The sequence below is a fragment of the Plectropomus leopardus genome, chromosome 2 (assembly GCF_026936395.1).
Source record: "Plectropomus leopardus strain MGB_pleo_1.0 chromosome 2, ASM2693639v1, whole genome shotgun sequence".
Classification (NCBI taxonomy): domain Eukaryota; kingdom Metazoa; phylum Chordata; class Actinopteri; order Perciformes; family Serranidae; genus Plectropomus; species Plectropomus leopardus.
This window is the reverse complement of record NC_142177.1, coordinates 30751300-31884726: the sequence shown is the minus strand read 5'-3', so window position 1 is coordinate 31884726 and position 1133427 is coordinate 30751300. Positions and strand designations below refer to the sequence as shown.

The following is a 1133427-nucleotide window of genomic DNA, read 5'->3' as shown; positions in this document are numbered from 1 at the left end:
CTCTCAGACAAACTGAGCAGGGGCAAGAAAAGGTAATTCAAGGACTATTAATAAAATAATATAAGCAGTATCAGCAAAAAGTACTTGAATATAAAAAGTATTTCCACTTGTTTGTGTTTTTAAAATTGTTTTTGTATTTCCATTTGTGTACAGTGCCCAGATCGATGACTTAAGAGACTTGAAGGTGGGTTGAGTAGCAAGTGGAGGGGAAGGGAACACACAGACAAACTTTGGCTAATGTACGATCCCTTACAGTTCTTGTAAAAATCTCAATAAAGTAAAGTATCAAAAGTAAAGTTAGGCTTCCCAGTATGCAGTATGTACCAAAATACCTGACACTTCATATTCTGTGACGCTAGAGGATTAACATATAATAAGAGTATTTGCAGAGGCAACAGCTGACATTTCTAATCTGGTCGCAGAATTTGGTGCAACACTTGGGACCCTTTGCTTTGAAAAGAACCATCGTGGACAAAACAAATTTACAAACATGTTTAATAGTTTTTCTGGGGAAAAAATGGCCCCAAAGGCACCATGCGTCTTTTATTGTTAGATACATTTGTTTGATTACATAGTCCAACCTCTACTTTGAAGTATAAAATTGCAATGCACAATGGTAACAAAGACAACAGTAAACCACCTTAAACCAAAAAAAAAAACAAAAACAAAAACAAAGGAAACTGCCCACACCATTCAGAATATGATACATTAGATATCTCATTATTAATTATCAATATCAGCACAATCACACATTATTTTCAGTGAAGCATATGGCAAACACTGAAAGTCAAAAGACAACAGAATCAAAACAAAACATTAATCTTGATAATGGCGAAAAAAAATGTCTGTATAAAAGATAAATTGAAAAACCTGCTGGAGGAGGAGTGTTATTGTATCTAGCTTGTGAAACATTCAAAGCCAGGTGCAATTATTCCGCCGTACAATATGTTAAAAATTTGAACTTTTATAGCAAAATTGTCCAGTGAACCACACAGAGTAGACACTCGTCTAGCAGGATCCGTGGGATGACAGTTCTCCTGTCTCTAATATGAGTCCTGCAATACTTAAAAACATCTCCATCACAGTGGAAAATGATCAATACATCTCCAGTACCCCACCCTGCCCTCCCAGTATTTCTTTTCCACAATATAAATAACAATCAATGGTCATACTCTGCAGCACAGAGACAACAGCTCGCATTCAAGACAATTACTTCAAAGTTATTTCATGTGAAAGAATCGTCTTAAATATCAAAACTGAACTTTTATCAACAGATGCAGCTTCTCCTAACATCACAACAGAGAAGGGTGAAGCAAACGACTTCACAGCATACGATCTCTTTTTTAAACAAAAGAAACAGTGATTAACTTCTCTCCACTTACACCATAGTCTCTGTGCTGAGTTACTTGATCACAAATATGAACAGAAATGCCCCAGAAAAAAACAAACTCCTATGTAACACATATTCCTTTAGCATCCACTGACTCACAGTACAGAAATTCAATTAGGCTACATAACTCAAGGCAGAAAATAAGCACTGCTGTTGCTTCACCTCCCCCTTCTTGATCTTTTAAGTGCAACCAAGCACACGTCTTCAAAACAGAGAGAAATAACAGGGGATCTCGCAAGGATGGCAAAGCCCTGGCTTTTTGTCAGGCGAGCAATGGTACAAGGCATCCCTAGTGTCAAAAGTCAGTTATAGATAGACGCTCGTTCTCACCCCAAACTTGTCCGATACTGTCGCTTTATCATTGTAAGTCGGTGTCAGACACTGACGCACAGAGGTACCCTTCATGGCTTTCAATGTAAATAGTAAACTAAGCAAGGCAGATAAGAAAATGACTCGCTACTGTTTACTACAAGCAAAACACACCACAGCCAAACCCTGAAAATCAACCACCAGACTGAGCTTACAAGCCTGGCGCGCAGGTCTGTCACTCTCTACTGACCTTGAAAAACTCACAAGTATAGTATAGTTAAGGGTAAATATTTTACATTTGTTAAGATATGGGGGTGTTTTATGACATTTCTAGAAGGGGAAAAAAATCTACTTGTCTTAATCCTTTGATGACGACATAATTATGTATATTTCCATTTGCTGTTTCTCTTTTTTTTCTTGTGGACCATAAATAATTGTATAGGTAGCATTTTCACTCCCTGATTATTTATTTTAGACTTTTAAAAACACTCAAAATGTTGTCCTATCTTAGAAGTTTTATTAAGATGATACCCTGCTATGAATGTTCTATATTTTACCTTACTTGTTTTCTGTTTTTGTTGTACTAAATACAGTATAAAAACTTTAATAAAAGTACTTAAAAAAAGAGGTACTCTTCATGGCCCTATTATACAAACTAGGCACAAATTTGCAAACCCTGGGATAGCAAAGGTAATGACCCACCCTACGCCATCCAGTTGTGTTCATATCACCCAAGACACATGTTGATGCCAGGTCTAAACAGGGTTTCTAGAGACTGAAAATTTGTGAACCAGACGACGGTCTGGTGAAGATTATTTTGAAAAGACACAATTTATGCAAAGAGTGGAAAAAATAACACACTGTCCCTGAACATCCAAATCCGACGCAGGAGGGTACCTTGCATGTCATATTCTGACGTGTTGCTCTAGTGACAGAGCTGCAGTATTTGACAACTTGGGATGAGAACGTGTTGTAGATGCTTGTAAGACCTGATTTTTAAATCGTGTAAGAAAACGTTTTTTAAAAAGCAGAACCTAAATAGTACGGTAACACAATAAACCTTCTCCCTATACACTGGACTGTAAAAACTTGGGACAATCTTTTTTGTAAAAAACAGGCTACATGTAAATCAGTTATCCCGTCCCGTTCCTCTGTGTGCTCAAATACAAACAACCGCCTCTTAAGATGTCAAGGGTTCTCTCCAATCTTTTTTTTGGACAAAATGCATGTGTATTTTCTGTTCATCTAAAAACAAGAGGTAGTAAAAAAAAAAAAAAAAGGCGATCCAAAGTGGCAGGCAATGATAAAATCTTTGGAGAAAAGGCACTTGCTTTCCTAACAAACCTACTGCAACAACACCACCTGGCTCTGGTTTTGCCCTTCCGTGGTCCTGTTCTCTCTCTAATTCTTCAATCTAATATTCACTTCTCTTATTGCTCAGAGTGTGATCCTCCGTCGATATTATGAGAGTCTTTTCAAACACATTCTCGTTCCCTCAATAAAACATTTCAAGCTCCATCGATTACCTCGGCAAAGGTGACCCACTTCATCTAAAGCATGTTTAAACACATGGAAAATAGCTGGTTGTTTGAAAAATCCATAATTCTTCAAAATTTCTTTGTCGGCACGTTGAGATTCGCTCATTTTTTCCTTGCAAATGAGACTTTTCTTTTTAAAGCGTAAAAATGTGTCCGTGTTAGTCCGGTCTGGCATTGTTTGAATGTTTTTGTTTTTTTCCTGGATGGTTGAGCTGGCTGAAGAGAGATTGTGTCACGCTTTTGTCTGGCTTTTCCAAAACCTCCCTGAAGAGCTGTTAGTCTTTAACAAGTCTGTAGACGTGATACTGAGCTCCATGTTCACTTGTGGAAACCTCAAAAACAAACGCTATACAGAGCAAGGTCTCCTGGGTGTCGCGATTTGTCACCACCTGAGAGACAGAGAGAAAATGTCAGGAGAGAAACATGAGACAGTCTGTTTGGCATCACAGCAGTAACAAACACATGATCACTCGTTCTTTTGTTAGACAAACAGTTTGGTGACAATAATAGGAACAATAACATAACATGTTATTCAACAACAGTAATAAATATAATTTCTGATAGCATGTAATATTACATGCAAATATTGCAGCTTATGTATATGGCAATAACAATGATGTGTACAATAATAGTGGAAGTATAATTAATAATATTGGCAGTAGTAGTTCTCTCATTAATTAACACATTATATCTAGAATATACATATATATATATATATATATATATATATATATATAAATTACTACTTTCAAAAACAGTATAAAATGTGCCGGGCTAGCTGTTACCCACTCTTTCCATTCTTTATGCTAAGCTAGGCTAAGCGGCTGCCAGCTGTACCTTTACCTAAGGAATTTTAATAGGAAGGGTAAGTCAGTGTGGTGCCGTCCACGGTTCTTTGTGAAAACACCAAATGTTAGAAATATATGGGATGCATTCATAAATCCAAGTTGATGCTCCACACTAAAATGAAAATAAAACGTTCTATTTCTTTATGAGTTAACGAATCATTGCGTTAAACGCACATTCAGTCTGCTTGGCAACGCTCTGTTGCTCCAAGGGTGTGTTTATGTATATGTATGTGTGTGTGTGTGTGTGTGTGTGTGTGTGTGTCTGTATGTGGGGGGTTCCTTTATTGATAGGACAGCTGGTAGATAGGAAAGGTGGGAGAGAGGGGGGGATGATTTGTAGCAAAGGACCGCAGGTATTTGAACCCTGCTGCTGCAAAGGGCGCTAATGGTAGGTGCTAATGCCAAACACCAGATAAACATCCATAACTAATCTGTAACAAGTTGTCTACTCTACAGGCCTAACACATAATAACGATGATTAGACCAACAGCTAGCAGAGATACAGATACTTATCCTTCTCAGATGGTGATACGGCCCCAGAATACTCCAACATTCCCGTTCCCTTTTGACCATACAGACTCAAGAGTGGTATTGATCATCTAATCTAACCGAAAAGTCAAACTATTCCATCAACAATCCGATAAAATCAAGTGCACGTTACCTGTAGGATAGTGAAGTTTTCAAGAACACTGTTCATCATGTATTTTTCAGGCAAGTGTTTGAGTTTGTGGATAAAGTTGATCATGTACTCGCACATAGGAGAGCGGTGGATCCTGTAAACACACTTTCCTCCCTCCAGGCGGGCATATTCTGTCTGCAGCACAGTCAAAAACACCAAGAAGTTACATGAAAATAGGAGACTGTTTATGAGCTGTTTGAGTAGAGAATACGGGATCAGTGCATGTTCTTACCTCAACTTTCTCGACAACCTGCTTTCCAAACGAGCAGACTTTGGTTGAAACAGTGATCGTCATGTTCTCGAGGCTGCTGTACTGACTGCTGACGCCGTAGAAAGAACCGGGACCGTCCTGCATGCCGCTGCTGTTCAGGTCCGCCTGCAGAGGACGTAGATATATTCAGATTGGTGACATGAATTGTGAAGTGGTAAGGACATTTGAAGATACGCCAGTATCTTGAGACTAGATGTCTGACGTCTATCTTTTTCTAACATAAAGAGAAATGCACATGATGCAAACCAGTGTGAAATACCTTCTGTATAATCTTTAGATAATATACGTTACTTTGCTATGAAACCATTGCTGTGTCTTAACAGAAAGGGAACCAGTTTTGCCTCCCATTGAGCTAAAAGGTTGTACTTAAGTAAGTCTAAAACTAATAACTGGTAAATGATGATATGAAACTAGCGACCCACCCAGAATTTAACGAGGAAGAAAGCATTCTGAGGCCCTTTCTCATAAAGCTCTTTTAGCCCGCCTTTCTTCTCAGGGAACTTGTCGTAGATTTGCCGAATGTCGACAGCCTCGAGGAGCGGGTCGCTGTAGGAGGGGTTCGTCTGTCCAATGTGGACAAACAGGTGTTTGCTGTACTGCAGTGCACAGAGACAGGAGAGACAAAGGAGGACAAGGTTAACCTCGAGAAGAACGTCAGCAACGTCTGTTAACTTTCTGGCATTAGATCCAAACACTGCTGAAGTATTCTGTTGTTCTGAGCCTTAGTCTCACATTAGGATAGTTTTCCACATCAAGATAATCCAGGCAGTCAGAGATGCTGTCAATCACCAAAATTGCATGTTTGTTGCCATGCGTATGGACGGATTATGACACAATGGGCCCTTTTCAGTCACAATCTGCAGGTGAACCAGAAGCTTGAAGGTCCTGCTGTTGGTGCAAAACTGCACCTGAATACATTCTCATTCCCTCAATAAATCAATTATACTTCATCTTAAGCATGTTTAAACACATGGAAATAAGCTGGCTGTTAAAAAAATCTGTTATTCTTCAAAACTTCTTTGCATGTCAGCACGTTAAGATTCACTCTGTTTTTTGTCCTTTGCAAAAAAAATACTTTTTTTAAAGCCTAAAATGTGACTATGTTTTTAGTCTTGCACATTCGAGTGACATTTAGCAGGTGAACCAGAGCTCAAAGGTGCTGCTGCATCTGACCTTCAGTATTTAGGTCACTCTGGAGATGAATTGATGTCTGACTCTTGCCTCCTACCACATCAGACCCTCAGTGATACTCCTTACAGATATTATACTAAATACTACAACACACTTTTAGCAAATATTTTAGGACACCATCAAAAAAGCCTGAGATGCTGGTTCAAATACCTTAAAGCACAGTTACTCTGCTGTTAAACAAACCTGAATTACTAAAAATTTTTCTGCATTGTAATGAAATGTGACTGTAGCTTCAGTGTGTAGTACTGTAGCTGTAATATGAAGGCTGAAAAACATATTTTGTGTTGGAATTTATTGGCAGATACTCAATATTGAAAAACTCATATTCGGACGAGAGGCAATAAATATCATCATGGCATCTGTGCTTTTAACTGAGCACTGTGACTTTACACCAGAAAACCTTATCAGTCACTTCAAACAGAAGCCAACAAGCCCCCCCACCTCTCAGGACCCTGAGCCTACACCCACTGTTGCCTTGCTTAGTAATCCACCCATGTGTGTATGTGCGAAGCCTTGTAAATTTTCACTCACGTTGTCTGGGTCTCTCTGGACCTCCATGAAGGCAGAGTACTCCAGCATCCGCAGCTTAGAGGAGGCGATGGTCCGGTCCTGCCACACCGGCACTGCAGTGGCAGATGGAGGCGGAGGCGGTGCCAAGGGCTCATAACCTGCAGGGCAGAAACACAAAAGCATTTACAAAACAGTCATTCTTGATTTCATACATTTCAAAAACTCAATCACAGATTTTACTTCACACTTACTTGGTATGGGTTGTGGTCCAGGACCTGATAGGCTTGTGTACGGGGGCTGTGCAAAAGGTTTGATACTGAAAGACAATGAATGGTCCAGTCAGAAAATAAGCTGAACTATCTGAGGTTCATGTGAGATGTTTGTGGCAGATGGGTACTTCTGATAAAAGATTTGTATTGTGAAAAGCTGTTAGTGTCAAAGCATGTGTTTTTGCACCAGCTAGGCGTAAGTCCACCTGCTTCATTGTTGCTTAAAAATGCAAAATAGCATCAATTTATTTACATTCACTGACAAATCAAATCAAACTGATGAAAATATTTAGAGATTTCTGAACTTTTCAGTGAACACAAGTCATAAAACAATATGAGGATTTATCTCCTCTGTTCCTTTTTTTTCTCAATAAGATCTGAAGCAGTTAATTTGCCTGGTGGTGGTTTACATCAGTGCAGGAAACATACAGTACAATACAGTGTAGAAGAGGAGTTAGTTCTGCTTTGTGCTCACAGCTGGACCTCGGCTAGGGGGAACTTACGCATGGCTGGTGCGGCCAAGCCCAGGAGTCCTTCCCGGGTTGAGATCTAGAACCAGCCTGGTGTGCAAAAACGTGATCCGTTAAACATTCCCTGCAATACCCACCTGACAGTAAACCTAGCCCCTGTGCTGACTCAGTCACTCTTTACTCATCTCTAGCACCAATCTCTCTCTTCAGAAACTAAACACGCCCTGGTGTCACACCACAGACATCGTGTGGGTTCAGTAAAGGGGTTTACTTACTCCTGAGAGGGTCCAGGCTGTCCTGGGATAGCAGGCCAGAACTGGAAGGCAAAGAAAACATTGTTATGCTTTTGTAGGATATTTTTTCAAAAGCAAAATCCAATGTAATTGCAACATACAACAAAATATGATTATGCGTGAGAAAATGAGTGGTGGGCTAACTCTGGGTGGTTGGTAGGGGGCAGGAGGCAGTGGTGGAAGATGATTCTTTATCATACTCGGGGAGACGATCTGTGCAGATGACAGTGCTGCCATGTTCTGCAGGGCTTTGTCTTTAGATGCCTGATCCTACAGATTGAAACAGAAGAATAACATGAGTCAACCACAAGGTGGCACTGTAACCTAAACATCACTAACTGCTGTATTATAGTGTGGTATACAGATTTCCACACCACATTTATTTGTATCTGTTTGATAAAAAATATAAACAAAACCTAAATTCTGATTCAGATATGTTTCATAATCTTGAAGAGAGCCTTGAATAGTTGCAATGATATTGACGTGAGTTTAGCTTTACAGTCACTAAAAGCACATTCTTTTTATTCTCAAAACTTCACAAAAAAAAACATTTTTATTTTTGAAAGAGCAGTTTGACAGAATGAAGCAAAGAGTAGAACGAGGAAGATGAAGCAGCGTTGCCACACTGGAGTTTAAGCTTGGGTCACAAGAACAATTGAATGTCAGTGCGTTATTAGGATCACCACAGGGGAAAGAGAATAGAGTGCATTGGTTTGGAAGGCAGATTTGCATTTTGGTCGCATAAAATATGTACATCGACAAATTCAGTTACTACTATGCGCATCAAAATGGTACAATGTCAGTGAAATACAAAGCCAACAAGTTCATGTCCATGGTGTAAGGTCACATATTTCATGTTTACAAACACATTAAGCTTGGATTTCAACACACAAAACTAAATTTGAAATGCATCCTCTTGTTGTTTTTGAATGTTTGCAAAAGATGCACTGAAGCTAATTAAAGCCGGGGTAGGCAGTGGAAAAAAAAGGCAGAAGTTGAAAAATACACTGTACTGCTGCAGCTCTCTCCTCTCTGTCCTAAACACTGATTTGTTTAATCTGATTTCAGTGCAGAATCGTTCAGCCCTTCTTTCTCTCCCTCTGTTTAACAGATCACAAATGAGACAAGAATTATCTAGGAAGCCATCCCAACGTCCCTCCCTCCCTCCTGGAGCTGGGTTTTGCACTGGCTGGATTCTGTTGGCTGAATCCACCCATCCCGCCCAGCTGAGGGGCCATATCCACAGCTGCTGCCCACTCTCCTTGTGGCAAGGTGGTCTATAGCGGCAGGGAGTGAGGCGGGCGACACAATTCAAGGTTCTCGCCATTGTTAGCTATATAAACCTGAAACTGCAGCTGTGAGCCCTTGGGCAGACCACTAAACTATTAGCAACATCTTCTCTCCATCTCTGAAACACTTTGCTGATATTGAAATGTGTTTCGTTTTGTCAGACTCACAACGTTTTTGTTTTTAGGTTGCTTTGCAGTTTAGACAGTTGCTGTCAGTTCTGAAACAGCAACTTTCTTTGCAGGATTTTCTGTCATTGAAACAGGTTTTCAGGGAAAGGGATGTGCACATGCATCTGTTTCTCGGAAATAACCTGTGATTAGCCAGAATTTCCCGTCACTACTTAGCTTTTCTAAAGCCTGAAAACAGAGCGAAGAGGCGGCGTAGAGGTCTAGTTTTCTCTCAGTCCACTTGAATTAGCTCTAAGTTTATCATGGGATTTTTGCCCAACAACTCAAAATAAAACTGCCTACCCCAGCTTTAAGCTATGATATTGCAATAAAGGACAGATGCCTCAAGAGTGAGACCCCAAATCAAAGAGCAACACCTTAACGCAAAGCAAGCAAGACTTTGGCTTTATGGCAGAGGCTGAGGGGATTACACTACATCAGGCAGGATGCGCAGCAGCACTGAGTTCAAAGCGTGGCTGCTTCCTAAGCATTGCTTCAATACAGGATGGGGCGGGGACGCCATGCCAGCAGAGGGCCAGAGCAAGGAGACAGTGCACTGGTGCTGCCAAACAAAGGGGAGGAGGGAAGCATATTGCACAAGTCAGATTCACTTACCAAATTCATAGCCTGAATCAAAAAAGAGAGAAACCATTAGTACTGTGCAGTTCTAAATGACGTGTTAAGGTTACTATATTAAGTGCTAGTTGGCATAAAATTTGATTTTTAATTCAGGTTTGCTTCCTCTGTTTTCGACTGTGTGCAATAACATGAGTTCTGCTCTGGTATAGAGGTTGCAAGGTTCAGTAGGGACCGAAGTATTAGAAGAATGATTATATTTTCCCAATATTTTGAAAACCACGGGGTAAAGACATTTTGCCAAAACTTCTACATTACATATGGTAATGTAAATTTTATTTTTTTATGACTACCCTATTATATTAATTTTTGATGAAGTTTTGAAGTTTTATTTTATTCTGAGTCATTTCATTCTATAGCAGTAAAAGGTTAAAATAATTTTTAAAACATTCACTTAATCATCAAAATCGTGCCATGAGCAAAGTGTAAGATTTTTAAAGGATATTCTTTCAGTAGATATAACTTAGCAACAATTTGCTTTATAAAACTGAACATTTTCACCACTTATACCAACAGAGCAAAAGCATGTTGCAAACAGTGAAAAGTTAAATCCTTGGAGGTTTGATGCAGCACAAGCCTCCAGTGTATAATGTCAAAAGTGCAGCTGGCACGACAGTGTGTAGCCATTTCAGCCATCACACTTTCACTTCCTGTTTGTTCAGCTGATGCTACAATTTTGATTTATTTCCAAGATGAAGGAACTGCTCTTTGTCAGTTTTCTGAACTTGGAAACTAGTTAAGTGTTTTTCTTTGGCAACTAAACTATTTGGCTTAACCTCATAAAGTGCTGGCAGCGCTACCACCACATGCACAGTTCATTAGTTGATATTTAACATTCAAAAGCTTCAGGGGAAAAAAAGTTCAAAGGAAGAACAGCACTGACAAATCCTTCAAGTGCTGCCAATATCATCCAGTGAAGGTGAACTCATAAAGCACTAAAAACCCAAATGACTGAACTAAATTACATGTTGAGTGACCAGCTGAAATTAAAATAAATAGGACTGTTTTGGGAATGGGTTGACTAAGTACAAACGAGCATGAAATAATAACAATTTTTCATTTTGCTACAAAAATGTGTCAAATATGTTGTGTTGTATGACAAAATACAGATGTGTTCAGAAAAGTAAACGGAAAGAGTACAAAACATGATTACCCCATTCAAGCAGAGAGGACTGAAGTCACCACATAGAATATAATACAAGCTTTGAAAAAAACTAAAACCTGATACAAAATATATAAGATGAAGAGTTTGGGGTTTTTTTTTGAGCATTTGCTAAATTCAGTACTCTACTTTGTATTCAAGCTAAATTAATTGTTTGTGGAAAGCTTAAAAACTTGTTTAATTGGAAGAACAAGTTGAATATTCTTTCTGTACATTATACAAACACTTCTGGAGGTCAAAGTTTATGTGATGTAAGGAAGTAAAGAGCCACTGCTGGTTGACTTAAAGTACATCTGATTCCACCCAGATATCCACAAATGTCTTTAGATGTTGATATTTGGTTGAAATTAGGTCGTGACATTAGATGTAAAAATGAAATGTCAGGAAGTCTAATGCAAATGTCAATTTAATACATAATACTGATGAAAGATGACACTGCTATTTTGTGGTTTTAAGTCGTGCAATTGAGTAACCAAAATCCAACATATTTCAGACGTCTGGTGCCAACGTCATCTTTGTCTTGACAACCACACAACCACACAACATTAAATTTTAACATCTTTAGACATCCCAATTTTCATTTCAAACAAAATTTAATATCTGTCCAATGTCTTTCTGACTTCATTTTGACGTCCAGTGGGCGGTGAAAGAATTTATTCTTTACGGTATAATTTCAAACAAAACATGTCACTTGTAGATACATGTGAATATGCAAAAATGGTAAAAAGAAGAGAGACAAAAGGGGTTGAAAGAACTAAAGGACAATTCAAAACGAGCCATATGATAAAGACTTTTTTTCTTGTGAATGTTCAGTTTTGCAAAAACACATCACAGACAGACACACCAAAGGAACTAAAGGCATCAAAGTAGAGAGAGTTTTAGGGAAAGAAGAAGTCTTAGAGAAGTAGAGTTTGCTGCAGAGGCATGGCTGGCACAGAGGACAGATACAGAGCTGGAGCAACATGCGGCTAAATGAGTGATCGCTTGGCTCTTCATCACAGCGTGTGTAGCATTCCTTTAAAGCAGAATTTAAGAATCAGCCGCTATACCTTCGCTACTGAGTGGTGAGTTTAGTCTTAGAGTTAATGCAGCTCTGACCTACAGCGTAAGATAAAAAGCTGCATGCATTGTACAAAAGCATCACTGTGGATATATAACGTATTACTCTTTAAGATTGTTTATCGGATTTATCATTTACTTGCCAAGCTTGCATCCACTTATCTAGCAGCAACTGGCCTTGTATCAATTAATAATACTAATGATATGCACACATTAGGTGGTTAGTGCAAAGCCAAGCCTTAACCAGCCCCGCCGAGCCCGCGGTGAAGCGCATACCTTTAGCTTTGACTGGATCTCGCGAGATTTTCTCCGGGCGAGAACCTGCAAGTGGCTAGAAACCTGCACAGAAGAATAGCCGAGAGGAGGGAAGAGGAAAAGGAGACAGGGAGAGGAAACGACAAGGGAAGAAAGAGAGGGAGAGAAGCCGTAACCAAAGAGGAAAGAGACGCCCAGTCAGTGTTGCCGGGAGGCAGGTTGGTGGCACCTACCTTTATACCCGCCTGGTATTCACGAACTTTCTTCCGTGCTAACACCTGTATGTGACTAGACACCTAAAGGGGTGTGAAACAGTTTTTGAGCAAAAAAACAACATGCACTCAGATGCATGCGCACACACATGCAGACACACACGTATAACAGACACATTAAGACCTCTGCAAAGTTCATGCAAACATTAAAAGTTGATTTAAAGGATACGGCTGGTAATGTTCTTCTTATCGACAACAAATCAGAAAGAAAAACCATCAATAAACTGATGCTGCTAACAATTCTTCTTTGTGTAACCATTGTTTCATCTAATTTGTTCCTTATTGACTTCCAATGCGTCATTCCAAATGACATGATGCCATATGGTGAAAAAGACTTTTTTCCTATAGATGTACATTGGCTAAAAGACATTTTTCTTTGAGCGTCTACATTTTCATAATTTCATATGGTAGAAATCAAATTTGCGCAGTTTTCATAAGGATGAGTGGTGGTCTGACTCCAGCGCTGTATCCTGTTCTCTTTTTCCTCCATGTTTTAAACGGGAGACGACAAACCAAATGGGTGACATGGGCTTCATTATTTTCACGCAGTCTATGGTCAGTCCAACACACACCGACCTGCTGTGAATACTGTAAATACTCACTAGGGCATCAAACGTGTATTAATCCACAGCTGAAAATAGTCCCAACAAATGCACTCCTGTCTGAGCAGTGAGTGCTAAAAAACACAGCCCCCTTCTGTTTTAGGACAGTACTTTGCCTTTTTTTAAAAATGTAAATCTTTACCAGTATGAGTGCCACAGACAGCACAGGTAATTTAAAGCTTTTGAAAGGAAGTTTTTTCACATTCGCTGACAGTAAGAAACATAGAAAATAAAACCAGACTTATCCTTTAAATGGCTTCTACTTAAAGAATTCTCTTTTTTCCTTACATTAGTTACATTAGCATGACATTAGTTACTATAAATCCTTTTATAAAAACGTTGCACAATTAAAAGCTGTCACCTTTCTGTCTTTTACTGTCAGTGACTAAAAACCAAACTCATGCATGGTTATTCTTCTCCAATCATCAAAACTTGTTTACCTGTTTTCTTGTGCGGGTTTTGCCTGTCCTCAGCTTGATGTACCTTGCTATCAATTCATTGCGACCTGGAACGCAAAACAGAAAGAAAGGTCACAATTACAACCAATACAAGAATACAGAGTAGAAAAAGTAGCCCTTGTATATTACAGATAATACCCTGAAATGGACAGAAGATGGCACTCTTACAGTACTTTGAGGACGCATCTTAAATCAGTGTGACCTTTCCCAGAGCTCCTCAGACTCAGGGTAAACACACTTTTCTCAGAGGTCACAGGCTATGATACCACCTCCGTTTCTTGATTTTTTTCTTTGAAATAATACTGTTATTAAATGATTGATTTACTTGTTTTACCCCAAACTTTTCATTAGCTCATTTCACACCTCCTTATTGTCTGCTCACGGGGCCCTGCAGCCTAATTATAGAGAGTGCTTAGAAAACACAACCATGTTTTTCATGACATAACATCTACTCTCGACATTCTGCACAAACAGGTTGTGCAGAGAACAGGCTTCTATTCTGGGATTTCATGGTCTTCTTTAGCCTTCAGTGCCGTGCACGAGATTTAACAAGCTCTGCCCCTCAAAGCAAAGTTCAGCGGGGATCAAGAGAAAAATCATCTTCGGTGTATAAGACGTGCAAAAAGCATTATTATGCTGTCTTGTAGGAAAATCAGCCTGTTGGTCTTTTTCACTTATTTTCTTGGCCAAGTCACGTTTACTGGGTTTCTGTGGCTGAAAATTGGTCCAAAGGGAGAGGCTGAACCGCTGTATCATTATGAATAATGACCTAAACTCTTCGAAACTTGCTGACAGAAATTTACACCAACAAAAACAAGATGTGCCTTCTTAAACACACACAGACACACAATAGACTGTGTGTCTAGGAAATTTAAGTCCTCAGCGTATCCGCACACATAATGACAGGAGAAACAAGTCCTGGTTTTTCACACACTCTTTAGCACTTGGCCCTTAGAAGGCCCCGGTTAGTGCAATTACCATAAAAGTACTGCAGGCCATCTCCAGCAGGCTCTCAGCCCTCACCGTGCTCTCCAACCAGTCAGCCCGGCGGTCGGCCAGCAGAGCAGAGCTGAACTGTCTGCCGATACTGAGCTAGCCCGTCCCCCCTCTGCCCCGGGCCAAGGATGGACACGCCCGCTCCAGCGCCTCCGCATTCCTAGCATTCCTCTAAGCCTGTCACATCTGTGCTAGCCAGTCTGATTGGCCTGGGCCTGCGAACACAGCCAGAGCTCAGGCGAACACACACATGCGCTTCCAGCTCAGAGAGAAGCAAAGGTTAGAGCCGGGGTGAGGGCCATTAGGTTGCGGTAGGGGGTCGTCGGTTAGAGGGGCAAAAGGGGCAGCTGATGCTGTAACTCTTGGAGGAAACACAAAGCCATAACTGTCTCTGCCAACAACTGCCACCTGGCAGCAAACAGCCCCCTTTTCCCAAAACAACACCACTATGTGACCCTGCACTCAACGGACAGCAGCACCTGCTGCCGACCATCCCCGCAGAGGATGGCAGAGAAAGAACAATGCCAGTCTGACCCCTGCGCAACTGTCACTCTCAATCTCTTCAGCTGAGGAGCAGAGGGGGAAAAACATTACATTGTCCCGACCACAGAGCTCTGCTACGCATTTCACAGATATCTCATTGCAAAGTACACTGAGATACAGTTTGACTAAGAAAGATAAGAACTTCTCTGAGAGCAGTGAGGTGCACTCAGGCTTGTTGGTCAAACTGTAAATTCAAAACAGACTTTCTCCACGCAATTAATTCTAAATAGCAAGACCATATCATTTTTTAAGCAGGCTTTATAGCCGTGTTGAGCACAGAAATTATATTGCATGGTCAATCAAAAATGTGTTTTGCTCATCTGTGGAACAGTGCAGTTCTGTGGTGGTGAGCTGAGATGATATCTCCAGCTTTTTCCACAACATCTGGATGGTTTGTGATATTTCAAATTGCAGCTTTTGTTTTATGTGATTTACAGTATGCTGCAAGGACGGCGCTTTGAAGATGGACGAATAAATAATGCCAGAGTTTGATTTCAAAGTTTCAAATAAACTTTTATAAAGCTGGATGTTTAAGTGATTTGGAAATGGAATTGAAAGAACCATTCTCAGACATTACATTTTATAAACAGGCAGACTGGATCATGATACTACTTGGTGTGGGCTAAAAGTTGATACTGCATAGTATTGCCATATTCTGCATGGCAATATTGTACCGATTTATGGTCGCTAAGTCGCAAGTTTTTTATTATATAAATCTTAAATCTCCCATATGCAAATTAACCCTTTGAAACCTTGGGAAATTGACTTCTTTCAGAAAGATGGGGCGAGGGCCACATCAACCTTAACAAGGCATGGCCCAAAATTTAGCAAAAATATTTGTAAAAAAAAAAAAAAAAGTTACAAGGAAATTACTAAAAAAAATTTAAAAAAGAGAAAAAAGTCTCAAAAGAAAATGAGCAAAAGAAAGTCCTGAAAAATACATCTATTAATTTCATATATTTATTATATTTTTTCTTAAACATAATTTATAATTATTAAAGTCTTCTAATTTTTTGGACTGTCACAATTTACTAATTTCTTGCAAGTTGTGAGACTTTTCTTACCAAGTTGGTCACTCCCTTTTTCCCCAATATTTTGTAAAAAAAAAAATCAATTTTCTTGGGTTTAAAAGGGTCAAATAGCTTGTCAAAGGCATCTAAATGTAGCACATGCAAGCTGATGTCGATCCAGGCTTCAAAGGGTTACATTTTTGGTCGACTATTAGAATTATTATTATTTTTTCAGTCCACTAGTCTATTAGTCCAAATTATTTAAAACTTGCAATAATATTGTATCGTGTAAGTATCATGATGATATCGTATCATGGGGCCTCTGGTGATTAACACCCTGAGATACTGCTGTAACAAATCGAACAGAGCCTTGATTTTTATCAACCGTTACATCACTAAATGTACTAATCACAGAAAAGAATAGTTGGTCAAAGGGCCAAAGCAAAGGATTTCCGAAACACTGAGGCCATCAGTCCTAAATCCCTTAACTTCTACTTCACACCCTTAGCTTAGCAGACCGTAGCATACAGCACATTTTAAGTGGTAACATGATCACTCAGGAGATCTCAAGTTCAACCTCAGTCCTCAGGCACGAAAAAGTGCTGAACAGATCTGATTCAACAGACTCTGGGTCACTAAAATCAGGAGTTGATACTTTCAGAAACAAAACCTGTAGCTGGATATAATTCTAATTCTAAGAAAAAAATCAGAAAAAAAGGACTTCAAAACAGCAGCTGCTTGCACTATTTATGCCTGGTTTCCTTGGAACAGTGACCCAGTAAGGAAAGGCAGCTTTATTTGTTTACCACAGTTCATACAACAGGGCAATTCGAAGTGATTTACAGAGCAATAAAATATAAAACATAATAAACTATGCAGATTTACAAGAAAAAATAAATAAAAAGTTAAAATTAATTACTAAACGATTCACATTTTTTAAAATAAAAATCACCATTTAAAAAATTGCAAAAGTTCATACAAGTGATGCAAAAATGAAAAGATTATTCAGAATTATTTAAAATCTAGTTTAGAATAAGTTTAAAAAAAAAAGTTCGTTTTAGTGGGAGGAGAAAGCAGTGTAAATGAGTTTTTAGCTTTGACTTAAAAGGTGGTCGGACTTGGGGCTTGTCTAACATCATCTGGGAATTTATTCCAGATTTGTGCTGCATGATAACAAAACAAAACAAATAACGCTGCTTCACACTGTATTGTTCTAACTCCGGGGCCGGCCCCAGATGTCCTGAGGGTCCTAGAAGTTTCATATGTCACAACTCAGTAGGACTGCTTATATTAGATATTTTTTAGACACGTTCTGCTCCAACTGAGAGAATACAGAGGAGGCTGCTTCGTCAATGGCAGCTGCAGCCGTGGCGGCCGAGATCTGCTCAGACTTGACGTGGTGGGGGTCAGAGAGACAGTGAGAAAGGCTGGTCCACACAGCAGGGGGGACATGACAGGTGCTTACAAACACACACGCAGCCGTACAATTGCATGCACAGCCTCATTTGTCCTCTAAACTTTCTGTCTTTCCATCTCTCTCCTCTCCTTTTCAGCTGCTTATGATTCCCTTGTTGATTGCTCAACACCCGCTCAGATCGCTGCAGGCTGCCATTCTTAACCTCTTCCCTGACAGGACACGCCTATCTTTTTCTTTTACTACACGACCACTGGAATTTTCCACTTCCACGCTGAGATAGTGAGCAAAAAGGTAATCTCTCTTCACTCCCTGTACCCCCCTCTCCCCCTTTCTGTCTCTCTCCTGAACCCTTTCTCCACCCATATTCTCTCCCCTCCTCCCTTCTCATAACATTGAGGTAATCCTAAATTGCTAACATACTGCTCAGCCATGACTGAAAACATTCCTTACATCTCAGCGAGGGGGCTGACAGGGAAGGCCTGCGCAGTCATCATTACAGAGCGCGCAGCCCCCCTCTCTCTTATACCTCCACACACATCTTTGCTCGCAACTTAAACAAATGCACTGAACCTGCTGCTAATTCCTAATGTGGCCTGCAAAGGTCAAAGCAGACATAAGCCTCCCTCTAGCACTGAAATCTTTCTTTTTTTTGTACCCAGAGTGCTTTGCAGTGGTGACAGCTGCAGGGCTGAGAGAGAGGGAGAGGTGTGTGCTTGGGGTTTGACATACCTGTCGAGGCCACAAAACGCAGGGAAACAACATGTCAGTACAGCCCTGAAGCAAAACAAGACAGGCAACATTTTTTTGACACACACGCATCTTCTGAAGACACTTCCTCTGAACTTTGCATGTAAAATGTGCCAACTATTAAATTTCACCAAGACCGAATGCCTATGTGCCGAAACTATTCTAGCAAATTTTTGTTAATAATTATGAGTCAAAAATACAAAGGAATCAAGTATGCAAGTTTGTTTTCTTGCAGATATTTAAAGAAGATGAGTAACAGCACTCTCACATTTGTGTTTTAAATAAAACGCTTCCAGATGGCACTGGAAAAACAAACCGAATGGCATGATGGTAAAACAAAACATGCCTGACAATATGCTGCGATAATGATGCCGTATTGTTTACAATTTTTGTTTATCATTTTATGGAATTATTCTGGTAATGACCAATGATTGTCCACGTTGCCTGTGTTTTTACCTTGTTTAAAGGGGCAATGCAACATCCAGTTTTAAATTCTGTTGCAAGGAAGTACAAAAAGTTAAAATATTTTAACTTACCATTGTTCCTGAGGGTGTATGAAAATATTGATGTGCTTGACTATGCTGGCTGCTGGCTATATTATTTTGTGATATTGTATCAAGTTTCCAAATCCCTGTATTGATTATTAATGAATAGTTTACATGCAAAGATTTGTGGCAGCGGTTAATTTGTGTTGTGTTTAAACCCCCGACTGCAAAAACCCCCATTGCTGTAATTTATCTTCAGCCGTGACTCTTTCACTTTAACATAACAAATGGCTAGCATAAACACAAACAACACACGCCTATTAAACAGGCACACATAAAGTCATAAAGGGTGGGCTGCTAGCACTGAAAGTTTTCCAAAAATAAGTAAAAAAAAAAATAAATCACAATACACTGAATCATGATTCATATCAAATCAGCAGATTCTTGCCAATACACAGCCCTGGTAGCCGGTATTCTCTGCAGGCCACATTAAACTTAACTGTCCTGCTCTTGTCCACTAAATCTGGTTTGCTGCTTTTCGTCTCTCTGATTCCAAGTGAACGCAGCATAAGGCTGCCGCCTTTTAGCTTAGCTTAGCATAAAGACAGTAAACAGGAGAAACAGCCACCCTGCATCTGTTATAAGGTGGAAAATCTGCCTGCCAGCACCTCAAAAACTCAGTAATTCATGATCTCTTTTGCATAATCCCTACTGTGGATTTTTGTTACCTTCTGACAGGTCCAGGCTAGGTGTTTCCTGCTGCTTCAAGTCTTTATGCTAAGCTAGGCTAACCAGCCGCAGAGACATGAGGGTGGCATCCAATAAGGTGGAAAAGGTGATCATGTTAGTATCAAGAATAAATTCCTGAGAGTTGCGTTGGATTTGACACTTTTTAAAGATACAGCGATACAATGAAAAAGGTTCAACATACAGTAACAGATCACAAACTGGAGTTTAGCTTGTTCATGCTCTGAAACTGCTGGCCTGATTATTAACATGTGTGACTTATTAAAATTTAGTGTTGTGCTTCTTTGAACTCTTTGTCACCCTGAGCTACGTAAATGACTGGCAATGCTTCTGGGAAGTCTAGACAGGTTTGTGGAGCGAAGAACACACATGGACAAACCAGTCATCTTGCGAAGGCAATGGAAATTTGCAAAAGATTTCCCACCGAACGAAAAAAAGAATCCTGGCAGAAACTGTGGAGTTCCCAATGGGAGGGATGACTAGCCTTCTTCTGAAGGCCACTGGGAGTCTGAGACTGCAAGGTAGACAGTATTACATACAGTGCAATCGTTAACATTCCCCTAACCTCACGTCAGGGCAGCTTTTAGATGTCTGAGGTAATCACCTTGTGAGACGGCTTCTTCTGGGGCATGCCTTGGCTCTGCCCGCAGAGCCTCAGATGACTTATTGTAAGCGGAGAGGGTGTTTAGTGCTCTAGAAAAAAACAGGCCTCTAAAAGGGGTCCTGACAGTTTGTTGCTAAGGGGGCAGGTTTGTGCTCGGCCAGCCTCTTTGTTGACATTCTCATGACGGATGTATGGAGCCTGGGACACAACACTGCACTGCTAAACAGGGCTGAAGAGTTATTTAGGTAAATTTAGAGATGCCTGCAGTGATTTGTGCTTCAGGTCTGCACACAAATTAAAAGCATGTTGTAAACAAGTTGTGTCATTCTGGGAAAACATAGAATGCATTTACTAATGCTGTTATTTTAAGCATCTGTTCCTCAAGCCTTCCTAAAATGAAAATTACATTTATTTGATAAGACTGAATGCCATTAAGAATGACTAAATTCATCACAAAATCACATTAAAAATGCTTCTTGTAAACAGATTGAGCATATCATTAGTTTAGTCTTTTTTTTTTTTTTTACATTTAGGTTAGCATCAATTAGTTTCACAAATAATTAAAGGGGATCTTTAATTTTCATTTCAGGTCCATACTTGTATTTTAGGTTTCTACTAAAACATGTTTACCAGCTTTTCCTTTTAGGGTCTGTGCTGAATCATCTGTATTCTCCCTTTGTCTGAAACGCTCAGTTTTAGCGTCTGTCTCTCTTTAACCCCCACTTCCAAAAAGCTTGGTATGCTTTGATTGGTCAGCTTTCCGGATCTTCCGCATTTCTGGCTTTTCACGGTCATTGCAGTAAGGGAATGACTGTAACCAGCACTTTTTACCATGAAAAATCACCAATAAAGGCTTTTTCTAAAACATACGGACATGTTGCGGCAGGCATATTATCTGAAATTGGGGAAATTTACAACACTGGCTAACAAAATTATATGTTTGGCAGACACTAACATATAGCTACATGTACATTAACCATGTACGTGCAGGCAGGGGATGACTGTAACAGAGAATAGCTGCATATTTCACCATGAAAAATCACCAATTACAGCTTCTAAACACAACCAGACATGTTCCAGCAGAAGTATGATCGGAAATCAGAGAGAAATTTAAAACACTGGTAACCAAGATTACATGTTTCCCAAACATGAGTATGTAGCTATATGTAGCAGTGTAGATTATGTCATGTAAATACTTGCAGTAGCGTGTCTGGAGCAGACGACTACATAAGAAATCTGTTACACTATGACATCAAACTTTAACTGGAACAGAGCAAACTGTTTAAAAGAGATAATTTGTTGTGTAAAGCCTGAGTTTTTTGCCTACATGGAATACTTCTACATGAATTTACCTCATTATTAAAAACTTAGGCCACTTTTAATATGAATATCTGACACTGTCACACTTTATATTCAAAATACAGACATAATAAGTCTTCTTAAATTAATTTTGTCTTTGTCAGAAAATAGTGAAAAACAAGGTAATTTCTAAAAATGTCTTGTTTCATCAGTCCAAAACCCCAAAATATTCATGAAAGTATCAACAGAAACATGCAGCAAATCATGTCGTACGAGAAGGTAGAATCAGCAAATATTTCACATTCTTGCTTGAAAAATGATTTAAATGATGGAAGAATCAGAGAAACAAATAGCTGTGGACGGATTTTCTGTTACTCATCTGCTCACCTCTCTGCTCCTGAAGAACAGGATCAGAGTATCAACAGAAGCTGAAACAGAAGCTGAGTTATCTAAGGTATGCGCTTGCCCTTGAATATCCAAAATCTTCCCGACGAATGAGTATACGAGATTCCATCTCGGGTGAATCACGCCAAAAAAATCCTATCTGACGTCAAGAACAGAAAAGCCAACCAAAAAAAGTGCTTCAAAAACAAACACTAATGCTTCTAAAATACACAGCCTGTCTTAGGACTTTGGTGGTAATGATTGATGGTCTTTATGGTCGCTCTGAAGCCTGAATCAATGTCAAGTTTTTGGGACATGATGGGCAATAATTAAAGGGCAGAAAGTCTTACAAAGCACAGCCTGAGGCAGCTGAACTGCGATGGTGAAAATAACATGATTTCACAAAACCAGAAAGAGGTTTGTTGAGGACAACGGCATGTAAAGCAGTGAAGAAGGCCCCACAATTCCCGTCAATCAAAGAGGCAAAACTTTCAGCCTCAAATGCTAAATCTAATTAGGAGAGCGTGCAACAATAGGAATGAGAGAGTGGGTTCAAAATAATGAAAGACAAATGCGTTCAATTCTCTACACCTGGATGTCGGTGATTCTACCAGAGAACCTGCCAACATATCCATCTGGAGTTTTTCAGGGCATTAAAGGCTCAACACCTGCAATTTAATGAACACGCTGCAGGAAACAGCATAACTATTCTGAAACCATATGGATGTTTAAAATCTTCAACATGCCAATGCAATGTTTTTGTTCCTGAGTCTAAAATCACGCTGTGCTAATTATTGCCAATTAAACCGAGCCATCCAGCATCAAACGAAAACACTTCTCTAGAAACCAGCTCCAACCAGTCACCTACAGGCAAAACTCTCACAGCGATACCGGTTTGTGGGGAGAAACGAGCGCAATGACGTTGAGTGATAAAAAAACACAAAGAGCAGGCTTTGCAACTGAAAGCTTAGCGAGGAAGAGAGGAGGTCATAAAACAGTGGGCATAAAAAACAGGCTGTAAAGAACAACAGTGAAGAAAGAGACAGGTGTAAATCAAGAGAAGAGGAGCTCAGATGCTCTCAGGACGGCAATAACCGGCTCTGAGAGTGCTGGTGCGACTGGAAGAACCTGCCCCTGGGTCACAGCACAACAGGTACAGACTTGTTTAAGGGAGCTCAGAGTGGAAAGAAAACATTCAGCTCGGTGTCAAAACTGTGACATGAGCACAAGAGGAAGAAAAGTATTTTCTCATTTCTTTTCAGGGAACTATAGTGGGTTTTCTGCTCGCCACAAATCTCTGTGGAATGGGTGGTTTTCTCATTTTTGTGCATTCATTATGGGGCTGATTTCCATGTAATTGTTGTTCTTTTGTTGCTCTGGCTGTTTTCCAGCGGACTCACCATACATCTTGCCCTCATCTGACAGGATGATTTTCCTCCTGCCGCAGGGAGGGTAGATGGCGAGGGCCTCCTGGAAGCTCTGCTCGATGTCCGGGCTCCACACGCCCTCGGCGTCCCCGTCGATGGTCTTGTCCTCATTATCGTCCAGCCCATCTTCTGGGCTACCGTTGGCGCTCCACTCGTTGGACGCAATGGTGGCGGCTCCCCCTGGGCCCGACCCCGAGCCCCAAAATCAAAGGATCTGTAGGAGACCTGTGAAATAAAGATACAAGTTGGTTAATGTTAGAGCTGTCAGTGTTAATGTGTTAATTGTGATGCAATTAAGGTCCATATATAACGCGTCTTTCATATTAATCTTGTTAATCACCAGCTGACATTCCTGTTTTTAAGAGGCTCTACCTGGCTGAGTTTTAAAGCTAGAATGATGATACTGATATCATATTAAACTAGAAGACCCGGGGACCAAACCATGTCATACTAGTATTGCAGAAAAGGGGCTAAATAATGTTCAAAATTTAGGCTAGATTTTGACAATAGAAAAATGTCATGATATCGGAATGAAAATAGCTTCTATGGTACCCATGAGTCTCTCCTTTACAGACATGCCTACTCTATGCTAGTCCCATGCAGTGTTTTGCTGTCACCTGATTCCTAGTCAAGACAATCCTGTAAGAATCGCTTTACCTTCTCAAAACGGACTGCTTATGAACTGTTTTGAAGTACAAAATAATGGGAAAAAAATGTATCGTTCAGCAGTCCTAGTTATATTGATTTGTACTGTACAACTTTAGCAAAGTGTTAGTCATCTTAAAGGAGAACGTATGAGATGTCTGCACACAGTTCCCAACATGGAGGTGGCTGAGCTGGCAGCTAGCAGCTAACACTGCTAACACTGCTAACAACATAAGGTGCTAAACAGCAGATAAAGTGCTGACTGAGCTGACCGTGTTAACAGGGGAGAATCAGAGGCGATAGGCGCTACAGTATGTATCCACAACAATGCTGTCCCAATATTAGCAGTATCTACCATATAAGTGCAGTAAAGAGTGGTGGTCTGCCAACGTGTATGTTTTATGTCATCCCAAAGGCCGACACTGTAGTGTCACACGTTGCGGCCGTTGCTCCGCTTTTCATTCCACACTGCTGTTATGCTGTCTTTAAACACACTAGGAGCTGCATAATGCTGCTGTTTTTTTTGGTCCTGTGTAAAAATGCAAAGAAGGTATAAAGAAGGGACTTCGTAGTGGCCCAATAGCACAACCTCTGTGTAAAAAAGGCTACAGAGGTAGCATGACTTCATTCTTTGTGCAGGACGCCATCTCTCCACAATATCTTCACACAGCAAATTGTTGTTTACTGCTGTATTAACGCTTTAAATGTCAGGTACTAAACCATTAATCATAATTAGAATCAGAATCAGAATAGCCTTTATTGTCATCAACAAAGTGCAGCGGCCGCTGGTTCGATTCCGGCCTCAGCCCTTTGCTGCATGTCGCCCCCTCTCTCTCTCTCTCTCTCTCTCTCTCTCTCCCCCTTTCATGCTCAAACTGTCCTGTCCGTTAAAGGGAAATAAAAGCCCAAAGAATAATCTTTTTTTTAAAAAAGTACACAAAACATGAAACCGAAAGAGTCTGAAACAAAGATGATTTCGCCCTTAACCGAAACAGCAGGTAAAAGGATTTCTTATTATGAACACATCCCATGACACCAAATCAACAATGACTTCACAAATATCGTCTGTGCAGCCAAAGACTGATTTAGCTTACGTGCTACAGAGCTCCATTGTTGTCTAACAGCATTTAAAACACATCAGTGAGCCACATCGTTGCGGTCTGTGTCATATTCGGTAATCATGAGCATGGGCACTGTGAGTCAATCCAACACACACTATCCTGGTGATGTAAATAATTACATCACCATCACCATCAAATCTATATTAATCCACAGCTGCAAATAGTTCCCTACAAATTTACTCTTATTTGTTAAAAACTACAGCATCCAGCTTTTCTAGGAAATCACAGTCTTATTCAAGAATGAAACTTTATATTTGTGACCCATTTTTAAGGATTTATGTTCTGAGTAGGAATGAATGGGCTTGGGTCTGAGAGCCACAGACAGAGTTGGAAAGTTTGTTCTCTTCATGGAATTTGCTGCCAGTAACAAAAATCACAAACCCTGTCCTTTAATTTTTTTTTTTTTGTTTATCTGATGGGAGAAACAATCATCCCCCAGTACCAAGTGTGATGTAATCAACCATAATTTCATATTTTAAATAAGTAAACTTCTTTTCTTAAACCACAATACAGTACACAATACAGCTTTGCAATGCTAGAAAAGTCAGTAAATATGATGCTATTTTTAACTGGAGAAATGAATACAAAATATTGATTAAATTTGCTCTAATGGCAAAAGTCAGAAATGCAGGTCATGTGATGCCAACTGGTAAACAAATCCATTACTATGAAGCAAACTTCCTGTCCTACAACATTCAAAACACACTCTTTCATTACATCTATCACACTGTATAATTACACGCCATCATTTGTCCTATCAACATATTATTTTTGTGACATTTGCAATAGGGGGAACTCAGCCAGAGTATGTGGAAGCCTGAAAAACACTTTCTGGTGTTTGTACTACTAAGGAAGTTTCATGAATCCTGGAAAAAAAAGTTCTCTGGATACATCTAAAGCCATTTCACCCTCATCTTAAAGGAATACCTCACCCCTGAATGATACTGAGTATATAAATTACTTATCAAGTGTTCCTAGAATTTGTGAAAAAAACTTTTTTCGCGTGCCTCCACTGTAATCAAAGGATTCAAAAAAAGGCGAACACTCTGAACTCAGAGGGGTCCACATTTAACTACAGCAAAACTATATCAAAACATCAGTTTACTAATTCTCACACAACTCGCACAGTATAATCCAAGTGTCATTTATCCAGTCATGTGTTCAGTACCTCCCAAAAACATAAACTGCGTAATGTCATGAACGTACAAGTAGTGCGCTTTCACTGTTGATGCAAAAGTGTTTTAAATACTTTAGCAAAAATGAATGTGTGTGACAGTTTGTAAATAGATGTTTTGAGACAGTGTGACAGTTTGTAAATAGATGTTTTGAGACAGTGTGACAGTTTGTAAATAGATGTTTTGAGACAGTGTGACAGTTTGTAAATAGATGTTTTGAGAAAGTTTTACTGTTGTAAAACATGGACCCCAATTATTTCAATTTATCAAGATTTTTCCCCACATTTTTGGATAATTTGTTCACTGTGGAAGAAAAATAAAGTATTCTTCCTGAATTCAGTGTAACAGTGTGAGGATTTAATATTCAAACGGTCATTTTGGGGTTGAAGTATTCCTTTAAAACACTGAACGATGATAACAAGCAAGCAAGCAGATCAGCACAATGAACATTTTTGAATTTAAGATGCAACACTACTAATATTCATTGACACAATTCAACTTAATGCCTACTTGGATCAGTATAATAGAGGAGAACATGGATTTAATTAAATTAAATTATGTCCACAACCTAATTAACGGCTTTCATACTGTGTGAACTTAATCCCCGCTAAATGTGTCGACTGTTTTCTTAAGAAATTTACATAAAGTGAATTATGTGTGTGGTTGCAGAGGAGGCCAGAGCTGTGTGAGTTCATGTAAAGTATAATGAGACTCCAATGAGGAAATGTCATCCGTCTATAGGTCACCAATTTGGCTTTCTTTGACATTTTCTTTATTGCAGTCGTTAAATTTGTATGAATAAACAAAGCTAACCGTAATTATTACTATAATTTCCTCAATTTTATTTCTCTGAAATGGCCAAATGAATTCAAGATATTCCATAAAGCAAAGTTTAAAGACCTCACTAATCAGCGCTGGCCTCAAAGAATTCTTGTGGTCTGGGAACTGTGTCCCAGTGTGGTTGGCTTATGGCTGACTGCAGGCGAAGATCTTAAGTATTTTTCAAGCTGCCTTTTCAGCATCGTATTGTTTCTGAGATGGAAGTCTATGAGATGGAAGTCTATGAGGTAACCACCGTGCTCCCAGGATGCTTGTGTTTCTGCTTTAGCATTTCTGCAGATGCTAACAAAAATAAAATACAACGGATAAATACAGAGAGGTATATTATATTGCCATTTAGAGTTTATACGATGTTGAATGTTAAAAGAGTGTGTTACATTATCTGTTTTCAGCTGGGTTTTCCCCCATAATAAGCCAGATTTGAACTCTTTTATGAGCTTTTGCACAGTCAGGGAGTCAAACATTAACTGTATTATTTCTGCAACATAAAAATCAACCAAGAAATTGAGTTTCTGTCTTGAAATGTGATTTGTACCTCTAACTTTATTTGGGAAAATAATATCACACTTATTAAAATGTCAACACAAATCAGTGAAACTCTTATTCTCAAGGCCGTGTAAGTCTGTGTGATTCTTCAGGGTATACAAAACTTTAAACCCAAGTAATTGTTTTGTTTTATCTGGATATATTCACGATGACGATGATAATCCTGAAATCTAGCCTTCTCTGCTCTGTTTATTGCTCAGTATTTCGAAAGATTCACACTTTGTAATCAATGCAAGAACCACAAACTGGTGAAAAAGTAGAGGTGGAGGATCAGTGAAGCTTCTTTTCTCTTCCCACCATCACATAACAGGAATTTAAAAAGATCAAAAGCATGTAGATCAGTTATACAGTGGTTTTGCACTAGGATTGGGTATTGTTTGGGATTTTATTGATACCGGTGCTACTTTTAAAATGGTACCAGTGCGTAAACGGTGCCTGTTCCAATACTTTAAATATTTTAAAGAAGCCCTACATGGTTAATGACATTAAATAATGGCTTTGTTTTTTTTTTTATTGCAAAGGCAAATTAACAGTTACAGTATACTGTTTAAAGCATGCTTAAATACATTTATGGATAAATACAAATCATTAGTAGCAAATTCACCTTATAAAAAGAAACCCAAACCCGACAACAATAATTTCACAGTAAATGACAGTTACAGCACTACTGACAGCAAAATAAAATTTGATTTAGGATCTGTATTTATCTCCCTACGTCAGGAGCGACTCAGCAGAAAGACATTTCTCTAATGTCTGTTTCGGAGCAGCAACAGGAATCACTACAAGACAACAGATGGTCCACCTTAACAGTCCAGCTTAAAGGAGCCTGGGAGGTTAATTTTGCTTGTGAAACTACGATGCACACGCTGCACTGCAACTGTTAACTTCGAACTCTGTGCTCCGCTCACTGCAGCTTCACCGTCAGCATCACACACATGCTCGCTCTATCTTTCTTGCACCTAAATCTGCACTATGATTCTTTCCGGTAGGTACTGGTCGTGGGTTTCGGTACTGTACCAGCACCGGGGAAAGGTCTGACTGAACCCATCATACTGCATTCAGGTAAACACTCTGGCGTGTTTGTATTTCTTTAGACCAATCACAGTCATCCTTGGTGGTGCTGAACACAGGACGCTGTGAAGGTGCCCTGGCAAAATAGTGTAGGGAAGGAAATTGTTTATGTGGAGCATTTAGGGGAGTCGAGCCCTGACATCAGATTGATTAAATCTCTTCTAAAGCTGCATCGTTTAATCAATTAATTGATTAGTTGTCAGCAGTTTAATTAATCATCAACTAATTTGATGAATGATTAATTAGTTTGAGCACTTTCTTAAGACGTCCAGATTCTCTGATTCCAGCTTCTTAAATGTTTACATTTTCTGGCTCTTTACTCCTTTACGACAGGAAACTGTAAATATTTGGGTTGCGGACATCTGAGGATGTCATCTTGTGCTTTAAGAAACACTGATCAACACTTTTCACAATTTTCTGACACTTTATAGACCGAACAACTAACTGATTTATCAAGAATATAACCAACAGATTAATGGACAATGAAAATAACCATTACTTACAGCCCTAATCCTTACAGGAAATATACATAAAACACATAAATCATTAAAAGACGTTTTACTGTGTAAGTTAATAGTTAATAGTTTCACAGTGTGGAGATACGTCTGGCTTTTGGAAACTAGTTTCACATAGCGACAGGGATTTTGAAAAAGGTTTCATGCAGATATTGGAATAGGAGGATTATTCCATCTGAAATATGCAGCCAATGGCAGTCTCGCTTCCACGGTCAACATCCTCTCAGACAGACTGGTTATACAGTGATTCTGCAGTGATATTCAACCACACTCCACATAAACCATGAGATTCATGGACGTCACTGCACACCAACCAGAGTTTGACAAATATCCACTAGTGAAGCTGCTAATTTTAGCAGTGAGGGTATTGGTTATGGCGGACCCTTTTCAACAGGGTCATGGTGTTAAAACTCAACACTGAAACTGAGCACTCATCAGCAGCTCAAGTGATCCATGTCAGTGCTCACAGATCACATGGCTGGATCGCTCCCAGTGACTGCTAACAACATACGACTGGAGATAGGATTAGTTTAATCCTACTCTGTACTTTTACTGATACTTAATAATAAAAAAACACAATTTCTGAGACAAAAACACAGAACAAAGAGAAATGTGGATATACGAGTAAATAAGTCCATTATCTGTAAGCGCTTTTCCTATTCAGGGTCGCCGGGGGGGCTGGAGCCAAATGCAGCTGACATGATGCAAAGGTGGGATTCACCCTGGACAGGTCGCCAGAGTGTCACAGGGCTCACGCATAGATAAATAAATAAAGCATAAATAAAGAGAATCAGAGGTGCAATCACTGGTCAAATTTTGCTAAAAAAAAACCAAAAGACTCTGGTTCCGGCCTCACAAAGCTGAGAATTTCTGCCTTTATTAATAATTATTATAATAATAATAAAATACTTCTATTAAAAAGTGCTTTAGAGTCTAAAATACAGAGCTCTAAAAAGTGATTTTAGAGAAAGTTTTACCTTTCTCTATCTAGTCTCCTCTTACAGTTAAGTCGTTGTGTTTCCTGAGTTGACCGAAAAAATAGTTTAAATTAGGACAGCAACTAATGATTATTTTCATTAGCGATTATTCTGCCTATTATTATTATGTCTTCAAATGTTTTGTTTCATTCAACCAACAGTCTGAAACACAAAACAACTCACTTTAGCTAGAACCAGCATATATTTGTCATTTTTTTTCTTAAAAAATTACTAAAATTATAATTCAGTAATCAAAATACCTGCAAATAATTCTCGACCAATGATTTAAGCTTCTGTCACCCGAGGTTAGGTTGGGGGAGTAAATTCTGTTTGGTGTTTATTACATTTATTGTAATTTTTTTTTGCAGTGAAAAATTCAATTATGAAGATTTATTAAAAAAAAAGTTTAAATATGTCAGCTTCGACTCTGGAAAACTGTGATGAACATTTTTTCCCATGACACACACACACCAGTCTTGACGTTACCCATAATGGTTTTCCTTATTTCATTGCCTGCCCCTTAAATACTAATTTCTCTCTCAGCCTCAAGTGTGTGTGTCCTTGTGAGAAAGTGTCTTTCAGACAGCCCAAATTATTTCATTGATGAATGCACAGGTGCTTTTCGGGCAGTGGAGCCGGGGCAATAATCACAGACTGGTGGCACAGTGAGAGAGGGGCGGCCGCTCTTTTGTTTATATCCAATTATAGCAGAGAAAACACTGCGAACCTCCTCCGCACTGCGAGCTGTGAAGAGCACTAAGCGGCGTTCAGCGTAACACGCAGATCAGGCGACCTCGATGGAGCTCTGAGTGCTCGCAGGAGTGTGTTCAAGTGAGGTGCTGCGAAAAGAGAAGCTCTTCACTGAGAGAGGGGCCTGAATTCCAGACATGTCCTTATTAAGAAAGGGCTGCGAGTGCTCACTGTTTCTCCTCCTGCCTCCCTTGTGTCAACCCAACGCCCTCCCTCCCTCCTCTGCCACCCCCCCACCCCCCCTCCACCCAGAGCTCAGAACGTCTCTACCCAAATAAGGACAGGAGACCAGGGGATGCGTGTGTATGGGAGGAGTGGGTGGATGGTGGGTTGGTTGGTTGGTTAGAGAGCAGAGGGGGGAAATGGGGGTGTGTGTGTGTGTGGGGTGGGGGTGTTGTCCAATTTAGGCGTCCACTTTGGGGTCTGGAAAACAGTGGGATTGTTCCAGCTGGAATGCAACATCAGCAGTGAACACGCTCAGAGCTCAGACTAGAGGCAGGGCATTGTCAGTGGAGCCATTTTTCAATACATCCTCTAGTGGAGTCACAAGATCTCAAATCTGGACAATAGTCGTGACTTTGTGATGAAAGTCAGCGGTTAATTAAGTTACAAGGACAGTTTTATGGGCTCTAATGCAACAGCTAGTTTTGCTCAAGATGGTTTTGGGATTCGGTTTCCCAGCATGATTTACTGCCAGTACGTCAAAAGCTGTTTGATTTAACACATTGGTTTCGTTAGAACAGCTGTTATAAACACAGTGTATTGTCCCTTTGAGTCAAGTTTGGGTGTGAAACTCCACAACGCAGTAATGACTCACGCAAGAAAATAAACTGCAGATACACAGAGCCACACACATGAACAGATACAGTACAAATACAAAAAGACAGTTAGCGATTCATTTGAAATCAATGTGATCTTGCAGAAATGCATGAAATGACCACGACCTTTGAACACCACATCACGTGGTGGCTGCACGTGAAAAATGTGTGAAAAAATATGTGTTTTCATTTAAAACAACTGTGCTTGAAAGGTATATGACATATATACTATATACTTCATAAAGTGACCTAAGTACGCCACGCAAAATACTTAAACATAATGTTCAGTTAAAATTTGTCTTCGTTGACTATGTGTTTCACACGAGACACAAACGGTAGTCACTTGCTGACAAACCTCTTTCACGTAAGTCATGTCAGACCGTCGGTCAGCGCCCTAGTTTTGGTGGTGTGTCCGATAACATTTGCCTTCATTGGCCCTTGATAGCTTTTTTTGGCCCAATTCAGCATGTTGGGACGGTGCCAGAGACCGTTGGTGAGAGAAATCACTCTGATCGTAAAGAGGGTGTTTGTTTAAAACAAACATGTTATATTAGGTAAGATTATTTTTTTAACCACTGAGCTCTTCGCTAGTTTGGTTCGTAATCATTTGCCTTATTGTCTGCAGGCTAGGATAATTATACTTCGTTCTTTCACCATCAGGGTGTGTTGTTGTGTCCTAAATGGCTAACTAACATCTTGAATTTGTCCTGTCAGTCTTCCGTTTTCCGTTTTTGAATGACAATCTACTGCTGGTATGGGGAGTAATTTTCTCTCTCTTACAGGTGCAGAACATAAGTGCTAGTTGGCCGTTGGCTGTAATCTTTCTGGAGTGTTCTTGTGCAACTTTTCGGCCTACATACCGGAATCTCTTTTCCTTACAATTGATAAGACACAAATATTTTCACTGCAACACAGATAGAGCACATATCTTAGTAAACATATTTTTTTTAGTTAAAAGCAAATTATCAAACAATCCTAAAAAGCCAGGCTTTTTTTTTTGACTATTTGAGAGGGCATCATTATCTTTTGATTTTAAATATTCCAATGCTTGAATAAGATCTTTTTTAGGTGCGTGTGCAGCGCTTTTTTTGCAGACTCTCTGTTAATATTGATTGCCCAGCAGTCTCTTTGGGTGCTGCAGGACACAATATTAGGACTATTATCCTATTAATGGAAATTCACTACATTCAACCTATTGTTTTGGTTTTTTGTAAAAAATCATAATCCACGATAAAATGGTATATTGCAACTTCCCTACCTGGAACTGTTTTCATAATTTGTTCGTCGTTTAAGTCTTTTTTTTTTTTTTTAGTTTCCCGACTGTGAAGGTTTCCCTAACCCTGCTCTTTTTTTTGTTACAAAACAGAAAAAACTTGGGCTGATGGTCAAACAAAAAAAGAAACCTTAATTAAATAAATTAGCTCTTTGGAAATTGGGATAAGAACTTTATTTTCTGATATTTTATAAAACCAAACGTGTAATGGATTAATTGAAAAAATAATCTCCAGATTAACAGATAATGAAAACAATTGTTAGCTGCAGGTCTAGTTCAGAGCACAAACCTTCAGACTGCTACCAGATGGGAGAGTTTGTCGAGGGATCTGAATGACACACTGCTCTCACATTTAACACAAAAATCAGGGACACACCTCCCCTCCTGCTCTCTGGGAGTCGGGCCATGAAACCAACATGCTACAGAATTCCAACGTGCAGCAGGAATAACGCTGCAAAGCTATGCGCCTCGCACGTTCATTCAAACGCCACCATTCATGCACCACAATCCCTCTTTCCTATTCTCCCAGCTCTGCACGCAGCGATCACATTGCAGTCTGTTTTCAGCAATCGGCTTATCTCTCAGCTCCGACTCCATCCATGAACCGACTGGAGTTTATTGGCAGCGCACTGCGTTTCCTTTTTTTCCTCCTAGACAGGGTTGTGTGCAGTGAAATGTCCCAATGAATTCCAGTAATTCTACTGAGTCACTCTGAGGCTGCTGGGTCACACAGAGGAAAGCTGTCGGTATAACCTAAATCAGGAAAGGGATTCCATCGCAGGCATTTGTTTAAGTGTGCCACAGAGAGTAGGAAATCCCTGACAAACACCTACAGGCAAGAAAACAAAAACAGCCTGTGTGTACAAGGATGGCATGACATTCAAGAGTCAACACAATAACACTGATTCACTCGGAGGGAGCTGAATTTCTTTTTCACATTGCCAGATTTTATCCTCAATTTTATCTTCCACTGAACATGAGCTCATCTTGGTGCTCTCAGATGCACCGACCAGATGGGTTTCTACTTACGCAGTGGAATTCAAAAGACTAGTGGGGCAAGACCTTGACTCAAAATTACTCTGTCATGTCTCGATATTTTTATGGCCTGGTGGCAACATCTCTCCTCCAGTGTACTGGTGAGAAAGGAACATTCGTTGACGTTTAAGACCAAACAGGATGGATCATAGAAATATATCCAGAGACTAAACATCCCACCGTGAGAGCCGTGCGAGCCCACTGAGCTAGGACAGTATGAGTATGAAAAACAAGAGTCAGGCACATAATGTTTACAGTGATTGACTTGTAAGTTCATAGTTCTATGCTTCTGCTGTTGATTTCACACTCAAGTTATTTATTTCATTCTTAGAAGTGTTGCCCAACCTTAAGTGTGGTTTCTCAAACAGAAACTAACTCCTCCTTGTGTGCAAAACTACAGTCAGAGATACTTTTGTTTTAATGATGTCAAGAGACGGCCTGCATAACAAAATGGCCTTTTTGATGGTACTCAGTAAAAATGCTGTAAATACCAAAAGGCAACACAAAAACAAATACAGACAAAGAAGTTGGTGCAGAAAAACACCTAGTGCTTTTTGCATTGTGCGGCACAGGAGGATCTTCAAATGACAACAACTACAAGAAGCCACCACGTTTATGCGCCTGGTCCACTGGATTGTGTAGACTCATAACTGGAGCTTGATGTTAAACAGAAAACTGATAGAAACATTAAAAGGCACTAGAGACATAATGTGACCCATGTTGGCATTGAAGGTAAATTTTCTCACTTCAAAACCAGCTGTCATGGAGCATCTTGTCTTTGTTTTACTGCACGTCCATACCCAAAACAAAGTAGCACACTACCTGATAGGTGGCAACATTTTAAAAGGTAAACATATTTTAAGATGAGGTGGGCAACGGTCCATTGATCTGGGTCAATGTATCGATTCAATGATTAACAATCCAATATTGTCAATGAATTGTGAAAACACTGATCCATTGCATCATCTGTAAGATATGCCTTTATTTTGAAAATTCCCATGGCATTATTATCTGTGTCAGATAGCAGTAAAGATAAGGGCAAGCAGCCAAGAAAAAGAAGATGACGATATATACTTTTCTCTTGGGAATAAATCAACAGCATAAAATATTTTGGATTTTGGAGAGAAGATGAGTCAAGAGACAGAGCGCATGCCATATGCAAAAAGTGCCGTCACGGGTTAAATTTTCCAGAAACAACAAACCTGACTGGGCATCTCACTCTGCTAATGTGTTGCTCTCGCTATGGCAACATTAGCCGCTCTGTTTCAACAAAGTTAGGCTGAAAAGCCAAAATGCAACCATGCTTATCTCTTGCGAGATGCAGTGAATAAAACTAACGGTGAGTGAGAAAAAAGTAAAAATAATACATGCAAATTTTTAAGCTATGAGTATAGGAAATATCCACCGCACTAGGCTAATGGTTGACTGGAAAAAACAAGTGTTTTGTGTCTATGAACCTTAAAAGTTATTTTCTGGATTAACTTTACAGTTTGGTAAATGTTGTTTAGCCATGTTAGTATTACTTCAAATGGCAGGACCCTGAATTGAAACATATCCCAGCAACATTAGGATATCAGCAAATATCGTATCGTATGGAATTGTTGTCAAAAGAATTGATATAATATTGTATAGTAATGAAACTAGTGATTTATATCTCTGTTTAACAGGTTTTTTAGGTAATCAGATAACAGACTTTTATTTGATTAATCAGAATCAGTAGAATCTAACACTATTATCCATCAAATACATGCTTAATTGTGTATTAGTTTTGGTGCCATTGCCAATAAAAGCACAATAACAGAAAATAGAAACTCGATTATCGATAAAACGTGCTACCTTAAACCTGTTTTAGAAGATTCTTTCCTCTCCTTTTAGCTCAGTTTTGGTCTCCACCATCTCCTGGGGAAAAAATCTAACTCTTTAGCTGCTAAATGCTCCACTATGTTCAAAAGCTAGTTGCTAGTTGTCTATCTGCCTTTTTGTTACTTGGCAGGATGGGTTAGGTTGAGATACAATGGGCTTATCAAAGGTTTTTGCTAAAAAAAAAAAAAAAACTGTTGAGAGGATTCAGACTGAATCAGACCAGTAAATTTATAGGTCATAAACCCAAAGCAATAAGCTGAAAGACCCCAAAATGCTCCATAAAGCTGAGGCAGTTATTATCTCTGGGTTCATAACTACATAATACATGGTTAAAATACAAAATGCTGATTACAGCAGCTTTAAGATAAAAATTAAAAGTTCTGCACTGGTTTTGATTTATATAAATATTTTATATTATTCCTTGTAATCACAGTAAATTTTTGGTCTTATCACACACAAATACTACATGAAAATGAGCCTCCCACTCTTGTCTGTAAATCTGTACAGCCCCGTTACCATGACTCAATTCTATTGACTCATGTCCCGAAGCAGATTGTTAACAGATTCCCTTCAAATCTGTCTCTTCCGTCGTCGAGCCATCAGGCCTGCTGTGTTTGTCTCACCATCACATGCCCACTGGCATAATGTATGTACAGTATGTACCTCCGTCTGTTTGTTGACCAATACACTACAGGATTTGTTCCTGTCTTTAAAAATGCAGCCTTTGTTTAGCGGCTGCTCGAGTCGGGACACTTGTTGGCAGAGAACAGACCCCTGCTGGCAGCCCGAAGCCCCCCTGCTTAGCTGAGAGTTAAACACACCTCCACTGAACTTAACATTTACACACAGTAACAAATCCACAGCCGAAAACTCCTCCACACGTCTTGTTAATATTGAGGGACGCTCACAGATGTCACAGTGAGACCCCCCCCCCCCAACACACACACACACACACACACACACACACACACACACACACACACACACACACACACCAACAGCCACACAAACACACGCTTGACAGGGGAAACAACAGGACTTGGTGGCAGAAGGAGCAGCTGCTCTCTAAGGTCAGATTACAGATAAAGAAAACATTTTAGGTTGCAGGCCAGGAAAGCTGCTCTCTGACAAGAACTGGAGACTCTGCTTTATTTCTCCTGACACACAGAAACGCACACAGATACACACAAATTACTCCTCCACCTTAGAAATTAAAGGTGATGAGCTGGCATTAGTGTCGGCCAGTCTGCTCAAAGTTTGCAGCCGACACTAGACTCATGAAAGCATGAGCACCATCTCCCAAAAAAAAAAAAAAAAATCAGAGTCACCACCCTCCCCTCTCCTTCCAGTGTCTGTGTTTGGCCCTAATAAATTCTCTCCAGCTCCTCCAATAACTTCCTCCTACTTCCTATCTGGCACGGCGCTCAGGAAACAATCAGAGCTGAGAGTGAGAGGAGGGCTGGACGGCCAACAGCTCACACGGCAAGAAGGCAGAACGAGAGGCAGAGGGAAAAGTTGAGACACACACACATGAACACACACCACATGCTCCCCTTGTCAAGTCAAACATTTGCAGTTTGATACCAGCTGCATGCCCAAGAAAAACAATAATGTTCAGAGTAACGTCCTGCACGCAAGAATGAAAATGTGTGAAAGCGATCCGAGCTGGAAGAATCAGACGGGCATTTTTAGAACATTTTACACCACCAAAGTCGCCGCAACTGATTCTTATTTGTTGTTTTCTTGTAAACCAATCTCACCGCGTGGAAACACTCGCTCTGAGGTAAGAGGAGGTTACTGCTTTCCTAAATGAGTCACTGAGAGGCGGATAAGTGAGTATCACACGTCGAGCCGGAGCTGAAAACATAAGGCCTGATTCATTCATTCATTGTTCGGTTTTAACGTTGCTGGCTATGTGGTCCACCTTGACTTGTCACACTTTGAGAGAATTAAGCCTGAATCCAGCTGAAGAGGGAAAGACTGACAAACCGGAGCGACTGCGCCAGATTGCTTTTCTTTTCCTTTTTTTTTTTTACAGCCTGAATCAGCATTTTAATCGGAAATTTTCCAGAGAACGCAGCGAAGAAGCCATTCTAGCCTGAATTGGTCATTTTGTGGTGAGGGGAGCGGTTAGAAGCCATAATCTGTGAAACCTTTAAGACATGCATAACTTTGCAGCAGAATGCACCAGTCAATAACTCAGCTAACCATATAAATCGTGGAACAAGGCATTAAAAGCAGCCGTGGCTTTGATCAGGGACATTTAGAGGGGATTTTCACAGGGAAAAACTAAGATTAGACATTAAAAAAAGACTAAACCAGACAGGAAAGTTGCTGCATTTAATGTATAGTACTGTGCAAAGTTTTAGGCCACCTCAGACTTCATTATTTTAACAAGGTTAAAGTGATCATACATATTCATTTCTCAGTAGTGTCTTTACAGGGTTGGTACAGAAAGGGGGATGTCAAATTGAAGCACTTTCAAGTACTTTTTCAAGTATTCAATTTTATTGCATCAATTACTCAGCTATTTCTTTTAACCCTAATTCATATGTTCTAAAAAGCACCCCAAGTGTTTGTAAATGCTCTTTGTTCATATAATTTGTGCATAAAATTTTATGTATGTAATTATAATTTTATTTTCTACAACTACAAATAATTTCGATACATTTACAAACCTGCATTTCTTGTTGAGCTTTGTCTAAAAGTTTTAAGTATAATTTACAAGCACACAATAAGTGATCATCATTTAAAAACAAATGAATTCCAGTTCTTAAACTTCTGAATGCCAAATTCAAGGACTTCAAGCGCTTCAAGCACCTTAAACGAACTCTGTCTTTACTAAAATATAACCAGACCATACAGGAAATATGTATATAATATTAAAAACGCAAATATTTCAGAATAAAATGACTTCAACAGGCTAAAGTTGGAAGCATCTTAAATGACCTCTCAGCTCGTCTTGAACTCTCTTTGGCAGACAATTTAAGATTTACAATACTAATCCTCTGGTGTATTTACACCACGCCGCATTCAAGATGTGCAGAAAGCTCAGTACTGACTGTTTGAGCTAGCTTTTGTTATGGTTGTACCTTTCCATGTTTCACACTAAATATGGACCTCAGTCTGAAGAAGCCATTTGTTCTGACTTTTTTGGTATTTTAGTACATATTCTCTGTATTCTTTGTTTGTGTGTTAATAAAGAGACTGAGAAATAAATACATCCTCATTGCAGCTTTGCATAAACAACAAATCTACGGCGGCCTTAGATATTTGCACAGTAGGCCTGACCATCCTTAAAATCTCTCGTGTTTTTATATTAGGAGCAACAAAAACTCTGCTGCAGGAGGAGATCACCCCCCAACCAAAAACACTCTGAGCAAAGGGATTAAAGGGGTTTCACATGAGTGCCCTTGGGTCACTGGAGCTCCGGTGCGACACACAGGCCTCACAAACACACACACACGTCTGTGAAACACCAGACGGGCTCAGTGAGCCTCATGTTATCTATAATGGAGGCTGGAGGAGCCACAGATGCTGGCACAGACATTTCTTTTCTGAGCTCTTCCTCTTTAGAGTACATTTATGTGGAACATCACTCCCAACAGTTGGTCGCCAGAGAAAGAACAACTAAAACGTTTAGCAACTTGGGGACAACTGACACAAAGACTACACTGTTCTAGTCCACTCCCCGGCTCCTCCCCTCTGTGGTCCGAATAGGAGGCCAGAAAGCTTATCTGTTAAAACCTCATGGTTTGGAGGATATGTAAACATGTGCAGCGCATTAACGTGAATGCAATGTTGATAAATTGTGTTGCAGGGGGTTTTAAGAGTGAAGTTAAGACATATTTGATTGACATTTTGCTGTAATAAATAGCTCAAAGCAAAATATGCTCCTCATTGACACTACTGAACTCTTGGACCCGACCGTTGTGAGTTAGACTGGATATTGTATTCCAGATTGTCATTAATGCCCTTTCTGCTGAGAGCTGCAGGCTTTTCTCTCTAAGGCCCTCTGTGTGCTCACCACGCAGACATAAGTGGTATTTGTTCAGATTCTGGGTTGACAGAGGGGCAAGTGTCCACCATTTGGACGAGCACTTGTGGGGATGGTGCTAAAAAGCGACCAACGTCTGCACAAATGGGCAAAAGCTCATTAGCCGTTCCTCTGTGGGTTTGACACAAACGGGTGAAGCTGCCGCTGACAAACGGTCCACAGACCCAAGTAAACACTGACAGAGCAAAGAAAGGACGCAATTTGGCGCTGAAATACCGACAGTGTCTCTGATTAAAGCCTCCAGAGATAACTGTTTTGTTTGCATATGTAATTCTGAATTTACTGTTGACTGCACCATGTAATGGCGATAGAACAATGAAAAAAACTCGGTTAGCCTAGCTTTTTTTCTGCAATTCTGCTTGGCCCTGGGTACGATCTCCAGGGAAAAATAAAGGATCGATTTACGGCACAAAAGGAGGCGTGTCAATCATTGCGCAACATAAGCAGGAAAAGGACTGCGCTGTTTGTTTTCGCAGGTCCACACTAGCTATCAGCAGCAAAGGAGTCATTCTGCAGTGAACCAGTGATTTTGCAGTTGTCATTACTGTCCACAGTAGCAGTGGACTGATTGATTTATAGGTCGATCTGTTTGTAACGTTAGTATAGTGTCACATTATATGAGCAATTATTACAACATGAATGTTGTCGCTGTTAGGTAAAAATGCTGCCACATCGCTTAAATCTTGCAACCGTCTTATGTAAAATCTCTACCCTGCAGTCGAGCCTACATTTCGGCTGAATAATTTCTCCAAGCAAGTAAATGTGGTTAATCCATGACGGAGTCCATAGCAGCGTTGCAGAAACTATCGCTGTCTTTCATTTTTAAAACAAATAAAACATAACCATCTAAAATAATGACACTGTTGCCTCATGTCTTCAGTGAACAGTTTTTTTCTTATCTCTTCAATATTGTGTGTGTTGATGATGTTGTGTAGTGTCAGTCGCTCATCTGTGGATAGCTGCTAAGCTCTGAGGAAAACGGAAAGTGATCCCACTAATCTTCGCAACAGTGGCGTCAACAATAATACTCGAGGTGGGGGGGGGCAGAGTTGAAAAGCTGAAAACTTAACGCTTTCCACTTTAAATTTTAAAAAAAATCAAAGACACCACAGAGAGGATAACAGATTTTTTTTCACCCTCATGAAGAGAACACATGCTCATTAACTCTTCCTTCCAATAAACGCCCCGAGGAACACAGCTGGGGAGTAAAAAGAGAGAAAACAGCCACTTTAAAGGGATATTACCCCAAGTAATCTAATTGACCTCCATGACATGGGCGAAGCTGTAAAACTTTCCCTTCGTATTTAACTCACACACAGAGTACATGCTAAATTCACAACGGCTGAGAAACATAAAGTGCGTTCAAGGAAGAAAAAAAAAGACCACATTGTGCATTAGGAGGCCTGATGCATTCGTGCTGCATGAAAACAATGAAAGGGAATCTGTCGGAGCAGCAGAATGCTTAATCCTTTCCAGATTTACCCATCAGCATCAAAATCTATTATTAGGCATCTTGGCGTGTCTCATTCACCAAGGACACATTGTTTGGTTGTACTGGTTGCTCGTTTCGTTTCAGAACATCACTTCCACATGTTGATAGAAAGCAGTTCTTGAAAAGGGGCTCAAACTGTGGATTTGGCCTCTCAACCGTGACCTAACATGACCAACAGGAACAGAGAGATATCTGATCATCCTCTTTATCAGTGTTGCATCAAAAAGGTTGTGGCATGAACTCGAACTGCATGCCTTCAAAGACCTCAGGCCGTATTTACGCTCCCAGGCATATGGATCAAAGACAGCCATGAAAACTGTTCCCTCAATGTGCAACTTTGTATCCCTACAAACGTGGGGAAAATATTTCAAAAAATGGAAATTGAACAGTGAAAACGTTGCCTTTCTTAAGTTGCAGTAAAAAGCAAACAGCAAGCGACAGACAGCAGCCAAACAGAAACGTTAACAGGTTATTCTGCCTTCTGTGATTAACCTGACAGACTGCATTCTGTTGTTCAGTCAAACCTGTTTACTGCCACTGATTTAAACTCTGTAGCTCATTTCACTGAACAAATGCTAGCATGTCATGTATTTTTTTACATTTTCTAATCAGCCAAAACATTTAGCTCCACCACACAAAAAAAAGTTCACCCGAACCCGAACTAACAACACAGACATGAAGCAGGTGTAGCCTGAGGTGGCACGCACATAATTATACAATTAGCTCGCATACATATCCATGCATCTCAAATCCTCACCTATGAATTATGTACTTAGTGGGACTTTGCAGAGTATCATCACATGCTGTTTGTTGGCATGAAAGAAAGAAGTAAAAGGAATGAAAGAGAGAAAGAAAGGCAGAGAAAACACATGAGATGTGATAGATAGATAGATATCAAATATCTGTTTACATGCTAAACAAAAGTTTTTGTGAATAAATACAAATCAAGATAATATTCATCAACACAAAGGGAAATTGTGTTTTGTGCCATAATCAACTTCTTTTTACAAAATCTTTACCACAGACAATATCTATTTTTTTTTTTTTTTGCTCTTACAGCCCAAAGCCTGTCACTTTTTTATGGCTTCAGAATTGCATAAAGTGGGAGTTTTTTTTTGTAAATATCTTGATTTTGTTTAATCAACTACTAAACTAATATAAAATGTTTTGCATTTCTTAATACTGGAAAAATGGCAATGATGTAACAAAAATCCTCTTAGGTATGCACACGCATTGTTCCAAACTGATACAATATATTTGTCATTTGTTTATATATTTGTAAACTGGCTATGGTCTTTACTTTATATTATATATATTGTGTTTATCATGTTTTATAAAGTTTTGTTTGCTTATTTGAAGCTGTTGGTAAACTATTATTCAAAAACGGGTGTAATTTTATTCATGTGTTTCTTGTTAAACATGTCTTCTTATTTTTTGAATAAAATTAAATAAAATGTTAATAAAAATATATGTTTAAAATCTCACTATGAGCAGACAAAAACTAAAGAGAAAGTAGGCTATGAAGCTAAAACTTGGTTGAGACTTATTATTCCAAAACTGTATTTCTTTGTCTATTTTTGTATTTATTTCTGCTTCTTTGTCCTATAAATTAATGTATACTGGTGAACCAACACGAGAGCTTCCCTCCATTTAACTCTGCTGACAAATCAAGAAGTTGTCCTACCTTAGAGATGCAGAGGTCCAAACCAGACTGAAGTTGTGTATTCCTCCAAATCGTTTTTGTTTGTCTCTCTCTCTGTGCCTGTAGGTAAAACTGTCGGATTCCACTTGACGAACAACCCTTAAAGAGTTGGATGATCCAGGTGTGAACTGTGCGAGACAGAAAACAAACATATTGGCTCCACCGTCTCTGCTGTCAAAAGACAAGCTTTGTGTTTCTTTCTTTTTTTTTTTTGTAATAGTGTGTGTCAATGAGCGGGGCTACCGGTGGAAATATGATTGCACAGAGGCTGTCAAAGATATCCCCACACACTGGGAAAGTCAAACACAATAGACTATCAATCTGCAAATGTTTTCTTCCCTCCCAACGCAGGGAGCTCCGCGGAAAAATGTAAAAAATGACAATGATCTGAAAACTTCACCGAGACAAGCGGCATGAAAAAACTCACCCAGAAAAAAGGGCTCTAAACAGAAAGAGGGAACATTAGTGGAGAACTTACCTTTTTTTTTTATTATTCTGGTTGTCACCTTCTTCTCAATGAGAGCAGCTGGTCACTTTAGATAGTTTCTTATAATTTGGCGCCTTGTTGTTTTCCGTAATATTTCTCAGAGGTTTGACAGTATAAGTGGAATGTTAAGTATGACTTTGGTATGAAATCAACGCACTACACTGGAAAACGAAGGGGGAGGGAAAAAGACTTGCAAGGAGGAGCCAGTGGTGCGCGTCAATCAACAGGCTGGGGGGGCAGTGACTTCACTTTAGGCCCCGCCCACCAAAACTGCACACTGAGCTGCAGCTTCCTGCTCTAAAACCAGCCTCACAATAACACACACACACACACCACTGAGTCCCTGCCTAGGTTTAGGAAATAATTAAATGCATCAACTGAGGTACTTATAAGCATTCATTATGTTTAATGAAATGCGGATACTTTCATTAAATATAATTTTAATGGTGGGATATAATCAGATCTTTTCTTAAAGGAACAGTTCACCCCAGTAGACCTAGAACTATTGGAACTGGGTGGCAAAAGGGGGAAAAAAAGGGAAAAACAGGGGGGAAACAAATTTTTTTAAAAAAAGAGAGAGAATGTATTGTACATGTATTTTACAGAAATTATTACCCTGTTACTCAAGATTATCTACAGACCTTGTTGTGAGCAGTTTCATGTTCGATCTATTTTCAAAAAAAAACCAACTTAAAATTAATGGGAATGCACTCAAAAAGTAAAAGTACAAAAATTATTAGAATCAAAATAAAAAGAACCCATTATGCAGATTGACCCATTTCAGAGTTGCGTTATATTAAATATTGATTGTGTGTAAAGGGGGAGCTGATTTTAACAAATGTATATGCTGCTGTTTTGTCTAAAATAATACATCATGATTCAACTGTTGATTAAGTTTCGTATTGCTCATTTGAATCTGTAAAGTAGTAATGTTATCAAATTAAATAAAGGAGGTAAAAAGTACAATATCATAAATACTCAAGTAAAATACAAATACCTCAAAAGTGTACAGAAGTACAGTAGTGTAGTAAATGCACTAAGGTGCTTCCCATCACTGCACTTATATAGAAGTACTTATATTCTTTACTTAAATAACGTAGTAACACTACAGTGTAATGGAATTTTTCCAACCTTAAAGTTATTTAGATAAGAAAAAGGGTCAAAATCAGACAGTAAAGGGTTATCTGGAGGACAGATACTAATTAGTTTATATGAGTTTATTTGCAAAATAGGGAACATTTTTGATATTTTTTAGTTAGTGCTTTGCTGTGGGTCAAAATTTCAGTAATTTCTTATTAAATACAAGAGGAGATACCTCAGTTATCAGGTATAAAAACTCTTCCATCCCTCAGCACATAAGGTGGTTTGGAAATGAGGAGTGGTGCTGCACGGATCTGAATGCACTCTATGTTTGAACTCGTCTTTGATACGAACTTTATGTCTGTTTCTGCAAGGTGTACTTTTATGTGGCAGCCTGCATTAGGAATATCTCAGTGGAACCAATTCAGTAATCTTGAATCATTAAGATGAAATATTTTAATAGCTGAATACTCTGAAAGGGATCACCTGTCATAGAGGTGACTCAACTTTGTTACGCAAGTACAATGTTATGATAGGTATTTTTCTCAAGTCAAATTTAACGTTCACTCCCAAAACTGTGTCCGTATGACTGCGTACTGAGTTTACTGCAGGATAGATGAATAAGATTAGATAAACAGTAGCTTAACAGTAAGTTATTTACCAAATTAAATTTTAAAAAGCAATAAATAAAAACAAATCAGCCAATCACACTTTATCAGACTGCTCTTAAAATACCATATAAATGTACAATAGTTGTAGACAATACTTGTTTTCACCAAATAATAATAAAAAAAATAAAAAAAACCCTGAGCCTAGTTATGATTTTCATCTTCTCTGTCAGAGGTTGGGAATTCATGGGGAAAATCCTTCAATGTGTGAATGTGTATTTCACTATAAACAATAACTTCAACATTTGTCCATCCAGCAACAGCTCCTTCTGTTGGTCATCTTTATGGTTGCAACATCTCAACAGTATTTATCTATCAACCACTGAGAGTCTAAACTGCTGTTTATGCAGACGGTGTAAAAAATGACTCATTCATAGACGTACTCATTGTATTAGCATTTAAGAATGTCAACAGCAGTCTTGGCAGTTGTTTAGCTGGAACTCACATAACAAAGAGACAATGGGGGAAGAAGAACTCACCTTGCAGCATCTGTCCAGAAGAGCTGCCAGCTTCAGGCTTCATTTAATCTGCGAGTTTGGACAACTGCCTGAGCAGGTTCAGGCAGAATACACACCTCTTACTTACTCTCAGGGCCCTCGCCTCAAACAGGTTTTTCATCTGGAGTTGAGCTCAGAAAACTAGAGCGTGGGTGTCTCTGAAAACCTGCAACTAGAAGAAGTCTCTCTGATTATCTGGCAACTAGCAGGAGACGACACTGTCAAAAACATATTTTATAACTCTTCTGATAGATAAACAAATCCTGCGGGACAGGGCTTTAAAGATGGATTGGTGGTGATTTGCTAACTTAGTACAGGAGCACTGAGTGTCTGCAAAATGCACAAACTTCTTTTGTTTCAGGGTTATTTTTGTCTTAATTTGATAGTGGCAGACATACAGATATAATGTGCAAGGGGAAGACAGAAAAAACAAACAAATAAAACAATTTAAAAAAAGAAAAAAAACTCATGGGAATCAAACTGGTCCCCAAAGTCCCCAAACCCATTAATTTATTGTGTTTTATTGCCATATTTAAGCATTTGGGGGCCACAGACACTAAAAAGTTACCAAGTGAGAAAAAAAAGAAAAGGCTGACAAACATGTATTTATTAAATAAAGTTTGACTTTATAAAATTAGTTAGTTTTGTTTATTGCATTTTTTTTTGTCAGGAACTGTGTAGAAAAACATTATTCGCAGACAAGGAGAAGAGATATACCATTAGCTGCAAGCTAATTTCCATCTGCAGAGCCTGGACAGGGAGACACAAACACTAATACAACTAATTAAATTAATACAATTACTAAAAATACAACAAAGGCAGTGTTCAGAAAAAATAAATAAATTTTGCAAAATGTTAAAACCAAGACACACATAATAGAACATACCACAGGAGCTAAAATCCGACCCAATAATCTGAGATGAGGAGAGAAAAACATCACGTTCACACCAGATACTAAAACTGAAAGACACTCCTATTCCAAAACATTACACGTCTTTGTATGTTAGTCTAACAGTGTATAATAACATGAATTTATGAGTCAATGTCACTAAAATATGAATAGTGTGGTGTGTAAGACAGCTGTCATAAGACTTAAAACCTGTTGTCCTTTAAATAAAAGTACTTTTCTCATTCTTTTAAAGCTGTCAGCTATTTTGTAGGAGTAACAAGGTGTTGTTTAGATTGTGGATATCTTACAGAAGGTAACTCCTTATGACTTAAAAGTTAAGTATGTAGGATTTAAGGGGATTTAATGGCGTTTAGCAGTGAGGATTGCAGATTGCAGGTTAGAATTGCTTCAGTGTTCATTGTTCGGGAGGTTTTTACCTCTAAATTATCCAGAGGTCTCCTCGTCTCCAAAACAAACAGACCATGTGTTTAAAACCAGTAAGAACACTGAATAAACCAGTTTCATGTTACAAATCAGTGAACCAACACCGTTTGGCATGTTGAAGACTGGCAGTTTGTCCACAACATGCTTCTGGTCACCTTTTTCTTTGATAACTTCGATCCAGGCATTCTGGAGGTTTTTTACCAGGAGACAAATTATTCGCAGAAGTCTCCTCTCAAAAATAAACGGACCCGGTGATTTAAACTGCTAAAAACACTGAATAAATGAGTTTCATCTGAAAAATCAGTGTTTTTTCTGATGGTCCTCATTGCAGATGGGCTTCTAACTACGTTGGCTGATGTGAAAACACAAATGGCCCTATCTCAAAACAGTATTTGGTTTGTCCGTTCTGGGCTACTGTAGAAACATGCTAGTGCAACATGGCCATCTCCGTAGAAGAGGACTCACTCCCTCATGTAAACGGCTTATTCTAAGGTAACAAAAACCCAAGGATTCTTATTTTTAGATGATTATACACCAAAGAAAACATACGTATTACATTATATTCCAATTCTGCCAATATATCCTCCTAAATCCTACACACTGGACCTTTAATTTTCGGAGTTTGCATTTCACAGTTGCATCTGACACAAGACATTAATGACTTGTTTCAAATACACCGCAATACAATACAGCAAAACAAAGCCAAATTTGAACACAGTGCAACATCTTTTAATAATGTTTATCACCTTCATCATACATTCACCACAAACTCTCCAATCACCAAAGTCCTTTAAATTGATTTGTGTCTTTCTGTGATTCAAAGAAACACTGATGTTTCTACTGAATCACTGAGACAAAACCTAGGACTCTCCTGTGCCATGCCGTGCAAGATCAGACGATAATATGAGACCAATTTTGTTTCTCGCTCCCACAGGGAATCACACGCCTATAAAAGGCAGCAGCGCAGCAGCAGCAGGTATTGTCATCATCAAGCAGCCATCGTTCATTATCACCGCCTATCACAGGAAGTGTTAAAGGCGATTCCAAAGAGTTGTTGTGTTGTGGGTGTGTTCAATACTGGTTTCAGTGTGAGAAGCAACTGGGGATCTTTGTGTTATTCACAGGCGATTTTGCCATCAAAGCTGGAGAGGGCGATGGCAAAGGCCTGCACGGCACACATCGGGTAGTTGAAGTCCAGCGTGAAAATGTCGTCAGCTATTCGTCCGAACTGCATCACAATGTAGTCCACTGGAAAAGGCAAGTTGTTGTTTAAATAGGTAGGTAGGTACTGTAGGTAGGTAAGCAGATATACTGTATGTAGGTAGGCAGGTGTAGGTTGTTAGTTATTTAAGTAGGTTAATACATGTTGGAAGGTAGGTATACTATAGACATATGTTGGTACGTAGGTATGTAGGTAGGTTAGTTGGTAGGTCGGTTGGTGGATAGGTGTATTTTGGAAATTACTAGGGTAGGCTGATACATGTTGGTAGGTAAGTATACTGTTTGTTGGTAAGTAAGTAGGCAGACATATGTTGATAGGTAAGTATATGTTGGTAGTTAGGTGGGTAAGTAGGTAAGTGTTGGAATTACTTTGGTAGGTGGATACATGTTGGTAGGTAAGTATACTGTGTGTTGAGTAAGTAGATAGATATATGTTGACAGGTAGGTATATGTTGGTAGTTAGGTGGGAGGGAGGATAGGTAGGTAGATAGGTAGGTAGGGAGGGATATGTTGTTAAGTAGGTAGGTAAACAAGAAGGTAGACATATGCTGGTGTGTAGGTAGGTAGACTTATATTGGCTGGTAGGTAGTTAGAGATATGTTGTTAGGTAGGTAGGCAGGTAGAGATACTGTATGTAGTTAGGTAGGTAGGTAGAGAAATGTAGTTCAGTAGAGATATGTAGTTCGGTAGGTAGGTAGATAGATAGAGATGTGTTGTTAGGTAGGTAGATAGATAGAGATCTGTTGTTAGGTAGGTGGGTTAGTAGGTAGGTAGGTACGTAGAGATATGTTGTTAGGTAAGTAGGTAGGTAGAGGAGTTAGGTAGGTATATGTTGGTACATATGAAGATAGGCAGTTATATGTTGGTAGGTGAGAAGGTCAGTCGATAGGTAGGTAAGATGGTTTGCAGGTAGGTAGGTATGTCATCACGTAGGATAGGTAGATATATGTTGCTAGGTAAGTACAGTAGATAGGGAAGTGGTAAAGATTAAATAATACAGACTCATTTGATTTATGTCAAATATTATGAGATAATATTAAGTCATGACAGTATTAGACAAAACGAGATTTTGACCACAGAAATCGTCAGAGGATAGCCAAAGAAATTACAGTTCATTCTGAGGGGAACACGAATATCTGTACCAGATTTAATCGCAGTCTTTCAATTGCTGTCAGGATATTTCCCTAAAAGCCTTAAATGTCAGCTTCATGGTGGCGCCAGAGGTGAAGTCAGCTGATCACCAGAGTCAGTAGGATTTGTCCTCTGGGGAGCATGAATGTCTGCACAAAATGTCATGGCAATCCTTCCAAATGTCGTTGAGATATTTAAGTCTAGACCAAAGCGATGGGCTGATGGGTATTATTTACCAGCACAAAGGACATTATGTTACTATCATGTGCTGTAATATCAAGGTGAGCACAGAAAGAAAAGGCCCAGTTCATGTTAATGTTAAATAAATTTCGAATAATAGCAAAAACAACAACTTCTCTCTCTGGCAGATGTCACTTAATTTTAATTAGGTCAGAATTTATCCTAAATTGACTAAAGTAAGGAGCTATGTAGTTAAAATTTTCGTGTAGTGTTTCAACTCATAAACTAATACAGAAGAAAAAACCTATTGGCGGACTAATACATGTGATGTAAAAAAAAAAAAAAGAATTGGTATATAAAAGTCTAGTTTTCTGATGTTTTGTTTTTACATCTGTAGGTGAAGAGAAGAGGATTTCCGCAGACACACCTGTCTAAAAGTTATTGATGGTGTGTATGAGCCTCAGAAATCTACTTTTGTTTTGTAATACAAAACTGTAGTTAAGCACGATGCAAACAATGGTAAAAAAAATCATGAAAACTCATTAATACAAGGCAAAACTAAAAAAAAAATGTCCAATGATCTAATCAATATATATATATTTCATTTTCAAAGGTTTTTAATCTCTATAAATTTTTATGACAGCAGTAATCTGCTTTGTATTTTTTTCCTTATAATCTAACATAAAAATAACCCCCAAAAAACAGGACTGTTTGTTTTCATAGACAGACAGAAACTGTGGATGACAGTACTCACCATCTTTGCTGTGGACTACCTGGAAGTTCTTGATGGAGGCCTGGGTGACCCTGCCATTGAAGTTGAGCACATGAGACGCAGTTTCTTCGTTCCACACTGGCGTCTTGTTGTGAAGCTCGATCAGATTTTCCATCCTTCTATTCTGGTGCCTTATCAACAAGCCGTCACATTCCTGCAAAGAATTAGACAAACACGAGTCAGGATAAACACCAACAAAGTGTAATATGATGTTATATCTTGACTTTGTGCTGCTCTCATAATAGGCAGACAACATATGATAAATCAAGCTACAAATGGTATATATTTATCAAGTTGACACTGTGCAGAGCAGTGCGGCATTCTGGGATGCCTAATTTTGCTAATGACTCATCTGATGGTTTCACACATATGAATCAACAAGTCAAAATATCCACAGATGGAAATACTTCCTTGATAATCCCAATAACACACTTTATATAAATATCAAATTACTTCTTCTGGTGTTAAACCCTGGTGACCTGGTCTGGGAACAATTATTTTTTCTAGTAAGTTTTTATGCTCTACTCGAGGCAAAATGTAAAGTAAAAAATGAAACAAACACTTAACTTACATTTCTTGGTCGCAAAGCTACTCGTTCATTGTCCTTGTCCATTCCTGGAATCACGATCGTCATCCTTCTGGGTCCTTTCATCCCTAAGACATTTGTTTCCTGAAGCCAGAAATAACCGGAGAGTTCTCTCAAATGTTTCCATTTTTGTTTTTAAATCAAATGTACCCTAAAACATTGTTTATTAAAAAGGAAAAATATAATTTATGATGAGGTGTTTAATGACTTACATAGATGATGCCTGCTAGCTCCTGCCGGGCATTAGACATATCTGGAAGAGCTCTCTCTGGATTCAAAGCGTTGTCAAATACGGTGAATTTAGTACCCATTAAATTGGACCTGGATAACATATTACAGAATTAAAATAAAGAATATAATAAAAAAGAATACTTTAGTGATATTACACATTTTGTATGCTGCTTTTGATTACACGAGTGAATGAATGACAGGGTTCCCCGACATTCTTTAGCATCAAATCCAAAGACTTTTCAGGCCAAATTTCCTCAAATTCAAGGACTCAGCATAGCATAGTTGGAGACATGGATCAAAGTTACTTACTGTTACAACACTGAGCATTTTTATAATGAGAACTAGTTGGCTCTACAGAAGCTCAAAGACAACAATTAAACGACAGTGACCCAACTGTGGGAGACTTAAATGTATACAGTATAAAGTAGCATATTTACTAATGTTAAGTAAAAAAAAAAAACCAAAAAAACCCTTCAATTTCTATTCTTGCACAAAATATATAAATTCAAGCCCTTTCAATGACCCATGTTTGTTTATGTCTATTTTCAGAACCTTTAAAGGCCTTGATTTTTTTTCCCTCACATCATTTTTTTTCAAGGATTTTAAGGATCTGTGGGGACCCTTGATGATTTCTGCAGTGTACCTCAGCTTTCCAACGAAATTCTCTCCACCTCTCGATAAATCTGTGGCATCAATGGAGATAAGGTAATTTGACGTTGTGCATTTCTTTCTTTTCCTTCCTGCCAACAGGAATGTCTACAAAAAGAAAAAGACACAAGCAGTCCTGTTAGATCTATAGAAAGAGAGCAATCTCATGTACAAAAATCCCAAAATGAGGACTACTCATTTACTTTACAGCTGCACTGTTTGCTAAACAAAATCCCCAAAAATTAATAACAGCAACAAAGAGAGTCCTCCGACCTTCTTTTCGTTGTCGAGGTGAAGGTAGTACAGAGGGTAGAGGCTCTTGTCCATCCCTCTCTGGTCTCGAGTCACTCTGCATTTGACGGTCACGCCCTGCGGAGCCGGCGCCATCACAAACTTCTCCAAGTTGTCAAACTCAATCTGAGGTGATGGAGATCTCTCCTGGTAAAGAAGCATGAAGAAGTTAATGTTGAATCTGTCAAAGTGAAATTACAAATGTTGGCTCATCTGTGTGGCATTAAATGAACTGTCTCTTTTATTTATGTTTGAGCTGTGAGGTTTGAGATACTTTTTTCTTCTTCCCTTTCCCCTTTTTCTTCTTTGATTTTTCTTCTTTTTCTGAGTCAGAATCGTCACTTTCTTCTGCTTTTGCTGAAATACACAACAATAACTGTCAGACACTTGTCAAGGACTCAAGAGGAGGATAAAGTTTTGGGTAAACCTGCCTTTCTTCTTTGTCTTCTTGTCTTTGTCTCCTGATGTTTGGAACAAGGATGCTGAGGCGGCGGGGGGTTTCTTCTTTGATTTGGTTGACTTTGTCTCCTCTTCACTGTCATCACTGTCTGATTTTGCAGCTGCAGGAAACAGGTGTAAAGATAAGATTTTCCGTTGAATTTCATAATACTGTAAGAACTCTTATTCATCAATAACAACAGTTTATTGCCAGCTAATGCCTATCTTACACTACAAGACTTTAAAATTACTTAAAAAGAGTACAGTCTGACACTCTCTCACATTTAAAGACAAAGTGAGTTTTAAGTCACACACTAGCAGATTTTGCAAAGAATGGGGATCTTGCAGGGTAGCTATTTGCAAGAGTAGATTGCTTTTTGCAAACTAGATTCCTTTTGAGATTGTTTCCCATCCTGCTCCTGGTGAAAAATATGACACCAAACTCCCTTGAAGGAATATGACATTTTCACAATTCCTTGTGTTTGCAAAAACACATAATTATAGAAACACTTGGTTCTAATTTACTCTTTGCAAGCTATTGTTGGTGCAATTAAGGTTGAAATACCATCTAGGCTTCCAAAATTACCAAACAGTGACCTTCTGATAACAGCAAATTACACTTATATTTAGAGACAAGATTAAAAAGCGTCATATGTCGACAGTATTCTTGTCAGTTTATCACCTTAACTCGCTATTAGCCTCTGTTGGTTAGCTGTGCTGTTTTAGTGGGAGGATACTGTGGGAGTGAGAGGGGATCTGTTTAAAAAATGTAGCTTTCTCACTGAAAAAAGTGCTGGTTGGTGGGTCAAATACATGCCAGATTACAGAGGCCGTGTGTCCTCGCCGCAGGGGCTACGGGTGCGACTCCAACCCACAACAACAACAAAAAAACCCATACACGCCAGAGTCCAGATTAAACACAGATTGGTCACTAATCAACTGCACCAGTTTCTCTGCCTTTTCCACAGAACAAGAGAACCAAGATATATTCATGTTCTTTCGCCTCCCCGTTTAATGATTCCTGTTAAGTGCTGGAAAGAGTGCAACGATTGGTTGCTGACAATGTTCATGTAACCTACAATAATATTAAACGTGTTTGATTTTGCCCGAACATCAACATGAGTGAAATATGACGTAAGACAGGTCAGACTGAGTTTTATAACCCTCTTACACAGAACGAATGAGATCACGGGAGCGTTGAGCAACCAGCATTAGAAATTTGTCTGCGACAGAGAAACCACTTGAAAGGTTGTTTGGTGTAAGGCTGGCATAGAATGTGAGGTCTCTTCACAATAAAAGAGGTTCAATGGGCAAACCACACAATTTTTGGTTGTGACAGTTTATCAAAATGTAATCACCTTTCTTTTTGCTTTTTGAGTCTTTTTCTCCGTTTATCTGGAACATTGAAGCCGGTTCTTTCTTCTTGTCCTTTTCCTTTGACTTGGCTTTTTTTTCTTTTCCATCAGAATCTTTGTCCTCTGAAAAATAACAAACAAGTAACACTTAGACAAACAATGTCAACATGATTGCATTGTGAATTTGAAAGTAAAAAAAAAAAATCCTAATCAATGAAGAAAAAAGCATTTGGGACTGGGATGGATTTTGTAAGAGGAGATCAGATTTTGAGCATGCAATCCTGATTTTGTGTACTCAGTTTATAATTTGCTCTCACAGTTTCTTACAGCTGTTTTGTCCATTTCTGAGCCCTTGAGAATATAAGTGATATTCAAACTTCACCAGGACCCACCCATATTTTGTTGGTCAGTTTAAGTTTGGGTTATATCATTTTCTCAGGAAAAAACTGATGGACTATGGGAAGTAGACTGACATCACACGCAGACATTTGCTCTGCTCTCAGTCAGAGTTACAGGGATGCAGACTCAGAGAGCATAACTTGGAAGAAATCAAGGTGAAGGATGCCAAATTCTTCGTTTACATCTAGTGACACGTCTTGTGTCCTCTAAACCTCGATTACCCTGGCACTACTGTCATCACTCACTCTTCAAAACGTGTTCCACCGTGAAGAATCTGTCCCAACATGAACTCATTTTTTGACTTGCTGACTGATTACTGCTCAGAGCTGTCTGTGCTCCCTGCACGGTTTTGGCATTATTGAGCCTCAGGAATTGAAAACACATGCTTTAAAATCTGCTGAGGTAAGATCTGAAGTTTAGCAAGTCTCACTGGTAAAAATGGCTTTGACTGGTTCGTCTAAATATTAACTTGTTATACAGTGCGTGACATTCATTCACTGAACCCTCTCTCATCTAAATAGTGGGACTAAATATCTAACATTTTTTAGTATGACAGCAACACTGTTTTATAAGAACATACACAAGAAGGTTTACTGCAAAATATGAATAACATTTATAGTTTTTTTACATTTAATCTGTAATAACTGATTTAACAGTTACAGTTTCGTGTATTGTCGCCTTTAGTTGACTGTCTGATAAATGTCAGTCCAATACTGAGCCTCATTTTCACTCTGTTTTGATCTAAAATAAAATAGCTCCTGGCTGCTAAATGCTCCATTATGTAGTCGTTTCAACAAGTTTTGTGGTTCATCATATTCGTTAAATATTAGATAATACCTTAGAAACAGAATGAGAGTAGAACGGACATTTCCATTCAAATCAACATAGAAAGATGGTCAGAGTGGCAGCCATTTTTATGCATACCGTTGTCATTGCAAAGACCTGAGACTGTTAGAGTAGAGTAGTACGAAGCACGGAGAGGCGTCTTTTGAGCACCATCTCTGTTACTTTGCTGCTAGAGAAGAATTGAGGATTGCTGGATTTAATGCTTCATGTTTCTACTGGTAAGTTATTAATTTCTGTGATCACAATCTTTGGTCAAGTTTGACGATGTTATCCTTGTCTCTAATGTCAGATGCTGTTGAGATTTAAGGAGTTTTGACCGTTCACATGATAACACACAAGGATACGGTGATTATTATGAAAGGGGATTATGGGTCCAGGCAACATGATGAGCGAGAGATTAGGATAGGCTAAAGGAAAACGCTGGCTTTGTGGGTTCAGTAGGCCAAAATGGAGTTCCCCGACTAGTAAGTGTGACCGCTTTAAGGCCTTACTGACATTTGTCACGATAACAACTGACAACAATCGCCATTTTCTCTTTAGCCAGTGAAATGACCACAGCAAATGGCTCAATGTCCACTCTACTCTCATTCTGTTTCTATCGAGATACACTGTATCATCAAAACTGTTTCTTAAATGGTAAATTTAGACAGAAGTAACGTATGGTGTATGAATCCAAATGCTACAGAGTGAACAACAGCTGGACAGTGAAATGTTAATTTAACTCAAACTTTTACAATCAAGCTTTGAAACTTCTCAGAAACTTTTGTAGGATGTGGAGAAAAGAGAAGAGTATTTGAAAAATATTTTTACTGTATTACCTTTCTACACCTAAAATACATTTTGAATTCACATACATGAAAACCGATACTGTAAAAGAGGCTAGCTGCAGTAGTTATAAAAACATATTGCCAGAGCTACCACAAAGTAGACCACTAATATAATTAAATCCATCTCCATGGTTACCATAAACAGAGTACCCGCCTTTGTTTTACTTTACAGGAGGAGCAGGGAGCAACAAACACAAGTCAGAGCAGATATCCCTGAAATGACTGACAGCTGATCTGAGGTGTCGGCAGGTGAAGTTAAGCTCAGAGGCAAAAGCTCTGGAGATGATCCAAAAACAGTAATAGAAAAGAGCAGCAACACCCCGGGCTATGACACATATTAATTCAATGTGAAAGTGATAAATAGCTCAGAGCAGAGCTAAATCTCTGCACTGATAATCACTTGATCAAAATCAAATGAATAATAAGCTACACACATCAAAAGTTGTCCCTTCCCACACTTTAAAAACGGGTGAGTCATATAAGTATAATTTTTCTTTCGAAAAGGAAAATTAGTGTCATTAGTACTAATGAATTGTTCTGATGCACTGGATGAATATTTCAAGACTAGACCGGTTCATGCTAGCAGCTCTGTAGTGAAAGCAGTGCTTTGGACTTAATGCTGATGTTAGCATACTAACATGCTCACAATAACAATGCTGATGTTAAACAGGTAAAATGATAAACATGCCCCCAAACTCAGCTCTGGAAATGTCATTGCTTTTGCAGGTATTTGGTTATAAACCAAAGAATTGGACTAATTAAAATTTTGACCTGATAATTCCACCAGAAGAAAAGTAAAAAGATCACAATTATCACAATTCAGCCTGATGGGAACATGGATCCAGGTTCTCGTGCATTTCCATGGACTAAATTTAAAAACTCTTTCATGGCTTTTTAAGGATCCTTGATAAAATGTCCATGACCTTTCACAACATTGCTACATCTCAAAAATTACAGTACAATTGACAATTGTACAATTTAAAAGTAGTAGTTGGACATATGAAAACCCAACATTTTAAATCATGATGTCACAACAATATTTTTCTCTCATTCAAACATAATGCCAACCAGCTGGCATACATGCACGGAGAGATGGCATGCGGGGAGAAAGTGAAGAAATATACGTGATGGGAAACGAAATGTCACACACCAGGGCATATTAGAAGTACATTACATTAAAAGCCACAGAAAATGAGTTTGCTGTTACATTACATGGAAGGAGAGCCACGGATCGATGACTATTACAATTTTAATTTCATTACACAAAGCAAAATTCTAGAACTTTTTCAAAACTTTCAAGGATTCCTAATTCCATGACTTCCCGGCCCTGAAAATAAGATTGGGAAATTCCATGACTTTCTCAATTTTTTCCATGACTATGGGAACGCTGATATATGTACCAAATGTCATGCCAATCCATCAAATATTTAAGATTTCAGTCAAAACAACAAATGTCAACCACACCGTGGCGCTACAGGGAAGGTCAGGGGATTATTGGAGTGAAATCACACTATGATGACCATGAATGTCTGTGCTAATTTAATGGCAATTTATACCATAGATATTTCAGTCTTGACCAAAGAGGTGAACCGAACAATTGTCAATGCCATCCCTAGACCTATGCCACTAGCCTAGTAAAAAAAAGTGTCAAAAAATGCTATTAGGACCTACATAACAGCTGCGGTATGCAGCAAAACTTTGAATCCTCTCTCAGCTCCACTGACACTATAAAGAAGAACACCATGGCCGAACACGTCTATTTCATTTCAGTTTTCAAGCCGAAAAAAGAATCAAGGTTCACTGAGCCATTCATTTTCTAATTATAGTTATACTAATTGAAAATGTGTTCTATAGTTTGGAAAAAGAAACTTCAAGCGACTGACATCATTTTCTCCAAACCTCCCGCAAAGTAAAAGTGCAATTTTCGGGATTTGACTGTACCGGTTTTAATGACATTTTCCACAGCTGATTACTGGAGGGGAAGCTACTCACATGACTGCCGTGTTTTGTTACCTCTGCTACCAAGTCAGTGTTTCCACTTCCTCACCATTACACAATAAAATCATTTAATCCTCTTAACAACATTAGTCTGGTCTCATAACTGTTGTTTGGGTCGCACTGTTAATGCCTTTAGAAAACTGTTTTCTGCCTCTTGTCATACCTTTAGATTTAGACTTCTTTTCTTTGGCAGTAGTTGCAGATGGAGAGCTGTCCTTTGTCGTCTTTTTCTTTGTCTTTTTCTTGGGGGTGTCTTCATCATCGTCATCATCATCATCGTCATCTGTACCTGAATCTGCAGAGACAGAAAACATATTTGGTAGAATATTATTTGTTTTCTATTTCCAAAATACATTTGTGAAAGAGTTTATTTGTACGGGATTAAGTTGAAGTGAAATCTTCAAGGTTTTCAGTTTCAAGATGCTACTAATGGCGTACCTTTCTTCTTTTTTGGAACACTTTTTGCTTTCTTTTTTGGCTCTTTCTCTTTCTCCTTTTCTTTTTCCTTTTCTGGCTCTTCTTTATCTTTTTCTGGTTTCTTTTTCTTCACCTTCTTTCCATCTATAATGTTGATCAGGAAACAGCAGTGGGACCAATGTGGTTACATCACAGAAAAGAAACATGAAAAATGTCACAGTTTGCCATCTACTTTCTTAGTAGGAAAATATCATGGTCTCTAAAAAGTTCCTCACTTTGGATGGCAGGACTGTCGTCTTCGGATATATCTTCACTTTTCTTGGTCTTTGTTTTTTTGGGTTTGGCCTCTTTTGTATTCAGTTTGGCTTCTGTTGTGCCATTTGTCTCCTCTTTCTTCTTCTTAGGCTTCTTGGGATTTTCTTAAAAGATACAAAACAGATTAGAGGTGAAACTTGTGGAAGAGGAGTATGAGAGCAGAGGGAAGATGATGAAGACTGGAAAAAATGAAAACTGGAAGAAAGGAAAAATAATCTTGAAATGATTACTAAAAATAGAAGCGTTTCAACATCTAACAACAAAAATTAACTCACCATTACAAAGTCACGTGAATGGGAGCGAGGGGCAGAAAGGAAAAAGATTTAGAAGAAATGTATTGTTACTACTACAACTATTGATATTATCTTTAGTTAAAACACTTGAATTAAAACTAACTAATTAAAACTTAGCATTAAATTAGCTTGTTAATTTTCAGTGTTAAAATGCTCAGTGGTTCATATTTAGGTGAATTACATTGATTTACAATATTCATACATGTTACTCCTATGGTCCAAGAGTCCAAAATTATTAGTGAACATGAACAATTTCAAATCCAGAACCTAAGGTACTAAAACTCAAATCTGTGATTTCATGAATGAAAAAAATTGGAGCTGCTCCATAGACAGTGAAAGGTGAGAGATGTTAAAGATGACACTGAGAGCACCCAAAGCAATGTTTTATGTATATAGGAACATTTTCTGTTTCATAACTGAGAACTCTACAATATAATTAAACTTATTTGCATATAGAAAAAAAAACAGTCTGCAAGTCCACAAAATCAGTTTCCCAATTATTGTCTATGGAGTAACTCCAGACTTTATACTTGATGACATTAAAAATTTGTGACTTCCTTCTCTGGTTTCATGTTCACAAATATTGATTGAACTCTCCCAGGCCACTGAAATAGCATCATTGAATTCTTAAGACAGTGTGTGTTTCTTTTTAAATTTTACAGCTAACATCCTCACAATAGTGCAGTCAGACATAATGATAATGAATGACGTAACAGAGCATGAGGTGATAATGACACGATGCACACATACCTGCATTTTCTAGAGTTAAGTCATCTATAACTGTTCACGTACACACATACACACACAAACACACACAGAGTTTTGTAACTATTTTATGTAACTTGCTCAGGCCTCCCGAGAAACTTAAATCACAAACACACTTTACATCACGCAGATTAGAGGACACACAGTGGCGAGTCAATTTCTTTAGAAAATTATCAAATAAATAAATTGAGTATACCACAAAGGAAAAGATAGGGAGGAATCAGAAAATGTATTTAACTCTTTCCTGTCTGCAGTTATAAGAAACTGTATCTGGTCCATATCCCATTTAATTGTAAATCTTCATAACTCCATTTTGCTGTTTATCACCTTCAATATACACTTTCATCTTGGCCGTCTAGACACAAGCTTAAGCTAAAGTCCAAAGGGGGCTCAAACCTCTGAACCATAGTCCTCTGACACATTGTGCCCTTACATGCTTTTGTCTATTTGAGGATTCGCATCATAAAATAGTCAAATACCAAAGAGAGAGCATTTCATAAGTGTGAGGAATCTGAAGACTAAACCAGTGACAGGAACAAGTGTCACTGACCTGAGTCACAGAGAAGGAGGTCAGTGTGATCGCGGCCAGCGGAGACAATAAAGGTAATCCTATTAGATGCAGATCCTGCATCGATGGAGGTCTATTTGTGTTCTCAGGCAATCCACAACTCAGAGTGATGGCAGCAGATTTCATCATTTTGTAATGACTTGTATAAAAAGTTATTTAATGTCATTTCACACTCTACCTAAAGGCGCATATTTGACCTGTTGACATTGTGGAGTTAGAGTCCTTCACACACAACTTTGAAAAACAGGTTTTTGCTCTGTCTGCTTTACTCAAAATAATAATTGTTAAATAATCATTAAACATTTTGCTTCATGGCATTGCTTTGTAAATTCTGAATTAGCTGATACTTATGTTGCCTAATTGTTGCAAGGATTGAGGATTTGGATTTAATGAACATATTTACGAAATTATGATCAAATAATCACCATCAAAACAGAAAGGAGTTTTGACCTAAGATTACCATTTGCTTGAATGTTAGCTAAATAAGTTATTTAATTAGTAATTAATAATACACATGGTTATAATACAAAAAATAGAGCAGCCATTAAAGAGGGAAGTGGCATGTTGTTGCATTTGGTTTGAATGTCATCACAGTGGCACTGCACTGGATTACTGAGTGCCTTCAATCCCTCATGTGTGCTTTTGCAGATGCATCGCTCAGCAGATGAGCTGCATAAACTTGGCCAGCGTCAACCCAGATGAATTTCAATGTCAGATATGAATTTGGTCCATGCCTTAGCTGCCTAGGCAGATGCTCTTCAATTTTAACTCATGTCCAAATAGTGTATCTTTTGGATTTTACTCTAATGAAAGACTTCCCGTGCGGTCATTAGTTCACAGTGCAGTTATCTCACATGTGGGTCAGAGATTATTGTTTACGTAAGCATTCTTTTAAATATCTTTGAGATTCAAATAACTAAAGTTATTAAAAACTAAACACAAGGCAAAAAGTTGGATTTTAAAATGTCTAATAAATGCATTGCACCCTAATGCTAAACTCTACATGAGCAGTTTAACTGTAAGTATTATTGTATAACAACAGCAGAAGTGCTTATTTGTCTCTTATTAAAGCAACTTCTATCCTTTAGGTCTCCCTCCAGATATCATTACATATCATCACACATATAACCACATCATGTTTGAAAGTCTTTTAAAAATATCCACAAAACCACAAACTCCACCCTTTTACCTTCTCTGCAGACATGGCGTGGCCTCTGACTTCAGCTCTACCGCTGCTTCTTTTTAGAGGTTAGAAAATAAAAAAGCAGGCTCCTCAGTGGTGATAATGAAAGAGCGAGAAAGCCCTGTACTCACTGAGTCTCCATCAGCAGAAAGTTGTTAATAGGATTTATGTGTAAAGCCATCTGCTCTGTAGAAACACGTCAACGGGAGAAACCAACAAAGGCTCAGGAGGAGGGAGAGGACTTGTTTATCATGTGTGTGTCCACTGTCCACAGACCTGTGTATCCTCACATGTTTGTGTCTGGGATACTAATGCTAGTTATGATAGGATGTTTGTCCTTTTGCTTTCACACCTCTTCTACTGTGGGTCAGACTAGCAGGAGTATGTGGAGCTAAATTTTAACATCTTTGTTCCCAGTTTCTAAAGATAGTTTTTTTTTAAAATTTAAATTTATATAAAATACTTACCTGAACTTTCTGGTGTGGTGCTGAAGCAGAATCCTCATCCTCTTGACTACTGAGGAAAAACAATTCAAAACATAATAATTATGAAATGTAATGATAATCCCGATAATGCTTTAATTCCACATTAACTTACAATTGTATCATTTTGTAAATCAACAAAATACTTAATGTACCTAAAAGAAAGGCATTCATTTGCTATGGAGTATTTGATCTGAACTTGCTTTTATATGTGATCTGAAATAGGGCTCTAACCAACGGTTATTATCGCTTAACCTGTAAATTGATTTCTTGATTTTATGCACATATTTATTTTGTTGCATCTGTTGTTTATTCAATAATGTTACTGTTACTGTTACTGTAATGTTGCTGTTTCATACAATAATAATATTTTTTTATTACATATCTGCACCTATTCCATATATTAAATACCTTTAAAAACCTGTGTATATACACTTATTTTCAACATGCATCTATGCCACTCCAATAAAGCACGTAATTGTTAAAGTGAGATGGTCCTATCCAATCCTATCTATCTGCAGAATCAATCAATCTTGGTTAAAGCACAAAGTCCATTTTTTGGCAGCCCACAGTGTAAAAACCTTCCACTCCCAGTTTGTGCAACAAAGTATCATTCCTACATTAACAGGTCATGCCAGTGATGGGAAGTGGGGCCTAAGTAGGTCTGCCTGATAGCAGTAAGTAAAGCTTTCCCGTGCCACTTATTGGTTTAGCACCACTTGGCTAGTTCCTGCGGAAAGCGGGTGTGATGAAACAGGAAAAAACATTCAGAAAACCACAAGGCCTCAGGTAGAACTAGTGGCAGGCACTATGAAGACATCAGACACTTGGTCTCTTTATCATCGTGTGGTAATGTTGACATACCTGTCCTGTGTCCAGGCCTGTTTGACGGTGTGATTGTGGAGGGGCATGGCTGATGTGTAAAGAGATTACAGTACGTCCAGATTTTGGTCTAAATGAGGAAACATGAGAAACAGAGAAAGAGTGTACTGACAGAAGGATATCCATTGGAAATCACTGCATTAAATCTGTATATATTAATATGAACATAAAAACATGCATTACTACAATCTCTCACCAAGTGTGCTGTGGTTTTATCTAGGCAGCAGTAACTGTCTCCATCCAGCTTGTGAATGCCTACAAGGCTCTATACACTTCCTGTAGCCGGCAGAGGGGTCACATGACCCAATTCTAAGAGGATTTTTACCAAAGCTACAGGTCCCCCCCAATCAACTACAGTGCAACCAGGATGGCCGACCCTTCAACTGGGATTACTCTAATCAGCTATTCACCATCTGCAAGCATTTCTGTGGAGGTTCCCAAGAAAAAGAAAATGTGTTAACTCTCTGTAGTGGAGCAGGGGATGTGTGTGATTAGTCGACTAGATGATTAAACGTTGCTTAACTCACTAGTCGGCATCAGATATATTAGTCGGTTAAACTTTTGATAAGATTATTGTTTCATGCGATTGCATTACTTCAGAGAAAATGCAGCTGTAATAATCATGCATTTTTCCATATCCGTTTAACCTGATAGTTTGAATTGTGCTCAACTTTGACTGTTTTCTGAGTGTTTTCTTACTTTCAGACTTGTCGACTTGTTGTTTAAACCTCTGGTTGAACATCAAGGAAGTTAGTCATTAGGAACATCCCTTACCTAAAGGAAAGTAAAACAGATTCAAGTTAAACAGAACAGATATAGTTTTAATTCAAGTCTTTTAACTAAACCAAGACAAAAATGTACAGAGGTTCTCTTATTTCAATTTAAGAAAACCAGAGAAAACTCAAAGAAACTGAAAGGTTCTCATCACTTAAAAGCTACAGATAAGACGCCTTCAATAATATCTCCATATGCTCCAATAAAACAGCTCAGTGGTCTGTTTCTGACAAAGAGTGAGCACTGAAGAAGTATAAGCTGAAAAATATGGCATGTGAACTTCCTTAAATCAAAAAAGATTTAAAAAGAAGCTTGAATTCAGTACGTCACACAGAAAGTGTGATTTCTTCCGTCAACCACCAGATGCTGCTGTACCCCAAGAGACAAAAAACAATGCAAGAAGCAGCTGTGAGGCACAAGGGGGCACATGGAGATACTGTAACTTACATATTCAAAAAATGACTGACTTATCCTCAACGATAATATTCACGAAAGTTAACAAAATACAATTATCTATTGTGAAAGTTGTTTCTACAACCTTAAACTATCTTAGTCCTGTCTGTTTTCGGTCTCAGAGCTCACATGTGGAGATAGGAAGAGAGAAATGTCAGCCGAAGTGAACAATAACACATGTGATAGGAAATAAAGAAGCAAAAGTAATGTGTTTTGTAGTTTTATAAGGCCAGGCCCTTTTGTCTCGCCACATCACCGTGCTGCTCACGCTGTCCAGTCTGCTGACTGTTGAAAAGGGTCTAGACTAATGGCTTTGCTGGCATTTCTGCAAACGCTTGACAGTAACATGGCAGTTGGCAGGCGGCCTAAGGAAGGCCAGCGACCTCAAGGGAGCAGCGGAGAAGCCATCAAGATCTTAAAGAGACAGAAACTACAGTGCGTTTTCTCACCATACACAGTGTTTCCAATCCATTTTCATGTCAGTTGTGTTTTATTACTGCGAGCAAGACGGTAAATACTGGTGAAGCAACAAGAAGCAGCAGGAGTATACCAGAGAGGCCGTAAAACCAGCTCTTACTATACCAACAACTGTAACAACAAGCCTGAATGAAATGAAAACACATTAATCAAAGTTATGGTGAAGCAGGGACCATTCAGAGCAGTTGTACAAACACTAAGCCAGGAAGAATTATGTTAAATACATAAAGGTAGAGCTTCCAGTGGCAGTGACCTGTGTTTGAGGAGGGGGTATGATGATGATGTTTTAGTTCACCCGTGGGCTGAGTGCTGAAACAGCACGTTGTTGAGGACGTGAACCCGGTGGCACTGTAAAGCCGGGTGAATCATCAACTCAGAGCAGGCCGTATCTCAGGAAGGACAAACTATGAAGACGAAACAGGAAAATCTGGGTTAAATGTGTCTATCCCCAAAGGAGGGATTGTTCAGGGGAGGTGGAGGGGGAGAAGAAGACAATGGCAGGAGGTGTCGTCCATACATGATAAATGGAAAGATGCTATTCAGGAACAAAAATAGTCTCTAGGGCTGTGGATAAAATGAAACTCACAATCTCCCACTGTTGATTCAACAAGGTCACATCCTGAAAAATAGAGGGATGAGGTAACTATTCTTGGATTCTTAACACTCGTGTGGAAAAAATACACTTTTTGGCCTGAGGTTGGTGCTAAAGAAAAGGTAACATAGTTACTGAATCAAAAAGTCAGACTTCGCTCGTCAGGCTCAGCTCTACATTGTCAGACTTTGCTTTTGATCTCAATGAGGATGTTCATCAAGTCTTAATAAGTATTGATATTTTCAACATGCTAATTGTAGGTTTGCGTACATCAACATGTTGAAACACCAATGTTAGCGTAAATAGTGGCAATCTCCTGTGTTTCCAAAATTTACCGCCACTAAGTTAGAGTCATTGTGTTTGTCCCCAGACTAATAAAATGTTAGCTATATTGAGTTATTTTAATACAGTAGCTATCATAATTTTTTTCCGATACAGCTCTTATAACATGTATATAGTGAACGATTTAATATCCATTTCAATGCTTAGTGGTTGTTTATAAGTTGACATTCACTGTGACTGTAGCATGCTATATGTTAGCATATTTACATGTTTTGTGTAAAATACGAAGCTTGCTTTCCCGCGGCAACAGCATCCCACCACCGGGTGGCAGTGTTATGCCGTCAGTGGTTCAAACGACCTCAACTAGCCCGTTTCGAAGCAAAGGATCTCGAAAGCTAAGCTCCATTCTTTCAGTCACCCAAAGCTCATGACTATAGGTGAGGGTTGGGATGTAGATGGACTGGTAAATCAAAAGCTTTGTATTTCGGCTCAGCTCCCTCTTCACCACGAAGGTCCGGTTGAGTATTACTGCAAATGCTGTGTCAAATTGCCTATCCATCTCACGCTTTATTTTACACTCATTTGTGAACTAAGACACAGAGATACTTGAATTCCTTTGCTTGGGGCAGCGACCCTCTCCGAACCAAAACAGGAATATAACCAAACTCCATCTTGTCTGTGTCCGATATTTTACATTGCAAAATGCGAAAAGATATTGTACGAGAAAAGGTTTTCCTAAACAGAGAGGCCCTTAACAATTTCTGTTTTGGGATATTACATCGTAAAATCAAAACTTCACAATTATACTCTCTCTGTGAGGTATAGCTGGTCAAGTGAAATGTTTTATCAAAACTCAACACAAGCAGTGCAGGCTTCTACTACAGCTGATGACATTACTGCTGTACAGTCAGCAGGCTCTCAACTGGATGGTCCCAGTGGAGAAACATGCTCTTCAGACACTGGCGCCATGGTGACTATTAAGGCCGACTCAGTCCTCAAAAGTACACTTAAATAGATGCAAATACATACAGATATGCAAGTGAATGCACAAAGGCATGCACGCTGTCACACACATAGTATTAAGTGGAGATGAGACTGATGGCTTGCACACTGATAAACGGAGGATTTTTGTGATACATGGACCATTATGGACTAATTAATGCACAGTTCATTGTATCAAACAGCAGTAGGAGAATGTTTCCACATAATATTTAGTGTTTTTTAGAATCTCCCTGCATTGGCTATATGCTGTTTACTATAAAGTTCAAAGAGAAGCCCAATTAAAATTAAATTAAAATATAACCCTTACATACAGAAAATAACCAAGGGCTAGGGACAATATTGCCCAGTGTTTATTGTAACATAAAAGATTACCTTTTTGGTTGAGTTAAAGAGTTCGATAATCAACTTCAAATGTTGAAAAATAATTAAAACTTTCTTGAGTGGAACACATGGACAACAATGAACATAATATATTCTGATAAAAAAAAAGCTTGCTTATTCGTCATTTGTTTAGATGTGGTAAATGTATAGGAGTGTTATTGGTTCCTCTGTTCTGATCTGTGTGACATTAACGCGAGAGTATGTTGGTAGTATTTTTAAAAATAGATAATACCCATTATTTTGAGATTCTACAATACAACATCAGAAATAATCATTCATAATGTCCTACTTCCCATGTTTAAGCCTTTTGAGAGATGGATTTAAGACATTTTAATGCCAATTAAGGTCTGATTTTTGGATTAATGAATTAAATGCCTCTTAAGACTTTTTAAGGATCTGCGGGAACCCTGCTCTGAGAGGGAGCAGCTGTTTGTCATAATTTTCACAGTTCCCATTAGGTCATGTGTTCTTTACATTGTTCTCATTGCGGAGATCGCTGTGTGAAGGGTCAATGTGTTTCTCAAGTGCAGACAACAGTAGTTTAAAATGTTGCACAGCTTTGAGTCTGGCAGAAAACAAAGAAGACATACTGTCTCATTCTCATCTCAGAAAGTTTAAATAATTTTGACATATTTCAGCATGACTTCTATTTATATGTTGACAGATCATGGGCCTGGATGATTATTGTGGCAGATATTTGGCATTTTGGCGATTATCTGTATCGGCACTTTATTTTTAATAATTGCAGATAAAAATAATTAATTAATTAAAAAGTGCAAATAAAGTGTCAGCCTGGGAGAAGCCTTTACTCTGTAAAACCTGATGGAACTATTTTTATTTATTCATTTTTTTATTTAATATTTCAACTGACTTAAAAAAAATCAAAATTTCAAACTAAAAAATAAAGTTGCTTCGAACATCAACCTGTAACTGATGTTGAAAGTTTCATTTTTGATAAAACATTTGCTAAAGGTATTTAGGTATTGACAGAAAAAAAAATCATTTTTATTGTAAATACATATCAGTTCCAAATATTGGTTATTGGTCTCATTAACCACTAATAATTTGTATGGGCCCTGAAAAAACAAAATCAGTCAACCCCTTCTTCTGTTTTTACTGTAATCAGCCCTGTCATTATTTAACTTTTGGGCTCACTGGGGTAAGAAAAACACATGTGTTAGCAAATATTATTTCACACAGATCTCCTTCCTGCCTGCTCCTGGCAGCACACAGTACTCTGAGAACTGCGTCCTCCATATGACACCTGCACAGAGAGCCTTTACAATAAAGCAAGCACGCCATAAGAGGGAGAGGTTCAGAGGATAACACTTGCAAACATTAAGTTACTGTTTGTTGGGAAACCATTGGTTGTACGAAAGTTAACCTAGTTTTTTTGTGCACTATCTATCATGAGTGCATTATTCTTTTCAGTGTAATAAATGATGCAGAGAAAACATGGCAAAAGAAAGAAACATATGGAGAGTTATTAAGTGTCATGAAGGAAGCAACGTGGAAGGTTAGATGAGAATCCTCGAGCCACTCAGAGCAGAAATACAGACAAAGCAGCCAGAACCTTGTGTGAACTGTAACACAAGCAGCGCTGAGCCTCGTGAGAGCTTGACACACATCTGAAATGGAGGACAAAGTATCCAGGAAATAGTGCTGTTGCTTGCATTTCCTATTCTCTGGGTGTCTCTGATAGAGACCAACCCCTCCAGAGCAATTCAGACTGCCGTGGATCCTGAACAGATGCCTGAGCTGGCACGAGGTGGCATTACCCTGAGAGCACAGAGTAAAAGTCCTGGGAGCGGTCACTGCCCCGAGTCCCCGAGAGAGAAAGAGAGAGGGAGAGAGGGTGGCGGGGGAGAGAGCAAAGAGGCAGCGCTCCCCTCACAGACTTGTTCCGTCCGTTTTTCTGAAACAGGCAGTGCTCTTTTGAAACGGTGCCAATGGAGGCTGGCCCAAAAGCCTTGCAGCTGAAACTTTTATAAGCTCAGTGTTTGCGAGCAGGAAGAGAAAGACACAGAGTTGAGATTTGTTTGCAGCTCTTCTGCGACCTGCCTGAGATGTCATGATTCATGCTTGCCTTTTTTTTGTTTCATTTAAACTACAAATTCTTCAAGAATATGCACAGAAATGATCTGGAAAGAAGACTGCATGAGGAGAGAAAGGATTTAAAGTAGATGTATGGACGTAATTGCAAACAAAAAAGAAAAAAGGAAGAGTCAGTGACGTCACATAACAAGCTGTCTTGGATATTGCCTGAGGAAAGATACTGAGTGGCACTGTGGCGTGGACACATTCGAAAATTGTTTGGGACTTGCACATTGGATTATTTTAGTGTTTTTCTTGTATATCTTGGTGATGGTCCACATGAAACATCTTAAGATTTGTTTGTTCCCAGAAATTGAGCCTCCACCTTCCCTTATTTTCACTTCACAGCTCCATGACACACTTTGTTACTTGACGAAGTATTGTGGTAAACATCCCAGAGCACTCGCTCGGTGTATTATGTTGACTGTAACCACTGATTTTCATTCAGGACTACAATCAAATTAAATCAGAACCTCAGTGGTTACTGTTCTTTTCTGTGCAAAAAAAACCCGAACGAAAACACAGGCAGGTGCAGAACAACTAAAGACGTCCGGAGTGACTACCGAAAATGGGAACTATGAGGCATGTACTACCTGGGACTGATGCCAACTGCTGACAAAAGGCTTTACTGCACGGTTCTGAGAGAAGCCTTTAACTCATTTGCTCTGCAATGCTTGAGGAATATCTGGCACTGAACTGTTTGGCCAAGTGTAGATAAATCTGTCAAATCTCTTTGGCTTTGGTACAAGACAGCATGTAAGTACTCACTTCTGATTTCTTCATCTGAGCTTACTTCTGTCTGTTTTTACCCCGCCTCCCAGCCCCTAATCCCACTGTCAAGTGAGATGTCTATTTGATGACACATAATCTATAGTTCATATGACTGCTCCCCTTTATGTGCTCAATGAACTCTGTCAACTCTGTGACTTCACCTTAAAGCGAAACTCTTCCTTTATGCATATTCTGGGTGGGTTTCATATCTTTGGTAGAACTGTGTGAGCACTATTTTGTGACTTCATGATTTCTTTTCCTGCCTCCCTTTCTCCTCGCTGTCTCTCCCTCTTGGCAACAGGGCAAAAGTGGGCAGGGAGAGAGGAGGGCATGGCCCAGAAACTGCTCTCAAGCCCCAGCCCCTGTTCAAGTGGGGTTGCTTGCTGGTACACAACTCAGCCTTTCCCTCGTCTTGCAAGCGAAAGAGAGGGATGTGGAAAGGCATTCTTGTCTCCTTTCTAACCCGCCTTTTTTTTTCTCCAACGCCACCATGGCCTAATTCTCTGCGGGTGAACACTCGCCTGACCTGTACAAAAAAATCTCACCTCCAGGTATTTCTCATTTTTGATTCTGCTTCTGTTTCGCCCTCGATATTTACTCTTTGTACTGAGGTCTCCCTTCATTTCTTTTGCACTTTTACACTTCTTTTACTGTCACCTTCCACACTGTACACGTGTCTGCTTTGCTCGCATCGAACAATGCCTAAATCTCCACTGTTTCTTTTCGATCGCACACCCGGATTTAGTTATAAATGATGTTGTTTCTTAGATTAAATGCATTAAAAAATAATGATCAAAGTATTTGTATATAGTTGTTATAATGAGAAGTTTAAATACGATAAAACATATACCCGAGTAAAAAGAAATGTTAGTGGTTGTGGAACTGCCTCTTAAAGTGCAAGATTAGTAAAAACATTTAAACATTTAAGTATAATTTACTGCAAGTGAGAGTCTGAAGACACAACAACTCCAAATGATCGAACATACAGATTTCTCCCCATCAATAGCGATAATTATGTCTAAGTCTCAAACACGAAATTCGCAGAGATAAAAGGCTTTTCCCCCTTTTTGTCAAACATTTTGCTTTGTGTTGCAGGTTTTGCTACAAAAGGTGCTAGAAATCTGCACCACAGGCAACACAAAATATCCTTCAGCTGTGGTGTGCTTACTGTTCACCATGTAATTTAACCTAAAATCAAAAAGTATCCCACATGTGCGCAGTAAGCAGCCTGAAAAATATGTGGTTTGTATAAAAACTGTATCATTTTCTAATGTGTTCTTGAACGCTGCGGTTTGATAGACCTGTTCACAAACCAGTATGAACCAGATCTCTCTGTTGCAAGCATTGTTCTATACATGAAGGGGCTTGCATTGTCAGATTGCAGGGTCTCGTTTTTGGATCAAGCCTTTTCGATTTGTTTGGGAATTCAAACCACAAGAGGTATAACAGAAAAATTCATACCAAAATTGGGTACATTTACAAAAATAACATTTTTTTCATTTTAACTTTACAGATTTCTTTCCCATATGAACCAGACTTATTGCGAACTGACTGTGTAAACATTTTGGCTCATGCTTCTTGGTGTGCAACAGCTGAGTGTGGTTTTGTCTGCATAAAGTCGAGTCAGCGTTTGGGTCTGTGTTTGAGTGTGTGATAACGGCAGATTGTGGCATACCGTCCTGTACAGAAAGGGTGAATGAAGGGAAAAAAAGGGGGAGGGCGCAGGGAGGATGGGCTGACAAGAGAGAAAATGAACCTATTTCCTCCTCCCCCCCAGTTCGCCTCAGATGAACTTGCTTGATGACATGTTGTTTGGAAAGCCATGTCCTCCGCTATTTGCGTTTCTCTCCTCCCCTTGGTTAGAGTGACTCTGTGGTCACCAGGATCAAAGTCTCTCTCTCTCTTTTTTTTGGGTTGTTTCCTTTATCAGGTCACACTGCATACACACACTCAGCTCTTCCTGTTTGTTAGCAAAACAGATCATGGGCCTTAAACAGCATTTGATCTGATTCTTTTGACCACGGCAGTTTTACATGAACTTTACCTCTTAAAACTGGTCTAGTTTTGAGCAGAAGCCATGAGAAATGGATCTTGAGAATAACATCTGGAAGATCCAGATGGTCCACCAGTGTCCTTGCATTTGTTTTAATGTGTTGAATATTGGATTGGCAGGTTTCCCGTGACAGAGCCATGTATGACAGAGGTTCACTTAGACAACTCTTGAGATTGTCTTAACTTTCAGGCACTCATTATATTGACACGATACTGCTAACAATGACCATAACAAACCAAATAGAGTACTTGTGAAGCCTTTTTCACCCTGGTCTCGTGACAATGTCAGAGTGCAGAGGAAAGATCCATTTCTCTTAAATGGGTAATTAAAGAGGTGGCACCAAGTCATTGTTTTTCAAGTCCGAAGTCAAGACAGGCAAGTCTCAAGTAAAGTCCGAAGTTAAAGGCTGTGACACACCAAGCTGACGGTTGAACTAGTTTTACTATAATGCTGTAATAAGCAGAACTGAGACCGATTATTTGTTGTGAAAGTTCAGCTATAACACTACTGTGCAGCGGAAATTTGACTATATTACTCATTTACAGAGTTCTGTGATTTTATTATAATGCTACATAAAATAGAGCTGCATCTTAAATACCAAATGCTGCACTAAGTCCAAATGCGATAAGAGCATTATAAAATATTTGTTTACTTTGTTATTTTGTAAAAATAAAATAAAAATACCCTTAGGGAACTAGTTGGATGCAGAAATTTTTTCTTGCGTTGCATTGCAGAGCTATTAAAAGCCAAGCATATGATTTTAATAACTTTAAATGTACTTAAAGTGTGCACTGTGCAGCTGTATTATACTCGTAAATACAAGTACTGGATCAGAATTCAGTACTTTCGAAAAAATGTTATCTTAAAATAAGCATGGTAGCTATGACACCTTGAGACTATAATCAAAGTCTGCACCATAATGTCTGGCCACATGCCATTTCTTAGGATTTGTCATTCTCTTGCTAGATGTTTGACCTGAGGCCAAAAAGCAGTCCATCTAATGATGTCCTGACATAATGTATGAGCCATTACATCTCCAATTAGTACAAGTGAGATATTGAATTGTGTAGTCCAGTGGTTCCAAGCCACAAGGAGTCGTGAGATCCGTCTGAAAGATCTAAAGATAAAAAAAAAACAACTAAATTTCACAATACAAAATTATGTTTTTTTGTTGTTTTTTTTCTAAAATATTTAAAATCAAATCAAATCAATGAACACTATGTAGAAATTTAACTGTTTTTAAATAGTATTGCCAGCAAAAGCGAAAACCAACCCCAGATTCACTTTTGGTTTGGAACAAGCTTTCCCGCTTTGTGTTTCGTCTTGCTATATTACAACGTTTTTCGCCGCTGTGTGCAAAACTTTGTAGCGTCCTCTTGGAGGCATGCATCTTACAGTCTTGCATCCAGTCACCAACTTTTTATACGCCATTTCATTTTTCATGAAAGTTATATTGTTGCTAGGGCAGCGTTGGTCCCTGTTTATTTCTCAATTCTCCAATAACCAACATAACAACAGGAAATACAAAGGGACCCATTTAGAATGTTAATATTAAGACTTCTGGATCGTAAATAAACTGAGAAGGATTATTTTGTTATGAGTCTATACATTACTTTTTAAGAAAATCCCTCATAGTATACCTTTTCAGGGGTCACAAGCCACATTTTTTATTTGTGACCCCTTTTGCTTAAATTAGTTGCTAAAATTAGAGAAAATTAAAAATCAAAATTAGAGATGGGGCAATATTTTCCCAGATAATACATGAGTTTAAAATTTAAAGTTTTTGTCTTTTAAATATGGAGCTCTGGAAAGAAATGCTGCAAAAAGAGAATAGCAAGCAGATGGGGACCTGGCAAAAAATGAACACACAGTAGATGCTAAAATGTCAGAAATTTGTTTTGGGGCCGAGTGCAGTACACTACTAAGTTCCCTGCAAAACTCTATATCTCCAAAATTTGAAAATTGGATTGGACAAACACCAACGCTCGGTTGCACCAACGAAGATTGATTTAATCACTGATTAGCTCTAATCAGAGTTTGGAAAAACTCAGTTTAAAATTAGTAAATCCAGGGTTCAAATTAATCAGAGCTCTGTTGCACCATCAAAAATTAATCTCAGTTTAGTTAATCCCAGTTTATTTATTTAAACAGAATTTAAACTGGGTTTAATCAATAAGGACAACCATCATATCAAACAAACAAACAACAACAAAAATAAATAGATACATAAATAAATACATATATAATCAGCATACTGTCTGCACCTAGTAAGTATGAAAGAGAGGTGGAGAAAGGGGTTTACTGTTAAATTGGAGTTTAAAGGTTTAGTGCTACACATTTAACTTCAATTTAGGTTTAGAATAAAAACTAAACTAAGTTTTAAAGAGAAATTTAAGACATTAAATTTAATCCCTCATAATTTTAAGGTAGTTTTAAAGTTTGGTGCAACATAATGTAAACCTGACCATAATTTCATCACGTTTAAAGGTTAATCCTTGTTGGTGCAATCCAGCCTAACTGATCTATGTTGAGTTATCAAATTACAGTCATTTACAGTACCAAGAAAAAAACCCCAAAAAAATCATCCATCCCCTCTAATTTGAACTTTCTGCATATATGCAGACTGACTCCACATACTGAAATTCAGAGTTTATACTGCAACTTTAATTTACTAAATGTCAATCAGTTTATGGACAGTGAATAGAATTACTCTCCTAAATTCAATTTACACATACTTTGTGTAAGAAATATTTCTTAGTTATTTGTTGCTCCATTAACATTTAAATTAATTTTGAAGTCATGCTCTAAATCAAGCCGTCAAGACAGATGTCGGCCTGCCAGATGGACCTGAACTCCGGCTGACCTGAGTTTATTAAACAGGATGCATCACAGATGATGAGATCCAACTGGAACCTCAGGCTCATACAAAACATAACCATTTGTGCCACATATGGACAAAGTCTGCTTATGGAACAATGGACCTTTCTCTAGACATGTGAACACCTAGCTCACATCGCACAAACACTGCACTGAGCATCTGGCAGCAAGCTATGCCACCATACCTTATTGTGTGGTATCATAGCCCCGTTCTGACATGGCATCCTCTCATTGCTCGGCTGCCAATACTCTCCTCCCCCCTCAGTGGTGGGTTCTGCCATGCTGCATCCACGACATCACCCCCTTTTTGTCTCATTGAGATTCAGCTTGGCACGCAGACAATGCCCATTTCTTGGCACCAAATATTGGAGAGAGCTGCACAAGAGAACCAACCTCGGGCTTTTCCCTCACAGTCGTCCCCCGTATTTCGCCGATCATCATGGACCAACGCCAACTTGTAAAGGGAATTTTTTTGTGCCTTCGTCTACTAAATTCTCAGTTTGTTCAGCACGTCGCGTTTGATAACACGGATATTTTTAACAAGTTGAACGTTAACCACTGTAAGACGAGCTGCTCTATCTGAAGCAAAAATGAATGACCGTGTCAGCGATATGTTGATTGGCATGCTGATTGCTCTGAGTCTTCCATGAAGGTCAAGGATTTATAACACTATTCCTTCTCCATATCCTACAACTGAGCAGCCATTTTCCTATCAGCAGCAGCCTGGGATAAACCATTACTTCCGGGTGTTGAAAAACAAACAAACATTTGCTTCAGTCCTTGGTTACTCCTACACATCCACCCACATGGACTCATAGTGGAGGTGCTAATTAGCGTTAACCTCTAGCATTGCTTTCGTTAAAATGAACAATCACAAACAGGAAATTTGGAAACAATCAAGGTAAGAATGAAAAACACCATATCAAAGTGCATCTGTTTGCATGCCTTACTGGCCTGTGGTTAAGAAATTTTTGTGATCACTACTGTCTCAAGTTACAGCAGCAGTTTAGCAGTCCTTAAAGTAACCAATGGTAGAAGAATGGTTGTTAACTGCAAATAATATAATGAAATAAATGCAAACACTTCATTTGTACACGTGTGTTAACTAGTCAAATAATATTTTTCTTTTGTCAGATTTTATCTTCAATATCTTTCATTTACAATAAGATACTGAAAATGAAAAGCAAATTGTGAATTGTACTGCCTCTGTCCATATTGTGGTGTAAGCTTCAAGTAGTCATAGTTTTAATACTTTAAATCAGTGGTTCCCAACCTGCGGATCCCAACCCCCATAGGGGTAGCCAAAGCTTCATGGGGAGTCGTAAGGCCTTCTTATTTTTAACGGGTGTAAGAAAGCTTTGTAAAAATATATATATAATAGGCCTTTATCCCCACATTCATTTCTGTGAAGAAGCTAAATTAAACTGTTATTTTTAGAATTTAGGTCATTATTCAAGATATAAACTTTGAAAAAAATCTCACAGACTAAGGGCACAGTGAGACCCTGTCCTACATTAGAAAAGTTTGTAGATAAAACAACCAAAGAACTAACAGAAAAATACCCAAGCATAAGGAAAAAGAAAACACTGAATGTGTCAAAAAAGCCTATTGTACATATAATTGTTAGGAATTTTAGAGGGAGAGAATTTAGAAAATCTTATATAAAAAATTCTAAAAATATCATCTTTGCTGCAATATTCACAAGAAAATATCAGCTCAAAATGTATTTAAATCGCTCATTTTACACATATTCAGAAAAAAGTGTGGAAACCACTGCTAAGAAAGATAAGCAGACATTAGAAAGATAAGCAGACATCAGAACAGTTCAAGGCCAGGTTTTTTTTTTGGTTTTTTTCAACTTGCCAAAAGTGTACTTGCTCAAAGTCAATTTTAACATGCCCCTATGAAAATTGTTTTATTTATTAGCCTTTAACAAATCTTGCTCAACCTCATTTAAAATGCTTGCTTGCACTTCAAATAATAAACTTAGTCTTTACCCAGTGGTGGAATGTAACTAAGTACATTTACTCAAGTACTGTACTTAAGTACAGACTTGAGGCACTTATACTTAACTTAATTATTATTTTTTTAATATATGATAGAATTTTGAGGCTTTGGGGTGATTTCTTATAGTTTTTTCTTATAGAGTTTTTGGGTTTTTTCTTCTTTATATATTTTTAAATAAGTTGAAATTTGGGTATTTTTTTATTTGTATTATTTTTAATCATTCTAGGTTGTTGGGTTTTTTGTTAAACCCTTTTAAAAATATTTTTGAGGTTTTAAGGTTTTTTTTTTTGCTATTTCTGTGATAATTTTGAGTTTATTTGGGTGTGTTTTTACAAAATACAGAAACAATTTTGAGTTTGTAGTGTTTTTTCCTCTGCTTTGATTTTGGTGTTGGCCTCTTTTTAACAGAGTATTTTTATAGTGTGGTATTAGTGCTTTTACTAAGGTAAAGGATCTGCATAGTTCTTCCACCACTGTCTTCCTGACCGCTACTGTGCACATACATTTCTCAGCAGAAATGAGAAGGAAGCTAACTCCATATACATCCATCATCAGCTCTGGAAAACAATGTGTTGAATTGTTTTTTACGACTGGCCCGACTGGGCGAGTGAGTTGCTACATTTACAAGCCCAAAGTAGCATTTTACTTGCCTCAGGCTATCCTTATGGTTGAACCTTGAATTACTCTATAAGTTATCAATGTTTCTCCAGAGAACCACACCGTAATGGTCCATCAACACTACAAATTGTGTTTGTAGTCCACACAACTTTTCTTTATAAAAAGTATAATCCAATGCTACTTTCAGTCCGTCCCCTCTACGTTGGCCAGCCAGTTAGAGGAGTTTGATACCATTTACCATCTAATTAATTCAACATCTCAATTAAGGCCTCCCACTCTCTGATGCCCTTGTGCCTTTTCATTCTGCCCCAATGAGCATGCCCTGGCACCACAGCCACACAGCCTGCCAAAACATTTCAATCACTGTCGGCATTAATTAGGCCAAAGAGGAATTCAGAATGTTAATGAACTGCCCAGCCGCTTTTCAGCGACCACGGTTCACATGCTAATTTATGCAAAGCGTCCTAGCCTTTGCGTGGGTTGACCATCGTCGTCTACCATAACAGTGTCTGGGCTCAGTCAGCTCAGCCAAAGTATGGCTCTGTCGGGGCCCAGACAGCTTTGCCCAGCTTGTGTCCCAGACTCTAGCTGGCACAGTAAACAGACTCATTTTTCAATGGACTTGAAGTGGCTTTCACACTGAGCAAAAAAAGGCCAATATTCTGAAGTCAAACCTTCAGCTCCTCTATTAAAACACTTCAAGTAAAAACAAAAATCACTAGGAGGATTTCTTGGCACGCACTTGAGTATCAGCAGCAATCAACTCTCTGAAATAACTTATAAACAAGAAGTTCCTTAAACCAGTCTCAACATCCCTTTTACCATTATTTGGGGGAAAATAAACAGTCTATCTTATGGACAGGGATTGGAAAGAGGAGGCAGAAGCTAACAGGTTGCACCACAGATGTTGGGTACGGGTGCCAAACGACTCCCTAAAATGGCCGAGGCGCTGCCATTTTCCATCTTTCTCCATTTGCTTTCTGGTTGTAGAGACAGAAGGGACTGAACTTGGGGGGAAACATGCTTGAACTGAGCTCTTTTTTTCTGTCTGTTGGGAAGTAGAACTGGAAAGTAAGGTTTGAGAGTAAAATAGGTTCTAATTGTTGATACAGATGCCCTTCATTATGAGACAATTTCCCTGTTAGTAAGCTCTATGTGGTGACAGAGGAGTATTTTGTCTTTAATGTGCAGTTCTTTAGGAAAGTAGCCTTTCTTTTCTAGTGTACACAAATGTGAAGTGCATCCGTTACCTGTTGTTCTTAAACACTGGCCAACTACATTGTGCCAAAGCAATTGTTAAAATATTGTTTTTCACTTACAAAAACGCAGGAGCAGTGTCAGACTGGTACTAAGTCTGGCTCTTACAATTCAGGCTACAATGTGGAGAGAAAATTACTCCTGGAAGGTAATTCCTGATAAAACTGTTACCAGGCTACCTCCTTCTATGGTGGGCAGGGGGTGTCATTTGAATAATGTTGTTCAACAGTGTACACTGTACTACTTAACATGTTGATTTTACTTTTAAAAAAAATCTAGGAAGCCCATTGCCTTGAAAAAGGAATGCAAATATAGCTATTATTTTTAATTTATATTAACTTTATATCTAACTGTTAAGTATACTTAAAGCTGTTTCATTTACTTGATTTTGTTCCAAGTTTGATTAAATCGACCTTTCTTAGTTTTAGCATCTTCAGTAAGCCAAGTTTACTGTGCAAAACAGAACTCGCAGATTTCCTAACTTCATCACTGGCAAAATCCTCTTTATCATGATCAAGTTAAGTCATAATAATTTGGTTTAAGTTGCAACAACTACACAAAATTAAGTAAATACAGCTAAATTTTGAGTAAATTTAACAATTAGATATAATGTAAACATAAAGTACGATTATTAATTATATTTAATTTTCCTTTCAAGGTATCTGGTTTCCAAGATTATTTTAAGTAATTACCAAGTCATTATTTTAAGTATTTTTAGTAAGATCAACATATCAGTGTTGAAGTGTGCACGGTTTTATGACTATTTTGTGTAGAAAATTAATTGTATTAGTTTAACACACACACACACACACACACACACACACACACACACAAATGCCTAAATGTTTTCACAGTAAAAAAAAAATGTAAAAAGGTCTTTTGCTATTAGTGCTGCTATTGAACACAATCTAAAACCACTATATGTGGCAAGACCTTCACATTTTGGCCTCTATGCAGAATACGAATCAATTTTCAACCTTTTGCCCTCGGTGGATCTAAAACTCACTTGATCTCTCTATTTCTTTCACAGTTTGACCGAGAAACTTCTGCTGCTTCCTGCAAAGTGTCTGTCCTTAAAGCTGAGGTAGTAGATTGAATAGTTGTGGGGTTCGTGTCCTCCCTCTGAGATAACTATACAATCTACTGTCTTTCCTAAGGAGACAGGTTGATCTGCTGTGAAGCCAAAGTCTGTATACACACGGGAGATACAGGAACTCACAATCACATAAAGTAAAGTAGATTAAAGATGTAACTGGTCACTGAGGAGACTGAGATGTCTTGAAGTTTGTACATACTGAGTACAGTTTCTTTTTTAAGGATATTTGGTGCCTGAAGTTGAGCCTAGCAAGGTGAGGTAGTAGGTTGTATAGTTTGAGGGATGGAGTCGATCCTACTCAGGTGATAACTATACAGTCTATTACCTTCCTTGAGAGGTACAATGAGTGCTTGGAATCAGCTCACTCACACTTCACTGTGGCGAAAGAGCCACTCTACCGCCATCTTGTGGCCAAAGACTATCATCACTCTGGAAATGATCTAAGCCTTGGAAACGCTACTGTGTTTATCTGAGGCCATATTCACGAAACATCTTGACCAAAACTCCTCGCTGTCTGAGTAAGGAGAAACTTTTGAATGTATATGTGCATATATATAATGTATATGTGAGTTGATAAGATGTTGGTACCTTTGCTAGCTGGCGTCACAAATACTCGGTTGAATCTATCATTAAAATTAATGCTATTTTATGCAAATGGGGTTCACCTAATGAAAATCATGATGTAATAATCAGCCATGTTTCATTCAAAATTATTTTCCAATGCATATTGTTTTAAAGTGTTTTGTTAACTTCTGTTTAGTGAGTGTTGTCATGATTTGTAGGATAATGTGCAATGTTCATAATGCATAGTGCAAAAGTGCCACAAATTTCACCTGCGTGAAAAAAACACAATTTGGTTATTTAAAAATGTGATTAACAAATTCAAATGGCTCTTACAATTTACCCAATATTTTTTGGACAATGTTTAACTTAATAGATTAAATTGTCTAATAGATTAAAATTCTGTTTTCTGAGTGTTTCATTACATTTAAACTAGTCGACTAGTCTAAATTTAAACTTCTGTTTAAACATAAGGGGAACCTAATTGTTAGAAGCGTCCCTATGAAAAACAAGTTGTGTGATAATCCAAACTGTATAACTCAGTTTTGTTTTAGAAAAGGTGGAGCAGACTAAAAGACTCCTAAGTAACTGAAACCTTCTTACTATACAGTCAGTAATGTGTTGCAGGTGAGGGGTATTGGTAAAAACAGAATATGAAGTCTATGGAACTTTTAATTCATATTTTTATGGCAGCCATTTAATAAAGATTCAATCGGATCACCACCAAACTGAAGCAAAGACAACGGAGCGCAACTCTGTGCTACTTGAACACCCTGATGAGCTCAGTCTAAGCCGTCAGACAGAATAATTCATCAATTTAATGAAATGAAGAAAATCTCAACATAATTTGATTCCCTGCTGCTTTGACAAGGCAGTTTGGTATTGTGACTGTTACTGAATCTGGACAATGGTATTTTCTAAAAGCTTCCCCTTACAGTTAACTCTAGATGCTGCTAAGGGTTAAATTTGCTCACAAAGCACCCTAGCCCTTAAGAGAGCTCCCAGTGTTGAAAACATGATTAGAAAAAAGGACTTTTGAGGTGCTTTAGTTTATGAAGCAGCTGGGAAAGGGTGTTAAGGGTGAAATATTCTCCAAATTCTGAATAAAAGTGAGTTAATGAAACATTAGATGGTGCAGGGGTAATTTTTGTGTTCGGTCTCACTCTAGATGCACTTACATCTCCCACCCAACACAGTACCGATATATAGCCAAAATTAAATTGATATCTGGCAACTGGAATAATACAACAGTGCAGGAGTGATAACTTGGGTCTGTTTCAACCTTCCATCAGTAGAGTGATAACACTATTACAGCACTTTCCGTCTCACATTGTGACACAGTTCAATCCATTCCCACTGGGTGTCCACACTTTGCAGCCCCTCATAAGCATTCAATATTCTTCGAGTAAAGTTAACAAAATGAATCCCTATGAAGCCAAAGCGTAAAAAGGTCATTATAAAGCTGTATGTTCTTGTAAAAGCAAGCAACTTGTAGACTTTATAGTGTACCTGCAGTAACTTTTTTCAAAGATGGTATCTGTTATGCCATAGTCCAATGCTGAACGTGCAGCAATAGGAAGTGACACATTGTGGTTTAAGCTTTTGCAAAAAAAAAAAAAAAAAAATACTAAAACAATTCACTTGAATTGTACCTCACATGATTTTATGTGACAAATAAATTGATTCAAGTTTATTTTGACTTCAGAGTCATTAGATAACTTATGTACAGATGACAAGAGAGCTGTATACTTAAGATTCTTTCAGCGAGGAAATGAACCTATGGGCTGAGCTGTCACACATTTGACCAAAGACTAGTGAGCATCTGTAGCTACAGAAATAGTAAGGAACCTTACCTGAATTTCTAGAAATAAAAAGTTAACACATAAACATGAAAACAAATCAAACCAGTATAATTACATAAAGACTGATGAGTTAAGAAAAAACTGTATTAATCTTTAAATAAAAACAATGTGTCCATAAAATGATGAGCAAGTGTTAATGCCATTTTATTCTGAGAAGATGATGTTTTGCTGTCTTTTAAAACTGCACTCTGCATGTGTATTAAGTACTTTTTTAACATAATTTTCCTTGGTGGAACAAAATTTTAAAAGCAGATTTCTATATTATCCAATCAAATAGAAAAACAGATTAAACTATAGCTTCACGATAAAAAATACCATACAGCTGACTTGACAACACATTGTCATTCTCAACTCGTCCATACAGACACTTGGTCAGTGGCTCATAAGGTTAAAATTTGATGCTCAAGGTAACCCTTCTGCATCAGTTTTGGACATTCAGGGACAGCATGTCAATTTAGGCTCGTTGCATGCATCGTCACTTTTCAGAACCAACTTCTGCTTTCACTGAAAATGTACAGTTGAATGCAAAAAGTCAATGTAGGTAAAAAAAAAAAAAAAAGAAAGAAAAGAAAGAAAAGAAAAGAAAAGAAATCATGGTTGGGCTTTAAATAAGAACGCTTGTTACTAACGTGATATATGACATATGACGTGATCATTAGCATAGTATGCAAAAACATACTAGCACACTATATCATCATTAAAACAACTCAAGTAACATTTGGTTTCACACTGGACATAAAGAGTTGTCCCCAGGTGAACGTCCAGAGTTTGTTGGACCCCTCCCATCTGCCCAATGAGGATTTACTCACTCTTTATACTGAGGTACTTGACCGGAGCATCAACAAGTGCTGCCGCCTGGGTCATCTTACCTGTACCATTGTTTTGTGTACCTGTGTACACAAAACAATGTCCCAGAACTAATGATGACAGTCATGCTTAAGATTTTTTTCAGTTATTGTGCACAGACCTGGTAACCATGCATAATATGCAAAAAGCTATATTCTTTTTTCAGAGAGAAATAAGGTAACGTTCAACTGTGTGTCCTTTCCATTGAAATAGACATGAAGAACTGGAACTTGAATAGAACCAGAAACGCAACAGTGATCTGAAACTGAACTAAAACATTTTAGACAAGTGAAAGTTGCCCCTTTTTCTCGATAGATTTTGCAACATTCACACACACAAACACGCTTACCCACATATAAAGGACACACAAACTGAACATAACAGATCTTTCAGTGCAAACAGCTAGATGGGCTTTATCAACACACAACATATTTTGGTCATTAAGTCAAAGGTAGCTTTTGGATTTCTATACACTTCACATACTGTAACTGACTTTCTTAACTTTTCACACGATGTTTAATTACGTGCAACAGTCAATAAAACCTGCTCCGTAAGAACCAACGAGAAAATCTTCCTTCACTCAATTTGTGCCACACTGTTCATGTTACTACTGAGATTGTTGTCAGTCGTTTGACTTGTCTGACATCCTTGATTGTCTTCTCCACATGTAAAATGCCGTCTCCAGAGATTCAGGTACGCTGTCTTGATCTTCTGTATTTTGAACGCATACACAACTGGGTTTACAGCCGAGTTAGCATGAGAAAGCAGGATGCCGACATAGAAGGCTTTTACTGGTACAACACTGGGCCCTACAAAGTAATCAATGCAGTTCATAATGTGGAGAGGGATCCAGGAAAGGGCAAACAGAGCCAAGACCAGAGACAAAGATCCTGCCAGCTGTTTCTCTTTCTTCAGGTAGTTCTGAGACTGTATTTTGGCACCGTTGCCTGGTTTCTCTCTGAGGTTTCCTCTGATGCTGCAGAAAATGTAGCCGTACAGTGCAGTCATCACCAACAGAGGTGTCAAGGTGCAGAGAAAAAAGTTAAAGTAAACCAGGTATGACATGGGGATCACATCTATGAACTTGCAGACAATGGTAGAGTTGACTGACTTAGCTAAGGTTTCATGCTTGTACCATCCAAGCATTGGAGCAAAACTCAGTGGAACTGCGAGGAGCCAACATGCTGCTACGACAAGCCAAGAATGTCTCTGTGTTACAGTCCTTTTGTACCTAAACAAACAAAACAAAAAAAAAAACCCTACTAATTATTGATGTAACAATCATATAATCTAAAAGATGCACAATACAATTTACAAATAATAAAGAATATGTCATGAAGTATTTGTAGTGATGTACACTAAATCAGTGCCTTTTTTGAGTAAAAGTTATGCAGAAGAGTCAGAGATGAGGTTTGGATAAAAAGGATACAAATGTAAAGCTTATGATTCAAAGCCATGCTTACCAGCATAAATTTACTTTACAATTTACTCTTTGCACTATATACAGTAATAAAAAAAATTAAAAAATAAAAATATTACCTGAGAGGGATATACACCCGCAGAAATCGGTCCATTGCAATAGCCGTGAGAGACAAAACCGAGACAAGTGTCAACAAGATGACGACGCAGCTGATGAAGAGACAGCCGTGGAATGAAGTCCTCACTCGTCCATCCACCAACACAGCCATCGGTATGGCCACGCAGCCAACCATAAAATCAGCCACAGCCAGGCAGACAATAAGGCAGAAGGTAGGCTGGCGAATGCTCTTACTCGTCCACAGTGCCAAAATAACCAACATATTACCCAAACAGCAACTAAAAGCAATGAGCACCTCCAGCAAAGTATAGATCACCTTTTCAACACTCATTGTGCTCTCCAACTGGATAATGTTTGGCAGTTAATGGGTGTCTGAATGTGAGTCTCAGCTTGAATGTGCTGTGCCTTTTATCATTCATCTCAGTCTTGTGAAACCTTTGAGGAAGTCCTTGGCCACTCTGCTTTTTTTTTAAGATGTGATGACAGAGATACTATGCTTGCTTTGCATCTGGGTTTTTGCAGGTTTATATAACACTTGTTTGTCATTGTATGATAGCATTTAACTTTTAATGCTATGCCATATCTGATAAAATAAATACAACCAAACTGCACGTTGTTGCAATAGATTACATAGATGACTAAAAAGTGTACCATAAGAACCCTTGTGTTACTTTTGGCAAGAGGAAATGAGACAAATTTCTTGACATTTGCAACTAAAAAAATATATCCCCGCTAACACAAATTATTTTCTATCAGCTCAAACAAGACTCTTTAAGTCATCTTAGCTGCATAGAAATTTTAACTTGACTTTTTACTTAACTTGTTATGAAACTAGACCGTGGAGCCTGAAAGGTAAGTCAACCACATTCACACGGCAACAATCAGCATGATCAACAGGCCAAGCGCAAAGATGAGACCCTTATCTCTTTATATGATTACAAACCTCAAATGCAGAAAGCAGTCATTCCTGCAGCTGCTTCTATTAACTGACTAATTCGAGACTAAATACTGCTGCCCTGCTAATGCACTGTATTTTCTACTATATTGTGATATAATGTTGTCCTGTTTGTGTTTGATGCTTCTATTTTACCCTGTCTTGACTAAGTCTCATTTGCAAAGAAGGTTTCAATCTCAATGTAACTTCCAAGTTGGATGAAGTTTATACACATCAAGGTCGCCAAGTCACTCTAAATCCATTAACTCCTTGCAGGAACAGTCCAGCTAGCAATGGCGCCCCCCCGGACAGGTCTGTTGAAAATCTTGGGGTGGTTCACCAAAACAAAAAGCCATTACTGAATGTCAGGAATTTTGTCCACTGACAGACAGTCATCTGAGCTGCCTGGTATTGTGCTGCAGTTGTTGCCATGCTGCTGTGCCCAGTCAGTTAAAGGAATCCACATCATATTATTGTAAAAAATATTTCTTTTCTCAGAAATGCTCCATACAGTCTCTGAGAAACAGCTGCTGCTTCTCATGAAAAGGGCGTTGTGGTTGGCTCTGTAGTTGTGGTTAAAGTGGTGCTTTGTGTAATACGTAAATATAGGTATGTGTTCACACTGAAACACACAAATACATAACATACTCCCAAGTAAGTTACACGCAAGTGAGTGGCATAAATTAGTGTTACTGATTGGGGTGGGCAATATGGCCATAAAATAACATTACAATATTTCAGGGTATTTTTGCGATAATTATATTACTGACAATATAACAAAAATACTGAGAATATTTTTCTACTCATTGCAAATTGTATTGCAAAAAAAGTGTAATAGTTGTTTAGGTCAACATAAATGTAGTTTACCTTCAAATATTCAGTGAAAACTAAACAAAAGCTATGTCTCAGTTCTTAAGTTTATAAATAACAAAAGCAAGCCAGAGATTCAGACTCTGTATAATATATACATATTACAACAAGATAAAAAGGTGGAAGTGAACAATGACACAGAGTTTTGGCCTGACTCTTAGGCCAGTCTGTGATGAAGTCATATAAAGTGTGTTTACTGTGTCAAAAGGTCACCAATTCCACTTCCTTAATCAACATGATGCCTGCGTATTACTGAGCTGGCATGACAGAGGGAAAAAAAAAATGTACAAGCAACGCAAACAATCACTTTCTCAAAAAATGCACTATATTAAAGATAAAATGGACAGCTAAATATGAAAGTGATGAGAGCAGCAGTGCCACAAAGAATAGAGAAGTTCTCACCAAAAATGCTTTTACCAAGCATTTTTGACAACACTTACAAAGACGGAAGGAACCACAAAAATCTACCACCATCCACACACAGTATTTTTGTCCTGACACCACACCTCATTACAACACACCTCATCTAATAAATAAATCATGACACAACCCTATCCGAGGAAAACATTTCAACAGTGGCTTATAGTATTTGGGGCTGGGGGGTTGATACAGTATAGTATTGCAATATTTTGCATGGCAGTATTATATCTTTTTCTAATATGTAAATTAATATTGCAAATACTACATTTTTGGTAGCCTACAAGAATAATACAATCAACTGCTCTTTTAGTCCACTAGATACATTTTGCTGCAATAAAAATGATTTAAAGGAGATGAACAGACTGAAAACATTTTAGCTTATTTGATAAAACAGATTCTGACATTTTTTTCTCTGGAGACATAATTTGCAGTTGATAAAGGTCATAAACTGCAATATATTGTAATAAATTATAACGTGAGACTCAGCATATCGCAAGACGTTTAAAATCGCCATAATATTGTATCCTGAATTAAGTACTGTGATAATATCGTATCGTGGGGCCTCTGTGATTCTCACACTTAATAGTATGGCAGACTTGTTTTGATTAAAAGCATATGGCAATTCCAAGATGTATGCTGCTGTTGACTATTAGTATTCCTCTGCTAGCATACAGGCTACATTTGTACAATTATGTGCCATAGTTAGTATTATTTACTGATAAGGAAAAGTGAAATTTAAGAAGATGTAATTGACTAGAGCCATTAACAAAACTGATAAAAATAAAAAAAATTTAAACCCTTGAGAGAAATAAAACTCTTAGGGACTTTATTATTTATGAGAGGGCAGGGGGCAGCGCAAAACAGAGTGGTACTTCAGATTATTTTTTAAGCACTGGGGAGAGAGTTGTGTTTTTTGATTTGGCCAAGGGGAGGGGTATTTAACTTTAAATTGTCGTATTTTTATTTTAAATACACTCAGAACCCCATAACCTGTATGTACATTTTAAAAGTGTGTTTTCTTTAAAAAAAAAAATCCCCAAATCACAACATTTATCATAGCCAGAAATTAGTGAATAATATTGGATTTTTTGCCGATTTCCAATTTGTCGATAAATTAAAATTCATTTGGCAATACCAGTATTGATATATCCATTTTTTCCCTCCTGATTTTCGTGATAATAACGTCTGTTCTGTGGTGGAATTAATATCAGGCTCCTATCGCCCGCCAGCAGATAGAGACGTTGAATATATGAAATATTCATTTATTGGGTAAAATAAGAAAAAATATTTCCGCTCAGAGTTCATGTTTTGTGCATGTTCACTTCATAAATTAAAAAAATGTTTTCTGATATTGGCAGAGATCAGCAAATTGGCCAATTCAGATATTTCATTTCATTTAAGCCAATATTTGCCAACACTGATGACGTGCCGATCTCATCATGCATCCCTACCAGAAACTGTGAAATATGGTTATTGATGGTTGAGGGAGAGTCATGCATTTTCCCTCAGCTGCTTCCATCAGCAATAAGACTTTAATTCCTCACACTTTAAACATAACTAGACTAATTTGCACAGGAATTATGCACTTGTGATGCACTTTATCCTATGAGTCTTTTTTACAGTTGAGTTTTTCTATTATTGACCCTCTGCTGTTTTTATTTTTAGGTTTTAGTCCATCAGTGTTTTCTAAGCTTGTGTTTTTCTTTTTATCTGTTTGTTTTTATCTGTTGCTTTTAACTTGACTTTACTGTCTCCTTGAGTTGTTCTTTTCACTGTGAGCTGCTTCAATTTCCTTGAGGATCAATAAAGTTAATCTAATCTTATCTAATCTAATATAAAATATTACAAAAAAAGATATATATAAAAAGTCACATCCATTCACCCTCCTGCTCTGTTAAATAAAGTACAGTCCCTTACTCTGTGACAAAATCATTGGAGCAAATGATTTCTACTCTATAACATGCACCTTAAAATAGAACCACAGCTGTTATTTTCACAAACACAGACACAGCAATATTATAACATGGTCCCTAAAGATTTTATTTTTTAAATGGGGGATTTAAGACTTTTTAATACCTTTTTAGTGCCACTCCTAATGACATTTCATCAATTAGGCCTACTTAAGATTCCAGTGAACTCAAAGTATTTATTGTGTCAAACTTTTTGTGATGTTGCTTCAAAAGGCATTTATTAAATTATTATTACTTTTCCATTATTTTGAGATTTTACAATGCAACATCAGAAAAACAAATCATAAAAGCCTACTTTTCATGTCTTGCATTTTAAAGACTTTCGGAAAGACTGGTTTGGAAAGACATTTTAATACCTATAAAGGCCTTATTGTTAGATGAAATAATTTAATGCCTTTTAAGGTTTTTTCACGATTTTTTAGGATCCGCAGGAACATTTTTTTTCTGACACTTAAGCTGCCTGACTTAGTAAAGAGGTGAAGCTAGCGTCTTGTTGTGTTAGCATAAGGTTCATGTTAGCTCTTAGGTATTACTGAAGTCTATGGTGTTAGCCGATCAGCTAGCTTGTTCAAGTGGCTACCGTTAGCCGTTGGTGGTAGTTAGGCTACATATTTTACTTGGAGGCTTTAGCTGAAACGAGTATTTCTGTTTTCCGAGTATTTTTTAACGGTTAGAGGCCAACCAGACTCATACTTTAGATTGTATATTGTCCGACCACAGTATGTTAGTGCTCAACGTTGCGTTAGCTAGGTCAAACAGTGAGAGTAAAGCTCTTTTTTTCACGTCAAAAATGATACCAAGCAAGTATACCAAACTTCAAAAGCAGGCTAAGCTCATTAATTATCCAGCATAAGTTCATGTCAACACAAAGTCTTTAAAACCGCTTAATTAAGTTAAATTATATCGGACTCACCAGTTTGTAGCCATGTCTGCAGAGCACAGGACACAAGTCTCCTAAGTAGTCCTCAATTAACTGCGTCTCCATGTCTTCATCGGTCTGTTATGTCCTCAAACGGTTTCCAAAAACTGAAGAAAAAAAACGACTGTTAAAAGAGTTTTTCTCACGTATTTTACTCTCCTACATCTCCATGAATGACATTAAGCATCCATGGCTCAACAGGTGGGCAGGTGGCCTGACGTGACGTCACGCTGGTGCACATGTAGGGGGCGGGGCCATGTATATGAGGCTCCATCTCCATTGATTTAAACGGTGTTAACATATTTGACAAGAAATGTAACAATAGACATACAAGTCATTTTTTGTTTCAAAAATAAAAATAAAATCGCCCTAAGAGGATTTTGTTTTTTTAAAACTCACAATTTTAAGAGACTAATTGGCAAAAAATGCCTTTGCCTTCTACATTTTGTATTCCTAACAAAGTAAAAAAAAAAATCATTTCAAAATTTTGCATAAAATCTATCCAGTAAAATTGTATAGTTCCCAGGTATGCACATTTGGAAAACTTTTTTTTTTCTGTGGCCAGGCTGATAAAACTTTATTAAAGTGTAAAATAACAATGAACTTTTTGATCTAATCTAAGTTCTAATGTTAGTGTTTTTAATAACTGTAACATCACACATGATTTTACCATCAAAGATATAATTTTTTATGATGATGATACAAGTAACATAGATTTATAAAGGGAAATTCTTTATCCATAAACAAAAATGTTTAGGTTCACACCCCTCTTATCTTTTCTTGATTGACTTCAACTCAATGTTTTCCTCTCTTCCTCTCACAAATAATTAAAAAAACAACAGATTTTTTGACTGTTACAAAAACTTATTTAGCAAAAATCCCTGATGTGACATGAATATGAATACATTTTGTTTACTTGCTCTTGCTTCTTTCCATGTCTATTCTATTCTTTTCCATATTTTTATTGGTTTATGCATTGATATTATTTATCATTATTTATCATGTATATGATGCATTTATTTATCCATAAAAATATAGTATTGGCTCCCAAAATAAGGGCTAGGTGTGTGCCATTGAAGTACGTGTTTACTCTTTTGCATTAAATTTTCTTAACACAGCTTCACAGTGTCACCGTATAATCTATTCTTATGAATCCAGTTCCTGTTTGATTTATGTGACAAAACAGAATAGCAACTTGTTAAAAGATGCAACGGTTAAATATTCAAATTCATAACTGGAGAGAAACACAACAAACAAACAGCAGCTATCTTGTTACAGCCATTAACTGCTGCTGTAGAGGGAGTTAGTCTGTTAATATTCAAAGCCACTCCCTGATTTATTTCTAATTTTCCGCTCCATTCAGCGTATTAATTTGAACACTCATATCCATTTGGAAAACTGCTGAGATTGACCGATTAATATAGACACAAACAGAGACAGTACAGCCGTGGAGTCATTATGTCAGAGTGAAATAAATTCTGCATTAAGCCGGGATGTTGGGTGAGGATGTTGAGAATAATTTTGTTAATTGGAACCGGTAATAGAAGCTTCACTGTCATGTCATCCCTGTGGCACATGCGCAAGCAGATCCCTGCAAGCCCATAATCAAATTCATTACTTCTGTTTATAGATAATGATATGTTGTGTGGTGAAACCAGAGGGAATCTTCTGTAGAGGAATATCAGTGGAGGAAATTATCATGCGTACATGGAAATTAATGATTGCATATGGGGCACATGTCTAATGTCTTACTTTTTAAATTACCCGTATAATTGCGTGATATGCTGAAACCATACAAGAGTCAACAGTCTACAGCATGTTTCATGTGCACTTGCAATACTCTGCAATAATTCAACTGTGCAATACTCTGGCATTAATACTGCATTTATACTGTACATTTCAACTAATCTTATTTAATTTTAATTCATACTATTCTTGAATTGATATTATACAAACTTATAAATTCCATTTCTCAGCATTTTTATTTACGCTTGGGTTGATATTGTGGTCATATCCACATATCTGTAACCTACATTTTTTTCATTTCTATTTTCTATATACATATTTTGTTATACATTGAACTGTAATGGTATGACACACATATTATACATAATGCCATGTTTCTATTTCAATTTTTCCAATAATTTCTCTATGCATTGTACACAATATTGTATGCATGGGCGAATTACAAGGCAATGGGTCCCGGGCACAGATATGCAAAATGCCCCACCACCCCTCCTTTTTTGTCTCTTTGCAGTTCTGTTGCATCTCGTTCTCATATGCTCAGTACTTCCCAAACCTCTCTTCAAAGCCAAAATCCAATATAATGTTGTTTTTAGCGAAAATGTATGTGTGTGGAAAGTACTGAATATCCAGCAGAATAAATGAGACTTCTACTGCACGAGTGTTGTGAGAGCTTGTAAACAGATGTTTTGGAATAGTTTTGCTGTTGTTAACTGTGGTCCCCAATCAATAAATCATTATGCTTACCATAGTTTTCTTCACAAATCCAAGGTAACACAGCATGTATAATTAATACAAATTGTCATTTTGTGGGTCTTTAATTGTTAATATATAACCACAAAAGAGATTTTTTTAATATAACTCCAAGAGGGGAAAAAATAAACAAACTGCAAGGACGAAATAGGCGAACAATAAAAGTGCAATAATGACAGTAATCCATAATTTTCTTAGTTCTTAAATGCTTAACCAATATGTTTGATGCATACTGCAGTATTTTTTAAATCTACAGTTATCTCTAGAAGTGATAATGAATAGAGGCTCCCACTTGAGCTAATGAAGGCACGTGGCATGAGAGAGTCCACATAAAACTGATTCAGTGTCAGCTCATAAACACTAATGCATGGACCAGAGCCTGAGATCATACAGGCAATGTCCCAAAGCAACAGCCTGAGTCATCGCTTTCTTTACAAAAGTAGATCTGACTGAATATATTTGCAGGCAGACATTGAATTTGCTTCCTCAAGCAACTGAAGACCATCTCATTGATTGCTTACTCAGTGATACTTGCTGCCAAACTCGTTTCATTCTCTGACAGACAATTAGATTAAGTTTTTATAAGTAATTGAACTTTTGGATCTAATTCCTACCTGCAGTTTACCCCTGCAGAGTCCAAGGTGGGTTGGACTTAAATTATCTGAGAACAAAATAAATGATATGAGATAAAAATTTTAAAAAGTATTAAAGCATTTTCAATAAGCACCTTTTTCAAAGTGAAGGTAAAAAACCACAACTGCTCATAAATGACAAAAGAAGAACAGGTTTTTGCAGCACACATACTGAATTTCAGCCAATAAATGAAATATATATGAATAAAATGAGCAAAGAGAAACAGAGAAAGCCAGCTGTTTTTGTTGGGGGGGGGGGGTATTGCTGTATCTCCAGGTCTAACACGTGGGTGTTTTTTTTACTGAGATAGTGCAATGAAAAGAGGTTGCTCTTTATCATGACGTCAAGACCTCAAAAAGGAGGTATTTTATGTGAAAACATGATCTGTATCTAAGCATGACTAAGTGTTTTTTGTGGCTAGACCTAACTACAGGTTAACCACAGCACTGTTGAAACATGAAGTTTAAATGTATGTAATGTTAAATGTCTTTCTCGCTCTCATTGATGTTGCATAATTAAGGTGGATCATCACCGTTAAGACAGAGAGAGACTTGAATTCTAACAAAAGTTTACCCTCATGACATTGGCTAAATGCAATGAACTGGATCCAACAATCAAAACAACAATTAAATATTTATGTAATTGGTGCATTAAAACCCTCACTCAGAGCACTGAAGTGCACAGATTCCTTCCTTTTGAAGAAGTGGTTTGCCATTTGGAAAATACTCTGATAAAATTAGATGAGAGGATTAACAACACTCATCGCTGTCCATCAAATATATGACTCCAGCTATTGAGTGGTTAGCTTAGCTTAGCATACTGTAAAGACTGGGAGCTAGCAGCTAACCTGGCTCTTTCCAAAGGTAACAAAATCTGCAGATACTCCGACCATTAAAGCTCACTGATTATCAACTTATATCTTAAGTTAATTGGTAAAAAAACAAAAGTTTCAAAATGGTAAGTTGTCGTTTTCAGGAGGTGCTCTGGCCAGAATGATTTTTGGCTGGAGGCGGTGATTTTCTAGAACCATGTTATCACCACAAGTTAGACTGATGCTGGATTAATGAAAGATAAGAAAGTCAGATATTCATCACAGTTCAATTTCCTAAGAAAACTAACAACGTGATTTCCTCCCTACTGGGTCGGCAGTTAGGCTTAGGTAGCAAAACTACTTTTTTTATGGTTTGAACGAAAGATTGCGGACATCCCTAAAAAACACCCATCTTTACAAAGTAGCAGCAGATGTTGCTAAAAACACAGCCAGCTTTGAGCAGCACACACACAAAGTGGTAAAGGAGTCGTTGGTTAGATTTAGGAAACTAAACCTGGTTATGATTAGGAAAATATTGTAGATGTTGCTATAAAATACACCGAACTTTGAACAGGATGAACAGAGCAGTAAAGGGATTGGAGGTGAGATTTATGCAACTAAACTTCGAGAGGATTGTGAATGTTTCTAAAAACAAAAAAATAAAAACAACACCTGGCTTTAAGCGCCACAAATGCTGTGGTAAAGGTGTCAGTGGTTAGCATTAGTCAACTAAACTTGGTTATGATTTGGAAAAGATTGCAGATGTTGCAAAAAATATATTTAAAAAACACCCAACTTTGAGCTGCACAAACAGTGCGATGGTTAGGTTTAGGCAACTGAACCACTTAGTTATGGTTAGAACAAAAGATTGCAGACATTAATTTAAAAATCACCCATCTTTGGGTGGCATGATGTAATGATAAGAAAGAAGCTGGCGGTTAGGTCTAGCCAACAAAACAATTTGGTTATGTTTAGGAAAAGATCCTGGATGACGCTAAAAAACAGCCAGCATTAACGAGCACAAGCACTGCAACTGGTGTTATTTGTAGGTCTCAAGCACCAGCCTCCTGGGTCAGAGTACAGTGTTTGCTCCTGTTGATGTTGTTGTGTTTGTCACTATAATGACGCCAGAGACACTGCCAGAGTGGTGTATGGTGATGCCCTTGCAGTGAAGTGAGACCCCCCTTTTCCAGGAGATACAAACATATTTTTGACAAGGATCATTTACATTTGGTTAATAAAGATAGATTAGATGTTTTTAGATGTGACTAACATGAGCTATGACTATGATGACATTTTGCAGTTAAAAAAAAAAAAAGTCAGCGTCTCAGTGCTGTCTGATTTACTCACTATAATGTCAACTCTTTCTCCAGCATATCTTTGGCAGTTTTATCTCACGTACATGCTGATACTGTTGAAGTTGTACTGAGATCACATCAGCTCTAATGCTCATCAATCTTTGGTTGAGAGCTCATTATTGCTATTATTAAAATCCTTATCGAAATTCATCCTTCCAGTTATTACATAAGCGCCTCTCAAAAGACATGCACGCACGCACACACAGACATAAATGTGAGCAAAACTACTGCTGCAGGGTGCTGCAGAAAGAAAAGTCCCTCCCCCCGATATTATGACCAGTTTCTACAGAGAAGTGAGAGAGTGACTAGGAGTGAGAGAGCGAGAGAGAGAGAGAGGGGGGGAGTAAGGATGTAGAAGAGTGGTGATGCACTAGTATCCAGTCCTGTGTAAAGCTTGGACAACATGCTGAGGATGAATCACTCAACATCTCTTCAGGAGCACCAGGGCTACTTGTTGTGTAAATGTGACAAAGAGAAAAAGTGCTCTTCTTTTAGTTAGATAGCAAACATGCTGGAAGAAGCAAAACCCAGAGTAGAGGAAAGAAGTTTCAATAAAAAAAAATTGATTTTCTTTCATTTTTAAAATTTTAGTCAAGGTAAGCGAGATTTGTAAAAAAGCAAAAATGTCTTCTTCTCCTGGGATTAAGCGTCGGGAACATGTGGACATGCTGTACATCTCCATAGAGACAGCTATAGCCCTGGCCTCTGTGATGGGGAATGTGCTGGTGGTTCTGGCTGTGTGTGTGAACCGGGCTCTCCGTAACACCACCTTCTGCTTCATTGTGTCTCTGGCTGTGGCTGATATCGCCGTGGGGGTTTTGGTCATCCCTCTGGCTATTATCATCAGTCTGGGATTTAACACTCAGTTCTACACCTGCCTCTTCCTCTCCTGCCTGCTGGTGATCATCACCCAGAGCTCCATCCTTTCCCTGCTGGCCATCGCCATCGACCGATATCTGCGAGTCAAGATTCCCACCAAGTGAGGAACTTTTGTAAAACCAAATGGTCATAATTTCATTTGAAAAGTTCTCTCTGGATTTAGACTGGATTTTAAAAATGTAGAGATTTGTTTAGTTGAGACTGCATGGGATGATTAATTTTGAGACAACACTGTTTAGAAAACAATTACAGTATTGATATCCTTACTGACAGTCTATTTGCTGTAACAATAATAAAATATTCATAACTGGGAACAATAGGAACTGATGTCAGCATAATCACTGAATGGTTGTGGTTACCTGTCCCAGTCCATTGCAGCTTTCTGAAAAGACTAATTTAAGTGCTGTTCATTCACAAGGCTGATTTCACTCAAAGATACTTACTGCATCAAGCAGCATCAATCCCCCATACAAATTAAATTAAGTCATGTAACTTTAATTAATATTACCTTAAACTGCTAAATTGTCTTAAAGGTTCGGTGGGTAGGATTTAGGGGGATATAATAGCAAATATGACAATCAGACTCGAATCATCAGTTAGAGACTCTCAGTCGATATCTTTAAGTTGAGCAATCGTTTTTTTCTGTGTAGTGTACTTCTGGGAATGTTTTGGTCCCCAGATTTTGCTGTGGAGTGAGTGCTCTTGACTTTAAAACTATTCTTTGCAGTTGCGGACATGCAGGCAGCGGCACAGAGAGAGAGACCGCACCATAAAGTGAAGAAGTGTATTTACAGCTTACAGCAAGTTGCAGCTTTTCTTTATGTTTAGTGTCAGCAAAAAATGTTATTGCGCATTTGTGACCTGCCATTAGCACCGTCAACTTGTTTACTATGTGACGTTAATTCAGCTGTTATGCTGAATGTCCCATAGAGCCTGTTCAGGCTTTAAAACATTGTATTTAAAAAAAAAAGCCCCAGAATTGTCGAATACTCATATTGAACTGCCAAATCTGACTCAACTGACATAATTCTGAGTCAGGTACAGCCCTAATAATCACCTGACAACAAGAAACATTTTTGTTTGTTATCTTTGAATAAGCCATGTACATGTGCAAAAGGGGGAGGGTCCTCATCTGTGGAGACTGCCATGTTGCACCACCATGTTTACACGGTAGCCCAGAAAGGACAAACCAAATTCAGTCTCTTCTTATTTTTACATTGGCCACAATAGTTAGCAGCACTTCTGTAATGAGAGCACTGGAAAGCCACACATTTTAGAATGTGAAACTGCTTTATTCAGTGTTTTTACCTGTTTAAATCACTGGGTTCATTTGTTTTGGAGAGGAGGAAACCTAATTCTGCTCCTAGTAGAAACCTCCAGAAGATCTGGATCTTAAGTTATCAGAAAAAAATCTGTGAGCACACATTAGCAGGGGCTAGTTTAGCTCCCCATCTCTGACAGGAAAAACAGCCCAGCCAGACATGTAAAAGGCAAACTAGATTCTCTGTGCAACACATCCACCTCATACTCTGTAAATATCATCATTCCTGTCAAATAAAAGAAAAATGTAAATTCAGTTCAGAAATACTCATTTGTAATGGAAAACTGCATAATTCAGTGTTTTTAATCAGTTTTAATAACTTTATCCATTTGTTTTGGAGAGATGGGGACCTCTGCTGAAAATTTGGCTCCTGGTAAAAACCTGCTGAACAACAAACACTGAAGGAATTCTAACCGGGAGAAGTTTCAGTTGCAATGTGCAGTCCTCACCACTTAATAACACTAAATCCCCCTAACTCTTACACACTGTGCCATTAAATTGCTCTCAAAACCAACAAATTCATCTTTAAATTTCTGATAATCCATAATCTCTAAAGCTGTAGTATTTTAGAAGAACAAACAATCATAGTCAGAGTAAAAGTCTCTTTTTATTGCTCTTAGCATCAGAGAGCTAAATGTGGGCTTTTAGCCTCAGGGAGTCAATCAAGAGGACGAGGTTCTCAGTGTTGATGCCTGACGTGGTACTATATATCGTTGTCTAGTTTAATGTAAATCAATGGGCTGGACATCAAAAGCTTTTAAGCAAATGAAAATGTCCCTGTCTGCCTAAATAACTGACATATGCACAGTTTGTTAAAGGATTTTGGCAGTCGCCCATACTAGTTTTTGTTTATCAGCTGGATCCAAATGTCAGAGGCTGGCAGTTGAGAAAAACGATCCTGAACAATAAATCTATGGACTGGCATTTGTTCAGAGAAATTCAGAAGCACAGTATATATATATATATATATGCATTTAAGTGATTAAAAGAACTTGTTTGTTTTCCACTGACTCAGGTACAGCACCATAGTGACCCAGAGGCGGGCGTATGTGGCAGTCTGTCTGTGTTGGATCCTCTCTTTCCTCACTGGATTGGTTCCAATGATTGGATGGAATAACCTCAACGTTCAAAGAAACCTCAGCAGCACCAGCGACATCGTCTGTGAATTCACCGCTGTCATGAGGATGGACTACATGGTTTACTTTAATTTCTTTGGCTGGGTGGTGGTACCGCTGTCCATAATGATAGGTCTGTATGCAGAGATCTTTAGGGTGATCCGGCGACAACTTAACAAGCGTGCTGAGGCCACATGTGACGGAGACAGAGACAGGTACTATCGGAAGGAGCTGAAACTGGCGAAATCACTGGCGTTGGTGGTCTTCCTCTTTGCTGTGTGTTGGCTGCCAATACACATCATGAACTGCATCATCTTCTTCTGCCCGAAGTGTTCCATACCCAAGTTTGCCATGTATGTTGGCATTTTCATGTCCCATGTGAACTCAGCACTCAACCCGATGGTTTATGCATTCAGGATAAAGCGGTTCCGCATCACACTGATCCAGCTCGCTCGTCGATGCATGTTATGTAAACCCACAACGCCAACCCCATGCCCCACCAGTACGCCAGCCCTGACGGAGAAAGTGGATGTAAACTTGTAACAAAGAACTGCACTGCAACGATGACACTTGTGGGATTGGTCGATACTTGGAATATCAATCCATCAACAAACCAAAGCGATACACTTCACTGAGTCACGGACAAGTAGCCAACATATCTGAAATATTCATTTTTCTTTGACACTAGATTTTTAAAAAATGAGCCCACAATCAAGAGAAAAATATCACCATCAACCTGCATTATGTAATTTTCCTTGATTGATTCATATTGAATTATATGTCAACATAAGTGATGCAAAAAAACATGTCATGTTCAAAAAGCTTGTTGGTAAATTCACCAGAAATAAACATGCATTGCTTAGTCATTTGATATGCTTATGTTTGTTGGTTTTTTTTGTGGTTGATATATTTAAATCTGGACCAAGGAGGTTGAGTGACTGACCAACAGACCAACATAGCTGTGTGAAGCTGTGCAACAAAATTAGATCAGAACGATTATCAAACACCTACATCGAATCTTTGCGTAGTCACATCAAAGCCAAGTCTGAATGGGAAGATTTATTGGATGAGATCAATAAAGAGTACAGTGTGTTCTGAAATTTTATGTTTCATGGGAAACCATTCAATAAACAGAGACCAGAGGAGGCCGTGCCTGGAATGCAAATTACCAATAAAGTCACTAAACCAAATGGAACAAAACTCTGGCAACATCAGAGCAATGCAGTCATTAGTCTTTATCACAGGATGCAGGCATCTCTTCGGCTAATTCAGCTAGTTTCGGCCATATTTCACGAGCTGTCGCAGGGTGTTGAAAAGCCTCTGAAGCATTTGAGTAAATTACCCAAAGAGCATTATGCTGAAGTGATTTATTTCGACTCTAAAGCTAAAGCTTCTGCTAAAGCTGTGCCATTTCTGCTTTGTCATCAGTTTCACTTTCGCCTGGTTTCGCTCCATGTCACAATACTGCACTTCCACTATCAAAACTTACAAGAAAAAAGGGGTCTAATCTGGTCTAGAATGCATGTTTAAATGTTGTTTGTTAAGTATTTTTGTCTTTATTTACCCTTCTCATATTGATGTACATTCACCTGGCAGGTATGCTACACCCACCTGAAACTGCTAAATAGTTTCATGAGAACATGTCATCATCTGAAGCCTTTACTCTCTGTCTGTCTCTGTCCCTCCTTCACAATACGTCTTTTACCATCTGTCACCTTTATCCTGATGAGGGATTTGAAACTGCTGAGCATTGTCTAATCCCCAGCGCCTGTCTTAGTGCTGCAGAACCACCTGGCATTTACCACCTCCGCACCACACAGTCCTGTGGTCGGTGGCCTATCGAATGCTGAAAGGGCACAAACATGGTGTAGGAGAGGAGACAAAAAGCCAAGATATTCAATTTGGTGCGCGCATCTTATCTTCATCCTAAACTTATCGTCTTTGAGGTAAGACCCTGCACATTCACTCTGAAATAGCTGCAAAGTAAAGATTTGTGAAGCTTAATATGATCTTAACCTCATGAGACTCAATAATTGGTTTGAGTATTTCTCCTAGCTATTTTGGATAAGTAGGACCTGATAAGTATTTAAAAAACTAAGGATTGTCTTTTAGCAGTAAGTCGTTTTTAAGAGGAAAAAAAAGCCCTCATATAGGGATTGGGTTTATTTTAAATTGTGTCCAATAAAGTATAAAACTGTTATTTTAATGCCTGAAAATGGTTGTGCAAAAGCAAAATTGCAAGCAAAGCAACACATGTTCAATGTTCTGTAACTCTTAGGGTTAGGAGTCACTGTTTAAGTCTAAAACTGTTCAGAACTGTTCATTTCAGCGCCTAAACATGGCTGAGCACAACCAAAATCACAAATAATGCAAACTCCATATTAAGAGAGTCATTTTTGTCTGTACTGCCTTATTTCCCAAAGCACAAGAAACCCACAAACACCTGCTAACATCTGGCTTTTTAATGCAATTAGAAAGTGTACAATCAGCAGTCACATCCAGGTTAAATTATTCTGCAGTAGACATGGGTATTTATCGCCTCCAGCTCTGATGAGAACCGAACACTAGGGTGAACACGCTAATTTTAGCTCCTTAACCGGCGAGAAGCATGTACGCAGCGCCTTTAATTACCTGTCTCCGCCTAAGCAGTGCTCAAACATCGATTAAAATTAGTCTGCACTGAGTTTGAAAATGAGACTGAAAATGTAAGAGATACAAAAAGACCATCGTAAAGTTTTCACAGGCCTCTGTCCATGCTGCTTTCTACCATCTACCTTTTCTCCGGTCCGTCCGTGATGTTGAACATGACACATAAAAAAAAAACCACACACACACACACACACACACACACACACACACACACACACACACACACACACACACGGAAAGGCACATAGGTCCACTGAAGAGCCGTGTACACAGCTCTTCTTTACTGGCAATGGGAAAGCAGTCTATAACCTATTCTGGTTTAAAATACATGCATGCACACGGTTATTTTACACGTATAAGAACAATTTGTCACACCTAATTGACAAATAAGTCTTAGCCGAAAAAGTTTTCTAGCTTCTGGGTTTACCTCTGTGGTATGCCACACATTGTTACATTGTTTCTCTCAGCCTGAGAAGAGTTTGCAAATCTAAAACCACAATGGCTCAAACATTCATAAAAGAAAGATTCCTAACTGACCTGGTTTGAAGATCAAGGTGTCCTGTCAACAGTGTTATAGATGCCTCTTTTACAATTTTTTCAATGCGAAAACGCTTTCTTGGCCTCAGGGTTTTTTTTGCCACCAAGTGACCATTGGGAAAAAATTGTTGCAACGCTGAGCAGCCCTGCTGGGAGCCTGTTGCTACCACTAAGTGTCACATAAAAGTGTCTTTGAACCAGGACAACAGGTCCAAGTTTAGCAGAATGAGGCATAAGGTGCAGCCACCCCAAAAATCAATGCCCTCATATGAAGCGATGGGGTTTGCAGGAGGTTAAGTCTTCAAAATTAATACTTTTATCATTTTAATATTCTCAAACAACTAAAGGAAACTTTTATTTGCAGCATAAAACACACACAGTAAAATGGCCAACACCGATGAAGCAGAGGGAGGCCAAGACATGGAAGCCCCAGAGGAAGAGCTGGATGAAGAAGAGGCCGCTTTACTACACTTTAGTAAATACTGCGAAGCCAGGCGTGCACTACCTTGGGAGCAGTGGACCTTCAGAGAAAAGGCAAACTACTATATGGACCGCATCTTCCTTGGTATCTTGGTCATTTTTTTGCTCATGATACTGGGAGAAACTGTCTATAAATTTTGGTATGTGACAAATGTGAAGAAGATTGCAGAGTTTGTGTCAGATTCAGTGGTCTTTCTGTTTGACTGGCTCTTCAGCCAGCAGAGACAGGAGGAGCTGTTGGAGCTGTAGATCGATAATAGAGGGGGTGATCACTGGATTGTGTTATGATTTTTTAATATTCTTTTCTACAATGTTTTCGGCACATGTGGTAATACAAATGCCCAGGAAAGAATCAATTTACAGCTACATGTTAACTAGAGAAAAGGCTATGCATTAGTGATTTCTGAATTATAATTGATGGTGTATTGATGGAAATAAATAATGAATGCAACTGAATTGTTGTTGTGTCATACAATATACCTCACACAAGCTTTGTCACGTCTTTAACTACTAATCATTGTCCAACTGTCGTTTTATTGTCAATAAAAGGTCATTTAGTTTTAAAGTTGGTATCATATAGTAGAATATATAGCATGATCTAAATTCAAAGCCCTTTAAGAGACAGTTTAGGGGTAAGTGTCAGATTGTAAACGGCTAAACTGAACTCTGACAAGATCAGCTGCATCTACCTGTTTATTCAAGTACTGCACAGTTTTGTGGTAGTTGTACTTAACATGATATTTTCCATTATATGCTACTTGAAACTCTATTTAGGAGGAACAGATTAGTTTTTGCTCTGTTACATTTGTTGGACACTTAGCCTATAGTTACTTATCAGTTACTTTGAACGTAACCCAATTGTTATACAACATAATGTCTATTTTGTCCAGTTCTAACATTACAATGCTAAAGAAATGCAACAATTATATTAATCCAATATTGTGAAATAATACTCTAAAAGGGACCATTCTGCTACTAATTAGATATTTTGATACTTTTAGTACATTTTACTTATGATACATCCACATTTCTGATGAAACTGACAAATATTGGATTTTTACTTTGCTACAGGAGTGTTTTATTTAACAACAAATACAGAGTGCTGATTAAATGAAAATGTTCAATCAATCAAGAAAAAATGAAGAAAAGTAGGGAGGGAAAAGACAGAAAAAAGGAAACAAATCACATATACTACTATAGAATCACTTGCAGTGGAGGAATATAACTAAGTAGCTACAAGAACTCAAGTAGAAGTACTAATATTTTATTTAACTATTTTCTTTTAATAGCACTTTATAGTATTTTTACTCAACTACATTCAAGAGGAAAATGTACATTTTACTCCACTTTAATTATCTGACAGCTTTAGTGCATTAAAAAGGAGAATTTTGGAATATAAAAGATATTACGAGTTGATGCTTTGTTATAAATAAAACTACCCAAAAATGTATATAGGTACAGCAGAAATGATCAATTATGGATTAGTCAATTGAAAGAAAATTGAGTGCCAACAATACCGCTACTTATGACATTCTCATGCAAAAATAGGAACATTTTATGCTTCTAGCTTCTTACATGTGAGGATAAACCTTTTAAAAATGTCTTATTTCTTTCATTATTTTTTTAAAGTTTTTTTTCCACATTGAGTACTTTAAATACTCTAAGCACATTTCTTTCATTATACTGACATGGTATTTTGGTTACATTTTCAATGCAGGCCTTTTTCTTGTAACTAGGTATTTTTACAGTGTGGTGTTGGTAACTTAATTTAAATGGATCTGAATAATTCCTTCACCACTGCACACTTTTATTATACAGTTTTTAATGCATGTATTCACATCAGATTTTTCTATTGCTTTGTTTTAAAAAATACTGAGGAAACACTGATCAAAATAATGAAAAAAGATGACAAAATAAAATATCAACATTGCTACTAATCATTGACCTACCCCAGACTGTGATAATCAACAACAACAAAATATCATTAAGTATATGAAAAATAACCACTTTTTGTGTTTTTTTTTTCATTTAAAAAACAGTGGCATCATGTAAACAAACTGGTATTTCAGGGGTTAAAATCTTGAAAATGTATATATATTTGATAGTTATTATCAGGACTGATGTTGGTTGACAAATGCAATGCAGTGGAAGTTAAATATTTATATAGTATTTAAACAGCACTTTTTAACGGGGTACATTTTTTGTACCAAATGTGTTATTATTCAGATAATTGAAACTGTGCATGAGGGTTAAGAATACTATTTAACAGTGTAATTGGAAGTGTTAAGGAAGTTGTAATTTATATGTTAAACACACAGAGTGGTATTAAACTATGGGATAAATGTGACAGATTTATTTCATTCACCATTTGATCTGAATGTGACGTAGACGTCTGTCATCCAAACGGACCAATGAAATCGGCGCATTCCACTATTCTACAGTTTCCGGTACCTCCTCCTTCCTCTTTTCCGGATTTTCTAGCGTGACCAACGTTTCGTGTCTATTTAGACTTAAGTAAGTAAAATATGAATAAACTAAACTGTGTTTGGCGATTTCATATTGTTTCGCTGTATAGTTAATGTGTTATGTAGTCGAGGGCTGAGTGTAATACCTGGAAAATGCGGCGTTTTAGTTGTAGAAGCTGCTGACACAAATGGAGGCTGTTGTTGTAGGAAAAACACAGTCCGCCATGCTGTCTCTGTCAGCGCTAAAACACATGGATCACAGTTGTTAGGTTTGACTCTGCAGGAGAAGTAGAAAGTGCAGCTCAAAAACAGTGAAATACAAACAGTTAACACCGACCTTTGATCAGTTGCTCGGTGTCCGTGTGTGATTAAAGTCCGTTCAGTGAGACTTCAGCTAACGGTGGCTAAGCTAACATCAAACTGGGCTCCTCCTTTAGCACGTTGACTCACTCAGAGAGGAAACTACAGTATTTAGGCCAATTATGGCTTTCTGGTGTGGCTTGTTATTTTTGTTTAATACTTAAAAATGTTTACTAAATGAACGTACACCACGACGTTGTCACTTGATAGACTTAGTTAAAAATAAACCCACCAAATGTGGACAGGATGGCGTCCAGCCTCCCGGTGGTGATACCGAGCACTGAAGTGCGACTCATGGGTGGACTCTAATTATATGATTAACTCCATCTGGGTCCCTTAAAAACAAGAGCAATTTGCACTATTTCAAGAATTATTCTGTATATGATAACAGTTGCTTCGCGCATTTTACCACAATTAGAAGTTAAAGTGAATAGTAAATCACCACGTTTATTTGCAAGAATTTAAAATAAATGAATATTCCTGGTTTTCTTAGTCTTCCATGTTCGACAAATAAAATCTAATGAGGTTTGTGCTGTTGATCAGACAAAACAAGCAATCTAAATACTTGTCCACTATGGCTTTGGGAAATTATTTTTGTGCATTTTGTATTGAAAACAATTCATTCAACAAACAATCAGCATATCAGTTGATTAAAAGTTAATCCTTTGTTGCAGAAAAATTCTCTAAGAATTATTGTCACAATAAATCATTTGAAATTGTCAGTGACAAATGCCCATCACAATTTACTAGTTAACAAATTCACTCTGCTTGTTTTGTCTAATTAAAAGTCTAAAACCCAAAGATAATGAGAATAATTTAAGACCATTTTCATCTGTTTAAAGATGACTTCAAAATCAGGAATTAGGAGATGTTTGGTAATTCAGCACGAAAAATTGCAATAAATTTTATGACAATGTATTGACAATTTAACCTCTAAAATATAGAATAGGCAATTAAAGACATGGGTGAAATTAACTAAAGCAAGATTTTTAGTTATAGTTGGTCACTTTTAACTTTAAAAGAAAAGAATTGATGACAAAGTTCCAGCAGATTTCCACTAAACGCCTGCAGACTTGACGTCAGAGTTACACTCAAATCATTCACCTGTCACTCTGTGTTTCTCCTCTGTCACTGCAGAATGCGTTACGTGGCCGCTTACCTCCTAGCTGTGCTCGGTGGAAACACCAGCCCCTCTGCAAAGGACATCAAGGCCATCTTGGGCAGCGTGGGAATTGAGGCCGATGACGAACGCTTAAACAAGGTAAGCCCTGTAACACAATATCATGCAATTATAAAAACTTTTCAGATTTTGTTTTTCCGTTTTAGATGCTGTCTGGCTAAAAATCTCATTTTCTCTGCAGGTCATTAGTGAGCTGAATGGAAAAGACATCAATGAAGTCATGAACTCAGGTAAAGGCCTCTCAGTGAAAATACATTTGAAGATTTCAAGATGTCAAACATGAAAGATGGCTAAAAAATTGCGTATTTCTTTTGTCCACAGGCCTCTCTAAGTTAGCCTCCGTACCAGCAGGCGGTGCTGTAGCAGCTCCTGCTGCTGCTGCTGGTGGTGCCGGTGGAGCTGGGGCTGCGCCTGCTGCTGGTATGAATTTACTACTCAGTTTCAGCTTTAACTGACACAAGTTTAAAGTTTCTGTAGGATTGTTTTATTTGATAGCAGTGAAAATACTATGATGACCTCACAAATGAATCTGTGGTCACATTTAGCACCCTTAAAACAAACTTATCTATATAGTGCTGCTAAATATTCTCGCTTGCTGTTGTCTTAACTTTTTTTTTTCCGTCTCGTTTCCAGCGGAAGAGAAAAAGGAAGAGAAGAAAGAGGAATCAGAAGAGTCGGACGAAGACATGGGCTTTGGACTTTTTGATTAATCTGCCCTCTCTGTGTGTAAAAAGCAATAAAAATGTAAAAGGTTTACACTCATGACATTGTCTCTTTGTCCTTTTTAATTAGCCTTAAATCACTAATGACTGTGCAAAGGCTCCCAAAGACTTTAGCGTTCGGGCTTCCGGAAATAAAATGTCTGGCTTCCAAGACTCGATGATGAAAGTTATTTTGTTGCCGGCTAAAAATAGTCCAGACTGTGTTACACATCATCATTTGGCAATCCTGCGCCTGCATGTGGTCAGTCTATGCTGCTCTTGGTCAGATAGCTGAAACCACATAATGGCTCCGGCTTAGACAAACCGTGATACACCGATAACGCAGAGACGGCGCCATCACCACAACTAAAAACAGTATAGGAAGCTTTATTTGTGTTAGATTTCTTTTTTTGTTGGTGTTGTTAGTGAGCAGCAGAGAAACTGTTTCTTTAAAACTTTTTATCTGTAATAAATTTATGTTAAAGACCACAACTCATATTATCTGGTAACACAGTTCACAGATTGATTCTTATTTCCTGACAAAGTAACAGAATGGAGTTGTAAAATTTTTGAAGCTATTGAGAAACTGATGTGAAACAGGAACTTCACAAAGTGAAAGAGGTCAAGAAGATGGCAATGCTCCTGATTAAGCAACAACTTCTGTAAACTTCAATATATAAATTTCTCAAATTTAAAAAAAGTTAATAACATTAATAATGTCTGCCGTCCAGTTGCCTGGTATCGTGTCTGCAGGGACACCTCAGGGCAGAGCGGTCACTAATCTTTTTAATCACACCTCTGCTTCCCTGCTATGATCAGCCAACAGTCTGCGGTAAAATAATAATTATTATTATAAGAAACTTAACTTATATTTTATACCATAAAATGCAATTAAGTGTTTTCAAGAGAAATAAATTAATAATACAAGTTTGTAAAGACGGAGCTACATAGAGAAAACAATAAAATGAATCTGAAAAGAGATAATAAAAAGTATGGTACTTGCAATAAAAACATGATAACAAAATAACAGAAAAACCATAGACACTAAGATATAAAAACCCATTCAGATAAGTATGAAACATATAAAAGAAATAGAAAATAGTAACAATGTAAGGAAAAGCAAATTGTAATTAACTAAAAGCAAGATCATAAAGTAAACTTGGGCTGCAAAACCATCAAGTTACTGGACTTATCTGTGATTTGTTCCAAAACATTCATGCAAATCAAAAGAAAGCTGCTTTATTTTGCTTTTTATAATTATTTCTTTTGGTACATAAAGCAAGCCAGCGCTAAACATCATTAAAGAGCTGTTTGGAACACACACAGATATGCAGCCAAACAGATACGAAGGTACAAAATCATTTAGAGCCCTAAAAACCAGAAAAAAATTCCAAAATCAACCCTCAACCTCACAGGCAGCCACAGATGTGTGATACTGGGTCATTTGTTCACATTTCCTGGATTAATCTGATGTCACAGTAAATGCGCTGATCTGACAGAGCCAGGACTTGAGCAACTCGCTGTGTTGAGACGTGAGTCATCAGACGAATAACAATTCACCTTTTGTTATTTAATCTTTATGTAACATTAATTGTGTGACAGCTTACTTCGTCACCGTACTTTTAGACAGTTAGGTAATCCTTGTCAGAAAAGCGACAGCAAATTTTTCCACGACCTGCTTTCTTGGAAACCTGTCAACAGTCTGTCTGGTCACCTAAATTTGGGTCAACAAAACCAGGAAGTTCAGCACTAGTTGCACCTTCGCGGTACGGAAAGAAAACAAGTCCTCTGATTGTAAAGTAAACATGACTTTCAAGAGCTGGCATTGCAGGAAAATCCAAAACATGCAAAAAGAAATGTGATGCTAAAATGCCATGTCAGCAGAGGGACGCACAGTAACTGGAGGTAAGACATGATTTGAACACACATAATATCATCCAGGGGTTTTTATAGTTTCAGTTTAATCCCTTTAAACCTGATCAAAGTTGTTTGATTTCCTTAAAAAACAAAAAAAAAAAAAGGGGGGGGGGGCTGCAATGAGCAATTTAACAAGACATGACCCAAAAAATGAGTAATTTGCAAAAGAAAAAAAAATAACAAGACAAGAATATTATCTGAAAATAAGCACACAAAAATTTGTATTACATAAAAAAATTATTATTATTATTACCTTAAGAGTGCAGATTTTTTTGGGGGGGATTTTTTAAAATGTTTTTTTCTGTGACATAATTTAATGTATAAACTTATTAAAATTATTATTTTATTGTAATTATTCTAAATTATTTATTTTATATTATTATTAATTAAAGTTTTCTGGACATTTCTCGCTATTTTTTTTTAGATAATTTTCTAATAGTCCTCCACTCTCTCCTAAAACTAAACTTTAAGTAAATTTCTTGTCACCTTTTACTAATTTCTCACAATTTGTGCATTCAAAGGAAATCAAAAAAAATTGCTCAGTTTTCAAAGGGTCAAATAACTTGTGAAAGGCATCTAAATACAGGAAAGAAAACTGTTGTTGATCCAGGTTTTTAAGGGTTAATGATCCAAACATGAATGTAGTACATATGGAAAGATTTAGCTTCACAACTCACACTAACGCCAAATAGATTCCTGCTCATGTCACATGGCGGTGAATGACGACACCAGGACTACTGTTTTCACTGAGCGTTTTTTTACATCTTTTTCTCCGTTTGCATCCGTCACCTCTTTTCCTTATGTATGTGACTATGTTGCATAACACTGCTGGATGCACAGCAATCCCCCGCGAGCCCATTAGTTCTTGCACGGCAGGATATTAAGGCGCTCCTCTGTGACTGTCAACAGGCCTCCTGTCTGCAGGGGAACCTGTTTCTCAGGTGAGAGCCATCACAGCATGCTTTAACCACGCGACTGACAGACTGTCACATCTCATAATTATCTGGTGGCTGCAAATCTATTATAGATACTTGCTATCAACAATCAGCACCACACATGAAAACACATTACTGATGTTTAGCTGTTTAGCCCACGCTGTGCATACAGCTGCAGCAGTTACTGCCATGACATGTTAAAGTCAGTCTTGCAGGAATGTACTTTAAAAAAACCTTCCCATGCTGCAGGCTGTTTGCGCTGCAGCTCAGAAGGTATGCAGAAAGACTACAGAGGTGTGGCAGAATCAAGGTCTCACTCATTCCTCCTCTTTTACCTCTTAGCCTCCTTTACGTAATGGAGCAATGCTTCCTAGCCTTTTTTGGCCTGTGAGGCCATAAAAGGAAGACCGTCTGCTTCCGACCTTTCTCACCTGTTGCATAATTCTGCAAGTGGTTACTTGTTCCAACAAAGATTTTTCAAAGTTTTAGAAAACATATGAGTTAAAATGATCCTGTAGTTCACTGAAAAAAGGCAAATACATATAAAGTTAGGGCCACACCATTAACCAATTATAACTGAAATGGCAATGTTGCAAGTGCAATATCCATATTACAGGAAAGATAAAATATTTCACAACAAACTAATGAAGCACTGAGGTGCTACAGAGAGGCCCGGTCTTTAAGTCCTATTTTAGACGCAAGGGAACATGATTGTTTGGTACGGACCCCAGCAAAAATTACATCATTATTATTTTTCATCCTTTTTTCAGTGATATTGAAAGCACAAATTACCATTATCATAAAATTGTAACTCATATTGCAATGGCGGTTAAAATACTCGCAAATTTTACTTTTTTCTTGTCTTAGCTTTGATTTCACATTGGTTTATTTATTGAATAACACTGGTCAATACGAAAGTCCACTAACCTAAGAATGAAGCTGTGTGGTTTCATGACAAAAACAAGTACAAATTTCAGTATTAAATATATTTAATTTGAGAATACACCATGAATGCCAGCATTCAATCATCATTTCAGTTTAGTTTCTATTAAATAAGGTTTTGCTTATCTTACACATTAAAAAAAATTATTGCACCATTGTTGAGCTTATTTACATAATTCCATTGCTCTGTTAATTACAAATCAATGAGCAGAAAGAGCAGAAATCTGTTGGATTTCTTTTAAAAAAAGCATCACATTTTAGTGTCATTGTAGAATCAGCTGTTTGTGAGTCTTTGCAACATGTACTGTGTTTCCTTTTTAAGCTGATCCTCCCAATGAAGGACCTCAGTCAACACTACCTACTCAAATCTACCAAAGCCATTCGACCGGTTTTTCAGAAAACATCCTGTTGCAGCAGAATTACACAAGTTTTCTATCATGAAACAGTAAAAATCAATTGAAAATGACAACTAGCTGTTGTTCTCAAGCATAAAATGTGTTGGGTGGTCCCCTCTGTTTTCAAAAAGGGGAAATGCTTGCAACACATCCTTAACCACACATGTGGTGCTGAGAAAAGTCACACACTTCACATGCAGCAGCGGTTTTGGTTTTTGGCTGCCTCTCAGTCGTCGCTGTCAGACACTGGATGATCTGAACACGCCTGTAAAAAAAGACGAGTTTAAAAGCAAAACTCTGGGCGACTTTGTTTTTGTGACAGTTCATTATGCTGCAGGACCATTTATCAGAGATGTACTGTACATCATTATTGTAAACTGAATCATTATGTTGTTTAAGAAAACAAAAAGCACCCAAATTCTCTGTTTTATCTCTTTTCAACAGATCTGATTCTCACCTGTTGGTATTCAAATCGGTCCTGGAGATAACGGTTCCCCAGGCCCGTAATGTGACCTATATTCTGTTTGGACAGCCCGGCTATCCTGGCTGTAAAATCCAGTGTGAAGGCTAACTTGACCAGCTCAGGTGCTGTCGGTAAAACAGTGGGAGGATTGTGGGTCGGCGATGCTTCTGTCTCCAGATACGCATCAGCCAATTTCTGGAACGAAGAGTATGACATCCTCTGGAAGAAGCTGCTCAGGGTGGGGTTGTCTTTCAGCTGGAGATTAGGAGAAGAAGGCAGTCAGTAAATACATTACACTTTCACCTATAAGGGATTTTACTGCTAATAAACATTAATGGTACAAGGAAAAAATACACCATAAATAGCTTAAACACTGCTAAAATAGATTTTTTAATGTTTTTAATCATTCCAGCAGGTCACTAGCCAAACAGACGATTATCAATTCAACTCAGGTACAAAGTTTGTTGTCATTTTGTTGCAACTAATACCAATAATTCATTTGAAGGGTACGTTTTGTTTCTGTTTCTACGTGACTAATGGAGAAAACATCATTAAACTGGTCCAATGTTGAGCAAGATCTCTGCAGCCAGCAGTGGTAAAACACGCTGTACTGTAAACACTCAGGGCATGTTTGCACGTCAATTTACAACCAGAAAAAGGGCTTTTTTGGCCACTGACAGGCTCAGATTGTTATTATAAGTGTCTGACAACATTATGCAAAGGACCCTACAGACCCTTTTTTTTTATTAAAGAGTAAGATCCTCCCCGTTTAACCAGAAAAGGCCCTCAAATCATTATCAACAAACCCACCAAACTCCATTTAAATAAACAATACTTTTATCATAGTAAATCACACTTCATTCAAAGTTGACAGAAACAAAATAAAACCCACAAAAGCCATCTTGTTTCGTCTGTCGACCGCTCCAACGATCACCACCTCTGATTTGGTTGAAATAATCCTTGAAATCACTCAGTTAGATGTGAAAATACGATGGCTAAATAAACACTAAAATGACTGATTATCTAAATAAAGTCTAAAGTGTTTGGCGATGATTTAAAGACGTGTTTCTTGTAAACAAAAAAGGATCTTCCTTTAATAAAGTCTTTCTCTATAGAGATCCTTTAAATAAGGTAGTAAGACACTTAGAATAAAGATCTGAGCCCATCAGAGGCAAAAGCAAACACTTTTAGAGGACGTAAATTCATGGCGTAAACATGCTCTGAGTAGTTACACTGCAGCCTGTTTTGCCGCTACCTGCTGCAGCCCCATCTCACAATACTGCACCAGTATTATATAGGGTCCAGGTGGAAAATATAGGGTCCAGGTTGAAAAATACTAAAGCTACCTTTCAACACTTCCACTAAAATTAGATAAATTATTAATTAATTAAATCAGTCTTAACAATGCCCATAAATGGCGAATCACAATTCACTAAAGTCCAAGATGATGTCATCTAATAGCTTGTTTTGTTCAACCGACAATCCAGATTACAAGAGTCACATGATATTCTGTGTTTTGAATTGGGTCTCCTGACTCTCTTTGTACTTTCACTCGTTTTCACCGTTGCACACCCTCTCTCTGGGGCTTTAAAAAGGGTCTTTATTGTATCACTCATCAAGTTTCAGTAACACTGATGAAATACAAATTAAAAACACGGCGGCTAACATGAGGCTTTCTTGTGGAGTTTGTACTAGGGGTTGACAGATTATCGGGATGGCCATTATTTGGCAATTTGCTGATTATCTGTATCAACATTTTATTTTAATGCTCACTGAGTCACAGGTCTGAGTTTTACACCCAAAGTTTGCAAAGAGAGCATCAACATGAGATGAACTTCAGGGAGATATTTTTATTTATTAATTTTGTTAATTTAAATTTTCACTGAACTTTATAAAAAGAAAGTTGTAGGTAACTAACTAGGTGCCAGTTTTGATTAAACATTTGCTAAAGGCATTTAAACAAAGCTTTGTGTTGAAGTTTATTATATTCCAAATTCTAAATTTTGACAGAAATATTTTCTTTCTTATTGTAAATGCATATTGGTTCCAAATACTGGTTATCAGTACTTATAATCTGTTTCAGCATCAGCCCTGAAAAACCAATATCGGTCGACTCCTCGTTTGCACCTTTTATTACACTGACTTTATAACACTTTTATGGTTTATTGATGCGCTTAACTGCTCTCTGTCAAAACTGCTGAAGTAGCACACATGTGTGATACCTCAATCATCATTCGTTCAATAATGATTAACCAACAGCATAACCACACTCTATCTGAAGCACGAAAAGAAATGATTCTGTAAATACCCCAAAATTAAACACCACAAAAAGTTTCACCGACTAATACACTGACCTTGTCGTCGATGGCATCGCCCTCCTGTTTTGTCAAATCAATGATCCTGTTGAGTACTTCCTCTGAGAAAAAACAACAGCGAGGGAAGTGTGATCAATAAACTGAACAACTCATTAACGTTATAGATGATTTCATCTCGAACTCGAGAGGAATGACAGGACGATGATACATTTTCTAATTTCACAAAGTCAACACAACTCGCCACTCAAAAGTAGGTCAACATGTACTATATTTATCAGAGAAAGGATGTTTGTTGTCTGGTGAGCGTAAACTGTTTTTGTTTTAGTACCGAATGTTCTGTCAGGTTAAAATACTGTCTCAGAGCATTAACACTGCCACACTCTTGGCACGTTTCATTTAGGTGATGAGAAATAGTTTCGTACCATCAGATAAAGGTTCTGCTTCCTCTTTTTCTTTCACCTCGTGGATAATTTTTTCCAGTTCCTCTGACACTTTCTCATAGTAGGACAATGTCGGTTCCACGCTGATCACATCTGCAAAGAAACATTCAATTAGTAATTGTACTTCTGCAAAAAAAAAAAAAAAAACAGCAAACAGTTAAAGCATTTCTGCTACAGATGTCCCCTTATTCTGGTTATCAAACAAAGATTTTACAATTGAATCACATCATTTTTCATGTCTTACATCACACAAATGAATATACAGTTGTGTTCACTCCTTAAACGTACCTTCCACTCGGGTTATGTCAGCAACGTTGAGATCTTTAAAAGGTTTAATCACAGATATCCGCCTTTTGGAGAACCTTCTCTTGATTGATTTTCGTCCCATGGACTTCTTTCTTTGTGAAATGGCTGGAGTTGTGGGCAGACAGGTGACGACAGACTCAGAGGCCTCTTCCACAGAAGGGGCCTCAGGTATCTCTGATGGACTGTCCTGCTCTTCATCTTTGTCCTCGCTACTTTTCCGAGAGAAAATACCAAGAAAACTTTTCCAAAAGGAAGGCTTTTTGTTCTTTTTTGACTTTTTGGCGGGTTTCTCTAATTCCTCAGGGTGTGTCTCCGGGTGATCTACTTGAGGTTCGACCGCAGCAAACGGACCAATTTCCTCATCATTTAATCCTTCGCCCAAGTGAATTGAAGGGTCGCTCGAATGTCGCCTTTGCTTTCTCGGCATTGTCACCCACTTTTCTTTCCTCCCGGCCTTCCTATCTCCCAATGTCCCCTCATTTAGGCTGAGGCTGCGCTTGACGTAAACCTCCAGCAGACGGATTGTGTCCTTGTGAGGCACAAAAATCAGCTGGCCATTATTAGGCCTTTGTGTTTCTGTCTGTGTTTCCATGGTGGGACGACTGCAAGAAGAAGAAAACAAAGTCACGCATACAATATACCGAGACGGACTGAGAAAGCCAAGAGATATAAAATGAATAGTTGATTAATCTATCAGTCAAGTGACATAGAAATAGCTTTCGTCATTTCAAAGGCAGAAATGCCAAACATTGTTTTGCCCCAGATTCTCAAATGTGAGGATTTGCTGGTTTTACTGTGTTAGGTGATAATGAAGTGAATATATTTGAGGTTTCAGGGTGTTGCTTCAACAAAAAAATTAAAGGAGTAAAAGAAATAGTCTTAAGGTAATCACATTTTTTCTGATATTTTATAGAAAAGAAAGGTCCGTTTCACATCAAGAAGAATTAATCAAGAAAATGAATTTACATGTTTGTCCACCTGCCACAGTGGCAGAGTGGTAGATTCCAAAAATGTACCAGCCACTCATGTTTTGTTTGTTTTTTTGTGCTGGTGAATGAAACAAATCTAACAGCCAAATGCATATTTTAGCAGCATTTAGATGGTGATGGTAATTTCTAAATCTGCATGCAAAATATTTTAGTGTTCATTGCCGCTTTAAAAAAGCAGCACAACAAAAAGGAATAAATAACAATAAGGCATTATATTAAAAGTACAAATAACACGATTAATGATAATAATAAAGAAAAAATGGAAAAAATGACTAAAAAGGTACAGGCTGAAGCTTATTGCCTACTCCTTTAAAATATCATATATTATTAGGTAACCCTTTACTGCTTAGTTTAAGCTTTTCAAGAACAAATATGGAAAAGATTGAAAAAAGATTAAAAAAACAAAGTCCATAACATTTCATACACAATTATAATCACACCTCATTTTTCCATATGTTAAGACAAAAAAGACAAAAGCAAAACAGGGACAAAACTGAAAGTGAAATGAATGAAAGCAATCTTAAACTGCAACTCTAAACTGTATTTAAGTTGCAAATCTATTGATTTCCTTATGAATTAACCTGCCAGTTACTGTCTTGTTCAATCAATTATTTGTTCTTAAAAAAAAGAAAGAAGTGAAAAACACCCTCCAGCATTCAAGTCAAGACAGGCTAAACACCTAAATGTATTCAGTGTAATTTCATAAGAGTAAAAAAAAAACAGGAAATTGGAGCAGTTTGATTCTTGCTTAAAAATAACTTTCAAAAGTTTTTAAAATGTTTAAATAATTTTTAAAAAATAGCTATAAAATTATCAATCGGTGGATTAAACTGAAGCCTTAATAAAAATGTTACAATTAATCTCGTAAAATATTCAGCTTTAAAACTACAGAAAAACACTTCTTCACTATATTTATCATGTTGACCAAAGGGAGTCCTGCAGTAACTGTACTGGTACAGTTTTTGGCTATCACAGCTGCAGACGCGTAGAAACGCTTTAAACAGGAATAACAGCAGTCACTTAAAGCTAAAAACTTGAGGTACTGTATCTGTGGACTCACCTGGTCTCCTTCCTGCAGAGCTCCGTGTCCGCGTGCAGAGGTTATTAAATGTGCCTGAGTCGCAGCAGGTTTGTTTAAAGTCGTCTCTGTGATGAAGGGACTCTCCGGTCTACCTGCTCACATTCTCCACCCATGTTTGGACACGTCTCTGCCCTCCTGTCACCTGCCGCCGCCTCTCGTCATAGTTACCAAAAGGAGGAGGGCGGAGGACGGGAAAAAAACACATCTCTTCCTGGTTTGCATGAGAGCCGTCAGGTGTCAGGTTTTAACTCAGCTGTTTATGGTTTCGCTGCAGCTCTCGGTTCTGCTGTAAATCTTTCTTCCGTAAGTTTGGCCACGTTTCACAGGAAGTGACAGCTGCAGAGTTCACTTCCTATCAAAGATTGGCTTTTAGAGGAAACAGCCTGTCACCGTCAGTGGCGCTGCCAAGGGAGGCCAGGGGGGACATGGCCCCTCTGATACAATAATGATATAATAATTAAGACTTTCAAGCAATTACGCCTTTAAAACCTGGGCTAATTGACTTGACAAAAACATGGACGTAAGTCAATGAGCAACTTAAGACGAAATGAGCTAGAAAACAAGCAAGAAATTAGTAAAAAAAAAAACCAAACAAACATAGAAACACAAAACATGGGAAAGTTAAAAAAACACACAAAACAATAAAAAAAAAAAGCAAGGAAATTACCTGGGCAAAAAAGCAATTAAAATGTATAATAATTCTGCAAAATGATTTTAAATGTTTAACAGATAATTCTAAATATAGTTCTCGACATTTTCCCCTAGCTTATAAAAACACAATCATTTTCTAAATTTAAAAAGATTTCACGCAAAACAAAAGTACAAAGAAAACACATGGGAAAGTTAAAAAAAAACAACACAAAAAAACAAAACAAACAAAGCAAGGAAATTACCTGAAAAGTGGTTCAAAATTATAATAATTCTGCAAAATCATTTTAGATATTTAATTGTGATGATTCTAAATATAGTTTCGACATTTTACCCTAGCTTATAAAAACATTTAAAAAAAATGTCTAGATTTAAAAAGAAATTGTTGCAATTTGCAGGACATTTCTTGCCAATTTGCTCACTGCCTTTCCCCCCATGTTTCTGAAAGAAATTAAAACAATTTTCACAGGGGTTTGCAGGTTTAAAAACTTAATTAATAGCATGCGCTGTGATTAATTAACCTAAATTAATCACATACATTAATTTTTTTTGTTAACTTATTTTTTTAAAAAATCAATTCAGTTGAATTTTGGCAGATGAGTTAATCCATGAATATTTTTTAGTATGGTCAATGCAAATGACAGTAACACCAAGGTAATTATAATTGCTCACTGAAGTCCAGTGATCCCCAGTCAGCGCAATATATTTGGCTCCTGCCACAACAACTTTTATTTCCTCTTTTCTGTGCCAAAAAGCTGCTGGATTTAGGACACAACTGTGCTTCTCAATGGCAGCGTGTAAGCTGTGTCAGAAGGTGCTATCTGTAAAGCCTCTGCTGACCTCCTGCCCTCTACCACAAAACTGGTCTGCAGTTCATAGCAAAGATTTTCTTTTTTAGGCCACCAAGGGAGGTAGTAACAGTGCAGAATCACTGTCTGTAAAATGTTTGTGACCCTGTTTTGATGGCATGTTATGTGCCTGACCCACCAAGGGAGATTTAAAAAAACAGCAAGAAACAGTTAGCAGCTAACTCAAAGAAGACCAGCAGCAGAAAATGTCCACAAACTGGGAAAACAGAGGACAAGAGCAGAGGACTAGATCAGCTGCAGTATAACAGGGAGGGTAAATGATTTTTATTGCCATGGTGTGCCGTTGTTATAGAAAGCGTTGCCGACATGCACTGTGTCATGTTGCCAAACATCACACTGGAGGCAGACGTTGCAGTGTTAAACATCACGCCCATCACACCGCTCTTGCTTTCCAGGATGCAAATGTGCGGTCTGAAATCACACACTGGAGCAAAATAATGCCGCCATTGTTTAGTTCTGTGCAGACATGCAAAGGCGGCAAAAGAAGGGACTTCATAGCAGCCTTATCACGTGATCTCTGTGTAGAAAGGGATTTTAACTAGATCACTGCGACAGCATAAGCAAATTACTTTAGCTTGGGCTTATAGAGCAACAAATCATTATAATATCTATAATCCATGTAGTATTTTAATATGGATAAATGTGTTTTCCATAATAACACAAGCTGTGTCATCTGTAATATATAATCAGTGGGCATGCTCCTGAATATAAACAGATAAAAATGGTCCATTCTCAACATTCATTGATTCATTTAAGGGGAACTGTAACATAACAACAAGTCTGCACGTCGCCCACAGTTATTGCACAGCTACAACACCAGGGCCAGTGTGTGTTAATGATGCCTTCAGCAATGTAGCCTGAAGCTATTTTTTTTAAACAGAGTACTTGTTGCACTGTGTAATAGTTTCTCATTAAATATGGGGTTGACTAAAACAAGAGGGACTTCCCGAATGCTTGAATGGTGAATGGTTGTCTATAAAATCTCACTTGAGCTTTCAGCATCTTAAGACTATGCTGGAAACAGTGTTTGCTTTAAATATTGACGTGTGTTTTACTTAACTCACTTTCACATGATATCCCTTATATTGGTGTATTTTTGTACACCCATAAAAAACAATAAAAAAAAACATTAATCATTAAACAAATAAGACGAGGACCTCAAAGGAGGTTTGAGAGAAACAAAGTGTCATCATAATCAACCTGAAGCCAGGCTAAGTACAGAATACACACTGTACAATGCTTTTCGTAAAAGTTTAACTATTGTTCAACTATTTACTGTTTTTATGATCTAATTTTTGACAAAAAGCTACATAAATCACTTTGTGGCCTTGCTCCGTGAAACGTGCTATATGAAATAAACCGAAGTTACTTAAAATTATTTTGTTTTGCCGATTAAACTTCATGGAGAACTTGGTGGTTTAAGTTTGAAGTGCTGTTGAAATGGGCTGAGTTATGGTGGGAGAATACATATACAAACATACATTTACTTGCATATATAGTCAGCTTTATATATACAGCATACACAAGTAATGGTTTGTGATACAAGTATGTAATAATATTGCAGAGACATGAGGCTGAAGGGCTGCAACTGGTTTTGATTACTCTGTTTTCTTCATTTAATTCATATTTTTTATAATCAATTGATTTGTTTTTTGGTCTAAAAAATGTTAGAAAATTGTGCAAAAATGTAATTAAAGGGTTTTCAAATGCCAGGGTGGCATCTACATATATTTTGATTTGTCTAGCCAACCAATGAATCAACCGAGATTATTATTTTTTTTTTGTCAACCAAGTCATTGTTTCAGCTCTAAACATTAATAATAATAATAATAATAGGAAGAATAAATTGATTTTTCCCATAAAGCTAAATATCCTTCTATCACTAGTTTCTTTTTTTTTTTTTTTTTTAAATGAAAAGCTTTAAATATTTGTTTCCACTGTTATGTTGCACCTGGTTTCCTCCACCTCATTGCAATGACCCAAATAAATTCCTTGCATTTTCACCTTTGTAATTTCATCAATCATTTACTACGAGCAGCATGCCGGTGAATGATCCAGGCAATTATGCCCGCGCCTCAGACAGTTTTCCCAGGTTTGGAAATCTCTACTTTTCCCTGCAGATATGCCTGAACTGGGATCAGCCTGTTGTAGTGCTGTCAGAGATTTCCAGGAAGAGACTGCGATTGGAGTAAAACTTATTTCAAAGAAGGAAAAAGTTCTTCCTCTAATTTTTCTATAAATAATCTTTTCTTTTTTTATGACCAATGCATCTGACTGCATGAGTAATCGCTTATCTGATCTATTTACAGGAAACATGAGACGCTTTATGTAACCAAAAGTAAGATTACCGGTTAGTTTGTGGCTCAGCTGAGATATCAAGCTTCTTTTTGTTTGTGCTGCATCGTCATGAGAGACGACAGCAGTTTGATCATATCCATTTATGACATCTTAAGAGAAACTAAGATTTTAAATAGGCCTGACTTAATTATGTTCAAGATTTACTGACTCGCATGAAAAATGTCAACAGGACCTGAACTGTTTACACATTTGTTTTATATTTGTTCATATTCTATTCAGTTGAGGACAGATTTGAAAATATATATATATTTAAGGGATACTAGTGACTCTGAAAATGTATCTCAAAAATAATATTGTTTATATTAAAAGAAAGTCATTACATTTTAAGATAAACCTAATGACACCTGCTTGGTAAATTTAACATACACAAATCTGATTTTCCCAAATCATCCCCCTGTTTAAATGTCTTTTGATGGATTTTTTACATTTTTATTTTAAAGCAGCCTCGAACATTCATCAATATAACTATTCTTTTGATGATCCGACTACTTCATCATTTTTTAAAATGCTTTCTTTTTCGATTTCCTTGATGTTAAATGTTCTGTCTTTGTTGACAATATGTGGAATTTAAAGTTATTGCAAAAACCCCTATTTTGTGCTTTGATGAGATTTTATTTTATTTCAAATGCAAAACGACTGGCTAAGGTGAGAGGGAAATCCAGGCACAGGTACAAATGACTGGCTTTTTACATTTATTTAAATATTTAAAGAGAAAGTTAAATTTAATTTAATCAGATTTTTGTCAGCTTAAGCTGGACAAAGCCCTCGTGTGCTTTAGGTTGGAAGAAATGAATCATAAATGTAAAATTGTCAAAGAAAATTTTAACAACACCTTTCCTATTTCACCTGTCTGTATGCCAACAAACTGACACCAAAGCAAACAAATTAGTGAAATCCTTTCACCAGTTTGTTTTAGTGTAGTGCCACAGTGAAGCCACAAGGTGTCACTCTAAACACTGTGAAACAGCGTCCTCTCTTTGACACAACATAACATCAGTCCTGTCCCCAGAAATGATCAAACAGTTCTCGTCACTCCTGTAGGCAGCAGCAGATCCTAACTATATTAAGCAAGTATTTATATTTCATGCTTCTTTATATTTCAACTACAAATACAATTTTACAGACAAAATACATAATGAGTGTATAAAATGTTATGCATGGTTACAGATTAAACTACCAAACAGTGTATAAAAAAATTAAAATTTGCTACACTTTGACTTTAACTTTGCTACTATAAAAAAAAACGGCTTACACACTGATGCATCAGTAATAATGTAATAATAAAACACCCAAGCACATGAGTACTTTAACTTGTGATACTTTAAGACATTTTGCAAATTATACTATATACTTTTACCTACTCTAAAGGGACACTTCATCCAAAAGTTGTAGAGATGTCTCCCCTCTCTCTTTTACAATGGAGCTAGATGGCACTCGGCTTGTGGTGCTCAAAGCTAAAAAAAAAAAAAAAAACAGCTTGAGTTTTTTTAAAAAAACTCAAACTGTCGGAGATCATGACCTGGTTACTCAAGATAATCCACAGACCTACACATCATTTACATCGTGCACTGACAGGAACACGAGTAGATGCACGCTTCCTTCTGCGTGGTAATAAAGTTGGCAGGTGTAGTTCAGTAGAAAGAAAATAGTTCCTACATGAAACTGCTCATAACAAGGTCTGTGCGTTATCTTGAGTAACTGGATCATGATTTCTGGAAAAAGACATTGCTGTTGAGTTTTTTAAATGTTTTGATTTTTTTTTTGGCGCTTTGAGCACCACAAGCTGAGTGCCAACTAGTTCTATTATATTGTAGAGAAGGCAGACATCGCTAACGATGTCGCCAACACTCAGCAACTCAATCACTCACAATTTAGACTGATAAACAGCACCTCAGGCAAGAGGAGAACGTATTTTTTTGATTATGGGATGAACTGTCCCTTTCACGTATAATGAGGTATGTTTTTATAGCAGCATTTTGTTGCAACTTTTGGTTTACAAAAACTGTCTTTTAAAAAAATTGTACACATTTTCTAGTTTGTGAAATGTGTGACCTTATTACAATAACAATATAACCAAATACTATATTCTGAAGTCTAAATGGATGCTTCTCTTTTTATACCCGGAGTTTTGCCTTTGGTTAGACTTTCAGTAGTCTCTCCTGTTGTTAAAATAATTAAGATAATTGTCTGCTCAGACTTCCAGATTCATCTTTGTTATGCACTACAGTTTGATGACCCAGATTTTGGCACACTCGCTTCGCCTCTCTAATCTAGTCATCGTTAACATTTTTGTCTGTCCCAGATGTGAGAGCAGCCTGTGGTCACCTGAAGGCAGCACTGTCTGATCCCGGGTGATACTCAGGTCACCTTCTTCATTTTTCATGGGTGCTAAGCAGGACAAATGTGAGACTCACGTTTCGTCCCACAAAGTCTGGCCATTGACCTCCAGGGCTGACGCACTGCAGCGGAGCAGTCACCGTGCAGTAACCTGTCATAAATCTCCATCTCTTTGAATCATTGCTCGCCCTCTCTGTCGAGGGACTCCACTCTCCCATCTTAAAATGATAGATGGAGCGGCAGGTAGAGCAGGACTGAGCTAACAAAGCACATTCAGGTGGATACCAGAGAATACAATGGCTCCATTAATTTACAGTAGCCTGAACATCCAAAATTATTAGTCATCTGTGTATACAATACACCCTAAAGGTTTTACTGATTTACTATGATAAGTAAGATATGAGCTGGAGAACTAGTGGTCCTCAGAGTGCCATGATGGTGAGATTAAATTAAAAATGAAAGTGTTTTAGTAATTGACAAAGCAACATGATTTTTGCGATATCAAAATGTGCTCAAGAATTCACATTAAAAAACCTAATACAAATGCATAATTCCAATGGCAAGGCAAGTTTGATTATTCAATCACCATCATCGGGTAGAGACCAATCAGCAACCGAGCTGAAAAATGAAGTTAATCTCACAGCCACTCGAGATCAGCTCCAGGAGTGATTCAGTCCTCATAGATCTCTGTGTTGAAATGCTCAAATCTACAGCAGAAATAAAAAATATACAGCCTGATACAAATCATGCTTTTGGTCTCTATAACTTATTTCAATATTCACGACAACCGTATGGTGGTTGAATATTTTTAATGTAAAACTCAGCCGATTATAAGGTTTAAAGCTCCAACGTCTCATACAAAACGATCACACCTGGCTCAAAATCACAAGACAGCAATAACGGAAATGCCAAACTCAAGACTTCAAAACAGGAATCCACAAGCCAAGGATGGTGTGACAGTAACTACTTCCAATATTTTATGCAGACTGTTTAAGACAAATAACTTGCCATTAGTTGGGTTTCCATTCTAAATTGGTGCAACTTTTAATGGAATTTTCAGAAAAGCAACAAGAGAAAAAACTCGAACACATTTTTTCATCCAAATATTAAAAGGTGGTTCATTAAGATGAGCAGTGGGTGCAGCTAATTCTCCAGTCAGGTGCCGTTATACCACAACAGAAGACGGAAGGAAACAAAAGAAAACAATGGATGTGTAAAAACGGAGATGGATGATACAAATTGAGAGTTCTGAACAAATGATACTACAGCTCAGCTCTGCTTGTCGGAGCTCTGTGTACAAAAGCGTCCCATAAGCCATCAAATTACCATGACGAGAGCTCGTAATGGCCAAAGAAATGACAGAACGTCTTTGTTTATTTGCTGGATCTGTTTCTGTTGTCTAAAGTCGCATCTACACCAACTTTTCCACGTCCACCAAACATAAAAACCTTTTGGAAATTTTTGAGACTTTCTGGCATTTCACTTAGGGTTTTTTTTAATGCACAAATTCAAAATGTCCATCAAAATAGGGCAGTGGAAATGCCATCTACTGTTAGCTACCTAACATTGCCTCGTTGCCTGAAAAGTTATGTTGGAGACAACCCTGCGCTGGTGATACGCTGCTCCACAGCGTGCAGTGAAGAAATATGACCCTGAATACATTAAATTTGGTTTCATAATAGCCGGCAGTGCTGCTGAGCCAAAAGCACAGTGTGTTGAATGTAGTGAAATCCTGTCAAATGAGGCGCTAAAACCATCGAAGCTTCAGAGTGAATTATTCACTCTGAATTATTAAAACACACCAAAATGTCTTTTAAATAATTGAAGTTTTTAGGAACAAAGTCCTCCTGCCACGAACTCTCTATCAGGATCACAGGAGTTTCTTGTCATGTCACTAAAATGAGAGAATGTGAGGGAATCTGTTAATGTGTAACATAGTCTTATATTTACTGACATCTGAATGCAGTAAACGCAGAAATGAACAGCTGGTGGGATGTCAATCTTAAACTTAAAATGATGAGATAATACACAGCATGCCTGTAAATGTTTTTATGGATAACTCCTATTAAATGATGAAGCATGTAATAATCTGTAATTTGGTTATTGCCAACAGACCTCATGAAAAGACCAACAAATGTTTTTCTCCATCTATGAATATTTTGCCGACCTCTTTAAAAATCAGGTCATGACCACATAGATTCATATTTAAAAAGAGCTAAGTAAAAGCTGGGCAGACAAGATGTTAAGAGAGGTATTTGTTGGAGACTATTTTCAGTCACAGATTTGTGAGAATTCACAGCAGCAGGATGATGTTTGTGCAGTCAAAATATCTACGGTTGTTGTTAAAGGAAAAATCAAGATCATTTGTTGACAATAACAAAAATAAAATGTCTCCAGCCTCATGCGTTAGAGGAAATACTGAGGAAAAAGACAAATATTGCCTACTGCATAACTATTAGCCAGGTAATATAAGATATATTCAAGTTGATACGTGTGTCATACAACCATAAATAGAAGGATGTGCGGGATGACTCACGGATGATATCAGGCAATTTCAGCATGAGTGAAGCAATGCAACTGAAGTCAAGCTGTTCTCACACTGTGTCAGGACGCATGATTTCCCATCACTCCTAATAAGAAGCAGGGTGTTTCCACCTGTTCGTCCTTCATCCTCTTCAATGCTGAGAGAGCAGATGGAGCACCCCATAAACTCAATTTATCTCGTGCCAAAAATATGGGCTCGGTTGTCATAATGCACCTTTTCTTTTAAGGCGAAGATCTTTTGCTTTTCCATTTAATCATCTCTGCTCTTTGGTCAATAAAGAAGCTATAAAGTAATGCAAAACCCCTGTCTGAATGTTCCTGGTCAGCAAAGTCAGGGCACAGGATCAATGGCTCGAGTAATACTGTAGGTGAGCTCAGCTGATCAATATTAAACCCATGAGGATTGCTGTGCCACTCAATATTACACCCGCTGTGCTCCTGCATTCGCACTTTGATCAAAAATGTAACGGCAAGGTCACGGCAGGGTGATCCAGCCCGATGCCACCTTTTGAAAGTTGTCCTGCATCCAGGAGAGTTACCGTCACTGGAAGAAACAGGAGACTTTTGGAGGGATTTAATACAAACACAAGCTGCCCAGTTCCAAGTGACTTTGTTCTCTGGAGGGCGTGAACGACAGTACGCAGGGCTGCTGTCTGTGCAGGTCAGAAATGGGCTTATAACGTGTCTGCTGACAGAACAGTAACCCAATCCAGCTGATATGAGTCTCTCTGGTGTGAGACCTGTCCATTGTTCTCCGTTAAAGGAGTGGGACGCAGCTCATCGCTAACTTGGAGAGTCATGCAACAGTGATATTTTTAGATCCATTAAGGGTTGCAGTACAGTCTGCTGTGTCACAGAGATCGGACACTCTGCTGAATGGATTTCTTGGGGTGATTCTTTATCAAAGGCTGGATGGATGCGATCTGCTCGTGGAACACCCGATGAATTATAAATGACAGCCTCACGTTGACTTTGACCTTGCCAGAGCCACCTGTCAGTTAAACGCTAAAATGCTATCAGGACTCGTCTCCGGGTTATCACCGTACGATCAGTGATCAGCGGGGCAGAAGGGCGGCCCGCTGACCTGACCGTTAACTAGTGACAACAGGAGCAAGCCTCTGACACAAAAACACAGCCAGTATGTTTCATCCTGAATCGACTCCAACAGTTTCGTCTGACAGAGAAAGGAATCATCTCAGAAAAAGTTTCAAATTGTGCACAGATCAAATTGAGATATTGTTCCAACATACTGCCCGAGAACACGTCCTTGATGAGACTGTTTGGGACAGTAAAGCATCAAATGAGACAGCCAGCTCAGAGACTCTGAGGCCAAGATAGATAATCTTATAAATGATTCATTTGGTCTGCATATTTAATTTGCTCCTTTTGCTTTTGAAGCTATCTCAGTCAAAGGCATTGTCAAGTTCACGGCAAAAGAATTTTCCATCTAGTGAAGAGTGGTGCTAGTAGAAAAATTAAAAAACGCTAATTTTATCACTATCCGCGACAACAACAAAAACTCCTCAGAATGTCGGCTTTCCATCTGTTGCACTTCTGCATGATTTGATAATCCTTTCTGATCCCATCATCTATTTTTAGCCGGGTTGTATCCTACTCATGTCTTAATTAGATAACAGGCTTGTTACAGAACACACAGCTCATCCACTCTGCCATCTACACAACATCAAATATATATATATATATATATATATATATATATATATATATATATATATATATATATATATATATATATATATATATATATATTGGATAAAGACAGAGGTAAAGAGGCAGAGATGGAGAGAGAGGGATGCCATCATGATATCAGTGCAGAGAACCAGCAGTGAGAAGGCGTTTATAACAGCTAACATGAGGTGATAATGAGTATTCAGCCCTGCAGCCATACACTGACACTAACACCTCCATTTGTCACTATTAATGTTGAACAGAACAAAAAGTTTAAATGTACTTTATGTCACAAGTATAGTTTATCCCAGAATGAATAGAGGTGAAATGTAACTTACTACAATTACTCAAGTACTGTACAAGTTAGAGGCAATTGTACTTTACTTGAGTATTTCCATTGCTGTCTGTATTCTTCTACTCCACTACATTTAATAAACAGTTTCTTGTTATGTTGTTTCGCACAAAAATTGTCCGAGTGGCCAGAAGAAAATTTTGGTATTATAATACTTTTCTGCAAACCACGAATGTGTTACATTTGCACATTTCACAAGTATCATATCACTGTTTCTTAAGTTACATAATATATGAGTGAGACAGCTGCTAAGTTGTGGATAAAAACAGTTATTATTAAGCAAGTCATTGCTCTTTTTACTGTGGGTCTTTAGGCTACATACATTTGTGTTGCATCTAGACATTGCTTTGCTTTTATTTATTTATTTTTTTAACAGAAACCGCTTCTTTTTCTGCAGGTATGGTGACACCAAAATTGTTTGTTTTTTACAGAGACATTGCTGCTCCTGCCTGCATAGTTTGCATGAAAAGCTGTTGTTTTTTTACCAAGACGTCAATGCTTTTACAGCTGAGATTGTGCCCCCCCAAATTATATCTGAAAATGAAACCATCAGGGAAACTTCACGCAGTTTGGATACATGTTTAATGAAAGGCACTCTTTACAGGATAAATCAAACATTATGACACTGTATACTGTACAATGTTGACACATACAGTAACAGTTCTCAATATTAAGTGCTTCATAACATAGTAAAGTGCTGAGTACCAACGTGACTAACTGATGTCACCTTATTGCATTTCATTTTAATTAATTATAGGTATTGCTCTTTCCATGGGCGAAAAACTCAACGTGTTTGTTTTACCACCCACTCGTCATCATTATTGCATATTGTAGGATTATTAGAAAGGCATTGGTTGTGTTACAACTACATCCACTTCCATTTCTATACGAGCTGTATTTATATGTATAATAAACTCACATACAGTACATTTTCAAGATTGAAATGTGGCATGCATATATAATACCAAATTCCTGATGAGACACAAACATCATTGTTTGTCATCATTTCTCAAATCCAGTCAAAGTATTGGCTTTCCCTATCACATGGAATACAATGATCACCGTTATATGATTAAAAGACTATAATATATTTAGGTACAATAAATATGTCAAACTCTAAGTTACTGATATTATGAGATAAACCTCATTTCGGCACACTATGCCATGCAATACAAATGAGAAGTTAAATGGAAAAATGTTCAAATACATGAGTGCAAAGTTATTTTTTGTCTTTGCCCTCTCCTCCATTCTCTCACTCTGATCACAAATATATATCTCATCTCGCATTTCTGTACACTCTAAGAAATATGTTTTCCCTGCCAACAGCTGATGGTGCAACGCCTCGTTTCCACACAACTTTGTTGTGTGTCTAAAACTCTGTATAGCGTACACCCCTTGTGTTCAACACAAGGAAATGCATCTCTTTACATATGCATAAAAACGAAGAAGAGTTAATTTTTACTCTTTCTCAACCATGTGTCGGCAGGTTTGTTTAAACACGGGAAAACCAACTAAAAATAGGCATTAGGTTCCTTTTCCATTTCCAATAGACCAGAGCTGTGTACACAGCACTATGGCAGATGAGTATGCCTTTCTATATGTGTGTTATTGTTTTTTTATTTTTTACTTGTGTGTCACGGGTCGGGAAAACAGGTCAGTAAATAGCAGAAAGCAGCGTGGAGACCAGTGAAAATGTCAAGCCGGTTACTTCTTATTTATATCTCCTACTTCTTTCAAACTCGGTGCAGACAAATTTGGAACAACGTTCGAGTGCTGCTTGGGTGGAGATGGACTGTATTTTGTGGTATCAAGGCAGCATCAGTTTCTCAAGAAACTAAAACTGCAAACATAGGAAGATAGAAAGTGGGCTTGTCACCCATCTTTTATGTGGTTACGTTTCAAGACTGATCTCAAGCGTGCAGCTGATAGCTACATTGTTTGTTTAACAGAGGTGCATATTTAATGGTTCCAATGTGAAAAGAGCTCCGATGTTACGCTTTGCAACGGGAGAGTCAGATGCTAGTTTTCTGTTGGGACACAGTGTCATTATGTTCCACTTCAGGGCGACTGCTGAGCCATGTGTGACATCTGGTCCAATTTGGTTTACAGGTCTGGTCCAGTGTTCAGCTCAAAATAAAACTAGTTTGAAAATGTTTTTATACTGGCCCAACCCGAGCACTCGAGGCAAATTATGAAGCTAAAAAAGGACAGATCACAGAAACACTTAGGAGATCACGGAGGTTGCCGTAGGAATGAATAGACCGCAACTTGATGCGTTAACAGAGCTATGTGGAAACGAGACGTAAAGCTCCAAAAGTGCTTAAGAGATATGTGGAAAAAAACTTTCAGTGCAATGTATTGATATGGTGTTTAAGGGTAATTTCACATTATAATAACATATTCAAATGTGAGCATCTGGTGCAAAATGCCAAATAATAAAAACCATGTAGGATTAAAATAACTTGTAATTTTAAAAGCTGCATGCAACTACTGCATGTTCTATAATACATGGAATTTGAAAGCAGATTTATATTTTGCAGGTATGAGACTACAAGGAGATGTGCCAACTATTTATCACAAAGATATTGTTACGCTGTGTACATGGAGAAGTACTGCTGGCTGAGCATTCACAACTATAGCTTTGCTGATAAGACAATGTGTGCGCCGGTGTCCTCTTGCCTTACACTGGACGCGATCGTCTGCCCTTGAAAATCATGCCAAGTTCTATCTAGGTTTTGCTGAATATGACAAGACTAACTGTGAAGTACAGTAATATGAGCTCTAGGTATACTTCCAGTTTAATGATTATCACAACCACAGTTTTTTTTCTTTTGTGGGATAAACTTATAGACCGTAAAGGACAGTTTACTCAAACTTACAAGTTATTTTGTCTCTTCACACACATATTTACCCTAACAATCTACATTTTTAAGGTGAAATGGCTATAGTACAAATGAGCCATCACATTATTCTTCCAATTGCACTGGATGAAAGATGATAATTATACCTTTCAGTTCTTATCATTTATGTTTACTGACAGAGTAGTTGTATTAATTGCACTTTGACACATCCACAAGCAGACAGACAACTTGCTTAAAGGCTGTCTCACCACACAGGGCTTAATACTGTCGTAATATGCACAAAACACTGCCATGTTTGGAGTACAAAATAGTGTGAAAGATAAACTGATATCATCGCAGTGCATCTTACTACTGGATATGTTTGATTTGTCCATGCCCCTGTATATCTATAAATACTTTCTCTAACAGTGTGTGCCACTTTTCTCATTCTGCCAGGTGCCGTTACTTTTGTTTAGTGAGGGTGTGCTTCCATACTTGTTTGCAGCTGACATTTTCTGGGCAGCCTCTGCCGCTGCATCCATCACTTGCTTCTCCTCCTGCTCAGTCTCACGGTGGTAAAAATAGTTAAAGTTGGAGACGATGACGGGGACGGGTAAGGCGATGGTCAGGACACCGGCAATGGCACAGAGGGTGCCGACCATTTTGCCTCCCATCGTGATGGGGCACATGTCTCCGTATCCGACAGTGGTCATTGTCACCACGGCCCACCAGAAGCCATCGGGGATGCTGACAAACTGCGTCTGGGGCTCATCCACTTCTGCAAAGTAGATGGCACTTGAGAATAAGATGACTCCTATAAAAAGGAAGAAGATGAGCAGTCCAAGCTCCCTCATACTGGCCTTCAAGGTCTGCCCCAAGATCTGAAGTCCTTTTGAGTGTCGAGAGAGCTTAAAAATTCTGAAAACTCTCACAAGACGGATGATTCTTAGGATTGCCAGGGACATGTTCTGACTGGAGTTGATATCGTCATCGGGGGTCGTAGCCAGCTCTGTTCCGAGAGTTACAAAGTAGGGAATAATAGAGACGATGTCAATGATGTTCATGATGTTATTGAAGAAGTCACTTTTGCTTGGGCACACCACGAAACGGACACAGACTTCAAAGCAGAACCAAATGATACAAATAGTCTCCACAATGAAAAAGGGGTCTGTTAAATACGCAAACACGTCTTTTGTGGCGGGATGAGGGGCGGAACCGTCTTGGGTCCCGTTGATGAGTTGGGTTAAACCTGAAGGAAAGTCATTGTCATCTCTGAACTCTGGCAGAGTCTCTAGGCAGAAGATGACGATGGAAATGACGATGACAAACACAGAGACCAGTGCTACAGATCTGGCTGCACTGGAGCTTTCCGGGTATTCAAACAGGAGCCAGAATTGTCGTTGGAGTTCGTTGGTAGGCAAAAGGACCTCCGGCTCTTTGATAAAACCCTCGTCTTCGCGGAACTGCTCCATTGCTTCATGACCCAACTCGTAGAAAACAATTTCATTCGCAAAAACATCTAAGGGGACATTGGCCGGTCTGCGGATTCTCCCTCCTGACTGATAGTAGTACAGTATGCCATCAAAAGACGGGCGGTTCCTGTCAAAGAAGTACTCATTTTTCATCGGGTCAAAGTAGCTTATCCTCTTCATGGGGTCACCAAGCAGCGTCTCTGGGAACTTATTCAGGGTGCTGAGCTGGGTCTCGAACATGAGCCCTGAAATATTGATGACGACTTTCTCATCTTTTTCTTCAAAGCAGTGCTTCTCAAACAAATCTTCATTCTCGTAGCAGTCCTTCGCCATCTTGCTGAAGACGCTGTCAGTAGGAGACTCGCTGTTGATGAGGAGCTTGAGATTAGAGATCAAACTGCCGCTGCTCGAGTTTGCTTTGGTCGTGAGAGTTGGAGGAGTGGACGGTGACAACCCGTCTTGACCGGATGAATGTGCACGTCGTCCTCTGTGTGGCGACTGGTGAGGAGAACTCAAGCGGTGGGTTAAAAGATTCTGATCTGGAGCCTCTGAAGGGGGCGAAGTCGGGTACCCGGAGTCACTCGGGTCTCCCAAGTTAATGCCGACATCATCCATGTTCTCGAAATTAACAAGCGGCACCTCCATTGCCCGTCTAGCCACAACTCCGTCTATCAGCAGAGTGCAGGAGGCAGAGGGGACACCACAACCAGCGCCACACTGAAGATCCTGGCGTGGCCTCCGTCCTCCTGGTTCTCATTCAGGCAATCAGTTTGGATTCAGTCCTCTGTGTAATCTGCACAAGAAGGGTGAAAAAAGCAGAGTTGTGTTATATTTTTGTTAAATAGTGCAATACATTTTTGTGAGTAAAGAGATTTTCCTGTCAGCTCGTGTTTGCATCAGCAGAGCACTGGCCATCTGATACTGTGCTTGTACAGTTATTTTTTCCCCTCAATTTTCTCCTATGTACAAAAAAAACAAGCTCTGCAAGTTTGTGAAAGTGCTTACACAAGGTATAGGTGGTATTATTGCTGATCATGTGCAACAAAACTGTTTAATTTCCTAACGGAAAAAACATCTGAGCCGTCACTTCAGACTGAAAGCAGAAACTCATCAAACAAAACGTCAGTTTCTAACTACTGTTTTGGTTAATCAAACCCAACCCTGTTTGGGGTAGTTGATCAGCATCACGTTTACTTTATCTCTAAGCAGCTGTTTATCATTCCATTTGTCTGGTTCGGACAGGTAACCAAATCCAAACACACGCTTTTAAGCTGCAACCTCTGTGTCCACTTGACACCAAAGGCCCTGCGCACTCACAGAGACTCATCTGCTTCTATTTCCACTCACATTGGAGCAGATAACGTAACAGTCCAGGATATAGGATTTTATACTTATCAAAGGAAGCGGCTTGTGCAAAAAATACATGTATTGATTTCGCCATGTCAGCATAGAGGGGTTACTGAGTCCAAGAGGAAGGACAGTTGAAGATGCAGAGGACAGAAAAGCGCTGTTAGATCTAGACTTTTAATTGTTTCTAAAAGCAACTTCTTGTTGGTAAATTGCTGCTAAAATCTTCCCACTGAACTAACATCCAAACACACAACACATCCACATCACTGAAAGCACCACAAATACATGCAAATGTCTCTTTAATTAAGTGTAAAGTTTGGATCCAGCTGTGCGCAGATGTCTGCACCACTCACCCGAGTCCCCAGCTCTGCAGAAGTTGTTTTGCCCCTCTCTACCCTGCCCGGCAGCTCCGCTCTGCTCCCCCTTCAATCTCTCTCTCATCCAGACTCACAATCAAGAGTGTCTGTAGCTCTATTAAAGCTCCCATTGGGTAATTTAACACCTCATCGGAAACCAGAGATGTCAGCGGTACCCACACAAACTTACACACGCGCATGTACACACAAACAGAGACAAACACAAACAAGAGGCAGGAAACTCACTGTGTTTTGAATGTGGGGGTCACCTGGCTTTGTTCTCCCTGCTCCCTCCTCCTCCGTCAGTGGAATGACTGAGGTATTATAGGTAGCTCCCTGATAGGAGATTTACCCTGCAGGAGCCAATCACTGTTTGACGTGGCGAGAGGGAGAGTGGGACCCACTCTTTCCCCCCTCGTTCCTGCAGAGTAAGCATCCACATGCAGGATCATCCAATCCACCCTCACCTTGGGGATTATACTGTATTCTTCCCCTCTTACGGCACTTGTCACAGCTCTCAATACCTGCAGCAGCGCACATCTGCCCAGGGGATTCAGCTTTTTTCTTGTTTACATCCTTGGTGGTACACAATGACGTGAAGTTATTTCACCTGCTATTATATTCTGTTAAATGTTTAACTGTAAGAAATGTTTTTCCAAATCTTTCTCGAAATCTTTGAAAATCTTTGAAACCTGAGCAAATTGACTTGATGGAAAAAGGCAATGAGCCACAGAAGAAGAACTTACTGAAAAACGGTAAGAAATTAGTAAAAAAGTAAAAGAAAATTACCTGAAAATACAAAAAAATTAGAAAACAGAAGATACAAAAAAAGAAGGAAATGACCTGGAAGAAATCCTTAAAAGATATTATAATTCAACATAAATTCAAATATATCATTTTGGATGATGAATATAGTTTTTCCCTAGCTTTTCAAAATGTATTTTATAAATCTACTATTTTTTTTCCTCATTGCCTTTTTTCCCCGTGTTTTTAAAAGAAATCGCAGCAATTTGTCCAGGGTTCAAAGGTTGCGAAAGAAATCGCAGCAATTTGTCCTGGGTTCAAAGGTTCAAAGGCGTCCGAAAGCAGCACAAAAAAAGTGGTGCCGCTCCAGGTTTCAAAGGGTAAAATTTTCCTTTTCTGTTTGAGCTAAAAATAATCCATAATATGCCAGTTCTTTGGAAAAACAAGACTAAGGCACTGCACTAGAATCAATTTCATTGATAAATACTTGAAGTTTTCAAGAAGTAATTTATTCTGGGCTCAAATTTCCCCCTAGAGGTGTTAAGTATAGATTTGTAAAAGTGTTATAGAGTGGAAACAGCCCCTTTCCAAGAAATTCCTGCAGATGTGTTTGTTTATTCATTTCTGTCGTCCCTGCCAACTCCAGCACCTCTGCGCCTGCCAGCTATTGAAGGTTTGTCAGATTAATACAGTTGCTCTGTGGCTTTGAAAAACAGTGACACGCCTAATTAAAAGGTTAAATTCCAATTACAGTAAGGCTGCACTTCCCTTTTAGTTCCAGCCCAATTCTCTCGAGGAGCGCGAACTTTAATCAAAGTTCATCTTGCACTTTTTCAGAAGGGCGGCCAATTTGGCAACATAGGTTGAATATTGTGTTACATGATAGAGAACCAGCTGCCTGAAGTCAGAAATGATTCCCTCACCTCACTCTCCTCCTGCTGCAGCCTGGAGTTGGCTGGTCCGCGGTAACATTGCGGCGTGAGCAGAGCACCACTGCAGGCACGGGCACATGGCTTCAAGGTCACACGAGACCGTTCTAAGACTTCGCTTTGCTATACATCATCAAACACACCGTCAACCTCCAGGAATCTCATTATGCGTCCTCACGGGGAAATCATGCACACGTGCATCAATGAATTTAAACTTCACATGTTTGTACCTGACACATACATCCAGGTTTGCTTTGTGCACATGTGCAGGGACGCAGCCAGGTGCACATTCACACAGAAACACAGCTGACTCAACATACTTGATATATATAGGGATCTTTTTCTTTCCTGCAATGTCTTGAACGTGTCATTGGGAATGCAGTCAGCTGAGGCATGACCCTCCACTTAAACACTTCATAATAGAATCAGCTACAGGCGAAGACAGACAGGAAGATCGACAGCGAGGGGGACGATCACAGACTGCACGAGTCACACTGAGAGGGTAAATAATCGATTCATTCCCCCGCGAAACGATTTGTGTCAGTAAAAAAGGGAAAAGGGAGGTAACAGGGTGAGATATGAGCTTCAGGATGAGCTGGACTGCAGCTACTGCAGTGTCACTCGTCTCAGGAGTCCTGACAGGGGACCAGAGGGATAACGTCCCTCCTTCTGTCCTTCCACACAGCCCTTCATCCATCATCCACCGCCCCCCGCATCCAGTCCTCCCCCCGATGACACTGTCACCTTACCCGTTAACAGACTGTGTTGACAAAGCAGTTTCTCCATCAGCATGCGTGTGTGTGTGTGTGTGTGTGAACTACACTGACACCGCATCAGTATGAACACCTCCTGCTTTAACAGAGCTCAACTTTGAGCTATGAACACCTGATATAGCAATATTTGTTCAGGAAAAAAAATAACTTCAACACTTTGGGGACTGACCTGAAGTGCAGTGTTCAGCAAAAGTATCATTAACACAGAGTGAAAATACTTCATTACAGGTAGAGTACTACATTGAAAATGTGTTATTTAGTTTAACTGGTGCCTGGAAATGCAGTGTAAGGGTATCCTGTATGATTTGTTTTTAATAACATTAAAATCTTCCTCTCTTTTTGTTATTACACTGCATGATTATAAACTCAAATAAAATAAATGAAACCAGCTATATTTTACTATAAATACAGTGTTCATTTGTAGAACGGTTCCTATGTTAACACAACAGCGTGGACGGTCACGATGTTTGGGTTTAGGCACACGTTAGGTTTAGACAAAGAGGTATGTGGTAAAGTGTAGACAAAAAAAACAACACACACACACACACACACACACACACACACACACACACACACACACACACACACACACACACACACACACACATAGGAAGCAAACTCCAAACTCCCGCATGAAGGTCAGTTGGTTGTGGGACCCATTTACGTCCCCAATCGCCCGGCCTTACTGGTACGCTGCTTATATTACGTGGTTAGCGGCAGCGTTATTACCTGACGCTGTCTCAGAGAGTTTCAGGTGTTCGACTCTGGCTCTGTCTGAAAACTTTATCTTCTGATGACTCCATACGCATTGCATGTGGATGCGGAAGTGGGCTTTTGGCGTCTCACTCGTACGCCGAAAGCACTAAAAGAGCGGCGCTATTTGACGAGTTCGGAATGAGAACGGGTTGTTAGGATGAACATGATTATTGCTAGCCTTACCAGCATGGTGGCTAGACCGCATTATGCTTTCCCCTTTTTCCCCTCTTATAAGCGGCCCTGTTTCCATACAGAGACGTGCTTTGTCCCCTGTTTGGGAGCATCACACAGTGTTATCCAGCTCTGCTCTGATTGGTCCAGTCTGAGAGTAGACTGACTTTCAGTCATATACGTTCATCACAGTCACTTGAGTGGCGTGCCTATATGTGGATGGTCATAGAAATTTGGTTATGGTCTGATGAAGATTGAAACATTGTTCTGTTGAATTAACTATCCTGGTAGTTCTCAGTGTGCAGATCTTTTGTCTGACTTTCTGATTGAGTGCCTGTAAAAGTTTTCCGGACAAGTGTTCCCCTCACTCTCTGTTGCACATGATAGCGTGCACATGATCTTCGTAATTTGAACTCAGAGGCCCATATGTTCATCCAATAAGGGTGACAGGATTTCAAAGTGCATGTCACGTAGCACGGATTAGATATTCCAGCCTGGTAATCTTATAGCAGTTGTAAAGGCAGCTGGTTATTCCAGTCTAGTAATCCTATATATTGCAGCAGAGGTTCTCCTCATTGCAAATAACATACAAGGTTGGGTCAGGAGCATCAAGGACGCAACAGCCACAGTAAAGAAAACCCCCACGCAGCTGCAAACATGGACACATGTTCACTGAAAACATCAGAGTGCCACAAGTTCACAAGTTCAGATTGAGTGTCACACACCTGCAGCGGAGGGATCAGGGTTTCTAAATCACAGGTGAGGGATCCAGTGTGAAAGTGGAAACTGTAAAAACACTAAACCATCAGAATACACCACAGAGCTAAAAACAAAGACAATAACAAAGACAAATCCAAAACAATAATTCAATCAGACAAATCAAAATTCTAAAATACACTAAAACACTGACATCCAGAGGGAGCGACCAGTTTCTGCATCATCGATTTTAATTCACAAAAATGGACTGAATTTAGCAGTTTTGGATGTGAGTAAAGACGGTCCAGGCAGACGCAGCAGCATACTGTAGCAACACGAGCATTTTTACACAGTTCAGTGCCGACCTTTGTTTCATGTCATCCTTCCTCTCTCTCCCATCATTTCCTGTCCTCTCGTCACTATCACTATAAAATGAAGGCAATAGCGCCTACAAACTCACATGACAAACCGAAAACTCTGCAGTGTCATAAAAAAAGCTGCACTCTGCCCTTTACCTCCTGAGTTTTACACATCCTTTAGAAATGTGTTACATAACATAATATAACAGAGTAGACTGTAAATGGTTCACTATATTTACATGGGTTTGAATAACCTGACGTTTGCAGAAAAATACTCTGCGATGGAGTTTGTCTATGGTTTCACTTTTTTCTTTTACCTAGTTATGTTCTTATTCTTATTCCTTCCCTCACTGAAAAATCCAGAATTTATAAATATGCAAAAACTGATACTCATTTCAGTAGTTCTTTTTGACACAATATGTCTCCATTGAAAAGTCCACCCTCAGTCTTTGAGCACTGGAGGTTTCAAGGATTCACATCACACTGTTGTAAATTACACATTATACAAATGATTAACTTCCAGACTAGCTGTGATATCACAACGTCCTGCTCATACGCACACAATGTAGTGCCTCTAAGAGGCTGCCTGAATCCAGTCAAAACATATCTACATTTGACTCTTTTTGTGCCGGGGGTTTGATGCTAGACTGTCACAAATGTGTGCCAGATGAGCACACTTCCTGTTGCTGCCATGTCTGTTTTTACACTACAAGCAACGAAGCAATAGCATTGCCAGCTACATTTTTGCCATGTCGCCATTGAAGTGTTGCTCAAGCATGCATCTGCTACTTGCAACAGTGCATCATGTGTCACAATGATTAAACCTCACTTTGTTTATGTCTCTGTTAAGCATCTTTGAGTATTGTGAAAAGCGCTCTATAAATAAAATGTATTATTATTTAAGTTTAGATTTAGTAAAAAAAAAAGCTTTTTTTTGGATAACATGTTCACCACTGCATGTCTATGTGCTACGCAATACACAGAAAGTGAGCAAAGCTCCAGCTAACTCGGCTAAATAACACAGAACCAAAGTGAGAAAAAACGCAAAAGCATATGATTGCTTGATGCTTCACCGTGTCCTTGGTTTGCTGAAAAATGATGAGGCCAGTTCAACTTTGATTTGTAGGGCATTACGTCTGTCAACTACAAGCCACTCCATTTACATTATGTGTATTAAATGAGGAACTCTATCACTTAAAGGGTACTGGTATTGGTTCTGATATTGTTACTTTTTAGACGACACCTGGCCCTATACGTACACATCCAAAATTCAGGTTTAAGGTGAAAACAGAGAAACTTTCCTCCTTCAACAGCCTTTTACTATCAAATTCTGCACAGACATCATTCTGCACAGTGAAGGTCAAACATCCAAGTGAAGTAACAAGCAGAATACATTTTTGAGTAAAGTGTGACTTTAAATCAGCTGGTCTGTTAGTAAATTTTGATTATTAAAAATTCTGTCCTCTCTAAGTGCAGACTTGCCTTCACTCAGAGGATTTGGCCTGCAGCTGACTCTGAGGACTGCTACTCCACTAAGGAGATTATGCAACACAGGAGATCAGCCAGGAGAATCACCCTCATAGATGAACAGTGCGGACTAAATACTACAGACTTAATTGAAATGTCTGGATTGTTTCCAGCCTCACTAATCAAAAGACAAGTGCTAATCTTGGATGACTCCTTGGACTTGACACGGCAGGGGAGGAGGCGAGCGTTTCACAACAAACCAATCAGAGAGCAGCCACAACATTTAACACTGAAATCCTCTGTGGTTTAAACTCACTGATTAAATTACACTTCCCTTTTGCAAACTGTTTTTTCTGCACTTTCTTCTGCTGTTGCACAAAAACATCCTTCAGCCGACAGATGCTGTAACACACCGATTCCCTCAAAGCACAAGCAGTGAGCAACAGCAACCACACAGGGAGGACGAATAAGAAGCGCCACCCACTTTTTGACATCTACATTGCTCACCGTAGGGCAGGGAGGTTCCATGGCGGCAGGCGCTACGAGCTCATCCAACGCCTCCCGAGTTACAGAGCCTCCTTCTCACGTTCCCATATGGCCTCTGGTAGAAAACATGATAATGATGAGAAATTACTAAATTACTATTTATCAGGTTTAAACAATTTTTTTAACATTCAACTATCATGATCTGACAAGAAATGCTGCTAACAGTTAAATGTAATCCACAACGAAGTATACGCATTGATTGTGAACTGTGTACTTTCTACTATGACAACTACTAATGAAAACAACAATAAACTTTAACTATGGCAATAACATAACAGGATAATAACAGGTACTCATAACAGGGTTTAATTTATTAACTTCTTACTTAAATTTATCAGCACCTATCTAGAAATCAAGGTGTAGCAATTCCTACATGATTTTTGGCTTATTTAAATAACTGTTTAAAAGCATTAAAGTGAGTTTACCTTGTCATCCGGCGGTGGAAGAAGCTTGTCTAAACTCGCCCACGCATCCTCTTAGATTAAATATCCAAACGGGCAATGGCAGAGTCTTAAGGAGTCGTTGTAAATCTCTCGAGAGGTTTTGACAGAAGGCAGGGCAGATAGTGTTAAATACTCAATAAACGAGACAGATGTTTTGAACAACATGCTTTCAATCGATTCAGTCTGAGTGACACGCAAATCCTCACCGAGCTCTCTGTTCTGACTTATTTTCAGCTTTGTGCAGGAAACACGTGATGCTTTTTTTTTTTGTTATTAAACATTCTGCAATACTGTAATGTTGCATCAACAGCAACATTATCCACATGACCTCCACATGAGGACAGTCGATGTCATTTGAAACCTTTTGTCATCTCTGAATAGAAACCGCGTCCCCTTCACCTGCCTGTCTGTCCATCTGTCCCCCCTGTCAGTGTAACAAGCCAGAAATTAAAGTGAACTTGTGTTTGTGCAGCACGGGGCTCATTTTTCTCATCGCTAGTAAAGTCCTGAATCTGTCCGTCTGCCTGCCAGGTGCTCTTGCTTGGCTCTCTATCATATTTCACACTCGTGCGTAGGATTCATTGGTCACACGCCAGTTTTTCAGTGTGTATGTCAACCTCTCTGCCCTCTCTTGTCCATTTAGTCTTTGTTGAAAGTCAATGGGGGTTGACAGTTTAAACTGACACAAAGCGATAATGTGAATGACATGTTTTGGGGTTGAGCCATCACAAAGATGCGGCTTTACTTTGTTTTACTTTGCGACATTTATCTGTTTTGGTGGTACAAAGTCTGCCTGCAGAGGGCTTCACAGTATATGACATCCCTCTGTTCTTAGACCTTCACACTGACTAAGGAAAAACTCCCACAAAAAACCCTATAATGGGGGAAAAAAAGGTTGAAACCTCAGGAGAAGCAACTGAGGGGGGATCACTCTTCCAGGATGGACAGACGTGCAATAGATGTCGTTTAAAAACAATTAAATTACAGCAGAGGACAAAATGATACATAAGAAAGAAAGAGAGAGAGAGAGAATTGAAAGAGAGAAAGGGGGGAAGATGCACAGCAACAATAATGGTAACAATCAAAACATACAGTAATAGTAACAGATATCAAAACTAATAAATGTAATATATGATAGCATGTAATATTACTTGCAAATACTGCAGTTTATGTAAGTGGCAATAACAGTCACAGGTGTATATTATTATTATTGTAGGCACGACTAATAATAATGGCAGTAGAAGTTGGTGTTGAAAAGGATCACAGCATCAGTGCAACCAAGACCCACGACACAGGCGCAGCCAGAGACAGGACCACAACACCAGCACAACCATGACCACGGTTCAAGCTGGGCCACAGGTAGGAACACAGCATCCAAAACACATCTGCATCTGTGTCAGGAACACGCTAAACCAACAGGCAGCAAAAAAAACCCTAACTTTAAGGTCATGTAAGCCAACCTCACAAAGAAGATGATGCTGGCCAATCAGAAGTACTAAAAAAAAGACTATTATCGATATCATATGTTATGATATTTGGCTGCAGAGACCTCCATAACACATTCTGAGGCCTCTTTTCTCTGTATGGTGGAAGAGTAACTGTACATTTATGTGTTAACATCTAAAAAGTTCTGTTAGAAAGGATGGAACCAGCACCATTAAATAATGTATAATTAAACATTAAATAAGAACAGTATAAAACATTGTGGCCATGTTCACAGTTTTTCATGAAACAAGAGCAGCGGCCAAAAGAGTCAAAACATGCAGACCGCCACAAGCAACCACACAACCAAAAAGTAAATCATAAGACATAAAAGCAAATAGGGGGAAAAAAAGAAAGAAAAGAGAACACTAATAGAACCAGCAATATTTTGGACACACCTGCCATTGCATGAAATGTTGCCTCATTTTTAACAGCACTCACTCTGACGTCTCACATCAAAATCTCTGTTTACCCTGTTTACACATCGACACTGAAGATGGAGTTCACAAATCTTCGAGTTTTATCACCAATCTGTTTGTCAGCGACCTAAAACAGTTGGTGTTTTAGGTCGCTTTAGTTGGTGCTTTTTTGCAGGCCAAAAACTGCAAAAAAGCTGTTTTCAAAAATACCTGTGTGTGTGGACGAGGCCGCAGTCTTGTTTTGACTCCAGTCAGTGAACACTTAAATAACTGTGACAGCCTTTTGCAATCGTAGCATATTTGTGATTGATGATATTGACGGGCGAATATTGATTCAACAATAAACACAGTAAAGAAATAACTGTAATACTGTAAATATTGTTACTTGACATAATTACATTATCCCTAATAGACTTAACATTTAACATCTATCTCCCACAAAATGCATGTCCTTGTATAATTTTAGGCCAAAATAGGCCTCATCACCAGAGTGCTGCTCCAAAACCCACAGAGTACCCATCATGCATTTCCTTGCTGCTGGTATAGTCTCCTGGAAAAACATTTCTTCTCAGCTTATAAAATATTTCTGCACCAAACCCTTGTGCTGAATCCTCGTGCGGTCTCTGGTTGCCTTGTGTTGCCTTCATGTGTTTGCTTGTACAGGAATTAGATACCCGGGCCAGCATGTGTGTCTCAAAGGTGCTGAAAAGGCCCTGGTCGCCGCCGTGTTACTGGGGACAGACGGACAGGTATTCAACTGCAGCGAAAGATTGTCGGCCATTGTGGTCATGCTGTAGCTGCATGGGTTGTTGCTTTGGGAGAATAGAGCTGCTATAAATCTTTTAGACTGCAGAAGTGATGGCACTTCTCTTTAGTAAGCCTATGAGTCAAATACAAAAAATGGGTTAATGGTAGTTTACTGATAAGAAGAGATATTCTCAGTGTTCCTGCATGAATCACTGAGTACAATGTATTGATTTTCCTGTGTCTGAAATAAAACTTCAAAGTAGGGTTTGACAGATTATTGGCCTGGACGATTATTGGGACTGATATTTGGCATTTTGATGGTTATCTGTATTTTATTTTAATGATCTCACATAAAATTAATTAATTAAAAAGTACAAAGAAAGTATCAGCATGGGAGGAACTTTTAATTTGTAAAAACCCAGGGAGCGATTTATTCATTTTTTATTTAAATTTTCACCCAACTTTGTAAAAAAAGGTTGCTGGGAACTTTCTGTAAATAATGTTTTCATTAAACATTTGCTAAAGACATTTAAACAAAGTTTTGTGTTGGAGTTTGTTATTTTCTAAATTCTAAATATTGACAGAAATATTTTCATTTTTATTGTAAATGCATATCGGTTCCAAATATTGGTTGTCGGTCACATCAACTAATAATCTGTATTGGTATCAGCCCTGAAAAACCAATATTGGTCGACCCCTTCTACGAAGTGTTTAGAGGTAGCAATAACATTCATGATAGTGTCATGGCTAGTCTTTGGCGTATCAGGGATCAGACCAGCACTGTACCTGTCAGTTTAATCAGGTTTGGCTGTTCAATACATAAACTCCACTGTTTGTTCCTTTTCTCATTCAGACTATGAAACAACACCATTGAACTGCCAAATTTTTGAACAGGGTTTTGCAGGATGTTCAGGGTCACTCACATTTACGTTACATAGTAAACGCAACACACATGCAAGCGGTGGAAATCCATCGTAAATTAGCCCTTTGAGCTAATGCATGGAATTATGCTCATGACAGATCAGACATATGCAACAACATTATTTGCCATTACCAGATATCAAACAAAAGCCAGAGACTATATTGTCTTAAGTTGCTGTGAGCCATAAATTCACCACTTCTAAGTAGAGGGCAGAAAGTAACATTATCTCAGAGCATGACGGGGCAAAGCATCTCTTTCTTAAGGTAGCTGCCTCCATCTTATTCACTCTCCATGGTCCAAGTCTGCAGCTGCCTGTGACCATTGCAGACAAAACCAATGTGCTGAACCAAAGAGGGAAACTGCACACTGACTGACAAAGCCGACTCCCAAGCGGCAGCCCTCGATGGGAGCCAAATGCAGACTCAGGGTTTTCCACACGTCCATTTATTTATGATGGGCCGTCACAATTAAAATACCACAAAAGATCTTTGGAGCTGGACCGGATTAGGAGTGCTATTGGAATATATATATACAGTTTGTTTTTTTATAGCCCACTTGGAGCAGAGACAGTAAAGCATCAGACGCATTGAATGTGAAATTTAACTGTTTATTGTTCTGGGTCTAAAAGTGTGTTTTTACTTACAAACATCTGCAAAAAGCTCTTCTCATTTATTGGTGTGATCTGATCAGCTGTGAATGGATCGACAAATCAGTTACCCCCCTCCCCAAGAGAAAAACTGCTGCTGAGGAAAAAAAGAAGTCATGGAGAGCTCCATCTGTGCTGTGTTCATGAACCCGCAAAAACAGCTGAATTTAGAGAAAAGACACACACACACAAAGAGACACCAGAGGCATTAAAAAGATTAAAAAAGCAAACAAGAACAAGTGACAACTGTCAGCTACTGCCACACATACATTCATTCATTCTGTGGGAAACACTGAGACTGTTATGAAACAGGTAGCAGGCAGGTAACTCGAAACGGCACTGCAATGATGAAAAAACGACAAGGAACAAAGGAGCTGGGCTGGTATTTGTGGAGTTGGATCTAATCACAGGGAAAGGGGAGCAGATAGGTGATGCAGGTGTGGAGGTGGGCGGGGAAGGCGAGACAGAGCAGAAGACGGAGTGGCAAAACTTTTTATTTTAACAGAAACAGTAGTGCGTTGAACCCTGTTGTGTTGCACAGGCGTACTGCCTTTTAATATAGCAGGGTTTATATATACACCTTGCTGCTGCTTGGGTAACATCTCAGACACAAACACCAAACAAGAGAAAACGTACCTCAAACCCTGTTGCACGCCGTTTTACATGCTTTAGCTGAAACATGTCATTCAATCAGGACGCCGTAGCAAAATAGTGAATAACGATTTCAGGTCAAACTGCTCCTTCATGTTGGTGTGACATTCAGGTGACAGAGAAAGGAGGAAAAGTCTGAGGACATCTACTGGACGGAAGAAAAATGTCAGAGGACCGGTCCGGGGAATGAAGAATGTGGCTGAAGACGAGGGACAGACGAAACTGTGACGGATATGACATAATCTCCTCCACTGTTTTTGTTCACCTCCAAGAGGTTTCTACTGCATCGCTCACTTTGATCAAACATGAATAATAAATGAAGCCAAGCTGCTAAAGCTCCTTCACTATCTCTCCTCCCTGCTACTTGCACCTGACATGAACGCTCCACCCAGGAACCCCATTATGTCAGCAGGCAACCAGCTCCAGTTTCGTACATCACAACACAAACGTTCACTTTCTATTGCTTCATTTGGAAGCAGTGCAGAAAATATTTATCTGCATTGCAGTTAAAGCTACACTAATCTTATATTTATAGATCAACAATGGGTCAGATGACAATTTGTGATGTGAAAGGAGTCATTCATGGTGAGAAACTGTAAAGACTAATCACCCAGCTCCTCTCCACGTAGTGTTCTAGCGTCTTTTAGCTCAGTGTTTTGGTTTTAAAGCCCATTCTGGTTCGGTCTCACTGTTTTCACCAACCAAATCTCCAGCGGCAACAGTTAGCAAATAGCTGGTGAATATAGTGAAGCATTTTGCAGCTAGAGGGCCAGAAATTTACTAAAGAAATTAGTAGACACAAAAAAGCACATCTTAAAGGAAGCATGCTGGCAAACTAATGTTAGAATTTAGCTTGAAACAGTAATTAGGTTTTCACCCAAATGTAGCTCAATTTTCAGAACATCGGCCAGAGAAAATGCTAATTTATATGCCTTTTCATCCACTATTGTTATTGGAATAATGGGATATGCAGTGGGTGGCGCAAAAAGATGACAAAATTAAAAGAGCGCAAATTAAACCTCAAACAAAGGAAAACAATGTGAGTTTGCAGTGGCCTGTTAGAGCTCTGATTCTCTGCCTGAGCTGGACTGGGCCCGACCCAAACCTGCCAGCTACAGGCCGGCTGTAATTTCTCATCATTGCCCTTCTGGGTTTGACTCGGGTCAGTTCTGACCCTGCTGAACCTGTCACGCAACAGACTATTGAAATATGGATAATAAGGACAATGGTGCGAGGAAACACATCAGCCCCAAGCTAAAATTCTATAAATGTTTCAAAATAAAAAATAATATGTAAAAAATATCTGTTACAGTAGAAATTCAGGTTTTTAATCGGGCTCAGGTCAGGCTTGGACAGAAACTGTGCAGGTTAATGGTGGGTCTGATATTTTTGGCCCAATAGGAGCTCTATGGCCTATGCAATGATGTTACATCTTAACTATGTGTCATCACTTATTCCCTGAGTCCATCAACTTCCACCTCCTCAAAACGTAGACATTTTTTTGCGATATTTCGAGATTTTTTTTCAAATTTTTGGTGTTTTCACCCAGGTCTTTTCATACACAAATTGAATCACCTCTCAATTTAGAAGTGGCATTACAAAACAGTACGAGCCAGGGTTAGTGGGTTAGCATGCTCATTTCAGTAGATATCTCTGCAACACAAAACAAAGATGGCTTTGACATAACGTCATACAGTTACATCTTCACATTCTGCTGATAAAGTTCACTCATTTTTTTCTAATGTCTTAAACAGTAATTCTGGTCATATCTTACACGTTGCACCTGTAATGGACATGTCTGAAGGTGCTGCTTGAAGCAGATTTTCCTCTCAACCCACCGAAAATTAGACACACACATCTATAAATACACACACACACACACACACACACACACACACACACACACACACACACACACACACGTACAGCTGGTCTTCTATCTTTGTGGTATATTTGAACAAAGGAACACAAGCGGCGTCATCCACACACTGATGATGACTCTTTGTTTGAGGCAAGAGGCCCGCTCTTCATCAAGAGATCATTGTATACATAATGAATAAGCTTTGTGAGTGCACGCGCACACACGCTTGCACACACACACACACACACAAGCATACGCACGCTGCCTTCCTTCTGCTGCTGAGCTGAATGGGCATTTTAAATCAGACTGCTTATCAAGCACATTTGAATGTCCTCGTTTCATCAAGATTTAATTTTCTCCAAATGATTCTTCTCTGTTCTAATCGCTCTGATAAGAAAGTGTTTCATATCGGCCGTGCTAATGTTCTCTATAAAGGGAACATGCATTACTGAACTGATAAGCAGTAAGAAGCCAAATTATTTGCAACACAACCAGCAGCGTACATGGAGGCACGAGAAGGTGGAGGGACGTTAAACAAAATGCAGCAGAGGCTTTACAGATTTCCCGTTCCTGCTCTGCATGTGCACAATCTCAGAGTTGGAAGTGGGATGTAAAAGTGGAGAGGCCCTGGGACTGAGATGTTGATAAAATATTAACTCACACAGGATATTTAAAGCCTCTGACATTCTTTCCCTGGCTGACATGTTGGAAAAGGCCTCCACCAGATGCAGCCAGCAGCGAGGATGCAGATTTCACCTTAAGTCAAGTAATCAAGAGAAATGATCCTGATCAAAGATTTACTCAGTTTGCTTACTTTATCACACACTGGGGTGACAGCAAGTTCAAAGTTTGGAAAGTTTAAAATTTAAATTGTTTTTATTGATTGTAAATACACATTAATAATAATTTTAAATACAATAGAGAGCTGATGACCATTAAGTGTTTTCTTTAATGTTGTCGGGGGCTTTCACGTCTCCTCTAAGCTTTCATAAACGTTCACTGAATTCCCTCTATTTATTAATGTTTTATGTTCATGGTGTGTGGACTTTTATGCCATTTCTAGCTGCACTCTTGGCCAGGCTTTACTTAAACTCACAATGTGGAAGTCCCTTTGACCACACTGATATTATAATGGTAGATAAAATTAAAAAAATAAAAAATTGAAATGAAATACATTAAAGTAAAAAACGTTTGTCTGTACCAATTCATGAAGCATATAAGTTGCAACTAATGGCTTTATAATTAGTGAATCGCAAACCAACTGATATTGAACAATGATTACAATTAAGTTCTCCCTCTGAAATATTCTGTTCATCTAAGTGAATTCAACTTTATATCCTCTTGTCCCAAGTCTTTATGCTAAACTAAGCTTACCGTCTCCTTGCTTTGGTTTCTCAGGGATGATGTTTTCTGTGGGCCAACACTGAAGCTAATGTCACTCTGGTTCCCAAAAAGCGTACGGGAGTCTTTCATTGGATTTTACAAATGAACACCACTTTTAGGATTAGGATTTTGAAACCTAAGTGTAATCACCAGAAGTAAAAAGCTAACATCAGGCCGTAAACAAACTACACTACGGTTGCTTTGCTACCATCTTGAGGCTGTTAAGCTGTGTTCAGCACAGCTCATTGATGACATTCTGTCATTTAGCCACTTGTTAGCCACTGCCTTTAAAACACATACAGGTTTCAGTGTTTGCGAGCAGAGTATTTACTGACATATTCTATGTTGTAGAACGACACTTGAAAGTCTCTTCAGCTTGTGTTAACCACAAACCTTATTTCAAGCAAAAACCCATTCAAAAAACTCATTAACTTTGAGATGAGGGAACCGGAGGTGCAAAAATACCAATTATATCAGGATTTTAGGATTCATTACTGGGGTTCTCTATACCAAACATGCAGATATTACAACTTTAAAAACCTTACTGAAGTTGATTTATTAGCAATAACCCTGCTGCACATTTACACATTTTCAGCATCTTTAGCTCAGAGAGATGCTGTTGTTCTAATTTTTCAACACTAACCCTCTAACCTTGTGGCACAAACAGCTCAGGGCTCCTAAACATGAGCTCACTTCATTTGGACTCCATATGTCGTCGCCTCAGATGACACAGGATTGCACCCTGCTTCCATTACTTAGATTAAACCCACTTTACTACCACAGGGATGGCTCTCAGTGTTTATCAAGCCTTCAACACCTCGGGTCAGAAACGACACACATTGACACCTGGTAGTGAAGCTTATCGAGTCCTGCGGCCTGATAATTACTGGTTTTCCTGTGACCTCTCCGCCATGTCATTATGTAAAAGAGGATTTTCTCCAGTTCTCATACTGGCCTGCTCTTTTATAATACTTTGTGTCACCTGGTTTGGTGTACACTATGAGCTCAGGAGCATCTGTCAGCTGTGTGCTCTCACAGGTTCACCATCCCCTGTGAGATGGGATGCACAGTTGGCTGACCTTAACCCAGTAGATTTAATGGGTCCATCGCATTATATGAGTGCATTGATCCTCCATATGACTCTGTTAATTATCTGACCACAAGACGAGACTCAATTACTGATGAGACCAACGAAAACCTGCAGAGTATTTATGCAGAATAAATTCTGACTGTTCTGTTTTAAATTCAGTTTTGGAAGGTAACTCAAGTAACTAAGTACAATATTGAGGTATTTGTACTTTACTTTAGCATTTCCATGTATTGTTAAAGGTATACTATGGAGAATTTGACTCTAGAAATACAGTGATACAGTATACAGTGATACAGAAACATCACCCAGTCACCACTTATGATCTGCTATTATTGTGTAGTGATGTATTATCTGCAGAGGTGAGGTCATGACTTTATAAAAAGGTAAGCAACACATATCCAATAGAAAGCTATGAAAGTCATGGACACATATTTTGACGCTCCAAACCTCTGCCGTAATGTAAACAGTGAGAAAATCTGCATATTGGTCAAACAAACTCCGGACTGTCACCTGGGATCCTGCAGTTAGTGTCCCTTGTTAGACAAAAAGTCAATCGAGTTATTTTGATAACAACGTGGTTTGTTATAAGACTAATACACTACACCAATGGCTATGTCATTTGAAGTCACACTAAGGTAGTAACAAAAGTACTTATTTTAAGCCAAACCGTGATGTGTTTTTCCTAAACTTAAACGTGTAGTTTTGTTGCTGACTTCTAGGGATGCTAACCTACAAGTTACATTTTTTTTTTTAATTTACATTGAAAGTTTGATTTGAAAAGAGACCATATAACAACAAGCATAAATTGTATATTTCCTAATAAAATGGAAGTTTATTTTGACAATATGCATGTGATGTGCATAATTTGACATGCCCTGAACTTAACTTAAAAAATTGACTCAGGAGAGCTGCCTAGAGCATCACATTCTGATTTGTAGGGACACTGACCAAGGATGAGTTTGGAGCACTGTATGTGTTGAAAAAAAAATACAGTGAGGCGAAAAAACTAAGCATACAAAGCTCGTTCCAAAATGAGAGTGAATCTTGGGTTAACTTTTACTTTCACTGGTGATTTGGTTTACAAACAGAAACTGACAATTCCTGCATAGTATGAAGTAAAGGTATACTATGCAGGGTAGTTAGTTACTTTTTATAAACACAATCCCCAGTAAAAGTAAACGTAAAAGCCAACCCCAGTTCCACTCTCATTTGGTAATTTGCCATATTTTTTTTTTCCTGGCACTGTGTCGCTTGGATGCCTGCTGCTTACATTATGGCACCTGACCTCGATGCCCATACATGCCAATAAACAGAACAGAGGACAGAAAATAATAAAATACAGGCAGAGGACAGAGTCTCTGCAGAAAAACACGCCTCCACACACTTCTAGTTGGTCCTAAGTGATGATTGAGAACAGTTTCTTCTATATGAGTCCATACATGTATCTTTAAGGAAAATTCTGCATAGTATATCTTTAAAAATATGAATACTTCTTCCACCCTTGATTTCAAGTTTGCCGTTCATAAGCTTTCTTGAAACTAACTCTGACTGCTGTCTGAGAAACTGAGACATTGTCAGTGTCATTTCTGCAGCAGCACCCCTAGAGGGCAGTAATGCTTTCTTCATATTTCCTCATCACTGCACCAACAAGGTGCCAAGAAAAACTGCACATCCATCTCCATTATTTTAATCTTCACTTCAGCCAAACAACTAGAACCCAGCGAGTGCTCTAGTATGCTAAAGAAGCAACCATTAAACTCAGCAGACTGGCTGCGGGGCTGATGACTGGTGGCTGGTATCAGGGCAGTGAGTTAATGAGTGTGAAAAGATGAACACCTCCTAATAACGGGGTGTGGTCCGGTGCCAGGGCAGCCCTGCTGGATTAGCAGCAGGTCCCACAGCGCTTGCCTCCTAATTACAAGCTGGTAAGCACGGTGCAAGCCTGTATGACTGCTCAACCGTGCTCCTGTGGGCATGCTACCATCCCTGACAAACAACACACACACACACACACACACACACACACGCGCAAACCTCCCTAACAACAACAACAGGCAGCAGCGGCCACCTGCAGCAGGCCCGTGTGCCCGCTGCCTTAGTCCTCAGCTGGGTTGCTCCTTCCCGCCTGCCTCCCTTTCCCTGTTTGCCCTGGTTTCAGCAGAGCGAGCTGCAGAGTGCTGCACTGCATCGCTGGATCAAAGCAAGACTAATGACTACAGCAGAGATGTAGCTACAGCACCGAGGCCCCAAGTGTTCCCGCTCGCAGTGCAGAGCTGTAGTTAAACCACAAGCTGGACTAAAGATAGCAGGTAGCACGAGACATGACGGTAGCTCGCTGGAGAAAACTGTGCAGGTGTGGATGTGACAGAGAGGCGAGAACAAATATCAGCACATACTGCATCTGCTCACATAGCCACAGATTTCAGGAGGATGCAGAGGACATGTCCCCCTTACAAAAATGTGCATTTGACCCCCCCTCCATGAAATCATTAAAGGAGCAGACTTTTATTTTGATAAAATTAAAGACATTTCCACCATAAATTGATGAGGAAAAAAATCACCATAATGCAGGAAATTAAATGTTTGACATGATGAGAAAGGACCCCGAACCTCCAGTTTTATATGTCCTTCCCTATGGTGAAACCTATGCTGTTTTCTGCTTGTAGGCCATTATCTCATATTGCAGAAGCAGGATATATGGAGCAATTGTGCCACAAAAAACTGGGTGTTTTTAGTTAGACATCAGCAGTACAATAATGACATTTCCAGCTGCATTGTGCAACTGAAACCAGGTATTTTTTAGCAAGATTTTCAGTGTCTCCAGCCACAATTTTGCTGCAATTTTTTTTTAGCAAGACACAGGTGGCATTTCCAACTGTTATTGTGCCAACAAGACCGGGCGTTTTCTAGTGAGACACTGTCAGCATTTCCAACGGTGATAGTGCCGCCAAAACTGGGTGTTTTCAAAAGACATCTGCAACATTTCCATCTGTGACTGTGCTGCCAAAACCGGGCGTTTTCTAATGAGACATTGAACCCAAACCCCCCTTTCATGTGTGTCTTCCAGTGTTGAAACCTACGCCCTTGTGTACCTCAAAATCATGAAGCAGAATACACTGATCTTAAAAAAATCAACAAACAAAAATAAAATGTATAAAAGAGAAAAAAGAATACGTGTCATTTTTTGCTATTGTGGCTTGTAACACATGAATGTCAGGTCTGTGCTGCCATGAAAAATTCACTGTGAAAGATTTCTTTAAGAATTTCTCCTCATCTGCCATCTCCTTTCCACCCTTCCCTCTGTCTCCTCCTCTGCTCACGTTCACGCTCGTCCTCCTCCTCCTGCTCCTATCTCTTTCTCCAACAAAACGGCTATTAATAGCAACACCCTGCTCTCTCTTTTAACTGCAGGGAGCATATACCGTGCACTTAAAGAGAGGAAGAAGCTGAAGATACCAGGAGGCGTTTGAAAATGTCCTCCACGCTGCCCGCAGGCTACAAAAGATGCTGGATGTCCTAAGAATAACAACAAAGAGGCCTCTGATCGATTCATGGCATTCTGCATCAGCGCAGACGTTCTCGGCTAAAATTAGCTACTCAAATCATTTGCTGACTAAATACCTCGTGAACAATGTGATGTGAGGGAAGAAGGCTGGAGAAACACTTAAAAAACACCTCTCACAGGCACTGAAAATCACATTTAAGCAAAGACACAATAAACACACCAACCACGATTTCGGTTGAATTATTATTGGCTTCATTATTGATATTACTTTGTCAGGGTTATGATCATTTGGAAGGATTATATGCATTTTTAATTTCACATGTTTTTCTTGTCCATTCTTGTTTTGATTGTCCTTTTTGTCTTGTAAAGTGCAGATAATACTACGTTTTGAAATCCAGACTTCACATACAGTATATAGTACATGGTTTTTGCTCCATCATCCATTGGTTATTATTTACATTATTCTCTCACATTTCATTTCATAGAAAGAAAATCCATTATCCACTGTACCAACGTTGATGGATGTTTTCAGGCCTCTATGATATGAGGGAGGATGGGGGGGGGGGGGGTGAACAACTGTACATATTGTTTCAGTGGATGCCACACTCTCAGGCTCTGGGGGTCAAAACCAAAAGAAAACGTTCGTCCTCAAACACAAACATGCATACGGATTGCATATTGATCATCTTATTTCCCATACGTATGACTTTTTTAAAATTTTGTTATGTAGGAGCCTTGTCTCTCAGAGAGCTGACGTCGCAGTCCAAACAAACTAAAGTTCAAAAATATTCACATTCAGCCAACGTGTGAGTGTCTGACAGCAGAATATTGCAAAGTGTTTCTCTCCTGCTCGCAAGGTCCTTTTCAAATAAGCTGTCAGCTCTCAGGATCAACGTGTGATTGGTGCCAGATAAAATAAAATGAAAAATTATGTACTTAAACCCTCTCACCTACCAGCTAATAATCGTTCTCTGCATAGATTTCTCAGTGTATTCACTGTTGGGCACCCTTCTCATGGAGTGGATTTGCTGGTGGGTCCCTCAGTGGGTGAGAGATGACTTTTTTTTTTCCTTTTTTAAATTTTTATTCTTAGAAGCTGTGGTGCTTCGTTTAAAGCAATACATCATTTTAATTGACTTTGTTTCCACTGAATAAAAATGTTACAGATTATATCTGCAGGTATACAGATGAGGATGACTCTTCACATCTTTGTGCTTTAAGCAGAAATAACTGTCAATGCTCAACTACATCTTGCAGCCCAGTCGCCAGAAGAAAGTTTTGGCATTGTACGTGTCTACAAACCACAGATATGTTACATTTGTATGTTTCATATGTATCATATCGTCAAGTCACGCAGTATATGAGCTGCCTTTGATATCTGGAGGTGGATGGGACGGTGGATGGTGTGACACCGAGGCGAGACAGCTGCCAGGCTGCAGGCCAATGTATGTGAACAACAAATAACAAAACTGGTTGTTTTTTAGTGAGACATCAGCAGCATATCCAGCCTCTGTTGTGCCACTATAACCAGTTATTTTTACTGAGACATGACAACATTTCCAGCGGTAATTTTAGCTAAAAATCAGCGGCAGTTCCAGCTGTGTTTGTATCATCAAAACTGGTTGTGTTTTAGCAAAATGTCTGTTGTGTTTTTAGCCACGATTGTGCGATCAAAACTGTTTTTTAAAGCAACAATTCAGTGTCATTTCCAGCTGCAATTGTGCTGCCAAAACAGGGTATTTTTAGCAAGACAACAGTGGCATCTCCAGCAGCGACTGAACCTGGTGTTTTAACGAGACATCGGTGGCACTTCCAACAGTATGTGCTGCCAACACTGGGTGTTTTTTAGCAAGACATTGGCAACATTTCCAGAAGTGATTGTGCCACCAATACTGGGTGTGTTTTAGCAAGATATTGCTGCATTTTCAGCCTTGATTGTATCACCAAAAGCTGGTATTTTTTCAGTGAAACATCGGCAGCATTTCCAATAGTGATTGTACCACCAAAATGGAGTATTTTTAGCCAAAATATCATCTTTTCTTTACTAAAACCAAGGGATTTTTGTGCCTAAACATAACCATGTTAATAACAGCATTAACAAACTTCAACATACCTGCTACATAATAATGAACAAATGTTACATATCAGTGGTCTGCAGAAATGCACAATGCCAATGTATTCTGGTGTTTGGGTTACATCTTGCATTGAACTCCAGTATATGAGTTGCTACAGTGAATTTGGCTGAGGTACAGTGATGTGCCCAATTTCAAACATAACAGATAAATGTTGCATGTATCTGCAACATTTATCCAAAATATATGCTTTAAAAAATGCAATGAAGACAATAAGATACAATGCATTTGCATGCATAGACAAATATTTTTGGTCAGACTGTGAGTGTTTCTGTTTTCACATATACAGATATATGCAAATGGCTGTTGCATAAATGCAGCTGTACAACCAAGCTAAGACACTGACATTCAGTGGTTCTCTCTCTTTCTCTCACACACACACTCTCTCTTTCTCTCTCACTCTCACACACACACACACACACACACACACACACACACACTCATGCACAGACAACTCCTACATAGCTGCGCATCAACACACCCACAACAATACTCAACTGATGATCAATAAGATCTTGGTTGGACTGTGGAGGTCTTAAAGTTCATTCTTCCTTAAAAAATAACCCAAAACATCTTTGTTCTCCCCTTCTCCACTAAAGGATTATGGAAATATTGCTAAACAACTATTAAATCTGGTCCTTCCTCCAGTTACAGACCATTTTAACATCTCGATTCGCCTTCATGCTACTCCCCAGAAAGCAACATAAAGAAAATGCTCCAGTTCATGACTTAACTTCTCTAAAAACCCCTACAAGACACATGAAAGCAGACACAGATCAGGACAGAGAGACGACTTTAGAAGCCTCATGTCAGGCAGTTGGACGAGGCATCCTGAGCACGTATTGGCAGCGATGGCGTAAAAACATTTTGCTACTGCAGGTTAAAGACTGTAGTGAGCAGAATGAAACCCTAAGAATAAAGATGTACATCCCAGCATGACAGAATTCATTGAGACAGTTCTTTGCTACGGACCTTCTCCTAATCCATCACCTCGGTAATTACCTAAGACATCCGTGAAGAGACAAAGAAAGGTAAGAGCCTCAGGAGAGAAGTCAGAGGACCCTTAGGTTAGCCAATATCTGCTACACTGCTGCTAATTATCACTTCCCATATTGACGTTACTGCCTTTGACTGTTACCTTGGCAGTGTTGCGCGGACGGTGGATAAATCTCAGCTGGACACAATCCTAGATTCAGAACCTAATTCACATTTGATGCCAACTTTTTAAAAGACAGATTGAAGCTTCTCAGAGGACGCCGCGAGACTCCATTAAATTTAACGCCAATAAAAATCTGTCTGATACAAGAGGGATGACACAGTTTCAAACAACGCCATGCCTTTCAACAACTCGTTCACAGAAGGCATTTTTATACAGAGTGAAGCAAACTTTTTTGTATCCAAACGTGTGTCAGGTTTGCTGGCACTAGTAAATAAAATGCTCTGGAAGTGGCTTGTAAGAGTGTGTCTTTGGCACTCTCAGCAGGCTCTGAAACATATAAACTGTGCTCAGAACAGTTATTAAAATTAAAAACATGGCAATGATCTGCGCATTCTGGAAGGCTCTCCTCTTAAACATCGCTATTTAAAGATTTTTTTTTTTTTAATTCTCTGATAAAAGTTTATGAGTACTGTATGTGTGTCCTGTCTGTTTACATATTTTCTATATATATGTATATATATATATAAGAAATAAATATATCTATTGTAATTATTATTTTTATCTGGCTTCTTCTTTTATCTTAAATGCATGCTTCTAGGAATGTTTTTGAGGTCATGCAACACTAAGAGATTAGCGTAAACCCAGATAAAAAGGCAGTTTGAAGGGGGAAGCGTTATTCTATACATGAATCCTTAAGTTGCTATTTTGATCATGAGGACGTGATCATGTGACAAACCTGTGTAAAAGGCGGCACTGCAAGTGTATCACATCTGCAACTGGGATTAATGTCCAAAACTAGATTGTGAGCTTTACGTCTGAAATCGCAGCTCGGTGAACGTTTTATCGCAATGACTTCTACATGGAATGTTAATATCGACAAGGACACCGCATCCTGTTACATGAAGGATTTGGCCTTTCGATTTTTTCCTTAAGAAATCCCCTAACATACAGCTTTAGATTCTTGTAACAGCTACCTGCAGGCATCCTTTTAAAAAGTGTGGATTTTGTATAGAAGGCAGTGAACAGACAAATATACAGTGGTGTGATGAAGCAAGTGGCAGTCGAGAAACAAGTGAAAATTCTCATTCAGATAAAAATGTCATGCAGTTTATCTACTACTACTAACAGCACCTATCTACCTACAGGCTATCAGTAAAGTCACAGTTAACCTACCTATCTATTTGAATAAGTACCGTGTTTGTGTGAAACCGTGAAAAACAAACAAAACAAGAAGAAACATTCAAGTTGTCCTCAAAGCTCTGCAGTAAGACCAGTTTTGGGTGAATGGACGGGGGGAGAAGCTTGCATTGCAATACATACAGTACATGTAAGACCAAAGCAGTGAAAAGTCAAGGCCATTCTCAGTCATTCATCAGATACTGATGTCTGCTGGGAAAAAAAAAGGTGTCGAACCATAAGCTAAGCGCCGATGGCTGTCATTCATCCCTTGAAAAATAACGTGGTGTACTTAAACCACCAACCTCGTCAAAAGTCACCCACGGGCCACATCAGCGCTGGAGTGGGCTTCATGCTCACACATCCTCTTATTTCTAAATGGTGTAGCGTAAGACAGTTTCATTGGCTCCAGGAAGCAGCATATGTAGCGCGCGAGTAGGGCTCTTCAGTAAGCGCATGGCAGAGCAGTGTGCCTTGGGATATGAGGGGACGGAGGACTAAAGCAGGGATTGTGTTGTGTTGCTTTTTTTCTTTTTTTGAAAGCAATACTTCATTTTTTTTCTTGCTGTGTTTCTCCCTTTTTCTTTTTGTGCACTACTGTTGGCTACTGTTGTGAGCAGGACATTTTTAGGCATCTTTTTTTCTTTTTTTTTTTGAACAGCCACACACACACACAAAAAAAAAGCCAACTCCATGCAGAAATTTTCAAATTTCACTTTGACAGTTTTCAGGAGTTTTAAGGGCAAGTTGTGAGGGATAAAGACAGGATGAGCAAGGAGTGAGCGGATGGTCTTTGTAATTTTTTTTTTTCACTGTCAATCATCATCACCTTCCTGATTCTATTGCCTTGATTTTTCCAGCACACGAGAAGTGGGAGGCTGTACACCTGTCCCGTCCGGTTGCTCGGCTCCGCGTTTCCCGCTTTGAAAGGGAGGAAAACAGCAGACGACTACACGTCTGTGAGCATTTTGGTGATGTTTACATAGTTTGTGTTGGCCAGCGTGCAGTTGGCCGTCTTAAGGTTCTCCTCCTGAAAGTCCTCGTTACTGTTGTTCACAGCCTCCTGGATCTCCATATAGTCCGATTTGCTGATGGTGGAGCCGCTCCGGCTCTTCTTCAGCTCCTCGGCCGAGTCGGCTTTGGGAACGTTGACCTGCAAGTACTGCGCCTGCTCTTCCCCTTCCGTCTCACGGTGGTAGAAGTAGTTGAAGTTGGACACAATGACAGGCACGGGCAAGGCGATGGTCAGCACACCTGCGATGGCGCAGAGAGAACCGACGATTTTGCCACCGATCGTCGTTGGGACCATATCACCATAGCCAACTGTTGTCATGGACACCACCGCCCACCAAAACGCATCCGGGATGCTTTCGAACTGTGACTCCGGCTCATCTGCTTCGGCAAAGTAAACGGCGCTTGAGAAGAGGATGACTCCAATGAAGAGGAAGAAAATGAGCAGGCCGAGCTCTCTCATACTGGCTTTCAAGGTTTGACCCAAAATCTGAAGCCCCTTGGAGTGACGGGAGAGCTTGAAAATTCTGAAGACTCGTACTAAGCGGATGACCCTGAGAATGGCTAAGGACATGGCTTGCTGACCCGCTTGACCATCCTCCGGCCTGTCTGCGAGCTCTGTGCCGAGAGTGATGAAGTAAGGGATGATAGCAACTATATCAATAATGTTCATTATGTTACCAAAAAAGCCCGCTTTGCTCGGGCAGGCAAAGAAGCGCACTAGAAACTCAAAGGAGAACCATATAATGCAGAGAGTCTCCAGGATAAAGAAGGGGTCGGTGAAGTAGGTGGAAGTATAACTGATGATCGTGGTGTTGGTCTCAGGTGAATAGACTTTCGAGTGAGACTTGTGCATATCGTCATCATCGTTGCGGAAAATGGGGAGGGTCTCCAAGCAGAAACTGACAATAGATATCAGGATGACCATGACAGAGATTATGGCGATAATCCTAGCAGGACCTGAGCTCTCTGGGTACTCAAACAGCAGCCACACCTGTCTCTGAAACTCATTGTCAGGAAGAGGCCGCTCCTCCTCCTTGATGAAACCTTCATCTTCTCGAAATATCTCGATGGCCTCGTCGCCCAGCTCGTAAAAGCGGATCTCCTCTGAGAAAATATCGAGCGTGACATTCACCGGCCGTCTTAGCCGGCCCCCTGATTGGTAATAATACAATATGGCGTCAAAGCTGGGTCTGTTCCTGTCGAAAAAGTACTCGTTCCTCAGCGGATCAAAGTACCGCATCCTCTTTTTGGGGTCCCCCAGCAGCGTCTCCGGGAACTGGGAGAGGGTTTTGAGTTGAGTCTCAAAGCGCAGCCCTGAGATGTTGATGACCACCCGCTCACAACACTCATGGTCGGCCTCCGGGTCGTAGTCCTGCGGGTGCCCCGGGTGCGCAGCCGCCTCGTCAGAGGGGTCGCCTGTGGCAACAGTCATTCTGCAGGGGGAGGAGGCCTGCACTTTTCAGTGAGTTTGGGTCCTGCAGCCTGGAAAACTGCAGGCAGGGGCCAGGAGAGGGAGGGGGCTCAACACCGTAAAGACCTGACGGCCACAGGATGTCACCTAGGATCTGACTGCATGCAGGACACATAGAGCAAAGACAGACAACAAGGTCAGGTAAACCTGAGACATGATTCAGCACTCAATACTTCTGCCATTTAGCCCAGAAATGTCAAGAATTTGCTTTAAAACAACTAAAAATAGATGCACACTATGAAAAAATACATTTGATCAGAGTTATGTCAAGTTATGCTGTCATGAGAAGGCGATCAATGCAATTATAAATCAGCTCATGGCAACTTGAAGCTCCTGACTCGGGCAAATTAATATGCAAATAAGCCATCCGCCTTGCATATAAATTGCTTAATGCAGGTATACTCACAGGGCTAACTGGCACATAACAACATACAGACGCTCATAAATTAGGACACTGATCTGCTGCAATGGACAGAATCCAGTGAAATGAACGGGACTACCTTTTTTGCAGTGAAGCCATGCATGAATATGGCAATGCAGCAGGCAACCAAATTCATACAGACAGCACCCTGTCTAGAATATCACAGAAAACCACCGCAGTCTAAACACAAATGTATGCTTTTTCAAAATTGTGCCAACCCCCCCCCCTCCCCACACACACACACACACACACACACATGCACATATTAACTGACTTCAGTTTAGTTTTGTTGGAGCATTTTAGTCTTGAAATGGTGCCTGTCTCTGAAATATTCAAAAACAGCTATAAATAATTTATCCATAGAAGGAAATAGGTTCCAGGAGAAAAACTGTATCTCTTGTCTGCATCATCTCAGAGTGGGAGAATAAAATCCTTACACAACAAATCTATAACTGCAGGCTTATGATCACCAATGAGGTGCAAATCAGTGCACTGCAACATGCCAAAACACAAATCAGAGATGAAAGGTGAGCTGCTTTATCTTCATACATACCTGCAGACATCTTTTTCATATCTGATGTGAGTGACCGGACGCTGGTACCAGAGAGGTGAAGAACCAGCTGCGACAATCAGATCTTGTGTAAAAAAAATAAAAATTCCAATTTGGGGCAGTCGATGATATACACCTCATGTTGTCTGCAGCATCCTCGCCGTGTATACACCGGGTACAGTATGTGCGGGTGTGTCCTCGCTTTCCCCTCCCCGACTCCTTTCCTCCGGGTAGGCTGTCGTGGGATGGCGATTGGCAAAAAAAAGGGAGGAGGGAAGCGATCAAGGAGGTGCTGGTGCTTCCCTTAATAAGCAAAGGTGCTGGGATCAGCAGAATGATCTGCCTCCGCTGTTGCCCCTCCACGCCAGCGTGACTGTGTGACGAGCTGTGGCTGCAGACAGCCGCAAAGGTAAATGGTCCTGATAAGGTGCTCAGAGAGGCAACATCTGCAGGAGGGAGGGAGAGCAGAAAAAAACGCGAAGCGAGGAAGAGGGAGGCTTAAAAAAAACCCATAATCTTATTAGCAAGATTTAATAATTAGACGCGTTCTGGGACACATGCATCAATAATGAATCCTCTTTTCATTTCTGTGGGTGGATCAATCTGCCGTCACTCAGCCAACGTGCATGTTTATTCCTTAATTCTCGCCACATGAGCTGCAGATCCACGCAGAGTCAAGTGCGTCCCAACGTTTAGTGCACACACACACACACACACACACACAGAGTTGTGTGAGTCTCCTTACAGCCTACATGGTGAGCACAGCAGCGTCCTCAGACACTGACTTGAAACGACATGCATGAAAGAATCGCCCTATGAAGATTATGCAATTACACCAAGCCAGAGCCCCACGCACAAACACACACATGAATATAAAGCGGCCTTTATGGCTCCTGCATGGTCTGGGCTCGGCAGGAGGTGAGAGGGTGTCTTTTCAGGTGAAAGATTTCTGGGTGAAATATTTCTGGAGTCAGCAGTGGCCGCTGGTGTTTAAAGCTCAGTCAAACCTGCATTCGGGTATTGCTGTGCATACCAAGAGACGCGCTGGTGATGGAGCAGGCAAGGGCGAGAAAAACGCGCTCTCTATCCGCACTGAAGCCTACCACTCCTTACCTTATCTGCAGTGTGGGCAATTTAAAGGGGTACACATCTCCAACATTGATCAGCAGCACTGCTGATGGTCAGTTTGCTTGCGGGTTATCAAACTGCAATGTCATATTAAGGTTCAAATAAGAAACACAAGTTAGCAACATGAGGAATATTTCAACAGACAGATGCAGCAACTGATGGATTACTGTGACAGACTGCTATCATTTCAGCATGTTCAGCATTGTCACACCATTTTCAGTCTACACCTTCTGCACATGGGCAGATTATGAGACAATGGGCCTCTGGGCACAGACATGCAGAAGACCACAACACCTCTCTATATAGGAGCAAGAAACACATGTTGTTCAGCCTCTTCTTGTTTCGCATCTCTTTGTGGTTTGTGTGTCCTAGTAATAACAGTAACTTTATTAATGTGATAATTTTGTGATCGACTGTCATTTTACGACATCTATTGCACGTCTGTCTGTCCTGGAAGAGGGATCCCTCCTCAGTCGCTCCTCCTGAGGTTTCTAACTTTTTCTTCCCCGTAGAAGGTCTCTAAGGTTTTTCCTTAGTTGCTGTGAGGCCCTAAGGGCAGAGGGATGCTGTAAAGCCCTCTGAGGCAAATTGTGATTTGTGATAATGGGCTTTATAAATAAAATTGCATTAAAACAGAATTGAAGTAAAACAGCACCTTTAAAAACAGAGTTTACTAAGTGCTTTGACAAACAAAGCAAAAGCAGAAACCGGATTCTAAGAAGGCAATACAACAACAGAAAGTGAAAACTAGGGCAGAGTTGAGATAAAATTTAAACAAGAGGACAACTAATGCAAGATGCATGACACAAAATGTCAATGTTAAATAATACAAACAAATAGACCAAAAACAAAAGCAGTAAAACCACAAAGAAAAGGAAATTAAATGTGTAAAATAAACAAAATAAACAGAAGAGTTGACATCACATAAATACAAGTCTATAAAAATTTAGATTAAATGGTTTGTCCAAAGCCGAGGGGCCCTGATGGGGCTTTTTTTTTTCTTTTTTTTTTTGAAATGGCACTGGTGTGTCATGTTCAACATAAGTAAGTAGGTAAGTAAGTAAAATTTATTTATATAGTGCTTTTCACAGACAGAGGCCACAAAGTGCTTAGTAAGGGCAATAAAGAACATACAAGAAAGAAAGAATAGAAGATTAGGTGACAACCCGAGCCACACCATTTATAAAACAGTTTATAAAAGGCCACAATACACAGCAAGAATATACAAAATATTAATAAAATACAGAGCAAATGCGTACAAGTTGCCCAAACGCCTGTTAAAATAATTATACCGTTGTAAGAGTTTTAAAAGAAACCAGAGTCAGCAGACTGTGATAATGCAGGGAGAGCATTTCAAAATGTTATTCTACAACCTCAAAAGCTTGATCGCCACGGGTCTCAAGGCGAGTGCGAGGGACAGACAAGATATTTAGCGTATATGAGCTAGCATCACTGCCAATTAGAGTTGATCGGATCTGGAGTCGATAAATACCTGTGACTACTGCAGAGTCATTTGTCCCAGAAGTGGATGCTGATTATGACATTTCCCACGAAATACAACAGACACATGTTAGCAGGTGTTAGTAGTTTTTTCTGCAGTGGAAAATGGACTTGTGTCTCTTTGCAGCTGATCTCTTTTGTAATTTTGAGTCGCTACCAGGTTGATACATGTTTCTTTACAAGACTTTATAAAAACTATAACGATCAACAGTGATACATATGAAACAGTCATTTTAAACTCTAGTTTTCCACTTTTTAATATATTTCAGAGTAATGAAATAGAGAACAAGTCCAGTGTTTGGCATTAATTTTACCAACAGCAGTTGAGCGACGGCTTCTGCTGTGGTACGGCAACACAACACAGACAAACCATGCAGAACTCCAATGTAGTACTAAAACTGGCAGTAATAATAATGCCAATTTGTTTGGTTAATTTATGGCTTTGATTAGATTTGCTAATGATTATTTCGGACGGCAGTGCATGGTTTCCTGTCGTAGCATAGCAATATAGCAATCTATTTTTTTATTATATCTTTTTAATCAATATTTGGGGTTGAGGGACATTTTAAGCCTAACTGAATAGTGGGGGGATGCGTTTCTCTAAATCTGGTGTCTTTTCTGAGCTTTACTGTTGAAATGATTAGCGCATACAGCAGCAGCAACATGACTTCCCCTTCTGCCTTGTAATTCTTGTTACAGCAGTTATATTTGTAACCTTTCCTGGCAACAAGCTTCATCAATAATAGATCGGAGAGTGACTAAAATAGAGCAAAACCTCAAACATTGTGCTCTGCTAAATTCAGAACCAAGAACAAAACTAATCAATCCTGTCCCCTCTATCAATACTGGAGCTGAGAGTGAAAGCACAGTGGCCAGAAACGACCTCCGGAGAAGCCAAAGGTCAGCGGGAATCCCTTGCTTGTGAAGGGGAGGAGGTGAACAAAGAGAAAGGGGGGATGCAGGGAGGCCAGCAGGATGATTTGTGTGAGACTCGGCTTTGCCAAGGTTACTCCTGGCAGACCTGAGACCCCTGCGGCTCCCCACCTCGTCCCTTCTGTCCGTCTGCCTGCCTGCCTGCTGCCACACTTGCGGATACCTCTCACTATCTCTTAATGGCTTTCCCAGGTTCCTCATGACAGCACAGTCATTATTTATGAGCCGGGGGCCCGTTACAAAGACTGTTAATGCAGGCTCTAAAGCTGCAGTTCACTTTGCATTAGCTGGCTCGCGTTAATTAAAAGCGAAGGGTCCCTGCACTCTAAATGATGTGCGTGTTTTTAATCATATGGGGACATGAAAATGGGTGGGGGTGTGTACGTTGGCAGATGAGGGTGTCGGCAGTGAATTTGTTTCCAAGAAGTATTGACTTCAGGGCTCCTCCTCGTCCCAGCAGATGTTATTTTGGCGCAGGAACAAAAAGCAAAGAAAATGAACTTGAGGACTGAGAAACTGAAGGGTCATTATCTCTGAGCCAACTCTGCTGCTGTTTTATTCATTCTAAGGACTAAAGCATTTAGGGTTATCGTCAACTAATGGCACGCTGGTTTCTCATGTTAATCAAACAAAAGGTTGCCTGAACTATCCCATCTCAACTTTTCACCAGTAAAATCCATCGTTTTAGTGCGGTCACACTACTCATGTTTACAGTCAGGAGAATTATTTCCATTACTAGTGTTGATATGATACGTGAGATTCCACTTTACAATGTCTCGCTTTGAGATACATCAACACGTTTTTCTACAAAAGCCTAGGGCTGGGCATTTAATCGGTAATTAATCGAAACCGACATTCAGAAGCTCTAACCGATGTAATCCTGCCCATATCAGTTATTTCTTTTTTCTTTTCTTTTTTCTGTTAAAACCCTAGAACGGCCCTGACAGTCATTTTGACCGCTTTTACATTTATGTCATATAACTTTGTCGAATTAAAATGTACAGTGCTGCTGGTCCCTTACTTGATCATTTTTATTTATACAAATTGCACAAAAGGCAAAAAAAAAATGTAGAAGTAACGTGAATCTGCCATGTCCAACATAGAGTAGAACTCAAACAACGAGCTAACTGAGCAAATCGAGCTGCTTGTACCAAAGAAAAATGCTGTTTCCGTTGAGCATATTCACATATTTACATACAGCATATTACTTTTTATTCCAACATGGGACTGCTGGAGTTGTAAAGGTACATTTTACACATTGCACTTAGGGTGTTAGCGGGGAGGTCAGAAACCTGACAGCAAAGCAAGTTTATCCAGCCATTAGTTTTACCAAAGAGTTTTGGTACTGTTACCAAAAGTGTAATTTTTTGATTAAAAAAAAGTTGAAGTAGAATCATATTTTCTATATCTATACTATATATATATATATTTCTTCTCTGCATTTAAATTATTTAAACTATTTAATCAAAGAAAAGGTAAACAAAACTACAAATATGACTTTTCAACACAGTCTGAATCAAAAGTTGTTTCTTCTCCAGACAGATAAACAACCTTTGAGGATGAAACCTGACAGTGTTTTAAACCAATACAGCAGACTAAAGACAGGCTTTTAACATACCTCCTCTTCTGGCTCTGACCAAGAGTGCCTGACGAAGATTTCCTTTTCTGTTTGATACTCAGCCCTACCAGGGAGATGTTGCAGAAAAATATCTGTTTACAATATCTGATCTCCTTCTACTGTAATACTTATCAACATTTTATTTCTATAAAAATACTAGAAAATCACTACAAAATTAGCTGCGCCCAAAGTGCCAAGGTGAATCATATGTTAATCAAGGACATGTCAGAGCAGTTCGGTGCGGCCCTGGAGTGCACAGCTCTTTTAAAGAAAACTGGAGGTCTATTGTATCTCCTTGCTCCTTCATACTGCATTGCAGCAGCCACAGGTCTCCAACACACACACATACACACACACTAAAAGGCTGCAAACAAAAAGGTACAAATTTCAGCATGATTCAGGACCCTGCTCTTCCTGTCAAGAGTGAGCTCACTGACCGACACAGCACAATGAAATGGAGCAGACGACCTCTGCGTATCATGTTCACTTTTTGATTTGCTGCTTTATTACAACAAATTTTCTGTTTCTTAATATGATGATGCAACACTCTCCTGTTTATATTTCCTCATGAGAAAATTCTCATGCAAAATCATCACCATATTTGATGAGAATCTTAAGGAAAACTGATCACATCCTGTATGTTCAGAGAAAAGTCTCTGTTTTCCATGTTTGTTTTTTCACTCCTCAGGGTTTCTAGCAATCCCACAACCGTGCTGTTAAACACCATTTTTTTTTTTTACAGTGCATCGTCACTGAAACTCGATTTGTTTAACCCTCTGGGAGATGAGTCACTCCAGCATCACTGCTCAGGAGGGAGAAACTGTGGCGCCCTGCAAAAGATGCCAGGTCGTATAGAGCGACAGGACCAGGCCCAGAACGTGGAGGCACTAAGTACCGGGCCAGCTGCCAAAATAAATGTTGGCACTGTACCTTTCTGAAGATCACAGATGTCTTACATTTGTACATTTCTTATGTAATGAATATCATGACACTTAACATTTAAATCTTCAGTTTTACATATTAAGTGCCATCTAGTTCCATTATACTGAAACTGCAACTCACACCAAGACAATGTAGATTGATAAACAGCACTACAGGCAGGAGGGAAAATATGTATTTTTGATTTGGGGTGAACTGTCATGTTTTGCCAAAAAAAAAAACCTGGTTTGGTCAACACAAACGCAGCTTAAAATGTCAAATGCAAAGAGTGGTTTGCTGCTTGGCAGCTGTCTCTCCTATGTGCCTACCATCCACCACTACCCTCCTGATGGGAAACTAAGCTCATATACATGTAATCTAAACTACGTCACTTTAGAATGGTTGATATGAAACATATAAAATGTTGTAGGTACAGACATATATAGCAATGCATCTCCCTGTGTCCTTCTCTGTTTCCCCTGGAGCTAACAGTGCATTTGAGGTGAAGACAGGAAGAGATGGTGATAAAGAAGAGAGGGACAGGGGAAGAGAGGGTGTTGAGCGCAGAGAGGAAGGAGAAGAAAAAAGGGCAGGAAAGGAGGGAGTCGTGCTCATCAGATTGAGGCCCAGCAGGATGAGAGCAGACACTGGAAAAGAGCCAGACACCAGGAGAGACACAAGGACACTGGTCCACTGCAGTATACTGCCAAGCTGTATCTCACTTACCCAGATAACCTCACACAAGTCTGCACCCTCCCGCTGCACGGCTGCATGAGCTCATTATCTAAACTCATATGTATACACAAAACCAGTTGCTACCTGTGGACATTTTACACACGATTACACCGTCTGTGTGCTGCATGAAACAAACACACACGTCACTGTAGGGCTTCTACATTTGTACCGACAGCAGTAAAAATGACAGAAAAATAAACCAAATCGTGGCTTCATTCAATTCAGTGAGCTGTCCTGATGCTGAAGGGAAGGACTATGAGTCAGGGAGTGAGTCAGTGTCACTGTTGCAGGGATACCCTTCTGCTGCGTTACACAATGTGTCTGTATGAGTGAGTGAAATTCAAGTCAAGGTAAGTGCTAGCTTCAGGAACACTTCAGGTTACATTACACCAAGGTCATACTGGAAATAAGATCTTTTTTATATGAGGGGGGAGAGGACAAAAATAAAACTGATTGTGTGTTTGTGTGTGTGTGTTTGTGTGTGTGTGACAGCGAGGCTCTGTGAAGTGGAGGCGGGTGACTTTATACGTTGCATGCAGCAGTGACTTATTGCAGCATACTGCTCCACCCCTGAATATCTGAGCAAAGCCGAGCTTTGGTTCGTAGAGTTCTGCTCTTTAAAGAAGTACTGATATAAAGAGGGTCATCACATAAAACCAGGCTGTCTCTGCAGTAGAAAAATGCAAATGCTTGTGAAATTAGTGCCACGTGAATGGAGAAAATAGAAAAAGGACGCCTTTGTTCAAGAGGTTGAAAACAAACAACTACCAGAATGCACTGCACTGTACCAGACCACAATAGTGGGTGACGTAATGCCAACTTGTACGGGTGAAACTACGGCAGCCGGCTGGCAAGAAACAATCTCATATTACAGCTGAACTGTGAGCTAAAACATGTTTCTGAAGGGTAGTTTATTGACTTTATCAAAACGACAATGTGCAATGACATTAATATATGAGATATGAAAACACGGTTGCACCAGATTTAGGGAAATGCTAATTTCCGTCTGCAGTCCTACGCTCAACAGACTGATACAGTTCATACAGTTACACTACTGAACACAAGAAAAGCAGATGCCCAACACAACATAGGACACTAGGCGCACACTGGAGAGCGTAAAACGTAATATGGTATGCACAATAACCACACCTCTTAAGTGACCAAATATCATGTGCAAACACTACACGCTGCAAAATGCAAAAAAAAAAATAAAATAAAACTGACCAATGCAGATTTGTTGCACTATAAAATTTTAGAAAGGAAAAATGCAACTCAGTAACAGAACCTTGGTTTATATTTGATCAGTTCTGCTTAGTTTTACCGTTTCACCTCAGTATTTCCAGCCTCCATTTTCACTGTACAGGAAGCAGTATGGTGCCCACTTCCAGGTCACAAACATAAACACTGATATTACAGCTGAAAATGGCTCTAAAATGTGTTTCTAAAAACATTTCAGGCAAGAAATAGGCAGTAACATAGTCTTGATATATATTTAATCAGCACTGCGTAGTTTTGTCGTTTGATCGAATTTCAGTCCAAGTTTTAGAGAGAGAGAGAGGGAGGCGGGTCTGTCTTTTGATCCACTTCTAAACTCTTTGTGTCCGTGGTTGTGGCATGGGTTGCTGTGGGCAATGTGAAAAAATGTGGAAGAACAGCCTGTATTTCAAGCAACAGCCTGAGAGCCAGCAAAACTCTGCCGGATGATGTGTTTCATGCCATTTCACGTTTCGCTGTGGGGGGAGGAGGGTTACTTCAGCACTGGTTAGATGGAGTTTAGTTTATCACAGTTCATTTACACTGTTTTGATACACAGCTGGTTGAAAATGGGCGAAGTACGCCTTTAAGAAAGAACTGGCTGCAGTGTGTTTGCTGCGGCACAGATGCACATTATGGGACTTGTGGGATTTTCAGCAACAGCTACTGTGTCACTGTGATGATGCAATTCTCTGGTTTTTGTTTACCGGTTACTCAAGGAACCAAAATATTTGCCTCAGCCTCCTGCAGCGGTTTAGTCTGCAGTCGACACTGCTGCAGCCGCTCTCTCTCACAGGACACCTGAGGGCTGAACAGTTTCACACATCACACATCTGACTGTCCCCTCTGATATTAATCTTGTCCATCAAGATAAACAGACTCCTGGAAAACGCCTAAAAGCACCACAGAAATTGTCCAAAGTCAGCATTGTCACTGTAGCTGGGTGAATCTTCTGCTCAGCCTCATTCGGTTGCTACGGAGACCATCTCCAGGGGCAGCAGTGGGAGGAGGCTGGGCGGTGACATCACGCCTACAGCGTCTCTGGTGCCGCTGGTATATTTCAGGTGAAGTTACAGCACGATGACAAAGCACTTTTCATTCCCCTGCAGTCAGCTGCATCAGTTAGAGATAAATCAGAGGGTGGAAAAAGTGTAAAATATGTGAATTCTTCTTCACACCTGGGACATGTTTGCCAGTATGTGTTGCCAGTACAGTATGAAACTGGTCTCATTTTTAGCTTTAGTCCATCTTCCCTCTGGGGTGGGGGGGTATATGCTCTCTCTGACATGCTTTCTGGGCTTCCCTTCTCTCCCCGACTGCCGAGTCTTGATGCAGAAGAGTGAACTTTATGAATAGCCCCAAGAGTACCATTGCATGTTCTCCGCAGAGCAGATGGATGAATGGCACCCAGAGAAATAATGGCAATATGTCTCATGGTTTCTATTTTTGGCAGCACTGAGTTACAGTTTTAGGGCAAATACTGTACCACATAAAAATATCATCAGAGCAGGAGGAAGAATGTGCAGAGCTGTGAATAACTGCACCCGGCTCAGCCGCTGCCTTCACCGACATGCTTTGGTACAGTTCAAGGATGACAAGTGGCACCTCTGCTGGCAGACACTGGGTATCATTAGAGGTAGCACGCCGCTGCGAGGCATCTCTCCTCTCATGCTGGCATGATGAGGAAAGCGAGGAGGACGTGAGGAGAGGGAAAGCCCGGGGTCCCCTCTATACACCCCCACCTCGACTGAACACGAAGCTGGTCTCCTCATGTCTGCCTGCAGCTGCAGTATCACAGAGGACCAGCTGTGGAGATGACAGTTTGCGGTTTCCTGTGTCTGTGTGTGTATTTGTGTGTCATACAAGCGAGTATGTTTGACGCAGTGCAGAGCGTGTGCATGTTCTTTTCAGTTTATTCTTCCTAATGACCAGAATCCCACAGCGGAGTGCGTTCAGGCGTACCAGCTGTGACTGTCTTACAGCTGTGCAGCACTCAGGCATGCTCATTCATACACACACACACACACACACACACATATACGCACACTCAGACGTTCACACAGGGACAGCGAGACAATTCGATATGTTGACACACTTTATAACAAGCAGACACGTTTTTTTCCATCCTGCTTTAAAGGTTTTTTTGTTAATGCTTCATTATACATGTTGTCTCATGAGTAACTGTTTGACTTTAATAAAGATACAAAAACAATGCTCATCCACACATTTTTTTCAGCAATAAATGTACACTTCTTTCAGCTGTTTTGTCTCCTGTTTTTGTTTCCACCAACTCCTGAAATAAATATCTGTCTCTTTCATTGCTAAATGTTCTAGTATGTTCACCAGCTAACTTCAGTCTGTCTGCAGTTTGACGCTGTGCAGGCAGCGTCTGCCTAACACACAGCTGAACACAGCTGCCTGCTGCGTCTGGACACATGATTAAAGGGCCGTATGAAGATAACAATGTGAGCATCCACACTGATGAACCATAAAATTCTGCAAACACTGACACAAACATGCGCTGTGCACTCCCGCTGTGCTGCCCTGTTAATTTGGATGGATTTTAATCGCTTGTCAGTTATTCTGTCGTTCACAGAATATCAAACAATGTAGATCCCAACGATATTATTCGCCTCTGTCATTGTCATAATAGCTGTGGTGTGGACTCCACCATCCACTCCGGTTAAAATGATTTTCAGCGATAGTAAATATATAGAGTTTGTGGGCCAGAAAACCAAAACTATTAAATTAACTTAGACGGTTTCTGTATCCTGAGGGATACAGTCGTTTGACAGGCTGTGGGGGAAGGGGCATCAAGTGGGTGAACTTAATAATGTGAAACACTGGAGGGGGAGATGGGTCAACTATTCAGGTCATGTCACTTCATGCCAGCATTCAAAAATATACTCATCATTTTTATCAAAATCCAAAATGTAATCCTATGTGAACAAAGTCGACGGCCATGATGTATGTGTTGTTGTTTTTTCATGTTTATGATATTTTGGGGGGAAATTTGTCTTAGAAATTGTTTTTAAAGATATTGATATATTCTTGTTAAAAAAAATAATGATTTGCAATATCACAATTAGGTATTTAATGTATGTATACTGAAGGATACATTGCCCATATAAGGGTATAAAATCAGCAATAACCACTCACAGATATAAATGTTTTGAGGCCTATTCTCTACAGATAATCAATAATAAAAAGATGCCAAACATTGTTTTCTATTTATTTTTTATTCTTATTGTTTTGCTTCCTGATGGTTTATCAGATTTAAGGGCTGCGACACCAATTTGCTTCACTGCACCAGACAAACTCTTCACTCTACTAATCAAAACTCGCCATACTAGGAAATTGACCGTTTAGGACCACCACAGTGAAGATTTAGGTATAAAAACGGGAATTAAATGTTTTGTTTATAAATTTTAATGGGTCGTTGTTTATTCAAAGACTAGATTTGCGTTAAGTGTTCAAACTATACTGAATGTAAAAAACAGTTGTTCAGTTTTTTTGTTTTGTTTTTTTTTTACTTTAAAAACGGGTTATGCCTAACAAAAAGCAACAAATTAATTGTTAATAAACATGTTTTAGAAATTTGCATATGAACTATTGAATAAAGAGGAAAGTGATGAATTTATACCGAAAAGGGGAAATGTATCTCAGGATACAATTTGTAACCAAAGGTCACAGTTTGACCTGTTGTTGATTAGATTAGCTTTAATGTCAGCTTTGGGTACTTTGGCACTACAGTTTGATACCAAGCTCTACGGAACGAGAGTTTATTTTCTCCACTACAACATCCTGAATTTTGACAAAAATATGGAATAATGTTTTGGTAATTAATGTTGTGTAATAAGCTTCCTGCATTCCTGATGAGATGAGTAAACACTGAAAATTACTGTTATGTTCTTCTAGTAATTTAAACACTGTAAAAGCAACATGGATCTCCTCATGAGGCCACAGACCTCAGCTTTTTATAAGCTTTAACTCTCCACAAAAGAGAGCGAGACAGACTGAACTGCAGGTGCTCTGAGGGAGATGATTAACGGCTCTGTGTAACCTGCAGACACGTTTTCTTTCCACTGGTTAAAAATACATTCAAGAAGGACGTAAATTCCAGCAGAGGACACGGAGGGAACAAAAACACTCAGCAGTTCTGAGGCAGAGCACCTGGAGCTGTGCAGCATCTGGCCTGCAGGACTGACGCTCTGCAGGTAAAACTGAGGGGACAAAAGGTTAAATCTTTGAAACTAGAGGCTAAACTGCTTTACTTCAAAATGCGGACGGTCATATTATACGTTTTAGCCTTCCATTTTCCTCCTAAAATGTTGTGTTTACCTTCAGTAGGTGATTCTGTTTGTGGAGACTTTGTAAACACAAATTAGACCTGAACCGCATGTTACTTAAACAGGCTGTTTTTGTCAAGGCTTTTAACGTCAAGGTTTTTGGACGTTTAAAATCATTGTCATCAAGATGAGAAAATGAACACAAACAAATGCTCACCTAAACTCAGCCTAATTATTTTCATAGCAAATTAGCAGTTACTTGTACAGCATGCTATGAGTATGACTGCCAGACAGGGTTATAGAAAATTGTGCAAAAAGTTAACATTTTGTAAGTATTTTTGTGTTTGTTTTTGCACAAGGCTGATTTTAAGTTTCTTTTCTCTTATGCTTAACTCATTTAGTCGTGTACTTCATAAAAATGTTGCTTCATAAGCAGATTAAATGAGAGTGCATGTGATTCTACAAAAGTGAGTTTTGCTTAGTAACAGCCGAGCTTACTGCAAAGTGAATTTCAAGTAACCTTAACATCCACTCTGTGCTCGTTCAAAGTCATGTTAAGTGTGAGTAGGGAGAGTTTTTTCTTTTTTTTTTAGCACTCAGGCTCACAAACTGTTTTCCTCTCCATCTCCCAGGAAAGAATTATGGGTCAGACTAAAAGCCTCTAGGTGAAATTTTAAGGTAGTTTCCTGACCTGCATGACAAAACGAAAACACGTGGCCGAGTCTCCAGCAAAACACCGCTCCCTCATTATCGTTTGGGGTCTCACAGACCCAAGAGCTGCATTTCATCAATAAACATTTTTCCTTGAACTTACTAAAACTCGAAACGTAGATAGGTATTGAAGCGGTCACCCTTGCTATGCCACAGACGGGCACGCACATTTGATAAAGATGACTAAGAATGACCATATCGTTATAACACCAAAGAAGGAAATATTAACATAAAATGAAATGTATTTATAACATTATTCACAGACAAATAAATGTTCAGTATGTTGCCCTACATAATGAAGTTCCTTATGTCTGGTGTCAGTTATTCCCCAGAGAGGTTCTCACTACCTGTTAGAACCACCTCAATACAAACTGGTCCAGTAAGACAAATGCAGATGAAATTAAATCCCAAATTGACACAAACTACAGATAAATACACGGCACATGACAGTATTTTACTGCTGGAGTCTCTGAGATCTCAAACCAATGTAAGGCGTCATTTTCTATGGTGTATTTCTAAAATAATAATGTTAACAAAATCATGTCACCTCTCACAAAATTTGTGAAAGTCATGAAGTATGAAGCTGACAAAACAATCAACAATGTTGTTATATTTGAGTTGTTGTTATATATGTGACGGCTCAGAGAGTCGCCAGTTGCTTGATTATAAAGGCACAATAATATAAACAGACTTCAATAATTCAGGTGTAAGACGTAAGGGGATGAATATTATCAGAAGAAAATCCCTCAACAGTAATAACTCAGTAGATCCACTAGAGAGCAGCGCTGAGCTGTGTTCAGAATGAGACGCCTCTGTTCAAAAACAGCAGCTCTCATGATTCAACCTGCAGTTCAACAGCAGCAATACAACATTGTTTCAACTACTCAATGACACATGAAGCAGTTTGTAAAATCTATGCTGTTTTTCTTCACTGAATTTTGAACAAGTTTCTCTTCTCATATTGATAATACCATAAAATAAAATAAAAATATTTTTTATCTGAAATGAATAAATGATTATTCAACCTAATGAGGATCAATTCTGCTTCCAAAAATACTCAAAATTAGGGGTTAATGATAAGCACACACACAAAAAAATTATACTACAATTAACTTTGACAGATATTTCTATTTTGATGTTAGTCACAATTTTAGTGGGAATGGTAATTTTTGCATTTTTACTGAAAAAAAAGATGATTTGGCCTTTGCTGCATGTTTAAGCATGTTACCTTCTGTCTGCTGTATGATTAGTAGGCCACAATACTTTATTTATAACAGTATGTTGTGACAGAATTTACAGACAGACAGATTTACAACTACTGATCGATGCTCAGACTAGGTACATCCTGCTGCCGGTTTCTCCAAACTGAAGATTTGCAGCTTCAATCTTATTCATTGTATACTGTATATTTTCTGAATTACGGGCTGTTGTTTAATCAAAACAAAAGATCTGAAGATGTCATTTTGGACTCTGGGATATTATAACAGGTATTTTACACTATTTTATATTTAAAGATGAAATCATGGGTCCTCAGAGTTACTGCAGTACATTGCTTAGCTTGTGTGTTAGACTCCAGCCTACTTCTCCAAACTGTGAGTGCATATGGATAAGTGCCTCATTTAACCCCCATTCAAAAAATCTAAACCATCCCCTTAACCCTTTGAAACATTGAGCAATATCCCTTTTCTTGTGCTGCTTTCAGACACCGTTCACAAGTATTTGCATTTTTAACAAATTATTTTTTAAAAAACTTAGGAAAAATATTTGGTAAAAAAGAAAGCTCCAAAAACTATATTTATGATTACCATGATAACATATTTAAAATGATGTCACAGACTTGAAAGCTTTAAGCTTTTTTCAAGTCTTGTCTGCCTTGCTTGTTGTTTATCTCTTTTCTTTTTAATTTTTCTTTTGTTTGTGTGTGTTTTTTGTTGTTTTTGTCGTGTTTTTTAAACTAATTGTCAGGTAATTTTCTTGTACTTTTTACTAAGATCTTGCTAATCTGCCTTCTTTCCAATTCTTCCAGTTTTTTCAGGTTTCAAGGGGTTAACACATGGCACTTAGGGCCACCCTGCCCAGTCTATATGCAACTCAATTTGACATATGTAGTGGTGGGGTCACTGCTTCGTCTCTCTTTAAGCTAAGAGATCCTTGACCTAAAAAAAAGGTTGAATTCCCTGAATTAAACGATTAACTGATACAGAAAATAAGCAACAGATTTTCAAAACATTCATAGGTTGCAGCCAGAAGAACAGGCTACTCAAGGTAAAGTCAGAAATGTAAATCAACAAAAAACAAAACCTCTCACACATATTCCAATCCAACATGACACACAAAGGCGAAACACATCCCCCTGATTAATGTTAACACTGTTTGTGTCACTTCATCTCTCAGCCACTTTGTTCCCAAAGCACACGTGCAAATGTCTGCTGGAGGCGCTGAAAGGTAGCTGACGTCAGACCTAGTTGGCATGCCAACTCAGAGAATGATGCTCACATCTGAAAAAGAGAGCAGCTGAGGCGGTTTCAGTGAGGGGAAACAAAAGAGCAGCTGCATGATTTTCATTATAGTTCTACGTGAGTGCCAGCTCATAACCTGAGGCTACAGGCTGCTAACTTAAAACAGTAATAGTGCTGATAGATACTGATTTTATCACCTTTTACGTATTCAATAAATTATTAAACTCCACATGTGAGTTGAACTTATCATCAGAGAACATCTGCGGCAGTTGCCCCCTTTCTCTCCCTCTCCAGGGACAGAGGTGATAATGAACCCCAGTTGGAAAGACTCTGTGGAAACGCAACACTCAATGCCATGGTAACAACACATCAGAGGGGGTTACCCGGGAAACCACCGTCGTCATGGAGACTGCATCACAAGGCGGGCTCCACGAGCAGCAGGCGGGACGCTCTGCACGCGCTCCCTCCTTTCATCCTGTCGTCACGTGACCTCAAACACACCACACTTCATATGCTTCACATAGCGATATTAGATATTTAGCTGAAGGGCGTAAAGACATTTTGACTCGGGGTCAGTTAATTTCCGTTTTTATTTATTATAGGCTATATAGGCAGATCTGAATAAAAATACAATTTTACGAAAAGCTCGACTCATATGATAAGCGTCTCCATCTACACAACTCAGTGTGTCTTTACCTGAATAATCGTGAACAAGACTCAGAGTCCAACATCTCCACAGGTTATGATATTAAATATAACCCTAAACAGGCAGTTGGCTATACGAATAGTCTATTCATCACATTACTGGACAATGAAACTTTTTCTTTCCACGAAGCACAAGACGTCGTTTTTGCTGTTGTTGTTGTTGTTGACTGGTGGCTAAATGCAATATAGTAGACTATATGCTACACGTGTATCCCGATCATGAACACCAACAACTTTCGCATTAACACCAAGATATGTAGGCATCGTGTGGCACTGTACACTGCAAAAATATCGGTTTTAACAAGCCGATTACATGTTCTTAAATGTATTTCTGGCAACAGCTTTAGACGAAATAAACACTTTTCCAGCATATTTTTCAAAATCATATTAATACTATATAACCTTTGAGAAATACTCAAAACGTGAATCTACACTGTAAAATCTGACTTTGATTTTACAATAAAATATCTTTAAAAAGATGTAAAAGTAAATATAATTAATCTTAATTTCTGTTAATTGTATATCCAGTTGTTAAGTTAACTTAAATTTTAGTTGTATTTACTTAATATCACGAAGTTATTGCAGCTTAAAAATGTTAAGTTTAATTTAGTAAGTTTTAGTAACTTCAGTAAACCAAGATTACTGTGCTATAAGCCTATATCTGCTGGTTGCAAACTAGTCTGTCATATTTGTATTTTCTTAAATGTGTTGAGAAAACAGAACTTGAAGATCTCCATCACTGACAAAATCCTCATTGTGATGACCAAGTTAAGTCAGAATAATTTGGTTTAAAGAAGCTGCTCAGAACTTAGAAGGACCACGGTTATTTCAATTGTCATTATTATTAAGTAGGCCTAAATACAGCTAAATTTCAAACTTAACACTTTGATATCAAGTAAACATAGGCTAAATTAAGATTTATGGTTAGATCTACATTGACTTTTACTTTTTCAAGGCAACTAGTTTCCAAGCTTATTTGAAGTAAGATCAACTTGTCATATTTTACAGTGTACACTGGAAATAAGTAGACTAATAATTTCTCGTCTTCCTTCATATAAAAAAAACTTGTTAAAACGGACATTTACGCACGTTCATCCACAGATATGGGCTGACACATTACGATAGGCTATATATATAAAAAATAATATTATAGCTACTATGTCTTCATGCTCCATAAGTGATCCACTGTGGGTTTCATTTACACGTCTGTGAAGATCTTTTTGATGTTCACGCAGTTCTGGTTGTTCTCGGTGGTGAAGTTGGGCTGTTTGAACGCGCTGTTGATGCCCTCCTCTACCACCATATACTCGGACTTGCTGAGGGACAAGGAGCTGCACGACCTCCTGAGCTCCTCCGAGGGGAGGTGCTCGCAGCTGCTCGTGTGCACGTACTGCGGGTGCTCCTCTCCGTCAGTCTCCCTGTGGTAAAAGTAGTTGAAATTGGACACGATCACCGGCACGGGTAAGGCAATGGTGAGCACGCCCGCTATTGCGCACAGCGAACCTACTATTTTCCCACCGATGGTCACCGGATGCATGTCACCGTACCCGACTGTGGTCATGGTGACAACTGCCCACCAAAACGCATCTGGGATGCTGGTGAAGCTGGACGAGGGGTCGTCTGCTTCTGCAAAGTAAACCGCGCTGGAGAAGAGAATAACTCCGATGAAAAGAAAGAATATGAGCAAACCGAGCTCCCTCATGCTGGCCTTTAGGGTCTGCCCCAAGATCTGAAGTCCCTTTGAGTGACGCGACAGCTTAAAAATGCGAAACACCCTCACTAGTCTGATCACCCTCAGGATGGCGAGGGACATCGCCTGCTGGCCGCCGTTTGTCTCCGTCTCGGCCAGCTCAGTCCCCAAAGTGATAAAGTAGGGGATTATAGCGACTATGTCAATGATATTCATGATGTTTTTGGAGAAGGTGGTTTTGCTGGGGCAGGCGAAAAACCTCACCAGCAACTCGAAAGAGAACCAGATGATGCAGAGCGTCTCTATCACAAAGAAGGGGTCTGTGAACGGGCTTGACGCGTAGGGCGCAGTGCCGTTGACCGTGGGTGCCACTGTGGCTTGGTCCCTCTCATCCCGAAATTCCGGCAGCGTCTCCATGCAAAAAATAACAATAGAAATCAAAATAACAAGCACTGACACGATGGCTATCGCCCTCGCTGGTCCAGAGCTTTCAGGATACTCAAACAAAAGCCAAACCTGCTTTTGGAAATCTTTTTTGGGCAGCACGCGCTCCTCTTCTTTTATAAACCCCTCATCATCCCGGAATTTCTCCATTGCTTCCTCTCCTAGTTGATAAAACCGGATCTCCTCGGAGAAAATATCAATGGGGACGTTAACAGGTCTCCGTATGCGCCCCCCTGACTGGTAGTAGTACAGGATGGCATCAAAGCTGGGTCGGTTCCTGTCGAAGAAGTACTCGTTCCTCAGTGGGTCAAAGTAGCGCATCCTTTTTCTGGGGTCCCCCAGGAGCGTGTCTGGGAACTGGTTGAAAGTTTTGAGTTGCGTCTCAAAGCGCAAACCCGAAATGTTGATCACCACCCGCTCGCAGCACCCCTGCCGGCCGCGCTCGTATCGATCAACGGACAGGTGAGGAGCCGAGAGCACGGCGGACTCCTCCAGCATGTTTTCCACCGTCATGACGCCCCTCTCCACCACGGCATAATCCCGGCTGTCGGTTGCGTTGCTGTCCGTGCGCCTGGCGGACGACGGGGGCTGGATCACGCTGAAGGTCTGGTCATCCATACAGGTGGTTTTCGGACCGGAGGGGCAGAGTGCGCCACGCCTCTCCCAGCCAGCTTTGGAGAGCTGAGGCCGACGCCGTTTACATCTCTCCTAACCATCACCTATCTCCGCGTATCCACACGCTGCTGAAGCGCCGCGCTCTCCTCTGCCTTTTTTCTTTTTTCTCTCCTCTCTTTACAAACACGTCGACACCCGCCCACGGCGCGCATATGTCTGACATACGTCCACCACCCGCCCAATCGGAAATTAACTTGGCACTTAATGTCGCGCACACACCTTCGTTCAAATGTGCAAGAAAAACACTTGATGATGTGCACACCTGTTTGATCCAAGTTGGATTATTTCTCTGTGGCGTCTCACGCGCACATCAGCTTGTTTAAACGCAGACATGCAGCCTTAAATCATTCAGTTTCACGTTGGTGGCATTTAAATCAACATTTTATCGAGTTTACTGCAAATATAAAGCAACATCACGGCAGTGGCGATATGCAGGAGCGATGTGCTCTTTTGCACTGTGTCTGCAATAAAGTCTGGCAATGACTGTGTCTGCCACTTTTGACACAGACCAAATGATGTGGTCATCAGTCACTTTTCCCAGAAACTAAGCTGATGTAATCCGGTTTTTCGTGAAGGCTGACAGCAGAGGGCCGCGCTGTGGATGTCCACTTATTTACAATCCATATTAAATGAATTGAAAAACAGTTCCATGCCTTTTCCTTGTGTCTTATTGGTCTTTGTTGAGGGTGTGTTGCTCTCCGTGGTGCTGAAAACAAGCGCAAGCATGTCAATCAATGCGCGCGCTCTCTCGCACACGAGTTGAGTTTTGTATACGCGCAGTCCACGAGTGTGTGCGTGCAAAGATGCTTTTTTTGTTTAACAGAAGCTTCAGTCACCTCATTTACACTCGATGAAAAAAAATCCATTTCCGCCATGTGGTCTCGAGCGCCAGCCTTTGTTACAGCTGTGATTCATGACGAAAATGCAAAAATCAGTGTTGTTTGTAATTCATACTGACAAGCTTCATCAAAGGCGTCTGTCGCTCTCCGTGTCTTCGGGAGCACGTGCACAGGGTTAATGAGTTCAAATGGGATCCAAGGCTAATGCACAATCTGCTCTTTTTATTATCTTTATTGTGTAACTCTGGGTTTTAATTTCAACATGACAAACCCAAAGGAAAAGCTGAGCCTCTCTTTTACCCAAATATGGCAACATCTAGTACTCCACTATGAACATACTCCGAAAATCCTCTTAAAGCGGATGACACTGATCTAAAAAACCTATTGACCTCTTTTGCGCGGCCTGAAAAAATTAGTTCTAGGGCATGGGAAAAACCTCTCACTGTCAGTGAGCACAGTGCACAAAAAGGAAAGCAGACAATAATAAAACTGTAGTAATAAATCACACTTTATGGTTGGTCTTTAAAAATATTGAGGCTAAATAGAAAGCTGATCCTACAACTTTATTTTATTAACAGCTCATTACTAGTTGGAGAGCCACTTAGATAAACTGCCTCTTTATTTAACCAATGACCTGAAAGCACCACAGGGACTTTCTGAGCAGGGCCTCAGACAAGATTTGAAGTCTGGGGTCCAAATTTCCCACATGCAACTCATCCTCCTAATAAAAACATGCCACTATAAATTCTCAAAAGTATGAATTTCCCATTCCAATTAAACACTCTCTACATTTAGATAATATTTCACTCTGATCTAAATGTCATTCCAAAGACTTCTCTGCACTGCCACAAGGCTTTTCTTATATACTGTTTGTATGTATACCTGCGAAAAGTAGTGCTCCAGAATTCGTATATAACGCACATAAGCGTGAGGGCTGATACCACATGACAAATTTGTTGATGGGAGTAAAGAAGAAAGTATTACAAAGCACAAAAGTCCGTGCAATAAGGCAGGTTGGGGTGGTGAATGTGTCAAACAACCAGGACTTTCCCCAGGAGACTGGTGTTTATGCCAAGGGTGAAATGAACTTGAACCTTTTTGCAAGTCAATGTGCTGTGCAGTGTACTTCTGGGGAGGTTTTGGTCAACTGACGTAATTCTGAGTGAGGTACGGCCCTAATGTTAAGTAAGTAACACTACGTTAAGTAGGAAATGTGACTAAGCCCAACTATAGTTATAGTTAGTGACTTTATTTTCCTAAAATGAACCTGCGTAACCTTAATGTGTCATTAGAAGTGGTATTAGAAATTATTTACAGTTCAATTACTCATTGCACCACACTCTAAGGGCACAGAGCATTAGGTACAGTGAAAGTGAAACTGTTTATTGCGCTGGGTCTAAAAGTTTGCTCTGCAGCAGCTCCTCCTCTTATCCATCAATTTGATCAGCTCTGATTGGTTCGAATCATCAGTTATTATCGACCCTGCTAATCAAACTTTGCAAAGTGCTGCTCAGGAAAAATAAACTCATTCAGAGTGCCCCCTGCACTGCATGTATGGACCCTAAAAAAACTCTAAATTTATAAAGGGGACACAGACAGGAAATGATGTGTAGGGACACACACACACACACACACACACACACACACACACACACACACACACACAAACAGAGAGTTTGCCATCACCTACTGCCACCTGTACATTCTAATTTTGTGGGAAACACTGTACATCACGTTACTTTCTGAAACTTACTAACATTACATTGAGTAGACATTGAGTATTCTTTTCCTAAACCTAGCCTAAACGGTAACTTAACATGCTGGATGTAAATTTTTTAGATATCATAACTAAACTATGGTTTGAGGATATGCTGCTGCAGCCGCACAAAAAAAAAGCAAAATTCAGAGACAATCAGAGTAAGAGTTTCAGAACAGCACATGCATAATTGTAATGTAAACTCCTCAAGTTGCGTCACACCCCTGAAACTCTCAGGCACAATGTGGGGGACATGATTTCAGTGTCCTCAGCTATATCTATAACCCTGTTCCAAATGCAAATGTTGCTAAAAAAAAACCTGTGTAACCAGATCACGAGAGCATGAAGTGACAACACACACAAACTGAACGTGCGCACACAAAATGTAACCATAGATGTGTTGAATGTTGTTAGCACTGAAACTTTGACAGCAGGTTTTTCATAATCTCACTTGTTTTCATTATTTAAAGCATATTGTGAGACTCTGTACGAAATACACAATTAAGTAAACTTTTACTAAACTTCAGAGAGAAAATGCTTCATGTATTATAACTGAGTTCAAATATGTGTAGTCTGGACTGTGTCTTCTGTCCTTTGTCTCCTCTCTGCAGCGCTGCAGAAGTAAAGGGGACTTTTCCCTCCTCAGTCAGGTTTGAGTCTCTCGCTGTTCTACACACAGACTGAAACTCTTCCCTTTTGTCTGTCTCATAAATATTAAATAACAGGTAAATATGAGACTGCTGTGATGTTCAATTAAAATATTTGAGGATGAAAAAAACCCACAATAAAGGTAAAAGCTTATTTCCCTTATGGTTCAAAAATGAAATATTGATATCATGTTAAATATACGCATATGCTAATGTCTGTTAAAAATGCCACGCTTTTAAATAAATTCCATATCTTTCTGTGAATGTTTTGTCTCCATCAGTCATCACTGTCTGGTTCCCTTTTCATTAAACATTAAGTGTAATTGCTATCTTTGTACAATTTTGTACAGTTATGACTACAGACTCTCTTTCCACTTGCCACATATCAAATTATTATTAATGTATAATTATTATTATTACTACTATTACTATTATTATTGTTATTATTTTTAGTTCTTTTTTATTTTTAAATAGATATTATGATAACATGTTATCATGAATTCTTTTGGCCACAATAATTATATAGTGAAAATCTGATATTGTGCCAGCCATAGATGGGAGAAAGAGAAAGAAAGAACGATGTCAGCTTGAAATCTAGGAAACTTGTGATGGATATTTTCCAGTATTTTTCAAATGATTAATAAAGAAATTGAGAGAACAATGTGCATCAACCACACACAGAAACAAAAGAGACGCTTGTTAGTTTGTTAACAAAATGCTAACAGAAGGAGGAACAGTATTATCTGTTTTGATTCATTGTGTCAATACTTAAGATGAAAGTTACATTTTTTAAACCTAATTTTTTTCATTACGTATTTAAAAATTTAAAGATGTTTTGGTTTAATCAGGCTAAAGTGCTTAAAAGTGTTGAAGACAGAGGAGAAATGTGTTTTTATTAATATTGGGAATGTTCATCTTGGGGTTAAAGGCAGACTTGTCAATATATGCATTGATCATCGGTGATTGCAAAGCCCTGTGAAGTGAAATAGATTTATGTTGCTTAACTAATGTAGTGTTAATTTATAGGGGATGACTGTTTCTAATCAGCACAGTCCAGTCACTGCATATATATCCAATGAAACAATAAAAATTAGTCCTCTGCAGCGAAACAAATCATGCTGCTGTTAACAACCTCCCAGTAGTTGCATCTCAGTAAAGCACAAGTTTTTTTGTCTGGGTTTTTTGTTGCCATGGCAACAAAACATCAAGTGTTTTGTAAAAGAGAAAAGGAGTTAAGTTGAAGAAGTTACATAATTTCCGGTCCAACTCGTGCAGGAGCGATCCGACCAGAGACTATTTTTCACATTCCCGCTGAGGAATAAATACGTTACATATCAGGATTAAAAGGAACCAGGCTGGGTTTGGTTTTTTGTTAAGTGTCGACTGCAAGGCTGCTTATCAAACACTGAAGAATCAGCTCGACAAAGAGAGAAAAGATATAAAGCTTTGACCCTGAGCAGGAGAGACACTTTCATTTTTTTTTTCCACACTCATTATCAAACAACCTTTGGCTATAAAACCTCTGTTCTCTTATTGTTTCTTTCATCCAATTCACTCTCCAGGCAAATATAATAACTGAAAATAAATTACATTTAAATTCCTCTGAGCCATATACGCAGTATTTATGCTCCTTAACACAAACTGACTGAGAAAATATGGTTTTGATTTGCTTTGTAATATTGCTGGGTGGTAAACTGGTTCATCTATATGGTTGTAATTTCCCGTACGATATGAATCTTTCATATACCACCATACCGCTGCATACTTTATTGCTGCAGCGCTTCAACAGGCAGCAAAATATATTACAATATTCACTGCAAAGAGCCTCTGGTCAAGACATGTTACGTAGAGCTTATTGAGAGGGGACCCAAATTAACTGCGGTTAACTTTATACGACGGTAATTTATAACCCACTACTGACTCTCCAACAAGGCAAAACATCATGGCACACAACAATGTGTGACACATAAACCATTTCTAGCACTAATAATTATACATTTACAGAATTACACTGCCAAATGGCATGCTGGGTACAGCTCGTTAGCTTGTGAGTTAGCATAACCGTTAACAGCTGGGAGAGGCCGTCTCGCTATAACGGCTACATTCAAGGTCAGAAAAGAGAGATGGAGGATGAAGACAGGAACCAAAGAGACTGGAGAGGCATCAGAAGAACTTGTGCCCAAGACTGAAGCGGTGTCTGCAGTTTTTGAAGGTTTTAGATTTTGAAAAAAAATCCAACTTGTGCATGCCCAATGAAAATAAAAACAACTCAAGCTGTTATTGTAAATTAGCCTTCTGTCATCTACTGGCTGTTGTTTTTTGTGTTGAACAGTTTGTTCAGCTGACTCGGAAAATGACTTATGTTAGTGGCAGTTGTCAGGGCATAAAACCAATGATCTGTTGATCTCCACGAATCATAGCCAACACTTTCTTATCCCAACTCGTCAAATATCACCGCTTGGCTGGTGCCATTCACATCTAAATTTGACATTTTGGGATAGCATGTCGATTTCTACCTGTTAACTGCATTGTGTCTTTTCAAAATACACTTCCATTTTCAAAGGAAACTGTATTGTTTCTGCTCATTAGATGCCATGTCTTTTCAAAATAAACTAAATTTAGAAACATCCTGTATTTACATTTATTGCCTTGTGCAACAAAAGCACGATGTTAGGTTTAAAAAAAAAAAAAAACATCACAGTTTGACTCAAAATTCATACAAAAAGTGATCAGTGGGCTTCGCATTGAAAGTCCAGGATTTGTTTGAACCATCCACTGTCCCTCCTCTCCACCATATAGAGACTATCCAGCTCTATATATTACGTTGTTACCAGCAGCCTTTCAAACTGACAATATTCAGCGCAGTATCAGATGTTGAAGACATCGGCTTAATAAACAAAGAAATAAAACATATTGTAAGAATAAACAGAAACTGCACTTCAAATTAAAAGCTCTGTGACAGAGATTCATTGTTACTTCAAAATAAAGGATGTTTTTTTTTTTCTTTTTTATTAAAATTGACACGTTCACAAGTCCCTTGTGGTCCACTCAAAATTAATCCGCGACCCACTTTTGGACCACAACCTACCAGTTGGGAACCACTAGAATAAGCCACTATGAACCATATAATATATAAATATAATGTCAAATACAGTGAAACCACCAGAGTCTAAAAAAATATTGTGATACAAACTTCTGGTCATACTGCCCAGCACCACTCTGTCGTATGGATTAACCTTTAAATGATCCGAGGAGCCGGTGATAATGGCTACAGCAGCACACAGAGTCCTCTACATGCAGTTAAAGAGCTTTCTCCGATTACACTGTTATGTGACTGAATGCATGGATGCCGCTGTGGGTTTAACAATGCCGTTCTTATAATGTGATTCCCATGCAGATACTGTCAGAGTGAGGGCCGAGGTGTCAGACATCATATTGCGTCTATTTTTTGAACAGTCACAAACACTACAGGTGATTTATTGCCTTTGTAAGCATGTGCAAGATTTTCCCCTCCATACTGACCTTGTTGTACACATGCCTGTGTCCAATCTCACATGCATTCATAAATGTGTAATACAGTTTTTCTTCCACAAGGTCAGGCCATTTTCTCCACCATTTTCTCGCCCATTCTGCTGGCTGCCTGCTGATGATAAAATATGCCTATTATGTACCCAAACCTCTGGAGCTGAAGGCCGCTAAAGATAGACTTTTTATCAGTCTGGGAAGTTAAAAAATGACTTATTAACTCTGGCAGAAGCTGCAATTGTAAGTGACGTTACAAATGGCATTGTGCTTCTGGTCTGGAGGGAGACGAGGGCATTTGATATAATAATCCCTTCCAAAAGATCTTAACGGCATTTTTCATTCTTCAACATTATAGACAGTGTCAGGGAGGAGAGGGCTGGTTTCCATCAAAGGTGACGATGCTTGGACTGCTCTCTGAGTAATGAGGAGCTGAGTTTTTTTTCCCGCTGTCTGTTCAGTCTGGCTCTCAGGCGCACACACTGGCTGATCAATACGGGCAGAGAGAGAGAGACCAGAGTTTATCGATCAGTGCACGCATTGGCTGTGATCCCTGCCAGTGCAGAATCATTACACATTCACATTGTCCGCTGACCACAGCTATGATGAGTCAAGGTGAAGGCCAAGGTCATAAATAATGCAACAACACTTTTTCTTGCCACATTGTGAAGCTGCCAGACAAGGGGTTAAAAGATGAGCACTGATGGTTTCTCTTGCAGTAGATATCTTGTAAAATACTGAAACTTGGTTGATAAACTCAGTCCAGTCAACTCTAAGCAATTAATAAATGACTTTATCAATCTCTTGGATGACAAAAAGGCAATCATACTACTAAGTGCCACAAATGTTCTGATACCATTATTCATTCCCAATAACGATCCTAACTCCTGCACTTGTGTATCAGCCGAGAACCAATCCATAACATTGCATAATTATCACTGAATAATTAGCACTGAAGAAAGATTCATCACAACATCAAAGTTATTGGGATTCATTGTCTGAAAACCAAGAACGTCTGTACAAAACTTTGTGTCAATCCGTCTTTTAGATGTCGAGCTATCTCACAAAAGACAACTTTACGCCACTTAGCCAATTAGTTGAATAAGAATGTAGTAAAAACTAAAAACAAAAAACCATTGTTAAGATGGCATTATGTTTCTGTCAGATTGCATTTGTTAGCCTATTTCAAATATGTATTTAAATAAATATAACTTTTTGGAGACTGGGACATGAAAGGAGATTCAATAGTAGGTCACAATATTTGTTGTGTTTATGATAAGATTTTGTATTCGAAATGCTGCATGCTTCAGTAAGTCTCTCTCACCACCAAGAAAATGCGAGCAGCTGCTGCCACAGTGATGCATAAAACAAGCGTGACACACATGGAAGACGACGGGGGAATTAAACTCAGCATCTCATCAACTTCTGTGCCTTAATGTTACGGTTGCACTTCAAAAAAAACAAACACAAAACACTCAGGGCACAGACATGCCACTTACCAGTGCCCACTTATATATAGTGCATAATTATGTTTACACATGGCACACAAATACACACACACACACACACACACACACACGCACAGAGGCAGACAACACAGATTCCTTGTGAAAGAATTTCTTGCAAATGTGGAAAGCAAGCAAAAAATTGAAATGTTTAAACAGAAACACAAATCCCATAACTGAATGATAAATGCTTCTGATTAGCATCATCTGACCTTTAAAAACATGGAAGCATCAAAATGTGAATTCTTATCAGGGTCCTGTCAACACAAGGTGGGTTCAAATTGGCATTTGAGGAACAGCCACGAGCAAGAGCCACACTCTCCCCTGGGATGTGACGCAAGTATCAAGAATTACAGCGCCAGATATGGCATGTGACGGGCTACATGTGTCGTTGCTATTCCAAACGGCACCCCTGAAGAGAAATGTGAAGGTCGTTGGCAAGGAGGAGGGCGCATGTTAGGGAAAAGATCCAGCCTCCTGGATTAGCGATCCCTGGGGAAAACAAGCTCCCTGGCCCCTGCATGACACGCTGTCACAGTAATAGATTGGTGTGGCTACACACAAAGACCCCCCTGAGCATTGGACCACTGCTTTACGTCTGACCTGAGAGTTAGTTTTCAGTAGCACAGAGACCGCGAGCATGGGCCTGGATGCTAATAAAGTCTCTTTAATTGATTGTGAATTGAACTTGGACATATATTTCATCAAAAGGTTGACAGAAAGGTGAAGATAAGGCTAAAAAAAAAAAAAAAGTAAGAGAGGATTGTGGGTCCTCTGGGATTTCACTTCCATAACCGAATCGAAATGAGAGTCAAAACCTGAATAACAATGAGTTTTAATCACCACGTCCACAAAACATATTCAGGAATTAAAGCTGAATCGTCTGAAACTGATTAGGGCTGGAAGCAAAGATTATTTTTTTGTCATGGATTAATGTGCAGTTATTTCTTATGTGGCTGATAAAACATCAGAAAACACTAAAAAAAACACTAATCACAATCTCCTAGAGCCCACATACACACTTTACATATAACCTATATACACATTCAGATTTACAGTACGTCTTCAGTCATTCTGCTGTTCTCTGCTCTAACCAAGAAAAGAAAAGTTATCATTGCCTTTTTAGTCTTGTTATATTATCTTTTGTGCCTTCAATGTCAATTTTCTCCGTAGTATTGAAAATGGCATCACTTATGGTGATACATATAGTATGTACAGTGTATATATACTGTGTATGTACATATACTGTGTATATGTGTGTGTACATATACTTATATATTTATACAGGTACATTTTATATTTCTATTCTTTATATTTTTAAAGATGCCATTGTATGTACTTTAAAAAAAATATTTGAAAAGTATACATTTATAGACATTGCACACTAAGCCAAGCTGCACATAACACTTTTTTTTATCTTTATTACACATAACAGACAGTTTTTATTGCTTTATGAGTACAATTTGGGTTCTTTTAGTAATTTACTTTAGCTTTTGTACTTAGTTTTTAGATGTGTATGTTCTATGTTTAGATGTCTCCTGTCGTGTTTGATTGTGAATATAGCTGCCATATAAAGTCATTACCTGCAGGGATCAGTAACGTATCTATCCATATGAATACCTTTAAGTATTATATTACAAGTTATATACATACATATATACGCCAGCCCATTCTCATCCAGGACTCATCAAATACAGCCACCTGGTCAGCGATTTTGGCATTAGACACCAACGCCAAAAGCCCCCTTTTGCAGCAGTATGATACACTAGCAAACGGTGGTCAGTTTATGACACAACCAGAGGGGACCTTTGGTGGCAGTATAATATCCTGCTGGTTGGCCAAACAGCTCCTGTCACGGTGGTATGATATGGTGGCAGGCGGCTGCAGTAACAAAGCAATATAAAGAGCTGGAAATTCCCCATGGGAAGGGTGGGAGGGGCAGTGGAAACCCTTGACTTTCATCCAGGACTCGACTGTTTGCTTCCCATATGAATGTTGAGGCAAACCATGTTTTTTTTTCTAAACCTAAACACATGCTTTTGTTGCCTAAGACTAATCACACACTCGTGTTGCACGAGGAAATACACATTAATACTGGGTCTTTTTCTGATATAAGTTTATTTTGAAAAAGACTGTATGCATCTAACGAGCAGAAACTGTACATCCCCTGTAGGAATTCACGATAATGGACTTTTTTGCACATATCTGATATGCCAATACATAACAACTCATTTGGCCAAAAACCGATACTGATACCGATACATATATCCACTTCTTCCCCACCTAATTTCAGTGATTGTGGTACAATTAATATCATACTACTTATACTTATATATCATGGTGGCCCACCAGCAGATGGAGACATAAAATACAATGCATGTCAATGACACATTTACTAATTGTGCAAAATAAGAAAAATACATCAACTTATGGTTAGTTTTTGTACACATTCACTTTGTAAAAAAAACATATATACTATATATCAGTTTGTAATATCAGCAGAAATCGGCTTGTTGCAATATCTGCCATTACCAATGATGTACCAATATTATTGTGCATTCCTAATTTCCTGTGAAAAGGGGAGTGTATTTTTAGAAGACAATGCATTTAACAGGCGTAAACTGACACAACGTCCCAAATGTCAACAACAAACGCAGAAGCGTGTCATACATAGACGTAAACTGCACTGACCAAGCAGCAATATTTGACGAGTTGGGATGAGAATGTGTTGATTCTACATACCTACACATTGACAGGATATTTTATTTCGGCAGCATCTGAACAGAATAAATGGGGTGAATGTAGCCAGAGAGGAAAAAGTTAAAGAAAATGTTATTCCTTAAACTTTTTTCTCAAGTACGTCTTAGAAACAGCACCCTGCTGTATTATTTTTGCAAATTATCAGGCTTACACCTCCCTGCAGTACCCGGCGCGAGAGACATGTTCGAAGTGCGAACCACAGTTTGTAAGGAGCAGATGGGCTGACTAATGTAACTCCTGACTGGAGCTGTGAGTGTCTTACTGCCAAATCGCAGTGAGAGATGGCAGAATGGCTCTTTTGGGAATGTAGCACGCTGCAGCAGGAATCACCAGTTTGGAGAGGAGCAAGAACTCAATTAAAATGGTTATCACAATAAACAACACTAGACATATGCTTATTTAATTTCGGCTTTCTCGGCTGCTGATTCACTTGTTTATCTGACAATTTGTTGATGTAAGTGATTCACTGAGAGCCTGAGGATGTAGGAGTCTCCATGTATCTAAGCAAAACAACACTGATGGTAAATAGGTTTCAGTCATTTGGAAAAAGATATTTATTACAAGTGTGGGATGGGTTAATACACTTATTGTGCTGGCAAACAGCTGCCAAACTGCCATTTAGTAAGAAATTATGTATTCCTGAGTAAAGTATCCCGGAGGCACGCTGACCTTTGTTAGAAAAATCCATATGAGAAGAATACACAGTGTGTCTCTGTCTGTCTTTGTGTCTAATGTCCGTCTATGAGGGACTTTCAAAAAGGTCAATATGTTTATGTCAGATTTTAAAGATCTGTCGTTAAGCATGAGTGATTTATTCTTTAATGACAATTATGGTGCTTTCAAATGCTAAATATTTATCCATTTGCCTCAAAGATTTTTTTCTAAGGGGCACTAACACTCTTTAACTTTCATAATTTGGATTGGACAAAGGGTTGTGTGATGGTCCATCATTTTGTCCCATGAAAGGAGACATGTTGAATACTGCTGACAGTGGTATCTCAAGCTGTATCGACACAACTGCTGACACGGCTAATGAGCATGCTTGTGAGAGTCTGAATGTAACAACTGTGCATGGGGTCCTTTGGCTTTTTAGTGTAAGCGATGTAGACAGTACACCTGTGCTGTATCATCGTGTTATGGTATACCAAGGTATTTAGAAATCGCTGAAAGTATGTTTCTCAATACCATCACATATCCAGTCCCTCCTCTTTCTATCAAACTTCATGTATGCAGTGCATAGCACGCTCAGTCTCCGGTCTCTACTGGTGAAACTAGTGACACCTAGAGGTGAAGTGATAAGTTACAGGACTGTAAACAGCCGGCATTCAGCAGAAAGAAAACGTGGAGAATATGATGTTTTATACGTCTAACTCTAATTAAGGATTTATTTTGATCAAACTGAAGCTGGTGACTGTTGGAACAGTGGCCTTACTAACTAGATTACTAGCAAGAGTAACTAAGATGGTTTGGGTGAGTTTTATTTTGTTTGAATCACTTATTACTTTATTTACTATTACTTTTTTCCTCTCTCTTTGTATATGTATGTAAATATGTATTCATGCCCTATTTTATTTAATTTATTTTGTGCATTTTTGTTGCGTGTGAAGCACATTGAGCTTAAACTGTATGAAATGTGCTACATAAATAAAGTTGACTTGACTTGAAAGTGTATTTTATGATGAGTTAATGAGGCAATTAAGCCTTGTTAGTCTCCTGTGACCAAGAGAAAGTTGAATATAAAAGGTGTACAGTTGTAGTTATCTGTTTAATAAGGAAAATAGGGTTGAGAATATAACTTTTCTTAAAAGCGGTAGTGCCACACACCTATACTGTCATATACTGTATACCCTGGTGAAATTTCAGGGAGGTATTAAGGTATGAAAAATTAGATACTGCCCAAGCCTTGTCGACTGTAACAAAATTTAATAGACACAGGTGTGAACAGCAATGTGTCTCCGCTGTCCACTTGTGTTCAGATCACTAAAATGCATGTTAATTCCAGGAATAAACAGGCTCTAGGATACATAATGTGTGATCATGAATATCTATACAAAACTGTGTGCCAAATCATCAAGTAAATATTGAGTATTTTTACACTTGCAGATTGACAGACAGTGTTGAATTTTTTGACATGCAACAGTTCCCACAATAGCCTGAGATGTTAAAGGAATAGATACCAAGGTCTAAATGGCATAGCAAGATAAATATAGTAATCAACTATATATCAGCTCATATACATTTCAGTTAAAGTTGCAAAGTCTTAGTATGAGCTTATTTTTCTCAATATGTTGTGTAGAAACAAAATAAATTCAGATGGCAGCCTCAGGGCCACCATGGTCCCATACCTCAATAAATTGGACATTTTAGACCAGACATCCGTTCAATATTTTGTTGTGTTTGTTTTTGTCTTTATTTAAGATAGTAAGGGTGAAGAGGAGTCAGAGGAGGAGGGTTGGAAAAAGGAGAAAAAGGGGAGGAATAAAAAGAAAAAGAGGAGAGGCTATAGGTTGCAAATCATGTAGGTCCACTTGCCCAACAATACCTTATGCTGCATGCTAAACTGATATCAGTGTGCAGGCATGGTCACTTTAATGGTATTTTGGCATACTAACAGTAACCACGGTAACCATGGTGAAAGGGGGGATCCCAGTGCCTCAATGATGCAGCGGGATTTTTCCTGTTCAGTATTCCAGGCTGTGAAATTACAACTTCCAGATTAAATTTCACAGCCTGCTGCCCACTAAATGCTGCTCTCCAAGCAGCTGGAACCCCCACATGCAAACAAACACACAAACAAACACACACACACACACACACACACACACACACACACACACACACACACACACACAGATATGCTTTTCTAAACACACGGGTGGGAAGATATGCAAAGCAGGATTAGAGATATCCCACTTATTTAGTTTTAATTTCCTGCCATAGGAGGGAAAATCGAAAACACAGTGTGCGTTTACAGTGAACAGATATGGCCACACATGTATGTTCACGTGCATCAATGCAAATCTAGTTCACCCACAGACTTTCATGCATCGACACACACACACACACACACACACACACACACACACACACACACACACACACAGAACAGACCAAAGTTCTCACATATAACAATACTGCAGATAACGATGTGTCTGTCTGTCAGAGATGTTGCCCTCCAATCAAATGCTCGTCTGCCGCAGGTAGATTCTTATTATGTTCCTGCTGCTGAGGTTCACTGTCTCAGTATCAGTACCGTGACAGGAACATTGTTAATACTCCAATTTTTCCACCCTGATATCGGCTGTAGACTGTAGGATGGATGTAGAGATTAGAGCTCTCTGAGGCAAGAATACATCTGTTATAGGATAATTTTGATCGATCATAAATTGGGTCTTATTGATCATGTAATCACCAGTTTAATTGCTGAGACTGAGGAAAACGAGAGCATCGCTAAAAAGAATCCTGATGGGGCAAGAAATATACGCAGTCATACAATCATAGACACAATGCCACAGTAGCCAAATTTATATAGGAAAAATAAACGTCTTTCACAGTTTATATATGAACTGGGGATCAACAGGCCGATTGTCGGAGCTGATATTTGACATTTTGGCGATTATCTGTATCAGAGTTTTATTTTAATGATCGCCAATAAATTTAGTTAATGAAAAACTGTTCATACACCACTCAACTAACACCAGGGAAGGCAGTCTGCAATACATGCAAAGAAAGTGTCAGCATGGGAGGAACTTTTACTTTGTAACCATTTTTTTATCAACATTTTCATTGAACTGGGGACTTGCCGTATATGATGTTGAAAGTTTCAGTTTTGATTAAACATCTGCTAAAGGCATTTAAACAAAGTTTTGTGTTGGACTTTGTTATATTCCAAATTCTAAATTTTGACAGAAATATTTTCATTGCTATTATTAATGCATATCAGTTCCAAATATTGATCATCTGTCTTATTAATAAGTACTTAATATTAATACCCCCTTCTTTATGTGGTTGTGTTCACACAATTATTTTTTTGATATTAAATGATTATTATTGACATTACAGTTGTGTTTACTTGCAGTTTGATTCGAAATAAAGTGGCTGCTGGCTTGTTCACAACCTGTGTGATCATCTGACCCCTGTTTTTCCTGCCCCATCAGACTTTATTGTTGAAATGTCTTTGTGTCCCCTTGTCTAAATGTACAATGCTGTCATAGCTAATAGAAATGATGGGCAAAGCAACGAAGGATGTAAAACATAAGAGACCAGAATAACCTTTTAACTCACAGGGTTTTATACAATTTACAACTGATTTACCTTAAAAAGAGTATTCCAATTATTTTGCACCAACAGAGTAGTAGGGTAAAAGGGTGAAAACATTAAAACTGACTTGATATTAAGCCAAACACTGTTCAGACCAGTATACCAAATTTTACTACTTGTTGCACTTGACTCGGCAGCCGATCCCAAACGGAAAAATAACAAACCGTGTCCTAACAGCAAATGGCCACTGGACTATCCTATCACATTGTGTATCATTGGAGCTCTCTGTCCACAATGAATCCATTTAATAAAAATGTAAGGTGTGCAATCGAGATCAGACTGGAGAAGTAACCACAGAAGGGTGAGTAGCCTACTTCCTGTCTTCCTATGTTTGTACCTTTTAAACAGAAAATATATATTTGATATTGTGATATTTACTGGAAATGATATACAACATAGCCAACAGCAAATAGGCTGTTATTAGTGATGGTCATTTGGAAGAGACTTGAAGCTCCCTAATGATCCCCCTCCATGCAGCTGCCACCTTATTTTGTTTTTTGTTGTTGTTGTTGTGAAATAAGCAGGAATCTTACAGATAGTTCCTCATTTCAACTGCATGAATCAGCCATTCCTCTTTAATTGCGGTGCTTTCAAAGCTAACGACAGGACGTTGTCATATTGTTTACTAGTGCAGTACCAGCTGGATTTAACACCATGATGCCCTGAGGAAGTTTGCTGATAGGCTACTTTAAATTTGCCAGAATGTGTCATAGTGACAACTGCTGGTTCAACCGGTTTGCATAAAATCAAACTGTTTTAAGTTCATACACTGGACTGGACCAGCAAAACCAAAAATTGACCTAACTCTTACTTAAAGTACAAAAAACATACATCGGCAACTGCCAATATACTGTATAACACAAAGGTCTGCAACACAGCCTTTCCTTCAAAGCCACAGATATATAGTTGAGCAGCACTCTGCATGACAAACAAACTAAATAGTGTGTAAAAATCTGTTAAATAGCCCTTTAATATTTCAAGATTCATCAGGCCATTGTAATGCATTTTCCAAATCAATAAGGAGGACCGCCAATTTATGGAAATGGTGCATTTAGAGGATTACAGGATTTTTTGCATTAATGTGATGAAGTACATCACTTTGTTGTTTGTTGTTACCATCTGGACATTTTATCAATGGATGATTTTCAATTGCATTTATTTGATTTAGATCCATGTCATACATAAAATCACATACACTGAGATAAAAGATATAATCCATATAGCCCACCTCTACATCGGATTGCAATAATACCCTGAGGGAAAAATGAAATCAACACTGTGGATTGATCAGAGATTCATTTTGCGAGGCTAGATTTATTTTCCTGATGCAACAGTAACAAATGTGATATTATTTATGAATGTTTTCCAGGGAATTCATTTTAAACCATATCAGTTTACATTCCGCATAAAACAGTAACCTGTGCAGGTGGGTGTTACTACCTGCTGGACATTTCTGCCTGTCACACCTCCAATTTTTTATCTAAAATGACTATTTCCAGAAGGTCATATCTGTTGCCTTTTTCCAGCAGGTTCAACAGACATGAAACTATGACCACATATCGGCGGTGACAGCGACCGCAGCCTGACATGACTCTGTGTTACAGGACCATTTACCCTCCCCGGCATCAGTTTGCATTGAAATATTTAACCGATAGCGCTGTGAGGGCCTGACTGAGGTAATGATCCAGGTCAGTGGAGATGATGAGAGAGCCTGGGCACAGCTGTGGGAAAAGACCCACTGAAAAATGCATCCCGTGTTTGCTCACAAACGTGATGTATAACAGAGGAGAAATGTGTTGTACTGCAAATTCAATCAGAATAATAATGAGTATTCATTTCTGCATAATAAGAATGATATAATGGTACAATATTAAAAAGGTTTTTTTCTCTGGCATTTCCCAGAAGAAGTACAAAACAGAGGACACGTCATGCCTCTGCTTTTCAAGGTGCTTCATCTTTTCCTGTTGCATAATGAGTACACTGGACAGGCAGTGTGTCTCGAGGGCTGCCGTCCTCCATTAACCACACTGTGTAATTTTAAGAGGTTATTTCAATTACCAAACCATAATAATCAAATCCAATCATCCAACAATGATGTAAGGTTCCCCTTCATTTCTTTTTCATGTTAATGGCCGAGCAATTCATCTTTTCTAAAAAAAAAATATCCAAACAAAAGCAAACAAAGCCGAAAGCTTCGTGAGGACAGACTTCAAAGCGCAAGTCCTCATTAGACATACTACGCCTTTGAAGAGACATCAGCAATCCTCAGTGCTAAATCACAGATGGATCTCACTAAAAGCTCTGTTTTTCTCCCACTGGGCTTCCTATAATTATGAACACATTAGCCCGATGTATTGTTTTTGGCTTTAAATGTCTGCAGCCTGTGACAAGTAAAAGTGGTGTTGTGCGTGTATAAACTATCACTGACCGGCGGGATCAATTCCACCGCTGGCAGTGTGCTGCTGACAGGTTGTGCGGTGCCAAAGTTTAGCCATAAATCCTGTGGAAGTATTTGTTTATTGGCTCTATTAAGAGGTCTGCAGCCCGTACTGATTCTGACTGCAGTGATAAAATGTGATAGAAATAAAGCCAATAACTGTATGAAGCACTCAGAGAAATAGTTTGTAAGTGGCCTCTTTGTGGGTTTTACAATATATAATATGGCCTTTGGATTCATAGTTCAAAGAAAACATATTAGATCATAACTCATCGTCTTAACCCCTTAACCTCCAGTTTGCCTCTCTCATTTCCCCTTACATTACTTTATGGCTGGAAAAATAATATTTTGACTGACAAAGTCATTTGTTAGCATATTGTGCATTATTGCTTATATTTTTCAATTCAGTTCAACATCAGTTTGTTATTTCAATTAAGATATGGTGCCCTTGATTGAAATGGTGAATAATGGTCATCGCATGCTCCCAGAGCCCAACTAAAATCTTAAAATTGATTGTTTTGTCAGACCAACAGTCCAAAACCCAAAGATTTTTACAATTACAATGATATAAATGAGAGAAAAGCAGCAAATCCTCGCATTTGAGAAGCTGAAACGAGAATGTTTTGCAATTTTGCTTGATAAATGAACTAAATTTATTAATCAACTATCCCAACCATTGCCAGTTAATTTCCCGTTGATCGCCAAGTATGCGTACAAATCAGAAGTTTCATCATGATACGATATTACATCAATTCTTTGGACAACAATACAATATTTGCTGATATCACAAGGTCTGCCATCATTTTTATTTGATTTAATTCGCTTTAGGTGCCTGTGATCGATACAAGTTGAAACACAGATGTGCCATCAGAATTTCAAAATAAAGGCGAATCTTAAAGATGACATGTATCACTGTTTTCACTTTGCATCAGTGACATTGGATTGTTCATTACTGAATTGACATGTTGTTGTAGACTGATGGATCATTAGCATATATGCCTATTATATCATTCACAAACAACTGCCCTGCTGCATAGATTCTTCTGGCACCAAAAATATAGTTAAAGTGGTGAAACAGCATTAGTCAGCAAAGAGCAGTACTCATGATGTTACTGTACATCTAAAACAAGACCTCTGCCTCCTCTGACAAGCTCCAAGTTCAATCTGACAACTAATGTAGTTGCAATCTGTTAATGTTTCTCTTGTCAGGCCTACCTGTTTTGATACCTATATGCTAATACAGTACTGATCTTAAAGTATTGCTCTCCTTTCCCCAAATGTAGAATCCATATCCATTCACTGCATGAAAGTCACTGGAAATTATTTATATTCAAGTAAACCTGAGGCCAGAGGAATGCTGTGGAACTAAAGACTGAGAGGGAGGCTCACTGTGACTGAACAAATGTAACCGATTGCAGAAACGATTAATTTCATACTGACACTGCACACAAAGTGGTGTTTAATCAGGTGCTAGTCACATCATGTCCAATACCTGATCTGCCTAATGAGCTCAGTAATGACAGTAATACTGATGTAGTGCATTAAATCAGCGAGAAAAACGGCCCTCTTCCTAAAACATGAGTCATATGTTTTATAACTGTCCAACCAACTGGTGAGGGATAAAAGGATATACTATTCATTATGTGAGCAATAAATATAAAAGGGACTTTTTTATCTCACCTTAATAACATAGATTCAATGCTAACCCTCATCAGCGATACTATAAAACCACATTTCTATGGCAAATGGTACTGTAGGAAATTTGATGTAACTGGTGCCGCCATATAGATATCTCCATTTGGAAAAGTACAGTTATAGATACATTATGAGGTGCTGTCTTGTTGTCTCTTGTCGTTTGTGTTTACTACAGTCATTCTGATATTCTCTGCTACTAACCAAGAAAAGAAGAGCTGTTGTTATGTTTTATAGCCTTGCTATATTAATTAAAAAATATTATAATGGTTTTCCCTGGGGTGTTGAAAATGCCACCAGATATAGACATCTTTCAAGGTATTTGTATTAAAGTTAGAAATTCAAGTATCGTGAAAACACTAACACACAGGCACGTTTGAACAGTTTAACCAAATACAGAAAGCCAAGTAAATATTTAAATATAAACTTGAGTTTATGGGAAGAAAAGCAATCAATGGTAATAATAAAATTAAACATGATGACAAAATAATGTATTCAGGCCAACATTGATGTGTCCAAGATCGTGTTACAGTACGTGTCATAAATGAATTTCTGATCATGACGTCTCGGATCAAAACATGAAAATATTTACAGCCGAGTTACAAGATTTTCCCAGGACTGCAGCTAAATAAACAGCCACACACACACATGCAAACACACATGCAGACAATTTCCCAAAAGCCTTCAACACTGTTTGTTATCTTGAGCAAACATATTTGTGCAAATGTGATAAAATATGAGGCGTGCTGGGCTCATTTACTGGAGCGAGCAGAGCTTGCAAAGCACTCGCACAGATACAGTAATTCATGCACACAATGAAGACGGCAGAAAGTGACACATTTATTCAAAAAACATCCGCTCAGACTTTAAATGTGTCACGTTTGATACTGCTCACATTTGTTCTCTTAGCACATCTCACTAAACAAACAAGTAAGAGATATTGGACACAGTGGCTGCTCCTGCCACACCAAGGGGAGCTCTCACTCCTTCCTGCCTGTGCAATTGCCTTAGCTCAATGATTTATGAAAAGGAGAACAGTCTGTGCACAGATGGGACATAGATATAAATATTCTGACCTGTCACAAGGAGGCCAGACCACTCTGCTCCCAGCTTCAGGTGATCTATAAAATCACGCACACACAGGATTAGAGCTGTGCAGGAATGAAGTCCCAAAATGCCTCCAATAAAAGGACGAAAAAGAAGTGGAGCTATGTTCATCAGTCTTGCTTGTTTCTGTTTGAATCTTAAATACAACAAACAACTTTAAACAGAGCTGTTTTATCATGACAGATAAATATTCTAACCGTGTGTCGTCCTGATATATTTGTGTGATTTTATCATATGCGTGTAACTCAGGAGAGCCACAGTTGTTTACAACCTACACCTGATCCAGCCGGCAGATTGCCACGTTAACACATCAGTACATGCTGTTTTCTTTTTTTTCCACCTTTTGAAGGTTCCTGGGAGAATAGAAAGCAATTTTCTGTGATGAAAAACCTCCTAAAGCAAAATGCTTATTTCATTATTCCATTGATTTTGGACAGCTAATACTGCTTAGATTGTAAATCAGAGCATCAAGACTTAATTAGGTGGTGCTATCACAGCCCGACGGATATATTGGATGGTCAGTTAACTGGCTTATATTATACTGTATGTTCCCAGTACAGTAACAAGACACTACAACTGAAAACTGCCAGGGTGATTTAAATCAAAACATGTCTGTATTGATTTTTTTAAACTCTAAAATGAATACATGCATATATTAAATATTAATATCATCCTCAAAAATTCAGTATTAACCAGGCTTTAGTTATCAGGTGTCAGTTTCTTGACTTAATCCACAAAGCGCCACAAGGACTTTCCAGAAAGTGACAGCTGGTTGGTCATTAATTTCCGAATTAATCACTCTGTGAGTTCGTAGAAACCTGCCAAATCCCTGTGAGACGGTGCAGGTTACAGGAGCTGCTTCAATATTCACTATTCTAGGAAGCAGCTTGGTTTAAATGTGGTTTCTCTCAGCCGAAGGAAAACAAGAGCTTCAAACAATAAGATTGCCTGTTTTTTTGTTGCTGCCTTCCAAAATGACAGGCTCTATTTTGTTAGTGTTTTGTGATCTGAGGCACAACAGCGGGAGGTTGTCTGCCAGTGTCTTTTGTCATTGTCACATATTGTCATTGTCCTGTTGATTGGTTGCTGAATATAAAGAAGGCGTGTTTTGGCAAATTGCAGAAAAGCGTGATGGACAATGAATGATAACAATGATCCCTGAAGTATTTTGGTTCGGTGTTTCCTCTGTAATTCTTTGTTAACAGTGATGGATGGGAGTCATTTTGGAGCCAGTTCAACTTTTGTCCATGTCTCTGTCCCACTTTTTGTTTATGGACAGTTGTAGAGATAAAACTAAACGTTTATTTAGAGCAGCTCTATATGATATTCAGAGCGTTTCTAATTGGTTCTGATTCTGGTTGTCTGCACATGGTTCTCAACATGGAGATGGCTGAGCCAGCAGCTAACAGTGCTTACAGCGCAAATAGTGCTAACGACAGCAAAAGTGCTAACAGTGCTAACTGCGTTAACCAGAGAGGATCAGAGGTTGGGCACTGGCTTCTGCCGTAACTGCTGTGTTTTTTAATTACTAGTACTGAAGTTACTGATCATACAAGAAAAGAAAATTGAAAGTTAAAGAAATACAGAAATCTGAAAATAAAAAAAACATTTAAGAATAAAAAATAATAAAAAAATATATAACATAAATAATAATAATAACAAGTACATATATATTTAAGTTCAAATGAAATAATTTAAATAACTTTCATTCCATTCAATATAATTTACTGATACGTCATTAATTTAAGTCAGAGGACACATTTGGCCAACACAGAATCAGAAATACTTAATTGATCCCGGGGGAGAAACTGAGGTTTGTTACAGTCGCTCTGATGCCAGCATAGAGAATTATAGAAAATTATCGCAAGCTGAAGTAATTACCAGCACAAGTTTATAAAATTCAAAAATAGAAATACAGTTAGAGTGAACAATTAGCACAGTATGTTAATATTTGAATATTTAAAATAGAGTATGTAAAGTAACCCTGGTATTTAAGTGTGTAAGAAATGCAGTAAAAGACAATTAGCACTAAACTGTGAATATTCAAATTATAATATGGATAATATGCTAAAATTGAAAAAAATAAATGTGTGCACACATACACAGGACACGATGACAGGTACCAAAAACACACACATTCACACAGACACACACCGATGCGTGACTGTGCTTCCATGTGTATATACTGTACATGCATACATTCACACTCACAGTCCTTTGTATACTGCTCTTTAACGAGCTTAAATGTGAGCCCTTCAGCATTTTGTCTCTTGTTTTCCAGACGGAAAGCAAGGCTAGTTTATGACTTTCATTTCTCTTTTGGCAGGGGTGGAAAATTTATTGCTGAGGTGGCGCACTAATGCTGTTGATCGACTAAAGAGGAAGCACTGGCTTCTATCTGCATTTGTATGTTAACCTACATGAACTCAGCGCAACGCTGAGCAGTGACAGCGAAGAGATGGTTTGGCGATGGAACAAAAGATGTTAGGCACCGTCCCACCACCTGGCTCAAGGGAGCCAAACTGACCGGGGTTCAGATAAGTCCTTCATTCTTTGGTCAGCATCTGCAACCCTCAGCGCTCAGATTTTGCACCCACTAAGTAGCAAGTTAAATGCTAGCATTTCTTATCTCAGTTTTACGCAACAACAAATCCTTCTATGCTAGATTGCAGTTAAGTTTAGGCACAAAAATGGATTTGAAGATGGAACAATTATGGTCATTGTTAAAAGAAACCAACACTGACTAAATAAGATGCAGCACTGATCTGCCTTAACCTGATTAATAACAGATTTTGAGGAACAGTTTAAGGAATCCACCTAAATGAATTATACAGAGTTTCAAAGATTTTCTTGCTACAGCGTGATAAAGAAGTTGACTATGTGACAACACTGGTTAAAAAATTCTGAAATAAAATTATCCTTGAGCCATAAAAGCTGAATTTTAAGCTTTTTTTTTTTTTTTTTTAACAAAGCCCTCCTGTCAAGTATGTCACTGTTGCAATATTGTGATTTATTAATAAAATATGCTCAAAGAGCTGATACAAAAAGAACAAACAAAGCAAACTGACAGAATTGTGTGTGATCCATCAGTGTTTACGTTCACAACACCATATCCTACAACCTACACTATCACTCTCCTCTGAGGCTCTGTGCGGCATGAAATGTATGTTGCCGCCTATATATAGACTTCATTATTATGCAGGAATTCTTTATGGATAAGCATGCATAAAGCATTCCCTCCAAAGTAGTTTTCTGCAAAGCTTTTGTGTATCCTTGAACAATCAGTCACTGTGCATCATCTGACACAAACCTATACCACCATGTCTACATCCAGGCAGACCATAATGCACTCCAGTCTCGGACTATCACAAAGATGAAGTCACTCATGCCTTCAGGGCTTTACTCTGTATGCCATGCTGCCGCTGCTGCTGACATTTAGTCTACTTGCGATCTGGGTGAACCCTCCTCCACAAAGAAAGCTTAATTAACCAATAATTTAGAATTTTCCAGCAGCCGGTCTTTGCATCTGTTGTTGTTGGCCTCGCATCGTGAAATGATCCCTGAGAGGATTAATTTGCACGTTCTTTTAATGAGCAGTTGGACAGGCATACCTGCCCTGTCGCTGCTCCTCTGAGGATATAGGCATCAAAACAGGAGTTGTTATGCTATATATCAACTGGCATGACAGAGAGGAGAGAACGAAAGACAGAGTAGAAAATGAGAAAATGTTATAGAAATGCTTTGAGCACTGAAATTACTGCATCTTTTACTAGAATTTTATATCAGCTAATACTCAAGAATGACAACTGGTTTGAATTAACGCTGGCATGTAAACATTTAAAAAGGCTCACTACGTATATCACTGACTTTTCTTCACTTTTTTCAGAGACTGTCTTTTATTCTACTCTGTTTGATTCTATGTTAAGTGCCTTCCTTTGTATATATATTTGCATTATTTTTGCCTTTTTAATGCATATTTTATTCAGTTGCTGCTCTCTTATTTGCTGCTGTAACAAAACAATTTCCCTCATGGGATTAATGAAGTATTTCTATTCTATTCTATGTATAAAGCTGGCTGGGTCAGTAACAGAGCTGCAAGGATTATTCAGTTGGCAACTACAAAATCCATTGCAGACTAATCTGATAAGTGATTAAGCAATTTAAATCATTTTTAAAAGAAAGGAAAGACACATTTATCTGATGCAGTCTTTGGCACCTTTATGGTCTGTTAACTCTGTTGTTTCTTTAAAGTAGCTAAAGACACGCCTGTTTAGACAGCCGTTTGGGTAACTTGCATTTGCTCTGTATATTCTTTATATTTTTCAGTCGCGCTTTTACGTCGGTCACCTTAGAAAGAAGCCCAACTTCAATAAACACAGCTGAGTTACACTTATTTGTAAAACTGTGTTATTCAGTGTTTCTTGCGGGTTAAATCAGCGGGTCCTTTTGTTTTGGAGAGATCTCTGTGAATAATTCAGTTCACGGTGAAAACTCCTGAACGGCTGGATCTTCAGTTATAAGAAAAAAAAAAGTTGAGCACACACTAGCATGTGTTGGACGAGCAGCCTGCAGTGACATGCCAAACTGCATCAGTGTGCTTGTTTTGGAGAGGAAGAGACCTCTCCGCATTATTCGGTTCATGATATAAACCTCCTGAACATCTGGATCAGAAATAAGGTGAGAACACATCTACTTGTCAGAGAAAAGGGGGAGCAAACAATAGCACATAATGGGCCTGTCTTTGAGATGCCAAACTGTGTCGGAAATACATGATTTCCATTTGTTTTGGAGGTAAAAACCTTCTGAACAATGAAAGCTGAAGGAATCCCAAGTCTCAGATGGTTGGAATCTGCAAATTCACCAATAGGCAACATTAAAATCTCTTAAATATTACTCACATCATTTTTAAATGTGATTATTTTCTTATTTTATTTTTTTACTCCTCAATGACAGTGAAAACTGCATATGTTTGGGTTGTGGAGAAAACAAGACATTTGAGAATGTCATCTTGGGCTTTGACTCCGATCTACATTTTTTCACAATCGATTAATAGAAAAACAAATCAACAGATTAACTGACAACAATAATTATTGGTTGCAGCCCTGACATAGCTGATTCATGTATCCATCAGTGGAAGATAATTCAATCATGCAATCTTTACATCGATCAATCTTTAATAATGACAGCTGCTTTGGGTGTGATTGTTTGTTCTATTCTGGCATGAACAGTGTCACTGTGAGTCCACAGGAGGGCAGCAGATTGTTAATCCAGCACTGCTCACACTGCCTGGAAAATATGAGGAGCTTTTATCCATCTTGTTTCAATTCTGTGGACATTCAGCAGCAGCACTGCCGAACTGAAACTGACACCACGCAGATTAATTGAAAATGACAGCAAAAGCTTAGTAATGCTTTTTTTCCTTAACCCTCTCATGTGGCAGACTGACCCAGCAACCTGAGTATGGATTAAGGATGTTTAACTCACATGCTGACTGCACCCGCAGAGGCCAAGGACACAAATGTGAGGTTAAGCGTGGGGCAGAAAAGGTCTGTGTTTAGTCTTTGGTTAAATCATCCCTGAAGGTCACAAGCTGAATAGTTAACATATCGCCGTGTCATATATGCGATCAATATTCAGAGTGGTAGCACCTGTTTGAGGCTTATTTATGCTCAGAGCAGATTATAGTGCAGAAAAACATGCAAACATTTATGACCACTGGGACGCTATAAATTCCTTACAAGGTACCACACTAAATGATTACATATAAATCATCTACAGTACATCGACTTTTGGGGAACATATAATAATTCATTCTTTGAGAGCAGCTGCGTTGGGAATTATGTTGATATAGATTGGACACATCTGGCGTCCAGATTGCCAAATATTTGGGAGCCATCTTGCGTGTTAGTTTTCTTGTTACATGTGGAGCTTATTAAGTTTAGTCGTGTGAGATCAGGTCAGGTGACTGTGAAAGACTTGTTCTGATTCAATGCCGTAGATCTAAAAGAGAATTCAGAGGATAAAGTGATTAAAGTAATAAGTAATAAAAATATTCAATTATGTATTATTATTTCACTAAACACTGGCTGAACAAGAACAGCGCCTGTTTCACTTATTTTCATCTTAATTTTACATGACTTCTTAGTGGTGTTGGTATTTCCCACTTACAAATATTCAATAAGTATCACAGCTATGAAATATATTGTCATGCAATGGCATTATTTACTGTAGTGTTGGTCCCAAATACTGTAATTTAATTTACATCACAGAAATTGCTATAGCAAAACTAAGGACTATTTTTTTTGACATAGCTGCATAAATTGAGAGTTTTCTAGGGATTAACACACACACACACACACACACACACACACACACACACACACACACACACACACACACACACACACACACACATTATGCAGCTCCAGTATCCAACATAGCTTAAGATAATTTGTGACCACCTTGTGACGTACATGTGACGTTAATGCTCTGGACTACTACCCTATCGCTGGACAAGAGCACATTACGAGGCACCAAACCAGTGAACTGGATGGGTAACACTATTCTTTGTCATTATAAAAATGACCTCTATGTTCTCTATTACTCACAGTCATGTTGTAGTAGGGATGCCAAAAAAGAGAGCAAAGCTATTGAATCAGTTGTTTAGTTTAGTTAACTTGACAACAGAAATGTGATGGAGAGTTTCAAAAATCCCTCAGTAAGGCTTGATAAAGGCAGGCTCCAGTTTGCACGCTAATCGATGTGTTAATAACATTCCAAAGATACTCATCAGATATCTGGAAATGTTTGTTGGAGAGAAAAAGTTGCTTGATGAATCCCCAGTCAATACTGGACGATTCTACAAGACTTCAGATTCAATGTGTTTGATACATTAATTGCCAATGGCTGAGGTCAGGGAAGGATTTATTTCAATACAGCCAGAGTTGGTGATTGTTACAGCAATGAAAAGACAAACCAAGACAGATTTTGTGAGATTTATTTTGTTTGTGTCCAGTTTGAACTAAGTGTGTTTTGAAATTAATTAACAAAGCAGTTAAGATAGTCTTGGTTTTGTGAAAGAAAGAAATCTGAATTCAGAGGGTTTACGGTTGTATTTTTATCTAATTTTATTTTTTTGTTAAGGAAATTAATTGAGCCTTTCTTGACATTTCATGAGTTTATTCTGATTATTAGACCCAAAAAGGTAAGCAAGTTTGTAGAACGTAATGAATTTGCACATATCCCACTGTGGGGAGGAGGCACACACACCTGCACAACAACAACTCTACAACCGTGTTGCTATATAGGGCATGCTGCTTCTTGCACTGCCTCTGTACTGTATGGTGGTATTGGAGTCAAGTTGCAAGGTGCAGATTTATACAATATAAACTTGATCCAATATGACGTGAAACAATAGAAACTACCTAAAAGAACAAGTATGCCATCAGAAATTATTCACAAACAGAACAGATGAACCTTCTTCAACTAATTCAAGGCATGTCCTTACAACTAATAGAGAAACTTAAATTTACAGAATCGGCCATTCGTCCAGACAAACCAAAGAAACAAGAGAAAGGTTGTGGAGAAGGGACAGAAAAAGACGGACAGGAAGAATATATCCATTCCAACTGGCTTCATTTCTGTTACTGCTGATACAATACTCTTTTTTTCTCTGTGTCAGGGGGTCTTTAAGCAAAGAGAGAGGAAAAAAAACAAGGACAGTTTGTTGGCTGTAAACTTAGAGCATTTACTGTATTCATCTCATCCAAGTTTCTGTAACCGCAACACGACTGGAGAGAAAAATTCTTTGTAAAGAGGCACAGGCCTGAGTTTCACTCAATGTGTCCTTAGCAGAGGCGGAAGGTTTGATCACATACACGGTTTCAAAGGTTGGAGGGTCACCTGATCCTCTGTGTGTGTGTGTGTGTGTGTGTGTGTGTGTGTGTGTGTGTGTGTGTGTGTGTGTGTGTGTGTGTGTGTGTGTGTGTGGTAGTGGGGGTCCTAAGTGCCTCGGGGCAATGGTATAATAGGCATCGACCCACCCCCGAGGCCAAACCTCTCCAGCCCGTGGACAAAGTGTCCCGCCTCAGCCATATTTGATTTCAAGGGCCAATCTTTGAATTGACGGCTTCTGGACAGGTAACGAAAGAGACCAAGGGAGACGATTGTCTTCTTTTGAGTCATCCTCCACTCTATTCACTGTTAGACTAATAAAACGATTTTACCAATCTATCCATGCCATTTGTAAAAGAGGGAAATGAGAGTTTGTTAAAGATCAAAAACTCATATGGATGCATTTCTGGTGTTTTGGGTTTAGAATCAGGGTTATGGCCTGTGAGCCACATGAGACGTCCTTGCAGAAGTCCTCTCTGGCTCATGCATTTGTCCACCACTTAAAAGGATTTGTCAGTGCTTGTAAAACATTACGGAATGTGATAGAAATGTGTTTCTAATCCAGTTGAGTACGTGGTTGAAAAAAAAGAGTCAATGTAAATCTAAAATGTATAGATGACAGATGTAACAGTACCAAATGCACAAGTTCACAAAAAAATGATGTTCTGTTGTCCAAGTTATCATGAAAAGATATTTTACAGCTCCGCTGAAATGGAAACTCAGGGGTTGCTCTCCAGAGAATGGGTGCTTAAGTTTTTACAAACAAAGATGTCTGTACCCACAAGAGGAAATGACACCGAATAATTCAGGCAATTTACAACGAGTACATTTAGGGGAGCATGCCAACTGAATGACAGGCAAACATTCATGGATGTGACAGCAGCCTCCTCTGTCAAACTGTGTTTTCCACTCATTCAGTATATCACCCTGCAGCAGAAAACTGCTGGGCAGTGGACTGAACCAAAGCCGCGGGGCATGAGTGGTGGGCAGTAAGCCAGCCTGCAGATATAGTGCCTTGACTATATGACAAACCCTTATTGTGGCTGAATGCCACTTTGACTGACGTACATCCTCCGGCATTAAGTTAACAATCATCATCAATGATCTTGAAGTGATGGACAACGCATGCACACACTGACAGTTTGTACGGTATGTTCTGTGTTAGCTACAAGTTGCTTGATTCTTTAAATGATTGTTAACAATTTTGCGAGATAATTTTCCTTCTCCAGGCAGGACATTTGTACTGTTAACTTGCTTGAGAAAGCTAATTCATTAAAATGAGTAATTTTTGGCCTTTATTTGTGTATCTTATTATGTATGCACATGAAAATAATTGAAAATTATAGTTATGAATCACTTTTAAAATCCTACTTGGTCCTACCCAAAACTTGCTGCATTCACCTGGGTGATGGTCAGCTCAAGGCCTGTGAGTCTGGGACTATTTCAGCTTTCAGCTTGCCTGTGGGGATGTTGAAAATTAGCTAAGTTTGCTTCACACAAATCATGTACATTACTAATTGTTATAGTCACCTCATAAGTCCTGCCTCTCAATTCATCTTATTGGACAATAGAAAGAAACAGTAATGACATTTTTTCCTCAGCAAGTTGAAGTTTTTTCAAATCAAGGCAATCAGGGCAAAGACATATTCATAATATAGGATTTATCAAAAATCTCATTGGTTTAATATTTTGTGAAAGCACCAATTGTCAGTGAAATCAATAGAATAAACTGTAGCTATTGAGGTATTTCGTCAAAAATATCATGATATTTCATTTTCTCCAATATCCCAGCCCTAATTAGAAGTGACACATTTTCCATTACGGTGGCTTAACTATCTCAAGTTTAAAGTTTAAACCTCTGCAATTACATTTTTAAATAATAGCAATATGTATCAATATCAGTTTCATAATATATGATATGCTTATATAATGTTCACCATTATTATGAAGTATTTGCAACTGTAGTTAATGGGCCTAAATCATGCAAAACCAACACAGCCTTGGAGGTAATACAGTGGCACTATGGCAACCATGTAGGGGGCCAAATGCTCATATGCAGACAAAATTGTACGCACAGCAAAGTAAATCAGAGCTGACACTAATCCTTTACGCATTTATTCTTATGACTAAGTGAAGTTACTACCAGGTTGGTCATTCAGCCTTCAGGGAAGTGAAATCCAACCCCAGTCTGATCGTTTGAACCACCAGCATATCAGTCCTCACAGAATGATAACCTCCCACCAACCACACACACACACACACACACACACTGCAGGCTTTGTAAACAAACACTAAGTAGAGAGAATAGATCCCTCGATCATCATCAGACAGCTGTAAACACAGATGTGCTGAGAGTCCTGTCGTGTAACAGACGAGGCTCAACAGGAAGTACAGTAGGTTCTGAACACATTCAGAGCCGCTGTGACCTTTAAAACGAAATAAAGACAAACATTATCTAAATAATGGGGAGGGGGGGGCAGTGGGGAATCAGGTGCACATTCAGATGAACACTGTAGGTTGGGAACATAAAGCTTCCAGGATGGTAAAGAGTGACATGAAATGACAGAATGATGGTGACATTTTTTGAATTCTTCTGTTCTATAAGAAATTGAATCCAATGTAGAAACGCTCCTTTCTGTCAAAGACAACACAGCCATTGTCCTCCGGAGTTGGGGAGCCTTTTCCTGAAAGGCTATCTGCCTGGTGGCCCCGGGCTAATCTGGCCTGTGCGGAGCGGAGGTCACAGGGCACATGCTTAGCCTGGTTTTGGCTGGTGGGCCGAGCACAGATCCTTCAGATCACTCCTTAGGTCAGGTGCTCAATTTGCTTGAGATAAGCTGACAAAAGACCTTCCATACCTTCCATGGCTTCCCTTCTTTTTTCTTTAAAACCAGATTAAGCAACCTGAGGTCAAGAGTCAAACAGAGTCTGCTCACAAGCACACTGATATTATAATTAGGGCTGTCACCTCAAGTTTGGACATATTTGCACATAATTTGTTTAAATTAATCTGAATGAAACTCATGTATCCTTAAATAAACTGAGGCTTGAGTCACACAGGATTTCACTCCCCATTCATCTCTACGGGGAACGTGGTGAGATGTATTCAATGAAGTGAACAGGCCTCATTTTCCTGACAGAGTTCAAGCCTGGCTGCAGGGAGTGCAAGGACATTAACTGAGGGTAATGACAATGAAAATGTTTGATAAAACGCTCCACAGTGGAATGCTGTCTTCCTCTTGTTTAACCATGTTAGCTCCTGCAGTTAATGCGTAAAATCCAAATCTTTTTCCTGTCCTTTCTGCTTTTTCTGTCAGCATGCACTGAAATACCTAGTATGGTAACATGTAAGCATTTTAAGAAGAAGTCAATGGTAATGAAGTGCACAACATAGTGTTTGTTTTTTTCATCACTGAAATGTCTACTTGCACAATACAAATAGCAGAAGATTGCACTCTGGGATTTTTTTGAGTAAGTTAGGCGCAACAGCAGAAAATTGCACTTTAAAATGTAACTTTTTTTTAGTTCAATGTTGAATTTGTTAAATAAAAGAATGCTGGAAATTATTTGCATTTTTTCAAACAAGCCATTTTATTTTAAGCAGTGTATTGAAAGCAGCAGAAAGGCAGATCTGATTACACTAAATGTTTATTTATCTCAAATGATACTGTTATGGTGATACTCAACTATATCACATATTAAAAAGTTCCCTGATTCAAGCTTCCTAAATGTGAATGTTTTCTGGCTTCTTTACTCCTCAAATACAGTAAACTGTATATCTTTTGGTTCTGAAGAAAAGGAGACACGAGGACATCATCTTAGGCTTTTGAAAACACCAATCAACAGTTTTTTACCATTTTGTAGACTAAACCGCTAATTATTTAATTGAGAAAATATCAACAGATTAATGGAAAATAAAAATAAACTTTAGTTGCAGCCCTAGACGAGAGAGCAAAAACTTATTTGGGGTTCAAACAGTCAAACAGACTTTTTCTGCTGCAATTAAAAATAAAAGATTTTTCAGGATTTTACAATTTTGCCATAAATATAAACCATGTAGCAACATTATATTTTTAAGCAATAATATCCACCACGACCGTGTTTGTTCGCTCATGAGACATCCACTAAATGTTAAAGGCAGATGTATTATAAAGTCAGCGAACAGACAGAGTGCATTTTTAGGACATCCCTGCTGCAGTATAAGACACAGCTTGTTGCACTTATACACCAAGACCTTTAATTCCAACAGGAATTAAAATTCCAACAATCTCTGTTCAATCTGTTGTTGGAATTTTTAGATTTAAAAAAAGGGCCACCCCTTCATTGTAATAACATTTTGGACCACACTGATGAGTTTCTATTGAAAGCTAAAACGAATTTTGTTGAGGACATCAGAGCAAGTTTAAAAATGACAATTAAGGCACTTGCAGTTTTGCCGTTTTATGTATCACGCAGTGCTGTTAATTCATAAGCAAGAGAATGAAGTTCTGTATAATCTGTTTATCTGAAAATGACTTCATTCCTGGTGTCTGCAGTCGAGCATCCTAAATAAAGTGTAACACAACCGATGTTGACTAAAGCTGTCCGCGGCAGACGACCTGCGCTCCATGTTGCTCCGCTGTGTCTTTGCGGTAATCAAATTTGAATGTTTCATCAAATGAAGATTAAGCCCCTTACTTCCTGCTCAGTTCCACGAAGTCGGCTGTCTTTTCAAACGCTCGGTCTGACCTGATGTGGCTGATGAAGGCCAGATGTGGATCACCACAGCGCACACATTTTCTTTCTTTGGAGTAATTGAGAGTTACAGTGTGGCTTTGCAAACAGACGAACTGATCTGTGGTCCACCATGAAATGCCATTCATGTCACTGGTGGTTCACACAGTATTAAGCAATACCTTGGTTGAGTTTTGTACGGGAAGTATTAGTTTAATACCACGTGTATATTTTTTTTTTTTCGCTTTTCTGGTTTTTATTTCTTTCCCAAGAACTTGTCTGTCACAAAGGGTCATTGTAAAGGCATGGAGACTGTTGTATCTATTTCTGGGGCTATTTGGCTTCCATTTTGGCAGCTTCCTAGATTTAAACTTTTCAAGCTGCTTCATTCAGATCACACTCAATAACACATTTTTGAACCAGAAAAAAAATCATTCAAAAGGGAAAAAATGGAGCACAAGTTGTTAAGTCTACATTTTCTCACAATGTACATGTTGGATTCTGGTAAATTTCAATTTCACTGTCAGAGCTACGGTTTAATAAGAGGAAGATCACTTCCTTTCTGCCAGACATCCCCCATCATCCCCCCACTGGAGCTATGGTAAACATGAGCCCCAACGCTCTTCCTGTCATCTACTGTGCACACATTGAATAGTGTATCCTCCACAATAACACAGCATTTCAAGGCCTGCATCCCATTATAAAAACAGATCTGGATGCTCAAATTACATTGATTATAAGATAAAGTAATAATGTACAGTATATCCCCTCCTGACCTTCAGCCAACAGCACAGTTACTAGAATAAGAAGAGCTCATAAAATCCAGAGAAATGCAAGCATATAGTTTCCCATGGTCAAGGACTGGCTGCCTGCTGCTGCCAAATTAAAAATTTCAAAACCGTTTTGTGCTTACATAAGTTGCATCACTAAAAATAAACAATAAAATGACCTTGCTTTTATTTTCTTTCCCCTCAAGCAACCTGTATGGATAAACACAGCATATCCAAAGTGTCTACAGATACTGGTGGTTAATAGTTAATCAGTCATTTGGCAATTCCCATTTTTAATACCATCTCAACCCAACAGCAAAACATTATTGAGCCGCAACCCCACTTTAGCGTTAGCACTTTTTACACTGAAAGGGCTGCCACAAAGTCCCTTTGCTATGCCGCATTTGTATTTTTACACAGAATCAAACAGAGGCGGCATCATGCTGCTCGTCTCATGTGTCATATAACATACATGCTACTTCAGCTACTATTTGCTACTAACTACAATTTAAATCTCCTGCAGTGGTCCACACACCAAACAGGCTGTCAAGAGATCACACCTACACCGCCCATGATCCTGTCCTGCCAGATGTCCAGTTTATACAGACGTCAGATAGATAATAGAAGCTATTAAGAGAAAAGTTCACTGAAACTGACATTAATAGTATGTTAAATTTGAACTCTGGAAACACTTGCTATCTGTCCCCGAAAACAACCTGTTGTGATTTATATTTCCTCTACTGTTATGTTTATTCCCGGCCATGTTTCCTCCACTGTTATTCCCGCCATATCTAAAGATGTCAAAAAGTCTTTTATAAACAGCAGAAGATGCCTGGTCTGGCCTGAGTGACTAAGTAGGCTTCTGCAAATGACTTTTACAGCAGATCAGTGGGAGGGCCAGGTTTCAAATCCCCAAAGCAATGTAGTGCCAAAGCAGGAAGAAGCCACTGATGAAACTTGTCTCTCCTGGATGTCTGGTCATCCAGGTTTCCGAGTCTAACTGTAACTGTTCATAGATAACAGATTGAGTTTGATCCATTACCTAGCTTCAAGCTGCTGCCACTAACTGAGAAATGATCAGAGAACCAGAGGGCAGCTTTTCAAAACATGGCCATGACCACTCTTAAAAATACCAGCCATGCCATGAAGAGTTCAGAGCGATAATCATAGCCAGAGTGTAATCCTTGTGTAATATGGTAAACAGATTTTGCCTCCATATGTTCTTATCAGGATCCAGATGTGCGAGGCGGGTAGCGACACACTGAAGGCCTTATTTTAAAAAAAAACAAAAAAAAACTGAAGTATTAATTTATGAGGAGAGTGAGATGAGACAAGGAGGACACATTGTTTCATAAAAACACATATGTACGTTTTCCACACCTGGATTAGTTTATGCAGTCTCACATCTATGATCAAATCTCCTCTTGAAACATTAGCACCATTCACTCACACACATTCAGACATCGATACACTCTGTAACTCTATCCTGTGTAAGAGCTGGTGATGACAGTTACATCAGTTTACCAATTTCACATCTGGAGGAATTCAAACACCTGCGAGGAGAAAAGTACATGCATGAATGAATGAATTTTCAGTTGTGCATCTCTTTATAAGATGACAAAAAAAAGCTCTATTTAAGCATCCAAAGTTCAGGAGTTCACCAGTACTGACAACGTCTCCAGCCAAATGAGTACATTTGTAAAGAAAACTCTTGGAAAGGTTTGGATCTGTGTAATTAATTGCTCATTTAAAGTGATCTCATAAACATCTGCCTTTGTGAAACATCTGCTGTTTCTTTTGACAAAAAGCAAAAACCCAAATCAAAAATGAACACTTGAGATAACAATACTTTTGGGAAAACATAAGGAGACAGAAAACATTCTGCTTTTGGGGGAATTTTTTAATGTGATATATAATCATAATATGGCTCTTTTGAAAGTAAATAACCCAATAAAGGCCACTTGTGGAGCCTCCTGACCCAGATATCAAAATAAACACTGGAAATGTTTAAATCTGTTTAGAGCAGTTCTAAGTGTGTTGGACTTTGACAAAAAATTGTTAATCATTAACAGACAAGTGGTTGATCTTTCTCCCTGTTTCTCATGACACTAACATTACTGCTGCAGGAGTGTGAGCTTCATGTCAGGGACGTTGAGAGACTGCCAGCCATAGTGACAGAGCTAACTGTTATCATCACACAGCTAATGTTACCCAACAGGTCAAGCAGTTTTGGTATTTCTGTGTATGAATTATTTATATTTTTTATTTATTATTCATTTGGTGAAATGTGATGAATGTGTGCAGATTGTGTTGTCTCATATCATATTGTTGTCCACTTCTGTCCTAGCTTGATGTGAGGTGCTTTAACTCAGCAGTCTCATCATCTCCCCCCATATCATATCACCACATATTCAGTAGACTTTTCACAACTACATATGATGTGCTAGGTGTCCTGGTTGCGTACGTTGGAGGACGCTGTGTCAATTTAAACCTGTTAAATGCATTGTGTATTTTTAAAATACACTTCAGTTTTCACAGGAAATGTACAGTTTCTGTTTGTAAGATGCATAGTCTTTTTCAAAATAAACATACAATGTGGGGAAAACACCTCATATTTACCTTTATTTCGCTGTGCAACAAAAGCGAGGTTAGGTTTAGGCAACAAAAACAAGGTTAGGTTTAGGCAACAAAAGCTGGTGGTTAGGTTAAGGCAAAAGTACATGGGCTAGAAAAAAATGTCATGGTTCTGCTTTACACACATACGGGAAGCAAACACCAGCCCCCTGGGTAAAAGTCCGGTGTTTATTGGACCTATCTACCACCCCTACTGCCCAAAGTACAAGGATTTTCCAGTTCCTCGAGTTATACTGTTGTGCGGCAGCATTTCATATTGACATCGCCCAGTGCCGTATCATACTGCTGCGAAAGGTTGGCTTTTTTCGACGGTTTCTTCGTGTTGCCACCGTAGTGACGTAACAGTTTATCTGATAGCATGAAATCAGGCAAAATTCTTATTGCAGGTAAACCATTAGTTATTAACACCTGAAATTGAAAAATCTGAAAGTATGGTGGAAGCTATAAAATATTTTCACAAAGTTTAGAGAGAATTTAACAGAACTACATTCAGTGTACCAAACACCAAAGATTCTCACATAGACAGAATAAATATAGGGCACCAGGGCACTAGACAGGCAGGCACTAGGACCTGCACCGCTCTGCAGGCAGACAGAGCCTGCAGCCTCTGGGACGCTCCTCACTTACTTTCAGAACAATTTTCAAACAAGTGCAAGACTCAGAAAGGACTGTTTGGGATAATTGACAAAGAATTTGTTCTTCCCCTCCCTGGCATCTCGTGGAATTGGACACAAACTGGAATATATTTCAGTGATCTTCGAGAGTCTTACGTCAGTGGAGAGAAGAGAGCTTTTGCAGAGGTAGAGGACTATTTTACCTTCATACACTGCATGGATCTACAGTACCTTACTAGTCTATAAAATGCAAAGTAGTTTAATACTTTTTTTTGCATTACATTAAAATAACCTAAAGACAAAGTAAATTACCTTTTTTAAGAATATTGAATAGATTGAGATGTGCAGCTTTCAAGGTAAAACCTGTGTTTAGTGTCAAAGAAAGTTATGAACAAGGTCAATGTTCACATGCAGACATTTTATACTTTCTGTTTCTGTATTCTATGATAGCTACCTGCTGATGGTGTTATTACAATTGCTATGTTTTGGGAAACTAATGTAGATTCAGGGTTGAGGATCAGACCCTATAGGGAGGTGATCATCTCCTCCATCCCCTCAGAAACTGTTGAAGCTTAGCTTCGGGGCTCATCAGGTTACAATAGCACCGATCAGACGTGCACTCGTCTCCTTGGGCAAGGTGATATTCTCAAAGCATTCCTGCACAGTTTTTGTATTTGTATGGCATGTTGGGTTGGAAACAAGGAGCTAGCTGCAGGGTAGTTTTACTCAAATTATGTGTGCCACAGAGTTAAAACAAATTATTGCATTCTTGACATAATAGCAGGTGATTATACTCGAGAAGACTTGCAATGCTGCTTTGATAGGTACTTTTTCCATAGTGCATATTTGTCATTATGGAATAGGATTTCAGACACATCTTTAAATATATGTATTCTGGATACCTTTGATTATATTTTCATAAATTCATATGTACTCTCCTGCATTGAGAAAAATCCCTTTTTTAGATGTTTACTGAGTTCTTAATAGTTTCAAAGTAAAAATTGAGTTTACAGACACAGACGGTATGCATTTGAGCAACATAAAGTACATGTGGGAACAGAGCGACTCATTTATAAACTAAACCACACGGCTGTTATCAACTGGCAGGAAAAACAAACTGCACAATCAATAGGGAGGCTTCTCTGAGCTCCAACAAAAGAGGCAGTAGTCAGTTTACAACGACAAAGAGAGTGATGAAGTCAGAGTGATGAAATCAGAGGGGGCGAGCTGAAGGTGGGATGTTAGTCTAAGTGCTTAGTTAAGGAAAGGAAATGCCAAAAGCAGATTTAATTTTTCCTTTTATATATATCACTAATGGTCATTGTCATATTGTCAAAAACGATATGGACCTTGGAGAGTTTTACTACCATGTGACCCTTTAAGAAGAGTTTTGTTTGACAAAGCCAAAATAAATGTATGTAATTAAGGTAAGTCAACTTCGTCCAGAAGATCTGTGTATGTGCGACCTTTTCGCCTTTGGGGATACAACATTGTAAATATCCTTGATTAGGGATGCACTAATATATTGGCTGCACATCAGGGCACAAGATGGGCACAGGGCACAGCATGGCTCAAGACTGATGCTGACTGCCATCGGCAAATAAGATGACATTCACCTATGTCAGTGGCCAATGTTTCGCAGGCTACAAAGCATGGCTCAAGACTGATGGCGTCCTGTTGTCCCGGGACAATCAGAAACATGTATAATCTGAACCAAGATCTTTTCTGGGATGCCTTTGAGACTGAAGAACGCAGTGAACTCATTATCAATGTGTCAGAGGTCGCACCCCATTTTTCCCTGATGATGCTATATTGTGAACAACAAATCCATGTTAGAATCAGCAGAGGGAAAGCTAATTGATGTTAGCAGTTTGCAGATGGTGGCCGAAACGAACAGCTCGCAAAGGTTACATTCAGGGCCGGCTCTTGGCATAGGCGATGTAGGTGGTCGCCTAGGGCGCCATCTGCTGGAGGGGCGCCGCCATGCCGCCAGTACCCCTTGGCCTCGAAGGAAAATAATAATAAAATAATATCTTTCTATGCCCACTGGCGCCCTCACTTAGTGTTTTCTGTCTAGAAAAAATATATATATAATAACATTACAAACAAATAAACAGTGACATGTTCCTAAATTATGTGTGAGCACGTGATGTGTCGTTATTGGGTGCGGAGGTGCGGGTTAGGGTTAGGGCGCCTAGGGCACCAAATTGGGTAAAGCCGGCCCTGGTTACATTGAGTATCATTAGGATGCATTCAAGCTCTTATCAGTAAAAATGAGCAATGAGCAAAGGTAAATTATAATGTTATCATGATATCTTAAAACGTAATCTTGTAAAATGTTTTGGGCGTGAAACTTGAATGACTACAGTTGTTGAAGAGAAAGCAGGATTTCCCAGACATACAATTATTTGTGGCAGCCCGCCACAATCAGAACCTCTACTGCCACAATCTGATTTTATAGTTTTAACCAAAAACATCTGTATCACTTGTAAATGGTCAAATTGTCCTTTTAAACATCAATATTGACCCAAAATTTCACAGTTGGTGCATCCCTACCTCTGATGGTATCTGTGGTTGGTCACAAGTTGTTTTTTAACATCTTTCAAATGTTGATCTTTAATGTCAGCTTCAATTTAAAGCCAATTTTAATGTCTACAATGTGTGGTGCAGTTTTTTATTGAGTCTTCTCAGGTCACTTTGAACCAGGCCTCACTTCTTTCGTGTGGTTGATTCACAATGCTGCCTTCAAAGGCAGCTTGCGGTCATGTTTTGTAGCCACAGGATGTTGAGCACACAGTAGTTTGCTAGTTGTGGTTAAACATACGGCCAAAAAAAGGTGGATGCTACATGACTCCTCATATTGTCTTTTTTTAATATTAAATGATTGTTTTTTTCCACATTCAAAGGAAAGAGGAAAATGTATCCAACAATGCTTCGACCCTCCACAGGCTGCTCTGTGGAAACTTCTGCTTCTGATTTTGTGAACTGCAAAACAGTGGGTCATTAATATCTACTTCTGCACACAGTAAACAACCATATTTGATTAATGTGAGGAGTTACATTTTGAGAAAAAAAACATGATATCCACAACATGCCAAGTACATGAATCATGAAAAATGAAAAATTTCACTACATGTTTGATTTATGATTCCCCTAAGCCACATGTGTCAACATGCCTCTGTGTGTCATGTCTTACGATATGTGTTGCTGATTACTAGAACATACAGTAATGAAATATGTCTGAACCTCCCAAACTAAGGTGCTTATTAAGGTGGTGGGAGTTTGAAAGGTGTTTTCCCCACAGCTTATCCTCAGCTGACATGTCTCCCCAAACCTTCAGTTGAAATGTATTGAGCCAGAAACTCTTTTTTAAAATTTTAGGAAGTCTCCGAATTAGATCTGCACGATTATTTACATTTGAGGTTAATCCCTTAAATATCATTTTAATCAAATAATTATTTTTTTAGTTTATGAAATGTCAAATAAAGAAAAAAAACATTCATCACAAGTTCCCAGAGCTGAAGGTGAAGAGTTCATCTTGCTTGTTTTTCTAAGTGATATTTCAAAAACAAAAGATAATTTAATTTACAGTGATAAAAAGTTGCATGTCTAAACACTAAACAAGCTGAAACCAGATAATGTTTGAGAGAAAATTAGTCCAAAGAAATGTAAAATTCCACAAAGTAAAGAAAATAACCTCATTGATTCATCATCTTTCAGCACTACGACAAACTTTCCTTTCCTTAATCCAGTCAGAAGAGAAGCCTGAACTTTATGACAAAACATTATCAGCTTGGCCTAATAATACAGTCTTATTATTCTTTAATAAACCGTCCACTGTAAATCAACTTCTTAGTGTAGTTTGATCCACGTTGCCAAAATCCTTAATTCTTGGATCCGAGTGGAAATAGTTTTGGTTTGGACAAGATCTGGCAGTCAGAAACTGTCTTTTCTATTTGGCTGCAATCTAATTAAATTTAAGACCACACGTTTTAACTCTCCCATCATTTTCAGATCCGTTCACATCTTTAAATTTTCCATATTTTTGCGAACAGAATGTGGTGCAGTCACTGTTTGACTTGATCTAAAGTGTGTTATGTTGGAAGATGGTAAAAAAAAATGTGAGGTACAGTTTTCTTCTACTGCACTATCTCTGTCTTTTTTCCATCTTTTCTGGTATGCAGAGCAACAATGTACATCAGCACAGCAGCATTCCTCATTGCTGGACAATCTGTTCCACAGGTGGATGAACAGGGTCTGGCAGAGTCTGAAAGAAAGGTTACAGATGCTGTATGGTCCATCTGAGTAGAACCAGGGTGTAAAAGCTTATGCGTGCCTAAAAAAAACCTGTACATGCAAAGAAACATCCGTCTGCACTGAACTTCATATCTTTTTCTTTTCTTTTCTCTTTTATTTTATATACACTTCTGTTTCTCTTTGGCTTTTTTCAGTGCCATGTTGTAGATGTACTAAGCTCAAGTGCTTATTTGCAAGATTTAACAGAAATAAGATCAATGACATAAAAAAAACAACAAAAATCAAACTTGTTCTTGCATTAAAACTAGTGTTGTAAAGCAACAGATTTACATTTGATGGTAAACTTTTCTTGTTATTTTAATACGATCATCAACTTCTAACCTCATTAAAAGGGATCTTGACATGTCAACAGTGCTACATCTAATTTTTAAAAATGTCCTTTTTTGTGTCCATCTATTTCATGTACTTCTTGCGCCTGTTATACATGCAATTTTTGCCAGCTGCAAGACTGCCACGATGGCTGGTATTGTTTTCACCCCATCAGTCTTTGTGTGAGTCAGTAACACTAATTGTGACAGAAACTACCACAAAGGTGGTTTTGAGTATTTTGACAGGTGCTTATATTTCTGTCTGGCTGCGGACAGATTTTGTCAACATAGTAGCATCGTGAACATGTAAGATGCAGTCACAAAACTTTACAGCTGTGTAGCTGAGATCAAAATGAAGGCCTAGCTCAAGGCAAATGTGGTCCGAGCAAGGCTGACCAAAGTAGGGGGGCAGGATGAGGGGCAGGGGCCACTGAAACCAGCATTTTACACCCTCGTCCTATAATTGTTTAAAGTGGTGGCTCGCTGTATTGCGGATGGAGTGGTCCCATTCCAAGATGGTCTCTAGTAGCCAATTTGCAACCTCAAGGGCTGAAAAATGGACCCAATGTGGAGGTGACAAAAACTGCAGTTCTTTGAATGGCCACTTCAAAAGCCCGTCATTCCCCATAAACCCCTATATTAAAATGCCAAACTTTATAACAGAAATAAACATGTTTACAGCCTCTAACAAAAAACAGTTTTGGCCTTTAGAGCTGATTTCAACATTCACGACAGCTGTACATTTTTATATAGTTCATCCATTTACATTTTGTTAAAACTTTAAGTTACACATCATTAAGGGCAGGCCACTTTAAGTGACAGGCTGTCTGCCGATGCCGTCCTCAGATCTCAGTCACCCCTCGCACCTTCACAGCTCCAGTCTCTCACACTAATATGGTCACTTGTGGCCCCAGAAAAGATGCTGTTGGCTGTAATGCTTAACTCAAGGCTTCAAAACATGAGTGCAGAAACCAATGATGTCACAGTAGCTACATCCATTATTTTTACCGTCTATGTTAGTCACATAAGAATTAAAAAACAATAACTAGTATTAGTTGGCAGTCAGAAAAGCATCCATGGCACTCTGATTTTCAGTAAAAATCCTTAATCAGTACATGGATGACCAACACATTTCAACTTCAAAAGCAAGACTGATAGCTATTTATTTTTAATTATGTGACTACTTGAAATATCCTTGAAAAGCTCCTGATTTTTTACTATCCCCAACACCTAGTGTCTTGTACCCAGTGCAGCACTCACTATTTTTCTTCATGGTTTCTGGTGGCCATTTTCAAGAATGCCACAAAAAACCTTTTTAACACAGGTGTGTGCAAAGAAGTGTGTAGAATAAAGAAAAACACAGGATCTTAAAGCAGCAAACTGGGATGCTACAGACTACATTAGAATGTCAACAATCATGGGCTTAATTTTCTCAGTACTTTCTGCAATGAGGAGCTATACAACTCCAGGGACCCAGAGATGGACAGGACTAACTTTTCCTCCTCTTGCTGATGCCAGAATAAAATTGCATGCACGTTGTGAAGGACCACATATTTGAGATTTAAGTTCAAATGTTCATGTAGCTGAACTTTGGCAGAAAAACCTGGTGGAAATTTCAGTTAGAGCTGGCCACGATGGCCCTCTTCTTTGGAAAGCATGGCCTTGCTCTGGGCAGTGTCAAACAGCAGTGTACTTTTGATGTTGAAGCCCTGCAATGGTTCCTTCATATCTCATGACTTTTGTTAGAAAATTCCCTTTTCTTTTTTTTGGAGTGTGTAGCAGAGAAGATGTGCATCCCAGCCATGCACTTGATTTACGTAACAACTGAGCGACTCAGAATTATGGCAGTCTAATTGGATTTGGCTGTTCAACTCAAATATCCAACGATACGTTTTGTTTCCCATCCAAAGTTTTAAGGTTTAACAGGCTCAGTGTGACAGCGGCATTCAAGTCATATAGTAAACAATCTAGTGGCGCTGATGACAGGTTGTAAATGTGCCACAACGTTTTTGCCGACACTAGATAAACAGAAGCCAGATCCTGTATCATATTGAGTTGCTGTGAGCTGTAAATTCTCCTTTCTCCTCGGTGCTGTTGTGCGCTTCCTGCATGTCTGCAGCTCCAAAGAGTAGCATGAAAGTCAAAAGCGTTCACTCCACAGCAAAATCTGAGGACCAAAACGTCTCCAGAATTACACACAGCATGTTGACCAACACAAAAAAGAATAAATAAATAAATAAATAACATGTCAGTCAACTAAGGTGTCTCCGACTGATTATCCAAATTTCTGACTTTCAGGGGGCAGCCGTACATGAGAGAATTGCGAAAAGAGAGCAAATCAGAAAACAGTAAGGCTCCTTTTATGGGTGGAAAATGAGTGAAAGAATTTACTACTTTGCTATTTTTTCCAACACGTTCTCATCCGAAGTCATCACATTTTACAGCTTTAGGAACACCTGGCCAATTACAGAGCAGAATATCTGCAGCTTAAAGCTCTTACTGAAAAACTACTTTTCCCACCATGTTTAGGGGTCTTGATACAAAAGATGAATCTTTTGATAATTCTCCTCTTCTGTCCCCCAAAAGAGCAGCACTATAATTGCCTAAAATTACAGGAGCTTGTGTTATTCCTCCCTTCACTGGCATCAAACCCGATTAGCCACCCTTCATATATAATTGCATCACCATCTAACCTTCCACGCAGACATGTCCCATCATCTCTGCAGCCTCGGGCGCAGTTCAAGGAACATGGTACCCACTTAAAAAACATGGAGAGAAAAACAAGCAACTTTTAAATCCTCCTGCTGCACGACGACAGTTATCTGTCTCAATAACGCAGGAGGAGCACGTCTCTCTGGCAACACAGCTGACATTAATATACAGTCCATGATAATAATGGCATATAAAAGCAGCATAATGGTGAATATCTGTGGGGATAGGCGGCAGAGATACAACAAGCCTGTGCCTGTGATCGAGCTGGATTGCCTCTCTCCACTGAAGTGCCCCTGCAAGCAGGAGTACCTCATCATCTGAAAGTGCGAGTTACAATGAGGCCACACACACAGCGTGAACTGTGAATCACTCTCCTCATCCAGCACGCCAACTACAACTCAACCTCGTAACCCAGCTATCCATCTGTAACTCTTCACGTTATCATGAGAAGGGAAACTTGCTTTGAGAACATGAATGACTGATGTTTATCGTTCAAAATATACAATCACTTTTACAATTAAATAAGTGTTTAAGCCAAAAACTGATACTGATGATGATTGTTTTCCACCATGCTGTTTAAGGCAAACTGCTGACACAGATCACTGGGATTTTTCAAGCATGTAATTTCATCACAGGGATAGAGTACTAATTGTGTAAGGGAATCTGCTTTTTGATTTGAGCCACTCAAAACAAATAAGGCAAAACTCCAGACGACCACTAAGAGTGACAGGATACAAACAGTCAAATTTGCTTGAAACAGAAAACGTCAAACACAGCACCACATATGCATTTCTACACAGACATGGCTGCTTCCATGGCGTCACTTTATTTACCTTCCATAACAGCAGGGGTGAATTTATTTGGAGGAGGTGTAACCATAATATAGGGATACAGATAATTACAGTGAGGAAAACAAAAGCTGCAGTAAAAAAAAGAGCCACAAAAGGTGTCGGAGGGTATGTGAGAAGCTGTTTAATTGGTCATAAAAGGTGCAGATGTATCACGCGCTCAGTGAACCGAGACTTTAAACAATCAATTTGGAAAGAGTATGCCACAAAATGTCAAAGCAAAGATGGAAACAAAAGCCAGAAAAGGAAATGGGAGTCATTTTTCCACAAGGTGATAGTTTAGGCCAATTTCAGTTTCTCCTACTTGGAGCTGCTGTACAAAGATTTGAAATATTTTGGTTGAGCAGGATTAGTACGAAGTCCAAAGTCAATGTGTGGTACTTTAATGTGCACTTTTTAGAGGAGTAAAACAATATTGATGCACTTGATACTGAATCGAACCTAAAAAAACACTACTTTCAATTGTTTACTTTTTTTATTTCTTTTTTTTTTTTACCTGAATAATCTTGTTATTTTATTTATTTTTGCTGATATATACATAGAAGTTAATTCCATTGCTCAGACTGCACAAAAATTAGTGCTTTGGTATTGGATGCTACAGTAACCATGAAAAACAAAAATACAAATCCCTCTGTTGTGAATGCACAGAATGCCATCTTTAGTACAGACTTGTTCATCACACAACTCACTCACAACACAAATCACTTTATTCACGTTCTCAGGTTTTCCCTGTTTAACTGGTTTAAAACCAAAGAATCATCAAAGAGGTTCTTTTTTTATTTCTGACAAGATCAGACATCCTTCCTGCTGGGGTTAGGGCTATGGTGTTGTAATCTTTTTTTCGTAGAACTCAGTCCCACTGTGATCACAGACCCACAAAAAAACCTGAATTTAGAGAGGCTGCTGCAGGAATGTGAGCTCCGCAACACTTCTACATTATAACCTAAAAGTTACTAATAGGTTTGACGACAGAGTTAAGACCTTTATCTGGTGCTGTGAGTTTGTTTGACCTTTTTACAACTCAGTGTTGGATGTTAGCTAATGCTGCTGACTGAGCGCGTGCTAACCGGGCAGAAGTTGAACTGACCATTCGCTGGGAGGTGACGAGCTTCAGAGACAGCAGCAATGGACGGTCTGTTCTGGTGGGGAGTTGTGTGCAGTTATCGTCTGACTGATGTTTCAATAAAAATCGTCAGATTATCCGCCTGGTTGATTATCAGAGCCGATATTTGGCATTTTACCGATTATCTGTATCAGCGTTTTATTTTAAAGATTGCCAATAAAATTAATTAATGAAAAAGTGAGTATATTACACTCAACCAACAGCAGCGAAGGCAGTCTGCAAAGAAAGTGTCAGCATGGGAGGAACTTTTACTTTGTAAAACCTCAGCTATGTTTACTTACTCATTTTTAATTGAACTGAAAAAAAATAGCAGGAAAGTCGCAGTATATGATGTTGAAAGTTTCAGTTTTGATTAAACAAAGTTTTGTGTTGGATTCCACAATCTAAATTTTGACAGAAATATTTTTATTGTTATGGTGAATGCATATTCATTTCACATATCAGTTATCGGTCTGATTAAGTACTAATGATCAGTACCTGTATCAGTCCTGAAAAACCAATATTCATCAACCCATAGATGCAATTCAACTTATTATTCAATATTGTTATATAGTCTATATATTGACACCTTAAAAGGTGCACAGTACTGACAGTCTGACCTAGTGGACATGTGAGGAATATGTTCGTAGTCAAACAATATCGTGCTAAACTATAATCTCATCATATCACCCAGGCCTAATAACACAATAAATTCACTCAGAACCTCTATATGGAGATTCGTATCATTCACCAGATTCTTGCCAAAACACAGACGCAGTACTTTTGGAAATAAAAACACAACATGAGTCTCTTTGACCCCTTGGCATCTTGGTTTCAATTTGATGAAAATGAGAACAACAGTTTTTAGGACATTTGGCTGACACACTAATTCACAGTCACCATAGACAAAACAGACCACAACCCAAGATCTCACCAAACAACACATGGACTGCTGGATCGTTCTAATACCAAGACTAACACAGCAGCTAAAAGCCAACATGCTGCTGCTGCTGACAGACACAAACAGCAATAAACAGAGGTGCAAACAGAGGAGGCCGCTTATTTCTACAGAAGAATAGTTGGACTGTGAAAAGAATGTCTTGAATGGTTTTCGGCAGAATTGCTGAAGAAATATCTGGCAATCCAGGAGGATCTGCATGATTTTTACATGACAGTAATAGACTCAATATCAGCCAAATGTAGACACAGGAGGATGTAAAAGTCTGGCCAAATAATTTCTTTAAGTGAAGGGAGAAATCAAAGCAGCCGCTCTGTCCAAGCGTTGAAAGTCATATCTGATCTGGCATCTCGCATCATAATGTCCTCCACTAATCAAACTGGCCGTAATCCGGACAAAAAAACAACGAAAAAAATCAGTGGGGGCTTCACTCATTATCAGCTGTAGAACTTGAGACCAGGTCACTGAGGCTGTTCACCTCCTCCCTGTGCCAAAGTTAATTCACAAGTAAATGATAGTGTGAAGTTCATCTCAGGAGACCCGACATCTGCCAAAGTTTGATCACAAGCTAAACTTCTGCCGCATTGCTGCACAACACACACGTTGACCGTCTTGAGTCACCGTTGTAAGAGTTTATTTAACTAATTTGCAGTACTTGAGCGGAGCGGTTTCTCCGCTGAGCCTGTTGTGTTTACGTTGTGCATAGAGACTGGGGTCAGCTGTGTTTCCTCAGCGCAGTGAGACCAAACAGAGCCATCAGTGAGTAACGAAACTGTCCTCGTTATATCTGCCATTTACTAGTCTCACATGGTTGTTTCTGTCGTAGTCGTGATTGTATTTTGCCTCAGTGGGTTTGGGAAATGTAAAGAGAGATGTTCACTTTATGACACATTCTTTCTCTGGCTGTTTTCACTTATCTTTGTCAGTATGAACAGATTTTGTTGCGTGTGATCGGCTGTATAATCTGAATCGTAAACAGTGAGGAAGTCCTCTTGTGGGAAGCTTATAAATCCTAAATCACAATGCTACATTATAATTTCTGCACACTGTGTATCCTGCTGCAGGAAACATAAACACTAGGTTGCTATTGACATCCGGATGTTGAAATCAAACTGCCTACTCAGTGATAACTCTTAAGTGTTGCATCACAAAAAGCTTTGAGCTGACTGACCGGCCCTCCCTGCTCTGGTTATTTCAGTTCGGTCTCAGTTTGGACCTGATGTGGTCCTCAGGTCTCAGCGCCAGGCAGACTTTCACACATCTGCCTTAAATCACAACGGACTGCCAGCTGAGGCCCCATTTCTCAACCAAAGGTCATATTTGTTGGAAACATTTTCCCACATAGCTGTCTGATAACAGTACAACTTAAAATTGCCTCAACTAGAAGCAACAGGAAAGCGGTCTGAGAGGAAAAATTATGTGCTTCAATTGCGTACTATTATCCCTCTTAACGTGTTTCCTTTGACTAGTTGCCAAAAGACAAAATAGGAGATTTTACTTTCCTACAACCTTGGGACAAGCTGAGGCAGGTACGCAAAGATTTAAAACCTTAAATGTAACCCAAAATGTGTTGCAATGTTGTGCTGAGGCACCACGTGTAAGCATGTCCGCGAGCATGTGTGAGGTAACTGCAGTAAGAAAATTGTTTTGAGGTGACACATTAAACATGTTTGAAGATGTTATGGTGGATTTGGTTGTATCTGTATCCTTAAAAAAGCAATGTGCAAGGTATGGCGAGAAATTTAGTTGCAAATATATAAAAAATGAACCAGCATCATGAACAGAATGTGAAGTAGTAACACATTTGACATAATGTCTACATTTTGTGTTGCAGAGATATCTACTGCAATAGCACGCTCATAGCCAGCTAGCCCAAACATGCCCTTTAATACCACTTGTTCCTCGAAAGGCAATATTCACTGTAGCTTTCAGCCTGCCCTCAGTCCAACATTAGAGGACGAGAGGGTCAAGTCCAGTACTAGTTCCTGTTGTTTTGAGATACCTGCGATGGTCTCTTCTGACATAAGTTCAATGTTTTTAAGTCCGCTACTTCCTCCCTTGTGATTGTAAAAGTCTTTCTTCCCATCTTTCTATTAACAGATTCTGCTTATGTAAGCACATTCTGCATGCAACAGGACATGATTTTGGTATACTTAAATTTTCAATTTTGGTTATAAAGCCCATATTGCATGATCACAAATCACAAAACCCCTTAGAGGGGTTTACAGCATACGTTTATTCCTCTGTCCTTGGACCCTAAAAAAACCTTGAACAGGGGAGCTAGAAACCTCAGGAAGAGCAACTGCGGCGGGATCCCTCTTCTAGGATGGACATGCGTGCAATTGGTGATGTGCAGAACAAAATACAGTATAGGTATAGAAAGCAATCTGGCATTTATTTGTAGTCCGAGTCGCATTAATCACATTTGAGCAGCAGGTAAACAGTCAGTGTGGAGAGATGAAACATACTGGCCAGATGGCCATTAACTTTATAATAGTTTCTTTATAGCAGAGATGCACGATATTGGATTTTTTACCAAGATCTGATATACAGCAATTCACTTGGCCAATCACTGATAGCGTTATCAATGTATCCACTTTATACCCACCTAATTTTAGTGATCATGAAATTTCTTCTGTAGTGGAATTAACATCATATTATGCATACTGTTATCGTGATGATCCACCAGCAGTCGGAGACGTAAAATACAATGCTTTTCAATGTATGCAATATTAATTAATGGTGCAAAATAAGAAAAATACTTTAACTGAGGGTTGATGTTTTGCACATATTGACTTCACCAATAAAAAATTTAAATGTTTGTGATGATGGCAGAAATCAGCATATTGGCTGATCCAGATATTTCCTTTTAAGCCCAATATCTGCAGATGCCGATCACGTGCAGATACTATTGTGCATCCCTAGTCTATAGACATCAGCTGAAATGACAGGGGCCTGGAAGAACAAGCCAATGCTGGTATATACGCTGGCTGTGCCGATATCTCGAAAATACTGGCCGTTCTGAGGCTTATCGTCATCATGATGATAGCAGATAGGTTCTGAGATGGCATCTCGCTTGCTCAGTGCAGTGTGTGCATGGTCAACTAAATAATGTCTGCAAAAAGCTTGTTCACAGTTGCTGCACACGTCAACATAGCCGGCAGAGCCAAGCTAGCCAGCAGGCTCAACAGCCCCATTTGATCATGTCCATGCTCATGTTTTCTTGTTGCCTCTTTATCTTGCCCCTGAACACAGGTCATAACCAATGACAACAAAAAAACATTGTGCATAATAATAATAATAATAATAATAATAATAATAATCTTTCGTCACAAGCCAAGAATTCAAATCTTATCTGAACTACTTTCTCTGAAGAGATCGAACAGTGGCAAAACTGGCAACAGTAACAAAATGGTTTTATACACAGTCTTTTACAAAATGTCCTCTTTGAGATGATCCCAGGCCCAAATCCCATGATACTGGTGTGGTTAGGCAAGTATAAAGCCAAACAAAACTAGCTATAAAAAATTAGATCACAGGCTTACAGCATAAATATGTCCAGAGCCAGAGATAATGCAAGATCCAAAACCCAAAATCTGCTGTTCCTAGGGAAAGACTGTAGAAAAGCCAAGAGACACACAAAGCACAGACATTGCAACTAATGACAACACAAACTGTCCTAAAAAAACAGTAGACCACACATAAAGATGATAAGATAGCAATGCTATTATGATCAGCTCTCAGAGTTTCAGCAGTTTAGTTCAATTTTGCGTATTTCTGTCCTGATGTTAGTCGTTGGCTTTGAGGTAAATTGCTGCTGCCTGTTAGTTTCGACCATTGGGTCAGGTATTACAGTTTAAACCTTTAAAAAACTCGGTTTTATAATGTGCATGTTTCCATCCCTCAGTCAGCTCTTTATTCATTTTGACAAAAGAAAATAAATACTGGGCAAAAACTCTCATAACGTCAAGTTAATCTGACACTCTGGTGTGCAGGTGATATTTCTGTCAACTCATTCAAAAACGCCAAATAATTAATCTCAATGTTAAGGAGGACATATTTTTACTGGAGATTTTCAAAATGGATCTTCACTGACATTTATTAACCTCTTCCCGAAGCAGAACCACCGTCTGTTTTTGATCACCTCACTCGGTGATGCGGTACTTCATGTTGCAGTATTTCCTGGATATTTTCACAGATCGAGTTAACACAAACAGCCTTGTTTCAGACGAACCTCTCCACAGTTTATCTTCCACACAAATTCATTATCCTACTGCCTTTAGCCTGTTGCCAGATATCACCTGCTGCTGCTGCGTTGTATGTTGATGTGTGGGTGTGCTCGGGTCTCTGTGAAACAGACTCCAATTTGAATACACCGAGGGCCGCCTGATGCAAGATCTGTATTCTGAGAGAACACCACTTCTCCGAGGGGAGTATCAATGAGAGAACAAGGACTGAACTATCATTCACCTCTCTGAGCTGGACCGCAGTCAAACTGTATTTCAGTTGTCGGGAAGAACTCTCACTGACTGTATCAAAGCCTTCCTCTTTTTACATCAGAATACACAGCTGTACGTGAGCTGTGTGTAGCTTCTTATTGCCACTGTCCATTTCTTTTCTATGCCTCTTAATGTTTTTTCCGTTTTCTTCCTGTGTGCATTCCTCCGTGACTTGTAAAAAAAAAAAAAAAAACTCAGGAAGAAATATACTGTACAGTTGCCAAGCAACAAAATTCTGCCCTAGTATTTACCTTTGACTGAAAACACTCTTCAAGTTCAGAGATGTTTATACACCACCATTCCTGTGTCTTCCCGCCTGTCCCTGTGTATCGATGAAAGCACGGCAGCAGAGCTGCATGCTCGGTTAACTGACGGATTCCCATCTGTCAGTTAAGATGCGATTGTCTAAAGAAAAGTGACATAACGGCTGAAACTTTAAAGCAGCAGCTCAAGTCTAATTATGGCATCCAGCAATATGGGTACAGTCTAGCAAATTAGTCTCAAAGCTGAAAAAAAAATGTGAAAGTTTTAGCTTTTTTTTTTTCCAGAAATGATTGTTAGAGAGCACAATTTGAGACTTCTCATCAGCATGTTAACAGGTTTCCCCTCCCCCCAAAAAAATATTTATGCAAAATGTAGAGCTATACATAAGCTTTACTTTATATGGTGGTGTTTTAAGATTAATGTAACATTATCTAACATTATTGTGCTAATGTTATGAAGACGTTCGGGAAAGAAGGAAAGCTAGAAATAGACAAAGTTTAAAAAACGTATTTTCTATCATCATCAGTGTAAAGATGACATTCGTGTATTTCAAATAGACTCTACATCTTACTGTGGCTGATGTTCCTTGAACCTCTCAGTTTGAGGGCTTGAATTCAGCACAAAGCTATGCAGTTTTGCATGAATGACCACAGCAACGTAATGAGCAGCATGTCATTCAAAGCCCATTGGTGGCTTTCAGATAAAGTCACCTGCACCTCCCTTCCTCTCTGAATGAGAGCCAGGTGGATCAGGTTTCTAGACGGGCTGTGTGACTTTTACCATATGAATAAAGCCACTGCCATGTTTTTGTTTTTTTTTTTTTGGAGGTAGGTGGATTGTTCCTGGTCTACAGGCTGGATTGTGTGCCACCCCGGGCTGCTTGTCAGTCATCCCAGACGGGGCTCATTAAACTGACTCCATTAGAGCTAATGAGTTGTAGGTCAGTGGTTGTGGGTGGCCTCTCCATTCAAAGTTAACAGACCACATAACTGATTCGGTTAATTTACACTGACAAGGGAAGAACTGTTTAGTCTGCCTTCACTTCTTACCTGCACCTCGGAGTGAATTAATGACTTTGCACAAACAAACACAAGAACACTCAGAACAGACTGAGCACTCTTTGAATTTCTTGTTTTTGTTGTTTTGTGTGTTTGTTTTTTGTACTAAGTCTGACCATTTCACTCTGATGAATTGATAACTCCAATTTAAAAAAAGAATCATAATAATAATGATAATAATATGAATGGTTAAATGAATAATGAAACAACAACAAAAAAAGAGTTTGCACATGAGCAGACCAGCTGCAGGCGGGGTAGCACAGTAAAAGAGGTTAAATACCACAATATTGCAAAATGAAACCGCAACCCAACAGCTATACAAAATATCAGAAAATAGAGAGAAAGTGGCCATTACAGTGTCCAAGAGTGCAAGAAAATTCCCACTGCTCGTTCTGTTAAACAAATCATGCAAAACACAAAGATATTCAGTTTACTGTCATAAAAAACACACAAAAAGTTGCAAATCTTTAATTTGAGATGCTGGAACAAAGAAAAGCATGACATTACTTTTCAGCTCTACTGCAAAGTTTGTATATGATTGATATACAGAGTGTTGCAGACAGTGATGTTGTCATTTAGGAGTGAAACAGTGCAAATAGGGATGGGCAATATATCGATATTATATCCAATATTGTGATATGAGACAAAGTCTTAGATTTTGGATATCATGATGTCAACGAGGCTGCGTTGCAGTAAAGTGATGTAATTTTCTGAACTAACGCTGCAACACTAACAAGACAACTCTGTTATTTGCCTTTACCCACTATGTCATTATATCCACATTACAAAACTCTTATTGTGTAAAAATCAAAACATGACTTATGTACCCAAATCACAGGAACTGCAATTTATTGATGCAAGTAAAATGTGTCAAAACATACCATTATAAATGAAACATGGGGTGCTACAGAGAAGCCTCAGCCTACAAATCATATTCCAGACTGAAGAGGACACGTTTATACAGACCCCTGCAGAAATCACATAATCATCATAGATAGATAGATAGATATTTTTCTTTCAGTGAAAATTTAATGCAAATATTACCACAGCCACAAAAATCATATCATATTGCAGTCACAGTATCTGGCAAAAATAATCACAGTCTAATTTGTTTTGCATACTGTAGTACAGTCCTATAACTATCGCACATAAACTGGATATGTGAGGACAAAGTAAAAAGTAGCTATTTGGTGTCTAAATTCTGACATAACACAAAGCTCAGTATACAGCAAAATTTGAGCAGGACTTATGATAATCTTGACCACCAAAACCTTTGTACATACAAAAGCAGTCAGCAGCTATTTCATGGACTCAATAGGAGAACTCAGGAAACTCAGACTATGAGGGGGTTGAAGCTTTTAGCGAGCACGCTCAACATGTGGGCCACACATCATCCATATTCAAAAACACCTCCAAGTAGTCCAGAAATATACCACCTCATTTAGATGAATACATCTAAACCCAGCAGGAGATCATTTTCAGGGCAGACAGTTAGTCATTGCAAGGAAAGCAGGTGTGGCAAAAAAAAAAAAAAAAAAAAAATCAGTCAGGATGCATAGTATCCCACATGCAAGACTCAAGGTACAGTCCACATTGCTGAGTATTATGGCTTACTGGTGCACTTAAATGCAACACAGCATCATTAATGTAATTATTTGCATCTGTGTTATTCCTGTTAATGGTTAAAAAATCTGCTATAAAAGGTCTATTCTCCCAACATAAAACAGCAGAGCTAAGACACAAGCTATACAGCAAACGATAAACATGCTTAAGTGAATCCACATTTTAACCATAATTTACTTAACAATAAAGGTGTGTTGAGACACTAGAAAAGGGAATAAGCTGCAAAACCATTTCAGTACTCAGTAGTACTCAAACACCAAATATCACATGTCTAAGCAGCATTAAAATACTGGTGTTGTGACCAACAACAACCAAAGGACAGCTCAGAAACAGCGAGAAATTGTTGCACAATTAAAACCAAAGCAAACACTGCATACAAGAATGCAGCACAGCAGATAGCAGCAAACAGACATGGATAGATGGGTTTTCAAAGTAGACTGTTATAGCTGATAAGACAGTTGCAACAGCAAGGAAAGCGAGTGTCACAAAAACTCAGTGTCTATGTATGTATGTAATGTATGTGCATGTTAATGTGGAGTATGGCTGACTGGTGCACTTAAATGCAACACAGCATCAATAATGTAATTATTTGCACCTGTGTTTTTCTGCTTATGGTTCAATTGTTAAAAAAAAAAACATGATTCATATAAGATTTTTTTTAAAAACATACCTTAATATCAGGCTGTGTGTGAGTCAAAGACAAGCAACCAAAATGGAAATACACTGCAAAACCAATTCAGCACCACAGTAATACTCAAACAAGAACATCTCATCCTCCAACATTAAAATACCAAACGACAGAGCGGAAACAGCAAAAAATCATTCGCAAATAAAACCAAAGCATGTTGCATGTAAGTAAACCACACTGCAAAATTAGCAGCCAGAAACATACGGCAGCATATTAATCTCCAAGCACAAAAACACCAACCAAACAAAGCCAAAATATCAAGTCAGCAGCATGTTAGCATCACCAACGAAAAGGTACTTAGCTCGACGAAGCGAAGCGGTGATCCTCTTTTGGGGAGTTAGCTCGCCAGAAAGTCCAAAAAAAGTTTGTTTCTCAGGCCTGAAGAGACGTTACAGGTCGACAGTCCTCGTGACAAACGGCTGATAATTGAGTCCATGAATGCAGCACAAACACGATTATTTCCTCACAAAGCGACATGGCTGTTGGCAGGTGAGCTAGCTTATTTTATAAAATGTTACCTTGGTAACAAGCAGTTTGTGAATGAGTAAAAACGCAGCAGGGCAATGGCGCTTTAAATGACCCGCCTCAATGGTGCGTTCAATGTCGATTTGAAGAGATGGCAATTTCGACACCGAAGATCTACCTGTTTTGAAATGTTTCGTCACTTCCGGCTTCGGCAGGTAGATCGAGACCATGGATCTAATATATAGTGAGGGGTTTCGAGATGTCATGTGATCAGTAAAGTCTCTGTTAATGAATAAAACCATTAAAATGTTCTACAGACTAACTGTAGCATAGCATAAGGTCCATGTCTTTAGGTCACATAACTGATAATGATATGAAATAGTCACCATATTGTATAAGAACTAAATCAATCAGTTTGATTTGATTTGCATGACACCTGTTGAGGTAGGCTTTTGGGCTGGGGAAAAGGGAGCTTACAACAAAAACAATGATAAATGGGTGCCAGTGTAGAGCGATCAGGTTTTGAAACGTTTCAAAATGTTTCAAAGCAATGGTTTAGAAAGTTTCAGAGTTTTTAAATTGCCATCTCTATTCATTGATGAAGTGTGTCACGATTTCATCTTTTTTTTCTTCTTTTTTTTTGTATGACAAACCCGGCATAGAAAACAACTGCACTTTCCTGGATAGTCGAAATTAACATAAATATTATTATAGGTTTATATAAGCCATTAGTTTGACCTCTTTATGTCAACTTAAGCTTCTGAGAAACATTGATTTCCAGCTGCTGATGCCATGGAGATGGAGCCAGTCGCAAACGGAAATCAGAGCTGCCGCAGAATAAAAAATAAAAAAAATTAAATACATAAATAAATAAAAAACAAAATTCAATTTACTTGAGTATTTCCACGTTAAGCAATTTTCCTACTTCTACTCCACAACATTACAGCCACAGATATTGTAAATTTTGTCCCACTACTTTTATCTATTTTTAATTAGGCAATTTGTTTTATTTATTTAATCATTTATTTATTTTTCAGATCACAATTTATTTATTATAGGCCTATTTATTTATCTTTATTCTTTCATAATTTATTAAATTTATTTATATTTATTCAAAATTTTATTTTTCAGATTGCAATTTGTCATACTCTTCCTGTAAAACCTTGTATCTCCCAGTTTAGTGATTTTTAATTTATTTAATTTTTTGTTTGTTTTTTCAATGAACTGAATGATGAAGCGTTCCTTTGTGTTTTAAGAAATTTCTCCTACTTCTTAAGATAGATGAATTTTTAAAAAAAAATTTAAAAAAACTTCGTTAAGAAAGTACAATTGTCTTTTTAGAGATCCGTGGTTCTCACAGGAGACACTACAAGCATATCCTCTCACAGAATATGATGCACTGTGGACTAAACTACCCAGCAGTAAATAAGGGAGTCAAAATTAGCACAGGCCTCAAAACCTACAGCAGTAAAATCCAAAATACATACATTGGCGCAGCAGTAATATTAATACAAAAACATCACATATACAGTATGTTAACAATAAAGATTGACAAATAACATTATTCTGCAGAATGACTACTTTTACTTTTGATATTTTGGGTAAATTCTGCTGATAATACTTAGCTACGTTTTTACTAAAAGAAAATTAAGAATGCAGGATTTTTACTTGAAGTGCAGTATTTTTCACAGTGTAGTAGCCCTTCAGTACTTTTACTTAAGTAAAGGCCGTACTTTATACACCGATGCTGATCCAACACTGACTTTGAATCCAAAGGTGAATCTATTTATAACTGTCTGTGGCTTTGTGTTTGACCTTAGAAACAGCAGTTGACAAAACAGTCTCACTTCAAGATCTAATATGCTTGTGTTTTCAAGCATATCGCACGACCTTTATGAGTGGATGTAGTTTGCTCAGTTGTTAAGGAATTGCAGATTTTGCATCAATTTTAGCAAAAAAAAACAGTCATTTGCGTAAATGGATAGATTTTTATCGTCCTTTTCCAAAAATATTTGTTGCGTTCTTAAAAAAACCCTCAAAAACACCCCAGAACAAGAATACATTAAACACAATGAAATATAACTTTATTGAGCCCACTTTACAGACACATATATTAAACAATTAACTCTAAAAAGCTACTCTATACATTATATGCATACTAGATGAAGCATGAAAATATTAAATAAATAATAGGTCCATTACAGCCACCACATATTACTATTTACTACATCGCATACTGAGAAACAATCATATAAAAGTGAGGGTTTGCTGATAAAATAGATAAATACCAGTTGAAGGATTGGAATTTTGTGGTAGCTGCAGATCCAAAACAAAGCCTTTTGTTGTACTTTTAAAACTTTTGTCCCATATAAACAAGGAGAGCATGACCTCAGAACAGCTGGCAGGGTTTTAACAACTTCTTGGAAATGTTCCACAAAGATCTTGTTCACTGTGATTCAAGAGCATTTCCTGCGGTGTTATCATTGGCACGCTGTGCTGCAAACATCCTGTTCAACATCATCCCAACAGTGTTTTACTGGTTTAGGTCTGGGAAGAGACAAGCGTTTTTAGGAAGCTGAAGTCAAACTGCTACTATACACAGAGGTGCCGTGAAACACCATCTCCGTCTCTGTTACGGCATCACCGTTATATGACCAGGCAACATTTTTCCAGCCTCCACTCATCATGTGGTCGTGTGCTGCTGCAGCCCATCTGCTTCAAGGCTGAATGAGTTGTGCGATGTGAGATGCCCCAGTGCACACTAATGTTGTACAGCGCGTTATGTGCATATTTGTAGCCCACCTAGTAGCTTGAATGAATGTTGCCATTCTCCTCTCACCGCAGGACGAGACTGCTGACTGCATGTTTCTTAACCACTGAGAGGCTGTTACAACTGAGTGTCGAGAGCCAAAATCTGATCCTCAGAATAACCGAGACATTTGTTTTCTATTAGCATGATTGCTCTTTTGCATGGTATACACAAAATAATAATGATGCAGATTTGAAATAACATGAAGCAAAAATATTACAGTCTTTTCACAAAACCTTCATTGCGTTGTTGATATTGGCTTCATCAACACATTATACATGACCTGAGATTGTACTTTTCTGCTGCTCTATACTTGATATATGACATTCTCTGTTATACTGAACTCAACAACAGAGTCAAAATTAAGATATAATATATAGACATAACAGACAACATTAATATATAGATATTATTTAAGTCTGTATGATATTGCTGACATTCACTCATGGCTGTGATCTACACAAATCTCAGATATTTTCATGAATATCACAAAACATCAAACATCTTATCCATTCCTGTCTGCCTGCCTCTAGCATTACGTAAAAGTGTGCAGATTGGGTGAGCTAAACTTTTTAGATGAATACTTCTAGCTTTAAACAAAATATACAGCCGTTTGACAAAAGTCGGGGTTGTCTCAGAGGTCTAGCGTGTAGAATTTACGGGTATCTATTGGTAGGAATGTATATAATATTCACAACTATATTCTAATTTGTGTTTAACCACCTGAAAATAGGAATCATTGTGTTTTCCGTATCCTCAGTGTGAGACGTAACATGTAGTGGATCCTCTCACACGGGGATTTTGTTCTACAGTAGCCCAGAATGGACAAACCAAACACTGGCTCTTCGGGGTATTCTTTACACATTTGGCACACAAAAGAAGGACACTGGACCATGAGAGGTTGATTTTGTGATTCTAATTTAATACATTTTTTTGAGAAATTCAGAAAATATCTCCTCACGGTTCACTTGTTGTTGTTTCTGTGTGTGCTGAAAAAAAAAAAGCCCTGGTTCTGTCACTGGAAAAACAAAGAGAAACAAAAGTGGCTTTGACTGAGAAACACAACACTATCATGCTGTGCTTGTGCAGAGGACAGGGGGAAGACCATGGATGCATAAAGATGAAGACGGTGGGAGAGAAAGGTGAAGTGGAGCCTGTGAAGGAGTACTGACTGACTGGAGGGGTGTATGTGTTTGCGTGCTGAGTTATATAAATATAAATATCAGCCATTTTTCTCCAGAATTGCAAACTTCACCTTTAACTCCCATATAGACCAATACTTGTTTAGAATAACTTGTGGGTAGAAAACCCCTGTATGAGCAAATGCTGCCTCAGTTTGTTACTTTTTAGCCACCTAAAAAGGGCCCACCTAAAAAAAAGAAATATGAGATTATAGTACACTTTTTACCATTAGAATATTTTCACAGCTTAATCTTACCATCACAAGGCCTTTTCCATTGGGGAACTGAAGCCGTTATCTCAAAGCAACCAGACTCCTCTGACAAAAACATTCATTTTACTTCACAGAACATGAAAGTTGCTCCACCGTTGCCTCAGTCAGTTAGAGAGTAAGTGAAGAAAGTATTCCATATACAGCGTAAACTTAAATTGAAATAGATCTTTTTGGGTGGTTAAAATACATTTTGCTGTGGCTCCCGTCCACAGCATTACGTTGCTTAACTTCTGTGCCAATAGATTTGGTTTAATAACAAAGAAACACAGTACATTAAAATACACACACAGTGCCAGACAGGTCAGTATATCTGTATATCTTTAAACATTATAGTTACAGCTGAAAATGACAACAGAAATAAACAAATAGCTGATTTCACATACCTCCACAACTGCTATCACCTGCCAGCTGTCTACCCAGAAGTGTTTGTTGTTGTTAGTGTGAAGTCACAATGATTCTGCCTGTAGGGTGAGCATTCACAAATTTCTGTCTTTTAATTCTTTTTTTTTTACCTAAACAAAGACAAAAACACCCATGAGTGTTAAGGACAGATGCTAATAATTCAAAAAAAAAAAATAGGACATGTAAGCTCAGCACACTTTCAGGTATTCTCCTTCTGGAAGGTAATGCCCCCAACTTGCCCATAAATTTGGATTTTAGGACATTTCTAGGATTTTAGGACGTTTCTAGGATTTAGGAAACTTTTAGAAAGGACTGAAGGACATTCTTCAGGATTTTAAGACATTTCTAGGATTTCAGGGCATTTTTAGGATTTAGGATGTTTCTAGGATTTAAGAAACTTTCTAGGATTTCGGGGCATTTCTTGGATTCTAGGACATATCTAGGATTTTAGGATGTTTCTAGGAGTTCAAGACGTTTCTAGGATTCTAGGTTGTTTTTCGTTTTTTATCTTTTAGGACATTCCCAGGATTTCAGAACATTTCTTGTATTTACAAAATAAGGGTCTTAACTAGGATCTCTGTCGGTGGGTGCGGGGGATCCTCCACTGGCCTTTTTTTGGTAAAAAAAATAAAGGTCAGTGGAACTAAAAGCTCTATTTTAATGCTGTTTAATAAACTCTGGCACCTTATGTATACTAAAAGTACAAAAACCCAGTGTGAATCACTTTAATTTTATTGTGAATTAGGAAACGGTTGGGGGCCCGAGGGCTGTGAGTTGAGCATCGCTGCCATAGAGCATAAAAAGGCACAAAATTGAGCTTGTTTATCAGAAAACTTTGGATAAAAATATGAAACAGTTCAATACGCACCTAAAATATAACTCACATTACCCACCGACATCTCTTACTGCCCCCCCATTCAAATCAATCTAGGGGCCTGAATAAACTGCAGTGCTTGAAATAAATTGTATATATCATGCAAATACTCAGTTAGCTGCCTACACATACATGTTCTGTTTGGTTCCTTAAACATACCCCAGTAGCATCAGTGGTGAAAAACCTGGAATACAGCTGGAGTAGGTGTTTGGTTCGTATCAGGTTTTACAGAAACAGCAGTTTGGTTGTTGCCTGGATCCAGACCTTTGAATCTGCCCACTTCACAGAGCTCCTGTTGACCAATGGAAATGATCTTGCCGATATCAAGCAAGTCTGGTCATCCAGCAGTTAATTTCTTTGCAGTCTGCAGAAAAAATGAAAATGAGTTACAGTTAGACTTCACCACATGATTAAAGAACGGACAGAGCGCAAGTCACAGAAACAGGGTGGCTGGTTTGTTAAACAGCCCACCCGGAGATTGAGAGGTCACTCAGGTTAAAATCCCGTGACAGCCGCAGAGACCACCGCTGTCGAGTTGCTGTAAAGCGAGAACACTTCCTGTGCCCGCATAGATTCTTTACAGGAGTACACTGGTGTCATTTAGATTTACAGCCCATTTACTTCTGTTTATGGATAGCTTACATTCCTGTCATTTTGCATGCCTTGACTGTTTCTACTGCAGCAGCTTGCAAAGATAGCCCGAATTGAAATACATAAAAGTATGATCAAGTTCTGTGAGGCTAGATGTTTTCAAAGGGGTTATTTCTTTGCTTTTGTCTGTGGATGTCAGGTGATTGACGCTAAGTAAGGTGTAACATAACACAACGAAATTTCTGCTGACACTTAACTCAGGCACACTTGAGCACAGTGACATAAAGATAAAACAAGATGACAAAACAGAGTTAAGGCTCCTGGTTTACTGTGATGGATTATACGGCTCAGGTGGTGGCTGTGTTTCATCACTGCACAAAAACGAATCATGGCGCTCTGGATGTAATCAAGCCTGGTGGAATCATTTAACAGAGAGACAAAACAGACAATAAAGTGCGATGTCAAGATTTATCGATAAATGTTGGTGTTGACATACACAAAATACCTACACTCTTAAATAACACGGTGCCTACTTGTTTCTAAATAATCTTTAAAGGAGCTGTATGTGACATTCAGAGCATATTTACTGTCCATTTACACTGCCTGTTCAAGGTGAGACTGTTGCGCCGTATTTCCGCCTCGCCATTCTTTATGAAAGGCACTATTGTGAAATGAGGGGACAGAGTTTTCTCGCTTTTAAGCCGGCAGCGGAGGTAGTAATGATGCCAAATCGAGTTAAAGGAACAGCCAGCAGGACAGGAAGGGAGGGTTTTACATTTTGATTATGTGTTATTGTCTGCAACCCACCACTGTGAGATTTAAAAAGTGACTAGCAGCAGTTAGCAGCTGACTCAGAGGGAAGAACAGCAACAAAAATGTCTGCAAATCTGGAAGACATTAAAGTCGAGGAGCTCCTTACCTCGAGGCAGAGGACAGGATCAGCAACAAAGAGCTGTCTCCACATAACACTAAAGGCCGATGCTATTGCATTAAACGTCACGCCTCTTTTGCTTCCGAGCTGCCGGCATGCTATTTAAAATCAGACACTGGGGCAGCATAATATCACAGTTTTTTTATTCTGTGTGAAAAAGCAAAGCCGGCTTAATGTAAGGACTCTGTTGCATATCTCTGTGTAAAAAGGCAAGGCAGCTTTATTTGTAGAGCACATTTCATACAACAGGGTGATGCAAAGTGCTTTACAGAGCAATAAAATCTAAAACATGATAAAGGATACAGGTTTACAACAAGAGTGAAGAGATAAGATATAAAAGGTAAGATCAATTACAAAATGATTTTGAAAATTAATTTCAATTGAAAATAGCAAAATTGCAGACAAGCATTGCGAAGATAAAAAAGATTATTTAAAGTGATTTAAAATCAAGTTTAAAATGAGTTTGCATTACTGTGTAGAGAAGCCAGTTAAAAAATGGTTTTAGCTTTGAAAAAGTGGTCAGCTTGTCTAACATCATCTGGAGGTTGTTCCAGGTCTGAGCTGCATGATAACAAAACACTGTTTCACTTGTTTTGGAAGACCGACAAACAGACTGTTGCAGTAATCTAATCTACTGGAAATAAAGGTGTGAGAGAGCCTTTCAAGGTCGTGCTTTGACATTATTTCGTTGACTCTAGTGAAGTTTTTTAAATGGTAGTAGGCAGATGAAGTTACTGATTTGATGTGGCTGTGGAAATTTAAATCTGAGTCCAGGATAACCCCAAGGTTTCTTGCTTGACTCTCAGTTATGAGTGTGAGGGATTCAAGGTGAGAGCTGACACTCTGTCTTTCCTTACGTGGCCTGAAGAGAATGATGTCGGCCTTATTTCTGTTGAGTTGGAGAAAAATCTGATGCATCCAGACACTGATTTGCTCAATACAGCGACACAGATGTTCAACAGGTCCATAATAACCCGGTGCAAGTGATATGTATATTTGCGTGTCATCTGCATAATTATGGTAGGCTACTTTATTATTTTGTATGATTTGGCCTAATGTAAGCATATAGAGATTAAACAAGAGGGGTCCCAAAACTGACCCCTGTGGGACCCAACATGTCACTGCCATCTGCTCTAATTTTCAGTTTCTAATTGCAACAAAGTAATTCCTGCATATGATTTGCAGTCTGAGCTGGGATGCCTGCACATGGCTCTTAACATGTCACAGATTGGTTTGTGGACTGCTATTTTGAAGCCTCAAGTTCTGTGTTTTGGCTGTCACCATCTTGTTTTGTTTTGGGAGCCATTTGGACGAGAAGCTGGAGCTGTGTAGCTGAGGACACTATCAGCAGACAGCCTGTCACACAAGTGACAAGTTTGGGTTCTAATAAAATCTAAACAAGTTAGTTCTAAAAACATTTTTAAAAATCACTCCTGTGCAGTTTTCATGAATGCTGAAATTAGCTATATTAGGCCGTTAACATCTTTATTTCTATTGTAAAGTCGGGTATTTCGACATGGGGGTCTGTCGGGATTTATTGTGTTTTGGAGACAGCCTCAAGTGGCCATATGATGGAACAGTGCAAGCAGAGCTGACTGTAAACATGGACACGGACCAGAAAGTGGGCGTTCCACTTCTAGCCATTCTACTAGCGTGGATCGGGGCGGCATTGTCAGTGGTAACCGCTGTATGAGCACAGCGCAGAGCAGTAGTGATTAGTGAGCCATTGGAATTCACAAACAGAGACTCACATGCATGTGCAGCCGTACCGTCTTCTACAACAAAATACAGAGAAGCTCAGATTACAACACACACACAAAGGAGAATGTTACCTAATTTTCTGTTCAGGATGCCATAATTCACTATATCTTTACATAACAAATAGTTGTTTGCTGCTATAATGTTCTAAATGTTGCATACAGCAACTTTAAATTCTAAAGGTCTTGCTGTATATCCGTTTTTTATGGTACAGGAGTGTTAAATTCTCAACAAACCTGTCAAAAGTAATATATTCAGGAATGCTGAGAGAATTTACAGTGTTAACGTTAAGCTACCCTCCAGGTTTTCTCTCCAGATAATCTACATTATGCAGGACTGCTTCTTTATTTCGGTATGTTCAGTATGTGTGGATCTGGTGAGCGGGAAAAACACATTAACTTTCTCTTCCCAGTATCGTTCTCACAAAGAATGTGTTTACAGTGGGTTTATGAGCCGGGTGAGACGCTCTCTCTGCTTGTCTCTCAACAGGGATACAGAGCGGAGGCAGAGGAGGGCAGAGGTGTGCTGGATGGGGGCCACAGCCGGGCCTGATGGCAGGAGCCCAGAACACAGTGAGCTCTAATCACGAACTCTAGAAGCCGCAGAGGTGCTACAGTTCACGTGGAGATACTGAAAAGGTATAGATGGACTGATGGTAGGAAGTGAACAAAAAAGTTAAAATTACATCTGCTACCAATCAATACAGCAGCAAATAGACCAAACTTAGTGTTGAGTCACAGACAACAACGAACAAAAACACCAAACAATAACACAAAATCTGATTTAGGTCTAAAGTAAGGAACTGAGTACTATAGAAATTCAAATGGGCCTCGTTATTCATTCTTTATACACACATACATACTTAAAAATGTTAAATACATTCATTTTAAAGTTTTATGTTACTCTGCATAAACTTAAACTTCATTTATTTTAAAAAGCTAGCTTTGTGTGAAATCTTTAATATCTCCAGGGTAGCAATTAAAAATAGAATCATAATGCATACATATGCATAGTTGGGAAGAAATAATAGGAAACTGGCTGTAATTTTAAAAAAAACAACTAACTGGAGCAGCGAGGAAATACTACTGCCAGTAGATGAGGAACATCAGAGAAATAATGTAAAAAGGAGAATTTAATATCACACTGACAATGAGGATGCATGGATAGTGAGCCATATTCTCAGTCTCCCTGAAACATTTAATAAAAAAAGGAAAAGAGGTCAGACTTACTATCAAATGTTCAAATCAAAATGCAAATAATTCACTAAAATGACCTTATTCTGCATTGTGCAGTCATCTAATATATTCTACACTGACTTCATAGATCTTCAGTTTATGCCATAATTTATAAAAAAAAATAGCATTTGTTCTTGTGAGTAGGTGTAAAGGTAAAAAATGTATATTCCACTCAAGTTATTATTATTTTTAAATCTTTAAGCAGTTAGCAGGGCTTTGTCTAACTATCTCTTTAAGAATAAATTTTTGTCTGTTCCACTTGTCAACATAAGTTTTTTACTGCAGTCATAATGAATTAACAAAGGAAACACGTGGGTGTGTAACCAATAACATTATTAGGCTCTGTTCTGTCTGGGTTTCCCAAGAAGCCATGTCAGCAAACCAGCAATATTTTCCAAATCAAGTACTTTTTCTTTTTATTTTCAGTACGTACTGCAGCTGCTCTTACAAAGTACGTACTGTTGCATAGAGTATGCATATAAATGTGACATACTACTTCTTCATAACATTCAGCTTGAATCTTGACCTTCTTGCTCATATACAGTGGCAGTTCTAGTACATTTGGTGTCCTAGGCCAAAAAAAAATCAATAAATAATCCAATAATCAACATTAAAAAACCCCAAACACATTCACTCGATCAGAATAAACAACAAAACACAATGTGACAGTGAAATAATTGTAATAAAAAGTACAAATTCACTTTCTAAGTAAACTGGGGATGCACCAATTTTGAAATTCATTTTTGTTCAATAGTTGTCACTGATGTTCTTATATTGTTTTTCATGTGGGTTTTTTTTTGTTTTTTGTTTTTGCCATCGCTGCTTATGTTTCCACCACAGTGTATAGAGCAAAAATTGAAGTAAAATGAAAAAGTACATGATTTGGATCGCAGCAGATTTTAAAGTCATCCCTTAACATTACCTTGGAAATATATGAAAACGCTATTTATCGAGCTCGCCAGAGACAGAGGTCATCCCAGAGAGCCCTGCTGTTTACAGAAATGTTAACCTCGCTTTGTGACTTTGCCATACATGTGGTGACTGCAAACAGTGTACATTCTTTGTAATTGATTGATTGACGGATTATAGTCACTGCAGCTGTCAATAAGCTGTCATCTCTCTGAGGCTCAGTCGATGTGACCTATCTTCTGCTGCACAGAGGTCTGTGGGTCAGAATAACCCGAAAAGCACGCAGACTTCCATACTGCAATATGTAAACCAATTCAGGAGGACACATCCTGGTATTTTTGGCATACTGCTTTTGAAATACTATGTTTTGGGACATATGAAATGTTTTTCTGGCATACTAAACATGAAAGTAGTATGGGTGTTGGAACGTACCAATAATAAGTCGTTGATCTGTAAGACCTGAATGGAGTGCTGCAGGGTGCAGAAAACACAGGTAGGCTTGAACTAAGAAGCTTGATACAGCTGGGGCGATGGTCGGGAGAATCTCGGTGATTGCTTGGCCCGCTGGAAATGTCCAGATCTGGAATGACATGAGAATGAGTGATATACCACGAAAAAACAGAGCAAAAACATGAAAGATGGTATGTATCAGACTGGACTCGTGACAGAATCCACCCATGATTATTGTTATTAATTACACCTGAGCTTTTCTGCCATTTGACATATCATGTCTGCGTTGATATAAGGGACTAAGTCATTTTTGTTTACCTAAATCTACTGTGTGCCCCCACAATCATTGTAACATTTGCTTTTCAGATGTAGCAAAATGATGCATGTCCTAAAAAGTATTAATTAAAAAAATTCAGGTAGCAATTTAACCCTTTAAAACCTGGATCAACACCAGTTTTCTTGTGCTGCGTTCAGATGCCTCTCACAGGCATTTACGATAATAGTGAGAAAATAAGTCATGAGCAACTTGGCAAGAAATGTCCCAAAAATTGTGAGAAATTATTAAAATGTGACAAGAAAGTTACTTAAAAGTAGTTTTTAAAATGAGGGGAAAATTACTAGAAAATTATCCCAAAAATAAAGAAAGATGATAATATTTTTTACTTTCTGCACTTTTAGGTCATTTTCTTGTTTGTTTGTTTGTTTGTTTTAATTTTCAGGTAATTTTCATGTAACTTTTTTGCTCTTTCTTTTGCTCATTTTTATTCCACATCTTCTGAAGTTGCTCGTTGCCCTTTGCCAATATTTTTAAAAGATATCAAACCAATTTGCTCAGGCTTCAAAAGTTTAAGCATTAATTTATCTAGAATTATAAATTAATTGAGGTAACTTGGTAGCATGACCCATAAAAAAGAGACCATGGATGGGCAAGATTACTTGTATTCTTTGTCTCATCAGTATTTTTGTCTTTATTTTGTTGTGTTACTCCAAATTAAAAGCCCTTTACTTCCTTTTGCAAAATAAATGTTGCCGCCGAGGAGGTGCTGTGCTCATTAAAGTTTTTTTCTTTTCATCAGTGTTGTGCTTGCTCCAAAAGCTTTAGTGTGAATTTGTCCTGCTTCCTGCTGTAAACAATCCAAATTGGCACATAACGTTAAATAATAAAAAGAACAGAGACCGGTCTCCTGAGCATTGGCCTCGTCTGTTTGCATCAATTATACTAATCATCATAAAGTCAGCGCAGTAATCATTTATTGTACGTCCAGCTGTGCTGTGAGCAGAGACACTGTAACTGAACTGAACAGACCCCACAAGCATTTATTGGTGTAATCACAGCTCACATGATGTACTTTTGTACAGGCTATGATTTTTCTTTTGATTTGTTGTGCCAACAGTTTTAATCCACGTGCACTCACCCTGCCACCCGAGGCAAACACAGCATATAATAAGGCTACCTGACGGAGCCTGCGAGCGGAGCCATCACAGGTGTTAACACGCCTGTTGTACTGTGTTAAATGTGGTAAGCAGCCTGTCAATTTATGCCAGGCCGGTGAGGACAGATGTGATGGTGTGTTGTGTGGAGTCAAAATGTGATGGAAACAGAAACTGATAGATGTCACAACACTGTCTCTAAGATCCTTGCTGTGGGTAATGTCACACCTATTTACATCATAACTGACACGTAAAAGATTTAATATTCTTTCCTGTTTCACAAAGGGGAATTCAGTTCTGTTTCTGCATAAATATGCATTTTTTTACTGTTTACCTAGAGAAAAAATATTTAATTCCTTGTTCATGTCTGTGAATACAGTATGAGGATCATATTAAACTATAAGCTTAGCCAAGCTCAGCACAGATTGTGGATATCTTTGGAGGCAAACTTTTCTGATAACTGAAGGTGATTCATCTGTAAAATTGTGGAAATGATGCTGAATACAGAATATATGAAACAAATATCCATAAATAAAGTTACAGATTAAAAACTGAATAAAATTTAATCTAAAGAATTCATTTTCCCTGTGAAATAAAAAGCTGCACATAACACAAGCCCATCTCACACTGCCTCTTCAAGGTGGCAATTTCACGCAGATATGCTGCCTCATCAATCTGTATAAAAGGTGCAATTGCATCGAGGGTCGTAACAGCACGGATGTCTGTGATGATGATGATGTCTGTATAAATGGGACAATCGGCAGGACAAGGTCATGGATGGCACGGATGAGACGCTCTGACGATGTGTTATGTGTGCCACACACAGCTGGGAGATTCAAACAGTAGCTGTTCGCAGTTGGACACTTACTCAAAAAGGGAGAACTGTGGCCGAAAATGCCCACCAACTGGGAAAACAATGAGGTCCAGGAGGTCCTTTCCCTCTGAACAGAGATCAGCTGCCATGTAACAGAGACAGTGAACGATATTTGGGTTTCCATTAACCCTCAAATTGCACAAATACACCTAATGGAAACAGGTCAGTGTCGAAAAAACTCCCATTTATCGTAAAAAGGTTTTTACGCTCGCATGAGGTGGTATTTTCGGGCTATTTGAAAAAGCCATATTTGGCAAAACTGCAATGGAAGTGCTTTTTTGCTTTTTACAGGTCACTCGATGCTATGGCTATGTGCTTGTTGGTAGGAAGTGGCTCACTCTGCATGATGCAGCGGGCGCTACAGGAGGTGTTATTGTATCACATAACTCTTCAAAAGTTGAGTGGATCATCCAGAAGTTTTAAATCCACAATTCCTCTGTGAAATCGTGGACTATCACCTCCCAGAAATCCCTCACACATGACCGCCTTCACATATAAGGGGCTAATTACGTCTATTGTGGTGGCTGCAATAGAAATAAACCTGCCAAAGTTTTGAACATCCATCGTCATGCTTCTTGGAAAGTTAATGCAAGAGGAGAAGTGCATAACACTGCAAGAAAAGTTGCATGACATCACTCAGTGGAAACGCAGACATCTCGCAATTGTGTTTTATCGACATTTCAAAAATCTGGCATAATTTTTCTTTAATTTTTGCACACATCTGTAATGGTAACCTGCCTTTTGATATGTTATGTCATTGTTATTGTGCATGTATATATATGTCAGACTAGAGGCCAACATTCTTCTGCTACTCTTTTGGTTCCATGATGCAGACATGCTGTCTATAATCACACACTGAGGAGGCATGATGCCGCCATCATTTGGTTTTGTGTAAAAATGCAAAGGTATGTAAGGGACTTTGTAGCAGCCCTATAGTGCTATATCTGTGTAAGAGCTACAGAGTTCAATGCCCTCTCTATGGGTGTTTGTCTGATCAATTTACTATTAACCAATAAACTAGAAATCCAACATCCAACCATATCCTGCTCACATGGCTAACTATAAAATCAGGGACTTTGCTGTCCTCTGTTGAGCCTCTCAGGGTGTGCATCATCTTCCTGCCTCTTTAACATCTAACTCTGTAAAACATTCAAGGCTGAATCTGTGTCCTGTGTAGTGGACGCTGCCCTGTAGGAGCTGAAAGCTTATCAACAGATTCCTGTAAATTTCCTGAAAAACTCAAACCATGTCAGACACAGACTTGTATATGAAGCGCACTTGTAAAGACAGTCACCACTAAGTCAATGAGCATTAAGTATCAAACCCTCAGTATTAGCTAAGGTGTGTTTTCCACTTCAAAAGAAGAGCTGCTCTTATTACGTTAATCTCATGGTTCAACATGTTGTGCCTTGAAAATGTAAAGGAAAAATTGGGAGTATCCACCGATGGATTAAAACAATGTCTCACTGCCTCACAAGTATTCAGAGCTTTAATCCAGTGTTCAGATACTCTCCATTTTAACTCAACTGAATCTATTACTCTGCACCTGGTCCAAATACAAGAATTAGATGTGCATACCTGTCTGTACCTAGAGACTACACCCGGAATATATAAGGTATACATGATTTTGTCTTAGTAGGTAAAAAAAAAAAAAATGTAGAATTACCCAAAACATTACTTTCAAGAACAGTGTGAGAAATCACCCCTCACAAATGTTATCAGCCATTAAATGGTTATCTTTTGTTATCACCACCATTATAATGCTTCAGACAGGACAAACTGCTCCTACCAGTAGGCTGGAAAGTGAGTATGCAATATTGTTAAACAGTAACATTTTACTCTTGTAAGGTTTAGGCATCAAGCTACATTGTCAGGTTTAAACACTTATTTTAATGGTGTGGGTTAAAACGAGTATGTTTGATAAGTAATGTGATGTGATTTGACTGACATCATTTTAAGTATGTCAGCATTGGCTTTTGGTTTCAAACGGGACACGAACAACAGTCTCCTGGGCGAAAGTCCTATGTTTATTTGATCCCATCCATCCACTCCAACCTCCTCCTTTGTCCCTCTTTAAGGCCTGAACACACCAAACTGACATCATAAAACGAGCAGGGATGAAGGCTAACTGTTGCGCTGCCTCACGTCACCTGTTTCTTGACCAAAAAGTTTCGCTTGAACGCACTGCAAAGACTATAGCCAACGAACATCTATGCTCTGCACCAATATGAGAGTTAATAACTCTCAATACCAACAGTTGCCTGAAGTCTGTATTCATCATTTGTCAGAGATGGACAGGACGGATTCAAGATGCTAGTTAGCCAGTTAGCACATTAACAACACGACTCCATGTTGAAAGAACAAATGATATTTACCGTGAAGTAGCAAACAATAACACAAACAATTACAAAACATCTCAGCTAAAGAGCTCAGTAGCTAAAAATATAATATTACCTTATATAGCAAGTTTAGTTCAATCTCAGGGTCATACCTCAAATCTATGCTCCCGAAGACAACTGGTAACAGCCATTAAATGGGCTGATAACACTACAAGTGGGTGGAGAGATACAACTGTAAGATACCAGTACAAGGTCGTGTAACCATGAATACACTGTCGTGTGTACATCTGAAGTAACAGGAGTGCTTTCTGTGCTGGTTGACCCCCTCAGGTTGTGTGCCCATGAGGTCTTCCATGCTGGTCCTGTTCCTCCTCTTCAGTGCCCAGGCTGTGGCCGCCATCGGAGGAGCAGCACAGCAGCAGGGTCCAGGCAACAACACCACCTCCATCCCCACAGTGGACCCCAAACTCTTCACCAAGCGCCGCTACCTCTCGCCCCGCGTGCTCTTCAGCGCTCAGCCGCCTGATGCAGAACCGACGGAGTCACAGAGTGGCGGCAAAAGGACCCGCAGGCGGGCGGGTCAGCCGCAGCACCGTGGAGTTTACTCAGTGTGTGAGAGCATCAGCGTCTGGGTGGGCAACAAGACCAAAGCCACGGACATCTCAGGCAACGAGGTGACAGTGCTGCCGGACGTCAATATCAACAATGTAAACAAGAAGCAGTACTTCTTTGAGACGACGTGTCACAGCGCCCGCTCGGGCAGCTCTGGCTGTTTGGGGATCGACGCCAGACACTGGAACTCCTACTGCACCAACTCACACACTTTTGTACGAGCGCTGACTTCCCATAAGAACCTGGTGGCCTGGAGGCTCATACGCATCAACGTGGCCTGTGTATGTGTGCTGAGCCGCAAGTCGTGGCGGCAGTGACGACTTTCCATGCACATCACAGGATCACACCCTCAGTCAAATAGAAATACTGACATACTCATCACCAAAGACTGATCACCCTCTGCACAAAGTAAATTATTGGTATATGTTAAAGTATCAGGACTGCATGTATATACACCAGGCTTGGGTCAAATCGTATCTGTCTGTGGCTGCTGATTTCACTTGTTTAGAAGTCCCAAACATGAAGGAGTTGTTGCTGTGTCACTTAGCGTCTGACTGTCCTAGCTGCTGTTTATAACAGGTTCAGCTCACAGTGGTTTAAACCGCAGCTATCAAACTCATACAGATTTCTCTTAACCCTCATGTTGTCCTTGGAGCCAATCTGACCCCTAATGAAATCTTTTGACATCAAAATACGTTTTTTATACTTATGTAAACAAGGTCTATTGGCCCTAAATTCCAAAACGAAGGGAAAAATGTGTGGTAATGGGTTGGACTAAAGTAAGACTTAAGGTGTAACACAGATTGACAATTTATACAACAGGTTTTAAATAACAGGGTGGGGTCAAAATGACCCCAGAGGACAAAAGGTGTATAGCAATCAGGAGGTCATTACAAAAGGAAAACCACCGACTTTTGACATCAAAGTCTGTTTTCAGTACTACTGCCTGAGATAAAAAGTTGAATAAAAGCCTTTTGAGGCTCCAGAGGGAGTCGATAAATCACCTCAAGTAATGTCACTAGAGTCTGCGCCGTTGAGAGCTGAAGACTACAAGGTTGAAATTAACAGCTCAAGGCTGCATTACATCATGGGTAATGTAGGCACCAGGTTTTGCTGAGGAAGAAAAATGTGTGGAGAAAGAACCCCATTATCTCTAGCTCTGCTACATCGATTTTCATCCTTTTTTAAAGCAACTGTCTATCGTGAATCTGACATTACATTATACAACATTATTAGTAGCAACTCCTTAGTGACTGTGTCAAATACTTTATATCTACAGTAGCAATTATCATGTGAAATAACATCAATCTAATAGATGAAAAGAGACTGATAAAAATTGGTTAAATAAACGACTACAATTAAAATAAAAAATACAATCGAGTTGGAACAGAAAGAAAATCTAATGCTGGTATAGAAAGTAAATTACAAAAAAATCACAAAGAGAATTTAGTAGCACATTAACGATGCATGAAAGGGGATTTCAACTAAATAAAAGCAACGTCATACTTTTTTTTTGCACCACTAAAGAAGGAAAAAATAAAGTTGTGGTACATCCTATCAATTGTTCGCATCAAATGCAAAAGACAGTGTCTTATTCTGACTGTTGGGTCTGACTTCTGAGTCGGGTATTAATTTGTTTCAGCTGTCTGATTTTATATTATAACTAACTGCTAAGGAAATAACTTCAAAACACCACTGAAACAATATACTATAGTGTGAATTTCATCATTTACAGACCAGTTCAACATGACCTTTGACCTCCTTTCAGCCTCTGCTGCAGATTTAATTCAAACCTCAGATACAATAACCTCTAGTGGCCTTCAGGTGACCAAAACAAGCTGACACAAGAACTGATAAAACTCAACTGCAGTTTGTGAAGACAATGCAGTAGTACCTAACCCTTTGAAGCCAGAACAAATGGCTTGAAAGACAATGAGCAACTTCACAAGAAATGATGCAAAAAGTAGCAAAAAAAAAGTACAAAGTTACCTGAAAATTAGCAAAAAAAAAAAAAAAAGTAAAAACCAAAAACAAACAAGGAAATGACCTGAAAAAATGCTAAAAATGAAAAAAGTACCATATATTCTGTTTCTATATATATGTCTAATAATCATACATATAGTTTCTGGACATTTTCCCTATTTTTTAGTGTGATAATTTTCTAATATTTCTCTATCTTTCTCCTTTTTTTAACATTAATTTTCAAGTTGTTTTCTCATCACTTTTTACCAATTTCTTGCAATTTGCTTATTGCCTTTTCCCGTGTTTTTGAAGAGAGTTAAGCCTTTTTGCTCAGGTTTCAAACGTTTAAATACTCATGAAAGGTGTCTGATTGAAAGCACAAGGAAAACGGATATCCATCCAGGTTTCAAAGGGTTAAGAAACAATGATTTTGTTCAAGGCTCCAGGGGTTTAAACCTGTGCTAAACCTAAAACCGCAGCTAAGCTGTGACAGCGTATAAGCACAAGGACTCAGTGATGCGGATTATAGTTCTTCTTCTGCCACCCATTATATCCTCCTATAGTACATCACACTCCCTATACTTAGACTGATGCAACCTACACATTTTGGAACTACAATTTGACCCAGGTCTGATATAAGCAAACCTTTTGTTAAAATGTTGTTGTTGATATTGTTATTTATTAAACACTTACATGCACTGTGTGTTTTATGAAGCTGATTGTATGAATGGAAAGCCTGTTGTTCCTCAGAGGCCGAGGACTGAATGAGTAACCACTTGACACAAAAAAGAAATCCTTTTTTTTTTGGCCTGAAAAATGAAGAGAAAAGCCATATGGATTCATTTTACTGTCAGTAATTTGGCGTTATGGCTTTGCTTTTATGTTTTTCTCCTGCTTTTTATTCAACAGTAGATATAAAACAAAAAGGGAAAAGACGTGAACATAAATAAGCCTGTGATTCATCAGGCTAACTCCCGCTGATAATATCATGGCCTGCCATTTGCTTTGTTTTGGCAGTGACATTTCAGTTTTGTCAGTGCACTACAAATTGTACGATGCATCCTGTCAGTATCTGGGCTAGTGATTTTGTTTAGGCTCAAATCCCAATTTTTGTATCACAGCTGATATTTAAGACGTCTGACGTGAGCTCAGAGAGCTTGGAGGTGAGGTAGTAGCAGAAACAAACAGGCTGCTGAGGTTATGTTCCTGGAAAACGAGACTTTTATGTGAAGCATCCTGATTTTGAGCAACCTGCCAACTGTAAATACCATTTTTCAGAGTGAGCTTGTTTAGTTTACTACTGACTTGTTTACCTCAAATGAAAAAACACTGCTCCAACATGAAATACAGCACTGCCCTCTAGAGGCCAGAAGCTCAAACAAGTCTTTAAATAAAACTTCAGTTTTTGACCATACATTCATAATTATGTCAACACAGGATCAGATGTTAACTTGATTTATTTAACCCTTAGGGCCCGCTTTAATATTGCATATTTACTCATATCACTCTGCATACAAACTGTGCTTTTCAAAATCAAGCTTTTAAAAAAAAATTATACATTAGTATTATTTTCTACTTTCATTGAGTTAATTTTTAACAAAAAACAAACTAAATTTTGGAATTATAACCCTCTAAATGCCAGGTTTTTGTCATGATGCCACCATGTTTTTACATCAATAAAATTTTTTAAAAAATTATTTTTTTTTAGTATACTGTGTATGAATGTCAGTGCTTGGGAAATTACAATAATTGCCAGCAACATTGATTTTTATACATTATTATTTCTTGTGCAGTGCCAAATAGCCACACTCATACCATTCTGCACATAAAATGAATGAAAATAATAATTTTCATGTTTTACTTTTAGCTGATCACATTTGGTAAAAGGGACAAAAATACAGGGGAATCCAGAAAAACTACAATAAAGCAACTTCCTTCATTTCAACTTGTGCCTGGGTCTTAAACTGGGGTCCAGGACCCTGAGAGGGTCCTCAGAGTAACTGTAGGGGGGTTGCCAAATTACTGATGATTTTTTTGGAAAATATTTTTACTTTCCAAGAATTAAACTATGTCTTAAAATACACATTAACATGAATCTAACATATTTTGGCTCTTGCAATAAGGGGATCTTTGTGACAATGGATTTTCCTACCTGAAAAGCAAATAAGATGGCAGTTTTATAGACTACAGCATATGAGGAAGGGTGCCGCTGCAGGGGCCCTTGGCCTGAAAACGCAGAGAACACCTGAACTAGTGTGTTCAAACCAAACACAAGCTAACAGACTATATTTGCACTTCTCAGTTTGTGCACTAGATGGAGACAGTGACGTGTCTGAATATTTAGTCCCATAATACAATGTACCTGTTTTGGTCATTTCTGAGGTTTCCATACTTAGAGACACATGCAGATATACATATCAAGTTTTCAGATGTTGATACACAGTGTCAGGACTCTGAAGAGGGAAATTAATTTATGAATTACTCACAGGACTTGCATTTCATGACTGTCTACCACAATCGTTTTAACTTGTTTCATTTTTTTATAATCATTAGTTTAGTTTTTTTTTCATTAGTCCTCATAAAAGCAGATTATACAAAATTCCATGATTACTTCTGTCTCGTCTCCTCTGATCTCTTGGATTCATAAAGATGACAGTTGCACAGTATGGAGATCAGGTTACAGTATTGCACCAGATTTACATATCAAGCACAGTAGAGGAGGGTGAGGAGGGTGAGAAGGGTGAGGGGGGTGAGGAGAGGGCGGCTGTGGGGAGATAATGGGATTTTGACTCCATTATAGCCCGAGGATATGGTTTCAGTTTGGGTGTACTTCCACAGTGATAATTACAGCTCTGAATTCATGACAGGATTGGATGACCAAACTGCTATCAGGTTAACATTGATGCAGTTCAGTGAGCTTATTCAGAGTTACATTGAAACTATTAATCATCTATCTATCTATCTATCTATCTATCTATCTATCTATCTATCTATCTATCTATCTATCTATCTATCTATCTATCTATCTATCTATCTATCTATCTATGATATTTTGGCTGACTCTTGTCATATGACAGACAGGGAGGGGGTGGGCAGTGATGTGATGTGTCTCATGATCTGATCCTCACTGATAGTCTGGCAGACGAACAGGGGGTCGCTGTTTCCCTCCCACAATACAGCAGCAAACAAAGGCCGCACAAACATGAGAAGCTTGACTGTCAGAGCGCGTGAACCCGAGCTGACCCGCTCCGGCCTGCTGAGGAGACACAGAAGAGCTTCATATGCGGCCTCCATTCACAAGAACTGACTCACAACACTACAATACTACGCATGCATGTGTTTTACTTACACAAATACTAATTAAGTAAACTACCAAATGTCAGCATGTAGGATACCAAGTGCAGTTTGCATATGAAAACATATACAAAATAAAGTAGGTATAGAACAATGATACTCAACTCGTGGGCCAAATCTGGCCCCTAGTAAGGTGCTGGCTTGCCCCCCCTCCCAACCATTTTTTAAATTCACAATAAAAAAATAAAGTGATTCATAAATGGGAATAGTTTTTTCACTTTTAGTGCACATAAGGTGCCAGAGTGCATAAAACAGCATCAAAACAGAGCTTGTCTGTCAAACAAAGTGCCAGTAGGGGATAACCTGCACCCCCTGATAGAGGTCCGAGGTAAGCCCCTATGGTCCTAGAACACCCTAAAGTCCTAGAAATGTCCTAAAATCTTAGAAATGTCCTGAAATCCTAGATATGTCCAAAAATCCTATTGACAGCCTAAAATCTGAAAAAAAAGTCCTAAAATCTTAGAAAATTCCCCAATCCCCCAAAAGATATTCAAATCCAAGAAATGTCATAAAATCCTAGAAACATCCTAAAATCTTAGAAATGTCGTGAAATATTAGAAATGACCTAAAATTATAGAAACGTCAGAATATTACAGAAACATCCTAAAACATCTTACAATCTTTGAAAAGTCCTTAAATCATAGAAACACTGTAAAACATCCTAAAATTTTAGAAATGTCCTAAAATCATAATAATGTCCTAAAGTACTAGAAATGTCTGAAAGTGATATCTGCTGAAACTGTCACTTTATCCAAACATTGGTACATGAGACGGATATCTGTGACAACAATCATGGTCCTCTGTCTCCTCCTGATTCTTCTCACTGCATTTACAAAAAACAGCTGAATGAATGCCGTCAGTCATGGTGAATGGTAAATGGACTTGCACTTGTATGGCGCCTTTCTGACTATTCAAAGCACTTTTACACTTTGAGTCACTTGCACACATTCACACACACACACACACACATTCACACGCTGCTGGCCGAGGTTACCACACAAGGTGCCAACAGCTATTCAGTTTTAAAAATTCACACAGCTATTGGGAACAATTTTGGGGTTCAGTACCGTGGCCAAGGATACTTTGACATGCAGAGTGGAGGAGTTCTTCTCAGTTTCATTCAAGTACTTTTCAAGGACCAAAATAAAAAATAAAAAAAATTCAAGGTATTCCAGTACTTATAAAATGTCAAGCACCCTGTATGAGCCCTGCGGTACTATCTGTCTAAAGAAGGGTTCTATAAAATTTCTGTAAAACAATTTTAAAAAAGTTACGCAAGTTGACAGAGTGACAAATCAAATGTTTCTATGACAACCGCATCACATGGACAGTTTGCATGCTAACATGCTCATAATGGCAATCTCAGACTGACAATGTTACGATGATCACTATCTTTGTTTAACATGTGGATTTCGTCATTAACCACAGTGGTAGACAATTTCCTTTCAACGCGGAAAAGGCGCTGGATGAAAAGTTGATAGATCACCAAATGGTAAGTTAGTGGGCACCAAATTTCATGACACTCCATACAATAGTTGTTGAGATATTTCAGTCTGGACCAAACAGGTTCCAACTTCTTTTAACTGTGCCAGTCAGTGAGTTATCACAGGTCATTGTGTTTTTGGTGCATACTTTGCACACGTTTCCATATTTCCATAATAAACACTGCTATCTGTGGTACTGTGTAGGATGATATGCAGGTTTAGAAGCAAAGATAAACTCCTGTCCAACATGTAATGTAAAGGTCATAAGAGGAAAAAAGTGAAAATGTCACACATCTACCCGTGACTGCAGAGGAGGTTTTTAAACAGTGAAAAATGTATCGTTCAGTCCTGCAGCCAGGGGCGTAGCACTAAATTTTAAACCCTGTGGTCTCTGTGGACCCCCTGCCCTTCCTCTCTTGAACCATGTCACTCTCATACATATTTTATTTCTTTATTTTAAATTTTGTTTGTAAAATTAGTTTGCTGTCTTTCTTTCTCTCTTTACTGTTTTGGAATCCCAATTTCCCTTTCAGATATTACGCACTAACTCGGCTCCGGCTGCATTTAGAAACAATCCTAGTGCGGGGTAGATTAAACCATTTTGCTCCTTTAGAGTATGAAAGGGGCCTCAGAGAGCCACCATTTAAAAAAAAAATTAACAGACTTGTAACAGATTTATCCAGCCAATTTTAATTTAGTTATGGCCATAATTACTTTAGAAATGCAAAAACTGCTAACAAAGCCAAACGTTTTTATTCCAGGCTCTTCGAAGGCCCCCCTCCCTGTGGGGTCCCAGACAATCAGTCTCACTTTTCCCCCCGACAGCAACGCCCCTGCCTTCAGTGGTTCCTAAAGACCCTCAGGGGTCCCTGCAGGGGCTCTCAGTGTCCTCAACACACTGAACAGTTTACATTTATTGCATTTACTCATAGATGTCTCAAAAAATAGAGACTGCAAACAGATGGCAGTTTTCTACACCACTTTCACATCTCCCACCCACACAGACTGTTATATAAGTTGGTATTTACTCATATCTACAAATACATTTCCTTTACAAATGAGGTTTATTGGACAGAATGTGATTTAACAGAACTCCTAAAAGTGGATTTTGTCTTTGAAAAAACATCTGACAAACCACTCCCTTATTATCACCATACTAAATAATAATAATAGTAACATTATTTATATGGCACCTTTAAAATAATATTTTACAAAGTGCTTTGAAAAGCAAAGCAAAAGTAGAAACGGAATATTTAGCAGACGATATTAAAACAGAGAGATAAACAGTCCTGCCAAACATAAGCGAGACAAAATAAATGTTAAAATATAGTTAAAAAAAAAAAACAAGACAAAAAATGCAAAAAAAAAAGCAGGACACAAAATGTCAACATAAAAAATACAAATAAAAATACAACAAAACAAAAAACAAAGCACAAAGCCATAAAAGCAATAAAACGACAAAATAAAAATGAAATAAATAAAAAGAAATTAAAAAAAATAGAAATAAAACCCCAAGCAGAGATATAACATATTAAGCTCAAACTGGTGTTTGGGGTGCATCCTCCCGGAGTCTCCCTCGGGTGTCCCACATCCGTGAGCCCCATCTCGGGTACCACACACACACAAACACACAAAAGCGGATGGGCGGTGCAGAGGGAGAGCGCGAGCAGCCAGCCCGTGCAGCTTTGTGCGCATGTTCTCGTGTGTGGATGGTGTGTAGCTGTGCAGGTCATCATCATTGCATGGTTGATGTCCAAGTGGAAGCCGCGAGGATTTGCAGAATAGATCGGAAATATCGACAAATCAGGTGACATCATGGGCAAAGTGCAGGGAGGGATGAAATGCGTGAAATATCTGCTTTTCGTGTTCAACTTCATCTTTTGGGTAAGTGTCCGCTTCTTTAACGGCTCGTATGGAAACAACGTTAATGCTATTTTTAAAACCGCCCGGTAATATGAACAGCCTGGTTATATTTTATTGTTATTTTTCCATCAGATGATCCGATAAATGTTTGCTTTATTTATTTTTAAAAAGATTATGAATCTTTTGTTTACAAGAGGAAAACCTGTTAGTGCTCCACATTATTGTGGTGTTTACATGTTCAACACACTGCAGGCTAACAGTCAGTCTATTTATATTGTTAGATAGGGTTTTTAATTAACCTGGTTTCATTATAAACTGGAGCTCAGGGGGGAGTTGATGGTGCAGATTGCATAAATCCACCTGCTCCTGCAAACTCCTCTGACTGCAAACACTCAATCCAACCTTTCATTTTGTTATCAATCTTCTTCTTTCTATTACATACCTTATCACAGCTCTTAACATGCCCTCTATCTAGGAAATGCTCAATAATTAATGAGTAAATCAAATGAGTGCCTGTAAACGCTCATATGTAATATCAGTGTACAGTGTTCATCCTGCAGCATCAGAGCTGCAGTGTGTTGCCACTTTTCCAAAACACCCACTGTTCAGATCCTCTCTCATGATTTGGCATTATGCTGTGACTTTCCTGCAGCAGGTCTGTGAGTTTTCTTTTTCTTTTTTTTGAGAACAGACAGGATTAATGTGTTTTGGGAACATCATGGAGGGTTTTGTTTTGGTTTTGTTATGCTACATTAGACCTTTCTCAGATAAGGTTACTTGTGGCTCCGGCTGCTGTGGAGTCACTTTCGATTTTCTGTGCAGCAACTTGTCATCTGACATTATGTCAAGTGTTCTTAGTATCTGGCAATGGGGATACAAACTTGGTAAATATGGTTTTGGCTTTGGCTCATAACAAAAACAACAACAAAAAAAATAGTGTCTGTGGTTTGGACACATGCAGCCTGTTCAACTATAAAGTGAAAGAAACATTTTTCCCTTTCAAACAGTTCCTTTTCAATTAAATTCAGCACCAGTTTTCATTTAATGATCTGCGAAGGGCTGAAATAAATTAAACTAAACTACTAAATTGCAAATCGGCCTATACTTCATGCAATTACTGACACGTTTTAGGAAATATCATTTCCACAATTACAGTTCCAGCAAAGAAAGAGTTACTGATGTTATCGTTACCTTTTCAAGCACGTCCGGACTTAAGTAACTAAAGTTACACAAAGTTAGCAAAGATTATTCTCTGAATTTATGGGCTGTTTGCTAGCTAATGCAAAGAATGTATGCTAGCTAGCGTTCTGACTTAAAATTTGCATAACATATCAAGACGATAGCCATTTATAAAATTGTCGTTCCCCTAAGACTTATCAAAAGCTATCACAATTGACAGTAATTAAGCCTACTTAACAGGAGTATGACATTATTATTTTTTAATACATTTGAAAGTAATAAAATGTGCCTACCATAGGTATATAATAATAACAACTAGAAACCAGATGCCAAAATAGCGGCTCTTCATTACAATGGATTTGCTTGCCTGGCACATGAGCCAAAAAAAGTTTTAAGCTTACAAACATAAAACCACCATGGATCAAAAATTCAGAGAATGATTCATAATTGAACTTATTTGCAGTTCAAGGTGTCCTGTCAACATTTTGTGGTCTACGAGGAAAATGCTTTCTGGGCTGCAGGTTTTTTTACACGACAACACTGCCTGTGGCCATGGGAAAAAATGGCTGCAAGGCTGAGCAGCTTTCCTGGAGGCCTGCTTATGACTGGAAATCAGCATAACATCGCAGGTCGATAACCATTCACAAAATTAGCATTTTCACAACACTTTAAAAAAAACACAATTGTAATGACTAACAGCAGTCAAACCATGGCTTCAGCTGGGGTACGGCAACACCACTTGGACAAACCACATGCCGAACTACAGAACACCGTGATACTAGAACCAGCAGTAATAGGCTAATAATAATTAGGGACGTAACGATGCATCGTGAGGTAGATAAAAATCAATACGCGAGATTCAAATCGGTGAAGTAAAAAATGAACTGCGATACTCTTTTTGAACAGCAGAGGGCGTAATCCGCTTTAGACTTCGCTTGCTCGACGTGCCACGTTACTACGTGTTCAATGTCCTACATCAGACAGCTCGCCAACGTAAATAAGACGAAGCAAAGGCTCCAAGACAGGCGACACTGATATAGAGGATGCTCCTTCCAGTTTCAAATCGGGAGTGTGGCGACATTTGAGCTTTCTTAACGCGGAAAGAAATCCAGGCGAGAAGAAAACCAGTCTGCAAATATTGAGAGGATGTTAAACTACACAAACACATTAGTACAACTAACATGATGCAGCATGTGAGCCGGCATCATAGTAACGAGCTCCGGTCAGCCCCGCCTTCGCACGTTCCTCCTTAACGACAACTAAACGGCCAAACCACAGACATGCACATTTGCAACCACGTTCATCCAAACGAGTAAAGAGCTCTCTGCTTTCCCCCCGAGCAAAAGCAAACTTTTCCACACCAGCCACCTCTGTCCCAAGTGAAAGGTTTTGGGTTTTTTTAACAGCAGGGGACACTGTGAATGTCCAGTGAATGTCCTCATTGCATAATTTGTGTTTTGCACTTATACCCTACCTCAGAAATAAAAAGGGATTCTTTAATTTGATATAGAAGAAAAAAAAGCAGTATATTGTATCATTTTTGTTTAAAATAATGAATATAATATTTTTCAGTCACAATTTTCTTTAATCTCATTTTGTATTTAAAAAAAAAAATTGTAGCGTGAGCCTAGTATTGTGATTCGTATTGAATCGTGAGTTGAGTGAATCGTTACATCCCTGATAATAATTGTTAAGTTTATTTATGATTATGATCATATTTGCTTATTATTTCAATTATTTTAAAAAATATTTTTCATCAGTATATTTTTGAGCCTATTTGGATATTGAAGGGTTGTGTCCCCTTCAACATATATAATTATCAATGCCTTGATTGTTTCTAACATGGATTAATTTATTTATTGATATTTTAAACAATTAAGTTTCTAAAAACAGACAAACAGACTAAGATGAGGTCTTTAAATTGCTAGATTTGACTGAAAAAGAGTCCAAAGAGATCAAATTTACTATCATATAAGACAATAAAAGTGGCACATCCTCACATAATGTTTGGCATATTTTGATCAAAATTTCATGAGCAATCTCTGATTATCACAGTAACTGCTGATTGAGTCTAGATGCTGCTGCAGACGACAGACTCTTGCAAGTGTTGTGGAAGGATGCTCATGTTTTATGGCTAAATGATACAGTATATGTGGATCTAAAGGGCCACATTGACTCATCTGTGCTCTGTAAGACGATCGCTTGTGTCACTCGAACACACAGCGGCCTCTTTGTTTGGGAGTTTGGGGACTGAAAGCAGAGCTGTTGTGGTCGGAGCCAAAAGGGGCGTACAGTACGCTGTCATTTTGGGGTGCGGAGCCAAACAAGCAGCCAATGCCAGTGTGAGTTACATCACCCAGGCACTGTGAGGCTGGCACAGCCTGTGGCTGAAATGCACCATGGGAGATGGAGCGTTTATGATGTGATGGTGATGCTGCCAATTAGAAGTGATATATTGATGATCCATATGGAAACATGATCTGCTGTCTTCATTTTACAGTCATCTTTACTCTTACATTAATCTCTTCATTTGATGTTTTCTTCCCAGAATTTGATATTTTTATTTAAAGTTTTAAGGGTTGAGGTGATTTGTTCACCTTTAAACCTTTATTATCAGAAATCACATCAGTAATAAAACATAGAGAAAGGGAATGTAGTTTTAATTTTCAGCTTGTTAATTATTTGTCCTAATTTGAATTTATTGTGTAAAATGTTTTGAAACTGAACTTCTGTTTTGTTATAAATGAAATCTAACATTTTAGATCAGTATAACCATACACATTTAGTTTTAAAACCCTTTATCTCTGTCTTTTAATGGGGTGCAAATGACCATTTGTGTATCAGTTTCTCTCCCTGTGTTACGCTGAATTTTTCAATATTTGTTTGATCACAGTGAATGAAAAACAAAAAAAAGGCAAGAATTCTTGATTAATTGAAGTAAAGGGGGACCACGTTTAACAACACAACTAAATCAGAAGTGTCATTTATCCAGTCGTACACCCAGTACTTCCCAAACACATGCATTTTTCCTAAAATGTTACACATCTGCATAAACGGTCTCAGGCACGGATGAGTAGTCCACCAGCGCAAACGTGAATATTGGCACTCTGCTTAACTGTCAATGTACAAGCAGAGTTCACGCCATGGATGCACACAAAGATCTGGATACAGAGTTGGAGGCGGGTCGCCGTTCATTCCCATGAAAGCTGGTCAGTGATAACATGACAACATAACAATCAAAATTATCCAGATTGTTTGCATCATGAAGCCCGGAGAGTAACGGCACTGGAGGCTTACACCAGCCGAGCCGATAACTTCCTTTATAGCCCCCAGCTAACATGAAAACACAATTGAATTGTACAGACTTCGAGACTTTATCGACCATAATATATATTGAATCCCAGCAATTAAACGAGATGCTCACAAAAATGTATCCACTGATTTACAGATAGCATCATTTAACGGTAATTCTACAGTTTGGCCACTTTACCAAAGCCTGGCGCTTGGCCATACTTATTACTCGTCAGGTTTTAGCGGCAGCGTAATGTGTTCAGGAATCGCTGAACATTCAACTGGATAAATGAGGCTTTTATTTGATCATATTGCACGAGTTGTGTGAGAGTTTGTAAACAGAAGTTTTGATATAGTTGTGTTGTCATTAAACGTAGTCACCCTTTACCTCAAACAATCATTGATTTACTTTTTGGATTCTTTGTTTTTCGTTGAAGAATGCAATTTTTCTTTTTTTTTTCATGAATTCAGTAGGAGTCGACAGATTATCAGTCTGGCCGATTATCAGGGCCGATATTTGGCATTCTGTCGATTATCTGCATCAGCTAATTATGGCCAATAAAAATATTTTTTAAAAAAAGAAAGCGTCAGCATGGGAGAAACTTTTACTTTGTAAAACCTCAGGAAACTATTTTTGTTTATTCATTTTTGATTGAAATGTTCACTTGACTGAAAAAAGTTGTCAGGAACTCGCTGTATATGATGTTGAAAGTCTTAGTTTCGATTAAACATTTGCCAAAGGCATTTAAGCAGAGTTTTGTGTTGGAGATTGTTATATTCCAAATGCTAAATATTAACAGAAATACTTTCATATTAACTGTAAATGCATATCGGTTCCAAATATCGGTCTTATTAACTACTAATAATCAGTATCAGTATCAGCCCCAAAAAAACCCACTATCATTTAACCCCTATAATTCAGTAAAACAAAGGCTGAGTAACTAATATACAAATGGTCATTTTGTTGGTGAAGTATCCCTTCAAACAAAAAATAAATAATGCTATTTAGGTGTAAATAGAAAGTCAGAGGGATTAACTTTCTCAGGGTGACACCTGGTTCTAATCGATTGGTTTATTTCTGGTCAAATTGGCAAAAGGAGCTATGATGTCCTCTCAACGTTGTGACAAACTCATCAGGCACGTCACACCAGAAACTGTATCTTTGAGCTACAGTTTACCATAGTTTACCATACCAATGACAAGCAACAACAAGATTAGCTTACTGCAAATAAAAAAAAAGTTGTTTTTGCTATATGTGCAGCCTGTGATCTGTTTTAAAAAGTATTAAACTTTGACTAAACCTTTAGACACTCAGGAGGCGAAGCAGTAATATCTCAGTTTGTTTGGAATAAACAGAAGAAAAACGGACAGTGAGCGTCAGTAGTCACTCTGCTGAGGAGACCGCCACCTGCAGAATATTAATCAAGTGCCAAAAAAATCCCCATGATGGGCCTCAATGTTTAACTGTGAAGTGATTTCTGGGCAACAACACTGAGAGCTTATCATCAAAGACACCAGTTACATCCTAAAAATAAACAGGGACCGCAGTCCAGGAGGCTTTAAACAGCGTGCATTAATATTCTGTGTAATGATGAAATTCTATAACTTACTGCTCCTCAGCTGTCGGGCCTGCTGGTGCTGGCTGTGGGACTCTGGCTCAGGTTTGACCCAGACACAGTGGAGCTGCTGACCGGTGACGGCGCCCCTGACACCTTCTTCATAGGTACGTCACACCAAACCTCACATCCACAGATCCTAAATATGGTGAGAGATAATAAAGTGAAGTTTTGTGTATGTCCACCACTCAACAATGCAACGATGCAGATGTGCCTGCAGCTGATTTTCATACACGTAATGAAAAATGTTCAGAGGTATTATTTTTCTAGATATTAAAGGGAAACTTCTGTATTTTTTAACTTGGACCCTATTTTCCCATGTTTTTCGTGTTTAGTGACTTCATTAAAGGTGTTTGTTTTTGCCTCTGACAGGCTCACATAGTTATTAAAAGTGTCTGACAACATTATGGAAAAGATCTGTACTGAAAAATAAAATGCTTTTCTTTTGTGTTTTCATACAAAAAGTAAAGCACCCTAATTCATACATATCTTACGTAGTTATGAGGCAGTTGTGCATAACACACATATTTTGAAAGGTTGCAATCACATGACTAATGCTCTTGCGGTAGTGAACAAGGAAGTGGTCCCAGGCAGTCTTATAAGGAGGCAGGTTGTGATGATGGATGGGTCACAAAACCATAAACTTTACCTCGGGGACTTTCCCACAGAGACGCGTGTTCAGACCCGCGTGTTCTCACCACGTTTCTTTCCCTAAATCTAACCACAGTAACTTTGCGTAATTACGTAACTTTACGGTAAGGATGTAAAATTGTTCAATGGGCTAATTTATAGGATGTCATATGAACTGTAGCATGTGCATGTAGGATATCAAACAAACCTTTTTGTGGATACGTTGACTTGTTACAGAAAAACAGCGGTGGAGTCATTAGTGAAAGTCGGACAGAAGAGTACCAGGAAGCGTTTTGTTGTGTTGAGTACAGTAAGCCTCGCTCAGTGTTGTCTTAAAAGGTTTTTAGTGTCACGGCTGAATATTTAGATGATTTAGATGATGTGAAAAAGTCTGAGATTTCAGAAAACTGGTGACAAAAACAAAAGATTAGTAAAAGTTAAAGAAAAACATTTTTTTCTTTGTAAGTTTCCTTGTTGTCAGACGCTTCTAATAACAATATGAGCCGGTTGGTGGCAAAAAGCGCATACGTTTCCCAGGTGGTTAGATCGCAGCCTGTTTCACGATCAATACAGTTATTGTTTCCATTAGTCACTTTGACACAAACACATGGCGAACAGGCTCAAGGTCGAAAAACACAAAAAATTCTCTTTTTTGTCTGAATGTAGGTATAAAAACAAAACAACATCTTTATGTCCTCTTCAGTGTACAGTACCAGATTTCACGCCTGACAACATCAGGTTTTATGGTGCTCTGTAATAATCATTTAACAAGTCTCCCCGGGGGATTCCCCAACGCCATTTTAACCGGAGGATCTCTTCGGGGCCGCAGGTGTTACTGAGCGCTAATGAACTCTTAACAGGCGTATTTTACTCTCAGCGCATTGTGATGTTTCATCACTTCCTCTGCACAACGGAAACTCGCTTCTCTGAGTGTCTCTAATCCTCATTTATAACCTCACGTGACTCGACAAAGTGCTACGAGGGGAAGTGAAAGAGGGCACGTCAAACGATTATCGACATGCACCATTAGTGGTGGTGCTCTGGTTTATGGGTTATGGAGAGAATTGCTCATGTTTACAAATATCGACCATATTTTCCTTTCACTGGAATAATAGAAGTGGATTAATAAGAGATGCTCAAGCAGCGACAAATGGATCAGAGTCTCTAAGTGATTAATGAACAGATCTGTGTCTGATAAGACTGCAGCACTTTGTATTCAGGTGACTTTTGATCGATGCTGAATGCTCCTCTGCAGATCTCCGAATAAAACACACAGCAGGTGATTAAAACATACAGTAGACAAGACAAACAGCCTTCAGTGTGAAGTAGTGCTGCAGTGCTTCATACAATAGGCCCTCTCTCTCTCTATCTGTCTCTCTGTGCGTCTCTCTCTCTGTCTCTCTCGTTCTCGCTCTGTGTAGGAGCAGATGATGAGAATGAAGCCTATTCTTGTTACTCCCGTTTAGACCATGACCTAAAATGGTGACTTCACTTCATCAGCTCTCTGCTGTGCTTTCATGGGACGGGCTGCCTCCCTCAGGACATGAGCAGCAGGTTGGGTGGGGCAGGTGACGGGAGTCTCGCTCTGTAGCAGTTATAATACTGTGCCATGCACAGCATCTTTGCAAGAGAAAAGGTCATGTTTGCCACAGTAGTTTGTGAAAATTTTAGGGGAGTGGCACAGAGGGATTGAGGGTTTTTTTTAGACAAAAATACAGCCTAAAAACAGTCAGTCAGTCATTTTCTGTAACCGGGGTACACCCTGGACAGGTCGCCAGACTATCGCAGGGCCGACACACATACAGACAGACAACCATACACGCTCACAGTCACACCTCAGGACAATTTAGAGTCACCAATCAACCTGAGCTGCATGTCTTTGGACTGTGGGAGGAAGCCGGAGACCCCGGAGAGAACCCACGCAGACACGGGGAGAACATGCAAACTCCGCCCACGGATGAACCCCGTTCCAACCGGAAACGCCCAGCCTAAAAACATTACTATTAATATTAGGTGTTGACAGATTATCACCCTGGGCGATTATTGAAGCCGATATATCTGTATCAGTGTTTTATTTTAATGATCACCACTAAAATAATTAATTAAAAAATGCAAATAAAGTGTCAGAATGGAAGGAACTTTTACTTTGTAAAACCTTAGGGAGCTATTTTAATTTATTCATTTTGAATTTAAATTTTCACTAGACTTTATATATACATAAAAAAGTTGCTGGGAACTTTCTGTATTTGATGTTGAGAGTTTTGATTTTCTAAAGGCATTTAAGCAGAATTTTCTGTTGGAGTTTGTTTTATTCCACATTTTAAATATTGACGGAAAGATTTTCATTTTTATTGTAAATGCATATCGGTTCCATATATCGGTTATCGGTCTCATTAACTCCGAATAACCAGTATCAGCCCTGAAAAACCAATATCGGTTGACCCTGGTAAATATAAACGTACAATGTTAAGTGGACATTAATGCTTTCACACACAGCATTACTATTCAGCTGAAATATCTCACAGTTTAAAAATGTCAGCTTTCATCTGTTTATGCAAACGACTGAAGGTGAGATAATTTTTCGGTCAGTTTGGTTTCATTTGACTTGCAAATATCACAGAGCTTTACTGTGCTGTGTAGTTCAAAGATACATTTATATGGCGGCTGATTAAGATTTTAACTTAAAAAAAGATATGATCATTTTTAACACATTTGTTTGTGATGTTGACAGGTTAGTCGAATATTTCACCCCACAGTCAAACATCCGAATTCGTTTGAATTGCCTGTGTGCACACTAGTAAACGCATGAAAACCAGACGATGCACATGCAGCGTTCTCTGGTTTTGGTTTTGATGCAGTTTCCAGGAACAGCACGGAGCTTTGAAGCCAATTTAAAGGCCCAAACGTGGAATTACAGCGTCCCGGCCCGTCACATGATGCCACAGGGCCCAAAAACACTTTTTACCATAGATTCACATTGTCAAAGAGACATCTGTAAATCAGTGGATACATTTTTCAGAGCGTCACAACCTCAGGAATTTGATCTTTTTGATCTGATAGCAATTGGGAAGTCCAGAAGAGCCACACCATGAAGTCATTTTATCCCCTTTCAGGTTAGCAGAGTGCAAACTGGAAGTTAATCGTTTGGCTGGCAGAAGTCTCTAATCTGCCTACTCTTGGGCCCCGAAATGCAGAAGATCTGGGTAATTTTATACCGCAGACACAGAGCTTTTTTGGCTTCATGCGCCACTGAGCAATTTTCATAGGAACTAACAGGGCCAAACCGCCAACGCTTTATCCAGTTCACTCCACACATCCGTGGTTCTGACTGTATCACCATTAGGGGTCGACTGATGTTGGTTTCTCATGATGGCAACCAAAGGGCAACAATTAGTTGCTAATTCCTCAAAGTGGCTGCTAATGGAAACCTGGCAAACATTACAGTCAAGCACTTATGCACCAGTTAAATGCTCAATTTTGACCAGTAATGTCATATGTCTTCACTGTTGTGCAGCAGATTACTGGATGCAAAGTTGTCAGTTTATCTGTATACGATAAAGATCCTGCAGAGGATCGACGTCTGACGGAGGAGCCTTAGCAACAACATAACTATCACTCCCTGAGCAGAACGGAGGAGCGTCACTGCTGCCGCCGACATTCACCTCCAGCACAGAGACCGAACAGAGCGATACCATAACAAGTCAAAGTGGAAGCATTCCCTACGGGTGAATCACTTTCCACTCTGTCACCTTTGTTGCTCTGAGCATATAAACAGCCATTATGTGCATTTATGATACAGAGAGAAACTTAGGAGATAGTGAGTTGTTTACAATAATATTAATCACCACCGGCTACCTGCCACCTGCATTAACAGGAAGATGTGCTCTGCAGGAGTTCAGCAGTTTCACTAAGAGGACTAAAAACATCACCAGCCAACATCGGTTCAGTGCAGACACTTTGTATATACAGTAGAGGATGTCTTGGCTCCGTTATATTTTCCATTGCATCCTTCAGCTCCTCACCTCATCTTTACCTCCCCTTTTGTTCAACAGCAGGAAAACAACAGCTTGCAACCCCCCATGTGGATTAATTAAATTGCTGCAGCGGTTGCTGTCTATGTTACCGATTAGGCCCTTAGCGTGGCCCTCAGGGACGGGGCCGGTGTATGGTTACAGTGTGAGGGGCTCGGTAGTGAGGGTCGGGAGCAGGGGAGCAGACCAGGGAGGTGACGACATCCAGGCTCGCGGGGAGCTAGGATGTTTGGGGGATGTAGTCTGATTCTGCAGCAATTACACACACGAAAATTAGATTTGCCTTTCTACCAGACAGACGACATCTGTTGTTCTGCTTTACCCTGCAGGACCACAAATGCACCAAGTCAGAGTAATTACAAATAATACCAAAAGAGTAAACCGGAGGCCTTGCTTCTCGTTATGGCTCCATTAGCTTTGCTTCAAATTTAAATTGTGATATTGCACAGACTCTGACTGTACCTCTGAGACAGAGACGGGTTGGATTTCCAGCTATTTGCGGCGCGCCTGCAGCAGAACACAGTCTAGCGTCTTGTTTTGTCGACGCACTCAGAGGGACGGACAGATGGTATTTATTTTCAGGATTCAGTTATTGGACTGTCTCAAAAACAAGCGCAGATCCATCTTGAAACTAGTACTTTTGCAGAGCTTTTTACCATGAAACACAATGACCATGACACCGTGACACAGTTTAACCCTTTAAAACCTGAGCAAATTGGCTTGATGTCTATCATAAGCATGGGAAGAGGGCAACAAGCAACTTAACAGGAAATGGCCTCCAAATTTGCAAAAAAATGATTAAGAAGTTACGAGAAAATAACCTGAAAGTGAGCAAAATAAATAAATAAAAAAATAAGAATTAAAACAAAACAAAAAAAGAAAACCACAAAAAAATATGGAGCCCTTAAAGGGACATGGGGATTAAAAAAAACATGGCAAAAACCACTAGATGGTGAAAAAAATGCAAATTTTTTTCATTGTCTTTTTTTTTTCCCATCTACTTTTTCTCCACTATCACAATCTTTTTTTTTGGCACCATCAAATTTTTTTCCACTCATTTTTTTTCTTCCTTATTTCCCATTCGAGGCTCCATAATATAAAGACCTCAAGAAAGTGCTAAAGAAATGAAATATTTATATTTATTTATGTAACTTAATTTTGAAATATATAATGAAGAGACATTTTCTAGACATTTTTTTTAATAATATCTAATAATCTCACCCCCACCCACCTTCATCATCATCCCCATTACTATTTTTTTGCAGAACTCGCCAATGCTTTTTCCCATGTTCTTGAAAGAAACCATTTTTTCCCAGGTTTCTGAGGCTTAAATGCTGGTAAAATGCAGCACATTAAAACTGATGTCAATCCAGGTGTTAAAGGGCTAAACACTAATTATAACCTGACAGATTAAATATACTCATCTATGACTCATGATACATATAGTGGAAGCAAAATGACAAAGACAAACTATTTTAAGCAGCAAGCCAAAAAACAAAAAGTACCGTTTGTAGTCTGAGATTCTTTTTCTGTTTCTTTCATCTCGACTCAAAGCTTTAAAATTCACAGGCTGCACTGAAGGAGTGGGCTGATAATCGGACTCAACTGTGGGTGGAGATTTCAGAGCTCTTCGGCCCCTCAAAGAGTTTCCCCCTACACCTTTCTGCTGGTGGTCAGACACAACAACAGCCCCTTTTTATAAATCCTGCTTCAGCAAAGACGTGTCAGCAGCTGGATCCTGCTGCCGCCCTCAGCTGAAGCTGGGAACTGCAGTCATGTGACAGAGCACAATGTGATACCATTCAAGTCTCATAGTCCACCGACTCCCAACCACCAGGGCTCGCCAAAGCCACACAGGAGGCCTTCTGGATTTTTAAGGGGTCTAAAAAACCCCAAATCAAACAAAAAAAAACAACAACAACCATACAGTTTATCAGCATGTTCCAGCATGTCATTCATTTCTGTGAAGAAACATAACAGAAATTGTCATTTTTTTATCATTATGATACAAACTTTAAACAAATTCTCACAGGACAGGGGCCCAGTTAAGACCTGAACACAAGCTACATTAACTCTTTAACTCCTGGATCTACATCAGTTTTCTGCATTCAGACGCCTTTGACAAGCATTGAAACCTGAGAAAATTTGTTTGATATTTTTGATTACATGGGGGAAAATACAGTGAGCAACTTGGGGAAAAAAGACAAAAAATGAAAAGGTGACAAGAAAATGCCTTAAAATTAGCTAGGTGGGATTATTATATATTATCAAAATCAAACGGACAAACAAAAAAAGGGGAAAATGTCAATAAAACAATATAAATCTTATAATTATATATTTAAAATTATGTTGCAGAAAGAAAACATATTTTAAATGATTTTTCTTTTTTTATACTTTCTTGGGTCATTTTCTTGTTTGTTTCTTGTTCTTTTCTTTTTTGTTACTTATTTTAAGGCAATATTCTTGTAACATTTCTTGCTATGTTATTTGGCCATTTCTTTTAAGTTGCTCATTGCATTCTTCCAATGCTTTTGAAAGAATTGAAGCCGATTTGCTCAGATTTCAGGGTTAACAGAGCCTTCAATATATGCTCAGTAGCCTTGTCCCGAATTAGAGAAGTACACAATTAAAACAACCAAAGAGCTAACAGAAAGGCCAAGCGCCAGGGAGAAGAAAACACTGACTGCATCAAAAAAGGAGTGAACTGTGTATGTAAAAATCACAGACAAAGAAATACCTTAAAAGACACCAAAAATAGCAGGAAAACTCATCTCTGATGCAATATTGACAGGAGTGACCAGTTAAAAATTCATTCAAATTGTTTGTTTTAATACAAACTTGCTACAGTTGTTGCATTCACCGTTTGGGTTTTACTTTGTCGGTTGTTCTGTACTGTTTTTGTTATGCAGGGAATATAATATGAAATATCCATAAAGTATGTCACTTAGGGATCTTCAGTTTACTCAGTGAAAGAAAAGGGGTCCGCTGAGGAAAAAGGTTGGGAACAATTGATCTCCTCTGTTTAGTCTATAAATTCCTCTCTCGTGAACATTAGGCGATTGTTGGATTGATTATTTCTTGATTTAATTCTACAGAGTAAATCCATTTTAAAGTATGAATCAATCTGCCTTTTCTCTCCGCAGCTGTGTACATCCTTCTCGGTGCAGGAGGGTTGATGATGATCGTAGGGTTTTTCGGTTGTTTTGGTGCTGTTCGTGAGTCTCAGTGTCTTCTTGCATCTGTGAGTTAAAAGTGCAGCTATTTCAAACATATCTTAACTGTTTGAATTGTTCATGCTGGTATGTTAACTTCTGTTCTTTTACTAGTTTTGTATATAACTCTTATTTTAATTATTTTCCAATTTTGTTTAATTTTATTTTTTTATATTCTTTTTTCTTGTTGTGTCTTTTTTTTTTACTGTGAGCTGCTCAATTTCCTTCAGGATGAATAAAGATAATCTAATCTTATTTAATTTTTACCTCTCTATTTATCTGTACTTATTTTGGTCTTTGAGCTGTTGAAACACCCAAATTTCCCTTCTAAAAAGTCAATAAAATTACATCTTACCTTATCTAACATACACAGTGACACGTTGGACCCTTTTCACAGCAAACAATTGATAATATTAATGACATCAAGTGTCCCAGTAAAGGGGCTTCCCCTAAATGGAATGCAGCCATCACTAATGTCAGTAAATACACCTGTGCTTTTCTTACGACATGTCGAGATGTTTGCTGTGGAAAGGGTTAATCCTTCTGCATTTCTGATGAAAACATTATTTCTAATTTCTAAATAATATCTAGTAATTTCAATTAATTTCCCTGGAAAGACCTATGTGCAATTTGGTACTTATTATAGGGGAATTAAGAGTCTAATTGGATTTTATTGTTATTAATTAATTTCATTTAATTGCAAGGGCACCCAAGAGTCTTTTAATCAGTGCAGAGGAGGTTAATACAATGTGAAATTTGTCTGTAGACAAGCATACAATTATAAATATTTGGTGTAAAGTTTCTAATAATAAAGAGAATAAAGGATGAATATTTACTTTAAATTCCCTATAAAGAAAACAGTACCTAACGACACACCTCTTTCCAGGAAACTTTCAAGAAAATTAAGAAACTGACAAAAATCTCTTTTGTTGAGGTCAAGATCGACATTAAGAAAATGATGTTGTTTTTGATGTTTTTGTATGAAACATAGCCGTCAACAGAAGATGGTTAATAAGCCTCTTTTTTTGTTCTGCAGTTCTTTGCTTGCCTTCTGATAATCTTTGGAGCTGAGATCGCTGCTGGTGTGTTTGGATTCATAAACAAGGAACAGGTACAACACGCAAAGTTATAACATTTTTACACAGACGAATAATTAAAAAAAGTTATACAGCCACAGAGCTTTTAGAACGGTGCGGAATAGTATTATAGTAGTAGAAGTATAGAAATAGTATAAGTATTGCTTTTCCAAAAAACAGAAATTATGTTAATTAACCTTTTGAAACCTGGATCGACATAACTTTTCTTGTGCTGCATTTAGACTTTTTTCACAAATATTTTAACCTTTGAACCCTGAGGAAATTGGTTTGATGTCATTTAAAAACATGGGAAAAAAATCAGTTAGTAACTTGGCAAGAAATGCTATGCAAATTGCAAGAAATTAGTCAGAGAACTACATATTAATAAATATTTTAAATATATGTTATACATAATTTAACAGAGAATTTTAAGAAAGATTACCACAATGTTAGATTACATCACATCATTCTTAAAACAACACTGTACAAAGTAACCTTAATCTATAGTTTATGTATGTATGTATTCACAGGGCTGAAATAAGCAGCAGCCAAATGCTGTTTTTATTTGCAAGATTTGCTTCACTCACCAGCTAAAAACACTGGTGACATATTGAGTGATTAATATGTAGATTAATATATATTTTAAAATCCACTGGCCAAACTGACTGCATGTTGCAAATTTAACTCACTACTCTACCATGAAATATTCACCTCTTGACACAACTGAGCCTGTCCACTAAACTATAAAATATGCAGGCTGTGCAACAAACTGGCAGCCACTTGTGCTTTAACCGTCTGAAATCTGGATCAACATCACTTTTCTGCATTCAGACTCTTTTCCAAAGTATTTTGGACCCTGACCAAATCGTTTGATTTTTTTTTCCCCCGAAAAAACTTCAGTGATGAATTTAGCAATAAATGTCAAGTTGAAAAAAAAGTAGATTTAAAAAATCATATTTAGAAAAAAAAACGGGGAAAAATGTCCAGAAATTAATAACAAATAACAACGATCACAATTCTATATTTCAAGCAGTTTTTTTCAGGTCATTTCTTTGTTTATTTTTGTTTACGGCTTTCCTTTCTGTTGATATTTTTCAGGTATTTTCTTCTTCTTATGTTTTTGAAAGACATCAAGTCAGTATGCTCAGGTTTCAAAGGGTTAAGCAACAGCAATGTGGCGACGTTAATGCAATAGAGGGCGAAAGGAGAAAGTGTGACATCTAGTGACCAATGTTATCAACAGCACCTTTAACTTTTTAAATTAGACTGTCGTGTGTACGCAATGTAATGTAAATTTTGAATCATCTTTTCTCATTCATAGATTGTTGAGGAAGTCCAAAAGTTTTACAGCAGCTCCATCGCTGATGTCTCCAATCCCAATGGGACCGCAATCGCATTCATGTACCACAAAACTGTGAGTAAAACCTCTCCCTTTTCACGTGGTTGTCACTATAAACACCAAAAATGTCACAAGTCTATAATTTTCTTCTTCTCACACTTCCAGCTGAACTGCTGCGGAGGCTCCACATCAGAAACAACTACGGCGCTTTGTGCAGAGGCTGAGGAGAACACCCAGGTAAGCCATCCCATCGCACCTGCAGTAACACTTTATGCCCACATGGTGGCAGTACAACGCTGATTTAAGGTCAAACTATATGCAGTAAATTAGTGTTGGATCAGTGGTGTGTGAGATATATGAGATCACTCACATAAAGACTGAGTGCAACAGCTGTTATTCATTATATTAATGTTTTATTGTTTTTAGGACTGTCTCACTGCAATAACAGCCTTCTTCAATGAAAAGCTGTATATTATTGGATACATTGGGATTGGGATCGCTGGAGTAATGGTGAGAATTTACACTTTAACCCTTAAACATCTGGATTGATATCAGTTTTGCATCTAGACATCTTTCACAAGCATTTAAACCTCTAAAAAATAAAAAAAAATAAAAATGGGAGAAAGGCAATGAGGGACTTGGCAAGAAATGTTGTGTAAATTGCTTAAAAAATAGTTAAGTAATAAGAAAATGACCTGAAAGTTAGTTGGGGGCAATTATTACATATTAATTCTTATAATTATGTATTTAAAATTATGTTACACACACACACACAAATAAAAAAAAATTATATATATATAATACATATTAACCTCTTAAAGTCATTTTCTTCTGTTTGTTTTCGCTTATTAATTTAAGTTTTTTTTTTTTTTGCTTGTTTGCAGGTTTTCTAGTATCTTTTGACTGATTTCTTGCTATTTTTTAGCCAATTTCTTGCCGAGTTGCTTAGTGCTTTCTCCCCATGGTTTTGAAATAAATACAGTTAATTTACTCAGGTTTCAGAAGGTTAAACGTTGCAAACCCAAAATCATGATTCCAGTGTACAAGACTTTCTAACCGTTATCTTCGGGTTGTGCTTCTTTGGGTTGAGGCTCCCTTAATGTTTTAACGTGTCCCTAAAATGTCTCTGTTTTCAGATCATAGGAATGATCTTCAGTATGGTGCTGTGTTGTGCCATCAGGAACAACAGGGAGGTTATATAGCTGGTGAGTCGACCCCCACCCCACCCCCACCCCCACCAGCCGGCCCAATACACACTCACCGACCCCTTCTTCATAATCAACCCGTCTGCGTAAAGAAGGGAAACACCAAAGTTACATTTCAATGTCATTTCTCATAGTCCAGAGTGATCTGGTGGGGGATATCACACAGAGAGAGTACAGTACGTCCGCGGGCCAAATTCAACACGATACGCTGGATCGTTATCTTCACACCTTCTCCTCGACTCCACCAGCACTAAAAATTTCTTTCTCTGTTCTTTTCTGTAACACTTGCTCTGCTTTTGGCACAACTCTGTGACATTCCTCAGTCTTAACATGTTTTTGTTACACAGTAGAGGTCGACCGATATTGGATTTTTAAAGGCCGATGTAACGACGATAGTTTGGAGCAAATAAAAGCTGATGGCTGATTAATCTGCCAATATCCCTCCTGCAAAAAAAAAAGAAAAAAAAGAAGACTGTCGGAAATTAACTGATTCTAAGTAAAACAAAAAAATAGCTAAAAAAAATATATAGCAATCTGGAAGTGAACTTCAGTTTCTTATTTCTGAGCAGTTGTTTTTCCTCAAAGTCAACCTGGGATTCTCACAAATGGCATTACTTACCTCCACGTAAAACGGTGAACAGAGTTGGGCAGTTTTTCTGTTACTTATTTAATTAAGTCGACCAGTTTCAATTACTTTTGAGTATTTTATAACTGAAAAAAAGTAAAATGTAATTTCAAACAAGATATTTCAAAGTGAAGTAATTTTATATTTTCGAAATAATAAAAATATTTTCTCAATGACTCTTAAAACGTCAAAAACAAGACTGGATCAAAACCCAGTTTATGGCTGAAATGCTAGAGGGCTTTTATTTTGATCAAGGGCTTTTAGTTTAGAACAGGAAGTGGCAGCATTAACTTAGTCGACCATTACTGGATTTTGGGGGCTGATGCCGATACCAATTTTGGCAAATAAAACATGATATGATATGATATGATGATATTGATAAATTGGCTGATATTACCTATATACGCAGTTATGCAATGCAATTATCCCTCAGATATGATTATTAAATACTTGCAACAATACTATGTAATAGTATGTTTTACAGTTTAACAAGAACCTTCATTGTCAAAAATTACATCACTGCACTGAAACAGTAGATTTCAAAGGGAATTTGATTATTTTAAATTACTCTAAGCATCTTTTTCTGCATTACGTTCTATTTTGAAAAAAATCACATTGTGCATATCGGACAACAAGTCGATACCGATATATCTGTACCGATACATTGGCCAATAAAATCCGCTGACTAATATATCAGTCGAGCTCTAAAACAGACTTTAGCTCTACTGCTGGTAGTGCTACAACGCTGGACCAGCTGTTGCAGTCGAGCCAAAAGGTTCATGTAAGCACACGTCGAAATGAAGAATAACACACTGAGACACACTGAGACAGCAGAGGGACTTTCCTTCAGCTGCGGTCGGTGATGTTCGTCCAGGCGTGACTGGTTCCACCAATAACTGGAAGTTGTAAAGTGAGCTATCAGCGTCAACGAATCGGCCAAACCAAAAAATCGGTCGACCTCTATGACGCAGTGCTGCACTGAAGCAACGACAGAGTACGTGAAGCCTTCTTTGACGCAGGAATGTTGTGACTGCTGTAAATATGAACAGCTATTTTATGCATCTGCTGTTAACATTAATTGTGCCCTTTTTATGTAATCAATACTACTTTGTGTGCTTACATGTTTTGAGGACTAGCCTACCTTTGCCGAGTGAATTTCCATTATGTGCCTACGTAGTCACACAAACCTCCAGCCGCCGCACTATTTACCCAGTCCTTGTGATTTGATTATGTACATAAGCTCCCTGCCACCACTTTCAAGTATTTCTACTCCAAAGCACAATAGTGGAAGTGTGGATATGATATCAACCCAAAGGGTTAGGGAAGGTCTGATGATAAACTGCCACTCTGTGAATTTCCAAATTTCATCCAAAAGGTAGTGATGAGTAACACTATGTTTTGAGCTCTTCTGGAGCACGTGTGAGCTGTAACAGTGAGCTAGTTTGCATTTTGTGTGAATTATTTTGGATGTAAATTTTGTTGGTGTGCCAATAAGATGTGAATTTTAGAATAATATAGTTTATGCCATACTGTTAACCGTAATAATAAAAAGATATTGGGTGCTTTTATTGGTGTGTTTGGCTGTTTCCTGCTTTTGAAGTGTCTGAATCACAAGCGTGCTTCCTGAGAGGCGTCAGAGGTGCAGAGTGTGGGCAAACGAAAGTTTTGTGGTCAGTTGGTTTCCTGGAACTCGTCTGAGCTCTGTTACAAGAAATGGCTGCCATTCAGAATAACAGCACAACGTGAAACCAGAGTTAGTGCCGGGAAATGTAGAGTTACATACCGACCACACAGACAGAGAGGGCGCAGGACTCCAGAAACATCATTACACAGGATGGACAAAATCATTTCTGCAGGAGGCCTGCTTACGTGCATTTGTTAATCCTTTGAATCCTGGAACAAAACCATTTTTTTGTGCTATACTCAGGTGCCTTTCATGTGCACTTAGTTTTTAATTTTCTTTTAAAAGAAAGGCTTAAAAGACTGAAAGAGATGTCCCACAAATTGCAAGAAATTAGGAAAATATGACAATGACAATTAGATTTTTTTTAAAAGAGGAACTAACTGTTATATATATATATATATATATATATATATCTTTTTGGGGGGTGGGGGGTTTTTTTGTGTGTAAATTTCTGGTAATTGTTTAGCTAGAGATCAAGCCAGTTTGCTCAGGTAGTTTCTTTATATTTCTTACAAAAACAAACAAAAAAACCTTTGCCATTTCTTTTCACTAAATATTTAATACTATTTCATACTAAATATCATTTGTTGATCTTCTACCAGCTTTTTTATCATAACAATGTGGGTAAAATGTATAACTGAATGAGGTTAATCTTAGAAACCAGTCAGCCTGCTCGTGGGCCCTTGTAGGGTTTTATTTGATGATTCTGATATCTAAACAAATGCAATATTTGCTGTTTAACTCATACAACCTGTCGTTTGAAAACTATGCTCCTTGCAGTTCAACTGATGCAAACCCTTTCAATCACCACAGCAGGTTCAATAAACACTGATGTCAAACAAAATACAAAGTTAAACTCACCTATGGAGTGTTACTGTAATCCACAGATTGGTGAAACACACTCCCCAAGCTCCTGACGATCTAAATCCAGTAAAAAATTTAGTCCAAAGGTATTATTTCATCCAGAGATATCCAAAAACTCCTGTTGCATGTCTCTGTTTGCATTTAAGTCTGCCACCTTTGGTGTCAAAATGGAGGTGAACGGCTGACATTTTGATTTACACCGCAATTGAGCCAATAGGAGCTTCCGTGCCCGCCCCCATAGCCTGCAATAGCCAATGAGGGCCTGAGTTAACTTCGTAGGTTCTCGGGTTACAGAACCAATCAGCAGGCAGCGAGCGGCCCGATGACTTGTGGGTCTTGTGGTCAAAAACACTGACTGTTAAAAATGTAGAGAAATAATGGGAAATAGCGCTGCTGTTGTCACAAGGGGAAACAAACGGTCTACGATCAATTTGATTTTGTGTTTTTATACACAGTAAGCTCCAAAATGGACATTTCTGTCAGTTGATTTTTCATGCATATTCATAGATTAAGTATGTTTCACCCTCTTTCTTTGAAAAGTGCCTCAACAAAACCTAAGAAAAGAAGTATCAGTTTGTGTAATATTGAATATGGGTGAATTTTACACATTTTTTTTTTCAAGGACAAATTTCAATGTTTCTGCATCAAAGCTACATGTAGCCTAATTTGTAGACCAGGCCTGCAAATTCCAGTGGGATGAAAATCATGAATGTTTTCAGAATAGGTCCAAACTTCTGCTTTGACACTCTGCTTTAGTTTGTCACCACTGGGCAAAACTAAGCTAAGTACTTCTAATTTGCAGACTTCATAAGAACAGATAATGTTTGTTTCCCTACATTTGCATGGCTTTTGTCGAGCTATTCAGTCAAATAAATCCACAAACACAGAATTAGCACATTGGAATTTTTAATATATATATTTATACATATATATATAAGGTATGTACAAAAAGCCATCACAGACACAATATGGTAACAGTCATCTTTCACACGCTCAGTCACAGTAATGCTTTTTTTTTGGCTAAGTGTTTCCACAGAGAGAGAGAGATGTCAGTCAGCTCTGTTAAAGTATACACCAAAAAAAAATCTTTCAAGGTTCAGGTGTGCATGTGTTAATGTCTGAACTGAGGTTATGTGGACACACATATATTATTTGCATGAATGTATCTCAAGTTTTGGCAGAAATGATTAACACTTCAGTACACAGACTACCAGACAGCTGTAGGGCTAAGATCAAGTATTTAACAGGACGCAATTTATGGTTTGGCAAACCATATGGTCCACAGTCAATAGGAAGGTTTGTGATGATTGAAATTAAATATGTACACTAACAGTACTTGCTCAAAATTTATGTAGAAAAATAAAAAAAAGATCCATTTGAAATGAACTGTATAAATTGGGCCCCATTTGAAAAATCTGTTCAAATTTAAAGGCTTTGTAACATGAGACAGCAATGGAAATGGAAAAAAACATACTAAGTATTTCAAGCTGCTGCATTCAAAATGAAAGTGGCATACACATACAAAGTAATATAAAAAGTGATAGCATGGAAGAAAACATAAAATATAGGTCTGACTCTTTGATGGAGTGAGCTCCCTCCCTCACAGAGGGAAACAGAACAGGACTCGGGGACAAAGAAAGAATAACACTGCAACTTTGCGTCCCTCAGTCCAGTAAGGCTAACAGCTTCAAGTGCAAACGTAGGTTATCCACTACTGAATAAGTCACAAAAGTGTTTTAGTGCAACACAGCTGTCAGTCCGTGCAGAAGGTAACATGGTAGGTCTTCATGAGCCTTTCTGACTGTCAGACAAGACCCCTGTTTTTTTTCTCTGTAAACTGATGTATGTAGCTGCCAGTTGTTCTACCATCTACGCTCAGAAGGTCCTATGCATAGCCAGCAAGTCTTTCGCTCTTATGCCGACAGGAGGTTCAGAGGCGAGTTGTCCAGAATGAATTCTCCGACTCCGGCAAAGTACATAACCTGTGCGATGCCAAACAGAGGAGCGATGACCAGAGCTCGACAGCCGGCGCCTTTCAGGAAAGCAGAGGGTCCCTCCTTCCGCATTATTTTACTGTGGAGAACCGAAAGGAAGTTTATTTACACACATGCTCAAAAAGACAGGTAATGTTCATGTAACAATGAATGACTTAAGAGCCTTACCTCACACAATCCACAACTCCATCATAAGTCTCCTCGCTGGACCCTTTGTTTAATGACTGCAGTCTCGTCTTCACCACTGGAAAACGGAAATAAAAATATATTTGATTACATTCCAGAAACATTACAGAGCGGCTGCTAATAAACAGGGCACATCATGGCTCCCAAAACTCACCGTCACAGGGGTTAACAGCCACAGCAGCGGCAGAACCTGCCGCACAGCCAGAGAGGAAAGCCCAATAGAAAGGTGACGACTCTTCAGGACTGGGTCTGCCCAGGTTGTTCAGGTTGGCAAACAACGGGAAGTAGACAATAGAAAAGGGAACATCCCTGAAAGAAATTAAACAAAAAGTTGTTTTAGACTGAAAATCTGATACACAGAAACAGGACTAACATGTTCACACAGTTCCTCTTGAGAGGGGAGAAAGAGTTTTACCTCATCAGTGTTGCTCCCAGCCCTTTGTAGAGCCCCTGGATGCCCTGCGTGTGGAGGAGTTCCTTCGCGATCTGCGTGGCGGACACAGCTCGTGGTGTTGACACCACGGTGCCTGAGTTGTAGGAGCGGCTGAGCACGGCGTTGGTGGCCACGATCTTGGAGGGTGACATCATGACTGGTTTCTGCTGCTGGGCTGCTTTGGGCAAAAGACAAAACATGTTAATACACACACATACACACACCGAGGCAATCTGAGTTTTAGTTCCCATATCATGATCATTTTCAGGTTGGATTTCTACTACTAGTTTCATTCTTTTCATGCATACACACGTTCTGAATGACTAAAAATGAACCTTTAATACCATGAAATACTAGAACGTGTATATGACGTCTGAAGCACTGCCAATGTTGAATGACAGTTTAAACAGCAGCAGCATCAAAAATTCACAGAAATCCTCACGGGCTTGTTGAAAGGCACAGTTTGAGTGAAGGCTGTGTGCATTTCTCTGTTGAGTTTATGTTTTGATACTATCATAGTATAAATACAGCACCTTTACCTGCTTTACATTAAATAGGATATTGAAATCTGACTTTTCACAATGTGGGAACTTTAAATTCACATAGATAATATTTAATATCAACACTGTATTCTTCTTACCAAGTCTGCCTGCGTCCTGTAGCTGTATCTTGAGCATTTCCATTGGCGTGGTGACAATGACTTGGCACATGCCTGCACCACAACCTGCCAGCATCTCTTTGAACACTGTCAGCCCCTTTCTGTTAACAGATGAGACAAATACTAAGCAACACAATTTACAAAATACTGCATTTTCTGAAGACGTGATGATTTCATGCGCTAATTTTACTTACCCATCTTTAGAGAGGTGCTGCCTGAAGAAGTCATTAGCAGCGAGCTTGATTGCTTTCTCAGGTGTGACCAGGGTCAAATTTACAGCGGCACCTGAAGACAAACAAACGCACAGTTAGCACGGAAGTCGCAATCAAGTTTACATTCAGCACATTTACAACAACAATCCCCACCCATATCATTACAACATTAGAATGTAATTAGTCCATTGTATAGCTTATCTAAACACAAACAGGACAAATGCTCAATTTAAAGTAGCTTCAGTCATAATAATGGAGGGGGATTATGACAAAAGACATTACATTAAATACATAAGTTTCAAAAGGAAAAACAAGACAAGAGAAGAAATGAGGAGGGTCATGAATATCCAGAGGAAAATGCAAACATCAAGGCTATGAAGCACAGTGAGTCAGTTTATCATGAAAAGGGCCCACTTTGCATAGAGAAGACTTAAAAAGGAAATTGTTTCTATTGAAAGGCTACAAGTCAGTACGTAGGTTAATGACAACAACGGACAGTAGAAATAAAGAGATGTCAGTGAAAGGACAGACTGAATCCCTGACTATGTACTGTGTGTGCAGACTTTAGGCAAACGTAAAAACTGATCTTTGAGACTGTTTTAAAATAAACTTTGGTTCATCACAGATTAATTTTTAAGATCAACTGAAGTCTGTGAGGACACACTTCCATAGTCGCGAAAATGAGGATCCAAGACAAGTCGACAGGACAGTGAAGAGACAGCCGAGGAATTGTTATCAAGAAGTCAAGATACAGAACAAATAGATGGCAAAACAAAACATGTGCCTATAGTTTAAATAGAGCAATATTGTAAGAACCATTAAATGATTTGCCTCCAGCGTGGCTGCGCCTTATCGGCTAGCCTTCAATATCCCAGGGGGACCCAAGTCTGTAATATGAAAAACACAGATGCAAACAAACAGCATTCCTCACACAAGCAGAGACCCACACTTATAGGTCTCCATTTTCCTCATATTCAACTATGTCCACAAGATCATACCAATTCTTTTTGACATTAAATATATGAACTGATAATTTAACGGTTTTCTTACTTAATGCACGAATGCTATTAAAACAGCCGCTTAAAGCGGCAAAACCACTTTGCAAGAGAACAGCTTTGGCCACTTCACTTTTATAACTTTCCAATATTCTTACTCACAGCCATATTTTTTAAGGAATACTTCACCCCAAAAATAATAATTTCTATGACAATTGTTCAGCTCCTGTTGCATTGAATTTATTATGTTTTTCACATGGTTAACGAGAGTACAAAAAATATGGAAAAATTCCCAATGTATTAAAATCAAAGGAGGCTGTGTTTAACCACAGCAAAAGTATATCAAAACATCTGTTTACCAACTGTCACACAACTCATGCAGTATAATTTAAGCCTAATGTACCCAGTAGTATACTCAGCGCTTCCCAAAGATGAATTTTACTTAAATATTACGATTTAAAACTTTTCCACATAAAATGCACAGGCATGCTACTCCTCTGTGCCTGAGACTGATTATGCTGGTAAACTGAATAAATGAGACATTGATAATACTGTACGAGTTGTGTGAAAGTTTGTAATAGTATGTTTTGATGTAGTTCTGCTGTTGTTAAACGCAGCCCACTATGACTTCAATTCATCAAGACTTTGTTTTTATATTTTCGAAATCTTTGTTCACCGTGGAGGCATGTGTGAAAAACTAGGTGCACTTATGTCAATTGGGGAATAAAGTATTCCTTTAAGTACATCAAGCAACCCATGCACTCAAATACACTGTATCAGAACCATCAGCTGTTGTACCCAGTTGTAATCATATCATCAATGTTCAACTTCACCAAATAAAAGATCTTACACTCTCCTACATTTAATCCTCTCCAGCATGTTCTAGCCTACTGGTTCTTAATATTCAAATGTGCAGAACGCTTACCTCTGTACATGCCAAAGTACCCCTCTGATCGAACTGTCTTGACAAGGCAGTCCATCCTACAGAACAAGAAAAAAGGAAAATATTATTGGTATGAATCATTTAAATCATCAATCATTTGGAAATAAACATTTAACAGAAGCTTAATCGTTAAAAAACAAATCAAGGGCTGTTATTTATCACAACGACAGCTTAACAAGAGTACGGGAAACAGTGACTGCTCTCAGTAAACGTAGATGTTTGCTGAGAGGGTAAATACAGCAGTACATTTCCACCCTTCAAAGGCATTTGGACCACCTCACTGGAGGAATGACAAAGATTTGCAGTCACTGTGATCCATCAAGTCAGGAATTTCGCTAAATCTATACGTTCTTTGCGATGCCCTGCATGTGTCATTGTGAGATTAGCAAGAATAGTACTGATTGTACATGGGTGTAGTAGGTGTAATGCCAAGAGATTTGGCAAACAGAGCATTGTCAGGCAAGACAACAGTAACTAAATATACTTACATGCTCTTGTAGACCTGCTGACCTCGTCTCTGATTCTGCAACCTGGTCTTTGCCAAGTCAATGGGGAAGACACAGGTGACCCCAACAATGCCAGCAATACCTCCATTAATGAGCTTTGCTGGGAGGCTGAAAGGAAGTGACAAAAAATGCACTTTAATATGGAAATTCAAGTCAAACTGCTAAACAGTGAAACGTGACAAGAAGGTAAATCTATTATTAGAGAATAAAAAATGAGATCACCAACAGTTTCTGAATTTCGAAGAGCTGCTGATTTTCTCAGTTCAATAATATTGAAAATTCAATATCTCTGTGTTGTGACTGTTAGTTGTACACACTGGGCTACAGGAAACAGTGTTGGACATTTTTCATAGTATACATAAAATGATTTTCCATAGAAAAAGAACTGATTATGATACGACACTTAAAATTGCTTGGTGAATAGTGATGTCCATCACAAGTTCCTGAGGCCCACAATAATGTCCTTATATTATTGACCTGATTTCTTTCTAAATTCATATGACTTAAATTACCTAAAATGAATAATTTTAACATTATTTAAATATGTAATTATAATAACTATTAATTAAGTTTTCCCCCAAGTTTTTTCTTAAATTTTCTTAGATTGTTTCCCTAGCTTTTTGAAAAATAATCTTCGTCATATACAAATTGTTGCCATTTTTAAACAAGCTGCTCATTCCTTACCATGTTTTTGAAAGAAATCTCACCAATTTTCTCAGAATTTTAAGATTTAAATACTTGTGAAATGTGTCTGAAAGCAGCACAGGAAAAGTTATGTCATTCCAGATTTCAAAGGGGTAAATGTCTTGTGTAAACCAATAAACCAACAGCCAATAAGCCAAATTTTCTAATAGTATAAAAACAGAAAAGTAGCAAATCCTGCTAATGAGAAACTTAAACTATGTAGTAGTTGGTATCTTGCTGGAAAAATTACATAAACAGCAATGGTCAAAATAGTTAGAAATGCTTTTATCAGTAAATTTATAATTTCAACTCTTGTAAGAGAGACTGATTACATCTACTTAAACAATACGGAGAAAATGTTTGTGACTTACCTAATCTGTTGCTGAGACATGATGACTTTGAAATAAGTTCAAATAGAAATGTAAAACGTATAGATGTAGATCGAAGTGTCCTTCAGTCAAATCAATGAATGGAGTCCTAGGCAGAGAAAACGGAAGGAGTTACTTCAGATATATTAGCAGCTTCCTGAGTTAGTCACACACCGTCATGCACAGAGCTTATCCCGCCCACAGCACAGGCTCCCGGCTTATCTCGGTACTTTCACAGTCATGAGAGAGTGATACAGCAGTGCCGCTACTTGCAATATGAGTAGTACAACCCGGGGGCGTGTACTAGCTCACATACCGGAACACCATACATGGGCATAGTGCACTTCAATTCATTCTTAATACTGGTCTCACATGCAGCTGAATTTCTAAGTAAGAGTGCATGAATTTAGGTCAACTTCGACGCGAACTGAGTTTTATCGAAATATCGTCGAGCAAAAAGCAATGACAAAGAGCCTCAGTTACTTTTTCACAAGTGCAAATGTGACTTTTTAATGCGTGACAAATAAAAGCTTCTGCATGTGTGTGCCGTGATATTTCACTACAGAGAAGTGTTTCTGTTAAAAAGCTAAAAATAAAGCGCAAAAAAACCAATATTGCTTTGTCTCGTAGCCGTTAGGAGCCGTTAAGAGCCGTTTCTCTCAGAATCGTTACGGTTGGTTGACTCAGCTCAGATACCCATTCAAACAAAACCGTCCCTAAAAGTGAACAAACTGGTTATCACGAACAACATAATGACTTTAAAACGCACATTTAAACATCACAAACATGAATTCAGAGCTTCCACTCACCAAAAAATGTTGTTGTAGTAGATATTCTCTTAGCTTGTTTCGAGCCGTTGACTTCTGCTTCCGTCCGCTGTGCCGCCGGTCTGTTAATATATCGCTGAGAGAAGACAGTGGAAATTTCCATTGAGCTTCAAGCCGGGGGCGGAACCTTTACGTTTGCATACCAGGAGCTGATTGGCCACTTTGAGCCTTTCTCTTGTGTCATTGGAGGAGCCAGCAGTCAATCAGCCAATTCACCAATCATAGAGCTACAATGATAGTGCACGGCAAAAGATAAAAAAAGAAAAGACCTATTGTTCAATAATGGTTGAAACATAAAGTGGATAAAAATATACAACGTTAGAAACTGAAATACGTTTTTTGAAGATACTATCCATAAAGTCGGTGAAGGGTCAAGGTGCTGTTTCCCGAAAGGATTTTAAGATCATCCTAGTCCCAATGTAAATCCATGGGTCAAGATAATCAAGGCATTAGATCATTCTAGAAAGCTTGTCTGCAACACCAGTGAAATGACATCATCCTAATCTATTCTACTGAGGGGTGGAAAGTTACTAAACACACTACTGTATTAGAGCAAATTTTGATGTATTTGTACTTTACATGAGGTCTTGCATTATGTTTGTCTGTAGTTATTCTCACCTACATTTCAGAGTGAAATATTGTACTTTTTACTCCACTGCATTTATCTGACATGTTCTGATTTTTTTTTCTTACTTCATATCACTTGTTTTTTTATACAGGGCAATAATTTAAAGTATCATTAGGTGTGTTACAGTTAAAACTGGCCCGACTCCGTTAAAAATTTCTTACAATACAAAAATGACTTTACGACTGATAAGTTTACACACTAAACACGTAATCCATTTAGAAAATGTTGAGCATTGTTAAAGATAAATTACACAACAGTATGCCACTAAATCACAATTAGCTCCCTCCTCAGTGCTTTCATGTTAGTGCATTAGTGATAATACATAACATAAAAACTCTAGGGACCATTTTCATGCATTTAGCGTACTATTAGTTTTGACACCTTTAACTGCATTTTGCTGATAATGCTAATACAATCTTGTACTAAGCAGGACTTTTACTAGTGATGGAGTATCTCAAGGTCTCAAGGGTGCAGATTTAGTTTCACAAGTGGGGGGTGGACACACATAAGAAAGTGGGGGTTGGGGGGACTTTCATCAGACAATTTTGAGCACCAAACACTTTATTTCCTGCATTCTGGTGAGTTTTTATGCACCAACTTATGCCTTTACTTACTCAATTTTAATTTTGTCAAAATAAAAGCCCTCTGCTACTTTCATATGTAAATTGAAATGCAAATGTTAAGAATATTCTGGTGATGTGTCCCCTGTATACCCCCCGAAATCTACACCTATGGAGCAGCACATCTTTACATTGTGATACTGATACTTTTAAGTATCTGAATAATCTATTTCTTCCACCACCATCTGGCTCCTTCATGCCATCCCTCAAAAAGATAAATGTGGGTGGGGACGCAGCCAAGTATGTGCACGCATACAAGGAATTTGACTTCGTTTTTTTTGTTGCTCTCAATGTAGATACACAGAAGTCTACAAATAAAACAAAGACAAAGCAGTACAAGTTTCAGCCCTCTATCAAGCCCGTCTTTGTTAAAGTCTCGTCAAGTAAGACAACGAAATCACATATGTGTTTATGCGCAGCTGTGTGATGCAGGTTTTACAGGAGAAGAGAATTATGGCTAGTAACTTCGCCTTAGGTAAATACACGTAAAAAAAAAAAAAAAAGAAGACAAAAAAGTTTCTATGTAGTAACACAACCATGGCCCATCTCTAGTCCTGGTTAAACCAGGAATGAAAGGCAGCCTATTAAATATCAAAAGGGGGGTTCCTGGGTTTTATCAGACCACCTGGCAAATTTTACTGAATAGGTTTCAATTGCAAGTGCTGACAATACCACTTCTTGGGTGCATACTGTGGGTAATTACAAGGTGGGTGCCAAAGGCAAGAAGGCTCATGTTAGGACTGAAACTGGTTTATCCAAGACTTTGGTTTTAAAGGTATAGAGACATTCCAAGGCACTATAGATGAAAAGTTGTGTAACAGTGGGAGGTAAACCTGTAGGAGAAGAATGAAGTTTTTCAGTAGGGAACACTTTCACACTTACATAACTAGTCTTATGTATAGTTTTGCATTGCATTTGCATCATGTTGTACTTTTAAATCTTTGTATATTTCTTTTTTTTTTCAGTCAAGTTCTTAGAAAAACCTGTTATGGGTTTCTACTTCATCTGCACATATAAATGGTTTTATCTCCCTTCACTTCTTCTTCTTTACATCTAAATGAGTAAATGAAATGAAAATAAAATATATTCTGTTCAATTCAATTCCTTTTATTTATACTTGGGCAATTTTGAGAAGTATCTTTTGTATTTAAATGTGGTCAAATCAGGAATCAGATAAGCAGAGATCATGTGTATGCTGCTGATGCCAGAGGGGGAGCAATACCTCAGAAGAATTCTCCAGGGCTTCGACAAACTGCTTGGAAACTGAATGGTTTTTGACGATTTTGTAGATTTTCAGGATCTTAATGTAAAGTGCATGAGATAAAATTGTATTTAGTTTACTATTAAAATGCACTAGATTGATACTGATGAACATCAACAGCACAGCATGCTCTTGCATGGTTTTTTTTTTTGGCTTTTAAAATGATCAAAACAATGTTGGAACTACTGTTGTGTTACAATGAATGTTACAAACACTTTCCCTTTATGCTAAACAGTGTCTGTCTTCTCTTGTGCATGCGCAATCTAGTAATTATATCAAACAGAGAAAAACTAAATTTTAAAAGACATCGACAGTCAGCTCTGTTAGGCTGTACCATAGACTGTTTATAAGGATAGGTGACATGACAGCTCCCAAAATGTGAAGCCCACCTCTCAAAGATGTTTTTTTTTTGTTAATTGAGGTCATTTTTAGTAAAGTGTTTGTTTTTCTTAAAAGTTTGGTTCTAATGAGTTACCTGATGCTACAAAAAGGGGATTTGTTGTCATAATTGTCAGCTGTGTGTGCTAATCTGTTGGCTTCTGAACAATACTGTTGCTCACGACTTGTCAGACGGATGTATGGACAGGAACTTGATACCGCTGAGATTGTTACTGCGCTGACTCTGGCTCCAAATGCCATTCCCAGCGCGAGGTTACATGTCATCCATCTTTAAATACAGTCATTGGGCTGTACTTAGGCACCATGGCTCTGGAAGCTAAATGCTAACACATCTCAGTTTAGTGCATTAGTATGCTATCATTACGTAATTAGGAGTGAACATGAGTTAGGAAAGGGAAGTTTAAGGGATCATCAAAATTATTAATTTATCCAAAGCGGACCATGAATATCTGTAACAATGGCAATCCATGAATAAGGTCGTGGAGCAATTCCACTCGATACCACAAATGTGAACTTCACGGTGGCCCTAAGGTAAACGTCAGGGGATCAAAAAGTCATTAGGAGTCATCATCTGGGAACCATGAATATCTGCACAAGGATCAGGAAAAGTTGGAGGATCATAACTGGACCATGACTGTCTGTGGCAAATTTAATCTTAATTGATTTATTAGCTGTACAGATATTTTAGTCTAGACTGATGTGATGGATGGACCAACCGACATTGCTGTCCTTAGCGCACGGCTTTAAAAATTCTCACATTTTTTCTAGTTGAATAAACACAACACAAACAAAACTGTATGGTCTGAATGAAAGAGTGATCGGTATGTGTGCCACATAGCTGGTTCTCGTGGAGTGCTGATGGAAGCAAATTCCACTTCATCCACTGCTTTTTCCATTAGGGTATTAAGGGTTTTCAAAACACCACTACACAGGGATTTTCAGCTTGGCAATTCAAACCATTGTGCTATACCAGTCTGACAATTAGAGTTATAAAAGGTCAACTGTTTGTATGAATTAAACAGCACAATTAACCCTTCAGTTACGTAGGTTTATGAGTCTATCACTGTTCTCAGGAAATGGTTTATGGACATTCATAAGATAACAAATGGCACTCCTTTGCAGATATACTTCTAAATTATCACTACAACGAAGATACATTTTCTCTTATAAAATTTACCAGATTTTAAACACGTGTGGGTCAAAGTTAAAGAAGCAGTGTTGACACTGATAGATAAGACATAAACAATGGACTACCATTCCCAGAATGGCCATTTTGTCAGCTGACAGCAAGGTCAAACAAAGTGTCGGGTTGTCAGAAGTTGTACAAGCTTCCTCAAGGTGATAGTAGCACAGCATTTTATAAACTGGTTTTCCATCTGTACTTTTCCCCGCACAGTCAGCTGGGCCTCATGTCCTTTCTTTCACTATTACACCCTAAACACACCTCCTCTTTGAGTTTGCTTCAGGGTTTCTGAATCATGTCAGGCATCAGTGGCACAGAGGCAAAACTTGATATGTAGAGTAATGCAGATGGTGATCACTCCAGCTGAGTCATGAATGTCAGACAGAAAATTGTCCTTTTGTGCTATCCATTCAAATTTGATGTTTTCTGTCCGTCGGATCGACAGTTTGCTATTCTTTTGTGTTTCACTAAATGCTTCAAAATTCAAGAAGCTGTCAGAGACGCAGAACCAACACATAAGACCCATGAGGCTCAGATACATACAATAACTGTCGGACCCTGCCAAAAAAGTGTTTTTTTCAGTGACAGACACTGTAAACTGTAACTGACAGACAAATGCTATAATATAAAGAAGTGACAGAGTACAAAATAAGGACATGAGAGAGCAGCGTCACAGACATCCACATGATGGACTTATCATACATTCTCCTACTATGAACTGCTGTTCTATTAATAACCCCCAGCTGTCTTCCCAAATTCCCTATGAGAATGGGAAACTACACACATAAGCTCTACTGGAGAGAAGAGACAAAGCTATTAAACAGATGAGAGTCACACTGTAATTTTGGTGTTTGGTGACTTCTCTGTGCCTGATCTTTCTGGTTCAAGATGCTCACTGATAATCCATTTAATAAGAGGTGTGTCAACAATCATGTGCCCTCCAGAATAACTGCTGAGGCAAATATAGGATCCTGAGGTGACATTGTGGAGTGTCATGGCTTTGTGTGTTTATGTAGTAAACAGGAGGCTGCAGTATGGTTTGGTGCAGGAAGTGATTAAGTCAAGCATGGCTTAGTCCGAGAGCTATTTAGAGACTTGAGCTTTAATCGAGTTGCATTCAGAGTGTCCCTTTACATGTAAATACAATAAGTCTGGGAGTCACACGCACATGAGTGTACAGCCGGGGGGGGGGGGATAATGACGCTGGCAAAAATACTCACCAGCCCCCATTGTAAACACTGAAAGAGCACAGACATGTTGGGCAACAAAGACAGTAAAACAGGCTGGTACAATAAGTACCAGTACAGACTGATATCACTGTATCTATCACAAGCTAAAGGATGAAGTCTGTCTCTTCTCAAAACATTCATGGATCATGTAGTTTCAGTTTGGTAATTTTAACAAAAGAAAAAGAGATAAGCAGATAACAAGAAAAGAATCAGAAAGGGATCATGTAGCTGCTCTGGCCAGGATATGGGTAGATACGTCTTACTGGTTTGGTACACCTCGCTCCGTCCACGCTGGCCCTGTGTGCGCACTCATTGCTGTCAGTCCTGCAGGCACCACAGTGGCAGCTGAGAGCCACGGGGTAGGTGAAGACGGGGTTGGTGTTGAGAGGACAGCCGGGTAGTATGGCCGTCCGGTATTCCACCTTGTCATAGGTACAACCTCTCTGGATAAGGAAGCGAGGGCCGAGTATATCTCTCATGTTGCTGTCCTGCTCAACGTACACAAACACATGTGTGAACATATTAGACATTTTAACTCCTTGAGCACACAGAACTTTATTTAGGGATTTGTTTTCAACTGAAAATGAGAAAAAAATAGGCCCCCAAATTGTTTCATTTTTATGTGACAAGAACTGTGAACTTTTTGTTCCATGTTGTACTTCTGTCAGGGATAAAACCCAGAAAGTTGCATGTTAAAATGGAGACGTTTGTTGTTTTTTTTGCAAAAAATAAAGTCAGTCAATCACTCATATGTTAACACTCAGTAATAACACTTGTACGTAAACTACCTAAAATATAAAATATGTGTAATGTGCTGTATGTTAAGTATTTTCTATGCACTTTACATTCTTAGCACACAACACATATTTTACATTTTGGATAATGTACATTCTAATGCTGACACTGTGATTGATTTTTTATATTTTTACAAACTTCATATGTAGCATATGCTTGGCTCAGAGTGGCAGTAATGAACCACAATTTCGCCCTCTGGATCAATAAAGTATTTCTGATTTTAGTATCTCTTTTTTCATTTTTAATGTCACCACAAAGTTTTGGTCAGATTTGAGCCATTTTCAACATGAAAACCACATTTTAAAATTTCTGCCAAAAATGTCATAATATATTTTGAGTGTAAAGACCCCAAATTCATTTTTGTTGTAAATGTTATGATTTTTATGGAAAGATCTTTGATTCAGATATAGATTTACAAAAAAATCTGTATAGTTTACTCTTGCCTTTCCTTCATGATTTTTCACACACAATAATGTCTACAATTGAATGATTACACAGAGGAAATGTTAAATAAAATACTGAACGATATTAAAGTTTTTTCTTATATTTACATAATAATGTATTTCTTCTATATTAGATCAATTTTATTATGCTATGTATTTTTTTTTTAAATGTGTTACCTCTATATTATATATTCTTTCAAACAATTTGATTGTGCAGACAAAGTTTAACACTGTCATTATGATAAAATAAAAAAATATATAAAAAAATTAAAAAATGTCATCGGGTATGGTAAAATTTTTTTCATCCGTTTCTTTTTTACACCTAAACGAATGACTGAAAATTGAGGACATACATACCCTTGAGTAGCAGAAGCCCATGCAGATGGTGGTGTTGATCGCCACACAGAAGTCGCACTCTGGCCTCTCCACGTACAGTGTGAAGTCAGTGGGTAAACACATGGGAACAGCTGGGCTGAACAGCAGAAAAAGGAGCCCGCAGGAGAACACTGCACTCTCCATGTTCAGCAATGTTATTTGCTCCCAATCAGTCAATTTTGGACCTGCATGGGAAGGAAAGAGAAAGAGACAAATTGACAACCAGATAACAGAGAGGATGAAAGAGTAGTACCTCAAACATGAATTTCTCCCCTCTGCACATGTACAAATCACCTGCTTGGGAGATGTGAGCACCTGCAGGTCTGATGATGCTGTGTGTCTGAATACCCCTGCTATTTATGCAAACATCATACAATCCAGCTGTATCCAAGGTAGCACTTATCTGCTATCTGTGACGAACAGGAAGAACTGACCTTTTAGGCCATTATGTGGATGAAATGAATTAATGATTTCCTTCATGAACAAAGTTTATACAGTAACCAACAAAATTCATGCAATGGATTCTGCGTCAGCTGAAAGCCTCTGCGCAACTCAACTTTCCAAAGTGGTCTGAAACTGAGCCCACTAGATGTTACAAAATGCCAAAAAGCTTAATTTCTGCTTGAAAGAATGCATATTTTATAAAGAACAACTAAGTTTGACCTGAGTTGAAACCAATCTGTCTCCCATTTGGATAAAAATTAACAGAAAAAAAAAACACTCTACCACAAAACGTGTCAGAGCACTTTCTGAATGACCATATTAAAATGATGATTCGAGCATTGAGGGTTACAAAAATCTACACCAGTCAGCAAAGTGCACACAAAATGTTCACAAACTGTCACAGTCAAAATGTTTGCTGAGCATTTGTAGCAAACATTCAGAGCAAATTTATCTAATCTGTTCCCACAGTAAGTAAATTAAAAACTGCTGCAGTTGACACAAGCGTTTATCTCTAAACACCAAATTCTTAAGATGGAGACTTTAAGCTACTGAAAATTCACTACTCTGAATAATGAGGAGTGCCATTTTCCACCCGACAGTGCCAGACTGCAGGGGTTTCCTTATCTATATTTATGTTTAATGATTGTCAAGGGTAGTCAAAGTCTTCCTGATACAGGAAGTCATAACTGTGAATCTTTTGGTAGATTTTAATTTTCATTTATAGTTTAAAGGGTTTCCTAAAAACACGCTTTTCTTGGCATCCCTGAGTTGTGCCATAAGTTGGGCTATCTCAGAAATACACCACATGGACTGATTTTCTTTTTCCATTTCAATCACAGTCCTTCAAACTGAATTTAATCCTTGTTTTTTAAGTTATCTTTTACACTGTCACCGTCAAGTCATGAGTAAATCTGTGAAAATGAATAATGCTTACAAGAATACTGCAATATAGTGAGTTCAGCCATCGTCTCTTTTAGCATCTGATTTCTTCTCCACAGCTCTTACTCACCTTTACAAACATTAACAGCATGTGTCATTTTACATTAACTTTCGAAGGTTTGACCAAAACTGATGATCTCATCAAGAGTGACTTAAACAAAATCAACCATAAATCTTTATGTATTAGATTACTAATGTTACAAGTCTGACACTTACAGTCTGCTGCCATATAGGTCTAATAGCTTAAACGTTTTTTCCTTCTCATCTGCAATATTTTTTCCCTGTATTTGTCACATTTTGTAGTTTAAACTGATGTGCTTCTTTACACATCTCTGGAGTGATGCGCTGTGTAAAGCAAAGGTAACAACGTGACCCCAAAATGACCTGACCAGATAGGTTTAACCTTCCCTGCCTCCTGAATTCCTCACATAAGCAGTAACTACTGAGTAACACAAGGTTTGTATAAAAACCCCTCCTGGATTATGTCACTTCAGGAATGGAGACATACTGACAACACAAAGTCTCTTTTTTTTCAATAGAACAAAGCACAGGATCATCACTTTTTATAATCACTGACATTATTGCTGTTCTCAGCACCGTGCGTCTTTGATTGATTATTAACTACAGTAAGTGATCTTTATAGTCTGCCGAAAGCATCAGAGTGGACCAGACTCTACTATGCGATGTGCAGTGGTTGAAGTACCTCATTCTTCTACGATAAGTCGAGGGGAATCTTGTTGTTGATGGTTGGCTTGGCAAAACTGAAACAATAGTGGACACCCTGAACTCTCTGGATTTTTATTTTCGCTGTTGAAGGTTTGAAGAGAGACTTTTAGGATGAGTGCAGCTGATTTAAATAAGTTAATACAGTTGACAGAGTCTGAAATTCACTAAAAAGCATTTTTCTTTCTGCCTGTAGTGTTATTATAGGCTTTTGGTATTGGTTTCTGATCAACTGGAATTGAGGACAATTTAAGAATAATTTAGAGAAGAACATTAAACATTAGCAAGATTACATAACACAGAAATCCTCCCGAATCTGAGCATTCCTATCGACAGGTCGGAGAGAAGTGTTACTAACAGGAATCTCCTTCTGCTGCACGAGCCATGGTTGGAACAGGTGGCCCAGTGGCCACTTTCTCTGTGTGGGATTATGTTGTGTTTGCTGGAATAATCGTGGGGGCAGCAGGTGTTGGACTCTTCCAGGCCATCCGGAGCCGAAAGGAGACCAGCAGCTCGGAGTTCTTGCTGGGTGGACGGCAAATGACAGCTGTGCCTGTTGCCATGTCACTCACTGCCAGCTTCATGTCTGGTATCACAGTCATTGGCACACCTACTGAAGCCTACCGGTTTGGAGCTGCCTTCTGGATCTTCGGCTTCGCCTATGCCATCATGTCTACCATCACTGCTGAGATCTTTGTCCCGCTTTTCTATAGACTGGGGATCACCAGTGCCTATGAGGTGAGGAAAAAGTCACACATTGTAAATCAGGGGTGTCGAACTCATTTTGGGTCACGGGCCACATTCAGCCCTATCTGATATCATGTGGGCCCGACCAGTAAAATCAATACATAATAACCTAGAAATAACAACAACTTAACATTTTCCCTGTCTTTTAGTGTAAAAAAGTGCACCCTTAAAGTGATCATCCATTTACAAAACAGATGATAAACAGCCTGGGATGTCTTAAGAAAAATAAATGCAATTTCAACAAATGTCTCAGTTTTTCCACATGCACTGAGTCTGCAGCATGTGAATTTTTCCAAACCTATCCACTGCTGTGTAGTATTGTAACACCAAATTAAAAAGGAAGCTGTTGAAGAAACCAGTTAAGCTATCCTCCGCTTTACAAACTATTTACAAATCAAACATTTTGGTAGTGTTCTGTTTTAAACAGAAGTCTGACTTTTGCACTGAAGCTGCTGAACTAAGCTACTCACTGTTAAACATGCTCCTGAATGCTGGGTCCTCTTAGTCTTCATAAGTGCATCAGTGGACCGGATTGGACCCTTTGGTGAGCTGGTTCTGGCCCAGCAGCCATATGTTTGACACCACTGCTGTAAATGATTAGAATAGGTATGAATGATTATAATGGCTGGCTGACATGTGCAGTACCAAACAACTGAAAGTGTAAAGATCAGTACAGCAAGCATGCTTTGATGCTATAAAAATACAAGACTCTAAAAGTTAATGTGGCTAATGATTCATCAGCTGGCAACACAGCCGGTTTACTAAAGTGGTCGGGGGTTTACGCCTGTCAAAGGCTGTAAAGAATTTAACTGCTAGAAAAGTAAGTAATATTGGAGTTAAAGAAAGAAAAAAAAAATAATTTAAATATTTTGTTTCAGTGTGAACTAAATCATTTTAATGATATCTGACTTTCCTTTTTATTTTTAGTACCTGGAGATGCGCTTTAGCCGGACCATCCGGATAATTGGGACATCAATGTACATTGTACAAACGGTAACTAAAATGTGCTTTAACCTTTTAAAATGAGAAATATTCAATAACTTCTTGTATTTAGATAATTGAAAACTAAAGTGCCAAACCATGAGAAATGGAAAACACATACACAATCATCATGGTAAATGTGGCATAGTAAAAAGCAGCTGTCTTTTTCCTTTTTGACTTTATGTAAAGCAGATTCTTTATACCAGTTAAATATGAATTACATGCTTATTGAGTCTAATCAACTAATGGCAGGCTCTTTTCTCAGGCCCTGTACACTGGTTTGGTCATCTATGCTCCAGCTCTTGCACTAAATCAAAGTAAGTCTATACATGGGCTGTTCTTGGAAAAGCTATGAAGAAAAGTACTTAGTATGAGGGTTTAGTCTTCCAGAGGTACCTGTGTTAGAGTTGATTTGATCTGATATCAGAGTTTATCTTCTACTGATAGTAGTTAAAGGATGCAGCTGTGTTTCTTTCTCTTATGTTTATCTTAAAAGCTGATAGAACCTAAAACAAAGGGGTGACCACAAGTGTGTGTTTTTGTTTTAAGGGAAAAAACCTATCGCTAAATGCCAAGTAAAAAAAGAGAATAAGGATGGATAGGACTTTGGCTTGAAATAACCAAAACTGTCACATACTATGCCTATTTTGAAATCATAATGGAGCTTTTTTGTTATTACTCAGTCACAGGACTTAATCTATGGGGAGTGCTGGTGGCTACAGGAGCGGTGTGCATCCTCTACTGCACTTTGGTTGGTATTGTGCTTTTCAAGAATTGTTTTGTATTGTATTGAATTAATGATCTGGGTGCCAAACAATATACAAGAAGAGCATAACATATACAGACTGAAATCCTCAAGTCCAAGTATGTTTGTATTTGAATGTATTGAACTAAAGGCAGCCTGGTTCATTGTTGTTTTACACATTGTCTCATCAACACCTACTGTATTGCTGCAAGATAAGTACTGAACCCGGAAAAGAGATAACATTTTTGCATTTCTTGTTCCCTTGTCTCAATGTCAGTGTTTTCTTTGTAATGGGTTTGGGGTCAGATGGCTGACATAAAAGTCTGTGGTTAACACAAGCATAAGAAGTTTTTACATTTTGGTCTGAACATAAAAAAGTCAATAAATGTTTAAGCTTTTACAGTAGCTTAAACATTTATAAACAGTATATAACCAGGTGGTTGCTAAGAAGTGGCTGAACAAGACTGAACAACATCATCACCCTGAACATGGCTTTACAGCCTCATCATGATGGTGACGATGCGGTCATGTGACCATGGTGTAGTTTGTTTACAGCCTAACTTTAGCTTTTAATTTCTGGTGATTGCATTCATAAAATGTTGTTTGTGAATATTATGTTCATGAGAAAAATGTGCTAGTATCATAAAGTTTGTTTGCAACAGAGCTTATTTCCTGCAATAAAAATCCCACAGACTTTTTGACGAGGGAAACAGGGCGATGCTAACTTTCAGGCTGGCCTACAATAATAAAAAAGAGTCATCCCTGCAGCATTCTCGATAACTGTCTGATCTCCCTGTGAAACTATAAAGTTATTAAGTAAAGTTATTCTCTGCGTGATAAAGTGTAATTTTAACATCACAGTAAGCCTTCAGAATACCTTAATTGGAAAGATTTAACAAAAGTGCTGGATGATAAACTAAATGAATAGCTGACTGTGGCGTGGATTTTGTTTCAGGGCGGTTTGAAAGCAGTAATCTGGACAGACGTGCTGCAGATGGTGATCATGCTGGCAGGTTTTGTGGCTGTTATAGCTCGAGGAGCTGTACTGCAGGGAGGCCTGACGAAGATTTGGGAAGACGCTGGCCGAGGAGGCCGACTATATGCGTTTGAGTAAGTACACAAGCAGTGTCAGATAGTATATGTTGTTAATTTGTATTAATCTGACACCAGATGAGTGGGGCTTCCTGAACCAGATAAATTAGCTACAGCCAAAGAAAAGCAACTCTCTTTTAATTGCGCCCTGTATCGTGTAATAGTGCTAGTATCCAAGGAAGAGATTTCACTGGAAACTCCTCTGCAACCAATAATCAAGAAACCTGAATATCAATGATTACTGCCACAAAAGTGTAATCTCACATTACCACACGGCTGCTCTGCTGATTACCCCAAACAGTGCCTTCAGTTTTCTTTCCTGTGTTGTTGACTTTTATCACAGTTTTGACCCAGATCCTCTGAAGCGTCACACTTTCTGGACTATCGTAGTCGGTGGCAGCGTGATGTGGACATCCATCTATGCAATCAACCAGTCCCAGGTGCAACGCTACATCTCCTGCAAAACCTTGGGGCATGCCAAGATGTGAGGGTTCCTGCAGTGCAATGCAAACAGTGAATTATAAGCTGTGAGCTATGATTCATGCACTGACAAGTCTTCTTTCACCTCTTTCAGGTCTTTATATGTCAACATGGTTGGCTTGTGGATAACTGTGAGCCTGGCTGTGTTTTCTGGCCTCACCATGTACTCCATTTACAAGGAATGTGACCCATTTACAAACGGTGACATAGACACCCATGACCAGGTAACTGCAGCTGCCTCTTTACTGGTCATCACATCGATGCCATGCTGTTTGTTGTGTAACAAAGCATTGCTGTTAACAGTAAATATGGTTTGTATTCATGATCCAGCTGCTGCCCTACCTTGTGATGGATATGCTGGCAATCTACCCAGGAATCCCTGGCTTGTTTGTGGCTGCTGCATACAGTGGCACCCTTAGGTGAGGCCTGAGACAAATAAGGAAAAATGCTGTTGATAAGGTGATGATCTTATAGATAAGGTGAAGGAAAGAATGAGCTGTCCATACTTACGTTATGTCTCTTCCTGAGAAAAATCCACTATTTCTTCACAAATGTTTGAACAAGTTATTGCTGTGTTGACATTCCTGGTCATACATGTCAAGTCAAGTCAAGTCAGTTTTATTTATATAGCCCATTATCACAAAACAAGGTTTGCCTCAGAGGGCTTTACAGTGTACGACATCCCTCTGCCCTTAGACCCTCACATCACCCAAGGAAAAACTCCCCAAAAAGAACCCCTGTAACGGGGAAAAAAAAGAGGAAGAAACCTCAGGAAGAGCGGTAGAGGATAGTGAGGGATCCCTCTTCCAGGACGGACAGATGAGCAATAGATGTCGTAAATAGCAAGTGAAATACAATCATGGCAAAAAAGGAAAGAGAAAGAGATGCAAGACACCACCATCTGCATGCTACCTGAGACTAACTTTATCTGCAATCTAATCATTGAAATGCTTCTGTCTTCCTGTTCTGTCCAGTGACTAAGAGGTTCCTGTTTTTATATTTCTCAGCACGGTGTCTTCCAGCATTAATGCACTTGTTGCTGTCACAGTGGAAGACTTCATACTCCCAGTGTTCAAAAACCTCACAGAGAGACAAGTGTCCTGGATGAACATGGGCTTGAGTAAGTTGTGTAAAAAATGCTTGCATAGCAGCCATAGAAATAGACAGGCATCAGAAAAGCATACAGAGTGACTAAGGAAAAATGTGCTGGAAAAAAAAAACAATTTGAGGGGAAAAAAACCCGTTTGAGTTTACTTTCAACTCTGATCATAAATACCGCAGTAATCATCACACAGTGTGACTCAATGAAGCGCACAAGATACATTTAGACTTGAAGATAACTATTATCTTATCATGTTATTCTTACCAGGTAGTTTAAAGTGTTTCCAGCTCCACTGTGCACGTCAAGACATGATCATAAACGTGTTAACAATAGACAGCTTTAAAGCTGTTGATTCAAATTTAATTAAAGTTCCCATTAAGCTGCTACTAAGCTGTACAACCAGTAGTTACTGCTACAAAAATGTGCAGTGTGTCATGAGATTTACTGTGGGAAAATGTGCACAGGCAGAAAAACATAGGTTCAATGAACCTTTTTTGGGAATGGCAAAATCAAGGGTGTGGCTCCATTGAGTATGCAACCAGGATCACAATGTTCTTGCTCATTACAGCAAGTCATTTAACAGAGCTGATGTCACTTTGTAAAAGCACATTTGATCCACTTTAATACCTGTTTCACAACCATGTGTGAAAGTAACTATGATGGCCTAGATATGCATACATGTAAAAAGCTGCAAAGATTCACCACTAAAAATGAGAATTTTGCTAAAAGTGACCCTTTCCCTGTATGGAATGACAAACTTCCTACCCACTGTAACCAACTGCAGTGACAATAATTGCTAAAGGTCTGACTGAAAAAGCCACATAAAAAAGGATTCATCAGTCTCCTGGACACACAACCCCCAATGGAAACAATGCTACTTTTTGATGACTTTAGACCCAATTTGACAAAATAAAATGATCAGCAACTCCACTTGGATTTTAACACCAATGACTCGTGACTTCACTCGGACTCGAGCCTTTTGACTTGATAATACCGGATACCTTTCCCCAAGCCAAAAGATTAAAAAGTATGTCATCTAATTTTTTTTTTTTTTGCCACAAATCAATAATTTTGCATTCATTTCTTGAATTAACAAACATTAACACTATTCATTCCCAGCAAGTCCAGACCAACTTCCCAAGATCCACCTTGTTTGAACCAATCCAACAGCATCCAATCAAGTTGCAGGAGAGAACCACGAACAACTAATGTTATATTGCTCAGCGGCAGTTTGAAAAAATGATCCCAAAGACAATTTTGTTCTCATACAAAAACTACGCGATGGTCAACAAAAAACAAATTGCAGTATACAAAATGTGCTGGTCAAACATTTCAGATGAAGACGCAACAACTTCCAACGTTGTTTGACATTTGAAGCTTCACAAAAAATAAATATAAATTTAGCAAGAGCACTAATGCTCAGCTAACGCTAGCCTAACTTTTGAACTTGTTTTAACAAACTCAATGTCAATTTTAAAACACATACAAACGTTTTGGAAATGTAATATTGACACTACACTTGTTGAAGAGTGGATCATGACTTGCTTAGGATTCGAAACACAAAGTTTAGGACTTGGTAACATGGTGATGAACCTGTACTTGTTTGCTCTTTACTAGTTGTTCAGCCACTCAAAGCACTTATTGCCTGTCAGTCTTGACTTTGGACTTGGCTTTGAACTTGAGTGCAAACACTTGAAAAATGACTAGGCCCCCCGTTTGTTACATTTCTTGACAGATACAGTATTTTAAACATTACTGCAAGAAAAAGTATATTTTTAAAAACCTGCAGGTAAGTGTAAAAGTGAGACATAATGTCTTAATAAAGTAAACTGAGCACACTAAAACCTCAGTAACAGGGTTTGAAATTAGCACCAGCCACCGGCCAATGCTGGTAAAATAGTTGCTAGATTTGCTTCACTCACCAGCCCAAAAATAATTTTGGAGTCCACCAGCCACAGTGGCAGGTGGACAAAAAAGTTCATTTCCAACCCTTTATCACTGAATTCTGCTGAGAACATTAAAATATATGTGAAAACCTAAAGTTAAGCCAATAACCTGCCTTAGAAATTTGAATCTCAATTTCAATAATTTTGACTCTAACATATTCCAGGTGTTTTCTTTGGTGCCCTGTGTATTGGAATGGCTGGCGTTGCTTCACTGATGGGAAGCGTTTTGCAGGTTAACACGTGCATTAACACTACTGCAGCTATTTGTTGCTCTACTGTACCACCAAGAGCTGAATATTAAGAACTACAAGCCTCCTGTTTCTTTTTTCAGGCAGCCCTGTCAGTATTTGGCATGATCAGCGGGCCTCTTCTTGGTCTTTACCTTTTAGGCATGCTATTCCGCACAACAAATTCAACAGTGAGTATTTTCTTTAGACTGTTGCATTCACCTGAACAACTGCACCCTCTGATAACACAAAGAAATCAAGCTCATAAAACAAATGGCACACATCCAGGAAGTATTTGACTGCAGAAGGCATATTTACTTTGCAGGGAGGACTTTCGGGAATGATCGTTGGTCTGGCTTTGACTCTGTGGGTGGGGATTGGAGGCCAGATTTACCCACCAACAGTTGAAAAAACAAATCCTCTCCCAGTCAGCACTGTGAACTGCAGCACAATGAGCCAAAACTTCACAACAACAGCTCCATGGACCAGTCCCGTGACTCTGACCGTGCAGCCCGAGTGAGTCATATTACATAAAACTAAGGTCCATCTGCTGTCACTCAAGCATGTGATATGGTCAGTGTTAACAGGAAAAGTCATTAGCATTTTAATGTAGCAAATGAGTACAAAAATGACTCAAGGCTTACACGAAAAGTAAAACATTGTCAGAATAGATTTTACTGTCACTAGACTGCTCAGAGAGGGAAATGCTGCCATGTGAATGTGATAATGCGTTATCACGATATCAGAAACTTAACTGATTAAATATGCTGCACCCATGCTTTTCCAAAACAAGAAAGAAAAACATTTCTTTTTCAAATGTGAACATTTGCTGCCTTTATGTTTAATATAAGTGTAAACTGAATATCTTTGGGTTTTGGACTGCAAGTGGAAAAAAACAAAACAATCAATCAAGCGTAAATGGCAGATTAATCAATCTTAGATTAATACAAGGCAGAACCCTAAAGAATCATAAAGATACTACCTAGTTACAGTACAACCCTCATTCATACAGTAAAGACAGAAGTGGTGATCATGTTGTTGTAACAAGTGCAGATTAAGAGGCAGACGATGACTAAAATGATGTCCTTTGTGTCAGTGTGAGGCCACCTCTGGCAGACTCCTGGTACTCTCTGTCCTACCTCTACCTCTCTCTGTTTGGTACACTAATCACAATCGTGTCCGGCTTGTTCGTGAGCCTGATCACAGGTGAGACATTATTTCCTCACTTCTACTTTCACTAAAGAGACACGTCCATGGCTGCATGATCTAAATCTATCATAAAACACCTGCTGTATGGGAATATGCATCTATTTCTTTTTAGGTGGATGCAAACAAGAAAAAATGAACCCTGATTTGTTTGTGAGGGCAAGTGACCTGATCTGCTACAGCTGGTGTAATAAATCAGAGGTAGGAGACTAACTGTTAGATAATTGATAAAAAAGTTAGGATTATTACACAAATATATATATATTAACACTTCTTGTTCTCAACACTTGTTCTCAACCCACTACAGGCATCAGACATCCCAGAAAAGGCTGCGACAGACTTTCATATGGAAACTGACAACCCAGCTTTCACAGACTTTGACGTGAAGAGTCAAGATATTGAAAAAGCCACCAAACTGTAATTCTGCCTTATCAATAAATAATATCTTTACGATTTTTTATTTTCTAAAGACACAAATGAAAAGCCACGATTATTCTGGTGCTAAATACATGTAATGCATTGATTTGCAAAAAGAAAATAATTATATTTCTATTACTGGTATAGATGTATTTATGTTGATAGAAATTATGATGTGTTTTGCCCCACTATGACAGAGCAGCTTCCATTTCCTTAAAAGCAGTGATGTGGCAACTTTACCGTTATTGCCTTAGTTCAATTGTTCTCCCTGATAGCAGCTGATAGCTCTATATTGTCTACCTGAACACTGTCCTTTATATCATGCTGACACAGACAAGCACACTGGAATATGGTTTGATATTTTATAATGTGATGAAAAATGGCTGTTTGTTTTGGACTATTTGTTTAATGCCTGGTTATTTTTATATGTAAATTGTGCACTCTTTATTAACTATGTGTATAAATGAATCACAAATTATACTTGTTAATAAAACTTTTGTATATAGTTCAACTGTGTTGACTGAAAAACCACATTCAGCACAGAGGACTCCAGTGAGTGTATGACCTTCACATGTTATAAGAGAGAGATACAAGGAAAGAAAAATACATTTACAGTGCAGTTAATACTTTGGCAACACAGCTTCTCTTCTACCCAGGGCTGTAAAATTTATTTGAAGTGAGCAAGAAGGGAGAGACAGAGAGAGAGATTGAGCTTTGGTCTGGGCAATAACTCTGTCCTGTGTCTCCTTGGCAACATACAATAGAGGAAGTTTACAAAGAACCGACCTGCCCACTTTCACCTGCCAGTATGCCAGCAAATCAACACTAGCTGTTCCAGATTTATAGGAAGTGGAGAGTCAGACGTGACATGGAGGAAGACGCACTGCCAGCGAGGTGAACTGAGTTACTGTTTTCACTAACTGAAACAAATGAGGGTGAGTCTGATCGTTTACTTCCTAATCAAGGTTTGGACTTGAGTCAAGTTTTTACATGAGAGGCGGTTTAAATGCTTCCATTGTTGCACATACAAAAGATTAGAGTTAGGGGGCCATTATGTGTTTTCTTAGTACGCTCAGAGTCATGTTTACGGTGTCTGAAGTCATTTCCTGAAGCAGATCTGTTAATGTATTGTTTCTTAACCTACATAGAAAAGGACATACACCATGTTTAAGATATTATTTAGACTTAATGTTTAAACTAAATGCTGCTAAGACAAGGGAAAAACAGATTTTACTGTGTTTATTTAAATATTTTTCAGCCTGCGATTTGTTTCCTGGTACAGGACTTCACCGTCATGGCTAACATCTTTGCTTCACTGGCTTGTTCCCTTCTGGCCCTTTCTTTTGTTGTGGCACAAACAAATCTGACTGTCACACCTTCAGTAACAACCCCCAGCTTAAACCTGACACACACAATGGTAACTTCATCCAACTCCACTGTTAGTGTAACTGTTATCTCAAACTTGACCGAGAACACGACTCCATTAACCAGCACGACCTGGGACAATGAAACATTCACCGGTACTACAGCAACTACAACTCAGAGCACAAGCCATCTCCAGACTACTCAGTCAGAAACCGTCATGACTACTTTGACAAACAGTACATCACAGACGACCACAGCACCTGGCACGCCGACATTTACTGCACTGACAACACCATCAACGCAGACCACAGTAGGTTACATAAGTACACCTGATGCCACTGTAATTACAACTGCCAATTCATCTCACACTGTCAACACCACCCCCGAGTCAGTGTACAGAACTACACAAGGTAGGCATCAGGCTTCAGATTTATCAGTGTAATCATTGTGAGTTATTATTTAACTTATGAATGACTTTAATTCATTCTTTTTTCCTGTGTGTTTTTAGGTTTGGGACTTAACATTCCAGAAAAGAATATGACTATCCTCTTCAGTGTTGTGCTTGGAGTGCTTGCTCTGGCTCTGGTTGTCTTTATGTTTCACAGATGCAAACATAGAATCCAGTACTTGCATCAACCTCTTAACAACACTGATGACACGGGTAAGCACTTCCTCTTCATCATACAGTTAATACAAACTATTTTGTCTGTTATCAGCAGTGTAAAAAAAACCCAACTATTTAATTTTTCAGCAGATACGTTTGAGGCAGACGACGACACACTTGTAATTTCTGGTGGACTTTATGATGGCCATCCAATATATGACAACGTGCCACCATCCCCAGCAGGCCAATCTCAATTCCGTCTCCAGTTCCTTCATTAAGGAGAGAGTTCCTACAGTGTGAGATGTCACCTTTGATGCTTGACAGGATGAACTAAAGCAATTTTCCTTACCCAGCCATTAATACAGTTCAGTGACTGAAATTTTACCCCTGTGAAATTTCAATTCTTCATTATGGCAGAAAGTAAACGAACATTACGCTGTGCAGAACATTCAAACAAGGACAACGCTGATCTATTTGAACATTACTTTTATCACTACCACTTATATAAGATATAAAAATGTCATAAATAGATCAAGATAGGAATACATATCAACACAATTTCAAACACCAACAATACAAACTTGTTCAAATTGAATATGATTTCATGTAGACACCAGTTAGGGTAAATTATTCAATACAACTTAATACAATGCAACAATAGACAGATTTTTTTTTCAAAGTACCTGAAAGGGTAGAGGGTGACTGCAGCCACTTAAAATCCATCTCAAAATCCCATACAAACCTACTAAAAGATAGGAATATGAACACCTAAAGCATTCTGCTGTTAACAATAATGTTTAACTGATCCATAACAATTTCTTCCATGCATGTAAAGAAATAAATTGTCCTGTTATTAATATTAATACTGTTTGATCCCTAACAAAGCTATATATGCATGTGAACAAAGCTGGAATATGATGGTTATAATAACAGTGTTTATCTGACCTGTAACAGCACATTTATGCAAAGATTCTGCCATGGGTTGTCTTCTTTTTTTTGTCGCCACCAGTAACAGCGGTCCAACCAGCATCTCGCATCCTTTTCATTGCAGCTAACTTTAAGGAGTTCCCTGGTGATTTTTGAGTGACAGGGTTCTGGATCTGTAAAAATGTTGATCCAACTTTTTAAAATAAAAATCACCAGGACTTTTTTTTCTTCCTTCTTTGTGTATACAATGCATGCAGGTAATTTTCAAACAGCATATTACCTTTTTGTAGATGTTGAGGTTGCTCTGTCGAGTGGACAAATCTGATGCAGGCACACTTGCGAAGATCTACCAAAAAGTGAAAGAAAACGCCAAATCATCTCCTCGCAATTGTGAACAAATGCTCAAATACAACTTACAAAACCAATGATACTGTAAACAAGACCAATAAAACCAATAAAAACACAACTCACAAAGAGATCATTTTGGTCAGAGCTGTCAGACTTGGGGTCGAGCTCGATGGTGCTCATCCCCCAGTGTGCTGCCTTTTCAGCAGACGGTGGTGTACTTACTCTGTAGGACTATGCAGAAATTCAAAGAGTAAATGTCAGCAGAAGTCACTGATATTTTTATTCATTTCAAAAGATGTTAGAATAACACTGAATATTACCTTGATTTTTGATCTGCCAACATTGTTTTCAATACTTCTTGGGGTTTTCAGGTCTTCATTGTGAAAGCCCTGTGATACAAAGTCGATGTCAGTCTGAGATATTATGAATGCTACAATAATAAACAGAATCACTTAGACTTAACTGTTGTTGTACTGGTCTCATTATCATAGCCAGTCAACGTTTACTTTATAAACAGATTAAAGTGTTACCTTGGTCTTTGGCGTTGTTCTACAAGATGTTCTGACGAATTCTTTGTTGGACTCCTTAACCACAGAATAATTAAAATGTTATCACAATTAAATGTATCTCTCAGCAACAGAAAATTATCAGTCATAGCCTTTAGTGACTCATTCACTTTTGACATACAGTCCATATATCGAGACGTGGATGCATAACACACAGTATACACAGCCATTGTATGCACATAAACCCAAATCAAAACAACTCCCATTCTTTTTCTCGACACGCAATTTGGGTGATCTTGGCATCGCCAATGATAAGATGATCCTAATGGGACAAACAAACAGGCAAACTAAAGGTCCAGTGTGTAGAATCTACTGATATGTAGCTGTGAGGTTGCAGAACTGAAACTTCTTTTGTGTGACAAACATGTAGAACTACAGTGGCTGACCCTAAAATGCAAATGCTCCTATCTAGACGAAGGTGCAGTCAGTGGTCTATTAGCTGTCTGTGCTGTGTGTACGTGCCTGGAATAAATAAATAAACAAATAATCCTGTCTTCATACAAAGCCCCTGTTCTGTAAATGGGAAACAAAGCTGCGCAGACCGAGCAACATGCTACACTATCCTATCAGCAACACAGGCCTGCATGCACAAGACAGGACAGGGGAAATGCCATGTATGAATAAAGAAAGAGGAAAGGAGAGGGATGGTTAAACAGTGCTAATGGGTAAGAATACATTTGTTTACATGTTGAAAAATCAACATTTTTTCTCCAGAATCACTGACTCCAGCTTTACGGTTAAGATTTGATTTCTGACTCACCTCAACAATTAGGAATGTGCCTGAAATAAAAGACATTTTCTCGATCTGTCTTAAAACCTTTGGTATATCAAACTCACAGCTTTCTTCATAACTGCAGTGATTCCATCATCTCTGCTGTAGGAAGGTGTTATCCTGGCCTTGGGAAAGTCAAATATGTGTCTCTTTGAAGACCTCTCTTTTGGAGTCTCTGAACATCTCCCTTGTTTATTGTTTGAGGCAGGTGACTAGAATTTTAAAGATTAATAATTCTTGGTTAAGCACATATGATAATAAACCACGTAATTGTCCTAATTACTCATTTCCAGAGTTTTTTTTTACCTGCTTGTTCTTTGCTTCTGACAACTGCACCACTTTCATTTGCATTTCTTTCTTCAGCTCAGTCAGGTCCTTCTGCATGTTTTCCTAATACCAATGTCAAGTGTCTCTCAGAACCTTAAGTACAACCTGTTAGTAAAAAGACAAAAATAAACTGCTACTGAATCCAACTACGACATACCTTTTCTGCCATTTCTGTCTTCAGCTGTTGCTCCAGCTGATCATAATCCATCTTCTGCTTCGTGAGCTGCGAGTCCTGATTTGAAGAAATTAGTTCTGACATTGTAGTCATATAATTTTTTCATCATTTTATTGTTTTGTGTGGTAATAAAAAAAATAACTTTTCAGCATCATACCAGTGATTTCCTTTGGGCAACAGCCTCCATCTCTTTCTTCTTGTGCTCATCAAGCTCTGCCACCTTTTCCTCAACCATGCGGTCATACTGGCTCTAGTGAAAATAACAGAAGTTGACTGAAACTCATGCTGCGACTGTTTCAGACAGCAAAACATACCTTATGATAAACTAACCTTATGTTTTTCCATCAGAGCAACCATATCTGCTATCTTGTGTTGACACTTAAGTTCTGTGTCTTCCTTGTTCTTGAGGGCATCTGCTGCTGTTAATCTGAGCTTCTGTACCTGTAAAACAAGGTGCTTTAGTTTTCATTGTTTTTATCCTGAGTACCTAAAACTCTGGTAGATAACGTAACATTATATATAAGTAACCTCATTCTCAAGCTCTGCTGCAAAGGCTGATTTAGACCCAAGTTCTGTTAGCAATTTCTGTTGGTCATCTTCATTCAGTTTTACAAGGTCCTGGTACTCCTCATTAAGACTTTGTATCTGAGGAAAAAAAATCCACCTTAATCATACAGAATACACTTAATTTAAATTTTCTATTAATATTAAAAACTGTCAGATAGAAAAAGACATTGCCATACCACAGTTTCAAGCTGTTTGGATTTTGCATTCTCCTTTGCTATTTGTTTCTTTAGCATTTTATTCTGTAAATATACAATTAATCTGTTAGCTGATTAATGACAATGCCATTCTATGTACTGTAAATCTACAGGTTGATCGTCATGACAAACCTCTTTGTAGTATTCCTCCTGGGCTTTAAGTTTCATTTCAATTTTTTTCCTGAGATTGCACAGCTGAAAACCAGATTTATTTGTTATTTCCAGAGAATAATTAACAATAAGAGCATTGCAAATCTTCAGTTTTTCATTCACCTTTGTTTCCAAAGATTTGATTTGGTTTTCTTTTTCTGTAATGTTCTTCTGCAGATGTTCACACTATCAACAAAAAATTAAAAATATATAATTCAACACTTTCAGAATAGGAATCCTGATGAAGCCTTGAATTTCTTTTGATAACTGGTATAGGTGACACACTTACATTTTCTTCAATTTGCTTCTGCAGAGTCTCAGTTTCCTGATAATTTCCCTGGCTTTTGGTTTTAATTGAGTTTACCTCCTCTCTATTTAACACAAAACACAAAAATCAAAACCTCAAAATCTACACACTGTCAAATCTCTTTAGGTCTCTAAAGTGTAAACTCACCGTAAGCTTTGGTTTTCTTCTTCCAGTCTTTGAATTTCTCCTGTGAGCTTCACAGACTTCTGCTCACTCTCCTGGTCAGTCAAACAGTTTTTAGAGTGATAGCCAGCAATTAAAAACAAAAACTGACACCTAATGCAAACAGCTAATGTACCCACAAAAATGGTCAAAAACATTTGATTGGATAACTCAGACCTTCAAATTTGCCTCAATGGCTTTGATATTAGACGATCCGCTCTCAAACTGCTGCTGAATGGCCATCTTCTCAGACTGCAGCTCATTGAAGTTGGATAATAGCTCTTTGTACTGTACTCTTTAAAATGACATAAATTAGACATTAGACATGAAGATTATAACAGTTTAATATAACATTCTATAAGCTAATATTATGGAATGTTAAGAATTCACTTGTGCAGCGTGATGTCTTTCCTTAGTTGCTCCATCTGAATGGTGTATTCTTCATTTTTCTGTAGTTCAGTGAACAACTGACCCTTCAGCTCCTGCACTTTGATCTAACAATACATAAAAAAAACACACAAAAAAGTTATGTATTCTGTTATTAGAGTTTAAGGCAAGTTAGATTCAAAACTTTTCAAGGATTAGCAGGAACCCTGGTGTTGTGCTTAATACAACATATCAGTGAATGCTTTAATAATATAAAAACAATTCCCCAAAAAAGATCACCACAGCGGGTAAGAGACGAGTGCAGAAAGAAAATTAAAATCATGTGGATACCTCTGTCACTTCGGACTTATCTTTTAAATCTTCTTGTGCCTTTTCCGCAGCTTCACAAGACTTCTTCAATTGATCAAGTTCCACAATGGCAACCTCTGCTTCATTCTGTATCAACAAAAAAAATTGCCTTGGGCACACGATTCTAGCTATCTGTATTAGACTGTGGAATAAGCATATTTTGTCCTTCAAGATGAGCTATCTATTTGTATCACCTTAAACAGCAGGGCTTCTTCAGTTTTCCTTAGAAACTCGGATGTGAGTTCCTCCACTCTGACCTCAGTGACGCCAATCTTAACCTTCATGGACTCAATGGATTTGGATTTTTTGTCCTAAGAGCAATAATAGCATACTGTGGGTGTTGTTGAGTTCTCTATTGAAGTGTTCGGACCACAATGAATAGTTGAAAATGAGAGAATACACTCTTCTAGAAAATTAAAATACACCCTACCAATTCATCTTCAAGGATTTTGATGTGCCCATCTTTCTTTGCAATCTGCTCTATGCTCTCTCCTGTTGAGTAGAACATTTTCTTCCATTTACATCAAATAAAAATATCTACATACTTCACTTTGTGAAGCTTACCTAAAAGTGTGTTTCTCCTTTCAAGTTCCTTGTTGTTTGCCTTGAGTTTATCCTCAAGTTCCTTGGCTCTTGAAAATGGGTCAAAACAGGAACACAACATGAGCAGTATGAGCAGAAAATTGCATTTGGTCAGGAAAATTGCTATGAATTTTCAGCAGCTAATTATACCTCTGTATCTCTAAGGCCAGAGAATCCTGTAGCTCCTGAATGGCTGTCTGAATCTGCTCCAATTTCTCCGCTTGTTGATTTTTAACTCTGCTAAGCTCCTGCAAGCTTAAGTCTTTGTTTTGAATCATTTCTGCATATTCTTCTTTACTTTGTTCCAGCATTGCAGCAGTAGCTTCATGATTTTTCTGAGGGATTGGAAACATTTTTACTCAAAATAGACAATGAATGACAAAGCACCATTTCACTGAAAATGACAAGAATCTGAACACACTCACCTCCGTTTCTTCACAGCGCTGCTCTGCAGTCTGTAGTTTTCGGAAAAGGGACTCCTGTTCAGTTTTTGAGCTTTTGAGAAGTTCATATTGCTCATCTGTAAAATTTGAAAATACTGATTGTTTTTAGTGTTCCTTCAACTAACAAAGTGTTAAAAACAGTAAAAATCTTAGTTTAGTGTTAGTAAGGCTTCCTTCTTCATAAGCACTTATCCCAAAAATACTGAGACATTTCACACACAAGAAAAAGGAACCATTATAACATTTCTAATATTTTAAATATTAAATTGTTTGTTGATATTGCAGTCAAAGCTGCTGTAAAATAAAAGACAAAAGCTAAAGAATCTAGTCACAGGCTTACACTTATTGCTTATCATATGGCAATTTGATTATCACTGTAACTATTATTATTTTTTAAGTAAACCTGATCTTTCAAGATCAGTGAACATTTACATTCTTTTTATATGACCGCTGGAAATGTTTATCATAATATTGTTGACAAGAAAAAAGATTTTTAACAATAAACTGACAGGTGAACAAAACAATGTTTACAGCTATGAGCACCTTATCTGTAAATATAATCACGACCTTACTTGTTGTCTCTTGGAGTTGTTTGCAGTGCTCTTGGGCTTCATGGAGGTCAAACAGGAGTTTTTGTAGTTCGTTTTCATTTTCCTTCATTTTAGTTTGAAGCTCTGTAACCTGTGAATGTGAATGTCAAATCTCACGCTGTTTGTTTCAAAAGTTCCCAAATAAAGGGATCTGAAAAGAGTTTTTTTTTTTCTTGCCTCATTTTCTTTCATGTTATATTCTTGATGATACTTCTCTTTCAGATCTTCAAATTGCAGCAAGGCCTCTTTGACTAAAAAAAAAAAAAAATTAAAAGAAGGTTTTTTTCTTGCTGGTGGATATGTTTTCTTGCTTATAAATTTATCAATAATTCATCCTTTGTCAAAAATAGTAAGTAAAAATAAAAGTTTTAAACATTAGTTATTGGCATATGAAAATATCAAACTATTTGGAGTTTTTCAGTGAAAGCCCAAAGTATAAGTTTTAAAAAACCCAAACCTTTCTGCATCTCTTGTTGGTCAGCTTTTGCTTGAATGCGAAGGCTTTCAAAAGCTGCAATCAGTTTCTACAGAAAAAGTAACATATATCTGACCATCAAATGTTACGTCTTACTGTTTACTGACTCCGGTCCAACACATTATTATTAGTTAAAAAATACTTTAATATAGATTTAGAGGTGTTTTACCTGAATGCTTTGACTATTTTCCACAAAGAGGTGATGAGTTTCTTCTCTTTCTGCTTCAACTAGAAAATGAAAAGATTAGATATAAATTGTGCAGCAATGCATCATTATTGTCAACTCCTCACTAATATGGCTGGTTAAGACGCACATCTGGGAATTTTTTTTTTTTTTTTAAATTAAAGCACGTCTTACTTACATAAATGCATTTTCTCAGCTGACTGCTGGAAAGTATCTTTGAGTATATTACACAAGTTCCTTGTGGCGTTGCCTCTGCAATGTAAATTTGGAATTTACTAATGACAAAACATTTCATACAAACAAAACATTTAGATTTAAAAATGTGATTGTCATGTTTGCCTTGCTTTTTCAGGCATTTACAAAACAAACAAACAAAAAACATACTTGTTCTTCAAATCCTCATTTTCACTGATCTGTTCCTCCAGTTTAATGCTGAGACTTTCATTGCCAAACTGTCAGGACAGAATACACATAATAACATACTACTACCAATTATCAACGGGCAGAGTGTGCTGTTTCTCCATTAAAAACAAAACTTTGATTTAAAAGAAAAAAAAGAATATGCAGTTAGAGAGAGAAAGACAGATTATAAAACACTGAGGCACACACCTGCAATTCTTGAATGGCTTTGCGCTGAGTTTCAATTGTTCTTTTGTTTTCTTGGAGTTTTCTTTCCTTTTGAACTGTATCAGAGTCAACTTTGACCTTCCAGCACTTAATTTTCTCAACTTCATCAAACAGCTTGGAATAAAGCTGTCCAGGATTGCCATTATTCTGGGGAATATTTACAATGATGGGAAGTAAACTGACATACTTTTGAATAAACAACAATAAAGGCCAAGTCTATCCTATTCACACTTCACATTTTAGTGCAATGAAAATATTACCTCGTCTTTTTCCATTGGTGGCACGGCTTTCATCTTGGGGAAATCTTCAGAGGAGAGACAATAATTTATAACAAGGTTTATGATACTTGCCAGCTTTTTGTGCTGAAATTATGCGGCCAGCCAGGGTTGTTTTGTAGAACATACCTTGTCTGGTTGGTTTAGTTAGTGGAACTGCACTTGCACTGGGGAGAGACATGCTCTGCTCTTTTTCAAAATATTTACTGTAACCCTATGGTGAAAAAAATATACTTAGTTATTCCACATACTAAGGATTACTACCTCTTACATGGCTGCATCCATTCTTTATGCTTTTAGCCTACTACAAGGAAAAAAATTATTGTAGGGTTTTGGTTTTGATGTCATTAGTCATAAACCTTGAGCTATTTGGATACAATTTTTATGTAGGTAACTTATATCTGTGTTCTACTTGTTGACAATTATCTGTTGTTTTTCCATGCAATATTAGAGTCACAATATTGATTGAAACACTGGAAGACAAATGTTACATCTGCCCCACATGCAGTGGGGATTGCAACAGTATATTGGGGCAAAATTAACAGCACACTTAAAACCTTCATATAAGTACCAAGGACACAAATAAACATCTATGAATATAGATATAGTTCAAACAATTAAATATCCATTGAACAACTGATTACAGTTTAATCAAAACTGTATAAATAATCGTATCCAGTATGAGACATCAGTCAGTCTGTTTGCAGGCAGAGAGGGATCACCACGGTGATGTTTGTAAAATGTATGTCAAGAGGGATGCTTCATCTTTTTCTTTAAACAAATCTACCTACAGGTACAAGTAAGGCAATCATACATTACCACAGAGCACATAATAATGGTTCTGTCTCATTTCTAAGTGGTGCAGTTTGAGATGTTACATTTGCCCCTTGTATAAAATACGTAAAATTAAATGGCGCAAACCAGCTTTTGAATATGTGTTTCAAGCTAGGCAAATACTACAAAACAAAAATAATAGTTGAAAAATAAGCTGATTTTCACCAATTTTAAGACAGTAAGTTAAGAAAACGTACAATTAATTTACATAAAAGATTTTGAAAGCATTAAAAATTGGATCTTGGCATGTTTGAACCAGGGTCCAGATTGACAGGCTAAAGATTTACTAGCTGGACTATATGATGAAATATATAGTAAGTAGAGTATACATAGACATTTAAATTTAACGCAACATTCATTATGAGAAAAAAAAAAGCATTTTAACGTCTTTGCTTAGTAACACACCATTTTAATGGTGTTGGGGGCAATTTTAACGAAGTGTTATAGTTGCCCCAATGGTACCACCCATCACACAAGCTACCCTACAGGCTAATAACAATGAAGTCAATATTTTACAAATATATCAAATGTTAAACAACAAAACCGTCATCAAAACTATACAGATTTAAATTCAAAGACATTTGGAGGTTAAGGTAGTATGAGGAAAATACTGCCAATGGAAAAAAAAAATACTTTTGTACCTCAAAAATGAGTCTTGGCAGAAAAACTTTGTATAGTATAAAGTATAAAAGAAAATCAGTTTGTCCTTTGACAAGCAGAGAAGAAGGATCATCACAGACTACATGCATAATGAGTGTAATGGTTCTTTCTCATTTCCACTTGTTGCAATTTGAGATGTTACAATTCCCCTATGTTTAAGACTTTCATTTCTGGTAAAATGGGAAAAAGGCTTATTACTGTGCTCAAGGATTTTTGTGTTAGTGCTGGTGGAAACATTTCATGGTGGTTAATTACATTACCTGCTGCAAGTCTCCTCCGTTCTCAACGATTTCTTGAGGTCGAACAGCAGATATCTGTCCCTTACTCACTCTGGGGGGCACCAACAGTTTGAAGCTAAACCCCCGGTCTCTCTCCATCCTGAAAAGACCGAATAACGTTACATACAGCTTCTACTGTCCAACGTAAAGTGGCTACATTTTACTGAGATTCAACAGTGAAAGGTAACACTTGTGGGCGAGCCATTTCCTCAGATTAATATGTGACAGTCAGACAAACTAAACGTTATTACATTTCACCCAGTCAACGTTAACTCACCCACTATTAACCGTTACCTTGGTGAAGTTAGCTAACGTTAACCTACTTAACGTTAGCTCACTACAAGTGATTCAGTTCAGCTTAGTTAAAGTTAACCGGCGTCACTTACGTTAGCATACTTAGCTTGTTAGTTAGCTAATCTAACTTCGGTAATTCCTACAAAACATCGCCAGGAAAAGCCATTTAACGTTGTCGCCGTGTCATTTTAGCGAGCAACAGCTAGGTAGATACTTACCTATCGTCGGTAACGTTAAATATCTGGTATCCCTATGACCTGGTAAAAACGATAGTGGCCGTCGACCGTTTTGTTAAGACGTAAACGTGCGCGTGCAAGGGCTCTCCTGCAACGTTAACTTGACCAACGGTTCATTTCAAACCTTTGTAACGGCTATTCTTGAGATTATATCCATTATCGGACAGCAGTATAAAGTATATTAAGTCCACTCTGAAACTACCACAGGAGATGCTTATTCTTGCTCTGTGTGTTAAAACAACAATGCATGTTGTTTTTAAATTCATTTATAGTCTACATGCTATTCATAGGAACGAAACACTACTGATGATATAAGGAGTAATTACATTACAAAATAAATTTAACATCAATTGTAATCAGTGACAGATACTGAAAAAACAATTAAATTACAGTTACAAATCAAAATGTTGGTGATTGCAAAGGTGTTACATCCAGATATTTTCAATAAAAAGTTTATATAGAATATTACATTCATTGTCGCTTTCAGTCTTTTGTATCTTTATTTTTTTTGCAAAAGCTTTTCCTTTTTCTTCAGCTTATTGGCCAATTTAAAACACCTTAGAAAAGTAACACAAATCTAAATGTAATGTAATCTAAATAATGTAATAAGTTACATAACTTTGAAGACATAGGCCTTATTAAAAGAGTTCCATTACTTAACTGGGCAAGTAGTAATCTTTAAAGAGTTACCTATCCAGAAGTAACCTTCATTTATCACTATAGATCATTAACGGTTACTTTCGGTCTGATAACTTGTGTGATATTATTTGAGTGTGTAAATGTTGTTTCTGTATAACAATAGACATGTATCAGTGATCTGATAATTTTTCAAGACCAAGATACCTAACTGATGGATGCATGACAAAAGGCTCAGATGTTGCTGCATAGTCTTTTTGTCTGACAACAAGTTACTGTCTATCCATGTACCCATGCATGGACATTGAACTGGGAAGCTGGTCACTTTTTTAAAAGGTGTGGGCTTACACGTTAGATAAAGAAATATAGAAGATACTGGCCCCACCAGCCCAAACCAAATATTCAACTGGTGAGGCTTGCAGGTTCATTATTTCAGAGTATTTTGCATTAGTCAGGCCATGCAACGGAAAATTATTCACTAAAACCTTGAGTAAAATCTAAAAAAGAAGAGGAGTATCCAGTCATTAGCTGATCTCATCAAACACTATTGGACCTCCTTGGTTCTTTCTACTGTTAGCGACGGCTTGAACAAGACATGCATTATACAAGGCAAAATTAAATTAAAATGTACAATCCTGTCTATGACCCTGACTATCAGTACAGATCTAATCTTTTAATTTTCCAGATAGACAAAACATGACTGAGCAAGCTATTTTGTACAGAGTAATGCTTCAGGTTTAATTTTGTTCTGCAGCAGGTGTAATATTTTTGCACAGAGGAACAATGTTTATATCTTTTCACAGCCCTCCAGTCATGACCAAAGCAAGATACTACCACTGCCCTTCTCTAAAACATCAGTCAGTACAGTAACAACCAAAATTTGGTATATGTTGTTCTTGAAAGTGGAATATAGGAGGGTCTTCCTTCCATTTTATAGAATTACTAGAACTTAGTTCTTAATAGGCAAGAGATACACTAATGCAATTGCATGCATTATTCTGAATTCATTTATGAAGCAAGAGAAAAAAGTCTTGATAAGTGCTAAAAGCTGCATCCTCATTCTCAAGTAGACTTTTGAGTGGTTGAATGTCACTCTGTTTAACAAGCAGTACAATATTGTAGTGATTTGTATCTTCTAAACTAACTACAAAACACAATCAGTTTTGCATTAATGTTAAGATTACAATCTTCAAGCAGCATAAAACAATGTTTTAGGTTATTAATGCCTAGAGAATGTTCTATCAAGTCTCAACCATTTTTTTCTACCATTGTTGTTACAAAACCACAAGAGCATAATTTGATAAAATGAGTTAATGCCATGGAGGCATTTGTCTTATGATATAAGTGTCACAAATGACTTTACAGTTAATCTAATAATGCATTTCCTCCATCTGGTCGGCTTAATAAGGTTAATGACATAAAATTGGTGTAGTTTCTAAGACAAATGGAGTTACTGCATCTCTAAATTACTAACATTTTTTTCTGAGCTAAGATTTATGAGAAACATAAAATGCATAAGACATATTTTTGTCAAATGACAGTTTATTGGTTTTTATAATGTGTTCAATATACAGGTACTTTAAGTTAGTGGCACATTTTCTTATCATGTGAATAGCTATGCAATGAGGTTTAGTAACATCAGCATTATCGATAATTTCCATCATCTATCATAAAAATGAGGCAAGCAAAACATGTTTTAAAGAGAAAAAGAGGATTAGTATGAATATATCTGTAGAATATACAAAGTCATAATTGCATCAAGGATGTTTTCAAACCTTCCAAAACTTTACAGAGCCAGCAGGTCCTTGGGAAAAGCAAAAGTCTTTATAAATGTGTTTGAGAGCATCGTGAGAAAAACTACAATTATGCACTTTCACAGAGAATATTTGCTATTGCTTCTAAAAAAAACATAGAGCACCGCACTTGAATGTTCCCCACTGAAAAATAACTTTAATTATTTGATGGTACATTTTAAAAGGGTTAAAATACTGGAAATAGCATGCTGTAAAAAAATTAAGTGGCACCATCTGAAATGTAAAAATACCATAATATCCTAACAATCTAAGGCACATTAAAGTCAGAGCAAACTTGAATAGTCTACCAAGCACATATAACAGTCCCTATAAGAATATAAGAGGTATTTAATGTGGATTGGTCACTTGAGTCTAAAGGGCTTTAATAGGTGTGTGAATATATTAAATTGGTGAGGCCTCTGTGGTGGTCTTCAAAGACATTCTGAAACAGAAGAGGACACGAAATAATGTTTATCTGCTGTTCTGTTTCATGAAGCCATCTGTTTTTCATATATGTACACCCCTTGCAGACCAAATTAAATTGAACAAAAATGTAATCTAACATGGCACAGAATATTAGACAGTGTCTTCTGTGTTGCTGGCCTCTTTGGCAGCATTTTCCCTGTTGGACTTAAGTTCTCTACCTCCCATCCTGGCCCTCCTCTCCTCCTCTTTTTTCTCCTTGTCCAGCAGTCGATAGTTGAGTCCCATCCCTGCAAACAGGATGACACTGGAGACGATGAGGAGGATCCCGCAGCCCTGGTACGTGTACTTGTAATCATGATAGATGTCTTTGAACCTCCCTATGAATAAAAAAAAAAAGACATTGCAGAGTTTTTTTTTCAACATTAAAGAATTTTTTAACAACAGGAAAGATGGACTTTTCATTGAGCAAAGCTCTTTTTACTGTAGAAAGTTGCAAATACTTTTGAAATTGGTGCTACATGATAGAGAAAAACTGGGAAGAAGGACTGGCATTTGAAAATGCTCAACAGATACTAAACCTACAATTACCAGAATCCACTGAGCTATACCAGACCAATAAACGCTCCTGCAGCTCTGTGACACAATGAGAGCTTAAGCCATAGAAAATCTGGCAAATTATGCGATTTGAGATGAGCAGGGAGGTCTGGGCACAGGTAAGATGGAGGGAAGTTTACCACAGCTTATTTACATACTACCCACACTTATGATAAAAAGCTGGTTAAAAATCAGCAGTTTCCCATGTAAATTCATATGGTGGGTTATGTACTCACCGAGCAAAGGGGGTCCTAACAATACAGGACCACACTCCACGATAGTGACAAGCCCAACAGCACTGGAGAAGCGCTGGGCTCCCACCAGGTCCATCAAGGTCTCGAACAGCACTGAGCTCAGCCAGCCGAAAGCAAACCCAAAGAAGATGGAGTAAATCACAAAGCCTTTGTAGTCTACCGATACTGGTGCTAAAACATGGCAAACGCCGTTGTACAGCACAGATGCAGCAAAGAAGTACTGTATTCTGGGCCGCACCCACTTGGTGTTAGCCACAATACCCATTGAGGGCCGGGCAACCATGTCCACAAAAGCCAGCACAGACAGGAGGAAGGCAGCCTTCTCTTTGGGAATGTCTTTGCTCTTTGCATAGTTACTGAGGAACACCAGTGGCGCAAAGAGACCGAAAAACATGATAATATTGCCAGTAATATAAAGCATAAAGCCACGGTGCTTGAACAGAGAGAGATCGATGAAGCTGTTAATCCTCTGCGATATAGTCATCCTCTCTGTGGTCTTCTCTGCAGGTTTGGGTTTCGGTCCTATGGGTCGCATGAGGGAACCAGCGACACAGCAATTGAAAAGCAGGCCACCCAGGATCAAGAAACTTCCTCTCCAACCAAACTTTTCAAAAAGCCAGGTGTTTATAGGAGCCATGGTGGAGAGAACGACAGGGCTGCCAGCCATGGCAATTCCATTAGCAATAGGCCGCCTTTTGTAGAAGTACTTTCCAATCATGGTGAGGGCAGGGTTGAGGTTGAAGGCCAATCCCAAACCTGCAAAATCAATTAAAATATATATAAATATATGAGTTAATAAAAGGTATAATCAAACAGTGTTTGCAGATTCAAAGTATTTTTTGGTGTTTTTATTTTTTAGAACACTAGATGGCAACAGCGCAGTAAAAAAAAAAAAGAAAAAAGATGACTCATGACCAAACTTAAAAATATAGAAAGTTAAAATTAGGTACCTCCCACCACACCAATACAAAAGTATAGTGCTTCAACAGAATTGCAAAAAGAGGCAGCTATGAGACCCAATCCAGACAGGCATCCTCCCGCCATCATAACAGGACGACTCCCATATTTATTAACCAGGATGCTGCTGATGGGACCTGAGGGGCAAAAAAAAAAAAGCAAGATCACATATTAGAAGCAGAAAGATGGGGATTTCTTTCCAAACTTCAATGCAAGGGTGTGTATTTAGCCACCAGAGGGCTCCAGTTCCACAGCAGTGGCTCAGCAAATTCAAACAACTTCTGCAATCATTTTTGTCAGTGCTGCACTGCAGTAGATGTGTTCTCATGCCATTAATAATGCGATGTGTCAGAAAAACCATGAAAACTGTAATGAAATGAGCATTTATCAATTTATCAGGTTCAAGGATTCCTAAAAAATTGACAGGGGAGTAATTTGTTGGTGGATACTTTTTAAATGGGCTCTAAATACATTTAAAATGATTATTGGAACTACAGTTCAGACCTGTGTGTGTGTGTGTGTGTGTGTGTGTGTGTGTGTGTGTGTGTGTATGGGGTTAAAATAACAACTGCTATCTTTGTAAGTACAATTTGCACCTGCATTTGCAATTTTGACACCTGGTAATCTGGTTCCAAAGAAAGAGTGACAGAATGAGGTAACACTAAATTAACTTAATTAATATACATGTGCTTTGGGTTTAACACCAATTCAAGAAAAATCAGTATGACTTGTAAACAAATGACTAAAATACACGGAGGGTTCAGGTCGCAAAACACCATCTCAATCTACAGCTTATATCAACCAGCCAAAATGAGTACGAGGACCCACATGGAAGACACTCCAGCCTTCCTGCCAAATCCCTGCACTACCCAATGAACCTAAATAGAAACTGACAGTTTTTGTTTAGAGGTTGTCCAGACTCATTTGCCAGCACGCTGCAAGACAAAGGGTTTTTAAATTGTAATGCAGGCAGTCTCCGCACTAACAATGAGTTCTTTCCTTCCGCCTTGCAGGGAGAGTTGCCTAGGATAAAAAGGTTGGAGACAAACCAATGTAGAATATTATGAACGTAATGAATCAAAAATTGAAGGAGTACAGAGGTACGCAACAGTAGGTTGTTAATGAACTTCTCCTGCCGATGTGCTCAGAATGTTTAACAGACGGCGACCGACTCGGCTGTCATCTACACACAGCGCTGACAAACATTTCCTCACTCTCTTTCAATTAGCATGCATAGCTTGCTTTCATCTGTGTATATTTAGATCTAAACATTTGCATTAATTAACAGTGTTACACCCGGATATGCATAGCCCTCTGTGACTCATAGCTAGGTTAGGACAGGTGCACGTCTCACTTTTACAGCCGTGAAGAAGGTGGTAAACCAGCACAAGCTGATAGATGCTGATACAAAATTTGAAACAATGCACTGTAAAGTGACAGACAAATGAAGATGTGATGCTCTCACAGTGTAACTCAGTAACCTTTAACCACTGCAGGGAATGTGTTGCTGAACAATAAGCAGCATTGATTCCTTTACAGTACTTCTGTTGTACAGCAGCCTATTGAGGGCTTAAAGGGTAACTTTAGTATTTCTCAACCTGGAACCTATTTTCTAATATTTCTGTGCAAAGCAACTAATAAAGACAATTTCTGAAAGTAGTCCAGTATTGAGCAAAACCACTGCAGCCAGCAGAGATGAAACAGGCTGCTATATACAGTTATACCATAGGGCAACTGAGCAGTGTCAATTTACATCCACAAAAACTGCTTGTACTCATAACTGAAAGGCTCAGACTGTTATTCTACGTGTCTGACAACTAACAGAAAGGATCACTACAGAGAGAGACCTCTTTGTAAAAGACTAAGATTAAAAAAAACAAAAAAACAGAAGCAGCCTTGAAATCGACATCAAACCCACCAGACTCCATTTAAAAAACAGAACTTTTATCATTGTAAAACACACTTCATTCAAAATAAACCAAAACAAAGGGAAACTCACAAAAACCATTTTGGTTTGTGTCTTTACTCTTACAACAATCACCAGCTCTGGTTTTGGTGATTTAAACCCCAATTCAACCAGTTGGATGTGAAAATATGTTGGCTCTATACACGCTGAAATCACTCTTTCTTTAAATAGGGTCTGGTCTGTTTGGCGATGGTGGTTTTGGGGCTGTTTGGACTTGAACGAAAAGGATCTAGCTCTTTTAAAGGAGAACCTCTGTGGGGATCTTTGTCAAAAATTGTCAGACAATTGTAATAATCTGAGCCTGTCTGAGTGGTAAAAACATGCGCTTTTAGAAGCAGCAAATTGGCGGTGCACAAATGCCCTGTGTGGCATTTTTTGCTGCAATCACCTGCAGCACTCTCATTCAACACTGTACCATTTTTTTCTCTTTTTAAAGTTTGTCTATTAGTCACTTAGATACATAAACATCAGAAAATAGGGTCCAAGTTGAAAAATATCACAGTCAGCCTTTAACTTGATGTTGAGGTTAATGGCAGACATTTGGCAACTTGCTTTTATAGAGGTCATGTGGCAAAATATGATATACACTTAAGATAAGTTCAGATGTAATATTCAGCACTATGAATGGTATGCAATGCTGGCTGAGCAATAAAGTAACACTTTTATTTTACTGCTTGCAGATCTTGTAAATATATTTTACACTGAGGTCCAGAGTAGAACGTTTGATAAAAAGCAGTTTCATATGGTGTGATATTTCCCACATCACATCAGTTTGGCACACGAAAGCAACTTTCCTAAAACTTCCCTGAGATTAGAAAAAGATGCCTATGTCATCATTTTTCCAGGTTATCACACATTAGAGTAAAGACAACTGCAGTGTTTTGATTTCAGAGCAGACGGTCTTGAGGGACGACGAGAGCTCCTTTGAACTCTGTTCTCTCCGTGTTGAATATCACGCACATGAATACATCCTCATCATCACCTGGCCCGATCTGTGTGACATCATCCAGCGTCTCATTCATCACATCAGTGCAGGAACATAACCAAACCCCTGGTGGTCCCGCTCTCGAAGCACAAGTTGGACACAATAAGCGGATATACAAACCTATTCATGTCCTCCAGAGACAGATAATGTTGCACTACAATGGAGGAGTTACAGTATCGTTTTATCTCAGTATGAAATGCTTGATTTAAGCTGCGCTGTAACTTTGAGCATCTGTGGCCTCTTTGACTGAAACTGAAAGGCAACAATGCAACTCTATTCTTGAGCAATGGATCGGCTTTTAACACTCCAGGAGTAAATCTTTTACAGTTGAGCTAAGAGCCGAGAATTGATTTCAATCATAAATCTTCAATGTGCTAAATGTCAAGAATTAACAAACATGTCTGGCAGGTTGTACTTTGTGTCGTAGCTCACCGCCGCCATACATGACCGCTAGCATGATGGACGAGATCCAGGACACCTGGCTGCTGGTCACATTGAAGATTGCCTCAATCTCCTTAAAGAAGACAGTGATGGATTTGGGGAATGCGTACGAGAAGCCAATGGAGATGAAGGCCCCGGCTACCACCATCCATCCCCAGCCACCCTCAGGGGGTGTGTAGCCTACAGGACCACCGACGGCAGGAGCCATTTTCTATCACAAAACTCTTTGATTTCAACAGTTATGAGGACCTGTTCAGGAGAGAAACAAAAAAATGTAGTTACTTAAGCTGGTTTAAGAAGAAGAAAAAGACATACTTTAACTTTAACTTTTTGAACTTTAACTTGGATTTATGTCACTTTTCTTGTGCTGTGTTCAGACGCCTTCACAGGTAATTAAATCTTTGAACCCTGAGCGAACTGGAAAAGATGAGAAAAAAGCAACAAGCAACTTGACAAGTGACATTCTGTGAATTGCAAGAAATTGGTATATTTGGAAAATGATCAAAAACACCAGGGAAAAAATGTTTTAACTATCTATAATCAGCAGAAGTATATATTAAAATACTTTTACAGAGCTATTATTATTATTATTATTATTATTAAGCATTTTTTATGGTCATTTCCTTGTTGTTGTTGCTGTTTGTTTTTTTGTTTTTTTTACTATTTCTTTGATTTTTTGTTGCTATTTGTTTAGGATAACTTTCTTGTACTTTACTTAAAAACAAATTTCTTTGCCAGTTTTTGGGGTCATTTCGTTTTAAGTTGCTCATCACCTTCTTACCTCATTTTTGAAAGAAATTATGATAATTTTCTTTGGTCAATCCACAAGGGGAATTTTCAATTCTCTTGTTATTTATAGGTTACATACACACAAGCCCAAAATACAAACAGGACCTATACACATGCACCGAATGGAGAGATGTCAGAGAGGTTAAAGTTAATTATTATTTATAATTAACAGTATTAGTCTTTGTTTTTTTCCATCTGTGTCATGCTCTCTGAACTTTGTGTCTCTTATCTTCTGTACTAACTGACCAAACATAATTGTTTTACTGCATAAATCAACCCTCAACGTGCAAAATACAGTTTGAGCTCTGTATACTGACCTTTAAGTGCCTCTGAATACCTCTACTTTGCTGCTACCTCATACGTATTTGGAAAGAGATCATATTTGTCCAAAAATACTTCCCTAACTGGATAAAAGGGTTTAAGCGTAAAGATGCCGATTTTGGCCTTGCTTTGCTTTGAATTGTTCTCTGCGTGTATTTATTGAGCTCCCGCCCGACAATCTCCCACAGTCTCACTTTAGAGGTGATGAATAAGAGTCCATCTGCAGAGTCAAACAACTTACTGTATTGTTTACACAGGGGAGACTACCCAGAGAAAACATCGATCAGACCATGAACACTGGTTGAATTCACACTGCTTGGTAGCTCAGGGCGGTGATGATATAGTGTTTTTCAGCCGAGGAGGACTTGATTTGGTTGAGGAATTGGTTTAGCGCTCTGAAAACTTATTGGATAAGCCAGTTGTGTGCAGCGAGTAGTGAATATTTAATGTGTTAAAGAACTTTTGTTATTGAGCTGGGATTTTAGCTGCTGCCATGCAGCTGTAAATGTGCCTCCTGTATTATTCTACACATGCAATGAGTTAATTGAGGTAAAATAAGAACTTTTGTCTTTTCTTCATTCATACAGATATTTAAGGTCACTTGGAATAAATATATAGTAACCACTTGGGTTGGACAAATTGAATTGGCATATAGATAACATTTAAAATGAACCTACCAACTGCTGTGAGTTTGTATGTTGTATGTTTAGGGCTGGATCGAAACCTTTATTGTGTCAACCAAAATAATCCAGTGCCAAGTAGTATTGCAACTTTTTAAGTCAAACGATACCTGCATTCAGTCCCTTATGACACTATTAGCATAACTGATGTTATTTAACAATCAGCTGGTGATTAGCACCTATGAGCTGCTGTTTCTCTGCCTTGTTTTGGTTTTATGGTTAAGGCATTACATGCCTATGTTAATGTTTATACTTCTTAAACATAAGTCATCTTACTTTGTATCTTTGCTGTTTTATGTAGATTTCGAAATGATTATGATTTTTAACGCGTTGGTTTATTCTAACAAATTGTCCTTTTTGACAAAAAGAAGAGACGGATGTTCCTTCACACCATTTCGTACTATGGAAAATGAGGGTCCAGCACGTTAACAAGAAAGGTTGAAAGATTTTCACTGTCTGAATACAGTCACCACACATCCACCAGGCGGCCTTCCAAATAGGACAGTATGCTGGGGAAATGCTCTTAACTGGCAGCAGAGACAGTCTTGTACTTTTTAAAGAATGAAAAATTCAGCAGTTGACTTAAGATGATGAATGGAGCAACGAGTTAAGAAGGACAGGACTCCAGATAAAACAGCAAAACTGTCTAAATAATGAATGAAACGGATAATTTCATACTTGGAATTGATTTCTTGGCTTTGAAATGGAGAGGAAAGTATCAGTAAACTCTGCAGAGTTGATTTATTTAGGCCAGGTGTGGGAGAATGTAATAAGTAGACAAATGGGCGGAGGCATCAAGGCTAACCCCTGTCACATTGTAAAGGTCTAAATAAAGCAGTCAAAGTGCCACTTGTCAGCACAGACATACCAGGACAAAGCAGGGTGAGCTCAGCACAGAGACACAAGAAGATTTGGTGTCACTGCTTAAAGGATATACGCTTCTTTGAAATTTTTTGCTTAACATGAGTCACTTAGCCTGAGCACAGCTGATCTTGGTATGTGAAGCCATGAACTTTGTTGTTGGACTTGACCAAAATTAGCAGAAACTGAGGCAGAGCACCCCTCTAACATAAAGAAACATCATTCATGTGGTGCACTCAAGGGCCCCATTTTTATAGATCATATCCAGGAGGATATCATAAATTTCCCCTCTTCATTTTGTTGAAATATTACACTAAATGCAACACTCTTGTTTTTGCTCCCATTTTTCATTAGTTGAAATAAAAGATCTAAGGCTTTTTGAGTGCACATAAGAGGCTTAGTTCTCTCAAATGTTGTTAACAAATGTGTTTAAATCTGAGCACTCTGCCAACATCATCCATAATCCATTCACCTGACAGGTGTGGCATATCAAAATGCTGATTAAACAGCATCATTATTACACAGGTGTACCTTGGGCTGGTCATGATGAAAGGTCCCTCTGAAATGTGCAGTTTGATCACACAACACAATACTGCAAATGTATCAAGTTTTGTGAGACAATGCCATTGGTATGCTGACTGCAGGAATGTCCACCAGAGTTGTGCTGTAACCTTATTGTCATTTCCAAGTATTTGGCAGTTCATCCGACCAGTCTAATGTGCCAATCCAGGACCTCCACATTCGGCTTCTTCAGCTGCAAGATGATCTGAGACCAGTACTGAGATGAGCATCCCTGAGACAGTTTCTGTCAGTTTGCGCAGAAATTCTTCAGCTTGCAGGTGAGGAAACTGGATGTGGAGGTCCTGAGCTGGCGTGGTCACACTTGGTCTGCGGATGTGAGGATGGTTGGATGTACTGCCAAATTCAGCTCACGTCCAACAGCTCGGGTGGACATTCCTGCAGTCAGCATGCCAAAGGCACACTCCCTGATAACTTGCCCATCTCTGGCATTTTGTTGTGTGATCAAACTGCATATTTTAGAGCGGCTTTTTACTGTGACCAGCCCAACACACACCTGTGTGGTATTAGCATCTTGATATGCCAAACCTGTCAGGTGAATGAATTATGGATTAAGTTGGTAAAGTGATCACTAATATGGATTTATACCAATTTCTGAACAAAATTTGACAGAAAAATGTCTTTTGTTTGCATAAAAAGTCTTTTGTCATTTATTTTATGTCACGAAAAAAAGGTAGCAAAAAGAAAAAGTTGCATTGAATATTTTTTCTCAGTAATACTGACCAAGATTATACAAAATAAAAGTCTGAAACAATGCAATTTCTGTTAATGTGAGGACACAGCAGAGGCATTGACCTTAATTTTTTTCTCTAAATTAATAAGATTAACAGTAATAAGTGATATTCATTCGCCTTGTATTTGATTTTAGGTTTTTTTTTTCAAATTAAGAAAATTTACTCATTACATTCTGCGCACAATGATTATGTCTTTCATCTAAATATTAAGGTTGAAAATAATCACAACAAAAGTAGCTGAAATCACGTTGAACGAACATGAATTTCAACATATTTGGCTAAATTCTGGTGCTTCTAGCAAAAACAGTTTTCACTCATCTTCCCTGCAGCACTGCTTTAAGCCTTTTATGACCTCAGGTTTCTAATACCACTTATTAGATCTGGTGAATTTGTCTGATTAATTATAGATGAGAATAGCTTGTTAAATATTTGCTCAGGGAAATCACATACTCACATAATAAGTATTGTTATAGCCTTGGTAAAGCAATACATCTTTCATGAATATCAAGCTGAAAATAGCCCTCTTATGCAAGTAATCATTTTGAAATTGATGCTGTTAAATGTTAAATGTGCATAGTGTCTGTGTGTCAAGTGTCTTACCTTGGCAGCAGCTCTCAAACAGGCCCAGATGAGCTGTGCAGATAAACAGCAGTCTCGGAGGCACGCTAACACACTGCAGACATCATTGAATTGGACTGAGTGTCTCTGAATATGTATGAAATATGGAAAAAAAAGTCACTGCATATGTTTCACAGACACTCCAGACGTTATCTGTGGGTCTATATCCACTATGACAGTCCAAAAGTTGCCAGTGGCACCTCGGCCTCAGCAAAGTGAGTTCAGTGAAGCTGAAAGGTTGAGTTCATTCAGCGCCCACATCAAACAGCTGGACGATGATCTGGACACTTTGCTGCTAAATGTTGAAGTCAGTCAAGTTCTTATTGGCTGTGGGAGGCTTAGTGCCGTGCCCCTACAATACTTTCTCCACCCCTCTGTCATGTGCTGAGCTCACGCACACACACAAGGTTAAAGCAATTCACTGCACGACCCTATAGTGCATGTGTGACCTGAGAGGATATCAAATGATGTCTGCACTCTAAGAGATAAGATGCTTTCTAAGACGCTGATTTCCTGCATTAGCTGATTTATCTGCCCTATTCAATTAGCTATTATAGCTATAAGAAATCCGGTTTACCTAAACAACAGACATTGTTTACCTTCATTCTCCTGAGAGAAAGATTTCTGAACACTTGAGGGGTCAGATCTGGTTGAGCCTTTCTCCTAAAACTCCCCGAGGTGCTATTAATGAGTCTGTGTCGGGGCTTGGGAAAGGAAAGGCTCGAGTACAGGAGGTTATTGAAACAGTGTGTGCTTGCAAAGCGCCCTAAAATTCTTGACATTGTTGAAACATTATTTGTTATGTTGTTTTATGCTGTTCCCCTCATTTTTTTCCACTCCAATAAGGACTTTTATTGCTTTTCAAACAGAGGATGCAGCGGAGCACCACCTACGATTCAGTGTTTTCTCCTGGGCCGGCATTTATTCACAAGTGCAAGAGTGTGAAGAATGGAAATGGATTTGGGACAAAAACAATCATATTTGCACACACTCAAACAGACGTTTATGGGAATGCATTTGTGGAAACAGTAATTTCCAACAAACCTTGAGTACCTGCTTAAATTCTAAATATTGCAACTATTTGTTAAATTTAAAATTATTTTTAAGTCATCTAGAGATAGTAATGTTGATCCACCACTTTGGCCTAGACTGAAACATCTCAACAGCTGGGGCACGGGTTGTCATGAAACTTTGTACCGACATTTGTGGTCCCCAGAGAGTGAAGCTCTTTACCTTGGCAATCCCCTGACTTTTTCTATAATGCCATCAGCAGGTTGACACTTGTGGATCTGAAGTGAACATCTTAGCAATTATCAAATGGTTCACCATTAAATTTGCTACATAAAGGGCACTGGGTAGCTCTGTTGGTAGAGTGTGTGCACAATATACAAGCACTATATGTCCGAGTCCCACCGGTGGCCCTTTAATGCATGTCATCCTCACTTTCTCTCATCCCTGTTTCCTGTCATCTCTCTAGCTGTCCTATCAAATAAAGGCCATAAAAGTCCCAAACAATAACTGTAACAAATTGCTACATATATCCCTGGTCCACAGAGGATAAACTCTCATGACTTTGAAGATTCTTCAACTTTTCCTACAGTGCCACCAGCAAGTCAAAGTTTTCACTATTTCAGTAAAATATCTACTAGAGATATCTACTGGAGATACTGGCACAGAGTTGTGTTTAGACATTCATGATTCCAGCAGGATTTATTCTAAAAACTTTGGTGATCCTCCGAGTTCCTCTGGTGCAGGGGTGTCAAACTCATTTTAGTTCAAGGGCCACATACAGCCCAATTTTATCCCAAGTGGGCTGGCAGTAAAACCATTGCATAATAACCTATAAATAACAACACCTTCAAATTACATAATACAAGCTGAAAACGTTTACAAAACAGATGATGTCTTAAGAAAAGTGCAACAATATGTATCAGTTATTCTACACTCAGTCTGCCAGTCCACTGCTCACTCATTATACAGTGTGTGCATTTTTCCAAACATTTCCACTCCCCTGTAGTATTACTACATCAAACTAAAGCGGAAGCTATTGAGGAAGCAGGTGAAGTCATCTCCTGCCTTACAGGCCATTTACAAATCTAATCACTTCATCCTTGAGTCCACTCAAACGTTTGTGCCAAATTTGAAGAAATGCCCTCAGGGTGTTCTTGAGATATCGCTTTTACAAGAATGAGACGAATACAGGTCACGGTGACCTTGACCTTGATCTTCAGATATTGCGTTCACGACAATGGGATGTACGAACAGACAAACTGAAAACGTAATGCCTCCAGTGACAGCTATTTCCTGCGCAGAGGCATTTAAGTTATAGCAGCTACAGAAAAGTAATATACAAGTAGCTTTCCCTGTTAACTAATTACTTTTATATTAAACAACTGCAAGTAACTGAATTACCTTTGAGAGAAGTAACTAGTAACTATATTCAATTACTTATTTTCAGTAACTTGCACAACACTGTTGATCACAAACTGATGACCTCATGCACTAAGGATGTATCAATATCTTGTTGTTGTGGCTTGACAGAGAGTGACAAGTAAAGACAGAAGACTGTGAAGGAAAAGAATTATCACTCAGCTTTTGAAGGTTCAGTGTGTAACATTTAGAGGGGTTAAGTGGTAAGTGGTGGTGAAGACTGCACATTGCAACCAGCTGAAACTTCTCCTGGTTCCTTCTGTATTCATTGTTCAGGAGATTTTCACAGAGAATCAAAAACAAATGGGCAAATGATGAAGAGCGGTAAAAACAAACAAACAACAACAACAAAAAAAACCCACAGAATAAAGCAGTTTCACATTTCAAATCTGTGTTTTTTCCAATACTTCAAACTAAAGTGAAAACACAAATGTCCCTATCTAGGGACATGCTTTGTCCATTCTGGGCTACTATAGAAACATGGCGGTTCAACACGGCAATCTCCATAGGTGAGTATCTGCTCACTATGTAGTATAAACGGCTCGTTCTATGGTAACGAAAACAACCACTTATTTTCAGGTGATTATACACAAAAGAATAAAAAAACATATTATATAATATTCAATTTCTTCCAACCCTAAATCCTACACACTAAACACTTTGAATTAATCTTAATATTTCCTCAGAGGTCTGGTTCACTCTGCAGCTCGGAAGTTTGCAACCACTGCTGTAAATGGCCCTATAGCTTTGTCAGAGGGATTAAAATTGATTAGCTCAGCTATGTGAAACACAGCTCCTATACAGGATAATAATCTGCCGTAAAACTGTTATATGTACACAGTCAAACTATGGACTTCGCAATCAACATACACCACCAGTGTTCTTTGTTTATTACAACAAGCTCAAGCACAATGCTTTGCTGTACTGTATATCCCACCTCATCACGTTCACAGCATGTACTTCCTCTTTTTCTCATGTGTTACAAAATAAGTCTGACCTAACATGTAATAAGAACATAAGGTGTCTCATAAAGTTGATCATTTTACAAAAACAACACCAGCTGTGCAACCAGGAACCAAATAAACATCCCACTACCTCTGGACTACGACTGGGCTGAATGTAATTGCATCGTGGCCCACAGCACTGACACTCACAGGTCAAAAGTCAGCGGCAATTACCTATCGTCGATGCATGGTGGCGGAGATGAAAGTGAAGTAAATCCTGGCTTGCTGAACCGAGAGAGAGCGGGGTCTTCATTAAGGGTCAGGGTGAGGGCACAGTGTTGCAAAAGCTAATTAGCTCACACATACAAGTAGGAAAATATTTATCCCAGTTAGTGGCTGCAGTGACAGAAGAGCTTTCACCTGGTACAGTGTATGAAAAAAACCTTACTGCACTTCCAGCCCAAACACACATTCACATAAACTGTGTGTGTGTGTTTCTCTGAGGACAGAAAAGCCATTATTGGCAGACGTTTTACACTGTGGAACAATGCCAGGCAACCGAGTCACCGAGACACTGAGCCTCAAAGTGACTGAAGGTCTGTCCAGCTCCGGCTTCAACAGCAATGCATCATCTGCTCAGGAAAGCAGTTCAGGGGACATTAGTGTCTTGAATGGCTTACTAAAGGATGTAATGCACTTATTAGATCCTTGAGAGTCGAGACAATAAACTCATCACACTGGAGTACAATGCACTTTTTGGACTCTCAGAAATGAAGTCTGTTTCATACTGGAATTAAATACTGAAGTGTGGCTGCGATCAAACTAATCCTAGTTTTTAAAGCTTCGGGAACCCAAATCACCAAAAAGTTTCTTAACGTTTAATTTAGGGTCTAATTTGCATGATAAAAGCATCAGCATGTTATGTATTTTTTTGTATTTTGATGCCTGCTGCACATCAAATATCGTTGGGGATAATAAAATTGACTTTGAGTTGAGTCACTATTGGCATTACTTGTACTTGTACCTGCACCACATATGGTAATATATTTTGCCCATAGTATAAAAGAAGTGGACATAGCCACAGTGATGTCACCAATTGCCCTACAAAATCTGACAAGTTTTTGCTTTATTTAAGAAACCAATTGCCTTGAAAAATGAAAGTAAATACAACTATTAGTCTTAATATATATTTACTTTATATCTAATTGTTAGTTAAAGTTACTTAATATTGTGAAGTTGCTGCAACTTAAAAATGACAACAACTTCACCTTATCTTATCTTAACTTACTACCACTTTATACATCTGTACATATAATTTTTTGCTTTTTGCACTCCTGGGCTGTGTCTGAAAAGCCATACTAACATGCTATTTGCAGACTTAAACAGTCTGTGTGTCAGAAACCTTAGTATGAAACCAAATGTCTGCAAACTGCATACTACAGTATTACATATTGTATTATAGTACTACATATTACAATATGTTAGCACTGTTAACTATGCTGGAATAAATATCCCACAAAGCAATGCGGTAGAGGACAACACCCATATTGGACAGAAAACCAACAGCTTTGTAAAATCAATAATGCTTCAATCTAAGTGAAAAAATGTGAGAAGTGACAGTATATTGAATGATAGTAAACATGTTGGGTGTATAATGCATAGTTTGCTATTTAGGATGCATTATTGGTTAGATACTAAACTGCATGTCATTGTCTCAGTATTTTCAAAAGCTATTATGCTGACTCCAATCTCATCTAAGAAGTCGATCCCTGTGCAGTTAGCAAAAACATCCTGCAGTTATAGAATAACATTATCATTCATTTGGAGTTGTGTTTCTGACCACCCGATGAATGTAAGACCAATATTTACATATTTACGCATATAGCATGAGGTTTAGGAGGCTCGTGGCTCTGGCATATAAATAGTGCAACATTAGCATGAAAACAGGAGAAAAGAGAATAACACAAACTATATTTATTCTTATCTTCAAACTTCATGTGAGGATTGAAAAAAACTTGGCGTCCATGGCGTTTTAAAAATGAATCTGATCATGTATCATAACAGCCAACTGTGTCAACATTTAGTGAAAGGGCAGCCTGGATAATGATTACAATGGCTACAGCACTCAGTTATTTTGTAGATACACCTGAATGCATTAATGCCATTACACCATTTAATCTCTCTAATTTGCACCGTGTTGCGTGGCTGAACACTGAGGTGACTGTGCATCCTAATGTGACCAGCACACAGGTCCGTGCCAGGGCCTCTGCATCACGCCCGGAGGTATTTCATCAAATTACAAAAGCATTTTTGGGGCAGTATTTGAATGCTTTGTTATATGTCGGAGCACATTTCAATGTTATCGCGCAGATTTTGAGACAAACATCGTGCGCAGTGATACACACCGATGGGCGCCACAAAAGGCGGCCCGTGAATGGAACGGAAACTACAACTTCAGTGGAGTTTTCTGATAAATTTCTCGGTCACACAAGCTTTGATTTGATCTTTTGTTTGTTTACAAGCCTCCTTCTCTTCCATCAGACACACACAGTGGATACTTTCTCACTTATTGAGCACTTCAAGCGCTCCTTTGTGCTGTCAGATATCCGGCTACACAATACTTCCTGCCATAAAGGCTTCAACCTTGGCCCACTCGAAGTTGCGCTGGCACGTGCACTGATTTACAGCCCTGAGCTGATTTTCTCCTCCTTTATTCTTCTGTCAGCACATCTGGTGTTTTTGCAGTTTTGAGTGCAGTTTTCAATGTAAAGGCTGGTATTTTTTTATGAACATCAAGTGTATCAGGATACTTTCATCTTAAAAGGCAATCTGACAATTTCAGCTGCAGCGAGTAGTCGTGTATTTGATGGAAAGAAAATTGCCAATAATCAATCATTTCAGTCACTTTTTAAGGAAAAATGTCAATTTCAGCTTCTTAAATGTGAAAATTCTCTACTTCTGATGGTAAATCAAGAGTCTCTGGGGTTTTGGTCTGGCAATAACGGTGTCACTTTGGGCTCTGGGATGTTGCAAGGAGCATCTTTAAGAATTTTTCGCCATTTTATAGACTAAACAATCAACAGATTAACTGTGTATTACTTTTTGGTTGAAGACCTACTGATAATGCTTGCCATAGACACAATATCAAAATTTTAAAGATATTGTTTTCACTTGTTTAACTTATTTTCACCAAATCACACTGCATGTGCCCTTGAGGTCTGACAAATGCAGCCCAGTTTCTTCCCAAAAAACAGTTGCTAAGAAAATTACTTGAATGTTGAATGTCTTGATGTTTATCAGGGTTGGAAATTTTAATTTTATATATATATATATATATATATATATATATGCATGTATTGTGTTCTATGTATTTCTTGTTTTTTATTGGATCATTGTTTACTGACTGGTTACTCTTTCTCTTTAGTGTGCTTTTTTAAAATTGTGGCTGTGGCTTCTTGGTTTTATGCAGTTTTATGTGTGTGCAAATAATTCAAAAAATGACTGAATAAAATGTCAAATTTTTACATCAATGCTTGCTAGCGTCCAGCCTTCGTCATTACCTCATTTGCAGATGCACGGTTGTGCTTCTCTGCATGCAACCACCACCATCCATCGGTCAGAAAATAATCTGAAACCGGCGGCAGGAATGTGTATTGTGTCGCGCGTGTCGTCATGCACAGGTACTGTTCAACCCACTCACAAAAACATGGCTACATAGCACAACTAGTGGTGAAAAAAAGGGCACCATGAACACAATGTATTAAAAATCTATTTTTACAGGAATATGAATGCCCTATTTCCTGCCTAAATTTGCAACAAAGAGAATTTACCTTTGTTTAGTCACTTGCTATTTTGTCTTCAGCATATTCATTTGTTGTGGTCATTTGTTGCATTATGTGCAATATTCTTGCTCCAGTCTGATCAATAACTTATTCCCTGCAGCCCCACAAACCCAATTTTCCCATGGGGACCATTACAGATTATAATAATCTAAAAATAAAAATCTAATCTAAACACACACCCTATAGACACAGCATGCAGATTAGTCTGGAGATAAAAATGTAACATTCCTGTGGTTCCTGCGTCAAGAGATAAAATACCTATAACGGGGAATGTTCCGTCATCACAGGGGTCCTATTGTCCGATGAAGAAGCATGTTAGGAAATGATGCGATGACCCTTACAAAAGATGGCCTATTGTGTTGACTGAACAAGTGGAAGACGGCAATTAAATTCCCTGTGGGGTTTTGTTTCCTACTTCCTTTTACACCCCTGCTAAATTATCGGCTTTTGTCTATGAACAATAACAACAACACATTCTATCACGAATCATTTTAAGACGAGAGAATAAGAACACGTACTCCCTCTTACAAGCTCATAAGCAATATAACACACCCTTGTTTATTTCAGTATGTTCAGGGATGCACAAAAGTGTCATATTGTTTCTGCAAACACTAGTTGTAGCCGCACTGATGACACCGACGGATGAAATGATAAAGATCATGTGTTTTTGTGACTTCTTGTTATAATCAAAACACATCTGAGGTGTTGCATGTGATACAGCGGCCCAGCCATCAAAAGAAAACATTGGCATTGTGCATTTCTGCAAACCATGGATATTTACCTCTCATATGTATCATATAAATGCTTCTCAAGTGTCATTTAGAGGTGGAGGGGATGGTAGATGACGTATAGGCTCAGTGAGACACCTGCCAAGCTTCAGACCATTGAGAACAACAAATAACAAAACCGGTTGTCTTTTAGCAATCTGTCATGTTTTTTTTTTTACAACATTTTAGGTACCAAACGTGTTTTTAGTGACCTATCACTGTTTTTCCAGCAAATTTTTAGTCATCATATATGTTTTGATATGAAGCCATCTCGTGTTGTTAACACGTTCGTTCCTCTCTAACCTTATTTATGCTGGCGTAGTCATTAAGTTATCTGAAATGTGACTGGAGCAGGAGGGCAGGCAGCGGGCTGGAGAGCTGGATGTGAGGTAGGCAGGCAGTAAGAGGAGAGCTGTTCTGCTACTTTGTCCAACAGCACGGAGAGCTGACCTTGAGGGGAATGGGGAAAATTGACAGGGGGGAGAGCGGTAACAAGGGCCAGCTATATATCAGGGAGGCAATTTGGAGCGGTTTATCCGATGAGGGTCAATTCCCACTGCAGTACCATAGATCAGAGTTTTCAAGCCCGAGCGTGCCTTCATGAGGAGAGGTTAGGATGGATCCATTTTTGAATGACTGAGCCGCTGATCAAGCCCCAGCAAATCATTCACACAAAACACAGACGACTGGGGTAATCATGAGGATTTGTGATGCAGGAAAACGTGCATCAGCAGATTTATCTCCTACTATTTGTGGCCTTGCTGCTCTGGCTCAGGTCCAAATCAAATCTTTTTTAAGAGGCAATTTCACAATGTTCCTCTCAATTATTATACATATCAAGGACATGGAACAGGTTATTATCTAGAGGATACAGGCATTAATGTTAGTATTATTACTGGCAATAAAAGTGAACACCCTCATTTGTGACCAAAGCCTACTCCTCCTCTGTCTAGAAAAGACATCAAAGATCTGTACTAAATCTGTCAGTGTTACGCCGCCATGCCAAGAGAGAGCAATTTTACAGATGCCTTTACTCTGTGTCTGACCTTTTCTATTGCTGCTTCTATTTTGGATCACTGTCTCTGCACCTCTGAGATTGGCCAGATGGCAGGTCTATTGAGTGATAAAATTTGAGAGACAAGAGCACTGTTACGCCACGGGACTCTTTGGCTCAGGCCCCAGCCTCAGTGAAGGCTGGAATGAGCACATAACTCCGGCACAACATTTGAATTCCCCTTCATTATCTCGTGCTCCTGCGTGGCCAACAGACTGAGCCCAGTTCATCCGCTCTGCAGTTCAACCCAGTATAACGAAGATGGGGACTTATATAGGACATCCACATGCAAATTAGTCCAAACTGAATGGACTATTTTGTGAGGAACTGAGGTGTTTGTAACATAAAATTCTTATTGTAAAGCCAAATCATGAGACTCAAGAACCTATCAATATATATAAGTGGGGACATCTTGTGGACAAAGTTTATTTTGCACCACGTTCATGTTCCAAATATGAAACTAATGGCCTCAAAAGGCAATAAAATGAGCAAAAAATTCTACCATGAATGTAATTTTAACCTTCTTCAATCTTAGTTTTTCCCTGCTTTCATTTACAATCAGCACCACCTGCCTAGAGATGCGTAGGAGGGTAGCTTGGCCCATCATCTCCTTAAAGACCCCATTCAATGAAAATCAAGTTTTTAACCTTGTTAACATGCCCATATGGTGTTTTTAAATGCTACAAGACATATAATAAGCAAAAGAAACTGTCAGTGCCATGTGTGAGCATTCACGCCTTGAAACTGCAGTGTACCAATAACAGTCTCAAAAACACAGATTCAGACATCCAGGGTTTGTTACATCCCACACCTGAGGAACCAATCCCAATAATTTGCAAAATGGGGGAAAAAACTTCTAAATATTTAATTTGGATGAAAAGAGATGAGTTTCTAGGGGCTTCAGCAATGCCGGGAGAGGAACTTCAATAAAATGTAATGCAAACAGTTAAAAGATTAGTTTCACATTTTAGCAATCTAGTCTTTGAAATAGTTTTCAACAAGATTAACTAGAACTATGTAGTTTTCTTTAATAATTTCTTTTTGGTACACATAAAGGAATTTAGAATCCATTTGTATTTTCTTCTGTATGTATACCATGTGTATGCATTTGCTGTTTTGTGTTCCTGCTATTCCCCAGACCAAGTGGTGGACAAACATTGGGAGTGGACATTGTACATCAACTCATGCTGAGGGGAACACGCACGAACCAAATCTCATGGCAGTCCATCCAGTAGTTGTCCAGACATGTCACTCAAAACCAAAAATGTCAACTTACTGGTGGTGGAACGGAGGATGAAAGCTCAGGGGACCAAACTCATTAGGATGCATCCTCTGGGAAGCACGAATGCCTGTCCTGAATTTCATGGCAATCCTTTCCATCCTTGGAGCCCTGCTGCTGCCAGCGGCGAGGCTAAGAAAAGAGAGAAAATTCTGACATCAGTTGATTTATTTTAAAAACATGAAATCATGTATTTCATTTTTCAGCAGCTATTTTAGTGGCTGATGCAAGCGCTGTACAGTTTTAAACCGCTTTCTATCTTATTATAATTCAAATCTCATCATTGTGTGACTGCTTGGGTCAATGACTCATTCATTCCAGTTAGGTGTTGGTTTTAACTGCGTCTATTAGTGTCTCTGCAATGCCACGGCTGCATCACAAGCATTTATTCCGAGTTTAGTAAATCCATTTATCCATGAATTCATGACTATAAAGCTTTGTCAGCTTGAAGACAGAAGTATACATACTGGCTAATACCTAATGAAAGCACAACAAAAGCGAATCAGAGCCAGAAATGGTCGAATGAGCCGGGCACGTTAACCGTGGAGATCACAGAATATTTATGCAACCTGATTCAGGTTACAGTCAGTTCCCTGCTTATACAGGATTTTCACTGTATGCCGTCATAAAGCAGATATACTACACAGTCGACAATGCACTTTTGCATCTTATCTTTGCTCTGCTCATTTTCCGCTTGAGGAAGTTGGGAAAATTGACTTAGAATTGCTCCATGCAAAGTACCTGCACTCTCCACTCACATGGTTAGATAGAGAGCATCAGAGTGTGGCGCAGGTATGCACAGTTTTCATCAACGCAGGAGACCCAAGGCGTCCGAGCTGCAAATAAAAACCATCAGCACTCTGTGCTCTCATTAATGTACTGAGGTGTGTAGAGGAATTTAGGATGCAGCTTCTCTCCCGTGGAGACGCATAAAAATGCTGTGTGTGCTTGAGTAAAATAATGGATTATGCAGCCGAAGCGGTCTCCCTCTAAAACGCTATTTGTTGACTGTTTAGAAAGGATGACACAGGTTGTTCTTTTCTTGTGCATGTAGGCGTACTTCTTTTGATATTAAACACAATCTACAACGAATCCCCCTGTCGCACTTTATTTGAGCAGTCCACTCTTAACACCTGCAGCGGTCAGCACTGTAATTTGATTAAAACCCTGAATGCATCAACACTTCTTCGTGCAATGTGTGTCCTTGTCCTCTTTAGCTAAAGACTTCTAAGTAGCATGCAACGCAGCCACATCCATCATAATAATTTCACATTTATCAGAGACTAAAATGGTAATCTGGAGACAAATACGAAGGAAGAAAACAAAAGTTCTGAGGAAGTGAGGAAGCCTGTAATACAACAGCATTTGCATTTCATACATCTGTTTCCATGACAGGTACATACAATCCTTTATTTCTGCCTCACACAGCTTTCTCTGAATGCTAATTCTACGTCGCCATCAGAAGCTTTGTCAGGAAAGGTATGTAGGCCCTCGACTGTCTGAAAAGCTCCTAATGAATTATTAATTGGTGCCACCACAGTTAGGGCATAATTTACCTCACCATTTCACAGTGATTTTATTAAGGACTGCGGCTGGCCGGCCAGTCAAGTTTAGAATCCATGCAATATTCATCAGAGAAAAAGATGCATGGGACAACAGCTTATAGCCGGAGGATTTATTCAGGAAAAACAACAATAACATCAACAAATCCCACCCTCTTGTAAAAGCTTGGCATGCTTCACAGCTCCTCCAGCATGTGTGTGCGCGGCGGATTTGTGGCAACCTTTCTGCAGGAAGCCAAATGGCTCAAGAGGAGCTGTTCTCATACCTCATAATGCTGCGGTGGCCTCCAGGGAATAAGGCAGCAGAGCAGTGGGGCAGGGCAGGGGGAGCAGTGGACGCACCACCTTGCTGTCCTGTATGTGCAGAACATAATGTATGAGCCAAAAAGTTACCAAGACATTTTTACACATTCAGAATTACAATACTGCTCCTGCTATGACTACAATGAGTGGTGAGATAAAAATACTCATCATTCAGATCATTTAGTAAAGTAAAACCAGCAATACCACACTACAAAAATACTTCATCACATGTAAAAGTCCTGCATTGAAATGTTTAAGTAAAAGTACACAAGTAGGCTTTTAGCAACAAAATGCACTTCGTTTTAAAAGAAAAAGTAGTTATTATGCAGAATGGTGCCTGTCAGTGGTGCTCTTTTTAGCATCTTTACTTAAATTTTTTTTTTTTAAATCTGTGAAGTTTGTCTTCTTTTTACAGCACTTTGCAAAGCAGCACTTTGATTGGATATTAAAAACTACAGGAAACAGTAATATCGCCGCTAAAATAAGACAATAACTCACTGTCACAGCTACACCTATAGATGAAACTGGTATTATGTATTTAACAGTACTTTAAATGTTATAGCAGGCTGGGGTGAAGCTTACTACTTCATATACTGTTGGTTGGTTTAATTTTAATTTTGCAACATGCTTTATAAACTGATCTATTGTTTGTATGTAGAATCTTAATCTGAAATGTAGCTTCAGCTGTTAAATAATTTAGTAGAGTAAAAAGTACAATATTTCTTTCAGAGGAGTAGCAGAGTAAAAGTATTAAGTCACATAAAGTAGAAATACCTCAGTAAAGTGCAACTACCTCAATACTTTGTTATACTACTACTGTCACAGCTACTTATAATGTTATGAAATAATAAAGATTTGATGAACCGTAATTATGAAAACATAATGTTTCTGCAAGCCCCTGTAAAGTGACAAGGCCTGCAGGAGTGAAGCATGACTCTGCAGCCAAACTTAAAATATTCTCACTATGGTTTTGATAGAAGCAGCAACATAAGAGAAATTTCCAAACTTAAATTAACTTAAGTTAAATTTTCTGCAGACAAGATCTATGGCAGATGGCAAATGGACTTGCACTTGTAAAACACCTCTCTTGTCTTTGCACCACAGCCATCTTTCGCTCTACCTCCTGAGCTTTTTGTTTGTTTGTTTTTGTAGATGATGTTTTTTCCGAATTGTAACAGAAGTTGTCATTTTAAACCATTTATCTCACATTGGTATTTGGATGTCAAACACCTTGTTCAACACTTTGCACAGTAAATATTTGTATGCAAAATATTAAATTAGGCAGACTAATTTTACATTTGATTACACTGCTTTTCCCCCCTGCGGTGGTACCCACCTGTGGTTGTTATCCAGCTCCTCTGGTTTGCTCGACAATGTAACAGAATTGACAAGAAATTTTATCTTCAATCCCCATAATAACAATTTGTTTTATTGCTATTTATAACTTTTGACATTGCTGCTTGTCATTTGTTTTTATGGATTATACTTATACTTATTATACTTATTTTGAACATGACAAATGAAATAGGAGAACAAAGTAAAATATAAGTGATATGTCCAGCCATAAGCAGTAAGCACTAAAAAAACAACATCAGAATGACCATCTGACATATTCAGCAGACAAACGTAAGTATCTAATATCTGAAAAGGAGTGGGAGGAAAGGAATACTTATCACATCCTACCCCCTTTTTTCAAATTTATAAAAAAAAGTTCATTTAAAACATGAATATTCACAATTTCTGCCCCAATATTCACCACACACACCTTGATCTAATCAGTAATGTTTATGTTGCAGTCTAGGGGTCGACAGATTATCGGCTTGGTTGATTATCGGGGCGATATTTGGCATTTTTCCAATTATCTGTATTGGCTAATGATCGCTGATAAAATTAAAAAATTAGAATATAAAAACATTTAAAAAATTAATTTAAAAGTTCTAAGAAAGTGTCAGCATGAGTAGAACGTTTACTTGGTAAAACCTCAGGGAGCTATTTTTATTTATCCATTTCTTATTTAAATTTTTAGTTGACTTTATAAAAAAAGTTGCCGGGATCTTGCTGTATTTGATGTTGAAAGTGTCACTTTTGATTAAACATTTGCTAAAGGCATTTAAACAAAGTTTTGTGTTGGAGTCTGTTATATTCCAAATTCGAAATATTGACAGAAAGATTTCCACTTTTATTGTAAATGCATATTGGTTCCCAATATCGGTTAACCAGTAATAATTGGTATCGGTATCAGCCCTGAGAAATCAATTTCGGTCAATCTCCATTGCAGTCTCTACCAAATTCAGCTTCAATGTGTGGGATCAATAAGGTTTATCACATATACACAGAGGTTCCCCTTTTTTTTCCAGTATCAGATCTGCAATAATCAATTTAATCAAAGCCTTTTCTGTTGAATGAATCTAAATGCAGAATCTTACTTCGTGCGACAAAGGATTAAATGCAGCTTTACGACAGACTTGCACCAGTGAATAATCCAAAGCCTCCATACAGGAAGCTCCGACACTGTTTTAATGCAGCCAACATCTGTATGCAGGCAGGAGAGGTTCTGTTGGCAGGAGGGATGAAATATTCATCTGTTGCTGTCTTTTGACAATGAAGCTACATGACAATGGTCTCACTTTCAAATGTCTGAGGTGCACAAATCCAAAAGGGAACGTACCTTACATAATTTTTGCTTGTTTCATTCGGCGCTCAAGTGCCAAAGCAAAGTAGACACTCAAAATTCAACAGCACAATTAAATGAGAGGTTAGTGGATCAGCCCAACAAAAACGGTGCCCTTGAAAAAGCCTCACCTAGAGAAAAAACACATTGTATGTAAATATGGGGAAAGCATCTCATGAATATTTAATTTTTTGGCATTGTAGCACAGAAGATAAAAATAATGCTTCCTTCAAGTGTGGACCTCTTTATGAAATCAGGGTAAAAGCTATTCTGTGTTATCAGATTTTCTATGAAGCCCAGCGTTTCTTTTGAATTGCATCATCTTTTATTTAAATGTCAGGATCGGGCTTTCTGGAGCTGGCGTTGGATGATGATTCCTGCTTTTCACAGCTTGCTGAGATCAGGAGGACGAGGCGGAGCCGGGGCTCACGTTTGATTGAGCTTGGAACACAAAAGGTCAATGTGAAAAAAAAATAATGCTGATTTTACATATTTGTTGTTGAAGGACTTTTTTTCTCTTAGCTATACCATACAAGACTTAGTCTTCCTCTATACATGGCACTTCGTATTAAAATTCAGATATTTTACTGTCCTTAAATCCACTTAATATCTGATGTCAACAAACAGCAGGATGAATTTAAATCTATAAATTTATAGTATGGTAATCTGAAGTTTCCAGAAACCCTGACAGTCAGCCCTAGACTATCTGATGTTGTACATATGTATGACGCCTTAAAGTCTAATATCTTGCATAAGTATGTTTAAAGGTCACATTAATATGAACAGTCTGCACTCAAAAAGATACTAGCTGAGAGGAATGCGTGGGGCAAACTTAATCCTTAACATCAGTGTGTAGGCGACTAAAAACAACAAAACAGAAATAAAACCTGAAAGGTCATTTTTGACCTTGGGTATAAAACAACAATCCCAACTTAAAGGGAAAGGTCATACCCAATATCAAATACATATTTTTCTCCTACCTGTAGTGTTATTCATCAAAATAGTTTTGGTGTGAGTTGTGTGTTGGATATATTGGCTAGAGAGATGTCTGCCCTCTCTCTAATATAATGGATCATATGGCATTCGGGTTGTGGTGCTCAAAGCGATAAAAAATTTATTTGAGAAACTCAACAGCAATGTCTCTTTCCAGAAATCATAACCCGTTTATTAAAGATAATTACAGACATTATTATTCTCAAGTGAGCTAGCTATACAGTGCAGAAACTCTATTTCAGCAGGAAGGCTAAAAGTAGTGCTGATCAAACGGGTAATTTAATATGTGGTTGTTTTTTGGCCTCATGTGCCACAGTGCAGCTGTTTTGGTAGAAAGAAAATAGTTCCTACATGAAATTGCCCACAAAAAGGTCTGTGGATTATCTTGAGTAGGGGTCAACCAATATTGTTTTTTCAGGGGCGATAGTGATTATTAGTAGCTAATAAGACCAATAAGCAATGTTTGCAACTGATATGCTTTTACAATAAAAATGAAAAAATATTTCTGTCAATATTTAGAATTTGGAACATAATAAACTCCAACAAAAAACTCTGTTTAAATGCCTTTGGTAAACATTTAATAAAAATCATATACAGCAAGTTCTCGGCAACTTTTTTTTATAAAGTCAAGTAAAAATTTAAATAAAAAATGAATAAATAAAAATTGCTTTCTGAGGTTTTACAAAGTAAAAGTTCCTCTCATGCTGACACTTTCTTAGCACTTTTAAATTAATTTTTTTTTTATATTCTAATTTTTAAATTTTATCAGTGATCATTAGCTGATATAGATAATTGGTAAAATACCAAATATCGCACCGATAATCGGCCAGGCCGATAATCTGTTGACCCCTAATCTTGAGTAAAAAGGTCATTATTTCTGTCCAGTTTTTTAAATAATTTTTTGTTGCTTTAAGCACCAGAAGCCGAGTGCCATCTGGTTCCATTATATTGCAGAGAAGCTGACATACGGCGGATATCTCTAACACTCGGCAACTCACACCAAAGCAATCTACATCATATACACTACAGGTAAGAGGAAAAATATGTGTTTTTTAATGTGGGGTGAACTGTCTCTTTAATGTCTAATTATCAGTTGGCTTTTTTAGGGCTTTCAAATCTATCACATGGCTTTCATTGGCAGATGGAGTTGGCTCACTTCTTATAGAGAAGTGTATGTTGACAAGCTCTGTACCTGTTATGAAGCACTTTTAGGACTCTGGGAACTCACGAAGGCCGTGTGAGGTAGTAAAAAGGTGATCTGATGGTGGCTGGGGATCTTAAAACATCAAAATGACTCACAGTTTACCTGAAAAGAGAGAGTAGTACACAGGGATTACTTTAATAAAGTGCATCTGCCTCGACTACATTACCTTATGTATGGGATGTTATTATCGAAAATGCCCTTTTGGGGCATACCTACTACTGCTTTGAAAATGTCTTTTTTGAAGGTTTGGGAGGAAACTGAAGATGACTCTCAATTTTATACACCTAGTGAAAATGTTTTCACAGTGACACTTTTGTAATCATTGCTAAGAAATTGGGGCATTTTTGTGGAAAACTTAGACATTTGTGATGAGTTTGACATCGTGTAAAGGCAGACTTCTATCACTTCTTTCTTTGTTTTAGAAGCAAAGACACTTAAATAAAGAGGTCATGCGCTGCTGGCCGGAGATGTCAGTGCTGATGCAAAACTTGCATATTATCTTGCAATTGCAGCTCCCTTGAGTCCAGTGCAAACAATAAGAGAGGTACTTGCCGCTACAAGAAACTTCTCTCTCAACAAATCACAAATGCTGACAAGCGTAGAACAATTACGGCTTTGTTTAATAAGAATGACTGTCGGGAGCATATATTAAGTACTTTATGGACTAAAAAAAATAAACGGGTTCACTACGCAGCATAAAAAGTTAATGTGTTGTTCATTATGGACACCAGTAGATCATGAGATGTTTTCCACTACACACACACACACACACACACACACACACACACACACGCATATGGGATTTTAATGAAGAGAAACTAACAGCTCAACTAAGTAAAGCTGCACCAACATCACAGTGACATCTTGCAATGAAATCCTTTAAACTGATACAGCATACGTTTAATGTGATTTATCCAGATTAAAATCTGGTGTAAAACTAGAGTAAGAAATATGTTATGCATGCTGAAAGTGTGTGGATGTTTATGGTTAACCCTTAAGTAGCACTCTGCCCCCCTCTGGTGGCACTTATATCTCTTTTATTGTGCTGCAATGGTCAGTTATTCTTCAACTCTGTCAGCTGTCACAGGTGACACCAGAATTAACATTTCTCACTTCTCTTGATGCTCAGTCTTTTTTTATCAGACAACACACAAACAAAATTACCAAATTAAATGTTTTGGTGACGCTAAATGCGCCTCGGAAATACTTAAATCTCAATGTTTGCCAAGTTTGTGCTTTTTTTCATTCTCACTTGCTCAATTTTTCAAAGAGTCCAATTTAGGTCTAACCCTTAAAAAGGTAAGTTGTTTACCATATATTGATGATTTGAAGGCCCTCAGTCTGCATGCAGGTCCACAGCTATGCAGTGAGCATCCAGTAAAAGGAAGAATATCCGAAAACGAATTCAGTGATCGTGATTACAAATGATAAAACAAAAGATATTGTGAAAAATATTGACAATAAAACTGGATTAATAATGTAGAAACTAAAAGTCAAACTAGTTAACGTTCATGCTGGAAAGAAACAAAATATCAGTGAAGGATCAACATTAAATAATGTTTTTCTGCTTCAGTATAACAATTCCTCTACTTCCCTTTTTTACATGTTTGAAATAAATCAAAATCAACAAAGACAGCAATAGTGAAGCACGTACAGCGAGGCCAACAGTTGCATTAACAGCACATTACACCTCCTCCTCATGACATGTGATGCAAATGAGCCAACGAGCACACATCAGATTGTCAGTTTTTCCCTGAAAATGTCCTAACCTGCTCTGTGTGTCAGTGAGCAGACTGAGCGGTGTGATACTTTTTTAAAAAACTCACACTAACTCTATTTTTGTGAAATTTCATGCACTTGCTCTTTTTTTTGAGAGAATGATTAAAACTTCAGAAAATTATGTCCATTATGAAAAATAAATCATTTGGACACTCACTTGCAGAGGGAGAAATCACGATGGTGCCAAAAAAAATCTCATCCCCTCCTCGCACTGCGACATCGCTCGTATATCCCGACAATTTTTAGAGATTTATAGAGATCAGGCTTTCATTTACTCAAGCATAATATACATTTTTGTCTATCAAATGGTTAGAAATAAAAGCAAAATGCAAACATGTATGTCAAATAAGGTAACACATTCTTTCTGTACATTCTGTATGCGGACTGATTATGCCGCCGTGCAGTCATGCAAAGCCTTAGGCAGGAAAATCCCTGTTTTCTTTTTGTCTTTTCTTATTAGAATCAAAGATGTAAGACTAAAGGGTTTCATATGTTGTACGGATAGACTTTTGTTATTTGGGGTTATATAACTGAAAACTGACTTCTACTGATATAATAAAATAATTGATTCTGTTTAATCTCTGGAACCAGAAAATATTTGGCAATTTTCTTGCAATTAATAAATTGTCAAAATACTTGCTGTCAATTGACTGATCACTGAATCTTTTATTTCAGCTCTAATATATTTTGTTTGTTGAAAGCAGCAGAATCGAACCTCGATGACACAAGAGGAACGGAAGATGAAAATGCAGAGAAAGACCCCCCCGCTGAGGTCCGTGTGAACACTGGGCCCGTGGTGTCAACTTGTTTTTTTGTCAAGTAAAATGGAGCAATCATCTGAATCAAAGGCGCTGATGAGATCAAGAGTGATTAAAATAGAGCGATCCTCAACACTAGCAGCGAGTGGATCATTAGTGAGTTTATGGGGAGCTGTTTTGGTGCTGTGAATGGCTTTAAAGTCAGATTGCTTTATACAAAAAAAATGCAGCTGTTATTCTTCAAAGCAGGAGAGCTACTTTTTCTAAAACCTTAGATTAAAGAACTAGGTCTGAATTATTGAGTATAAGCAGACATAAAGTAGGTTTAAATGATGAACAGGAGATCGTAAAGGCTTTGTTATGATTCTTTCCACCTGATACAGAAATATACTAAAAGTAAAGAAGGAAATCCGACAATTATAACTGCGGTGCAAAAGAAAGACGAGAGAATAAATCCTCGATATAATACATGTTGTGTGTTACACAGGCTTACACAGAGGCTTTCATGGCCTGTCGCACCACACTTTCTGAAGAGACCTGTGTGACTAAGATACAGCGGCACAATCCAGCCGACTACGGCTCCGCTAAGTTTATAAGACGTGTTGCCAACAGATAGAGATTGATGATAGCATCTGATGCAATTTACTCCATGTCCAGGGTTGCTGGTTCACATTTCTCGGTTAATGGTGAAAGTTCAGGTTGCAAAAGAAAATCTCCCCTGAATCTGTCAGCTGGAATTGAACTCTGGACTTAAGCAGCAAAGCTTCTGGATTGGACTTCTCTTTTTATCTGCAAATGCAGATGGGAAAAATTCTTAGGATTTGTGCGCCACATAAATGACAACTGCACGGCGTTACAGTGCATTTCAAATAATTAATGCTCACTGACCGGCAGAATTTGCTTGCAATAAAAATGTGCAAATCACGATGATGTATAAGGAAAAAGGAGTCGCAGTTGAGAACAGGTTGTTTTTCCAGATCCTCTAACGAGAGCAACAAGAGGAACTATTTTGGTCCGATCGATGCGGCTGGCTCTTCCATTTGGAACAAGGAGTGTCCACAGACGGGACTTTGTCGAGGAAATGAATCGTTAAAATCTGAAAAATTGCCATGTTAACTCGATTAGGCAGGGCAACTTATCAAGTAATCTCTTGATAGGGCATCTGAACTGTGTGATGGATTGCGTGCTGTCTTTTTTTCTCTGAAACATATTCTTAATTGCTCATTAAGATTACGTATGACCACAGGAAAGACATATTAGTAGGTGTTCTGTTTCCCCACAGATGCTTTTATTTGAATTTGTTTTAAGATTCCCAGCTGTGCCTGACACTCTTCACCACATGTGGAATAAAGATGTTTCTTTACGTTTAATAAAAAACCCACAGAAACCTTGAAAGTGTGTTTTCCTCTTAAACAGCTGTGTTTAAAATTAAATAGCGTTCCATATTGTAAACACTATATAGCCCCATCCGAATTCACATCATGTCTGCATTAGAGCCAGATTGATAAATTGTTCTGGACAATATATCAAAATGTTGGATGCAGTTTTGAAACAGTGTGAGCACATCGTTTGTCCACCAGAGAGACTAAACTGTTCATTTTTCATGATCTTGGACCCCATTTACACATCATGCATCTTGGACAGATTGAACGACTATCAAATATTTTTTAAAAAACTGACTAAAAAGCAAAGTGATCTTGTCGGCTTAAGCCATATCAGTGAGGCCACATATAGAATTTTTCAGTAGTGTAGTATAAGGTATATAGTATATTTTGATAGACAAGCCATGGGCGGTTTAAAATTTGTATGAGGGCCATGATGAGCCCCTGGGCTGGACTTAAAAAAAATTTTGATCAGATTTCATTATTAACCATCAAATATTGACATCTAAATTGGCCTCAAATACCCAGTATCAGTAAAGCTATAGACTTTTTGACAATATTGAATGTGTCCTTTGCTTCAGATTGCATCTGATGTAAATGCCAAAGGTTGTAACTGTGCAGCTGAGAGAAGAAACGAGTGGAAAATCCTGTCAGCTCTCCCACAAGACACTGTCCACGTGTTGACACGTGTGTTAGACAGAGATTGGATCTTTGTTCTGAAGAGAAATTAGATTTCAATGACAATAGAGCCTGAGAGAGCTAAAGTGTGTGTGTGTGTGTGTGTGTGTGTGTGTGTGTGTGTGTGTGTGTAGGGACTGAGTGAAAGAATGAACTTGTACAGAGATCACTGTGGCTTCCCCCTGTGAGTGGGAAACTCTGCTTCTTAAATGCCACTTATTTTAGGTGCATTAATTTAATGTCAGTCCCAGTTTCTAAAAAAATGAGAATGAATTACACTGACCTCCTCCTAAGTGAATTAACATGGATGATTGTGGTTGTAATTGCTAATTAGCATGACTCACTGATTCCACAGTCTCACAGGTGGATCATTTTCACTCTTAGAGGGTTTTTAAAGGATGGCATTCAATTAATATCAACTTTTCTTAAAAATAGCGCGAGCCTCCGTTCCCCCTTTCTGGAGATAACTTCTTCTCAGTGAAATGAAAAGTGACTCAAGTATAGTAGGTCTGCACAAGACAGAGCAAAGGATTCAATTCCAATCACAAAAGGTTAAGAAATCATTTTTCTTTTGACAGTGCGGCCTGCAGCCCTATTTTTCTTAATATCTGGCAGCACACAGCGTCTCCCCGACTATCAAATACTTCAAAGACAAAATCATAATGGGAGACACAAACAACCCTCTTGCCCCTTGACCTCAAGATCCCATAAAAAAGACAAAAGCCAAAAGCTCCACTGCTCTTACTGTCACTCCTTCCGAGAGTAGAAGTAGGTGAGCACCTTTGTTTACTTAAATCAAAATCCAATACACTGCCCTGGCAGTTTCTCTTATGTGTTTTTGCTTTCCCAGCACTCAGCTGTGGCACGGCTCAAACAGATGCCCTTGACTTTTCATTAGGTTATTAACCTTTGCGGAGGTGAGCTATGATTCAGAGGTGGGCACGGAGTCCCTGGAGGCTGCGCTGCAACACTACAAGACAAAGACAACACAGGAGATGTAGCGAGAGGGAGAGAGGGAGAGAGAAGGGTGGATGAGAGGAGAGCAGGTAGGGCAGGTGTTTGTGACAAATGGAAAACAACAGATGTTTAAAAAGTCTTGTTGTGTTGAGTCCCAGTATCGCCGCCTGAATGCATAAAGCCTACAAGTATTGCTCACAGAGGAATGAAAAACAACAAATGTGCTATTTTGTCTGGATAGATATTAGTATCGTACATCACTGGTTGGATATCAGTCCTGTTTGGGAGCTGCAGCCTGACAGTGCAGCGAGGAGCTTGCACACTTTTACCAGGAGATTTAACTGTGATTTGTCAAGTCTGCATCCCGGTTTTATCTCTGCGATAGACACAAAAACTCTCATGAGGGCCGAATGACGGTGCAACAAGTTGTGCTGTTAGAGGAAAATTTTTATTACAAAGCTGCAGCGCATGGTTAAAAGAAGACTTGGTGCCTCAGTTAAAGAATAAGGCAGGGGTTGCATGGTTCATCTCTACTTTCCAACTCTACCTACTCTGTGCAAAACCCCAACACATTCAGTGATATTAAACATATATTAAAAGGCTAAGTAATAGTACAACAGCTGGGGACTTCACTTTTTGGCAAACATGACTAAACAGGAGGCAATTTAACATTTAATTAGGCTGCAGAATGAAACACATCTGGTACAAAACTGACTATTTTGTCCACAGGACGCGTGTATGGTACACTGTCTACATGCGGGATTGACTGAACTCATGATTGTGTTTTAAACTTTTACAATTCACAAGAGCTCACACAGATTAAAATAAAATGGTTCACATTCATAGTTCACAATTTTCACAGTTCTCAGTCGCCCCCAAAATTACATATTTTTCATTATTTCTTGAACTTTTAAAACTAAAATAAAATCCTATGATCGTCATTTACTTGCAGATATTTTCCAAACTTTGTCGGCAGTTCAACTCGATGTGTTGTTACAAACTGGTTGTCAATGTGGCTGATGTTCAGACTTGTTTTTCCAGACCCAGCAGGCACAATTTCCATATAAATAGAAGATTTTTTTCTGTTGCATTCTCTACTTATTTCTTCATGAAAAAAACTTAAATTATCCATATGAACTGGCTTTAGCATTACTGGCAGCCGCTGTCTGAAGCCATGCTGCTGTTGTGTCGGCATCCAAGGTGCCGTAAAACAAGTGTTGTTAACTTAAATGAGAGTGAAAGCGCTCATGTTCAAGTCCATGAGGTGCAAACTAGCGAGTTCATTTCACCCTTTACCAAAAATATGAGCACATTCTATGAATGCATTGTTTTAGCGCGTTCATGCACAGCTCACTGATGTGGTTTTAATACATTTTTTTTGTTTTGGGACATAAGTCTATGGCACAGAGGTACAGGCTATATGAGGCTTTGGGTTAAATTTATTGTTGGTGTTGATTTTTTCATGGGATTAGTTGACAATAAGAAAAAATGAAAATATCACTCGAATGATCCTTTAAAGGTTAACTATATTTGTTTTTTTTTTGATGTAAAGCAGGTCCTAACTACACATTAAAATACAGTCACTGCAATGTGGTTAAGACAGTGGTTAACTGTCACCTAAATATCTAAAAACAAAACATCAATGTCAGCTAAAGTCTTTAATGCAGACATAGAGATGTCTTTTATCAGTCACTACATCAGTGCCTGCTGGTATATTGGTTTTTTGATGTCACAATGTTGCCTCACTGTTTGATCATGTATAGGTGACAACACTGCATCATGCAAAGATGCAGCCGCTTAAAGTGTAGATGCAGCAGTCATCCTTTGTTTGGGTGGATGATGTGCAAATTGCAGTTCTTGCTAAATGCAGGTAACTCCTGAACTTCCCAGGTATCTCTGAATCTACTGGGTATTTTAGCAATACTGACATAGTGATGTGACAGGGAGCAGACCCACCCACAACTATTACTTTGTTTCACTATTTTATGTAATAACAGTCATTATATATACATACAAATGCTACCCGGCATTTTTCAAGAATGGCCAATCTAAGTCTGGTAGTATTTGTCTTGCTTTGGTTTTATATTGTTTCCATCTTGTCAATTACTTTCACCTTTGCTGTATCACGACCGTATTGACCAAATCGTTCTGTGTTTTCTATCTGTTCTGTTTGGTAAATATAAAGTATTGTTTTTTCAGGGCAGACACTGATACCTATTACCAGAAATGAATGAGACCAATAACAGATATTTAGAACCGATATGCATTTACAATAAAAATAAAAATATTTCTGTCAATATTTAGGATTTGGAATAAGGGTACCGGTGGCTGAGTGGATGGAGCGGGTGCCCCATGCATAGAGGCTGTGTCCTCACTGTAGCAGCCGTGGGTTCGATTCTGACTTCGGCCCTTTGCTGCATGTCATCCCCCCTCTCTCTCCCCCTTTCATGGTTAACCTTTGCTGTGGAATAAAGCCATAAAAAGCCCCCCAAAAAACCTTTAAAAAAAAAAAAAAAGAATTTGGAATAAAACAAACTCCAACACAAAACTTTGTTTAAATGCCTTTAGCAAATGTTGAATCAAAACTAAAAAGTTCGACATCATATACAACAAGTTCCCAGCACCCTTTTTTTAATAAAGTCAAGTAAAAATTTGAATAAAAAATGAATAAATACAAAAGCTCCCTGAGGTTTTACAAAATAAAATCATAATAATCATAAAATAAAATACAGACACAGATGATCGCAAAATGCCAAATACTGGCCCCAATAATTGGCCAGCCGATAATCTGTCGACCCCTAATATAAATACACAGATTGTGCAAATACATGCAGGCAACTGCCGGTGACACAACACTTAACACCTCTTAAATCCCTCTGGGCTAAACTGACAGTGTTAGTAAACTGGAAGAACAACTGCGCTGTTCTGAATGAACAAGAAGGTCGGGATACACCTCGTGCCATAGTGGGTGTATATATTCTGTGTTATGACTCAATTACACCCCGAGGTATCTTCGTCAATTTTAGAAAGATAGAGAAAAAAAATCAAACAGCAGCTCAAACTCATTACAAAACCCTACTTCAGACATTCACCATGTGATGACAAACAATAGTGAAAGCCAGCAGTGATCCATAAATCCACAACAAAGGACTATTCATAATCATTTAACCTTCATGCCCAATTTCATGCATATATAAAATGAGAACTTGACTCTTTTCTTTTGACTCTACACCTGTACTACGTGCACAGAGGCTCCCGCGGAGCTTCAGGGAGCAACAAAGGAGAGTTCCACATTAAATAAAAAATGAGCAAAGCGAGGGAAGTTTCATTATTCATCTCACACTGGCATGCCCAACTCCCCAGCTTCCCACAGGGAACACTATGAAATTTCAATTGGCATCATTCTATGTGTTCAGTTTTAATGTCAATATCGCAGACAGTCTTCAACAGCCTCGCAGCCTCCCTTCTGACTCCAACAAGAAACTTCAAAGGAGCACTTCTCTGAATCCCTCAGTCTTGCATCAAAAATGTTAACCTTGGAGACATGCTAACTACCCGGCCGCGTATGTTCTCGAATTCCAATGAAGAACCTGATCATTCAAGACAAGGAAGAAAAGAGGACTCAACCGTGCCCTCCGCCTGTCGATCCGTCCACCTGACCATCGGGCTCGCTTCTCGCCTCGACTCCCCAGTGTGCGTTCTGTTCACTCCATTCTTAGAAATATTGCTGAATAATGCTTAAAAACGAAAAGCTTGAGTTGAAACACTCACACGTACTGTAAGGACTCAACAGAGACTAAGTTCTCATGTTTATACATCGTAACGCACATGATCAGATGGAAAGCCCTGGAAAAAAAGAGAAACCCTTGCTCTATGTTGTCTGGAGGCGAAAAAAGCAACAACAACATAGTAAAGTGAGCTGGTTCTTTGGGGGCCTGTGTGACTGCTGCTCATTTAGCCTCAGGTGTGGAGCTCTAATGGTTGGCAGCGAGGCCTCCACCTGAGCGCCAATGTGCCCGTAATGTTGCCAGAGCTTTGGAGGCAGTATCAGAGGTACACTGGCAGGAATATTTGTGCAGGTGCTGTACTTACACTTTGGTGTATTACATAGTGACTGACACGCTATCCTCCAGCAACATCTTGTGACAAGACATGAAATCCCACCAGACAGAAAGAAAACTTTTAAAAATGCTGGAGATTCAGTCTGTGAAGTGTTTTTTTAATCTCTCTAATATGTAACGTCTAATCACCCTACAGTGAGCACGTGTCAATACCAACTTTAACTCTTTGAAACAGGAGCATATTGACTTGATTTCTTTCAAAAACATGGGAAAAGGCACTAGGCAACTTCAGAAAAGACCTCAAATTTAGAAAAATAGCAACAAAAAAAGAAACAAAAAGAAACAATGAAATGTACTTTAAAAATTGCTTAAAAATATTTTATTGTGATAATTAATAATTATCATTTATTATTAGTTTCTGGACATTGGTTCCAGTTTTTTTTCTAGCTCTACTATGTCTTACCAAAAAATAAATAATAAAACCAATTTGCCCAGGGTCCAAGGTTTTAAATACTTGGGAAAGGAGTCTGAACGCAGCACAAGAAAAGTAATGGCGATCCAGGTTTCAAAGGGTTAAAGAGGACATTTTATGCAGATTTTTATGCTTATATTTGTATTTAGGTTTTCTGAAACATGTTTACATTTTTTAATGTTCCAAAAATACTTTATTTTTCTCATTGTGTCTGTGCTGGAACACCAAAGTTTGTTTTCACGTAGCTTTGTGTACATAAGCGAGTCAACCGGAAGTCCATTGTGCCACACTCCTCCTTCAATTTTTGGGTTTTTTTCTATCAGGAAGTACATGGAAAAATTTAACTTTTGGGGCACATTTTGGACAGACTGCACATTCTAATATTCATACTACCATAATATATATTATGCCAAAAAAAGGTTTGTATGTCCAAATACATTGTATGTCAGATTCAGTATGCCAAAAACACCAGGATGCTTGTCGGCTCTTCTGACCCACAATGCTCTGCGTCACATCAACTGAGCCACAAACAGATGACAGCTGACTGACAGCTTTCAGAAGCCACAGGAGTCCCAAAAAATGTCAGTCTCTATCCTATAAGTTTACCTGATTATTTGAAACTTTGGCCACATTTAATAAGAATTTCCTTCACACTGTAAGACACAAAACACAGAGAAGTATAATAAGTCTCCTTTAATATTGACATGGAGAGGAAGCAGTCACGTCCCATCTGTGATTAGCAGCTGGTTTGACACGAAATAAGCTTATCTGACATAAATATTCTACATATACAGCCGAAAGCATGTTTAATAATAAACAAAATGCTCCAAATTATTTCCAAACTCTGCAGCATTTGATCCCACTATGATCGTTGACATGATCAGCTCTCCAGGATCTAATTGGCAGTGTGACGCCCTCAGAGTTTTAAATTTGTAATAGGTGTAGTAAGCTGTATGGTCATTAATTATGAATCACTTAACCAACATTGACACATTTTATTCAAGAGAATAGAGTAAATGGCAAAAAATACAATGGCATTTTAAAAATAAATTGGGGAGGTGGGTAAATGTGCTATAGCCAAGTTTCAGCTTTCTCTTAACTAACAGACTTTATCTCATCTGCTACACCTAATGAGGGGCCCAGTAGGTGTAAATAAAAATATGATAAGGATGTCGGGCTACCTTCATTTCATACGAATTAAAATCCAGAGAGACAGAGAGAGACAGAGGGAGAGAGAGAGACAGACAGTCCTCTTTCCACCTCTTGCCCTCACTTAATATATGGAGAGGTTCGAATAATCCTTATAAAGTTCATCTCATGCAGCTGGGAATCTCAAGAAAAGCATTTAAACATAATGTGAGCTGTCCATCTGATAGACCTGTAAGGAATAGATAGTCATCATCATCCTCACACATTTGGAACACCCACACGGTCTCTCGATCGTCTCATTTACAGAGGGCATGAATGGGAAGGAAAATGTCATTAGTGAGATAGGTAATCTGTTTCTGGAGAGGAATCAAAGATCATAATTGGATTTTCTTCAAGGCTGCTCAAAGCTTTTCAGAGTGTCAGCCCGCTATCATATTAATGATTGTAAGCCGACTGAGCTGGAGAGTGAGGCTTGGTGAAAAATGGCCTCCTCACAGGTGCACGCCTATAGCTTAAGTCAGACTGCAGCGACTGTGCTGTCATAGAAAACCCTCCCAAGAGTTGTAACAATTTAAATAGATTCACAGTATGTACATCGAGAGTGACATGAAAGAGGGCAAAGAAGAAGGGAGGAGTAGTAGGAGGGGAAAAATGATTTCACCACAAAGTAAAAAATTGGACAAAATGGGGTTATTCCTCTCAATCAAGTGCTCATTAAAACCCTCCCTTGAACAGTAGTTCTCCAATGATGGTTTAGCAACCGTAACTAAGCACAACAGACCTGTCAAGCTTTGCATTTCCCCAAAAGCGGTGTCTACAGGGATGGTATAAAGAGAATTACTTGGATTTTTGCTGCATTTAAGAATTTGTCTGTGTTTTTGCCTTAGAAAACCAAAAAATGACAGTGTTACTTCCAAGGGCAAGGAGCTCATTATAAATTTATTACATTAAACCTTTGAAACCTGAGCAAACTGGCTTGATTTCTTTTTGAAAAGCATGGGAAGATGGCAATGAGCAATAACAGAAAAAGATGATGAAGATGATCAAAAAAAGACAAGTTTTTTTTTAAAAAAAAAACCTATAATAATTCTGTAACATCGTTTTAAATATGTAATTATGCAGTGTAATTTTATTTAGACGGGGACAGTGCACAATAAAACATTAACCTTATATAAAACAAGCAGAGATGCATTGTGATAGGTTTTAGCAAAATTGCTATTTACTACCCGTAGTTCCTGGACAGATACATGGAACAATTACATTAATGACAGAATCTGATGTAAAAAGGCTACAAAACACCAGGTCGTAAAACTTTACGAACATTATCATCCCCATATCCCACCACATCACATGATGATAAATCACAAATTTGTGCAAAATTGCTGTAATAGCATCATCAGGGCACAGTCATTTCCACATCTCAAAATCAGTTTGTTTGTTTTCCTGTTTATACACAGATCAGCTGTGAGAATACTGACCACAGTCTTTTACCATGACACGATGCATGTAGCCACTGAGTGCACATTTAAGACCCCTTTTAAAAGATTCTCATTTCAAAACATAATCAGCTGGAAATGTTTAAAAATTCAGTATTCAGAGGAGGTACTCGAGGAGCTCATGCTTAGCAACCTACAGCCGATAATATCTGTTAGTGACGGCTGCAGTTTCAGCCAGCAAAACTGAGGCGCCTTTTACCAAGAATTTCGAGTAGTAAAAAGTAGTAAAAGCTAAGTTTAGGGCTCATACACATACTGCATCTTGAAAACATGAGGTTGGGTGCCGGAGGCTACTCTTGTGCCAACTTTCAAGGGCGCAAAAGCAGGTTGTGTCTGACTTTGCTAAGCCACCGTAACCTACTTACCAGAAAGCCTGAGTTCAGAGCTGATCTTCTTCCAAGCATGTTTTTTAAACCTCCGTTCTTCTTTGTACCATCATACTCAATATACATACTGAAAATCCATTTAAATAGTTACAACTCTTGGGAGGGTTTTCTATGACAGCACAGTCGCTGCAGTCTGACTAAAGTTACAGTACAGTAGGTTTCTATATAAAAAGGCTACAAAAAGAAGAATGACAACAATGATGTGACAGATGGTAGGAGCATCGCAGGCTGTATCAAACATGAGGACCGTGGAAAGTTAATGCCTAAAATATATACGAAGTTGACACTTCAAATCCCTCAGAAAACATCCTGCTAATGAGCTCCACTTTGCTGCTAACATCCGTTGAAAGGTTCACAGCTGGAGCACTTCTGAGAGCATCCAGTTTTAGTATAAAGAATAATTAGTGATTTGGTTACAAGCTGATGCTGACAGACGTTTTAATCGACTGCTGGATGACATTAAAATGAATTAGTCAAAGAGGACAGAAAATCTGATCATAGGATAAATGTCTTCCTGTGCAATGTACACTTTCACATATTGTGTCTTATTTCTGTTTGCTGCAAAGTATTAATAAGGAGTAAACACCTATGATTAATAATTAATTGTGGGACTCTGCATTGCAGCATTGTAAACTGGAGTTTCTGACTCCCATAAAGGTGTAATTGCATCGCAAGTCTTACACAAGCACACAACATTTGATGTATCCAATATACTGTATCCTTTGGCCTTTTAAACTTGGTGAAACAAAACAGGAGCAAGTATGTTTTAATAGAAAATATTGATTTTATCTCATTATTGATGTTATGCGGATTTGGCCTGCTGTACTTTAACAGTGGTTCACCTTTTCATGAAATCATACTCAGCACATTTATGCAAATGTCAGCTGCAAATGATATAATTTATCAACATGTAACATCATTAAGTTCAATCCCAATTTCAAAAAAGTTGTGGCACTGTGTAAAACTTAAATAAAAACAGAATGCAATGATTTGTAAATCCTTTTTGACCGAAATTAAATTGAATACAGTCCAAGGATAAGATATCCAATGTTCAAACTGATTTATGTAAATATACACTTATTCTGAATTTGATGCCTGCGATGCAGTTTGGGATGTTGTAGCATGTTAAGCTCTATGTCAGCACCGTTTCTTTTAACAACACTGAGTAAGCATTTAGGAACTGAAGACACTAGTTGTCCAGGTTTTCAAGTGAAATTCTTTCAATTTCTTGATGTACAAATTCACTCAGTAAACAGTCCGATGTCCGATTTTGTGCTTCATAGTGTGCTATATTGGCAGACAGGTCTGGACTGCAGGTAGGTCAGTCTCGTACCAGCACTCTTTTACTATGAAGCCACACCGACGTAACACGTGCAGAATGTGTTTCATTGTCTTGCTGGAATAAACAGGGACGTCCCTCAAAAAAACATTATCTGGATGGCAGCATATGTTGCTCTAAAACCTGCATGCACATTTCAGCATTCATGGTGCCTTCATAAATGAGCACATTTTCCATGATGCCATAGGCACTAACACATCATCATAACATCACATATGCCGGCTTTGAACTTTGTGCTGGTAACAATCTGGATGGTAATTTTCCTCTTTTGTCATGATGGACGAGATGTCCATAGTTTCCAAAAACAATTTGAACTGTGGGCTCGTCAGACCGCAGCACACTTTTCTACTTTGTGTCAGTCCATCTCAGATGAGCTCAAGCGCAGAGAAGTCAGTGGTGTTTCTTGATGTTGTTGACATACGGTTTTAACTTCACATGGCAGAGTCTTAACTCGTATTTCAAGAAGTAGCGACAAAGCCTCTTGAGAATGCCCCTTTGTTATCTAATTCTGTTACTTTAATCTGTTAGCAGTTAACTTTTATTTTGAGAATTTAACAACTCTTCCACTCTTTTGTTGCCCATGTCGCAACATTTCTGTAAAATGCTGCAGCATAAAATTGGGAATGAATATTTAATAAAAAACAAACTTTATCAGTTTGAACATTAAATATCTCATCTTTGTGTTGTATTCTCTATTGCATATAGGTTGAAAAATATTTGCAAATCACTGCATTCTGTTTCTATTTATGTTTAACAGCGTTCAAACTTTTTCAGAATTGGGATTGTATTTTGTAAAAGGTCTGATTGATGTGAATGTAACAAGACCGTGTTTGAAGCTGCGTCGCATCTCTGCAAAAGTCTGCTGATGTCTAACCAGGTGGTGGTTGTGCAGTTAAGAAAGAGGGTAGCTATAATCTGAAGTGCTACCAATCTGAAGTGCCTTGAAAATTGCTGTAATGGTGCAACACACGGGGCGCTATTACACCTGTGTCATTTCTCAAACAGCTGTGGTCCCTCAAACTTGTGTTTTGTTACAATTATATACTGGGCCTCTGAATTTAGACTCAGGGAGAGCAGCGGAGGTGTAAATACGGAAGATAACAGGCCAAAAACATGTCAAACTCAACACTTCTGAACATGTTTTGTCCTTCTGTTTGTGAATAAAACTGTGAAATCAAGAATGGAGCAGTTGGATTTTGCAATCTCTGAGTGGGAAGTTGTTAAAAATGACTTTTCTTCCAGTTCATTGTCTTTTCCTCCCACTTGAGCTGAACTCCCGCTGGTTGTGGGCAGGACAGCTCTTTGATTCCACTCTGACCAAATCTTGGAAAGCTGCAACTTACGCAAGCCTGCATTGCCAGACTGGACTTGACGAAATCGAACACGTTTGAAAAGTTATTCTCCGGCTCAGACTGGAGGAAAGTTACCTGGTCTAAGTGCTTGGGGAGAAGGAATCAGTGATGATGTGAAAGTAAAGAAGAGGAGCCAGCAGATGACAAGGAAGACCAGGGATATTCAAGAAACTCTACCTTATTTCCTTTTATCTAGGAATTAACAGCACATCTACTGCTCACTAAATGCATTACATCATGTTTGTTTTTGATTTTAAACTATCCTTGAGACAATGTGTATATAAATATTTGACTATTAACAGTATGCAAACAAACCATCAGGTCTGTTGTTGTGCCTGAAGCTCCAGATTCCCCACAGCTGGTGTGAAATGGCCACAGGGAACACCGGGCAGACTTTAACTCCTCCGGGGGATTTCTCTGTCAGATTGCATTTTTGTTGCATCATGTCTCTCTTCCTTCTCTGGTGATAGGCTGCTTGTGCTGACCCTTTCTCTCCACTGCATTACTACTCTGTAAAACGACTTTATTAACCATTTTAAAGCCAACAAAGACTGAAGGGATGGTAAAACCCTTGTTTTCTCAAAGGGGGTACTGCTTTAAATGTGAATGCTGCATGTGGGTTATTACAACATGTTCACTGACCCTTAAAAGACAGCAGTAGTTAACCCTGTAAGGAAGAGCTTTTGGTCTAAATGGAGGATGAAGCACAGTACCCATAAGGATTACTTCTACAACAGATGACTCTGTACCTCATGATTTACATTTACCTTTTTATTAAACACAACAGTTCTTGTTAAAAACTTAAAATATCCTCTTTTGTCGCATCAAACACAGCTAGAAAAGTACTGAAGTTTTGTAGAAAAATATCCCCATTTGCCTTTATAAGCACAACTGGCAAAGTCCTGTCCTCTTTTTTAAAAACACACTCTTTTGTCACTACTAAAGCGGTTGGTAATGTCCCGCTTTCTCTCTTAAAAAAAAAACCCTGGCTTTTGTTGCTACAAACACGAGTGGAAATATCCCAAACATTTGTTGAAAAATACCTGCTTTTGTCACTAAAAACTCTAATGCAAAATGTACTGTTTGTCGGTAAAAAAAAAAACCTGATTTCTTGCTACAGACATGTCTGGAAAGGTCCTGAACATTTTTTAAGAACCACCGGTTTTTGTTGGTCTCAAACAGCGATCTGATGCTTGGCAACCATCTCATCTAGGTGTCATGTTATCCACCATCTCCTCCTCCTCCTGATGAGAAACGCTCATATATGTGTAATCTTAACCATAACATATGCAAGGTGGGAAATTTACACCTGCCAAGTGCCAAATGCGAGTAGATTTTTTGTTTGTCGAGTAAATCCTGGAAGGCCATCTGCCACACTGGTGAGTGAATGTTTGTACAAAAACAGTCATGTAATTAAACTATGAGAGTCTCCGCTGTGTTTTGATGGCATTTAGGGGCGCTTGGCTCTGCTGCCTTAAGCTGCCCCTGTGTGTGTTTGTGTCTGTGCCACACACAGACACAAACACACACACCTGTACCTGTGTGGCAAAACCTGACTATATCGAGCGCTACTGGCTTTACAGCAAGTGTAAGTGCCATCAGCTGATTCGCTATGTTTTTACTTGCCGTCAGTCCACTGGTAGCTAGTGTTGCCCAAACTGATGAAGGTTATGAAATAATTACACGGAGGCCCCTTGGTTTGATCCAAGATGGCAAACTCTTTTTTTAATCCTACATTGTCAACGGCAGCTTATTAGCACCACTTCTTCTGTTCCTATCTTCACAATAAAAGCCCTAGACATTTATACTGCATCACAGCTTACCAGAGAAAACTTATTCACATGCTGAAGTTGTGGTGATGAGTTGTGCTATACAAAAAATGTAAGGAAACAAAGTAGACCTATATGTGAAACAAAAAAGTAAAGGTTGATTATTGGGGCAGATATTTGGCATTTTGCCAGTTATCTGTATCTGTGTTTTATTTTAATGATCACCAATAAAATTAAATAATGAAAATGCAACAGGAAAGGCAGTCTGCAATACATGCAAAGAAAGAGTCAGCATGGGAGGAACTTTTACTTTGTAAAAATTCGGGGAGCTATTTTAATACATCCATTTTGTAAATTTAAATTTCACTTCACTTGCAAGGAACTTGCTGAATATGATGTTGAAAGCTTCAGTTTTTAATTAAACGTTTTCTAAAGGCAGGAGGAGTTTGCTACATTCCAAATTATGAATTTCATTTTTATTGTAAATGCATAACAGTCTCATTAAGTACTGATAATAGGTATTGGTATCCACCCTGAAAAAACAGTATCAATCGACCTTACAAAAAAGGCAATATATAATTTTGGCTGGTGGAAAAAATTGCTTGGCTGGAGGATTTTTTCATTTACTAGCCACCTTAGCCCGTAAGTCAAAAAGTTAATTTCGGACACTGACCGTGAAATACACAAATGCATCCTACCAGTGGTTTGCAGAAATGTGCAATGCTAACGTTTTACTCTGGCGACACGGCAAACATGTGATGTAAACAGATAAACACCCAGAGCAGCAGCAACACAGAAACTAAAAAAAAAATCAGATGTCAACAATAACAGCTGAGATTTTAATCACATTTTCCTTTAGGACACTATTTGCTGGTTAGCAAATTGTGGTTTACTCTATCTACACATGGGAGGGGGAGAAATGCTAATTTCTACTCCAAAATATCAAACAGAGCAGTGTTGACCTGAGTCTTTAATCACATCCAGGTAGGCAGAATCACCTGTAGTGGTGGATTTGCCAGGCCCATTTATATTCAAGGTTGATTACAAGTAGGGTGTGATTTGCATTATCAGAGACTCAGCACTAATGAGACTCCTGGTTTGGGGCCTTAATTGGATTGCTTCACCACAGTCCCTTATTGATATTTGCATGCCACAGTTCATCATGATAAGTAATGAGAAGATTATTCACTTGAGGTATCCAATTGCAAACTCCATCTGTGAAGTAGAGGGAGCACTGTCCATGCTAAGGTTCCCATGGGGGCTGAGAGGGCACAACGCCATGTGATGACAAACATACATGGCCACACATACAGTACAGCGTGGACTGAATACAGATCCACCTTTAGACCTTTTATTGGCTCCTGTTTTCCATTTTGCTAAGAGGCAGTTGTTGTTTACCTGCTCTGTGCTATTATGGCTTCTACAAGAAATAAATTACTAGCGTGCAAGCCAAAATTAAGCAAACATCTGCCGGGGAGCAAATATTTAAAAGAATAGCTACCTCAGAGAAACATAATTCTAAGAGAAGCATTTGCAAAATAAAAGACCCAGGATTGGAGAGGCTTGGATTCCTATATGGCTAATTTTTTTCACTTTATGAGGAAAGATCTCCACTCTCCATAACCACATGATGTAAAAGCCTCACAAAGCCATCAATCATGCTCACAGGAGGCCTCGCAGCATTATTTTAATTTATATATTTTTCCCCCGACAAAGCTGAACCCAACAGCCCCGCTAAAAACATGTCAATAAAGCTGTGGGACAAAACCTTTGACTCATTAAGGCAGATAATGAAACAAAACCTGCTCATCAAGAACACATTTGTCTCAAAATGAAAATGGCAAAACGTTTATGGTACGCCATACAGATGGTGCTTTTCCTGTGGGCATCGGCGCGTGGAAGCACTTTGGCTGGAATTCAGAGAAATAACTTCCTATCATTACAACTTGTCAATTAGCTTGAAAATAGCTGTGCATCTGCGTAACAAATGTTTTTGGAAATTGTCATCATATTGCGCACTCACATGTGCAGTGGTTCTTATCTGCAGACCAATATCCAGAGAAATTATTCACCTCGTTATCTATTTTTCATTAATCTTTGTAGGAAAGAAAGAAGCTATTGCATCAAAGATAACACTGCACATTCTTCATTCTTACATTTCCTATAAGCTTCTTTACCCCCGAGGACGACTACGTGGTGTATCTGCACACGAGATACGGGATTTTGCAGACATCTAGGTTTTGACACAGCATATGCAAAGAGGCGTGAAATTTTCCTGTAGCTATAGATTCATCCAGCAAAATTAGTCATGAAGCTGTCTTCAAAGATTTGAAATGAAACCATCTGATAGGGAAGAGAGGGATCCTGTAAGTGCTGCCTCATCCCTGCTATCATGAATCCCCCGAGCTTCCACTATGGACGACTCTGAGGTCCATAACTGCTGGTTTGGTGCAGTGTGAATTCCATTAACAACATTCGTCTCTGCTTGATAGTCCGCTCTCAGGAATATAACACTGGGCTCGAATGTTGTTGTTGTGTCACAGATTTTCAAATTTTTTGCCCGAAATACATTTCAGCACCTGGGGGTTTGATTTAATGGACGGATAGATAACATGGTCGTAATGGATTCATGTGCATATGAAACTATGTTGCATTTAAATCAGAGTCCATTTCCAGAATATGTTCTAATCATGGTTTTTTTTTGTGTATAAAGGCCACGCTGTTTTTCTGCAGAGTTTTCAAACCTCACCGTCATGTCAGACATGATATGGCAACATCTGCAACTGTCGAAGCATTGGTCTCTTCTGACCTGAACTGGGAGATGGGAATATGCCCAGAGCAGTATTTGACACCTCAGTGAATCTCATTACCATAAAGCAGGGTAGAGAAAAAGCCGCACTTACGCAGCATGAAATATATAACAGTGTCCCCCAGCCAGCTGTGCTGTCATAGCTCACGGTCGAGGCATGACGAGTGCCACAAACCGGCAGAAATGTTTTGTTTCGGAGAATTAATCAGCGCTGAAAATGTTTGCACAAATCAACACAGTGGCTTGCAGTGTTTACTTGCTTTTAAAAAGGGAGGGTGAATGAATAAAAGCAGCGACAGCCTCCTGCAGTGCTCGCCGGTGCAATGTCGGTCTCAGAGTGGTCAGTGCAGCACAGACTTGGCTCTGGCTCCAACCGCTTGGCCTCTCCTGCTTTATCTAATCACTCAGACATGGCCAGGCCTCAGGCATGTTGCCCTAACTCTACACTAGCTCCGGGCAAGGTTGAGGCAGAGGGTACACTGGCTAAAAGCACATCCATAATCATATCCCCCAGATTATCTACAGTAACACTCAGACATCCTCTGCACCTCTCATCTCCTTTTCCTCTCACTTCTTTTATCTCACTCAGGTTAGTTTTGTATTCTGGTGAAATGGACATTTTTGTTTCACAGTAAAACTTAACTGAAGGAAATATGAGACGTCTGAGCAGAACTGCTGATTAAAGGTGCATAAAAAATGAAATATGTAGTGAAGATCTGCTAATTCTGAACCTTGTACATACAAGATAAATAAAAGCACCAGTTGGCCTTTACAAAATCTTACAAGACTGCATGTGCATGCAAATAAACTGCTGCAAGGGAAATTTTACTAAGTCGTTTTACAGTTTTTCTCATTCACTTTGGCTTCATTCTTAGATGAAAATTATTTTTTTCATTGTATTTCATTGTACTGGCCATTGTATATAAAGATGGACAACCCATGAAGCCAAAATATTCTGTATAAATCCTGTATATCTTGTGCTGGTTATGTCATTTGGAACCAAAGTCAACGTAGTAGCGATCGCGAAGTGGAGCCTTGGTATTGAGTTCCCGCCTATACACTCGTCTGTTTTTGAAGCAACCTAATCACGAGCAACGCCATTAATCCCAAGCACACTGATTGACACACAGAGGTGTCAATCATGACGCCACACCCCTTTTTATGGCATCAAATAACAACTTAAAACCAAGCTTATTAGACAAAAACCCTTGAACATACATTAGCAGGATAAAAACTTACTAAAACAATATAAAACATGTTTGTAGAAAAAAATGACTTTTTTTTGGTTTGGCCCATGATCCATCCACTAACACGGAGGTTTGTGACCTGTAACCCATATTGCCAGCAGGGGGCGATCAAGATGTTTTGGCTTCACTTTTGGGGAGCTATCATGCAGTCCATTTTTATATGTGTGTACACGAGTATTATTTACAATTTGCTGGAAAAAGCAGGGACAGGTTGGTAAAAACACACAGGATTGGTGGCTTAAATGGTGCTGGGAAACTAACACTGACTGCAGCTACTGTGTATTTTCAGAGAAAGTGGACTTCAGAGCAAAAGCTGTTTGTTTTTGGGAGTGCGGGCTGTCGGAGAAATGGCCTTGTGCTCCAGTGGTACATTTCCCAGATTAATGAGGGTTTATTAAGGGCAATCGGAACATGGCATGCCTTTTTCTGTACACCATTGTACTGTATTAACTTTTTCCAATAAACTTTCACCTACTGTTGACATAGGAATATATAAAATTTATACTAGTAAGATCACTCAGTAACAACTTTTCATTTTGGTGACCTTGGCCAATCTACCAACACAATAAGTAGTCTTCTGAAGCATGAATGAAATGTTTTGAGTGATGCAATAGAGATGTGATGTCCCATGAAACAGTTGTGACATTTGCACTTAACATTTAGAGAAGACTGCTTGAAAAAAATGAGCCAAAGTGTTGGAAAAATACTGTAATATACTTTAGTCAACCAAAAATTGTACCTCATAAAACTTTCATGCTCTTTGTATTGGCCAAGTTGGTCGTAATATATATTTCAGGGGAGCTATACAGCGAATAAAAACAAACGCAAAGGTCACAAAATTCTCATCACAAAAAGAAAATTATGTCTCGCCTCCACCACAGTTACTGACGACATTGCTACAAACTTGTGGTCGTAAGTTCCTCTCAGACCAAGTGTCTAACTTTCCTCTGGTGCCCCATCCAGCTATAAACTCAGATATGTTGCATCAGTAATCTCTCCACCTCTCTGTGTCTTATTGGCTGCAGGTCTAATGAGGCATCAAAGCAGCGAGGGATCTCAGAGAAGAGAGGCCTCCTCAGCACGCTTTCTATGATGCTCTGGCAGATGCAGCACTTCCACGGCATAAAGAAGCGGTGAGATGTGGGAATGGATGAACCACGGTTGAAGGCTTCCAAAGGAGAGCTGGCTGCCAACATCAGCTTTCTATTTTTTATGCACGTCAAAACGGCTGAAAAATATTTTAAAAATGAAACTACGCAATAGTTTGCTAGGTGTTAGATCTACAACAGAAAAACAAAGGGGAATCTCTTTTTCTAAGTCAAGCAGCTGAATTATATTTTCTTTCTTGCTGACCTCCAGTGGTTTAAAGGAATAGTCTGGCATTTGGATACATATTTGTTTTCTTGTTTTGATGTGAAGATCAACCTCAAACTCATGTCTGTATACTTAATATGAAATAAGTTAGCTAAGCACAAAGATGACAACAGCTAAATTAGATCCTGAAAAAGCAGAGAATCAAATCACCTCGAAATTGTACTAATTTACGTGTTAAATCTTGTTTGTTTAATTTGAAAATAAATTGACAAGTCTGGAGTCTTCTTATTATACCCCGCAACGCAAGGTCAACAACTTGACGTTTTTACATTTTAGTTCTTGTACTGATCTAACACACAATATTTACTGTGTTTTTGCTGTGCTGGTAGGCGAATTTTTAACCCAGGTGCTTCATGCACATTTAAATCAAGAAAGTAATTTTGTCACTATGACAAACCGTCTCCTCCGAAACTTATGGCAAACTGCCAAAAACGAGCCAACAAGATGCAGCAGCAAAACTCCTCAGGCTACCATTTGTAATCTACTCAAACAACAGTCATTTCTACTAATTACGGAGACAGAAAACTGATGTGCACAGGAAAGCACCTGTGACTGAAGCTGCCGTCATCAGGCGCATTAGTAGTGCTCTAGTGTGCACAGGTCAACCCACAACCAGGTAAGCATGTCAGAAAATATCCCAGGTTTCGGTAAGTAGGTCATTAAGTGACAAAGCAGCACTCTGAGCAAGTCATTAATAACTTATAGAAACACTGAGCAGTAGTCCACCTTCCACCTTCTCTTTCTCTCTCTCCATCTTTGTTTCTCTCAGACACAGCAAGCAGCTTTACTATCAGCACTGCTGCACTCGAGGTTACGTTATCCGGGTTTTTGTTGCGTGAGATTATATAGGCCTAACACTGTGTCCGAATAGCAAGCAAAGTGTCTCTGTCCACGCTGAAGCTGTTAAATATGCACCTCAAATACATCATGTAAACAACCCACGTAAGGTATCAGCTGTGCACTCAAGATTGTACTGAAGCTGTAACCATCTAAAGATGAGTGAGAAGTTGCTGTCTTCCCACATTTGTACTTTTTAAACCTAAACCACACATTTTATATTGTCAAATTTACTGGAATAACATACAATACAGCAAGCAGCAAGAAGGTTGATAGTAGTGACAGTGATTTACCAGAAACTTTTAGCTCTGGTTTGTGGTTCAGATTCAGACCATAGATTATTGCATTATTGCATTATTGTTTGTGGGTAGGGCAGATTGGCTCTCATTACAGGCCAGGTTGGGTTGGGTTTTAAAAAATGCTGATCCATGCATCACAACTGATCAAATTTGGCCCCTTTAATAAAACAGCTGTAAAGCATTTTTAAAACTGTCAATAAAAATGATTAAATAGTGAAGCTGTCTGATTACTTTATATTCATGTAATAAATATACAAATGACAATTAGATGGTATCTGCATGAGAAAAATGGAAAATCAAAATATATATCGGTTCTAATAATCAACCACTATAGCAATCAATTTGACCCACACAGCTGTAATTACTGTAAGCGGTTTCCACTGTATCAGTGATACAACAGGACAAAGAAATCAATTTTGAGATCAATTATCTGTTTTGATCTGTATCAAGAAGTTTAGAAAATCTACATCGAGCTGCAAGATTGAACACAGTACCCAAAGCCGAGGCTGTAATTAAACCCACGCTGAAATATTTCCGTCATCTCTGCACAGCACAGAATCTTTGTGGCAAATTGTGTGCTGCCAGCTACAGTATGTGGGGTCAGTCTCTCAGGCGTGTTTAGCCGGGCTGCCTTATCCCCTGCTCAATCTTGCCTTTTGTTTTCCTTCATGAAAATAAATGAAACAGTGCAGTCATCTGCAGAGGCGAGCAGAGCCCTCTTGACTGAGGAGGCCTTCGGGCTTCGTCAGGCTTTTCCAGCACGTTGTCATGGCAGTTCAGAGAGAGTGAGGGAGAACATTGCAGCTCGCTGCTGCTGTGGAATGACAATTGGAAAAAGGGCTAGGGAGGGGATTGCTAATGCAGAATGCCAATCATAGCAATGTTGTTCTAATGTGCTTTATGAAAGACAGGTAATGGGAGCCTGAGAGCACGATCCTCCTGAAGGACAAAGAGGTTATTAGGAAAGAAAGGCTGACAGGGGCGGCATGTGTGCAAAAACAAGAGAAATTTCACAATTAAAACTTAAACAACTAGCTGTGTTATGTTTACTTGTAATATTTCAATAATTTCTACAAGACCTGAAGGTTATAATTTATAGCTTGTAATTAAAAACATTACCAACCGTGTGCTATTATTTCTTGCATGATTGTTAATCCATACTGCGCGGGGTGGGAATAACACTGCTGATTAGAAAGCAGAACAATGGGTATAATGATGCTTAATGACGCGGTTCAAACGGCCTGCCCTCAAGTTGAATTCACGCCGCGTTAGATCACAAAGTTTTACAGAGTTTGCGGGTGTCTTATATTTCAACCCTCTTATATGGCTTTATTTGCTCAAAGGCTGCAAGTTTGGAGGGATGAGAAACCAACCCAGGAGAGAGCAGTGAGGTCTTAATGAGTTACGTAACTTCACCCGGCACCGCACATCCTCTGATGTAGCACCAGCCCAAGATTTTGGAGGACTTAAATCTAATCCACAGATGGAGGGAGATTTGCAGGTAGACAGGCTGGAATTCTTATTTGATGACTTTCTTTTTCCAGGCAGAGAGACAGAGATGTCAGCACCCCCCGTTGCACAGTGACAGATGGAGAAACCCGCTTTTGTATTTGTTTTTGACCTCAAGTGTTAGTTGAAAATATATAGCAGATCTGTTTTTATGTGTCACTTTGTTCAAAGATTTCACAAAGTCTCAGAGGAGTTATGGGATGAATCTTTTGCTCCTAATCTAGGACAAATTGTGTTTTACTAAATGTGTGTGCATGCTCTGGCTCAACTAATTTTGTTTTCATTATCAATGAATCTCCCAGTTATTTTCTCACGTATTCCACCAATGTTTGGTCTAAAAAATATCAGAAAGTGGTGAAAAATATTCTTTCAATTTCTCTAGACGTTGCTAAAAAAGCTTCACTGGTCTGGCAGTTCTGACAAACTGTGACTCAAGCTGAACAATAATTGTTACATTCATAGTTTACTGCTAACCTGACAGCCAGCTCAGCTGCTTGACACACACACACACACACACACACACACACACACACACACTCACACACACACACACACACACACACACACACACACACTCACACACACAGTGTGGCACTTAGAATTTTTATTTTATTTATTATCTTCAAAAGTTTTAATTAGCAGTGTAACAGCTATTGATTGAAACACTAGATGTCTAATATTGCATTCGTCTACACATGCAGTAGCAATTCTACCATCCTATGGGATATCGGAGGCATGTGAATAAATAAATATCCTGATACACAATATATATCTCAATATTTTTAAATGTCGTTTAAACTAATGATAACTACTAAAATACAAAATTATTGAGTGGACTGTAGTTACAATAAAGTTAAATAAAGTAGCTTCTATTCTTATAATAAAGTTGAATACCCTGCTGTTATAATGACATTTAATAGAATACAGCTATCAGGAAATTAAATACTTTTATGATGAAATTATAATGATTAATGAATAGAATAATCAAAGGTGGACTCGTTGTGCTGGACCCAGCTCGTCTCAGGCCGGAACTGATGTTTTTGCTCTGGACTTGAAGCTTGCGCTCAACAGTTGGATGTTAGCGTTAGCAGACCTTTAACTGTGAGGATTCATTCACTGTGAGCGGGCAACAAACAAACAGCTCTCAAGTTTAAATATTACTAATGTTTGCACGTTGCACTGGTGGTCCCTGGCTGCTAAATGTGACCTAACAGTTGCAATAGGAGCTCTGCAGATACAAACACACGCCTCATCTGCTCACACTACCGCCACTACCACTCATGGAGTTAGACTGTTACTGCAGCACCATTAAACTTGATTTATTCTCTGTAAGCTGAAAACAAACTAACGGCTCTCCAGTTCATATATTAATGGTATTTGCAGGTCGCAATAGTGCTCCATGGGAGAAAAATGTTCCCGATAAAGTCATTTTATGTATCGCACACAGAATGAGCCACGATAAATTGAGTATATATTTGATATATCGCCCACCCCTGCTACAAACTGTATGATACTCTTGGCATTGGGAGGTAAAAAAGAATATTGTTTGAATATGAAATATAATGTTATTGCTTGATAAACCATTGGCCTTCTGATGGCGCAAAAAAATAAAAACACAAGCACTCCAGCACCACTGTTGGAACAATGTGAGAAACACTATAGCATAAAATGTAATCTGCAATGTTGAAAAGATGTCAGTTTTTGACATCTTGAAGGTACTGAAAAAACCCAACTGCTAAATAGAAAAAATATGTTTTGGGGTGTTTCTCATCGTAAAAACTGTGTTCTAAAAAAGTTTACAAGCAATATTATTTTAATTCAAAGCTCAATCGCTTATATAAAGTCTCTGATGTCTCCAGGTATATAGGAACGCTTGGCACAAGCACATGTACATTTAAGTTAAAAACAACCGTTAAACCTAAAACCTGAAGTATGTAATTATAAACACAGAAAAAAACTGTTAAAAGAAGGCATTCCTGTAATTATTTCTTAAATTTCCATCTGGTGTTTTTATGTCAGACTGAGAGGGTTGCCTCTTTGAAATCAGTTCAACGATTTTAGAGAATCCGCTAATGTGTTCCCACTTGGGGAATGTGCAGTTTTGAGGTAATTACTGATTAATCTTGAAATTAGTTCAGATTATTCCTTCCCCAGCGGATGTGGATAAATCTGTGCCTGAGTATCCTTAAAATAGCCTTCTTACCGCCTCACTCACACAGACTGGCAGCACCGCAGCAGGTGAAGGGATTGGCACAATTCTTTCATTTGCGATTGCCTGACACACGATTTCTGTGAAAATTGAATCCTATTTAATACTCAAGAGGTCTGTATCATGGAATAAAATATGCAGACTTTAGGATAAGTGAGGTTTTAATATAATATTCAGTCTTCACACAGAATGCTTATATTAATAGCGGTAATACCTGCGCACTGAAGCTCGATACCTTGAAGAGGAGTTTTTCTGCTTCTATCTAGGATGCAACTGAAAGAGTCCAAAAGTGTTTTTCATTTTCAAAAGGTGTTGCAAGAGCTCCATCATCAAATTTAATAAATCATAGCCTCTGCGGGGATTATTCACACAGGTATGTGGTGTTAATGGAGGAGACGGAGAGTCTATCTGAGGCGACGTGGGCCTGTGAATGGCCACCGCGCTGAAGCATGCACCGCACGTTGGGCCTGCCAGGGAAAATAAAGTTCACCAGATCACAGTTCAGTCTGGCCCTGTATGTAATCAGTCAGTGGTGGGGCCTGTCTGTCAGCCCCCTGACAGCTGCCTGTGCCGTTAAATGTGCAGAGATCAGTGGTCATCAGAGCCCTTCGTGTGACAGCCTCTAAACGAGGACTTTAAATTAGTTCCATGGGTGGTGGAGCATTTCGCTTGAGGTAAGCGCTCTCTCTCTCACACACACACACACACACACACACACACACACACACACACACACACACACACACACTCAACAAACCTCTATTTCCATCACCACCACCCGTTCCTCTGCTCCGACTGCCACTGCTAACCAGACGCTGTGATTACATATCATTAATGGCTCTCCTCACCTGATATTCCAGCCTGTCTGTCACAGCGCTCCTCCCGTCCCACAGTGGACACTAGACCCTCTGCTCACAGATCCACAACTACGTTCGGTATCAAAGAGACGACTGAATTTTGTCGTCCAGCTGATCATTTGATTCCTATCTCACTTTTGTTCTCTCATTTAGGCTCATCTTTGTTTTTAAGTCCTGCAGAGATCAAGTTTTGCAAACCAGCACCCCCAAAGCTCAGTACCAGGACTGAGCTATTACCTGTAATTATCAGCCCAAACCCATAATATAAGTCGAGTCACGTCAATAACACCCATTATCACAAAACATTGTTTGCCTCAGAAGGCTTTGCAGCACACATCCCTCTGTCCTTAGCCCCTTACATTGCCTAAGGAAAAACTCCCCCTCAAAAACTCTGTAAGGGGGGGTGGGGGGGTGGAAGAAATCTTAGGAAGAGCGGCAGAGGAGGGATCCCTCTTCCAGGACGGACAGACGTGCAATAGATGTCGTAAATAATAATTAAATTACAATAATGACAAAAAAGAAAGAGAAAGAGAGAGGGGAAGAGAGAGGGAGAGATGCACATCATAACGATAACAACAGCATGTCATATTACAATAGTAATAAATGGTGTAAAATTACTAAATGCGCTCTATGATATCATGTGATGTTACGTGCAAATATTGTAATATAAGTCCTGTGACTCAACCCCAGGCGTCTACAGGTATCAGAGACTGAAATTTGAATCTTTTTAAGAACGATTCCCAATAATTTTTAACCAAATGTAAGCCTTATCTTTGGACAAATCATTTTTTTCTTTTAGTTTAAGGGTAATTAGTATAAATGCATGTGGTTGCGTGCGGAGGTAGGTTTTCTGTAGGAATGTGGTTATCAGACTGAGTTGGGTTTATCTACATTTTGCCAAAAGGTATAAAATAAGACAGTATTATGTAGCTGATTTCCCGACTGGATCGGAAGGATCGATATTGAGCCCGATTAACGCATTTTTCAACTGATCGCTTATTTTAAGCACACGCCCCGCCCAATCTTTTTTTTTTTATGTCCACCGTCACACAGGTGTTGTAAATGGAGAGATTTGCACCCGATATTCAGGTTTCATTGTAATGCTGCTTCTCCAGTGAGTAGAAACAGTTTTTTTTCATGTTCAACTTCAGCTGTTACACCACTTTAAATGGAGTTGAAATTGTTGTTCATTTTTAGTGAACTAGTTTTACTGTAATGCTGCAATAAGTGCAATAATGGCCAATATTTATTCATTGTGACTGGGGATGTTAAGGTTCAGCTATAACACTACTGTAAAGTGGAATTGGGATTAAATTACTAATTTATAGTGCTCTTTACTTTTATTACAATGCTATAGTAGGTGGATTTTAGAGCAATTTCTAAAGGCACATTTGTCTATTTGGTTATTTTCTAAAAAAACAAAAACAAATGCTGCATTTTGGGAAATGTGATAAGAGCCATATAAAATATTTTGAGTTTGTTTACTTCATCTTTTTTGTAAAAAAAAAAACCCAACAAAAACCTTAGGAACTGTTTGGATGCGAGCATTTTTCATGTATTACATTGCAGAGCCATTAAACTGTCAAACATATACAAGAGACTGATTTTAATAACTTTCAAGTACTTGAAGTGTGCATTGTGCAGCTGTATTATCCAGGTAAATACAAATATTGGTTCAGGACTCTGTGTCAGCAGATAATCAATATCAAATGACTTGGATTGGGATCAGGGGACAAACTTTAGAGGTGCTTGATTTATATTAACTAAAATACACTGAGACCACAAACATTCAGACTTTATTTAACGACTTTTAAGGCCTAATATTTATCAACTTGAATTTAAGACATTTAAAGACTTTTAAAAGAACTACAGACACACAGAAAAACTGTGATTAAAAACTCAATTTTGCTGTTTGGTAATATAATGTCCCACTTAGATGTGCAAGGCACTTTGCATCTTTGTTCTCACCACCTGCCCAACTGCATTTTGTTAATCTTTACCTGTGCCCATGAATTTACATAAATATATTGTACCTTTTATACAACATTTTCGCAGGTTAGCTGGCAGGTATCCATGGAACCAAGACTGCAAGACTCTCCTTTACTTCAATCTCCTCAAAATTCAATTTATATACTACTAATTTGCAGCAGAAAAAACATGGAGACCTGAATTCTTTCTTTGTGCTGAAAAGGTATAAATGCATCAGTCTTTCTATGAAGCATGGGTAACTTTTACTCCTCCCATACTCCCAACTACAGTCTGTGGAAAGCTCTCTGAGTTTGTACATCCAAGGCCTGTCTCTTGTCTTTCTGTGGTAATGGGAACAAATGTTGCAATGAAATTATACTCAAATGAGCCGTTAATTGTTTTCTCTCTTGTTATAGCAGCAAGGAAAAATGGTTCCAGCAATTTCTACACATACAATCAAACACAAGGCAAACCGAGCTGCTGTACAGTTAATCTGATCCTTAATCAGCTCAACCACAGAGGGATCTGTGTGGTAAACAGAGCAAACTTTAAGGCCTCAACAAAACAGACTGCCCAGTTGCCTGGGGCGAGTAAAATACCACCTAAAGGGCTAGTAAATCTAGCAACTCACTTGCCCAAGGGGCCACAGTAGCTCAGTCTGTGGGATTGGGAACCGGAGGGTCATAAGTTCAAATCCCTTTATGTACAAAGTATGGGGTGCTGACTAGCAGCTGGAGAGGTGCCAGTTTCCCCTCTGGGCACTGCCAAAGTGCCCTTGAGTTGGGTACTGAACCCCCAAATTGCTTCAGGGGCGCCGTATTAAGCCTGACCCTCCACTAATCCTCTTAATATGCATGTGTGTGTGGTGTGTGTGTACAAGAGGAGTATGCATACAGCTGAATTGTATGACATAGCCTGTGTGGATTGATAAATAAAGCATATTTCTTTAAAAGTGGTAAAAAAAAAAAAAAAATGAAATACATTTATTTTTTTTGGAGCTGATGATGGAAGTTGTTGTACATGCGTGATACCAATTGTGCACTTGTTACAAAAAGACATTGGGGAAAAGACTTAAGTTAATGAGCTGAAGCGTAAGCAAGCGTTTCAGTTATTCTGGAAACAGGAGTTTAGTCGGATGACATTTGAGGATGTGGAAGAAACTCTGTCTTGGCTACGTTCTGCACAGTTTGCCGCAAGTTTGAGAGCAAATCCGATAAAACGGGATTGCTTTCCATGACAATTACCTTTAGTCTTTGTTATTATTTATTAACCAATAATAAATAAGACAATCTGTGTATAGGGCAAGTAAAATTGATTTGGGCATGAAGATTTCTGAACAACAAGCCCAACGGGGGAAAGGGAAAAAACAACATAAATGTTGGACCCTATATGTGTATGTGTATGTATGGAAGCTATGAAATTGTTTAACTTTGAATGTTTTTTGTTGACGTGCATCTCAATGAGACTACCGGATTAAATAGAGTTTCTTATTGTCAACAAATGCTTTGTGAGTGGAGCATAAAGAAGCAAAAAAGAAAACGAAAGAAAGAGATGTAAAAAGGAAACATTACTTGCTCTCCTTTTCCTCTAGTTTAGAAACATAATTCACTTTTGACAGAACTGAGAATGAGATCCAAAAAGAGCATCTTTTTCTGTGACAAACCAGCAAGGCAATCTTAAGAATGGATGTCCCCTTCATCATTAATCCTGTGCAAATTTCTTTAAAATCTAACCCCAAGTGCTCTCCATAATCTAGGATTACATCGGGTAGAAAAGGAAAAAGAGGCAATCAATCTTCTTTAAAGGTTTTAATCCTTTATGAAATAGACTGGATTATTTCCTTGGGTTAGGCTTTATGACCGCCATTTAATTCCCCTGGAGTTTCAGTACCAGCTCTATGCATTTCTCTCTCGCGCCGGCTCCCTCTCGCTCTCCGCCAGGGGATCCTTGATTTATAGATATCATTTGACCTGTTAAGGCAACAGTCTGCCAAAAGTCCAAGATTAAGTGCCAATGTCTGGGCTGACAGGGGTTCCTGCTGCTAATTTTACATGATCTATGGGGCTAATACCTGTTCTCCATCCAACCCTCTACGTTCTGTAGGGGGTCAGGGAGAAACTGCCTATACTTCAAACCATCAAGCAATTATTAGAGCCAGATTTGGCACTCGACTCGAAAAACCTAGAAAGAGAATTTTAGTCGATGTTATAGATGCCCTCCAAGAATGACTTTGCAGGGAGATATAACAGGTGCACCTCCTCCGCTGTTTCACATTGTCTCCTCGCTTCGCATTCTTCAAACTGTCTCCATGTTTCTGTGGGCTGCTATAGTGAAACCATGTATGTGCTGGCACAGAAATACAGAGAGAAAAAGCTGTGTTCCAATTTAAGAGCTGTCTCCTTCGAAATCCACAAATTAAGATAGAATACGCTGCAATGAGGCGACAGCAGTGTCCCATTTTAAATGTTACTTGAAATGTGGTTGAGAAATGCAGCGAAGCTTCATGGACCAAATTCCACAACTGCAATGCACTTGTTTAGGGCTGCTTCAGACGGTCCTTCAGGACATGACAGGAAGTGAACCAATTAAAAAACAAATGCTGTCAATGAACTCCGCTGCTCGTTAGCAGGTGTGAATTAATCATGTACACAAGTTATAACAGAGGATCATAACTCAATATAATTACCACAATCTGTGCAGGAAACTTTGGTATCATGACACTTCATGAACAGTATTTGCCAGAGAGGGAATCTAACAAAGTACATTTACTCAAGTACTGTACTTATGTGGTATGTTTGAAGTACTTGTATTTTACATAAGTGTTTCAGTTTTATGTTTCTTTTTACTTCTACTCAACCACAATTCAGTTACAAATGTTGTATTTTTTACTCCACTACATTTACTGTACAACTTAAGTTGCTAGTTACTTTGCAGATCTAGTAGGCTACCTTTGCTACTACGAGTTTTTCTTTATCTGTTGCGGGTCCGAAGATAGAGGGATATCGTAAATTATAAAGTCCTCTGAGGCTAATTATGACTTGTGACACTGTGACATCTCTCATGTTGTAAATGTATGCGTCCAGGAGGTTACGCCTCATTTTCTTTATCTCTTTAAAGATTTTTTTTGTGACCCTGCCTTTATTGAAGACGGCTGGAGATTGACAGGAAAAAAAAAAGTCTTTCAGTCGGTGCCTGGTCATGGGCAAAAGATTCGAACCATGACCAGGTAATCATAGTTGATAAAAATCCAACACCATCGTGATACAGATGTTTCATACACCACATGTATATAAAACAAACCTTCCAATGCGTATTAAGCCCACACTGGACCCGTTCATATGTGCCAACCATCCAGTTACTCTGTCATTGTAATTATAGACACTAGAGTGTAGTTCACACTTCACTGGGCTTCTTTTAATTATAACAGAATGTAGCCTTATTCCCACCACACAAAAAAAAAAACTTGCAAACCTGTCCAACATCTAGCGTCTTAATGCAATGAGAAAGAGTATGAACAGCATTCACACCCGGGTCAAATAACTCTACAGTAGACATGAGTTTTTATCGCCTCCGGCTGCAATAAGCATTGATGGGAACACTACACCCGGGTGAAAGCGGTAATTTCAGCTCCTTAACCCAGCAAGATGCAATGATGCACTGTCACTTATTTCCCTCCATCTCCTCCTCAGAAGCTTAAACATTGATCCAAATATTCTGCACTGAGTGTGAAAGAGAGACTGAATAAGTAAGAGATACATAAAGAGAAGAAACCACTGAAAAGTTTTCAAAGACCCCCCACACACACACAGACACACACACACACACACACGAACTGACAGAAAGGCAGACTCGTGTCTTGCAGCGGTGAGTTCACTGGCAGTGGGAATAGAGTCAATCCCCTTTATTTAGCGGGTTTAACCATGTTTGAAAAACCCGCATGCACATGCTTATTTTGGAGGGAAAGGGGGACATTTCCACATTGCGGTTTTGTTACTTTTACCTTGCTGTGATTTGCCACTTTGCATCTTTGGTGCAATTTTCCCCACTTTGGGTAAATTTGCAGTGATTTTCTTCCACATGCCTTGACTCTTCATGCAATTCCCCACTTCTAAAATTTGTTTTGTGTTCAGTGTGCTGATGTCTTTGTAGGTTACATATTTGAAGAAGACAACTCCTATTCTGAGTGAAAACTGTGGACAGACAGACAGAGAGAGAGGACTAATGAGACAAGAGAAGTGAAACAGGTAGGACATGATTGACAGATTACCTTTTGGCACACGCCATGATTGAAATGCAGTGTGTCAATGATCGGTGCCTTCCTTTCACCAAACCCATCCATTATTCTCTGCTCTCCTAACAGACTGATATCTGTAATAGCAGCGCTACAATAAAATGTTCACACTCTAAATTACTTTTCACTCCTTTCTTATGAACGAGTCACAAAAGAATTCAACTCGATAGAAACTACAAAGCTGAACAGAGCACTTTAAAGGTCTTGTAGCAAAATACGATACTATACTGCACAATTGACAAATACACTGTATTAAATTGTCTCCAGCTGGTTAAAATGACACGAAATTTCTGATATTAAGATTTGGCTTCCAGTTTATTTCACACTGAACATAAGCTTAAACAAAGCAGATATTTTAAAGGGAATCATATAAAAATTAAAATGATGACAATAATAAGCTGTGTAGATACAGTATGTTATTAAATTTCCTTTCTGACTATTAGACTAACAACACTGAAGGGCACTGTGCCATAGATGGTTTAAGATACTGGAGCTGCTGCGCCGCTAACAGAGCGGAGCTGTGTCAGACATAAGGCAGCAGATATAAGACATTTTAATAAATATTAAAATCCTCTACACTGAAATGCAAAGCCCAGTGTTTCAGACTTGACTGAATTTTCATTGTTTACAAAAATGCAGTGCAGCGATGATACAGACATTTCATGCACTGTACTGTGGACCTGCTAATAAGCACTTAACCCGTGTTTGACCCGTTTATGAGTCAGCTGTCGCTCTGTTTGCCGCCTTACAGACTTTAGTTTGCATTATATAATTGTATGAATGCGACCACATACATTTTAAAATTGCACACTCACAAAAATTATCACACAGCCCATTTTGCTTGCAGTGTAGAGCCCTGACCTTGAACAATGAATTTATTATTGTTACCCTCAGTATTACATGTAACTATCTACAGTAATTAAGATACAAAATAAATGTAATTGTAATCAGTTACAGTTACTGGGAAAAAAATATGTAATTATATTACAGCTACTATTCAAAATGTTGGTGATTACAAATAGGTTAGAAAAATAATCTTTTCAGTAAAATGTAAATATGTTGAATAAAACATGCATTATTTTGCTTCACACCTTTTTGCCGTGCAGGACTGCTGTCTTTTGGCAAAATTTTGGACAACATGGGTCAGCAAAGTTGTTCAGAAAAAGTTGAGAGCAACATTGGTGCATTTACATTTTTAGGTCTCTTCAGCTTTATTGTCCAGTTTAAAACATTTGTTAGAAAAGGAATCGAAAAATAATTACATGCTATAGGTTTCTTCAATTAAGTAATTAAAATAGTTCCACAACATATTACATTTTCACAGAGTAAATGGTAATCTGTAACCTATTACTTTTCAAAAGTAACCTCTTAAACACTGGTTACCATAATGAAGAGGTTCCCTTAATCTTCACAAACCTAAAACAAGATGTTTTCAAAAACTTGAGAAATTGTCAGTTTTATTAAGCGAAACTAAACCCTCAAAAATACCCTATAAATACAACATAGAGTGTTTGTTTTTCAATAGTGAGAAAGCGCTTTTAGGTGTCATGCGAGAGGGCATGGTCAAACAATGTATTTTGTTGTTTATTTTGGAGGACTTGTAAGTGTAAGCTACATTTACATCTGTACGGTAATTACATATTACAAGTGCTAACTGCAGCGACAAGATAATTAATGCGATGTCGACAAATGTTCACAACGGGGGGATCAGAGTGAGGTGTACCGACATTAAGTGCAGATCCAGAGTAGCTGTTCTGGTGTAAAAGGAGACAACAGAGACATCCAAAAACACCTTGACTAGATAAAATTCTCCCCCAAAAATGTGTGAGGGTGGGAGGCAGAAGCACTTTGAAGAACTGAGAGGATTTTCTCTTCTGCAAGACTTCTAAGGCATATTACACTGTGAGGTGATTAACATTCCCACTCATTATACATGTATGTGGGGATCACTTCAAACCTCTCTATTAAACTCTGCTGCAGCATTGCAGAAAAGTGTTGGTCAAATTATTAAAAAAACACACGTAATCTTTCCCTTTTGTCTCATCTCTAGAGATATTCCTCACGCCTACATCTAAAAGTCAGCTGTAATAATCACCAAACAAATTGCTCAGGTTAAACATCAAAAGAAGACTTGGCGGAATAATTTGCATAATAGTTTTACTGGATAACAACTTCCTCTGATGCTGTGGGCCGCCACATAACCTTTCTGAAATGTGTGGGCAGGCTGATAAAAGTAAACATGATCATATTTGCTATCTTTATCTACAGTGAAAGTATCTTGTTCCCACCTTCAATTAAATGTATTTCTATGTGTTTTTCACAACAACGTTTACAAATGATGTTAATGACAGAATGATGGATATGTCGACTCTGACAGCTGAGCTGTGATTATTAAACAACTCCAAGCTGCTTTTTATCATTTAAAAAAACTGTAGGCAAGCATAAAAAATACATCCAGGACTTTTATTGTTCTATTCCTAATAAAGTCTGATGTGCTGTCCTTTGTATTATGTTAGAAAGTTGTCAAAAAAATCCTAAAAGTCTACAGCCATGTGAAGCTAAGCTTAGGCAATGTCATGCCATATTCACGAGTAAAGAAAAGATGGCGTACACAGTTGTGCGATACCAGTAAAGTGATATCCAGGAGCCAAAATCACACCATTTATTATAGCCCCTCCCCTTTGATATCTGCTTATAGAGCTTAGAAAAAATGCCCTTTTTCGCTTCTCAAATTGTTAATCCGACTGCGCATGGACAAGGAAGTTTTGGCCCAAATACTCGCCGGCTACACCAGACCTCACTGAAATATTGGCTGTTACTCCTTGGGAGTGTATCATTTTCTGGCATTAACAGATGTTTGTGAGATTGGGTCATGTTTGGATAGAAATGCAATGGTATACATTATAATAAGTAGTTTAACTGTGCAAAAATGTTGCACATTGGTTCACTTGCAAAAAAAAAAAAAGCCCCAACATTTTCCTATTTTTCCTATTTAGGTCTAGCGGTGCGCAACCATGCAACCATTTTAATTTTATCTCGGTGAAGTAATTTATTTAACCTCTACGCAAACTTAGCTCATCCCACATATGATGGAAAGAATAAACTACGTGTGCGCAACATGAGCTGTTTTCACGAAATTATTTTGGATTGGAGGACTTTATGTTCAATCATTTCCACAAACTATAACATTAATTTTAGTTAATGCTTATTTCATTGCTGCCTAGGGATTAAGGTGGTATAGGCTACTGCAAATTAATGAGGACTCTAGTTTGAAAAAGCACCAGTCTTGCACAAGTAATCTGTCAATATATACACTTATGTATGAGCGATCATGATTAATTTAAACTCTCACACAAGAGCTGATGCATCTGAAAAAAAGATAAAATAAAATACATATTTCAGCTTGTTTTACAGCATTTCACAAGACACTGCACAGAGAGATAAAAGAGAGATTGTCAACATTATTTACTCCGTTGACATCTCATGACAATAGTACCTTGGAAAACCACTGAGGCTTAATGTTAATGACTTGCTGTAAATCCATTAAAATCTCTTCATAACAACTGGGCTCTCTTTTATGAAAATCCACTAGGCCTATCTCTAAAGAGCATATTGGAGGAAAGCTGTCACACAGTGGGACCACAGGGAGCGGCTGCACAGTGTTTTAAGTAGCTCGTATTATGCTGCCGTATCCAATTTATAAAGATGGCTACAGAACGGCAGATCCATCTCTGCCACCACAGTTCCCTTCAGTCCACACAGAAATTCACATATACTTTTCTTTACACCAACACACACGAAGATCCTCCAACAAAATCAAATATGCTACATGACCTCAAAATGCTGAATTTCAGCTTTAATTTGAGGGTTTTCACATGAATGCTGGTTGTACGGTGCAGGAATTGTAGGCAGTGGGTATAGAGTTTCATTGCTACAATAAAGCAGGACACATGAGTAAGATATATATGATTGGAGAGATTGTCAAAAACAAATGAGTCATAAGTGAGCTGAAATCATGTTAGTGCAGGACAATATGGCCTATAAATAATGTCACAATATTTTTAGGGCTATATCACAATACATAATATATATGTCAATATTTTGAAATTTCCTCTTAACTACCATAGAATACAAAAATATTGAACTAAAAAATAACCTACAGATAAATTAAAGTTAAATGAAGTACAAATATAATAAAGTACTGTAATATAAAAGTAAAATACAGTGCTGTAAAAATAAAGGCAAATAGAGTACTGTGAAATTTAAGTTACAATACAGTTAAATAAGTTACTGTTACAATACAGATAAAGTACTCTCATAATAAAGATAAAATACTGTTATTATAAGGTTAAATAAAGTAAAAATCAGTTACAATCAAGTTAAATAAAGTAGTGTTGGAATAAATTTAGAATACAGTATTTACAGTTACAGTATTTAAGATAAATTAGTAGCCTAGTGTTATAATAGTGCTAAATAAATAAGTGTTACAATAAAGTTAAACCAATTTATTGTTATGATAAATAAAGTAGCCTACTGTTATAATATTGCTAAATAAAACAGTTAAAATAAAGTTATATAAAGTACTGTTACAATAAAGTTAAAAATATATATATATAATTAAATCAAGCATTGTTACAATGGAGCTAAAAAGGGTATTGTTAGGTTAAAGTTAAGGTTAAACACTGCTGCTTTCAGTGCTTTTATGAAGCAACCAGCTTGTCTCGGGCCTAAAGTGTTGATGTTGTTGCTGTGAAGCTTCAGGTCAACAATATAAAATGATGATTTAATCCTTGATGTCTGACTATAGTCATATCCACCAGCAGCAATAAAAACTGAGTATAATCAGCCATCCATAAATCAATCAATCTTTGAACCCAGTTTCTATCCAAGAATACACTGTTAAACTCATTAACTATTCACAGTTCACAGATGAGTAGAGTGGTGGACGGCAGCAGAGGAAAAACCCCGCTCTGACTGTCCACCATCAGCAGAAGACATCACCAGAATTAGAGGTCGAACTCTTGGTAATCCTCAAGCAAAGAAAGACAAGGTTACAAAAACAAGTGCTAAAAGAAACTTTTAAAGTTTCTGACAGATTTGACAAAGCTTAACCCTTACAAGAGTGACAAAAATGGGAAGAGTGGAGGAAAAAAGAACAGCTTGTGATTTCAGGCACTTTGGGTTATCTGTCAAACTTATTGGCTGTGGTGTTTTGGCTTGGCCATGTCGAGTGCCAGGGTAACCGGTTCACTTAGGGTCATTGATCATTGATCACTGTTGCTTGCAGTCAAAATGAATGCAGGTGGGTCAGAACAGAAATATCTGAAAAACTCAGATTCAAGCAAATCAGACAAAAAACACTGGATAATTCATCTTGTGGCAGAACACAAATACTTAGCCAAACCAGCAACCAGAGTTTTCTTCAGTGTCAAACTGAGGAAAGATTCACTCGTCAAAGATCATATTGTAGACAAAACCAGTAAAGCAGTACAGGCCTGACAGAGCATCATCAAGTCAGAAAACAAGTGTCTGTTGACAGTTTGTAGACGTCCAGACAGTCATTGATAACAAACGATTTGTGTCGACAAGGACGGCAACAAATGCTACACACAGTTCATCTGATGTAGACAGAAACATATGTAACTTAAAGCAGAGAAGTGGGACTTTATACAGTAGGTTCTGCACCGAATTTGTAACACAACAATTTGTTTCACAACAAGTGAACACAAGTGTGTTCACTATCTTGCTATTTTTTTGTGTGTGCTGGTTATGACAGTAAACTGACACTTTTGGAATACCCCAATTGGGCTTTTGGAAGGTCTGATGGATATTTTTCAAAATTTCCTGACATTTAACAGACCGGTTAGTTATTCAAGAAAATAGTCATGAGGTTAACATTCAATATTGAGATTTAAAAAAAAAAAGTTAGTTGCTGCCTTTCAGGAAACACACAGACCTGGTAAAGACAGGAGTCCTAATACATAGTATAAGATCCACTCATGATGTACAGTATGGTCACAAACAGTGAACACATTTTTGTTGGAAGTTAAGACATATTGGTATTGGTATTGGTATTGGTAAATCTTCAGTTGGAGACTTCTAAGTCCTACTAGAAAAGCATTTTCTTCATACTCATTTTTGGACATGAATGTAAAATGTATGTTGTTTATTTAAAATCTGTCATATATGTTCACTATTATTTTTGTTTGTGTTTTTTTGTGCAAAGTACTATATTTATTGATTGATTTTTAAACTTCAAAATTAAGTATATTCAATGCAGTTCAATTCAATTTGAGCAGTCTTTTGTTATCAGCCGGTGTAATATTGGGGACGTTTTTGTCCCCAGTTTTGGCTGCAGAGTGAGAGCTTTTTGCTTTCACTTTGCTGTCCTGTGCAGGCAGCTGCAGATCCAGACCTAGGTTGAGTCTGAGTGAGACAGAGGCAGCTAATCAGAGGAAGAGACAGACTGAGATAACATTATCTTCTGCTTTCTGCTTAGAAGTGGGGATTCTAGCTTTTTGTTTGCTATATTGTGTTGCCAAAAAAAGGTTGTTATACATTTCCAATCCGTTGTTAATATAGTGAGTCTGTATTAGTAAGGAGCATTAACTTGGCTTGTTATTAAATAAATTTCGCCATCACCATGAACGTTCCACCGAACTCTGATCAAACTCAAACTCTATGAAAAAAAAAGGAATGAATAGTCAAATCTTTGTATTGAACAGCCAAATTAATTTCGACTGACATTATTCTAAGTCATGCACAGGTAAAAGACTTTTTAAACCTTAATGCTCTGCAGCTGACCAGGGTAACGTTGGTAATTAATTACAAATAACTGACATATAATACATATTATAAAGATTCACAGTGGAAATGTATTCAACTTTTCCTCCTTAGTGTTTCCATGTGGTATTATTTTTGGCAACGCTGTCCCAAATACAACTAGATAACTCTCTGTTATCCTAAGAGCCAATAGGGCTCTTTTTCTCTTGCCGGTTCCACAGTTACTTTGCTTGTGTCTGCTACTGGGGATAAAAGAGAATTTACATTGACACTCTTTTGTAACTGGGAATAGCTACAGAAAGGTACTGGTGAAAACAAAACTCCTACCCTTACCACTTCCTACTTTCTTTGTGCCGTATATCAAGCCTTTATTTCTTGGGAGGTTGTACTCAGTGGCAGAGTTGCATAGCGAAAGTGAGCCTCTAAGGGAACCAGTCTATACACAGGGTGTGATTATTCGATAGCCATTATACTGTGCAAATCAAAATTAACTTCATAATAGTAACTTGAAGCAGAACTTGTCTGTTTCCACTTTAATGATCTGTTGTTATCCTTCATGTTTAGTGAAATATGTAGAAAGTTTTGCACCCTGAAAGTCTGAAAAATGCTACCAAGTAATTGGAAAAACTACAACTGTCAACGCTATTTTACCAACTTTGATCCACGGCCTAATGAGCTGTGGTGTTAACAGACAGGATGTTAGTATATATAGAGAAATCGGAGGGTGTGAGAGAAGATGAAGAGCCCAGCTAGCCTGCTCTTGGACCCAATATCTCTGCGATGGAGACAGATTACCACACAAAATCCAGATTGAGCCTCGCTGGCTGGGGAACCCTTTGATATGAGAACAGGGCTAATCCCTCTAGTTCTGGCTGCTGCCATGTCTTCATCCTCCCAACCAGGTGCCCTTTCATTAACCTTTGACTCGCACTCGCACTGTGTTTGAAGAGGCTGGTATTAAACTGGCTTATCTTAGATTGCTGCTGCTGCAGCAGTGAGAGGACTCACTCTGTTTCTCACAGGTTTTTTAAGATGCTGAATCGTGAAAGAGTAACATTATGTAACCCTCAGTCAGCAGCTGGCCCCGGCGGCGCTCCACTGCACCCTCTGTGGCAGGGCAACAAACTGTTCAACTCAAATAACACGCTCCATGTAGGAAGAGTCGAGATATACACATTTTCAGCTGTCATGACCCTGACTGAAACCCTGATGTGAATGTTTTTCTTCAAAAAACTATAACAAACAGTACAAAAAACTCCTTCTCTTTTTGAAATGACCTTTTCCCCACATGGGCCACGTCAATAAGGTTACATTCACATTATGAGCATTTAGTCCAACAGTGCCCTTAAACTGTTTTTTAATGTGCCAGGTTGTTAAAATACTTGTTAAAATAACTGACTGCTAGGGTTGGGTATCGTTTGGGGGTTTTTCAGATACTGGTGCCGAAATGATACTTTTAAAATGGTAGCGGTGCCTAAATGTTGTCTGAAGTGAAAATAAAAGGAAAAAAAGGGTTAATGATATTAAAAGTCTTTCTTTTATTGCAAAAGCAAATTTAAACTTAAAATTGTTACAGTATGATTTACAGTTTAAAGTATACTTAAATATAAAGTATAAATATGAATAAATATAAAGCATTATTAACAAATGTACCTTCATAAATTAAATAAAAACAAACCCAACTACAATAATTCAACACTAAATAACAGTTAAAGAACTACAAACAGAAAAATACTTTTTTATTTGGGATCTGTAATTGCCTCCCAAACTCAGCAGAGACTCAGCAGACAGACATTTCTCTATTATCTGTTTAGTAGTGACTGAGAAAGTCACTGCAATGAGAAAAGCTGGTCCACCCTAACTGTCCACGTTAAAGTTATAGTTCGGGATTTAGTAGCTGTAGCTGGTGGTCTGCGCGTTCCTAAATTTCAGAAACAGATTGGGCGTACACCCTAGAAGGGTTGATAACAATCGCATTTTAGCCACTTTAAAAAAGGTCTTATTAAAAATCAATATCAGTCTAAGTGGACACTATATGTAGAATAATTTCACAGCTTTTCCTCGCAGTCACACAGCCTTTTCCCTTCTGAAATCTGAAAGCTGAAATCTGCATTATGATTCGGTCCGGTAGATATCGCTCATACAGGAAACAATGCCATGTTGGCAAGGAGTTTTGGTACCCAACCCTACGTATTTCTCAACACAATTTTCTAATTTATGGGTGGACATCTACATGTTAATTCAAAACTATTGGGAATTATTTTTTTCTACATGATTTTCCCCATTATTTGGAATGATTTCACAAAGAGCAAAATGCAGCACAGAGTATATCTCAACTACAAAATCCAACATTGGGACATTTTGTGAATGTAGGATAAACCTTTAGCATGACACACAGTGTTTTGTTTTTGTTTTTTTTGTTATGCTATGAGTCATTTTAGGCCAGCACTAAGAGGATAGAAGAGATCAGCACTTCTCAACTGTTGTGAAAATCGAGTCAGAGCAATCACAAAAAAATAAAGTCTCACTGAAAATGTTCATTGTTCTTGTTTTTCCAGCCTGAGTATCTTTCTCATCGCTGCGGTGGATCTACCTGCAAACACACAGCACACACAGTTCAGGAACATTATTAACCTCAAGTGTTTTTAATTTTTGTCCAATGATCTGTTTTCGTCTCCCGCGGTCCTCTGAGAATACTTTAAAACTCACACAATGAGTCAGACAGTAATCTGAAACCTCAGCAGATGTGTATAATCAGCTGCTCACTTTGAAAAGGGAACAGGGTGGACATTGAGCACTGGTCCCTGAAATTACAATTTTGTTGTTCAATTATCCATGATGCCACAGAATGATACATCTTGGCCAGAGGCCCATGTGGTCAGCAGCCTCCTGTGAGAGCTGCCTCCCCTTCACTCCTCTGCTGCTGGGAGTCAAATAATTGAGTGTAAGTGCTATGTGAACGACACAACATCTGAGGAAATTTACAGTGATGTAACATGTGCTAATTCTGGATGAACTTCCTGCACGGTCAGATGATTTACCAAAGGGAGAATCATCAGCTCAGCCAAACAGCAAACAGAATTAGTAACCGGCTGTGCATGAACTTATGGCCATTAAGATAATAAGATCATTAATTCTGTTGCGCTGTGGTCATGTATCTCAAAGAGGGCAGGACCCGAATGTTTGGTTGTTTTTCTGAAACCAGCTTGAGAACTTCATGTTTGTTTTTAATTGCAGCGTTAGCCAATTTCAAGCCACAGAAGAACAGAATTCATCCAGATGTCTTTTGATCTATGAGAGAGAACGGAGCTCCATTATAGCTCCATCTTTGAAACATTACAGATATATATCCTGTCTGTGGCTCTTTCAGTTAACCAGCAGAGACGCAGCCTCCATGCTGCTTTTGTTTTCCAAAAACTGTTTGTAAAGCATGGACAGCTAAATTTCTACCAGATGATTCTGGCTCATCTACACCTTTAAACTGTTTGTTGTTCTCAGACAGTTTCCTAAAAGATTTAAGTCCTTTATCTCAACCTCAAAAGTGGCATTTCCAAACTTTTTTTGATACAAAATGTTCACAAATGGAGGGACACACACACACACACACACACACACACACACACACACACACACACACACACACTCACACACACACACACACACACACACACAAAGATTGCCAGTCTGGAGCGTGCCCTCCCTCCATTAGTTGACCAGTCTGACAGTTTTACCTATTTTTTTTTTTTTACCTAATTTACAATAACGAGAACGTTTATCACTATCAGGCATAAAAACAACCAAAGCTTAATAAAATGTGATGATACAGATAGCTTCTACAGATACTGATCACAATCATACCAAGATTAAATGGTTTCTAAAAGTCAGATCTCTTGGCTGCTGCTTATCGACTAGTTTTGACTGCTGTTCTGTTTTAAGCATCCCTCCGACATCCCCAAACTTTATGGAATTGCAATACAAAATTACTGCAATTACCATTAAAAGTTCCCAACAGTCTCCAGAGAATTAAAGAATCCTGAAGTCACATATTCTCTATACTCAGAATTATCTTAAAATGTGTACATGTTCCTGCTGTAAAACGTTAACCATTATTCCCCAGATGAATCCAGGAGGAGTCAGTTAGCCAGAACATGGGATGAGGGCGTACTTGTAGCTGTTACAGGGGTTTCATCAGCCTTAGAGGAGACGATAATTATCAAGGGAGGGTTTTTTCTAAAGATACAAGTAAAGGTTCTTACGACAGAGCAAGATAAAAAAAGAATTAACGCTTGGGATGTAATGTATGTTGCGTAGGGTTATTCTTTCAAGCATCATTAAACTGGGGCAAAATGCTTCAAATACATTAATGGTGATGGTGCACTTACCTAATCTAGATCTCAAACTGAGTGCCAACAACACGGAAACATCATATTCTGTCTCTTTTTCAAAGGGTACCAACTCCAGGCATTTTATCATGGGCTCACTCACTTTGTGTACGTGCAGGAACACCGTGTATCAGTGCAACTCGTCCTGAAAGAGCTGCAGTACTTGTAACACGATCACAATCAGTCCATCTACAAGTAATAGCACTCTGTCTCTCTCAGAGATAGATGATCTCCTCTTTTCACAGTAGAGTTCAATAAGAAAAGGCTGATCTACCCAGAGGGGAATCTGTACTCATCAACTCTCTCTCTCTCTCTCTCTCTGTGGAGGCTATGGCACACAAGTGCATTCAATACTCAAGTGTTTTACTGGAGTCGCTGATGTATCATTTATATATCAGATTCGCATAGATGGGGACAATGATGCCACGTGTACATTGTGTGATGTGGTGCTCTAAATATTTAATTTAAAAAACATGGGTCCCAAAGTGCTTTTCCTAATTATATTTCAAAGTGGTGTGATGATATTCTCTCACGACTGTCAAGTGACTAAATTATCATTAAATCTAAATTGACTAGAAGTCCAAAAATGATCATGAGAACTATCATTAGGCAATCAATGCTGTTTGCACATTCCTTCATTTAATCATGCCTTTTTGTAACTATTTCCCAACATCCATTAACTTAAAAAAATAAAATAGCAGATAAAGAACAACCAAATTGCCAGAAAACAATGGTGTCTGTTGGATATTTCTGCATAGCACAGATACGATACATTTGTAGATTATTATATAGTGGCAGGTTTAAACTTTACGTTTGTTTTTGTTCGACAGCACTGTGGTTAAACCTCTGAAACCTGAGCAAATTGGTTTGATTTCTTGCAAAAACCTGGGGAGAAGGCAATGAACAACTTAACAAGACATGACCCAAAAATTAGGGGAAAAAAAGAAAAAAGAGAGGGAATAGAAATGAAGAAGAAACTCATAATGCCAACATTTTCTTCTGGTGCCTGTACTGGAAAAAGCCACCATCAATATCTTTTGCTCAAAGGAATTACTGAAAAAAATGCACAACTTCTGTCACATGATAGCAACATATTGAAAAAGTGTTTTTCAATCTTCACTGGAAGCTGAATTGATCATGCCTGCACAGGTCTACATATTCATGTGTGTTTGCTCTCTGAATTGCAAAATTTAAAGATCTTTTGGTCAGAGAAATGCAACAGACACACTCTCCACTTTTAGTTTCAAATGTGTTCTTGACACAAAAAAAAACCCATCAGCATGTATTTTGAAATATTTGTGGAGTTCTTCCATATATTCAGATACATTATTAATATCTGCCCTCCATTTATTTTTTTCGGCCAGCGGCGAAGTGCTTGTAAAGAGCATGATGATTTTTACAGGTGGAGTGGGACAATGAGGTAGCTCAAGGGGCAAAGTTCATTGAGATGAACTGTTGCAGCTTGAAGGACTGAAATCAGTCTTAGATTTAAAGTGAATACATTTCCATCATCCCACATTCAGTGTGAGAGATGTGAAGTGAGAAAAGGAAAGTCATAAAAAGACTCTCTCTGTCTCTCCTCTTTCTAAGCTTCCCTCTGTCTCGTCCTCTCACCTCTCCCTGTGGCATCAGTGGCTGCAGCAGTGTGGCAGCTTGTAAGTAACACCTGCACCTGTCCATCACTGCTCTGTTTCTGGAAGTCTGCGTCAAGCTGCTTCCCCAAAGGCTACGTCCACCCATGGGTGCTTTTCACTCCAACAATGAGGAAGTGAGTGTTTTTTTCCCCCATTCAATCTAACCCTGAAAATATTTACACAAAACTTTTCTTTTAATGTGATTTTAGGCTGCTGTTTTACGATTTGGCAACTACATTGAAAGCTTTATAGTTATACTCATTAAAATGCTCTTTCCATGTTAAATTAAGCACAAAAATGGTAAATATATGAACCTTCCTTTCTTTTTTGCTTACCAAAATAACTGTTAGATGGGCCTGTATTGTAAATAATGCAGAAGATATTGCTAATGTTACTGCTTTGAGATCCATCCCAAAATAACAACTGAAAGAGAGAAACTTGAAGTGCAGGTAAAGCCCAGACCTAGTAGAGCTTTACGCAAATGATATGGAAAACCTCATTGATGGGATTAGTTCCTGACATATATGACGTACAAAACCATTGCTGTCCGAAAATGTGTTTTTTAGACCAAGGTGGAAATGCTCAGCGATGGCATTGACTGCATATTTAGCTCATAATTTGTCTTGTACAGCCCGTTCTCATTCAAATGTCATCAAATAGCGCTGCTCTGTCACAAGGTTGGTCGGGTTATGGAATGCATCAAGTTGTAACGCTGCCAATTATGATGTAAAATAAGGAGCACAAGGGCGCTTATAGAGTGTGTGGGAGGGGAGGTGGATGGGTCCCACAAACCTGGACTTCGCTATGGGAGTCTGGCGTAGCTTCCTGTTTGAAAGTGATGTTTGTTTTCTACACCTTACCATGTGCCTCCTTGCCCTATACCTAACTATCCATGCTGTTAATGCCTATGTCGTCCAATATGGCATAAAAAAGTCATACCATAGTATCTTGTCCAAAATAGCATAAAATAGTCATCTAATAGTTGTCCAAAAGGGCATAAAAAGTCATAGTATAGCATGTCGTCCAAAATGCCATAAAAAGGTCAAACTATGTCATCCAAAATAGCACAGAAACGTCAGACAAAATAGTGCCAGGTCATCCCACCATGTACATCTGTTAACGCCATGGTAGCATCATCCCGGAGCTTAAACAACAGATCCAGAAGGATAGCTAACTTGTAATATGTAGACGCAGAGGTCCACTGACAAAGCTGCAACATGTGACAAGTTGGGATGAAAACATGTTGTCATATGAACATGTTAATAGGTTAAAAACTAGACTTTCATTGGTGAGAGTCTTTAAAGTGCAGGGGTGTCGAAAAAGACAGAGACTGTGAGCATTTGCAGAGTGTTTCAGAGTGCACACATGAGTAAAACTGAGTAGGAGACGTTATTATTGTGTCTATCAAGGTGAGACTGAAGACAAAAGAAAGTGAAAGCAACAGCGACGTCTAACAGCAGCAGCAAATGAATGAATGACGTGATTATCTTTAATATTCCAGAAATGTAATAACTTAATGCTGTGCACCGCGCTCTGCACCAGGGGACTGAAAAGCATCTGCACTTAAAGATCAGCTGCGCCTGCCATCTGCTCCTTCATCTCCTGTGATGGGGGGGTTTAGATGCTCAGCCTCAGGCTAGATGTTGTTTCAATGTAGACTCCTCATCAAGATGAGTGACAATGTTTGGGGCATAAACTTGTCCAAGTGCAGTGGATGAAGGTGGCACTGGCAGAACACACTGCTGACTCAAGTAAAAGAAGTCGCGTTATAGCTTCAGCTCATTGACGAATGCTTCTGTGGTTTTACATTATAAAGTGCAACTGTGTGTTTTCAATACACTTCATTTTGCTTTATGTCATTTGTTTGTTTTGGTTTTCCATCTCCCTTTTCTTTTATGGCATCTTTAAATTTCTTGGAGGGAAAATAATTTGTTTTGCCTGTGACTCTGCGTGTGTGTGTGTGTGTGTGTGTGTGTGTGTGTGTGTGTGTGTGCGTGCGTTTGAGGTGCAATTGGAAAGAAATCTCATAACGTCAAAACAGCACCCAGATATTATGATACAGCTACTTGACTGAAAAAAAATGTTGCAGCTGTTTGGTAGAAATAAAATATTTTCCACAAATGAAATGTCTAGGTGCAAAAATGTAGCTTACAGCAGTCAATACACACAGTGGAATTAAACTGAAACTGGGTATTAAAACTAAAATATACACTACACAATTCATTTTAGATTTCACAGCTATCTGTGCAGTTAATATATAATTAAAATAAATAATATATATATATATATATATATATATATATATATATATATATGATGAATCAATCATAACATGGTACACCACATAATCTCTGAACAGCCAGAGGATTTTACTGGATGAACTTAACATCAATAACATTTTGTCCTTTGAAACTGAGCAAATTAAAAAATGATTCATTTCTGTGTACTGCCAATATAATTTTTTAAGGTTGCAACAAACCCACTGAAAGTAACAAAGCGTTATGGGAAAAGGCTGCAATAATAAACTGGATATACGGGTATATGAATGTTCATTAAAGTTTAAGATTAAATGCATTAAAGAGCCCAGCTCATCTATTAAGATTTATCTTATTTTATTATATTTTTTCACAACACTTTTAGTCAGTTCAATATCCCCGATGGTGCACAGATTTAAAGGTATTAAGTAATCATTTAACACAATCTAAAGTGTTCACTACAGCAAAGGTTATTTCCCTAATGTTTGGGGCTAATTTACACCTCCCCTCTCACTCACTGGTACCCTCTATTCTGTCGCTCTGACGTGTAACATCCCAAGTCATCACATATTTTCCATTTGCAGTGGATCTCTGCGTCTATATGTTATGCTCTTGGTATCTTTCTACGTCTGCTGTTGATATTCTGCGATGCCTCTACCATGATGCCAACATAAGTGCATGGTGAGATAACGATGCACGTGGTTGTGTTTAGGACACAAAAGCACATTGCAACCAATCCTTGGGTGTAAAAAAATGCACAAGCTAGCACAGATGGTTAGGGTTAGGCAAAAAAAGGCACCTGATAAAGTGAAGGAAAAAACATCACCATCAGACGAGAAGCTAACACTGGACTCCGCCACCCCCATCCATCCTATAGGGACCCTTGTACTCTTAACATCATCTCGTTACCAGCAGGGTTGAAATCTGATGACATCCAATAGGTTATCATGTGGACGTGACAGGTTTCGTCCAGCTGCAACTGATGCTGCCCGTCCATATATTAGGCTGCCAACAGCTGGTGCCATCCAGCTCTCCACCGCTGTACAATTACACCGTTTACACTTTTGCCTCATTCATGCAAAAATTAGCCCTTAAACTCCAAAGAAACAATGATTTGATGTTTATAATAAACAATATTATCTGATATGAAAATTTTAATCATAATAACATTTTTGGCCGTATGTCTAGCCCTAATTCAAGGTATTGAAGTAACAGTCACTGTTTCAATGTAGACGAAACTCAACGTGGTACCAGCAGGTATAGATGTTAAAATGGTTCTATGAATAGCGGATAACTGCAAACTGCATATCTGGACATAAAAACGGCTGAATGATAAAGTGAAACTGGAACACAGACTTGACAGAACTGTCAGATTTGAATGTGAATTCAAGCTAGGACAGGGTGATAAGTCTGTAAAACTCACCAAAGCTGTGTTTCTGTTATTCTACAACAGCATCAGAATAGAGCTGCAGAACTGATTCTTCTACCTCTATCAGAAGCAGTGACTTGTGTAGGGAAAGACTGATATATTTTGATTAATTTTGGCCAGTGTCTTGACATTTGAAGAAAAAGAAAGAAAGAAAAAAAAGTCTATATACCCACTCCCAGAGGACCAATTTGAAAGAAGCAGAGTGTTGCAGTGTGACACGCTGACATGCTTAATGTCTGTGAGAAGTGACAAACAATATTCACAAAAGTGCTCTAAGGGACCGGTGCTCTCTCTGCCTGACATTTCGCTGTCCCATCTAATTGATAAGCATTTCAGAGGGGCATACACCCTTACTCTGCTTCCAGACAACAGATGACAAGTCTGTGGGTTGTGACCAAACATGAAACAACTCTTTAAACCTTCCAGTGTATGAGGCTGTTCTCAAACGACATGAGTGATTTATCAGACTAATTTGGATGTGATGGTCACAGAGATAAAGCATAAAGGAGCATACAGAAGTGAAGGCACTGTCCCTTTCTGGGGAGAACAACGGCACTCACAACTGTATCCAGTGGGCTATGTACTAGGAAGGAAGCCTTTAAAAAAGTGAACTGTATATTTTAATCTCCTTTGAAAATCTTTCCCTCTGGCACAGAAATCCTCTCAGTGCTCTCTGCCATCGTCTCTGCTTCACTGGGGCATATGATGGGAGAGGCTTCTGCAGTGTCCCAAGGTAGCCGATCTTTGAGAGATGACAGGCCACAAGTTCCATTTTTATTATGATTTATTCGAGCCAGCCAGTTCTCTGTAATGGAAATTCATTTGAATCAACGCCCCTTTCGCAGGGCCAGTTGGGAACCAAACTGGCCATCTGTGGGCCAGTAGACACGGAGACCGGACCCATTTGGCAAAATGAAAGAAACCGATTTTTAATGCAAACATTTGCCAAGCATGAAAATCTGAAAACAGGTCCTTTTTTTAAGTGTGGACTATTTTTTTTTTCACCATATACTGTAGTATTTGATTTTTCTTTTAGCCTAAACATGTTTCTGACCATTTTGGAAATTTATCTAAATCTTTTTATTCTGAATTGAATATTTCTTACCATGATTTTGTTGTTTAGTTACAGCACAACAACATCTGATTTTCTTTTCTTTTCTCCCAATGCACAGAGATTGTGTCAGGGCATTAGTGAGTTGACAGAATGACATATTAGCTACATCACCTCTGGGGAGGAAAAAAGCTATTGAGAGGCTTGTTACAGTCAAATCTAAGATCTCGTAGCTTTGTTTAAGATTAGCTAAGTGTTTGGGAGATAACCCTGCCAAACATGGAAAATATACAACTGGAGCAGCACTGTGTGTGACGAGAGTAAGTCTCATTGTGGATGCAGATCTTAGATACAGTTTTTACCACCAGACACTAATCCTTTAAAGTGAAAGGTGAGAATATGTGAATGCTGCAGCACACAGAGCAGTGATGAACAGGAGGAGTGGGAGGGATGTTTTCTGTTTAAAGTTATAATCCTTCACATTTTCACGAAATTAACTCCTGTCTTAAGTACCACTTAAGGTTATATTTTTCAGTATTTACATTCTATAATTATTTCTTTGTATTGTAGTTTTGATTATTAGTAGGGATGCACCTTTTCTTTAAATTATTGGCCGATACTGATACCAATGTTGCAATATCACTGTTATTGTGTTATTCTGTTTTTGTTGTTCTTTATTCCCCCTTTTGTGCCAGCAAAACAAGGGAATCTACAGAATAAAAAACACTTAAAAGTAGTTTAAAGTAATTAAGTCCTTCATTACACTGTCCTTGTAGGGATTCACATTTAATATACAAATTTATGAAACAACCATTAATATGAACTTTCACATGAAAAACATTTTCAAGCTTGATGCTTGACTTTTTAAATCACCAAATGTCACATGTGGTCAAACTGTAACAGCTGCAGTAGTTCTGGACTGCAGGTGACTGACATTTGATGAGAACAAGTCACAAAACTATCACTGAGTTTAAATGATCATGTTTGAGAATAACTAGTAATAGCTAATGTTGATGCATAATGAATAATATTGGATAACTTTATCCGAATTCAAACACTATTTTGGGTTTTGGGGGGTTATTTATTTATTTTTTTTATCTTATTAATTCTTTTGGCTTTTGCCTTTATTGTATTGGACAGATCAAGCGTGAAAGGAGTAGAGAGAGAAAGTATGACGTGCAGCAAATGGCTGCAGATAGGTATTAAACCCACGGTTGCTGCGGCAAGAACACAGCCTCTGCACATGGGGTGCCCGCTCTACCAGGTGAGCGAATTGGCGCCCTTATTGATTGAGCCACTCTAATATTGATTTGGTCATCGACCTCTATGGCACTGATCGAAGCTTCAAAGGATTCTATCAGCTCGAGTTGAATCCTTACAAATGCCTCTACAAAATCACCACTGGTCATATCGGCTGTGTTTTAAATAGTGCAGAGATTAACAAAACGAAAAAGAGCAGCTACAGTGAGCTGTTAGGTAAAAGTGATGACACACCTTCAACTGCTCAACAAGACCACTAACTTTACTGTTGCGGGGAAAAACACTCAGTCGTATGCAACATAAAATCAGATAGCTGTTGCAATTATTTCTGACCGACTTCATCAAAAACAGAATGAGTTTGTTTGGCTGCACTATAAACAGACACACTAGTTGCTCTTTGTTGTATTTCTGACAACGTGTTTGTCTATAGTCAGAAAAAACAAAAAAGACTGAAATTTTGAGGATTCTAATTTTAAATACTCTCAACATAAGGCTAAGGTTCATGTTTTTTTGCTCATTTCCTCCCTGGCAGAGTGATCACAATATAAGTGTCTAAAGGAAAACCTTTAGGAACCACCTCATTGATTTTTCTAATCTGATCAAGCGTGATATTTATGAGAAACTAAACTCGAAGTGAATGTGTTACAGACAGGATCTGCAGGCTTTTTGCAGCTGTGGCCTGCAAAAGAACATGTGCAATAAGTTAAATTTATGTGCCAGACAAACCCACACAGTGAATACTAGGAGCTGGTCTGATCTAAAAAAGGATGGATGTTTGAAAATGTGATTACTTTAAATTTAACCGCTCTGTCATGGCGACAACTGCTCCGTCCTCCTCTGCCTCCAGTGCTCCTGCTCAACTACTGCAGTGGTTGGATCAGTATGGGGCTTTGTGTGTTTTACTGATCTTATCCTGTCACTTTAGGCCAAGCTATGCCTCACCTGTCCACACATCACCCACCTCTGCCAGTCAGATGACCACACTACCTATCTGGCCTACCCAGTGCAGTATATACAGGCATCGATTTGCATGCGACCGAGACTAAAGCAGGGATATCTGTGAACTGATTCAACGGCACTGCAGTAATCTGGTTACTGTCAGACCCATGTTTATACGCAGAAGATTAGCAACCATATTTAACTGCTAAATCTAGCATATTTTAAGAGAATCAGTGATATAAAATGCCGCCTTTTTGGTATGGATACTTTTTGGATTTTTGTATTGCTTCTGTGTTTATTTTTGATTGTTACTTTTTTTGTACCTCTTTCCCCTTTTGGACAATAAAGATTAAACTAATTTGCTAGATTTGATATTGCATCCTAAGGATTTTTTCAATGCTGAGCTGTAGGATTGGCTGCACAGCTGCAGACATATTTTTAGGCTTTTAAAGGCCATGATTCTCGATTTTATAGTCTGTGCTTAGTTATAATTGGATTTTATTATTAGGGATTAAATGATATTTCTGTTCATCCGGCGACACTGCCTGTCTGGTGTTCCTGTCATACACATGCACACATGTGAAACCCCTTTAGAAATCCTTTAAGCATTGCCAAGAAACGTGGTACCCATTAACATGACATTTAAGAAATCATGTGACACTATAAACTCTAAAGGTGACTCTAAACCAGGAGTAAATGGGTTTTATATGTTAATGTATTGACTGTCTGTTTTACTTTGCTGCAATGACATTTCAATCTCAGCTCTTTTTGTATAATCAACACGTAAGTAAACTCCTTTTATACTGTATTTGCCATATCTATGTCCGCATCAATGTCTGGCTGTTTCTTTTCCCAACAGATACACACTAAAATCTAAATTTAACAATGCTGTCTTTAATGTGGTATTTAGTAGTGCACTTTCAAAAAGAGACAGCTTAAAAACATGGTCAAAATCAAAGCAGCTGGTTCTGAGCAGCCAGTCATCATGCAGACCCCTTTTTGTGACCAGTGACATTTACAGTCATGCCTTTGATGACTAAATCAGGTATTTTGTAATGACATGTTGGGAGATTTCCTGCTGTTTGTGGCAACAAAACCAGGTATTTCCTAATGAGGCGTGAGGCCATTTCCAGCCATGTTTAAGGCAACAAAACTGAGTGTTTTTTTTAACGAGACTTTGGGATTTTTCCAGCTGTGTTTCGGTTCAAAACCATTTTTTTAAATGAGATGTTGGTACAGTTCTAGCGTGGTGATAAAACTGGGTATTTTTTTAACTACACCTTGGGATATTTTCAGTCATGTTTTGGCAACCAAAGTGGGTATTTTTAAATGAGACGTCAGGACATTTCCTGCCATGATTGTAATGATCAAACTGAATATTTTAGGACAAAACATGATGTTTTCTGTCTCTTACCAAGTGTTATTTTGGTGCCTAAACCTAACAACACATTAACCACAGCATTGTCACAACATAAAACTGAAACACAGAGTAAAGTCTAAACAAATCCACTACATATGAAATGTAGAAATTTAGCAGAAACGTACAATGCCAACATTTATTCTGGTGAATCGGTAAGGCTGACACATCTTCAGCCCAGAGATGTGGCATCTCCTGCTTCCAACAATGTAACTCAGTATACCTTTCATTAGACCCACCCTGCCTCCTAATTTCCACTTAGCCCCCACACCCCCTTTTAAAAGAAAGGTTTTTCTTAAAAGTTTTAGTCTTAACAGAAATCTAAGATAAACCTAACGCCGTTGTCAGACCCCGAGAAGACTTTACACAACCGTTTTTACAGGCTGGATAATACGTCATGTCTAAAATCAGTGACGTTCCCCATCAAATACAACTGATCACATCTAAAGAGACAAAGAGGAAGATTCATGTTATGAATGTACTTAACATAGGCTACTTATAAGTGTAAAAGCTGGTTTTGTTTATGTTACATATCTTTAAAAAAAAAAAAGTAAGCAAGTGTGTCTCTTACTTTGAAACACTGTATTTATCCTTTACAAAAAACTGCTCAGTTAAATCTCAAAGCTGAGCTCAAATACGGAGCTCCAGTTCTGCAACATTTCAGGCCCTCAGGTGCTGTCTGTGTCGGTGTCCACGGAGTCTGGATTCAGTGTCAGCAGCAGTGAGACATCAGCGCTTAGGGCCGTCATAAGCCTCTCCGTAAATGTCAAGTGACAAAATGTGAACTCTAGGCGGCATAAAGAGGGACAACCCTTTAAAGGATGACTTTGTATAGATGTGACAAATGTATCATCACAGTGTCACAGGGTTCATCCATAATTCAGTGCTTGTGTGTTTGTGGTTTTGTGTGCATGTGTGTGTGTGTGTGTGTGTGTGTGTGTGTGTGTGTGTGTAAAAGAAGGAGAGAGTATGATGTGCCAAGGACAAGAGACATATGGAGGGAGACAAAGTGAGGTGGTGAGTAGAGTACAACCTGGATGTGTTTCAGCAGTTATGGAGGACATATTTTATTCTTGGACTTTGAACACTTCACTGTCTGACTTTCTGTCTGTTGATGTAAGACTATTCCTGTGTGTGTGTGTGTGTGTGTGTGTGTGTGTGTGTGTGTGTGTGTGTGTGTGCGTGCGTGCATATTGTTTGTGCTCTTGTGTGTATGGCCAAAGAGAGACGAAGATTAAAGATGATTTCTGTCGCTCACAAGCTGATGTTTTCCTGTGCTGGGGAGGAGGCGTTGTCTGCCAGCTTGGCTGAGCGTACGCTGTCATGTTCTTGACTGGGATGTCAATCACACTCAGTGTATCAATTCACCGTGCTCGCTGACTGCCAGCAGAGCTTTGAGGAGATGTTCTTAATTTTTTGGTTCAACTGCTGCCAAAGACAGAACAGTATAATAGAAATCAGCGCTGGATTATAACGGTGTATATAGTAGGGTTGTAACGATTCTTGTATTTGTATGAAATGGTCCTGGTACGGTGCACGCAGATGCGCACAGAATAAACGGTGTGTATCTGTGTATCCACATAATGTGGAACCAAAGTTCACATGTCAGAGTTCTGCCCAAAAACTTTTTAGCCATAAGCTGTTAACAACATACGCTGAGGTTAGCATAAGAAGCGGAATTACACCGGGTCTGTTTACTTCATCTCTGATTGGCTTAAGCGTCCTGCAGACTGTGAGATTTTTGCAGTCTTATAAGTTTAGTGCAAGTTACGCTCTACGACATGGATCTTAATAAAAATGGGTGTGACATGAAGCTTGATGTATGCAGACTGTGCGATGACATCGCCTACTGAATCGCTGACTGTGAGTGTTGAAGAGAAAGACACCGTAAACTGCCGTGTCAACAACGGCCCGTGTCGTGCCCATAACAGCAAACAGCTTATTTTCACCTCTAACTGAGGAATAAAGGATTATTTGTGCCAAACCAGAGGTGCTGAGTTGGGGATGTTAGCTCTGCACACTGATATTGTCATGTACTGTACTTAATGAAATTCCAGGTAGTTGAAGGTATGAAATAATAGATACCGCCCATGCCTACTGGCGTCCCAGTCAGCTACAACAGCAATGGCGATATGTTGAGCATAAGATAAGGACAGTTTGGTGACATTGCTCAGCTGTTGCAGGGTCTATGAATGCAAACACATCCAGCATGCTAACCAAAAACCTCCTGGGCTGAAAGTGCATAAAAACTGCAGTTCCTCTGATGACCACTTGAGGCTTCAAAAGTCAGTCAATCACCAGAGACCCCCGTGTCCAACTTTACAGCAGAAATAAACTTCAGTTTTGGTCTCTAAAGCTATTTTTTCAACAATCATGACAACTGCACTGGGGTTGAATTTTTATATAATTCACCTGTTTACATTTTGTTATGGCCCATAGTGCATATAACGGTGGGGCTGCTTTGAGTGACAGGTGGTCTGCCAATAGCGTTTTTGGCCTCTTAGTCAGATCACCATAGTCAACCTCTCATCCAAAACTGGTAACTTATGGCTCCAAAACCAAGATGGCAATGGCTGAAATGCCAAACTCGAGACTTCAAAGCTTAAAAAAAAACAAAACAATGGGTCAGGTCACAGTAGCCACATCCATTATTTATACAGTTTATGAAGCTAGCGAACTCTCGATTGCATCACCCAGATGTGGCAATCTTCAGGTTGATTACTATTTGGGTGCTTTAAATGTTTAAGTATCGCCAATGTGAACTAATTCAAACATGCAAAAGTTTTTGGGGTTTTTTTTCCCAGCATTTCAGTTTTTCAGTTTCAAAGCATAAGAGATGCTTTTCAGTTTTGTAGCCTGTTGTGACCTGTTGCCTTTTGGGAAAGTGTTTGTTCAGTGTGACACAGAAATGTTTTAAATGTTCCTTATTTTTATAATGAAAATATTTTACCAAAGTTGCCAGTGGGCAAAATACTACCTCAGTCCCCAGCAGGAGGATTTTGTCTGTCTGACACTACTGCCTGTTGGAAATGAATGAAAAGACACATTTTTAATGCATTTGGATTTTTTTTCTGCCATACCGACCTCGCACTGAACCGTGACTCCTAAACTAGGACATGTGCCAAACGTGACTTTTATGAGCTGTTCCCCACATATATCATGTAATTAATTATAACTTTTAATTTGTGATTCCTCTTATCAAAGACAAAGAAAACAGGCTCTCTGAAAGAGCGCTGAGCAAAGTAATCTCTCGATAACTTCTATTCAAAGAATATCAATTAGAATTGCTCCGCTTGATTGAGAGTCTGTGTATTCAGGCATAGAAGCTTTCGCCCACATAAGCTGCAAACTGAATTATGTGTTCAATACGCCAATAATACGTATCACTCTTTTTGACAGTTTATATGGTTTAAGTGGCAGAGGATATGAAAAGCAAATGATAGAGAAATACATGAATAAAACATTGGCATTTGGAAAACGTATAGATAGGGTGGATATGTCTTATGTAAATATGCAAAACAAATATCATTCCAGGGTATATACATAAATGGAATCGTCTCTAAGACTAGGCAGCGAGAGGATATGCTTTGAGAATGGAAATCTCATTAGTTTGATATCAAATAAAAGCAGTCATCTGGAGGGAATGGCACCGACACTGCAGTAAGAGAGCACAACACACAGAGGGAGAGTGAAATTTGTCTTTGAAGTCAATGGTATTTACAGAGGAAATTTTAGGCTATTTCAAGCTGTTTTTGTCCTAAAAAGGCAGCCTGTGTTTTCATGCAAAGTTTGCAGGTGCAGAAAAAGGCGGCAAGGTGTTTTTGTACAGGCTGTAACCTCCAGCTTTTGGGGTTTTGTCGCAATGTTCACCATCTTATTCATCATAAATGCATTTTCACATCAGGTACTGTGTAAATTCTCCTAACCGGGAGGTGATTTACAATTACAACGCAGCATCCCCTGTGAAATATAATTGTTAAAGCATTATTCCAAATGAGAGTTTGACTAATGACAACTCTCGTGTCAGCCATCAGATCTCTGTTTACCGCCGCGGTATCATTCATCCCATCTTCACAGCGGTCCAGTCAGCGGGGGATACGATCAAATAACATGCAAATTATTTTTTTGACATACAATCATAATTACGGATTGCATTTGCATGATGTAGATGTATGTTTAATTGTCTTGTTCAGGCTCATTCGTGACATGTCTCCGCTGATGACAAAGCCATCTGACAAATGGAGCTTAATGAGGTAAACCGTGGCACTTAATCTGCACAAAAACATTGACACAAGAGGAGTTCATGCAGATGAGCAGATTAGAATCAATAATTATGTCAGATCAAACAAGTGATTATCAAAGACGTATCATTAGCTTTTTGGGTCATCTGTTTTGAATTCATTTCAGACCACTTAGCAGAAATGACGATGAGGACGAGACTTCATTACACGTGCTTATTTGGCTCAGTACCTCCATGTGCTACTGCAGATAAATACCATGAAAGTTAGATACTTTTACAGAACCAACCGTTTGGTGAGAATGTTTGAAAGCAGCTATATGCGTTTTTATATCTTTTAGATCCTGCTTTCTGTTTATGATTCTGTTTTATGCGCTGTATTGTGGGTTTTATGTCTAAATCCATTTAATGCCTGTAAAATATATTACAAGCAATCATAAGGATCTCAAGAGGACACGGGAAGGACAAACGATTTCCTGTGCAATTGTCTCCTATGATGGCTTTTCCTCAGTTCTGTAAATTACATAAAAAAGGGTCCAGCTTGCCGTTGTCATAGCTGCAGGACATTGCCTGCTCTTGTATAATACATTATTCACCTGCTACAACCCTGACATGCATCTAAATGATGAGTGCATCTATTCATTTATTAATCGAAAATACTGTATACATCGAAATTCAATAAAAAGGTTCTCTATCCATTTTTGAGGCCGCCACTACATCATAATCATCGTCATCACCACCACCAGCAGCCACTAGCGGCGGCCACATCATCCACTATGATATAAAAAGCCCGAAATGGGGCGTGTTGTCACAGCGCGTGATGGATTCAGGGGGCAACGCTGAATGTTGATCAAGGTGAGGCATGGAGGAGGCCCTGCTTGTCAGGGACCCGCCAGCATCCCCAGGCAATCTCTGCAGTCAGGAGATGGAAAGAGCACCGCTCTGAAATCCATCATGTGCCACCTACGAACGAAGCATTGATAGAGAGGAGCCGCTGTCCCCCAAGTAACAACGTGTGAATGGACCAGGAATTTCAGAGCTTGTGGCACAATTTCAGCAGGAATAATGAATTAATGGTGCATGTTTGCTGATGCTGAATAACTCAACAGCTATTCTTTGCTTCAAAAACAGAAAAATACATTTTAGCTGAGGGTTTGATTTATACTGTAATATCTCGAATACAGTGTCCTGTAAACTACAGGTCATAATATTTGTGGGGGATGTCTTTTATTTAAGTAATTCCTGCAAATAATTCAAATAATGTCTGGCCAATGTGGAATCCACAAGCAGAAAGGCCGAAACGCTGCATCAGGCAGACCGACCTGTGGACACACACCCAACGCCGTCTCTTTCCCTTTCTCCACAAGGCTACAAGCCCCCTCTGCTGATGCAGCATATCATGGTAACATTATGTAACATTAACAGTTTTTAATGACGTCAACTACTGATGCATGATATTGGATGTTTTGCCAATATCCGAAATGCCGATACATAACAATTAATTTGGCTGATTAACAACAGTGATGCATCCAGTTTACTAATTTTAGTGATCATCAAGTCTCTTCTGTGGTGGAATTAACGTCATATTATGCATACTTTATCGTAATGGCCCACTGGCAAATGGAGACATAAAATACAATGCTTTTCAATATATTTAATATCCATTCATTTTGCAAAATAAGAGAAAGCTCGATTTTGACTCCATTGTTAATGTTAACAACATCAGGCTCCTCAGACAGGTAACTGTAACTCTCCTGAGGCAAAGCAACAGTCCAAAAACACGTGTCAGGCCAACTGGCTTGAAATATATCCATGATTTGAACTTAAAAACAGAAATAGTAAGGACCAGTGGTGGAAGAAGTATCCGGACTTTTACTAAGAAAAGTCGCAAAACAACAGTACCATAAAAGTCATTCATTTAAAAGTAAAAAAATTCAAAATATACTTGGAGAACAAAAAGTAAAAGTAGGCTACTCAATGTGTAGAATGGCCCATCTCAGATAATATTAAATGGGCTAAAGTATTAATGAATAATATTTATTTTTGATGAACTGATATCATTCTAATTTTGCAGCTGGTAAGGTGGGGCAGTTTTTACTATGTGTAATACCAGGCAGCTCATGAATTTCCCCAACATGATCAATAAAGATTTTTCTCTATCCATGTAATGCATTACAATATATTTGTTGAGTGAGTTTCAAAGAATGTAAATACTCAAACTCAAACTACAAATACCTCAGAATCTTAGCTAAGTACACTAATTGAATAAATGTAAATAGTTATGTCCCACCACAGTTCATGTTTTGACACAATGAACATTTCAGCATACTCCATTATTTATGGAAACTGCGCCGTGTTAGACGATCACAACTGAACGTCACGTTCTGTTAGTTCTTGTATTAGGAATCCCCTCGTACAGAAACATTAAATCAAAATAAATTGAAATTACACAGAGGAACATTGTCATAATTTTCATCATAATTACTCTCATTAGATTCCACTTAGACTGATTTATTTGCTGTTTTAACTGATACTTAGACACTTGCACATTCGTATCGAACAAACACACAGTACAGTATAGCACCAGCGTTCTGTATTGTTGCGAGTTGTTTGAATCACTGCATTGAAAGAGTGAAGAGGCCTCAGTTTCCTGTTAATGGTGCAACATGGGTATGTGCAACAATGTATACATACATACATATATCAGGGAAGGAGATAGATATTACTGTACTGTGCGCAGAAAATATTGGAAACGTTATATTCCTCTCATGTGTCCCATAAATGCATGTGGTCTGAGTGTTGAGGAGAGGTTTAAGGAATTGATTTTTTTAGCAGTAAATCTAATTTCTGTGAGTCCATGGAGAAGATACTCTCATCTCTGCCATCTAAGCATTGTTTAGTGAATGTGGTGCATTTCACAGCATTCAATATCTCTAGATGCAGTTTAAAGTCTAAACACTTCCTCAGCCTTAAACGCAGACAGCCTGTACACGTAAACGAATGCACCTAGTGCAGGTCGGCATTGCAGGGGCTCGACAGCAGATGACAGGCCCTGTGAATATTCAGCACAATTACAGGACGTGAAATATCATGCAGATGGAACAAACCCAGATCAAAGCATGTAATTAACCATCAGAGGATGGTTTCCAGTGAGGGAGGAGAGACAGAGATTAAGGGAGTTGGTGAGGATTGCGTCGATCATGCCTGCGTAAAAAAAGCAAAGCACTCTGCTCTGTAGCAGCTGCTCCAATATGAGATGTGTGTTTGTGTATGCATTTATGCATAAGGTGCATGTTTGTATCTGTGTGAATACTGTAGGGCTGGGCGGTATATTGATATTACACTAACAACATGATATGACTGATTTCATTATTTGTTTCGGTCATGGATTTTTTTTTTCTTGGACTGTCCTCTCCTGGTTTTACAGGCTACATTACAGTAAAGTGATGTAATTTCATGAACAAACCAGACTGTTTTTGGTGCCCTGTAGGCCGAATCACCGTGACGTCACTGTGATGAATTGCAGAGAGCAAACCTGTTTTTGTCTGTTGTCATTTTTTAGCCATAACTGTAACATTTAAAGATATATAGCTAAAGTGATACTTTTCAGATTTTTCAATAAGCTTTGTATCATAACAATGTATTCTGTGTAAATGAACTGTGAAAACGCCAATTTCCCTGGTCATCTCTCATCTTAAATCCAGATTTGTCTTGGCTGCGGGGCTGCTGCGTGAACTACAGATTCTACTTCCGCATTTTCGGATGCTCACCGCCACACGAAGAGTATAGGAGCGTATTGAGGAAGGGCAAAATCTTCAGTCAGACATGGGGATACAGCACAGTTGTCACAAAATGCTTCCCAAAAATTCACTCATAAGGACCTGGTTACCAGGTTTTCCCAACTCCTGACACTGTAAAGCCCCGGACTTTCAACTGATACAAGCCATAAATCTGCCCAAGATCAACAACCTCTTCAGACGCTGAGACCAGAGCTGTCTTTTAGTATTTCATATTTGCTCTTTGCTCGTGGAAATCTGAAAAACCCGAAACCTTCTTCACTCTTTTATTGTTACCCAGCACCCCCAAACACAACAAGACTTAACCATTTTCCCTCAATATCACAACTGTTCCTCACCTTCATCTGAAACACAGTGATTCAGTCTATTATTTGTCTCTACCTGCTGAATCATAATATTCAAATTGCTGATAATTACTTAGCAAACATCTCATTGTGTACATATTTTGATGAAAGCACCACAGTCAACCCTGTAATATAATCACAACATACATAAAGGTATTTGGTCAAAAAGTGATACTGATGTTCTCTTCATATCCTCCAGCCCTATCTGTGCTCAAACATTTGTATAAAAGGTACAAATGTGTTTTTGTGAATCTTTTTTTTTTCCCAGTGCTTAACAGAAGATTAAGATATATTTCAAGAGCTAAACATTTTTCTTTTCACTCATAAATTATCAGGTGCAGTGCTGCTAAATTTCCCAGGTGAGCTGAGCAAAGAGTGACTCATTTCCTGCATAAAAAAATCAACCTTTGTACTCCCTTGATTCATAAGCATAAACAGAGAGAGAGAGCGAGCGAGCGAGCATGTCAGACCTGGGACTGGTGCTCAAGGTTGAGGTTGTCAATAGAGTCACAGCATTGTTAGGCAGAGGAGCCAGCCAGAAATAGCATGAGTCCAAACCATTGTCATGAAAGTCGTCTCCGTTTCCCATGGGTCGCACAGAGATAGAGATCTGAGAGGCAGCGCCTTGATAAAGATCACAGATTGACTGGGAAGCCTCCCCCAGGATTTAATTGAAGTCAAACCAAGTCACAACATCTTAGATCTAAAAGATGACCCAAGCAACGCTCAATTTTTCGTTTTCTATTTTTATCTGTATGCCCCTCCCCCATCCCATGCCTTCACTTGTTTATTCATTGAAATACACAATGTCCATGAAATTAGTTTGAATGTCAACCAGGACTCCCTGCTGGTTGCAGCCCCCTGATTGATCGGCCTCACTAGTGATGACTGGAAGTGGTGCGATGATATATATCTTTTTATATATGAAACCTAATATATAACACTGGTGATTTGACTTGAACCTGTGAGAAACAGATTTTAAAAAGAATGGCCAAAATGGAGGCAGAAGAGGCTGAGATATACCGACTGTGAGGCCCCGGTATGAGTCAAGCTACCAAATTCATGAACCGTATAACTCTTATAATGCAATTTGAAAGGATTTTTTTCTTGTCATGTAAGAGTTATTATAACTGCCAGTTCTGATCTGTAAATACCATCCACAATGACATCTTTGTTGTATGTAGGACTGTAAAACATTCACATTTGACTTGGTGCTGAATAATACAGAACTGCCTGAAAATTTATTTATTTATATTTTATTTTATAATTAAATACTAAGGCTGCAGTCAACTAAAGAAAATCTTGTTTCACTGAAATTCTACCTACTCTTCGATCAATTGATTGCTCGATATAGGGAAAAAATTATCTATAGATTAACTGCATTGGTCATTGTGCACTGGCTGCACCAAATTCCTTACACTGGGAGCATTATATATTTACACTATCCTACAAACAGCAACAGCATAAAGAGGCAGACAATGTCTATTCTGCACTGAGCACTGCACAGTGGAGGTGTTTTTTGTGGTTTCCTTGAGAAAAAAGTTACTGTGGTCAAGTGCAATTGGGTAAAAAACTGTGCTTGTCATAATTATTCTTTACCTTGCCATTCAATCACAGCAATGAAGGGGCAGGACAGATACCACAAAGACCAACCGTTACATTCAACATGTACAAGTTATAAACAACATCAATTGAGGAGAGGAGAAATCAATTATGACCGTCCCGTCTCAGGTGAAAAAACACTGCACCTGCAAAATGCTCTGGAGTTCCCAGTTGGCCATTTTCAAAAGAGCTTCATACCTGCATATTTATAAATTATTTTTGTAAAATGCTCATTTAGAGGTTTATTGCTTTGTTTTGATTGGTTTGAATATATGAAAGTTATACAGTTGAATTTCTTTTTAAATCTATTCGGAGGGTCGCAGGGGGACTTGAGCAGACCCCAGCTGACACGGGGCTGGAGGCAGGGTAGACCCCAGACAGCTCAGCAGTCAATCACAGAACTAAATGATATGCACGCTGACATTCAGACCTACGGGCAAATTAGGGTTACCAATGACTTGCATGTCTTTGGACTACTAACAATGTAGAGCAAAAACTCTGGCGGCAAACTTGGTGTGTCCTCAAAGTACCCCAGAATTTTGCAAAGTTTGCTATAATTAGTTATAGCAAATAACAAATTAATTAGTTATAATTTGCTAATTATAGCTGGTTGTACCAGACCAAGTGAGACCATAGCAGCAAAAGCCCTGACTGCACTGAATAGAGCAAAAATTGTTGCTAATGAATTTAACAGTTTAGCAGCTTGTTACCGCTTTATTGTCCATGAACTCTATTTTAACCCCTTGTGCAAGAAACTCAAAAATCATAAAGTTATGCATTAACATTTACATTTGCATGTTATAATTATCCATTTCGTTCATCCATCCCATGTCATCTGAACACTGCCTGGAACATGTTCTGTCTTCCAAGTAACATCTTTTAACACTTTCTATAAAAAACATGAAATCTCAATCCCTGATGACATCATTAAAGGTTAATTGAAGCCTCCCTACAGAGCCACAGAGGACATTATATAACCGCTCTCACAGACTCAGTAGATCCTCGGTCTTGTAAAGTTGGCCTTTACAATAAAACCTGCTCGATAATTTCAAGGCATTTCAATTCTTACTATGAATTACATGTAAACATGCTTTAATGCACATTGTGCTTGCATCGTTTTATCAACTGATGGTTTAATTTGCAATTTGTTGTAAGGCATCCGTTTACTGTTTATCATTTGGTAGCTTTTATCTTGTGTACAGACTTATTTATCTATTACAATGATTTCCTCTCCCAGTGGGGGGTCCTCTCACCTGCCTCCACTCATGTTTTGCTCTGACAGTTAAACCTCCTTCATCCGTCCACACTGACACACAAGCTAAAGCCTGACAGCCTTTCAGACATGTATTTCTGCTACCACCCTAATCTTAATTACCGACTTTATACAGCACGAGCCCTCTTGGATTGATCTAGCTCGGGTTCAAGTGCGTCCTTATGGCAGGACGCAGGCTCCTGTTGTCTCCGAGCTGAGCTGTCAGGGTGGGACAAGGAGTCGGTGATTGATGCATTTCCCAGAGTGGCGGATTGTTCCGCTGAGTTGCCTCATGCACCAATAATGACACATGATGGAAACCCCTGTCAGTGAGCCATGATAGGAAATGAAGATGGATAGTGTCTTGGATGGGAAGTGATTTTGTCGAGCAGGAAGTTAAGAACGTTTTTGTAGTGATAATCTTGCACAATAACCGCCTGCAGTGCAGCATTTTGAGGTACTGGGCACATCAATTCTAGGAAGCATTTGTCAAACATGTTTTCATTTTGATATTCTTTCTCTGTCTTATTCTAGTTTTCAATTGCATACATTGTCATTGTTTCTGGGTATTTTTTGCTGTTGACAGGGTTCAAACACATTTTTTACCATTGATTTCCAGGACTTTTCCAGGACTTTGTGAAAATCTTAAGTCCATGCTTTCTCTGAAACGACCATCGATTCTCCTTATCGGTTCTGTTTCATTACAAAACAATAGCTTTTTAAATTAAATATTACATAAAAAGCAGAAATAATTCAGAACAGATTTATGACTGAATATTTAAATATAATTTAGGGACTTTTTTAAAAAGGAGGAGCTTACAAATTTAAATTGCTGATAACCTGGCATGTTTTTTTTTTAAAATGATTGTTAAAGAAAATATGCCTTTCAAACCTGCAGCCTGCAGGCATGTAAGATCACTAAAAATGACACCACTTTTTAAGCCAGAAACTGTTAAAAATAGAAATCACTGTCAGATTTTCAAGTTTCAAACAGTCCTTGAGCACATCATGTGCTATTATACAGGTTTGTGACACAAAATTCTGTGACTTTTCCAAATATTCCAGGGTATATTTAGTGTTTCAAAAACTTTTCCAAGCCTGGAAATTGCTATTTGGAAATTCTATGAATTCCATGTTTTACATGACCGTATGAGCCCTGTGTTGATATGCCTGCATATTGCAGTTCCTTGTGAGAGAATTAATCGGGAAAATGCACCTGAAAGAAGCTCTACATAAACAAACACATACACTGCAAAATAAAGCAGAAGAAAGGGTGTTTCAAAATAGGTCTATATGAGGAGAAAATTATGCATAACGGTCTGCAGTAGTGGAATAATAAGCCTGCTTTAGGTTCAACACGCCTGTCACAAACATGTTTATATTTATAGGATTAATAATGTTTTTCATCATTAATGGATTACTCCGCAATCTGCTTTACATGCTTGTCACCGTCACACACATTCCTACCCATTATAAAAAGCCCAGGAGCCTGATGTGCTAATTATAATGTGGGTAAGTCCTGCACAAACCGCAGCATGCAGCAGGAAAACGACAAGATATCATTAAAAGAATTTATAATTTTTTATCACCACTGTGTTATCTTAACATCCTCACAGATGAGACGTTTGAGTAGGAAATTGTCTCAGGCTCACAGTGGAGATTTCGGTGAAATGAGTCATTGTGTTGCCACAGCTCGCTGAGTAAAGCGTGAGCAAAAGGCGGCGAGCACACAGTGTGTACTTGAGCCGGCCTTGTTGTTGGAAAATCGCAGCTAGCGCCCTCCTCCTTCCTCTGGTTTACAGCTTTAGTCTCTTCACTTGAGCTGGGTGATTTTAATTTGTCAAAACTGTTTACCAGCATGCCTCCAAGGCTATTACTGGTATGTCATGAGGGAGCAGATAGGTAATGAAAAGCATACAAATGGCAGATGAAAAAAAGCATTGCTGAGAAGGGGAGAGGGGCTGGGTGGATAATGTAGGTGGATCTTTCATGCAAAAGGAGGCCGGCAGTGATTTATTATTCCATCTTTTCTTGAGAATCAATTATGCTAAAATGCTAATCGGGGACATTATGAATTTCTCAATTTGTTATGAATAATTCAAATATTTATTGGGCGTGGGTAGACATCTCAAACAACTTTGTCCTTAGCACAATGCATAACCTACGCAACCTAATGAGGGGATGTCTGATTGCTCTCCTTTCACATACACCTTTCTTGTCAGGCCGATGATTCACCGTTACCTGGTTCAATACCAATAAAAGGGCTGACCCGTCTGTCCTCAGATGCTTCAAACTAAATCCAGCGCGAACACACAACTCCACAAATAAAGCCACATCTAGCTGCACAAAGCAATGCAGAGCATGCAGTCAGTGTGCCAGGGAAGAGGAAGAGGAAGAGGAATGCAGCAGAGGAGGAGGAGGAGGAGGAGAGGTGTCAGTGGCCAGAGAAGTAATGAGGCCACACAGACACCAGGATGACAAGGACACGTCTGGCTGGCTGTCGTCATTTAAGTCCCACAGAGCAGACCACCACACAGTCAACCCGCATTAATGTCACACTGGCCCATCATGGGGAATTAATTACACACCTGTTAATGACAGGCCGCTGGAACGCTTCCCTCTAATATCCATCTGGGTGTGATACCCGATCACATGTTAAGGCAGTTGCTACTTCTCATAATCAAAACACACACCAATGTGCCTGTGATCACGCTAACTACCGCCAACATATGCCACTTTTGCACATGCTTTTATCTGAAGCGCCACAGCAGCATGGCTGCATACATTTTCTGCATGGATGCTCCAGCAGGGAACCAAGCCCCTCGTACGAGCAGCTAAATCACGACTTTACTGAGCAGCACAGTGGGGCTTTAACTAATGATAATTTACACATACGGTTTATTATTTTACCAATTAAATAAATAATCATTTAGTCTTGAAAACATAAGAAAAATAGAGTAAAGAGTAATTCCAGTATTTTGTAACAAGGCCCCTACTTTCCCGTGTTCTTTTGTCTAATTTTTAAAAACAGGACAGAATGGAGCGAAGCGTGGCAGCGAATGGTGGCGAAACAGGTAACAATGTAACCATTCACGGTAGTTGTGCTCCGTCAATTAATGTCCATGTCCTTTTTTTGCTACTGACAGGCTCAGATTGTTGATTTAAGTGTCTTACATCATTACAAAAAGGACCCTACATAGAAATAAAACATTTTTTTGTGTCCAAGTCTTGCAAAAGAGGAAGTTTCATTCTGAAATCTTGCAGACTTTTTCCACATTTTCAGCATCAGTTGAATATTGAAAATATTAAAGATAAAGAGTAAGGTACGCTTTCTGTACAAAAACTATCACAGGCACTCCTTTCTCCAACTACCGTTGACATTTTCAACGTTTCCTTTCTGTAACAACTCATCTGTCGTGAGATTACAGAACGAAACTTTTTGTCCACTAGACTCTGAGATAAAAACAGACCGAAACGTGCCAAAGGTACGGGAAAACGTTTAAGGTCTCACTGACCCTGTCAGTGGTGAAATCAAGCACTTTTAGTGGAGGTAAAATGAACGAATACATTGTAGCCTGTTTTGCCGCTGCAGCACTCTTGCTCAATACTGGACCAATTAAGAAAACAGTGTTGCTCCGAAGATACACACAAACACAAAAACATGGGAAAACAGGGTCCAGATTGAAAAATAGGAGAGTTCCCTATTAAGTAAAAATATTCAAAATACTGATCCAGAGTCCAGGGTGGCACCTACATGTGATGTGAGAGCTTGAAACAACTAGTCAAACAAAAAATAAATGGGAAATTTTGATAATAGATTAATCATTTAAGCCATTGCTTTTAGCAAAAATGTCAATGATTCAGTTTTTTTCAAATGTTTTGAGGTTTCCATTGTCTTCTGTGATAGTGATTTAAATATCTCTTGGACTGTCAAACAAAACATGACATTTGAAGGCTAGGTCTGTTGTTGGATCAAAGCTGGCCACACTGCAGGAGATGGTGGAGGGAAGAAAGCTGGCAAAACTGCTGACGATCCTTAATAATGCCTCTCACCCACGACACACCTTGCTGACCAGGCCGAACCCCAGGATTCAAAGGAACGATACAGGAGATCGTTCCTGGCTGGTGCCATCGGCTTTATATCTGCTTCTGCCAGATCCATTGACACTGAGCTTCTTGTGGACTGAATGCAGTTTATCCCTATTCATTCATTATTTTTAATGTTGTTATTGTATTTTATTGTTTTAAGCAGGCGTCCATCCATCCCTCCCCTCCAACTCTGGGAAAATATGATGGGTATTTTTCACTTCTTTCAGATATTTTTAAACCCAACAATTAATGCAAATAAATCAATAATGAAAATCATTAATGGCCGCAGATCTACTTGTTTTGTTTAAAACAAAACCCCAAAGAAGAAGAATTAAGTTACAATGTTATACAAAGCACAGAAAGGAGGTGCAAAATCCCTCGAATAATTAGTTAGGGTTTCTACTAATGAATATTAGTAGACTGTTGGTAATATTGACAATATTTTCTAGATTTATCAACTAATCGTTGAGTCAAGAAAATGGCAAAAAGTAGTGATAAATCTGGCTATAAAGCTCTTACATATTATGTGGAGGTAGGATAAATGATCATATTATGTTGTTTTATTCTGACTGCTATTCTGTTTTTTCTGAAATCTCCTCCTGACATATTTTAGAGCTTTTATGTGTACACTTTGTTTCTCACAAATTGTACAAAGCTCTTACATTTTGGAAAATCTGAACAGCAGGGGAAATTAAAAAAAATAAACTTTAAAGGAAAAAAATGCCCCACTATGTTTCCTAGAACCCATGGTGACAACCAAAAAACCACGAGTCCAAATTCTAATGACATTCAGTTAACGATGACATACAACAAAGGAAAGCCATAAATCCTCTTTTTGAAGAAGCCAAAAACAGGTCAAATGTTGTCTTTTTTTTCTTTTTAATGCTACTTGAGTACCCTACTAATTTCCAGCTCTCCAAATAAGTATCGTTTCTTAATTTGATGTCGACTGATTCAAACAATAACTGACACATCATTTCAGCTCTTTGACACAGCAGCACATGATTAAGAGAATGAAAGTCATCCAACTGTACATCGCATATGTCGTATCACTCCAGAGAGCACTGACCTATTCGAACCCTCCGGTTGGAGCGAGAATAGCTGCCAAACTACGTTTTGAGGAGGATTCAGCGAGGGAGCGCAGCAATGACACACTAGTGTTAATTAGACGGCAGCTATGGAGGGATCGCTTGATCCAGTGCTCTGGCAGCCAACCGCAGCCCGGTAATCAGGTCACGCAGATTGATATGATAATCCCAGGGGCACAGCATGAAAGGAAAGGCTAACTCTGCATTGGCGGGGTGCGAGCCACGGATGTGAGGGGGAGATATCCCTCTGAAGTCAGAATCATTCTCAGGCCTTGGAAGGCAAGTTGAGTGCTGAAGAGAGAGAGAGAGAAGTGGAGGGAGAATAAGAGAGAAAAATCATTCCTGCTGTATAGATTATAATCTTGGCTACTATGGAATTGCACTCAGCAGTAGAAAAAGAAGCTGAGGCTTGATGGCTCCCAATACATGTGACAGAGGATTGGGCAGCATTACAAAGTCCTATCTGGTTCAGAGTCAAGGTGGAAGGGCTTAGGAACCAACAGTAAAAATGAGATGGTGCAGAAATCTTCATAGAAGTTTCTACAGAACAAGTTGCTCCGAAAGAGTATATTTTTTGTAAGTGTTCAGTTGAAGAAAGTGCTTCACGAAAGTGTCCCACATTGTGATTTGTAGTTGTCAATCACACAAGCTTTAGATAATAATAAATAAAAATAATAATAAATAAAAAAATGAATTATGATAATTAAATTCAATTATATAGCACCTTTCATACATGAGTGCAACTCAAAGTGCTTCATAGAAGATAAAAAGAGATGCATGAAGGCATGAAGAAGAAAAGAGCAATAAAGTATCCAAAGTATAAAAACCAGAGGAATAAAACATACAAACACACTAAAACATCCGATGTCAAAGACAGCAGAACAATAAATGACCAATGAACCGTCATTATCACGCCACTATCACACAATACTCAGATCACATTTTAAAGACATTAAACGCACTAAAAAATACAAATAGGCCAATATATTCTATTATAATCCATGGAGACCTACATGAAAGCACCATCTTCTGCCATAGCTGGAGCAGTTTTTTGTAATGTCACATTTATTATTTGTGTTAATGCAACATTAGAATCTAAATGTCGCCTAATGATACTTGCTGGGTTGTTTGATTATATTGCCAGATCACTGTCACTGTCTGATCAAACCACACCCACACAGTCCTGGGTGTTAGCTGAGGTTTAAGTGTTAAGGCCTGCTCTCACCAGCATTTAAAAAGGTTAAATTTCACAGCGAATTCAACCTCAAATTTGTGACGTCAACTAGTTTTGACAGTGCTGACCTTTGAGGGGACGAAGAACCAGAAAGTCCAAAATGGAGGAAGCTGTCATAGCTTATTAGCCTGGTTATAGGCCCAATTATAATAATAACAATAATATACTTTATTTGTATAGTTCTTTTCATAGCAGTTTTATAACGTGCCATATAAAAAAGAATAAAAAATAATGGCAATAAAACAAAAAAAAAAAATCAAAAACAAAACACTGTGTTGCACTTTAAAGGGAAAGTTCAGGATTTCTGAAGAGGAGCTCTGTGAGATACTCATCTATAGTCAGTGTATTACATACAGTGGATGGTAGGGTCGACAGCAAAATGTTTTTTAGCCACTTTTTTTTTAAGTATGTGTGTAATACACTGACTTTAGATAAGTATCTCATACAGCTCCATTAAAAAATCCTAAACTATCCAACCCTCCTCTGTCAGAGTGTAAACTACACAAAAGATTAATTTGCAGAAAGCTATGAGGCAGGAGTTGGCAGTAACAGTAGCCTAAATCTTCTAAATAAACTGCGTTAACTTATTTTTCTGTTTCTGCAATCATGGTAAGCCAGCAAGCTGAAGCATTTTCTAGGTTAACTGACTGTTGGTAAGCTTTTGGCTTGGAGAGATTTTGTCGCAATAACTTTTTAATCCAACAAAATGGCAAAAAAAATTTAACAAAACACCAGGAGGGAGTAAATAGAAAAGTAAAAAAAGAAAAAAGAGAGAGTGAGAGATAAAGTGAAGCTTGAAATTGGAAATGTTAAACTATCGTACCAGAGACTCAACATTATCGTATTTTGAGAAAAATTTGCACCAATAGGTTAAAATATAACTTCAGTAAACTAGTAGACTATTTAAATGACTCTTACGCATCAAAAAGTTTTTCTCCACTGCTTTAGAGAAAAAAAAACCTGTCAGGTTTTTTTCCAGTATGTTGATGTATTTGAAGTGCTCATTGTAAGCGTCACAATGGTCAAATTATCATACATTACGGCAATTATGGAATTATTGATCGTATATCGTACTGAGGGCAAAAGTATCGTACAAACACGATAATTATGGTACATCTGGCAACACTGTTTGGACTTAGCCGTTAGCTTGCAAAGACGAGTCAGCTAGATTCATTCCGCTGTATCATTTTTTGGCGTGACAAAGATTATTCAACATGTGATAAATCCAAACTTAAACTGAGATTGTTACTTATTTAGTCACAAATGTCAATATCATGTTAAAAAGGAATATTGTAAAGTCTTCAAGCCCCAAATAAAAAAGCTAAAACTATAATACTGCGTGGCATGTATGAACATGACAGTCTGCATCAATCTGAATCTAAATGCAGGGGACCTGCACTGTTTATATGTTTCCTTCCTTATCTTTTGAATGTGTCTCATTTCAAAGTGTCAAACACAAACAGTGCTCCGGTGGAACACCTGCCTATATAGGTGATGAAGAGTACATATCAGATTGATCCTGGCTGGCTTTGATCGTGATTTCAGTCCAGTTCACATGCGGGAATCAGCATTTTTCCATATCAAAGACATTCAGTGCGACTGCATCAGAGGCAGGAAGGTTGCCAAACAACAGCCACTCATCAGCAGTGCACTTTTCCTGACATTTGCAACCATGCACCATTACCAAAAAGGCCCCGACTTTCCTGGAGTGACATTTAGGCCCCGAGTAAGATATACTGTATCAACATTACACGGTGCAAATGGGGACCAATATCTATTCTGCCTTTATGGAAATGTTAAGAAAACACAGAGTGGGTGTCAGGTGGGTGGGAGTGCAAAATGAAAGTACACAAGCAAGGTTTTGATGTTCTTTAGGTAAGCTACATGAAGAGTTTTTTTGAGATTTCTGATTCACATTAAGTGTAGAGACAAACAGTCGTGAGGGATAAGTAAAGCTGCATTGTATTTTGCCACTTGGGTGCCAAATATTTATTAATAATAATTCACATTTCTGGTAATGTGACAAATGGTGAATGAAAAGTCAGCCGACTTTTTGCTCTTTTGGTTTTTATTCTCTAGGAGCTCATACAAAAAAAATCTGGTATCCTTTTGTGGTGAGGTGTCTGCATTAACAGTGTTAATGATAAAAATACAGGTGTTTTCAGAGAAAATGCAAAATTTTGCCTTACGATACTCAGGGTGAATGTAAGCCTTTTTTGGAAAATTTCTCAACTCTAATATTCATCCTTAACAGCTGTGCTAACAGTTGCGCTAATTAACTAACGCTGACATTAGTGCTAACTTGGTTCATAGTAAAGTACAACAGATAGCAGCAATTAATGTGAACAGAATGAACACAAAAACGTTATATTCTGAATCAGCATGAGCAGAATTATTTTTCACATCGCCCACTGCAGTGTGTTACCACTTCACTTATTTTGATATTAACCTTTCATAATAAAAGCTTGACTTACGCATTTTGTTTAAAGGCATCTAAAATATATATAGCAAACACATATTTTAGGAACTTACCAAGTAGTCTATGACTCTGCTCACTTTTCTTCAACTTTTTTCTCTTTTATTCTGTTGCATGAGTTGTAAAGCTCAACAATAAGTTTGTCCTCCATTTCTTTTCCTTCACCTGTCTTTATTTTTTGGTCTTTCATTTCTGACTCTTGGTAACATCAAGACAATCTCAACCAGATCTCAAAACCTCAATTTTTCAGCTCAAGTTAATTCTATAGAATTTGAACAGATGGATATTTGGGTCTGTTCATACAGCAGCATGAATTTGCATCTGGACTTGGTAAATGGCACTTGCTCTTTTTTAGCATTTTTCTAGGTGTTTGACTACTCACTCCGTGTCACATTCCCCCATTCACACATACGTTCATGCATTGGTGGCCGACGCTACAGAACAAGGATTAACTCCTACTCCGTTTTCAATCATTCATACACACTAATGGAATACCCATCAGGAGCAATTTGGGATTCGGTATTTTGTCCAAGGATTCTTTGACATGTCAGAATGAAGAAATGTCTCAAGGAGCCAGGGAATGAAACCACAACTTTCCAATTAGAGGACAACCCACTTTATCACCTGAGCCACAGCCACCCCGTTCGCATCTCATTAACTTTGTATGTCATGGCATGTCACAAAAAAATTTGCTTTGCTTTTGGTCTGATGACGCCTTTGGACTGAACTATACGGTAAATAAGAGTAAAAGCCTGACTCAAATCAAAGCAAAATAATGACTTTGATGAGACTAAACAGAATGTACAATGCCAAATTTTTCTCCCCAGATATTTATTTTGATAGCTTAACTTTATCTCATTTTAAATGAACGGCCCGCCATGACTAAATAAACAAATCTAACAGCCGTAATGTTGAATTATATAATGACGTTGACAAATAAACTTTATTTAACATGGATTGTCACAGCTGGCCAATACCCAGTTTGCTTAATGAGGTCAGTATTTGCCCCATTCAGGTGATTCGGCTCAGTGCATCCAACAGCTGTTCAGAGCTGCAAAAGCTAATAAATAGACAGATAATTCTCTGTGGTTTCATCACTACAAGGGGGCCCTTTTACAATATAGTCATCTCAATTCTTGGTCAATATAAAACATGCAGTGAGCTTTATGTTAATATGCAGTAAACACTTTGTATAAATATTTAGCAGGAAGGAACATTAAATAAAGTGTTAAAACATAAATAGAAATTCAAACATAAATAGGTAAATTAGTACTTGACGACAGCAGTGCGCCACCACTCCAGAAGACCTAGATGTAAATTCAAGCATCTTTCAAACTATGTATACAAAGGTGATGAGTCTTTGTTCTGGTGTCAATAAAAATGCTAAACAATGATGAATCATATTCTACTCCCTGTATATCATTATAGAGGCTAATGAGGACAGATATACACAAGCTGCACCAAGAACACAATGTTCAACAAACAGGCAGAAAAGAAATGAATGAGAGAGAGCAAGGTGCAGACAAAGAGGCATTATCAGATGCATTTTAGACAGCATGTAACCCAACAGGACAGCTTTGCTTTAGAGAGGCTGCCTTGACCTTTTCAGTATTCATCACCAGATTGCATCTCAGGCCCCTAAACCAATCAGCACTGTGGAATTTCCAGGTCAGCGTAACCACCTCAAAGTAAAGGTCAGTATGGAGCATCCAGAGTCCGCGATAACTTGGAGACGGTGCACGGCGAAGAGGTTTATCTACCTGGCAAATGACATATTACCTCACTGTGGCTTAAGTCGACTAAAGTCAGCGACAAGACTTTGGCTGGCTGCAGTAAAAAAGGTTTTTCATCTCTACAAAGTGCTGGTTCAGAGGATGTCAACCTAAATCCAGATTGTGCTGATGCAAACTGTACAGAAAAAAAAGCTATTCATGACAAATAAATCGATGCCAAATTTATTGGTAGTGTATTGATTTTAGGAGCAGGGCCAATAGCTTGATATAGACAATGCTGTCCCACTACTTTCCATTTACTGCTAAATCTCTTTAGGGTGGGGGTGGGGGTTATGACTTTGTAGAGCTTTGACAATCAAGGAGCTGATTTACTTTCCAAGTGATGTGAAATTTATTCATCTTGGTGTCATAATTTTCTTATTTTCCGATTGATATATACAGGTAAATTTGCAACATGATCTCCAAGCCCAGATATAAAAAATGATCAATAACACTCAGTGGTTATCCACTTAATACCTGCTAGGCGGCTTAGGCACTATCACAGTATTAATTTTACATGGAAATAAAAAAATCCCAATGGTATGACGCTTCTTTTTCTGTTAAATTAATATGGAGATGCTGTATTGAGGATGTTTCTATAGTGCACATCAGGCATCAGTCTCTACTGGAGGAACAAGCAGCTGAGCTGAGACAGATGTCAAAAATTAGTGGTGGGGCTAATGTTACAGGACTGTAAACAGCTGGTCAACAAAATCCAAGAGGGGAAAAAGAGCATATTTTCATCTATAACTCTTTGAATTAAGTGTATAGTATTAAGTGTATTGACAAAAACAAAGTTAGTTATTGATGGAACAGTGAACAAACTAAAATTGCTTTGGTGAGTTTAATTTTGTGTCTGTCAAGTTTTAAAGAAGTGTGTTTTATAATGTGTGTTTTCAGCTAATGTTAGTCTAAGTTCAAGGTAGAGAAACTTGAATTCAGTCGATGTACGGTTTAATTATTCTGTTTAATAAGGTAAGTAGTTGAGACAGTATTTCCTTTCTTTACATTTTTTCTTTTTTTAGTTTTTAGTTTATTTATTACACTGAAAAAGCAAAGAGAGCTTTTGGAATGTAGAGAACATGCTGCAAATACTGTCATATACTGTTAACCTGGTAAAATGACAGGAAGATATTAGGGCTGAACCAAAAAATAGAAAAACAATATTTTTGACAATCTTGATATCAATACTGGGGTAATATTGTACAGTTGGTGCTTTCACAAAATATTTACACAAATTATTGATAATCATCTTTAATGTGCATATAATGACTAAATGGTGAATAATCAAAATGCTACAACAGTCAGTTCAAAAAATTAATCATAAACAACAAATTACTTTACTGTATTGCAGCCTTTACAACCTGGAAAAGACATCATTTGGGATATCCAAAATGTAAGACAATAAGTCATCAGATATCAAAATATCCATCAAATATAGATCCATTTTCCAGCCCTGTATGAAGTCTTTAAAAACAAGACCATTCCAAGACCACTGCTAAATCTGCCACATCAACACGCAAAGTTGTGTGCTGGCTTAAATAACATCTCATTTATATGGAACAATTCCATAAGACTATTGCTACAAAAGTGATAGTTTCTAAAGTAAGGGTTATGCTATAAGGGTTAAAAAAAAAAAAAAAAAAAAAAAGAGGAGGCTACCCTTTGACTCAACCCCTCCAGCATGGCTCCATCGATTTCCAACAACAGTTGTCTATCTGGAGTCTCTAACTCCACCTCACAGATATAAAGATCAAAGCTATGATATCAGAGGGCAGATGGGAGAAAACAGGCCACTGAGTGTTGTTGAATTTCATCCACCACCACTTCAGCTCACTCCTTATTTGAAACAGAGCTGTGCACTCATATGCAGTAATGTAAACACACAACATCGTGTTAGTTTTCTTATATTTGTTCTTGTTACATACAAAGCTTAACTAATCAGCACCCATTGTCCTCTTTAATGTAAACATGTCACCCATTTGTACCATTTGTACAATTATATACTTGCTATGTGGTGAGCGTACTGGCATATATTGGGATGTTTTTATCTGCAGCAGTCAAGCAAGCAGACAAAATTTCAAATCTTTTCGTAAGACCACCCATGGGGCTGGAATAGAGAATTTTAAAGTAATTTCTTTACATTGTTGAATCACAGCATGGGTGATAAAATTAAAAGCTTGGGCTTAGAGAGCAGCAGGACATAATGGCAATGTCTACTCAATGAAATTAAAAGGTAACAATTATTCTTAATGAGTACTAATGTATACACAGTGTGTGTTTTAGAAGCTGTGTGACCTGTGTACAAAATAGATAACCACTATGAGGATGCTATGTTTTTACATCTTGTGTTATCACATCTCTGATGTGTGACAGTGATTGGGTCACAAGAAGCAGGTATGTTCTTGTTTTATCACAGTCACAGGTTGTCATTTGTTACTTTTGTCTGGCTGTCAATCTCAAGAGTTCAACTCTTCCCAAATAAGAGCCTGTCAGAGGGCGGATGCCAAGGAAGCAAAGAGACCAGAACTGATAGTAGATAATCAATGATCCACTATCATCAATGCAAAGAAACATGAAAAAACATGAAAATATCCGGTCAGGTTCTATTCAAGATTTGCGCAAAATTTAAGCACAATTATCACACAATTGCAAGACGACTGTGTTTCCAGTGAGTGATGTTATGTGACTTTCTTTTTCTGACTCTCATCATAACGTTCCAAGAAGTACGACCATGGATGTTTAAAACATTAGCAGGTTTGTTTCTATCGCAGCCACCACACTGGCCGTCAGATATCGATATTATATCTTAAAACTAAATATCTTCAGGTTAGGTATGTTGGCCAGAAAAACAAGATATTTGAAAAAGTCACCTTGAGCTCTAGGAAATGATGACGACCCCCCCCCCCCCTTTTCTGCCATTTTATAGACTAAACAATAAATTAGAAATTAGGTGACTGAAAATAAAAGACAGATTGTTACATGGAAAAAAATCTCAAAGTGCAAAGATTAGTTTTCAACTAATTGCCAATTAATTTGATAATGAATTCATCAGATTGAGAGCTCTTTCTTTTTCTTTTTTTTAGTTCTCAGCTTTCAAAATGTGAATATTTTCTGGTTTCTTTACTCTTTTACTACACTAAACTGAATATCTTTGGGTTGCAGATAAAAAGAGACCTTTAAAGGAACGACTGACCAACTGACACTATTCACAATTTTCTGGCATTTTTTTAGACTAAATAACTAATTAATCAATCTACCAATAAAGAAGAGTCAAAATAACAGCAGACCTAAATGGGAGTCATATTTAAAACAACAGAACTTGTAACTTTAGCGTATTCCTGCGTGTGCTCTATCAGCTGGCCCAAAACTTCGTAAGATGATCTGGCTCAGCATATCCTGAGGGCTGTGCATACGATTTTTGCTTTTGACATAAAGATATGTAATAATATATATTCTATATAAAGAAAACTAGACCAGTTGAACATCCCTGCGTTCATTCATTGAGGATTTGCTGTCGGTGCTGAGGGTTATCATTTTCTTTTACAGACGGCCTTGATGTAAGGGCTGCGCTTTTATTATCTTGACGCTTCGATTTTGCTGCTACAGAGCTGGAGTGAATTCCATCATGATAGCACGGAGGATTTGATAACTTGGAGTCGAGGTTCTGCCTTTGCCACAGACAGTTTCTTAATGCGTCTCTGCTGCCGCCTGGCACTAATGGTCAAGAGTGGCTACTAATACTCTACTGCTGGATATTTAATCACCCAATCAATCTTACCTGTGACAAAAGCTCCTTAGCTACACTTGGCAAGAACATCTCTGCCTGCAATCTCCACCACATTTCCCCCGTCAATGGAACGGGAGAATAGGTGGAGGGGTGAAAAAGAGGGGAGGTGAGGGGGAGAGAGAGGAGAGGAGATGGGAAGAGAGGAGGAGGAGGAGGGGGTGTTTAATCTACTGATTCAATTCCTGCCAATGCCTGTCACTCTCCCTCTCTGTAAGGGAGGGCAAATGGAGCATGCAGCCCAAAACACCCAGACCAAATCACATTTTCTCTCAACTTCTCAGTCTCCCTCTCGCTGTCTGTCTTGCATCTCTATGTCTATCTCTCGCTCCATCTCTCACTCTCTCACTCTCTCCCTCTGTTTCTCTGCCTCTCTACCGCATTTTTCTCCCTTTTCGTCAGCCGCTCACTGACTGACTCCCACTCCCCACATCCTTCAGCCCTGTGAAAATGAAACCTTTTGATTCCAGCACTTATCTGAGAGAATTTGTAACCCGCAGACTTTGTGTTTGTTGGTCTTGATCGCTGTTTAGACACCCCGACCTCTAAAACTCACCTGAAAAATGAGACATCCAAACCCCAGAAGAAAAACCTGCAAAAATATATCACTCACTCAATCTATTTATAACATTAATAATACATGTTATAGGTGATGAAGTTCTACCAGTCAGACACATGACTCCACTTGACTTTTCTCAGAAAAGTCAAGTGGAGGAAATACCTTTACACGCCCTATTCTAGTGCTAGTATCACCTGAGGACCTCATGTAATTTAGCAATTACCCCTCATCCATGTCTGTGTTTCATGTGGCACATTTGCACAAGATAAGCGATATCTGTATTTTACTAGAATTTACTGACAACTCGGTATGTTTACATGCACAGTTTATTTGAGCTAAGGTTGTAACATGATTAGGTCATTTGACTGGACTGCTGTCTTTATCCCAGTATACAAGCAGCGGGGGAGAGTCGATTTATGGACCGAAGTATGTCGGACTCCACCAAAGTAGGTGGGGATATGCTCCTTTCAGCTAAATGTAGGAAAAAAACTGTCTATGCTATAGACAGAACTACAATCACAGCTGTTTATTTACAATAACTCTGGAGGAGAAAATCACTGCGTCACGTACATATAGCCTAATCAAACAGTGCTAAGCAAACTCTGCCACAATTATTATAATAATAATTACGATTAGTTCTGAGCCACCTTAAAAAAATTACCATTTTAAGTGCATGCTATATATAGAATATTTTCATTGCTGTCCCTTTCTGTAGAGATTTGAAAGCCGTTATATCAAAAACATCAGACTCCATTGTTTATTAAGTAAGGTAAAGCGGAGAAAATATTCAAATATAGTGTACAATTGAATTGATATGGATATTTTTTTTTTAGGTGGCTAAAGTATGTTTTGCCGTGGACCCCTTTTTGAATAGCTTTAGCTACTCACTGAGGAAGACAGTCTTTGAGTTGTAGACGGGATCGGGGCACAAGATTGATCAGAATTGTATTGAATCAGACTGTTAAATAGCCTGTCCTTGGTTTCTTTTCACTCTAGTTGCTCCTTACACACCTCTTGATTATCTCAGCCTACGACCCATCGTTTTAGCCTTTGATTTAGTTGTATAAAAACTTGCTCTAAATGCTGATCTTCAGACATCAACATCCTTGCAGTGAACTTCTGTGAACTTCTGTCTCCACTGTGCAATTAATAAAACTCATCCAAACCAGCCACAAAATTTGACCTAAAAGAATATTTTTTCTTCAACAATAATAAACAACAGGTTAACAATGGTCAGCTATGCCTATCAGTCACAAACGAACAAGAAAAATAATTCTAAATTAGCATCTCTATTCATAAACATAATTCCCCAAGACATTTGTCATTTTTACATTTAAGATTTTGGTATTTGGACTAAAACATGTAAGCTTTAGAGATGGCGGGGGGATTTTGTTACCATTGGACAGAACTGCGCTAGCTGTTTGCCCCTTCTTTTCCCCAAACTCATTAGCTAAGCTAAGCTAAGCAGTTGCTACCTCATGCTTTATATTTATAACAGATAATAGCAAGGTATCAATCTTTTTCTGAACAAGGAAATATGAAAGCATAATCCCCAAATCTCAAACTCTTCCACTGACTTAAATTTGGCTGCTTGATGCACACTCATCTAGACTGCTGCACCACATTCTGTGTATTTAAGAAAATTCTCTGAATAATAATATGAGTCAACATATTTGCGCTGCTTAGTCCTCGCCACATAATTATGTTGTGATTGAACTGATGAAATCCTGACAAAAAACTGTCCTCCCTGAGAGTTTGTTGATATGATGCAAAGGAACTTTTACGAATCATTGCCACTCATTAAATGTATAAATAAGCCTACAAGGGTAAATATGTGTTCCAAAATGATACCCTTTTATTATGCCTCTGTATAATTTTCCTTTCGCCTTGCTCTGTCTAACCCTGTACTTAAACCACATAGCTATTACTGTGGTGCTGCATGTTTCATACAGAGAAATGGTGGATATGCAATAGTAGCTGAATCACCCCCAAAAGACATACACAGTAGGATGAATCATACTGTAATATTTTCCATACTTCTTTTGTTTAATTGTGTTCATAAACTGTACATTCCCATGCTGCTGGCTTTGTTTGCATCCAGTGTTTTATGGACAGTTGGTCGAGATACAAAGGATCTCAAAGTTAAGTTCAATGTCAAAAGCAGAGACAACATGTGAATCTTAAAAGCATACATACGTATGTAATTAGTAAAATGTGTGCGTCCCAATGTATCAGCTTTACATTGCAGTGCTGGAGAAAAAGCAGCTTTATTCATCCTCTTGCCAGCTTACTGAGTTGACACATTAGCATACATGCCTTATGTTCTGTCTCTTCTTTTCTGTCCTCTTTTCATCTGTGCAGAGCCTAAGGCTGAGACTGCCACTGTGCCGCTATAAGCTTTGTCACCCTCACATGGGGCCCCTGGCTAGCCACGCCGGCTCTCTCTTCAGTCCTCTCATTTACACCCGGCATAATTAAGAGCTTTCGACCCTAAAAAGCTGGTGACTCTTGTAGAAACAACTCCCAGAGGATTTCACACCAAAGCTGCCGAAGGAACTGAGGGACTGGAGTCAGAAATAATGGTGCAAACTTTCAGCGAGTGAGACTTCCTGTTCAGTGGAATTACAGTACGCAGGAGATCCAATAAGCGTGAAAAGTGACGCAAAGACAGAAAGAGCGTGTTTATATTGCACTATTACAGCTTCTTTACTCCTCTATAACAGTAAACGGGTGTAAATCACCTGTTTAATCACTAATACGATATTATATTGATTCTTTGGACAACGATACAATATCTGCTGATATCACATAGTGTGTTGATTAAATTTTTGATTTAATTCAGGGGCCTGTGATCAGTATGAGATATTAACATGTGCCCATATAATACAATCTGTTACCACCACAGACTGTATATACAGATGGACGGCATGACAGCTCCCGCAATGTGCGGTTATTCAATCTCGATCGCCCCCTGTGTTTGACTGCAGTACAGGTTCTAAGACCCGCCCCTCCATGTCAGTGAATGGTCCTAGGCTGAACTAAAAAGACAAAGTAAACGCCAAATACATTTTTCCCAAAGATGGTTTCTGTCACTGAAGGTAGTTCTCATCACCCTGATGTTTGCTCAAGTGTTTGTTTTCATGGTAAGTTCAGTTTTAATTAGTTATTAAATTATACAAAAGGGGCCCCAAAGGTTGAAAGCTGTGACAGCCAATCCGTGTACTCGCATTCAATGCAGCTGCTCGCGATTGGTCGGACGTGTGTTTGGGCGACCAATCGTTACTGTGCAGATGCAGGGCTCCCAATGACATCACACTCGCAAGATGGCAACACTCATATCCGGGATATTTTTACCTCACTTCAGCATAGCAGGGTATGTGGGGGCGTGTTGTCCATCTTTATTTACAGTTCATGGTTACCACCCCTTTCTTTTTTGCTATATTGTTAATAACTGTAACCAGTTAAGTGAAGCAAAGTTTACATTAAAATGGTACCACAACCCTACTTAAAACACCACATGGGATAGATTAACCTCCTGGAAGAATTGTTTTCATTTGAACCCAAATTATCACCTTTTTCCTAAAATTTTAAGAATATCTAGCTTAAAGCCCTGGAGGGAAATTTCTCTCAACAGCCATAAAACATGTATTATCAACAAGATCATTTAATAAAAGTGGAAAATTCAGCTAAATAGTAATTGTCAAGGTGCACAGAAAAGAACAGCCTTTGTTGCAAGACTCACAAACACTTTTACATTACATAAATAAGCCTAGCAGCTAGCAAAGTTTAGCTGAACATTTTACATGTATTATTTATACAAGAATAGGCAGAATATGTTTTAAATTGCACGATTATGACTGCCTGTTATTATACTGATGCTTTGCATTAGTGGAATGGTTGGCTGTGAATAAGTTAAATAAATATTATTGCAAGTGCAGTGTTTCTGAGTGGTCTGATTCTCTCTGTAATTTCTCTTCAACTTTTACTGACACGTCTCAGGATGTCAACGTATATATGCAATATACGGAAATTACGTTTTCCTCAACCATCTGGACCTATAATCATCAAGTAGTCTAAAAAAAGTGTGTGTTTATTATATGTAGCAGGGAACATCTTTGGTTGTGAGTAAGTGGTAGTTGAGGTAATGTGCTCAACAGGAGCAGTACTATGTAAGCTACTTTGAAAACTATGCCCCCCCCCCCTAAACTACTCTCAGCATGGCATCGCATTTTATGAAATAACCTCACAGACTGTATATAAAGATGGACAACACATCTTTCCACTTCCTCCCACAGCAGCTGCTGTATGAAAGAGTTACACTTCCTATTTACTATTAAACATTTCTTTTAATAATAAAAGCTGTCATTTTCCTGGTGAGGAATGCCTCTACAAAACATCAGGTGGAAGAAAATTAACAAACCAAAACATTTAAAACAAACTTTTCCACCTAGCTCATGGACATTAGTTTGACTTTAACTGTTTCTACTTTGATCCCATCCAAGGAAAGGTCTCAGTCACTTCGACAAACACGCTCAGGACAATCAGATGTCAGCTGCATGTTTCTCAATTCAGGTCTGAAGTGAGCCCGTATGATGTATCCAATAATCCACAGGATAAGCAATAAGGCCTGTATTACACACCACAAGCCTGTGACCTCCCTTATTATTCCATCAACAAGAGAACTGATACTAACAGTAAGATTACCGACAAAACATGTTTAATGTATACAGTGGACGGCTGGCAGGCAGGTTATACAACGTGCCGGATAACAACACGCTCACATCCTGTACACAGGCGGGAGATATCCCTGGTGTTGGAGATTAAAGAGGTGACCCTTATTTCCCGTAGGAGCACTTACATCCCGTCTCCCTCCAACACCCCCAACCCCCAAATCCCCACTGAATACATGATCATCGCTGAGACGGCGACCTGGAGGATTGGATGTAAACATCCCAGAGAGAGGGGAGGAGAAGCTGGCTCCTCAGAGCTCCTCTATCAACTTGATGGGAGGTGTTATTTCTTAAGCAGGCAGCCAATATCCATGCGATCTGTCAAGGACGGGCGGAGAATGGCGGAGGTAAGGCAGGAGACAGCCCCAGACAGTATAATGTCCTTGGCGGGTGCATATGAGCATAAATACACACACAAACACTCACACACCAAACCTGAAGTTCTTGCACAATTCAACAATAAGAGGGATTAAAGGCCTCCATCCTGGAAACCCCATGTCATTACACAAGGGGGATTTTACTCAGGATTGTGAATGGATGATCGTATTCAAATCACAGCATAAGAACGACTGAGAGGCAACCAATTACTGACACTGTCGACATTACACTGCACCTTGATCTGTGCAGGTATCCCCCGGGAGCAGAAATAAGTAATATGAGTCATTGCACTCCCCCACACAGCTGACTTCTGGGGCTGTCTTATGCAGCGGACACATCTGCTTGTCACTTTTTATTGATGTCACGTTGCATCGCTGCCATCCTCAACTGAAAGACTAATTGTAATTATATATCATGTACAGTACTGTTAGCTTTTTCTATAATGAAGGAGTGATATTGTCTTTTTCCAAGTACCGCTTCAAGGTTGTTTCTGATTATTGCTTTCTACGGTTCTGTCGAAGGTCTTTTTGTTGTATTTCCAGACACGGGTCAACAGTCCATATAGCTATAATGCATAATGCATTTACATAAACCTAAATGGTAAGGGTCCTTTAACTTTTGCTGGAAAAGAATTGTCACCACATTTAAACATTGAAAAATAAATGTATCAGCATACTCTGTGCGGCAACCTATGAAATGACTTTTTATCATTTAATGTTTCACGTCTACCGCAAACTTTCGGTTTTTCTATGCTTTAACTTCTTGTTACTTAATGTCCGTGTCTTATAGACAGAATCTCCTGTTTGTTTACAAAAACTTCCAGATAGAAACCCCCCACATTATGTACAAAAAATGAAACAGTGTTGCTGCCTCAATTGGTTATATTGAGGCAGCATCTTCAATAAAAGGCCCAGCTGAAAATAAATCAATATCAGTTTAGGAGTGCACTATATTTAGAATATTTTCACAGCTTTACCTTGCTCTCAGACAGTCCTCTCCATTGGTGAACCGAAGTCATTAACTCAAAGCCACCAGGATCCAAAAAGTAATTTTAGAATAAAGCAGATGCTACTGCCTTGATCAGTTAGTGTGTAAGGTAAAGCAGTGAACTAAACTTACACAGACATTGATTTTTGGGGGTAGGTCTTTTTAGGTGGCTAAAATATATGTTGCTCTGGCCCCCGTCTACAGCAGCACATGGCTTAGATTCTATGCCAGTAGATTTGGTTTAGAAACACAGTACATAAAATACACACAGCAGACATGTCAGATAGTCCAGACCACCGTCTTAGATTATGTATCTTTGAAGGTTACAGTTACAGCTGAGAATGATAACATAAATAAACAAGTTGTCAACTCGCATGTCTCTACAATTCAAACCTATTGCCAGTTGTTCACCTGTAAGTGACAGTGTGACGTCACAGTGATTCAGTCTCGAATACCGTTTCGCACTTGACAACACATGTATCCTAACTGCGATGAGCCTAATCTGTTGCCTAGCAAAGCAGGTCCAGTGAAATGGTCTATATATAGTGTATATACCAAACCAATATATTAGTTATCAGTTTATACTGGTCAATATATCAGTCAGTAAATTACTTGTTCCCTTGGTCATGTAAGCGATAATGGCTGTTCAGAACGAGGCGAGCGAGCTGTTTGACGTGTCACGATACAGTAACACAATCATCTTAGTGAACAGAAGTCTTCCTCTAAACCACTTTGTCAGTTGCTTCTTATATCAGGACATCTCATCATGTTTTGCTGCTAATTTAATCAGCAAACTCTCGTGATCAGTATGCAGTGATTGAGCAAAGAGGACATAGTAAAAATGTTTAGTGGTTATGTACAAAAGTATGGCATTTTCTTTTCTAATGATGAATGTATTTGCCCACAATGATGCCAGGAGAGTAATCATTTAAACGCATTTCATATATTTTAGGGTAACACAAACCCAAGTGTGTGGGACAAGTAAGAACATCACTTTTCCTCAAAAACGCATCTTTATGCAGCCAGGTGTTCCAAAATCTCATCAGATCAGATCATCTGCTGTATTGGGAAGACGGTTGTATGTGTGTCGTAAGTATCATGTTGTTTTTGATTATTGTTTTCATAATTATGTGTTTCATGTGCCTGCAAACAATCAGCCTGAAACCACAGTGGACACAGAGTTGCAAGTGATGCCATGCAGCCCGAAGCTTTTATCTCAGCATCACTGGGCATGATTCAGTCATTTCAGGAAGTTAATATGGCTACTTTTTTGGAGCCAGACTTGTAGGACAGAGAGCGTTATTGGGTCATCATTCTTTATAAGCTGGCCTCCAGTGCCCTTTGGTCCAGGAGTAGCTGGTTTATTATCAGGGCCAAAGGGGGATGTCAGGGGCCAATAGAACTGTTGAGCTGGAAGTCCCGGCTTCACGGCTTGTTGCTCCCACCTCTGCGACTCACAGCGCAGGGTGCATGGCTTAGAGCAAGGACACCAGAGAGTCGTGCATGTGTAGGTGTGCTCGTGGTTTGTGTGTAATTAACAGAGAGAGCGCTGTTGCAAAGGAAAGGCTGCATGTGCATTCAGCGCATGTGTCCTCTCTAATTAATCTCTACATAGCATAATTAACAAAATACCCCAAAGGTGGTCTGCATCACTAACTAAAATCTAAAAATGTGCCACATTCCTGGAAAACCACCACTACAGTATTTTTTTTTTTTTGCCTTGTTTATTTATTTATTTTTATATTTATTTATTTTTTTTATTTATAAGTCATGGATTCATCTACCCAACAAGATGCAGTTTGTGATTGCAAACATAAGCAAGACAAGCGGAAATGCATTCATCTGAAGTAAGAAGACATTTCTCCAGATGTATAATTCATGGCACACACCTGTTTTTTCGACAGTTGCCCCCCCCACCCTCCACCCCCCTTGTTGTTTTGTATTCTACCATGTTCCTTCCCCATGCTATAATTATTCATTACAAGGGCCTTCAATCCACTGTGACAGAGCTCCATTATGATGAAGTGGGCTTTGTTTGAGCTCGCACAGCTGGACAATCTGATTGCGGAATAAACCCACCTCTGCAGGTGTAATGCTGCTGCACTTTAGCAGCTTTTCATATGAATGTGTTATGTCCTTCATTTTTCAGCCTGATACATTCACGATGATGCCCGGATCAAAAGTAGATCGCCACTTCGCTGGTGCCTCACTCATAACAGAAAACAAAGCTGAGTACACATCTGCAAAGATCTGGCATTGACCTTAACACCACTGACCCATGACACTTGTTAGTGAGCAACACAAGCACTGTCTGTTGCAATATTTTAAAAAAATCTGTGACTGTGTGAAACATACTGAATGTAACGTTGAACAGCAAAGAAGGAGAGAACCCTGCAGGGCTGGTTTGAGGTGTTTTTTCTGCAGTGACAACTTGTTACCTTTGGAGTAAATTGTTACTGACATGAATTCAAACTGACCACAGCTGCTGTTCTCTAAAGAAGAAACCTGGCAATGTTTAAATGCCACGTTTAAAGGCTGCAAACGGTGACTTTTTTGATAGTTTAAAGAGGCTTCGTTTTAACAAAAATGCAGATGTTATGTAAACTCAAGGCGCATTATCCAGTTTCTTAAAATGACAAATTGTTAAATAGGGGAACATAAGAAGAAATTATTTATGCTATGCTTATGTGTCTTGTTTTCTGTTTCGACAAAGCTGATAAATACTGTACATAATATAAAAAATGCAATCGCAAAAAAGTGATACTGGGATATTTCTAAAATAAAACAGAGTAGAAAATTGATCAGATAGACTGAAACTGATGCAGCAATAGCTTCAGCTTTCTGGGAAGTGGACAAAACTCCATGAACGGCCTCAGGGCACCCCCGCCTCCTTTCTCCATTGGCTCCACTGCAAAAGCACCCTGCAGCTGACCACAGAGTAAAACGGGTAGCTTCTCAGATTTGGGGCACTTTGTGGTGCTTCTACCTCCCGTCTGAATGCAGCAATTCTACTCCGCTGTGCTCTTAGATCCTGAAGTTTGGCACAGATTGATTTACCATGAAATGATACTTGGTAACCGAGTGAAAGCCAACTCAAGATTTACTTTTTATTGGGAATGAGCTTTGTCCACTTGCCGTTTCACTTCACTATATTTTAGTTTTTTGTAATTAGTTTACATAATTTTTCAAATCGTTCTCTCGGATGTTTGCTTCTTAAAGTTTAGCACCTTGTTGCTACCTTTTCAGAAAGCAGCAACCTCACGTGCATGTTCTGCTCAGGAACGTCCAAAACTAAGCAAAATAAAACGAAAGTAAGACAATACAGGCAAAGGGCAGAGTCTCTGCAAATAAATACAAAGCCACCCAATTAAAGTGGTTTGTAAGTGATGATCGAGACAGATTACATTTGTACAAAGTCAATGAATAAAGTAAAAAGGAAAACCCTGCATAGTAAACCTTTAAACATCACAGTTTACAAATTGAGTATGGATTTCATTGTAAAAACCTGATATTTAACTTTTAAAACCCAAAACAATTACTCTGTTTCCACCTTTCCTTATGGTGTAACTGATTACAGCGTATCCGTAGAAAACATTTCACAGCCCTGAGACAAAAGCTCAACTGCCAAAGCACTGAACACTGGTCCTAAGGAGCAAATAAACTGCTTCCATTGTTATTTATTGTTATTCATTAGTAGTTAACTCTGTGGAGGTATTGGATTCCAGTGGGGTACTGCAAAACATTTCTTATCAAGTTGATGCACTGTATCTCCTAAATGATGAAAATAAACCATCAATTTGATTGACTATGGAATTAGTCATCCTGTAGGCAATTACAGCGTCTGACACGCTGGAGAGCTGTTTATTAACTCTTACATTAAAAGGCTACAACAGAAAAATCCTCCAGCTTGGAGCAGCTGAATGAGCTGATTACACAAAATTACATAAAGGCGCACCGCTGCAGAATTTCACGCCGTAAAAGTGCAGCATTTGCTTCACTGTGCATCAGTAACCTTCTCCTTAAGAGTCGCCAAATGTGTCGAATGGGAGGTTTGTTTGGCATCACCACCGCCCCCTGGTAAGTGAATGTGAGAGGTAATGAGTGGAGGGGGCAGGGTTCAGGACATGGAGGAGGTTGATCTGTGTTTCCCTGCAGGCAGCCCAGCCCCTGGACCCCTCTCTGGGGGTCATGCAGATCAGAGGCAGCCTGCTGCTCCAGCTGCTGCATCGTAAAGCTCTGGCTTGACATTAGGAGAACAGCAGCGAGGTAGAGGAGGGCTAATGTTCTGAAGGCTTAATATAAAGGTTTATTAACAGCCTGTCTGTTCATCAGCACCTTAAATTTCTCATCTGGGTAGTTTGCTTGGGAGGGAATAGCAGAGGAGGGTGAAGGAAGCTGAAATCATACCAGCTGGGTAAGCATAATGTTACACTAAATGGGTCAAACGAGACAGCGCTGATTACTGGAAAGGAACTGAATCGAGTGTGGGTGGTTTGCCCCGAACCCACTGTGGGGCAACCTGAGAGTGTATTTGTGTAAGCCGGTGCCTCTGTCCCAGTCACGAGAAGTCTAAATACTTTACCTAAAAGGGCCATAGGGGATTTCTCTTGGCACTGTATAGTACACAAGATACTTCAGCAGGCACATTAGACGCTTCAGATGTGCATCACATACAGCTCAGTGCATCCCCAGCTATGATATGCCACTCTATGCACACCTTTATGGATTTTTAAAGCTTTTCTTGGTGTAATTTACAGTGAGTCAATTTACAGAGCTGCTCTCAGTGTACGCTCCATCCTCACAGTAACCTGTCATCAAAACAGCAAGGTTAGATGTTGTTCTGCGTTGCTCTGTGACTACCAACGAGCTGATTTTATCCCGAACTTGTCCTCTCACTCTGGCTTCCTTGCTGTCTGTGTTTTTTATTTTCAGTCCCCTGCAGCATGCCCAGCCCCGGCCTCTCTTTCTTTCTCTTTCTCCATCAGGGAAGACTGTTCCTTTTGACATTGACCTCATGAGCCAATGAACCGTGCTGAGCATCACATTCAGTAACTATAAGAAAACATAATCTTCTCTGGGTGAGAGACTGTTTAATCAATGTGTTCTGTGGGTCCTTTTTCAATAAATAATTGATGCTCCACACACATGTACCTCTGATGAAAAAAAAAAATTAAATAGAATGTATCTGCTTTCAAACTACTGTGAGATAAAAGGAAATTGATTAAAAGGGGATAGCTGAAATTAAACAGAAAGGGAGGGACCCTCGGGGACATGGTTAGCATATAAATGGTATAGAGTGAGACGGGGGAACTTCGGCTAAAGTTATTGGTCCAATTATTTAACTCCAATCCTTGGAGTTTAGTGGACTCTTTTTATTGAAGCAATCACACCTTTTATCACTGACACCAACAAGTCTGTCACGTCTTAAACAAGACTGCTCCAGTCACAAAAGATAAGAAACATATTACTTTTATGTTCTTCAATGAAATAAGGATCTGCCTGCTAGAGGACAGAGAGAAACACTGTGGGGTTACTGAAGAGCTGAATCAGACCCCATGGTAGCCTCGCTTAAATCCCAAAAGCTAATACTGGGCGGTAAAAGGTCCGCTGCCATCTTATGTTAACTATGATTTTGCCTCCAGTGTGCGATGTACTACAGAATATATGCTGCTTTTGTGAGTCCTCCTCTTTATTTTCTTTGTCTTCCATCAGTCCTCAAATAAACAGGATGAAACACTGGCTGTTCAAACCCCCCAGAATCCCTATTGTAAATTTAAAAGTCTTTCACCATCTGTTTTATTCACAACTTTTATTTTAATACAGTGAAACACTTTCATCTGTACTGTCATCTTTCTCATCTTATGGCTCAAAGCAGCCCTCTGAGCTCACTCTTGATATAGTACATCATAGCACTTCCCAGTTTTCTCACCTTACCCAGAGCACACTGTGAAAGCCTGCACATCACACCAGGGTGTGATGATGGCCCACTCAGTCACACAAGGGCATCTCAGACACCAGTGGTTTAGCATGCATAAAGTAGATGCACTCTACTGTGCAAAAAAAAAAAAGAAAACACTGCACGCCCTTCAGTGTTCTCACTCTCAGAGGCAATATGTTGCTAAGAAAATACTGGCAACACCCTCCAAAAATAGAACGTTCGTCTGTGCGTTATACTCGTATTGTAAATAAATTAATTTTTTTGTTGTACATAAAAAAAACCTCAAAGCTGCTCTCTGACCCGGCCACATGAGCCTAGGTACAAAATCTGTTCCGTTGCAAAATCCTACTTGTTATTCCTTTTTTTTAGCACAAATTATTCACAATTGTCCTGATTTGATAGAAAGTGTCACTTGTTTTGTTGTGACTACCAAATCGTTTTTTTCTCATTTATTCAAGAGTTGTGCAGGCCCAAGCAGCGCACAACATGTACAATATATGTAAGGGATATAAGGTGGACATATAACATTACCAGTGATTGCAACTCATACAATATATTTCCCCTGAAAAAATATAGAAAATGTCAAACATTTTGGGAAATACACTTGTTTACCCAGTCAGATCAGGAGATCAATATCAACATCCTCCATGTTTAGCCTGGCTTAGCACAAAGACACAAGGGAAAACTGCTAGCCTTCTCTGTCAAAAGTGAAAAATATGAGCTTATATTTACAGTAGCCTACATATTGTTCTTTAAAAACTGTCACATCCTTAAAATTAAAAGGAAAACGCTGGATTTTATAGCTCCTAAAAAATAGCATGTTGTAGTCTTGTCCCACATCAAGAACTTGCTGACCATAAACATCTATAATCCAAAGGAAACATCTTTAAATGTCTCTGCAGAACAATGAAATAACAACTGAAAATTTAAAAAATACCACCTAGCAGTTGTATGCTTCCATGAACAAGTCAAGCTGCAGCTTACGTTCTGTTCAGACTCTACACGATCAGCACAGTTTCAAGTCGGACGCCCAAAATTAGTGTCACTAATTCAGTATCTGACCAAAAGTCTCTCGTCTGTTCCTGAGTCATGACGTTAAGTAATGGCCAGAAAAGTGTTTTTGCAGAATATTATGATGTCACAAAGTTGACCTTTGGGATGTAAAATGCCATCACCTCATCATTTTATTAAATTAGACATTTCTGTTAAATTCCATCATAATTAGCTATAAATTCATGAGTTATGGCCAAAAACATAATTGTGAAATCACAGCGACTTTGACCTTTGACCACTAAATTCAAATCACTTCATCCTTAAGTCCATTTGGATGTTTGTGCCAAATTTGAGGAAAATCCCTTGAGGTGTTCTTGAAATATCATGTTCACGAGAAATTTGACAGACCAGGTCACAGTAACATTGACCTTTTAATCTTTAACCACCAAAATCTGATCAATTCATTCTCGAATACAAGAGGACTTTTGTGCCAGATTGGAGGAAAATCCCTCAAGGCGTTCTCATAACACATTCAAATGACGGACAGCTCAAAAACATAATGCCTTCAGCCACAGTGGAGTCATGTAAACAACTAGGAAAAGAAAAACATACACAATTATGTTATAGTTATATGTAAAACACCTGTGACAATCAAAACTATATACTTATCTCTTGTATATAAATGGATAACATTCAAACGAATAGCTATTGGGCTGTACCCAACTCAAAATTATGCCAGCTGAAGTTGATTGGCTGTTCAATACGAATATTCGACGATCCGTTTTGTTCTCCATACAAAGTTTCAAAGCTGAATGCAACTGCAAAGAGTAGCGTGAAAGTGAAGAGCCCTCACTCCACGGCAAAATCTGGGGAGCAAAACCTCCCCTGAAGTAAAATTAACAACTAAACGAAACAGTAACTAAAACAATGATCGATATAAAACCAGACTAATGCGAAAGAGGTTAAGTGTCGACTGTCAGTAGGTTTAGCACTGGTGAGTATTTCAGTGTAAAATAAATGGTAAAACTACTGCAGTTTCAAATAGCTAAATAGTATCTCACAACTACAACAACCACAACCACAAATTGTGAGATTTTAATGTGTAAGATGTCGTGGATATACAGTACTGTCCAACTTGTATTTCTACACAACTGCAGAGCAGCTTCTTCATGATGTGGGTGATTTCATCAGGACAGAGAATAAAAGGGCAAACTGATGTCTTTCATTAACTCCTCTCTGAAGTAAAGCTCCAGAACTCACTTGTAGACAGTTGGTTTTGTGCATTTTGAATGCTCCTTTTCATCCCTGCAACAAAGGCTGCTATCTGGAGTTCACAGCCTTTTCAGGATCGTGTGCAGTCCAGCCTTGGCGGCAGCTGCTTCTGCTTGCTTTTTGATGATGTGCACAAGGACTGATGTTTTTTGTGACCGAATGGTCCTTGGGTTCATTAAGATGTTTCAGGCTCTTTGTGCTGCAGTGTGCGCAACAGGCAATGCAATGATCTCCCTAAAGGATGCAGCACGAGGCTTTTAATCAAAATTGATCTTCAATTCTTTTTCTGCACTTTTTGTGTTTGTCGTCTCTTTCGTTTGACTAGTATGCATGTTTGTATCATCCAGGTTTCAAGAAATGTGAGAAACATGTCCCTGAAGGTGACAATAGAGCAGTGAAACATCCCAAACATAACATGCACTCATCGAAGCACACTCCACCAAATAAGATGCCTTTTACTTCTTAACTATTTATCTGAGTTTATCTTTTGAAAACCCGGGCATTTGATGATTAATTTGTATGACTGAACTTAGAGCAATATACTGAATAAAATACAACTTACATAAGATTTGGGAAGGTTTCATTTTAGGTACAACTGATTTGTACTAGGGCTGCTCACAATTATGTAAATGGAATCAGATTTGGCAGTTCTATATGAATATTTGACGATTCTTTTTGTTTTCCATTTTCCATTCCAAGTTTTAAAGTTTGAACGGGCTCAACAGGATATTCAGTGTGACAGTGGCATCCATGTAATGAAGTAAACAAGCTAACAGCACAATCGATGGGTCGTAAATGTGCGACATATCCGCAGCTCTGTATCAAAGGGTAGTGTGAAAGTCAAAAGCACTCACTGACTGGAGTGACTGCTCGACTTGAAGCAATCTCAGCTGACTGAGGGTCTCGGACTTATGATTTGAGCGTCCAACTTTCAAGGGGCAGCCCTTCTCGAGACCACCTATTCAAGTGCATTCAGGCACAGATCAACATACCATGCCCAGGTACGGCACATAGGGTTCACATTATCAAACGACCTGGAACTTGTGGTCATGCCAATTTAAGTCAATTTTATTTATAAAGCCCATTATCACAAAGCATGGTTTGCCTCAGAGGGCCTTAGAGCCTCACATAAGGAAAAACTCAGGTTTACTGATCAATGAAAACACACCATTGGAACAAATAAACAGCATCAACATGTTAAAAAATGTTAATCTTACTATTCAATTTACTAATCAAGCAAATAAAATTGGATTTTGAGGTCAGTGTTTTTTAAAGATATAACAGTGCTCAAAATTGAAGGTTTGGTTCATACCACAGTTTAGGAGTCAGGGTTCAGTGTGAGTTCAGTGGTTGTCAGAAAATCCAAATGCATGAGCATATGTTTATTTTTCATTTATTTTGAACAGACAGGAGTGTAAGAGACAGATAAAATCCTCATGCTGGGGACTGAGGCAGCATTTTGTCCAATGGCAACTTTGGTAAACTATTTTCGTTATAAAAATAAATTTTAAACACCTCTTTATAACTCTCCATGAAGACTGAAGAAACAATTTCCCAACAGGCAACAGGTCACAACAGTATAGAAAACTGAAAAACTCCTCTAATGCCATGAAACTGAAAATAACTTGCACATTAGTGTTTCCATTAGTTGCACCTAAGCTATATTTTAACATTCAAAGCACCCAAACATTTATCATCTGGCACATCTGGATGAGGCCACCAAATGCATGTAGCATGTTGGTTCTGACCAGGACCTCAAGCTTTTCATTTGTTCTGACTTGCATGCCAATCCACTTGCTTTCATGTTATCAACGGCATGGGGCTAAAAGTGTCCAAGCACTACTCGTGCTTGTGAACTGTGGCTCCAAATTGCGTACATCAGTCTGTATACCGTGCATTCTGCATGAGGCTGCATGCACCAGACAGTGACCCCTGGACTGTTACGGTATGGTACCAATATTAAACATTACAGTCTGAGTGTTTTTGTATATGCTCTTATACATTTATTTGTAAAGATATTTATATTAAAGGAAGCTGTCCCACATGTATCTGATTTCTTTTTACTGATTTTATTTCTTATCTTTTCTCACTTCCACCTTGAAGTCAGGCTGGAGGAGAGCCCCTGCCCCGCCCTTCACCAATCACTGTAAAGCTACAATGTGTTACTGGGGACACGCAAAGGACAAACATCAAAGCTGTTTGTCAGAACTGCACCAGGTACTGTATCATTAAAAACGAGGGGCACAGGGGCAGGAACAAAAGGGCATTCAGGTTATTAAACACATATATAGTAAAACTCACTTCTCCACTAATTGAAGTGTGCCTCCTTGAATGATCAGAGACCTGCCTGACAACTATGCAAAGGTAAAGGGACAAAATCTTGTTATTTTAATACTCGAGTTATGATGGCAATAAGTCATGAGATTTGGCATTATTGAATAATCTAAAATGTTATTTGAGCTACAAAATAGATTGGCTATGACACTCTTCAAGCTCCTTTTAAACATTTGTATATTCTCATCACTTCAGTTCATCTTTTTAAAAACCTGCAAGTGACTGATCCTCCATTCACTTTTATTCCTTAAAACATAAAAATATGTCTATTATAATTTCCCAACGTCCAAACTGAAGCATTCAAATTGCTTATTTTGTTCCAAGCAACATTGGAAAATTATTATATACGTATAACAGCAATACTACACTTGCTTTGCTTTGGGGCCTCTTTTGAAAAATCACAGGAAGCCAGGGGCCAGTAGCAGCAACCCCATACATGTTTCTAGGATTATAGGACATTTCTAGGATTTTAGGACATTTGGGGCTTAGCTAGGAACTCTGTTTGGGGGTGTGGGGGATTCTCCACTGGCACTTTTTTGATAAACAAGCTCTATTTTGATGCTGTTTTATGCACTCTGGCAACTTATGTTTGCTAAAAGTAAAAAGAAATCTTAGTGTGAATCAATTTATTGTTGTTGTGAATTAGAAAGGGGTTTGGGGGGGCCATCAAAAACCCTATCGGAGGCCAGATTTGACCTGCAGGCCGTAGGTTGAGTATCCCTGATAAGTGACAAAGAAAAGCAGCAAATCTTTACATATAATAAGCTTGAACCAGAACACCTGGTTAATCATTTCAGCTCCAGATAAAAAGGCAAACGAATAAACTAATTGGAAAGAAAATAATCATAGCCGTTTAATTTCTCTACAAACCAATGACAAATAAATGCCCCAAATAATTACCCCTGTGATATGTTTCTCTGCTTTACCATAATTCAGCTGCCTCATTTTCAGTGACTGGGAATGGGGCAGTGTCGAGCCAAACAACAGCAGCAACATCAACAACAACAACCACCGGCTGATGAATGACTGCTGAGATGGAGAAGGGGATCGAAGGGATTGATCCACGCCCTGCTATCTCATCCCTGTTTTTACCCTCTGTCAAACAGGTGCCGAGGGGAGAGGGATTCTGCCTGCCGAAGGAGTGGATTAATGGCGTGTAGGAGAGGGGGGTATGGCTGTGCCCTGGCCCCGGCGGAGTGGTGTGCTCCTCTGGGCAGAATGGAGGTGGCAGAGGTGTTATTGACAAGGCTCCAGGAGGAGAGGAGTTGCCAATGCCTCAGGTAGAGAGCAGAGAGGATTGAGAGAGGAGAAACTCTCTGCACCCTCACTCACGCGCCAACAAATGCAAGCACACGCACAGGAAAGCAGGCGCGCACGCGTACAAACACACTGCAACCAGCCTCCGGCGGGCATAATGATGGATGGTTAGAGGGTTCAGCCTCTCATTCACCTTTGTTCAGACTTTTTGCTCTGTGAATTGAGTGGCCATGGTAATGAATATGCATGCATGCGTAGATGATGTTCACAAGCTCAACACAGAGCATATAAATTGCCAATTGCACTGAGTTAATGACACAAACATAACCCTTTGTTCAATTTCCATTGACTTATTGTGCGCTAAATTAATTGTCTGGCTTCCAGTTACAATGGATATTTTTAGTGCACAGAGATGTATTCTGTAAACATAGATTACATTACTCTAATTGAGGGAAGAGAAAATATGTCCAAATTGCTGCTGATATCACAGCAGCGCTAATGGCAAAACAAATGGAGCAAGCTCATTCGTCTTTGCCAACAATAACTCAATTAGCTGTAAAGCGGCAACATCTAGCGTTAAAGTGGTCACACTCGATTGGTATTCGTAGTAAACTTTGAAGGTCACAATCCAGGAGCTCTACTTGTGTGGAAAAGCGTTATGGATTCACTCGCCGGCTAGGAGGCCCCGAGTGTTGTGAGGAGGGAGAGCAGAGAAGCTCAGTATGCTACAGGCATCCATCTCTCCTTCTCTTGCTCTCAGCGCAGCGCTCCCGCGAAAACATCACTGACAATTTCTCAATGCAGCAGAAGTGCTAATGCTGGTTTTTATAAAAGATGCTCACCAAGACAACAGGGTGTGCTCCATCTCAGATTAATGAGTGCTCAAATGCAAGCAGACAGCAGTGGAATTAACAACCTCATCTCCCTCCATCTCTTCCTCCTTCCCCTCGCCCTGCTTTGTTTTCTCAAGACTGGCGACTAATTAAAGAAACTGCATCATGAAATGTGTGCTTCCTTCTTATCGGCCCTCAGTCCTCCATCACTGAGAGAACAGAAGAGTGATTGTCAGTCCCCCCTCCCACTGCTCCACTTATCATAAGACACACTTGCCGGTGTTAACACCTTTGCAAGGTTTGCCACGCATATGAAAATTAAAAAAGTGTGAAACTATCACTGATCACCAACTGTGATTCATAGGTGAAAATTATGTAAAACAGCTGGAGATAGAAAGATGCGTCAAAGAATAATCTCATTAGTTTAAATGTAAAGGGTCAAGTATCACCTTTAATTTAGCCTTCAGCTAGAGTCAACCGAAGTAAATCAAGTCACATTTGTGTACGTTATTTAAACTGCTGATGAAGAAGGATATCACACACCCTTCAGAGGACGGCTGAAGTGATACGGTTTTAATTACACACGACAGCGTCTGATTCACAGATAGAGAAATAGGCGGGAAGTGGCAACTTCACAAGTACAAGAGGTGCAGAAAGCTCAGTTTCTCTGACTTTAACCTCAGGCTGTTGTATCTGTAAAGTCAACAGTGTGGAAATACAAAATATGCACATGGAGACAAAAGGACTTAATGTGGCATCATTCTTATCATCATCATCATCATCATCATCATCATCATCATCATCATCGTCATCAAAAAAGACGGATTAAATTATTCTAATTCATGGAGAGTAGCTCGCAAATAGGTTTTTGTAAACCAAGTAGTTTCCTTAAAAAAAAAAAAAACTTTAAGCACACATTACTAAGATATGATTGAAAAGTGGAATTTTTGCCGATTATTTTCAGCTTTGGATTTATCTAAATTAGGTGCACTACTGACTATTCTTTGCACCTGAATGGTGTAAGCTGGACTGAGTCAAAATTATCATCTGTAATCATGACACTTAGTGCAAAAGCGTGGCTCATTTACTTTTAGATAACAATGGAGGTAGCAGATCAGGTAAATCAGGCTTTTACTTCACAAGCAATACTTGTCAGCACTGTAGGATCAATGTATCATTGATTTTGGTCTTTTCATGCAATTTATTAATTAAATGATACATTTCCTTTTAATTCATAAGTGCTGTATCATCATCATATTTACAAGCATTGTTTTAAAGGCGGCTTGTTTTTTAAGGGATCATGTTCAGCAGGTCATTACTGTAAAATGAACCTCGACAGGATGATGCAGGTCTTCAATCATCCCGAAAGGGTTCATTTCGCAAATATGACCTGCTTGCTTTACATTATCCCACTTATTATGGCTACTTACTAAAGAAATCAATAATTTAACACAAAATATTGATTTTAAAATTATTCCTTGCATACATAGCAACAGCCTCCTCTTCAGAAACAACAGACCGTGCAATGCCATAACTGTCCAATCACTGACTATACTACTAAGACATAAAAGAGGTTAGGCTTTATCACAAGTCAAATCATCTGAGCCCAAAATGCAGGTGCATCAGATCAAAACACTGCAAGATTATTTCTGTTTAGCAACACAATATGGGAAATCATGATAGCATATTAGAGAAACATTTGTGTCAGAAATCACAGGTTAAAACTCACAGCACGCATATGACAGTCCAGAGGTGTAAAAAAATTGCGCACAACCTTGGGGCTGTTGCAATAAACACAATATTTGAATACTGCACTATTGGCAAGTACCACAAAGACCACACTGCTGAACAACAACAACAACAGTGGAGAAGAAATTAATCCACACAGACTGGCAAGTCCATCCTGTTTCCAAACGTACAGCCTTCCTCTCAGTAACCTACTCTACCTAGTGCCGCACTTCCACAGACATTCTGTATCATAGCAACCAGATGCAACCAAAGCATCTCAGCTGAAAAAGCGCAGCGCCCCTTATTACGCGTCATTGCCCTTTTGTGTTCTGCAGTGAACAAGTATTTAATTTGTTTTAAAACTGTGTCATCTTTGGCATTAAAAAAAAACAACAATATGCCCATTAATTGCCTACAATAAAGATTATTTATTAAGCACTAAAATCGGGAGAAATGGCATGATTTGCAAAAACAATAAAAAATGGCAGTAAAACTGCTTATTGTGCTGTTGAGACACACTTAATCAATGCAGGGTAAATTCCTGCGCTGCAACAGCCCTACACAACCTAATATAACCCACACTGCAGCGGTGATTTTAATAGTGATTTACAAAGAAACATTTTGGTTAATTTTCTGCCAAATACACAAATCACCACACTTGCCATTTGGACAGAATGTGAACAACAATATTTAAGTTTATCTGAAGGTCTGAGTTTTCTGGCAGCTACTACATGAGAAGCGTAGATTGACCTTTTTTTGCCGAGCGACTGGCTCCAGTTGGCCTCAGCTTATCTTCAAGCTCCTCCTGTAGGAGGATTACAGGTCTGTGTGCCCAACATGTGCCATCTAGTCATGAGAGAAAGAGGCAATAAAGTCAGGATGGATGTGTGGGTGGAACTGGGATTGGGATTTAAGTGATTTGCAGACAACGCAGACGCACAGGCAGAGAGGTCGGCGGGAGCCTGATGGATCGTTTTCTGTGAACAGGCGAGAAGACTTGGAGTACTTTTTCTACTGTCCCCATTGTCCCATTTGTCTGTGTCACAGCCGAACACAGATGTGTGAGTGTAAGAGAGGAGTTCATTTTGAGGAGCATTTTGTTAGAAAGCAAAACCATGTGATGATCACTTCGATCCGCTACTCTATCTCAACCAGATATTCACCTTCAAGTCCACGAGGAAAGCTCTATTTATATGCTAAATATTTCACCGTTAATTAAGGAGCTACATGTAGCATTTTAGGATCAATAAATCATTACTACATTCATTTTTAGACACCATTATAAGTACTAGTGAAAGCCATAGGGAGAGATAATTCCCCAAATGTTACCCTCTTACTAGAAAAGAAAAAGAGAACATCTTCTTTCTTATAATAGTCTTAAAATTCGAGGTACGCTAACCAGCAAGCTACCCAGGGCATGAAGAGCGACATTGACAGTTGATCAATAAATGGACAAAGCATTGCCTATAAATACACCCTACTGTACACAGACATTTCTACCAATACATTTCCATGACTTTAGGGGAAATTTTAAAGACCAAACAATCTCTGGAATGACGGTCGATACTCCTTATCGGTTCTTTTTCATTATACTTTTTTTTTCATATTATGTTAAAAAATAATGAATTCAGAACAGAATTACAGCTGAATATTTAAATATAACTTGGGACTGTTTGTTATTTATGAGAGGGGAGGGGTGGTGCAAACAGGAGGAGGCATGTCAAATAACCTTTTAAACACTGGGGAGGGATCTATGTTTTTCATTTTGGCTTTAGGGGACAGGCATACAATTTTAAATGGCTGTGTTTTGTACTTATTTTACTGCTGATTTTTAAAGAAACACACGTCTCAAATTCACAGGCATGTTTCCTTTAAAGAATTTTGGCCATTATTTTCTTAAAAAATTGTGGCCATTTTATGGTCTTTTTTTTTTCTTTAACAATTTTTTGAATAGAAACATGTTTGAGTAGAAACATTTGAGAAACAAAATTCCATGATTTTTCCAAAACTTCAGTGTACATTTATTTTTCAAAAACTTTTCCGGGTCTGGAAACTTGTATTTGTAAATTCCATGACTTTTCCAAGTTTTTCATGACTGCACATCAGAGGTGCTTAACCTTTTTCCCTTGTGAAGATAAGAGACAAAGAGGGCCAGGAAAATAAAGCTGTGTTATTGTGCGAGCCCTTGCCACATGGGACAAATTTCACTTTGAGGTGGTCCTTGAACCAAGAGGGGTTTTTTTCCCTCAGGTTATTTCATTTTACAAAATTACTCATACGTAAAATCGAATTTAAAAAAATAATAATATTTTGTGCCAGCAGAACTATATTTCTTCTAAAATATGTTCATTCATGACCTCTCAGATTTATTTTGTGACCCCATAGGTTTACCCGACCCCCATGTTGGGAACCGCTGCTCTAAGTTATGGCCAGGTCAGCCGAACTCTCATCAGATTTTACTCTAATAAATTGCAGTCAGGAATAATTTGCAATAATTTGCATTATGAAAGCAATGATTAGATGAACATTTACATAAATCATCCTGTTTGGTGACCCCTCAGAGTTAGCTCGTGGACCCTTGGAGGGTCCCAACCCCCAGTTTGGGAATGCTGGCGGTACACTATTTATGCAGGACTATGTAGACTTTCAAGAAAACTGACTGTTTGAATAGACTATTGACATCACATCCTCTCTTTCCATGAGCAAACACTGAGCTCATCAGAACAGAGATTAGCGAGCGACAATGATAAACTTCCCCCGGAGGACTCCAGAGAGGTTCAGACTTTACACCACATGTCCCCTGTCAGTTACTGTATTTATAGTCAATTAAATTACAATCGCCAATAAATGAATTTAAAAAAACAGTCCTATAAATCCAAACCCAGCGTGATATTCCATCAGACACATCAGCTGTGCAGCAAATAATCACCAACTTCAGCAGCATATATATTCAAGGCTCGAGTCAGACAATATTTTCTTATGAAATGTTATGTAGCGCTGATTGCATCAGATGTCCATCAGTGCACACTTGTGAGATTAGGAGTGGCAGCGCCACTGTGTAAAAACAACAATAAATGTAGAACAGGAGCTCAGCTGTGTAAATGTAGAGCAAGCTGTGACATAAATCAGTTGTTTTGAAATAAAATATGTCTCTAACGCTGAGCAACGAGAAAATGTGAATGGGACTACCCCCAACCCCCCCGTGTTTGACAAATGTCATGATTTCTCCAAGAAACAGTGAAATAATTATGTGAACTGGCTGTGAGCAAGATATGTTTACATGCATAATGCCTGTACACAACACCACCCTCTGCTAAATACAGTCTTCAGTAAAACAGCAGGAAATCCCCAAAACAAAGGCAACAATACAGGAACTATGCTGCAAAGCTAATTCAGCTCAAAATCACTGCCAACAAAAGCAAAAATATTCAAAAACAGGGTGTCTACAGGCCTCAGGTACTTAAATTTAAAGCTTTTAACACATTTTCAATTTATATTTTTAACCAGATTTAAGGCTAATGTTTTGACAAATCCTCCTTTTCTTATTCAAACATCACAGTTAAGTACATGTAATGTACATTTAATGTACAAATATGGTCATAGTTAAGGTAATTTACATTTTTTAAAATAGATAAGAGCAAGTACAAAAGTAAAAACACAGATTCTGGTTCAGGAGTAGGTTTAAATATTTGTAACATCAAGTACTCAAACAGCAGAGTTTGACTAATTTTGACTAAATAAATAAAGATGGATAAATGAAAATAGATAAAAATGTTTGTGGCTATTAAGACCCACAAACTCAAATTAAAGTCATAATATTTATATATGTTAAAAAATGATACATTTTAAGACTTTTTAAGGACCTGCAGAGACCCTGAGAATGATATATGGGACACAATAATTTTCTAGTAATTCTTCCACAAACATTTCACCACAATGCGAAACATCAGCATGAAAGTATGGAAATGCACCAAACAACAATCAAAAAGAAAATATGCCAAGCCATAAAATAACACTTAACAACAAATGCCAATTTGATGCAAAACACTGCACACAGGTGGAGAAAAAAGCAGATGCCAAGACATAAAACACAAAGAGCTACAAAGAAACACTCATTTGAATCAGGAGCTCTTGGCTTTAGCCTGGTGTTAACAAGCACCTGCTGAACATGCATGGATTTAAAACATACATATCAGCACAAGCAACAACAACAAAACAACAACAAAAACACGCCTACCTTTAAAATAAGCGGTACTCCTCTATAAAGGTCCCAGTTTGCATCCAGCGGGGCAGGAAAACTCCTCTTCCAGCTTCCAGAGTGGTTTTGAGGCCGTCAGCTGATGCCACAAACAGCTAAGTTAACTAACGCGCTTCCGCGAAAAAACAAAATAAACACCCAAAACAGAGCTACCTCTCTAAAAACACCGTTAATCCTTCACAGCGCTCCCAAGACAGGGGACAACGACTCACACAGTTAATGTGTGAGGTTAAGTGTTGCAGCTGTTTCAAGGAGTCCTGACAGCAAACAGCTGAGTTCAACTGGCAGCGCTGATAAGGCCGCCATATTGGCAAGGTGCGTGTTTTTTTGTTTGTTTGGGGTTTTTTTTGTTAAACTTTATTGAACAGAGAAGGTTTACATATCTTGTCAGAGGCCAAACGAGTTCACAACATACTTTACATAGCTGCTAATACACTGCAACTTTCTAGTCTTGTAAAATATATCATAAATGTAGTGATACTTTTTTTAATGTAAGGGAAAGGGATGTTGAAAATACAAAAACAAACCAAAACACTTAATGAAACATGTAGCTTATACAAAAATAAACATACATAGAAAATAATATGTGTATATATATATATATATATATATATATATATATATATATATATATATATATATATATTTTCTATGATGGTTCAAGAACCTGTTAGGGACAGTCCTTCATTTATCAAAAGAGGGGTGGCTGGGGTGTGACTTTCTATTTTATTTGTTTTCTCTTAATTTTATTTTATTTTATGTATTTATCTAGATGAAGACCTCACTAAAAGCTACAAAAATTTTTCCTTGAGCCTCTCTGAGTTACTGGTGGAAAATGCGTGACCCTCCCTTCACCATAAATAATAAGATTTTTTTATATGTTCCAAACAAATGTTTGTTATTGGAGCCAATGTAACATACAAACAGGGTGAAAATAAGACGTATTACCAAAACAAACAGCAATGATATTTTCAGGGTTTTTTTCTCACTATGATAAGTGGTTCTATTTTGGCAATCTATAATGAAAAAATACCTTTCAAACCCAATGTTAGGTTTTAGGGTTCAGAGGGTATTTAAAATAAAGTTGGATGTCCCTCCCCTAAGTCAAAATAAAAACTAGTCCCTCCCCTTTGCCTCATAAATAACAAACAGTCCCTTAGGCTGCTTTTTGACTGTTTGAATGAGCAAGGATTTTTTTTATAAATAAATAAATAAATAAATAATTGAATTTAAATGAGTCCAAATAAGAGAGAAAGAGGGAAAGAAAATAATCAAAATAAAAGAAACAGTTTATGAAAAATGACTCCTCCCAAATAATGAAAAATAATGTGTCTCATATTGTCATGGAAACTAATAATATTTTGAAAACTAAAACAGTGAGTAATATTAGTGGCCATGAAACGTGTTTTATTTGTTCTTTCTTTCATATAAAATATACGAGACAAGAGCTACAGTGTTTGACAATTAATTCCTTCCAAATGGGATTTCCAATAAATATTGACAAGAAATGTTGTTTCTACTGAAGGATTTTGATAAATACATTTATTATTACATTTGTCGTCACATGCACAATATTTGTACTATACAAAAGCAATGAGCAATTATGGTAAAAGGCCATGTTCATGTGCACTGTATTTATGTTGTAAAGAGCACTGTATATCATTTATGAGTGGAGTTGTGTTCCCAACGTCTTACAGCTATTAACCCTTGGAAACCTGAGCGAATTGGCTTGATTTCTTTTAAAAACACAGGGGAATAAAAACACTTAGCAGACTTAACAACAAAGAAAATGATTATTAAAAAAAAAAATAAACAAGGAAATTACCGAAACAAGAAACTAAAAAAGGTATAGTAATTCCTTTAAATTTATAGTTATGCTAATTAAAAAATATAGTTCTCTGGACATTTTTTCCTCGTTTTTTTTTCGGAAATGATTTTTCAAAAATCTACTAAGTTCTTCCAATTTGCAGGACATTTCTTGCCATATTGCTCATTGCCTTTTTCCCCATGTTTCTGCAAGAAAACAAGCCAATTTGCTCATGGTTAAGAGGTTTAAATACTAGTGAACGGCTTCTGAATGCAACACAAGAAGAGGAAAGTTGATCCAGGTTTTAAATATGACCGAAATTTGTCTGAGGAGGACATGGTTAGGACAGGTTATTTACTATTTACCCTGGAGAAAATCCCCAGAATGGCTGACTACTACAAAATAAATAATAAAAAACATTATATGACACATCCTAAAAGCGACCGATGTACAGAAGTAATGACCTTCGTCGGATTCTCTGCTTTGTCTTTCCAGCTGAAAACTCTCCTCTGCCTGATCTCTGGCACACATCAGCTGTGTTGTCCCTTGCAAGCCTCCTGTCACACAAAATAAATTGCCTTCACTGTGAATGGGTCAAAACAACACAGAGATGTCATTATTTCACTGCAATTGATCATACCTTGGGAAACACAAGTCAATAGTTTCTATAATTGCAATGTCTCCAGCCCCTTTGAGGTTCTTCCATGAGGGCTCCTTTGCTTCTTTTCATCTTCCCACTGATTACTTTTTTCACATCTCATATTTTCGCCATCCTTGAGAAGGCTGCACATTACGAAGGTACGTATTTTAATGCTTTGTAGAGGCTGTTTGTATGATAGATTCAAACCAAATACCTCACTTAAGTTCAACATTTCCATTTTGCACTACAACTTGCCGAACAATCAACCTTTGACATTTTGAATATACTTTCGCTGGTGACATCCAAGCTTTTACTCTTAGATTCCTCTGACTGGAGCACTCAATAAAGTTATTCTGCCTTGGTGCCTTGGATACCTTTCAACATTTTTAGAGGTGGGCTGTAATTTTCAGACTACCAAGAGCAAAAACAACACAGAGGAGCCATTGAATGTGAGGCGCATTTTTTAAACAGTATACTACATTGCACATATTGGCCTTTTAATTAAAAAACAGTCAATGTGGGTCACTGCAGATATAATGCACTTTTTATTATAAAGTTATAGTCAATTTACATCGATTTTTATATTAGCTGTCCACGGAAGCCCTTGACATAAACTGATTTCATTTAGTTTTTCTGCTCATCATCATTAACACTAATATTGTGTTGTTGTTTTCTTTAATTCTGTTGTCTTACAAACTAGCAGAATCTTTTCCACACTGCCAAGGTTAAATTGTGGAAAAGCACAACATGGATTCAGTCAATCAATCATCAGCTTCTCACTTGATCTGATTTTTGTCCATTGATCTTTCCGTATTCATTTGTTGGAATAAAATTGTCATTCAAAGACTTGAATGTAAGCCAGTGTGTTGCTCCAGTGTGTTGTGTCACTGGCAAAAAATGAAAGGAGGAGAGGACAGTCAACACGTTCTCATCCCAACTCGTCAAATACTGACGTTTGGTCAGCGTCCCTGTGGGGGCTGCCAGGTACCCTTCTGCATCAGTTTTGGAATCAGTTCCTGCTCGTTACATTTATTGTGTCTTTAAAAATACAGTTTTGTTCTCACAGAAAATGTACAGTTTTCTGGCACACTACATTGTTATCAAAATAACTGACATTTGGTCTCACATGGCACACCAACAGCTGCCTCCCAGGTGAAAGTCTGGAGTTTGTTTGACCCATACACTGCACTTTCTACTTTCCACTGCAGGTTTTCTCTTTTTTTTGAAATTTTTATTTTACCATGGCAATTGTGTGTTGCCAACATCAGAGACTGTTGGCACCGGGTGTGTTTCACACTGCCACTAGGAATGCCTCTGTGCCTCAGTGACCTCTACCGAGGACCACTGACCAAATGTTGGTATTTGATGAGTTGGGAGTGAAATGGGGCTAAACATGCAAGAAACTGAGTGTTTGACGCCCAAAATTTCCTGGGGAAGGACCTGCACCCCCCTGTTTCATGTGTGTCCCCCTCAATGTTGAAACAAAACCTTTACCGCTGCAAAATTGTACTGAAACATTGGTCATTTGTAAATAAAGAATTTTTAAGCTTTTCAAATAAAAAGATGTGCTGCTTTTCTTTGTTTACAAAAGTGTAAATTAAGTATTGTTGAGTGTTAGACTGCTGGCAGGAGAAGAATTTAAGGATGTAATCTGGAGCTTGGGATAACTTGATGGGCATTTTTCCACAAGTTTATGGTTTGGCAATTAATTATAGATTATTTGATAACAAAAATAATAATTAAGTTTCGGCCCTGGCAGTTTAGATTTATTATGGCTCACATGAGCTAAAGTGATTAGGTTTGTTGCATTTGTCCACGACTGTGAGACTGTATCACTTAATTAGATTCACCACAGAGCCAACTTGCCTTACACTGCGTTTATAAAACGGAGTCATGCGGAGGTGCTCAGACTGTACACAGCAAAGTGAAAAATGGCAGTAATGTTCAGAGAACAGGCTGAACAAAGGCAAACGTGTTGAGACTCACATGGAGTTTAATGAAAGTGAAGTCCTGCAGTGTGGAGCCCACCCAGCCGTCTGTCAGGACTCACTTGTTCTGACACTATAGGCAAAAATGTGGCATCTACATGAGCAAACATTCCCTTTCTTGTTCCCGCAGCATCTCTCGATGTTTGATATTTTATGCTTTCATTCTCTATAGTTGTACAAACTCATTCCCAACCTGCGGAGACAGGAGTGGTTCGTCAGCAGCAAAAAATCACAAACAACCTGGATACACGATACCATACACACATGCAGATACAGGAAAGACATGAAATATGGGATCTACACACATCATCACCCCTTAATATCCTAATATAATACACACACATTGAGTGTGTGTAATTTATTCATACCCGCACACGAATACACAGACATATTCACACGCTGCATTGTGTCAGTATCATCAGTCCCTAATGTAACCATCTGCTACACTCTGTATTTCTTTTATGCATAAAACGCTAACCAACTCTTGGCAAGAGGCCCTCACTCACCATCTCATATGCATCACAGCAAATTAATGAGTTACCTGAGAGAGAACATGAATAGAGCTTTTGTCGGTCTAATGGGAAATTAAAAATGGCTAACAACCCTGAATCAGCCAAACTAATGGAGAGTGCTGCCGAGCCCTTTCTGGACCATGCCAGAACTGCACCTAAACTGCCAATGCACGGAGAAATAAACAGGAGGACCTGCATGACTGTTCCATAACTGGCAGGCCTAATGAGCGATAAAAGAAAAAAACAAGCCGGGGTGAACCAGTGAGGAGCATGAAACATTACTCAGTTAAAAAGCATTCCCTAAAGCGACGAAGCGTTGGTCTATTATAGGATACACTCTATCTAAAATGAATCTGCACGCTTTAAATTCATGAAGTAAAAAGGAGATTTATGCTGAACTGTTTGGAAATCTGATTCAAAAGTCTGTTTGGTCTACAAAGTAGGTACTTTAATACAGCACGCAAACAGATCTAACAACTCAGAACGCTCTAATAACAATAACACTTTCAGATCATTTCTTTAAATTTTAGACAAGACGTCCCATGGGACAGCAATGGTTGTCACAGGAGAGGAATGCATCGCAGGATTATGAAAGAATATGATCTGTTTAAAGTACAAGGCTGAGCAATATTTATATATTTTCTTATTGTCAACTAATTCTATGAAAAGAGACAAACAAACAATGAATTGATCCTCCTAACAAGTATATCCCCTGTGTAATCAAAGCCTTATATAGAGTTTTTCTTTTCTTTATTGTTGTCAAAAATATATTAAAAACATGTCAGTGAGCTACATTGTTGCACTGGGTGACATGTCTCCTCATCATACGGATGTATGGATGAACGTAGGCACTGTTATTATTTTTGAAACAATTATTCATTCACCTTCCTGCTGCTGTGAATACTCACAAGAGCACCAAATATGTATTAATTAGGGCTGCTGGCATTAACGCATTAATTGCGGTGCGATTAATCCTGTAGTTATGTTCATTATTTCATGTAGTCTATTAATACGTGGCTGAAAACAGTTTAAAACAAATATATCATTATACTCCTGTTTAAGTTATGTTTGCTACAAACTACAGTGTCCAGCTGTTTGAGGAAATTACTTTTTTTAATTACATTATTTATTTGTGACACATTTTAAAAGTTTTACATCTTCACTCGAACTATATATATATATATATATATACATGTATATATGTGTGTGTTTGTGTGTGTGTTTAGCTTCTATAATATAAGTAAGACAGGGGTGGGTATTATACGTTTTTCCTCCTTTTGCTCCTGTATTGTGAGAAGAATCGTATTATGGGTTTCTGTATTTTTGGAAATTACACACTGACATGAGCAAATAAACCAAATATGAATTAATGAATATTGGGGCTTAAACAGGCAAAGACAGGCTAATACAACTGTGGGTTTAAGATCAAGTAATTGTATGTGTAATAAGGGCCACAATCAAAAATTAGATTTAATTAAGACATCTAAAACTGTATAAAAAAATAATAGACATAGCAAACCAGGTTTGTGGACTCGTTTTTCTTCTTTTTCAGCTATCACCATCCAGCCAAAGTTGACCCGAAGTGACTATGATGCTTGGCACACATACTGTCAGTCAAAACAGCCCTGCCCTTAATTATGCGCGACCATAAGCCTTAATAACATTTAAAAGGGTGAGGTTTTTTTTTTCAAAATCATCCCCATAGAGAAGGGAAAACTGGCAAAAGATTTTCTTTATGCACCAGGCTATAAATATGTTTATTTTTGCTGTAAAGTTGGGCTTTTTTCCATGGGGGTCTATGGGGACTGCTTTTGGAGTCAGCATAAAGTGGCCTTTCAACGACCTGCAGTTTTGGCACTTACACATTAGCTTAAATTTTCAGCCCCAGAGGATGCCTCTTGGATACAGATCATTGCAGAGATATATTATGGTAGCTGATATATCACTGGAATTAGTGTGCCTATTGTGTAATGAAACATACCATGCATAATATATAATAAAACTATATCATTTTGTTGATGAAATACTGTAAATCATTACTAAGTAATGAGCAGAATAACATGTCACCATCCATTTAACACCATGGGTCCAGAGGTGAAAACTCATTAAAGACTGGCAGAAAATTTAACACTCTTTCATCATGCATCCAACGCAACACAAAAAAAACCAAACTGATTTAGAGGCGGTGACTGCGAATTCAAAGGTGGCGGCATCAACACCCTTCAAGTCCCCCTTTCACACCTCCTTTGACTTCATCTCTTCTATCAGCCAACACGGTTTAATCTGAAACACAAGCCTCGGGTTGCAAAAGTCACTCTACATCTTGTCAGGACAATATTTTCACTGCCTCCTTTTCCCAGCGGCAATGACCTTCCTGCGTCTCTGTGATCTGTGCCAGCCCACAGCCACAGCCCACATTGACAGGACTGCGAAAGGCAGCCAAGCATATCTTAATCCATTCTAGCTCTGCTTTGCTGTAGCCTGGGTTGTCTAAGGTGCTGCTGGAGCTTTCTCTCTCTTTGTGTACAGGGAGGGTTTTCTCAACCAGCTGTAGTCCATTAGTCCGAATAGAAGAGGCTAGTAAAGGCTGGGGACTCTCAGACAGCTGACAGAAGCAGACCTATTCTGTCGCTTCATGTTACATAGCTAAACCCGCCATTTTTCTCTGACCTTCCGTCGCTGAAATATTCAAGCTGTGTTTGTAAAAGCATGCACACTGTTTCAATTTTCTCTCCATGTAAACGCTCTTTTTGTTCAATTATTCATCGGGAATAAATGTGCCAACATGCTGATCGTAGAGAACGGTGTTATGAGCAGAAAACTCATTTTCATCTGAGATGCTCAACTCTTTTGTAAAGGGATTCACACAGCATTAGCTCTGCACACCGCAGTGAAAGTACCTTTGAATCAAGTCACACCTGCTCGCATGGCTTACAAATGGTGGAATTCTCTCTTTCGGTGTTATACTTTTTCGCCCTTGCTGAATTTATTACACTTGTTGAATTGGATGCTTCATTTGAATGAATAACTAGTTTGCTTTAAAACGCCTAAACAGCATAAATGTTCAAAGGTCTGTTTCCATAAATAACTACACGGCTTCATCAAAGTCCCGTACACCTCGCTACAGCTGTGTTTTTGCAAAGCACACTTAAACATAACAGCTGTAGACTGTTGCACTTTATATAACGCCGCTCCCGTTGAGCTTAAACAGCAGGATAGAGGGGTGTTTGCACTTGAAAATGACAGCTAAAGGTGTGTGTGCGGCGCTTTATGTTGCTGGTGGGCTACTCTGTGTCTCTCCAGTTCCCTTCACAGATGGAGAGGAGTGCCCCAGGTAAGTGGAGACCAAGCCAAGGATATGAAACAGGGATGACCAGGCTCCCACCGGAAGATAACAGAGGAACTCAGGGATTGTGGGATCTGTGCTACAATAGGTAATTAGTCAAGAACATCTGTTGGAGGAAGTTCCCCTGTACCTCATGGGCCACGGATCTTAAATCATTCTTTGGCTCCGAGTGGAGAGTGAGCAGCTCGAGCTATTTACTTTGATAAATCATTTGTATTAATCACCAAGGTCCACCTGCACACTTCCATATGGCTGTGGCGGGGTGGTACGTGAACTTCAGTCTGTCCCAATGTGGTGAAAAACGAACCCACATATCAAATGAGATAGATCTGAATTAAACATTTTAAACAAGTTTGAACTCTCTCGGACCTCATGTTTTTCACTTTAAAGTTTAATCTTTCATCTCAGCCTTAAAAAAACAGCCTCGAGTGTGTTTGGGTAATCTAATTTTCTGAGCATTATATTTGGCAGATGTAGTTATCTTAAAATGACATCAAGCAAGAGGATTCCCACTTTCTGCACTTTTTTGTGTTTCGTGTCCTTGTCTTGGATTCTGTCTTTTTTCACTGTTTTCTTTTTTTAATACATTTGTAGTAGCATTTCTAGAGTGGGCCTAAGAACAATAATTTCATTGCCAACAACTTCTCCACTGTAATTGCTGTACTTCTGACAAATAAAGACTTGAACTCAGCTTTTGCTAATACTGTGTTACTTCTACATGAATGACTTTGAGATGGTGTGAGTGCTTTGTCATATATTTATCAAAATGGAGCCGACATAAAAGTTTACTCACAAATCAAAGCTGCAGTAGCTTGTAAGTCATTCAGAACATCAATAAAGCTCCAAACAACTGTTTGCTGTGTAAAGATATAGAGTAGTAAAGGCGTCCTGAGTTGAGAATGAAGTCACACTCCCTCTGTGTGTGTTGTGATCCAAACTTCTCTGTCACTGTTATGGTAGACAGTCTGACTGTGTGTGCATGTTAGTGTGTGAGTCCCTGTGTGTTTATTCCTAAGGAAGTTATGTTCGCAAAATGCATTGCACCCATCCTCCAGTCTCACCAGGTTAACATTGTTTTTCTGTTGCCTTTGTTGGTACTGTGTACGCTACACGCACTGCTAGCTGACAGGTCAACCACCTCCATGTTTGGAGTGATTTGCAGGCAAACTCAGCTTAGACTGTACATCATTAAAGATATGCACTAATTATAATCTATGGCTCCTTTAATTCTACAATATCCAGCATGATCTGATATCACCAAGTGTTGTTCATATCAGACCATGCTTAATATCCCACTCTTGCCTAGTAATTTGAGTTAAATGCCAACAACAGTGTGCTAACATGCTGCGGGCATAATATTTATCACATTCATCATCTTCTTTTGGTGAGTTAGCATGGTGATGGTAGGCAAATAATTTGCCTTTGCCCAGGAAATGTGCCAGCTTTAAAGCCAGTTTTCATTATGGCCAAATTGTATTATTAAACCGTCACGTGATGCCCCACGTCCCGAAAAGACATTTCCCCAGTTTACATGGCAAACAAGATGTCTGCATATCAGCGGATACATTTTTTTGGAGTGTCAAAACCCTGCAAAATGACTTGTGTCACTATCACAATTTGATCCATGCAGGCCAATAACATTTAGTAAGTCTAGGAGGGCTGCATGATCAAATTATTAAATCCCCATTTAAGTTAGCAGGAACACAAAATCAGAAGTTAGCTGTTTGGTCAGCGAAAGTTAGACGCTCAGCAGCGCTTGGCCGCCATGAGTCTCTAGCTCGCATACTCTGAGGGCTGCACAGCACAGAACTCGTGCTGATCAACCCTGGATAGTCTGAGCAATTTTATACACAGCAGTTGAACCATTTTGGCTTCATGCCATGCAACTCTTCAAGGAATTAACCGGCTCCTCTGGCAATGCTGAATCCAGTTCTGCTAATTGGCGCCACCTTGGATAGCAAAGGCATGAACCGCCCAACTGTCCCTCTGATTGGCTAGTTCTCTTTGCCTTCTTTGTTCAGGTTGTTTAGGTCCAGGCAGGAGGAGTGGGACTGGTTATCGTAAGGGCAGATTTCAGGGTAAGCCCTTTAGAGGCAGAGAAAGGCAAAGCAGTGTGGATCATGCCATTGCTATCGGAAACCCAAATTCATGTGAATGTCATTAGTTTATTTGATCATAAATTGTGATTTAAGAGGATAGTGCTGCATGACAACATTACAGTTATCACTCTTCATGAGTGGCTGTACAAAACATCATGACGATCCTTCCATTAGGTGTTGACATTTTTCCCTCTAGACCAAAGTGGCTAAAAAAACCTAGCTCCATTTCAACACAATGAAGGACATTTACACACCACAAACATAATGGAGGATCCCTTTTAACAGAATGCTGGTCCATTGACCCCAGCTACCTCTAAAAGAAAACATAAAGATACTTTAATTTTTCCGAGCATCATCTGCTAGTCCCCTCAATCATCAGATGCCGCACTGGGGCTGCCCCTGCTGCTGGTGTAGTGTAACCTGGACATTAGCAAAGAAATGGATGCTATTTACGGCGTCAACGATATCGAGGTAAATAAATAAATAAATGCAGAGCCACAAAATGGGGCCAAGGAGAAAAAAGGCAGTTAGAAATCCATCAGAATGTCATTTTGTGTGTCTCTGCCTCTCCCCCTCTGCCCATCCAGATAGATATCAGCTCATTGCAAACCTCACTCCCATTAACCTGTTCGCAGGTTGCCAAGAGAGGAAGTTGTATTTTTCACCTTTCTATCAACTCCCCCTGCCTATAGACACCCACTCACCCCTGCCCTCTTCCTTTTTTCCCCTCTCCTACTTTTGGTCTGTTTGAGTAAGTTCCACAAAAGATAATTTCCTTTTCAAATTACAACACAGGCCTTTTCACTGACCCGAGGGCATTGTGATAATGCAGTGTGGGAGCTGAGAGTGTCTCTGATGAGGGGCGAGAGCAAATGCACCGGCCAGCACTAATGTCTTGTCAACACCATACTTGGACACGGGCGCCTATAGGATACTGCACAGCCTTAGACTTGCTGAGCAGGGCAGCTCGGTCAGATTGCAGCTTGGGCTGCAGAAAAAAAAAACCCAGTATGATTAGCTGACACTTGCTTCACATAGTTGGCTTGTTGGTGCATGTGAAGGTACAGTATGTGCTGTTGTAAATACCCACAAAAAAAGGAGGAAAAAAACAACTTTGAATAGGAAGCCTCAACAAGATGTGTGAATGACTTGCCGAAACAGCTTGCAGGCTGACGTGAATCATGGGCTAATCGCCTCTCAGTCCAGTCAGGCATGAGAAACATGGAGAGGAGGAGGTGTCAGGTACAGCAAGGAATACTTTGATATTAGAATTCAAGGCATCTACGTCTTGCCTTGAGCAGGATAATCCCATTATGCCTCAGGTCACAGCAGTGTGCAGAGAGAGAGAGAGAGAGAGAAAGAGGGAGGCACAACTCACTTCAAAATAAACTGCTTACCGATGATGAGAATAACACAAACAGCCGTCAGAAATAACATCAAACCGCGATCCAAACTGCATTAGAACATCCAATTTAGGGACGAAAAATACCCCAGATATTGAAAAGAGAGAATAACACAATTAGATTTCTTCTTTTTTTTTTTGAATGGGAAAGTTTTTCCAGCTTGACTTTTACAGTTCATCTTGGCTGTTTTCAAGATCGAGCATTTTTTCATTACAGCCTGTCAGCTTTCATTATGAAATGAGAAAATCTAATTTTGCTTGGTGTATCTGACAGTTTTTCAAACTAATTCATCCTGTCGAGATAAAGCCCTGGTAAACCCGGCAGATGGTGTTTGTGTTACTGAGAGCTTTGTTTTCTTGTGTGCACATTTCATAAAGTGCAGGACCCTTAGTGATTTAGATCTAAATCCACATTGTGTTTGTTTCTTTTTTTTCTTTGGGGGAAGGAACATTGTCTCCACCAATCTATGATTACTATCACATTTGATTTAGATAAGCCGGAAAAACAAATTGGTTGTTAGTGCTCTTCAGTTTATTTTCACATATTTTTTTCATGTTAATTAATTTGAGAAATTCCTCAGTAAAAAAAAAAAGAGAAATACTATAAATAGAGCTGCAGCTCTGAGATAGGGTTGAACTGAATTTTCGCTCTCGTATTGGCCTTCCATTGAAAATAGGATTGGTGAGTTGGGTCATCTAATTCCAATAAGATGTGTGCACCTCCCTGACCAGAGCTAGAAAATACCATTTTACTAATATTTTCTATTTCAGATGGCCGACCAGGGAATTTATTCCAGGGAGGAGGTGTGGGAGGACTTTAATCAACAGCTTCAGAGGCTTCAGTCTGTAAAACCTGCAATGAAACCAGCTATGAGCTAATAACCTACATACATTAACCCACCTCAAAGAATTTCATTAGTAGGAGTCACACTGGAGAAGTTTAATGTGCATCGGAACAAAACTTGGGGAAAGTGATGAATTATTTAAGAGGAAAATTGTAATCAATGGTGTCAACAATTAACCGTTAACTGGTGAACCACCATAAACCTCTGAGAATATTTTAACTGGTTACACATCTATAGGTCTAGAGGTTAATTTTGCTACTCTCTGTTTACTGCACTACACCCCACCTGAATCTGGTGTAAGTCTGGATACAGTCACAGAGGCGGTGCCTCGTTCATTCCTATTCCTACATTTTTCCAGGTATAAAATATCAAAATCTACTGGCCCATAAAGCATATGCTCTAGAGACTTACGACAGCACAGAGTGTCCGGATGTGCCCAAGCAGGCAACTTCAGAAAGAGACTTACGGTTTAACGCTTCACTAGCTTGAATGGCCGTTTGAAAAATTCAATCTTGTGGCTCTTTTAGGATTCACAAATGTTATTGAACTGGATGGCTTAAAGCTAGATAGTGAAATGAGTTGTTTCCCGGGGGTTTTGACTTTCACAAAAAATTATGAACTGATTTACAGACATCTCTTTCTCAATGTAAGTCAATAAGGGGCCAGTGGGGTCACGTGACGGACCTGGACGGTGGAATCCACTTTTGGCCACCATGTTAAATTTGCATCAGAACTTGACACCCCTCCTGGGGTCTTACTCCGAAGGTACGTTATATACAGAATGGCAAAGCAGCATGATGGTGTCATATGCCCGCCTTGAACAGGCAGTGTAAATGCAGCTATACTCAACAATAATAAGGGGTATTACGGTCAAAACAAAATTGCTTGCTCACTGGGGCGACCTGGGGAGGACATCGACTGGTGGGTTCCTGCAACAATACGTTCTGCCACCGTGACTGTGATACCAGCTGATTGTCAAATGAGTGTCTTTGCTTGCTAGCTATGTTGGCTCCCACCTGACCCATGTGAAGTTTGGTGGCTCAGAGGCTCAGGATCCAGTGGAGACCTAAGACTGGGCAGGCAAATGTCTGTCAACAAAACCAACAATTAAACAATAACAAAAGTCTGGACATTTACTTTAAAACATTTTTTACCACCTCTAAATAGATACTGATTTGAAATGGAGCACTAAATATCTTTTTTTAAAATTATCAGCATAGACATGAAATGTTATTATAGGACTACTTTTACAATTTTCCTTATCAATTAATGTACTTTCTTGCCAATTTATATGAAAAGATTGATATCACTCTCAGCTGTAAACATGAAACTATCAACAGCAGCCGGTTAGCTAAGCTTAGCACAGACACTTGTGTACTGACTATTTCTTAGCAGGGAGTTGGGAGCTGGAGTCCTGTCGTCACCATCATGTTGCCAGTGGAAACTCCAAGAAGTCCCCGATCCTGTCCAAAAAATTGTCTGGCTCCCTGAAAAAGAACAACTTGTCATTTTTACACTTTGGTGTTTATTTGGCTTTACTAAGCGAACAAGATGTGTTAATTAATGAGCATTAGAGGTGCTATTCGGCAGATTTTGTTACTGTTGGACAGAACCAGGCTAGCTGTTTCCAGTTTTTGTGCTAATCTAAGCTACAGACACCAAATCATCAAACTGAACTGACCGTTGTGAATTGGCATTAAGACTGAATGAATCAGGAGCTTTTTGCAGTGGAGCTTCACTTAATGGTGACTGACAGCACGGTTGTCAGCTCTTCTGGCCTCACAGCACATTAATTCGTGCTTAAAAGCCCATTAAAGGACCACAAAAGCCACATAAACAATCATGACATGTTAACTCTGCCCGTTTAGTTGAGTGCTGAGCTATTAACCTTATAAACGGTGATTGTAGCTAATAGGCTAACTTTGCACTGAACAGCTTGAGCACTGAAATGAAGACTCTGCCAAACTTTGTGGTAATGTGATCCAATGTGAAAAAAATCAACTAAGATCACTGTCAGTAACCATGAATTTTGGAATGAACTGAACAAAACCAACAAAGTTAGCAAAGTGATTTGCAAATATACTGATTTGAACTTTAAAGGGATAGTTCACAATCAGAAAATCAAAATCAAAAATACATATTTTCCCTCTTCCCTGTAGTGCTATGTATCTGTCCCGATTGTTTTTGTGTGGGTTGCTGAGTGTTGGCGATATCAGCTGTAGAGATGTCTGCCTTCTCAAATATGGAACTACATGGCACTTGGCTTGTGTTGTGTGCCAAAAAAAAAAGAAAAATGTTAAACAAACTCAACAGCAATGTCTCTTTCCAGAAATCACGACTCGGTTACTCCATAATAACAATAATCCATAATAACTTTCCCCCAAGACTTTCCAAGGAGACCTGTGATCAGAACTCTGTAACCTTTAAATCAGATTTGAGTCATTTTAAGGTACGTCGTCACAATGTTTCTAACCTTCGCCCGAAGCCTTAAATTAAGTCCTCACAATGTTTTTTTTCTAAACCCAAGCAAAGTAACTTTGCTAACCTAAACCGAAGCTACGCAAATTTACATTTAGTATATAACATCATTCGCAGGGTGCTAATTAGTAGGATATCATACAAACCACTGTATGACAATATGTTGATGTGGTGATACTGTTGGCAGATGCATTTTGGTAGAAAGAAAATAGTACTCTTATGTAACAGGTCACAACAAGGTATGTGGATTATCTGGAGTAATTGGACCATGATTTCTGGAAAGAGAAATTGCTGTTGAGTTTTTTAAAAGTATTTTTTTGGCCCTTTGAACCTCAGAAGCTGAGTGTCATCTAGTTGGATTATATTGGAGAGAAAACAGACATTTCTACAGACGATATCTCCAACATTTGATAAGTCACACCATAACAATCTAGGCTGATAAATGGCTCTACAGGTAAGAGAAAAAATATGTATTCTTGATTTGAGGGTGAATTGTCCCTTTAAACATCAACATACATCAAACCTAAGATTACAGTGACAGAGAACATGACTGAAATAAGGATCGCATTGTTTACAGGTGGCCTCTGCCAGCACGACTTATCCACAGCATGTGATCCGTGACCACAGCCAAACTCATCCCATGTGCATCCTGCCCAACTCATTGTACTTCACCGAATGAAACACCGCTGTCAATAGCCGCACACAGAATTGTCAAGCAGCCAGCCCTCAGGTCCACACTGTGGTTTCCAAACATGCAGAATAAATTTCCATTCAACTTTTGTGAAGGTCTTTTATGGCAGAGCAACAAACCCCAGCGGAGCCATGGTATGAAAAGATCTTTCATTATTAATAGAATATTAGCCTACATAAAAGGTGAATGACTGAAGGATTGTGTTTCAACACTGCAGGGGCTGTAAAGTGCACAGGGGTTAATTCTCTGATCCAAGGGTAGATTTGTATCATTGTTTGTAGATAGAAAGGTTTTTTTTTTCCAGAGGATTGGATTCATGTCTTCCCTCTCTGTTCCTCGGAGCACTGTGGTGGATTGCCTGGTCTGATTAATCTTAATGAATTATGCAAATAGCCTTTATCTCAAATGATTTAGCAATGTTTCTGTATTGTTTTATTAATGCACTTTTGAATTACTCTGTATAATCACGTAGCCTTTCCTCAGCCGTTCGCTGTTTGTAATTCATCGCCAGCTCTTTATTAAATCCATGGTGGTCTCCGGCGAATTGCATGCAGGAATGAGAAATTAGTCATTACTGTAATTTAATGATTTCTAACCAAACAAGAGGCAACCTGGATCGCTAACCATAGCAGCCCTCCGCACGCCTCCCCTTCAGCGCTGCTCCCTCGGGTCTGATCTTTGGGAGCGAGCCATCTACATTTTTTTCTTAATTAATTATGTTTAGTATAAGGAGCATTCTGTGGTGAATGCACTGTTTCAATTACAGACGGAAATTGACTTACAAAATATGAAATTCCCCATAAAGCAGTGGTTTGTTTGGAGTCTAGACATCCTTACAAAAGCTTTCTCTGCTTCAGTGTGTGGAGTTATGCACACTCAGTATCAACCAGATATAGCAACATCTCTGGAATTTACTTTGATTATTGGTCATACACAGATGGTACGCTCATGTTTGTCTTTGGAGTCATAAGCACGACAGCTAAAGAGAAAATTTACACTTCAGAGAAGTCTCTTATTATCACATCAGAGGAGGGGCCCCTGTATTATACGCCATGGTTTCCTGTCCCTGAGGTGTAAATGTCACATGCAGGTGAAATATAAATACATCTCCCTCCTCAGAGCAGCCTGCCTCTAACCTGTTTGGCCTCCACAGAGAGGGAGATGGAGCTGCATGTTGATATCAGTCATGATATAAATCACAGTATACACTATTTGTGTGTCAAAATGGATGGACATAACCCTTTCCTGTTGCACTGGGCCAGTATTTCTGGGAGACCTCTAGTAATCTGTAATAAATGTGACAGTTGTCTGTCGTTGTTTGCAGCGATAAGACGATTGCTTGGTCAGTTAAAAAGAAAGTAACTGGCAGCTATTTTGACGGTCAATTAATTGTCTCAGTCATTTTTTTGTGATTGCATTTTTCACAATTTGTTTGCAATGAAATGATTCATTGCAAAAATGACCCGTAGATTAATCGATACTGAAAATTGTCAGTTTCAGCCCTGCTGCTGTGTTTACATGGAATTAGGCAGATGGGTAGATGGCACAAAGATGCTACAAACAAACATGCATGATAATCTGTTGTGATGGAGTGTTGAAATGCTTACAAAGAGAAGAAAAGAAATTACATAAACTTATTTTGTGTTTATTATTTTATGTAATGTACAAGTGCCCATTCATTGTCCTGATGGCCCATGTTTTTACCTTGTGTGAAGGAGCTAGGCAACATACAGCTGTAAATTCTGACGCGTAGAAGGGCAAGGATCTCAAGGCACAGCTGGAGATGAGGATGGGGTTCGGTTTGGGGACCTCAAAATTGCATCTGCTCTTTGCAGATGATGTGGTTCTTTTGGCTTCATCACATCATAACCTCCAGCATGCACTGGATCGGTTTGCAGCTGAGTGTGAAGTGCTCAGGATGAGAGGCAACAATAGGATGGATGGATGGATGGATGGACGAATGGATGGATGAAGGATGGCAAGAAGTCAAAATATTTAAACTGGCAATGCCATCTACTGTTATTATTATTGCCGACCTCATCTAATTTTACCATCCTGCTGTTGTCAACTAAAGTTAAAATGATTCTTCGTCTCCCCGATTTCATGTGAACAGAGCATCAAAATTCCACCACATATTAACTTCCATATTTTGTCAGAGGTCATGTGATAATTTTAGCCCTGTGGGAATCTGCATTGCTGTGATTTGTGGTAGCAACATCAAGAACTGTGGAGGCTGCTTTGGCAATTAATTAAAATTTTTTGACAGCATTTGGATGTGGGAGACTTACCTTACTACAGAGCATGGAAACCCATTCACGGAAAGAGAGACAGCTCAAATCCAACAAGAGATTGAAACCTTGAAAGGTGATGAGATGGATGATGTGGTAATGGCAGAACCTGTTCTATTTGTTTGACCTACATTAAAAAAAGACAAAAAGGAGGTTAACACTGCAAATCACTGACAGTGATGTGTTTCTGTGTTGTGTAGAGTGAAGTTTCATCCTGTGCAAATGTGCCGTACAAAACACAGACTGGGAGGGGGGTCCAAATCGCACAAGGTCCCCTGGTAATTCTAGTCCCACACGAATTAAGCTTTTGTCCCTTTTCCCCACCCTTCTGCTCCATGCGTCCCAGCCTGAACGTTCATTTTCTGTAAGCTTTTTATGACACGCACTAACAATCCTTTTGGGATTTCTAAGAGGAAGCGCCTTACTGGAAATCATTCGGACCACCACCCACCACCAATCATTGGTCTGTGATGGCTAACGTTAACTTAACACAATAAAAGCAGGCTTGGATGACGACCACATCTAGTTTCGGAAAAGCATCAAATAGGATTAGGGTTGTGTTCGGGTGAGAGCTAATTATCAGCTCTCCATGGACCCAGATTTCAGATGGCTTTTTGTGAAGTCTGTTCATTTTAAGAAACAGTGCTGTAAGATTCTCCCTTTGTATTTTTCCAACATGGCCTATTTTTGCATTTGCTGAATTTCACATTTCAGTATCATCATGAACACAACATTGATTAGCTGTGAGCTCTCCTCCTCTTTCTCCTCCTCTTTCTCCTCCTCCTCCCTTTCTTTTTGGCAAATTATTTGCTTGACCCTCTAATTTGAAGTTTCAGCAGCTCCTGTCTGATACAGCAATATTCTTCAACGTTTTTAAGGCCAAGGACCCTTTTATATCTACATAGGGAGCAGGTCCTCGTCTCTGGAGATCACCATGCACAGACATTTGTCTACAGTGGCCCATGATGGACAAACCAAACACTGGTTCTACATAGGGACATTTGCGTTTTTTGCATTGGCCTCTGTTGTTCAGAGCCCCTCTGTGGAGAGCATGGGAGAAACACTGATTTTTTAAACATTAAACAGCTTTATTCAGGGTTTTTACCTGTTTCAATCACCAAGTCCATTTGTTTAGGAGAGGAGAAGACCTCGTTGGACAGTTCGGCTCCCAGTAAAAACCTCCTAAAAATCTGAATCAGAGAGAAAGGTGAGCACACATTAGCAATTGCTGGGCGAGTGGCCTGTCTGCAATGTGCCACACAGCATAAATAAAATTCTGGTTTGTAACATTAAACTGCTTTATTCCATATATATTATATATATTATTTTATATATTTTTTACCAGTTTAAATCACCTGTTCCGTTTGTTTTGGAGAGGAAGAGATCTCTGTGGATAATTCAGCTCCTGCTAAAAACCTCCTGAACAATGAACAATGAAGATATTCCAGTCAGGAGAAATCTCAGCTAGTTGCGATCTGTAATCCTCACCAATACATGTCACTAAACGCCACTTTATCTTTGATGTTCTGCTTTTAAATCAAAACAAATCATCAAATAATTTGGCTGCCCCCTTGCAGCAACTCTGACAACCCCCGAGGGTGTTGCGGGCCCCCTGGTGAAGACCCAGGCTATACAGCATTGTGGCCTGACATACAAATAGCTTTAGTACAGACTGTAAAAACCCCAGATATTTTTGAACAGTGATATTCATTGAGTTAGATTTATTGAGATAATATTGACATTTGTAATCAATGGTAGTCACCAGGCTTTGAAAACAACAGATACCATTAAAACAATTTGGCAGAACTCAGCTGTGTCGACCCTTTATCGTTACATTTTTTTTCCGGGTTTTACTGTTGTGGCATCGTCTTTTGTCTTTGAAAACAAGACTTGACATCCTAACAAACTTAAGAAAGCCAAACACTTGATAGTTTCAAATGAACAAAAAAAAATGAAAGAGAAGAAATGTATCTGCTCCATAAGGCTAAAAGGAATGAAAAATGCTTATGATCTCACTAGATCTTCAACACAGATATGCATCAAGAGTCCTGGGGCTCTGTGGCAAGAAAAGAACACAAAAGTTTCACATCACGTGGTTTCATTTTAAGGGTGATTTTTTTTCTTTCTGGTGTAATCCACAGTCTTTTAGTCAATAAATATCTTCATGGTTGAGTCTTCTAGTCCATAGGAATAAAACTATAATACAAAGAGAGATTTGGTGGGCAGTAGAGTTCAGAGACAGCTACTGTTGATGCTGGATCTAAAGTCAGGAATCTTTTTGGATATGTAGTCTTATATGATGCCCCCTGGTACTTTTCCTCCATTCGTTCGGTGGAATGTCCATGATTATTGTCCATGTTGGTCCCTGGTTTCCACCAATCCTCAAAACACATAATATCCAAATGTCCCGCGGTATCGGACAAAGAAACACAATGTCTGGTTCCAAACAAGGTTATCCAGGAAACAGACGACTATCGTGTGACCTGGACAGAAAAGAGAAAGAAAAGAAAAACAGGGGTAGGAATCAGAGGAAGCTTGTGTCAGTGCAACACGTTCTCACTCCTAACTTGTCATATGGTCCCGCTCTGTCAGTGGCGGTATGTTTTCACAGCAGCGCGGACTGTTGGTTGTTTGTGGGATCTATCCACCTCTGAGCCACGAATCAAGTGACACATCCGTACGCGTTGCATATGGACGCGGAAGGTGGGTTTTGGCGTCACATTCTTACGCCGAAACCACTGACAGAGTGGCACTTATGGATGAGTTTGGATTGAGAATGGGTTGGTCAGTGATGTGAGTGGGTACAAAGGCAAGGAAAAGAAGTGCATCCAGGAAATAACGTGCTTGATGCTTAATATTTCCTGGGGGAGGTCTGTAAATTTCATATGTGCTCGCCCCAGTGTTGAAACAAAATCGACGCTATTCACTATCAGACACGCAATATGTCAGAATCCACTGGCAGAAGAGTGAAATAGTTAAACCCACAGTACTTATTACAGTTAGATGAAAAAGCATTCTGAGAATATCTAGCGTCAGTATCGTGACATATTTGGGAGTAAAACAGGAAAGGCAGGGAGGATATACCACTGGAAGAAATTTAAGTTGATAGTTGAGAACGTGTACCATCAGGGAGAGAGAGAGAGAGAGAGAGAGAAAGCTCACAGTTAGTTTCATCTAGACGAGTTGCTGAAGCAGATACCACTCCTCAAAGTCAATAAATTCTAGCCAGCGGGCTGTAACCACAGTGTTTGGGGAAAACAGAACAAGGTTTGAGGAACACCCAAAGACGCACGGACGTAATGTGCTGTGGCTACATAACTAATGAATCTGTGCAGCTAAAAGTTGCAGATTGATTGATGCATGGATGTCATATTTTTGGTTGGACTTGGTTGTTTTAAACTGACATGAGCACTTATGATATTTTGTTTTACAGCAAGAAAACAGGATAAGATTTTAATATGAAGACATTTCTATAAACTACTTCTTTGCACTATCAATCAATTCTTTGCTCAAATTATGTTTGATTCTAAAGATATTTTCATTATTATCTATCTAAAGAGTATTTTCTTGATCGTTAGACAAATTGTTTGGCCAAAAGAATGCCAAAAAATAGTATAAAATGCTCGTCACAGTTTCCTTTAAGGAGCTGTATTTGACAGAGCTTATCTATGAGTCAGAGTTTGGGGCGGGATTGTCTGCACGCAGTTCTCAACATAACGATGGCTAGCAGCTCACAGTGCTAGCTCATTAAACAGTGCCAAAAAATGTGAATAGTGCTGGCAGAGTAGGAAACAGGAGGTTTCTTGCTTTGTGTCCACGACATGGATATCAGTGATATCTGCTGTATGAGTGCAGTGCAGAGCAGCGGTGATAAGCAAAGGGACTCACATGCATGGACTGGCTACCACAAGAAAGAACAGAGACGCTAGTTTGTTGCTAGATTTATTGTTCTAAATGTTTACATCTCTTTCAGCCCCAGCTGACACATTAAGTGCTTTAACTGCTTCTTTTTGGACCAATTGTTTATATAAACCCAACTATATTCGGTTTACCAACATAGAAAACTAAGAAAACCAGTATATGTTCACATATGACAAGCTGGAAACGATGTTTATTTTACATAAAAAATGAACAAAAACTAAAGTGCGTTAATTCGTAAATGTTAGCATGCTAATGAGCTAAACTAAGTGTAAACATAAAAGCCTACCTGCTGTACACCTGCAAGTTATCTTAATGCAGCATGATGGCATTTCACTCAAGCAACATTTTCTTCCTATAGACTCAATCGTGTTTTTGTTTGTCAACTAATTGATTGATTGACTAATCATTTCAGCTGTACTTCATGAAGTGGCTCTCTCATTAAAACAACAACTCTTGTTTTGGTGCTGCACATCTCACAACAGCCCATCTGTCAAAACTGTGACAGGTTCAAGGTGTGTATATTCCCAGCTGGCATGTTTAGAATTCAAACATCTGTGGTGTTATACAGCAAAAAATGAGAAGACGGCGAGCCGCTAGAAGTCAGACGTAATGCAAAGAACATCATGCTCAATGATTTCCGTGCAAACAGGCAGGATATTATTATTCATGATGGCATACTGCTGGCATAAGTATTCTCAGGCGTTTTCATGAATATTAAACTCAAACACTGAAAGATGCAGTTTGTACGAGTACTCTCACTTTAAGCAGGACCCTAAAAATACTCTGAGTGTTGTTCCTTGTTGGTTTGCCCTTTAAAAGTAGAACACAAGTAACTTTTTGACTTGGCCTCTGATGGAGGAAGCACTGTGAAAACACACACACAAATCAAGTCAACACAAACAGGTGTTCCTACGTGAATATTTGCACATTACTGTCATTCAATTAGCAGTTGGCGGGGTCTCACCAGTTGAACCAGCGAGGGGTTTACCGCACACAATCAGTCTTCCAAGCAATACAATTCTAATATTTTGTGGGAGGGAGATTTTTCTGCAGCTGAAGACACACTGCTCGCTGTTCGGGGAGCCACAATTTAATTTTCACTTCCATGTGACAATCCTCAGGAATCACGATGTGAGAGAGGATATGAAAATGATTTGGTCCTGCTACCGTTGCAGCAGCAGCGGGCAGTAGACAAACATTCATGCATTCAGTTAAATCGCGTTATTTGGTCACAACATTATCAGTAGCAAATGTTTTTAAAGATGGCCTTCAGCATATTTCTGCTGGTGGCAACATTTTGAATCTGCTGCAGTGGCATTATAATCAACACATTAATGCATTTACAAGCACATCCATGCTGATTATTGTTGTATTTATCATAGTTATGTGTACGCTTTCTGTTTTACACATGTTCTGAGCTCTTTTAATAAAAGAAAAGTGAAAACACAAGATATACAAATATCAACATCATTTTAATTGCAGGAGCAGCTTTGAAAGGGATAAAAGAGTTTAGACACTAAAAACCTAAAACAAAACATGTGCAGTATATAGCAGAGGGAAGAAAATATGTGGAGCAGAGTGAAGCCTTATCAAAGTAATTAGCACTCCGTTGTGTTGTGGTTTGTCACACTGAGGTTTATCGGTGAGCAAACACACAAATGGGAATAAGGAGAACAGAAGGCAGCTCCTTAGGGTTTGATGCTTATGCTGCTTCAGGATGAAAGGCCACACTTGACTGGTCAGCCGTACGTTCAAAGTCCTATCGACAGCATACCAAGACCCAACCTTTGATGCCGAGCTACTGAGGCTCACGTGTGTTCATGTGCACGTGTCTGTGTGTGTCGCATAGTCATTATTATCTAGATAAATATATACAAATCTAAGCATCTCGGATTTTTCTCCATTTTGAGTGCAATGGTTTTGTCTGATTCTTTTGGATTTTATTAAAGTATGTTATTTTAGCTGTCTATCTTACTCTAAATTTGTAAATTGCATGGTCAGTGTCGGCCTCCAGCAATGTCTTAATGAACTACAAAAAAAACCCAACAACAATCGTTCATCAATACAATGATTTAGCTCCTCTTTCCACATTATTTACTACTTAACATCTCACACAGTCTTTTCACTCTAAAAATCAGTTTATTAACACGCTGTATCTGACTGACAACGCGGGTGGAGGACTAAAATCTAACACACAGCTTGGATCAATTTCAGTGACATTAGCTTGTTTTGAGTGTAAAAAAGAGCCATGTTTTAAAGCAGACTGAAACCAAAAGCACTACTTTCTATTAAAACCAGTTAAGTGAGTCATGCACAACTGAATTACATCTTAATATTTCATCAGGTGTCAATTAGTTGAAGGAAGTTAGTTTAAAGAGCACAACTTGTTAAGGATCTGCAAATAAACCTGTCATTCATGTGAATTATGCTAACTTCTTTCATAGTAATTGAAAACTACAGAGAAATCCATTATGTGCTGCATTTAATGCCATTGTAATTGTGTGTAAAAGCACATGGCAGTGTCGTGCCAATTCACACTTCACAGTTAAATTCACACAGATTAATATAATTTGAAGTAGGTTACGTTATTGTATTCGGATTTTTGACTCTTTAACATCTGGATCGTTGTCACTTTTCTTGTGCTGCATTCAGATGCCTTTTATTAGAATTTAAGCCTCTGAAAACAAAGGAAACTCTCTTCTCTTTTAAAAAGAGAAAACATTATAAGTAAATGTCAAACTGCAAAAAAATTGTCAAAGGTGACTTTTAATGGATAATTAGATATTATTATTTTTTTAAAAGCTCAGATTATATTAGATCATATCATGTTTGTAATTTTTTAATAACATATTTAAATTATGTTATGCCAGCAGCCCCCCAGTTTGGATGCATGTTTTGACAAATACTGCTGGCAGTGTTTATAGATGGGAAGCCAGTGAGGGATCACGTCACTGCACTAGCGACTTCTACTGGTAGGTTTTTGACAACACTGCAGACTGGCTGTAGTGTAGGAAGATAGTATGAATGTTAATGTGAGCTACTCATGCGGAAACTTAGAAAACGACTTGTGTTAATCACAGACTGTAACGATGGACAACATGACAGCTCCCCAAAATTGTAACATTTCAATTTCGATCGCCCCCTGGCGTCTGTCTGCAGTTCTTAAAGGCCGCCCCGCCATGTTATTGAATGGAAAATAGGCCAAACAAAAACTTAAAGTACACGCCAGATAAATAAATTCATAAAATTGGTGTGTTTTTTGGCAGGAACTCCTCCACCACAGATATTTGCTACTCCGCAGATTCCAGCTCCAAATGATGTCTGCAGTGCGAGATACCAGCAGCCATATCCGGGATAATTTTAGCTTCACTTAGTTAGTGGGGTTAGTGGGGACACGTCATCTATCTTTATTTACAGTCTGGTGTCTGGTGTCAATCATACCTGCATTTAGGCCTGACTGTCGTTGTAATGTAAAGTTACTTCAGGGGCGTTTGAAGCACCATCTTAAGACATTTCAAATGCATTTACCTCAGTAATACAGTTAAACATCAGCTGCATCATTACAATTTTCCCCTTCACCTGCTGCACCTCAAACTCCCATTGTCCAAAGCTTGCAGTGAGTTGTATATATTTTATACATTTTATTATATCTCTTTTTATTGTCAGTTAAGTTCTAATGCCTTAATAATAATATAAGTAGTCCTTCAGATTGTTATATCATAACTTTATGAGCAATAAAGCTTTTGTCTCATGCTGAATTTAACCTTCTGTTTTAGAAACTGATGTGGATTCAAGATCATCATTTATCTTCTAAACTTAACCATCTCATAGAAATCCCAGCTCTCAACAGCGCCGATGAGCTGCCCTTCACCAACAGAACACACCTAGAAGTCGGTCCAGGAGCTGACTGGGTAATGAGCTACCGCCCTCGTCAATCATGAGCTACATGCACGCACACAGGGGTTCCAAATGTATTGAGAATTGCCCATTTGGGCAAGTCTTCGTCCTTCACCAGAAAAGCAACAAGGGCCAAGAGGAAGAGACAAAAAGACACAATGGTGCAGTTCAAATACTACATTTCAAGCTGCAAGCTATTATACATTGTATTAAAGCTTGTACATATCATTAACATGATTGTGGCTCAGTATATTTAAGGACTATTTTCATTGTGTCTTAAATAGAAATCCCCCTCAGACAGCTATCCATCACCGGCCCTCAACACATTCTGAACAAGCATTGTAGCACCTGTCGAGGAGAGGCTCTGCGGTTCTTTAGCCTTCTGTCCTCTGATTGATAGGAAGTGAAAAGCAGGAGCTGCCGGGGTTATAATTCCTGACATTACCAGCAGGACTATAAAACTAGCTGCTCCCGGACATGCAGAGAAAAAGCCAACAACTGGAGTTGTCCGAGAAAGGGCCTGCAGGGTCTTAAGATATCTGATTTATTGATGTGACTTCATCACGAGGTGAAACCAAACCATCATTTTTTATCAACAAGCCACCGCTGGACATCAAAGAAGACATAACTTATAGTACTATATGAGGCACATATTGCAACTGAGAGATTTGTTTGCACCTATATATATTATGTATCTGCTTACGGTGTGGGCGGTATATGTACGTGTATATGTATATTCATGAATTGATATTTCAGCTATCGCTAATATTTATTTACAGGGCACTCTTCAAAACTCAAGTGCTTTGCAAAAGGGATAAATGATTTCATCAAATTATAAAATCATTAGAACCATGAAACATAAAACCAATTCCAGACACCTATGACTCATGTTTTAAAGACATAAAACTGGAATAAAAAATCTTTACTGTGAGCAAAAAAAAAAGTTGCAAGGCCTGACAAAACGAGTAAGCTTTAGCTTTGTGCTGCACTGTCTCCAAAAGAATCCCCTGAGAAAAATATGGCTTTTTAGCAGCTTCATGCACCACTTTTTTCATCAGCTGGTTGCTATAGACTGTTTACTATTGCTGGACAGGTAGAAAATAGTGGCTTTGAGACTGAAACAAACAAATAATTCGAAGGCACAAAAACAAATATCAATAAAAACAACAATTAGGATGTTTTGGCTGCACTTTTGGGGGGTTGTCATTCTGTTGATATTTATATACAATCAGTTGTCAGCATTCACAGACCAAAAAGGCTCATTTCTGATTTGCAATTTGCTTCACTGAACTTGACTGAATATTATAATAAAAAAGGGTAAAACATAGCTTTACTAGTCCAAACTTACTGACTATATCTATTATTCTAAAATGTAATCTATGCAGATTAGCTTTGAAATTTAATTATTTTTATTTTCAAGTATTTTTGAAAGAACCTGCATCACTTTTCTCAACAGTTAACGTCACTTTGCCTGAGAATCTGCACTCGATCTTCAGCAGAGCCCTGCATTTATTCCTCAGAATGATGTTAACCGTCCAGGAAGCTCGGCCACGGAGGCCCTCTGGCATACACAGGCCGTCCTTCCCTGGCTCTCTGTGGGAGGCAGCAGGGCCACGAGCAGAGAGCGACCCCCGCTGACTCCCAAATCAAAAAAAAGAGTCGAGGTTCTGACGAGTTCTACTAGCCACCTGGACCCCTGCTTGTCTGTGCCTCTGTTTCTGCTTTCCTGTGGCTGTGTGCGAGGGCATGAATTATTAACCCGGCTAAAATAAAAAGCTCTGCTTCGTCCAGGCCTCCTGTAGCCATGAATAATGGAAGAGGCAGCTCAACTACAGGCGTTTGGTGAGTCAAACACTGGGCCGTGATGGATGGCTAAGGGCCCACTGTGTCCCCCCACTCCCTCCTCACCTACCATCAGCTTCAGGTCTACCACACCCTGAAACCCAAAACACAAGTCCAGATAACCTCTATTAATCTCTGCAAGTGCTACAGCTTGAGCCCTCCTGCCCTGCCTCAGCACATCCCGCTTGACGATTTGGCCTCCTGGAGGGATTTTTGTTTGTTGTTTGTTTGTTTCTCCTGCCTTTGCTTGCCTTTGTTTTGCTTCTCGCTGGCACTTTTTGAAGTCATATGCGAGCCGGCTCTGACTTTTCAAAGGCAGAGCCCGACTCAAGCCGGCTCTCTCTCACCCTTAATGCTAAAACCACGAGGAGGAGGAGACATGTGAGCTGCCTCTGCTCTGCTCCTCAGAGGCTGCGATCTCCAGTTTATACCAATGAATCCCACGTGCGTAATCACACTGTTTATTACAAAGGTGATTGATTTTCCACTTGCTAAGTTGTGCTGTGTGCATCCATATCTCATTTTGCACCTAAACCACCAACTGAGAATCAGTAGTATATTTATTTAATCTATTTATACACACATTACTCTGTTCTCAAGTGAGCTCTTAATTTATGCTTTTGTAAATATCACTGTTATCATTCAGGTGAATCAATCTGACACATGTTCTTTCAACCTTTCTGATTTTTTTGTGTGAAATTATCCAGTAGGTCCAAGCAGAAACAAATGTCTTGTTGCATATATTAAAGTGACACATCATGTATATTCATGAATCACTTTGACACTGAATATTCTGTTTTGTAGTTTTGTAGCTCTGTGATAACACAAACACAGAATTTGAGCTTGTGATGAAACCACTGAAAATATTTCAGGATTATTGACAAGAGCGCTGGCTTCATAGAAAAGGGCTTCACACAACAGTATTTTTTTTGAGTGCCGATTGCAATTCAATTAAATGTGTGAAATTACAATTTAGTCTGTCAAAAATAAAAGGTTAAAAAGCTTTAAATAGCTCATTTCTAGTGATTGATGTCTGCATTGACTCTCTAGGGAAGGTATATTGAACAGTTTTTAGGCGCCAGCTGTATGCATTCCTGGATCAAGGAAAAAATATTAAGTGTTGCTCATCCAGTCCATTTGATGTTCAAATTGGCTTGGTACAAATAAACTACAAACTGTAACTGACAGCGAATTCATTGATTGGACAGTTTTGGTGACTGTCATCCTGCATCATCAGTGCAACATGGACCCACTGAGAGGAAGTGAAATTCTTGAGACTGACAGAAAGTCATGCATCAGTATGTACCTTATTTTTTTATCTTAAGTGATGAGTTTACGAAGAAATAATGGAGCATTTTAAGAGACTGGTAGAAAGAAACTGGCCATGTACAGTATATCAGTGACGATATAATACATGTATATTATAATGCTACAGGGGCTAAGTTACTGTTTAGGTCTTTCCACTCACTGCTCATTTAAGAACTGCTAAAATGTTGATAAAAAAGTTTGGCTGAAGGGTGCTACTTCACATGCGTAGGTGTCAAAAACAGGTGCTCTTTGGATCCAAGGACAAAAATGAACAAAAAAGGAGGGAGTGGTCAGACTTGTTATTTCTTTTGTCAATAAGTCAAAACCCAAAAATTCCAAGGCACACTGATTTGCTAAAGTTAAAAAGACTTTAACAAATAGGCTTGACACGGTCAACTCACAGTCTTCATCAGGGCATGTAAAAATGTAGTGTATTTTCATTTTTTATCAGTGTTTTTGTATTTAATCATGTCGCCTGTATCTGATGTTGTTGACTGTGTGATAAGTTTGCTGGTCTTGAGCACACTGGTGCTTTTTTGGAGTTCACCTGAGTGTTACACTCACTTCACTGATTGCACTTGTGACACTCATCTAGTGCGACTCTGATCGCCTGGCAGCTGACATCAGCCTTGGTTTATCTTTGAGCTGCCACTTTGTTTGCCACGTGTGTCATGTCCATTTATTTAAGGCTTTTTAACAGCTAAAAAAGTATTAGACTAATTTCTATAAACACATTACTGATTTTGATATCATAAGAGTCTGTGCTTGTGTTGTAGTTTTGTTTGTAGTCCGAAGTATTAACCACCCACGTTTGAGCAGCAGGTAAACAGACCATGTGGACACTGAGGGAAATACAATCGTGACACCCTTCTGCAATTATTTAGTTTTTTTATTGACTTTTTTTATTCATAATTTTGCATTTTGATGCTGATATTGGGTTATAGAGATTAGCCAAAATGACCTGTGCACGGAGGTGGAGGTCTTGGCTTGGATATTTTACACATTGCCGCCGCCCTGTACATATCATACCACCACGAAAGCTGCCTCTTTGCATCAGTGTCTAACATCAACATCAATGACAAAGTGCATTTACTTTAGAAGGAGCTGTTCATGTCAACATACAAAGTGGGTCTTCTGCCATGGAGTCAGCCATGCTTGTTCTACAGTAGCCCAGAAGGGACAAACCAAACAATGGCTCTAGATACTTCCATTTGCATTTTGACGTTAACCGCTGCTATTCTCCTACACGCTAAACACATGATAGAAGTTTCAGTTCTGCAACTTCACCGCTAAACGGGTTTGGGTACAATTTTGAATTCAGGACTTGTAATAACGAGTATTTTTACACCGTGGTATTGCTACTTTACGGCACCAAAAGATAATAAGTTAAACTTTTGAAATTATGCTAAAATCATATAATTGCTTTCACAAAATACTGTTGTTCACCTGGTTGCTTTTACACCACAGTACAACTGCCACTTTAAAAGACATACAGATACTCCAGCACTGTGAATTCTTCGCTTTGACAGACAAAATCTTGATTTTTTTATTTGGAAGCGACTTCACCAGAACATCTCGCTCTATCCCCCAGTGTTACCCGTTCACTCAAAACTGTGCACAATTAGCTGCCGCTCTCCTGGATCGCTGACTACCTGATCTGCTAGACTCTCCCAAATTAGCAACTTAAGTAAAAATACAATAAACGGAGTGTATTTAGACTTCCACAACAAATTGCACGATCTGCTAAATAGATAGCTGAACTTAACTCACCCCTTTCTACTGTTGTAAGCCAATCGCTTCAAGAAACACTTCACTGACTCTCCCCTGTGAGTCACATCTTCCTCTCCTGCTGCCTCCTACTCTGACTGCTCTGCTATGCTCTCATCTGAAGTTGATAGAAAAAAAATCTCCTCCAGTGCTCTCGTTTCTTTCTTTTTCAAACACTTACCCAGCCCTCCTTTATAATTCTACGGTAACATTATCTATTATCCGAGGCTGTTAGGCATCATAATTTGAGAATATTTACCAACTGCCTTTGAATATTTTTGTGAATTAAACCCACCTTGGTTGTCTTAACTTTGTTTCCTGTACTGCAGCTCCATCCTTTGAGATCTGGCAGCACTTTACACTCCTCCCCATCCATGCAGGGATGCATCTGGCACCACCACTTCTGTGCAACTATGGATGCTGGGGGAAAAATAAAAGAAAAAACTGAGGAACTGGAGGCAATTAACAACATACTGTTTGAAAGTGTAGCAAGCTTCTGCCTTGGCCGAAGCAACAACAAGCGCCTTTGGTTTCTGTATACATCACAATGATTGAAGAGATCGTCTTTTGATCTCCGCCTGACAGAGGAGCCCCGTCAGTCCCGCCGCGGTGTGTTTTCAGGTCTGAATTACAGGGCGGGGGTCAATGTCAAGCTGCTGAGTGTTGTGAGCAGGAGAGTGAGTGTTAGTATGTAGGAGGTGTAACAAAGCGTGCAGCAGGTTGGTGTGTCAAGGTCTTAAGTTGCTCTGAGGAGGCCTACAGGGGAGAAACAGCTTCCCCTGACATTTCTAAAGTGGAAAGCGAACTGTCAGAATGGAGGAAGTCCCTGTCGGAGCCATTACAGTGACAGGAGCAGATGGGGATCGATTCACCTGTAACTGAGGCCACTTTTGACGTGATATTAAATAACTCAGCCTTCTATCCACTCGGATGAACACAAGGTGTGACGTGGCCTCCACTCCAGACAAAGAGGTGAATTTATTGGCAGATTTGATTTTGAGGATTAGAAAGCCTCCGAGACACAGCAACAGAATCACGAAAAATCTCGACATTGTATTTTTTTTTCTCCTTTCATACAATAAACCTCACATCCCCAAATAATCAATGGAATAAGCACGGGAGGCGCAGTGACAGGTGTGACAGTTTCTGCACCGCACGGCATTTCCACCCTAATCACAAGTCAGTCTCAAATCATTACGGAAACTATAATGAGAAGCCTGGCATACCGTCTACACAAGATGGAGCCGCTCTTGTTGTTCCCGCCACCTGTCCAGGGAAGCAGGAGCACTTGACAGTCTGGGATCTCTCTTCGATCTTGTTCTTGTTGCAGCATCGGTGTGCAGCAATTACTTCACAGGTTCCCGCTTTCACATGAACTGCAAGCACAAACATACACAGCGGTTAGAATTCATGTGTCGGCTCCCTGCAACAGTGACTCCATCTCGGCCCTGTTTACCAGGGTGCTATGTTTATATACGACTGATTTAAAACAGCAAATACATTTTGGAGGGAAATGTAATGAAAAGCACAGTTGTCACATCGAAAAAAAAAAACCATGTAAGGCGGGTGCTGGACAGAAGTCAACAACATGACAAAAGTCTGCACACTGTAACTCCCTCACGTACAATTTATGAATACAAGTGACCTTTTGAGCTCATACTCTTCTTCAGACTTAGTTTAATATGAAAAGGTGTCATCTTTAAATACCAAAGCTGGATCACATGATAGTCATGTGGTGTTACAGGTGAAGAAATACAAAATAAAGTCCCCTTAAACATAATAAATCACATAACATATAAAATATCTACAAATACATGTTTAAACTGTTTAAAACAGCACCTGCTGAGCAAAACACAGGTACAAAAATATATACACCCAAAAGCTTTATCTTTATGTGTTACAAAATGATTTTCTTATAGGAAATACCTATAAGTCCATATGAAATGACATTGGACCAGATACCATCATACCTTTCATATGGATATCTATGTAGAGGTGCCTCTATATTAAATATCAAAATATATGATGTCCCTAATCACATCTTTGTCTGTATCACTCAGCTGCAAGCCAATGTGTTTCTTCTGAAGACATATATCCTTTTTTAAAAACGTATCTAAAATAAATAATAATATAAATAATTAAAAAAAAAAAATTTTGCACAACAGTTGGGCACTACAGTTTTTAGCAGTCATGGCTCAAACTGGAGTAAAAAGTGGGGATTAATACACATTATTTGATATTTCCAGCACTGTGTATGTGTATATGTAATTGTTTTAGAATAAATAAAGTGCCGACGTTCACTATACTAAAGGGAAATGTCACACAGTGGAACCATGTGGCTCACTAATATGCTTTCAATGGCTATTGGACAACAATGGAGGTCTGTGGCACAAAGGGATTAGATATACATAAGATGTACTTGTTGACATTCTGCTGTAGTGCTTGATACAGACTTCATACAACAATTTTGAGCAAGTCGAAATTTCAGCTGGTTGCAATCTGCACCACTCACCGTTAATGTCAACTAAAACCCCCTAAATCTTACACACTGCTGCTATGAATGAATACTGTACAAAACATTTTTGTAAATACGTTTATTTGCTTTCTTGCTGGGAGTTAGATGAGAAGATTGAGTCCACGCTAAAGTCTGTAAATATGCATCTACAGCCACTAATCTACCATCTTAGTTTAGCACAGAAACTGGACACAATGGAAAACACTTATTCTGACTGAGGACATTTGAATAGTTTCTCAGCACAGTCTTGTTTCAAACACACTATTCTTGAAATCCAGGTCGTCCCCCAGGTGGAGGAGCCTGACTTTGAACCCCAATGCAGCCCCACCTGTCCACATGTCCTTGAACAACACACTTAATCCACTGACCCCGCGCCCCAAACCAGAGGACGAACAGAGGATTTCTCCTTTGGGTTGAGACTAATATAGTTACATAACATCAAAAAATCACACATACTTTAGTAAATGACTTGATTAACATCACTAAACTGCTTATTTACTTGAAAGAACATTACAATATCAATTACAAGGACACTGTTTTCATTGCCATTAAGTTGGATCAAACATCAATACTGCTCTCTATTTTATATTCATTACTTTTCTGCATAGACTCATCACCATTCTGAGCGTGTTTGTGTATTTACACGTAACAATCAGGATTGGATGGGCGGAAAAAAAATAAAAAGGCATTTGAAAAGTTTTGACATTCCTTTCAGATAAGCCTTAATTACGCCTGTAAAGATTTTCAATTTGGAACTTGACTTGAAAATAGATTGCAGCGAGCTTCCATCTTCCCATTAGCTAGCAATCCTGAAATCTCATCTACAACATTAAAAACATTTTGCCTCCAATCAATACGCCGCTATTCACATTCCCACAAAAGGCAAGACAACAATTGCCGATTGAGTGCTTTTCACTGAGCTGAAACTTACTGATGCAAAAACAGGTCAGGGTCCGTGCTCTTGATGTGATTATCTTTAAGCCACCAGCACGCCCCCCCGATCAAAGTTAATTTCAGAAGTTGGGATAGTTTGGATGGAATATTAAAACTTTGTTTAAGAGATAGATATGCGTGGACAATCGGCAATCACAAGCGGTGCAAAGAGTAAAGACAATCATTGTAAATCACAGGATTAAAGGGGGAAACAAATAACGTGTCAAGAAAGTGTTCACTAATTTTAAATGGCCGGCATTACAAATTACAAATCAAGACTGCAATACCCTCCTGAGACCCAGAAATTCATATTTGTCCTCTGTGGAGGAAATGACACTGAGGCCTTTATTTTAAGCAGCATGCATGCAGTCTATTTGAGTCTTGAAGTTCTGATCAAAGGACATCCTGAGCTTTCTAGTGATGTTAAGCATTTAGAGGTGTAACCAACAAAACACATCTTTTGTCTCATCAAAAAGGGGGGGGAATTTTATTAATGAGAGTCTTAATTAAATTATATAATTTTTTTAAAACTGTATGTTAATTTCAAAATACACACTTTAACCCAAGTCCTTTGTTGGGGGCAGTGGAAATCCCATCTAGTCATTTTCAACTATTTTCCATACTTTAGGAAATAGAAGTAAAAAAGAGCTAGGCGGTACAGCAGGCTGTTCAATGATCAGAGGAGGGCAAATAGTGACACCCCAGTGTCCATTTTGGATCAGAAGTGACCAATAAACTGGGAAGATAATGGAAAACCATGATGCAGCCCATTGGTTTGTGGATTTCTGTTTTGACTGGTGGATCTATATTTATTGTTTCAAAAATACAAATAGGTGTAATAATAACAAGCACTGGATCTAGTAATATGTCATTGTGTTCATATAAAAAAGAAAATATAACTTTTTCATCCAAAAAAAAAAAAAAAAAAAAAAAATAGGGGAAGTATCCCCCTGGTTCCCCAGCAGAGGTTTGGGCTAAGCCCCCATTGTCATCAAATCCTTGAAACGCCCCTATATCCCAATTACTTCAATCATTCAAAAAAAAAAAAAAAAGAGAGAAAACCTCAACTTTTTTTCCTTCAAGAAAATAAGATAATATTTCTCTTTTACTCCTTCAATTTAATTGAATTAGTAGTAAAAAAAAAAAAAAAAAAAAAGTCAAGGGACAAGTGTCACGCTAAAAGCCTTTAAAATGTTCTCAACCTTGTCTGCTAGTCTTGCACAGCGATGTGCTTCATTGGATGTGTGCACGCCCACTCTGCTGAGATGTGAAAAGGAGGTAAGAAAGCTACAGAGCGAGCTGCAGTGAGGTCTGGCCTGGGACTCTCGACTCATTAAGGTGCAGAAGGCGGCTGGTCGGGGCTGCCCGTGTGGAGAGAGCTGCTGATTAAAACTGGAGCTGCTGGCGAAGGTCCCTGACACTGAGGCTGGACCCAATACCACCATGCAGTGTGGACAGGATGAGAGGTCAGAGAGCAGGGCGCAATGGTCGGCCCAAGCTGGTAACGATCCATGTGAGAAGAAACAACCATGAACTGTCTGACTACTGTTGTTACAAGTATGGGGTCTGTGAGACAGTGCAGCAGAGAAACTTTTAGAGTTATTTAAAAACTGGAGAAATACCTAAACTGAAATAATTAAGAAAATTAATTTTACTTTACCACACAACCTAGACTTAGGTGTAAAAACATACAATTGGGAGATACATTTCTAAACATTTTTGGAATAGTTTCACATTTTGGGAATAACACATCAGATTTTTATGAGCATTCGGTTAGATGAGAAGATTGAAAATACTCCATCTAAGCTACAGCCTGGAGATAGTTATCTTAAGCCTTGTTTACACAAGGCTGTCCAGTTCAGTTTGGTTTATTTCATAAAACATTAGAAATGTTATTTTGGGGTTTTCATAATCCAGAGCTGTGGATGGAACCAACAGAACTGCTTCTTTCCATCCTGTTCTTTCATTACCCCTCTGTTTCCCAGCACACTGACCAAATACTAAAAGGTGGTGGTAGAATTACTACAGCCCGCTGATTGTTGTTATGATGACAGCAGCGCATGTAGATGCAGTAGCCAGAAGCTCCTCAAATCCTTGCAACTTATATACTATATTTTTCTATTTTTTCGACTCAATGGACCCTTCTGCTGAAGCACGACTTTTCTACGATAGAGAAGCACTTATTAACACCAGGAAAAGTTGTGTACGTTTTGGACTGAATGCAGCACGCCATGAGAGGAGACCGGAGGGGGGAAACAAAACTGAAAGCACTGGGTGAAGAGAGGGAGGAGAGTCGGCATCAGGGCGAGGCTGGCCTGAGTTGGACCGAGAGCTGTTCCTCTACCAAGCCTTCTTCAGGCTAATGTCCGCTCGCAGGAGAATAAAGGGGATAAAATGCGATCGAGGCATACTCAGCAACAGGAAATCAGAAATTGCTCTGCGCACATCTTCACAGACACATGGTTAACCCCGAACATCTCAGATCAAGCTAAGTGGGCAGACCTTGTTCAGAGCCGACAGGACACAAGACTCTAAAGAAGACTAAAAAAATGCACTGCAGAAATTGTATGATGCCATCAGCAGCAACATGCCTGAACAACTGGATGAATTTTCATAGTAAATGGTGATTTTAATCAACTCATCCTTCAACTCCAAACATGTAGCACATCAAGGACAAATTTTAATGTAATTTTTTAAAACTATGTTTAAAAAAGGACTAATAAATCTACCTTGCACCTTGATTGGTCAAGAGAGGAGTGTCACTCTTGCTTTACAAGAACTCAACGTACAAAGCAACTATTTTTGTAAATATCCCACTAATTGTGACACTCGGGCCTGTTCTATTTTTTTTCTGGAAATGTCAGCATACAACCCTGTTTTGTATACAATCAGCAACGTGAAGACATCCTCTGCATTGTCGGTTAAGAAAAAATACAGCAAGACCTGGAGAGAGCAGTGACACGGCTTTAAGCATAGGGTAAAACTCCTGCCTACTACTGTGTGCACTGGAAACGCAAACAGTCAGTTCGGGTAAGCTTGATGGAAAATATCCCACGGTGAGAGACGGGTGGGTCATATGTAACAAAGCAGCGTTCTGAGAAAGTTGTTAATCACTTTCAGAAACTTGCAATAATCCAACTTTTTCTTCACCTCTCTTTTTCTCTCTCACACAGCAAGCAGCTTTATTATTAGCGGCTGTGCTGAGGCTTTTCGTTATACGGCCTTTGACCAGGAAAATCTGTTGAAGTATGACATGTTTGACTCTCTGGTCCTAATGCTAAAAAAATTCCCTCTGTGAATATGTAGGCCTGACACTGTGCTCTAACAGCAAGCATTTGCCTCTCTGTCTGCACAGAAACCGTTTATTATGCACTTCTGTCACAATGTGTAAAAAAACTACTGTACCTATCAGCTATGCGCACATGTTAACAAACTATGTAGGATATCAGCTGTGCACATCATTCTTGAAACGTAATGGGTGAGTATTTGCTGTGTCCCTGTGTTTGGGCTTTTTAAACAGAAAGCACATGTTTTATATTGTGATATTTCCTGAAAATTACATACTATGTTGTCAACAGCAAGTAGGTTGTTATTAATGATACTTACTACGGAAATTTTCAGTTCTGGTTTGCACTTGGGGTTCAGGTCATTGAGAAACGCATATGTTTATGGGTCGGGTGTCGTTTATGGGTGGTAGGGTGAATCTGTTCTCATGCAGGCTTTAACAAACCCTGACTCGCGCATCACTATAGGTTATATACCCATGTTAAGGTAACTATTTTGTATCAATTTAACAAAAGAGACCATTTGTTATAATAAGTGAGCTTTAGAGGTGCTGTTTTTTTTAAGTTCTGGACAGTCAGACAGTTTTTAAGTGTTTTTCCCAAAACTGAACTATTTATTTAAGGATATATTTGAAAAAAATGTGGATGATGTAAAATTTATGCAACACCATATTTTTAGATTTGATCAGCACCGTAATTTCATCCCTCTTTAAAAGATGATTCATTGTATTTTATCTTTTTTTTACATTTAATTATATAGTTTTGTTTTTTCATTATTTTATATGTATGGCTGCTACAGGGTTCTGGATGGTTTTTGTTCGAGTAAAAACGAAAATTAAATAGGTAAAAAAAAATATACTGTAAAGAAGAACCACTTCAGTTGCAAGAACATTTTTCTATAAATCATTTAAAATTCATTTATTATTTAGAAAACCCTTTGGGCATATTTGACACAACCCGAGGTGTGTATATTACTGCTATTTTTTTCTCACTTCTTTTCAGTCAAACGTGAATATATACATTTCAGAGCCACAGCTCTGGGCAGGTAAGAGGTCACTGTTTGCTCAAGGACACTTTGACAGCAGTTGGAGGACCACTGACTGATTCTCTGATTGTAAAGCAGTCTGTCTAACCACCAGGTCACCCTGTCACGCTGTTCTCAGTACAAACCCGGCTCTTTATGTAGCATCAGTAGGAGCAACTGAGGGTGAGAGTCCTGAAGTGTTACATACATGCAGGAGAGGCTGCCTGTTTTCTCCATATGGCCTCTCACCACCTGTGATCGATACGTTTCTATGAAAGCACTTAGGACTGTCATCAGCTAGAATCACCAGGCACCAACGTCAGCAAGAGGGAGAGATGAGAGACAAAGAAAGGTGAAAGGGCAGAGACCACTAATGAGAACTGGCATGAGGCCCAACCCTGCAGCTGATCAATACCACTCTGAAGCAGAGAACTATGCATTACAATCATATTCACTGATCCCTGATTGATAAAGACCAATATGCAACCAGAACCTACAGAGATCAGAAAAAGAGAATGCAACTCACATTGTTCTACCTTTGTATTAAAGCATCTGATGTATACCCAAACATACATACAACACACAAACAAGACTTGACAGTTACTAAATCAGTTTCAACTCAACAAGGACTGGAGGGATAAAACATGAAACATGTATCTATATTTTGTCAAACTTAGGTTCATTCTAATTACATAATTTAGGATTTGTTTACATTATTTATTTTCTCTACAAATGTACAATCTCCATTAGTATTAGCCTCAACTCTATTAATATGGCAAACACCCTTGCCACACTGCCTCTTATTTTGGGGTCTGTGTTAACAGGTAAGCACTGCTGGCATGAGCAGCGCTGCTCAGGTACAACTCAGCTGCTGCTCAGCTGCGACACATCTAGAGCTTCAAAGTCTCACCGATTGTTTCTACATGATGTACGGTTTTCAGCAAGAATAGATGGTGAAAATGTTTTTTTGATAATTTTTTTGACATTATACCATCTTTCGTGACAGTTTAAATGTCTAAATACAAATATATTTGAATCTCTTAAGTTGTTCAAACAAGGCTTTGTATCGTGACATATTTGCATGACCATGTTGTTGACAATACTGTAGCTTGCACTGCTTCACAAATAAGTCGAGCATTGGCTTTTAGTTATAGCAGCAGGCAGCTCTGCAGCAGCGTCACCCAACAACACTGTCTATGTAAATCACTTGGAGTGTGCATCCGCAGCAGTTCAGTGAGGTAGCCATCACAAGGCAGTGTGTCCCGGGCAAAAAAGGGACACCACTTTGGTAGCATGGATCTCAAATGTCGTATAAAAAATGTAACTTAAAAGACTAGTTTTGGAAGTTTGCATCAGATTTACATTTTAGTGCTATCATAGGTTTGCAGCTATTCATCCAAGCCCAGTATCCCCAGAAAATACATTCCTACTGAATAATTTTCACCGCCTGATTTATGCTAAATGTTGAGTGCTAATGCCACATTCACTTTTTATTGTTTAGACCGCAAACCTAAGCACTTGTGTCAGAAAAAAACACTTTGCCCAACAAGTGCCCTTGTTGTGATTCAAAGTTAGAGATATTGGGTATTTCTTACAGTGACAGTGACTAGCAATAAGACACAGCAGGGCTGTGGCTTAGGAGCCAGAGCGGGTCGTCAACTCATCCAAAAATCTGCGGTTCAAGCCCCAACATTTCCAGTCTGCATGTACAAGTATACCAACACGAATACCAAATTGCTCCTGATGGCTGTGCGTGTGACTATGACAAGTAGTGTAAAAGCACTTTCAGTGGTTGACAGACTAAGGCACTATACAAGAGCAAGTCCATTTACCATTTACAATAACTCCCACTCCCAAAGAACTACAGACATTTCAACACACCGCTGGCAAAATGGCTGTAAAACCAGGCAGATACATCTAAATAAAATGCCACTGCTGCAACTGTTTCAGCTCATTTAAAAGGAGCTATACACAGTTTGTTTGTGAATGGTTTCACTTGTTAAAAGGTGCAATAATATAACACAGCATAAGTAGCTTATTCAGTATTATTGTTTAAATTGTTTTCATAAATTAAGTGTAATGTAAGAGTAAGTTAGAGAAGTGGAAAATAAGCATATAAGTAAAGTCATCTCCCTAAACTCTGCACTCTTCCCAGGCTTAAAGAAGTATTTCACCAATATCAAAAAGGTCCTGACATAAATGTTGCTACAGTAGAAAGATGCAAATACTTTTGAAACTGGTGCTACATATTTTGAGAAAAATGGTGCATTTGCTCAAGAAGTAGAAAACCTTCAACCTTCAGAATGCACCACGCCTGACGTTATGTGGAATGGTCTGTGGGAAACAATGACGGCTGGACGGATTTCACATTACAGTTAAACGGTGCGCTAAAAGATGTTTTTTGTTTTGCTTGAGGCGAGAAATATGCAACACAGTGACAGAATCTCGGTTTTCGTTTTCACTTAAACAGGAAGCATTATGGCGCCTTCTTCCTGTTCACAAGCTCTTGCCATTATGGCAAAACAGGGTATTAGAAAACATTTCTGAAAACATTTTATGTGAGAAATGGGTAGTGCAGTAACATAATCTTGATTTATATTTGATTAGCACTGCTTAGTTTTACCATTTGATGGGATTTTGGTCCAAGTTTGACATTCGGCGTAGAGGTGGGGGTTATGATCAGCTGTACTAAGCAGGTAATACAAAATGTGGAAGAAACGCCTGTAGTTCAAGCAGCAGCCCAAGAGACAGCAAAATAATGTAAACTACATCATTCAATGGAGTTTCACTGAGGGTGAAGGAGGGATATATAGGAACTGGTTAGATGGAGTTTACCACAGTCCATCTACACATATCAGCCATTGTTTTTATATAAAGTTGGTTAAAATCAGCAAAGTATCCCTTTAATGTTGGCTTTTAAAACCCATACAATAATCACATAGAGCTGGGTGATATACTGATGTATCAATATTGTGATATAAGACTAGATATCGTCTTAGATTTTGGATATTGTAATATCGTATAAGACCGCATTACTGTAAAGAAATTTAATATTATGAACTTACCAGACTGTTATAGCTGTCCTAATATTTGCCTTTACCCACTTGTCAACATTATTGATGATTATTTATTGGAAAGCTCATTGTGTAAAAAATTTGTGAAAGCACCAATATTGTCACAATAATGATACAGCAATTTAGTAAAAAATGATGTTTTGATTTTCTCCACATCACCTACATTAATTCCCGAACCTTAACCAAATGTTTCTGTTGCCTGCTTTCATATGCCATAATGCTTTCATATTGTCAAATAATGGCATTAAACATAATGAGGGTTTTTGCAGACTCATCCAGCATTAACATCTGCTCTCTACAGAGGTGTTGACCAAGTGACAGGTTTGTTGTGAGCGCTGATTTAAAACAGGATTACTGATTCAAGGGTTTGCCGAAGTTACCTCGATCATAAATTCTATATTTAGATATTTTAAAGTAAGTCTTGGATGAATTAATTAACAAAACATGTCAACAACACAGCACATGAACACATACAGGTATTCCAACAAAGGAAACAAAGGAGCTGCAGTGGTTTTGTTTAGCAATCATATATGTTGTACATTTTTAATATGTTAAACATAAAATAAAACAGTGTTCTTTTCCATGCAAAAGGTAAGATTGGAGCTCAACAAGATATGTTTGATCCTATAGTTTGATCCCTGCACTCAAGGTTTCCCACACATTTATTTATTTGTTGTGGCCTGCCACAATTTAATCATTTGTGGAGTGCAAACTGTACGCTAGGCACAGATGGAGCTAAAAGTGCGCATTTAGTTGCAGCAGCTGCACCTCTCATCCATTGATCTGATGTGATCTTTTTCAAACAGACTGAGAGTTTAATAATCCCTCTCAAAATTCACAAACTGCTGCAGAGGCAAAAAAAAACCCCCAAAAAACTCACGCAGAGCTCCGCCTGCGCTGCATTCACAGACCAACAAAAACCTCCAAATTCAGAGAGGGGACGGAGTATGATACAAAGGGACATACACATTTAAAAGATAATAAAATGATGAACGTTTGCTGTTGTTGTTGTCAGTCCCTCCGAGGTTAACATGTGGCTAGTTTAAGGGGGCACAATCTGGCCTGGAAGCAGTCATGTCTGATTAAAAAAACGAACCCTTTTCATGGCCCTAACTCCAGTGGAAAAACAGCGATGGGCTGCTAAAAAAACACCACTGGTTTTGTTTATTGGTCTTCAACAGTGGTCTGCAGTTTAGCAGGTGTCTCACCTCAGTGACCCACGATCTCCGTATGACAAAGTCAGCTTATATACTATGATAGGTATGAAACATACAAATATAAGGCATTTGTGGTTTGCAGAAACATACAATGCTAACATTTTCTTCTGGTGACTGGGTTACAAACAGTAGTTATTCAATGAAACTAATGATGAAAAATGTGCCTGCGTCTGAGAAGCAGTCATATATAAAACTACTGTGTGTCAAACACATTTGGCACATGTAAAAGCAGAAAATCTAAACCTGTCTTTACTCATATGATGGTACAGAGCATTTATAAAGAAGTCTTTGCAATGTGTGAATCATCTAACACACAAAAAAGAAGAAATAAAGAACGCACTGTTCATTATATTTGTTAATTTTGCCTGCTGCACTCTTTTTGACTTGTTTTTATGCAGCAGTTAGCTAATGTAATGAGAAAAGATGGGCAGAGAAAAAAGAAGCATTTCCCCTGACGTTATTCATTAAATGAGTTTACGGACAAATTTGCATTTTTACATTTGGACAGCATTTTGTTTTCGCAAAAATGTTTTTATGTTCCAAAACTTTTGTGAATTCAACAGGGAGGCGAGAAATTATCTAGTTTAATTCTAACAGCTGCCAGTCATATTCACTCACAATAAACTAATAATGGAGAGATTTGAATGGATTACAGTAATAACTCTGATTATACATGGATGGATTTTGTTGGAAAGTGAGATTTTCACAATTAAAAAGTATACCACTAACTGTAGTACCAAGGTTAATCTGATAAGAAATGTGTATTTTTTCAAGTATGAATAGTGTTTTGAAGCTAACTCTTATATAGGGAACATATACATTGGAAGTAGGATATAATGTCTCAAAATAAATCAGATCCCAGCTCCCAAAGCCGTAGAGACATCCCACAGCAGACTGAACCTCATGGGGCAACTCTGTGCATTCATTTTTATACTGAAACCTTTTGCCCGTCAGTCACCGGGAGAAGTGCTCTCCTGGCGTCCTCATCAAAGAACTCATCATACAGGTTAGAACGAAGCCACAGGTTGCGCTTTCAGATTCTGCAGCAATCAAACAATTGATCTAACATGCAGGTTTGGAGGCATCAAGAACAACACACTGTTCCGACTGTCAGCTGCATGACTGGCTGTATCATCCTCACCTGGCCAGTCAAGCACAAGATACAGTAACAGGAGCACAACAGGGGATACATGAAAAGCAGGAGCCTGGCGTTGATTCTAACGCTGACAGGGACACTGCACTGATCCTAGCAAGGAAGAACCAGGAATAAATTATATGCCGAATACAAGTGGCAACCTCCGAGGCTGAAATATAAATCCAAGTTGTGCCAAGAACCAAATTATATTCCAAGGGTTTTATCTAGAACAGGGGGTTCCAGGGGAACCAGGGGCTCTCTTAAATTAGTAGTTGACTACAATACCCATAGATCTCTCTGCCACTAACCATGGTTTTAGTTCTTCATTAAACTGTGTCTTTCAAAGAACACTTGAAGAACGTCCATCACAACCATATGGTTAGTGAATTTCAAATAACTAACCAGTTTACATTTTGTTAGGGCTAAAAATTAGGGAATATTTAACAGCGGGACACTTGACTGACTGGCTGTCTGTGAGGCGTCGCTACAGACTGTGAGTCAGATCCACACCTCGCTCCTCCACAGCTCCAAACTTTCGTTCAAATATGGTTAATCGGCACCAAAAGAATCAAGAATCAAAAATTGCTGAACTCAAGGCTTCAGCGTCAAAGTAGATATGTATCTATGGTCAAATATTCAGTTTAAAGAGTCTTCACTGGGGTGAGATTATGAATAAATTCCTGGAATAGAGTAATTTTCTTTGCAAACCAATTTTGGAAAGCATCGCTCCAAATTGGCCATTTGTTTCAACATCTCTGAAACAAGGTAAAACATACCACTGCATGTCTAAAGAATGAGACAACAAGACAGAGCCACCCTAAAAAATAATTGTTTTACATCACACTGCACAACATCCATAACTTTAAACTTTGGAGGAAATGGCAGATCTTTAATTGATGCATATGCAAACCTCATTCTTCCTGGTATGCAGTGAGAACTTCATATAAATCCAAATAAATTATTTACACATCAGGTTAAGTTAGACGGTGTCAAAATTCTTAAGAGGTACAACCTGAGCAACCTGAGAAACCTAATCAACGCTTCTGTTTCTCAGAAAATGTGTTAGCTCATTACATGGATGACAACAGAGCTGGAGCCAAACAAAGCAGGCTGATAATAGTTTATCACAGATATATATTTATCTCAAACACGGCTGTGGTACAAGATGTCAAACACAACTGGTACAAGTTCATACAAAAATTCAATTGTGAAAATCACAGTTTGTGACCGTGCCTATTTCTTTCCAAGGAGCTGTGACTTAATCAGGTCTTATCATCACCAACCAGCAGAGACTAAAAAAAGGACAGCAAACTTGATTAAACAAATAATATATAATGTGTTAATTTTTAAGCTTTAGAGGTGCTGGTAGGTGGATTGTGTTAACGTCAAAGAGCCAGGCTAGCTGTTTCCAGTCTTTGTACTGAGCTAATCTAACTGTGGGCTGTGGCTTCATATTTACAATACAGACGTAAGAGTGGTATCAGTGTTTGTGTTTCCTGTGTACATTTCACTGCTACTACCAAATACGTGCAGATCGCAAAAAGAAAACAAAATGTTAATATTAGCCAATGTCATTATAAAATTCTTAAAAATCAAGAACAGTATCAATAAAGATTTAAGCTCAACAATAACACGTATACACACTTTTTAAATTGTTGAAGTTTGGCACCTTGTTTTTTTTAACTATTTTTTATTATTTTTTTTTACTGTTTACTATTTACATTGTTCTTTTGCTTGCTTATCCTGTACACACCTGGCTGCTGTAACAATGCAAATGTCCCCATTGTGGGACTAATAAAGGACTTTCTTATCTTAACTTAGACTAAAGAGGGAGCCCTCTGTGCATGCATTAATTTCATACGCATTTTTGCTCATTTTCTGAAAGCTTGGACATTGGAGGTAGTGAAATGCTGAACAAACAAGATACTATCACAGGACAAGACAGAGACATTTAAAAAATGCCAGAACGGAACAAATGGGTAATATTGTGGAAATAATTCTCCATCATGCATCCACAAATTGCTATGCATTTAATGGCCTCACAGACCAGGGCCATTTCCGATGCTACCTCCATTAAAAGGAGTATTTTAAAGGCCCCCATCACCTCGTTTGTTGTTGTGTGAAACTTTCAACTCTGCCCCCTTGTGCCATCTATTGGCTATATGGAAGTGTGAGGGTAGTGACATTACGACAACTAAAACAGACAAATCTATTTTCATGCAAATGGAATATAAATGGGTCCTAATTTGGAGCACTATTGTTTGTAGAAACAGAGAACTCTATTTATACAGGGGTAAGTTGGACCCATTAACCACCCCTCCATATCTTCCAGCTCTTTATTTTACGAAATTACCTGCAGTGTTTTAACCTGACGCCATCCAGCAGAGTATCATACGGCTGCTACGGGTTCCGTCCAACTGCATTATCAACTGATGCCACCTATGTGAGTATTATACTGCCGCACTATGTGTTATCCAGCGCACCAGCAGCATATCATACCAGGCGACAGGAGGTTTTTGGCATCGTCGAAATCACAAACAAAGCGGCAGCATATGACGACTTAGGAAGAAGAACAGGCTGGATGATTACATTTGAAAACCTGGACTAAACCAGCTAGCAGATGTTAACAGGAGAAGAATTTAATCTGCAACAAGAACATGCTGTATCTGTTCCACAAATTTAAACCTGACTTTCTATAAGGCTTTTGTGCATTATTATACAGCCAAGAGAAATAGTCAAGGTCATCTGTAATGTGCACTAATTAATATCTTGTGATTGTTTAAACAAGAGTACAGCAAATTTGCCCTAAGGTGCTCAGTGGACATAAAAGTTTGAATGCATCAAGAGACCACCACATGACAAATAAGGAAAGACAAAGAGTCTTGAATACCAATGACCTGTTACATAACCTGAGACAGGGAAATATTCAGATAAGGCTATTTCATAGTTAGCAACACTGCTCTGATGTCAATTCACTGACATCAGAGCAACGAAAACACTGATAAGAGCAAAATATGATTTATTTTTTAATGACTGTGCTTCGAACCAGAGAGGAATCAATAAGCAGTGAATCACGGACACGATTTATATTGTTATCAGCTGTGTACACTCAGGCACATCTTCACGCCTACTCAGAGAGCTCAGATTGTATGGAGGAACATAATTACTGAAGTACATTACAGTTAAAACATTTTAATAATTAAACCAATTACGCGGTAATTTACAGTCACTTCTAAAACACACACCAATCAAGACCTGGTTGTATAAACAGAGATGCAGAGATTAAAGATGCCCTATTATGCTCACTTTCAGGATCATATTTGTATTTTGGGGGTCTACTAGAATAGGTTTACATGCTTTAATGTTTAAAAAACACATCATGTGTTTCATACTGCCCTTTGCCACACACCTCTATATAAAACAGTCTGTCTGACCTTATGTCCCGCCTCCTGAGAAGCCCAGTCTGCTCTGACTGGTCAGCTGGCTCTCTCTATGCACACTCTTTTCTTTTTGTTACATTGTGATGTCGCCAAGAAGGAAAATAAAAAGGAAAATAGGAAAGGAAAGGGAATACCCAAAAATCATAATAGGGCCCCTTTAAACAAGCACTCATGATAGCTCTTGGGGGCTGAATCGAGTGCCCCAAAACATTTAACTCAAATCAAATGTTTTTTTGACCACCTTGTTGACATGTACGGACGTATCTGCCTGACAGGAAGCAAAACTTCTTTCTCCACTGAGGCATGAAGAAACAAGTACGACCTCAGTAGGCTTCACCGCAGACGGACAGAGAGCAAAACATACAGTGTGCATTTTCTGTTTCAATCCAGCCTCATACAGCGGGCTGCCAGCCGGCCTTTTCCAGTCTGCAAATGCAAAGGCAGATCAAAACACTGGAAACACAGTCACATCCTGGCCACAGGCCCAGACCGCAGAAACAGCAGCAGCCATAAAGACAGAGGTTGTAGGCCATACAATGGAGACACCCTATGAATTAGTAATGATTCAAATCATACTGTTTGCTCCAGATTTCGATAACCCATTTTGGCCGTCTCAAAAACCTGCAGAACAACTGCTGCATATTTTCCATGTAAAAACTGAGCCTGTGATGCTGAAGAACCACAGCTGCCAGTCCCACACAGCCACAACACTCATTAAACAGTAATGTGAGTGTGTATCAAATATAGCTTCAGGTAAAACAATTCAAATGTTTTACGGACACACACAAAAAAGTCTGTTAGTGTGGCAGCAAACACAGCAGAGACATACGGAAGTATTGGTTTATTAAATATTCACTCCTCTTGCCTGGTGAGAAACACAGAGTGAACTCTCAGAAGACCAGTGTTTAATGGGATTACCATATTCAGAAAAGATTGACTCATTTCCACCCAGCTGTAAACCTGCTGCGCTGACAACCAGACCCAGCAAGACCCAGGAGACAAGCTAATATCTGAGAGAGAGACTGAAGCAGGAATTTAGCTTACAGGGAAATTTATATTTCTCAGCCTGTGTGTGATTCTCATATTTCCGTGCTTTCTCTATTGGTCAAAATAACATTTAAATGTACTCCTGGATTGAAGAGATATGGTGATTACCAACAATGTTGAAGGGCAAAGAGCACAAGCCTCCAATACCTTCCCAAAACAATGGAAAAAAAGTGAATACTGTCACTCATAGGGACAAAGTGACATAATTCTGTCATAATGTTAATTTGTAACAGTACTGACAAAATATTTTCCCACCAGATGAGAAAAACCTTAAATGGAAGCCAAATAACCTAATTTGTCCTTCAGTTTGGAGATTTTGTTAAATGATTTCCATTAGTTTTTTGGAAAAGCTGTAGTCGGCTTGTGATCCTTCCCTCTATTAACACGTTTGCTGGCAGTTGTTTCCGATATCTCCACAACTGGGATTGCTTGAAAATGATGTTGAAATGTTATATTGGACAAAAATATAAAAATAACAACCATGTTGACAACTACTGTAAGTTATCACTATGGGAGTGCTTGCAGTGCATATTATATTCAGTGGTTTATTATTCCTCTGAGAGCACTCTGAACAAGAACCATAATCCAACTGCAACACAAAGCTTTTGAGGTTCGAACTACTTTCAATTACCAAAATAAAGTGTGAGTATTGCTTGCTCATCGATCTTTATTCTCACAGGTCTGTTTCCTGGTGGCAGACTTTCTTCTATTTTTTAATCTTTTACTCACTGAGGACGATCTTTAGAGAGAAAGAATATAGAAACAGATGAGTGGGCCCTCACATTCCCCGAGTGTATGCTTTAGCGGTTTAGATGAAGTCCATGTCAGTACCATTCATCTGGCTGCCAAGATGTTAGGGCCCACCGCTGACTGATCAATTGGAGTCCCTCAAGGAATCATACAGCCTTATAAGTGAAAGGCTACTGAAGTTATTAAACCCAGGGACAGCAGCGGTAGAGCGGCAGAAAAAGACTTATACATGGACTCAAAGCCCTCTGCAAAGAAAGTGTTGTCTTGACATGGTTACTCATTCTCTAGACAGTCACTGAGAATGTAATAAGGGATGTTCAGACACACCATCAAAGAACCATTATAGTCTTTTTCTCATTTCATCACATGCAATTTCCTGCCACTTTTGGTGAATAACACTGTATGTGCATTTTTCCTCATTTCATTGTTACATTGCAAAATACAGCACAATACATTACATTTTTCTACATTTCTACATTACTCAGGAACTACGGCAAACACTTGTATGAAAACAGTCTGGTACATGTATCCCATGACTGACTATCACTACACGTGATTAACATTCAGATTTGGAGACATTCTGTATATATAAAAAATGTATTTCACATGAAGAAAAAGGCTAAAACAAAGGCTCTGAATTAAAGAGATTTGTTGTTTTCAATCAGCTCTGTATCATAACAATGTGGGTAGTTTGTGTAAATGAGCTGTCTTAAACTTCCATCAAACCAGCACCCAGATCTCCCTGCTCATCTCTCAGCTCAAATTTTCACTGGCTCTAGAGCTGCTGCTCGAACTACAGATTGTACTTTTGCATTTTTGTAAGCCCACCACCACAAAGAAATAAACAGTATAGAAGCGGACCGTGAGAGAAACGCCCTCCTCTCTCTCAAACTCAGATCAAATGGTAAAACTACGCAGCGCTGATCACATAAATACACTTGATACAAATCACTTTACTGCCCCAAATCTAACCTAAAATGTCTTCAGAAACATATTTTGGTACAGTGTTTGGCTGTAATACAATAATTTGTGAACAGGAAGTTGACTCCATACTGTTTCCTGTATGACATAAAAGTAGGTTGTAGAAACTGAGATTATACAGTTATATTAAGCCATGCTGATCTAATATGAGCCAAAATTCTGTTAATGTCATCCCTACTCTTAACTAGAACTAGCTGTCACACACACATTAAATCTGTTCTTGCATCTCTCGTTTGGCTTCCTGTAAAATTCAGAGTAAACCGCAAGATCCTGTTAATTACATATAAGGCACTGCATAATCTTGCACCTTAATTACGTTTTTGATCTTCTCTTTCCTTATCCTACGTCTCCACCACTCTGATCCTCAAATGTTGGCCTTTTACCAATCCCCTGCTTTATCAGCCTGGCCAATTATTGGGGCCGATATTTGGCATTTTGCTGATTATCTGCATCAGCATTTTGCTTTAATGATTGCTGATAAATTTAATTAATTAAAAAGTGCATAGAAAGCGTCAACATGAAAGAAACGTTTACTTTGTAAAACCTCTGGGAGCTATTTTATTTTTTTCATTTTTATTTAAATTTTCACTTAAATTTCTAAAAAAGTTGGTGGGAACTTTCTGTATATGATGTCAAAAGTTTCAGTTTTGATTGAACGTTTGCTGAAGGCATTTAAACAAAGCTCTGTGTTGGAGTCTGATATTTTCCAAATTCAAAATACTGACTGAAAGATTTTCATTTTTATTGTAAATGCACATTGGCTCCAAACATCAGTTATCTGTATCATTAACTACACATCAAACAGTATCGGCCCTGAAAAACCAATATCAGTCAACACAAGCCCCTACATTTTACCCCCTTGAACCATCTTCCCCAATCTATCAAATTCTACGAATCTTTGGACTGTTTTAAGCAGCTGCTAAACCCCAACTTTATAGACAAGGCCTCCATAGATGATCCTAATGTTTTTTTTTAGTTTTGTCAGTATTTGTTTATATTGTAATTTATTTTTCTTCAGTCATTTTTTCATGTTTCATGTTTTCTGTGGTCATGTACAAATTTCAAAAGTATGTGTGTCTTTCTACTGCAGAGACAAACTAGTTTTATTAAAAGATTATCTTTCCAGCAGCGAAATACATACTTAATATCTAACTTTAATTACCATTTTAACTTCCTGACCATGACTGGATGTGTCTTGCTGTGGCTTACATGTTCTTGTTGTTATGTAACTACAGAGAATGTTAACTATTGTTTCAAAGTGTTTTTGGAAAAGAAAACCCAGCAATTAAGAATCACTTCTCCTTTCATATTTGTGCATTGTCTCATCTTAACTCTTCTACTGTTCTCTAATGTGAGATTATAAAAATAAAAATAAAAATCTTTCAAAATAGCCGGATGTTATAATTCTGTGCAACTGGGTTAAAAGGGATTTTTGTTTTCTTATTCACAGTCAGACTACATTTATTGAGCTCTTTTCTGTGCTACTGGGAATTTATTTGAAGCCAACAGGATATGAAGATGCGGCAACATTGATTTCTGTCAAATTATTGTTTGAATGTGAACACTGACTTTCTTCAGTGTTTTTGTTTCCAGCCCCAATATACTTTTCCTGTGTAGTTAAGTAAATAAGACCATTGGCATTAAGACTGAGATTTTATGGCATTACATTAATCTTGCACGGACATAACTATAGATACAGAGCATTAGTCATAAGCACATATCGTGCAGACAACTATTTTTCTAAATGGTCCCTCTTATTTAAGAAAAAACAACAAGGCTGAAGGTCACAGCCGGCGGAGAAGAAATCAGAAAGACAGAAGGCAGTGGTGCTCATAGCCAGCCCTTTCCAATTTCATTCATACTAAGTTGCTTTGCCAAATATAGTATGTTGGAAGTATAATTGAAAGGTTTACTGGCAACATTTTCAACAATCCAGGAAGAGAGACAAGGAAATAAGAAGGAGTTTGAAATGGTGAGTGGGTCCCCGTTTTGTATTTGTTTCTCTTGTTGTGCAGAAATAGACATATGCATGCACAAGGACAAAACATAACACATTCATGACAGTGGTTTGGTAAGCCTCAAAGACACACACAATGAAAGGGCTGATTATTACGCATTTTTTGTGGCTGCTAAACCTGCACAAAAAGTAACCATGTACCTCTCAAAGCACCAATGCAGGGTGAAATGCACTCCAAATGGCGCTGTCAAGCAAACAGCGTCATGCTGTTCCTGTGTTATTTGCACATACCTACATTACATACTATGTATACATTTGGTGCAAAATTTGCTCCTTTCTATGCAGATGAACCTCATCACAAAAACAGACAAACTCACAAAGATCAGCGCTCACAACGGTCACATGCACTTACAGTAAAATTATTTGTGTCTTCAGAGAGTTTGTGGTAACTTAAGTGCACTGACAAACGGAAATATTCAATCACAAATCTGGTTTCTCTCGGTCACATTTAAATTATTTTGCCACATATTCACTGATGTTGATCTGTGTAATGTTAGTAAAAGCCACGAAACATACACAAACACTGCCTGCTGCACAAACAACGTAATGTTAAATCTACAGTACTGAAAGGAGCATTGAGGGATTTTAATTTGGCATGTTAAATTAGCTTCAACTGACACCTGACTTTGATTTTTTGAATGTCTTTATTCATATTACGTGATATGGATTTGGGTAACCACACCCAAATCAACCCAGCTTCAGGAAACTGAAAAAACTAAAATGACAATATTTCAAATTTGGATCAAGGCTAACTGATGGTTTTTATACGCATGTAAGACCCTAAATATTCGACCTAAGACCCTACATATCAAGAAAGATTTGGTGATTTGGGTTCCCAGAGGCTTTAAAGCCAATATCTGCTGACACTGGTGACTTGCCAGTAATATTATGCATACCCAGCTGCAACTGTAATTGGTGCAATGTCCTTTGTGAATCAGGCCTTGAGACGGGGCAGATACCGGTTTCAAATGATGCTCAGTTCATAGTGCAATCAGCTGCTGCCATCCATTCCATTTGTGAATTTGCTCCTCAATGGACTAAACTGCGACTTTGCAGCTATGAAGCGGTTAAGTGTTTCCTTGTTATTTGGAATGATCATTTCTGCTGCACTTTGTTTCCTTCAGCACAAACTGCTTATATATGACAATTTTCAGGTTGGATGTTCTGGTAAACAGTCATAAAACCTCTGTTCCTTTAGTAATTTCTTTTCATTGCATTCATTTTGGGTGGACAGAACTTTACTTTGCATTGCTATATTTTAGAGCTGTGGTTAACAGCTACTTATGTAAGATAATATTATTGCCTGACTAAAAGTGGATTTTCCATAGCATAATGAAAAGTGCGTCATGCCCAGCTTCACCAAGACCGCGCCAGTCTCCGCAGAGGCAGACAAAAGAGGAGCCAGAGATCGTCTACTCCTCTCTCCGGTCTCTCATCTGACATGCACACATGCTGGTTATCTGTCAAGCAGATGTCATGTCTGCTCTAAACGGCTGCCGTCTCTGCTCTCCAACTGAATTCCCATGTTTTTCATCTTGAGCAAATTCCGCTGATGCCTTTCAGAGCTGAGTGACAGGCCCTGTGTCATGAAACACGAAGGATCGGTTCAACCAAAAGGGGATGAGGGTCCCCAGTTAAACTGTACATTTCTGTAACAATGACAGAGCCACAATGATCTGAACCGCAGACGGATCCGTCTTCATTAGATGGAGGAGACGACAGACCGTGTTAAAAGTGGAGCAACAAGCAGGGTCTGAAAATAAGAAGGATGGGTTGGCTTCAAATTACTCATAGCTGAGGATCAGAGATTATTCTCCCCTAAATCAGACTGTCATGTAATTACATTAACAATGCTGCTAACTGAGGGGTATATTTAACCAAGGGCTCTAAATCAAACCTCGCCCTGGAAAACAATAGTATCTCGTTAGTGGCGAGGCAGCCACCGGCACTGATCCCCGGTTGAATTGCAGGCCGCCTGAGGACACTATTAAAGGAGCATCTGACCTGTCCACCCACTGACAGCTCAATATAAATGTTCCTTTTTTTAATAGACCATCCTCCTGAAAAATATGTCGACAAACCTTTTAAAAAAGCCATTTCAGGAGAACTCCAATGGTTCCACCCATTACATTTTATGCTCCAGTCCATTCACATAAACTTGATGCTCAGCCTCGGTTGCTGTTTTTATGGTCCGATGTGGACACTCGGTGCTGCACTTCATTCTTGAGGAGATGTGAGCCAGAAGGCGAAAAGTCATGGAGCGCAGCCGGAAGATGGAGGCAAGCAATTGATAGACTGCATTTTAGAAGCTTATATTTCACTTTATTCAGTCAGTATCCAGCCTCTAGTGAATAACTACCAGGCCATAGCGAAACATTACTTTAAAAGAAAAAAGGAAAGTACCCAAGGCTGAACAGCTGACGAGTTTCTCTCAGACTTCCTCCCTCAACATTGCCTGACTACAGATGAGCACTCATAAATGTCTGTTAGGATTTATATTATCAAACTGCATGGAAAAGAGCTTTCAGGGGACAGTTGTTAAGGCAAATGGATTATATTTACGATTGGGGGCTGCAAATCTTTAACAGTATAAGTACAAGGAATTAGCGTTTAGTGAGGACATTAAACTTTCCCGACATGTTCTCAGACAACTTGAAATAATACTATATGCCATTTCAGAGACAGATGTCTCAAGCTGTTGGAAAGCCTTCACCGCTCTTAATGACAACAGAGCTACAACAAGCAGCCCTCAGAGGGAGAAAAGAAAATCTTTAAGAAGAAATGTAGTTTTATGTCCTTTTCTTGTCGCTCTGTAGTCATTTTATGTCTCTTTGTGGTCTTTTTATGTCTTTTTGTGGTAATTATGAGTCTCTTCCTGGTCGGTACGTGTTAATTTGAGTGACATTTTGCAAGTGAAGGCCTGTGGGGGGACTCTGACACTTTGGGCTCTTGTGTCTGTGCCAGGTAAACCTGCTAAGTAATCCATCTGTGGTGAGGCCCCTGGAGGGAGAGGCCTACTCACAGAGGGCCGTGCATCAGTGTTATGACTCCTAGATGGAGCGCTATTTTTGATGCAAATTAGGGCAATCAGGTGTTTTTTTCTTCTTTTTTTTTTTACAGGTTTTATGCATCACAGCCACTGCTGCTGCCGTAACTGTTGATTTTAGCTATTTTCAGACCAGAGAGGCTTCTTCATAATTCTAAGTACCCTCCTTTTTGTTATGTTTGCACAGCAAGGGCTAGAAACAATTGTAGTTCTTGGGTTGTCGTTTTGAGGGATTTTTTAGCTCCTTCTTCAGAGTAGGTGCTCTCCCAGAACAAGAGGAACCATGAGTGACATTAGTGTATGTTGATAGGTCAAATAAAGCCAATGCAGCACTGGCAACTGCCATTTCTAAAAAAAACTGTTAGCTGTGTAAACAATACACAACACAAACAACAACTCAAAGCAAAAAATGGAAGAATAAAAGGACAAACAGACCGACAGAGAAGTCCAGGCTTCACTGTGCATACATGTGATTGTGGAAATACAATGAGACATTGACTCGTCAAAGTCAACGTTGCTATACCAACCTTCAGCCGGCTTACAATACGTCACTTGAGCGTTCCTATTGGAAATGCAAACAGATAAAAAGCCATTGAAGGTATGTAGTCATTGGGGAGCTCCCAGTGGGTAACTCCTCTCAGGAAGTCTCCAGAACTGTTCGGCCCAAAACCAACTGGTGTTGGTGAGCAGGCTAAACTATAGTAACAAACCTCCTCTTGTTCTCAGAAACCCAAGCTGTCCTTTTCACCTCACACAGTATCTTTGCCTCACCTCATCTTTTTCCTCTTTCTGCCTGCACCCCTCCCCTTTAATCTCACTTTACAGTTTGAAAACCTCTGAAGTAAATCTCTCTCTAAAGCATGTGTCAGTATCTTTTTTGTTGTTTTTAAATGTGCTCTCTAAATTAATTGGCACAACTTGACTCGACTACCAATCAGGCACTTTGAATTCAGCTGATCTGAATACTGGCATTAGCGCTTAAGGCTTTTCATGTTGGGACTGATTCATAATTCATCAACCTTTTGTAACTTGGAGCATACCAGAAAGACATACATTTCTTGCATTTTTCTAACTTTTATTTATGATTCTTTTGCTTGAACTCACTATAAACTCACTATAAACTCAGCAGGTGGTGGATGCTCTTTGAAGTCTGTAATCCGCATGCACTGCAGGAACCGTCCAGACATCAGGTTGTAAATATCAAATATGTTTGATAAGATAAGAGCAGTTCAGATCTGTCTCTGTGTCAGTCACTGTGGTTAATAGTACATTTGTAGACCCATATAACTACCAGACAATCTGCTCAGACCATCAGCTCAGACCCATTTCCTCTCTGTCACCTACTTTAGATAAGATAAGACACTTTATTGTCATCCGTATATACAGTGCTGTACGGTACAGGAGCAAAGCCGTGTTTTCCCAAAGTATGACCCCATGAACACAAGGTGCCAACAAAAAGATATAAAAACAAGTACAGAACAAGATACATGACAAGGAACAAACATATATGCAGCCCAGCTGCCAGAATAAAATGCTGGCATTGTATGTTAATACAAAGGATTCGAGGATATTTTACATTTTTACGTCTCATACATATCATATTGAGGTTTCCAAACCAATTCAGTATATGAGCTGACTGTAACAGGAAGGTGGAAGGAATGAAGGATAGTGTGAGACCTTGGCAAGATGCCTGCCAAGCTGCAGACCACTGTTCAACACAAACAAACAAAAAAAGGGTGATTTTTAGCGATCCGTCAGTCCGCAAGTGTTTAAAGCCAAAACATGATCTTTTTTTTGCCAGTCATAACCAAGGAGCTGGTGCTGTTAAATGTTTTTACATCTAAAATGAAAGACTTAGAAGCAGATTCTATAGGATGTTGATGTTTTTAGCCTGCCTGGTTGTACAAGTGACACCCAGAAAGTTCTCTTTTGACTTATAGAAAGTTCTCTTTTAATGCTAATTTTAGTGCTTGTGAATTGCATTTTGTCTCTTTTTGTGTCTCTGTCTGCAGCTTTGAGTTCTCGCTGCTGTGTCTTAATTTCAATGGGACCATCCTGGTTTAATAAACGTTAAATAAACTAAAATAAATAATTTTTTTCATGCCTAAATCTTAGCACACATTAGCCACCCCATTATTTTGAGGTATAGAAATGTAAAGTTTCAACATATCTGCTATATAAAAACATGCAAATATAACATATCAGAAATGTACAAAGACAACATTTATTCTTGGGATTGGGCTGTTATGATGCAGTGACAAATATGTGGTGCAATAATAGAGCAAGACAAGGTCGAAATTTAGTTGGCTACATGGATGAACCATTTATGAAATGCTAGAGTACTTTTTGAAACAATAGCTTTTCTTGTCTTATACTAGACATGTCTTTCAGACATATACAAGCTATTACAGTTATTCGCAATAAAAATCCTACTACATACATTAGCCTAGCAGCTACCAGACTTTTTGTGACATATATGAAGATAGGATCAATCAAACACAAGACTTCCTTTACTATTTTGTGGAGACTTTATAGTTTTCGTAATATATTCTTTCTTATCTGTGAAATTGCAGTAAATAAAGCTCATGTTCTTAAAGCCGTGAGAAAGACCAGTAGTGGTTGAAATGTTGGTTTTATAAAATAATTTGGCCACTAAAATATATATATATATATTTAAATTCCTTTAGTGCCTGGATTTCTTTCCTGTTTATCCTGTTGGTTTCTGTTTTTCATGAGCACCCAACACAAGAACTTGACCTACGTTTGATTATAGTCTACAGAGCAACTAGTCATCTCTCTCTTTTTTTAAATTTAAGTTTCATTTCTACTGAGGGAATGTTTTTTAACCTCACAAAAATAAACAGGTGGTGTGCATCACTATGGCTCTGTCTTCATTAAAAAAAGAAAAAAAAAAAAGCAACAGCCAATGGGGAAACACCAGCACCACATCAGTAATCACTATGGTGGAAACTCACTAACTCACTTTTCTGATTATAAGGCTGGCCACACCTTCTATTATCCAAAAATATACATTCAAGTCATGTTAATACAAATAGAGGTAGTGAAAATAAACAAATTTAAATTAATAAACAATGAACAATGAACAAGAGAGCCAGCAGTTCAATGAGGGTATGATATAATATAATATAATATAATGGAATGAACTGTAATGTAATGTAATATAATATAATATAATATAATATTATATAATATAATATAATATAAATGCTGTATGCTGAACTTTGATGGACAAGTTTAGGCGCTCCATTGTTGCAAACCTGCTGGTGTAGATGAAAACTTTCCTTTAAAAGTTCAGTGAGTTGAAATACTATGATCTCTGGCTGCCTTTCTTTCTGTCCTCCATCTGACTGGTTCAGCACTAACACGTCTCAGGCTTCTCTAAGTATGGCTGCACCTGTCTGCTTCTGTTTCCATCATGACTCAGACATCCCTGCCTGCTCCTTTGAAGCTACTTAAACTGCTATGATACCCTCTATAGGAAAATACTGTGTGTGTCTGTGTGCGTGAGTGCGTGTGTGTGTGAGTGTGTGTGTGTTAACACTCTAGAAAACACTCCACAAATCATTTGTGGAGCGTTTAGCGTAACACAAACCAACTTCAGCATTAACATGTACTATTCTTAAAGCCTATGGTGGCTCGCTCAACATGTGTGAGCGTGAAATATTCTATAAAAGCAGACATCAGAGAAGGAAATGTGTAATCTGCGACCCCATGCTGGTATACATGCTGCTACAACTTCACTGAAGAATACTTGCAGGATGAAGAGAATTCTTTTGGATTCAAGTAAAAATATGCTTCGGATGCTCAGTTCAGGGAGCAGCTTAGTCATCGTAGCACCAAATTAGGGTTAGGAAAATATCATGTTTTGGCTTTTACTAATAAGTTTGATCAAAACAAATACAGCTGGATATTTCCCACACTTGCGTTTAAAAACCCACCATTTTATCACCACAAAAATGGCTGAAAATGTCCCAAACTCCCGTTAAAAATGAATCAATTTGTTGCTACAAACATGGCTGAAAATGGCTCCAATTCTCAATAAAAATAGCTTTTGTCACAACAAACATGATTGGAATTGTCCAATAAACATGGCTGGAATTTTCCTGAATTGAAAAATACCCACTTCTGTGGCTACAAACACCTCCTGATGAGAAACTTAGCTCATTAACATGTAAGCTGTCATGTCAAACTATTACATTTTTGTTTTCTATTGTGTGCAAATGCTTTTCTGTCTATAAAAAGATCATAATACACTGCAGTGGCACGACACATGTTCATGAAACCTCCACCATATCAACCGCAATCTTACCCCTATGACCTGTCCTCTGCTGTTAATATAATGCATGTCTCTCTGTATGTATGTCAAGTAATACCTGTCAGTTTTAATCACCCGCTGTGTTTTGTCGTGCTTAACCAACTAAAAAAAAAAAAAAAAAAATTCACATCACATCACCCATGAACTGTAACACTTTCAAGAGCGTTATCTTTGATCAAATAGAAAATGTGACCTTTTGTAAAGTGCACTATTAATAAAATGACCCATATAGGAATGAGGGAAAGGACAAACATATCTTTCCTTTCTGTGTACGAGGCAACAACTAAAGGAAAATTCAAATCTACTCTAGTGAGGTGTTGGCTCAGACATAGACATTAAATATTTATATATTTTTTTTTTATTTTGTCTACTATATTTTTAGTATTTTGTGGGTTGTAAAAATCAAATAACTTAACATAAAGAATATAGTGCATGGGATATGTGAGTCACAAAAATAAGGTCAAATGCCAAAAGACATGAACTTAGACATAGAGGCTAAAAGAGGTCAAATGTCCCCAAGAAAGGCCTCCAACATCAGTATTTCCACACTGTAGGAACCAGAAGAACAAAGAGTAAAAACCAAAGAGTAGGCGAAAACCTGGATGCTTGCATTTAAATTAAGCAATTTCCAGGAGAAAATATAAATTTGTGGTCAAGCAAAGAAAGTGCAAAGGTTAATTGCAAACATTCATGAAAGGGAAATTGTTTACATCAAATTTTGAATAATTACATGTGTTAATGTAAGTTATCAACAGGGGAAGTTTTTTGGTTTGTTATTAGTAAAAAAAAGTTACCCTATTCACTTTTAGTGTCTCCACTGAAGTGAAATTGCAGGATATAACCATATTTGTGTTATAAACACAAAAAAGGGCAAAGACTGACCTTTCTACATACTGTGAGCTCATTGCTTTGAATTATCTGTCTATACAACTTTTACAACAGTCAAATGATTTGTGTTCTTCAAAGCAACATGTGCTGAAAAGTTCATAATACTAAAAATAAAATGACACTGTATCAGTTGTGTTAACAGCTTTCCTCTCCTTGCTTTAATATTAGCAACACTGCCAAAGAATATGTTTTATAGCTGAACAATGGCACTATCCCTCTTTATGATACACAAATTGCAATAAATTACTGATTTCAAAGTTAATGTTATGTAGCAACTTGCATCAAACAGCCTCTCATATAACACAGTCTGTAGAGCAGTGAATCACCATCACTAACAAATTAACCGCTTCAGAAATTCTTCCACACATTAAAGTTTCACAAAGCACAGAAATCTTGTGACAAGGAACTGAGATGTGGCCAATTTGAAAGGGGACAGTACCTCTTCGTGTTAAGCTTCAACTGAGCACAGACCATTAACAGCAATACAATTGACTAACTTTAAAGGAGGTTGCTCTAATTGCTGGGTAAGGGCAGGCTTTTAGTTTGTAAGACCCAATTACCGCCATGCTGTTAGCACTTCTCCACTAATTGCATTCATCAGCTGAAATCGTTATCACCAGACTCTCCTTCGATTTCTATCAAATTCCAAAAATCCTCATTTCTTTGAGTTGAGAATAGCTAGAGGTAACTCATAATGTGGCGAGGGATAATGGGTTTACATTTAAGCTGTAATTAGAGAGGGAACAGAGATAGAGGACTGCTGGCGTATCTGATTCTGACACTGTATGGCTCCCTTCTGTGACACTGAATCACAGTGAGAGATTTTACTCTAAGCTGTTGTCCGGGTCGCTGTTTGCTTGAAAACAATGGTCACATGTGAACTGACCTTGAAGGAATAATTATCCCCCAAATGACCATTTATATATCAGTTGCTCACCCCATGTTATGTTGAATTTGTAAAGCAAACTTTGAAGTCAAAGGTGTCCATGTTTAACAAAATTATATTGAAACATCAGTTTACAAACTCTCACACAACTCCTATAGTATAATCCAGGTGCAATTCATTCAGTTGTACTCTCAGTTCTTCACGAACATGCATTTTTGGCAAAACCTCACCCTTCAAAACTGAACTGAAAGTGAAATTATGCTTTCTTCAAAGCCAGTCTCCATCGACCAGAACATTTCGTTCCATTTCACTTAACCTAGCTAAAACACAAGAGCTGCTGGTCTACTGCTGCTTTTTACAGTTGTGTTTGTTTGTCCAAACTTACCCTTTTAAACACCAAAATCACACAATATCACAAACTAACAAACTGATGAGGCCTGAATTCAGTGCGGTAAAATGACTATTTTTGTCAGTGGAGTCTGGTTTTGAAGAGAGCATAGATAAGTTTCACTTTAAGTTCAGTTTCCCGTTGGAAATGGCTGTCTATTTCGAAAGTACTGATACTTCTAGATAAATTAGACTTGGATTATACTGAACAAGTTGTGTGGGAGATTGTAAACTGGTGTTTTGATATTCACTATATGGACAAAAGTATTGGGCCACCTACACATTACACCTACAGGAGCTTTTATGACATCCCATTCTAAATCCACAGGCACTGATATGGAGTTGGACCCCCCCTTTGCAGCTATAACTCATTATTTTTTATTTATTTCATAGCTGCTATAACAATGCAAAATTCCCCACTGTGGGACTAATAAATGATTATCTTATCATATCTTATAACAGCTTCCACTCTTCTGGAAAGACTTTCTACAAGACTTTGGAGTGTGTCTGTGGGAATTTTCGCCCATTCATCCACATTTTATACACCTGTGGCAATGGGACTGAATGAAATGCCTGAATTCAATGATTAAGAGCCCAAGACTTTAGTCCATATAGTATATTTTGGCTGCTGTTAAACGTGGACCCCTACGACTTCAATTCATCAAGCATTTTCTACATTTTTGGATTCTACGTTCAACGCAAAGGCTTGTGAGAAAAAAAAGTTTTCTTCAGGAATTAACCTTAACAAGAGGCGAGACGTTGCTATACAAATGGTCATTTTCAGGGTGAAGATTTCCTTTAATGCACATAGATGCAGATACTGAAATTAAGTAAAAATGTTGTTTATTAAAAGTGCATATTGTGATTAATCAGATATTTTAAGAACATCCAATCAGTTCAGTCGTTTCCAGCAAGATGTACACACAATAGGATTACAAAGTAGTGTGATGAACTAATGTATATGCACGCTACTTCATTTGGAGGACAAACTGAATAAACTGAAGGTGAATACATCTCAAATGATGCACAAGAAAACAGTAAAAAGTTACCTTAAAGACCTTGATATACTCCAAAACAGATCAACAGACCGGACAGCTCCCACACACTTGGGGCTTTGCACATCTGATACTTACAGTCCTCACATACAGTCCTCACATTCATTTTGTGCTCTATCCGGGCAAAGATATGAATCAAATTGTATGAAACAAGAGTTTTCCTTTGAACTAACTTCGTAGCAGATGTATAAAAGGACTTTTCTATTTTTTACGACTATAACATTACCCACATAATAAAAAGAACAAGCTCAGGAGTGAACTTTGATTTCCTCTAAGCATGTGAATAAAACTATTGACATTCTTTCAGCACATACTCTCCCCCCTGCTCCCCTCCGCTGGCTACACAACCACACACACAGTGGATACAGCCAAGGCCACACGCAGCCACTCATGGCTCATCTATACAGCTGCCATTCAGACGCGTATAGCAGAGGACGTTTGATGGTTTTCTAATCTCGGTAGCTGCCACCGGGAGATGGGGCGAGCTGACCCCTGTCATCCCCACAGTGCATCTCAAACAGCCCCACATCTCCATCTCAATCTCCCTCTACTCGCTATCTCCCTCCACCATTGTGTCGTCCACCTGCTCTCCAAATGTCAGGACGAATGCTCCGCAGCCGCATCCCCACACATCCCAAGGGTGGGGGTGACCTGCTCTGCCGCCGCTTGGTATAATGTCATGCTACCCCTGGGCAAGGGTTCCACGCTGACCTGCTGTGCGGAGTGTGTGCAGCAGGCTGATGTATGCTGCCACACAACAACAGAGATATACTGCATTACAGGGCTCATTACAGGCCAGTAAACCGGAGGAACCCATGTACTGAAGCTCCTGATGAGAAATAATGAGGTAGAAAATGCACAGACTGTGGGTCCAGTTGGCGGAAACCAAACTTTCCCCAAAAAATGTTTCGACATCTGAATATTTTTTGCCTTAATTTGTGTCCATAAAACTGACGAATGAGGCTCTAACTGACCTGTGGAACAGCCACTAAAATCAGTGGCTTGTTTTGCAGCCAGGCTAAATTTATCTGATGGTTCTCCTCAGGTCTTTTGCTCAATATATTCCTTTGTCAGTGGCTATGTGTCCTTGTTGGGTTTTGTTTAAAATCTTACTATACCAGTACCCTTATGGTGATACTGATGCCATTAAAAATAATGTTGGTAATGTGAATGAGTGTAAGATAAACATACTTTCAATGATTTTGGGGGCATCCTGGCACGCTGAATCGCCAACTCTGTCAAATACAATGCATTTGACATCTTCTCACCACAGGCTGTAGGGCAGGGATGAACAACATGCTTTGCTTGGGGGCCAATTTGAAAAATGACAGGCGGCCAGCAGCAGCCCCATACATTTTTCTAGGATTTTAGGACGTTCCTTGAATTTTAGGACTTTTCTAGGATTTTAGAATGTTATCAAGGATTTTAGGACGTTTCTTGGATTTTAGGATGTTTCTCGGATTTTAATAATAATAATAATAATAATAATAATAATAATAATAATAATAATAATAATAATAATAGCAACTTTATTTGTATTGCACCTTTCATACAAGAAAAGCAACCTAAAGTGCTTTACAAGAAAGAAATTAAATGCACTACGTACTTCACATCAAAAACACATAAAAGACAGACATAATAAAACTTGCATGTAAAAATAAATTAAATCAGAATAGAATACATAGAATGCATCTTCAAATTGATAAAATCCACTTGATACTAGTAAAAGTAAGATAAAATAAGGCTAAAAAATGTGCACATTTTAGAACATTTTTTGAATTTTTTTTTTCTAGGATTTTAGGACTTTTCTCTGATTTTAAGATGTTTCAATTCAATTATAATTTTATTTATAAAGCCCATTATCATAAATTGCAAGTTGCCTCAGCGTACTTTAGAACTTAGGACATCCATCCCTCTGTCCTTAGATTGACAAACTCCCAAAAACAAACCCTATGACGGAGGGAAAAATGTAGAAACCTCAGGAAGAGTGACTGAGGAGGGATCCCTCTTCCATAACAGACAGACGTGCAATAGATGTCATAAAAAGCAATTAGATAATGGTAGATGACAAAATGATAGATAGGAAGGAGAGAGAAAGAGAGGGAGGGAGAGAGTTTCTTGGATTTCAGGACGTCTCTCGGATGTTAGCACGTTTCTAGACCATTTCTAGGATTTTAGGACATTTAGAGCTTAGCTAGGACCTCTGGCGGGGGTGTGAGGATCCTCAACTGACACTTTTTTTGATAAACAAGCTCTATTTTGACACTGCTGCAATGCACTCTGGCATCTTATGTTTACTAAAAGTGCAAAAACAATTCAAACCAGTGTGAATCACTTTATTTTTTATTGTGAATTGGAAAATAGTTGGGGGGGGCCACCCAGCACCCTACCAGCGGCCAGATTTGGCCCACAGGCCGTAAGTTGAGTATCACTGCTGTATGGGTTGTAGCTACTGCTGCTGGAGTGTGAGCTCCCTGCCCGGGACAAATCCACCTGGCCGCACACACACACACACACACACACACACACACACACACTGACAGAGCTAACTGTTAGCATTACACAGCAAATGTTACAGTTAATACCAGATTTAACCACAGAGTCCAATTGTTTTGGTGTTAGTATATTTGTTGGGACCATTTGATGGCTCAGTGTTGGATATTATCCTCAGCTGGTAGCTTGTGCTAACTGGGTAGATGTTAAACTGATAAGTTGGCAGCAACAGAAAGTCTGAACAGAAACTCACTTTTACAGCAGGTAGTCCTCTCAACCATTGATCTGATCAGCTCTGATTGGATTGACTGATCATTTATCAACACTGCAACTGAAACTCCTCAAACTGCTGCAGAGGGCAGTTTTGCCTGCGCTGTGTCCACGGACCAACAAAAACATACAAATTTAGAGAGGGAACATGGAACGATAAGAAAGGGACACATACACAAATAAAAGATTTTTTTTTTTTAAGTTATCAAATTCAGATACCCATCCCGAGACCTGATTAATACTTGAACTTAAAGACAATTTTGTCATAAAAACACAGAGTCCTGGAATCTACAAAATTTTGTAAAAGGTCAGGCATATTGACTTGTGTGGAAATCTTTTACTGTATTTTTTACAGTTTTGAGTCTCTGTAGAAAATGTTAATAAAAAGAAAAGCAGAAACTGGTTAAGTATAAAGCAAGGAAACTACCGTGCAGTACAAAAGAGTTCTTTTTTCAATCATCTGGCAATTTCCCCTTTTAAAATTTCTATACTGGTACACTGTGAATAAAAACCGATCATTTCATTGTTCAAATCACAATGACTAAAACTACCCCAGAGCTATTCGAAGTTGGACTGTCACAAATTATATTATTTTGAATTTCTAAAATAATCTAAGCCTTTTAACACTAAAAAAAGAACGCCGCTGCTGCATGGTTTTCATCAAGACCCATCAAGCATGAAAAGCTCTCTTCACAGGCTTTTCCCCCCCAGGCTGGCACAGGGAAACAATTCTAATTTATCCAAGTGTATTAGAATATACAATTTTTATTAATGTGACATATCTTAATATATCTTTCCAAAAATTAATATGACTGGGACAGTTGGGAGGGAAGAAAAAGTTAATGTCAAGCAAAAAATAAAAAAATAAAAAAAGTATATGTTGGATTCTGCTATTAGAATGTGCTCTGGAGAATCAGTTTGTTCCTAATATGAAACACTGAAAATGAAGAGGGAAAAAAGTTAAAGCCAATTTGCATAGAATACAAAAAATAAAAAAAATCCCCCGAAGCTTGAAAATCAGCTGGAGAATGAGCCATTAGAGTGCATCACACAGTTTTTAGAAAGTCTCTACCATAAGCAAATATGGAAATATTCCACTGAATTCAAATGAGAGTCAGTGCACAGTTTCATCTTATTAATAAGGCTGCATGGCCCCTTGTGTGCATGTGAATATAGAAGGGGACCTTGATTTAAACCCAACGTAAACCTGAGCTCCAAAGTCATTTTGATTCCAATTTGCGGCACTATCCGTGAGCCGTGCGGCTTAATGCTTTATATTTAAAAATGTAACAGAGTTTACGACCTGTAAGCGGCACTGCTTGGAGCGTTTTAATCTCAAAGGGGGGAGCTGCTGCCACGTTGCATCACACAGCCTCAGCTGGAAATGTGTTTTTCACGCCTGTTTTCCTCTCTACAACATTTCAGCGTTCGTCCTCACAGACACTGACCAGCAAACCACAGAGAGCTTGATTACTGCTTTTTAAATGAGACACAGTGAGATACTGTTGAGAAAAAAAAGTATCCAAGTATCTAAGTAGCAGAGTAATGAGGCCGCCATCTGACCTGGTCACATCATCAGTCTAAATCCTATCGACAGGACCAAAACAAATTGCACAGCCGAAGGGTACTTGTTATCACGCTCGCTTTCTATCCAGACCACTCGCCCTTCCTCTCCCTCTCCACTCTTTCATGACTAGCTAATGAATGCAGATGGTGCTCTGGGGATGCAGTGGTCTTATTACAGGGGTTATGTGTGCGTGCTGTAAGCTCAGCATGCTCAAGTCAGGCCATGGTGAAAGGTTCAATTGCTTTGGCGAAGCCCCCACCTCCATAAACAGAGGGGCTAAAGAGGTTTGTTTACTGGGCCCACCTTGACTTGACCTCCGTAGCTCGGGGACAGGCTGCGTGATTACCTAAGTGTCAGCGCAGCCCGGGGAGAACGGGGCCAGGTTACTTGTGTTGGCCCCCTCTCTCCCTTACAATAAATCACACGAATAAGTGCACAAACCACAAGAGCGGGACAAATGCAAAACCAGACAGCTATGTAAGCCTGAAGATTAAATTGTTTATCCAACATGTTGGCAGTCAAACAAGTGGGATTTACCACTCTACTGTCAGTCTACAATCATCAAATAAATTCAGAAAACATTGAATGTATTGATAAGATGCATGAGAAGGTGAAAAGAAAATGTGTTGTCCCCAATGAATGATGTGGAGTTGCAGTTGCCAAAAGTATGTGGACACCAGGACAGTTCACTTGTGTTGTGATAATTAAATACCTTAAACAAAACGAAATCACCAGAAAAAATGTTGAATAATACTGCAAACCCCAGATATGTTGTATGGTATGTATATTTCCATGTTTTTATGAAGCAGATACATTGAAACACTATGTTTTAACAATGCTGTGATTAATGTGTGGTTAGGTTTAGGCGCAAAAATACTTTGGTTATGGTGAAGAAGAGATCATGTTTTTGATTTAAATACCCTGTTTGTGGGGCACAATCCCAGCAGGAAAAACAGCGATGGGTAACCATCGGGTCACCACAAAACGCCACTGTTTGGAGCCCAAATATCAGATGGAAAAACACAGTCAGGTCACTACAAAACAAACGTAACTGCAGCCTAAAAAGTCGATGGAAAAACTCAGTCGGGTCACTTTATAGACCAAGAACAATTTGAGCCTAATGAGCCGATGGAAAAACACATTTAGGTCGCTAAAAAAAAACCAAAAAAAAACTGGAGGCCATAAAGCAGATAAAACAGTCTAGTTGCTACAAAATACAGCTGGAGCCCTAAAAAGCTACTTGAAAAACACAGTCAGGTTGCTACAAATACCCACAATTACAGCGTAACAAGGAGATGGAAAAACATCTACAGGTCGCTACAAAACACCAATGATTAGAGCCTAAAAAGACAGTGGAAAAACACTGTCAGGTTGCAAAAAAAAACCCCATCATTGAAGCATAAAAAGCTAGTGAAAAAAAAGGTTGCTACAAAACGCCCATAATTGGAGCCTAAAAGCCACATGAAACAGAGTAATGACTGGTTAAAACACAACCGGTTTTGCTGCTTGTAAGTCTTCCACAATGTGCTGCAGCTTGGCAGTTAATGCCATTCATAGTCCGCTAATGACAAAAGCAGCAGTACAAAACATGCAAATCTTATAAATTTGTGTTTTGCACAAACATATAATGCCAACATTTTCTTCTGGCAGCTGGGCCTACCAAAACCATTCATCCTGCTATAACAACCTCCACTCTCCTGAGAATGATCCCTACAGGATTTTGAGGCCTGGCTGGACAGATTTTCCCACATTCAGCCACAACAGCATTAGTGAGGTCGACCACTGATGTCGGCTGATAAGGCCTAGCTCAAGTTGCAGTTCATCTCAAAGGTGGTAGGTGGGGTTGAGGTCAGTACTCTCTGCAGGCCAGTCAAGTTCTTCCACACTAATCTCTCAGAAAAGCATTTCTGTATAGACCTCAGAAGTGTTGAAAGAGGAGAAAACATTTCCCACATTGTTCCCACAAATTTAAAGCACACAACTGTCTAAATTGTGTAGTTATTCTTCATGTGAAATAAGGGGCCTATATCAAACCATGAAAAAATAGATATGCAGCCACATGATTGTATGCCTCTGTGCACCAGTCAAGTTGCACTTGAAGTTTATATCCATATCAGTGAAAACATGGATGCTTCACACACACATCTCCCCTCACATCATAGACAATCTATGCAATCAGCATGGTTTCAAGGTGGGCACCCAAGGTTCTTGAGTTATGGCCAGAAACATGTTTTATGGGGTGACCGTGACCTTGACCTGTGACCTTCAACCACAAAATTTTAATCAGTTCATCCTTGACTCCAAGTGGGTATTTGTGCCAAATTTGAAGAAATTCCCACACGGTGTTTTTGAGCTATCACTTTCATAAGAATGTCACAAATGCAAGGTCACTGTAACCTTGACTTTTGGCCACCAAAATCTAATCAGCTACTCCTTTAGTCTACTCAAATGTTTGTGAGAAATATGGAAAAAAAAACCTTAAAGGTTTTCTTCAGCTATTGTGTTCACAAGAATGACACAGGCACAGTCACAGGGACCTTGATCTTTCACCTATGACCACCAAAAAGTAATCAGCTCATAGCTGAGTCCAATTGAATTTTTACTTCGAATTTGGAGAAATTACCTTGAGGTGTTCTTGAGATATCATGTTAATAAGTGAGAGCCGGACAACCTGAAAACATAATTCCTCTGGCTATGCTATCGCCGGCGTGGAGGCCTAACAAAAGACACCAGTATGTGGACATGGGATGTGTCCACTTTCTTTATAGCATTTTTTATCACATGTTTCTTGATATTATTGATGCAGGAAAGGATGAGATGAGCTTTTCACTGCTGCTGAAGATGCTGATCGGAATATACACAGATTCCCACATCCATATTGCACACTTATTTCAACAGGGTTTTGAAACCTCAGAAACAAAAACATTAAGTAGTTAATCTTTGGACAAACATTAAGCAATTCCTGATTGCTGAGTTTCAAAATGTTACATCAGGCGCAGCTCTCCTAAGTCACTGCTTAATTGATGTCTCTGCGCACGTCAGTAACATAAATGTTTCTTGAGTATGATGATGTGAAGATGTGAAGATGGTGGCAGTAAAAGTGGTGGTTTCTATCCTTTAATTAAGGAAAATTTAACAATGACATATCACTAACATATCCTGACTTATAAAACATTCAGCCGCCTCCCTTGTCCCATATTCCCTCCACAGGTGAATCTGAAATGAAGCTATTAAATGATAAAATTATTCAGCAGCTGGTGAAGTCAAATTTTTGGCTGACAGAGAGTTAATTCTGCTGTCACAGCTTTTTCTTCTTCTGTCTTCAGCTTGATTTGAAACACACCTCCACAAGGCGTCTGCTATGATGCGTTTCGTTTTATATAATATGCATCCTCTTTTCAGTGTACCGTGTCACAGCCCTGGAGTTTGATGCCCTATCAAAGTCTTTTGCTGGTCATGTTGTTGTCTTTGGCTAACATGGAGCTGTTTCCCCTTCAGCCAATATGTGCTCTTTGTCCTCCAGTGGAACAAGGCTCATTATTTCAATGTGTAGTCACAGTTTCTACCAATATGCTCAAGCAGGAATCAGGCCATCTCTCCGTTAAGTGAATTTACTTTGAAAGGTCTTGTCCCCTGCCACACACACAGATGCATGCACACACTGTACTGGTATTACTTTTGTCCATGTGATGCTTGACTTGCATGACTGCACAAAACATAACCTTATAGTAAATCTGTGCTTTGCTGGTGAGCAGAGAAACCCAAGAAGCTTGGATAATTATATCAGTTTCTGTTGAAAAAGGTCGGTGAAGTGAACTGTGTTCAACACATGCGACTGACCTGAGCTGTAAAAAATTGGCTGAGATTGTTTGTTCCGGATGCAGTCAGTGAGAGAACTATAATGCTTCTGAATCACCCAACAAAGTAATGTGTTATGATTTACTGATACGGTATCACATATCCTTTCTTTTATGATGCATCTTACTGTCTTATTGTGATGATTTATTGTTCAGAATTTTTTAGAAATGCTTTAAAAATATATATAGGTCTTTCCCAGTTTGTATTAATAAAACCTTCTCTTACAGCACTAAATAGGAAATAAGAGAGTTAAGTTCACATACATGGCTGACAAGTGAGGGGTTTATAATTGCCAGTGAGAGTTGGAGATATCAGATGCAGAGATGTCTCCTCTCTCTCCAGTATAATGGAACGAGATGGCACTGGGATTGTATATAATTCACAGATTTTGTTGTGAGCAGTTTAATCTAGGAACTATTTTCTTTCCACCTGCCAACTGTATCACTGCACAGAAGGAAGCGTGCATCTACTGCTAGCTAACCCAGCACCACTGAGCTCACTAACATTACTGCTCAGCCGAGTGGGACGCTGTTCATGTTTTCAACTCATTAGCACGAGCCTCTCATCCATTAATAGATGCATGTATCCTTCTGCACTGTGATATGGTAGGTGGGTTTTCGTGATGCTCTGGTCAGGGTTTTTTAAAAACCCAACCAAAATGGCCCATAATGAGAGACAACCTGCCCCACCCAACCCATACACACATGCATCAATCAATGATCTGAACCAAACTGCAAACTGGAGCTGAAAGGCTCTGTTAATAACCTACTTGCTGTTGGGTATGTTGTGTGCCATTTTCAGTAAATATCACAAGCCAAAACATGTGTTTTCTGTTTTAAAAAGTACAAATGCCAGAAAGACATCAAGCACTCACCAATCCTTTAAGTGGTTATGTATTAATCCCCTCTTAGGTGCACAGCAGTTTGTTTACATGCCGTTACAGAGGTGCATATTTAACGGCATCAGTGTGGACAGTGTGGAGACTCTTAGTTGCCGTAATGACACGGTACTAAATTTGTGCAGAGGGAAATATTTAACAGGACATAATGACCAGGGACATTTAAATATGTCTGGACTTTAACAGATTTTCCTTGTCAAAAGCTGCATCAGAGAGGCTGGGCACAGCAGTGCTGATTAGACAGCTGTTTGTTGTGTGAGAGAGACAAAGAGGAGAAGAAAAGATGTCAATCAGATTACTGCAAAGTGTTCACTTCACTTCATGACATGAACTGCCCTAAGTCTGCAAGATTTTCTAACAAACGTACCCAAACCATCCCACTGACTGTGGGTCGACCAGCACAACACTTGTGGGTAAAGCTCAGGAGAAAAAAGTTCCTACATGATACTGCTTACAACAATGTCTATGAATTATCTTGAGTATTTGGGTCATGATTTCTGGAAAGAGACATTGCGGAGTTATTTAATTTTTAATTTTTAATTATTCTTTTTAGTGCTTTGAGCACACACAAACCAAGTGCCATTGAGTTCCATTGTACTGGACAGAAAGTAGACATTTCTACAGCCAATATCTCCAACACTGGCATCTCACACCAAAACAATCTAGACTGATAATCAGCACTACAGGTAAGAGGAATAACATGTATACTTTCAATTTCAAGGTAAACTATCCCTTTAACAGGTAATGCCAGTGTACTTTTTGCATAATTCTTTAAGCTTTTCTTTGTTTGTTTTCTTCCAAATGCCATTAATTCCCATGAAATATCTATCCTGCTGGTGTATTTGCAACAGTCTCATGCTGCTGCTGTCTGTTCTCCAGCCCTCCTGGAAGTTATTAAAACTACAATGAAATATTTTCTGGATCAGTCTGTTTAGACAATGACTGTAATGGGGACAATATGGGTGAATAATATTCTTTCACTTCTTTTCTTTAATCCTTGGCTTCTTCAGTCAAGCTGGTAGTAGCAGCCAGGAGTAGCAGACTTTAGTTGGTCTGGGCAAGATGCCCTGGAAAAACGAACAAAGAGGAACACATGCAGTGTTGTACCTATGTGGCTTCTGTGTGATGATGCGCTGGTCAGCTGTCCCCACAGAGACACCATACAGACGGTGAGCAGCAGCGCCCTTCTGCACATGCTCTGGAGGTCCCTCTCCCGCATTCTGGAAAAAACAGAAGACAAAAAAAATTTTAAAAATCAGCGGTCAGCCATATTTGCATCACACAAACACTCAGATGTGAGACTGGCTCACTTGAGCTCATGCCAACATGCTCCCAAAGCTTCAGTTTGGCAGTCAGAGGTGGTCAATTATAGTAACTCCTGAAATCACAAAGCTTGGATCTACAGAGCTTAAACTGGACGCCTTCGCTGTGTTGAGGATAAGCCTGCTGAGGGCCGCACATCATAAGGTTCCCCATGGAGCGCAAAATGTGGCTACTCACTGCCAGGAGGTGTAAATAAGTACAATAACAACACATATCAACGACAGGGAATCAGAATCAGTGGCATCGCTCACGGCAGTGAAGTCTGCGCTAATTCTTTGGCATCTCGTTAAAATTTGGTGAACTTTGACACACAAATTTGCACCTTTGAAGAATAGCTACTGATTTTGAGGGTGCTGCTGAACTTTGGGAACAGATCTTAAGAGCTGTGCTAAATGATGCAGCAATATTATTCTCCTCTGATGGACAAAGAACTATTAAAGAAAAGAGAAATTATTTGCATATAGTTATGAGACAGGAGCTGATGACACAAATATATCAATCAATTTTGACTAAATGCCAAAAGGGTCTAAACATCAGATGGTTTAGAAAGATGCTCGGGGATCTAGCATGTGAACAGTTAGCTCACCAGCTACAGGAGTTCACCGACGAACCCTGCGAGTAGAGCATTGATTCATCAGTGATGATTTAACGAAATAATTGGTTCCATTGAAATGTGATGATATTTAGACGTGGAACAAGTATTCAGGTATTTTACTGAAGTAACAGTAGCAATACAACTGTGTAAGGGGCTGACCAGTATCGCTTTTTCAGGGCCGATACTGATACAGATTATTAGTAGTCAATGAGATCGATAACCGATATTTAGAACCAATATGCATTTACAATTAAAACGAAAATCTGTCTGTCAATATTTAGAATTTGGAATAACACAACTTTGTTTAATTTTTTATCAAAACTGAGACTTTCAACATAATATCCGGCAAGTTCCCAGCAACTTTTTAGAACAAAGTTAAGAGAAAATTTAAATTAAGACTGAATAAATAAAAAATAGTTCCCGAAATTTTGAAAATAAAAGTTCCTCCTATTCTGACACTTTCTTTGCACTTTTTAATTAATTAATTTTATCAGCGATCATTATAACAAAACGCTAACTAAGATAATCGGCAAAATGCCAAATATTGGCCCCAATAATCAGTCAGGTCGATAATCTGCGGACACCTAAACTGTGTGGAAATACTCTATTAAAAGTAATAGTTCTGCATCCCAATTCTTACTTTAGTAAATGTCCAGAAGTATTATGCTTACAGCGTTTACCGTGTTCATGTGAAGTAACCATATGAAGCACCTCTGATTTGGTATTCACTACCCTGTAAGAGGAAATTCATCAGGGTTGCCAGTTTTCAACAACCAGCTGAAGGGAGATTATATATATGTATATATATATATATATATATATGTAACGAAGTTAAATATGCACTTTATTCTCAATATATATTTTTAATCCATATTTGACAATTTGTAATTATTTTTATTTGAACATTTTATTGGGTGTTTGTGAATTTTATCTCAATTAGTTGTTTTATTTGTTGTTATTGTAATTTTCCTGTAGAAACTGGCCCTTTTGCCCTTCATGGCTCTTGTACCTCCTGAGCTTCCGTAGCTCCTCCTCTCTGCCCTCACAATGCTGCTTCGCATTGATGAGGTAAGTTAATGTGAGAAAATGCTCCGACATTATTTTGCTATTTACATGTGAAAATGAGCTATATAATCCGTAACCCTTGGTGTGTGGTGTTAACAGTTGTTAATATAATGATATACAGCTGATTTGTACTGTTCAGAACAGTTTTATTAGCAGTTTGCACAATGTTTTCGTGTAACCGTTATTGCCGTTATAGTAACCGTTGCAACACTGTGTACCGCCAGAAGTCACATCCTAATGTAGAGCAGGAGATTTTCCACCTTATTCATTGTTAAAAATGTGTTGTTTAGGAGCTGAGGTGCAGACAGACCAACAGAGGGCAAATTGTGTGTTTTGTGTCTTCTGCAGGTATGTTTTTGTTTGATTTATGTTGTAATTTCCGTTGTTTCTGTTTAGTCCCCCCCTTCATCTGTGCATTTTTACCTTGTCCACGAGGTGTCACTGTTTGTTTCATGAATATACTCTTAAATGTTTTTGGGTGATTTGTTAAAATAATTAATTAGAAAATTCATGGTTTTCAGTCATATTTGGCCTGGCTTCGCAAATAATTTAATAAGCAATTTGTTTGTTATAATAATGACATATTTATATGTAATTTTATTGCATATGTATATATCGTTAATAGACCAGACAATGCTGCTTCGCATTGATGAGGAGCTGAGGTGCAGACAGACCAACAGAGGGCAAATTGTGTGTTTTGTGTCTTCTGCAGACCAAATTAAATTCTGGAAACCAGTCCCCGTGTCAGCCTCCATATTTGCCTTAGCCACGTCTGTTACATATATATATATATATATATATATATATATATATATATATATATATATATATATATATATATATATATTGTTGTTTAGTTTTTTGGTGGTGCAGGTGGTTTTCTTTCCAAGATATCCACTGTACCTCCACCCTGATACAGAGGAGGCAAAAACTTCTGTACATTTCCCTGTGGATAATTTTCACAGGGATTATTTCTTCAATAGAAATGACTCTGATGAAAATCTACTTCTACTGTATGGGGACCTGATTCCAAACAGTGACACAGTTCTGATGGGTACTGATTTTGAATTTTAAAAAATACTTTATTTCAGTGCTTTGACCGCCACAGATGAAATTCCATTCACTTGAAAACCTACAAAACTTGGATCCAAAATATCAAACAAACCTGTTCAGAATAGTTAATCTCCATGAAGCTTCAAAAGGACACAACACAATAATACCTTAAATAATATATATTGCCCACAATATTCTGCCTGTGTTGCTGACACACACAAAACACACACCAAAAAGTTATTAGTTGAATTTCCAGTTTTCTTAACACTGAAATTCCTGTCCATATGCAATAGCTTTATCAAACTTCAGTAGCTTATAATGAAATAAAGTGTGTTTTCATCGATACTACCTGTTGCCATTTTTTGTTATTCATTTCAATAATTAGAGGTCACATCCATGTACACAATAATTATATTTTAATTTTACTTTAAGTAGCAAAACTGAAAAAATCCTTGAATATCAACCTAAACAGGATTATAAATAAATATTTTTTGATTTCCAGAGTTTGTTTACAGTAAAGCGAAAATGTTCTAACATCTCTGCTGGTGCCCAGAACTGAAACTGAGGATGGCCAGTGTGCTATGTTACAGATGATTTAATTGTAGCCTATAAACTTGGAATCTGTGTGTGACAGCAAATCTGTCCCCTGAAGTGTAAAAAAAGTACAGAAGGTCAATTAGATCTGTTAGATCCTGACCGATCCTGTCACTGTGTCAGGGATAATTAATAGTCATGAATAATGAATGAAGATACCACTGCTTTGCCACAGTGGTTCTCTCACTCTGGAGGTGCACATATCATTTCCTGCTGCTATGTGACTCAAAGGAATAAAACCAACAAACAATAAACAAATATGTCTTCAGATTCTCTCAACAGTGGCACAACTTGTATTACATTTAGTCCAAATATAACAATATGAAGTTGAATGTCACACCCTGTAGTATTAACTAAGAAATGTAAATACATTTGTCGATGAGTAAATCAATTGACAAAAGTCAGCTTTGCTTTAAAAATGTAAAAAAAAACAAAAAACAAAACTGTCAATTAGCTTGCAAGCAACAAGCAATTTTAAAACAACTTAATTAATACCACAGTCCCTAAACTTTTTTGAAGTTACAGTTTGTAGAATTTAGGGGAAATATTGGCCTAATTGGAATATAATGTATTTGAAACTATGTTTTTAAAATGTATATCACCTGAAATTAAGAATTGTCGTGTTGTCATGACCCTAAAATTTGCCATTTATGTCAACATACAGAGCAGGTCTTTCTCCACACAGTCCATCATGTTGCCTCTAAGGTGGCCCAGAACAGACAAATCAAACTCTGGCTCGAGACAGAGCAATTGACATTTTCATGCTTGCCACTGTAATGTGCAACCTTATCACAAGATGCTACAAAATCCTACGTACTACACCTTCAACTAGCCTACCACCTCCAGTACCATAGCCAGCACCACGCAGTACATTGCTTGGAAAGTACCACAGTACCCATCGCCAAAGACACATAAAGCAAAGTGTATGAATGAGGTACAACTCAACATAAATGAAAGAGGTTTAGTGGTGTTGAGGTCTGTTATGTTTGTGGACCAATACTGGTCCTGAAATGTGAATAAAAGCCTGATCTTCAGGCTTTAGCCTGTGCGCAGAGAAAGCCGATTTAACCAACACAACTGTATCTTTTCATGAAGGAGCTTCATGCTTTGTGGCTTCTTCACCTGAGATTTGTTTGAGCAGTGTGAGAGCGTGAGACAGCGCCTCAAAGCAGGAGCCTCACGCCAAAAGTGTGAGACTTGGCAACCGTGTATAAACACACTGCAATTCATAATACCAATTTAGATCTGGAGACAGCTAGAACAAATGAAGTCTGTTTACTCTCTCTGTCTCCCTCTCTCCCACTTGCTGTCATCCTGCTACCTGGGAGGTGAGTAATGCTGTTTGTGTGGTCTGTCTTAATGTGCTCAGCTCAGTAATCTTCATGTACTTTCGGAGGGCTGTTGTCCAGTAATACTCTCCATCTCCATCTGAGGGGCCTGTGGAGAGCGGAACAAGCAATGCAATCAGCGGCTCATCTCACTGCCAACAGAACTGGCCTCCTCTCTCGTGAAAAAGCAGCCGCAAATCACAGCTCTGCTTTGAACTCTGTTCCAGTGCAGCCTCTCAAATTAGTAAAATGCTTGGTTTCATGAAAAGAGATCAACTCTTGCTTATCTGGCAGAGGCTCGCATATGAGGGAGATGTTTGTGCTGTGACTGCCTTTGTACTGACAGCCAGAGCTGGGTGAGATCTTAACGAGAGGCTCTAATTCTGTACAGTATCAGACAGCTGACGCAATCCGGATGTTATGAGCAACAGAGACTGCAGACAAACATAGACGCAGTGTCTGTAGCATCACCAATACATTACTGAAGAGACTATTTCTAGCCTGGGGTTTGGATTTACGCTCGTTTCCATCTGGTCAGGTGTTGCAGCCAAATGATCCAACTTTGAGAAAAAGGATTGGAGCCTTGAGGAACTTGAGGTGAGGCAAAAACGTTGCAACCAGGAGAGCTGACTGTGACAGACTGAGACGCCCGTCAATCAGGACAAAATCAGCCTGAAAAAACACATCCAACTACTGCAAGCCTCAATATTCCCAGAAAAATCAAGTTTTTCGAATGTAAGCATAACTTAATAAATATAAAGTCACCACATTTTGAGAGGGGTTGTACTGTCATGTTAAATATAGTTTGAAGTTTTAGACCATTGTTTGTGGATCTATGTTTTTAAGAATCCAAAAAGTTGGGTGATGTGAACAGCAAACAAAACTAAATCAGGTGAGTATAAATGCTCATAATAATAGGCTCTGAATCTGAGAAAACGCCTGACAAAGCTGCGAAACAAAAGTGCTGAAATAGCATACTGTAGCTCTAACAAATTTTAGATTTTAGATTTATATTTATAGGATGACGGATTGCCCCCTCTGGGTTCAGAGAGTTTCTACTCCAAGGAAAGAATTCAAGTATCTCAGGGTCTTGTTCATGGGTGAAGGTAAAATAGAGTGTGACCCAGCATCTGCAGTGATTCAGGCGCTGCTCCGGACTCTCAAAGTGAAGAGGGAGCCGAGCCGGAAGGCAAAGCTCTCAATTTACCGGTTCATCGAGTCATAACCCTCACCGATGATCATGAGCTTTGGGTAATGACCAAAGGCGTAGAAACTTCCGCAACACTTGTAGTAACTTAGAACAACTTTGTAAAAAGAAAAATGTGTTTCGGCTTGTGGCTTTAATCAGGGATGATGCTGATGAAGGAGTTTTTACGCTGTTGATTTATCTTCTTTTAAATGCACCTTAAAAGTAGGTGAGGTAACACCAGAAAGCCCTGCTTTGGGGAGTGACCAAAAGAATAAGATTGTGGATCAAGGAAACAGAGATGCGTATCCTCTGTGGGGTTACTGGGCTCAGCCTGAGAGATGAGGTGAGAAGCTAGGACAACCGGAGGAGGCTCACAGTAGAGCCGCTGCTCCTTTGTGTTGAAAGGGGCTAGTTAAGGTGGTTGTGGGCCAGATAAGGTGGTTGACCAGGATGCTTCTTGGGCCTGGTTTTCTGGGCACATCCAACTAGTAGGAGACTCTGGGGGTAGACCTAGAACATGCTGACTGGATTATATATCTCAACTGGCCTGGGAACCTCTTAGTGTTCCCAAGGTGGAGCATAAAAAAGCATTGCTGGGAGAGGGACTTCTGGAGTACTTTGATCAGCCTGCTGTCCCTGCAGGCCCCAGATAGGTGGATGAACATGGATGGATAGGTTTATAATATTCAGTGTTTGTGTTACACAGGTGAGACGCAGCACTGAATAACCCCTCAACAGAGCTGCTCTCCTCCTAGTTAGGTCAGCGTCTGCCGAGTTAGCACAATTTCACACAGCAGCAGCGGCTTACATCTGTCACTGAGCCATTAAAGGGTCCCAACAAATTAACGCCATTAAACCTGTTTAAGAGCTTTAGGTAATGTAAGCTATGTGATGCTAACATGCTAACATTTCTCCTGTCACCGTGTATGTGTGGACTCACCAACTGTACCCCACAAAGAGCAGAGAGAAAGCGGGGCAGAGGCTGAGCGTATCAATATACTGCGTAGAGCTATACAATGAAATATGATTTTGAGCATTGTAAATAGTAATGTTGATATTATGGCAGGATGCCACATATAAGTCAATGTATGGCAAACACTGAGTCATTTTTATTCATTATTTCTTAATTGTAATTCCAAAATAAATAAATAAATAAATAAATAAACAGAAACAAAAATGCCTTTTCAAATCCTCAAATTGAAAACCAAACAAACAAAGGTGTTGTAACTTTACAAGAAATGTTGCCTTGTGCCAAAAAAAGGCAAGGAAGAAGAACTGCTGACTAGCAAACGTGGATATAAACAATAACAGCAGCGAACACTCAGTTCGACATCTGCCCAGTGAGCACAAGCTAACATCGCAGTAACGGTTACACATATTGTATATAATGGATATATTCCTATTGTTCGTCTTACATATGTATACAGTATATTGTGTTGTAAATTGTTGCATTATACACATATGTTCTATTCCTAACTTTATTACTACTGTATTGTAGCATAAGGCACATAGTTTTATATTTTAACACACTTTACACACACAGCACATTATACGTTTAGAATTTTAAATATTTTCTTACTAGTACTAATTGTTTTCTTGTATTACTGTTTTTCTTTTTAATATTTTCACATACTTTATTTTTGTACTCATTTCTACTTTCTATAATTCTCTCTGCTCGACTTTAGAACAAATGTACTGATCCACAATTTTGCCCCACGGATCAGTCACGTATTTCTGTTTCTGATGCTGATTCTCTAAAGAATCGGTTCCGCAAAAGTTTTGTGACGAAGGATGTACATTCAACAAATTAAAAGGACTAAAGGACAAACAATGCATTCTGGTGAGAGACAGTGAATGAAAAAAAAACACAATAAGGTGCCTTTAACTTCTATAGGTCATCTGAACAGAACTGCATTATAAGCAAATTCAAACTGGCCTCGACACTTGGCTGATGTTGTTTCAGACAGTTTGACTTCTGCAGAACATTAAGTTACAAAACAGACACACACTGCAGCACCAAGCGTGACTGAAGTGGTTCTTATGATCTCTTTGTGAGTTCATTGGAGACTAACCAGTTAAATTGACTCCCACGGAGTAAGAAAACTAATTTTCACCTGCACTCCCTGCAGTTTCGTACAACACCAACACAAACCGCCTCCAACTCCAGACCAGATGAAGTGGTAACAGGATTAAAAGGAAGATTTTTCACTTTGGTAGAACAAATTAGGAGCTCCGTGTCAAATTCACAACTTCTGATGTGAGTCCAGCTCGACAGTTCCACCTCACTTTCAGTTTATTACTTTTAATTTCTTCCATTTCTGTTGATCTTAAGAAATAAATATTAGATGCACATTAAATACTTGCGCTTCTGTAAACAATCTTATTTTTCCGTATTTGCAGTTATTGATAACAAGAACGGTAGGAAACCAATAAATCTGCTCTGACAGCTGAACTCTAGAAATAATTGGAATTTGAGTACGTGCTGCTCTGCCTGCTAAAAATGAAAAGCCTTGCAGTTAGTCTGTGACTGTTTTACTCCAAACAAGATTTATATCTACTCGAGCATCTTATACCACAACTTTCATCCTGTGTCTGGCAGTGTTCAGGTGGCCTGTTGGAGCTGGTTAACAGGGTAATTATTCCACCTGATAGATGTGGCACTGAGACCAGGTGGCTCATCACAAAATGGCCTGATCACGGTAAATATATTCTGTGATAGCATAAGATGTGCAGGAGGCACACGTACCAATTTAGGGAGGATGAGTTTTCATGTTACTTTCATTTGTTTGTCCACAGCAGACCCAAATATCTCCTCCAAACCTGTGCATGTAGGGCTTGATGAACGCATCTGCAGTGTTACTAAATATTCATGCTGAACGTATCTTCAAATATCATTTATTTCACCTTCAAAATCATTTCTTGGTGTCTGGGGCATAACTACATTTTGTGGTCATGTTTGGGCAACTTAAAGCTCTTAGTTAAAGTTCGGGAAAGATCCAACACGTTCTCATCCCAAATCCTCACATGTTGCAGCTTCGTCAGTGGACTTTTGCATCTACGTATTAGGTTTCCTTCTACATCTGTTATTTACGCTCTAGGATGCCACTACTGTGATGTCAATAAATGCACATGGTGAGATGGCGTGGCATGTGGTTGTGTTTAGGCAACAGAGTCACTGATGGTTAGGTTTACAGAAAGAAGGCACGTGGTTAGGTGTCCAAAAAAAGAAGTCACAGTCACACAGAAAGCAAACACCAGACTCCTGCATCAAAGTCTGTATAATTAATTTGTATACTATTTTAGCTGTTAGAATACAAAAAAACCCCAATATATTACTATTTACGACTGTTCCTCATAATTACAACAGGACCTGACACTATCTGATAATACCTGCAATGTCACATGTTCATTAAAGCCCAACTTTGGAACATCACTGCCAATTAAACTTCATAACCAGAATGTAACGTTTTATAAGATTTAAAGGGACAGTTCAACCCAAAATGCTTTTTTTTTTCTCTTATCTGCTGTAGAGGTCACTCTCCAATATTATGGAACTAGATGGCATTCAGTTTGTGGTGCTCAAAGCGCCAAAATTAAAAAAGAAAAAAACATATGAAAAACTCAACAGCAGTGTCTCTTTCCATAAATCATAATCCAGTTACTCAAGATAATCCACAGACCTTGTTTTGAGCAGTTTCATGTAGCAACTATATTCTTTCTACCCAACTACACCCACCAACCATGTCACCATGCAGAACTAATCGTGTATTTACTGCTCACTCACCTTGCACATCTGGGCTGGCTAACATTACAGCTCAGCCGAGGACGACACCGTTAATGTTAACATCTTGTGCTGTCACAGGAATGAGCCTCTCGTCTATGAGTAGATGCACGCTTCCTTCTGTGCAGTGATGCAGTTGGCACTTGAGTAATTGGGTCATAATTTCTAGAAATAGACATTACTGCTGAGTTTTTGAAATGTATTTTTTTGTCGCTTCGAGCATTAAAAACCCAGTGCCATCTAGTTCTATTATATTGGAGAAAAGGCAGACACCTCTACAGCTGATGTCTTCAACATCTCACTCCAAAACAATCTGGATTTATGGATTTATGAAAAGATCTGCAACTGAGAGGAAAAATATGTATTTTTGATTTTGTGGTGAACCGTCCCTTTATTGCTTTTTGTTTGTTTGTATTCCAAGATCCTTCTGAAGCTGTTCCACCACCACTTATTTCATTTTTTTTTTTTTTTTGCCAGCTGTGAGCTGCTCCGTTTCCTTTGTGCACTACATCATAGCAGAACAGTATCCGTTAATGACACACTTAAAAATCTGCCATATTTAGAAAGCATACAGTTTATCCAGTGTGAATATAATACATGCTAAAACCTGCTTATAATTAGCATATCATGTGGATTTGGGACACACTAGTGATCTTTTCCTCAAACTATGTTTTTCCCTGAAGCAGTGTTTTCATAGGATGCGGGATGTAAGCCTCCAGCCTCATGCCCTCAGCTTGAGGGCATGATCCATCCTGACCACTTGCATACTTATGTGTGATACGTATATATTTCCTTCAAGTATTCGACCATTAGTTGTAAATATTAGTGGCATAAATAGCATCACTTCAGAAGACAGGCTTGGCTGACTGCACCATGAATATCAGAGCAGCTAAATGGAATATGAACACCACAAATTGCCTCTCTGAGTAGCGTCTGAAGAAACAGGTGCAGCAGGATGTGGCTTTTACTCAACGAGACATCATTTAACGCAGAATTAGCAACTCATCTTGTTTTAATGAGCAAGCGGAGAAACCACTGACTTTCTCTTGTCCATTTTTAGACAGGCCGCGATGACCAGTTCACTTTGGTTCCGACTGAAATATCTCCACGACTAGTGAACCTGATTATCATGAAATTTTGTACAGACATTCATGATACCCAGAGGACGAATCCCTGTGACTTCGGTGATCCTCTGACTTTTTCTGTCACACCACTTTGAGATTCATATTTGTGGTTTTTAGAGAAATTTACTAACAACCATTGGATGTATTCTAATGACATTACCCAATTTTTTTGCTCCCTTTGGATGAACGACAATTTTGTAAATCCTTTATTTTTCTTTTAGCACCATTATCGGGTCAAAATTCATATTTGTTCCATACTTTGGCTAACATGCTAAACTAAGATGATGAACATGCTTCACACCACTGTTTGCTAAAACTCTGTCCTGACCCATGGTGGCGGGACGGTGTTCCTGCAGAAACATTTGTACCCACTTTCCTGTCTTCTCATGTGGCCTAGGTGAGTAAGCAGCTTCATTTTGAGCCACATTCCCCTTAGTATTGTTAACGATGTTAGCACCACTAGCTGTGCTGATGCTGATAACTGTGCTAACAGTAGTTAAGAGATGTTTCACATTTTGTTCTCATATAATACGTCAGTAAATACCCCACTATGAACCTTCAAGCTTTTATGTGTCTTAAAAAAGCCCTTTTTAATCGTGCCATGTCGAGTCACAGCGAACATGGCTTTACGGAGTCATTGTGGTGGCGACATTAAATCATTATGTTAGCATTTTTAATTCTGGCATTTAGGCAAAAACCTAAAAGTGGTGTTCATTTGAGAAGATCATCTTCTTGAACAAAGCATGTAAGTATCATAAACATTTGTTTGCCACAGAGCTTATCTTCTACAGTAATCTCAAATCCAATGGAAAAATCCCATAGCCTTTCTGCTGAGGGAACCAGGGGAAAGCTAACTTCTGAGTTGGCCTTTAGGAAAACATCATCCCCGGGGAACTCTGTACAGAGCGGCAGCTGAGCTTAGCTGGCTAGTTGACCGGTGTAGCATGACCGTCTCACTAGCTTTGTTGTGATACAATACAACTACTTAACTAAAGAGTAGCAAAATTAACCTCTGGACCAACTTGTGTAACCAGTCAAAAATATTCTCAGCAGTTAACCAATTAATGCTCAGTTGTTGACATCCCTACTGCCGACGTTAGCATTTACCTAAAAGAACCTCTGTACAAAAGGGCAGCCTCACGCAGCCTCTAGCATGGCTTAGTCTTGTTTAACTTTATCCTAAATAAACACTATATCTTGCATGCTGTTGGCAAATTTTGTGTTGCATGGCAACTGCAGCAATATAAGACCCCGTGTACCCTTTGATCTCCTGCTCTTTCTGTTAGTGAGACTCACAGATGCTCTCATTGTGAAAAAAGCCTCCTCTCTGATTACCGCCTAACGGATAGACATAATCGACACGCAAATGTGCACACACCCTCACACAATCTTTCACACAACAAACTTCCCCCTGAGCAACTATTGCCTCGCAGCAGCAGTGAGTAAATGGGACTATGAAGACATAGGAGCGTGTTTACAGCTGATACATGACACAGAGTGGACGATCTTGAGGTGGCTGCTGTGGTTGGGGGGCAAAACAAAAGCAATGCTTCTGTGTACGTTCGGCTTTGTTGTTTACCTCTTCTTTAAATATGACACACAGTTGGTTGTGTACCAGCAGTCAGGCCCTGAGCCAAGCCTTCCCTCAGTTACATAAACAGTTATTACACTGACATGGAAAACACGGAGTCTGCTGAAACCTAGCACATCAGCACAGCTAAATAAAATATGATAAGCTATCTATTGTATTTATTGCAAAGAACAGCTAATTAAAAATCAAAAATAAACAAATCAACTAACAAACAACAATAAGAAATGTAGAAAATAAGAATATGTGCAAATTTGACAAATCCCTTTTTTTTTTTTTTTAACTGGATGGATTTTGCCTTTTTTTTTTTCGTACTCTGATGCTCTTCACATACACTTTACTCCACCTTGACCATCAATGCTCTAGCATGTTCTGAATGTCATGATTGCTCACTGATGAACACATTAAGGTGAACTGCATTGCCAGGACTAAAGGTTGTTTCCGTACAGAATATTAAGTGTCATTTTGTGACATTTAAGATCTATGTTCTTGCTAAAATTAATGGAAATTCCTTTAACTGACAGTCTCTCCCTTTAATTTACCCTTCTTCTTTACCCCCTAAAATCATTGCATTTCATCTTCTCTGACAGCATCATCTACTGTATATTCTGTATCAGCTCCATCAATGGAAATATTCTAGATGTCTAGTGCATCATTTTATACACATATCTCCAAAATACAGCATGAAATATTTGGCATTTTTGGAAATTTTGAAATCTCCACTAGAGGTAAAAATAAAGATCTTTATATTTAACCTTTGGCTGCACAGCAGGAGTTTATCATGACAGACTCGGGTGGTTAATACAGCAGGCTTGAGGTCTAAAACCATATTATTCCTCTTATGACTTAAAGCAAAATTCAATAAGAGTTTATAGCATATATGAGCTTATAGTTCAGGCTGCAAATAATGATTATTTACCCATTATTGTCTTGTTATTTGACTTAGTTCAATGACAGAGTCCAAAGTGATGTCTTAAAATGACTTCTTTTGTCTCAGCAACAGTCCAAAACCCAAAGCTATTTAATTTACAATGATAAAAAACAGAGAAAATTAGCAAATAATTACAATAGAGAGGCTATACCTTTGGAGTTTTTGGCAGTGGTTGTCAAAATAGTTGCAGAGCCTTTCCACTAAATAAATTAATCGTCTATTTGTTTCAGCTCAAGCTCAAGTTATAGGTGTGGTTGAATGAAAGTTCAATGCAACAATGCAATGCATATAAATGAATTAGAGTCAGAGTTAAAGCTTGACAATTATAATTATTTTTTGTTAGTACTAAAGCAAGACAAGCACCCACTAAATAAATAAATAAATAAATACCTTTTTTTTGCAAGCAATTCAGTTTCTGTGCTCTTACAATGAATGCTGAATGTTAGCAATATACAAAAGTTTTCAGCTAGTTCATTGACCTAAACCGACAACAGTTTATAAAATCAATTCCATGTCGGAGTCACAGACACTTATCAAGAAATGTTTACAATGAGAGCAACTAGCCTGAGGGATGTACAATAGTTAGAGCAAATCGTTTTATATCGAGTGGTTAAGTGCACCAAAGTGTCAAAGTATATATACTCATTTATTTCAGTGTATAGGACAGTATTTTAAACTTTAAATCCCCTCCTGTCATTTAAACTGCATAGACATGTATGTGCGCAGACATATAACACGCATGGTTTTACACCATTTTCGTGTTAGGACAATTTCGGGGAACTACCTTTATGAAAACTACTTTTAACGTCTTAATTAAAGTAGAACTCATGAGTGCTGAAGACAAAGTGACAGCCTAATATTATGTAGATCAGAGAGAGTCTGTGATGAACTGGATCCAAGATACCTCATTTAACTGAGGGGTGAAATGAATGCTTTCTGATGATAATAATTAGTTCTTCTGCCATCCTCTCCTGCATGTGGGAAGATGTGTGACATGTGTTCCTTCTCTCTGTTCTAAAGCATTTTTCCAGATGAAAACGATAAGGTGTAATGCAGTGAAAGTGCCTTGGAGGCAGAGATGTTGCCAATCCAAAATGCTCTTGGAGCAACTGTTTCACAGAAGGATCGTAATGACAGCATGAGCGGGAAAGTGCACTACTTAAATCCCCTGATGAATGGATTGAGGGAATGGCCATTTCCATAAAGTGATAGAATTTGCCCCCAGCGTGTTTTTGTGCCAACAAATCCTGTGCAATCCCACAGATAAGTTGAAACAAGAAAGAGATTTGCACATTACACAACTGACTGCCATGGGAAAATCACACAATAAGTGACAGGTGAGCATCAGGCAGCCTGTCAGCGACAGCTTTAACTCAGCAGGACTGATTACCTGACAAAATTATAACTTCTTAGGGAATAGAGCGTGGCATGTGATCAAATGCACAATTAACACTGCAGCATATGGCTCAGTTGGCAATCAAGTGCGAGATGTTTTAGGTATGGAAATACAACAGCATCATACAAGAAAGGCATAAAAACTGAAAACTAAGGCATAATCGTGCTCGCTGATGTTTTTCTTTGCTCCAAAATCAAAAATAAATGTAATTTAAAACATGTTTAACTTGCAGGTTCAGGCTTGTTACAAACAGAAAGACCAGACAATGATAATATATTTTCATCCTCCCCTCCTGCCAATTGGATTGTTAATAACTGAACCTCATTACATGCTGTCTTAAAGGACCACACGGGCAGTTTTTCATGCTTAAACCCACTGACTACGAATTAAATATAATTGACATTACTGCCAACCACTTTCCAAATTATACCATGAAGATCAGACACTTCGTTAAAGTCCAAAAGTTCTCTTAATTGTTTCCTTTTTACTGAAGACTTTATAATTCAGACAGAAGTTCTGAGTTGATCAATTGTTTATGTATCTGAGTCGCCATAAATTCTACCTGATCTACTTGGAAATCAACCCTCAGGAACTGCGCCAGGTTGAAGCAAATTTTACATAGTGGCGGAAAGTGGAATTACATTGTCCAGGTCCATCATATGATGCCATGTGGCCCAAAAATACTTTTTCCTATTCACTTCCATTGGGAAAGAGACGTCTGTAAATCACTGGATACATTTTTGTGAGCGACATAACCACCGTGAAATGACTCATTGCACTATCAAGATTTAATCCAAACATTTCAATAACATTTGGAAAGTCTAAAAGAGGGGGGAAGACTTCCAGGTAGCATGTAAACACTGGCACGCAGGTACCATGAGCTCTCATTGGTCTCACGCGAGCGAGCAATCATACGTTGCAGTTCCCACACTCGGAGGTACAGGCTACAACAAGGCTAAAACATGACGCCAGTGATGTTTTTCCAAAACAACTTGTCATGTCGGACATGGACGAGCAGTGTGGAGACATTTTATGGTTTTATCATGTTTCGTTTTTTTTTTTTTTTTACATTCAAATCCTGGTCACCACTTGCTTCAGTGGTTTGTGAGATGAGTGCAATGGCTTTTCCCCGTGAAACTCCCGTTTTGTGGACTGTAAAACTTTACCCGACTTTGACTGAATTTTCATTTTTAGGTTAACTATCCCTTCAAGTAATATTCTAAATTTAACTTCTACCAAATTTTCTAGTAAGATAACTGTACTTTTACTCAAGTATGGCTTTAGGGTATTTTATCCACCACTGCCTGAGGGATGCCTCTAGAAACAGTGATAAAGACAGCAACAGTGCTGACTTAATAGTATAAAAGCTGGGCGACGGCAACCGGAGGATGACAGTTACACTTCAGCAACTACGCACTTGTGTCACTGTGGGTTGCGACGGCATCGTCAGCTGCAACCACCATATAACCTCAGTGCAGAGCGGAGCCGATTAAGTAGCCATTGGGATACACACACAGGGCCTCACATGCACTAACATGCACACACATCTGGACTGGACATCACAGATCAGAAAAGCTCGGAGTATGACACACACAGAGGGACTTGATTCTCTGCTCAGGGTGCCATTAATTACATGTTGTATAGAGCTCCTTTAAATACAGCTGAATTGAACATCAATCAAGGATAATGTAGTCGAGGTCACTGCTTTATGTACCCGAGATGGACACAATAAATTATTGATGAAATTAAGCACGATTTTACGGGTTGGTGCATTAATAATGCAGCAATTTAGCATTTCTATTTTTTATAGGCCTTCTGACATGGTTATGGAAAGCACAATAACCAATAAGTTCATAAATGCTGATGCAAAAATTGAGGAAGTTTTCTTTTTTTTTTTAATTGAATTTGTAACTTTATTGCGTCCCCTTCTCTTCTGAAACCAAACCCACACACTTGACAAGATATAAATAAAGCCATTCAGTCAATATTATGGGGCAAAAAATAGTGTGGCGTATTCTTCAGTTGTGTTTCTCAACTAATCAATTAAAGCTCGCCCCACTGTGCTCCCAGGGACCACAGCAACAGTGTTTGAAGACCTATTAGTCCGCACTATTTAACAATGGCTCCTAGACATCTGGTGAACAAATTGCCTTCCATTCAGTCTATTTCTCCGACTGGGGAATATGTGTTCAAAAATGTGTGTTATAAAGATGGTAAAAGAGCAAGAGACAGAGAGAGATTTCCAGTTCTGCTGGGCAAAAAGTTGGTTTTCGTAGTTATTTCTGGTTCAAAAATTCGCCACAATCAAACTCCATGTGACTCGTAGAGTCCCACCGTGTCTAATACTGACAGAGAAAATTGGAGTTATGAAAAGCAGCAGTAAATTTAGAGGGCAGGAGCTGAGGACTGCGGTCGTGTTCCAGCATCCCCCCCGCCGGGCGTTGTATGGTGTTATTTTGGAAGCGGCAGAGCAGAGGAGGCCGAGTACTTAAATCCAGAAGCCAACATTAGGCTCAGACCTGTTGGAAAGCATCCCCTCGGGCGCAGTGGCAGAGGTCATCTCAGTGTAGCTCAAGTCCTCCGACACACTTGGCTAGTCCCTCTATCTCGTTCTGTCCCTCTCTATCTCTCTATCTCCCTCGCTTTTGTGGTTCAGCGTGGTCTGCTCGCTTCTGACTCATCCTGTGTCCTCACAGCATGTTCTGTGCCACCGGACACACGGTACAACGCAGCGGGGATCAGATAGCTGTCCTCCTGCATCATCACACTGCCCTGGCACGGGGGGGACCAGAGTCGACCACTGTAGGTTTAAAAGAGCGCTGCTGGCATAAGAGCACACTTTGTTTTTCCAGTCAGTCACTTTTTATGCAAATGAAAACCACACTCGGCACACTGTACCGCTCCATCCAAGCATCACAATGAGGGCTGGATGAAAATTCAAAAGGGGGAAATAAATTCATGACATACTGTACGGTTACATTCATATTTATAAGTCACCATTCAGTACTTTTTAATATGCTACACACAAACGAACGTGTCCGCCTCCAACTCTTTAAAGAATAAAGACAGTTTCCAATAATGTTGATGGTAATTATAAATTGGTATTTCAGTCCTCCTTAACTACTTATCAAGTAAATAATCAACAAATAGTTTACAGCATTTTCTATACAGTTGCATGGAGATATAAAGACATCTTTTACTTAAGCGCGTAAGTTTTGATTCATCATTGGTAAAGACACATATGAAGCAAGGAGTTTTGGCATCCTCCCCCAGGAAATTTTGAGAATCAAACACTTAATTTCCTGCACTCTGGTAGATTTTTTCAGCACTTTGTGCCTTTTCTGCATCATTCACCATGTCTTTGATATTGTCAAAACAAAAGTCTTCTGCCACTTCTCTCATGTCTTTCTTTTGGGGGGGCTCGTGCTCTAAATTTTGAGGGGGACATGTCCCCTGCATCCCCACCCGAATTCTACACTTATTGGTTTTAAATAGTAACATTCCTAATAGATTCATAACACATTAAAACAGGATTGTTGCGGAAATTGAAATGTTAACTTTATCAGTATTGTTCTATGTGCGTCACCCTGTTTAGTTCGTACATAACAGAATTCCTGACATTCAGTAATGGCTTTTGGTTTTGGTGTGTCACCCCAACATTTTCAGTGTCCCCTTCTGGTCACCCCCATGAAAAATTTCTGTGGGTTCCACTGTAACCCGAAAAAACATCAGGCTACGGTTTTACATTATGGAGGTTTGAGTCTCTAAAATGAAACTTTTTATGAGTGAGAATCTTTTTCAGAAATACTGGCAGAGCTGACAAAGAATAATAATATGCAAAACCGAAAACACAGTCAGAATCAGGACACCAAATTATGGTGATAAATGCTGCCATAGTTAACATTAACTTTTCACTCACACAGAATTTATGATCTTGTGGATACTTTAGAGCAATTTGCATTTAAAACACCTCGACAGGTTTGCTGAATTTTCTGGTTCATTTTTTTTTCTAAATGATTTCTCCCCTCAGCGGTGCTGTTGTCATCTCTGATATCGAGTCAGTCACAAAATACTGTTTTGGACTGCGTGTGCTGCGTGTACTACCGACTTAAATGAATATTCAAAACCGTGAAAAGTATTTTGACATAAACTGAATGCGTGAGCCAGGCATAAGCTGTAATAAGATCAAAGTAATGCTAAGTGGATCTTCAAGCTTTATTTCCACATTTCATCCAACAATGTGCCTGCTGAAGCAGAAAATTATTCCGCTGCTTTAAAGCAATATAAGTCACTCCAGAATAAACAGTGTTCACTCGGGTCCTCACACTCATACAATTAAGCTCCACTGACTGACTGAGCAGATAAGAACTACCAAGAAATGAAGCCCAAGTAAAATGACTAATGACGACACTAAACCAGCAGACCAACAGTCTCCGGATGTGCGAGTTGACGTTGCAGCTCAGCGATTTTCAGGAGCAAGTGAAGCAGGAGACATTTCTAATGCTGCTCTGTCATTTCCTCCTTCCACATGAAACTGGATTTTAACTCAACAAACAGCGCAATGCAGTCCTGATTGCTCCCTGCAGCCCTCTTGTTGTTGTAACGTCAATTTCACCTTTATTAGACGGTGGACAGTGCAGAGGAAGATGGGAAATGAAGGGAGAGAGAGAGAGAGAAAGAGGCATGATATGCAACGAGGCCTGCAGCTGGAATGTGAAGGGGGGACGATGCAAATATGTGGTATATGCACCAGACGCCCTGCTAATATCATTTTGTTTTTTATGTAGCTTTCGCAAATCTAGCAGTGATGGATTAAGAGTCGGTAATGCCTTTTATACATTAGGGGATTTTGAAAAGACATTGAAAACACTTTAATAGATATTAAAAATAAATAAATACTTTATATATACTTTAAAAGCCTAAAGTCCGACACAACCATCTCATATATAAAGACTGTGTGAGTTTTAAGTCACATAGTAGAAGATTTGCAAAGACTGCGGATCTAACAGGGTCACTTTTTGCAAGAGTGCAACGAGATTCCTGATGAGATTGTTTCCCATCCTGCTCCTGGTGTAAAATATTACACCAAACTCCTTTCAACACTGACAATTCTTTATGTGTCTGCAAAAACACATAACTCTCAGAAACACAAGATAAAAGGCGTCATATGTCCGCAGTATTCTTGTCAATCCAGCATCACTATAATCCATAAAGATAAACTGTATTTGCAAACTAAGTTTACATTTTGGATTTTGTAACCTCACCACCAGTCTGGGTTGATAAACTGTGCTACTTTAGTGGGAGGTGACTGTAGGAATTAGAGGTGAACTGGTTGAAAATTAAGATTTCTCACAAAAATAAGTGCCAGTTGGTGGTTCAGATACACGCTAAATGAAACACTCTTTTTACTCCAAATCTCCACCAGCTTTTTCTCCTTTTCCACAGTCCAGAAGAAACTAGACTTGTTCACGTTCCTGTTTGGTGCTGCAGAGAGCACAGCCGTTGGCTGTTCACAATGTTCACGTTATCAAACTTCAGTATATGCATGACTTATGACTTCCGATAATGATAAATTTGTTTGATTTAAGCGAAACATCGAGAAAAAACTAAGTTTTACGGCCACATGAAAACAAACAGTCGAGATCACAGGAGCATGCACCGAGGTAAAACTCTCATGATTTTGATCTACCAATGAAAAAGTGTGTGCTACAGTGAAATAATGTAAAAAGTTGTTTAGTGTAAGGCCAACATAACTTGCTTATAGTTATAATCCCCTGCTGAATGCAGACAATGCCCAACGATGGCTTGGCCTGACTGACAATGGGCGCGAAGGAAAATAAGTATTCAGAGTTACAGACGCTGATTTTAACACATGAAATGTGTCACAGCACTAGTCAGTTGATGCAACATGTTGGAGTTTGACTGATTAACACCCATGAGTCCACGCAAAACTGTACACACGGAGGGTAAAAACTGGATGATAATTAATTCTACTAGATTAAACAATAACTGTAGTGACTATGACCCTGTAATCAGGAGCATCAAACCAATTAAATATGTGGGTGGAGCATCTCTCACTTCACACAATGCACTCTGCTGTCGGTGCTCTCTGGTTGAACACTTAAGTCTATCCCTGATCAGATATGTAGCTTACGTCTCATGAGTTTAGTGGAAAAAAACAGCTATAATTGGGCAGGGTCTGACATGTAGCCATCCATGTGTCTGCAACAAGTCACTCATCATCCAGTCAAAAGACTAAAACACTGTGAAGTCTGATCTTGGCATTAGAGTGGTCATAAACAGGAAATCATTGGTCTTGCTCAGACTGCAAGCCCAAATCCATTTTTGGTATATCCAAATTGCATCTCGATTGATTTTAGAAAGTCTGGACAGCAAACTACAATTACCGTCCTCGCAGTTGTATGCCTCCACAAACGAGCCAAGTTCCAGCTCCAGTTTACATTCATGTCTGTCCAGACTCCTATGTTTCCATGACAGAAGACAATGCTTCAAATATGTATGTTTCTGCAAAGAAGCTACGTCTTCTAAAACAGGGATGCTTACATTTTAACCGGCAGCACAGAAGAGCTATACATCAGCAGGTTCAAGGTGGACACCGAAGATTTAACAATTCAGCATCCAACCACAAGCTTCCCCTTTTGTTCCCGCGTTATGGCATTGAATAATAGCCAGATTTTTTTTGCAGAACATTATGAGGTCACAGTGAAGCCGAACTTTGGCTTTTTCAATGTAAAACATCATCACTTCATCATTTTGTCCTGTTAGACATTTGTAGGAAGTTCTGTCCTACGAGCGTATGAATTCTAGAGATATGGCAAAAAATACGTTTTGCAATGTCACAGCAACACAGCAACTACCAAAATCTGAGAATGAGAGAGACACAAGGCGACCTTGATTTTTGACCACCATAATTTGGTTAGTTCATCCTTAAGTCGAAGAGGACATTCGTGCCAAATTCAAAGACATTCCCTCAAGGGGTGCTGAGATGTCACATTCAAGAAAATGAGACAGATAGAAAAAAAAAAACAAGAACACATGAAATACAATATTTGCAAAATGGATCCGATCCCTAGTTGAAGGAGGTCTGAAACACAATTCCATTTGGATTTTTACAGATGCATCTCAGTGCATGCTCTGGTCGCTTAAATCAGATTCCAGTCTGAATCTAACCATATACACAGTGGTAGAGGAAGTATTCAGTTCCTTTAAGTAAGTAAAAGTACTAATTCCGCACTGTTTTTTTCCTACATTGAGAATGTTACTTAAGTAAAAGTAAGTATAATCCCAAAAATGTACTTAGTAAGTACATTTAAGTAAAATCCATTGCAGAAAAAACGAAACAAAACGGCATGCCCCAAAAAATTTGAAAACGACTAAAATGTTTATCAAAATAGTTGCTAATTAACGGTCTGTCGTGAAGCAAATTGATTGAACAACTAATTATTTCAGCATCACTTGTATATTGTGCTGTTGGGTAGAATAATTTATAAGAAAATGTCATACTTTATAAACTCCTTATGTTTTTTATACAAATATATTGACTAAAGCTTTCATATAAATATTATAAATTAAAAACTATTTTTCCCTCTGAAATGTAGTGGACTAAAAGTATAAAGTGGTGTGAAAACAAAACACTCAAATAAAGTACAAGCTAAAAAAGGCCTTTTTTTGAATATTTGTGTACATCAATAAACCTTTCCACCCTTGATGTCAGGGTACAGCAAACAGATGCATTTAGATTCCCAAACCCCTCTTTTACCTGCCTCTACGGCATATTCCAACCTATCCTTTGCATCCCTGCTGACACTGAAACCAAACCTTTGCCAATGCAGGTCCATTACGCTAAGAATCGGCAGAGCCCAACTTTTCCTGACCTACATTCTGCGTTGACATTAAAGTGAGTAGTGTGTGTCTCTCAGAAGAGTGACAGCTTCATGAGGTCACCCCTTTTATTCAGCGAGCCGCACACTGCACTTCAGCAGTTACTATACTCAGTCTGAAATAGGTCAATTTCAACTCAAAGTTGAGCTGTAAAAAGAAATAAGATTCTAATAAAGTGAGAGAGTGGCAGAGTGAATGGGAGCGGGGCGGTCCTCTGCATTAATGCGGACCGGGGGCGATGGCTCCTGAATCTGTTACAATCCAATCTGTTTTGGGTCATGGATGAGCATCTTGATTGTTCTCTGTTTGGGAGCAGAAAGTTTGTCTATTTGTTCTCAGAAGCAAGACTTGCTTGTATTGTTGTGTTCATGGACAGACTGTAGCACAGCATATTTCTAGGAAACAAGCCACCCTTGCCAGTCATAGTAACACTTGAATAATAAGTCCCCATGCTCCTGCTGCTGCTGGACTCTCTGTTCTGCATCTTAATAAGTGCAGGGTCAAAGAGAATAACTTGGAACTACTGAACTGTACCTCATTAGCCCCCCTTTAGGACAGCAGTGTGTGCCAGAGACTCTAAAGGGCAACAATTTGGGACATGGGCCAGTATTCATGGGGCTGCAGGACAACCACCACCTAAAAGTCCAGCACTACCTCTCAAAGCCTGCATGTTCGTGCCGAATGCATTATTTACACTAGAGCAAGGCAGGGTTCCCGTTCCATTTGCTTCAGCAGAAGTAGCTTTGCATGCATTCATAAATAATAAACGCACAGCGCAACGCGTGGGAACGGGGAAGAGCAAGCATAGAGAGGAGCCCAGTCACACAGCGTGAAAGAGAACAGGGCTTCTTAATCTGGGCATGGTAAAACGCTGTCCTTGCAAGTGAGTCACCCATGAAGAACTAAACGCCAGATGACAAAAACGCAGGCAGAAAAAACAACAAGGGGCGAACGCGGCCACAAAAGAAAAACAAAATTTGCATCTCTGGCGGCATTTGGGCACGCCGCCACTGTGCTAAACTGATCTAATCGCTGTCTGGCAGGAGGAAGAAAGCAGAAAAGGGTGGCTCTGGCTCAGATGGATATTTCATGTACTAAAACGTACAATGAGAGGCTTCCACTGACACTTATGACAACTAAGCTGAAATGCACTGAGACATGGTCTATTGCATGTTTTCATGCAACTGACATTTATCTAATTCTTCCTCTAAGCTGCTAACTCAGACTGTCGTGACATGGTGCCGCAGAGATGAACGAACCTTTCGAATGGGATTAGATGTCAACGTCCCCGACCCCTCGCCAATCTAGCGAGGATTTGCAGAATGTTTGGATTCATTTTTCATAAGAGAGTAGTTAATAAAAGTTGTTACAGACGATAGCCCTGAGAGAGTGGCGACCGTAATTGGATGTCTAACTGAGTCCTCTGACATGTTTGGACAAGCTAATTCTCAGAGCAATTTAGAACTTTAGTTTTACTCCATATGAAGCTCTGACACTGTGTTCTCCTGACACAGTCAAACACAAACATTAAATATGTGCTGCTTTACACATTTAGGGGTTCTGGGGCTGGCTGCCATTTTTTTAATGTTTGAGTTACAGTAATGTGCAGTTGGCACAGATAAGTAAAGTCGGTGATGATTACTTCACCAAATATAAAGACGAAACAGGAGAAATCTTTGAACAAATATACTATTCTTTTTGTTCTATGATCCTCTTACAGTTTATGTGTGTGTGTCTGCTATAGATCTTGCTCGATACACATTTTTAAAAATTCCTTGTTGGTTTGAGGAATAGAAAAATATGTAGCTGGACCACCAAATGGGAGCAAGAACATTTTTTATTTTTTGCCCGCTTGCTGTAGATATAATATGTTGAAAGTGTTAAGCAAGATGGCGCCTCAGTGTGTTGGTGCGCATTGTTTTCTCTTACTGAAGATATTTGCGCGCAACTTAAACTTCTGCACAACTGCACAATTCCTCCACTGCATCTTTTGTACATACATTTTGTGTTTATATTCTATTTTTCATTACATATTTTATATTGCTTTTATATCTTATATCTATTATCTAATATTTATACAAAGTATTATCTTATATCTTATTCTATTCAAAGTCACTATTTTTTATTCTTCCTCTATGTTCCTATCTTCCTAATGTTTTGCACCAAAACACCAAGTCAGAATCCTTGTATGTGTAAATGTACTTGGCAATAAAACCTGATTCTGAGTCTGAATTGATTAATCGACTAATTCTTTCGGCTGTACTTGTATAAACTGTTCGGTCGTTACATTTATAACAAAATATCACATTTATAAACTCCTCTCATGCAAAATCTTTATTTGTAAACTAACTTTTAACTAAAGCTTTCAGATAAATACATCAAAGTAAAAAGTACAGTATTTCATACTGAAATGTATTGGGGTAAAAGTATAAATTGGCATGACAAAAAACACTCAAGTAAAGTACAAACACCTCAAATTTGTACTAAGTACTATACTTGAATAATTGTACTTTGTTACATTCATGTAGTCCTATTATTTTTGTTAAAGTTCAGGTCAGGGGAAGGACAGTACCCTTTTAAGCCTTCTGATCTAATTTATTTTGAAGATTAAAAACAGTCTTTTATAATGTTTGAGTAACAAAACAAAGGATGAAACAGGAAAAGTTGTTGAAAAAATATATTTTTCTTTTTGTTCTATGATTTTTTTAAATAGTGTATGTGAGTGTGTCTTCTCTGCTGCAAATCTTGCTTGAGATACATTTTTAAAAATTCCTTGTTGGTTGGGGGAATAGTGAAATATGTAGCTGAACCACCTTCCACCAGCGGGGAGTGAGAACTTTACTGCAGATATAATAGCTTGAAAATCTTCAATATAACATTAGACTAGTAGTAGAGTCAAGTTTGAGGAAGTGGTAAGATTTCCAACCAGTGCCTGACTCAGTTTTAATGCTCCAAAACAAAGGTTTTTTATCATTATTTCATAGTTTTTCAGATATTTGATTCTGATGCTGATGAAATTCTTCGTATACAATATAAATGAATGTGTTGCTACTTATTTTTACTACAAGGTTTGACTTAGCCCTTTTTTCAGGCTTATCACTGATGCATGAGAGTGTTGTATGTATAATTTGTTAGGTTTATATCTAGTAGGCATATTCTATGTTTTGAAATATATGAGTACATGTGTTTACCCTCTTTCCTCTTTTTCATACATTGCTTTGTGAGCATACGTGGGCTGGGCACATTTGATTATATGACGTTTCATCCATTCCAGTCTGTACTACAGAGCAATTTCAATATACCCAAGATATCTTATTGTTATCTGGCTAACAAATGCAGTCACACTGAGTCAGTGGTTTACAAACTGGGGGCCCAAACCCCCACCAGGGGTCGTTAAAGCTTCTCAGGGAATCCCGGGCCTTTTAGAATTTAAGGAGAAATTTTTTTTTAACAAATATAGCATATATTCATCTCATCAGTGTTGTAAAGAAAACTAAATGGAATGTTATTTTCAAAGGTAAGATATAATAAATATGATAAAGAACACAAAAGAACACGAGCTGCATTCAGTGAGCATTCACTCCCTGCATACCAGCGTCATACTGCACTAGAAAAGTTTTGTAAAACTATCAAAGAGCTAATAGATCAATGGCAGGGTGAGTAAAACAATATATTTGACCAAAAAAAAGCCTATTATGTATGTATGATTATTACAAATAAAAAATACATGATACAGACGGAAGATCTTATTAAAAAGTTTGTATAAAACTATCAGTAAAACTCACCTTTGATGCAATATTCAAAGCAATCTGATAAAATTTATCAAAATTGCTCATTTTACAAAAACTTGCAATTATTCTGTTCACTATTTGGGCTAATGTTTGTCAGTTGTTCTGTTCCATTATGGTGTATTGGGTATAATATTAAATATCTATGAAATATGTCCCTTCGTCTGGGGTCATCAGTTTACCTAATGACATAAAGGGTGTCCCTTAAGGAAAAAGGATGGGAATCACTGCAGTTAGTGGTCACGTGATGGTAGCTATCAACTTGGTAAATCAGTCCAGGTTTCCCAATCTGACCACGAGCACATTCACAAAAAAGGCGATGTTGGCAGCATATGATTGCAAACAAACTACAATATCAGAGAATTATGAAGAAGTAACACATAACGCAGGCTAAATGCAACCCATTTGCAGCTGCCAGATGCAGGAAGGACAGCTGGCAAAAAAACTCCCACTGTGTGAAAGCATAAGTTAATAGGCTTATAATATAACCGCCCCATCACTAGGGCAAGAGTAGATCTGACTATAATTACATTTGTGTTTTTCATCAAATTAATGTGTTGCTGAGATGTGTTCTTATGGCATGTATGACAATTTTAGCCTTTTTTTTCAGCTCCACTCCTGGAGGTGTCAAATGGACTTGAGATCAAATAAAAAAATAAATATAAAAACATACTTCAAAGCAGTAAGTAGGCATACAAGTACAAAGCTTTAATGCTTCAATCAGTCTCTATTGTAGGATGATATCAGCAGACAAAAGCACAATGAAATGGCTTTGACGGTATTTTCAGACAGCCAAAAGGAAAAAGAGAAGAGGGTGTTTTGCTCAGGTTCCCCATATCGCCCACAGCGTACATGAAAGTACCCGCAAAGAATGCAAAGCATTACATACAGTCAAGACTGTAAGCACACAAATCAATGTTTTGCACTTGCAACATACGTCTTAAGAAGCTGACACAGATAAGTCAATCCCTCGAAGGAGAATCTGTATCTCTGACATCGTCAAAGGGCTTCACAATCTTACAATCCACGCATGGGGATCTTTCACAAATGGCGACTTCATTTTCTAAAAGAACTGACTGGTCTGCAGTGTTTGTTGATCTGTCATCTCGTTATTTGACTGGCTGCAGCATAGGTTAAGGGTGCAGCATAACTGACCATGATGATGAAGTCAACCACCGTCATAACCCTGAAAACCCCGCTTTAAATCTGAAGTTTCCTCACTAACCCAAAACATAGATGTGTGCTCTGTGTCGCCATGAAATTCATTCAGTCACAGGCAACAACCTCAGTTTTTAGCACAGCAAACCCTAGCATCGTGTTTAATTACAAAAGTGTCTTCGAAATAGTATTTCACTAGGCCATCTATGCACTAGCAAGACGCAAATATTTTTTTACATTGGCGCTACAGGACCAGAGAAAACCGAAAAAAAGGTGCTTTTGCTCAAGAGGTAGAAATCAGGAAGCTACGCTCATGACGTAATGTGGAATGATCCATGTAAAACAATATGATCTCGCATTACAGTTAAACAGTAAACTAAAACATGTTTCCAAAAACATTTCAGGCGAGAAATGTAAATATAAAGGAATGTTGGTTTATATTTGATCAGCGCGCTCTTTTTTGGGCCTCTGTTTTCACTGTGCAGGAAGTGGTATGGCACCCATAGATAAATTGACAGTGCAGTAAAGAAAATTTGATTTATATTCGATGAGCACGGCCTAGTTTTACCATTTGATCGTATTTCAGCCCGAGTTTGAGACAGAGAGAGGGACAGGTGTGCCTCTTGATCATCTGTTCACTCTGTGAGTCCACTGAGACGGGAACATAGTTGGCAGGAAAAATGAAAATGCATTTTGCCTCCAAATGACGTAATTTACTATTTTTGGCGGTGTTTGCCAGGTGGGAAGAAGGATATCTCGGCACTGGTTAGATGGAAAAAAAAGATTACCACAGTTCAAGTACACATACTGCCCCTTTGTTTTGATACAAAGCTGGTGGAAAATCTGTGAAGTATCCCTTTAATGACTTTCATGCAGTGAGATATACGGATTTTAAACGTAAGAAAAAGAGACATCGGGAGAAAAGCTGTCGAGTCGGTGCATCATTATCATACACCTTCACGAAAATTTGCTCATAAAGACAAGTGTGGTAAATATCATGAAGTAGTCCCTACATATGGACGCCTTTACCCATCTGTCTCTCTGTCATACAGGGCGTGATGAGAAATTGGTTACTTAAAAATGGATATAATATATTGAAAATCAGGAATCTGTTTATCCTAAAGATGGCTAAAGTATATGAACAAAGCATTGTACTCCATCCTATTAGAAAAAGGGAGGAAACAGTTTTAGACGAACAAGATATGACCTGGTTTATCAACCACAAGCTCAAAATTCTGGATAAAAAAATAACATTGCTCAATTGTTTTCCTTTACAAGACAATAAGCAGTATTAACAGACTCTGTGTGAGGTTGTCCTCCATGGCAGACAGATCTGCAGTGGACTGCAGTGTCTTGGCAGGGCCCCATGTATTCTGGGAGAAGGAATGAAGAGGCAGAAGAGAGGAGCTAAAAGAATCCCTTTTCAAACCAGAGCCAGTTTAATTTTTGACAGGCCTGCTTAATTCCCTTTTAGAGCCCCTTCAAAAGATTTTGTTCTGCACTGCTCCTTTGTGCCTTTCCAGCGGGGAGTCTTGTGTTTGTGTTTTCCGGGCACACTTCAGCCTATTTATGCAAGCTAATTTAAAGTATAAATGAGGCCGCATTTTTGGTGAGTGCACAGACAATTGCAAGCGGGAATAGAGTTTACTGTTTATTTGTTTCACCTATAGTCAGTTGAGCGAGGATGCCGTGTCTCCTGTGACTCCTTGAGACTGTGCTGCTGCACATAATTACAGAATTCAATGAAATCCATAAGTTGCTTTATATAAAGTGGAGTTTGCTGTAACTGTATTAGGTAAACAATCATGTGCTTTTATCCTACAAAACAGAGCCTTCCTCTCAACAAAATGTCATTTTAGGTCACAAGAAGCAAACAAATCACAGCATCATGCTGCTAATAACAAACATCAAACCTGAACAGAACGAGAAGAAAACCCCCTGACATGAGCGGGACAAGTCAATCACAGTCAGTTTACCATTAAAGCTCACTTTTAATGACAAACCTAAAGCGATAGATCCTTTAAATATTAAACTGAGCCGCCGTCATCTTTCCCTCAAACCTTACGTGTTTAGAGTTGCTTTAATATAACAATAAAACATTATTAATGCTTCAGCTGCCATAAGAGCATATTGCACCAAAAACCAATAAATTTCCCGTAGACCAGGTCTACTTTTTATTAGGGCCAGTCAGCTACAGGTCAGGACTATTTATCATTATGTGTAATACCCAAATACCCAAGAAAAATGCATATTCTGTGTGATTTTTAAGCTTACCTAGGATCAGATTACAAAACTGAAAATAAGGTAAAACTAGAGACCATCTTGTGGTGGGATCACTCCTGCCAGGATACAGCAATCTGCAACTTAAAGCGAATGTGCAAATGCCAGGGCCGTAATATGGAGGGCAATGGCCCCTTTCCTACTTCCTACCCCTCCTCCTCCGGCCCCTTTGCTGTGACCAAAAATCTTTTAACTCGGTCTTCGTTTTGATCCTAAATACACACCTGTAAAGTTTCATGACTGCATCTCGCACGGTTGCGACGCCATGGTGTCACACATAAACATTTGGCAAAATATTGAAAACACCTACTGTGGTGGTTCCTGCTAAAAAAAGGTGTCATCAGGAACACATTTTGCTATGATGACACACACACAGACTCACAAAGAGAAAACAACACCAGTCGTCATAACGATTTTGGTAAAAAATGTTGAGCTGAAGGCAGAGCTGAAGAAGGACGGATAATGAGCCGGAAAATGAAGGTGTTACGGCAGCTTACATCAAAGCAGCAAAATAAGTAAGACTTAAATAAGATAAAATATAAAGAAATTTGAAACATTTTTTAAACATCATTGTAAATGATATACAGTAAGAAAGGTAAGAACAGAATGTTGAATCTGACATGAATAACATTTAAACAGTAGAGCAGCACTTTTAGCAGCAATTTTAAATGACAGGGTTTGTTGGGTCCACTGAACAGACCCGACACTATACTATTTTTTATTGCTGTTGTTTTACTCTGTGTGCTTTGCCCGCTAGCCTCGGTTTCTATTCGATGTGCTTTTTATTGCTTGCTTATATTATATCATTTGTTTCTTTTGCTTTTACCTGTGTAATTTGTAAAGTACTTGAGGTTGCCTTTGGGTATAAAATGTGCTAAATCAAAAAACTTGCCTTGCTTTACTATAACACGGACATGCACAGGGTTGGGTCTATAATATGTCTGATAATAATTGTTTGGGTATATAGGTATATCTCAAAAAATAATTAGGTCCAACCCAGTCTAGAGAGGAATTTTCCCGAGTCCATTGTGGTTTGGGTCCGTTATTTTGGACCCCTGAGGAGCTTTAATCCAATATAAATGCTCCACCTGTTATGTTAATAAGAACTGTAACACAACATAATGTAAATAAAAAGCTGGGCAGCATTATGTTTTTTTTCTGGGATGTATTTGGTGTTGCAAATGAGTCAAATATTTCATGAGCCTGGACTGGGAAGCCACAAATTAATAACAGAAAGTGTCGAGCTATGTGATTTGATGTTAAATATATATATATATATATATATATATATATATATATATATATATGAATTAGGTTTATCCTATGTGGCATGAATACTAAATCACCCTGTTAAAACTCATGATTCACTGCCAAAAAAACCCAGCAACACCTCTCCAAGTATCATCACATTTCAGAGCAACAGCAGAAAATGAGTGATGAGTTTGCATCTAATCACCAGATCTTCCTTCACAGGTAAAGTGTTGACACCAGCGCTGCTGTAGAGATAATGAACTTTGTCTCAGTGCATGTCAGTGTGTGATCACACTGATGGTGCGGGTGAGCAAAGGGAAGAGCCTTGGGGTCATCCATATGGTGCAGGATCTGCAGTGTGAAGTATACGTGTTGGTGGGGAATATGGAGTAATAATGACCTTTATTAACTTGTTTTCACTGTGCCACTTAATCCTCTCAACAACAAGCATTATCAGTGTACAGTCAGTATGGTAGATTAGTCTGTGATACAGATGAATTTGCGAGCTCGTGTTTTGCTCTGGCAGGTCTGGTTCCCCTCCCATTAAAAGAGATTTCCGGCTGACCTGGCCCATTTTGGGCCAATCACAACCATTTATCTAATATGGGGCATGTTGATATGATGAAAAATATGTGATGACGTCATTTGTGACTTGCCAGCCTGTTCTCATTCCCAACTCGTCAAATAGCTCCGCTCTGTCAGCTTTCAGTGTACAAGTGTGACGCCAACGCAACCGTTGTGGTCTGTTTACGTTTGTTTTTCACCCAGTGCTGAGTCGTGTTTTGTTGTGTTGATTGGTTGTATCAAATTGCATCCACAAACATTTTTTTTCTCCAGCCATTGTTTACGCCCTCAGGAGACTGACAAAGAACTTATATGAACCAGATTTCACATATGCAAATTAATCTGGCATTGGCAAGCTAATGGCAGATACATTTTAAATTATTATTAAACTGGTTGCAACGTTTAAATGAAATACATCCATAAATGCTCTTTGTGTTTCGATAACATATACATAGCTGATGTCTGTTTTCTTGCTTTCTCCTACCACCACCACGAGCACTTTGTCTTTCTTGCTGCACCTCTTGCTTTGCCTCGCCCTTTTTATTCATCTGCATCACAGCCCCAGTTGTCAGTTTCCTCTCCGAAGTATCGAAATATTGCTCATACCTTCTGCTCTCCAGTGCGAGAGAAACTGCTCACAGCTTATCTTACAAACCCACTCGGGGGGATTGATTAATTCATCACTGCGAGCTGTTTTTAATTACAGTGTCAAATGATCTGTTAATGGACAAAGTGAAATCTATTACATCATTCTATATATAAGTGAGCTTTCTGTGTCTAAGCCAACAATCCCCCAGTCTCCAGTGGCCGAGGTCATACAGGATTACTGATATATGAAACTGCATTCGGAGGCATAAGCAACTCTTAATTAGCTCCTGCCTGCTCACTTATCACCATCTCAGTCTAATCCTACAGCTCGGACAGGCTTTGACACCACTTTACAAAGGACATTTACTTTATAGCCTCAAGTGCCAATCAGACCGACATAAAATTAGAACACCAAACATTAAAGTGAAGAAAATGAGCGATATTAAATACAGTGTTGTTCAATTCTGGTAATGCAGGGAGGTGCTCAAAGTGTGAAAAGTGTGCAACCTTGACACCGTGGTGGAATAATTGGTGGTGCAGTTGCCTGCCTGCAAGGCGAGCTCAAGGCCTCAAGGTTGAAAACTGCTTTCATTGCGTTTGGCCCGAAACGATAGCACAGCACATATTATAATGGCATTCTACCTAACGTCAGGTGAATGTTGATATGTGCTGTGTTATCAGTTTCACTGAGACTCTTTGAAGGCTTTTCCTCAGCTTTGTACTTTATTCTGTAAATGAAAATTTAATCTCCAGATCAAGGACAGAGAGCCTCAATTATCTGTGTCTCCACAACATATGTCTAGACAATCTTTTTTTATTATTCCTCCTTTGGTTTTTGTTTATCTCTTACTTTTTCCTTTTTGAATGAGGAATCAGGCGAGGAGGGGGCAGAAATGACATTTTCAATAAGAAAGATTTATGGATGCTATCTGACCCAGAAATGTGAGGATTCCTACAGTAGTTTTGCCTTGAATACTCCCCTCGCAGGACTTAGAAGTTCTGTTTCATAAAATATGTCTTTGTGATTACCGGGACATCAAGCAGTCTTAAAAATATTCAAGAAACCTGCCTGACATGAATTATGTTTTTAAACTATCAGAGGCACATGCATAGGTAATCCAGAAGTCGTGGTGCCCAAACACCTCTGAAATATTGTTTTATCACAGTAAAGAGCTGTGCAGGTCCCATGAGCAATGAGACAATAAGTTCCACTGTAAACACTGCACCGATGTACACTAATGACTGCACCGATCCCCTGAGCCGGGCTGCAACATTTATGAAAACATATCAACGGAGAGTCAACACAGAAGTTAGTGACATGGAAACATGTCATCTGAGGAGTGTTTTGTCAAACGACATGCTCTTAGAGGGGAAACGCCGCCGCTGAGCTGTCACTCATGCGGCTTTTAATGCTCAAATGCCCCTCATCTGACCTGAGAGCTGAATTAGCTCAGCAGGGGCTCCGGTGATGATCTACTAACCGCCAGTCATTAAAATATTACCTTTCACCGCATCACCACTGTGAACAACACCTACCGTGCTGCTGAAGCCAATTTCCATCCTTTTCCTGTTTCATATCCCCTCTATCCCTTTTAACCACACTTAACACTCTTTTCCACTTAGTGTTGCCCATATTCAGCGAGCCCCCCTGGGGACGAGCTGTGCATATATGTCGGGGGAGGAGAGGAGGGAGAGTGCGGGCTAGTAAACAAAAAAAATCAGGAGTCCACTTTGCCTCACACTTATTCCTCTAACCACTACTCTCGAAGCGCTTTCAGTATTAGCGCCTGTTCGGCCGGTGGTGGTGGTGACTGCGGTGGTTGCAGAGAGGCACCGCTTTATACGTGCGCTCTTTTTTAATGCAAGCCACTGGATTAAACACAGCTCTGGGACACAGATTGGGTCATGCATTAGGAAAGGCTTGATTGGCCCAACAGATGGGTTTCAGTGAAGAAGAAAGGTTTAATCAATCCAGTTTGCACACTGTTCACTGAGATTTTGTAGCCAAGAGGAGGAAAAGAGAGGAAAGAGAGAGCAGAAGGCTGGGTGATATTAAATAAATGTTCACATCCTCTAATTGATTTATTTGTTGTTGTGTCGGGGTTTTTATTGACCGGAGCAAACACAGTTAGCCCCGTTTGAATTCATTCTGCAGTGAAAAAGAAAAGCTACTATAAAGTTACTACAGATACATATAGTAGATTGTGTGAGTTTAAAATGGCATCTGGGCCGGCGTTTCTCTGGTGGCCTGAAGCCAATAGCATGCAGTGCACATGTAGCAACAGCTGTGATCATTAGGTTAGCAGTAACAGGGAGCCCTCAGGTCAGTGCACACTTGTCTACATGCTGCTGGAAAACAGTTATTCATTACCAGGCCAATACACAGGTTTTGGGGTTTTTTTCAACAGTGGTAACAAAATATGACAAATTGACCATTTGCTAAAGCACCTCTCCCAAACAATTATGGTCCAATCACAGCTTAGCAACAGTAGCTAGGAAAAGCAGGTTTGTCAAGGTTTGGATTTGTCCACATGGAGAGCCTTTTACAATGCATTTCAACACAAAAAGCACAAAAGCAAAATTGTAAGAAATGCATTGAGCAGTGTTTTTCTTTCCTTTTTCTTTGCTTCAGCTAGATACACTGCCTCGCAGCTGTGTGCCAAAACACACCAGCCAAGTTGCACTTACAGTTTACATCCATGTTTGCGAAAACATGGACGCTTCACACACATCTCTCCCCAAGCAGCACATAAGATCTGTACAGTACAAAACAATAATATATAGCCAAAACCATGTTTTATGAGGTCACTGTGAACTTGACATTTGACCTTCAACCACCATATTCTAATCACCTCATTCTCTAAATCTGAGAAAACCCGCCATAGGTGCCCTTGCGCTCCTTGAATTATGTCGTTACAGCATCATTTCAACCTGGCGCTGTCCTGCATCGTTTCACGTGAGCACGACAGCTTCAGTCCGGCCACTTCTCCTGCAATGTTGCCCGTCCACCCATCGGGCGGACGCAGCAGGTACTGTTCAGCTGTCCACCGGCGTTTAACAACACTGCGTACAGTTCTGCGTGGCCGTTATCTCACACGGCACCGTCAAACAGCGATCTATGCACGCAAGAGAAGTGCCTTTAGGTGTCGGGCTCTTACGCCAAAAACACTGACAAAGTGGCGTAAGTGACAAAGGGCTGACATGGTGTATTTTCTAATAGCTGTTGAGTTACACCATTTTTGCGTCATTAAAATGCATTGCATTGTGGGATTGTTAGTCAAAAGGACATGCAGGGACACTGCTTTGTTGTTCCACTGAGAATTATGTGAGAGATAATGTGGGTAATGTTTTTTTACTGGAGACTGAGACGGATATAAATACTGTGCGGAGACAGAGGTCAGTTGGCTACAGCGGCTGGTGGACACACAGCTAGTTTCTGGTCCTTCAAAGGTCACAGAAACAAAAATGTAACATTATAATGTTTGCTTTCTTGACGTACACTTACCTCATTATGTTAAAACATTTGAAAGTCACCACATTTTTTAGTGAGTGTAATATTTCAGATGTGAAGTATCAAAGGTAAAAAAGTGGTCTGTGGACTTAACATATCATAAAACTGTATTAGACAATGCTTCTGATTCATTTAAAAAAGAATGTAGATATTTTTGTTTTCCAGTGCTTGTTTGAATTAAATTATTTCTTTTTCTTTTTTTTAATACAGCATTTTAACATTGTGCTAACCATTGCACATCACTTTAATTACAGATCATTTAATTTTAGAAAACAGTTGTATACATTTGTGTACATTACAATTTGTATATTTATCAAAGAGACTTTAACCTTTTATTTGCTGCTATTTAGGATATTTGAACATTAATAATTCCATTAATATGTGAGAGTGAAAGTGTGCCAGCCAATCCCAGTCTCCCCAGCACAATGTAATACGTCGAGTGAGATTTTGGAACAAATCTGTTAGGCTTCTAAAAGCCTTTGCTCTTGTTATGTTAAAAAACAAAAAAAAACCCAACCCAGAACAAAACAAAAAAAATACTATTTATAAATACAAACAAGTTTTAGCTGTATTAGGCTACATTGTATTTGACTAAGCAGCTATACAGGGTTATTTTTACAGGAATAACAGTCGTTGTTCAGTGTTTCCTTTTTCTGCTTACAACTGAAAAATTAACACTGCAATACAGGAATAATCTGTTTCTTTATGTCCATGTCTCCTGCATGGATTATTAATTTTTTACCCAGGACATGTCACTCTAGCCTCAGTATTTAAAATCATTTAGGCTGTGCAGCTATTGCACATGAAAACATTTGAAAATGAGTATCCATGTCAGCCAAAGCAAGCGTTATCGACTGTGTTATCTATTGACCTAATGTCTTATTAATAGTAATAACTACTATAAGTAATAACAGTAACAGTTAGCAAAATCAATGGTTGATGGCTGGAAACTTGCGGCCTGCTGTAAATCGAATACCCTGTGAGAGCGACAGTCAATCTGGACCTAAATTTGACTGATAAACACAGTGGATCTAGTCATCTATTATCTTTTAATGCAGCAATATGCCGTAAACGTGTCGACACCACAGTGGACATGCTGTGATTGAACTGTCAACAGTTAACATGATCAATAATGGGATGAATGACACCTAACGATTCATAAATTAGTTACTCTGACAAGCTCTGGGGAAAGAAAATCACACAGCAGGAACAACAGAAGTTGTGTCTAAAGTTGTGGCAGAACGTGCCGCTGACGGTTTCACAGCAGAGTGATGACAGCTGATCTGAGCTGATGGGAAGTCAATGGAGGCTTATTTCTACATGTGTTTTTTAAATCGACTCGATGATTGACGTTTCTCTGGAAGCGTGATTTAAGGGGGAGATGAAGATGAAAAACATCACAGTCCTCGTCAGTGTATTTTAATGAGTTGCTTCAAGGAATAAAAAAAAAGATCTGTCTTTACATATTGAAGGACCTGTACGCTGTCCTTTACGACAGTTCTCCAATTCCTAAATTTTTCCATAAGACAAAGCATCTCAGATCAACACTGAGTGAATAGATTCACTCATGAATTCAAAACAAGCTGATATTTCATGTTTGTGCTGTCACACTGCAAAGAAAAAACACAAGCTCTGGCTTTGTTTTTGGTTCCTCTTCAATCAGTCTTCCATTGTGTGCTTAAAATAGTCGTCACAATTTCACCACTTTTTTCCTACCTCGGATTTATTTGGCCTGTGACTGCGCATGTTAATACTTTATTTTAGCCTGTATGCTAAATAGATTGTATAAGCTTGCTAAACATAATATCAGAGGTGTAAGTAACGGGGTACACGGATAACAAATCATAACCGTTCAGAAAAATCAATAACCGTTTACACGTCATTTTTTCCTCTCCTCCAGCTCGTTCATTTCTCACCAATAGTATTTTTAGGGGTGATAATGTTGCCTGAAAGCTTAAGATAATAACATTAACTAACTATACACTTAAATGTTCCCACTAATGCAGTTATCTGCATACATAATAGATGCACAGGTGGCAATGTTACGTTGATATTAAAAAAAAACCGCAGCCACAGCCAGTGTCGCGTCACTTCGAGTTGACTCGGGGCCGCATGGACAACAAGCAACAAGCGATGAACAAGCGGAGCTTAAAAAAATATATTGTACAAAAGTGAGCAATAGTTAAAACAATGATTAAAAAAGAAGGTTAAACCTTTTCCAGCTTTCACTTGTACGTTTTCTTGTCTGTCAAAATTGATGATTTTATTTTCAACTCATTTTACTTTCTGTCATAAGTTGGTCTAAGTCTTAAATGGTGAGATGGATTACCTACTTTTTAAGTTCTGTTCGCTGAATAAACGTTTTTGTGTGATAACTAACTACTGGAATGGCTTTGATTTAATGAGATTAGGGGGTATTTGAATGGAGACAGAACCATCTAGTGGTTATATAGCGCAACTGCGATAGAAAAAGATCATAAATCGTGTAACCGGGTACACGTCGGTTAGAAGTCCCGTTTACACGTGTAGAAAAAATTGTAAACGTTGACACCCCTAGTAAGCACTGTGTTAAGCTCAAAACCACACACACACAAAAAAAACACAAAGTTGTAACCTCTTGGGCTGAAAAATGAAGCCAACACAAAAGTGCCAAAAAAAGTGCAGTTCCTCAAACGGCCACTTGAGGCCAGGTGAGTGCCGTCCATTGATGAATTGCTAACACGACAACAGTGCTGGTTAGTTAACGAAACCGTCCCAGGCATCTAACCAAAAACCTATTCAGAATTCCCACTGACTCTGAGACACTGGAACCAGGAGTGCTAAAATGCTAACTAATTTCAGGGATTTAGGACTCATTCCTGCACTGCCCTATTCAGTTTTTACAGTAAATGCATTCTGTTTTAATGGTTTTAAGCCTATTTTCACTTGAGAAAAATAGCATTAGCATTGTAATCACCATAGATAGTAATTGCAACATGCTAACCAAGCTAGCGTAAAGGTTAGCCCTGCTCTCTCATCCAGATATGGTCACTTCTGGCTAATAAATAAACAAAATGCTGAAAACTTCAAAACAGTCCACAAACCAGGGTGACGTCATGGTGGCAACATTAATTATTTTATTTTTTTTTTTCTACAGTCTATGACACACACACACACACACACACACACACACACACACACACACACACACAGACAAACACATTGCTAACAGAAGCTAAACCATTACTTGATCCAGGAGCTTATTTACCAATTAGATGGTCAAGGCCTTTCTTTCTTTCTTCGCTGTTTACTGGTTGCGTATTAAAATCCGTCTGTACACAGAAGTAAGATAAAGGAGGTGTGTATTATTGTAGCTGGCTACTTCTTTGTCCTCTAACATTCAGAGTAACCTGGAGAGCAGTTTGACATGTTGCTGACTGCTGACTCAAAGGCTTTTTCGCCTCCTCTCCTCATTTCCTTGCTTCTCCTCTCATGTCTTTTTTTTCTGTTTGTTGTATTCTCTGCATCCTCATCTCTCCGTCCTTTCCTTCTCCTTCTTTACCTCCGTCCTCTCTGGCAGCTGTCTGTTCAGCTACCTGCGAGTACAGTATCACCTTCCAGACAGCGGTGTGTACTGTGCAGCTCACAGGAATAAGCCTCTTTCCTGGACTACTGTTTCTGCAGCAAGAGGTGCAGATAAGGAGGAGAGAGGTCTGCTGTGAGATTCACCTTTTTTTCATTTAGAGAGAAAAGCGAAAGCGCGGCAAAGCATTAGCATGGATCAAGTGAATAATCTGCAGACATGAATGTAAAATAGGCACACAAGATTTCTTCTCTCCACTATAAAAACACTGCGCAAACCCAGTGCAGATTTGCTCTCTTTGAAGAATGAAATATTCTAGGAAAACCTGAAATTTATTCTAAATGCTTATTCTAAGCTTATTCTAAATGTGCATGTTGTCTTCTGTTCTTTTAACAGACTTCACGTTCAGTTTCTCTTGAATCTGATCAAAGCATTTCCACCTCCTGTATTTTTTCCTGTTGTCTCTTACATTCAATTCTCATGTAGAACAACATACCATCCCTTCGTCCTCACAGCAGGTAAGGCAGCCAGATAAACAATATGCACTAGAATATCATCTGAATAATAAAAACACATGTTTTTGCAAGTGAACTGAACTGAGGCAGGTCACAGTGACAATAGTCAGAAATATGAAGAGAAGCAGAGACACTAAGTGGGAGAGAAATGAGAAAACAAAATTGTTTCAAAATTTGTCCCCTTAAAGTCAATTTACAAAAGGAAGCCAAAGATTTAAAAAGGCAAAAAGATCATATCACTGCTTGTGGGTTTTTCCCCAGCTAATTTCCTGCTGCACGATTAATTGAAATATTATCATTATCACAATAATGCCAAGTGCAATAGGCCTATCCAAATCTCAGGAGCTGCAGTTTTGATGACAGTAAAATGTGTCATAACATACCATTATAAATGAAGCCTTGTGGTGCTACAGAGATGCCCCAGCCTACAAATCATAATTAATGTCCGAGGGAAAATGCTGGTTTGGTACAGACACCAGTGACAATCACATCATCATTTCTATATTTTTTTTAGTTTAATGGAAAACTGGTAATTCCCACAAAACTACGAAAATCAGGAACTCATATCACAGTTGCAGGATAGGTCAAAATAACCATTTTATGATTTTTTTCCTAAATTCTGCAGCCCTAGATGTTACCATGTTTAATATGTAGAAAAAACAAAGAGAAAAAAATACACATTGCAGTTTAGCAGGGTTACGTGACAGACTATTTCTTGGCCTGGCACAGTAACTTCCTGGTGTCTCTGGAGATTGCCTGGCAACCGCGAAGCCATTACAAGACTTCAGGATCTCCCTTGTCTCTCCCAAAAATTGTCCGACACACGAACAAGATATAATGTGTTCAGAGGTGCTCGTATGCAGATTTTGTTACCTTCAGCCAAAGCCAGGCTAGCTGATTCCCCCTGTTTTCAGTCTGTATGCTAAGCTAAACCAACTGTCTGTAGCTTCATATTTACCGTCCAGTTATGATAGTGGTGATGAGCATATTTACTAAAACTGTTGAAACATTGCTTTTATTTACCCTTCCTTCTCTGGATAAAGCACTTGCTCATGGCTACATGTGTCATTCTGGTTGATAAATGTATTCATAAAATTGTCCTTGGATCATTTAGAGATTAACAAACTATTAAAGATGATGCCTCTGAGGACCTTGTAAACTAACCACGTCAGTCAAAGATTCCTGGCACACTAACTGGTCATCTCTCAGAAGTGGCGCTCAGTAATGATCTGTTATTGACATCCTCCTGTAACCTGAGAGGCTCGTCATATTGAGTCACTCTCAGCTCTGTTATGCTGCATTATGAAGGACGACTAAGACGTGTCACCTAACAGACAAACACAAGACAAACAGGACAGCAGCTCCAACCCCTCTGATGCTCACGCAGGAGTGCACAAACTGAGATAACATTAACTACAATAGTCAGCATGAGTTAAGCCATATCTTTCAATCAATAATCCCTCATGTTGTTGTGATTTTTTTTTATTTGCTTGTTTTGTAATTTAAATATTCGCACAGGTGTCTTAGCCAGAGGGAAAACCCTTTCAAGCATGTGTATTTTTACATTTGATATAATTAATATGATATTTTTGATTTTGACTTTGCATTTTTTGGTTCTGTTAAAAACGGGTAAAGTCTGATTTCACTGTAAAGCAGCGTGCAGCATATTAATTCACTGAGCCCCTCCTTAAACCGCTCTCTCTTTCTCTCAGTTGATCATTGGTGCACCCTTTGGTCCCTCTGCCTTCGTGACACTAGGCGACAGCTGCTGTGGGAGGGTGAGCTCTGTGCCAGGGACAGTTAGTGACAATCCGCCAGTACACACAACGTGACAGGGCTAACTGTCAGCATCACACAGCCAACGTTATCAAGCACGTATTAACAGGTTTAACAACAGAGTTGAGCTGTTTTGGTGTTGCTGTGAGTATGTTCGGATTGTTTAACGGCTCGGTGTCAGATGTTAGCAACCGTGTTAACTTGTGCTAACTGTGCCGTGACGTTAAACTAACCATTCACCAGGAGGAGAGCGGCCGAACCTTCCAATATTCATTGTTTATTACTACCTAAGCTAAAAAGCAAAAAAAAAAAAAAATAGCGTTCAGGCATCCCTGATATTGATGTTCATGTATTTCAATTAAACTGACCAAACTTCAATGGAAAGTTCCACATCAGCTGCAGCCATCTTGGTGGTGATGTCATCACATACTCTACGTAAAGCACGAAGGCTCCAAAAGTTGTCAGTCAGTGTCTAAAACACGCCCCATATTGGACAACAGTTGTAATTGGCCCGACCCAGGCCGGGTTACCCGGGCCACCTGGATTCTGTCTGAAGGGGTAAGGGGACCAGACACATCTGCCACAGCAAATAAAACACGAGTTTGCAGATTCTGCTGGATGTTATGGTACAGCAGGTAGAGTTGACAGATGCACATGATGTTCATTGTGCAGTCAAGCAAAAAATCAGGAGTCTGCTAATTGATATTCATACCATATTCAGAGAATAATAGAAGCCAAAGGCTGTCTGGAATGGGAAGAAAAAATAGAAAACTGTATCTTCAACTGCACAACATCCATTTAAAAAGTGTCTGCAAAACTGTAAAGAATGGATCTTTTGATAAGACGAGACATTGAAATCTGACAATTCTTGTAAAACCCTTGAATTATGCTGCTGACAGAATATTTTAGATGAAGTAGCAATGTTTATAAAATTTGTTTTCCTTTCTGCCTTGCAAAACGAAAGCCACGCCACTTTCTTCAGTGGCACTGAACATGGGCATTGGACACAAATCACATTGTGCTGATCTCTTGAATGAGGACATATTTTTAGGGATACCAGGCTGCACGCTGATATCAACCCTTACGTCATTCACTGCAAGTGGAGTGCTATTTCAAAAAACGACAGGTTTGTGTGTTTGCATGGGATCATCACATACAAACACTCTCTCTTTCTCTAACACACACCCCCACACACACACACACACACACACACACACACACACACACACACACACACACACATACGCACAGCCACATGACTCAGGCACACGGTGGAAAACGGCAGCCTCCAACACGCAGACATCTGGTGTGTGAAGATGACTTCTTCCTCACACATCTACATCTGCCTCCTTCGCTCTTATCACACAGACATACAAAAACACAGAAACAGAAGAAACACACAAACACAAGTATACATCAAACAACATGCTGCACATACCACAGCTGTACAGAAACAAACGGCTTTTACAGCACTGAATGAACGCTGTTATCAGATCAAGTCGGCCATCTTTTAACCAGGGAGCCAGCTTCCACATTCAAAATGGTGAATATTGATTTGTCTATTAGCGTCTGCATCTTTTATTCCTATCCATGTCACATTCAGCGGCGTCTAACCCTCCATCCCTTTGTCAGTGTGGCTGTAGCTTATGCTGCATTTGAGTGAGGTGGGATCAATCTGTCTAACAACATGACAGCTCAGAGCAGCGGGCTGGAAGTGGTGATGTGTTCAAACCCTTGGTGGTGGATGTTTCCTGTTGATTTTTGTTGTTGTGTCTTGGAATTGCATCTCAGGTGAAATTTGGATTCTATGCATTTTGGAAATTACAGCGTAGAAAAGAAGGAAAGCAGAAAGACAGAGAAAGAAAAGACTGTGTTCCACTTCTGTCTCCTCTTTTTATTGTCATTTGTCTTTTTAATTAGTGAGAAGACATTTTTGTAAGTGCCACATGCAAATTGATTTACTTGCGTTCATTTAAGGAAGGATTATGCAGAAGTATTTCTTTAAACATAATGAATGCAAATATTACATGTACCTGCAAAATGTTACTCTTAGCATATTTATTTTTGTTTGTTTGCTTTTTGGGGGGCTAAATCATGTTCTTCATTTCAAGCATTCAACACCAAATTAAATTGGAATCAATGATTTACCACAATGTTGCCCATCACCTTAGAGCTGCAATGCATTTTAGGGCTACTTGGGAGAAGCGGAGCAAGCTGAGAACATGGCGAACTCACTGTCACTATTACCACATTGTGCAAACTTCGAGCAACATTTGCATTTATGTGAACCTGTGTATCTGTCCAACACTCAGTCTCCTGTAAGCTTTGGTCTGGTTTCCACCACCTACTGAGGGAAACAATCTGGCTCTTTAGCCACCGAATACTGCAGTGTATTGCTGCATTCGGAAATAGACCGGGGCAGTATCACAGTATAGAAATCCTGACTGTTTTATTTCCAATACTGTCAAAAACACAGATGCTCCTCTTTTTATAAAACTGAGGGGATGCACACAGCAAGAAGTCAGTCTTGACTTCTCTGGATGGCGACTGTGAGTGGTGGGGAAATCATTACGTTACTTGTAAACAGCTGGCCAGAGGGAGAGAGACAGCAGGGGAAAATAGCAGTAGTTCCAACATATTTTAACATCAAACTCAATGAATTAAGGGTTTATTTTGACCAAACCTGAGTTGGTAGCTGTTTGAACAGTGGACTAACTAACTAGACAAGTCAGAGCCGTAACAGCTAGAGCATTGATTCCTTAGACTTATGTCTTCTCCGTTATTACTTCATCACCTTACGTGACTTTACGCACTGTGCAAGCATCAGAATTAAGACGGAATTTCATTCCTCCATAATGGCTGTGGGTGATCATTGTTTGCATAATCCTGTTTAAATCAATCTGAAATGAAGCATGAGCATTCATTATTTTTGCACCAGAAAGCCAAGGCTTCTGTCTTTCATGTCATCACATCGTACACTCATAATGATGTCACTGCACTACGTTATCTTATCTAAAAATACGTTGTGGCACCAAAGAAATGAATGATGAATCCATGGCAACGTCTTTGCACTCACCTCATAAAAATGAGCATAACTCAAAAACTAAACAATGTACATAGTTCAAATAACTTAAGCAGCGTTAAGAAATATTTAGGTTATGTTTCTACATTCAAAAATCTTTTGGAAACATAATGTTTTGGGTTTCTTTTTTGTAAAATCTGATGATTTTTGTAATTTTTAATGACACTATTCAATACTTAAATCAATTATTATGGTTTATAGACTTACATAACCTTTTAGTATTGGTTGGGCAGATTTTTGGGATATAAGGCATTTAAAGATACTCCAAGAAATGACATCGCAATAGGGAAAAACAAAATGTAGGCACTAACAGACCATTTCTATCGTGTTCAAAGGATTAACCAATTGTTTTTGTAGTCTAAACCAGACGAAATAAAAAATGCAAACGCCAGTCTCTGGTGTCAAAGGCCGACCATCCACCCCAACTTCCTCACACACAGCAACCAAAATTCCCTCTTTATGTATTGAGCAAATCTTGTTGGCAACATATGAATGCATTTAATAGAAGGCAGGATTTATGACAGCATCGCACCTCATAGTTGTGAATTAAGCTGAACTACATCCTCACATATCCCAGTCTCCTTCAGTCACACATAACACACACACACAAACACCCTGTCATCACCCAAACATGCTCATAAGTGACAAGACAAGTGGGCGGTGTTTGAAGCGCTGCTGGAGACAGTGTGAAGCCTCCTTACTTGACTGGTTAATGAATTGGCAAAACCCCCCTACGTCCTCTGCCAAACAGCAGAGAGTATCAACAATATAGCCCTGGCATCTGTTTCTCAGCCAGGAGGGCACATCCCTCCGTCATCCTTCTGTTTTTTTCTCCTTTCTATTTATTCATCATCACTTTTTCACGATCTTGTTTTTCTCCTGGAAGAGCAGCATGTTTCTAATTACCTCAGGGCTATTCATTACAAATGACACCCTCCACATTGCACTGCAGAGGTATTCTGAGTGCAGAAGAAAATGGAGTTTGCCTGCACACTGTGTTCTTCTGTATTGATGAAAAGGGAGATAGAGGGGAGGAAGGCTTTTATCTTTTGACAAAATGCTACGCCAGGGCATGAATATCTGCTTTTATTGTCAGACTCTCTTCTGTGTGAAGAACCTGTTAAAGGGAGTTGGTCTTGCTTGAGAGAACACAGAGAAAGTTTGATCTGCGGCGCTGAATCACCTGGTGGAGATATTCGCGATACAAGTGACGTGAGAAAGATTAATTACACCGCAAAAAGGATCAAACCCACAGGAAGCACTACATCTACACCACCACAGTACAACTGCTCTGCATTTCTGTTTCTGCTGGTGCTACAGTATGAGGACACACCATTTACCAGCTTTACGTTAAAGGAATGCTTCATGGTAATAGTCATGGCAATCAGACATCCGGCTGCCTGCCTCGCTTCTGGCCAGAAATTAAATAAACATATTCAATCAGCCCCCAATGATGTGCAATATTTACCTCCTGCTAGTTAAGGCATAGCGAGTACAGCTGTCGACAAGGCTAATATTGCAATCACACAATCAATAGCGTGACGTGATTGCTTTGTCCTGGCTGTTCTCAGGGAGTTTAATGTTTGTTGGTTCTGTTAAACAGAGCTGGGCCAAAATGTACTTTGAGACAGCTGTTAGCAGGTCTCAATGTGATCGCTGCAGAGTTTTAAAACACAAAGACAGAAATGTAAGAGAAATTCGAAAATTCTGAAAAAAGAAAGATAACAATGTATCTTCCTGAACATTCAGAAGTGATCAGGGTTACGTGTTTTAAAGGTCAAAGGATGAGGATGGAGTTTGAAAAATGAGAAATAAGATTCAGTCTGCAGCCATGCTAGTGGCTCTTACACCTTATCACCAACATAGAACAGGCTTTGTTCTGGTTCCTGCACTTTATTTTGAACCATTTGAGCATTTCCACCAAAAATAAAGTGGTTTGCAACCTGAAAAGTTGTTTCTCAATAGCACGTTTTCCTTGACTTGAAAGGCGAACCATAGCATCATCAATGGGCGTGTTATATTTTACATGTTGGAAAGAGAGGATGGAGTCTGCATGTAATAGTTTTCTAGGGTGCCAGGGTATGCAACGGCATGGATTTTCATGGTACAATTACTGTCACTAGAAATATCACAGTATCATATAATCACTGTAATAATTATCACTCACAAAGACCATACAGGAATAAAACAGAGGGTTTTTTTGGTTCAATAAATGCTTTATATTAATTGAAATTGAAATCATTTTTTTAAGAATGTAAGTATGTGTAAAGTCTTACAAACAGTGGGGAAATGAGATGTGCAGGTGAGATGCATATTCTTTTTAATATCATAGAGTCCAAATGCACATGGTATGATAACCTTCAATTTTAACACCTCGGTATATCTTGAAACCACTATACAGCTGCAACTCTAGTGCGTACTGACAGCTGCTCTGGCACCACTTAAGAACCTTGCTAGTGCAACACAGTCAATGGAATTGCACTTTCTTTAACATATTTCTTATTAACAGGTCTAATGAATGGTGGAGGGCACTTGATCGATGCGCAAATGCAAGGTGAAGGGCATTTCTACGTCCATTTATGGCGGTGTGTGGGTGTAGAAATGAAGCGTCTGTGTGTGTTTTGGCTGCCACAACTATCAAGATTTATACAAAATATCAATGCCATGTCTTTACCGCAACGGCTGACCCTCAGCCCATTCCTGCATCTCATTCCCTCTCTCTCTCCCCTTTAACACTACTATATCTGTCCTATCAAATAAGGAAAAATCACCCAAATTATTCTTTTTAAAAGAATGCATGTACATATTTCTGCCTTTGTGCATACACACAATTTTGTCTCAAATCTGCACATAGTTTTATGCATCTGTACCCTGAACAAATTGGTTTCAAGAACCAGAGCTAATTTTATAATATGCTCAAAAAGACTGAAAATATGCTGATGTTAAGTAGATATAATGTTTACCATATGCAAAATCATAATTTAGCATGCTAACATTTGCCTAATTAAAAATAAACACAAAGAATGACTGACTAGAAGGTCATAAGTTTTGCAGTTATTTGGTAATTTAATCATAATTTGACCTTTTGGTGGCACTATGGGGAAGTCGGGGGACCACTAAAGTCATAAGGATTTATTGTCTGGTAACCATGAATGTGGTGCAAACCATCAAGTAGATGTTGAGATATTTCACAGGATAAATAAATACAGTAATCTGCTGGTGGCACGAATATCAGAAGGACTCATTCTGTCGGGAAAATGACTATAATTAAAAACTTTCATGGCAGTGCATCCATTAGTTGAATTTTCAGTCTGTAGTGGTGGTTTGACAAACCAACACAGCCGCCAGTGTCATTTAAAACTAAAAACTACCTTTTTATTCAGTTTCACTTCTAATAGAATGACTAAAAAATCAGTAACACCTGGTCCTCACAGCAGGTTAAGAATTCTCATTGTTAAACACTATTTGCCCAGATGCAGTTTAAGCCAATCAGGCTTGGACTCAACAACTGTCCCAGGCCACTAATGATCAGTTTTAATATGCAGTCTTGTGCATTATTGTTTCCTCTACTATTCATTTAAAGACATTTCTACAGCTCTAAAGCAAAACAACACAGAGTGGATAATTACTGTGGTAGATTTTTCTTTTCATTGTTATTTACTAATTATTTGCTGACTGGGGATGCACCAGATGGCGACTTGGTGATGAGAATGGGTGGGAAACCCTAGAAAGGTATCACATCCAAGCAGCACTGTCCTCTTTTTCCGGTCTACTGCAGATGGAAAGTCCAAGCAGTGATTTTTTTTTTTTTTTACAGCTATTAGGAATGCACAGTTTATTTATCATCTCTGAGCTCGTTTGGTGGTTTATTTTTCTTGTTTCCTGGCAAAACACAAGTGACACGACATTTAAATATCTGCAGTTCGATAGTGAAAAGTTTAAGTTATATAACACAAACAGAAAACATCTGATTTGCTGGAGGTGTGAGTCACCCGCAATGAAAGATCAAAACCTTCTCTCTGGATTCAGCAACACGTTATGGGCCTATTTGTCCATCATGCAATGCAATCACAAGATATGTGGTGATTTGACTAAAGAGTATGACTGTCACTTTTTCTGCAATACAAACACGCTTGCTCTGTCTTGCCCTTATTATACAATCGCTGTTGCTTTTGCTCTCTCCACCTACACACACAAGTCTCGGCTGAAAAGGACAAGTTCAGTTCAGCAGTGAAGGTGTGATCTCTGTGCTCCTATTCCTCGGCTGTTTGTTCTCTCCGTGACAAGTTGGGAAAAATGTTCTGCACAGCCACAAAAGCATCAACTGGGCATTCTTGCATTTGCAAAAATCACCTTAAAGCTCAAATTGTGAATAAAAACACAGCAACATTTTGAACTTCAGTCAAGAGCTGCATTTACATGGACACTGAACCTTTAATAGGCTGATCAAAGGAGGAACTTTGCTATGTGAAAACTGTGATAACTTTCACACTAGTCCACTAACTCAAAGACTTGGAGGACATGTCACTTTCTCTTCCACTGATTGTAGTTTAAGAGCAAGAGTTTTCAACACTTTTTTAAAGTGTATCTTTCTCAGAAAAACCTTTAAATCTTTAATGGTTGACATTTCCTAGTTTAGGGGGGAAATTCACTCCAGCCAACAGTATAGCATATAGATTCAAGTATTGCTTCAATACAAAAGCACTGCGGTACATTTATAATAAAGCCAAGTGCAGGTGCAGCTTTTTCAAATCATTTCTCCTGGTGGAGAGTTGGATGTTGTGCCCGTGAATACCATTTGCTGTAATTGCTCAAGCACACAAACAGGACACCATAATAAGAAGATTAAAACTACTTTCTGCTTTGTCAGTGCTTTTGGGGTAAGAACACGATGCCAGAATGCAATTTTTGCATACGCATGAAACACTGCTGGACAGCGTCAGGTGAGAACGCGGTTGAAAAGAACTGGTTGTGGAGTTATTATACACCGGCTGACAGCCGTACAGCACCTGCTGCGTCCACCCGATCAGGCAAGGGGGGTGTCACATGAGAATGAGCCGAACAGAAGCTGTCACATGTGCATGAAACACAGCAGGATGGCATCAGGTTGAAACGCTGATGGCACCTATATAGGCCAGGTGGGACGGGAGGTGGATGGGTTGAACAGACCTGGACTTTCATGCAGGAGTCACGAGGTTCTCTTCCCATTTGAATGTGATGTTTTTCCTCTACACCTTACTGTGTGCCTCCTTCCCCTAAACCTAATCATCCGTGCCAGCATGTGCGTTTGTTGACTTCCCATATAATATGACTCACAACGTTAAAATGTTGAACTCCTCCTAACTGACTGCTGTTGCTCCCAGACTCCGGAATAACCTTCCTGTCCCACATTAAGTCCTGTTCCACCACGTACAAATTTAAATCAAATTTAAAGATCCATTTTTTTTTAATTTGCTTGCTTTTGGTTGACTCTGAGGCTGCCCCACGGCTGTTGTCAATTCCCCTCTTAACAAATTTTTTTACATGCTTTTACGCTTTTTAATCTGCTGTTTGATTTATTCAGTTTCTCCCATCCTTCTTTTTCATTACTTCAACTAAGATTTTCTTAGTTTGTTATCTTAAATTTCGACTTTCAGTCCTGCCTTCTTTCGATCATTGTTTTATTGTATATTGGATTCTGTATTATTGTATTTTATGCAGCTTTGACTTCTTTAATCATATAAACCGGTATTGATCGGATCGTAACCTATTTACCTCAACTAGAAAGCACTTTGGGTCAACTCCTGTAGTCTTCATGAAACTGACTTAAATTAATTATTTCATCAAGTGGACATGTAAATACTCATGGCTATTGTCAATAAGATGTATCAAACTCTGAAGGAACATACTGTAACAGCCAAAGACCACAAAGCTGAATATCCAAGTTGATATTTAGAGGAGCAGTAACTTGGGGTGTCCTCTCCAACATAATCTTACTTCTAACTTTTCAAATACCAAAATTTGATCGGTGTTTTCACTCCAGGACAGTGTGTCAATTTAGGCTCGCTACATGCACTCTTTTAAACATAAACTTCACAGAAAATATGGTTCCTGCTTGTTAAATGCAGACAGTCACTTTTCAAACAGAACTGACAATGTAGGTAAAACATATTGTTTATGGAAAAAAAAACATCATGTTTGGCTTGAAGTAAGAACATTTGGTACTGACTACACATACTAGCACACTGTGTTATTATCAAAATAACTTGACTGACTTTTGGTTTCACACAAACAGCAGTCTGTCAGGTACAGAGTTCGTATAGCATATCCACCATCCCACTTAAACACCCAATGCAGACTTTCTCATTCTTTAAATTACGGCAGTTGCCTGAAGAAAAAAAAAATCCGTATTTTCAGCCCGTTTTCACTCCGAACTCCTAAAGGAACAGTGCCCCGTCAGTGCTTTTATCTTAAATGTGCAACGTCAGAAGGACCTCTTGCATGTGCATGAAATGCCGCTGGATGGTTTCAGCTGAGAACATGGCGTGACAGAACCGGTCGCGTTACCGCCGTGGACAGCCAAACGCCACCTGCCGTCTCCACATGATCCATGCACAGGCAGTGTCATGTGAGAACGCAGCCAGATGGAGCCTGTCTCGCGTGCACAAAACACGGCAGGACAACGTCACGATGTAATATAAGGAACACAAAGGCGCGTAGAGGGCGGGCAGGAGGGGCGTTGGATGGGTCCCACAAAAAAGACTTTCATGCGGGAGTCTGGCATTCGCTTCCCGTGTGAATGCTTTTTCTTTTTGTTCCATATCTTACCATGTCCCCTTGATGCCTAAACCTAACCATCAGTGCCAATATGTGCGTTTGTTGACGTCCCGGCGTTGGTTGTCATGTGCTGTCGTTGTCTACGCAAAACCACGTGCTGCGTTATCCCACCATGTACATTTGTTGACATCATAGTATGGGGACGCAGAAGGATACCTAACACGTAATATGTAACTTGAAGTTCACTGACAAAGTGGCATCATGTGACGAGTTGGGATGAGAACCTGTTGGTATTTGACGCAGAGGGCCACCGACCAAGCATCAGTATTTGACACGTTGTGACTGAAAACGGGTTGGTTTTGTCAAACCTCAGCTTCCTGTAATTGCGATTCACCGCCTAAAGTTTAATGTTACCCCAGAAAAGTGGGAGACCATTCTGTCACAGACTAAAATCTGGATCAGGATATAAACTGAGCTCAGAGCTGCTCCCTGGTCGAAGTGTATCAACCACCTCTGAGACAAGCACCAGGGAACAGTAAACACGCTCGAGCTGAGACCAGAGGGCCACATGAGGAGCCTCTCAGTGAAGACGGGTGGGAGAAGCTGGAGGAGTGATACTCGAGAAGGCGCAAAGGAAGGCTGACAGAGCAAAGAGGGAGCAAAGAAGCATGCGAGGCGAGGCAGAAAATGAAGAATTAAACAGAGGCAGGAAGATAAGAGTTGGGAGAGGAAGGCAGAAATTTAGGGATGTAAGGGATGAAAGGGTGCAGGGTTTAGGAGGGAAGGAAAAAGTCTGGGTGACTTGATGTATTTTAGAAACAGTTGAAGAGACGATCAGAGCGATGTAGATTGGGGAAAGGAAGTGGATTGACGGGAGAGTAAGAGAATAAAGCAGTGAAATGAGGGGAAAAAAGGAATGTATGTATGGCACAGAGATCTGTAGCGACAGATAGAACGAACAGTGGGAGCTCAATTATCCACATTTCCCGCTGCTTTTCTCTCCGCCTGTGATTGGACAGCAATAATATATCACCTCTCACTGCAAACTAATTAGTGTTTGTTTGGGGCGATCATTTCAAACTAAGTTTAATTTTGCATCATTATTACACACAAATTTCCAAGCTGTTAGTGCATTGTAAACTTTTGATTAAAATTAATTGAGCAGCGGGGAGTGCTGTCAGGACACGCGGCAGCACAAAAAAATCTAATGTTTTGAAAAAGAGATTGTTCAAAAACTCTCGCCATTCCTCGGAGAAATGATGTCATTAAGGGCTAATAATAACAATAATTTAGCACACTTTCCCAGCAGCCTGCACTCGGCTCTCGGCTTGATTTTTCAGTGTTTGCAAAGCCCGAGCAAACAAGACGCTCGCACAAAAACACACACAAGTTATATTGAAAATGCCATTGCAGAGATCTAATGCATCTGAGGCTGACGGGGGCCAGATCAATAAAGCTTTTGGATATTTTAAGAAAATGACTGAGGAGGCATGCAGACAGCCCAGAGCTGTGCCGTGGCTTCAGCGCTGTGTGTATTTAGAGAGCTATTCCTGAGGGGAAGGCAAAGAGCAGCAAAGCTCAAACAGAGCCACAGAGTCATTATTTTTAGTCCTGTTTGCTGTGGGCTCGTTCGAAACGCCCTCTCTCCTCCCCGGGAATAAAGAGCAGCAGCATGAGAAGAAAAATGGAACAGGCCCCAAGGAGAGCGCACACATCATTATAAAATCAGATACAACCATAATTATAATCATTCGTTTTTATACGGTTGTGCAAAGTCACTATGGTGCAAGGTGCATGCCGGAGGAAGCTATGTCAGGCGGAGGAGCTGAAAGTCACGTGTTCTCCGCACGGCGTACATCTGACTAAAACATTTTCCACATCAAACTACATTATACTTTGGCTCTTTGTGCTGGTAGACTTTTACAGGTCATTAGAGAGGAGGAAAGGTCTGACACTGTGGCGCTGTGGGATTTCAGGCCTCCTTTATCATAGCTGGTCTGCTCTTCCCTGCAGGTGTGTGTGTGTGTGTGTGTGTGTGTGTGTGTGTGTGTGTGTAAATGCATTCACATAAATGAATGTGAAGGTTTGCATGAGGATGCTGTGCATGTGTGTGTGTGTGTGTGTGTGTGTGTGTGTTTGTGTGTGTTTGTGTGTGTTTGCGTGTGTGTGTGTGTGTGTTACAATGTCCTTGTACATGCATGCATGCATGCGCCACCAAAGCACCAAAGACAGGAACTCATTCCGGCAGTACTAATACAGAACAAAGCAGAGCCAGAGATGACATCTATGATCTATCACACTCAGCCACCTGCTTCCCAAAAAGAAGGCCATTTAAATGCCACATCTGCTCCGGTGCACCACCATCCGCCAACCGTAAAGCACAAAAGAACATCGCGTTACAGCACTCGCAGAATATATCATATACTCCATATAGGTTACACATATATAAATGTACACTGGCGCATACAGTCTGCTCACACGAGGGAAGAGCTCAAACTGAGTCCTGAAAACCAATCAATAAAAGAAAAGATATACATAACCCTATTTTTCCAGATCAGGTGGTAAAAATAAAAGATGATCCAGATCTGATCCATAATGAGAGTCCATATTTTGCGTGAGCAAAAAAAAAAAAAGTCCCAAGATTTGTATTTGTTGCAGAATTCATCGTCAACAGCTTCCATCAGCAAATTATCTGGAAAACCTGAGAGTCCATGCCATTTTGTTTGAAAATGTTGAAATGTCTAAAAGTGCAACGAAAAGGTAAATAAGTTTGCATTTTCAGGTAATTTCTTCTTTTTTTGCTCATGCCTTCATCTCAAGTTTTTCAAAGAAATCAAGCCAATTGGCTCAGATTTCAGAGGGTTTAAACTGGCAAGAACACTTACAGCATTTTCATGTTACAATAGTTTGTCATGTCGAAGACTGTCTGTTAGCCCAGCACCTGTTGATGTGTGCTCATCTTTTTTTAAACCAGGAAAAAAATTCAAATAAAGCAGTTTTGGGTTAAAAAAAAAAATCTATGTTTTTTTTCTGATGCTGCTCACAGAGGAACGAAACGCTCCTGGGCTACTTTAGAAACATGGTGGTGCAACATGGCAGACTCTGTGGACAAGGACTTGCTCCCTAGGTATAATTTGCTTAATCTGAGGGAATGAAAACAACAATTCTTATTTTCATTATACACCAAAGAAAACATATTACATCAAATTTCTGCCAATATATCCCCTTAAATCCTACACGCTGAACCTTTTAGGAGTCAGACAACAAGCAAAAAATAATAACCTGCTAATGATTTTGAACAACGGTGGTTGCAGAGGGGTCGTAATACATGCAATCTTCAATCAACTCAAATCAAAATACACTCTGGAATATGTGGAAAGCAAAGGGTTGTGGAACAGCGGTGGTAAGAAAAATGCTGGCTCTACAAATCTGACATCGTTTTCTCAGGCATTTTCCAAAGGCTGTATTTTCAAGAAAAAAGAAATAAGAGCGGTGGAAGGGCATAACAAATGCCATCATACTCTTGTAAGGACGTGGCTCCATTTCAAACAGTGGATGAGAAGGGCTGTACAGACATGATCCATCACCTACAGGGTACCTGACCACAAACACTAGCCAAATAGAAATGCCACAACAATACGGCGAGTCGTGTGTGAAAGTAGAGAAAGAACTAAAAGAAAATGAAACACTGTCACTGCCACTGACTTGAGGTCAAATTGAACCATGGAGCCCTACATATGGCTACCCATCCTCAGTGATGAGTGGGATTTGTGCAGCAAAGTTTACAGACTTCATGACCACGCGGGAGAGTTAATACCCCAAACCTTGAGGGAAGAGCTGGAATGATGTTGACTCAGGGAAGAGTCGCAAGTTTGCATACTTGAATTTACTTTTAAATTTGATTACACGCTGATTTTATTGTATTTAAGGGTACAAGTAATGTGGCCAAGTAGACATAAAAAGTGAGATCCTACAAAGAGAAGTTATTTTGGACTATGAAGAAGCATGTGACTGAGGAAAGGCTTATGATACTCTCAGGTGTGTACAACATACAGGGGCGTGTCTACAGAGTGGACTAACGTGGCAGAGGCCACCCCTAAAATCTGACTGGCCACCCCAGGTGCCAACCCATTATGACTGGCAATGATAAAGTTAGGAGATCTGCAAGTTCTGTTTTCTTAACATGTTTAAGAAAATACAAATACAAATATGACTACTTTGCAACCAGCAGAACATATATATAAAGCACAATAAACTTGGCTTACGGCAGTTGGTAAAGCTTAGAAAGACTGATTTAATTAAACTTGACATTTTTAAGTTGCAACAACTTCACAATATGAAGTATAACTGAATTTTAAGTAAACTTAAAAATTAGATATAAAGTAAACATAAATCAAGATCAAATGTACTTACATGTTTCTGTGATTGTTGGGAATATTCATGTGTTACACTAAAAACTATAAACAAGAATGTAAGACACTGCAATATTGGTAATTAAAGTAGGTAATTACTACTAGGTAGGACAAAAATGGTATACTGAAGCTACGGCGACGTGTGTGCCGGCAGTAGTGCTTGTACTTCATGTCACCTCTGCATAGGCCAGTGCCCCACTTTGGCCACCCCAGTAAAAAAAAAGCCGGACTTGTCATTGACAGTTGCTTATATGGTCATACAGGAATTGCACCACTGCATGTGCCTTACATCATAGGCAGCCTACTGACAATCTTAAGACTATTGGCTTCTTTTCACATGGGCTATTCAAACATCAAGTGGGCTGCAGCTGGCAGGTCAGATTTTTGCTCACATTGCTGGTGTTGACCTTGCAGCACATATGGCATTTGCCAGATTGCCTGTCCGAGCCTGCCCACTCTCAGTCACTGTGTCTCGTCTATTTGTCCTTCAGTCAGTGATATCTTCATTTCCATCCCATAAACCAAAGAGGGGTTTGCTGTGCTGTGTATATATATATATATATATATATATATATATATATATATATATATATATATATATATATGTGCTGCATATATATGCTATATATGTGTACAGTCAGTGGACAGTATAAATGAGCTGTAAGAAATGTCTCCAGGCCAAAAAAAAAGTGTACAGTGTAAGAGGCTTTGAATGTGATGTCCCTTTTTTATTTCAATAAAAAGAAAATATCAAAAAAAGAAGCATTTCCAGGCAATATAAGTGCAGTTATATAGAGAGCAGTATTATGCTGTGCCACACTGAAAAGTTCAAATGATAAAGAAAGCTACCAAAGAGGACGACATTGTTGCAGTATATACACCCACTACACATCTCCAAAGGCTTCACGGCATTACAACACTAACATCCACTGAAAAAATAGAAATATACGGAACAGTATCTCTGCTTCTTTGCCGGCAGTGTGCCGAGTCTCTCATATTCACGGGGTGAGACACAAAGTAAAGTAAGAAAAAAGTAAGTAAGATCGCACGTAGAAGGAAACTGACTCATGTTATCTGTGCTCTAAATGCACTTATATGCAGTGTCAAAACAAACATACAGAGAAACACACATACAGTGCATATAGATATTATATACAAACCACTAGAGAAACAGCCAAAAAAAACCAACATCCATACAGCTGCCATACTGACAGGGGTTAAAAGCAGCTTCCTGCTCTGAAAAAACCTCCTGCAGCAAATATTGCTTCACTTATGTTTTCCATGCAGCATGTTATATTTACATAATGAGCAAGACTGTGAGAGAAAATAGCATTTATTTAGTTCTGCTGATAGTGAGCTCTCACATTGAGGTATTAAACCATTAAACCAGGGGCGTAGGTTTTGCTTTGTCATTAAGGGGACATATATAAAATGGGGGTTTTGCTCTATGTCTTTTTATTTTTAGATACGTTAAGTCATATAAAATGCAATAAATCACCAACAGAGCCCTTTTTCCTACCATGCCATTCAGCAGTCAAACAGAATCACCCACACAAAGAATTTTAATTACATATAAACAAATTCAATTCAAGACAAAAAAATAAAATTAATTAACTGAAAATTAGTTAAAGAGCAATAGATAATAAGAAAAAGGTAACAAAATGAATGGAAGGAAAACCAGATAAAAAATAAATAAACAGATATGAATTACAAATAATACAGTATATGGAGTCAGTATTACAGTTACATCAGTTTTCTCCATGAAAAAATAGTGTTTTTTTTAACTAATAAAAGAGCTTGCCATATCTCTGCCAGGAAATTTTGAGCATCTGGTGATTTTTTTCTACAGCAATCTGTGCCTTTTCTGCATCTATTTATGGCATAAATGTCTTACTTTTGTCAAAATAAAAGTACTCGCTTTTTTCGTATTTTCATTAAGGGAACAAATGCACATGTTCTTAATACTGAAGGGGAAGTGTCACAAGCGTCGACGCCAAAACTTAAACCTATGTCTTCAATAACAGCAAAAACAAAAGAAAATATACAGTAAAAGTTAAGAGTGGATAATATAACATTCAATTAAACCAATAATGTTGAGCTAGAGTAACGTTCATAAATCTGCATTCGCTATTCATGCAGTAACTCTTAGCCAATAAGCAAACCAGCATTTTGGAGATGTATATCAGCACATACTGTGATTTGATCAACTTGACTGCATCCTAAATCTCTACAACTTTTGGAAACTCTTATCTGTTTTTCATTTTTCATCTTTAAACATATTTACTCATTCCAGACTAATATAAATGGATGCAGATTTACAATTTGTCAGGTGTTGCAAATTAGCATTTCGCCACAAACACTTAACACAGTGCATATGGTTCTTGTATAGAAATGAATGACAATACAAGTGATGTCCCTATCAAATTAACTATACTACACTAAATAAAGGAGCAACGCCTGCAAGCTGGCTCAGACAGTCAGCTCGAGCTGCACTGATTCACACAGGTGTCATACTTCATTTTCTATATGTCATCTATAAAACACACGTTCCCAATTTGGTGGTCTATTTAAGCTGCAGAAATTTCCCAGCTCTCCCTCTGCCTTGCAGTGCCACTGCTGCCGTGCATCAGTATTGCTGCCCTGCATCAGTATTGCTGCCCTGCATCTGTATTGCTGCCTTGCATCTGTATTGCTGCCTGCTCTTTCCTCTTCCACCCCAGCATCCACCTGCAGGCTCTGGCTAAGAGGGTGAAGATACTGAATCATCACTTCCAAATATCTCCTGTGAACATCTGCAGGGAGCGATGACGCCAGAGTCTAGACGCCAAGCTCTAACTATGTTCTGCTGATACGATAAACATTTCAAATGTGAGGTGTCTGACTGAAATAAACTAAATTTGGAGTATTTATTAAAAAAAAAAAATCTCTACCATCGAGTTTTCCCTCTTCTAGTTTTTAATATCATTTAATCAAGCAACTTTAATTGTCAAGAAAAGTCAGTACAGACGTGTTTCTTTCTGTCTGTTGCCTCTGTATTTCTGAACATTGGTCGTGCAACACACGATGCTTAAAATTGATATTTCATATAGTTGAGAAGTCTAGTCTTGTTCCACAATCAATTGCAGAAACATAACTTTTCTCTGAGCCATGATATTTTGATGAAACAATGACTCACAAAATCAATGCCAAGACACAAACAGAACAACAGGAATTAACTAGCAGGACCTTGATTTTTTTTTTTTTTGTAGAAAAAAAAAGACTATTTCTGTGTTATTTGAAATTTTGGTAGCTTGGGTATTTAAAAAAAGAAACTCGTCTCAAATCAAACAGCAGTCCTTGGCCTCTGCATTATTAAATTTACTATAAAATTTAGAAAATTCGAATTAAAATCAGGAAGCTTCTTATGAGTTGTGACAGATCTTCAGCCAACTATTTGCGCAAACAGGCTGCAACCAACACCTTTTCTATTTGAGGGTTTTTTTCGTCTTGAGCGTTCGTTATTGCTGAACCGTATGAGCTTGTGGTGAGATCACTTTTTGACCCTGTTTGTTTAGCATGGGAGGCTGGCTCCGGTTCAGGAGCCACAGAGGAGGCTGCGTGGGCTATTTTAATGAACTCCCTGCTTCAGAGTGATGAATAGGTGTGTCTGAGCTCAGTGTCCGCTCCACCCCTTCAGAGAGCTCAACTACCAGGGTGCTCGTAAGCAGAGCTTTGTGCTACCCACACACACACACACACACACACACACACACACACACACACACGCACAGATATTCATGTAATAATGAACACACAGCAAACACACATCCATGCACGTGAAAAGATAACCACAATATTCTTGGAAAGAAATCAAAAACTAAGATGGGAAACGTTGAAAGATGAAAGGGCAAATAAAAATCACCCTGCACCACACACACAGCATCAGAAGACAATTACTGAAGAAAAGCCAACAGCTACCGTTACTGCTGCTTAAAATAAAATCACATACTACACATGAAGGGTCTGCAAACCAATGTTCTCAATCAGCATCTTCCTGTGAGTGATGGGATCTTACACAAGCACGCTATTTCCTGCCAAACAACATTGGATATTTCACATGAGAAATGTCTAATGAGATTTTAATCCTGCCCACTTCAAACTAACAAACACACCCACACAGCTGTGATGAAACAGCAACTAAATTCTCGTGTGTTAAATGTGTTAAACTCACGTTTCACCCTTTACCATCCTGGCGCTCGGGTAGTCTCTTACATTGTCATTACTGCCGTCTGTTGACAGGTTTGGGCTGCCTTTGAACCTTTAAAGCTGGGGGCTTTAAGTCCACTGTGCCTTTTTGTAATTTAAAAGTCAAAAATAAAATATTTTTTAAAAAATGTGATAAATTCATAATTAAAAATACCTCTTACTTTCGCTTTAGTTGTAACTTATTCAGGCATGAAAATGCAGCGTCTTTTGTTTTCATGGATTCATTCAGTGACTCAAACACAGTGAAATCTTGTTCCTTTATAGTTAGCTGACTATTTTATGAAAAATAATGACAAAAAAATGTCTACAGTATTGCATCCAGCTTGGATTATTTTAATTGATGTTGTTATCCACTTTGTTGTAAGTCTACTTATGTAAATAACAATTCTTAAATATATATACACTGAGCAAAAATATAAACAATACTTTTTGTTTTTGCTAACATTTTTTCCTAAGTTGAAATAATAATTTATTTTCCGATTCCCACAAAAGACTTATTTCTGGCAAACTTAGTTCACAAACTTGTTAAAATCTATGTTAAGCCTGGCTTAAACATGTCAAATCTTTAACCAACGTTGAAAATGTGAAAAAATGTGACATGTAATGACAAATTTAACAGCTTGCATCTTGTTGTGTGCGAAGAAATGAAACTATTTTCCCAGAACTGCACATCGCACCAGCAACCACTTTACGAACAACCAGAGTCCTGACTCTCAAAACCAGAAATCTTGCACGATCAAATGTGACTTTAGTGTAAACTAACATGGCAGACAGCAGGCAGGAAGAACTTGCCGTTAGGTTTTTGCACTACTTTTTACAGGAAATGAACAAAGAAGAAAAAAATTAAAAACATGGATGAAGTCAAGGAAACAGCCAAAGCTGTTTTATATTCGATTAAAACCCTCTGAGACCTATTGAACCGTTGGTGGTCCACTGGGTTCCCCCCAGACTACAGGATATCAGATTAATAATACTGAACATGTTTAAATGTCACTCTGAAATGTGCAGAAAAGAACATGTTTTAATAAACCTTAGTATTCCTTTGAAAGAGCAATATGTTGGCTTTAGTGGCATCTAGTGGTGGGCACGGTTGCAAATCATAAGTACTTTCCTTAATCGCTTATTGGCAAAAAAAAAAACAACATAAAAACTTTACTTATTTCAAACAATAAAAATCTGTTTTCTCCTCAGTCAAAGCTGACAGCAACATGTTGCATATACTTTGACAGTGCTGCCTAGCCTATCAATTGATCCATTAAATTTTACACTTAATTAAACTCTTAACCACAAATTGTCAATCAATTGTTATCATCCCAAGAAGGTGAGGATTGCACATTGCAACCAGCTGAAACTTCTCCCAGGTGCCAAGAATGAACTCCCGGTTAAAATTACTTCAGTGTTCATTGTTCAAAAGGTTTTTAGCAGGAGCCAAATTATTCACAGAGGTCTCTTCCTCCTCAGAAGAAACATACCAGGTGATTAAAACCTGTTTTAATTTACAAGTCAGTGTTTCTCATATGCTGTTGGGTTTGTTGCAGATGGACCGTTGGCCCAGCAGCTGCTAATGTGGGCTCACCTTTGTTCTCTGACAATTTAAAATAAAGACCTTCAGGAGGTTTTAACCAGGAGCCTAATTATCCACACAGGTCACAAAGTGGCCCTGATGATTTAAACTGGTGAATAAATAAAAACGAACAGTTTCATTTTAAAAATCAGTGTTTTTCCCACAATGTTTGGCTCATCACGGAGGAGCTTCTTACTATGTTGGCCAGTGTTTGGTTTGTCTGTTTGGGACGACTGTAGAAACATGGTGGTGAAACAGGACTCTATGAAGACATAAATGACTCAGTCTCAGGTAATGAAAACATGATTCTTATTTTCAGGTGAATAGGAACGAAAGAAAACAAACTCATCATATAATATTTTATTTCTACCCATATATCCCCCTAAATCCTACACACTGGACCTTTAAGAGTGCAGACTCACTGAAATTACATAAAGATATGAATAACTGTTTTAAAGCAGACCCCTGGCCCCTCAGTACGTGATGTGCTGTATAGTGATGTATAGCAGGAGGAAAAGGCCGACTGCATTAGCCTTTATTTATCCATGGTAGACTTGGTGAGCAGGTCATCTTTAGTCCAGAGATGCTGCATATCACACCACAAATGGCTGGCAGAAAGAATGAGCAAGAGACACATAGACTACCATCGTTTTTTTTTTTTAACAGATGAAAGAGACAGTTTCTGTAACATATCACAGTTCATTAGCAGTGAGCCAGAACTGTTTCATTTTCCTCCCTTTTTAGTGAAGATTTATTCTTCTCCTCACAGCGGTCAGGATGATGTTCTGTCAGATTCGTACAGTCGTGTCATAGAACATCCTCTTTGGAAAGGACGTGCTCGATCTGTAGCTCGGTCTACTCTGGCTCCCCTCCTGCACAATGAGGGGGAAATGCCTTCACAGCCATCGCTGTAATGCAAATGTCCAAGTCCATGTCCAACTCTGTAGTCCCAGTGGTGCCCAAGGGGCCTTTAGGGTGAGATATGCCATATCTTAATACAGAATCACTGTCTGTCAAGTCTTACACCATTAATTCTGTAGAGGCTCCACAAACTGTTAACTGTCAAGCTATCAACTCCCTCTCCTCCACCCTCCGTCTCTCCCTCACTTCTTATAGACCTCATTTGCAGATAATAAGCCATACTGAGGGAAAAGCGCCCTTTTTAATTATCCAGAGGATTATGAGGTTTGAGTTGTTCCCAAATACTAATACATAGATCGCAGCTGTGCATCTTTGCATAAGGGGGAGTATATCACCCCTCCATTTGGCCTCTGTTGCTGGTGGCTTACAGCCGATCTTTGCACACCTCATTTGAGGGGAAAATAAGAGGCTGAAAAGCCCTGCATGAGAGATCTGTGAGCGTAATGAAGTTCTGAGATCCGATTAGGGAGTAAATGCCAGAACTCACACGGTTAATGACAGAAGTGAAAGATGGAATCAATCAGGAATTCGTTTCCATTAATAAAAGATACTGATGAGGGTGATTTTATGGTAGTGAGTCCAACTCATAAATCAAAACTCACAGTATTGATCAAACAATTCTTAGAGTTTGATTTAATTTACAGTATCTTAGCAGCAGATGGGTGAAGGTTACAACATCAGGACAATTCAGCGATGTGTGAGATATACAATGTAAGCTTTCCACATTCAAATGTCTAAAAACGACTACACCAATGTTAAATGTTTGTTGAGTTGGGTACCTCCATTATCACAAACGTTTCCAATAATGTATAAAAAGAGAAATCTGTTATTTTCATCAAAGTCACAGTCCATGTCATTTGGTTTCCGTTAACCAGTGGCCTCTGTGCTGTCTGCCAGAGACTGTTTTGACCGATTGAAGGATTTCACAAATTGGACGTCTGGATGAGAAACAAAATGGGCAAACGGCTCTGGTCACTGCTATGTCAAGAACCATAGGAGAAACACAGAGTTTATAGTGAAACTGCTTTATTCAGTGTTTTTACCGGTTGAAATCACAGGGTTCATTTGTTCTGTGGAGGAGGGGACCTCTCTGAATAATTCGGCTCCTGGTAAAAACCTCCTGAATATCTGAATCTTAAGTTATCAGAGAAACAAGCTGAGCAGCAGCTCAACTGCTAGAGCAACATTGAGTTTTAATGTAAAACTGCTTTTGTCAGTGTGTCTACCAGTTTAAATCACCTGGTATGTTCATTTTTGAGAGCAGGAAACGATTGAGAAAAATTTTGCTCCTGGCAAAAACATCTGGATGTGACATTATCAGCAAAAAAGGGTGAGCGCACATTAGCAGGTAAGCCAAACAGCAGCAGTTAACACTGATTTTTTACATGAAGCTGTAGTGTTTTAACTGGTTGCAATCACCTAGTATCTTTATCTCAATATAATATAATTCAGCTAGCGGTAAAAACCTCCTGAACACTGACAGAATCTAAGCCAGGATACACTGACTGAATTGAGTCTTTTGCTATTGTTTTGACTGAAAGACCCCTAACAGCAGAAAATTATATATTGTACATTCATGACATTAACTTCAGAAAGTGCATTTTCCTACAGTTTTCATAGACAGACATTTTGTAGGATACCGATCTCCTCTGGGATAAAATCACTTACATGCACACTTCAAAACTTGTATAAAAAGAGGACAATAGAGACAACTGAATCTATTTTCTACAGCGTACTCTTGTCTGACACTTGTCTGAACTCGCTAGGCATGAAGACAGATATACTGTGCATGATTCATATACCCAAAAGACCGATTACAAAGCACTAACTCTATAGGCAGCTGTACCATAGACACAAAAATATACTCAATGCGCCAAAAAATCGCACATGGCAAAAAATTAGTAAAGGTTTCAGCAAACCAACAGTATTCACAGTCTCATTAATTACAGCGGCTCTGCAGAAGAATACAGGATTTCAATTCACCCACATGTTCTATATACAGTCCGCAAACCACACAGTGGAGACTTATTTATTTTCTTCTCTTTAATTCTGTATTTTCTTCTTGGCTCGCTTAGCTGCTACTTTGTCAGCGAATGTGGGAGACAAAATAATTGCCTCTATATTTCCTGAATTGATTTCTTGCACAGTTCTAATACAGTGGTCAGGCTGGCACTCAGGCATCCATGACAGGCCCCTGTACTGCAGGCTTTGTGTTTCAGGAGAACAAAAGCACAGCGCAAAGGCAAAGAGTCAAGACTTTTTAAAAAATTTTCTTTAGCTTGTTATCAAGGTCAAGCATTAGTGATCAAAACAGAAATAAAGTAAAAGTTACAATTACGCTGAACCAACCAAATAATGACCAAAAAAAAAAACTATTAAATATGAATATTCAAAATACCAGTGATTCCCAACCACTGTGGGTCAGCCCCGAGGAGTCACATGGTAATCAACAAGACAGGAAATACAAGTTCATTTTCCAACTTAAATCTTTGCTATTTATATTGTGATTATTCTTTCATATGCAGTTTTATCTCTTCAGGCTGATAAAAATGATCAAAATGACACTATATGAGGAGGAAACATCATTCATTGGTTAAAGACATACTATGCCGGATTTTCCTTAAAAACAATGCATAAACTCAAACACAAGTAATCCCTCATAATCATCACGCAGGACCCTGTATTAGTCTGTGGTGGTGTATATATCTGCAGAGACTCTGACCTCTGCCTGTATATTCTTATTTTCTTATTATTTTGCTGCACTGAGGACATTCCCAGGCAGAGCATGCAGGTGAGGCGAGGACTTCACAAAAAGGTAGTGACCAGCTGCCAGGGAGTGTGCAGCAGGTGCCCAAAAGGAAGCTATGAAAACTGGATGCGGCAGCAAAACTGTAAATATAGTCTTTTGCTGATGATAATGTTTCTAAAAAGTGGCCGAAAATTCCTGCTAGTAAACCTTTAAAGGCCTCGCAACTCAAAAATGTTACGGAAAAGTGTTAGCTACGGACATATGAATGTGCAAAACGTTTGTGTTTTGGGGTTTTCAAGTACTTTCTGCATCTTTTAGGCCTAAGGACAAAGGTTTTACTTACAGAATGTGCTATTGAGTGTAAGTAATGCAATTTATGCCTCATTATTCTCCTAAAATATTAAGCTGTAGGCTTATAACATACGGAAACAGGTTTACTACATTTATTGATTCTGGAAGTCAGTAGCTCCGCCGGCTGAAGTTACTCACTCGGGCACACTCAGCCGCCCCTCAACCGCACACTCAGTCTCGACTGCGCATGCCTTATGGGCCAGTAGATCCGTATATTTTATCATATTTTCTACCCAGAAAAAGAGCTTTTTTTGCTTCATGCGCCAATGAGCAGCTCTCATGGATGTAGCCCCAACGCCATGGCTGCATCCAGACTTCCTATAAGACATCCATGGACCAAAGTTGTTGTCCTAGCAACAGTATAACAATAAAAAGGGCTATAAGTAGTCTGATTATTGTGATATTATCAGTGTACTCTTACTAAAATTAACAGGACAAAACTCAGAATTACACAAAAATGCCAAACAGTAAATAAAAACAAGCTTCAGACACCACAAAGTCCTCTATAATCTTGTCCGTGTTCAACTCAGCTCATTCATTCTCAATGTTTCTGATAAATATCATAGCTTTTGTGTCCAAGTGAGCATTTTAAAAACATGTTGATTCAATGAGTGCTTGAAAGACACAACTGCAACAGAAATTATTGCCAGAAACAGCAGAAAGGTGAAGCACGGGTCACTAAAGGACGAATTTCATCAGTAAATGTAGAAGTCACCACTGGAGGATCCACCAAGACCATTTCAGCATTTAAGACCTGTATGCACCAGTAGGTTATAGCTAGGTCACTTGCAGTGCCTACTGGGTGGTGCTTTTTTCTAATACCATTGCACAATAATGCAAATTTCAACCCATAGGTACATAATCCTTAATTTAAAGTGCGTTTCTTAAATTGTTCAGTAAGTGCTAGCCCCTGACACTCTGCCAGTGAATGTGCATATTTAACTTGTTCTATTTTCCAGACTGTTTCCAGTAGTTTCCTATAAGGCACTTTTTCTCCAACTAAAATTACAAAAATGAGGATAAGATGATGAAGTAGATCAAGAACTCCTCCTGCCATCTACTCTTTTTAATAGGTGCAAAAGACAGAAAGCCTTTCTTGTATAAATTTGCAGTTCTTAATTACTTAACTTTTCATCTTGTTTTACCCTTCATGTTGTGTTCCCTGTGGTGAATCTTCAGTTTAATGACCTGCTTGAACCTTCCCTTCTGGTGCAGAGGAGGTAACCACCACCCACACACTGAGCTGAATGATGGAGAATACGAGCCTCGGCTCCAGAGAAACGAAACGAGGACAGCGTTTAGTTGATAGAAGGGCTGAAAAAAAAAGAGAAATGTATGTTGTCCACTTAAACTGGTCTTGACTCCTGTGGTCTGACCATGAACTAAGTTTTTTTCCCTCAAATCTAACCCTTTGTCCGACATAGTCTTCCCTCTTAGCAGGCCAGTGGGGTGAAGTCACCCAATGAACCTTTTAAGCACGGCTTCATGACATCACGCTTTCTGCAAAAAAAAACCTCACGCCGTCCGTGTGAGAGTGGGCAGAGACGACATGCTGGATTGGCAGGGAGAGCAAGCACAGAGTGAGAGTGCATTAGACCTCTGGCGTCAACTGAGGCATCAATTAATGAGCAGCCTGGGAATGTGTCCATCCAGACACACTCTGCATCACGGAGCCACAGGAGGCCGGGCCAGGGCCACAGACAACTGGGGGACATGAATAATTGAAGCCCAGTTTTAAATGTTTAAATGAATTAGGGCCAGGGGAAGAGGTGTTAAGAGATGTACAAGAGGGAGGTAAGGGATGGCAGCAAAATATCTCCATTATGTCTCCAATCATGAAGCACAAAGGTGCTCTGTGTCAGTAATAAAACTTACTAAATCATGTCATTAGTGTGCTAAGTCCTACACAAAAACAAGCTTTAACAATTCTTATGAGTGAGCACAGTGCTTGTTTTTGTCAATCAGGCAAGGATTTGGACAGATTTCTGTGGATGGACTAGCAGCAAAAAATACCGGCCTTATTTTGACACAGTTCAAAAAAATTTCAGCCTAATTCTCTGTGTGCTGAACAGCAGTGAGGTGATAAGATTTAATCAAAAGTCAGTGTACAACCTGGTTTCACTCCCATAGTGTCACAAACTGCCGCTTAGTCAATTGCCATTGGTGTAAGATATGGATAAACAACGCACCCTTTGGTGTCTGCATGAGACACACAGGGCTATCAACCAACTCCATCATTATTAGACCCCCAGAGCAACATACGGAGTCTAAATAGCAAGAATTTTAGCTTAGGGTGTATGGGAGGGGAGGTGGATGGGTCAAAAAAGAAAAGGACTTTGACCCCAAAGACCAATGTTTGTGTCCCAGGAAAAACTAAAGTCACTGAGTTGTTTTGTCACGTCAGTCCTTAGTCGATTCACATGACTAACGTGAACTCAGATCTCTTCCTAACCCTGATTGAAAAATTTTGTTGCCTTAACCCTGCATCAAGACAAAACGCAAAAGGCTGCCAACAGCATCTTTGTGGTGACACCGGGGGCCTCTGCACAAGTGTCAAAAAAGAAGTTGGGATGAGATTACATCACAGTGAAGCTACTTGTGAGTTAAAGCTATAAAATAACAATAAGTCACATAAAGTCCAACCTCGGTACGTTGACTGCGAAGTGGGCGAGGTCCAAACAAATGTCCTTCACCACATTTTCAGTTCCATCCAACAACGTTTTACTCAGAAAAAACTAAGACAGAAATTAATGGGCATCTCTTTCTAACAAGGCATCCTCCATGCATTTATGAGCTTTGAACTTGTGGTTTCATTGATTGTCAATAAATAATTTACTAATGCTTTATAGATCAGTTGTAAATTATTACAAGGAACAATGCACAATGAGATACTATTGACTTAGGGTGTTGTCAAATTAGGTACAACTGATCTGTACTGTTATCCCTGAGTATTACTGCCCCCCTCTGCACTCCCCCGCCGCTCAGCGTTTACATTAGATGTTGTTCTGCACCTGAGTCATCCTCTGCCATATATATATTTATGTTGTGGCAACACTGTACAAAAAGTCACCAATTTGCAAGATCCCAAGACCACAAAATTAAGCCGACATTCACGTTATGCCTACTGTTATTTACATTTTAGGGACAATGTCAAGAAAGACTCACACCTGTCAAAAGTGGAGACACTGAGAAATGCCTTTGCAACTCTACTCGCCTGAGAGAACCAATTCATGTGGACCCAGGCATAGACTGACAACCAGAGCTCGAGTGGGCTACACGGTGTTTACACTAATGGAAGAAACTGGATTTTTAGGCCATGTGTACTCAGATCCAGGCTTGGGTCCCTGATGTAAAAACCTACTTACTAACATTTATCTGCGGACTGAAAGACTTATCAAAAAGTGTTAGAGTAATGACCCTTCATAAATGACTTCGTAACATTAGTAACTGGAGGTTTGAGTGTCATAAGGATAATGAGTTTCTCGCTTTCTAATGAGCCATCAGATCTGCTGCTATGACTGTTTAGAAAGTCTTTGATAAATGGATTTTGGTCCAGATGTTTTTCAGCCCCTTTCCAGACAGTTTCCCTGATGAACTTAAAAGCAGCTACAAAGAAGAAGCAAGTGTCATTTTGGATAAAGATAAACACAAGCAACAGAGCTTTTCAAAACCTGGCACCCAATAATTTTTCCAAAGATTATCTTTGGTGTTTTTATTGGATAATTGAAAGTAGAGGGGCAGACAGTAAACTAGGGGAGAGAGAGAGTATGGCATGTAGCAAAGGCATGGGCTGGAATTTAACTGGGGATATTGTGGGTATGTTTTAAGCGCTTTGTCCATTCGGCTACGAGGTTCCACAAAAAGTTGTTGTTATTAATGGTTTATACTGATTATGAATGATCCATATATCATTAGTATATGATTTAATTATGACGTGGGCCCTCTGACACCTTATATTAGCTTATGAATGTATAGAAATTCCTGTATTTCTTGATAATTCAATATAAATATTACTTTTCATTTGTTGCAGACTTTTCAGACATTTAGAATTTCTTGGTATTCATGTCACTTCTCACCATCAGTTAAAATACAGATACAAAAAGATAAGCCAACATGCCCTGAGCAGTAATTATAACAAGTATTCGTTACCACATCATTCATTGTTGAGCTGCCAACATGCATTCAAAACAAAACACAAAAATATTTTGGCAAAACAAGCTCATTTGGGAGATGTTAGAAATGCTGTGGATAAATTTGACTTCAAGGTACTGAAACACTTCTGGTAAACACTGAAACTGTGGTAGAGACAAAACAAAGCCGCATCAACTGGGCATCCAGTGTTAAAAAGTAGTACTAGATCTTACCAGGAAAGGGCACTGAGAGCCAGTTCCAGTTGAGAACTGTTTCCAAATGGTCTGATCCTTCATCATATGCCTCCAATCTTATCAGTTTATTTCATTGATGCTGGCATGTTTCTTACAGTTGCCTATGCAAAATAACAATGCCAAACTGCTGGAAACGTGCATCAAGATGGAGATGATTTATAAAAAGGTGACACCAGTGCTGCAGTTCGTAGGCGGGAAACGCCAGCAATATGCTGAAACAACTCTCTGCACATCGATAAAGAATCTGACTGATAAGTAGTATCAATAATGGCATTAGTATCATTAAAAATCTTATCAAATTCCATCCCTAAATCTAACTTCACTCTCATAAATGAGAGGAATTTCTATGGGGCATGTTTACCTGCACACAGCTGGTAAACATTTGAGCTGAATTACTGCCAAGATTTTCAACAATCTCACTCATTCAATCAGGGTCTGGAAAGGGAGCCAACTCTGGCCTTTGAAATTGTAGCTTTTCGCTCCTTTTCTTTTCAGCTGCTTTCATTACTTTGAATGACTTCACTTCAGTCGAGTCAATTTATTTTCTGTAAGAGAAATTTTATTTGAAAGTTTGTGAAAATATATTCTAGCTGGTGATGACTGACTGGTTACTCTTGTTTTATCAAATAACTGATGTATGTGTTTAACTAAATACTACACTCATAAAAGGTAAACTATTTTGAGTACGCTGTAAATTAAATTGTACAAAGGCACAGTGTGTGACACCGCAGCAGCTGATATTTGTACCAGCCAGTTGTCAGCAGGACACAGTGAGTAAACAAAGCCCTCCTGATTGGCAGCCGTTCCACTCTACAGAATCCAGCAAGGACTGCTCAAATTGGATGCAAAAACAGCACACTTAGATTTCAATTTCTCCTCCCAGATGGGAGCGCCACGCACGTTGTTTGTGATTTATCTCCAGTACCTGAAACTGGGAAGAAAAGAATGATCAAATTGACACAGTCCCAAAGAGGCTACATGCATGCTGGGTGCTCTGGGCTCGCACTGGTTTCTAAGACTGGCAGGCGACCAACAAGATGAGATAAGAGGTGGTATCAGGCTCCCTGGATGTGGGCGGCTTCCTCTGAGCTGCCAGTGCATCACGGCTTCGCCTCTCTCTTTCATTTTCTCCTTAATTCTCACCCTCTCTCACGCCGAAGTCCAAAGCCCAAGAGAAATTAGTCACCCCGCGCGCAGTGAAGAGGGAGTTGTGGTTTGTGTGTGTGTTTGATCGTGTGAGTGTGTGTCTGAAGGGAAGAAAGAGTGCAAGTGAGACGAAAGAGAACAGGGAGGGAGAGGGAGAACAAAATTGTTTTCCATCCCAAGGCTTATAATTCCACCTTATATCTGAAAATTGATGCCGGTCTGAAAAAAGTACATCAATCTAAGCATCAGAAATGTGCTGCAGTAACAGGAAAAGCCTCGCTGTTCTGTGCAGATACAGCAGCGGCCACAAGAGGAAAAACTGAAAATGATAAGGGAATCTACAAGAGCCTCTGAGCTTAAGAAGTGTTCACACAGACTCAGACAGGGTTTGAGTCAGAGCGCTCCACTGTGAAAATGACCCCTGCAAAACACAAAATGATCTGCCACTACATCCAGTATGTTTATATTTTTACATTGTGGTTTGTTAAGATGCATCGTCCTAGAAGACACTGAAATTATACCACAGAATCCTTCAAGCCTGTGTTCAGAGGGACTGTATGGCTTTTTCTTGTTGTATTGGCCTCTATGTATCCCACTTCTGCTTTTGCCTTTTTTGTTCAGAGCACTTAATAAATCCTTTTCTTTTAAAAGGTGCTATATGAATGAAGTGATTATTATTAGTAGTAGTAGTAACAGTAATAGTAGTATTTATGCCACATATTTGAACATGCCCAAACAAGACATATATGTTCATTTACATGCAGCCCACAGAAGCATAACTTAGCCCAGAAAACAAAATGAAGCTGTTGGCTGTTACCAAGCAAATATGTATTGCCAATACAATGTCTGTATGCTTTGCCAAAGATTTTTTTGTGGGAGTGACATGCCACAAAAGTTCATTTAGAGTGCTTGTTTTTATAGTTAACCAATAGATAACAGAGTGATGTCTTTCAGTCGATAACAATCAACCATTAGCTACCTGCGAACATCATTTTAAAGATGCAGATAGCAGTCGAGCACTGACCAACAGCTAATGCAAACAGACAGACAACTGTACTCCCTCAAGTATACTCTTAGTTATTCAGTTAACCTTAATCTGGATCTCCAGACGTATGTTAGGGAATGTAACGTCACAGGGGGCTGGAGTTCATACCAGCTGACCTTGGGCACGAGGCTGTGTTTACACGTGACATTATCATGCTACTTGGGTGGTCAGCAAACTTTGCGGGTCTTTTGTGGCTCTCTTGTATCACTCCATGTCTCCTCTCCAAATGAGGTGGTCTGTGAGTGCAGTGCAGGAGTTTTTTTTTACCCCCTCAGCAGCAGTTTGTGAAGTTTGAGTCGCATGACTGATAATTGATCAGTGAATCTGATCAGAGCTGGTCAGATCAGATCAATAGATGAGAGGAGCAGCAGCTGCAAAGGCAAGTGAAAGCAAATTTTTGAACAGTTAAGTCTTACTTTCACTGCACCATGGTGCTCGGTCTACACCACAAAGCGATGAATAATCAAATTATATTCCAACAGTGCACCTAATGAGTGATGAAGCTCCAGAAATAGAAAATCAATATGTAGCGCCAGATGTTGTGTCAAATAAATGAGTATGTGGAAAACCCTGAGTGCATTTACACCTGTACTTAGAGCTGTCCACTTGTGATACAATCACCCAAGTCACATGATAACAGCAGGTGTTAACAGGGCTATAGAGACTGAAAACCATTCACACGCACATTTACACCTACGAGAAAATTAGAATAAACAATTTGCCTCACCTGCATGTCTTTCGTTTGTGGGAGGAAGCTGGAGAGCATGCAAACTCCACACATAAAGGTTCCTGCCAGCTGGTGGGTTAAAACCCAGAACCCTCTTGCTGTGATGCAACAGTGCTAACCACAGCAGTATATGCAATGTCTGATATTTCAATATCATCAGCTTCAAATGTCAGCGTGACTAACTAGATGTTTTGTCAAAGCATCCAAATTCAGAAGAAAATTTCAATGAAAGTGCTTGAGAATGTTTATCTGAATAGCAGGCGGTACCTCGTATGGTAGCCTTGGCCAACAGTGTGCAAGTCCCTTTATCATTTACCAAAACATGATGTCAAGTTTGACTGTAATGATTAGAATGACAAAGCAATGTGTGCAATGTAGTACACTAAATGTGAGCTGGTCCAGTTTTCTAGATACAGATGAAATTGTACTTAAAGTAAATAATAAAATGAAAGTACCTCCTCACCCTATTTTTTAATTCATGTGATTTTAGAATGTATTGATTGTGATAAAAAACAGAATTTGTTATCAGTCTAATATTCTTAATATTTCAGTTTTGCTTTATAACATCCTGAAAAAGTACTTTTAGAACTTTCTAAGAAAAAGTATAGGTCCACCTGACGGCTGAAAAATGTTCCCCAGTTCTACATATTACAAGAACACAGATGAAGCCTCACACACACACACACACACACACAATAATCAACTTTATCAGCTTGTTGCATTAATAGGTGACTGACAAATCAAACTGCGAAAGAATAAGTAAAAGTGAAATGTTCTGTATGTTTTCCTATTTATAGTGCAAGAACATTGTGCACATAACTGACTGATGGAGAGGGCGTGTTTGAACGGATGAAAGAGGAGCGTGAACTGCAGCTAGCCTTGAGCTAATTCTATTGTGGTGGAGAGATAACGTGAGGACCCAGATTTCTGCTTCTCATTCTCATCATGTACATCAGATCAAGGCTCAGACACTGGCTTCTGCACAATACATTTAATGACATGGGTACGTTTCGTTTGAAGATAGGGGCCCGCTTTGAAGACGAGCCCTACACTGAGATCTGATGATGGTGAAACCTGACCGTGTTGGGTCACAAAATCCAACCCATCTCCTATTGTCAGCGTGATGTGAGGCAGGAGGCCAGAAGAAGAACTCGTCCAATCATGCAAGCAAATCACCAGAGGAAATTATCCAACTTTCAATAAGCAAGCCTGAAGATGGAGCCAGTGGAGAGACCTTTGACATTAATCATTAATTTCATTGAGTCCAATTGGTTTAATTATAATCACAACAACATTGCCATTCTCTTGCTCTTTCGACAAAGAAATAACAAGCGTAGAAAATAACAGGCTCATTTTTAAACCCCTGTAATTGCAATTTTCTACCCAAATTGCAATCTAATGATTACAGGCACGAGGTGGAGCTTGACAACAACACCAGAAACAAGTAGCAGAGAAAAAAAACATATTGCTAGGGACCCTCAGGCACCACGAGAGAGAGAGAGAGAAATCTGCAAACAAAAAATGAGAGATCCCTTTCTCCAATAGGAGCCAGGGTTTAGAAGTGGGCTTCACAAAATCTGCAAATCCCAGACCTTTTCACTGGGCCAATGGTTAAGGGCTTGGAGAATTGAGTTTTTTGCTGCTGTGCCCAAGAAGGAGTTGATGGGAATTCAGCACAGTGGCACAATATCAAGAGCAAAAGCTGCCAAATACTGACTACCTCAAGGAAAAAGAACAGAGTGATAGATTGAAGGAGAAGAGAGAGAGGGAGGGGGGGGGTTGGTGGAAGAGGCTGATGCCGACAAAGCTGAAAACCACCTCCATGGAAGAGAGGATTCCTAAGCTCTGCTGAGGCTCTTCTCCACTCAAACCTCTTTGTCCTCAGTGTCCACAGCACTTGAAGAGTCAGCTGGAGAAAGTCCCAGGGAGAGTCACATGACTCCCCCACCACTGTACGCAGAGTATGTTCACAAACACTTGGACTCAGAAAATATGAGTTGTCTTGCATGAGTCATCCCTACACAAAAAGTTATCTGGGAATCCAGAAGGATGCATTTCAAAAAGATGAAAGAATCTTTTTGATATCATCATGTTGTGAATCAAAACCTAAATGTACCTCTACGGATTGCGTTTATCACTGGTTCCAAACTTGAGGATTAAGGGCACATTGAGGGTCAAATGATAGGCCTAAATCTTTGGGGTAAAAACAGTCATCAAGGCAGGAAACTGCAACACTCTCTGATACCTTAAAGGAATATGTTGATTTCCACTGACAACCAAAATGGCATATTATGTAAGTGTTCCCAAAATAAAATATATTACTGTCCTAATGATTGCAGTTTTAAACATGCCCTTAACATTATGAAATGGTCAACAATATGCTATAAAACTTTGTAGTCAGATTTAGGCAACAATACTAAGTGCTCTGGCTTGAAAGTGTCAACCAAACAGGGCAGCAAAACACCGCTCCTCAGACCTTACACCAGTCTCACACTGGCTGCATGAGCAGTACGTGATGGCAACCTCACCAAACTGCAGCCAGTTCACACTCGAGGTGTTCGCACTGGCAGAGTCGTGGCTGTGACGCTTCTACATGGCTGCCTGCTGCTATGAGTGCTGCATTTCCACATTTATAAACACAAATTCCACCCATTTACGAATTCATGCAAGCTCCTGCATTGTCAACAACGCAGTCCTGCAAATGTTTCACAATAAAATGCCTTGTGTCAACAACTGATGGGATTCTGTCGACAGAGACTTTGTCAGAGGATTTTTATTTTGAAACAGGGGCAGCAAAGTTTGAGTAAAACAGACATATTTGTATTTCCTCATCTCTGTGGCAGAGAGAGGTTTTTTAAACTGCAGTAAAAGGTGGTATAGAGTCAATATCATTATCAAAACCCCATTTTCACTGTCTATATCTGCTGACAAAAGCGCACAGCACGCAAGAAAAAATCAGCGAGCCAGTGTCTCCAGATGTGCCGCAGCTTGCAGGCAGCTGAGATGAGCCTCACCAGCACTGCTCATGCAGGCAGTGGCCGCTCTAACTTGTTAGCACGGGCGCCAGAAAAAAAAAAAAAGGTTCAGCAACGCTCATGCACTGCATCCGCTTCCAGTGTGAACCCAGCGTCAACTCTTTTAGTTCTCACCTTAATGATTTTATGTAAAATCGAGAATATCCAGATATTTTCTAACACAGTTGTTTATCTTCTGTACCAAAATAATTTCATGACCATTGAAGCCAGACAAAAGCTGCAACTGTCCTTCACCTAACACTCCCGACAGAAAAATGCAGAGGACTTTTAATTCTGGAACCAGGGAGATCCTTAATACCTTTTTCTACTTCGACCTTTCTATAGAATATGGTTTAGCAGAGAACTCTTCCAGACAAATCCACCCCCCAAGAAATGGGAATTTAAATCCATTAATGGAACGATGCCTTTAAATGCATGACATGAGCTGTTTACTCGAGTTAGTACAACAGAGTCACATGAACTTTACATGATCGAGCCCTGTAGATTCACAGCGTGTACTCTAGTCATGCACACTGAGCAAACAACAGGAGGAACTGATATGATACAATGGCATCAAAACACACACACACACACACACACACACACACACACACACACACACACACACACACACACACACAGAGTTGATGGAGCAAAAAGACACACAGAAGAATGCACACACACGCATGATGTGCCCACACAAATCATTCACATAAACACTCAGGAAAACACCCACTTTTACAAACACTGTTGCACTTCAGATGCACACACACACTCTCTTTCACACACACCCACAGCCTAACATACACACAGCAAATAAGCATGAATAAATAAGAGGTGGAGTTGTGCTTCAGAGCCTAATCTCTGAGGAAAAAAACAGCTTGCCGCATCGGCAAAGATCAGCCCGGGCGAGTTTGGGACACTGCTGGCTTCCAGGAAACCAATTTGTTTGTTTATTGTCTTGGTGTTTTGTCGGCGGTTACAGTTCATTGCAGCCAGCCCATCTTGGGCATGCTCCTTTAAATGGCATCTATAAAACATGGGATGTGCTCTCCCCATGTCCTCCTCCTCCTCCTTCCTCCTCTGTACATGACGGAGCTGCACACGAGCGTAACAATGCTGCATTTCGTTCGCCATGGTGGGGCTTTGAATTTCCTTTAAACACCCGATAGATTCACCCCAGCAGCTCGAGCTGGCGCTTTGAGAGGTGGAACAAACTGTGCTTTCTAAACACATTAGCCTATGAACACTGCTGAGCAGCGAATCTCAGGGTGCTGAAATCGGGTGTAATCATGTAGATAGATGGCTGACTTTTTATTGTTCCACTATGCCAAATCTGCAAGGCTGGTGGTGAATACAGAGTTCCTGAAATGATGCAATACCCTGGATTTTATGGTTAACTCGTGGTGCTGCAGTGCTATGTTCTCTGTGACAAGACACTGGTCTGTCACATGTGTATGTATCCTGCATATATATTCAATGGGAGATGCAGTAATGTCAGTCTTACATGGAGACATTAGGAAGCGCTGTCATCTCAACAGGCAACCTTAATAGCACCACAGGGCTGTGAATACATATATGAGTGCAAAAACTAAAATGTATTGTTTTGTCTCATGCCTGCAAACACAAGCCAGACTCTCATATTATGCCCTATTGATCAAACAGAGAGAGCAGGAAGCTGGCGGAGAACACAAATACTGCCTGGGGTGGCTCCTTAAAACTAGAGACAAGCCTCTTATCCATGGTGTTCTCGTCTTCTGGAAATCACCTGGTGGCTCATGCATATCAAGTACTACTCTCACCAAGCCTCAGTGTGCACTCTGCCTTCTCCAGGCTGTTGCAATGTCTGCTGGATGGCACCCTTTAAAAGAAAATGCAAACTAATCTATCTGCAATCTGGTTGGGTTTTGCAGCGATGCAGCGCCACCAAAACCATTTTTGTTTCACCCCTTGTGTGGGAAAATGCATGCCACAGTGCAGCATGGTGAGTAGGGCTGTATCCGACTCAGAATTATGCCAGTAAAATCGGATTTGGCTGTTCAATACAAATATTCAATGATTAGTTTTGTTTTCCATACAAAGTTATAAAGTCTAAACGGGCTCCAAAGGATGTTCAAAGTGACAGCACTAACGACAGATCGTGAATGCGCAACATTTTTTGACAACACTTGATATTTGGGCTGTCAAACAACAATTTTTTAAAATCACAATCAATAGCAGAATTTCTATAGTTAATTATGATTAATCGCATTTTTTAATCATGTTTTCAATTCCATTGTTTCACATTACAAAATATTTTTTTGTTTATATTGACAAGGTAAAGCAAATCTTACCAGACTTTCTTGATTAGGAATCAAATGACAGCAAAAAAGGGTACGGGACTAGCATAAAGTGGGCATGTCTGTAAAAGGGAGACTCACTGGTATCCACAGAACCCATTTTCACGTAGATATCTTGAGGTCAAAGGTCGAGGAACCTCTGTGAAATGGCCATGCTGTTTTTTCATCGCCAAAATTTAGCCTAACTTTGGAGCGTTATTCCATCCCCTTACCAAGAAGCTACCATCACATGGTTGGTCACGTCTTCTATTTTCATATACCAGTATGATCATTCTAACTTTGGAACTCAGACCAGTACAAACTCTTCAAGAAGGGAATGTCAGCCAGGGACTGACATTATTAGAAAGAATTATGGCATTATGTACAGACCATAATTGCATTGTGAATAATGCTGACAACCCTACTAAATATCAACAAAAGCCAGGGACTGCATCCATTTATCTTGCTGTGAGCTGTAAATACACCAGTACTTCACCTTATGTTGCTGCAAAGAGCAGCGTGAAAGTCAAGAGCAATCACTTTGCAGCAAAATCTGGGGACCAAAACACACAACACCCTAAGTATTACACTGCACAGCAAAAAAACAACTGCTTAACTTAAAGCAATCTTAGTCGACTGAAGGTCTCTGACTATTGATTCAAATCACCATCTCTCGGGGGGCAGCCCTAACGGCAAGGTTAGAAGGTTTAAACATACAGACACAACTTTATTCTAAAAGCCTTTAGCTCCAGAACTTACTTTTTTTACAACAACAGCCACTGCAGAGCACACAAATCTTCTCCAAGTTTCCAAGTGTTACTATCAAATACAGTGGAACTGTCACAGGAATCCCATCTCCAGTAATCCCAGGGTGGCCTTTGCTCTGCCTGTCAGCGATACCAACCAATAATACTGCACAATAAAACCCTCCAGAACAACAGTGGGCCGCAGGCAGCTTCAAGGGCTACTGACGGCGATCTATAAAACAATATAATGGGTTGCCTGTCAGTGAGTGTGAAAGGGAAGATCTACGCCTCCTTTGACTCTCTGAGGGGACTTCAATTAATCAAAGCAGAATTGTATCACCCCGCATTAGCAGTGTAAGGTTATTACCATCCTCGTATTCCGCAGGAAGAAATGCGATGATGGCACTAATTGAGGGGAAGAAAGAGAGAGAAAAAAACAGCTGACCGCACAAGGCTTGTCAAGGGGATGAAGGGCAGATAAAAGAACGGGGTGAACAAGGAGACAGGAAGAAAAACAGAAGAGAGGAAGAGTGAGGAGGGGAGGGGTTGTACAAAGTATTCACTTCGGTGTGTGTGAGCATAATCATAAATATCTAGTTTGTGTGCAGAGCAGCTGACAGCAAACTTAAGAGCCAGTTTTCATTCGTGTCTTGCCAACAAGATAACTGCATTGTACTTTTTCTTAAGTCACAAACAAGTAGCTTATAGCTGGAGCTGCTGTTTTTTCTTCGTCTTCTTATTTTGGAGTTTGGGGGAATCACACTGATGGCGGCCCACGCTGTGAAGTCACCTCCAAGTCCCAAATCACAGCAGAGATTTGACTTAGTCGTGCAGCTTAACTGTGGGGAGCCATGTTTATATTTTGGGGGTTACCTTTAGCAACCTGCAGGTGATGGGAATGCTCAGATATGGAAATATTATGCACCGTTTTTGAGGGGAGGGGTTCCAAAAACTGAAAAAGCTTGGATGTACTCTACTGCATAACATAGATAGATAGATAAATTCACAAAATAATCAGAGATATATCTAGTGAAAGATTATATATTCCTTTCTGAAGCCATGATCAGATAATAACTTATCTGCATGTTGATGAGACCACACACACACACACACACACACACACACACAAAATCATGTCTCTTTTTATCCACGTTTGTTGCAAAGAAACACACAAAAGCATCTCAAATTTATTTAAATTTTTTTTTTAAAAAAACAAGTTTCTTTGAGTCTCAGTGCACCAAAACGAGTGGGCAGATGCTCCTTTAGGAAAACTTGATTTTTGTCTAATTTAAGCAGCCAGTGTCGGTTTCACGTTGCTGCACAGATCTGATATTCTCTGAATGTAGACAGCATGAAGCTGTGCATTTCCCAGCCTGCAGCTGCACCTGCACGCCACCCTAAACTCATTAGTTTCCAGTAGCTCGCCTGTGTCTCACAAGTTAATAACTATTAATCATAGTGGAAGCAATCAATTGTGTAATCGATAGTTTATTCTAAGGTCTGACTGATTAGCTATTTCGCAGTCGCACGTGAGCTGATGAGCTGCGAAATTCATATTATGAATTGTTAGATTTTTTTCTTTCTTTTCGTTGTAAAATGCACAAATCACAGTTTCAAAATGACATAGTAACAGTTTCGCCTACCTGTCGTTGTGCTGTCAATTAATCCCCAGAAAGGCTTCTTTCATTTATTCTCCATTGTCAACCACAAAAACCAGATGCCTCTTCTTCACAGAAATGCCATTTCCGCGTCGCTTCCAGACGCCCTCGACAACACATAACCTAAAAACACTGCTCTGATGTGAAAGCTCTCCGGCCGCACAATCCCTGAGTGGAACAAGTCTGAATTTGGGGGCTGCTGGTGAGTTGAAGGCGGCGGACTTGAAAGTCTATAAAAGTTGCTGGTCCTTCGGCTGTGACTCAAAACTTCCCCTCCGCCGCCAGAGCGCCACAGCAGCTGGACAACACGCCGGACCGTCACTCATACTTTCTGCATTCAAGCATGATTTTTTTTTTCTTTTTTAAGAATCCTACTTCCAGAACTGCTTGCAGTTAGGTTTTGGCAGCGTCTCCGCGCAGTTTGAGAAATAGATTTGAGGTGTCCGGGGTATGAGAGAGAGCAGCCGGATTCATGTCAGTGTTTGTGGAGGACTGCTGCTGCTGCTGCTGCGCTGGTGTTTCAGCGCCACCCAGTGGAGGTCTGCGGTGGTGGACAGGAAGGAGTGCAGACATTTATCTCACTCAGCTTCAGCTGATGATAACCGGATGATAGTGCCCTCTTGAAGACAGCAACACAATCACGTTGCAACGAAGAAAATGTTCCTTAATGTTATTACAAATGACGTCAATATAATTCCCAGCATTATTTGTTGCTTTCTTGGTTGATTAATACATTTAATGTGGGGTTTTTTTCATAAATTTCCAGCTGCTGGATTGAGGAAATGTTTTTTAAACCAAAGAGGCCAGTTTATAATGTAGTATGACTTGATATAAAGCGTGTAAGGCTATTTTTGGGACAGTGGGTGTGCATAAAAAAGATTAAGGGACTGTATGCTAATTTTTTGAGTCTAGCAGTGTGGCATTTGCTGTTTTATTTATTTATTTTAAAGGCCCCTCCCCAGTATTAAGATTTCTAGATATTATATTCAATTTCACAGACCTTCAACACTCTTCCCAAAATATCTCAAAATGATATAATTATGAAAAACATTTTTAAAAATTGTGAAAATAAAGCTACTTCTTATTTTCTAATAAACACCACTTTCCATTTCATTCCACACACCTTCGCCACTCTCCTCCAAATACCGCAAAACGATAAATTTATGACAAACATAAAAAATGATGAAAATACAACCACTTTTTTTTTATAAAAAGCTACCAAATATTTTTTTTTATTATGGCCTCTTCATGAGTGAATCAAAGAACAGTTTTAAGCTGAAGGGATTTGCACCGCAGGATTTTCACCCCACCTTGTGTCATCTGCATGTCTTTCCCCCTCCAATAAAACATGAAAGTAGCAGAATAATTAGATTTTTACAAAATTAGATTTCCACCATTAATTGATGCAAAAAAGGCAAAAACTGATGCATAAAAATACATCAAAATGCCACTTTTGGCACTCAAAAGTGCCAGGGGTACCACAAACCTCCCATTATATCTGTGACCCCCTCTCCCCTCAAGCTACGCTTCTGCACACAAAAATAAACTATTTGCCTTGTTTATACTGTATGTATTAGCTCTCACAAATGTAAAATGTGAAATACAATATAAATATGGGATGATGAAACAGGGACAGGGTTAGACCAGCTTACCCAGAAAAGTTAGAATACCCTCCCAGCTACAAAATAAAAATGATAACATTAACCTACTGACCCTCCCTCCACCACTAATAATTTGTGTACAGTCTCTTACTCAGAAGAACTGGCATGTTATGACATGCATTAGGCTCCTCACCAAGGTTATCATAATACATCTGTTTGTCTCTGACATTCAACTTCCGCTCTCCTCAAACATTACCGCCCGGTCTACAAAGGCTTCCCCCCCAAGTAATTGCATTATCATCTCTCCATTTCTCAAGCAGCCTCTTTCGTCTGGCCCTCCGAAAGGCAGGAATGGGTGGAATAATCAATACCAACCTTTGAGATAGCCTGTGGAGATGCGAGGCAAGCATTTGGGTTTGGATTTGATTGATTTTGGACACCCTCAGAGAGTGTTATCATCATAAAGCCAAAGCCATCTAAGCTCATAGACATCTTGGCAAACACACGCAAGACGCACACCTATGCGAGCAGAATCAAAGGGCTGAATACACAAATCCCCGGGGACTGAATACAAAAAAATGTCAGGCTATTAACATTGACCGGGCTGAGCTATAAAATTCAAAGTAGATATGTAGACCAGAGCCAGGCTTCGCATAACTTCATAACTGGCTATGAATAGAGAAGCTGTTATTTTGATTCTATTAACATCATTTATTATATTCCCAAAGTCATCAGGTGTCTTTCTTCCTCTCCCTCAGTCACACACACACACACACACACACACACACACACACTGTAAAATCTGACAAGTTGATCTTACTTAAAACAATCTAAACCAATTGCCTTGAAAAAGTAAAGTAAATATAATTTAAACTAAAAAAGTGTACTCAAAATGTAGTTGTATAAGTTGTTGCAACTTAAAAATGACAAGGGAAATAAGCTTGTTCTTTGTTAATTCAAGTAAACCAAGTTAATCTGACTTGCCAATAATAAAGTTTGGAGATGTGCACGTTTTGTTTTCATAACACGTTTAGGAAAATAACAATATGATTTACTAGTTTAAACTTGGTTTACTGAAGTTGCTAAAACTCCAAGAGATTGATTTATGACAATCATGGTGCATGTAGATGCAGCAGCCAGTAGCTCCTCAATCCTCGCTACTTTTTTGCTGTATTTTCTTTTTTTTTTTTTTGACCCCATGGCTTCTTCTGCTGAAGCACAACTTCTACAATAGAGAAGCACTTATCAACATCCGAAAAAGTTGTGTGGGGTTTTGACTGAATGCAGCAAGTTTGGACTGAATGTCGCAGACCGCAAGAGGATCTCCACTAATGGCATATGCTGTGTGGCCAGTCAGACCAGAGGGGAGATATGAAACTGAAAGCGTCAGATTAGAAAAGGGAGGAGACCCAGCGTCAGGGCAAGGTTGACCTGACTTGGACCGAGAGCTGTTCCTCTACCAAGACTTCTTCTGGCTAATGCCTGGTTGCAGGAGAATAAAGTAGATGAGATGCAATTGAGGCTCACTTGGCAACAGGAAATCAGAGACTGCTCTGCACATATCTTCACAGAGACATGGTTAACTCGTAACATCCCAGATTAAGGTGTTGCAATTGATGGGCGGATCTTGTTCAGAGCCGACAGTACACAAGACTCTGATACAAATTTAAAAATGCATTGCAGACATTGCATGATGCCATCAGCAGCAACACGCCCGAGCATCTGGATGTAATTTTCATGGTATCTGGTATTTTAATCAACTCATCCTTCAACTCCAAAGATGTAACATGATCAAGTACAAATTTTAATTTCTTCTAAATCTACCTTTTACCTCAATTAAACTTGTCATGCTTAAGTTGCAGCAACTTTACAAAATTAGGTAAATATGACTAAATTTTAAGTTAATTTAACAATTAGATATAATGTAAATATATGTTTAGACTTATATTTACTGACACTTTTTAAGGCAATCCGTTTCCTAGATTTCTTAAAGTAAAATCAACTTGTTAGATTTTACAGTACACACACACACACACACACACACACACACACACACACACACACACACAGACAGACACACACTTGGAGAGGAGATGACCTCATTAATCTTTAGTGCATTGTGTAGACCTATCCTGTCATACCCCTGACACTGTGGTTTGTGACACAGCTCTGCTCATTAAATCATATGACAGGATGAGGTCAGCCGTGAGGTAAGGTGTCTCAAGCTGTGTGAAAGCAGATAAAGCCGGCGGTATAAGCTTCTGTGAGAGAGTTCGACAACAATTGTATGTGGCAGCTGAGGTGAGTCATGAGGTAATCCCGCTTTTTGAGCATTTGGCATCAAAATCTAATATAAAAAATAAAAAAAATAATAAAAACTGTTCTTGTCTCTTTGAGGTCACACCGTGGGGGAGTGAGGGAAATCATACATGTGATTTTGGCATCTCACGGAGGAAACCACACTTTGGTCTTGTTAGGTGGCACCTTGCATAACACTCCACATCCTGTGCTTGTCATCCTGTGATTACTTTCGCTTCACACGCAGAGAACAAAAGTTGTGGAGGGCTACGTGGCATCGACACTGATTGTGGCGATTCAGCTTAAAATAACAGCACCCTGCAGGGAACAGTGCGAGCCCTCTGCCTGAACCCTTGCTCGCCTTCGCCACGGAAGTGTGTTTGAAGACAGTGGGACGTCTACCAGAAAATTGCAAGAGGAAAAATAGGAGGCATAATGGCCTCAGGAATGGAGCTGGCCATCAATAATGCAGAGGAAGCAGCAGTTAATGCCTCCCTTAATTCAACAGGTCTGCAGACACCGGGACAGTTATTCTTCCTCAGCTGCAGATGCTCGGTAAGAGGCAGCTACATCAGGCTTTATGGCTTTGTGTGTGGTTGCGCTGCCAGGTCTTTCCCCCGACCTCAATCCCGATTGCAGAGCCATTAATGGGTTTTCATCAGGAACCCGCCCTAATGGAGTTTCCAACTTCACCAACTCACTCAGATACCAGTGGGGAGCTGTAGCCACAGAGAATAATGCCCACAGAAAGTCAGAATATATGAACTCAATTTAGTCTGAACAGTGAGTGCCAACAGCTTTAATAAACAAAAATAGACTACAATCCAAACAGCAAATGTTACACTGCAAAAAATTACCATATAAAACGCATATTGTCTTACAGGTTGTACATTCGGTGAATAACTCTGCCATCAAGACGAGAAAAATGAACTTTATCAATCCTGAAGTACTCCTTTAAACATGGGAAAATAGATTGGGTCAAATGAAATGGCAAACTGTAAGTTTTCTAGCTGATTCAAAGACAGCAGGAGAAAGTCATACACTCCATACTCAGAAGCAAACAGTTTATTTTGAACAGTGATGGATGAGTATTTATATCCTTTAAGATAACCAGTACAATAATATAAAAAGATTTCACCATGAGTAACAGTCCTGCATTCAAAGTCTGAATGAGCTCCTGTGTGGGTGTGTCGCTGGCATGCAAATCCCCACCACTCTACCCTGTACTCATAAGGTCCATCCAGTGCCATCCAGACCCATGTTGTGATCATCTTAGAGTAACACCCACCCCTTGTTTCCCACTAATTAACACTGTTACACCTGAACACACTGCGTGTGTGCAGCTCACAACAGCAACCTTGCCAAACTGCTGCATCAAGCTTGCGGTGATCACATTTGCAGCGTTGTTGCTATGACGCTTCTGCAGGGCTGCCTGCTGCTATGAGATCTGTATTTTCACGCTGCTCATGCAGGCAGTGTGGCTGCTCTAAACTGCTTTTATGGGCGCTGATAAAAAACAACAGCTTCCACGCCGCTCACACTAGCCATTAGCTCTGCCAGAACTGCTGTCATTGTTAGCAACGTTGGCTGTTAGCTGCTAGTTTAACCATATCCATGTTGAGAGCCGTGCGCAGACAACCTGAATCGGTCTCTCAATCATAGATATGCTTTGAATGTCATACAGAGCTCATCATAAAAGTACTGTCATATTATCAAAAAAATCAAAAGTAAAAGTCTCTTAATCTGCAGAGAAATGGCCCAGGTTGTTATAGTATCACAAATTACCTTTTTTTAATAAGTAGCTTTAGTATTAAAGCTGGTCAAAGTGGAACAAGTTTAATCTAGCCTTTACAAATTTAGTCTGCTAGTTCACAAGCTAGTGGTGTGGTGACCTCAAAAATGTCACAAGACAAATCTGAAGGATCATTAGATGATTAGTCTGGAATCATTTAACATCTTTGAATCTGATAAAACAGAAAAATGTACTGAGCAAATCACTCATCTGACACGGGACAACTCAGAGATAACTATGGACGTGTATAGACAGTCTGAAGGTCGGTCATAGCTTTGGCGCTATGAATCACCCCTCAAGGCCTAAATCTCCTCTATTTGAGGTTTTCAAAAAACTTTTTTCTGTATATATTTCTTTATATTTTCTATTAAGGGGTTTTGAATAATTAGCTTCATGGTTTACATTTTTTAAGGGGTAACAAACAGTTAATGGTTCAGTAGATAACTTATAATAATAATTTAAAAAAAAGACTTTCTTAATTGCTGAAACTGTCACTAAATCCTGACAGTGAATCTGTGAAAAAACATGCTCCTCTGGCTCCTCCTAGTGCTCCTATTGGCATTTGCAAGAAACCACTACACCTGGACAAAACACCCAATCAAAGCCGAGGAGTCTCTAACACTGACCAACAACCACAAGCAGTTAAAAAACTGCTCATACTTCTTTTACCAACAACCATGTACATGGAAAAATCAAGTAATCAGAAGAAGACCAACAATAAAGAGCAAGCCAAAAAGAAAGAGTTTCAAAGCCCATGATAATAGAAAAGTCAACATCAGAGTGGTTTTCTGAGGTGCAGAGAGCTACAGGACCCGAAAGGTCAAAACCAATACTGGCTAAAGGCTCGGTTTAATTCTTTAATTTTAGCTAGCTTGTCTTTGCCGTGGACCTTGCTGTTGACATTAAGAGTGATGGGCAGTTTTTTTTTTATTGCTGGTGGTTGTTTGTTTCTAAGCTATTATGTTTGCAAAGCTCTTCCTGAAGATATTGAGCTTCACTGAGTGACAGCAGGGGAGAGGGGCTGCACAGCATGTGGATGAACAGTGATCGACATGATTGACAGCAGTGTTAGAGACTCTTCTTGGCTCTGATTGGTTGTTTTTGGTGGCCTTTCGGAGCACTAAGAGGGGACAGGGGAACTTGATTTTTTCACACATTATCTGTCTCATGGACAGGATATAGTGACAGTGTCAGCAAATATGACAAAAAGTTATTTTTATACAAGTTCACCCAAAGTTCTGTTTATGTATAAATAAATAATAGTCTTCTTTTTGTCCCAAAGTTCTTCGAATAAGTTTAATGTGATCAAGCCTTCCCAAAACATCAGTGAGACCTCAATCAGCAGCTGCTGACATGTTAAAATTCCTCTGTAGCTCTGACACAGTTCAGCAAGATATGAGTCACTTCTTGTGTTAGAAAAGTTCATATAAAATGCTTTTACTTTTCGTCCTAAAATAAGAAGCAAATATATGTATGTCAACTCTGATTTGGTTTTGATGATTTCAGGCTCTGATCAGCTCTGAGTGTCTATGTGAAACAGACTGATTCTGGCTCAGTTTCTTAGGCTAAGTCAAGACAGGCATATGAAACAGTCCTCTGAGGGTTGACAGAAGGACAACACAAACAGTCCAGCGGAGATTTGGACCACGCAACCGTGTAAACTTTTCATGTTGTTGGCTAAAGTTCGGATTTTAATGGTCAAATTAGACAGAAACAATATTTTGGGTGCGCTTTTCCTGTGTGGCCCATGCTGGCTCTGTAAATTGATACTAAAAACTTTGGGAACACCTGCTTCAGATCATCATTTCAGCACACCATGCATTCATTAAAATTGAATTCATATAGTCTTAGACCATAAAAGAAAAATACTACATACAAAGTTGCTGTGTTTTGCCAGACTCGCAGCAAAACAGAATTTTTTGCCATGTAGATCTGACTGTGATGCATTCATTTTGCACTGTCACACAGTAAAACATGACCTCTATAAGTGTACTTTTTCTTTTGTCTTGTTTTTCTCTCCTGATGATCTGCATATCACAAGACTTACTGACTTCCTATCAGAGATCTGTTCATCGAATCGCAGAAACAAATTCTCCCCTTATTTCAGTTCCTGTTGGATTCGGAGCGCTCTGCCTCAGGAGCCTCTGACAGAGAAGCAGTGGGTCATTCATCAGAAGAGAGATTAAATCTTCATCCACTGCTGCTACTGGATGCTGAGAGCACTTTATCTTTGAGAGGGGAAATAAAAGTGCTTTTTTTCTTAAACAAATCTATCCTTTAAGGCAAAGGAAATCATTTCATTTCCTTTTATCACTTGCCAGTATGTGAAATTGTAGACAGTTGGCAGTAAAACAGCTGTTAATACAAAAAAATGGTGATAAACAGAAAATGTGTTAACATTCCTGCTGAGCCACAGAAGTACAAACTGTCTGTTCTTACATGCAGAATAGACAAAACTCCATCTGCGGAGAAGATCGACAAACAATGATACAGGCCTCTTTTTCAGCATCTCAGCACTATTGTTTTCAAGTTATCTTGTTATACTTTAGCTCCATCTACTGGCGAACACATACAGGCACAAACATATGTCATGAAAATACACTCAACAGCACAGAACTGACAGCAGATTCATTCCTGGAAACATTTCCCTAAAAGATAAGTTTTTGTGGTATTTCCAGTAATTTGTTATAGATTCATCTGTCTGTATTTTTTTCTTTTACCAATCATACATACTCAAAAAGCTGTTTTTTTGTTTTGTTTGTTTTTTAAAAAGTCAGTATTTTTGTCTCCCCTTTGATCGTTGTTCTATTAGCTCAGTGGTTGTTTTAGCTGCGTACTTTTCTAAGAGGAAGGCTGTTTAGCAGAGAGAGAGAGAAAAAAGGAGAAGACTGTAAAAAAAGTTTGTGATCAAGTCTTCAATATGCCATTATATTTTGAATAATAATCTGAATTTTGGAAATGACACCTTCATCCAGAAAAGTAGCTCAAACAATCAATATTGAGCTTTGGAAATGTCTTGAATGCTACCTGGTGTAAATACACCAGAAGATTAGTACTGTAAATCTCATATTGCCTGCCTGAGACAGTTCAAGACATGCTAAGTAGAAATGGAGGTCACAGTAAATATTTGCAACTTAGGCCTGATGAGGCTGATTTATTTTTTATTAATATTTGCATTTTTTGATGCTGTATACTGGTTGTATTTTTTGTATTTTAGCAAAGAGACTACTGAGAAATGAATATGTATGGTCATTATAACCTTGCTAAAATAAAGTTCAAAGTGGCCTAAGATATATATATATTATATATATAAATGCAGCAATGTCTCGATAGGTCACAACAAAACACTTGCGTTTAGAGCCTACAAAAGCTGCTGGAAACACAGCGATGACTCACAACCAGTTTAGTTGTTTGTCGGCCTCAAAAACTGGTCTGCAGCTTGGCAGCCATCTCACCTATGTGACACTCTATCGACCATCCCCTCCACCTCCAAATGAAAAAGCCAGCTCATAAACCACATCACTTCAGAAAGGCTGATATGATACTTATGAAATTTGCAAATGTAAAGTATCCATGGTTTGCAGAAGCGTACAGTGCCAACATTTTCCTCTGACAACGGGGCTGATCTTTCAAAACATAAATTATTCATCATCAGAAAACAGCAACAAAGAAATAAAAGCACAGTTGACATCTTTACTATTGAGTAGTGTTGACAGTTGGAATATGCAGGAATGGGTCGATGGATATTTCGTTTACCTGCTGACGGTGATTTCGAAAAGCAAAAATGATCAATACTGGTGCATTTAAAAATCACATCAGCCTCAGTCTTTGAGCGCTGTCAGCTGAAAGATGGACTGTGACCTCAGATAAAAGAGATTATGTAACACAGTTACAGGCTACTCTTCATGTACCATTAGTGCTGCTCCTCTTTCAAAACAAGGACTCTAGTCTAACGCCAACTTCCAGCTCCTTTGTGCTCTGATTAACTGTGTAGTGCTGCTGTGTTTTAGTGGGATTGTGGCTAATATGGTTACCAGGCCTTTCCTACTAAAACAGAAGAACACTGTGGTGACAATGCAACAAGAAGTGATTAGTCAGGTTAGATTTGCCACAGTTGCATAGTCAATATACACATAACATCACATGTCAGTTCATCATGTCCTGTTCCTAAGAATCCTCCCTGAAGTATAAACCACATTACAGAAATCTGTCGTGTTATCAGTGTTTTCGCTCTCCAAGACAATATCCAGTAGGCCTATCTTATTAAATAAGGAATCTTTCATAAAGGATTTATAACCTGTTTATTATGACTTGAGGGATGTACTTTTTACTAAAGTGCCATTAATTTATTTTGTATAATTATAATATGTTATGTATAATATATTTTTTTTTTAAAAACTGAGTTGTGCTTCAGGAAGATAACTGTTTTCGTATGAAATTTTCTTGCTCAAGCTTGGGAAATAAGGCAGAACATTTTGTTTAAGACTGAGCTGTAAATTAATCTTTAAATCTTTGTAATTAAATTAAATGTAATTAATTATTTGACTGCTGCAGCTGTAATTTTGGTGTCCTATAAAACCTTAAAATGGGCTTCAGACATTTATCATTTTTTTTTGACCAAATGCAAAATGTGGCAAGTAGCAGACATACGAGCCTGTGAAGATCTAACTATATCACTTGTACTTGAGCAACACTTTAATGGCAACTCAGATATAATGTAGTTGGTCATACTATCACATAGTCGTTTGTAGTGTGAACACAGCCTTAGCCAACAGCCAACGGTTGTGTTTGCAGGTTCGAAATGTTTTTTTCAGGGGTGTGTTGGAGGCTCTGCAGCTTTACATGTCTCAGAGAGGGTTGTGCCTTGTGACAGATGTGAACATTAATGGCATCTTCCTCAGCTGAGTTGTAATATTAGGTAGCTCAGTAATGTAAGGTGAGCTAGCAGTAGGTGAGCTTGTGTGTGGTAATATGATTGACGAGTGTAGTTTGTTAGAAAGAAAATTAAAACTGCTTTCAATAAGGTTTGCTGCTCGACTTATTTAAAAGGGGCAGTATACCACAAAATCAAAAAATACATGCATACATTTTCTGTTTTCTTTTTAAAATAATACACTCTTCCTTCTGTGCAGTGATACAGCGTAGTTCCATGGGAAAAAAAATAGTTCCTACATGAAACTGCTCATAGCAAGGTCTGTTGATTATCTTGAGTAACCGGGTCATGAATTCTGGAAAGATACATTGCTGTTGAGTTTCTCCAAATGTAATTTTTGTTGCTTAGAGCACCACAAACCTAGTGCCATCTAGTTCCATTAAACTGCAAAGAAAGCAGACATCTCTTATATCTCCGACACTAAGCAACTCACACAGAAACAATCTATACTGTTAAATAGCATTACAGGTAAGGAGACAACTATGATATTTTTGATTTTCAGGTAAACTGTCCCTTTAAGAAGATTTAGAATAATCATAAATCCAGACATCATGGTAGCATATCATCCTAAATTTGTCATTGGCTGACTTTCACATTAAAGTGTGCAAATACCCGTGACTAAAGCAGCCTATAAATATTAGTTGTCGGTGTTTGATATTTTTTGGATGTCTCTGATATGTTCGCGGTTGGCTGCACATCCCTGTGAAGCCCTGCCTTCTGAGATGAGTTATAGCCATCTGCCGGATTACAGTCTGTACGCAGCCAGTGAGGCTTTATTCTGTTTGAATGAGGAAAACATCGTGTCTGCCTGCCTGAGAGCTGTCACATGGGGCCGAGAAAGGGGAAAAATCGCTTCCTGAAATGATCCTCGTCACCGGCGGTGTATTGTTTTGTGTTTTTTTCTCTCTAACATCGCATCGCATTTAATTTTCCCATCCGGATCTTTGTGAGTGTGTGTGCCGATGATGATTAGCAAAGTTAAAAACGCGATGTCCACTCTGGTGGGAGGGATGATGCCGCACGGACACCACCACCACCACAACCATCACTCAGGTGGCGGCCAGACCTGCGGACCGGACAGTCTGCCGCCGCGCTTCCCCTACGGCCGGCCGGATTTCTTGGACCTCACCCCGGAGCTCCTGCAGTACTCCACCGAGCACGCATCACGGCCGGTGCTCACGTTAAAGAGAGACAGCAGGCTTCCCTGGCGGACGGGATACGCAGAGTGAGTGACGCTCGTGGACGAAATGTCCGAAATAAAATCATCACATCACCGAATATTATGATTTAATTATATCCCGATGAGTGTCAGGCCTGTGCTGCTGCAGCCTCAGCAGCTCTCAGAGCACTGCAGCAGCCAAATGATGGCCAACATGGCCTTTCTGCTGCTACCTTACTGTTCCTCCCCTGAGCTAAATATCAGGAGCAGTGTGTAATTAGTTGGTCATGACACATAAACATTTGTTTTCAAATATATTTGACTAGAGGCTCCTCCTTGGGTCAATTTAAATTGTTATTGTGAGAGGATACAAAAGTAAAAGCAGGAAATGTCCACCTACTCATGCTACTAACAAGCATTGTGTCTTTTCTTATGCGTGACCTTAATGATATTCAAAAAAAGCTCATGCCCTTTTTTTGTCCTTTAAGGGGAGATTATTTGTTTTTTTCCATTCACAAAGAGCCTTTGAACATGTGCTTTTGTCGAATACTTTCAGTTGTTTCATCTTCGTCCCTCATAAAAATGGTTTTAGAAACCAATGAGGATTCACATTTTTTTGTGAGCATAGGGGCAAAACTCCACTGCTCATGTCCTTGGCTTTACTGCAGGTGCTTTTATATACTCCAATACACCTGCAGTGCTCCCTCAGGTAGAAACAAAGCAGCAGCATCTCATTCACACGACTGGTCAGGATTTGCTGCTCAGGCGATTCCCACTGAGGAAAAACACTTGCAGACATTCCACTCTCCCAGAGGAGGGGGGGTTAGGTTATAAAGGACTGAACAGTCCTGGAGTACAGTACATGGGCTATACCACCTCTGACTGTCCTCCTATAACCAGTTGGAAACAGGAAAAAAAAATGGCTGAGTCACACAGAGAGTCTCGAGGGGAAGGGGGACTTGATTTGTGACGACAAGCCGTCTCAGAAGACTGAATGAGAGAGGTCAGATGAGGATGCTGTAAAGCATAAAGAGAGTATAGTGCGTGGGAATGTGCACCGTCACCAGTGCTGTCATCTGCATTCTGCTGCAAATGACTCTGATGTAAGTCACTGATACTGTAATCACGGCATTAGCAGTGCTGTTTACTACACAACCTAATCGGCTGATCTGCTCATGCATCAGCTGTCAGCGCTCGAGTGTAAAACAAAGCCAAAACAGTCCACACCCAACAGTGCTCAATTATCACATTGTGAGCATATGAAACAAACCCCGACATTAATGCATCAGCAATTAATACTGGAAATATGGACTCTGTTCACTCACTAAAATGCAGCAGCAGTGTCAAATTGCAGCTGTAATCTGGTTGTACATTTGGATGAATGGAGTGTTTATTGGGGATTGACTGAAGAAGTTATTCATTTACTCAGATGGCTGATATTGCTCCAGGTGTTTAATGAACTGTGATGTGCGTGGATTGATCCAAACACAAATGCCTCATCTGTGAAGCTTCACTTTAGATCAATCTGGCTGAAATAAAAATCTTCAGAGAGCAAGATTTATCTATTGGGGCATCTATCATCTTCATCTCTTTTGTCTGGTGCTGTTTACTCCCTTTGTGCTGTAATGAGTGGGAACAATGATGTCCAAACAGCTCAGGTGGATGAGGTCCAGTTGGAGGCCTCCCTGCTGGATTACGTCCAGATTTCAAGCAACTTCTCCACTTTGATATCGCTTAATTAGTGTAACTCTGGCAGTAATGAGAATTTGTGGTCGTTGCAGTGTTTTGATTTGTTTTCACTGGTCCTGTTGTGTCGCGTGTTGCACAAGAATGTGGTAGTGAAAGCTTTGAGCATCGTTACGGTCTCAGACGTCACTTTATAGAGACGCATGGCACCTTATGTCAAATGGAATTGTCGATTTAAAATCTATCTGCCATTATAGCACCACACAGGTGGTTTAGGATGCTCAAGATAATAAGTCTAATTGATGCAATAACGCCGTCGTGCAACACTGTGTCAGCATGAACATGAGAGTGCACTTAAGGTAAGCCTCTCCAAGTGCTTTTGTCAAATGGATATTTAATAGAATTTAATATGGAGGCAAGCATCCAGGGCTTGGCACTGGGATCATGAACGAGCGTGAGGAGGCAAAGACTCATTTTGGAAATGTTTTTATAGCTATTTTCTTTCAGTTCAAGCCAAGATATTCACGGGAACAAATTTTAATAAGTCTTTCTATATATATCATCAGTGACTTCATATATAATTGATCAACGTCTATAAATCTGAAATATTATTAATAATGCATGAATAAACAGATGTTACACCAGCATAAAAGTAAAGGAGAAAATCATTAAAAGCTCTCTGTGATTCCAGACCACCATCAATACCAAAAACCCTAGCTCACAAAGTAAACAAAAGTGTATGTATCCGCCTTGTGACTCTGATATGCTCCAAATTTAGTAGGTTTTTCATTGGCCAATGCTACACCATTCCACCAAGTTTCATGAAAAAAGGGGCAGTAGTTTTTTAAAATCAAGCTGACAAACAGATGATGTCTCAATCCCAATACACCGCTTAGTTATACCCAGCTGTTTACGTCCACATCTACGGGCAGGGTATCTCCGTTATTGTTGGGAAAGAGGGTTAGGCTGAAGAGTAAAGGCTTCACAGTCTTCCAAACTGAGGTTTTTCCAGAGGCACACCCCAAACTGAGTGTTATTAGAAATCTTGCAAGATGCAGCATAAGAGCGACAAAAGAAACCTACAAATAAATTATTTTTGCATTACTAAAGATGCAAAAATTATGATGATGATTGTTATAGGGGAAGTTTTCAACTCCTACTCACTATAGACTAACTCTGCTTCAAGAGGAATCAGGCCACACAAAATCAAGGGGTAAGGGTAACATAAACTTGTTACCAGTGATAATTCGGACGCATGATTCTGTTTTCAAGCAATGCAGTGAAAACTAAATCTCTGCTATGATTTGGAAAAGTTCCTGCCACTCTGAACATTAAAAATGCGGTAAATCTTTTGTTCAAGCAGCTACAATCAATATTTTTATAACAATGTGTGATATGATGTGAATATGATAACGTGAATTTGAAAATTATTTGTGTAAGAACATCATGAGATGCTTTGCAGGCAGTAATGAACCTACAAAGACTTATCACTGGAATCAGCAGCTCCCCTTGAATTTACAGTGAATTTCAGTTCATTTATTTATCTGTCCAGCCCACAGGTTTGCTGTTTTGACTCACTCTCACAGCTCTCACGGTATCATTTTGTCATTATTCAGAGATAAAGCTCCAAAAACCTACTGTACACGAGCTGTTCAACAGCAAACAACTGAAAACGTTCTCTATTAGTCAGTGAACACAGTGAAACATTTAGCAGCTTAACAGCCTGATATTTTTCTCTGAAGTTGGAGGAGACCAAAAACAGAGCTAAAAGAGAGCAGATATTGGGCTTACAATCACCAGGTGGAAATAAACCTCATTCAATCACAACTTGTTTCTGCCGCCAAGTGGCCACAAAGATGTTATTCTGTGTTTAAAATGCATGGTTCAGGTGCACCCAGGAGAAACGCTGTATTGCTCCCATCTTTTTTTTTTTTAAGCACAATACAAGTGATAAGAAAAGCTGATTACCAACAACATTGGTTAAGCTTTGAGGAAGTTGAAGTGTAGATACTTTCACTGTGAAATAATGTTTTACTGTGGATTCCATGTATTCTAATGCAGTGATCAATTATTTACATGTTTTTGATTCATACCACAGTTCTTGCTCAAACTTAAGTTGACACTACTCTGTGTCCAGTTCCTAAACGGATGGTGAGACACCGTTTACAAGTTGCAGCACGTTTTCATTACAATGCCTGCATTATGTTCTAAGCAATATTCAAGTTACCACAGTACCTGTTATTACTGCACTGGGGATTTTGTTTCTGTCAGGTCTCGCCTTTCAGTTTTCATTTCAGCATTGCACCATGTTTCGTGCAAACATGATGAGCAACTTCCTCTCCCTGCAAAGGAATTCAGAAAATGACTCAACGAATTCCTACAGTACATGCTACGGATGAATACTTTGCACAGGCCTGCAGTGTATGTTTAGCTGCTCACCTCCACCTGACGTGGAGCAGTTTAGTAGAAACCAGAGATCTAGTCTGTAAAAATCCTCTCAAACAGTCCACTTTTTTACTCTCACATGTGTCTGTGTTATGAGCCGAAAGATTTCAAAGCACACCAACAGGACAGACTGCTCATACAGGTACTTTGAAACGCTATACTGACCACGAGTAATGTCAAAACTGCCATGAGCAAAGAAGATAGTCACATCAGTTACATCCATGTTTCAGGAAGTTAAGATTTTCACTGGAAAATTATCAACACATCATGATCTAAAAAGGATGATTTCAGAGATGTTTACTGGATTACATGCAGCACTGATCTGCCTCTGACTAAACCACAACACTTCACATCAGCCTTTCCTGTGTTGCAGAGGTTGACAGCACATGAGGTGAACTGCAACTTTTTTTAACCACAGCTTGACATGTTACGACAGAATGTTTCTTTTCTTCCAGAGAAGACGCCTAATAAGCACAGACATTTTATCACATTTATTGATGCTGAAACGTCTGGCAGCTGCAATTACAGAATTCACTGGAACTCTCAACTTCCTCTTTTAAACTCTCCTTGCATAATATACAGTTCAGTAGGGCGGTTCACACATAGTTTTACTAAACATGACCAAAAAGGTTTTCAGTCACAAGTTGTGGAGACATATGACCGAAACGTAGCTATGCGAAAGAGTTATATTATAGGAAGGCTTGAGCTCCTGGTTTAGAATCACATCCTCCCACACCAAAGACATTATGTTTAATTATAGCTCATTGAGCGCATGTGACTGCTTTCAAAACAGAGAATAATTGCTGATTCTTTACTGCGGATTGGCGAAACTTCATGACACTGCAAAAAAACTGTAGAAAGAAAAGCACTTTTATATTCAAACTAATCTCTTCTCAAAACAAATTACTATATTTTTGGCCGATATAAGAAATGTCTTAATTTTTTTTTTTTAAAAAAGGCAGTAAAAAAAATCTTTACACTGGTATTTTATTCTACATTATTACCTTTACTAACATACGATGTTTTTATTTAAAGGTCCAGTGTGTAAGATTTAGGGGGATTTTGTAGCATCTAGCAGTGAGACTAGCAGATTGCAACCAGCTGAAACTTCTCCTGGTAATAAATACTACAGTGTTCATTGTTCAGGAGGTTTTTACAGGGAGCGGAATTTTCTGCAGAGGTTTCCTCCTCTCTAAAACAAATGCACCAGGTGATTAAACCGCTAAAATACTCTGAAGAAAGCAGTTTCGTGTTACGAATCAGAGTTTTTCCTATGTTATTTGGCACATAAGAGATGGGCCACTAGCCGAGCACCTGCTACCTATTTTCTCTTTTAACCTAACGTTTACTCACCTTAGTTCTGATCCAGATGTTCAGGTGGTTTTTAGTGGGAGCCAAATCCTCCACAGAGGTCTCTTCCTCTCCAAAACAGCCGGACCTGGTGATTAAAACCCATAAAAACACTGAATAACTCAGTTTCACAGTCCAAATCAGTGTTTCTCCAATGCTGTTTGGCATGTAGGAGATAGGTAGCTAGCTCAGCACCTGCTAATGTGTGCTCACCTTTTTTAACTTAAGATCCAGACGTTCAGAAAATGTTAATTCCGGGGGCCGTATTATGTGCAGAAGCCATTTCATATTTAAATAATCAGTGTTTTTCTATGCTTTCATCGCAGAGGGGCTGCTAACTATGGTGGCTGAAACATAAAAATGAATGGTCCTGAAGCCAGTGTTTGGTTTGTCCCATCTTTAAATACATGGCACAACTTGTCTCCATAGATGAGCTCCTGCCTCCTATGCAAACATAAATGCCGCCCCTAAAGGTGATAAAAAGAAAACACTGAAGAAAACATACTTACTTTATCATATTCAATTTATGCCAATATATCTAGCTCAATCCTAAACACTAGATCTTTAAAAGACTACAATGTGAAAGCATCTTTAGAAAAGTAACATTGTAAGACAAGACCATATAAGAGGTATTTGGGGGGGGGGGGTAAAGCACCGTCAGCCTCTGATAGTAACAGCAGATAAAAAACGTATACTTTGCATTTCGTGCTAACATTTGGCCTTGGCAGAAAGTTTAGACGATAATCAGGCGACTTTAAATTCTTCGCTGTCATTAGTCCTAATGCACAGAGCGCAGTGCAGGACACTGTGGTGCCTGTCTGCTGCTTTCAACTGATTAGACAGTGAAAAGGCTTTTTATAATCCAGATTTGGACAGCAGTTGGATTTTTTTGCCTCTTTTTTTTCTGCTGCTCTCTGATATTAGAGCTTTTGGCCAGAGAGCGACCATTTTCTGCCGTGATTGTAATCAGCAGAACTATTTGCAAAGTGAGAGGTCAAAAGTCTTGTTTTGATTTTTACTCTGGATTTTTCCTGCTCCTGTGTTTGCAAGTCCAGTTTTTCCCCATGCTGCTCTTTCATTTTTGGTCTCTTACGTCTTTTCTCTTCCTCTGAAGATGCCAGCTGATAAATGACTAATCCTTCCTCTGCAGAAGAAGAAGAGGGAATCTTAATGACAATACTTGAATTACTGGAATTGCGCAATAGGCATTATGCTGTATTATCCAGCTAATGTGGCATTTATCTATAATTGAAACTGAAAATGTTATATAATACACCAGCATGAGGTCCAAACTGCAGCCTGTCCAAGTCTGTGAAATGTGGCAGCTTAAAATCCAATGCCAGTGGATGTTTTTATGTTGTCACCCATTTACACAGATCGCATGCACTTATACAAACTGATAAACATTTTATAAAACATGTCTTTTTTATATATTTGTATTTTTTTTTCCCCCTAGCTTTCTACGCAGACATCAATTTCTGTTCACTTCATTAAAGAATGAAAATCAAGTAGCAGATTCTTGAAATGTGCTTGAGTTGTGTAATCTAACAACTGAACATCAAGTCTGCATTAATTGTTACTGCTGAGATTTTCATGCTGTGGTAATGCAATAACAGCTGCCCTAATCAATATTTTTACATTAACAATATATTAAATTACTATACAGTAAGTCAGAAATTAAGGAGGGGGACAAACTTTTCCAAACCGGGCTCCTCGACCACAACCACTCCAGCAGCACCAGTGATGCAAAGACCTTTTCATGGCCCCCTGGGCCTTGAGCCATGGTCATCTGTACTCTTTGAAGCCCCCTAACCTCGGACTGCAGGAAGTAATGTGAAGTTACAAACTCAGAGAATTACTACTGGACTCCGCAGTTCACCTTTGCTTTACAGAGCTTTCAGTTCATTGTTTCAGTTTTACTGGCCACAGGTTTACTGTTTTGGTTCATTCTCACGGCTCTCTTCGACCTCATTTCCAGACAATGGAGGCTGGTAGATAGCAACTAGCTGGTGAAAACAGTGAAGCATTTAGCTGCTTAAGAGGGAAATATTTCCCTCAGGAGTTTGTAAAGTCCAGAGGAGAGTAAAATGAGAGTGAATATTGGATTTAAATTCTCCAGTTGGCCAGGAACACGACCCCAAATTAATGCTAATGTTCTGTCTGCAGGATGTGTAAACAAGCAACAGTTTGCTGACACATAACAACTTAATAATATGTAAGTGTTGTTTTTACAGCTTGTTGCACTTGGCTGAGTTATCCAAAGTGGAAAGAAAAAAATCCACAATGCAGGTTAAGGATTACACAACAAAATCAAGCAAATCACAAGAATCTGCTAATTATTTTTTTTTTAGCATAACATACTGGAATTAATGGACATAAACGGTTTAAAAAAAGGAACCAGACATTTTTATATGAAAACACACTGCTGCTGCAGCGCCAATAGAAGTGTCACACTGCAGCATGTCAATGTCAGATTTTATTATTTTTACTAAAGTAAAAGATATGAGTACTTCTTCCATCTCTGCATAAGCTTGAAATCATGTGAGTACATCTACTGCTTAAACTTGATTTCTCACTTGAAAAGCCAGTCTCCAGAAGAATGGCCTGCCAGGCAGTATCTTTTTTTGCCATTGTCTTTATAGTGTTGAGATTGTGGGTTGTATAGTTTGAGATATTTGTCGAGCTCAATAACTACTAATGCTCAATACAGCAAAAGCAAGGGTTGAGGAGAGGAGTGAAGCTGCTGCAGGAGCAGAGAGGAGAAACTATTACAGGAGCCGGGATGTACAAGCAGGGAGTGAGTGGGAAATATACGCATTTTTTCAGGGGCAGAGAGGCTGGAAATTGGACAGTGGCGTGAAGTGTCATGGGACAGAACATCCAGGAGCACGGGGATTTACATAGAAAATAGTGATAACGGTTTTGGTAAGCCATTCAGCTGCGGTGTGTTTTGGCCTTTCAGCTGTGAATCATGCATTTAAAAATGCCTGATAACAGTGTTTTACACATTATTTGCAGAGCTGGATCATGAAAAGCCCTGCTTGGCACCCCTGGTGAAACTAAACATGTGATTGAGCATGCACAAATTTCAAGGTGTAAGTGTAAATCTGTTTATTCCAATTTTTCATAGAAAAAGGTACACAAACAGTTTCCTACAGCTTCACCACTGTTCTGCATTGCCACCTCCAGCGAACACTCCTGCAGCACACACCAGGGCAGATGATGCTGCTCGAGTATGAAACATTACTCTAAAGCTATTATCCTCTGCAGGCATCAGCTCATAATAAAAACACTTAATCCTGCCTGCAAGTTCCCTCTGGGACATGACAGCATCCTGCTCTACCTTTTCCCCCCTCACTCTTCAACTCTCTCCATATTTCTGGCTGCTATTACATTTTCATGTGGTTAGAGGAATGAGAGCAAACACGATATAAATCATCTGACTCCAGGCTCACCTGTCTTCCTCGCTTCTTTCTCCATCAGGGTGATCAATGCGGGGAAGAGCATGCTGAACGAGGACCAGGCCTCTTGTGAGAAGCTATTCGTGAAGAAGCCGAGTGGCAAACACCGCAACTCCTCTCTGCTGGAGGACAATGGGGTGAGCGAAGGGGCAAGCGCCCAAACATGTCTGCAATAAACAATTAGTGAAAATGTTTTTAAATCTGACGTCAGTGTACTAAGTCCTGAGGGTGTCTAAGGTTTAAAATCTTAAAACAGTATAGTCTGAGCAGTAGTGCATTGAAATTAATTAATCACTAATCATATGCATTGTAGGTATGATATCCAATAGTGGTGTCTATGTAACCTATTTAGTATTGATTAATTCACCGCAAGTTACTTTGGGTTTTCTAATTTTTCACTATGTAGACTAACCATTCAAATGATGTTTCTTTCACTGTTCCTCATCTGGTCATTACAAAGCGAAAAATCAGAAACAAGTCCCAGTTGTTAAAAAATATACAAGACAGCCTTTTTTTAGATGTTTCTATCTTCACCCTCAGCTTTGTGGTAATAAGATACAACTGCAGAGACCCCAAAGTCCCCCCAAAACTGATCAAAAACAAGACTTTTTGCCAAATTCTACTACTTTCATTTGAATCTTTGTATTGTCTTTTGTTAAGTTTGAAATGTCAGACCTGTGTTTAGACCTTTACTTAAATGTGAAAGGGGTCACATGTATAAACTGCAGACTTGATTCTCAGTTTCTAAAGCCCTGTAATTTTTTTTAATGTATCCTGTTTATTTCTTAGGGACAGTACATATTAATAGATATTAGCCTACTGTAAATATGAAAGAATTAGCCAGGAGGCTGGTTGACACTTATAATCCCAGGCCAGCTTAATATCAAGAAACAAGCTGATGTAAGGCATATGTCACATTTCACAGTTCAAATAAACAAAAAAAGAAGACCCAAATAAAGACCCAAAAGAACAAGGAAAAATATAAAACTAAACTAACCAGGACAATGCAAGGACCATGAGGGACGAGGGACACCAGCAGCAATAGAGACGATCTGACTCTAAAACAGAGAAAACACACAAGGAAGCGTGGTGTTAATGAGGGACAGGTGAATCAAATCAGGGCAGGGCAGACAGTCACTAAGGCAGGAAGTCACACAAAACAAAAAACATGAGCAGAGACCCTCAAAATAGATTATGAAATGGGGCACCCAGTAGCTCGGTTGGTAGAGCGGGAACCCCGTGCACAGCCTCGGCCCTTTGCTGCATGTCATCCCCTCTCTCTACCCCTTTCAAACTTGAGCTTTTCTATCCATTAAAGGCTAAAAGCCCCCGTAAAAAATTTTTAAAAGAATTTAAAAAATAAACTAAAATATAAAGAAAAGAGGAAAGAAAAACAGACCCATGACAGCATGCCGAAAAGTAAAACACAGCAGAAGCTGAACAGGGACATGGGCCGCAGTAAAGGCAGAGTAAATTACAGTTCAGCAAAGCAAACACAAACAATTACAGAACAGCTCTAATTACCAACACGGAGGAGTAAACACACTTACAGGACTCAGGACAGACCTATCTGTTACAGACTGACTACGCTTGTGGTGCGTCCTCTCACACACACACACACACACATACACACACTCACACACACATATACACACTCGTCCTCCATTTGGTGTAAATGAATTACATCATCCCTTACTGCGCTCCTCCCCCTCTTTTGTTTAGTATCAGAGTGGTAAGCAGATGTCTTGTGCCTGTTCATCTGTTAGTCAGACAGACTGCTTGCAAACATTCCTGCAGTCGCAAAGGTGGCATCATGGTAGATCAGCAAAACGCCTGCAATGAGGATTTTTTTCTTTCAGACTCTCCATCACTTCTGTCGACCCCGTTTCTAGGGATAGTCTTGATGTTTAATGTAATATAACTTCAATTTCATATTTTCTGCATACTGCTGTCCTGTGTTGTTTTAGACTTAAATGATGCCATATGAATCATGTAAAGTAAAGCAACAAGATTTTAATGTCTTGTCAGCTTTCCCATAAGAGTATCATCTAAATTTGCTGCAAATTTGGTTCAGTATTGAGACCTGAAACAGAAGATACATATTGCTTAGCATTAAAATAAAATGTCACCAGCTGCAGACCCAGAGCCTAAACCCTCACAAATCTCTGCCTTCTGCTCAGAGATGTAATCTCATGAGAGATTTATAAACCATAGGAAATATTACTAAATAATACTTTTATGACATTTATTTTATACATTTTTATCTTAATATCATTTTTTTAGGATGGTACAGGAATCCCTCTCCACTTCTGGGGCGTGTTTGATGGACATGCAGGTTCTGGTGCCGCCATTATGGCCTCCAAGCTTCTTCACCGCCTCATCAGAGATCGTTTGAGTGAAATTTGCCACCTGCTGGAGAGCCCCAACAGTGCGCCTCCCATCTGCCTAGCTAAGAACGGCAGCCCATACCAGGCGGACACGAAGAAGGGGGCCGCACAAGAAACAGAAGACCCCGATGCTGTCAACGACTCAACAGTGCGCTTTCACATGGAGAAGGTTGTCAGTTTGGAGAGCCTGGTGATGGGAGTCATAGAGACCGCCTTCTCACAGATGGTAAGCAGATGATCACTAACAGCTTATGTGAGAAAACAGGAAAACAGCATTTTGCATAGTTCAAGCTGCACGAGGTATTTATGCACTTTTTTATGTACAAACAGCAACATTTCTGAAGATTTTAACTTCAGTTCCCATGAAACCCTTCAGGCGTCCTATCGTAGCAGGTCTGTTAGAATTTAGACCAAAGCCAGAAAGAGAAAGGTCTCATTTTGGTAAATCTATTTTTCTCAAAGCTTTTTTAAGCCACGTTGGAGGTGTGGCTCAAGGAATGACAAAGTCATATGTTGGTCAGTCAGTTGATATACCGCTTTGAACAATTATTGGTTGCATTACCATGAAATCTAGTACACACATTCATACCCCACTCAAAATTATTTGTAATCATTTTGGTGATCCTCCACTCTTCATCTAAAGCCATCACCAGGTTAAAATTTTACTTTATGCAATTCTTTATGCTTTAATATCTGCAAAACTAATGGCACTTCTATCTGCCTCAGCTGTACTTTCTGTTTGGTGTTCATTAGAAAAAATTGTTTGCATGCTAACTCACTAACCCAAGATGGTAAATGTGGATAAGACCAGGGTTACATTTGTTGGCAGTGTTGTCTCAAATTGAGCACGGCTGTTGTGCACTTACAGAAAATGACATTTGCAACATTTAACCTTCTTTTTATTGGTAAACTGCAGCCAGAAGAAGCATTACTGCCAACTGTGACAACTATTGTTGGCCACCAAAATATCTGCCAGCTTGTTTGCTTGTTTGCTTAAAACTTTACTCCAGCTAAGAAAAGCATTTTAAATCACATCATCATAATTTCAAGTCTATGATTCGACCTCGCAGGAGGGACCAGCAGGAGAAACACTGCTGCCCATATTCAGTAGGCTGCATACCATGGAAGTAAACCCGGGGGCTAAAAAATTTTGGGGGTGTATGTGCCAGACAAACAACTCCATTGGACTGAATAGGTGCCATCCTGGTGTGTGGTATCCTGTTATTATTATACATCTATGGTTTACCTGAGCTGCTTCCCTGACCGGCACCAGTTAAGAGGTCCCTTCCCTGCCTCTACATAGAGGGTGAGAAGTGTCCAGCATCCCAAACTCAACTTTTTGACCATTATGAGAATACACTGCATTTTGTCATACTTGTCAGCGTGAGCAAGTATAAGTACGAGAGAATACAGATTGAGACACAGCAATTGTCACTGTGAGCATGTTAGCATTTTGCTCAAAGCACTGCTGTGCCCACGTGCAGCCTCGCAGAGCTGATAGCATGGCTGCAGGCTGTAATTTTTAAAATCTCTTCTTGTCTGTTAATTAAGTATTCAAACTTGAGGATTCAAATTGGGCATATAGGCCAAATCTGTCAATGAGCTCAAAGTGATGCTCTCTTACCTGATGCAACTACTGTTTGGTTTAGATGATACTGACAACAAACCACATCCTGGGTAATGCATTCTTCAAAGCCTCCTTGTTTCTCCCCTTTAGCACTGTGCTGTTTTGTTTTGAATATGAATATTTATGGAGAAAATAATGAGCTATTCAGGGTGATGAGAGGCAAAGTGAGCTCTTACGCCACTGAGGTTTTGTGGCCTTTTGTCTTTACTTGGATTGTGTTTCTCTCTCTTTATTTTAGGATGACCTAATTGAGAAGGAAAAAACATCATATGCCATCTCTGGTGGGTGTTGTGCCTTAGCTGCCATTCATTTAATGGGAAAACTCTACGTAGCCAATGCTGGAGATAGCAGGTGAGAGACCTAAATAAACTTCATACTGCACACCACAGAATGTAATATGTGTAATTTACTCTCGCTCTCCACAGCACAGTGCATGAAGCTTTATACTCAGTACTCAATCTTCTCAGACAGTGTAGCTTCTTGTGCCCCCTGGGGTTCACTCTGTGTACTGCAGCACCATGTAACCTACTGATGCTCTTTCTGACCAACCTACTTTAGGCTCTCTGCAGCTCCTTAAAAAATTAAATTTTCTAAATTTTAGTCCTTAAAAATTATTAAATTGTCTTAAATTTGGATTTCTTTGGTTGTCATTTCCACAAACATGTGATCTAATTTCAAACATCCATCTTTTAATTCATTTTTGCGACAATGAGTAAAGCTCTCCTGCATGAAAGTCTGCATTTCAGATACAAATCTGTAAACCTAACACTGAATCTAATACTGTCTTCTTACTTCATGTTTACACTTATCTGTTGACAAAATTTATATCTAAGTGTCCGATACATGTAGACATCATGTACTCATATGAGCTATTTTTGTAATATGGGAAAAATAAAACATTTAAAAAAACCTTCTTACCCCCATCTCCATCTTTGTCTCTGCAGGGCCATAATCATACGAAATAATGAAGTTGTTCCCATGACGAATGAATTCACACCTGAGTCAGAGAGACAGCGGCTACAGTATCTGGTATTCTTCTGCCTTCTTTAAATACAATTTTTTTACCAACATGATTAACAGCACAATAACTGTTTAAGAGGATTTAATTATCTTATAGGTGCATAGCAAGCTGTTAAAAGGAGAGTATAAACAGTTGATCTGCACTCGTCAAAGGAGGTTTTAAGTTCAGTTGAGTGTGATGAAGACTAGGAAATCCTGTATCACACTCACATAATCTGACGTTCATCGGTTGCCTGTTTTAGTTGTAGCTGTGAGTCACAGAGTAGGTGGATGATGTTTGCTGCTAAATCAGGGAGGTGTTATGTTCCTTCACTTTGCTGCACGCTGTACTGCAGGTCTTCAGTTACACATGCAGTCTTTTCTTCAGAGGCGTTATGGACTTTTGGGCTAAAGTAAAGTGTTGCAGTTTTATGAGATTTGTTCCATTTTGTGTGTCACATTTCAGGGCTTCCTGAGGCCAGAGCTCCTGGGTAATGAGTTCACTCACATTGAGTTCCCTCGGAGGATCCAGCACAGTGAGCTGGGGAAAAAGATGCTCTACAGAGACCACACCATGACTGGCTGGTAAAGCTGGAGATCCTTTTTAATTACACGTCTGACAGTTAATCACTATTCATGAATACTTTTCTCTGTATTTAACATTCAAAAGTTTGTTGGTGGACAAATTAATAAGGATTTCCAATCAAGGGCAGCATCTAACGATCTGCAAGTTATTTTCTGAATGAATCAATTATTCATTTAGTCTATGGAATATCAGTTTTCATCACAGTTTATTTGTGTAAATTGCATTTTGAACAAGTTGAAAACCTCAAATATTGAAGGAATACTTAACCAACAAAATGATCATTCGTATATCAATTCGGGTTGTTGTTGTGCACTGTGTACCTATACCTTTGAAAAGTAATGCACCACTATGTGCACATTTGATAATCACATAATCGTGAGCCAGTAGTTGGTATATTACCCATGTAAATAAAAAGGACGTGATTACATGACAAATGCACTGATGGTGGTAAAAAAGGAAGCAGCATAAAAAGCAAAATCGGCTAAAGGAGGCGGGTAGGGGAAGTGGATGGGCCAAACGAACACAGGACCTTCCCCAAGAGTTTGAAAAGAATTTAATTTGGTTATTTAAAGGTACATTGTCACTTTGTGATGCCCAACCACATTTCTTTTCCTAAACCTAACTTCCTTTACCTTCCTTTAATTCCTTTACTTTCCTAAACCTAATGTAACTTAAAGTTAAGTATGTAATGTGGCAGTGCCAAGTTATGATTGTTTTCCTAAATCCAACCTAAATAATCTAACTTGCCCAAACCTAACCTCAGTAAAACATTACATTTCATATGTAACATGATGATGGCATTCAGCGGGCACTAACTCATTAGATATCATTTGAAACATTGTCTGAGGATATGTTGATAATTGACTCACCCGTGTTACGCTGAATTCGTGAAGAAATATTTGTTTTTCTCGCATCCCTCCACACTGAATGAAGAATCTAAAAACAAAGAAAAAGAAAATTGATGATTTGGAAGAAAAACTTTAAAACATCCATTTATTAACTCTCACCCGATTTATGCAGTAAAATCCAAGTCTCATTTATTTCACCATGTGCTCAGAACTTCCCAAACACATGCATTTTTACTGTAACATTACTATTAAAAAACACTTCCGTATACATGTAGTACTTCTTTGCAAGTGCATGCATTTTAACTCTGCATGTGGATTCCACTGAGCACAGTGAGCAGGAAGTACTGAGCATATGACCTCATAAATGAGACTTAGTTATACTGCACAAGTTAAGTCAAAGTTCATAATGTGGTTACATACAAGAAAAACAGTTGTCTTCACAATTTTTACTGAATATGAGGTGAGTAATTGATATACAAAGTATAGTTTTATGAGTTAAATATTCCTTCAAATTTACAATTCTGGAAAAAAAACAGAAAACCAGCAAATACAAAAATTTACAAAACTAGAATAAGTGAATTGTTGGAATTTATGCTTGGAAAAAGACTTCATTTATTTAGTTATAATTGTTTTTGAATACTTTTTCAAACAGTTGTGTTTCAGTAACTTACATCTGACATTTGTTTGTTGGTTTTGTTGTAGGGCTTATAAGACTATCGTCGAAGATGACCTAAAATTCCCTCTGATATATGGAGAGGGTAAAAAGGTAGGAAATGTGGAAAAAAACCACCACAGATAATCTTCAGCTGAACATCATTGTGTGGCACTTTTTCATCTACAAGTTATCTGTTAAATACTTTAGTGTCGGCCCGGGTAGAAATGAGACCTGCTCAACATTTTCATTTTAGTCTGAGAGAACATTGTCTTCACTTAATAATCCCTCATAAATGGATTTTCCGAGAACTAAATCACATCCCAAGCCAATAACCCACATTACTTTGTGTTTTGTCCTCACACAGGCACGCGTCATGGCGACAATCGGAGTGACCCGTGGGCTTGGAGATCACGACCTGAAGGTGTACAACTCCAACATTTACATCAAGCCCTTCCTCTCATGTGTCCCTGAGGTGAGTGTGAAGAGTCAGATGCAGCAGTGCGAATCAGCAGTGCCCAAATAATATTGTTGCTTTAGTCACTTTGGAGCCCTTTTTTGGGGTTTTTGGTGCAAAGAAACAAACTGAAACCAGCTTTATTTATAGCTTCTTTGCAGGTCTCCAGTAAATTTTAAAGATCTTTTTAATTATGACTTTTTCTGTTATCAATCCAATATACAATATCAAAGGAACAAAATAACTCGGTGCACACTTCTTCTTTATAAAGTCATACACAGGTTTAACTTTGCAAACGTCAACTTCAAGCTATATCTTGATTTATTCCGTTTATCTGCAGCAGCTGCAACAGAATTCACTTTGGAAACCTCAGTATAATACAATTTCTTTTTTTATTTCCTTCACATAATAATCCCTGACCTGTAAAGATCTTACTATATCTTTGTTTTCAAGATCAAATTCCTTCTTCAGTTGATAAAAATGTATATTTTGCACAGTGCTATAACACTTGCAGCTACAAGTGCGCACATCCTTTTTTGATATCTTGCCACTCATCTCAGCAGTTCTTATTTTTGTTTTATGGTGTTAAAAATACTCTCCGCCCCTCGTCAGACTTTATTTCTCATTTCCTGTTAAAGCATTTCTCAGCTCGGCATTACAAGAATATTATCACGCTTCTATTTCTTGAACATGGCTTATCTAAATCTTGTTGTTACATCACTCTAAATAAGTGGATCAACTTAATGTCAAAAAATGTGAATGAACATGAGCAGCTTTAATTCTGTAAATGGGGGTCATGCCCTTTGTGTGTCAGCATACAGTTTCTAATCTTCCAGCACTGAGCACAGGAAAAGCTTACTACCTATGCAAGATTGTTCTATAAATCATGACAGAACTATGAATAAATATGAATCAATAATGTGTCTCTCTGTCACAGGTAAAGGTTTATAACGTGGATGAAAACAAACACGGCCCAGACGACGTCTTGGTCATGGGCACAGATGGATTATGGGACGTAACGACAGACAGGGAAGTGGCAGATGCTGTGTCAGCTTACTTATCCTGCTGTGACCCTTCTGATCCCATGAGGTATGCCAAATAATCCTTTACACTAGGCTTCTGCTCTGGTTATATGTTCTGTCATGTGCCGTGCGAACACGGTCTCCATGAAGGCTAAAGTTTCATAAATCATGCATGAGCACGGACTCAATATGTCCACTTGGTGGTGACAAATACTCAAGTCTCCTGCAAAATGGTGCTTAGTAATAGTAAGAATATAGTGTATATAGTATATACAGAATACATAGAACCATATATAGCATATACAGTACAAGTTATGGCTTCGGCCAGATAATACTTTATAATAAGTAAGTAATAGTAAGTAAGTAATAGTAAGCAGAAGAATATGTATTTTTGACTTTGGGATGGACTTTCCTTTTAAGCACGCCTCCCATTTTGTCATTTTTAAACATATAATAAGTTCTTAATAATACATTATTATACAGTTAAAAGCAGACATAAGGCCATTTTACATTGTTTTCAACAATTATAACTTATCAATATAAATATAGTTGTGTTGTATTATATTGAGGTTGTTTAATGTATTTTTATATAATTTATATTCATTTTTGTTCTTTTGTTGTTTATTTATTTATTTATTTATTTATTTATTCTGTCATTCCTCTGTGGATTTGTAGTTATTTTGACATATGTTTAGACGAACGACATCTCAGGGGGTTTTATCCTAATAAATCAATCACGTAGTTAGCCTTTATGTTGACTTTGTTAAGTGTTACCCTGCAGTTGAACTAAGTCAGACAGTTAAGGGACTGAAATCATTTTTAGAAACCACTGCACAAAAAGCTAACTTTATTTTGTCTGAAATACTTAACTTGATTAAATATGAATCTGTTTTTTGTATGTGTGCGTATGTTCGTTTAAAATGATAGTGCATGGTGTAATGACTGTTTTCCTGTTATACAGGTACACTCTGGCAGCCCAGGACCTGCTGATGAGATCACGCGGTGTGCTTAAAGAGCGCGGCTGGCGGTTACCCAACGAAAGACTGGGCTCAGGTGATGACATCACAGTGTTTGTCATCCCACTGGCGGGGCAGGAGTCAGACTCATGACAAGGTGTTGCAGAGACTGCTATGACGGGGACGACCCTGAACTGACGGGGCGACGGGAGAACAAAACCCCTTTGTCACTGAGAGGACTCGGTCTGAGCCGCACCTTCATCAACCCAGACCGCGTCACTTTACTTCAGCCCAACCCAGGATCCAACATCATTTGGTTGGTCTCGGTCATGTAACTAAAAATTTTCATTGACATTATAAGAGAACTTTTCCTCCCAGACCTGCTGTTTGTGAAAGTTGCCAGTGAGAATTAAACCCTTGTTGTATTTTCGTTTCCTGTTTATGTTTGAGGCTGGACTGCTACTCAATCCTTTAAATGGATTGCTCATTTTCATGTCATGCCCTGAATGTGACTCTTTTGTAAAAAAAAAAAAAAGGAAAGAAAGAAAGAAAAAGAAAAGCCTCTTGCAGTTTCACAATCATATTTTAAAGAGGATTGCAGTAAAGAATGCAAGGAAGCCAAAGAGATGCTGTTATTGGGGGTGGGTGATACCAAAACTTCAATCCAATACCAAGTAATACAGGGCCAGAAACACCAATATTAATACAGATACTTTTATTATTAAAGGTGGCTTATGTTGTCTAATGTAGGGGAAAGCAGTGTGTCGTGACTTATGAGGTAAATAATCAGTCTGCTGGAATAACAGCCAATAATGACCAATTATAGTTTGTAAACCACCAGTTTCATCATAATATGATATTATATCAATTCTCTGGACAACACTGCAGTTTTTGGGACCTGCAATTGACATGAAATGATATCACAAACAGCTGTTTTTTGCTTGTCACACAATGTTAGCTTAAGCACTTTAACATTACATAAATTAGCCTACCGTCTTGCAGAATTTAGCTTTCAATTTAAATGTAATATTTATATTTTTTCTTACTCAGCACTGGATAAAGTCGCTGCATCTCCTGACAAACCAGTGCAGTACTTTCAGCCCACATACATGTGTTTTGGTCTAACATCATTGAAACAGAGCAGCTAATGTTGCTTCTTTGCTATTAGAAGCTAGCAGACTGAGATGCCCGGCCAGGAAGGTACATTGTTGTTAATCCCATAAAATTTTTCTTTTCATACAGCATGTGCTCTGTATGTTGACCCTTATTTTCTCCAAAATACAAAATATTTCCACTCTGCTGATTTATTCAAAGGCACTATCCTCGTTTACCCTCTCTTGGCGGCTGGCCATAATCTGCCTGCCGCTGACAGTTGCAAAGAATTTCAAAATAAAGGCACATCCTAAAGATGATGATATGATTGATTGATCAAATTGCATCCTTGATCACTGAATAGATATATTGATCCAAATGGTTTACGCAGATAAGTTTTACTCTTGAAAATCAAATGGGTACAATGTAGAAGAGAGAGACTGATGACTATATATTAGTATCAGTCCTATTAATGATGGAATTGATCTTCAAAACAAAAACTTGGTATTGGTATTTTGGTACTGATCTGCCCACCCCTAGCTGTTATGACAGAAGGATGGAAATCTGTAAATCAATATATAAAACATAAACAGCAAAAAGAAAAAAAATCATTAGCGTCATGTCTGTACATTAAAGAAGCATGTAGGAAGCAAAAACAGGAATGGACCTTTTTTCAGCACACAGATTCAGTCTGTATTACTTTACTTCCTGTGTTTATGATGAATGATTGATGGCACTTGAAGACTGTTGCACATGCTCTGTGGTAGCCTGTTGATTTGTGGCATCTTTTTATTGAATGTGCTCATAGATTTTTTTTTTATTTTTGTCATCACGATAAAGAGAACAGTTGTGTTTAGTTTAAAAAAATATAAAAAGTAATGTATCATTTCTTTAATTTAACTTTCATTTTTTTAACTCTCAGAGGAGAGTCTCGGTATAGTAAGATGTGATAAACTTCACACATATGCCTTATTAAGATTTGAAGGAGTTTTTTTTCTTCAGATGCACTAAATTTGACTATTAGAAGAACATTCGATGCCCTTAAGTGTACTGCATACCTCTTTTGTACCATTTTTGTTATGTCATGTTGTTATTTAGATTATCAAGATATATTTTTAAAGACAGCTTTTGTTGTAAAACAGCATCAGATGTTTTATTTTTTATGTTTCTATCCATTAACTCTTTGTTTAGAGATGGTGTGTCCTAGAACGTGAGCTACCAAAATATAAGGTAGAGGGATAAAGTGTACCAGCTTAGAAATAAATCTGATTTTTTCCCATTTGCTTTGAACTTGTTTGTTTACTCAGTCCCACATCATACTCAAAAGGAAATTAACCTTCCGTGTGGCCGACTAATGAGTCAAAATAGTTCAGAGAGCCTGTCACTGATAATTGCTATGTTTGACTAAGAGGAAAGTTTAGCTAATGAATAATCACTTTTTCCTGTGCTGAGTCACGGCATAAAAGTCATTGTGAGTTGGTGGTATTGAGTTATTTAAAGGCATAATTAATTTCCAACAACTTCTCACATGTTCGATAAGTATCAAAGTGGTAATCCCTCACTTTGCCACAAATTGTCCAAAACTTTTAATGAGTATGACAAAATACATAAATGACAATAAATTTTTGTTTCACGTTAAAATTTTAACTGAATTTAAAAATATGGTTAAATAATAATAATAATGAAATATATATATATATATATATATATATATATATATATATATATATATATATATATATAATTTATTCTCAGGCAAAGCAATGTAGAGTATATTTTTCTACATAGTAGGACGCTGCTAGTTCAGGGTCTTTTAGGCTTTGTGTTAACAAACTTTTATAAAACTCCCATAACAAATATCTGAAAGACTTCACTGGGACTTGGAAGGGTAGTGGTGCTGCATAACAAGTACTGTTGCATTGTTAATTTCTACACATATTTGTCCTTCAACCATATTTTCCATTTCACAAATTTCTCCATAAACCTATTGCCAGCTCACAATTACCATTACCCAACACATGAAAACTCTGGTGCTGTAATAAAAAAATGTTCTACAGTTCTTGAACATGAAAGTAAATACAATATCTCCAAATATCTTTCGTCAACAGTAAGGTCACGGAAACTACACTTGCTTTGCTTGGGGACCATTTTTGCAAAATGACAGGAGGCCTGGGGCCAGTCACTGCAGCCCCATACATGTTTTTAGGATTTTAGGACATTTCTAGGATTTTAGGATGTTTCTAAGATTCAAGGACATTTTTTTGGACATTTAAAGGATTTCAGGACTTTTGGGGGATTTTAGAACATTTCTCTGATTTAGGACATTTCTAGGATCTCAGCACATTACTTGGATTTTAGGACGCTTTAGGAAATTATGGCTTAGCTATGACTTCTGTCGGGGGGTGAGGGTGAGGGATTCTCCACTGGTGCTTTTTTCCATAAACCATCTGATGCTGTTGAATACACTCTGGCACCTTAAGTATGCAAAAAGTACAAAAACAATTCCCAATGTGAATCATTTTATTTTTATTGTGACTTAAAAATTGGTTGGGGTGGCCACCCAAGGCCCTATCAGGGCCCAGAGTTGGTCCGCGGGCCCTAAGTTGAGTATCACTGGTCACAGCTTTTAGCTGAAATTACTGCACTTATATATCCAAAGATGTTTCCAGTTGGATTGGCATTAGATTGGCTTCACGCTTAGCATAATGCTAACAAAATATAATAGGAAATCCCATAAGGAGACACCAGTTAGCAAGAGGTTTTATCAAGCTACCAAACTTCAAAAAACACATTAACAAACACATGAAATGGTCCTGTAAGAGATATTCTCACATCATTCAACTAACATCAAGTTCAACACAAACATCACGCATCGCAAATTAAGCTAGCTTGCGCTACCATAGTGTGCTAACTAGTTTTTTTAGGACCCTCAACATAAACAAAGTAACACTCGCAACAAAAAGAATATACATTAACGCTCGCATTTACATCATAACAAAACATTTAACTGTCTAATGTGTGTGTTTTTACAAGTTACTAACCTTTAAAGGACAGAGAAATGATGAAACGGCAACAGGTGATGCGTTTCCTTCCGGCGAGCCTCCCGGATACCAGCGTCACCGGCCGCCTCACTGGGAAGACGCGCCCCCTTGTGACAAAATGGAGATACAGTTCCCAATAAAAATATTTATTAAATTAAGTAAATTAGGCTTTTCTATAGAAAATAACCACACAAAACCATAAATAAATTATATATAGGGATATATATATATATACAATTAACACAAGATATTAAGATTTAGATTAGGATTAAGTGTTAAAGGTTGGTTGAAGCAAAATCAGATATGTGAGCATTTTTAACTCTTCTATAAGGATTTATCATGTGTGTTGTAACTGTATGTAAATTGATATTGTTGTCTTTTTATTTTATTCTATTTTATTTATTTTTTCATTATTTTTGTTTGTTGTTGTTTTTACTGTAACTGTATGTTGTACCTCTATGTATCTTAATGTAAATATTCACTTTTTGTCTTATTTTTACAATAGCTGTTACTGAATGTATGTATCCTTGATATCTTATCCTTTTTTATTTTTTTTTTTCTTTACTAAAAGACTATGGACTGGAGTTGGAAACTAGCAATAGCTGTAATCCCTATAAACATCAGCTACAGCTTGTTTCTAACAGGCAGAAGTGTTTTGTGAGTAAAATATTCGAGGTCAAAAGTTAGTGACAATAATTCCCTCTGAAAGGCTGTGGAGAGGAAGCATAAAAGTAAGCTAAAGCACAATACTGCAGAACTGTAGCCTACTTAACTACAGTACACTGCAAGTACTCGGTTTATCAAGAACAAAAAAAACATTTATTATTATAATAACAATATTATTATAACATTTGTTCTTGTTCACGAGCCTGTTTGTAAGACAGGGTTAGGCAATGTCCACTTCAGGACAGAAGACACAGACACACCTGACAGTCCCCGTTCATTTATGGAGTGAATGTTTTATTGTTGTCACACTGGTGAGATCCACACCCATCCCTCCTGTTGCACGAGTCTTCTTGTACTACGGATGATGTCATCTTTGACCGGGGAGGGGAGGAGGGACCTGGGTGACTCCAGCGCCTGCAGCAGCTCCATCAAGATAGTTAGGAATAACCATGACAACACCGGAAATACAGGCAGTAGCCTTCAAAATAATAGTGTTAACTTGAGTGTGACTTCAGGAAAAAGTTGTATATTAAAATTAATTATTAAATAATCAATATGTAATAATTCATTTCAATTATTACAAAAGCTTTTTGATAAACAAGCTCAATTTTGTGCTTTTTTATGCACTATGGCAGTGATACTGAAATTATGGCCCATTGGCCAAATCTGGCCCCCCTGTAGCTGTAAAGCTGTATTAAAGAAAAAAAAAAAATAGGGAAGCGGGAGGTGGGGGGGTTTAAAAAGAAAGTCCTACAAACTGCTTAAATCCTAGAAATTAACGAATATACTAATATAGGAATGCCCCGAATCCTACAAATGTCCTATATATAAAAAAAGTCCACATAACAGAGAAATGTCCTAAACATCATAAAAACATCCCAAAATCCTGGAGATGTCCTTAAATTCTAACAATGTCCTAAAATCAAAGAAACGTACAGTAAAGTCAGAGAAATTCCCTGAAACACTAGAAATCTCCTAAAATTCTAGTAATGTCCTTAAATTAAATCTAGTGCACACAGCAGCATACTTTAGATGGCAGCTTCATAATACTTTGCACAGAGATGCAGACAGTTTCCATGCACGTGTCTACAAACTTGCCCCAGGTTTTCTGTGATTCGACAATCATAAGGAAGGATCATATGTTATCATAAGAAATGTGGATATGATGTCTAAATGAGCAAAGGCAAAAGCTAAAACATAACATAATTTTACTGTCATGCAGCAACCAGGAAAAAGACAACAATATCCGAAATTAAAGACAATATCTAGTCTTGTAAGATGATATCGATATAATATTGACACACTGCCCAGCACCAATTGATACAAATACAATTGTATTAGTATCATTGTAATTGTTTAATTTTAGATGTAAAAGATGTTTCAATCATTTAAAGTACTTTGTAACTTTGTTTTTAAACGTGCTTTATCAAAAGTGTATTAATACTATTGTTTGAATGTATTATTATTATTATTATTATTATTATTATTATTATTATTATTATCGTTACTATTAATTAATATTATTATTATTATCATAATCACCATTACTACTTTTTTATTATTATTGTCATTAATATCTTTTTTATTATTGTTATTATCATTACTATTATTTCTTCTTCTTCTTATTATTATTATTATTATTATTATCATCATCATTATTATTATTATTATTATTATTATTATTATTATCATAATCATCATTACTACTTTTTTATTATTATTGTCATTAATATCTTTTTTATTATTGTTATGATCATTACTATTAATTATTTCTTCTTCTTCTTCTTCTTCTTCTTATTATTATTATTACTATTATTATTATTATTATTATTATTATTATTATTATGATAATTATTATTATTATTATTATTATTATTATTATTATTATTATTATCATTACTATTAATTATTATTATTATTATTGTAATTACTATCTTTTTATTATTATTATTTATTATTATTATTATTAATATTAATATTATTATGATTATTATTATTATTATTATTATTATTATTATTATTATTATTATCATCATCATCATCATCTATTCCTGTGAGGGGTGGTTCTTTCCCTTTTATTTTGACGGTCTTGCACGGAAGCGGCAGTCAGCTAGCATGTCCCAGCTTGTCGCCGTGTCGGTGGGAGGATCTTGCTCGCCTGCCCCGTTTCTTCTCAGCACCCTCTCTGTAAAATTAGCGAATACTGCAGCAAGAAGTGAGTGTGTGTGTATGTGTGTCACGACCAAGCGTAAAGAGCAAGCGGGGATTAATATTTATAAAAACCTCTCATCTGGCTGCTGACAGGTAATTATAACACGGACGCTGTAGTTTGACTAAATGTTCTTATTTGACACAAGTCGACAGTCTAATTATGGCTCACTTACTTGGGTGAGAGAACAAGGTGGTGGCTTGTCCTCACATTAATATTCGCTTTTTCTTTCCTGCTGAGGCTGTAGTTTAATCCCTGACTGTAATTAAGTATATATAACCAGCGTAGTTGTCAGGGCGTGTTTCTGTACAACTGTTGATAGCTTCATTGTTGGTAGTTTCAAAGTAGCAGCAGATCAGATCCTGTTGGTTTGTACAGTCTGTCCAACCGCTGCGACCTCAATAAGCAACTCCGCATGGCAAATCTCCTAATGAGCCAATTCTATTCCTGGGAACACTTAATTTCCTCATTATTAATACTCCCAGCTCTTGGAGGGCGTTGTTTGTACTGCCAGTTATGATTTACAAACACAACTAAACACGAGGAAGATGAATTTTGGTGAATTATTTAGGCTAAAACGCACAAATGGGCATTTAATGTGATTTATTTAGGAGCATCCTATTCATAAAAACTTAAAATTTCACATAAAAGGATAATATATTGTTCTTATCCTTCATGCAAATATATTGGAAAATCAACCTACATGTATCAATATTAGTTGAGAGCAAAAGTAGTGCTGACACAATTAGTCAATTCATTGATAAGTTGATTGACAGAAATTATCAAATTTAAAAAAATCTTAAAGAGAGTAATGGTTTGAATAATTTATCAAGCAAAATGCCAAATATTTTATAATTCCACCTTCTTAAATGTGCTGTTTTTTATCCTTAAATATTATTAAAAATTGAATATTTGGGTTTTTTTGGGCTAGTAGTTGGTCAAAAGAAGAAATGTAAAAATGGTAAGAGGCTCTAGGGAATTGGTGATGGACATTTTTCACATTTTATAGGCTAGACTAAACAATCAAAATAATCAATTTGACTAAATAATCAAAAATGAATTTAGTTGCAGCATTTAAAAACTGAAGAAATTTTTTGTCATATGCTTAAAATATGTTTGAAAAATATGTTTGAAATACATTCTTCAATGACACTCGTGCATTGGTGTCTTCTAAATTGCAGGCGCACATTTTAGTGCTGCATCTAACAATTGTTATCATTATCAATAAATTTGTTGATTTTTTTTGTATTTATAAAATGTCATAAAGTAGTTAAAATGAAGGCTACATCAGCTTTACAGGGCACAGGGTGTATTCTTCAGGATGCTTGTCCAATGGACGATTTTCAACAAATTGCTGTTGATTTATTATCAGTTAATCAATTACTTGTTTCATCCCTTGTAGTGTAGTTTTAGCATTGAATGTAACATGTTTGATAATTAATTGTTAAAGTAATTTTAGAGTGTAAAAATACCAAAATCTAATCATTCTAGCTTCTTAAATGTAAAACACTGCAGCTTATTTTAGTGTTTTCTCATAGTAAACAGTATATTTTGGGCTTTTTGAGCGCCGGTCAGGAACAACAAGTGCTTTTACCTTGTCCTTGCAAAAATTGTGATGGTTATTTTAAACAATTTTCTTCTAGATAAAATGATTTATTGATTATCTGCAGATGAATCGATAATGAAAAGATTCGTTTCAGCCTTCGTGCTCATCCGTGGAGGAACAGATGTGTTCAGGCTAAGGAGATCTGGTTTGTTTGCTTATGACCTGAGTTACTGAGCAGAAGTGAGTCATGGGGTGTCGTTTCTCACAAAGCCATGCGGTGAATCCTCTGCCACTTGTCTTTGAGTTTAGTCACCACGCTCTGGCTGCCACCAGCTGACTCGACTCCCTCGTCCTGCCCTACTTCCTCTCAATAGGCTTTAAGAGCAGGAGTGTCTTCCTTTTGTGTTTTTATACATTCGTCGCTGCTTAACTGAAGCCACTGCAGGTCATGAATTTGAGAATAGCCAGCCAATACATTAATGAGACAAGCTCTAGTTGTGAGGCCCAGTCACTGTGTTGGATGCCATAACTACATGGATTTAAAGGAATAGTTCAGTAGTAGTACAGTAAATATTAAGATCAGCTTAGCTCAGCATAAAGACAGTAACTGTGGTGAATCAACTAGCCTTTATCCAAAGGTAATGAAATCCACACCTGCACCCACTGATAAACGTGCTGTATTTTATTTGTTTAATCTGAACAAAAACTAAAGTGCAAAAACAAGAAGTTGCAGTTTAATAGCGGCTTATTATCAGTGGTGTATTCAGAGATGCAGCGCTGTACCACAGGAACACATTGTCCAAATAGATCACCATTAACTTCTTTTGCTAACGTGCCTGCCAAGCAATTTTCATTTATTCATCTTTAAGTCTGTTTTTCAGTTCTTATAATACATCAGTGCTAAATGTATTGATGTTTTGGCAGTTTCAATTGAACTATTAGTGTGTTTTCTGGGTGTGGTTTTTATGTAAGCCAGAAGGTTTCTACCACACCCACACATGTACTTTTTATGTTTTATCCTCGTTGTAATCTCTGTTATGTAAAACAAATAAACTAAATTCACCTAATGAGGGTTATAAAGTACTTCAGGAATGACATCTTTTTGTAGACAAATATGTCTAACATCACCATGGTTTATTACAGATAATAAGCGCTGTGACAAACAAAAGTTTATAAAACTTCCACTTTTTCTTAGCAAGGTAATCTTCACAAATGAACACAACTTTTATGAATTTTAAAGGTAAATGCAATCACCAGAAGTAAAAAGCTAACGTTAGGCTAATAACCAACTGCACTAATGTCACATGATTTCAATGTTGCCACCACAACGAGGATGTAAAGCCTTGATCGGTGTCATAATGTTTTGTTGTTAGCAAACGCCTGTTTTAATCCTTTGGAACCTGATTAAATTAGCCTGATTTTTTCAAAAACATGGGAGGAAGGCAACAAGCAAATTGAGAAGCAGTGACCCAAAAAAACATAGCAAGAAATTGGTTTAAAAAAAAAGTACCAAAAAATACCTAATAATAATAATTTCAAATATAGAATTATGATAATTATAAAAACAATTGGACATTTTTCCCAAGCTTTTCTTCTTAAATAATTTTTTAATCTTCTAATTTCATGCAGTTTGCAGAGCATTTCTTGCCAAGTTGCTCGTGGCTTTTTTTTTCTTTTTTTTTTTTACATTTACAAAAGAAATCAAACCATTTGGCTCAGGGTTCAAAAGTTTAAATACCTGTCAAAGGTGTCTGAACACAGCACAAAAAAGTGACGTCTAGCCAAGTTTCAAAGGGTTAAGACACCTAGTCTCTTAAGTTAGTGTTAAACACAGACCTTATTTCAGGCATCTAACCAAAAACACAATTAAAAAACAAAAGTGATTTTGAGACGAGGGAACCAGGACTGCAGAAATTCAAATTCAAATAAAGGCTGCAGCTTTATGTTTACCAGACATATATGGGGATGGTACAGATTTCGTCATGCAACTTTGGTCAAGAACGCAAAAGTCCCCAAAGCCATAAAAATCTAATTTACAGGTCTAAAAGAAGTCTATTTTAAGTTGATTTAGATATGTTTTGAGCTAGATTTTTTTCCCTCTGTATTGATAAAAAGGTTATTGTTTTCAAAAGGCTTTATAGGAGATGTCATTCCTGGTTTATGTCATGAATTGGCTGACTTTTGGGACATTTGGTTATTTCCATGGGTGTACCAGAAAAGCCATGACTCAGTGAGACTAAAGAGCTGGTGTGTTGGTAACATACGCCCAAAGAATGCAAGAGGCTGACCTGATCCTCGGTATATTCTCCTGCTGTTGTGTAACACAGCTCAGCACTCACATTTCAATTTTATGCACTCAAGTCCGCAGCTTATACTCAGGAATCTCTACAATGTATCTGTAAATGCCTCATCTGAAAAAAGACCTGAAGCTTTCTTGTGAGATGAGTTTTTGTCACCCAACGTCTGATCCTGCACGTGATCTGATGTCTGTTGCCTGCTGTCAGATTCAGATAGATAAGACGTTTTTATGCCCGGTTAAAGGCGGCGTAGACAGCCGGTGTTGAGGGCTGTCTGCCTCAGCAACAACCTCTGAGGGTTTATGAACTTTGGCCCATTTCTCAGACACATGGAGTCACAGAGGTGAGGCAAATTCTTGCGTGCCTTCAAAGATTTCATTCTTTATTAAAACACAACAGCAGCCTGTTAGCTTGAGAGAAATCGGTTTTTTTTTTACAGGAATGCCCTCCAGCAGTCCTGTAAAAAAATTACATCCCTAAAGTGCATTAGGTCCTTTTTTTATTCTGCAGTAAAGTTTTGCATTGCTCCATGGAGATTTTAGCGAGACTTCTAATCTCTGGGTGAATGCTTATCTGTAAACAGTGAAAATCCAGCCTTGGTTTTATTGCTCTGTTAGTTATGAAGCCTTTTAATTTATAACCAGAGTTTGCAGTGTTCCTGCGAATCCTCAGAAAGGTCTTAAAAGGCATTGAATCCATTCACCTAAACATAAGGCCTGAATTGGCATTAAAATGTCCTAAATCAATCTTTCAAAACTCTTAAAAATGCTGGAGAGGAAAAAAGCTTACAATAATAGGTAACTTTAAAAAAATATTTTAACAAACGCTTCTTGCATGAACATTACCAAAGAGTCATGTTTTATGTAACAAGAAATATTTGAAAAATAAATTAAATTTCCCCCTAACCATAACTAATTCGTGTCAGGACATTTTTTCCTTTGCTATTGGCTTCTGATAAAAAGAGTCTTTTTTTTCCAGGTGGCATTCAGAAAGTCTTGAATTCCTCTTGCCTTAATCTGTAGGAGCCCTGAGTTTGACTGAGGCCCTTGACAACTTCTGTGTAGTGACACACAGGAAATAACTTTTTACTGTTGATATGAGCTGATCTGTATCTGCAGGCTCACTGAGTCTGCTGTTGTGTATAAATTAAAGAGGTGCAGCTCTGGGAAGCCTGTTAGACGAGCTAAACAATCACACTCATTTCCTGTAATATGTTGGCTTGTTTGCAGGACCTTAGAATAAAAAAAGTCATCATCATCTCAGGAACAACAAGCGTTTTCATTGGTTTGATGTTTGTTGTTGATTTAAAAGACGTATGAGGATTGAACGGCAGCTCAGGCACCTCGGGGTCACGCTCTGCTCTGTCCTAACTCTGCTCAGCTTGTTGCATAACTCCTGTTGGCCCCTATAAGCCTCAGGAAACCTCCTTAGAGCCAGAGGGAGGTGGTGTGTTCATTAACTCAGGGCATTGCTCAAATAGTTGTAGGAAGTAAAGGTGCTTTGTTTTCATATGTATTTTAATGGCCCCTCATGTTTTGTTTGGATCAGGTTATACGTGTGATTTCCTGAGTCTGATAGCACATTAGGGCTTTTTCAGGGCAGATACAGATTATTGGTAGTTAATGAGACCGATAACCGATAACTGGAACCGATTATGCATTTACAATAAAAATCTGTCAGTATTTAAAATTTGGAATATAACAAACTATAACACAAAACTTTGTTTAAATGCCTTTAGAAAATATAAAATTATATCATAAAGTATATGTGTATATCATAACGTTCCCAGCAACTTTTTTTTTATAAAGTCCAGTGACAATTTAAATTTAAATATGATAAAATAAAAATAGCTTTCTGAGGTTTTACAAAGTAAAAGTTCCTCCCATTCTGGCACTATCTTTGCACTTTTTAATTAATTAATTTTATCAGCGATCATTAAAATGAAATGCCGATACAGAAGCATTTTTAAAATTTGTCCTTGATCTTGCTACATCTTTTGGAGTCTCACAGCCTGGGGAATAAAGCTGCTCTATAGTCTGGTGGTATGGCAACGGATACTTCTGTATCTAATCTTAAATTAGGACAGCTTCCAAACTATATTTCTGTTTACTTTTGATCTGCAACTATTATTATCATTATACATGAATCTGTGGATTACTCTTTGATTTATTATGAAGTCAGTAAACATTAAAAAGTACTGAAGAATGTTCATCGCAGTCTCCTTGATCACAAGTGCGCAAGTATTTCACTTTGATGACATAACTTTGCTTGATACATTACATAACCGATAGATTATCAGAATGGTTGGTGATTGATTTTCTGGTTACTGACTCATTGATTAACCATGAAATAGTTTCAACACTGGCTGACTTTACAGAATTTTAATTTTTAGCACTTGATAGTCTCTTTGTGATGATCAAAATATGCAATCTGTCTGTGGAGAATGTGAATCTTTGTCAAGAAAAATGCTGCGTCCACATGGAATCTGATAAGACTACAAACCAGATATAATTTAAGAGGACAAGAACAGGGCAGTAAAATTAGGTGAGGCGATCAGAGAATACTAGCAACATTACACGGCATTGTCATTCAAAGTTAAAATACTTAACTTTTTGCTGTCTTCATCGATGCAATTTTCAACTGGATGTTATCTCCTCACACAAAGGGAGAATACAGGTAATCTGGACATTACTAGAATAATTACATGAAAAATTAACAAAATTATATCATTTAAAGCATTTAGAGCAACATCACTTTTCTTCTGCTGCTCTCAGTGACCCTTCACAATTAGTATTTAAAGATTTTAGAACATTATTTTAAAAAGCTAGAAAAATATCAGAGGAAAAAAAATAAATTATATATATATATATATATATATTTACCATTATCACTATTACATACATTTATAATTATAATACATTTCATTTACAATGATCATAATTACCTTTTTAAAATTGTGTTACAGAATTTTTATAATTTCTAAGCATTTTTTTCTAGGTCATTTCCTTGTTTGTTTGTTTTTTAACTAATTTTTCAGTAATTTTCTTAGACTTTTTAGTAAATTCTTGCTAAGTTTTGAGTCATGTCTTGTTGCTCATTGCCTTCACGCCATGCATGTGTAGTTTAGTGTTGTAGTTTTAGTGAGCTTTTAGAGGTGTTGATTTGTGGAGAGAGCCAAGCTTTCTATTAACCCTGTTAAAAGTCTTCATGCTAAGCTAAGCGGCTTGCATGTTGCTTCATATTTACGGTTTTGACTTAAGAATGGTTTTAATCCTCTCATCTAACTAAGAGAGTAAGTCTTAAAATATTGAACTTTTTCTTCAAGGATGCTATTGTGGTTTGCAACCTTTGGGTCAGCCCCTCGCTTCAGGCCTGTATGTACGGCCATATGTAGCTATATCACAAAGGAAACTCACTCTTTGGTTGGACTGCTTACAACAATATAGGCCCTACAATCTGTGACGAATCGTCGTATTAACGGACGTTCAGACTGTAATCAAAGTTGGTTCCTGCGGGATGCTTCAAGGAATTTGTGACACTTGAAATACAATCCAGGAAGTTCCAGATTCAGTTAACAGAACTGGGAATCTGAAGACTTTTCAGTCGCCAAAACACAATGAAGTGGCTCATGAAGCTATGAGACGCTATTTTGCAACTTGGGAAGGTTATCACACTGGGGATTTTTCATTTTTTGTTGGGACCATTGTGAGGTAAAAAGTAGTACATGACCTTTGACTATGCTTACCTCAAAGGTTCATATAACCCAAAAATGTTGGTACTGTGAAGTAAGGGAGGAGGAATACTGAAAGATCACTAATATTGAAAGTTCATGTAATAATAATCTTTATTTGTGTAGCACTTTTCGTTCATAAAATGCAGCTCAAAGTGCTTTACACGTAAGAGTGATAAAAAATTAAACCTAAAAATATATAGAAATATTTATGCTTATTATAAAATGAATAAATAAAATACAATAAAATAAAATTGTACAGCACATGGATACCGAAACTCTGGAAATAAGTTGCAGGCAGGCCAGAGGTGGGAAACAAATAAAAGAATTATATAATTATAAATATGAATATATCAGTATAAATATAATTATACATAGACGGGCACTGTATCATATCACTGTAACCGGTTCTTCTGCTTCTGTTTTGACTTACTGCAGTACGATCAGTTAACTTTAATTCAGTCAGCTCAGTATTTATCTTTACCTGCAGTCCGTCTCTGATATTTTAGCCTGCGAGTAAAACGATGTTCCTGCTGTCTCACAGTCACAGTCGCAGTCAACCTCCGAGTGATTGAAGACTTTATGAATATCTTCTAGCATTCCTCTTTGCACCACTGGATAAATCTCAGTTGTGTTATGTGGAGTCACAGTGACAGGTAAATGAAAATGTCTGCGCCCTGAGCTGAGTGATGGTGATGTGGCGCCGACGAAATGGTGTTGAACTATGCCAGCCTCTGGCACAGCGTTCATGAAGGCGGTTAATCTCTCAGAGACACCTTTTGCTTTTGCTCTGTAGTGTGAAGGTCAAAGGTCGGCTGGTTGATACTGGGCGCAGATAAGTGGTGCCCATTCACATGCTGTAATTGCGTCAGGGTGAAATCGGGCTTCGATGTGACTGTGGAGAGGACGAATGCTGGAAAATGATAAACGGCCGTGACCTGGTAGACGGCACAATACGTGAAATCGGTTACGAGCGGCTGTCGTCATTAGTATCCATTAGCACCTAAATGGAGGGCATCAGTCATAAACACCCCGAGTATTGGGCACAGTTTGTGACAATATGGGACATTTTCACGCATAATTTCCTTTAACCCTTTGAAATCCGGAGTGACATCACTTTCTTGTGCTGCTTTCAGATGCCTTTCACAAGTATTGAACCTTTGAACTCTGAGCAAATATGTGTGATTTTTCAGAAACATGGGAAAAAAGGCAACTTTGTAAGAAATGTTCCAGAAATTAGTCGGATTTAGAAAATTATTTTTTTTTTTAAAACTAGGGGAGAACTATATTTATTGATCACATTTACATTTTTAAAATTATGTTACAAAATTATTATAATAAGCACTTTTTCAAATCATTTCCTTGTTTTGTGTGTGTGTTTTTGAAACTTAAAAATAAACTAATATATATGTATATATATATATGGGTTTGTTTTTTTTTTACACATTTTTACAAATTTTAGGGTTATTTCTTTCATTGCTCATTGTCTTCTCACCATGTTTTTTAAAAGAAATCAAGCCAATTTGCTCAGGTTTCCAAGGGTTAACCAATATGTCAAGATGTTCCTTCATTTGTTCCCAATATCACTGCCTCAAAGCACAAACTATCAGTGTGTAAATAGAGCCACTGTGCACACGTACATGTATGTGTGAGTAAGCATGCTTGCGTGTGTTGCCTTGCCTCTGGCAGCCCTCTCCGTGTCCCGGCTCTGCTGAGGCCTGTCCAAACAGAGCTGCAGCCAAAAGCTCCTCCCGGGCTGCACAGAACAGGAAGTGGATTGTTTTATTTCGCAGGGTGAGCCTCTGAGGCCTCGATGCTGCTGTCTCCCACTCGCAGGGTTTTGAACCCATCACATAGTTCGGGTCAGTTGGCAGTCTGTGGAAATCAAAAAATACTGCTCCAGATTCCAGTATCAAAGTGGGGACAGTCTCTGCTCTCATTAAATATTCTGTCTTTTGTTGAAAATAATATTATAATAAATAGTTAAAGCATTTGCAACTGCAGCTGAAATGGATGATCATTTTAGGCCATCATGTTACATCATTTTCAGGAGTTTGCTTGCTTGTCTGCAGTCCAATCGCCAAAATTAATGTTTATATCCACAACTTACTTAAATAAGGCATCAGGTCCACAGTCAGATGGAGGAGATGGGCCACACAACATGCAGACCAGCATGATAACATGCTATCAGCAAACAAAGGGGGAGACTGAGCCGGCCCAGCCCCAGGCCTCTTATCAGTTCAGGTGTGCCCTGACAGGTTAAAGCTAAGTCCCGCCCCCTTGGACAAGGCAGGAAGGAGGATTTTTATGGTGGGTTTGCAGAAAGGTACAATGCCAACATTTAACTCTGGCTGCTGGGATGTTGTGTTTAAATAAATGTCAAACATCTAGAAACAACAGGAGCGAGCACACTACTGGTGTTTGCTTCAGCTGCCTAAATTTTAACTTGAGTATTTTGCAAAACTTCTGCAGCTATAACTAAACACTGCACCAGAGGGAGTGAACCTTTGTGTTAAAGGAAGAAAATGTGAACAAACCTTGACTGAAAAATTAGATGGAACAAACCCAAGATGTTAATAAAACTTTCAAACAGGCAAACACACCCAATATTTCCAGTATGGCTACTGGTTATGCCAAGTCAAAATATCCATGGAAACATGTCTGGGTAGCAATTTCTTCTCTTGTTTTTTTGGATTTTCTCTGTAAATATAAACTCAGTTCAATAGTCTATTTTGACTTTGCAAATTGTGACAGGTATTAGCTTTAAAATGTCAGACGAAGATTTTAATTATGCAGAAATCCCCCAGTCCTGCATGGAAGAAATTATTTTTAGCAATCCATCTAAGTGCAACTAGTGACACTAATTCACATTTGTTATGAAACCAAACAGACGACAGTTTGATTTATAACTTCAGTGGTGATGATTCTTTATTATCTGACACTACTTAATGACAGGTTTGCTGTTGCTATGCATCCGGGCAGAGATTAAAAGTGGGCGTCGCGGGCAGACTCGACTCAAAACTTTTCGCCAGCAGCACTGAAAGATTAATTTCCCCTGATAAGTGGGTGCCCTCGTGAAGAGGATTGCTGTCAAGACTGTCTGGCAGAAAGTGGATGAGGTGAGGAGCCAAATGACTATATGCACAGCTGCTCCCAGGCAGCAGGGCTCCGGCTCATCCATCAGCTGCACTGCAAACTCATCCCCCACACAGCCTGCACCGACCAAACCAGTCTGCTCTCATCTGGGCTTATTGCACAAATGCCTCTTGATTTTGTTGGTTTTGTGGATCGTATTTTGTGCACAGGAAACCAGAAAAGCTTCATCCTTGTAGTTGTAAAATTCCCTGCAGTCATCTTTGTTTGGCATGGTATTTTTTTCCTGCAGTTTATACACTTGATATACAACTCTGTAAACCCTGTGTAAGCAATTACACCTCAGCAGTGGAGCAACATATGTGCGGCAGGTTTGGATCGTTTCTTTAACCCTTTGAATCCTGAGCAACTTGGCTTGATTTTTCTTTCAAAAGCACGAGAAGAGGGCAATGACCAACATATGAATCAAATTACCTAAAAGCAATAAATTAGTAAAAAAAAAAAAAAAAAAAAAAAAAGACAAGAAAATTTCTTGAAAAATAGCCACAAGAAAAAAGAAAAGACAAATAAAAATCATAATTCTATTCTATAACAATGATAATTATATATACATTTTTTTTGTACATTTTCTCCTACCTTTTCCTTTAAAAATCATTTTCTAAATCTACTGATTGTCTGCCAATTCGCTTGTTGTCTTTCCCTCATGTTTTCAAAAGAAATAAAACAAATTTGCTTATTTAATTAGTTGTTAAAAATTACTGGAATATATAAAAATCTATTTTAATATGAATTACAAGAACATACAGCTGCAACAAAGTGTTGTAGTTGCATATGTCTGCATACATTTAACAGTGTGCCATCACATATTAAGTAAAAAAGTAAAATAAACAAAAAAGATTTGTCACTTCTTAAATTTGCAGAGAACAGCAGTAAACAGTAACAAATTTACTCTCAGCCATGCTTGTTGTTGCGGTAACGGTATGATGTCATTATGTGGTCATATTGGAATACTGTCATTATCGTGATATCATTTATTATTTTTTATCATATTAAAAATTATACCTACACCGCTAGTTCTAATGCGTGTGAAAGACGTCTGAACGCAGAACAAGAAAAGTAATGTTGATCCAGGTTTTCAAGGGTTAATGGAAGGTAATTTTGAGAGAATTAGGATGCTGTAATCCAGAAGAAGCATCTGGAGAGATCAAAAGCAGGTTTTGTCGACTTTAGGACACCATCGAGTGCTTCACCAGCTGCTCTGATTTCCCGGACTTTTCTTCTCCAGACGCGCTGCAGAGAGAAACAAACGGGGCCGAGCAGGAGCTGATAGCACATTCCTTCATGTCCCTGCTTGTCTCAACACCCCCCCTCTCTCCTCCACTGCCTTCCTCCTTCTCCTCTGTTCTTCATGTAGCTTTGTAGTCTAGATTTGTCATCAGGGATTCAAGGTCTGTGACTGCAGTTGTCTGTGGCAGCGTGCAGATCAGAGAGTACTCCCTGAGGTGTAATGCGATGCAGTACTGTCAGTCAGACATGTCAGAGCGGTCGCTTTGGAGCCACGCAGCATGAGCTGAAAAAGTTTTTGTGTCTTATCTCGTGTTCCTGTGATCTTTACAAATAATTTAAATATCCGTGGTGTGGAAAACACTGAGTGTGACTGTGTTTGTTCCTGCAGCACGGCAAGAGAAATCTCCCGTGATGGCAAATAAAGTTTCTTTTGTCTTTTGTAGTACTGCTGATAAATTTGACACGCAACAGTCTTCTTTTTTTATTTTGCAGTGTTTTCAATGTGTCAGATTATTGTTAAAAAAAATTCTCTTGTTTCCCAACAGACATGGCAGCCATTCGGAAGAAGCTGGTGATTGTCGGGGATGGAGCTTGCGGGAAAACATGTCTTCTCATTGTTTTCAGTAAAGACCAGTTTCCTGAAGTCTACGTCCCGACAGTGTTCGAGAACTACATCGCTGATATCGAGGTTGATGGAAAACAGGTTTGTGCATTTGACACCCAAATTAGCTGTTTAGAAGTGGTTGTGTGTGCATCTACACAGTCAGTTTTCCATTTTATGTCTTTCCTAAGCTGTCCTTAAAGTAATAATATGAAGTGACCTATTTGATAATTCCCTTTAAAAACAGAATGATATAAATGGCTATAAATATGCACTTGATTGCTAAAGGTGCAGGTCCCAGGAAGAGAACTTACCATTTGATGATTTGAAGTATGAAATGCTCCTTGGGTTAGGTTGCTATTGAAGGCAGTAGCAAGTTAGCACTCAAGTTAGAGCAGGTAAACTCAGTGTTTAATCCATCCTCACACTCTTCATATACAGACTGTCACTCTCACTATAGCCCCATGAACTTTTTCTTCTTCTTTTAGTTTATAGGTGAGTTTCAAACCAACATTAAAGGTGCATGCCGCCACCTACTTTACTGGAGTTTATACCATCATGACTTTTAGGGATTTATAATCTGGAAATTAAACCTATTTCAAATAAATATTTAAGTAATGCCTTTTGAACATGTGATTGTTCATCTCCTATCTGTAATAGCTCTTTGACGCTCCACTCTCTTCCTAATTCAAACACCCTATCCTTCGATCTGCTTCTTCCTGCTCTGAACTCGCTACATTTTAGCAGTAAATGCTCGATGATTTCCCTGCAGATAGGCCTACACGCTTCACATTTATCTGACCCTGCGTTTTTCATGACGTACAGTTTATCATTAAATCCTGTATGCTCTAATCTTAATCAAGAGAGAAACACTTCTTCCTTCCTACATTTGCGTTTAGTCCTTGTCACGCAAATGTACTTTCTACCTTTTAGTGGGGTACACACTATACGATAATTGGGACGATTTTGGGCCTGATTCCCCCATCCCGACCAAAGTCAGCAAAGGCCCGATTATCTGAATGTTCTAAAGATTATCTTGCCAGACTTCCCTGTGGTGTGAGGAGTGTTAAGAGTGATTTTACCCTCCCCGATCTGCCTGGAAGATGATCAAGGCCGCCCTGAATTGAAATAGTAAATATTAACATGTTCAGTATTTATGATCAGAAATCCTGTTGTGTGGGGAACACGGAGGACAGCCGAGCACAACAAACAAAAGACACGACGACAGTGATAAACACAAAGCATAAAGCGAGATGGACCTCAGAAATGCAGGACCAACTTGTTGATTTGTGGCAACAACACGACTGTTTGAACGTTTCCTTTAAAACACACCACAATCCAACTGACAAGGAGAGGAGTGGGACAGAAATTGCTACCTCAGTTGAATTAAGTGCATTCAATAGCTCCATGAACACCTCCTCAACGCGGAGAAAATCAAAGCTGGACAGACCTGCTGTGCCTCGTTATGGCTGCCAAGCTATGATTGGAAAATCACTGCTTGGGGGGTGGGGTGGGGAGGGTTAAGCAGTCAGTCACAGGTGTTAAAATCCTTCTGGCGTTCACTGATTCACTATTTTTTATTTAACAGCGTAATTTACCATACAGCTGTGCCAAGACAAAAAGACCTTAACTTTATTTTGGTAAAACTATGGCTTTTTTTAATGATGCTACATCATTTGAGTTACTTCTTTCAGGGTTGCCAATTGCAATTTTGAGGGTCAAAAAAATAAAATTGTGAGGTTATCTTTTAAGAAACAAGCGAAGTACATCCAGAAAACTTCTCCAAGTGCTGGATCAAAAAAAAGAAACCTCGACAAGAATCAAACAGAAGATCTGCACAAAGTACCAAAACCTCCCAGTAATCTTTAGTTGTGCAACGTTTCGATCCAACACAGATTTTCATCAGGCATGTTCAAATCCAAATCAATTTTGATTTGATTTATTTCTAACATGTAAAAAAGAAAATAGAGGAGTTATTATAAAAAAGCAGACAGACAAAAAATTTTTTACAGACAATAAAAAAAACATAATGCAAAAGAAATGGTGACTTGGTACATATTTAAAAAGGAGTGAGAGGAAAGTTATTTCATCCCATCCCTTATCCACACGCCATTGAATCTTAATTAACCAGCCTCCGTATTGATTTAAACCTATACTGTAATTATTAAACTTATACATACACCCACATACCCAAAATCAAATATCTACCATTTTTCATTATTATTTACAGAAAAAATAGGAAGATAAACTAGGAAAAAATAAATATTACATAATCAAATAAATAAACAATCATTTGAAAATACCTGACAAGGATCTCTTTTGGATCAAAATGCTGCACAATTAATTTTTTTTTTGAAACTTAGTACCCTGAGCAGATCTTCTGTTTTATTCTTGTTGAAGTTTTCTTTAAATCATTACACTTATTAGTTTACCTATTTCGGCCCTAATGATATGAGTTGGTAATGTACCACTGAACGATAAAGTAAAGTGGCTTTAAAAAAAGCTTACAAATGGATTGATTTATGCTTATTAATATTATAATAAGTGGATGGTTTTATGACATATTACTAGATTCAATTTCGGTCATTATTATCATGCAGTACATATCGCTCACTGTGATCAGCAAGTGAAAGATCAAATGGACTTTATTTGAAGACAATGAAAAGGTGACCTTAACATCTGAATAAAGGTCAAAGGTCAAGTTTGAGCTAAAAAAATTATATGTAGATAAATAACAACTTTAAAGTATTATTTCCTATTTCTACACTGTGGTGAGTTCAGGTCTTTTGTCTTTGTACGGCAGTATAGTGAGCAGTAATTTAAAATTTGGGACATTTGGGACTCACTGTCTTTTTGGGGCATCTGAGTCTCACAGCTGTAATTCTCTTACTGCACTTTATGGTAAAAAGATCTATTTCAGTTATGAAACCTATAACGTTAAAGTCCTGCCCCCCAAGTGTGTGTGATGTCTTGAGTCTGACTCACAGGGAGTTGGTCGGTGAGATTTTGGGTCTGAGCCGCAGCTGGCTTCTGATGTCAAAGGTTTTGTTCTCTTGAGCTGACCACCGCTGCAGGATCACCACTCGGCAAAACAGGAAATGACTCGACTTCCGAGCTTCCTGTTCAGACAGGGAACAGGGATGTCTCCGGGCAATCCCTCTCCTCCCGCCAGGACCCTCCTGCCCGATAAACGTCTCTCATTTCCTGTCCTGGTCCCTCTTATATGGGTGTGGGGGGACGAGGAGGTTAACTGTTGTGAGTCGGAAATATAAAGTTAGAGATCCGTGATGGAGATCGGTCTAGAGGGGGATCATTTTGGTAAAGATATGAGTTGAGTTACCCCTCATCCAACTTTAAAGAGGACGGCCGCCCCTTAAGAATTACCTCATTACGCAACAGGCTGGATTAGATTTCTTTTCTCAGCCCCTAAATTTCAGTCCCTCCCTCTTGAGGATAAAGACATTTTCCCTCTCTCACCTTCAGTGGATTGCCTCTAAAAATAGCTGTTTTTTCTCCTCTTTTCCTCCCCGAAGTCTGCAGCTCACAACAAGTCCAGTGGGAACATAACGGCTCCGTTTGCTCATGCTGTCTGCAGCCACCTCCCACCCTCTGCCTCTGCAAACCTCTATTTTGGGCTTGATGCTTGCACTCTGGGCTCACCAGAATATATTGTCATTCAGTAAAGTTTCCGCATTTAAAACTTTTACAGAAGTTTCCCCCCCCTGAACGCAGTGAGTCAGCTTAAAGAGCAGAGAGTCAGGTGAAGAGCGGCTGATAATGCCCGCACAGGGACAGAAGGTATCTGGTTTGATGCTTGCTAATCTCCCACTTTCCCTAATTGAATTAATCAGCGGTGTGATGGGATGAGGCCAGTCCCCGAGTTCATTTCCACAACAGTGAGAGCGGAACAGACATATGAGGCTGATTAGAGCTGCAGCGGTATATGAGGGGCAAATATCTAAAGAAGGAATACAGCCGGGGTAAAAGTTATGATCAGGATGAAAAGTATGTGTGTCAAGAGGAGCTAAATGCCCCGAGGTTAAACAATCTTATTATTGACTCCCTGGTATTTAAAGCATTGGCCTTTGGGGAAAAATACAGCACCACATGCCTGAGGGTTCATACGTCATATTCCGGATAGTCACGGCTGTCAGAGGATGAGAAAAGAAACGTCATCACTAATGATGTCGTGACTGGTTTCATGTTTGTGTATTCATGTGGAACAGTGAGCAACATTACTCTGGGAGGGCTGCTAATTTTAATTTTTAGCCCCTGAGAAGGGTTCAAATTACGAAACAAAATGATGAATGAGACGTGACGATGATAAGGCTTAATCGCTCCCTTTTTAAAACCAAGATAAATCCACCTTTGTGTACAGCGTTTGTATTTTGTGTGACTTCTTACAACGTTTTCCCTATGATTTCTGCCAGGTGGAGTTGGCGCTGTGGGATACTGCAGGCCAGGAGGACTATGACAGGTTGAGGCCTCTCTCCTACCCTGACACAGATGTCATCCTCATGTGCTTCTCCATCGACAGTCCAGACAGTTTAGGTAAGGAACTGTTGACATTCAGCGGTCTAATTTAAACCCCTGTGTTTGTATATAAGGCGCGACACCCAGGTGAAAACACAGATTTTCGGCTATTTGCTTCCATAACTTGTCTTCCAACAGAGTAGTGGAGGAAAACAACCAAAGTAATTTCTGTTTTTAGTAGTGTAGTGTCTCCCCTTAAACAGGTCAGTCTAAAAGAGACCAACGACAGCAGCACAGGAGGCTGACTAATATGATAAAATTATAAAATACCTGACTTATACTGTGTAAAAGTGATATTTTATTTATGTATATATTTTATGTGTTTATCTTCACAGAATCAAGGCGGTTCATATCAGCTAAGTAAGCTGTTTGTTAAATGCCTTAATGGACTTGATGGGAAGTAGGATTAGTGCAGCTAAAACCATCTTTGCCTCGAGCAGTCTGCAGAGCAATCTATCATGAGCACTGTTCTGCGCCGTGACTCTGCACTGCCTGTCCCTTTTTATAGTCCCCCTCTCCCTCTCGTGTCTCTGCTCACTTCTCCTCTCTTTCTCCCGGGACAGAAAATATCCCTGAGAAGTGGACGCCCGAGGTAAAGCACTTCTGTCCCAGTGTTCCCATCATCCTAGTGGGGAACAAGAAGGACTTGAGGAACGACGAGCACACACGGAGAGAGCTGGCCAAGATGAAGCAGGTACACAGAACCCTCTGAGGGTCAGTGAACTGAGATTTCAGGGTATTCAGGCACAAGAAAACACCTCTTCAGTACTCGGGCACCAAAGACCAGATTTATAGAAATATTAGGTAAATTAAGTGCAAACATGAAAATATTGATCAGCAAAAATGTTTAGCAATTATCTAAAGTAGTAATTATCCGAAAGAAAGACGGAACATAATAGAAGTATATCACCGAAATATAGAAGGCCCTCACATAAAAACAGGCCGTCTATTCTGTAGGAAGACGTAAATACTTTTGAACCAGAGAAAACAGAGAAAAAGAACGCTTTTGCTCAAGAAGTAGAAAACCTACAACTACCAGAATGCTATGCGCCTGACGTAATGTGGAACGGTCCGTGTGAAACAATGGCAGATCTCATAACATCTGAGGCAAGAAAAATGCGAGTCAGCATCACAACCTTAATATTTGATCAGAGTGGCTTAGTTTTACTGTTTGATCTCCGTTTTTTCTGCCTCTGTTTTCACTGTGGCCCCCACTTCCTGTTCACAAACTATCGCTAATACAGCTAAACGAGGCGTCTAAATATGTTAATGGAAACATTTTAGGAGAGAAATAAGCAGCGCAGTAACATAATATTGATTTATATTTGATCAGCACTGCCTAGTTTTACTGTTTGATTGGATTTCGGTCCAAGTTTGAGAGAGAGAGAGAGAGCGAGAGAGGGGCGGGTAACTCTCTTGATCAGCTGTATACCGTATACTGTATACAGCCTGTAGTTCGAGCAACACCCCAAAGAGCAGAGCGAAACTCCTCCAAATGACACAAGTTATATAATTTGTTGGGGTTTTGCCATGGGGGCAGGAGGGATATCCACCCACATTGTTTTGATTCAAAGCTGGTTGAAAATCAGCAAAGTACCCCCTTTAATTGAATACTATCTGTCTATACTGTGTCCCTGTCATTTTTTCACCTGTCTGTCACTGAACGTTAACCTCCCTCTGATAACAAACACGGACATCCCTCTGAAAGCGCTCATAGTGGCCTTTCAGTCTTACTACAATGACAGCAGCATACTGGTTGACTGTGTCACAGCGTGTCACTGAGGCCCACTCTCTGTCTGTCTCCAGGTCCGACACGTTGACAAAGCTCTCCAGCTCTTTCAAACGACACCGTCAGCTTTTCCTTTCTGTAAAAAATCAGGAGCCGTTTGACAAAGAGTAGCACCAAGTCATCAGTTCAAGTGTTATGGATTTTAACATGGTCGCACAGACGCTGTTGGCTCGACGTTGGTAAGCCGTGATGTGGCTGCGAGGGTCAGTGAAGCAGCGTGTACTTGAGGCTCTGATTAAAAGTTTTAGCCATTTGTTAAAATTTCAAATAAGCGCAGACAGGCATAAAAACATCGGTCAGAGCTGCGATTAGCGATTAGTCAGTGGGCAGAAAATAATTCACAGACTATTTTGATAATCAGTTAATTGTTTCAGCACTTGCTGGTTTACAGCTTCTAAACGTTAAATGTAAGAATTTGCTGCTTTTTTTGGAGTCTTTGAGTTTTGGCGTGTTGGTTGCACAAAAGAAACAAAGGTCACTTTAGGTTCTGGGAAATTGAAATTTGAAAATTTTCACTTTTTTAAAAAATACATTTTATAGACTAAACCCTACCAACATTTAATTTCAATTTCGATTAATTAGCCAATTATTTTTGGAATTAATTGTATAGCGAATAAAAGCATTGAAAAACTGACACTCAAATTCTCAGTCAAAAATCCAAAAATGCAATTTACTGTCATTTATGACAAAGAGAAACAGCGACTCCTGCCATTTGTGAAGCTAAAACTAGAGAATATTTGGCATTAAAAAATATCTTAAAATAGATTAAAAAATAGCTAAAATGAATTATTGTTTATAAAAAAATTACCTATTCATTTTTTGTCAATTTAAGTAATGGTTGCAGCTCTAATTACATTTGGCCTCATCAAAATCAATGCTCTTGTCAGTGTTTTTCTTATATACTCCCCTGGAATAAGAAAAGCCTCCCCTAAGTGCATTAAGGAATTTAGATGGTGTATTCCAAGTTAAGCTTTAATGTAGTAATAAAATATTATTTTTGTATATTAATCACATCAGAAAGTAGTAAAGTACAATAAGAAACTGCCAAAATAGTGGCAAGTATAAGAGAATGATGTTTACAGAATGTTTGTCATTTTTTAAAAACTTTTGAACCAAAATCTGCCTCTTTCACTTTGTATGACACTGTAAATGTTTCGTACTGTCCCTGACGATCTGTGATCTGACTCTGCAGGAGCCGGTGAAGATAGAGGAAGGCCGAGAAATGGCCAGTAGGATCAGTGCTTTTGGATACTTGGAGTGCTCGGCCAAGACCAAGGATGGCGTGCGGGAAGTGTTCGAGATGGCTACCAGAGCGGCGCTGCAGGTCAAGAAGAAGAAGAAGAGAAGCGGCTGCACGCTGCTGTGAGCAGCACACACACCATAAAATCAACTGATCAATAGGAAAAGAAAAAAAGGACTGACCTTTTACCAAACGCATCTTTGTACTGTATCTCGCATTTCACGATAACACGCAGGCAAATACGAATGCAAACAAACCGAATACAGGAAATGGACTTTGTCTATATTACAACCGTGGTTAGAAATTGATGTTTAAAGTTGATTTGCATTTTTTTCTTTCAAAATCTGTCGTCACTCATAGAATGTTTTCCTACTTGTTTTACTTTATATTTGTATGTAACGAGGCAGTGATAGATGCACATATTTGTATGCAATATTCTTCACGAGCTTGAGCGAGCGGCACCCCTCACAGCCTGTATAAAGTCTTCATGAGTAAGATCCAAACGGTCCCGTTAGTGTCACCTCGGTTCATCATGGTAGTCCTGACCTTTTAACCATAAGAGCTAGTGCCTTTTTTTTTTTTTTTAAAGTTTGTATGCCACCGTCTGTTTCTCATCTTTGTCAGTGAGCTAAAATTTCAGCTGCGGGGCTCTCCATTGTACTGTAGCGAGTGTTGTCATTGTGAAACCAGAGCAAAGCCATAATGAAGGCTTTCAGTGCTGTTGACTCATCAAGCACAACAAATGGTGTCATTATTGTCTGTCATTTCCCATTAAGGAAAAAAGAAGTAGCTGCCTCATGTTAAAAAATGAGAGATTCTGTTTAAGATCTGATTATTTGCATGCATCCTTCAAAACTATGCGCAGTGGACCTAGATGGGGGGATGAGAACCAGCCAATCGAGACACAAGCCAATATGACTCAACTATGCACAATGGCTGTTAGGACCAACAGGGAGATGACACAGCTGACAGAAATAAAAAAATAAAGGCCAAAGCCTGGAGAAACCTCCCTTGTTTGCCTATTGCAGGGCGACCGAGTTCTTCTTCCGCTATGGTTGAAGTGAGACGATCACGCCCGCTGTAGGAATCTGCATGTCGGACGGGTTAGCCCAGTCGTGGAAATCATGTATTGTTAGAGCTGCTGGCCTTCGCGTGTGAATGTTTCCAGTCGGACGACATTCTTTACATGTTTGAAAGGAGCTGTCTGTGTGAGGAGTTTGTTTTTCCCCGGTGCCTTCTCTGTTGCAGTGTGCCTTTTGGTTGTTCTCTACCAGACCAGATAGACCAGCTGCCAATCCTGATACTGACCAACAAGGTCAAGACTGACCCATCTGACATGTTTCACAAAGCTTGGTTCTTTGAATTACTTCAGATACAGGCCTACACTTTCAATCCTCATACGAGTCTATCCATAAATGCAGTCTCATCTCTATTATCTTGGCAGTAAAGATAGGTTGCAACAATTTGCGTCATGTACTTTTGCGTCTGGGAAAATTACATAACTTTTGTAACATATTTCTTCAGCGTCACTGGAAAACATCTGTCGGCAGCCATAAAGATTGTCTTTGATGTTTTAGAGTTGTGTGTCACTGCCAAAAATAAGTTAGTACAACTGTGGAAAAATGAAAACTGGGTGTATTCATCTGTCTTTATCCTGATCTATGTCGGTCTTGATCGCCCGCTTCTTGGCAAGAATTATTCGATATTTTATGACTCTTGTCAAAAGAGCAGAATATCAACAAGGGTCCACAGTGAATTTTATTTAAAGGTTCAGTGTGTAGGATTTGGGGGGATATATCGGCAGAAATGGGATATAATATACCAAGTATGTTTTGTTTGTTGCATAATAAAATAGAAAATAGATCCGTCCTTTTCAAACATTGTCAGAGCCACTGGCCTCATACTTCCATGTATCCATCATGATGGCATAAAGACAACTAATAGATCAAAAAAACGTTTCAGACAACAAATGAAGTAACTGTAGAGGAGGTTGTAATAAAGTACCTTATGAGGCCATTAAATACATCACAAAAAGTGGATGGAGAATTCAACTCACTATATAACTGTTTCATTCCACTCAGACATTTCCTAAATGTCTTTGTTGTCTCTGACGCTCGTATCTACTTGAACACCTCTCAGATCTCTCACTTTTCTGTATCGATAAGCTTTCCAAAAACATGCACAAATACGGACAGAATGAACGCAGAGAACATGCAGGAGGACCATCTGTGTCCGTTATGTCTCTCACGTTGAGCATAAATGAACCCTTAGAATGAGATGTTTATGTCTCCAAAGGGATCAAGTCCTCGTCTGCAGAGATCACCATGTTGCACCAAAATGTTTTAACAGTAGCCCAGAACAGTATTTTTTCTGGTTTTTATCAGCCGGTTTGTTTGTTTTGGAGAGGAAGAGACCTCTGCGGATAATTCAGCTCCTGATAAAAACCTCTGAAACAATGGAAAATAAAAAAATATTAACTAGTAGAAGTTTCAGCTGTTGGCAATGTGCAATCCTCACTAGTTGCCACTAAATCCCCCTAAATCTGACACACTGAACCTTTAAAGCAGCTTTTGGAGACGCATCAATGACCGTTCACTCATCCTCTCTGCAGTTTCTTTTTATGAACTTGATCTGAAAAAAACAGCTTGGTACACAACGCTTGAAATGCCCTGCAATTGTCCTCAGGCACACCTTCGCTCTGCCTCTGTTGCTCATTCATGTACTGTACATGTCCTTCGGTTGCGTGTTGCTGTTGGTCTTAGGAGGAGGGTGGGTTTTGAAATGTGTAATATCTTTGATGTTGCATGCAATCTTTTTGCAATTCCAGTAAAGGCAACAAACCTTCCCAGTTGGAAGGATCTGTATCTGTTATACTGTAATGCAACTTTATACCCTCTACTGGCCAAGCACATTTATGCTTTAACAACCTAAGAAACTAGTTGTATTTTCTACAGCTCAACTGAGGCATCGATGGCAGTTTTTTGAGGAGAGCTGGCACTCTGATTACAATCACACACACAAGCACCATACTGAATTAATGTCGTTACCTCATATCTTTCTAAGATGGGTCTGATGTTTTAACGCTAGACTTTGTGCATTTTTGTGAACAACAACAAGCACACCATAACAGATGCAGATCCTTAGGACTACAGGTTTTTATCAATGAAAACACGGGTCTTTAGTTACGCATTTTCATAGTTGTGGCATGATGTTCACGGGTCTCAACAAGCTTAACACCAAGGAATTCTTGGGTATTAGGACAGCAGAGATAGTCAGAAAACTCACAGCTGGAAGCACAGCATGATGATGAAACCATTCTCTTAGAGCAGCGGAGGGTCTAGTGTTTGAACATATCGCGAAGAGCATGTACAATACTGCTGTCTATGTGTATGCAGATAATGTCGCGTTTTATCAAAAGTTGTCCTTATGATGTCAATGCCTGCATGAGAAAACCATGGGTCTTTACAGTGAGCGTGCACATACACACACACACACACACACACAAGTACTACATGTACACGTCTTTGGGAACAGCTTCTGCTCGGTGTTGTGTAACTTTTTTCTTTCTTTTTCTGGAAGTATTTGAAATGATAAAGGATACAGATTTATATAAAAGCTCATTGTAATAATGCTTTGTAAACAGAAAGTGTTGTAGTGAATGTTTGATCTGAAGTGAACATAAACATTGTTAATAAACTATTTTTGAGACAAGACCGACTTGCCCTCCTTCGTCAGTTCTTCTCATGGTTTACTGCATGTGACCAAAGGTGATGATTAATTTAACAGAAGGTTATGACTATGGGTCGACAGCTTTGTAAAACCAAAAGTTTCAGTTTTGATTAAAAATTTGCTAAAGGCATTTTAACAAAGTTTTGAGTTGGAGTTTGTTATATTCCAAATTCAAAATTTTGATAGAAATATTTTAATTTTTTTTGTAATTCATGTCGGTTCCCAATATCAGTTATCTGTCTCATTAAGAACTAATAATCAGTATTGGTATCATCCCTGAAAAATCAATATCGGTTGGTTTTCTATCACGGGAGAAGAAGCACATTATACTGGGAGTCCTGCGAAATTGACTAGTTTTAAAGATATAACTTCAGCTACAGTCAAATGGTCAGAATGCATTGGTTATATTTAAAGCGACACTAAATGCATCATGGAGAAATATGCATAAATCTATGGGTTCCAAACCTACCGGCTTTAGAGTATTAAGGTGGAACGCTATTTATGTTAAATCAACTAATGATGCGCGGGTTGACCCACAACCCATGGGACCTTGGTCAGGCAGATTCGAGTTAGCTTACTAGAAAATACTACAGTTTCGAGCGGGCAGGTCAAAAAGTGGTCTGAGTAACTTAATAGCTTCTGGGAAAAATTGCATGTAATAGTCCACCTTCCACCTTCGCTTCTTCTCTCTGTGTCACTCTCTTTCAAACACGCACATACACTTTGGAGAGCGCAGAGACGCTTAGTCCTGGGTCTCATTTAAGGCTTGTTAATATGCTCATTAAACAGAATATAGATACATCCCTTTCAAATGTTGTAAATGTCACTGCCCTCATTCTTCCATGTGTCTCTTCTGATGGCATAGATACAGCTGATAGATGGTACTAGAGGACAGATGTTGAAGGGGGAGGAGGTCATAATGACGTAGCTTTTAATGAGGGTAGCAATGTAGACAGTGACAGACTGCGAAGACTTATACCATTAACATTATATTACCAATGGTCGTATCTCGACTGAAAAGTGCTACACTGAACCAACGATTTCGGTTGGTACTGTTCTGTTTTGTTTGTTTCCATAAGTTTTTAGAAAACAGGCACAAATACTGATGAAATGCAGTATGGATAGAAGGCCCCATCTGTATCCATATAAATATCTAATGTTGAGCATAAATTTGCAGTTCTGGTAATTAATGCAGTAAGGTGGCAGTTTGTAGGTCCGCTTTAAATGGTTGATTCACTTAAGACCAAAATAGATTAATCTGTTGTGCAAAAGGAACTTATTTGGTGAATGTTCTTAAATTTCACAATTATTTTCCTGTTTTGTCGTTATCATATTTCCCCTGAAACATGGGAAATTGTTTGGATGTGTATCCCGGAGAAACTTGTCTCCCAGGATTAAAGCCTAGTTTCGACATAATGTTCGGTACAATGTGGTTTTACAATGATTTTATTTAACTACTATCCGAAAGGAATATGTGGGTTACAGAGACTAACTTAAGAAGTGCAAACAGCAGTAAGACATACGGTGATGAATTCCTGAGAAATAGAATAGTCTGCTCCTCATTTTCTCAATCAGTAAACTCATTGCTTGTGTGAAGCAATGTTCATGCTAACTCAACATGATGTTGAGGTGGCAGCTTAATTTAAAAATCCACTGAGGAGTGAAAAAGTCAAGAACAAAAGATTCACTGGTTCAGTGAACAAACTGCCCTTAGAAAAGTTGATAAAAAGGATATATCCTTATATAACTGATGCAAATATGATAAACAGGAATGAAATCCAGGCACTCTAAAATATAAGAAAACATATATATTAACAAGGAAGTAAATATTAAAAAGCCACTAATGTAGTGGCTAAATCATTTTTAAATAGGTTAACGATGTAGTATTAGTCATTTACTGTTAATAAATAATATTGCCAGCGTAAGTGAAAGCCAAGATTCACTCTTGTTCAGTATGTTTGCACTTTTGTGGCTCTGTGTCAATTTTTTGCCAATTTTCATAGCTTCCCCTTGGATGCGAACTGCTTACAATCTGGCACCTGGTTGTTACCTGCCAACCTCACCTGTGCCCTGTGCCCAGGAACATCCTGAACACAAAAAAAGAGGAAAACAAGAAAATACAGGCAGAGAGCAGAGTCTCTGCAGATAAATACACTTCAATTTTTTTTAACAGTAATGATTAAATAGGAATTATTACACCTATAAAAGCCTCTAACAAGACCTACAGTGGCTGAAACATGTTGGATTTTTCAATTCTGACAATTTAGCCACTACAATAAAGGCTTTTTAATATTTCCTACATCGTTGGTTTATTTTTTCTTATATTTTGGAGTGCCCAAATAGCTTTCCAGTATATCCTGTTTTTCTTCTTTTTTCCAAGCGCACCTGACACACGGATATAAATTTGAGTAACCAGTTGTCTATTTTTCCTAATTGATGCCAATATTGTGTTTAAAGCTCATTAAAAGGAAAATGAAATACTGATCCTTGATACTCATCTCTATGTACTTAAATCTAATAATCTGTCACTGCAAGTGTTTCTTTCTTTTATGTTGCTTATCTGAGAGAAGTCAGTGCTCATGTTTCCACTCAGGGTCCAGATGCTGCTGGAGGGCACTCTCCTCTTCCACATGATCTAGGGTAAATGCAGGAAGACACAAGACTTTAGTTCCTCACAAGCAGAACATTTTGTGACTGCTTTGTGCAAGTGATATTAGCTTAAATGAATGATATTTTAGCTGGTGATGATTCTGTAAAGCATCGCTTCGTTTACAAAGTTTTCATTGAGGTTATAGTAGCTGAACTGACTGTCAGAATCCACGTTGATTTTCAAGGTTGCCAGTCTCGACACAATCTCATCCTCTCCCTCTGCGTCTTTGAAGTCAAATCCAGTGTAACCCTTTTCATTCACACAGTAGCTGATGAACCTGCAGTTGAAAAAATATAGATTATGCAAAAGTGGATGAGAAGTCCCAAGAAATACCAAAAAGAAAAGGAAATATGGATGTCTAAAACTCCATGGCAACTGGGTAAATTTCATGTGCTGAGGGAAATTGTGTGATAGGATACAATAGGATTACGCTAATAAATCCCCAAAGGGGAAACTCATTTGCCACCGCGGTCTACATACAACAATATATACAGCACCAGGCATAGTCACTGAAATAGCGCAATAGTCCACCAAAACGACAATGGTAAAATGCTCAAAAGTATCCATACAACTGCCTCAAAAAAAAAATTAAATATTTTTTTCTAAATAAAAATAAAAATAATAAGAAGAAGAATTAAATACTATTAAGGATGTGCTATTATGCAATGTGAAAAATTAGCTATGCCACCCTTGGCAATGTGCCATATTGCTACAGCAATGAATACAAATATGAGTAACAAATACAATACTACAATGAAACAACTACAATACCATAACAGTGACAGTAAAATCAACACCAACTGTCCAGTCAGAGACAGTACAGCAGTGTTAGTGTGCAGTCCTTAATAAAAATCTGATTGCTGCAGGAACAAAAGACCTCCTAAATCTGATGAGCTCCAGAGCAGTTATGAATAGGCCTTGTGATGAGATTATTCTGTCAACCACTGTTTACAAGGTCAAGAGTGCACCTCTGAATAAGCTCAATCAGTTCAAATCTGCTGAATTACGCATTGTCAGTGGCTCTGGGACTGTTGCTCAAACTACAGATTGAAACTATGCAGTGCTAATCAAATATAAACCAAGATTCAATTACTGTATTAGCTATATCTCACCTTAAATGTCCTCAGTAACATATTTAGCTTTAAGTTTAACTGTAATACAATTTATTTTACATTTATTGGTCTGGTGCAGCACAGTGCATTTTGGTGGATTTAAGCTTTCTATCTCTTGAGCAAAAGCAAAAAGACCCTTTTGAAGTATCTGAGTCACTATATTGCAAAGACAGCCCAGTTTTTTGAAAACATCAATTTTTTAACAGTGAAATATTTCCTTAACTGAATGTCTGTAAATACAAGAATGCTCTTGTTGCATTTTCGGACAACTTTCTGCCTCCCAATAACACTCCTGTGGCCTGTTTTGCCTTACTTTTCCCAAGTGGGGTCCTTGTTGAGGATCACAGGGTTTCCCACAACTATCAGCAGGGATCTGGCTCTGGTCAAAGCCACGTTGAATCTCTGCAGAATAGATAAATACATGAGAAAAACATATTGAAGATCCTGTTGGTTTCATTACCACTTTACATGGCCCCATGCAAGAATGATTGTTCTAAGCTGGAAAAATGTAGAAGCACCGTCACTTGGAACGTCGTGGAAAAAGGAGTTAATTACATGTCTTGGGCTGGAGAGACTGATATTTATTGTTGAAGGTACACAGAAGACGTTTGTTTGTGTTTGGGACTCATTTATGTCCTTCTTGGCCAGTGAGGCATATATCACTGACTGAGAGGAGATATATGTTATATGGATAACATGAAAAGTATTGAATCTGCCTTTTATTTTATTACTTTGATTTTTGTTATATTACTTACTATACTATTTTTATTTAAATCCTATTAACTACTGTATGTATTTTGGTTAATTTGTAATCTGGTATTATTATTACAAATATAGTTTTTGTCTTTGTTCATTTCATTTTCTTTGTCTGTGGGAGTGTGTGACTGTGTGAGGGGATATTTGTATATTGATGTGCATGATCTGATGTGCCTTTGAAGCTTCAATAAAGATATTGGTTAAAAAAAAATCACTTTATATGGCAAAGAAGTAATATAACAGACCTTCTCATTTGACAGGAATCCAATGTTGAAGTCTTTGTCCATCTTGATGTAGCTGATGCTGCTGCGGACGGTAGAGACCATGATGATCTTTCTCTCTTGTCCCTGAAACTCCTCTACTGATCCCACCTGATATCGTGAGGACAAACAGCCAAATACAGTTGTGCATGGAAGAAAACAGATGGAAACAATCTTTTAATGCCCCTGTATTGATTCTGTGCAGCGGAGACTTTTAATGAGCATCCTCTGAGCACCTAAACAAGATAAACTAACACAGAGTGACGTGTTTCCGGCAGCATCACTAACCTTGAGCTCTTTGAGATCGTTCCATCGGCTCAGAGCTGAGACAGACTTCAGGGCCTTTTGGATTTTCTCCACCTGTTAGAAAAGTAAGCATGTTAAAATTGTTTATCCGCATCTCTAAAAATAAACTAATGAATGCTCACCTGTTTTCTGTAGGGGGCGATGATGCCGATGTCTTTTGCGGAGAGGTTGGGGAGCCCCTTCTTTCCTTGTGTTTCCATCAGCTTGGTGAGGTAGTCGACCAGGACTTCAATCTCAGACACGTTGAAGAAGGACGGACTGTTTGCCTCTCGCTCGTCTTTCCCCATCACCCCGTGGAAGATCACTGGGAAACCCTGAAGTGATGTCAGAGTGAGCAGTGGTTTACATGTTTTAAGTGTTTAGAGTGATCTTTGCACTTTATTTAGACTATGTCCCCTTTTAATATTTGTTGTTTAATTCCTGCTCACTTTTGCCTTTTCTTGCTCAACTATCTGAACAGAAGCATTCCTCTTTAAATAGCATTTTCCCCTTTAATCCTTTTGATTTTCTATAATTTAATTTTTGCCCCCAATTAGTTTTTTTCTCCATGATAAGACCTAATTTATTGCAATGATTTTTGTCTTGTTTTACTGTGATAGTCTAATATGAGTTTCTGTGCTCAATTAATTTTGATAATATTGGTGTGGATGCCATATACTGACTATAATTAAAGTGATGAAATTTTGTATCACACTTCCATGATATTCTCTGCAAGAAACCATTCTTGCTTCTGCTTTGCCTTATTTGTCTTCTGTTTTTAAAGGTGCTATATAAATAAAGTTATTATTATTATTATTTATTTATTTATCTATTTATTTATTTTTTTTTTACAGAAAATGAAGGAAAAGCACAAAAAGTCCCCTTTAAAAACAAAATGTCCTTGCGGCCACACCTTTCTGGGAAGGTGTTGCCAGTTGCAGTAGGTGTCACGCTCCCACTGGTCGGCAAACACCTGCAGCTCATTGTCATAGAACAGCTCATTGGGGATTTTCAGAATGGCAGCATGAGACCTGAGAGACGAGAGGAAAAGAAAAAAAGCTGAAGGGCTTCAATCAAAACTATAACAAGCAAAATAGAGGGAAAAACTGAAAGGCGTACCTGTAGTTTCGCAGCAGTTTGGTGACAAAGCGGGTGTCAAAGTGGCCGGAGTCAGTAGTTTTCTGATATAAAGTGTTGTGTTTCATCAGCCTCTCAAGCAGGGAAAGCTCTGAAGAACATCAGTGTTACAGCAATACATTTATATCCTTGAATCATGTGGTTAGGTTGATACACAAATAAAAAAAAAGTATATGTTATTCCTTCCTACATTTAAAACAGTTTAAACACAATAACTACTATTACAATAAAAGACAAAATTATGTAATCTCCTCTCATCTCACCGAGCCCGTGCTGCAGTGCAATGGGAGATCGAAGAATCGGTCCCAGCTGCTTCGGATCTCCTGCCAGCACCAGCTGACCCGCCCCTGCACTGAGCAGCCCTGTGAAACAAAGTCCAGCCAAACAGGGACAACATGCATCAGTTTAACCACTGAAAATAATTGTGTGCATTTGACTTTTACTCATGAGGCCACCTTCCCTGAAACAGTGTAATGTGTAAGGACAGGCAGTCCTACAAAGACATTTTACATCAACTGCCTCAATCTCTATGTTCTCTTATTCCAAATAACCCTCTGTGACTCGAACAAGTTATGTACATCATTCCTTAAACCAGAACCCATCTTTGGTGAAAGTGCTTTCAAAGTTTTCTGAACCAAGAGTCAACTTTAAATTATTTAATAAGAATGGAAGATAATAAAAGAAGGCTAATTTGACCACTGAATGCGTTTATTGTTACTGAACACTGCCAGTTCATCGTTTAATGTGATGGATTTGCTTTGTTTTTTAAGTCAGTTGCTTGTTTTTTTTCTGTGAATTTTTACACTGTTTAAAAACTTTTTTTTGCTGTTTTTTCTTAACAATGTTCTTTGAGGTGAAACTTTTAATGCTGTCTTGTCAGCCAAGACTCCTTTGTACAATGACAGCTAAATAAATATAGTCTTTCTTAAGGCTGATACACTCTCTGAGAAGCATCACATGGACCATGGAAGCAGTGAAAAGCTTCTTGCTGATTTTTTTGCAAAGCATTCCCCAATTTTCACCCTTTTTTAAATTGTCAATACATGCACAGCTTCTGCAGCCACTGTCTGGATTTGCAAAGTTTAAACATAAACAGAACTACAAATGCATAAAAAATTCTGTCCTCTACATTCTTACTTCTGTCACTGGACTGATGCACTGTGCCGATCGCCTGTGGTTGGCAGTGATAAAGAGGATGCAAGCTCTCAGAGAAGAGACAGGAGGAGTCCAACTAAAATCTGGATCAAGTTGTGTAAAATGACTGAAGAGAAATCTGTTCATCTCTTCTCCATCATAGCTTCATTTTAACGCGTATACTCTGTCCTTTACAGTGTGACAGAAATAATGACATTTATTTCTAGTATCATCTCCAGAATAATTAGAAAAAAAATAGTTTGAGACAACATAAGACACCAAGAAAGTGCAAAATATCAACCCTCACCTTTACACTAGAATAAGACGCAAAGGTGAATTTACCTTCAGACCTTACCTTTACCTTTTATCAAAATTAGACCAACAGTATCTAAGACAACATCCAAGAAATCTGCTTGACTTATGATTTTCATGTGTATGCATCTTAGAACTTGTCTTTGTTTGCACTCTTTCATCAAGGTTTAACCAAAACAAAATAGTTATTGTAGTATACTAATCATTTGGATATTCAGCATCTACCTGCGATGGCAATGACGCACTCCGGCTCCACTGCCTGGCCTGCTTCATCCATAAACACATGCGTAAAATGACCAGCTGGGATTCCTCCAGACACTAGTCTAAAAGCGGAAAGCAGATTTTACAATAGTAAAATAAAAGTGTAATAGGACTCTTGGTCGTTCACACTTAAGAATGATGCCAAAGAGTCACAAAGTAGCAAATACTGAATAAATATTGTATATGTAAAAAACCTACCTGCCAGCTGTGACCATAGTTGTAACTATGATTGTGTACTTCATCAGAGTTGTTTTCTCTGGAAACACAAAACTATCTTGCTGCTGGTCCCAGTTACAATATTTCTGAAAGAGCCAAAAGATGAGAAAACATGTAAGAAAAATGATCTACACCTGTCTATGACTTCAAAAGTGTAATTTCTGAAATTAACATCTCTATGTAACTAAATATTTTTGCTTCAATTCATATTTGCTGGCATTCAGTCTTAAAAAAAAAAAAAAACACGTTTCCACTGTGGTCAAAGATGGTTTTCCAGCACACAAAGGAAGGCAGGCACCCATATTAACAAGGCTACTCATTAAACTGCTGATTTAATAAAAAAAAGAAATAAAACAAAAAATGACTCATTATTTAATCATTTTGTTCAAATGTAGGAATATGAGGACTTATATTGTTTTTAGAGTGATGATGTCATAAAAATTGATGGCAGACATTCAAAGTTTCACTCAAAAACTCCAATAAAAGCTTTGAATTTTTAAAAAATAAAATTCGACACAGTCCTAATGTAAATATCTTTTTAATTTCTGATTTATTCTGAAACTAAGTATGATGGGTCCTTCATAAATCTGGTCACACATTTAGCTGATTAGATCATGTCTCACCACAAGTGCACTAAATCACAGGATATCAATTTACCCCCGTAAGAGCTGGTTTATGTCTGATAACCACATTATCCTGTGAAATATTAAAAAAAAGCCAGCTGATGCTCACCAGCAGGTTCTTGGGGACAGTTCTCGGGTCTCGGCTGCTGGCGTACACGCGGTAAATCCGATGAGGATCCATGTGCTCCATCAGTCTCTCACAGAGGAGGTCAGAGGCACTGTTTGAGGGTGCACAGGCGAGCATGTGGGCTGACGGGTCGGCCCTGCTGACCTGTCAGAGAAAGCAAAGTTAAATGTTTGACTTATTATTTAGCCTGGCCTTTTCGTGGCTTCCTCCTCTTTTGCTGATAAACAGCTCTCCCTTTTACACCAAAAAATTATAAATATCAGAGTTTGTATTTCATGTCCACAGTCGAAGACTGCAAACAAAAATGGTGAAGCTCCTGAAGACTTTTTTTCTCTAAAATATGTATAACTTAAATATGTATAATTAAATGAGCTTTAATTTTGAAAAAAAAAAAAAAGTTCTGCAGGACTGTGTGGGTGTGGTTTGATCAGATTTGACTTGACAGTGGCGTTGTCGTGACGACCAAACAACCCAACAACTGATTCTGATTCCTATGTTGTTTAACTGTGACTTGCTGTTGGAAATACAATGACATCACCTTTTTTTCCAACTTGTCCACTTCAGCCAAGTATGAAGAGACAAAACAGACAAATCTCTGGCAGATAATTTTGTGTTCATATTAGGGCTGCAGCTAATGATTATCGGAAAAAAAAAAGTTGCATCATCAAATTTTCTTGTTTTGTCCAGAAACACTTCAAGACCTAAAAATACTGTTACTGTTTACTGTGACGCAAGACAATAAAAAACAGCAAATCCTCACAGTGAAGAACCCAAAACCAGAGACGTTTCTCATGAAAAAAGACAAAGAAATGATTGATCTGGTTCATATAAGACCACACTGTATATAGTAAGAGGCAGATTAAATGACTGAGGTTTTCGGGGGTATAGCTACAAACTAATAAGAGCACGTCCTGAACACTTAATACCTGGTGCATTGCTTCAACCAGAGTGATTGTCTTTCCTGTTCCAGGAGGCCCAAACACAAGATGAGGAGCAGGTTTTGATGATCCGGCCACAATGCGCTGGACCGCAGCGTGTTGCTCCGGGTTGTTCTCCAGCTGACGGTTGAACATCCTGGAGTGTAACGTGACAATTTATTTCTACATCCTGCACATAGGTGAAACACTTTAAAGTAAAAAATGTGAAGCAGAAACTAAAAACTGGGTTGAATTAACAAAAGCATTCAAATGTACAGATGAAAACGTAATTTCTCTCAGAACGCTAAAGTGATACAAGTTTGTTATAATCAAGTCTAAACAGATAACAGTGAACTTTGTCTGGTAGGTGTCTTCAGCCAACATAATCCTCCATATTTTACCCATATCCACTTGAGGCAAGTTTATGGCATTAAACCAAAGAACAGCTTGTTATTTCGATATGGTGGATGAATGCCCAGACAGAACTGAGGCGGAGGCTGCTGAGCGCACTCACTCATCATTAGGAGTTCATATGCTCTTATCACCATCCCCAGACAGTTTAAGCTTCTCTGCACGACAAGTACAGGAGATACAGCACTTTAAAGGAATACGCCACCAATAAAAAAAATATTTGTACATCTGTTACTCAACCCATTTTACGTTAATTCATGAAGAAAGAGGTGGTTTTCTCGCATGCCTCCATGATGAACAAAGAATCCAAACACTGAGAAAATTACAGATGAACTGAAGTAAAAGGGGGTCCACGTTTTATAACAGCAAAACTAAACATCTGTTTAGAAACCTTTAAAAAAAACCTGTGCAGAATAATCCATGCCTCATTCATCCAGCTGTATACTCAGTACTTCCCAAACACACACTTTTAGTTGTTGGGTTCTTCATTAACCATGGACAAATACAAGAAAGTTCTTCACGAAAGCAACATGACTCAAAGGTAAACTGATTTGACATACAAATGGACATTTAGTGAGTGAAGTACTCCTTTAAGTCGGTTAAGTTTAAGTGTGTTTTTTGTGTTTGCATGAGCTTTAAGTGTAAAGGCACCGGACCTGAGTTTAGGCATGGGGAGATTAGCCACTGCTGCACCAGATGGGAACAGCACCTCTTCGAGCTGATGTTTCACTGCCAACTCCACAGCGCGATGCTGCAGCTTCAGGGAGTACCGGTTGATAGTAAACTCCACCTCAAACTTCATATTGCTGAGAAAAATCTGCAGCAACCTGAAACATGAAATGTGTGAGAGCCTGAGAAATATACAACAAAAAGATCTTGGGTGTGAGATTGAGGAGGATGTATGGCAGGATGTGAGAAATAAGTTCATTCACTATAAAATTGTACACAGGTATTATTATACACCTCTGAAACTGTTCAAAATGGGCTTAACCCCGGACATTAATGTTCTTCATGCAATATGGGATTGTCCCTTGGTATTATTATAAAGGGTGGCTCCAACTACCTTTACCAGAATCCCAACAACTATGTCTATCAGAGACAAATCTCATGTACTGCCAGGTCTTACTAGACAAAGTTTGGATTGACAGTAACGGGTTTTATCGCGACAGCCCGGTTCATTCTGCATAATTGGAAGACAGACTGCTGCCTTTGAAAGTAGCCAGAGTGAATAATGCCCCGAGCAAGACCAGTCAAATATGGTAAATCTTTATGGCTCACATCAGAGGAGTCACACCTTAGAGGTGGTGGAGGATACTAGGGGATGAGGAGTTTATGTATGCATGTGTATACTGTATTATGTATGTATATGTATGTTAAAGAGGGGTCGCAGTGCTGGGGTGGGTTCTGAGTGGCTACCTGTTAAGTTGGATGTTATTTTGTTGTTATTATTGTTGTGTCCTGGTTTAGTTTGTCTAATTTGGTTTGATTTGATATGGACTGACTGTGGATCATTTTATATCTAAAGACTATGTATCCATGTATTAAGTCTAACAGTCAAAATAAATAAAAATTTGAATAAAAAAAAAGGGCTAGGTGCTTGATCTGAGACAAACACCAGATTTCAAGAAGCATCCATAGTCCAGCTCTCACCTCTTGGAGAAGCCCAGCTTCACACTCTCAAGCTCTACTCTGTGAACATATCCGGTGTACACCACGATCGGCTGGACCGTGTCTGCAGATTTGGACACTCTCAGAATATCTCCTCGTAGTACAGATGGTCGATTCTCTGCAACACCAGGAACCTGTTGGAGAATATAGATGTTGGCCTTCTCTCTGCTATTCATTTCAAACACTGAGTTTACAGTAGATCGACAAGCTTTCACATGGCAACAACAAAATATACAGTAGAAAAAATAAAACAGGAAGCACACAGAAAAGACAGCATCCTTAAGATCAAAGAAACACCTGCGCTAAACTCACAAGATACCGACTTCTCGATGCTGCTCTGTAAACCAGCAGTGATAAACTGGGAGAAACCCTTACTCTGAGTTTAAGCAGTTTTTTGTTGCTTTGGTCTTGAGTCATGGTTTGATTGTGGAGGTCATACTTCCTGATGTCCACCTCCATCTGTATCTCCTCCAGGTGTAGCAGGAGGTGAAATCGATGAGCGTACGTCTTCATCTTTAAGGGGGAGTTGAGGACACCTCTGGACAAAAAGCACACACACAATCACTGTGATGATGAGGGAGTTAAACCCAGAAAAAAAAACTGCGTTGGCTATAAATAATCACGTCGTTCTCTCACTTCACTGATGCCAGTTTCTGCTTGGCAGCTGCAGAGAGGTCACCAGAATCCTCCATCCCGCGTTTAGCCAGTTCCTTTAGGTAAAGAGGGTACTTATAGTCGCCTAATTTCACTGCTATTTGTAGAGGCTGGACGACAGAACTGCAGAGAGGAACAAACACATCATGAATAAAACACAGTTTCAGTTATCGTTCTAGGTCCATTTGTTGATCCATTTCAATTACACCTGATGAAATCTCTGTTATCTGTAACGGTCTGTACACAGGGTTCCTGCAGCTTAAGGCAAGTTCGACTTAAGCCTTTTAAAGACTTTTTAATGCCACTTGGAATTAATCTTAAGACTAATTTTCTAATAACCAAAATTGAAGAGGGACAATGACAATTGGACTTCCTGCTCCCAGATAAACTTGCAGTCTACAAGTTTCATGACAGATGGCGGTCCACATGGAGCCTGGTTCTGCTCGAGGTTTCTTTCTGTAAAGCCTCCTGCAGACTGTGAGATTTTTGCAACCTTATTAATTTAGTGTGAGCTACACTGTCGGGTACCACATCAAGTTTGATGCATGCAGACTGTATGATGAAATCACCTACTGAAACGCAGGCTAATCGGTGAGCATCATCTATCTACGCCGCTGTACTGGTAAGAGCCATTTATGTGTGTCAGAAAAAGTCTGAAGAAGAGGAGGAGAATGTGGACGCAGTTGTGGCCGGGGAAAAGAGGCCAGCTTGAAATGACAATTATGTGACAAGAGCTTGGAGTAAGTTTTAGCATCTACTAGCGTTGAGCATTCACTAGCCGAGTCACGCTGGTTAGTGCATCATTTCATGCTGCGTTTCAGTTGGTTGGTTAGTAGATGTGGGTCATAACAGCAGTCACACAGTGAGAATGTCATCCCAAATTTCTGACACTGTCAGAATTTTATTCCAAACTGTTGCTGATCACATGATCTGACAACGGCCATCCTTGAACCTCTCTCACTGTGCGACGTAGGAACATCATTTTAGAGCCACAACCAAAGACATCGCCACGTTTCTGCCATGATGGTTATCTTTTGTCTCAGACAGCCCAAAATTGCTTATGGGAGAATGTCCCATCTGTGTAAAGAGCTTGGTTTTCACCTGCTACATATAAAAAGGGTTATGAACTTTGTGTTGTAAATTGGCACTATTTCAAAAAAATGAACTTGACAAAAGTCTGCAATTACCAGCCCCCTCTGGACCTACAAAACACTTCCCCTTCAAAAACTAGCCATAAAAGTGCTTTTTTATTTTGTATCTTAAACTGGTTTTACTATCAGTTTTTATAACGTACCGCTCAGGTGGAACTCCCTCCACTACCACAGTGTCCACAGGCTTGTATGTGGACACCTTAAATGGTTTGTACGGAGCCACGGGCCCCAGCTCCACAGCCAGTGGGGTCCTGGCCACCGCTTCCATCTCCCTCACAATGCAAAAGGGCACCGATGCTGGCTGATCTGGGCAGAACTCAAAGTACATGGTGGCAGGGAAATGCCCATAGTGGTTCAGCGTGTACCGAACCACAACGTCATAGCTCTCTCCTGTGAACGAAGGACGGAGGCAGAGGAGCAGCTGTGAGCTTTAATTACCTTGTCAGTGTGTTTCCTGTCAGTAAAAACAGAGTGTTCTCACCAGGACAGAGGAAGAGCGGACAGGCTCTGGTCACCCTCCTCTCATCCTCCAGAGTGAAACAGCGGATCTTGTGCAGGGCAGTGTAGTAGGTGAAGTGGATGCAGTTTGTGCCCTTGTTTACAATGTGGAAGCTGACGACGAACTGCATCTTCAGACTTTCTAAAGTGAACTGTACCTTTCCCCCGGTGGACGCAGGGGTTGAAGTGATCTCAATGCCGCCCTTGTCAGCCGTCAACTGCTTCCTTTGAGAGAGAGAGAGAGAGAGAGATCAGGCTGCAGAGTTTAGAAACGTAAGGCTTGTAACTCTAAGGGCCTCATGCAGCAACTTTTTCTTAAATTTCTCTTATATTTTCTTTTAATTTTCTGATAACAGAAAATATAAGAGAAGTCAACTCCAGATGCACCAAACGCTCTTAACCACCCAAATCTGCTCTGAGGTGTGTTCAGTAATGAACCCCACTTGATCATAAGTCACCTGTTAGCACAGGTAACGCCCTCTAAACACCATATAAGGGCAGGTTTTGAGCCGTGTGCAAAGACTGGCACATGAACAAGACTGGAGGGATGAAACCAAAAAAGGCTGAAAGAAGAAGAACTCTTGCAGTAGTCAAATTGGTGTAGGCCGACAGTTACATAAACTTTAACAAAGTAAATGTGATTTCAGGAGGATGCATTTAAGTATTAAAAGTAAATGTACACGTGCAAAAAGGTTTAAATAAAGGCAATAAATCAAAATAATTAGCATAATTAAAAGATAAAGCAGCAAGGCATCATACATACAGTACACACGAGAGGCTGTTTTTTACATTAAAAATGACTTGCACAAACAAATTGTTGCCAGTTCATTTTTCTAATTAATTGACTAATCGTCTCAGCTGCACTTGTGTATTTTCACATTTTTGGTTTGTGTGAAAAATAATAATTTGTGAAGTAGTTATCTAATAATTGTAATGGAGTAAAAAGTACAATATTTACCTTTGAAGTGGATTAAAATACTCAAATAATGTAAAGTAACCCCAGATTTGTACATAAGTACAGTATTTGAGTAAATGTACTCAATTACAGTTCTGCTCTGGTCAGCAGAGGGAAACACAGTAACTGGAATTACAGTAATTGGGATCAATGCACCGAGTAAAGTAGTATCCCTTTATACCTGAAATTTAATAATCTAGTCTTTATATTATCTCCCTTAAACAGTATTTAAATTTGATTAAATTATATTAATGCATTTTTAAATGCAAAATTAAGAAAACATTGGTGAATCCCAAAAATCAATGGGTATTAACAAGACAGAGGCAAATCCTGGGTACGAGCAAAAATTAGAGAAAATTTGTTTGTATTTGTATATAGTTTCCCGCACGAGGCCTTGTACAAGTACTGCAGAGTGACTGAGTAACTTCCCCAGTCTTATTCTGGTCATGAACCTCTGCACGTCTTTCTCTCTCATGTCTGTTGTCTCTATAAACTGTTTCTGTCGACTGTTGACAAGCATTTAATTGAGCATCTTCAAAACCTGTTTTTCTAGGTAAAAAAAGATCACTGGCTTGAAACGATTTTGATCCCATTATTCCTCTTCAAGGGTCTTATCTCATTTTTTGATTGTAATCTGCCTCGCTTCTTTTAAAGCTCTATTTGATAACTGGCATCAGAGATATGACAGGAAATGAAATGAAGGAGGAGAGAGAGTCGGGATGACATGTTGCAAAGATCTCTGGCAAGATGCAAACTGGGTACACAGCAGTTCATTAATCGACGCCTTTACCCCAAAGCCACCAACGCACCCCTGACAGGTCACGAGTCTCTCGAGCTGACACTTATAACTATCATAAACTCCCTCAGTCACTCCAAGAGCAATTTAGTCTGCGTGTCTATGAGGAAACCCACATGGGAACACGTGGAGAACATGTGCAGGATTGAACATTTCCTGTGTCAAGTTCTTCACTTTTATAGAGGAGCAATAAACAAAAAGAAGTTTGCCTGACGAAGGTAAAGCTACCAACATTTTTGCAAGTTAGACAGTGTGTGTGTGAGTTTGTCTGCAAATAGAGGAGCAATGGAAAGCATCCTGACTGGAAACATAACAAACTAGCTTTGAATGTGCACCGCCCAGGACCAGAGGGCCTAAAGCAGGTTATTAAAACCCCCCAGAACATCATGGGTACCATCCACCCAGCATCAGTGATATCAGAGAGATGAGCTGCCTGCACAGAGTCCCCAAGGATACTTAAAAGATGATACCGACCCGAGCCACAGCCTGTTCACCCTGCTGCTGTCTGACAAGTGATAGAGATACTGCCGTATCAGCAGACTACAGAGCAGCTTCTGTCCTCAGGCTGTGAAACTCCACCTGAAATTAATGACTCTTCTCCTGGACATCAGCTGTTCAGTTTCACTGCATCTGTGGATTTTACATGGAGCTACTCTCCTGTTGGTCTTCTTGTGCACACTATCAACCATACTACTTAGGGGGTCGACCAATATTGGTTTTTCAGGGCCGATACCAATACCAATTATTCGTAGTTAATGAGACCGATAACAGATATTTGGAACGGATATGCATTTACGAAAAAAATGAAAATCTTTCTGTCAATATTTAGAATTTGGAATTTAACAAACTCCAAAATAAAACTTTATTTGAATGCCTTTCGCAAATTTTTTTTAATAAAGTCAAATGAAAATTTGAACAAAAAATTAAAGTATAAAAGCTCCTGTTTGTGCATGTGTGTATTTGGGTCTGTGTGTGCTGGATTTATTAAATATACTTCATTTATGAACCTTGAACCTTGAGAGGCAACCAGCATGTTGTAAGAGTCCGTCACACACCACTTGTGGACTCTTCACCCCTCTGCTGATACGACTTCTTAACACCCAGTTTGTCTCAAGTTTCACACTTGATGTAAAAAAACTATCAAAATGTAATGGCCACACATGACTTAGGGACTGTTCTTTATTTATCAGAGGAGGGGGTGTGACTTTGACTTTTTGTTGTTGGATTGTTTTTTTTTTCTTTGTTTGTTTGTTTCATCACCCTCCCCGAAGCTACAAATATTTTTCCTTGAGCCTCCCTGAGTGACCTAGGGAAAATGCTCCCTTCACCATAAATTACTTGTTAGATTTTTAAAACGTAACCTTTATGTTTGAAAGTGAAAAGTTAAAGACAAAATCCTAGAGTTTAAAAAAGCCTAATTTTCACTTGTGCATGCTGGTTAGTTAATGCAAATGTTTGGGTTTTTTTGCCAAAATCTTATATGAGATGTGAAAAGAGGTGGTTTTAATAAAATAGCACTATTGTATGCTTACATGTGGTTATGTTTTTTTTTTCTGACAGATGCTTAGTCCCTCTTAATGTGTTCAAGGACCGTTGGAAATTTGATAATCTAACTTTAATTTCTGGTGGTGTAATGCAACAAATTAAAATAGGGAAGGAATTAGGAAGGGACGGATGAATGACGGATTGGGAGGGAAGGAAAAACTGGATTTTATCCTTTATCCTTGTGATTTATCCATTTACTCATACTTTTACTTTCAATACTTAAGTGCATTTAATATAATAATAATGATAAAAATACTTTTGATACTTGAGCACAGTTAATATCAGATACTTAAAGACTTTTACTCAAGTAATATTGTAATAGGTGACTTTAACTTCAACCTAAGTCATTTTCTGATAATATATCAGTACTGTTACTCAAACATGACACTTAGGTATTTGATCTACTACTCATATTTTCTGTTTTTACAGTTTCTCTCTGTGATAGATGGTGTAATTTAGGGCGCTGTGGGCATTTGGAAGGCAAGTTTTCTTTAAAAATTCGCTGTAATTTAAATGCAATAACCCCATTTCCTAAGCCAAAATCAATAAGTACCTCCCCCGTGCTTAAAAAATAAATTGAGAGGCGTCACTCTCACAAAAACAAACCTTTTGTGAAACATTTTACAGCATTACACAGCGTACATACCAAAACAAACCTACCTGTTCACCTTTAACTTGTGAAGGATTTCTGTAGCCAGCTTTTTCTTGGGGGTAAGCACAGGGGTCCCAGGTTTGGAGGGGCCAGTGGGGGGTGAAGGTGTCTCAGCTGTTTTCTGAGGGCCAGAGCTGGGACTCTGTGGTGGCTGAGCAGGGGCCCGGGGCCTCCTCCACTGGTCACAGTACACTCTAACCTACAGCAGAACATTATGCTTTAAGAGTCAACCAATATTGTTTTTTCAGGGCTGATACCCAAACCAATTATTAGTAGTTAATGAGACTAAAATCCAATATTTGGAACCAATATGCATTTACAATAAAAATGTAAATCTTTCTGTAAATATTTAGAATTTGGAAAATAACAAACTTTAACATCATACACAGAAAGTTCCCATCAACTATTTTTATAAAGTGAAGTGAAATTTAAAAAAATATTTAAATACATTTTCAAAGAATAAATAAAAATAGCTCCCTGGGGTTTTACAAAGTAGAATTGCATCCCATGCTGACAATTTCTCTGCACTTTTTCATTAATTAATGCGATCGGAGATCATTACAATAACACGCCGATGCAGATAATCGGCAAAATACCAAATATCTGATCCAACAATCAGCCAGGTCAATAATCTGTCGACTACTTTTATGCTTTCTCATTTTGTGTCTGTATTTTCTTGCATTTCCACAGAATATGTCTGGACGTGTTCCTCACAGCACAAAGGGACTGGCAGCTCACCTGAGGTCTGACATTGATGTAGATTTTCCTATTTTTTATGTGGGCTTTGTTGAATTTCAGCAGGACATGGAGAACTTTGTAAAAGGTAGGGTCTTTAATTCCTTGTCTGTGGACACAGACACACAGAGAGAGGGTGGTGTTGTTATAAACAGCCAACAAATGCATTTGAACGCGCTTGTTTTTGCAGCCTACCTGCCCCTAAATTCAGATTTGTAGATCTCCCGAAGTTCCGCTAGGTTGGTGATGGATATTCTGTCTCCCAAAAATTCAATGAAGTCCAGTCCGGATTCAAGCGACTCCTGAACCGACGGCATGTTGACAAACAGGCCGCTGACTAACTTACTGAGTCAAACGAGGAAGTTCAGCGGCTGACAAACTATCACCACCCCAATTTCCTCAAGTATTAATTTAGCTGTTGAATCATTTCCACGTTACGCATTTTAGCGCGACTTTTGTGCGTGTTCGCAGCACGCGGAAGTTACATTTCATCACCAGCATCGATTTCTCATCATTTTTTGGGTTAAAATATCAATTATATGCTATATGAATCAACTATTTGGCGCAGTTTAGCGCAAAAGTCGAGCTGGTGAACAGTCTCCAACGGCTACCGTAAGGGAGCGCCCGCAATTTATTTTACACAAAGAAGGCGAAAACACAGCGACAAAACAAAATACGACGTCGATATGAACAACCTCCCTGTGAAAATCGCGTGTTTATACGTTTACATTTTTTCCCACAAGATTAAATGTCTCAAAACGCATTTAATGGCGTGCACGCTTTTTCAGACTTTCAGTTGTTGACACTCCCTGGGCTGCAGCGTGGAGTCATGTGGAATGGGCGTTTCTAGTGCACGAGAACAAACAATAATAATAATAATAATAATAATAATAATAATAATAATAATAATAATAATAATAATAATAATAATAATGATGACGATGGTAATAATTTTATGTAATGTCTTTTTATTAATTCTATTTTTTAATGTATTTTACCTTTTTAATTAATGTTTATCTGTTTTATTTCCTTTTATTTGTGATTTTACTCTGTTCATTGTTTCTGTTGTCGATTTTGGTCTATTTCTTTGTATTATTTTATATTGACATTAAGCGACCTGTATCTTGTATTATTTGTCCTCTGGTTTTCTGGTTGGCTTTCTGTTAATGTGTCACCACTGATGACTTTGTAGACTCTGTTTTTAAAGGTGCTATATAAGCAAAGTTATTATTTCATATTATTTATCATTTTTTATTTATTATTATTATTCAAGTCCACAATTAATACATTCATTTACACTTATTTGTTGTGACATTGAAAGCAATTATTTTTCACATTTGAAATTTTTTGAAAACTTTTATAAATGATAACCAAAATTAAAGCTGCAACCTATGATTATTTTTCGTTATCTGCATAATTCATTTTTCAATCAAACAATTGTCAGCTCTATAATCATCAGAAAATATACAAAAATATCCATCACAATTTTCAGAGCTAAGGGGGACTGCTTCTGATTATCGGTCCAGTACCGAAACATGTTGAGTTGATTCTGATGTAAGCAAGGAAAGCTGGTAAAGTCTTACATTTTAGAGGCTGGAAACGCAAATGAATGATATTTTTGCTTAAAATTACTTGAATGACTAATTATCAAAATAGGTGCTGGTACATTTTCTGTTAGTCCAGTTATTGATATTATTTATTTATACTTATAATTATAATATTTATAATATAATAAATTATAAACTATAATTATTAATTATAAATATGAAATAATTATTGCATTAATTTTACATAGAGATAGAATTTCCATTATTCCAAGTTCACAATAGGTACTTTTTTCATCATTATGAAGCAAACCCCAGTGACATTTGGTTTGCAGCAGACAGCTGAACTTACATATTTTGATAACACTGATACCACCGCCAAAAATGATACTTTTGCAAAATATATTTGTACATCCAGGACTTGATAGGATTGCATCCAATTTTGTCGTACATTTACAATAACAAAAAATATATTCTATTGAACTTCAAGAATACAACAACATTGGTATGAATTCCTCCAGCACACTCTCATCCATCTCAGAAAATTCTGACAAGCTGCCATCCAAACTCAGACTCAAGATTTTCTATTAAACAATATTATTTATTTATTAAATATAATTTAGTAGTCTAAATTCTAGTCATATATTCTGCAAACTGTATCTCACAACATTACAGTCTCATTTTAGGTAATTCCAGTGGAAAATGCATTTTATTTAATTAAATACACTTTGTATTTTGCTAAAAAGCAAATTTAATTGAAATAAAGAAAAGCTCCTCCACAGGTCAGTAACTCCCTCACATTAACAGAGCTTAGCAGAAAACATCAGGCTTTCCAAAACAAACTCCATACATGATATAAAACACAAATGATCGTCATTGCTTCAAGATCATATTTTTATTTCATGAATAATAAATTTACAGTTTGTATAAAAAATATAGCAAAAGCTAAAGGCAAACAGCGAGCAGAAGGACACCAATACTTTATCAGTCGGGGGGGTGCAGAGGGGTTATAACCCGAAAACGTCTCAACAACAAAAAGAGGAAAACAAAATAAGGTCAGTGAATGGGAAAAGAAAAACGTTTATACTTTGGCTACAACCCTGCGTCCACAGGGATGCATACAGATCTTTAGGCTTAAGCCGTATAATTAGGTCTGTCAAGTCTCTCTCAGTTAATAAATCAAATTGCATACAGTATTTGCCCTCTGTTAATAAAAAACTATAGGAGATATTGGAAGCTCGTAAAGAATATCAGTTATGTTTTATAGAGAGTGTACATTAGTTGCTACATGAAAGTTGAGGGGTTTTAGAGGATGGGGGTCCATTTTGAAGCACTGAGGGATCAGAACTGTGTGAGTTTAATACGTGACGGAGAATTCGAGCAGCAGGGAGTGACCCAAGCTCTCACAGTGTTGCTGAAGGCATTGTCTGTGAAAAAATAATATATGCTTGCAATGAGCGACACTTACGCCACTCAATGTCACTGTAAAATGAAGGCGTTCCCTCGTAGTGCATAATGGAAGCTGTCATCCTCTGTAAAAACCCAAAACGAAATGTCTCTTTTAGAAGGACATACAGTACGTAACATTGCGTCACACGTGTTTTGCGCGAGCATCAGCCTCTACCACATTTGTCGTAACCCGGGCAGCCTCAGTCCTCTAAGCGCTCTGCATCTCCTTGCCAATCTTGTAGCTGATGATCTTGTTCCAGTCGATTTTGCTGCGGGTGACTGGGAGCTGCCTGCGTAAGGCTTTGAACGTGGTGTCCGACATGGTCTGATAGTTCTCACTGATGGCCAACTGAAAATAATACGTGCGTCAGTCATTTAGCTTTCTAGCTATAAACATTAGAACCCGACATCATCTGTCAGTGCAAGTCAATGGTACATTTTTTTTAAAGGGATAATTGAATGTGTGAGCTGGCGGAGACGTGGAAAAAAATTTACATTTTAATCATACGCAGCAGTGAAGCAGTATACAAATCCTCTAATTAAGTAAAAGTACCAATACCTTGGGCGCATTCCTCCTTTGTAAAAATGAGTAAGTCTAATCAGTGACATTTAATTAAAGGATTAAAAATTAAAGTATTCAATGCTTCATTCATTGGCTAACCGATTAATCAGTCGATCGTTTCAGGTGCTACTGTTGGGTAGTATAATTTACAAAAAAAAATCAGATTTTATAAAGCCATTTTATGTTTTGTACGCAAAAATCTTAGTAAAGTAACTAAAGCTTGCAGATAAATGAAGTGAGGCAGAAAATGAAATATTACCCTCTTAATTATGGAGTTGAGGTATAAAGTGGCATGAAAAGAACAGACTTAAGTGAAGTGCAAGTACCTAAAATTCATACTTAAGTACTGTACTTGATTTAAGGGGTTCAATTTTCCATGAAATGTCTTGATGTCCTGGTGTGTAGATGATCAAAAATTGGACTAGTTTTTCAGTTTTTATGGAATAGTTTGCTAAATTTGACGCAGAAAAGAAGGCAATAATTTAATGACCATTCATTCTGATTTATCTATGCTTATACGGTAAGTGATCAGTGAGGTTTATTGTGGACAAATAGATTTTTATGTAGTTTTGTAACATTTTTTCTGATATTATCTAAAAAGCAGTTCTGGATCTGGCTTACATAAATCTGTTTGGTACAGTATGCATGGCACAGTAACAAAAATGTTTCATTCCTATATAGAGGCAAGCCTTGTTATTCTTAACTCGCACATACCTGATATTCGTTCTCTGCATCCTCAATAATTTTCACAAGCGCCTTCGCAGTCTCGATCTCATTCTGCAAAAAACATACACTTGTGGGTCAATTAAAAAACACATATCAACAAAAATCAAATACGACATAATCCAATAAGTTCATTTAATTATCTCTACTTACTTCTTTACTATCAATGCCACTTATGCCTACCATACACGACAAGACTTTAAAAAAAGACTGAAAAAAATAAAGTCTGGCACCCTTTCAAATCTAAAAAAAATAAAAAGTGAGTTTTTTGGTCACACACTGTAAGATTTCGCACAGTCACTATTTACAAGACTACAACTAGATTCCTTTTGAGATTTTTGAGAGCTCTTTGAGAAATATAACATAAACAGTTCCTTACGTGTCTGCAAGAACACATAACTCTAGAAACACAAGATAAAAGATGCCACATGTGGACAGTATTCTCGTCAATTTAGCCTCAATGTGATCCATAAAGATAAACTGTATTTGTGTACAAACTTAACATTTTGGATTTTGTAGCCTCAGTGTGCGACCAGCCTCCGATGGTTAGCTGCGCTATTTTATAGGGAGGAGATAGTTGGAATGAGAGCCGTTTCAAAAATTAGGATTTCCCAGTAAAATGGTTGGTGGATCAGATACACACCGAATTAAACACAGACCGGTGCTCACTCCACAGCTCCACCAGTTTCTCCTCCATTTCCACAGTGCAACAGACACGAGACAGAGTTTCCTCCATGTTAACAATGCTCACATCATTCAGCTTCATTATTTGCACGGGCCAAAACTAAATAACTCCAAATTACGCTTTTGTCAGAAAAACAAGATGAAAAAAAGACAGCGCAGTCTCAGTTTTATGACCACCTTACTCCAAAAGACTGAGATCACATGCACCAACTGAGGTAAAACTCATGATTTTACTCTGACATTTGAAATTTGTCTGCGGCAGTAAAATTGCTCAAGAGTTTAAGTCCGGCATCAGTTTATGGTGCAAACACAGACCGCGGTCAAACAAGAATCTTCAGCTTTCTTATAAAACACTCAAAAGTTTGTTGTTTGTTTTTAGTATAAAAACTATTAATAAGTGAAAGTACTTACAGAAACAGTCAGTGCTTCCTTTATGTCTTTATGGCTGACCAGCTGCACATTTCCATCCTCATAATAATGCACCTAAAAATGAAGACAGAGGAGAATAAACAAAACTAACTTCACAGCTGAGCTAAAAAGACACCCGTTAATGACTCGACATACCTGAATTTTCAAGACTCCGACCACTTGTGCCGTCGATTGTGAGACACTGAACTTCCATTCAGACCGGCAGCGACCGTTCCTGGGGAAAAAATGTCAGAGAGAATATTTGAAAACCGATCCCAAACACACGTAACACAGTAACACATCATTGCTTCTATGCTGCACAAATGTAATTGTGTAACAGAATTTGATAAGGAAGTTTAAAATGACATCTTTGTCCCTATCAACTTACCAGAAGTTTTTAGGCTCAAATTGATGACCCTCGATACAAGCGATAATAGTCTGCTGGCCATCGATCGTTTTCCCATAAACCTGAAACGGATAAACAGGATGAGAGTGTGATTTACTGTGAGCAGAGCTGTACGTGGCAGCTGCAGACTCTGAGCGCGATCTTACGGTGCAAACTCCTCTGGGGTAGTGCTGCTTGATGTAGGCCCTCAGGGCCGTATCACATGCATCTCTCCATGGCCTGAGGGCTGCCTCGCCCTCGTGGGGCTGGGGGTCGCTGGCTTCCTTTCTCAGGTGGTCAAACTTGAAGGAGATCTTGTTGTGAGGGTCAAAGAAGCGGCCATTTCCCAGGTCTCCATGCTCCGTAATCAGGACCTACAGGGAAAAAAGATGGAAGAAGAAACCGGCTGTTAAAATTACGATTTACTCAGACATTGTCTGAATAATGTACAATAATGATGACATCTTTATGGGTTCACTGAGAAAAAGCTTGCCTGATCATCATATCCATCGATTTTGGCAAGGGTGAACTGATCCATGTTGTACTGGGCAAAGGCACTGTGTAGAAAAAAAAAGAATACAACAACAAGATGCATTTATATCTAAAATATCATTATTTTACTACATTACAAAAATAAAAATAAAAAAATAAAATAAAACTCACTGAGCCGCGCCCTCTCTGAGAAGATTATCATTGTTGAGCAGTATTCGCACATCTGAAAAGAAGAATTAACACAGAAGAAACCTTAAACACACTGTTTTCATGCATGTTAAAATGCAGGAAGTCCTACTTATATCAATCCCAAATTCAGCTCACCATTAAAGACTTCATTGAACTCTCCTGGAGGAGCGTGCAGCACAAAATTAGCTGAAATACGGACCTAGAAATGAATGAAATGTTTTGTCATAAAACTTAAAATACAGCCAGCAGCATCACATTAACACTGCAGTGTGAAACTCATGGGTTCAGTTTCTTTTTTTGATGAAAGAAACTGTGGTGGAGCAGAAAAACAACAGTTTCCTTAATAACTTAAATCTGCCACAGGTTTTTTGGAATAAGGACTTACGTTTGGATTTAAAAACTGCAATGGTTGGAGCATTACTGAGACAAGGGATAATGGTGGAAAAACCTGCAAGTATCCACTAGAGTGAAGCAGAGAGCAGACTGCTAACTTTCTTGGCTGCAGACTTGTTAGCTCTATTTTGGACACGCCTTAGATGGCAAGCAGGGTTTTGTCGCCGGGGGGCTTTTCTTAGCCGACAGTATGCAAGTGTAAGCATGTGGTGTCAGAGCCACAGGGTGAAGAGGTTGTGGCAGGTACTTGTGCTCTCATAAGGTAATACTCTGAGAGGAGTGTTGGGTGTTGGGGAGGTGGTGGCTATTAAAAAGGGGGAAGCAAAGTTTACTGTCAAAGGAGAAGTTGTAATAACCTCTCATTCATTTTTCATCTGTCATTTATGACCTTCACAGCTTTAATCAGTCCTACTTGTCACTGCAGCATTATAGTGTGGCTGTGCCAGCGATGCCGTCTGTCAGGCAGACAGGGTTATTTAGCCTGCAGGCTGCAGCTGGCACTGACCTACAAATGGGCTGTCCAGCTGAAAGGGCAGAGGGGCATAACAATGAGTAACCTAGTTTAACGTCATTCTCAAATACTTGCTGCATTCAGAGCACAGAAAGCCTTCCCAGGCTTAGACTCTGACTTTCCACTATGCAGTTCAACAATGTGAGCTTATGAAGATACTGCAGAGGGACTTAAAGCTGCCCTCATTGGTTCCTCTAGCCTATTGCAAAACACTGTTGCATGACTTTTGTATGTCATCTTCTATATGTCTGTCAGGGGGAGTTTTTAAATGCCACCTGAAGTTAAGTTTGAGATCAATTTTCTAATAACTAAAATTGATAAAAGACAATTTTTAAAAAGCTGGTAAAGAACAACCCTTTATAGAGTGGAACATACGAAAGACAAAGAAGTGGAAAATATCTGGTATTTCTGGCCTCTTTTCTGGACAATTTTGTGTTTTTTCAATCTGCATGTGAGATTCCACCGCTTGCATTCCCAACATGACAAGTTTAAGAAAGGGAATATTAGTTATTTAACAAAGAAATAGATGTTAGCAAATATTTTGAAATGTTGCAATGCAATGTCAGAAAAAAACGACTAAGAAAACTATACTTCCCATGTCTGAGCATTTTTAAGACTTTTAAAAAAAATTAATATAGTCAATTTAATACCAATTAAGGCCTAATTCTTAGATTAATGAATTAAATTGCTTTTAAGACCTTTTAAGGATCTGCAGGAACCCTGAAAAGAGACTTTCAATCTCAAGAGTAAATCACATATCAAAAAAAGATACCTAATAAATCCCTTCATTACCCTGGCTTGTTTGCATTTATTTTAAAGCTTCGCTGCAGTAATGCTGGGTGGTGTAGGCTCCTGTCACACCATCAATTTTAGGAATGCAAAGCCTTATTTTACAACATGTAGCAGCATGAAGCAAGGGGGCCAAAACCAGTCACTGCAAGCCCCACTGACACTGCAGGAAGACGGCATCTGCTCCGTGAATTTAGTACAAAAAAACTTACAAAAACAGCAAAACACTAAATACCTGCAGACTCAACTAACATGCGTCCTAACTTTCACTTCTGATATTCAACCTCTAAGCAGCTACAGTAAGTTATAGTGAGCTGGGTGTGGGTGGTGTTATGCTGCCGATGCACTGTCATTATCCTTACTGTAAATGCAGGAAGTAGCTCGACTTCCTTTCATTTAGCATTAGCTTGTCATTATTATAAACTCGTGCAAGATATTAAACCTCAAGTTCAGCTCAGTGTAACTTTTAATCACACGCTCACAAAACTTAGCTAAGTTGCATTATATGTTTGTGCACGGGGACAACATGCGAGCTACAACTCTCAGCTGTCAAATACAACAGTGCCTGGTTTAGCTAGCTCCGCAGACAGCTAACGCGACCGTTTAACGACTAATGCTTCAAAGTTAAAGTTTCATACGGCATTGTTATTTTTAATACAAATCTTAGTGGTTACAGAATAACGACAGTATGAATTTATAAAGTAATACCTTCTCTTTGTCGTTGATCTCCTCGAAATCTGCCATCTTGGCTCAATGAAGTGTTAACAAAGCGACGGTCTCGAGGTTGCCAGGTATGTGTGACTCCTCCCAGTAAAATCACGACCCCAACCAGGAAAACTGTCTCCTGCGGTGGGGGAGAGACATGTCCGTGTTGTCCTGAGCATACAGTATATGCATTTAATAAAATGCGAAAAAGTCAGATTTTTGACACGTTTTCGAAAAACTGGACGACGAAGAAAAATATTACTTTTAATATTGTTTTTTTGTTTTTTGGTTGTTGTTTTTTTTACAGTAGATGTGTGTGTCTGATATTTTAAATTGTATGCGTTGCATAATAAAACTTTTTTTCACAAATAAATTCATAATTTATACATATTTACAGAATTAATTCCTTTTACATACAAACTAAGGCTGAGGCACCCAACCTGGCAACCCCGATGAGTTCACGTCCTTTTAGGATGGATGGGACAAACGCAAATATGGCTAATACCCTGGCATTATGAAACGTGAATGCAATTATTTTTACATTACTTTTTAGTTTGTCTTTTTATTTTTTCATATTTTTTGTTTTGCTTTGTCCTTCTAAGTATCTATATGCACTAATTTAAATTATCTTGTGGACAAAAGGACGTTAAAATGTTTTATGTTTACAACTTGCGAGTGTTCACATCATTGGACAATTCAAAAAAGTTGCACATTAACGTTGAAGTTGATATATTGATGATTATAAAAACTGCTTATCAACGTGTTGACGTGAACACCTTTTACACAATGAAACTTCCAATTACGATAACTTTCAAGTAACATGAATGCGTCATCATTCATGCACATGGAGACCTCATCAGACTTCTCTATAATATGTCCATGGACCTCATGTGACACTTAAATTTGAGGCACAGAACAGCTGGCTGATGTGTTTGGATGCTGCTTTGCAGCTGACGCGTCTATTTTGTAATCAATATGAAGCTTTAATAAAATTGACACAATCATCAATTACAGGTACGGGAGATTTATCTATAGTCTATAGCCTAGCACATTTCATTACCCAAATGCAGCCCAAGGTGCTTCACAGACTAGTCAAAAAGTTGTACTAATAATACTTTTAATTCATTTTCAATGCACAATTTTATCTATAAATCCCAATATTACAAATGACAGCCTCATAGGGCTTTACAGCATATATACATTTTTTTTAAAAAAAAATCTGAATTGCTATTAACACTTACTTTTAATGTTATTGTTTACAAGAAAATCTCCACTCATTGCATAGAAGTAATGAGCTCATTTGTCTTTAAATCAGGTCAGATCCCTGGACAACACAAAAATACTACATGTATTAGGCTGCTACCGCAGGTTTTATTTCATTGGGATAAGCAAACTTTTTTCAATACCATAGTGTATCTGAGATCATCTAATGCAAAAAATTGTTTTTTTTTAAATACTTTTTTTTTCTCTTAATAATAAATAATTAGTTTATTTGGCAACCTAGCCATTAATTTATTAATCAGATGGTAGGAAAAACTGCCAAGGATCCTTACAAATATTTCTAAAATGTATTGAAACTTGACATACACTTAAAGTGATTGCAGTGTAAAGACAAAATAAACAAAATCTTACTGTGACACTGAGAAAGTTTTCAGAATCAATCAGATGGTGAGATCATGCAAGACAAGGTAGCTGCTGGCCACATGTGGAGTTAAAGGACACATAAGAGCACAGAATCAGCAATGCCATCATTAAGACTTCTTTCTGAGGACCTTCAAACAAGAAACAAAATACTTGAGCAGCACGCTACTGCACTGGAACAGAGCACCACTGTATGGACAGATTGTTTACAAGGCCAACGTTGGCTTAAATGCTCCCTGTGGCGATGCAGAAGTTACTCGTGCCATTTATGCAAACAGAATATCCATAAATACTGACAGTTGGAAAGACTAATACTAATAATAGCCATGTTGTAAGAAACCACAACATGGCTTTCCCCTTTTTTTTTTTTTTTTTAAAAAAAAAAAAAAAGCATGAATAAAGAAATTTGGACAAATAAACCCCTTGAAACCTGGATGTTTTTACTCTCCTGTATTTTACTAATTTTTGAGCAATTTTCTAGGGAAATGTCCAGAAACTATATTTATGATTATTCAAATTATATATATATATATATATATATATATATATATATATATATATATATATATATATATATATATATATATATATATATATATATATATATATATATATATATATATATATATATATATATATATATATATATATATATATATATATATATATATATATATATATATATATATATATATATATATATATATATATATATATATATATATATATAATTTTAACTTTCTCAGTTCATTTCCTTGTTTGTTTTGTTTTTACTTGACTGTATTTTACTAATTTTTAGTCCGTTTTCTTGAAGTTTTTTTTTTTTTACTAAATTTGTTGCTTATTTTTTAGATAATTTCCTGTTAAATTGCTTATTCCCCTCTTCCACGGTTTTCAAAGGGTTAAGCATTACTCATGCAAGCAGTAGATTTTACAGATAACAAGTGGGGGGCGATACCCACGTTCAACAGTCGCTTGGGCCGTAGAAAAAGCAGTAACAGAAGAAGAAGAAGCCAGCTACCGTAAATTAAGTCGGAGAAGAAGAGGAGCGGCTTTGTGAGAAACAAACGTTATCACCGGGAGCCGTTTGTGGCCTTTAGGGGCTGAAAACAGATAAATAATCACGTTGAAGGTGAGTAAATAGTTCATCTGTTGTCTATAATACAACAAGCGCAGTGAAATTTTACACTTCAGTGTAGCTGGCTGTGAAACTGCGAAGCTAGTCTACGTTTGAAGATAGCAGGTATGCTAGCTAAGTAGCCAACTGTTACCTAGACGCAGCGATCGTAAACACGTCTGTCGCTAACACACCGAGGTATGGCGGTGCACAAATACACGGCTTTTAATCTTATTTTCAAGAAGAAAAACAGCCCAGATCGCTTCTTGGTATCATCTGGTTTTACATCCCGGTGTTCAATCGTGCGACACGCCGTTTTTAGCGCGACCGGTGTCTGGATAACGCCGGCCTGACCGCCGAGAACTACACGCACCTCGATAGGAGCGTTAAAAATGGGCCAAAGAACTGTTTATCAAACGTGATCGTGAATTCAATTCATGATTCATAGATGACCAGGAAAAAGAGTTAGTCCTGATGCATTATTCGGCAGATGTATTATTAATTACCTGCCGAAAATTGCATCCCATCCTTTTATCAGATGAAAGTTTAAGATTTTATTTGCACAAAACTGAAAGGAAAAAAACTGAAAAGACAGGTTGTGCAGCTGTAATTATGAAACCCTTAGGGGCTCATAAGGACTCTCACCTCAGTAAGGATTAAAGACAAATTTAAAAGTCATATAATTGTTATGACCTGGCTCTTGAGCCATGGCAAATATTGGAGACAGACCATGTTAAAAGCTAAATCAAGGTGATTTTATTTAACAAATATGTCAATGTGCAAAAATAATGAGCAAAATCTAAAAGGTGGGATGTCAGTGGGATCAGTAATGTAGTGAATGCATGTGTGGTCATTGTGGTGTGGGAGTGTTGTATAGTGCACAAAACAAGCAAAAAGAACTTAAGCATGAACACAAAGCTGATACATCACCAAACGGGAGGGTGCCTGCTGGGAGGAGAAAGAGAGCCAGAATGAGACAAAGCATCAATTTATACTGTAGCAGCACCGGGTCCAGGTGCCACCAGATAGCCCTGATTACTGGCCCATCCCACACTCAAACCAGCTCACTACAGACACTGCTGGATAACAACAGGGGCTGCAACACAATCAAGAAAAGTAAACAAACAAACAAGCAAGGTCAATAAGTAAACATAAAGTTAGCAACTTAAATCTCCTAAAAACAATTTCAAAATCACTTGAAGTTATTTATATTCACACTGTCAAGCCAAAGAAACTAGAGTTACTTACTGATAAACACAGTTGATGTGAATATTCTTTTCAGTTCTGTGTTGTTCAGCGGACAACTTCATTGCTCTGAGTGTGTCAAAGGTCTTGCACATACTAGGGGTCAACTGATATTGGTTTTTCAGGGCTGATACCAATTATTAGTAGTTAATTAGACTGATAACCAATATTTGGAACTGATATGCATTTACAATAAAAATGAAGATCTTTCTGTCAAAGGTTTTTAGCAAATGTTTACTCAAAACCGAAACTTCCAACATCAAAAACAGCAAGTGAAAATTTAAATAAAAAAGGTTTTAGAAAGTGAAAGTTTCTCCGATGCTGACACTTTCTTTGCGCTTTTCAGTTAATTTTATCTGTGATTAAAATAAAATGCAGATACAGATAATTGATAAAATGCCAAATATTGGCCCCAATAATTGACCAGGCCAATAATCTGTCAGCCCATGGCACATACAGAAGATCCCAAATCTACAAAGTATTTTATCTTCAAGTTGAAACCATACACTGTTTTCCACTGTATAATGGATAAATAGATAGATAATCATTAGATCGGCATGCATTTTTGGGCTACATTTAAACCATTGCACTTAACATAAAATGAAAGCTGTACATACATTTTGAACTGATACGTGCATGAATGTATTATGCTGAAAACTGGAGCATTGTTTTTAGTTTTATATGAATACTGTTCTGGTTTAATAATACTCTGAATCACACTATCATCAGGAGGCTGTAATCAGTGTAGTGTGACGCTACGACAGACATCTTGGCGCGTTTGAAGTGATTTATTTATGTAACTGTGAACTGGTTAATGATTGTTTTTCTCCTTTCCAGACGCTTGGGGTTTCTAAATTATGTGGATACAGACTCCAGTGCATCCAGGTTCAAGTTAAGGTAGGTAAAGGGTTGCTCCCTAAAATGCATAATTTGAATGATCTCCAGCCATAAATGTAATGTAACACAAATACCTTCACTTTCTAATATCACTTTGTAATATATGTGTGTTGGGACTGAAAAGTAACATATTGATATTCTCTTGCTAAAATCATGTTATCCCGTGCCATGTTGGCCACATAAAGACATCAGCTTATTTTCCGGACTTTTAAGAATGATGCTTTCTTTGAACAAGGGCACACATTAATATTTTGGCATTTTCAACCGGATCATAAGCCCGCGGTTTCATTTCATCAATGCGATTTTCCTCAAGATGCTTTTACCATTTCAAGAGAAGAGGATGATTTGAACAAATGCTGCATTTTGATTTGTTGGAAACGAGACTTGTCTGCACTGCCGTTTAGTGAAATCACGCAGACCTAATTTGTGGAAACTTTCCTTGCCAGAAATTAATTTAAACGCTGCAACATGCGCTGCTTAACAATTTTACAGAGAGACGAAGCTGGGATGAGCGATGCGACCCTAAACTCATATCATGGGATATTTTGAACATCTTACTCTGGGACTGTGAGAATTTACTGCCAGGAGTCCATTTTAGAGTTGCGAGGCAGAGTTTCATCACACTGCACATTGACGCTCTCTGGGTATCTGTGCCATTTGCGCCACTTCCTATCACAACTGCAGGATAACATTGCAATTATGTTTTGCATGAAATGTTTGCAGCTTCGTGTTGCATTTTCACCACAAACTTAAAGCCATTCTTTAACGGTATCAACACACGGCATGTCTGAACATGGCTCATTTTAGCACAAAATGACATGGTGGTAGAGAGAGTCATGGTGCTTTTCATGCAGTATCATAGTAGCCAGTATGTCATGGCACCATCTCTACCCCCGTGGCATTTTTACAGGATATACCGCCTTCCCTGGGGAAAAAGTTCTGCGTTACTACATGAACTGACGTCTGCGTAAAGCAAAATACCTCGCCAAACCACAATGAGTGAAGTGAAATTGTGGGCTAGGTATGCAAGGTTTTCACATCCCTGCACAAGGGACAAGCAAGACGGAAGTCCATTTTATCACCGATTTGGCATGGCGGATTTGCATTTGTTATAATCTGCATCGATCATACACTGATGTCCCACCGCTGTCCTTTGTGCCATAACTCAAGGCAAGCTCATAAAGGACCAGATCTAATAATATACTGCTGTGCAAGTGAGCACCAGAGAAAATCAGGACACATTCAAAAGGTGTTATTTTTTAACACAAGGTTTGGGATGAATTTGCGATTTAACCCGCACGATTTGTGTCGAATTTGAATATTTTCCTCATTTGAGAATGAATTTACAACAGCATTTCCATTGTCTGAACTTTGATCTTGATCTGCAACTTTTTGCTCTGCTAAAACTTTTCATCCTTCCCAAGGAATTTCATCTCTTCTCTTAACTCCCTGACATGTTTCAGGATTGCGGACAACAATTTTAAGACGGTCATTAGCGAGCGAACCGAACTTTTTCAAGCATTTGAGACGCAAGAAGAAAAAAGCCAGTGAATCCTCTGGATCGAGTCATGTCTCGCAGAAGAAGCCGCAGCCCATCACCAGGGCGGTTTTCACGCTCCTGCAGCAGTAGCGATCCGAGAGATTTGGAGAGGCGCATTTTTGTTGGGAATTTGCCGACCTCCGACATGGAAAAGAAGGATCTGGAAGAGTTGTTCAGCCCGTATGGGAAGATACTTGGTCAGTAAAACACAATGCAAACAATAAATTCAGTTCATGACAATAATTTGAAATGTCTAGTAGCATTTAGCATCATGAGTCGTGTTTATTCATGAAATGCAAGCATGTAAAATTCGTAATGGTGTTTCTATTCGTCATTTTTTTAATAGTTAGTAGTTAAATGGGTAGGTATCCAAAATGTTCTTCAATCTAATCCTAAATTTGTACTACTTAAAATGTTCCTCTTCCAGGGGTGTCCATGTTTCGTGGGTTTGGATTTGTACAATTTGAACGTGTTGAGGAAGCCGAAGCTGCAAAGGCGGCCCAAAAGGGTCGAATATATAAAGGTTATAAAATAGGTAAGCCTTGACTGCAGTGGCTATGATTGTCTGGCTAAAGAGGAGTTTTTAATAGTGCACAGCGAGCAACAAACCCAAGTTAGTTAGTGTTTTGTTTTTGTGTGAAAACCTTTGAAGATTAGGCATGACAGTTTAATCGTTAATCCTGAAGATAATCTGCATTTGTGGATTTGGTGATTAACAAAACAACACCTGCGACCACGTACGCAGATGCACATCCCGATTGCCACATCAGCTTTTAGCCAATTGGCATGAACACGAACGCACACCTTCAAACACAATTTCAGCCTCCTAGGGGGGAAAACTATGGCCAAAATTTTGTGGACCGAATGACCAAACAACCGAATAAACTGTAGATTTGCTGGTTGCAGCTATTAGAAATGCCATCAAAGACAAAGAAGCAAATATGAAATCTTAAGGATTAACACTTATGAATGGTTTTCTGTGGTAAAAGTTTGTGAATGAAGGCTAGAGATATATTTCATATATTTATTATTTAAGAATAATTTAAAGCCTAAAATGATTTTGTTCTTTTAAACGCCATTTCAGTAAAATGATTTGGGCATTTCATTCACCGGATACAATATAATAACAATTATAAAAACTTAGCCTTCGGCTTGCCCACAGCTAACCTCTCAAAGTGTAGTTTGTATGATTTGAACTCCGACTCTTCAAAATAAAGATTTAGCAGATTTGCTGTTTTTTCTACTTAAACCTTTCTTTTTGTAGACATGTTACATTATTGACATATGAAGCAAATAAACAAGTGCATTATTAAATTCTGGCAAAGCCTGAATCTCTGAAATCTCTTGTTTTATTTGCAACACTGTCTGAATTTTCCTCAGCGTGGATTTAAATCTCACTAAGATTGAGCAGTTGCGGTTTATGACGGTCAAATTTCAAGTTAAAAATCTAATTTACAAGTTTAAGATTTGCTTGTGTTTAGCCAATTTTAGAGGTTAGAAAAAGGACTCCCTTCATTTCCGGTTCATCTTTAACTCAATTCGACTTGATTTTTCTGCAATTTGACTCGTCAAGTTTGGATTTTCAAGCTTGGATATTGGAGCTGAGTTTCATTTGGATCGTGGAAGTGTTGACGCGGCCACTCCGTTCTGCGTGAAAGCATAAGCTGATTTACATGTCACTGTTGTGTTCAACGTTTGGATTGATTTATTTTCAGATGTAAATATGGCAGTGGAGCGCCGGCAAGCTAAACCTCAATCCCAGCAGAGCCCTCCACGAAGGTAAAGTAACGTGAAATGGGTATGAAGAACTACCATCACATCTGAGGTGCCGCTAAACAAAAACAAAAGCGTATAACTGTCATTTTCACCAGTGGGGAAGTTCAAATGGAGGCTGCCGTACCAGTAAATGCGTTTATTGTATTAATACTTGACTCTAAATTAAAATTTCTAGGTGTGTTGAAATAAAGAAAATGGCCATATGCTGTAATTTAAAGTGTCTTTGTCTCAAAGATTCTTGCCTTATGGCTTTTTACGTTCATGTTCTCAGCGTGGTTTTTTTCCCCAGATTTCATCTTATAGCTAGAAAATGAAACTTTCCAGTTTAAGGAAACATTGTGCTCGTCCCACCCTGCCCCATATCTTTGAAGCAGGTACATGGCCTTAAACTAATAAGGTTTGACCAAGAGAACTTTATTTGTTGTGTGGGACAACACCACACTAGATTACAACAGACGATCAGTATATGCCACAAAACAACACATACTGAGAGGTTTATGAGAGATTTGGATATGGGGTCAGGCATTCACACACACTGGATCACATCCCGGGGCAAGTGATGCCTATTCGGATATAACCAAGTTGCATATTGTACATTTAAAATGTCACAATATTCTCACAGAAAATGGGATACCATTTTTTTTTCTTTTCACTTTGAAACTTAGAACTGTGCCTCACTTTGTAGTCGAGCATCATGGACAAGAAGCGATTTCATGTTGGAAGACTGAAAGACATGAAGACAAATTATGAGGATTTAGGAAAAGACACACTTCCGGGAGAACCACCCGACCCGCAAAATATTTGGGAAAAGCCACCTTTTAAGGCCCAGACACTCCAAACTGACATCAAAGAACTCGTGGCGACAAAGGTCGACTGTTGTGTCACCTCACGCCGCCTGTGTCTCGGCCACAAAGTTCTGCGCCTGCGTGACAGGAAATAACTCTCAGTAACGCTGTATCTGTCATTGAAAAAGGGAAACCGGAAGACCGACGGGACGGATTCAAAATGCAAGCTAGCCAGTTAGCACATTAACAACTCAACCCTTTGCTGAAACAACAAACGATATTTACCGTGCGCCAGCAAACAATATCACTAACAATTCCAAACCGCTTCTGCTAAAGAGCTCAATAGCTAACAAAAAAGTACCTAATGTAACAAGTGTGTCTGATCTCACTCCATCTTCACTTTAGTTATTTACTTGCTTTCCTCACCTCCGCTTCTCTTCTCGTGCACGAACTGCCAATCCGAGGGATTTCTCTCTCCCGACAGGTCCAACGCCATTTCTACATGCTGAATCAGCCGAAGTATTGCTGACAAAGGTTGATGAGGGCCAACGATGTGGGACACACTACAGAAACTAGGGCTGCAGACGTCAACTGTCGGCCTGGTGTGTCAGGGCCCTTAGTAAATGAAGGCCCTGTGTATCCAACCTTATCAGAAAAGTGACCACCATCCACTGTTTCTCAATATGAGAAGTTTTATCGGCCCTGAACATAACTTCATAACATGCTTTTAGAAACACTAGTAAAAGTCTCAAGTGTTCCTCTACTACAGTTAGCTTGGAAATGTTTAAAGACAGCTTGATTGTAGAGTGTTGGATTTTCTTTGAAAATTTCAATATTTTACTTCTAGAAATGTATTGAACATTTTTAACAGTGAGATCAATACTTTGCGCATGACCTCTACTTTTCTATTTTAGTTTGTTTTTTTTAAATTTCAATAAAATGCTTTTAGCAAACTACCCTGTTAAAAAAGGTTAAAAGCCGGAGTACTTGTATTTTTAGAGCGGGATTTATGGTCAAAGAGCCTCAAATGGTCGACGAATCAATCTTGTTGCGTACAGTTAACGTTTTTAAAAGATCGTTGCTGAAAGGACGCTTATTTGAATCAAGTCCTGCGCTGACTTTGTGCTCTTTCGCTCTGCAAACACAATAGCTGCTTTCTGTTGCTCTGCTTCAGTTGTGCGAAAAAAAATATTTCATCTTTTTATACTGATTCAATAAAGATTGCTTTTATTAAATTTACTACACCACCTGTGGGCCTGTCATCGCCGGTCGTGGACAGAAGTTCCCTTCACCCTTTGTACTGTTTCATAGGCAGCCTGACCTCTGACTGTCCTTGCACTAATTGATCTCTTTTCTCTCAGGGCCCCGTATGGAAGTTACGGGGACAGCAAAGAGCCTCGACCTCGGTCACGCTCACCTGTTTATGGCCGTGAGTCTCGGGACAGCCGTGATGGTCGTGAGTCTCGGGAAAGCCGTGAGGGACGCGAGGGACGTGACGGACGCGAGTCTCGGGACAGCCGTGATGGGAGGGACTCGGGTAGAGAGTCGAGGAGTCGTGACAATGATTACCGTTACCGAAGCTCAGAGAGCAGAGACAAAGAGCCCAGAGGCCCGGACCCCCGGGAACCTGCATACAGGTGGGTACTGACACTCGGCCCATTAATAGGAGGTTCAGCATTAAACAACTGCATTTTTATCTGAGCCTCGAATGTTTCAATGCAGCAGAGAAGACTATGACCGATATTACCGCAGTGGCAGCGCGGCGGAAGAGTACTACCGGAGGAAGGACGAACCCTACAGGGACGCTTACAGAGATCCCTGGAATGGACGCCGTGAGCCAGAAGGTACGTAAACTTCACAATGTACATGCATGCCTGATTTGACTGATTATTCTCTTAGTTGGTGTGAGCATGTAAATACTTTAAATGAATATTTTGTGGTGTGGAGTGGATTATCCTCATATTTTGAATATAAAAACTGAAATTATTTATTTATCTTCTGTAGCCTTTGGTATTATTTTTACTGCATTCTGCTATCGAGCCCAGATTTCCTGATGTGAGCAGACTCAACAGAGGGCCTTCAACCACCAAACCTTAATTATTTTCCATTTTAACCACGTTTAAAATATATGAATTTAGAATTGAAAATGAAGGTTTCCATTAATTTCAGTAGTTGCGGTTACATGGATATTATTTATTCAGTAGGGTTTTATTGTTTTTTTCTGATGTTGCATTGCAAAAACTCAAAATAATTTGCAGCTCTTTTTTGTTTAATATCATTTACCAAATCCCTCTTAAACTCTTCATGATGGGTATTAAAGCAGTGAAATAACTCCACATACAGAGTGAGACACACAAAATCAGTGATAAAAATAAGCAATAAATGCTTGGTATTTTCCAATTCCAACCAGATATCACTTTTTCACTGCTCCAAAAATGTAATATTTTATGTTGCAATAAATATAGGGCAAAATTGGTCTTAATTCTGTAAAAAACATTGGTTCATAGATCATGTTTTTTTATTATTATCATGAATTTATTTCAGTTTTGGTTATTGTAAAATTGGTGGAAAAGTGGAATTTAAAAGCATTAAATTTGATTTACGCTGTAGCAACCCTGCACGTGACATTTTTTTCTGATTGGACTGTTATTCTGATTATTAGTTGAATATTAGGGTCCGTCTAAATGCACCTGCTGTAAAATGTTTGCATAACTACATTTTAAAATATGAGTTGAACAAGAAGTTGTTTTTTTTTCAACTGTTGAAAATTTCACTGACACCGAAGTCTCCAATCCTCTCTAACCTCTCCACAGCAGCAGACGATCGTGCTCGACCAGAAGAGCGTCGGCGTAACGAATTGTATCGACAGTACTATGAAGAACTCCAGCGGCGCTACGACACGGACCGTCCCGTCGACTGCTCTGTGATTGTTGTCAACAAGGCGCAGAAGTATGTCCACTGTCTGTCATTTACAGGAAACACAGATCCTGGACCAGAAACCTGTCAGTAAATATTCGACCAGTACATCGAATGTTTTCATTTCATATCGCTCGTGTGTGTGTGTGTGTGTGTGTGTGTGTGTGTGTGTGTGTGTGTGTGTGTGTGTGTGTGTGTGTGCGTGCGTGCGTGCGCGCGCGCGCGTGTGCGTGTGTGTGCGCACGCACCCATGTGTACTTGTGCTTCAAAACAACTGTAGGGAGTATGCTGAGACAGTTGGGCGGAAAGTCCGTGATTTGGGCATGGTGGTGGATCTGATCTTCCTCAACACAGAAGTGTCACTAACCCAGGCTCTGGAGGATGTGGGCCGAGCCCGCACTCCCTTCGCCATCATCATTACCCAGCAGCACCAGGTCCACCGGTCCTGCACTGTCAACATCTTGTTTGGAACACCGCAAGGTAACGAAAGTTAGCTGCATGCAGCTGTTTGTGGGCGGGGTCACTCCAAATTGTTGTTTTACATACTAATATTTGTTGTATCTTTATTGCCGTAGAGCATCGAAACATGCCGATGCAGGACGCCATGATGCTGGTTGCCCACAATTATGACGCATACAAAGTTGAAAACCGTGAAAAAGAGCGCGAGGAGATCGCGAGAAAGGCTGCCAAGATGGCGGACGATGTGTTACTGAGGGAGTCGGACAGAGAGAGCCACCCGATTTCTCTGCTCACCACCATCACACTGCTGGCTGAAAACAGGTATCTGCTTTAATGTGTTTATGGTGTGTTCACACCGAGCGCAATGCGAGCGCTTCACGCAGCAAGTTTACTTACAAAGTCAACGCAAAGATGCAAATAGATGCGAATTCATGCGGGGCAGCGCGATGGACGCGGTGGAAGTGTTGGGATGAAATATTTCAATTTGCGCAAGTTGAAATTTTTTTACTTGAGTGAGTTCTTAGTGTGACGCTGTGTTGCGATAGCCTCTCAGCGTTAAAGTCTGCGTAAAGTCATAATTAAAAAGTGCTCTGAGTTTGTGTCATCACAGAAAGACGCGTCACTAAACACCTGACCAAATTTAGTATGTAAAAGAAGGTCTCAAAATCATGAAAAAATGCACAGTATTCTGTGATCTCAAACGCTGGGGGCGTGTCCGCTGGAGGAGCTGAGGCCACGCCCAATCGTGGGACTGTGCTAATGACGCTACTTGTTTTTATACTGCTACATTGTCAGGGGCGGGGTTACGCTGAGTTTAGCGTCATCAAGCTATGGTTTTAGGCCCGCCCAAAAAATCTTAAAACAGGAAAATGGTGAAAAAACAGTCAACCGTGTAACTCCACAATTCAGTGCTATATAGTAAAGTGTCTTTGTAACATGTTTTCAACAATTAGTTTCCAACAAATTTTCTGTGTTTTGAAACAAATCTCTGAATTCACTTTAAGATCTAGTTGAGACTCTCCTGACGTTACTGAGATCCAGAAATGAAGGACAAACGAAGTCTCTGTCTGTGGACACACGGAGCTACACTCAACTTTAGTGCAGTCAGAACAAATAACCTGAAGGGTTCAGAGATCAGAGAGCAAAGCTATAAAGTTACATGTTAAGCTCTGAAAATACACCCGTGTCTTGTGTAAGCTGTTTTTGTTGATTTGCTTCATAGCAAAATGCTCTGAGTAATAAGTTGGTCTTTTATTGTGGAAAGTAAACAACAGAGGGCGTATAATGTGCTGCCGTGACAGTCTGATAAATACTAGAGTGTGTGTCTTGGTTCCCTCTGCTTCAGGGCTCAGAGCCTCTCTGTTTCCATCCAGCTTTCTGTCGTATTTCACTGCAAACCATGTTAGCCGTTAGCTGCCTCTCCAAAACTAACGCAAGCACCCCCATAGCTGTTAAGGGCGAATTTTTGCGAGTTGCAAAATGCTCCAAAAATACTCCATATACTACCATATACACATAACATGACGCATGTTTTTTACCATGTTCGGTGTGATTACGGCATCAGACTGAAAGTGTTGTTACCTCTTGAATAAACAGTTAAAAACTGGAGCTGTGGAGAATGTAGCATTTGATGCAAAATACAGTTTACACGCACTGTTTTAAACCCCCCACACTCAGAGTAATGATTGTTTTCTTTGTGTTTGCGGGGTAGATTTGTAACCCCAGAGGAAGTGGATAGCCTCATTGCGTATCTGAAGGACAAAAGAGCCCGGATGCTACGAACGACTGCAGACCCTCTTTCAGGTAAGAGGAAAAAAGAGTCATATTTTGAAGGATGGGTTCAAGTTTGTTTAAGTCTCTTACGTAAGAAGTATTTCACTGATATAAAGAAAGGCCCTCTTATAAAACTAGGCTGTCTCTGCAGTAGAAAGATGTAAATACTTTAAAATCTGTGCTACGTGACCAGAGAAAATACATAGGCCAGTCACACGGGGAGTGTTTGCGATGACGACTGACAACTTACACAGCCTTCATTCTCACGGAAAAAATACATCATTTCATTTTTTGCAAGCTCACCCTCGACCAGGAATATTACCGCAAGCATAAATTTAGAGCTTAGTAAAGAAGAGTGAAGCATTTTCTCAAAACAACCAAGATGGCTACAACTGAACTTCCTTATTGAAGTACAGGTTTCAAATTCTGATGACAGAAACGGCGAAAACATCCCAGCTGATCTCTGTTTAAGTTTATCCGTTTGTCAGCGCTACGCCACGTTTCATTGCTCTGATTGGTTGTAGGTCTATTAAATTACATTCGTGTGACGTCAGTGCACCTTTAAATCTGATGATTGAGTACTACGTCAAAAACATCAGTGATTTTAAAAAATCCATTCAAAGTATTTCACGGCAAAGTGAAGCATGACGAAAAGCTTGTTAGTAGGGGTCGACCGACAATTATTTTACTGAGGCCGATACTTAGTAATTAATGAGATAGATAACCGGTATTTGGAAACGATATGCATTTACAATAAAAATGAGAATCTTTCTATCAATCCTTAGAATTTTTGGACTCGAACAAACTCTAACATTAAAATTTGTTTAAATGTCTTGAGCAAATGTTTCATCAAAACTAAAACGTTCAACATCATTTATAAGCTCAAGTGGAATTTAAATGAAAAATGAATAAAAAAAATATCTCCCTGAGGTTTTACAAAGTAAAAGTTCCTCCCGTGCTGACACTTTCGTTGCACTTTTAATTGATTAATTTGATCATTAAAATATAATGCCAATACCGATAATCAGCAAAATGCCAAATATCGGCCCCAACAATCGGCCACGCTGATAATCTGTCGACCCCTGCTTGTTAGTATAAATCAGCACACTATGCAGTCCTACCACAGCGGGGGGGCCGAGGGGGCCGAGAGGAGCCCGGCTTGAGTCCTGCATGCAGGTGGATGACTCTGCACTGAGCTTCACTGGTTCTTTCCTTTATTGCTGCAGCAATAAAACCTGACCTGTTCAGGAAAACAGGTAGAAAAACATCAACATCAAACATTTCCTAAACTTCTTTCCATCCCATTTTTCACACAAGTGTCAAAGCTGACAGGGCTCACCGTTGTTCAGCAGTCACACTCCACCGCAGCAGCACATCACGAGTTGTCGCAGCGCCGACTGTTGAGTAGTTGGACGCTCGGTTACAGTTCACATCGTACACAGACTGAAGCCATGTGGCTTGTTAGCATTAGCATATCTTGTCTGTCTTTCAGTGAAGTGTGATCCACTCACCAGTTCCCCTGATGCATGAGAGTAATCCAGGTTTCCAGTTCATTTGGTTTGCAAGCTTGTTCAACACAAAAATTAGCGTCTCGCTCCCACAGGTGGGAGATGGTTTACACAAAGGAAAGCTGCCAGAACCAAAGTCAGAGAGACTCCTTCCTGTTTGCTCGCTGCTTCCTATTACCTGTTTGACTGACAGGTTCTGTGTCCAATAGGATGGATGCCATGCACACAGAGTGGATAGGTGGACAACCAAAACTATTCCTGAGTGACTTATTTTTTTACCTGGGTTATAAAAGGCATTTTGATCTGTGGCCCTTGAGATCAAAAATGAACTGAGAGTTTCCAGGCATACTCACATGTACAGTTTGTTCATGTGGTATCATGTTAGGGAGGAATAACTTTTACAACGACCACAACCTCTTTCAGAGTTGAACAATACAAGACCAAATACAGTACAAATTTAATATTCTCCTGATTCGCTTGATTTCAGTTTCAGAATGTTTAGAAGAGCTGGGGCCTGGGACTACTGCTACTACTAAAACAATACTAATAATAATAATCATAATAATCATAATAATAATAATAATAATCATCATAATAATACATTGGACTTATATAGTACTTTTCTGGATACAGTTGAATGGGTACTGAGGGAATGGTCATAATCTTTACTCTTCACTTTTCCCATTGGAGTGTAAAGACGAAGGGCTGCCACTACTCTCCTAAAGGGGCGGGGCAGTGGCGTAACCCTCGTGACATAGATAGAGGAAATAAATCTAAAGTGGGCTGTCTCAGTTTATCAGCGGTCTCTGGTATGATAGAATTATTGTTTCTTTTCTTTTGTTTGTTGAATGTTGTCGTTTACAGAGCAGCAAATTCTAACTAAACCTCTCATCCTACAGCTGCGGTCCACACCGTCGCTCCTGCAGCAGTCCACCACGACGTTCCTCCTTCAGCTGCAGGACTTCCTCCTCCCTCCCATGCTACACTCACATCCCCACAGACCAGCCACCTCGGCCTATCAGCTGCAGCGAGCGCCTCCGCTAACCCCAACCATCAGCAGGAGCTGCAGGCTAAAATCCTCAGCCTGTTCAACAGCGGCACCGGGGCGGCAGCAGGTACTGGTATCCCTCCCTCCGCCGCCCAGCCGCAGGGCTACCCCTCTCTTGTTCCACCCACCTCTCAAAACCCAACCCGCCAACCCATACCCGGGCCCTCTCCAGTCTTAGCACAGGGTTATGGCACCCAGCAGAGCCGCATGCCAGGTGCAGCAGTGGCTCAAAGACCCCCCAGTGCCGCTTCAGGTATCAACTTTGATAACCCGAGCGTACAGAAAGCTCTGGACACGCTGATCCAGAGCGGACCGGCTCTCAACCACCTGGTGGGCACTACTTCAGCTCAACAGCCGCCCCCCAGGCCCGCACCCAACATGTCCCAGGTCCCGCCGCCAATGTCCATGTATCCCCGACATTACTAAAGGGTTGTAGTGAATTCATTTCTTCTCCCAATGTGAGGTCCGCCTCGCCCTGTGACATCAGTAGACACTCTGTGCCGTGAGTTTACCAGCTGTGTATAGGTAGATTGTTCGGTTGGATGTTTTGTAAAAGCTTTTAATCTTTTTATTTTATTTTTTATTCCGAGTGTTGTGCTCAGTTGATTAAATTTACTTAAATAATTTGTCCAGACTAACGAGTGGTCTGCATTTTCTATTGTTGGATCATCATTGAGGAAAAGTTGCATGTGTAAAGTACAGTATATTTTGGTTTATGACGGACTCCTTTAGTTCTTTCCCAACCATGATCTATTGTGTTTTATAGCATAGTGTCTTTTCAATTTGTAACAATTGCATTGTCAAAACAAGACATGATTAAAAACCCAAGACACGATTGCTGTAATAAAATGGTATTGGTTTATTGCATTTTGTGCTGACAAATCTATAAAATGGAACGGGTATCGCCAGAAGCCATAGAGATATAAGCATTTGAAATGTAAGATAAAACTACTTTTTCCTCTTTTTTTTAATGTACCATGAAACACAATAGAGAATAATACATGTTTTTTTTCAATTTTAGAATATTTAACTTACACTGACACAAAAAAAACACCTCCACACTAACTGTATTTGATTTATTTACACGTAGCCCCCTCCCACCCCCGCCCCCAGCAGTTACAAGTGCACATGTACACACATACACACTCCCACAGAACTGAAAGGAACACACTACGGCTTTACCATAAGACTAGGTACAGTATCAAGGAAGAGTAATGAACGGTTCTGAATGGAAAAAAAATAACTTTCATATTACTGAAATTTGATAGAGGTGTGTCTTTGTGTGTTTGCTGTATATATATCATCTATATCTACATCCATTACATTTGTCAAGCATCCATACAAAATGTTTCCCAAAACTCCAGTGAATTAAAAACAAACCTGGACAGGGACAAGAGTCCCCCTGGAGGCAGTTACTGGGGACTAAATTAGGAACTTTTTTAAAAAGGCAATTAAAGAGTTTTTGGGAAGTGCATGAATTCCTAACAGTTAAAAGAGAGTACTAGTTTGTCCAGTTGAATAAGAAGCTACAGGTGTTGTATCGAAATGTGTTCCCCACCTGTTAAAGCAGCCTCGGTGGTTAGGGACTTTAAACACCCTCTTGATCCTAAATTCCACTATCGGGTTTGAAAGGCATGTTTTCTGTAAAAATCACACCATTTATTATAGTCAGGAACTGTCAAAACAAAACAAAAAAAAAACAAACAAAAAAAATCAGGCAGTCCTTTCACACATTTTTTGTGGAGGATTTGCATTTTGCTCATGAAATTTGGCCTCTAAACTACCTACATTTGTTGTATTTTTTTAAAAAAAAGTTATTTGATGATGCATTAGTAAAACATTTGAAGCTTTGGGGAGGGTCAAGTAAAATAAATAAAAAAGATTAACCCCGCCCTCCTCTGATAAATAAAGTACAGTCCCTGTGAGGGTTTGGGTCAGGTTAAGAGAGAGACTCACATTAACGGGAAACAGTTTGACACAACACCTGCAGCCGAAAACTTTAGCTTAGCACAAAGACTGGAAACAGCTCGCCCAGCTCTGTCCAACGGTAACAAACCCACTACCAGCACCTGTAAAGCTCAAAAGCAACACAATTTGTTAAAGTCATACAAAAAGCGAAGTTTACCTCCTGGAGTCTTAATGGGTAACCGTTGCCTGGCAACAGCTAACATTAGTAGTCAAGGTAAAAGCTAGTCTGTAAATAGGCCTAATTTTTACACTTTTGGGTTTTTGTACGGATTAAACCAAACACTATCTATAATAAACCGTTTCTGATTAAACAAACCAAGGAGTTATTGAGCTTCTGCGATGCTGTTTGGAGGTTTTGTTACTCATCGACAGAGCCAGCCCTGGCTGTTAACCCCTGTTGCTCATCTTGGTGCTAATGCTAACTCTCCGTAAGCAAAATGTCAAACTTTTTCTTCAAAGATTGTCTGAAAGCTGACAAAACAAACCAGTTTTGGTAACTGGTACTTTTTCCCCTTCACATATTAAATAAAATCACATTTATATGCTGAACAGTGGGCAAGTCTACAGTTATAACTCAGTAAGTCATGTAACTTCCATCAAATTGTGGATTTGCAGGATCTGATACTTTGGCACTTTTATAGTTTCACCCTATTGAAACAATATATATATATATATGTATATTTTAACTTATAATAATTCTATAACTTTTTGTAATAAAGTAAACATGTCTGCATCTAATTCACTGGAGCACACATTTGCACACCACCTATGTAGTTAACTGAAACATACTTTGGTAATCAGTTTCTGCAGATATTTGACACAATGAGAGGACCTTGTCAACAAATCTACCATAAAAAATAGAATCTTGTACTATAATAATAATAATGATAATAATATTCATCTCGGATACAATGATTGGCCAGTCCTAAGGAAAGATAAATCATACTACTAGAAAGAAAAGAAAGAAGTTTCTAACTGATATAAACAAAATACTTTTATATCACAAACACCCAATATATTTTCAATACACCTTGTTCAGGGTAATTGCATGCATGCACTGAGATACACAACATGACTGGGATCTGGCTCTGCTTGCACCGCTCCGATAGCCACTTGAGTTCTTGTCTTAAACTCCCAGAGAGATCAACTGTGTGAAATGTAAGTGCAGCTTTACCTCCAGCATCAGGCACGTCTGTCTGATGCTTATGTAAAAATAAACCAAAGGGTACAATCAGCTACAGACTGTGCCCCTCTCTGCCAAAATCTGGGATTTGTTTTGTATTTTCTCTGTTGGTGTATTAAAACAGGACAGCCTCCTCAACCCGGTAACAGATGTGTTTCAGAGCCCTTAATATCCATTTAAGGATGGAGACTGAGTAATGATCACCAGCAAGTTTGTCTCATGCTACAGTTGTGCAGGCGAAAGGATCTGATCTAAATCATGGATCAGCTGTGGGGAGAGGGGACGTGCTGGTTTCTAAGTCGGCTATTTTTGAGCAGTCCAAGCGAAGCCAGTGCCAGAATTGGAAGCGCGAGTTTTATATTCTTTGATCATTTTTCAGAATTATACTGCAATCACATTTAAAATACAGAGCTGGGGTGGATTCAGTGGCTGGGATGGGGGAGGCCGGGGTGTTGGGGCAGATGGGGTAAGGAGAGGGGGGAGGGGGGTCAGAGGAGGGATTCTGGGAAGGCTCACCTCACAGATTGAGTGACAAGCACTATAAATTTAACAGTTACTATTCTTCTTTTTTTTTGTTGTTAAATAAGTTTGGCAAGAAAGGAAAGGATGTGATGCATGCTAAAAAATGTCCCAGAAATGCTGAAATGATAAGATGTAAACAAAATCAGCAGGTAGGTCTCTGGATTAATGCAGTTCAAAACTGCTGCAAGATGATAGGAATTAATCATATTTTTTATAGTCCGAGCTGTCAGACCGTCACGGCTGGCTGTAATACACTTGTGTGCCACCAGAGATCACTGTGGGATTGAGTCTGCACAGAGCGGGCCGGGCATAGTTCGACCCGCCTGCTCCTGCAGACCGATCCTGTCACAGAGTACCCCCTCAGTGTAAAGTGCTTTGCTGTCTCAGCCACATTTGGGATGAACACTTTAGATCTTTATCGTCTGTAAGACCTGGTGACAAACATTCGGATGGAATAAGTTACACCTCCGGAAAATAAATAACAAAACTGTGACAAAATGAAAGTGCGAGAACAATATTGCACATAATCTTACAAAACTCTAAGACTTTGTCCACAGTGATAGAACAGTGTACAACAAAAGACAACACTAGTAGGTTACAGTGTCTCTGACTTTAAGTATTATATTTACAAAGGTGAAATGACTGTTTCCAAGGCCCATCCATTCACAAACTCAAAATCTCCTATTACGTTACATAAGACTATTTGAGCAAGATTGAAATATAACAAGTAACAATATAGTGAACTCATACTTTTTCTTATTTTTTGCAAAAGACTTGTTTTCAAGGTCTAGCCGTACTGCTCCGGAGTTCTCAAAAAACCTGTAACTCAATGAGAACGTTTTGGCAACCTTTTGACCCCGCTCTGCACCTTGAACATGTAAGTCATCACTATAGAAACCACTAAAACAAATATTGCCACGTAGTACCATGCAAACAGCAATTATAAAACATTTATAATTCAATAAATAAATTCATTTCCAATAAACTTCTCCAATAAACATCAGATATCTTTTTTTTCTTTTGAATAAATTTAAAAGGCTCAGTTGATGCAGGCAATGTTGTGGAGACAATCCCAAAAATAGTCTTCGAAAACTGATGTGAGCGTTAAACGACCCCCTTTTGTCAGAGCTAAGTGTGACAAGCATAGTAAAGAAAATCTCCGTGACTTGGCACCCTAAAATCTTTTTGAAAACTAGGAGTGGCTGCTTCTTAAACATCATAGGTGTCAAAGGTAGGTGTGTTAAAAATTTGCAAACGTTTAGCAGATAAATATTTTATATATTTAAAGATATATTTTGGTGAATCCTTTAAATTTCTTTAACGTAAATTAATACTCTGTTAAAATTGGTTCACGTTACTCATGGGATTAAAGATGGTAACAATCAAGAGAGCTTTTTTTCTTTAAAAAGGGAATAAAAGGGTGGAGGATTTGCCCTCGGTTGGAATATTGCATCAAGGTATTCAGTTGTTTGTTTTTTTTCTAATAAAACAGAAAGCTAACCCTGTCCAGAGATCTCAGGCCAAATGTTTACAGGTACAGCCTTGTCTTGTTAAACAACCACCACCACCACTGATATGTATGTCTATACCCTTTTTCATCTTTAATGTTGCTTTAGTCATCTCTATTTACAGTACAAATAAATCTATTGATACTAGCAGCATTCACAACATATGGTCCGACATTCAAGCAACACTAAAAACATTTAATACTGTTTGTAAATAGTTCTAGAAACTAATCTGTTTTGCTTCCCTATATTGTATATACTGTATATTTATATATATACGTATTTATTTATATTTCTACTACAAGTGCAAATGACCAAAAACAGTTTCTTCAAGAAAAGAAATACTCAAAGTAAAGTGACAGCTGTCCTTGGTCAGAGTGAGATGATTCTGGATTTTTTTCTTTTTTAAAGACTTACGAAATCTACATATACAAAATATATGTGTAAAAAAATAAATAACATGGTCACATGAGTCCGGATTTCAACTATTGCACATTCCTTCCAAGATGCACTTTTTTTTTTTAAAACCTAAATATGATTTGCTCACAAGTCATTCAGTCAGGGACGTGTGTGGCTCAAATCTTAACCAATCTAGAGGATATAAAATCTCACTGGAGAGTCTACTGCATAGAGTTCAGCCTTGTGGACAACGTGAGTTTCCTAGCTACAGAAGCCATTGTCCTCTCTATTTATTTAGACTTGACCCTATAAACGATCAGTCGAAAGATGTTCAGAATCTCTCCGTATGAGCTGATAAACGTTGAGCATCTGAACATTTATTCTTTCATCATCTATAGGCCGACTTTCCAACTACAGAGTCGTTACCGCACTAGTTTCATGCAGACACCTCACTTTTCCTTCTTTTTTGTTCTCTCTAATTCAATCAATAGGATTTTTGTTCACTATTTCTCTTTGAAAAATACTTTAATATGGCACGTTTAATGTATCTAAATTAGGCAAAAACAGCAACAATATATCTTTGAGTGACAATCAAAATGACATACAACTATTTCATCAATATGTGATAACTTCTGTCTATAAACATAAATACATATTTGTTCTCTAGATGAAAAAATAACATTTAGTACTTTTTTTTTCACTTGTTGCACAGTGGCGGACAGTGCAGGTGCAGTGCTTGTCGAGGTTGCAATGACAGTTACCATAGTGACAGGAGCCTATGCCATCCAATAAATAAATAAATAAATTAGATAAATAAATTTTTAAAAACAGCGTTTTTTGAGCTGTCCCTCTCAGCGAAGGAACGTTTTCTCTCCACTAGAAGCTTTTTAGTATGTCACAAAAATACTACACTCATACTGAACAACGCGTCAGAGCTTGTACATTATTTACAGTGATCCACACGAGGGGTCGAGGGGTGCTGGCAATGGTAATCTCCTCGGGGTGTTTGTACTGTCTCCCCACTCCGCTGTTACACCAGCCTTCTGGTAGGAAACGCACTATTCACAGTTTTAAATTATGTGTCAATCTCTACAAACTAAGCTAGCCTTGTTGTATTTTTTTTGGCACTAACAGTGGCCACGGGGATGAACAGCCACTAAGAGATGAGTTGAAAGGAGGGCGGGTAGAAAGACAGCGATGGCGGGAACAGAACCAAGTGGAGTAAAAACACACACACAGTTATAAGGACGCCATGCGAAGGAGTGATCAGGTTAAAGATAACACTGCAGGTTTCGATCCACGTGCCTTTTCAGTCTTCTTCAAATGTGAATTTCACAGTTCATACTCAACGACGCTATTCTCCGTCCAGCTGGTGGTCCTGACCGTGGGTAGCAGTGTCTTTTTGCCTTGAAAAGATAAATCACATCGAAGACGACAGGCTGGAGCTGTGGGAGGTGTCCGATCACCACGAGGGAGCTAAACAGACAGTCCTACACTGAGCTCATTTCGGCTGGCTCTTGTTCTTTCTGAGCAGAGGCCGCTGCTATGCCACACTCGTAATTTAAAAGAAATCAACAAAATAGAATCCGCAGAGATTTAAACAAAGACGGACACATACATGCATGTGCGCTCACACCTCAGCTAACAACCCACAACCCAACACCGCCACCTCCTCCTTATCGAGTGAGTTACTACAGTAGATTACACACTAGCAAGAAAAAGAAAGAGTCTCTTTAAGAGCAAATCTAGACAGCATCTAAATTAGTCTAAAGCCGACGATAGTTATAGTAGCTTACCGGACTGGAATGAAGGGTGCAGCAGCTGAGCGTGTGATGCTGCTGCTGGGGGAGCTGAGGGAGAGGTGCTGAGGCTGAGCTGGGCCATCGGCTGGGTGTGAGAGGACTATCTCACACAAAGAAACAGTAAGAGCGACACAATGATGAGGCAGCGTTGATGAGAGTGTGGGAGAAAAGGTGACACAGGAGCAGGGCTGAGGGAGGGTGGGGGAGGGGGTAGCGGGGAGGGGGCTGCTCTTTCAGGAGTAGATGGTGATAACCTCGCGGCCGCCTCCGCGGACCAGGAGGACCCGGTTAAGACCGTCAGTGAGGACCTCCAGGAACTCCATGTCTGGGAGAGAAGTGTTAAGGAAACAAGAGGAAGCAAAATATACACAACACAGCGAGTCCTGATACAGAGTCCACAGAACGAAAACTTAAAGGGACCCCAAAATCAAAAATACACATTTCTCCTCTTATCTGTAGCGCTATTTATTAATCTGTATTGTTTTCATGTGAGTTGCCGAATGTTAGAGGTAGAGATGTCTGCCTTCTCTCTAATATAATGAAACCAGAGGGCACTTCGGTGGTGCTCTTAACTCCAAAAAAAAAAAAAAAATTTGAAAACTCAGCTGGAATAAATTTACTCAAGATAATCCACTTACTTACAGTTAGATGAGAAGACGTCACGTTTGTACAGTAAATATGAACTTTGGAGCCAAGAGACCATTAGCTCAGCATAAAGACCGGCATCATGGAAACAGCCAGCCTGACTGTCCGAAAATAACAAAAAACACTATCTTGTTATACCTTATTTGTTTAATCTTTATGAAAATTTGAGTGTAAAAAAAAAAAAATAACGTGACTTTAAAGGAAGTTATTTCTGGGCCAGGAGCAACCATTTCCTTCTGACTGCAACCACAAAGTATCACCGGTATCGATCTTCTCATCTGCTGGTCAGAAAGCAGATAAGTGTTTTGTGCAACATGTCAAACTATTGCTTTAAAAACACAGTTTGCATTTAGAGAAATAAATTTCGCAGCTTTAAATTTCTTGTTGTGAAAAACAGAAACTCTTATCATTGCCCGATGAGAGGAGATCAGTGTTGCAAAATGTGGACGGCTCAGAAACATATTTCCTGATTTGTTTGTCTTAACCATGACAAAAATCCAATTTGAATCAAAATGCGGTGTGCCAAAAGAGTAATTAAAAAGAATAAAACTAAAATATTACCGGCAAATGTTATTTAGAAGGTCTATCTTCCTCCTGCGGTGGCACTGTCTGCTCCTAAATCCTAATTAGTTATTTGCCTCCGTTGCCATCTATTTCCTGATAACAAATCACAGCTATTTTTATTTCTGAAGTCAATTAACTTAAAAGTTATTTCTTGAAACACAAAACACAAGTTTATTCCCTGGCGGAGGAAAGTGCCTCGAGGCTTAAACTGGTTTTGATTGTATCGGTAGAGTGCCACGAAAGGTTTCACCGTTTTTCACACCACCTGAATGTCAATTTAGGGGCAAATCTGTTCGTTATATTTAAACTTTTGTAGGTCAGTTTACCGATGGCACATGGACCGGACATTCATTTGAAACTGATGTTCTGGGTGTATAAATATGGAAACACCCGTGATTTAATCATCTTATATTTGGATCCTGCATATTAGTGGCATCTGCCTTAGTCTCGTGGTGATAGTTTTTCTTCCCGATATGTTTGAGCTTCCCTCATTTCCTGTAAGTCCTCAGAATAGTTCTCAGATAAAATCATCCACTAATAAAGATTCATTCAACTGCATTTTAAGCCTCTTGTCTTATTTGCATTAATTGTTTTGAGCCCCTTAAAGTTGGAGGCATCTAGAGCTGCATATGTGTCATTGTGATATTTGAAAGTTAATTCCTGGGACACAAAAAACTGTGACAGAGCAAATGACTCAACAGTGTCTGAGCTTGGTGGCTGTGTTTTGAAAGGGAGTGCTGTCTGAACTCCTCACAGTAAACCTACTTCTGTCCTGCTGAAGGATACAGTTCTCGTCACCTGTCCGGTTCTTGGGCGGCCCGGGCATGTTGAGGAGGACGAGCTTGGCCTCTGAGGACTTTTTGATGATGACTTCATTCAGCCGGAGTGCTGTGTGCATACGTCGCACATTGGACTGGTTCCTGAGTGAAGACAGAGCAGCAGGAAATGAGGTCAAACTGTGATTAAGTGATATTTTAGAGCAGTGGTTCCCAACTGGTGAGTCCCGGTCCAAAAGTGAGTCACAGGTCTATGGACTGCAAGTGACTTGTCAAGTTTGTGAAAAACTGGCTGTCTGGGGTGTTTTTTATGCTTGAGGAAATATTTTTCCTTGAGTGTCCCTGATTGTTGCGGGGAAAATGCATGTTGTGTTGGTCCCACAAGATGTGTTCAAGCACTGTTAGAAATTTGAAAATCCAATGATAATTTCTTATTTTAAAGATTCTGGCTGGGATAAATTGTGTGACTTTGGTGATTTTTATTTTGGTGGGCCTGCGGTTGGAAGGATTGTTTTCTTTAAAAATTTTCCAAAATGTTCAAGGAAAGAAAATTGCTAAAAAAAATTAGAGAAAAAGAAAATCAGCACCAAAAAAAAAAGAAAAAAATTTAAAAAATGGCAACGATTTTTTAAGAAAAAAAGAATTTGTCAAAAGTTTTTAAAAATTACCCAAATTTTTAAAGGAAAAAAAGCAAATAAAAATTGCCAAAGTTAAAAAAAAAAAAGAAAACATGCCTGTTTACTTTCAACACATTTTGACGATTCTTTTCTCTTCAAAGGTCTGGACGGAGCCCCCAATGACTTCCAACTCTAGAAACGCCCCTGGTTTTAACTAATTGCACTGCATTCTCACAATATATTTTATATTTTATTGTGTATTAAGTCCACGTTGTTTGCATTTTGTCAAATTGAACATGTGGTAATTTCTCCTATGTGCCGATGCTGAACCAATGACTGAGGAGAAATCTGGACCATGCGGCTGGATCAGTTGGGAACCATTGTTTTAGAACACGTTACAAATTATTTTGTGATGCTGAGCTGGGCAGGGTGACAGATGCTCATTCACACACAGGTATATTCATCTGCTCATGTGGCTAATTTGGTATGAGATGTGAATGGACTGAATGAGGTTTACAGGGACTTCAATACTTACAGGTTCTCCCACTCGCTGCAGCATGGCAAGAAGAGAAACACATCATCAGTACTAAGCTAGTCTACCTATTCCAAGTTCTGCTAAAAAAGCCTCATAAATCCTTTAACAGCACTCAGCAGACCTCTGTGGTACTGAAAAAAGACTCAAGGCTCTTTTTGTACGGAACAAAAAGGTAATTCGCCTTTCACAACAGGTAAAGGTTCAGCGAGCATTTCAAAGAACTCACGGCTTCATGTTGAAGATGTCTTTGATGCCCTCTGGTGTGGCTGCGCCGGGCGGCTTGGCCGGCTCGCCATCACACTTCTCAGTCCAGGTCATCTGGACCTGCTCTCCGGGGCTCTGAGCCCCCTCTCCAGGGGTCAGCGGGGTGGCCGGGGTTGCGGGGCTGGCTGGAGTAGTGTTGTCGTGGATGAGCTGAACCTGAGCAGGGGGGGAGACAGGGGAAGAGGCCGACTTTGACTATGAGACGAGAGGAAGAGAGGACGGATGTGGATTTACATGTACATTACATGGAAGGTTGAAAGAGTCACAGTTGAGGTGGAAATGTAGGAATGCAGGTCAAAGTCACAGAGAGCCACAGTGTTTGAGAGAGGGAGAGGGAAGACAAGCGTGATTAAGAAGCCTTATGCTGTTTAGTATGCATAGTATGTGGTTTCTGCTACAGTAAAATGGGCTTTGACTTAGGCAAGAAAAATATTTATCTGTATCCCATTACCTTAAATTTAATCTGCAGTTAGATCACATGATGCAACCAGTTTAACAGAAATTTTAAACTGTGAATTTATTACCAGAAAGGCGACGATTACAGCATGTCATGAACTCTCTTGTGTAATGTATTTTTTTTTACAAGCTGAATGCCGTCTAGTTCCATTATATTTGAGAAAAGGCAGACATCTCTACAGATATCTCCAATCACTTGGCTCCCACCAAAACAATCTAGATCAATAAATAGCAGCACACGTAAGAGGAAAATAATAAAAAACAAAAAAAAAATTGCAATGCCAGTGGGTGCACAGTTTTTATCTTTCCAGTCAGGTTGTCACTTTTTTCCCCCTTTCTTGCTCGTTCTGTGTTGAGCAAACAAATAAACTTTTCACATCAAACTGAGGTCAGCTGTGCTCTACCTCTTCCTCAGGCTTCTCCTCCTTGCTGGCTGCTGGCGGGTCCTCAGTCACACTCAGCTGGGTGGTCACAGCGGCTGGGTTCTTGCGGCGGATTGACCCGCGGGATGAATCGGTGATACTCTGAATCTGTGAAGATACAGATGAAGCAAAGCAGGAGAGAAAAGATATGAGTGGAGATGCTCAATATTTATTTGAAGCAAGGCAGGTCAGGAATATCTTTCTAATAATCTGTCATTTACTGTTTATCACCACAATGACTCAGAAAAAGTTTGGTAAAGGGAGGATAATTCACCTCCACTTATTAAAGCTATTGACGTGGAGAACCAGGCGATCTTAAAGTTCAACAAAGAGCTAATAATAGCACAACACTGAGATCGATATCTTTTATTTTCTCACATCTGTCAAAACAACATCATGCTGTGATTCACAAAAGCAAAGCAGTTGCTGCTGTGGCTGCAGCCAGCGCTGACAGAGAGGGTAAATATGGTGTCCCACTGCTCCGCTTTAACCGTAGACATGCTTTTGTCCGAAGGGGCTTATGTGTCATGTCAAGTCAAATCAGGCCCAGCCATGCCAAGTCGCCCCGTCAAGTCACGTCAAATTTATGTGTGCATCTCGGAGTACGAACAACAAAACTTTGACATAAACAAACTTTCTTACCTCTCGCTCACGCTCAGTCTTGGTCAGGTTGATCTGTTTAAGCATCTGCGACCGTTGTTCCATCACCAGGGTCTTCTCATAAGTGTAGGCTGAGATGTCGCTGTCGTGCTGAGATAAAAATAGTTAATTGTTTTCTATTATTCCAATTGTTTTTTGTATGGTTTTTTTTTTTTTACAATTATTTAAGTGCTTTTTTTATTGTGAAATCTCATGTAATGCTGTCTCTTTCTCTGCTGAATCCTGGATGAGAAATGCTTGAATCACAAGCATCAAATGACGTGTTGTTGTACGGACCACGTCTCAAAGCAAATGTGTTTATATCTATTCTGAATGGTTGCACCAGAAGGCAGGGTGAAAAAGCGTGCCTTTAGAGAGAGGGGTGACACGCAATGAATCGTACAAATGGGGATATAAAGGCGCACACTTTTGGACAATCTTTCCCCACAGGCATTCATGGTGTTGCACTTAGTTATGAACACAAAAAGTGACACAAGTCATTGTTTGAAGAATGAAAAAAGAAAAAAGAGCTTGACAGAGAAAATGAATTCCTCCTCTGCATACCCGATCATTGCTTGACAAAGTGGCTGAGTGTGTCTGGATTTTGGTTTTCAAAAGTTACAAAAATTGTCAGACTCATTCACTCGAATTTGAATGTCTATAAGATGAGAGGGGAGGACATTTTTCCACACTCTGTTCAACCATCTAGCATGCACTTAAATCGAGCACACTGAGCCTGAACATACGCTGTATTTCATGCCGTAGCTTGCACCAATCAGCTGGTTCATACAGCGCAGTTCCCAGAGCACTCATACTCTTTCTACCTGTGCACAGCACTAGTTGTGCTCACTGGAGCAACTGGCCAAGCCTGAGGCCTCGCTGGGTTCCCCAGTTATGTAACCAGCTAAGTGCCACTGAGTTTAAAGCTCTTAGAGGTATTTTCATGTATTTTTTTCTGATATAGTAAGTGGTTACAGATACTTCAAAAAGTAGTTCTAGTCTCGAGAAAACTCACCATTTCTACAACTTCCACCATGGCGTCGATACGGAGGTGATAGAGGAATGTGGTCAGGTCTTTTTTCATCTGGATGCTGTTGTCGTCCAACTGGGCCACGGTGAAGATGCGCATCTTGCACTTCCTCCAAACCTGTGCAGCAAAAATAACACAGCTGATATATCCTTAAAATATTGTTCTGTGACTACTTTATGTTGGTTTTTTATCATTTGTAAATCTTATTTTATATGATCTTTTGCACCCGTTTACAACACAAACTATTTCTGAGCTTCATCTCAAAGTATTAAATGTTTTTTTCATTTTTATTGAATTAAACCATTAACAGACACAAGAAATATGTGTATACTAACCTCAGCCCTTGCAAAATAATCAATAAAAAAAACAAAAAACTTGATAGAACATTGCAGAAAATGTTGTGACAGGATGTGACATACATCGGACATAAAACCTTTTCTGTGAAGCGTTCATTCTGTCTGTACTGTACTTGAAAGTTCACTTTTAACCATCTTTTTTGCAGTGTTGCACACACACCTTGTGCTGGCGGAGAAGGAAGGGCAGCAGCATCAGCATGCCTCCATCATGGACAATCCACCAAACATCAATGTGACCCTCAGTGAAGCGCTCTCCGTTAGACGGGAAGGCTGAGATGTTCTTCGGGACAAGCAAAGCCAGGTGAGCAGCGGTGGTTTCTCTGACCAACTCTGCACAACAAATACACAGAGACACACAGATGTTACGCAGATACAGGATGTGTTTACATGTTAAAAGTGTTTTGGATTTTGTTTTGCAAAGCTGTCTTTAATTGGCTGTGGCTGGCATCATTGGGTTGTCTGAACTGGTATGTTTTTGTTACTGCATCTTTTGGCATTGCATCCATCAAATATTTCCTATTTTCTTTCATGCCGTACTCTTATTAGTTGGATTTTCTTTTCACTTCCCCCGTCAGCAGAGAGGTTAAATAACAGGATGAGCTGCTTAAAGCTGGAGCTGGTAGAGTTTTTGTCTTGCTGAGATGCTTCAGCAGCACAGATACCGGTGTGCAGAGCACTGGAGTGCTTGAAATCTGCAGTTCTTAGTTTAGGACATGAGTTCAACACTTCAACACACTACTACCCCAAAAAGCTATTTTTTTTTGTTTTCCCAGTGACCCACCAACAAAGTTCCTCCAGGTCTGATGCTCGTCTCCCTGCCTCCAGTTGCGTGGCCAGGACACCAGCACAGCATTATGTTTCAGGCCTCCAAGTCCACTGGCCTGGATGAGGTGGGAGGTGGCATCACGCAGGTTCGAGGACACGGTCACTTGACAGAAACCCTTCACCTTCTCGGTCTCCATCAGTTTACGCAGCGCCTAGAAAGACCACACAGATATTAATGTTACCAAGCTGCAGAGAGGAAGTGAATATAGCATCCTTTTATCGAACCATGAAAGATCCCTACCTGCTCTGCACGCTGCGTTTGGTCATAGTTCTCCAGGTAGGTTCCCTCCAGCGCTGTTCCAACGATGGTGAGACCTTTGCCTGCCTTCAGCTGGTTGGTCAGAGAGAGCAGACGAGGCTGCTCTATGTTTTGCTCTGCGTCTGTGCTGACCAGCGTCAGCAGCTGGGGCCTGAAGACAGGGGAGAGCAGAGGGGAGAGAAAGTGAAAACACAGGGCAGAAAAAAGTCGAGGGAGAGAGATGCAGGGCAGGGAGAGCGCTGAGGAATCACATGAAGGTGTGATGAAAGAAATGTTAAAGTCCTAGTCGGGAGGGGGAAAGAAAAAAAACAGCATGAAAGGTTGATGTGTTAATATGAATTCACAAACACTTGTTGTTTGACAGCTGTGATGAGGAGAATCACATTAACAGAGAGAAAACGCTCAGCGTGTACAGACATGATGTTTATTTCTTTCTTTATTCGATAAAACAACACTGTGTGACCTGTGTGTCATACCTCCAGTTCTTGGTGTGCGGCGGACCTTCCTCCAGCCGCATGAGAGCGTAGCGTGCAGCGCTCAGGGACAGACCTCGTATCCCATCACCCCACTCTTTCTCCGCACTGTGACACAGACGGACACCAATAAATATTCATCAATCACAACATGAATAATACTTCTGCAGCTTCATTAAAAAAAATTTAAAAAGTGATATTGATACAGCCAGCACACTGAAACAAATCTACTTTTAGACGACAGTTTGACATAATGCAGTGTGGTTAAGGATTAGGCATCACTGGTAAATGTCAAGTTGAAATGATGTCACTCACCACAGGGAATCACAGCACTTAAATACTCAGTGTGCACGGCTCAGCGCTACTCCATTATAAGCATGGACGGATTACTGAGGGGGCCGCACAGGGGCCAAAGGGGGCCTGAGAGGTCAGAGCCACTGTTTGAAGTGACGGAACAGTTTTTTAAAGGGGGAAATTTGCCTCCTTTTAACCCTTTAACACCTGGATCTACATTAATTAATTAATTTTTTTGTGCTGCATTCAAACACCTTTCAAAAGTATTTAATACTTTGAACTCTGACCCCAATTTTATTTGATTCTTTTTGAAAACATGGGGGAAAAGGCAATAAACTTAAGCAAGGCAATGAGCAACTTGACAAAAAATAACCAGCAACTTGCAAGAAATTTGTAGATTAAAAAAAATATTTCAAAAAAGGTCAGGAAAAATGTCTACTAACTAAAACTAATTTATTTAGAATTTTGTTTCAGAATTATTATTTTTAAGCACCTTTTGTCTCCACATCATTTCATTTTTTAAACTGTAGATAGAACCATCTAATTCTGAGGTGACAATATATGTGTTTCCTGTAAGTGGTTTGCTACAACGCAAAGTGTGACAGGAGCCCCAACAAACAGTGAAACTAAAACCAAGAGCAGCAACATTCATTTAAACTTTTAAACAAAAAAAAAATATCAATGGTGCAGATTTAGGAGCAGAAAACACAGCGAGCGTGCACACACACACACACACACACACACACACACACACACACACACACACACACACACACACGCACACACACACACACGCACACACACACACACACACACACACACACACACACACACACACACACACTTTCCAGCAAAATTCAGAGGCAGCAAGCGAATCCAATCTCTCCTGGGGTTACGCTCCACTCACCCTGCAAACTCGATATACTTGTAGATAGAGCCAGCAATAACCATGGCGACGATGGCGTAGTACCAGGAGCAGAGGAACATGAGAGTGAGACACAAGCTCATCCCCAGGAAGGACAGCGTCCTGCAGAGATGGATAGAGACACACATTGAAAATGGACTTAAAGTACAACACTTCAGCTGCTTTTTGTCTCACTGAACTGACCAGTGGTAGAACTTGAAGCGAGGTCTCCAGTTTGGAGTCCTCAGCAGCGTCTGCAGAGCGCAGGCCAAGTTCACAAACATGTAGCACATCAGGAAAAACCTGGAGGACACACAGAAACTCATTAAAACACAGCTTTTCTTATGTCCTATGACAGAGTAAAGTGATTTCACGCTGAGTGCAGTCCATTGAATGTGTTATCTTAGCGTCTGTCACAGTTACGGGTATTTATATGTTTTACTAGAGCAGAAAAGCGGCCTGCCCTTTTGTGCGATGAGCTAAATCCTGAGCCCATAAAATTTGGCATTTACTTCGTTTAAGGAATAGCAGGGGACTGGCTGCTCTGAAATCTCCCACTGTTGGTTCTTCAAATATGGCAATAAATTAGAGAGTTCAGTTCTCACATAGAGAGGATGGGAGCCACCGCATCCAGGGAAGCGATGAGGATGCCACTCTCGCAGATACAGGCTGTCAGCAGGAGGGACCATGTGGGTTCTCCGTTGGCCTTTCCATGGCCAAAGATCTGTAGGGACGACACAGAAACATATTAACACCACTGTTTTTGTCTGCTTGAAGCACTGTTTTTCCTGTTAGAGTGTATACTGGTAATGTGGGACACTTTCTGACAATTTACCTTCTGCTTCATTATCAAATTATGATCTGAATGTTTTAGCCCTTCGTGTGATACTATTCTAAATAGTTTATGAACTCTTCTATACTATACAAATGAAAAAAGAAATAATCATGAAAGAATAAGAAAGATATATAATTCTTTCTCAAACACACTTTAACGCAAACCACATTTTAGCTGGCGCTACTATCAAAATGGGAAGCCTTTATTGACAAACTTGGACACTTCAAACACATTTTGTTGTTATTTAATTCTGGGCCTGATAAATTAAATACACAATAATAAAATCATTCATTTCACCGCAAAGTTGTTCAATATGGTTTGTAACCTCTCCAAAAGTGATGTCATGGCCACACAACCTAAATATTTTAATCACATACTTGCCATTGATGAACTCAGGGTTGATTTTTATAAATGTAAGTATAAACAGGTACATTTAGAAATGATAAAGCTTAATTGTTCCACTTTACCAGTACTCACTCAACATGAAAGCATCAGAACTGAAGGGAAAATTAGGATGGTGTGAACAAGTGGGTAGACTGACCCGTAGGGCGGGCACAATGCCATCCTTGGCGATGGCCTGCATGAGACGAGGAGCTCCTGTCAGACTCTGAAGCCCCGCCCCACAGGTGGAGAAGAAGGAGCCAATCACGATCACCCATGGTGACGGCCAAGCCAATGTGCCAATCACCAAATTCCCGTGGACTCCTTCTCCGAACCTTAACAAGATGGGAAAAGGTTGCTTGTCATTTTTAAAGGTAACAGTTGAAAAAAAACAAAAATAAATAAAATCATATTAAAGAAGCATTTCATAAATATAAAGAAGGCCCTCACATAAAACTAGGTCATCTCTGTCTCAAACTGGTGCTACATGACCAGAGCAAACAGAGAAAAAGAGTGCTTTTGCTCAAGAGAGAGAAAACCTACAACTACCAGAATGCTGTGCTCCTGCTGATGGGTGTAGTAACGTGCAATAATCCGTGTAAAACAATGGCGGTTGGCTGGATCTTTTTTCTGAAAACATTTTTCTGAAAACATTTAAGTCGAAAATATGCAATTTGGTAACAGAATCTCATTGTTAAAAGAAGCAGTTTATATGTGATTGTCATTTTTTTAGTTTTATGTCTGATCTTAGTTTTTTCAGCCTCAGATTTTATTGGGTAGAAAGCAGTGTGGCACCCACTTCCTATTTACTAACTCTCGCCATTACGGCGAAATGGGGCGTTGAAATACATTTCTGAAAACACTTGAGGCAAAAAATAGGCATTGCAATATAATGTAACCCCTAAATTTATACTCGATCAGCACTGCCTAGTTTTATTGTTTGATATGATTTTAGTCTGAGTTTGAGAGAAGGAGAGAGCGAGAGAAAGAGAGAGAGAGAGGTGGTGGCTGGCAGCGGGCAATAAGCAAATACCAAAGTACAGCCAATAGTTCGAGCAACAGCCCCAAGAGCTGGCAAAACACCACCAAATGACAATAATTACATCATCTGGAGGAGTTTCGCCGGGGGGTGAGAGGAGATATCTGGGCACTGGTTAGATGGTGGAAAACCACAGTTCATCTACACATACTAACCACATTGCTTTGATACAAAGCTGGTTGAAAATCAGCAAAATATCCTTTTCATAGCAATCATTTTATGACTGGAATGAGTTATTTTCAGGGTCGTTTGTCATCTGCAAAATAAAGATTGACTTACTTGTCTTGGAGGACCACACCCTCGATGCAGGCACCGAACAGAACCACACTGGACATGTCTGATCGGCTCACGTCAGGAAAGTAAACGTTTTCTTAGACAAGTGACATGTTTTTAAACTGGTCAATATTTTGATATATCAGGTATGAATGTTCCTTAGAAGAGACCTGTCTAGTGATTAATGGTACTTGATTATGACAAATCTTTCCCTCTCAAGATGCACTTCATGATCTGATAAACCAGCTGTATTTGCTGAGAAACATATCAATCAATATTGTTTGGGCTAATATCCCAGAGATCAATGACATTGTAACTAATATCCTTCTGCTTTATTAACTTGCGATTGCATAGGCGGCCCACTGATGCGATTAGACGCCCTAATCACATTTGTTTGGACACCAAGCCGATTACTTTGAGATGCATGGAAGACATTCAAGATGGCTGCTGCAGAGTTAGAGGCCTGTAATCACATCTGTACACGTGTAGCAGCTGAGTAATGTGTCAAACTCCACTATTTACAATGCTATGTAATCTTTTGTTTTCATTATTCTGTGTTATAATGTGCTGCATCATTTACAATAATTTACAGCAGAAAAAATTCAGGGAGACGCAAAAGTCTGTGAAAAAAAAAGCATTTGCTCATATCGAGCTGATTCAGCAGCCATACCACCATGATTTAAGAAAAGACAGTTAAAAGGGAACCCCAGCATTGCATCCTAAACCCCTGAAATTCATTAACATTTCAGTCCCTCAGGTTCCCTCGTCTCAAAGTCAGTGGGTTTTTTTGAATGGGTTTTTGGTTAGAAGCCTGAAATAAGGTCTGTGGTTAACACAAGCTTTCACGTTTTGTTCTGCGACCTAACATAAATCAGTAAATACCCCACGAGCAAACTTTGAAGCCTTCACGTGTCTTTAAAAAGGCGGTTGCTAAAGAGTGACTTAATGACACTACAGTGCCGAACAAAGCCGCACAGCGTCTTAGCGATGGTGACACAACCATACTGTACTTCTCATTAGCCCAGCAAAAGCTTTTGACTTCTGGCGACTTCATTTAGGCATCAAAAATCCTAAAGGTCGTGTTTATTTGTGAAAATGATCTTGCTGAGCCAAACATGTAAGTAAATATTTGCTTACGAGTTTATTTTCGTCAATGATCCATAATCCAATGGAAAAATCACGTAGGCTTTTTGACCAGGGGAACCAGGGTGATGTTAGCTTCCAGGCTGGCCTACAGAAAAACGTCATCCCTGGGCCACGCTATGTCTTCCCTTTGATACAAACATACTTTCGGCCAATCAGGAAATAACACAATAGCTCAAGTCAAAATAAGACTGGTATTGTAGCAGTAATGTAACCTGGGGAGCAAACAAATCTGTAAAAAAATATTATTTGCTCCAGTAGATGATCCCCCTCCTGTTCAGACAGATTTTCAGTCGGCCACAAACGGGAACTCTGCACCAATTTGTTCTCAGACATATTGATGCTGCACCATCACAGCTCACCTGCACGCTGTAGTCTGTTTATATTTATCCATTGCTCAGCGCTGCCTCACATTTCTTTGCTTTTTCTGGTTGTGGCTGTTAATACCACCCCTTAAAAAATCGAAAATCAGGTTGCACAGTAATTTTCATTTGTGATTTGGTCTGGCGATGACAGGCTAACAGTTATGGCCTTTCACAATTTAACGCTGACCTTTAATAATGGTGCTCCCTGCAGGTCAGAGTGTTTTTGTTACAGCAGCAGAGCAAAGCACTATCCTTGCCGCAAGTCCTGTCAACATCAGACCACTGATGTCTGACACATTATGGAGCATATAACAAGGTTCCCACACATTTTCATGGAAAACATTTCAAAACATTTCTATGACTTTTCAAGAACCCATGATACAATTTCCACTTCTTTACTGTGTATATAGCACTTGTGGGTCTTGTTACGATACCTTTCTATACACACGCAGGGGAGTCTCACTTCCCATAACAAACGCTGCCACATTATGTCACACATACATGTAACCTGTCATAAAGGGGAAGGTTTGGCCAGTATTAGTCATGAAAAATGAAAGCCACGCAAGTTTTCCTTTTACATCAAGCAGCAAATAAGTTCTTGGAGTTAGTTAGCCTTACTTGATATCGAACATCTTGTGGTGCAACTATTGCACAGTCAGTGTGGAAACAACATATAGTCTCAACAATTAACAAGAAGATCACTGTAACAATTAATTTTATTACACAAAGAAAATTCCATGGTTTTTCTAAAACCTTCAATATTTTAAAAAATCAATTCCAGGACTTTTCCAGGCCTGGAAAACATGACTGTGAAATTTCAAGGTTTTTCATGAGCATGGGAATCTTGATTTAATATGGTTTATATGGATATCTGTCTGGAATCCTTGTAGCAATTTTAGATGCCTGATATAAAAAAATATATATATGAGGAGTATATCTAAATTAAAGTTTCCTTCAGGAACTGATCAGTGGGTTATTCTTTCATTGATATAACTCAAAACTGGCATTCCTTTAAATGTTAAAATTGTGTGAAACAAAAAAAAAATTATTGTGATTTTTCTTTGCAGTGACCCTTTTTATCCTGCAGGGGGCAGCAGTGAAAGGATACAGACTAAGGAGGTGGTGGTGATGGCTGCAATGGTCCCAATGGGGATTGACTTCTGGGCATCACGCAGGTCTCCGGAGCGGTTGGAGCCAGCCATGATCCCTGAGAAGGTAGTCAAGAAGCAAACAAGGTCAAGGAGATTTACACACATACAAACGGGGCGAGCCAGCAACCTCAGATTACAAGGGCAAATAAGGTACCTACATGTGTGACACACAAACTTCTGAAATTCAACAATACAACCATTTGCCTCCCAAATAAATTATAATCAATTAAATACAAATCCCCACAATCATACTAGAAAAAGAAATGGAGTAAAGATTTTCACCTGTCACGGAGGGAAAGTAGATGCCGACCAGCAGCGTAAAGAAGCTGGTGATGTCGGCCAACACGTAGCGGTTTGAGTTGGTCAGAGGGTCGTCCTGGTCTTCCACTGACTCCATGTTCTTTCTGGCAATCAGATCCCCCTTCTCGTAGTAGTTCCCAAACAGGTTCTCTGGAAGGATGATAGGAAATAATAGAGTTGAGTGAAGGTTTCCTGTAGACAAAAAAGGACGTTAACATGCTCCAACTCCAATTTGCCAACCGGTTTACATATAAATTGTGACTAAACTAAATCTAAAAGTACCTGTTTCACTTTAGCTATCGAATTCATCTGTAATTTCTACCTTTGCATAGTTACACTATTGCTCTTACATTTGTGCTACAACAAAACAAAACTGTACACCAGACACGGCTTTGTATAGGCTCCAAAAGGCCTGGGCTCAAATATAGTCTCCTGCTGTCTCCTGTTCCAACCAAGTGCTTGAACTGTGACTCTTCAGGGCTAGCACCGAAAAACAAAAGCATGGCACAAATATTGTCGTCATAAAGCAACGTCTTTCAAACATACAACGCCTATGAAAAGGTCTCACCTCCTAAACAGTCAAGTTTATATATATCCTTTATTTAACCATTAAAAGAATAATTAAGATTTAAAATCTTTTCCAAGAGTGACCTGGCCAAGATGGCAGCTTAAAACAGACAAAGACAGACAAATACAACTATCACACAATACAAAGAGCGAGCACACTCTCCAGGTAAAATGCAACACAAAACAATCAAATACATTAATATGTGCAATAATCAGTTTCACTTCACATCTGAGTAGAAGTCACATTGATCGAAAGTGCTATTTTCTTGATGTTTTAAAAGTGACTTAAATTCCCCCACAGTCATCAGCTCAGACAATTTTAAGTCCTTCTGCAAGTTATTCCAAGTAGAAGAGGCGACATATTTAAAAGCTTTTTAGCAACGTTCTGTGCAAACCTTGGGGACCGTGTAAGCGCGCAGGTCGTACTGATTCTGGTTTTTACACATTTATGTACACAAATAAGAGGGACCCAGCCAAATAAGACTCTTATATATATAAAAACCAAATGGTGTGAGAGTCTGCGGATGGACAGAGAAGGCCATTAAGCAGCAGTGTACAGTGTGCAGTGGTGGGCGCAGTATCCACAGCCAGTAATAAGTTGTAAAGCACAATGGTAAACAGTGTCCAATGCTTTAGGCAATGATCAGGTGCATTCATAAAGCAGATCACCGTAGTCCAACAAAGTTAAAAATGTCCCCGAAATCAAGTGTTTCCTTGACTGAAGTGAGAAACAGGATTTATTTCTGAAAAGTTCAATCAATAAATGAAAGCATAATTAATGTTTTTGACACTAATTAACGGCAAAAGACCCTCAGTTGAAACAGATCTCTGTAGTGATCTACATTAATTAAAGAACACATATTTGCATAGGCATTCACTCCCATTTAATAGGACACATCATTACTGGTGAAGCCAACTGGTGTTAGAGGTCTTTGACTGTGAAATTAAAGGGTCTATCTCTTAAAATAATTAAAAATTAACACTTTCAAATGGAGTGAATTATTTTTTTCTCTGATTTTTAACCCAGGGCTTCCTGTTCACCCTGTGAAAACTACTAAAGAGAAATGAGGTGAAGCTAGCCCTGGGCTTTCTGTCGCCTCAGGTTTCACGTAGCCCTGCAGCTGCTCATGCTGACGACATTGTTATGTTTCCCTTTCTGACTACACATGCTTTAATAACAGAAAATTGCTCAGAAATACAAAGCACATATTCAGAACTTACTTAAAGACTACCTTTGCATAACAGTACACACCACCTGATAATTATCAGTGACTCCGCAACATATTAAAAAAAAAGACAAAAGAGACAAACATATTTGTGTACTTTACGCAACTTATTCAAAACATGTGAACCAACCTGTCAGGATTCCACTGGTGACTCCTGGGATGCCCTGGATCTCCGAGACATTGTTGGCTACAAAGTACTTGTCGCAGGTAGCGTTGAGAAAAGGTGAGTCACAGAACATGCGCCACAGCTGGGTGGTGACTGTCCCGTTAGCTGTCTCAATGGTCTTGGCACACACATCGAAGGACTTCCACACCAGAGTGCGGTTACCCAGGATACACACACTGGAGAGAGGAAAAACACAGAATTAGCTTTGAATTTATGATCTATTGATAATATATTGAATCACAAAATTCCACCTTCTGCCCACATTTTTAGGGCTGCTCAATTATGGCAAAAATCGTAATCATGATCATTTTGGTCAGTATTGAGATCATGATTATTTACGAAAATTACTCATTGAATCTGAAAATGTCACACATTTATTTAACTTTCTAAAAAAACAACAACATATTTTTAACAGTGGATTTTTTTAACATAATATAATACAGCTGAAAAACAGGCTCTGGGTAAACTTAACATGCCACAGACGGGCTGAGAATGAGTTAACTCTGGAAAGTAAAGGGATGTGCTGAATTTATATCACAAGGCCAAACGAAAGCATCATTCTGAAAGGGACTGCAGCACAATTGTTTTATCTCAGTTATCTCGTTTTCATAAATTGTAATTGAAACTATAATTTGATGACTTGCTCCGCCTCACACAATTTGATCTGAATCCACTCAATTTAATTAATTTGGCAGCTTATGTTGCAACAACTTTACAGATGAAAATACTGCAGTAAAGAGAAAAAAATTATTTAGCAAAAAAAATGAATGTCAGTGCTCTTAGTCAAAGGATGACATTTGTTTTGAATGTCAAGCTTTTGTCTCAAACAACAATTTTCTCCCCAAAGGGGATTGATTTAGTGATTTTTGCAGGTCAAGACATGTCTAGACGTCTCGGCCACACAAGGGCTAAAGTGGGTTGAAAATCAGACATCTAGGTTACATATTGTGCCTGATTCATAAGCATCTTATTGACCATATTTTTTACTGTGTTGCAGGTTCAGCTCAATTTTAACTAATAGGGGTATTTAAAGATAAATAACGCATCTCCATATTATCCCAATGTACACAAATGAAGTCAAAACATCTCAAAAACTGCCTTGCGCTGTTGCATGTTACATGTGAAAGATTACCACAGAAGATGAGTGTAACAATTTAATTACACACAACAAAATTTGTTGTCTTTTCCAACACTTTAAATGCTTTCTACTAATTCCATGACTTTCCAAGGCCTTGTGAAATGGGGTTTCATGACTTTTCCAGGTTTTTTATGACCATGGGTGTTTCTCTGCCTGGCTCTCAGAGTTTTGGTTGTGTTTTGTAGCCCAGCTCATATTCTGCTGGACTGCGATGGTGGTCACTGCTTACGGGAAAACAGGAGGTTCGATGCCAGTCTTGATGACCCCGGCGTAGACGGCCAGAATGGAGAGAATGACGCAGGCCAGAAATACCAGGGCCAGTTTGTTGACGTACTTCACGCCGACAAACACCACCGTGGCCATGGAGGTGAGCAGGATGGTCCCATAGACGCGCATGTTGTTCAGCAGAGCGGCCTCTGCCTCGGCACCCTCCAGGCCCTCCAGGGGAAAGATGGCCGCTTTGGGCGCTATGTAGATCTGAAATAAAGGGATTATGTTATCATTTTTCGCCTCTGTATATATCCAGGGACATCACACCTGCAATTTTCTCATAAAAGTTCTATACAATCTCATAGTTGCTCAAGGGCATCTTGGTGGTAGGTGTTTAGGGAGTGTTACTCATCCACTTTCCCGCCTCACTTTTCCCCAGCGTGTCTGGGGATTTAAACCAGCACATTTTGGGTCATAAGCCTGCTCCTCAAGCTCACTGTTTACTGCTGGATTTAATAAATTGCACTCTGGGTAAAAAAAAAAAAGATGAAATATAATAAAAGAGAGGTGAGAAAAGCATGAGGTGAGTGAGGAGGACAACTCTGTGAAGTGTGAAAACATGTGATGCTCACATTAACAGCCCTCCACTGGAGCTTGAAGCAGCACACATAATACCGCTCTGCTGTTTTAATTTGGCTTAATTAAAGAACTCAAGCATGGTATTAATATTCAAAATTAACTGCCATTATTACATTTTTACTACGGGTCAATCTAAGAATAGTCCCATCATATATAAAACGGTAAACCCCTAATTAGCCCGTCAGTATCTGTCATCAGCTTTAGATGATTCATGTCAAAGCTGTTACATAAGCATGGGAATTTCTCTCTAAAAAAATGATCTGGTTTTCACCCAAAACAGTTGAATCACCACTAAAGAGGAGATAAAACTGAGCACGGAGTTGAAATAAAACTGAAACGAGCACAGAGTCGGGGCTCACTTTGGTCATTTGGCTGGAGAGAGTGATCTGATGCTAAGAACAGCATTATCACTAGGCAAACAAATCTCCTGCTTCACTGTGAACTGTTCATGCTTCCTAAAATAGCAGCATCAGTTTGTGTTCTTGGCTTGGGTGGAAGGATGAAACATATTCAAATCAGCCTTCTCCAGATCCGCTCCTTACAATTCTGCAGGGATTGTTATTTTACAATGGAAAATAAGCCAGCTTTGACCCAGAAGACAGAATTAACCTCCAGGCATGATCAAACTCTGCATATCCATTAGAGGCATCCACAAGGAGAGAGATGGAAGAATTAAAAAAATAAAATAAATAAAAAACACACTCTGGTATGTTGATAACACTGGACCAAAGTGATGAGAGCTGTTTCAAGGAATTGTCTTGTTACTCCGCCAGTGTCTTGATCGCTCGCTAATGCAGTATTTGCATAATTACCCAATAGTCCGTGCAGCAAGGGGGACTGCAGTGGAAGGAGTGTAGAATAAAAGGCAGATGAGGAGGAGGAGGAAGAAGAGGAGGAGGAGGAGAGGAATGAAGATCGAGATGAAAGATCTCTGCATTTCATCAACCGATCAGAATTCACGTTGAAGCACACAGCTCCAGAAAAAAATAGCTTCAAAGCGCTTTGAGGAGGAAAATAAACTGAAGGAGAGGCATGTGGCACACAGTGATGCACTGCTAGGTTTCATTTTTATTGGGAGCAAAGGTTTTTTATTCACATTTGCCAATTCATTAACTTTACTGCGCTGACAGAGTCAGAGTCCACAGCAATCTAGCTGCACTGCATTGTGCTGTCAAAGATTACAGTGATGTCAAAAAGTCTTACTGGATTACATTTTGTTCAATTAGACTTTGATAAAAACCTTAAAAGAAAGTTCAGTTATCTCTTGATTTAAATATCAAAAGAGAGATTTAAAAAATATATATTTTATGTCAAATTGATAAGACATACATACTGTATATTTACGGCCATGACAAACGTTAAAGGATAAGCTTAGCATTTTGGGAAATGCACTTATTTGCTTCATTTGTTGAGAGTTAGATGAGAAGACTGATAACACTGTCATGTTTGTGCCTAACTTAAGATAGCCAAAACATAGTCTGCCTTACAAAATTTGCTAAATTTGGGTTAGCAAAGGGATGACCCTCTCTCCTCTCTATTGGGAACTGTTTCCTTAGTCATTGTGAGGGTATAAAGACAGAGGGATGTTGTAGTTGTAAAATCCTCTGAGGCAAATTGTGATTTGTGATAATGGGGTTTATAAATAAAATCAAATTGAATTAAATGAAACACAAACAACCCAGACCTTTTTTTTTACCCACAAGAGTGAAATTATGATGAGTTCAGCCAGGACTTACTCTGACACTGGCACGGTACAAGAAAGGTCTGACTATGCAAGACCACACACATTATTTTAGCTTAGCATAAACACTGAAAACATGGAGAAACAGAGAGCTGAGCTCTGTCTGTAGGCATCAGAACCTGCCTCTGTACAGCCCTAAAACTCATTTATTACTTGGGCTGAGCAATATGTTGATATTTTATGGATATAACAGAGACTAGATATTGTCTTACATTTTGTATATCGTTAGTTTTTTTCTGGTTTTAGAGGCTGCATTGCAGTAAAGTGATGTGGCTCTCTGAGCTTCCTGTTTTAGCTGTTTTATTATTTTCCTTGACCATCTAAGTCATTATATCCACATTACTGATGATTATTTATCAAAAATCTCATTCTGTAAATATTTTGACAATAGTCAGCACTACAACATCACTGCTATATGAATTTAAAGTTTTGGGTTAAAAAATTATGTGATATTTGCATATTTTTTCCCCATACTGCCCAGCCCCACTAACAACTATGTAACATCTTGTTTGTTCTGAGCTATAATGGATTTTTCAACCTACTAACAAGCTATTGAACGTATGTACATGTGAGTGCGGGTCTCGATCTTCTCATCTCACCTGGTGAAAAATGTCTATTTGTTAACTCTAACAAACTACTACCGCAGCTTACTTGTCGACTGAAACCGAGATCAATGGATCTGATATGTCAGTCGGACAATGGCTTGCATGAACAGACTGTCTTCTTCAAAGGAAGCCGGATATATTCTGATAATCAAACTTAATTACCATTTTCATTTGGGCTTCATTATTCAATCTGACAATTTAATATCAATGATACTTTTGCCTGGCTACAGAAAAGGAAAGAAAGATTACTCATATCCTCAGCAGACATCAGTGATTGGTTTTTGAATGCCTCTGTGCTGCTGGTTTTGTCTGGCTCCTTGCCTCATATCATTGAACCATTTCCAATACTGGCACCAGTTTTGGACTGGAGCGACGTGGAACCAAATCTTTTATGTTTTACCAACATAATTTAATCTAAGGGGTCATATTCAATCACGGCAGCCCTGCACTTGATGCTCAGTGACATCACCTTCCTCTTGAGAGTGATATCACTATGACAAACCGTCAAAGCATGATGTTGCAGAGTTTACTGCGCAGGAGGAAAAGCTGTGAATCGAGTGGTCATCCTTGACTAACCTGGCAAAGCTATCCCATCATTTTCCCTCTCGCTCATTGTGGTCTGGCAACACCGTGGATGAATTGGCTTGAAATGGATGTCGTTTTCAAGTGGGCTGTACAAAAGAGGGTCTCCTTTACTCGCATCAACATCAACCCACTCGCTGAGCTGTCAGTGGTCTTTGCTTCTAATTTCTGGTTTGAGAAAACATGGCAGCTGTTCTGGAAACGAATCAATTATTAACCAGACTCTCAGAATAAATCTGAGGTGAGAAATAGGCCATGAAGCTGCAGAGAAATGCACAGTTTTATATCTATGATGCCTAATTTGAACATTTGTCATCAAGGTTTAGCCCCCTGATCATGTAAACATTTGCTGACTGAGCCGACATATTGGGCTGAATCAACGCTGCACTGAGCCACACACACACTCATAGCACATTCCTGTCGACGTCACCTCTCTTTCAAGCGACATCTCAACTGTTTGTTTGCCTCAGAATCACTGAGTCACCACACCTGGTGAGCTCAAGCTGTTAATATTGTCAATGGCACTAAAATGTAACCCTTAAAAAACTGATATGATGAAGCAGACACCTTGATAGTGTCAGTAAAGCATGAGAGAGAGGATGCTTCTCACCAACAGGAGCTCGATGGCCCCCAGGATGTACATGGCTCCAGCGAAGGTGGTCCCCAGATAGAAACAGATCCCCACTGCTCCCCCAAACTCGGGGCCCAGCGAACGGGATATCATGTAGTAGGAGCCTCCAGCTGCACACAAACACAAGTGTTAACAGAATTTTTTTTTATGTAAGTATGCACATGATTTAAATGCATTTAATAAACTCTTTCAATGTGCATCTATACATACATGCTCAGTAAATTAGTAGTTTTATTTGGCGAATTGGGATTACATTCAGTTACATCTTCTCTGTACATGACTGTCCATTATTTACTACTAATACTACTTATTATTTACTCCAACTTCCAGCTATTCTTGTTTTAATTTATAATTTTTATCTGTATCCTTTCTAATGTCTTCTTGCATCTTATCTCTTGTTTATTTTTACTTTAATTTCTGTCCGGCCTTGGTAGGGCATTACAGTTTGGCTTCTATTATTTATTCCAACAAAAAAGAAAAAAATTAATTCCCACAACATCATTATGCACGATCTAAAAAATATTACCTTTCTGGACCTTTGGGCCTTCGTAGTTCTGAGGTCTCTACATTAATCTCCACATTATTACTGAGTTAAAATAAAGGTTAAATGAATTAAGTTAAGAGACACACAGGAACCACTTAAATTCAAGTTTAATAACTGATAGTTTTTAGCTCGAAAATCCACAATTTTGGGGCGGCAAACCGAAACATCCCCAGCAATGTTAAGTTGTACATTTTTAATTTATCTTCTCTGTAAACTGAAAAAAGTGCTGAAAAATTATCATCATGTCACCAAACTCAAAATAATGCCTGACAGTTGTTGAATTTGCGCAATCAGCCAAAAACCCAAAGTATTTATTTTCTAAGAACTCAACAATGTTGAGTCAAAAACTCAACATTTGTGAAGCTATAATAATGTTACCTAAAAACTTACTTAAGATAATGATTGATAATGATGAACTGATTGATATAATAAAGAACGTTATTATATTTTTTCACATTACTTTCCAATAGTTGTAATTTTGCTTTTGTTGCTCCTGTGACTAATTGTTTTGTCTTTGTGTTTTATCACAGTGCTTGAATTTCCAAACAGCCTGCAAATAAATTAACAGAACATAAATAAATAGAAGTTAATCAGCACTTTGCAGCAGCATAAAGGCTGGTACCAGTTATAACACAGACAGTTATAATTGGCGTACACTTCCACTTCTCCACAAGCCTGTAATTTGCTCTGACCCCTGCTGCATGCACTCCAACTAGTAAGACACAGGCCATCATTACTATTTAAACTCTACATTATAAAATATACTGCGTACACCAGTGTGTCTGCGTACAGATACAAAAACATACAGTTTCATATTTCAGGCATTTGGTGGCTGTTTTATTTTGTGTAAATAATGTTGTGTGACGACGAGTAAGAGTGCACCAGATCCCAGACTAAAGCTTTTAATGTTTCTGGGGATATCAAGCTGCGCTGGGTGTAATGTGCCAAAAGCAATCAGTGAAAAGAGAATTTTAGAAGCGGACAGACTCAAACAGTGATGACTGTGTGGTGCCAGCGTCTGCTCACCCACCTGGCACTACTCCATTGGTAGCGATGGCACTCATCGAGATGGCAGTCAGCATGGTCTGCACAGAGAGGGAAGGGAAATGACAGAGGAGGAGGAAGAAGAGAGTTAAATCATGTTTACCAAATTCTACATAAACTGTGAACATGAAGAGTTGAGTTTCTCAGCCTCCAAAGCTGCAGGTGGTAACTTGTTTATGTCACATTTGATGAAACTGTCACTATGTCCACACAATACTAAATGACACAGATAATCAGATGGCATTTGCAAAAATGCACGGCTGCTATTTTACTGTAAAATGAGAAAGTTTGTGACCTGGCCACCATGTTGAAAACAGTCAAAAACAAGACAAAATACAAGCACAGATCACCCGTTGGAGTAAAAGTCTCATTTTACAGCTGAACAGGACACTAAAATATGTTTTCGAAAACATTTGAGGAAAGAAATAGACAATATAGTAACAAAAGCTTGATTAATATCTGATCAGCGCTGCCTTGTTTAAACATTTGACCACAGATCCCAAGTTGTGATTGACAGCTTTATTAAAGACTCCTTTAAAAAAAAAGGTTACAAACTGTAGCAAGGCCCCAATCAATGCATTTTTTATTGACTGAGATCAGTTATACTGAGCATGTGCCCCGCCCGATCCTGTGTTCAGATCCGCCATCAAACAGGTGTCGTAAACAGAGAGCACGATTTGTGGCAGATATTCAGGTTTTATTGTAATAATGCCCCTCCAATAAGTAGAAAAGTTGAACTGAAATTTTGTTGTTCATTTTTGGTGAACTACTTTTACTGAAATGCTGTAGGCTAATAAGTGAAATTGTGACCAGTTTTGCTACTTTGACATGATTATATTATACATTGGTAGTTCTTTTATACTTTTATTATTATTTTTCAGTTTCTGAAGACACATTTTAGTTTGTTTATTCTGTTGAAAAAAACAAATGCTGCACTGAGTAGAACTGTTATAAGAGCCATATAAAAATATTTCTAGGTTTTTTTGCATTGTTATTTTTGTAAAAATAAAATAAAAACCTGTTAGGAACTGTTTGGATTAAACTGTCAAGCACATGCACTGAACTGATTTTATAACTTTAAAGTACAGCTGTATTATTTAAGTACCCAACTGTAATGCAACAATAGTTGTTGAGACATTTTAGACAGAGGGGAACTGACCAGCTGTAGAAAACCACACACTGTTTTAATTTTATGTCATATGTCATTTAATAAAAGTCATTTCCACTTTTTTGCCAGATAGCCACTTTTGGAAGTTAACTCTCTACATTTTAATTTCCTCTCAGTGATCATAGCAGTGTCAGCCTTTTTGGTATATAATATCAGTATACCCTGCGATGGAGTTTACATGAGGACAACACCAAATTACAGTGATGCCAAATGCTAAAGCTGACTGGTTGCTGATTAGATAAATCATAATGCCACCGGACCTGTCAGGAGCTGTCAGAGCACATTCAAACAGTCAATGACAACTCTAATCTAACTGCGGTACTGAGTGGAATAAAAAAACACCGGAAGAAATGTATGTGCATGCTAGAATGGAGATCACAACACAAACAGCCTTCATTGCCCTGCAGAGGAAGAGAGAGATGCAGGCAGCGAGTGGAAGAATGGGCCAGAAAAATACAAAATGACAAAGTGAGAAATGGAGGGAGAGATAGTGTGTGTGACAGTACAAAGACAGCATTAAGATTTCATCATTCTTTCAAACGCTATTGTTGAATTTCTGAGTGTCTTTTTACATTGTCTGCACATGAAAGAGAGCGACGGAGACAGAAAGAGAAGCATGAGGAGGAGATGTGAGAGCAGACTGCAAAAATCAGTGCCATCTCCTCAAACAGCTCCTACTCACACTGCTGCTCTTTTTGACTTTTCACTGCTGATCATTGCTTTTATTGTTTGAGTCACTTCTTCAATGTTTTAAAATATGACTTATTTATTCCACAGTATTTTTAGACAGCTGTTATGGGTTGAGCTTTTCACATTTGCTGACGTTTTTGATGTTTGCAATTAGTTTTAGGCTGGTCTGTCCTGGATATAATTCTTAGTAACTTGTTTACATTTTCAGCAGCAGCGGTAGAAAAAACAAACTGGCTAATTAAACATTTCCGCTATGATAGCCAGCTACTGTTATCTACAGAAACTTTATTTATTTGTAATGTTACTGGTTATAAATGAAAGCCTGATTGATAAAAACAATGATTTGAGCTTATTCCTAATATAATGTTATGGCCTAAATAACAAGCAGCACATAATGCCAAATATACCTTTGAGGTAACAACAACAATAACAATAATATTGATAATAACAATAATATATAATATAATAATAATATATAATATATTAATAATAATAATAATAATAATAATAATAATAATAATAATAATTATTATTATTATTATATCTTGTTTAAACTACAAACTGTAATTTGATACGTTTAACAATCCCTTGAAATGTTTTCAAACATGTAAAAAAAATGTATGGTTTTTTTTTCAAATAAAAAAATGATAAACTTTCATTAAAAAATCCAGAATCTACAAATTAGCAATTCTTTTTTTTCCCACAAGTTTTACAGGTTTCAAGCTTCCACATCACTTCTTGTGTAAGATGCATTTTGACTGGTCTAATGATTGACTTAAGAAGTTTAGCACGAGTCTAAAAATGTTAAGCTCTGCATGTACTGTACATCTCTCTGCAGTGAGAGTGGGACTTTAAATCAAGTACATTACAGATTTTTAAAAAGTTGTATAAATTGAATTCATATATTTGATTTTTTAAATTAAAATTCAATAAACTTTTCTTTTATCGTTAACATTGTTTAAAGGTTTTTGTTTCGATACATTTTATTGTATTTTTATTTTATTTTTTACAATTATTTAATCACCCAAATGTTTGATTTTAAATCCAAATGTTAGCTGATAAAGTGCCATCACATTTTTCTAAACTCTCAAACATGGATGCTATCGACCTCATTAACCCTGTTCTGCTCTGACTGTATTATGACTTCAATTATTTAATGGGGTTTACTTTTGATATCCTTAATGCTAAAATACTTTGCCAATACATTTAATAATAATACATTAAACTTATACTTTTGCAAATAACAGTGACTTCTTTTTTTCTTGATACTGTATGTCATTCAGTGGTCATTGTTTTGGTGTTTTTGCACTGAAATCACATTTCCTACATTAATAAAATTAGTTTTATTTGGGTATCTTGAACCAGCAGGTGTGAGACTTATAATAAAGGAGAGGTATGGTGAGCCCCAGCCGGTTGTGTTGGACTGTCATCACGTCTGTCTGTGAGAAGACTGTAATGTGGTTAGTGTCACCTGAGGGCCCGGTGGACTGACGATCAGGAGTGAAGAATGAGTGGGACTGTTCCTCGCTCTAATCTGGTCATAATGAGGCCACAAGCTCTTCTCCCACCACAGCAGATAAGACAGTAATTGTTTAAGTGTTTTATCTGATGTGGGCAGCAGCCACACAGAGGTAGTCTGTCGCATACTGAGTCACTGAAGCGCCACATAACTGTACAGGACAGCCACCAAAGGAATTTTACCATATAGACATACTAATAAATCAAAAAGCAGCTTGTATACATTAAAGATAATGCTTGGCTTACATATGCATGCCATGGTGTTGGAGAGCAGGTAGCAGGCCTGGACCCAAATGCACAGAATGAAAAAGGCAGCTGGATTAATTCAGAGAAGTATTACAAAGAGTAAAATCCACCCGTGAAAGTACGAAGCAGAACTTCAAACCAAAAAATGAAGATGAACTGACAAAGAACAAAGGAACTGGGCACGCAGAGAGCTAATAACAAGAATAAGACACAGCTGGAGCAGGCGGGCACAGACAAAAGGAGGGAGACACAGGCTGACAACGAGGGTGTGGTAAGTAACACTAAGGTGCAGCAAACGTGGATAATACAGAACAGGTGTGTAGGGAAGGACTAATGAGAGTGATACAAGGAGGCTGTTACAGAAAACAGACAAAGACAGGAAGTAAAGTTTGACATGACACATGAGGAGATAATTTACAAAATAAATCAGGAAACAGAGTAAAGATGGATAAATACATAAAACAAGGAAAAACAGAAATCCTCCAAACAAATATAAACTATAACACTATAAATAAAAACACAGATTCATGACAACAGTGTGGAAGGAGACATACATTTTTTTTCAGAAAAGCCTTGATTTTGTCTTTAAAAACATGTTTAACAGTAATTAATAAGTCAATAAAACCCTTGAATAGTGATTGTACATAAGTTTGGTGTAACAGTGGTAAATCTCTTATTGCATATGTGTGTGAGAGAAAAACCTGTAACAGGCAGGGAGAGCTTTTGTAAATTCAGTTAAGTCATTTTATCCTTTTCTTTGGATTTGAATGGACTTTATTGAAATTGTTGATTTATCTTTTTCTCTCAGATTCAGTAAGACGTATGTTTTTGTCTGGGCTGCGACAAGCTCCAGACAGGACACAGCAGCAACTGTGACCTTTCAAAACTCACTCAAGCATTTTGTCTCTGGCGAGACTGGTTATTTAACATCTGTCTTCTGGTTAATTCCCTGATGGTCTGTCATTTTCCTGACATATAGCTAGCAGGTGAAATTTATTTTTATTTTTATGAAATCCTATTTTGTCACTTTTACTTTTAGCAGTGGCCTACTTTTATTCCTCACTGCCCCTCTGGGCGTCACTGCAGACAGAGACATTAACAAATGTCATCAATCAGCTGCTGTCACAAACACAGAGGATCATTTTGACCGTCCTGCAAAGTTTGCACTCATCTCAGAAGGTCACACTTCGATTTGCTGCAAATGTAAATGAATCTGGATGCAAATGTGCATTGACATGATGTGCAGATTAAATGTCAAATGACCATTTGTATATCAATTACTCTCCCTGTGTTACCTTTAATTTGTGGAGAATCTTTTTCTAGCATGTCACCATGTGAACCAAACAGAGACAAAACTTGATGAATTGAAGTCAAACGGGTTTGAGTAAGAGTTGGATTATACTGCATGAGATGGAAGACAGTTAATTAACTGATGTTTTTGATATAGTTTTCCGGTTGTTAAATAAGGACCCTTTTTACTTCAGTTCATCAAGAATTTTCTTCAATTTTGGATTCTTCATTCACTGTGGAAGCAGGTGAGAAAAGCAAAGTTTTATTCAAGAATTCACCATAAGACAGGATGAATAACTGAGATAAAAATCATTTTGTGGGTGAAGTATTCCTTAAAAGGTCCAATATTCTGCCCATTTTGTATTCGGGGGTTTCTACTAGAACATGTTTACATGCTTTTATGTTCAAAAAACACATTATTTTGCTCATGTCGCCCTAAATGTATCTGTATTCACCATCTGTCTGAAACGCTCCGTTTTAGCACCTGTCTCTTTAAGCCCCCTCCAAAGAAAGCTCAATCTGCTCCGATTTGTCAGCATTACTACACTGCAAAATCTGATAAGTTGATTAAGAAATATAGGAAACCAAATGCCTTAAAAAATGTATGTAAATACAATTATTATACTTAATTTATGTTTACTTTATATCTAAGTTTAATTAAATGAATCTTTCCAAGCTTTAGCAACTTCAGTAAACCAAGTTCACTGTGCTAGATATCTGTATTCTCCTGGTTTTTAAACCAGTCAGTTGTATATTTGTATTTTCTTAAACATTTTAACAAAACAGCACTTGAAGATTTCCTAACTTCTTTAATGGCAAAATCCTCTTTGATGCGTAAGTTAAGTCATACTAACTTGGTTAACAGAAGCTGCTCAACACTTAGAAAGAGCAAGGTTATTTCACTTGTTATTTTTAGGTAACAAGTAAATATAGCTAGATTTTCAGTAAACTTAAAAATTAGATATGGAATTAACATACATTAAGAGTGATAGTTACATCTACTTTCCTTTTCATGGCAATCAAGATTATTTTAAGTAAGATAAATTTGTCAGATTTTACAGTGTAGGTCTTACTCATATACGCTCTCAGTGTCATTGCAGCTGTAGAGACGATGAAACAGCAGTGTAGTAGAGTTGTGACATCACAACTTCACCTAAATTTCGGCAGCTCACATAAAAGCACAGTTTCTTAATATGAACTGTGTGCATTTCTCTGTGGATTGATCATTTTGATACTTTCACATAATTGACATACCACCTATACCTGCTTTACAATTAGAAAAATATTGAAAATCAGACTTTTTTACAAAATGAGACCTTTAAGACAAACATTTTTAGCTTTCAGTCTGCCAGAGAGCCTGACTTCTTTCACTGATGACCTCATGTCTGAATCACCACCTGATTGGTGGACAGGCACTGGAGGCAGCCGTGCTCTGCTGTAGTTGGCAGGATATGCAGCATCTTTTTTCCCACTGACCCAGAGCCTGTGGCCTCTTTTATTGTCCCACTTTCAGGCAGTGCAGGTAACCTAATACTGTGATAGCTTGAGAGTTTCTCTGATACAGTATACGTTGTACTCTGGTTTGTTAACACTGTCTCTCTCTATGAAGCCTGGACTCAGCGCCTGTACCTCCAAACTTTCACACACGCCCTCTGGCCTCCAAGAGTGCAAGTAGAAAAACGTCAGATTATGCCGCCGCGCCATCTGTCTTGTCTATATGAGGTCCAACAGCAGACAGTTTACATATCAGAAAGGGACAATTTCCTTCTGAGGCAGTGGGAAATGTTAGCGAAACTTGAATAATTGCGAAGATGTCGTGATTATGTCTGAGCCTGAGGAATGTGGCGAAGAAGCTATTTTCCCATTTTTAAGAAAGTCTGCTAATATACCCGAGACGCTGACTGCAAAGGACACTTTAGGTCTGTTTCTTCCCAAAGCTACAGTCAAACTCGGATTTGGCCTTTAGTCGACCTCGGGCTTGAGAGGAAATTGGTTTTGACAGGAACGGAGTTTCCGCGCTGCCCTGAGAGCGTGCTTCATTAGCGCGCTTCATTACACAAATGCAGAATAGTTTTGTCAAGTACAACTTCATCAATTCACATACAATGGCACAGTAGAAGTCTATTTTCAGTGTGCTGTTTATCACTTGAAGTCCCTGTGGATGGTGCGCTGCAGAAGGCAAAAGTGTCAGGTGAAGGAGCTGGAGGTGATTTTTACTTTCAAACTGACATCGCAGGGAAGGGATGAGATGCAGCTGTGTGAATGAGGAGGAGGAGGAGAGAGGTGGCGAAGCAGTACAAAAACTGGAAAGAGAGGGAGAGGAAGCAAAAGGGAGTGTGAGAAGAAAGAGAGGAAATAATGAGACAGTAAAATGAAAGGAAAAAATGGCGTTGGTGAAATTGAGATGAGATGAGCAAAAAAATGAAAGGGACGAAGGGAAGAAAAGCATCCTTAGCATTTAAATGAGTCACGACAGAGGGCAGGCCACCCTTCCCCTTGCAGCATTTGGATTCAAGACCTGGAAGTAATGAGGAAGGCCAAACAACAGATGACTTTCCATCTAGAATATTAAACCTCATTTTATCTTGGTGACAAGCCTGCATTCATTATCGGGGCTAAAAATACACACACGCAGCGCAAATATTTGAACTTATCGGCTCTGAGAACGCCTTCAACATCCACGTACTGACTTTTTAAAATGGTTGTGTGTATAATTCTGCAGTTAATGGTATGTAATATGTCAGAGCTGCTCCACACAGACGCACATCGCTCATACAATAATGACTGTGAGAATGCGTGCATACTCGTTAATGTTCTGTCAAAACGTTGCGTGACGGAAAAATAACGGTGTTGGACAGTCGCAGATACGTCCCACTGTGATTGAGCGTCTAATGGTAAGTGCTCTGTCAGTGATATCCCATCATGCACTCGTGTGAATAAAACATGCTGTATATTATCAGGCTTTACAGCAGGCGCGTGATTCCTCCCCACTTCAGGTCCTGTGGATTTCACGAAAGGTGGAGATCGCTGCATACATGTATTTACACACACACACACACACACACACACACACACACACACACACACACACACACACACACACACACACACACACACACACACACACTCTCCTGCGGTGTGTCGCTGGCAAACCCCTGGAGGGCTCGGTGGTTATGTGTTATGTAAGGAGCTCAGGAGGAGAGAGGTGGGGGTTTCTCACACACCGTTCATGCTCAGGCTTATCGCCCCGGGGCTCTGCATTGAGCTTGGTGTGACTGATAAGAAATGAGTGTGTATGTGTGCATGAGTGTGTGAGAAAAAGATAGAAATGGTGAGAAAAAAATGAGAGTGAAAGAAGAGGGAACAAAATTAAAGTAAAGTATTCCCCTGTATATGACATGTAAAGAAATGTTTGTGTGGGAAAGCATGACATATTTAGCACTGTGTGTGCGTGTCTGTGTGTGTTTGCATGACTTCCTGTCAAACTGAACCAGCTTTGATCTTGGAGGCTTTTTTTTTTTACTTTTTGATGCTATTTTTAGTATAAAACTGAGCTCCATATTTTTTTTCTTAAGAAGCTTCCAGAGAATATCTCCTCCTACAATTAAACTGCAATGAAATCTGCACCTTTTATAATGTAATGTTAACTGTCAAAAATGAGCTGTTATTAAAAGAAGAAAAGTGGTTAGAAAACAGTCTGTCAATACCAAAATTAAGGAGACGTGCTTATGAAACAGAAGATTGTTCCTGAACTATTTAACATCTTGTTTATCCAGCTCTTTCTTGCTCCCAATTCATCAAATACTTGTGCTTTGTCAGTGGTGTCAGCATCAGAAACCAATGCTGAAAGGCACCTTTCACAGCGGTATGATATGTACCAGGCGGCCACTATTTCTGACACAGTGTGCAACAGCCAAACCCATCAAATACTGCTGCTCTTTCAGTGGATCTTGGTGTCAGACACGTTGCCGGTAACTACCAAAGTATAAAAAACAAGAGTCCTTACAAGATGGGTGGAAGAGGAGGTGGATGGGTCAGACAAACACGAGACTTTCACCCGGGAGCCTGTGAAACCAATTCATGGTGTTAAATAATAATAAACGTGCTTATTTTAAGTCAAGCCATAATGTTTTTCTCTAAACCTAACCATGTGCTTTTGTTGCCTACACCTATGGACGTAAACTAAAAAATGAAGTGTTTTACCTATGTTGTGTAAGTTTATCTTGAAAAAGACTGATGCACGTAATGAGCAGAAGCTGTAGATTTCCTGTGAAAACAGAGTGTATTTTGCAAAGACACAATGCAAGTTGTAAATTGACACGTTTTACCTGAACATCTAAAACTCACACAGAAAGGCACCTAGAATGTCATATTTTGATGTGTAGGTCAAGTGACAAAGCAGTGGTATTTAATGAATTGGAAAGTTTATCTAGAAGCCTGGCAATTCAACGATGTTGAGGAGAATAACAGAATGATGAGTTGTGTGATTTGGGTGAAGTGGAAAGTGAGTCACATTTTCTTTTATACAAGAATCGCACAAAATACGATGACTTAAGAGAGTTAATGTTCCATGAAATGGCTTGACTAAACCCTGAAATACTCTGCTGCTCAGATGACCAGAAGCTAGTGTGGTTGATTAATTTTATTGTCTTTAAATTTGTCAGTTTTGTTGCAAAAACCAACCTTTTTTAATTTTCAATATTGTGCTGTTTATCACCAATGGAACCCCATTTCAAAATGATATACTGTCCAGTGTAAATGCATTCAGAGGTAACAATAAATGTATTTTCTCCAACGTTTACATATTATACCAGCTTTCAAATGAGCATACCAATCAATGTATCAATGTGAAACAGTGAAAAATAGAAAAGATATTGCTCTCCCTCAGAACTGTGTTTCAAAGCCCTCTCCACTGTCAGAGAAACATGATTGGGAAGCATATTGCCTGTGTGTCTGTGCAGGCAACTTTGCTATGGTCGGGATTTGAGGGGGTTGTTCTATAAATACACTCTGTGCTGGAGGAAAATCTAGGCTGCAGAAACACACAGACATGCCAACATACAGTGCTGCCACAACGCACGCTGAAAACCAAACGCCACACAACACTGACAGCTGATAGACCGCACAGTTTGAATTAAACAGCCTATGATGTTCGACAACATAATACAGGTTTTGTTGCACTATGCTTTAAAACTAAATTCAAATCCGTAACGTTTCATTGGCACAGGATGTTGTAAAATGCATCCGCCTCCTCTCCCCTGAACAGATAGGATGTTTGGTGAGGAGGAACATTATATGTTCCCTGACAATCAAATGCATCGACGTCAAACACTATCAGGCTGTTAACAGCCACTCAGATCACTGACACCAGCGCTGTCGATCCTGTGGGACAGTGTGTTTTGTAATTTGAGTCTCAAGGCCACGACTGGGTGTCAAGCCTACACCAAAGTCACTCTGACACATGACAGCTCTGTGCCACTGACATTAATGGGAACCAGGGAACGTCACAGCATGTCATCATCCATTTTGTGCTTTTTACAGATCGAATGTGCAGCAGAGTCTTTAAAATACAACTGGAGCGATGAAAGAGAGGCAGCTACTTTAAAAGGAACCTTGTTTGGGACAAAGCTGCTGTTATGTGACTGCCATTACAGCAACATTGTGCTGCACCAGTGGACAGTAATGATCAAACTGGCTAAAATTAGATAAAAGTTAAAACTTCTCCCTTGAAATGCAGCCTTAATAAGGCTTCACTGGGTTTGAAGGAGGGTCAATGTTACCTCTTAGTGAAGTAAAAATAGTTATTATTTCCCAAAGGGAATACAACTCTAAAACTCCTCCTTGTGAGTTTGTTATTGTGTCTGTCAGGAAGCTAGAGTGCCACTCACATGTTGGTGCACATCATGCAGTGACTAGAGACATTACTTCCAGGTAGACTACAAGTCAGAAAACAGGACGACTGATGTTTTCGGTGGATTCTACTTAAAGCTGCACGTGTTGTACTTCAGAGAGTGGTGACCCACTGAGCATGGTGAGCAATTTAGAATAGATGCTTGTTTTTCCATCGTGTGTATGCACGTGCAACACATTCTTGCTCCCAATTTGTACCGATGTTGGGTGAGTGGCCCTACATGTTAAACTTTGACGCTCTGGGTTTCCCTTCAGTGTCAGAATTAGATGCTTGTGGATGGTGTGATAATTTAGGCCTGTTACATGTGGTGTCTTTTCAAAACCAACGCCCATTCTCATGCAAAATGGACCACTGTTAAAAGCATATATCTTTTCAAAATACACATCCAATGTTGGTTTACTTCCCTTTTAGGTTTACTTAGATTTAGGCAACAAAAATACATGGTTAAGTTTAGGAAAAAACATCATGGTTTGGCTTAAAACACTAACATGACATATGTCACATACGTGTGCATAGTATACTAGACATAGCAGAGTATTTGCTGTGTTGATAATAAAATAAATTAAGTTACAGCAGGCTCTGGGCTGAAAGTCCGTGTGATTGACCAGCCCACCCATGCAGACTTTCTCAGTCTTTATACTAAGGCAGTTGCTCAAAGCGTCCAGAAATGGCACCACCTGGTCGTCAGTGGTCCTCAGTGCGTTGGCACCTGACACTCAGGACCACTGGCCAAGCATTTGTATTTCAGACGTGGTGGACAAGTATTTAAACCTGTTTCAGATATGATTTGTATGATATGTGTGTGAGTTTGATTTATTTTAAAGGATACATCTGCTGATGTTCTATTTGTTCTTCATATCAAGTCACATCAAAAAGACCAAACTGAATTGATCCTACTAACAAGTATTGTCAGTACTGCCTCCAAAAACTACTAAAAACACATCACTGAGTCACGTTGTTGCACTGATTGACATGTTCCTTTATTACCATGAAAATAGGCTCTGAAGTTTATTTCGAGCCAATCCCACATACACCACCCTGCTGTTGTAAATACTTACTAGCAGCTGAATATAGTCCCCAAACAAAATGCACCATTTACTCCTATTGAGCTGCTGAAAACTACAGTGCCCAGCTGTTTTAGAGAATTACTCTGCCTTTTCTGTATAAAACTAATTAAAGTACACAATCGGGACAAATTTTTCAGGATGTAAGTCTTCAGAGGGAGTGGGAATGCATGGTCAATATGAATTCTAACCAATCTAACAAAGACTTTATAGAGGTGCTTAAATGACCACACCTTGGGGATACTAATGGTATATAGAGTCAGCATTTAGAGACTCTGAAGGACAATTTATGACACCTTGTGGTTGTCTGTAAGGCAGTTAAATCGCAGCTTTGGACAGAAAGGTGCTTGACAAGCTAATAAGGAAGGCCAGCTTTATGCTGTGGTGGAGAGAGATTAGTGGCCAAGATATTGACCATAGTATATTTCATGATAGAGCAAATTTTATTGCAAACAATTGAGGAACCATTTATGGATAAAATAATGAGATGGTAATATATGCTTTTGGCTAATCCAGTAACTTAAAGCCGGTATACGCACTATTCAGAGCATTGATATAGCAGCAAACCACTATTTGCTATGTAAAGATGCGGTGGAGTAACAGCGTCCTCAGCAGACAATGAAGTCACACTCCGTGTTGTAATCTGAGCTTCTCTCTACTTTGTTGTGGTAAACTGCTCCAGCCGTGTGCATGTTAGTGCATGTGTGTATTCCACAAGCTCACTCATCACAGCTGCTCTGCACTCTGTTTATGAAGCGGTTATAGCTGATATCTGGACAGTGTCGTTGCGGAACCGTAATGTCCACCCTTCAGTTCTCCTGGTTAACAGTTAGCTCTGTCAGCACTGTTGCCACTGTTAAGCGCTGTTGTTGGAGCACCTTTAGCTGCCAGCTTAGCCTCCTCCATGTTTAAAAAGTATTTCAGCGATATAAAGATATAAACATAAAACATAAAAGCAAATAAAACTAGGCTGTCTCTGCAGCAGAACGATTCAAATACTTTTGGCGCATGACCAAAGAAAACATTGAACAGGGACACTTTTGCTCAATAGATAGAAAACCTACAACTACCAGAATGCAACATGCTATACCAGACCAATAAATAGTCCCGCTGGTGGGTGATGTAATTTGGACTGGTCCGAGTAAAACAATGGTGGCTGGCAATCTTATATCACAGTTAAACAGTTAGCTAAAACATGTTTCTGAAAACACACAGAATATTGGTTTATATTTGATCAGCACTGCTTAGTTTAACTGTGTGATCTTAGTTTTTTCAGCCTCTGTTTTCCTGTGCAGGAAGCAGTGTGGTGCCCTCTTCCTGTTCACAAACTCTCACTATTATGGCTAAAAGGGCCGTTAAAATATGTTTCTGAAAACATTTTAGGGGAGAAATAGGCAGTGCAGTAACATATTCTTGATTTATATTTGATCTCTGCTGCCTGGTTTTACTGTTTGATCGTATTTTAGTCTGAGTTTGATGAATAGAGAAAGAGCAAGAGGGGCAGGTAAGTCGCTTAATCCAGCTCTATACTTTGTGCCCGCAGTGGCAGCATGGGTGGCAGGAAATATGAAAATCCGGAAGTACAGCCTGCAGTTCGATCAACAGCCAAGGAGCCACCAAAACTCAGTAAGGAGTAATATCTAGGCACTGGTTAGATGGAGGGAAGTTTATCACAGTTCATTTATACACAATATTAATAATAGTAATGATAATAATAATAATAATAAGATAATAATAATATTCTTTATCTATATAGCACCTTTCAAGCTTAAACATAAAGTGCTTCCCAGATACATACTACCCCCATCAGCAAAATATACCTTTAAGAAGCGTGTCCAGACAAATTCCTGACAATTTGGTACTTCATCACATTCATGCAAAAGTTATGAAATTGCTGCAGTGCCCACAGTGGCCTGAACCAGCCACATGGCAAACTAAATTTCTTATGATATCAAAAAATTAATATTGTCTGATATCGTAGCTGCTATGATTCCTTTAATTGCCGCTGTTCGCTGTGAAGGTACTAATAGTGAACATCTGTTATCTTTTACTACTGCACAGCTCATTAGCTGTTCACTATCTGCTGCCATGTGTGCTATGACACGCTGCTCTCCAGTTTAAGGTCACTCTTTAATGGGAATTTAAAATGTGTGAACTTAAGCTTTCGGGATAAACCAGGTCAACTCGCTGCCCCTCAGTGTACTGCAACAGAAGGGCTAAACCAAAAGTAGGTAACACACTCACTGTGGTACAGCACATGAAGACGATGATGAAAGTCCCAATGACACCTCCGATTCCCACCAACCAGGTCATTCTGAGGAAGAGGATCACTCCGAAGATGTTCTGGATGCACGGCAGGTAGACGCCCATCAGAGTGCCGAGCTGGGGGGCCTGGGGGAGGAAGAGGGAAGAAATTATTATGAAAACAAATAATGTACATTCATAAGCGCTATTTGCAACATGACTGATATGTGGTCATGGGTGTTGTGTTTTGTGACACTTTTTTTGGTAATTTTTATGAGTTTATTGATGATATGAAGTTCCAGAGAGACTGTATTTGTACTATATATTGTTTAATGTAGAATTACGGGTGGGCAATATAATAATAATAAATATTAATTACTTCATTTATATAGCTACTTTAGAAACAGAGTTCACAAAGTGTTTCAACAAACAAATCAAAGGCAGAAATTGAATACATAGCAGGCAATACAATAACAAAAAGCCAAACAGTTCTACTACATAGAAGCGAGAAGAAACTAGGGTACAGTTAGGATAAAATTAAACCAAGCGGACCAATACTGCAAGATGCAGGATGCATAATTTCAATATAAAATAACAAACAAGTAGACCAAAAATACTACAAGGAATAAAAGCTATAAAACCACAAATAGAAGGACATTAAAAATGGGTTTTAAGAAGTGATTTAAAGGAAGTCACTGATTCTGAGTGCCTTATCTTCTCAGGCAGGTCGTTCAAAGTCGAAGGGTTCTGATGGCACAGTCACCTTTAGTTTCAAACCTTAACTTTGGAACGGACAGAAGAGCCCCACTGGTGGATCTAAGGCTGCGAACTAACTCATATGGGGTCAACATTTCTGTTATATAGTTTAGGGCCGGACCCAGACAAGCTTTAAAGATTCAGTAAAATCTTGAAATCAATTCTAAAATGAACAGGGAGCCAGTGGAGAGAAGACAGAATTATGGAGGATGTGATTTCATCTGTTAAAAGTCATATGATATAAATATATCATGGTATGAGACTCACTATCATCTAAGATTTTGAATATCATCTAAGATCTGCCTTTATACACTTAGACAGTATATCCACATTACTCTTGATTATTCATTAAAAATCTCATTGTTTCAATATTTTGTGAAAACACTAACAGACAAAACTACAATACTGATATCAGAACATTTGGTCAAAAATATTGTGATATTTGATTTGTCCACATCACTCCACTCTTTAGTCTCAGACTACAAAAGGTAAAAGTTTAATGAAGTATTTCGCCCTTATTTGCTATAAGGCTGACACCAGATGTGCAGCACTCTCTGAGTGACTCCTGCTTCACTTTGGGCGTCTGTGTGAATCAATGAAAGTCAACACACCAGCCGTGCATGCTGGGAGTCACAGTGTGCAAATTTGCTCTTTATTTTTCTCTGAGAGTCACGTGCACACAAACACACTACAGATGGTCATACTGCCATTAAGGCACAGCAGACATTTACTTGTAGGACTTCACAGATTATTACTCTCAAAGGCCCAATTTGTGATTGTAATATGGTGCTTTTGGTAGCTAATAGCTGCTGTTGTGACATTACTGACTTTGTTTATTTTGATTTATTGTAAACATGTGTTTCCCATTATGCCAGTTTTAATGGATTATTTCTTTCTTTTCTTTCCTTGTCCTTGTTGCAGCTTAACATGCATTTAAAACTGTAGTTATTTAAGTATTTAAAAGTTAAAAGGCTCACTTCTTCCATCTGCATCATCCACCAAATTGCACCTTTTAGTTGTCGTTTTTTAATTTAAGGATTTCCCGCATTGCTTACTGTAAAGCCTTTGTTGATTTCCAGAACAGTAATTACTTTGAGTCCAGGAAACAAAGAAAACTTTGAGATCAGGAGGCAGCCAGGGGACCGGTCTGTTCAATGGATGGATTATTATTTTATTTCTTTACAGGCTCCTTATTTTTGGCAGTGGATTTGTTCTGGTTGGTTTTGCTGCAGTGCTGTCCCTGGCGTGGATCAGCGGACAAAGAGAGAGCTGCTCCATGCTTCCTCACACAGCACCAGAATCAGCTTCAAGGCCGTTTTATTGAAGGCAATTACTGACACACACAGACTGAAGATGTATTTTGTTGCACGTCAGATTGATTAATAGGAGATTATTTTTTCCTGAAGGTTTCCTGAGGTTTAAAGCGTGTGTGTGTTTGTGTACAGCTATATTTGTTTGTGTGTCCTGTGTGTGTGTGTGTCTGCACCAACGCGATGGCATGTATTAAATCTGAAGGACACATCAGCTGACCCTGTACATAATAGAGAAATATTCATTTCCTGCTCAAGGACAGCTTGGCCAATGAAGGGTAATTATGCCGATATCCAGCCATGACCCATTTTACCGAGTGAGAGCACAGACCTTAACTGTCACATCATTACATCGCGGATAACACATGGACAAGCCTTCCCTGCTGCGTTGTCTCTATGCTTAAATGCAGAAAAACAGGATGAATTGAGGGCTGATTAACTGTGGTTTGTGTCAGTTAAGTTGTTAAGTTGTTATTACACACGCGGGTTTGTTGCAAAAAGGTGCATACTCCTCAGATTGGAAGCAGAATTAAACCGAGTGATGATAATTCCTCTCACATGAGCAATTTCAGCAAATTACAACCTTTATTAGACTGCACACACTTGCAGCCAAGAGAAAATGTTGGAATAGTACATTTCTGAAAACCAAGAAGCTTTTACATAGGTTTCATACGAATCAGATGGCTGCCAATCTGCAAGATATCTGTGGCATCTCAAGCTGTGATAATGTCAACAAAACTGGGTATTTTAAGCCAAAACATAATCTTTTCCTAACCACGACCAAGTGTTTTGTGCCTTAACCTAACCACACATTAACCATAGTGTTGCTGAAACATTAAGTTTTAAAGAATCCACTACATAATAATGTGCAAATGTTACATATCTGTGGTTTGCAGAAATATACAATGCCAACATTCATTATAGTGATTGGGCGAACACTGGAGTGCTTATTGAATGTCTGTTATTGACTAGAGTTGTTTCTTAGATTGTCTTAGTTCACTTAAAAAAAAAAAATCATACATACTGCTGAACTACTTAATCATATATGGTTAGATAGTTTGAGATGTGTTTTTAAATTGATACAATAAAAATCCAACAGACAATGCAAATTTCAGATAAAAGGGTTCAATGTAAAACCCTGGGGCTCTCCCTTAATCAAATAAATTCTCATCAAACAAGAACACATGATGTTATTGAAGCAAAATATCCAAAAACAGGAACACTAGTGTACACAGTGCTCAGGTAAGGTGGGTACTTCATAAAATGGTAGCAACCAGGTACCAGACCGTATAAGCAGCACGCATCCAAGAGGAGGCAACAAAAATTGCACATACAGCGCTAGAAAAAGGCAAATAGGTGAATAACTAAGTAGAAAAAGCTCACTCAAAAATGAGAGTGAATCTGGGGTTGACTTTCACGTTCACTGATGATTCTGTTCACAAACTCAAACAGCCAATTCCTGCTTGGTATACCCTTACAGTCACAAAACTTTGTCAACATCAACCTCAAATTCCAGCACTGGTTCGACTGTAATCTTTTATCTTTTGTCTTCAGCTGCAAAATGCATCATGAAATAGTGATGTATTTTCTGAAATTACCTTGAACACTGCGTGGTTGTCAATGATAGCCTCTAATACATTTCTCCAGAAGTGCTTATTAAATATTCTGTAACAGGATGGACACTATACAAGATGGAGGATTTAAAAATAAGAGCCCTGCACCAGGAAGAGACAGCAGATGCTGAATTCATAAACCAGACTTTTAATCAAATCATCCTGACAAGTGGCTGACATCAAATGAATAATATTGTGTCTGATGCTACAGTATGTGATTTGTTTGGAGAGGCTCGCTTTCCAGCATTAATAATGTCCTGTTTGCAGGGAGGAGAGCAGGAGAGAGGAGCAGAGAGAGAGGGAGAGAGAGCACGTCCAAACAGGTCTCGCAAATATAATTATCTTCTAATTTCCTTCAGATAAACAACAGTGCAAGAGCTCACACTCAGAACTGTAATTAGCAAGCTTATCGCACTGGAAACCCTTGAATTGGTTGTGAAGAGATGCAAATGGCTTATGAGCATGTTGAATCCTATCACATCATGTGTCATATCAGATCATATCATACATCAGATCATGTATTTTATGTGCACATATATGGCACTATATAATTATGTGACATTACATTAACACAATGTGATGTACAGTCAGTATCAAAACAAAATCTGGACTGTTAAACAAACTATTGTAAGAAATTGTTATTGAAAATATTACTTGCACCTTCTCAGACCATTGTTAAAGTACGAGCAATGGAAATTGTTAGAGATGTTATAGTGTGCAGTGTACTGTGGTAGTTAATGGTGCCCTGTGGAGCATTTATGTAAACAAAGTTTCTGTGTACATTCAGTGTCACCTGTGTGTATGTGTATGTGCATCCTCGTACGCGTGCACAAGGTCAAATAAAACTGGGACACGTAAGAACATTTCTCCACATTGCTACTAATGGTCAAAAACTCCACAGGAAACCTTTAACAAGAAACTGAGCTTTGATGTGAATACTGAGGCGGTATGCAAGAAACAGTAACAAAGACTATATTTTCTGTATAAGTTCAATGTTTTCAATGTCGACTAAAAAATAGGTGTTTTATTTTACAAATTTATCATGAATTCATTTGTGATGATCTTATTTGTTGGTATGGAAATTTGAATGTGCAAAAACAAGTTTGAACCTGGCAACATTGTCAAAATGCTTGTAAAATCAATTTAAGACATTTTCAGTTGACAAATCACACAAAAAGCCTTAACCAAAACACACTTAAAAACTTATTTTTAAGGAATTTGGCATCCTCTATTAAGCCTAATTTATTGTATTGCACTTAACATTTGACATACAGGTAGAACAAAAGTGTTGCCGGATATTGGTTTGATTTTGTAGTTACCGAAATGTTTACACCCTATTTTCTCTAATAGATGAAGATTAAACCGAGGAATTTTCTCACAAGATAGATCAGATATCCAGGCTTAATTTCAGTCATATCTCAGGTTTGACCAAAATTGTAGTTACAATGGTTAGCCAATCTCCTTATCATTGGAACAATAAAACATATGAAGTGAGCTGTTCTGTTTTTCTAATATTCTATCAATTTTACATATTTCAGTTCTTCTATACAGCTTCATATTCCTTGCGTTTGTCACGTGTGTGTATAGTGTCTCCCCTGTAGAGCTCAAATGTAACCTCCAACCCCTCCCTCTCCTACAACTTAATCCTCGCTCAGTGGGGAATCTCTCAACCTTCAGCCTCATTGTGCTTTAATCAAAGATCCACATCGTGGCCTCCACAGGTTGCTGCAGGGAGCGGCGGAGAGCAAACCTCGTCCATCTCTGTCACCTCCCCCACTATATGATAATGATTCGCACAGTTTGTCTGTTGTCTAAGCTAATGCAAATCAGATTGTGACTCACTGTGACTGTGCCCTTCAGTGTGTGGCGGAGAGGATTTTTCATCATCTGCTTGTCGAGGGTCTTAATAAAAAAAAAAAAATCATGAATACTGAAACCTTCAATAGCTACCTTTAAAACTACATTTGTAATACGAAAGCAGTGTTTGCGTTATGCACCCAAGCCGCCATGAGAAGAGGCAGTGAAGGTTTCTGGTCAGATACAGAATGGTACAGTCTCTCTGTTAGGCTGTATTTCCTCAGTTAAATAAGGTTGTTTTGAAAATAAAGGATGTAATTTATTAAAATAAAAACAGTCATAGCAGCTCTGTTTCAACTATGAGCCCTCAAGGTTTACTTGAAACAATAAACTTCTTGGATAAAAAAAAAAAACCAACATGAATAATTTCCAAACACAGTGTTACATCCTTTTACCAGAGTTGTTCTGATATGGATACCAGTATCAGAAATGGCTCCCATACTACCTAAAATACTGGATCAGGTATGGGCGAGTACAAAAGTCTATGCATCGATTCAATACTACCTCAAAAACAACAAGTTTCACTACACAACCACTGGCGACTGCTGTTTTCGAGCTGTGAAGTAGATTGAGTCCTTCTAAAAAGTGTAACGTTAACTCTCACAATTTGGCAATATTTTACATTGGAGAGTCCCATCAGTAAAAGGCAACGAGTATAGTATGCAAGGTTTTAGTTTTGGGAGGTTTAGTTTTTGCACTAGTGTTATAACGATAGCAATCATTTCACACAGTATTAGTAGTATGTAATTGTTTCTTCGTTTTTTTTTTTTAAAAATGCAATGGTATCCAATCGGTACAAAGTTGAAGGATCAGAACCTGTATCGGGAAGAAAAACATGCAATCAAACCATCTCTGCTTTTCACCTCCAAATTCTTTTCTCTTCTCCCAGCAGTAAGCAAAGCTGTAATTAAAAAGACTGTGTTTCCATTGACAGGTTCTTCAGGGACTTGGTGTGTAACGTGCATTAGCAGTCAGGTGTTGCAGGCAGGAAGGTAACCCTGCCATCAGCACTTTGTTGTTAGACCAAAAACTGCTGCTGCTGCAGAAAGTGGTCTGAGGTCAGTTTGTAATAACAGGTACGATATTAGAGAAAAAACCTGTGAGCATTTACATACAACAGCTGACATAACACCCTGAAGAGGATGATGGCTCTGCAAGTCCTTTCAAGGTGGGTGATTCTAATTTACAAGGATCCCTGACACTACAATATCTTTGTTTTGTGGTGCTTGAAGTCGAAAAGGTGACCACATTTCACAGAATCTTTTAATAGGAAAATCACTTCAAACAGATCAAAACAGAAAAAGAGTTGTCTGAAGAATAGTTGCAGACACGATACCAACTTCCTAGACTGTTGATTTTTATCAAAAAATAGATAAGAAAAAAAGTATGGCTTTGTAAATTCAAACAGCACATTGAGGTTAGACTGCAGATCCAAGAAAGATAACATCTTGGCAGAACAGTTTGTCAGAAAAGCTTTAACAGGAAAAAAAACGAAGTGAGATATTCTTGTCCCTCTAATGGTTTTCATACATATCTGCAGAGTCAGAGGAAGGCGGGCTAAAAAGCATAGAGCGACTGAAAGTAATGATTTCAGATTATACTAATCTGCCCTAAAAGATATGTAAATACTATTCAGCGTTACAACAAAAAAGTGTTTATGCCTCACAACACTCCACAGGAGAGTAACACAACCAAAATAGGCGACAACCCTCTCCAGACTGCTAAATGTCATTTTCCCCGCCTGCTCCCCTGCACAATGGAGAACCACAATCTAGCAGACCTTGTGTGTTGGCCCGCTACATGAGTGTCTGCGGCAGCTGAGTGATAAATTATAATCCTTGTTCAACAATAGGCAGGCTTTGAAAAACAGTGTGTGTCTGGTAGAAATCCTGGGTGTTACATAAGATGTACAGACGCAGATGATAGATAGCGAGAGGGCTTACTAGTCTGAGAACCTGAACATGATAAAAACACCTCTGTGGGTTTGGTAAACAGCCACCTAAACAAAAAGATCTGGTGAAGTAATGGATGATTCTAATGACTTTATATCGAGAAACCGCCTGAAAGAGATGAAATGCTTGTGTATGCATTGAATCAATGACCCTGTTTGGGCAGAAAAGGCTGGACGTTTATTGAAAGTGCCGCTTTTCTATTTTCATTCAATTGCCGTTTCATTTGTTCATTTGTGGACGGGGATTGCAGTCCCGACCAGCGTCTGCTCTAATACACACAGACACACACACACACAGACACAAACACAATGAGTGTCTGTTTAATGGGCTGGGAGCCAGCAGAGTGATGATTTCCCCGGAGAGCGGGCCACCGCGAGCGAAGGCAGTGCTGACTGCTGCAGAGCCACAGGTAGGCCAGCGTGGCACCACCGAACTAGGAAGGAACAGCTGCCCACCGACCCCCTGGGAAGTGGAGTGAACCCACTGAATGGATGGCTCAGGTGTGTTAGACGCACAACAGGACCTTTCAATACATCTGCCACGGCACCTACTTCAGATTCACTGCCTCCTGCTGCCCTACCACTTACCACTAGCCTCTCACCAGGCTGGACCTCTTCCTCTCTCTCTGCCTCTCTGCAGCCTCTGCATCCATCAGTAGCACTTTACTCACACTGAGCTCTCAAGCCCACTGAAGCATTAACCAAACACCATGTTATTGCATTAAAAAAATTCTCTGTTTGCTACTTTATTCCACACTTCATAAAACATAAAACAGCACTGATTATTCGTTTAAATCAACGTTAGAGCTCTCCTGACAACCTGTTTGTGAGAATAATCCCTGTCCTCTCTAGGGAGCAAATGTAACGTTATCGTTATGTCACGAGGCCTCATAATAATGATAATAATAATAGCAATAATAATTATTATTATTATTTATTTATTTGTATAGTACAGTTCATACAGCAAGTGCAACTAAAAGTGCTTCACATAATAAAATTGAAAATACAGATAAAATTAAATGAATAAGATCCAAGTATACAACCATCTACACACACAGACACACACGTGAAAAAAAATTCGGTTTGATACCAATTACAATTAAATAAGAGCTACATAAATACAAGTCTAAAATGACAGGTTTTAGGATTTCGTTTAAAGCAGTCAACTGAATCGCAGAGTCTGACCTCCTCTGGAAGGCTATTTCAGAGACGAGGGTCGATAACACAGAATGAAAGAAGGATAAGAGGAAGGTTGTGAGGGACGGGTGGCTCGATAGATAGAGCATGTGGCTGTGACATGAGAGACCCATTGCAATCGCGGACAAAAACGTTGATATTGGACAATTCTGCTAAACCCCAGAGTATGTTCAGTGGGTTAAGCCTCATCTGTACTTATGCATTAAGGGGTTTTGCCATACCATTAACTACATGATTTCCAAAAAAGATACAAAAAATGTTGGCTTTGTAATTTTGAATAGTGCATCAAGGTTAGATTGTAAGATCCAAAACAGACATCTTGGCCAATGTTTTTAGTCTTGTCTAAGTCCTGTTTGCCACAATATAGGTGCATGACAACTGTGGTGTAGTTACATTTAGGGAAAGATGGTGGTTATGTATGGTATGGTTGAGGGTAGGCAACTACATCAACACTAACACTACATCTCTACAGATACAAGCATTTTAGCGCCATTTTACAAAAAATCCTCAGTCCATACCAACACAAATGAAAATGCATATCACATGACATTTAACGTACACTAGGCATGCACGTGCCAGTGTAAACAAGAAGCACATTGCTTGGACTGATGACGAATCGGAACTGTCACTGGAAATAACACGAGTGTAAGGTGGTCATGGTGGCAAACAGACTGGGTCATCACAAAGCAAGTGGTGGCATTTCCTCCAAAAAAACTATGACAAAGGGAAAGAAGTGCCTACCTAATCACAAACGGTATGTAGACCTAGCTATTACGTTTCGGCTTGACACGTTTTTTTTTCCTTTTCTGTCTGGCGAAAAAGTTAGATTATCTACACCAAATATTGAAAATAAAGACCCTTTAGAGTGGAACACGTGTGACAATGAACATATTATATTATCAAAGTATCTATTTGGTTTACCAAAATAAGTGGGAAACATCTGGCATTTTTGGATGTTTACTTTTTAAGGATGCGCGGCAACTGGACACATTGTGACCAGCAGACATGGGTTACTGCATCATTGTCTCCGCCTGTCCACATTAAAAGAGAACACTGAAATTATCAAACTAAAACAGGATCAACAGCACTTTCAAAGTCTCATTTTTAGTGTTTCCAAAATGCCGGAGTAGTGTGGCCATAAATGTTGCGAAGTTACACATTTTAAAATAAAAATATATCAGTGTAGATGTAGCCTAAAACACTTGATAAAGATGAATGAAGCATGCAAGCCCAGCCAACACCCCACCAGTACTTTAAGAGTACAGTACTTCCTGTGTTAGCACTATTGACGCTATTTCTTTCAAACTTGTCAATGGTTTCCTAACAGTAAATTATGAGTTTTAGAGTGTGTGTGAATGATTACTGAGTAACAGGTGGCACCTTGTATGGTAGCCTCGGCCACCAGTGTGTGAATGTGTGTGTGAATGGGTGAATGTGACATGTAGTGTTAAAGCGCTTTGAGTGGTCAATAAGACTAGAAAAGCGCTATACAAGTATAGTCCATTTACACTTCCATAATTGCAAAAATCTATATAATTCATACTATATTGTTTGGCATGTACTGTATTAATATTATTTTTCTCTTTCCTAAAACCCCCTGAGCATTATTTTGACCCTCCTGTGGACATCTCATGAATTGCTGAGGCTAGCAAAGGCAGCACCTTCTCTCTCGTCGACATTAGAGTTTGGAGAAGAGTTAAAAAGGGGAAAGTGAAAGCAACTTCACATCCCTGGATGCTGCAGGGGAAAGAAAATGAGAGAGGGCAGAGGAGTAGGGGGAGGAATGAGGGGTGAGACTAGATACATCTGAAAGGAAACGTCCAGGCCCTCAGGCTCTGGGACACCCTGCCAACCTGCTTAGGCTGGCAAAACCAGTGTCATCTTTTAAATCGCTTCTTACAGGATTTTTTTAATGCTCAACAGCGGGACCAGAATCTGCTGCACATCGGAAAATGTATGGAGCTGTGGTCGAGTGTTTATTGAGTTATTTTTATATGACATTGGATCTGCACCTGTCTTTGTAGGCCAGCTGATAGGTTACTGTAGCACCACCATCATCCAACTCATGTCAACTTGTCTTCATTTTCTAGATGAATGGAATTTCATCAGTATGTGCAGATAATAATTATTGATTCATCAGTCAAATGCTGTTGTGGGATTTCGCTTTCTCATTTGGTAAGAACTTGAGAGGAGAGGAGAGGAGAGGAGAGGAAAGGAGAGGAGAGGAGAGGAAGAGTAAGAGGAAACAAAAGAAAGGAGAGGAGAACACAAACAAGAAGTGGGAAGAAGAGGAGAGTAGGAGGAAGGAAATGAGAAGCGGGTCAAGCGAAAAAGAGAAAAGGACGGTAGAGTATAAAACTGTAAAGTAGGGGAGGAAACGAGAGAAGAAGAACAGCAGGAGCAGAGCGGAAAAGAGAGGAGGAGGAAGGAAATAAGAAGCAAGGAGAGGAGAGGAGGGAACAAGGGAGGAGTGGAGAAGAGAGCTAGAAGATAAAGTAACAAGAGAAGCAAAGAGAGCATGCACACTCTCAGTTTTATAACTGTGGAGGCAGAGACAGAGGCATGAAGAGGGGCGGGTGAGGAGGAGGTGGGGGAGGCTAATGACAGTGAGGGAGGCAGACTGGGAGCTTGTAACGCCATCTCCACGCTCTGCTGGCCAAACAGGAGCTGATAGGGCAAATGTGTTTCTGCTCAGGTGTGCTGAATTATTAAACAGACAGCGAGAGGAGAGGCCAGGAAACATCAGCCTCCCTGACCGACTGAGGATGCACCAGTCACTCAGCGGTCAACCCCGTGTGTGTGTGAAAGAGTGTGTTTATGTGTGTGTGAAGGCATTATCCTCTGGTTATCTGTAAAACACTCCCTGCTGGAGCTTAACATACTCTGTGGTGCTGAAGACTCGCCACCTCTAAAAAGCGTGTACATGTGTTGCTAGAATATTCTAGGTTAAAAGACTCCACAAAGCCTCATGTGTTCCCACCAGTTGTGAAACCTCTATTTAGCCACACTATCACATTCAAGGCTAAAAGTCTCCTTATCCGCTAATGCACATGTGCTGCAGAACAGACGCTACACACTGAAATTCAGGTCAGCATTAACCTGGCTGCGATAAAAGCAGGACAGGTGAGCTGTGAATGGATTCTACACTGTAAAAAACTCCCTCACTTACAAATAAGCAAAACAGCGTTGCATCTAAAAAAAACTGGAAAAAAAAAACCAATTCTTGCACTGCACTGTAACTTAATTTCATGTATTTTACATCTGTCTTGAACGGAGCCCCTAAAAGGACATGGGGGAGAAAAAAAGTTGGATAATGGGAAAAAAAATATATGGTGGAAACAAATTGACGGTGTAAAAAAAGTGACAGTGGAAATAAAATTAGATGGTAAAAAAAATAGATGGTGAAAAAATTTGAGGGTAGAAAAACAAATTAGATATTAAAAAAATTGATGGTTTTTCAACCATTATTTTTTTCCATCATAAAAAGAATTGGTTTTTAACCATCTATTTTTTTTTATCCACCATGTCCCTTTAGAGGCTTCTTAGTCTTGCCCCATAAGCAAGACATTGATGTTTGCGATGTTTTGTGTAGAGCACTTTAATTTCCTAGTTGCAAAATTTGCTGCATAAAAAACCAAATTGCCTTACAAACAAGAATCTACCAATAAGTTTTCTTGGAGATCACACCACTTTTAAACATGCTTAATGGCCAGAAAACTGTTTTTGCAGGACATTATGATGTCACAGTGAAATTGACCTTTGACCTGTTGGATGTGTAATGTCATCACTTCATCATTTTATTCTCAGATATTTATGGGACATTTTGTCATAATTAGCATATAAATTCTTGAGTTACGGCCAAAACCACGTTTTGTGACATCACAGTGACCTTGACCTTTGACCACCAACATTCAATCAGTTGATGGTTGAGTCCAAGTGGACTTTTGTGCTGAACTTGGGGATACTCCCTCAAAGCTTTCTTGAAATGTTGTGTTCACAAGCATGAGATGGACTCAAGGTCACAGTGAAACTTTGACCACCAAATTTTAATTCACTAATCATTAAATACAAGTGAACATTAGTGCCAAATTTGAAGAAGTTCCCTAAAGGCGTTCTTGATTTATAGGATTCATGAAAATGGGATGGACAGATGGACATACAGTATGTATGAACAGACAACAAAAACCTAATGCCTCTGGTCACAGTTATCGCTGGAGTGGAGGCATCCCTTGGAAATGTAGGTCATAAAGTTCCTAAAGCTGGATCATTTTCTTTTATTCAGCTCATTCAAAGGTAATAATATGATGCAAATAAAGCTTGTTTTTTATCTTGGATAAGAAAAAACAAGATTAAATTGCCTGACATAAGATATATGTCTTTCTTGAATCAAGCAATTTAAGAAAAATAAGTTGCAGGTATTTTTGAAGCAGAAATGTCAAACATTTGCTGTTTCCTTCTTGAATGGGACTGTATGACTGTAAATTGAATATCATTAGTTTTGTCTGAGCAAAAGTCCAAAAACAGACATGTAAAGACATCATCATAATGGTTAACTGTAGCTGTATTCTGCAGAGCAAAAACCTCCATTTAGCTCGTTAGCTCTGGTGTCTTCGCTAAATGGAAAAAAAACGAGAGGTGTGAAATCTCAGTTTAGCTCTGCTGTGAACTCGTGTGCACGCTGCTGTAATATATAACATGACATTAATAATGATACATCCTTCAGAGGGGAGCCTGCCTACTGTGTGCGAATACTGATCTGATGCATCAGTCTAATGAGAGAGGGAGGGAGGGAACGAGGGGAGGGCAAAGATAAGAGCAGGGGTCATAAAACACCTGCAAGAGAAACAACGTTTATATGAGGGAACATTACGCTGTAAAAAAGAGTGTGTTGAATAATGTTCCTGTTAATCTTTAGAAGAGCACTCGACTTTTAAACTACTTGAATAACTGTAAATAGGTTTTTTGTTTTTGTTGTGTTAAGTTAGGTTGGCACACAAAACTTATTAGAGAAAATACTACTTTGAATGTTATGTTTTATATTAAACAGAATATAAGAAGCTACTGGACACTAACCATAAGTTTTCATGTTTTGTCATGTGCCACACTGTTGCTGGATGCAATTAAATTTAAAATAATGAATACAAAGACTAAAAACAAGACATGGATCACTGTATTTGACAACAAGATGGACACACTCTCAACTTGATTTTTAAACTATCAGGACTAAAGGCCAAGTTAGAAATCTTGGTATTATCAAACACACAGATTTTAAGTTCAGCAGCCGTGTCAAGGCGATAACTAAGTCAGCCTTTTATCATCTAAAACAAACTGCAGAAATTAGAGGTCTCAAGTCCAGACAAGGTTTAGAAAAGCTCATTTTCATCTCCAGCCAGACACGCTGCTGAAAAGGTCCCTGTTCTTGTCTCCACATAAAGATCATTAGACAGTGGCAACACATTCAAGACGATGCTGCCAGATTTCTAATAAGAACCAGCACAACTAAACACATTAACACTATGTATAAATCCTTCTTACTGGCTTCCATTTAGTTAGGGTAAAGATTTTTAAATGCTGTCCTCTTTACAAATCACTATCTGATAACTAAGAAAATAACCCTAGCAAGGTCTCTTGAATCTACTATTCCGCATCTTCTTTATGTATTTTATTTCGGGCTGTCAAGCAATAATTTTTTAAAAATTGCAATTATTTTCAGAATTTCAATAGTTCATCACACTTAATCACATTTCTTAATTACGTGTTTTCAATTCCATTATTTTGCATTTTAAAACTGTTTTGAAAAAGCTAAAGTGAAACAAAATTTGACAAAGTGAAACAATTCCAGATTGTCTAAATCCAAATCTAATGAAAAACTGCATGGGAAAAGCAAAAAGTGGGCATGTCTGTAAAGAGAGACTCATTGGTACCCAGAACCAATTTTCTTTTAATATCTTGAGGTCAGAGGTCAAGGGACCCTGTGAAACTGCCTAACTTTGGGGCTTTATTTAGTCCCCTTCCTGAGAGGCTGGCATGACACGGTACCACTGGATTCCTCAGGTCCTCTAGTTTTACATGACACCAGTATCATCACTGTAGCTTTTAAACTCAGCGCGGTCTTCTCTTAAAGGCAGTACTGTCAGCCGGCAAAAAACAGACAAACACAGAAAAAAAGGTGTTATGTATGGACCTTAATCTTATTGCGATTAACAAATTAACGCTGACAGCCCTAATTTCATTACAGTTAAACTTGCTGTAGCTGCACTGAAACTGTATAACTTAAGCTTAAGCATAATTTTTGTGTATTTGTGTTTTATTTCAAAAGATCCCAAAATTAGCTTTTTTGTTTAGTTCTGGCCACTTAGACAGGGGTGTAGGTTTGTTTCAACACTGGAGGACACACATATGAAATGTGGGGTTTAAGGGAATCGTCTGCATCAATTTAAGCTGAAAATGCCAAAATAAAAGACCTCTTCTACTTTAATGTTTTATTAGGTGGGACATATGCAATTGTCCTAGATATTAAGGGAGACATGTCCCCTGCATCCCACTTGAAATCTATGTCTATGCACTTGGGGGCAGTGCTACAAGCCTAAAAAACAACACTGACATGTTGTTACTTTATAAGGTTGTTATGCTGTGTCTGCCTATTTGCTCGTCCAGCAGATAAAGGGCAACATCTATTTGGAGTTGTGTTTCTCGTCGTCTGGTGAATAAAAGTTCACAATTGAATCTCTTTTTAGCTCCGCTTTGGTCCCGATTCATTCCAGAGGGAAATATCTGGTTCTTGAGCTGCTAAATGTTTCACTTTGTTCCCCAGCTAGTTTCTAATTTTGTCTGCCTGCTGTTTGATGCCTTGCAGGTATAGCATAGAGGTTTTCTTTTGTGGTTTTTGCTTAAAACAGCAAAGCAGTGAAGCAAAACTGTAAAGTTGTGGTCAAGAAACCAAAATATTGAGCCGAAAGATGCTAAATGCTTCATAGAGTACGGTGATAATTTTCTGCGGGGTATTTTGCAATTAATTTGATGCACTCTTAATGTCACGAATATTGATACTATCTTCTTTAAATTGGATTCCAGTGCATTTTGCCTTAAAATACGTGTGTTTTAAAGCTGCTATTCAAATAAACGTGTCATGTTAGATTTCAAATGCGTGATGTCAGCAGAGAGAAAAATCGCAGGCAGATCAGCTATGACTGGTTTCCATTTTAACCTGCGCGACCTCCAGACTGCTCCCTCATGTCACATGCCAAACAAATCTCTAATCTTGGCTTTCACACTGCGACGAAGAAAGCCCGCTGCCTCACTCTCCCTCCCTCACAACTCACTCACTCCATCACTCGAGGGACCCGATGATGAAGGAGACGGAGAGCGAGGAAGAGAGAGGGAGGTGGAGGGAGGGAGGGAGTGGGGTGAGAAATAGAGAGAGAGAAAGAGAGAGGTCGCTGTGTGAGCGATAAAACGCCACAGGCTGCCTTAATGAAAAGCCTCTCGTGGCGATGGAGAGATTGCCTGTGGAATGGGCTGCTGATTGAAGAAGCAGCAGCTTGGTGTAGCGTGCGGACTAATTAAAGTATTGAAGGGGTGGGGGTGACAGGGGGAAGATTAGACCTGCTCCCAGGGTTAGCCGAGCCGAGGGGAACCAGACAAGTACACCTTACAACTGGGACATCTGGGATAATGGGTGAATATACCACGAGCAAACAGGGAAGACATTTCAATCAATGTTAAACTGGACACGGTTGTTATCTGAAGTAGCTACCTGCAGTATTTGTACAATCAGAACCTGTTTAAAGGTTAAGTCAGCCAAATTACATCGCTCTCTAGAAACAGAGTCCCCGTCTCACTGTCAACTGTTTTCATGCAGACTATTTCTTCTGTAGTAAGGTGCTCCAGAGGAAACTGCTCACAGCTTATCTTGATGAACTGAGAAATTGTTTTTTGGAAAGCAAGGTTGCTGTTGATGTTTTCATTTGTAATTTGAATTGTGTTCAGCTGGAGGCGAAATCTGAAAGACAGATATCTTAACACCTGTGCGAATAAAACCAAAAATATCTTCACAGCTAGTTACCACTAGAAGCGATTCAAAACACATCATTAGAATTATTATTATTTTTGCTCATTTGGGTAAACTGATCTTCTAAATATGAAATTTTTACTGTGGTTTAAGCATGTTTTGTGCTCAAATGGACTGATGTCTAATTGTCATCCAAAGGGATCAGCACTTCACTGCCATCTGTCAAATGCTACAGAGCCATGAAGATGTTCTACCCTTTTCTATTCGTATGCTTAAAGGGACAGGTCAACCCCAGATCCTGCAGTGCTATTTATCAATCTATTTTGCTTTAATATGAGTTACCAAGTGTTGGCATTATTGGTAGTACAGATGTCTGGCTCCTCTAGAGTATAATGGAACTAGATGGCACTCGGCTTGTGGTGCTCAAAACGTAAAAAAAACCACATTTGACTGGAGAGCTCCTTCCAGAAATTAGGACCCGGTTCAGACTGTTCTCATAAACTCTTGGGTGTTTTCCTATGAAAAGTGATGCACGCAAATTCGAACATATTCCATGTAATATTTTGGAAGGCTGCGATCATATGACCGATGCTCTGACAGGCGTATGTTCTCACGAAACCAAAGATTTTCCCCGAACTTTGAGTGATTTGAGGCATTTTAAGGTACTTCTTCACCATGTCTCTTTTCTGCAATCTAACTACAGGTACTTTACTTGCCTAAACCTAACCACACAACTTTATTACATAACTTGTAATGTACCCATAATCCCTATCTCTAGTTTGCAATGTTTTTCACTGAGGATCTACTGTGTATCTACAGCACTCATTTGGATTCACAGTGGGAAAAATAGACAGCGTATCAGAAAGAGTATCCAAGGTCACCACGCATGTGAAAAGGTGAAAAGCAAGGAGGGAAACCTCACTAAATGAAAGATAAAGAATGGAAAAGAAACTGACGTATTGAGGAGAAAAGCAAATATATCAGTGAGAAAAAATATCGGGCTGATTGGGCACCTGGGAAGAAAGACTGGGTCAGCGGTCATAGAAAAGCTGTCAACCTGTCACTGCTGAGGCCACCCGCGCTGTCTAAACTGTGTTTTACCCCACACACTCTGGAGTTTTATGTGAAATATGTTAAGATCCATTCCTCACCAGCCTGTCATTTGGGATAACTTCTTTCATTATTTGCATTATCGTCATCATTATCATTTGTCTCTTCTTATTTAAGCTTTGCAATGTCACTTCTTGCCTTGCTAAAACCACCATTTCCCACAGGATTAATAACGTAGCTGGCTGTCTGTCTATCAAGTGGCGTGATGTAAACTCCTTCCTGCTGGCATCTCAACACCCAACAGCAAAAAATACCAGGGGATGATGTGGAAGGAACTCATTAGTGAGTGGCATTTAAGATGCAATCCAGTAACACGAACAGGGGATTTATAATATCAACAGAGGATGACTGACAAGTTCTAAACCGCTGCTGTTTTTCTTTCTCTCCAGTGAGTGTCTTAACAAAACAACCATAAACTTTGCTATCAGGGATTCATGATGTAACAGAAAGCACAAATCTATATTTGGTAACACTTAATGACCATCTCCTGGCAACAAGCATTACCAACCCTTTTCCTCTGGCGCACGAGTTGTCCAAGGTGCACAAAAAGCAATACTACAGCAAAGGTGCATTGACAGCAAAGTGATATATCTGTGCATCACACTGAGGAAGGACGCACACTGCTGTGAGGTGATTTTAGTCATTTGTTTTTGTGAGGGAACATTTTTTTAGAAACATAACTAATGGAGTGCATTCACAATATGTGCAGCACTACAGCACTACACCTTATTGTGTTGTAGATTTAATTGCTAGTGGTTAAAATTGCCATTTTTGCCCATCAATCTGGACTTAACCAATAATGACTATGTAAAAACATGCTTTTAGACATTTTTGCAAATGTATTAAAAATCAAAATCTGAAATATCTCATTTGCATAAGCATTCAGACCCTTTGGTGGCACTCAGGTGCATCCTGTTTGCTTTAATTATCCTCGAGATGTGTCTGGAACTTGATAACTAAAAACCTGCTCTTTTTGTGCAGACAGCTTAAATGATCTTTTTAATATTAGTCAGTCGAATAATGAGTCTGTGCTGTGTCACACTGGTACTGCAGCAACACGAAAACTCCTGCTGTTTTAAGCACATTTTACAACCCTGTCTCTTAAAAATGATGTTTGTATGTTACCAAACCACGTTCTTATGACTTTATGGCGGCAACTTTATCACTGCTTAAGTTCAGAGATAATGCTTCTTTCAGGTAAAAAACATTACATTCATACACCATTTAGGCTTCGCAGGAGGGTTGTTGTGGAGCATGATGGGCGTACAACGTGCAGGACGTGACACGAGCACTTTGTGTTTGTGCCCCGACTCTCATTTTGTGTTCTAATAGTAATTGTATGAATGTATGATTTATTCATACTCATGGTTTGGTGTTTTTCGGAGACCTCCTGTACGCAGGCATGTAAGAAGGCTCCTGGGTGTCTGAAGGTTAACATACTGTGAGATGAAGATCTTATGGACTTTTAAAGGTCACTGTTAGACACATTTATATAATGTTTGAAACACGCTATAAAAGGCTGAATCATTGCTCTGTTACTTGATGTTTTTGGTATAGCTGTGTCCATGTACTTGCTGCACCAAGAGCATCTTGGATTCGATTTGTGTCGTTAAACCTATACATTCATGTGAGATCAACTGTGACTCATCAAGTTTATTCTATTATTCATCAAAATGAAGACTGATCAAGAGTACATTTTTTTTAACATCCTTAAGTCATGATTTTTTAAAAATATTAATAAAAAAGGTAAAAAAAAACAATAATGCTTGTCACCATGTGTGGCTACTGTATTACAAGTTTTCCTATTTTGTCTGAACACAACTGAGATATTTTGTAAAAAAAGTTTATTGACACATGTTTCAGTTATCAATAAAGTGTTTACTGATACATTTAGCATCAACGTTTTTTCGACTTGCCAGATATGTTAACTAGCAATATGTCCTCATTATGTTAATAGATTACGAAATTCCCTTAGTATTATGTTTCGTTTAAAACGTATTGATTGTATCAAATTAGTTGTATATAAACGTAGTGTCTTGGACACAGGGCTGCATTTTAGGTATATTTAAATGTTTTTACAAATAGCTGATAAACACCTTTGCAGTTACAAGCACTACAGTGCGTCATAGAAAACATTACATCTCGTTATTATACACAGAGAAAAAGCCATTAGTGCTTTAGTGTTTACTGCAGCACCATTAAAAGCTAATCTCTTGCAGTTCTTATTGATTTCCAGTAGAAATACAAAGATTTATTAAAAGGAGCAGGCCAGTTTCACCTGATTGTACACTGAGAATTTGTTGTATTTGCTGCTATAAAAGACACAGATCACTGTGGTTTACAGTAAATCAGGTCCTCTTGTGGTGAGCACGGCTCAAAATATAATTTGTATGATAGATGGAGAGGATAAAGATAGGGAGGAAATGCAAATGTGCTGCTGACCATGCTCTACAGTACACACGGGGAAAAGAAAATTAAACTAGTGAGTGTTTTTGACAATTTTGTATTGTCAGTTATATAAAAAAAGATACATTGGAAAATTAAAACAAGAAATATAATTTTTTAAAAACAGAGACACATTGTTTAGTTATCCAATCATTATTCCTATGGTTTACTGTTTTGGGGACTGCTATATTCAAATTTAATATCCATCTCTGTATCGCCACAACATAGGAGATGCCTGTTAACAGTGTATATAAGCAAACATGTACTGTTTCTTCTGTTGTGTGCACTGTATCGTGCGTATGTGTTTATAAGTGACATTTGTCAAATACCTTGACAGGTTTCTTGCGCGATGACTCTGCCTCGTTATTTTCGGCCTCCTCGTGCTCCTTGCTACCTTGGGGCAGATTGGAGTAGTTGGCCAGGCTGCTGAGAAGAGACGACACCATGGGGCTGGTGTCCATCTCCTCCTGCAGAGACAGAAACACAAACAGGAGGGCTGGAGTCAGAGGGATGCAAAACTTCAAAGAATGTGAACCCACATCTTTGGTACAATGGTGCATTTTAACCCTCTCAGCCAGCCAGGTGAACCAAGTTCATTAATAGTGTACTGCAACTGTAGATAAGTTACTATTTTAGGTGCTGTGCTACACTGATTTTGCAAAGTCCAACCCATCCGGGGGGGAAAAAAGTGCTTACACGATAAAATGTTCTTTCTCTGAATTTCTTTTCTTTTCTCTTGTTTAATCCAGAAACCCCACTGAGAGCACAATGTAAATATATTTGTGCAGAGCTGTTGCAAATTGCCTTGCTAAAGTTCTCTCCTGTAGCAGTGTGATATTTGCTTGCATTAACCTGAGGTTCCAACATGCCCTTCATACAGTAATTACCCTCATTAATAGATGTCAGGGCCCCTATTCAATCACTGAATTGTGAGGCTGAGTGTATGCTGCTCCTGTGATCGTGCCCGATTTTGTATCAGTGTGTGTGTGCGCAGATTATTGGACTGTACCTCAAACAAGGCCATGTTCTTGCCGTCATACTGCTGGCTCTTCTCTGCAGCAGCATCACTGCTGTTGATGAAGGGGCTGCTCTCCTTGGGGTTACTGTCACCTGGAAGAAACGGACACACATATTCACAATTAGACTGGACTGAAATAAAGGAGACGAGCAGAGAGCGTAATGCACAACATGAGCTTCTCCATGTCAAAATAACCCTTTGGTGTGCAAAACAACAACTTTCAAGAACAGACAGACTGATATTTATTTATTTATTGTTTGAGCAAAGAAAGACACAGACAGAAAGCTCAAACTGGAGGACGTCAGCCAGGAGAGGAGGGGAGGCTTGTCGTCTCCATAAAAGCGCCCACAGTCAGAAACGCAGAGGAACAGAACCATAACTAATGGAGTGTGCATTCACAATATGTGCGGTGCTATATATTCCATATGGCCAGAGGAGGAACGCAAACTGGAACATCTCAATCAGTTTATTCACTACACTGACAAACAAGGAGATCACAATTTTGAACATTAATGCAGAGAAATAATGAGGACTGTTTGCAGCTTTTTACCCTCAAAACACAGAATGGCAGGCACGCTGTGATGTTATTTAGGTGACAGCTTGCTGAAGGCATCATGACTCCATCGAGAAGCATCTGTCCACATGTTCAAAGGCTTACGGAGGCCCTGAGAGGCCAGAAAAGATTCTGGTGATCCATTTTGTAAGTCTAAAGATTTTTTTCTTCTGCGTTTACAACATAAGAACACGTGACAAAAAAACAGGTAAAAACAAGGCAAAAATGAGTTTACAAAAAAAAAAATCACATGCCAAAACTTTATCTCTCACCTGTTTTCTAGTGAGAAAACTTAAAATAAAGTTCTTGCAAAAAAGCAACAACAAAAAAACACCTACAAAAATGTCTTTTTACAGGTGGAAAATATGTAATTAAGTAAAAACTATGCTTGCAGAAAAAAAAATCACCGGCCAAAACTGCCAAAAAAGGATTCTTGCATGTAATGATAATAATAATTATAATAAATAAAAATAACCCTGTTTCATAGAAGAGAAGCTAAGGAACTTAATTTTGCTGGCAAAACCTTTTTCACTTGTTCTTAAGACATAAACCCAGAACAGAAAACAACATAGATCAGACTTAGAAAATGGATCAACAATTTATTTACCCCACTTGCCTCTCAGGGCTCCATACAGTCTAAAGGCATGAGGCAAATCTCGAAAAAAAACAACACGGGAAGGTCAGCATCCAACTCTTGGGAGAGACAATTGACAAGCTCATTGATTTCCAATTGAGGTTTGAAAATGGACCACAAACAGCATTTCTCAGTGTGACTGTTCCACTCAAAACATAACAACTCTCCTCATTCCTCTCCCTGGGTCTTTTCACTGAGTTTTTTTTTTTTTGTTTATTTTAAGAGAATGAACTGACCCGTCCGAAGCTAACATGCTGATAATGCAAACTCAACACTTTCTGAAGCCCTTTCTGTTTTTATAATAACGGCCCTCCAGCAAAGCAACCTCACAAGGAATTCACACGTATTTCTAGCATCATTTGTTAATGTTAATAGAGGCTGGGAGTTTCAAACCTTTGGACGTTTGGACATGTTTAAACAGGTATTTGTTTAGCTTAGAACCAGCTAATAGGTTAGAACTGCAGGTGCTCCTGTGAAACACATAACTGAAGAGAGAAATGTCTTTGCCTGCACTGCTGCTGGAATTACAACTGCTTAATTGTACCTCTACATCAGATACCTGTGGCGGCTCTGTGGGTAAATAAAGGGATGTGAGTGCAATTAAGAGAGCTACTTTCATGGGTAACATAGAGGTTGCAGAAACTGTAATTGGTTGGTTTTTCTGCTAGATTTTCTGTGAGCAAATGTGTTTATTGGTCAAGAGAATTTGGAGCAGGCTGCAATCAGTTTGTGGATGTCCACTGAAGGTTTTTTTTTCCAATTGTTCCCAACGAGAAGAGAGCACATCTGTTCAAATGCAGCCGTCTAGAGAGAAAGCCAGTGCCCAGCGTCTTTTATAAGAACTATTGGGCGTGACTGTCCCAAGTGCTTCCAGTTGATATTATCTGAACTTTCCAGAAAAGCACTGGTGACGTTGCTGCTGCTTCTTTAGCCAGTCTTCTGTCACAACAAAGACAAACAAGCACATTTGTGGGAGCGGATCAACCTGAGACTGAATGCTGCCGGTCATTGTTGTGCTTTATTGCTGTACACATTGTGAGGTTAACTGTTAACAGGCCCTGAATTAGGACTTTGAACTTTAGAAAAGCAATTATCAGCTCAAATTCCATCTGCACTGCAAATCTACCGCAACTAACGATTATTTTCATTATTAATCACTTGTTTTGTAACAATCTTATTTGTCCACTGATTGTTTACACTAAAAAATGTAAGACAAATGTTTTGTTTTGTCAGACCAGCAGTTAACTTATTAAATGTTAAATAATACAAAACCAAGAAAAACAACTAATCCTCAAATATGGAAACGGTAAATGGTGGGGATTTGTTTTCCCAAATTTATTGATTATTAAAATTGGTGGATTTACTGAACAGCAATTTAGCAATTACTTAAAGTGTTTTAATCTGAAAAAGAACACAGGGCTCCTACAGCTTAAGGAAAGTTAAATTCGAGACTTTTTAAGACCTTTTAAACACCAATCAATCATCAGCATCAATCAATCACTTTGGGTTGGAGACAATATTGCCTGGATTTTAACTTTAAACATGAGTTTTTTGTCAAGTTAAAAATTTAGATAATTTACCACAAATGCTGATTATTTTTTTTTTCAAAATGTAATTCATGAAAAACAATGAACATATTTTATTATATAAGCATTTATTCCTTAAAAAATATCTTTCGTTCATCGTTCATTTTTCATTTGATTGGATGTTGTAAATGAATATGAGTGCTGTTGGTTCCTCTATCCTGATCTGTGTGATGTTAACTTTGGTAATTATTTAAAAAAAAAAAATATATATTATTTATATATTTTATGTATATTATTTATATTATATTATTTCTCAATTTTATGATACAATGTCAGAAATCTAATTCTCCTATTTTCCACTTAGCACTTACAAATTTAAGACATTTAAATACCAATTAAGGCCTTAAATACAGATAAATTAATTGAAGGTTTTTTAAGACTTTCTAAGGATCTGCAGGAACTCTGGATCATGTAAACATGAATATGTACCACAAGTACTCATGCAATCATCATCATAATGAACGCATAATAATGACTCTTCATTAACATAGTGCTAAAGCAGCGCTATGCAGAATACTGTAAATCAATCCTAACATGTAAACAATAAAAACACGATGACAACATATATGGAGGACAATGGTTCAACATCTGCAGTCAGCACAAATGGCAGCAGATGCTGGAGCACCACAGCCTCGCGTGGATCTGGTGAAAATACTGTGGGGTTTTTTTTACCCCTCACTCTTTTGAGCCTCAAGCTTTGATTAGCCTTCATACTTGAACTGCTGCCTGACCAGACATTTTGCTCTTGTCTAGAAAAATAACTGAATTCAGAATCACTTTGTTCACCAAGTACAATGAAGGTCTTGGTGGCGAAAGGCTACACAGAGTAAGCTGTCTTCCCCTTCGAGCGTCTCTTGAGGGAGACAGCAGATTGCTCTCCCTCTGGCTCTCGGTTCTGTCTTGGACTGAGCACCACGAGACCAAGTTATTTATAGCCAGGATGCTGCAGCCATGTGCCATGACGTCGGGGCACCGCTAACAGCCAGCACGCTGTTCTACAGAGACACAGCAATAGGGCCACTCAGACGGGGACGTGGAAAAAAAAAAGGGGCATGGAGATTTGGGGCAAAAAGAGCAGAAGAAAAGAGAAAAAAAGCAATCAGAGGAGAGATTAATACAAAGAGATGGAAAGCGAGAGAATGAGGGTGCAGATGAGAAGATGTAGAGAGACACAGATAGATGGGGTGAGAGCGAATAGTGACAAGCAGAGAGATATGGGCTCAGACAGACAAAGACGAGGGAACCAGACCTGAAATGGGAACCTGCAGAGGGAGAGAGGGGAGAGAGACGCACACACTTTTGTCTCCGGCTGTAAAATGTAAAAGCTTCTGCTGCACTTAATGTTCAACTCACTTTGACCTGCAGGTTAAAACAGACACAGGCGGTAAAAAGGGAAGCCAGAGCAACCTGCAGAGGGTTTCCAGAACACGTGTATTATTAAGTTGTTTGTTTAAAACTGCTTTTGAGTCTTTAGACCAGGTGAGAACGATACGCCTCAGTGATATACGGAAAAGCTGCTGCCCCTTCATTAATGTCACTGGATGCTGTAAACCATTCAGCCCCTAAGGTTCATAGCTGGTGATCCTTACGGCACCCACCACTGCCATCTTCATCTAAAGGTCGGCTGGCAGCATTTGGCAGTGAGGCGGGATCAGCATTGATTTTTATTCACTTATAAAGCTTTGAAACAGATGCTTCCTCCCCATATTTCATCCCTTTTAACTCTAAACTCACGTAATCTCGGTATTTGGTCGCAGACTAACTTGTTGCTCCACATCTCCCAAATAAGAACTGAAAAAATGGACCACAAACACAGTGCACCTTATTCATGGAATAATCTGCAAAGGAACTTAAACTTGGACACTCCTCCACCATTTATTTTTTAGCTATTTACATCACTATTATTGTTTGTTGTTTTGGATGATTTTAGTTATATTTTAACTATTATTTGTATGCTTGTTGATTGCTTTTAATGCCTTTGTTCATGCTCAGGCTTGCTGTGCAGGTAGATGAGATAAAGATCCATGAGCACAGATGAACACATGAACAGAGGGAGACGTAATCAGAAGCATAATGCACAGAAGTGTATTCCTTTTCCTTTTTTTATTTAGAAAAATGAATTGGCTACCATTTCAAAGACTGTACTCATGTTGTACTCAAGTTGTTTTGGACTGTTGATCCGACGATACAAGCAATTTCAAGGTATAACCTCTACATCACAGACATTTTGGAGACAAAATGATAAATCAGGCATCTATAATGTAATCCACAGATGAATCCATAATCAAAGTAATTGTTTGTTGAAGCCTGTAATGTATGCAGCACACCCTAGTTCAAAGTGAACAATCATTACACCAGATCACAGGACGTTTCAAACTCAACTCATACCAGAAGACTGGCTTCTGGTACAATGCTCCGTGTGACTGGAATAAACTGCAAAACACTACTGAAGTAAGAGACAATAATTGGTCCAAGGGGATTTAAAATCCCTCATACTGATATTTTCAATATTTGTGAATGTTTTGAACAGTGTGGCTGGTGTCTTTTGATTGTTTTGCATGACAGACTTGTCTTGGGTCTTGCAAAAATGATTTTATTCATCACAATGACACTTTTTAAATAAATGAAGCTGAACTACATAACAATGGAATAAAAATATCTAATTCAGATTTAGATATATATACTCGAGGCTGGAAATCTCAATATGGAGTGCAAAAATATAGGACAGGACAGTAATACAAAGGTAGACAACTGCGTCAATTAAAGAGAGGCAGATTATTACTCAAAAAACAGCCTAGTTTACATACAGGTCAGATAAGCGTGCATCAAGGAATTTATCATTTACATGAAATGGTTATACAGTTAATAAGGGCTGGTGGAGGGAGCTGTGACAGCAAAGTATGTTGGCATGAATCAGCAGACTAACAGTAAAATGTGACAAGTTACTACAGCAGACTGTACACCTGCATGGACCTGATTGGACGTCACTGGTCAGCTGATAGACCGCAGCTGATGAATGTGGTAAAGCATAAATGAAACAGCTGATGCTCATCAGCTAATGTACCTACGACCTGAGTGCTCTGCCTGAAATAAAACTATGCTTCACTGTTTAACATACCAGCCTCTGTTGACCCTTTGAGGCCTGAGCATATTGGCTCCATGTCTTTCAAACACATAGGTAAAAGGCAATGCAATGAGCACGTTATGAATATATGACAAAATAATTAGCAAAACATTTGTAAAAAAAAAAAAAAAAAAAAAAAAAAATGACCTGGAAATTAGAAAAAACCTAGATAAAAGTAAAAGACAAACAAAACAAACAACAAAAAAGGAAATGACTGGAAAAAAAGTGCTGAAATACTACTACTATTGCTACTACTTCTACTGCATAAGAATGCAGCATAAGAAAATAATCCACATTTCAAAGGGTTAACAACACTTACTATTTACTATAGATTATCCTCTGAATAGTGAATAAGTGAGAGAACATAGACACACTTCTTAAAGGATCAAAAGGGACAAGTGATTTTAGTGGTAATTCAAACACAGAGTACACATAAGCACAGAGTTGTGTAACCGAAGGGCTAATGCCCAAAGACATCTTCTCTCCCCGATCACTTCTGTCTCCACGGCCCATTTCTCGTCATCGCCTAATAATTAAAACTCCACCATCAAGGGACTGATGGATACCCCCCTTTTGGAAAAATGACAGTGCCTGAAAGAGTTTTTTGCTCTGACCGCATCCCCCAAGCAGCTTATCCTCCCTCAATCTGATGGGATCCGTCCAACAATGGCTCTCGCTATCAAAGCCTCTCCCTATCTATGGTCAAAATCCAGAGCTTTACTGTTCACTGAGCATGCGATCGTCTCCCAAATCCTCGACAAAACAAAAACACTGAATCTACACTCTTCTCTCTTCTTCTTGTCCTCGACTTTTCAGTTAATTGTGAAGATAGTGAAACTTGATGCACTGTGGTTTGTAACATAGTTAGAGTCATGGCGAGGGAGAAAATAAAAGGACACGTTTCACTGTATGGATTAATTTCTGATGCAACGTGGGCTCGCTGTATTAATTAATTGCAAAGATGCCTTGTTTGTAGCAAAATGTACGCAGGCCACTTTTTTCAGTGCTGTCAATGTGATGTTCTGTGTTGCTGTACGAGCTGCAGCAGCACACACTGACCTGATTTTCTGTCAGGTTTTGCAGAAAAGTCACTACATTCAGCTTTGAGCTTTAAATATGATAACATGAATACTATATTCCACGTCTGCCAACTGATGCCCCTAAATCCTGTACACTGGACCTTAAAATGTAAAAACTAATTTGGTGTGAAAACAGTGATAGAGTTTATATATGAAAAAGAACCTGCGTGCAAGAATCGTATTTCAGAAATGGATGACACAAGTATGATCATAAAAACTATATTTGGTGCACTGTCAGATGTGCAATAGTGTATTTCTCACATGTTCTGTAGCCCACAGAAGTTCTCTATTGTCTGACTATGAGCTACAACCAGGAGTCGGGACACTTCCAGTGTTTGAGAGTAAATATAACTTTTACCACAAATGAGTGGAGGTCTGGTCCACTGCTTTCGCACGGACAAGTCACAGTTTTCCAGCAGATCTTTGAACAGAGCCACAAAGGATTAGATGGTGAGAACTATTTGACTTTGTTTTATTGATCCTTCTTATACGATGGTGTGGTGGTGACAGTCACAGGTTTTCCTCTCTCTCTCTCTCTCTCTCTCCTCCTGATCTTTGTCACATTGCCATACTGCTCTTTCTCTCTGCGGACCAGTTTCAAGGGGAAAAGCCAAAGCGCTAGATGTTGATTCTTGAGAAGCTGACTCAACAGAGGCTCAGGGACCACTTGTTGCTTTGCGTGTGTGTGAGTGTGTGTGTGAATATATGTGATGGTGCATATGCTTGGCTCAGACCCCAATGATGGTGTTGTACAGCAGCAGAAAAACGGATGTGGCCAATTAATCTTAGTCTGCGCAGAGAAGGCTGGATTTCAGCCATTTCATGTGAAAACAGAGACACATGAAAAATGATCACTGGAAAAAATGGGGCCTTTTTTATAAAAAATACACGTCCAAAATGTATTCACAGCTACTTCATGTATGAAAGTAAACATAGACACTCTTTTTGGCTGTTCATCAACTGCACAGTGGAGTAAATGGTGAGCGCATGTGTTTGCATTTAATGTGTATCCAGAGAGGAATGCTTTATCAGGTGGAAGAGTGAAGAATTTAAATAGAATTAGTAGGACGGAAACAAACAATTAAGAAAAAGGAGAGTTGGATTTTCTGGCTGCGTGCCCCGCCATTGTTGCTTGGTGCATTGCCAAATCCAAACAGGTCATGAGTTCACTCAGTTATTCTCTTTTCTCCTCTGAAACGTCACTGCAGTTACACATTAATTCACGTACTTAATTCACGGCAATCAATGGCGGAGGTCTCTCTCCCTCTCTGTATCTCTCTCTCTGTCTCTCAGGCTGCTGATGGAGCAGGGGGATGCTGGGTGGAGTTAGGTGAAGGATTAAGGTCACTTTAATCTAAATTCCAGTCAAATCAGGATTTACAGTGATTTAACATGAACCCAAACATATCCATGTGCAATTCTGGAAAAAAAATTAGGTTTGCCTAAAACTGACCTACATGTGGGAGCTTTCAGGTAGTTTAATATTTTACAGGTCACAGACGGGCGGAGGGATACATGTTGAACTTTACACAAAACCATGTGAAAATAAATGTTATATATAACGATGTAGGGCCGGGCAATATCTTTGAAATCTATTAACAAGATCATGTAAACATTTTTTGATCAACATCAACCTTTTTTTATTGTAGCTTCCTTGTTTTGTCACTTTTATTTGTGTGTTTTTGTCTCAAGGCAGTTTAAGAGTTAATATATCTTTGGCTTAGTAAAATTTTACTTAAAATTTCTAAAGTTACATTTGCATCTGTTCTTGTATGTTTCCTGCTGTGGTTTAAATATTATTTTTTTATAAAGAGTCCAGGACTTCAACTGCAACACATTCTCAATACCAACTTGTTAGATTTGGCAGTTTGGACAGTGACCATGAGCGTCAAACTACGACGCTATAGGTTCCCCTCCAGCATCAGTTTTGGATATTCAGGGATGGTGTGTCAGTTTCTTCTCATAACATGCACAGTGCCGTTTCAAAATAAACTTCCATCTTAACGGAAATTCACCGGTTTCATCACCAAAACTACTTTAGATTTAGGCAGAAAAACTATTTGGTTAGGTTTAGAAAAAAAGATAATTGTTTGGGCTAAAATAAGTATGTTTATTATGCAATTTAAGTAAGTTCACAAAAACTCAGTGTTTCACACAGGACATGAACAGCAGTCTCCTCCTCTCTTTAAACTTCATCATTGCAGCGGATGAGTTTACAGATGCGGTGCCACTGCCCAGGCTGCCATAACTGAGGTCATGGAGAGGGCTGGCAGCTGATGATTATTTTATTCGTTATTGATTAATTTGACAATTATTTCCTTAATTCATTTTGTGTGACAGAAAATGATTTAAAAATACCTTCTTGCAAATCTCAAAAGCCAGCGATAACACCTTAAATCTCTTGTTTTGTCTGACCGTCAGCTAAATCTCAAAAACATTCATGAGGATAAAAAATGAAGAAGACAGAAGCTATTCTTGGCTTTGTTGCAATTTTTATATGTGAATGAAAAAACTTAAGTGGTTAACCAAACAGTTGCTGATGATTATTTTTGTTGATCGACTAATCAATTAACTGACTCATCGTTAGATAATTTTATTAATGGTAATTACATTTTTCTAATTTTTTTATGGACTGAAAAATTGTAAAAGGACAACAGGATCTGATCAGATCATCACAATCTGAAAAAGGTCAAAGATGATGAATGATCATATTAAACTATTGCCCAGCCATACACCAATAAAATTGGTTTAACCTTTCCAGTTGAATAAAACCAAATTTACTGCCTCCATCAGCACAAAGTCAGACAATTTATTCAAAGTCCTCACAAACAAATATTTGCAAATACTACATTTGCAGGTTGTGACATGAGCACTAACTATGTTCTCTCTGCTGTAGACCATTATACTATCTATTTATAACGAGGTACGAAGGCGAGAAGAAGTGAGAATATATTTGTTTTCAAATACTTCATTTGCAAATGATTTACTTGCTTTCAAAAACAGAAAATATAATGTACAGAGGAAAAAATAGCTACAGCATATGGTTAGATGCCCACATCTGCCCCCGCACAGTGTCATAAATAGATATTCGCTCACTCCTCCTATCATGGCTCCAGCACCACATCAGAGACACAACAGCCTTCTGTAACGGGAACTCACTCTCTGTGTTTTCTCTCCTGTTCTCCCACTCTCCCCTATCTAACTCTCTTTATTCTTCTACTCCACTGCTGCTCTCACATGATGTGTTTTTATGATTCTATTTATGTGGGGAAAACACGCGACGGTGGCTACCTCCCGTCCTCGGTGTTGCTGCAGGACAGGACCTGTGTCCTGATCAGTATTCAGGCTGCTGCTTCAGCTCAGTATGAATTTTAATGCAGCCTCGTCTCACAGGGTACGACTTTGGCACAGTCCCTTCTCTTCAGCCCCTCAAACATCTCCAGCAGAGATTCCTCGCTCCTGATTGGCCCCTGATATGGCTGCAGCTGATTGGCTGAGAGCAGAGGGAGGCAGGAGGATGCCTGTGCATGCACATGGAAACGTACAGCAGCATTTTAACATGTTGATCTAGCCTCCACACATGTGACTGTCTGATGATGAATGTGTAGGTTTGGTCCAATTTCCCCTTACCGCCTCTGCCTCGCCTCTAGCTGAGAACGTCAGGATTCATCTTTGTTTAATGGCAGGCCCCTGCAATGCCTTCCCAGCAGCACCCTCTCTATCTGACATCAGGTGACTGTACGCAGGAGGAGAATGACAGGCAAATAAAACTAAGCCATCCCTCCGCTCTTTATTTGTTAATCTCTGCGACTACCAGCTGACCGAAGGAATATCTCGCCAGAGGAAGAGACTCAGCTATGACATGATGCAGAGAAAGGCAGATTGAGAATTTTATTCCCTGTATATCAAAAGGACACTTTTCCCCCCATAAACTCTTATCGTTCTTTGACAGAATTCAATTTATTCCGCTGCTTCTGTTTTCACATTATCACAGAATACCGTTCAATAATCTCTCGCGCTAATATTTGATAGATAAAAATCTTCTTCGATTTGACAGCAAAACAGATTACAAAACACATTAGTACCCTTGTTAAAGTGTCGTGAATTTCTATACATCAGATAAGAAGAAATAGAGAGCTGGCAGGCATACAGACAGTCACTGCTACAGTGTAAAAAATCATTTTAGATAATAGAACTGTGGCCTTTAACATTACCCTTAAGATAAACTTTAGTATCTTTCATCGGAGTGTAATTTGCACTTCCAAAATCATACTTTTTACCCCATTCCCACTTTTACGGTTTTGTTTTGTTTCTTTAAATGATCTCTTATCATTTTTCTTGTACCGTCCATGTTCTGAAATTGTTCTCCTTAATTTCATCCTCCGCAATTCACCATAAAAAAAGATATTTTTTTTACTTTTCTTGTTCAGCATAAATAGACTACAACTGCATTTTGTTGTGCAACCCTGTGTTTTACAATGACAATAAATTAACCTTGAAATATACTCAGTTAACTATTGTATTAAACAGAGAAAAGCAGAAAATCCTCACATTGGAGAAGCTGCATCAGGGAAATGTTTGGCCTTCAAAATTATCAACTGATTATCAAAATAGTTATCACCTGTATAATCAATAAAGCTCTCTCAAACCAACCAAAGCAAACATGCTTTTATTCAGGGAAAATAACTACTACACACCTGAGCGCTCTGCTCTCTAAAGCTCACATTACTCCATTTCACACCCAAATTGCCTTACATGCGGCACATCAGCGTTTAAACTTTTAAACCAAAACCCCTTAGACTCTCCGCAGACATACCTCGGCTTGTTCGCCTGTCCACAAGCCTTTCAGCATGTTCACTTGAAAAGAAAAGTGTCAGGCAGGCAGGAGGCCGCCTGGTATGAGGTGCAGCGAATGGCTAGCCATGTCAAGCCTGCAACAGCGAGCGGCGGTGGAGCCTGGCTATCAGCCTCCCTCAGGTGGTGGGCTGGCTATGGGAGAACACCCTGCGTCATGTCAGTCAGCTGCATGCCTCCTGCATGCATGGAGACTGCCTGTGGGAGAAGCTGTAGCTCACTGCCTACTGCTGCTGTAATTGCTGAGCCACAGAGCCTAACAGGGCTGCAGGGATGAAGGGAAGAGATGAAAAAAATAAATAAAGAGAATGGCGTGGGTGGAGGTGAGGGAGCGAGAGCAGCAGGGAGGGAAGGGAGGATCGAGTGGGAAGAGAGGTGAGGTTGGCTCGGATTATACACTGGTGAGGTAATTGGTAGAGAGCAAAGGTGTCCCACACCTGCTATCTTTTACTTTACTTTACTTTAAGAACAGCAGAAGAAAGACACTGGGGCAAGAGGCAGGTGGAGGCAGGGGGAGAGAGAGGGAGGTGACAGGATGGGAGAAACGATAGCTGGGGAGATTGACATATTTTCATGAGGTCATGGATTAAAAATTCACTTCAACTTATCACATGCCAGGAAACCAATTTAACTCGGAAACATAATTTCCTTCACGGTGTCCTGGTGCCAGGTACGGACGCGGAGCCAAGCGCTATCACACTTTTATTACATTTGGCACATTTTTGGACAAGGGGCTCCTATAAGAGGGCTCAGCAGCCTGTAACAGGACAAGAGAAAGGTATCTTGGCTGAGTTAGAATACGAGAGAGAGAGAGAGAGAGAGGAAGAGGAAGAGGAAGAGAGAGGGGGATGAAGAGAGGGAGACGGGGTTAGAGGATCCAATCGCCTGCAGCCAACTCTTATAGATGGCAGGGATGGTTTATGCGATCGCCAGGTCTGATCGAAGGTGACAGGGCTATCATCTCGCCGGGTCTGCAGCTTTCTGGCTCTCTGATGGAATGCTGGAGGTGTGAATCGAGGTGCAAATTAACACCTGGGTGTCTTCTCTGCTGACCAACCCTCCACCCCCTCCCTCAGGCTGTGGCCAGACACTCCACCTCAGCTTCCAAGTCGGAGAGAAAGCAATCTCACCAAGGACCCAGAGGACAGCGGGGTGGGGGGTGGGGGGGGGTACGTCCTCTCCTCTCCTCTCCTCTCTCAGCCCCTTCCCTCATTTATTTCATTCTCTGGACTTCTCCTCTAAGGTGTGATATCACGTCTCTGTGGTCTCCTCTCTCCCACATCTCTTCCCACCTCTTTTCTCTCTGCCCTTACTCTCACCCCTCCAGTCCTCTCTTCTTCAAAAAAAATAAAGTCAACAGGCAGGGCCACGGACGCAGAAAACCACACATCCCCACTGACGTGAGACAATGTTAAACTAAGACATAGAATGAAATGCACCAAAAGGTATAATGCTAAAACTAAAAAAAAATATAAAATTAAAGAAAATGAATGAATTAATGGCTGATGGTGACATAGAAATGTATAAATAAATTAAACCTATAATTCATGAAAATCTGCAACCACTCTCTAGTTTATTGTGAGGATTTGCTGCTTGTCTTTGTCTTAAATGATAGTCATGCCTACAATAAACTACAAGACTTTTAAATCACTTTTTAAAGACTAAAGTCTGACGCCCCCTCACATCTAAAGACAAGGTGAGGTTTTGCTCACATACTGTAAGATTTTGCAAAGACTGGGGATGCTGCAGGGTTACTATTTGCAAGACTACAACTAAATTCCTTTTGAGATTATTTCCCATCCTGCATCTGGTGGAAAATATCATGCCAAACTCCCTTTAAGAAATATGACATATTAACAACTGGATATGTGTCCGCACTAACACATAACTGTAGAAACACAAGATAAATGGCATCATATGCTGACAGTATTCTTGTTAATTTCTTTACATTTTGGACTGTTGTTTGACAGCATTTTTCAGTTTTCTCACATTTCATTAACCAAACAAATAATTGATTAATTAAAAAAAATATGTCACATTTTAGTAACATTTAAAAGGAATTTTCATTTCATACAGCATCAACTTACATTTAGTTCAGGTGAGGTAAAGTTCCAATTTTGGAGGTTTCTTAAAAGCAGCCTAACACTAATTTGTTGGGTCTATGCTGTCTTAATACATGCAGAACATAATTATCAAGCTCTCTAGTTTATCTAATGCAAATCCAACAGACAGCATAACATTTTTTTCTTTTTTTTTTCTTTTTTTTTTTTACAGTTACTGGACCCACTTCTGATTCACAGGTCGGTGAGTCAACTGGGAAAACTTCCACAACCCCAGATGGTTTGTCTGCCTCTCCTGGCCTGGTAAATCTTTTCCAACTGCTCAAAAATTAAGCTAAGCATCAATAAGGCACGCAGTTCTTGTATGGTAGACATCTCTAGTTTAGTAATATTCTTGACCGACAGCTGCTGGTCGGAGCTCAAACATCCTGAAATATCTCTGTGATGCACCACAATTAGTACTTCAGTGCTGACTTGTCTGCCAAGTGAGCAGCATCATACCACTTCATGTGAGGAGACAGAAAGGGAGACTTATTATGTAACATGGCCAAAAATAACTTCAATGAAACATTTCACCATCATCGCTGAAAGTCAAGGCAAGCTGGCGTGGTGGGGCGAAAGGCCGAGGGGGATAAATCTACATCAGACTAATTTGCAAAAGAACTAAGAGCATAAATTCAGCTGATTTGCAAGGCAACAACATCAGTGAGCAGAGAGGGTCATAAAACTCATGCAACCAACTCAATCTCAGTTCTGTTCAGGCGTGTGATGAACAACAGTTTCAACTTGCACTTATCCAGGACTGTCACACCATATAACACAGTCCCGGGTGAACAGATGTTTGCTACTTTATAACTACCCAACATTACTCTTTCGACACAGTAAAAGTTGCCAAGAAGATTGCCTTTTTCATGTACTGAGTTTGTGTTTTCAATATTTGTCCTATGTAATGAATTTCATTAATGAAAATGACTGAATCCCTCTGATACGGGGTGTGGTGGTTGCCATGGGAAAGGATTCGACCCTGAACTTATCATCTTTGGATAATGTTTTACAGGAATTAAGGTCCAGTGTGAAGGATATAAAGGCATCTAGTAGAGCGGTTGCAAAGTGAAACTTCTCATGTGTGTCAAGCATGTATGGTGGCTGATACAAAAATGTGGATGGCCCTCAAGAACCAGTGTTTTGTTTGTTTTCTTGCTACTGACATCATAGACAACTCTGTAGAAGAGGACCTGCTCCAGATGTAGATATAAATGACTCATTTTAAGGAAAAAAATCCAACGATTCCTATTTGTAAGTGATTATACACTAATGAAAACATAGCTATTAATATGAGATAACCATTTCTGCTAGACGATGCACAAATCCTACACACTGGACCTTTAACTTTCCAACTCATCGCATTAGCCTATTCATAGAAAATAAAACAGCACAAATGTAAATTCTTACTCATTCTGACTGAGCGAAAACAAATGAAAAGATATCCTGAAATAAAAACATAATATTGCCTACATATGAACTAATATAATAACAGGTATCAAGGTATTATTATGTTTTGTTAAACAAGCCAAATCAGCAGATCCTTATTATCTTTAAACAAGGCAGTTATAGTTAAATTTAACACTTGTTTTTACTTGAGGACATTATCATTGTAAATTTTTGAGCAGGCGACCAGAAACTTCCACTGGCCAAGCCAGTTAACTTCCAGTTTAGCCCAATGCTTCCTTGATTGGTGATAAAATAATACAAATGTACAGCTCTTTAGACTTAAATGATCAAATTGTAAAAGTGAAATTATAAAAGTTACAGCTGCTTAAGTACTACAAAGTAGGCTATGGCCTATGATGTAAGCACAAGTTTAACTAACTTGGTGTTGAATGGCAACTCAGAGGGCCAGTAAAATGACAGACAGGGCTGGTCAGACAATAAAAACGTTTGGATTTTCTTGATGGCCCGTTGATGTGGTGGCCCATCGATGCAACAGCCCACCAGGATTTGTCCTGGTATGCCAGATAGCTACTACACTGCTGGTCCTGGATCAGGGGACTAAAACAAAATAGTTACGGCTGGTAAAGCCAAAACAACCAGCTGAAAGATCCCAAAACACTCCATAAAGCTGAAGTGAACTGCAGAGTCCAACGATAGTCCCCTGTGGGGTTGTCACAACATGTGATGCCTTCAATATCACACCTATTATTAATGTAAAAATATTGATTAGTGCTGCAGCTTTAAGTTTAACTTCAATATGTGAGGCTGAATCAGCACCAAAGACCTGACATTTTGAAAAACCTTGAAAAACGAGGGAAAGCCGGGGAGCTAGGGATCACCTATAATGAGAAGAGTTTATAGCCTATCAGCTTCAACAGAGAAAGTCATGGAGTCAGGAAAGGCAGACTGCAGACTGCAGACTGAGGCACTGCAGCAGGCGGGCAGAGAGACAGACAAACAGACGGACGGACAGACAGAGCCGCACACAAAAAGATTAGAGCCTTGTTCTTCAATCTGGCCCGGGCAGATAAGACTACAGCATTCAGGGATTTATCAGGTGCCTCAGTACAGGTGCATTACCTGGACGGCTGAGCGCAGTCCTAGTCGTTTACTGATAGTGTACAGTATATGCGCCACACAGTATATGTGTGTGTGAATCTCAGTTTCTAACACTTGTGTGCTTGTTTGCCCATTTATTTTGTGTGTGTGTTTGTGTGTGTGTGACCGCTCTGCCCAGAGACCCACCGCAAGGCCGAGGCTCATCTTGTCAAAGCCCGGCAGATCTTAGCGGATATTTCTGGTCTCTGGCAGATAAATAAATAATGGAACACTGGTTTGGATTTAGACAGAGATGAAAGCTTTAAGAGCTGAGCTTTTTACAGCTGTGCCCTGAGAGACAGAGAAAGAGAGAGAGACAGACAGACAGACAGACAGACAGAAAACATGGCACCATGCAAATATGCACAAGCACACATCCAACCATGTCCCATCACCCCAGAAACAGGGTCTGCCTCTTTAAAGTGCAAACACTGTAAAATCTGACAAGCTGATCTTACTTAATGCAGGATCAAAAACATTATCTCTTAAGGCTTTAAAATAATCTTGGAGACTGACTGCCTTGAAAAAGGAAAGTAAATATAACTATAAATATTAATTTCTGTTTACTTTATATCCAAGTGTTATATTTGAAATTTAGTTGTATCTACTCAAATTTGTGAAGTTGTTGCAACTTAAAAATGAAATTACCTTGTTCTTTCTAAGTGTTAGCAGCCCTATAGAAAGATTTATTTAAGTCATTTTTAAATCACAACAACTTCACAAAATTAAGTACATTTTAAGTAAACTAAACAATTAGATATAAAGTTACCATAGAGATTACTAGTTATATTCATTTACATTTTTCAAGGCAATCGGCTTTCTAGTACAACACTAAGAAAGAACAAGGTAATTTCACTTGTCATTCTTATGTCGCAACAACTTAAATTTACTAACTAAAATTAAAAAAATACAGCTAAATTTCAACAATGAATAATAATAATGATGCAAACATAAAATAAGATTAATAATTTTATTTACTTACATTTTTCAAGGCAATTAATTTCCTTGAAAGTAAAACCAACTTGTCAGATTTTTCAGTGTACCTCAAATCATTTTACATCATAATATCAAAGATAAATATGGCTCTTTAAAAAAAATAAATAAATAAAATGCGTGCTAGTCATCTGCATTTTATAAAATATTAATGCAGCCCCCAAATTACTTTTTTTTAAAACTCTCCTCTGTCTTTGGATGCACTCTGGAGAAAATGTACAGAGGAAATAGAGGGGGCAAATGAAACAGGAAGTTATAGCCAGCAAGCTCAGGGAGTTTGTTTCCACTTTACTGTCTCTTTTGGTAAAAACAGAACTATTTTTCAAGTTGGAAAAAAAAGGGGGAGAGGAAGTTGTGAGAGAGAGCCTCCAGGCAGAGGAGGGAAGTGAAGGGGCTGTTTGAAAAATCATCTGCTTTTTCCTCTTATTCACCTCCTCTTCTCTCTCTGTTACCCTCTGTAGACTACTGCCTGGCTGCTAGGAAGCACTGCTCACTCGAATAGTGTGTGTGTGTGTATGTGTGTGTGTACGCGTGTGTTTCAGACTCCATCCTGGTGGGCCCACAGACTCAAAGACTGTGGCTTTTTGTCTCCCTTTGATTACTCCTATGAATTATGCATCCTGCACCTCTCTGTTTGTGTGTCCATGTGTGTCTTTGAGTGTGTGTGTGTGTGTGTGTATGTGTGTGTGTGTGGAAGCAAGCCAGCGACTGCAGTGTTCAGTGACAGTGACTGATACCGCTTTGCCCTTCTCAGACTCTCTCTCCCTTACGAGCCCACACACACACACACACACACACACACACACACACACACACACACACACACACACACACACACACACACACACACACACACACACACACACACACACACACACACAGGAAATCATGCATGCTCACGCAGACACACACTAACACATTTATACACACATGAAAACTCAGTTAGAGTGACTGATATTCGTCCTTGTCTCCCCTTAACTCCCTCATCTCTCAACGCTGGCCGTCAGAGATCTGAGGCCCGAATTTCTGAACGCTGCGAAGGTCAAAAACTGTGTGCAATGTTAACAGAGCTGTCTCACATTAATTAAGTCAAGCAGGGTGTGGCATGAAACTTTAAATTAATCCTAAAAAATCTAATGATATTCAAATTTCACTGATATAAAAAAAAAAAACACAGCAAAATTTTCCCATTTATTTCAGTAGCTAAAATAAGAGATATTTGTTGAATTTTTTTGTCAGTTGACAAATGGATTAAAGCGCTTCTGCACTAGTTTTTACATAAGATGGTTGGAGTCCAGAGGGGATATCGATATACAGACACTTTGGTCTACAGATGCTGCGGTCGGAAATAATCTCAGTGAGCTGCCAGCTTGTTAGACAGAAACGGAGCAGCAAATTGAGCTGCTTAATAAAAACACTGTAAACCAAAACACAACACTCAAATGAGGTTTGACACATCCACTACTGGAGGCAACATATTTGAGGTATGTGTGATGCTTGTTTCTGTTCTTAGATCGGTTTGTATGATGGAACCATTGAAACAAGACAGTTACATGATACTGAGAGATACTGCATTATGTTGTAGGTTATATAAACTTTTTAAGTACTGTGTGTTCTGAAATGTGGCAAACTTACTAACATTCGTAACACATCAACACGTATCTACAGTTTGCTAACTTACATTAGACACTCTAAACTACTGGTCACAGTAGACTGAGTCAGGCTGTAGCAGTAAAACATCTCAGTATACTAAAGTGAGCAAAGGTCTGTTTTATGGCTAATGAATTCAACTTTACATTTGAAAGAGACAGAACATGTTATTTTTATTTAAAAAACTAAGTTTTCTGTAGGGCTGTAATGGCATGGGTATTTTCTTACCACAGGTTTACTGCAAATTCCTGTGGAAAGTATAAACTAGAGGAGGGAATTACCCGAGGCCCTCTATATCATCTTATCACAATAAATCACCATACAATATTAAGATTTTAAACACTTTGTGATGTGCTGAGTATTGTGATAATGTATCTGGGTTTCCCAGCCTTATCAATTTATTTGTGGCAGCCTGTCACCATTAAAACATCTGTCGCCACAAATAGATTTTAATTTATTTAGAGCTGGACTGTTCATTAGGAGCGCTGTTGAAATTTAGATACTTTTTGAATGGATTCATCTCATTTCAATCATTTTCCCTAGGGGCTACAAAAATCAAATGTTTTACCTGGAATACTAATATTTTTTTATAATTAAAAAATGTATTTCTAGCATTCATGAATCTTTATAATACTGCCACAAAAAAATATTGTGATGCTATGTTGTATTAATTTTATCCCTCACCACTAGTGGTGACTGCAGACAGAAGGGCTGCATTAGAGCCAAAGTAGCACATTTTTTATGGATTTATTATATTAGCTCAAAAAAAAAAAAAAAAGAAAAATGCCACGATAACCTCATTACCCTGGTAGTGTGACATGCCTGTAGTATTAGGGTGATGCAGTTGTCGTCACAGCCCTTGTTTTCTCGCTTCAATAAAGTGCTTGCATGCCAACCTCCTCTAGGCTCTATCAGCACTGTGAGAGTTTTCATTTATTAAAACCTCTGTGTGTCACACACTGAGTGGCACTAATTGCCATTAGTAGCTGTTCTGTGGGGGAAACACAAACATCGAGCTAAGTGCCAAAGATTTTCTTTCATTCACAGGATTCTCAGAAACCACATGATGGCAGACCAGGTGCAAACTTCAAATACAGTGTAACTGCGCCACTTCTGATCATAACATCTCATAGAGTGACCTTGTGTTGTCATAGTTATATCACCACATCCACCCATCTCATATTTCCTCTCTTGGGCCCAGCGGAGTCCTCCTCTGCTGAACAGGACATCAGCGAGAGTCAAGAACAACCCCTGACTCATAGCTGAGGAAATCCCTCAAGACTGCATGTGCATATAGACAAATGGGGAAGACTGGGTGTTTTGAAATATGCAGCGGTTTACACTATTGTTGCACAGTCATCCCTTTTACCGACAATATAGCAGGTGATGCATTCAGACAGCTGTGTTTTTCCTCATTGTAATCTGACTCTCTGCCTTCTTTTGCTACAGTATCTCGGTGCCCATGGCAGGATTTTCAGCAAGGGAGTAAGAGGAAAAGACGTACAAAATAGGAATATTGGGGATACAGAAAAAGAGAGAAAGGTTGGAGGGGTGACTGCCGTGTTGTTACAGCTGTGGAGGAAAAATGGCTGCAGTCGAGAGAGAGATGGAGTGTCAGATACGAGCTCACGGAGGGGAAGCCAGAACAGAGATAGAAATTGAGGAAGAGATCAACAAAGGGAATCCATTCAGTCCAGACATTGGCGTTCGCACTGACATTGTGCTGCTATCGAGATCCATCCATCTCAAACACAATGCGCCAGTCTCTTCAGCCCACACCACATTTACACCGAATAAAAGATACAGTCTTTAAGATATAGAGCTGGGAGGCGTCCCAGCAGCTCAGCAGGGGGGGACGGCACACACAATGTCGAGCCTCTTACTCTGTTATGGGTTTGAACATTCTCCTCGCACCTGTCCTCATTCTCGCCATCTCCCATGGTTCACATTTTCCAGTCCCATTGGGAGGGAGAACAAGGTAAGATAAGCAACCTGAAACTTTTTGCTGCCCAGTTTCTGCGTATATTGCAAATAAAGCTGGATTTATTGCACTTAAACCTCTTACTCTAGATGGTTTTTTAAAGATAACATTGCTCTTTTAGCTCAGTTTACCATATGGCACGGGTAAGAAAATAAACAAACCTATAAAAAACACAATTTCTCAGTATTTACAAACACACAGGCAGAAATAAATGAGGCACAAGCAGGGCCACATATGTGGTTATCATAAGCAGCGAGGCAGAAGACATTCAGTGAGCTCAGTCAACGCGACTTCGCTGCTGTTTGTCCATAAAAATGCAAGCCAACGCTCTCTTCTGGAACACCGCAATATTTGCACGGTTACAGAAACCATACATCTGGCTGAAGCTCAGAGTAGGGACAAGACAAGCCGAATCCTTTGAGGGTTATATGTTGCATAACTGAAAAACTATATGTCCTTTATTTGAACCTTCCAAACATGCACACTCAAAGCAGTCTCTTGCAAAAAATGGTGTATTTTCAAAATACAATCATGGTTTTATGGTGTAAGGTTAAAAACTGCAAAGTTTAGCTCACCTTCGAGCTAAAAATGTATGTGATACGAACTCCTGTTAAAGGGTTTTTTGGGAGGGAGATTTCCTTATCTGCTGTGACGGTCAAAGGACAGAGAGATATAGCATGATGAAAAGCCCTTTGAGGCTAATTATGATTTGTGATGTTAGACTTTATAGATCAATTTAAATTGAAACTGAATTGAAATTACTATTTATGAAGCCCTTTGGGGAATGCTTTGTGGTTGAGCTACACTGAACTTTGACTTGATTAATCTATAAAGCACTTCTGATTGCCTTTGGTATGAAATGTGCAAAATAAATACATTTGCACTGCCTTGCCTTGATATGTCTGTGGGCACCTGTGCTTGGTAAATCTTGGCTGTTGATTTTCTAATAGCATCACTACAGTCATTTGTCTTTTTTCTGTCTATTTTCTGTTTATCAGATTGACCTCAGGACTCGTCTTTGGCTGCTTTTGTGGATCCTCCGGAGGGACAAAGCCCTGATAAATCCCCTGATGCAATCATACAGAATCTATGAGTACTATGAAGTTCATTCTTCACCTTGGAAAAAGTACTTAAAAAGAATAATCTAAACTGAAGGCCCAGGTACAAGTTTTTTTTCCCAGAGCTTTCAACTTCATTTCAAAGTCTTTATCAGCAGAGGGATTTTGTTCAGGTTGCTGAAAGCTTCTGAAGAGGCTACTTGACCTTGAGTTAATTTTATTTCAGGGTAAACTGTCCAGATGCTTCAAGCAGCTATAAATTGATATTAAATAATAATGTGAAAACAATTGAACAATGTGAAAGAGGTCACTCGCAGTAATGAACCTACAGAGAATTATCACCAGAATCTGCAACTCACCTCCGCTTTACAGAGCTTCATGGTGAGTTTCAGCTTACTGAGTATCAGTCTACAGCTTTACTGTTTTGGTTCACCCTCACCACTCTAACAGTGTGGTTTAAGCCAACGCTGTTTTCACAGAAAACGCCCCCAAAATGCTGCTAGGAGTGTAAATCACAAGTTTCATCACAAACAATATTATATTGATTCAATTCAATTCAAATCTATTTATAAAGTCCATTGTCACAAAACACAAATAGCCTCAGAGGGCTTTACAACATATGATATCCCTCTATTCTTAGACCCGAACAGAGACAAAGGAACCTCCCCCCAAACCCTCAAATGGCGGAGAAAAATAATTCTTTGGGCAAAGATTTGATATTTGCTGATATCACAGTCTGCCGTGATAAGATTTTGATTTGGTTAAATTCAGGAGCCTGTGATCAATAAGAGATGATATCAGTCAATATCCTCATTGTTTTTTTCTCAGATGTGATCATTATCGCTTGGTCACTAGCACTGTTTGAACGTTTGGGAAGGAGGTGCACTTGATAGAAAATGGTGACACAAACTGCCAAATGCCATTTTCACTTTTTATTGATGATAATGGATTGTTAAGAGAATAAATAATGGACTAACATTTATTAGTTGGACAGAGACACTCAAAATGAATGAATGATAATGCTCTACAACAGCTGGAGTTACTGTTACAAGTTCACCATGTCAACTAGGGAGGTTATATGTCAATGCTGTGTTCGCAGCTTGTTTCAGCTGCCTTCACATGGCCAAGAAATTAGGTATTATAATTTAAATTGCCTTGGGGCTACTGGTGCATGTATTCCTAGAGCTTATATCCTCACAAACACAGCAGCCTCACATACAGTGCTGGTCATTATTTAACTCAATAACAGTAAAATACAGCCCAGTGTTTCTCACAAAATTAGATTCTATGGTGTGGCGGTAGCTGACAGATCAGCAAACCTTCAGTTGCTGCTGTTATACAGATAAGACCCAGCCTGGTTTCGTAATGCAGTCAGTTTCATATAAAGTAGGTTTGGAAAACAGCAGATGCAGAGGAGTTTGTTGTTAACAAATACATTTGTAAATCCAATGTGATGCTCTACACTAAAACAAATGCTGTAGTTCGAAGAAATGGATCATTCTATTTCTACACTATTTGAATTAACAAACTTAAAATGGGCAGCACTCTGCTTATCTGTCTCTGCAGACAGAGTTCCCAGTGTAGGTTCTGCTGCTGTAACACAACAAACTAACTGTATATATACATATATATTCCATCAGCACTCCACATTAGTGAACAGTCCAGTTTGTGCCAGAGTGGCTACTCACAAATGCACCCAATGTGTTTGTGAGGAAGAGAAAGAGCTAAAGTTGGGCACCGAGCTCCAAAAGAAGAAAATCAATATGTGGCGGGCAATGTTTTTGGTGAACCGTGACAAATACATAAATATGTCAGAAACCCTGCAGCCTGAACTGCATCGACTTCTATTCAAATGCAAGAATAATTTTACAAATCATCATCAGTTGTTAAAGACATGACACAAATATTCTACATCTGTTTAATTTAACATACTTTGGGAAACTCTGTATAATGCCTAATTATAAGAGGTGGACCAGCCGACCCTGTTCTCCCCTACAGCCTCAACACAACCAGTCCAAAACTGAGAAAACAACAGAACACGACTGCACATTAAAGATATTCAAACTACTGATTGAAGGCAACAAAAAAACTAAACAATGTGCTGTACAGTTTGATTTTTGGTTGACATTGCTGTTGCTATTATATTGTAATGTAAAGATATAAAAAAGCCACAACAAGAAAAGACAAAATCACGATCAAAGTCATTTCTTTTTGGCTGCCAAAGTGACTGATGTTCCTCCGGCTGCTGCAGCAGCAGCAGCGTTCATCACAAACCAGCCAGCGGGCTGCTAATCTCTTCTCGTCCTCCCTGCTTGTGTGTATTGTCTAGTGTTTGACAAGCCACCTCTGCCAGCCTCCAGCCTCCAGCCACAGGACTGGCACAGTCGCCTGCGAGCCTCCCTCAGAGAGATTTAATGGACTCCAACCAAGAGATAGTTTACCAGGCCGCCATTTTGGGAAGTCCTTGTTGTTTTCTGGGAATCACTTACAGGTCACTGACTCTTCCAACAATCAATGTTTTTGTTATGATGAAACAGCTTGACTGAAGTCTATAGCAGACAGAAGAAGGAAGCTTTCAAGATCTTGCAGCTTATTTTGTGAGTTTTTGTCACAGGTAAAATCATAAACATCTTAAGCTGGAATAAGTCTATTTCCCTCTGTGTCACTGCCTGCTCCTGCGGACAACTTCAACCCAAGCATTCAGAGTTCCTTAATATTTAATTGGGGCCGTTTTGTCCTCTGAATTTGCAATGGGACTTTTTGAAGTATCCAAGCAGCTGTGAGTGAGCGACTCATCTGCTCGTCGGTCAGACAAAAACGTTGAAAAGCTGCGATTCTGCTCTTAACGATCGTAATGTTTAATGGGGGTAACCTTGGGTGTGATCATTGTGTTTTAGATGTCAGTCATGTCTCCATTTTGCCACTCTCTCTCCCATCTGTACGGCGGCGGGGGCAGTGTGATGAATTTAGCTTGTCAGTGATTTGTCGTAACTGCTGAGTTCTTTCGCATCCCTCTGCTGCGTGCCTTATGAATACTGAGCATCCAACTGTGTGTGTGCACGCGTCTGTGCTTGTGTTTTGAATACTGAGTGTTGCACAAACTGTACTGGCGTGAATGTGTACGTGAGTGTTGACAGCTGAGCTCTGCCTCTGTGTACTTGAGTTTGATTCTGCGTGCATGCGAAGCTGTTGCGTGTGGATTAAGTTAGGTGGTGACTGATGGCATGTCCATGCTTGGCTATCCACGGCACATCTTCTTAGCCTGTCTGAGTGACGGGAGGGAGACACACTCCCGCTGAATAAAACATGAATTCAGACACGCTGTCAGCAGACACAAGCCTCTGCCGGATGATAAGACAGATGTGCATGAGCATGAGACAAGAACAGCTCCTTCATAACTTTACATCGAAACATTCATCATTTAACAGTTTGTGCTAAAGCAAAAAAAAAAAAAGTTGCTTGTTTGTTTAAAGCTTTTCATGTGAAAATTTGCTCCATTTTCTTCATCTGATAATACTTTGGATTTTTTGAATACTTGAGGAATATTCTCAAAGTGAAACTAATGATGAGTGCATTTAATAAGGCACACTGGGAAAGAATTGTACATATCTTTATGCGGAACATCAAGGCTGACTTAATTCAATTCTTTCCGCAACTGAACCACCTCAGGGCGGGGAAATGCATATGCAGCCAAACAAAACAATATATAAACCCACGAACTCGTCAGTGTGGCACAGAGGTAAACATCAGGCACAGCTGAGTCATTTATGACTAACGTGTTGTACACGGTGTTCTGTCTCTCAGCCTCGCTCAGCTTAACCTTGTCACATCCACAAGAAAACATCATCTCGCCAATATGTTTCAGAGTCTAATCTCCTCTGTTCCCTCTGACCTGATCCTGGACTTCTTTAATTCTCCTGCCGCCTCGTCGCATCCTCACCCCTGGCCCGTTTTCATATTCACTCTGTCTCACTTCCCATCATCCCCCTTCTTGTCTTTCACAAACAGCTGGTGGTCGACCGTTAGCCCCTGTCGGTGGATTCCCACTGATCAGACTCTGGCTCTTACTGGGGCTTGGCAGATGTGCTGCTGGTGTTAAGTACACCCCGCCTAAGTACACTTCAGCTTCACTTAAGTACAGATCTGACATCTGAAGCCTTGAAAGCACAGGTTAACCGGGCCAACTGATTACTGCGGGGGCACTGACTCCAGATCTGACGGGCTCCTCAACCAAAATAAGATGCAAGAAGACAACTTTAATCAAGTGATCAAAAATTTGTTCTTACAGTAATGAAAAAGGCAAAAAGGAACACGATTTATTTTATTATCATACTGTTTTAAAGATATTTCATTTTGTTTAGTTTTGTTTTATTTAAGCCTGATTGAACAGCTGTAAGAAGATGAACCAAGTATTATACGACATTTTCCTTACCATCAACAAATCCCATAAAAATAAAAATAAAAAAAACAAAACATTTCCAAACAAACAATGTGTTGGTCAGTATCTCAATACTTTCCAACTATCCCTCTTTGTCTGTGACTTTAGCCCATCCATGACTTAAGATGTTATCTCTATAAACAGACATTTGCATATGTATGCACAATCTGTGGGCAACAGTAAGAGATTTTGGTATTGGAGGCGTTCTAATTTTCGTTTGTAGTCCGAGTAGACACTGACCAATCACATCTGAGCAGCAGGTAAACAGTGGAGAGGTGGAATGCGTTGACTAAAATGCAATCTGGGAAATCATCAGCTATCATTTAATGAAGATTTAGCTTTATATGACCATTTTAAAATCTATCTGTACTCATATTAGGAACTCTGTTTATAGAAATTAGCCAAAATTAGCAACGCATGAACGAGAAAGCCTTGGCCTGGACATCCACTGGCTAAACTGGAACCCCCAGTTGGTTCCAACATAGCTAAAGATGTAAACCCAAAACATGAAACACATCCCAAGTACACTGTTCATCAAAGCTTTTTGAAACAAGTCATACAACGTGTTTTGTTTAGGTTTGTCTACACAGACAGCATTTGTCAGTTAAATTATTGGGGTTTGTCTCCAGTTGGATTTATTGAGAATAAATAATATAAATAAAATAATATTGCCAGCCTGGACTCCTTGATCTATTTTTAAACTGAGCAAAATTATATACTGACCCTGTATGTAAGGGCTGCAACAAACAAATATGGTCATTATTGCTTAATTTGATTATTTTTGCAATTAATGGATAAATTGTTTGTTCTATAAAATGTGAAGAAAATAGTAACAAAATGTTAGATGAAGAAAAGTGGAAAAAATAAACCATTAATCATCTACATTGTTGGTGATTTAATTTTCCATCAAGTAATTACATGTCATCAGTTCAGTTCTTGATTAATAATATTAATACCTACATGCTGTATCGCAGAATCTCTTTTGTTAAATGACCCAAACACACTGAACGTTTAAACCGCAGTAGCTTTTCAAACTGTGACATCAGACCTCGCCGAAGAGGACAGGAACCCTTTTGATATGAACGTGTGTGTGCGATGCTCCTTGCTTTTCTCTGCTGCCTTTGAAGATGGATGCCGGTGAAATGCTAATTAACCCAGGCCACGAGGCCGGACGCGTGCGCAGTTCAAAGGCTGGGCCTGGTGCAGCCGGACCTCAAAGCGCCGGGCTGAATCTGTTCCGCTCGGAGGCTCTTCATCTACCGAAGGCCGATGCCTCGCCGGAGACACCCTCTCTACCCCTTTCACTACAGGCATTACACAACCTTCAGAGCATGTGGGTGTGGGTGCATGTGTGTGGGCCTTGGCACTGTGTGCATATGCTTTTGTAAGGATAGTAAAATGAGACGCTCTTGTCGTTAGTGACCGTGTATTGGCAGATAAATCTCCATAATGCTGAAGATCGAAAGCTACACTCTTTTCTCTCACTGTCTGTCTGGACGTGGTGTCCTTGGAGCATTATCTCCCACAATCATTCACTTCCAGATTTTCCAGCTGAAGGTTTGTCTTTTTTTCTGAATTTTCAAATTGTATTTTTCTGCCCTCATCAATCTCTTCCTAGAGCTTGTCTTAGTTGTTGTATTGGAGCAGTCCCTCTGGTTTTGAGCTGTGTGCTAAACTGGAATGAATAGCCATGACTTCATGCTGCATTACACTGCAGTGACTGTGTGTGTGTGTGTGTGTGTGTGTGTGTGTGTGTGTGTGCGCGCGTGCACGTGCTGGGGGAGGTAACAGTGTATGACAGGTAAATAGAGGTCATTTCTTGAAGGAGGATATGAGAGGAGGAGGACACAAGCAACATACTGTATACACTGTACTCAAACACACATGCACGCACGCACACACACACACAAGCACACACACACACACACACACACACGCACGCACGCACGCACGCACGCACGCACGCAAGCCCGCACATACGCACACACTCACACCAGCTCTGCCTCTTCAGGTGATTTATGAAATGTGTCGGCTTTGCAAGTGTTTGCATTTGAGGAGGATTTTGATGTATCACCCTCGAATGCCCGGTTCCAACAAGTTACTGCTGGATGCATTTTCATTGCTCTTGACAAAATGTGTGTGCGTGTGTGTGTGCACATAACATAAGGGCATGTAGTACAGGGGACTCTCATCATTAGATGGAGCTTGCTGTGTCATCAATCAGTGTCGGAGAATAATTGCACCAGTTAGCTTCTACTGACAGTTTACTGTCTGTAATCGTTTAGGAAAGTCACAAACACACAAGAATGTACACACACACGCACACACACAGTCACAGTCAAAAAAAAAAAAATGTTGGCTTCATCATTAATAAAGTACGTTCATGATTACATTTAGAGATGCACAGATTTATAGGCCGGACTTAAGTACTGGCTGATATTGGCCCTGGTAACAGCTATCGGACTGCCAGCGGATAAGGTGACATTCACTGATGATAGAGACCAATGCTTTCTGTTGTGTCACATCAAATGTGCGTATGCTAATAGCAGGGCTCAAAAATAACAGCTTCCCGTTGCACTAGGGACAATAGAAAACATTTTTGGGACAAGCAGAGATCGGCTTGGGACACCTTTGGGATGAAAGAACACAGTAAACTCATGATCAATGCGTCAGAGGACACACACTGATTTTTTCACTGTTTCCCTGATGAAGCTACATTGTGAGGAACAAATCCATGATCGGCAGGAGGAGAACTAGTAGCCTAAGGTGTTAGCAGGTGGTGGCCGGAAGTAACAGCTAACAGAGGTTGCACTGAGTTACATTATGATGTGTTCAAGCTCAATTCAGTAAATATAATTACTGGACAAAGGTAAATTTATTACAGTGTTATTGTGATGTGTAAATGTAATTTTTTAACATCAAGATTTTCGCAAGAAACTTAAATAAATACAGATGACGGAAGGAGAAATGTGTTGATGTTTTCACAGCAATATAAAAAAGATAACAAAAGATATTAGAGAGGGACTTATATATATATATATATATATATATATATATATATCATAATATCACTATTATACCCTTTTTATGTGAAAGGCTATATAATAGGTTGTTCCATAAATTTGTATGATTGAATTTGTGCTCATTCAAAGAGTCTGATAAATGACTACATGTCTTCAAAACAGTTAATTGCATTTCTTATAAACAAGTTTTATTATTTATTAGTTTTCCTGGTAGAAAAGGGTGAAGAAAAAAAAACAATAAAAGCAAAATAAACAACAACAACAACAACAACAATGAACAAACATCGATGTCTGTCCAGACTTTCACAATAGGAGCGTCCCTACTTCGATAATTTCTGTCTTTTACCTGCAGCCATCTCCATGATTCATCAAGCAAAGACCCAACAAGCAAACATGACCATACACACACACTTGCAGTGTGCCTGCAGAAACCAATATGTCCAAAAAGGCCAAAAAGACACATGAGTAAAACTTCTAAGTTTGGTAAAAACGACTTGACTGCTCTATTTTTGGGCTGAGTCTCTGTCCTGGTTTGGTGTCTGTGACTGAAGCAATAAGTGATGCCGGGATGATGAGACATCATTTCTAGTTTCATCTCTGTGCTTCGTCCCATCCAGCAGACAGGCTCTGTCCTCAACAGAGGTCTGAATTAATATTTCATCGTTTTACATTTTTTAGATACCTGTGTCAACGACCACTCTCTAATTAAAAAGAAATGCATCAACATGTCATCCCTACTTACATTTCCAAAACTAGAAAGGAACATTGTGACTCTGAAAGTTTCTCGTTGTATAAGAACAGACTGCAGGAGCTCAGAAACAGCAGGACGCCTGCCATGTTAAGGAACTCTGAGTATTGTATTTGTTTTCACAATGTTCCCCCACATCTGGGTCTACAACCCCCTTCACACTCGGCTGCCTCTGACCAGGCTGGAGCCAAGCCAGTTCATGCCAAGCAAATTACTCCTGTCTGTCCTTCAGTTTGACTGTCTGAGGAAACATGTAATGGCTCACCATTAAACTATCTCCAAGATTAAAAACAATAACATTTACTCCTGTTTTTGTTTTGTCCCATTACAAAAAATGTTGAAATGTGTCTTTATCGACCTCTGCATCACAGAATGTAGGCCTGGACAGATGGGACACTGTCATCCTGCTTCTAACGTAATGAAAATTGAGCAGAAGACCAGCAGTGATGAACAGGGCTGGCATTGTCTGTTAATTTATCCTTTCCACCGGTCCATCGTCTTATGTAAAAGGAGAATGCGCAGAAAAATAGAGCGTACTTGGACATTTGGATGTTTAAATATTCCAGATTTATGTGGTTGGTCCAGCTGCCCAACTTCATCTAGCCCCTGATCTTTGAGACAAGACAACTGCTACTCCCAAATCCGAAGTGTCAACTTCAACAAACTGGTGTGCTGGATTCGGGTTGATCAGGTTGAGGGGTGAGGTATAAAGCTGCTTAAAGGAATACTTCACTGCCATTTTTGTATTTTAGTCACCCCGTGTATTGCTGAATTTACAGAAAACTTTAACTTAAGTTATAGGCGTACAAAATAATGTAGCATAACACAAGTCTCTTTTATTCTGTCTTATGCTCAGTACTTCTCAAACAGACAGTCCTTTCAGACAAGAAACTGAGCAGAAAATGAAACTTTATATATGCTCTCTTCAAAGCCAGACTCCATTGACACAAATAATAATTTTACCTCACTGAACATGGGAGCTGCTGGTCTATAGCTGCCATGCCGGTTGTTTGTTTGTAATGTGTGTTATTGTGGTTTCTTAAAGGGTTAGTTCAGATTCACCAAAGTCACAAAATAACATAAACAAACTGATCAAGGCAGTAATAGACCAGTAACTCCCAATTCAGCTGGGTTAAAATCTCTCTTTGTCAGTGGAGCCCAGCTTTGAAGAGAGCATAGATAACAGGGCTATACCTGACTCAGAATTATGCCAGTCAAATCAGATCCAATATGAATATTCTTTGATTCATTTCTTTTTCCATATAAACTTTTAAAGTTTGAACGGTGCTAAGTGGGATGTTCAGTGTGGCAGCAGTGCTCATTTAATATAGTAAACAAGCTAACGGCGCTAACAACATACTGCACGTGCAACATTTTTTTGCTGACACCAAATATCAAACAAAAGACTTTAGCATATTAATTTGCAGTGAGCTGTAAATTCCCTACTTCTTGACGTTACAGCACAGTCTCTCTCTCCCTTGATGCTGCTGCTTGCATGTCCGCAGCTGTTTGTACCAAGAGTAGTATGAAAGTCAAGAGCTCTCATTAATCTGGGGATTAAAACATCCCCAGAGGTACACTGCACAGCACCCTGATAAAAAAAAGACTGCTCAACTTAAAGCAATCTCAGTTGACTTAGGGGTCTCTGGTGATCTGATTCTCTGACTTTCAGAGGGCAGCCATAAAAGATAACTTTCCCTTTTAGTTCAGTTCCCCTATCTGTTTAGCAAGCACTAGGCACCCAACTGGATAAATGAAACTTGGAATACATTGCACGAGTAGTTTTTCTACTTGCCTATGTCTTAAATTCATCAAGAATTCTCCCTGGGTTTGAATTCTTTATCACTGGAGGCATGCAAGTAAGCATAGTAATTTCACAAATTCAATGTAACACTGGATGAGTAATTGATATACAAATGGTCATTTGGGGTTTGAAGAATTTCTTTAATATCTCAGAAGGCCCGGTTTGTCAATTAAAAGGAACAGAGCAAGTTCAGAGCATTGCATGGGGGCAGCCAAGATGCTAGAGTTGCAGTATGAATTTAAAAAAATGAATGCAAGAGGAGGGTGCCAGCCTGTCAGACAATGCCTTGGCTGAATCCATCTGCACACAATGAAGCCCTAAAAGTGAGAAGGTGAGATCATGAAAACAACAAAGATGGTGGTTAACCTCTGAATGCTGGACTATCAGGATCGTTCAGCCCCTTTTGTAAGTCATGATCTCTCACACGGCTGTTAATCCAGATGGTTAGGGCAATCAGTGAAGTCTGTTTTTCTCATATGATTTGTTGCCAGCCTTGTCCTTGATTGGTATCGCAGTGGTAATAAGCATCGTGGAGAGAAAAGTTGTTCCACTGCTGTGATGTGGAAGTAAAAAGTCCTTCACTTGTCGTCATCTTTAGCTGAGATTCAACAGGCTCAAGGCCAGAGATTAATCAGGTGAACTATAGACAGAAGAGGAGGAACGTCAAGAAGACGGAGCAGCTGCTGTCACGACATTTTCAACCCACTGACAGATCATCGATTAGTAAGTTCTGTTGCGGCATTGGTATACCAGTTTTAATTCTGGTGCAGTACGTGAAGCAGAGGACATAATGCAGTTAAGATGCATTATGAGAGATATTTGAATGATGGTAATAAAGAGAAAGGGGATGTTTAACGGCATCTTTTATAAAGGAAAAAGGTCAGAAAGCTGCACACCCGTCACAACAAAACCTCAGTCCCTTTTACATGGAAACCTATCCAATCCATACTACATCTGTGAGACGTGATGGAGCTCTTTTTCTCTGTTCCTCTCCTCCTGCCCTCATCACCCTCTCTTCATCCTCCCCCTGCTGTTAGCTGAGCAGGGCGGCTGGAGGACTGCACGCCCTCTGCATGGCAAACAGTTCAAGGAGAGGGAGGAGGTGAGACGCAGCACTGATGTGAGTGATTCCATTAAAGGGCGTTGACACTGGCATTAGAGGCTATTGACACGGCCACAGGTATTAATAACATAATGAGGGTGTTAAACTGTCACAGTGTGCTTGGTTAACATGGTGTGTGTGTCCAAGTGTGTGAATCATATGTGTGTGCGCTCTGTCCTGTGGAAGACCCGATGAAGACTCTCTGAACAGAGATGGTGCAGGACGGAGAGAAGTGATGTTTTATGGTGTTAATGGATCGGAGGTAGAGGACGTTCATCACGAAAAAAATCTGTCTTCTTATCGGCGCTCACAGCTGTTAGCTGAGCTGCAGTGAAGTCACTGTTACAGATGTGTGTCTGTGTCAACGTCTGAGAACTGGCAGTCTGTCCATCTTTACATGTAAATAGATGTCAAACTGGTTATTAGTTTAAAAGCTGAGATCTATGATGGATTTTTTTAACGCCGTTTAATATCATCTCACAAAAATCATATATTCACATATTTGTTGGTTAGACATTTTTACTGCGAACCAACAACACTAAAGAGCTAAAGCCATTAGTCAATCAACCAGAAATTAATCTGCAACAGTTCTGATTATCAATTAACATGCATCAGCTGGAAAATGGGCCGAGAGGGTCGATTGTTACCACACTTGGAATGCATCTGTTGCAAAAGTGCAACAAACTCTACATCATTTGAAATCATAAAGCTGAAATAGATGAGATCATCACTACAACAACAATTATTTGTCTTGCAATGGGGGCATGTTAAAACAAAAAGCTAGTTTTGTTTTTTTCCAAGTTCACAAGACACACCGAATTCAGACTTTTTAAATAGAGTTCTTGTTAAAGAGAAAATTGGATTTTCAACAGCTGTAGCACTTAAGTAACTAGTTTATTCTCCGTTTGTGCATAAAAAGGGTTGCTTGGTAAGGTTGATCATTTAAGTGAGTTTTTTTTTCACTTGTTCTAGTCAAATGTGAATATACACTGGCTTTTCAAGTCTGAAACAGTAAACTAATTGGTAGGAGAAAACAAGCCATTTAAATACATTAACAGGTACTATATGTAAGCACTTGGAAATTTTAATGCACATTTTTTGTGATTTTCTAACACAACATAGACCAACCAGCTAACTGATTGAAAAATAAATCAGCAGTTGAATCCATTATAAATAGATTCAACTCTAAAAACACTGAGAAGAAAATTGTAAATGCAACTACAAACTTTGACATTTTTTGTAGTGTTTAAAGAGCTCAAATTCAAATATTGGGATTACAGTTTTCACATTAAAAACTTTAGCTAAAAGTGCAGATAGCCAAGTAAACATTGTTTGCACTATGTAATGTTTTGGCTACAGAATATTGACACCGTCTGCACTTTGATTGGTTCCTTATAGGTCTAGCTTTCACCATGAAATTATGTCTGCCGCTTGGTACAATCCCCCGGGAAAATGAAGGTTTGATTAATGGCACAAAGGATGTGTCAACCATTGCATAACCAAAACAGCAAGAGGACAGCACTTTTGTTGTCTATGGTACCTATTGCTTGAGTATCGGTTTAACTTATTTTGCAGTTACTATCCCTTGTAAAAGAAACGCTGGAACAACCGAAAAAGAAAATGAGCCCTGTTTCTAGGCTTCCCGGGGAAAATTGAAAGGAATCCGGTTGTCCTTGTGACAGTGGCAACAACAGTAACAACACTAGATGGGAAAAGTTCACAAGTTGTCTGTTTCCACTTCAAGGTAAAAAGGGTTAAAAGAACATTTTTTAAATGAGTGCACAGGTTATAGTTACTGATTGAGGCTCTATTTTAAGTGTGCATTGCTTGGTATAGCCACAGAGTTAAAACAGATGACTGACTGACTTCTGCTGTGTGCTTTTGACGCAGTCTGAGCTGGCATGGAAAATCACGGTAATCCTTGTTTCCAAAATTGCATCATGTAGCTTATTTGCAAGTGACCTCAAAATAAACTAATGCAGAGGCGAGAAAAAAATAATTTGTAAGCTCACAGCAGAAAGTAAAGCACAAAATGAATCCCTCAAACTTCACGTCTACAAAAATATAACTGTGAGCAAAACATTTTTAAGGTAAAATCCTGCATATGATACAATATTTAAGTGATGAACTTCATTAGAAGAAAAAAAAAATGTTTTTGTAATGAACGGTGCAGAAGAGATTGCACCACAGTCTCCTGATGTGGCTGTGCGTTCTCATCTAATGTCTCTGCTGCACAAAAGAAACACTCTCTAAGATTGCATGCTCTTCTGTTTGCTGAATAAATACAAGTGGAACAACAATACAGCCTTTTTGGATGAGAGCATCTGCATGATGTGACTGTTGTGTCGGTGCAGATCGGGTGTGCATATGTGAGATTATTTTTCATCTGCCTCACCATCACCTTCTGCGTACACTGCGCTCATCAACCCTCAACCTTCGTTCCCTTTGAATGATGTTCTGTGCTGCAATCTTGAATCATCATTGCCTTAAAAAAAAAAATCCACATCTATAAATCAGCTGCTTTCCTTTCGTGACTCTTTGCCTCATTTCCGGTTAGCTGCCATCTCTCCTCAGTCACTCCTATCAGTTATCGCTCCTCATCTTCTTGCTCCTCCCTCCTCTTCCTCATTCCTTTATCTTCTGTATCCTATTTCTTTAACTCTCCCTCTCCATTTCTCTTTTGTATCTTTTTTCTTTCTCTCGCTGTCTATCTCTTGCTTCCTTCTCTAGCTGGGGAGCCAGTGTGACTGCAGTGTGACCTACTTAGCTGCTGCTGCTGCTGCTGCTGCTGACTGGCATGGTTGAGAGTTGGCATAGTGATGTAGGCACCGGAGAGGCTCCCGTGATGAGCACTGCCAACAGAAACTCACTAAGCATCAAGAGGCAGAAAAAACGCAGGTGTCCGAGATCTCACCCTGCATCTGTGTGTCTCCTGACCTGGCTTTAGCTCCAATATTTCATATCCATCACTGATGTTAAATTATTGCATGTAACAAGATAATACTGTGTGCACAGTCTATGATGCTTCACTGCAGGTGCATTTATCTATTTTGTTTGTTTCCCTGTGTAATTCAAGACTCATTATGTGTCCCCCAGTTTTTCTAATAAGGCAAGGCATTCACTGATTGGTTCATTTAGCTCCACATATTAGATTCTTTGGACTGAAAATGGCAATCTGCAAGACCCATTTGTACGTCCATCTGTAGGTAGCGATTGTCATTGTCTGTTCAATCAGCCGGGCTATCACTGCTAATGCTAACTGTCTTTTATTCATCCCAAACAAAGCCTTGGTGCTGACAAACTGTTGCCTCTGAAATGGAGGACTTTTTCCCAAGAAAACAGTTTATCAGAATCAGCTTGCTTGGAACAGAAAATGTCAAAGCTTTCAGAAACACAATGAATGATGTTTTGCTATGTCTGTAAGTAGACCTAATGTGTAATGTCATTTTAAGTTCGCACTGATGCATAACCATGTCAACATATTGATCTTTCTGGGTATTCAAAAGTGGAGTGAAGCACAGTAAAACAAACTATGATGTCAGACAATATTGAGAAGGCATGTCGATTTAGGACAGCCTTGAAAGCGGCCTCTAACCTGTTGATTGGTTCTACTTGACAACAGCTTGACAATGGCGTTATTTCTGCCCATGGCACTGATTGGATCATCTTTTTAGTTCAACCGAGACACCGCAGCTTCATGTCATGATGCTGGACCAATTAGTCAACTTGCTGGAGTGGACAGATTAAGGTCTGAACTAAGGCAACACCAACAACCTAACCTGTTGAACAAATTGAGGGTGCAGACAAGCTGATTTGTTAATCGTCATGCCATGATTTTGGACTGAAATCCTTTACGTTACTGATGTTTTCTCTGGCCTACTTGAAGAACCAGATCAATGAGGACAGTTCAGTCAGAGCTGAGCAAGTTGTTAATCACATTGGCCCAATATTCAGACCTTAATTTGAAGAACTTTCTGGTAACTTTCTGGAACTCAGTGTTTGTTCCCGTTGGGCTCCGAATGGTTTTTTTTTTTAAAGAAATTGGCCACTTTTTGACCTGGGCCTGTTTATTTCTCTCAGACAGCACCAGCAACACAAAGAAGTGAGTGTTCATCAGGAAGGGAAAAAACAAGTAACTCTTCCACTGTTTAGTTGTTTCCTTGTATAACTTATCTCATTCATATCTCCAGACATGCATATATGCATTCTGCCTTCACAAAAACACCCGTTAAACCCAGAGGGAGAATACTAAATAACCCTCAACTATAAACACGAACACACTGCATGACTCTGCCTCACCAAAGTCATTCCTGCACTCTACCTGTCAGTCACAGTCGAAAATGCCTCAGCAACCAAGGTGCAAATCTATTTGTTTCATTGGAAACCCAGAGGAAACTGCAGACAGTGTAGTTTCACAGGATGATGTTTGCCGGGTGTCTGCGTTCATGCGTGTGTGTGGACATGATTGTTTAAGACTATGCATGCATGCATGCATGCATATTTAAGTGGTGACAAATACAGCTCCCGTGTGTTAGGCTAGAGTGCATTTCCCTGTATCTTCCTCTGTTTGCTTTCTGGCAAGATTGTGTGACCTACTCCAGATGTTGTGCTAATGAGCCGGGAGATTAGTGCCACCTTGTCATACCATGTACATTAATTTAGAATAACAAAGTTTTTTTTGTGTTTGTTTTTCTTCCCTGTAAGCACAGAATGTTTATGACGCCGCACTCTAATTCTCCCCCTTTGCTTTTCAACATCTGTGGAGGCAATATTTTATTTTTTTTTTTTTTTTTTTTTTAAATTTCTGCATTCTCTACCTCTGCAGATGCTCGGTGAAATCACCTCTATCGTGCGGTGCAATTCAGTGAAAGGGAATATATAAGACGATCAAATTATCTGTCCAAAGCCAAGTCATAAGAGACATTTTATGAAAACAACCGCAGATCGTTCCTCCATAATACGTCATTATAATGATCAACTATTCGACCAACATTTATATGTGCATAAGATATGTAGAGGCACTTGCATGATTGCAGCAAACACAAGCAATAGGCTGGAGGAAGACAAGAATGAGCGCATTTCATTTCACACATTTGCATGTGTGTTTCTCTGCAAGTGTATGGAATAAGAGCAGAATAGAGAGTATATTCTCATGTATGTTTTCATCAGAGAAATCGAAAACACATATAAATCAATGTGGACATGCTGCTGTGTGTACCTCTACGCCCAGAGGTGCCTGTGAATGCACATGAACATGAGTCACTCTGTGTAGATTTTTACTATGTACTGTATATGTGTGTATATATATATATATATATATATATATATATATATATATATACATATATACATATATATATATATATATATATATATATATATGAACAGAACTATAACCAGATATCACTGAGTAGAAATGCACTTTTACGTGCAAGCTGAGTACTCATGCCTCAGTGCCTCCAGCTCTGGCTTTACTCCCTGCATGCCCGCTTTCCTCACGCAGGACTGACTGTCACTATCCATCTATACAGCCATTACGCAAGACCCGGCACAGAGCTCCTCTTTTCACTTGCTTGATTAAAAACAGGCTAATTAGCACAATACCATTCCCGGAAAAAACGTGGTTCAAATTATGGAAGCTGCGACCGATAGTTCAAATAACACTGTAAAATCTGACAAGTTGATCTTACTTTAAAAAATCTAGGAAACGGAAAATGTAACTTATAACTACTACATAAAATATAACTATTAGACTTAATTGTTGTTTACTTTACAGCTAATATTTAAGTTTATTTAAATTTAGTTATATTCACTTAATTTGAGAAGTTGTTGCATCTTAAAAATTACAAATTGAATTATATTGGTCTTTCTTACTTTTAGCAGCTTCAGTAAACCTAGTTAAAAGTGTGATATATCTGTACCAGTCATATTTGTATCTTTCTTAAACGTGTTATGAGAACAGAACTGGCCGAACTCCTCCCTTCATCACTGGCAAAACCATCAGACTAACTTGGTTTACTAAAGTTGCGAATTCTTAAAAAAACAAAAACAAGGACATTACACTTTTCATTTTTAGGTTGAATCAATGCAGCAATTTTGATATAAAATAAACATAAATTAAGATGAATAATTATATTTACTTTCTATTTTCAAGGCAATTGGTGTCCAAGATTATTTTAAGTAATATAAACTTGTCGTATTTTACACTTTACATTATAAATGGTGTATGGCATATCATTTCTAACAACTAACCTACAGCTACACAGTTTTTTTAGTCTTCCTCGATGTCTCCAGAGAGGAAAGGATGCCCTCTGGCTCTAATGAAGGTCTGGTTAGGTTCTGTCAAACAACTCTGTAATTTGTCTATGAGGTCATGATGGACTATTTTGCAGCTGAGGTGGTCCAGGGACACTCCAGAGTCGTGACTTCTGATGAATCATTAGCTTGAGGCGTGATTGGCTCCGTAGGAGTAGTGCTGCATTCTAGTCAAAATTAAGGGGGAGATAATGACCGGCGTAGCACAATGTGGGTCCTGTTTCACCATAGGGTTTTGGTTTGGTACATTCTCAATATGCTGTATCTTAACCCCTTGAAACCTGGATCAACATCAGTTTCCTTGTGAGATACTTTTCACAAGCTATTTAACCCTTAAACCTTGGCATATTGGTTTGATTTCTTTTGAAAACATGACAAAAACGGCAACAAGCGACTTGGCCAGAAATGTCCCGCAAACTGTAAGAAATTAGTAAAAAGTGGCAAGAAAATGACCTGAAAAGGAGGATCATTTAAAAATAATTATAGGGAAAAACATCCAGAAAACTACATGTATAATTATTTTAACCATATATTTAAAACTAGTTTACAGAAAAAAATATATGTATTTTTTCTCCTTTTTTTTTTTTTTTTTTTTTAATTAATTTCCTGCTAGGTTTTGGGTCGTGTCTTGTTAAGTTGCTTATTGCTTTCCATCCATCCATCCTGCAAGAGAAGTAAAACAAATTTGTCCAGGAATTAAAGGGTTAACACTGGTATGTATGAGAAGGAGGATGGAGAACGCCGTGATTGCCATCAGACGATGAATTGCCAATAGGGGAGCTGATATTACAGGTGTAAGAGGAAACATGGCAGCAGTCCTCTCTGAAACAGCAGAGGTAAGTCAGCCGCAGTGGCGAGGCATTTCAGGACAAAGGAAGGTTGGAGAGGCAGAGGCAAGAGTGAGAACTGATCAAAAACGGCAGGTGAAAAGGAATGCGAAGTCATGTTGCTATGGCAACTAGCCATGCAGCCGAGGATAAAGGCTGGAGTTGCATGCAGTCCCTTTCTCTCTCTCTCTCTCTCTCTCATCCCAGAAATATGAGCAGAGCTCTGCCTGACCATCTGAGCAGCTTCCTTATGCTCTCGGTGAACAGATAACACGTCAAACTGTCCATCTGACTGTGTCATTTCATATTTACTCACGAGGGACGGGGTTGTGGGGGCACTTTTAATCCCGCTACAATGTTTTTCTTGTTGCCGAAGCCAGAGAGTGCAATCCATTCCAGGATGGATCACATGATAACCTTCCCATTTGTATGCATGAGACAGAGTTTCTGCCTATATCATTTCTAGAGGCAAGTGCCTGCGTTGTTGAATAATGGAGCCAGAGAGACAGCTGGTTGCTACAGAAGCAGTGAAGCTCAGAAAAAATATTCTCACTGCGGCAATACGTACCTGTTGGATGGATAATACTTATACTAATACTTACAGTAATGAAATTTTTAACAGTAGTTTGTTCTTTGGATTGGATATAATAGACTTTGGATGCACATGGAAGGTGCGGCTTTTTCTCAGTAAATGAGCCTTGAAAGATTTTGAGGCCTCCCAGAAGTCCAACATTTAGATTTAGTAACCCTGGAGGCTGCAGAGATGTTTGCGTAACATTTTGTTTGATGCCATCTGTGTCCAAATTTATGATGTGAAAGAGGAGCAGCCACATAAGCAGCGAGGCTGCAGTAATGACCGCGGCCGTGGACTTCTTAATAAACAAATACACGTCCATAGACACAACACTTAGCTGACTGTCACCTCAGCACCAACGTGTTGATCTACAGCCTCCTGAACTACAATCCCAAATATGAATCTGATGGCCTCATTCAGTCAGACATGGTTTGGCCACCCATGTACCATTAGGCCTGTCAGGCCTTCAGGCCCAAAACATACCAAGCACAGATGATTATTCCCTGTTGGTTCCTCCTCTGAAACAGAGGCTGACAGCTGCCATAGAGGCAAAAAACAAAGCCATGGGCATACTTTTTAACTTTTTTTCTATATCTGTCTGTGTGGGGAGTGAATGCGAGGGGCAGTCACTAATTCATCGCCCCCTCACAACAAATGCTCCTCACTTCCCTCCGTGTGATCAAAAGACACTTCAATCTATTCAAATAAAATCCCTCTGATTTAAAAAGCTCAAAGCGAGTTCAAAGATCGGGGAAAAACAACTGCCTGCCACATAAAAAAACACAAAGCAGCGCATATACCCAAGCATGCCGCACAAACACCAGCCTGTTCTTAATACTGAGGTAATTGACTAAGCTGACCTGGCAGCCATCTTGTTTAGAGACATCTGCTGAGGAATCCTTTGATGTGGCGGAGCAGTGATGGCAGCCCCCCCATCCCATGAGCCCCTCTGTTTCTTTCTCCCTGCACATTGTGCCTCCTAAATATCAAAGGCTCCTTCGCTCCCTCCCTCTGCACCATCAACCGTAATAAAATTAAGAGAATGTGTGACGAGCTGCAGCAATCACGTCCAAGAGGAGTCCGCACCACGTCTGGGACACGGAGAGGAGGAGGATAGAGAATGAGAAGAGACGATTAGAACGAGTTTTGAAAATGGGGATGATGGATAATTTCAAAATCAAAGAGTTTGTTCCAAGCATAAAGGCCTTTGCTCACAGAGTCTGTTTTTCTTTTCGTCTGCAATTGTCGCTTGTCTAAAAATAAGTATGACCTCAAGCTGTGTCAATCATGTTAGCACGCTGACTCTGAAACTTGGCATGTCATTAAAGTTTTCAAAAAGGTTCCATTTTTTCAGTTTTTGCATCCGTCAAAAGCTTTTAGAGAGTTGTTTGACCAAGAAACAGTGAAGAAAATTTGGCACATTAGTGACAAGATAGACGAGCAGAGCGCACAGCATCTTTTCATAACTCAGATGGCTCATTTTTGGTCATGACACTGAGGTCACGCAATCTGCACCTTGGAAAGATGAAGAGGAAGAGGAGGAGGAGGAGGAGGAGGAAGAGAAAGAGGACCGCAAACAAACAGAGAAAGTGAAAATAAGAGGACAGATTGGATCATGACTCAGTCTCTTCATGCAGCTGTGGATCCTTTGATGTGGCGAATGCCGTTGAGGTACCTACAGCGGAGACAAGCACGGGAACGAATGTATCTGGTATTGCAACTTTTGAATGAATGGAACAAAAAACTCGCTGGACTCTGCTTAAAGTTTCTGCATTGTGAAATCTGACAAGTTGATCTTACTTCAAATAATCATGAAAACTGATTGCCTTGAAAAAGTAAAGTAAATACAACTAATAATCTTAATTTATGTTTACTTTGGACCTAAGTGTTAAGTTTACTTGAAATTTAGCTGTATTTTCTTAATTTTGTGAAATTGTTGCAACTTAAAAACGACAAGAGTAATTTCATTTGATTAACTTAACAATTATATAAGAAGTTAACATAAACTAAAATTTATAGTTATATTTACTCACATTTTTCAAGGTAATTGTTTTCCTAAAGATTTACTTATTCTTTAGGAAAATTAAACTTTTGTTTTTTAATTTTTTTACAGTGTGTGTCATGTTTTTATGGTTTTTTTTGACTGATTAAAGACACACATCTAAAAAAGTAGACTCAGTGTGCAAAAGCTTTAAGTGTAAGAGAAGCACAAACCGATTTCACAAGATGAAAATGTTTGTTTTGTTTTTTTGGGTTAAAACAGCACAATCATTTGCAACTCAAAAGATCTAAAACTACGATTACTCTCAGCTGACTGAGCAGCAGAGAGGTCTTGAGGCTAGGCCCAGCTGTGATGAAGAGCTGCTGAGCCAAGGTCTTAAGCTAAAAAAGTAGCGGTCTGATGACCAATCTGGGAAGCAGCTGCGAAGTAGGAGGATGAGAGGATTAGAACGTGTTGGGTTTAATATTCTAGACATCCTGGACGAAGATGACAGGGTGGGAAAGAAGGAAGACGATGGATAGCAAATGAGGAGGGATCAGCAGTGTGTAAGTAGAGGTCCAGGGATTACTGGATGGAGGTCACGGAGCGCTCTCGATCTCCCAGACGAGAGCATACATGTAGAAATCTCTTTCTTGGAGACGGACATGGAGCAAATGGACCGAGATCCGAGGGCAAAGACTTCACTTGACAGCTCTTGAAAAATGAAAAAATTATAAATTGTGAAGCGCCGCTGGTGATGGCTCTCCGGTTTAAGCATTCATAGAATATATGGGGCTGATGGATCATGAATTATAAGGCAAAATAGGAGAACATAAGGGCTTCTATTTTAAGAAGCTGGGGGCTTTTATGTCCCTCAGCAGAAGTCTAAAGCTGCATTACTGAATAATAAAGACCATAAGACCAGAATAAATGCATTCATTAGGGGAGTCACAGTGGTGGAAAGTGTCACTACCATCATCTGAACAGTGCAGCATGAACATGGACGAGAAAAGACAGCAGCTATTCAAATCAGTCTTGCAGAACGGATGAGAATAGCACTGAAGCTCTGTCATTTGAGAGATCTGTTGTAATATTTCAATGGCGTTAAAAATAAGTTGCAAAGAACAAAACTCAGTGATGGAATCTGGGACTCATCTGATGTTTCCCAACTTATTTGTTCCCATTCAAGATAGACAGATGGACAATGACAGACAACTTAGGTTATCTTGCCATGTTAGGATCAATTTAGCTCCAAATTCTACAAAATATCTTGCTGAGATACAATTATCCAATAGACATCTTCAGATTTTTGTGCTGATGTTGACGATGTTTTCTACTGCTCTTTTCTACTGCTCTTGAAACAATGATCATAGTAAATTAAAGCACTTGGGAGTTTAATTTGTCTGGATTTAACATGTTTTTATTAGTAAGTACTTCTTGGGACTTTTGGGGCGGATGTGACGGAGTGTTACAAAACATTTTATTACAGCAGCCTTAATTGATTTTCTTTAGTGGCTTGCGGGCAGCAGGACAAGCTGCAAACACAACATTGGCATTTTTTCACCTTGTAAAGCTGTTATGACGATCGTGTTTCTAAATAGCCTCCAATTTACACGTCAGTGAACACAGAAACATTAGCGTTCATTTGGAGTTGTGTTTCCGTTCACCTGGCGAAATATAAGAAGAGTATTTACTCTCTTTTTATTTATATTTTTTGATATCCACCAAGGGAAATATCTGGCTCTCCAGCTGCCAAATGCTCCTCTGTGTTCACCGAGTAGTTGCCAACTTCATCTGTCTGCTGTTTGATGCTGGGCAGCTCGCACAGAGGGAGACGTAAGAGCTGAAAACCAGGTTGATGAGAGCGGTGAGAGTGAACCTGGGGCCTTTTTTACAGAAACTCTGAAATACCATCTTATCTTAGTCAAGTATGGCATTTCCGATGTTTGGTATTACAGAGGCATGTTTCCTGCTTGCATCTTGGCATTAAAAAAAATCCTAATCTTAGGAATTTAGTAATTACAGCTAACAGAGACCCTGTCCGTCATTGAAAATGTGGTAGTTCTGTATGGCAGTGAAAAGGAAGATGGGGAAGAACAGCAACAGCAATTTTTTAATCATTTAAATAGAGTCAAGGCATTTCTATCTTGTAGTGCCTTATCAAACAAAAAGGTTATTTTCAGTGCCTTACAGGCAAAGGATAATAAAAATATTTTTGAATAAAAAACGATACAGCATTTGACAACTAGAGAGCCAGATGTTTCCCTTGCATATCAACAGTCAATAAAAAGAGAAAAAATATTGTAATTAATGACAAACTTCCCAAAAAGGCTGGGTTTCCTCTCCTCCACCGACGTGATTAGTGCCTCTGACTCCTCGTAGCTAAAATTACTGTAAATGTCCATTTTTTGTCCATTATAGCAAGCTAGCTACCCAGTGACAAGTGAGAGACATTGATATTATGGCTTCACCATCTCAAGTAGCTACGAGTACGCTCTTAACATAGATAAAGGCATAACAGGATGAGTGCAGATTGAAGAAATGAATTTAAAGTTGTAGTTAGGATTTTTTTTAAGTAAAATGAGACAGGAGGTTTGAGACAGGATCAGAGACAGACATGAGTATAGGATTTGCTTCTTTAGTAGGAAGACAAAATGTTTCCTACCTTCAAATTGGACAAGCAGGTAGGATATTTTTTCTCATTAGGGCCCCTGAACAGCAAAGTTCTGGGCAGTAAAGCCAAAACGATAAGCTGAAAGATGATAAAATGCTCTGTAGAGCTGGGAACTGCAGAGCCAGGTTATAAATCTATATAGGTTCACCACTATGAATAAGCCCATTGACATTACACATAGTCATTTGTCCCATTGTTAATAATTATGCTTCAGGAAAACGTTATCTTCAAGTATAACATCAACGGACAGCCTGAAGTGTCAATTAGTAAAGCAAATCAGAGGTACAAATGTGCCAAACAGTCAAAATTCATCATGTCAAGTCCCCCAAAATTAATAAAACTTATGTAAAATGGGAATCCATAGAGACAGAATATCCTCTAATCCTGCTTGTTGAACATAAAACATCAAACGCTTAGAGCGCCTGGAGAAATCCTCTGTATTTACGCTGCGGCACACACCACACCAATCCCAGAGCTCTCCAGTTAAGTTGCTCCATTTCCTGTGTGACAATGGCTAAATGGGTTCCTATTGAGGGCCGAGATGGGACACGGGGCAAGTGGCACGGCTCTCCACCGCCTGTGGAGGGGCCCGGCTGACAGATGGTTTATTTCCATTTGCTGAGGATGCTGATAGGCTCTCTGGGCCGTGGCAAAATGGGAAATACTATTCACACAGGCATATCAGCCCCAGACACTCTGCCGACTGAGAGTTATGCAGACATGTCAACTAAGCTGTCGTCAAAAGGAAAGAGAGACACAGATAGACAGGAGAGAGAGAGAGAGAGACGGTGAGCTAAGTGATCAGCCTAGCCAAAGGCGACACTGTACTCAGGGGAACAGTGCATGAAATTCATACCTAGACACATAAATATTTGATTGTGAGATCACACTTTACATCTATATGTCGACTTAGCTGGCCTGTGTTTAAGTGGTGGGCTGAAAGCCAATGATTGAATCAGATGGTATAGAGTAGCTGCTGCTCGGTGTGTTAGTGGCATTTGATTGCTTTCCACGAGAGACGCACCTGAAATATGAATGTAAGTGGTTGTAAGTATAGTCAATTATTAAATGAATTGAAATTATATGTACCACACTGAAATATTTGTGCTGGTGCAAGACATAAAGCAGTGTGTGTTTGTGTGTGTTATGATGATACTTTGCTGATTTTCAACCAGCCTTATATCATATCAATGTGGGTAGAATGTGTAAATGAACTGTGGTATACTTCCCTCCCTCTCACCAATGCCCAGATCTCTCTGTTCCTCTCTCGTCTCAGATGACGTGATTTTTGTTGGCTCTAGGGCTGTTGCTTGAACTACAGCATGGTTTCCCACACACTCATCGTGGCCTGCCACGATCACAATATCTGCCGCCATGCATTGATTATATATTTTGGAGCTGGACTGTTCATTAGGAGAGCTATTGGAATATATACCATTTGGTTATAGACTCTCAGAGCACAGAGCGTACTCTGAGCACAGATGGAGCAGAAGAACACCAGGCGCAGTGAAAGTGAAACTTAATTGTTAATTGTGCTGGGTCTAAAAGTTCACATTTCCTCGCCTCTGCAGCAGCTCCCCCTCTCATTCTTGGATCTGATCTGATCATCTCTGGTCAGATCAACAGATCAGTTCTGCACTCTGTGACTCAAACTCTCAGTGATAAGGACTCATGAAGAGTTCCCGTGCTGCGTTCACACACCCGCAAAGACATCCAAATTTAAAGACGACAGAGAATGACAAAAAAAGGGACATTCACAAACAAGATGCAAGATGGGAATGGCGTCAGTATAGAGTTGACTGTGTTTCAGTTTCAGTTCAACAAGTCGGCAAACCAATACATTGCAAACAAAACCAGTTCTAACCAAGTTTGAAATTGTTAAAAATATTAATTGATAAAAACCCATGAGACACAAATGAGGCAAAAGTGCTAACAAACACTACAGCTTTCACCACTGTTGATGTGCTGAGAAGCCCTCTGACTTTCCAAATTGAAAATCTGACTTCAGGAGGTGTTCCAGTTAACATTTCAAACTGGGAATGTGGAAATTCAGACTTCCCAATGTGAATGGAATGCACTATTATTGGTCTGATGAGGGGCAATGCATTCTGGTAGTTGCAGGTTTTCTACCTCTTGATCCAAGCAAAAGTCACAGCCCTTTTTCTCAGTTTTCTCTGAAAATGTAGCACTAACTTCAAAAGTATTTGCATCTTCATGCTGCAAAGACAGCCCGGTTTCATGAACGAATCATCTTTCCAGCAGTGAAATACTTCTTTAAATAATCCAAGGCTATTAGCCAATAACAACAGAATCAATCAGCCTGTCTGACTCGGCTCGTCTCTTCTATTTTTTTCTGTCACCTTTGTATGATCTCTTACAAAAGAAACTGTTATCAAATGGCACTATGACATGAAACAGATGTAAAGACATCAAACAGCTGTATACTCACCATGGACTGTAAAACAAAGTGGACCATTTAGTTGATTATAAGTAATCTGTCTGTTGTGTGTGTTTTATAGAATTAGCTGACTACAGTTTGTTCTGACAAAAAGGGGGTAAAAAGTGTCCTTTCTGCAATGAATGACTATTTTCCCAAACAGCTCCACTGATAGCCCCACCATTGAAAATGTTCAAATTACAGTGTTGCTCTTTGTGTCCCGGTCATAATGGCCCTAATCCAGTAATGTCCTTGTACATTTATCTGTCACTTCAAGCAATGTGTGAAGGGGAAAGAGGATAAAAAGGAACACTATTAAGTACAACAACAGTTTATCTGACTATAGATATAGTGTGAAATTGGGATCTATCTGTTTATCACCATATTTATGATAAATAATTTTATTATTTGGTTTGGAAAAAAAAGAAAAGAATGGTTTCTGTTGAAAATGCAGGCTGTAAATCTCCCCGTCAATGATTAAAATGAAGTTAACAACAAACTGCGGCTCCCCACTGTTCTCTGCATTATAAGCTTTGGAAAGAGACATTTCATTATGCTTCCACCCACACACACACCCCTCCCAAACCCCTGCCAAACCATTTCCACTAGAAAAAAAACCTTAATATCCTCTAATGACGCTCTGGGTATCCTAATGGCCAGGAACTAACAGGAAAACTGGAAAGACAGAACAAGCTAAAACTTCATCACCAGTTCTGGCCATTTTCATTGTTAAAGCCAAAATTACAGATGGGCCATTGGGCTTTAATGTGGTCAATAACGCAAATGAGGAGATTTATAATCGGTGCGGGCCTTTATAGGTCGGTGGCATCTGGACAGCGGGTTGTGGCAATGAATGAGAGGTAAAATGCTGGGAACATATCAGTTTTTATCAGTGGAAACATCCCTATCAATATTGATTACTGTGGTTAACAGCAGTAAAGTAAAACAGATAAATCACAGTATACTGCCGGACATGCAAAACATTAGGACCAACTCAACTGTGATATTAAACTGCATTTTACACCCCTAATGTGATATATATATTAATATTGCCCCAATTAGTAAATCCTGTCCCCGTTTCACAATACAGCAAGATAGAGTTCACTGAGGGTACAGCTGAGCTATCATCGTATATGTAATTTACCATCCAAATATCAATATTGATAATAACATAATATATTTTCTGGAACTAATGAAGAAATAATTGATGAATAAAGTAACCCTTGACATGTCTATGTCAAAGTTTATACAAAAAAGCAAAACCATCTAAATATTTCATCAAATTGATGCAAGAATCATGTGCATATTGAATATAGCCATAAAACGGTTTGGGTGTTGACTTCCAATACTTTACATACTTGATAGAGATACTAAAGGTACAGTCACCAAAATATAGGCTGCTATAAATTGAAAAGTCTTGGCTTAAAAAAAACACGAAAAAAAGAAAGAAAATTAAATTTCTGTCAATTGTTTAATTTTTAAAATCAAGCTAAAATGTCAAATAACTTCTGCTCAAATCTGAGGATATACTGCTTTTCTGTTTGTTTGGGCTTTTTTTTGTATTTTCTGAGTTGTATGTATTTGATTTTTGGACTATTGGTTGGACAAAATAAAACATTTTAAGGCATCTCTGGACCCCTTTGATGGTATTTTTTATTCTCTAAATGACTAATTGATTAATTTCTCAATTATTTTTAATCAATTAAAAGATTATCATTAGTTGCAGCCTTGATGATGTAACTCCCACATCTGCTTGCTAGTTTAAAAGCATTAAAAGTCTATAAACTGTCTCCACAGTTTGTTTAAGTTCTGTACGTAAAACAAGAACTTCAAATTTAGTAACCTACACATTTAACATCAGTGAATGTCTTATGTAGCTTTTTATTTTGCGGGGATTTTAATCCCAGCACTTGCCTCTTCACGAAAAAAAGCAGCCTCCTGATATTATTTTGCAAGGGCACTTTTGCTGTACCCTGGGCTTAGTGCCACCAAATCAGATTGTGATTGGTTTAAAGAAAAATGTTTTTTTTTCTTTGTGCAGAATTATGATGATTTCAGTCGAATCTTTTTCCAGTCTAAGATCCAGAAAGGATAGGAGACTCAGGTGGACATACCAAAGATAAGAACAAAATCACCATGCTGCAGAGTTATTTTCTTTGCTGGTGAAGAAAAACCTTTATGTTTTGCACTAATGTCTGAATCCCTGATGAAGGGAGGAGAAAATCATTTGCTTTTTTTTTTCTTTTTTCCTTCTCCAATGTGTCCCCGCCTCTCCGTGTGTTCCTGCGGCTTTTAAGAGTTGCCTCATTACTTTAACTTGTTCACTACACTGTGTCAGTAATTAATCAGTGGTAACTTTTCTCATCATCTAAGCTGCATCATTTGCATGATCTGAACTTCAATCTGTGCACTGAAGTTCTTATGCAAAAGCATGTTGCCCATCTGCCTCATTAGCAATTCCAGTCCAGCCCGAGCATTATATGTGTGTGTGTGTGTGTGTGTGTGGGCGTGCAGCAAGCCCACTGCAGGCCAGAATTAGAGTCCTGACGACGAAGCAGACTGTGAGGGATTGATCCCCCTCTGTGCCCCTCCCCCACCACCCTCCCCTGCCCAATTACAAGACTGTGTGTTTGATTTCCATCCAAGGCGGCCAGGCACTGTTTCTCGCTTCTACAAAAGCCTCCACCCCTGGCCGCGTGGTCGCCTTGCAGTCCCTCTGCCCACTCATACCCACCAATTATGCCACTTTCTAGTTTAAAAGACACAGCAATCCCACAATGCCATGCTGTACAACATAGAGATCCTCCCACACACACACGCACACACTGGGGTTTCCACAAACTGTACATCCACAATTCCCCACCCCACACACCCAATAATGACTTACTCCACTGCTGCTGGCAGGTTTTTTTTCCAGCGACTCCAGCCGCTTTTATTTGTTGTGCCAAATATTAGCATGCACATACATTAAAGGGGATACGTATGCGAGTCACAGTGCACACACACATGCTCAGGACCAAGTACACACGTGATGGCAAATGCATACTGTATGCAACTACTCCAAAAGATGAAAGAAAAGAACTATTTTTCAGCTGGCTCGTGGTTACCTAGGCAATTAGAGACAGAGCTGAGAGGATTATTTAGCCTTCCTCGAAGAGATGAAGAGAGTGTGCTGTGACGCAGAGGTAGCGTGCGAGCTTAAAAAGAGAGAAATTTGACTTCTTTTTGCGCTTTGTGAAATGCAAATTACTAATCCATCAGGGAAATTCCCTGACTTAAATACTGTAGATTCCCAATTAAAGTGAATCTAACACAGCTGCTATTTAGCAGAAGAAACCAATGAACGGCAGGAGAGAAGCAGTACGTGCAGCATTTTGTTTGTCATGTTTAACTTCGGTGTAAAGGGTTCATATTAAGCAAATCTATGGAACATTTCCAACAGCCCAGACTGTAACCATGGCAATCCACATTACCTACTTGGATATTTTTCTCTCCTGAGCCAAAAGGAAAACAGCTTGATATAATGGGATGAAGCCAGGCTCTGACACACACACACACAGAAACGTAGTAACAGAGGTTCTTTGGCTTTCATTTTTTCTTAAGTGACAGACCAGTGTTGTGCTACTGGGCAGAGTGGGTATCATGGTTCTGAGGCTGGTCTCAACCACACACCAGCTAAATCAGCACAAATAGGTATATGAGTGAGAGCAAATCAATACGTGGCTTTTCATTATGGTTCTATCTCCTGGCGCAGGTCGGTTCACAGTAATGTCAGATACAGTGGAAATTGAGAGACTCATCAAGGACTTTGGTCTCTTCAATGACGAGCCGCAGGAAAACAAGGATGTGTCACCGGTGAGGAGCGCGAGCCGTCGGCTCCACTGGAATTGTTTTGATTTACTTTATCTGCTGTTTGCAGATTTGCACACAGTGCTGCACCTGAACCGAATGGATTCCTTTTGATAAGAAAGCTGCAAACATTAAAAAAAAGCTCTCTAAGGGAAAATCCTTCCAGTTTATAAAACTGTAATGTATGTAATGCATTCCAAAAATCTGCATTTGATGTTATAATCTACTTTCGCTGTTTTGATCTGGCTTTTGACAATCAACAGAGCATGTCTAAATACATTTCTTCATTAAGTTTAGTTGGAGAGAGCAATAATGATGAGCAGTTGTCTCACTCCAGACAAAAACATCATGCCTCTCACTGAAACATTTCTGCCCTTTTCTTTCATGGATTCTGACTGTATGATTATCAAAAGTCACATTCTTCAGAGTAGTACTCTTTGAGTACAAGAGTTACCTTAGGTGGCGTAAGTGTATGGTGGCTGGTCGAACACATGAGCCGATGCAGCACAAGCAACTGCCATTTTTTAAAAATCTATTAGCCGTGTAAGCAATCGACTAACTTTTCTTAGTACTGGTTATCAGATGTAGATACAGTAGCCATCTTGTGTTACTTACAATAATTCACAATAATTTAAAGCTATTTTAATATTGGCTATATATGAAATATACATTTATAAATATTACAATATTTTGGTGATACAAGAAAATCATTTTAAAGCTGCTTTTATTCGTGATATTCTCCTAGAAGTATAATAATAATAATATACTGTACATGCCGTTTTATGTCAGCAGTTATTTATGTTGATGACATGCTGCCACATTTTTGTATTTTGTGATTGAGTTGGGTTGTATTGTTGTTGCTTTCCTAAATTGCTAACAAATGCAGATTTGTACTTGCCTGATATCAGACAGAATTGTCAACTTAATACACTTAGTTTCCATCTTTAGTCTGACATTGTGTCCACTGTAATAGATATCCATGGGAGAGGAGGATTTGATTTTCCCCAGCCTATCACTAGAGATCAAATTAGCCTCCTAAATCTGACTTCACTTTAAGTCTACGTTGATGAGTAGCCATGCCAACGTGATGTTTTTGCCGGCGTTTTAAGAGAGGAGCAGAGTGAAGTAGAACCAACTATGATGTGAGAGGATATTGAGAAGTCTTTGACCAGCCTCGACAGCAGCATTTATTCCGTCTATAGAGCCTGCCATAGGGTTAGGGTTTGTCATTACTCCACATTGGTTCCAGTGCACTGCTTCACAACAGCTTGACAACATTTCAACAACAGTTCGACAACAGCATCAGTCCAGCCTGTGGCACTGATTGGCTAATCATTAGTCCCTGCGGCATATATTGGATTGATTTTTATTTTATCCAAGAAAACACTGTTTCATGTCAGAATGCCAGACAAATCAGTCAAACTTCTACCATACACCTATGGACCTTAAAGCAGCATGCTGAATGTTATTTCTGTCCCATATTAAGGATGCAAAAAGAGAAGGTGGAACTACACAGAATCAAATCATGTCTTTGAATCATTAAAAATATCTGACTTGTAGTTATTTCATACAGTGCTAATAATGCAGAGACAACCACAGAAGCCACACTTTTTCAGTACATTGTTATGAAAGTGGTGAGAGGGATGACGAAGGTTCCTGTGTTCAGCTTGGTTGAGCTTCTTCTGGCATGATTCATCTCTTTCCTTCACTTCCCCTGACCTCCTCTTTCCCTCCATAAAACTGGCCGTCCATTTCTCTCTGAGACCATCCATCCATTTGAGATCCTCCTCAGAAAACCCTTTGGCGCCTGTATCTTCCTACCACTGTCTTTGTTGCTGTGGAGTGATTATTGAGTCTAAAATACAATTAAACAAAAGACTTCCATACATTATTTAATGAAATTTGACATGGACAAGATTAAAGCTGATGGCAGTGAAATGCTGAATAAATATTTGTTTTGAACAAGAAAAGGACAAAAAGTAGTAAAACAAATCGTAAATGACTAATGGCGGTCTCTTAAACATGCGCGTTTGTGCATGAGCCCCCTGTTTGCACATGCTTTTGTGCGTGCTTTCATCAGAACAGTATGAGTCAACAGCGAGCTTTGGGGAAGCAGCACCCTTCACTACTAATTATACTCTCTCCTGCTTATAAATTGACACACCAATGAATGAATACCCGTCCATTACATATGGACACCCACTACTGATGGTTACCATACTCTAATTAGCCAGAAAACCCATTCATCTGCCCCGTTGTTACGTAAACCATTATATCCATCATTCATTAATACCTACCTTTATCAAATTCAATTAAGTGATGCATAATTATAAGCTAAATTTGGTCTTCAGGAGCCATTTGTACAATGGCCGTTGGTACACTAATGAAAATCAGCTCTGACTCAAAAGAAGATGGAAGTATGGTTAGCAAAAGAGCAAAAAATAGCCAATGCAGACAAAACTGTGACTTGCAATACTAAGCTGGTCAGTATTTTTGCACAATATGGAGTTTATCATTCTTATCAACACATAAGTGTGTGTAATAAGAAATGCAGTATATAGCATTGTCCTGCTATGCAATTAACTTGGTTGACACAGCAATAAAGTATTGAAATTGACCTATACAGCACTATACTGCAGGCTACAACAGGCCTATGTGTCTGTCTACTCATGTGGAGATGATACACTTTAGCGCTAAGCTACTGAAAATTCATTTTGTGTGTGTGTGTGTGTGTGTGTGCAGCCAGACAGTTACCTTCCCAAGTAACAAGTGCCTGTGGTTCTGTATTAGCCAGCAATCTCTCTCACTTACAGTGCATTTCTGCTCTCTCTCTCTCCATTCACAGTAGATAAGTCGCAGAGCGGGTAGACAGAGAATAATGACATTGAGCATGCACAACAACTGCCTCCCTAGGAGAGGGCCCCGGGGAGCATTTTGCAGTATTATGCAGTCAGCCATAACTAAAACATCATTACAACCCTATTCACAGGCCTGACCAAAAGTATGGACTGGCTGGAGAGAGAGACTGGATGGAAGGATGGATGGACGGACGGATAGATGGATGGAAGACTGCAGCTAATGATTATTTTTATTGTTAAATAATTCTGCTGGCTGTTTTCTCCATTAACCCATTAACTCCTACACTGTAAACAGTTAATAGTGCTTGCTGTTGTTCAAGTTTCTTGCTTCTTTCACCAACAGTTCAAAACCCAAAGCGATTCGGTTTACCATATACAACAAAGAAACGCATCAGTTAATTATAATGTATCTAAAACAGGAAATCAATGATCAAAGTAGTTACAGATTATTTTTCAGTCACTGCAGCTCCAGATAGGTGGATGGGTGATGCCATAGATAGAATACCATTATAATAGCATTCAAATAGTTTAATGTATTGAATACCAATATCTCTAAATTCAATTTGATTCTGCATCATGCATGTTACAGACGTCACCCTTCACTGCATACACCTGCAGTACAGCAACACTAAAGCCCTCACCTTCAGGATACTTCCTCCTGTATGAAATACTGTCATAAATACAATAAACAAGCAAAGTAAAGCTCCAAATGGGTGGATACTGATTTAACATAAATCTGACGACAGGTGAAGGGAAACAGCAAGGCATAAACATCAAATCACAGTCAAGCTTTCAAGTGCATTTTTTTGCACTTAAAGTTATAATCCTCAAGATTCTCATGAAATCCAGTGCAGTGTTGCTCTTTATTATTTTTCATTGTTAGTGACTTAGTCCACCATCCCGGTGTGGTATTCAAATTGCCTTTAATGGATGTGAGGATATATAATCCAGATTTACTATTTGTAATTTTATCTGACTGATATCAGTCGTATCAATTATAAAAAATGAGTACACATAACCAGATTTGGGACATTTTTTTAAGTGTTTTATCAGCAAATATGCTTTATTGTAGGTAGCAGCTAATGTAAACTGCTATATAAAGAGCTTCTGAGCTACTGTGTTGTCAAAAATATTGTCTTACCAAAACATACTGATATTAGTACTTGTTTCAATACACATTTTCTGCAGTACTGAGACATTTGAACCAACTGTGCTTTCTCTATCTCTTGTAAATGTTGACTACAGTCATTCTGTTATCATTATTGTCATGCTATTGCCTTGTTAAATTTATCTTTCAATAATTTTTTGCCCTTAATGTCAATTTTTCTTCATGGTATCAAAAAATGGCATCGAATATCAGTATTTTTCAAGGTACTATATTAAAGTTAAAAATGCCAGTTTTTTAACAACACGAGACAGGTAGCCAACTTGGCTGTGCTCTGTTGTTGGAGTACGTACTTGCTTTATGTGCAGCACAAAATCTAAATATTGTTGCATTTTTTTTGACTGACTTCTTTATTAAAACTACCCCAGTTTGTTTGGCTGCACTGTAAACACACACTGCGGTTACTCTTCTGTTGTATTTCCTACTAAGCTGTCATGCAATGAGTGTTTGCTGTAATAATAACCAGAACTTGAGGGTACAGCAGTAACAGGTGTCACCATATAAACCAGGACATTTTGTTGCAACTTCCATGTCTCCGCACTTACAGTATATGTGAATTTATTTGTCTCAATACTCAATTTATGCTACTGTATATACACAGTATTTAGTACTATTTCTTTCAGTTGTTCCATGCTTCATATGTGTAGAGAATATGCTCATAATGCATATTTTAAAAAATTAAAAAACAAAACCCTCTAGAGTGTGATCTGTGTGGAGTGAGCCGGCTATCAGCAGTCAGCTGACCTGCTGAGCCAAAGGCTGCCTGGCCAGAAACTCATGAGTAATATTCAATTATGCACACGTTACAAAAACTACTCGCTCATTAAACCGAAGCGAAGAATTGAACTGACACATTAATGAGCGACTGAATACATAAATGAAAAATTGCAGATAGCAACAAACATTTGGAGAAGTAGCATGAAATCACTTTTGCTTGCTAACAAGAGGCCAGAGCAGTTCCTTTTAATGCTGCACCATAAACAACGAGTTATCGGACTGTCCCTGTGAACACCCTTTGCACTGTATCTTATCACTGTAATCATGACAATATCAAAACTTAATATGATTCAGTGAATGTCGTGATTTTTTACAAAATGGAAATATATAAAATAGTCCCTGACACATTGAGGAAGCAAGAAATGACTCTCAAGTCAATGTGAGATGTAAAAAAACCTGAAACCTTCATCATTCCACACCTGTTGAAGAAACAACACTTCACTTCAGGTGTCCACCATCATGTATCACTGTCTTTCAGACAGTAACCGCTTCCTCTCTTGTGTTTAAAAAACAGGGAATGCTCTGTCATTAAACCCCTTCTGTGCTTCAAATAGATCACTAACACTTCACCTTCCCTTCAAATTGTGATTGCACCCCAATTCCTTACACCACTGATGCTCGACTTGCTCCAAAGGGAAAAAAATCTGCAGATAATTAAAAATACGGCGGGAGAGTAACATGACAACTTATGAATATGTAAATCTGGCCTTGACTCAACCTGCATCCACTTCTTACAACCTTTTTTTAAATTTCCCTGAGAATTATGCCTTTCATCTTTCTGTAGTTATAATAAAAAAAGGTGCGCAGTGCGAATACACACACACACACACAGAAACACAAACACACACACACACAGAAACACAAACACAAACACCACCACCCTGATGCTGTGTGTAACTCTCTGTGCTGTCCTCTCCCGGGCTGTGACCCAGCCGTGTAATGAAGGCTATAAATCAGCACCTTGGACAGTGCTAGGCAGCCCTGAGCTCCTGGATGTACATACTACTGGAGTCAGGAAGGGAGAAGAGGGGGGTGAGCTGCTTTCAGCACCGGGGGAGAGCGGACAGCGACAGCCTTTGACATTCCTACTGTAAAGAGGCGAAAAGCCCTCCCTATCTGGAGCTGCCCTGCATAGTACTGATGACTAAACAGAGTTATTCAGGTTGTTGCACAGCTAGCTTAGCAGGGATGTGATTCAGATGAAAGGGATGAGGGGGGGATGTGTGTGTGTGTGTGTGTGTGTGTGTGTGTGTGTGTGTATGTGTGTGTGTGTGTGCGTGCTTGTGTGAATGAGGTCCTATCCTGAGAGATGCTGCTACTGCAGAGTGACAAAAAGAGAGGGAGAGAGTGACACAGGCCGAGAAACAGAGACGTGTTGGAGGGAGGAGGTGTTGGCAGGCACTTATCCACCTTAATGAGGGTCCCAACACAGCTCTGTGCACATTACATGCATTAGAGCTGTTATTGATTATTAATTAATTTGTTGTCAACTATTTAACTATTTACATTAATCACTAACTAATTTGATAATCGATGAATCCATTTTAGTAGTAAAAAAAAGGTAAAATGATCTGATTCTAGCTTCTGAAATATGAATGTTTTGTGATTTACTCCTCCATGAGAGGAAACTGAAATATGTTTGGGTTGTGGACAAAACAAGAAATTTGAGGACATCATCTTAGACTTTGGAAGACACTGATTGACATTTTTCTCAGTTGTCTGACATTTTAGACACCAAACAACTGATCCCCTTGACACAAGGGCAAATTTGCTTAATTTCTTAAAAACAAACAGGCAAACGAGAAAAAAAAAACAGGAGTAAAGAAAAAAAATTGCTTAAAAATTACTTTTGAAAAATTCTGTAAAAAATAGTTTTAAATCTATAATTATGATAATTATTGGTATAGCTCTCTGAAGAATTTTTCCCCTATCTACAACTTTTTTTTTTTTTGCAATTTGCAATTTGCAATTTGCAGGACATTCTTTGCCAAGTTGCTGATTGCCTTTTTTTGCTCCAAGTTTTTGGGAGAAATTTTAAAAAAGGCCTCTGAATGCAGCACAAGAAAAGTGATGTCAATCCAGGTTTCAAAGGGTTAATCAAAAAATATCAACAATGAAAGTAATAATTGGTTGCAGGCCTAACATCGATGCATTACCTGGAGCAGATAAAACCAGACAGCCTGACAAATGAGTCTGACATCTACATAGAGCAGGAGAGGTGATGGGCTACAACCACACGTCTCACACACTCAGTATGAACATGAACTTTAAAACTCCATTCTGCACACACTGATGCATTATGCCTGCATGTCAATCAGACGGTAAATTCGACAGTGCTCGAAGATAGCAGCACATACACAGTCAGCGACGTGCAGGTAATCATGTTAGCTTAACACTTCTGCTTGCACTGTTACGTGGCTTTATGTCATGCTTGCTAACCTGCCCTTGATGGTTCCAATTCGCCGCACATATAAATGGGGTCATGCTTCAACCCTGTCACCAACCTTCTACAACTGCTGTCCGTGCTCTTAGCACACCATTGTAATCTCCCCCCATCACAAAAAAGAAAAAAAAAAAAAAAAAGATGCCCGCATTAAGTTAAATATTCATGTTCCCAGCGCTGGTCTATTTTTATCATTAAGCCCTCACAGGTAGGAGAAGCAGCATAGTGACTGTTCTCTCATCCGCAACCTGTCTCTCCAGTGCATCCCTGAGAGTCCTGACAACAACTGGGGGATTTGTACCGTAACGCCAACATGAAACAGTGAGAAAAAAAGCTGAGACGAATGTAGAGAGCAAAGGCAAAAAAAGAGGGCATTGAAGGAGAGAGCTGGGCCCTGAGAGAGAGGGATGTGTGCATAGCTTCAATCCTCAACATATAGCAGAGAGGAACAAGAAATACAGCCGATGTGCAGCTTCTGCAGGATTATCCTCAGTTCGAATGAGCTGATGGGTTTGAAAACGGTAGCCGAAGTTAGTCGCACTTCGAAGAATAGGTTCAATGTCTGTCTAGGCCTGAGCTGGTGTGCGCTCTCTGGTGAACAGCCGGTACGAGAGCACTCACAACACAGCTCTGCACAAACCAGCAACCTACAGGTTCTCTCCAGAAAGCCTGCAGAGAGTGAGGACTGGGCTGAGCGGTGGGGATTGGATGGAGGGCTGATTTTGACAGCTGGGGGCGATGGGATTAGCAGAGATGGTGGCTTGGTATCTGTAATTGTGAGTGGTTGTATGTGTGCATGTGTGTTTCTGTGTGTGTGTGTGTGTGTGTGTGTGTGTGTGTGTGTGTTCAAATACCCATACTGCCTGTCTACAGAGTGCCATATGTGATGGGAGCATTTACGTTTGCCATGAAGAATGAATGACCCGTTGGATGGCTACAGCAGAAAAACGTTTTCTCCTGTGCACTTTTGCATGTTTGATTGTATGTTTGTGTGTGTGTGTGTTTTTGTGTGTATTGTGTATGTATTGTATGCAAGTGTGTGCTGGACGAAGCTGTAATGCCCTTACACTCACCATCCATCGTATGGAGTGAGCCCATTACTATTCCTGTCACAACAGCCTTGCAGTAAGAGCAGCAGCAGAGGAGGCAAGCAGGCCGACCACCGTACAGTGCTGTACTCACATACACACGCACACACACACACCTCCTCTTCCCATGACTGCTCAGTGTAACCCTAAATTGTGCATATTGTGTGCTTTACCAGGCATTGTTCTATTCTCTGTGTGTTTATGTGGGCAGATGTACAGTATCTATGTGTCTTTCATTGCAATATGAACGTCCCTGTTGATGCATATCTGCTCATGTGTGTATGTGTGTGCGCAACTGCATGACACATCCCATCACTCACCCTGGCTCTGCGCTCCCCCGTCCCCCTCCTCTGTGTCGGTCAGGTTGTTAAGCATCCCGGCTCCTCTACGGTACTCTTCTTCTGCTGCGGAGCGGTGTCACCGATCGAGCTCTCGGCGGCTCTCCCTGCGCTCCACCCACTGTGATACAGCCACAGAAATCGCGGGGAAGCAGCGTAGAAAAATATGCAAGCCGGATCCTCCTCGCTCCTCTTCGCTCCTCACTGCCCGTAGGATGCACGAAGAGAGGCAGCAGAAGAGAGAGAAGGATTTTTTTTCTTCCTCCCTCTGTAGATCCTCCTCTTGACGTCTCTTCTCCGCTGGCTTGTAAGCGTGACTCTCTCGCTCTCTCTCTGTTGCTCCCTCTCTCTCTCTGTTGCTCTCTCTCTTTACAGGAGGAGGAGGAGGGAAGAGGGAAGCTGCAGGAGTTTGGTGGATGATGGAACGCCTCAAAGCTGCACACTTGCTCTCTCCCTCCTTCCTTCTCTCTATTTTTTTTCCCTTTCTCACTCCTGATCTCTCCCACTCACAGATACAAAAAAAACACACTCAACACAACACTCTCCCCTGCTCAGATGATGTTGCTCAGTCAATGTTGCCAAACTGATTACATATTTAAGCAGTAGTGTGATTTTTTCTATTTCTATTTCTCCACTCCCTCCCCGCCTTCCTCTGCTCATCGAAGCTGTCAGACAGAGAGGTGATTGGGGAAGTGGAATTGATGCTGTTAAAGAGAGAGCCGGCGGTAGCCTCGCCGCTCTGATGTTTTCTGTCCACAGAGGTGCATTATGCATCAGCTTTTTCTCCTGTCAGCTTTGTAATAAGCCGCCACGCTCACTCCCTACTTTAATGTCAGATGCAAATAGAGCCTCTGTTTCCTTCAAGGGGTGAACAAGTCCTATCAGCATCATCTGTATGCAGTTATGATAAACATGGAGAGCCATGTACTCAGACCCACACACACGGAAAGACACACCGTATCAGCAATACAATTTGGTTTAGTATTGATGCATACACACACCTGCCTCTCTGCTCTCTGTGCATATGCTGCTAACTGAAAGGACATGGTTCTTTATCTTTTACGTTTTCTCTTCTCATCCACCCCTCAGAGCGGAGAGATGCTTGGGTCCAACTAAAATGTTGTATGGCGTCAGCATACAGCAATGAAACCTTGCTGTCAATTAGCCGGTCTCATTTTGATGCATGCAGATTCATTTTGATCTGGTACACTGTGTACCATGTGCAAAAAAGAAAAAAAGTGTGTAATATGAAGACACTCGGCGTATGTGTGTGTTTCTATGTGTGTCCCAGTGGTTGTGATCCCACACCAGAGATATGAAAGCAATTAATCTTGGTTTTAGTCATGGTAGCGCTGATGCACAGAATAGATTTCAACAAAAAGAGAAGGAGGAAAAATATAACTGCACGCTTGGCATCAGTGAATGAATTTATTACCGATGTCTCAAACAAAACTGGTTTTGTCAAGCTACAATTACCTTGACAAAGAACCAATACCTTGAAGCTTGGCGATAAATTTCTCTACTGAGCTGTGTGTACAGATACATTTCTCTCTCTTTGTTCATTATCACTCGCACCACAGCCAGCAGTTTGTAACTACAGAAGACACTAACAAATTTGATCAAAATATCCACGAGGGGGGAGCCTTTGCATTTAAAGTAAGATAAAACATTCAGTTCAATTGTGCTGAAAAACATCCTCGTCATTACTTAGTGTGGATTATATTGTACGTATAATTTCAGGCACGTAATTTCATTGGCTACAGGAGCTGTAAAAGATAAACCTGTCATGGGGAGATGTGCAAAATGCTGCTAAGGACCGAATGCAATGGAAAGAGCTCATTGAAGCCTTATGTCCCTTTTGTCCGTAGAAGTAAATAAGTAATCTAAATAGCTAAAGCAACATTATGCAAGAATTGACATTTTTGTGATGTGGCATCCCTGCAATTTCAGAGAGCTACACCACTGTTGTAAATACAAACTGTGTCTGCAGGGTTGCAACTGTATATTCTGTCCTGACGTAAGCTGCAGCGATCTGTTATGGCTAACAGGAATACAGTGAAAATTCAACAGCAGAGTGTAGATTACTGCTAATGTTAGATTGCAAGGGTTGTTAATCATCAGTTTTGTAACTGTTCGATATTATATCGATTCTTTGGACAACCATACGACATTTGCAAATATCACACAGTCTGCCATGATACGATTTTGATTCAACTCAGGGGCCTGCGATCGATATGAGATGATATCATCTGATCATTAAACACAAACTGTTACAGAAGATGCTGCCACCCCTTTCTTTTTTGCTTTTGGCTATAAAACACAAAAAACATTACATCATGTTCAGTACTGTAACCGATTAAGACAGTTTTCTTTAAATTAACTCCACTTACACACACAGAGCACTTTCTAGAAGAAATACTTTTAATTGAACTAAATGATCTTTTCCCTAAAACTTCAGGTCTATCTGGCTTAAAGCCCTGAAGGCAAACTTCCCAGACATAAAATATGGATTAAAAATGACGTCATTTAATAAAAGTATAAAATTTGGCTCATCATTAATTGTCAAGGTCAAAATAGCTGTTATTTTGCTAGTCACACAGTATTAGCTTAGGCACTTTCACATTGCATAAATTAGCCTAGTGGCTAGGTGAAGTTTAGCGTAACAATTCACATGTATTATTAGTGCTTTCATTTACTTACTGCTGGTTAAATTCATGGTATCTCTGACAGAAAAGCATGATTGAATTTCAGTCTGCATACTCGTTTTTGGCCAAACATTGTTGAAATAGAGCAGCTAATGTTGCATTGTCATTGCAAGAAGTTCACCAAGTGAGACATCTGTCCAGGCAGGTACGTTGTTGTTAATCCCATAACGTTATTGTTTACATATGGCGTGCTCTGCCTGTTGACCCTCATTTCTTGGATGGACAGGTGCATTGATCATGAATCAATATTTTGATGTTACACCCCTAATTGCAATGTAGGCCGCTGTTATGAGTTCTGGTCCAATCCAGAGTGTCATGGACAGTTGTATACGGGGGGATATGACCTTAGAGGCCAAAATCTACGTTGACTGACAAGGTAGAGTAATATTACAGGATTTTACACAAATATGAGTCGGCACTGTTTTGGAGATGAATACCAACGTAACAAAAAGAATCACAAAAATATTATTATATAAAGTTTAAGTTTTGTTTAAATACTACTGGCATTTTCAGTTCATGGACATAGTTTGCTTAGTCTGAGAATGTGACATTTGTTTTCTGGAAAATCTACAAAAATCCATCAGAAGGGATGACACCGATACCAGACTTACGTCACAATCGCACAAAAAAATTGGCAGGTATGTACAACCTGCTGTCAGATTCCCCTGTAAGCCATGAGCTTACATCAGGACCGCAACCAGGTTTCCCACACATTTTTAACCAATTAATTTTAAAAACTTTTAAAAAACTTCTCCATAACATTCTACCCCATTTCCATGAGTTAATTTAAGTTGTTTAAAATTGGTAAGCCTTTAAACGTGCACTTACCAGCCATAAAGGAATATGCTATCTTTGCTCACAAGTTAGAAATTCCTAGCTGCATAGCCCAACAGGCCAGACTGGCAAATATTGCAAAAAAAATGCTGCACTTCTTTTTGAAGGATAGAAAACCAAATATCCGATCACCATTTAAGCAATGATGCACTAGATTATAATAACACTATATTTTTCATAATGTTAGATATGTTTTGGGATTTTTTTAGCATAATTTAAACAATGGCTAAAACATTTTTTCCCAAAACATTGTGTTAATTGCACAACACTTCCAGGCCTGGAAAATATGTTTTCTAATTTCATAACTTTTCCAAGAATTTCATGACTGTGGGAATCCTGAGTAACATTATGTACTGTTTGCAGTCTTGGTCATACTCTGTTTTTCTCTTATTTGCTTCCTAATTCAACGTCCTCTTTTATCTTATTTTATTATTTATTTGCTTCTGCCATGTCTGGACTAAGAACAGAGATAGTTTCTGTATTGAAAACTCTCATCATACATATTATCAAAGGAAAACATCAGAATCACGCACACACAGCATTGAGGAAACAAAATGTAACACAGAGCTTAACAGCCCAGCTACCTTATGCAGTACACCACAAACACACCTTTCCTGAATGATTCTACGTGCTCTCCAGGATTCAGCATGGACAGTCAGGGTACCATTTCAATAATAGTGCAGCTATTATTTTCAGGTTAAAAAAAGTCTACTGGTTAACTGCTTATAGTAGAGGATTTGTCTTGTTTTTTAAATGAGTGGGGAAACAACAACAACAAGAAAAAAGGGACCTGTGCATTTTAAACAACACAAGTGCATTATTCACTGTAACAATGGGTACTTTGCTAATGTGGGTACAAGCAAGTGCCTAAAACACTGAACCCTGATGGTGCTGTACCCACAATAATGGTAAAACGCTCCATTTCAGGCTGCTCTGCTTTAAAACACTGACTGATGCATGTGGATCCATACTAGACATTTACTGTAAATGAGAGTCCTGCCCTGCAACAGTCACTCAGCTAGTCACTGACTCCACAACGATTGTGGTCATTACTGCTGTCATTCGGACGGATGGAAGGCTAGTAAATGGTTAACTTAATTTTGTGCTGTCATTACCAGGCTTCTGTTCTGTTGCCTAAAGGACAATAACCCAGTTTAATGTGTACTCAGAGTATCAAGGTATTCATATAAATGTCCATCTCAGGATGAGCCTTGGAAACTAGCTAACGCCATAAATGCTGTAGGATATGACACTGGTCCATGCTATATAAAAATTAAATATAAAATAAATGCTGGGGTGAAATGGATGTGCACCATTATGTTTCCCTTAAATTTAAATTTGTCTCAATTTTGGACCACGCGGTCCTGCTAAAATGTTAATTGGTAACATAGGTCTGTAAACAGGTTTATGCTCATTAATTACAGTATTTAAAACTTAAACCATGCCTCCTAAATTAATATCAGTGTACCTTGAATTTAGCTAGGGCTGTTCTGAACCAAAGAAAATCTTGGTCAACTGAAATTCTACCCACTCTGCAACCAATTGATTGGTTGATAGGAGAATAATATCTGCATGTTATCTCTAGATTAACTAAATCACGACTGAGTGCCTTAGGGCTGTGCCCAATTCAGAAGCATGCTGGTCGAATCACATTTGCAAAGCAATCTCATTCAACTGAAGGGTCTCTGACTGATGATCTATGACTTTCAAGAGGCAACCCTAGAGTGCCTTGTGTGTTCACCAAAGCTTTTTTTTTCCTGTCACAGGGCTCAAAAGGAATACTTGTCTCGGGCAAGTAAAGTCTGCTCAAGCAAGCGAAATGCCTAGAGTGAAAAATAAATGTGATCTCCTCTGCAATATTATCAAAAAAATATTACTTATGTTAAATATCTCTGTAATACTGCATACGAGAGAGAGCACAGAAGCTAATGTTAGCCATTCCACCGTCTGTTTGCACACTTAGTACAATAAATCTATAGTGATAAGTCCAGCGCTGAATGCAGCGCTGTCGTTTCCAGCTGGGGCAAGAAAGAAATCGGTGGACACACAACCTAATTAAAGTAACACCAGCATTTGTCCCACCTATGACAATTTGGTCGGACAAAAGCATATGAACAACCAATCGACCATTTGACCATTAGTTTACAGCCCTAAATTTAGCTTTATCAATTTTAGAAAAAGGGGGGCTTTTTAAACAGCAAGTTAATGCCCTCCATATCAGACAATAATTCCAGTGTCACTGACATCTTTTGAACAAATGATGAAAAAGCCACTTGATCTGAAGAAAGTGAGCAAATTCTAGTTATGATAGGCAACACAAGTAGTGCTAAAAATACATTCACATGTGACGAACTTTGCTCTCTAGTAACATATGCAACACAAATAAGATGATCACTTTAAGCTCTCAGTGAACAGGTTACTCCACTGGTGCTGCTACTTCACCACAACACTGCATCATCACTGCATCTGCTTACATAGCGCATCTAATCAGCCCAAATCCTCTCCAGCACCTGTAGACTCAAATTCCCCCCAAAGAGAGGTGAGAGAGAGAGAGGTTATCATCATTGCCTATACCTCTCTGAATTTTATTTCTGAGTTTAAATGTCACAGTCTGGACACCACACCATGTGCAAACTCTGAAATCACAAATTATTATAACCTTTCTATGTGAGCCAGCTGAATGAATTGAAAACTTATTTTTGCTTACAACCAAACCAGCAGACGTTAGCTAACACACTGCCAAATCTGTGCAATATTTTGATTAAGGGGGAAACATGGCGGGCAAAGAGCCGACAGTAAATTTGAGTAATTTCCTGTATTACATTGTTGAGCAATGTAACGTCTTGTTTGACAACACCGACCTTGAAATAGGGCTGCTTTATAGCACAATGCATGAATTAGCATTTTCTAAATCAAACACACTTCAATGGCTGCTGCATGCCACCCCCGTTACTCAATACCTTACTCAAAAAGCCATCACATAAGGTTGGAGCACTGAATAAAACATCTATTGTATGATCAGCTATTAAAATGGTCCCTGTGCTGAGCTTTGTGGAGAAGAAGAAGTAAAAGGACAGGGAGAAGGTGGTCGATACATCGCCCAAATAGAACAAGGGACAGGTGAGAACATGTCCCTGTCAGGTCGATGATGGCAAAGACATTTGCGTTTACATCAGGAGGATGTCTGCTGACCATTTTAAAGAAGTGGTCTATTGCATGCATCTGCCAGTCACCACCACTTTTACACCAGTCTGCCCAATGTTAAAAAAGGGACCTGATTCATCCTATATATCCTCACAAGGTAAGAAACACCCAGAACAATTAACACTAGGGTTGGGCCAGTGTGAATATTTTCAAACCGGTTTGATATTAAGCCAAACACCTGACCAGACTGGTTTGCCAAATTATACCAAGTGTCCTACATAATTCAGCTGTCAATCCAGAGGAACATAATGTCGCAATGTCCCAAAAGAAAGCGAGTGTCTAACTATCACATAGCATCACTAGACACTGGAGCTCTCCATCCATGCTGAATCCATTAAATATGCATCACTGTTACTTCATACACAAATCACGGAGCTATCAGCTGTGAACTCGAGATCAGAAACTTTCAGCTTCCCTCGATCTCCCTCCAGCCAGCTGACACTATGTTTGGGTTTTTGTGGTAAATAATTCCTCATTTCAACTTCCTGAATCAGCCGTTTCTCATCCAATGCAGCGCTTTCAAAACGAGCATCAGATATAAATAAAAACAGAGTCCTACAAAAGTTCAGCTCTCATAAGCACCTGCTTCCGGTAGAGAGAGCTCTTTCATTGGCTTTAAATAGAAAAAAAATGCTGTATTGGTGCAGTTTTAGTCTGTGCTGAAATTTGATACCAGCTGCCTCAGATCCCTTGGTTCTGAAGTAAATACGGCAACATACCGCTTGAACCTGTGAGGCACTAGTTGCTCCATTAGTAAGTTTACAAACATGATAATATAATAATGACACTGCAATATTGCTCATTACTAAGGCATTTTGAGTTGCATTTGGTGCTGTGACTTTTGAAAATTGCCAGAATGTGACAAAAGGACAAATGCCAGTTCGGCCGGTCTGCATGAATTAAACAGGTTTAAGCTCTTACACTGGAGCAGATCGTCAAAACCAGAAATTGACCCAACTCTAGTAAAAACATTGCAAATACTGTGTTAATTAGACATCAGAGCCGCTGATCATATGTTCATACGTAGGAGGAAAAGGATATAATGTGCACTACTGCAATGACAAGGAAGAATGTGTGAGGTGGACGGCGGATGAACACTGAATGCACTGGAGCAGAGGAACCTGCTGGCAGCAGCTGTTTTCCAACAAAAAGGAGGCTCAGTTATACTTTTTAAAATCAAAGAAAATGTATTGATAAGACTTAAAGAGAACTAATAAAAGTAAATGGAATGCATTTCTGTTAGAAAAAGCTTTTACAAAGTTATTTCAAGCTACAGTAGTTTGAGTTAATACTGCAACACAACGCCATTTCAAATTTTGTTTTATGTCTTGGGATTTACAAACAGGAACCAATTCAGTCAAGCGGATTTGAGGTGAATGTGGCTAGCTTAGCAAAGGTGCTTCAAATAAAATCAGAATTTAACTTTATTATCCAAATAAAGAACTTCATTTATCAGTGGAACAAGATGATCATCTTGTGCTGAACGGTGTTGCAAGAATGGTCAATTTCACTCATCCTTGTGAACAAAAGGGTTTCTGGAGGCAAATTCAAATACTACAATTCATTTTTTCCTTATTCTTATTATTTTTCCTTATGCAATTGAAGCTATCAGAGAGTCTAATGAATGCAATTCAAATTTTCTGTGGGCACTATTCTGTGCGTGTACTGCTGACTCACCCATGCATCTGAAGGCTTTCTTATTTCTTAAGCAGCATGGCTTGCTGACAACTTAACAGTGTCTTGTCTACAAACAGGGCCCTGTTATTGGATTAGCCCAAACCCTTACAACACTCAGGCACTGCCAAAAGCAACTCTTTGGCTACTGTATGGGAGGTAGAGGCAGTGAGAACTACTATAATAGTAGATGCATGAAATACCACACACTTATACTAAGACATTTTATAAGTGTCTGTATGTGTGAGAGACAGCCAAAAAATGCATGCACTACAGCTAAGGGGTGTAACTACTACAAGGTTGTGGGTTTGGTAGTGTGTGAGAAAGACAGACAGAGAGAGAGGCCGACAGAGAGACAGAAGTCGAGAGGAGTGTATTCACAAATAACAGGATTTTATGTCTGAATACAGATGCATGAGTCACACATTTTCCTGAAGTTGTACTTGTTATCTGTGCCTGATTACATGTGTGCGAGCTGGCATTCATGTGTGAACATACTTGTGTGCAATTTCGTTTGTACGTCACGTTTCCCTCAGAGGAGTACTCCTACCAATTAATCACCTTTGTGAGACCAGTTTTCAAAAGGGTTTTTGAAACAGAAAGGCTAAATTTACATTTTCAAGGGGTTTGATTGCTAGCTCATTTAAATGTCATGAACACAGAACCGGGCTTCTAAACAGCAAACGGAACAGGGCAATCTTTGTTGAGTAATGTTTTACTAAACAGGGCCATGCTAAGGTCATATTGACCTGGTCAGCTCTACTCAAGAGCCTACTAATGAAGTTCACACACTCCAAATACTTTTAATGATGACAGGCCATGGTCAAAAGAAACTCAATTATGTTTTTGAGCAGGGCTTGCTGATCTCCTGTGACCTTGTGTCATTAAAAGGAGCAGGGATGGCAGAGAGGGTGATGGACTTCAAGACATACAAGGAATAAATGATGTGAGCTGAGTCATAAAACAAAGAGAGGAGGAGAGAGGTCACGTAGGATTTTTAGCAAAAACTGTGAGTTCTTTAACTGACTCAATCAAGCAGTGAGAAGCATTTTGAGTGCAATGGTGCATAAGACAATTCATCTAAGATGATGCGAAACTAGACTGCATCCTCCACTAAATCTAACTTGCCAAAGCACTGTATGGTAAATACAAAAGATTATTTGTACCAAAAGGAGTAGTTCACAATTTTGGGAAACACTTATTTTGCTTTTTGTATCCAAAGGTTGTCCTTTTTACTGGAGTAGTGGACAAGATTTCCATTGCATAAGAACTGTATTATACTTTATTCCTTGCTGTGAGGGTCCAAGGAAAATGGGATGTTGTATGTTGTGAAGCCCTCCAAGGCTAATTATGATTTTTGACATTGGACTTTAAAGATAAAAATTGAAATTGAATTTAAATTGAAATTAGTATTTGTACAGCTCTTTGGAATATGTTTGTGATTGGGCTACAATAGACTTTGACTTGATTAATCTGTAAAGCACTCTGGGTTGCCTTTGGGTATGAAATATGCTATATAAATATATTTGCCTTGCTTTATGGGGTGGTAATGATAATTGTATTAGTCAAGCCCTCAGGTGTAACCAGGGAAAGAGCTATGGCTTTTGATTTTAAAATGCAAAGAAATATACATGAAAGGTCTTTTTTTTGGCAAGTGACCATGGTATAAGCAGGATAATGCCTTTTAAGGTTTCTATAATTGGGAATTCTCTGCCTCTCTGGAGGCAACTGTCCACCGCCATTGTCCACTAATTCCTGAAAATGGACGCCCTGTCTGGCATAACCACGTCTTGTTTTTTAAGCTGTACAAAATCAAACTGTAAAAATGACAGGCTCATATTTCTTCCAAATATTATTTCCTGAAGTTTCCACTGGTTGCCGGTGACAACAAGTCCAATCTTTGCTCTCTTATTGACCCAGAGACTTCTTTTCATTTTAAACTTGGTCATTTTTCTTTTGTAGGAGTTTTTAAAGTGTTTTTTTATTTATTCAACATGATGCATTTACTGTTTTTAATTTTTATTCTGATAATATGTTTTGTCACAATTTGAGTACTAGAACAAGTGATTGATGTGCACATGCTAACAAGACATAAGTGGCAGTTTTCAGGTACCCATTACTGTAATTTAAAAAATAAATAAATAATTTCTTAATAAATCCCCATGTTTTATACATGTGGGACCAGTTCCAGGTTTTTTTTTTCAGTACCACATTCTAGTACATCCAGAGGTTAAACTGCTACACATTTCTCACTGCTCAATGGTGAGCAGCTCAAGGAGCTTTGGTTGTTATACGATGAGATAGTGAGAGGACAACCACTTCCAACCTACAGTATCAGTTGCAGAGCCTCGTCTCCTTATGTTTTGTAGTGTCTTGGACTCCTGCCAGATCATTATGGTCTGTCTGAGCACCTCCAAATGTTGAGAAGGGCATGCAGCATTTTACAGCATCCAGCAGTCCTGGACACAGAGTTAAACTGCAACTGGACACAAAAGACAAAACTAAACAAGAGACATCTCAGGAAGCTTTAAAAGACGGCTGTTTGCGACTCATCTCCGAGTGTGGGACGTGAGGGGCGTCAAAAGTTTTGAAATGAAACAGCATCCATAATATTCTCACTGAATTCCCTCTGTGTGTGAAATCAAAAAATATTTTGAGTGAGAGGAGGCACTTACACTTAAATAATGCAATACAGTCTTTCTTGATCTGTCAAAAACATCTCGGGCAGAAAAGGCTCAGTCAGCATTAGACACATCTAAGCTGATAATTTGATCCAAAAAAATGATGACAGGTTTGTGTTTGCTTCACACAAACACAACATTAGGTTGATTTGGACATTTTAACAATCACACTAAATGTGTTTATCAGCCCAAAATAGCCCTCGTAAGTCTAATCTTTTCTTGATGATGGCTGCAATGAATCTAATTGAAGCTGCGATTGTGATAAATAATGTATTTTGGTTTTCTGTCTGAGCCATTTTGGGAGTGAAATATGCAAACATTAAAATGACTTCCATAAACATAAAGAGGAGCTGATGTGCAGAGGGTGTTTCTGCAGAGCCATAGTGAAACAATTTGAGAATGCAGTTTGTTAGCACAATACCCGAGCACTTCTGTTGATGAGTTCAGCTCGATTGTATTTCCCATGTGTCTTATTCTCTCTCTCGACTGTAAATCTGATCAGGCTCTGCTCAAAGAACTGCCTCATAACCCGCCTATAGTGAGCCTGAGGACAAACACACACACAAACACGCACGCGCAAACACTAAAGGACACAGTTATCGGTTTATTTGTATGAAATTGTGTTAGTATGGTTCGAGAAGATTACATGGTAACTGTTTGAATTTAGCCCTGGTCTCCTGATAGGTAATTTACAGTGGGCTGGGAGAAGATAATGGATGTTATTCAGGAGAGGCTGGGTGGATTCCATCTACTGCTGTCCATCAGTTTACATGCTGCGGCCAGATTGAATAACAAGTTTACACCCTCTCTGTGAATTCTCTTTATTGAATCGGCCCGCTTTTTTAAAAAAATTTGTCCTTCACAAACAAATCTAAGCTTTCTCCCTTGTGATAGACTGATTTGGCAATATGAAAGAATGTTCTCTGACCGCCATTAACAAACACACGTGAGAAACATGATTGAGGGACAAAGGGAACAGAAATTAAATCAGCACAATTGTGTAAAACTTTTCCGAGAGCTCTAAATGTGTCCCCCATTCTTGTTATCAGGCCAACAACATATTCTTCATCAGAGCAGAGAGTCGACTACATGTGTATGGTTTTCGGAGATTTGTTAAGTGTTAAAACCTGCAGGGCTGGCAGAACCTCTTGGCCCTCAGAGGGGTTGTCAAGTAATTAATCTGAGAATAGCCAGGGCAGTCCTGAGAATTGAGCCCCGACATCTGACAGGGCTTTGATTGGGAGACAGGCATCTAAAGAGATGTGAGGGGGAGATTCTCGTCGCCTCGGCAGGAAAGAGCGAGGAGATCAAAGTGGTCCGGCAATGTTCCGACACGGCAGAGTCGAGCTTTTGTTTTGCTCTAAACATGTTTTATCTGATGAGGCCTGCTGGCCAATCTCAGAGCGTTGTCTTTCTAATCGCCTAATCCTTCCACAGCAGCCCCTGCCTCTTAGAAAAAAAACTGACAAACACTGAGGTCATCTACTCTCTCTACGTGCTGAGTGTGTTAAAGGTAGTGTACTGTGTAGGTGTAGACAGAGGAGTACATGTCGAGGACAGTTGCTATTATTGCCAAAGAATAAGGTGAAAGCAAAAGTGGCACATTGACAAAGCTGATGGTTATTAAAATTTGACTTAAAATGCAAAGGACAGAGTAGGCTGCACTGAAATAAGACAGTTATATGAAAAACAACAGAGGGTACGATGCAATTAAACAAATGCGCCTTAAAAGAAATAGTTCAGATCTTTCTCAGTGGGGTTACATGATGTACTTATTCATATAAAGTATATTGCATACACGGGGTTCCCATGCATTTTCATGGACAAAATGTCAATATGTTTTTTGCCAACAGGTTTTTCATGACCGTGGGAACCCCGCCTTACCCCTTTCCCATCAAAATCTGCATGTGCACGCACTTTTTTTAAACACTGGTAACCTGTTAGAAATAGGTTATAGACTGCTTTCCCATCACCAGTACCACAGAACTTGTACACAGCTTTGTAGCTGAAAAGTGTGCCTTTTGTGTGTGTGTGTGTGTGTGTGTGTGTGTGTGTGTGTGTGTCCATAAGTGGGTGGGGTGGGGTGGTTGGTGTGTCCGTGCAACATCATGGACAAACCAAAAACAGGTAGAAAGCAGTATGGACAGAGGTCTGTGTAATCTTTACTGTGGTTGGTTCTCTTTATATATTTCTCACTTGCGCAGTCTCTTTTTCAAACTCAGTGCTATGTTTTTTGGATCAGTGTTTTAGCACTACTTAGGAAGAGATGGAGGGTAATTAGGTGCAGTGCATCACTGCATCTCACCAGTTAAAGGAGCTGAAATTAGCACGTTCACCTGTTGTGTTCCCATCAATGCTGAACGAAGCTGCAGGCAATAAATACCCATGAGTGCAGAGTCATTTGACCCAGGTGTTATGGCCCATGTCACGCATTCTCATTGCATAAAAAGCAAGAAGTTAATGGGTGTTGGGTGTTGGATGTCAGATGTCGGTAGGCACGCCCCCAGTCTGGAGAAGCAGTAAAGAGTACGGCCATGGAAGTTTCGCAATGCACTGCTACAGGGGGCAACGGCAAAACGGAGCCACCTACAAACAGTATCACTTTAAGCTTATATTGAGAATATATTCACCGCTTCGCTTGTCGCAGACAGCCCTTTCTGACAGGAAACCATCAACTCCTTGTCAAAGCCACCAGACTTCACTGAAAAAACAGTAATTTTAGTGCGCTGACCATCGGAGCTGCTGGTCTACTGATGCCTCCATCTGTCAGTTTGTCGGTGTTATTGTGTGACTTTGATCAATCCAAACTAACCCTTTAATACAAAAAAGTCAAAAAATAAAACAAACAAGTTAATAGGAGCTGCTGGTTTACCGCTGCCACGATCTATGTTTTGTAAGGGCAAATTAGTGTTTTTCTCAATGGGGTATGGCTTACAAGATATATAACTGCTTAAGTTCACTGTCAGAAAGATATAACAGTGAAAACAGTCTCAATATAGCGTGCACTTAAACTGGTATTAATATTTTTTAGGTGGCTAAAATACGTTTTGTTGCCGCCCCTGTCCAAAGTGGTACTTCAGCCTGCTTCTGCAAACTGGAGGCTTGCCAACTGCCATTCACTGTATGTAACAATGAATAAGTACCTCATATAAACCCATTTCAAAAGATTCAAACTATCTCTTTAATGTCTCTTTAATGTCTCTTGAGTTTCAAACTCAATGATATTAGTGTTAATTAGTGTAGCATACTACTTCACATTGAAGGGGGAATAAAATGTGTTGTGTGTGTTTAACCAGAAATATTTTTGATTTTGATGTTACTAACATGTTACTGCAGTATTGCTTCTATACAGAATTGGTATAGAAGAATCACTTGACGTGCCAGTCAGTGAAAACTCAATGTAATGTTTTTAACAGTATTTCTATTGAATTTCCATCCTTGTCCTATTGTTTGAATGTCACACAATACAATCCTAAAGCACTTTGGCCAACTGACCTTCTAGATTAAAAGACAAACATAAAATTTAGCAGCCTCAGACAAATAAATCAACCTTAATTGCAGCATGTGAAAAAAGTGTTCATGTTTCTCCTTTAACTTGAATTTGGCTCATTTAGAGTTTTTCATTTCCAGAGTGGTTTACTTAATGAATCTCGTTTCCTTATGCATAAGAGATGCTAATTAAAAAGGGAAAGTCTTTATAATTATTACACTGAAGTAGCACATGAATAACTGGTTATATTTTAACATTAACATTAACATTACACAGACATTAAATTTCAGCGACCAGGCTGGTGATTACACTTATTGTGAGAAACTGAACCTTAATGAAACACTTTAATGCAATAAATGTAATTTTATGTGCGTGATTGTTATGTTGCCCACACAGTTTCATACACAGTTAGCAGTTATACTGGACTCTTTCCTGAACTGTGAACAAAACAGAAGTAAAACCAGATTGTCACTCAATTCTAAATAGCAGAGAGAGACTTTTCCCTAAAGCTCTATCCTGCACACATAATCATCTAAATGGTGTCAGAGTCTTCAAGTGAGTCTGAAATCTCAATACCCTTCCATAAAATCTGGTCTTAACTCCTTCAAGGCACTTTCATCTCAACTTTAAATATGATGCAGTATTTTTATGTGTTGCCACATATAAACACATTTGTGTAGAGGTCTATTCAAATGTAGGAAAAAGACATTGCAATGTGTCCTCTTGTTTTACTGGAACTAAATGTCTCTACACTGTATCAAAACTATGGATTAATTACAAAGAGCGAAAGCAGGGCGCAGACCATTGCCAAGGCCAGTGATCTTTTATTACCATACCATTGTAAGTTAGGTAGATACAAGCCCTTATGGATGCTGTATTTGAAATTTGTTTCCTCTCCAGTAACATTAATGTAAGAGAAATCATATGTGTTGCACAATATGATGCATTTCACAAAACTGCATGTATTGTAGAATTGCTGTTTAGTCTTATTATTATAGCCAATATTCAGTTATTGCATTAAGCAACAACAAATAGTAGTACAGAAATGCAAAATGTGGAACTTATGAATGCAATATGAAACTGTGTTGCCATTACAATGTTTACCACAGAGACAGGTTTATTTTCTAACTTTAAAATGCCCCATATAGTACATATTTGGTCACGATCATTAAAAAAAAAAAAAAAAAAAGGATTCCTTGTTAAAATGTTTACATGTATGTCTTTATGTAAACAAAATGGATTTATCACTATTGGATTTTATAAACTGTCTTTATTAATATCTGTATCAGCCTAAAAAATCCACCAACAGTCAGGCTTTAATGTATAATGGGGCTGGGGTGACGTAATCGCTGTAACCGACTACGTAAATACATTGATTCACGTATCGTGTGTCGATGCATCGCACCATTTCACAGCAGCGCCGGGCATGTTGTTTTTTGTTTCGGCACTCGTGTATCAAGTCACACTGCTGCTCGCCTGAGCAGTGCTTGTCATGCGCATCTGAGCTGTGTGTCAGCTGCAACACATCTAGAGAAACGATGGCTCGAGTTTTTTTTTTTTTTTACACGTGACGCTCGCGTTTGTTGACTCTATACCACTTTATACCTCGGTCTAAAGTCTCTCTCTGTCACAGAGATTAGGACATACAAAGACTTTTGTTATACCTCAACTTCCTTGCTTCCTTTTCAAAACAAAAGCTATCTGACTGTGTCTATGTGGACAGAATGCCATCAGTTGCTGATACAATGCATTTTATTTTGAAACATTTACAGGATGGGGTTGTCAGCTGTGCAGGAGCTTGCACAACCTCATAAATGAGTGGAATATGTGCTTATAAATATGAAAATACTGCACTCATATCAGCAGGCAGCGATATGCCTTAAGGCACAGTTAAGTCTGGAGTATTCTGATGCAGAAAGAATGTATTACTTATAATTATTTATGTTAGAGAAAAGTTATAGTGTTATTCAAACTGCACCAATTTTACTATGTATTTTAATATGTTTTGACTGCTAGATTTGAGGTTTGTTTCTGTAAAAAAGAGTAACTGTTTTGTTAAGTGACTTGAATTTTAGATTGTTGTATTTATTTTGCTTTTGGATTGCTAAATGTAGGTTGCACTATATTCATTTTACTTGAGTGGAACAAGCTCTTGCATTAATTTTATTTGGAGAGACTTTATATCAGACTGTAAAACACAGATTACCAGTTAAGACTGGGCTATCTTTTGTTGGGGAATAATACCCTGCAGCGTTTTAAAATGTTATTTTCGGTAAATTTTTTGTTATATTAATCGAGTAATAAAAAAAAAGTTAGATCAATAAAAAAGTAATTGTCAGGTGCAGCCCTAATGTATAATATTATCACTATTATCACTGTTTATCATGTGCAACACAGAGAATCGTGATAGTATTGTATTATTTGTTATCTTGTGATTCCACTACTGTTGAAGATGTGTGTAGCTTATCTGTGTGTGTGTGTGTGTGTGTGTGTGTGTGTGTGTGTGTGTGTGTGTGTGTGTGTGTTTGTGTGTGAGGGGAGGGAGACTCTGACATCTTCCCACATTAAAAAGGTGAACCTGACAGAACTATTGAGCTGTGGCGGCAGGCAGTCCACGCTCAAACCCCTGAAATGTTAGATAAAGACGTAGTGGGAAGAAAAGCAGCAGTGAGTTGCACCCTTTACAAGAAAGAAAGAAAGGAAGAAAGAGGTGCACACACTGGTGGATAAGATGCACTGAGAGAGGAGAGATATGTTTCAAGTGCCTCTGGATTGAGCGTTACAATGTGTGAATCTATGTGTGTATGGAAGGTGTGTGTGTGTGTGTGTGTACATGACCACAGCTATACTGCCTTCCATACATCCAATATATCCACCAGCATCACATTAATGTACCCTTTTTTCTATTTATTCCATTTAAGCCACTGCGGAGGAGAAGGAGGAGGAAGGAAGGAAGATATGACCCAGTTTTATTTCCTCTAAAGAAAACAGACTGAGCAACAGAGAGAGAAAAATGAAGTGAGAGAAGAAGAAAAAGAGGAGCGGGGAGCAGCGCCCTGAATCAGAACAGAATGTAATGAGGGCTCATTTCCATACATGGCTCTACATCTTCTGGCTTATACCCGCAATGATTACCACCCCAGTTTGGTAAAACCAGAGTAATACTGAGCCAATCTCTCCTCTGAAAACTGTTTGCATGCACAGCTCATAGGGCCAGATTTATTAAAACTTCTGCACCTTTTTTTTAAATGAAGATGTAGCGCATTCTGATCAAATATGCATTGTATTACTAGATACAAAAATGAAGGAATCGGCTACTTAATGAAAACAAAATATGTCTGAATAGTAGACAGATGATGTGATTTGTGTATTCACTACATTCACTACAGTAGTGATACTTAACTAACAATGGCCGGTGGCCCCAAAACTGTTTTTTTAATTCTCAATAAAAATAAAGTGATTTGCACTGAGATTTGTTTTGCACATGTAGTATACATAAGGTGTCACAGTACATAAAATAACATTTAAAAAGGGCCTGTTTATCACAAAAATTGTCAGTGGGGATCCCCTGCACCCCCGACAGAGGTCCAAACTAAGCTAAGTCCTAGAAATGTCCTAAAATCCTTAAAACATGCTCAAATCCTTGACACATCTTAAAATTCTAGAATTTGCTAAAATTATTCAAATATCCTAAAATCCTAGTAAGTAATAAATATTATTTGAGGTCATTAGAGAAATGATTAACAGCGATATATTAAGACAAATTCACAGAATCAGGTGTAAGAAAAACCCCACAAATAAATACACAAACAAACAAAAAAAACAACCCAAACCCATGGAGTAAAGTATAGAGTAAATAAAAAGGCAGAGTGTGAGCAGTTAGGACATAAACTCTGGCTAATATGTGTTAGTTGTCCTCATAGGCTGTAACATGCACTGACATATCTTGCCTCTTATATAGCGCCAATGTAACGGAGTTAAGCGATAATGTGATCCCACTTGCCATATGGAACACACTGCGGAGCACGGGAGCTGGGGTTTCCTATTGTAAGTGGAGGCAGCACCCCTGTGGTTTGGGGTTTTGCACCCCGGGGGGTAACAACAGTCGGACCTCGCTGCCTCCGGGGTAGGTGCATGAGTATGACCTCTGTCTTTGTTTTATATTAATTGCTTTCATTTTGATGTTGAGGAGTGGTTTAAGTTGTTTTTGAATCATGAAGCTCCCGTACGGTCGAGCCTTTTTTTGAAAGGTTGACGATATTTGTCTTTTATTTCTGTTTGCAAATGGCTAAAGTTACACATGTTAGCTAACTTGCACTTTCTTTTCATCTTGCTCTTGCAGCCGTGTATGTGTATGTATGGGGCGAGCTGGACTGACTGTGTGTTGAATTTCCATGCCAGATGAGAAATAAACGGCTGCCAACGGTGAAAAAGTCCGGTTCATTTCTTGTTAAGTTGCCCTTTCTATGTTTTTGAAAGAAATGAAGCCAGTTTGCTCAGGTATATAAGGGTTAATTGGAACACACTTGTCCTGAGTTTGTAACCATCCACACAAGTACACCTAATAATACAAGAGTATATGTCTATACAGGGACCCAATTAAATGGCCTAATGACAGTTTTATGATAGGAAGCACGTCAGCATGCAGAGCAGTGCATTGATAAGCTGGTACATGATGTCAAGAACACCAAGGTACTGTGGGCAGTTCGTTCCTTGGAGCAACATACTGAAGGATTTTGTAGGCTGCTCATGTAAGCTGCTTTAGAGCACAGAACATCTGTTTACGTCAGAAAGGAGACACTTGAGTGAGATAGGAAGGGGGCGATTTATCCAGTATAACACAAATCAATGTTTGGTTCAGGCTTCACAGAAACATGATCAGAGGGATTATCTTAGTGAGGAGCTGGCAACCCTATTTGGTGAATTTGTGGAAATGAAATGTAGTGGATGTTGTGTTAAAAATAACAAAGAAACTTTCACCATTGGAACAGTACCTCTTATATACCTGATGATTTTTAGCTTCTCAAATAAGTTTGAAAGGAGAAATGATCTCAAGGTTGTTGGCTGAAATCTATTTTTTGTTTTATAATATATGAATTTAGATCTGTTGTGTAACATTTAACAATATTCTGCCTGCAGTACTAAAGCTGGAAGGTTTTACAGGGTTATTGTAAAATGTGTGGGCTTTAAGATTTTTATAGACTTTCTGCTGCTGCTGCTGCTGCTGCCGCTAATTTGGTGCACACACACCTACAAACACAAAACCTCTCTGAGCAGAAAGCTTTGACTGTTTTTGCTGTAGCAAAAGACTAAACACCTTTCTAATGTTCTAATTATCATCTTGATTTTTACTATTTTGAAATGCGAGTGCCTTTAAGTTGACGACTGCGGGATGCCCGAGTTGCTGCTTTGTTTTCTGCTATGTTCGTCCAGACCGAGACAGGACAGTCATAGTCTCGATAAAACAAATAGAGTCTCTAACATCATTACTCCTTAATCCAAATGTAATGCTCATAAGTAGTAACCATCACCTTTTGAATCAGGACTGTCTGCTGTTAAAATATGAAAAATGTACATTAAAAAAGATTAATGACTGCCAGCAGACGTTGGCAGAGAAAGTCAAACAGGTGTAACTTAATAATAACTGTGTTCCATTTAGATAAGCCAGGGCCAGGTCCCTGCTAATGTGCATGCTGGCTCACTGGCATAGTTTACTGGAATGAAGCCATAAATGTTGTTTGGTTTCACTGGTGTTTTTCAGTCTAAGACAAGACAAAATGTCTGCCCTGAAAACAGTCAATTAAGGGAGTTTCTAAGGAAAGTTTAAGAGCAACCTTAATTTTCTGAGCTATATACATAAACCTGCACTGCCAAACTTCATTTGCAGGTAAAAGTCCCACAGTCTGGCTCGCTTTAACATCTCACCTACCGTCTCATTAATCATGAACAGACTGAATTTTCTACAAGTTAAAAACACTGTTGGTGAGGTTAAATCCTAGAATCCAGATTCTAACTAAGATAAATCTAATGTGAAGAATTTCTTGTGATGCCAAAATCAACAAGAACTCTGCAGTAGGGCTGGGCGACATGGAGAAAAGCAAATATTACAATATTTATGTCTAAATACCTTAATATCATGACGATATTGCAGGATTGACTATTGGTGCGTTCACAAAATATTTGCACAATGAGATTTTCGATAAATAGTCATCAATAGTGTGAATAAACAAGTGGGTAAAGGCAAATAATAGAACAGCTAGAACAGCCTGGTAAATCAAGAAAAAAATGGCATCACTGTACTGTAATACAGCCTTCAAAACCAAGAAAAGGCAACACTTACAATATAATACAAGACAATATCTAGTCTTATATTACAACATCAATATAATATTGATATATTGCCAAGCCCTACTCTGCAGTCTTCTAAATGTATTTATTCTTTTGGCTTATTTGTTTTCATTCTATGTTGTGTGTGTTCCCTGTTTTACTGGTTGAGACTGAGCTGCTCTTATAAATCTCTGATAAAACATCTGTACACTAGCTGCCAAACACCATAAGCAGACAGACAAAAGTACCAAGTGGCTGCCAAGTTAAGTTAAGCATTTATCAGCTAAAGAAACTGATATCTCCCTCAGGTGTTGGTGGAGACCAAACTAGAGATACAAAGACAATGAACATTGTGCAGTGGGAAAAAGGTAACCTGCTTTACACAACTCCAAATAAACATTTGTAAGTATAGTGTTTGCTGACAAGCTGTCCCTAAAAATTTTAAAAATTAAAAAAAAAGAAGACAAAAACAAAAAACAAGTATGCAGTGTTCTCTGTGTATCTGGCAACTTCTTTAGATGTTTGTTTGGCCCCTAGGGACCAATATTCAATTAAAGCATAAAATGTTATATGAAAGTTAATTTTCTGCTTTCATCCATGTGTGATATCAAAGTAATGTTTTCTTGTGTTAAATAAAGTCTGTCACTTAGTAACAATTTCAATAGAACCCCAAAACTACTACCATATCAGGCCATCAAGCCACATCAAAATGTGAAGGTGGGTTAAGCACTTAGTTGCAAATGCAGCAAAGCATTTTTTTTCAAGTCCAAAAGATTTTACATGAAAAAACCAAAATGCTTCACACAGTCAGCTCATTTGAGTGAGTTGTATGTATAGTTTAAAGGTAATAAGTGACCTAAATCCAAACAAAATGACTGGGGGGAAGATCTTTCATAAACAAAAGACACTGTTTTTGTGAGTGGAGTTGTTTTTGCATCAGAACATTTATAGTACGTTACACAAGATCAAAAAGTGCTAAAACTGTAAATGAAAATGTGAGGGTATCCAACCGTACATATCTAGCAGCCAGGTGTGATCTCTGCCTGGTTTGTAACGCACTATTTCTCATAAAGAGCCACAGGATATGAGGTCCAGATCTAGTGAGCTTTTAAAACAGGCTGTCATTTATCTGCTCTGCTCCTGTGCAGCTGTACAAACTTATGGGGCATGCACAAACAGGTCAGCGATTACAAAAGGAAATGTTTTGTGACCAGAACTATGGAGAAAAAGGCAGATACAACATGCGACGGAGTAAAACATGAGTTAACCTCATTTACTGTAAGCAAATTTAAAATGAGTATGCTTTCTTAAAAATGTGTTAACTGTCCTGTTTTAAAAGGTCCTACTTGATATCTGACTTATCTGAGAAACTTCTCCTTCATTCATGTGCTTTATGTGTTACAAACTCAAAAGATATGCATTCCTCATGAAAGGTCACCTCATTACTGTTCTTATATTAAGCAATCTGATGTCAATTTTACACCACATTGACCTTTGTTTCTATTTCTGTCTCTTCTGCAACAGCGCACCTATCAGCTACTCCCGACTACGCTGACATTTCCACCAAAAATACTCAACTGCACTCAGGTAGTGAATAGGTAAATAGAGTACACCATGTGATGCATTTAAGGCAGTTTTCGTCACACAAAGCTTTTTTGTCACCCATTCTGCAGAACCTTTACGACCAGTGAGGCCACGTCACCACATGATGTTGATTATTTGACTGGTACTCAGCAACTGTTCAGGCTGCTTCCAGAAAATTGTCTCCCATAAATGGGTGGCAAATGGCTCAACACTGGGTGCAGCACTGTCAGAGAGCAAATACTTAAGCACCCAACAACCCTTAGTCATGGGATGAGATGAGGCTGACGAAAAGCACTGTCTTGTGTTTGTGTTAATGCGTCACCCCAAAACAAACACATCAACGTGCTGAAACTAATAAATAAGACTAAGAAATCCCTTTGAATTGTGTTGCTTTAATCCAGCATTCATATCTGTCTCAATTTGGATTCAAGCAAAGATGCAAAAAAGATCAAGTTGGTGAAGGCCACTGGGAGCAGGTATCATTTGGTGAGTCAGGTGCCCTTTAATTGCATTTATATCGCCTATTGCTATTATTTTGGGCAGTTTTGCTTTACTTTTTCCTTATGTCTACAACCCCGTGCAAAGGAAATGATTATATAATAAGGCATAACAAAAAAAAAAAACATCCAACATAAGGGTGTGTCTGCTTTTTGAGTGGCTATTTTTAGCTGTTTAGGGCTCCAGTTTTCAGCTACGATTTGGTGCTAAAGGAAACATTCAAACCTCTGAGAAACAGTTGCAGAGATAGAGAGAATATCTGCACATAGCTGTTTTGTTTTTAGCTTCTGTGTATTCCACTCGGACAATATCTCAGCGTGACATTAAACACCCCTTTTTTTGACTGATATACCAAACTGGAAGTTTTTTTGCACGTGGATGTTTTGACATGTATCCCTTCTGTTGGCAAAATGAATATCAATAATGGATTTTGTGCTTTGTTTTTGTGGTCACACAGCTGAAAAGGAAGCCATGAAGGAAGGCAAGACATGAGTAATCAATAAGAAAAGGATCCTGCTCACTATTTGAAGCTCACCACAACATCTTGTGGAAATACTTCCTGTGGTGGCTCTTATGTCACACCCATTCCTTAGTGTTTATAACAACATGACGATACAAAAGGGGTGGATTGTGGCAATGAACCTACAAGGAATTAAGGTCTGAGTCTGTAGCTATTTTTCAGCTTTTTTGAGCTTTATAATGAGTTTCAGCTCATTGTTTAGTTGTCCGGCAGACATTTTCACTGTTTTGGTTCACTCTCACAACTCTCATAGTGTCATTTTCAACCACAGCGGGCAGCGCGTCAGTGAAAAAGATCTAAAAACCAACTGTACACTTCCTGCTTAGTACCAAGTAGCAGACAGACAAAGTTAGCAACAAACTGATGAACATAGTGAAGCATTTAGCAGCTAAAGAGGCAGGTATTTCCCTCAGGAGTTGGTGGAGACAAAAACAGAGCTAAAAGAGAGACAATATTGGACTCAAATTCATCAAGAAGCCAGAAACATGACTCCAAATGAAGGATAATGCTGGTCTGTAACTGCTGGATATATAAATACTGTTTGCTAACAAGCTCAATATATCATCTGAAAAGCTGAAGGTACTGTGTGTCAGTGTTGTGTTCACTACTAGTTTCTGCTGCCCCAAGTGGCTGAAAAAATCTTTCAAAAATTTTCAACATGGTTTTTATTTTAATTGTGGCCATTCCATTTTGATTCATGTAAATTTTGCTCACCACCTCTGTTGCAGAGATTCTGCAAATGGACTCTGACAAAACAACATTTATTGCGGCAGTCAGCACAAGCCTTTCTATCAGTGCTGTCACGATAGTACAATTTTTAACTCTGATACAATACCTTAAAAAATATCAGTATTCAATATTGTTTTCAATGCCACAGGGAAAATTGACACTGAGGGCATGCAATCCAAAGTTGTGTGAAAAGCTAAATGTAGCAAGGCTTAAACATGACAACCAAAACTCTTCTGAGCAAAGAACAGTAGAGTGACTGATGTGAACATTAAGAATAAGAGACAGCAAGAAAGCACAGCTGGTATGGCTGTATCAATATTTGGTATTGATAAATGGATATTTTGACAAAACTGCAGATTAAATTTTAATTCTACATAAATCCATTTAAATGTTATCTTGGCGTAGCTGTACCCAGTGAAATTGTCACTCCAGGCTCCCTTATGGTCAGGATAGTGACTAAGATGACAATGACAATTGACTCATTTATCCTGCATAGTGCCCACCTTTCATGGATCAATTAATCTGCAGATGGTTCAAAATAAGACTTAATTTCTTCATGGATGTCAGTTTTTGAGACACAACAACGGCCAGAATCTAGCCTGCACAGACAGTAAGCCTTGTTGTTTTTAATCTGAGAATTTTAGCCGAACAGTAGTGAGGAGTCAGCAGTCAGTGATGGTACAAACAGTCAATAAAGCAGATATTTTAACGATTGCAAATCACAGCAAACAACAAGAGGTCCTTGAGCATACAGCCATAAATGTGCACACAAAATATTAGGTTTCTTGATCCAGCAGTTAAAGAGTTATGTTGCAGACAGACAGATACAAACACTCACACACACACACACACACACACACAACCAAAAGCATGATCCCCTCCAGGCGTATGCTCGGTTAAGATAAAAATGCATTAATGGCCCTTAAAGGCTTTTGCTAAAGTGCATCTTGTATAAGATAACCAAGGTTCAAAACCTTGTGGCCCAGAACAGTATTTTCAATAAACATAATCTGCCCAAATATTAAAGAAAAAGCAGATAAATATCTGATTGGCATCTCAAAGATTTGTTGTTCAATGCAGATAAAAAAATACTCAAAGACCTTTGAACAAGGCAGCACTTTATGATCTGTTGATAAAAACCTCATGATTTCTCTGTAGTCACACTAACTGAGTAGCAGCTGCTGCTTACATCTGGAAGTGACTGAGCAGCACAAAGTGAAATGACTCTCAACCTTTTCGGAGGTCACACATCTCACATGAAGCATGTCGTTCAGCTGCGGAGTAACATGCAGTTCACTGAGAGACCAGCAGGCTGCACCAGCTCGACCCGCTGAGGTAAACTGTCTCCTCCTCTCTATAATTAACTGGCGATGGGAGTGGCCCGCATCACTAGAGGGACAATCTGATTGGATCAATTGACACCTCTGGCTTGTGATAGGTGATAATGTCTTTTTCTGAGTGGATAATGTAGAGGTAATCTGCCCTGTGGAGATCCCCATCGCTGCAGAGCCCCCACCCAACCCCAACTCTGTTAACAACAGATAATAAGATTACAGCTCGGCCCGTGGCTGATAGAATTAAGACTATATCAGGGAGGTGGATCATTTCAGGTTATAGCATGCCACTGGATTCAACTATAAAAAGAGTCACACATTGACAGCTTGTCATCTCAACTTGCAGTACTGGACATGTACCCTGAACAGTGACATTGTGCCAATATGAATCAACATTTTCATTATGTATTTATTGTATATACATTTTGGAGTATTGTTTGAAAAATTGAAAATCAATAATCATTATCTCAATGTTATTGCCAAAAAAATAAAGACTAATCAATATAAAAACAACAATGGAAAGATCACTGAGATGCTCACCAGTGTCTACTCTGCATTTCCTACAAGTTTATAAAGCATATGTAGGGTATTGATCAATACTTTGTAATTAGATTTAATATAAAAATTGCAATGCTAATAATAGTACACTGATACTAGTGCATGAAAAATTACTTACTCATTAAATTTAAGGTTGACCTGACATCAGAGAGCAAACAGAAAATCATATAATGCTATATAACAGTATCCATTTTTACACAGGGATCCCACAACAGGGCCAAAAAGAAGATCCTTCATCACCCCCGGTGTTGCTTTTTCACACAGAACCAAACAATGCAGGCATAATGCCCCCCAAGTGTGTGATTTTAGACAGCATGCCAGCATCCTGGAAGGAGAACAGATGTGACAGGCATGACATGTAGCACAACAGCAAACCTGCTGAAAAACTGCTTGTGTTAAACCTTCGGTAAGGGAAGCACATCTTCTTCTTTGTGATACAAAGATGTTCAGGTGAAACTGTCTTTATTTCAAACTTGTGTATAATTTGTACTTTTGCTTTGTTAAACTAAATACCGAACAAAGATTGAATTCCCCAATAGCTCGCATTAAAACTTAGGACTCCTGCGAAAAAATCTGCTCCCTCATCACTATTGTACCTCTGCACCTCTGTAGCCCGAGGCTGTACATGCACATTGGGGGTTCGTGAAATTTTCTGGAGCCAATAAACTAAACTCTGTCGAGAACAGTTGCTAAGTGAGCAGCAGCCAGTCACGCACATAAGACAAACTGAACTGGAACTACAGTCAGACACTGAAGAAATCACAGCAGTCTTTCTTTATCACATCCACAAATAAAAGAAAAAAGACAGCAGCATGTTGCTGATGTAGTACTGCTCAAGTTTTCACAGGTGCAGTGAATATCTAGTCAGCTTGAAGTGAGAGCGCGTCTGTCCTCTGAATCTAAATGCTATAATCTTATCTGCCCACTGGAGCAGGAAGCAGAGAGGCAGTAAATTCCCTTGTGGTGATTGGCTCTGGCATCTTTGGAAGAGCCTCACTGGCGCGCGCACACACACACACACACACACACACACACACACACACACACACACACACACACACACACACACACACACACTTATTGGACATCCAAAACTGAAGAGTTTCCCTGGTTCTACTACTCTGACTTTGTAATTTAGAGTGAAGATTACTGGATTAACAATGAGGGAAAAAAAGAAAAGAAAATGAAAACAGTGTGTGTTGGGGAGCTATCATCTGCCTGAAAATGTTGTTTTGCTGGCCAACTAACTGAACTGGTCGGGTTACTACAAGGCTGACACATACACCTATTACATATATTTTAGAATTGTCCCTCACACTCAAGATCATCACTTTCTTCACTTTCCAGAATAGTAAAGTATTGGAATACTGCTGGAAATTTGCCTTTTTGTCTTGACCTAACAATGGGGGTGAGGTGGTGAGGTGGAGGGGTGGAGGGGTGGAGGGGTGGAGGGTGGAGGGTTGGGCATATTCGGCAGGAGAACACACTTGAACACAACCCCTGTATGTATAGTGCAACTGTAATTTAGCCTACATTGCTACATGTGTCGGTACTGCTGAAGTCAGTTCATGTGAATATTCAAAAGAAGATTTATGAACATGTAAGTACAGATTCCAACCACATTTCTATTTGTCAACTGGACCTGAAAACACAAGTGAAAATGTCACACAAGAGCAACAAATCTGAGGCTCGAGTTGAAGCAACTGACCTGTCTTACATTTTTTGTGAAGTATAAATGTGAACAAAACTCCAGAAGGAGCTGCATGTCCTCAAGTGATGTCAATTGGGTCAGTGTCAGTATTGGTCCGTAGACTACAAGTTTCAAAAAAGAAATTTGGAGTTAGAAAGAGGTGAGCTATCAGACAACTGCAGCCCACTTTTCATCTCTGCTTGAGGGTTAGCGGCTTGAGGCTACAATAGCCGCTATTAGCATAACACACCAAATCTCCCACTCAGTTATCAATGATTAATTTGCATTGTGGGTAATGTGAGTGGCAGGTTTTTGACGATGAAGAAGAAGAGATGTGTCTGGTTAAGCTTAAGCTTTATCAATTATGATAGTTTTTTAAACTATTGATCAAACATCCAACAACAAGGAGTGCGGTGTTAAAAAGATGAGGTACTCTTTTGAGACATTCAGCTTAACATTCATAGCAGCACCAATATCATTAAACTAATAGGAACAGAAATACATTAGCAATGAGATCAAGACACAGCATTAATCCTGCAACAGTGGTTTGTAACCATTTTAGATTGACAACAGACTGACATTGACAATGGAGGCATCAGATCAGAAAACACTAATATGTCATTCTGGAGGGCTATTCTAGAAAAAATGCACTTTGCTGTTTAATTTGGAGAACGTGTTGCAAAAAACTGGAACCCTCTTTTATCAGATCTTACTGAGAATATGTATAAAAGAAGCCACAGACACAGAGAAGCTTCAGCCTCAACATTATTACCAATAACTGTAGTCAAACTACATTTTACATTAGATGGGGTGTCAAAACAGTTTGATGAGACTGCCATTGTGCTAAAAATCCTTTTGGGGCAGTGAAATGAGATACACAGTGGAAATACAGTGTCTGCTGAAGAAATGTTAAGATGAATTTGTTTTAGGGGAATTCATCAGAGCTCCCACGTTGGTGCTTCAAATCTCCTGTGTGCTGTGTGCACTAATGGGCTCCCTACTATACCAGCAGGGCTTCAGCATATCAGGTGGTTGTAGATAGCTTCAGGTTACTGTTGATCACTGAGCAAAAATAAAAATAAATAATTTCTAAACATGTCTACAAGCTGTTGTGCCACTAATTTCAACTCTATTGGCCAATATCCGTCTAAAAATAACAACTGGATAACTGAGCAGGGATCAATTATTCATAGTAGGTTGATGTATCAACAAAATTTCGCAACATATGCAATATTTAGAGAGGGATGAATGTTTCATGAGAGGAGGTGAAGATAATGTAACACTAATGTGAACGCTATGGCATTCTGTTTCACATTTGACTCCGATACCCAGGGGAAAGATTGAGTACTCGGCCTGGCTGTGCTTGTTAGCACTTACTCTGTCACACTGCATTATCTACGTGTGTGTGTGTGCGTGTGTGTGTGTGTGTGTGTGTGTTGCATGTCAAAATATCATCATGAATAGCACTATTAGCTGCTATATCTCAGAGCCTTCAGTAGGTACAAGAGTCAAGAGAAGTCAAGACAAGACAGACAGAAAAAGCAAAGACATTTTGCCTTCCATCAATTTAAAATTCCTAAATTCTCTCAGTTGAAGAGTTGTGAAGTTTTTGTCTATATTGCTGCTCTAAGTTTGTCTATCAAGGTTCCTACTACGTAGCGCAAGTGGGATTCAAGACTTTTTTTTAAATGCAGCTTGGAATAAAATTTAAGACCAATTTGACAGATGCCAGGTTTGAAGAAAAGTAATCTTGAACTACTATCCATTACTAAAAGTAAGGGAGAATTTTATTATTATTATTACTATTCATAAAGGTTGCCCATTATTTTGAGCTTTTGCAATGCAATGTCAAAAAAAATCATAATAAATCCTACTTCCCATGTTTGAGCATTTTGAAGACATTAGAAAGATTGATTGGAGACATTTTAATGAATTTAATGCCTTTAAAGACTTTTCAAGGATTGGCTGGAACCCTGGTCAGTATGTGTTTCTCTTGCTAACAGGTTTGAAAACAGCAATAAAATAGGCGTGGTTTTAATCTAATCAGATAAATATGTTTTTGAAATCCTAAATACTGTACGGTAACTGTCATTTGTAGATCATACTACCATTACACATTACACAATAATCAAAGGCTATAGACGCACAGCCAGTCTTATGAGTTGCAGTATTTCCTGCCTCTGGCTAGCTTTTCCCATGCTGCTCACACAAGCTTGAAAGGAGCCTCAAGGAGAGAGGGCGGCCTCTCAGACAAACTTGATGTGAGTTGGAGTGAAAGTGACACAGTGAGGTCAGCCTGCACCCTGCGGCGTCACCTGTTCCCACCTGACACACGCAAACTGGTACAACCTCGCAAACCAGCTGCTGAGTCAGCAGGTAAGGGGGGTGGGGGGGGGGTTTGAGGGAGCGGGCCGAGGTGACAGAACGAGTGATGGAGCCGAATGAAGAGAGGGTAAGTAAATGTGAAGTGTGTTAGGTAGAAAGGACACTGGAGAGGGAGGGAGATTGAGAGGGGGAAGACAGAGAAGTGAGGGGTAGCTGCTCAATGATGGATGCTGAAAAGAAGTTAATGTCAAGTGGACAGGAAAGGGTGACAGAGAGCAGAGGCAGAAAAAAGAAAAGAGCACCAGAAGATGATGTAAGCGTTAAGAGCCCCATCAGCCCCAAGACGCGTTACCTTGTTGTGTTAGTGCCCGTCACATATAGGAGTGTGTTTGTACAAAGAACCATGCAAGGGTGTGATGTAATTAAAAAACGGAAGCCCAAATTAAGCTCAGGGGTATCTTTGCTCCTGTGTACAAATCCTGCCTCCTTCAACTCCTCTGACCTTCACAAGCAACTTATAGGGATAGTTCACCCCAAAATCAACAACATATATTTTTCTCCTCTCTGAAGTGATATTTATCAATCTAGATTGGTGAAATGTCCCTCTAATAGTGAATTCACTTGCAACTGTTGCCTTTTGTTACAAAAAAAAAAAGAAAAATGTAATATTGTCCTGTAAGCGAAATAAAAAATCTGCAAAAAAAATCCTTGTAGTCATACCCACAAAGTATAAAATTATGCCACAGTATTAGTATAACTAATACTAGTACTAGTAAGCTTGTGGTTTACAGTGTTTAACAGGTTCACAGGGTTTGGGGCAAAGTAAAGTCTGCTGAAGCCGTCCTGTCAGCTGATCCAACAAGTCCAGTTCTCAACCACTATTTCAGCCTTTACTGAAGGTGGGAATCTCAGGGAGACACTTCGGGTCATGCAAATAAAACTTGGGTCATTATGTGACCTGCACATGCATTAAAACAAACGAACAAATAATAAAAAGCAACAGTCTGAAGAATTATGGATGACCACCAGATTATCTAACATGCCTTAAACATTGTTGACTGAGCAACCATAAAAGATGGATTGATGCTGGAGCAATCATCTAATGGAGATATGAGGAATATGCAAATGGGATGTGCTCAGGCTAAAACAGGATGTTTAGTTGCTCTTTAATCACCTTTTCTTGACTTATTTTATTTTTGCAGTCAAAAATAGAATGCATCATCATTTTTTTACTTATCAAAAAGGATGGAAAAAGGTCTAAAATGCTCCTTTTCAAAAGAAGTAATTTGATTGGCTTTGTATTTATTTGTATTTATTTGTATTCTATTTATTTAAACACTCAACGGTTGCATCATGGTACTGGTAATCCCGGTTCAGCTACACTGATTATAATATTTACAAAGGATTATGCATTAAAGAGCCAACTGTACAGTGTAAAATACTTTGATTTGATAGATATGTATGTTTTGAAAGAAGTTCTGCCATTCATGAAGATGGAGAAATAATAGTTACATACTAAACTAATGCAAAACTAGGGGGCGCCATCATAAAAACAAACATAAAAAAGTGAAGAATAAGTTTCTTCCTTTTGGTTTCTCATTGTTCCTCAAAGGTGAACACAGAATGTGATTTACAGAGCAGACATTTGTGCTGTAGTTAACAAAAAAAAATGCAATTTAATTTGAGTCAGATATTGAGAGTTTTTTGGGGGGGTTCTCACACATCCTTGGAGGAAAAATTGCCTTATGTGAATAATTTCAGGAGAGAAAGTCTCCCCAAAACAATTACTTTTTCAGAAACTGTAATAATGTACTTTGGATATGGTTTAACACATCAGGAAATGTTGGAAATTATAAATAGATGAATAGTCAATGGTTGGGGAGTTTTAATCAATCAACATTTTTATCAATCAATAAGATTTGGTTGGCAACACAATAGATTAGGGTTGTGTCAGCTGCTTGTAAAGGTGGTAGTTCACTTCTAGAGAATATAAATTGTAATTTAAGATCAATACAGACTAAGGTGACAGTTCTGCATGTTTAATCAAAAAGCCTTTTATTCTGCAAGATGCCGCCTTTTTCTGATTAAAAACCAAACACTACTTTCCTCAGTATGTTGTTTAATAATCACAGCTATTTATCAGCTGTGTGCACAACATCATATACCTCCATTAATCTTAAGTGCTGGAGTGCACGAACATCCAAATGAACACAATTACAAAGTAGAGAAAAACAAGTTGACAACAGGTTTTCGAGAGGCTCAGAAATGGCACAAATACAGCTTCCAGAGATTGTTTTGAGCCTTTACAGATGTGCACTACCTCACTATGATGTCACTTTGTGGCTGTTATAAAATATTGATGTTGCTTCCTTGAGGGGGAAATGGGCTTGAATGGGAAATAAAGAAAAGTGTTGCAATAGCTTGGGATTATGCATAGGGAACACCTCATTGCCTCTTTAAGTGTTTTTTGAGACTGAGACATAACCAGCAGTAATGAGCAGGCCCTGCTTCTCAGAGGAGGCCCTGTTTATTTGATGAGGGATAGGGAACTCATTGGAAATTAAATGACATCGTGCCCTAGGATTGCTTTTATGTAAAAATGTCCTTAAGGACTGTCACTAGGGCTGCATAAATTCAGTATTTCAGGAATTGTGCCCTCTGTTTCATTGAAAAAATTAAAATAAAATAAAATGACTGACTGAAATAACCAGAGGGGCAAACTATAAAAAGCCTTGCATTGTATTTTAGTGTTATTTTGAATAAATATATTGCAATAATATTTATGAATTGGGTTGTACGCGTGTGCATATTTGTGCACATTTGCATCTGAACATTGGAGCTTTTTCGATAAACTCTGAGTAAACAAGAGGAAGAAGAGGGAAAGATGAACGGACATGCATGCCCTCGTTTGAAGGAAACACCTCAAATGGGAGATATCTGCAAAACTTGACAAAACAGCTTTTGAAAATGATTAGTGATAAATATTTAATCTGCATAAATCTTGCAGAGCCATGTGTATTATACGTTTTGACACCCATTTGTTTCTCAAGCTTCAAAAGTTAGTGTAAACACATAATCGACCAATAAAACTGATATTGATCTTCTCATCTGACAATGAATATAGTAAATATTCCCCATAATGCAGCAGTTTTTCTACTTCGGTTCTGTAGCCTGTGCACGACTCTCAGGCTGAGAGCAAAACAAGGACTGTTTGTTTTTGTTTGTCTGCAGTTTGTACCCTGCAAATCCCTGTTGGAAACCTGGGTATTGTTCCTTAAAAGAATAGAGAAAAAAGAGTCTGTAAAGCCAAAAGCTTCACTTCAAGTTGTGCTTGGGAGCACAGCGTGTTTATGGAGAGAGGATACAACAGAGGCTTTACTGACACTATGAAATGGAAAACCCACATTTTAACCCACATCTCTTTCTTATTCATGGTCAATGTGTGTATTTATTATCGTGCGTACTAAATATAGCTACAGTATTTTTTCTATCATATTCAAGCCTACACACTGCACCTTCTACTCTCGTCTTTAATGGCAAATTAACAGATACAATGAATTCAGAGGAAGGAGTTTGAGCATTTAGGGTTTTATCTATATGTTGGACAATCAGGAATTAATCATTATCTCCAAATTATGGTAAAACTAAAAATGAAATGCAGCATTTCATAAATCCAAAAATTCATAAGTCTAAAAACATGAAGGGTTTTCACAGTTTTATTTTTGCACTATCAGGATAAAGTCAGCTTCAGCTCAGAATCAGCTCTGAATCAGCTACACTGGACTGTGAGTTGTCAAACAAAGGTGTAGAAACAGCAGTAGGTCCCTAAAAACATAACATTTGAGATATGTGTCAATGAGATTCAGTGTTTCTGTTAGACAGTTTAGATGCAGCGTTTAATGAGCAGAGCCGCTCCTTTCAGCAAACGGTCAGTTCAACACTTACCATGATCTAACACAGCAGCTGCGGTTAAAATCTGACATTGAGCTGTTCAGCAACTCAACTGGGGGTGGGGGGGGGCAAGGGGCTGTTGAAAATTGTGCACAGTTTCATGATAAAGTAATATTGCACATTTTTTAAATAGTTTAAAAAAAGATTTGAAAAATGAATACAATGTCAAATAAGTAAGTAAGTAAGCAAATAGATGTGTTGGTATACAATTTCTTCATTGTTATCTCTCAAAAAACGTCCCAAAATTTAAAAAACCGAATGCCCACCCAACAAACAAATATCTAAATAGTCGAATACATCAGAGACCGTTTGCATTGGCTGGAGGTAATTTAAAACTTTCTGTCAACATGGCAGAATTTTGCTGCGTACAATGAAACTGTGTGGCTGAGTTAGTGACTGATACGTGCAGCTGGGTATGTCAGCCGCGCTGTTAACACCAGCTCAGCGGGCGATGACTGTGCTCTGAAGAGATGTGTAGTGAGTATTCCCCGGGGACTGGGAACACTAATATGAATGATTGAAAGACATAAGAAAAAGGACAGGAGTGGAGAGTGGGATGGTTAGTGGAGTGGTGAGGAAACAGAAGTGGGGATAAAACGAGAGATGGAGGGATGCAAAGAGAGGAGGGAGGGGGGCTCAGAGGTACCAAGAGTGGGAGAAAGGGTAGAAAACGAGGGATGTAATCCATGATCCAGATGGAGGGAGGCTTGCTGTTGGGAGCAGCAGGGGATTGGGGCTCTCAGTTAATGTGACGGGCATGCTGGGTAAAAATAGCCCCGGGAAGCAGGGCAGGAGTCCTCTATGATGAATAATACACAGAGGAGGAGGGAGGAGGAGTGGGGTGTGGAGAGGAAGGGGCACTGGTTCGCTTAGATAATAATTTAATTAATTAAAGGAATTCTGCTTTCTCATTACCAATCCAGTCTCTAAAGTGACAACGACAAATGACATTAAGTCTTTTTTTTTTTACACTTGTTTATATTTTTTTAAAAAGTCCATTTTTAAAGATTGATAAGTCAATAACATGCTATAACTCGTGAGACCACAGAACAGCGAGTGTTAAAAAACCTTTCCGGTCTTAGAGGAGTGAGCGCAGAGATGTGGGGCTTTTATCCCCACTATATCTACAGAGACAAGGGGATATAGAGTAAGCTCTTTCTCTCTATCAAATATTCACACAGGGGAGAAATGCATTGTATAACATGGATCCCTGCAGATCTGTCTGAGACACTTTGTACTGTGCCTCAATACAGGTACAATTTGTTCTATAAATTCAACAGGCGGCACCCGCATTAATTTCATTTTCCGTCAATGAAAAGCTCTCAGTGCCTCTTTGTGCTTTACATAATGTTACCAGGCGGTCAAAATACAGACACTGATGTTCCACACAGGGAAATATAAATGAAGAAAGCATCGGTCTACGAGCTACACAGCAGGGCTGCATGGTATAACGTTTGTACACATGTGCAGCAGTCACTGCAGGACATGGGATGTCAAGAAAAGCTGGGCATTCACTCGGAAATTTGTCTCTGATAAGATTTTGTGCTTCACAACTCATTTTATAGTCGGAACGAATTTTAGCTTCGACAGGCCATGTGGTGTACACGGGGTACTGAGGACGAATCCTAACCCGATCAACTGTTCACGACCAGCGGTTAGACGTTTGGATGAATTTCTGATGTCAGAAATTTTGGTAGGCCATCGTCAGCCTCTCATACAGTGGAAGCAGAGCCCAGAAATGATTCCCCGAAATCAGTGTGTTTGTGAGAAAGAGAGAGAGAAAGAGTGGGAATCAAAACTTGGACTGACCATATACTGTATATGAAGATGGACAACATGACAGTTCCCCCAAAGTGTAATTTTCTAAAACCATGAGCGCCCCCTGGTGTCTGTCTGCTGTATAGGTCATAAAGCCCACCCCTCCATGTTAGTGAATGGGACACAGGCCAAACAAAAAAGTCAAAGTACACACCAAATACATTTTTTAAATATGGTTTCTGTCACTGAAGGTAGTTCTGATCATGGGCTGGATGCTGTGTGACAGTGACACAAAATTTCAAAATAAAGGTGCATCTGAAAGAAGATGATATGGATCGATGTTTTCCCTTTGCATCTATGACACAGGATCGTTGCTCATTTAATCAATATATCGATGCAGATCAATGGATCGCAACATCCCTACTGATAAGGTAAGATTTACACTAACATTATTCTACAAAAGTCTCTCTGATGAACAACCAAAGCACGCCTTGCTGGTAGTCATGCCCAACCCTGAAAATGAGCAAGGAAAGGGAGAAGAGAAACATAAGGGAGCCCCCTTATTTTAGGGTAAACAACATGCATTATTAATATAACATGTTATCGACTGATTTCAGCCTGGATTGATGGAGGAGTTTTATATGAATACAGTGGTGTCATGGTGAGTCAACAAGTGAATCAAACTACCTTATATCCCCCATTTTTCAGTTTTTATTTCTATGATTATTTCTATTTTCTGTGCAGATTCACTAAATCACACAAATAACTACATTTATCTTTTTTTCCAAACAAAGCTTTCTAAGTCATCAGGTTAAAATTCCTGTATTTTTCATTTCAAAATATATCACAGCTATAGAAAAAATACAATAAAAATACATAAAATGTTGTAATGTCAATTTTTTTCAGTATTGTGCAGACCATCTAAACAGCCCTAAATGAAAACACCATTACTTGACCAGAATTACATGATATAAAAGAGCAAATATAACACTGTGTTTGATGTAAAGCCCCCTTTTATTCGCTTCCTCCATAAAACTCAGGCCCATTATTAAACTTCTGACAACCTTTCTTCAATAAATAAATGTGTCATACTCTACTCACTACATTGCACAACAGAAAAAAATATCACTCCAGAAAAAAAAGGGAAACCTAATCCATGTCAAAATTCAACAATGTCTTTCAGCCATAGTTCCTTATTGAATGCTAGCAGCAGCAGCAGCAGCAGGAGCGGCGCATTGTTTGAGCTTTACTTGTGGAAAATTGATTGCCACGAGCATTATGTTGCTGAATGAGTTTGTTTACCCTGCTCAGTTTACAAAAAATGATGGGGGAGATGTTGCAGCCACTCAGTTCTAAACTAATCACCCTGTCTCTGGATAAGACAACAAAACAATGATGAGTTTGTCTCAGTGAAAAAGGTAGACGAAACACACTGCCCGTTGTTTGACTGACAGTCTCACAGCTTGACCGTAATGTCTTGCTAACTGCCAATTCAACACTGTGGGGTGGAGAGCTTTTACAACCATTATGTGTATGTACGTATCTAAAGTGGCACACAGTAATCGTAATGTCTTTAATAAAACTACTATAAATGTATGTGGGTCTCTTATGGTGCTCTTGAGTGAATGGCTCTTTGCACTGTCTTGACTGAGATTATGAAGCACCTAAAGATGTACAGAATCCATTCTTTCACATAAAAGACATATTTACTATAGATATGATAAACAAAACTTACCATATCAGTCCTAACATGATGATGTAATAGATAACCCCCCACCCCACCCCTGCCTTTTTTTTTTAAAAATCATAGTGTGTCCCCTCACTAAATTTAGATTCCTTTGCAGGTCTGTGGACGCAGTGCAAGCGGAACTCATCATGAGTTTTTTTTTTCCTCAGCAAAAGTTTGAAGAGTTTAAGTTGCAGGGTGGATAATTAATCAGTGGATGAGCGCAGGATCTGCTACAAATGTGAGTGAAAGCAAACTTTTAGACCCAGCACAATGAACGGGTAAGTTTCACTTTGATTCCGCGACTCCGTCTGTGCCCAGAGTATGCTCTTTGCTCCAAGAGTGTGGTGAATGAATGACCAAACAGTATGTACAGTATATTGCAATGGTGCTCCGTATGAACAGTCCACCTTAAAAAATATAAAATCAGTGATGGCAGCAGATGGTTTTATCATTGCGGGACGCAACAAATAAATTAATTAATCTGTGAAAAACCCTGCTGCGGAACTACCAGTCCTTGTAGGCTCACAACTATTTTCTACAATTTGCAAAACAATCCAACAATGTTTTTAAATAGCCTTAGTGTTTTTTTTAACCTGAAACAGCGCCATAATCGCTATCACCAAAACCCACCAGACTCCATTTAAATAAACAGTAATTTTAGCTTGTATAGAGCCAGAATTTTTTCACATGAATTAAGGGTTTATTTCAACAACACCAAAGTTGGTGATTGTTAATGCAGTGTAAAGACCAACCAAGACGGATTCTGTGATTTTTTTTTTTGTTGTTGACTTGAAATGAAATGTGTTTTAAGACTACAAAATTGCTATTAATTTAAATGATTTTGGGATAAATCTGGATAAACGAAAAGGATCTTATTCATTGACAAAATCTATCGATCTAGGAATCCTTTCCATAATATTGTCAGACACTTAGAATAACAATCTGAATCTGGATTTTTTAGTTGATTTGACATACAGAAAGCCACACAGCAACTCTTCAACATGGCAGTAAATGTTGTGTTTTCCCTCTTGGCCTAAAGGTAGGTAACGTTTTGTGGATGTTCCCATAAATACCACCTGTTTGTATGGTAAGGTTGGCTGCTTTAATCTGTGCCCAGTCGTTGATAAATCATCATATTCTTCCTCTTTATTCCTAATTACGTTCTGGAACATTTTGTGGCTTATAGACTTCAAAGGCTTGGATAAAATCTCTTCTGCAGTTCTACAATATATATAAGTGTGTGAGTGCATGTGCCCTAGTGTATAGTATACACTTGTGAGTAAGGGGGAGGGGAAAGTGTGCTGCGAAGGATGTTAAGAGTGGTGCGGATCTACAACCAGAGGCTAAAAATGGACTCAGAGTGCTTTCCATCCTCTTTTCTTGCTGGAAGTGAAACCGACATTCAAATATTTAAATGACAATGCTAGTGTGACATTGAACCCTTTTAGCAGATTTATCAACTCAACTAGAAAGAATGAAGGGAGCCAAAGTGAAAAGTTTAAACCGCTGAATAAAGGGGGGTGGGGGTGGGGTGGGGGGTTGCTTTGAAATTTAAAAAGCTATTTATTTGAAGTTCTGTTTAGTGGAGTATGCCCTGCACAGAAAAACATCATTACACAAATATATGAAGGTTGTTTATCAAATCGCAAAGGCTACGAGACGCTGCTACATAGCTCTGCAGTTGCTTTTGTGGGCACAGCAGGAAGTGTGTGGTTTCAAAATACTGTTTTTTCCCCTTAAATGGATGTTTGTCAGTGAGTGAGAATATTTGTGACCTAACTAACACATACATTAAGTACCATAACCATGAAATGTCTGTTTTCAATCTGATCTTTCAGTCTGCTTAGTGCTCAGAGAGTCATGCAAGGAGCTAGAGGAACAGATGTTTGGTGAAGGATGAAGGAAGCCCCTTCCTTTCCAGACGCGGCAGATGATAATGCGGCAGGACTAAACCAGTTACGTGCACCTGAAACACTGAAGACAGCATCAGGTAATAACGCTGCCGGTAACCACGTAATATAAGGAGTGCGAGCGCACTTAAAGGATGGGCAGGTGGGGAGGTGGATGGGTTCCCCAAACAACTGACTTTCTTGTTAGAGTCCGGAGTTTGCTTCCCGTGACAGTCTGCACAGTTGTGTAAACATAGGGACCGTGCTTCTTCATCCCACAATACGTGCATTTGTTGACATCACCGTAGCTGCATCCTGGAGCGTAAACAGCTGCACACAAGGATACCTAAAATGTCATAGATTGATGCTGAAGGTCACTGACCGAGCGTCACAATGTGACGAGTTCGGAGTGAAAATGTGTTGGGGACATAGACAGCGGAGGAGCTGCAGAGCTTGGCACCTCTGAATCACACTAAAACACAGCAGTGACTCTCAGCGTAGAGACTCTCACATGACTTATTTGGTACAAACATTCCCCCACCAGTGTGGCAGATAGTCCTCCAAGATTTACTCGCCAAACCGAAAAATCTACCCTCATCTGGTGCATGGCGGGTGTTTTTTTCGGACCCTGCTCCGATGTTTCCTCTAACGCTAACAATAGACATCTTGATGTGCACTGCTTTGTGCTTTGTCACCAGCCAACCTAATGGTAGTAGTGGTGAAGAAAGTGGAGAGCAAAAAAAGAAAGAAAGCAAAAGCAGACAGCAAAACTGCATGCCAAATGAATAGTGATGGAGAAATTTTGAGAAATCTGCCTCCAGACCCTCCACAGAGTTTTTTCACTGTGTGGGAAAACCATGCCAAAATTAAAAAAAAACATTATTACTGTAACTATTACATACTGTCTGGAGATGGATTCTACAAGAAACTACAGTGCCCGTGTTCATGGTAATGAAGGAACCTGAAACTGTGTGTCTCGGAGGCACAGAGGACAGTTGTTGGATTTATACTCATTGTGTTAATTGACAAAAAAAGAGATTCTTTGCTGTTTTTAGATTTCCCAGTTTACAGATTTTAAATATCGTACATAGATGAAGCAAAGATTTTGCAGGGTTTAATGTATAAGAGTGGCACATGGTGCAGCAGTTAACACTGCTTTGTTAATTGATGACTTTAAATTTCCCCATGGGTGTAAATGTGAGCGCTAACGGTTGTCTGTCTCTATTTGTCAGCCCTGTGATTGGGAGGCGATCTGTCTAGGGTGCACTCTGCATCTCACCCAATGACAGCTGAGATAGGCTCCAGTCCCTTCTGCAACCCTCTGAGGACAACAGTCAATGGATGGATAACGTTAAGGAGCAGAAATCAATCACCAATCAATACTGGACAAGTCAACTCTAAATGACATTACAGTGATCAGTACCCCTAACTTTGAATCATATCATTTTGACTGAAATTTCATGAAAATCCCCCAGCTCCAGTTTCAGAGAAACAAAAACAGTGGAAAACGCAATATTGCAAAACAGACTCTTACAAACAAAGATTCTGCAGCTCTGAGGATTCGGCTGATTTCAGCTCTGCATCTGGAATCACTCTGGCGAATACATCAAATAACAACATGTAGCGATGGCGCTCTCAACCATCTGTTCATTGTCGAAGAAAACATCTCTTCTCTTGCTCAAACACCAGCCCAGGTACACACACTTAAGACAGAAATTCACAACACATCACACAGTTTCAAACAGGAAAAAAAAGCTAATTTTCTTTTCCCACTAAAGATGGTGGGAGAGAAAAACATTGCCAACACTGCAACTTTTACAAAGAAGTTCTCTCTCTTTTCTTATATGTAAAACTAATGGTCATGTCTCTGTGGCTGTCATATTTTATCACATTATAGACACTAAACAGGAGGCATCTGAAAGCTGCCTGCACACTGACGATAAAACATGAATCCTCTTTCATTTATAGTGCCAAGGTCTTATGACAGTGAAAACAGTACATTTACAAATACAATATTGTGCAAAATTATTTCGCCACCTTAAACTTTGTTATTTTAGCAAAGTTATAACAACTGTACATATTTATTTCTCAGTAGTCTCTTTACGAAAAGAGGAAATATGTATACAGTATCAAAACGCAAATATTTCAGAATAAAACGACTTCAGCAGGCAAAAGTTGCAAGTATTGAACTCTCTTTGGCAGACAATATGAGATTTACAATACTAATCTGCTGTATTTACACCAGGCTGCATTCAAGACATGTCCAGAGCTTATATTTGATTATTTGAGCTAGCTTTTGTTATGGCTGAACGATGCCATATTTCACACGAAATATGGACTTCAGTCTGGAGAAGCCATTTTGTTCTGACTTTTTTTGGTCTTTAAATGCATTGTACAGGTTCTCTGTATTCTAGATTTGTGTGTTAATAAAGATACTAAGAAATAAACATATAAATATCCTCATTACAAATCTGCATAAACAACAAATCTATGGTGGTTTAAGACTTTTGCGCAGTACTGTATGTAACAGCTAACTGCAGATTTAAATAAAAGGCCAATAATGGATACTCCTCTGAAACTAGCACAACACATGCTCCGTTTACATCTGCCAATCCGACACTGTACTTGGCAACACGAACATCTGTCAGAATGAAGAGAGCCATCGGTTAATCTGGCACTCAGTGAGAGATTTTTAACGCCGGTGGCTCCGGGTGCCAGCCACTGTGTCCCAAACAAGGGATTGTCGAGCACGGTGTGGAGCGAGCAAAAAAGGAGTAGCTGTTTGTAGCGCCATATTAGCTGACCCCAGATGTGTACTGAACATCAAATCCTCTGCAGTAATTCCACTCGCTGCTCCAAATACCAATCGAGGGCTGCTGGTTGCCATGGCAACGGCACTCCTGTCCAATATAGTAAGCAGTGGGTCTGCCAGTCTCTGTATATCTCTCTTTCCTTCTCTTTTTCCCTTCTCTCGTCTTCCTCGCCGTTTTATCCTTTGTGTCGCATGTGTAAATACCACAACATGGATTTACTGCAATGTTTGCTTTTTTCTGTGTGTGGCTGTTGTGTGACTGGCCTCATGCTGATAGCCCATATTTATGGACTGTGTCTTTAGTCTACTGTTAGTGGGGGTTGAGGGATTTTTTTTTGTCAGATGCCACTGATTCCTGCTGGCTCTGATCATGTTTGATGTGATCCGACATGATGAGACATTAGCATTTGACTTTCAATCCCAATTTGCGAGGCTAGATTTGCGAGTAATCGGATATCTATTGACAGTCCTTTGCACCAAGCATGATCAGCTTTTCGTCTGGGAAGCAGCGTGGGTTCAGCTGCACTTGCACTTTTGGTAAATGTATATGGATCATTGATCAAATAAGATCCGGCTGCATTTTGTATTCACACACAGAATGAAATGGGATGCTCGTGTATTTGCACTAACGATAAAGCTTAGCACCACTGTATTTGTTTTTATTCTAGAAGATCCTTCTTTATGTAATTTACCAAATGTTGCTAAGATATATATGCTGGTGCCTTCTCAAATCAATCTGCTATACATCACTGTTCAGTCCCACATTCGCCAGACTGCCCTTTTCCACTTGGCTGCTCATGTGCCAGGCTGTGGTGCCCACTGCCAGAGCTTTGCCCTCTCCAGTCCATCGCCCCTCCTCCCCCCGTATGCAGCTTTTGCCGGGCATGCTGCTCTCACCTTGCCTGCCAGGCCCCTGGCAGTCTACTCTCCAATAAAACTGGTCACAGGAAACACAGAAAACGGGCAAAATGAAGACAATAGAGGCAGCTGTTGTTTGCAAGTTCTTAACATATATATCAGTCTGCTACAGAAGTTCCAACAACTTGCTCTTGTTTATGGTTTTAGTCTGACTTTTAGCTGATTTTTGTCCAGGCCTATTGCAGTTCTCCCTGATTAAACAGTATGACTGCCAAGGATTTGTAATTAGCTGCCAGGAGCTTCATGTTTACAGGTGCACGCTGACTTCAGAGAGGCTGAGTCACCTTTTCAGAGGAATGTCAATGTCTTATGTTTAAAGGTAAAATTATTAAAAGACTTCCATCAGAGTGCGTGGTGTTCTTTTTCTAAAATCTTGAATCTGAGTCATAGCTTAACAACTATTGAGGATGCAAAATAAAATGAAAAAGAAATACTTGTAAAAACAAAAAAAAGTTATCAGAGATCTTCAGTTGGCAAGAATAATGAGAAGAGTGAGAATTCTCAAAAATGCTTTTATTATTTCTGCTAGTATTAATTCTGTTCTTTTTTCCTCTCATTTTATTTGTTTATTTACTTATTTGTTTATTTTTGTTTTCTTACTCTGTAAAGCTGCCTTGAAACCTACCTTGAAATGCACTGTATAAATAAAAAACATCATTATTATTATTATTATTATTATTATTATTATTACAACATTATTATAACAACTACTACTACTAATACTACGTAACCTACGACTCCTGAAATGTATGATTTTACATGTCACCTGATTGTAATGCCCTCTGTCCACACTCAGCACACCAATCACATGCATGTGGATCATCAAGTGAAAAATAACAGAATGTGCATCATCAGTCAAGCTTTATCCTGCATTGCAGACAAAAAAAGTGTCGAAAACCGATTTATTCAAAGGTTATCAAGGGGTGACCTTGCTTATATACACATCCAGTCTTGTTTTTTTTAGCCAGAATTACATTTTGGCAAATCTACCCAGTGAAAAGTCATGCTGAATTATCTTCAAACTGTTTCCCTTTGCACTGCAGCCATGTACACAATATATTAGTTGGATTATTTTGATACTGAAGAAAAACATCTGAATCTAACGATTAGAAGGCAAGATCTGAATTTAAGAAGTGCCTTTTCCATTAAAATAACAACAGTAGCATGCTTATATTTCTCATGCTACTTGCACTCTGCCTTGACTGAGGATCAGCCTTAGGTCATGCTTATACACAACAACACCGGACAGATGTTGCAGAGCTCTTGCTTAGATCACCCCGGCCACTGGGAATATCTGGCCAAGAAAACACAACCATGTCTTAATCTGCTTTCACAGCTAAGCATATTTAGCCAACAGGATTACAAGCATGACCATCACAGCACGCACGTGTCAGCGGAGAATATCAAATCAATGTCTGGCAAATGCATAAGCCTCTTATAGATTCACAAGGGGGGAAAGACAAACTAAATTATTTTGAGGTGTGAGGACTAGTGTCCGAGTTGGACGAAAGCTCTTTCAGAGATTTTAACAGCTCTCTAATTAGCCTGGCTAATTATCCTTTCATTAATTAACTTGGGTTTGTTCAGGGGTGATAAACACAGCCAAAGGAGGAGATGGTGAAGGGTCCGAGGCATGAAATTTACTGTACTATAACTATATGGCTCAAATGACTGTATGGGAATATTACGTTTTACATGCAATGTATTTTTACTGCTGAGGGTGCTAAATGTAGACAGTAAGCAGTGAGGAAATGATGACGGACCTAAAGAATCACACTTTTCTGGTTTTCTTCTAACCCCTTCAGAACCCAAACAAGAAAAAAAATATTGTGATTGGATTTCTAATTCAAATGTGCTCAATCATTAGCAAAAAAAAGAAAAAAAAGGAAAAGATCGGGATTCTCATGATGTGTTATTATTTTCCTGTCTATTCCTAAGACTCTTCACCATGAAATCACCTAATAGTAAAAAATGACAATAGATGGCCTTAACAGGCCTTTTACCAGCAAAGAAATTGAAATAACTTATTTTTCATTCATGAATGGCTCATATATATCAATTAAGTGATGCTTTAAAACAAACTGCATTTATATTTTGTATTTTATTTGTCATCACGACTGAAAATATCCTTGTTTCTGAAGTAGCTCCACAAAACACTACATTGAAAACCTTGTGAGATTAATATTCTGTGAATAAAACCCATATTATGCATTACAAGCTGATGCTGATGGTATCATTAGAAAATGACATCAGTATTTCTATTTAAACAGTATTTCTCTTCCTTTCCTGTGGAAAAGTATTTTTGAAAAAATCCTGAGTAAAAGCTGTAAGTCTTTCATAGGATATTTTGACATGTATAAGTTATTAGTAATAGAGGTGGACCGATATTGGATTTTTAGGGCCGATACCAATACCACTTATTAGTAGTTATGAGACTGATAACCAACGTTTGAAACCAATATGCATCTATACTGAAAATAAAAATCTTTCTGTCAATACTTAGAATTTGGAACATAACAAACTCCAACACAAAACTTTGTTTAAATGCCTTTAGCAAAAGTTAAATCAAAACTTAAATGCTCAACATCATATAGCGCAGGTTCCGAGCAATTTTTTTTTAATTAAGTCGATCAAAAATGTAATTTAAAAAATTAATACAGGAAAATAGCTTTTCAGGTTTTACATAGTAAAAGTTCCTCCCATGCTGACACTTTCTTGGCACTTTTTAATTAATTTATTATATCAGTGATGATTAAAATAAAATGCAGATACAAATAATCTGCAAAATGACCAATATTTTCTCCAATTATCAGCCAGGCCGATTACCAGTTGATGCCTCATTATTAATATTACATCTTAATTTACTTAAAAAAAAATTTTAAACAAAAATAATGTACTTCAACAATATGATTTATAGACCAAAATGTGCCTTGCGCTTCATCCTGTCCTCAAGTTCAGCCATGCCGGTTTAAAAAGTAGTCCACTTTAGATTATGTCGAACACTGAGATTGGCTTACAGACATCAAATCAAATGAGTCTTTGCATTTGGGTGGTGTCGGATGACGGTAATCATAGATCTACACATCCTAAAAAAGTTTTGTCCATTGGAATTGACAGCAGACCCTAGCGGGCTGATAATATTTTAGATATAAAGAAAAAATAATAAACATCTAACTGAAAGAAAAAAACATAAAAAAATAATTAAATGAAAAACATAAAATTTGGAATTGAGCTACTTTATTTGTCCATAGCAATAGCTTGGCATAACTCCACTGGCTTTACACAGAGAGAATTAAACATCTCTCATTTGTTCTGAAGGTGCAGCTCTCAGAATGTGACGCTGGAGCTGGGATCCTACACACAGGATGAGAGTAGGCTAGTTTGTGTACTGCTGCTCTATGACTGAGCCAAATACCACAGTAATGAGATGAATCACTCTGTAATTCTCCCACATCTCGTTCGCTGCCAAGGAGAAGCCAAATCGGGCCGACAAAAGTCAGAGGAAAGAGGAACTCCAGTGAACCCTGTTAAGCCATCGGGCGCTAATGAAATCGCAGGGAGCTCTCGTCAAGCTGTTTTTTTCTTTGAGGCGTTTTAAATACAAGAGACAACGCAGTTTATCAGCTTCATCTTTTACATGCATCACTCAGCTCAGTCCCACTTAGAGCAGAGAAACCTGCCTCCGTAAAAAAAAAAAAAAAAAGAAAAAAGAAAAATAAACATTCATTTTAAATGGTTTCCTTGACTACACGGCATCCTAGGCACATCCATTAATAGCACACTGTGACGTTGATGCTGGTTTCCTTCCCTAAATAATGGGCGAGAAAAGCAGAAAGGAAGAAAATGTGAACCTCTCGTTACAGGGACTTTTTTTCCCCTCTGCCAATGTCTCTCACAGGAAAACAAAATGTTTGACCACTATTGGGATTCGACTGTCCAATCCGAAGCACAGGGGTTGTGTAGGAGATTAGGGCTGACAAGACCTTTAGCCGTGGAGAAAGAGCGGTTTTGTGTTGCGCTCCCGGAGGTGTCAGGCTGGAAACCATCAATGGCGACACCGTGCACCCATGGTACTGATATTTGTTGTGTCGACCTGCCTCGGGGAGCAGAACACCTGGTACGAGGGAGAGCAAGTGGTTTTTCTTTCAGTGCAGCAGAAAGTGATAAATACACTGGCCTCCTCATCTGACTCAATAGAAAGCAGTTTTGGGGGTTCAATTGGTCCGATTCAATTCAATTAGAGGTGTACACAAACAGCCTGGACAATTGCACTTAGGCGATCTAAGCCTAATGCCGAAGGACAAGCCTCCACGCACTTCAACGCCTCGTCACTATTTCCCACTTGATGAGAGAGGGAAAAAAAGGCAATTTTCCACTGATACACACCTACACAGACGGTGAACAGTCACACTATAAAGACAGACGGAGGGATATGGAGAGATGGAGATGGAGAGAAAGGTAATAAAACAGGGGCAGTGAAGGAACAGTTAGAGCTGAAATAATGGCTTCGTTAGATGTTTACGAAGCAAGTGAGGCAAACAAATGATAGAAATGAGTGGCAATGAACACAAAATGCAATAGTGTCATGACAGATGTTGGTGCTCCGACATGCAACTGCCTGTATTTTTCTGCCCAGACTTTTTGAGAGCAGGCTAACAAGAAAAGCTTTGTTTTGTACAATTCTAGACTTATGAGCCTTCAAAAACCATTAGGACGCAATGGGAGATTTGCAGGCAGCTATGCAACATTGCCTATCTATTACAGCAGCTTCCTTCGCTGGAGACAAAATCAATTTCAATTAAAACCCAAGCCCAGCCAAGACAGGCCCCCACTTCTGGGCTGAGAGACGGGCGGAGATAGCGAATGACAGTTTCAACATAAGCTGCTGACAAGCACGCAGGGGCATGTATTAATTTGACCCAGAAGTTAGAAGCAGACGAGCACTTGGACCTGCTCGGTGGAGTAAAAGCTTTGACGATCCATTGATCAAAGCTTACATAATCCATTTCCTCATGGGTGACCTTTTGAGATCTGTCTTGAATTAATTTTTTAAAATCACATAATTTTTCATCTGACTCGAGTCAGTAAAAATGCACACAAAAATCCATTCGAGTAACAAGACAAGCTAGAGAGGAGAGGGTGGCTTTTTTTTTCTTGTATTGATTGGATTTTTAGTAGATATTTGCTCACAGGAGACAGGACGAGTTAACCCTCTTTAAGACAACAATATGACGCGCGTCTACTCAACGTGTGTTTGACCTGTGATGTGATCATGGGCTTTCTCACCTTCTCATTATTTAATTCACTCTTTGTTTCACAAACTAATATGGATCAGGACACTGATTAACTGTCTGAGACAAGGCCAAACATCCAATTTCTTCATCAAAAATCAATACTGCAGTCTAAAAATGACCTCATCAAGTAACCCTCTGCTTTATTGAGTGTGTAGTTGGCGTTGTGTGAGACCCACCTCAGTTTGCTAGCTGTGTTCTCCAATCACATACCTACTTAAGCAATCTACTCGTTGAAATAAAAAAACGGCACTGAAAGAAATGTCAGACTCTCGACTGGCGCCCAAAATGTGTTTTTATCACATTTATAGTCTGCAAAGCATGCATTCTTAAATATGCCAACACATACACTATTACTCACTTAGGAAGGAGATACACCAACGAATACAAAAACATAAGCTACCTACAATATTACCTAATTAGGCATAACTAAAAAGATAGCCAGTGTATCGCTGCCCATGTTTACTGTTGCTGTTGTGGCAGCAGGAGGAAATGATCTATGGTATTTCAGACTCCATACTTAAAGTGGATATAGACAGGCTTTTACCTTAAATTATCTTTACAAAGTACATGTTGACAGCAAATTGTACTGCAGTGTTTCCCCTAAAATGTTACGAGGCCTGGTGCACCGCTAGGCCAACGAGACCCCCAGCAGGCCAAAACGTTTGCGAGGTTTGCGTAGGATGGCGAAGTTCACTGTATTTTTCCACTTTAGGAGGTAAAAGTCATGACCCGCCTTCCTCTGCCTCTGATTGACTCGTACTCTGTGCCTTTGTTGGTTAGATTGTATTTTGAGATTGGCGTGGCTCCTTTAACAGACAGGGCAGTGTGTGTATGTGTGAGCGTATAGCTTTGAGTGGTCGAGCGAAAGCGTGGGGTCGGGTGATGCAAGTATCAGTGAATGCATCCAAGTGTACGGAGCAGAGCAGAAAAATGGGTCTTCACCTAGCAGTAACAGTGGTCAGTTTTGCAGTAAATGTGCAGTATAATTCACAATTTTCAGTTAATAAATGCTGCTGCTTATCAAGACCAAGTGGAGCTCCCCTGTGGTTGCTTCAGCCCAGGAGCTAAACAAATCTGCCCTGAGCTCACTGACTAAGGTCGGGGACCTGAAGCATGAATGGTTAACAATTGGTCAGATTCAGGATAAGAATATTAGGAAAGCCAATCAGACACAGAGGAGGGCAGGTCGTTCCTTTACTATCCTGAGATTGCCTACCGGTTAGCACTCTGCTAACTTAACTGTGGATAAAATAATATAATTGTAAGGCTTCTCTCCAAAGTGCATGGATTAAACTCCAATAATGATTTGACTCATTTGGCGATGGTTGTGTGACGCTCAAAACAATTTATCCAAATATATACAGTATATTATTTAGACTGAAGCCGCAGCAAGGGAGAGGCTCGCTGCTTAGATCTGCAAAGCAAGTCACGCAGGAAGCCACAGACACAACGGTGCTGCAACACTTTACTAAATCAACTATGGCGAGCTATGACGTATGGACTCAACTGTTTTAAAAACTTATTTGTTCCTTCCTCTATCAAACTTTTAAACAATTCTGCTTAAGGCTGCAGGGATTGTGCAATAGTTCCATGATGTTTTGACAATGGGGCGTGTGAAATATGTTATGAGCAATGTATGTGCAATATTTTGTAAGTGCAATTCGGATTATGTGTAATTTATTGGGTGATTTGGTGCAGCTAGTGCTGTTCTGTTCATATGTGGTTTGTTTTATTGTGACAGTAAAGGCATTTATGGACACAGCCTCTGAGTGTAAGACAAATTTCCCTTTGAGGGCAATAAAGTATATCGTATTGTATTGTATCTTAGCCCCATTTAGTTAATCAAAACTACAAATCCCATGGGCTTATAATTACAGTGTATTGCATCATAGAAAAAGTATCTATATTGTGTCTGTGTTGATTTGTCAACCACATGTGTACAAAATTATTTTAGAGGGAGAGATTTATGTCCATGTCTAATCCTTGCACACATGAAGCTGCATGCAAACACAGAGACAATATACATTATTTAACCCTCCAAAAAAACTCTTGTGAAGATAAAAAGGCAACCATCTTCACTCTGCAACCTTGGATTACTGTGAGAACAGAAAGACAGAAAGTGATGTCATATTTCACTTTTAGATTTTACTTACTCAATTCTGAACTTCAAAACAAGACAGGATGTCTGAATAATTCACAAGAAGAAACAGGACAACAACACTTAGTGTGCAACAGCACAATTCTTACTTTGTCATCTAGAATAGTGAAAAACAACTCTCGGTTATTAGTCTCCACTTGGTTACAATTTGTGGGCCTTCCAGTCAGCGCACACATAACATGTCACATATGTCAGCTGGCATAAGTGGGTAATCCGTACACACTGTGACAGGCCATTATACGGTCTTCAGGGAAGACAAACCCTGACATTTCATGGTCGTGGGTGGCCATGTTGTCATGCTCCTCATGTCAAGTGCACAGGAATCCCCACAATCTCCTCCCACTCACTCGCACACACGTGAGCAGATACAGGCACGCACGTAACAGTACACTCGCTGCCCACACAGGCATGCACACACAGCTACGGCAAACTATTGTTCACTGATGCAAATACACACACACATAGATAACCAACCCCCCAATCATGCAATGGTTTCATTAATAAACTATGCCTGTGCCTAGAGAGGAGTTCAAGCATGAAAGACAAAAGCATTACATAACACATGCATGGAATTCTAAATCACAGGCTCGGCTTTGGGTTTTCACAAGTGGGAGTGTTAGCCTTAAATAGCTCGGATTATAACGAGGGATGCTGCACAGGGTTTGCCGCGTCCAGTCCTGCATGCCTGTGTGGCAGCGGTGGGTTAATGTGCTGCTAACTGCCTTAAGAATGTGACATATAAACTGACTCTGGATCAGACCTAAAGACTTAACATAATGTAGGCGTTTAATGTCCGTTCTGAAAGGATAAAACTAGTGATATATCCTAGATCAAAACCAGTAATGTATTGATCTCTCTAACAAGTATGAGTGGGTGATAAAATGACAACAATAATTATCTTGATTTTCCTCGATAATGTTCGATAAATCTTCCATATAATTGAAACCCCGCACATGCAAAGAGGGGGGCAGTAATGCACCTTAAATGCCAGGTACCACCCGCCATAAACCAGAAGAAGAAGACTGGTAAGAAGCAGTAGCGAAAAAGACAGCGAGACCGACCAGCCAGCCACCTTTCCACTGTTAAATCTACATTCAAAGTCATTTTCAGTATGATTGTTTTGACCACAGATACCATCACACCATAATCAAATTTGCCTCATAACATTTGCTACAGTAGCTGGAAAGTTCACTCAACTAATGCGAACAGTACATTAGAAAGTTAAAGTGACTGACGAACCGGCTATTCAATATAATGATATGACTTAACGTAACTATACATTCATACATTCACATGTCTGTGAGCATGATTCCTGTCTCTGTCACGACAGACTTTCAATGCTACTTCACGATCACATTAAATTATTTTGTTTCCATTGTCACTAAAACACTTAGAAACTATTTTAAATTATCTGTACATTTTGACATGCTGCTGACCAGAATAAACATTTCTTGATTTGTTTGTTAATGTTTTATTTATTAACATTACTTTGATTATGATTGTTTTAAATCTACCTCAGATTTGTGAATGTCTGCTATGTGGCAAATGTTTGTCATGTTCTTACAATAAATAACAGCTTAAACCACAATTCACTATATGATTTCCTCAACTTTCACAAAAATCAGCATTAAAACTTAAAAGTAATAATGATTTGACTTTTTTGGTAGATAACTAATGATATTAGCAAATATGAAAATCGTATACTGTGATAACATTTTTAGTCATATGCCCATTATAACAGTGAGCCACGCTGTCTGACATATTCCTTCATGATGAACACAGCCCCTGTAGTTTATTCTGGGCTGATCCCACGGTACACCGTCCTGCTGCTGTAAATACTCACTGGAGCACCAAATGTGTATTAATCCACAGCTGAAAATAATCCCCAACAAATACAGTATGCACTCCTGCCTGACTCTGATGGTCTCATGAATTTACATTCCTTCCTGTGTCGTTTGTAAAGACTTCACAGGACTAATCAAAACAGGAAACGCATATACAAAAATCCAGTGCACTAGTGTATTTAATGATACTATGTAGTGTATTGAATCATTACAGCATTGCGTGTCCATATTATACATTCACTGCGTATCTTGTAGTAGTCTAAGTAGATTTGTATACCTCACTGTTAGATCCTGGTTATATCCTTCATAAATTGTACATTTGTTTTGTAATGGAACCAGATAAAACTATCAAATTAAATTCATAGTCATCATTACTATGTAAAAGATGGGACTGAATATGATCTGAAAATGGAAATGGAGGGGTGGTCCCAGTGGTTATTGTAGCAGGAAAATATCTAGTCCAGTTAATAGAGGCACAGCTGTAACTATTTATTGAGCTGTAAATTTTTCATATTATAAAACAATATATTATGTAAATATATTGTAGCATTGTAGGGAAAACACTGCAGTATAATTTGCAGTCAACATGTACTTTGTAAAGATAATTTCGGTAAAAGCCTGTCTATGTCCACTTCAAGTATGGAGTCTGAATTACCGTAGATCATTTCTTTCTGCTGCCACAACTGCAACAGTAATCATGGGCAACCGTACACTGGATATCTTTTTTCTTATGCACACGATTTCACTGATCTACAGGTGGCAGTAATGCACCAAAATATTTAGCAGTGCAGTAACAAAGGCAGTGAACACCAAGACTGCTAGCAAGGAAACATGTACATAATGATGGATTAAAACTGTTAATATATATAATACATGTTATTTGTAGAAGAGGACTCAGACATATTTTAATGGAAACAGTTTCCGTCTGATGTTAATCTAAACAGCCTGGAATAATATGATAAAGTTGTTCCAAACTCAGTTTGAATGTCAGTCCAGTCCAGCCCGAGTTTAGTCAAAAGATCTCTCCTGCTTTGCCATCAACGCACCAGAGTCTTCCAAGATGTGGCCAGATAAATTATTTATTCCAGCCCTTCTTAATAGTTTTATCAACTAAAATATTTTTTGAAAGACAAAATGAATTAGTGGGTGGAGAATTCACTCAAAACATCACTGTTATGCACAATCTGTTTCAAGAACAACAGAGAAGACTTACAAATAATAACACAAGCACATGTTAGCCATCTTTTTGCAGGTATTAGAGAAAACATATTGTTGCTTCTGGACAGTCTCTTAAAGTTGCCCAAGAAGGTGTGATGTAAAATTACAGACAATTACCTATACCTGTTGAGTCAGTATTTAAATTAATGGAGAGAAAAAGTAAGTGTTTGATTTTCATGGGGGTTTTTTTTCTTGTTTTTTGTTTGTTTGTTGTCCATGTGGAATATATTGTAGTCTTAAAGTTTTCTTACAGATAAAGGTAACCATTAAAGAAAGACATGTAAAAACCTGCTGTAGCATCATCTGTAGGTGTTTCAGTGATTTTCTGTTTTTTGCACATAAAGTCAGTGACACCTTAGCAAAAACATATGAAATAACACAGAGGTGTTGAAAGATGTGAGAGCATTGTGCTGCGAGCGTGATCCTGAAATCCGCCTGTTAGTTTGTTGGTTTATCCAGCTGAGAATACATGATGCTGAAGAAGAATCCCTCATCAAATATATGTTTAATCAGTGCTGGCGGATCAGGAACGACAGCGAGCTGAGCTGGATTGATGCTATGACACAGATACAGTCACCTCCTACAGTGCCCCTCGCCTGGTTGTCTATTCAGGTGTGATAGATGACACAAACAGCAAATCTTACAAAGTCTCTGTCCTTCCAAGATCTATGAAGTGTCTTTATTCCCCAGAAATCAGAGAGCAATCCATCATGTGAAAACTGAAGAGGTGGTTGCCTTGCAACCATTTGAGAAGCACAGTGCTTCTGAAGGCTGTGTGTGTGTGTGTGTGTGTGTGTGTGTGTGTGTGTGTGTGTGTGTGTGTGTGTGTGTGTGTGTGCATATGGAAATCTGCAAGTCTTCCTAGCTAGAATGAGGGCAAAGGATTGGGTTTGTGCCTTTTATTTCAAATGTTGTGCGGCTTTTTGATATGGAAATGGTTGAGGTTACTGTTCGGCTCATTCGCGAGGCTTTGTCTCTCGCTCTCGATAAGCCTTGAGAGAGTGCGGAAGTGAAAGAGATGGGAAATTGGGGCTAAAACAAGAGAATAGAAGTAGAAAGTGTGTGTGTGTGTTTGTCCATGTGTGTGTTAACGTGTGTAAGAGAGAGAGAGAGAGAGAGAGAGAGAGACAGAGAGAGAGAGACGGAGAGAGAGAGTAAAAGAGAGAAAGAGAGACCTCGTTTGCCAAGGCTGTTGTGTCTCCAATGTGGTGGTGGAGCCACTGCAATGCACCAAAACCAAGGGGAGAGAGGGTGTAAGAGTGAGGGGGTGGGTAGAGAGAGAGAGAGAGAAAGAAAGGCAGAGAGAGGAAAGGAAAGAGAGGGAGTCAAAAATTCAGAGAGGGGGTAACGGCAGAGGCAGAAAGAGACTTTATCAGGAGGGAGAAAGAGAACAAGAAGGATCGCAGGGAGATGGATGCAGAGAACGGAGAGGAAACCTGGAGTGTGACGGAGTGTGTGTGAGAGAGGCACAACAAAACCTATTTGAAATCCATCTAGCTTTGGCTCACGCTGCTGACAAGTGGGCCGGGAGGTGGGAAGTGATGGGGGGGGGGGCATCAAAGTCATCCAGTATTTCACTTTTCCTTTCACCTTTTTTTTTCTTATTCAGAGAGACAATCCTGATCCCTGCCGCAACGAACAACACACATCTGTATGCTTCTTTGACCGTACTCACAAAATGCAAGGCAGAGCAGTCCTACCTATCATCCCCTCCACACACCATTAACAAAGCAAGCCAACCAACCACCCATTCACACACTGGTGATTTTTGCCATCCATTCAGCGGGCCAGACAGGCAAAGTGGCCCCAAGCTGAATGAACATAGCGCGGGGAGAGAGAGGAATGGAGGGGGAGAGAGAGCTTGGGTAGAAAAGAGAGAGGATTTGGATGCCGGTGGAAAAGTGCAAGATGTGAAAATCATGATAGAGTGCCGGCGGTAAATACACATCAGGTGGACATATGATAAAGATAGATCATGCACGCTGCAGAGCTGTAATGACTGCAGTTTACCTGGCCGACAACAAGCACATGGTGGGGAAAAAAATGACTGCGGAGAGACAGAGGATCATAATGTGCATTCTTCAAATACTCCTCGTTACAACTACTCCAGAAGCGCTCTGTTTTTTGGCAGGCAGATAAAGGGAAGGTCACAGTGACATGAAAAGGGAAGGTGAGAAAGAGAGTAAACGACAGAGCGGGAAAGAAAGGGAGAGGATTAATGGGTTGTCAGGACTCAATCCACTCTTTGAGCAACTGTGGGGCTGATGCCCAAAGTGGATAGAGGCCATGTGTCGAAGGAAACTCACTGCACTTGTAGAAAAGAGATGAATAGAAGGGAGGGCAGAATTAGGGTCTTACTCAAATTCAGCAATTTGTGACAAAAAAAATTACAAAAATTAGGATTATACATCATTGTGGCAGGGACATGCAGTACAATAAATGGGCCGAGTATGAGTGAGAAAACTAATCAGCATTGGTTTTGATAACGATTTTTTATATTTCTGTCACTTTTCAAGCAAAAATGCCAAAAGATGCCAAAAGACATCAGCTTCTGAAATGTAATTTGCTGCTTTTTTCTTATATATCAATCTGACTTACATCACTCTGTTGCATTGGCCTTTGAGAAATTGCAATCTCCATTTTCCACTTCTTTTCTGATATTTTATATCTAAAATAACCTGTTGATTAATTAAACAAATAATCAGCAGATAATCAGCAGTTTTTATAATTTTTTTTAAAATAGATATTTCTGTCACTTTTCAAGCAGAAAAGCCCAAATATGCCAAAAGACGTCAGCTTCTTAAACGTAATGTGCTGCTTTTCTCTTTAAAAAAACTTATATCACTCTGTCACCATGATCTCTGAGAAATTGCAATCGCCATTTTTCAATTTTTTACTGATATTTTGTAGTCGAAACAACATATTGGTTAATCAAAGAAATAATCAGCAGATGCATCAGCATCAGGTTCTTAAGGATGTGCTTTGTTATCTAATTGGAATTGGGACCGTAGAAATCAAGCTGCAGGAGTAATGTCTCATCCAAAGACACCAACAGTCCTTAAACCTTAAAGGTAGCCTATTTAATTTACTATTATAGGACTGGGAAAAACAGTAAATAATCACATTTGAGAAGCTGTCACTGGTGATTTTTTTAGGGTGGTTTTGCTTAAGAAACAACTGAAAGAATACATTGATTATCAAAACTGTTGCAGATTTTGATCAGTCGTTGGATTGTTCAGCTCTAACAGGAGCACAACATATTTGGGGGGTTGGCTAGCAACATGACACTAATCCAGACCACCAGGCTTCCAACTTTTTCCCAGTGGCCACATGCAATATTACACTAAACATATTTTCCCTAAATTTATATAAGATGCACTGAATAGGTGGATCTAACAATACAGCCATGCTGTAATTGCTAGGCGTGCAGCTTCTATTCTTTGAAGGGTTTAATAATCTTAAAATCTGTTTCCAGCTTTAAACAGTTTCACATTCACAGCTTTGATCCAACAAGTCACTTTGTACGCTAACTTCGCTCACATTTAAAACTAGAAACCATACGTTTCACCCTCTCACATAAATTCATCATAAAAGACAACCTGGCCTGTCTTTGAATACACTTGGAAATATTGTAATTACAGTACAAGATGAGCACACATGAACAACCTATCAAAGAGGTAAATACACCAGGAAAGACTGAGATCCTTAGTTGCTCAGATATGACATTTGATGCTGGAAGCCATATCAGAAACTGATGATGAATATGATCTATCATCATGGTTGCTTTATTTATGATTCATATATCCTATCCAGTCATTACTTGGCATCCTACACAGTTTGATGTTTTTATGTGTTTCTATTGCCACGAGCTGACACAGATATATGCTGTAATAAGTTATTTCAAACAGCGATTACAGCACATAATGTTATACTCTGTCCTCTTTACTCTGCTGAAACAAAATAAAGTAGCTTGGTGCTGCTGGAATCTAAAAGAAAAACAACATTATTTTTATCCAAAAGCACAATGCATGTCAAGTCACATTAACATCTTTTTTGCTCAGATGTTGAAGTTTACAGAGCAGTTGAAGGAAGCAGCAGACATTGTGAGCCAAGTAATTTAAGAAAAGTGCTTCATGTGGGAAAAAAAAGCTTGTCATAGATGCCGTAATGTGTTAAAAGCAACTAAGGTTCCTTTAAAAACCTGCAGTTAAAGATCTTTTTTTATCTATTAGTATTTGTCTATTAATTTTGTTTAGCTACTAAAACTTACAGGTCAAAAAACATGTTTGACTGAAAAAAACCCTCAACGTCTTACACTATGTTGTGGTATTTTATCAGTTGGGATGTACTGTAATGTGGGTCATGAAATTATTAAGAGCTGACATATGTTTGGATGGCTAAAGATGAGTGGGTGTGCAAACATACAATGGATGTAACTAAACTTTATTTTGGATTAAGTACTTTGGCATTAGTAAGACATGTACCAGCCACTGTTTACCCAGTCTATACAAGTGTATTCTACTGGACTTAAACTAAACAATTTATGCAATGTAATCTATGTGTCCAAGTTTTTAACAGTTTTTAGTGCACTAAATATAAATATGCTTGTGTGCTTGTGCATACATCTGTTGCCACATGCATGTCTGCATACAAATTGAGTGTTGCATTTTTTTTGTATGTTGTTGCTCTACCATGAAGCCTAATCTGAATAAAATGAATATATGAATAAATAATAACTCACTATAACAAATACCATGTAATAATGTCTTAAGTAGATAACTAAAATCAAACTCAGAATTTGAAGTGATTAAGGTAATGGGAGAGGTAGCAGATTCAGTATGAACCGCATTAGTGTTATGCAACTGCATTCACAAATAGGCAGCACACAATACACCTCCATTTTCAATATTAAACTGATCACTAATTATATAAAAACAACTATGAATATGTTTTCATTTACACCCTAAAAAAATCCTGTGTATGCCAGCAAACACCATCAGATTCTGTTGTTGAGTGGAGTATATTTAACTTAAATACTGCGAGAAAAAAAAAAGTACTCTACTGATCCATAAGACTATAAACTTTCAAAATTGCAGATTCAAACCAATTTTAATAACTTAACTTCAATATTGCACGTTGCATTCACGGTTTGAATAACCACAGAGTAACTCCATGTTTGTGTCATATTTAATAATTACATATATGACTAAATTGTAAAGTAAATAATCACAAAGTAAGAGTCTTCTTTTGTCCAACAGTGCTGCTGCAGTTGTCCATGCCTATAAGTGTTAGACATGACCAGAAAATAGACTATAAAAATAATGGATGTACTTAAAATATGTCACCCACCTGTTTGTGGACTCCCATTTTGATACCTTGAGTTTGGCAATCCGCTATCTCTAATTTTTTCAAGTGATCATATTGAGACGAGTGGGTGGAGCTACCCCTAACGCCTAATCAGGCCGTTGTCCGAATTTAGCATTTTTCCGATTAAGACGTATGAGATATGCCTTTATTATTCAGGTTTTAGCAGCATTATTTGGGCATGTATACAGTTAATTCGAAATATGCATCTAAACTGGGGTTTTTAAACAGTGTGCAGCCTCTCGCCTGTTTGCAATGGGCTCTGTGCATTGTTATGCACATGTTTTACAAACCAACTCATTAACAGTTTGCAAGGTTGTGAGGTAGAGATGCATGCAAAATAAAATCCCATTTTTGATTGGAATAAGAAACACAAATGCTTTTAACCTTTATGAAACACTTGGATATCAACAGGTTTTTGGATATGCACACATACTGCAATGCTGACCTTTTTAAGAAGGTGTAGGAATGAAAGAGGGAGCCCAACAAGTCTGCCACTGGTAGGAAACTGTAAAAACATCCTATTTTGATGCAAAGACAAAGAAAAAAGACAAGCAGCTCCAGCTGTTCTACTTTACCATATTTTGACATGATAAACAACATGTCAGGGCACGTTTATCACTGCATGGAAACAGGAGTATTAGTGAAATATTCATTTTCATTGGCCATGTAAAAACCTTAATGGAAATATTGTCATAAGGGCAAAAATTGGACTATTTTGTGCTTGTAAACGCACTAAATGAGAAGTATTTGGAATTTTTCTTTGCCCTTTTTGGCCTGCTCTGCAGTCACCCTCTTGACATTGCGCCACAGCAGTGGCATGCATGGTAATGTTGATGGAGAGCGTGTACCCCCAACCGAGCGCAACGAGCTGACAGAACCTGTGGACTGTGGAGACAACTGGGCTGTGGAACAACTCCAGTGAGGCGAACACATGGGGCCAAGTACCATCCTTCTTTCTCCTCTGTGCTGCAGCACTGTGGCACCTTGCCTTGTAGCCTGCCAGCCCAAAAACATGACTAAAATTCACAACAGAAAATTTAAACTGAAAGCACATAATTAAAAATTCATTTAGCTTGTGGCACAACTCTTACATCATATATCTTCCTTTACAGTTCACCTTTTTAAAACCCAAATATGCCCACACGCCAGCTCCAAATCGTTTCCGAGCCAGAGAGAGAGAGAGAGAAATAGAAGAACACAGTGCAGCGGTCCTGAGGGACAGGAAGGCCTGGTATAATTCCTGAATACCAGCCCAGCCCCATGGGGATCCATGACCTGCATCTCTGGCCCGCTGCTCTCTGCCTCCATCGCCTCAGTAGATGGAGCGTGTTCTGCTCTCCAAATCAGACCAAAAAAAAAAAAAAAAAACCACACACACACACCACAGCTCTACAGCTCATATATTCTGGTGGTGGCAGTGATTTATTCTGGCAAACTATGTCTAATAAATTATTATACTGACCTATTAAAAATAATCTTGTCCCCAGTCATTGCTCCATTTAGCATCTCCAAAAATGTAGGTTGATATAAGCAGATTTTCTGGTGGAAAATATAACAGCAAACTTTGCTATACAACAGTGTTTAGTGAATTGCACCCCCGGGTTCAGCTGTTAAATGTGAGGAGAGGAGCCCTGAGAGACTCAGCTGCCCGCAGATCCTGATGGTGTTGAGCGGAGAGAAGGCGGATCCCACAGGGCTAACAAATAAATTCAGAATGATGAAACTAACTGCAACGCCCTGATACACCGACTGTGACACATGCAATGCAAAAATCAAACGCACGATACAGACAAGTCACTGAGAGGCGATGGAGGAGGTGGAAAGACAGGGGCTGAGATAGACTGCCTTTTTAGGAGTCACATACTGCATCACTTCATCCCATTCCATTTCTATTCAATTCTATTTGTAATTTCAGCTCACAGTGAATATATTTTCACAATTTAGGACGTCATGATAACAGTTTAACTTTCCGCTAAATGGTGACTTTTACAGCAAACACATCAACACTTCCGGCCCAAGAACAGTGCTTCAAAATAAAAGAACTAGCGGTTCTGCTTGGATATAATATATTTTGACGAGTCAATTTTAACAACGCTTTAACTTTTACTTTTTTAAAACAGCACTTTATTTAACTTTTTTTTATGACAGCAGCTACATCATTTTACTTTACTGAATCTAAAGTTCAATAATAATTTTGGTAGTCTGCATTAGTTAAGAGGAGATTTCAAAATATCAAGATATACTGTGTTTTTTGATATGGCCTAAAAATGTTGCAATATTATTTTCAAGCCATATCACCGCCCAAGTTGTCACCATAACAGCTAACACCAATCGCCATTTTCTTTTGGACTAGTTTAATGATGCTGACAAACAGTTCAATATCCTTTCTACTCATGTCATTTCTTTGGTCGATACAGTATCACAAAACATATTTTACAACATCTTTTAGGCTTTTATATGGTAAAATCCTATTGTTAGACATTGTTAGCAACAGTTGTTTTCATTATGAATTAGTCTGCAAATTATTTTTGTAATTTATCAATCAAAACATTTTTTGAAAAATGCCCAAAATAATTTCCCAAAATCCAAGCTGCCAAATTAAAATTGCTTTGTGTAACCAGTGGTCCCAGAGAAAAAGTTAATCAATTTACCATCACAGAAGACCAAACTAAAACGCAGCAAATATTTACATCTTAGCGGCTGGAGACAGTGATTTTTTGGCATTTTTGCTTTAGAAAACTGTTACAAATTGTCGTAATCAACAAATTGATTAACTGTTTTCAGCTCTTGTAAATACTATAATAAATATGCAGTACATAGACCATAGTCATTCTGTTAAAGAATGCCTGGAAACATCTATGCCCCTTTTCAGAAATGCACCTGGGCTAGCCATGTTTTATTCCTTAGAACATTTCGTTAAAAGACCTTTCTAAAGACATTCATGGCCATTTCTTACAGGATGTTGTAAACTAGCCTGACATGCGGAATCGATGTGGGATACTAATGGTAGTGACTATGTGAGAACACAGACACGGAAGAAATCTCGAGTGTAAAGGTTGCAGTTTAGGCCATGTGCCGCAGAGTGAGCTGTGGTTGTCTAAGTTACTGGATCCGTGGACCTGTGATGGATGTGTCATCGGTTGTGTTGCGTGGTAGAGGAGAAATGTTCTACCTCTCCCCGCTGAGGTTTCCTCTCCTCCTCTCCCCCCTCCTTCGTCCCATGTTAGTGTCACTGAGGTCTGCCCCGCAGCCTGCCTGCATGTGAGGAGGATTTTGTCACTTTCTATCAATTGGTCCCAACGCCCCACCACACACACACACACACACACACACACACACACATACATACACATTCACACACATTCACACACATGCATATACCTCCCCCCGTTTGCAGACATGGTTACATAACACCACAAGGATTTCTGGGCTAAGGGAGGTTTACTCCCCCTCTTGCGCTGTTACCTTGTTTCTCTCTGCTCTCTCTTCCATCTTCTCCCATCTTCAATCACACATACACAAGAGCACACACACTTTCTTCTCACTTGCCATATGCTTAACACGCACCTTTGGTCACACACACAACACAGACTGTTGTGTAATTCGCTGGGTTCCTGATCCCTTCTCTTATGTCAGGTTTTTCTACCACATGATTCTGACTGAAGGGAATATGCGTAGATGCTGGCAGTGTTGATTAGGACACCACTGCCCCCTGTTGTCGCAGCAGAGAAACACACTTGTCTGGGTCACTGCAGAGCAATTAATTTCTCACATTCAGCCTTCCAGTTCACATTTACTTTAACACGTTTTGTATATGCAAGAAGCAGCTGTTAAAACTGCATATGTCTGTTGTATATTAGTGTATTGTGTCACAATCTAAACCTCAACGCAAAAAAAATGAAAAAGGATTTCTCAAGCACTCACCCACACATATCAGTCTTGTGTCTCTCTCCACCATTAAAACAATAAATTGTCTGCCCTCTGCTGTCTGTTCAATGTCACCACACCTCTCTGTTAAACTGTACACTGTCCCATCCCTGAAGAAGACTCTAATCATTTGATTCGACTTAAGCAGAAAATTAGATAGGGACTGGACATACATAGGTAATGGGGTATGGGTTGTATTGATCGACACTATATTGATGGTCCACCTCTTTGACAGAAAAAAGGAAAAACAGGATGAATGATGCTGGAGAAGCCATGGCATTTAATGGCTCGCTAGATTGCAAATCAATGGCTCTTCTGAGGGGGAAAATTTTAAGCCGTTTAATGGCATTACAGCAGGAGGAGGACAGATGGGCAAGAAGACAAATAAAGGTAAGTGGAAGGTTAAAGAGATTTCCTGGGTCCACAGAAAGGTATATAATGTAAAAAATATAGACTTATCTTCATGGTTTATTTCTCAGGAGGTTAAAGGTCTACTATGCAGGATTTTCCTAAAAAAATTAATAGATTCATACAAGTATTTATTTATTCCAAATTTAACATTATGAGCCACTAGAAGTGTCTGGCAGTGTATTTCTCTGCAGAGACCTTGCGATCTGTCTGGATTTTCTTATTTCTCCTTATTTTGCTGTGTTTGGGACATTCCTCCAGCCAATAACAGTGCACAGGTGAGTTCAAGACTTAGACGCCTATAAGCAGCACACATCCAAGATAAAGCTAAGAAAATCGCAGACACAGCCATATTTGGTAAATAAATAAACATAAATGATTTAATGCTTTACCCCCCCCCCCCCCCAAGATGTTTCTGAAAAAGCCTCACACGCTTTCATCAAAAATGTGTTTTATATTCTTACCCCTCATTTTTTATTGTGCATTGGATTGTAGTGTCCATCATAATTTAGTAAATATATACTCAAACTGACAACTGGGAGTATTATGCTTTTCCAATGTGAAAACATGACATAGACACAAAGTTAGATGAATTCATGTACAGTGTGAAGCTGTGACAAAAGATGTTTGTCAGCTATGGTACAACTGGAACACTGGATAAAATGTGGGACCAGGTGCTATGAAAACAAACCAATCACCTCCAAACCTCCCTCACCCACCCACCACTGATTACACACACACACACACACACACACACACACAGACACAGACACAGACACACACACACACACAGGTGCATCAGTTAAATAAAATATGCAGAGATGGTACATGCGTTTAAGGTTCTCCCATGTTCAAATTCCCATCCTGGCTTTTAAAATGTGGTTGGGAAAGACTGAAGACAAGAGTGTGCCACTATGAATGTCAAGCAGGGCAATGCTGAGCACCAAGAGCACCTTAAACTCTCCTGGTCAGGATGATCACAATATATAGTATGTCAGATGCAGTATGCCAAAAATACTACAAAAATACTACTACAAATCTACTACATCTGGTCAGATTTGGCAGTATACAAGTCAGCATGCTTGTCTGGCTCTTCCGGCCCACAATCCTCTGCGCAGCGGGAGATATGTCACATCGACTGAAATAGATGACAGCTCGTTGACAACTGATTGACAACTGACAGAAGCCGCAGTGACTGATGACAGCATTAGTCAAGTGACTGATGACCAGTCGAATAGTAATATAATTGAACTATATATTAATTGTTGAAGTTAACAAAATAATCACAGAGATTACCAACAAAGAAAAAAAAATAACAAAACAATGATAGAGGAATGCATATCTAGGATCATTTTTGTAATATAAAATGTTAGAAGCCACCATGTATGCAGTTATAACCTGAACATTAAACACTGCAAAGTAACAACAGCAGAGCTCACAGGGTTAACACCTATCTGTGGGAAGCTCGGTGAATGGTATTTTGATTTATATCCATGCCAACAGATATTTGAACAAGAGGTTCAAAGTTCAGGGTGCAGTGTTGTGAAGAGCTAGTATGTCCCGATTGTAAGCCTAGCCTACTGCATGCAACAGTACATACTATACAAGGGTATCCATAGTTGCTACTAAAGTAAAAATAATTAGTATGCAATTTTGAACACACACAGCGACTTGTGTAAATGTACTGAGGACCACGCCCACTATGGAAACTGGACCATGCCCAACTCCCTTGTACCACATTTCACCCATTCTCATCTGGTCATCCCTTGTTGACCTCAGGTAAAACATCATATCATTTAAATCCCCCTAAACTGCCCTTAGATTTTGACTGATTACCTGCAACCAAAAATGATGAATGGTATGTTTGTTTCTCTATGTGCAAATTAACAGAAGTCAGACTAAATATAATAACACTTCATAGAAAAGGACTTTGATTTTGTCATAACAATAACTACTAACACTGTTAAAAGGGTGGCTCACATTAGACTGAATGTCAAGGCCAATAAGCAGTATTTGGTAGTTAGTAAAGAAAAGCTCTGTCAACTAGCACGCTGATATGTGTATTTTCAAAGAAACACAGTCAGCTAAAAGAGTCCAAATGACATGGGCGGATATTTTCGGTTCTTCTGTGTGTGTGTGTGGGGGGGGTCTGGATCACTGTTACAACAACACAGCAAACAAACTGCACTAAAAAACAGGTAAACTGGTGTGGAGTTAACACTAAAAAAAGAATCTCGTAGCACTTTAGAGTCCCTTTTCATTTAATGTTAACATTATTTTTGCAGCCCCCTACAAATTTCAATAACATCACAACCCTAATCTCTTTTCGTAGGAACAGATGGCCAACAACAACAAATGCAATCTTTAGTGTCACATTTATCCCTTCACGACAAGAAAAGCTGTGATTACACAAGGCTTTCCGTGGGTTGATAAATAATCCATAAAAATCCTAATCAGGTGTCCACACTCTTCCCAGGAGTGACTAAAAACAGCCACACTACTATATCCACTATATTAATCCTACAATAGGAGTCATCCACAATGGCCCTTTGTGACTCAATATCTGTGTTCACCATCAGACTGCACCTCTATATCAAAGAGGTTCTCTATTATTTACATGGCATTCATTACAGCACAGGGCAGAAATGCCTGAATAAACACACAAACAATCCTCCGTCTAGTCAGCCAACATCCCATTATCATGGGAGCACAATCGCTGGCAGCCACGGCTGGATACGGGCTTCGAATAATAATAATAATAATAACATGCTGGAAAAAATCCCCAACAAATATATTATTTGCTCCTGACTAACGTCTAAAAATTTACAGTGCCTAATGTAGGAAATAATTTCACCTTTCTTAAGTATATGAAAGTGTATGTGTGTGTGTGTGTAGATAGATCAATATATTTTTTTATAATTTTATTTTATATTTTGAGATTTACATATTCATTAGGAACACGTGGGCTTGGGGCTGAAAGCTACAGATAGGCTGGGTAAGTCAGAAAATACAGACATGGACTACAACATTGTGATGTTTGGTTTTGTTGACAACAGAAAATAATAAAAATGCAGAATATTACTGGCCTGATTGTTTACAGGGCAAGTCCATTATTTTTGCTTTTTTTTAATTGTTGTTAAGGTTTTTCTATCAATATGAAGGTGTAAGTATGTACGTATATTTTAGTGTCACAATGCTGTTGTCCCAAGACCTAAAAAATGCTTCCATGTGATCTGACACAATGATGTTTCAAATAAATAGGGGCATAACGATCCATCAATCGATCAATGAACGATATTTCGATTTAATTATCAGTGATGCAATTTGATCAATGCAAAGTGAAAATATTAATCCATATCATCAGCTTTAGGATATGCTTTCTTTTGAAATTGTGTGTCGCCATCAAACAGCGGCAGGCAGCCGAGAAAAAGACGATGGGGAGACTGTTATTCACTCTGAAATCAATCAGCTGGAAATATATTTGGAATTCTGAGAAAATAAGGGTCATCTGACGGAGAACATCATATGCCATTATGAAATAAAATATGATAAAATAGTTTGTGCTAAATTGGTGTGACACAACGGGAAAAAATCAGCCATAGCCATCGCTGAATGTCATCTTAATTATCAAAAGGCTGATGGCAGTCAACAAGGAGAATATCAGCCAATACCAGCGCGCAGCCAATAAATCAGTGCATCTCTGGTTCCTTCAAATAGACCCCCTTTAGCCCACCTAATGTGCCTCTTTGTGACTGAGCCAAGCCTTTGAGAATTGTGTGTTATTGATTTTACAAATTAGCCTCTAAGCTTCTAGCCAGCACAGAAGCTAAGCGTACAGCTGTGCACGCCATGCGAGTTGGGATCTGAAAATCACATAACACAAACTAACTAACCTATCGAGGCAGCTGTCAACTAGAAACTCTTGTGTTCTGCCACTTAAAATACTGTTTTCATAAAAGGAGTCTGGTGGTTTCAAGATCGACACATAACGGCATGAGCTTCATCTTGGATCATGCTGTCCGAAGGCAAAAAAATATTCTAAATATAGCATATACTTAAACTCACACATATGTTTTTAGGTGGTCCTTTCAGTTTTTATTATTATCAGCACTCTAACCTACGTCACTGGCTTTTGCAAAGGGCTGAGTGGGCCTTTCCATTTACAAAAGCCTTGAAAAGAACGTAGATGGAGTCGACCTTTAATAACCTGACCAGGTCTGTACAGCTCTGCTCTGGGTTTCGTGGAGAAAGGCCAGACAATGCCACAACAAACAGAGTAATATGCTGTTTAAATGAAAGTGAGAGAAAGAGCATGGAGAATTGCACACTCCTCTGTCTGACACACGAATACATAAACCTAACAATAATTCTAGACATAGATTTACAACACATTTTAGAAATTACTTTTTTACATTTTTAGAAATTGCCATACATTCGTTTAGATAAAGCGGCAAAAACTGTTGGGTTTTTTTATTTCGTTTTTTTGCTGCTGTCATGAGGTTATGAGGTTGTACTGTTGTTGTGATTATGGGTGTTGTTGTCGCTGTGCTCCCATGCTGTGTCATTGTCTCTTGGACTGTATTTGCTTACAAGGAAGCAGAACATCCTGACACAGATTAAACCTCAGCCAAGTTGGCCTCTCTGCTCAAAAACTGGGGACAAATTGGGTTACAGCCATCAACGACAAATGTCTGTCTTTTTAGATCCAAGTCCCTCTGCTACAACTGATACATTAATCAAACTAAACCACATGCACATACACATACACTTCTACACAAATTCAGAAACAGTTCGAATGATCACAGCTTGTCTTACAACTGCAAGAGCTGAGCATGCAAGGAGTTGTAGATCAGTAATAGACCAAGTTCTATAAAGAGACCACCCAAATTCACCGAAAATAGTTCAGACATATGGAGGTCTCACTGATGTAAAAACTGCTTCTCATTTAGGCAGTTAAAGTGAGAGAGCCGTAAGATTGGAGCAGCTTACGCTATTAAATTAAAGTTGCTTTACATCAATATTCTTCTACAAACATCAAATGACTGTCTATAATCTGCACTGCTCATAAACCCACAGGTTATTATCAAGTGTATGTGTGTTCAAACCTTTTAGCATCGGTCATGTGTTGGTTTTACAGCTCACAACTATGTTGACTTTCATCAGCTTGGTTTGTTGCTTTTAAGCAAATAAACTGATAATCACACTGTATTCCTTCTGCCCACCACTAAACATCAGACAGAAAAAGTTAGCCACTAGCTGGTGAACATAGGGGGGCATTAAAGCAGCTAAAGAGCCAGATAATTCCCTCAGGAGTTGATGGAGACCAAACAGAGGTAGAGCGAAATTGGGATTTACACAAATCAGGCAGACAGACACACAACTCTATAGAAATAGAGTATGAGTAGAACGGACATGTCTTTTCAGATCAACATAGCAGGATCATAAGGATAGATCAGCGCCCGATCTGTGCTGATCTGTAACACAGCACATATAAAACTGTCAACAGAGACGAAAAGGAAGCAAGAAGGCTCACTCAGTAGCTACTTCCATCATCAGATTTTATTGCTTATTTTAGTGCTTGTGAATTGTTTTTTGTCTCCTTTTATGTCTCTGTCTGCAACTTTGTGTTTTTCACTGCTGACTGTCTTGGCCAGGTCTCTCTTGAAATAGAGATTCTTAATCTTAATGGGACCAGCCTGGTTAAGTAAAGGTTAAATGAAATAAATAAAAAGGTATACAAGTATGAACAGATGAACCTGTACAAAATGTTTCAGTTTTTTTTAACTTTTTAGACAGTTCAATTCCCATCTTTATTCATTCTATTTCTGTGTTGCTGCTTACGTACTTGGTTTATAAATAAGCAACTGATAATATGTAACATCTCAATGCACATTGTCCCTGTCAAACAAACAAATCAAATTAATGATATGACAAAGTTGTGTTTACAGCTTGCTGTGCTGAATCCTAGCACAAAAAAGAATGTTTGTTTAAATAACAATAATGTTGAAAATATTAGGGTCTCTGAATGACATTAAGTTTTAAAGGTTCCCTTCTTTCCCAGCTGCAATATGAGAGACACACAGCCCATTGTGAACCCATCTGCAGCCCATTCCACTGAGCCCAACTGATCTACTGAAGATATATCCCTTTCCACTGCTGCAAGGTCAAGGGCAGAGAGGGCACTTGGCAGCCAGTCGGAGATCTTCCTTCCTGCTGCGGCCAGTCATCATCAACCGCACTTGCTGGCTGAGCCGACTGAGCTCACACCTCCCTCTGGATCAATAGAAACAGGATCACGGGTCCAAGCGAAGGGGACAGAATTTAGATATTGCTCTGGTATCACCAGCTAAAATAAGAACAAGACTGAGTCAGGCTTTGGTAGACACTAGAATTATTACGAGGCAGGAAAATGCTAACAATGGTGTAATTACATTGACAGATTCAGCCTTGAACACAGTCACAGTCCTATTCCACATGCTCCTGCAAGTATAAATTATAGTTGCACAAGCCCTGTATTTCAGCTGATCCAACTCACACACACAAATGTGATATGGAAGGATGTTCGATGCCATATACTAGGTTTGGTCAGGGTCACAGTATTACAGCATACCAGAGGATTCAGAATTCCCCACAGTTTTAATACAGTAAAAAAAATACTGACACTTATTGTTCTATTAACTGAGAGAGGCTGTACACATAACGCACCACCAGTCAGTTTAATACTGCATATACTGTATACCTCAATAAAATTTCAGGAAGGTTTAAAGGTATGAAATTATCGATACCACCCAAGCTACCACCTATCGTTATAAATGACACTATTATGCTCAGCAACAATTAGGCAATTTAGGGAAATTTGGCAAAAGTTTTTGTTAGTCTTGTGGGATAGTAAACTGAATATCTTGCATTTTTTTGGACTGATGGCAACATAAAACAAGTAATTTTAATAAGTCACCTTAACTTCTGAGATGTGTATTTTACTATTGTCTTAAACATTTTACCAACAAAACAATATGGAAAGAAAAAAACAGCTGATTTAATAATGGAAATAAGTCTTAGTTGCAGTCCCCATGCCTCATGCTGTCTGCACTTCTATTCAAAGTTCACAACTATGGTCTTTTGAGGTTATCGTTTTGTTCTGTTCCAACAATTTTCAAGCCAACGAACAAAAAACAGGAAAGAGAAATAATCACACCATCCCAGCAAGAGACTGATTTCATAATGGTACTCGCTCGATCTGAAGTGTTTTCACCTTGTAGCAAGACCACTTTGTGAGACAACTCTGGTGAAAATGTACTGCGTCACTATGGTAACCAGCAAAGCAGATGCAGAGACGCCAGTCTCCACAGGGCTGCCGCTCAGCAAAAAGCATAGCGTGCTGTATATGAGGGAAGCCCTTCGATAAAGTGTTCCTCATCTTTTAAGAGGAACAGAAGGAAAGGTGAGGTTCGTTCCTCCCGGCACACAGCCATCCTTCATGTCCAGAGAAATGACTGATACACACTGGGGTATTCAAGTGGAGAAATGCTGAGGAGGCATTTCTATGTGAATTCACCTGCACAAGAGGAGATGGTGGCATATTTTGAACCTCTAAAGCTTTCTGTAGCAATGAAAGGGAGTGCTTCTGGACTGGTAATTAAAAGCTTTCATTCTTCATCTCGATGGCCGGCTGGTTTAATGGTGGAAACCTGTCAGCACAACTGAACCTCTGTGCAGTAGGAAAGACAAGGGGATGGCATGTAATTTATCCAGATAGAAGCATAAAGGATGGTAGGTAGTCGTAAAACTCCAGAAAATATATGTTCTAACAAAATATGTACTGTTCACATGTTTTATAATGTTTACTCTTGTTCATAAAGATGCTCGTCACAGCTTTTGCACGATGAATAAAGGATTCAACAGAATGTTAACCAAGGCTTTAATGTAGTACACGTCAGAGCAAAGCACAGAAACTAAGGACCAGTAAATCTATTGCTTCAGTAAAGGCATTTATGGGAATCTAGGGAGCCTTGCCAATTAATCTGAAGTGCCACTAATGTGGCAGCCATCGTAGGCTACGCACAGTATGAAATGTATTGATTCATTTGCAGAAAAATCTTTATTTGCACTTGACTGGACCTGAATGATTGCACTTTTTCTAATGTTAATCATTGGTAATGGTAACAGCTTTCAATCCTGGCCCAATGGGAATTCCTGCCACCATTTGTTCTGCACTGCTGCATTCAATTCAGACAACGACTGACGGGACCTTGATTATTTCACTCAGGTGAGCTGGTGACAGCATTGGCACCACAATAGCTCTGTGTCCCAGGAGACGGAGTTGGGACTACTAAGAGAAACTGCCATAACTTGAAGGGACACTTTGCTTTTCAACCAGCTTTGTATCAAAACATTATAGTTAGAATGTGTAGATGAGTAAACTTCCCTCCTTCTAACTAGTGCCGAGATATCTCTTCTTCTCCCACCTCTAGCGAAACTCTTCCAGATGACAAATTTTACATCATTGCGCTATAGGCTGTACTTCCGCCACTGCAGACACAAGTTTGTTAAAATTAAGATCAAACAAACAGTAAAACTAAACAGCGCTGATAAAATATGAATGAAGATTCTGTCACTGAGTTGCATATTTCTTGCCTCAAATGTTTTCAGAAAAATGTTTTATCTTACAGTTTAACTGGAATTCAGTATCATTTGTTACCAGTCTCAAATGGTTAAGTTCACATTACATCACCCACCAAGACGAGTGTTTATTGGTCTGGTATGGAGCAGTGCATTCTGGTAGTTATAGGTTTTCTACCCCTTGATAAAAAAAAAAAAAAATGTTGCAGTCCCTTTTCTCATGCAGCACAAATTTCAAAAGAATTTGTATCTATCTTCTGCATAGACAGCTTAAGAAAGAAAGAAAGAAAGAAAGAATGAAAGAAAGAAAGAAAGAAAGGAAAACAAAGACGAAACACCAGTTGTTTTTTTCATTTTCTGACACCGGAAGTTGTCCTGGGTAAAAAAACAACACATTGCAACAAACACAGAGAGATTTCTGTAGATGACAGACCTTGTTTTGACAAGTCTAATGATGTCAGAATATGGATCAAAAGCCATCACAGTGCTAGTTATAACAAAAAGTTCAGTCTTTACTCTTCACGTCTCTTGCTAACTATGGCCTACTAATTTGATTTTGGAACCTATGCACTGAAGAAAGGTATTTATGTTGTTGTAGGGTTTTTTTTTTTAACCCAGGACAACCGATTTTAAAAAATGGAAAAACAAAAAAGGACAAGCATAGCAAGTGGCACCTTGTATGGTAGCCTCAGCCACCAATGTATGAGTGTTTGTGAGAAAGGTTAAATGTGACTTGTAGAGTTAAAGTGCTTTGAGCAGGTGAAATGACTAGAAAAGTGCTATACAAATACAGGTCCATTTCTATTCTGTACATTCAATTTCTGCCCCTGAAAACTAAAAGTGGCTTGTTTTTCTTTTTTTGAATATTGAAGTGAAATTTTTTTGTTTCTGTTTCATGTCTGTTTCTGAAAGGAAAATCCAAATACCAAAAAGTACACTGACCTATAAAGTTAAGTCTTAAAGGAGTGATGATGGAAAGATGGAGAAAAGGCATAGGCTACTGTCTAATAACCGAGAGGTTTCAACGGAAATGAACTGATGCCCTTCAGAGTGACCACTGATGACCTGTGCAATAAACAATTAACACACATTTGAATGTATGCAACACTGGGAGAAAACATGCAGAATTCACAGACCATTTGAAAACAAAGCCAAACATAACCCTATTTTGAATGTTACAGGGGGGAAATGGGGAATTTTGTGCCCTTTGCAGTGCTCCTATTGTCGGCCAGACTGTGCCCTGTGGGGCCATTACAAATTCAAGTCACACACATCTGTCCACAGACAATGTGGTGTCACCAAGCATCAAGATTGCTAGCATACAGCCGATAACGTTAGCTAACAAACAGGGTGAATGAAGCCGGCTGAAGTGTCTCCCTACCTTTCAGCACCACCACCACCTCGGTACCGGCTGCATCCTCCCCCTCCGCGCCGCCGCTGCTGGTCGGGGGCTCGTCTCCCTCAAACAGCTGGTTCACCTCCCCCTGGATGTCTGAGGGGCGCCGGTCGCCGTCGCTCTTGGACACGGTGAACCTCTGGCTCATGGTTGACGCCGGTGAGACAAGCGGCGGGGTCTTCTCTCCGCGGTGCGGGGTGACGGACAAAGGCAGACGGCGGTGGAAAATGCTCTCGCTTCTCTGGTTGTTGTAGTCCACCTTCACCGTCTAGTAAGTTTATCTCCGACTACTCTAACCGGCTCGAACATGCAGCCGCTCTTTGTCGGTAATTAGATGTGTAATGCCGACAGGAACATCTCATCAACCGGTGTCTGGTGGCAGCTGTGCACCTGGGTCCTAGAGCCGAAGGCTCCGGTTTGTGGCGCTGTTTTAAGGAAATCACTTCCACTAAGGAAACACTTTTTTAAAAAAATCAATATTCATAATACTGAACATGAAAAAAATAACATTTAAAAAGTTTAGACTATTTTTATTTAACGCTATTTTATATTTTCTAAATAACAGTATTTAGCAGCCAACCGACATTTCTGAGTTGGCGTTGCTAGGTAACCACAGAATAAGCTAAGGACCAACTGACACTCAAACAGCAGCAACTGAAGTGGTTTTACCAAATAGTTTAAATTTAAACCCTGATAAACAATAATGTAAATACTTCACTTGAGTATTTCCATACTACTTTCTGCTTCTTCTCCACAACAAGGCAAATAGGCTATATCAACAAATACATTATTGTAGCCCATATTATGAACCGACGACTCCTTACTAAGAGAAAATTTTATGGAAATTCGATAAAATAGTCAGTGCATGACAATAACAGTTTAGAACAACTTTTCAGGAACTTTTTATTTTATCATATTCTCTATTTTGCATTTTTTAAGTATTTATATTCGACATATATACAAACTCAACTCAGTGATTTCCATTTCCTTCCTCCTTCCTACTGTGAGATTTTAAAATATTATCAATATTAACAGTAATATATATATAGACACACACACGCACACACATTTAGCCAGATTTTGTATTTTGCAGTTTTCTGTACATTTTTGTGTCACTTAGTAGACTCAGATACTGAAAAGACATTTCACTGTATTTGTCAGTAGTACAGATTTGTTTTCCACAGAAGTGTTTTCACAGAACTATCTAAAGTGGTTAATCCAAGTGGTAACATATTTTTTTTTGTCTTATTACACTATACTGAATGGTGTTCCTAAGATTTTGACATCATCAGTACGTCAATTATTTATTTCATGAGAGGGGTTCAATTTTCTAACTGAAGTGTGATCATATTGGCTTGTCATAGCAGCAAAACCTTAAGTGTAACATTAACTATAGTAACAGTAAATTGTGTTGGTGAGTCATCTTGCAGAGTAGTGCACCCCTGGAACTTAAAGCTGAATAGTATGCTGACATTAATTAGTTAATTACACTGGTTAATAAGTGAAAAAGTCGTGAAAAAGGTTTAGATTTGCTAACAACCTAATAGTAAAACGAAACCACCACACAACACCATCTAACATTTTTCTCTGGTTGCTTCACAGAACCTCTTCTTTAACTTAAATTTTGTTTAATCGTTAAACCCATAATAAACCTGAATTCTTATCCATAACCCTTTAGCACAAATTAAAATGACCACATTATCGCTTGAACATCACGTTTAATGTGAATCAGAGAAACATTTAGTCTTTAGTTTTTTCACCCAAACTGAAAAGTCTAAATGACTGAGTTGCTGCAGGGCTGCAGCAGTAAACTGTTTTAAGATCATGGCTCAGTCTGTTGCTCCACTTTTAACTTTGCTCCTTAAAATCAATATATGTCTTAGTACACAAGCCAGTTTCCATTGCAAAAGTTTGTTACATTTCAATAAACATTTTTTTACATTGATAATAAAAGGTAGTTATTAGTGGTGCTATTGAATTTTAATAAAGATGGAATATGTGCCTGTAAAAAACACTGTAGATCACTCCAAAAAACCTGAATAAAGGAAGAGGGGGGTTTGTTGGATATCTTTAAAGCAGTTAATCAAACATAAATCAACAATTTAACATCTTGAGTAGTGCAGCAACATTTCACAAAAACACGATTGTGAGAGTGAATGTTTATTGTAACACATTCACCACAAATTATTCCAAGTTTCCTTTGCCCAGGTATAAGCAGCGCTGGGTAACTGACGAAAAGTCTCTACAAGACATGTGAGGGGCTCTTGATAGTTGGTTTGCAGTCTTTGACGCATCAAGGCGAATACTTTTGCAGCATCGCTATCATTTTCGAGACTGTCAGTGCCAGGGCAGTTTTTGTAATCTGTGTAGGGAGCAAAAAAGAAAATTAGAAAAATATCAGTCTACTAACAATATAAATAACAATTTTACATTGAACTCTGATGTACATGGCAATTAAGCAAGGGGAACTGCTCTCATATTTGAAATTCATACATGTTATTCCTATCGTCAAAGACAGTCCAAAACTATTAAAACAACTCTTTAATAAATCCAAAAACTAGAGCGCTAAAACTCAAATTTGTGATGTTGAGTTTAAAGCCTGGAACTGCATTTAGTTATATGTTCTTGATTTTGTGAAGTTGTTGCAACTTAACAATGTCAAGCTTAACCAAATCTTTCTAAGTTTTAGCAGGTTCAGCAAACCAAGTATACTGTGTTATATATCTGTATTCTGCTGGTTGCACCAGTCAGTTAAGTTTGTATTTTCTTCAAAACAGATTCAAAGCTCACAGATTTCATTTTACAACAATCACTTTACAACAGATTACAGCTTCATCACTGGTAAAATCCTCTTTGTCATGATCACTTAAGTCGGACTAACTTGGTTTATTGAAAGTTGCTAACACTTGTGAATTAAGTTGCAACATCTTCACAAAATTAAGATTTATAGTTATTTTTACTTTCCCTTTTCAATACAGTGATGTTCCAAGATTATTTCAAATAAGATATACATGTGAGATTTTACAGTGTACACTGATGCGGTGTCCAGATGGAGTGCACAACTGGAGGCAAAGACTACCAACCCACCCGCCTCCCCTCTTGCCCACCCTATAGGGACTTTCCAGCTGCTTATGTTACATTGAAATTGACGCCACCTGGGATCAAAGAACATGCCTTTCTGGGTCTGTCTAACACCAAAATCACTGACCAAGAGGCACTATTTGATGAGCTGGGAAGCAGGCAGCAGCTCCAGACTTTACACTCTATGTCATCACAAGTTTGAGACTGACTTGTCTGGTTTTGGAAATGATATATTGAAATTCCCCACAATAAATGTTACCATGCAGTGTACATACACACATACACAAAGACATCTTACTCACCGTGATCTGTGTTTAAGACCTGCGGTTTGGACCAGCCAGAGCACTCAACCTGGGCCTCAAACTCCTTCTGCTCAGCATCACTGACATTCTCTCTCCTACCTGTGAAAGAGGAGACATATTTTAGATGAAAACCTGTGATTAAAGTGTATCTTAGACTATTGACAGCAAACATCAGTGTAATCAGTCACTATATTTGAACAGTGCATGCTATTAAAGGTCTGTTATATAGAGATAAGTAGATAACAAAATACAGTAATAACTCAGGGTTGGTAAGCCATGATAATGGGAAGTCATTGTTGGTCAGTTGGTGGGTGGGACCATCATTTTAGTTCAGACTGAATAATCGCAACAATAATTCGGTAGATAGCCATGAAACTGTAATTACTCAGGTGATTATGGAGATAGAACAGTGACAGTAACGTTTGGAATCAAACATAAAATTTGGCATTTAAAAAATCCACTGAAAAAAATAAGATACAGGCATTAAAAAAAATCATTTTTTTTATTGTGAAGTGTTTTTCAGTGACAGCCTACTGATTTTTTTCTGCATGTCTCTCCTTTATCTTTGTCATTTTTTTACACTGATATTTTTTCTGCATTTTTTAGTGAGAGCGAGATTTACAAATAATCCACATACTAAGGAGAGAAGAATTCTTCGTGACCTACAGCCCTTTAATAGTGACACGAAGAAAAAATCTGAAGGTTGTTACTGAAAAACACATCATAGTTTTTTAAATTTGTGATGTTGATGGCGGTTTATACGGCCATCATGACTTTTTTTGTGGAAATGTTTTATTGCAAATATTTTCCTTTTCAACGCTTAATTTTATTTTCAATGCTAAATCTTATTGTCGCTGTTCTAGCTCCATCGGTAATTCCTCATCTTCAATTGAACTTTATCAAATTCTCCAGTTTATGACCATAGACTATAAATAATGGACATAGCTACTGCAACATCACCCACTGATGGGCTTGTCATAAATGTTAAAATTAGCTCTGTAGACCAAAACCTTTTTATTTCTGCTGTAAAGCTGAGCATTTTAACATGGGGATCTATGGGGATTTACTCAGTTTTGGAGCCAGCCTCAAGTGATCATTTGTGGAACAGCAGTTTTTTATAAGCGGCTTCATTTTTCAGCGTCAGAGGTTACCACTTGTATATGCATACAAACATGCTAACCTGAGATAGTAAACATTAGACCAGCTGAACATCAGCATGCTGGCATCAGCCATATATTTCACTCTATATCACTATAATTAGAAATATTTTCTTATTTTGTCACTCTGTTCCCCTTACTTAAGAGCATGAAAGTGTTGACGAAGTCATCGCCATAGGACTTTATAACGATGCAGTCTGGACAGCTACTCTGCAGCAGCCCATCTGGTTCACCAAATGGAGCATCTGTTGTATATTAAAAACACATGTAAACTATAATACCACAGTCGCATCAACACTGTATCTGTATCAAAATGTTAAAAACACAAATATCATTATTAAAACAATAAAATAAATGAAATTTGAGAATGTAACAAGATTGAAAAAATATGAAAACAGCAGCTCTATTTCAATGTCCTACACATGATCTAAAATCATACAATGAGTCAGTATTTTGCAATGCAAAAGTTAAAAATAGTAATTAGAATAACCAGAGACATATAAACACCAGTGCACGAACTCTAACCATTGATGTCGACTTCGAGTATCTTGTTGTCGGTGGGTTTGTAGAAAAAGTCCTCTGAATCAGTTTCACAATATCCGTACCTGGAAAGGATTCAAGATTTAACAGCCGAGAGAAAAAAAGCACAAAATGGTGACATGATGCACAAATACACTGATATTATGATGCATTTCACTTTTAAAGCTTCAAGAAAACAAATGAACAACTGTTGCAAAATTGGATTACTTACACTTTAGCCTTGACCTTGGCACTGTAAACATTTGGCGTGGTCTTAGGGGTAATGTCCACTGCAACACTCGGCCATAAAATAGCATTCATTAATGTTCCAACCAGACATTTTTCTGTGGAAAAGGCAATGACATACCAACTCCCGGAAAACTGAAATCACAAAAGAAGGGAATCTTGTTTTCTTTCTTTATTTTGATAATGTACATTTTTGGCAAAAGTAGTTTGAATCCATTTGTTAATTATTTTTCTTGCAGTGTGTTGTGGGACAAACAATTCACATAAAAGGTTTCAGAGGGTTGAGTTTTGTTTCACGAAGCAGTTTGAAAATTACAGTTAGTTGTAAATTTGGAGAGACACTTACATCTTGAGCTTTGTCCAGTGGCTTCAGCAGCTTCTCACAGGCCAGTGACGCAGCCTGGCACACTGAGCCGAGACTCAGCACAATAACAACAACACACAAAGTCTTCATCATGCCTCTGGTTTCTCCTCTCTCTCTTGGGTTGTTCTTATATCAATATCTCTGGCCAATTGTTTTTGAGCCAAATCTCCCACCCCTGACTTAGTTTGTACATCTGCAACTGAACTGAATGATAACCCCATATGACAGCATTTCCAGTTAGACTTTGTGTTTACTCACCAAACAAGCTGACGTAAATACTGCAGTTAACGAACTGGAGATAAGGTACTGTGGGTCTTCCGAAGTTGTTTTTTCTTTATATTTTGCAATTTTATATCAGTATGGTATGTGCACAAACATTTTTAGGGTCAGTTCCTTCCTAATTTAGTCAAATACGACTGACAGCATCTCCAAAATCTTTATGACACAAAGATTCAAAGGACATTTTGAGTGTGTAGCGTGTTTAGGTGACCAAATGAACTGTACTCACACCAGCAGTATCTTGACTAAATATGGTTGATTTCTGATTGTGCAATCTATTCTCTGACGATGCAATGCACAAAGGAAATGAAGAAGCTGCTTACAGCTGGACGATGGTGAAGCAGCTGTAGACTGATGTAAGAAAAGAAAATAATTATTTTTAGGAAAACATAGATGTCTGTCTGGGAAGTTTGTGGCATACGCAGTGGTGGACAGTAGCAAAGTACACTTACTTAAGTACTGTACTGTTTTTTTTAATATCTGTACTTAACCTGAGTATCATATATTTTGAAAATGTATTACTTTGGCTCCACTACATATGAAAGACAATATCCTACTTTTATCTCTACTACATCGTTACAAAGGCTCTTGTTACTTGAGTTACATTTGTTTTCAAGAGAGCGTTTTTTTTTTTGTTTTGTTTTTTTTTTTTCCAAAATCCATAAATCCACATCAATAAATCCAGTGTTTGTATTGGAAACAGAAGTTTACTTTTGGACTTAAAATTGGGTTGATGTTACCCCAAAGTTAAACTTTTTCTGAAAGTGAATTCTGGTTGTGAATTCATACAATTTTTAGTAAGATTCTTCCATCCTGCCAAGTAGCTGCTGAACAGTAATAAAGCTACAGATTTGTTGTATGTGTTGTACAGACATACGATGTTAACAAAGGTTGTTTATATATTTATTTATTTGATTTCATCAACTATTGTTTGAAATCCATAGCACTTATATAAATGATAATAAATACTTTTGTCTGTACCCTAATTTTAAATATAAAATTATACTTATAATTTTTCTTGTTTTTTTGGATAATTTTAAGGTGACATTTCACATTTTCTTTTTCTTTTTATCTTCTTCATTTTATCTTTTTCTTTTTTTCGTGGGACATTTCATGCAAAATTACTGAGGGTCAAAGGGTCAAAACATTTTAATAGGCTACTCTACTCTCATAATTAAAACAACTGGAGACTGCAAACAAACTGATGTATCGGTCTGATAACACATGAATAAATCTGAATCAGATCTAAGAGGATTTTAGCATGCCAATATAATGAACAGCGTGTACAGGTGGGGCTAATGGGAACATCATTAATTTTGCAAGTATTTGGTCACAGTAAAGAATTGGACAAATTTAAATGCTGACCTGATGATGGCACTAGATGAAAAGATACCTCAGTTACAATTCATTTTAAGGGGGAGATTAGTGTCTGAACCAAAATTTATAACAATTTGTCCAACAGATGTCAATTTAATTCAAAACCACTGAACCTCATGGTGCTGAAAGAGAAGAAAATTTGGTGCCACCTGTTCTGCATGTATTAGATTTCTACCTCCACCAACACAGCTGATTTAAATGATCAACTTGCAACGAACTCCTGAATCTGCTTAATAACAAGCTGATTATTTAATTCGGCTGTGATGCAGCAGGGTATATGCTGAGACAGAGCTAGTGAAAAGTTTGACCCACAGGTGGTGCTAGAGGAAAGGTAAGACAAAACAATTCCATTTATATATATTTCATTACAGGTGAAGTCAACATGCTTTCCATTGAAGTGCATACAGCTCCAAAGTTATCAGAGTGTATCCTCAGATATGTTTCACAACCTGAAAGCCTAATATTGTTCTAATATAATTACTTTTATTTATAAATTATCACAAAGTGTTTCTAAAAAGATTGCCACATAAGAAAGTACTGATCATTAACTATGTGTTGTTAATTTGGTGGTGCCTGTGTGTGCTCGTCCCTTGACAGAGTTTACATTGGAAACAACTCACTTTAGTAATCGGAAATACAATTTCTTGCTGAAGTGTGTACCAGAATTTGCACTGCACCACCTGAGACACATAAACACATCATAAGCGGCACCAGTCTGGCTGCTTTCAGTAGATAGTGTTTCTGTTTGGAGATAAACATGTATGTTAAGCTATATTTTCAGTAAGGAAGGATGTGGCTCTGTGGCTTCCTTTGTTTGGGCCAGATAGTGTTCTCTTCTACCTTCTACCTTCTCTCTGCTACCTATGAACTTCTGAAACTGTGGTATTTTTTTTTTTCCTCAGAGGTGTAGATATATGGGTTATATATTACTAGAGATGTTCAAAGGCTGAGAACTTCCTCAAAGTCTTTACAAGGGCACAGCACATTCAGGCTGAGACTTAAAAGACACCATTAACCACAAAACATCATCCAGTTGGAGAGCACAATGGATATTGAAAAGGTGATTTATACATTGTTGGAGGTGCTCATTGCTGTTAGTTGCTGTTTGGGTAATATGTTGGTTATTTTGGCGCTGTGGACCAGTAAGAGCATCCAGCAGCCTACCTTCTGCCTTATTGTCTGCTTGGCTGTGGCTGATTTTATGGTTGGCTGCTTGGCCATACCACTGGCTGTGTTGGTGGACGGACGAGTGTGGACTTCATTCTACGGCTGTCTCTTCATCAGCTGCGTTGTCATCTTGTTGACACTTGTCTCAGTTTTGTCTCTCACGGCTATTGCAGTGGATCGATTTCTGCGGGTATATATTCCTCTGAGGTAAGATTTTTATTTGTATTGTGCAGAGAAAAGTAAATTTGTGCTGCTAAGCATGGCAGCTTTACATCTGTATGCCTAAACCTCATCTTTTTGACCCTATTGCATAGCTTTTACTAAAAAAGGCACTGATTCACTGCACATCAATAAAATAACTTAATGACATTTTTTTTATCATTTGTAACTGTACTGTGTATTCTTTCAAACACAATTTCTATTATCAAAAATTACTGTTTTTGTTTGTTTAGGTACAAAAGGACTGTAACACAGAGACATTCTTGGCTTGTTGCAGCAGCATGTTGGCTCCTCGCAGTTCCACTGAGTTTTTCTCCAATGCTTGGATGGTACAAGCATGAAACCTTAGCTACGTCAGTCAACTCTACCATTGTCTGCAGGTTCATAGATGTGATCCCCATGTCATACCTGGTTTACTGCAGTTTCTTCCTCTGCCAACTCACACCTCTGTTGGTGATGACTGCACTGTACGGCTACATTTTCTGCAACATCAGAGGAAACCTCAGAGAGAAACCAGGCAACTGTGCCCAGAAACAGTCTCAGAACTACCTGAAGAAAGAGAAACAGCTAGCAGGATCTTTGTCTCTGGTCTTGGCTCTGTTTGCCCTTTCCTGGATCCCTCTCCACATTATGAACTGCATTGCTTACTTTGGCGGGCCCAGTGTTGTACCAGTAAAAGCTTTCTATGTTGGCATCCTGCTTTCTCATGCTAACTCGGCTGTAAACCCAGTTGTGTATGCATTCAGAATACAAAAGATCAAGACAGCGTACCTGAATCTCTGGAGACGGCATTTTACATGTGGAGAAGACAATCAAGGATCTCAGACAAGCCAAACAACTGACAACAATCTCAGTAGTAACATGAACACTGTGGCCAAAATTGAGTGAAGAATACAAATATTCTGGGGCAAAGGTTTCGTTTCAACATTGTGTGTGTGGGTGAGGGAGGCACATATGAAACAGGATGTTTGGGCATTCTCTGCCAGAAAACTTTTGAGCACCAAATATTTAAGTTACTGCAGTCTGATTAATCTCTAATCTCCAATTTGTGCATTTTCTGCACCACTCTATGGTGTAAGTGTCTTTGTCTTTTGCAAAATAATATTTCTCACCTGCTTTCATGTTGTTTTTATAGGGTGAGAGGGACAAATGCACATGTTCTAAACAGATCTGAAATCTATACTATGCAAAGACCGAAAACTTGATTCCTTTTCATGAATAAATTCACTTAACTTAATTTTGGATCTCAGTGGCAAATATTTCTTATTGGTGTGTCATACAGTGACCAGGCCCTGCATCAGCCTCTCACCTGTAATTTTTTTAATAGAGGTTTGTGGTTTGCTATGTGCCCATTCTTTTTTTCACTCTTGAATATATGTATATTTTCATCTGATTTTGCATTTTGTTCTGTACTTGTTTTTTGTAAGAATGTACCTCTAGTCTGCCAGAAACTGTTATATGTACTGTTTCCACTGCTGTCAGTCATTAAGTTAAGCTTTCTGTATATACTGTGCTTTCTCTGTACTGGATGCAAAAGACTTAATTTCACCTGACTCTAGCCTCAGTGTAATAATATAAAATCTTGTTCTGAATGTTGATCTTCAGATAAGGTTTCACACCCTTGTTGTGAACTTCTGTCTCCACTGTGCAGTGAATAAAAACACATCTGAACTAGCCACAGAATGGGATCTGAAAGAATTTTCTTTCTTCAATAACTTGCTGGTGGCACTAGAAGAAAAGTCAGCAGATCACCAAAGCAAGGCAAAGCAATAGCATAGTGAAAAAAAAACTGAAACGCAACACTTCTGTTTTTGCTCACATTTTTCACAGGTTTAAGTTGAAATTCTAAGATTTTTTGCAGGCACTTAATAGATATGTTTCTCTCAAATTTTGGTCAAAAATTTGTTAAAATCCATGTTAGTGAGTGTTTCTTCTTTGCCAAGATATTCTGTCAACCTCACAGGTGTGACATATCAAGATGCTGATTAAACAGCATCATTACCACATAGATTTGCCTTTAGATGGTCACAAGACAAGGTCACTCTCAAATGTGCAGTTTGATCAACACAATGCTACAGATGTTACAAATTTTTAGGGACTGCGCCATTGGCGTGCTGACTACAGGAATGTCACCAGAGCTGTTGCCTGTGAATTTAATGTTCATTTAAGTACCTTAAGCCATCACCAGTGTCTTCGTTACAATGACTAACGGCTGTCATTTCGAGGCCTGGTGAGCTAAATGAGTATGCAGATTAACTTCCTTGAGGCAACCTCTGAAAGTTTGCGCAGAAGTTTATCAGTTTTGCAAACCAACTATGGCATCAGGTGTTCGTGTGGCTGCTTACAGAGGAAAGCGGGTCTGTTTAGAGGTAAACATGTACGGCAGGCTATATTTTTATTAAGTAGGTGACTCGGTGGCTTCCTCGGTTTTGGCCAGAGAGCTTGCTTTTTGGCACTTCATATAAACTTCTGCAACTGTGTTTTTTTCTCAGACCTGTAGAAATATGGGTTACATATTATTAAAGACTATACAAGGTTGAGGACTTCCCTTGAATACTTCATAAGGGCGCAGCACATTCAGGCTGAGACTCACATTAAGACCTGCGACATCATCAACCAAACATTATCCAGATAGAGAGCACAATGGATGTTGGAGAGGTGAGCTATATGTTGTTGGAGGTGCTCATTGCTGTTAGTTGCTGTTTGGGTAATATGTTTGTTATTTTGGCACTATGGACCAGTAAGAGCATCCAGCAGCCTACCTTCTGCCTTATTGTCTCCCTGGCTGTGGCTGATTTTATGGTTGGCTGCGTGGCCATACCACTGGCTGTGGTGGTGGACGGACGAGTGTGGACTTCATTCTACGGCTGTCTCTTCATCAGCTGTGTTATCATCTTGTTGACACTTGTCTCAGTTTTCTTTCTTATGGCAATTGCAGTGGACCGATTTCTGCGGGTGTGTATCCCTCTAAGGTAAGATCATAGAAAACAAATCAAGAAATGTCAAAAAGCCAGTGTATTGTTCATTTTGTGTCACTATGGTCAGAACACACATGCAGTTGTCGATGATACCAATCAATACTGCTTCTCTGTTTAGGTACAAAAGGACTGTAACACAGAGACATTCTTGGCTTGTTGCAGCAGCATGTTGGCTCGTCGCAGTTCCACTGAGTTTTGCTCCAATGCTTGGATGGTACAAGCATGAAACCTTATCTAAGTCAGTCAACTCTACCATTGTCTGTAGTTTCATAGATGTGATCCCCATGTCATACCTGGTTTACTGCAGTTTCTTCCTCTGCAAACTCACACCTCTGTTGGTGATGACTGCACTCTACGGCTACATTTTCTGCAACATCAGAGCAAACCTCAGAGATAAACCAGGCAACAGTTCCCAGAAACAGTCTCAGAGCTACCTGAAGAAAGAGAAACAGCTAGCAGGATCTCTATCTCTGGTCTTGGCTCTGTTTGCCCTGCTCTGGATACCTATCCACATTACACATTGCATGGCTTACTTTGGTGCGCCGAGTGATGTTCCAGTAACAGCAGTCTATGTCAGCATCCTGCTTTCTCATGCTAACTCAGCTGTAAACCCAGTTGTGTATGGGTTCAAAATACAAAAGATCAAGACAGCGTACCTGAAGCTCTGGAACCAGTATATATGGAGAAGACAATCAAGGATCTCAGATGAGCCAGATGACAGACAACAGTCTCAGTAGTAACAAGAACAGTCTGGCCAAAATTGAGTGAAGGAAGATTTCCTTATGTGTTTTTAATGACTATTTGAAGCTAAAAACGTATTTTTTAATACAAAGTTTTAAAAAAGCAAGTTAAAGTTTGGGCATATTTTGCTAGAAAATTTGGAGCATAAAAACAATTTATTGAATTCTAGTGGATTTTTATGCAACAATTTGTGCTTTTTTGTTTCCATCAGTTGTGTTATTAGATAAACTGTATTTTTTATAGATTTTGTGGTTAGCTGTGTGGCCTTAAAAAAAAATGTTTGTACATACATTTTGTAAGAATGTACTTCCTGTCTGAAATTTCTCTCATATTTCTTCCACCACTGTTCACAAAGCTCTTATTGCTTGACTGCTTGACAATTTTTCCATCTGACTGAAATAGCCATCACTGAGCATACACTAATATTGCTAATTGATATATTGATTTTATTCCTTCTTGAAACAAATTGAAAACAAGAAAATCTGCATTAAATTACCATTCAGTGTATGTCATTTGCACACAGAGCCAAAAAAGGCCCCTCGTGCCCACCACCTGTTGACACCACTGTGCAAAATTATAATGAAATTGTTACTTTTTGCATTAAAATCTGTGCTTTGTGTGTGTGTGTGTGTGTGTGTGTGTGTGTGTGTGTGTGTGTGTGTGTGTATGTACTGCTGACTGCTTCTGTAATAAATCAGTACTGGAAGTCTAACCTTATCCCATGAAAATTATTACCAGTGAGCTAGTGGACGTTTGGTATGTCAGTGGATGTGAGTGGATGAATGATTACAGCCATTTGTGACAACATCATAGACTTTGCAGGGCGGGATATCTGGAGAACAGTATGGAAACATTAGCAAGTGGTACTTAAGTCAACGGTGAAACAGAGGAATTTATGGGTCAATCACTTGGTGGTTTGAACTTTGTTCCCACAATTATAAATGATTTTGCAAAGATTCTGTGAGTGGTGTAATCTTTAATTTTCCACTGTACGGTATTTTGACCCAACAATGTTTTGATGTTATGTCAAGATGACTCTACGCCGTGTCAGTGTTATGATAATGTTAATGTTACTATGTTAAAGTTAACTTTTAAATCGGTTTATAGTACTTCTTCTCATGTTCAAAGTTTGAACCATTAGTTGGACCGTGCTGCTCCTCGACAAGGACCAGTTTCATGTTTTGTCTAAATAACGTAAGTAAAGAGAGCTTTAATTTTCATTTAAGTCTGATGTCGTAATTAGAGGACAATTATGCTATTTCAGACTACTTCGTACATAGGTTTCTGGCACACATAAGACAGTTAACAAGCCTGTACTCAAGACACAGCCAGTGTTTAGTTTCTTGCATAGATTGTATAAAAGAAGAACTGTAACCTAAGTCCAGGTTAGTCAGCCAGTTGTAAAGCTGCATTGCATGGATCTACTGTTGATTGCTTTGTCACATCAGCTGAAAAAGTCATTTGCAAATGGAAAGCTAGTTAGTATCATGGAACCAATGGACCAAATAAAATACAGGAACATATTGCAGATAGTAGTGTTAGTCTGTGTGCAATTTATTTTGCAGTGTTCAATCAGCAGGATGCATGTTAATCACAGTCAGGCACTGTTGTGGCCGATTCAGGTGCTCGCTTGAGGCTACGGAGGATACTGACTGCAGTTCACTTAACAGCCTCAGATATGTCCTTTCCACCAAATTAGCTCTGGTTCCTCAACCGATTCTGTTCAGGATTCTTAAAACCTTGGTGCTATCTAGTGAACCAGCCTGCTTTCCACCAGTTTTTAGCACAACTGTTGTAATCAAAGATGTGCCAACAACAAGGGTGTTGCACATTACACAACAGAAGTAAACAGTGGAGGTAAACCTGTGTATTGCATTACCTGCAAACTTTTGTTTTGTTAATAATAGGGCTATAAAAGGATTTTTTTTTAAAATTGCGATTAGTCACTGAATTTCAATAGTTGATCACAATTAATCATATTTCTTTAATTGTATGTTTACAGTTCAATAATTTTGTATTTCAAAACAGTTTGTAAGTGCATATTAACAAGGTAAAGCAATTCTTACCAGATTGCCTTAATTTGGGAATCAAACGGTGGCTGGTCTGCTGTCAATTTACATTCATTTAACAGTGCTATAGTTAACTTCTTAGATTTAGTTTCATCCCCAGGTCTGTGGTGATTCGCATACTCAAAATAGTTCTTTGCCATCTTTGGCAATTCAGTTGCCCTGGCTGACATCAGTCTGATTAGCTGCACCTGTGTGCTCAGCTTATAGGTGGTGACAATTTCAAAACTGTTTAGGGACCCCAGTGTGCTGACATTCCTGACAACTTAGCATGAAATAGTTGGTACCACTGGATTCCTCAGGTCTTTTAGTTTTACATACCAATATCATCCCTCTCGCCCACTACAGCCTCGACAGGAATGTTGTCCAGGATTGCCTGTGATTAAAAATAGTTAATATGTTAACTTAAATAGCACTTGACTAATGTGTTAACTCTAACAGCACTAGTTACTACAGATATTTGTTTTTTCTACTGTAATAACTACTACTTTTACTGTTGAAAGATTCATCTTTTAAATCATGATTAATCACAGAATTTCTGTAGTTAATCACAAATAATTTAATCACGTTTTCAATTCCATTATGTTGCATTTCAAAACAGTTTTGAAGTCCGTGTTAACAAGTTAAAGCAATTCTGACCAGATTGTCTTGATTGGGAACCAAGTAACAGCAAAAACACAAAGTGGGCATGTCTATAAAGGGGAGACTCATGGGTACCATAGAGCCCATTTCACTCAGATATCTTGAGGTCAGAGGTCAAGGGACCCTGTGAAATGGCCATGTTGTTTTCCATTGCCAAAATTTAGCCTAACTATTGAGCATTATTCAGCTCATTTGCTGACAAGCCTAACACTGCTGGATTTCTTAAGTCTTCTATTGTCAAATGATACCAGTGTCATCACTTTGGCTTTAAAACTGAGCCTGGCACAGCCTCTTAAACACAGGAATGTCAGCTGGCAGTTAACACAATTTTAAAAAATCACTGTGTTATGTAGGAATATTAATTACGTCACAATTAACACGTTAATACTGACAGCCCTAGTTTTTACCCCCAAAACAAGAATGAAATAACTATTAATGAAACGACTGCAAAATCTTTTTTCTTACAAATTCTCATTCAACTTCTCCATTGTTGCATTCTCCATCCTCACTTTCCAACCTGTAGAAACTGACACGCCCACTGATGTTGTCACAATTCGCACCTCAGTTCAAAACCTGCATTTTTTGGAACCAAGTTTTGGGGTTCTGAACATATTTATTTTGGGTCAAAATGCTCTGAATGGTGCAAAATTAGGTGCAGGAACTTAAAGAGAAACAATTCGATGTTGGTGGAAAAGGGGTAAGAGAGAGGTGTCAAAAAAACTATACTGATAGTTACAGACAGAGCCTTTAATGCACTTTTGTGCAGCTGTTTTCATCTGCTGAACTTATGCATTAATGCTTAATTCCTATGAGTTCGCTTAATTTAAAATACTGATTTTTCACTTTATCAGTGTCTTGAGCCTTAGTTTTCTGTAGACAATGTACATTATGATTGTCTAAGGATTTATCTTAAGATCCAAAAATTTCACAGTTCTGTATTCTGTTTGCTTCTAGCTCCTCTTGGTCATGCAGCTGGTGATCCGCCGATATCGTCCCTCAGACAAGGACGCAGTGCTCACCCTGTTCAGCAATGGTATGCAGGAGCACATCCTTCCATGTTTTTACAACGCCATGACCAGCCCTCTCTACCTCGCCATCTCCCTGGCTCTGTGTGTCGCTGGCTACCTGCTCGGCTCCGTGTTAGGGGCTGTGGTGTTACCAGGAGTCTGGATGGGCCTCCTATACTACTGCTGCCATGACCTATATGCCAGCTTAGTCAGGGAGATAGTGCAAAAGGACATGCAGGACATCCCTGGGATCTTTCTGAGCCGACCAGATGACTGTTTCTGGGTGGCGGAGGCTGAGGTTGATGGGAGGGCCCAGATCATGGGTACAGTGGCTGTAGTGGCCAAACTAAGAGGGGAAGACAGACACGCGGATCTGTGCAGAATGATCATCTCACCATCATACAGACGGATGGGCCTGGGCTTCAGGTTGGCTCAGACTGCGGTCGACTTTTGTAAGGAACGAGGCTTCTCCAAGATGATGCTGGAGACCAGTTCTCCAGCCACTGCTGCTGTGGCGCTGTACGAGAAACTGGGGTTCAGCCACGTCCTCTCATACACCGAAACGCAGCTCTGTGTTTGGAAGGTAATGCTGACCAGGGTGAAGGTTGTAATAATGGAAAAGCATCTGTAGTCCTGAAATAGTCCTGATCTGCTTCTGTGATGTTCCTGTTATTTTACTCCATATATTTAACACAACTTTGTCTCACAAACATGTCAGACCAACTTATCTGTATGTTTGTGAGATGGACAAATTGGCTTGATTTCTTTAAAAAAAACCCACAACATTGGAAGAAGGAAGAATTGCAAGAAATTGGAAAAAAAGGCAAAGGGAAATTCTTAAAAAAAAACAACTATATATATATAATTTTTAAATGGGAGAGTAGAAAAAAAATGACCTGATAAAATGCTTAAAAATTCTAATAATTCTGTAAAAATAAATATGATTATAAATATGGTTCTCTGGCCTTTTTTTTTTACAGCTTATATAAAAAAAATATATTTTCCAGATTGGAAATTTCCCAGATTTTCCAGATTTTTTTTTTAATAACACTTGCCTCAAATACTGTGATTTTATTTCATAAATGATTTATCACATTTAACTGTCTTCTCACAAAAACAAGCAAGAAATAAAACCATTCTAAAGGTTTAACGTTGCTGTATGTTTTTTATTCAACGCGTCATTATCTTTCCAATAGTCACTTGATGCATCCTTTTAAACTGTTAGTGAGAAAGTTTTGGGTTGTTGATTCTAAAAATAAACAGCAGATGGCGCCATTTATCTAAGTTTCGTTGAGATGGAGCTGAATCTTAACCTTTGAGGTCATAGTGTATGTCCGTGTTTCCCAAACCACTCCTTGTGTACTATTTGTCCTGCACGTTTCAGATCTCTCTCTGCACCGATACAGCTGACGTAAATGATCAACTCATTATTAACTCTTGAAGCTGATTGATGACTCGCTGGTCATTTAATTCAGCTGCAATATCAGCAGAAATAAACATATTTCCGGCCTGATATAAATATATAAAATACTTATTTACATTTTGTCGATTATCTCGGTATTTTATTTTAATTACCGCCCATAAAATTAATTAAAAAGTGCAAATAAAGTGTCAGCATGGGAGAAGCTTTTACTTCTTAAAACCTCAGGGAGATATTTTTGTGAATCCATTTTTTATTTAAATTTTCACTTGACTTACTGTATATGATGTTGAAAGTTTCAGTTTTTATAAAACATTTGCTGAAGGCACTTGCACAAAGTTTAGTGTTGGAGTTTGTTATATTCCAACAGATTTTCATTTTTATTGTAAATGTATATCTGCTCCAAAATACCAGTTATTGCTCTCATTAACTCCTAATAATCAGTATGGGCCCTAAAAAAAAATAGCCTATTGGTCAACCCGTATATGGCTGTTGCAGTCCAGCCAAAAAAATGACATAGCAGTAAATGTGATAGAGTGCTTGTGAGTTTGGCAGCACAAAAGCTTGACCAAAATTAAAGTCTGAATGAATGAGTGATTGTCTTGTCTGGGTGCTTACTGTAGGTCTTACATTTATGTCAACAAAAGCTAAATACCTGCACACAAGAATAAAATGAATGAAGAAAATTTTCTTAGTAGATGTGTTTTTATTGGGATTTTTTTTTTTTTTACAATAATTAAACATGGCATCTCATGTGCTGGTAAGAAACACCTACGACGTACTACGAACAATACAAACTATAAGAGTGATACCCCTGGTGTTATAGTCGTTTCTGACCCGTCAAAAATACTTTTTGCTTGCCTGCTAATGAAATTAAAGCCATATTACCTCATTATCTCGGCGGAGTAAGTTTGAAATCCCCGGTGAAGTCAGCTCGGTAAAGCAGGCGACTCCAGGAAGTGGTGGGGCGGGACATGAAAGTCATACTGTTCTGTCATTGGCTGATCTGTCAAACATGAACAAGATCGAAGCAGATTGGTTGCGAAAAGATTGAAAATTTAGGAAAATAGCTGTGATTGGATGAGAGTACACCAGCCTGCGGCCGTTTTCACTACGCCTTAATATAATGAAATAAAAAAGCAATAATAATAATAATAAATAGCCTAAGTACCCTACAGATAAATACTTAAGAAAAATAAACAAATAAAAATAGTTTAAGTAAGACTGTCCTATTTTTATTTATATTTTGTACTATCCCTGTATCCTATGGTTATTTGAAGGTTCTGACTTGCATTTATTGCAAATTCAATCAAATTTTATTAATGAAGCCCATTATCACAAATCACAATTTGCCTCAGAGGGCTTCACAGCATACGACATCCCTCTGTCCTCAGACCCTCACAGCAACTGAGGAAAAATTCCTCAGAAAACTAAAAAAAAAAAAGATACATAGGAAAGACACAGAGGTGGTGATGGGGGGGTTTCACAATAACATTACATATATATATGTCAGTCATATGTTTGTAATAATAGTGGAGGTGTGACATGTACAGTATGATATAGTGCTGGATCGAGACTTGATTTTCAGACTCAACAAAATCTTTTTAAAAATAAATTTCAGCCTATAAAAATATAAAGAAACTTGTTTTCTGTGACATAACTGATAAAATAAAATAAATTTCATAAAAGAGTAAAGTAACATAAAGTCAGCGCAAGCAGCTTTTTGCCACTGAGTGGCAGTATTATACACTTTTAGTAGCGAAGTCTACACACGAGTTCTGCGTCCTGTTGCTCAACAAAACAACACATACCTCATACACTTGATTGTTTTGTCTGGTTTTTAGCCATGCACAGACTGTAGTTGATGTTTTTGAGTATCGGTGTGCAATTTTGAAAGAAGAAAAAAAGTCTGACATCATGTTATAAAGACACAAACAAATTTCTCACTAGCCTGTCTGTGTTCACACACTGATTACCTGTGATATGTACACCAAGGAGCTCGTCAGCGGCTCTATAGCTCAGTGGTTAGAGCACTGGTCTTGTAAACCAGGGGTCGTGAGTTCGATCCTCACTAGGGCCTGCGAAATAGGTGGAGTTTTTTTTCTATGTCACTTGTGAATTACCGGAAGGAAAATGAAAATGATCGCATGAGCTATAAGATGACACTCCATCTGATCCACAGTCCGATCAATTGAAACATCTGTAGTATTTCTCTGCTAGAAAGTGGTTTTAGTGAAAAAAAAACAACCATTAAAATAAAAAAAATAAACTTAAAGCATTACCATAAACTAAGCTCAAACTGTAAAACTTTTCTTTGTGAGTTGAATGCACTTATTGTAAGTTGCTTTAAACCAAAACGTTTGCAAACTGCATTGTTAAGAAAATTTTATTGAGGATCTGCATTATTTTATCTCTGCTTCTGTCTATTGTCTATATGTCTGCATGTTATGCTTAGCTGTATGTCATTGCTTCATACTGTGTGCATGACTATTTGTGCTAAAAAGCTTTAGGTTGTTGCTTTGTGTTAGGTGTTTTGTGCTAAAAGTGTAAAAACTAAAATGTTGCTGCTGTGCTAATGTGTTGAACTGTTATTCTGCTGTTTCCTGTTGATTTGCATGTTTGTGTTCTGCTCATGTTGGGATTTCTGGTTTGTTGTAGCTGTTGCTGTGTTTATAGTGTCCTGCTGCCATTGTTATGTGAATTTTATCATTTTACAGGCTTCAAAACATTTAAGGACTATGGTTAAAAAATTAGTCTGATGGATTTATACATTTTTACAGAAATTATTTTACAGAGATTATTGTGTGTTGTCCTTTTTTTAAAAAAATGTTTTGTAACTATCTAACTAAACTAACTAAATAACTAACCCTTTAAATAAATACCAACCTTTTGAATTTGCATCAATAGAAGAGTTATTCTGAGTGATATCTGCACTCTTGATTGACTCACTACAGACAACAGTACAGTTTTCCTTCCTTATGTAACTGAAAATATGTAAAATAACTCAACACTTTGTTGATGAAAATAAAGACATTTATGTTACTCATTGTGTCAGGGGTGACAACATTTTTCCTGATTGGTGAAGCCTCTTTTAACCTCTCCTGACTGATTCATGTTTTGATGTAACCTGAGGTCGCATGTGAGCCTGTAAGCCTCACGGCAGTCATGTGAGTCACAAGAATTAAGGTGTGAAGCTGTGTGAAACTACCAGGGAGAGGATCTGAGGACAACAAACGTGAGAAATGGATGGGTGGTGTTGCTCACTCCTTTGAGGACAGGCTGTCCTCAAATTAGCATCACTTGTCCTTAAGCTTGAGGTGAACTAAGCAGTTGTGGAAAATGTAAAGGCTGCTTGAGTAAAAGTACCAGGACCACCATGTAAATTTAGTCAAATACAAGAAAAAAGTCCTGCAGGTATAATTACATGTAAGCAAGTGTTATTGTATCAGGAAAACATATTTAAAGTTTCAAAAATTAGTATGTGTTAGGTTTAGGGGAGAATATCGTAAGCAGTCGCACACCAAAACAGTGGGGAATACAGGTTGTTTAAAATGCTTTTTCAAAATATGTGTTGCTTTATGTAAAGAAATCAATCTAAAAAGTATTTTGTGACCATACCAAACACCTTAAATGGAAAAAATGACGAAAAAATACATTTTACACTGAATTATAGTAGTAGAAAGAATAGAAAGCAGCATAAATAATTTAAACTACAGAGGTAAATATTTAAAATTGTACTTAAGTACAGCACTTGAGTAAATGTAGTTAGTTACTTTTCACCATTGCTGCTGAGTCTTGACTTCAGAATTGGGGCAACATTTTTATATTTTCTTTTTTTATATATAAACTGTAGAAACAATTTTCCAAACACTTACATCCATGCAGTACTTCATTTATCATAATGCTTATCATATGGACTATCCAAGAGCATTTAAAAAATATTTGAAAGCTTTCACAATTCCCTCATTTATTTATTTATTTATTTATTATTTAGTGTATTTAGTTTAGTCTCATTCTAAATAAAGTAACATGACATATAAGCTCCTAACCTCATAACTCACTTTCGTAACATAAATAGCTCTCAACAATAGACAATGATATTGTGTAACATGATTTTCAGATTGTACCGTTAGGTCAGTATGTTAAAGTAACGCCTGGAACTATGAAAGGCAAAAGACGCAAACCGTATTGACCCTCACTGATTATGAACCTTAGATAACGTTCAAAAGAAACTGAGATTGATATATAGCTACAAATCTCACCCTAAAGGAGATCAAATAGATTAACAAGTATTATAAAGCATAAAATATCCTCTTAATTGTAATCTTCCATGCTGTTATTACCAAACTGTTGATATCAGAAAATACTGAGCAAACATCCTTAGTACTCCACACAGATTCCAACAATTTCACTCAGGACAAATAGAGTCGTATCTTATCATAGGGTTGTGATGCTCCTGATATTTACTAACTAATTTCTGACTTTCTCAGTGGCTAGAGCACCGGTCTTTTATACCTGCAGTCACAAGATCAACCCTCATTAGGGCCTGTGTATGACCTTTAAGTTCTCACATTTGCATTCTCATTTGTATTGTTGATTTCTCTGAATGTTACTGAAGGAAACAGAACAGAAAGTCACTCACAGTTTACATCTAAAAACATCTCTGTAAAAACACGGATGCAGCACAGAAGATTTATTCAATCAGCAAAATATCAAGGTGGACATCCAAGATTAGTGTCAGTATCTGACCAAATGTCTCCACTTCTGCTCCTGAGATATCATGTTTGATAACGGTGGGGAAAAGTGTTTTTTGCAGAACATTTTGATGTCGCAGTGAGGCTGACCTTTGACCTTTTGGATATAAAATGTAATTGCTTAATCATCTTATCATATTAGACATTTGTGTGAAATTTTTGTCATAATTAGCAAATAAATTATTGAGTTATGGCCAAAAACATGTTTTGTGAGGTCACATCGACCTTTGACCTCCAAATTCTAATAAATTCATTGTTGAGTCTAAATGGACGTTTGTGTCAAATTTGAATTTGAGGTAATTTTACTTTACTTGAGTATATTTTAATCTCATGGGGAAAAATGAACTTTTTACTCCACAACAATGATTTGCTGCCATTACTTACTTGTTAATTACAAATAAATATTTTTGTGCACAGAGTATATACATATACTGTATATAAATACTTCTGCAAAAATTAGTCATGTGTTTAAAAAATTAATTGGCAACTATTTTTGAACATTTTTAAACCAGTTTTTTCCCTTTAAAACCATTTTATGGTTCCAGCTCCTCAATGAGGAATTGCTGCTTGGCCTTTTGATATGAAAATTATATTATTATTAAATAATTTTTAAAAAATCTGCATTGAGTACTTTTACTTTTAATACTCAAATACATCTTCCTGATTGTACCTACATACTTTTAACATTTTCAATGCAGTGCTTTTACTAGTAACACAGTATTTTTACAGTTTGATACTGCACTTTCACTTAAGTACAGGATCAGAATATTCCCCCCAATCACCTGTGACCATTCCACTTTGTTTGAAAGTATTTAATATTTGAGTCTTATAATAAACACAGGCTTAGCTTTAATTTGTACACATTTGTTTTTGTGAATAAAATATGTCTCTACACAAAACAATGTACAATATTACAGTGTTAAAATGACAATTTATATACAGAATGAAAAATAAACATGACATTTATATTTATATATATATAAGTTATTAAACAAGGAAAGTAATAGATATTTACATACACAGCTGCCTCGGTACAACATTCAATTTGTACATAACAACTGGTATTTTGGTCAGTCATTATCAGTCAAAAGCAATAGTTTTAAATAAGTTTGAGGTATTTATGGCATGATTACATGTGAAAAAATTTCTGTCTGCTTTTTCTATTTACAGAGCAGCAATACAGGGAGTCACTGGACCGTCAGCGCAGTGGCAACAGAGGTATCATCTTTCTGTCATGACGTCCACAAGAGATGAATATGGAGCCTGAGAGAGGAGGGAAAGAGGGAATAATTCATTAGTGCCAATGCCACAGTGTTTATGTGCTTTTGTAGTTACGGTGAATGAGAAAGCTAGTTTAAAGGGAGAGTTGGACATTTTGGGTGATTCGCTCATTCGCTTTCTGGTGGAGCGTAAAATGAGGTAGTCGACCACTCTCATACCTGCACAGAAAAACTGAGCTTCAACAAGTTGGCTTAGTTTAGCACAAAGACTGGAAACAGGGCAAAACAGCTAGCCTGGCTCTGTTAAACGCTTCCAACGGAAGCTCACGAATTCACGTCATCCATCGCCTGATGCAAGTGTGAAAACAACAATTTACAGTTTTAAGGGCTTTATATACCACACTAAAGTAGCTACGACCTTCAACTTCCTGCAGTCTCTGATGGTAGTCTGTTAACAGCTCAGAGAGCCAAGAAAGCCAAACACGGCAAATTTTAATTTTTGTATTGATTAAACAAACAAGATATAATGCACTAGGGGACTGTTTATTACATATAAGGGGCAAGTCAAATAACTTTTAAAGTGCTGGGGAAGGATTTGTGTTTTTCATTTTATTTAAGGGTGAGGACGTATTTAAATAGTTAAATTCTTTACTTATTTCAAATACCATCCGATCTCCAATTATTGTAGAATTTTCTAATTTCTGATGGTTCTTCAAGTTATCATTTTTAAGGAGGATTTGCATTTTGCTTAAGAAATTAACTGTTTGTTTTGGAGACAACTCTTGACTCACCGCTGTTTGCTTGTTGTATCAACTCCAATACTACCTACATTTGATGTGAAAATTTAACAAAAAAAACTTCCCCTCTCTGATAAATAAAGTACCGTCCCTAATTATTAAGCTTTTGAGATGCCGCATACAACACACAGAGGTTGAATTTTTCAGTTTTCAGTCTTTGTGCTAAGCTAAGCTAACCGGCTGTGGTTTCATATTTAACATACAGAGATTAAAATGGTATCAATTCTCTCACCTAACTCTTGAAAACAAAGAGTGTTATGTTTCATTTCATTACATGTCATTCTGTGTCATATTTCCCAAAATATCAAACTATCCTTTATTAAAAGGAAAACCGGAGATCCAAGTAGATCTACTCACCTCATCTTTCTCTTTTGATGAAGGCAACAGGAAGTTCTCTGTTGGGAACCAAAAGTCCTGAATGGACCACGTCAAGCTCCTCGTTATCTGTTGCTACGATCTCATAGTCTCTGACCAACTGTGGGAAAAACAAGCAGAGATAAGTTAGTTTGTTGTTATGCAAAGTCGAGTGTCTTATTGAACAATTCTTGTACATGGCTTTAACCCTTTGAAACCTTGAACCTCTTTTCTTGTGGTGCTTTCAGAGCCCCTTGCAAGTATTTAAACCTTTAAATCCAGAGCAAATTGGTCCCAAAAAACATGAGAAAAAAGCAATTATCAACGTGGTAAGAAATGTTACAAGAAATTAGCTGATTAAGTAAATTATTAAAAAAGGGAAATGTTTAGATAAAAAAAAAATTAAAAAAAACTGTAGAAAACTAGATTTTTAATTATTAGAATTACATATTTAAAATTATGTTACAGAATTGTATAAATTGTTAAGCACTTTTCCAAGTCTTGTTTGCCTTGGGTTTTTTTCTTTTTTTTCTTTTTTTTTGTTTGCTTGTTTGTATTCCGTTGTGGTTTTCATGTCCTTTACTTACTTTACATGTTCTTGTACTTTTTTGCTAATTTCTTGCTAATTTTGAGGTCATTTCTTCTTTCATTGCCTTCTTCCCAACTTTCCCATTTTCTCAGGTTTCAAAGGGTTAATGCGACTAATAATGTGTCTATAAACTAATCTTACCCAGCACATGGCTAGCCGTAGCTGCAGCTCTGCCAGCCGTCGGCCGATGCACATCCTCTTTCCGATGCCGAAGGGAACGTGTGCGAAAGGGTTGATGGTGCTGTTTTCCCGCAGCCAGCGCTCAGGTTTGAACTGCTTCCCATTGTCATAGTACTCCTCGTTGGAGCTCAGTGCGTGGCTGTTGATCATTAAAACTGTCTGTAAAAGAATGAAAATACCAATAAGTTTTATAGATTTAAAAATTGTAAGACCTAGTTTAAAAGCAATGCAATCGATAATAGATTACAGTGGAGACAGAAAACTGTAGATTACGAGCAAAAAGTAAATAAAGAACTTGCACAAAAAAAATCTGATCCTGCCATGCCATTTGCCGAATTGAACATGCCATTGAAGTTGCTCCATTTAGACTTTGTACAGTATTTGAGCGCGTTTTTGTAACATTCAGACAGTCAAATGTAAATTAATACAAGAATGTAATCTGCTCATGTCAGGTGTGTGTTAACGACAACTAAGCCACTTACTCCTTTTGGAATGGCATAATCTCCCAACACAGTGTCTTTGTCCAGGGTCCTGCTGGTGAACGGGACTGATGGCGATAACCTGGAAGAATTTGAAGGAAAAATAAGCGCATGGGAATACAGCCTCATTGAAGTTATAGTGTTGCATGACATACATATCTAAGCTGTTTAACGGGAGCTAAACATACTCCCGATGTTTTTCACGGTGCTAGATGAGGTGAGATATAATCTCCAGTCAGGGATCATACACATTCCCTGTGTGATGCATTTATGGCATTAGCCTTAAATAACATGTTTGCCAACTTGTGACCGCACAAGAAGAAGGGGAGAAAGTGGGCCGCATTAGGAAGTGATTTGAACGTGACCAACACGGTTTTAAGCTGGGATCAGTGGTTGCTGGCCATGTAACCATATCTCATGTTTTTGAGGCAGTCATGTGTGTGAGTTTTGCCTCTTTAATCTCCGTGGTACCGAGTGAGTGCATAATGCAGACAGTGAGACTGATTGGAAAACTGAGGATCTCATTTACTGGTGAATGTTATGTTGTGTCTCGTCAGTGGTGGAGAAAGTACTCAGATCCTTTACTTAAAGTGGACCCTTTCTTTATTTTCTATCACATATATGACATATATATAAATGTGGCCAAACCTTCAAATAATTAGGTAAACGTATGCAAAACCACTGGCCTCAGACTGTTCTGAATTTTCATTTCCCTATGTTTTTTCACTCCCTGGCTGGATCCCTGCGATGCCGACATACAGAAGACCTGCTAATGCTGACCAAGGACTTAAGGCTTAAGGAGACAGGCGCTAATAAAACAGCGTTTCAGACAGAGGGTGAGTACAGGTGTTTTTGCAACAATGCGACATGTAATCATGTTTTAATAGAAACCCAAAATATAAGTATGAACTTGAAGAGGGGTATATTATGTACTATTTAAGTAAAAATAGAAATACCATAATAAAATACATCTTTACAAGTAAAAATCCTGAAATAAAATTTTACTTAAGTAAAGGTTAATTATTATCAGAAAAATGCACTTAAGGTATCAAATTACGCAGAGCGGATCCTTTCAAAGTATCATATCATTATAGAATATTATATGAATCTGTTTCATGGCTAACAAATACATGTAAGAATATTTTCATGTTGTAAGTGTGGAAGATATATCATAAAAGCATATGTGTTTTACATGTAAAAAGTGTTGTGGAGTAAAAAAGTCAAATATATCTCTCTGAAATATAGTGGCGTTAAAGTATAAAGTAGCTTGAAAAGGAAATTCTCCAGTACATCAAAATTGAACTTAAACCTTTGAGACATGAGCAAATTGATTTGATGTCTTTCAAAAACATGGGAAGAAGGGAATGAGTAACTTAAGATTAAATGACCCAAAAATTAGTGAAGAATTTGTAAAAAGTACAAGAAAATTATGAAAATTAGAAAATAAAACCAAAGAAAAATAAAGTTAACGGGAAAAAAAAACAAGTAAATGACTTGAAAATAGTACTTAAACATAATAATAATTCTGCAAAACAACTGTAAATGTATAATTATGATCATTATAAATATAGTGTTTGGGACATTTTTCTGTAGTTTCTTTAAAAATAGCTTTTCAAATCTACTAATTTGTAGAGCTTTCCTTGCCAAGCTGCTTGTTGGCTTCTTTTTCCTCAAGTTTTTAAAAGAAATCAAACCAGTTTACTGGTGTTTGAGGGCAGTGATGTTGCTGCAGGTTTCAGGGTTTAAGTACAGTACTTGAGTAAATGGACTAAACAGAGTAAATTGCACTACTGGTAGCATGTGTGGCTACACGCATTTTTAGCTTGACTGCGAGCTTTAACAGTTGGAGGTACACTTCATTTGGAAACTAACTGCAGTTTATTGCTGGCTTATCATTTCTCACACTGTAACTGTTGCTGGACGCTTCGTGCAGCTGTTATATTTTCTGCGCCCTGTTGTACTGTACCTCATAGACTCCTTGAGGCAGGCCTTGAGGTAGGGCATGCTCTTAAGGTGCTCTCCACACGGGTCCTCGTCAGGAGCCACCACTGCTCTAATCTCCTCAAGCAACTTCCTCTGGGCATCGGGGTTACGTGACAGGTTGAAAATAGCCCACAGCATACTGTTGGCAGTCTGAGAAACGTAAAAACAGCGAGAGAGAGAGACAGAGAGACGAGGTGTCACTTAGTGTAGTGAGGCAGCTACTCTAAGTGCATTCCTTTGTGGGGTCCTGAAGGGAGCTGAGGAATGTTTGGGGTCCCTCAAAGGCTCCTCAGTTACATCCACCACATTCATTTCCCACTTTTGAAGCACTGTAACTGCAGCAGTTTTTTTCTTCCCAACTCAAAGGAAAAAAGGCGAAAGGTAAAACATTTAAAGGGCTAACCTGCAGTCATAACTATAACATGCTGTGCCGAAGCAATGTGATGATCAAACCTGAGAGCATGAACAGTAAATAAACAAACAAAAAAAAAAAGCAGGAATAGATGGAAATAGCTTTAAAGCAATACCTTTAACATTTGGGGAAACATTTTAAAAGGGATAGTTCAGACTTTTTGAAGTGGGGTTATATGAGGTTATCAAACTCAGTGTATTACATACAGTAGATGTCAGTCGGCACGTCCCCAATTTGGAGAAGCGGCAAGAATACCAACATGGAGCAAAGCAGTGTGCTGCTGTAGACGTAGGCAGCAGCAAGAATGAATTTTAGCCACAAAAAAAAATCAAAATCAGTGAAAGTGTACTCTATGTTGAGATCATTTTCACCGCTTTAACTTTCCTTCAGACAGCGCGTCCCAACAAGAAAGCCGTGAACAGACTCAGTTCCCCATCTGCTCACCTGAAAACCACCAGACTTGTTTGACAAAACAGTCATATTTGCTTCCCTGAACACAGGAGCTGCTAGTCTGCTGCTGTCTCCATCAGTTAGTTTGCATTATTGTGTGACTTTGGCGAGTCCAAACTAACCCCTTTAAATGCCAAAGTCACACAATAACACAATGCAATACAACAATATAACTGCTCAAGGCAACGGTAGACCAGCAGCTCCTGTGTTCAGTGATGTTGAAACACGGTTTTTCTCAATGGTGTTTGGCTTTAAAGAGAGTGATACAACAGCTTCCTTTTCCCATTGGAAACTGCTGACTAATATTAAGGTAAAGCAATGAAAATATTCTAAATAGAGCATACACTTAAATTGATATAGATGTTTTTTTGGGTGGCTAAAATACATTTTATTGCTGTCAACTGATCCATATGGGACTCTAACCTGCTTCTCCAAAGTTGTAGCTAGCTGAATGACGTTTACTGACTATGAATAAATATTTCACACAACCCCACTTTAAAACATCCAAGCTATACCTTTAATAGCTTTCATCCCGAGAGTCAAATGAGATTTCATCCTGAGAGAAATGAGATAAGACTGATCTGATATGAAGGGGTATCATATCCACTCATCTCAGCAAGAAAGCAATGAGTATTTCCCAAAAATATCAAACCACTCCTTCAAATGAAACATGTTTTTTCGAAGTGTAAAAAGTTGCTCACCGTCTCAACACCTCCTATTTGCAGCTCTGTGATGGCTGCATACAGCTCCTTCTTGGAGAGACAGCTCTGGTGTAAGATGTCACCGATTAAGTCATCAGGAGCTCTGTTGGCGTTTCTTTTCAGCTTCTTGTCGATGTAGACTTTAGCTGAGGAAACACAAAGCAGCAAATATGCAATCACACCATTATACACTAAATTAAATCTCATGGTTGTCTCATAATAATTTTAGTGTATTTGCTGTGTATCTGTCTCGTGTTCCTGTTGAGCTATCAAGAAAAAAATCCAAAAACTTCAGTTTCTTCAACATGACAATTCGCATCTTTTCTTTGCTTTACATAATTTTAAAGACTATGTTTGCCTGTTGGTCAAACAGGAAAATAACATTTTAAGCCTTCATCTTGGGTTTGAGGACATTTTTTAACTATTTTATCAATCGACAAATATGATAGCAGTAACATGTCCCACCTGTGTTACAGTGTTTGTAATCTGGATTAAGTTATATCAGAATTAAGGTCATTTTCTTTGGGCTGCCTGTATGATCCCTGTATCACTGTATGACTTTTGCATTAGACTGTGAGATCAAGTTGCAACATGTGTGAAGTGTGTGATCAAATTCCCACTTTTATATGTGCAGGTCTGGTTTTGTCCTCACATAACATCGCATCCATATGATCTGAATCATAAGGAGGACCGCCGATGTGTCTCTACTTTCTGTCCTTATTTGAGCCCTGACTGTTGTTGTGAGTCACAAGCTTATAAAGGCTGAGCAGCGTTAAAAAAAAATCACACAACACAAAAACAAACTATGTCTGACTGACACTCCCTGCTCCTAAAATGATGACGTCAGTTGCTCTCAAGCAGCCTACAAGTGCTGTTTTCTTGCCACCAAATGACGGAAAATTGTGTGTTTATGTGTGTGTTTGTGAGTACGAGGTAACGAGCTACAGCACAACCAGCATCATCATCTTCCTGCCTCTCTGCCCTCCCTCCCACCATCTGCTACTACAAATATTTGGCAGATTTCTCCCTCTTAGGTCATGCAGTTTACTACGACTCTGGCTGTCGTTTACCCAGAGTGCCAAGTACACAAAAAACACAGAGGCACTCAGTTCAACCCCTCCTCCTCCCTCTGTTCCTCTCTATCTGTCCCCTGACTAGAACTGAGCTCAAACTGGTTTGTACATCACTGAGGAGTGAAGAAAAACTGCATCACAGCTTTGTGAAGTGTAGTATTTGTGTGCGCTTGTACCTGTGCTGAAGATGCGGTCCCATGCTTCTGTGTGTTTCCGCCATGGATTGGTGTTGAGTTTCTTGTGGAGCTCCACCGGTGTGACCATCATCATGCCAAATGTGCTCATCATCTACAGAGAAAGACAAAAACTGTTAACCCTTTGTAACTTGGAGAGCCATCACTTTTCTTGTGCTGCTCTCAAACACTTTTCACAAGTATTTAAACCTTTGAGAGTTCAGCAAATTGGTTTGATTTTTTTCAAAAATTAGGGAAAAAAGCAAGCTGGTGTAATTTTTTTCAATATATGGGGGGAAAGGGTGCACTGAGCAATTTGGTAAGAGATAATCACAAATTGCAAGACACTGGTAGATTTAGAAAATTATTTTTAAGAAAAGCTGGGAGAAAATGTTGAGGAAAAAAAGAAAAAAGCTATGCTCATTACTTTCATAGTTACATATCTGAAATTAGGTTTCAGATTTTTAAAAGAATTGTCCTTTTTTTACTTTATTTTTTGTCCTTTTTGATTAATTATTTTATTTATTTTACTAATTTTGTGCTAATTTGGGGGTAATTTCTTCTTTCTTTGCTCATTGCCTTCTGTCCATGTTTTTAAAAGAAATCAAGTCAAGTTGATCAGGTTTCAAAGGGTTAAATCTAATTGCCATCCACTCACACTGAAAAACTTTGATGCAATCTTTATCTTCTGTTGTTTCTTACACCCTCTGACCTGTGAGACCTTTGTGAGCCTTCCCTTATCACCTCCTGACTGAATGGTATTGGTTTGCCCCAGTAAATCCCAGTAAGATCCCAGTAAATACAGTGAGAGTGTCAGTCAGACACTGAGCTGCTGCATCACCAGCTGATCTCAGGATGAACCTGATGAACTTTTTCAGAATCACAGATCATCCCAGGTGTCCTCTCCGCTTCGGTACACACCGCTGCTACCAGTGGAACAAACAACAGGCGTACTCACTGTTTTCACTGCGGTGATGAAGTTCATGGCTTCCTCGTTGACTTTCTCCTGCAGGAGACCAAATCTCTTGTCGTAGAGGACGAGGCAGATGGCTGAATGATGCAGAAAATATATGATTGACATTCAGAGCCTGAGCTGCACAATCAGACTTTTTGATTCTCCATGTGGATATCTACTACTGATGGTAAAAAAAAATCTAAGAAAGAGGTCACAAAAATAAAAACAAAATAATTAACTGCAAAGCAGATTAACTGACTGACAAAGAAATAATGTGCATGTATACATGTGAAATTATTTTCCCCTTAAATAAAAACATAACAGAAGCAGACTTTTATTTTGACAAAATTGAAGACATTTACACTAAAATTTAATGCAGAAAGGTGCAAATTGGTTTAGAAATTACATTTTTTACACTATTTTGTTTTTGTTAAGAGGCCCCACAGCTTTTAGGCTATTTGTCTTATTTTAAGTCACTTTTATTTAAGGGGCACATTTCAAAACCAAAGAAGTTGAACCAAAGTGCTTTCTAGTCGAGGCAGATGGGTTAGGATCAGTCTGAACACAGGTTTATATGATTAAAGAAGTAAAAGGTGCATAAAATGAAGTAATACATGAAATAACACAATGAAACAGTAATAGAGAGCAGGGAGGACTAAAAAGACTTGCACAATTGAAAGCAAGAGCAAAATAAAGAAAGAGGATCAATTAAAAAAAGTCGTAAGAGACATTTAAAGTACAACATGTGACAGCAAACTAAAGATCTTTAGATGTTTAAAGATGACTTTTTCATCCATTTTAAACACATTTATAGGTTTTTTTTATAAACTTAAGTGTGTTGACTCAGCAGAGCTAAAGTTAAATGAGAAAATTTTATTCACAGGAGTATAAATATTTGAAAGCAATTTACCAAGAGACCAAGAGCCTCCCAGCATTATATTTCTATATTTTTGAATTCCCACCAAGCGCCCGAATTTTGTGTTTTCTTTACATTAACGAAAACATTCTCCCCATAAATGAATACTTATAAAAACACAATAAAGTGCTTAAAATGCTGAAAGAATACCTACGCCCTTTGGAGATGGAGAACCTAATTAGCAGATGAACTAATAATGAAAATAATCATTCCTTGCAACCAACATGAACAAATAAAATTAAACTTACTCTCAAACGACCATTTATTGAGCTCGAAGTACAAATCTGAAATCTCTCCATTGACGTTCGTCTTTCCAATTCTGCCAACGAAGTCCATCAACACCTGCATTCACAGACACGAGCTGTCAGTCATCGATCACCAAACACCACACGAGACAAAGACTCTTATTTTTAAGTGTCTTACCTCGTTTATTTTGCGATCAAGCTTCACCACCTCTGTCGGCTTCATGAGCTTCTGCTGGAAAGCGCTCCTCACTCTCTGCCAGTCTTCCCCCTCCCTGCAGACATAAACACGCTTTAACCTGCCCTTGCACTTCAAGTTTAACAGTTTTGGACAGTTTCTATGAGAATGAACGAGACTTACAGAATGAGGAGTCCGTACGCTTCGTCTCTCATGTCTCTGTATGCAGTCCAGGGTTTGATCTCCAGCCTCTGAGGGTAAGTTCCCTCCGTCCTGTAGAGCGACTCCACCAGGCAAGGTGCGCCGATGTGCACCGACTCAAAAGAGCCCAGCTTCATCCGGAAAATCTTGCCGAATTTCTTGTGATAATCAACCTAAGATAAATTCAAGGTGTCATTACTCTGTCAGAAAAACACGTAATTTAAATTCAATATTTTTCGTTTAAAATTTTTTTTTTGCAGCAGCAGCAGCAGTGCTTGAAAAAAACAAAACAAGTTACGTTTTCATGTAAAAGAAGATAACTGCAGAATGAGACATTAATTTTTACTTTACCAGTGCCTCGTGTTGTCTCATCAGACCTCCTTTCCAGATCAGCTGAGCCAGACTGCCGATGAGCGGCCAGTTGGTGGGTCCGGGAATCGCGTCCAGGCCGTGCGCACTGGAGGCAGCGTGAGGGCAGCGCGCAGCCTCCACAGCATCCTTCTCCTCCAAGACGCACACTGAGGATGTTGGTTTGAAGTGCTGCAGCCCGACAGACTTCTTCTTCAGCAACTCAACAATCTGAGGGACCTTTTGGATCTGCGCCCTCATCCTCAAACTTTTAGATTTGCTGGTTAAAAAAAATCTAAACAGCAGCTGTTCTTTGTTATCTTAGGGGTTTCTGATTTCTTAGAAGTGTCACACCTTGCTGCAATATATATACCCTGAGAGTGTTTATTCCTGCTGTGCACTGAGCCAATCAGGGGCCGGTCCTGCATGGTGTGGCCGTCGAGCCCACCATTCATTTATCCACGTTGGGAGGGTCGTATGACCCCAGATAGACCGAGGAAATGCCCTCACCCCCCTCACTTTATAAATAAACACACAGGCCACATCGGAGGTGACGCGGTTCGCTTGAACCGTGTTTCAGAGCGATTGAAAGAACCGAAACTTTGGCAGAGCAAATACTACTGCCACACTTCTGCACCGTGGGCAAATATTTAACAGATTGCAGGTTGTGCGCGCGTGTGTGTTTGCTTTGTTTGTGTTTTGCAGTGTGTGTTCTTTGTGGAAGGGTGGGGGGTTAACTGGGCATTTTGGGTGCAATTGTCTTTTTTAAGTCTTTATTATAATTGTACATATATAATTTTTTCGACAGTTATTATCTGATAAGTTCGTTTTGGTTTACATCATCTCATTCAATTCAAAGATTTCCAGATCTTTCCATAAGATCTTTAATGTTAAAGTCCAGTTTGGATTTTGCATACTGTGCCCCCCCCCCCCATAAGTGCACGTAACACAAAGCAAGCAGAAAAAGAATATAATATTTTTCTAAAGCTTCATTTGATACATAACCCTTAATTTAACCCGTTAAAACCTAAGCAAATTGGTTTGATTGGTTTCAAAAATATGGGGAGAAGGCAGCAAGCATCTTGACAAGACATGACCCAAAAAATAACAAAAAGCTTGTTGAAAAAGTTACAAGAAAATAACCTGAAAATAAGCAAAAAAGAAAAAGTAAAAAAACCCCAAACAAACAAGAAAACGATGCCAGAAAAGTGCCAAAAATCATTATTGTTTAAATGTATATTTTTTTCTGTAACATAATTTTAAAAATAAAATTATAGTAAATATAAATATAGTTTTGTTGACATTTTCCCTAGGTTTTGATATTTTTCTAATCCTTTTCCCTTTTTTCCCCAACTAATTTTGAAGTAATTTTCTTGTCACTTTTTTCTAAATTTTTCTTAAATTTGTGGAACATTTCTTGCCAAGTTGGTCAACCAACATTGGCTGCTGATATCAGCTCAGAAATTAGTTGATGGGTTTACCGTCATTAAAACCACCTCTTGGATATCCGTCTCCCTGTCATGCCATGACTTGTGACATGGCATAACGTGCAGTGGGCTTGTACCCTGTAAAAGTGGTCGTTCAGACTCTCAGGTGGCATCAGAACAACCTTGAACATTGACTGAACAACAGCCTCTCCAGGTGTAACACACACACATCAATCACCCCCCAACCTCAAAAAAAAAAAAAGAACAAAAACACCACTCACACATCCACAAACATGTTCTCTCTGGCTTCAGAGTGCTTTGACAAAAGGCATCACATGGTATCGGACAGTTTTGGCAATTTGTATTTTTTGTCATCAAAGTGTGTTTGTTTAATCCGCACAGTGTCTTCCCTCGATTTTGGTATTGATTAACCAAACGAGATATAAAGTATCGATTAGTGCATTTTAAGGCCCAGATTCATCGAACCGGCATCAAAGGCCAACTGTCACCTCAGTTCGCCTGCGTCTCGCCAAAAACTTGCACTTAACATACTGCAAAGTCCACAACTAACAGCAAAAAAATACTTACTACATCCTGCACCTACCCGAGAGGAAGTAACTTTCCACGGCAGCAGTAGTCTATAATTCGTCATTTAAAGAGGGAAACTGGAAGGCAGACAGATTCAAGACGCAAGTTAGTCAATTAGCACATTAATAACACGACCTGATGTTGAAAGACATCTAGCGAACAGTAGCAAACAACTACAAACCATTTCTGTTTAATATAAAAAAAAACACCCAACACAATCGTACCCGCCAAGTTTGTTTCAAAAGCTCTCTTGATTTTTTTGGAAGATATCCTCACTTCCATTTCTCTGAGCCAAACTGCTAATCAGTGCGTTTAGGTTTCCATCACAGATGTGCACAAAAAACTCCCCAATATTTTCAAAATGTCGATAAAACACAATTGCGAGATGACTGCGTCTCTAATGAGTGATGTTATGCGACTTCTTCCTGATAACATTCCAAGAAGCATGGAGAGATACTGAGACCCAAACTGCTTTAAAATAGACTGAGTAGCAGAAAACACCTCATATATGTTAGCATCAGTGTATGTGAACCACAACATTGTCAATTCATAAAACTTAAATAATTTTCAACAGTGATTTGTAACACTTTTGATATAAAGGAATATGTCGTCCATCTATTGTGGCGTCGAATGAGAGGAAAAATGTTATGCGTCGTCTTAGAGGGCAAGGAGAAATTACACATTTTGTCATTTAACATGGAGGACTTACAGTTTGTGACAGGACGTCTGTTAAAAGTCACAAGCTGTGCTAAACCCTGATGACATCACTGGGGTCGTTTTCGCAAAAGCTTACAGTGGCACTTTCATTGACGTGAAAGTGCCCCTTAAATATTTCTAGACTACCGAAGGTTAATTGGTATCTGTCAGAAATAATCATTTGCTATTTTCAAGGAATAAGACGAAAAGTTCTCTAATTTCAGCTTCACACATTGTAAAATCTGGCGGGTCGAATTTACTGAAATAAAGCTGTAATACTGATTGCCTTGAAAAATGTTAGTAAATATATCTACTAGTCTTAATTTATGTTTACTATCTAATTGTTAGACATGGCAAATGTAGTTATATTTACATGACTTTGTGAAGGTGTTGCAGTTTAAGAATGACAAGCTTAATTAAATCAATCTTTTTAAGTTTTAGCAACTTAAGTAAATCAAGTTTACTGTACTATTCATCTGTATGCTTTTCTTAAAGACGTTAGGAAAACAGAACTTGCAGCTCTACTAACTTCATCACTGGCAAAATCCTCTTTGTCATGATCAAGTTAAGCTGGACTAATTTGGTTTACTGAAGTTGCTAAACAATTAGAAAGAACAAGGCTATTTCATTTGTTGTTTTTAAGTTGCAAAACTTCACAAAAATAAGTGAATACAACTAAATTTCAAGTAAACTTAATACAAAGTAAACATACATTAAGATTTAGTGATAGTTACTTTACTTTTTTATGGCAATTGGTTTCCAAGATTATTTTTATATTTAAGTAAGATCAACCTTGAGAAGTTTAGGTTCAAGACGGCTTCATAAAATATTTAGCAGATAAACATAATCATTATAGTAAACCAAGCGTTCAGAGAAGCACTGGATATTGACTTTATAGTCGTGTGTGTGTGTGAGTGTGTGTGTGTGGCTTTAACCATGTAATGATAAAACAAATGTATCAACAATAATGCAAATAATTAATAAATTGTGCAATAATAAGGAAATTAACTTACATGACGCACACATGATGGCCGCAGTACAAAGGTTAAACAAAGGGAGGAATAGTCTCTAATTAACCAAATGATTGCACCTGAGGGAGGTGGAGCCTTTTCAGACAGGTGTGTTTATTCGCCCTGCCTCTGGTGGGTCATGTGATCTGTTTCTGGAGTCTTTCAGGGGACATTCAACAATAAGAGGTTAATAATCCCACACCAGTTGCTGTAATTTATGTTACAGCAACTCAAGAATCAGAAGCAAGAAAAAAGATTAAAAAAAGTGATTGAGTGCTTAATAGTTTAAGAATATTCCAAAAATACAAATTAGATAAAATAAAAACAATATAATATCTATATATAGTATAGCACAGAAATGGGAAAAAATATTGCACAGTAGAAAACTGCACAATAGCCCTAAATCACAGTTTGGCAAGAAATATTACACTAAGAACACTGCCTGTAAAACTAAAGACCAAAAAAAATTAAGAATTTAATATTACTTAAAAAAAACCATTTTTTTTTTACAGTATAATACCATTTTTAAAGTACTTTAGTGAACATCAGATTTGGGCATTATGTGGAAAGGATTTGTCTGTTCTCAAAGCGAAATCGGCAGGTTGTTGAGCAAGACTTTTCCTCAGGACTTCAACCTCGCAATGTCCCGGCCTGTACTGGCACATTGAACACAAGGTAACACTGGCAGTGTCGAGGACAGCTGGCACTGACTGCACCTGCAGGGTGCAAGTGACAGAGAAAACATGTTTTCCGTGATGTGCTCCTGTGGGCAAATAGTCACTACGCAATACCTTCCTCTATGACCTCGAATAGAATCAGGGATTAGATGGGTTTTTACCGTAGTAAGTGTGTAAATTGAGGATTTGGGCTATTAGTTTATCAAAGGTAATCAATTATATCTGTTACACTGTACTATTTTGATTTTGTGTTAAATATAAGCTGAAATACAAGCGCAAGCCGTGCTGCTTTCAGCATGCATGAACAAATAGCTTTTAAGGCAATTCATTAATTTTTTTTGAAGAAATTGTGGAATTTAAAAAGAATCATGAGTATTGCACAGTAAACACAAGTCTTTCTTTTTCTTCCACAATATAACATTGTGCAATTTATCAATCTGGTTTTAGGAAAAGTCACAGGAAAGACAGAACTGTAAAAAATCTCAGAGGAGGGATAAGACAATGCTCTCTGTTTTGGTATTACTGAACTTTGATACGGTAGATCACACAATTCTTTTAAGCAGACTCAGTAACCTCATCTCTGGCATTGTTTTTAATTGGTTTGAATCAGATCTTACTGACAAAATTTTCATGTAAGTATGGGTGAATACTCATCTAGATTTTATGAAATGAAATGTGGTGTTCTCCAGAGTTCAATTTTAGATCCTAGACTTTTTAATCTTTATATGTTACCGCTCGGAAATGTCATCAGGAGGCACAGAATCAATTTCCATAGCTATGCTGATGATACACAACTCTACATCGCAGTGTGTCCTGATGACACAGGGCCTACTGATTCCCTTTTTAACCGGATGGCAGATAACTTTTTACAGCTCTAAGACAAAATTTAGGCTTTAGTTATTGGTACAGGCACTCAGAGAGAGAAACTGGACAGCAGACTCCAAGCACTTTCTTTTAATCCTTGTGAGAAAGTTAAAAATCTATGCGTAATGTTTGATCCAGACCTCAATTTTGATGTTACACAACAGGCATTTTATAATTTAAAGACCATTGCCAGAGTGCATCCTTCTCTCTCTCAAGCCAATGCAGAGACACTTATTCATGGTCTTATTACCAGCAGAATAAATTATTGCAATGCACTTCTTTCCGGTCTACCTAAAAAGAATATTTCACAGCAACAACAACTCCAAAATCCAGCTGCATGAATGCTTACAAAGACCAGAAAGAGAGCTCACATTACGCTGATTTTAAAATCTGCATTGGCTATACCTGTTTCTTTTAGAATTGATTTTAAGATACTTTTATTGGTTTATAAAGCTCTTAATGGTCTCTCTCCCTCTTTTTTAACTTTTACCTTTTTTTTTTAAAACTAATTTGCTTTTACCATACGAGCAAAGCAGAGCCCTCAGGTCCTCTGGAAGTGGTCTTTTATTAGTACCCAAAGTCAGGACTAAAACTTACAATGAGGGGCGGCCTCTAGGTCAGAGAGTAGAGCGTGCGCCCTATGTAGGCTGAGTCCTTAGCAGCAGCCCGGGTTCGATTCTGGCTTGTGGCCCTCTGCTGTGTGTCATCCCCGTCCTCTCTTCCCCTTTTCCGTCACTCGCTGATTGCATTATAATAAAGGCATGAAAAGCCAAAAAAAAAAAAATCTAAATAAAAAAAAAGTGGTGTGAGGCATCTTTTTATTACTACGGCCCCCCTTTGTGTCACACCTTACCTGAAGATCTGAGGGCAGCACGTAATGTTGATATTTTTTAAAGCAAACTCAAGACCTACTTGTATAATCTGGCATTTAACTGAGTTTTATTTTATTCTTAGTCTGTTTTATTGATTTATATATTATCTTATTCTATTTTAGTTTCAGAATTACCGATAGCGCATTACTATCTTTTAATGATTTATTATCTTATACCAACACCAACAAATACCAACAAAAAACATTTATGCTCTATACTTATATCCATTGGCTGCATGAAAGAGAGAATAAGTAAGTAAACAAAATAAGCAAGTAGAATTGTAAGCATTATCAAGTTATTGCACTTTTGGCAGATTTTTCTTTTTCAGATTCACATCTCTAGTGCTACATGTGCCATTCTTTAATGCTAATGACTTGATGATTTATTTAACCCTCTAAAACGTAGTTGGACATCAGTTTTCTTGTGCTGCCTTCAGATGCCTTTCACAAGCTTAACCCTTTTAAAACCTGAGCAAATGGGTTTGATTTCTTTCAAAAACATGGAGAAAATGCAATGTCTAACTTGGCAAGAAATGTCACACAAATCGCAAGAAATTAGCCAAAGGTGATGAAGGAAGTGACTTGAAAATTAACTGAAATTTAGTTTTAAAAAAAGAGGCAATTATTAAAAAATTATATACATATTAAAAAAATATGGAAAAATGTCAGCAAACTATATTTATATATATTTATATCTTATTATCTAATTTCTTGTTTGCTTTTGCTTTTTTACTTCCATGTGTTGTTAAATTGCTCACTGCCTTCTTCCCATGTTTTTGTAAGAAATCAAACCAATTTGCTCAGGTTCCAAAGGTTAAAAATGAAACTGAAGCCTCCAAAATTGATTTAAATTCAGATTCTTGACCTACTGAGCGCTTTCGTCATCTCGTTAGCTTTGCGAATTCTCTGTTTCTTACACTAAAAAATCAGTGAGGGCTTTGTAGTCGGGACAACAGCGGCAGAGATAAGTGATGAACTGAGATACGGGGGGCAGCTGACCTTCTGATGCAGCAGCGGAGTCATCAGCACACAGGGCAGGCAAACCTGATGACTCAAACTGTCCAAATTGACTGACAGGTCAGTGGGTTCGGTGATCAGGTTTGAAGTGGAGGCTGCAGGTGGGGGGATGCAGGCACATGCAAAAAAAGGAGAAACACAGGCACACAAAGATGCACATTCATACAAAAGAAAATACGTTGTAAAATAATGTAGGAGGGCTCAGAAGTTAGCTGTGGATCTATAATAGAGATGGAAAAGCTCCGTACAGTCACATCAGCCCAAGCGCTCACATAATGCCTGACCTAGAATGTGAGGTGCCCCCTTACACTAAGGAAGAAAATATTTACAACAGAGCACGAGTGGAGTTAAAAGCATAAGCACCCCACCACCTCTACCCTCCAGCAGCGTGTTTTTGCCCTACATCACACCAGCTCCTGCAGCAGTGAGGCTCTCACAGAGCTCACAGTGACGCTCTTAAACAGTCTCGACAGTGAAACAACAAAAAAAATCTCCTAATCACAACTTTTATCTGCCATTCAACAATGTTTCAAAGCATCCCGATTCGCTGCACATTCTGTTTGGTGTTGATTGAGCATTAAAATTCTTGACATAAAGCCAAAAATCAGAAAACATAAATATTTGTGTTGCTGACAAACAAGGGTTTTATTTATTTGATGGGGGTCTAACAAAAGCCTATAGATTATTGACTCTGGCCAGAAAGTAGGTCATTCCTATTGATAGAGATGATGGGGAATAACTGGAGCTGCTAGTAAGGAAGGAGATCTCCGTGAACTTGCTGACCTCGTCCCTACACACACTGAGGCTGCTGTTGCCTGGAGAATCTGGGTCAGGATTCCCTGGATGGAGAAGGGCCTCACTCCCTCCTCTCTGACAGCAACATGCTGAAGGAATGGAAATTGTTGGACTAGAAGTGAAGCTTGTTCCTTGGAGAGAGGAATGTCAATAGGCAGTACATAAATGAAAGGGTCGTAAATTTGTCACAGTTAAATGTTTCCTCACAACAACCAGTATTGTTGACCGCCCCCCCCCCCAAAAAAAACCCCAAAAAGTTGTGTATTGGTGATTTTAGTGTTGCATTGCTCCTCTTGTAGAGATTAGTGAGTTGAAGCAGGGGTGACTGAGGTGAACTGCTGCTAGTGAGCATGCAGAGTTCACTGAGAGAGTACAGTTAACAAAGGTCTGTGAACTAAATGAACTACGTGTCCTGGAAAACTCACGCTAGCACTCTGTAGAAAATTAGGACAGCATCTCAGACTCAAAATATCATCTCAGCAGAAAATTCTGATTTCTTTAAAAATGTTATTGATGGCTAAAAGGATAATATGTACAGAATTATAATTAAAAAAAAAAAAAAATTATTTAATTTTTTTTTGAGTATTACTTTTCTGAGCTTACTTTTCTGTCAATAAATTTATAAAAAAAAAAACACAAGCCTTGCAAAAGGCATCGTCACTATCCAGGTGGCTGGCAGATATAAATGCACTGAACAGTCCAACCTGAAAAAATGCCTAAATTTCTTTCAAAAACATGGGATGAAGGCAAAAGCAACAATAGAAGAAATGACCCCAAAAATGCCAAACTCGAGGATTTAAAACAGAAGTCCACAAACCAATGGATGACATCACAGTAGCTACACCCTTCATTTATGCAGTCTATGGTTAATATTATATGTAGTTTGTGGACTGTGTGTAGACTGTGCTTCATAGACGATCTAGCAACTTGAGTGATATAAAACTTGTATGTAAGACGAAAATTGTCTTATGTATGATGATTATTCATAATAAAGTTGGAGGGCCCTGTAAATCAGGAGAGTTTCCCAGCAGAAACAACAGAGGAGTGCTGGGAGATTGCCTTGAAATACCATCACGTTCTCAACCCAACTTGTCGAGTGTTGCAGCGTTGTCACTGGACATAAATATATTACACTCTAGGTATCCTTCTGCATCTTCTTTTTACATTCAGGGATGCTGCTACCGTGATGTCAACAAATGCACATATTGGGATGACATGGCAATTTGTTATGTTTAGGCAACAACAGCACATGGCAACCAATGCTGTAACAACAACAAACGCACATGCTGGCACAGATACTTTAGGGTAAGGGTTATTCACACCCAGACGGGAGGCAAACACTAGACTCTTAAAAAAAGTCTGTTGTTTGTGGGACCCATCCACAACCCCAACCGCCCTATTGGCGCTCTTGCACTTCTTTTAATATGTTGTTAATGTTCTCGAGTGACACTACCTGTGCCAAAAACACTGACAAAGCAGCGCTCTTATATGAGTTTGGAAAGAGAACAGGCTGGAAACGCGGGACAAACCCTCAAAAATTGGAGTGCTGGCAGGAATGTGCCCCCTGTGTGTGATGGCCTTTAGTGTTGTTTTAAGATACCTGAAAAATGTTGTGCATATCAATTGTCTAGCTGCACTAAAAAGTCTTTGTGCAGTTTTACCCTGAAATTTGAAAAGTAATCCAACAATCCTGAAATAGATCCAGGCATGAAGGAGCATCCCTGTACATATTTCTGTGTTTCAGTGTATCTTACTTATTCTTTTCTGTGTGTGTATGGATTATATATTTAAAAGGGAAAATGGGTCATCCCTGAGAGGAGCTTTAACAGTCATTGGCTGATTGATCCACTGATGCTCCTTAAAAGAACAAAGAATATCTGACCAAAGGTGGCAGGTATTTTGATCCGTTATGCAACGGAGGACACTGACTTACTGTATGGGCTGCTCTACTTTCTGCAGCCAATAGGTTAACAGGTGTGTTCGTCTGAAGATTTTGAAGAGCAGTTAGTGAAGAAGTGCAACAAGTTCAGTATTTAACAAGGTCACCTGTTACGATGAAGCACTTTTTATGTGGTGTTTGTTATCGGTGAAGTTACTTCTGTTCAGCGAAGTGTTACAGTGAAATCCATTAAAATCCATCTGATCATAGGACACATCTGCAGGCCCTGTAATGGGATTTTTGATGATTACGATGCCAAAAACATCTTTGGTATTCATGTTTATTCAAGTGGTATAGTAGTATGCTTCTCGTGCTGCTATTAATGTTGACCATTTCAAGACAGACCACTGCAGCCGGTGCTATAAACCCTTCTCAAAAACTGCAAACAAATAAACAGTTCTTACTCACCTATGTGTTATTGTGATGGAAAAATCCATAATTGTTGTCATTTTATCCGACAGAATGGCTGCACATAAACTCCTAAACGTCCAGATGGTCTAAATCCAGTGAAATATTTGGTCCAAACCCATTATTACATCCATAGTTTTCCAAGAACTGCTGTTGCATCGTTTCAATGATTCAGCTTTTCCTAAATTACATTCTTTACTTTTCTCCTGTTTGATTTAGACAGCAGACCTCACCGTCGTCTTAGAAAGCTGCCCATAAGCTTCCAACAGAGCGCTTACAGAGTCTACAGGAGCTTCGAATGAGGTACCAGTTGACCTAAAGCCAGTCATGGCAGGAGTTGAAGAGCACAAGTTCCTGTAGTTTTAAGGCAGATGTCTATGAGAAAAGCTACAGGAGCTGCATTACATGCACACTTTTTCTCAGTCTGATTGAAATTAATCTGATTGACGATTTCGGGACAACTGTTTACATGGGGTGCCCTCTAAAACCATCTGGTGTTTACACGTGCATGTGAACGAAGCAGCTAATACCCCCTAGTTCTGGTCATCTTCAGCATCTTATTTTTTCATGAAAATATTTAGGTGAACATGAAAAAACATTGTGTTTCAGTGTGTTCAAGCTGATATAACTCAATGACAGACATAATTACAGTGATTTTGTTTGAGAATAAACTTTGTAATTTTATCTTTTAAATAAGCCCATGCAAGCACATGTTCAAAAAGGAAACAAGAACTGCAGTCAGTTTATTTTGGGTAAGGAGGATAGGAGTTTTAAGTGAATTTTACAGAATTTAATTAAAGTCTTCTCCACATACAGTAATAATGAGCAAAAGTGATAATGTACATATGAAACTATGATTTCTTTGCTGCAGTTATGTCACAACAGCAGCCATGGCCCCAAATCAACTCGTTGATTACATCGTTGGCACACTCCGTCACACTTTGACCTCTCCACTAACCTGAGCCTCAGAGGTAAATTTGTCAAAGTTTTGACCCCCAGATACAGGGTACCCCCATGGCCGCATCAACTCATTGCCCTGCCTCTGTTATCTTATCATTATAAACAGGAGCTCTTTGGATGTCATCATGCACCAATGTCCTGTCAACCTGCCTGCTGGTGGGCTTTCAAAGGAGACCGTGCAAGGCAGAGCACAGATAGGTTTGCATGACAAAATTCGCCTCAAATTGCCTCATTTGAGCTTCATGGTGGTTAGGCCAAAGAAACCATTATTCAACTGGTAATCACTGCCACTGAGCAAAACAATGAACCTATGACAGCTCCACAAGCTGTAGCTGAGTTTTTATGGGGGGGAACAAAGAGTGAATTTAACTGTAAATTAACCAGTGATCGCGATGCCATAAAGGTCTGTACATATTGTGTTATTTTTTATTTAAGTGCATTAATCGCCGGCCGACATTCCTGTCTTTAAGAGGCTGAGTTTTAAAAGCTCCAGAGATGATACTGGTATCATATGAGTCTAGAAACTGAAACTATGGTACCAGCTATTATGCAATGCCAGCTTCTCAGAAAGGAGGTTGAATAGCGCTCCAAATTTTTTTGTAATGCAAAATAATGGAGCTGAAAATATGCAGTTAAAAAATGCAGTTAATCACAATTGACTATGAAAGTTCTGTGAAAGAACCCTACTATTAAATAATCTAAACTAACTTGTATGTTAAATTAATTCATTCAATATATCAGTTGTTACCTAACTTGTTTTTGGACTAACAGCCCACAGCAACATGCCAAAGTGCATTGACAATACATGGATTTTTCAGCTGAAACTGCTTTATTTGGGTTTTGCTTTGTTTAAATCTCCACTTCTGCTTGTTTTGGAAAGATAGAGACCTCTATGGATAATTCGGCTTAATGTAAAAAAAAAAACAACAACCAAAAACCGAACATCTGGATCAGAAATAGGTGAGCACACAACGACTTATGAGAGCAAAGGGCTGAGCATGTTGTGGACTCGCAGCCCGTCTCTGAAATGCCAAACCGCATTTCACTGATTTGTTATGTGAAACTACTTTCTTCAGTGTTTACAGCTGTTTTAATCGCCTACTTTGTTTGTTTTGGGGAAGACGAAGCCTCTATGGATGAATCAGATCCCAATAAAGACCCTTCTGAATAATGAAAACTGAGGAAATTCTGGCTGGAAAAAGTTTAAGCTGGTTGCAATCTACAGGTCACCGCTTGACGCCACTAAATCCTCCTAAATTTTACAAACTTTACCTTTAAAGAACAAGAAGCATTCAACAACTGAGCCAAAACTGTCAAAAACATGTAAAATGAATAGGAAAAAGACCATGAGCTAGTTTTCTTTGTGTCATCTTTTGACACATGACAGATGCCAATACTCCATTGATTTTGTTCGTTACTCAAAAAGGCTGGCTGGCTGGGCACGAGGAGTTTATGTAGAAGTCTGTGGAATAGGGTTTCCTTTCTCTTTGACTAATGCTGGTTTGGGTCTTATGCTAGTTTATGGTCAAGCGTCGCAGAGATAACTGATTCTAATGTGGTTTTGGGGGTGAAGAGTTTACTGTACTATCATCTCTCCCCAATCTCTTCTTGTTTACAGGGAGTGACGAGGTCAATGCCTAGATGGCAAAAACCTTCTCTGTATAAAGTGTACATACAAATAAGTCTGTTCCACATGATGGATGACTGATCACACACTAAGAGAGACGGAGTAACATCTTCAGATATTGTTGTGAGTGAATGTTAAGAGATAAAACACAAAAACATAACTGTGTTGGATAACAGTGTTGTTTACTACGGTTCTGCACTCATTCAACATCTGCTACTACAATCACCAGAGCACTGGGCTGCAGAGAAATACCCAAACGTACACTTCCAGGAAATGTTATGCATTCATTCTTGCATGACATGTGGCATGTGTTACTTCTCATTCATAAAGAGAGAGTGAGCAAACAGCGGAGCCTCAAAGGAGGCTTTTCAGGAACGAGCAAAGAGATGTGAACACACCCTGCCTCTCACCGGGTTGAAAAACATTCCTGAGCCTACAGTCACAATATCAGGTTTCATTGGGAACAGAACTATATTGCTCAATGACGTAGTAAACGCGAGGAGAGAAACTCGGAAACAGGGATAAAACCATCAAAACAAGCATGTTGAGACACTCCAGTAACTCAAACTAAACTCCCTCTTAGTAGAAAAGTTTGTTTGTGTCTTTTGTTGGTGGGTGGTGATCACATGTGGGCAGAGATGAAGGCAGAACAAGTTAATACAACTACTTTTTCCACTGAAGAAATTAGTTGCGCAAGCCATGTTTTGATCACTCTTCATGAAGATTTATTGTCCTTATTAGGCTTAATGCCAGGGCCAGAAAATAAAAAACAACGTATCCATACTTGCTCATTACGTAGGCTATTGATGATGTTTACTTGCGTTTCCTGCTGCTCAGACCACCTAGAAAGCAACTTTCAAAGCTCAGACTGAGGCACATTTTCAGACCAAGGAAAAAACAATACTTTCAGTCGAATTTGACAGGTTTACGAATCATTTTTACCAATGATGTCAGGCACAATTGCAAAAAAAGCTTTTCATCTGTTAAATACCAACAGGGATAAGCAGCACTAATGTGTGTGTTGCATCTGATTTCCAGATGTTGCAGCACCATGGGTGGCAATGTCGGCCTGTTGGTCGTAATATCTCAACAACTGCTGGATGAATTGCCATGAAATTTAATTCTGACATTTATGATGTCCAGAAGCTGAAAGCTGCTGACTTTGGGGCCACCAGTACATTCACATTTGAGGTTTTGGGTGCAATGTCTCGACAACTGGTGGATGGATTGCCATTAAATTTGGTTCAAACTTTTATGTTCCCTTAAAGATACAACACAATAAATCCGATCATCTCTTAACTTTCCATCCAGCTCCATCGACTGCTCAAAATTTGTCCAGTTCTCTGATTTGTAAGCAAATACCTGCATTCCCATCAGCCTCAGCTATACTTTGTGGCGCCCAATGTACAGAGGATGTGTCCTTGCCACAGCAGCCGCAGGTTCGATTCCGGCCTCGGCCCTTTGCTACACGTCACCCCCTCTCTCTCCCCCTTTCATACTATCACTGTCCTATCACCAATAAAGGAAAAAAAGGCAAAAAAATAATCTTAAAACCCCCCTCCCAAAAAAAAAACGTAAGCAATATTTTCTAAATTTCAATAAAACACATTTTCAAGAGGATTTTGTTTCCATTGAGTGATCTCTCACGATGCTGCGCAACTTTCCTCTCACAATAACACTCCATGAAGCACAGCGATGGATGTTCAAAACATTGGCAGGGTTATTTCTTTTGAAGCCACTAATATCGCCGCAACTTGTTTGTCTAGTATAAGAGGTAAGAAGATCTCACATCTCTCACACACACCGCGCCATGTTTAACAGAATGTCATGTGACTTTGTTGTACTTCTCATCCTTCTTCTCGTCCTTGTTCCCAGGGAACCCTGGGAGGTACAAGAACATGAAGAAATCTTGGCCCCACTACTGTGGAAAAGGGAGGAAACTAGTGGAGCTGCAGAGTGAACCAAGAAACTGTGTATTGGCATGTTTATGATCCAACAACCAGCACTTGAGAAATCCTAATTTTTGAAACGATTCGCCCCTTTTATTCCCACAGTTTCCTCCTACTAAAATAGCGTAGCTAACCAACAGTGGCTGGTCAGAGTTGAGGTGACAAAATCCAAAATGTGAAGTTTGCAGATAGACATAATTTATCTTTATGGATTATACTGATCATACAGTGTAACGACAAAAACAAGAGTTATGTACTGATATCATTGGTCTAAAAAAAAAAACGCACATTAACAAAATGTCAAACTTTAAGTGTTCTTAAAATATGAGTTCATCATGATGATCAAATCATATGAAAAAAATCTTGAAAAGGTTAAATTTTTCAGCACTAATATGTCTACTTTTTTTAAATTTGTTGTAGTTTTTTCATTATTTCTGTGACACCTATTCTTGAAAAGTAAGATGCAGAAGAATCACAAATGCACGTTCTAACGTGCAGGTGAGGTGACCTGTGCGTGACTTCTGGATGTGATTTTGCACCATTCCCAGGCTTTCTCCTCTTGTTTTTTCCATGTGCCTGTTTTTTTCTCTATCATCTTCATTTGTGTTTACAAAGTCTGATGTGGTTTCAACCAGATCATCACTCACGCTGGTTGTTACAACATCTGTCTGGCTTTTGGTGCCAGGGCGCAAGCCGTGCCGACGTGTGTATGTGTGTGTGTGTGTGTTGTCGTCGTAGAGAAACGCAGCCCCGAGGTCATCCAGCCTGATCAAAAGAGGGTTTTTAAATGCTGTTCAGTACACTGGGCAGGGCTAACCCAGTTGTTTTGGAAAACACGGCAGTATATTAACCTGTTTTTTATGTGTGTGTGTGTGTGTGTGTGTGTGTGTGTGTGTGCGCGAGGTAAGGAGGGCACGGACACTCTGCTCTGTTATGAGATGTGCAACTGAGGTGAGATATTCGTTGGAAAGGAGCCAACTTGTTGAGTTCAGAGGGGTCCTTGTGTACCCTGCTCTGAACTCTTACAACCTCAGTGTATGTGTGTGTGTGTGTGTGTAAGGGGTGAAAGGGGTGGTAAGTAAATGAGTGAATGAGCTAAAAAACATGCACTGGTCGACCTCGCCTGTGCCAACAGGGTGGAAAGTGATGCCCCCCCCCAACCCCCCCGCCCCCTCCAGCACTTACTTGCGTGGATGTGACAGTGATAACATGCAGTGCCTCCCGCTTTGAAACACCTCTTACCCTCAATAAACTCACAGAGCACATATGTCTGAGTTATCATGTTTCCCGTAGAAACAAACAACACCCAAAGCTGTTTTTGCAAGCAGCTTATTACGACCAAAGACTGTAAAATAATGGACGTAGCTACCATGACATCACTCATTTGTTTGTGGACTCCAGTTTTGAGGCCTTGAGTTTGAAATTTTGGCTGTTGCCATGTTGGATTTTTTGGAGCCTCATGTGACCATATTTGGGCGTGAGGCTGGAGCTGTGGAGGACTGAGGGGTGGATCTGACTGAGAAGCTCAGGATACGATCTGCAGCCAGCCTGTAATTCAAACTGGCCTCGCCCTTGGTTATGTGTGACTTTCAGGCTTAATAAAATGTAAATAGGTGAGTTATATAAAAATTCAACGCTCGTAGAGTTTTCATGAAATTAGCTAAAGAGACCTGAACCATTTTTTGCTCCAGGCTGTAAACATGTTCATTTCTCCTGTAAAATTATACATTGTAACATGGGTGTCTATGGGGATTGACTCTGTTTTGGAGCCAGCCTCTGGCGGCCGTTCAAAGAGCGGCAGCTTTTTGGACTTCAAGTTGGCTTCATTTCAGCCCTGGAGGTTGTCGCTTGATTATCACCTATATTTACATTTAGTGGAGGCAGTAACCTCTGGTGACAGGAGCAATTATGACAGGACAAAAAGAGGAAGTCAAGACATGTAGTGAAGAGCAACAAATGCCGTGAAGGGAGACGATCTGGTTGGTGGACAGTTCAAGCACTTTCACTTTCCTCATTTATTTCAGGTCTCTCATCACACATGAGCAGACAACATAACCACCACCTAAGAGTTGAAAGTCTTCTCATGTGGATGTCCGTCAGAAGAGTGTAGACACTGTATGCTCAACTCTTGTGTATCACAACAAAACAAAGGTAAGGCACCACCTTGTGGCGCTATTCAACATTGCTTTAATACTAGAACTCTGGCTGTTACAAACTGCAAAATTAAAAAACTTGGTCAACCGTTTCGACTAGGGCAGCCAGTTTGCAAACGTTCTCATTTTACAGATAAACAGTACACTAAAATATGTTTTTGACAGCATTTGAGGTGAGAAATGACAAATGCAGGAACACAGCCTTGATTTATATTTGTTCAGTGTTGCCTCGTTTGTAACATTTCCACAATGAAACATCTAAAAATGACTATACCTATCTTATATATATTTTTCGAGTTGTGCACTTATGTTATCACAGATGCTTCCGACCATGTTTGAATCTTTATATTGAAGACATGACATTTGGTCACCTGTCAATGCCCCCCTTCCTACCTCCTCTAACCTCTTAGTCTATTTGCCAGCCTATGGAGCCTTATTGTGAACGAATCATGAGCACCCCAAAGTTGTATGTTACAAAGGTATAGTATGGGTCCCCAACATTAAGAAACTGCCAGATGCTAACTTGTATATGTTGGGCAATTATGCATAATTTAATTTGCATACTTTTTAAAATGTAATTGCATATCTTGACAGTACCTCAGCAACTGCTTGGCCAATTTGGCCATTATCTCTGTGGTTTAGGGGGTTATTGCAGATGCTGAATCCATTTCTGATATTTTCAAAATTTAAAATTGATTTTTTAAACCAGTGGTCTGCATAGCTTAACTGCAATTGGGCTGATTTTGATTAATTTGTATTTAATTTAGATGTTTCAGAGGAAACTGAATTGAATGAATTGACTACAAAGGTAACTTACTCTTTTGATCTATTTTATCTTGTTGAAATAATTGAAATGACTTCAAATCAGTTAGAAACCCTATAATTCAGAAATGGATTCAGCGTTCTCAATAACCTCCAAAACCACTGAGATAATGTCCAAATTAGTCAAGAAGTTACTTGAAGTACTGCCAGTATATGCAATTATGCAAATTATTAAATCATGCAAGTTGGCCAACATACACAAGCTAGCATCCGACAATTTCTTAATGCTGGGGACCCATACTATACATTTATACAATAAAACTGTAGGGTACTCAACATTTCCAGGCTGACTTTGCTGGCTAATAACTTATCTGGGTAACCACAGGAAACATCAGACGATTCAGCAGCAGGACTGGGTCTAACCTGTGTAACAGCAGCAACAGAACGTTTGCTGATCCAATGGGGAGTCAGGGCTGTTTGGTCCCATGGGGTTGGGGTTTTCATTGCCTGGATGTTGGCTGCTACAGCAGCTAAATGAAGGTCCGTGCCTGTAAAGAACGTTGAGATGACACACTGTGATTTGAGGCTCTAGCTAAAGGTTTGGATTTTTGGAGTGGAGTTGTATCAGGTACTTATCCACAGTTAATGTGTTACTCACTGTAGATGTCAGGCTGCACGTGCCCAGATTGGAAAAGCAGGCTTGGGTCGAACATGGAAGCTCAGCATTGTACTGTGTTATGGGTCCCAGAATCAGATCCACAGCAACAATAAAGAAATCCTGTAAAATACAGACAGAATGAAGTGCTCAGTTCGTCATCCAGATCACATCAACTCAAAATTCACAGACAACATACTCAATGCAAAACATTTCCCTTCAGTCCATAAATCCAGACGTCCCATGATATCTCGCATTCCTTGTGTACTTACTGTATTCTACTTCAAGAAACATCCTGTCACCCTTATATCAGTGAGTCACGACCACTATAATAATAATATAGTGCAACTTACAGCAATACTCCATTTTACTAAACACATACAGTGTCTACTCTGCAATTATTCTGGACTTACACACTTTGCAAAATAACAATCATTCAGAAGAATATAAAACATTTTCAATAAACCCCTAAAAGCATCAACTGAACATCACATAGACTTTACCTTTAAAATGCATACGTCACAATATTAAACCTTTGAAACCTGAGATCATCACTTTCCTTGTACTGCTTTCAGGTGCCTTTCTCAAGTATTTAAAACCTTTGAACCCCGGGCAAAATGCAGCATTTTTTTCCCGAAAAACATGGAAAAAGGGGCATTAAGAAACTTGGTAAGAAATGTTCTACAAATTGCAGAATTATTTTAAACTGTTTTTTAAAGCTAGGGAAAATGTCTATGGAAAAGAAAAATAAAACAATTCTGATAATTAAATATTTAAAATTATGTTATAAAATCATCATATTTTCATAAACCTTTTTTCCAAGTCTTGTTTAACTTGTATTTTAAACTAATTTTCTCTCGAATTTTGACAGTCTTCTTCCCATGATTTTGAAAGAAATGACAAGGAAATCAAGGCAATTTGGTCAGGTTTCAAAGGTTTAACATTCTCGATAAACACAGCACGTCTTCAGCAAATAAACTCTTTTGTACGGGGTTTGGGGGGGGTGGGGGTGGTATTTATGAACAACTTTCCTTTAAAACCTTTTCTAATGCGTGTCGAAGCCAAAATAAATATGCAAAGTCTAAATAGAGCGACCTGCCTGCAAGACAATGCGCAGGTAAAATAAAGCCTTATACCCACCGCGCAGTGACTGCGGCCTGAAAGTCTGCCGCCACACACAATGGCCGTATTTTAAAGTTTTAAAGAAACTGGTAAATTACACCTACTACTGACCTGTAAAATACAGACAGCGTGCAGCAGCATTGGAGGTATGAGGCGCTCAGTTCGTCATCCAGGTCGCATTTTTGGTGCGGGCGGAAGTTTTCCCCACAAGACAAACCGGGGCGCACCGCTCCCATAACCTAAGTTCCACCTGGGTGCTGATACAGTTATTATTTTTCTCCACATTGCACACGGAAAATAACGTGATTGTCTCGCACATTATCACAGATAATATCACAATAATATTAGGCTCTGCAAATAACAGAAAATCACTGTCCAACTAAATAAAAAAACAACAACACAAAAGTTGTTGCACAGTTTTGAGGTGTGGGCTATCACATGTGGATGGGGTCAGCAGTAATTAAAAAATATATATTTTGCCACCCAAAACAATCACTATCAGTTTAAGTGTATGCTACATTGAAAGACATTAATATACACAACTGTTATCGCCACCTACGTAAACTATAATATTTGCATGTAATAGTCGTTTACATGCTATCATGAATTGCATTTATTAATTTTTATGTCTCTTACTATTGTTATATGATATATTATTTTTACTAATGTTGTTGCTGTGCATCTCTCCCTCTTTCTCTCTCTTCCTCCCTCTTTTTTTCTCTCTCTCTCTCACTGTCTTTCCTATGTATCATTTTGTCATCTACTCTAATCTAATTGTTGCTTATGACATATATTGTATGTCTGTCCATCCTGAAAGAGTGATCCCTCCTCAGTAACTCTTCCTGAGGTTTCTACCATTTTTTTCCCTGTTATAGGGTTGGGTTTTTTTTTTTTGAGTTTTCCCTTAGTCGAGTGAGGGTCTAAGGACAGTGGGATATCATATGCTGTAAAACCCTCTGAGGCAAATTGTGATTTGTGATAATGTATTATACTGAAAAATAAATTAAAGAGGATGAATATTGGAAAAATGCTCCTTCTTTGTCTTTGGCAAATCTTTGAACAACAAAAAACAAGCTACATGTGCACAGTGTATGCGTGTCTGCGGCCTCACTCTGCGTCCACGTCGGATGATTTTTCGGGGGCCAGCAGGGCCACAGAGTGACTGACCTCTCCTCAGATGTTATTACACATTGATGAGGCCACCCATCTGATCAATAACTCCTCACTGCGTAATCACACTAACATATGTGTGTGTGCATGTGTTTGCCCTCTCTCTGTCTCCATCTGTCTTTCCAAACTCTGTTTTTGCGACTGTATTTCATTTAACCGGATCGATCTCTCCATGAACCACCTCCTCAAGGTCTCCTGCCCGAGGACTCTGATCTGTAGCTATAAACTTGTTGTGTTCGAACTGTGGACAGAAATTTAAGAAAAACAAGCTGGAGTTTCACGTCTCTGTGGTCTGAACTTTCTGTAATCACAAGAACATTTTGAGCAGTTCAGCTGCTAGTAAAAGTTTCTTGTAAAAGTTGTGAGGTGTAGTTACTCTTAATAATGAATCAGTAACAGTTTATTGGGTGGTAAATATTATTTCACCACAGCGGAAGTCATTTTCTCTGAAAGAGTGCCGTAAAATTTTAATTGCCTCTGTTCAGCATTAAGTTAAGCCTCTGTGGGATTTAACTGCTGTCTTTCGTGCTTAGTTACAGTAGCTGACAGTACTGAACAAATCTGTTAAAGAGTTAATTTTTTTTTTTTTTTAAATGTGGGTCTTTAAGAAAAGAAAACCAGGAGTTCAGGTAAAAAATGTCTACATTCATTGAAAAACACACTCAGTTCTAGGTCTTTTGACTGTATCACTGCATGGTCTTCATCCACACATGAGTTTGCTGAAAGCTGAAAAGAAACTGTATCTCATCTCATTCATGTTGGCTTAAAATTGAAAGTCAGATTTGCTCAGAAAAACATTAAGCTTAAACATCTAAAGATTGGTGATATCCCCAGAAATTTTTCGATAGGGGTGGCTAAATGGGTCTCCTTAAAATTTTGGGGTGACACATCAAAACCAAAAGCCATGACTGAATTTCAGGAACTCTGTTATGCTGCTGTAGTAGTAGTAAATAGGGTAGTTTAAAACTGTCAATATTTAAAGTTTAGAAATCGCATACAGATACAGTACGGAGGGCAAAGATCCACCACAAGTGAGCAAACTGCAACAGCTGATGAAGACTGTATGATGTGTTAAAAAGCTCCAGAACAAGGCAAGTTTAACTGTATGCTACCTTTGAAGAACAACACGATTTTAAATACTTTACATAAGACAAGATAGAAAGAGACATATAAGTAAGTGGACCTTGAGTTTAGATTTTTGTTTGTTTTGTTTGTTTTTTTTTGTGGCAAATTTGTAAAAATAAATAAATAAATAAATAAAATCCCAACTATTTTTTTCCCCCCAATTTGTTACTGCACACTAAATTAAGTTCAGATTCATCCTGTTTACTCTGATGACCCTTTATTATGTATCAAACAAGATTTTTTATTTATTTACTAAATTTTTTAGCATGTCTTTGCCTTGTCATTATGAGTTACCCATGGTAAAATGAACAGAGCAATTTTTTAAGTTTTTATTTCAGAGAATCAGTGTCTTTCATCTCTACAGAAACTGCGTAAAACTTGTTTAACTGACCTCTTTTTTAAACTGACTAATGCCTTATCGAGCTTTTGGCTCAGAGGGTCACAGGGTCAGAAAAACATTTTGTTCTTGCCGTCTATTTACGGTAAGAAAAAAAAACCCCACAAATGATAAACGTGGTGATGGCAGGTTTGTGTGCGTCGTCAGTAGCATGTTTATTTGTTTGACCCAAGCCGTGTTCTCCATTAATGGCCTGCAGCGGAAGTCAGGGCCCTGCGGTCTGCTGCGTCCCGGGGAGCACAGAGGAGATGTCCATCTGTTTATCATTAAAGGGTCAATCTGTCAACATGACCTGATCAAATTACTGCTACACATTTTGGCAGCTGTATGTGTGTGTGTGTGTACCTGGGCATTCGTCCTCCGGTTTTGTGCAATTGGAGACTTTTAGCCAGGACAACCAGCAGCTTCTTGTGAACCCGCTGTTCCATTTGTTGAACACGTGCACATGTGTGTCTGTGCATGTTTACCTGTTGTGTAAGATCATGCTACAGCTGCATTACACTGATCAAAATGGCAGATTCAAACTTATGAGGCTGTTTTCCCAATCCTTTCAATCATGGGATTACCACATTTCATCTAAATGAATTGTTTTTTTGCGTGTCTTTGTTTTCTGCCAACCTGCAGACATTAGATGATGATGAAGCAACTGCATCCCTGCCAGGTCTATTAAAGGGGACCTACTCTGCTTTTACACATTCTGTGTCTCATATAATGTAGCAATATTGGATGTTCATATTAAATGTGGCCAAAGTTTTAATAATGAGGTAAACCTGTGTTAAAGAAATCCCTGTAAGCAAAAACCTTGGGCTTCAGACTGTTTTGAACACTCTGTTTCCAACTGTTTTTTTCTACTCTGGCTACAGTATGACACTACTGTCCTGTATTCTTGCTTCCTTATTTTAGAGGGGGGTCCAACAAACCCTTTCACCTAGGAGCCCGGTGTTTTTTCCTAAACCTAAGCACCACATTCTGTCGCCTAAATCTAACCAACCATGCGTTAGTAGCATAATCCTAAACATGTGCTTTTGTTGACATCATGGTGTTAGCTGCAGTATTCCAGAACGTCACCAGCAGGTGCAGGAGGATACCTCAAGTGTAATATGTAGATGTGGAAGTCCATTGACAAGGCTGTGGTATATGACAACTTGGGATGACAGCATGCTGGCATTACTTGCACAGAGGCAGAAAGAAAGAAGCACTCTCTTCTAAAGAAAATTAGTAATCGACGTATTAATTATCTCCTCCATCTGAGGGATGTTAATAAAAAACTAGAAGGGATGTTTATTCTGCCACAGGATGTTTAAGAAAAGGAGTGCTAGTTTGCTGGATATGTCTGTTAATATTAATATTGCCTCCTGATCCTTGAGTGAGTCAGTGGTCACAAAAAACTTCCAAACATAAGTAAACTTTGAGTCAAGTGTCGAGCATTGACGAAAGTCATGATGAAAACTATTTCTACTGAAAATCATCTGTCACAAATAATAAAACGTAGCTGTCATCCAAAGGTTTTACATTAGGACTGAATCACATCATGATCAGTTGAAACTATTATTATTATTATGATTGTATTCAATGTTGCATGTGCATCATTATATTAAAACATGCAAGATGAAAGCTTTTATTATGCTGACAATATGAAATAAACTACTTAAGATTATTTTAATAAAACATGTTCTGTCAGTAAAAGAGGAATATAAATTCATATTTGATTGCCTCAAAATGAAACATTTACCTTCTTGAAAACATAAGTTTTGTTTCATTAACTTCTGTCTTTTACTTCTGTGTCAAATATTTAAACATGTGTATCATTTATCAAATGAAAACAACTGACATCTAATATCAAATTTCATCCACAGCAAACAAATGACAAACAACGACAAATTAAAGAGCATAATCATTTGCATTATTATATTATTCACAAGCACAAACATCATTTGCCATGTTTATGTTAAGGCTACAACCATCATTGCTTCTTCTTGTGTTCCTGATTTTATGTTTCTGTTTAAGATTAAATTAGTTTTTACTCATTCAGGTGTCTTCTTAATTAGATTTTTTAAATTTAGAGTAACCTGTTTGTATTTTCAAATATTTTAGTAAACATGCCATTTAAAGATCAGAAGCTGGGTATTTCTAACACATCTGTAAATGCACAGCATGTACAGTTTGCTCTTCTTTAGATAATATCACACAGTGCACACATGCTGTGTGTTGACTCACATGCGAGGCTTTTTAACAGTACAAACCTTGATATGTTTGTCCCCTCAGCCTCTCCAACGACTGACACAGATTAAATATTGCCATCTTGTTTGTCTTTTTTCATAAGTGTTGAACTCAAAGCCTTTCACGGACAGATAGAGCACACAAAAACACTGCCAAGTGTTATAACACAGGCAGGAGTAACTTTACCTCTGGTTTCTCAATCTCACTCTTTGCTTTGGAAAGCTGCCAAGTGTCATTCACCTGAAATGTGTGTGGAGGTGAACTCAAAACAAGTGTCATGTGTTAACTTTGTGGGTACATGGATGTGGAGAAGAGGGGATTCGGAAGATCAGAGAGATGAACTGAAGATGTGCTGAGAGAAAAGGACTTAAATAATCAATTATCTTTATGAAGGTGACGATTTCTGCTGTGTGCCCAAGAGGAGACAGTGGACTAAAAACTCTTTTGATCATTTATTCATTTACTATTTCTATAAAGCACATAAAACTGGTTTAAAAAACATAAATTACAGACATTTATAAAGACTTCTATTAAATATTCATACAGAAATTCTTTGAATAAAGTACTAAAATTTGAATGGGCCTTGCATTCTTTATTTCATTTAAAGGTACAATTGAATGTCTTAGGAAATATGCCTATGCTAAACATAAAATTGCAGCATGCAATTTCTGACAATATCTACAAAAAATGAAAATTCTACACCCAGATTAGATTTTATGTTAGAGCTGCTGTATTGAATTGCATTTGATTGTTTAGGTGTACCTAATAAAGGGGCCACTGAGTGCACATACATCACTCTCATGCCTCTATGGCAAACATGAAGTACAGCTGAAGCATCTGGTTAGCTTATCACAGCACGAGTGCAAACAAGGGGAAACAGCTAGCCTGGTTCTGGTTCACATTTTAAAACCACAATATGTTGTTTTAACACATTCGTCTTTATATTTTTTAAACAAACAAGACATAACGTGTTCATTTCATTAGGTGGAGGAAACATGTATAATCAAACAAGTAAACAAGAATAATCAGGAACATTTACTTGAAGTATGAAAGGTAAAAGTACCCAATGCTGAAAAAAAACATCCCAAAACTCAAATTTATTCAAAATAATCAGAAAACAACTTACATGTTTATCAAAACTAGCTGACGATTAATTTTCTGCTAATTTATTAATCAACTTTTATAAATGGTTGGGTGGTTTAATTTATAACAAAACATCATATTGTGGTGACCCACATTATTGAGACTTTATAGAGACATTTACCAGAGACTGCTGCTCCTTTAAGAAGCAGAGTTCAGAGTTGACAGAAGGGGATTCTGGGAGATGGAGTTTGAGGGCTTTGTCGTAGCCTTCCTGCTGGTTGACTGGGAGCTTGTCCTGAGCATGTGTTGCTGCTGTTTTGAAGTGAGAGTAAACAGACTCAACTTGACTCAGTCTCTTCATCTCGACATTCCTGCACTTCCAAATTCGTGACCCCGAATGTTGACAATAATGCTGACCGACAACAAAAGCATCAACAACTTTAGTGGTGTGGGTGTTAGTGGATGGACAGTGCTTCCTGCAACGCCAAGGCTGCACTGGCCAACCTTGCCTTGCTGGCTCACCTGTCCCCTACTACTCCGGTTGCCCTAACAATGCATGCCTCTGACTATGCTGTAGGGGCAGTGTGGGAGCAGTGGGTGGGTGGAGCCTGGCAGCCTCTTGACTTCTTCAGCAAACAACCTCGTGACTATGAGAGGAAGTACAGAACCTCCGAACGGATGATCCCGGGTCTCTTCCTTGCCACCCGCCACTTCAGATCCTGTTGTAAGGCCACTGCTTCACCGTCTTTGTGTATTGCAAGCCCCTGAGGTTTGCCATGGACAAAACCTCCAAGCCATGGTCCGGCCTTCAGCAGCGTCAGCTATCTGCCATCTCCAAGTTCAAAACAGATATCCAGCACATGGCAGGCAAGGACAACTTTGTCACTGACGGCCTATCCCCGGCGGTGGCAGGGTCCATTCAGTTGGGTCTTGACTATGCACCCTTGGCTGCCGACCAGGCCGCTGATGTTCAGGCGTATCGAACAGCTGCTACTGGGCTGCATTTGGAGGATGTGGTGTTTGATGGTACCAATACCATGCTCCTTTGTGACGCCTCCATGGGACAACCCCAACCTATGGTGCCCACTGGCTGGTGGATGCACTTTTTTGACACAATGAAGAAATTTGCTAAGTTGGTGGGGCCCAGGTTTGTCTGGCCAGGCCTCAGGATGGACGACAAGACCTGGGCTGGCTCCTGTGTGGCTTGCCAGCATTCCAAGATGCACCACAATACAAAAGCTCCCTCAGCACTGTTTCTAGTGTCCAAAAGGCATTTCGACCATATTAACGTGGACCTAGTGGGCCCCCTACCCCCCTCCCGCTGGTTCACTTATCTCCTTACCATGGTGGACAGGACCACCAGGTGGCTAGACACTGTCCCTCTGTCATCTGCTGAGTTGGCCCAGGTAGTCATTGGGTCCTGGGTGGCTCGCAGTTTAACTCTGAGCTCTGGACTGCAGTGGCTGAGGGCCTGGGGGTGAAACTCCACTGTACCACAACACACCACCCACAGGGGAACAGTCTTTGTGAGCGGTTTCATTGCTCCACAAAGGCCAGTTGAGTCAGCTCAGCAGCTCCACCGAGTGTTTGATAGTGACTTTAATTTTAAGTCAATATATATATCAGAGTTCCGAAAAACTTGCTCCCGTCTATGTGTAGATGCAGAGCTGAATGTGTACAAGGACTGCAGTAAATCAAAATATTGTCCCACCTCGGGACTGCTGGCCTCTATGCTGTTTATGCTTTGTTTTTGCTTTATGCCTGTCCACCATGGCAATAACACAATCTGCCAAATTTTGTCCTGTATGACTCTGAATTGGCTCAAAAGCCAGAAAACGCTCCACTGTTGTACCTTGCTTGCTAACAAATTGAAAGATAAATATTAAGTGATCGACATGAGATAGGTCGGGAATTGAATCAACAATAACAGACGAATATTTCGCATCATGAAGCTCTCAAGCCATTACTTGCCTTGTTTTCTCTCCCATCAACTCAATGAGCTCTTCGCACGTTGTTGAGGATAAGTACGAGACGCTCACTCTGCCTCTCTGACCATATGTTTTGATGCGTTCTCCCACAAAGGGGTCAAATTGGGAAATTAATTCTAAAATCCCCAAATAGTTCTCAGTGTGCGGCAAGTCCAGAAGCTCGCCTTTTCCTCTACATGCCAGTCCCCTTTCTCCTAAAAACTTTATCACCACCACAACACATCGTAGAAAATCCCTCCAATATTGCCTTACATCTAAAGTTTGCTTTTTTATTATTAGCTTTATGGCAGCCTAAGCTCAGGGTGGGGTACAAATAAACTAAACTAATATTCTGTCAGACTAAAGCACCAATTAAATCTTATATAATAATAGTTTCCATAATTCAGCCATTCTGCTGCTACATATGGACTTGACCATCATTTTTAACTCACTGAATGCTTTAACACTTACTACAGTAATATGACAGAGTTTGTAAAGGACACATAATCATGTGCTGTAAATACTGCAAATATAAAATTCTGCAACCAGAGTTTCATTACAGACACTTCAGTGTTAGTTGGATAAATGGCTCCCTCTGCTGTCTATTACATCCATCTACCTTCTTGTTGTATGAGAGGTTAGTATGAGAGAATATGGATCAGATATGATTGTTTTATCAACTTGTTGTCACGACTCATACGAGATTACGGAACAAAACTGTAATGTAAAAACTGATTTTTTTAAAATCATCGTCTGTACCATAAACGATAATTCCTTGTTATTGACAGTGTGAGAAGACAAGAACGGGCTGCTGCATCTTAGCTGCAGATTTCAAAACTGAATACGACACTTTTTTTCCAAATTTCTCATTTTGTATGTGTAATTAGATTGTTATAAGATACGTCACCAGTGGTGAATTATAATACTGTACTACCTTTTTATGCTGCTTTATACTTCTGCTCTACTTCATTATTGCACTTTTTGTATATATTGTACTTCTTACAGATTAAGAATGTTAACATATAATGTAACCCAACTAATAAATCATGATGTAATATCATGGGTTAGACTATCGACAGTATATAAAGTAGGTGCACCACATTTAACATTAGAGCATCACTAATTATAATCCAGCAATATAGTACATGACTTCTCTGCAGAATGAGTGATTTTACTTTTGATACTTTAAGTACCATTTTCAATACAAGACTTTAACTTGTAACAGAGCATTCTCGCAATGCAGTATTAGTACTTTTACTTAAGTAAAGAATCTGAATACTTCTTCCACCACTGGAATAGACTGTGTTTGACCCTCCTCTTACTTTTGTTGCACATGAGATGAACTTACACCTTTTTAATTGTTATTGCTTTAAGTTTGGCGTCCTCCTGTGTGATAGCACCTTATACAATACCTGTGTGTGTGTACAGGCTGCAGTCAGTGCAGGTGAGTGTTGGAAAACATACAGCAGCGTAAAACCTTCAGGGTGGTTTTATTTCTTGCATGTTTTTGTGAAAAAAATACAATTAAAAGTAATCAATCATTTGTGTAAAAAAAAATAGTTGAAACTAGTTTTCATTTAAAAAAAACTTACTGCAATCAACGATCAGAAGAGCAGCAGTGTGTTGTGTATAAAAAATTAAGACAAGTTGCTCTTACAGAACAAAAAAAAGGCTCCTGATATTTGCTCTACCTGAAACTTAGTGTTTTTGTACATAGCTAAAACAGTGACTGTAGTTATGAGAAAAGGCTATTATTTCATGACTACAGGTGTTTTTCCATGATTAAAATCTTCACCCTGGTCAGGGTTACCATCCAAAAAGGGGCATGCGTTTTGGTGTGTGAGAGGACGTGGCTGAATCCGAGTTTCTCGTAGAGGGCCACAGCAGCAACCTGAGTAGAGCTAGTTTCCAGCACCACATTGGAGAAGCCTCGTTCCTTACAAAAGTCGACCACAGTCTGAGCCAACCTGAAGCCCAGGCCCATCCGTCTGTACGATGGTGAGATGATCATTCTGAACAGTTCAGCGTGTCTTTCTTTCCCACTTTGTTTGGCCACTACAGCCACCATACCCATGATCTGGGCCCTCCCATCAACCTCAGCCTCCGCCACCCAGAAACAGTCATCTGGTCTGCTTAGATAGTTTGCAGGGATGTCTTGCATGTCTGTACGGAGTCTCTCCTTGACAAAACTAGCATATAGGTTATGGCAGCAGTAGTATAGGAGGCCCACCCAGGCTCCTGGTAACACCACAGCCCCTAACACGGAGCTGAGCAGACAGCCAGTGACACACAGAGCCAGGGAGATGGCGAGGTAGAGAGGGCTGGTCATGGCGTTGTAAAAACATGGACGGATGTGCTCCTGGATCCCGATGCTGAACAGGGTGAGCACCGCGTCCTTGTCTGAGGGACGATATCGGCGGATCACAAGCTGCATGACCAAGAGGAGCTAGAGGAAAATAAAAAAGAGAATTCACTTCTAAAATCTCACAATAGGTTTACTGAGTGTGTTAATTTATTTATGTGTAAATATTATATTTTTGAATCAAGCTGAGATTGAGTCTAAATCTTTGGATATGTACACTGAAAACTGAAATGGACACTGTTTATTTTATTTGTTTGTTTGTTTTTTTGTTTTTACTATTTTCTGGCATTAAACAATCTAAACAGCATTTCTAAAATAGCAAATACACAAACATGTCATTATAATCGGATGTTTCCGGCAGCAGTTTTGCTTCCTGCAAGCATTTAACTGTGACAACCGTGTGATGCATTTAAGGCACTAGCTCACTTTTTCACGTGCTGTTTTCAGCAACACCTAAATAGACTCACTGCCACTGTTGTTATTAACAGAGGAAACTACAGTTTCTGAGCTGTTCTGTAGTATATTAAACAGTCTGCAGCGCTAACCTAAACTGTAAAATCACGACATGAATCACAACCAGATGACGTTATCAACCAATGCAATCAATTACAGATAATCCGCTACCCGATATGCTAGTTTTATACCGTGAAACTAATAGTACACGTGATTTAAAGCTAACTTTGCAGAGCTACAGGCATGCTGTTAACTAACAGCTCAGAGTGCAGAAAAACCTTCCTGTTGTACTCGTCGCAAAACACACTTAAATGACACTTCGCGTGACTTCACTGTTTGCCAGCTATAACATCACAAATTCACATTCTAATTAAAAAAATGTAGTGCTGTTACATGTTGAGCCGAAGCTTTTGAGCGTCTGTTGAGGTCGAAAAGTCCGGAGGTCAATGCATCTGAAGATCATTTCCCTGGGTTGTATAGTGACGTCGTCGATAGCGCCGGGTGTGGATCATGGATCTATAGCTGCAGTGTTGGGATCATTTCAAAACTGGATATCTGAAAACCACTCAGATTCCCCAAAACTGAATTATGAGCTCATTAAATGTGGTGTTTTACTGGAGGACAAAAAATGGAACATATGTATAACGCTATATTTAACAAACAATATATTCACAGATGTCGATTTATGAAAATCAGACCAATATTTCTTGTCTGAAATATATTAGAACTAAACAAGCCTTGCACATAAATAGTTTGATTCATATCTTAATTCCTGACTAGATCTCTGACTATTTTTATTTTCTCCTTTTTAAAAAAAATGTATTTCTTTTGATACTTGTGTCTTTTTGTTGTTTATTTTATGAAATGACGTTTAGTCTGTAATTTTACTTGATGCTCCTAGTCATGAATTTAAAAGCCAGTTTTTGATTACGAATAAAATTTAAAGGAGGAAAAAAAATCTATAGCTGCAGGATCCTATAGCTGCTGGGCTGCAGTAGAGGAGGCTGCACATTCAGAACTGCAGTTTTTCGCCACAGCGCCACCTACCGACTTGGACAACCCTTTCGGAGATTAGGGAGTACGACCGAGTACCACGGACAACAAATAAGTATGAGTAAAACTATTTGAAACCACGTCTTTGTATTTGAAATTTTAATTATGCATTTCCATATAGAAACGTAGTTTATTTATTTTATTTTCAGCCCCTTCAAGAGTAAACTGTCTGTGTTTCATGTATACTTGATTTCATTTTGTAAGTCTTATTTGTTTCTGTATTGTATTATTGTGTATTTGTTGAATCTGATATGTTTTTGTATCAAATGCGTACACTGTTTCGTATGCAGAATTGTCTACTGGAGTTTGTTCAATAAAGTTAAAAAAATAAAAAATAAATAAAAGTGTGAGTACAGAACGTGAATAAAGATTTATTTGTTTATTTATTTATTTGTTTGACGTTATAAACAAGTTTGTTGACTGGAACAGTTGGGATTCTTTTTTTCCGCCAGTAGGACACATGCCGTTTGTACCCCACCATCGCTGAGGAACCTCAGACCTGGAGGGTGTAATGTACACACACTTAAACTGTTTTGTACGATATAGCCAAAATAGCTGATTCTGAAATCTATACTTTGTGTTTGAAGTTGACTGGTATAAGTTTTAGAACTATTATGTATTTTTCTCAAATCAATTAAATTGCTGTCTAAGATTAAACCTAAAGTTAAACTTAAAGCTTTCCAAGGTTTACAGCTAGGGGCAATTTTGAAATTGAGGTTCTTGATGTACAAAACACAAACATGGGTTTCAAACTGCATTATAATTTAGCTGTTTTCCTTAAGAATTGGGCATTTACTTAGTTTTACACACATTTGTAGCAAAAAAAAAAAATCACTTGACTCCTGTTTTTATATACATATATTTTTTATTTCATTTTATAATGTGTTTTCTGTTTAATGGTAGTAATATATATTTGTTGTAACTAGATTTATTTCTTCTGAGACTTCTGTGATTTTGCATTGTAAATAAACTATTTGCATTTACAACGTACAGGTACTGTATAAACACTGTATGTGTATGTATGTTAATTTACATGCCCTCCCAATAATACCATACTTTGTACTGTTTTGTATTTGAGTTTTTCAGTTAGGTTCTTTTAGTCTCAATAATCGTTGTTTGTCAGATACTACACATACTGTACCAGCATCATCACACCCACACTTAAAAAATAACACATGGGATAAAAAAAGGAAGTAAAATATGTCTTTGCATTTATTCATCTGCTTTCTCAAACATGATGTTGCGAGTATGTGTTCCACTCGACAAATTATGGCTGAATACATGAATGTAACACTCTGATCTTCTTTTTCATGCATCTTTAGCTCATCTGAAATGAAATGCCTTTTGCTTTAAAACAAGGAGAAACTGGCAGAATAAAGCAAGTTCTTATTTACTGTTGTCTCTCACTTATTATCTTAAATGATCCATATTGTCACAGACACTGAAATTATTTCAATTACAAAATAAAATATTTAAAGAAAGAAAACTATGACGGCACTGTCCACTGTTTTTAGCAATTAACTGCCAAAAATATAGACCGCTCTGCATTCTTTTCACACATGACAAAAGTGCATTTTACATTCCACAGACGTTTACATTAGCCTTCTTTTTTTTTTTCTTCACAACAAAGACAAACACATTTGATGTCTCAATATCATCCTGCACGCAAAGGACTTGTTTTACACTTTGAGAGGAATTACCTGTACTCTTCGGCATTTGAATTTTACTTTTCACACACTGTATTTCTTTCACGTATTTAATTCAGCACACATTCAGGACAATATGGCAAACTGTCAGTGATGTGATCTGCAATGCTTTGTGCAAAATCACCAAGCACTCCCATTATTCTCATTTTCTCTCGCTACACCACATCGCTTATGTTTTCTGCATTAATGGATGTGAGTCTCAGTGCTACAGATAAAGATTTTTTTCTTATTAGAGTGCTGCCTGTTGCAGAGGAATGAGCAAATTCATTTCTGATCTGTTCTCTATGTGTTTATACGTATCTTCTTGTTGATATAGTCCTTACTGATCCTTCAGTTCTGCTGCTGTCGGTCACCTGCTGATGGTCGCTGCTATCAGAGGGAGCAGAGCTGCTGTTAGGGGACCGTAGAGGCACGTTGCTGAACCACACTCCATGGCATTTTCCTGCAGAAGAGACAGACATTTGTGATACATGTGGAGCTATTCAGGGTAGTTTAAATATTAACAGGGTGGAGTTACTGTATTGTTTTATACTAACATCCCCCTTTTTTTAATCCATATATGCTATGCTATATGAAAATGTGGTTATTTGCATTTTGATGAGAGTTAGATGTGAAGGTTAATACCACTCTCATCTTTTTACAGTAAATGTGAGGCTAAAGCAGCTAGTTAGTTAAGCTTAGCATAAAGAATGGAAACAGAGGTAAACAGCTAGCCTGGCTCTGCTTAAGGCTGAAAAAACAGCCTATAAGCAACTCAAATCAGTTAACATGTTAACAACACTTTTAAGTTGCAGTTCTATGGGGTTTATGTGCTGGACTATTCTTTAGCAGTGACCTGTTGGAGCTTTGCCGTCACCATGAGGTTGCCAGGCAACCAGTGAAAACTCCATGAAGTCAAGAAATACTCTGACAGGTAAACCAGACTGTTTCTTTTGTATGCAAACAAACACGCGTCTTCATACCTCAGGGTGGAATGGATGACATGATTCAGGCTTCTTTCTGTCCTTCTGAAACTTCAGTCTGTCGCACTTTAGAGACTCGTTGTGTTCAAAGGCGTCAAGGATGCAGTTTAATTAACAGAACACATCTATATCTTCAGAGCTTCACCAACATACGCACAACTAAATTTACCTTGAAGATGCAATTATACAATTCTCGCAGTCATTTATCCATGCATAGTTTTATGATCTACTTTGTGATTCCACATATCAAACATCTTTTTTTTCTCCTAGAAAGGATATACATGATCTCGATGGGATCCATGGTTACTGGAGGAGAACTGCTGCAGTCACACTTATTGTCCACAACAACCATGAAGAGGTTGCTGCTGGGAATCTGCTGTATGACAAAAGATCTGCAGCCCAAACAAACACAGAGTGGAATTAAACATTTATGATAATAATAGTATTGACTAAATATCTCTTGTTTAATATGGATAGGTAGTGTTAGGAAAGGCGGTGATTATTGGATGATTCACTGTGTTTCTAAGTGGGGCTGCAGCATTACCTGACACAGCCATCACAGTCAATGTTGCCCGTTGTTTCTTTGATGGTGCGTTCAGAGACGAAAGCAGGGTACTCTGTATCACATGGCACCATCGTCGTTTTACCCCGAGATCTCTGAGCTGAATGTGTGACAAAGCAAAGTTAACCGAACTGCAAAAGTTAACAAAACCACACATAAGGTTTCCAATTCTCCTGCTCACACACTCTCACACATGCACGCTTGCAATGATCAACAACGTCAGTTACCTTTGACGGAGAGATCCACGTTCCACCAGCTGTACAGGTTAAATTCTAGCAGGAAACTTGAGAGAGAAACATAAAAATCACATTAAAACAAATGTTTCCAATGGCAGTTATGGGAAGATATTAATTTAATATCAATTAAAACAAAATAAGCATCACTTATTATTGTATACATTAATTATCTAATGCCATTTAAGCACAAAAATATAAGTATTAAGTAACAGTTAACCAATGTATCTTGTTAATGGCTGACATGCTGAGTAACAAAGTAATGTTAGTGCATAGCTGAGAGGATGAAATATGAAAATGCCTCCCGCCAGTCGCCAGAGTAATGTTAGCATTGTTGTTTCCGCAAACCACAGATATTTTGCATCTGAATTCTGTTGCAGATACATTGAAACTTTACATTTCTTAATGTTTAAAAACACTCTGAGTAATGTATTAATAGGTTCAAGCACAAAAAACAATTTGTTACAGTAAGTAAAAGATCATGTTTAGTCTTTAAAATACCAGTTTTGGTGGTACAATCCAAGCAGAAAAAGCAGCAATGAGTCTAAAAAACACTCACTTTTCATGGCACTATCCCTAATGGAAAAACAGCGATGGGTCGCCTGTAAACACCCACATTTGGTGCCTAAAAAGCTGCTGGAGAAACTGCAACAACTCACTAAAAAACAACCAGTTTTGTTGTTTTCAAACAGAGGTCTGCAGCTCAGCAGGCGTCTCATCCAGGTGTCATGCCATCGATCATCCCCTCCACGTTACTGATAACAGTCACCTCATAAAATGTCAGTTTAGAAACATTTTATATGTTGAAATGTGCAACATACATGTGGTTTGCAGGAACATATGCAAAATATTATTAATCAATATAATCTCAAGAGTTACTACATTGTGTACAGCATATCATTTAATTCATGGGCCTATGTGACGTACACTTTTTAAATGTTTTTTTTGGTGTTATTCTTACATGACAAGTTCAGTCAGGAGCCACTTAATGACAGTGAAGGGCTGAAAGAGATTGAAAAGAATAAAATGTTAGTTCATTTTGGGACGGTACTCTGTGCTGATGTTCCACCAGAGTGAAAACTCTGTGTCACACACATGAAGATACACAGTTGTTAAAATGTTGCTTCTAAAGTCTCTATTTTAAAAACTACCAGCTGATTGTCTTACATCTGACAGAGTGCGTGCACTGTCGCTGCTCCCAGAGTACTCTCTGCAGAGGGCCTGGTAATCGTACAGCGTGATCCTGCAACACAAACGGAGCAGCGGAGGTTGTAATAACCATCAAATATGACATTTATAAGAACACGTTTATAAAGTCAGGTTAAATGGTTTATTTGAGAGCTCAGGGAAACGTAAGGTTGAGTCTCAGACCTTTTGAAGGAGCCCATTTGAAGAAGTTTGCTCATAACAGCACCTTCCACCTCTCCAAAGAAGAGCCCTGTCTGAGAGAGAAGTTATGTCAAAGCACACCAGCACATGGCTTAACATATACACTGAGTGGACAAAATAATAGAAACATCCAATAAAAACAGATTAATTCTGGTAACTAAGGAGGCTGCAATTAAAAATTATTTTCTCATTTTTAAAACTTTACAGACAAATTGCATCAACGGAGAAACTGATATTTATTTCAGGGCTGCAAATAGTCAAGTCGTGAATTTTATTTATATAACCCGATAGCCGAAATTTGCCTTAAGGGCAAAGCATGCAAAATTAAATGAGATAAATAAAATAAAAATATAAGTAAGAAAACAACACCAGAATACCCAGCGGACATATTCAGTTAACAAAAGGTGTGTCACGTCGGAAAGGAGTAGGAGGAAGTGAATACTTATCAAGTCCTACCCCTCTTTTGAAACGTTATCAAAAAACTAAAATTAATATATTAATCATGAATATTCTCTCTTTCAGCCCCAGTATTCAACATACACACCTCGATTAAATATAACAAAAATGAAACATTTATTACAAAACAATAATAGATCAATCTGAATAAAACACATACATATCTTTACAATCTGTACAACATACAACAGCCTCTGTCCTGTGCCCTCACTTTGGATAAGGAAAAACTCCCCCAAAAAAATCCAGTTATGGAAATGGGAGATATGTGTTTGAGTGTTTCTGTTAGTATTTTATAGATGTAAATGTGTAAATATACACACAGTACCTGGGATTGCTCCTCTGTGACAAGAATGAAGCCATTGTTGTCAATGAGATAACAGTTTATATCCTGTCAGAAGAATAAATAAAAAGATTATGTCAACAAAACAACCTGAGGGTGAAAAAAAAATCAAAAGCCAGAGTTATGTGATTGCTCTTACCGCGTTATCACAGCTAATGCTACATTTTCCATCCAGAGCCGTACACTGAGAAACAAAACGCACATAGTTAAGCTTCACACCTGATCAGGGAGCGCATTTAAGCTGTCTTAGTAGTTGCTGTCGTGTCGTTACCTGTCTGCAGGCGGTCCAGAACTTCCTCTGAAAGAACTCGAGCTTCATCTGGATCCCTACAGCTGAGACCAAGAACATGAGAGACTGCTGAAAAACAATCATTAGCATGAAGACAGTAATGATAAAAAAGACTTCAGAGGTTGGTACCTGCAACTATTGGAGACTTTCTGTCATCGAGTAGCTGAATTGCTGTACTGGCCAAAACCACGCTCTTATTTTCTAAAGCTAGAGAGGAAGAGAGTTGAGATTACATGTTTGCTCACTAGGTGGTGCCCTTTACTCAGCAGCCCCAGCTGGCAGGTTTAAAAGAGACCGCAGTACTGGTCTATTACATTATAGTAATGTCCAGTCAGAGCTTCTTCGAAAGCAGGATGACTGTGATGTTTCAGAAATGGGAGCCATGATGGGACATTTCAGGTTATGAGAGGATGCAGTCACCATTAACAGAGAAAAGGTGGTAAATGTCCCGGAGAGAGAAGCTGAACTCAGGCTAGCAGACAGAGCGTGAGCCACATTAACTGCATAAAAGCTGTAAGGGAGGTGAGCTGTGCTGCACATCCTATCAGTGGAAACCAGTAAAAACCACACTCCAGAACAGAAAGAGGGACATAGAGGAAGACTGATTAAGATGTTAAAATGCTGAATGACTGGAGCAACAAGATGAATTTCCATAAAGTAATTTACATAATGCTGCAGTCGATAATTGAAAGTATAATAGGAATGACTTAAATAACGTAAAGTGCAGATTATTTAACAGAAAAAGAAAGATTATGTGCTGAATCAAGGAACCTTTACTTTGCACACTTGAGCTGTCTCTTATCTTTTTTGTTCTGCGTACCTGTGCTGAAGGGGATGGAGTAGACAAATGTGCCGGGGACCTGCTCTGCAGCTCTCTTGTACCACAGAGGGAAGTGATCAGCATTAAATACACCCTCCTTGTCCTCCGCTGTCAGGAAATCTCTGAGGAAGCACGCAGAATGAAAGAGAGGCGAGGAGCGCAGGATTAGATTCATCAAGCACAATCACAGCCTCGCCTCGTGCTGTAAGTAATGATTAGAGAGATGTTGAGCAGCGGGACTCACTGATTGGAGAGCTGATCGGCGGGCACAAACAGGTTGGTCCTCGACAGGCCGGTGCGTGTACCCAGGAAAGCAATCTCCACTCCTTTGTCCGAGTTCCTGTTAGTTTAATATAGTAAGAACTCTGTAATCTGTACATGATTTCCCTGAGTGCTGTCCCCGAACATCCCTGACTGATGTCTACACACAATCATACAAAGTCACATGTAATTTAGCTTTTTCTTTAAAATGTATCATGCAGGACATTTATCAGTTTATTTATGAAGCATAGCTTAAATTGACTGTCGATGAAGTTTAAGTTGAACAGAGAAAAGTTCCTGACGCAGCTGATGTAACTCTTCTTCAGAGGATTACAGTTTAAAACAATATTTTATAGGCGAAATTATTAATGAATTGATAACGAAAATAAATTACTCTGAAATGAGAGTATTCACAGGCTCCCTGTTGAGTACAGAAACCGGTTCAAAAATTCTCATTCTCGTTTACAGAGCACTACACGGTCAGACTCCCAAATTCTTCAGCTTGTTCTCTTGATCATATAAACAACATTAGCTGTCTGTTCCTCACACCCATCTAAAGACCCCTGGTGACTGAGCTTTTGATGTTGTAGCACCTAAATTTTGTAATGCTCTCCCTGCACCATAACTGTCTGCTGACTCTGTGGTTTCTTTTAAAACTCAGCTAAAATCACACCTGTTTATGCAGGAGTTTGGTTAATATGTATGCACTTCCTCTGTATTTTCTTGGTGTTTTCATGTGCTCTTGTTGTGTATTGTATTTTTTTATGAACTGTGCAAAATAGTTTTGAATTTTTAACACCATGGACACATAATCTTCTATGCTTTCTTTCTCGTTTTCTGTATATTTCCCTTGTGAAGAAATAAGTGATCTATGTCAGAGAAGTGCTATAAAACTAAATTTTTCTTACTTACTTACTATTCATTAGTTGCAAAGCCTTACATGACATGCACATGTTCAACACTCATTTTAAGACAGAGAACATCACATCAACATGTACATCAGGACATTAAAATAAGATTTTAAGTGAGCTTTAAAGGATAACTTTACATTTTTAAAGTTTGTCTTAAACTAGTACTCACATGTTGATATGTAAATTCAAATTGTTTTTGATCGCTGTGATTTTTCCTCCAACTTATAATGGCTGTGATATACACCTCTTCATAACATCATTTTATTGTAAGTGATGGAGGACAAACGCAGCCCTCATTATGTGCAAAAAATGCATTATAAAGTTACAACTAATATGAGGCTTTAGCAGTTTGATTTAACAAATCAGGTGTTTATCTACCAAAGATACAGTTTAAGTACAAAATTCATACCGAAAAGTATGATGGCATTTTGGGTTTCCATGCAGACTGATATCTACTGCATGTAAAACACAATCCCTCTTCAAAAAATCTGAACTATCCCTTTAATAGACACCCTTCATTAATGATTAAATAACAATTGCAACTGTGGCCTTGAAAGGAGACTATAAAGTGGTGCCAAAATGTTCTTACTCTGACTTGTTGAGGGCCAGTCCGGTCCAGTAGGCCTCCAGTGGAGCGGTGACCACAGCATCAAATAACACCTCCTGGATCAGCTCTCTGTCACCTGCAGTCGTTTAAAGACCCAAAACATCCATCTTTTTGTAAAAATCATTTTGTGCTTATTATATTCACCCTTCTTTTACTGTTATTTAATAACAGATAAAACGGGCTCCATGTAGTCTAATTTATTCAGGTCAGGCTCATATGTGTCTTACATTTGAGGTGTGGTCTGTGGCCCGTCATGAAGAGCTTGATGGCTTGAATCTGGGTCAGGTGACGGTGCTCGTGCTGCTCCTCTGTGTTGCAATAAGTCCTGTGGTCCAAACAGAGCCACAACGGTTACATCACAGGCCTCCACATCCCCGAACACAGAGAGATAACCTACATAACGCATGAACGCCCGCTCCCACAACCCCAGCGTTACCATTCATCTGCCAGGGCGACATCTGGCTGTTCCAGATCACGGAGCCCTGAAAAACACAAGTCAGTAACGCTTCAGCAATGCCAGCCTGGGTGGACTGATACAATAAGCCCTCCCACACAGGCAAGTCAGAGTGACATGCATCTCACTGTATTCAGGCTTCTGTTAACAGAGAAGATAAAAGTGTTGGAGTGACATACCGGCCTCGACTGATACATTTCCTCTGAAGAAGTACTTTCCGTGACCTCTGGAGAGAGCCACTCCGACACTGCAGACACAAGCAGAGGAGAGAGTCAACTCTTAACTATAATCGAGCCATAAACTGACAGAAAGTCGTTTTAGGAATGTAATGAAACCTTTCTTCCACCTGAATGGTGTTCCTTTGATGTCAGTGTAGTAATAGTCATTGTGCATCTTCAGGACACGCCTCTGAAAGAGCAGAAGAAAAAGGGCAGATTAGATTTACTCCACGAGTCCAGAGAAAACAGAGAGAACAACTCTCATCTGATAGGGAGACACTGAACGTCTTTATCTGCAGCCTCACCCCTCTATCCACTGTCTTCTTCACCTCCATGGAGAAAGTCCCCGTCCTCCTGTTCACCATAGCGTTACGCAGCTGAAAGATAAAGCATGCAGTGAGGCACGGAGAGCAGAGAGGTCGAGGTAGGGTCACAGCAACCTGTTTGTGGCTGCCATTTTACTGGGACACTGAAAACAGAGTCACACCTTAATCATTAATCAATGAATTGATATGAAATAATTGATCATTTACTCGACTCTAAAGACAACAGACCACTGGACAAACTAATGAACACCCAGTTCAGTTCGAATGTGAAATCCAGGCATTGAGTGAGTTGCAATCGCATAACGTTGCATTCAAGTGGAAGCCCCTGGGGCTGAAAAATGAAACCAGCACGGCAGTGCTGCCATAAACTGCAGTCCTTGCATGGCCACTTGAGGCTGGCTGCAAATGCAATTCAATCCCCATAGGCCCTCCATGTTAAAGTCTCCAACTTTACAGCAGAAATAAACATGTTTACAGTCTGGTAGAAAAATGGTTTTCTTTCTATAGCTAACTTCCTCTTTTATGACAACTGTACAAGGACTGCATTTTTACATAACTCACTTGTTTAAATGTTATTATTGATTAAAGCTCTACATAGTTACAGCTGTGGCTGCTAGAAATGACAGATGGGTGTGGTACTTTCACAAGTCATTGTCACAGCATTGTTTGGGTAATGTAGCCATGGCGTAACCTCAGATTCACAGTTATAATCTTAGTTGTAGTTGTCATTATTTCAGCTTTTCAATTAATTAAAATTAATTGATACAAAAATTGTAACCTTAAAAAGCCTTGCTCAGCCTCTAGTTACACTAAAAGACCCTCCAAGGAGTTCAGTATTTAGTTTTTCTGTTGGTACAATTTGTTTTAATGGTTTTAAGCATGTTTCTTTGCTGGCAAAAAAAAGCATTAGCATTTTCACAATCAACCATCACTTTAAATGCACCATGCTACAGATTTGTTGGCTTTTTTTTCGATGAGAGTAACTAGTACTAGAAGATCACGTCAGGTCACTGCTCATTATTGGAAGCAGTAGATTTCACAGAAAAATCCTAAACAAAACATTTGAATGGAATGAGAGCTATGACACTGATAGTGCACCACTTCTTGTGGATTTAAATCCAGGGTGTGAGAGAATCAACGTAACCGTAGAAACTCACAACAACTTAACTCCCACTGTCTATGGCGTCTCATCTCCTGCCTATCCACACGCTGCACGGCGCAGGACGAGAGAGAGGAAGAGCCCAGCTCTGATGGCAGAAGAGCTGAGAACTGTGATTACTCTGAGCAGCATGTATGGAAATTAATTATACTACAATATATTTCTCCCTCTTTTTTTTGATTGATGAGGAAGTTTGTTGTTGGTCACTTTTTAGAAATAAAGTTTCTCAGAGGGTCTGAAAAGTAATTGTAGCAAAGCTAGCAGCTAGCAATACAGTGGGAACACATTGTATGTGTGAGCAGCACATGATGGAAACCTCACCAAACTGCTGCATCTTGCACTCTTGTGTTGCTGCAACACTATTACAGAACTGCCTGCATCAACAATGCAGTCAAGCAAATATTTCACAATAAAAAACCTTGTGTGATCGACTTATGGGATTCTGTCGACAGAAACACCGTCAGAGGGCTTTTATTTTGAAACAGAAACAGGAAAGGTTGAGTAAAGACGATACATGTGTATTTTATCATGTCTGTGACCGATAAAGATGTTGAAACTGTAGTAAAATGTGGTAAATGGTCAATGTAATTATCAAAACACCATTTCTATTTCTGCGGACAACCGTGCGCAAGCCATCGTTTCTCTACATCGGCCACAGCTGAGCGGCAGCTGAGATGCACCTGAGCAGCCTTACTCACGCAGGCAGTGTGGCTGCTCTAACTTGTTAACATGGGTGTCGAAAAAAGAACAACAGGTTCTGCCACGCTCACAAACTGCTCACGCATGCAGTGAGTCACGAGCGTTAGGGTTACATCCACCATCTCATCCTTATGTGATCAATTCTTACTGTCCAAAACTCAAAAAGGGAGTCTGCAAACCAATGGGTGATGTCACAGTGGCTCAGTCTATAACTTATACAGCCTATGGTTGCATGTAGACCAAAGTACATCAAGCGTTTCATTTTGAACAATAAAGTATGACTGTTTTCCTATAACACTGGTTTTTAGGAGTTTAAGACGTACGGCATCGTCCTTGTCCTCCCACTCCACCTCAGAGAGATCGACGCTGCTGTAGTTGGGCTTCCTCCTCTTCTGTCCATCCTGATACTGCAGAGGAACACAGTATTCACAATTTAATGATCCAATTTGTGTCGTGTTGTTTTATTTCTACTAACCACGATCTAAACATGTCAGCTACTCTAGCCTGATCCAACTGTGAAATCAAGTAACACATAATTGTTTTAATTTATGAGCTTCATATGACAGAAATAAATCTATTTAGAAAAGCTTCACTGTTATCAGTCTTTTGTGTTTCAATGTCACATAAGGACTCACTGTATGCTCTTATTTATCAGGCCTTGTTAAGGAGATTTTGCTGTGTAATTATTTAACAAATCGTGTGTGAAATTAACACTGTCGGGTAAATGAAAAACGATTAATATGATTGATAGGAAACCCACGCTCAAACAAGCTGATGCATTAAACTGTACATGTCAAACTCGGCTACTGTATGTCGCGTGGTCCACAAGAAACAACAAGTCAATGAGTACAACCACAGCACAGTTTGAGCCACAGAGAGACACTCACAAAAAAACCAACACAGACCAGCACACACGCACAGTTGCACAGAGAGGAATAGCACTAACACTGGCACACACAGATCCACTAGCACAGCCATAGCTCCTGAGGAACCAGCGGTCCCAGGGCGAGCGGCTGTGGTCTCTGCCACCGAGTGTTAAGTTACCTCTGGGAAATCTCAGGCCAGCCAGCCCTATGAGTGGCCTTTATCCCTGCATGCATACATCAAAGGAAAAGGTGGGGATTACAGACTATACGAGCCCATTTAGCTTCCTAACAGGATAACACATTTGTCTCTGTGTGCCTCAGTTCATAATTTCCGTTATGTACACAATTGCATGGACAAAAAAAAAAAAAGAAGGAAAAACAGGGTAAAGTCAGGGAATGCTGTGAGACTGTTGTGGTATAAAAGTAATGTTAAGAAACTGAGTTACCAAAGGCCTGAGGTCCGGGTGTGTCAGGATGTAGCCGTTGTTTGTGATAGCGAATGCGTAGCCATGGATTCCTAACTGGAGACACAGAATAAAATACACAAGGAAAAACTTTTTTTTTTAAAAAAATGCATACTAATACATTCATTTATTCAAAGTGCAAGAACAGCTGACTGTACCATATGTTTAGGGATGAGCTTCATCAGCTCCTGCAGAGGGATGTCTGTTCCTACGACCCCCAACAGAATACCCTGGTTCTTCTGCATGAAGAGATTCAAAACACAGCTTTACATAAAATCTGCATAGTGGTGGAAGGATTATTTAGGTCCTAGTAAAAGTGCCAACACCAAAACATAAAAGTACTTTACACCAGTGAAAGTTAGGTCAAAGTAAAGTATTATCAGTAGGGCTGTCAGCGTTACCACGTTAATCAGAATGGCTGCCATTGAAGTATTGAATTTAATAAACATCTTTTTTTTCCCAGTAAAATCCTAATCTGAAACATAGTAACTATGGGTGTCAAATAAATGTTGAGGAATAAAAAGTATATCAAAACTACACTGAAGAACAATACTAATGTGAGCAAATGACTGTCACTCACTCACCGTTTCATTCTTTGTGCTGAAGACAGGCATGGCGACTGTAGTCATCAGACTTGGGCCCGCTTTATCATTCAGCTGAAAAAAAAAAAAGTGTTGATTGCTGCTGTTTTAGCCAAGTAACCCTACTGAGAGGAGAGTCAGTAAGTTCTCCAATCAGGTTTGTCCGTATCGGTCAAAAAATGAACAGAGAAAGAAACGCAATTAAAGTGTATTTCTATGCCGATATTCTTAAAGGTTTACCCAACATTTCTTAATCAGTACAACTTGTATATTCAGAGCAATAGCAAACACAGTTAGACATCTATTACACTGCATATGTTCTGCGTTGACAAACTGAGATTCCAAAGATAAAGTCTTTTGTCCTTCTATTGCTGCAACTGCAGAAAAAGAGCTGCTGATGATGTTAAATCAATCATTTTTTGCAAAAGAAAACCTAAAAAAAATCAACAGAATAATATAAAGATGTGATTTTAAAGAAAAAGAACAGCTGCCGTGGAAATATTAATCCATAACTGGTGAAAACACCTTTTTGTTTATTCACACAGTACAGTAGCTAATTACCAGTCAAGAGGCAGCCGAATTGACATGAAGTTCAATTAAAATTTCCAGATAGAAAAGAGAGGAGCGTGAGTTATTCGGCGGGGAACAGCCTCAGGGCCGGACAATAACTGAGCAAAGGTAGCTACAAAATTAAGAAACAGGGAACACATAATAAGGTCTCACTAGATCAGGATACCACTTGACACTTAATTAATTACAAGCAGCATCTGAATCAATCCCTGCAAAAACATAAAGGATCCAGGTCGCAGCCTTTCTGTCATTAAACCTGAACCATGTGAGTGTCACGTGAGGCTCAAAGGAGGAGGCGAGGTCAGTTCAGTAGGATGAGGGCTGACATAATGAAGCACATGAGCGCTGTTAAAGTAGGTCTGCTATTCCCTCACCCCATGAGTCGACACAGCTGAGTGTGCCTTTGTCCCTGTGTGTGCTTGTGTCTGTGTCTGTGTCTGTGTGTGTGTGTGCGCGCGCGCGCGCGTGCGTGCGTGCGTTTGGTTGATGTTCATTTGTGTACGTGCATGCATGAGGCAACCGAGCTGTGAACTGCAGTGTGTACTATCTTGCTTGACAAAATGAAGAATGGCGGGTCCTTAAATTCATCACAACACACAATGGAAGTGGAGACTGGACTGCTTTGGTCTACACACAAACACGCACGCACACGCACACGCACACGCGCACACACACACACACACACACACACACACACACACACACACACACACACACACACACACACACACAGGTAAAGCCACAGACGCCTAACCACCTCCCCCTTCTCTCTCCCTTTTCTCTCCCTCTTTCTTGGTCTCCCCTCCAATGTCAGTTTTATTATGGGCTTTAGGAGATAAAATGCAATGATCCACAGAATGATGAATGGTGTGTCTGAGGCTGAGATACAAGAGCACACACTCCAGAGGACAATCTCCTAACCCTTCTGCGTGTGTGCGTGTATGTGTGTGTGTGTGCTCATCGTCTCCATACTGGAGAGAAGTACAATAAATGTTCCTCTATTGCGCCTGTCCCTCAGAGGGAAGAACCTCTCCGAGTTCAGACTTCCTGGGAAATATAAAAGCATAATGTTGAAAAATAGGTACTATAAGCAGCTTTCTCACCCTCTCGATGTGCACCAAACAAATCACAGATTGTACGTGCCACCATTTTCTCCAAGTGAACAAAGACAAAACTGGAGTAGTTGTTTTTGGAGCCAATGAGGAATGAACGAAGTCGGCGCTCAGGCTCAGTCGGCAATGATAATAGCCACAGACCAAGTCAGAAATTTTTGCTAGCTAGACTCTACTTATGGAACGTACCAGTATCACCCTGTGAAAATACTCTATTAAAAGTCAAAGTCCTGCATTGAAAATGTTACGGTAAGTAAGCACAATTAGGAAAATGTACTTAAAGTATTAAAAGTTAAAGTACCCAATGCAGCAAAATTATCAGAAAAAAACCCTATCCCAAATAATTTTAAAAAAGGAGAGAAAAAACATTAAAAAAAGGAAAAACCTTGAAATTATGAACAAAATTGGAAATAGCCTTACCCAAAGCTTAAAATTATTTAAAAATAGAAATAAACTCCAATGTTTATCAAAATAATTGACTTACTTCTGTGTACTGACTGATTGATCAATCATCCATTGTTGCAGCTGTATATGTATAAACTCTTTGGTAATTTCATTATAACACTACATCATATTTTATAAACTCTTATTATGTTTTTCTGCAATGCATGTAAAGTAGCTAAAGCTGTGTGATAAATATATTGAAGTAAAAAGTATAATATTTATAATATAATGTGGAGTAAATGTATAAAGTGACTTGAAAAGAAAACACTTAAATAAAGTACAAGTACCTCAAATTCCCACATAAGCACAGTACTTGAGTTAATGTACTATGTTACATTCCACAACTGCGTGAAGTACACCTTCAAAAATCTATCAAGGATTAAAGGACTTATGTCTCAATAAGATTTGGAAAAACTTGTCCATGCATTTATCTTCTGTGGACCAACTACTGTAACTGTGTTTTTTAGGTTCTCCCTAAAAATATCGATCGGACAGCTGCAGCTGATTCAGTGCACTGCTGCTCGAGTCCTCAGTAAGACTAAGAAGGTGGATCACATCACTCCATTTCTGAGGTCTTCTGTCTGTCTGTCAGAGAGTTGATTTCTGAATACAACTGCTGATTTATAAAGCACTGAACTGTTTAGGGGCAAATTACATTTCTGATGAACACACATCCAGACGTCCCAGGTCATCTGGGACAGGTCTGCTTTGTGTCCCCAGAGTCAAATCTAAACATGGAGAAGCAGCATTTAGTTTCTATGCACCACTTTTATTCTATTTTGGCATGTTTTTATTTTCTGTCTCTTGGTTCTTTAATGACTCTTTTAATTCTATTTAAATGTTCTTTTATAGTGTGTTTCTTCTGCACTCTGTGAGTAAAGCACTTTGAAATTCCCTGTTGCTGAAATGCGCCGTATAAGTAAACTTGCCTTGCCTCGGGTCACTCCAACTTTATTCAAATTGACTCAAAATTGCTGCATCCCAGTGGAAACCTTTTATTACCTGCCCATGATCTCCTTTCTGATGCTAGTTTAAAACTACTTCCCATCTGGTTGTTTCTTTTATGATAACAAAACAAAAAGGTTGTTTTTTGTTGTTTTTTTAAAAAAATCTGATTATACGTATAGATACTGTAAAGATCAGATCACGTGTATATATTTACCTTATGAGCCTGAGAAAGCTGAAATGAAAGAAGAGACGCATAAAGATTGAATCGTCCAGTGAATTAAAGCCTTCACACTGTGCATTGACTTTGTGGACGCAGATGTAGGACGGGGGGGAGATCCATGCAGATTAATGAAGCTCCTAATGATGAATCATTCGAGCAGCATGAAGACTAATGATGAGAAAGCAGACACACACATGTGCACATTTAGTGCTCGGTACGGAGACGGACAAAATAACATGAACTGCAGGCTGCAGAAGAGGAACCAAAGCATGTTGCCGCACTGTACAAACTGTCTCACTCACATGCAAATGCAAATTGAGAATGAGGACTAATAACAAACACAAGAAAATATGATTATGCTTCATCCCAAGAAGTAAATCACTGTAACATACTCACAGCACTGTCCACGTAAGCTTCAGTCCACACGGTGTCGTGCTCGTGGTCAATGACCTTCGGCCGGCTCATGACATGAAGATACCTCATCACGTTCTCCTGAACGTCTGCTAAGGTGGAGATCTGAGTGAAATATCCTGCAATTAAACACACACAAGTATTAAAGTGGAAACGCACATGTTTTTGCTTTAACTTATTAAATGAAGTAAATGTTGATTGCACAATGTAATGACTACAGAATAGGATTTATTTAGATTTAGTATGGCTCCCTCGGCCTCACTTTTACCATGCAAGTCTGTCTGCCACTGGGTAGTATCTCCCGGGAAAATGAAGGCTTGATTTATGGCACAAAGGAAGTGCATCAACCACAGCGTGAACAGTTAGCTATCAGGAGCTATCCCCAATAAGAGTATTAATGTATGTTAAAAACCCCAAATTGCTGTGTAATAAATTTGCCTGTCTATTGCATTAAAAGCTCGTTTCATTTGTTGTGAAAGATTTTTTTTTGTCTCAACTAAACAAGATTTTGCCTCAGTTTTATTTTTTTGGAATTTAAAAAAAAAATTGAAATTACTTTTCCTCTCATGTTTTTCCTCCATTCACTCCTACGTTTATAATTGAAACCAAAATGTAAGTTTTTTGCAGCCTAGTTGCCAGAAAAAAAATGTTGCCATTGTTTCTGCAAAGCACAGCTTCACATTTGCACATATACATATCATATCAACATTTTTGTGGTGACGTAAAGTGCCTTAATGTTTACATAGACTTGTCATCACTCACTCCATACTGACACAAAAAGCTTCTGATGCCAATCACAGCTTTTCCAGCTGGGATTGTGCCACTAAAACCAGGTATTTTAAGCTAACACACGATCTTTTCCTAATCATAACCAAGGTGTTTTTGTGCCTAAACCTCAACCTCAGTGTTGTTGAAACATAAAGTTTCAGCATATGTGTTACCTAACAAGATGTAAATGTAATGTTATGGTTTGCAGAAGTGTGCAATGACAATGTTTTTTTCTGGTGACTGGGTTGCTATTTGCTCAGCTCTGAGGAAAACAGAGAGCGATTCTGTAGTCTTTGCACCATGGGTGCCAGAAATAAAACCACTTGGAAACACTAGGTACTAACTACACATAAAAGTATCAAAACTGATATCCAGTGGTGGAAAAATATCACATGAGCAATGATTAATCCTGCATCTAAAACTTAAATAAAAGTAATATCAGCAAAAAGTCGGACTGTCCCTTTAAAGTCAAAGATTTGCATCATTAGTCAGAGAGCCCTCAGTCTACTGAGACTGATTCAAGTAGAGCAGTCTTTTTTTGCTAGTCAGTGTGCTGTGCAGTGCACTTCTAGGGACATTATAGTCTCCAGATTTTGCTGCAAAGTGAGTGCTCCTGACTTTCATGCTACTCTTTGACTCAAACAGCTGCGGCATGGAGGAGATCCTTGGCACAGATGGAGAGAGAGGCTGCTCTTCTGCTTAGAAGAAGTGAGATTACAGCAAACAGCAAGCTGATATCCTGCAGCGTCTGACTTTTGTTTGATATCTAGTGTTGGCAAACCTGTTGTTGCACTCTGCCGTCGTTAGTGCCATTAGTTTGTTTACTATATAACGTGAATTCTGCTGTCACACTGAACGTCCCATTGAGCCCTGTTCAAATTTTAAAACTTAATACGCAAAACAAATCCTCAAATATTCCTATTGAACTGCCAAATCTGATTTGACTGAGTCGGGTATAGCCCTACCAAAAAAGGGCAATAGCTAGATTTTTTAGTCACGTTCTAAACTTTATCCAGTGCTCTTCTTACAAAATGTTGTAATTTGCTGCTGATGTCCCTGACATTACTGCACTGTACTGAACCACTCTGGAAACAGGTTTCCAGTCGTTCAGCTTACAGTGACACATGAGCCATTTGACTGGTGTGAGCTCCTGCTGTTGCTGACAATGCTTCACATTAGACATGTAAGGTTATTCCTCAGCAGGGGTCTGTATGGGGAAGGATGTTTGGGGCTCGTCTCCCCACAATCCTTCTGTGGGATCTGTTTTCCTAGCTGTGACTTTCCCTTCCAGAGGGCACTCATCCAGAGCGTTGACACGTGGGAGCCATCAGCAGCGAGCAGCCAAGGGGGAGACACTCTGACAGGAAGAGGGATTAGAGCGGATTGACCTCTGACCCCCCCAAGTGCCACTTCATTGCCTCTTGGCAGAAAGAATCTGAGCCAGCACACACACACACACACACACACACACACACACACACACACACACACACACACACACACACACACACACACACACACACACACACACACACACACACACACACACACGCATACTACACATGCAAGAAACACAAAAGGCCAAACCACACGGATACCCACACATCCTCCACCGACATCGCACTTCTCCGCAGAAACACCACATCAGCCCGCACTCAACACTCTGACACCAAGCTGTCTTAAGACGTTTATCAAAAAGTCCCAAACCTTTGTTGGCACAAGCCATCCATTTGAGGTTATCAGCGAAAGCAGACTCTCGTCCAATCAGGTACGGGAATATGCGCACCTGTGCAGAGGACACATAGATGTCGACGGTTTCAGAGATGGAAGGATTAAAAAAAACATGCAAAGTGAAGTGTCTCCTCAGTACTTTATCTTCCCGTCCTGATTCTATCAGGCTCTGGAGCAAGACGGAGCTGCATGTTTTTACATCCTCATGAGGAAACACTGAGCATTGAGTTGCTCTTTTTTCATTCTTTACATTTTTTTCAGTCCATCTTTGTCCGGTTGTTAACACTAAGTATTTTTTCAGTTCACCTTTGTCACTTTTTGTCACAATTCTTTTTTTCAATCCACTTCTGTCAGCTTTTAACTGTAAGGTTTTTTTCAGTCTACCTTTGTCACTTTGTTGACTGTAAGTTGTTTTTTGAATTCCACCTTTATCAGTTTTTAATGGTGATGATTTTTTTTTTATTTCATCTTTGTCAGTTTTTAACAATAAATATGTTTTTTCAGTTTGCAATCTGCAGTTAAATTTAGCTGATTTTCTTGTGTTGGGGGGTTTAGCATGAGGGCATGTACCACTGTCCTTTTGAAAGAACGCTGTGTGACACTTTGCCAAACCTGCACGGCTCATTGGCTCCAGATGCTTTGCTAAGCATGAAGCATATAGGAAACACTGAATGGCTGCCATATAGCGGCCCTGAGGGTGTATGAAGGGGGGGTGGGGTAGCCTGCCAAACACTGCCCTGTACTCTGCCAAACACTGCCAACACACATATGCTTGATAGGACTGAACAAAGCCCCTGAGCTGTTGTTTTTATTGCTTTGTGAGGGGCACAGCAGTCCATTTCATTTCAGTTGCATTTAGGTCTTACAAACGGAGGCTAACAAAAGATTTTAAACCCATCGTTGAGTCAGGGAAGAAATGTGGGGATGGAGAACAGCAGCGAGGGAACGAGGAGCAGCGCCTCTGAGACTGAGCTGCTTGTATTGAGCTAAAAGCAGTTAATTTCCCACGTTTTATTCCTCATGGGGAGAAAAAAAAAAGCGCTGTAATAAGTCAAAACCTTGAAAAACATCATATTGACATGGACTTTACATTTCAGAGTTATGAGTGGTAATGAAGTTGAAAAACAATCCTTCAAAAGTCAAGACAGGAGCCTCTAGCTGGCATAAAGTATTATAATGTACATCTATCCCCGCTGGAAGAAAAGTGCAGAGCAAGCAGGAAAAGTGAATGAATAACATTGAAAATTGGACACCGTGAGGAATAGAGGAGAGAGTGAGAGAAAGAGACAGACTCACCTTTCTCTCTGGCCAATTGTACTTCTCAAAAACGTCGTCATACATTTCAGTCGCTCCATCAGTCACGAGCATAATAGCCTGGCTGCACAAACTGCCATGTCCAGTGTGATTAAACTGCCAAAAGAGAGAAAACACAAACAGAATTTACATTAAAAACCTAGTTAATATATGCTCTGTTATTTATTTCTTTATTTATTTAACCAGGAAGAATGTCATCGAGATTAAACAAGTGTCCTAGACAAGACAAGTAGCAGTACATTTAAGTTTCAGACATACTGTGTAAAACAAACAGAGCTGTCTGCTCCCACTGTACATGATGATGATGTCTGATATGGCAGCTGCGAAGCCATCAGTAAATAAAACACAGATGATGCCTCTTGGTAAATAAACCTGAGGAGCGTGCTACACTTTATTCTGATGCCAGAAGATGCATCGCAGTAATTAAGCGGTTTATTGACCTGTAACAGAGTGAATGTGGAGAGAAAGAGGAGGATGTAGTGACACGATCACAGGATGAAAACTGCTGAGCTCTGCTACTCTCACATCACACAGGCCGAGCGTCGGGAGGCCTTCACAACTCTCTTTCTGTTAAGAAGTTACGTTCACACCTGACAATTAACTCACTATAACATAATTTATGATTATTTGGTGTCTCAAAAGTCTGTATTGGCTCAGCACTTGTTTCCTCATTACACGATTAATTATATAAAAAAAAAAAAAGTTTGTCTAATATTAGACAATGTTTGTAATTTTTTTTTCATGCTCAGTTATAGTAGTGTTCCCCAACTGGTGGCTTGTGGTTCAAAAGTGGTTCACAGGTCTTTCCTAAATGGAATACAATTGACTTACAATGGTTGTCTGTATTTTGTTTTTTGGTATTTTTTGACGCTCCCCAAACCTACAAATATTTTTTTTCTTTTAAACCCCTTCGTGACTCTTGGGAACTGCATAAAAGGTTTGTCCCATATGATTGTTTAACTGTGATAAATGGTGTCATTTTGATGATTTTTATTCCAGTGGGTCTGCGGTACGGAAGACATGTTTTCTTCAAATATTGTCAAAATTTTTAGACAAAAAAAAAACAAACAAAAAAAATAGCCCAGATTTTTAGACAAAAAAAATCACTAAAATATGTAAAGAAAAAAGATTTTAAAGGGGAAAGTTTTTAAAAATAAGCCAAAGTTTTGGAAGAAAAAAACAATCACCAATATTATTTTAAAGAAAACACATCTGAAGTCTCTAAAAAATGTATGCAATATTTTTTTCCTACAAAGGTCTGGGCTAAGCCCCTAATGTCTTCAAATGCTAGTAACCCCCCTGGTTTTAACTAATTGCACTTTATTCTTGAAATGTATGTTATTTCATTGTGTTTTAAGCCCACATGTTATTTACATTTTGTCAAAAAAAAGAATATGTGGCAATTTCTCTTATGTGCAAACCTTGAACTAATGACTAAGGAGAAATCTGGGTCCGATAGCTGGACCTGTTGGGATATGTTTGTACCAGGTTGTAAACATGTAGATTTCTACTGTAAAGTTAGGGGTCTATGGATATTTACCCTGTTTTGGAGCCTGTCTCAGGTGGCCATTAGAGGAACTGCAGTTCTTGGCAGCTTTTATGCGTCTTGAAAAAGCCAGTTGCTAACGTGGATAAATGAGACGACAGAATATCATAATACCGAAACGCACTGAACCCTGCTTTACAGCCTCGTAGTGGTGGCAACGCTACTATACTGTAGTTTGTTTTACCTTAGCAACAGCTTTTATTTCTGGCGATAACATTTATTCCTAAAAGTGGTGGTGATTTGTGAAGATTATGTTGCCAAATAAAATGTCTAAGTACCATAAATGTTTGTTTACCACAGAGCTTATTTTCTGCAATGATCCAAACTCCAATGGAAAAATCCCAAAGGCTTTTTCTTGAGGGAACCAGGGTGATGTAAACTTCTGGGTTGGCCTACAAAAAAACATCATCCCTGGGGTGCTCTATTTGTTAAGCTACAGAGGTTACCTCTTGGCCTAAAGTTGTGCTAGGTTACCAAATTCCAACGTCTTCCAAATATCTCGCCGCGAACATCTTGACATAGAATGACAACATTTTGTCGTGAGATATGGAGACCAAAACCCAACATCAGAAAAATGTCACAATGTAAATGTCCACACAAAATGAAATTCTTACATCCGTAGACATTTAAAATATGGCCAGATTCCATTCAAAATTTACTGTCTGTCCACTGTAAGAGTCCAACGTCTCTGGTGTCATTTTGACCTCCAGTACCAGCTAAGATTAATGACATTGGAGGGTCAACAGCTCATCTTTTTGCCAATTTCCAATATGCCTATTTAAAAAAGACTCATTTGGCAGATAACCGATATCAACATATCACCTTTTTTCCACACCTAATTTTACTGATCATCATCTCCTCTGTAGTGGAATCAACATCATATAATGCATACTCTTATTGTAATGACCCACCAGCAGATGGAGACTTAAAATACAGTGTTTTTTAGTGTACGTGATATTCATTCACTGTGTAAAAAAAAACTAAAAAACCAACTTAGAGTTGTTAGAATTGTGCATCCCTATACTTTAAATGTATATTAAGCCATTTCTCTCAGTTTTGTATGTTAATAAGAAGTGGTTAATTTAAATGTTAATGATAAAAGGCATAATCAATGAGAGGGATCATTAAGTAATTGATGCTGATAAAATCTAATCAATTCCAAGTCTTGCTCGTTTGAGAGGTAAGTCAATGATTTTGCTTTAAAATTCACCAAGGGAATGGGTTATAAATTTCGTATTATAAAATATTTTACTAAATGCTCGCTGTTTTATGATTCTGTTACATCAGTGGCCTGTGAGGAGGCGTCTTTGCTCTTTTGTATTTCTATGCTGCTCTTGTGAAAACGGTGTGAGGCTCTTCAAGTGAAGCGAGTTTCCTTTTGATTCACTCAACGATAGGCTTTATTTTGACTTCATTCACTGGGCGGTGTGTGCAACATTGAATTTCAGTAGTGGGCTACTGGCTACCTGATTACCATATTCATTGCAGGGCTTTAATTAATCTGACAAATGCAGAAGTAAAAGCTGCAGTCCCTCAGCTTCAGCCTCGCAGCCAAAGCTCGCCTGAAAACAGGGAGATAAAAGGAGGGCGGCGTGGCTCCTGGCCTTATCTGCTTTGTGTTCCAATCAGCCACGTTATTAATCATCGACATTAATTAGAGCCATTAATCACGATTCAGAATAGATGTGTCTGTGTTTGGAGGGCGGAACAGGGATACCGCTGGAGCGTTTCGACAGGCGACACACCTCCCAAACGCTCAAATATATCTGACTGGAATGTGCTGCTTCTTTTGATTAGCTGAGAACATGCAGAGGGTTGTACTCCAACACTTCCTGTCACTGAAAACAAATGTGGCTTGTAAAATTGAAGTTTTCCTGATGTTGTAGTCAAGTGGAGTCCTTCAGTTGAATGAAAACAAAGTGCATCCGTGATATATGAAAAATTCATTATATTTATGTCAAATTAATCAGTGAATAATTAATCATTTGATGAAAACTTATGAATACTCTACAGCATTGTCACACAATCAGTAAATAGTAAAAACAAAGTTGGTTCATCTGCTTTGTTGTACATGTGGAGGGATTACTGGGGCCCAAAGCTTCAGTGGACTCCTTGATCTTTACCCACAAAATGTCATTCAAATGAACCGGTGCCGACCAAGAAGAGATTCAAAAAGACCACAAAGAGATGCAGAGGAACTGCAATGAGACTCAAAATCACTACAATAAAAGGAGGCACAAAAATGATTCAAAGAGACGCAAAATGTCCTCAGAAAAACTAAATAACTACAAAGAGACACAAAATTACCCCCAGAATGGCACAAAATGACTACAAAGAGACACAGAATAACCAAAAAAAACTCCCAAAACAAAATCACTTCAAAGAGACAGAACTACCTAAAAGTGGCACAAAATGACTACAAAGAGACACACAATTACCTCAGAGAGTCACAAAATGACTACAAAGCGATACAAATTGACCAGAGGGGACTCAAATGATCTCAAAGAGCAACAAAATAACTACAAAACCACTACAAAGTCTGCGTGTCTTGATTCTTTGTAGGAAATGTGGTGACCTTTTGCATATATGTGCCCAGGAGCCTGATGAACCATAGTCCGCCCATGGTTACACATTATTTCGGTAGAATATAGACCAGGAGGATTTGTGTTTGCACAGCATTCCTATTATACTGACAGCTACAGAGCCGGCTGCTGAAGAGTGGTTTACTGTACTGGAACTTACATCATTTAGGATTGTAAACGCTTCGGCCAGAGCATCACCCAGCAGCCCGATCCCTTTGGCAAACAGCTTGTCCAGATGTTCGCGGAAATGCTAACAGATAAAGAGAGAAGCGGAAAAGAAATACTTAAAACATTAATCACTCAAACGCATCCTGATATGATCCATGTCAGATTAAACTCGACTCACATCTTTATTGGTTCTGTCGGCTCGGACCAGCGTGCCGTTCAAACAAGGCTCCACATAGTGGATCTCCTGATTATACTGAGGAGATATAACATTAACACAGATTAGTGTTCTCCGTGGAGGACTGAGCTCCAGTTATCTGGAACAGTTAACAGAAATGTCTTTGTTTGAAACTATTTTGTTAAGGTAAAAGACAGCAATAGACTAAGATTACGGTGGAGCACAAACATATTAACAAAAAAAAAGTCACAAACAGAAAAAAAGGTGACAGTTTAGTTTAAATTACTGCAATGATGTTGAAGAAGTCGTCATCTCCGAGTGTGTCTAATATGGAGGAGACAGTCTGCCTGGCGATGGTCAGCCTCAGTCCTTTCATGCTTCCACTGACGTCAACCAAGATAACAACATCTTTAGGAGACGTAGCTGCCTGAATGTACCTGAAACATGGAGTTAAATTTGTACAACATGTTGAGAACTTGTTCCCGTAATGAGGAAAGAAATAACACTTTATTTCAATATGATGCAGCAACAAGAGCAGCACATTTTGTCTGCTATGTCGAGGCTTACCACTTCCTGTTTCTGCAGTCAAAGCCAATGACGCCATGTTCATCTGGATGCCACTTTACTCCTGTCACACAGAGCAGGAAGTCAATATGGAGAAAATATTAGATAAGATAACAGAAAAAAACATTTTGCAGTCACAAGCAAACTAAAACCTATATATTATGTTGTACATGCTCTTGTAAGAAGGTGGCTGCAGGCAATTAAAATCAACACAAACAATTTACACACTCACAAGAGTTACCAAAAATGCTTTATGTTTAAAAGGCTTTGACTTTGTAAGCTGGTGATCGATATTTTAGTTTTGATTTTTTAAACCCTATAATTAATGTTGGAAGAAGTAATCACATCCTTCATTTAGGTGAAAGTAATAATAACATGCTATAAATGTACTCCACTGTATGTAAATGTCCAGCTCTTAAAGTTTTACTTAAAAGTATCAAAGTATCAATAGTAAAGAAGTTGCACAGAAATCCTCTGTCAGATCTGTATTATTATTACCTTCTTGCTTATGTTTTGGTTTGGTTTGTACATTTGTCAGCACAAATACAGCAAAACTACAGGGCCGGTTTTCATGAAACTTGAAGCAAAGCCCGAGGAAGAACCCTTAAATTTTGGAGCTGGTCTGACTCATGGGGTAAATACACAAAGTTTTTTTTTTTTACTTTTGTTATCATTGCAACATGGAGCAGTTGGCCTTGGTGAATGTCTGTTCTCTGGGTGCCCTCTTAGTTATATTATTGGATCATATATATGCAATTAAATGCATTTTTCTCTCAGTACCCCTTTTTAAAGATAAATGCTGTCCTATTTGAAGACAAAAAGCCACAGTTTTGGTTATTTCACCTGAGAGATTTCTTTGTTTTGTCTTTTGTTTCTCACTGGTTTGAAGTGGGCAGGGTTCAGGTACATGTGGTGTACTTCTGAGCTCCAACCAGGATTTAGTAAAGACTGAATATAAATATGATAACAGCTGATAACAGTAGGTTGACTTAACTGACCAAGATGCGTCATATTTAATAATGTCACTGTATATTTTTTATGTTAAATCTGAAAGGTAACTGGAAAAAGTATAAAAGTGAGATATTTCGCTTTCAAATTAAATGGGGTAAAAGCATCAAAAAATAAAAGTACTCATAAAAAAAGAGCACCTCAAAATGGTACTTAATGTATGTACTTAATGTACTTTTTCACCACTGCCTAGTATGAGCAAAATATTGAGAACTATATTGTTTTTTTCGCTCTTTGGGTATTTGTAGGACCTAAGCTAAAGGATAAAAAGAGCTCAGTTGAGTGTGATTTTCAAATAACATTTAAATGACGAATATGTTAGTAAAAGTGTCTTGTAAAGCTTGAATGACACATTAAACGCACAAAGTCTATATCTGTGAATCATCAGCTGTATCTTAACTCTGCAGCACTGCAGTTTCACATCATTGGGACGGGTGATGAGTTCGGTTGGATCCAGCAGACATGCACTGTTCCTCAGTGCGACTGTCGACCCACACGGGCAAATTCTGATTAATTACAGTCTGTATATATGCATCCTCTCTGATGGTCTGTAAAATTACAACATTAACCAAATTACCCTTTTAGTAATTCTAAATCATTTGTTCTGATCTGTTTTTTTTTCCCTGCGCTGACGGCTGATGGCTCCCTTGAGACAAGCCTTTCTTTTCCCACAGAGAGAGAGAGAGAGAGAGAGAGAGAGACAGAGACACACACACACACGCACACACACACTCTCTCTCTCTCTCTCACAGGAACAGACAGTAAAATAGGACTTAAGTCTGACACTCACCAGGGTACTGCCTGAAGAAACCCTTGGCGCTCCCAAAGTACTGCCAGATTAGTGTTGGGTCTCTTTCAAAATTATCTACAAACACTTTATTCAGTGCCTCGGACCAGTAAACTCCGTTCACTATGTCGGGGTCTGAGGAGGACGAGGGCAAACACACACAGCGAGGGAAGAGAGAGAAACAAGTAAATTAAATGGTGATAATAGTAATCATCCTGGTCACCATCACTGAGAGCACAGTTGACCTTTTGTCCCTTATTGACCCCCCTGAAGGAGATACAAAGCCTGTGACTAAATCATCCCCTCCGAGCCTCCCTTTGTGCTGTGAACACAGAGTTATGGGGAGTCCATTATAGCCAAACAAAAGCAGCCCTGGCGATACGCAGGCAGAGGTGACACACTCTGTTAAAAAACAAGAAGCGACTGAACAGCTAGCGTATGACAAACATCTTTCCCACCCTCCCCCTCTCTGCACTCTTTCTTTGGGAGCTCTGCAGTTTCTTTCCCTTTATGTCTGGACTGCCATCGATCCCCCAACTCCACTTCTCCCGGCCCGTGACACTGATACAGCTCCACCATTTCTCACTTTCACCGCTTACTTTCCCTCCTCCTTTTCTCCTCCCCGTTCATCAGCTCGCAGAAGGTAAATAACGCCGGCTGCTGGCTGAGCTCTCACCTTTGTTGTACATGTTGGTGGGTACCTGCACCACGCTGAGGCTCAGGTTGACGGACAGGTTATTGAAGTGGTCGTTGGGCTCCAGGAGGAACTCTCCTCCCAGCTCTACATTATTGCCCTCCTCATCCACTTCATTGATCAGCACGGCGTTGAAGTACTCGTACTGTGGAAAAGAGGGAATGTGGCAAATGTTAACTGGAATAAAACTGTAATAGCAGTGTTGACATTAACTGTTTGATTCACATTTTCACAAGTTTATCTAAAAACAATATTCCCCACATGCATATTGAAAGAACCTGGTCTCACTCGCAACTTGTCAAGTACCAGTCTCAGACACTGATGCAAAGACGCAACCTTTAGCAGCAGTATGAGGAAACCAAGGCGGCGGCATTTGTTTATGCTCCGGGCAGCATGAGGTAGAGCATGAGGCTGATGCAGGAGGAGATGTCGATGAGTCACACAAACTCTAGATTTTCACCAAGGAGCGCACTGTTCTTGTCCCAAGTGAAACCAAAAGTCAATTGAGTTTTATTAATAATGACGCGGTGTGCTGGTTATTGTTGTATGCTATGCTGGTAATGTATGCCATATGATGTTCCATTTTGTTAGTCCAAAGCGTACATCTTTTAAGGCAAACCATGGTGTTTTTATCATACCTAACCACTTTTTTTATTGGTTAAAGTTTAATTTGTTTAGTTTGAGGAGGTGATACTTATAACAAGCGCAGATTAACATGCTGTCCCTGAATGTCCAAAACTGATGCGGGAAGGATACACATTGAGTGTCCTATTTTTTTCATGGCAGGCCACTGACCAATCATCGGTAGAACAGTTTTTTATCTTAATGTGATCATTTGCCCTGTCAATACTGGCCATCAGGAGATCTCTTCATAATGTGAATTCAATGAAAGTGATGGGGGAGAAAATCCTTGGTACGTGCAAAAAGTGTACTCTAAAGTTCAGTCTAAACAGTCTGAATGTCCTCCAAAGTTACCGTCTTTTTAGTATAAATTCTCTCTTTGTGTTTCCCCTGACAGTGTTACTGCAGCAGAGGGATAATAAAGCAAAGATGGAATTCAGGACTGACTTTGTCCCCCATCTTTTCACAGCCAAATTTAAAGTTTATTTGCCATATGCACAATCATACAAGTATAATGCGTACTGAAACGCTTATGTACCTGTTCAGAAGCCAGTAAGTACTGGAAGAACAATTACAGCAACAAAAAACTGTATGCACATATAAATCTAAATATTGTTTTAAATTAACCAAACCCTCAAGGGGTTAAATAAATGTCCCTCATGTAAGTTATGTCTTTCAAAAATCTTTAAAACTGCTAACACCAAAGTAAAATAGACAGAATGAAGTCATGCAAAGTGTCACAATAAAACCAGAAAAAAAAATGTGCAAATTGATCAAATATAAAGACAGGAGGGCTTCTACAAGGTCTGAATATCAAGTTACATTATTACATTACATTTATTAGGAAAAGGCTTTTTATTTCCACCACATGCACATGCCACACGGCAAGGGTAGGTTTCATTTCAACACTGTGGGACACATATGAAATGGGAGGCAGGAGGATGTCCTACCCCAGGACATTTTGAGAATATAACTCTTAATTTTCCTAATTTTGGTAAATTTGTATGTACCAATTTGTGCATTTCCTGCAGATGCAGATGTCAATAATATGGGGTTTATTGCCTCTGCTTTGCTTTCTTTGTCAAAGCACTTTATAAACTGTAAACTGTGTTTTTAAGGGTGCTTTCTAAATTAAGTTACTATTATTAATTATATAGTCAAAATAAAAGACCTTCACTGCTGTCATGTTTTGTTCTTAATATTGAGGGGGTGTATCCCCTGTGCCCCCCCAAACATCTACGCCATTGCTGTTTGGGAGAAATTTGGGGGTTAAATATCTGCACAAGAGTACTTTGAAACATGGACAGGAGAGGAGGAAGCGAGGATAAATTAATCTGCTCTACCACCTGAGTCACAGCGACTCAAAATTAACATCCAGTCCAGTAAATATACTGTCAAGTATCCAGATTTTATCTTAATTTCTGTTTGGTTATTGCAGTTCTAAATGTTCCCAGTGTGTGAAAATGTGCACTAACTACAGCAGCTGTTATCGTCAATGGTCACCGAGGTCTAAGAACGTGCAAAATAGGACTTCATGACTGCCAGTGAAAGGTCTGGTCTCTCTAAAGTGAAACCCAACAGTTTGTCTGTCCTGTCCTTCACTGCCTGCCGCTGCAAAAGAAAGACTACCTCATCCTGTCTGAGCGGCCTCTCTGTGGCCTGTGGTCCTTATTGTCTGCACTGAGAGAGAGAGAGAGAGAGAGAGAGAGAGAGAGAGAGAGAGAGAGAGAGAGAGAGAGATGGAGGGGTGATGGACTCTACAGCATCACACTCGGGGGAGGCCGCGCGGGCATCACCATCAAGCAGCCCCTGACAGCTCATACCACGCCTGAGCAGCTCTCTGACGAGCTGCGGCAGGGCGGGCGGGGTGGTGGTGGGGTGTTGCTGCAGAGGGGGAGCAGCAGGGGAGAGAAACGTGCACTCTCAGCAGAACTGATAGTGCTGTAGAGAGGCACGTTAACCACCAGGGTTATTACTGTAGAGCAGGCCGTGAGACACTGCAGCTCTCTGAGACGCCCCACTGACTCTTACACTACTGCAGTTAGCTGGAGGCCCGACTGCAGAGATCTGCCCTCCATTACAGGCTGCCGGGCCTCACTGCGCGCACACACACGACAGCATCTGGAGATGGTGGGTCTCAGTAAGCTTTATTCTATACACTGAGGGTTAAACAGGCCCGGACTCTTACCTAACAGCTTCATAGAGTCGAAACTCATTCGTTCAGAAGCTGCACACTTCCTTGATGTTACGGATCACATTGTTCAAGGGTTTGTGTTGTTTAAGACGTTAAGTTATATATATGATCAAAAAATAAAACATACAACAAATTAGCAAACTACACCAGTGATACTCAACTTGCACTGGTCAGTTGTAAACAAACATTCATTATATTTAGTAGTACATAAATTAATTTCCTGTTTTAAATCTTCTGGCGTTTGCTGTCATCACTCATGTTTGCTAAGACACAAATTAATTTAGAGCAGTGCTGCACAGGTCAGATGTACGCAGGGGCATTTCAAGGATTTGAGAAGATTCAGGGGTCAGTGTCCCTTGATCCCCCTGACAGAGGTCCTCCACTGGCACTTTTAAAAAAAATCAACAAGCTCTATTTTGATCATTTTTAAATGCATTCTGGCACCTTATATAAATTACAAAAAAATCCCAGTGTGAGTGGATTTATTTTCGTGTGAATTAGAAGAATTCATCTATCATCCTATGCTGGCCTGATTTGGACTTATCTTGAGTATCACTGCTGTACACTTTATTCTACAAATCATTTACAGCATTATTCTGAAGCATCATTTAGTTATTGGTCATTTTTTTAATTTTAAAATGTTTAAACATCCTTTCATTGTTATTTTTTATTTTCTAATAATATAAGAATTGCAGAATACAGAATAAACAAAGATTCCTAAATTACAGGAACTTTTTTTTTACTCTTAAGCTTCAAATATTTCAGGGGCAATCACAAAAGCTGAAATTTAGGCCTTTATCTTGACAAGCTTTTTGCAGAAAGATTAAAGATAGCGTTAAAACGCACAAACAACATTTAATAAAAACTGTCTTCATTGTTTTAACTCTGATTATTTTTTAAGATGTTCCTGAATTTAAAGATCAGTTGGAGGCTTTTTCTAGGCCCACATAAAGCAAAATCTCTGTTAGCACTAAAACACTAAACCAAAGAAACATTACACTTAATAAAAAAGTCTGAACTAAGAGCCAAGTTTCTGTTGTTTCATCAGCCCTGATCTGCACACCCTTGAACTGGCGACGAGGCTTGGGTCAATGCAAAACACCCGGCTGTCCTGACACGAAACAGCTGAGATAAGAGCCGCCGGCTTATCTCATTGTGGTCAGTGAAATGGTGCGTGAAAAATGTGCGGTGTCAGGGGAGGCGAGGCTGGCTAAATGATGCCATGAGGAATAATATCATGACATTGCATCATTATCGCAGGTGGATATTGAATTTTCCTTATTATTTTTTATGGCCTCTGAGATGAAATGTGTGATAGGCCTGTGCTTTATGTCAAAGGCTTGAATAAAAATATACAAACAGCTTAAACTTAAAGTATACTTTTTTAATGCAAAGTTTACTGGAAAAAAACCAATAAGATGTTGCAGCAAAAATATTAAAACAATTTAATGAATTCTGGTATTCTTATGTAATCGTGGAGTCCAAATATATATTGTTTGATTTAATATTTACTGATTTAAAAGATGCCAAACTCTTTATGAATTATGGAGAAAAAGGAAACCTTGTTTTCTTACAGAAATAGTAGGGACAGTTCAATGTAGGTAAATTAAAAAGTACAGAGCAAACAAGTCCCACAGATACTTAAACCCATCTGCTTCAGGGGTGCGAAGCTATACTGTAGATATGTAGATGTGTAAATGTATAAGTAAAATATTTTCAAGGTTAATGGTGAAAACAAAACAATATTTGCATTATCATTTGTTAAAAATTGCAATCTTTTTTTTTTTGTTAAAGGTGTTTAAAGGTACAATCCTTTAAACACCTTTAGTAGTTGTGGCCCTGTGAGCAGCAGAGAAACGGGCAAAGAACAAGGTGACTCAAATGTATTCCTATGATGTAAATGCTACTATTAACTGTAAAGTGCTGCCGTTATTTCACTGTTTTTTTGCTCGGGTGGGTTTCCAATCTAGAGCCATGAAAGTGAAACAATGCGCCGCGCAAAAGAGTTTCATTTATCTTTGTCCACTGGACAGAGAGAGAGAGAGAGAGAGAGAGAGAGAGAGAGAGAGAGAGAGCTAATAAACGACAGAAATACTGCATTCCCTCTGCAGACTCTGAGGAAGCTCAGTGCGCTCTGGAAATCCGCAATGAGAGACGTTAAATAATGTCCTGAACAGAGTTTGAGCACACGAGCACGTCCTGTGAAATAATATTAAAATTAAAAAAGAGTCCAATACCTCTTGAGAAATGTTACTGGTTTAATCGAAATATTTTATCATGCAGCCCAGCCTTTAGTTCTGCATGCAACATCCGGACACATAACATCTCCAACACTGTATTACTCGGTTACTGTAGTGAACTTAAAGGCGCTGCAGAAGCACACACCTGCCCTAAAAACAGTCGCTGTGACTTATGACAGCATGGCGCTGCAGCCTTCAATATGTGCGACATTGCTTATCAAAAAAGCATTATGTATCGAAGCGCTGACAGGACATCAGTGTGAAGGGCGATGCCAGCGCAATTAAAGACGTTCAGGGCCTATTACCCTTCTCTCACCTTGCAGGCGCTCCTGCCCAACCCCAACTCAAAATGATTTATTCACAATCACACACCACATTTTTAATAATAATTTCCCACTTTCTTTTTTTCCCTTTTCTTTTTTTCTTTTGTTCGGGACAAAGCTCACCTGCAGGTCGGGATTATCCTCATGCTGATGGTGCGCTTCCTCTGCTGCCTCCACCAGCCGCTGCGAGGAGGGAAAACGGTGGTTATTAATGAGCGAAGCAATAAAAATATATGCAAACGACCAAATCCTTAGATAAAACGTGCAAATTTAGGCCTACTTTATAAAATACCCAGCTAGCAGGGAACGTTCCCACAACACTGGCTAACGTTACCTACAAGTTGCAATAATGTTTTAAAGAAAACATTTTAATCTAATGTTCAAAAAACGTTTTAAGGATGCTTTTTTTAAACTATTTTTTTTCCAAAAGAACGTTGAAATACACTTAAACACTGCAGAACATACAGTTGATCACCTTGTATTTATACACTGATGGATATGCAAGTCTGCTCATATGGTAATTACTCAGTGATCATCTTGTGAGGTCACATACACAGTCCATGTTTCCCAGTACTGCAGGAATTTATCAGTCCATAAATTTAATAACAAAGTTATTATTTCCATCCGTTGAATAGTAGTAACAACATGTATCCAGTCTGTCTTTGTTGGAGGTTCGGCCTGTAACCATTTTGTTTTAAGGATGTTTATCATTTCAAATAATGTCCCTTTAAGGTTAAATGCAGACAAAGACTTAATGTTTTAACTGCAACATTCTGAGGATGTTTTGGTGACTAAAACTTGCTAGCTGGGTACACGCTGCTCTTTAAAACTTCTCAGGTTTCCAGTACGTCCATTAATTCTCAGAAGTTTGTTCACAATCTGCTGCGCTCTGTATTTGTCAGACTTGCTGTTTACACATCGCTCTGCCACTCTGTTACTTTCAAACCTCGACAAATGTCATTCCACTGAAGAGGAACATGATGGAGGACCCCTGCTCAGATTAATCTTTGGATGAAATCCATATCCAGGTTTTGTTTTAAGGGACTGTACTTTATTTATCAGAGTAGCAGTTGGCTGGGGTGTGATTTCGGGGTTGTTTTTATATCATACCCCTCCCCAGAGCTACAGATATTTTTCCTTGAGCCTCCCTGAGTGACTGGAGGAAAATGCATGACCCTCCCTCCACCATAAATATGTCACTGTTTCTGGCTATGATAAATGGTGTGATTTTGGAAATTCTTAAGGAAAACATGCTTTTCACACAAACTTGCAGGTTTTGGGCTCCTGAAGATATTTAAAATAAATATAAAATATGACTATTTAAAAGATGAAAATCCCTCCCTCCCCAGTGCTTAAAAGGTATTTGAAGTGCCTCCCCAGTTGCACATCCTCCTCACCTCTTATAACTAATATACATTATGGTTTCATTTACTTTATACCTATTTTATATCCAGAGGTGAGCAAGCTTTTGTTGCTCTGTAACTCTGGAGCAGCTCTTCCTCTGTAATCAGAAGTGCAGGATCTGTGTCTTGCTTTAAGCAGCTCCTGAAAACTCATTTCTATAGATTGGCCTTTTAAATAAAATCATCCCTGTGCCTATGTATTGTCCTTATATATATGTATGTATGTGTTTATATATGTATATGTGTGAGTGTGCTTGAATTTGTATGTGTATATTTTATCTAAATGTGAAGCAGTTTGCAACTGTGAGTTTCAAAAAGTGCTAAATAAATAAAACATTTTTTCTTATCAATTTAATCATTATTATTATCATTAAGGTCATTAATGAATGATGCTAGTACTGTGAGTCTCTCCCTCCTTGGCAATCCTCATAGTATTTTTTTAAGGGAGAAAATATGCATAAAATGTGGGGCACTACTGTGGAGTGGTGCTGTGAGATGATTGATGGAGGGAGGTTGGAGCAGGATTTCACGCCGTGTACCAAAGCAGCGGTCGCCTCTGTAATAACTCGATTCTGGAAAATGTGCTTGGCTCTGTGTTTCCGGGGGAAATGCCACCTAAACGATACAGTCGCTCTCGCCTTCGGAGCCAAGCAGGTAATTAACGTCTGTCACAAATGTGTCAAAATAACTGCTATATAAACACAACTGAGGCGGTGGTGGCCAAATTCAATTGACCTCACGGTGAGATCACATGTCATCAGCAGTTGGCAAATAAAAGAAAAAAACATCTTGAAATAAATTTAATGTTTTCTGATTTATAAGAAAGAGTACTCTAAGTAGGCCTGTGCATAATTTTACTTCTGCAGACAGCCGACCTCCACTGCTTTATTGAGGTCACTGCCTCCTTTTTAAACTCACTTTTCAATTTGGAGCAAAGTGATGATGTCATCATATCGGGATTTATCACTGTGGCAGTGCGGGCTATTTTTTCTTTCCTGTGTGTAGTGTTTTACATAATTAAAAAAAAAAACAAAACCAAAACAAATATTATAATATCTTGATGCATCTCCGGGTGTAAGAGCATGTTTATTAAATTAAGCGTGTAATTTATAGGCTGAACTGTCATGAATTGTTGCGCACGTGGGATCAGGTTGCGGGAGATAAACGTTATCATTTCCCAGCAGTCCCTGCGAGGTGCAGCATTAAAATGGTTACAAGCTCCTCTGCACAGAGGTCGCACTCAGGCTGCAGCTGCGTCGCTGACAACAGATCAGGCCTGCACTGTAATCAATTACATGAAAGCATTTTCCAGACAAACCTTTTACATTAAGTACAGATTTAGCCTTTGAACATTATAGGTAACAGTAGTTTGAATTCTACAAAACTGATATGTGGAATTAGGGGGGTGTGCGAAAATTAGGCCTATTGTGTTGGCAAGGGGGGTTTTGTTTGACTTAGAAAACAAACAAGACCCTCTCCATATTTATAAACATAACTAATATCTCAAAAAAATATAAGTGTTCTCCTAAATAAAGTCCCAGTGAAACAGAAGATGGAACAACTCTAGCTTCTGCTCTGAGACGAATTTCCCAGTAAAAGGAAATATTTTAACGTTGTACAAGAGCCATTTGAAATCGAATCCTTCGCTTTTGACTGGATTGCTAAAAGTGGGCATGCTCAGATTTTAGTGCGATATGGAGCAACAGTGGCTCCACACCTCCCTCACAGTTAGATCAGCAGGAGGATGAAGGAGAGATGAATGTGTTAGATCTGCGCCATATTGTTTTTGGAAACGACAACAGAGGTTTTGCCCTCTGATAACCAAAAGCACATCTCTTCCTATATCTCTGTTAGCAAAAGCTACGGTCGGTGACGTGCAGTTCCATATGTGCAGGGTCGCTAGCTCATTGCCCAAACTCTCATTTGATTTGATGGATTTTTTAAACGGCCCTGAGGGCACAGTGAGATTTGAAACCTTTTCCCCTGGTTTTACGGAAAGAGAAACCACAAAGATTTTGATGTAAAAAGTAAAAATTCACATTTTTTAACATATATTTGGCATATAACAAGAGATCAATGATCAGTTGGGAACAGGATTAATACTGGTAAAATGTATTTTTCTTTTCATGTGGACTTTAAACCTTAATTTGTTAACAATAACAAAAATTCACATTCACATAGCTACTGAATTGCCCGTTAGAGGAAGAGTTTGCGATTGCAAAAATGCTGTCGAACTCAGCAAAATAATGCAGAATTCAATCAGTGATTATCAGTCATCACTCATGTGCAATATCAGTATATAACAAAATGTGCAATTTCTATACTTCTTATGGGCTTTAAAATGGATTCAGCCAATTTATTATATTTTGCTTATATACTGTTCACTTATTGTAGTGCTTTGTGTTTTTGGGCTGCTTTTTTTTCATAACTGATGCTTGGTATTTGCACTACCCCCTTTGCTGCTGGGACAAATAAAATATCTTATCTTATCTTAGAAATATGCATACAGAATAAAATGCTTTTTTCAAACACATATTTAACATTGTATACCTACCCTGGTGGCCTCTGCTTTTTTCCGAAACACTTCCTCCATCTTCACAGCCAGGTTTTTGACCAGTTTCACACCATCAATTTCTTCCACTCTGACTGACTTTTCGGGTTCTTTATATTTCTGAAACCAGAGAAAAAAGTGTGGCATTTACAGGGGAGACGAACGTAAATCTTTGAACACTGCATGTGAGAAAACATACTACAATCTCACTGAGCACATGTGGCTGATAAACTCATTGGGAGTGTCTTAAATGTCTACTTATTAGACAAAAAAAAAAAAACATTAAGATAATCATCTTTATCTGTGCAACGTTTTAGAGCACTTTTGTTTCACTGCGTCCCACTCCAGAGAGATGGGAATTGTTAAACAAGGCTTATAAGGCTTCACATGTTGGCTGACAAGCTGCATGCAGCCAGTCTCAGATGAACGCTTGATAAAACCCTCCCTGCAACACAGAATGATTGATAGTCTTTATCCCGTCTCAGTCATTGGCTGCACGTGCTGCTTCTCTCTCTCTGATTGGCTGGAGATGGTCATGTTGGGTGGCCGGGGGGAGGAGGCGGGGCTGGATCTGAAGGCTATGCATGGTAAGAGGGTAATTGAAATGGAGTCAAAGCACAGGAGAAAGATAATAACGTGTCAAGCTTGGGCGATTCTGGGTAATGAACTACACCTCACATAATGCTGATTCTGCTGTATGCACAGGACCTCCAGTGATACAGAACAAAGCCCGCCACAGCTCAGAGGAATATAACATTACATAATCCCACACCTGCCTGGGCAAACACACACACACACACACACACACACACACACACACACACACACATAGATGCCAAATAAAAACAAAAACCCTGATCCTCTAATGCTGTCCAGCCAGCTACATCACACACACTTCCAGAAACCTTATCTAAAAATAAACACAGGCCACGTCGGGCTCACAGCACATATTCTAACACATTACACATTGTGTGGACACAAAAAACACACACACACCAGTACATGAGGCGACAAATTACCTACTGAAAGGAAGAGTGTGGGCTCGCAGTGGAGCAGAACAGTTCATTTCACGCCTGTCCTCCTCGCCTCAGCACCCCGAGTCCCCCGCTCGCCCTCCTCCTCCTCCCTCACACTCCTCCAGTCATCAGGAGGTTAAGCCCCATCTATCAAAAGCTCTGATCATGATTATTGATTAGAGTAATGGCCAACGCAGGAGTGAAGCCGGGAGCCTGAAGAGCCCTGGTGTTCCCCCTTTTGCAGAAATCTTAGTAAAATCGGGTAATTCACCATAAAAGCATCTAATGATCAGCCTTAATGACCAGCCCCTAACGACCCGTCAGCTCGCTCACAGCTCACTGCTTTGTGCTGACTGGCTCGGCACAGCTCTCTCCAGACATGCCTCCATGAACAGGAGCACAAGCAAAGTGCTTACATACACACAAAAACAGGGGACAAATCTTGCAGGGCATATTGCAAAAAATGTTTTTGTGCAAAGATCAAATGAATATTTGGTAACAAACGGAAGAACAGTGCTTCAGCTTCCACCGCAGTTTGAATCTCATCTTATATTTAATCACCTCAGGGCAAGGAGGTCCCAGGTTTGGACCCAGGAGCCGCTTCCTGAACGCAGTCTGAATGCTCTCCCCATATTTGCGTGGACTTCCTCTGGTGGTTCCTCCGCTCTCGTCCCACGCTCCAGGACATGCAGCGTTTTTAGAGTTAATCCTGCTGCTGCCCTTGACTGTGGCGCCGGCCTCAGAGCTGGAGTTGGTCCCCGGACGCGGCGCTGTGATTGCCCACAGCTCCTGAAACAGTGAGGATGGAATAAAAGCAGAGGATTAACAAGTTAGACTGACAGGAAGGTCCCAATTGGATCGGAGGGATCGGTATCGGGCCCGATCAACGCATTGATCAGGATCAATTATATTGAGTATGCGCCCCACCTGATCCTTTGTTTACGTCTGCTGTCACACAGGTGTCTTAAACACAAGAGCAGCAGATATTCAGGTTTTATTTTTATGCTGCTAATCCAATTAGTAGAGACTGATTTTTTTTCATTTTCAACTGGAGCTGCTACACCACTTTGAGTGTAACTGAAATTTTCAATGAACTAGTTTTATTATGATGCTGCAATAAGCGGAACTGTAACCGATTATATTTGTTGTGATGGTAATGTTAAAGTTCAGCTATAACAGTACTCTGAAGTGGGATAATCATTGTATGACTAATTAATGGCGTTCTGTACTTTTATTACGATACTACGCTAAGTGGATGTGAGAGCAATTTCCGAAGAGACATTTTAGTTTGTTTAATTTATTATTTTGTTGAAAAACCAAAACAAATGCTGCAATATGTGGAATTGTGATAAGAGCCATATAAAAATATTTTTAGTTTGTTTATTTTGTCATTTGTAAAAAATAAAATAAAACCCTTTACGGAACTGTTTAGATGCAAACATTTTTCCTGTGCTGCATTGCAGAGCTGATAAACTGTCAAGTATATACATTGCATTGATTTTAATAACTTTGAAGTACTTGAAGCATGCATTGTGCAGCTGTATTATCCAGGTGAATACAAGTATCAGATTGGGACTCTATCGACAGATACTCAATATCAAATGACTCGGATCAGGATGGGGGGCAAAACTAAAACTTAATTGGGACATTTGTAATGACTGATCCCTGTGTCTATAGCAGCTATTTACTTTGCTTCTGTAGGTTCAGTTACTCAGTGTCACAGCTGAAAACAGTCTCCGCAAGATTTATAGCATATATAGTGTCAATGTATGCCATGTTCACCGAGTGACCAGAAAAACAGGAAACCACTGAGCAGTCCAAATACAACTCTGAAAATTAAACTCAGTCGTCACAGAGACATTGATTCAGTTTTGTTGTCATTCTTGACGTTGAAATTTGTAATGTTCTTGAATTAAAACGCATAATTGTAGGCCGCCTCTAATATTTCTGATCTTCCATACTGTAAGTCAGTGGTTCTTAACCTTTTTTTCCTTAAGGGAGTAAACTGACGGCGCATAACTAAGTGACATATCTTATTGATATTTCATATTTTACTCTAAACAACGACAGTACAGAACAACTACTAAACTACACGATTAGCCCAAATAGTGAACACAATAGCTTTTGTGGAAAATGAGTGATTTAGATGCATTTTTGAGCAGATTATTTCATGTACATTTTAAATCAGACATGATTCTGATTTGGGTACAGTCCTAGTATGTCTAAAAATTACATCAAATTTTAAAATAACAATTTCATTTCATTTTCTTCAAAGAGATTAAGAAATGTTAACCTACTGTATTTAAGTTTCCTCAAATTCCTTAAAATCATAAAGGGATATTGACCTCTAAGTGAAGCTTTTGGGACCCCTAGGGGGGTCCACACCCCCAGGTTGGGAACCAGTGATGTCAGTCATTCATATAGCACTGAAAACATCTTTCACAACAATGCAGTAAATTCAACTCTACACCACAAACTACCTCACAACAAATGGAATTTGGGAATAAACATGCATAAAGCTGAAATAGAAAATTAAAACGGGATATTTAAGGTTTTATTTACTTCATGACGACTTTACTGTAGTTTGTTTTACAACACCCAGGATATAAACCCAGCATGCATTATGTGCAACCTGATGAGAAAATAAAGTTTACACTGCTGATTAGACAGAAAAGAAACCTGAGACATCAGAGTCTATAACCTTAAAAAGACATTATTTCCTTTGGCTATAACCTAAAGTGCTGGTAACCTCCTGTACATGTTTGAGGTGTGATAGATAGACGTGCAGGTATATAACCCTTCATCAGGGTTTAACTGAGCTTCCTGTGCATCCTCCATCACACACTCCAGCTTTAATCAGACTCAACCTTGGAACTTTAATGTTAATTTAATTTATTGTGCAGATCCCAGTTTTTAAATATACTACATTATAATATAAAATAGTCAGGCTGCATTTTATAGCAGCACATATAAAATAATGCAAAAGATTTACACACACATAGTGTGCTGGGTTTGAATATTTCACAAATTATCATATAATATGTTGAAACGAGTAGATAAATATTTTTTTTAAAAACTGCCGCAGAGAGTGTTTATACTTTTTCTAAATGTAAAACTTCGTAACTATGAAATAACTTTTTATTTTTGTGGCTTTTGCAATCTGTGTGCATAGTTTTACTGTCCACTCTGTCTCTCTGCATTTTCTCTCTTTTCTCTTATTTTGTAAAGTGAAAATTTCCTGAATTATTAACAAAGGCATAGGTTTAGTTTCAACATTTGGGAGGATACACATGAGATGGAGGGTTCTGGGGTCCTGCACCAGAAAATTTGAGCATCAAACACTTAATGTCCTGCATTTTGGTTAATTTTTTATGCACTGTTTTGTGACTGTTCTGCATGAATTTAAGGTGTAAATATCTTTAATTTATTAAAAATAAAAGTCCCCTGCTACTTTCATGTTTTTGGGGGGCATGTGCACATGTTTTAAATGTTGAGGAGGAAGTGTCTACTGCGTCCCTCCTCAAATCTACACTTGTGCTTATTAAGGGGAAATTTAAGGCTAATGATTTAAATGCCATGAATGTAAAGCGTGTTTAACAAATCACCTTTTATCTACATAAAAAAAATCTAACATGGCTAAACGACACTTAAAACACATTATCAGCGTGCCGATAAACTGTTCACTGTTCATCCACCTGACTCACTGGAGGCCTGTAAACACCACAGAGCCCACCTTTACCATCCAGTGTCAGAGGGTTAAATCTACGGCACTGGGTCATCACTCAATTCTCTGCTTTCACTCATCATATCAACATATCAAACGCACACACACACTTATTCAATTTGTCTCCTTGTCGCATTCATATCCAGAGGTTGAAACTCTTGACTCCAGAGAGTTAACTGGAGAGATGAGATGAGAGAGGAATCACAGCCGTGGTTAATGGGCCGTGTCAGGTACACACACACACACACACACACACACACACACACACACACACACACACACACACACACACACACACACACACACACACACACACACACACACACACAGCTCTGTCCCTTCCAAACACACCTGAGTCTCCTCTAAAATAACGCATCAGCATTCAGCTGAGAAACATGAATGTCTCTGCAGCCATCAGAGAGGGAATACAGCATTACATCGCACAATATGTGTAACTACATGACCATCAGACAAAAGGGGAACAAATGCATCTGTGTTCAAACAAGACTGGAAAATAAGATGAATACCTTTTGCAGCAGCTGGGATCCAGAATATTTTGCAGAAATGGATTTAATTTCTCCACCAAATGCTGAAGCCCAGAGTTTTACGCTACAACACAAAACAGACACAAAAAAAACAGTTAAGCCAACAGTATTGCGGAATAATGTGCATAAAAATGTGAAAAGAAATACATAAGTACAGAAATACAGAAAGGTAAGATAGAAGATTAATAGGGAATCACAAAAAATCTGCACTGTAACACATTTTCCTGTAAAATTACAGATAAGCACTGGCAGCTGTGGTTGCCAGCATCCTACCGTTCTTTATGGGGTCAATATTGTAAGTTTTTTCAGCGCCATATTATCATTAAATTTATTATAGTATTTCACAGTAGAATGTGACGTTTACAGTGTAATATTGGCTCCACAAAGAATCAAGATTTACAGTGTTATACTGTATTTTTAAAAAAAAATGTTGCCGTATTTTTACAGCAGTTTAGTACAGTGTAGATTTGTGCTGAATGACATGTACTTGTCAGGATTCTTGGCGTTACTTTAAAGTGTCAAAATTGTACATTACTGTTAGAATTTGCCTCCAAAAAGCATCAAGATTTATAGGGTTTTACTGTATTTTGCTGCTAGAATTTACAGAAATTTGTTACAGTGCACATTTGAAACAATTTATGACAAACTATATGAGGTTCAAGTCTGAGCATCAGTCATGGACGCAGCTTTAATCTCGTGTTTCCTCCTCCCCACTGAATACTCTCTGTCCTTTTCTCACCCCAGCTCCTTCAATCTCTCCTCAGCTGTCATTTTCTTTCAGCTTTTTTTTTTTCACACCATCAGTCAAAAGATTATCGTCATGGCCCGGTGTCCCTGACCTTCACTCTCCTGACAGATGATCCCTTGTAATTTTTATGATCTATACTGTAGTTACTGGAGCTCTTTCTATGAAACTGTACAAGACTCTGGCTGAGTGTAGCAGTAAAATCCTGCACCTAAAGTGTCGAACAAAGTTGAATGTAACTGTCCTACGGGAGACGTAGATGCTGCTTCAGGAATGTGGCCTGTTTTAAGGATTCAGAAATTAAGGAAAACTACATAAATAAACAAAAATAATGATAAAGACTTGTAGTTATGTGCGGTGGTTAAACTGCAGGACCAACTTTTCAAAAACAGCTCAGAGGTATTTTTATAAGCACAACCTTTTCCCAAACACTTTCCTCCCAAATATGTAATAATTTAACCTCACTTTTTTCCATCTGATGTTTTTTACTAAACTAACCATTTAAAGACCAAACAGGAAAATGTTCCGGCAAGGTTGTTTTTTTTTTCTTTTAGAAGTGCGCAGTCTAGCAGTTTTTGAGTTTGTACACACAATTAAAAATAAATAACTCTGTTATGACTGTTACTTGGGGATGAAGTAAACTTTTGAATATGCATTTCCATTTTATTTTATTGTGGATTTTCCACAGTCTTGTGTTTAAACTGTTTAAGGTAGAAAAAGGAAACAATTCTGACCCGGATAGCAAACATTCTGCAAAGGAGGTTCCTCAAACAAAAGGTTTTGCACTTAAAAAAAAACCAAAACCACCTTATCTTTTGCAGATACAATCTGACATATAAAGAAAACTGTGACACATCATCCCTTCATTATTGTTATGATCTGACAGTTTGAAATGATTTGATTACACTTGCAAATGCCTGCAGAATTGTGAACTGTATCAATGTAAAGTTTTAGGAAAAGTTTGTAAAACTGATTTTTAGAAAAAAGACCTGTGCTTTATTAATGTTTGACTTTATGTGATAGACCTTCATAATTGTTACCATATGTCCGACATTACTTTACAGAACAAAGACTTTACTATGGTTAGGTAGAAGCTCACATAATGTCAATACAGCTATATAAAATAATTATAAAAGATGCATAATTCTAAAAATTTAAAACAGTTAAATTAACCGCTCGAAACCTGGAGCGACGCCACTTTTCTTGTGCTGCATTCAAACGCCTTTCACGAGTATTTAAATCTTTGAACCCTGAGCAAGTTCCTTTGATTTCTTTCAAAAACATGGAAAAAAGGTAATTAGCAACTAGGCAAATGTTTTGTTTTTTTTTAAAAAAAGCTGGCAAAAAATATCCTGACATCTATATTTACAGTTATCATGATTTATATATTTGAAATTATTTTACAGAATTATTATAATCTTAGGCAGTTTATTCAGGTAATTTCTTTGCTTTTTTTTTTTAAACGTTCAAAATTTTGTTTAATTGCAGGGGCAGGGGAGTAATTTTTTGCTGTACTTTTTACTAATTTCTTGTTCATTTTTGGATAATTTCTAATAAGTAGCTCTTTGCCTTCTTCATACGTTTTTGAAAGAAATAAAGCCAATTTGCCCAGGTTTTTAAAGGGTTAAACTCGTCATTTTGGTCGGTTTAAGGCAAACAGCCATTATGACAAACATGATTCAGATGCATTTAGAGATTTTCACCAAAAAAATCCCAATCTTTTCTGCAGCTGTAACCGGTTAAAAACTTCTTAAATGAAATTAAATCTTTGAAAATACCACTAAAAAATGAGTACATCTAATTGCAACATTTCCTGCCTGTAAAAGAGCCACTTAACATGAATTATACATAAAAGAAAAAGTTGCAGAGCTGCTTCTCACTCACACAGACAGAGGGATCCCTTGCTGGGACCCCGTCACCTCCACCACGTTCAAGCCGACGAGGATCCAGAGCAGGAGGAGGCTGCTGCTGCTGCTGCACATGTGCGAGAACAGGATCCTCCACTTCCACAGCATCTTCAGCCGCGCTTTGAAAATATCTGTACAGTAAAAAAAAAAAAGAAATCCATTAACAGCGGCAGCACCGTGCACAACTGCTGGACCCCGGTGCACCGTCTCCAGCCGCGGCACGTCCCCTACTGTATATGAGAGAGAGAGAGAGAGAGAGAGAGAGAGAGAGAGAGAGAGAGAGAGAGAGAGAGAGAGAGAGAGAGCATCATCACCCCACAGCTGCCTCTCTCTCAAAAGGGAAACCCCCCTTCAGCCAGTCGCCTCTCTGCTGCAGAACATTTTTTATTTGCGGAAACGTGTCTAAACGTGTCTTCTGCGTGTTCGCAATAAAGCATGAAAATCGTGAATCTTGCGGAGGTGAAGTCAGCAGCAAGAGAGGGGGGGGGGGGTCCTCCATTCAGCCTCCAGCTGAGAGGAGCAGCGTGGACAGGTGTCATCTGCCACAGAGCTACAAAGGGACACAAAATTCAGCTGCAAAACGGTGAAAAATTAAATGCTAAACTTCTCTTCTACGGCTGTTGAGAAGTTGTTGCGTTTAACGCTGACGCTGCATTATACTGTACACGCTCCATGTGCTGTATGTCCCCAATTTCCACGCTGCACGCACAAAAACCCGCCAAAGTGTGTGTTTTCATAAATGCATATCAATGTGATCAAGTAGCCTAGTGCATGAATGACACAATATTTATTTTAAAATATAAAGGCTGGAATAGGAAGCACAGATAAAAGGAGATTCTGACCTAAAATGGCTCTGTGGGCGATAATGAGACTGCAGATATTTGGTGAAAGCTTCCGCACCGCCAGCAGCACTGTACCAGAAAAAAAACAACACAGTTCATAATGGAAGTCATTTATGTGCACAGAGTTCATTTTGCCTAATAAATACTACAAAACAACACAAGTGAGAGAGAGAGAGGTGGAAGAAGTACTCAAATCATTTTCTTTAGTAAAAGTACTCAGTTTTGAGTAAAAGTCCTGCACCAAAAATTTCTCTTAACTAATTGTACAAAGTATTAAACAGTGGCGTGTCCAGACTTTTTTAACAGGGGTGGCCCAGGTGGGGCACTGACTTATGCAAGAGCTACTGCGAGCACACACATCGACATTGCTTTAATTTAGATTTTTTGTCTCCACTCCCCATACAAGCTTTAATTAACATTCACAACAAAGTGACACCACACAAATGTAAAATAAAGCTTCCAAACAAACTGTTCCTACAAAAAAAAAAGTACAATAGCAAATATAAAGTGCCGACAAAAGTGCCAAAAATTCAAATAAATAAGCCTGTGTGAACAAGTTTTTTAACAGTTGTAACAGTTTATTTGTAAAATTAGTCAGGCTTGACTCTGGCACATTACTGCCTCTCAGGTGTAAGACCGAACTGCACCTATAAACCAAAATTTAGTTCACTGGTCAAACAGTTCAAACTGACTGGACAGATAGCCGATCTTAATGAGGTGGCCAATCACACAAAATACTCAAAATGCACGATGGCTAAAGTCAGTTTGCAGTATTATATTAGCAGACTATCAAATATGTAACTTATTGTGTACTTTAATGTTGTAGGTGGTCTAATTTTAACATATTTTGGTAGTTTATCGGGGTGGGGAATCAGCAGAGGCCCCACAATACAATATTATTATGATACTTAATTCATGAGAGCATTTTAATGCAATTCTAAATGTGTTGCAATATGTTAAGTATTGCAGTAACATGTGTTGCAATTTATTACCTTTTATTAACTGCAAATTTTGTCCCCAAAGGAAACTTTGTCATCTGATTTATCTAATAAGATCAAGTTTTCAGTCTGTTCTTCCCTTTAAAATCATTTTTTATTGCAGTTAAGTGTATCTAGTGGACTAAAAAACAAACAACTTTATTATTCTACTACGCTAGCAAAAGCTTAATTTATTTGTAATGCTAATCATTGATATAATGAAAGAGTTGACATTTTTTATCCGTGCCAACACAATATTAGCATGTATTATATGCTAATATATATATTAGCATAAAGTGGAAATAGGCAGAGTATGGCAAAGTTGTATTTACAGTACTTGAGGAAATATGCATACTTTTCATTGCTGGAGAGAGATACAGATAATAAGAGATAAAGAAAATCTAGGAGCTAATCTCCCACACTGTCAATAATAAACGATATCCTTGAGAATACCTGAAATATTCGTTTTTTAATGCTAAACTTACATTTATGTATGAAGTGCTAAAATCATTACTAGATTAATTATAAAAAATGTTTTGTATTCTCTTCTTGGGTAATTGAAAAAGACAAACACCACATTTTCTCCAAATAATGTTCAGTCTTTCAAGATATGGTCCATGATGAATCTGCAATGTTCTTATTCCTCTGACATGGGATCTGCATAAATGGATTTTTTTAATATAATGAAAACAATTAACTGGCAAATGACCATCAAAGACCCCTTTGGCATGACCAGCATGTCCAGCTGGTGACCCACCCAGCAAAACCATCAAAGACCAACAAGAACTGGACCAGGACCATCTAAGGCCATCTCAGCTAAAAAAACACCAAAACCAGCTCCCAGGATAAGCTGATTACCTAAAGTTAATGTTTCACTGTGCACTTCCCCTGTCTAAATGAAATTTCATTATGAAGTCTATCATCGCTCAAATAATCCGTTTGGACAATGACGTCATTCACCTGCAACTGTACCCACGTGGGTCCCGCAGATGCTTCCAGGTGTGGTGGTGATGTAGCGCCTCTGTCGCGTGACTGGCGGAACAACAACTCCTCGTGTATGAAGACACAAAGTTTCAGTTAGCGCGCCACATTCATCAGAGCTCACTACATAAAATAAGACCGGAAAATGTTTCCGTCGTCTTCTCTAAACGCTGATTAGGAAGCGATAATGATGTCAAGGCAGCAGGCCGGTTGATGCACCTCCTCCTCCTTCTCCTCCTCCTCCTCCTCCACAGGAGCCGTGTTTCCATTTGAAGCTTTTATTAGTTTAGTAATTGCATCGTACATCAAAGTTGTGAGGAGCCCGTACTGTCTGGGACGAGCCGATAAGGTGGCTGCATGTTGGATGACGGACAGTATCATCCAGTCTCTCTCAGCACACCGCCTCCCTGAATGCTTTAATTAACTATCGACGGCAAATAAAAGCAGCTTTCTGTCACGATACTGAACAAAGTCCCCCACTTTTATTCGTCCGGCTTAAAACATGACTAGGGGGGATTAAGTCCCGCTGGAGGTGTGTCCTTACCTGCTTCCGGGTCGTTGCACCAGTCTCACCACTAGATGCAAACTCTCCATTTGTTTGTTCTTTCAAATAATGACCTCCACCACACGGTGCAGCAGGTCAAACAAACACATTAGAAGGCCTGTGTGCATCTCAGTTGCTGCATGACCCCTGGTTTGCTGCACTGTTTGTGCTGGTGTGAAAGATTTATTTTCATGCATTGGGTTCCAGCAGTCTGTCACAAGTATTAAAACCTTTGAAACCTGAGAAAAATCATTTGGTTTATTTTAAAACTTGGGAAAAGGGGTAATGTGTAAGAGATGCCTCACAAATCACAAGAAATCAGGAAAGGGTGACAAGGAAATTACTTTAAAATGAGTTTGTTTTTTTAAAGGACAGAAATAACATTATTGGATTTTTTTAAAACTCTAATTTATAATTTATAACTCTATTTATAACTGTATATTTAAAATTATGCTACAAAAATATATATTGGCACTTTTGATAGGTCATTCACTTTTTCCCTTTTATTCTTTTTTTTTGCTAACTTCTGGGTCATTTTCCTGTAACTTTTTTTAATCACACATTTCTTTCTAATTATGAGTAATTTATGTTGAATTGCTTTTTGCCTTTTCCCCATGTTTTTCAGCAAAATCAAGGCAATTTTCTCAGGTCTCAGGGTTAATTGTAATCCCGCATCGAGCCTCTGGAGCCTTTTGGTTCTCTCCATGCTGCTAGATTTGTGACTGCACCTTTTAACGAAACATTTAGTTTTTATTTAAATGAAAAAAAAAATTATTTGACATTAACTTAGAAGCTTGTTGGGGGGCTTTCAACCACACCACACAAGCTTCATCAGGGAGTGGAGTTTGCTCACTAATCATGGAGATTTGTCTGTTCACATGTAAGCTCAGTAGCATTTTGAGGACTACTTGTCCGCATTGGCTTGATGTTAGTCCAAGTTTGACTTTGAAAATAGTAGTTTGACAAAACAGTTTGAATTCAAGGTCCGCTTAACTTTTTAGAAAGCTTTGAACCAGAAAAAGCTCAGAAAACTCAGTAAAAAGATTTAATACGCTGAAACCTCTGGGAAAAGCGAGTTAGTGGACCTTGGGATGAATTGTTCAGTCAGAGTGCCAGAGTCAAATGTCAGAGTTAACATGTAATCTTCTGTAAACAGATAAAGTTCACTTTTCTTGATTTGATTTGGGAATTTATTTCAAACATCTAAAAAAGAAAAAAAAAAGAAAAAGAAAAAGGATCATACAAACAAGTGGACAGACAGAAAAAAAGTAATATTTACAGACAATGCAACATGATGACTTTGTTTACAAATTCAAAAATGATTGAAAAGACGTACACATTTATTTTATCCCACCCCTTCTCAATAAGTCAGTGATTTATAATTAACCAGTTTTCATACTAAATTAAACCTATACTCTTATTAATTTTCCTGAATGTGTCTAAATATAATATTTATGGACTTTTATCTTTGTCATAAAAAAATAAAGTCAGTAGTGAAATATGTCAAAGATATAAATTCATTATTTACATATTTATATCAATCAAAAATACAAATGTATTACTTATAAATAAATTTGAAAAAAATTTGAAAAATGTTATTGTTCCAGACATACAGCTTAATAATCAGAGCCAGACTGCTGTTGAAAGCTCAACCCAAACAGTTGTAATCTCCGTCTTGACTTGATTGAACATAAACCTCTTAAAGGGTTAAACACGGGACACCTGTTGTCATGTTAAGTCCAGAGGCTTATCCTCACCTCATTCATGTCCGACCACCTGCAACCTTCACCTTATTCTTATCCAGCGAACTGCAGAAAGATGACATCTCACCTCAGTGTAGCCCGTCATATGTCGGTCTTACTCACGTTCAGTCTCATAGTTGAGTGTGTGAAAAGCTTTAACGCTTTTTAATGTAAAACTCAACATTAATCTGACTCAGTGTTTGATAACATACGGATCTTTTTATAGCACATCACAGTGATCCTGAGTCCAGACTCTCTGCTGCGTTCATAATAAGAGCTTAACCGGTTACCATTTTGGGAGCAGAGGGGTTACATGAGATCTCACTGCAGGAACATGGATTTGTTCTTAAGCGACAGAAAACACTGTAATGTTTCAGACGAAAATGGAAACACAGGACTGTCCAGAGATGTATCAGAGGTACTGATTTTACATGCTTCGTGGTAGTTTACATCGTTGTTTAGCAAATGAATCATTAAATGTTGCAATGCTGGAGAGGGCTGATCTATAATTAGGTGTACAACAGTGATAATCAATTTATGGCCCATGGGCAAAAGCCGGGCCCCGATCATTTTCTAATTCACAATAAAAATAAAGTGATTCATGCTGGGATTTGTTTTTGTACTTTTAGTATACATAAGGTGCCAGAGTGTATAAAACAGCATCAAAATAAGTTTATCAAAAAAATCAAGTGAAGGATCCCCTGCACCCCCTGACAAAGGTCCTACTTAAGCAACTAATCCCAGACGTGTCCTAAAATCTGAGAAACATCCTAAAATCCTAGAAATGTCTTAAAATCATTCAAGGGTCTTGAAATCCTACAAAGGTCTTAAAATCCTGGAGATGTCCAAAGGTCCTTAGAAATGTCCAAATATCCTACGAAAAGCCCTCAATCCTAGAAATGTCTGGAAATCCTAGAAACATCCTCAATTCCTATTAATGTCCTGAAATCCTAGAAATGTCCCAAAATTCTAGAAACATCCTAAAATCTTAAGATACATCCTAAAATCCTAGTAATGTCCTGAAATCTGGGTGGTCTTGAAATTCTAGAAATGTCATTAACAAAGTATTTTTACAGTGTGGCATTACTTCTTCTAAATACTTCTTTCACCACTGGTTACATTAGGATGTTTTTAAGCCCCAAGGTGAGATAAAAGTTTGTAAAGATGTTTTGAAGCTGGAATCAATCTTTCAAACACACTGATACACACACAGAAACCAACAAAACATCAATGTCAAAATCTGACCAACAAATCTTTATCGTTTATTACAATTACTGTTTAGATAATTCTCTCTTCCAGCTACTGTAATTCTAAAGCCATGAATCTTTTGTGTGTATTGTGCAATTAATATTTGTCTTTTCATGGCTAGATGAATATAACTCTTTTTCTGGGAAATCCTAAAAAAGTCCTAAAAACTGAGAAACATCCGAAAATCCTTGAAACATCTTAAATCCCAGAAAGGTCCTCAAATCCCACATATGTTCTAAAATCCTACAAATACCAGTCAGTCATACCAACCTGCAGCTTGTCCACAACAACCTGCAGCGAGAGGAGAGACGATGACAGTTATGAGCAGACGTATTCAATTTAAATAAGTGTATTTATCCGTTAGGAACTTCATTTGTGTTAAAGCATCAGTGCGTATACAGTTAACATATATGACAGCTCAACACAAGAACAAACCACACAACTTTCTTATGCTGAAAACACTTATTTGCCTAATCATTTTGATTTCAACAATGTAAATGTCCTTTAATGATTGTAAAGCGCTCTGGTTAACATCTCTTGTGCTCTATAAATAAGTTGACTTGACTTGATGCTGACTGAACTTTCTATGACCCCTGCCTGGTTTGTGAATGGAAACAAGAGGACCAGACAGAGATCATCAGCCCTCATCAATATTTACTGGAGTTACTACACGTTGTGAAACACCTCTGAGCGTTTCTTTTTTTGCACTTGCTTAGCAGACTTGATCCTGCTGAGCAGCACTGTGTGGAGTCATCCTTTTCAAAGTGCCTTCACAATCAAGTAAAAGGACAGGGATCAAGGATCATCATCATTTGGAGGAATTACTCTTTGTTAAATCCAGATCTGGAGGACTTATTCTTAGACTGCTGCCATCTAATCTCAGCTGTCACACTCGAGCGGCGAGATATTGAACTTCTAGAAGCTCCGGGACAAGAAGAAGAAACAACCTCAACACTTCTTAAAAAGGTTTGATTGCCATGCAGCCGACTGTTTACTTCCCAAATGCTTCCCTCTACGTCGGACCACACGGGGAACCCCCTCTGTCACGCACTGGCTACATCCTGCTCTCCATCATTATGGCCTTTTTCACCGGTCCTGCCATCATACTCAACGCTACAGTGATCATTGTCTCCCTCATGCACAAGCAGCTGAGGCAGCCGCTCAACTACGCTCTGGTGAACATGGCTGTGGCTGACCTGGGCACAGCTATGACTGGAGGGCTGCTGTCTGTGGTCAACAACGCCCAGGGGTACTTCTCCCTGGGAAGGACAGGCTGCGTGATGGAGGGCTTTGCAGTATCCTTGTTTGGTGAGTAAAAAAGCAGAGCGTAGTAGGTTAAAGCATTGAAACCTGAGCAAATCTGCTTGTCAAAAGCATGCAAAGAAAGCAATGAGAAAGAAATTGTTAAAATTATTCAAATTAATTGTCACGAATCTCAGCTGTGGAGACACTGGTGTAGATGTCTCTTTGTTGTTTGATTGACTGAACTATTTTTATGGCATGATTTTATTTTATTTATTGTATGCAATGTTTTGTTTATATGGACCCTGAGCCTGGAATAAATGATTGATAACTGAAATTAGCGAGAAAAAAATGAAAAAACAGGAAATTACCTGGAAAAAAAGCTATTTTAAAAAAAAAAGTAACTTAAATTTGTAGGATATTTCATGCCAAGTTACTGACTTTCTTTTTTGCTTTTTTTTTTTTTTTAATTAATTCATTTTTATTTATTTGATTTTCTTTTTAAGAAATCAGAGTTTAGATGCATGTGAATGACTGAGAATCATATTAATTAAAAGACAGACTAAATAAATACTTCAAAATTTAGTGTACATTACACATGAAAGAAAAATTAGGTCTTTTATCTATTTATTTATTTATCTTTATTGTATATATATATATTTTTTAAACAATTTAAAGGCCTTAATGAACAAAATCCAGTTTTTATTTTTTTCATTCCTTCTTTCTTCTGTCCTACTCTTCCTAACTCAGACGCTCAGGGGAAATGTAGTGGCAAAAACTCAAGTAAATTACATATACTTCCAATAATACTTAAGTACTGTTAAAAAAGGTATTATTACTTTGTTCACACCACTTTATCCACAGAACAATACTGACTGGTGTGTTTCAGTGAGAAGGCACTGTCCTGCTTCTCGCCTGACTTTCCCTCTCTTGTCCGCAGGCATCACATCTCTGTGCACAGTTGCTCTGATCGCGGTGGAGAGGATGTTTGTTGTATGTAAGCCTCTGGGGCAGATAACCTTCCAAAAGAAGCATGCATTTGGAGGTATCGCCCTGTCCTGGCTGTGGTCTCTCACCTGGAACTTACCTCCCCTCTTTGGTTGGGGCAGGTACGAGCTGGAGGGTGTCGGGACGTCCTGTGCACCAGACTGGCACAACAGAGACCCTAAAAACGTCTCCTACATAATTGCTTACTTTGCAGTGTGCTTTGCAGTTCCCTTTGCTATCATCGTGGCATCCTACACAAAGCTAATGTGGACTTTACACCAGGTGAGCATTTATGAGTCATTCCACGAGACCCATCAGATTTGGACTGAACACCCCATAACATTAAGGACATATCTAACTTCCTTTAAATCATATTTGCTCACCTTAGGCATCAAAAGCACCATTATTATTGATTAGTATTTTATGATTTGGGCACAATTCTCCTCAACCCTATTAACCCACAATGGAAGCTGCCTGGATATTATTATAAAATTTAATTGCAATAAAAATCAACATTTTCCTTTTAATCAGATGTCTTTCAAACTAATTAAAAAAATGCAAAAAACCCCCAAAAAACTTAAAATCTCAAACTTTACATTTGGCGTCATCACAGGCAGTGGTTAAGTAACAACTCTAAGTACATTTATTTAAGTCATATACTTTACAGTTTTGAGGCATTTGAGTATTTCCTTACAACACTAAAGAGGGAAACATTGCACATTTCTTCCCACATGTAGTTACTTGTTACTTTTCAAGATAAGATTTTACCTCAAAATAACACTTATACAGCCAAAACTTGTGGCTCCATACTTTACAAACAAGAAGTGCCCTTCAGTACAGGTATCTGAGTTGTTAACTCCTTCACAACCCAATCATGCAAACAGAAAAAGTATTGTAATGGTGGTTTTCTCTAAATTAACATTTTTGGCAAAGATATTTTAGGATTAGGATAATTTATGTTCTTTTTACTTTCCATTCCAATGGACAAAAAATCAGAACACAGGAATCACTTAAAAATGACGATAAATGGTCTTAACAGACCTTTTTTCAACAAAAAACATATTTATTTATTTTTTATGAATGCGTAAACTCACATCAGTGGCTAAAGTGATGTTATAAAACAAATGAAAAAAACCTGACTAAAAGCTGTTAATCTTCAGATAATATTTTGACATGCCTAAAATATATCTTGTGTTTACTCTAAAAACTGTTTAAAGACAAATTAAGTAGCTTAACAATATGATTAATAGATTAAAATGTGCCTTACTTTTCCTTCCTCACATTTGGCCATGCTTGTTAAAAAAGGCAGCTTGGCTCTACTGCAGTCGACCTCATATGATGTGGAACACTGTGATTGGCTGACAGACATCCTATCAAATAAGTCTGTGAATTTGGGTGGAGTCATGTGACAGTAATCATAAATCCAGAAATTCTAGAAAAGTTATGTCCGTTTACGTTAAGAAGTCAGTTTCCCCTCTAAACTTCTCAAATGGTTTTATTATGCCACTGCAACTGCAACAGCCTGCACAACCCTCACTTTGTACTCAAAAATGAATTGATCCGATTTGGTGGTCAAAGGTCACCGTGACCTCACAAAACACCTTCTTTGGCCGTAACATAATTCATGCACAAGATTTCACACAAATATCTGATAAGATACAATGATGATGTGATAATATTTTATACTAAACTGGATTTTTAACATTAGCTGCACTGTGATCAGCTGCAACAGTAAATCACTGCCAACTTGTTGCTTCAGTACAATAATCATACATAATACTCACATGGGACATTTTTTTGCAGAAATAGTAGCTCATCCTCAACTAATCCTCTGTTCTCCAATAGTCGTGTTTTGTGGTTTTTATTTATTAATTTTTTTGTGTGGCAAAAAGGTACTTCATCTTGCGCAACCTTTTGTTGTAGAATGACAATAAATTAACATCCAGCCTTTATTTTTTATTATTTAAGCACATTTTACTGAAAAAAAAAACATAAAAAAGTACTCTTATTGATGTAGGATTTTAACTGCAGGATTTTTATTGGAGTATTTTTACAGGTGTATTGGTACTTAACTTAAGCAGAGGAGTACTTTCTCTATGATTAATCATAGAGTGCACAGTGACACACAGTGGTAACCTGTCTTTATTGAACCCGATACTCTGCAGTCATGTGACATGCATCGGCCACTGGACCCCAGACTTCTTTAAACGTTATTTTGTGTCACAGGTGTCAAAGCTGGCCTGTCTGGAAGATGGTGCAGTGGCTAAAGGTGAAATGAAGGTGGCGTTCATGGTGATTCTGATGGTCCTGACGTTTCTGATCAGCTGGATGCCTTACGCCAGCCTGGCCATGCTGGTGGTCTATAACCCTGAAGTAGAGATTCACCCGCTGGTGGGCACGGTGCCTGTTTACCTGGCCAAGAGCAGCACTGTGTACAATCCTATCATCTACATTTATCTCAACAAACAGGTAACGTAGCTCCATGTGCAGGTAATTGTGTGATGTAGATGTGATGAATAAAACAGGGTAAAAGCTTGCTGTAAATCAGCCACAAAATATTTCACGTCGGCACCATCTAGTGGTATTTATGGACAGTGTTATATGTTTTAACAGATCAGGGGTAAAGATAAATACATTAAAGTGTAATTATAACTCTCTGTTAATGTTTTATTTGGATTTGATTTGATTGATTTCACTTTATTATCAGAATATTTTCTAGTTTTGTTTTGCATCACAGGAGCAAACACTGTATTAAATACATACACATAAATACTAAAACAAAACGTAACAACAAAACATACTACAGACACTACATGTCCCATCAGACATTACTTTACGTTTGTAGCGCAAATTATTTAATTATTATAGTAAATATTATAATTTTATTGGATTAATTTAAAACATTTCACAAGATTTTTAAATCCACCTTTCCTACTGAATGCATTTTTTAAAACATAATTTCAGTTTTGTTCTCCAAATTTTTCAGTGTATATGTACATTTGTATATTATTAAAAAAAAAGTCCTCAGGTACAGCAAAAGTTAAGATTAGTCTTACAACGGGGTTACGACTTTATTAATAAACACTGTGTTCCCACTACATTATAGTCTATTATGAAGATTTTTTATATATTTATATACTTCACACAATTTTTAATTAGTGTTAATTGATATTATTATATAGCATACATAATTTATATGATTTGGATTTGTTTGTATGCACAGTATACTGGCTGCTGAATGATTTCTGAATGTTGGTTAATTTGTTCAAAAAAAAAAGAGACGGTATGCCTCATCCTGGCTGAACTTTTTATGCTCTTGCTCATTTTATTTTCTATAGTTTCGTAAACATGCGGTGCCCTTCCTGCTGTGTGGGAGAGAGCCCTCTGTGGACGTCGAAGCATCAGAGGTGACGACTGCAGAGATTGCAATGAGCAAAGTTACTCCTGCCTGAAATGTATTTACACCCTCAACCATCGATTAAAAATGTTTTTGCCTAAAAGGTGTACAAGTCAGTTTCCACATTTGATTTGTCACCTGCTGCACACACATCAGTGAAATCTTTGTTTGTTAAACTAGATTTAATTGTTGTTTTAATAGCAAATACTGAGAGTTCAGACTGAGTGGTGATAAAAAACAATGTTTGTTCTCTAAAAAGAAATACAGGAAAACAGTAATTCAGCATAAGTTTATTCAATGATGATCAATAGAAAATAAAATATCAGTATCGATTCAAATAAAGTCAAGGCCAAAATAAAATGAAAAATACAAAAAAATGTATTGATACAAAACCTAGAAGGTTATAGTAAAGCATTTGCTACTAAGAGAAATGATGTTTACTGAATAAAAACATTAAGGAGCAAATATCAAGACTTTCAAGTAGAGAACATTACCATGGGTCTTTCCATACTTTTGTACATATTTTACATTATCTTCTATTTTAATACAGCTTTCATCAGAACATTAATAGATGTAATAGTAATTATAATCATAACCATATGAAGAAAACTAATAGAAACGTTCAAATCAATATGTGTTTCTCTGTAAACTGGTACTTTACCTTTTTATTTTTTCCCTACCTGCGAACAGAGAAACAGTGCACCTTGAAAATATTTTTTTAATACTCTTTCATTCCCAGCATTGTAAGGTGAGGTGTAAATGACAAATATAGATTCCACTAAACCATACACACAGTCACAAAAAGTACAAAATTGTCTCACCTTAATACACAAATCTGTTTAGAAAAAGGAGAAACAAAAGCACTATACAGTTACTTGTGCAAAGACAAACAGCTATGTGCTAATATTTAAATACCATTGGTATAGACTGAACCAAATCATTATTTTCTTTTCTCAGGAATCCCTGACATGAGGTAAAAGTAAGTTCTTTTCATCTTTAGTTTAACACAACTTTTAAAAGTGTTTACAAAATAATGCATATCTTCAGTTCATCAGTACTGTAATTGCTACGAATAGTACAATGTGCCTGTTATGTGCATTGGTCCTTTTATATGACGGTCATCAACAAAAGGACTAGAACACATTTTTTTTTTTTTTTACTCACAAACAATTCAAAGAGCCCTTTCAATGTGCACACAAAATGGAAAACCTACATTTTCATGACAGTATTCGGTTGAATTGGAGTACAATACGCACTCGCCTACAAATCAAACACTCATGAACGACACATTTAATATCCTCGGTGCTTACTCAAACTCTCAACGGTAACGCCTGAAAAAGCCCACTTCAGTTGATTTAGCCTGTAACAGATCGATTAATGATAAAAAGATATTTTGTCGTCTCGTGTTCCAACTTGTGGGCTTCAGTTGCTTCTTTTTTTATGCATCCAGGGTGAGTTTTCCCTCCTAGTCTCATCAACAAACATGATCAGGGAAAATAAAATCTCCTTCAAAGACTCCACTGTGGGACACCGTGACAGACAAAGAAGCTGAGACAATGATATGTTGTCACCGTTGCCTAACGAGGTATACTGTATGCAGGAACCAGGCAGGCTGAGAGAGAAAGGGGCAGGGGGTTAGTATTGCTTAGCCTCTCTCCAGCATCCTGACACCAGGACACCCTCTGTCCCTCCACCTAACAACGCGCGTCGGACTGTTTCTGACCTTTGGATGTGTGCATGTGTCTCCTGCCGCCGCAGGCTGCGAGGCCTCACACACTACATGAAGGCTAAGATGTGATTGCCAAGATTCAGTACAAAGGTTTTAATGGAATTACACCATCAACAAAGAGTTATGTCATGGAAAATCCCAGCACAATTAATTTATCCCTGTTATAACCATCTGTCATTTTTCGTTCTTTCAGCAGCAAAAAGGCATTTCAGTAGGGGCTGACGGAACCTAGGTTTGACTCTGAAACCAACTAAAAAAGCAGCATTGATAATGCACTATGCATTTTAAAATCCTTGTGCATGCCCTGCACAAAATATGCAAACAAATGTGTTCGTCACATCTGTATAAAATTTCAGCGCTGGATCCTTGAGGCTTGCCTTCTAAAAATGCTCCTTTAAAGGGGGCGTAACCTTATGCAACTGGTGTTGGTTGAATGAACTAAGCTAAGAAATCAAAGCCATTTGCATATCTTGTGCAGAAGTGTTGTCACACAAGCAGAACTTCTTAAAAATGCTGTTTTGTATATGCAAAATAAAGGGTGCATATTAGCAAAAAAAAAAAAAAAAGGCAAATAAACATCAGAATCTTGTACCTAATAAAGTCTGCTTTTATAGCATAACAGGAGTCACAAGGGTCCATATTGCTGATCTTTTAAATGATACATAATTACAAAATATAGAATATCTCTTTACAAAGTTTCTTTTGTTATATAATACAATTTACAGCATATCAACTATGAAATATTAATCAGGATATTCTAAAATTTTAAAATAACCTGCCTGCTAGTGCATTTATCACAAATGCTTTTGTCGCTTCAAAAGTACATATCTCAAGTTGAATGATGCTATAAGTAGGACAGTAAGTTCCTGCATAATCTGGTAGGACTCTACTGGTGCTCTTCACTTTTTGACTTGGCTGTAGCGCTCAATAAACGTTCTGCTCTAACGACAAAGGGATCAGGTCATACTAATGACTACAGGGAGGAGATATGCCTTTCTATGCTTGCATTGAAAACTTGCATGATATGCCAAACCTTAATAAAGTGACCGAGGTAATGACATCGTACATCTGATTGTCATCACCTTTAGAGACCCGCCCTAGAGAGTATCTCACACCTTTGCCAATTGGTCCATCTTTCACTGGCATCAATATCGTCATCTCTGGTTGGCTGCAGGCCGAACCTGTACGTCACCTCCAGCTCGAGGCCCTCGACAGGAGGGTGCCGTCAGTCCCTCTGTGCTCAGCAGGGATGGTATCTGGCTCTGTGCTGTGACCTCCTCTTCTGGCAGGTGGAGAACAACTAAATGAACAGGACTAATGTGTCTCTCGTCTTTATGCCTTTTTCTCTTCGATGTAAAAGGCACTTCTTTTGGTCAGAGCCAACAGATGCATTTCTTTTTAAATTTTTCGCTGATTGTAGTCTGACAAGGTTCTGAGATTTCTCCAGCCACTGCTATAAAGTCGTAATGCAGATCATCTCGTCTGCCAGGTCCTCCTCGTAAGGAGCTCTCGGTTCTGTCTCTGGCTCCTCGTCGCTGTAGCTGGCTGCGGTGTCCTGCAGTTCATAGTCCCTTGGAGTCAGAAGGGGGAACACGTTGACCCCGTTGACGCTCGGGGCCATCCCTCCGTTCAGCAGGTGGCTGGCTGCGCTCTCCATCTCATCTATCGTCATCTCACATGCATCTGCTATCTCGTGCTTTGTGGCAGCGACGAACTTGGGATCCTTGGCGTATCTCCCAAGCCCTTCAGATATCAAAACCTACCCGACAGGATGAGAGGAAAAAAATATGTTACTGTTTCTGAAATCTTGTTTTACTTTATCTCGCTTGTCACATTTTGTTTTGGCAGCAGCATACATTTAAAAATGCGCCTGAGCTCTTAGAATTAAAGGTGCTAACATACAGGGTTCTGCGCCTTGTCCCCATCTGAGAACCCTTTTTTGTTCTTGGTAGATACTTTTATAAAGATTCTGCCTGGAGCTGTGAAAGTCTCCATCTAGAACCACCTAAGAAAGGTTCTATAGAACCCTTTTATGTGATTGTTCCACCCACAGCCCTCTCTAAGGGTTCTATCAAGAACCTTTCCACTATCTAAGGGTGCTTTGAACAGGGTTCCCACACATTTTCATGGAAAATATTTCAAAACTTCTCCATGACTTTTCAAGGACCCAAAATATTTTGTTTCTTGCTGAGCATTTTTTTAACATGTCAGATTTAAACTTTATTCCATTAATAATTTAAATTTCCCAAATAATGTGTTTAAGGACCGTTGGAAATTTGAAAATCCAATGACACTTTCTGTTTTGATTTTTTGCCATGATTTTTTAAACATAATGTCAGATAGGGAATGGTGGGAAAAAATAGCAAACGCACATGACAGTAAACAAGACGTCAAACAACGACACAAATTTCCATGACTTTTCCAAAACATTCAATAATTTTAACTAATTCCATGACTTTTCCAGGCCTAGAAACTGTGACTGTGAAATTCCATGATTTTTCTAGGTTTTCCATGACTGTGGGAACCCTGTGTTTAAATATTTGAGGGTGAGGATCTTTTAAAACCAATGCTTCCAACAATCCTCGAAGAACTCGAAGGGTTCTTTAGATGAAGAAGGTTCTTAAATGTGCGGTCTGTGATTATCGTCCAATATACTTTCTGTCAAAATCAGCAAACACATTCTTCTCGCTGTCAGCTAACTGTCCCTTTGTATGAGAGGAAAAATAAATCTGGTGATCAAACGCAGTCCTGGCTCTGTAAAAGGAACACAAACAAAGTGGCTCCGACCAAGCTTCACAACACTGTTGTAGCCGTAGCAACAGGAAGCGTTTGTGCTCATGCACAGGACAGGGGGAAGGCTGTGTAAAAGAGAGAGGCAGGTGGAGCGACAGGAACGGTTTATCTGGCAGCACATGATGAAGTGAATTATAAAGAACGAGAGATGGCAGAAAAAAAGCCAAAGAGGGGAAAGTCAGAGGAACAAAAAATTACAAAAAAGGCGGTAATGATTGAGCCAGGGACAAAAGCTGCATCAACAATTGTGAGGCTTTTCAACGGTGGAGAGAGCTCCGGCGATTAGGCATGAAGACGGATATAGAGGTTGCTATGTTTCTAATTAGAAGGCGTACTTGTAGGTCAGCTGTGAAATAACTTCGGATATATTACTTTTCAAATTTACTACAAAAGACCTCACATTATCTCCATTGGAATTACATTACACCGTTTAGTCTGTTTTGTCTGTTACTTATTGAGGCTTACTTACACTCGGGCAGCAGATGATGTGGATTCCACCATATCGCTCTTTTGAGCTGATCTCTGCACTTGTGTTTGTTTTGGTTTTGAGTTCAATTATAAAGAGTCATAGGTCAAGGATCATAGACTCGACCCAGCTCATTCTGTGTATCTGGAAGAGCCCACACAGGCCGGAGTTTACAGAGTGGCTGAAACTCATGACAGACTGCTGCCTTTGAAAGTATGATAGAGTGAATAATCCCCCGAAACGAGACCAGTCAAATATGGCAAATCTTTCTGTCTCACATTAGAGGAGTAACACCTTAGAAGTGGTGGAGGCTACTCAGCGACGAGATGTTTACATATGAATGAATGTGTAGACTGTATTGTGTATACGTATAAATGTATATGTATGTCTAAGAGCGATTAGGGTACCAGGGAGGGTTTTATGTGGCTGCCTTTTAAGTTGGGTGTTTCTTGTTGCGTTTTTTTTCATGTTAGTTTAGTTCGTCTGATTTGGTTTGATTTACTTTTTTTTGACTGTGGATCCTTTTATATCTATATCATTTGTATTTCTGTATAAATTCTAACAGTCAGTATGTTTAAATTGATGTTAAAATGAACACAAATCTGCATAACAAAAGAGAAGAATCATAGACTCCACCTTTAATGGAACCCGTAGTCTTACATAAAACCCTTAAAGAACCCTTCTGTCAAAAAAAGGTTCTTCAATAGTTCTGGGTAGAGTGTGTGAGATCAAATTATGAGTCACACACGTATTATCCCCTCCCTACATCTCAACTGAGACTTCAAACTCACCGCTTCCACAAGGCTGGTGGCACTCCCTCTCTTCTGGTGGTACTGGTTGTGGTACTCAGGTGGCACCTGCAGGTGGACAGGTGAGTACGTCCTCTGGGAGAACTCGGGGTCGTCTGTGTACCAAGAGCTCTTGCGCACAGACACTTGGCTGCTAGCAGCACTCTCCCTGTGTGGGTGGTCCACACGGATGAGAGGGGTGTAGTATGGGGACTGGTCTTTACTGGCCGGTGTGGCGGGGGGAGTGGCCCAGGAGCGGGTGGAGCGGGTCGGGGAGAGGCGGTGGGCTCTGCTGGAGTCCAGGCCTGCTACAGCCATAACCTGATGGTTCGGAGGAGAATATCTTTATAGAAGGTGCACATTGGCAGTTAGAGCACAGTCAAGCGAGTGTGTGCAAAATTTAGATCAGATTCAGCTTTATTGTCACTGCAAAGAGTACTGGAGTACTGGAGTACTAGAGTACTGGAGTACTGGAGTACTGGAACTAAGATGACAAAATTCAGTTTAGCACCTCACCAGAAGTGCAAAAAGACAAAAAAAATCCCAGTAAAAATTCAGATTAATGCACAAAATTTACAGAATAGAATATGGAATAAACAAGAATAAACAGTAAGGGGTATAAATACACTAGTTAATACTGTATGTGTAGTATAAACAGTATTAACAGTTGTAGAAAATAGATAAGATATATAAAACTATAACAATGGTTCCCAACTGGTAGGTCGCAATCCAAAAGTGGGTCACAAATCCATTATGAATAAACCGCAAGTGACTCTCAACCATTTCAAGTTTGTGTAAAACTGGAGGTGTTTGTCCTACATGATGTGAAAATTCAATGATCATTTTTATTGTAAAGTTTCTGGCTGTGATAAATGGTGTCAATTTGGTGATTTTTTAATCTCTGCGGGCTGCAGTTTGGAAGACATGTTTTCTTTAAAAATTGTCAAAATTTTTTCAAGAAAAAGAAAATTGCCAAAATTAAAACAAAACAAAACACCGATATTAAAAAAACAAACAAACAACAAAAATTCTCCAAATTTGAATAAGTAAATGTTTTTTTTCTGACAAAGCTCTGGGCTAGGCCCCCAATGTCTTCCAATGATAAACCCCCTTCCTGGTTTTAACTAATTGCACTTTATTCTTGCAATATGTTGTATGTTATTATGTTTTTCACCCACGTTATTTACATTTTGTCAAATAAATCTGAATATGTTATGATTTCTTTTATATACTGACCTTGAGTTGGGAATCACTGCTCTATAGATCAGGTAATTTACAATATAAACAGTGGCATAAATATGATTACTGGTAAGTATGTGCAGTATGAGCTTTAATATACATGCATGGGTATGTGAGAGTGTGTTTAGTGCAGTTAGTAGGTGAATGCGAGGTTGGCAGTGTTAGATAAGTAAGAGTTTTCCCATGCTGCAACAAATATACATGTTTTTTTACAACTTCATTTAGAGACTGAGGGGAATTCCAAACATGTCCAAACTGTGACATAGTGATCAAAACAATGTGAGTGAGCAAACAGTGCAGGTGAGCCATGTGCCTGTGTTACCTGGTGCTGCATAAGGTGCAGTGGTAGAGCAGTACGCTGATGTGGAAGCTCGTCCTGGCTACTTTGTCTGCGCAGACACTCAAAGTTGAAGGATGGTCTCCTGTGACCTGAACGAGTCAGGAGTGGACCAGTGAGTGACCTCATGCAGTAAGCTTTGACAGCATGCAAACACTACTAAAGGAATTTAAAAGCGTGTGAGTGGGTAAATCATACAGCGAGTGTTGAATGTGTTGGTGTGAGTGCATTTAGTAGGAGAGGCTCTTTGATGACAAAAAAAGATGTTTTATGACTTCTTTTATTCTGGGCAGCAAATGTCACATTTTCATTATTGGTTCATAACTAGCCTACAAACTGTAGTTTTGTTATATTTGCAAATTAATGCAACATAAGCCATCTCGACAACATCACAGGACAGCAAAACCACCTGTATAGGAGCCAGATTAGAATTTTACAGAGGATTCCCACACATTTCCATGGACAAAATTTCATAACGTTTTCATTACTTTTCAAGGGCCTTTCATACTTTTTTTTTCTTGTATCACTTGTCCAGCGTTTTTCAAATATATATGATTCAAAATCTCTTCATGCATACATTCTGTGCAGTGTGCTTCTGGGAACGTTTTGGTTCTCAGATTTTGCTGCGGATTGAGTGCTCTTGACCGCCATGTTACGCTTTGGCACAGGCTGCAGCGGCACAGAGGAAGAGACACTCTGCACCGTAAGGCTCAGAAAGAACATTATCTTCCCTCTTCTGCCTACAAGTGGTGAATTTACAGTTCACAGCAAATTAATACGAGACAGTCTCTGGCTTTCGTTTGATATCTTATTTTGGCAAAAAATATTGTTGCACATGTGTGATCTGTTGTTATTGCCATTAGCTTGTTTAATATATCACATGTTGCTGTCACACTGAACATGGAAAAAAAAACAAAACTGTTGAAGATTAGTATTTAATGGTGGAATCTGATTCGAATACATCATTCTGAGTCGGGTACGGCCCTACTAGCATTTAAGTGTCTTTCAGTTAAAGGGTCATTGTTCAGTAAATCAGACATTATCAGTGGTAACTTTATATTATAAGGACAGCACACATCAATCAACATTTCTGTAAATGGGCCAGTGTTTGCCATCAGGCTTATTTTCAACTCTAGTCCTTTGGCAAGATGTTTTGAAACCTATAAATGATGCAGCACTCTATTGTATTGCTTTATACAGGCATTATTTTCTACCAAAAATAATTTGCACTATTCAGTGGGTACTTTGTTAAAAAAACATTTCAAAGTAGGATAGGTTGTAGGATAAAAGAGGGTGAGATACCTTGAGGCGTTGCAGGAAGCAACCGTCTCTTTGGTGACCTCCGTGAGTCGCGGTAGAGAGGCTGCTCATCATCGTCATAGTAACTGTCGGGGTGATGGTAACCTTTGGGAGTCTCATACTCTGTATCACTGTTCTGGTACCTGGGCAAATATAGAATAAGGAGCATGTTGGACAGCAATTCATTTTGCACATACTTTCCTAAAACACTTTTATTTATACATCTTTAAAGGTGTTTCTTATCCTGAGCAGGGTTAAACTGCACATATTCTGCTCATATGTCAGAAAGACAAATACCTGTCCCCTGACAGCATGCTGTCGTCCTCATAAAACTCCTCCCCGCTGTAATACTCCCCAGAGAAACGGTCCTCATCAAACTCCTCCTCCCTGCGGATGGTGGGGTGGCGTCCATCAACACCCTGGGACCTGATGAGAGGTCAGGGTAAAGGGATTAGAGCGGGCACGCTGCTGCTGTTCAGTAACTGGAATTGGGCCATGCACTGCCATGCAGACGCAAGCCTCCAGGGGGCAGCGATGCAACTGACCACCCTCGCTAATATTAACCACAGCCAATCAAAACAACAGGCAGAGGATTCGAGCTGAGAAGCATCACTCTGTCATCTAAACATCCCATCACCTTGACGTCCATTATTAGATTAACTAAAAAACTCAAGGATCAAGGACTCTTTATTGACATTCCAGCCATGCAGTACATGAGAAGATCAGAATTAAGTACTCAGGTCCTGGTGATCATTAAATAATAACATTATAATGACTAAAACTCTGGCTTAGCAAATTAGTAATTTAATAAATAAATTAAAAAAGTGAGCAGTGCAGTATGTAAACAGTAAAATCCTAAACTCCAAAAAACAAACAAACAAAAAAAACCCACAAGAGACATTTCTAAAAGTGCCCTATAAAATATAAAGTAAAAAATAAAGTAGAATTAAAAAATATTAAAATCACAATAAGTCGCTGTTAAAATAGCAACAGTTAAGAATCAAAAAGGCAGTTCAGAAAACACAGATCTGTTCCGGAGTGAGTTTAGTGTAGGACCTTTAAGGATTTGAGCATCAAAGAGAACTAGCAGTGATTTAAAGGGTGATTTTTACAAACATTCTCATCCATGTCCTTGTTTTCGAGCATCTGGTTCCTTCTTCAAAGCAAGCACGTCACTTTGACACATGCATAAAGCAGGGCTGCTCTCAGCGATATGCTGGCCACTAACATTTAGGTTATTTCTACTTTAAAGCATCGACTCTGCATCATAACAGAGGCAGATATCCACCAGACAAATAACTGGCCAGCATATAGCACATAACACTGACTGAGCAAGGATGCATCCATTCCCCGATCCAAAAACCAAGTCAAAATGAAACAAATAAACATAAAAATAAAGTCCTTGTTTTGCTGTCGAGACAAACTGCTGGAGCCAAACCTAGAAAAGCAACATACCTAACATAGGTCTCATAGTAGCGCCTTCTGTCCAAGAAAGCAGAGGGATGGTTGAGAGAAAGCATTTTGGTTAGGAAGGAGAAAGGGAGGAGAGAACACAGAGAAAAAGGCACAGAGAGAGCATGACATATATATATCATACAGTATATGAAACATATACAGCATTCTCATATATATGTATGAGGAGGAGAGAGAGCGTGATGGCGGATGTCGACTCCAGTGTTGGTTGACAATTCCATTTTCTATTCTTGAGATAAGAAACAAACTAAAAGCCATTTCTCTTTTGTAAAGTGGCAGCAATGAAATTGTCCCCCAAACTTATTGGGCACTAAAGAAAAACAGGCCCAACACTGGAGCGGCTGACTAAACAGAGCATGGGAAATCAGGAGATAAGTGTGCTATTGATCACTTATGAAATTAACTGTCAGTATGAGAGTGGGCTTGCGATCCATTATGGAGTGAAAGGTTTACAGTACAATAAAGGTTTGTGAAAAGGGAAGGTTTGATAAGAAGCTGGATTCTGCCTGTGGGTAAAAAAAAACAACTTATGCAACAGATAATGTCCTTTGTGCTGCAGCGAGTGCTCAATGCATAGATAGTTTTTTTTTCTTTTTTAAAGAAATGTCCTTAGTTATGTGCTGTCATAAGATAGCTGCATGAAATCGCCAAGAAAGCAACAGTGGAACAAGATTAATTAAAAAACTTCTGTAATAGTTTCTTTTAGCTATTGAATTTCTACATTCGGCACGTTTAAGAATGAGAACACACCTCTGTTGAAATGTGCTCAAAAACAGACTGTGCAGAGATTAATCATCTGATATCAGAGATATTTCCCTTTGATACCTGAGCAAATTGTCTTGATTTCTTTCAAAAACATGGGAAGAGGGCCCAAACAACTTACCATGAAATGGACCAAAAACCTTAGCAAGAAAATTAGCTGAGAAGTTACAAGAAAATTACTTCAAAATAAGCACAAAAAAAGTAAAAAAACAAAACAAAGAAAATTGTTTCAATAAAGTTCTGTAGCATAATTATAAATATATGATTAAAAGGTTTAGAAATATATTTTTCTGGACATTGTTCTCTCTCTTTTTTTTTTTAATAATATCAAATAACCCCTCCCAGCTAATTTTCGGACCATTTCCTCGTCACTTTTTATCAGAGTTCCTACACGTCTGACAAAATTCCAAAACCTTTCCGTGACTTTCCAAGGATGCAATTTTTTCTCTTGGCCCACTGGCATTTTTCAAACATGTGAAATTCAAACTCCATTAAAACATAATGTCATCATCCAATATGATGAGTTGCAATTTTCTCAGGTTTCAGAGGTTTAAATAGCTTTTGAAAGGCGTCTGAATGCAGCACAAGAGAACTGATGTCCATCCAGGTGTTAAAAGGATAATATATTACTACAGCAGATTACGGGCTGATGATCAGTGTGTGGATACCTTTGACCCTGGGGTGTCCGCGGCTTGTCGTAGTCATAGTAGGAGCTGCGTAGACCCGGGTAGCCATTGGGAGGTGCATGTTCATAGTACCGATGGTGTCCTCCGTTGGGAAGACTGGACACATTGGCGTTGTTGAGGTTGATGTTGGTGGATTTTGGAGACTTTCCGTAAGAGTTGTGGTGGCGGTGGTGATGGTGGTGGTGGTGATGATGGTGGTTGGGGTGGGACATTGCATTGGCTCGAGACAGGCGTCCCACCGGCTGCTCCATGTGGGCGTAGTGAGGTGGAGGCTGCACCTGCAGAGGTCGCTGCGTGGCGTTGGTCTGGTGGCCATTGGATCGCCGATGACCGCCGTTCATGAGGTGGTTCCCGAAGAGTCCGCCGTTACGCTGTGAAGGAATGCTCAAAGTAAAACCACCGGAGCCTCTACGTCTTATTAAGCAGCAGAACAACTAACTATTGATGTTAAGTCTCAAAGCTGATTTTGTTTTCAGACAGCTCGTTCTCATTCCCAGGGCGTCAAATACGGCAGCTTGGTCAGCGGCGGTTCTAATCTGACGAGGCGGCTTCCATTAGTGTCTGTATAAGACAAACCAGGCATTCAACTAACTCTACTGTAAAACCACCCACAGCAATGATGTAGCATAAAGAACGAGAAAGTCCGAGCTGGGTGGCAGGGAGAGGAGCTATATGGGTCAAACAAAGACGGACTTTCACAAGGAGACAGCTGTTTGTGTCACACATGAAACAGGCGGTCAACATAGAGGAATTTTTTTAACTACCTTACGTAGTTGGGACCAAATGGCAATGTGTGGGGATAAAAAATTACATGGAAGTCCCAAAAACTGTAGTTCATCGACAGGCTTCATATAACGCACCAGTTTAGATGTTATTAAGGGGTAAAGTTACGCATAATTAAGGATGGGCCACTTTGAGTGACAGGCTGTCTGCTGATAGCATCCTCGGCTTTTCAGTCGGATCCACCCCTCCCTCCTCCACTGTGTCAGCCTCTCGCCCAACTATGGTCACTTCTGGCTCCAAAAAACTAGATGGTGGCTGCATCCATTATTTTCACAAAACCTACATTTCCTGTGAACATGTTATTTTGTTTTTTTTAAAGACATTGTATGTAAAAAAATGACATGTCGTCCAAAGCTGACACTAATACCTAGAGTGTGAAGAGTAGAGCCACGGACCAAGCAGCCAAATTTGATGAGCTGTGAGTGAGAACGTCTTGTTTCAGAAATTGTATGAGCAAAAATAAGTTTAGAAGCTGGTTTCATGACACATGACGTGAGCAAAAAATGAATGCACTGTTTGTAGTTTGTTGAAATTGAAATGGAAGAAAAACAAAGGAAGCCAAAATAAACTAAATGAACAAAAAACTACATATTGTAGCAATAAAAATGAGAGAAAATACATCTACATATTCAGTGGATTTATATTGCCTTTTAGAGATAGCTTTTATATGTACCATTACTGTGTTAAAACACTAATAAGAAACTTCACAAGCACATTATTTAAATGTTGCCACAAACATTCCTCCTGTCATGTAAAATTAAAGCAGTTACCCTATAAATTTCCTCGTCTTCCTCTGGAATAAAGTCTACTAGCTCGTCATCTTGCAGATCACATGATATCGCTCGGCGAATTTCGGGCCCAATATCATGCAGCGTGCGAAGGCCAGCCTGTAACCATGACAATAAGAGGGCTAAACGCTCCAGCGAGGACCTTCATCTTACAACTCACAGTAGGAAATCTGACATCACACAGTCACAACCACCACACATACTGGGCATACACACACCTGTGCTGGAATATACAACACCTGACATTTACAGTACTGACAGACTGTGAGAGATGAGAACACACAGACAGACAAATGTGCTCTCCTGAATGCAACCTGCTGTGAGGATTACTCTGCAGAAATGTCTCGTGCAGCATCCAGCTGTGCTTTGTCTCACATGTGCCGCAGTGAGAGTAATTACTCTTCTTCCTTTCCTTTACTTTGTAGGGGCACTTAACCAAATTAGCACAATATACACAAAAATGTCAATTTACATAAATGAAAAGCTGGTTATGTTTACCGTCTGACAATGATATATGGGGGTGCATTGTAGCCATATATCACACATTTTAAGGTAACACAAAATGGCGACAAGCTTTGCATGTGAATTCCATGAGTCGATGAGTGAATCGTGATGCACAGAAAACACAAGAAATGATTTTTTTGGAGATGATGACACACGCTTAACATCAACATCTATGATATATAAAGACACAGAGACACAAATAACACACATTGGAAACATAAAAAAAACACAGTAACAGATTCATACTGTACACCAAGATCATGAACGTCCTGCTGGGTCATAAACCATAACATTAGCACACTTGATGATATTTGAATGAAATGCACAAAGACACATTTTACAGACTTGACACAACAGAATTGCTCATAAATCCACGTTTCCACACAATGTCAAGCAATCTCTCTCCTCTCTTTCATTAATAAAACGCACACACAAACACTGTGAGACTCACCTGTAGCGCGATGGCCGTGTTGTTCTGCGACGGGTGAGCACCCACCAGGCCCTCCTCTTTACGTTTCTTGAATTTCCTAAAGTAGTCCTGTATCAGGAAGGTGGCATAGAACTTCCCCACGGTTACCTCATCATCTGAGTGAACAGACCACACAAATGCTTCCTGTGTCAGCAGGTCACTACACACAGCACCCAGGGAGAGAGAGGGAGAGGCTCTTCTCCTCCCTCGTCCATTCTCCTAAAAGATCGTGGGTCAATCAGCTCAGGACTGCAGACAGGTGAGGCACCCCTCAACCCCCAATCAACCAAAAATGATTTATATTCCAATTATATACATCCATCTTGATGGTGTATATACTGTACCTCAATCTGCATCACATGAGATCCTTCGCTGGATTTCAAAAAGAACAGAAAATCAGATATTTGCCACTAAACCTCCATCTTGTGTTTGTGTGTTTCTTCCTCTGAGCCGCTTTAGATGAGGAACAAAGAAAGAGATTTTCTACATTATATGTGTTTGATTTTAAATCGGATGGATTTATTTTATTAGTGTGACCCATTAAAGCTGTGACTAATGTCTATTGTAACTTCTCTCTCCTTTTCTCCCTGTTGTTGGTTATGAGGAGGACAGAATGAGCTGAATTGAGGTCAGATAAACTACAAATAAACAGTATTGAGTATAAAATGCTGCTACTTTTCAATTAGCAGTGTGTGACAGCAGAGAAATACAGGCTGCAAATATCTGGAGTAGTGGTTCCAAACTGGTGAGTTGCAGGCCAAAAATGGGTCGCAGGTCCATTCTGAATGGACCACAAAAAACATGCAACCATTTCAAGTTTGTGAAAAACTGGCTTTTTTTGACTCTCCCAAATGCTACAAATATAAATCATTGAGCCTCCCCAAGTGACTCTGGAAAAATACACCGTGCCGTCCCACATGACGTGTTCAAGGACTGTCGGAAATTTAAAAATCCAATGACAATTTCCGTTTTTAAAATTTCTGGCTGTGATAAATGGTGTCATTTGTTACAGCCAGCTGGCTATTTTCTTTTTGGCCTGATGGCTAGATTTACTTTGGCTGTCCTGTGGTTTGGAAGGCACGTTTCTCATTATTCTTGTAGTATGTTTTATTTCATTATGTTTTAAGCCCACCTTTTGTTTCCAGTTTGTCTAATAAAATTGAATATGTGGTCATTTCTTTCATGTATGGACCTTGAACTGATGATTAGGGAGAAATCTGGACCCAATGGCTGGACCAGCTGGGAACCATTGATTTAGAGAGCATTCATCTTCAACAACTGCCGCTCAATTAAAATTACCTTTAATACACCTTTTTTTTAACGGATGCACCAATTCATTGGCTGAACATCCGTATCGGACGATATTCACGTTTGGAAAAAACAGAGCTCTTTCCCTGGACGTCGTCGGAATAAAAGGGCGAAGTAACTCACTATAATGATAATGTTACATTGTAAACCACAAATCTGGGTCGACATAAGCAAGAAGACAGCTAGTTAATGCTGCCTGGTAGAGGGTTGGTGGCCGCAAGTAACAACTCATGTTGCATTCAAGCTCTATTCTATCAAAATGAGTATTGGGCAAAGGTCAATTAAAAAAAAATGATATTGTGATGTGTCGTGATGTAATTTTGTTAAAAATAAATTTGTTGATGTTTTCAAAAGAACATCATGATATATTATGTATATTGAAAAGGCTAGGCAGGCAGTTTTTTAAAAATATGTTTTCATGTGAAGGACTGAATGAAACAGTTCAGTCATTTTTATAATCATAAGGATTCTTTGTTTCACACAAAAGGGGGAATAAATAAAAACAAAAAACAAAATAAACAACCACAAAAAACATTGTTATCAGGTGTTGGCCAAATTGTTGTTTTAAACATTGATATCAGCCCAGAATTTCACAATCACTGCATTCCTACTTTTTTAAAAATGTGTTAATTTTTTTTAAAATACTGTGTAAGGAGGGTGTATGAACCAAATTTTTGTTAAAAATATGTTTATAAATGCCATTTAATTATCTACATTAGCACATGCAAGCAAGCAGATCTACAGTATGCGTCATACATGTCAGTATGTTTGGTAAATTCACCTGTTGGTGCTCATGTATGCCTTTTTGTTGTATGGTGTGAAACTTTTAGTCGTAGGCATGTTCTTGCATGTGTTTTTGTTCCATTTATTTTCCCAATTTTCTGATTTATTTGAAGAGTGTGTGAGAATCATTCTGAAGCAGGGGTCTGAATCACTTTGAACAAGCACGCTGGGGACAGAGATCGGAGAGAGAGGCAACACTAGTTCCATGCCACCACCCTAAAACAGAACTGCTTCAGAATATTCTGAAGTGCCTCAGAGTTTTGGATACAGAGATATTAAAGTGTGAGAAGAATAAGCTGTGGAAGCTCAAGCGGTGAGAAAAAGGACAGAGATTAAGACAACTGAGTGAGTCGGAGAAATTGAGAAAGGACAGAGACAGATAAATAAGAAAAGAGAGAGAGATTAGTGAGGAGGACAGAGCATGCACTTGCACAGTGGTCTACGAGGCCATGCAAGCCCAAAGCCCAGCAGACAGTCAGTGGCCTCCTTCAGCATCCGGGCCGGAGAGAGACGAGCGGATCAAACACACACACACACACACACACATAGATAAGAAACACACTGCTTAGGGGGCAACCAGGAGAACATGAGCAGAGCAGAAAGAGCACAAAACAGCTTTACTTGTGTGTGAGAATTAATGTGTGTGAGCGAGATTTTTTTATGAAAGGACAAGGTTATAAAACAGCTTCCTGTAATTTTAGGCAAACAGCATGTGGGCAGCATATGGTGTGTGCAATTCTGCACGAGCTGCGTTAGCTTGGTGTGTGTGTGTGTCAAACTATAACAGAAGGACCAGGAGGTGTGTGTGTGTGTGTGATTTCATTGACAAACAGAGGCAGGTTCCACTAACCACCAGCAGGGGGCACCACTTGATCCAGCAGCTTCATGCTGGTCCTCTTCCAGATTTTCTTGATGACAGCTCGCAGCTCTTCGTTGGCCTGCTCGAGATTACCTGCAACCACAGGAAGACAAACGTCCCAGAGAAACCACAAATCCACACAAGCTCGTAATTATAGGTAACAGAGAACGCTCAGTGAATTTATCACCACAGATTTTTGTATGTATGTTTTTAGGAGCAGAACGGTCTGATGTGATTTATATTTGGCTCATACCTTCAGTTTTGATCTTCAGGGCAGTGCGAACCAGTGCGAACAAAGTGGCGTTAAACATGACCGTGCCATCACTGTTCAGAGGCATGTTCATGGCTACCAGCCTCTGAAAAAAGAAAGTGCATAGAGATCTTTAACCCTTTGAAACCCCTGAGCAAAATTACTTGTCATGTGCTGCTTTCAAACACCTTTCAGTATTTAAACCTCTGAAAAAATTGGTGCATTTTTTTTTTTTTTTAAACATGGGTAAAAAGGCATTGATCGAAATAGTAAGAAATGGTCCATGAATTGCAAGAAATTTGTAGATTTAAAAAAACATTTTTTAAAAAAACATATAATTATCATAATTACATATTTAAAATTGTGTTTCACAATTACTATACATTTTTAAGCAGTTTTCCAGGTAATTTCCTTGTTTGTTTTTTAAATTTTATTACTATTTTTTAAGTAATTTTCTTGTGCTTTTTGCTAATTTCTTGCTAATTTTTGGGTCATTTCTTCTTTCACTGCACATTGCCTAATCAAGTCAGCTGAGTGGTCAGTATTTCTGTGAGTATTTTGTAAATTCCATGATAAAATAAGGAAGGAGAAGAGACCTTGCAAGCGACTCTGTGAGGGCACAGTTTGCCAAAGCCAAGAGGAGGCTGGATACGCCGAAGAAGTGTTACAACATCCAGATGTTTAATTCTGCCCCTGTATGACAGAAAAACACACGTAAGATCAGTGTACTCACTGACAGACACAAACAACTGCACACAAAAAAGGACACTAAATACTGTCTGATACTGCAGGTAATAAAGCACATACTTTGCCTCTGGGTCGTACTCTGACCAAATTCTCTTGAATTCATCGAGGTGGTGCGGTCCAAGAATGGACCAATCACGTGTTAGATAGTCAAAGTTGTCCATGATGACGGCCACAAACAAATTGATGATCTGGAGGGGCACAAGAAAATTGTCTTATATACATTTGCTGAGCATTGTGGAATAGTATAAACTTGTTTCTACAAATCATATTAAACATAATTATTAAACACACATATTCAAGTTATTATAGTTCTTTTTTCTTTTTTTACAGCTATCTTAAAATAGATCTAAACTTAAAAGTGTATATTGTGAATGTTGCTTGCTATTCTGTAAGTCTTACAGACATAATAAATTAAACAAAATTACAATTACAGACATATATTCTTGCTATTTATCAGTTGTATTGGAGTGAATTACAGAGCGCTGGAGATAAGGGCTGTAGAGAGTAACTGGGTCATGATTTCTGGAAAGAAACATTGCTGTTTTCAAATGCAATTTCTTGGCAATTTGAGCATCACAAGTCACAATGTCATCTAGTTCCATAATATTAGCAACAGGGCGAACTTCTCTACGGTCGATATCTCCAACATTCAGCAACTCACACCAAAAACAACCCAGATCGATAAATAGCACAAGTGTGAGGAAAAATACACATTTTTTGGATTTGGGGATAAACTGTGCCTTTAAGCTGTTCTGTTTTTTTAATTTAAAATCTTAAATTCTTAAATAATTAGTACGACAAACACTGTTTATGTCAGTGTGTACCAAGAAGGCGCAGAGCATGTAGAAGGTGATGAAATAAATTATTGCAAATCCACTGCCACACGTCATCTCCTCCCCGGGGTTGTAGTCGGACTCTGGGTCACACAGTTTCCCTGACATGCAGGCCAACATGATCTCCTGCCACGCCTCTCCAGTGGCACACCTGGTGGAACAGACCGCCATGACCAAAACACAAATCAACAACTCAATTAAGTTACGCAGAAAACTAAAAACGCAGTGAGTCAGTTTCTTGATGACCCCAAAACACACAACTGGTTCTCATTGTCATGTTGTCAAATACTGATTCTTTGTCAGCGTCTTCAGCATCTCATAACGCACATGGTGCCCTTTAGCGTCCAGTTATGTGATGCACAACACAAACACACTGCAACATGAAGTTAATGTTGCAGGGTTTCCACACAGTTTCATGGACAAAATTTCAAAACATTTCCATGACTTTTTAAGGACCCATAATGACTTTTCCAAAACTTTCAATTATTTTTACTTATTCCATGACTTTTACAGGCCCGGAAAACATGATTGCAAAATTCCATGACTTTTCCAGGTTTTTAATGACTGTGGGAGCCCTGATGTTGTCAAACGGTAAATAAATTACTTGGTTAGGTTTAGAAAAATAAATCACATTTTTGGTTAAGTATGTTATGTAACAATAACATAATACGACATTAATTGGTCACGAGTGATGTTAATTACAAAACTTTACGTCAAAACATTTAGTTTTGGGTTCACACTGTACACACACTGTGGTCTCCTGGGTAAAAGTCTTGTTTCCCTCCACAGACTTTCTCTTCACTTTTTATACTGCTTCAGTTGCTCTCGGCGTCAACAACTACAGCAGATGGGTTTGCATTGGAGTAAGTTGAAATCCCAGTTTGTCTGATAAAGATGTTATAAAGGGTGCCTTTGTGTCGATATCACACTTCAAGGGGCGTGACATCGTGACCTTGAAATGAGGCTGAAATCCTACACACCTGAAGAGAAGGAGCACAGCCTGAGGGAAGGTCTGGAAGTTGTTGTTTCTGTTGATGTGCGTGCCGTCCACCATGGCAACCTTTCCAAACATCTTAAGCAGACATACATTTGCGCATGAATTAAACTGCAACTTTGGTAGCACAGAGGAAAATATTTCTGTCACATTAAGTTACCAACCTGCATGCCGATGACAGCGTAGATGAAGAACAGCATGGCTATCAGAAGAGCAACATATGGCAAAGCCTTCAGGCAAAAACAGAGAAAAAAGTAGAAAAAGATTAATGGGGGAATAATTCTGTCAGTCACAGACCAGATAATTACACTACGCCTCACCTGGAAAGATTTAATGAAAGTCCACAGCAGCGTGCGAATGCCCTCCCCTCTGCTGAGGAGTTTGACCAACCGCATGACTCGAAACAGACGGAAGAAGGTGATGGAGATGCGAGCGCTGTCCTCCGTGTTCTGTGGAGAAACAGTCTGGAGTCAGAGGACAGCAGGGCAACAGGGCAACAGTGCATGTGGAGGACACAGAGCACCTGGCTGCGCTTTACGGGATGATGAGGTCTGAGCTGAGACCCCAGAGCCAGATACATATGGGCTGAAAGCAGCACTGCATCTTACACACTAAACTGGATGTTTAGAGAAAACCTAACTTTGCATTTGAGCATTGATTCAATTTCTAGTGTGGTGGCAACATTTGTTAGATGTTCAAAGTGCAGGTATTCTGTACAGCAATGGTTCCTAACTGATGGGTCCCAGTCCAAAGGTGGGTCGCAGATCCATTGTGAATGGACCCGAAGTGACTTGCAAGCATGTCAAGTTTGTGAAATATTTTTTTATGTTTTTTGAACCCAAATATATAACTATTTGTCCATTAGCCTCCCTGACTGACTTGCTAAAAATGCATGAAGCGTTCTTCCCACATACAGTGTTTAAAGACCTTTGGAAATTTGAAATCCAATGATAATTTCTGTTTTTTTGCTGTGATAAGTGGTGTCATTTTGGCAATTTTTATTCTGGAAGCCCTGCAGTCTGGAAGGCATGTTTTCTTTAAAAATCACCAAAGAAAACCTCCAAACATTTTTCGACAGACAATCATCAGACAATCTCCAAAATTTTTTAAAGAAAAAAAAATTCTCAGAAACAAGAGAGGGGCAAAAAACACCCAACATTTTAAAAGAAAAAAATATATATATTTTTTCATTGTGTTCTAAGCCAATGTGTTATTTACATTTTGTCAAATAAAACTAAATATATGGCAATTTCTCTTATCTTGACCTTGAACTCATGAGTAAGGAGAAATCTGGACCCAGTGGCTGGAGCAGTTGGGAACCATTGCAATACAGTATATACAAGGTTTCAGATTTTAGACACTAAATGATCCAAACATAAACAGAGTCTCTAAAGCAGTGTAGCCACAGCTGATATGTTTCTGTTAATCTGCGTCCAAAGCACTGTCAGGAGCCCTGTCACTGAACAGACCTACAAGGGGAGGAAGCAAGGAGGCAGGCATGCTGGAAAAAACCTTGCCATACTTGATAGGACACATCTGCACAAGCATGGCACCCTCAGTCCAGAGTCACTGCATGCGGAGTCACAGTGGGGCCAACCCGAATGGGTCGGCCGGGAGGTTTCACAGGTCAGAGCTGGTTGACCTGATCCCAGGGGGGGTCACCCATGGGTCACTACCCCACGCAAGAGTGGTGGCAGAGACCATGTAGCGGTGTCAACAGCACAAACGTGAGGAGCGGCTCAAAAACCGCTCCCACCTAACAGGATACGCAGCGTCACGTTTGAGTGACACACTCTCCTAAGAAATAACTCCAAACATTTAGGAAAATGAAAAGCAAATTAAAAAAAAAAAGCAAATTAAAAAATGAAACAAATGCGAGAAAACATGGAATAGTACAGAGAATGGAAACATACCATGAGAGAGTAAATGAAACAGAAATAAGCGATAGATCATAGGAGGTGTAACAGAAAAAATACCAAACAAAGAAATGCAGATCTAAACATGGCATGGCCCTGAAGGGGGGTAGAGAGGGGTGGGAGGGGGGCGGAGCATCTTACCCCCTGCTCATCCACCTGAGGAGTCTCCGTTGGCTTTAAAATCAAAGACCTGTATTAATGACTTGCACAGAGCCCGCAGGTCTCACACACATTGGGCCAAACACGTAAACATCACATTGGAAAAGTCTTTATCACACAACGCCAGCACACGCCAGTCAAGACGCAGACGAACAAAGTCACTACTCGTCTCGTTGACGGGACAAAACTGTCTTATTGTTTTACTATGACAAGGACAGACATTCATGTGTCTATGTAAACTAAATATAATGACAGACATGACACGTTATCTTAACACTTCAAAGGACTGCCACACAACAGGTTTTTTAGCTTAACATTCCTACAGAGGACTGGCATGTCAGACTGACGAACAACATGGAATTACTTAATTACTTAGTAACATGTAAGACACAACTTTATCACTCCCCCGGTGTAATGGTCATAACTGATGGGACTGAATGGATTTTATGGTTGGGATGTCTTTGCCGAGCTTCAGACAATGTTAATGAGAAGTTAACTGGCTGACATAACAAATGTTATGAATTCATGTCATGATTAAAGCAACAACTGCTACTCTTACAGGGCCTCGACTCACAGCTGACTAGTTTTTCCTGTATATCAACGTTAAGGCGTCAGATTCAGACACATCAGCATATGACTTTAAGGTCCAGTGTGTAGGATTTGGGAGGCTAATTGGCAGAAATGGAATATAATTTAATAAGTATGTTATCTTTACTGTATAATCATGTGAAAAACAAAGTATCACAGTGTTTTCTTTAGCTCAGAAGGAGATGTTTATATCCACATAGGGAGCTGGTCCTCATTTATGGAGCAGAGCCAGTAGCCGAGAGCGTACAAACCAAACACTGCCTAGACAGGCCCATTTGCATTTTTGTGTCAGCTACTGTAATTAGCAGCCCCTCCAGGACGAGCAGTGTTGGAAAAACACAATTTTTTTTAACATGAAACTTTTTTTATTCAGTGTTTTTACTGGTTTCAATCAACTGGCCCATTTGTTTTGCAGAGGAAGAGACCTCTGTGGTAATTCATCTCACAGTAAAAACCTCCTGAACATCTGGATCTCCCCAAACAGTGTCAGTATAAGTGCTTTATTCAGTGTTTTTACTGGTTTTTAATCTCAGTGCCTGTTTGTAGGAGGCGGCCTCTGTGGATACTTCAGCTCATGGTAAAAACCTCAATTAACACTGAGGCATACCTTTACCTAAACAAGTTTACTTGGCTGATCCTAACCTCCGTTACTTTATGTTATGGACGTAATGTCATTTGTGAAGCACTTCTTCACAGGATATATGATCTGTTGTGTGTGCACATTTGTAGGATATTTTACGAACCCATGTATGAGGATACATCGGTCTGCAATGAGCCAAGCAGCATAGAAAAATCATATTATTATAACATGAAACTGCTTTATTCAGTGTTTTCACTAGTTTAAATCCCCTGGTCCAACAATCGTGGAGAGGAGGAAAACTCGGCAGATAATTCAGCTCTCGGGAAAAACCTCCTGAACAATGAACGCTGAAGAAATTCTAACTGGGAGAAGTTTCAGCTTTTTGCAATCTGCAATCCTCACCACTAGATGCCACTAAATCCCCCTAAATCTTACACACTGCTCCCTTAACTGGACAAAACTCATACATTGTGTGCATCATCAATGGCGCCCATAAAAGAATAAGAATATATGTAAGACAGCTTAAGTCTCACTCTTCTCTGGGTTGCAATGATTTGATGTAAACAAAGTATTTTTCAGTGGCTTGAGATGAAAATGCTTGCTGATCAAAAAGCATAATCAAATAATTTGATCTATACATTCGCTCACACAAATCCACATCCACACACAGTTTGCAGTTCACATCATTGACAATAAATTATCAGCAATATGTGGTGAGCATTTGTAAACAAAGAAAGTCCAGGTGCAAAATAAAATAAGTCACAGTGGTGGCGGCTTAACTGAACCTGTATGATAATGTGATTTTTTTCAAAAAAAAAAAAAAAAAAGATTAACGCTAGACCGAAAAGAGTCATATCAGGAGGCTCAGCGCTGAAATAAAGAGATACTCCAGACAGATATGGCTTCATTCAAATCCCTCTGCACGATAATTCACAATCCGCCAGTATGAGGTGCAGAATGAGCAGAAATGATAAAAATAAAATGTAGAATTAGCTTGAGGAGGTTCTTTAGGTAATCCTGGCCACAGCGTTGATGGAGCATGCGTTCAGCATTGCCACGTTGCTGGGGAAGCACTGCACGCACACGCAAGACATTTGGATGATGAGGAGCCATTGGTGAACTCATAGCAATGCAGCAACTCATGCATGTCAGTAGTGCCCTCCAAAAAAATTAAATAAAACTGCCATAGCAGGGCGCTCTCACAGTCCGGTGCAGAAAGAGAGGTGAACAGGAGAGGAGAGAGACAGACAGAGAGGGAGGACGGAACCAGAGAAAGAGACCAATACTGGGAGAGGAAGTAAAACCAGACAGATTGAGTCATACTGGAACAGGACAAAGAGGAAAGGCAGAGAGGTGTAAAAAGTCGAGAGAGTTACAGTTGGAGTGTTCATGCACCTGACTGGAGTCTACACACCTGCGCTACACATGAGCTCCATTCTGAGCTTTAAGAGCTCACTACAGGAAGACAGAACAAAACACAGAGACAATCACTCACAGAGACACAAACACAAGATCATCAAAGAACCTCAAACTCAGCTGCATTAAACCACCATCAATGTAAATGTACAAAAACGACTAATTCAGTGTCTTCTGATCCGCCGGAGGATTTTTGGTTCACAGGTTCTTACCTGATAACTGTGTGGTGCAAGGATGCTGAGACTTGTACTGTAATTTAAGGACTTTAACTGTATAGTTGTTGCAAAAAAAAGCTTCTGTTTCTGTCCATTTTACTATATGACTCATCTGTTTTACTTCATATTGATCCATTAAATCAAAATCTGTTAAGCTGCAGTGGCCCACACAACTTCAGGGAAAGCAAAAGACGACATTTTTTAAAATTCTCACTCCGAATTTCAGCTTTTCAAGGCAGATTGAGCTCCACAGATTATGTATTAAAATTGTCCTTAATGTTGTGTAGGATGGACATTTCCAAGCTCTGAGCTCCAGGGCCATTCTGTCTGGAGGTAAAGATCGATATGGGAAGAGAGAAAGGGCAAACTTCACAAGGCTCTATGGAAAAAACTGACCGGAGGGGAATGGAGCGGGTGGCCGAGCGCCATCTGTGAGAGGCGGGACATGGAAAGGATGTTAGGGAGTGAGGTGAATGGCTGATGCTTCCCAGCATGCATTTGGAGAGCTCACAGCAGTCAGGTGAGAAACTAAACAATCACACAGCTCATGACTGAAATGACGAGCAAGCAGCAAAAATCACTAAATCAAAATGCAAACCCACGATAGATCAGCTGTTTCGAATGATTACATGGAAAAGTTTAAAATCTGATCTTGTCAGTTTGACACGAGTTTGACATAAACAGTAAAAACCGCATGCAATGCAAACCACAAATAAATGTTAATGGTGGATGAAAGGTGCCTCACAAGAACCACCATGAAAGTCCTTGTGAAATCAACATCATGTCCCCAACATTCACAACACACCTCATACGTACAGCACACCTTAAAGAACAAACTGTACACATGTAGAACACACATGCAGAACAATAATAACCTGCACACACCACCACCACTGTATGTTTTAAACAAAGTTTGTGCTTGTTTATACACTCATGCAGACGCACATTTGGGAACACAAACTGAGAAAACACAGAAAACATGAAATATAACTCCAGAAAAACAGCACTGCAGCTCAGACGTGAGAGCACTCAGGAGTGGAGGAGGGGCCGCTTGAGCAGTAAGTCTCGGGTACACTGCACCGCTATCAAGAACCACCATCAGCATAAACTGTTCCTTTAGGTCTCAGCATTCCTGGTGTTTGTATCTTGGCCTACAAATCTGGCTATCTCAACCCAGCCCAGTCACCAGAGGCGAAAGTTGGCATTGTCCGTTTCTACAAACCATGAAAATGTTACATTTGAACGTTTTATAGGAATCATATCAACATTTCTAAAGCTATGTAATACACAGAGTGCCCCAGGGATGAGGCCAACCTGAAAAGGCCAACCTGAAAGCTAAAGTCGCTCTGGTTCCCTCATCAAAAAGCCAATGGGATTTTTCAATTGGTTTTTGGCTAATTGCAGAAACAAAGCTCCGTGGTAAACAATTATGATACTTAAACGTTTTGTTCAGAAGTTAATCTTCACAAATAAACACCTTTTTCAGGATTTCTGAAGCCTAAATGCAATCACCAGAAGTAACAAGCTACTGCTAGGCTTAAAAGAACAACACTTCCATCGCATCGCTACGGTTACGAGGCTGTAAGGCCGTGTTTGGCGCAGTTTGGCGTGATGACGTTCTGTACTCTTATTTAGCCACTTGTTAGCAACCGTCTTTTGTAAGACACATAAAAATGTAGTGGGGTCATTACTGACGTATTTTATGAAGTAGAACAAAACGTTAAAATGTCTTAGGCTTGTGTTAACCACAGACCTTATTTAAGCTTTCTAACCAAGTACTCATTAAAAAAAAAAACATTGACTTTGACACAAGGGAACAGGATATGCATGCTTATTCATTTACAGGATTTAGGACTCATTACTGGGGTTCTTTATAAGCGAGACATCTGCCACGCTGCAGACCACTACAGATAAAAAAAACCCAAAAAAACAAAACAAAAAAACATTTTTGTGAGTTAATGAGTCATTGCTGTGTTCCCAATGGCTTTTCTGGCACCCAATGGGGTTTTTGGAAGCGACCCATCACTGTTTTTTCAGCAGCTTTTTAGGCACAAAAAGCAGTTTGTTTTTTTAAGAGACATTACTGCTTTTCCAGCAAGTATAATGACCTGAAAAGTGGTTGTTTTTTTACAGAAACAAGACTGCTTATCCTGCTGGGATTTTGCTACCCATGCAGGGTATTCTAAGCCAAAACATGATCTTTTCCAAACTATAACCAAGCGTGTTTTGCGTATAACATAACCACACGTTAACCATAGTGTTGTTGAAACGTGACATTTTTACATATCCACATACATGCAACAGTAATGTGGTTTGCAGAAATGTTCAATGCAGACATTTTTTCTGGTGATTGGGTTGCTTTTAACTTTTGTATCAACTCAGAGCAAGAACAACAAAGTAGGTCACAGATACTGAGTCTTTTTGGGGGGTGTTTTTGTTAAAAGCCAAGCCATAAAGAGAAAAGTATTTTGCAGTTGAGTAATGTAAAGAAGTAGTCACCCACTATTTTATTGAGCCGTGACATGAATTTTCAATGTGACTGACATTGATCAATACTGAAATACGCTTTGAATTAAAATTAAATCTTCTGCTCTATAAAAAATACAAATATCTATTTTTTATCTGAGTCAATAGAACGTTCAATTTTGTCTTTAATCCACTGTAAAGGGGTCCCGAAGATAAAGTTGTTATAAACAACAGGTTACACACACACAACATTTTTGTTCATTGCCATACTTGCCTCTACAAGTTTCTATGGAAACAAAACGAACAAGAGTAAGAATTAGACAACCACATCATAAATCATCCTGCTCTGAACCAAACACAGGCCTCAGTTCACACAGAAATGTGACGGACTCCTGTTTTTGACCAGTATTTTCACAGCTGTGTCCGAGGGTTAAAAATCAGAAAGTTCAGACATTTTGTTATGATTCCTGCAACAAACAGCAGAGCAACACATTGACGATTAAACATTTGGCAGACGCAATTTCAAACAGGACAGACTGTTTGATTAACTCAGAGTTCTGTCAATGTAACACATAAATGAAGGTCAAACTGAAGCTTTTCAGAATAAACCAATGGCTCTTTAACAACTATGCATGAAAAATGATCCAAAATGCAAAGTTTTAGCGTGCTAAGTATCACAATAAATATGGAAATTCTTATTTTAAAGTGACGGCTACAACTGACACACTAGAGTAGACGTTCCCAAACAAAGTGAGGTGATTAAAAAAAATACAAAAATGTTTTCTGTTACATTTGATTATTACCTAGGACCTTAAAACTCATTGATTGATTTGCTCTCTTGATTGATCTCTTCATTGAAATTGCTTCATTTTCAAGGTCCTAAATACAAAAAAAGTTGGGAACGATGGCACTAAAGTTTGAGAACAGCAGTTGCCATATGGCTTTCCTGCAAGGCTTCAGTTCAACTTGAAAGGCAGAAGAAAGTAGTACTTACATTAACTTCAGTGATAGCAATATCGACGACGCTACCAACAACAATTAAGGCATCAAATGTGTTCCAAGCATCAGCGAAATAGTGCTGTTAATGCATGGGCGTTACATGTAAGGGTAAAGATGGGAAAGACAGAGAAAGACAGAGAAGAGAAGAGGAGAGGGAAGCAGGATCAGACAGATGATCAGAGGAGTGGGTGTAATAAGATGGCAGGGTCATGGGAGGACAAAAAGAGAGAAAAAAGAGGAGATATTAAGTATTAAGAGTGGTCAGATAAAAAGCCAGAAATCACAGTCCTGCCGTGGAAACCTGCAGTGTGAGCCGAGGCGGCCCGAACAGAGAGAGGTCAGAGAGCAGCGGAGCTCGTTGTAGCTCATCTTTACTTACATCAATCTCACTGAGAACTATGTCTACTATGCTGCCAATCACAACCAGGGCGTCGAACACATTCCAGGCATCCCCAAAATAGCCCTGAGTGAGGTGGAGCGAGTGGTGGGCAAATAGGATGTGAGATCAGCACAAACAAAAAGTGTTTACTCTTACACTGAAATGTATATTCTGGTGATTAAAACACACAGGAGCATCTGCTGGCTACGATTACAGTGCACTGATTTCTATAGAGTGTGGCTGAGCTGCAAAGTACTAGATCTGCACCAGACTGATGTTGATATGAATATTACATGCAGAAGCACTGCTGCCATGAACTTGACAGACAGCGAGTGCTATTTTATCTAAAAGGAAAGTCGGCACTGCACCCCACACTCTGACTCTTACTAGCATCCTGTCCTTCTTCTCAACACAGAGCTGGTGGCCGGGCAGTTTAAGGGAAAATGAGAAAAACATTCAATGACTCAACAGTTTTCACATGTTCATGTACGCTGCTCCACTTTTTAACATTTAAGTCAGTGGTTACCAACTGGTGGGATGTGGTCCAAAAGTGGGTCGCTGGGCCATTCTAAATGGATCGCAATGTCAAGTTTGTACAGTACAGTACAGTTTGTAAAGTTTTTTTCTGACCCTCCAGAAAGCTACAAATATTTTTCCTTGAGCTTCCCTAAGTGACTTGGAGAAATGCACGAAGTGTTCATCCCACATGATATGTTTAAAGACAGTGGGAAATTGGAAAATCCAACGATAATTTCTGTTTTTAAAGTTTCTGGCTGTGATAACTGGTGTCATTTTGTTAATTTCTATTTTGGCTGGCGTGCAGTCTGGGAGGCATATTTTCTTAGAAAAGAAAAAAATTAAAAGAAATCATGCCTTCCAAACCCACTGCATGTTTTCTTTAAAAAAAAAAAAAAATTCCTACAAAATCCGTGCGGATGCTAGAAACTAAATACTTGCACTTTTTTCTTGCAATATGTTTTATTTCATTGTTTTTTAAGCCCCCATGGTATCATTGTCAAATAAATTGGATATGTGGTCCCTTCTCCTATATGCAGACCTTGAACAAATGACTTAAGAGAAATGTGGACCCAGTGGCTGGACCAGCTGGGAACCATTGATTTAAGCATTACTTCAACATTTTGGGAAACACTTTTATTTGCTCTGCAGCTGAAAGTCAGATGTAAGTGGTTGTGATTGAAGATGTTTGCATGTAGTGACTCACCCTGGGTTTGAAAGCGATGAGTTTAAGAACCATTTCCACAGTGAAGACAGCAGTGAAGACCATATTAAGGATGTCCATTACATAGTTAAAGAGCGCCGACTGGCCGTAGTGCTGCAGAGAGGAGATAAAGAGGGATGGTTAAAAGAACTGAAAAAGGGGAAACTGCTATTATTCTATTCAAGACACCGGTTAAAAAATGATGAGAATGAGATTTATATTGGTTGCTTCAGGTGACTAAAACACGCTTTGCTGCTGCCCTCACAGTAGTACATTACGTAGCTTCAGTGGCAGTTTTCCTGTCTGCTTCTCCAAACTGATGCCGCCTGACATCTTCTGCAGGTATCACACTGACTATAAATAAGTACTCTACACAACCCCACTTAAAATATCCAAACTTTTCTTTTCGGAAGACTACCTTTAAAGGCCCTAAATGTATGTGATTACAGTATCTTTCAAATTATATGAAGGATTAAGTGTTATGTTGGAGGAACAATTAAACTATTTGGGTGAAAACTGATCATATATGCTTTACTTCAGTCCATTTATCAAATTGTCCCTGAGTGTGCTTGCATTCATGTCTACCACAGTGTCTTTCATGGTAATACCACTGGAGGGAGCCAAAATCAAACATTTTAAAATTGTACACATAATACCTGGCAAAAAAAAATTCACTACTAAAAATAATTATGGCAGTTAGGATACTGAGAACATTTCAGAGATTAATTCAGATATATTGATGAAAATATGTTTGGTACAAAAACAAATATAATACATATACAGACATATATAAGACTTCATAAAACTTGTATAAATTGATTTATATTGATCACCCAACATATCTGAACATTCAGAAGAATTATTAAATGCCTACTGATAACAAACTTTCTCAACTTCTGCTTGGACCTAAATAAACACTGACACATACAAAATAACTTTAACCTGTAAATATATTAACTTTTCAATCCAGCTACTGAACAATTCTTGCCATCAAGTGTGATCTCAGTCTTTTCAACAGATTTTATTTTATTTTTTGTCACAGAGCTGGTTGGTTTCAGCAGCATAAATATATTGCGACTTCTCACCTGCACAGCCAGGCAGAGCGTGTTGAGCATGATGAGCACAAACATGATGTACTCAAACCCCGTGGAGTTCACCACATACCAGAACTTGTACTGGTATGGGTTTTTAGGGATGTACCTCCTTAGCGGACGTGCCTTAAGAGCGTACTCCACACACTGACGCTGCACAAAAAAACATACAGAAGTGGTTTTAATGGTCAGTTTAGGACGCAATGTAACAGTGATAATGAGTTATAGGATTCTCACAAGAGACCCAATAAAGTCTATTAGCTTTTCTGTGGAGTAAATTAAAATCAGTACAGACAGGGTTCGTGCAGAGGGCTACAAATCAAATTCACAAACTTTCAAGTCCTTTTTTTAAGCACTCATTTTTTTCTCATGGATGAAATTGTTCTCTTCACCACCATATGTTGCAAGGAAATTATGCAAAATCATAAATGGAACAAACATGCAACCAGGGCCTATATTAACTTATTATTGATTAACTGGTTATTAGTCTTTAGGGGCATGACATCACACACACACACACACACACACACAGTTCTTTCATGAAGCCTGCTCACCTGATTTTTGTCGAGTTCACAGTTTTTGTACTCTTTCTCTCCTTGTTCCTGAAATGTGACGATCACAAAACCTACAAAGATGTTCATCATGAAGAAAGCGATGATGATGATGTAGATGATGAAGAAGATGGAAATCTCCACGCGGTAGTTGTAAATGGGGCCCAGGTTCTCTCTGTTGGAGTCGATCGCCTTGTAGAGTAAACTGTGGAGAGACAAAAACAGACAGAGAGCACGTGATCCAGTTTTGTTAATAAGACTGAGATGTGACTTCTCTTGTTTTTAGAGTTCTTGAGATTAAAAAGCATGATTCTTACGCAGGCCAGCCTTCAAACGTGGACACAGTGAACAGAGCCATCATAGCCATGAGGACGTTGTCAAAGTTAAAGTCGCTGTTGTGCCACAGTCGTTTGTGGATGGTCGGCTGGTTCACATCTCCGTCCTTATACAGGATGAATGTGCCCCTGTGAGAAAATAACACGTTGTGTGGAGGTTAAGACTGAAACTATGGTGATAATTGCAGATAATTAACTGTAAAGGTGCAAGATTAATGAAACTAACTTGCACTCTTCTGGGCTGGACTTGGCTTCATCTGTGCAGCGATAGAACTTTCCCTGTGGAGGAAAATATAATGTTTTCACTCTAATGATACATATTTTAAAAGAATTAACTCAAACAAAAATAAGAGGAAATTTGTTGGTGTATAGTTTCCTGCACGAGGCCCAATGATTTCTTTTTAACCTCAGTGCCGCTGACCTTAAATAGCTGCACCCCTATGCAGGCGAACATGAACTGGAGCAGAGTGGTGACGATCATGATGTTACCGATAGTTCTGATGGCCACAAACACACACTGCACCACGTGCTGTAACACAGAGACAAAAACACGTTCACAGATTGTGGCATCTATACTCGTCATGGTTATTATTGTTGCGGACAAACTGCCAGGTGACTTTGTGATGAGGTCTGACCTTTAGGCCCTTGGCTCGGTTGATGGCCCTCAGGGGTCGAAGAACACGCAGGACCCTGAGAATCTTCACCACTGAGATGGCTGAGGACCTGATCAATGAAAGCAAATGGATGCAGCGTCAGTTTAAAGTCAGGATATTTCAGCAAAGACAAGGCAATGACAAAGACAAGGTTCCCACATGTGTTCATGGACAAGATTTCAAAACTATTCCATGATGATGTTTTTTTTTTCCTGACTTGCTCGCCTGGCGTTATTCATATTTCAGATTCAAACATAATTTCAGCTAGCTGCATGAAGGGAGGGAAGGAACGTGCCAGTAAAATAAACGTCACCCATCAACGGTCATTATAGCTACGTTACATCGAGAAAATTTTCCATTATGTTACATTACATGGAAGATTATCCACGGAAGATTACTGTAACAAATTCATTACACAAAGCATGGGGTTACAGTAACAGTACATATTTTACTTATAGTTGTAATTGTGGTATTGATGATGATGATGAAGATGTTGATGTGAGAGTGACAGGAACAGAACATACTGCACTTCTGCGCTATGCTGCATTATCGGCCCTCATGGCGCCGGTTCTGATGCTGCATTATCATGACTGTCATGACCTGATGGCGTTGTATATTTAATAGTGTTGTGTACTACAATGTAAATGGTTTAAGGCATTCAGTGATGTTATCATAGCTAATGCTCACTGATTTATTACAGGCCCAGTGGAGTTTTGTTGGACACTTATTATCTGCTCTTGTGGAGCTTGAATGTGCACAGGTTCAAGTCACCCTGTGCAGAGATTAATGACAACTGTGTCATATTGTTGGTGCTTTATGTGTTTTTGATTACATTTTTACACTTGCTCTAACATAAATTGCCCTCTGGGACAAATACTAAAATGTAATTGAACAAAAAAAACCCCAAAAGTTTTGACTTTTCCAAAACTTTCACTGATTTTTATTCCTTTCAAACCTAGATCGTCATCAGCTTTCTTGAGCTGCGTTCAGATGCTGTCCACAGGTGTTTTAAGTGCTGAGCAAAGTGGTTTAATTTAACACGCAAGAAAGGCAATGAGCAACTTGACAAGAAATGTTCCAAAACTGGCAAGAATTTAGTAGATTTAGGAAAGTAATATAAAAAAGCTAGACAAAAATGATGAGAAAATTATATTTGTAATTATAAATATTTATTTAAAATTATGTTACAGAATTCTGCGTTTTAGGCATTTTTTTCCCAGGTCATTTTCTGGTTTGTTATCTTTTTTTAATTTTCCTTTTTTTTGGCTTATCTTCAGGTAACTGTCATGTACTTTTACATGGTACAAGGAACAAGGGAGATTTTTCTGATTTGTTGGAAATTTGGGGGTTATTTTGTTTTGATCATAAAATTTACTTATTGCCTTCTTCCCATTTTAAAAAATCCTTCCAGTTTAATCAGGTTACAAAAAGTAAAAATATGTAATGACTTTCCCAAAGCTTTAAATTATTTATACTTATTCCATGAGTTTTCCAGTCCTGGAAAACATGATTGTGAATTTCAATGATTTTTTCCAGGAAATTCCATGACCGTAGGATCTATGCTAATATCTCAGTTTCACTGAAGAAACCTTTTTCAGAAGCCAAGGAACCATTTCAGGAATTTACAACTTGTTTACAACTTTATTCACTCAATAAGGAAACCGGGTGACACTGGAATCAATACTGGGACAAGAGTGGGACATTTCTTGTAATGTTCACTGAAAACAATCAAAGTTGTGTTGACAGCTTTCTGACTAATCTAAAAAAAAAAGAGACAGAAATATAGTGTGTGCAAAGGAGCTGAAGGCACAAGAGAATGAAAGAGATAGAGGGAACAGCGACCGAGGGAACAAAGTGAGCTGTTAAAGGTTTTATATATATATAATTCAGAACAGTACTATAGAGGCAAACTGGTATTTGCAATGTAGAGATAAATTGGAGTAATGGAGTCCTGAGCAGATAATGAAGTCAAGTTCTCTGTGTTTGTTGTACTCAAAGATTCTGTATTCACTGTTGTGGTGGATGGTCTGGCTGAGCGTGCATGTGAGTATCTGTGTGTTTCCCCCTAGCAGCTGCTGTTCTGCACTGCACTCAAATAGCAGAGACCGCTGATATCAGGACAGGCTTAGCTACTTTAACGTTGAAAGCCGTAGAAAACAAAAAACATAGAAAAAGTAGAAAACAGAAAACATGCTTTCAATGGCATAATTTCTTTAAAAGAAATTAGCAACTTTTTTCTGTTTTAAAACTTTGGGTAATTTTGAAAAACATCCATCTATTTTCTTTCTTTAAAAAACTTTTGATTTTTTTTTCTATAAAATTTTTTTCGGGGTGATTTAAATTTTTTTTTTGCAGATTTTCGTTAACTCTAAAAAAAGATTCTCTAAAATTTTGGGTGATTTTTAAAGAACAATAAAAAAAAAAAAAAAACGCTAAAGGGATACCATTTATCACAGCTGGACTGCGACCCACCAGTTATGAACCACTGGTACAGAGCTCCATAATTATTAAACCAAAAATGAGCATGGCCATAAGGCACTTAGCAGATCATCTATGTTGGAAAAAGAGGTGCTGGGGTTGTTAGTCTCCTTTTCCACTTCATCATGTCTCTCTTGCATCCATTAAAACATCTACACTCAGTTTTTGATCCCTTAAGTAGGTCATTTGCTAAATTTTCCTGTTTTTATATAAGTGTATAGAATGCAAACACCATTGCTCCTGTGGCAAAGAACTGTGCAACAATCAGGAGGTGAATATGTCAGTGTTTGTTCGTACTTACTGAATGCCAAAGGAGACCAGAGAAACTCCCACCACCAACAGGTCCAGGAGGTTGAAGTAATTCCTACAGAATGCCCCTTTATGGAGAAAGGCTCCGTATGTGGTCATCTGAGGACACGACAGAGGAAGTTAGAGGAGCAAATGACGAAGAAAAAAACACATATTTCATCCAGCACACACTAAAACACACACAAACACAGAGTTACACTTTATAGGACGTAGACACACAAACAAACAGTACGAACATGTTAAAAAACAATCTGTATGCTCACATACATCACCCTCCACCTTGCACACGCGCACACGTCTCCACACTCTTTTAGATCACTCTGATTCGGGGTGGCGAGCTCAGAGCAGTGAAACAGGAGGCTAGATCTACCGTCGCCACCCCCACAGCCCTTAACTACATGAATGTAGTAGTAAGTCATTCATTTCACAATCCACTATGGGATGAGGCAATAAAACATGCATTTTGTTGCCATGCCGTCAGGGATATTTACCACCCGCAAGAGCTCTAGTTATAGTGATTGGAAAGTAGAAATGGCCTTACTGTCACATTCATGTGGACCGTCGTCTTAAAGCACATTCCGTTATGTTCTTTAATAGTTCAGAAAAAGGGGAAGCAGCTCCCAATTAAAACTTCAGAGTTCAGCAGGCATAGAAGAAAAACCAGCCAAAAAAACTCCTCGTCAAATAATAAAAGTAAAGGATTAATTTTCCGAGTGCATGTAAATGTGGAGCCTTGCAGAGAGACGGAGAAAGGACAACGCTAACTGGGAGCACTGGAGAATTTGAAATAAGACAGCGATGGACTTGGCCATTTTTTTTGCCCAAATGGCTGCGACTCCACATTTCTATGCACTCAGTCAGGGAAAGCAGACTGAACCATGCTCGGCAGGAACATGGTTGGTTGTGCCCCCTCTTTTATGGGTAATCTGAAGAGCAGTCAGTACGAGAGGCATGGAGTCAGCTTTGACTGGAGTTGACTTCGAACACTTCCCCGAAGATGACCTCAAACTCAACTTCAGCCAACGCCTTAACGATGTCTGAACAGCCCATTAAAAATGTGTTGCATCGCACAAAGGGGTTGCATCATGTTTTACATATCTGCATCATCAAAATCATCTCAGCCGATGACTGCCCGAATGACGTGACACCCATGTGAGTATGTAATGTAATGTAGATGTGATGTTTCCTTCCCCCAACATGAGTTCTTTCATTAGTGTGTTTTGAACAAATCTTGTGTTTGTGTAAGTGTGTGCAGAGTAACAACTCCAATATTTTTTTTTTTTTAAAAGAGGTGCCGTGAAGAAAAAAGTAAATAAGAGAAAGGAAACAAACAAGCCAGGTTGTACTGAGTGGCAGGTGACACACAAGGAGAGAATGCAGCAAGGCTCTCGTTGTCATTTAAGGGGTTACCTTCAATATGATCTCAAATGTAAACATACTAGTGAAGACATAATCTGCATAGCCTAGGACCTGGAAGGCAACGAGACGTTTGGAGTGTTATTGGGGTGTGGTTAGTCACAGCACGGACAGGGGACACATGGCATTTACCTTCAATACGATCTCAACAGTAAAGATAGCCGTGAAAGCATAGTCAAAGTAACCAAGTATCTGCAAAAAGCAACGTACATGTTTAACAAAGACAGGTCATCGTGCAGCTTCATACAGTGTATGTGAACAAGATAAATGGAAAAAAACAAACATTTGAAGCATTTTCTGGAAAGAGTTTGTTAGGCACACAGTACATTCATTACTCGCAAAAAAATATCCAGTGACTAGATCATAATGTGCGAAGTGAATATTATTATTATCGTCATCATAAATAACCATAGTAACATCAGTGATCATAGTGCAGGACTGTACCAGTGTTTTTGCCTGTTTTAGCTTATAAAATATAAATTGCATATCTTTAACATTATTGTCAGCTAAAGATTACCGTAAGTTCAGACCTTTAAGGGAACAAGGGAGGTTCATTTAAATTCCTGGATTTCAGAAACCCAACACTTGCTTAACATAAAGTACATCACTGTGAAACAACATTGAGTTAAACTGATCTTTTCAATGCGACTTTTGTCATCTGATCATGCCAGGATGTGTTAACTGTCAGGTCTGTATGCTCTGAGATTTTGCATAGTGATCCAGTCATCCAGATCACATGCTGAAGTGGCCTGGCTCACATTTACCGTTTCCTCACACTAATGTGCTGAGTTGACTTGACTTGGTCTGCCCAGCATGGATTTGTATCTCCATAACAACAAGGCTACCTACTTCAAGGTGTGTCTTTAACTGATGAGAGCAGTCATTTTGAATTTGGGGGTGTTTTTTTCTTTTTTTATATTTTGAAGTTTGTAGGTGTTTTTTATTTTTTTTTTATTTTGACTTTTTTGGATAGTTCCTTCTTTTTTTGAAAATTTGGAGTTTTTTAAGGTGCTTTTGTAAAAACATTTTTAGCATAATTTTAAGTGTTTTGGATGTTTTTATTTTAAAGATTTATCTGCATTGGGTATTTTTACTTTTAATACTTTAAGTACATTTTTCTGATAGTACCTGCTTACTTTTACTTAAGTATTATTTTCAATGCATGACTTTTACTCACAGCATAGTATTTTCCCAGGTTGGTATTCGTATTTTTCTTTAAGTAAAGGATCTAGTAAAGTAAAGGATATCTTCCACCACTGTCCATTACACAGCAGGCCAGTAAGACAAGTTTATGAGTTGAAGGGGGGTCTTTAGGGGTTGGCTGTGGTCAGCAAGACGTCACACTACGCACTTGAAGGCGGTCGGGCCTACTTTTGGGCCTACTGCGGAGATGTTCTGCACTGCATGATTTGACTTAGTGCGTCCAAAAGCACTATTGGAAACCCCCCACTTGAGCTAGGATCTCACTGAGGTGTGGACAGCATAAATGCACAATCCAGACAAGTTATCCAACATAGGAACATGGGAGTCTCTCTTGCGAAAGGGAGCAAAGGGAAGAGCAGGGCTGGAGCACAGCTGAGGCCCACCGTCGTATCCCCCTGTGGTCCAACACCACTGTGCACCACTAGCTGCGTTAATCACTCGCCTCTGCTGCTCTCTCCTCAACAAAGCACATCTGGTAAAGGGCCTTTCTATTGCTACAAAACAAATAAAATATAAAGAAGAGGAATTCTCTCTCTTGCACTAGGTTTTCTGTAATCCAGTTATTACCAGTTTTTGACTTGGAAGATCTGTATAATCTCAATATTCATAATGTCCACAATGAATCTGTTAAATATGCACCTTTGCCACATAATTTAAACAAAGCACTTGGCCTACCTGTTAGCAGTGCACTCAAGACCATATCCTACTGGAGACATAATCACTTAAAAGATGGATACTGAGTACTCACTTTCTTACTACGACTGTACTTTTTAAACAGAAAACACACGTTTTGTACTCACTGTTCATGGACAAGGAGCAGGTAATACACCTGCGTGGAAACATAATCGAACTGATCAGGCAAGTCACACTGAATGACAAGTTTGGACACATGTATGCGGACACAGCCGAGTCCCGATCTGGCACGTCGGATCACAAGAGTCAGATTGAAAAGACAAGTGGAGCCACAGCCTTTGTTTTGTACAAAATGCGTCCTCTGTGAGTTTACACAGGCGACATTTGTAAAAGTCCTCCTCTGTGGTGCATTTAAGGACATTCTGACATCTGTGATGTGTGAGCTGCATTGCATTCATAAACCATGTTGTTGTTAAAACAATTACAAGAGACAAACAACAATGTCAAAAAGATAATGTTAGTCTCTTGGATTTAAAAGATTGCTGTTGAGCACCTAAACCTCTAAATCATGAAATTTGGAATAGACCAGCATGTGCAGGGTTGCAAGATGTCGGCATTAAATTTGGATAGCCCATATTTTCAAACATTTATCCCGTCTTTTTCCTGGCAATTACACTGTATGTACTGTTTTGGAAAATAAACTTTGAGTCATCTTTTTGAAATGTGTTGTCAAGGACAAGATAAATGACGAAGATGTACAAGGAAAATCTGTTTCTCGTATTTCTCTTTCCTCCGTTTTGCCCTCTCTGCAGCGTAAAGGAGGCCCAATGAGTGCAGCTCGAGCCTCTCTGCAGAGAAATGACAAAATCTTTGATTTATGGGCAGATGAGTTCTGACTCACAGACAAAATAGATAAATGTCTCTTTCATGTCGATTAAATAATACTTTTTTTTCTGATGATACCTTTCTGAAAATAAGACAAATGCATCCTTTGTTTGTTGCTTCACTTATTATGAAAAATGCTTTAAATCTTCCTAAAATAATAGTGCTGTTAAGAACAAATCTCATTAAGTTGCTTTTGTCCTGCATATCAAAGAGCTCTAATTGCATTACTGAAACAAAAGCAGGACTGCTGCCTCAAAAGAAATAAATAAATAAACTTAGAATATTTTTAATGACTAATTTCCCTGATACTTTAACACAAGTTTTATCTTTAACTAGACTAAAAAGACACTAAGAAAACAGTCAAAATTATGCACAATTTAATGTTTAAAATTAGACACTGTCCAAAAAAATATTGTGTACATCATAAAACCGATTTGAAATTGTTAATTAGATTTTTGAACTATATTTTAAATGCCACTGAAATGTGTGGCACCTTGCAGTGTGCATTACAAATATTGAAAATTATCCTACAAAACACAGCAGCAACTCAGTAAATAAAAGTTAAAAAAGTAACATTTACCCAAAAAAATATTCTTTAGGAAAATAAATCTTCAGGAAACATATCTGATTATTACAACAGCCTTCTCATTGGGTAAACACAATGGCATAGGTAATTATTTAAATAATGAGTTTAATCGACGAGTATTCCTGGTGCTGATTAGCAAAGGAAGCAATGTTTAAACAACTAGTCGACTAATGGCGCACATCCCCAGCATTAACTCACGTGGTGTTTCCTTTGTAATGGTAAAATTATTGTAGTGTATGCAAGTTATAATAAATGAGCTAAAACATGCAAAACCACCAGTGTGGTTAATGAATTATGACGACTGCATCTCAAAATGCTGATCTAAAATCACAGCCAGGAAACTGATATATTTATGATGTCACTTCACCTGCTTGTCTTTGCTATAAAGCCTGTTAAAATCAATAAACACAATTCTGTCGAAGGTTTGTGGACTTACAATATTGCGAGCTGAGAAGTTTCGGATGGGATCCTCAGCAGCGAGTGAGACGGAGCTGAGCATGATGAACACCAAGATGAGGTTGGTGAATATGTGGTGGTTGATAAGTTTGTGGCAAAACACACGAACCCTGGAGAACAAAGGAAATACAACGCAGCCAGAGAATCAACAACACATCACAGCTGGAGTTCATCTCCTATACTACTACTGCCACTAATAATAATAATAATACATGTTATTTATAGAGTGCTTTTCACATATTCAAAGACACTGTCCAAAAGTCAAAAAAGATAATACAATAGAGTACACTGAAATACACAATAAAATACACATTAAAATTCACACTCCTCAAAGTTTGCACTCAGCTTTTTAATGTATTACTCTTACTTGACTTATTCTATTACTGATTTTGAATTAATATATTATTTCTATCTATCTATCTATTTATCTTTGTGTGTGTGTGTGTGTGTGTGTGTGTGTGTAGATAGAAGAATAGATATAGATACATAGAGAGAGATAGATTGACCTGTAAATTTAATATGTGTATGTAATGAATGACTGTACGTAATGAATTTTTGTTTTGTTTTGTTTTGTGAACTGCTTTGGCAATAACATTTTTGTTCATGCTAATAAAGCCATTTGAATTTGAAAGTGTGATATGGGCATGCTAGTTTTTATGTGTCTGTGCGAGAGTTCGTACGGGTTTGTGGTGCTGAAGATGAAGAAGGCGCTTCCCTCTGGGATTGGTGTGATCTTCTCCTTCTTCACCAGCTCAGAGATGACCGGCCGAGGCCCCGATGGAACTTCTGGATCCTCCTCCTCCGCCGCAGTGTCATCATTGTCCTCTTCTTCGTCCTTACACACAAAAGGAAAGTTTGAAAAGTGTGTCAGTACGTTTAACTCCTCAAACTGTGACGATAAGTTTGCTGCATGATTCAGAAAGTAAAGATACCTTCTCATCTTTGTCATCGTCCTTTTTGTCCCTGAAACGAACACAGATATTGTTATGAACGACAGAGCTTGAGCATGATATTTGTCACAGAGAGACAGTTTAAGACATCCTGCTGTCACCCTTTCTTGTCTCCTTCGTCCGTGTTGAGAGACTCTGCATCTGCCAAGTTGTCCACAGCGATAGCCAAGAAGACATTCAGGAGAATATCTGAGCAAAGTGTTTGGTAAAGGAAAACTCTCTCTGTAGAAGATTATATCTTATGCACACATCAAATGGTGAATGTTGGTTAAGTGTGTTTGTATGAGTGTATGTCAGGATACAGTTTCCACAGATGAAGAGGATGATGAAGTAAAAGCACACGATCATCCCAGAAGAGGAAGGGCCTCCATACGCCATGATCCCATCATACATAACAGCGTTCCAGTCTTCTCCGGTCAGGATCTAAAAACGGTATCATATTTATTTTGTGGGAGATGCATCAACAGTATCATGCAGCAATTATAGTTTTAAACATTTCTCAACCCCCCGTCCCCAAAGAGAGGCCACAATAAACCTGTTAGGGCTACTAAGACTGTGCAGAGAAAAAGGGGATGCATGTCCATGCTGAGATATGGCCAAAAGATTTTATTTTTTGCTTTTTTTTAAATGGGAAACATTTTTTTTGAAAAATATTTCATGAAATAATTTATCTTCTAGTTCTCCAAATTTTCCAAATCAAGTACTTATTTTCAAGGACCAGGTTAAAAAATTACAATATTCAATATATTCCAAAACTTAAATGTCTGAGTGCCACATTCAAGTATTTAAAAATATCATGCACATTTTAAAATAATAAAACAAAAAAGTAACAAAAAGGCAAATGTAGGTTTGATTAACCACATTTTGTATTCAGTAATCTTATTTTTAATGCAACTCAAATGTGTAAAGGGGTACTTCGCTGACAAATATTTCAAAAGGGGTTCAATCCACTGTACTCAGCGGTACATTTGACAATGAACAATCAACTTGTTGGTGCTCTCTGGTGGACAAACTATGTAATAGTGACACTATTTGTCAATGACCTCAAACTTCGTGGAATTTCTGCACCAGCACTATCTGGCATAGCTCTATCACTCTTCTCTTTAGACTTCGACAGTCCGTGAAACCTCTTACCATAATTATTTCTATAACTGTTTGCGTGTACAATTGTACAACAGCTTTTTCATATTTTTATGTGCATGCATTTTTCACCAAATGCATAGATGGACAGACGCTCATAGTTTGCTGTTCAGATGGGAGTGACTGTGGTGAGCAGGTGTGTCATAATCTGACCAGTAATTACCTGAAACACAGTGAGAAGGGCTTGGGGGAAGTTGTCGAAGGTACTCCTCTTGGTCTGGGTCTCATCAAAGTTGAACTTTCCACCAAACACCTGCATACCCAGCAGGGAGAAGATGATGATGAAGAGGAAGAGCAGCAGCAGCAGGGAAGCGATGGACTTCATGGAGTTGAGCAGAGACGCCACCAGGTTACTCAGAGACTGCCAGTGACTGTAAAGCAAGGTGGAGCAGCGGAAAGGAGGAGAGACCGTGACAAACTGAACACCACGCATACACTAGACACACACGAACAACCACAGCATGATGGAAGTCGTACCGCGTGACCTTGAAGATCCTCAGCAGGCGGACGCAGCGGAACACAGAGATACCGAGAGGGGACATGATTTCCAGCTCGACTAGAATGGTTTCAGTGATTCCTCCACACACCACAAAGCAGTCAAAACGGTTGAACAATGACACAAAATAGGCCTGTAGCCCGAGACTGTACATCTTCACCAACATTTCACACGTGAACAGGGCGAGCAGCACCTTGTTGGCCACATCTGGGGAAAAAACAAAAACAAACAAAATATAAGAAATAAAAAAAAATAAAGCAATAAATGAGAGAGACGCAGGGTTTTAGGGTCATGGATTAGGATGTAGTTTTTCTACCAATGAATTACGCAGCAAAACATTTTCTACCATTAAAACACCCTCTGGCATGGCTGCACAAAATATAATAGCTGCACAAAACAAATATTCATGGTAATTTATCAGATTTTTTATCAAATTTAATATATCTATATATACATGCATACATACACACACGTATATATATATATATATATATATATATATATATATATATATATATATAAATATTCACCTTAAATTCTTCTTATTATTATTATTATTATTAGAATTATTGTCAAAATTATTATTGTTATGACAAACGGGCACACTGCAGGAGCACAGGCACTCCTCTTTTTTGCCCAATTAGCCAATTAAACTACCAAAAATATCAAAAGTTACGACGGTCACAGGCAACAGAGCACACTCCTCAAAAGACGTCACCCCCATTATAAATGTAGGTCCTCCTCAGCTCATTGTTGAAATCTCTGCCTAGTTTCATTGAAATGCAAGATATCTTAGAACTAACTAAACAAAATAGACAAATAAGGTAATAACAACATGGATCAAAAGTTTCTCCTTTTTTCTAAAAGCACATTCTGCCGGCTTAACAATATTAAAATATTTGCAGCTGGAAAAATGAAGCAGTGAGATAACACAATCAGCACTTTCTCAATCTTATATTGTGACACAGTTCATTTCATTTTCACTGGGTATCTACACTTTGCAGGCTCACAAAGAGGCCTATCTGTGACAACCAATCATATCTGTTAAAATAATGCATTATACCTAGTAACAGGGTCAACCACGCCTTCTCACTAAGATAAAAGTTTCTGTCCCTTCCTTGTTCAGTATACTATTAATATACTAATTTGGACTAATTAAATAAGACATGATGTGTACTGCAGTGATGTTCATACCCTGCACTTGTGTCAGCCACATAGGCTGGTTGTAATGCTCTGATGATATGGTGAGAGTGTTGAGAAACACCAGGATGATGACCAGCCAATAGAAAGGCACCGATTTCACTGCCAACCGGCACTTCCTGCGACAGAACCTGTTCCAGCGGCGCCAGCGCCGACTGCAGGAGGAGAAAGTAACGTCAGAACGAAGAATGATACTCGCATGACTTTGCTAAAGAATTCATTTATAAGAATAAAGGATCTGATCACATTAGAACAGTTTCTAAACAACAGAATAAACACATCACCTCAGTGTTTTTTAAGGAGTTTGTTTCCACTAATAACAAGAATGCAGAGGAGTGAGGGGGAAGAGCCACAGGGGAACTGCGTCGATATATTTTTTGCAAGTCATACTGTACAGTAAATGAGCTGAAAAATACTGCGTAAGACTATTCTCTAAAAATACCTTATGGTACATGCTGACTTTCTAAAGTCTGTTGATTTATCATCCCACAGTAAAGTCTCATTAAAATACAGTAAAATGAAAGCCAAGCACTTACAAATAAAAATCTGTATAATCAAATGCTGTGAACAAACCCCTATAGTACCCGCTACATGCAGCATGCAGACGCACGCACACACGCACGCACGCACGCACGCACGCACACACACGCGCACACACACACACACACACACACACAGATACTGACCTGAACTTTGACTTTGAAATTTTTTGACTGAAAGAGAGAACAATTTGTCAAAGTTTATAAATGCAGGTTGTTGCAGTATTTTGAACATTGATGGGTTAGTTGGGTTTATTGAAAACATATAAAGTGTCTTTGTGTTAAAGTCAACAATATTACAAGGTAGGAAGATAATATAAACATTAAGTCAGTTTTTCTTTTGAACATTTTCCTTTTTAACATGAGGGACTGATGTTTTTTTAAATCTCTGTAGCCACGGTTAACCAGAGGGGACAGGAATCTGATATATTATAATTCAAAGCAACAACTGTGGTCTTGCTTTTGAAAAAGTTTGTTGTGCGAAGTTCTCACCACAGAGGTCCACAGCATGGTGTCTTTTCATCCTCCCCGTTTTGATTCTCGGTGTTCACAGATTCTGTTTCGCTGGCTGGCACGCTCGCTGCAGCAGCAAATAAAGCAGACATTTAAAAAGAAAATACAGATACGTGCTTCACAGTGGCAGAGGAATCTTCACAGATAGACACAGTGCAGTGCATCCCAGGGGAGGAAGTATTAAAAGAAATAAAACAGGAGCTGCTTTCCTCACATCACGCTTTTCTGACAGAAAGAAACATACAGTACAAATCAGCAAATTTAAAAAGTGTTATACTTAAAAAACTAAATGCATCACGGTTATTTGATAGTAATTTAAAAAAAAATAAAACAATTATTGTATTTTTCATATCGTTGCAGCTCCAAAACTTTTGACCTCACAGAGAGGAAGGAGCTAAGCGCTGTGGCTGTGCATCACTGTCATCATTAGTATCATTTACCAAGTGCTGAAAGGGAGCTGACATGGGACAGGCGAGTGGACAGCTGCTCTGCGAGGGCTGACTGATGCAGACAATGAGGGAGCAGAGGGGAAGAGGGGAGCAGGCCGAGGAGGACAGAGCTCTTAAAGCTGTCTCTGAAATGCTACACTCAAAGTACTGCCAGCGCTGCGGAAAGACTTTCTGCGCAGACAGATGATGATTAACTGTGCGAAAACGTCTCAGTGCTTTAACTCGTATGAGGGAGCGTGGTGTGTGTGCCGCTGCTTAGCTTATGTAGACGTGTTGGCTTTGATTCCTGAGTGGTCGGACAGCTCTCAGCTCTGAAAATAGTGCTGACTGCTGGAGTAGTGATCTGGGTTTAGCCCTGTTTCCTATATTCATACTGAGCCGCTGCTTTTGAAATGGGACATGACAGGGAAACGGGGCGTGCCTGCTATCAAACGCAGCCGTATTTCTACTCCACATCAGACTCATTTAATGAGTAAAATATGGGCTTTTTTAATTTAGAGACCTTTCAAAAGAGAACAAAACTGAGAGGAAAAAAGGAGAGAACAAAAGCTGAAAAAGGCTGTGATGCTCAGACACGACGGGTTTAACACAATAGTAAAGCACAAAGTGATGAGGTATTACATTAGGCTGCACATCAACACACACACAGACTCACTCAGCCGTCACTTAGGATGCGTCTTAATGGGATTTTAGGACTACTGCTGCTTACCTGCTTGATTAATTTAAGTTTTTGTGAAGAACAGATCAATGGTTCCTCACTGATAGATGTTTTGATGGAACAACTTGGATCAAAAGCTAACAGCACGTATGGTTGTCTTTGCAATTATTACTTATTATTATATTATTATTATATAATGATTTACTTGGAAGAGAATATTTTCACTACTTAAGTAAAGGATCTGAATACTTCTTGCACCACTGGGTATAGATAGAAATAGATTATATTTGGCTTTAAGTTATCCATTTTGTGACCACAATCACAGCAGGAAAATTGGTAATCTTGGTAAATAAAAAACAAAACAAACAACAACCACTTTTTGTGCCATTATCCCAGCTGTAGAAGCAGCAGAATCTCACTTTTCGGGCCTAACGAGCTGCTAGAAAGACAGCAATCGATTGCTAAAAAACACCCGTTAGAGATTGCTGTGTTCTCGCCGGCTTTATCAACCGTATTATCAAATGTAGGGATCTGCAGTGGTATGCAGCTTGGCAGGTGTCTTGCCATTTTCACCATCATTTTCTCATTGTTGCTGAAATGTACAATGCCAATATTTTCGTCTGGCGACTCGGCTGTTTTTGGAACGTTCCTGATAACAAATAGTTGTAATGTAATGCCAATGAAGTTAACTAAGCTCTTAAAAAGCAACAACTCCTAACAGTTCAGGTCTGATTATTGAGCACTGACTAATATGAGCATCACACGCACTCACGCACGCACGCACGCACGCACGCACGCACGCACGCACGCACGCACGCACGCACGCGCACACACACACACACACACACACACACACACACACACACGAGCAAGAGAAGACTGGAGGGAAACCACAGGATTTACCATGAGTGTCGGACGACTGGCTGAACCACCCAAACCTTCCTTTCTTCTTCTCAGTAAGGTCAGCCAGAGTCACCCCTTCATGTGTAATGCATGCAAGCCCATGCATTCAGACACAACGGCACAGCAGAGGGACATGGAGGGGGCGAGAATGGGCTGCTATCAAAATGGGTCAGAGCAGACAAGCACCACATGGACAACAACAGTATTCAAAATATCAATATCCAACAATGACAAGAGCAGCAGGAGCCACATGGGGGCTGCAGACACTGAGGAGGGCAGAAGAACAACACGGAGAGCTGTTAGTCACTGGAAGCGCCTGCGGGTGACGGGGCCCTGCACTAACATTTTACAGTGCAAATTAAAGCATTTGCATGTTAACGTGGCAGCAGGGGCTCATGTATCGTCGACAGACACCGAAAGCTGGGATGGATGTTGAAGAAAAGCAGCATGGACCTGCCTCCTCGTCACACAGATCCTCCACAGCTTTAACCAAACATCTAACTTGATGAGAGGAAAAGACAGGTGGGAGAGGCGACAGTAAATGAACAGAGTACATTGAAAATGAGGGGAGATCGTTATGAGCAGACAGAGTGTAAAAAAAAACCTCAAACTATAAGGTGAATCAGTTGCAGTTTCTCTGTTCTGCATCATGTGTGCTGCTTATATAAAGAGGATTTGGATTAAGAGTTTTTCTACTGCTCAAGAAATATCATTTTCCCCCGTTTCCCTTCTCAGATAACTGTAGTGGTACTCACAGCGTGTCCCACTTCCATCAGTGACATACATCGAGTGGTAAGATAAGAACAGTCTGTACAGCTCTGCTTCAAACACCTGTCATATGGTCACACCAAAACACCTCACGAGAAAGGCTCTTCGTCAGTGCATGCCTCTATGTTTTGTACAGTGAGGGTTGTATCTATGCCAGGATGTCTACAGGTATCCGGCATTTAAACTGAATGCATCTTAGGACCTTTCCAAGAAAATGTAAGACTTATTTTAGGACAAATCATCTTTTCTTATTCCAGCCTTTGAGGTAATAAAGGTAAAGGTAAAGGTAAAGGTAAAGGTAAAGGTAGGTAGTACTGAGTTTTGCCAGCATTTAAGGGCAAGTTTAAGGTAAAAATGTTTTAAGCTCTGTAACATCAAAAATATGGAAATTCAAGCAGAAGAGGTGGGTTCATTTTGACAAAAACAAATTTAAATATATAGAAAGGTTAAATACAAAGAGATTTGTGGCAATTAAGACCTAAAATATTTAATATTCTAAAATATTTAATGGTTTTGTGTCTAATATTTATAAAATCCAATTTAGAGTCTGGGTAAAGCAAATATAAATGTGTAATAAGTCTGTCACACCACAGAAACTTGTGTTTCACATTACTAAAAATCTCCAGGTATTCAAAGTAAGGTTTCAAAACCGTGAGAGAAAAACATATTCTCTGCTCTGAGATGCTTGGGGGAAGTCCACCGGAGGAGCTGAAACCTGAAACTACATTAAGATTACTTCTAATGTTAGAGCTCATAGTTATATCTTGTATTAGTGTTGTTCTGTTCATCCCCTGTGTGTGAGCGGCGAGTTTGCAATGTTCGTATAGAGTGGGGGAGGGATTATGTGGCTCCTGTGCGTCATCAAGGAGGCTTTTAGGCCCACCCAAAAAATCCTGGACACAGAAAAATACTTTAATGGTATAACTCCACAGTGCAGAACTACACAGTTCCCAGACTTTTTACATGCTTTCAAGACTTAAGCAACATCCTGCTGTGTATTTGTGTGAGCATTGTGTACGCAAAAGACTACAGCACAAATATTGTCAGTAATGTGGCATCATTACGGGAAAATTGTTATGAAACTGTTAACTCATGTAGATTTTGCGATTATTGCATTGTAACTAACCTTTTACTTCGGCGTTCAATCACCTCGCTTCATCAACTTTTGCTTTAGTTAGTGATTTCCTACAATTCCCAGAATTGCTTTTTTTGGAAAGCTTGATCAGACCCACAAAAAAAATCTGCATGAACTGAATTACACACTTTTGATGCGACCGTTGGTGGAGCTCTCTGCTTCTCTCCTCTCTGGTGGATTTTTTCATATTCACTTGTTTTATAGTTAATACAAAATCGTCAGACTAAAAGATAAGCACATGTTTTAGCTTGTAGGCTCTTTTTTCTCCTAATTTACACCCGCTGTATCTGTGCTAGATATGTCTCGACGTGATTGACCAGTTATCTGGGGCAATGAGAAAAAATAGAGCACTTTTCACACAGATGGACACACGAGTGCAAAGAAAAGCACCTATTTTGTTTTAAACTGTATTTTGAGACAAACATTTCTCCTGCAGAGAGAAATGATCTGTTAGCTAATCCACTATGACATATTATAGATTTCTGGAGTGGAAACTCTGCCATTTCCTGATTATATAAAAATGTCCCTAATCATAGTTCACAGCCCTTTCAAGCCAACAACAACACACCCTGCTGGATATTGTTCTTGATGTTGCAGAAACATATTCGATCAGTTTGCTGTATTGAAAGGCTCTTGTGATGCCTGCACAGCGTTACTCTGGCAGTAACAGGAGGAAGGTGCTTACGGTTGCGTTTGCTCTCCTCATCGGCCTCATCCTCGTTGTCGGGGTCAATGTCTTCGGCCTGAGTGATCCAGTCCAAGTAACCCTTCAGATCCTCCTCCAGCTGCTGCTTCTCACGCAGCTTCTGGAAGTCTCCGCGGGCTTTGGCCTTCTCTCTCTCCTTGGAAAACTCTCTGGGTTTACAGAGGCACACATCATCAAAAACACGCAAACACATACAAACACACAGGAGTGCATAAACGATCAAAAGCACACACATGAAAAGACAGCAAAAAGGAAAAAAGTTCCTCACACAAAATGAAAATAAGCAAGTCATAGTCCTATACTATGTAAATCTGAATGTCTCTGAATAAAGACATGCTACATAATCACACTCCTCAATCACAACCTTTCAATGTCTTGTGTGTTTTTGTGAACTCTTGCCACTGGAGGGAGATGTACACCTTTGAAAGACAACACAGTGCTATATTTAGAGCCTGACAGTACAGTAGCGTATCCTTCAGGCGAGCATCTTAATCATACAGAAAAGGCAATTTAGGTGGACAGATGGTTTCGAGAGACACGAAACATTTGCACAGCGTCTAAACTCATAGACTTTATAAAACAACAACTGTGGAAACTACTATATGCAACAGAAGACGGTGGGTAAATACATCCTGTGCATGGTGGGATATTGTCATTACTGGAAAATAAAAAGTATTTGAGGTGCGACAACGAAAAAGACAAAAAGATGATAGGGGGGCAGCCAAGCAGCATTTGTAAAACTGCATCTATAAAGTTCATGAAAATAATAATTATGCCAAGTTAAAGCAGCTGACCAAGCTGCAAATACTGTCTGAGATGATGATTCTGTTAACCTTGTTGGCTTTAAAAAATAAATAAATAAAAAAATCGGGCTTTGCTGGCTGGTCAACCATCCAGAGTTAATTCTACTGTAATACCCAACCCCCACTTCACAAGGCTGGGAAAGCAAACTGGGGTTTGAGGGAGCTTAGAAGCGCAGAGGGAGTGAAGGGCGAGGAATAAGATTAATTTCTCTCTCAGGAGGTTGGGTGGGTTGAGGACGGGATGGGGGAGGAAACGCTCACTTTGCAGTTGCCGTGGAAAGGACGTGAAAGTGTGACGCCAACAGAGGTCAGAGAAGAGAGCCTGAGAAAGTATTTTCATGTATCCCGTGGTCCGAATGCAAAATAGCCAATCACAGGTTTAAAATCTCCATATCCACATAAAGGTACATTTATCCTTCTGTTTTGGTTGTGTGACTGGATTCAGACATTTTGGAGAGAGGTTCATTCGGTGATTCAGGAAGTCACTGGTAAACAGTTTGTACCATCTCCCCACTCTACCTGTTAGATCAAACTTTGGAAAGTCTTTTTGATATGGACACCAAGTCTCTGTTAATAATAATCTTATTTCTGGCTTAAAAAAAAAAGTTTTTTTTTCTTAAAATTCTGGCCTTTATTAGATAGGACAGAGAGTAAGTGTGAAAGAAGGAGAGAAAAAGCACAACATGCAGCAAAGGGCTGAGGCCGGAGTCGAACCTACAACCACTACGGCAAGGACTCACCCTCTGTACATGGGGCGCCTGCTCTATCCACTGAGCCACTGACGCCCCTAATTGATTTAATTTTTTAAACTTTGTGTGGGGGTCAACAGATTATCAGCCTGGCCAATTATTGCGGCCGATATTTGGCATTTTGCTGATTATCTGTATCGGCCTTTTATCTTAATAAAAGGCTGATATAATACATGCAAAGACAGTGTCAACATGGGGGGAACTTTTATTTTAGAAAACCTCAGAGAGCTCATTTTATTTATTCATTTTTTATTTAAATTTTCACTGAACTTCATAAAAGAAGTTGCAAGATTCAGTTTTGATTTAAAAATTTGCTAAAGGCATTTCAACAAAGTTTTGTGTTGTAGTTTGTTATATTCTAAATTCTAAATTTCAACAGAAATATTTTCATTTTTATTGTAAATGTATATCTGTTTCAAATATCGGTTATTAGTCGACCCCTAGTTGTGTGTGTATGTTTTTGTCTTTTTTCTTTTATTTTGTTGTTGATTAAAATGTCAATGTCAAAAATCAATTTCTTTCTCCAAAAATTATAAGCTAACACTACATAGCAAGAGGTGCCAGAGTGCACAGTAAACCACTGCATGCACGCTTAGCCCACTGCACACGAAAACCACAGCACAAGTTTCCTCTTACCCACTGAGCACACCTAACACAAGGTTTAACACGAAAAAGGATCCCAGTATGATCAGGCTAACAAAATAAATCCAAGGCGTTTCCCATCCAATGGCGTCGTTGACCTACAGGAGCCCAGAAGTCTCTTGTTAACAGACAGAAGCACAAACATGAACAGAGACCCTCTGGCCTAAACTAGAGCAGAAGGTCTCTGTCTGCAAAGAGAGGAAGGTGCTTACCCGCTCAACACACCCAAAACCAGGTTAAGAACGAAAAAGGAGCCGAAGATCACAAGACTGACAAAGTACACCCATGGAAGCTCAAAGCCCATAGCATCGTTCATCTGGAGGAAGAAGCGTCACCACAGAGGAAGAGCAGGAGGAGGAAGAGGGAAAGAAAGGAAACTGTTAAAGGTAGAAACTGCCAGAAAAGAAAGAAAAGTCAGACAAAAGCTTTAGATAGCTTTAGTAGCTTTAGATAAAGAAAAATATCTTGCAAAAACACTGAAACTACCAGGACAGCATCTAACTGTTATTGTGAGTTGTTGAACGCATTCAATCATTTAGTCAATCAATCATATCAGAGTGATAAGAGCTGCCGCAGGAAGTTATCAGCAGCTTCATCATCACAATGTCAGTCACATTACCGCTGTGCGTCTGATCTGAGCGGACGTTTGAGCTGAGGGCGTTTGACAGACACAGGATGTTGAACTGGGAGGGCAGAGACTCACCCAGTACAGCACGTCGGTCCAGCCCTCCATGGTGATACACTGAAACACTGTCAGCATGGCAAACAGGAAGTTGTCAAAGTTGGTGATGCCACCGTTGGGACCTTGCCAGCCTTCCCTGCACTCGCTGCCATTGATGGGGCATTGGCGCCCGTGCCCTGAGATCGCACATGGAGCGGGTTCCTCTTCCGCTATCGCATCTAAAGAAAAGAGAGGAAAAAAACTGTAATCATGAGGAAAACAACTTATATTTTTAAAATATATGAATTATTATTATTAATTACTTAATCTATTCATTTATTTTTCCACCCTACACACGTAATCATAAAACAGATGTGCCATAATTATCAAATTTCCCCAAAATAACTGAAACTACCAGATGTTATGTATTATTATGGCTCCTGTTTGATCCTTTTTTAGGGGGTTTGTTCTGTCATCCATGGAGTGTGATGAAACTTCCACCTTTCTCATCTAGGAGGAGAAAGCTACTGTTGTGTGTTTAAGTAGCCTGTACCGGAGGGAATAACCTGGCTAAGTAATTTAAGATAAGTTAAGTTAAATTCAAGTTCAAAAAAAGGTAAACTAACACAACAAAATGTGTCAGGCTGTGCGTATTTATGCATATACTGTGCATAAACTCTGTTTTCATGGATTTGCAACTGTAAATACGCAAATTGTGTTTAATTCCCCATTTTAGAAAAAGTGAGTAAAAAAATTACCAGAACCCCAAAGGGGAGGCGTGCCTGAGTCTTTTATGCTTCAGTTTATGCAATATGTAATGTACAGAAACTATTATGTCAAAAATAACTTGATTGATTGTGTAAAAAGAAATCCATCATACACCTGTTCAGCTGGGCCCACATGCTGTCAGACTTAGGTTTCGTCTTCAGAGCCCGGACATGCACGTTGGTTGGAAATCAGTGTTAAGTAGTAGTTTCACTTTTAACGTAAAATTACTGCTATTTACAACATTCAAAATACAAGACGTGTAGACTAAAAAGGTGGCTTGATTTTATGTGTACAGCACAGAGTTTAGAGAACGTACCTGAGCCAGGAATAAAGCAGGTGGCGTGCATTTTACCGATGAAAAGCTCCAGGCCGATAATAGCGTAGATGATGATGACAAACAAGACCAGGAGGGCGATGTGAAGGAGAGGGACCATGGCTTTAATGATGGAGTTCAACACCACCTGTAAACCTGAGCGAGGAGAAAAATAAACACATATGAAACTTGGCTGTACTCTGAATGCACAGTAAGAAGTCTCTCTCTCTGTTCTTATTGCAAAATAAAATAACTCTTGTGTTGCTTGTAAGTCATGATCAGTGGGGGAATGTAACTAAGTACATTTATTTAAGTAATGTACCTATGTCAAATTTGAGGTACTTGTACTCTACTTGAGAATTTTTGTGATGTTTTTTTTCTTTAAAATTTTTTGGGTGATTTTTAAAATGTTGGCGATTTTACTCTACAATGTTTTGGCAATTTTTTTTCCACTAAAATTTTTAATCTTTTTAAAGAAAAATTGTCTTCCAAGCTGCAGGCCTGTCAAAAACAAATTCCAAAATGACACCATTTATCACACCCAAACAGAAATTATTGTTGGAATTTCAAATTTCTGATGGTCCTTGAACACATCATGTGGGACTAACACTTGCATGCATTTTCCCCGTGTAACTCAGGGAAATTCAAGGAAACACATTTGTAGCTTCGGGGAGGGTTAAAACAAACAAACAAACAAAAAAAAACAGACAGCAAGTTTTCACAAATCTGACATGATTGAGTCACCTGCGGTCCATTCAGAATCGACCCGTGACCCACTTTTAGACAGTGACCCACCAGTTGGGAACCACTGCTTTAAATAATTTTTAAATTGAATTTACAGAACAGTTACTGTACCAAGATTTAAACCATTAGTGTGATATAAAATCAAAAAAATAATGACAGGCTGATGACGTGAATAAAAAAAGAAACAACTCAGTGATATACTGTATGTTTTACAGCACTAATAAATTTATATTTATATAATAAAGTTTTATGCCAGTTTCAGTATTTCTGTACATTTAGAATCACATAAAGCTCACAAATAGGTCAGATGTGTTTACTCTGAGTTTGTTTTTATTACAGAGCTCAAGTCTCTAGGGCGCTGATGTAGATGTTGAATAGATGTTTTTGAAAAACAGTCCTCAGGGACCGTACATCGACCATCTGGACTCGTCATGTGTAACCCCTCAACCTACAATTCACTGGGATCATAAGATCATTATTCAGGCTATGCTGGAAATGTGTTTAAAATTTGTTTTTATACTGGGTTTCACTGGGTTTACATGGGTCACCTCTGTTTGGTTTATGGAGATCAGAACTTACTGGGTACTCCTGAGACCAGCCGCAGGGGTCGCAGCACACGGAAGGCTCGAAGGGCTTTAACATCGAATCCACCTGGTTTTCCGCCGTGTCCGTGCATTGATGGATGGTTAGCTTCTCCTTCACCATCTGACTTCTCTTCTTTGGTCAAAAGCTCCAAGACAACACTGAAGAGTCTGTGAGAAAACAAAGACAGGACCTCGCACTGTGAGTCTGCGGAGAAAACACACTTTATAACACACAACAACAGGTTTGCATCTGAGCTGCTATATTGTGAATGCTCTAGAGAATCCTCATCTCATGTTAAAGAAAGATCGATCGACAGAAAATTAACCCTTTAGAACTTGTATCGACATCTTTTTTTCGTGCTGCAATCAGATGCCTTTTACAAGCATTTAAACCTCTGGAAACTGAGTAAATAGGTGCAAAAAAAGGCAAAACAGGCAATAAGCAACTTGGCAAGAGATGTTTAAAAAACTGAAAATAATAAATATTATAAATAAATATTTCCTAATTCATTAATTTTTTTTAAAAAAAATAATGCCATCAACTTGATACAAGTTCTGTCAAAAATCATTTGGAGGCATTTTTATTTTACAGTTGCTGATCTCTAAAAGTATCATTTAGCACTGAACTATAATGTGTCATCAGTTTACTTTACAGCCACCCACAAACCATACTGACACCTTTAGGATACAGTTGGATTAACAAGAGTACTACACATATATTACACAAAGCCTCTAAATGTAAACTATCAGTATAATGGTTAGTAAACACTGCAGCGCTGACAGTTTTCATATATTAATTTTTAAGACCTGACAAAACAATTGTCAATTATTTATTTTCAATGAAAAGCCAGGGCCCATGCTGCACAGCACCTTCTCTGTCTCAATGCCCAAATAAAAGTACACAAACAGCAGACAATTGTAGTACAGGAACTGTTTTCTTACTGTGGCCACAAAGTAAATCAGCAGTGAACAAAGAGGACACTTCATTACAGTCAGTTAGACATTCCTCACCTAGCCGAGAGGGGAAATCATCTCGACACATCACGTCAAAGCTGCGGACTAAAAGCAGTGAATGAAGCTGCCGATAGGAAGGAGTTCTGAGGGCCTACAAGCTCAGTCTGCTCAGACTTATGTTATACTGAGTCACAGCTGTAAGACCGACCGCCTGCCACTGGGGTTTCATTATTCATCCAGTCAGGTTCAAAAGAAAACATATCGACACCCTTTCACTGCACATACCTGAGTCGAGCTTTTATACAAGTGATATAACAGGTGTCTTCACCAGTCAAGCTGCATATCTCCAATGCACCCGATGCTGGTGTTACCAGCCCATTAAATGGCCGTTATTTTTGGTTTTTAGCCTCATCGATCATCGGTATGGGTTGAAGAGGGTCAACCACATCTACTATTAGGCTCAAATGCCGTTATCATCCCATTGAATGGCTGTATGCTGTGTCCGATGCTGTGAAACGGTCACAGTTTGCAAGTTTTGCCATATCACATATGTCGACATATAAACAACTAATTTGGCCGCTAACCAATATCGATGTATCCCCTTTTTGTCCCACCTAATTTTAGTGATCATGGCCCATAATATACAATGCTTTTCAGTGTATGTAATATTCAGTTCAACTGTATTTATGCAGCCCATTATGACAAATCACAGTTTGCCTCAGAGGGCTTTACAGCATAAAAACAGCGACTATATTCATTCATTGAGCAAAATAAGAGAAATACTTTAACTTAGGGTTTATGTTTTTTTACAAGTTCCCTTTGTCAATAAAAAAAAAAAATTAAAAATGGTTTGTGATATCGACAAAAATCAGCATGTTGGCCAATTCCGATATTTAACTTTAAAGCCAATATCTGTCGACCGATGACATGCTGATAGTATCGTGCATCCCTAGTTTGAACAATCCTCCACCATCACACTCTCCCATCCGACGTGAACTTTGCCCCAGCTTTTCAATGTGCCTCCTCGCTGTTTAAGGAGTCATAACAGTGGTTTGAACTGTTGTAGCCCATTAACTACAAAATACTGTACAATCATTTTATAAATCAAGCTACTGTGTCAGACTATAATCAGCACATATCCAAGAGGAACAAAAAAACACCCTAAATATAGCAAGCCCAAACTGCAAAGCAGACACAGCTCGTTCCAAAATGACAGTGAATCTGAGGTTGTCTTTCACTTTGCGTTACGCCTGCAATACTGTTTACAAACAGAAACCGAAGAATCCCGTATAGTATACCTTTAACAGCTTTCAAAACACTGGCATCTTCCTATCTCATAATTACTCACCACCACTTCAAACTACTGTGCCCTTAAATTTAAAATGTCCCTTTTTTCTAATAAATTCAATAAATGTTCTTTTACATGACCCTGCTGTTACCTTTTTCGTTGCTGCACAGCTAATTTACATTTCTGACACCCACGTCCTTTTAATACAATTATCCTTTTAATAAATCTTTAATACATTTCCCCTCACTTGTTTTTCACTCATTTTTTACTCTGATAAGTCAGAAACACCTGAAATGCCTTAGATGTTTTTTAGGGGATTTTTTTGCATTTCAATAATTTTCTCTCCTTAAGGAGCATTATTGATTGAAAAAAATGCATTCAAGCCCTTCATGAAGCACAGTTAAATCTTTGAGTGCCTACAACCTTTAACCTCTGCTGAACAACAACGTGACCTCCTATAATCTATCAATACAAAGGCACAAACATATTGGAGCATGTGGTAAAGACGGCTGAACTTTGACCTTTCAACGTGAATTTATGGTGCTGTTTCGGAGCCATATTGACACTGCTATATTTTGATACTGGCAGTATTATTTCAGTGTGTCATTTCAGTGATTTAGCAGTAACAGTCACTCTTCATAGTGGGAGCAGCCGTCTTTGCATTTGACTGCATGGCAGATCAGCCCCGCATGCTGCACACAGACAGAGATCTGACCCAGCTACCCACTGGACTGTGTGTATAAGAGGAGAGAGAGAGAGAGAGGGAGGATGAAGACAGAGGAGAGAAACGGAGACGCTGCGATGGGGATGAAGATAACAAGAGGAGAGTGTGCAGGAGATAGGAATGAGGGCAGAGTGAGGTGGGGAAGTGTAAGCATGACGTACGAGATCGAAATGGAAGGAGGGGGTATAAGACAGAGCTGCAGAGACAAAGCAGAGCAGAGTGTGAGCGAAAGACAGACAGTGAGAGGAGAGGGAAAAATGGGAGGGAGCGTTGGAGAAGAGATGAAGTATGGAGAGATGGTGACTCACTCCAGTGGTGGTAAAGCTAACGAATGATTTATTCTCTCTGTCTTTTCTGGGTCATATACTGTGGGCGTATGAGGGTCTCTATTAGCACTTGGCCGCTTAGAGCAGAGGCTTAAGCAACTTTAACTTTAGCACTGACTGCCTCTCGCAGAAACACTGTAAACTGCATCTGTCACACAGAGATCTAAGTGCAAATCCAAACCAGAAACTGAAACAACAAAACCTCACGATGTGGTCTGCAAAAGAACACGTTGTTTGGATCAGCTGGCATGATGTTTAGTATAAGCAGGATACCATTTTCATCATATACATTATACCTGTGGTTCCCAACTGGTGGGTCGGGGTCCAAAAGGGGGTCGCGGGTCCATTCTGACTGGACCGCAACTGACTCGTGGCAATGTCAAATTTGTGGAAAAACTAGCTGTCTGGGTTGGGGTTTTTTTTAACCCTCCCGAAAGCTACAATTATTTTTCCTTTAACCTGCCCTAGTGAAAATGCATGAAGTGTTTGTCCCACATGATGTGTTTAAGGGCCGTCAGAAACTAGTTTCTTGTCAGAAACTAAAAGATAATTTCTATTTTTGAAGTTTCTGGCTGTCATAAATGGTGTCATTTTGGCAGTTTGTAAGCCTTTTTTTTTTTAAACACCGAAACTTAAAAAAAAAGAAAAAAACTTATTTTCTCTAAAAACATTTTGAGAAAATAAATTTTTAAAAATTTCCCCAAATTTTAAAGAAAAAAAGTAAAAAAAAAAAAAATAAATAACTTTTTTTAAAAGAAAAAAATCCTTCCAGATTGTTTTTGTTTTTTAATTTCGCCAATTACTGTACTTTATTCTTGTAGTATGTTTTATTTCATCACGTTTTAAGCCCCTGTGTTATTTTGTCAAATAAAACTGAATATGTGGTTAGTTTTTTATGTGCATACCTTCAAATACTGACTTAGGAGACAGTGGGATCCAATGGTTGGACCAGTAGGGAACTATTGCAATTTACAATGTTTAAGGATAATAAGTCCATTGAAATAGCTGGACCTGATCACTTACCCTATGACGACAATGACGAAATCCAGCATGTTCCAACCGTTTCTCACATATGCATTCTGGTGCATTACCAAACCGTAGGCGATAATCTTCAGAAAGGTCTCAATTGTGAAAATGATGAGGAAGGCATACTCAACTGTTTCCTGCAGACACACACAAAAAAGAGAACAATAGATTTTTGATAGGAACTCACTATGATGGATTTTTAAAAAATATCATAAAAAAGCATGAGCATGGCATTACCACAGTGAACAAATACAGAACTACAGACGGATAAAGAATCTAATGTTAACAGTCCAGTCTGGCTCTGCTGCATTAATGTGCTGAATAGAGTAAAGGCATAGCAACTCTTTCATCCCTTTTTCTATATACATGGAACCCATTCCTGCACCTAATTTTGAACAATTGAGAGCTTTTAGACCAAAAATAAATTGGTTCAGGACCTGATAAAGTTGCTTCTCAGCTGAAAACAAAAATAAGGCTTTTCTTGACCTGAGGTGCAAACCACGACAACATCAGTGGTCGTTTCATATTCTACAGATTGGAAAGAGAGCACAGAGAAGTCCAGTGAGAAACTCAGGAAAAAAGAGAGTGCAATTGTTGGTTCATGCTTGTTTTTTGAGTGAAATCTCTTCACAAGTAGAACAAATGTTTGCAGGTAATCAAACTACTCTGCAATTTCAGCAGCTTTGGCTCAGAGGTGGAGCGTGTCATCCTCTAAATCAGAAGGTTGACGGTTTGATCCCTGGCTCCTCCGCTCAACATGTAAAAGTATCATTGGGCAAGATACTGAACCCCAAATTGCTCCTGATGGCTGTTCCATCTGTGTGTGAGTGCGTGTGAAAGTACTTTGAGTGGTCCAAATGACTAGAAAAGTGCTATACAAATGCAGGTCCTGTCCTATTGCTTCTGTTTATTTTCATTGTGCATTGTGCAACGCTCTCCGTTGGTACAACTATGGAAATAGGTCCATGGACCATATTGGGTAATGCTTTAGATTATGGCTGCAACATACAGTGCAATTTGTTCCAATCTACAGTGTTATTTCTTTTTTGTGCATCAGTGCAGTTAAAAATAATTACAGTGTAAGTTATAATGGTGGAAATCAAGGACCAGTTCCAGTTGAGAGCCAGTTTCAAATTGTTAGATCCATCAAAATCATAGGCCTCAGAGCTAACCAGTCGTTTTTATTGATGATGGCATGTTTTTTTGACAGTTGGCCGTTGCTAAACAATGACATTAAGCTCATGCTTTTGGTAAAAGCTTGCAACAAAAAGAATAAGTCAGGGCAGAGAGGAAGACACAGTCCAAATTATTTCATGCTACTTTTGCAAGAGATACTTGGCACAGAGAGAGACTGCCCTTCTGCTTAAAAGTGGTGAGATTACAGCTCACTGCAACTTAATATCACACAGTCTCTGACTTTTTTGCAATATTTAGTTGTCAAAAAAAAAGTTGCACATTTGCAATCCCTCCTTAATGCTGTTAGCTTGTTTAAAATATTACATGAATGCCACTGTCCAACTGAACACTCTGCTGAGCCCCTTCAAACTTAAAAAAATTGCATGAAAAACAAAACAAATCTTTGAATATTTGTATTGAACAGCTAAATCTGATTCAACTGATATAATTCTGAGTCGGGTACAGCAAACAACAACAACAACAATGCTAAAAACCTGCAGAGAGTACATACGGTATACAGTATATACCATTAATCAAAGTCAAAGTAAACTGGAGAGTAAAGAATTTCACCACACACTGCATGCTGTAAACTAAAGTACACATATTAAGTACATAAGAATGCTGTCCATAAACCTAACCGAAATATAGAGATGCATGTTGTTACACATTGAGGAATGGTTGCAGTGAGAAAAGTGTCAACAAATGGACTTATACTAGATGACCCAGTCAAGTTTGCTGAGCCTACGAACAATCTAGTTCACAAGCTTCACATCCTTTCAAATTTGAAAGTCAAGCCAATTAAAAAAGTAAAAACAGCATTGTTTTCCAGAGCAGCAAAATCCCACCTTGTCCTTGACCTTGTTCTGATCTGATTTGCTTCTCACACTTCCCAACACTTGTCTCAGCACATATTCACAGAACACAAGAGCACCATGACATCGTGAGACACCTTGACTAGGTGCACAAAAACATTTCAATCTAGGAAAGAAATGTAGAAAAAATCAGTGCTTTTATTTTGTATTATTTAACCTCAAAGTAAAACTGAAAAGTCCAGAAGCAGTCTGGCTTTATGATTTACTCCGCACTATACTAACCTCCAAATGCAAAAACTTAAAAAGAGTGATTGGATGTTTTGCTGTTGAACTCACCACAAAGAATTAAGTGGACTGACAGCTTAGCACTGACATGCATGCACCCTCTGAGCCTGCACGGCAGGAAATATCTAGCAAAAGCTGTCTCGAAACTCACAGAACATTTTTTTTTGTTATTAGCTTGGAAGATGAATTGATTATATGCGATATGAAGGTAAAAAGTTGCTTGGTTGTGCGCAGGCCTTGACAGTCAGTAATCTTTTGCAACTCAGCATTGTGCCTTTGTGGAAGAAAAAAAAGGAAAAAGCACAAATAAGGACAAAACAGCACTAAATGGATGAAAACACTGATTCACTATAAACTGCACAACCAGTCGCAGATCTCTCGCCCACCGCTGCATGAATGCATCTGAGAGAAGTTAAAAAAGGGACAAACACACTTTAAATAAAAAGACTGTTTTTAGAGGGTACACAGAGACTCGAGTCAGTGATATAACTCAGCATTGTGCCTTTCTCCGGTTGTTTCAAAGACAGAGAGAGCATGGGAACATCCAGCCGTCAGGTTGAGGTCGATTGAAAGCGAAGCTAAGAAGCTCACGTTGCTGTATAAAGGTGGTGCATGTTAGTGCAGTGCGATGTGTGAGATGCTGGAGGTGGACACACCACAGGGTGACTCAGCTTATTTAGGACAGTCCTGGGACCTCCCTGGAGATATGAAACCAGAGAGAGAGCCCTCTTCATCCTTTATGCATGAGGCGGGTCGACGTAAACTCTGCACATGGGCTGGTGTTTATAATACCTGTCTGTCAATACAACAGTCATTTACGGGATGCCCATTGGGCGTTTTTAATACACAATGGAGACAAATGCTAAACACCACACACACACACACACACACACATATATTATATATACATAATAACCTCATCCGCCTGAGGGACCCCTTAATCCTTTGCTCTGTGTTCTCTGCGGACAACATAAATGCAAGAACACTGTGGGCTGCGGGGCTCGTTTTCCCAACAGTTTACTGCAGATTGTGAGAAGCACTTAGCCCAGAATACGAGACATGGGCCTCTTTGTTACTGAAGTAAAAGGTTGAGTTAAGCTTATGGCTGCTGCCTCTATGACGGAGCATGCTCGGGGCCGCAGGGAGCAGAGAGAACGGAACGATTCATACGAGGATAGAAGGGAAGTGACGGAGAAATAAGTGAACAATTTTAGAGGCATTTATAAACCAAAAGCACCAACTGTAAACTGCTGCTGCAGTAATCTGTTTCTGTAAAGGAGGCTCCAGTTAATGGTGGTTATAAGTGAACACAATAATTGAGAATGTGTTTTTTTTAAGGCATGCCAAAGATCTATGAATGGAGCAACAGCATGTGGATACATTTTCTCTATGAATTTAGAATGAAAAATATAAAATATCCTAATATTTTTTCTCTGTGTGGTCTACAACAGTAATTGAGTAATAATTGTGAAGATACAGAAACCAGCATGTAACACGCTGTCAGAACAGTTTTGGCTTTCAAAGGCAAAGTAAATTTATGCAAATTGCCACTTCCTGGTTCGTGAAAGCATGTTACATATAATAGCAAATGATAACCATTCCCTCTCAATTAACCAGCAATTTATTCAATCATCAGCACGTTAAACTGCGAGCAGAAATAGAGGGAGGGAGAGAGGAGCGCAGGAGAGCGAGGAAAGAGGCCTTTGGGGATGACCATAAATATCTCTGACTCATCTTAGTTTATTTGTGCTGTAAAGAGACTTACAGTAGTATGTGTAGCACATGTTCCTATTTCACATACAGTATATGCATATAATAAGCAGTTGATGTGTTCACTTCACTGGCTGCTATTCAGTTCTGTTCACACTCACGCATACACGGCACATGTTTATGTCCTAAACTGCACGCTAGCAACACATAATAGACTCTTGTATTCCAGGATACCACACGGCATAAAACATGTTCCTCCTCGACTCCCAACAGACACACAAGCCCTCCTCTGCCTCTGTGTGCACGTCTACAGGCACGACTCGGTTTATCTCACAGAGCTCAGATCCCCATATGACAAAGGATCCAAACCCGCTGAACCATGCATTCTTCTACATAACTCACCGTATGACTGAGCCGTGCGGACAGCGGTAATGTAAACCTGTTCAGATGGGCCTGTGCGCAGTGCCCACGAGGCTCCGTCTATCTTCATCCAGACTATGCACCAATTAAATTTTGTGCATGCTAATAGAAAGTGGAGATGGAGTCGTAAAAATACAATAAAACAGCTTGTCTTGCAATTACAGAGCCATTGTTCATGCATTATCTTTTATTATCTAAATAAAGACAGTTTTTAACTGCAACCTCCCGAAGTGAGACCAGGAGCATAAAAACTAATCACAGCCCTAAAATGTTTTCAGTTCAATATGCAGTATATATTAAGATACAATCAACATGACACACTGTGCTTAAATATTTAACTTTGCTTCCAAACCAGCTATATTTCATCCCTTAATCAAGACAAGTCGATTTTATTTATATAGTGCTACATCAGAAATCACAAATTTGCTTCATGGGCTTTCATCTGCACAGCGTACAACACCCTCTGTCCTTAGACAGAGACATGAAATACATGAAGTGTGTACAGGATAGACCAACATCCTAAAATACACCAGATAATCAGGATGACAAACAGTTATAGAATACCGAATTTAAAGGAATAGTTTGTTTTGCCAAGTTAATAGATGAAAATATCAATCTCATGGCTGTGTGCTGAAAATAAAGCTAGAGCCTGTAGAGTTTAGTTAAACATAAAGACTGAAGAAAACAAACCTATAAAGAAAAAACAAAGTCATACCTCAATTTATTCAGACTGCTTCAAAAACAAAATTTATGAGGATATCGTATGACAACAAAAACAGATATAAATGCAGATAAAAACCTTGAATCTAGATTCAAGGTTCGTCTCAATCCTTCATCATCTTTATTATTTTATCTCCATTAGAAACTGAGCAAAGGCAGTAAATATTTATCCTCCAAAATATCAGATTTGAAAAGTGTCCCTTCCAACATATTGATAAAAAAATACAGAAATCATGCACTGCTGTTCAAAATAACAATTTGCAAATGTAATCGTAGACATAAACAAACTTAACAAATTGCCATAAAACAGCAGAACACGGCTCACAGGGGTATTTAACCAATGTTAGTGTCTGTATTACCTTAGCGTAAGGTGTTAATCTTTTATGTTGTGTTGCTTGTGTAATGTACTATGTAGACATTAGAAGTTTAGAAGTAATTTATTGCATACAGTATAGCTGCCATTGCTTAAGATAAATACTGTAACGCAAAATTAGCAAATTAGTTTTTAAATTTTAGAAATTATTCTGGGCCAGGGACCTCCTATAGATTTGGTACGCCCCCCATGTTGACTCCATGGCTACTGCCTTGAGTCATTGAACTGTGCTGATTTTACATTAAAAGGAAGCAGAGCAGGCCTTTACTGTATCTGAGTGTTTGCTTAGTCTCAATGTTAAAAATGCACCAATATATTAAATATACAAATTAACCAGGCGGGGCAGTCAACCTGACTGAGGGCCTGTAATAAATCTCAGTGCTTTATGTTGAGTAATGACGACACTGAGAGGAGATCAGCGACCATAAAAATATCTCCATATTCGGTTCTTGACAGTGGAATGGAAAAGAGAGAACAGCTGTGAAAACTTTACATCAGAGGTTTCTTTTTTCTTTCTAGTGATCATTCTATCAAACTTTCTATCAAATTTAATTTATGTAGCACATTTAATGTTGTTAAAAGAACTTCACAGACGACTGACGGCTCATTATGAGACAGAACAAGAGGCGATCATAAAAATAATAACAATTTGAGACGGATTTACACAAGACATTAAAGATTGTGCAAATGTAATAAAATAGATTTTAAAAAGTATAATAACAGTAATATCAATATAATAAACTCTACTAAATAATAGATAAAATAGATAAAAATGACAAAACAAAACAAAATCGACATGTAATGTAAAAATAAGAGATATATTTAAATGGAAAAAAGTTGTAAATACAAATGCAATAGAATAATTACATAAAATATATAAATAATGTCGATAAACCACTCCTAATCAAAATCATTACTAAATAGGTAGGTTTTAAGTTAAAAAATGTCTACACTTCCAGCTGCTCTCAGTCACTGTAAAGTTTTAAGCTGCTGATTAACATGACTGTTTGAGATGAGATGTGAAGAGCGCAGGCTTTGGAATAAAATTCAACTTTTGTTCTCTAGTTTTGAGTAAAAGCTGTTCAGGATGGAAAATATCTGCCAGACATCATGACAAATATACTGTTTGTTAGGGCTGAAACTGAAGATTATTTCATCTACTTTTTATATTTATTATTGATTAATTTCGTAATTATTTACTTAATTATTTGGGCTATAAATTGTCAAACGATTGTAAAACATGCCAAAAGCAATTTTGCAAAGCCCAAGACATCAAGTCTTGTTTTGATTAAATTCTTGTTTAGTCCAATCCAAAAATCCAACAACCAAAGATATGAAGTGCAGACGACTCAGAAAATTAGAAAGTATTAATTCGAGAAGCTAAAGCCAAAAAAAAAAATTCTGAACAATTAATGCAGATTCATTTTCATGACAATTGACCAATCCATTAATTGGCTAATGACTGCAGATCTAAACATTTTTTAACAAATATATTGTGCAGCCTATTTTATGTATTTCAGATTACATGACCACCTGAGTGTCACTATGTGTGCGTGTATGAAAAGCCACATCTGAGCGTGTGGCGGCAAGCCCACATCAAATGAGTCAGAGTGACATCATGCATGTTTGATATCTGTGTGCAACCAGAGCGCTTACAAACAGAGCAAACACAACAAGCCATAACACCAATGTCATAGCAATCCATATGTAGTACAGTGGAGAGTACACACACACACACACACACACACACACACACACACAGAGTCAGTGCATCGACACCCAAACAGCACAGTAAGACGACACAGCAGCCAAAACGTGCCTGTAAAGTCTGCAGCGATCAGCCACGGGACAGTTTTAGAACACATCCCCCCTGAGTGTCACAGAAACGTTATAATGTCATTTTGGATCTGATTGTGCATACAATGAGCGGACATATATTCTGCAAGACTTCCCACATCAATCTCCCGCTACATCTCCCTCCCCCATGCGCTTTTCATCCCTCGCTAACTCTTTTCCTTCCCTTGTCTGTATAGATCCGTCAGTGCCATCCAGCCGAGCCAGGGGGGGCGAGGGCAGCCAGCATTTAGTGCTTCTTCACCGCCTACTCCTGCAGGTTTGCACAGTAAATAAGTGTGTTTGAGTGCACGGTCTATGATGGGATGCCTGTTCAAGTATGTGTTATGCATGTGGTGTGTGTTAATCATGTGTATCTTTTGGTAAGTCTTTAATATATTACCAGAAGATCCTGTGTCCAATGCTGAAATTTGACAGTTCTAATCAGGAAATAGGATGTACTCAGAAATGTATCAATATGTTTCCCGTATTGCTGTTAAAATGCTCGTGTTTAACACTGACTAAATCCAACAATAGAAACAACAGCAGCAACAAATTGTCTTTTTTCTACTTGAATGCCTTAAATTAAAATGCAGCAACTACATTACAAAATACGACATTATGTGCCGAACATCTGTTCTTATGCCCTGCTTTATACTCTATATAGCTGGGCCCATGTGGTTGTATGCACAGTATACAAAAGTGTCTTTGTGTGGTGTACACACAAAGTAAATGTGTGTGTGTGTGTGTGTGTGTGTGTGTGTGTGTATGTGAAGTACTGTGGGGGCGGGAGTTGTGTGAGGATGTGGATGTCATTCTGCCAAGGAAAACACTACAAGTGCAGGTCATCTTAAGTATACCCACATTACCAGTGTCTTCACAAAAAAAGAAAACATCACACTGAATATCTGTTGCATAAGCTCGGTGATGTATTGCTCGTTTCCACCTTAAGTTATACGATCAATACAGAATTGAACAGCGATGTAGTTGTTCAGTCATGATGTTGACAATAATAATACATCAGACTTATATAGCGCTTTTCAGAGTCCTCGAAGATGGTTTACAGAAGAGACATAAAACACAATTTAAAAAAAAAAAATTAAAACAATTAACAGTAAATTCTTTAATGTAGGTCCAAAAATAAAAACATAAAGTGAAGATTAAAACTGAATAGAGTCTCCTCGGGAATAAAAATATTTGCTTTCTCAGTTAGTAAATTGGTGCAGCTGTCAGACAGCAGCTTGGCTTTACACAGCAATATAGTGGCTCAGTGGTATTACTAAAATCACAGTATTTCAAAGCAGTCGTCTACGATTCAGCGCGACCTGTGCACAGCAGCTGTGTGTCCATCAGCCAAAAGGATTCAATCTGCTGAGTTCATTAGCAAAAACCATGAAAGCTTCTCTTGATGTTTAGCTGTGTCAGTGTCTGTGTGTGACCGTTAGAGAAAGAGGCAAATAGTGAATCTGCAACCTGAATGCTGCAACACCTCACGGGTAATAAAGCAGTCTCATGTATTCTCGTTCACCCAAGCCCACACACTCCTATCTCTCTCACAAATATGGGCACACACACACAAAAAACGCAAATTACAAATGTAAAGACCTATGATTCCCCATCTGCCCTCTCTGGTTTTATTTCTTTGTGGTTCATCACTTGCAAAGTGCACCAGTGAATGTCGGTGCTCCATTACTGCGCAGCACATCTGTAAGAACACACATGCATGATTGCAGATGTGTGTCCATGTAAGGAAGCACATATGAAAGACAGTTGCTGTCATGGAAACCAAAACAATGGCTGAACTCAGGAAATGAAAGGAGGATCGTGAAAAGCCAAACTTCAGCTCTTCAGTTTTATTGAAATTCCTCTTCTGCTGCTTTTGGCTCAAGCGGGCAGCTGATGCTTAAGTCAAATATTTTTACAAAAGCAAGCAGTGGATTACTGACTCCATGTCGTAAATACAGAATCTGCTCTGATGTGAAATTACTACAAAAGCTGCATGACATGAGAAGGAAAGGAAGAAAACTGTTGCATAACTGCACAGGTGCATCCAGCTCTGTCAGGGTTTACAGCCTCTCTTTATTGTCTCTTTGACAGCTCTTTCACATTATGATTTGGTGTCATCCTCAGTTATCATGCCTCGCATGTTAAATTAATCTCGCTCACTCTGTCAACTTCAGTCTCCCTCACATACACGTGCGTGCACACGCACACACACACACACAAATTGGGAAAGTCAGCCAAATACAAATACAATCTATAAGGTCACTCAGACAGCACAGACCTCCTTAGTCTGTATATATTTCCTTAAAATCTCTGGTGGAGTTTATGGCAGAAAATTCACATTTGAATATAAGTAAGACTACAATTACTGACATGATATGTGTGTATTAATGTAGCCACGCCTGAGTTTGAGACGATAGCGTTGCTACAATTGTGGCAGTGTTACAATTATTACAATTTTACCATGAAACCAGTGAGTTCTCCATAATGATGCTTTTTGTATGACGTTTGAGCAAAAACATATGAAGATTATCCCAGAGGAAACAGGTACCCGTGAATGGACTGTGATATGGAGTCACCTTATTTCCACACCTGGCTATGTTTTTGTCACTACTGAAATGTACTACCATCCTAGAAATACTGCCACACGGTTGTTTATCTCCTCACACCGGTCAAGTTGCATTTACAGTTTACATCAGTGTCTGTAAAAACTTGGATGCTTCACACATCTTCCCACTGGCAGCACAGAAGATCTATACAATCAGCACAGTTTCAATTCAGCCACCAGTTCACTATCTGACTAAATGTCTCCCGCTCAGTTTCTCAGTTATGACATTGAGTAATGGCCAAAGAAGTGTTTTTGCAGAATTCCCTGAAGGTGTTCTTAAAATGTCTTTTACAAGAATGATATGAATGCAAGGTCATCGTGACTTTGACCTTTGACCACCAAATGCTAATCAGTTCAAAGTCTGAGCCAAATTTGAAGAAATTCCCTGAAAGTGTTCATGAGATATTACGTTCACAAGAATGAGACAAACAAGGTCAAAGTGACCTTGATCTTTGACCTCTGGCAACCAAAATCTAATCAGTCTTGAGTCCTAGTGGATGTTTGTGCTAAATTTGAAGAAATTGCATAAAGGTGTTCATGAGATATTGCGTTCATGAGAGTGGGCCGTATGGATGGACAGACAACCCAAAAACATAATGCCTCCGGCCTCCGCTATCACTGATGCAGAGGAATAAAAACAGAGGAATTACTTAATATTTGGTCAATATATTTGGAAATGTGTTATTAACTACATTTTATTAATAAGAAACTGTACTGTATAAAATTCCACAATTCATACATGGTCTGTCGTTTCCCTTTAAGAGGGCCTGTAAACACAAACTCTGCACATGCTCTGCTGTTGTACTTTATCGAGGATGCATTCACACAGTATCCACACGAAGCTAACACAACTCTGGCTCCTTCTTTTCTCTCTCTCTCTCTCTCTCTCTCTTTCACACACACACACACACACACACACACACACACACGGATGCACGCACACACACATGCAGAAATGCAAGTTCAAGATAACAAGCAGGGACAGTGCTAGTGTGAGCCACAAATGAGCAGTTGCGTTAAGTGACTAAACACATACTTCTACCATCATCTCTATGGGAGTCCACAGTCCAGACGTCGCTGCTTGTGCCAGCCATTACACACACACACACACACACACACACACACACACACACACACACACACACACACACACACACACACACACACACACACACACACACACACACACTGCCAACTGCTTCCTCCGTCACACACATACAAATTTACGCTCTGCTTTACACGCACAGCCAAAACATTGGCACATTACGCACTCCTCATATGGAAGTACATGTCATCAACCCCCCCAGCGAAGACTCCAATGATAGACTGTGATTACTGCATCAAAACAAAGACTGAAGCAAACAGCAACATTAGGAACTCAAAGGTCATTGATTCAGGAGGAGGACTGTTGACAATGTGCTGTGGAGTTCAGCACGTTAGCATGTGCCAGATTTACCGTCCCTCTCACTCCCACCGCCCATCTCTTTACACATCCATGGCCTTTCCCCCGTCCTGAGCACGAGCACAGACGCCCCCTGTTGCTGATTGGATGGAACAGTGTAATGCTGCTCTGTCCAAGCCACTTTGTTTGTTTCCCATTTACAGAGTCAGGGCTGTGTGTGGATGCCGGATTTTTTTTTTAAGTGCTCGCTCAGAACAGGCAGCTAACAGACCGTGAGAAGATATTATGTTTGCCATTCTATAAATGTACAATACGCACTGTTTAACTGGCACACAGCCTGAAGAGCACTACTACTACTGTGACCTTGGTTTGTCTATGAGTGACAATAAAGCTGGAAAATAATGCAAGGCACTTTAATACAAGAGAAAAACAAAAGCAAACTGTACACGCACATCGAGGAGCGGGCAGAGGGGGAACCTGAGCAGAACTGTCATGGTGAAATATGGTCTCACTCCCAGGATATCAAAACATGTTTCTTGGGCAGCGGCCATCTGCGCCAGATATGGATACAGCATGCCCTTTAGCTTCTGTATGAGGTGCGCCAGGCTTCCAACCAACTCAGATGTAAACCCATCTGTGTCCTTTACAGGCATTCAGAGCACCGGACAGAGTACAAAGAGTGAAGAAGACCACTTAGGGCAGTGGAGAGTGGAGGGGGATGAATCCAGCAAACACAGGGCTTGACCAAGGGGACCAATGATCATTTCCCGTGTGAAACTACAAGTCAACATAAAGCTGGGGGATAAAATGACAATGATTATCTTAATGTAATTTCCCTTGATAGTGATAAAAAAATGTTTGATAAATCCTTTATATAATTAAACCACATATACGCCCACAGAGGGGGCGGTAATGAACCTTAAAGGCCAGTTACTACCCACCATTAACCAGAAGAAGAAGACGGAAAAGTAATAGTAGTAGTAGAAAAAAAAGAAGCTAAGACAGGCCACCTTTCATCGGCCACTGAAAGCCGTGACACACCATGCCGACACTCGAGACACGGCAACATGAGGCAACACAGCAGGGGGCTTCCCTGTATTCTCAGAAACACAACAAACTGACCAGCATGTACATTTTGCACTGGCGTGAGAGGAAGTATCCCTCCACGCCAGCAGACGGCGGTCATCCGTAAGAGTAATTCAAAATGGGAAACCGGTTGCCAGTTAGCACTTTAATAACACAACCCAATATTGAAAGAATGAATCATGAATCAACACTGAGTTTTTTTGTCGTGCCAATCTTTATTCACTCATCAGTCACTCCAGTCGGCTCACGAGAGTCCATCACTATATTTTCCTAACCTCGACCAAGTACTTTTGTTGCTTAAACCTAACTGCTGACGTTATCTGTCAAGATGCGCTGCAAAAGCGACATCACAGTGACTGCAGAGGAGTGTCTACTTTACGCATCCTTATTTCCCTTCTCTTTCCTCCTTTTTCTTTCTTTTGTCTATTTACCATGTATCACTCCCTTGTTTTTAACCAACAGGCTGCACAAAGACCCTGAAAAAGGCCTGTCGGTCGCAACCTGTTGGTCATTTTCCATACATATTGCTATGTAAAATAAAGGCATTTTAATTTGCACAAATCCTACAGTGTGCTTTGGATTGTTTTTGAAGGAGAATTGCATTTTATATTTTTTAGTGAGACCATATTCCAGCCATGCAATGAACCCTTCACAAGATGGACCACAGTAACAACACCGCTGTGGCGTGGCTTTGGTCTTGTGTAAGAGGCCTGAAGTTCACTGAAGTCAGTGTTAAAATGCATATGTGAACTAACTGTCAATGTAAGCTTCAGGGAATAACTGATTATGGATCTGTGTGATTAGTTAAACCGCAGTGTGTTTGAACCTGTGACAGGAGCTTCTGCTGCCCGCTGGCCTACAGATGGAGCTGATGAACTGTTGCCAGAGTGTGCCATAAAGCTAAGTACTACTTTATGTAAAACTTCATTAGATGTGTCTTTCAACACTGCAATAACATTCACGCAAGAGTGTAGGTTTTGTTTCAACACTGTTAGGGGGAGACACAAATGAAATGAGCAGGTTTTGGGGGTCTGCTGCCAGAATATTTTGAGCATCAAACACATAAAGGGAAACTTTTCAAGTTTTCTACCAGCTTTGTATCAAAATAATGTGGGTGGTTTGTGTAAATGAACTATGGTAAACATCCCTCCATCTAACCAGCGCCCAGATCTCCCTGCTCGTCTCTCAGCTCAGAATATTCGCATTAACGTATGCCCGCCGCCACAGACACAAAGAGTATATAGAAGCAGGTCAAGAGAGAGACCCAACTCTCTCTCACTCTCTCTCTCTCTCTCAAACGCAGACTAAACTCAGATCAAACCGAAAAACAAGACAGTGTGCATTTCAGCCTATCGTCAAGCTGTGATATGAGATCATTTGATACCAGCAGGCCACCATATTGTTTCCTGTAGAAATTCGTTCAAGCTTGATTATGCCACCCACCAGCTGAAACATTTTTTGGTCTTGTACGGCGCTGTGTATTCTAAATGTAGGTTTTCTTCCAAAAAAGCAAAAGCAAATGCCATAGTCCCTTTTCTCTTTTTTCAGAAAGTATTTGCCTCTCTCAACTGCATAGACAGCCCAGATTTATGAAAATCTTTCCAGCAATAAATACTTCTTTTCCTGCATTCTCGGGCGAATTTTTATGCACTAATTTGTGTTTTTTCTGCACCAATTTATTCTGTAAATGTCTTAAATTTTGTCCAAAAAAACCTCTGTTATGTTCATGTTTTTATTAGGGATGTCTTGATCAAGTTTTTTTAAAAAATTTTTTTACCCCAGATCCTGATCTGAGTTATTTAATTCTGAGTATGTCCCAATACCAAGCTGCAATCTTATACTTGTATTTACTTGGATAACAGAGTTGCACAATGCACACTTGAGTATTTTAAAGTTATTTAAAGCAATCCAGTGTATATTCTCGACAGTTTAACGGCTCTGCAATGCAATACAAGAAAAATTTGATCATCCCTAGCTGACATCCCTAGTTTTTACAGGGTGGGGGGGTGTCCCTGCATTGTGTACTCTGCATCTCTCCTGAAATCTGCACCATTGCTTTTACAGTGTGCTATGAAGCATATGGTATATGACTTTAGATGATAAAAATTTGATTCTTGACCATAATTTCATAATAGAATAAATCTTACCTTGGCTTATCAACTTCATCTAATCAGTCAACATAGCAGTTATGTTTGGCTTCTCTTTATTCAATCAATTAATATTCATTCTTAAATAGTAGCATTTTTTAGGAGCAAAATTGCAAAAATGTCAAGTAGACACATTAAGGTAACACATTTGTACAAAGCCTGCCATCTCAATTAAACATGGCATTAGAAAATCTGTGCTGTCTGGTTGTGTGTCATAGCAGAAAACACAGTATCATTACATCACTGGGAGATGACAAGCATGTAACTGTCATTAGTGTAAACAAGTTTCACTTGTTAGTCTGAAACAGGGGGGGCAGTCATTAACAACCCCAGTCCCTGACTCTTCATGTATTAACCACTTTTTATGACATTTAGGAAATGTTTACCAAAAATCCAGACATCACACAAGGTATGAAACAAAACAGGGCTCCTACAGCTTAAGGCAAGTGGTATCTAAGACTTTTTAAGAATTTATTTAACACCTCTTATTTAAAACCAGTGTTACAGAAGCCATCAATTACTTTGGGTTAGAAAGAAATTCATTTTATCTCTTAAATATTTGTGATAAAATAAAGCATGGGTCTTTGGTGATATAATGCAAGAGGCATTCTGTAAATTATTATTATATTAAAGTTACCTATTGTTTTGAGCCTTTGCAATGCAAAGTAAGAAAAAAAAGATTCATAAAAATCATACCTCCAATGTCTAAGCATTTTAAAATCTTGTAAGACCTTTTAAGAGTCCACGGGAACCCTGATTAAACCAGTTACCAACTTGTGTTTGTGTGTTCATCAGTCCCTCTGTCAATAGCTATATGTTTTTCAATCATTCATATTTGAAGAATATTTAACAAATGATTCATGTTTTTAAAAAATGCTGACACCCAGAGTTGTAACAATATCCAAATGTGAAGCTGATTCAAGCTGTGAATTCTCTGCGGGCATCCAAATGACCTCTGTATCGGTTTGTGCGCGGACATTTCAGTCTTTACATGCTTGTGTCCTTTTGTCCCCAGTAAAATAAATAGCGCTGCAGCTCCAGAGTTATGCAATAACGGTGGTACGGGCAAACACTACATGATACCATACGCGATTCGCTGCGTGTTGCCTTACGAAGAATGTATGAATCATATTCACCATGAAAAGGTCATTGTTTTTGCTCAGCTACCTTCAGCAGGAGCTGCCCGCGGTGTTGAGTCTCAGATAGATAAGTCAGAAATGACCTTAAAGCAAAGGCAGGAGGCTTGCAGACTATTTGTCTGTCCCCTAGACAAGGTGGGTGCGGAAAAGACACAGTCACGTGCAGGATGGGTTGTGTGTCTTACTATTGCAGAGACATGACTAAACAAAGGAAGGACAGGAGAAAGCTGAGCAGGAGAAGAATGAGGAAATGACTGTGAGTTACTGACAGGGTTTTTTGTTTTCCTACATGTGCACGTGCGTGTGCGTGTGTGTGTGTGTGTGTGGTTGCTACATCCTGTTACTCACTTGTGCCTCCTGGTGGTAGCAGGACCCCAATCCTTTGCCCTGTGCTCTGCCCAAGGAGGAAATTGCTTTCTATTTATAATGAGCTGCTGCATTAAACCAAGCCTTACTAACAAGACGGGCAGACTCATGCTATTAAGGCCTCTGTGACTTTGCAGCATTGCACTGTTCTAACCCAAAGCAGCTCTGCAGCACCTCGGCACTTGTGTGGACAGAGTAGCACATAAACACATCCAGTAAATTCACCTTTCAGGAGCTCATGTCAACAGAGAATGCACTAAGTACAGAAAAACGGGAGAGAAATGAATGTTATTATTAGGGTGAAACAAGGGACGATGTGTGAGAAAGGGGACATAAAGTAACAAATAGCTCACTACTGAAGGAGTTCAACTGGAAATTAAATATGAGGTATTTTTAACTCTTCTCATTGTTTCAAAATATAACAGCAGTAACACAAACTTGTGCTGGTGGGATTGTAAACAGGCCAGACATCACATAGACATTTTTTGGGACTGCCCAAAATTGAAGTTATATTGGAAAGGGATTCATACAGAGATACTGGCAGTCCTGAATATTGACTTACCATTAGACTCAATGTATTTTATTTTAGGGGCAATCTCTGAGGGAGATATGTCTAAAAGAAAGGTCTGTTGCTCTTGCAAAACAAAGCGATAACTCTTGTTCCCGCCACCCTCCCTCAACGCAAAGACTGGTTGGTGAAAATGTACTGAATGGAAAAAAGTGACAGCAAAACTTCATGTAAGGATAGACAGGTTTTTGATTCTATGGGCTCATTTAATTACCTATTTCAGATTACTGAAGTAATAATGTTCTAAAATGATTTAATTGTGAATTTGGCCAAAAATAGTAATTTCTTTTACTGAATTTTTATTTTATTGTATTACTTTGTTTTCTTGAAAGTCCTCTATGTGGATGCATATGTCGTCATGATTTATACTCTGCATATTTGTTTGCCGGACTGTGACTAGTACCCTTTTTTCTTTCTATTTTCTGAGAAAGTAGAAATGGGGTCAACAGATTCTTGGCCTTGCTAATTATCGGGTCCTATATTTGGCATTTTGCCGATTTTCTGTGTCTGCGTTTTAATGACTGCTGTTAAATTACTTAACCAAAAACCAACACCAGGAAAAGAAAGTGCCAGCATGGGAGGAACTTTTACTTTGTTAAAATTCAGGAAGCTATTTTTATTCAAGTATTTTAAATTTTTACTGAACTTTATTTAAAAAAATGTTGCAGGGAACTTGCTTTATATGATGTAGGCATTTAAACAGAGTTTTGTGTTGAAGTTTGTTAGATTCCAAATACTAAATTTCAACATAATAGTGTCATTTTTATTGTAAATGCATATTGGTTCCAAATATTTGTTATCAGTCTAATCATGGAAATTTACGAAACATTGTATTCAAAAAAAAAAAAAAAAGAGAATGCACTAAGTGAACTGTCTAAACATCCACAAGCCTAGAAGTCAGCTTATCTGCAGCGCAAGGTTTCAGTTTCTCTTTGTGCTGAAAGTTACACCCATTTTCAATGTATCACGGAGTAAAAACCTGCTTAGTTCGGCAGCCTATAGTGATATAATTTGATCCTTCCTTTATACATCAGGCCTCTCAGCACCTCGGGTTTCATATCAGTCCTCAGTCCACCTGTGAGGCTGCAGAGCAGAGCGGTGTGAAATGGCAATCTCCACTACAGCCTTACCTGCTGGCTGCTATAGTAAAACTAGCTCAGCAGTTTTTGTCTCCAGCGCTCCTCCTGTGACTACAGCGTGAGCTCTGTAGAACAACCAAGGCCACGCTGGCACACCTGCCCTACAAAGTATTCTATTGTTCAGCCTCTGCTGAAAAGGGAAAGATTGCATTATTCGTCCTCTGGTATCTGATTTAATGTCGACGCTGCAGAATTAAACCAAAGTCCTGTGCAAGCAATGGATAAGGATCAGTATGAGGATCAGCAAAAACATACATAGTGCAGTTAAAGAAGAATCCATATAAGCACAGAGGAGGCAGTTACGCATTTTAAAAAAGTTAAAATCCAGATGAAACAGCATTTCCAGAGTATCAGTACACTACAGCATCGGCAGATGAGATATAACTTTGTGAGGAATTTTGTTTGAAAAATGGACATGTCATAACAGTGAGGCCCCGACAGTGTAAAGCCGACAGGATGGTAGTATTCATCGAGGAGAGGGAGACAAAGTCCATATGCTCAATGTAAAGTTAGTTGCTGAGGCAGTTTGCAAAAAGCCTTGTCCACAATGGGGCTGTCAGAGATGCCACTTTCCCTAAATCCAGCCAAAGGGCCCGTAACCACTAGGGCTGTAAATCGCCAGTTTCATCACTATACAATATTATATTGATTCTTTAAACAATTATGATTAATTACGATTTTTGCCGATATCACAAAGTCTGCCACGATACAATTTCAATTTGATTCGATTAAGGGGCCTACGGTTGATAGGAAACAAGATTGTTTAAAACAATCACTCACTGAAAAAGCTGCTTGGTCATAAAAGATGAGTAGTTAAGTGCACTAAAGTTTACTTTAAATTCCCTCCACTAACACACATCAAACAGCACACAGAATAAGTCTCCCAATAGCCATAAAACATGGATTAACCGAAAAGACCATTTAACATTCAGCTCAATAATAACTGTCAAAGTGCGCAGACAAAACAATTTTTTTTTGCTCGTCAGACAGTAATAGCTTGGCACTTTCACATTGCATAAATTAGCCTTGCAGCTAACGGAGTTCAGCTAAATAATTTTTAAACTCATGGCTTGTTTGACTCACTGCATCTACCGACCAAACACAGCAATTAAAACACGAAAATAATGTTACAGTGTTGCAGCAAGAAGTTAGCAAAGTGAGATGGCGTCCAAAATATTTCCACACTGCTGCTTTATTCCCGAGTAGACAGTGTTATCTTTGCCCTTTATCTCTTTGGCTGCCTGCAGCTGTTTGAGGCGACGCAGAATTTCAAAATAAAGGCGCATTCTAAAGATCATGACATGGATCGATGTTTTCACTTTGATCGATCAAACTGCATGGTTGATCATTGAATCGATATTTCTATCCAGATCAATGAACTGTTACACCCCTAGTAACCATGGCAACATCAGGTGATTTTGTCATAAGCCTGTCCAGCTGTAAACCTATGTGAAGCTCACGGCATGACAAAAACTTTTACAAAAATATAATTACAAAAGAACATATGTGTATATCTATCTATCTATCTATCTATCCATCTATATCTATTTATATATATGCGCCACAGTCATCGTAACATAACAGCATGTCAAAATAAATGCAAGTTTGTGTGTGCAGGGTCTGATCGGCAGCGCTGAGCTACAGCATCAAGAGTAGAGGAGAAATAGCAGCATATACAGGTCCAGGTGGAAACAACTCAGTTATTTATATATGTGTACTATTTATGGATTGAAGACAATGTTTTTTGTTTTTGGCTGCTGTTCAGATGAGTAATTTTTGATTTATCTTATCATTTTTGTTGTTATATTAATATTTTATACAGAATCTAAATCTCACTATGAGTTACTACTGTCGTTCACAATAGAACTGAGATATTTTTTTAGTTTTTACTGAATATTTGAAGGTGAAAATATTGTGATGTAATTTTAAAGCCATATTGCCCACCCCTGGTACTCTATTGAGTAGTAACATTTGAAATCAACCAGCCACAGCGGAGGGAAGACGAAAAAGTTAATTTCCATCCCTGGCTGTAGAGAGTGATGAGCGAGCGAGAGGTGAGCAGGTATGCTAAAGCTACAGGCGACCTGCTGAGGGGGTGGGAGGAGATAGAGGCAGGGAACTAATGTGCATATTCAACATTCAGTGCATACTAAATGAGGAAAAAGTAGTTATATCCAAGCCATTTTGAGGCATGAAGAGATTTTTTCATGGAAAAATCTTGCAAATATGTAATTTTGATGCAGAGAGCTGTGTTTTCAGGGTTTAATCAATGCCAGACAAGGAACTTTAATGATCTTGTTCATGAAGCATGTCAGCCACGGCTAATGACGCTGCGCAGTCCAGGACCGACTGATAAGAATACTAAATGTACCATTTTGGTTCATCCTTAATGGCTGCATGTATAGCTCCCATCTGACACTCATATTTAGTGAAGACATATAGAAAATCCATTAGAATACAGTGACAAATATTACACAGCAATGCCACAACAGGCTCAGACAACAGACATAACGACAGCGTCGTTAAAAAATGTCAAACTTTCCGTCACATGTTCATACTAACAGCTTTGGTTTGCATAATAAAGACTAAGATGAGACGTAGAATGTAAATTATTTCCAAGAAAAGCTCATTATTTAGTTTGATGCTATTTGGTCATTACTAGAGTCAATATTGAAATGCTCCGAGATCTTTCTCTCTGCCAGACACCTTTGGATGTGATCTGAACACATGAGAGGGTGAAGCTCTGAATATATAAACACAATTTATGACAACGCTCTGAATTCATTAACATTGCAGTTTCTTGCGCAGCAAATCTATAAAAAGACCTGAGGTTTAGAGGATATACAAAAAGTTACAAGTATGAAACAAGCACCTGTCGACGCTATATACATAGACCATGATCAGTGTGAGGCTGGGACACACATTAGTGAGTGCTGAGAGTAGTAAAAAAGAAAAAAAAAAAAAAAAAAAAACCTGACGTAGTAAAGTATTTATTTTACTACATATTTATTATAATTAAATTATTTTTATTTCACTACATTTTGTTGTACTGTATACAGGTAGGAGAAATAGACATTTTACTCATAAAGGCAGAGATGCAATAATGCAACTTTTTCTTCCCTGATACTGATTTGATTTGACATGATAAATACTAATCTAATATGATATCTCCATTCCCAAATTTCCCAAAATAAGCTCCCAAATCAGTAAACCCAACAAAGGGCCCTCTCACACCAGGCCAATGGTCCGCTGTTTGTCAGTGTGGGCACTCGGGTTGGGTCTTGTTTAAGATTACAGTACCAGTACCTTTACCAGTACCCGTACAGTGATACTGATGCCAATTGAGTACATTATTTGATACTCCCAATGTGAATGTAGTGGTGTGTATATCTTAAAACTTCAAGTAATTAGGCTTTTTTTTTTTTTTTTTGCTTCTATCACCAGGGAGAAAGATATGGAGCGAGTAAAAAAGACAGAGATTGTATGCCACTCGTTTAACTGCACCAGAGGATTACTGCACCCAGTATACCGACACAACACCTCTCTGTACTCTCTTAAAACAACCCAACTGGCCACCAATGTTGTTAGACACTGATTTTTGGTTGAATTTAGTTTTTGACATCTGGCAACCAGAGCAATTACTAAAGGTCGACCAATATTGTTTTTTCAGGGCCCAGCAACTTTTTTTATAAAGTCAAGTGAAACTTAAAATGAAAACAAATAAAATGAAAAAGCTTCCTGAGGTTTTACAAAGTAAAAGTTTCTCCAATGCTGACACTCTCTTTGCACTTTTTAATTAATTCATTTTTATCAGCGATCACTAAAATAAAACGCAGATACAGATGATCGGCAAAATGCCAAATATTGGCCCCAATAATCAGCTAGTCCGATAATCTGTAAACACCTAGAAATGACAGCTGCTGCTGCTGCTGCTGAGTGTGAGCGTGTCAGCGGGGAAAGTTGTGAGAGTCTGCACACACCAGTGTTCAGGCTAACTGTCGGCATTACGGTGCTTTTCATCGAGGAGTTTAACGACAGAGTCGAGCCGTTTCGGCGTCTGTGTGTGTTCGTTGGCATGCTGTGTAGCTTGTGCCTACAGACATTTAACTGACGTGGCCGTGAGGATAGCAGCTTGAGATGGTTAAAACAGAGTCTGCTGGTCCAGCAGAGAGATGGGATGATTCAGGATCAGACACCCGACACAAAAAGGATCGAATGCAGGTATCGTCTGACTGGAGACCTTTCGATACCACTTGGTACTGAGTTGTTTTGTCGGATAATTTAAAGGTATTGCATACTGATTACCCAGCCCTAGTGGGCACATCAGTGAGCGCATGATACCCGAGATTTGGCGGTATGTCCTGCACTGTTGGCACTGGTCGGACCTTATTTGTTTGTTTTTTTTAGTTGATTCAGCATGTTGAATCAGCGTCAAAGACGGCAGAGCCAGTTGGTGAGAAAAATCACCCATTGACAGCTCAGCTCAGCGCATGAGAAGAGAAACAGAAGTGAGGAGAGAGGCTATGAGGTCGAACCAAACTTGCTGTATTAGGTAAGAATTTGTTTTAGACATTGAGCTCTTTAGCAGAAACAGTTCACAGTTGTTTGCTAGTGTTCACCCTGGTTACAATCCTTTTTTTAACATCAAGTTGTGCTGTTAATGTGCTAACTAATGTCTTAAATCTGTTGTGTCGTTCTCTCAGTTTTCCTTTTTGAATGACAAATACCAACTACCACCATCTGCTGGAATTTAAGTGTGGTGTGTTCAAGCGTGACTTTTTCAGACAGGCGAAGAGAGGTGACACGACAGTCGGCCTTAACACCTTAACCTTCAAAGTAAAATCCCTGCCGCATTAAAGCTTTCATATTAAAATGCATCCATTAAGTGTCTTTATGCATCAAGATGAGCTCACCACAGAAAAGGAACGAAAAGAAAATTATATTCGGCCTAATGTGGATTGTTCATGTCTGGCCGGTACCTGCTTCACTTAATGAGGTCAATTTGGACACAGAGCATCCATAAACCAAGACACTAAAAGTGCTGTGTGTGTGTAATGACTTCAGTCCAGCAAGTACAAAAGACTTTTCATGCATCTATTCAAATAGTCTTAAACAGCTTTTGTTATGGGAGCAAAATGCACAGATGTTTCAGTAATGTTTTCTCCAGAGTCCAATCCGCCTCTCAACATGATGTGCACATTTTCTCACAGCTGACACTCAGTACGTTTACATGATGTTAGAAAAGTTGAATTATTGTCGGACTGAAGCAAACTTTTAAAATACATGTAAACATGTTAGTCCGACTTAAATCGGACTAAGTGGAATTTCTAGAATTCGCAGTAACACACCCAGATAATTCAATTGGAAAGCTTTGCCATCACGTAGACAACTGAGTCAGACTTTCACTGGCCGAGGCGTTCTGCGCGTCCTCCTGCCAGCCTCCCTCAGTGGTCAAAGATAGGGACTATTCATTATTTCTGAGGGGGGAAGTGGTGCTACAAATCGGGTCAGGCATTTAAGAAAGAAAAAGCACTGAGGAGGGACTTGTTTTTTAAAATATTGGCTTACGTGAAGGACAACAACTTTCAATGGTAGTATTTTATATTTGCTTTAACAAAAAAGTACAGTCCTGCAACACCGACATGGAAGCTAAGCGATGTACTGCTGTAGACAGGGCCGCAGCAAAACATATTTTGGCCAGCCAAAAAAATCAATGTCAGTTTGGATGTTCACTATATTTGAATATTTGTTCCTTTACCTAATGCAACAGCTGATGGAGGCAGCGATAGACCAGCAACTCCGCTGTTCGGTGACACAAATGTCTGGTGTTTTTGATATAATGGTCTCAAATCCCTGTTGGTAAGGGCTGTCTTAAGGCAAGGTAAAGCGGTGAAAATATTCTAAATACAGAGTATAGCCTAGGTTTTTTTTCCGGTGGCTTTAAAATAATCAGTGAAGGCAGAGTTTACTCAGCGCCGTTTGATTAAATGTATCTGATGCTGCAGTTTTCTACCCCGATGTTGTACATAAACAGTTATGATGGTGATTTGTTCTATATCATAGACTGTAGAAATAGTATAGGTTTATTGCAACTAGCTGAAAGGGGGCATTATCCGTGGTGGAGTCAGACATACCTCTGTCAATAAATCCATTTTACCCCGGTGCTTGTATACTGGGGCAGTGTCAAATCACATGGCCTAATCAAGCTATGACCATAGCTCGACTGAACTGTACACATAAAGGTTATGAGTATCAGACAATCCAAGTCTTTCAAACTTCACCCCCAAACTAACCCTGACAACACACTGTACATAATACTGTATCCAACACTGTAATGTCCCAGATGGCCCACTTTCCCCTGATGCACCACCGCTGTGTAAACAAACACCCTGAGGTCACCCTCCAGGAGGTCAAACTGAGAAGCAGTACACCGTACTTCTTTAAAGTAGACCAGACGCACTTTTAACTAAAGCTGTAGCTTGTCTTTCACAGCGTAACAGGCAGAGAAACACTCTCCTTACAGTCTTTTACAGCGGGCTGGTAACCTCGCTCTAACATGTTTCTGCTCTCAGACGAGGCTTTCAAGAACCTTCAAATGTCTGCAGACGCACTGTATAAGCTGCTCATGAATCATTGAACACTACAGCTAAATTCTGCTCATGTAAGGACCACATTCTGCGTGCATGTCTGGCTTTTAGAGAGCGCACTCATCCTCAGCTGTGGAACAATGCTTACAACACTACATCACCCATAATTCATCACAGAGACATAAATGCACAAGGTGCACAGAGTGGTGCAATGACGATAAATTCTATAAATAGAAAGCTGAATAAAAACCTCTGTACAGGGAAACTATGACATGATAAAGCACCGATGAGGATAGTTGTCAAAGTGTTTCTCTGTGTGGGCGCAGCAGATACTTCGAATCTGCATGATAAAGCAATATACTGAAGATACAATCTGTACGCAACGTCTTACTGTTTCTGCAAAATCTCTGGCTACATTTTGAAAGGGCGATAAAATCAAACTTTATCAACTGAAAGAGGATTATGAAGCAACAGCACGTTTTATAATCTATCTTGAAACTATTAAAGCAAAGAAGAAAACAACTACAGGCACAGGAGGAGATTATCTTCCATTATTTAACCCCGTAGCACAAACCACACATTAGGTTTCTGACAATTTGAACTCAAAAAGTCCACATTAAACTATGCAGAGCAATACTAGTCATACCAGTCACTGTCAGTAAGCAGCAGCATTGACACAAATAAATAAATATACTATTTATGTATTGGCATATAAAGAGTACTCACCAGGTCATGATTTGTGGAGTTGGAATCATCTTCAGGGAAGGGGACATAGACAGCTAAGGCCATACAGTTGGCAAAAATAGCAATTAATATAAAGATATCAAATGGCCTGAGGAAAGAAGTTAAGGAAAACACAGAAGAAAGCAGATGTAACATAGCAAGAAGAAATAATAAATAAATAACATGAATAAAAAACTGTTTTGCAAATCCCCTGCTGTGACACTAAAACTTCTGCAACACTTGTAAACGTATTAACTATTCACAGAATTTAACAAGTTAAACATGAAAACAAGATAAGACATCAGAAGTGCATCTTTGATGGTCTTTTTAATCACTAGTACGTTTAAATGGCAGAACAAATCCCTGCATGATCTGTACGGCTTTGTTTGGGTAATTGAACTTAGCTGCCCTTTAAGCTATGTAATTGTTTACTTGTAGAACAGTGGTTCCTGATCAGAATACATCTAAGATAGATCAATAGATTCGTTGTTGTCCTTTTCCGAGGAAATGTGTTGCAGCAGTCTCTACAGGGCCTCGTTAAAAACTCTGGGATACAAATACATTATACAACATTACATATCTACTTTAAAGAAGTATTTCAACGATATTAAGAGAGTTTTAACATAAAACTAGGCCGTCTCTGCAGTAGAATGACGCACATGCTATTGAAACCGGTGCTACATGATCAGAGAAAACAGAAACAGGACGCTTTTTATCAGGAAACTTACAACTACCAGAATGCATCACACCTTGCCAGGGAGCTCCTGTTGTTGGTTAGGTTTTTGTCATGACCAGAAACTTTAAAAACAGAAATTATCATTGGATTTTCAAATTTCGACGGCCCTTGAACGCATCATGTGGGACAAACATTTCACTTAGAAAGGCTCAAGAAAAAATGTGTGTAGGTTTGGGGAGGGTAAAAAAAAAGAAAAAACAGCCAGTTTTTCACAAACTTCTATTCAGAACGGACCTGTGACCCACTTTTGGACCGCGACCCACCTTTTGGGCACTAATTATTTATAAAAAATCTTAAACTGAGTTCATTCTTTACCCTCTTCTGATCACTGACAAGGTTTTCTAATCACAAACTGTCAGACATAAACACGCACCACCGTCACTGCACTGTTGCACACAGTCCATGCAGAGCAGTTTACTCCTCATACGGCCGCAGCTGCACAGCCCAAAGTCTACTGGTAGTAAATCCCTACTGACCTTTTTTTTTTACCAGCAAACACACATAGGTGGATTATGAAATGTATCTTTGCGATCCACGTTAGGCAATCTCCGTTATAACATCTGATGGCTTTTGTGATGAAAGCATCTGCTTAAGCAACAAACCCACCACGCTGTCACACAGCTGCCAGCGCTGAGTCCCCTTTATGTATATACCCTACAAGTATTTTAGGATTCAGGGACTTTCACTTGGTCTTTTGTGCAAGAAACTTTTTTTCTGCACCATCATTTTTCTAACTGAGACTCAGGAGAAAGATTTAAAAATATATCAAATACTGTGGGATTGTCTACAATATATTAGTTGTTGAAAACACTTCACATCATACGTCAGATTGTGTCTATTACAGCTATAAAAAATGCACAGGCTTTTGGAATAACTGAACCAAAACTTGTTCCAGAAACAAGAAGGCAATGTCTAAACCAAGAAAAAATGTCTCTTTTCTTTTTTTTGTCACCTTTTAAGTTACCCAAGTCGACTGAGTCTGAGTCTTACTTTAAAAAGCACGAAATAAATTCACCTGATGTGGCAGTCATGAATAATTACCACAGCTAAGATGTAACAAAGGTATACACCCAGGACCTGTGAACAAGTGGGGCAACTAATGATCGTTTTCATTATCAATTTATGTGACAATTATTTTCCAGACTCATTCATTAATCATGTGGTCTATTAAAGCAGTGGTTTCCAACTGGTGGGTCGTGGACCAAAAGTGGGTCATGGGTCCATTCTGAATGGACAGTAAGTGATTAGTGAAAGTGTCCAGTTTATTTTGATGTAGACTTTGTTAACCCTTTGAAACTTGGAGCAATATCACTTTTCTTGTGCTGCCTTTTGCAGGTATTTAAACCTTTGAACCCCAATGAGTTTGTGCGATTTCTCGTAAAAACATGGAAAAAAGGCAATGAGCAACTTGGTAAGAAGTCTTCCACACATTACAAGAAATTTGTAGATTTAAAAATAGTTTTAAAAAGCTTTAAAATGTATAGAGGGGAAAAATATATTTATATTTACCATAATTGCATGTTTAAAATTATGTTACAGAATTATTATAATTTTTAAGCATCAGGTCATCTCCTTGTTTGTTTGTTTTTTCTCTTTTTTTAAAACAATTTTCAGGTAATTTCCTTGTACTTTTTAACATTTTAACACTTTTTAACTTTTTAACACTTTTTTGCTAATTTTTGCTAACATTTTTTCTTTTGTTGCTCATTTCCTTCTTCTCGTGTTTTTGAAAAAAAAAATCAAGCCAGGTTAATCAGGTTTCAAAGGGTTGAGGGTCTCAAAACCTTTTATTACAACCATTTATTACTTGCCATTACTTGGCCTATTAACATGCTCTGTCTTTACAGTGTTTTTATGTCACCAGTCCTAAAGCAATAATAAGCTCTTTTTTGGATGCCATACTATTTATTTACTAAATTTAAAGGTATTGCACTTTATTCTTGAAATACGTTTTATGTGTTGTAAGCTCATGTGTTTACATTTTGTGGAATAAAATTGAATTTATGTGTGGACCCTGAACTAATCATTCAGATAAATCTGGACCCATGGCTGGACCAGTTGGGCACCAGTGTAAGTGCAGAAATGAGTGAAAATGTTTCCCAGCGCTCACGGTGGCATCTTGTTTTGCCCGACTAAATATCAAAAAGCCAAAGAAATCCAATCTACACTGATATAAAATGAAAAAAAGAAATATTGTCACATTTAACCAGAAAATAGTCAGTGCTTTTTCTTTATAAATTACTTAAATGATTACCTTATTATCAAGTTGCTAGTTTTCCAATCTAATAAATTGATCAATGAAGCATTTCGGCTCTATGGATGATCTCTGGTAAAATCCCAGCAGTCAGACATGCACCCAGCACCACATGTAGTAAAGGATACTTCCACTCCACCAGGCTGATGCAGGCCCTGCGTATGGGGTTGTTGAGGTTGAGGCAGAACAGAGCCCTCGGTGGCCTGCTGTTGGCGTTGCTGCCCTGTTTCTTGCTTTTGGCATACTGCTGCCGCTTCTTCTGTGCCAACGCACCTACCGGGATGGTAGTGGACGCCGGGGCAGGTAGGGCAGGAGGAGCGGGCGGTGCCACAGGGGCCGGGGCTGGGGCTGGGGCCGCAGCGGGGGCAGGGGTTGAGGCGGGAGGGGCCTCTGGGGCTGCGGGGCTGGGTCTGGGGCGGGCCCGTTGGCGCTCATGGTGCGGGCGTGGCTCTGTGAGGAGCATCCAGCAGCATGGATCTGCCAGGGTAGACGGGGTGGCTAGAGAAGGGCAGAGTAGTCTGACCAATGAGCTGGCACGTCACCAGGGGGAGCGACTCTGGTGCTGCTGGCATAATTTGCCTCTGAGAATGAGGAAAAAAGGTGAGAAGAGATGACATCAGTACATTTTACACTTTTTGCTCTAACAATAAAAGAATAATTCATATGGCTTTGAAGCGAGTGCAGAGTACATTACATCCATCCTCAAATCACTACATTGTGTTGCATAATGCAGTAGAACGAACTTAAAGGTTTCTCCGCCTGTCTCTAAAGCTCCCAGTAAATATGTCAGACCTGCTTAAAAGCTTCTCAGACCTCTCAGGTCTTCTTCTCAATCAGTGGTGTCGTGGAGGGTTTCAGCAGGTATTCGAGGCATAAACACCTGTTTTTCTGGCTGTTTACAGCAGTGGTTCCCAACTGGTGGATCGCGGTCAACAAGTGGGTCACGGGTCCACTCCGTTTGGACTGCAAGTGACTCACGACCATGTCAAGTTTGTGAAATCCTGGCTGTCTGGGTTTTTTCTGACCCTCCCAAAAGCTAAAAATTTTCTTCCTTCAGGCTGTGACAAATTGTTTTGACGAGTTTTATTTGGGTGGGCCTGCGGTTTGGAAGGCATGTTTTTTTTTTAAAAAATCCCCAAAAAGATTTTTGAGGGGAAAAAATGGCAAAAAAAATGTAGAGAAAAGAAAACCACCAGAAAAATTTTTAAAAATCACCACAATGTTTTTAAGAAAAAAAATCACCAAAAGTTTTTTTTTTAATTACCCCAAATTTTAAAGGAAAAAAATCTAATTTTTTAAAGACAACATGCCTTTTTTTCTACAAAGTTCTGGACTAAACCCCCAATGTCTTCAAATGAAAGAAATGCCCCTGGTTTTAACTAATTGCACTTTTTTCTTACACTGTTTTATTTCATTGTGTTTTAAGCCCACATGTTATCTACATTTTGTCAAATAAATTGGATATATTCCTCCTATGTGCAGATCTTGAACTAAGGACTACTGAGAAATCTGGACCCAGTGGCTGGACCAGTTGAGAACCATTGTAATAAAGGATAAATAAACAATTAAAGTTTTGCCTCAAAATTAATAATGTTGAATTTCTTGTGAAGGGCTATCAGTTAGAAAATATTAAATGAAAATCTCCTTTAAAAAACGTTCAAAGTCAAATAGTAGGGTTTGGGCAAAAATTAAAATGTCTTCATTGCAATAAAGATTAATATCTGAACCTGAAGTATTCAAAGAGCACTTGTATGTAATCACTACTACGACCCTGCAGCGCTTCTGTTCCTCTGTCTTCATAATAATGTGGAAACTTGCCTTCGGCTTTAGCAGTTTGTTAAAACACATCATAGTAAAATCACAATACATAAAATAAATAACACAACATGCACAATACAGACAAGACAAATTAACATGGTCCCAGTGCGAACTGAGGTTACAAATCTAGCAAAAGTTACTGCATTTATGAGGCTTCTTGTAAATGTTGCTGCAGCAGCTCTAAAGCATCGTCTCCAGTGCAATTTTCTGAATTCTTTAAAAAGGGATTAACAGGGTCAGCCAAAATTTGTAGAGCTATTTGTTTCTCCTGCATTTTAAACATATACCCCCATCGTCTCTGCTCTTTCTCAATATTTTTGTATAATTTTACTGGCCATGTTTGTGATTCTGGACCTTTAATTTTAGCCCCCAGGTGCCCATAAACACATTAAAACACTTTCAACAAGACTGAACAACAGTTTCTAAAATGATATTGGCCATATTGCATGAGTAAATATTCCCGATCAGATATGAGTGCTGCAAAAAAAGCAAACAAAATAATTACATAATGTCATCAAATGTATCCTGGTGTTTGCTTCAAACAGTGAAAATAATGAAATGTGCAACTGAAGCTGAGGACCTTTCAAAACTACAAGACACATGGCAGGTTGGCCTGGTTCTCATGTTGCCATCAAGAGTCCAGATAAACAACCCAACATTTCCTGAGCCCGACCATATTCTACTAGGAAAAAAATATGAAAGCAGATGACGTGCAGATGTCAAAACACACGCAAATTAAGCTGTAGATTCAGAGCTGCCACTCTCAGGCATCACTTGGTCACATCAGTTGTGTAAGTCCTTGAACTGCTGAGCAGGCCCCACAGAGGGAGAAACAGAAAAGGTCACATTGCAGTGATGCTCCGAGAAGATTTCATTTTCATATTGCACAGAAAAATGGGATATGAGTGTCACTGTGATGTAAGACTGCACATCTTGTGGTGTATTCAGGCTGCCAGCTTCACATCTCCTTTGTGCTACGATGCTGCTGCTGCTGCTGCTGCCTTCATGTAGCGGAGGCTAGTGCGAGCTCAATATGTGAACAATGCGTACCAAATGCGCTTATTTTGGAATATTAATTTCTCTGCTGCATCGACAACGTCGACCGTGCACCCGTGATGGAAATGAACACTGACATTTCCATGAGCGATTCGTGACAAAATAACCATCATCAAGCGTCCTCGCATTTCTCCTTGGACGCCACCAAGGTAGGATATGGTGAAACACCCCCCCCTCCCCAAAAAAATGATGTGAAATGACAAGCTGACTCCGGGCGCTCATAGTGAAAATTGAGCAACGCACGGCCGTCAGATGGTCCTCGCTGCCCAGCAGAAACAGCTGGCAACGTTATTACAACAATCAGTGATGCTCTAATATAGTGGACAGTCCACATGACCAGAGCCCACCTCAGTTTGTAGGAAAGATACCATGCTCTGATAAAAAAAAAATGTATCTAAATGTCATGACAAGTCGATGAATCTCCTCCTCTGAATCCACAAAACACGACAGCGTCGACAGGAAAGTGGCCATTTAATAATAACTGCTGTCCTCTGACAGTAATAAGAAAAGCATCATCACTGCCTGCATGCAGGAAAACGCAGCTATGCTAAAAGAGGCTAACTTCAGTTTGTGGAGCAGAAACCGCACCGTGCTGTACCTTTTCTGAAGACTTTTATGGCTCAGCCGCGGTCCTCTCCGCTCGGTAAAACGGCTCCAGAGGCTTCGGAGGGCGAAAAACGCAGGTCCGGGGTCTCAGACGGCGGTTTAAAATTCATCAGCTCCGGGTAGCAGCAGGGTCACATAAAGCCTGTGCATTAATTAAGCTCTTCCATGGTGATCGCGGAGAGCTGGAGACAGGAGAGTGCGCACCAGACAACAGAGCATCCTCGTCCGCTGCCTGCTTATCGTCACGGCGCCAGTCAACAGTGAAACGAGTCTACATCAGAGCGCGAGCTCTCCTCCTGCTCCTGCACGAGACCCCCTGCTCACATCACACAGAGCTGAGCCGTGGCATGTCCGCAATGCTACCTGCTCCTCGATAAAAAGTGACACGTTTCAAACAGGGTGTCACATGCTGCACCCATTAATCACGTGAAGGTCACTAGAAGACAACTACTGAGTACTCAGATCAGCGGAGACGGTGTTATTTATTTGTAAACGTGGGAACAAACACAGGCAACTTATCTTACTGGACACACTTTAAAATAAGACACATTTATAAAGGGCTTTTATGAAATCTGAATTGACACCAGTTTCCTTGTGCTGCATTCAGAAGCCTCCCACAGACATTTAAACTTCTGAAATTTGAGCATATTGGGTTTTTTTCTTCTTTTTTTTTCAAAAACATGGGTGAAAGGGCAATCCCCAATTTGGCAAGAAATGTCCTGCAAAATGCATTAATTTTTAAAAGGTGAAAAAGAGATAGAGGTAGAGAAATCATTAAAAAGTTGTCAAAAAAACAGGGGAAATGTCTAGCAAACTATAGTTCTAGTGATTATAATTCTAGATTTAAAATCATGTAATAGGAAGACTAAATATATTAGTTTTCTCATCATTTAAAAAACTTTTGGCACTTTTTTTCAGGTAATTTCCTTGTTTGTTTGTTTTTTCTTTTTTTTTTCTTTTTTTTTGGGTTTATTTATTTTTTTAGTTTTTAGTTATGTCTTGCTAATCTTTTGGTAAATTCTTGCTAATGTGCTCATTTGCTTTTTCTATGTTTTGAATAAAAAGCAAATCTGTTGTGGTTCCAATTGGTTAACTTATAACTAATGGCTTTGCAATGGTTAATATATGAGTTAATAATGCTTCATAGATAGGGTGAAGTCAGGTAATTTGGTACACTTTATTGGTAGATTACCAAGAAAACTAGGGGTCGACCAATTTTTTTTCAGGGCAGATACCGATTATTAGTAGTTAATGAGAATGATATCCGATATTTTGAGCCAATAGGCATTTACAATAAAAATTAAAATCTTTCTGTCAATATTTGGAATTTGTAATATTTGCATCGTTGAAACTAGGGATGCACAATAATAGCATCACTTCATCTGCAAATTTTGGCTTTAAAATGAAATAGGCATCTGAATCGGGCAACATGACTTCTGCTAGTAACAAAACCGATTTGATTTTTCATAGACGAAGAGAACATGTATAAAACATCAACCTAAAGTTGAGGATTTTTTCTTATTTTGCACAATAAATGAATATTACAAACAATGAAAAGCAAAATTAAATTGGCTGATATATTGATATCGGTATTGGTTATCATCCAGATGAGTTGTTATATATCTGTGCATCCAATATCGGCAAAAAATCATATATTGTGCATCCCTAGTTGAAATGTAAAGTTTCAACATATCCACTACATAATAACGTACAAATGTAACATGTATGTGGTTTGCAGAAACATACAGTGCAATTAAATGTGTTTTAAATTAGGGGGTTGACAGATTATCGGCCTGGCCGATCATTGGGGCAGATATTAGGCTTATCTGTTCCGGCGTTTTATTTTAATGATAGCCAACAAAATGTATTGATTAAAAAGTGCAAATAAAGTGTCAGCATGGGAGGACCTTTTACTTTATCAAACCTCAGGAAGCTTTTTTTTAACCTAGTTATTTATTTATTTGATGTTGCCAGTTTCAGTTTTTTAATTAATCATTTGCTAAAGGCATTTAATGTTGTTGCACGTTTGTTATTTTCAAAATTCTTAACACTGACAGAAAGATTTTAATTTCTATCGTAAATGCATATTGGTTTTAAATTAACGAATAATAATCAGTATCGGCCCTGAAAAACTAATAAACTCGGTCAGCCCCTAATCTGGACCTGGTCCAATGTGATCAACATTTGAAAAGTGAAGTCTACCTTTTTGCGTTTTCATAAACAGAATAAAGGTTAAGCAATGTAAGTTACTTTTCCCTTAATTCTCCCCTTAACTGCTGAGTTGGAAGCTGAAAATCAGAAGCCAACTTCAGCGCTGTCTCTTTTAGTTGTTTTTAGCAGTTGTAGCAGGTGATAATGAATTAAGGAAAAAACCCTTCATCTTACCAGCACCCTGATCTCCCCTGCTGGCTCGCTCGCTGTTGCTGAAAATACACATTGTAATTCCACATTTTCGTATACCCATCGCCACAAACACAGAAGCTCTCATTTTCTCTTAACTGTGACCAAACCCCAAATAAATAAAGGTAAAATTAAGCAGTGCTAATTACATATAAACCAAGATTTTGTTGCTATAGTATCTAATATGTCTCCAAAACCATATTTCGGCGCACTGTTTGAATCATAATTTCTGAAATAAAAGTGTGAGCGACGTTTACTATATTGTTAAAAGGGACGCTAAAGATACTGAGACAAAACTAAACAGTGCCGATCAAATATAAACAAAGATTCTGTCACTGCGTTGCTAATTTCTCACCGAAAA

The 1133427-nt window shown here is 38.9% G+C and overlaps 32 protein-coding genes, 9 long non-coding RNA genes, 1 other non-coding gene and 1 pseudogene across 94 annotated transcripts; 17 read left to right on the top strand and 26 right to left on the bottom strand.

Moving 5' to 3' along the window:
* Positions 1-477: 477 nt before the first annotated feature.
* Positions 478-23521, bottom strand: tead3b (TEA domain family member 3 b). 9 transcript variants are annotated; one of them, XM_088091045.1, is made up of 14 exons: positions 23302-23521; positions 13652-13716; positions 12571-12633; positions 12359-12421; positions 9841-9852; positions 7913-8038; positions 7751-7791; positions 7509-7565; positions 6988-7052; positions 6758-6894; positions 5458-5631; positions 4997-5140; positions 4747-4899; positions 478-3626 (listed from the first exon to the last, which is right to left on the bottom strand). In XM_088091045.1, the coding sequence occupies exons 1-14, from the start codon at positions 23306-23308 to the stop codon at positions 3513-3515; spliced, it is 1221 nt and encodes a 406-aa protein (XP_087947171.1). In that variant the 5' UTR covers positions 23309-23521; the 3' UTR covers positions 478-3512. The 9 variants fall into 9 exon arrangements, with proteins under 9 accessions (XP_087947171.1, XP_087947176.1, XP_087947164.1 ...); XM_088091050.1 differs by lacking the exon at positions 12571-12633; XM_088091038.1 differs by lacking the exon at positions 7509-7565 and having other exon boundaries at positions 23302-23436.
* LOC148190247 (uncharacterized) lies at positions 16326-23430 on the top strand. Its single transcript, XR_015779661.1, has 3 exons — positions 16326-17675; positions 17772-17926; positions 23293-23430. It is a non-coding gene; the product is annotated as an uncharacterized LOC148190247 (long non-coding RNA).
* Positions 23522-46532: 23011 nt separating the features above from the next.
* tulp1b (TUB like protein 1b) lies at positions 46533-105125 on the bottom strand. Of its 4 annotated transcripts, none has more exons than XM_088091026.1 (18): positions 104836-105125; positions 104645-104740; positions 89749-89861; positions 63801-63875; positions 63084-63171; positions 62205-62253; positions 58889-59021; positions 58635-58757; positions 58360-58491; positions 54130-54249; positions 52765-52893; positions 52608-52690; positions 52316-52480; positions 52038-52150; positions 51376-51484; positions 51149-51247; positions 50560-50731; positions 46533-48521 (listed from the first exon to the last, which is right to left on the bottom strand). In XM_088091026.1, exons 5-18 carry the CDS (start codon positions 63128-63130, stop codon positions 48388-48390), a joined length of 1608 nt encoding a protein of 535 aa, XP_087947152.1. In that variant the 5' UTR covers positions 63131-63171; positions 63801-63875; positions 89749-89861; positions 104645-104740; positions 104836-105125; the 3' UTR covers positions 46533-48387. The 4 variants fall into 4 exon arrangements, with proteins under 4 accessions (XP_087947152.1, XP_087947154.1, XP_042364619.2 ...); XM_088091028.1 differs by having other exon boundaries at positions 62205-62250; XM_042508685.2 differs by lacking the exons at positions 62205-62253; positions 63084-63171; positions 63801-63875; ... (1 more) ...; positions 104645-104740; positions 104836-105125 and adding an exon at positions 61744-61902.
* LOC148190246 (uncharacterized) lies at positions 68141-80796 on the top strand. Of its 2 annotated transcripts, XR_015779660.1 has the most exons (3): positions 68141-69912; positions 70229-70478; positions 79770-80796. It is a non-coding gene; the product is annotated as an uncharacterized LOC148190246 (long non-coding RNA). The 2 variants fall into 2 exon arrangements; XR_015779659.1 differs by having other exon boundaries at positions 70229-80796.
* LOC121959369 (adenosine receptor A1-like) lies at positions 82038-89703 on the bottom strand. The gene is made up of 2 exons (XM_042508647.2): positions 84644-89703; positions 82038-84335 (listed from the first exon to the last, which is right to left on the bottom strand). The coding sequence occupies exons 1-2, from the start codon at positions 84970-84972 to the stop codon at positions 83681-83683; spliced, it is 984 nt and encodes a 327-aa protein (XP_042364581.2). The 5' UTR covers positions 84973-89703; the 3' UTR covers positions 82038-83680.
* Positions 95143-99242, top strand: LOC121959385 (adenosine receptor A1). The gene is made up of 2 exons (XM_042508678.2): positions 95143-96031; positions 98268-99242. Exons 1-2 carry the CDS (start codon positions 95676-95678, stop codon positions 98908-98910), a joined length of 999 nt encoding a protein of 332 aa, XP_042364612.1. The 5' UTR covers positions 95143-95675; the 3' UTR covers positions 98911-99242.
* On the top strand, positions 99875-102489 carry LOC148190245 (uncharacterized). The gene is made up of 2 exons (XR_015775346.1): positions 99875-100313; positions 101918-102489. It is a non-coding gene; the product is annotated as an uncharacterized LOC148190245 (long non-coding RNA).
* On the top strand, positions 104398-106800 carry rplp2a (ribosomal protein, large P2a). The gene is made up of 5 exons (XM_042508683.2): positions 104398-104547; positions 105996-106119; positions 106220-106268; positions 106360-106458; positions 106672-106800. The coding sequence occupies exons 2-5, from the start codon at positions 105997-105999 to the stop codon at positions 106746-106748; spliced, it is 348 nt and encodes a 115-aa protein (XP_042364617.1). The 5' UTR covers positions 104398-104547; position 105996; the 3' UTR covers positions 106749-106800.
* A 3762-nt stretch (positions 106801-110562) lies between these two features.
* Positions 110563-116860, bottom strand: LOC121950669 (uncharacterized). The gene is made up of 6 exons (XM_042496749.2): positions 116502-116860; positions 114435-115054; positions 114129-114239; positions 113746-113807; positions 111386-111646; positions 110563-111193 (listed from the first exon to the last, which is right to left on the bottom strand). Exons 2-6 carry the CDS (start codon positions 115042-115044, stop codon positions 111155-111157), a joined length of 1083 nt encoding a protein of 360 aa, XP_042352683.2. The 5' UTR covers positions 115045-115054; positions 116502-116860; the 3' UTR covers positions 110563-111154.
* An 11017-nt stretch (positions 116861-127877) lies between these two features.
* Positions 127878-132408, bottom strand: LOC121950871 (potassium voltage-gated channel subfamily A member 10). The gene has a single exon (XM_042496959.2). The coding sequence runs from the start codon at positions 132274-132276 to the stop codon at positions 130582-130584; it is 1695 nt and encodes a 564-aa protein (XP_042352893.1). The 5' UTR covers positions 132277-132408; the 3' UTR covers positions 127878-130581.
* A 21756-nt stretch (positions 132409-154164) lies between these two features.
* LOC121949723 (potassium voltage-gated channel subfamily A member 2) lies at positions 154165-161521 on the bottom strand. Its single transcript, XM_042495453.2, has 2 exons — positions 160854-161521; positions 154165-159977 (listed from the first exon to the last, which is right to left on the bottom strand). Exon 2 carries the CDS (start codon positions 159838-159840, stop codon positions 158344-158346), a length of 1497 nt encoding a protein of 498 aa, XP_042351387.1. The 5' UTR covers positions 159841-159977; positions 160854-161521; the 3' UTR covers positions 154165-158343.
* Positions 161522-176077: 14556 nt separating this feature from the next.
* LOC121950610 (potassium voltage-gated channel subfamily A member 3) lies at positions 176078-180350 on the bottom strand. The gene has a single exon (XM_042496666.2). The coding sequence runs from the start codon at positions 179850-179852 to the stop codon at positions 178299-178301; it is 1554 nt and encodes a 517-aa protein (XP_042352600.1). The 5' UTR covers positions 179853-180350; the 3' UTR covers positions 176078-178298.
* A 36798-nt stretch (positions 180351-217148) lies between these two features.
* Positions 217149-255288, top strand: ngfb (nerve growth factor b (beta polypeptide)). The gene is made up of 3 exons (XM_042508562.2): positions 217149-217304; positions 245268-245416; positions 252347-255288. Exon 3 carries the CDS (start codon positions 252358-252360, stop codon positions 252943-252945), a length of 588 nt encoding a protein of 195 aa, XP_042364496.1. The 5' UTR covers positions 217149-217304; positions 245268-245416; positions 252347-252357; the 3' UTR covers positions 252946-255288.
* LOC121959318 (uncharacterized) lies at positions 238028-282226 on the bottom strand. Of its 4 annotated transcripts, none has more exons than XR_015779619.1 (6): positions 282041-282226; positions 267372-267516; positions 247355-247502; positions 244772-244795; positions 241658-241862; positions 238028-240734 (listed from the first exon to the last, which is right to left on the bottom strand). It is a non-coding gene; the product is annotated as an uncharacterized LOC121959318 (long non-coding RNA). The 4 variants fall into 4 exon arrangements; XR_015779621.1 differs by lacking the exon at positions 244772-244795 and having other exon boundaries at positions 238028-240267; positions 240606-240734; positions 282041-282225; XR_015779620.1 differs by lacking the exon at positions 244772-244795 and having other exon boundaries at positions 238028-240683; positions 282041-282223.
* Positions 261064-281057, top strand: tspan2a (tetraspanin 2a). Of its 2 annotated transcripts, XM_042508550.2 has the most exons (9): positions 261064-261312; positions 267382-267484; positions 275182-275279; positions 276287-276361; positions 277648-277740; positions 277831-277902; positions 278092-278175; positions 278802-278870; positions 279005-281057. In XM_042508550.2, exons 1-8 carry the CDS (start codon positions 261244-261246, stop codon positions 278865-278867), a joined length of 660 nt encoding a protein of 219 aa, XP_042364484.1. In that variant the 5' UTR covers positions 261064-261243; the 3' UTR covers positions 278868-278870; positions 279005-281057. The 2 variants fall into 2 exon arrangements, with proteins under 2 accessions (XP_042364484.1, XP_087947123.1); XM_088090997.1 differs by having other exon boundaries at positions 278802-281057.
* Positions 282227-282932: 706 nt separating the features above from the next.
* Positions 282933-289970, bottom strand: slc25a55a (solute carrier family 25 member 55a). Of its 2 annotated transcripts, none has more exons than XM_042508542.2 (10): positions 289832-289970; positions 289026-289131; positions 287953-288078; positions 287447-287502; positions 285509-285599; positions 285297-285415; positions 284639-284831; positions 284378-284532; positions 284206-284281; positions 282933-284116 (listed from the first exon to the last, which is right to left on the bottom strand). In XM_042508542.2, exons 2-10 carry the CDS (start codon positions 289043-289045, stop codon positions 283957-283959), a joined length of 996 nt encoding a protein of 331 aa, XP_042364476.1. In that variant the 5' UTR covers positions 289046-289131; positions 289832-289970; the 3' UTR covers positions 282933-283956. The 2 variants fall into 2 exon arrangements, with proteins under 2 accessions (XP_042364476.1, XP_042364470.1); XM_042508536.2 differs by having other exon boundaries at positions 284639-284834; positions 289832-289969.
* Positions 289971-290128: 158 nt separating this feature from the next.
* On the bottom strand, positions 290129-297211 carry tshba (thyroid stimulating hormone subunit beta a). The gene is made up of 3 exons (XM_042497776.2): positions 297077-297211; positions 296765-296967; positions 290129-295657 (listed from the first exon to the last, which is right to left on the bottom strand). Exons 2-3 carry the CDS (start codon positions 296924-296926, stop codon positions 295379-295381), a joined length of 441 nt encoding a protein of 146 aa, XP_042353710.1. The 5' UTR covers positions 296927-296967; positions 297077-297211; the 3' UTR covers positions 290129-295378.
* A 1611-nt stretch (positions 297212-298822) lies between these two features.
* Positions 298823-308342, top strand: slc5a8l (solute carrier family 5 member 8, like). Its single transcript, XM_042496902.2, has 15 exons — positions 298823-299626; positions 300563-300628; positions 300882-300933; positions 301300-301367; positions 302317-302471; positions 302797-302937; positions 303028-303157; positions 303264-303352; positions 303941-304053; positions 306146-306213; positions 306313-306399; positions 306534-306724; positions 307305-307414; positions 307530-307615; positions 307722-308342. Exons 1-15 carry the CDS (start codon positions 299273-299275, stop codon positions 307833-307835), a joined length of 1824 nt encoding a protein of 607 aa, XP_042352836.2. The 5' UTR covers positions 298823-299272; the 3' UTR covers positions 307836-308342.
* A 265-nt stretch (positions 308343-308607) lies between these two features.
* Positions 308608-311537, top strand: LOC121959266 (uncharacterized). Of its 3 annotated transcripts, none has more exons than XM_042508524.2 (4): positions 308608-308766; positions 309114-309606; positions 309705-309857; positions 309948-311537. In XM_042508524.2, exons 1-4 carry the CDS (start codon positions 308761-308763, stop codon positions 310076-310078), a joined length of 783 nt encoding a protein of 260 aa, XP_042364458.1. In that variant the 5' UTR covers positions 308608-308760; the 3' UTR covers positions 310079-311537. The 3 variants fall into 3 exon arrangements, with proteins under 3 accessions (XP_042364458.1, XP_042364450.1, XP_042364441.1); XM_042508516.2 differs by having other exon boundaries at positions 308626-308766; positions 309090-309606; positions 309951-311537; XM_042508507.2 differs by having other exon boundaries at positions 308626-308766; positions 309090-309606.
* sycp1 (synaptonemal complex protein 1) lies at positions 310760-320721 on the bottom strand. 2 transcript variants are annotated; one of them, XM_088090952.1, is made up of 35 exons: positions 320491-320721; positions 319961-320078; positions 318336-318420; positions 318192-318235; positions 317914-318078; positions 317689-317756; positions 317483-317556; positions 317290-317348; positions 317103-317169; positions 316823-316896; positions 316628-316736; positions 316038-316132; positions 315763-315947; positions 315595-315662; positions 315461-315522; positions 315225-315341; positions 315013-315117; positions 314686-314789; positions 314473-314590; positions 314281-314351; positions 314116-314197; positions 313950-314012; positions 313809-313871; positions 313659-313721; positions 313444-313560; positions 313246-313356; positions 313073-313165; positions 312898-312972; positions 312720-312803; positions 312479-312625; positions 311606-311659; positions 311396-311464; positions 311199-311306; positions 311008-311073; positions 310760-310900 (listed from the first exon to the last, which is right to left on the bottom strand). In XM_088090952.1, exons 2-35 carry the CDS (start codon positions 320075-320077, stop codon positions 310760-310762), a joined length of 3123 nt encoding a protein of 1040 aa, XP_087947078.1. In that variant the 5' UTR covers position 320078; positions 320491-320721. The 2 variants fall into 2 exon arrangements, with proteins under 2 accessions (XP_087947078.1, XP_087947082.1); XM_088090956.1 differs by lacking the exons at positions 312479-312625; positions 312720-312803 and having other exon boundaries at positions 320491-320720.
* Positions 320722-322666: 1945 nt separating this feature from the next.
* Positions 322667-457549, bottom strand: slc16a1a (solute carrier family 16 member 1a). Of its 5 annotated transcripts, XM_088090935.1 has the most exons (9): positions 457244-457549; positions 350180-350293; positions 345287-345374; positions 343456-343590; positions 333125-333229; positions 328552-328809; positions 325162-325305; positions 324194-324967; positions 322667-323740 (listed from the first exon to the last, which is right to left on the bottom strand). In XM_088090935.1, exons 6-9 carry the CDS (start codon positions 328766-328768, stop codon positions 323514-323516), a joined length of 1362 nt encoding a protein of 453 aa, XP_087947061.1. In that variant the 5' UTR covers positions 328769-328809; positions 333125-333229; positions 343456-343590; positions 345287-345374; positions 350180-350293; positions 457244-457549; the 3' UTR covers positions 322667-323513. The 5 variants fall into 5 exon arrangements, with proteins under 5 accessions (XP_087947061.1, XP_087947066.1, XP_087947069.1 ...); XM_088090940.1 differs by lacking the exon at positions 350180-350293; XM_088090943.1 differs by lacking the exons at positions 350180-350293; positions 457244-457549 and adding an exon at positions 347992-348068.
* Positions 457550-458591: 1042 nt separating this feature from the next.
* tafa3a (TAFA chemokine like family member 3a) lies at positions 458592-632034 on the bottom strand. Of its 6 annotated transcripts, none has more exons than XR_015779599.1 (9): positions 611163-611739; positions 530304-530416; positions 489322-489471; positions 488391-488515; positions 476466-476550; positions 475361-475487; positions 471286-471390; positions 470920-470991; positions 458592-459628 (listed from the first exon to the last, which is right to left on the bottom strand). XR_015779599.1 is itself a non-coding variant. In XM_088090931.1 (7 exons), exons 2-6 carry the CDS (start codon positions 530413-530415, stop codon positions 475405-475407), a joined length of 555 nt encoding a protein of 184 aa, XP_087947057.1. In that variant the 5' UTR covers position 530416; positions 611163-611739; the 3' UTR covers positions 458609-459628; positions 475361-475404. The 6 variants fall into 6 exon arrangements, 3 of the variants coding, with proteins under 3 accessions (XP_087947057.1, XP_087947052.1, XP_042364381.1); XR_015779601.1 differs by lacking the exons at positions 458592-459628; positions 611163-611739 and adding exons at positions 628445-628529; positions 631897-632034 and having other exon boundaries at positions 463800-470991; XR_015779598.1 differs by lacking the exon at positions 458592-459628 and having other exon boundaries at positions 463800-470991.
* ppm1j (protein phosphatase, Mg2+/Mn2+ dependent, 1J) lies at positions 619507-643807 on the top strand. The gene is made up of 10 exons (XM_042508437.2): positions 619507-623026; positions 631925-632039; positions 634186-634515; positions 636155-636267; positions 636861-636945; positions 637382-637500; positions 639052-639115; positions 639369-639476; positions 640396-640547; positions 641442-643807. Exons 1-10 carry the CDS (start codon positions 622764-622766, stop codon positions 641587-641589), a joined length of 1497 nt encoding a protein of 498 aa, XP_042364371.1. The 5' UTR covers positions 619507-622763; the 3' UTR covers positions 641590-643807.
* A 4573-nt stretch (positions 643808-648380) lies between these two features.
* LOC121959201 (rho-related GTP-binding protein RhoA-D-like) lies at positions 648381-672273 on the top strand. Its single transcript, XM_042508426.2, has 5 exons — positions 648381-648539; positions 660943-661100; positions 665429-665549; positions 666095-666225; positions 668513-672273. The coding sequence occupies exons 2-5, from the start codon at positions 660945-660947 to the stop codon at positions 668684-668686; spliced, it is 582 nt and encodes a 193-aa protein (XP_042364360.2). The 5' UTR covers positions 648381-648539; positions 660943-660944; the 3' UTR covers positions 668687-672273.
* On the bottom strand, positions 651110-660897 carry LOC148190243 (uncharacterized). Of its 2 annotated transcripts, none has more exons than XR_015779597.1 (3): positions 658128-660897; positions 657698-657892; positions 651110-657020 (listed from the first exon to the last, which is right to left on the bottom strand). It is a non-coding gene; the product is annotated as an uncharacterized LOC148190243 (long non-coding RNA). The 2 variants fall into 2 exon arrangements; XR_015779596.1 differs by having other exon boundaries at positions 651110-656955; positions 658128-660887.
* A 1446-nt stretch (positions 672274-673719) lies between the features above and the next one.
* mov10a (Mov10 RNA helicase a) lies at positions 673720-691723 on the bottom strand. The gene is made up of 22 exons (XM_042511214.2): positions 691340-691723; positions 691148-691253; positions 690418-690608; positions 686445-686686; positions 686107-686353; positions 684795-684935; positions 684534-684696; positions 684141-684292; positions 683147-683317; positions 682089-682236; positions 681145-681306; positions 680395-680498; positions 680161-680258; positions 678753-678851; positions 678472-678580; positions 678266-678383; positions 677496-677687; positions 677356-677427; positions 677053-677178; positions 676365-676453; positions 675098-675216; positions 673720-674924 (listed from the first exon to the last, which is right to left on the bottom strand). The coding sequence occupies exons 1-22, from the start codon at positions 691459-691461 to the stop codon at positions 674860-674862; spliced, it is 3036 nt and encodes a 1011-aa protein (XP_042367148.2). The 5' UTR covers positions 691462-691723; the 3' UTR covers positions 673720-674859.
* Positions 691724-693564: 1841 nt separating this feature from the next.
* Positions 693565-700117, bottom strand: LOC121959194 (F-actin-capping protein subunit alpha-1). Its single transcript, XM_042508415.2, has 10 exons — positions 699982-700117; positions 697716-697779; positions 697563-697614; positions 697393-697456; positions 697067-697273; positions 696903-696982; positions 696671-696749; positions 696518-696589; positions 695414-695476; positions 693565-694486 (listed from the first exon to the last, which is right to left on the bottom strand). The coding sequence occupies exons 1-10, from the start codon at positions 700015-700017 to the stop codon at positions 694346-694348; spliced, it is 858 nt and encodes a 285-aa protein (XP_042364349.1). The 5' UTR covers positions 700018-700117; the 3' UTR covers positions 693565-694345.
* A 2472-nt stretch (positions 700118-702589) lies between these two features.
* Positions 702590-717518, top strand: ncoa5 (nuclear receptor coactivator 5). Of its 6 annotated transcripts, none has more exons than XM_088090898.1 (12): positions 702590-702751; positions 704819-704878; positions 706342-706615; positions 706846-706953; positions 708134-708197; positions 710341-710616; positions 710705-710823; positions 711796-711928; positions 712173-712375; positions 712471-712675; positions 714066-714157; positions 716535-717518. In XM_088090898.1, the coding sequence occupies exons 3-12, from the start codon at positions 706447-706449 to the stop codon at positions 717107-717109; spliced, it is 1944 nt and encodes a 647-aa protein (XP_087947024.1). In that variant the 5' UTR covers positions 702590-702751; positions 704819-704878; positions 706342-706446; the 3' UTR covers positions 717110-717518. The 6 variants fall into 6 exon arrangements, with proteins under 6 accessions (XP_087947024.1, XP_042364300.1, XP_042364292.1 ...); XM_042508366.2 differs by having other exon boundaries at positions 711793-711928; XM_042508358.2 differs by having other exon boundaries at positions 702591-702751; positions 710702-710823.
* On the bottom strand, positions 703474-715801 carry LOC121959179 (uncharacterized). 2 transcript variants are annotated; one of them, XR_015779594.1, is made up of 4 exons: positions 715639-715801; positions 715467-715524; positions 715249-715367; positions 703474-703684 (listed from the first exon to the last, which is right to left on the bottom strand). It is a non-coding gene; the product is annotated as an uncharacterized LOC121959179 (long non-coding RNA). The 2 variants fall into 2 exon arrangements; XR_015779595.1 differs by having other exon boundaries at positions 703474-703681.
* A 4-nt stretch (positions 717519-717522) lies between the features above and the next one.
* slc12a5a (solute carrier family 12 member 5a) lies at positions 717523-917503 on the bottom strand. Of its 3 annotated transcripts, none has more exons than XM_088090871.1 (26): positions 917129-917503; positions 783092-783192; positions 782412-782549; positions 761833-761979; positions 747688-747742; positions 746093-746223; positions 741935-742182; positions 740532-740743; positions 738591-738758; positions 738266-738364; positions 735656-735713; positions 734498-734672; positions 733727-733845; positions 733326-733424; positions 733125-733244; positions 731927-732031; positions 731433-731601; positions 731148-731343; positions 730527-730696; positions 729996-730127; positions 728984-729091; positions 728324-728449; positions 727426-727658; positions 727200-727214; positions 726058-726191; positions 717523-724387 (listed from the first exon to the last, which is right to left on the bottom strand). In XM_088090871.1, exons 1-26 carry the CDS (start codon positions 917289-917291, stop codon positions 724296-724298), a joined length of 3513 nt encoding a protein of 1170 aa, XP_087946997.1. In that variant the 5' UTR covers positions 917292-917503; the 3' UTR covers positions 717523-724295. The 3 variants fall into 3 exon arrangements, with proteins under 3 accessions (XP_087946997.1, XP_087947001.1, XP_042364239.2); XM_088090875.1 differs by having other exon boundaries at positions 727426-727619; positions 917129-917501; XM_042508305.2 differs by lacking the exon at positions 917129-917503 and adding an exon at positions 843685-844172.
* A 1338-nt stretch (positions 917504-918841) lies between these two features.
* Positions 918842-922971, bottom strand: LOC121956694 (uncharacterized). The gene is made up of 6 exons (XM_042505059.2): positions 922795-922971; positions 922435-922583; positions 922209-922288; positions 921824-921928; positions 920527-920625; positions 918842-919505 (listed from the first exon to the last, which is right to left on the bottom strand). The coding sequence occupies exons 1-6, from the start codon at positions 922903-922905 to the stop codon at positions 919318-919320; spliced, it is 732 nt and encodes a 243-aa protein (XP_042360993.2). The 5' UTR covers positions 922906-922971; the 3' UTR covers positions 918842-919317.
* A 134-nt stretch (positions 922972-923105) lies between these two features.
* Positions 923106-927537, top strand: LOC121954275 (adenosine receptor A1-like). The gene is made up of 2 exons (XM_042501660.2): positions 923106-925842; positions 926088-927537. Exons 1-2 carry the CDS (start codon positions 925514-925516, stop codon positions 926740-926742), a joined length of 984 nt encoding a protein of 327 aa, XP_042357594.2. The 5' UTR covers positions 923106-925513; the 3' UTR covers positions 926743-927537.
* Positions 927538-927673: 136 nt separating this feature from the next.
* LOC121949137 (adenosine receptor A1-like) lies at positions 927674-930527 on the top strand (annotated as a pseudogene). Its single transcript, XR_015779567.1, has 2 exons — positions 927674-928826; positions 928951-930527. The product of XR_015779567.1 is annotated as an adenosine receptor A1-like (transcript).
* On the bottom strand, positions 928625-935939 carry LOC148190242 (uncharacterized). Of its 4 annotated transcripts, none has more exons than XR_015779578.1 (4): positions 935597-935631; positions 931961-932015; positions 929126-929199; positions 928625-928821 (listed from the first exon to the last, which is right to left on the bottom strand). It is a non-coding gene; the product is annotated as an uncharacterized LOC148190242 (long non-coding RNA). The 4 variants fall into 4 exon arrangements; XR_015779576.1 differs by lacking the exon at positions 935597-935631 and adding an exon at positions 933684-933772; XR_015779580.1 differs by lacking the exon at positions 931961-932015 and having other exon boundaries at positions 935597-935939.
* Positions 930614-934416, top strand: LOC121955213 (putative N-acetyltransferase camello). The gene is made up of 2 exons (XM_042503064.2): positions 930614-930767; positions 933236-934416. The coding sequence occupies exons 1-2, from the start codon at positions 930750-930752 to the stop codon at positions 933917-933919; spliced, it is 702 nt and encodes a 233-aa protein (XP_042358998.2). The 5' UTR covers positions 930614-930749; the 3' UTR covers positions 933920-934416.
* A 776-nt stretch (positions 935940-936715) lies between the features above and the next one.
* On the top strand, positions 936716-936788 carry trnat-ugu (transfer RNA threonine (anticodon UGU)). Its single transcript has one exon. It is a non-coding gene; the product is annotated as a tRNA-Thr (tRNA).
* A 3471-nt stretch (positions 936789-940259) lies between these two features.
* On the bottom strand, positions 940260-951130 carry cyp24a1 (cytochrome P450, family 24, subfamily A, polypeptide 1). The gene is made up of 12 exons (XM_042508287.2): positions 950717-951130; positions 950348-950538; positions 950168-950261; positions 949993-950086; positions 948832-948923; positions 947877-947988; positions 946628-946773; positions 945048-945214; positions 943085-943163; positions 942564-942761; positions 941837-941954; positions 940260-940725 (listed from the first exon to the last, which is right to left on the bottom strand). Exons 1-11 carry the CDS (start codon positions 950972-950974, stop codon positions 941838-941840), a joined length of 1548 nt encoding a protein of 515 aa, XP_042364221.1. The 5' UTR covers positions 950975-951130; the 3' UTR covers positions 940260-940725; position 941837.
* A 283-nt stretch (positions 951131-951413) lies between these two features.
* On the bottom strand, positions 951414-970477 carry LOC148190241 (uncharacterized). 2 transcript variants are annotated; one of them, XR_015779565.1, is made up of 6 exons: positions 970345-970477; positions 969115-969234; positions 968880-969004; positions 957846-957958; positions 954438-955150; positions 951414-952805 (listed from the first exon to the last, which is right to left on the bottom strand). It is a non-coding gene; the product is annotated as an uncharacterized LOC148190241 (long non-coding RNA). The 2 variants fall into 2 exon arrangements; XR_015779566.1 differs by lacking the exons at positions 951414-952805; positions 954438-955150; positions 957846-957958 and adding an exon at positions 958495-958789.
* Positions 970478-972986: 2509 nt separating this feature from the next.
* LOC148190240 (uncharacterized) lies at positions 972987-975263 on the bottom strand. The gene is made up of 3 exons (XR_015775344.1): positions 975169-975263; positions 973271-973392; positions 972987-973181 (listed from the first exon to the last, which is right to left on the bottom strand). It is a non-coding gene; the product is annotated as an uncharacterized LOC148190240 (long non-coding RNA).
* Positions 975264-979668: 4405 nt separating this feature from the next.
* LOC121950294 (N-acetyltransferase family 8 member 3-like) lies at positions 979669-981559 on the bottom strand. The gene is made up of 2 exons (XM_042496242.2): positions 981404-981559; positions 979669-980641 (listed from the first exon to the last, which is right to left on the bottom strand). Exon 2 carries the CDS (start codon positions 980627-980629, stop codon positions 979958-979960), a length of 672 nt encoding a protein of 223 aa, XP_042352176.1. The 5' UTR covers positions 980630-980641; positions 981404-981559; the 3' UTR covers positions 979669-979957.
* Positions 981560-983257: 1698 nt separating this feature from the next.
* Positions 983258-1027954, bottom strand: cacna2d3 (calcium channel, voltage dependent, alpha2/delta subunit 3). 2 transcript variants are annotated; one of them, XM_088090802.1, is made up of 39 exons: positions 1027655-1027953; positions 1025008-1025089; positions 1021318-1021545; positions 1019744-1019860; positions 1015910-1015969; positions 1010391-1010553; positions 1009718-1009849; positions 1007923-1007983; positions 1007642-1007792; positions 1007359-1007433; positions 1007173-1007262; positions 1002867-1002980; positions 1001547-1001625; positions 999057-999190; positions 998655-998672; positions 995370-995441; positions 994944-995024; positions 994768-994842; positions 993779-993862; positions 991577-991648; positions 991400-991461; positions 991233-991300; positions 991036-991081; positions 990827-990924; positions 990582-990675; positions 989065-989160; positions 988821-988942; positions 988130-988207; positions 987983-988044; positions 987851-987895; positions 987697-987759; positions 986898-986968; positions 986694-986769; positions 986488-986528; positions 985521-985576; positions 985276-985393; positions 985011-985123; positions 984732-984814; positions 983258-984211 (listed from the first exon to the last, which is right to left on the bottom strand). In XM_088090802.1, the coding sequence occupies exons 1-39, from the start codon at positions 1027783-1027785 to the stop codon at positions 984119-984121; spliced, it is 3504 nt and encodes a 1167-aa protein (XP_087946928.1). In that variant the 5' UTR covers positions 1027786-1027953; the 3' UTR covers positions 983258-984118. The 2 variants fall into 2 exon arrangements, 1 of the variants encoding a protein (XP_087946928.1); XR_015779562.1 differs by lacking the exons at positions 983258-984211; positions 984732-984814; positions 985011-985123; positions 985276-985393; positions 985521-985576 and having other exon boundaries at positions 986898-986964; positions 1027655-1027954.
* A 6607-nt stretch (positions 1027955-1034561) lies between these two features.
* On the top strand, positions 1034562-1039692 carry parapinopsinb (parapinopsin b). The gene is made up of 4 exons (XM_042499608.2): positions 1034562-1035319; positions 1036194-1036522; positions 1038467-1038709; positions 1039579-1039692. The coding sequence occupies exons 1-4, from the start codon at positions 1034989-1034991 to the stop codon at positions 1039690-1039692; spliced, it is 1017 nt and encodes a 338-aa protein (XP_042355542.1). The 5' UTR covers positions 1034562-1034988.
* Positions 1039693-1039911: 219 nt separating this feature from the next.
* Positions 1039912-1131081, bottom strand: cacna1da (calcium voltage-gated channel subunit alpha1 Da). 9 transcript variants are annotated; one of them, XM_088090769.1, is made up of 48 exons: positions 1130659-1131081; positions 1127315-1127767; positions 1124200-1124305; positions 1099097-1099236; positions 1094777-1094949; positions 1093457-1093609; positions 1092415-1092611; positions 1091924-1092027; positions 1089497-1089666; positions 1086909-1086983; positions 1084878-1084965; positions 1084533-1084559; positions 1083841-1084001; positions 1082628-1082853; positions 1082314-1082521; positions 1081313-1081433; positions 1081112-1081199; positions 1080993-1081023; positions 1080741-1080895; positions 1080041-1080170; positions 1076292-1076351; positions 1074874-1074980; positions 1072077-1072164; positions 1071863-1071970; positions 1071668-1071720; positions 1071424-1071570; positions 1071110-1071311; positions 1070550-1070708; positions 1069468-1069578; positions 1067862-1067945; positions 1061585-1061617; positions 1059848-1059976; positions 1059692-1059757; positions 1059514-1059605; positions 1058525-1058684; positions 1057761-1057888; positions 1057550-1057646; positions 1056957-1057059; positions 1056695-1056796; positions 1053736-1053869; positions 1052763-1052879; positions 1051192-1051580; positions 1049744-1049767; positions 1048586-1048714; positions 1048292-1048431; positions 1046975-1047081; positions 1045417-1045734; positions 1039912-1043125 (listed from the first exon to the last, which is right to left on the bottom strand). In XM_088090769.1, exons 2-48 carry the CDS (start codon positions 1127647-1127649, stop codon positions 1042820-1042822), a joined length of 6381 nt encoding a protein of 2126 aa, XP_087946895.1. In that variant the 5' UTR covers positions 1127650-1127767; positions 1130659-1131081; the 3' UTR covers positions 1039912-1042819. The 9 variants fall into 9 exon arrangements, with proteins under 9 accessions (XP_087946895.1, XP_087946894.1, XP_087946899.1 ...); XM_088090768.1 differs by having other exon boundaries at positions 1049744-1049770; positions 1130659-1131079; XM_088090773.1 differs by lacking the exon at positions 1049744-1049767 and having other exon boundaries at positions 1130659-1131079.
* Positions 1131082-1133427: the final 2346 nt, after the last annotated feature.

Coding starts and splice junctions, on each gene's coding strand:
- LOC121959385 (XM_042508678.2), top strand. CDS start 95,676: ATGTCTTCTTCTCCTGGGATTAAGCGTCGGGAACATGTGGACATGCTG. Junction 96,032..98,267: donor CGAGTCAAGATTCCCACCAA/GTGAGGAACTTT, acceptor CCACTGACTCAG/GTACAGCACCATAGTGACCC.
- tspan2a (XM_042508550.2), top strand. CDS start 261,244: ATGGGCAAAGTGCAGGGAGGGATGAAATGCGTGAAATATCTGCTTTTC. Junction 267,485..275,181: donor CCCTGACACCTTCTTCATAG/GTACGTCACACC, acceptor TTCTCTCCGCAG/CTGTGTACATCCTTCTCGGT. Junction 277,741..277,830: donor CATTCATGTACCACAAAACT/GTGAGTAAAACC, acceptor TCACACTTCCAG/CTGAACTGCTGCGGAGGCTC.
- mov10a (XM_042511214.2), bottom strand. CDS start 691,461: ATGCCGTCGGTTCAGGAGTCGCTTGAATCCGGACTGGACTTCATTGAA. Junction 690,609..691,147: donor ACATCAATGTCAGACCTCAG/GTGAGCTGCCAG, acceptor GTTCTGCTGTAG/GTTAGAGTGTACTGTGACCA. Junction 678,384..678,471: donor AAACTGCTGCGAAACTACAG/GTACGCCTTTCA, acceptor CTCGTCTCTCAG/GTCTCATGCTGCCATTCTGA.
- ngfb (XM_042508562.2), top strand. CDS start 252,358: ATGAGGTCTTCCATGCTGGTCCTGTTCCTCCTCTTCAGTGCCCAGGCT.
- LOC121959266 (XM_042508507.2), top strand. Junction 309,607..309,704: donor AGTGTACAGAACTACACAAG/GTAGGCATCAGG, acceptor GTGTGTTTTTAG/GTTTGGGACTTAACATTCCA. Junction 309,858..309,947: donor TAACAACACTGATGACACGG/GTAAGCACTTCC, acceptor TTAATTTTTCAG/CAGATACGTTTGAGGCAGAC.
- cacna1da (XM_088090768.1), bottom strand. CDS start 1,127,649: ATGCTCCTCACAGAGCCACGCCCGCACCATGAGCGCCAACGGGCCCGC. Junction 1,084,560..1,084,877: donor CCATGCTGTGGACCTCTGTG/GTGAGAACTTCG, acceptor TCTCTCTTTCAG/TCAAAAAATTTCAAAGTCAA. Junction 1,048,432..1,048,585: donor AGCATGCTGTCAGGGGACAG/GTATTTGTCTTT, acceptor ATATTTGCCCAG/GTACCAGAACAGTGATACAG.
- tead3b (XM_088091045.1), bottom strand. Junction 6,895..6,987: donor TGGACCACAACCCATACCAA/GTAAGTGTGAAG, acceptor TCTGCCCTGCAG/GTTATGAGCCCTTGGCACCG. Junction 5,632..6,757: donor TCCAGAGAGACCCAGACAAC/GTGAGTGAAAAT, acceptor TGTGCACTGCAG/TACAGCAAACACCTGTTTGT.
- ppm1j (XM_042508437.2), top strand. CDS start 622,764: ATGATGATTAGCAAAGTTAAAAACGCGATGTCCACTCTGGTGGGAGGG. Junction 636,946..637,381: donor GACAGCGGCTACAGTATCTG/GTATTCTTCTGC, acceptor GTCACATTTCAG/GGCTTCCTGAGGCCAGAGCT. Junction 639,477..640,395: donor TCCTCTCATGTGTCCCTGAG/GTGAGTGTGAAG, acceptor TCTCTGTCACAG/GTAAAGGTTTATAACGTGGA.
- LOC121959194 (XM_042508415.2), bottom strand. CDS start 700,017: ATGGCAGATTTCGAGGAGATCAACGACAAAGAGAAG. Junction 696,590..696,670: donor TCGGAGTCTTGAAAATTCAG/GTATGTCGAGTC, acceptor CTTCATTTTTAG/GTGCATTATTATGAGGATGG. Junction 694,487..695,413: donor ATGCAGAGAACGAATATCAG/GTATGTGCGAGT, acceptor TATTATTTTCAG/TTGGCCATCAGTGAGAACTA.
- LOC121956694 (XM_042505059.2), bottom strand. CDS start 922,905: ATGATGAAGACTTTGTGTGTTGTTGTTATTGTGCTGAGTCTCGGCTCA. Junction 922,289..922,434: donor GCCAAGGTCAAGGCTAAAGT/GTAAGTAATCCA, acceptor AATCCTTTCCAG/GTACGGATATTGTGAAACTG. Junction 921,929..922,208: donor ACTCGAAGTCGACATCAATG/GTTAGAGTTCGT, acceptor AATATACAACAG/ATGCTCCATTTGGTGAACCA.
- slc12a5a (XM_088090871.1), bottom strand. CDS start 917,291: ATGAGCCAGAGGTTCACCGTGTCCAAGAGCGACGGCGACCGGCGCCCC. Junction 740,744..741,934: donor ATCGAACCTCCTGTTTTCCC/GTAAGCAGTGAC, acceptor TCCTCTCTCCAG/TGTGTGTATCCTGGGTAACC. Junction 729,092..729,995: donor TGGTGGAAGTTGTAGAAATG/GTGAGTTTTCTC, acceptor TTTTTATCTCAG/CACGACAGCGACATCTCAGC.
- sycp1 (XM_088090952.1), bottom strand. CDS start 320,077: ATGGAGAGAGACCGGGGGTTTAGCTTCAAACTGTTGGTGCCCCCCAGA. Junction 317,557..317,688: donor AATGAGGATTTGAAGAACAA/GTATGTTTTTTG, acceptor TTTACATTGCAG/AGGCAACGCCACAAGGAACT. Junction 317,349..317,482: donor AGCTGAGAAAATGCATTTAT/GTAAGTAAGACG, acceptor TTCATTTTCTAG/TTGAAGCAGAAAGAGAAGAA.
- slc16a1a (XM_088090935.1), bottom strand. CDS start 328,768: ATGGCTCCTGCCGTCGGTGGTCCTGTAGGCTACACACCCCCTGAGGGT. Junction 325,306..328,551: donor AGCGGTCATGTATGGCGGCG/GTGAGCTACGAC, acceptor TTTGCCCCTCAG/GTCCCATCAGCAGCATCCTG. Junction 323,741..324,193: donor GTTAGGACCCCCTTTGCTCG/GTGAGTACATAA, acceptor TTTTATTCATAG/GGAGGTTCAAAGACATCTAT.
- parapinopsinb (XM_042499608.2), top strand. CDS start 1,034,989: ATGCAGCCGACTGTTTACTTCCCAAATGCTTCCCTCTACGTCGGACCA. Junction 1,035,320..1,036,193: donor CTTTGCAGTATCCTTGTTTG/GTGAGTAAAAAA, acceptor TCTTGTCCGCAG/GCATCACATCTCTGTGCACA. Junction 1,036,523..1,038,466: donor TAATGTGGACTTTACACCAG/GTGAGCATTTAT, acceptor TTTGTGTCACAG/GTGTCAAAGCTGGCCTGTCT.
- LOC121954275 (XM_042501660.2), top strand. CDS start 925,514: ATGGATATTGAAAAGGTGATTTATACATTGTTGGAGGTGCTCATTGCT. Junction 925,843..926,087: donor CGGGTATATATTCCTCTGAG/GTAAGATTTTTA, acceptor TTGTTTGTTTAG/GTACAAAAGGACTGTAACAC.
- tulp1b (XM_088091026.1), bottom strand. CDS start 63,130: ATGCCCCTCCACAATCACACCGTCAAACAGGCCTGGACACAGGACAG. Junction 52,151..52,315: donor ACCTCGACAACGAAAAGAAG/GTCGGAGGACTC, acceptor TTCTTTTTGTAG/ACATTCCTGTTGGCAGGAAG. Junction 48,522..50,559: donor GGTAGTCCACAGCAAAGATG/GTGAGTACTGTC, acceptor TGCCTTTTCCAG/TGGACTACATTGTGATGCAG.
- LOC121949723 (XM_042495453.2), bottom strand. CDS start 159,840: ATGACTGTTGCCACAGGCGACCCCTCTGACGAGGCGGCTGCGCACCCG.
- LOC121950669 (XM_042496749.2), bottom strand. CDS start 115,044: ATGGAAACACAGACAGAAACACAAAGGCCTAATAATGGCCAGCTGATT. Junction 111,647..113,745: donor GCGATGCCATCGACGACAAG/GTCAGTGTATTA, acceptor CCTAATCTCCAG/CTGAAAGACAACCCCACCCT. Junction 111,194..111,385: donor ACCGATTTGAATACCAACAG/GTGAGAATCAGA, acceptor CTTTTTTTACAG/GCGTGTTCAGATCATCCAGT.
- slc25a55a (XM_042508536.2), bottom strand. CDS start 289,045: ATGTCTCAGCAACAGATTAG. Junction 285,416..285,508: donor CAGCACCTCTCTAAAGATGG/GTAAGTAAAATT, acceptor ATCTGTTAACAG/AAAGGGGCTGACAGTGTTCA. Junction 284,282..284,377: donor GGCTGTTAACCCCTGTGACG/GTGAGTTTTGGG, acceptor TCCGTTTTCCAG/TGGTGAAGACGAGACTGCAG.
- LOC121950610 (XM_042496666.2), bottom strand. CDS start 179,852: ATGGATGACCAGACCTTCAGCGTGATCCAGCCCCCGTCGTCCGCCAGG.
- tafa3a (XM_088090931.1), bottom strand. CDS start 530,415: ATGCGGGAGAGGGACCTCCAGAGCATGTGCAGAAGGGCGCTGCTGCTC. Junction 489,472..530,303: donor ATCACACAGAAGCCACATAG/GTACAACACTGC, acceptor TTGTGCTTGCAG/TTCATGTGAAAGCGGGAACC. Junction 488,516..489,321: donor GGCTCCATCTTGTGTAGACG/GTATGCCAGGCT, acceptor TTTTTCCCCCAG/CATCCATAGTTGCACAGAAG.
- LOC121959201 (XM_042508426.2), top strand. CDS start 660,945: ATGGCAGCCATTCGGAAGAAGCTGGTGATTGTCGGGGATGGAGCTTGC. Junction 661,101..665,428: donor TCGAGGTTGATGGAAAACAG/GTTTGTGCATTT, acceptor GATTTCTGCCAG/GTGGAGTTGGCGCTGTGGGA. Junction 666,226..668,512: donor AGCTGGCCAAGATGAAGCAG/GTACACAGAACC, acceptor CTGACTCTGCAG/GAGCCGGTGAAGATAGAGGA.
- rplp2a (XM_042508683.2), top strand. CDS start 105,997: ATGCGTTACGTGGCCGCTTACCTCCTAGCTGTGCTCGGTGGAAACACC. Junction 106,269..106,359: donor CAATGAAGTCATGAACTCAG/GTAAAGGCCTCT, acceptor TTTTGTCCACAG/GCCTCTCTAAGTTAGCCTCC. Junction 106,459..106,671: donor TGGGGCTGCGCCTGCTGCTG/GTATGAATTTAC, acceptor TCTCGTTTCCAG/CGGAAGAGAAAAAGGAAGAG.
- slc5a8l (XM_042496902.2), top strand. CDS start 299,273: ATGGTTGGAACAGGTGGCCCAGTGGCCACTTTCTCTGTGTGGGATTAT. Junction 301,368..302,316: donor GCATCCTCTACTGCACTTTG/GTTGGTATTGTG, acceptor ATTTTGTTTCAG/GGCGGTTTGAAAGCAGTAAT. Junction 303,353..303,940: donor GCATACAGTGGCACCCTTAG/GTGAGGCCTGAG, acceptor TATATTTCTCAG/CACGGTGTCTTCCAGCATTA.
- LOC121950871 (XM_042496959.2), bottom strand. CDS start 132,276: ATGGAGGTGCCGCTTGTTAATTTCGAGAACATGGATGATGTCGGCATT.
- cyp24a1 (XM_042508287.2), bottom strand. CDS start 950,974: ATGAGGGCGCAGATCCAAAAGGTCCCTCAGATTGTTGAGTTGCTGAAG. Junction 946,774..947,876: donor GGACCGCATCTTCAGCACAG/GTACAAGCGCAC, acceptor GTGTTTCCTCAG/CTAAAGTCTACATCGACAAG. Junction 943,164..945,047: donor TGCCTCAAGGAGTCTATGAG/GTACAGTACAAC, acceptor AAATTCTTCCAG/GTTATCGCCATCAGTCCCGT.
- LOC121959369 (XM_042508647.2), bottom strand. CDS start 84,972: ATGAGTGTTGAAAAGGTGATCTATACTTTGCTGGAGGTGCTCATTGCT. Junction 84,336..84,643: donor CGGGTGTATATCCCTCTCAG/GTAATATTTTTA, acceptor TTGTTTGTTTAG/GTACAAAAGGACTGTAACAC.
- cacna2d3 (XM_088090802.1), bottom strand. CDS start 1,027,785: ATGCTGTGGAAGTGGAGGATCCTGTTCTCGCACATGTGCAGCAGCAGC. Junction 1,025,090..1,027,654: donor CAAGGGATCCCTCTGTCTGT/GTGAGTGAGAAG, acceptor TTTGTGTTGTAG/CGTAAAACTCTGGGCTTCAG. Junction 1,001,626..1,002,866: donor ACAATTGGCCAGAGAGAAAG/GTGAGTCTGTCT, acceptor TCCTCTGCACAG/GTGCGCATATTCCCGTACCT.
- tshba (XM_042497776.2), bottom strand. CDS start 296,926: ATGGAGAGTGCAGTGTTCTCCTGCGGGCTCCTTTTTCTGCTGTTCAGC. Junction 295,658..296,764: donor TGGGCTTCTGCTACTCAAGG/GTATGTATGTCC, acceptor TACGTTGAGCAG/GACAGCAACATGAGAGATAT.
- ncoa5 (XM_042508342.2), top strand. CDS start 706,447: ATGTCTCGCAGAAGAAGCCGCAGCCCATCACCAGGGCGGTTTTCACGC. Junction 708,198..710,340: donor CAGCAGAGCCCTCCACGAAG/GTAAAGTAACGT, acceptor CTTTTCTCTCAG/GGCCCCGTATGGAAGTTACG. Junction 712,376..712,470: donor CTTGTTTGGAACACCGCAAG/GTAACGAAAGTT, acceptor TTATTGCCGTAG/AGCATCGAAACATGCCGATG.
- LOC121950294 (XM_042496242.2), bottom strand. CDS start 980,629: ATGCAGCTTGTGATCCGCCGATATCGTCCCTCAGACAAGGACGCGGTG.